Genomic DNA, 1,009,514 nt, shown 5'->3' with positions numbered 1-1,009,514 from the left:
AGTTGTTTAAGTCCGATGCTGGCGAGGTTGTCATGAAGGATAGTGGAGTTGGAGTTGCTGGGGTTGTCGAGGTGGAAGTTCAGGTCTCCAATGAGTGTGTAGTTTGTTGAGGCGGTGGTGTGCGATGAAGTCGGTGATGGTGAGGGGAAGGGTGTTCGGGGGCCAGGGGGTCTGTAGATGAGGGTTCCTCGGAGTGTGGCTTTGGGGTGGTCTGGATCTGGAAGTGCAGGTGTACGGCGGAGTGGAAGGGTTCGCTGGAGGTGGTGAGGCAGAGGGTGCTCTTGTGGGCAATGGCGAGGCCCCCTCCTGGGTGGTTGGGGCGGTCTTTCTTCTGGATCTTGTATCCATTTGGGATGGCGGTACTGATGTCGGGGGAGGAGGATGTGTTGGTCTAGGTCTCTGTGAAGAAGGCGATGTTGGGCGAGAGAGGGACGAGTAGGTTCCAGAATTCCATGGCGTGTTGTGCACGGAGCGTACGTTGAGGAGGATGCATTTTAGGGTGTCGCCGGTGCTGGTGTTGGCGGTGTTGGAGGCCGGGGTGGCAGTGAGGGTCTGGCGGCAGTGGAAAATTGGCCGTGGGTCATGTTCGGCGAGGCCTGTTGGCATTCTCTAAGTCCTCCAGGGTTGAATGCGAGGAGGGTGGTGGTGTCATAGCGATGGGTAGTGGGAGGACCAGGGTTCCTGACGCTGGCCGTGGTCGTGTCACGGACGGGCTCAGACAAGCTTGCCTTTGGCGTGCCAGCAGCGTGCCCGCTGCACGTGTCCACTGCGCGACAGCACTGCGGCCGCCATTAAGTAGGGGAGGTGGGAGGGAGGAGAGGCTGGGAGGCGGGAGCGGTGAATTCCAGGGGGGGAATTGGGGGTGGGGTAATTCTGGGTGGAGGGGCCGCAGGGGCAGCAGCGGCGAAAGGAACAGGCAGGAACGAGAAAATAAAAGCAGTGGTGGAATTAGAGCACGACACAGATGGGCACAATAACAGTGGCACAACAGGGAAAAATTAAGTAAAAGAAAACGGCTGAGAAAGGTTATGGTGGTTGCAGGCAGTCTGGTCCCAGTTAGAGCGGGCACAGGAGCGGGTAGCAACCTCGAACCTCCCAAAGAGGAGGTCAGGGTCTGGAGGCAAGAGACGGCCCAGCTGAGCTGCAGGGAGAGAGTGGACCTAGACCGAGGGTCGGAGGTCTTAAAGCTAGGGACTGCGGTCAGTTAACACTGCATGTCTGTTGGGCTGTTACACCCACTCTGTGTGGGATACGGTGGTGCAGGTGCTGCCCCAGTGCCCAGAGGAGGCCTGGGCCGTGCTCTCCCGTGCAGTCACCAAGGGGAGAGATGCAGCTAAGTTTACTATATGCTGTGGACTGGATACTGCCAATACGCTGGGCAGGACGATTTCAATGTCAGTAGCCCTTCGACGCTATGCCTGGCTGAGGTCAATTGGTTTTTCCAGGGATGTCCAAGCTACCCTGATGGACATGCCCTTTGATGGCCGTTGCCTCTTCGGATAAAAGTAGACAATGCACTTAAGCGCTTCAAGGACTCTCGGGCTACAGCCAAGTCCTTGGGGCTTTCCGCCACCCATCCTGTGCAGTCTGCTTTTCGCCCCTTTTGTGGCTGCAGAAGGGGTGTCCCACTAAGTCCAGCCCAGAGCCACAAGCCGGTGCAAACTGCCCAGCCTCTGCGCAGCCGGGGACGTGGAACCCACCTTCGTGGGTCTGGGAGCCAGCGAGCGGGCCAGTCCACCACCGCCCCCTCTGCAGCAGCCTCCAAACCCTCCTAGTCTGACCTTTCATGGCCACCAATTGCCAGTGGGAGGCAGGATTCGCCATCACCTCCCCCCCTGGCACACCATCACGTCTGACAGGTGGGTTTTGCAGATAGTCTGAAGGGGCTACTCCCTCCCCTTTGAGACTACCCCTCGCCAAGCCACCTCAGTAGCATCACATGTCAGAGGATCATCTGGCCCTTCTCCAACAGTAGGTTTCGGCTCCCTTGGCCAAGGGAGCCATCAAGCGAGTTCCTGCCCCAGTAGTAGGTCGTGGTTGCTATTCCCACTACTTTCTGGTGCCCAAGAAGGACAAAGGCCTGCATTCTAACTTGGATCTCAGGAATGTCAACCGCTTCTTCCCGAAGGAGAAGTTAAAAATGTTGACGCTAGATCAGGTCCTGTTTCTCCTCGACCCTGGAGACTGGATGGTAGCGTTGGACATGCAGGGCGCTTACTTTCACATCCCCATCCTGCCAGCCCACCAGCATTACCTGTCGTTCACGGTAGGCTATGAGCACTTTCAGTTTACCGTGCTCCCTTTTGGCCTTACCAGCGCCCCTCGGTGTTGACGAAAGTGATGGTGGTGGTCGTAGCTCATCTGCGCAGATCAGGGGTTCCAGTTTTCCCCTATCTCGACGACTGGCTGTTGAAGGCAGGTTCGCCCCAGGCAGTCGTCTCCCACCTCCAGACTAAGGCGGACATTCTGCACTCGCTGGGGCTCACTATAAATGTGCCGAAGTCACACCTGATTCCCTCTCGGAAGCTCCTTTTCATCGGTGCGGTTCCGGACACAATGCAGTTTCGGGCTTATCCTCCAGAGCAGCAAGTCTGGGATATTCGGGCTATGATTCTGATCTTTCAGCCTTTATCCCGGGATTCGGTCAGGATGACCCTGAGGCTGCTGGGCCTCATGGCCTCCTGCATCCTGCTGATGGATCATGCCAGGTGGCATATGCAGGCTCTGCAGTGGGACCTGAAGTTCCAGGGCGGCACAGCATCGGGGGAATCTGTCTGATTGCATTCAAATCTCAGAGGGCACTGCACGTCAATTGCAGTGGTGGCTAACGAACCAGGATTGGGTCAACGGCAGATCCCTCTCCCTTCCCCAACCGGAGTACGCTGTGGTGACAGATGCAGCACTTCTAGAGTGGGGCGGCCACATGGGACAGATGGAGATTAGAGGCCTCTGGTCTCCGGCGGAGTCTGGGCTCCACATCAACCTTCTGGAGCTTCAGGTGATCCGTCTGGCACTGAAAGCATTCCTTCCCTCTGTCCGGGGAAGAGTGTTGCAGGTGTTCACAGACAACACGGTGGTACTGCAACAAACAAGGCGGGGTGGAGTCTTGGACCCTATGGACCCTATCTCAAGAGGCTCTCCGTCTCTGGACATGGCTGGAACATCAGGGCATATCCTTGGTGGTTCAACACCTGGCAAGTTCACTGAACGCCAGGGTGGATGAAATCAGCCGCAGGTGCATGATGGATCGCGAATTGTGTCTTCACTAGGAGGTGGTGCAAGGTCTCTTTCAGCAGTGGGGAGAGCCTTGGTTAGATCTATTCGCCACCTAAGAGAATTGTAAATTACTTCCTTAAGGACATTACTCATCTTTTTCCTCCTGTCCCCTTCGTAATGCCTCAGTGGGACTTGAACTTGGTTCTTACTTACCTTATGTGCGCTCCCTTTGAGCCGCTTCATGACTGTCCTCTCAGACTTCTTACTTTAAAGACTGCCTTTCTGGTTGCCATCACCTCTGCTCGCAGGGTGAGTGAGCTTCAAGCTCTTTCTTCAAAGCCGCCTTTTCTGGCTGTTCGTCCAGATAAGGTCATTCTCAGAACCAGACCTTCTTTTCTTCCCAAGGTGGTTACTTCTTTCCACATTGGTCAAACCATCACTTTGGCCACCTTCTTTCCGCCTCTGCATCCTTCTAAGAAGGAAGCGAGGCTCTGCCGTCTTGATCCAAAACATGCGCTTTCATTTTATTTAGATCGCACCAGGCAATTCCGGGTGGATGACCAGCTCTTTGTTGGCTACGTGGGTGCCAAAAAAGATTGGGCCGTGCACAAATGGACCATCTCTGGGTGGGTCGTTTTGTGCATTAAAGCTTGCTACTCTATGGCAAAGAATTAACCTCCTGTGGGACTGCGTGCCTATTCCACCAGGGCGATGGCAGCTACCACTGCTTTGGGACAGGGAGTCTCCCTCAATGACATCTGTCAGGCAGCTACTTGGGCATCTCTGCACATGTTCACAAAACACAACTGCCTGGACAGCCAAGTCCGGAGAGACGGCTTCTTTGGCCATTCTGTTTTCCAGGACTGTCTGGTGTGAACTTGGTTCGCATTCCCATCTCTGGTATTGGTATTGCTGGGGTATTTATTCTAAGGTAAGGAATCTATAACTAATTGTCTCTTTCAGATGAACAAGTTACTTACCTTCGGTAATACTACATCTGTAAGAGACATAGATTAGTTATAGATTCCTTACCGCCCCACCCATCCTTCCCGGTCTGCAAACTGACTTCTAGGGTCAGGGAGTTCCTTCCAGGCCCCTGGTGTTGTGCACCAGTGGTCAATGTCTTTCATGGCTCTGCGCTTCTGGCGTGGAATGTCGTGTAAAAGCACTGACTTCAGCGCGAGAGGGCGGCGTCTAAGTAGGCGCCGCAACGTCATCCCGGCAACCACGACGCCAACGACGAATGCGGAGCCGACCGACACCATCTTTCGACTCTCGGGGGTACTGCTGATGAAACATTCTCTGGATCCAGTCTGACGCCTGGGGGTAATTCTAAGGTAAGGAATCTATGTCTCTTACAGATATATTTTTACCGAAGGTAAGTAACTTGTTCGTTAAGAGCCCTTGAGAATCTGATGGACCTGAGGAACCTAGTCATGTCTATGTACCCTAGTACTGCCACAACATGGTTGTTCACCCTGTGCCAGAGGCATCAATACCAGCTTAACAGAAGAGCACCTCCAACCTATTGCCATGCCAATGAAGTTGAGTATGCCTGCCCCTTTCCCTAAACAAGTTGTGAAAAACCTTGGAATAAAAATTGACCAAAAGCTATCAATGAAAGTTCATGACAACACAACATGTGCCACTGCTTTGCCACAATGTGGCTTTTGAAAAAAGCTTTTCCTTGGCTTCCTTCCACTTCCAGGAAAACCCTAGTCCCGGCACGTATTACTAGTCGCTTAGACTATGGGAACGCTTTGTTAGTAGCAGCTAATGACAATCTGCTAGCTAAATTGACAGTTGTGCAGAAAACAGAGGCACAGCTAATTTGTAAGATTCCCACATGGCCCTATTCTAAAAGCGCTGCATTGGTTTCCTATTAGGGAACGGGCAATTTTTAAGCGGTGCTGCCTGACTCATAAGGGATTAAACAAGGCCATCCTGCCTATTTTTTTCTAGACTCCGCCAGTATCAGCCCACCAGACTGCTAAGGTCCACTAATAAACCCCTCCTGCCGGTTCCACGTATACGCACCTCTAAATTTAGTGGCAGATCCTTTTCGCATTCGGTTCATTTCCATTGGGAAATGTGTGCTCATTTACATACAAATCTCCATTTTTAATCGTGTTACAGTTGATGTACAGACTAAAGTTATCAAACTTGCTTTTCGAGCTTTATAATTGTAGTCGGGATAGCCTGTGACATTTGCTAAAAAGATTTGTAGATGGATTGGTATAAATGAAAAACGTGGACTGCAAATATGGAAATAGCCTCTTTAGTTTGTGTATAAAAGAAAAAGCCTAGGGCCAATCACTAAAATGGGGTACTGTTCACTGTGCCAGGTATAACTTATCCCACCACCACCATTTCAAAAGAGCTACACCACTGTTTTATGCAGAGGGTACATATACCAATTGTTGGCTAGTGATAAGAAGATGGTGCAATATTTGGCACATGCAATATTGCTTTGGGCACAAACGCTCTGCAAAAAATGAATTGCAACTCATCTAGTGCTGGTGTGGGGGAACCCCACTATTTTTAACACCTGAAAATTCACCTTAATCTGAATGCCCACAATTCTCTAGATCAAAGACAGTCTTAAACCTCTATTTTATAAGGCAACATGTTCCTGCGTTAAGGCATCTCCCAATGCATCAAAATATCTGAAATACATTCAATAAATTAAAGAGCCAACTCAATAACTGAATTCTAAATAAATTGAATAGTTAATCTTTTATTCTAAAATTAAAAAATAAGGTGATGCAGAATCAATGCCAAAATGGCTCTCAGTGAACAGGATAATACAGAGAACTGCAAAATCAGAAATTATTATAAGTCCCCAGAGGACAGCAAAATCGGAGAGAAACTGACAGCATTCCTAGCAGAATAGTAGAATAGAAAAGTCTTCTGGCTGCCCCCCAAAGTCGAGTGTTTTTATACATTATTTTAGCATATGAAATTAACAGAACTGCAGAATCACTGTAGTGTGAGCAAATGTATAATTTTAACACCAAATTAAAGCATAGCAAAATTTGTCTGAACACCTAAGCACTATATCACTACATGAAAAACTATTCTGCCCCTTCTATGCTAATGGAATTAGAATGCTGGACTAACTAGATATATAAACAACAGTCTGTAATATGAATAAAGAGGCACAGTGATCTAGAAGAAAGCCCTTAATGTAATAGTTGCAGTTTCATGGCTAAGCCGGGGAAAATTCATCGAAGGCAGCATGAACAACAGCAATGGAAATAAACAAATAATGATCTACTTTGTGCTGCAGAACTAACAGGCAGTGAGATGTACTTGGCAGAAGAAAGACATGAGTGACAAGGGTGACTCCCATTTTGGACAAAATGGTGTTCAGGTCCCAAATGAGACCTAGTTACCATGTGTTAGAAAATGCACTTCTGCACATCATAGAGATACCAGTATTATATGATTGTATACATGTTGCAGGAAAGTAGGATCTGCTTTCTTGGTTACCTCCACTTTTTTCTGGTGTCATTTTGTTGTTTTAACTAGTCTGACTGGGATCCTGCTAACCAGGACCCCAGTCTCTGTGCTTCTTCCCTAAAGTGGACATGATGAGTACTTAGGTACACCCCAGATTGGCTACTGGTGCACCCTTGTAAGTATCTAGTATATGGTAGTAAGGTACTCCTGGCATAGATACACCAGCACCCGGGGTACCCCATGGGCTGAGGCATGTATTATGCTACCCATGGGAGACCACTCAAAGTGTGACTACAGGCCTGCCATTGCAGCCTATGTAAGCTGGTGCTAGCACCACTTACAACAGATATGTTTACTTCTATCTGAGGGCACTGCACTTAAAACCTATATGTCACCCCTAAGGGAGGCCTTTCAGTCCTGAAGGCAGGGTGCTCAGTTATAAGTGTGAGGGTGCCCCTGTATGAGCAGGAAACCCCTACAATACTCAGAGTCCATTCTCCCGGGTTGTAAGTGCATCAGCCATTACGATATACAGAGTGGCCAAGCATCATTACGCGATGGCTGTCTTTAAACTGGCAGTAACAAACCCTGTCATGTTTGGTATCAAACATGTTGGAATCATACCGCAACACCATTGGAGGTATGATTCCATGCACTGTAAAGCTCCTCCAGGAGGCCCTCAGTGCTCCTGGTACCAGTCTTCTAGACCCAGACAGCAAACTATGGCTGCTGCCGACCAGAGACACGATTTTGCCCTCCTGCTGCTGAGCCGAGCTTGAGCATGGGAAGGCAGGACAATACGTTTTCTGTCAGAGGGAGGTGTGACCACCTCTCAGACAGGAATTAGTGTATTGGAACAGGGTGGGGCCACTTGCCAATGCCACAAGACTACTTGAAGGGCACATTTGGTGCCCTCCTTGCATACTCCAGTTGGAACCAGTTCAGGGAGCCGTTGGCTCCTGCTCTGGTATGAAACTGGACAAAGGACATGGGAGTGTTCTTCCCACTGTCCAGCCCCTCCTGTGGGGGTGACCTCTGAATCATTCCACGCACCCCTTTCCTTAGGGTACTTAAGGGCTTACTGTGGGTGATTCCTTAGATTGGTCATGGGACAAGATTCAGATCAAAAACCACCTTTCTTAATCTTCAACCGTCTGGTCATTTCGCTTGGGAACCCAGAAAGCAACCAGGAAGACTCCTGGTTTCATCATCCTGCCAGTATTCTGCATCATCTGTGCTCCATACAGGTTCTTCACAAGGCCTGTGGACATCCAAGACACTCGAAGGAATCTCCCTTGGAGTGAAGGAGTCACTCTGCTTCTTCTATTGGCACCGCAACAAAGCTGATTGGTCTGCTGTTCCTGAGCTCCCACGGATTCTGAAAGGTTCAGCAACACTGGTGGTGGTTCTGCAATTTCCTCAAGGCCTGTACTGTCTTCACAGCAAGTTTGAAGCCGGTATTCCTCGTAGAAACTGCTGGAGCAGAACCAGTGTGCACTGCGCTGACTTGCTGTTGCCAAGGATTGTTGACTTTCCCCTCAAGAGATCTTTGGACTTCAAGAAGCCCCAGCCTCAAGCATGTCCTGTTAACCAAGATCTTCGTCCTCACTGCATCCTCTGCACCGTGGGCCTGCATCATTCGTGAGCTGCTTGAGGTTCTCTTGCAACTCCTGTGCCTCTGGCCTGTGGGTCCTCCTGAGGGTCTTCTTTGGCTCAAGTGGACACCCCTCATTGTTCGGGGCTTCGTCTGACTTACCTATTCATGGTGAGTCCCTTGGACCTTGCTGGTCCCGACACTGCACCTTTTCCGTCTGCTATGTTTGTTGCTACTGCCAAGACTTGTTGGTGCCCCTGTCGGACACCAACCCCCTGGCTCTCGACATCTGATGGGCGACAGCTCAGGAACAGCTCCTGGTCTTGCACATCGTCGCCTGGTCTGCCAAAGTCACCGGCAACTCTCCTGCAATTCCTTACATCGGTGGGCATTCATCTTCCGTGCCTCCTGGTCACTCCCAAGTGGCATAGACTCTGTCCCCTCTGCTTGCAGGTTCCTCTCATCTTGAATCCACCTTTGGGTTCCACCGGACTTTCACCATCTTCGCCAGGGGCATCTTTACTGAAGTCTTCCATGTGGTCTACGACGGTTTCCGGCATCACTCTGCACCGATGCACCCGGCTTTCCAGTAGTAGGTATCCTGCTCCTGGGGTATCCACGTGTGGGGTGACTCTCCAACCTTCCATCTTCCACGGGGTTTCTTTAGCGTGCACTGGGAAGGGGCCCTTCTTCTTTAATAGTGCAACCTCTACTTATCCATTGACTTCTATTGAGCACGCGTTCGTGTTCCCACTCTGCACACAGCCTTGTGGGGTTCCGAGGTACTTACCTTGGGTGATTCCTTGGGTCCCTTGCTCTTCTACGTCTTCTGGGTCCAGTATCGACTTAGGTTGTGGTTCGTATTCCACTATTTAAGTGTATGGTTTGGTCTCCCCCTGGGGACCACTTGTGCTACGTACGTGTTCTATTACTAAAGTATTGTGTGTATTGTGGTTATATCTCCGGGAAGGAGATATTGCAATGTGTTAATGAGTATTTATATTAAATACATATTTTTATAACTACACTTTTTCACTTACCCCACACTATATGATTAGTACTGGTAAAACAAGCTGCTTTGCACTCCTGGAGTAAGCCTAAAGGCTGCTCTCCACAGCTACCACTTAGAGAGCTTTCTATGGTTGTCTAAGACCACTAAAATCACCATAAGGGTTGTCCGGATTAGTGCAGGGTGCTTCACTTACATAACTGGCTTAGTATATAGTGTGCATTATGCACTAAGCCAGCCTCCTACATTGGTGTGCAGCAGTTGGGATTCGAACCAGCTAATCAGTCGAGTAACAATGTCTTAGTTTAAGCGAGGAGTAGGTAAAAATGTAGGCATGATGACTAGCCCCGGACAAGCGCAGATGGGCTTAACTTTGGTGCGCCCGCTGCGCGCATCTGCTGCGCTCCTGCGCTGCACCCGGCATTAAATGGCCATGAGCTGCTCTAGGCTTCTGCCCTACCAGCCGTGAGAGGTTTCCTCTTCCCGGGCTTGGCCACTGTGATGCAGCTAACATCTATCACAGACGCGAGGATGTTCAAGAGTACAAGTAAGGTTGATAGAAATTCCCAGATTAAAATAACAGCATTTCAAATAAAGGCAATAAAAATATTTTTTAAACCACATAGAACAGTTCAATAGTGGCAGCAATTCCTATACTAGTGTGCATTCAGTAATACCAGGTCCATTTTTATTGCATGATTCAGTATACCAGTTTGGCCACAGACTCATGTTTCTACCTAACTCTGTATTATAGCCACTGTGAAGTGGACCATAGTCCTTAGGCATTATTGACTAAGCAAGAACTTCATATGTGCCACAGTTGGTAAAGCCCCTTGATGAACATGCCATAGTCCAAAGGCTACTACAGTACTCATACAGGAACACATTTGGACCACAGCTGACCAAGTAGCAGCCATTCACTGTGTGGGGAGCAGGTACTTTCGAGTTGTCTTCAAAACCAGGCAGCTGCACTGAAACTTCTCTAATCTGTGCTTGAATTACCCAAGCTCTACCTCCGAGAAGACACTAAGCATCCTTTTCTGTACAGTCCATGAAGTTCTAGAATGCCCCATCATCTTGAAAATAATTATTTCCAACTGCCGGGAATTCCAAAAGCCTTAACATTTGAAAAGCAGTCAGGCGGAGACTCTGGCTGCGGAGCCCCCAGACAGGGTGAATAACAGGCAGACACCCAGCTGGCAGCCAGGTGCAGCCACAGGCAGACAAGACAGACACAGAACGACATCCGGCGAACATACCCCAATGCGCAGAAAATGACACGACACAGACCGCACATGCCTGCCCTCACCCCGGAAGCAGAGCCATTCGAGGTAAATTCGGGGAGACAGCCAGAATCCTGTTACACCGTAGGCTTTTTGGGACGCACAAAACGAATTCCACCTTCAGATTTGCAGCTGGCCAGCTTTATAACGAAAGTAAAAAACAGACTGTGTTTGCACAAAGACAGCATGTAAATAAAATATACCTCCCTCCCCACTACGTTCAGGTAGACACGTCTGTGTGCGTGGAGAACAGAGGCGCAATGAAACACACACCCATGCACATAGAGAGCCAAACCCTGGGGGTCGACCAGCATTGCCTCAGTGTTTACTTGTGTTTCCGGTACCAGTTCACTCGCCTCATCGCACGTCGGTAGAGATGAGCTCCATACCAGGCGACCCGAGCTCTATGTCCCTGTGTCTGCCGCCACGGCTCACCCTAGAGGTGCCGGCGGTCTCGGGCTGCCAACTACTAGGTGATCTTCCACTGTGGCAGTCGGAGGACCTGGGAGATCCGACAAGGTGCACAGAGCAGAGTGCCTCGCCGGCAGAAATTGTGTGCGCGGCAAGGCAGGCATGGAAGTCGGCAGGGGAGGGTCGGGCCCGTGGTCTCTCTGCCGGTACGGAATCAGCCGGTGCTAGACCGGTGCAGCGTGCGCCGACAGGGGTCTGAAGCCACTGCGTGCAGAGCCGGCAGATCCACACCAGTAGAGCCCAAAGCTACGTCGGCCTAGACATGGGCTTTGCTCTGCACGGAGATCAGCAGGAGCTCGGAGTGGCAAACTGAGGCCAACTGAACTGAAAGAAGGAGAAGAGAGGAGGAGGCCTGGATAAGAGCAGACATTGAGCAGACATCAAGAAGCAAGGTTCCAGATCAGGTAAGGAGCCTGGGACTCGGAGAAACAGTACACAGTAAGGCGCAGTGGCATCACTAGGGTGGTGCAGGGGGTGCGGACCGCACGTCACCATGAGTTACCGCACTGGGTGACACCAACCCTAGTGACGCCGCTGCCCTAAATAAACCTGTGCTCACCCTCTGGTAGCTTGGCACAGAGCAGACAGGCTTAATTTAGAGGCAATGTGTAAAGTATGTGTGCTACACTTCAAACAGTAAATCAATGAAGACACCACACAACATGGCCACGGTTTGCTCTAGCACTCGTTCTGAAAGGACTTAGACATATTTCAAATAATTCTCTTTCTTTGTCACTTACAGTAGCCACAGATAAGTGCTTCTTTGGTCATGCTTCATGATTAATTCTTATGTTTATTAAGCAGAGTTATTGGATATACTGTGGATTTGATATTGCATAGAAAAGGTCTATTGTATTAACGTGATTTTCCTGTAACAGAGGACCATGCACATGCCACCTGATGACCAGCATTCGCATACATGCCGACTCTCCTGATCAAGGCGGGAGACTACAGATCTAAAGGATAGTCTCCCGCCTCCTTCATGCAAAAATACGATTCCTCAGCAACAGGGACTGGTCTTGTGTAATTCAGAGTATGAACCGCCAGTACCCTGCTCCTGCAGGCCAGCGCACATTTTTGCAATGCGGTCAATGCTTCCCATAGCGCTTTCTTTGTGCTCCTGACAGGTTTGGGAAAAAAAGTATACATGCATTTCTGATATCTGATCCTGCAGCAGAGTAGTTGCTAGTCCCAAACATGACAATAGACCCAATTCAGACCGCAGTAGTAGTCAATGGGAGAAATACATTCTCCCAATCTATTTTCAAAAATCTCCCACTTTTCTCTTCTGAAATGTTGGCATGTATGCGTTAGTGTCCTTTCTTAACCAAGATGCCGCTCTCTCCCTGGTCTGTGACGCAACTCAACAAACAGGTGTGATCGCCCTGTGGAGTCAAAGTGAGGTTTGCTAAGCTGCATGCAAAGCAGTAGGTGTGAGTTGGTAAACTGAACTGCCCCTCCCATCAGAGAATGATCACTCCGCTTGCTAAGCGATTACACTTGCACGCACAATTTATGTTATTGGAGTTTATACCGCGCACAGATACTCTCAGGAGTGTCCCGGCGCGAGCCTATGAGGTGCAGAAAGTGGAAGCGACTAGAACAGAAATGTTTTAAGCTGTTTCTTGAAAAGTCCCAGATCCTGGATGGTACGCAAAGAATAGGGCAAAGAGTTCCAGGCGGTGGCTGCCCTAACGGCCAGGGACTTGCCCCCCCATTCTTTGTAGGCGTGCCCGCGGGATCTGTGCAAGAAGCTGAGATGCCGACCTCAGATGTCGGGCCAGCGTGTAGAAGGGAAAGCGCTTCCTAAGATATTCAGGCCCCCCGCGTGCAGAGCACGGTGCCCGATAACCAGGGCCTTGAATTTTACACGTTTCATGACAGGCAGCCAGTGCAACATACGCAGATGTAGCTTGGCACGGTTTCTAATAGGAATGTTGAACACAAGCTTAGCTGCCGCATTCTGGACCACCTGCAGCTTTTTGAGAGAGTAGTCTGGGAGGCCAATATATAGTGCATTGGCGTAATCGACCCGGGAAAGAATCAGAGCCCGAGTCACTGTTTCCTTCGCTGTCCTAGGGAGCAGCGGAAGGAATTTCTTAAGGGACTTTAATATCCCAAAGCAGCTCCCAGCCAGTTTTTTTATTTGAGTCGAGAAGGAAACCAGACACTCAGGTTTTTTACTGGTAGGCCAGAGGAGGATGGCAGAAGATAGTCAGATGGCCAGAGTGATTCTCTGAACCGGGTGGAAACTTCCCATAAAGAAGGATTTCCGACTTATCCTCGTTGCATTTAAGCTGAGCAGCACAGAGCCATTGAAAAACAGCTATCAGACACTCTTTTTCCCTCACGGTAGAGAACTCCGATTTACCCCAAGTAAACAAAAGTTGGGTATCTTTGGCGTAAGCAACGGTCTTGGCACCCCAATCATCCGCCAACTGGACCAGAGGGGTGACGTAGATATTGAAAAGCAGGGGACTCAAAGAGCACCCCGGGGCACTCCTTTAGTCACAGATTGAGGTGGTGACGAGAATGGCGGTAGCCAGACCTGTTGTGAGCGCCCCTCCAGGAAGGATTTGAGCCACCTCCAGGCCAACCCTGAGATACCTATGTCCGCCAGCCGGGCCACAAGCAGCGAATGGGGAAGAGTATCAAATGCTGCCGACAGGTCCAGCATTAGGAGGGCCGCACTTCCGGCAGAGTCCAAGGAGTCCCCTATAGGTTCAGAGACTTCTACTAAAGCGGACTCAGTGCTGTAGGCAGCTCTAAAACCAGATTGCACCAGGTGGAGTAGGCTAGAGTCTTCCACGAAATCAGTGAGCTGCTTGTTAACTGCCTTCTCACAAATTTTTGCCACACAGGGGAGCAGAGAGATAGGACGATAATTCCCTGGGTTCTCAGGATCCAGCAATGTTTTTTTTTTTTAGCAACGGGAGGATCTTCGGCTGTTTCCACTCCACCATGACAACCGCCTCTTAAAGAGAGAGATTAACGAGTGCATTAACCTCAAGGTTGACAGACTCTGCGACGGAGGCCAAGAGCCTGGCTGCGCAAGGGTCCGATGGAGACCCGAATTTCATGGACTTCAAGATTTTAAAGGACTCTGACAAGTCAATGGAAGAAAAGGCCTTCAGCGTAGCAGAAGGAGCTACCACCTCACCAGGGGGCACTGCATCCGATCTAGGCAGGCTCTCACTTGTGAACGTTGCCTGATGCGGATCTTGTTAATAAAGAAATTAGAAAGCTTTTCGCACCAGGCGTCTGATGTGGGGAGTTTAGTGGTCTCCGCCTTAGGGGTCATAAAGCTCTGAATGATAGAAAAGATTTCCTTCGAGTTATTTGCACCACCAATTTGGGATTCGTCGTTAAAATAAGAGCATTATGAGGCTGATATGACTGATGAGTTGCTTTCTACACGCTTTGCCATCATCTTTAAAGGCATTCATTTTGTAGTTTTGAGCACCTAGTTAGATATTGAAATGGTGTTCCCCTTATGCGATTGAAGAGTAGTTAGCTAACTTGGAATTAGCTGGTAGTATAGCTTGGCTGAGGTTCAGTCATGGCTTATGACCATGGGTATGTCAGGTAGGAGAAGGTATCCAAGAGCTTATGAAATGGACCTTCAATTGGTATCCATGATAGATTTGTCAGTTTCCACATTCAATGTGCATGGCATTATGATGGTGGTGGAACACCGCCATCAGGTCTCTAAAGAGCTCTGCAGGTGCTCTTTTGCAGATGCATCATACTGATGCAGGTGGGACCCCCAGTGGTGAACCGGGCTATAAAATGCCCAACGAGTTGGCGGACTTATCTGGAAAACTGCGCCAAATATTGTGAACATCCCGGGTGCACCTCTCTGAGGAGGGGGTAACCCCTAGCAGGTTGCACTATCTAGACTAAAGCCCAATTAGTGACCATTGGTCTGACCACGAACAATGGGACAGGGTTTCCTCCACATCAGATTACTCAGATAAGTAATCCAAAAGTTGAAGGGACTGGCATGTCTTGGAGGGTGGCAAAAAGAAACTCTAGACTGAGTCGGCGAACCACCCCAACTACACCTACTAGTACTGGATGCTCAAGTATTCCCACAGACAGGGATCACTGCAAGGTCTAATTTGATCCCATGGATACCAGACATCCCCCGCTCTTCGAACAGGCAGCCATCCACCAGAGTGGCTTACTACCTAAAACAAAGGGTGGCGCAACCCTTAAGCAAAGGTCTACAACAGATTACAGGCCGAATGTCCCGGAGGTGATCATAGAGACAGATGCCAGCCGATGAGGATAGGGAGCCAGACCTTGGCATGGGAGGATGATCCCAGGGGGAACTGGATCCCCACATAAACTGTCAGTAACTACTCACAGGGTTAATGGAGTGTAGTTTTCTGTATCTCAGTCTTCAACTGTAATCATTAAATAACTCCTGCCACTGGTCATATGGACCTTTGTTAGCTGACAAGGAGAAATAAAAAGGAGCAAACATCTACATCAATCCAATGACATATTAAATCATTCATGGTTTCTAGTACAATCAATAAAAATAATTTGTGTGAGTTAAAGGGTGTTATTCTCATTGCTTAATCTTTAATCATTTGATCAGTAAGAATTAGTCTCTTAGGCATTAGCATTGAAATGAACATAATATAATTGATATTTCAATACAAGGTAAAATAGAATATTAGTCCAGATTATAGTAAAAATTTAAATAATACAGCAAGCGTGTTTCATATAGGAAATTCCCTAATCTAGATATTTTGGAATCAGGTAAAAAGAAAAGGTGTCAGTTCAGATACTCAATAAAGAGTTCTGATGAGAGAATAAATGCATAAGCATAAAGCCCTTGTATGTCAAACTATAAAATAATCTCAGCTGTAAATCAGCGGACATCAAAGAAACAGACTAAGCAATCTCCCATAGAGAGATATAAGAAACTCAGAGATGAGCCCCCAGCCAGAACCTCAAAGGAAAAAGCCCTCCTGAGTAAAAAGCTCAAAGGAAAGTCCTGTCTTACTGTAGGAACACACACTGATATAAACACACAATATTCTAGCTAGCACCATATTTTCTTTTCTCTCCTGCATCCTCCAATAGGGTTTCAGTAAACTCTTGGGAATACGCAAACTCCCTGTTTTCTCGTAGTCCTATAATGGGCCATAGACATTAGACCTTGAAAAGACAAATCATTCACATTCTACGGCCCAGACTGTTCTTCTCGTGAATCATCCTTCCTGCTGCCTCCTCTCCTCCTGGTGCGGACCTAACTATCAGTTGTCCAATGCAAAGAAAATGCCTATTCACTAACTAACAGAAGGCTTCTGTAAAGTTACAACATCTACAGCAAAAGAGAAGAAAACATGTATTGAAAAAAAAGGTTCAATGTGAAAACAGGCCATTAAATGTTAGCATGGTATTGACAGTTAAGCTAACTTAAATCAACGCTTATTTACTTTACTTGCAGGCCTATAACATGTAACTGTGACTACCAACTACAAAATGTTGCGTTTCGTATATGTGCTATTTAAACATAGGCTTTTGCACATTTTTAATAAAAAGCTTTTATGCTTGCAAATAAAATTTGCTTTTGCAGGGTTCGCAGCCTGGGAAAGAACAAATAGAGATGTTGCATTCGGCTGATGATTGGACAGCGTGTCCAAGGTACAGTATGTCAACAAATTGGGAGGTTTTAGATCCAAGGCTCAGGCAGATATGGCCAAGGACTTTGGGCATTTTTGCCTGGAGAAAGGAATCTCGATAAAAGCAGTGCATTTACCGGGGCGTTTTAACACCATAGCAGACTGGAGATTATGGTTTCTGAGAGATTCCAGAGACTGGAGATTGAAACCCCAGGTGTTTCAACTCCTTTTGCAAAAGATGGGACAGTGTGATCGGAGATTTATATGTGCCCAGACTGAAGTATCACAGTTCTTCAGTTGGAAACTGGACCAGGAGTTCCCCCAGGCAGACGCGTTCCTACAAGACTGGAGCAAGGGGCTGAATTACGCCTTTGCTCTTATCATGATAATCAAAGCAGTGACACAAGTCAGGCACTAAACAGGCAGTGATGATAGTAGTGATTCTTATCTGGAGAGCTCCAGTTGCTTCTGGAGATGCCAAGCAACTGTTTGGTGTTTCTTCCCAGGATATCGTTTAGGGTCTGGGAGATGAGTTATAACAACTGATTCTGACAACCTTTTTGCTGTCATGGCCTGGCGGATCTCAGGCAAAAATGAAATATGTCAGAACTGTTGTCGCAAACATGTTTTGTTCTACATGGAACTGGCATAGGCTTCTGGAACCCATAAGAGATAAAGGCCTGCATGGAAAGCTAGTTGGAGTTGGTGTATGGAAAAACATGTTTCTCTCTTGGGGGCTGATATTGTATTCATTCTAAACGTCCCTTTATAACTGATGAAGGTTGGCAGGGCATATTCCACCATTAATTCATCTAGGTCGGCCATCTCGGCAGGATACCTTCTAGTAATCCAGTGGGCTCTCAACTGTTTGTCTGTAAGCTTATGAAGTGTATCGGGTTATCCATACCCGCATGACCCAAGTACACAAAAACCTGGGCTGTAAACAGAGTATTGCACTTCCTGACCAGTTGAACCTTATCATTCTGCCCTTTCTAGGAAACAACATTTGCCAAATTGACCATTCTTCTTTGCCTCGTTTCCTGTATAAGAGTTTTGGATGTGCGGGGCTTAGACTTGTCAATATGATCTTTTAACCTGGACAGGGTAATATTTTCCATCAACAGACACACCAAGTGTAACTCACAGATGGTTCATTACCCGGTCTTACCTCACAATCCAAAATTGTGTTGTCAGAGGTTTGCACGAGGAAGAGAGTGTTTCACATGAGCTCAGACCCCGAGATGTCAAACCAGGGCTGGCTTTCAGCATGTGTGAGCTGGGCCCACACCCACAGCGCCGACCTCTAGAGGTGGGCAGGAGCTAGCTTGTAGTAGTCTACTGACGATTTAGATCAAAAGAAAAGGATGTTTAAACACTTTTTCTGAAGGATGTTGACGATTGTCTGCATTTTGTTTGCATTTCTTTTCATGGTGCTCCTTAATGTTGCCCCCCCCCTCAATCTCCTACTCCTCCCACATTTTCTGTACATAGACATTAAAGAGGGCAAATTGGAAGAGTGAACACATTTTGTTTTGCCCAAAGCGCTCTTTGAACAAAGGTCAGCTTTGGTCAATCAATCTTTGATCTCTTTCACAAAACCCAGTAAGGCAGTTTCTTCACCCTCTATGGCTAGGTGGGTTTGATGGGTGATGCAGGAAGAGGGAATTTACCATTTTTTGTCTGGCTCTGATTCAGCCAGAATTGCCATGTCTTTTAACATTTTATTTTAGAGGCCAAATTGGAAGATAATTTAAGATCACCTGACTGATCATCCTATTCCACTTTCAAGAAGTTCTGCTTTAAACCAGTGACACAGTTGGATATGCTGGTGGGGATCACTGACACTATATCAAAACCAGAAATATAGTTATACAGAAATAGTGTAAAAAATATTGATCACAAAAATATTGTTTTTCTATACATATAATGGTAAGTACCAAAATATCCCCAAAAATATCGCTTTACACTACTATAGAAAAGAATATATAAAATATCTTTTTTAATGTATATATATATATATACTTATAGTAAAGACAGTAAATATTAAATATTTTAACATATAACAATACTATAATGTAAATTAAATGTTTAAGCAATATTTAAACATATATATATAAATACAAACTTATTTAAACAAACACACACATATAAATGAATGTGTATATTTAAATACACATAAATAGTATAAAACTATCTTTCAAAAATAATTATAATCTATATTTTAATTTTCCAATCTTTTTTAAATAAAGCAATATAGCAGCTATAGATATATAGGTGTGTCTATATTTATTTATATACACATTTACATACTCATAAAAATAATAAATGTAACAAACAAACTACAAAAAAAGTTAAATATTTCCAATGTAATTATACATAAAACAGTAAACAATATATAAAAATATGTTTTACTAAAATATGTTAAAAACTATTTTAATTCATATGTATAAAAACATCAAATTAAATACATAAACACATAATAATAAATATGTAAACAATCCTAAAAAAACTATTAAACTCCAAGAATAATAAATACACTATTCCCAATCCAGTATGTGCAACAGTAGGGAAAGCGTTGGACGCTGAAGGGGTAAAATTTACTATTCCCATTCCACTGTGTGCAACAGTAGAGAATGCGTTGGACTCAGGAGGCGGTATCAGTTACTATTCCCACACCAGTGTGTGTAACAGTAGGAAAAGCAGTGGACTCAGGAGGGGTTACATTTACTATTCCCACTCCTGTAGTTGCAACAGTAGAAAAACCGTTGGACTCAGGAAAGGTTAAATTAATTATTCCCACACCAGTCGTTGCAAAAGTAAAAAAGCACTGGACTCGGTAGGGGTTACATTTACGATCCCACTCCAGTCTGTGCAACAGTAGGGAAAGTGTTGGAATCAGGAAGGGTAAAATTTACTCTTCCCATTCGAGTCAGTACAACAGTAGGGAAAGCACTGGACACCAAAGGGGTGACATTTCCTATTCCCACTCAAGTGCGTGCAACAGTAGGGTAAGCGTGGGATTCAGGAGGGGTCAAATTGACTATTCCCACTCCACTGTGTGCAACAATAGCAAAAGTGTTGGACTCAGGAGGAGTTAGATGTCCCAATCTCACGCCTGAAGGTGTAACAGTAGAGAAAGCGTTGGACTCTTAAAAGGTTAAATTAACTTTTCCCACACCAGTCGGTGCAACAGTAGGGAAAGCATTGGACTCAGGAGGGGTTCAATTTACTATTCCCACTGCAGTTTGAGCAAAAGTAGGGAAAGTGTTGAAATCAGGAAAGGTACAATTTACCCTTTCTATTCCAAGCAGAATAACAGTAGGGAAAGCGCTGGACAGCAAAGGGGTAAAATTTACTATTCCCACTCCAGTGTGTGAAACAGTAGTGAAAGCATAGGACTCAGGAGGGGGTCCATCCATTCCAGCTCCCCCTTGCTGAAAGACGCCTCCTGACTTCTTCCAGCGACCAGGCAACACCTTCCCTTCCTGACGGGCAGCTCTGCAGTAGTGCAGCACTCCGGGACTCATTAGCCCCTGGAGGCAACCCTTACGCATAGGATCACTTACGCTGGCCGTTTTCATGCTTCCAGCTCCCTGCCGCCCACCTTCTTAGCACTCCATCCAGGACCTAATTAATGAAGGCTGTAGCTCAGCCCCATTGACCAGGTCCATTCCAGCTCCCCCTGCTGAAAGTGTCCTCCTGACGTCTACCAGCGATGAGGCAACACCTACCCTTTCCTGACAGGCAGCTCTGCAGTAGTGCAGCCCGTCCAGGTTCCATTAGCCCCTAGAGGTATCCTGTGCCCATGGGATCCCTCACCCTTGCTGCTTTCTCCGCGGTTATTCTGCTTTCCATTTTTCCACTGCCAGTTTCCTGCCATCCGACTCCCCAGAGCCCTTCCCAGGACCTACTTAATGGAGGCCGCAGCACTGCCCCAGTGCGCAGGTCTATTCCTGCTCCCCCTTGCTGAAAGTCACCTCCTGACTTCTGTCTGCGACCAGGCAACACTTGCCCTTTCCTGACAGGCAGCTCTGCAGTAGTGCAGCCTCTCCAGGTCCCATTAGTCCCTCGAGGTATCCTGTGCCCATAGGATACCTCACGCTTGATACTTTTCCTGCCGTTAACCCGCTCATTGTTTTCTCGCTTCCAGCTCCCTGTCACCTCCCTCCCAAGCGCCCCTCCCAAGACCTACTTAATGAAGGCCGCAGTGCAGCCACGCCACCAGTGCACCAAAGGCGTGCCAAAGGCAAGCCCGTCTGCAACTTTCCGCGCCTGGACCGACCCCAGTGCCAGGAACACTGGCCCCCTGGACGACCTGCAGGTACTCCGCTGCAAATCTCCGGACACAAACTGCTGCCTCGCATCGCATCGCCTCGCTCCACAGTGGGACCCCTCACATGCCTCCACAGCTGGTTCACCTCCACCCTAGGATCAACCTCCATTGCAACAACCAACGCCCTGCCATCCCAGTCAGCCGAGACCTCCCGGGAGCAATTCAGCTGTCTCCTGATCAATGCGCAATTGCTCTGCAAACACACCAATGGAATCTGGGACACCATCTCCACCCTTGCCTCTGACGTGACCTTCATTATATAAACCTGGCTCACCCCCGCATCCGCCCTGGACATCACCACCGCAATACCCATTGGGTACAAGATGAAACACTGAAATCGCGTCAACGGACACAGAGGTGGCATCTCCACTATACACAAAGAATAAATAGTCTGCACAACCACTGATGACTAGACCAAACCTATCATTGAAAACACATGAACTTCCAGCTCCACCTGATGACAAAATCACTATCAAAGGCACCCTCTCCGATCTCCAGGATCTCGAACCAGCCTCAGTGATGCCATCTCCAAATTCCTCTACCTGTTCGCCATCAAACAGAACATTACATATTCCTTGGAGACCTCAACTTCCAACGGGATGACCCCACTGGCACCAACTTCACAGACCTCCTAGAATCAATGGACAACACCGGCATCAAGCAGCTTGTCACAGACCCCATGCACAAAGCAGGAAACATGCTGGACACCACTGTCACGTCCAAAACAGAATCACGTACTGCCACACTGTGGAACTCACCTGGATGGACCACTCCATACACTTCACCATCACTGGACCTCCTCAAAACACCCCAACCACCACAGCGCCCCCTTCCGTAGCTGTACCTAGGCCACTCAGCACCAATGGACTGACGCCCTCAGCTCTACCCAACCCAACCCAACATCACCATAGGCCTGAACCAGGCAGTAGAGAACTTCAACACCTGGATCACCAGTGCCGCCAACCGAGTTGCACCTACCAAATCCGCCAGAATGCACAGAACCAACAACCAACTTAGCTGGTACACCCCAGAATTTAGCACGGTGAAAGCAGATGCAAACAACTGTAAAGAAGGTGGTAAACCAGCAAGAACAACACCGACCAAGCCACCTTCAAATCGGCCCTTAAAAACTACCAGCGCCAGCTAAAAGCTACAGACAAGGAGGTCCTCACACACTGGATCAAGACCTGCGCCAACCAAACCAAGGAACTCTTCACCATCATCAAAGAGTTCACCTTCTCACAAATTTTTGCCACACAGGGGAGCAGAGAGATAGGACGATAATTCCCTGGGTCCTCAGGATCCAGCGATGTTTTTTTTTAGCAACGGGAGGATCTTCGCCTGTTTCCACTCCACCATGACAACCGCCTCTTAAAGAGAGAGATTAACGGGTGCATTAACCTCAAGGTTGATAGACTCTGCGACGGAGGCCAAGAGCCTGGCTGCGCAAGGGTCCGATGGAGACCCGAATTTCATGGACTTCAAGATTTTAAAGGACTCTGACAAGTCAATGGAAGAAAAGGCCTCCGTCGTAGCAGAAGGAGCTACCACCTCACCAGAGGGCACTGCATCTGATCTAGGCAGGCTCTCACTTGTGAACGTTGCCTGAATGATGCGGATCTTGTTAATAAAGAAATTAGAAAGCTTTTTGCACCAGGCATCTGATATGGAGAGTTTAGTGGTCTCCGCCTTAGGGGTCATAAAGCTCTGAATGATAGAAAAGATTTCCTTCGAGTTATTTGCACCACCAATTTGGGATTCGCCGTTAAAATAAGAGCATTATGAGGCTGATATGACTGAGTTGCTTTGTACACGCTTTGCCATCATCTTTAAAGGCATTAATTTTGTAGTTTTGAGCACCTAGTTAGATATTGAAATGGTGTTCCCTTTATGCGATTGAAGAGTAGTTAGCTAACTTGGAATTAGCTGGTAGTATAGTTTGGCTGAGGTTCAGTTATGGCTTATGACCATGGGTATGTCAGGTAGGAGAAGGTATCCAAGAGATTATGAAATGGACCTTCAATTGGTATCCATGATTGATTTGTCAGTTTCCACATTCATAAAGACAGCAATGTGCATTGCATTAGGATGGTGGTGGGACACCGCCACCAGGTCTCTAAAGAGCTCTGCATGTGCTCTTTTGCAGATGCATCATACTGATGCAGGTGGGACCCCTAATGGTGAACCGGGCTATAAAATGCCCAACGAGTTGGCGGACTCATCTGGAAAACTGCGCCAAATATTGTGAACATCCCGGGTGCACCTCTCTGAGGAGGGGGTAACCCCTAGCAGGTTGCACTATCTAGACTAAAGCCCAATTAGTGACCATTGGTCTGACCACGAACAATGGGACAGGGTTTCCTCCACATCAGATTACTCAGATAAGTAATCCAAAAGTTGAAGGGACTGGCAAGTCTTGGAGGGTGGCAAAAAGAAACTCTAGACTGAGTCGGCGAACCACCCCAACTACACCTACTAGTACTGGATGCTCAAGTATTCCCAAAGAAAGGGATCACCGCAAGGTCTAATTTGATCCCATGGATACCAGGCATCCCCCGCTCTTCGAACAGGCAGCCTTCCACCAGAGTGGCTTACTACCTAAAACAAAGGGTGGCGCAACCCTTAAATAAAGGTCTACAACAGATTACAGGCCGAATGTCCCGGAGGTGATCATAGAGACAGATGCCAGCCGATGAGGATAGGGAGCCAGACCTTGGCATGGGAGGATGTTCCCAGGGGGAACTGGATCCCCACATAAACTGTCAGTAACTACTCACAGCGTTAATGGAGTGTGGTTTTCTGTATCTCAGTCTTCAACTGTAATCATTAAATAACTCCTGCCACTGGTCATATGGACCTTTGTTAGCTGACAAGGAGAAATAAAAAGGAGCAAACATCTACATCAATCCAATGACATATTAAATCATTCATGGTTTCTAGTACAATCAATAAAAATAATTTGTGTGAGTTAAAGGGTGTTATTCTCATTGCTTAATCTTTAATCATTTGATCAGTAAGAATTAGTCTCTTAGGCATTAGCATTGAAATGAACATAATATAATTCATATTTCAATACAAGGTAAAATAGAATATTAGTCCAGATTATAGTAAAAATTTAATTAATACAGCAAGCGTGTTTCATAAAGGAAATTCCCTAATCTAGATATTTTGGAATCAGGTAAAAAGAAAGGGTGTACTCAATAAAGAGTTCTGATGAGAGAATCAATGCATAAGCATAAAGCCCTTGTATGTCAAACTATAAAATAATCTCAGCTGTAAATCAGCGGACATCAAAGAAACAGACTAAGCAATCTCCCATAGAGACATATGAGAAACTCGGAGATGAGCCTCCAGCCAGAACCTCAAAGGAAAAAGCCCTCCTGAGTAAAAAGCTCAAAAGAAAGTCCTGTCTTACTGTAGGAACACACACTGATATAAACACACAATATTCTAGCTAGCACCATATTGCCTTTTCTCTCCTGCATCCTCCAATAGGGTTTCAGTAAACTCTTGGGAATAAGCAAGCTCCCTGTTTTCTCGTAGTCCTATAATGGGCCATAGACATTAGACCTTGGAAAGACAAATCATTCACATTCTACGGCCCAGACAGTTCTTCTTGTGAATCATCCTTCCTGCTGCCTCCTCTCCTCCCGGTGCGGACCTAACTATCAGTTGTCGAATACAAAAAAAATGCATATTCACTAACTAACAGAAGGCTGGTTCGCAGCCTGGGAAAGAACAAAGAGAGATGTTGCATACTGCTGATGATTGGACAGCGTGTCCAAGGTACAGTATGTCAACAAATTGGGAGGTTTTAGATCCAAGGCTCAGGCAGATATAGCCAAGGACTTTTTTACCTGGAGAAAGGAATCTCGATAAAAGCAGTGCATTTACCGGGGCGTTATAACACCATAGCAGACTGGAGATTATGGTTTCTGAGAGATTCCAGAGACTGGAGATTGAAACCCCAGGTGTTTCAACTCCTTTTGCAAAAGATGGCACAGTGTGATCGGAGATTTATATGTGCCCAGACTGAAGTATCACAGTTCTTCAGTTGGAAACTGGACCCGGAGTCCACCCAGGCGGACGCGTTCCTACAAGACTGGAGCAAGGGGCTGAATTACGCCTTTGCTCTTATCATGATAATCAAAGCAGTGACACAAGTCAGGCACTAAACAGGCAGTGATGATAGTAGTGATTCTTTTCTGAAGAGCTCCAGTTGCTTCTGGAGATGCCAAGCAACAGTTTGGTGTTTCTTCCCAGGATATCCTTTAGGGTCTGGGAGATGAGTTATAACCACTGATTCTGACAACCTTTTTGCTGTCATGGCCTGGCGGATCTCTGGCAAAAATGGAATATGTCAGAACTGTTGTCGCAAACATGTTTTGTTCTACATGGGACTGGCATAGGCTTCTGGAACCCATAAGAGATAAAGGCCTGCATGGAAAGCTAGGTGGAGTTGGTGTATGGAAAAACATGTTGCTCTCTTGGGGGCTGATATTGTATTCATTCTAAACGTCCCTTCACAACTGGTGAAGGTTGGCAGGGCATATTCCACCATTAATTCATCTAGGTCGGCCATCTCAGCAGGATACCTTCTAGTAATCCAGTGGGCTCTCAACTGTTTGTCTGTCAGTTTATGAAGTGTATCAGTTTATCCATACCCCCAGGACCCAAGTACACAAAAACCTGGGCTGTAAACAGAGTATTGCACTTCCTGACCAGTTGAACCTTATCATTCTGCCCTTTCTAGGAAACATTTGCCAAATTGACCATTCTTCTTTGCCTTGTTTCCTGTATAAGAGTTTTGGATGTGCGGGCCTTAGACTTGTCAAGATGATCTGTTAACCTGGGCAGGGTAATATTTTCCATCAACACACACCAAGTGTAACCCACAGATGGTTCATTACCCGGTCTTACCTCACAATCCAAAATTGTGTTGTCAGAGGTTTGCCCGAGGAAGAGAGTGTTTCACATGAGCACAGACCCTGAGATGTCAAACCAGGGCTGGCTTTCAGCATGTGTGAGCTGGGCCCACACCGCCGACCTCTAGAGGTGGGCAGGAGCTAACTTGTAGCAGTCTACTGACGATTTAGATCAAAAGAAAAGGATGTTTAAACACTTTTTCTGAAGGCTGTTGACGATTGTCTGCATTTTGTTTGCTTTTCTTTTCATAGTGCTCCTTAATGTTGTCCCCCCTACACTCTCCTACTCCTCCCACATTTCCAGTACATAGACAATTAAAGAAGGCAAATTGGAGGAGTGAACACATTTTGTTCTGCCCAAAACGCTCTTTGAACAAAGGTCAGCTTTGGTCAATCAATCTTTGATCTCTTTCACAAAACCCAGTAAGGCAGTTTCTTCACCCTCTATGGCTAGGTGGGTTTGATGGGTGATGCAGGAAGAGGGAATTTACATTTTTTTTGTTTGGCTCTGATTCAGCCAGAATTGCCATGTCTTTTAAGCTTTTATTTTAGAGGCCAAATTGGAAGATAATTTAAGATCACCTGACTGATCATCCTATTACACTTTCAAGATGTTCTGCTTTGAACCAGTGACACAGTTGGATATGCTGGTGGGGATCACTGACACAATATCAAAAACAGAAATATAGCCGCTATGGTACACATTTGGGGTGTGACTGCTGGGGATGGGCGCCTGTGTGGGGGGATTGCTGGGAGGTGGGGGGCTGAGCCGCTTCAGATTTTGTTATATGCTGGACAACGACTAAATGATCGACAATTGCTGTACTGTACTGTGTTAAAAGAAAATAATATAAATTGTTTAAAAAAAAAAAAAAAAGAAATATAGTTATACAGAAATAGTGTAAAAAATATTGATCACAGGGGGTGTGGCTAGTTGCCAGGCAAGATGGCCGCATCTTGAAGGAGCTCCAAGGGTGAGGCCGACTCCCCTCTAATCCGTTCACTGTTCCGCGGCAGAAACTGTGCCCAAGGTCCGTAGGCTGAGAGTCTGGGGGAAGCGACTCCGCCTGATCCAAGTTTGAGATCTCCCAGCGGCCCGGAACACGATTGGCGCCGCCCCGACAGTCGCGGCCTGAGTCGGCGGCCGAGACCGGGGCCTAGATTTAGTAAAGTGGCCCAGGTGACGTGCGGGAGGCCCGGACCCGCCCGAGTAGCGCACCGGAGGATATGGCGCTCTGCAGGGGGCCTGGCGGTCGCGCGAGACATCCGCGCCCTGGTCCTCTCGCTACTGCACGGCCACAGTGAAAACAAGGCAGGGGAGACACGGCGCTGAGGCGGCACACCGGGGGACGGCCCCGCAACAGTGACTGACTCAGGTCCGACGGTGGACACCCCCGCCTGGCAACGCGGGCTACAGGAGACGTCCCTGACACGCTCCGGGGGAGGCCTGACTGCCCACATTGCCTCAAAGATCTCGTGAGGAGGACAAGAGACGACTGGTGGTGCCGCCGGACGGTGGTAGTGTGGGCCTCCTGCGCTGCCTCCCTTGGGCGAGTCCAGTAAGGTGTACTGCGGGCTGCAGCGAGTTCAGCGGTGGGGCCATTAACTATTTGGAGGTGTGCCTGCAGATCTGTTTTGTGCCGGGGAACGGAGCCAACTGCTGTGGGCTGAGACGGCGGTCAATTTTGTACTGACTGGGGAACGAATGCGTCTAACCAGGGCTCCCTGCTCCATCAACTGGCCCACAGTAAACAAAGGTCACACTCAACTACACCTAACTGCGCAAATATGAGTGGGAAAGGAAACCGTGCGAACCAGCAGGGCAAATTGGACAAATTTGCATACAGTAAAGACCCTTCCCCAATGCCGGAGCGAAACGGGCGCACGGAAAAGGTGGCGGTGGAAGCTGGGGCACCTAAAGTGACGCTGGAGGACATTATGGCTGCCCTGACTAAAGTGCAAACTACTGTGGGGTCGATTTCTACAGATGTGTCCCTCCTCAGAGCGGACTTTCAGAAAATGTCGGCCAGGGTCACAGACGTGGAGTAAGTGACATCTACCCTGACGAAAGACACTAGCTATCTACACCAAAAAGTGTCGCAACTGGAGGCGGGGAACAAGCGCATGGCGACAAAGACGATCAGGAGGGGCGCTCCCGTCGCAATAATGTGCGTATTACGGGAATTCCCGAAAGTGAGGGTCACCCCGCCATGGACTTATATGTCGAAGAACTGATAAAAACCAGATTGCAACCTAGGGGACTCTCAACCTTCTTCTCGGTTGAACGCGCCCACAGAATACCTGGTGGCCGGCCTAAAGTTGGGGAGCCCCCCCAGGCCGGTCCTGGCTCGCATATTCAACTTCCGCGACAGGGATGCCATTCTCCAGACGGCTCGAGTGGCGCCGCCCCTCCGTATCCAGAATTCAACGGTGTCCTTTTTCCCGGACTACACGGCGGTGGTGTCGGCACAGCGGAGGAGCTTCCTGGAAATCAAGAAGAAACTGAGAGCCCGTGAACTACCCTATTCTATGCTCTTCCCGGTGTTGTTGCGTGTGGTAGTGGATGGGAAGACGTGGTTCTTTGAGACGCCAGAGGATGCTCACGACTGGCTTGAGGGATGGCAACAGGTGAAAAGCGTGGGGCGCTCGGACAGGCGAAGGCGACAGCCTGGGGGGTCAGAGGACCTCGCTGATCAAGACCGAAGGGCGGAGGAGGCGGAGCGGCCGGAGGGAGAGGCCGGATAGAGCTCTGATGGGCGCCTCTCCTGGACTAGAGGTATGTAGAGAACTTGGAGGACTATCGGGACTGGAGTGGCCTACTCAATTTTCTTATATCGCACAGACAATTGGACCTTGGGACAGGGGATGTTCTTGGTCTTCCTCGGACCTCCCGCTACTTTGCACGCAAGTAATGTTCGGGGATTTGGGTTCTGAGCACTCTGCTGAGTTGGGGTGGCGGGCAGTGCAAGGTCCGTATGGCAGGGAGGGGGTTGGGGGGAAAGGGGTTGTTTCAATGTTTTTTTCAAAAGTTTCCGTTCATGGTGACTATGACACTTAGACCATGCAGTACAAGCACTAAATATAGCATATACGACCTTCACCGGTATATCCGCAACGTTAGTTACCTTCTGCCCCAGCCACTGTAATGACTGATATAACGCATGGGACGCCAGCTAGGAACACTCAAGCTCCAGTGCAGCCTCTCTCTCTGCTCACGTGGAACGTGCGTGGCTTGGGAGACAAAATTAAGCGAGGTCTGGTCCTGCATGGTATTAAGAGGTGCGCCCCGGCAGTGGTCTTGCTGCAGGAGACCCACCTTACCGGCACTACTAGTAGAGCGATGGATAGATGAGGGTACAAGATGCTAGCACACTCCGAATTCTCCTCAGGGTCTCGGGGGGTGGGCATAATGGTGCAACGACAGTCCCCTCTAATAGTACACAAAGTTAAAACTGATGGATCGGGCGGTTTGCAGCGATAGTCACCCAATGGGAGAGGCGGCCCCTAAATATAGTCTCTGTTTATATTCCCCCAGCACTGCATGCCACGGCGCTCCCGGCGCTCAGCGGATTTCTGCTGGATCTGCCGGAGGGGGAGCTAATACTGGGCGGTGACTTTAACGCTGTTATAGACGACCTAGCTGATCGATACCCTGCACGGGCAGGTGGCGCAGGAGTATACCGCCTCGGGAGCTTTATCGAAGCACTCGGGCTAACGGATTTATGGCGGCTATATCACCCAACAACGCAACAGTTCACATACCACTCGGGGGTACACAATAGTTTAACTCGGATAGACTACTTTCTGAGATCGGCTGGCAGTCTCAAGAATATAGACAGTATAGAGATCAGACCCAGGGGCATATCTGACCACTCCCCGATACTCTTACAATACACACGCTGCCACCTAACGAGACGCCGCATCTACCCAATACACCCAGGCTATCTCCAGCTCCCTGCTGTCCACAAATCAATCACGAAGGCGACGAGCCTTTATTTTCAGGAAAATGCTACCTCTGTTGACTCCCCAACTGTCCTTTGGGAGGCATATAAAACAGTCCTTAGGGGGCAGGCTATAGCCTCCATTGCGGCATACAAGCGCGAAAAACACTTAGAACTACAGTCGTTAGAGCTGGAGCTACACGCAGCGGAGGTTCACCAGGCCCAAGACCCAACTCCTGAAGCTTCTCACAGCCTGCGAGTAGCGCAGGCACGGTACAAGCAGCACCTCACGGAGCATACCAGACAGCGATTGGAAGCCACGAGGCACAAAATTGACGACGTCGGTGACAAAACTGGAAATCTGCTAGCGTGGCTAGATAGAAGGGATAGAGGCGCTGGGTGGATTGCACAGATTAGCACTGAGGGGGGACAGATGACGACTGACCCGCGTGATATAGTACGCGTCCTGGCAAGAATCTTTCAGGCGGTCTTCTCTTCTGCTTCATCCATGACAGTGGAGGAGGCGCTGACAAGAGACCTTGACATGCCCAAACTCTCCCCTGAGGCTAAAAACGCCCTGGAAGCCGAGCCCACAGTAGAATAGATACAGGCTGCAATCGGCGAGCTGCAATCCGGTAAAGCGTTAGGGCCAAACGGCATACCGGTTGACCTCTACAAGAGGGCGGCTGGGACGCTGGCCCCACATTTACTGACAGTTTGCAGAAGGGCAAACTCCCGCCTGATCAGCGCACAGCCACTATAGTGGTGATACCGAAATCGGGTAAGCCAGCTGATAAATGTACCTCCTATCGTCCCATATCGCTGCTTAATGCTGAGGCTAAGATCCTCGCAAAATTACTGGCAACCAGGCTGACACCGCACCTGTCAGAAATCATACACCCAGATCAGTCTGGCTTTATGCCCGGCAGAAGTACATCCCATAATTTGAGGCGATTACACGGTATGATAGCTCAGATGAACCGTTTGCGGGGACTAGCGGTGCTCCTCTCACTGGATGCGCGAATGGCGTTCGACATGGTCGAATGGCCCATTTTATTTGCAGTACTGTTACACCTGGGCTTTGGGCCAAAATTCTGTGCCTGGATCCGACTCCTTTACACTAAACCACTGGCCCACGTTACTGCCAATGGACATATGTCGGAAGATTTTCCCTTGACGCGTGGCACGCGTCAGGGTTGTCCCTTATCGCCATTACTCTTGGCCCTGGCGCTGGAGCCGCTAGCGGCATGGATACGCTGGGAGCCCATGATACCGGCCCTTAAATGGTCGGACGGCTGGGAGGACCGAGTCTCCCTATACGCGGATGACGTGTTGCTGTACCTGTCCTCCCCTAGACGCTCTATACTAGCACTACTCAACATCTGCGAGGTCTTTGGCAGAGCGTCGGGATATTAGATAAACTGGTCCAAATCGGTTTTGTACGTTCTACATGGGCATCCACCACGGCTACCCGCGGACTGCCCGCTCCGGATGACAGAAGGGTCGTTTAAATATTTAGGCATATACATCACGGCGGATCAGGCGGACTTTTTCCGGCGGAATTTACGGCCTCCTATGGACCGCCTCAAACGAGATGTACGTCACTGGGGAGCGCTACCGCTAACCCTGTTGGGGAGGGCGGCGCTCTTCAAAATGATGGCCCTGCCTCGGTTTTTATACGTGCTGGAAAATACGCCATATCAAGTGCCACCAGCCTACTTTCGTGCAATTGCGGCACAGGTCACTAGCCTCCTATGGAGTAACGGGCCGGCACGAATTGCGCAGACTAAACTAGTCCGCGGTTGGTATGACGGGGGGATAGCACTCCCCAATGTCCAACTTTATTACTGGTCGGCACAGTTAAAGGTAGTCAATCAATGGCTCCATGCGCCACTGTCCGACCCAGCATTTAAGGCGGACAGGGACATATTGGGCATGAGGGGTATGCTGTCGCCCTTATACGACGGAAGACTGGCCCCGGAGTTAATTGGCCCTCTGAGACAGACTATAGTCATCTGGCACGCGGCACAGGCCAAACTGGGGTGGCGTGGTGTTCTGACCCAGCTCACGCCTCTATGGGACACAAAGCGGTTGGGGCGGCTCAGGAACAGCAGGGGTTTTGATAGCTGGGACAGCATCGGGATCTCTGTGGTAGGCGACATGTGGCAGAAAGGTGCAGTGGTCCCATTCACACGCCTGCAACAACAATACGAACTAGCGCCCTCGGAATGGTTTCGGTATACGCAGATTAAACATGCCTTGGTATCAAAGTTGGCACCCGGCGTGGAGGTTCCGGAGGCATCTCCCCTGGAGGACAGGTTGCTGACGGATTATATGCCTAAGAAGGCCACGTCACTCACATACCGCAAGCTAGTAAACAACCTGCCAGACCCAATGGGACCCCTGCGGGAGAAATGGGCCAGTGATGTAGGTGAGTTTGATGATCCGGAATGGCGGGAGGCGCTAGCTTCGCCACGTGAGGCAGGTATACCCTCGAGGCTACGGCTGGTACAGCTCCGGATTCCGCACCGCTCATATTACACCAGACACACGCTACATAAAATGGGTAGAGCGCCGCACCCATTCTGTCTGTGCGGCTGCGGGGAGGAGGGTACCTTCTTCCACACCATCTGGGATTGCCCTATAATTCAAGACTATTGGAGGCGGGTGATGCGGACGATGTCACAGTCGGGGGGAGTGTCGTTGGTGCCGGAGCCCAGGCGCTGTTTGTTAAAGGTGTGGGAACCTAATGACCTCAACCGCCAGGCTCAGAGCTGGGCCACGTTGGGGATTGTGACAGCTAAACGGAACATAGCCCAAAAATGGGGGGCGGTGGAGGCGCCGTTGTTGTCCGCATGGGGAAGGGACATGGATGCAGCCATGCTGGCTGAGCGGTCAACATTCATTAGGCGGGGATGCCCCCGTAAATGGGATAAGGTATGGGGGGCATGGAATAAATTTAGAGGGGGCATATGCGATCCACCGCCGGTGCAGGATGATGTCTCTGACACAGACTGATGGGAGAGGCTTGGGGGCAGGAGCGTGGGGCGTCAATATCAGAAATGTAAAACTGTGTAGAAATGGTTTCAACTGGCTAGATGTAAAATCATGTGCTGTACTGCTAAGTGATACGGGAAAATTGTACAATCAAATGTCAATATGTTTTGTTCAAAGTAAAACAATAAAAAAAAATCAAAAAATTAAATAAAAATTATCAGAATGTTATAAAATGAAGTAACCTTTGACGCAATACAATGGCTGAAAGATTATGCTGGCAATTATTTTCCTCTGAAAAAATACTGAAAACTGTGCGTGGATGGCTAATTTAAATATAATATTGCCAGTATGGGCTATACTTAGAGCTGAAGAAAATCCTTGCCCTGCACTGAGTTGGTGTTGCTTTCACCACAGCTGCCACACCAAGTGTGTGATCAATTAATTGTGTAATCAGTGGTTACACATTTTTGCACCATTAAAAGCAATAGAAACAATGTTAAAAAAATATATATATTGATCACAAAAATATTGTTTTTCTATACATAAAATGGTAAGTACCAAAATATCCCAAAAAATATCGCTTTACACTACTATAGAAAAGAATACATAATATAATATCTTTTTTAATGTGTATATATATATATATATATATATACATATAGTAAAGACAGTAAATATTAAATATTTTAACATATAACAATACTATAATGTAAACGAAATGTTTATGCAATATTTAAACATATATATATATATAAATACAAACTTATTTAAACAAACACACACATATAAATGAATGTGTATATTTAAATACACATATATAGTATCAAACTATCTTTCAAAAATAATTATAATCTATATTTTAATTTTCCAATCTATTTTCAATAAAGCAATATAGCAGCTATAGATATATAGGTGTGTCTATTTATTTATATACACATTTACATACTCATATAAAAATAATAAATGTAACAAACAAACTGCAAAAAAAGTAAAATATTTCTAATGTAATTATACATAAACAGTAAACAATATATAAAAATATGTTTTACTAAAATATCTTAATTCATATGTATAAAAACATCAAATTAAATACATAAACACATAATAATAAATATGTAAACAATCATAAAAAAAACTATTAAACTCCAAGAATAATAAATACACTATTCCCAATCCAGTATGTGCAACAGTAGGGAAAGCGTTGGACCCTGAAGGGGTAAAATTTACTATTCCCATTCCACTGTGTGCAACAGTAGAGAATGCGTTCGACTCAGGAGGCGGTATCAGTTACTATTCCCACACGAGTGTGTGTAACAGTAGGAAAAGCAGTGGACGCAGGAGGGGTTACATTTACTATTCCCACTCCTGTAGTTGCAACAGTAGAAAAACCGTTGGACTCAGGAAAGGTTAAATTAATTATTCCCACAACAGTCGTTGCAAAAGTAAAAAAGCACTGGACTCGGGAGGGGTTACATTTACAATCCCACTCCAGTCTGTGCAACAGTAGGGAAAGTGTTGGAATCAGGAAGGGTAAAATTTACTCTTCCCATTCCAGTCAGTACAACAGTAGGGATAGCACTGGACACCAAAGGGGTGACATTTCATATTCCCACTCAAGTGCTTGCAAAAGTAGGGAAAGCGTGGGATTCAGGAGGGGTCAAATTGACTATTCCCACTCCACTGTGTGCAACAATAGCGAAAGTGTTGGACTCAGGAGGAGTTAGATGTCCCAATCTCACTCCTGTAGGTGTAACAGTAGAGAAAGCGTTGGACTCGGAAAAGGTTAAATTAACTTTTCCCACACCAGTCGGTGCAACAGTAGGGAAAGCATTGGACTCAGGAGGGGTTCAATTTACTATTCCCACTGCAGTTTGAGCAAAAGTAGGAAAAGTGTTGAAATCAGGAAAGGTACAATTTACCCTTTCTATTCCAATCAGAATAACAGTAGGGAAAGCGCTGGACACCAAAGGGGTAAAATTTACTATTCCCACTCCAGTGTGTGAAACAGTAGGGAAAGCATAGGACTCAGGAGGGGGTCCATCCATTCCAGCTCCCCCTTGCTGAAAGACGCCTCCTGACTTCTTCCAGCGACCAGGCAACACCCTCCCTTCCTGACGGGCAGCTCTGCAGTAGTGCAGCACTCCAGGACTCATTAGCCCCTCGAGGCAGCCCTTACCCATAGGATCACTCACGCTGGCCGTTTTCATGCTTCCAGCTCCCTGCCGCCCACCTCCTTAGCACTCCATCCAGGACCTACTTAATGAAGGCTGTAGCTCAGCCCCATTGACCAGGTCCATTCCAGCTCCCCCTGCTGAAAGTTGCCTCCTGACGTCTACCAGCGATGAGGCAACACCTACCCTTTCCTGACAGGCAGCTCTGCAGTAGTGCAGCCCGTCCAGGTTCCATTAGCCCCTAGAGGTATCCTGTGCCCATGGGATCCCTCACCCTTGCTTTTGTTTCCGCGGTTATTCTGCTTTCCATTTTTCCACTGCCAGTTTCCTGCCATCCGACTCCCCAGAGCCCTTCCCTGGACCTACTTAATGGAGGCCGCAGCACTGCCCCAGTGAGCAGGTCTATTCCTGCTCCCCTTTGCTGAAAGTCACCTCCTGACTTCTGTCTGCGACCAGGCAACACGTGCCCTTTCCTGACAGGCAGCTCTGCAGTAGTGCAGCCTCTCCAGGTCACATTAGTCCCTCGAGGTATCCTGTGCCCATAGGACACCTCACGCTTGATACTTTTCCTGCCGTTAACCCGCTCATTGTTTTCTCGCTTCCAGCTCCCTGTTGCTTGCCTCCCAAGCGCCCCTCCCAAGACCTACTTAATGAAAGCCGCAGTGCAGCCACGCCACCAGTGCACCAAAGGCGTGCCAAAGGCAAGCCCGTCTGCGCCTTTCCGCACCTGGACCGACCCCAGTGCCAGGGACACTGGCCCCCTGGACTACCTGCAGGTACTCCACTGCAGATCTCCGGACACAAACAACTTCTGCCTCGCCTCGCTCCACAGTGGGACCCCCTCACCTCCCTCCACAGCTGGTTCACCTCCACCCTAGGATCAACCTCCATTGCAACAACCAACGCCCTGCCATCCCAGTCAGCCGAGACCTCCCGGGAGCAATTGACCTGTCTCCTGATCAATGCGAAATCGCTCTGCAAACACACCAATGGAATCTGGGACACCATCTCCACCCTTGTCTCTGACGTGACCTTCATTATATAAACCTGGCTCACCCCCGCATCTGCCCTGGACATCACCACCGCAATACCCATTGGGTACAAGATGAAACACTGAAATCGCGCCAACGGACACAGAGGTGGCATCTGCACCATACACAAAGAATAAATAGTCTGCACAACCACTGATGACTAGACAAAACCGATCATTGAAAACACATGAACTTCCAGCTCCACCTGATGACAAAATCACTATCAAAGGCACCCTCTCCAACCTCCAGGATATCGAACCAGCCTCAGCGATGTCATCTCCAAATTCCTCTACCTGTTCACCATCAAACAGAACATTACATATTCCTTGGAGACCTCAACTTCCACCTGGATGACCCCCCTGGCACCAACTTCACAGACCTCCTAGAATCAATGGACAACACCGGCATCAAGCAGCTTGTCACAGAACCCATGCACAAAGCAGGAAACATGCTGGACACCACCTTCACGTCCAAAACAGAATCACGTACAGCCACACTGTGGAATTCACCTGGATGGACCACTCCATACACTTCACCATCACAGGACCTCCTCAAAACACCCAACCACCACAGCGCCCCCTTCTGTAGCCGTACCTAGGTCACTCAGCACCAATGGACTGACGCCCTCAGCTCCACCCAACCCAACATCACCATAGGCCTGAACCAGGCAGTAGAGAACTTCAACACCTGGATCACCAGTGCCGCCAACCGAGTTGCACCTACCAAATCAGCCAGAATGCACAGACCCAACAACCAACTTAGCTGGTACACCCCAGAATTTAGCACGGTGAAAGCAGATGCAAACAACTGTAAAGAAGGTGGTAAACCAGCAAGAGCAACACCGACCAAGCCACCTTCAAATCGGCCCTTAACAACTACCAGCGCCAGCTAAAAGCTACAGACAAGGAGGTCCTCACACACTGGATCAAGACCTGCGCCAACCAAACCAAGGAACTCTTCACCATCATCAAAGAGTTCACCAGCCTGTCAGCCACTGAAAACACGATCCCCTCCTCACAGGAACTCTATTACGCCCTTGCCTACCACTTCCATAAAAAGATAGCAACCATCTACAGAAACTTTGATCTCCAACACACCGACCTCCTTAGCATCCCATCGACCACTGCCACGGAGGATCTGCTCACCACATGGGAACAGCTTAGTATACCGAACACAAATACTCTAATGAACTCCATCCACCCACCTACCCATGCCCCCACTAACTGTTCAACCTATGAAGAAACAAAATCAGCATCTAGCTCACCTTCATCCTCAACATCTCCATTGCCATAGCCACTTTTCCCAATGCCTGGAAACACGCAGAGATCAGACCCATCCTCAAAAAACCATCGGCAGACCCCAGCGAACTCCAGAACTACTGTACTCTCTCTCCGCTCCCATTTCCCGGCCAAAGTCATGGGGAAGGCAATCAACCTCCAACTCACTGAACACCTGGAGAGAAACAACCTGCTGGACCCTTCCCAATCAGGATTCAATGCCAACCACAGCACCAAGACAGCCCTAATCGCGACAACAGACGACATCAGCACCCTACCCGACAGAAGAGAATCAGCCGCCCTGATCTTGCTTGACCTCTCTGCAGCCTTCAACACCATCTCCCACTACACACTCATCGATCGACTGCAACAGATCGGAATCACAGACAACGCACTCAAATGGATGGCATCCATTCTCAGCGGGGTGCACCCAAAGAATCTGTCTCCCTCCTTTCACCTCTCAATCCAAGAGCATCATCTGCGGTGTCCCTCAAGGTTCTTTTCTCAGTCCAACCTTCTTCAACATCTACATGACACCACTTGAGGACATAATCAGAATCCACAACATCAACATATTCTCCTACACCGACAACACCCAGCTCATTCGGTAGCTCTCAGTGGACCCCACTACTACAAAGACCAACTTCCACAACTGTATGAAGAATGTTTCCGAATGGATGAAGAACTGCCTAAAGTTCAACACTGACAAAACTGAAGTACTGATCTTCAGCAGACACACCTCCCTCAGGAACGACTCCTGGTAGCCATCCGAACTCGGACCCACCCCTACTCTGAAAGACCACACTTGTAACCCTGCCATCATCCTGGATAGTGAACTCTCAATGAAACGCTAGGTCTACGTTGTCTCCTCAGCCTGCTTCCACACTCTCTGCATGCTCTGCAAAGTCTTTAAGTGGCTACCCAGTGACACCAGGAAAACTGTGACGCAGGCACTCATTACCAGCAGACAGGACTACAGGAACGCACTCTGTGCAGGCACCAATACTGCACTCATGAGAAGACTTCCAACAATCCAAAACACTACAGCCAGGCTTATCCTCGACCTGCCAAAGAGGACCCACATTACCCAGCACCTGAAAGACCTCCACTGGCTCCCCATACAGAAGAGATGCCAATTCAAGCACCTGACTCACGCCTACAAAGCCCTCCATGACCAAGGACACGCCTACATGAACCATCGCCTGGACTTCCACCTACCTCCTAGAAACTCCGCTCCACTCGTCTCGCCCTCTCACAGATACCACACATCCGATGTTGCTGCACTGGAGGATGCTCCTTCTCCCACTTCGCCACCAAGTCCTGGAACACCCTTCCCCTTCACCTCCATACTTCACCGTCGCTGACCCACTTCAGGAAGGGACTCCAGACCTGGTTCTTCGACTGACATTGCAGCATAGCACCTGTATACCCACTTGGGTGAGAAGCAGTACTAAATAAGTACCGCTTGATTTTTTGATAAAGTTTACTATTCTCGCTCCAGTGTGTGCAATAGTAGAGAAAACATTGGACTCAGCAAGGTAAAATGTACTATTCCCACTCCAGTGTGTGCAACAATGGGGAAAGTGTTGGATTCTGGAGGGGTGAAATTTACTAATCCCACTCCAGTAGGTGCAACAGTAGGGAAAGTGTTGGACTCAGGAACGGTTACATTTATTATTCCCACACAAGTCGGTGCAATAGTTGGGAAAGTGTTGGACTAAGGAGGGGTACATTTACTATTCCTACCCAAGTCGGTGCAACAGTAGGGAAAGTATTGGACTCAGAAAGGGTCAAATGTACTATTCCAACTCCACTCAGCACAACAGTAGGGAAAGTGTTGCATGCAGGAGGGGATACATTTACTTTTCCCACACCAATCGATGCAACAGTAGGATAAGCGTTGGACTCAGAAGGGGTCAAATTTACTATTCCCACTCCACTGTGTTCAACAGTAGAGAAAGCATTGGACTCAGGAGGGGTAAAAGTTACTATTCCCACTCCAGTGTATGCAACAGTAGGGAAAGCGTTGGACTCAGGAGAGCTTAAATTTACTATTCCCACACCAGTCGGTCCAGAAGTAGGGAAAGCGTTGGAGGGGTAAAAGGTACTATTCCCACTCCAGTTGGTGCAACAGTGAGGGAAGTGTTAGACTCAGAAGGATTAACATTTACTATTCCCGCTACAGTCACTGGTACAGTACAGAGAGAGTACTTCACTTGAAACAAATAACATATTTTAGCTATATTAAATACCTCAAAATATAACATTCTAAATATAAAAATGAAATGTCTCAATAAAACAAATAGCATAAATATTAAAAAAAAATGTTTTTATCAATTAATAAAAATATTATAAATTGTATTTAAATAGAACACACTATATTACCACAAACATAACAGCCAACAGTTGGAATGTAATAGAAATAAACAAATTATAACACAATTAACATATTAAATAATAATTTTAAAAAGAATATATTTTTTTATTTGTTTACTTAAATAACTTCCCCCATTCCTCTAGAAACTAAACACACACCTAAAATATAACTTAATAAATATGATAAGTTCACAATTAACATAATTATCAATTAAATAATTAAGTTAAGTAATAATTATCAATAAATTATTTCTTAGTTTCCTTTCCACCCTGTAACCCTAAAAACACAACAACCAATATCCTGACATGATTTAAAAAAAATCTTAATTACACAATTTACTTAAATATCAATAAATAATTATTAATAATTAGAATTAATTATTAAATCATTATCATTAATTTACTTCCCATGCTGAACCCCTATAAATCCCATAACCCGCACCTAAAACATAACAAATGAATTACATAATTATGTAATCAATTAAGTTGTAATTGTATTTATATAGCGCTTACTATCCCCAACGAGGTGTGGAAGCACTTTTCGGCGAGTAGCACACTACTCCGGAACCCAAAAGGGTTTAGTGATGAATTAATATAGGGAAATATAATCTAATTTGAGTGGTGGACATGTGAGTCTGTTAGTTGGATGGAGAAGGATAATGGAGGGATAGAAGAGGGAAAAGTAGTTATTCTGTGATCATAGTAGTAGTAGTAGTGGGAGGAGGTTTGGGATGAGTAAAAGAGAGATGGAGGAGTCTCTGGAAATGGATTAGGGAGGTCCCAGTAGTAAAATGATGTCTCACATGAGTCTAAGGAGGTATACCGGAGGGCAAAATTTAGAAATGATTGTTTTGGAGTTCTTAGTAGTAAAATGAGGCTTAAGGTGATGCAAGGAGGGATAAAGAAGGGAAAAGTCTAGAAAGGGTTATTTTGGAGATCATAGTGATAGAGATCAGGGTGTGTATAATATTCCCACTACCACGGATAAAGTAATCTCACAGTTACACGCACATGCATACATCATACGCTAGGGCCCATTTCACTAACATACGCTCAAATACTCTACCAGCAATAAACCTGTGGGAGGAAAAACTCCTAAACACCCTGCATCTATACCGAGGTCGATAAGACCTGGTTTTTGTGACTGTCCTTAAGCATAATCTATACAACATATACAGCAATAATCAAAAATGTAAACCCAATAATTGACAAGAAAGAATATCCAACACCATGTTTTAAAATTATATTGCTTTATCTAAAATTAGTCAAAGGAAATCAATCAGAGTAAATCATTTCTCATAGTTACCTATTCTAGCTAAATGTCAGAACGGGTCAGGACAAGTCTCTCGGTAAATGTCTCTCAAGACGAAGTCCCTTCAGCATCAATCCTCAGCAACGCAGATTCGGTACACGGCAAAGGCAAAATGGCAAGTGGCAAAAACCCTCTCTAGGCTAACATTTCTTATAGTTTCTGAAACAATGGAAAGATACATTGGAAACATAGAAAAAACTGTAATGTCCGCCGGACTTGCTGAGCAGAGCGAGAAGGAAAGGATGTAACATCGCTACATTTGAGAACCTCCGCTCAGGAAAAGTACACATAATGAAAACTACGGAACAGGAACCAAGAAAATAAAACATGTATCATATTAGTTCTACTTTTCCTCGGCAATCGAGCTACAGTTCAGAGCTTTTCTCTAAGGCTCCTTTGTTTCCCAAGGCTGCCAAGGACACTTTCATTTCACTTGGAGATCTCCCAAAAACTGCTGCTGTCCTCATGGAAAGTTTTCCAAACAAGCAAGCAAGGACCATGGTCAGTTAACTTCAGGACCATTTCCAGCAGGGGTCTCCCTCGTCACAGTTTTCATATTATAAATCAGAGCCAGGCTCACAAGTCAGCCATCTTTTCTAGGCCAACATAGGCCTCAATAGACCATCTTAATTAAAAGAGACAAAAACAACGTTACCACAGCATAGTGATTAAACAGTGTTAACCCCACTAATACCCTTATGTGTATGCATTTATCTAGCACTTGCAACATAGAAAAGCATTAATTCGGAAAGCGTTTTGTGCTCAAAAATAAACAGCACATAGCAACGTTTAAACATGAAAACACGCACGTTATTTTTTAAACAGCACATTTATGCACACCCGCGTGTAACTCTCTCTTGTTAGGACAAACGGATTGATTAATATAAACACACTTGCACAAGACAAATAATTAATTATTAATTATTAATAAATTAGTACAACGAATAGACATGCCAGAGCTTCAAAAGCCACTGAATTTTCAAACTGAAAACTCTGCTCCAGCAATAGTAGTAGAATGGGTAATTTTGAAGATCAAAGTAATAGAATGAGTTTGGGATGATTCAGAGAGTGGAGGTAGAGAATATACAGAGAGAGGTATTAAATAATGGTATGAAAGATAAGAGGTATTGAATAATTAAACATTTCTTATTAATTCATTAAAATTAATTTACTTCCCACCCTGTACCCCTATAAACCCAACAACCTGCACCCAAAACATAACTTACAAATTAAATCAATTACGCAATTTACATAATTACCAATGAAATCATTAATAATTGAAAATTAATCAAAATTATTTTGCTTACCACCGTGTACCTCTAAAATTCCTACATCCCGCACCTAAAACATAACTTAAAAATATAATTACACAATTTTCATAATTAATTTTCAATTTAATAATAATGATAAAAAACATAATTATTAATTATAATTAATTTACTTCCTATCCTATACCCCTCCAAACACACAACCCGCTACAACACTACAAATTACAATAAACAATTAAATTAAATTCAAAACCAACTTAAAATTTACAAACCTTTAACAATAATTATACAAACCATTTATAACATATAAAATTAAAACATACTTTTTTTTTTTTTCTTTTTTTTTTTATCGGGCCTATGATTAAATTGCTTTTAATCTTTTGGTGGATTTTTGCTTTGGAAGGCTTGGATTAAGATGTTGCATCTTTTTTCCTGTCTGTCTTCTAGCTAGCAAGTTCCTTCATATATGAGATGATCAACACCCTAGGGCGCCACAAAGAAAGAAAGGGTGGAAAGCGGCACATGAGGACAAAAAAAAAAAGAAAAAAAAAAAAATTAAAACATACTAAAAGACATAATAATAATTAGAAAAACGATTACTAACAATTATATTTTTGTAGATTACATTTAAAACATAGATATTTTTAACATCGATATTACCATAGAAAATAGATCTTCTTGTCAACGATATTCCTGCATCACAATATTTGTGAATCACGATATAAAAAACTCAATATTTCTTCATATCAATAGTTTTTACTCGATATTTTGCCCGAACACCGCTGGTGGTAAGTAAGCTTTTAAAGAGCATAATCTGAGCCTCCGGTCCTAACATCATAGCTGCCAAATTTCCCAGCTCCATGCCGGATGTACTCCAAGTCAAAAAGGAAGATCTTCTTGAAGTCTTTCTGAAGTCACCTGATGACTTCAGCTGGGCTAGTCCTGTAATTATCTGGTGAAGTCATCCCAAATCATCCTGAAGCATATGACTAGGGTGAAATATTTAAATGAGATGACTCTAGTGTCATCACAAAAACTACTCTAGGATGGTATTGGGACTACTCCAAGATGATCACCGGATGACTTCAGGGTGAGGTTGAATTACTCGAGATTATAACATGATGTCTACAGGAAAGGGTTTTATTACCCCAAGTATGGTCTCAGGATAACTTCAGGGTGAGGCAGTATTTATTACACTAGGACGATCCTAGGATGGCTTAAGGATGATGTTCTAATACTCCAAGATGATAAGAATGGTTTTAGGATGAAGTGTTTATTACTTCAAGATCATGTTCCAATAATTTCTGGATGTAGCTGTTTTACACCAACATTATCTCATAAGTAGTACTGGGGGAACACTTTTGCAAATATATGAAAATTACAATCTTTGCCTTTTTCAAAGATTTGTCTAACGGTTGTATCATGGCTGTGGAAAATAGCACGAACCAGCAACAGCAGCATGTCCGAAGAGCACGCGGATTTCAACAGAGGCAACCCCAAACTCAACGATTTGCCTAGCCACACCGCAGTAGTGAAGAAGGCAATCCTTTTCCTACGGCAGAAAGCTGAGACCGAGGGCTCGCGCTGGCCCCTGGGTTTGTCGGATGAGTTCTTGCTTCGATTTCTTCGAGCCAGAGATTTCCACATTGATCCGGCATTCAAGCTTTTAAAAAACTATCACAAGTGGAGAGCTGAATGTCCTGAAATAGCTGCAGACCTGCGCCCATCCTCTGTGCTCGGCCTCCTGCACAGTGGCTACCACGGCGTGCTGAGAGAAAGGGACTCCCTGGGGAGCCGAGTTCTCGTTTACAGGATTGGAGCGAGTGAGCAGTGAGAGGCGGAGGAGAAAGCACTTACCGGGGACCTGCTGCAGCGTTCTCTTTCCACCCACGCTGTCAGCCTTGCTGCTGCCGGCCGAAACCTACGGCTTTGCGGGACCCTGGAACTACACTTCCCAGCCTCCCAAGCGCTAACGGGGCACTTCCGCCCGCCGTCGCGCCAGGAGGCGCTGAAAAGCGCGACCCTCCCTCGGTGGAGCGGGGGTCTCAGGAGCGAGTGAGCAGTGAGAGGCGGAGGAGAAAGCACTTACCGGGGACCTGCTGCAGCGTTCTCTTTCCACCCACGCTGTCAGCCTTGCTGCTGCCGGCCGAAACCTACGGCTTTGCGGGACCCTGGAACTACACTTCCCAGCCTCCCAAGCGCTAACGGGGCACTTCCGCCCGCCGTCGCGCCAGGAGGCGCTGAAAAGCGCGACCCTCCCTCGGTGGAGCGGGGGTCTCAGGAGCGAGTGAGCAGTGAGAGGCGGAGGAGAAAGCACTTACCGGGGACCTGCTGCAGCATTCTCTTTCCACCCACGCTGTCAGCCTTGCTGCTGCCGGCCGAAACCTACGGCTTTGCGGGACCCTGGAACTACACTTCCCAGCCTCCCAAGCGCTAACGGGGCACTTCCGCCCGCCGTCGCGCCAGGAGGCGCTGAAAAGCGCGACCCTTCCTCCGCGTCGCGGGACGCGCGCGGGCGGCGCCGGGCGGAGCCCGGGCAGAGGGCGGGCCGTCTGTGGCCGTCCGGGGCAGACCGCGGCAGGGCTGGGCCTCCCCCCTTCGGTTCATACTATTGAATCTTGTTTCGACCCAAGGTGAGTGCACACTCTCATCATGGGGAAACGTTCCGCCACAGCTCCCGGACAGGGTCCCAGATACCCCCCTGTAATTACGTCTACCCTGGAAAACATGCTTGAGAATGCTTTTATGTTGGTCACTTCCGAAATTGAGAACACGGAACGGAGACTATCTTCGGGTCAACTTACATTGGCATCCCCAATATCTCATGGTACCGCTGCTATCGACCCCATAATTTCTGTGCCCTTAACACCTAATATAACAGTTGTTAACCCGATCCATTGTGGAAATTCCCCCAGGGTAACAGAGGCCACAGAGGTTATTACCCCCACCGTTGAAATAGCTGACTCCCAGCCGGTAATTGAAGATGTTCATCTTACCGCTAAACCGGCCTTAAATAACAAGCCTTCCGGGGGAAAAAGAAAAAATGGCAATACTAAAGCACCTATTGCTAAAAGAAAACAACCTCTTCGTATTACCAAAAGCCAACCAACACCCCAAAGTATGTGGTCTCGAGGGAAAACACCTGCAAATGCGGAACCTATCAGTGTAAACACTCATTCTCATGGCCTAACTAAAAGCACTGCTGATGTCATCATAATCGCAGCTGAAACGAACTCCATATGCACACAAACTGAGCTAATAACTGCTAATAGCATGTTGGGAAGGCCTACTGAGAACCTAATTGACACTATTGTGGACTCAACTTTTAAACAACTGAAAAGTCTAATGGACAAACAGTTTAATCTTATTTTTAAACGCCTAGACAGGCTGGAGAGCCTAGTAAAGAAAGAAGATACCAAGAGGAAAGGGACCACGATTATTGATCAAATTAGGGGCGAACGCTTACTAAAGGACATGGAGGCTATTAATAGGGGCACACAAGGCGGCTGTGGAAAATGTACTACAACTAGTGTAGATACTGCACGCGCTAAGTGTAATGGCAGTAAGGAGAGTTTGCCCCACAGCCCCCCTTTGAATAATCTGGCCAGCTTTTCACCCCTCCCAAGAGCCCCTGTGACCAACGAATCCTCCCGTCACAACCCATCTTCAGGGGCTGTCCCTCCCACCCCCTTGGAGATAGCACCTTTAAATCCAACGTCATATACAAATCATGAGCCCATACCCCTTACCCGGCCAAAAATACATGCTAGTGCGGTACTTAATTTGCCTCCGGAAGCATGTCCTTATGTTTTAATTTTGGCCGGAGTACCACCTTTGCAGGAAAATCAAAATGAGTCTTGGGATCAACTCAAGAATAAATGTATAGATTGGTTATGCAAGTTTAAGGGGATGAATATGGGGATTGCTAATGAAATCTTGATGGTGAGACGGGTGGGCTGGGTTGGACCTTCGATAAAAAACATCACAGGTGACTGTATAGTCATGAATTTTAGGTATCCCTCCCTGGTAAAAAGCATATTAAAATACAATTTTATTCACCCTAGCATTGTAACTGCTATAACTTCCTTACCACTAGGCTTCTTTTATAGACCACCTCAAATCAATCGCCATCCCGTTACTCCAATATATCCTGTACAAAACCGATTCAACGTCCTGACGGACTTAGAGGGTCAGGACTGACTCCCGGGCAAATCTTTAAATACTGTAGGGGAGCCATTAATAGCTAAGCTACCTATGGATAAAACCATCCTATCGAAGAACACTCAAACAGTCCGTCCGGCAGAGCCCCCTTTCATGAAACCGGCCATCTGTAAATCCATCTACCCTGACCAACAATTAAAAATCTTAAGCTGGAACATCGCAGGACTAAAATCAAAGTTGAATATAGTAGAGTGGACACAAATGGTCAGTAGCTTTGATGTTTTAATGTTCCAGGAGACATGGAGTACTACTAGCCTGTTACTTGAGGGTTTCGTATGCTTTAATAGCACTGCTTCTATTCCTGATGTTGGTAGACCCAGTGGGGGCCTATCCACCTGGATAAAAATTACTTCAGGAAGTAGTATAAAACCTCTGGTAACAAATGACAGTCATTTTCAAGCTACAATATATTCAAACGGGATAACGATATGTTTTATAAATTTTTATAATAATGATTTTAAATCACTGCCAAATAGGAATTTTATCTCCTTATTTGATTTTATTGATGACATGATAGAGGGTAATGGGTCTGGGAAACTGGATGGAATTTGTTTGGGGGGCGATTTTAATGCTCATTTGTACAAAAAACCGTATAATATTACAGCCTCATCTTCTACGACAATTTCCTGTAAAAGAGGAGAAGAATTGTTTAACCATCTATCCTCCAGGGATTTAACCAATGTGATGGAAAAAGCTGGTGGTACACTCGATATTGAGCATCCGCCTACCTTTATAGGTCGTGGTTGCTCTTCAATCATTGATTATGTTTTTATATCATCAGCCCTTGAGAATTGCCTAGTTAAGGCTGAGGTCCTGCCAACTAGTTATAGCGACCACAACCCTATATTGACAATCATTAAATTTGTAAATAAAATTAGTAAACGACAAGAAATAGGGGCTAGGGACTTGGCCGCATCCACCGACAAACTTAGAGTAGTTTGGAAAGGAATAGATAATAAAGCATTACTTGCGCGAATCATAAAACTCTATCCCTTAATGGTGGAAACGTGCTTGTCCAGCGACTGTCAAGATATAGAGATTATCGAGGCCTTTACTGGGTTGTGCTCTGTGATTAAAAAGGAAATCTCAAAACCTATTAGACAACAGAGCAAAAACAAAAGATGGTTTGATAGGTCCTGTTCACGGGCAAATCGGGACCTACGCAAAGCATTGGCCGAAAAACCTCGGAACACCACGCTGGTTTCGGCCCTGAGAAATCGATATAAAAAAGCAATCAAATTACGCACAGATGAGATCCTGAAGGAGAGGTGGGACTCACTGGCATGCACTGCCGCGCTCAAAGATGTTACAGGGTTCTGGGGCGAGGTAAAAGCTCTGAGGTCCATGGGATCCAATCTAACCCCCATTAACTGTAACATATCAAGTAAATTATGGGAGGAGCACTTTGCGAAAATATATGCAGCCCCTGTAACAACTATCGCTCTCTCTTGCCCTGTACCAAAGGTTAACATATCTATTTTTGAGGTAGAAGATGCAATTACACAAAGTGCAGGTAACAAAGCCCCAGGCCCAGATGGCCTATCCATCGATCTTATAAAATCTGAAATAGATTTCTGGTCCCCACTGCTTTGTAACGTTTTTAACAAACTGTCTAACACCAAAATCCCTGAAACCTGGTCGACCAGCATTATCGTACCTATCTTCAAGAAGGACGATAGATCAAACCCCAGCTGTTATCGCCCTATATCCTTAATAGATAACACACTGAAAATTTTGGGTAGGGTGATTTTTAATAAAATCAGATTTTGGGCAGAGGAAAACCAAATTTTACATTCCTGCCAGCTGGGATTTAGAAGTAAAGTGGGAACCGTGGAACAATGTCTGAATTTAAACCTCATATTAGACAAGTACACCATCGCTAAAAAAGTCCCCCTGTACTTGGGCTTCATGGATTTATCTTCAGCGTTCGACCTGGTCAATCGCTCAAAACTATGGGAGATTCTCCTGAATTATGGATTAGACGAGTCACTTGTCTATTTCCTGGCACATCTGCATAGAGACCTCAAAGCTCGTGTTAGGATAAACAATGACGGAGAGGTCTCCGGTGATATTTTAATCGGCAGGGGGGTCAGACAAGGCTGTGTCCTGGCCCCCCTGCTTTTCATTCTATACATAAATGAATTAAATAAATCCCTCTCTAAATCCACATGCGACGTGCCGAAAATTAATGGCAACTTACTCCCAGTACTGTTATACGCAGACGATGCGGTCCTGATAGGCCGCACACCAAAAGCACTACGTACTTTAATCACGGGCTTTGTCTCCTTTATGGCTGGTTTGGACTTATGCACTAACTTCAAAAAATCATATATCATGTCGTGCGGTCCAACTAAACATCGCATTAATCACATAGTCTCAGGAGAAAACATTTTAAAAAGCACTAGCACTTTTCCATACTTGGGCCTGATTTTTTCAGACACTGGTTCATGGGTTGCTCATGCAGCACATGGCAGAAACAAACTCGCAAAGGCAGTTAATTCTATTATTAGCTTACAACAGCCAAAGAGAGCTGAGGTTATGGTGCCCCTAATACAGATCTACAAATCCCAATGCCTACCTACCGCAACATACGGCGCTGAGGTGTGGGGGTACACAAATAGCAGTGGCATTCAAAGAGAAGAAAATAGATTCTGTAGAAAGATTCTGGGGGCTCAAATTTCTTCTCCTACCTATATATGCCATAACGAACTAAACCTGTATTATGTTGAAGATTTTATCAAGTCTCGGCCAGCTCTGTTTTGGCTGAAGATATGGCAAAATCCGGCTGCAATTTTAACACAGGAAATAATCATTGACTGCCTCAAATGCGATAGGGGCAGTTCCATTCCGTGGCTTAACGCTGTGAAGGAAAGTTTAGCTAGTGTGGGGTTGGAACATATCTTTTCTGACCGTTCGAACACAGAGGGCATGAGTATTAAGGCACTGAGAGAGGCATTATTTGACTTATACCGAAGGGAAAGAGAACGTTCAGAGCTTCCTAAACCTTCAATAATCAGATACACTTCTTTCTTGCCTACTTTAGGTTACAAGAAAGACACACTACAAGAATATCTTAAAAAGAATATCGGAAGATGGAATAGGAGCCTGCTCTTCCGCCTTAGGGATGGAAGCATAAAATATTCCCTTTGTTTCCCTCTTGGCTTTACTAAAAACTTAGAGCATTCACTCTGCCCTTGTGGGAACGGCCAAAAACAAACAACTCTACACTTCCTTCTCTTCTGTAACTTTTACAATAGTTATACTAAACAGTATTTTATCCCTTATTTTAAGTCACTTGCTATCACTGACCATAAAACGGCATATAATGAAATATTACGGTTAGGAAGTGACTTGATGATTTTTAGAGTAAGTTCTTTTTTATATTCTGCGGTTCGCTCACGGAAAACAATGGAAACCTCATAGTTGTATTATTCCTGTTTTTCCTGTCATTTTTTGCTTACAGCTTGCTCATTTGAACATGGCTACAGTTTGGCTGCCGTATGCATAGTGTGCATACTGAAATTGTGAGCACTTTATTGCTAGTTTGCACAACTTTTATGACATTGATGAGATGCTTGTTTATATAAGTGAATTTACTTGCATTCTATTGTCACCCTGCACTTTCTGCCTATGTTTCAACACCATCACCATGTAATTAATCATGTTTTTACCTTTTTATGCTGTATTTTTATCCTATTGGCGGTGATGACTTGTACTTTTATGGATATTTTTATCCGAATAAAGACCATTTGACTTGACTTAATAGCACGAACCGCTTTGCATTAAAACTGGAAAAAAGGGCTGATCTTCCCCAATCATAGGAAAAACACTTGTCGGGATGCCTTCGCTACCATGCACCACAAAATGACTATGGAAGGGTACGGGCTACCCATTATTATTCTGAAAGGGTTCCCAGTAGCCAATAAGAAGGATGTAACATCTGATTTGCTATTGGGAACCCATTCATAATATCCCTGTACCTTCTTGCTCATTCCGTCAGATTGTACATGACTAGATGAACATGTAGGCAATCTCAAGGCAGTTAATGGATCACCACAGGATTTCATTGGCTGTTTCCACTTGTTCTGTGCATTGAAAGTGGAAGAGGATCCAGGAAACAGCAGGTTCCCACTTCCAATACAAAATTTACCCAGACCTTCCGAAGAGCACTACAGGATAGGTTTTTGGTACTTCAGTATAATTACATGATTACTGCTTCATGGGAATCTATGACAACCAGTCTTCAAAAAATTACTTAAAAGCACTGAAGTGTTACTAAGCTAAGCAGTGAGGAGAACCACCGACACTGCAATGCCATTCCAATTTGTAATCCTGCCAACCCTGTACTCTGAAATTTCGGTCTCTGACTCGAAGTACCCGATTATGATTTTCAGCGGTGCAGGGGCGGGCGCTACTCCACCTCCGCACACCAGCACCACCGAGACTTACCAGCGCCTGCCAGATTACAAGTTATTTGTAGTTTGGTGGGCGGCCAGTGTGGTGTTCCCAGGGCGATGCCTCTTTCAAAGGCAGCAGTGCCGTCGAAAAAGGCACCACAATGAGAACACCTCACAAAGTTCCTGCATGTCATAGACTGAAAAGTCCATTCCGTGCTGGGACTTTTGTGCATGCAAACAGGGGGGCACCTGTTGCGCCCCCCTGTGTGCATGCACAAGCATAGGACCCCTTTGTTTCCTCGACTCCAGGGTTTACATGTAGGAAGAACCTCTTGTAAACCCTGGAGGATAGGAAACTCATAATATGCTTGGCGGACTGCTGGCAGCGGTCGTGGGTGATGGTGAGTGGTTACCAGTAGTTAATGGAGAGTCACCTGATCAAATACTGTTTTAAGTGGCTTGGGATCTTCCAAGTAGAGAAACAAGTGTTTTGTGTTACTCACTGGTATTTTGAGGCTTGGGGATGTGGTGTCAAGGAGTTATCATATATCTCTGAGTGATATGATTGGCGAGGGCTGCAGTAAGAAGTGAGTGAGCATTCAAGTCATTTCTGATGAGTGTGGTCAGTGGATGGATGAGCAGGCTGTGCTGCATGAAATGGTGAAAAACTACCACACAACAGCCAGCTGGTCCCATGAAAAAGGCCCACATATGTGGCATTGACTAAAGTCAGCAACCTGCCAGCGATTTGGACTCCAAACTTCCCCTCATCCCACTATGAAAAAATCACAAGAACTGCATTCTCCACCATAAAGACTCACTGATGCTTTTCATGCATCTAGAGTCCCAACAGAAGATTCACATCATCATCAGGCCGGGGATGTCCCCTTTTAATTGTGCAAATGAACTGTTTGTTGAAGGCTCTGCTCTTTTACCAGTGCCTCGCTGCAGTTCACTGGTTACCCATAGTGAGATAAGTCAGTACTGCCCACAGCAACCTTGCTAGGACTTTCATACAAGTAAAACTCAAACTAAACTCCCAGAAAGAAACCTTAGCTCTAGATTGGCACCTCAGCTGACTGCCCCATCCTCAGTGGTAAAGCCTGTTCTGCACTGGTAGCAAAACTATGGAATTCTCTCTTAGCAGAGACAAAAAGCATCCAAGGTCTCCCGGAATTCAGGAAGACAGTAAACATGTGTCTCATACCTCGCAGATCAAGTGGCCCACCAACCAACAGAAACAACCATGCTTGGGCACTACAGAAGGAGAAAATGATGCCCAGAATATCACAAGGCCAAAGATGCACTTATCTCTCACTCTCCCTCTCTCCACTCTACACAAACATAGCTATTTATTTGTATCAAAACAAGCTTGCCTTCAGCTAAAGACTGATGTTGTTAAATGGATGTGGATTATTGTATGTAGCTGATGATGAGGAGTAGTTTCTGAGATGTTGTGAAAAAATGTAGTGATGTGAATGAGAAGTGTTCTGCTATTGAATCTGAACTAGTGAATAAGTGGTACAAATGGCTGGGGCAAGTTGTGTCGCAAAGGACAGTTTTGGAAGTGACTGATGATGCGAAAGCAGCCAAGACATTTTGTGGAAGGCCAAGTGCATGATTATGAATGGAATTTTTATTGATTACGTAGGTGAGTGGTGTTTTGAATATCTGATGGAAAGTGAAAGCTATAGGCATGCAGGCTTCAGTGGGAGTAGCTGCAGTTGAGTGCTTGTGTGAGTGGAAGATTCAAGCAACTTGACAAGTCCCACTGGTGGGTATTTTGGATGACTGGTACTGCCAAATAACTGTAGGTAACGGTTTAAGTGGCCAAAGGTGAGTAGCTCAGGTGATGTTATTGACTACGCTAAGGGGTGCAGTAAATAGTGGTCAATGATGTAGTAAGAATTAGAACAGTAAATGGGTCGTCAGTGTGAGTGGTTGCAGGTGAGGGGATTATGAGTTATGTCTTGAGTGTGTCTGACTGTCACAGTGATTAAAGTGGCAAATAATAAAGTGACTGACTAATTAATGGACGCCGAGGCGGAGGTACTTTGAGATGCACTTCGATTAAGTGCTGCATAGTAGGCTATTGGCGGCTGAAGAGGGTGAGTGACTGGTGTCGTAAGTAATATCACAAATGTCAATCAACTCGGATTTGTAGAGCGTGGCTAATCGCCAGGCGCTGGGATCTTGCTGGGACTTGGGGATGTTCAGTGACTGATGTTGCACATGGTTCAATGTGTGGTGTATTAATTGGCTCTGTGTGATTTTTAGCACGTGTGTTATTGCACATAGGTTTGCTTTGCGTTGTAACTCTTTCATGGTGATTGAACAATGTACATAATTAGAATATGCGACGTTACATCGTGGTGTTTACACCGCGATACCTTTACAACGCAGGCATTACAACGCAAGTCGTTTCAATGACTTGCGCTGTAGGGTGCTGGACTGAGGAATAATATGATTTACTATTCCAACTCCAGTCTACGTACAGTAGGGAAGGTGTTGGAATAATAAATCATACTATTCCTTAGGTTAGAGCACCATCCAGCGCAAGTCATTGTTATGAATTGCGTTGTAATACCCGCGTTGTAAAGGTATTGTGGTGAAAACACCGCGATGTAACCAATGTTTCCCACATAATTAGTGTTATGCCTGCGGTTAAAAAGTGAGGTGAATTATGTAGCAAAGAACAACGCCACTAGGCTGGATACCTCTACCACAAGGTCCTACTGAACCCACTTTCAGCCCAGCAAAAAAGCAAAAAGCTCAGAGCAGGACCAATCTGGTTTTCCAATGGATACATTAACTGCAGATTCCTCAACTTTGGAATTCCCCCTCCCCCCCTTTCCCCCGCAGTACACTAGATCCGGAAACGTTTTGGCAACAACTTCCTTGTACTAGTTGATGCTTCTCTAGGATTCGGTAGCAGCATCTCCCCAGCTCCAGAAATGACAACACAGAGCAGTGTGCAGGCACTGCCCCTGCAAGCTGACAGGAGTTACTTTTTATTTACACTCTGATGGGGATCCAGAGCTTCACTCCCAAACCTTTCTTTGGTGGTAGGGCACAGAAAAGTTTACAGGAGTTATCAATGAAGTGACTGTATACCACCTGTATACCACTCCAAAGTACCAACTGACAAGTTGGTACTTTGGAGTCAAACTTCAAGGTCTAGAAGGTGAGCTGTAGGAAGAAGGCTATAGGAGCTTGGAGGGGAGAGGCAGGCTACTGGAGGTGAGGGACGTAAGTAGCAGGAACTTGATGAGTAACATGCTGCCGGTGCAGCTGCAAGAAGAACACTCTGTGTGCTCAAGGAGAAAAGTATGAGGAGCAGTGTGAGTCACCCTGTGGGAGCTGCAGGAGTAAGCTGCCTGGTGTATGTGGGGATATGCAGGAGCAGGGACCTGAGCAGCTGGAGGCCACTTTCAGGAGCAGGCTGATGGAGATCACAAGACAGGATGTTGGAGCTATGGATGGGATGGGTGAACATTATGGGGAAGGAGCTGGGAGTTCAACCTTTGGAGCCCGGGTCGCAAAAACTGGAGGAAGCAAACAGGTAGAGAACTGTTTTGTACCGAGGAAGGAGCTAGAGTTTGATCAGGTTTATGGCTGTTGTTTGGTTTTGGCTATGACACAGTGATTTGTTAGGGGCAGGTATTCGGCTGGGACTAAGGTGAAGGTTTAAGTGGCGGTTAAGCTTTGTGTTCCGGGTTGCGTTAGTTTCTGTTTTCCTTTTGTTAGGAATGTTAGGAACATCCCCCACTTGTCTTTTCAGTTCAGTGGTGAGGTCCATGTCCTCTAGCGATCAACAGAAGCCCACAAACGTGTAACTCACAGAAGAATAAGAAGCTCAGTGTAATTCTGTCGAATACACCCTGAATTTTTTGAAAGTGTTCACCTGCTGACCTCACCTCAAGAATATGCACCAGTGCCTTTGAAAACACACAGACTGTCGAACTGATGAAAATTCTCTGTGCATCAGTAGAGGTGCAGGTAACACACTTTAATAGCTTATAAGCTCTCATTAAGAAATGTTACGCGCTCTACTGATTCAGCTATGATTAACAATTATTAAAAAACAACACTGTCAATTCATAGCTGCGGTCATTGGTGCACTCCCTTTGTGTGCACGTCCATTAATCTGATTTCAGGGGTAGCGTTTCTGACACACATCATTCCCCTACTCATGATCTGCTGACCCAAATGAGTGAACATACCCATCTCTGCAAGCACTGTCTATCCCAAGAAGGTATGTTTCTGGAACACATGGTCTCAGCTGCCTGGCCTCTCTAAGTGCTGGACACATGCACAGCACTCTGTTGTGATTAGAGCAATGCCTCTTGCTGTAAAAGGCAACCTGCACACGCTGCTAGGGGCACATGTGGAGTGGTGTGGCTCACTGGTTAGAGGCGGCAGACCTGGAAGCAGAAGTCGGCCCGGGACCAGGGTTCAATTCCCGACGCGGCAGGGTCTTGGACCAAGGTCAGCGGACACGATAATTCTCGCCTCGGTGCCCACTCTAACCATGGATCCCACTCAGCAACTCTGGGCAATAGCTTGCTTAATCTCCACTTACGGCCCCATCAGCGCCGGGGATGCTTGTCTTCACCTTGGAGATACCCAGTAGGGACCATTTCACAGGGAAAGCCAGGATGGGTTCCCCAGCAGCACACAGCGCTGGGACACTCTTGGGAGTAGCCGCGCGCTCAAATACCCAGTAACATAACATAACATGTACTGCAGAGGCAATGTTTCACTTGTGTATATGTACTGGTGTAAACTGTGTTGCTTTGCAATAGGATGACTGATACTGCAATCAGTCAGCCTCAAAGCAGCTCAGCTCATAACGAGCAGAAGCCCACCCCATTTGTATTTTCTCCAGCGCTTTCAGGATTACAGAAGAGGGGGGGGGGGGGCACAAGCATCTGCGGCCCCTTCTGTAATACCAAAGTGCACGGGGGACGTAAATACCCGCTGCACCCCTGGGGCACTTCTATAATATGGCCCCAGGTGTGCAACTGCATTGACGCTGATTCACCATTGTCCACGACAATGATCCCGGATGCTTGACGCGGCCATCGCTAAACTGGCCTTCCTTCCACCTTCTGCTCTGGGGGTGTGCACAGGACAAATCCCTGGTGGTGTGATGTTGGCAGCACCTCCAGGCATGAATGAAGCCCCGGTGACCTTGCCAGCAAAAACTTGCTCTACTCTTTAAGAGTAATAGTGACAAACCTAAAAGCACAGGGAACTTCTCAGACCCAGAGAGGGAACAGGTGACATTTGGGTCGTTGTTTTCATTAACAGTGCTTGGCGTCTCTGAAGAAATAGGCACCTCAATGTTGTCATTAATATGAGAAACTCGATCCCTGTACAGCAAAAATTCATGACTCAAAGGGAGAATAATTTCCCCACCCATAATAAACAAATGAATATGGATAATATGCTAGTGGCTGGGCAGATATTAGCTGGGTAAAGCGGCCGAGATGTCTTGTGGGGATTCAGAACAGACTGGGAATCTCTGCTTTCCTGCCTGACCAGTTGTGTCATCCTGGATAATTCACTTCATCTCTCTTATTCTCTCGTTTCCCTGTATGTAAACACTGGGAATTCATAAAGACCACTCAAACAACATTAACGCATTTTGGCCCAGATGAACAACCGTTTTTTGTGGTCGCAAAAGCGAAATCAACGTGTTTGAGAACACAAAAAAGGTGGTAGTATGTACAAACGCTATTTTGGGTGTCACTGACTCGCAAAATAGCATTTGACACTCGCTATTAGGAAGGGGTGTGCCAAGGGAGTCCCTTCCTAATAGCGACTCTAACAACAATATACCGATGTTTTGCAGCCACATTTGCGGTCACAAAACACTTGCAGTTTACCACCTACTTCAATTAGGTGGTAAACCTCTCGCAAACGGGAAGGGGTCCCAAAGGGACACCTTCCCCTTTATGAATGGGTGTGAAAATATTTTTTAAGAACAGGCAGTGGTCCCAGGAACCACTGCCTGCCCTTAAAAAATGAAACTGAAAAGTTTCATTTTTCTTTTTTGAATGCATCCCAGCCACCATCTTTGTGAGCGCTAGCCATTCCCAATGGGGCCGCAAATTGCGCTTGCCTCATCAATATTGATGAAGCATGCAATTTGCGACCTCATTGGGAATCGCAAACAGTGTCTGAGACACTGTTGTATATTCAGTTAAGCGAGTTGCTAATTGCGAGTCGCAATTTGCGGATCACTAAACTGAATGGTCGTACATCTGGCCCTTTGTATAAAAGCATTAGCAAAAGTAATACGTATCATCTATGCGAAAACTATTGCCTTGCTCAAGGTCTTCTAGACATGTTTGTACAGCAGTGTGACTACTGTGCAACTTGGCTGAAAGTTAGGAAAAAAAGCGCTATGATGCAGCTAATGCTGGCTGTGTCATAACGCTTTATTTTTAGGTGTGGGGACTGAGTCGAGCAAGGCAACGCAGCTCCAACAGGGTTATTAGTCGCCAACAAACCCAGAATTTTCCTGGACCCCATTTTCAAAAAAGAATTGTCGTCATAGCATGGAGATGCTCAAGGGACTGGCTTATTCTGATCATTAACACAACAAAGCGGTTATCACAGGCTTTGCTGATTAAGATAAAGGCCAGCGAAAGCGCACTCAACACCCAAATTAGGATCACAGTCTTCAAGAAAAAACTGTGTGAAATAAACAAAGAGATCGGTGAACACAAGGACTACCTCATGCAGAGTAAGATCAGCAAACTACAGAAAGATCTGAAGAAATGTTCCCATGAAAAGCCTACTAAAGGAGACAATATGACTCAGAAGCAGAGTCATCGAACAGGAGTAAAATTCCAAAACATGCCGTACTTTGAGCCAAATCAAAACCAACAATATTTTTTAGGGGGAAGCGGCAGATGAAGAAGACGGGGCAGATGAGCTGCATGGAGAATTCTGTGTGACAATGGGGGAAGGGAAGGAGTGAACACAAGGAGTCAAACAAGGGACCATCAAGCTGGCCCGAGCGGCCTGTAGACCTTGTAGTGAACCTTACAGATGAAGAACTCACACCCAGTGAACTAGCAGTCCTGAATAAGGGCCTTGAATTCGTCCCCACCACCAACATGGACAAATTAAAGATCAGATGCGAACTGAATGATTTTTTCAGCAAAATCCGAGTGAAAACCTTTTTTCAAGGAAACACCATGACAGAGACGGATAATGGATACACGAATATCAGGAGAAAATCCAGATTTAATTTACCAGCCTCCATGATGCGCCCAGATGTAATTGCTTTTGAAGAGGCGGTAATCAAGAAGATGGAAAAACTAAACAAGAGGAGAGACACCTTCCATAACCTCAGCAAAAATAAAGAGGAGGCATTGAAGTCTATCAGGGAGAAAACCAATCTAGTGATAAAATCAGCAGACAAAGATGGAGCCATCGTCATCCAAGACCAGAAAAAATACAGGGAAGCTTGCTTGAACCTCTTGTCCAACCAGACCCTATACCCCATTACAAAGAGACCCAACCAAATGTCTACAACCAATCATCAAGACCATTACGGGTGAAGCCTAAGAAAGAGGATGGATATCGAAAGAAGAACATGAATCTCTAAACACCCCTGAACCAAGAACCCCTCAGTTCTATACAATACTCAAAATCCATAAAGGAAGATTACCCCCACCAGGTAGACCTATCGTGTCGGGCATAGGCTCGCTCCTAGAACCACTTTCTCAATACACTGACTGGTTCCTACGTCCTCTAGTAACTAAAATCAAATCCTACTTTAAGGATACTAAACATCTTCTTAAAATCTTAACTGAAATGGAGTACGACCCTACACAAGAAACCAAGTTATGCCTGGACGTGGAGGCCCTGCACACGAGTATTCCACAGGATGAAAGCCTCCGTGTAGTAACCAACCTATTACAGGCCCAAGATTGAGATTGGCAAGCACCTATCGATTGGATTACACATTGGCACATCTAGCACTGACAGAAAATTTCTTTAAATTTGAAAATCAGATCTACCTACAATGACACGAAACGTCCGTGGGCAGCACATTCGCCCCAAGCTTTGCCTGCTTCTATATGAGCTGGATGGAGGAAAAGAACATCTGGCTGAACAACCCTTACCAAAATGAGATACATCTGTGGCACCACTACATAGACGACATCCTTGTAATATGGCAGTGGGATGAAAAAGCACTGAAGGTTTTAAGGGATGGTTAAACCAACTTAATCCATACCTATACTTTACTATGACCACCAACATTGTTTCGTTTCTGGATGTAAACAACATAGTTAGAAATGGCAAACTTGAAAGCACATTATACACAAAACCAACTGATTGCAACAGCTTGCTCCACTTTAACAGTGCCCACACATGAGCTCTATGAGAAAATCTCCCAGTGGGACAATACCTCAGGAGAAACTGCTCGGACTTACACAGTTTCAAAGAAGAATCTGAGAAACTGACAAAAAAACTAAAAGAGAAGGCATAACTGAAGAGGATCATCGAACAACCGCAGAAAAGGACCCGCAATACTCCATGATCGGCACTGCTGGAAACCAATGAAAAGGAAGAAACCAATTCACTAATATGTGTCACTACTTATAACTCCTCCTCAAATACCATTAAAAGAATAATAAACAAAAAATGGCACATTTTCACTTCGAACCAATTGTCCTTTAAACCTTTTCTCATTTAAATGGAATAGGAGCATAAGGGATGTACTGGTTCACAGTAACAGCTGCAAAAGCCCACAAGAGAAACAACTCACCCTATGGGACCAACCGCGAGTCAAAGGACATTTTTCATGTGGTTCCTGTATTATATGTCCATTCACCACACAATCCAATTCAGTCGACCTAGGCCTTCCTACGTTGTGGGAACAGAGATATCACACTAATTGCAATAGCAACAACGTAATTTATATGATCACATGCCATTGTGGTCATCGCTATATAGGGATGACAACCAGAAAGGTAAAAATACATATGTGAACATCAAAGTACTATACGATGTAAAAGGACATCCACGACACTAATGGCACATTACATCGAGAAAGGACACACTGAACAAGATATGAAATGGACGGTGATTAAAAAATTAATCTACAGCACTGGAATAACACATATAGTACTGGAAAAGGAACAACGATGGGTCTACAGACTTAATACGCTTAGATCAGGACTCAACGATGAGATCCCTTGGAGTCAGTTGTCTCTAAACTGAAGAACGTATTCCAACCTTTCCTTCTATGCATGTCACATATTGATAAAAGAGTTAATATCACTTCCAGAATTAGTGACAACATAAGACATGCCCCAATACTACAGATACTCAGACATTATACTTACATACACCGACAAGTATAACACTATTAAACATACCTGTCACAACCTCATATGGGATGTGTAGGCACACTAGAACAATGCATCCATATGGTTCTCCAACCAAGTAGGATGAAGTCCCCAAAAGTAGCACCTCAGACACACCAATTTTGTACAAAATCAATGGGCGAGTTGGAGGATCATGATCTTTCTCGCACTTGCCATGCACTGATGCCCCCATAAGGCAATACCACTGGTGCCGGTGTTCACATAATATAAACAGAACTACGATTCCCATGAATACATGGGCCTTCTGTAGTCCCACTTGGACCAGGCGGCTGTGCTGGATGTCCTTGTGCCGGACGCCCTTTCAGGACCTCCAGTGTGGGCGTTCACATAAAATAAACATAACTACAATTCCCATGAATCCATGGGCTTTCTGTAGTCCTGCTAAGATCAGGCGGCTTTGCGGGACACCTTTCCAGAATGCCTCTGGCCATTCCATTAAGCGTTAAGTTGACGTTACATCACCCGACATGAGCGGGGCAGCAGATCTGATCAGCAGCAGCTGCGGCATGACTACACATAAAAATAAGCGCTCATCGGCACTTGCTAAGCACAAACTGGGAGCAGCGGAACCAAATAGGAATGGCAGCAGGGAAGGATCCTTGGCAAAGTAAGTCCCTGCATGAATGTGCATTGGATCAGGGATATGGTGTGTGTCACAACTAGTGAATGCTGTAACTCGGCCTCACTTTTGGTTCTTCTTTTTTCCCTACCCTAATACCATTCTAAATACAAAAAGTGTGAGTACAAGGCGACCCTCTATGCCTCGCTGTCCCGAGAGACGATAAGTTCAACACCAACAGGTGAGTGAGATTATGCAGCATGTATATGTGTTTATATGTGTGTCTCTACCGCATGATTGATTTATGTGAATCGTAAACGATAATACAACATACCTCGCACGCGACACATGTTTTGACAAACGAGGGTGTCTTCAGCCCTATACTGCGATTCGATGGATGTATGTATCACCAATATGTATCCACTGCTAAGGGTATTATGATTGAAATGATATGATATATGAGTGATACACCAACAGTTCTCGCTGAATTAGTGGGCACTCAACATGTGTATGACTACGGGAGACCTGATGAGAACCGCTCATATTCAGGCACCCTATTAATGATAACTGAGTGGCTAACGTTACCACAATGCAAGCATGCACTGGGTGATGCATGCCACCATATACAATCTCACATTGGGATTCAATATAATGCACTGGCCATTCATAATATGAGAAAATTGTATGAATACCAGTATGTATATGGCCTTTTAACTACAGGTTGGACTTGAAAAGAAAACAGAAAAAAGTAACAAGAAGGGCAAGTATACACTTTGCCCTTAGATGCAGTTAGTTACATTCATCTTATTTGTATGAACAAGATACCGCGCAGAGCGAACACAGCAGGGAGGTGGTTCTAATCACCCTGATGAAAGCCTAGGACCTTTCTGGGCCATAGAGTAGGGCTGAAACATGTCGGCATAGGGTCATAAGACCATTATATCCTAATACCCCTCCTTATATTCTTTTTAACATCCCCAACTACTCCACCAATAAAGGGATACCTTGGAGTAAGCCGGAGGATTTTTAATCTTTATGCCCCCTGGTGTTTTTTCTTCAAGTGCTCCTTGAAACATGGTCAAGCCCACCCTAACCTTCAGAAGTCGCGGTGAACCCGCTGATGAAGCATGACACTATTAGAGTGTGTGAGGGTTATTCAAAGTAAAGGAACCCTTTCCTTCCCCACCTCTAGGTAGACAGAGTTCTACCTGACAACACTAGTACGCAGCACCTCGTTAAATATTTGGGGGGATACTTTGTGTGTGTATGAACCAATTTGGGAGGACGCATCCCTCCTGTCTCTCTTCCATAAGGTGGAAGCACCTCTCTACCCTTCAGACCTGGGAGAAGGACCCACTATCCCTCTCCCTGGCCTTCTATATACTGGTGACTGAGTCAAGTGACCCATGCAGGAAGGGGAAGGGGATGGGGAAAGCAGCACAATGAGGGAGGAGGAAGGGGTAAACAGCGCAATGAGGGAGAAGGCGGCCAAGCAACACTACGCAGCAGAGGGGCAGGGGATGGGAAAAGCAGCAACAACAACAACAAGACAATAGCAACAATGTAGGAGGACACATGTGGTAGAGGGAGCACTCACAACACATGGCCTCTTCTGGTGGACTGCAATTAAAATACCAAAAAATAGCTCTGGAAGCGCAAGCAGTAGAAGGACATTGGGGAAGGAAGATTTGATGGGCCATGCTCCAGGGCAGTGACAAATACATGAAGAGAAAGAGAAGCTGGCACGTGCTGACCAAAGAGAAACAAGGAAATGAGAGAGATGATAAACCCAACTAATAGTAAGCAATGGGCGGGCTCTAAGCCCCCTGTAGGTAAACAAAATGTCTTGCAAGCAACAGCACATGCGCTGTCTCGTGTGAAACCTAAAAATAAGTTCCTGTAACAATGGGACTGTGCGACTTAGTTTGTCAGAAATATTTGCAGTGCTCTGTAGTTTCACTTGCATAGAGTAACAACTATTGTAATATATTCATTTCTATTCAGTGATCACCCAAATATGAAATGATGATGCAGGTTCAACTTTATAAAGATATTCTAAATGAATAAACAAATCAAAATTTTTGACATGTTCCTGAGATAATTAACACATCATTCTCAAACAACCATAGTATTGCCTTCTTGCAGAACAGAAAAATTATGCTAGTAAAGTAATTAGATAGTCATTTTCAAATCATCCTCAAATCTTCAGGAACAAGCGTGTTTTGTAAAGTAACAACAGTTATTTTCAAGTCATCAACAAATCATCAGTAACATATCTAGTGAAGTTATCCGATATAATTTTTAAGTCATCCTCAAATCATCAAGCACAAGTTTCTAAACTCTGCTGATGACCTCAAGAGCTTGATGATATTTGATGATGTAAAAACAAATTCTAAGGTAATTGGATGATCCTCCAATGACTCTGAGATAGCTTTTAAAGTAATCAAAAATATTATAACATTCTGAACACAAATTTTCAATTATATTAAGGACACTGAGCCAAAGATTATGCTTTCTCTTTTCAGCTTTATTAATACAGCAGCCATATAACACACCATAAACTGAGTTGTTGTAGACAAAAACTACAACACCCATAACAGATAAGCTTAGAACTACAAATCCCTATTTCAGTTCATGTGTTAACTAATCAGGACTTAGTCTGCTCTATAAACCGGCTGACCTCCATAAACTCCGTCTCTTCTTGTTGTGAGGAATAATCGATGAGTATTGAAACCTTGAATCTCGATCTTGTTTTTGATCCGAAATTGAAAGGATAGTGAAATAAACAACTGTACTATACTAGTGGGTGGGAAGATTTCCAAATCCACAGTAACAAGCATGGAGAAATGTTAATATGCAAAGAATATGACAAGTCACATCACAATGATTCTATAATCGTCATTAACAAATTGTTTGATAATCTTCCTCTCTGTATCCTGAATAAAATTTACATTTCTTGTTCACAATTGCTATAAAAAAAACTTATTCAGATTATGCAAGTTTAAAGCCTATTAACCACCATAGAAAAAAGATTACTTACTGGCTTATGGTAAAACTCCTTAAACATGGAATCCGAGGACCAATAGACCATTTGGATAACTTTTTCCAAGCATGCTCCTGCAACAAAAGATTAGCTTTCCAGACCTAATGAGGTTAAAAAATGAAAGTGTAAACCTATGCTTCTGAAAGAAGCCATTTCACACAACACATTAGTGTAGGGCAAGATACGGGAGCATGAGGCTGTAACAAAGAAATTGATAGTGGACCAGATGGGGAACTTCGTAGAGGAGCAGTAACCTTTTCATATTCTTTTAGACAACTAACTACACAGAGCTTCTGGTCTCCTGGAAGTGCTGGAAATACCACTTGTCTGTTTGCTAACTTAATTCTTTTGGTAATCATGAAGGTCATGCCTTCCGAGGTGAAGGATCTGCCAGCCAGATCTAGAGCTTGAACATCAGAAACCCATTTGCAAGAGACTCGACACAATAAAAGTGTCACTTTTGCAGAGAATTTTTTTTTCTGCTTTGAATGGGATTGTCTGGCCAGGTCTGAGAAAATTTAAGGACTAAGGAAATATCCCAAAGGGAAGAAGTTCTGGTTGAGGAAGAGCAGAGAAGCACATACACAGAAGTTTAGAGACAAAGAGGGGGTCTCCCACAGGCATGTTATCTATGGAAAGATGACCGACAGTAATTGCTGATCTGTAAGAATTGATGGTTCTGTAGGAAAGACCATCCAAAACTAAGGAGGCCAAAAAATTGGTGGCATGATTCACATCTGCTGCCATGGGATCCAAATCCCTGCCTTTGCACCAGCAATGTCATCTTTACCATGCTGGTTGGTATCATTTATGTGTGAAATCTGCCCAGGATTTGTCAATGAGGTCGACAACCTGTCCAAATGTCCCGGTACTTGCCAGCGTCTCTGCAAAATTTCCATTCAATTATTTGCCCTGACTAAGGGATGTTGACACCTTACAGCATGAGTACTCACAAACTTTCTCTCTGGGGCCAAAATTACAGTCTGGTTTGTGGCTGAGGGCCACACCAGTGGAGGTGGAGTCCGTGGGAGCTGGGCTACAATAAAAAAAAATTGCCACCTTTTCAAAACATTACTAGACAATGCTGTATTTTGAAAGCAGATGTAACTACAAAGCTACACGGAGGACATTTTGATAATAAAAATGTATTATCAGGCAATAGCAATCTTTAGAGGCATGGCAATTCTCATTAACTGGAAATTCAGCACAGGTCAAAAACAGCACTGGTTTAACTGAGTCCGAAAATAGGTAAGTTAAAGACAGATATACTAGGAGCTTATTTTACATTTTATGTCTCCTATTAGTGTCCTGTAATCTGAAACTATGTCTGAAAGCCTTAAGAGCTGATCCAGATGTAAGTCTGTAAGCTTATTTACGAGTTCACTCTTCAACAGTCCTATTGTAGAAAACAAACTTTCACAAAGATATGTTGACCCAAAAATACAAATTACTTTCTGGGCCACTGTAAAAAGAAGAGGAAATTTGTCAGAAGGCAATATTTTCCAGAATTCTTCCGGTACCCCAAAAAAGATGCTTCGAGGGCTGAATTGTGTTGCATGTCAATTCGCTCTATTTCTACTTGCACCCTTTTCATGCCAATAAGTTCAACAATGTCAAGATTTTGTGCACTCACCAACCATGGGTTTTCAACTAGCCTGCACAGACGGGTGAGGGCTCTGAACTGAGAAAATCGCCTTTTGATCTCACCAAAAATGTCCTCAAAACATGCATCAAGGTATAGCATCGACAGAATTTCTTGTGCATCTGTAAACCTCTGCATCACAGCCAACAGTTTTGGGAAGTGACTGAAGTCAGCATCATCCAGTTGTTCTTTGAATAGCACAAGCTTACTTTCAAATGAGTAAATACTATTCATCATGGAGCACACAAGCTGTTGTTTGTATTGCAGCATCAAATTGAGAGAATTGAAGTGTGTGAATAGATCTCAAAGAAAATGGAGCATAATAAGCCATTTCATATCCTTTAGTTCTGGGAATGATTGACCTCTTCTGTTTACAAAGTGTTCAATTTCAGGAACTAATGCAATGAACCGCTCCATAACCTTCGCTATGCTTAGCCATTGCACGTCAGTGTGCATTAAGAGGTCTGTATATTCAGCTTCGTAATCCTGCAGCATTGCTTTAAAAAGTCTATGCTTAAGGGCTTTGGTACGAATACAATTTTAAATTTTCCCTTAGCCGCGGCTGGTACTGAATGAGGTTGGTGGGGTTAAAAAACGTTTTATCACTTACCTTGTAAGGCCACTGACTCTCATCCATCAGCGTCTCTCATTCGCTTCGGTCTGGCTGGAACAGGAAGCACACAGGCTCACATAAGTCAATCACAACGCTGCTGTTAGCAGCAATGTGATTGGTCTGAGCGCCATAGTTTGGCGCTCAGACAGGCAGTGGGAGCCTGTGCATGTTTCCCACCAGAACATGCTAAGTGCGCAAACCATCATGTAATCTTAAGTGCACAGATTTCCTCCTCCCACCGCTGGCTGTGACACAGCCAAGCCCTACCCCACCCCAAAACCTGCCTCAGCATGGAAAAACAAAATGATAAAATTGTGTTGTTATCATTTAATTTTTCCTTCTTTGCACTGCTGAAAAGCAGTGGGGCGACAATCCTCTGACTTAGAGGAGGAGCCGCCACTGTTTTCACAGAAACTTTTAGGACATTATTCAGTTCTCCATGCTTTAATTATGCACCCAAAACCTCTTGTTGAATAATGCAGAGATAGTCTATCACAGTCTGTCCGGTGAGCTTCTATTTAAGCAGAGATTCAAAGCCCGCTGTCATGGCCTACGGTGGCAGGAGCCCCTTCTGTTTTGATGCTAACAAGAGTGTTCAATGGTATGTGATGTGTTTCAAAGTAGTTGCACATCCATTCCAATATTTCTTACCCTTTTGTGTGCACTTGCATTGGTAGGAGGCACAGGAGCTCTTCTTTAGGATAAAGAGATTGGTCCAAATACCTCACCCAGACTAATAACTGGGCCACATTGCCTATATCCATGGCAGTTCTGAAGAACACTGACTCTGACTGGTTTGATCACCTGCTCCTGAACTTTTTCAACCATTGCCTCTATTCTGCATGCACACGTGGAATCCGATAGCTGTAATGCGCCGATTTCCTTTAAAATGCTGGTTTTATTAATGTAGTTTTAAAATAAATGTTTGGCTGCTGCAAGGAATCATTTCTTCACCAGCTCTACCTCTGTGAATGTTTTCTTATGTTTGCCAAGCAAGTGGCATATTTTGAATGATGCTTCTGTAACAGCTTCAGATTCCTTCATCTGGCAAAGGAAGATCTTTTGCTGGGAAAGAAGTGATTTTGATGCTACTTTTGCAGAACACAGTTTTGAGTTGACTGGGAGGTTTTTGTAGCACCATTTCAGGTTATACCTCTTATGAACATTTACTTTCCCTTAGCAAAGCAAACAGGTGGCTTTCTCTTTTGGGCATTCAACAAACAATTACTCTACTTCCCATGCTGCCCAGAAGGCCCTGTGCACACTCTGTATCGATCTGGGTTGTTTGCAAAGCTTGGTAACTGGACTGTAGGCCATTGCGGAGCTCTCCAGCTTGCTTGTGCAATAAGTAAAAAGGGCCTGGAATCAGATTTTCAACCTCACGACCGATGGACCGACTCCACCTCATGACAAAAGGACCAACAACGCATCTCGCTACAGACCTCTGTGAGCAACACCAAAGTAATGTTTTGTTTAAACATACAAAGTAATGTGTAAAAAGTGAGGCATACACATTGCGATTAAACATTTAATTGATAACACGCATAGTAACATTGGTCCTTTCCTGGAGGAGCATGTTATAGAAATTATTTTTTGCCATTGTGCTTGCAACCTCCCAGCTATCATAGGGCTGTTACTCTGATAGGTGATATGAGCAAATAAGCTAATACCGATAAAATGCCAGCAGCACGGCAGTTCACCTTGCAATTCTGGTTCCTCCTCGGCCTACCCACCTCCTCGCTTTCTTAGCTTGCTCTTAAATTGAAGAGCCTAAAATGATAAACACCTTCAGTGTAGGGCATATTTTTAGCCAACAGCCCACATGAAAAGGAAACTGCAAATACCAGAAAGCATTTTACACATGGGGAGGAACGAGAAAGCAATAAAAAAGGGGGACAGCCATGGTTCTCACTATTCTCAGGCGTATGTTAGTTTTTCAGGCACCACTTCTAAAAGGACTGCATCTATTCATCACACATCGCCATCTGACAAGTGGTATTTGGAAAGCATTGCAATTCTATGTTTGGGCTTTATGGGCAGTAACTAATTTCTTTATTTTTTAAAGTGCATGTGCCGAAATGATTTTTACAGAACAACTGCTGGCACTACTGAAAGCCACGACTGCTGAATACCAAGGCTGCCTTTTTGTGGTTCAACCCCACACTTTCTGTCTCTTTATCTCACTCTTGCAAGTTCTCTCTCATCCCTGCTTTCTTCCTTTGTCACTTTGTAGCTATTTTCATCTCCTTTCCTCTTCTGCCTTTCTCACTCTTGCTCAGAGTCAAAGTCAGATGATGATAAAAAATAGATTCCGGTCTCTAAATAAAAATGTGTGCTCCTTCCCATCACCTTGCACCAGAGCCACAAATGAGGATCTGGGCAAACAGGAGGGTGTCACATCCTACAGAAGCATCAAACATTACCCCTTTGGAAGGGTTGGTACTGTAAAGGCACTATGAATCATTGTGCTAGATTTCATCTCTGAGTTGTGATGATACTACATGAAAATGAGAGTTCACACATTTTTTCACACCTGTAAGCCTTTGCAAAATCTTATATTTGCAAGAATTTATAAAGATGTTGCAAATGTAATGTTTACATGGTGTACAAACATTTTATTGGATGTACACTATGGTGCCGATTACGATCCTGTAAAAACCGGGTACGAACCGTCGGACGGAGCATATTCTCCGTCCGACGCGTACCCGGTCGTAACAATATACAAACATGGAAGTACGTTTCGCACGGAAATACTATTTCCGTACGAATCGTACAAAACCCCGACCAACGAAAATAAACATACAAATGTGATCCGGGAAAGCGCCGACGTGACGTCGGGACGCACGCAGCCTGCCTTTCACAAACCAGGAAGTACGATTCGCACCGATGTCATCCCGCACGGAGAATATTTTCCGGCACCCAAAAACTGCCGGGAAATCAGGACGACGCGAACAAGGAGTACCTGCACGCGACGGACAGGCATGGACCCGAACCTACGTGTCATCCCCGCCCTCATAGCAGTCGACCTCCTCTACAGGTTACGACGCAGACGCCGCAGAAGGTCAGAACAACAAAGGGAGGGGGGGAAGGGAGGGGCAGGAGCAGGGGCAGCCCACAAAACCCCCACCCAAGTCACACAGCACACATGCCCTGGACATACCTGACCCCCAGGCCCTGGTCACTACGAGGGGGTGGGGGCGTGTCCAGCAAAGCCAGCGCCCGCCACAACGGCAGTGGTTGACGACACGAACCGGCAACACAACAATACAGGTACGTCCCGTACCCACGCCTTAAGAGCGTGGGTACGAGTCGTACCATGCCCACACCTACGTCAGCCCAACAATGGCGGGACGGCTCGTACCCACGTGGCAAAGGCCTGGGTACGGCCCGCACAAGCATTCCACAGCGTGGGTATGGATATGTACGGACCGTACCCCCACCCGCAAATGCATGGAGCGTACCCCCCACCCCAACAGTGTACGTACGGACCGTAACACCACCCCCGTATGCATGGAGCGTACCCCCCACCCCAACAGTGTACGTAGGGACCGTACCCCCACCCGCGTATGCATGGAGCGTACCCCCCACCCCAACAGTGTACGTACGGACCGTAACACCACCCCCGTATGCATGGAGCGTACCCCCCACCCCAACAGTGTACGTAGGGACCGTACCCCCACCCGCGTATGCATGGAGCGTACCCCCCACCCCAACAGTGTACATACGGACCGTAACACCACCCCCGTATGCATGGAGCGTACCCCCCACCCCAACAGTGTACGTACGGACTGTACCCCCACCCGCGTATGCATGGAGCGTACCCCCCACCCCAACAGTGTACGTACGGACCATAACACCACCCCCGTATGCATGGAGCGTACCCCCCACCCCAACAGTGTACGTAGGGACCGTACCCCCACCCGCGTATGCATGGAGCGTACCCCCCACCCCAACAGTGTACGTACGGACTGTAACACCACCCCCGTATGCATGGAGCGTACCCCCCACCACAACAGTGTACGTAGGGACCGTACCCCCACCCGCGTATGCATGGAGCATACCCCCCACCCCAACAGTGTACGTACGGACCATAACACCACCCCCGTATGCATGGAGCGTACCCCCCACCCCAACCGTTTACGTACGGACCGTACCCCCACCCGCGTATACATGGAGCGTACCCCCCACCCCAACAGTGTACGTACGGACCGTAACACCACCCCATATGCATGGAGCGTACCCCCACCCCAACAGTGTACGTAGGGACCGTACCCCCACCCGCGTATGCATGGAGCGTACCCCCCACCCCAACAGTGTACGTACGGACCGTAACACCACCCCCGTATGCATGGAGCGTACCCCCCACCCCAACAGTGTACGTACGGACCGTACCCCCACCCGTGTATGCATGGAGCATACCCCCCACCCCAACAGTGCACGTACGGACCGTAACACCACCCCCGTATGCATGGAGTGTACCCCCCACCCCAACAGTGTACGTAGGGACCGTACCCCCACCCGCATATGCATGGAGCGTACCCCCCACCCCAACAGTGTACGTAGGGACCGTACCCCCACCCGCGTATGCATGGAGCGTACCCCCCACCCCAACAGTGTACATACGGACCATAACAACACCCCCGTATGCATGGAGCGTACCCCCCACCCCAACAGTGTACGTAGGGACCGTACCCCCACCCGCGTATGCATGGAGCGTACCCCCACCACAACAGCGTATGTACGGACCGTAACACCACCCCCGTATGCATGGAGCGTACCCCCCACCCGTGTATGTTCTAAGCGTACATATCCTGAAATAGGAGGGTTGTGTGCAGAGTCCTCCCAGCAATGCCCAGACACAGGAGGGGTGTGTGCAGAGTCCTCCCAGCAGTGCCCAGACACAGGAGGGGTGTGTGCAGAGTCCTCCCAGCAGTGCCCAGACACAGGAGGGGTGGGTGCCTAACACTCACAGCAGTGCCCAGACACAGGAGGGTTGGGTGCCTAACACTCACAGCAGTGCCCCTGGCAAGAAAAGGGTGGAGTACCCACAGATCCAATGGCCACAAATGTCAGCCAGGTGCACATGGATCCTCCAGTACATGTACCACATGTGTGCGAGGCTGGGAGTATACACATGCATAGCGCCAAAAAGAAAACATGTCCACATGAAGTCATGTCAACAGTCTACATACACAAGTACAGTGACCACCAAGAACGCCACAAATGATGCAGGTGGAGACATCGCTCAGCATGCATGGCCAAAGTCTAACGAGTCTGTCACACACCCAGCCAATGTAGACACAGCTCCGCACCACATATTGGAATGACCCTGCAGGGAAGATGTCAGGTCACACAGAGGAAGGAGCACACCTTGGGACGATGTCACCATGCAGTAACTGCTTACATGAACAAAGTTATGTAGCCAACAGCTTGTGATGGCACACAGATACCAGGGTCCACCCTATGACCAGCACAAGACTACAATTCCCACACACCCAACACATTATCCCCACCAAAAATAATGGGGCAGGTCCACCAACAGCAATACCAGATAAACAGTAGTGTACTAAGCAAAAAGAAATTGCTTTATTCAGCATCCAAAAATCTGTTTGTCCCTTGAAAGTCCAAAATGTACAATGCCCATAGGGCATTCCCAAGTTCAAATCCAGGTGGGGGACACAGTGGGACGCGTGTCCCCAAGCTTGCCTGCACAGTCAGATTCCTCAGTCTTCCAGAGGGGGGGGGGCATCATGTGGGGGGGAAGGACCAGGCACCGCAGGGACATGAGGGCGAAGGGTAGGCGTCGTGGGTGCAGGGACGGAGGACTCCACCACAGGGGGTGGGGCAGCGCCAAAGGCAGAGGTCAGGATGGCGCTGCACACCTTATCAAGGTCCTCCAGCGACTCCCCTGCACCCGAAGGAACCACAGGCCCCAAGGAGGGGGGGGGTCAGAGGGACGGGTCGCAGCGCCACTGGGGGAGGGTGTGGACGGGGGAGACTCAACTCCCCTGCCGGTGTCCTGCCTCCACCGCTTGCGGGGTGGTGCCACACTGGGGCTGATGGACAGACTGTGCAGGACTGACCCTGTATCCGACTTTTGGCCAGGAGAGCTGAGGGGAGGGGATTTGGAGGGAGTGGATTTTGTGGAATGCGGACTCCCACTATGGCTGCGTGTCTTACGTTTGCCCCCTGACCCAGTGGGTGTGCCTACTTCACCCTGTGTGTGCGTGCCAGGAGGTATGCGTTTGACCTTCCCTGCTGGTGTGGTGCCTGTGTCTGTTGTGGTGGGTGCATGCTGACGTCTGGGTGTATGTGGGACAGGCATGGGAGTGGGAAGTGTGGATGGGTCAGGGGTAGGGGGTTGGACAAAGCGCTGCAGGAGACCCACTGCTGCAGTCAGTGTCGAGTCAATGGACCTCAGCAAGTTGCGTTGGTCAGCCTGCGATGAGAAAATGCCCTCCAAGTATGCCTCCATGTTGTTCAGCACTTGGCTGTGGCCATGGAGGACATTAAGCATCGCAGCCTGACCAACCTGCAACTGCCGCTGGATGTCCACAGACTCGGCATTGGCGGCAGCAGTGGAGACAGGGGCAGGGGGTGCGGTGCCTGGCAGGAAGGAGACATGTGGTGACCGGGCACGCTGGGAAGGGACACGAGCAAGTGGGAGGCGGCTGATGGCAATGGAGGGGGCGGGGAGAGATGTTGTGCCGCTGTCAGCTGGTGGTGCAGCCTCCGCCCACTCGGAGAGCTCAGCCTCGGACCCGTCAGCTTCATATTCTGTGGTGGCAGTGGACAGGTCCTCCGCCTCACTCCCCTCCGCCTCTGTTCCACTCGATGTGCCAGCCAAGATGTCACCGCTGGCACTGGTGCTCGGTCCCTCTGCTCGGTCTGTGCTGATGTCTCCCTCCGTGTCCCCCGACGATGCTGTGGGCAAGGTGAAGAGACAGGAATTAATCATACACCTGTATACATATGTCACATGAGTCCAATCTACATAGGTTACAGTTCATAGCCTGAAAAGAAAGATGAGTAACATCTACAAAACAAGGTACATATGTAGGCCCTGCAACACACAGTTGGTTCACCCACCATGCCACTGAAAAACTATGGAGAGCATGACACAATAGCAAATGACATGAAATGGATTTTGACAGAGGAGCCAGGCTCTGGGGACAATCCAGCACTGCATCTGCACCACACAGCGTTGCCTAAAATAGGGATGAGCAGGGACCATATCCATGAACTTTAGGCACATGCTGCATAGGTAAAACTGAAAACATGCCCACCATGACTGGCTCACTGCACCTTGAGTGAATGTCCAGACAAACATCACACACTGGCCAGACCTAGCAAGGAGATATCAGGTTTTGACATGTAGGCTTTGCCCGCACCAACCACCCCCTACATGAGACAATTTGTTGAGACACAGGAAGCACTTACATCTCTTAGTCTGAGTGAAATACACATGGGCTGGATTAATGCAAGATTGGACACAAAATACCCAAGGTGCGCCTGTCCAAATAATCATGTACAAATGGGCATCATCAGATGATTGTAACAAGACACACAGGCACTGGCCACCGTGAGTATGAACAAGGAAAATCAGGTCAGGCTGTACAGTGGACACTTGTACTACATTTTACGTCAATATACATGGTGCCAGGGGACAATGGCACAGAGCACAACCTATGCTGTAGACACTGAGAGTGTCCACATTTTGTGATGACACACATGACACCTAGGAAAATATGCCCCAGGGGACAGTAGTGGCCACACAACTCCATGGTCCTGAATGGGAATGACTGCAACACACGCCACCATCCCTGCACTATGCGTATCGCACACTCATGCACATCATGTAACAGGCCACAACATAGAACATGCGTGCTGTAAGGCATGACACTTGAGAGACTAACTCCCATGTCTGGACTCAGCATCAGTGCCAACTGACATGGAACCCACAAGTACTGAACTGGACAGGGCACAGGCAAGGTCCCTAAACCAGTTACACACCACCCCCACACATGATGCTACAGGCATTGTTCACGTGGATAAACTGCCAGCCTAGATAACCTTGTGAAGGAGTGACTACACACAGACCAGGGAACACATTGCAAGGAGGGGAAGGGAGGCAGGAGAGCACCGCTATACTGTGGGTAACAGGATCTGCACAGCACCTTTAAACCCTGGCAGTGTATCCATGCAACTGCGCACTTACAAATGCTGGTGACACACAACAAACACACATGTACCTACCCCCTTCCTGCTGCTGCTTCTCCTGTAAGCGCCTGTCCAAGTCTGGAAAGACCACCGCCAGCACACGCTTGTGGATGTGGGTCAGACGGCGGCGCCCGCGGTTCTTATGGGTCTCAGGTGAGTCCCCCAGCAGGACCCGTGCGATCCTCCGCGTCCAGCACCGGATATCCTGCCAGCGATTTCTCACCTGGGCCAGGCGCCGCTTGCGACCGTCCGTCCTCCTCACGGCACTGACGGCGTTCATCCAGATCTGCTTCTTGGCAGAGGCGCCTACCTGTGAGGATGAACAAGTGACACTACATCAATACACCTGGCACATGTCACAGAGACACATATTAGAACAAATTAGCTGTTTACAACAAGGCATAGTATGCATCCAACGCATTGCACCTTTGTCATAGGGACATTATCCTCTGGGGAAGGGCAAAAGCAGTACGTGCCATTGAAAGTACACAGGTGGAATGAGGGCAACGACACAATCAATGATCCAGGCTCACACTGTGCATCACAAGCTACACCAGGATTATGTGCAGCACCTCAAAGCAGTCACATGCCACAGGCCACTGACGCTACCTCAGCAGAGTACACAGACACACACAGGCACAGGACATTCACCTGCCATTGACAAATGCAGCTACAAACCTCACTCTGCACATGTGCCATTTGATGGGGGGGGGGCTCACAGGTGTGGGGCTGGCTCTGCACGTCAGACACACAGCACTGCTCCCTGCTCACATCAGATGGCCAGGGTATATCCATCCCTCATGCAGCTTGGGTGCTACACTCCACATATGCACCCACCCACATGACAGGGGACTTACACACACACCCATGTCCAGGGTATGAACACATCATGTGGACACTCTCAGCACAGGTACACAGAACTGACACACATCTGTGGGGACAGTCACCTGTCACACTGGGCTGACCACATAATCACGAGGACTGTAGAGGCTACATTCCCAGGAGGATAAGACAGGCAGAATGTGGCATGCACCATGCAGTGATTGTCACAGTAAACACAATGCAAGTGAGGACGGCAGACATGCACCACAGCATGCTCTGGCTGGGAGACATCAGGCATTCCCCCCCCTGGGACCCCCCCTACAGTACATTGCATGTGTGTCACACCTGGACACAATGCCAGAAGTCACAGTCACAAAAAAGGGACACAGTCTGTGCTAGTGGACTCTGCACTCACCTGATACCCTGGTCGCCCATACAGCAGGGGGTACTGTGGGAGCATCACATCCAGCAATGCCAGGTTCTCCTCCAGGGTGAAAGGCTGGGCCCTCTCCACAGACCTTGACATGGTTCCAGGGAATCAGGAGCAGCAGCTGGGTCGTAGAATCCAAAGATGTGCAGGCAAGTGCTCTCTCATGGGACCTGGCTGCCTTATATCTGCCTTGCTGGCCTGTTTCATGCACAGGAGTACAGAGTGATTGGACACTCACATTTGCATCCTATGTTTCCTCCAATCCCTTCAAACCTAGCACAGTCAGTGGGTTTTAATTGTTTTTTTCTTGAGCATGATGTCAACTCCACAACCACATTGCAACAAAGTAGATTCATTCAAACTGACTTTTGCTGTGCACCTGCAGAAAACAATTAATACTTTAAACTTGGTCTCCATGACAACCAGCATGCATGTAGGCCTTTATACTTGTCCCTCATGTGTCCCCTATGTAATTTGGAGATTCACACACAGGTACGGTGCGTTCCGGGGCCCTAGGGCACCCCAAATGCATAGCAACGGCCCGTACAGGCGTGTGTACGGTCCGTATCACTATGGGTACGCATACGCGAGCACACCCATAGTGATAGTGAGCGTACGCGCGCGTGTACGGTCCGTATCACTATGGGTGTGCTTGCGTATGCGTACCCATAGTAATACGGACCGTACACGCGCGCGTACGCTCACTATCACTATGAGTGTGCTCGCGTATGCGTACCCATAGTGATACGGACCGTACACGCGCGCGTACGCTCACTATCACTATGGGTGTGCTCGCGTATACGTACCCATAGTGATACGGACCGTACATGCGCGCGTACGCTCACTATCACTATGGGTGTGCTCGCGTATGCGTACCCGTAGTGATACGGACCGTACACGCGCGCGTACGCTCACTATCACTATGGGTGTGCTCGCGTATGCGTACCCGTAGTGATACGGACCGTACACATGCGCGTACGCTCACTATCACTATGGGTAGGCCTACGGCAGCACTCCCATAGTGATAGGGAACGTACACAGGCCCTCGGAGCGAATGTACGGTGCCTTTCGCACATCACAGTGGTGACAGGCAGCACACAGGAAGGAATAGAGCTGACATACTTGTCCATGGATGGACATCAAGGCATTGTCTGGGCAGTACTACATGTGTGGGGCACAGGTGTGAAAGGCTATGATGTGGCACATTACTCCTGAGTTGAGAAGGCAATAGATGTATGATGAGATGTGTACAGATGTTATGTGTGACGGTGCAATATGTGCCAGGCATGCCCTTAACTCCTTTGACATGTGTGCATGTCGTACTGCACACTTGAGATGAGCGTCACTGGCATGGCACAGTCAACAACACACGCAAGTGTCCCCTGATGCCCGCTACAGGGGTTACCACACCAGACATGTGACTACCCACGGTGCACGATGTGTCTATGTCATGTATGTGTGGTGTGTTCCCATGAGCTTGATGTTGGTGTTCCCTCAAAAGCATCTGCTGTTGCAGCAACCAACATGTGTCTGTGTGTAGATGGCCATGGCACACTGTTACGCACACCAGGCCACATGTGGTATCGGATGTGAGGTGTGTATGTATGCATGGGACACGGAGTAGTGTAACAATTACCTGTCTGCATCCTCTCAATGTATGTGTGGTGAGTCATGACATGTACACCTTAATGGCAAGGTGTGTGGGCTGTCCTAGTGTGATGTAATGTGACCTGTGGCTCTAGTGTTCCGCTACCTGTCTCTGCAATCGACATCCTACTTCTGCTGATGGGTTGATGTATGTCACTCCTGTGTTGCGTCTGGCTGTTCACTTACACTGGGACACAGCCAGTCCCATGCCATGGGATGTGGAGGTTCACAGTCTCCGTGTGTAGCTGGGTCTTGGTAGGAGTGTCACCTGGCAGCCATACGTGTCCAGGGCATGTAGCACATACCTGACTCCCTATGTAGCATATGTGTATTGACAGATTGACATGTGCTCAGTACATATAAATTGTTGTTGTAGTGCACTCACTCTTCCTTGTCACATCCAAATTACTGCAGAGCGCCGCCTCTTCCCCGACCAATTCCGGACTTGGCTGACATGGTCGAGAATGACTGTATACGCTGCTACCGCTTCCCACAACCGTTGATTGAGGAGTTGACGGCAAGGCTGGCACCACACCTGCAACCGCTGCACAGGTATCCTACGGCACTGACACCCAAGCTGAAGGTAATGGCAGCCCTACATTTTCTTGCCACGGGTACCTTTCAATATACCATAGCTCATGTTGGTGGCATGTCCCAGAGCATGTTCAGCCGTGTGCTGCATGATTTCTGAGAGGCCATGTTGCTTCACCTGGATGAGTTCATCCATTTCCCAAGTCCTGAACAGTTGACTGGGGTCAAGCGTGGATTCTATGCCCTGGGAGGGATGCCCCATGTCATTGGGTCCATAGATGGGACACATGTGGCTTTGGTACCACCACAGGCACAGGAGGTAGCGTACAGGAATCGCAAACACTACCACTCCATCAATGCCCTTGTGGTGTGTCTGTCCAACATGGTGATTTCACATGTCTGTGCTCGTTTTCCAGGATCAGCACACGATGCCTACATCATGAGGCGTAGCAGGGTGCCTGAAATGATGACGCAGCTGCGCAACGAACGAGCATGTGTTGTTGGTGGTTACACTCTGTCTGTCCTGTATTTTTAGTAGACTTCCAGCACGACCGCTTCTCCTGTCCTACTTATGTCCATGTGGTTTCCATGTAGGGGACGCTGGCTATCCCAACATGCCATGGCTGATCACACCTCTCCGCAACCCCAGCACGCCGGCCCAGCTCCGCTACAACACCGCCCATGGCTGGACAAGGCGAGTGATAGAGAGGACATTTGGCCTCCTGAAGAGCCGATTCAGGTGCCTCCACAAGACCGGCGGCGCCCTCCCTATTCCCCGGCGAAGGTCTGCAAAATCTTCATGGTCTGCTGCATGCTGCACAACATGGCAGTTGAGAAAGCTGTGCCACTCATCCTGGATCAAGATGATCAGGACCATCCACCCGTGGAGGACGAAGGGCTTGGCAATGGGGCTAGTGATGTGGAGGATGTGGTTCCACAAGAGGACATTCGGAGTCGGCTCATACGCGACTTCTTTGCTTAGTGGTGAGTACCAGTGTCTGAGTGTGCACGCATTGGTCCCCGTGTGGCATGTGTTGCGATGTGTGTGTCCATCTGCATGTATGCCACGTGAGTCAGAGGTGTGTGTGGATGTGTCACTCGAGTGATGGTGCCAGTGATTAGTGTATTTCCCCAGTCATAATTGTGACCTAGCATGTTGTCATCCTTACATGTGTTGAGTACATGCACATGCAAGTGGCTGTGCTTTTTGTGGCTGACTTCTTGTGTGTCTCTCATCCCCAGGTACTTGCGCATGCCGTCTGCTGGTTGCATTGTTGTGGCACTACTATTCCTCATGGACACGTCATCGTGTGCTGACTCAGCGTTACACGCACGGACAAGTTTGGAAGTCTCCTTAGGGTAAGGGATGCATCAGGGGTGTATTGGGTGTGGCAGTTGTTTACGATGTGTGCACACTGCCCCTGTCGATGTTTGGTTCCTCTGCAGACATGTCGCGTCACCATGGGACACATTACATGTAGCTGGATACACCTCAATAGATGGTCAGACTTGTTGACAGTCATCTGTGATGGGATAGTGGATTGTGATGATGGCATCAATGTGTGTAACACTGCCCTCGGACACATACGGTTTGCATTGGCTAGACATGGTGTGGGACTTCCACATCAGAGGATCAATGGTGTATGGCAGCCTCTCCGTGAGCAGCTGGGGGTGTTTAGCTGTTACCCGACACTTGTGTGCCAGTTCCATGGCTATCACGCATTTGTGGTGCAGAAGGGGGGTTCCAGTGTTGGACCCACATGTTACTCCACATGACCTGTGTATGTGTACTCCGAGTTGCCTCTGCATTCCCGAATACATGACTAATAAAGGTGTCCCTATGCCTCCAAGGTGCCTCTTCTCAGTCAATGCTGGTGTGTTCCCACGGTGCATACGGCATGTCTGGCATGGTTTTCCAGGATAGTCGCTATGTGTCTATGTGTAGAGTAGCAAGATGCAAGCTGTTTGTGTGGGATTAGACTCTGTATTGTGCATGATGTCCATGACTGTGTGGGTATTGTGACATGTGCCATCCCCATGCATCCAACGTTGGCCAGGCCACCATTCTCTGCATCCACCTGACTCAAGCTTGCAGGACATGGTTCTGCCACCTGTCTACACATCCCTGGGTGCCCCCCAGGACACTCCACATGATCCCTGACCTCTGCGCATGACTGTCGCTGTACTCAATATGTCTGTCGGCACGGTTGTGCGGCCACCCCCTCAGCTGGTTGGGCCCATCACGGGTATGTATGGTGCTCCATGTCTGTCTTGCCTAATACATTGTGACCCATGTGTGTCCTGTGCCAGACTCAGGCCCCAGGGTATGGATGGTTGAAGTCATATGAGAACTCAGGCATGGTTAGACTTTACAAGACACATGTAAGGTAATAATGCTAAATGTAGGCATCATCTCTTTATCGTGTAACTTTTTATTTGTGTTGGGGTACGTGTTGGGGGGGGGGGTATGACAAGAGGGGCTTTCCGGGTGTGTGGAATCCAAAGTTCACTGGGGGAGTTGGTGTCCTTGCCATTGGAAATCATCAGAGTCCATGCCACAGTCTTTGTCAACATTGGTCAGACAGTGACCAGCAAGTCCATGTGGCAGAGAATGTCTTTTGGTGAGGTGCTGCTGTTGGTCCAGTGGGCCAGGTGCCAGGCCAGGTGTCCTGGGAGATGGTGCTGTTGCGCCGACCCTCACGGTCTTTTCCGTGGACGACCCGCCCTCCTGCGGGGACCCTCAGAAGCAGGCCGTGACGATGTTTGGGATGCTCCGTCGGATGTCTCCTCCTCCTCCTGATCCCTCCCTGTGGGTGGTGATGTTCTTGGCCTGGTGGCACAGGGAGGGTTGCCCATGTTGTCGGCTATCCGACGGAGTGTACGGTGAATTCCCGTGAACACCGTCACGAGCTCAGCCTGTCTGTCCTCCATCCGCCCTTGGTGTCGCAGTAGACAGGCATGTTGCTCCGCATGTTGCTGGGCCTGCTGGGTCTTGATCTCCTCGAGGGTCCCCTTCATCTCGTTGAGGGTGGACACAACCTGGCCCATGCCCGTGGTGTCCTGCCGGTATGTGTCCAGGATGTTTCTGACATGGGAATATACCGGTTCCGCAGCCAACTGGTCAGGCTCGCGCCTCCGCCGTCCTCCACTCCCACCACCCCTGCCCACTTGCAGCTGGGCTGCCCTTGTGGGCACATCGGGTCTCCGGGACCCCTGAGGGGTGGCATTAGCGTTGTCGCCTGCCTCCTCCTGGGTGCCCGGTACACCGTGTCCCTCCTGGTCAGCCTGGCTGCATTGTGGTGGTGGGGCAGGGATCCTGGGTGTCTCCTGGGATGTGGCAGGAGTGGGGGTGGTGGTTGGCCCAGTTGTACCTGACGCAGGTGCTGCAGGTGGTTGGACACCAGAGGGGCCAGGTTGGTCGGGGTCGTCCACAGAGTGGTGAGAGTCGTCGCTGCCGGTGGGATCGTCCTCCCGCAGAGCCGGGTCCTGTGAGTCTTCCCCCCCAGTGTTGGGGGGTGATCCACGACGTTGACCTGTGTGTGAGAGAGACAATGTTATTTTTGTTCCATGCAACATCCATGTTTCATTCGTTTCAAAGTTGGCACATTTCCTCTGGGTATTTGGATGTGTCTTGCATTCCACTCACAGTGCACTTGTGCATGGGTATGTCCCTTGGCCACAGCTTTTGAGACTTTACCTATGTGTGACACAGTCTTACTTGCTGCGTCAATTGTGACTGCAGTCAGCAGTGGAGTGAGCAGGTGTGGCGAGCCATGCATTGGCGCCTTCCGTGTTGCACTGTACGTGGGCACATGGAGTTGTTCCACACACTTATATAATGCAGGTAGCTGGCGTTGTGCTCATGCACAGGTTGAGACATGGCCCAGTGTTTTGCCATGGAGAAGAGAGGGGGATTCAGGCACTGGCCACCCTTCTCTACATGCACGCAGTCCACCTGCTGACAAGCAGACATTCCCACACCACCCAAGGCTGGATTGGTCTCCCTGTGTCTCCCTTTCTCACTCCCTCTCTGTCCCCCTCTCCCTCCCTCCCTGTGTCAGCCTCCTCCCTCTGTCCGTCTCCCTGTGTCTCCCTCCCTCTCTTTCCCCCTCTCCCTCCCTCTGTGTGTCACCCTCTGTCACCTCAGCCCAGCTTCCTAGGCACACACTTTTTGCAGATCTTTGAATGGCCCTTGGCTTGTTCATGTGAGTTTGTTTCTGAGCTCCAGGCACCCATTGGGTGTAGTGTCTGTGTCTGCGCTGCTGCTGTGGTGGTGTGTGCTGCCACTCTTTCACAGTGTTGGCTGTTCATTAGCTGCTGTCATGTGCAAAAAGTGCCTTCACCTCCATGTCTTAATGCAATGCGTCCGCCATTTGCTGGCAAGTCTTTCCTGTGTGGGGACACACTGTTTGTCTGGCTGTGACTTAGGCCATATGGGCAGAGGGCATTGTTGTCTGCTTCTGAGTTGCACTATGTGATTTTTGGGGCCCACACTCCCGCCATCCGGGTTACCGTGTCTTGTGTTGGTGTTTTCTGTGGCCTGTGACTTGGCATTATCCAGCTGGGTGCATGGGGCATGGTGGCGCTAGTGGCATGTGCGTGTTTATGGAGTGTGGTTGAGTCATGCGATAGCTTGGGGTGGTTGCGTGCATGATTGTGAGTTTGGTTGTGGATGACGTTCCCCCCATGTGAGGTGAGTTGTTTGTGTACTCACCCGGGTCTCGGAGTCCTTCTACTCCGTCCACTGCCACCACCGGCAGTATGGCCATCACCCTCTCCTCCCAGGGATGGTATTGTACGCGTCTGCGGGGCGGCCCTCCTCCAGTGATGTTGGCCTGGTTGTGGTCGGCGGTCATTTTGGCTCGGACCCTCCTCCGCAGATCGTACCACCTGGCTTGGCATTCATGCCTGGTCCTTCTGGTGGACGCAACAACATTCACAGCATCGACAATCCTCTGCCACATGGCTGTTTTTTCAGAAATGCTGGTCTGTCTGACCAATGTTCCAAAGAGGTGTGGCTCGACTCTGAAGATTTCGTCGACAAGGACCTCCAACTCTTGGCTAGTGAACTTTGGATTCTTGTTAGTGGGCATGGTGAGGGGTGTGGGTGTGGATGGTTGTGGGGGGTGTGGATGTGGATGCTTGTGGGTGTGTGGGTGTGGTTGTGCAGGTGTGTGTGTGAATGTGATGAGGGGGTGTTTGTGAAGGTGGTTGTGTGAAGGTGAGCAAGTGTAAGGTGTAGTAAAGGTTCAAGTATGGTGCTGTGGGGTCTGGCAGCAGTGAGTCTGTTGCAAAGGCTCATGGTTTGTGTCTGTGGGCCCTTTTTATTGGTCCATTGGTGGGTGTGGCTGTGTTTGAACTTTGGGTGGGTGTGTTATAAGGAGTGGTTGTGTTTTGGGCCTCTGTTTGGGAGTTTGGCAGTTGCAGGTCAGTGAATGTGTTGTATTTGTGCTTGTTGGACATGTTTTGTGGCTTTGTGCGATTCGAATAGAGTATTCTTGTGTTGTTTTGCTTTGTCCTGATTGTGTACGTGTGTTTTTTGCGTGTGTACGGTGTGTACATCGGCCATTTTGTTGTACAGTGCTGTCCTTGTCTCTGGCTTGGTACGACTCGTACATGCGCGATGTTGGGTGAAGGTGATGGTGTTGGGGCCTGGGGTGCGCTACGTACTTAGACTGTTGGGGTCGGGGTACGCTCAATACATACGCGGGTGGGGGTTTGGGCCGTACATACACGGTTGGGGTGGGGGTACGCTCCATACATACGCGGGTGAGGGTACGGGTCGTACATACAGGGTTGGGGTGGGGGTACGCTCCATGCATACGGGGGTGGTATTACGGTCTGTACGTACACTGTTGGGGTGGGGGTACGCTCCATGCATACGCAGGTGGGGGTACGGTCCGTACGTACACTGTTGGGGTGGGGGTACGCTCCATACATACGCGGGTGAGGGTACGGGCCGTACATGCACGTTTGGGGTGGGGGTACGCTCCATACATACGCGGGTGAGGGTACGGGCCGTATATACACGGTTGGGGTGGGGTACGCTCCATACATACGCGGGTGGTGTTACGGTCCGTACGTACACTGTTGGGGTGGGGGTACGCTCCATGCATACGCGGGTGGGGGTACGGTCCGTACGTACACTGTTGGGGTGGGGGTACGCTCCATACATACGCGGGTGAGGGTACGGGCCGTACATACACGGTTGGGGTGGGGGTACGCTCCATACATACGCGGGTGGGGGTACGGGCCGTACGTACGGGGGTGAACATACACGGGTGGGGGTACGTCTCGTACATACACAGGTGTACATACACGGGTGGGGGTACGTCTCGTACATAGACGGGTGTACATACACGGGTGTACATACACGGGTGGGGGTACGTCTCGTACATAGGAGGGCTGGGGGGGTGGTTGGGCGCGTACATACGGGGGCTGGGGGGAGTGTTGGGCGCGTATGCGGGCACATGTCTCCATGGTTGCTATGGGAGTTCGGTGCGGACGGTGCTTTTCCCAACCGGTTGTAACATCGGACGCACGGGATGGATCGTACTTCCGCGGTCGGACTTCACTTTTCACATTTGTACGGTAAATCGTCCGAGGATGTGTTGGACACATTTTCCGACCCGAGGACGTGTGGGGAAATATTCCCAATGCGATTCGTATGGACTTTTTCCCATGCGAATCGTACTTGGCAGTTTGTACGGCACTTGTACGATTCGTACGGTAAAAAGACCGGATACGAGTCGTACGGGGAATTTTTTTACAGGATCGTAATCGGCACCCAAGTCTGTAAAATGTTTACAAAGATTGAGGCTATATCCAAAGCTGGTGTTCATGAAGTTTTGCACCTTTGTAATTCACGGCAAGACAAATGCATAGTTTGAAAGGTTTGCCAATGTTTTGTAAAGAACAATAACAACAACCTGTACTACAGTATACAATAGTGTTGCAAACGATTTACAAACATGAGGTAAGTGTTCTGGGTATAATAATTTGTTGTAAATGTACCTGCATAACTAGGTAAGCAGCATACTACTTATTGAAAATACACACGCTGCGCTTATACAATTGCAGAGTAAAACCAAATATAATGTGAATTGGAGAGAGGTAACACATGTAATGAGAAAACAGTGGTGATCAGCATGTTAAATAACATAACTGCAGCAACTGGAACACAAAGCAGGGAAAAGGAAAGGAAAGCAAAGAGAAAGCACTTTGAAAATGGTAGGGGGAGGTGAAAGCAGTGAAAAGGGAGGGAATTCAGCAAAAATATCAAAAGGTACCTCGAAAGTTAAATGAGTCAATGGGGAGAGCAGCAAAGAGGACAGTAGTGGGGAAGTAGTATAAATGGGTAGAGCAGGGGAAGGACACCAGTTAATTACATTTGAAATGGCTATAGTCTATATAAAATCCCTACCTAATTCATTGTTTTTTCTCTACCCATCCGTTGCACCCATCACGCGCTCCACGTGGCCTTCGGTACTTTGGAGATGCCAGATTATGCAGAGAGACATTTCTGGCTATCAACAAAACGAACAGAACTTCCTACACATATGTACTTCAATCATAGGCAATATGTCCATAAAGTAAATCAGCCGAACGACCAACAGTGTACAAAAAATATAAATCAATTCATTTATTAAGTCATTTTTCTTTTTTTAGGACATATAGAGATCCATATTTCATTCTGTTTAAACTAAATAACAATACTAAAATAAAACATATCATACCCAGCACACAACATAATGGCAATAATGAATAACAGTAAAATGCAATACAATACCCAAAACAATAATGACAATGTTGTTAGACAAAGGACATAATATTGCAAAGAACAACAATCACTGTAAATAAGACACAAGACAAGCGCCCAGAGAGACATTTCTGGCAAAGATAGACACACAGGAATAGATGTTTTAAATGCAGTGTAATGGAAAGGAGAAAGGTTGCCAAATGACAAGCAGCAACAATTTGTAAGACAACAGACAGAACCACAGAAGCGAAGCTGTACAGTCAAGTCAAGGTCCTAGGGAGAAACTCAAAGAGTAGGCCATAGTATCACTATCACAAGAGCAGGCACAGAGGACACAGGATCTACAGTCAGTGTCGTTGAGTGTTTCAAAGAGCAGGCCCTGGTTTTAGTGTTACTGGTCAGGCGCAGAGAGGACACCAGAACTACAGTCAACGTCACAGAAAGAGATCAAAGAGCAAGTCTTGGTTCGAGTGTCACAGAGGAGAGAGACAGAGTACACAAAATCTGCAATGTCCCAGGGAGAGGCTCAGAGAGCAGGTCCTGGTGTCAGTGTCACAAAGGAGGCACACGTAAAGAGGCCACTGGATGTACAGTCAATGTCACAGTATGAGACTCAAAAGGGTAGGATCTAGTGCCATAGTGGCAAAGCTGTGCAGCCAGTGTAACGCGGGAGGCACAGAAAAAAACATGCAGGTGAAGTGTTACAAGGAGTGACCCAAGCTGAGAGGCAAAGACTTGCCGGCGGAATGACATGGGGGAGATGCGGTCTGAAATTAAATGCCCTACAAGCAGAAATATATGGGAGAGACCTGAACCAAGAGGCATGGCCCTGTAGTTGGAGAGACAAAGCAAACACCTGGTCCAAGAGACAAGGCCATGCCGGGGAGCACTCAGAAAATGGGAAGGAAGGAAAAAGCAGTGAAAGGGAGGGAAAAGCAAAGAAAGCATTCAAAAAAAGGAAGGAAGGAGAAAGCAGTGAAAAGAGAGTGAAAAGCAAAGAGAAAGCACTCAGAAAACAGAAAGGGAGGAAAGGGAAAGCACTGAAAAGGGAGGGAAAAGCAAAGAGAAAGCATGCAGAAATGGGAAGGAAGCTATGAGAGAGGAGGGAAAAGGGAGGGAGGTAAAAGCAAAGAAAGCACAAAGAAAATGGGAAGGAAGGGAGGAGAAAGCAATGAAAAGGGAGAGGAAAGCAAAGAAAGCACTCCAAAAATGGGACGGAAGGAAGGAGAAAGCAGTGAAAAGGGAGGGAAAAGCAAAGAAAGTGCTCAGAAAATGGGGGAACGGAAAGGATAAAGAAGTGAAAAAGGAAGGAATTACAAGCAGAAAGCACTCTGCGAACCTACCTTGAATGGACCACCTAGCAGTTCTGCAGGCGGCGAGAAGGGAAGCAGGCTGGCCCGATCCAGCTAGGACCCCTCCTGCAGACCTACTCCTAATAGCGTCAGAGAGTACAGGCGAGAGCAGGCTGCAGACAGCGTCAGAGCTGCGGGCGGAGACATTGTCGGCAACAAAGGAAGCAGGAAGCTTTCCGAAAGGCCCTCTAAAAGCCAGCTCTGAAAGCACAAGAGCTGACCTTTAAAGGTCCTTTGCTTCCCGCCAGTGCCATGCATGACGTCACAGAGGCGGCCAGTAGACACAGAAGAGGGCTGCTGGAGCACACGTAGTGAAGCTGCTATCGTGCATGCTCCAGCAGCCGTTGTTAGTGTTTACTGACCCTCTTTTTAAAAACATCTGTACATTGCCTGAAAGGTATGTGGGCCTCCAAGGAAGGTCTGCCGGGCCGCTGGCGGCCCACGGGCCGTACTATGAGTACCCCAGCCCTAGAGGGTCCAGGAGGAAAGTCGGGAATCAAGGGGGGAGGAGAAGGCAATCGCAAGAAAGCTCCAGCAAAGTTGTAAACCAACTCTGTGTTCTCCGTTGGGTGACAGATCAGGATCAAGTCTGCTGACTGACGTCTGACCTGAAGGACTATTCTCAGAAGCTTAGAGAATGGGGAAAAGGTGTAGTTCAGTCCAGGGCACTTCTGCAAGAATGCATCCATCACTAGAGCTAGAGAATCCGGTTTCCAACTGAAGAAGCATGGTAGTTGGTACATTATATATATGATATGCAAACAGGTCCATCTGGCAGGGACTGCATTTCTGCATAATCTTGGAGAACAGGCATGGATCCAGTTTCCACTAGAGAGCATCTCTGAGATGCTGAGAATTCCAATTAGCCTCTGAGTGCCTGGGATGTGAAGAGCTATCACGGAAATCTGATGTTGCAGGCATTGGTGCCAGACATCCTTCACTATTTCTGCTAGAAGGTGTGCTTGTGTGCCTTCCAAGCAATTGACATATTGTACAGCTGACACACTGTCCATTTCCAGCAAGATACAACAGTGTGCTTGTTGAGGAGAAAAGGAACAAAGAAAAAAAAACCCTAACAGCTCTAGACAATTAATATGCAAAGAGAATTCTGATATGCACCATCGTCCCCCTGTTGCTACCTACCTCTCCGCAGCGAACGCCACATCCCCAATGGCTAAAAGAACAATTAATGTACAGAACGTTGAACAATGTCAAACATTCACCCCTATACAGAGATTTGGGCCTACATCCATTGTTTTTTTGCTCCCCATGCCATTCCAGTTTAAACCCAGCCATATGCAAATCAGCCTTGACCCTGGCTCCTTATGGGAACAGTCCAGGCCGAACTGCCAGGCCAGGTCCTCCCTGGACTAAAAACAAGCATCCTGGGACTGGTTTTGGGGTGTCACCCCTCATTAGCTCTTGACTGGGGGTGAATGCATGATTTATTCAGCATTCTGTCCCTGATTTCTTTGCATAGCACTTTTCGCCCAAAGTGGGATGGGTATGCCCAGACGTGGGTCCCTTGCTCACTGTGCCACTAGATTCAAGCTAGCCTGGCTGATGAGGGAAAATACCCCAAAACCGGACCTAGGATGCTTGTTTCCACTACAGGGAGGACCTGGCTTGGCAGTTCAGGCTGGAATGTTCCCATGAGGAACAGGGTCAACACTGAGTTGCATATGGCTGGGTCTAAACTGGGGTGGCATGGTAAGCAAAAGAACAATGGATTAAGAGGAAGTCATCCAAGTATTGATCATTCGGATACCGCTGGCTCTCAAGAATTATAACCCAGGTTTGAGAAGTTTGTAAAGCATCAAGTGGCTAGCCATAGGGGATTGCCAAGAATTTGTAGGTCAGATGTTACCTTTGAAATTGTACGAAACAACAATGTAGAGGAAGGACTGGCAATGTCAAGTAGACGTCCATTAGATCCAAGTGGACCATGTGATCGTCCTCTCTTAGTAGGTCTTGTAAGAACTGGAACCCTTTAATTTTGGTACTGTGGTAAAGACCCAAGTGTTGAGCTCTTTGAGATTGATTACCAGATGGAAGCTTCCTCCATTTTTGTCCACCAGGAAGATGTTTCTTATGAATCCTAAGGGAAGACAATTGAATGGATCTATGGCCTGCTTCAGTAGGAGAGATGAAAACTCCTGGTCTATGAAGTGTATTTTGTGAGATCCGAAGTGAAACTAATGAGAAACAAAATCTGAGCTAGAGTCGCATAGAATTCCAGGAGGAATCCTTGAACTGTCTGGAGAACCCACACATACTGGGGCATTCAGCCCCAATGATGAGGGAAGTAATTAAAACTGCATTGGAAAGAGTTATTATTAGATACTCCTTGGAAACCTACATGATGCAGCCAGGCTATGGAGCCTCTTGCTCAAAAAGGAAAGTGTGTCACAGGCATCTGTATCCTAATCCATGTTCTCAAAGTTTTGAAGAGACGATGTACATTTTGGGGTATCATCTTCATAATCTGTTTCCAGAAAGAAAGACATTGAATCAAGATAGTCCTTCTTTCATTTTTTACGGTGTCTAATTTGGAAGCGGCCTTAGCATGAGACTTTCTTTGAATATGAGGGGCACCTTGAGGTGCAGAACGAGGCAACCCTTCAAAAAAGGCTTGAAGCTGTTCAGCCAGTGAGCCTAACGATGTGGTTGTAGTCTTGTGGACATTGGTTGCCATTGTTTGAACCAATGTCTCTTTATCAGAACCTAAAACAAAATCTCTTATGCTCTCCTGCATCAGGCCAACAGGTAGACCATAAGGACGAGAATGAGACATCATCTTTGCTCAATATAAGCAATTTTATTCCCTTCTGCTATAGCCAAGCCTGGTGATAACAGGGGAGTAGACCCTGGCAAGACACAACATAAATATTGGGCTATACATACATATATCTGTGTGGGTGTACACCAATTATCTAATATATATATATATATATATATATATATATATATATATATATATATATATTTGTTTTGAAGGTTGCAGGGACGTCATAGTTAGGCTCAGATTTCACTCGTACAAATCCATTGCAATTCAGCAGTTATAGTTACCTGAGCTAACTATAACATACACTCCCACAATGCACTGCTTATGACCTCACAAATTACATCACCCATGACATGGTCAGGGACATCACGGATGACATCAGCAATTCACCAACACCACATGGAATGAGTTGTGCTAATGGGGTTTGTCATGAAAGAATGCTTGGAAGATTGACCAATTCCAGAGGATTGCGAGTTACAAATAATTCTTCCGCAAAATACGTCTCAAAGTATTCTTTCATGACAAACCAGCATTAGCACAAATGGAGTCAGGTCTGTGCAATCCATCCACTTTCACACCAAACCTAGCCATGATGCCACATGAACTACTGACCTTTGAACAAGTTCTCCTAAAAGAGATAGGGAATGTCTATAACACAGAGAATTTCCACAATATGTCCAAAAGGGAACACGAAGCAGTTAGAGAATTGGCCAATGACAAACAGATCACAATAAAACAAATGGGGTGCGACTGTAATTATGTCCACCACTGATTAAGAGAATTAAGGTGTATGTAAACTTGCTGACCGCAAGTATTAATCACCCACCGCACAGGACCCAACAACAAGGTTAAAAACACAGATAATCTCCTTGATATCTGCTGCGGAAACACAGGGATGGATCACTAGAAACGAAGCAGACTTCCTAGTGAACAACGACATGAGGGTCCCATATTTTTACACCCTTCCAAAGATTCATAAGGAGATTTCCCCACCTCCAGGCAGACGCATAGTCTCAGAAATAAATTCCCTCTCCAAGTTCTGTGACTTTTTTTGCATTCATGTGTAAACAAACTCCATCATATATACAAGACACGTGAGATATATTTAATAATATAGATAACTGAATCCACTACTGACACACACCAGTTAGACCTATCAGTCACCTTAGAGGTGGAAGCTATGCTGGAGGTAATAGACACCATACTCCGTATGGAGGAGTGGACTTTCCCTACATCCATTAACTTTATCATGGAATGCGCCTGCATGACCCTCACAGAAAATGTCTTTCAATATGGGACACAACTAAGCCTGGGCGAAGCACTACGCTCCGCTCGCATAGTTTGCGCTACTTCGCACTACGCGAATTGCACGTAGCACAGTGCAAACACGCGTAGCGTCGCAGTCATTTTTTGCTTGCTCGCGGTCCTCAACGTCAAGTTTGCGACCGCGATCAAGCAAAATGACATCCCGGCGAGACTTTATCCTCATTCGCGATCGGCAACATCAAGTTGCCGATCGTGAGCGTGGAAAATAAACCTCCCGGCGAGATTCTCAACGCGGGGAGGTCAGGTTTCTCATTGCGAGTGGTTGCGTATGCTCGCGACCGCTCGCGATGAGAAACTACCAGTCCGCGTTGAGAAAGCTGCAGCTCGAGTAAATATCTCTCGAGCGGCAGAAAACGACAGCTTGCACTGTGCAAGATGCCGTTTTCAATGATTGCACAGTGCGAACAGCGCACTACGTGTAGCTCGCGAAGTGCATTTCACGTTGTGCTACGCGTAGCGCTACTTTGCGAACTACGCCCAGGGTTTGAGACAACTATACCAACAGACACAAGGTACTTCCATGGGAAGTACCTTTGCCCCAAGTCTAGCATTTCTCTATACGTCACACTTTGAAGAACAATTCAATCTCTGTCCAGAGAACCCATACAAACCTCACATCCTTCTATAGCGGCGTTATGGAGATGACATACACATCTTTTGGAAAGCGGACCTGGCTACATGCAAGACATTGTGCTCCTGGGTCAACACCTTAAACCTGTACCTGAAATTTTCTAAAACCATCACTGAGAAGGTTCCTGGATCTTTTGATCAAGAAGAAAGACAACGAGCGAGTATTTAAGCTTATAAAAAAAATACCAACAGCAATAGCCTTCTACTTTACAATAGCCACCACCCAAAATCCCTGCGTGACAACCTACCATACGGATAGTTTCTTCGCCTGCAACACAATTGCAACAGACTAATGGATTTTGATACACAGGCACAAAAGCTGGCCATAGATTTGGAATCAGGACAGTACCCTAGTCAATGTGGGAAAACTGCACATAAACGAGCTATGAATTGTAACAGAGAGGCACTACTAGAGTCATGCACTAGACAACAAGACAAGACTCTAACATGTGTCACTACTTACACACCCCAGTTAAATAAGATAAGCAAAATAATTAAGAAACACTGGAAAATCTTATAAACTGGGCAACTATCCTTCCCACCGCCTAGGTTTGCATTTAACCAAACTGCTAATCTGAAGGACATGCTAATACACACACGCCCACAAGACCATAAAGGGTTAGACCAGAGATTACTATAGGATCTACCCCCAGTAAAAGAACATTTCCCATGGATCCCTGTACTTTCACAGAAAGCTCGAGGGAGATACCTTTAAAGACTAATTGGATGTGGACACAAACATCACACACCAATTGCAACACAAATAAATGTGTCTACTTGATCACTTGTCCCTTTGTAAACAATAAATAGGAATGACCACACACCATTTATAATTGAGAATAAACAAACATTGCAGCGCTATACACTGCAAGAAATCCAATAAAAAAATAAGCACACATTTCCTTGCTGCGGGACACACTGCAGAGGATATTCAATGGACAGTGCTGGAAGCACACCCGAACATGAACCAGTGTAGGAAGGTGGAATCTGACTAATGGTTGCCCCCAACTTTTTGCCTGGTATTTGAGTGGTTTTTGACTAGTCTGGCTGGGATCCTGCTATCCAGGACCCCAGCCTATCTGCTTTCTCCCTAAAACTAATGTGAAGTACCCTAGGTACAACCCAATTGGATGCTGAGGATGCCCTGACAGTCCCTTGTAGATAGTACCCTAGGTACCCAGGGCATGGGTCCCTCAGTAGGCCTACCAGGGCTGCAGCACTTATTGTGCCACCCTGGGACAGCCATACAAACTGAAACCACCAGACCACTACTGTAGTCTGGGTAAGGTGGTGCTAGCACCCCTTACAGGGATATAGGTATCCTATATCCCACCCAATTACAACACATATACTCTCATAGGTCACCCCTATAGCAGGCCTTGGTAATCCTACAAGGCAGGGTGCTGAGGTATGTGTGAGGGGTGACCCCTACATGAGTAGGGCCTCTCTGCAACCTTCGTAAAATCATTGCTGGGTTGTTTGTAGTGTAACCATACCATATACTCTTAACCGCATTATAAGTCTATTGCGATATCGCGATAACTTGAGAATGGCTACACAGAACCATATCGTGTTTGGTGTCAAACATGTAGGAATCATACCCCCAGTCCAGCCATGGGCATGAGGGTACGATTCCCCCCTGCTAGAGGGGCGATATGGGAAAAGCGGCAGAATTTAGACACCAATTTAAAAGTGCACAAGTTTCACAAAATGGCTACTACCCGCCACCTACACGACCCTGGCTGGCTGTTGCTGGGGAAAACCCCAGCCTCGCCAGCTGGACAATAGGGCTCCTGTGGCAGGGAGGTGCTAGCATCTCCCCAGACAGGATAATGTGGATTGGAACAGGGTGGGTGCACCAAAAGTCCTTTCAGAGTTGCACGTAGGCAACTGCAGAAGCCTCATTCTGCATACACCGCTTGGAACCGGTTCAGGGGCATCCTGCCTCTCGCCCAGACGGGAAACACACAAAGGGGAGAGGGTGTAGCCACCCTTTCCCGCCTCACCTACCATTGGTGGAAACTACTCTGGACACTCCCCTAATCTTGGGGATAAAGGTGAATAACGTGGCCCCAGAGCCTCAGATTAATCTTGAACTTTACAGTCTTGACCTTCGACTTGCTGCTGCCCAGCTGACGGAAGAAATCTCCCTGGGGATAAAGGAGTTATCCCCCTGCTTGGCAGGCACCTGAAACACTGCAAGTGACCTGGTTGGAACTTCGCTGCTCTCACGAACTTTGACGACTTCCAGAAACCCTGAGATGGGTTTCCAGCGCATCCCAGAGGCCAGTGAGTGTGCTCAACAAGTTTGGGCACCGTGGACCGCGTGGGTGCCGAGATCCCCAATACCCCGAGACACCGGCCACCTCTTGCGTAGCACACGACCCTGACCAGTGGGGAAGTTGTGCTTTGGCCCGTTTATGAGCCAACCACTCTACAGCAATTGTGCCAAAGACCAGCCCCCTCCGGTGGCCCGTGGGTGCCCTTTTTACGCACACCAAATTGCCGCCTCCCGCGGTCCCTTGTCTCTCGACTTGTGGGCCCTAGCGGAGGTCTAGCTTTGAAAACAAGCGTTCCCCTGGTTGTTCTAGGCCTGCTCTACAGTCTCCTTGAAGGAGACCTCTCCCAAACCTCGTGGGTCTGCACTGTAGCAGATTTGTTCATTCTTCGTGGGTTGCGGTTGCCAAGGCTTAGTGGATCCAATCCGGACACTAAAACCGCAGCGACCCTCATCCAACATGGGACAGTCGCCCTCCTGAAGCTGGCCTTCCTTGAAGCCTCCCGGAGCTCGTGGCTGCAGATCCAAGCTACACCACTTTCCACCTGAAGCACCCGACATCGAAGGGCTCTTTGCTTTGAGCCTCCTGGTCACTTTGCCATGACCCAGACTCTGTCCCCTCTGCTTTCAGGTTCTTCTCTACAATCTTCACATCTTTGATCTTCACGGCATCATCAACGCTTTTGGCTAGCAGAACTTTTGACTATTTTCCCATTGAAAATCAGCCCGCGACCCGACAGCAGAAACGACCTATGCACCCGGCTTCCCTGGGGCAGGTAACAGTGGTACCTCGGTACTCTCGTGGTAGTGGGCATCTCAAAAGCTTAAGTCTAAAGTTTTAACTTTGTACTCCTGCTAGAAGTATTTTTAAGCTGTTTATTTCCAACCGCGACATTCTCCATAGGCTGTAATAGAGATCCCGATGGCAGCTACTTGCACTGCACGCGCGTCCTGTGGGTCCCCTTCCTCATAACCTGGGGTGGATTCTTAAGGGGCCAGCGATCCTGAATGCCCTAGGCATTGCCTGTAGAATTGTCGTGGTTCTTATACCACTTTTTTAGTATATGGTTTGGTCCCCCCCTGGGGCCCAATGTTAATAGTGCTATTTATTGTGTCTATCAATGCTTGTTTGATATTGTAACTTTGCCACAGCTTCATAAAGAGACTGTGGGATTCTGTCTAGAATAAATACATATATTTGATATATATATATACCTGTGTGGGCTACTCTTTCATTTGGTTATTCAAGAGGTTATTATGGTAAAACAATAAGCTTAACACTCCTTCAAGACTTAGCCTGAAGGCTGCTCTCCACAGCTACCACTAGGATAGCTTTCTTTAAAGGTTGTCTTAAACCTATCATCAATAAGAGTCGAATTGGACTGGTGCAAGGTGTCCCTATAACTAGGAGACAGCATATGCCAGGCCAACTTCTCACATCCAGCATGCCCTTTTTAGAAGGGAACAACAATGGATATGCCGCCTTTCATTCAACGAAGGAGAAAAGAGCAACCTGGCTGTCCGTTTTTCAGCGCTGTTTTATTTAGGGAGGCAAAAGCTAAGACTTATAGGTTCATACGCTTTAAGTGTCATAATCACATTCTTTTTTTAAAATGTTCGACACATTTATAGAATAATGTGCACATGTCTGAGATAAATACAATTCCAATACACAACAACTACAATACATATAAAGTGCATTCATAAATTAGACTAATGTAATATGAAAATTGTGCAAACATAAATAATATACAAGCATTGTACAAAAATTACACCAGCAGAATATTAGTGCAAATAACACGCCTTTCCATAGAGCCCTATAATTTGGCAAAGTTTATGGGACTGCCGCCACATGGGATGGTTACTATTCTGTGGGGTACATTAACTTTAAACAACCCTCTTCAGAGATCCAGAGCTTCTCTGAATGCCCTTTGTGGCCGAAAAAGGATGGAAATTGCCGACGCGTTTCCAATCCCGAAGTACAATCACGGGATTTTCATCAGGGCTAAAGGACGGTGTAACCTGAAGTTGTAATACTGCATTTGTTGTGCTTTTCACATGGCTCAGATATCACGTGACCAATACAATTCTGTCAGCGGGAGGAGACTGAAAAAATGTCAAGTCTTTCGGTGATACTTTCACCAACACGGGACAAATACCGCGTTGATTTAGAGCGCGTGCACTCGTAACAGCCGGTAATCAGGTGTCGCCTAATTCAAACACACGAGCCATTTCTTTGAAAAGCCTTTTTAGTGCTGATGGATACACAAGTCCTTCTTCCGCTCGAGTCAATCGCTATAAATCAGTGCGGTATTTGTCCCGTGTTGGTGAAAGTATCACTGAAAGACTTGAATTTGTTCAACTTTTTGAATAAACAAAGAATTTGAAGAAACATCTTTGCACCCGTTGCTTTTGTTAAACAAAGAAGTGCAGGAACTCGCACTTAGTTTTTAACATTTTTCATGAATAGCAACTGCTCCAGCGTGCCTCCCACTAAAATGTTTTTTTTTTTTAAAGTTATTATGCCCTGCTGGGGCCCTCAGGGGCCCCCCAAGAGGCCTAGGGGGTCAAGTTATTCCTACCTTTCCCCCTTCTCTTTTTTTAAACTTTTATCTTAGCGCTCAGCTCAAACCGAGTCCTAAGATGGCTGCCAACACTTACTGATTTAAAGTGCTGACAGCCAATCAGAGTTCAGCACGAGATCGGGAGGGGTAGCAGATCCTTTGCCTCCCTATATATACAATTAGGTATTTCTCTCAAAAACTACTGAACAGATTTACACCAAATCACAAAAAGGCACTCCCCTGGACCAACATCTTTTTTTCTGCCTAATTTGGTGTAATTCCTTTCAGCAGTTTGAGCTGTAGCCGTGCCCAAAGTTGCCATTAGAATTAACATGGGAAACGCATGTTTTTTTTAACCCCTTCTTTTTCTCAGACCCCACTTGATGGATTGCCCCGAAATTTTCCATGCACAACAAGAATCACCGGGGCACTTTGTTTTTGAAAATTTTGAGGAGATTCGCCAAATGACGCCAAAGATATAAGCAAGTCAAACAAACGATTTTCCTATGGCAACTAGGTCCTATCTCTAAGTACATACTGGCGAATATATAAATATATATTTTTAGTAATATAACAAAAGGTTTATAGTTAGTTGTGATAAAAACATATTTGAGTTTGTTTAATAAAAACCTTAGAAATTCACCATAAAAGTCACAGGTTAAGGTGACGTTATAATTAGGTGAAAATTTCAGTGCCAACATAACGTTGAACTCATAAAACCACAGAAATTCAACTTGGACTGCTTATGACCTCGCATATTACATTACTCATGAAATGCACCATGACATTATTTATTTAATCACTGATGACATCATCCAATGAGTGCGTTGTATTATAGTTTACATAAAGGCTGGTAAGTACAATATTACCATACATAAAGCCAACACGGCTTGGCCTGCTGTCAGACCCTGCAGCCAACCCCTCGCAGTCAAGCAACCCTGTGCAGCGCATTGCATTCAGGGTAGGGTGGCTGCAATCAAGTAATGCCCCACCAGAGAAGAGGGTCCAGAAACCCCTTCCCTAAGCCACTATTGGCTCATGGCCCTTAGTTTTGAGAAAGTAATGGGAGTTTGTGCAGCCCCCCGTCAAGGTCAAACAAGCACTCTTACCTGTAGGGTGCTTGATTGTAGTTTTCGCAGAGACGCTATGAGCCAACTTCCCTGTACCCTACCTTATAACCTGTGTATGCATTAAAACCACGAAGGTTTTGGGATGGGGTTTAGGGAGGAGGGCCGGATTCTGGACGCTGGCATCTTCTTGTTGTCGACCTGTGAGGCAACAAGTAAGGATTAACACTTTTCCTAACATGCCCTAGAGAAGTACAACACCTTCTTTCCTTAACTGGAGATATACTAAATGATATGTGTCCTACCTGCGATCTCAAGAAGTGTAGCATAGCGTCCTTGAAGTCTCGTGATGTTGTCTAGTCTTACTTGAGGAGTGTTGTTAACAGTTGTCGTCGTTGAGAAGTGCTGTCTGTTGTCTTGTTCTGTAATGTCTTCTAAGGGTTAACGAGAATAACAGGAATAAGTTAATTGATTCCTTTACATGCCTCATATTCATTAGTTACAATATTGTCAATGATCATTTACTTGCACTTTTCCCAATGTACTTGTTCCATCACGCACTTCTGTGGAAAAATACCACACTACTATAATATTCACAACACCTTAAACCTTAAGTACTTTTGTTAAAGTTGTTTAAAGTTTCTAATAAACTGTTAAGTCTTTCAAATACTTTATAAGTCTCTCAAAATGCTTTTTCTTGCATAAAAAGCGTTTCCAAAAATTGTCTTTATCTTTCAAATGCCGCTGTCTTGCGATGGGCGCCGTAAGTAAAAGGAATGGTTCACTTAGCTTTCTTGTAGTCTTTATTTTAGCGTCAGTGAGGAGATTCCAGAAAAGCCCACGTGATGAATCCTGCGGAACACCGAAGCCGGAAAGAAGCCTGGCGGGAGCCGCGATGGAAATCAGGTAAGCCGGTTGTTTTTTTCCAAGCAGTGATGGAAGGCTAAGCGCCTTCTAGAAGTCGGGTGTTGCTATTTATAGCCTGGCCACACCCACGCGGGAAACAGCCTTTACCACGAAGCCTTTTCTACGTGTTACGTTTACAACGGTACACTTACCTCGTAAACGTCTTCACAACGCGTATTGCTTCCACGACCGTCTTTACCATGCAAGCAACGTCATCACGAAACAACGTCTTCCTCATCTGAAAAGATGCGTCAGTCCTTTTTTAGTGTCGGCGAAGACCTGAGAAAAAGGCAAAAAAAAGAAGAAAGGGAGCTTGGGGGGGGGGGGGTCTCCCCCCCCAAAAAGAAAAAGCGGGGTAAAGGAAAAATCGAGGTAAAGGCAATGCGTAGAAAAAACATTCCGTAGTAACGACATATATTCCACCCACGCAAGCTGTTGCACGTAGCGCGTTCCCTATGCACATTGCCTCAGCATTCAAACCGTCAACCTGCCATTAAACCCGGACCAAAGCGAGCGCCACTACATTTCTAAATACAGTTGAATGCTACATTTGTAATAACAGTTGAAATATAAGCACTAACTTGTACACAGTGTACCATGATTACAATAACGATCCAATGATCGGAACCAAGTGTTTTATTAACAATCTGTTCTGTGCATCATTGTTAACAGAGCTCCTGTTCTGTGCATCATTGTTAACACCACTCCTGTTCTGTGCATCATTGTTAACAGCGCTCCTGTTCTGTGCATCATTGTTAACAGCCTCCTGTTCTGTGCATCATTATTAACAACCAAACCATAATCAGAAGATAACAATACCAACCAAGCTAGGCCAGAAATACAAGTACACTATAGTCATAAGTTATACTTCACATAGAAGCATGACACATTTCCATATGTACACTTTTGGCATGCTGGATGCACGGGACAGGGGTGGGTTTTACCAGGGGTATTACAGCATGGTACTAATTACCCTGCCTGTACGTGATGTACCATGGTAGCTGGCAGGTGCGGGTGTTGACTGCATAGGGAATCATGACACCCCCTCTCCAAGCCACTGTTGGCTCCCGAGGACCCCATCGTTGGGGGTCAAAAATATATATTATTAGGCGTGGAGGACAAGTTGTTCCCCTCCCTAAGCCTTTAGAGCCCCAGGGAAACCATCCTCTAGGGGCCAAATACTTGTACATTAGAGGAGTGATGTGTGTGAACCCCCATCTCAAGCCCAAAGTGCCCAGAGGACCCAGCCCCCGGGGCCATATTTTAATTATAGGCGAGGAGGGCTTGTAGCCCTGCTCCCCGAGACATAAGAGGCCCTGTGGAATCCATCCCTTGGGGTCCAATACCTTATTGTTTGGGGAGTGGGACCTGTGGCCCCCCTCGCCAAGTCCAAATGGGCCCCTGGGACCCCATCACCCAGGGCCATGCTTTAATTAACGGTATTGGGGTGCGTGGCCCCCCTTCCCGGGCCTTAATAGGGCCGGGGCCCTCCTCCGCAGGACTTATTATCATAATTAAGTGGAGGGAGTCCGCGTGGCCCACTCCCCTAGCCTTAAGAGGCCCTGAGAATCCAACCATAGGGCCAAATACAATTAAAAAGGCGAGGGGGCTGTGTAGCTGCCCTCCCTGTGCCTCATTAGGCCCCAGGGACTCCATCCTCCAGGGCCCAATTGCATTATTAGAGAGAGGGGGCATGCGTCTCCAAGTGCCTTCTTTCGCCCGGGGACCCCATTCCCCGGTATAAGAGGTGGGTGTCTGGGTACCCACCCAGAGCACCAACCAATCAGCATGTTGGGGGCCACGGAGAGAGCCCCAGGGGCCCTGCCGGTTCCCTGCATGATGCGGGAGCCGTCTTTGCTCCCACCAGGAGGGAGAAGCTATTTATGCTTGCTTCCCTAAGGCGGGAAAAATATCTGTTTCCCTGCCCGCAGAAGCACAAGTGTGCTCCCACCGGGCAGAAGCATTTTTAAATCTCCAGCTGAGTGGGGGCAGACATGCTTTTTCTGCCCAAGCTGCTGCAGGCAGGGAATTATCCACAAAGGATTACCCCCTCAGCATGCTTTGAGGTCCAGGAGCCAGGGTAAGAAAGAACCTAAAAAATCACATGAAGTAGTGCTCCTGTCAGACCTATATTAATTTAACAAATGGCCAGCTAAGGGCTCAAATTCGCCAGTCCCCACAAATCAATCTCACCATTTTCAAATGTCCAAAAATATATTAATTTTTCTTTTTTATTAATCTATTTCGCGTTTTTTTAATTAATGTTCAATATAGAAAATTTGCTGGTACAAATAACAGCACAAACATGTTGAGCAAATCATTCATTATCATATATAGAGAGCATCTACAGATAATGAAATTCACAGATAAAATGCATCAATAGACACATGAATCTGCTCCTCATTATACAATCAACAGAGGAACAAACAACTGTCCTGACATCCAAAACAGACTTACCTCACATACCATGTCATGACCAGACCAGGGGCACTAGGACCCTGGGGCAAAAGGCAGAGGCCAGAGGACACTGGACACCAGGTCCGGTGAGGGGAGGGGACAAGGGGAACGACACAGTCGAGGACACGAGGGGACTGAGGTGGACTTGGGCACAAGAGCGCTGTACAGGAAACCAATAAAGAAGCATCACACACCATACCTGACTCCTGTGCTTATGTAGAACACGACAACTGGCGATCGAAGGTCGGATGCATGAAGGACAGGAAGACGCCGAAGACTGAAAGCAGCTGCGACGAACCAGGATCCCACCCGGGTCCGCTAGATGACTGGAGAGGAACAGCGACGATCGGCGATCATCGCGCCGATTCCCCCGAACTGAAAAGCCAGGAGCCCACCCTGGTCTGAGGGAGTAAAGCTGAAGAGACGCGGGAGCCCACCCCGGCCGCGGAAGAAGTACAGAGCGGTAAAAGCGCAAGCAGCAAGATAGAAGAAATAAATTAAGCGCAACGCCTGTAAAGCGAAGAGCGCGAAGCACCGAAGCGTGTAGGAATAAAACTGAAACTGAATGGGAAAGCGCGAGGGATTCAAATAAACTCTCGCGAGACCACGGCGGCCATCTTAAAGTCAGGCAAAACGGGCCAATAGGAAGGAAAGAACAGCGGGCGGCCATTTTTAAGTCAGGCAGCGCCCCGATTGGAGAAAAAGTACCACGAGACCACCGGCGGCCATTTTGAGGTCAGGCAAAACAGACCAATAAGAAGACAGAACAGCGCGACGGCCATTTTGAGGTCAGGCAAAGGATAAAGTGCCAAATAGAGCACTGAAAGGAGAAAACAAGCATTGGCAAAGGCAAATAAAAATGCCAGAAGTGAAAAAGAAGCATTGGCAAAGACAAAAAACAAAACAAAAAAAAAACAATAAAATAAAGTAAAGAGAGCCAGAAGTGACAAAACAAGCGTTGGCAAAGGCAAATAAAAAGGCCAGAAGTGAAAAAAAAAGCATTGGCAAAGAAAAAAAAAATAATAATAAAGAGGACCAGAAGCGAAAAAAAACAAGCGTTGGCAAAGGCAAATAAAGAGGCAGCAATAAAAGAAAAGGATGGCAGAAAGACAAAGTGCGCAATATCGCAGACCATTACCATTTAACCTATCAGAGCCACAAGCAGGAATACGGTGGGAGAAATGGATCAGGCGCTTTGAAAGGTACACGGAAGCGACCGATGTGACAGCAGAGAAGCAACTAGGCCTATTCCTAAATCTAGTAGGGGATGAGGTTGAAGACCTACTAGTGACACTGCCAAAAGAAGAGACTACCACCTACGACAAACTAAAGGCGTGCCTGACAAACAAATTTGACCCGCAAAGAAATGTCGATTTTGAGCGATACACCTTCACGATTGCTTTCCAACAACAAGATGAAACGCTGGATGATTTCGCAACGAGACTGCGAAAGCTCGTAACACACTGTGAGTTTGACAAATTCGATAACGAACAAGCCATCAGACTGTGCATCATTGAAGGCTGCCGTGACACGGAATTTCGCGCAAGAATTCTAAAGGAACCAACGTCGGTAGAAAACATCCTATCACTAGCAAGAGCAGAAGCAAGAGCGACAGCACAAGCAAAGGAAATGGAACGAGGAAAGGAACGATCAGTGGACCAAGTGCACCGAATGACAAACAATAACCGCACAAGTGAATGGAAAAAAGACAGAAACGACCAGACAGTGGAGAGACGACCAGAAGGAACATGCTACAGGTGCGGACTTGAATTTCCACATCGATGTCCGTGCCCGGCGTTTGGTCAGACATATCGGAAATGCAATGGGAGAAATCACTATGCCAGTGTGTGTCAGGGAATGCAATTCAGGAACGATAGAGGAAGAACAGGAAGACCACGAGCATCAGCAAGCAGACATGTCCGACACGTTGAAACAGGAATAAGGAGCTCCTCAATAGAATCTGAAGAAGAAGAAGAAAGAGAAGAGGCACCGACGGGACGACTATACCTCATGTCGGATGTCACTACCGAACATGCTGACGAGAGTGAAAGCAGAGAAAGCATATGTCTGGTAGACAAAAGCAAGATGAAAAGGACAGAATCGGTGACAATAGGTGTAGGGTCACACAAAGCAAAGTTTGTCCTAGACAGTGGCGCAACATGTAACATCATGTGTGTGTCGGAATACGAGAAAATGGAAATAAAGCCAAGCTTGAAGCCATCCCGAGTTGAAGTATTCACCTGGGGGTCCCGGACGCCAGTAACAAACATGGGGAAGTTTACAGAAGAACTGACATACAAAGACAAAAAGACGATGGAAGAAATTCATGTGTTAAAGGGCGACATCCCAGCGCCATGCCTATTGAGCAACATCACGGCTCAGATGATGGGTCTTTTTGAAATGACCTACAATGTATCGGATAAGGGAAGCATCCTGAATTAATACCCCAAACTACTGCAAGGACAAGGGAAGCTAAAGGGGCGGCAAATAACACTACACATTGATGAAACAGTAAGACCAGTAGCGCAACATCATCGGAGGGTACCAATACACCTGCAGCCGCAGGTAGAAGAGGAATTGGATGCATTACTGAAGCAAGACATCATAGAACGAGCAGAAGGACCAACGCCGTGGGTGTCACCGATCGTGGCCGTACCAAAGAAAGATACGTCAAAAATAAGAATCTGTGTTGCCATGAGGATACCAAACAAAGCAATTGAACGCGAGAGGCATCCCGGACCGCACCTTGATGATATGATCAGCTGTCTAACAGGCATGAGGAGATTCTCTAAACTAGACCTGCGCAAGGGATACCACCAGCTAGAACTAGATCCTCAGTCTCGATACATCACGACGTTTTCCACACACTTAGGCCTGTTCAGATACAAACGTTTGAGCTTTGGTGTATCGTCGGCTGCGGAAATATTTCAAGAGACAATACGACAAGTAATAAGGCCGGTAAAAAACAGCCTGAATTACAGCGATGACATCCTGGTGTTTGGAAAGTCAAACGAGGAGCACGACAAAGCGCTAAGAGAGGTATGCTCTCACTTAGAGCAGGCGGGTCTGACACTAAATAAAGAGAAATGTGAGCTGGAGTGAGACGAACTAGTATTCTTTGGCCACATCTTCTCCAAGAAAGGAATGTGGCCGGATCGCAACAAGGTAAAAACGCTGGAAAGAGCACAACAACCAAGCGATGTGGCAGAAGTGAGGTCATTTCTTGGCCTGGCCAGCTACTGTGCAAGGTACATTCAAGACTTCGCTACTGTAAGTGCACTGCTGAGGGAATTAACAAAACAAGGACAAAGTTTCGCATGGACTGAAAAATGCAGCAAAGCATTTGAGGAGATAAGAAACGCCGTAACGGCAGTAGATCACCTAGCATACTTTGATCCGAGGCTGTGCACTGAGCTGACAGTAGATGCTAGCCCAGTGGGGCTAGGGGCAATACTGGCGCAACATCAACCAGGAAACGACTCCCCAAGACATGTAGTAGCCTATGGAAGCAAAAGCCTATCAGATGTCGAAAAAGGATACTCCCAGCCAGAAAAAGAGAGTTTGGCGGTAGTATGGGCATGTGATCACTACCACATGTTCATCTACGGAAAACCTTTCACAATAATAACAGATCACCAAGCACTGATAACAATATACGGAAATCCGAATGCAAAAATACCACCCAGGATAGAGAGGTGGGGGATACGGCTAATGGACTACAACTTCAAAATAATACACAAACCAGGGAAGGAACACAATCCGGCTGAATATGTGTCAAGGCACCCCCTGCCACAAGCATCTCAAGTAACAACTATGGCGGAGGAATACATAAACTTCACACTCAAACACAACACACCGGCAACAATATCAATGGAAGAACTGGAACAGGAGACAAGGAAAGACCTCACCATGCAAACAATAATGAAAGTGACGAAACAGCAAAGGTGGAGGCACGTCAACAACAACAACAGCTGGGCAGAAGGAGTGAGAAAAGAAGAACTGCTTGCATTCAAAAAGATCAGCGAAGAACTCTCAGAAAGCGAAAACGGAGTATTGATGAGAGGCACCCGAATCGTAATACCGGGAACCCTGAGGAGAAAGACAGTAGAAATAGCACGCGTCACATCGAGGGATTGTGGCAACGAAAAAATGCTACGAGAAAAAGTGTGGTTCCCGGGACTGGACAACATGGTGGAAGACACCGTGATGCACTGTCACATCTGCCAAGTAACAGGGCCCCCATCAAAGCCGGAGCCACTGCAAATGTCCAAACTACCAAAGGCAGTGTGGACAGAACTGGCGGCTGACTTCTATGGACCTCTGGAGACAGGGAACTACTTGCTGGTAATAATAGAAGAATTCTCCAGATTCCCAATAGTGAGGCAGGTAGCGTCAACGTCAGCAAACGCAACACTGCCAGTCCTGGATGACGTATTCGCAGCATGGGGCTCACCACAGACACTGAAGACGGACAATGGGCCCCCATTTTCAGGCGAGGAATTCAAAAGGTTCATGTAATACCTCGGGATAAATCATCGACGAATAACTCCCCTATGGCCACAAGCAAATGGGATGGCAGAACGGTTCATGGGGACAATAAAAAAGGCAATACAAAGAGCAAAGTTGATGCAGATCTCAATAGGACAAGCCCTGTGCCAGGTCCTAAGGGACTATCGAAACACCCCTCACAGCTCCACAGGAAGGTGCCCCGCAGAATTGGTGTTGGGGCAATCGAGCAGGACGAGGTTGCCACAAGTGAAAGAAGAGGAAAGCATAGAGCGACAAGACATAGCAACGAGAGACACCGAGGCGAAAGAAAAGATGAAGGCATATGCTGATCGGAGAAGACACGCGGCAAGCTCAAAGATAGAGGAAGGGGAAACCGTGGTAGTACGGCAGAAACAAGTGCGAAAATCAGACAGTGTTTTCTCAAGGGACCCATTGACAGTGACAGGAGTGAAAGGGCAGATGATAACGGCTTCAGCCGGGCCATACCACATTACTCGCACCAGCTCGCACTTCAGAGAATTGAAATCAAAAAAAGAGGAGCTGCCAATACATGGGCTGGAGGAAGAGACACACGAGGAGACAGCTCCAGCAGATATCAGAACGCAACGACCAAGAAGAGAATGCAAGAAAACAAAAAGACTAATTAAAGAACTGTGAGGAGACAGAAGTCTGCAGAAACTCTCTCTCTCTCTCTAACTAAAAAAAAAAAAAAAAACAAAAAAAAAAAATGTTGTCTGCAACAAGTGGGGAGATGTCATGAGCAGACCAAGGGCACTAGGAACCTGGGGCAAAGGGCAGAGGCCAGAGGACACTGGACACCAGGTCCGGTGAGGGGAGGGGACAAGGGGAACGACACAGTCGAGGACACGAAGGGACTGAGGTGGACGTGGGCACAAGAGCGATGTACAGGAAACCAATAAAGAAGCATCACACACCATACCTGACTCCTGTGCTTATGTAGAACACGACATACCACACTCTCTCAAACAAAAAACAATCTCATTCATCTCAAGATTCACCCAAATCAAAATAACACAGGGGAACCCAAATATTTTTCTAACATCCACCAATAACACAGAGGTAGCAGGCTGAATATATCACAGTTTGCAACCGCTTTGGTGTTGTCTTGTTGAGATTCCCGGCAGGTTGGTCACCGCACGTTTTGGTGGAATTAATTAGCTGCCACCTTCATCAGGACCAATCTTTTAAACTGATTTATAGGTGAGTGGAATAGGGGGAATCTTGTCATGACCCCATAATGTTCGAGGCAAGAATCTTTGTTCTGCCGCCGAGGCAAAAAATGTTAAAGTCCTCTTGTGCGGTAACGCAAGTTCCTTCACACCAACTGGTCTTGTAATGGTCCCTATATTGGTACATCCTGGGTGATAACTAAAGGATGTCTACGGACCACCTCTACGAAGTTCGGGCCTGCGCTTGTTCTTTACAGGGAATCTACGATCATGGCCGCGGGAGCAGACATGCTTTTCCTGCCCATGTTGCTGCAGGCAGGGAAGGCTCATCTGCTCCAGCCCAGCAGTATATTTAAAAAAACATATGTTTTACGGTCTGCACTAGTGCGGGCAGGAAACTACTCTGTCCCGGGGGTGAGCTCCCTGGGACAGAGTAATTGAGCCTGCCCGGGAGGATGGGGTCCACTAGGCCTTTGAAGGCTCTGGGGGGGGTTGGGGACTACGTGGCCACTCTCCCATTGAAGTTTATTACGGCTCCAAAGAATGGGCCCCCAGGGTCTACAAAGGCTCAGAGAGAGGGCTGGGCTATCCCCTCCCTTTTTTTACACTAATTGGTCCTGGGGGGTGGGATCCCTGAGGTCTTTTAAGGCTTAGGAGGGGGGCTGTGCAGCCCCCTCCACTTATTTCCTTAAGTCTGACCCAGGGATGGGTTCCCCGGTTGCCGCATTGGGCTCGGGAGGGGGCCACTCCGCTTTTTTAAGATACCCAGCCCTGGACCATAGGGTCCCCAGGGCCAAAAATGAGCTCAGAGAGGTCACACCACCCTCAGATATATTTTAGATAAAATGGCTGGGCATCATTTCTTTTTTTGCTTCAATTCCACAGATGTCTCACGGGATCATGGCAAAAAAGGCCGTTTAAGTCACAGAGTCCTGTCACGGCTGCCAGCAAAAGTTTTCTCAGGTTGCTGGCAGCCAATCAGAGTGCTCGGTCTCGCAAGTCTGACTCCCACAAGAGCAAATTGCCCCAAGGTAAATATGCCCCCTTGGCCAATCACAAAGCTCTATTTTTTAAAATTGGGTTAGAGGGACTCTTGCAAGAGTCCCTTGTACCCAACCATCCAGATACACATTTTTTTTTTATTTCAAAATATTTTATTGAATTTCAGAGATTAAAAAAAACACAAGTACAGTGGTAAAAGAAATAAAGGCAAGGAGGTGCAGTACCATGCACCAAAATGTAGGGTGACAGCGAGGTGGAAAGGGAGTTAGGCTGTGCAGAAATAAAACAGAGTCACAATTCAACATTACTATTCTTAGCAAATACAATCATAGTTAGATTAGGATGCAAGCTTAGGCATACATAGTACATTTTGGTTGTGCGCGTATCGAACAGTTTCACTGTAAGCATTGCATCTAGATTAGTCTGTTAACCAATATACCGGAACAGTAGCCACACGTAGAGAGTATGAATAAATGAATGAATGAAATTAGATTTCTATAGCGCGTAGCTACCCTGAGGCCTCCTAGCGCTTATGTACGTTTTACTTGCACGGTTGCATAGCATGCAATTGTAGTGAAGTTATTTATGGTTAGGTTGGATGTAGCGTTGTTCATCTATCGAGCAAAATCTTAGGTAGGAGATCTAAGTGTAAGTGGAGGTAGATAGGAATAGGGTATCGTCAGAACAGTGTCATTGCCTATTCATCTTATCTAATCATGGTGGTTCAAACATGAAATAAGAGGCATCCAGTGTATCCAACATCGGTCTAGAAAGGGGAGCTCCATGGGGAGGACTGAAGTGCTATATTATCAGCATCTCTCAGAAAGGTAAGCCATTCTTGCCGCATATTTTGTAAATTCTGGATAACATGTATCCTGCTTTCGATAGGAGGTCTAACAAGGGTGGTAGAGAAGTTCAGGCATCGGGAATTAGTCTTTTGTGATTTGTACTCTCAGTTTTAATAATTTGTAATGGTCTTGGTTGTATAAATTGAACTTTGTCTGTAATGTGGAGAAAGGTTGAGGTAAGTCACCTACATAGATGTCTTTGATAAGGTTGATGCACTTATCTGAGCAGTTTTGCCAGAAAATTGAGAAACCGTCAATCTTGAATCTGCGGTTGTTCCATAGAGCTACCAGATTAGAGTTCCGTAAATTAGTTGGAGATTTCAGATCTAAACGTAGGAGTGCATTTATTGTGTTTTGTATGATGTATTTGGAGTGTGGGAGGTAAGAGGAGTGCATTGTCAGAAGGGCTGCAACGGGGATATTCTTTATGAGTGATTTTTCCCCCGCTACCCATGGTGGTGTATATTGTGGGTTATCGAGAAACCATTTCACACATTGTTTACAGAGCTAAGCTGTTTGATAGTTTATAAAGATGGGCAGACCAAGGCCCTCTTTATCTTTTGCCAGTCTTAGCTTTTTTATTTATTTATTTTTTTTTTATTTTTTTTTTTTAAAAACCTTTATTCATATAGTTCAGATACACTGCTATTCAGCCGACAACCCGGAGGTTCGGCAGCTCCTAAATCGACACGTGCAGTCATCTACAGCTCTCATACAGGATAAAAAACAAAGGTTCCAATTTTTAAAAATGAACACAACAAGCAAGGCAATATACATCATAAGTTCGCGTCAGCTCCCAGCGAGGGGGCGGCCCCATTTCCAACATCAGTTCGAGCCACCGATTGAGAGGAGGAGGGAGAAGCAGAGGCTCTAACATTCTAGCAGCGGTGCATCAGAACTACCCAAGTCGGACGCGAGGCTAGGGGGAAAGTTGCTCCTCTAGTGGTTCAGTGGCAGGAGGCAAACATATGTATCCCCTATACTGGTTCCAACCTCCCCATACCTTATGCCATTTCTTAGGCCTCCCCCGCGCACTATACACCGTTTTCTCCCGGAACATGCACCAGTCCATGTTGTCCTTCCAGGCATCCAGGGTGGGAGGGCCCGGGGATCCCCACAATCTTGCAATATCTCGCTTAGCCACCATATTACCTAGGGTCACCCATTGAGTCTGCGCCGCGTCGTAGTCTGTAGGACCCCACACATTCAAGAGACAGCGCCGCGCCTCTGGGTGCAATACAATTCCCGTGACCTCCTGCATAACCGCGTGAATCCGCTTCCATAGTTCCGCAATCACACCACACTCCCATATAATGTGCAGAAAGGTGCCCACCATCCCGCAACCCCTCTTACACAGCCCGTCCTCGGAAAAACCCATATGGACCAATCGGGGCCCAGTGACATAGACTCTGTGGAGTATCTTCAGCTGGACGTGCCGCAACCTGGCGGAGATTGCGACCTCCTTAGGAGAGGAGACGGCATACTGCCAATCCTCATCGTCCAGCTCAAGGCCATCTCTAGTCCACTGGTCCCGCACCCCCAGGAGGAGATCGGTCCGAACGTTCACAAGCTTTTTGTAGATTAGGGAGATTGTGCTCTCCGGCATATGGCCGTCCAGGATCCGGTCCTCCAATGGAGAGGACTCAGGCACCTTTTCCCCCTGAACGAGGACCGACTGCAGCGCATGGCGCACCTGCGCATACCGAAAGTATTCCGTGCCCTCAAGCGCGTATTCCGACCGCAGCTCCTCGAATGACTTAATCCGCCCCTTGGTCAGCATGTCCCCCACCCTGGAGATGCCAATCAGATCCCATTTGTCGAATCCCTTAGAGTGCCAGAGATTCCCCAACATGTCCGAGTCGTACAACGGAGTGGCGAGGGTGAGCCTATCCTTCCATCCCAGGGAGTTTGTGACTGTCTTCCACACGTGCACCGCCACCCCGGTCGGCCCTGTGAGGGACCCAGCCGGTGGCTTCGAATAAAGTGCTCTATAATAGCCACCACCCCGCAGCAACCACCGGTCCATAGCAAAGCCGGGGCCAAGCGCCGGACCGTAGACTCCATGATTGATCGCGCTCAGTTGGGAGGCCCAATAGTATCTACGGATGTCGGGAAGCGCGATACCCCCGTCGTACCAAGGGAGAGTTAATTTTGCTATCGCTATACGCGGGCGGCCGTCCCACAGCAGCGAACGCTGCAGACTCTCAACCTCCCGAAAGTAGCTGGCCGGAACCAGCTCCTGGGTGTTCTGCAGGACATAGAGAAAACGGGGAAGAGACATCATTTTGAATAGAACCGCACAGCCAAGGAGGGAAAGCGGCAGCCGCCGCCAGCCCGCCACGTCCCGCCGCAGGCGCGCCAACGGAGGGAGCAGGTTCCTCTCATACCGCACCGTTGGGTCGGCAGAGATATAAATCCCAAGATACAGGAAACCCTCCCGGGCAATCTGGATCGGGCAATTCCGCGGGGGAACCGGGACGTCCCCACACAGGGCATACAGATATGACTTACCCCAATTAATGGTTAGCCCCGAGTTCCTCCCGAAGGAAGTCAATATGTCGCAAACAACTATAAGGGACTTCCGGGGTGAAGTAAGATAGAGCAGAATATCGTCGGCATAGAGGGAAATGCGGTCTTCGTGATCAGGGGACCATCGAATCCCCCTCACGTCTGGGTGCCATCGTATCCAGGCCGCCAGCGGCTCAAGGGCGAGAGCGAACAACAGTGGCGATAGAGGACAACCCTGCCTGGTACCCCTCCCCAAATCGAAGGGACGGGACGCCCTACCGTTAACTGCGATTTTGGCGAGAGGTCCTTCGTATAATAGCCTTACCCAGCCCACAAATCCGGGCCCGAAACCGAATTTCGCAAGCGCAGCCCACAGGTATGCCCACTCCACCGTGTCAAATGCCATCGTTGCGTCGAGCGCAGCCACCATGGCCGGCTCCCGCATCGTCCCCACCCTTGCGATCACCCCATGGATACGCCTAAGATTCAACGCGGTATTACGATGCGGGATGAAGCCAGATTGGTCAGGGTGGATCAGATCCCCGACCACCCTGACCAGCCGGTTTGCGAGGATTTTGGCAAGAATCTTCGGCTCAGCATTAAGGAGCGAGATCGGCCTGTATGAGCTGCACCGGTTCCTGGGCTTGCCATCTTTATGGATGACCACGATCGTTGCCAGACGCTGGTCAAGTGGGAGGCAGCCCATCTCCCGCGCCTCCACAAACATAGCCCGCAAGTGCGGAGCGATCTTGTCCGGACGGAGTTTGTAGAGCTCAATTGGCAGGCCATTCGGACCCGAGGCCTTGCCCGGGCGCAAGGAGCGGATAGCCCCCGCAATCTCGTCGACTGTGATGTCGCCATCAAGATCGTCTCTGTCTATGTCGGAGAGGCAAGGCAGGGCAAGGTCGCGCAGGAGCTCACATGAATCCTCCACTGGCCTGTCAGACACGGAGGTATAGACCGTGTGGAAGTAATCCGCAAAGCACTGGACTATGCCGTCCGGCTCCGTGACCATGACGCCATCCTCCATCACAAGGTCCGGCACAACCCGATTGGCCCGCTCCTTTTTATCTAGCCACGCGATCAATTTCCCGGCCTTGTCCCCGACGTCGTACAGACGGCCCCGCTGTTCCCTACTCAGGGCTTTGGCCGCATCCGTCACGAGGGCCCTGTACTCCGATTGTTTAAGGCTCAACTTGTGCAGCGCCTCCGGTGTGACCTCCCCTTCCAGAGCCAACTCTAGATCCGCGATCTCCGCCTCAAGCTGGGCGACCTCCGCGTCTCTACGACGCTTGGCCGCTGTTATCAAGGAGAGGGCCTCACCCCTAATCACTGTTTTGAACGCTTCCCACAAGGACACCGCCGAGGTGACCGAACCAAGGTTTTCTTGAAAGTAACGGTCGACCGCCTTCAGGACCGCACTACGAGTCGCAGGGTCCCTGAAGTACCACGGGTTAATTGGGGCCACCCTACCACCCACTCCTCTGCCAACATCCATACAGATCCACACCGGGGAATGGTCAGAAATACCTCGTGCCATGTGCCTGGCCTCAGAGACGAGGGAGGCGTGTGCAGCTGGGGTAAGGACATAATCAATTCTAGAGAGACTGCCATGCGCCCCTGAGTGGAAAGTATATTGTCGTTGTGTGGGATGCAACAGTCGCCAACAATCAACCAGCCCAAGGTTATCTATAAAATCAGGAAGCCACTTCTGAGCCCCCCCCGTACTCCTCTGCGGGTGTCTGTCGAGCAGGCCAGAGCCAACCGCATTGAAGTCGCCACCCACCACCAACATTCCTTCTGGGAGATCCAACAATGTCCTCTCTAAGTCCGCTAGTGTAGAGGGCTGCAATGCAGGGGGGACATAAACCGACACCAGGACCAGGGTTCTGCCCTCCCACCGCCCCGCTACTGCCGCAAAGCGCCCCCTATCGTCAACGGTAGTGGAGTCAACCTCGAATGGCAGGGAGGACCTGACTAGTATTCCCGCCCCTCTAGAACCCGAGGAAAACCCGGAGTGTGCAACAAATTTATAGCCTTTACGATTGAGTGCATAGCACGTGTTACCAATCAAGTGCGTCTCTTGCAATAAGACAATATCAGGGGTACATCGCTTCAGAAATTGCAGGACAATCCCACGCTTTATACGATCCAGTCTTAGCTTTTTAAGTGAGATTCTTGGCTTCTTACCCTGCTAGAAAAAGTTATTGAAAATGTTATCAATCTTTTTTGGAAGTCTTCAGAGAGAGACATGGGTAACATGCTAATAATATAGTTAATCAATGGTGTGATCATCATGTTCAGAATTTCCACCCTACCCCACAAGGATACGAATTTGGGGGACCACCCAAACGTATTGGTTTAACAGGTAAGGATTTTTCGTTGGTTTGTAGGGTGGTAATTAAATCACTGGTAAATTCTAGCCCTAAATATTTAAAACAGCCTTGTTGCCACGCCAGACCAGAGGACCCTAGAATCTCTTTGTTACCTAGGTTAGTAAGAAGTTTGACTTCAGATTTATCCTTGTTACGAGTATAACCAGAGATTTGGGAGAACTCTTGGACTGATGGCATTAAGGCCTGTATGGCGGAGGGGGCGTTTTCAGAGATGATCAGTATGTCATCCGCATAAGCGGCGGTTTTGATTGTGGTAGTGCTGAATGTGAGGCCTGGGGTGTCCTGGTCTTCCCTCAGGCATTGAAAGAAGGGCTCCAGCGCTAGTAGGAATAGTGGAGGTGAGAGGGGGCAACCTTGCCTGGTGCCTTGTTTTAGATCTAGAGAGGACGAGTTAATGCCTTCAGCTCTGACCTTCACGCTTGGTTTGTGGTAAAGAGCCATGATCATACGTATAAGGTTATCGCCTAGGTTAAATCTCTCTAAGACCAAGCGTAGATACCTCCACTCATCTTTGTCAAATGCTTTTTCCACGTCTAAAATTATCACTACTATGGGGGACTTTGCAAGTTTGGCTTGTTCTATGGCATGACAAAGTAATCTAGTGTTGTCACTAGAAAGTCTATGTTTCAGAAAGCCTATTGTGAGGGATGAATGAATTTGGATATATATTGTTGCATGCATGCTGATATTATTGTGCCATAGATCTTGCAGTCCAGGTTAATCAGTGAAATTGGTCTGTAATTCTTTGGGGAGAGGGGGTCTTTGCCTTCTTTAGGTATTACTGTTATCATAGCTTCAGCTGGGGTGCCTGTAATCTGATCTGTTGTAGCAAAATGTGAGTAAAGATTTAGAAGAGGTGGGATCAAGGTGGGGGCAAACATCTCATAACATTTTGCATTGTAGCCATCCGGGCCTGGAGCTTTACCGTACTTGAGTTTGGTAATAGCTCTGTAATTTTTTTGTCTGGTTCAAGGGCTATTAATGGAGAGATTTTCTTCATGTATTAAAGAGGGGAGATTGGTTCCGTACAAGTAATCCCTGCAGGTTGTTTGATCTAATGCTTTTTATTATTGTCATACAATTCTTGATAAAAGTCCTTGAATATATCTGCTGTTTTCCCGGGTTTAGTAACGATCTTCCCTTCCTTATCTTTGATAGCATCACTGGTATTTTTTTTATAGTTTAAATTTCAAATAAGAGGCTAGAGTTTTACCAGCTTTGCTTGATTCGCATAGTGTGATGCTCTTTTGCTTGTTGACCAAGATGCCTGCTCTAGAAGTAACAATTTTGTTGTATTCGTATTTTTTATTTACTTTTTTGTTTAGCATACTATTGTCATTACTAGAAATGTGTTTTTTTTCTAGGTCCGTGATTTCTTTCTCCAGATGTCTGAGCTTAGTGTTGGCATCTCTATTCATCTTAGCTCTTATTTTGAGTATCACTCCCCTTACCGTTGTCTTAAGAGCTTCCCATTGTATGAGATCAGAAGATTAATTCTCTTTAGGAAATGTTTGTTAGTCTCTTCAATTAGGTGTACGTTCAATTGTTCAGACAGTATTTCATCGTTAAGTCTCCAGAGAGGCTGGGTGTTGGTTGGGGAGGGGTCAATGATGGAGAGTGTGATACAAGAGTGGTCTAAGATCACTCTTGGATCGATTGTAGTTGGATTGACTTTATATACAGCGTTGCCGGAGATTAGCATGTAATCAATACATGAGTAGGAGTTATGTGGAAAAGAGTAGAATGAGAAGTCCCTTTCCGTGGGGGTTCTGGGTTCTCCAGACATCAATCAGGTTGAATTTTGTACATACATTTTTAAGGGCTTTGTGGAATTTAGTAGGGTGAAATGGGAATTTTGAGTTCCTGTCTAAGAGGGGGTCTAATGGCAAGTTAAGGTCCCCGGCTAGTTTGAGTGTAGCGGAATCTGGCATCTTCCCAAGTTGTGTGGATAGATCGTTCCAAAATGTGGGCTTGTCTTTAGTTGGGGCACATATATTGACCACATAGAGTTTGTTGTTGTTTTACGAAAGTTTAGAGATAGACTATCTCCCCTGTGTGTCAGTGAGACTTGATATTAAATCAATCCTAGCCTTTTTAGAAATTAGGGATAGTACCCCGTTTTTCTTACTCAATGCGGCTAAGCATACACTGTCTGAGAACTGGAAGTTCTTAAATTTGGAGGATTGTGTGGAGTCAAGTTTGTTCTCTTGCAGAAGTATAATGTCCCCTTTTGTTTGCAAAGATAATCAAGGATTTTCTTTTTTTTAACAGAGAGATCGATCCAACTTCCAAAACAAATACCTACCGTTAAACCGATAACTTCATTTCTTCCCATCGGATTGCATTGACTGCTTTTCTTTGAAAATACTTCCAAGTGTGGAGTTGGTGTGTATGAGCCCTTGAAAAACTGCAAATATACAAAAAGTGAATTACTTACATCTCGTCTAGCGAATATCGCAGTGTGATATCTAGGCATATCACACTGATTAGCAAAAGTAACAAAAAGTAATCCAAGAAGTAATGTGTACTGTAATCTTCAAAGTAACTGAATAGTAATTGTGATTATTGCCTTCCTGTAAATCAACCAACTGCATTTGAACCTGCATTCAACTGTAATGTATTGCATAAGTATCGCAAAGTATTATTTCACTTACCTACATCAGGCCTGGCTTGGTTCAAGAAATAAAATAACGAAATAATATTTGTATACAAACAAATTGGTCTGAGTTCAGTCTTTGAGTGTGTGACATCATTTCTTGCCTGAGTTTGTATAATAAATGCTTAACACTACCCTCTGATAAAGCCTTACTGCTCGCCCACACTACCACAAATAGTGTAAATACTTTTGTTGGTGGGCGTGTAGTAAACCTACAGGAGCCTCTAAGCCTGCATAAAATCACTGAGGTCAGACCCATGGACTGGCTAAACACAAACAAGCCCGCGAGTGGTGGGCTCGAGGCACCTGCATATATTACCCCTGTATGAATGGAAGAAGCATGTCTACCGTGCGTGAGCAAAGGTGGCTGAGTGCAGAGAGGCAACCTGGAACTTCCATTCAGACGCACAGCAGAAGCGCGCAAGCTTCACTGTCATCCGTCAACAATGCGAGCGTCACTGACAACCGCCTACAGCGCAAGCTTCCCCCGCCAACAGCGCATGCCTCGCTGCCACCCGCCTCCATCGCTAACTTCACTGCCCCCATCGACAACGTGAGCTACGCTGCCATCCGTAAGCAGTGAGAGCTTCACTGCCACCCCACCTACAGCACAAGATTCACCTGGAAACAGCGCAAGCTGTGCTGCCACCCGCCTCCAGCGTGAACTTCACTGCCACCCACCTACAACGCGAGCTATGCTGCCATCAGTCGGCAGTGAGAGCTTCACTGCCACCTGCCTACAGCTCAAGATTTACCAGAAACAGCGCAAGCTTCGCTGCCACCCGCCTCCAGTGCAAGCTTCACTGCCACGCGCCTACAGTTCAAGCTTCACTGCCACCCGCCTACAGCTAAAGCTTAACTTCCACCCGCCAAAAGCGCACGCTTCACTATCACCCGCCAAGAGTGCATGCTTCCTTCAAGGGCAGGACACATACAGCACAGGATAGGCAGCAGCAACTGTGCAGGCTTCTCTGCTGCACGCCGCCACTGTCGTGCAAGGACAACAGTGCAAACACACAGACACACAATCAAGATGGCCACATATTTGTATGTACCGTGGTGAGTCATATTCCACAACTACAGACGGCTGGTCTGCACAAAGAAAGCTTATGTTCAAGGTCACGCTGAAGGGCAAAGCGTCAAAATATTTAAGATCATATTCTGGGGCTCAATATTGACCATTTTCTTGGGCACAGAGGTGGGCATATTATGTGGCACGGAGACGGTGACTTTCTAAGCTCAATTACGACATATTTTCCGGCACAGTGATTGTTACAGTCAGGGGCACCTTGGCTAGATTATGCAGGGCATTAACTTGGCAACCCAGGGGGCAATTTATTTACTCAGTTTTATAGACCTAACATGTACAAGTCAAGACTTGCTAAAGTAAACGGAAATACTCATGCGTTTACATTACTGCTGTGATGCGATGGCCATACGTGTAAAGATGTAATTGTCATTTTTGAAAGCAGGTCATCGACAAGGTGCATCATGGGAAAACAGCTAATCCCTCAGATGTATTTAGCATATGTGAAGTGACAAAGCAAGAAAACACCATATTCTCTGGTATTGATGTTTGTTTTATAAAATCTAAATCCTGCTGTTGGAAAAAAAAGATGAAAATGTCAGCATCAACGAAGTATGGTAGGAAGCTCTCCTTAAATTTGAGAATATGTCTTCTTAGACAACATGAGGGTGCGCCTGGCATGAACTAGTGGGCAGACACCACCCGTTGCTAAGCCTTGTAAGGGAATTACACACAGACCACAGAGGCTCGTGTCTATGCCTAGGAAAGTGGTTTTCAGTGGCTGAACATAACCTCTGAAGCCAGGCATGTGGGGTAAAGACACGTAAGAGGCAGAGTTCATATGGTCAGCAGAGGCCATTTAAATGGCTCAATTGAGGCACCTGCATGGCTCTCGTTGGACAATTAAAAGGCTCCGAGGGGAAACAGATGTGTTACACATGGATACAAGTGAGCAGCTGATCTCGAGATGGGGACAGGAGTGCGCAGGCTCTACCAAAGGCAGAGAGGTACCCTTCTAAGCAGGGCACAAGTTCTAAGAAAAGAAGTCGGGGGACTAACCCAATTAATCAGTATGCTAGAAGCATTACGGCACATGACACCGCGGCACGTGACATCACAGCGCATGACATCACAGGAAGTGGCATCACAAGAATTGACATCAGATCTTAAGCCCTCACATATATGTTTAGCAGGTCTATCATGAGTACATTTGAGCACATTTCCAGTATACTTGCAAACCCTCCTGATTTAGGCAGAAGATTCACACTTTTGTAAGCTTCACATAAACCAATGTTGCCTTTTGTCAGCGTAAAGCTTCCTCTACCCATAGTGCTTTAAAAGAAAAAATAGCGATATTTAAATTATTACAATGCCTCCTCAGGGGTAGTATGCTCTATATAAATGCTATTTATTTTGTGTAAATACTGGGAAAGACCAACACATCTGACAATCTTACAGTGAATGCATATCTCCAAAACAGGGACTGATGAAAGTGAAAAGCTACCTCTCTTAGGTATGTGTGAAGTGCTACCGATACGATAAATACAATGTTTATTTAGACCTTGGTCTTTAAACAGTAATAACCAGTTAAAATTGACAGTTAAAAGTGACAGTTCAACAATACAGATGTACCTTCTCAGCGTTAAGACTTAATACATTTTCGGAGTGGAGTGCAATAGTAACTTATCTATACAAATCAGCTGGAGCATTTATAAAAATTATACATAATTTAAAACTCAATTTAAAATATTGTGCAATTCATCCATTTTTGAAAAGATTAATATTAGCCTTATTTAGATTTTAAAACAGTTTAAAATTTCTGGAATTTACAGCTACATCTCTTTTAGATAACTTTTAATTACATTCATATAGTTCCCTAATGCAATCGCGATCTCGAGGTTAGGCATTTCTGTGATTAGCTCCACCGCCTGTGTCCGTAACTTTATGCCATATTTTAGAAACAATGGGCGGAGACATAATTTACGCTGCTCTAGTAATGTTGCACAATCTAACAAAATATGTAATATATCACCTTTTGTTCCCAAAGTACATTTACAATAACCTTCATGGCCTAACATTTTTATTTTTAATTCTTCATTTATCAACCAGGGATTTATACCAATTCTCAGTCTTAGGATTTCCTGTCTGTACCAATGGTTTGGTAGAATATCCAGGTAAGGGAACCAATTTTAATTTAACCATGAATCTCTCATAAATTGCACAGATTTTTTCTTTGCCAAATATTCCATATCTGCACATCGAGAGACTTCCTGTCCATACTTACTAAGATCACTTTTAATGAATTCTACATACAGGGATTCTTGACAGATTTTCACTTTTAAGTTCTTACAGGCCAATCGTATTTTCTTCCTGTTCTCTTTAGCCCATTTTAGATTACTATTTTGAATTTCTTTTCTACACCATTGGGATACTTTCTGGCCTATCTCTATATCCAGGCGTTTCCAGAATCTAATTAAAGCCATTTGTGCCTGTACCCTCCAAGCAGTTGTACCTAACTCGGTTCTTATTGCTTGGATCATTGCCGAATGTGGTAATGACATTAATGTTTTTAGGCATTTCCCTTCCTCTAAATCCCAATCACATTTACCACTCAGATGGAGAACTTCCGCTCCATAGAGTACTTGTGGGGGTATCATTGCGCTGAAGGCCTTTAGCAGCGGTCTGTGCGACATGTTTCCATAATCTCGGTTACATTTTTTCAAGCCACAGATCGATGTAAAGGCCTTCGCCTTCTGGGCCTCTATATGAGTGTGCCACTTTAGAGACCTGTCAAACCACATCCCGAGGTAGCGGTATTCGTTCACCGTTTCTAGTTTCAGGTCTCCTAAAAACCAATTAAATCGAATATCCTTTTTCCCAAAACTTAAAATTTTTGTCTTTTCCATATTTACCGTTAAAAATTTCCTTTCACAATATTCACTAAAGGCATTTAGCTTTCTTTGGAGACCTATTTCAGTCTGGTCCAAAATTACCAGATCATCTGCGTATAGTAAACAAGACACTTTATTTCCATCCATTCTCGGGCTAGCACTTCTTTCAACCTCTAGGGTTGCTGGTAGATCTGCTAGGAATATGGCAAATAGCATGGGGGCCAACACACAGCCCTGTCTAAGGCCATTCTCAATTGCTATTTTTGGCGTCAATGCCCCTTCTGTGTCTCTAATTACTTGTGCCCAATTTCCGCTATGTAGCTCTTTTATTATCGCAAGTAAGCTTTTAGGGATATTTTTATTTACAAGGGTTTCCCAGAGGCATTCTCGATCAACTGAGTCAAATGCTGCTCGAAAATCAACAAAACAGCAGCACAGCTTACCATTTTGTTCCATTGACTTGCGTGCTACTGCCCACAAGGCAAAGCAGTGATCAACCGTAGAGTGGCCTTCTTTAAAGCCACCCTGTTCAACTGGTACAATTGAAAACTCCTCTACCCAGTCCTTTAGTCTATTCAGAATTATTTTTGAAAATACTTTTTCTCCTATATCTAGTAGATTGATCAGCCTATAGTTTTGTGGTGCATTCATATTGCCTTTTTTATGGACTGGCCTTATTATTGCTCCCTTCCAATTCTTTGGTATTTTCCCTACCGCTAAAATTTCCAGGAACATATGAGAAAAAAATCTCGCCCACCACTTCATCTGAGACTTTATTATTATCGCTGGAAGGTTGTCTGGACCTGCTGCTCTTGTTAATTTTAATTTCATTATTGTGTTTTCTACATTCTGTTCTGTGAAGTCTGGTTTTAATTCTTCCATTAAGTTATGCCATGGCTGGGGCACTTCCACTTCTAGATCTCTGCGAGGGCTATACAATTCCTTCAAGTACTTCTCCCATACAGCCTCGACTATCACACAGTTCATTCTCCCCGCTGGGTGATCGGCAGCTGCTTTCACCAGCTTCCAAAACTGTCTTATATTTTTTGATTCGATAGATTCCAGTACATTTTCCCAGCATTTATCTTTATACACCCTTTTTGCATTTGTAATTAGCTTTTTATACTCACTTTTTAATTTGTTAAGATGATTTTGTCTCTTCAGATCATACTTTTTCCTAATGCTTCTTTTTACTTTCCTTATCTCTCTTTTTTTCTTTTGGCAATCTGCAGTGAACCATTTTGGTTGTCTAACAGAGATTAACTGCTGATTTGTTTTAACTTTTGCTAATTCAGTTCGAAGGCATTGCACCACTTGCTCTATTTTTCCCTCATACCAATCCAAATTTTGACCCCCTATATCTCCCAAGGCTACCTTTTGTTGGAATGATCTTAGTTTTTCTATGTACTCTTCCGTTAATCTAGTTGTTACTCTCTTGGGGTATTCAACTTGTTGTGAGATTACTTTATCTCAGGCTTTCGGGGCACCTCCTTGAATCTTCATCTGCAAGGGATAGTGATCGCTGCCTTCTTTCTGAACTATCTTAAATTCCCTTATAAGAGAGAAGTTCCAGGCAGACATAAAGGCATAATCTATTGGGCAATTTTGTGAGCCTATTTTGAATGTTTTCTCTGCTGGGCAATCTGTTTCAAATCTGCCATTCAAGCAGAAAAGGCCCTTCGCCCCTAGATAATTTCCCAAATCTTTATCCTGTTTTAAGAGTTCACATGCTGGAAAAATTGCTTGTTTTACTTCATATGCATCCAGTATATCCCTATGCCAAAGGTCTACCTCCTTTGGGTACAATTTATGATTAAAATCCCCCAAAATAAAGAATATGTCAGAGTCATACTTTTCACATAAAGAATCTATATCATCTTTAAAATATACCAGCTCAGTTCCATACTCAGTAGCATTCTTCCATTGCATATACACATTTATAATGATTATATTTTCATATTTTATGTCTACAATCAACAGAGATAGTCTACATGCCAGGAGCCATTTACATTTTACTTTTAGCGGGATCACGTTATTTGTTACTTTTGTAGACAATAAAGTCATGATCCCCCCTGCCGGGCGGCCGAATCTTTTTTTCTTGGCCGGTCGATGGAGTTGGAGGAAACCATCGAAAGTTGGGGTTTCGTCGCATAGCCAAGTTTCTTGCAGGCAAACAATTTCCACTTCATTTGCTAGCTTAGTTATACATTCCTGTTTTATTATATCTCCAAGGCCATTTATATTCCATGATAAGAATTTAAGGCTATGCGACCCCCCTTCATCCTATTCCACCTCACTTAAACCTCCATCTTCATCCATTACATCCTTATATCTCTGAGAGGGTCCTGCAGGGCTGCTTCTTTGGCTCCAATTATCCCAGGAGTTATCCATTACTGAGTTATTGACTACTACATTCAGAGTACATCCTCCAGTCTCATTTTCCTCTAGTAACCTCACCTGTCTCTTTCCCAGTCCTGCATGACATTTTAGAAAACTACTTCCTAATTGTCTATTTCCCTTTAGTTCTTTCTCTGGGATTAGCCGTATACCTTCCTGGAGTATCTCACTAGCCGCTTTCCAAATTGCCATTTTTACTAGGTCGGAGTAGACTAGTACTCTTGTAATCTCCTTTCCACTTATATTTTTTATGAAACCCACTTGTCTCAAATCTTTTGTTCCTATTCCCCTCAAGTGCTACCAAGGTGTGAGCCTTTGTTTCCCCTCTGCTGCATTTGCTTCTAGGTGTGAGGCCCCTGGCTGCTGCCAGTTAGGAGACTCAAACACAAGGAGGCCTGATAACCCCTCGAATTCGGCCTTTGTTATGGGCCAAGCAGGAGTCAGAAACAAGCATTGGCATAGCCAATAGGTCACGCCTTTGGGACCTTATAAGTGTTTAGCCTTGCAACAGTTATTGTTGCTCCAAGGATATTGTGCTGCATTACTAAATACTTATAATGTCCCAAAAGCGAGACCTATTGGCTATGCCAATGCTTGTTTTTAGGTCTCGCTGGCGTTGCAGCGCGAAGCGCTGCCGCCAACGAGAACTATTGTTGCCCTGATGCCTCTCAAGGGAGACAGACCGGGGCACGCGCAGCGATCGGGGTCTGTGGACGCGCTTCTGAGAAGCGCAGACGCACACGCCCCCAAGCGCGCGCGCCACGCTCCGACGACCGCCGGGCTTGTTTTTTTAACTTTCAGCGCGAGGCGCGCGCTTGGTAAATGCCGAGTTGCACTTAAAAGTTGTATTTGACTATACGTTCCGCATTCTGGGACTTGCAATTCAGATTTTGTAATGAAATTGAATAAAGAGGGCTACAATTGCGAGAATGTAAAAAAAAACACCTTAGCTGAATGAGGTAATCTCTCACGCACTACGAAACTCTGTATGTACCCTCCTGTTCAGGACTTGAATTCACCCTTAGTGTCTTCACGTTAACAGTGCAGATTCTTATCACAATGACAACACATTTTAACCAAAAATAAAATGTTACAAAGGGATATATCATAATTCTGCAATTAAATGTACGGGAAATAACACACTGACACAACTAAAATATTACCGAAATACTGGGCAACTTTGAATTTCAGTACTGGACAGCATGTACCTGTGCACAGTGCCTGCAGCATCCTGGGTGAGTAGCAGAGCTGACAGGAGGAAGTGTGTTTGACGTGCCACAGATCTCACACTTCGGGTCAGCTGGGTCAGAGTAGAGAGATATGGTCCGTAAAGTAAGAAAGAGCATGGAGTCTGCCCGGACAGGACGCTTGAGAGCACTAGCAGTAAGAGAAAAGCAGCAGGGGCCAGACTGAACGGTAAGGATACCACCATAATCTCGACAGAATCAACATAGCATTAGTACCAAATTAACACCAGCAGTTTCAGTGGTACAAGAGACCGGAAGCTGTTGGGTCAGGGCTACCGGTTAATGTCACGAGCTAGAACACATGGCGGGAAAAGTAAGCAGGATGATTGATATATGTCGGATGGGGGCAGTGTGTCAGGAGAGAAGAGTCTGCCTGAAGCAGGTATCAGATCTCCGTGGTGGCGGGCCAAGGTTGGGCGGAACTGGGCTGGTTAATGGTTATGGCTGGAGGCGGAGCAGGGTCATGAAATGGCCATGGCGCATTGACAGGACTCAGGAGCTTGGTCAGAACAGTAATGGAGTAGTGACAAGGCTGATACAGGGTCAAGGTTCTCGTAAAAATGTTTAAGCAGGGGCAGGCTGAAGCGGAGCAGCAGGGTAAATGTTGGGACGGTGGCTGTACGCGGCAGGGGTTGCAGTAAGGTGCGGAGTTAAAGCTCAGTGTGCTACTGGTCTCCTAGCCGTGGTGCACCGCACATTCGCCGCATTCCCTGGACACAGTATTAACAATGTCAGCACACAGAGAGCCGCCCTCCCATTCTACACTCACTTTTCGCGGGCCTGGCTGTCGGACGGCACGCCGCTGCTGGGACTCTTGTCTTTGCCGTACATGCTGCCAGAGCTCTGCCTGTCATGCCTTGCCTTCCAAGTGCGTTCATTAGGGAGACAGGGAGGGTGCACGCGCACAGACTGGGTGACTGTTGCGCGCACGCCGTGGCGAGTCTTTCGCTCATGGCATCTCTTGCACGCGCTGTTTTCTACAGGGCCGCGGAGTAGGGGGCCGGCTGCATGTCCTGTAACTGGCGCTTCAGCTTCATCCGGAGAACGAGAGGACCATCCCCCGCACGCCCAGCTAGATTATCACCGAGGCAGGTTATTTGTGCCGTTCTGCCCTCTGCTCCTCTCGTCTTTTGTGCCCTTCTGCGCCACTTCTTTTTGTGCCTTTCTGCCCTCTGTTCCACTCGTTTCCCTCTTGTTGTGTGCCTTTCTGCCCTCTGCTCCTCTAGTTTTTTTGTCCCCTCTGTTCCACTCGTTTTTTTGTGCCCTTCTGCCCTCTGTGCCACTCGTTCTTCCCTCGTGTTTTGTGCCTTTCTGCCCTCTGTTCCTCTCGTTTTTTTTCTGCCCCTCGTTTTTTTTCCCTTTTGTGCCCCTTTTGCCCTCTGTCCCACTCGTTTCCCCGCCGCTGTGAACCCCTTCCAACACTACATATTCACCAAAGGATTGTGTGTGTGTGGCTCAGTGTGTGGCTCTTTTGTGCCCTTCTGCCCTCTGCCACTCGTTTTTCCCTCTTTTTTCTGCCTTTCTGTCCTCTGTTCCACTCGTTTCCCCTCTTTTTTTGTTCCTTTCTGCCCTCTGCGCCACTCGTTCTTCCCTCGTGTTTTGTGCCTTTCTACCCTCTGCTCCTCTCGTTTTTGTGCCCTTCTGCTCCACTCGTTTTCCCTCTTTGTTTGTGCCTTTCTGTCCTCTGTTCCACTCGTTTTCCCTCTTTTTTTGTTCCTCTCGTTTTTCTGTGCCCTTCTGCGCCACTCGTTTTTTCCACTTTTGTGCCCCTTTTGCCCTCTGTCCCACTCGTTTCCCCACCGCTGTGCCCCCTGTGGACCCCTTCCAACACTACATATTCACCAAAGGATTGTGTGTGTGGGGCTCGGTGTGTGTGTGGCTCTGTCTGTGTGTGTGTGTGCATAAATGCGGTTTCGCCTTTGCGAGAGATAAAGCTATTGGCATTGTAAATGACTATGACATTTATTTATCTGTTTTCAAAACCAACCCATAAATAAAAGTTTGTCATTTACAATACCAATAGCTCCAACTTATGCAAAAGGCGAGACCATTGCATTGTAAATGCTTGTTTTTTTTGCAGTTTAAATTGCGATGTCAATCTTTCGGCTAGCAGAGTTGTCTGCCCTTGCTCGAGTCTGTAATAGCTGCAGAGAGCTGCAATAACCAATGAGAGCTAGCTGTAAGCGTAGTCGTACCAATCAGAAAGGCGCCTCCACATTGGCACAAATGAAGGCAAAAAAAACGAGAGTTCCGTTCAAAACTGGATTTTCCTGTATCGCGTTGGGAGACAGTCATTTAAGGTCAGGCAGCGTAGACAACATATTTTACGGTCTACACCCGAGCCTCCATTTCCATCTCCCTTTGGGTTTATATTGCAATTGCTTTGCCTGGCATTAACATGGCTGCTTCGATAATTCTTGATTTCCTGCCTTTAGTTTTCACATGCAGTATCAAAGCAAAAACGTAATCGGCTGTTTCATAGGAAATCTGTTAGGCGTGTATGCGTGCCATTTCAAGAATATATACACGATAATGATATATTCATTTCTTTTATCACTCCTATTATTTCTCGTCACTGCTTAATTCCCCCACGGGGGTGACGCCATCACGCTGCGCCTATTAGTAGAGGTTGGGCTATGGTTGGTGATTGGCTTGCTGAAACGCGGCGTGTCTCGCTCGCATCCTTTTCGTATTTACTCATCCCCGACTCGCAGACATGGAGGCGCTGGCTCTGCGACTCTTTGAGATCGAAGCTGTTAAGTTTGGGAGCTTCAAGCTTAAGAGTGGCCTCCTCACCCCAGCCTACTTTGACCTGCGCGGTATCGTATCTCACCCCGACCTTATGAACCAGGTGTGCAAAAATATGTCTGGATACTTAAAGCAGGGTAGTGCACTGTATTTCTTAGAGCGTTTAGGCAGAGACCAGAATGAGTGCTTGGGGACTGAGTACCCTTGTGCCGTCATTTTGGGGTTGGATGATAAGTGACTAAATGCATACCCGTTAAATGGCATAACTCTTAATTTGTGACAATTTCAACTAGCCCTGCTTTTTTTTTTAACCAAAGCCACGTGAGGCTTTTTAGGCATTCAATTTTAAAACCTAATCTACAAGTTTCAGCATAGCTGCCAAGGTTTCAGATTTCTTATGTTTGACATTATTATAATTTCACTGTAATTATGAGTGACATTCTCAGCTGCCTGCTAATAAATTATGTTACTCAGTCACGATAGCCGACTCACAGAGCTGCCAAGTTTCAGACTGCATATATGTTTCAGTGGATTTATGAGTGACAAAAACAACAAGCATTGGCATAGCCAATAGGTCTCGCCTTTGGGACCTTATAAGTGTTTAGCTATGCAACAGTTGCATAACTAAATACTTATAAGGTCCCAAAAGCGAGACCTATTGGCTATGCCAAGCGGCCATGCGGCCGCGAAAGTGATCGCGATCAAACATCAAAGCGGCCGTGAAAGTAATCTCGGTGCGCGAGGGCCCCAGCGCACATGCACTGTAGCTCTAGGCTGGCCTGGTAGCACTTTTTGGAGCCCTCTCAATAAGTCTCGCCAGACCAGCGCATGCGCTGGGTCAGGCGAGACCTAAAAAGGAGGAGAAAAGAAACAACAAAAAAAAACAAATATGTGAAGTGGCACTTTTTCTCATGTAAACCCAAGCAATGAAGTCCATGGCACTAGATAAATAACAGAGAAATGATATCCCTTTGAGCAATGAGAAGCTCTAAAAACATTTTGAAACTGCTGCAAAAACCCCTAAATGTAAAGTCACTAATGTACTGCCCCTTTCATGAATGACAGACCTGTAAAACAATTGGGGCCCCATGATATTAAACAATAATCCTTTGAAGGCAAAGACACAAGTCAGATTACCCTGTTTCTCTTTGTGACGCACACTCTGACATCTGCAGTGATAGCATTAACCTATGAGGCTTCATAATGTTATAGCGCATTTCCCATTGATTACTATACTTGCGTTTATCGTTCATTATGCAAGCGGCGTTGGTTTACATGCAGTTAGCTGAATGTGAAAGACCAACTTTTTCAGACATGTGCCTCAACCCTCCCCACGCTCTCATATTGGCTTTATTGTACTAAGGTGTGCTCGATCGGACAGGACTGTGGGACCCTCTCATCAGGCACGTGGCTACACAGCTGTTAGACCAGGTCAAGCTATACTGAGGGGTCTGGCATGGACGAAGTTGGTGCCCCTTGTCTGCTCTGTCAGTGGCAGACACAGAAAAGATAAACAAGGCTGTCGCCCTGCGGTTCTGTGACTGCTTGCGGCCCCCAATAAACCAATCAAACCACACTGCTGTGTGTTGAACTCTTTTATCACCCATATAAATCCCTCTATTTCCAGCTGCTGTGTTGCACAGACATGTTAAGTTTTATGTATCCACCTCAATCACATCTACTTTATTGACCTCTGAAAGATTACATGCTGAGTCAACCCCGCACATATGCAGACTGTATCTGCATGTTCCACCAAAAGAGCTGCAAAACTGACAATTTGCACAAAACATAAAACTGAATTGCCTCTAGGTGCCTAAATATTACTTGGAACTGTGCCAATTTGTCCCTAGTTTGTTAGGTCTTGGCTGGCGATAGCAGCGTGCATGCTCTGCTCTCTGCATTCGAGGGCTTCTTGAAATCAATATGGTTGTGGAAGGGGACTTGAAGCCCCGCCCTTCTTTTAAATTGGGTAGTGTCATCTTCCATGCAAAACGCTGCCTTCTGATTGTAAAGGAGGCTTCTTAGTCCCTCCTTGTTGCTGCCTTGTCTCCTTTTGGCCCCGCCAACCGGGATTGGATCGTTTACTGGCGGCGTGTTACTATCTACTTTAATTACAGGATGAGGACTTTTTTTGTCATTCCGGCAGGAGCAAGGCGCACACTGTGTACTTATTGTCATTCCAGCTTGTTTTTTTTATGTTTCCGTTGCGCCGGTCCGGAGGTGCACTCGCTGTTCCCGTTGCACATAGTGCAAAGAGGCTCGCTTACTTTTCTTGTTGTGTTAAAACGCGTAACTAGCCAGAGAGCGCTAGCGTCTGGAGTTGCACTGTTCCCGTTTCCCTTCAGTGATTCGATATCGCCGTCCGGTGAAATCTGTGATTATTTTAATCTGAAAGTGTGAACATACCGCTGCAGATCGAAGGCGTATTCTTTAATAACACCTCCGAACAGGGAGCTGGATTTAAAGTCGCGTGGATTGAAACTGACGGATATTAAAAATAAGGAACAAGTTGGAAAATAATTAAGTCAGAGGAGCGAGATGTAAGAATAGCATGTTCTACGGCGGATTTTGTAAAAGCGGACTTGTGCTGTGTGTGTTTATGGCCAAAACATTTTGCAAATACCTCCTATGTTTACTTCATAACCCTCTTCCTCTCTTCTCTCTTCTCTCTTCTTTTTTCTGCTCTGGAAATGATCAGAGTGGGTCAATATGCAGAAGGACGTGACAGGGGGGGGGCTTGAAGTATGTGAAGGACAGCCTCTGGTGGACCTTCACTATGGTGACCAGACGTCCCGGTTTTCCCCGGACGGTCCCTGTTTTTGGAGAAGTGTCCCCGTGTCCCGACACTTCTCTCAAAGTGAGTCAAATGTCCCCGTTTTAGAACAGTGTCCGGGTTAAACACAGAAATGTCCCGGTTTTTTACTGTTCCGGTTGCGCGCATGCTCTGTTTTCACTGCGTGTGACTTCACTGTGGTGAGTGCCAGAGGCGCAACTAGAGCCAAATTTCGGGGGGGGGGAGGGGACTAAGCAAAAATTTCAGGGGGGGGCTGATTCTTCAAACAGTAAGCAGAGTGGCGCTGATTTCGGGGGTGGGGGGGCTGAATCTAGGCAGAGTGGAGCTGCAGGGGCTCTTAGAAGGGGTGAAACAACAGCGAGGCCTCATTAACATGCAAACGGTTTTTTTAAAGACCTGTGAAGTGCTCTGGCACGTCTTTGTGTCTGCCCGGGAATCGGTCTCATCCCGGGCTGCCACACACAACGCGGGGGGGGGGAGGGGGCTGAAGCCCTTTGAGTTCAATGGGTGTTGCGCGCCTGGTGAGCGCTGTAGCAGGAAGGGAAATCCTTTGAAGAGAGACATTTTCTCTCGGGATTTCCCTTCTTTGTTCATGCAGCGCAACCTACGTCATCATGACGTGGCAGCCATCGGTCATTGCCTCCATCAGTCTGGCCTGCACCTTATCAAGAGAACACCTTCAGCCCTGCAGTGATCTTTGTTGCTCAAAAAGTTTGGTGCATGCCCGCCATGTTTCTGATGATTGTGCTCCAAACATATTTGTTTATTCGAAACAAACTTCTAAAGTGGAAGATTATTCTAAACAATACAAAAATGCCCCCACACCCTGAGTGTTTTATATCTTGGTGTTGGGTATGATTATTTGTTTTTCTGTTTGTGACCACCAGATTCTATTGGGCAGTGATGGACGGAAAGAAGGGCACATCATATTGTTCACTCGAAATAATTGAGACCGTCTGATGCCTTTACTCTAACTGCCCATACTCTACTGGGCGGTCGAAGTGAAATTTCCGTGAGCAGAGCCTGAAGGGGCAATGCCGTTGGAGCGCAGGCAGCCTGCCCTAATCAAAATAGAGTGGGCAAGCAGAGGGTTTTGCAGACAAGGTAGTCAGTCAAGTTTCTGATGAAGTACCCTAACCGCAGGACTCTGAATTGGGCCCCTCCTGATTTTCCAAGATGTATAATTGCAAGTCTGATGACAATCTGTCATTATGTAGCCCACATGAGGTATGACAAAAACTAATATGAATCTTGAAACAATATAAATTCAACAAAGAATGGTTTTGAAATAATATTGAACTCTGCTAAAGTTACTAAAATAGACTCGCAAAGAGAATTCCTCTTGCTAAAGGTGTAAAGCTCCCGTAGATAATCTTTTCCACATCAATTTTGAATGTCAAGTGTCTGATGTACCTTAAAAATTGTCTCTTCACCATCTCTTAACCTAAAGAATCCTTGCAACTTTTCATACACATGTGCTTTATTATTACAGTTTAATATTATTCATTCTACCATTTTAGACGTCTGAAACTGTTTTATTAGTGTAAAGTATTATTTGTCAATTAGAGTTTATAAGTCATTAAAGGCAATATATCCCCTCTCTCACACTTATTGTATGCCTCATATTTATGTAATGGTGTTGGACAAGAGTTAGGCTGGTGCCAGAGGGACGACTGGCCAGGGGTGCATTGCTCTTCGGTTAGACTGTCTCTAGACAAGTATTACTGCTGTAGAACTTTACATGTTTATTGTGGACCCGAAAACATCCTGCACGCACCTTTGAGAAAGTGATCGTAATAAAGTCTGACTAGCTCTGCTAGAGGAGACCTGGGTGAAAGATATATTGTAATACAGGGTGGTCACCAACTATAGCAAATGTTGAGGCAAAGTCTGTTTCAATGGAATTAATGGTTACTGCCGGTAAAAGACCTCTGATTTGTCGTCTGTAATGCTTCATCTCGGTCTTATGGAGGGAGCTGTCCTTGTAGTCCCTTTTCTATGTCTATGACAGCTGTCAAATAGTCCTACTTTTATGTCGATGGTTACTGCAAACCTTAGTCCTACTTCTATGTCTATGACCTGTCCCCGTTTTTTGTTTTGAGAATCTGGTCACCCTAACCTTCACTGACAGTAACCCCATAACACCCCCACAACACCCCGCACTGAGCAATGCCTTTACACAACATAGTGGAGCACCCTGCGGAATGTAATGAGGGGTCCTAGGTGTCGATTGCCTCACAGACGTCCATTGGCCTAGAGGTTTAAGGTGCAGAGGGGGGGCGTTGGGCTGCTCCCAAGGGCTGCAGAGGTCGGCTTACGCCCCTAACTATACGCCGCTTCGTAGAATGTCTCCTGTGTGACTTTTGCATATACTAGAGACTCGCATCTCTTTGTGGCAGTGTTTTGTGTGTGTGTGTGTGTGTGTGTGTGTGTTTTTTTTTTTTTTTTTTTTTTTTTTTTTATTTTAACTTGCAGTTTTATAGTGCAAACTCGACCTGAAGGTATCAGAGCGCTTTACAGGAGCACAAGTTGCATTACAGACGGTCACATTCATTTTTGGGGCGATTAAGTGATTTGCCCAGAATCGCAGGATGTTTTGAGCCTTCCGCTAGACTCGAACCTGGTTCTACCAAAGTCGGCCACCCTAGCCATTAAACCACTGTTAATCTGTTTAAATGGGGTTTGAGGATGGGGCAATGGGCCTGAATAAAGTCACATGTGCCAAAACTGAAGGGAAAATTGTATACATCTTGGAAATCAAGTTCTATTCCTTGCCCCTATCTGGTAAGATGTGCAATGCAGATTTGTGTAGCATGAAAATATGTGCGAGTTAAAAAAACAAAAAACCCCAAAACTAAGCCCTTGGGTACTTCCCTGTTTTAAACGTGAAAAGTGCTGCCAGGGCACAAAACAGACCTTAAACATGACGGACAACACAGCCCACTGAAATAGCAGTCTGTGCCCGGACTCGGAAGCGTGAGCCCGTCCAACCGTGAGGAGTTCACTTGACCGACAGCCCTTGCATGAGTCATCGCGCCAGTCAGCCAAGCAAGATGCACACATTAAACTGGACAACTATAATGAAACACCTGCACAAGCTTCGCTAAACTTGCTGCCCTAATGAGCTGCGAGTGCTGAGACACTTGCCCTCTGATCCCTCCCTGTTAAAATTAAAGGCAGCTCTGATGGTCGCCGCCACCCTACTTCACCCCTTACAGCGCGCAAATGCGTGACTAATGCATTTTAATGCGGTGATGTGGATCACCACATTTAAATGCGTTAGTGTCATGTCTGATGCGTGATACTTGGCAGGGCTGTTTCAGCGTGCAATGGCATTCTATTAAAAGCCACGATGGACTGGAGAACTTCTTTTATTTTTCACCCACTGTTCTACATGAACACATTGTCCTATCTTCACAGCAGTTTGTGCATGTGCTCCCTCCTGGGGTACCAGAGTTTCAAAACCAGAGCCAGCGACTTTAGAAGTCTAGGAAGTAGGACTACATGAATGGTGTTACTGATGCGAGATGCTGAAGGGTTTACAATATAGTACTCCCAACCAAAGAAGGGCCAGGCTGCAAAAGAACAGTATTTCATAGGTGTTCACTTTGTTTTGTCCCCCCTCCCCCCCTCCCCCTCCCCCTCCCTTTTTTAAACCAAAAAGCATTGACTAGCATAGATGCTGTGTTAAGGACCAGTCTGTCCTTGACCGAGAATTAGATCGGCAGCGTGGCTCAACGCAAAGCTTATTCCCACACAGGAGGTAGCTCTCAAACTACACAGAGTAGAGTCCCTGTGAAACAAATACAGCTGTGTCATCAATTCATTTACTTTTTAATAGAATTTATCTAGTGTCAACAAACCCGACCGCCTTCCATTTGGTCCAAAAGTACCAAGCCAAAACGTGTTAACCCCTTTATTTCCTGAGAAGTTCATTCTTTATAAGACCATTGGATTTTATTTGAGCCTTGAATAGCACTTGCTCGATCCAAGGGTATCGGAGCGCTTTACAGGTTATGCGAATACATAAATGTTAAAAACATTTTTTTTAGTGTTTTATATAGCACAAACTAGACATGAGACATTGCGTATCAGAACGCTTTACATGAGCACCAGTTTCGTTACAAATGGACACATTAATTTTTGTTAGGCATGGGGAGTTTAAGTGATTTGCCCAGAATCACAGGATGTGGAGTGTCGTTGCCGAGACTCTAACCCGGTTCCCCAGCTTCGAGGTTGACCGCTCTAGCCGCAAGGCTACATCTTCTCCCCAAAACGTTTATTAGAGGTACAAAAGGAATTCTTAATGTAAATGTCACAAACCGTATTGTACTCAATGGTTAGAGTCAAAAGAAAAACGCAGGGTATATGGAGGAGAAAGGCATCAGGGAAAGGCGAATGAGCTAGTCACATTGAGGCAATTGAGCAGGTAATGAGACTGTCTAGAAGATGTTAATCAACAAGGGTAACTAAGACCAGTTTGTGTGCCTGTTGAGGTAGCTGTTGAGGAGTAGAGATTTGTGTTCACGTTTGAAGGGTGTCTTACAGCGGAGATCTTTAGGTAGCGAGTTCCAGCTCTTCGGAGCATTGCCTTCGAAGGAACGAGATTGAGATCTTTTCTTGAAGTTTAGAGAAAGGAGACGAGCATCAGGCTACTCAGTGTTCGGACTCTTCCAGCTCTTCGAATTCTGGTTTCTAGGTAGGGGGAGTTTGTGTGAAGCACTTTGTGGGTGATGCCGGCTGTCTTGAAAAAGCATCTGCCTTCGATGGGAAGCCATTTGAGACTCCTGAGGGCAGGAGACATGTGGTTAAATTGTTTAGTACCTGTGAGGAGTCTGGCAGCTGCGCTAAGAGCAGCTTTATTGGGTTCCAGGTGAAATTTAGGTGTTACAGTAAGGAGAGAATTGCCGTAGTCAGGTGTTGTGATGACAAGTAATTGCACGACCGTCTTAATATCATTAGGGTGGATAAACTGCTTTACTATCTTGAGGTGTCGGAGTGTGCAAGCACAGAGATGTTGATGTGCTTCACAGTGGACATGCTCTTGTCCAGGGTGATGCTCAATTACTTAACGAAGTTAGAGATAGATGAGGCGCAATTAAGAGTGTCCTGATTATTGATTCAAGTCAAAGTAACTTTTTATGGTTCCAAAGACCATAAAAGTTTCAGACATACGCTACACCTTAAAGAATTTCATCTTATATGTGCAGTGGCCTAAATAAAATTCGAAATTAACAATAGATAGCATTCAATGAGTAAGATGAGGGATATGATGCCAAACACCAAATAACCAATGCGACAGTCTGTATTATCAATCTTAAAATTCATAAATAAGAGTGATTGTTATTTAGGTTACAAAAAATCGGTTTATCTATTGTGACTCATAGTGTTTTCTTATAGACATTGCAACTTTAATGTAATTAGAAACTGCAGTGCAAATAGGTAAAGTAGACAAGGAGTGCAAGAAATGAAAACCTTCAATATAAGCTAACATTTTGCCCCTCGGCTCTTAATATAGAGCGGACAGAACAACAAAGTGCAAAGTGCTCTGAGCTGCCAAGTTGTCACATGGGCAAGGCGTTCATTTTTCAACCCATCCTGATTGCTTGGGGAATGCCACAAGAACGTGCAAGGTGTGTAGACAGGTTATAGTCCAAAAGTCTCGTACCTGTACATTGGTGGTAAAAGTTAGATAAAATTGTTGTTATGCAGGGAACAGGCATGAGAGACCTGTTGCTACCAGTTGTAAGCAGCGCATAGTTGTCCCAGAATAATGCACTTCTTTTATAATAACTTTCACATTTGTGTGAATACTAGCAGGGTTGTCATAGTAGTGCCCCAGGCTTATTTTATGGAGTTTCTGTCACAAATCTGATCCAGGGGATCGCCCATGCGCTATCTAAATTGATACAATCCCTAAAACGTCCCTTGAGAACATCAAGTCCTCATAGTCCTCAGCCAGATTTTTGCCCAAAGGAGCAACAGGGCAATATCTGTTCAATCCTCAAGATAGTCCAGCCCTGGCTCATAATGGCAAAATAGTTTGGGGGCACTATTTGGGGTCATCAATAGCCTTTTTATAAATTTGTTTTCCAAGACCTGAAGATGTCGACTTTTGTGGTAAACCCAAACTCCTGCCCCATTGGATGCAACAGATAAGCGGTTGGCTTTGTAGAGGGTAACCAACTCTGTTACCGGCTTATGGCCTACCTTGCAGGCAAAGCGGAATAACCCCTCCACAACCCGAATAGTATGTTGAGCCCTTGAAGTGACGAGGTAATCCCAGGTCATAGTCTTATTAAAAATGTTCCCTAAATATGTCAAATTGGACAACTGATTGATGGTCTTGCCCCTTACAGCAAATTGTCTTGTTTTAGTTGATTTGGGGCCACACACCATAATGTATGATTTAATAAAATTTACTTTTAGGTCCAGTGCTGACATAAAATCTTTAAAAGCATTGAGTGATTTTTGGAGACTATTAGCTGTCAGACATTCGCACGGTATAGTCAGCATAAGATAACCATGGGACCGGGTTGCCTCCAATTCTGGGAAAATCAAATTCCTTCCTATTAAAAATAAATGCATCTAAACCATTAGTGTACAAAAAAAAGAGAAATGGATCTAAAATGCACCCCTGCTGAACACTGTGTATGGTGAAAATGGGCCTAGTCTCCACCCACCCCTCCGTGGGCCATATCATATGTCAACCTTAGTAGAAGTTTGAAACCTATGCAGGAAACGAAATGCGAGCTTCTTCAAAACCCACTTTCCCCATTAGTCCCCACAATTTCTCTCGATTAACGTTATCCAAAGCACTGGACAAGTACATGAAAGCCAAGTGGATGGAACCCCTCCTGGCCTTCATGTACTTTCCCATAATCCGAGACAAATTGAGGCACTGTTCTGTGGTACACATCCCCCTTCTAAAACCAGATTGCATTTTTGACCTGATCCCTGTACTGCTCGCCCAGGTCTCAAGGCTTGCGAGGACGACCCTCTCCAATACCTTTGGAGTGGTGTCGATAAGTGAAATTGGCTTGTAACAGGCTGGGTCACTCGTGTTGCCCTTTTTTAGGTCTTGCCTGGCGTTAGCAGCGTGCATGTGTTACTATCGCCATGCGAGGGCCTCTTGGAATCTATCCGGTTTCCGAAGGGGACTTGAAACCCCGCCCCTTCTTTCCATTGGCTTGCATCATAGCTTATGCTAAACGCAGCCTTTCTATTGTGAAGGAGACTTTTTAATCCCTCCTTGTTGCTGCTCTGTCCGCTTTTAGCCCCGCCCACCTGGACTGGATGCTTTACTAGCGGCGTTAGACTCTCTCTGTTAATTAGTCTGGACACACTTTTTTCTCATTCGGCTTTGGCAAAGGCAGCCGCGTGTTTATTTTTACATCGCGCTTTTACTTAAAGTGAAAGCGCGATGCAAATATAAACACGCGGCTGCCTTTGTGCGATGTTTGTGTATGTCATTCCCAAACTCCACCTAATATTTGCACCTCTTCCGATGGTGAATTATAGAACCAGTATGATTTTGTTCACGAAGAGTACGTGCTTTTTTTATGTCACACACTAATGGCAACTCTAGGCGCCTGGGTGACCTTTAGTACTTCTGAAAGGAGCCGGACCACCCCCCCGCCCTCTTCCACGGCCCCTTAAGCTTCTAAAAGTGCAGCTAGAGGGTGCGACTAGCTCATCCTTCATGCTTGTTCAGTCCTTGCAGTCTCTGCTGAGACTGCTTTTAGGAGTTGCAAAACTACCCAAGGGTCACAAGGGCGACAACCAGTCCTCCTGTACTTCATGCAGCATCACTGTCCAGATCGGGGCAGTGAGATGTATGTACCGGGAGTGAGTCCTGCCATGCTTAGTGCTGCTGACTGGAAAGATAGGGCTAGCCTGGAGCCTCTCTTCTGATATGGAGCCAGGTGGCAGCTATGCTGTTTGTTTGAAGTGTAAATCAGCGTATTGTGCACACTAGTGCAGTAAAGAAAGTGGTTGGATGGCTGACAAACTTGACACACAAGGGGAGGAGACGATACTGACACATTCAGGGGCTGTCACGCATATATTCGATAGAAAAGCCACATCCGTTGTGTAGAGTGCCGCGCTGCCCCGTCCCTGCGGCTTTTAGGTGCTTTAATGAACAGAAAATTAAACTAGCGGTTGCACAAAAAATGCCCGGAATTTTGAGGGGGTACTTCATTTCGCCGTTCATTAAAATAAGTGAGCGTGGAAATCACTAAGCGAGAACCGCGGTTACCTGTTGAAAGTTAACGAGCAACTTGCGCTTTCCCTTCGCTTGTGTTGTGGTCCCTCCTTACTCAGGCGCATCAGCCCCACCCACCCACCCACCTACCTACGCATCCAGTCCGTACATTCAGATAGTGTCCAGAGCAGCCTACGACGGTGCGCTCCTTCCCTCGCTATGCGCGTGACTTAACATGTTTCTTCTGGGTGCAGCATGTCTAAACAAGCACCATTTGCCTCTCTACAAGCCCGACTTGGTTAAAACAATAACTTTCATCCAATTATGTGACGAATTTAGATCACACCCGCGAAGAAACTGCTGTAAACCTCGCCTCCGCACCCAGCATGTAGTGTGTTTATAGCAACACTGCGTCCAGCGCTCCACCACCGTCTGAACTGCTTCAAGGTGCAAGGTGGAGCGGTATTAAAAAAACAAAAAAAAAACTCGACATGAACGTTCGGCTCAAACGTGCCTACAGCCCAAAATACACCTGCCTTTTGGGCCAGCAGAAAAATAATCAGTGGAGGGATTTTTTTTTTATGTGCAGGGTGAGAAGACTTTGAAAACCAAAAACCAGGACATTTGGCAAATATAGAACTACAATTTTACAACCCAGGGGCACAGAATGACATGACCGTGCTCATCAGCATAGAAACACAGACTGCAAGGTACTAAGGGAATACTTTAAATCCAACTTTTAAGCCCAGTATCGTGCATGTTAATTACCTAGCTTTTCTATAAGAGCTGCTGTCTAGTCCTGCCTTGAAATCCACAAAAACACACCTCCTTGTGTTTTTAGTCGACCCCTGCTGAAAAACTGCTAGCTAAATATGCCAGGACAGCTGATAACTGGGACTGAACCGGCAAATCCAGGACATCTGGCCGGCCATCCTGCTATGCAAGGGTTTTGTTCAATGCAACATGCTGCACCTCTCCCACCTCAGTTATCTTTTACCATAGCTACCAAGTGACCCATCATGTGTGACATCTTCATCTGGCCCTGAAAATCATACACTCCCAGCTGACTGAAATATGCAGCATTGTCCTTTGGCAAACACATCCTTAAGTTATTTTTGGCGCCACTATCCAATGTATTTTATCGCTCACCCATACTTTGGTGCATTCCAAACTTGCCATCCACTAACCAATATGACTCTTATCAAAACAATACAAAACAAACAAAATATCAACAGATCAATTTGACTTCTGTTAATAAGAATTCCAAAACTACAAGTGGTTCCTAGAGCTATACAAGTGGTTGGATTGTGCTATACAAAAGCACTCACTATATCATAACACTTTGTATTTACGCCTCTTTGCAGCTAAGATTTAATGGGGAAGAAATACAAAAAGGCATTTTGGAGGCACCATGAACACTGAAATATTTCACTCATTCTCTGGATCGAGGGTCTCCAATCTTTTCTGTAATAAGAGCTGCTTAAGTACAATGAAAATCATCTTGGGCTACTAACATGGTTAGTGTTGTAATAGTGAGCACATCCCCCAAAATTACATAGTAGCTACCCGTGCAAGATTACCAGAAGAGGTCACCTTGCCAGTAGTAATACAACAAGCATTGAAAATGCAATATGTCTCACCTTTGATTAAGTTAAAGCCATTTGCTTTGCTAATGGTATTGTATTCTAGCTTTGCATTATTTAGTATACATTTGTGATATGTGCATATATTTGCTCTCCCCTCGCCCCTTTCATCTGCCGCTTGCTATACGAAATTAACACACATACTATTCTTCTATGTATTCACCTCCGAAATCTGAAACAGTGCTCTTTTCCTACTAATGATCTGCTTTAAACTACTACACATCTAACAAAACAATTCTAACTACAGACAACCACATATCACAAATATACATTAAATAATGCAAAGCTAGAATACAATGCCATTAGCAAAGCAAATGGCTTTAACTTAATCAAAGGCGAGACCTATTGCATTTTCAATACTTGCTATGCACTCGGACCACAATGGCCCCCATCCAAGTTGGTGGAATGGGACCGATCAACACAGCCTTGGAAACATTGGTGAGCAGGGGTGCCCACAGGTTGGGGTTTCTTTTAAACCGATCTAGTGGAACCCCATCACGGCCTGGGGTTTTCATACGGATTCCCCTCACTAAAGCCTCCTCAACCTCCGCCACTGTGAGGGATGCACTTAGTTGGGAGGCCAAGGTTAAGTCCAGTGTCAGTTCCCAACTTTCCTGGTCTAACGGGACACTGTTTGGGTTAAATAATGGCGAAAGAAATGTGATACCCAGGCTTCCCCAAAACCAATGAATCCACACGTCTAACCTCGTCCGTAAATAGAGGGAAGTTAATAATGTCCCAGAAGCTTTAATTGTCTTTCAATGAACTGGCTCTCTCCAGATCTTCCCAAGATAATCTCCTCCGTTCTTCTTTCCTTTGTTTAATAGTGTTTATAAGCCGGTCTTGAGTTTTTAATTAGCGTTCTATCATGAGGGTTAGGATGAAGGGCCGTTGTAAGGTTCTTTTGAGCTCTGGAACATTCGGTGTTAAACCATCGTATCTCCTGGGGTTCCCTTCACTGAGCTGATTTGTGTAGATGTTGCTAAAAATCTAACCAGATCAGCTCAGTCATGTAGCACCTTGTTGGAGGAGGGGGGGCAAGGGGCGGAGAGTCATCTTGGAGGCATCTCATAATAAGGTTTAAATTTGCCGTGACATTTCTCCTCAAATTGGGTAGGGTATATTTTGCCCCTTTATTGCGATTTATAGTGAATGGGACAACCATCACCTTGCCCTACCTGGGCTATTCTGCTAAGAGAAACGGTGAGGAGATTATGGTCAATTCCATTATTTGGTTCCACCTCAAAGACGCCGACATGCGGCGAAAACTTTCTTGTGATGAACATAAAATCAATGAGGCCTTCTCTGCCTCCTCCAGTATAGGTAAGGCACTGTGGTAAGGGGCTGCTGTCCGAATTATTAATATTAATAAGGCCCAAGTCATTTTCGATAATAATGGCGTTTAGAGCCTCACCCTGTGATGTGTGGATACAATGCGGCAGAGGCTGGCCCTCCATGTCCAGCAACCCACAGACTCGTTTGGTGCTATACGAACAGGTGGTACATTTGAAATCCACCATCCAGAGGATACATAAAGGTTGCCACTTTCCCGCAATATTATTGATCTCCGCCTGTACGGCTTCGATAACATGACAGCTATTTTGGTTCGAAGAAGTTACAATACCAATTTACCAGTAGCAGCTTAACCCAAATCGAATTGGAAATCTGCATTAGTTGGTACCCGGGTGAGGCATTTACAACAAGGGCTTGTATGGACCCATATTTAACTGAAATTAGAGTCACCAGCCCTCCTTTTGTCCTCACAGCCTGTGAAGGTGTTGCATGGACAGTGAAGGAACGGTAACCGTCCAATATGATATCAACCTTATGCCATGTTTTCTGGAGGCAGACCATATCAAAACCCTTAACATAGTCCAACCATACCTCATTAGACCGTTTTGCACGAATACCTGCGATGTTCCAGGAAATAATTTTAAATGGAGAAGTAGTGTGTCCCTGGCTCACCGAGCCCACCTCAGTCCAGTTAATGATAGGCATGGTGGGCGGGGTTACTATACCCGACCCCTTCCCTCCAAGGTTATTATTGGGGATTGAAACAGGAAGCTGAGAACGAGTTTCAGGTTTGTCCCCAGTGTTACTAAAGCTGATGGTGTTTTGCAAAGTAGTACCAGGTGGATTTGCAAGCTGCCTATTTTCAATGCCATCTGCGTGTGAGTCTCTCCCTAGGCTGACACATTGTGAACTTGTTCTTCTTGATTCGGCTGGACTACAAGAACGCACAGGTAGTCAGTCGAACTCAGTCAAACCAGAGAGAGCGTCAAAGCGGTTGGAATGAATAAATGAAGAGGAGTGGGTGAGGTGTCTATTCTGACCTAGCCAAGTGGAGTGTTTCCTCTTGCTGGTCCCCTGATAGGGGGACAGAAAAAACCCAGTTGGCAAGCCTTTATCATTTTGCTCGGTGAGGCTCTAAGGTGGTTCAAAGTAAAATATGTGCACCTAGCATTGTTAAAATTGAGCACTACACAATCTCCTTCCACACATCCCGCTCACCCGCCTTGCCATGATGATGTGTTCAGGCCAATTAATCTGCAATGGCATTTTCCTAGAGCACCAATGTGCTGATTTATTTAGAAGGCTCTGACCACTTTCTTGTTGGCCGGGGGGGGAGGTGAGGAACCCCTGTCAAGATCAATGTATATGGGGTACAACCGGGGGGGTAAGTTGAAGATGTTGTTTTCCCCCCCGCCCAGTTAAGAGACTATGCCCTGGACCTATTGTATTTGTGTTTACTTGTGACTGTCTCCCTCCACTAAGAGGGCCAGGTCTTGACTGCTCTGCCCCACAGTGCCCCTCCTTTGGTTTTCCCCGTTAAAGACCGTCCCTGTAACAATATACTCTGCGTCTGTGTCCTGTATTCCTCATCATGTGGGCCTAAGGCCCATGATGCAACACCCAGGTTCACATGCTGTCGTGACCGTTTTCTTGTTCTTTACACTTGTAAGGGGGGACTCTTGCAAGGTAGCCCGATTATTTGTGGTGGTTGACCCCCATATGTGGATCTATCTACCCAAAGAGGCACTGGGGGGGGGGGGTCATCCTCTACCCTTTTATCTTTGTGGCTACATAGTGGCCATGTCATTTGGTTCTTTAGTTGCCATTAATTTCCCTGGGACCTGCAATAGTCTGGCAAGAGGCTCTTCCATGCAAACTAAACGAGATAGATTAGGTACCAATGCCTCTTTTACTACTTCACTGACTTTTTCAGTCAATGTGTCCATTTCAGCCTGTGCATTAACTTTTCCTTCATCATTGCGAGTTGTACAGGCAGTCTCTAGAGTGGGTTTGTTTAGTTCTCTTAACTCTTGGTGACTGACCCTTCAATCTATGGTCCATCCCTGCCAATTCAATGTGCTTCCTCTTCCCTCCTGCTGCGCTCTGGGACCCAGTTTTTTCTGTAGTTGGTCGAGAGGCAAGCTCATCTCTCTCATGGATGGCACATAAGTCACCCTGACTCAGAATAATAATAGTGGGGGAAAGTGGAGCTTGTGGCCTCTGTTCAGAATCTATTTCAGCCGTAACTGTATGGGAGTCCTGGTGGCAGGGGCAGGTGGATCAAGGAGTGGGGCTAGTGAAAGTCTTCTCTCAGCCAGTTCTATTTCCTTATTAATTGCCCCTGCTGCCTTTCGGAGAAAGCCATCCAAGGTAGCCTCTCTGGTTTTTGTGGAAGGGGTGAGTTTCCATTTCCCCATAGTGAAGAGGGCCTTGTATATAAACAGTTAGGGGAGTTTTAAGCTTTTACCCTCACAGCACTTCACCAGGTTGGAACTTGATGCCTCTATCCCAGTGTGGAGGTGAGAAAAACCAAGAGGGTGGGCTTTTATGCACCTCCTGTCACAGGGAACAAAAGCGTTGGCGCCTCCTGACTCTGTGCCTTGTGGGGATGAATTCTCCAGGAAGAAAGTGCAGGTAGGCGAGAGCTCCCGCGCTGCCTTTATGTGCCTCCTGGCGCAGGGAACGGACGTGTTGGTGCCTCCTGGCGATCTGCCTTGTGGGGAATGAAGTACCCAAGAAAAAAGTGCAGGGTGCAGGTAGGCGAGGAATCCATTTGAATCAATTTTAGAGCTATGGCTGTCTACCCTTTAAGATCTGATGTGTTGCCTCCTTGCATCCACAGTTGAAAATTAAATTTTCACAGCGCCCTCCCTTTTGGGCCACTATGCGTATGCTCTCCACATTCCACTTTAGTCTGCCTCCACCTTAGTCTGCTTTGATAGCCCCACAAAGGTAGTGAGAACAGCCCGACTGACTCCTCACGATACAGCGCTGTCACCTAACACTCCTGGGGAGCTGGTGTGATGCCTGTATTGCCGCCTCCTTGCTCTTTGGTTGTACCTCTCTCTCCACTAGTATTGGTGCTGATCCTGGGTCTCCTTTCACGTACTCTGCTTGTCCATTTCAGACGCATCAGACTCCATTGCTACCTCACTTCTCTGATCGACGTTTCCTTCATGCAGTTCACTAGGGCTGAAGTCCGCTCCACCTCCAATTTGAAAATAACAGCCTCTTCAAGCCCAGATTTGTCTCCTTGTTAATAACCGTCTGGGGCACGAATGGTAGTGAAATGCAGCGTCTCGGCGTTTGGGCTAAGGGCAGAAAGAGCAGTCGAATGCACGGTCGTATTGAAGCCTCCAAAACCACACTTGCACAGAACACACTTTGATCCATTCTAGGATAGGCAAAGGATTAGTTCTAGGGGGAAGAGAAGTAGTTCTGTCTTTTTGGGGTTCAGTTTAAGATTTTTTTTTTTGAAACCAACTTTATTGGGTTTTTTCATTTTACAGAAACCCTTCATCATTTTTCAGTAGTTATACAGGAAGCATCTGCTTATAATTCCTTCACACAAAATACAATGTCGTTCCATTTGTCTAGTCGAACATAACCTCCGATGTAGTACATATTATTGCTTGAAATTATATCAATAACATAAATGGCATTGTGTTAATTGCTACCCATCAACACCCCCCCCCCCCCCCCCCCCCCACCCTTTCTCCTTCCCTCTATACCCAACCGCTCTCTCCCTGGGCTCGGATTATAATAGCTCCTGATTTTATATTTATGTCTCTTCAAGCATCCTTAGTGGGGCCAGCCTCACTCCACATATTGAGATCTCCCCCAGTTAATACTCTATATTCCTGATTGTTTGTGGTTTGTGTCCACTCACTACGTTTGTGGAACATCCAGTATATCATCTGGGTTACTTCCTTTGAAAGCCTCCAGTGCTACATCGCATTCTAATGCTTGGGTTTTTCCGGAGCCCCCTGGCTTCCTCCCTACGCAGGGTTGCACTTTCCGCACCCGCCCACCTAACCACTTCATTATGCCATGTATGCAATGAAGGCGCTGTATCCGATTTCCAACGCGTGGTGATGGATATTTTAGCTATCGAAAGCGCCAGATCTAGAAAACTCAACTGAGCTTTTTGCACTGGTCGGTGTCTACGGAGTAAGCACTCTAATGCCGACTCTCCCACAAAAAGATGGGTAGCTGTCTCTAGCATTTGCACCACTCTTCCCCCAAAAAACTCCCAGTCCCGGGCATGCCCATAACATATGGAGTAGGTCGGCCTTGAACAGATAACATCTGGGGCAGAGATGGGCAGTGGTCGGATACATCCTCTGTAATCTGTGTGGTGTCAGATAAACTCTGTGTATAATAATGCATTGTATGAATTTAAACTTTGCATTTCGTGGAATTTTCCTAGGGTAGTCTAAAATATCTGTCCGTGAACTCCCGTCCCATATCCGTTACCCAGTGCGCTCGGAGAGCTTCAAGGGGAAACCTCCCATGTGCACGAATACTCAAGTACAACCATTTAATTAGGTGGCTAAACCGACCCATGAGATAAAGCGTTTTAACTAGTTCATGTGTCTGGGGCTAGACCCAGGTCGGAGGACCACTGCTTTTTGACATAGTGCAATAGTGCAGTATGTGTAACGTACTAGGTATTGGGAGCCCCAGTAGCTTGTATAAAATGGTCATGATCCATGAGCACCTCACCTCCGAAAAAGTAACCCAATCGTGTCCACCCCTACGTCCAACTACGCCCCGAGCGCCTGTGTCGTCCATCTGCCACTTGCTAGTGGTATCCCCACCAGCAGGATGTTACCTGCGTAAGGACTGTGGTTGGCTGTATACTTCAAAGTCTTCTTCCAGCAGTCCAGTGCAGTTTTCAGCAGTGGCCGTAAAGTCTGGGGAGTTTTGCTGTGCGGCAGTAATAACGTATGTAAGCTGCCCTGTTCGGGTTGTTTCGTGGTGTAACCAATCTCCTGTAAGTTACGCCCTGCTGTCCAGTAGGATAACCATTGCAATTGACAGGAATAATAGGCTTTAAAATCGGTGCACCCATACCACCCCCTTGTGCATCTATCTGTAATTTCTTAAGGCTTATTCTGCGACATCCCGTTCTACAAATAAGGTCCATCAGAATAGCATCCAGCGCGCTAAAAATAGACGGGGGGCACCGCCAACAGCAGATTTGCAAAGTAACATAATAGACGTGGGAGCACCACCATCTTAGATCTTGCTACTCTACCCATAACTGAAAGAGGCAGAGTTGTCCAAAAAGCCACCAAAGACCGAATCCCTCTAATAGCTTTGTTGAGATTACCCTCCAAAAAGAACAGTGTCCGGGTGAGGCTAATCATGAAAGAAGAAAGCGTTTAATTTAGATTCATTAATTGCTAATCCAGATATCCTCTCATAGTCAGCAAAGATCCTTGGAATTGGGTCTATGCCTCCCAGAAGGTTTGTCACGTAAATAATTAAATCGTCTGCGTATGCCGATACCAAGTGTGTGCAAGTAGCAATCGGGATACCGCACTGAAGCCTCTGCTCACAACCGCATTGCTAGTGGCACCAGCGCTCATACAAATAATATTGGGGACAAGGGGCGGCCCTGTCGCGTGCCTCTATGAATACGATACTCTTGCAAGATTTGTTTTCCAGACCTGACCCTGGCCGTCGGGGCTTCATATAAGAGACTCATCCATTTAATGTAATCGGGGGGGGGGGGAGGAGGAGGGGGTTGGGGAGTAGCCAAAGCGTGCGATGGCCTGAAACATGTACTCCCAGGACAGTGTATCAAATGCCTGCCGCAATATCTAAAGCGATACATCCAGCTTGCTGATAAGGAGTTAGATCTGAGGACATTATATGGTGTAATCTCTGTTTATTTAGTGATGTGCTTCGTGTCAGTATAAATCCACACTGATCCATGTGGATTAGTCTGTTTAAATATGGTTGGATCCTATTTGCTAGGATTTTACTTAGTATCTTCTATTCTGTGGATAACAAAGACAGGGGGCGGTAGCCCGACATGTCATCTAGGTCCCTACCTGGCTTTGGCAACGACACCACCAGCGCATGAACCCTAGTGCGAGGCAGGTGTCCTATTCCAAATTCTAGAGATTGATATATATACTTCCTCCAATTGGGGTATTATTAGCTCCGAATAAGCCCCAAAAAATTCCACTGGTAAGCCATCCATGCCTGGCGTTTTATTACGCAAAAGCCCTTTAATAGCTGCCTTAATTTCTCCTCTAGTAATGGAACCTTATAACGCGTCCTGCATGTCCTCCGGGACCTGTGGGTATGTTAAGCCTGTGAGAAAGTCATCAATATGTGTTCTGTCCAGTGGTAGTGGTGCCTCATATAGCGCCTCATAGTATGTACATAAGGCCTAGTTTATGTCATATTGTGGGGGTTCAGTTTAAGATGGTTGGCTTTGAGCGAAGATTGTATATTAAGTGTGGTGTTCAGTTGTCGGATGTCTCGTGTGATTTGGTTTTGCAGGAGAGTTGTCATCGGCATTTAGGTGGTATTTGACCCCTGTTTGATTCAAAATGATTGAGGGGTTCTATGAAGAGATTGAGTAAGGCTGGGGAAAAATAGAGCCTTGGGGTGTGCCTTGCATCCCAGGAGTTGGGTTGGAGAGACCGCTGTGGATTTTTATTTGCTGGCAGCTATGTTGCAGATAGGACGCGAACCCAACAGGACACTGCCATTGATACCCGCACGATATCCGAGAGTTTCAGGTAGAGCTGGGTGATTTTACAGTATTGAAAACTGCAGATAAGTAGAGTAGGATTAGGAGATGGGCATCACCTTCATCCAGGCTTCTGTGAAATGTCATCTAAAGTATTGAACATGGTTGTTTTGGTGCTATAACCTTTCCTGAATCTTGATTGGAAAGTGTTGTGGAGTGTTGGTTTCAATATGTCTGTTTAGTTGCAGGAGGACACATTTTTCCAGCATTTTGATTAGGAAGGGAAGGTTTGTGATGGGTCTGAGGTTCCTAGAGTCATTGGGATCCGTTTCTGTTTTTTTAAGGGAATGTGAGTGCCTTGACCTATTTTATGGGACTCTGGAACACAGCCTGAGGTGTGAGAGGCATTAATGAATTTGGTCCAGAGCGGGAAGATGATATGGTAGAGGTTCTATACTTTGGTGGAGGGTAGTGGGTCAGAAGTGTGGGTAGAGGTTCTATACTTTGGTGGAGGGTAGTGGGTCAGAAGTGTGGGTAGAGGTTCTATACTTTGCTGGAGGGTAGTGGGTCAGAAGTGTGGGTAGTAGACTTCAAGTATGCTTTTATTTTGAAGACTTAATTTTCATTTATAGTTTAGAAGTCTGTCCAATGAACATTGTTTTTGGGCTGATGGCGATCCTGATTGATTTCAGGTTTTGTTGGGACGTGGTTGTCGTTTGGTTTAGCCCTACAAGCTTGATCGATAGATTGATTTGCTTTGTGTAAATGTTGGGCCTGTAAATCATTGAGCCCTCATGAACTTTACTTCTGATTTTCTTTAACAATCTCTAGGTGTATTTATGGATGTTTTAAATGACATGCGTACACCTTCTTTGAAGGTTTACAACGGACTACAGCACCAATAATTTTGTTGCAATTATTGCTCCTCCCAAACCAGTATTATACATAGATGATATTTTGGAAAGTCACTCTTTAGCAAAATGTAAATTCGATACAAAAAGAAGCTAGTCTTCCCCCATTTGACTGACATTGTGCCTAATGTCATTATGAGAAACAGTTTATAGCACCATCTTAATGCATTTGAGAACACACAATAAAAAAGATAGTAAATTGTATATTTAAATAAAGAATCATAAAGTGTAGCCAATAATGATGATAAAAGCTTTATTGTGCTCGAGTGACCGGATAATGAATCAATCACATAGAGAACCCTTTGTACATTCATTGAAAAGCCCTAGGGTCAGAATGGAGATCCCAGGCACTTGATGATGGTCTAGTCTGGCTAGGAGTCACTCCTCATTAAAATCTGCTTTTGGGTATGATGAAGGTAACATGCAGAGGACACTTTAAAGAAACAGCTGTCCATGGAGTACTGGGAGGGCTAGAGGAAATGTCGGCCTGCACATTTCAGTTTATGTGCAAATTCACCTTATCCTCTCTCAAAAACTAGGGCATGTTTTTATATTGGTAAAGAGTGCAGGTCCTCTGCGACAGTCCAGGTAAGACTGGGACTTCTGGTCACCCTTCTCTCAAATTTGTTTCAGTTGTTGCCTTCCCCTGTCTCCCCCACTAATCACGCTTATTGCAGAAGGAGGAAAGGCTGAGTTTGCACTCTCTGGAATATCAACCTGTCACTTTAAGTTTGCGCATAGTTCTCTACGAAAGGTGGGCTAACCAAAGCAACTATTCTACTGGTGTACTGTGCGCTGTGTGTAGGGTCAAGTTTAGTTACTGAAAATATAGCTATTTTTAGGGTTGGGTTTTGACAGCAGAAGTTTCAAACAGACCTATTGCCAATAAGTCCAAAATACTTACAGTGGGCTTTTGTCTGCCTCTTTCAATCAATAACTTTCTCCGACCAGCGTCTTTCAGCTTTCAACTTGACTGTCATTCACATCTTGCCTCAACGCACTTGAGTATTCATTGCTCACCTAGTGCAGTTTGCTGGATACTTCCGCGTCCACTTGAGTCATTGCGTTGAACTGCGTGAGGGTCTACTTTACACCTGTAGCTGTCTGACTGCTCCCACCAGTCCCTTGTTTTAACCCCCGAAATTCTGACTTTGCCAATGCTTGTTCTGCTAATTATTACTTTTAGTTTTCTGTAGCACGAGGTGCCACAAAAAGCCTTGGGGAGCTGTGAAAACAAACCACTGGTGACGAGCATGCTTTCTCATTGCTTGATGAAGATGGTACCCATCCTTAAATTGCCTTAAAAGGAAGCTCACAGTTGGTGTTTTAATAAAGAGTACTTCTGCGTGCCCCACGATGTCAGCATGCATAGAAGTATGCTTTTCATGTCTGCATGGAGTAACGTTTGTAATGCCTGTGTAGGGATTAATGAGCGCGCTGGGGAGACAGGAATGTATAATCGTAACTAAACCACTAGGCTGTAGCTCAGAGGCAGTCCTTTTGATATTCCTGATAACTAGGTGTTTGTTTGCTCTTTCAAGACTATGTTTGACGATTTAAAAAAAAGGAACCCCTTAGCCGCACTAAGTGGCAAGCTTCATTCATCCTCTGGATTGCTCATTCATCAGCACCATCCTGGTGCTAGGAGGCCTCACCCACAGCTCTTGTAGTCTTTAGTGTATATGGCATGAGAATCACAAGGGTTTGACCTGTATAGTTAAAATTGCATTAGGGTAGGGATGTTACATTTATTTATTAATGCCACTCTGAGCCCTGCCCTATGCAGGATTAAAAGCAACTCTGTAGTTGGAGAGTGGTTTTACTTGCCTCACATACCTAAACGAGGTCAACATGGATCAGCCGTTCTGTGGTGCAGCTTGGAGCCTTGGACGTTCCTTTGGATTATAGGACCCTAATTGTTTTCTGTTGATGGAAGCCCTGCTATCCTGGAGATGCAAAAATAAAAAATTAACATTCTAGTTAAAAGCTTTGATTCACCTCATCGCTGATTCACTAAGTTGTATTTTTTCACCCGAAGTAACATCCCCCTCGTGAAATGCTGCAAATTTAAAAGGGGCCACTCGGTGACTATACTGACCCTCGATTAAACCTCATAACCCTTACTAGTCAGACTGGGAAACGAAGCCCAGCAAATACCCCATGTGTTACGTTGTATGTACTGAGTAAAGAGAACCATGTTAGTCCTTTCCATAATGTATTCACCTGTATCCCTTTGAATCTCTGTGCTCAATGCAATGGCAGTTGACTGGCAGTTATTCTTTTTATTGTGGTGTTCGGCAAATTTCTAAACTGTGTTGGGCCTGTGTGTGAGAAGAGATTTGTCTAGTATGTTTAGTGTTTGTGATGCGGTCATCTTATTAATTAGTACAGTTGCGAGTGATGTTTGCTGGCTGTCGTGCATATCTGTGTTGTATTTGCGCACACGTTTAATAGTCTATGATTTGCACTGATGACTATATTATGTGAGCCAATGTAAAATGAGGGCTGCTGCTTTGTGCTTATAGAAATATATCGTGCCTCACGTTTTGTGTTTATAAATATTCACTTTTAGTGCTTTGAAGAGTAAACATGTGGTTCGGATGCATGTCTGAGCTGGGATTGTTGTCTGTGGCGAGTCTTTTGAGCCTTATGAAGACTGCTTTAGAAAATATAAAGGGTGGTAGTTTGATGTCTGGACTGTATGATTGTTGAGGTCTTGTTAATTCATGGTTAATTGGTAGTATGTTAGGATCATAGCAGAATTGATTTTTGTTTCGGATATGAGGTAAAACGGGATTAAGTTGAAGAGTGAAAGGTCCTAGATTTAATATTCAAAGAGATACGTTCGAAGACTAACTGCCTTCCTGATCTGTCTGGGATGAGGATGCACTTGAGCTAACTGGTTTTTTTTTTTCCTGGTACAATTGACCTTGGAATAGTTGTGCCTATTGTCAGCTTGTTTGCCAGTATAGGCAAGGCAAGGTAGTTTCGTTTAATTTAAAGTTAGTCCATGTGTGGAACTTCCTAGCTCAAGAGCAGTGTGTCTTGGGATCATGCCTTGCTGATGTTCTATTGTTTTTCCAAGTGAAGATTGGTTACTTAGGTGACTGTTGGGTCATACATGTTTATTTGTTATAAATAAAACTGTTTATCACGTTAAGTCTACTTTTTTCTCTAGGAAGGTTTTTGCTCGGAACTGTAGGATTGCTGTTTTAGGAAGCCCTTTGTTGTAATTATTTATATATAGTTGTTTAAATGTTTTCTGGAAGCTAGATGATCAAGTGGTTAAACTGTTCTGTTCCTGCCAGGCGTTCCAGAGTTGGGCTTCCAGATTAACAGCTTTTTCTTAGTTTTTTTGTGGCAGTGCAACTATAACCCAAGTGTACGATTATTGAAGGTGTCTTTGTTTTTTATATGGATTAGACGTTGTTGAGATTTGCACTTCAAGTAAGCTGGCAGGCACAGGTAGAGGTCTTTAGTGTAGATATTACTGTTGGTAATATTATGGGGGCGGCAAGGAAGGGGGTTATTCCTTCAACAACTGTGAAGTGGCAGGAGAGTTTGACTCCTTTCTTGATTCATCATTTTGATTAGGTGCATCAGGACTATCTTGTTCTCTAGGGTACTGTGAAAATGATAGGCTATTATGGCAAAAATGCTTAGTAGCATTATTCCACTCCTGAAAAGGTTTTGAGACCTACACCATAGGAATGCGTTTATGCAATTATTACTGTCAATTTGTGTTGATACTTGTGTCTACTGCTAGTTATCAGAATACTATTTGTAATCCTTCTACAGAGGAGAATATTGGGGCTGCTAGAGAGGTGAACACCACAGAAGTGTACTTGAAGCTCTGTTGAACAGGTTTGGTGAAACAACTTGAGGTCTGTAGGAATGATCAGTAGGGGAAGAAATCAAAGAGAAAGCTGCAGACCCTCTCTCCTTTCGAAACTTTTCCCAATTTCCGTGTGCTGAACTATTACATCTGTTTTTCATGATGTTGGTGTTTTAAAGGAACAGGCAAACCCTACTTTTATGTTGCCTTACATGAGGTATATGCCCTCTCAGTTCTAAGATTTGCAAAATCGATGAGGAGGATATTATAAGTACACCAGTTATCCTCTTCATGTTAGTGTGATACGACGAGCCGTTTAGTGTTTGCAGCGGTTGCTAGCATGCTGTGTCACTAATCTGTGCAGTGTTGGATGTATGCGAGGTTGTTAGTTTAAGGCATTCTGTTGGATTGTGTATGGATTGCCATCCTTCGTTTATAAGCGTGTGTACTGTGCTAATGCTAACTGACTGTATTGTAGCAAGTTTTGTCAACACTGTGTATCATATATTTTTTTTAATAGTATGCATGGCATGCAGTAACAATGACTTGTTGTGCCGTCTGGGTATTACAGGCGTTTATTGTAATTGCATTGGTATAGCGCTTACTACCCTTGACGAGGCGTCAAAGTGCTTTTTTCGGCGAGTAGCACGCTACTCCGGGACCCATAGAGGATTAGTGTTGAATTAGTATAGTGAAACATGCAAGTACATTTTAAGTGGTGGATAAGTTAGTTCACGTTGTTCTGCTGTTTTCATTGCAGGTATTGTTCTGGATCCTTATTTTATTGTTCCTCATAGAGCTCTAACAGGATTTAAGTGTCTGGTTAGGGTGTTAGAGGACTTTAGCAATTGCTTATTAGTTACTTTTATTACTTTCCCTTTGCCAGGTTACTGGAGTGAATCTGAGCGGCGTTTAGCTGCCTATGTTGGATATTTGGTTGTGTTGGATGTGAGTGACAAATTTTCTGTCTGTGTTTTTCTTTGCTTTGGGGTCTGGGCTCCTACCTGCTACTGCCGTTGGTAGCAGCCACGTCACTAGCTTTATGGAAAAAACTGTTCTGTTTTACGATCTGTCTTGTGTGTGTTTGCGAGGGTGAAGGGGTTGACTTCAGGTCTGCTTTAGAGAACAGCGTGTGATTTGCTTGTGTGTTCTTTCATTTCTGTATGCTTTTAAGAGCAACATGATCATTCTCTTTAGGAACCAGGTTAAGTGGGTGTATTTTACATCCTATTTTTGGGGTTGATTTGTTAATGAGGAAAAATGAACACTAATCTTATTCCAGAACAGAGTGTTTAAGTGAGTGCAAATGTTTGTTTTATTTTTGAAACCAGTTATTTTTCCTAGTAAGTCACATGAATGAAAATATTTAAGCAGCACCAATTGTAGAGGGCCTTAATGTATCATATCTTTGTGGGTATATTGAGCTGGTGTTAAAGCCTAAATACTCTAATTTGACGGTTTACCAACGATCAGCGAGTACAATAGGGCACTGCTGCTTTATTGTGGACTGGCCAGCCATCCATGACTTCTCTGTGTGTGTGTGTATAGATGTAGGTCAGTGTATCCTATGACCAGCAAAACCTATGTTTTTATAAGGGGTAAAGTACCCCCTGCTGTACATAAGGATATTGCAAGTCACCAAAGAGCTCTACAACCATATAGAGAAACGAGGCTAAAGGCAGAGTTACTTATAAGGTTCTGGTACTCTGAGGTGACTTGCAGTATCCCGATCATGTATGCCAGCGGGTACTTTAACCCATATAATTCATGGTCACACCACCACCTTTCTCACAAACAACGTACAACCTTGGTGTGTAGCTCTTTCATGTGAAAGAGCGCGCATGATTACAAACATGAAGAATCGAAATAAATCCTCTAGTGCAGAATTAAACTCATCAAAAACCGGTTAGATATTTGTTGCAAATCAATATTCGAAAAAGTCCAATACAAGTCAATAAAAAAAAAAGCTGCAGTAGCTCAAAAGGTGTAGAAACATGCCGAAAGATTCTAGCTTTTCTCAAAGAAATGCTTGTCATTGTAAGCTATTAAAATAGAGCAGAAGAAAGAAAAGCAAGGTTCTGTTAGCTTTAAACTGCTGCTTTAACGATGGTCCTTCAGTGGACCTGGCTTTTACCTTGGCTGCTGGCAGCAAGCATTGTGGCGTCAGAACTCCTCTACAATAGCCTTGTAATATTAGAGTTCTGACGTCTTTTCTTGATTCGTCACAAGTCGCCGATTAGTAAGAAATTGGTGGCCACCGTTTTTACAGGAATCGCAGAATCCCATGCATTAGTGCATAAGTGGTTAGCTTTAATGTTGTGAAGGGCACTATAAAACCAGTGAAAACATAATCGGATCGTTCACAGTAGTAGAACAGAGAGGGCGGGCAGTTTCGGACACAACTCGGGTGATTGCATTCTAGCATTTGTATAAAACTTCCTGGTTTAAGCTCGCCTTTACCATCCGCAAAACAGGTGATTCACGCTAAGCGCTATCTTAGACAAGAAGTCGAGTTAACAAATGCTAGCAGGCATCTGCAAACGTTGCTTGAGCTGGGATTTGCAGACCTATAAACCATGAGCGTTTCCAATTTAATCTGAAGGGAGCGCGTTTCTAAGTTGTTGTTGATGTAGTTCCTAGGATAACTTGTTCTTTCGGGCTGAACTCCCTTTCTTCTTATTCATAAAGTTGACATTTTGAGAAAACAATGCTGCATTTCGCTTCTGTTGTATGTTTTAACCTTCTGTGTTCACCACCTGCCACCAATTAATCGGTGTCTCCTACTTTGGCTGTATCATCTCTTGTACTTTAACAATAAGATTATGTTCCTGAGCACTGCCGGCTATAGATACCCATTTAATGATTAAAATGTCACTTCAGGAAGGTTCTTTTCATGTGCCTTTCATATGTTTTGGTTTACATTGCGCAACACGTGGGTCACCATTTAGGTTCCTCATGAAATAGCTAGTGCTTTTCTTCTTGTATACTTTGCTTCAGTTCAGCCATGTGTTTTTATTGTGGTTTTAAAAAATATAAAATGTTTATTTGCCTAGGTTTCCGGTCTTATTTTTCAAACTGCTAAAGATGCGGGGATAAAGTATGATACTGTGTGTGGTGTTCCATACACTGCTTTACCTCTGGCTACAGTCATCTGTTCATCCAATCAAATACCGATGCTTATAAGAAGAAAGGAAGCAAAGGATTATGGTAAGTACACACAGGTTCTAAGAATATACCTGAAAGTGCTACAAGGTGGTCTGTGTCTAAAGCCAGCGCCTTACAAATTGGTCATATAAATACAAGAATTCTGGACTTTTTTTAATAATTAAAATAGAAACTGCAATTGTCTTAGCATGTCCTTTGTTTTAATGAATTCTGCAAGGTGCTGTGTAATTCTTCACTCCATGGAACAACATACCTATGTTCCATGGACCCAGGAATTTGTCATGTGCAGCCCTGGGCATAGGAAAATTGCTTTCCCAAGTTTGGCATGAAGAAGTGAAATGAAGTCTCTGTGGGAGGACGTCTCGGCTGGGGGGTGGTACTGGGTAGCAGCTTTCCTAAATCCTTGTAGTAGCACCCAGTGCCTCAACTGTTCATAATGTAATCTTTCACGTTCCTCAACATAAAAATTGTGTTAGCAATCTTCATATTATTTGAGCTCACCACCATAGTACAGATCCAAGAGGTTGAGTTATTCTCCTTGAAACCAGGCAATAAAGGGTCCTGGCAAAGGAGCTGATGTAAACTTGGGATTTAAATGCAGCAGTGTGAGGTGAGGGGTAGATTGTCAAATGAAACTATTTGCGTTGCTCTATAAAATGCCTTGAAAACTGATAGTACCAGACCACCTCTCCATTGACTGGCAGTGTTGTGTGTGCAACTCTCGGTTGTCCCCACCACAGCCCCCGAGATAAATCCCAATTGTGTTTTCTTGAAATCAGCAAAGGAGGAGTCTAGTAGGATAATGGTTGGTGCTTGAAATGGGTACAACATTCTGGCGAGTATTGTTTTAATAGCATTGATTCTAACCACCCTTGAAACAGGAGTGTGTGTCCATATGCCAAAGCCTCTCTGTGAAGCAGGTATAGCGGGCTGATAGTTTCCCCTATACATATCTGCAAGATCCCAGGTTATGGTGACCGCCCGCTATTGAATGGAGAGATGGGTCCATCGAAAGCTGGTAGTCTCTTTAAGAGGCCCCACTTCCTCCTGTCATAGCATAAGGTACAATATTTCAGATTTAGCGTAATCACATGATTAGAGACTGATATTTGAATTAAGACTAGCGTTTCCACTTTTGATTGGGTGAGGTTTGCACGATGTGTGGGCATACTGCCGGTTTCCGCATTTAAATGAGCAAATTGAAATAGCTTAGTTTGAGTGGCGATACTTCTGAATTTGTATTCGTTACAAGATCGAAGGGGGAAAGTACCAATAGTAAGGTGCATGTGGGGCAGGAACTGTTGAGAAGGCTTAGACAGGTTATCTTTTATGTATTGATTATCTGGATCTAGTCATTTTATTCACTTTAATTTTTATTTTACAATTCGTGATGTTTTACAGTAGAGTAATAGAAATGAGGCATACTGAATTTGAGGCACTCCGGCAATGTGATAATCTTTAATGTCAATCCAGGTAAAGAGTGAAATTCCAATTTCCGTGAGCGTGGATAACAAGTGAGGTTTGATTGCATGTTGTCACTGGGATAGCCAAAGGTAAAATTGGTGAATACAAATATTTGAAAACAGAGGACCATATTAAGAGACTTAATATTTCTATTGATTTATACAACTGGAGAGTTAATGCTATAAATTCCTCCTGAAGGATAAACTTTATCCGAAAATGCATTAGTGTTTATAAATACAAGATTGCATAAGACGTTTTACAAAATGTAAAATGATGGAGCTGATTTATGAAAAAGATAAAAGGGGAATTTCATAAGAATTGAGTCTAGTGTGCTAGGCGCACACTGGGATTAAAATTGAAAAACCTTGCAGCTTTGGCTACTAAAAGCAGTGCCCCAAGGCAGTCCTCTTGATCAATAAACAAACAGTCACATTTGAGATGGACAAGATGGGCAAGGGACCATGCAAATGTGTTTAACAGTATAAAAACTGTTGAATTAAGGAGTGCCTTCAGGAAACTTAATAGTTCTTTGTAACTGTTTCTGTTAGCACATATTGGCGCTGGAACCTAAATGTTCAGTTGCCGAGGTCTCCTGAGAAGTATCTCTGCTACACTCTCAAATCAGATTATTTTAAATTTATTTTTTAGTTTGTTTATTCTTAGGTGGCATTTATAAAACATGTAGGACGAGGATTCTGTCCAGGAGTCAATGATTTCCTGCACAAGTAAGTTATGTTGAAAAGTAAATATAGCTCTCATTTCCAGCACTTGATTTAATTTTTTCTAGTCTTGTTTGTTTCAGGTAGGCCCAAGTGAAATTCATGCCAGTTAGATTTCTATAGGTTCTCATTTACTCCTCTCCCTATAACCTTTTAATGGGAGAGTTCTCTGAGGTCTAAGGGTTTCAAGGGACTGCTCCACTTTCACTAGTTAGTTCTTGTTTGGGTGACACATTATGCCTAGCAAGCAATGGTAAGACCCATTCCATCAGGTCACCGCAGCTCTCAGAGAAACGTGATCACATTGTTACGCTTAAAGAGTCTTCCAGTGTTTGCATGCAGTCTAGATTTCAGTTTCTCCTGGCATCAAAATGGTTCTTTCTCTAACTTACCTGGTGGTATGCCCCAAAGAACGCTCGACCGACATTTGTGCTTTCATGATCTGCTATGGGCTTTGTGCGAGGTCCCCTGCCCCCTGTTCACCCTGCAATGCAGGTCTCCTGGTTCTCATGAGTGCCGCTCGGCCTGTCCTCTTCTCTGAAAACACTCACAGTTGTAGACTGTCATCACTGAGGTGGACCAGTATTTTCTCTTTCCAGTGGGGCTCAGTATATTCAAGGCCATCCACATTTCTGCCCTCTCTGCTGAGATGCAAAACTCAAAGCTGTGGTGCAACACCTCCCGGTAGTCCACGCTCTCTGGAGACTTCAGCCCCGCTTAGCTCCCAAGCCGTTTTGCCAAAGCGCTGCTCTCACTTTTTAAGCCTTTCCTCATCTTCCATCTACAGCACCGTCCCTGTAGGCACCCATCTCTACTGAAGAGGGATCTGGTGATGCAAGTCCCTGTAAGGGGTCTAGCCAACTATGGCCATCTTGGTCTGCCACTTAGCTCTTTGCCCCCAGATTGAACGTTTTGAAAGATTGTTAAATTTTTTTTTTTCTTTTTTTACAGAGTTTTATATAGCACGAACATGATCCGAATCGGATATCAGTGCTTTCATAGCACCAGTTGCATTACATGAGGACACATTCTTTTTTTCAGGCACGGGGAGATTAAGTGATTTGCCCAGAATCACAGGATGTTCAGCGTCACTGCCGAGACTCTAACCTGGTACCCCAGATTCGAGGTCGACCGTCGTAGCCGTTAGGCCAACTCCTCTCCACTATTTTAAACTATTGCACACATTTCCGTTGATGAACAACACAGAGGTAAATAGAGTTCAACTCTGTTTTTTCTGTGGTAGAGTTAAAGCCTAAAAAGACTAACGCAAAATTAGAAAAAGCAGAGGAGTTCGGTTTTTGAAGACTAAAGTGCATTTGGTTGGACATTTGTTGCTCATATTTGTTGTGTAATGGCATTTTTTTGACTAACATTTTTCTTTTCTAAAAGGTACAAAGCGTCTTGTAGAAGGCAGTATCAAAGTGGGAGAAACCTGCTTGATCATTGAAGATGTTGTCACAAGTGGAGCCAGCATATTGGAAACTGCAGTAGTTCTCCAGCAAGTGGGACTGAAGGTAACGGATGCCATTGTTCTTATTGACCGAGAACAAGGTGGAAAGGCCAACCTGGAGGCCCATGGCATCCGTCTGCATCCTGTGTGTACTCTAACAAAAGTGCTGGAGATCCTCAACCAAGAGGGTAAAGTTGATGCCGACATGGTGGCTAAAGTGAGGAAGTTTCTTGATGACAATAACGTTGTCATCTCTAAAATGACCAATGGTGTTGCCCCAGTCAAGATTTCCAAAGAATTGAGATTCAGTGACCGGGCTCTTCTACCCAACGTACACCCGCTAGCAGCACGGCTCCTCCAGTTGATGGAAAAAAAACAGAGCAACTTGTGCTTGTCAGCAGACGTTACCAACTCCAAGGAGCTTCTGCTACTGGCTTCCACATTAGGACCTAGCATCTGTATGTTGAAGACACACATTGATATTCTTAGTGATTTCACGCATGAGACTGTGATGGAGTTAAGAGCTCTTGCAGATCAACACCAGTTTCTGTTGTTTGAAGACCGCAAATTTGCAGACATTGGACACACTGTGAAACATCAATATGAGGGTAAGTTCTGTGTATGTCTGATTCAGTGTACTCATTCTATACAATTTGGTGCGTCCCTGTATACATTTCCTATGTTTCAAAGGCCTATTGTATGCGTTTATGGATGTGGAGAGCAGGTACGATTCCTCACCCCCTCTCCCTCCAATAGAGCATGGTCATGGAATTTAAAAGACAATCCACCACTTTTGAATCTAATTCAGGTTCCTATATAGATAATTGGCCTCATTTTGTCTCTTTAAATTCGACTTTATTTGTAACTATAGCTGACTTTGCAAAAAAGCCCGCTTTGCTGGCCGTCTCCTTTATCTGTTGTGTAAGATTTGGTATGGGAGGTACAAGATTGTTGGATATGTGACTTTTACTAAACTAATTGATCTGTCTAAAGGCGGTAGATTTTCTGTCTGGCTAAGGAGCTTGCACAGACCTCGGATGTAATAACTATTTATAACTACTTAGGCTATGGAGTCTTGGTGGCTGCATTGAATTGTATGTTCTTCTTACAGTATATAATGTGGAATTTGCCAGTAGAAGTGAAAACTGGAAAACATAACCTCTTGTGCAACACTTTTTATATTGACCTGAAATTATTTGTTTTTCTTCAGGCTCAAACTGTCGAAATGAAGGTCTTCTGTGCACTATTCATAATATTCTATACCCTGTAACTCTTTCTTACGGTTGTATCTTTATTAGAACAGACAATTGTGGAAAGGGTATCATAAACCTTTGTGAGCAACCACAAAGCTGGGACTCAGCAAGTTTTCATCTCATTAATTTGTATTTTTCTGTCCAGTCCTTAACTTCTCCGGGGTTGCCCGCTGATCTTTTCAAAGTATCGCTTAAGAATATGGAAACAATTTGAATATTTTCCAATGACTGACCCTTTCTGCACTGTCATTTAATTTCTGTGATCATTCATATAAGATGGTAGTCGAAACTTTGCTATGCGTAACTCTTCTGAAGTCCTAAGGTGCATTGTGTGGGATGCTTGTCTTATGTTTTCTTTTTTAGACTGTAGCCTATAAATATTAGAAAGGTAAGTTGTTATAAGGACATATTTTGTAAACGAAGTGACTTTCTGATAGTGGCATTGTTAAGCTTCATATTCGTCCACTGCGTACTCATTCTTTGAACCAACTTACTCTGCATTCCCAAACCTTTCCTCATGCTATGCAGAATCTGCTCATAGCAACTTTGGAATCCTGGCCCTAAAATATGCCTTAAATATGCATGTAGCTTATATTTATTGGTTGAAAGAGGTTGTAACATTCTATACTATTCTGTTTCAAATGGAGTTTCTTTAGAGTTTGTCCAGGCACATTTTCAGGTAGGTGTCCTATTCTTTCATTGTGTTACAATCGGTTAATTTCGCTCACCAAGTTTAATGGTGTAGGACCAGGGTCTCCATCCTTTTATGTAATAAGAGCTAATTATGTTCAGTGAAAATCCTCCAGAGCTACTAATATTATAGATGTAGTAGTAACCACATCAGACAAGATTACAATAGTGGCCAACATAGGCAATATTACTAGCAGTGATTACCTCACCGCATCAGTCAGGGTTGTCAGCAGTGATGTAAAAATGCTCTGTCAAAGTGTAATAAATACCCGCATAACTGCAGTGCCTATAGAACAAAGTTAATGGTATTAGTAATAGTCTACCCAACACTGTTTGGAAGTTATCACTCAAATATCCGCTTGAGATATATTTTGAAAATTCAACCATTTTTCTCCAAACATCAGCTTAATGAATTCTGAAAATACACACATCCTCTGTTCAAATACACACTCTTCAATTTTAGTATACATATATTAATTCAATCAAGCAAAAGCTTCTAATTTAGTTCACAGGGCTGCAAACAGGAAATCTACTTACAGGAAGCTGGAGAGCTACCAATAGCTACGAGCTACTCGTTGGAGAAGCCTGGTGTATAATCTACGGGAAAGTGCCCTTGCCATAATTTAGTATTAAGATGTTTTGCGTCATGTGGCAGATTCTCAATATCTTATGTCCATAACAGCTAAAACAAGGCCTTGCTTTAATTAAGCAAGCTTTCTTCATATATCTTGGGGTGCATGTCCTATCTGTGGATTGGGTGGTTTTGTCACTGATGTGAAATCGGAGCAGTAGTGGTCTTTGTTTTTAACATGTCCCCAGTTGAGATGAGAGTAATGGGAATTGACTGTGGTTCAACCATCAGACCATGAAACTAACAGTTTGTCCAATGTCTGACTTTTTTAAAATTCAAATCATGTTTTGTGTATTAGGGTGGAGTAGATTAGAACAAGGAATCCCTGTTTGCCAAATACTGGTCCCTTACAGTGACCAATCTTTCTTGCCAGTTTCTTTTAGCTTTTGCATTTCACTCAGTATAGTACCTCTACGAACAGAAGAAATGGTTGAGGATAAGGATTTGTCTGTCCCATCAAGGCCCTGTTCGCAAATTCAATAGCTGTCCATTGCAAGCCTCTGGCAGAAAAGGATATGTTGTGCAGTTTTGCATTGTAATAGCAACATTTATGACACTACTGCCTAAGACGGATACTGTGACGGTTATGTGATCCGTGTGTTTGGTCTTTGGTATGCCTAGTTGTTTTTAATCTGCTACTTCTGAAACAGAAATTTACCTGTCCGGTCTTCACAAAAATGTGTAACTCAATTGGCTTATCCTTATTTTCTATTTCAGGTGGCTTATATAAAATTGCATCCTGGTCTGACATAGTGAATGCACATGTGGTTCCTGGACCTGGGGTTGTGAAGGGGTTAAAAGAAATTGGACTTCCTTTACACAGAGGGTGCCTTTTGATTGCCGAAATGAGCTCTCAAGGTACTCTGGCAACTGGCAACTACACAACTGCTGCGGTATGTAAAGTATTCCCCCCCTCCCCCCCCCCCCCCCTCTATCAGGTCGTTCACTTTGTCTACCTCAAAAAGAGGACGAATTATCCTATTCTTCATGCAGTTTGATATTTGGTCAAAATAATCTGTCGTTTTCAGTTTGCTGGCACTTCACTACTATTTTTGCATTTACTATGCAGAGATTAGTTGTGAAACTGAATTCCATGTGATGTGAATGGTTAAAAAGCCAATCCGTTATTGTCCCAAATCTGCTGTTGAAGAAACCACTTGCGTAATTGCACATTGTATTGCTGTACCAAATATGATTCCTAATTGGAGTTCATGGTGATGTATTGAGGGGTTAGGTTTGTAGACTCCCTATAATATTAGAACTGCCCCATATTAATATTTTCTGCTGCTTTCAGTTACATACTTGCTCTAATGTTTCACTGGATGTCTCTCGGCGTACAGTTTGCCCGGTTAATTTTTATGACTGAGTTTATCACTTTAGAATAATTCACCCCGAATCTCCTCTTAGCACTCCTTCTGGTGCATCCTTAAAACTTTGCATATCCTGAATTATTCCACGCTGCCTCTGTGATAAGAATCGCCTCTGGTGGGAAGTTGGCTACACTGCTATGTTGATGACTTGAATCTCTGCTTTTGTCCCCTTCGGACGCTACCATTGATACAGTATTATCTGTTTTATTTGAGGGGAAACGTGTTTTTCATCTTAGTATTTCAAACTATTAAAATTGGATATTTGCAAGAACGAAATTTTCCTGACTTTTAAAAATGTCCCATTCTGCTCAGAGTGACTCTTTACAGAAGCAGTCCATCAGTTTCCTTAGACATTTTGAAATGGGAATAACCAACAAGGCAATTAAAAGTTGTATTGTCCTACTCTTTGAGCAATACATTTATGCCATTTCTATCCTGGATGCCTTCATTATCAATGGCAAAACGCTTTTTGATACAATCTTTTCTTTTTAGAGACCCTTAAAGTCTTGCTCTAAAATGTGGTTTGTTATTCAGTTCTTCAAAAGTTTAGCAAATGGGTTTCCACCCAAGTCTTACATTCTGGCATTGTGGGACCTCGTAGTTCTAAATGTTTTATGGATTAAATCTTTATTTTGATTTAAAGAACCCAAGAGGTGTCACAAGTACACAGCCAAGCGCCTACAACCCCAACTGGGCCGGCTACAAAAAGCAAGGATATGACAGACCACCCCTCGAGTAGGATCCATCAAAACCCTGGATGGCGGGGGGATTACACAGCAGGTCTCCTACAACCAGTAAAGGGCCGGCCACCTAAAGGCTGGCCCTAAATGCACCCTAGGTGCAGGACAGTTCACGATACAAGAGACTCCAGTGTGTGTGCACATAATTATGCCCTCATTGTGCTGAGTGCGATAAATATATAGTATTGCAATGAAAGAAAAAAACATTTAAACGTATAGTTAACAAATGAGGAACCCAAATGAAAATCCTCCCTCCCCCTCTCCTTCGGACAATGCCCGGTGTAACCGTGTGTTGAAGCCGACAAGTGTCAGGGGTGTCGCCTGATGTGGTTTAGCTCTGTCTTAATCTAGTGGAATCAGTCTAAGGATATGTAAATATGCAGGGCAGCTCACCTCTCTGAATTCCGTAGACAGTATTTTAAAGAAAGGGGACCATATTTTCGCATGTGTAGGATGGCCCGTGTTAGCCGGCAAAGACAGTCGCTCCAGGCCTAAAAGTGTCCAGAGTTGATGAAGCCATTGCCGATCTGGTAGAGTGCCAGCAGGATCCTATGTGCAGTGTTAAGGGCCATCGCCATCTGTCAGCCCCTAATGGACCGGAGTGGGGAGGTAAGAGCATTGGGAAGTCCTAGTAGAATATATGCCGGGAAACTGGGTATTTCTGTTTGGAATGCTTCGTCTAAATCATCCATAAATTGTTCCTAGAATCTCGTGAGTTGGGGCAGTTCCAAAGCAGGTGAAGCAGTGACCCGGGATTTCCGCATCCCCTCCAATACTGGCCATCACAGAGTGGGTTCCACTTTTGCATACGTGTGGGAGTGTAGTACCTATAGAGGTAATGTTATACGCAGTTTCCATATGACCAGTGTTGAATTTGGTATGGTGAGTCCTATAAAATATATCCCCCCCCCCCCCCCCCCCCCCCTCTTTATCCGAGAGGTCGCGTCCCAGTTCTGCCTCCCATCGTCTTTGTCCTGGCGTTTTGTGTGTGCAGGTGTTTGTCGTTAGAAAGCGGTAGATTTCGGAGATTAACTTCCTGTCATCCGATTTCAAAAGAACCCATTTCTTAAAGTGGTCATGGGCCTACCGACGGTGGGGAGTACTTTAGGATGCAATAGCCAATGAGCAAGTTGGATGTGCGTGTATCTGTCTTGGTCCAACAATGAGTATTGGGCTTTAAGCTCGTCAAAGGAGATGAGACCAGCGGAGTCAAAGAGGCACCCCACTCTCTTGCATCCACCAGCTAACCAACGTTTAGCCACATGCGTCGAGGTGCCCGGCGGGAAGGCAGGGTTGGCGAAGAGCGGGGTTAATGGAGATGGGACTTACTAAAGACCAGCTGTGCGTTTAAGTTTGTCCCAGACCTTAAGATTAGTGCTCGTGGCCGGGGACGAATAAAGGCCCCAGGCCCTGCGAGCCCGCAGGAGCCATACCTCCCTCCAAATGTGAGATCCTGTCACAGTTTGGTCCATGAAGACCCTATGCTTTTCAGTCATGGGACGGTTCCATTCCACCAGAAATCTTAGTGGGGTGGCTTGGAAGTACCTCAGGACATCCGAGGCTGCCAGCACCCCCTCTCATTTTGAACGGCGTAGGAGCTGCTTCTGCAGTCTTGGTTTCGACTTCCCCCAGATAAAGCGGTCTATGGTCTGCTGGAGCTGTCAGTGTTCCGGGTGGAGGAGTAACTGCAATGCCTGCAAAACAAATAAGATCCTACGGAGCATGTTCACTTTTACTGTGGCGATTCTACCCATCCACGACAGGGGTAGCCGTTGCCAACGGTGTAGATCACCATGGATTGCTGTTCTAAGTGTAGAGTAGTTTTTCTCGGCTGTCTTAATGAAATTCCGGTCGAGGACTATAGCCAAATATGGAAGCTCCCCCTCCACCTATTGAAACGCATTTCGTGCTCTGAGGGAGGGCGTGTTCAGCGTCTGGAAGTGAAGTAAGATTCAGGATCTGCGATTTGGACAGATTCATCTTGAAGCCAGACACCGCTCCAAAAGCTTCAATCTCAGCGATGATCGCCTCTAGCAAAGAAAGGGGTTGAGCGATAGAGAAAATGATGTCATCAGCATATAGGCTATTGAGATGTTGGTCTGCCCCAAATTTTATACCAACCACGCCAGGATTGTCCCTTAGCCTCTGAGCAAAGGGTTCCCTATAGATGGCGAACAAGAGCAGGGAGAGTGGGCAACCTTGTCTGGTGCCCCTCTCCACCCACGATCCCTCCGAGCTCACCCCGTTCACTCGCACCGTAACATTGGGTGCACTGTAGATGCTGCAGATCCAATTCAAGAAACTGCTCCCCAAGCCAAAGTGCTGAAGGGTCGCGAACAGATAAGGCCAGAGCACCCTTTTTGACTCCTTCTCTGCGTCCACAGCCAGCAGTAAAGTCTCTTCTTATGATTGTTTAACTTAGTCAATGAGGTGACAGACTCTTGGTGTTGTCCCCACATTGACAAGAGGGGATAAATCCTGCTTGATCAGGATCGATCAAACCTGGCATCAAGGGATTGTTACAGTGTGCTAGGATCCCCGTGAAAAGCTTTGCGTCGACATTCAGCAATGAAATCTGGCGATATGAACTGCAGATCTCAGGATCATTCCCTAGTCTTGGGATCACGGAGATGGAGGCCTGAAGCATAGTGTCGGTGAGCGAGCTGGTCTCCGCGAAGGAATTAAATAATCTGGTTAAGACAGGAGCCAATTCTTTACAAAAGGTCTTATAGCAGCCGGCACTGAAACTCTGGTCCCTTAGCCTTCATGGGCTTTAGTCTGGCGATTGCCGCGATCACTTCCTCTATCTTAATGGGCTGATCGAGCGCGTCAGATTCCTGAGATGCTAGCGGGGTGATCGCAGCAGACTGGAGATAAGAGTGGATTGGGGGCCATCAGGTGGTCCTTTGAGTATCAATGAGTAGAATGCTCGGAATTCCGCCCTTGTACTAGTGGCCTCTAGTACTACCGTGCCTTCATGTGATCTGATAGCTTTAACTGTGCAGTCGTGCTGGGCGCTTCGCAGGCAGTGTGCTAACATTTGTCCCCCCTTATTAGTGCTTACATGGAATTAGTGTTTTAAGCGGAGCATAGTATATTCTGCCCTGTCCAGATCAAGGCGCTTAAGCAGAGTCAGAGCTTGTTCTAATTCCCGCCAAACTCGATGAGCACCTGTGTTTTTGAATAGACTCCAGTTCCAGTACTGTTTTCCCCAACCAATTTAAGGGCCTCCCAGACAGACGAGAGTGAGACCTCTCCGGTGTCATTTACTGCTGGGCAGTTATCACCTGTCTAACAGAGACTGTATCTGGTGAAAGCAACAAGGATTCATGTAGGCGCCATGTGGGTCGGTGGGAGCTGCCTGTTTAGATAGAGAAGGTAAGAGAGAACGGCGTGGTCTGTAAGGGAGCGGGGCTCAATAGAAGAGTCGGAGATGAGCTCCCAGGCCACAGGGGAAGCGAGGAAGTGATCTAACCATGCGTAGGTTTTGTGGGCTGCAGAATAGTATGTGTTTTCCCGGACTCCCAGGTGCTGCAGGCGCCATGTCATGTAGCCCGCATTCAGTCAGCCAAGCCAGCTCCTTAGTAGTGAAGGCCCCCATCTGTCCTGTCTGTTGTGCAGAGTAGTCAGTCCTCCCGTCCATAACTAGGTTGAAGTCACCTCCTATGAAAAGAGCTTGGTCGGGGGATTGGAGTATACCAGCGATGGCTCGGTTAGAAAGGCTTCCTGATGTTTGTTAGGGGCGTAGAGTGAGGCAATCATAAAGTGAAAAGACCCAAGCTGGCTAAATCTGTACTGCCAATGCACTACTCTTCATTTCAAAGCAAGAGTCCAGGGCAATCCTTTAGAAGCGTTGGGACAAAAGAACAACTACCCCATCTGTTTCCCCCTTCATATACAACCATACCTGTCTGGGGAATTTCCTAGAGTGCATTCTGTGGGTGTCTTGCGCCAGAAGGTATGTTTCCTGGGGCAAACCGATATCCCCATGCGAGTGTTACAGAAGGGAAAGAATCGCTGCTTGTTTAGTGGGGTTAATAAGGCCCTTGACGTTTACGCGAAGCATTCTAATCTCCATGTGATAGACTAAAAGGAAAGTGTAGCTGTGACAGTGAGGTCATCCTATTGACGAATCGGACAGTCTCATTCAGCACCCAGGCTACGGCGCAGCGATACACGGGCGTACAAGCATACTTGTTCAATAAAAGTAACGGTCGGATGGAGAGTTCTAGAACCTTGTTCCATCCCCCAAACCCTAATAAGAGAAAAAAATTGCCGACCAACGAGTCCTAATGTCTTTCAAGTAGAGAAAGTCTTGAGCCATGTGGGACAGCCGTGGCGATGACTGTCATCTCCAACCAGGTAGGTGCCAGGCCTCAATCCCTACCCATGAATCCTACCCCCATGCATAAACTGACAGTACCTCAGTTGGGGGCAGGGTGGTCTGAGGCTTGTAGGTCTCCACCTGAGAGAGAGCGAGCGTAACACCTCCGATCTCTCCTTTGCCATGGTCGCAGTGTCAGGACGAAAGGGCGTAGATCTTGGGCCACACCTGGAACCTCGGTTGTCACCCTCAATGGCTTTCTCTTACCGACACTACCGCTGGGGGTCGCAGGTGCGTGGCCCCAGGGCTCGGCTTCTAAAAGGGCTGTGGGGGGCCAAACCCTCTCTGCAGGCCCAGTGGTCTCCAATGTGCTGGTGTTGCCCCCAGGGGGCCAACCAGAGGGTATCTCAGGCCAGGTCCAGGACCTTCTGTCTGTAGGGTGGGAGCGCGTCACCGGAGTGGGGCCTGCTGTGAACGCCGCCCACCCACGTTAAGGAATGCAATGAGGCCCATCCGCCTCTTGATTTTAGCGGCCCTGTTATGGAGTGGTGAGCGGCCTTGCGATTGCGAGGGTAACTTGAGGGCTGTAACGCAGCCGCCACAGGATTGCGCTGGGGGGGTGGAACACACTCAGTTCTCCGCTGGTGCCTCCAAAGCTACACGGCCCACTGGATTGCTCCTGCCGGGGCTCTGGCGATGCAGTGTCCCAGTCGGGCCTTCGTCCCCAGGGCTTCGGTGCGGCACTTCCTCCGAGGCCACTTCAAGGTAGGCGCAATCCAGAACCTCAAGCGGGAAACAGGGGCACGGGGCCCTCCGGATCTGTGTGTTGGAACCTCGTCCTGGTGGCAGAAGCGCAAGTCACCTGGTCTGCCTCTATGTAGCTCTGGACCCGCGAGGCAGGCCTCAACCTCCGGGCTGCACCTCCGTCATAGCTGTTAGCATGTGTGTGCCGATCAGTTTGCTGTAATGCACCTCCGGCCTGCTGGTGCCGATCTGCCTCAACCGTGAGCGAGATGTTGGGCTGGGGTGTATTTTGAGTGCGAAAGTACCGGGCAGGGACGGAGCTCGTGTCTGGCTTGTCTTCTCACGCTGACATCTTCGACACGCCCCCCTCCCCCCCCCCAAATGTTCCTTTAAAGAGTTTCTGGGAGGTATGCCGGTAGAACAACTCACGGTAGTTTTATACAAAAAGTTTAGATCTGAGCTATACAGCAATGATATCTACAGTCTGCAAGAAGGTGACATATAAATTCAAGTTACAGGCAGCTTTCCGGATGGAAATACACAGAGGAATATCAACTCCTACTATTAATTTGGGTACGCAATAATGCCTTGAAGAGGATTTGGGAGAAAATTGTAACCTACAACTCTTAATTATTGCAGTTAACTTTTGCATACAATATATTAACCATAATTTAAGGGAACACATTGAAATAAGAGGAGTAAGCAATCTCCAGGTGTGCCTGGTGGGCAAGTAACCCATGTGTCAAGAGCTTACCCATTAATGTAGGCTAGGGGTTGTCTGAATAGTCTCCTGTAGCAACAAATAATAAAATTAAGGGCATCATGTTAAGTTCACCACTGTTCTATCTCGAATGTGATCTAGAATCGCCTGCCAGAAAACAATGGCTGTACTACAAGACCCCACATATGCCTTCCACAAATTTAATTGTGCCTAGTTCACCACATCCCCTTCAATATCAATTTTAGGACCTAAACTTAGACTTCAAGCGTCCAGTACAATCTCATAAGAATTTTTTAATCTAATTTCTTCATGTTGAGAACATGGCAATTAAGTGGCACCTGTAGGCCAAATGTTCATTTAGGAGTCTTTGGAAACTTCGGTCTCTTTTTTGGTTTTCCAGGTGGTCATTTGAGTGGGTCTCGGGCTATGCAACTTTCTAAAGTGTCTTTATACGTTTTTTTTTAGCAGTGTTCCTTTATCTGATTTTCAGAGGGGTTAAGTCTCTAGAAGCTCACTGCATCTGTTCTCCGAGGTCTCTCTGAGCCTCCTCTGATCCAGATAAATGTTTTAAAAACAGGTTATCAGGAAATCCTGAGGAGAAATCTGGATTATAGAGGATGGTTGTCATGGAGGAAGGTAAAAGTAATCGACCCCCTCCCTTGACCACAATATTTCAGTGTACAATGAGTCATGGAAGTACATTGATATCGAGAAGTGTTCTTCATCAATTTGTGCCCACAAATTGCTTCTTTGAAACTTGGTTTAATGCAAAAGGTGTCTCAGACTGTGCGAAGGTAACTTTCACTGTATCGATAGGGTAAATCTCTGTTATAGATTAAATAGTGTTGAAATGTAAGGGTAATGCCAGAGTGATACAAGTGAGGAATTACATTTATCTTTAAACATGCAGTCTGTTCAATCTTGTACTGTTCTTATGTACCCATCCATAGAAACCTTTGTATCGATTGTCTAGGAGGAAATATGATCATATAGCTGATCTAGTTTTGCCGAATGTTTCTCCCCCAAATTGTCTGAAGCCAGAAGTAAAAATAAATAAAACAAAAGCAAGGGGGTGCACAACCTACTCATAACTTGGGGAAATGATGGGGCCCCTCATCTTGTTGGTTTGGACTTTGGATATTTTTTGTAGCCCTATAACCTGACAAGGTCTCTTTTGTCTTTCATGAGAGCCAGTGACAAACATTCAAAACTTGTTAAAAGCATAAAAAGTAGTCAACAGAGCCGCTGTTTAGGAGTTTGAGCCACTGTGACCCGATGAATTTCATGATTGGAATTTATCTTTTGCACAAAAGGCATGATCAGCAGCAGTGCAAGATTATTAACCTTGTTTTTAGTTGAAGGGATTTTGAAATGTGCCAAGATATATGTTCGAATAGATCACTATCCTGTCTTCTGTAGACCTGTGCACAAGAATGTCCAGTTAGCGCTTTATCAAATGCCTTCTTTGACGAAGAAATATTGGATTATTATTACATGAGACCTTTTTCTTTGGTATTCGGAAATTATCTTGTGGGTTTGGTCCAGCATCTCTACATCTTCTGGAAAATTGTGCAAAACTATTTCTGGACATGAGATTCAAAACCAGTATCTGATATTTTAGCTATAATCTTTTTTTACACGTTATTGTGGTGAATTCAGTGTGGGAGTCTGAACCCCAATATTTCAGTAACTCCAAAATTTACCTCTGGCAATTCGGCTCCTGCTCTTTGATCTAAATTTAAGAGACTCCACCCTCCACGACATCTTGTCCAACAAAAGAGTAAAGTAAATCACAATAGTGACTGGGACCACTCAATAACTGAGTTCTAGATCAAATAAGTTAGTTTTATTACGAAAAGTTTAGAACCAACAATACTGAATAAATCGGTACATGCCACGAAGGCTAAGATACAGAGTACATAATCAGAAGTTAGTTGTCAGGTCCATCAAGAATAACAACAGCATTTCTAATGGAGAAAGAAGTCTCAATTCAATTGGAAAGAGTTGCTTGAGGAAAATTAAGTCTCACCCCAAACGGACAGAGTTCCATGTGGAAAAAATGTTAGTTGTCCCCAACAACATAAAGCCAGGATTTTTAATCCCATTTTATACATAAACCATGAGCAGAAACTGCAGATTGAGCATAGCATGACTATCTACAGTACATTTTGGGCAAATCAGAAAATGGATCGCCATATTAAGGTACATAACACTAACCCATTTCTAAGAGTAATCCAGAATCTTCCATTGCCTTGCACAACAACAGTAATCCGGAGATGCAAAACACAATCTGAAACATTCTCTTACAAAGACTGTTACAGGCTTGCTAGCACAGGAGTGTATTAGAGTCTCCAGCGGATATCTTTCAAATAGTTACAGCACAAACATTTAGCTTTTATTTAGCTAATCACACCCACTTTAAAGAACTTCGAATGTTGTAAAACAAAAAATTCCAACCCAATAAAAGGTCAGAACATACATAACTCTTCCACCTTTTTTTTTTTTTTTCCAAAAACATTCTTTAAGTAAAATAAACATAAACCTGAAACTTGGCTTAAATCCACTTCTGCATCAATATCCAACAGTAGGAAATCCAACTTAGAATAACTTCTTTTATTGTTGAGCACGACCTACAAATAAGCAAAGCGAAAATCAACAGAGGGTTAGGGTGGGAATAATATTAGCCTCTGTGTCTTTAATAATTCCAGATTTTCTGATCAAGGTTGGGGAAAATCTACATAACACATGATTGAATCTGCCACACACTGCATAAACTGGGCTCCTTATTGCCTACAGATGAATTATCCCTCGCATGTCTGTGAAACCGCATTTCTCTGAAATGAAAAGCCTTATGTGGAGATATTCAGAATGTAGAACTGACGATGCAGGGGATGATGCTGTGGAATTGGATGGTGAGGAGAGTTCGATATGTTAGTCATTCCATGGAATCTGCTGACAGTTACTGTTCATGACTTGAACTGAGAATAACCTCTCCCAAGACGTACCATGATTGTGTGTATTTACTAACATTTTTGGCAATGAGTTAGCTTTGCGTAGAGGACAGACGGGGCAACCTCACCTCCACCTCTGGAACGCCACTATTAATAGAGCTACAAGAATTCATCAGTCTATCATCTGAGACTGAACATCCAGCTGCATGCTTTTATTTAATCGTTCTATGGGAGCTCCATTGGGTTTTGTTTCGTATTAGGCACTTTGAGTTAAATTTATGCTTATTTACTCAGCAACGGAGTCTACGTGCCATACGTGCCACATTAATCATGCCGCAATCAAAAGTAAACACCGTTTTCATTTAACCTATTCAACCACGCACTGCCCTTCTCATGCAGCAGCCCGCGCATAAAGCAGAGGGGCCGTGCTTTGAGCTTCGCGTGCAGTAGCTCTATGCCTCTAATTCTCAAGTGCGCTCCAACCTTCTCGTGCAGCAGCCGTGCAACGCTTTACTGTTTATAACCTTCAGTCTGTGCCGAAGCTTCGCATACAGCATCTGCTCACATTTTCCAGTGCTGTCGGCTGATCAACAATATCAGTTTAACACGAGTAAAGGGTGTAGGGAAGTAGTATCTGCTTCTTATGGTTATCCCCACTTTTTGCTGATTCTGTACTTGCCAGATTTAGCCCACAACCGGTGATGCAAGCCCAATAAAAATTGCTCCCTAGAAGAAAAAAAAGAAAAACTAAATAGAAAAGAGACTTTCCTTGAATAAAAGCAACAAAGATGGAAGACTTTCCTTAGGCAGAAGACACACCATAAAATCTAGCTTTAAAAGGATAATTGAAAAACTATTTTATTATTTTAGCTAGTTGTTTCAGCTTATTATATTGGATTGCTTTATTTGTTTTGGTTTGTTAATTTAATATTCTTACAGGTATGTCTGACCAAAGCATGATCAAGTAAGAATCTTAACACACAACCATAAAGTGGGACACAGTCCTGCGTCCTACATAGTCACAAAACATACATTTAAACAAAACATTCAGGCAAGACAAAAAAAGCTTTTATATAATGCAAATGGTTAGGACAAGCATAAAGACAAACACTTAATTATCAAATAGTTTTATGTGCAAGGTGTTTCAGCAAGTCGACGTTTCGATCCTTTAACACAATACTAGGATTATCATCGGGACAATTTAATACAAGCCTGAAGTATATGGTGCCTGTAAGACATTTAAGAGAAGGGGTGAGGAAAACCGGCAGGAAAAAGAAAAGTAGAGGTATGGATAATAAAAAGGCAATCCGTTTGCATCTTGTACACATAACGTCGTGTGACTAGCATTTAAACAAGTCTGTGCACAGTGGAAGAGCTATGTGAGGCTAAGGAAGAAAATCTATCCCAAGAAAGAGATGCGTGGTCTAGAAAGGTAGTTAGGAGGGTAACGCGTTGGCAGTAATGGTATGCACGAGAACGCAGCAAGAGTGCACTTACGCGTGAGTATGATGCGAAAAAAGTGACGATAAAACGTATATGTGCCGGTGTCATGGAAGAAGCCAAGGAGGAATGGTCAATGTTAAAGGGTTAAAGGCTTGTTACCAGTTTTTTAACATTCTCCACGAGTGAAGTGCACGGTCTTTACAACTTCTTGCACTAAAGTTACAGCCTGAATTTGTTGAGTGGCTACATGTTTTAAACTATTGCCTCTATCCACCACTTCTCGGTTTGCACAACACTCGCCTCAATAGCCTTTCTACACTTTATTATGCAGCTGTCCAAAATCCCTTCTTAATACCTCCGCTCTCCTTTCCCCTCGCCCAACATGGCCGCCATCACACCACGTTTCTAGTGCCGACGTAACTTCTGCAATGCTATTTAGCCATTTCATGCAGTTCCGCTCAGCGTCCTCTATTGAAGCCACCGAGCTCCGGACGGAATCCACAACGCTCCAGTAAGTCCCGTACACCCCCCAACCCCTCTTGTTTTCGGCCCGAATTTCCGACCCTAATTTCCCTTTGAACCCTTCACAGGTCAAATCGGCATCGCCTCCGCGAACTATAAATCTAATCGCCATCCTTCTTGGAGGTAAGCACATGACTGGCCCACGCGTTCCTCTTGCGCTTTCCGCAATCCATCCTTCCTTATGTTAAAAAAATAAATAAAAGTTAGTTCCCCAGCATTTCCAATAACCCGGGCACCCGTGTCGTGCATTGCCACCGCGGTCCTCACAATTCCTCCCAGCCTCTCATTTCAGGTAAGTGCTACAAATGTCCCTTGAGTCACAAGTTCCTTTCCCGTACATCAGCCACAAATTTCTTTTTTTTTTTAAATGTCCCTCTCCCGCAGACCTCCAATCGAGCTAGGACCAGCTCACCCACTCTTTCTCCTGTTGGGTACTGCCATCCCATTCCTTCCCGCCTTTCTAATTCAGTAAGCACCACCTTCACATCCCGCGCTACTTTTATAATCTCTGCCTGCTTTCTTCTCTCGCAGCAGATGCTTCTCGCACTGCCTTCCCATCCCTGCCTAATATTCTACCCCCTTTCTTGAGTTGTCCGGGCACCATTGCTTGGATGCCCATGCGTAAGCATATGTTCACCATCATTGCACACCTGTGCACATCTTGATCTGGCACTCCTTTCCCAACGTGCCTATATTAATCATGTACTCTTGGTCTGCATTATCTACTTATACCCATTCCTGTTCTCCTAATCAGGTTAGCGCCAGCAGTCCCTCACGTGCTACCTGCTCCTTCCTACCCTTTAACATTGACCATTCCTCCTTTGCTTCCTCCACGACACTGGCGAATGTACATTTTATCGTCCCTCTTTCTGCATCATACTCACGCGCAAGTGCTCTCTTGCTGCGTTCTCGTGCATACCATTACTGCAAACGCGTTAACCTCCTAATTACCTTTCTAGCTCGTATCGCTTTCTTGGGATATATTTTCTTCCTTAGCCTCACATAGCTCTTCCACTGTGCAGACTTGTTTAAATGCTAGTCACACATCGTTATGTGTACAAGATTGCAAAAGGATTGTCTTTTTCTTTTTTTATTATCCGTATCTAAACTCTACTTTTCTTCTTCCGGTCTGTTTTCCTCTCCCTCCCCCCCCCCCCCCCCCACCCCCCTACCCCCCCCTCCTCCCCATTCTCTTAAATGTCTTACAGGTACCATATACTTCAGGCTTGTATTAAAGTGTCCTGATGATGATCCTAGTATTGTGTTAAAGGATCGAAACGTCGTCAACTTGCTGAAACACCATGCACATAAATCTATTTGATAATTAAGTGCAGCGGTTGTCGTCTTTATGCTTGTCCTAACCATTTGCATTGTATACAAGCTTTTCTTGTCTTGCCTGAATGTTTTGTTTAAATGTATGTTTTGTGACTATGTAGGAAGCAGGAATGTGTCCCACTTTATTGTTGTGTGTTAAGATTCTTACTTGATCATTCATTAAAATGTACTGTCTGGCTGGACAGTAGTAAAATAGTACTGATTCTAGTCTACATTGATTGCATACCCACTCTAGCTCCTTAACAAGGACCACTGTTCACTCAAAATACTGACGCCCAAGGTCCTTGCTTACCTTTTGGGTTCCCTTGTCTTTGTTGAAATATGACCAAAGCATGGCAGCACCTCCAAGTTTTTCTACTAGTGCCTGGTGAATCTGCAATTCCTTGGAAGCGATGGAAAAATGTTTTTCACCTTTTTGTTAGCTTTTGGTGGGGATAAATATGTTCTTGTACTTAGACAAGGTATCCTTACACCAGTTAGGCATGGCATGGAGTCGGGTCTGGTGGCTCAGTGGACTAAAGCAGCCACTGCAGGGGCCTGTGTTCAACTTCATGGTCACAGGTTCAAATCCCGGCGGGTTCGCTCAGCCTGTCATCCATCTGAGGTCGATAAAATGAGTAGCATTGAGTTGGGTAACAATACACATCTGTTATTCAGCGCCAGGATACCTACGGGTAATCGCGTGCTTTACAAATACACCTGTTATGTTACAAATACACCTGTTATGTTATGGAGAAGAATTTATTATGACTTACCTGAGGTTTCATTAGGAGACAAGGCAACTAATACTACGCTTAGCGCTCGGCACTGTGCGCTTTAATCTCTTTGAAATTGTGCGCTACACTTGTACACTTGAATATTTTAAACTCCCTGTTTTGCTAAATTTGTGTTTGTATTTGTTAGCTTTCCCCGGCTTTTATCCCACTTCCGCATACCTGCACTGTAAAACTTTGATTCACCGCGGTTTCAGCGGATCTCCCTCAGCGCGGTGTACCGGCTATCTCGCGCCATCTTGGGGGTAGGAAGGGACGTTTGGCGGGCGCCATTTTGCCTAGCGCTCTAGTTGTCAGGCTGACATGCTAGACCTCTATATTAACCTACTATGCACATGCGCAGCGTTGGTGCGCAGCACTCGCGCCAGAGTCACGCCAGAGTCCAGCCCGTCCGCGCTAAGGACAGGCTAGGAGTTGGGCAAGGTGAGAAGCTATTAGGATATAGTGGTCACAGAGATGGTAGTTTTCTGTACTCGTATAATGAGTTAATTGCCTATAGACCCCTCGGTTACCGTGTCATTTCTCTTGCCCTCCGGAGGCTTTTCCTGGCGCCCCTTATTGTCGCTGTTTCTCCAGAAACTGTATGCCGCCGATAGAGTATGTTTCTAATGTTTGTCCCTCCCCCCACAGAATGTCTCCTCCCCCATCCTTGCGAATGAAACCGGCTCTCTTATTAATGCTAGATCACTGGTGAAGAACAACATCGCCTTTAGTGAGTTTGTGGCTGTAAGAAAGCCTTCTTGGGTTTTCATTACAGAAACTTGGGCTTCTGATTCCTCTGGGCCTGATCTGGTGGATGCTATTCCTGAGGGTTATGCGTTAGTCAGGTTGGACCGAGTGGGACGTAGAGGAGGAGGTCTGGGGATCCTTTATAAGAATTCCCATACCTGTCGTATCTCTACTCTATCGGCCCCTTCAGACACCCTTCAGGTCTTACACTTTTTAATAATTTCTCCTTTTGCTGCTCCTTTTGCGGGCATATTGATTTATAGACCGCCAGGACCGAGAGTGGATTTCAGCCAGACCCTGTTTAATTTCCTAGAGCCCTATTTTGGCTGTGCCCAACTTACGGTTCTGGGAGATTTAAATTTCCACCTTGAAAACCTAGATTCTAGGGAAACTCTTTCCCTTTTGGAGTCACTCTCCGCCTGTGGTTTTCAGCAATTGGTTACCAGCTCTACCCACCGGGCAGGTCACATCCTGGATGGGGTGTTTTCTAATGACTCGAGGCTGACGACAGACGTGCCTATACCGTTGGTCTGATCATCTAGCGGTTCCTTTTGAAGCTTCAGGCTTCTCCTGCATATACTAAGTTGAGCGGTCCTAGCAAGAAAGAACCCAAGCGCAACTATGGGAGTATTTCCAATGACACCCTTGCTCCTTTAATCTCTAATATTGCAATTGCCACAGCAAAGGATGTCAGTACGGCGGCGCTTGAACTGACTACCTCTATCACCTTGGCTGTGGATTTGCTGGCCCCTGTCTCTTTCCGTTATTCTGCTAGGAAGAGACCTTCGGCCCCCTGGTTCTCAGAGTCTCAGACTTCTAAGGCAGGGCTGTAGAAAGCAGGAAAGGTTGTGGAGGGCGAGTTGGGACTATCAAGAGAGGGAAAAACACAAACTTCTTCTTAAGGGATATAAAGTGGAGGTTATTAAAGAAAAGCAGGAGTACTTTTCTAAGCTGACTACTGCTCTTACCTCCCCCAGAGAACTCTTTAAAATTGCAGATTCTCTGTGTACCCTGCAAGTGCCCGACCCTATTCCTAGTTCCCAGGATCTCTGTGATAAGATCGCCCAATTTTTCCATTCTAAAATAGCCGATATCTACTCGGCCCTTGAATCGCAAAGGGCTGCTCTGCCTCCCCTCCCTTCGGTTATATCTGCCGTGGGAGGTGGAACCTTGGCCTCTTCTGCGAACCTGTCCAACTTTCCACTGCTCTCCCTACAACACCTGGACTTGCTTCTAAGCAAGACTAGGTCAGGGTCCCCTTTGGACCCCTGCCCTCTTAAAGTTTTTAAGGAATGTCGGGAAATTCTTTTGCCCCCGCTCCTGAGTATTATGAACCGGGCAATACAGGAGGGCACTTTTCCTGCTCTGTGGAAGAGTGCTGTGGTTAAGCCCCTTTTAAAGAAGCCAACTTTAGACCCTGAAATCCTTAAGAATTTTCGCCCTATTTCATTGCTTCCTGCCCCAGCAAAGATGCTTGAAACTCATCTTAATGAGCATCTGACAGCTTTCTTGGATATTTCGGGTTGTCTCGATCAGTCCCAGCATGGCTTCCGGATGCACCATAGTACGGAGTCGGCCCTTACGGTAGTGCTAAATGACATCCGCACGGAGGTTGACCAGGGCCATACCACTCTTCTGGTCCTGTTGGACCCGACAGCCGCCTTCGATACCCTATCTCCCTTGGTTCTAGTATCTCGTCTTAGGGAGATAGGGTTGGAAGGTTTGGCTTTGAGCCTTCTGGCTTCCTTCCTTGACCAGAGGGAACAGAGGGTCAAATTGGGTGAATATCTATCTCCATCCCTACCTGTGCAATGTGGGGTCCCTCAGGGGTCGGCCTTAAGTCCTACCCTTTTTAACATCTGTGACCCCACTTGCCAGGCTAATAAGATCTTATGGGATGGAGGTGGTATCATACGCTGATACCCAGATTATGGTGTCCCTCTCCCACTCGGGCAGTACCTCCGCTCTCAGCTTTAGGAACTGCATGGAGGCAGTTTCTCAGTGGATGATCTATAATTCACTAAAGCTGAACGGGGGAAAAAACCGAGGTCCTTATTTTTGGTGGAAACGGGGACATTTGGTCCTCTGAGTGGTGGCCCCCTTCTCTGGGAGTGTGCCCTGTACCTACGGACTTGGCTCGTAATCTGGGAGTTATGATCGATCCCGTTCTCTCCATGTCTCAGCAGGTTAATAGGGCGGTTGCCACCTGCTGGGACATTATCAAGATCCTTAGGAAAATTAGACATTATTTGGCTCCGCATGCTCGCAAACAGATTGTTGCATTGGTCGCCTCACGGCTTGATTATGGCAATGCTCTCTATGCCGGCATAAATAAGGGCCTTGTGCAACGTTTGCAAACAGCCCAGAATGCGGCAGCCAAATTTGTGCTTAATGCTCCTAGGCTTTTTTCCACTACTGCTGCTAGGAAGAGTTTGCATTGGCTTCCGATTCCAGACAGGATTGTTTTTAAGATTCTTTGCATGACCTACGGGGCTTTATCTGGCGATGGGGCTGAGGGGGTGAAGGACTTGTTGGTACCTTATGTCCCTGGCAGAGACCTTCGATCTCTGAGAAAGAACCTGTTGTCAGTTCCCCGCTTTCGAAGAGTTAAATGGGGAGGGAGGGCATTTTCGTCTCTAGCCCCAAAACTGTGAATACCCTCCCCACTGAAATCAAAACTCAATATACTGTCCTTACGTTTAGGAAGGCATTAAAGACATGGCTCTTTGTCAAGGCTTATCCGTAATTTGGTTCCTGGTCTGTTTTGATCTTTTTGGGTTAGGCGCCTTGATGCCTTTGGGCTAAGTCGCGCATTATAAGTCTTCTTTCTTTCTTTCTTTCTTTCATTCATTCATTCATTCATTAGGCATGAGAAATTGGCAACCAATGAGTCTGATGTGTCACTACAAATGTTGAAGAAACACTTCACGCCTAAGGTGAATGTTTTTGAGAGGCACAGATTCTTTTGTAGGGTACATGGAGAAAATGAAGACATCATGACCTATGTTGCCTCTTTGCGTGGTTTAGCAATGACTTGTGATTTCCAAAATGTAGTTCATTCTTTAATTAGGGATCAAATTGTGAGGTGCACAAATAAAGTGTAAAAAAATTATCAAAAGACACCAGCTTAGAAAAACCTATATAAATTCCAAGGAGTATTGAGCACACGCCTGTCTGGTTGAAGAAGATTTATATGGGGAAAAATGGTACAAGAGTTATAAAAAAGGAACTGGCGATTGAAGTAAGTCAAGAAAGATCTTGAGAGAACCTGTCGAGTAGAGATTCTACAATTTCAAGATTTGATGATCCGTAGAATTGTTTCCAGGTTACATTAGTTAAAGTTTTGATTGTGGAGCAAGCAATGCGACGTAGATCTTGTGAAAAAGGGCATTTGGCAAAAGTTTGTATGTCAAAAGGGAGGGCACAAAATGGTAGTGTCAAAATGATGGAGGATCATAGTGTGAACCAAGAGGAAATAATATTCACTATAAATGAAATGGAGCGCTACTCTTCAAGATAATGACTGTACAAGTGAGGGAAATATAAAAATTATATTAGAAAAGCCACTTTGAGCTCCTTTTGGAAACCAAGTTAAAGTATTAATGATTAACTGATTCTGGAAGCTTGTTTACCCTGATCTCTAAGGAAACCTATCAAAAAAAATTTGGGTGCCGAGATTAAAGATTAGCAGCAATCTGATGTGAGAGCTGCTAGAAATGGTGGCAAGAGGATTTTAGGAATGCAGTGGATGAAGATATTTTTCAAGCAGAGCGGGGTGCGTGGGAGGGTTTATATAACCGATAAGTGTTCAAACCAGACTGATTTGAACATAGTGCTTGAGCCTAATGCCAAAGAACCGGTCATTGTGGTAGAACCAGTGAATGAGAGTGAAATAGTGAAACACGATGTAGGCAGTGAATGGGGGAAGGAGCTTATAGAAACATTTCCTGAGATTTTCTGAGAAATTGGGTGTGTTGAAAAAATGTACGCACCGAATTATTCTCAAGAAGCATGCTAACCCTGTAGTGCATAAAGTGAGAACCATGCCGTATTTTAGAGAACCGCTCCAACAAGAATTAAACAAATTACTTGAAGAAAACCTCATTGAGCCAATTGAATAATCCGAATGGTTGTTCCCTATTGTAATCGCTCCAAAGGAAGGATCAACATCGGTCTATGTATTGCCTTGAGCGATCTCAATAAAAACAGATGGTTGGACCGACAACCGTTGCCTAACGTTAGTGAAATGCTGTGCGTGATGGTAGTGTGTTTAGTGTTTTGGACATGTCAGCAGCATACCATCAGGTGAACTTGCATCTAGAGTCTCGCCCATTGACTTCTTTTGTTACACCACTAGAAGCATTCCGATATCTCAGAATGACGTTCAGATTGGCGTCTGTTGTTTTTCGAAGGATAATGCAAAACATTTTTGAAGGTATGCAGGGGTTGCTGTGCTTCAAGGATGACATGATGGTGGTGGGAAAATCGTTTGAAGATCATGTGGTGTTGGAAGAGGTCTTGAAGGCTAACGAGCCATGGGCTGACCATAAAGAAGAAAAAATTCCAGTTGAGGTTGCAACAGGTAAATTATTTGGGACATGAAGTATCCGCTAATGGAAAATGACCAAAAAAAACATCATGAAGGCAATAGAGGATGCTCCTCGGGCTATCAAAGAACAGTTGCAATCTTTTTTGGGACTTGCTGAATATTCTACATTTGTGTCCTATTTTGCAGATGTGGTAGAACCAATGAGGGTATTGCTAAAGAAAGGAAGTGTTTGAGTAAGCTCCAGTGTGTGAAGATGCATTCATCAGGTAAAACAATCTCTTGCTTATGCACCGACATTAGGTCACTTTGAGACTAGCAGGAAAACTATTGTTAACAACTGATGCTAGCAGTGTTGGTTTTGGGGCACTTCTGATACAAGTGACAGAGGGAGAAATTATTGGTTTTGCGTCCAGATGGCTATATGGTGCAGAACAGCTGTGTTCTGCTATTGAGAAAGTGGCTTTAAAGCCTATTGGGGAATGAACCATTTCAGGTATCTGTGGGGTTTGCTGTTTGTGCTCAAAACCGATCACAAGCCTCTTGTGCATATTAAGTGCGGGCGGGATTTAGAAGGAAGTGTGACACCTCGTATTTCGAGATGGATGTTGTCTGTGAGCGACTATTTTGTTGTAGAATATGTGCATGGGAAAAGAAATGTAATTGCTGATTGTCAAGAATGCCCGTGGACGAAATTTTCCTGTACGCAAGAAGTGGAAGATCAAATAGTTTGTGGTGATGGTACATTTGCATTTGGACAGGATGAGTGGAGAGAAGCTATTGAGAATGACCAAGAATATAAGGCATTGACGAAACTTATAGTAAGTGACTAGCAGGATATTGATCAAGTAAATGAAGATGTGAAACCTTATATGATGGCGAAGGATGAGCTTAGAATTCAAGGTGATAAGATATTTAGGATAGATCGCATTGTTCCGCCCCATGTGCTGAGAGCAAGGTTGATTAGGATTGTCCATGAGGGGCATTTAGGAAGGAATTTGACAGAAAGGAGGTTAAGGCTGATTTTTGGATGTCCAGGAATGGATAGAGCCGTAGAAGATGCGGTTCGGGATTGCCATGCCTGCAGTAATAGCGATCAAGTCAAAGTAGTTATGCAACCTCCTTTGGCATGTGTAGAACTCCCAGCTCGGCCATGGGAGAAATTGGCTGTAAATTTCTTGGGACCTATAGAGAAACTTGGAAGGGGATGATCGTTTTGTGGTTGTATTGGTAGATTACCATAGCAAATGGTTTGTTTGTAGATCCATGGAACAAATTACTACTAGCAATGTTGCGAAGTTTTTGAGAGAGGTGTTCTTAGAAGAAGGGATACCTTAGGTATGCGTCAAAGATAATGAGGTTCAGTTAGTTTCCATGGAAATGGCACAATTTCTTGCAAAGCAGAGTATCCGGCACGATGGGGTGGCAATCGTGTCATCATGGATAACATCCAATTGTCATTGGCGAATGGGTTGGCATGGAAGGATGAATTGCAGAAGATGGTGTGGGCCCATATGGTGATGCCTCATTCGGTGAGTGGGTGTCACCATTTATAACCTTGAAGGGTAGGTAACCCGTAACTTAGGAATCTTCCATGTGGTTAAAAGGAAAAGATCAGGTGTGGGTGGACCGGAAGGAAATGAGATTGAGGGTTTCTGATTCACAGAGCTATAACAAGGCTAATTATTACTATATGAAAGGTGTGAAGAATTTGGATGTGAGAAGTGGAGATTGGGTGGTAGTAACGAAGACCGGCTTTGTGAGGAAGGGTGAGCAAGTTTTTTCAATCGCAGAAGGTGATACAAGTGAAAGGATCAATTGCGAACCTTGATGGGAGAGAATGGAGTGTTGGAAACCTATGTAAGGCCTATAGTTCAGGAGGAGTACAGTGAGGTCATTTTATTTTATCGTTATTTATGTTATGTTCTTCATGTTCTATGATGCTGTTCACAATTTTTGCACCCTGCACTATTAGATATTCTTGTATGGTAAGTTGTTTGTTTTCTTTGCTCAAATATTAACCCCTTCCCCACTCATGACGGAACCGCTCCGTCATGAGCCACGGTCGCCGTGTGCTCATGACGGAGTGGTTCTGTCATGCTGCGGCCGTTGGCGGCCGCGCCGCCCACGCGGCGCTAATTCCCCGCCTGTGCGGGCGATTAGCGCAGTGGGCGGAGTCATGACGGAACCACTCCGTCATGAGCACAGCTCAACCGCGGCTCATGACGGAGCGGTTCCGTCATGAGCACCGCGCCACCGCGCTGCCCCAAACCCCCCCCAGGGCTGCGGCGGAATTCCCGCCGCAGCGAAAGGGTTAAAGTGGGGGGGGAGATGTGTGGAGATATTCAGAATGTTGAGCTGACAATGATGCAGGGAATAATGCTGTGGAATGGGATTGTATGGGGAGTTCTATATGTTAAGCATTCAATGGAATCTGCTGGGCGTTACTCTTCATGACTCAAACTGAGAATAACATTTACCAAGAAGTACCAGGATTGTTTATTTTTACTACACTTTACTTGCAGGTTGTGTGCCAGAGCTCTGCAAGGACACATCCTGCCATGGCCAAGCCTCTCGTTCTAAATTTTTTTTGGGATTATCTATTTTAAAACACTTGCTGCCATTTTTCAAGAAATTATTTTGCTTTAAAATAGCAGTTAACGTTGCTAGGATTGCAATCAAATAAGCATTGTTCCTTCATACTAATTGCATTTTAGCACCTTCACTTTAGACAAGGCTTCTCTGCTAGTTGAGCCCTGGCTGTTGCTGAAAATAGATTCAGAATTCCATTTGCTATGTGAACATTTGTATATCCCAAGTGGCTGCACATCCTTGCAGGCGGCTATGGCCGTGCCAACTGTCGAAAGCCTGTCGGTACGTGGTTGTGTGAAGTTGAGTTTGTTCAGTGTTTACTCTAGAAATACTTTATGCAGGTTAGTGTTGAAGTAAAATGAGTTCGGGCTTGGCAGAAATTTGTGTCCTAATGCATATGGATAGGTGTGCCAAAGACCTTCTTTGTGTTGATTGGTCTTTGTCAATTGCTTGCCCTGAGTAAAGAGCTTAGTATTTATAGATCTCAATTTCAGTAATTAATTATGATGCATAGCTTTAGTTTGGTATACTTACGGCTGTTTTATTTGAGTGGGTTTAACTGTTTGGCAGCACTTTTTCACATCTATGGCGTTGGTGCATTGTTATCCAGAAGATGGTATAAAGGGCTGAGGATAACCATGCGTAGCTGTCTGGAAGCATGGCATACCTATGTTCTCAATTGGTGGGTGCTGTTGGATATCCTATTTGAAATCTGAATCTATACAGCCATTATCAGCATGTGAACGCAGAAAAGCCCACATTAGCTTCTGGTGAATTTCTCAGCATAGGACATTCCTGCCTACCGCTCCCTCCCCCTCACTGACTCTTTCTGGGAAAAATCTGTGGAGTATTGAGGGAAGAGTGTCTACCCGCAAGAGAAACCTACAAAAAGGTCTACTATATAATACTGTAACCCAACAGGTAGCTGTGTATTGCTTCCTCCTATGGTGTCCAGTCAAAGGAAATTACTACATATCTTTGTGATTCCGCAAGAACATTGCTAGCAAGGAAATCTTCTGATACACCTCTTCCTAATCCGTAGACTACAGACTACTTTCCTCATGCACCCAACAGACTTCAGATACACCATTATCTATTTTTTTGGAGGCATATTCGGATAGGCATTGTTGCAGCATTTCTGAACGTGAAGGTGTTTTTCTGCTACTCCATGCCTCTCCCCTTCATTTTGTTTTTCTTTTAGTAAAATGAAAGTCTCCGATCGATGAGGAATCTGTGTCAAAAAGTGCCCACTACAGGAATGATTTTTAGAAGCATTTGATCAAATTTCTAGTTTTCCGTATAAGTCACTCTTGTTACCACTTCCTGAAGCCTTTGTCTGATTAATTCTTTTACATATGAAGGATAAGGAACTCTCCTTTCCTCTCTTTGATGCCACGTAGTCTGGTCTGGTGACAGGATTACTTAACCACCAAAAGGTTTCCTCTGGTAGCATGCTCACAACCTGGCTGTGTACCATAGGAATTAGTTCAAACCTATGGGGGAGCAGCTTTTGTCCCAAAGTATAATTTTTGAAACTTTTTTCATCTGTCCAGGTGTCAAGGCGCGACCTTCGAAAAATCTTGACCCTCTAGGGTGAAGAGTTTACTTCTCTGGTAATCACTATAAACATGATGACATGGTTTAAAATCACCCATTTCAACAGTCCTTGTACCTGTTGCTGCTATTTTGTCTTGGGTCTTATGTCGAAAGTAGAGATACTCCTCTAAGAACTTGCATAGGTATATTCCCTGTGACCTCCACTGCATTGCTGAAAAACTGGGGATTCCACCTTTGACTTCAAGTTTGTTTGTTTGGATGAATGCTCATTCTTCAAACCTGTGATCTACAGGCTTCCTTCTTACATTATATCCATTATCTTGAATGTTCTGTATTCACTTTGTCAAAATCTCCCACATCTTTTCTGATTTAGGCAGCTGACCCTTGATTGCGTCCAGCAGTCATCCTTCCGTAGTTAACTTACTGTCCATTCTTTGGGTGGTGTAAGTCTTTTAGCATAGGCATAGTTGCTTGGGTGGGAGCGGTCACTGTCACTATCTTGTCCATTCCATTTTGGGGCTATCTGGAGGTGTTAACCCACAGGTTGAAAAGTCCTGTTTCTTCTTGGTGTGTTGCTTATACTTCATTGTCAGCATCATCGTACGTGGAGTAGGAACACAACACCAACTGTGGAAAAGAATGGAAGAAAACGCTCAATTTAGTCTCCCAAGCCTCAAAAGCTCAACTTCAAACCTAATCGGGGCCAGATTTCTTGCTGCAGGTAACTGGTGGTTGCTAGGCTTTGCAGTGTCTGCTACACCACTCCAGTCATATTAGTTCCGCCTCTTGGTGCGCAGCCATATGATGAAATTGGAGCTTCTATCCAGTCGGGTTCCACAGGAGGGCTTCTTAAAGGGCTCAGAGGAAATACAGAGGTGCTCCATGTCACAGCAGCCTGCATGCAGTACAGATGCTTTCACACAAACGGGAGCACACCACCAGCTTGGCCAGACTTTCAGCCTCAGGTTGTGTACAGACCACTGCACAGAGGCTAGTCTCCGGAGTGCTACTGCATTCAATAAGCCCCATGGTGGGAAAATTACTTCCACTGACCCGAGCCTATTATTTGAGCTAGGCTTGTCCTCGTGGGCCACACAAATAGCTGGGAGAAGAAAAAAACCTGAACTTTGACAAAAGGCTGCCTTCTCAGAGCCTGACTGGCTCTTCTGCAAAAGTTAGTACGAACTTATTTATTTTATAGCCTAATGGGATTTGTTTTTCTTAATTTTTTTTTATTTGTACAATTATTTCCAAATTTCTGTTAATCTGAAATTGTCTCTTAAAAATTTGGAGTGGCACCTACAAGATTTGACTTATTAGTTTCTGCACATATTGTAGTGGGGGGGGTAGGGTATTTGACTTATCTGTATCTAATAAATTGATGATGTAAATGACAACCGCTATCAAAGCCAGCAATGTTACATTTTCTATCTATGTATTATATTCCTGCCAAACCTAGTCAAAGATATGCAAACTGTGCTATTGGTAAACTGAGCTGTAAAGTTCCAGGGCAAGGCATGTTTACGGGATCTCAGTTCTTTATTGTATGTCAGTTTAGACTTTATCTAAAATTTACAAAAATTGTATTTTTGCAATGGTGGGAAAATTAAGGAATATATGGCTCCACATCTCTGTTGAAAGTTTTTTTTTTTCTTTTTTTTTTTTTTTATTTCTTTTAAGACCGCAACATATCATGGGGGTGAGGGGAGCTGTTTCCTCTTCAAAGCTGCATATGCCTTCAGGAGGATTCTCAAATTCTGCATCGAAGGATGTAGCAGAAGCAAAGAGGTTCACTGTCGTAACCAATGTTCCCTTTAATGGTTTTCTTCTGTGGGTGGCAGTGTAAGGTTTTTGTGCGCTGCAGCCACCGCTGTGTGCGCACCAGGAACCAGACCGCGCGTGTGGGCGCAGGGCCAAATATCACTCCAAACCTTTGCTTAAGTGAAAAAACTGCATTTCCACACATACAGCGCCACGTTAAGGGTCTGAAGGCAGGTTTGCAATTTGAATACACAAGCCATGACATGAATTGGTTACACAGGCAAGTACACTTCGGGTTAAGAAAAGCACAAGACTCCAACGGTGTTACCATCAGAAGATTTTACTGCTGTAGGTGTAATGTTTCTTGTTGTATTCTGTATCTGGATGAAGAGACTGAAGCAGTAAAACACCAGCCGGGCGGCACACTAGCTAGGCAAAGATTTGAAACTTGAGTTGCCTGAAAGAAATGCAGCAAGTCTAAAAGCATGACCTGTCCACGTGGCCTGCTCTGTCAGGGGCCACAGGAGCTAAATTATTGGCCACGTCTGATAATTATTTCCAAGCAGCCCGTGCCGGCCGACAAGTCCACTGGGAAAGGGAGAGTGCACTGCTGCATCATGCAGTCAGGAGACAGGCGGGTATTGAAGCATGCATTTATCATGGCACAGTTAATCTGGAAACTAACTCGGTGGATCACCTTTTATGGCAGACTATAGGATACTTTCTAATTTTCGATATCATATAGGAGCATTTTCATCACAATTCATGCATCTAGCAAACCCACATCTCCGTTTATGGTAATCAACTTATTCCTGTTTTATGCATTTATCTAAACACAATGTATCAATCACCAAATTTGAGCTCCATCATCGGAAACATAACATTCAAGGGTGAACCTTACTTAACATTCTGTAACAAAAGGAGATTGGAGTGATTCCTATTGAATATGAAAAGTATGTACAAGCATGCTCAGCTGCATGCTTCAGCAGGCTCAAACTGACTTTGCAAAAACAACTTATCACAGCCATCTACACCCGGGATATTCGTCCTCATTTACCTCCCTTCTGGTCCACGTGCCACCTTTGGTAGGACCATTGCAGATTTCTTTGACCTCGCTGATCCTACGTTCCAGCACCTTCATCCTCTTTGGTGATCTCAACTTCCACCTGGAGGAGAACACTGATCCCAGCATGACTAGCCTCCTCTAGGACCTCCAACTTCAGAGTCGCCCAGCAAGTGGAAGGTCACACACATGTTGTCCAACACCTACTCCACGCCATCTTCACCAGCTTCAGCAAAATCACAGTAGACCAGTCCCCACTGATCACCTCGTCCGACCACACCTACCTCAAATTCAGCATGCCCATCCTACAACACCTCAGAAAACCCATCACCAAATCTTCATGAAGGGACTGGAACAATATCTCAGAAACCTCCTAATCTTCTAAACTCCTACACCACTGGCCTCAACACAGCAACAATCTCCCCAAATCCATCTCCAATTTCAAAGCCTAGATCAATGATTGTGTAGATACACTGGCTCCTCTCCAAGCCTAAAAAGCCATGAGAACCAGACTGCAAGCAAACTGGTACACATAAGAGCTCAGGATCACCAAACGCAACTGAAAGGAACTTTAAGGCAGATGGAGACAAAGTCAGATCAATACTGACGAGCACCTAAAAATCCACACTCTGACAAATTTAGAGCCACAAAATGGTCTGTCTTTACTGACTGCTTCGAAAACAGCACCAACAGCACCAAGGAAGTCTTATCCATAGTGAAAATCTTCACATATCCCTTAGCAAGTTCCACTAACGTGGCCCCATCTCAGGACCTCCATACACAGCTGTCCCTATTCTTCAGGAACAAGATCACCAGCATTTGCAAGAACTTTGAGCCCCAACTGGATCCTTCTACTCTTGCAGCCCTCCTGTCCATCTCTACTACCACCCAAAGGACCACACTGACCACCTGACCTACAATCGACACTCAAGAAAACACAACACACTGATTTCACCACGTCTTTATCAAAGAACTGGATCCCATCAGTGCAGCCCTCACCCCAATCCTGAACAACTCAATCACAGCCAACTAGAAACAGAACACAGTACTACCCCCTCCTCAAGGAACCCTCAGCAGACTTGAAGATGCTAGCTAACAACCAGCCAGATTTCTGCTACCCTACGCTGCAAAAATCATATCATGGAAAAATTGATAAACCAATGCCTAGCCACCCACCTAATTGACCACCACCTCCTCGACACCGCTAAATCTGGATCTGAGATTCCAACTTCTGTCTTGCTAACCTCGAATAAACACCCTTCCAAGCAGTCCACACCAAGAACCCCAGAATACCACTCGACAATCCACTCGCCATAACTGACCAAGTGAATACAATATCTGCCTCCTGCTTCCACATACTCAAGATGCTCAACATTATCTTCAAATAGCTCCCCACCAGCATAACCATCACCCAAGTTCTCATCACCAACAAGCTCAACTACAGCAATGTACTCTATACTGGAATCAATGTCAACTGACCAGAAGACTCCAAACCGTACAAAACTCAGTGGCCAGCCTCGCACTCCACCTTCCACCCCGCACACACTTCACACACCTCAACGAGCTCCACTGGCACCCAATTTCCAAACAAGCACACTTCAACATCCTCACGCACACATACAAAGTCTTACAGAACCTTGGCCCCAGGTACCTCCACAACTGCATAAACCTACCAGACACCTCAGCTGGACATCTACCTGTAAACACCACTCACATATGCAGAACCAGATTTTGTGGTTGTGCCTTCTCCTACATCCCTCGTAAAGCCTGAATTACCTGCCTCTGCGTATCGGTGCCGCCTCCTCAGTTCTAGAACTCTGCAAGAAACTAAAGATCTGGCTCTTCACCTAGCCCCAACCATGGCTCAGCCCATTCAGCTCCTCAAGAATTGATCAAATGGTAATTGAGTGCATTGATGGATGTAGTAGTTATAGACATTTTAAGGTTGAGGCCTATTACAGTAGTAATGACAATCACATAAAATGCTGATAAATACCACATGTTTCTAGTGCAAACATTATACATTGGGGCAGCAGTTTGAACCTGTTTCAATAATACTCGCCGTATGCCAAGAATTGCCACTAATTTTCAAAGGATTAGCCCATTTCAGCTGCAAATATGCATCAAAAGAACATCAAAAGGCCGGAGTATGCACTGAATACGAACATTGATTCAAGTACATGATCATTTCTTATGGGGGTTCATTTTGATTATAAAGGCGCCCCACAGTGGATTTAGGTGCATCAGAAGAGGTTTCCTGTTCCTCTTTCAATATCTCGAAAAATAGTCACGACCCAAATATGCATAACTCAGATCCACACACACTCGTTCGGCAATGCTATTTTAATTTTCAGTGTTTTATTTAGCGCAAACTTGACACGAAGATATCCGAGATGAGCACCAGTTGCGTACGGACGGACATATTCATTTTTTGTTAGGCACACATTTGTAAAAGTATTCCTGTTAATCACAGCGCCAGCTATACGCTGCACTTAACGTCAATATTTTCACAAATGTTCACAATCAGCCCGCAGCATCTCTCTAGTGAGAAAAGACATGCATCAAGTCCACAAGTACGACGTGTGCTTTACACGTCATGCTTTCGGACTTGCTGCATTTCTTTTCCAAATAGAGCGTGGCTGCGGGCTGATTGTGGCCCATTGTGATAATATTTAAGTTAAGTGCAGCGCATGACTGTGTGAAAGGATTCCTGTTAATTGAAGCAAAGGCCCGCAACCGTGCTCAATTAAAAATGCAGCAAGTGCAGGAGCACCTTGCTAGTGAATGCATGCCCAGACGTCCGGCAACCAGGAAATTGCTGTTTTTCGCCGCTCGTGTTTTAAAAGCGGTGGCGCAAACGTGTGCGCGCACTCCAAACAGGCCACTGCGCGCTAGGGCCACAGGCGCACACCTTACAGGGAACACTGGTCGTAACCCTTTTGAGCTGCACACTTACTCCCTAAAGTAAACAAGCATTGGCATAGCCAATAGGTCCCGCCTTTGGGACCTTATAAGTGTTTAGCCATGCAACAGTTGCATAACTAAATACTTATAAGGTCCCAAAAGCGAGACCTATTGGCTAAGCCAAGCGGCAGTGCGGCCGCGAAAGTGAACGTAATCGCGGTCAAGCGCGGCGCTCGTGCCCGCGCACATGCACTAGCTCTAGGCTGGCCTGGTAGCCCTCTCAAAAAGTCTTGTCAGACCAGCGCAGGCACTGGGTCAGGCGAGACCTAAAAAGGTGTTTTTTTGGGCTGTATTTTGTTGTGACGTACTTCTACCAATTGAGGCTGCACGCAGGTAAGAGCATGATGTGCCAGTGCATCCATCACATATCAACTTATAAAAAACAGACGCTTAAGCAGTCTTTGGGGAGTGCACTAATTGTATAACCCAGAAGTTGGTGCACAGTTAGTGGAACCTATCCCCGCCACCTCTTGGGAGGAGGGAGCAGGAGGAGAGAGAGGGGTGACACAGAAGATGCTAGATGACTCCTGCAAACCCACCCTTTTGAGTAAAAGTCACACACTGCCCACCCACAGTTGGAGCTTCCTAGAAGTGCCAATATATTGAAGACGCTCAATTCAATGTGCCAGGTGCAAAAGTGTTCATTCACCCGCGTCGATATACTGGAGATGGTGTGATTAGGAAATGTAGTGCTACAATAGAACATACAATTGTCAGCACAGGAAAGGGGTTTAAGATGTAAAATTAGTTTGTTACTTGAGACAAAATTTAAGATTTGTAGCTAACTCGTAATAAGCATGTCTTAGTAGATTCCTTTAAGATGGGGTGCTGGCACTAAGACGATATATGGGGGGTAAAATGAGGCAAACCTTTTTTCTGGGTATTAAGTAGTGTAAAACAATGGGGTTCCTCAGATTAATTCAAAATATTTCATCATGGAGTGTGACTATCATTGCTGATCCTCAAAACAAACAATTCTGAGCTCCAATTTCAACACCGGTACAACATCCATATTTCATCAAAGAATTTCAGTACCACAATCCATGATGTGCATAACTCAACGTGAATTGATGCAATTCCTATTATAACATAAATCATGTGTTTCAAGTGACTTGCCACGGAATGGGAGGGTTAGGGAGGGAAGGGATGAAGTTGTATTTGTTACATATGTTAATTGTAAATGGCAATACCATTACACTATGCATCTAATTACCATCCTAGCAATGGACAGCTCAACGTGAGGCCAGCAGACCTTATTTTGTACCCCCTTTTGGGTTTTTTTCAGACTTACGGAGAGGGAACGTTGATAACCTTGTGAAGTATTTAAGCTGTATGTACAACAAGTTGAAAATGCCTGCCCCACGGCAATGTACACTGGAAACATTTTGATATGATGGTATCGAAATAAAGTGGGTTTAAAAAAAAAAAGAGATTGGTAATGAAAGGAATCCATGAATCAAAACAAACAAAAAAAAAAGTGACTTCCCACAGTGCAAGTGAGGTGAAATATGCACTACAAAAACTCTCTTTAAAAAAAAAAAAAAAAAAAAAAATGGACTGTTTTGGATGAAGATGACAACATTTGTGTTTGGCTTCATAACATTTGATCCAAGGTATAGATGCAATTATAATCGGCACAAAACAGTTGAATGTCTTCGACATTACTACACCTAAAGAAAATTGTGCTGGTGTCTTTCTTGGGACATAAATAGGCAGCACACTATATGTGGATGTCACATTTCTTGCTCATTGTGAACCTTTACTTCAGCAACTTGCACTCTCGAGAGCTGCTATTAATTGGCCTTTCAACGAGCGTTGCATCACTTGGGCTCACTCTGGCCTGCATCTGGTTCCACAAGATAAGAGGGCCAGCTTTTTGATGCAGACCAGAGCGCGAACAAAGTTAATTATTTTAATTTGTTTTTTATTAGTTTTATGGATCAATAACGATAGTTTTGCTCCATAATGAAATATTTTGAATGACTCCAAAAGAACTATTGTTTGCAGCACTTGGATGCTAGCAAGTGAGAGGAAGCTGATTTTACACTGCCTTGTACTTTCACGTGTCTGATATGGACTAACATTTTGTTTTGCGTTTTTTCAGGTAAAACTTGCTGAGGAACAGCCCGATTTTGTCTTTGGATTTATTTCTAGTTCAAGAGTGAGCAGCAAATCAGAATTTCTTCACTTTACACCCGGTGTACAAATGGATGTTGGTGGTAGGTTCTGCAGAACTCTAAACTAATTCGTATGTATATTACATCCGTTTACTGTGCTGAGACATTGTTTCAAAATTAGCAGTCCTATATCTGAGCCACATACCAATGTACATGTTCCACTATTAGGAGAAATTGGTTACCTGGAAATTGATGTTGTCATGCCACTTCTACAGGGGTCCAAGTAACTGTGGGGCGACCAAGGGCCTTATGACAACTACTTAGTTATTCATGGAACCTCATGACCATGACACTACTGCGATATCATTGAAATATATAGAACCTCCTCTTTAGACTTTGTCTCTCGGGTTGCGTAGGTGATGGTGTACTGTCCTGTCTACTCCTGGAGGGGTGACGCAGGTTTACAGACGGGGATGTAAATAGTGTATGGATGGTGTAGGCAAGTGCCCCATTTTTACATGGTCAACCCCACCTTTTGCCTGGTATTTGATGCAATTTTGACAGTTCACTAGGTTCCTGCTATCCAGGTCCCCAGTGCCAGATCTCTTACACTAGAATTGTTTCCCCAGTTGGCAAAACCTTTAGCACCCCTGTAAGTCCCTAGTAAATGGTACCTCCAGTACCCAGGGCATGGATACTAAAGAGGGTCCCGAAGGGTAGCAGCATGTATGGTGCTGCCGTAAGTAACCCTTATGCAAGCTGCCATTGCATACTGCGTGACCTGGTGCAGAGAAAAGTGAAGACCCGACCTGGCACACCTATGTGCCATGCTTGAAGACAATGCATGCAGTATAGGAAAGTGACCCTGACAGGCTTTATAGCCCTAATGCAGGGTGCACTATATTACATGTGTGGACCTATATGCATGAGCAGATAGGCCCCTGTGATTTCTAAGGCGATTCTTAGATATTACAAGTGATCAGGGAAGCCAATTTAAGGACAAGTTCTGGTAATCACAAGTTCCCCCGCTACATGATGGCTTCACTGGAATCAAAGATGTTTGGAATCAAACATCTTGTTTTAATAAACACACACTGATTTCAGTGATGGATTTATTAATACATGCACCCAGAGGCCACCTTAGAGGTGCCCCCTGAAAACCTTCTGACTACTAGTATACTGGCTGACTGGTCCTGACGAGCCTTCCACCACAGACTAGTTTCTGAGCCCCTGGAGGTGAGAACCTGTGCTTTGAGGTCAGAAACGGTACCTGCTCTGAGTGGAGGTGTTGTCACCTCTAAACAGGATGGCTAAGTAATCGGCATATCAAACTGGGAAACTTTTATTTATTTATTTTTGTCAACCCCCACGCCACCCCATTCTTCTTGGCCCCTGCTGGACGGATCACCCTGAAACTTTCATACACAACTGGAATGACTAGTCTTTGCTAAATTTTGTGAAGATTCATCAACCTGTGCCAAAGATGTAAGCAAGTCAAAAAAAGCATTTCCTATGGAAACATGATCCTAACTAGAACTACCTACTGGCCACCGCCAACTATATATCTAGAAGTTTAGAGGCTATAGCCATTTTGTAAGTGGAGTAAAATTTAGGAGGCAGCCCGTCAAACCCAGGTGTCTTCCTACTAGACAGTTGGTCAGTTAAGCTGGTAATCTCCTGTAGACCCACAGCCAAATTCAATGTTTGTCTGTTCCCAGCTTGAGAACTACAGTCTACAAAAGTGACCTGCCTGGGAATGAGGGTGCTGTGGGGGCGTTGTCTAGTTTCTAATAGCAGGTAGCAAATGCTTTTGTGTTTATATTGGCTTGTGTGTTTATGAAAAGGTGGACATGTGTATGTATTGAACAGATTGACAAACTTGGAGTTTCTGATCTGTTTAGCCATGCCACTAGGCCACCTGCTCTGTTGCCTTGTGGTCCGATCATATATTCCTTGTAGTTTAGGCATCGGAGATGTTCTAATAACATCTGATTGTTTTTAACAGCCTCCAAGAGGGCTACTCTTTCTGCTGTATCAGTCCCAACAGCACTCTCTAAAATGCCTGTCTGATGTAGTAAGGTCTCTGGCCAATGTCCTTTTCATTTCATATGAAGTTTTGATGCATACCCTCCTTAATGCACCCCACTCTGTATTTGGATGGGATGCTGCATCAGTATTCTCCTGAAAATAAGTATTGTTTCCTCAGTTGAGGCTCCGAAAGGAGGGGCCTACCGAGCATTAAGCTATAACGTTCAAGTAGGTACCGCTTTCCAAAATCCATCATGAGCATCAGTGATTTAAGAGTAGAATCTGTGTAACAGATTTTGGTAAAATCACCCTATGCGTTAAGTCTGCTGTCCTCCAAATACAAATCTAGCCTAGTATGGATCCCGTGGAACACCGATTAGAGTGAATATTCTCAGTCTTGAGTGCAGATTCTCTTCAGATTCTCTTCAGACATCCAGCAAACACCATTGTCTAGACCACTATTGAAATCTACATAAGTTTACAAGGTGCAGCCTGTAGTGGCTGAAGCAAGTGATCTTCAGTGCAATCTAACACAAATTTGTAATCCCCCCCTCCCCATAAACTAAGGCACCCCATCTCCATTTTTAAATGTGACTACAAGATCTAAACAATGGGACATAGACACTAGCGATAGTTGGAGCGTTACCGTTCAGGGGCCCCTTACTGATGGTATATCTCTCTTCATCGTCCAAAGTTGTGGAAGCAGTTGTGTAAGGTAAGCAATGGGCTAGCCATATTAGCGTCCTTAGTGAAAAGGCACACTAAGTAGTACCCCCGCAGCTGATCATATTATTATTTTTTTTTAATAGCTTTTATAATTTAGAAAGTGTTAGATGGGTTTCCTGCAAGCAGGCAGTATGTACACTCCTGCATCTAACAGTCATGGACTCTTTAGGGCTTAAAGTGTAAACTCATCTGTCTAACGTTCCTAGTAAGAAAAATTAAAATGATGAAACCTGTGTATACATGAGTATCCTCCCGCCTATATAGTGTTGGACTATGTCATGCTGAAGTGTGTTAAAGTAAACCACACCTTCAATGTCGCAGTAGCATTTAAAGGTTTCAACATAATGCTATTCCTCAGTCATGGCTAAATAAGCTGTAACCACCTCACAACTATGTAGCAGTTACAATGGCACATTTGGGGAAAAAACTAAAAAAGGTGAGTTTGGGGCATCCTGCTGCCCCACCCCCAATACAATCATGAAAGGGGGAGGGTAGGATGTCAACATGTGTTGGAGGCATATTAATCATGTTCTTGAAACTTAAACATTCTTTTTTCCATCTTCAACCTTTCGATTAGTGTGTCTGTCAGTAATCAGCAGTCATCAGGGTAACCAATGGACAGTTCGGGGTTAGTCCCACCATTTGAAGAAAAGGACTCCGGTTTCTGGCAATATGTCAGTTTTGTGGTTTGCTCGTGGTGTGGGCAAGGTTATCCAGGTACAAATAGCTTTTGCCCATTTGGCCGGTTCAGTAGCAGCTTGTTCTCTTTAGCTTTGGCGAAATGGCGGGAACCTCTCTGATTAGCCAGTTTCTTTTTGGTTCTTACTGCACGGACCTTCTTTTGAGTCCGGCCATGGCCTTTAGATTCCAGTCTGGTCCAAGTTGAAACTTGAGATTCAAAAGAGTGTTTATGCTGTACCAACGTAGTATAATCTGGGAAAAGGTGATTCCTTTTATTGTCCTATCGGACGTGGCCGTGTTTACGAATAAGTTGCAGAATGTTATTTCTATTGTGCTTATCGAGAAGCCTCTAAACAATCTGCCTTTGGGGCATCCCAGGGGGTGGAGGGAACGCTGGGACATTGTGCCTTTTCTGTAGTTTGTAGCGCATACCTGGTAGCTTATTCTAATAGCCATTCCTCAATTCCAAGTTTAACAGAGGGACCCTCAGCCCTTTCAGGAAGTCCCACAATGCAGAGATTATTCCTGTTAGACTGCCCATCTTTGTCCTATGCTCGTTTATGAAGGGTCATCTCATTGCGCAGTGTTTGTGACTGCCTTTTGTAGGTCCAAGACACAGTCTCATGGTCTGAATTGCTGATTAATTTTCTGATAATCTTTCTGAAAGTTACATATGGTCTGCCTGAAGCAGCTCCATATTCAGTGCTACTGCAGCAACCTATTTGAGGGCAATGCGGGCATCTAAAATGGCATGATTGATCACATCCTACTTGTCGAGCACATTAGGTCCAGGAAGAGCATCACTTACTGTTGCAGATTTATTTGTGGATTTGTCTCCTGTCTTCCGAATCCCTATGGTTCTCCTTTGTCTCCCTCCTTCTCATGTTATTGTTGATGGTCTTGTCCATTTCCACAGTTTGCATCTACTGCTGATCACACACCTGTGAAAAGTTCCTGATACCTGTGTCTGTTGCACACTCCGATACAACACAGTGCACCCCCGGCCGCCATCAACACGTACCACTCATTGTTTGCAGTGAAGGTCCTGTATGTCACCTCAGGTTAGAGTCCAATGATCGGCATCTTGGTTGGCAGTATTGTTCAAATGGCCCAATATATGCAACACTCAGCCATGACCCTCTAGGAAGCGGGTACAGCAGAACTGAGTAGTCCAATTGAAGGGCCAAAAAGATGATGATCGACCAAGTGCCACTGTCCAGCCTTTTAGTGACTCTTTGCTTCTCTGGTCAGGGGAACAGCCCGCGGAACCCTCCAGAGTCACTGACACTCGGCCAGGCGTCGGGGCCGTCCTGGGGCAGCTACTACTAAATCGTTGAATATTAGACCCCTGGTCCCAAGTCAGGCTCAAATCAGGTCCTTATATCTGGGGAGACCCACATCAGTGTAAAGCAGGATGAATGCAGTTTTTGGTCCGCTTGGGGGAGCCCTCGAATTGGCGGTCTGACATCTTCCTTTGGCCATGCCCCCAGAGTGTGAATTCAGTTAACCACTTAGACTGAGACTTATTAGCAGGGAACATGCACAAATCAGCCATCCAGTACTGTACATTTTTAGTTGTCTCTCACGGTCGTTGAATGGCATGATAGCATTGTCCGAGATGATCATATTTCCTTGAATGCACTTTCTTTAAATTCTAGACGAAAGTACCACTGACTCCTTTTTCAGAGAACAAGACCCGCTACTAATGGTGTTAATTTGGAATGGTAGTAGGAATAGAATTGCACAGGATGAACAAATACTTGCAGTGTACAAGGGTTGTTTTGTAGCGCCCAAGTTATAAATACTGTTATGGGGCTGCGCAGTTGCAATATGTAGCTAAACCGGGACTGCCTCACCAATCCCAGAGGCCAAGTCTTTGTCCAGTGAATCCCACCCAGACACGTTGCGAGATAGTATTTGGCAAGCAACCCCGTAAGCCAGTCGTTTTTATATAAAACGCCACAAATATGTTCTGTTGGAATAGGTACCTGCAGGTACTGGGCATGACAACTGCTTAGGATCCTAGATCCTAGATATTAGAACTACTGCGCCAGTACCTGTTCTGACCAATCGGCATGAGCTCCAACTAAAAACTAGCAGACCAATGGAAATGGTATTGTTCTAGAAGGTGGCTGAAATTTTTTCATACTGCACTCTTCACACTTTTACAGAGTTCTGGAAGGAATATGGGATCCAATCCGGACAGTTACTGGCATGTGGAAGACTGGAGAGCAACGGCGGCATTGGCCCAACAGTGGATAAAAATCATGCAGATCCCTACATGGAGGCCAGGATGCAAAATGGTGTTAAACACTGATAACTAAATGCTGGACTTGCTAGATTGATCATTTACAGGAATTTGGGCACACTGGGAAGAATCTCTTGGCAGGGAATTTTCGGTCAAAGAATAGTGGCATACATGGGTGTCTCCAGAAATATCCGGGTTAAACTAATATCATTTAACTTCCTGCATGAGGTCTACTTCACGGCCTGTTGGAACAGGTACTGGCTCCGGCATTTGTCCCAGATGCCATTCCTCGTACATTGCTCATTCCCATATGATATTTTTTTAGGTTGCTTAGTAATGGGTGATCATTGGGCTTAGACTGTAATGCTAACTGATGAGGCCACAGCCAACTAACTGGCTGACTGTTTACCCTGTAAAGTGCTTACTGTGATTATTCCCACACACAGGAGCTGGGAAACATGAGCAGGTTCTTGTTCTTGACCTTGATACTTGCCAAAAGTGGGCTATCAACGGGGTGGATGTCTCCGAACTTCCATGGTTCATGTTATGAAGATTTAATGAGTATTGGCAGAGATGACCGCCTTGCGAACTATACCCCCTAAAAGGGCTAAGCGTGGGAAGCAGCTTTAAATGAATCACCAAGAAATCTGACCAGGCCCCCCTGAGCAAAGAAGACCCCGAACTGAGCTTAAGAATACAACTGTCCTTATTTGGTGGTTGAACTTGGTCTGTTATGACTGGTGGTGGGGAGCTGGAGTTGTGCCTTGGCTTTATAGATAAAACTAGTGCGACATACCTGGGATTGATACATTTTGCAACTGTTAACAGCATAGAAGGTTTAGGAAGAAGTATGTCAAAATCGGTCTCCCGCGTGGCATCTCTTCATCAAGTGTATGAAAAACAGAATAAAATATATTGGGGGTAAAACTTTGGCCATCTGTTAGCAGCTTCTACTGTTTGCATGTTGCCGCCCAAGGCTATGGTCCATACAGGAAGATGATAACCCATATTGTTAATATACATTTCATAGAAATACAGATGTCCCTCTGGGGGGAGAACGAATCCGTAGTGAAGTGCTTTCCTATGAGGGGGAGGGGGCTGTTGTTGCCTGCTTCCTGGGCTACCAGTCACTGCTTGATTGTTGGCCCGTGTGTTTGTCAGAAGGTGGGGTGCTTGTGCGAGTAATGTTTTGCCGCAGAGGAAGACCGCCTACACTGCACAAGCACGCACTGTTTTAACCTCCCTGTTACAGTTTACGCCACTCCCTGATGTTAGGCTGCTGATGTCAGCCATGCCTGAGGGAATGTGCTTTCCGGGACTGCCGGCCCTATAGACTACTTTCCGGGACTGCCAACCCAAGCTTTCCCTGACGGACAGGATCTGTTCTGCTAATGCAGCAACTGTTGATTAATGCCTTAAACGCTCTGTTTTCATCTTTACCACACACATTGTCGGGGTATCGGAGAGAGAGATGACCAGGAAGTTGTTACAACTTGACTGTACAGTACATCCTGACAGTGTGCGGCTTCTGGAGCACTGTAAAAGGTTGTTCCCAAGGCTCACCTCGTATTACACATTTAATGATGTTTGCGATAAAGGCGCATACGGTTTACTGTGCTAAGACGTGCTTAGCTGCCATTCAGTAAGAGCTGGGATGTGAGTACCCTTTCCGCTTGGTACTGTGTGCTCGGAATGGGGAGTCAGGCGTCTTGTGATCTCTTCTGGTGAGATGCGGTAGTGGTGACGCGGCTGCTGCTGAGGGGCTCGCGATGGCTGCTGAGAACAGTTTTCATAATTTGAACAATAGCACCTGTAGAAGGTTTGAAGAGCGTGGTGAGGTTGTTTTCATAATGTACTGTGACTCCAGGGTTGCCTCTTAAAAAGTCTTGTATACAAACTTTGAAGGTCACATCACCAAACCGATGTACGGTCTTTACTCTGCATGTAACTGGTTACAAAAATAGTGAATTATTTGAACAAATAAGAGAAGCACGAGAACAAAGGTGTAAACATTATTTCAATATTAATACTTCGAATAATCATTGAACCTATCCCAATAAATATATACTAAAGACCACTCCTTACCTACCTACATCCGTGACTAAAGTAAGTGCTAGGCCTGTCAATACTATTTTAAATGAGGAACGTTGCATGCCAACTGAGGTGTTTTTTTTGTTTTTTTTTGTTGTTTTTTTAGATCACTATTCTGAACCCTTTAGGATGTGCGGCCCAGACGTTGCATTGAGGGCACTTTTACAAAAACTGGACAGTAAGGGCATTTGCCTTGGACATAAAGATGGAAGTGTACGAGTGATCGCATCACATAGCTCCCAGTATGGTTTACATCAGATATCAGTCAGGGGTCAGCTTAGAGCAGCATTCATTCATTTTTTTTTTTTTTTTTTTTTTGGCTTGGAGAAAAGTAATGCAACGTTTTCCAAGGTGATAGTATTCGTACGGGATTATATTCTATTTATTCACGTAGACCTGCTTTAAACAAGTCTTCCACACATAGATTTTTTTTCTCTCTCTAGTACTTCTGGTGCACATTGAAACTGTAGCCCGATTAATTTGTGGTGCTTATAACCTGTTCAGTGAAGGAAATGAAAATTGCCAAGAAGTCATCACTGATTTGTATTGTACTTTCTCTGAAGCAGCCTTGAACGTTTTTAAAAGTACACTAATTAGGTTTGTTAAAAGTTTCCTCTTCTTCCCCAGGTGATGGCCTTGGTCAGCAGTACTCGACGCCCCACGAGGTGATCTACACAAAGGGCTCAGACGTCATCATTGTAGGACGTGGGATTTTATCAGCACCCAACCGCACGGAAGCAGCAGAGATGTACAGAAAGGCTGGCTGGGACGCCTACTTGCAAAGAGTTGGTGGTCTGTAAGTGCTTCGCCTGTACTGCCGAAGACCACACTCAGAGATGTACTTAATATTTTCGTTGGGACCACCGCAATTCTATCCTTAAGAGATGAGAACAAAAGCACTACCAGTATAACCATTAACAATTATTTTTGTAGTCTCAAATAAATTTTGCAACTCCAAAATAAGCTGGCAATGTTTTCTTATTGTCTGAAGTGGTTGCACTGAAGCACTGTTGCTAAGTGAGATCAGTGTGTGGCATTCGATGAAAGGGGTGTAGTGTGGTGGCACTGAGAGAATGACATAACTTGGCAGTGATTGCCTATGTCAAGCGCTCTAGCGCTTTCTTGTCTCCATTAGAGGACCCAAGAAGACTTGACAGCCTATTAGGAGAGCCCTTAAGATTGTAATCTTTGACTGATTTCGCAATAAATTCTTGCAGTTGAGCCACTAGTAGGCTTGGTTGCTATGTGACTTTAGTTTTGCTCCTGGAGATCTTCAATAGTCACGAGCACTGAATAGTCTCGGCAATGTATGGGCTCCAAAGTGTGTGTGTGTGTGTGTGTGTATGTGTATGTGTGTAGATATATTACATCAATGACTCACCACTGCGTATTTAGTTAGGTCAGAGTTTCAATAGAAATGTCACTTTTAGTTTTCTTAACTATGTTGCTGTTTGACTAATCTATAGGAAACTCCCCCCACCCCCCCCAAAAAAAGTGAATCCATCTTGCTTCCTTCGTGCTGATCTTTATAAAAGTGTGATCTTCATTACCATAAGGAAGTTTGTTCGCAGATATAGAAATAAAACTGCTGAAATGATTACACCAAATTTGGCAAAATTTGTACGTTTCTCAAAGTGTGCTTTTTGCGATTTGGCTTTTTGCACTCATTAGTATTTAGAGAGGGGTTGAAGTTGTGCATGAAGGTGTAACCCTCAAACTGATTGATGTATCTGGATTTGAGCCCAGCAGTAACCAAGTTAAAAAAAATAAAACAAAAAAAAAACTGATTGGTCGAGCGAGCTTTTTCTCCTGTTGGCCATTATGGTCCCACGGGGGAAAAACAATCTGATTGGCTGGCTGCTACATTGAACATAATGTTACAGCCTCCATTACAGGACTCTGGAACTCAGTCCATAGTCCTGAATTTATAGAAAAAGGACTACACAAAGAAGCAACTTGAGCAGACACTGTACACTAGGCCCATGTTGTGGGGAGGTCCAAAAGGAATATTGCATAATTAAAACAGATGAAATTGCTGATTTTTTTTGTTGACGGTACTGTGGGACTGAGCACAACCCCTGTGTAGTACCACAGTCTTCTTGAATGAATGAATGTGGGTTTTATGGAGCGCATAGTAACCCAGAAGCATCCCAGCGCTAGAAACCAAGACAGCAGAATCGATGGGGTGACCAGGGAGAGAAGAGAAGGAGTGAATCAAGGGAAGAGGTGCGTTTTCAATAGTTTTCTGAAGCGGAGATGACTGGGTTCACTCCTGAGTTTGAGAGGTAGGGCGTTCCACATTTTAGCTGTATTCACCGAGAATCGCCGACCTCCTGTGCGTGCCTTTTTTACTCTGTGGACTATGATAAGGTGTTTGTGATCAGAGCGGAGAGGCCTTGTGGCTTTGTAGGGCGTGATTAGGTTTTTGAGAATGAGGGGGCCCTTGTCCTGTAGAAGTTTATGCGCCAGACAGAGGGCCTTGAATTTTATTCTTTCTCTTATTGAGAGCCAGTGCAGGAGTTTAAGAGCTGGTTTAGCCGAACTACTGGCCGGGGTGTTCGTGAGAAGCCGGGCAGCGGCGTTCTGAATTCGTTGTAATTTGTTGAGGGTGGCTTCGGGAGCTCCCAGGTAGATGGCGTTGCTATAATCCAGTCTGGAAAGGATCAGGCCTTGGATGAGCAGTTTCCGGGAGGTTTGTGGTAGCAGGGGCAGAATTTTTCTGACTGATCTGAGAAGGCCGAAGCAGATCCCAGCAGTTTTTTTTGCTTGGGTTTTGAAGGACAGGTCCTTCTCTATCCAGATCCCTAGGCTCTTAATCTCCTCTTTGGGAGTGGGGGGTTCTCCCAGGCAGTTGGGCCAGAGGTTTGGGGGAAGGGTGGGCCCTTTATGTCCGAGAAGCATGATCTCAGTTTTGGACCCGTTGAGTTTAAGGGCTGATTCGTTCATCCACATAAAGATTTCAGCGAGGCAGGTATGAAGGTTGGACGGTTCTAGGTTGGGATGGGATAGTGAGACTACCAGTTGGGTGTCATCGGCGTAGCTAATGATTTTTACTCCAAATGGGATGACCACTCCCTCCAGTGGGGACATGTAAACATTAAATAAAGTAGGGCTAAGGAATGAGCCTTGCGGTACTCCGCACTGGAGGGGAATCGCTGTGGAGCGGGCGTTATTCTCCCAGACCTGGAAGGAGCGGTTGTTTAGGAATGACGTGAGCCATGCTAGAGCGGTTCCTTCCACCCTGATGTCTTTAAGGCGTTGGATGAGGACCTGGTGGTTGACAGTATCGAAGGCCGCACTGAGGTCCAGGAGGATCACTTCCACTGATCCTCCTGCGTCCAAAATGCATCTGGTGTCCTCCACCACAGCCAGGAGGGCGGTGTCCGCGCCCTGACCAGGGCGGAATCCAGTCTGAGAGTTCCTAAGGAGGTTGTTAGACTCCAGGAAATGAGCGTTTTTTTGTTCACTATTTTTTCCGTAATTTTGCTGATTCCGGGGAGGAGGAAGATAGGCCTGTAGTTAGCCAGGTCTGACGGGTCCAGGAGTGGTTTTTTGAGAAGGGCTTTGACGACGGCGGCCTTCCGGCTGAGAGGGACCGTTCCCTGACACAGGGAAGAGTTGATGAGGTCAGCTAGGGGGAGGGCGATTGTGGATGCCACTTTTTTGAGGATGCGAATGGGCACCGGGTCGCTGGGAGAACCACTTTTAATTGTGGCAAGCGTTGTAAGGACCTCTTCTTCCGTTACCGGGCCGAGTGTATCTAGGCGAGTGTCTAGTTCTCCCGGCTGCGGAATGGAGTCTGATACAGGCTTGGGTAGACCGTTTGCGTCTACTCTGGGGTTTACTTGGGGCAGTGTAGCGAGGATCTTGTGGATTTTTTCATCGAAGTATTTTGCCAGCTTGTGGCATTTGTCCTCGGAGGTGTTAGGAACTGGGGGAGGGTCAGGGACTTTGAGCAGTTCTTTCATGATGATCAAGGTTTCTCTAGCAGAGCTAGAGGCCTTTTTTATTCTCTCGTCAAAGAATTTACTTTTGGTGTTGCGTAGGGCGGTTTTATAAGTTCTCATGGAGGATCGGAAAGCGTCCTTTCTGGATATGGATCCGTCTTTCCTCCAGGCGCGCTCTATCTTTTTGCATTCTTTTCGTAGCAGTTTGAGTTCAGGGGTGTACCATGGGGCCGGGTTGACTCTTTTGGATCGTTTCAGGGTGCTTATTTTAGGGAGGAAAGAATCGAGTGGGAGGGTGAGCCAGGAATTGAATTGCGCATCTGCGGTTGCTGGATCTAGAGCTGGGTATGGGGGAAGAGACTGCGTGAGTCTGGTGGCCCATTCTTCAGGCGAGAGTTTGGACCAGCGTCTATCCGTGACCCGGATTTTGGGGTGGCGGGACGTTGGGATGCCAAGTGATGGGGACCAAGAAGTGGTCTGTCCACGGCAGTGGGAGGGGGAGAGCGGTTTTAAGGTCGTTAATATTGGTAAAAATGGGGTCGAGGAGGTGACCTTTGTCATGAGTAGCCTCTAAGTTCACCAGTCTTAGGTCGTAAGAGGTGAGGTAGAGAAGGAGGTCGGAGGCTGTCAGGTCCTTGGGGTCTAGGAAGTGGAGGTTGAGGTCTCCCAAGATTATGAAGTTAGGGGATGACGTAGCCATAGAGGTGACAGTTTCAACGAGGGCGCTAGAGAACTTGGTAGGGGCTCCCGGTGGGCGATATATGAGTAGCCCGGAGAGGGAGACTGTGGGTGAGATTTGAAAGGCGAAATGGCAGCTCTTGCAGTCTTCGATAGTGCCGTTGTTCGCTCTGCAAACTAAGTGCTCCCTATATATTATTGCCAGACCACCTCCTCTGCCGAGGGGTCTGTTCTGAGAGTGGATTAGAAAGCCTTGAGGGAGGGCATTGACGATATCGGATTCTGCGTTGGGGGTGAGCCAAGTTTCCGTAAGGAACAGAATGTCAATTGTGAGATCCTGTATAAGGAGGTTTAACTCTAGGGAGTGTTTCGGAAGGGACCTACAGTTCAGGAGGCCAAGTTGCAAGCCGTGGCGTCCTACTGTGGTGTGGGCTGGGTTGCAGAGATCACAGTTGGTAAAGGGTTTCCCTCCTTTGTGGGTATAGTTGCAGTTTACGTTTTTCATGGGGTTGAGTGAGAGGAGGTTTTCTTGGGTATAGCTGAGATGATCCTTGATGGATTTGGGCGTAGAGTCTGGGCCTAGGGCCGGCTGGGCCCGGACGGGCACAGACGGGCTTACCTTTGGCGTGCCTACGGCGCGCTGACGGCGCGCCCGCTGAGCGCGTCCGCTGCGCGTCTGGGTGAGGCACATTATGAAGGGTGGAGGGCGTGGCCTCTGGAGGTGGGCGTGGCCTCGCTACCCTGTAATGGCGGCTATCTAATTCCCCAAAGCGCCGCGGCAGCGTTCAAATCGGCTGCGCGGTGAGGCTTTGGTGATAAAGGAGGGGGGACAAGTGCTCCAGAAAAGGTGAGAAATAACACAAGTTAAAAGCAGTTTTAATCAGTGGAATCAGTGGTTTGGCAATTTTTCTGACTTCCAGCTGTCCCAAAAAATAGTGATCAGCCGGTTACATGCACTTTGCATGACCAGGGGCTGTATTGCGTATTGGCATTGTTTGCGCCCGGCACACCGTGTAAAGTGTGCGCCGGGCGCAAACCATGCCATTGCGCCCCATTATGGTGAAGCGCTGCCAGAGGGAAGCAGTGAACTTGTGCTGCCCTGGGGCAGCGTATTCATGTGACAACACGGAGCAGCGACTCCGTGTTTTCACAGTGCAGGCGGCACCCGCCTGCACTCTCAAAGGGGTTTAGAGGTCCCCTTGCAGGCGGGTGCAGTCAGTGACTTCACCCGCCTGCAAGGGGATTTTTTTTGGGGGGGGGGGGGTCATGGGAACCCCTGTACTCCCTGCAGAGGGCTGCTTTCAGGGGACGCACTAACTCCTTTTATATGGCGCACTGTCAGTGCGCCTCCTGAGGGCTTCTTTGACTCTGTGCCCGCATCTGTAATATAGCGCGGGCGCTGAATCAAAGGAATTCTCTCATTTAGGGCATGCCCCTATGCAAATGAGGGAACACCCTCTGATGGTAACGCTGGTGCATTAAGTGCACCAGCACTGTCTGTATTATAGAAGGGGACGCACAAGCATCTGCGTCCCCTTCTATGATACCAAAGTGCTCCATAGCGTGCAAAGCGGGCGCAAACGTCTGTTGCTCCCCTGGGGCACCTTATGTAATATGGCCCCAGGTGTTCTGTAGCGGTAAAACTGGACATTATTCCATGGGACAGATTGATATCTAGAAGCACTCAAGGGCTTTGCTTCCCAGCTGCATAGTTCCTGCAGGGGTGTAGAGTTTGGGTGGCAGAAGGAGCTGGTGTAACAAAGGCTCCTGCAGTGCGGAGTGGCCTCCAGCTTCTGGGGGGCCCCTCAGCACAATACCCTGGCTGGAGAGCTCCTGGGTGAGTATGGAGGGGGGGGGGCCCTTAAGTTTTATTACACCAGTGAGGAGGAGAGCAGCCTCTGCCAGAGGAAGTTCTGTGTAATGTCTTGGAGTAAAGTTCTGTGTACTTGTCGACTTTGGATCGCAGAACAAAGAACACAAGGGTTACAATTTGTCACTTTTTTTTTAATCCTGTGCCAAGGACGTAATGTAGGGGTTGTTGGGGGTTGCGGTTGCGACCTCTAGCTTACCCCTAGCTGATCAAAACAGTGTGGGGGGTCACATACATCGATTCAGTGAGTCTTAGTGGTACCCTGCTCCAGCAGCCCGGGGGTGGGGGGGTGGGAAGGTGGGGAGGGTGTTGACACCCCTGGCATTGGTCCTCGGAGCTGTTTCCCCAGCTCTCTGGGTTAGTGAATTATGTGCTCTTTGCTGCCATGAACCATATTTTGTGATCCAAAAGAATGTGGTTATGAGGCCCTATCAAAGTTTTCTATTCAAACATGGGGTCAGATTTTCATGTCAACCAGATCATTTAATCACCAACTGATTTTGAGAATCCATCATATTCAGCAAAAATGTATTTCATGCTCTGGATGTAACGTATGTTTTGGAGTTCTGACTTAACAAGTCCCCATAGACAGTGACACCATTTCTCAATTATGTGCCCATCTGAATAGCTTTTACAATTTTCTGGGACTGTCTCTTGTGCATTTCTCTTTTACGAGAAAGCAAACCAAACTCCTCCTTTTCGTTCTAAAGCCTACTCTTTTAGGACAAAGGAGCTACAATATCTTTTCTAGGAAACCGTTCCCGTTCATTGATATGTAAAGCTGTCACTTGGAGATTAGTTCAGTTTCTCAAGCTATCTTGAATTGATTCCATGGCTGGTTCACAGTTGGGTCGGGATTCCTTAACGAACGTCTTTTGTTGAACACCTACTTCCTCACCTTCTTATGAGAGATGGGCTCGCTATTCTATAAATTGCTTATGACTATGAATGCAGACTTGCACCCCTTTACCCCCAAGAGGAGAAAGAAAAATACTTGCTTATAATTTTACTTCTCAGAATAATTCTAGTTCTCCTCAGGGAAGGGAGGGAGGGCCCACCTAGGCATGGGCAAGTACTACCCCCCCCCCCCACTTAACCTCCAATTGCCCTCCTCCAGTGGGGCCAAAAGCCCCCTGTTCACCACGGATGGTCATTAAAAGCCAAATAAAATGGGGTGGTTGCAGCTTGCCCAGTCCTAGAAGGGTGGCTCCAGTCTGTCCACTCCCCCTGTGGACGACTGATGTGTATTCCCCAAAATGTCTTCCCTTAAGGGGCACAAGGGCCACTCCGCATAAGGGATTTTGTTTTGGGATGAACAACTGAGGCATGGGCTTCACCTCCTTTAAAAATTAGTCTTCTACCCTCTGGGGCAGCGAGTGGGAATTTATTCCTCAATCTGTACCCCCAGGGGGACTGAAAGCCCAGAGGGCACCAGGGAAAACAATAGGGGTCAATAGTTTTTCTGCTGATTGGAGTTTACCCTTACCTGCCCCTATCCACAAGGGGTGGGTGCACAAAGCCCAAAAAAGACTAAGGGACTTAAAGTAAAAATAAGGTGGGAACCGGTCCAGAACAGGCAGTACCCCTAAAGCTCCAACAGTCGGACTGCCTCTTGTGTGAAAATTGGAGGATTTGCCACCTATCTGTCCGTAGGTAAAGCAGAAAAGCCAACTGGATACTAAGGACATCTAAAATCAAAGAGGCATGGGGTTAGGTGAGGGCCAGCACATCTGGATGTTGGGTCTCGGCACCCCCCACCACAAAGCCCCAATAGCCTTTTTGCCCCATGCCCCCAGGCCTAGAGCATCAGCATTCTTATGGCAAACAAGACCAGATTTGGGTTCTTTTGGAGCTGTTTAGATGTAGAACCTGTTATGGAGTGGGTAAGTCTCAATTTTCTCTCCCTTGCCATGGTGCATGGCTGTACTATTTGGGCTGGGGTCAGCCTGCAACCAGGGAATTCAACCAACCCTTGGCATTTCTGAACCCTAGCAACTCCACAGTAGAGTGACCTGTGTGGGTCTCGATACATTTTTTTTATTTTTATTTTTTTACCCAGAATGCATTGCAAATGTCAGGCTTTGGCTATAATCATGCATTTTCTTAACAGTTCTGAGGGAAAGTCCCAAAATCTGCATGTAGCCACAATATTCTTACATTCCACTTACAAGATAGAGGCTACATTGCTTTTCCAGATGATGCAAGTGTATTCATAAAGTTCCTGACTCTGGCGGGAGAACTAGACCCTGAAGTGAGTGAAGAGGAGTCAAGGCTCCATTCGAAATCTAGTTAGGCCTTCTGTTAAGCAAGGAGCTGGTGATGTCTTCCTGAAGCACTGTCATTTCGTAGATGGTAGTGGGGAAAGGGTGTGACTGCGAACACTTAACGTTAAAGGGTAGCGTGGACCATTTGAGTGAGGCCCAGCTTTTTGGTGTTTCCCTCATCAGTTTGGCTGATGACCACCTAATCAGAAACCTTATACTTTGTGCTCTAGCTGGAGACCACCTGGCTGTGCTAAGAATCCATTTTCAGAAAGACTGTGTCTGGAGAGCAGCCAGTAAAGGACAGTTGATTGGAGAACTACTTCAAAACAGTTCTGAAGGTGCAGACAGTGGTCCCCTTTTAATCTGTTTTTACTGTATTAAAGTGGGACCACTGTCTCACTTTGTTATAGTTGGAATTTCTCTATGAACAAGGAAGGGCGTGCTCTGAACAGAAACTTGGAAGACAGCTGCAGTTGGAGTCATCCCTTTGCTGTAAAAGCTGCTCCTCTATCCTTGGGTACCTGAAAGCTAGCCCTCCTGCTGAGGGAAGGAGTATGCCAACCTTGCTGGAGCAGCCACCAGGATAAATGAGGTGCAGTGTGATCATCTTCTAGTAAACCTCACTACACCAGCAAGACTGCAGGGAGTGAGCTGCGTGCCCCAGTGTCTGCTTGTAGTATTCTCCTCTTACATGGTCCCTGGCAGACACTGTGCAATGTGACATAAGATTCGTGGCGGCTTGACCTGTGCTACTGTGCCCAAGATAGCTTATGACATCACAGGTTCACAATGTAAGGAATGGCGATTGTGGGAAATATCCCAATTATTTTACTGGGAAGGGCTTGTGTTATTCTTCGGATTGACACTACTGGCTTGATTTTTGTTCTGGACGACCACCATAGGGCAGCTGGTACAGTACAGTCAGCTTTGTATAAGGACCAAATACAGTATTGGGGCACTTAACTAATTTTCAGACACACAACACAGTACCAACTAGTTACCAATTGTGCAAATTAGATTCTCTTCTCACGTGCAGTTGCAAGCCCTAACATGCCTGCCTGATTAAAAGTTCAGCGGTCCAGTGCTATCAGGCAGAGATTATACAAATATTTACAGCACAGTGTCTTCCTGCCATCCTGGAAACAAATTAATTTGTCGATGCATTGTAGCGATGTGAACTCTGTGGCAAAGTAGCTAGCTACGCCACTGTCTGAACTCTACTGTAGATGATATGCATGTCTTCCAGAGTACCTTGTAAGTAATACTTGACCTGAGCGGGAATATATGGTGACCTTGAGCACAGTTTCCCACAGCCTGATTTATTTTCCTTAGATTTGTTTGGTAGAATTTGCTTCCCTTATTTCCTGCCTACCTACCCGGATGCTGTGAACTCCTGCCACAATAGATAACCAGAACAGCTTTATTAAAGACTGAGGCAGAAGTGAGTATCAATTTAGAATATCCAAAATATATTAGAAAAAGGTAGAGGACTAATGTATAGAGATTAAGCTGTTTTCTTACTTTATTTTAGGGGCAGGTATAAGTAACATTGAGATATCTAGGGATATAGATGGATGTTCCTCTGGGCACGGTTGATTGTTTTGAGATGTAATATCCGTTTTATCTGACAGCAAGGAAGTGAGGATACGGTTACCTCGTCCATACATATAAATGATATCGCAGTACATGTCATGGTCTCAATCATTACAACGCATGCAGCTCCATTTAATTACAGCTACTTCCTTTAGAGTTGTCTGGAGCATACAACCTGAACGGAATGAACTTCCAAACATTTGTGTATATACCACACAGAGATTCCACTCCATGCTAGTTACTTATACATAGTGCTATGTGACTTGATACAATAATGGTACTATGGAGTATGTTACCACACTGAACAATAACTATAGTTAGACAGTGATTTAACCATCAAATAATAAAAGGACCCTGTTTTCCCTTCATGTATTGTAGAATACAAAGGCAGTAGACTTTTCAGACCGTTGGATCGAAACGTCGATGTAGATCTTCGGGTGTAATAAGACCAAGGCTCCCTGTTTTTCGTTTTTACGAATTTTTACAGATCAATACAGAAAACATTGTGTTTTTTCTGTCTGCATTTATTTTTAAAAGTGGATAAATGCAGAAAACTGTGCTTCTTTTAAGTGACTCTCCTTGCTCTCTTACATGAATTATAGGCCAGCAGCTGAGCAGATGGACAGTATGGGAAATTGAAAAACAGGATGAAATTTATTTAAATAATGCCATATATCAACATACATTTATGGTATAATGCAAGTATTTGCCAGTGGATGTATTGTGTAATATTTGGCAGCTTAAATAGCTAAAACACGACAGACTGCAAAGAATTGAGTGCGCGTCTATCAGTTAAATAGATATGGAAATGTACAGTTTTACAACTTCATTTTTACACAAAATAAATATGGATAAATACAGATAAAATTGCCCAAAAATAAATATGGGTAAATACAGACGGAAATAGCCCAAAAATAAATAACATAAAACAGGGAGCCCTGAATTATAAGACACTACACAGGGAACTTTTTTAGCAATGTACATTTCCCTAGTTTCTTACCAAATTTACACCAGATGACTGTGCTGTGTTCGTATGGCAATGTGTAAATATTTCACCACTGTGAGCACAACGCCGTATGCACTATGTTGATTATTATATATGTGAATACACTGGATATATATTGAATAAAGTGGTCTGTTATAATTATTCTTTACATTGGTTGTGCTTTGTAATTTATATTCATTTATACAAGTATAATTTGGGGATGTTCATCTGTGTTGGAAACCCACTAGACACTTGTGTTTTATATGAATTGGGCAAAGATGAAACCGTAGTGTGATCTGAGCTGTATTTGTTATGCAGCGGAAGGGGGCTTTGGCAATTTTTACCACGTGGACCCAATTTAATACCTACCAGTCCGTTTCACGCTGCATGAGTTTGAAACGTTACCAATTTCTATCGTCTATATTGTCCTCTTTCCTCTCCAATGAATTCTTTATAGTTTATAGGGATTGGCAAAGGATTGACAGAATTCTAACAACGAGGACCTAAATAAAGAAATAATCATTCAATATAACTAAATTGCATTAATGAAGACATACCCTGATCACTTTCAATATGCTTTTATCTAAATTAATATGAATGCTTATCAAGTACAATACAGTTCAAATCATAGATCACCATACAAGTGAAGACATTTGCAAAATAAGATTAATGCAAATTCAGAATATCATACGAACCCATTAGCACAAAATGCTAGAAGTCTGGAAAAACTACTCTCCGGCTGAGAGAATAGCTAAGGCACCCTCAAAAGTTATGAGGAGCAAAGTTAAGAGTCAGCATCAGCAGAACAGCCAGCCAGTTTAAATTAGGAAACGGCAACACGGCTCTCACCTCTCGCAAAGTAAATCTCGCAAAAACCTCCCTTCTTGCAAGCATCTCACTAAAGATTTCAGTACTAATAGTTCTACCCTAATTCACTAAAGATCCAGCCCCCCCCCCCCCCATGTATCATCAGTCTCAAAATCCTCAAACTCCGTTGGATTAGACCAGGGGTTGTCTGGTCACTCCACTTCCAATGAGCCTAACTTTTCAACAGTGCCTACGTTTTTAGAATATTTCCGTCATCGACCTTCAGCAAAGGAAAGTCCAATAATCACTTCTGTGGCTTGTACATTTCTCCAGCTCGCTAATGTATCAAACTCATAGCACAAGTGTCCACAAACTCCGCTCGGCAAGGAAATTTCATTTATAATGTTCATTACTTCCTCCACACAGCCTTGGCCGTCATCAGGAACTCACGAAGGACAAACTACATATTTTTGCAGCCTATTTTTTAATAAGCAAATTAAAACTAAAAAAAACTCTTGAGGCCTTCTCTGCAGAACAGTTCTAGGAAAAACAAATACACGTGATCATCGTTGTCACTTTACAAAACTCCATTAAAGCTTCTTTGCATCAAATTATATACTTTTTCAAACAGTTGTTGAAAAGGAAAATGTCTCTTAAGCTTATGACTTGTATTATTTTCTTTGGCTGTTATTTCTGCGTTATTCATTTACATTTGCAGCCTACTACAAAAGCACTTGAAAACACTCATTTCTTTCCAGCACACACTTGCACAGTTTTCATCATCCTTTTTAGTTTTGCACTGTTAATTTTCACACCATTTTGTTAATAATCCACTCAATGAGGAGTTTAATCGAAGTAGGTTTTATTTTTCAAAACCCTGCTCCATCAATCCTCCCCTTTGATGGCGACTTGAGCCATCATAAAAAAAAAATCTGATTATCATCCAGTTATACTACATAGAAAGCAGTAGTTTTCTTCTGTTTCAACATAACGCCGTCTGTCTTTTACTATTTTAAGTAATTTCTTCTTCGTCTTCCAACTCTGTTTCTTCTTTCTCACTCTCCTCTTAGTCTCTAGTGTTTGTTTCTTACATTTGCAACATTTATATATTCATACCAGCGTTAATATCCCTGTAGCAACAGCAACTATTGGCGTTAGTATTTTCCCTAGCAAGCTATCACTAAAGGCAGAAAAAGTTACCCACTGAAGAGAAACCCTTACCAAGTTTCTCCCAAGCACCGTCAACCTTCAGTTCAGTTAAAAGTTCTCGTAAATGTGTAACATTTGCAATGTATCCCTCTAGGTTCTAACTTTTGTCAAGTATGTATGTGCAACACTGTTGAATTTTCAACATACTACAGACTTTGCCCTCCTTTGCCAATAATAGAGGAAGTCTATTTTGCAAAACTATAGCCACCATCTCTGTATCAATCATTAAGAACCCTCCAGCAGTATCTGTTGATAAACGATAAACCACTGTGGATAATTTTCTAATTTTATGTGAATTCAAGATTACTCCGACTGAAGGTATCAATGCTCTAAAAAATATCACCCACAATTTCTGCAGCACTAATTCCCATTTTTTCTTTAGTCCACTCTTCTTTTCATTGGTTCAATTACTTTTATCCAAATGATACACCTTCGGAAAGATAATTCCCAAATAACACCCATACCAATGTGCAGGCAACCTATAATAGGCATTCTTACCACACACAATATATTCCAGGGAAAACAGGATCAGTACCACCTCTTATTCCACAACCCCCTGTAATTAGGCAAGTATGGTCACATTCACTAGAATTGATGAAAAAATTATTATGTTCGGTTTTCTGTCTAAGTAAGCAAAGCTTTCCCTTATGATGCCAATCTAAAGTCATTGCAGCATATGTCTCACCCTTTTTGTAATCTCCTTCCCTAAAAGTCTATGGAGGTATTTAGGACTTCTGCTCAGCAGCTTTTTTTTCTTTAAACTCTGTCTCCTATCTTCCACCATATTTATAAATTCAATCTCCTCCTGACGCAAACTACAGGTCAAGTTATTACGATGTGCATACACAGTATCTATCGTTTTAGTAGTATCGAAGAACTCTCCAAAATACTCTGCATTTTTCGCAGTACTCACCATATTCATATTCTTTCTAATAGGCACTTCAGAAAATACTAAATCCTAATTTGAGTAAAAATACTGAAAGCTTCCTTTTTCATAGAACAAACTTGTTAGTACACTACACGAGCCTCAATATATTAAAGGTAGGTGATGATAGGTCACCCCCTCAGACACAGACGAGGGTAATTGCATGCACACGTAACTATCTCTTACCCATAGTATCTACATACTCTTACAATAATTTAGTAAAAACCTTTAACAAAAAATCATTAATAGTTATCCTGGTGAAATATATTATCACTTGTTAATTTCTCAATGTTTGGCTGTGGATCTAATTCAAGATTTTCTACATCTACTTTTTCACTCACCAAATTATTCGTAATATTATTCTTAGTAGAATACATTAAAAAGGGCACAACTAATATTGACCCAACATTATTATTAAGACAATTATAAAGCAAGCATTAATACATTTACATTTAAAACTTCAATTTTGATATCCAGTCTCTTGAAATCTTGCCCTTGCCATTTTCCAAAAAAAAAAAAAAAATAAGAAATATGTAAAAATGTGTAGTGTATCCAAGCACTTCTTTAAGCCATCTTGCCTCCACCCTATTTATTTTCTTTCAACAGCCTTTAACTGAGTTCCAGCTTTATTTTCTGCACTTTACAGAACAGCCTTTTCAATCTTCTGCTACCTTATTTTCAACACAGTTCATTTAGGGTGACACGTAATTGTTTTTTGTTACTTGATTCTGTATCTGTCATTTCCTCGTAATGATCTGTATCTTGAACTGCAGTCACCACATATGTCCATTCAGGTGCTGTGTACTTCTTGTTAGGAACTCTTGCTCTTTTTGTTCTCTAAACTGTATCTTCCTCTGAATCGCATTGTTCTCTTTGACTCGATATTACTATTATTGTATTTGGAACTTCATTCGCAGTGTATTCCAGTCTTTTCACTCCCTTTGGCCATTTGTCTCCTTTTCTTGCCTTTTTCACTTGCACAGTCACCAGATTCAAGACTTGATTCACAACTTCTTTTATTAGCATCCTTTCTTGTTTGCACTTGCTCTTGAACCAAAATCTCTCTCCTGTATCCGCATTGACAAGAGTCTCACGAGACCCAGTAGCTGGTGCCCACTTTATTCGACTCTGTTCAGACTCTCCTTGATTTTCGGCCTGATCTTGATCTTTTTCATTTGTTTCTGTAGGTTCAAGTGGACTTGGGACTTTTCTTGTGTGTTACCAATTTGGTAAGCTACCACACTTCACTGCTGTTGTCGTCACCTATATCACTTGGTATGGTTAATGCCAATGTGGTTCTAAACACAACTTCCTTGTGTATTTCTTTACCGGGATCCACTCTCTTGGACATAGGTCATGCGCTTGTTATTGCTGTGTTGTGGTTGCAACTTCTCCAACCTGATGAAACGCAGAAAGCATCACATCAGCCAATCCTTTGCAATAATGGAGCACTAGATCATCAGTTATATTCATTAGTTGATTTGCTGGAACTATTGGCTGTCTCATTGCTCTGCCCATAATTACTTTGTGGGGCGATAATCTAGTGTTTTTATCAGGAATACTTCTCAGACTCATCAGAGCCAAAGCTAAAGCATCTGGCCTGTTCAGTGCTGTGGATGCACACACTTTTGAAAGTCTTGACTTAATTGCACCATTGATCTGCTCGACCACAACTGAAGCTTCTGGTCTATAGGCACAATGTAATTTTTGCTCAATTTGCACATGCTGCACAAATCATCCGTATTATTTCATTATTAAAGTGTGTACCTCTATCAGTTTCTGAAGAGAATGGAAATCCAAACCGTGGTATTATCTCTCAGTAGCAGTTTAGCAACTGTTAGACTATCATTTCGTCTTGTTGGATAAGCTTCCACCCAACGAGAGAACAGACGGACCACCACCAATACATATTTCAATCCATTACATGGGGGCAGTTCTATAAAGTCTGCTTGCAGTCTAGTAAATGAACCTGCAGCTTTTCAAATTCGTCCCCAACTGACAACTGTTTTCCTCCCTGCATTTTGCTGCTGGGAAGTTATGCACTTATGGCAAAGACTATCTGCAGTGACCCTGAATTTAGGATTATACCATGTTTGCTTAAATAGCCTAATCATCGCGTCTCTTCCTACATGTGTTATACCATGGTACATTCTTGCCATTTGTGACAAAGGCTGTCTGGTATTATTGGTCTCATCAGTGTAAACCCACACTTCATCTTCAGGCCCACGCGAACAACCTGCCTTGGTCCAAATTTTTCTTCCTCACTAGCTTCTTCCTGCAAGTGTCTGATTTCTTCCCATGTCTCCACAGAAGAAAACCTCAGATGACAATTTGTATCAGATTTCTGTGTATCTTTTAGTTTAAATTGAATTTTGAGCACCAAAACGTGCAACTTGGTCTGCATATCGATATGTTTGTGACATAATCATTTCCAGATTTGTGTGCTGAACATTTCACGACTCAAATTTCTTAGGGCAATTGTAGTGTAACTAGTAACTCTTTAACATAGTTACCGTTTCGAATGGGTGAACCAGGTGTCAAAAATCCACGTTGCAACCACCATTGTCCAAAATCATGCACAACCCCAAAACCATATCGACTATCAGTGAATATGGTTATTCTCAGATTTTTGCCAATTATGCATGCTCTGGTCAATGCAACCAGCTCGGAAATGTGTGTGGAACTTACTCCTTTCAAGCCTGAAGCTTGAAGAACCATTGCCACTGTACAAACTGCATATGAAGCGCGTAATGTACCTGTATCATCTCTAAAGCAAGTTCCAGCCACAAACCTACCACAATCCGATTCAGTCAATGGTGTGTATTTTATATCAGTTCTTGGCTTTGTACACAGATCAGTCACATCCAGACAATCATGATCAGCTTCATCCATCACTTCCTCACAACTTGGACTTGGTAACAAAGAAGTTGGATTCAAATTTGTACAGCTTGTCAGTCACATTCTCTGCTTCCAAAATCACTCTCTTATATCTTGTTAACCGACTTCTTGTAAGATGCTGTGTTCTAGTATGTGTCAACAAGATCTCGACAGAATGTGGCACATACACTCTCAATGAATGTCTCATTACAATGGATTCACTCTGTTCCAAACTCGCACAAGTAACAGCAACTGCTTTCAAACATCCCCGTAATGCTGCAGCCACTGAATCTAGTGATGCTGAAAAATATGCCACTGGACGACATGCTGTTCCATGTGTTTGCATTAGAACTGAAAGTGCACAACTGTCTCTCACAGCAAAACAATGCACAATCCTTACTGTAATCTGGCATTCCTAATGCAGGTGCTCGACAAAGGCTGTCTCGCAACTCTTCAAATGGCCTCATACATTCTTCAGCCAGCTCAATTGGATCGGTCACATCTTTGTGTCAATCTCTGTAATGGCTTGGCTGTCAGTAAAAAGCCACTGATCCATTGTCTCCAGTATCCAACCATACCCAAGAACATTCAAACCTCTTTCTGCGTGGATTCATTTGCAAGGTCAGTTATTCGATCTTGTGATACTTTCCTGACTTTTTCAATTTTTTTTTTTATGGCCCAAATAAATAAAATTTCCTTTTGACAGAATTGCAATTTTTCAGGTGACGCTTTATGCCCACCTACTGTTAAATGTTTCAGTAGAGCAATTGTATCTGTCACACATGCTTCCCTGGTCTTTGATGTAACAAGCTAATCGTCAATGTATTGCACCAAAACCGAGTCTTCTGGCATTTCCAATGACTAAACACTTTTTCAAAATTTGATTGAAAATTGAGGGACTCTCTGTATACCCTTGAGGAACTCGGCACCATGCTAAAACACGGTCTCCGCACCAGAATGAAAACCAATATTGGCTATCCAGATGTAAGGGTATCGAGAAATATGCTTGGCACAAATCAATCACGGTAAACCATGCCGCATCACAAGGAATTTGGTAAAGAATCACTGCTGGGATGGCACTATTGGGCAACAAGGTATCCCTATCTTACTAATTTTCCTTAGGTCTTGAACTATTCCGTACTTCCCAATCGGTTTCTTAATCCCCATAATAGGTGAATTACAAGGGCTCGCTAGTATCTCTCTCAAAATACCTTGTTCAATCATTAATTCAATTACAGGTGTTACTCCTGCAGTGGTCTCAAGGCTCATTTTGTACTGAGGCGGTTTGGGAAATTCTGAACCTTGTTTGGCTGAAATTTGAACAGGATCAACTCCTTTCATCAATCCAATGTCTTTCCCTGAAAAATCCCATACATCAGTCATCACGGTCTGTCAGTTCAAAAGGCAAATCCTTTGCTGTAAATAAAGGATATAAATCATTCACTTCTGCCCCTTGCTTTGCCAGCATCATTTTAAATACCACATCTTCATCCTGTGTATGAAATGCTATACCATCTGGTGTACAATAGATGGTGCAATTCCTTTTACAAAGCAAATCTCTACATAACCGGTTAACTGGACTTGTATCACACACCACAAAACAATGCAAGTCTTGAAAATCTCCAATGTGTACTTTCATTGGTTTAGTCACTGGAGTTCAGATTAGTTTATTTGAAACACGACTTGGATAGTATCTCCCGAGAGGGGTAGGTTAGGGATTCCCACAGTTCTCACAGTGGAACGGGTAGCACAGGTGTCTACAAGGAATGTAATTACATTACCTTCGACTTCTCCATCCACAAAGGGACCACTATGATCTACCTCTAGAGATGCGCCAAGCATACACTCTTCCTTCCCCCCTCAGGCACAGTCTTTGAGATGTATCTGAATCACTCTCCTGGCACTGCAACCAGTATTGTGAAGCCATTTGCACATTTTGATTATTAGTTCGTTCACCACCATGAAATCCCACATGCGCACTGTATATCTATACTTGAGCATTCGTATTCTCATTTGGCATCTGGGCTTGTGGGATTTAAACCTGTGCAACCACCTGTTGCGGTCATAGATGATTTTTATTCACCTCAACTTGCATTTGCTGATTGAAATCCTGATTCATTTAATTGTTCCCTAAGAGAACCTTAGTCGTGCTTCCAATGTCCCAACTTGCTGCACGCATAACTTGGAAATTTATTTTTCATCTCTTTATTACCCCTACCTTTTCCTTGAGTAAAAACACCACCATTCACCATGGGACATCCCATGTTAGAAATTTGACCATTCTGAGTATTCTGATACCTTGGAAACCTGTTTGAAAAACATCTACAAAATTACCACATTTCTGTGCTGCTTTCATCTGTGCCCACATTAATTTCTCTTTCAACTTCTTATGTCTTGATTCAATATCATCACTATAGTATTTTGCATACCGCAATATCTCATCTACACTTTTATTCTGCCAACAAATCAAATGCTGCTGAATCATGTCACTAATTTCCGGTTTCAATCCAAACAAACTTATACACAAAATTTCCCATATTTTTTATCAGTTATGCTTTCAAAACCATTATACTGTTTAAATACCTGTAGGAGCCTCTGCTAATAAGCATGTACTGTTTTTATATTTTTACCCAATCAGTTTCTTTTGATGACATCTTTCCCTTCAAATGGGTAATGACTTGATTATATTTTTTCATCACTTCATCTGATGGTGCTCCAGTCTTTGCATCTCTAGGATATTCTTCTTTTGGCCAATCTATTGCAATCTTACACTCAACCCATAAATCAGCTGGAACCACAATGTCAAACAAACCATCTAAATCTTTCAACAAAACTTTTGAAACCTTTACAAATCTTTCTACTTGTTTGTACCACTCAACTGTTTTTTCTCTCAATCTGGGAAACTCATTTGTAAAAGACTATCCTGCCTTGACCATGGAACGTGAACATATCCACCTCCTGGTACCTCTCTCATCGGGTAAATCATTTCAGTCACTGTTGTCTCTGTCTTTGTTTGCCTCACTGGAAACATAGATGAAGCTCATTGATTTGCAACCATTTCTTCTTTCTTTTGAGCCCATCTGCATTTCCAACGTTCCAATTCACCCCATAGTCTAAATGTATTACTCCGCTCTTTAATTTGTAATCGCTTACCAGAAGTATTCAAACTCTCCAAATTTTTATCACTAAAATCCAATCTGTCTTTTGTAAAGCCTTTGATTTCTCTGTCAACTCCATAAGTTTGTGCAACTTCAGCAAATCTTTCATGAAGACTCCTTGATCTTGTAATATTTTTACACAAAAACTATAACTCTTCTTCCTGATATTTGCTCTGTCTTTCAGGACCAATCTTACCTAAAATAATTTCTTCCAAATCCGCTTTTAATCTACTCCCATCCATGCTTGTATCAACTTTATTAGACACCATCCCTCTAATCCATTCATCCAACACTTCTGGCGATGGCCCTATTAAACCTCCTGATGTAGGTGTCACTTCTCTCACATTCTGCACTAATCTTCTTCGTTCCATTTGCTGGATCTGAGTCCTGCGTCTGTGATCAAACTAATACCCGAGATCATTGGAACAGCCCTTACCCCATTATTCAACACCATTTTCAAATCACGCCAGTTTCCCAAAAAATGGAAAACTGTGTCCATTCTTCCTCTGATTAAAAAAACATAACCTGGATCCTAAAGACCCGAACAGTTAGACCCGTCCCGCGTCTCCCCCTACCGGCAAAAATTATTGAGAAGGCCATAAATGCTCAATTAAGCCGATTCCTCCAGACAAATAACATACTTGGTCCAACACAATACGGTTTCGGAGCTGAACACAGCACTGAGTTGGCCCTGATAAGATCTACTGAGGAAGTAAGAGAGGCCGTGGACCAGGGAGGAGCTGCCATATTGATCATGTTAGATATCTTGGCGGCCTTCGATACAATCCATCATAACGTTCTGATGGACCGCTCATCTGAAGGTGGGGTTCAAGGGAACGCCAGGAACCTTTTGAAATCTTTCCTTACTGGCTGAACTCAAACGGAGGACTTAGATAAAGAGAGGTCCAAACCGCTTTCCCTTCCATGTGGGGTGCCACAGGGTTCGTCCCTTAGCCCTACCCTTTTTAATGTGTATGTTTCTCCTCTGACGGCCCTGATAAGATCCTTTGGGTTCCACCTGACATGGTACGAAGATGAAACTCAGATTGTGCTGTCTTTTCGTAGGCAAGAGGCTGAAACTGTAATGAAATGTCATGACTGTATGAAAGCCATTTCGGGGTGGATGTCTGCAAACTGCCTTAAACTTAATTCAGGAAAAACAGAGGTCATCGTATTTGGCAACAATCTGAACCTCTGGACACCCGACTGGTGGCCGGAAGAAATGGGACCCCTCCCTGAACCAGCCAAGAAAGTGAAGAATCTGGGGGTTACAGTGGATAATACTCACTTTTGGGGGCCAGACAAGTGGTGTTGTCTCTGCATGTTTCTTCCTCCTTAGAATCCTAAGGAAAATTACGTTTTTTCATTCGGAAGACAGCCTTAGGACAGCGGTCACAGCACTTATTTTATCACGATTAGACTATTTCAACGGTCTCTATTTGAATATTTAAAAAAAAAAAAAAAAAACACATAAATAGGCTACAAATAGTGCAAAACGCAGCAGCCAGATTGCTGACGGGGACATCAAGGTTTGTCTCTGTTAGAAAAGACCCTTCATTCCATGGGAGCAAAACAAGGGATAGTCCCTCCCCCCCCTCCCCCCCCCCCCCCCCCCGCCCCAGTTAGAAATGCTAGCTGCGGCAGCGGGAGCTTTACCACATGTGCCTGGAACGAACTACCCTTTCACCTCCGAAATGCAACTGTGCTCATCTCATTTAGGAAAGGATTGAAAACTTGGCTATTTAATCTATAGTTATTCAAACTAAAGCAACCAATTGGGCAGTGCTCCAGGGCCGGACTGGGAACCAAAACCGCCCCTGACAAAGTGCTCGCCCGGCCCCCCAGGGGGTTGGGGGTGCGGCCGAGCTCTTTGGCAGGGCCGGTTTTCAGCAGATTTTGTTACAGGGACGATTTTGCAGCTATGTTGCAAAAACGGCCCTGTAAAAGAAAACGGCCCCCACCCGTGCGGCGCACCAGGAGATTGCCCGGTGCCCACTACGGCCAGTCCGGCCCTGCAGTGCTCAGTGCCAGGATACCCTAGGGTAACCGTTGCTCTTTAAAAGTTAAACTAACATAACATAACATAACATTACACTTTGGGGTTTCTACTGGTCTTTCCAAAATATCCATCCATGTTCCTGTTTCACTTACTCCAGTACCACTGCTAGTCCTATTATCATTAACAGGCACTGTCAATGCATGCACTTGTGAAATATTCAGACCCTCACTATACAATGGAACCAATATTCACGGGAACTGATAAAGCTTCTGCATTCAAATGTAATTGGGTAATCTTGTGTGTCAGATCATCTTAGACCTGACTCACTACATTTGTATTTCTCATTTGAGAAGGCTGAGGAACTTCTACTTGAATCAATGGAGCATTTGGAGTAACTCTTTCCTGTTCTTCCTGATATGGCGGAGGTCTATGTAGTAATAATTCATACAACAAATCATCAACCTCATTTGGATCTGGATCTGAACAACCAATATTTTTCTTTTTCTCTTTACACTTCCCTCCTTCATAATACTCTACTATAACAACCAGATATAAACCTTCACCAGCTGCAATCCCATCCCGTCTCCTCTTCATTTGGGCATCCCATTTTGCCTCTGTATATCTACTCAGTATTTCTGTATTTATTCTCAGATCTGTCTCTTATATGCCTCATGTTCCTATTCCTCAAGCGCCTTGTACTGCATAAGTCTAGAATTTGGCCTCCATTGATTCATTTGATATCTCAAATTTTCTAAAATCCGTACATTAAAAGTACCATACTCTGGAAACGCCAAATTTTCATCTCCTTCTGTATATTTCACCCAATTTTCCAGCCATGTACATGTGTGATATCCTCGTTCTAAGGACATAAAAGAAGCAGGCGTATCATCAGGCCGTATGGGAATTCCCTCTCTAAAAGGTATACACATGTTTTCTAAACAGTGTCCATCATTTTTAATAACTTAATTTAATTTTATTTGTTACGCCAGAAACCAAGCAAACAAAGCAAAAACTCTTCCGTATTTCTACAAACACTATTTGTTCACACTGACCAATACCACCAACCAACCAATAACAGCACAGCACTTTTTCGTGACGATTCACACTAACTATCAATGCCAGCGTGGCTCTGTGACAACAGTTTAACCCTTACAACTGGCCCTCCCTTAACAAAAAAATAATCTGCAGTAAATTACAAACTTTTCTCAAAGGGAAACAAGATTAGAAACCACGTATAAACAAACCAGCTTGTCTGCTCCACTAAAAGAAAGATAGATTCAATCACTCAAAGAATTATTTCGCTACTAGCAGAATATCGACCAGCATTACTCCACTCTCAATCAAGTGAAAATTCTCGGGACTTCTTCAGCTGCTCTTTCTAAAGTTACCCAAATAAATCTCCACTATACTAACTTCAAAGTTCCCTATGCAATATTAACAACCCAGCTGTTGCTGAATCCTGCATTAGCAGACAACACAATACTCCTTAGTGTATGCCACACTAAGACCTGTCCATTAAGCTAATATTCATCATCCCTGGATCTTAGGCCACTTCGCACCGTCTTTCTTAAGGTCAACGATGGACCGCAACATATAACAAAATACGAAATATTAATAACCAAAATGATTAATTCTGTCCTCAATTGTCAATGTTATCAATAAAACCAAGTATGCTACCAAAAACTCATGCAGCGGAAGGGGGCTTTGCCAATTTTTACCATCTGGACCCTGTCACGCTGCATGAGTTTAAAACATGTTACTAATTTCTATGGTCTATATTGGTCCTCTTTCCTCTCCGATTAATCTTTTATAGTTGGTAGGGATTGGCTAAGGATTGACATAATTCTAACAATGAGGACCAAAATAAAGAAATAATCATTCAATATAACCAAATTACATTAATAAAGACACTCTGATCACTTATCAATATGCTTTTATCTAAATTAATATGAATGCTCATCAAGTACAATACAGCTCGAATCATAGATCACCATACAAGAGAAACTACAAATAGTAATCCATAAAACACATCACAAATATACGTGTCATGAGAGTGGATAGGCCAACAGACTAGAGTAAAGACGTTCGCAAAATAAGATTAATGCAAATTCAGACTATCATACAAACCTATTAGCACAAAATGCTAGAAGTCTGAAAAACGACTTTCCGGCCCAGAGAAGGGCTGAGGCACCCTCAAAAGTTAAGAGTTAGGGTCAGCAGAACAACAGCCAGCCAGTTTGTTAGGAAACAGCAACACAGCTCTCTCCTCTTGCAAAGTAAATCTTACAAAATCCTCCCTTCTCGCAAACATCTCTCACTACAAGATTTCAGTACTAATAGTTCTGCCCTAATTCACTAATGATCCAACCTACCATGTATCATCACACAAAAAATCCTCGAACCCCATTGGATTAGACGAGGAGGTGTCTGGTCACTCTACTTCCGATGAGCCTAACTTTTCAACAGTTCCTTTGTTTTTAGAAAACCTCCGTCATCGACCTTGAGCAAAGGAAAGTCCGATAATCTCTTCCGCTGCTTGTACATTGCCCCAGCTCTCTAATGTATCAAACTAATAGCACAAGTGTCCACAAACTCCGCTCGGCAAGGAAATTACATTCATAATGTTCATTACTTCCTCCATCCGTGTATCCTGACTCGAAAGACATTCGTTTTCGTGCAAGGAGGCCGCCTGCATTTTAACAGGTTTTAACATATTATACCATGAAGTATTTGCAGGTTGACAAAGAATAGAAGTTAGGTTACCCCCAGATTACATTCACGGGGTACACACTGCTACTGAGAATAGATTTAATCATGTCTCAGTACCCTAGACTATAAATAATCTACGAATTTCAATTTAGAGTAATGAAACTTTAGTCTCCATATCAGTACGGTGGCACGAGCGAACAAAACCAACACATGTTGGCTTTTATATTAAGGATTTTAAAAGTGGGACATCCTCAAATCCCGTATAGCAAAAAAAGAAAATTGCTTCGAATGAAAGTCGAGTGATGTAAAAAACTAGCTACATCCCAAAAAGTTTATTAGAGAATTGTCCTGAAGGTGAAAGATCACTCAACCACCGCAACGCCGCGTCGACCTTTCTGACTCTGTATAAAAAAAAAAAATTCATTTGTTTTTTAATTTTGCAATATGTATAAATGCTTAATAAAATTGTGTAAATGTTTTAATATCTTGTGTAATTCGTTTTTTCTATGTGATACTGACTTATTGACTTTGTATGACTGTCTAGAAATATTCTCTTGTGTAATTCCCCCTTAATATCAGTACTATATATGCGTTTTAAATTGTATTCGTGTTCTTGGGATGTTTTAAGTTTCCATTACTTCCTCCACACAGCCTTGGCCATCACCAGGAACTCACGAAGGACAAAATACATATTTTTGCAGCCTATGTTTTAATAAGCAAATTAAAACTAATAAGACTCTTGAGGCCTTCTCTGCAGAACAGTTCTAGCAAAAACAAATGCACGTGATTATCGTTGTCACTTTATAAAACTCCATTATTAATGCTTATTTTGCATCACATTATATACTTTTTCAAACAGTTAGTGAAAAAGAAAATATCATGTCTCTTTTAAGCTTATGATTCTATTATGAATTTTTTCATTGGCTGTTTTTTCTGCATTATTCATCTACCTTTGCGGCCTACTACAAAAGCACTGGAAAACACAAATTTCTTTCCAGCACGGACTTGCGCAGTTTTCATCCACCTTTTTTAGTTTTGCATTGTTCATTTTCACATCATTTTGTTAATTATCCACACAATGAGGAGGTTTTATTTCGCAAAACCCTGCTCCATCATTTGTAAGAGTGAGACCTGTGCTGGACCTTCACATCCAATCGTGTCCAGAGTGGGCGCAACTGCACCATCCTCACTTCGCTTTCCTAGACTTGATCGGCCCAAGCATAGTGACGCTGATCTTCAAGCACCTGCTTTCTGCTTTCCCAGCCCCTGTATAATCCAAAGTCTCATGAAACCACTCTCCCTGCCTGTGATAAGGGCTCTAGTCCTGAGAAAGCACAGGCAGCTGCCTTGTCAGAGACTCAGCCGCTCACAGAAGCCTTGACCAAAGCTGCTAACATGCACTTTTTCAGAAGTGGGAGAACAGGTGAGCAGAAAAGGAGATGGCCAGTTGCCTGAGTGCACCGACCTAGATACAGACTGATAATCCTTGCTTGGTGAGATAAAGTTAACTGTGAGAGAGACTGTGAGCATTGAGAGACTGTGTGGGTAATCCGTACGTGAAACTTTTCATGTTCGACATTGAGCTTAGGAGGGGACCATCTGACCTAAAAGGGAAGAATGGGGGCCAAGAGCTGGAAATTGCAGAGACCACCCCAAGCACTCAGGACACTAAGATGTGTCTTCTTTATGTCTTGTGTGTAGTCTTTAGAGTACCGGTGTATTAAAGTATTTTTCTTCCTGAAAGTAAAGCTTTAGGGTAGGCCTCCATTTATTAACCTAATGTTGAGTGCTGAGCTCAACACACAAAGGCATTGGGAAACTGTCTTTGGGGGCCCCAGCAGGACCCCCATGGGTGCAAGGCTGCCGAATGGCAGCCTGGGGGGCACCTATGGTGCCCCCCTGTTTACCCTGTACCCGGTGCCAAGCACCTTGAAGTGTCTGCCACTGATTGCAGGGATGAACTGCACCCCTTCATTCTGTTCGGAATGCATGCCCTCATAGCAAAGTATAGGATTGTGACTAAACAGGGTTCGGTTGCATCCTTTTTTTTTTTTTTTTTTTTTTTTTTTTTTTAAAAACCTTTATTTGTGCATAGTAAAAGAACAAATACGGGCCTACAACCATCAGGCCGGCCACAATACGGTTGAGCACAGAGACAAACAATACATCCCCTGTGCGTCAAGGTCAAGATTAGCAACGATTCAGGATTCATACACTGGAGGGAGCCTTGACACCGGGGGAAGGAGAAGTGAAGGTTAATTTTAAGGTTTTCAAAAAAAAAAAAATTTTTTCGGGAAAAAAGTCAGTAAAGGATAGAAACAAGGAGATTCGAGTCCGCAAGTCGGCTTCATACACTGGAGAGCAGCAGCATCATTAAAACAGCCATAGAAAATCTCATACAGTAAGGCGATGCAATTAGATAACAGGATCATCACAGTAGTAAATACGCACCCCCTAAAAGCCGCCCCCACTCAATCCACCCCACACCCGGACCCCGAATCGAAACAAGTATAGCGCAGAGACATGAAAGAAAGAGGCCCATAGAACTAAAAAAGAAACAGTAAATTACCCCCCCACCCTACACCAATGCGGAGGCTATGGCCTACCCCCCCCCCAGCATAGTGCCTGTCGCCCAATGAACCCGAAATATAGCCGAGAGAGAAAGTAGGAATAGAGTAAAGAAACTAAGAGAAGAAAGAAGAAAGGAGGCGGGGAGGAGCCCACGTATCCTCAGGAGCGCCCGACACCACCGGCCAACCAAGCCTCCACACACTGAAACCCCACTACACCCAAAGGCGGTCGTGGGAAGATAGCATGTAACACCACGGAAATGAAGGCAGACAGATCGCGACGAGTGCGCACAACATAAGTAGACAATTCCAGTCCCAGTCCAGCCCGGCCGTGAAGCCATGATGATAGAAAGTAATCTAGCCCTGGCCCGATCGCGGGCGTACGATTAGACCCGCCCCCTCGTGAATGCCCCGCATCCCGAACAGACAAAGACAATATGGCCACTTGGGAGAAGATGGAGAAGTAGAGTCACAAAATGGCCGCCGATCATCTATTGAGGTCCCCTTGCACACCATATAAAATCCAGACCTGGCTTGTAAAGTACATGAGTTCCACATAAAAGGAGTCGTAGGCCACCGTGAACAGTTCCTCGAGGTCGCCAGGTGTAGTTCAGCTGGAAACTCCTGCGGGCACGGTGAGGCAGGCAACAACAAAGCAGGCGGCAATGACCGGGGAAACAAAGTATCTGCCATTGAGCAGGAGAGCGATTGATCCTGAGCGCCGGGAAAGCCAAATGCAGACACCAGTGTAGCACCGTTATACCCAGTCGTTGCTTCCCCGCAGGAGGACCACAGCACTGGCAGACTCACGTCTTGTTGATCACAAACGGGGCGCTCACGGCCCGCAGCAGACAGTGTAGAGTCGAACCGCTCACTCAGCGTTTGCAAGCCGACACACAATTGCAGACGAAAGTCCCGCAGGGCAGCCAGAACGGAGCCGTATGTCAGCGGAAGCTGCGTCCCCCCAACGGCAACAATCCGGGACGGCACTGGGGAGCTGGAGTCTGGTAGAGGGAGGGCGAAGCGGGCAGCGGGCGAGACCGGAGCATCACCCCCCCGCAGCGAGCAGGCAATCAGCGCCATGTTTTACCGTTGAACGGTACCGTGGCCAGGGGGGGGATCGTGACAAGGAGGCAATTCCCAACAGGTCTGCGCCGCAACAGGTGAAAGCCAGCAGTCTCTTCCCCTCCCTCAGGCTCTCTTTGCAGCCGACTAGACCATAGAAGAAGGGGGTCTGCAGCCTTCTACAGCGTGGTCCACAGAGCGGGGTAGGAGACCCGCCACTCCGGGGCTTACCCTCTGGCTCCAGCCCATCAGATGCAGGGTACAGGAGGTGTCCGGGCGTCTCTCTCCCGGCTCTTCTGGCGACCGTGCGTGGCGTGAGGCGGGATCGGGACCTCGGGCTCAGATTTGCACCAGCGGGTCCGGTGACTGCAACGATTCCAGGGGGTCGGCCGAGGCCACAGTAGAGCAAGGGTCCAGGGCGGGGAACAAAGGCACCAAAAACTCCGGCATCCGGGCGGGCTAAGACTTCGGGAAAGCGGCGGCGCAGTCAGCGCGTCGTCGCACGCGTTGCACCTCGAAAATCGGCAAGGATAGGAATCAGGATGATAGTCCGAGGCCAAGGGCCGACGGAGCCGGGCGCTCAAGCGACTGCTCCGGTCGCCATCTTGGCTCCTCCGCCCGGTTGCATCCTTATAGCTGTGCTGGAACCGGCGACAGGAGGTAGTTCAGTTCCATTTCCAGAGCGATGTCGAATAAACTCCGGTCCGTCCGACATTGCAATTGGGCCCTTAATTGTTAGGCCCACAGAAGGTTGAAACCTGGCAGCTTAACTTTGTGTGGTTGAGGGCACACCCACATATAGGCTAACAGAAACCAGTGGGTTGAAACTGAAATTTGAATCCACATAAAGCAACTATCAAGTGTGGAACATTGTGCTCCAACCCCATAGCCTCACTTTGGGATATATATGACAAAAATAAGGGGGACAAGCTTGTATCTCTTATGTTAAGGAAATTCATGTTAGACTTTTATTTCTGTTAAATGGATATATGTTCATATATAAATGTTAGTGTTGTGATTTTTATGTTAAATGTGTGTTCTATTTCGTGGAATATGCTAAGTTTCAATGTGTATGCACCACAAAACTTTAGTTGTCTATGTGCTATATGTCGAAAGAAAAACCTTCAAGTAATGTCTTGTATTTATTATAATTGTGCATAATGTTTGTGTCGCCACTGTGTTCATTAGGTTGGAGTTTTTCAAATAAATATTTTCAGTTCACTTTTAGGTTTGTATACAGGTGTGTGAAAATTGTGCAATAATCTCTTGAATATAAATTCTATTGCTGAGAAACATAGACTTTGATTAATTACGTAGCTCATACAAATATCAAAGAATATATGGTGTAGGGAGTTTTCTTCATGTGTAAGGTGTATGGATCCCTCCCCCATTCCCTTAACAGGATCACTCTCCATTTTGTGATCGAACGTTCTATAAGTGGCATTTTAAGAATGGTGACTTAAAATCTGACTTTACCATTCAATAGGGCTTGAAATTCATTTTTGTTAGAAACGAAAACTCAATATTCCTACCTGCTCCCAATTGAAAGCTATACAACAACAAGGTGATGGATGGAATGCTTGAATTAATCTCAGCCACAGGTAATCACTTGGGCCACATCCCAATCCATCTTTTTTACCCACAATGACACCTCAGTTTGGACCCAGCCATACTCAATCAGTCTTGCTACAATGGGAGTAGTACAGCCTGAACTGCCAAGCCGGGTCCTCCCTGAATTCAAATGCAAGCAATGTAGGACAGATTTCATGGGTCTCGTTTACACTGTGTCACTGGAACCCAGCAATACCCAGCTGATTAGCACAAGGGCGAAAGCAATATAACCATGCATTGGGATGCAGGCCTGAGTAATTAACCTGTAGCAGAGATCATTTCAAGCATTCCATCCTTCACTTTTTGCATACTTTAATATGTTGCCGTAACTGGGACTGGTATGCCCAGAAGTGGGTCTTGTGAACACTGTCTCACTGGAAATAAGCTATACCTAGCTGAGGGGCCTATAACAAGGGTGAAACTGATCCTGGGTTGCTTGTGTTCCGGTCAGGGAGGACTTATTTGGCAATTCAGGCTGGACTATTTCCATTGGAGCAGGGTCAAGACTGATTTGCATATAGCTGGGTCCAAACTGAGGTGGCATGGTGTGCAAAATAATCGATTGGGATGCGGCCTGAGTTATTACCAGTGACTGAGATTAATTCAAGCATTCCATCTGTCACTTTTTTAATGCTTTAGACTGTTACGCCATAAGGCAACCCAATGTTATCCTATGGGAGAGACAGGCCTTGCAGTAGTGAAAATCGAATTTAAGAGTTATTTACTACCTGGGCATGTAAAACTTAAAGTGCATGTCTAACATATTAAATACACTGCAGGCTGCCATATGGGCTGTTTAGCGCTTACCATAGGGATGACTTGTATGTATTAAGAAAGAAGGTTTAGGCTAGCAAAACGTTTATTTTTTTCAGGTTGGAATGGCAGATTAAACTGGATACACAGGCTGCAGTGACATGCCTGAGACCTGTTTAAAAGGCTACTTCAGTAGGTGGCACAATAAGTGCTGCAGGCCTGCTGGTAGCATTTAATATACAGGCCCTGGGTGCATGTAGTAGCACTGTACTAGGAACTTACAAGCAAATTGAATGTGCCATTTGGGTGCAATCCAATAATACCTTGTTTTAGTGAGTGAGCACATGCACTTTGGCACTGGTTAGCAGTGGTGAAGTGCACAGAGTCCTAAGGCCAATACAACCAAGATCATCAAAATATGGAAGAGTAAGGCAAAATGTTTTGGGGAAGACCACCCTAAAGCTAACGGGTCTAACAGCAAGGAATTACAGAAACAATGGATCTGTGCCATGCATGCTTAGTATTTAAGCTAAGAAGGGCTGACATATGGTTTGCCCTAGCGTAATCTAGTTATGTACTTGCATATATAACCATAATGTCAGCAGTAAATTGTAACTTTTACCTGAAATAACTTAAGAGTCTGTTACACATAGCTCCACGGAGAAAAGACAGAATGATATAATCTTATATTTTTCCTAAATGTCAATGTATTGTGAGCGAACATTCTAGTGTTTCTATTGTTGCAAAGTGCTGTTGGGCTGGCACTCTTTAACTGGTGTATAGCCGATTGTTTAGAAATGTTGTATTATTAGTTGAGATTCAGATGACAATCTGCTGAAGTTGCGTGAGTTTTCCTTAAAAATGGGCTAGTGTTAAAAACGTAATAGTGACACTGAATACTCTGATGCTAATTTGTCCATTATGTCTTTTCTTTGAACATCTCATGCCATGCAGCAACTGCAGTTTTCTCTAAATTTATACACAGGAATTGTGTACAAGAACCCCTTGCTTTTGGGGGTGAACCAAAAGACTTTCCAGTTCCTCTAGGGATGCTTTCATATTGATTTTGTTGTTAATTTGGGACTTAATAATTCTAATTTCTGACTATGTACTTTGCATTTGAACCTTCATGGCATATTTCGCATTACTCTTTACCGCTTGATTTTTGAAATCCTGTAATAAACCTTTTAACTTTTTCTGATCTAGAACCCAGTTATTGAGTGGTCCCATTCACTTTTTTCTAGTCTGCTAGATTTATGTTGGGTCTGATGTTGGGGAGCATGCTTTTTAATGGAACACCAAACCTGGAGATACATTTATGGTGTGCTGAATTTTGGGGGGTCCTGAAATATCAAGACAGATGTAAGAGAGGGACAGCTAGTAAAAAGAAAACAAAAGGAACCAAAGTTGGGGTAAGGTGTGTAGTAAGTGATTCAGAAACAATGACCGGGACAGCTGCGTTATAGTTTCCATTAGGAGCATGGTGAATGGTGCATGTGCAATGGACTCACGCTGATATGTATGCCTTTACTAATACATTTCCTAAATTGCGTGACAAACCAGAAAGGTGGTCCTAAGAGTCCCACAGCTTGGCAAACATTTCTCAGGTGTTGTGGGCTGATTTAAATCTATTCCTCAATATCGTGGTTCAGAGTGATTTGTGGGCAGTGTGTTAGGCTGTAGTTGGATGGCAAACACAGGAACCTGCTAGAGAAGCTCCAAATAATTGCTCCTGCTGTGGAAGTAGCTGGACAATACCAGAAGGTCACTGGTTATTTGAAAAAACAAGTTCCTGAGAAGGACATAAATTGGGTAAAGATTTTGATAACTTCTCAAGAGCTGAAAGAGTCAATACATGCTTTTTATGAAAGGTTTATGCAGATTTTTAAGAAACAAAGCAGTCAATTATCCTGAAAAAGATAGTGTCGGTGCATTCGTATCTGCTTTTGTGATAGGCTTGAGGTCCGAGTTTAATAGTCGCATTCAACACATTCAGAGAGCCCGATTTACCAGATTGTCACACCTCTCAGTGCAGCAGCCCCGAATTCTGCACTGTGCTGCATGAGAAGGAGAGAGTAGGAGAGTGCCTTATTTACAAAAATATGGCACTCTTCTCCCCTCGCTCTAGCCTGGTACAGAAATATGCTGCCGTGCGCCACAGACACACCTTTGCACCATAGTGTAAGGGTGTCTCTGTGAGTCTAGCATATGTTTTGTACTGGAAGGGTTACCTTCCAGTACAAAATACTATGCTGAGACTCGCTTTAAACCTTTTCCCAAATGTATCACACATGCATTTTCTGATGCTAAACCTTGTCTACTTTTTTAAGTAAATAGGGCTTAGCATCAGAAAACTTTAGTGGGTGCATGGGAACACTCATGCACCACCCATGGTACACCCACCCCCCCCCCCCCCTTGCACTAGGTAATTTAAAGCAGCACTATGCACTGCTTTGCTTGACTTTCAATTTATTTTACAGCGTAAAACAGGTTTTGCGCTGGAAAGGAAATAGATTAAAAAAGATTGTGTAATTTTGAGTCACTTTTGTGACACAAACACAGCGTTAAATCTTAGTAAACAGACCCCAGAGTGTTTTGTGCTAGCAGACAAAGATTATAGATAAAATCTTGAGGCTGGCAAAATATAGTGGTGAATATTTTGATGTAATGTGTAAAAAGCTTAAAGAGAAGCTAATGATTGCCCAAATGAAGCAGTTTGAGAGATGGTCCTGAAACCAAATGGGTTCAAATATGAACTTTGTTCAGCCTGGAATGAATGGAATTGTTGTGAGGCCTTCTTGGGCCCACTTTGGTTCATTATACATTTTATTTGTTTTTAGGCTGACCGCTTGAGCAATGTTATTTTATTAATTTGGCTTGCACAAAATTATTTTGGGAAGACGCTGTACATGCTGCTTGTTTTTAGAAAGCCTTTGTAGGCTAGAACACAGAACAAAATATCCTTGTGCTTGTGTTGCCAATTCGGAGACCGCTTCTAACAGCTAGACATTTCATTGCATCAGAGCTTTTCCTCTAAGAGTGATGTTATTTAATTATAGAGTGCACATTCCTTTAACAGGTCAGAAGGGCACTCCATTCACAACTGTCCTGGAATGAATGCGGTGTTCGACATACAGCACTGCTGATCTTCCATTCTGAAGAGAGGGTTTGCTAATTCAACTCCAGGCCGAATCCTTGATCCAGTTACACAGGTATGGTGCTCAGGGTAACCTGAGAGATCGGGCAGAGGGTACACCCGCTATGCTCTCAGAGTAGGGGTAGTGATAGGTAGGAACATATAAAATTCAGACTCTCATGGTTGGAATGTTTATTCTTTTCACCATGTTCATAATACATATTACTTTGCTTTTTTTTAATCTGCCTAATAATCACAGCTCATTCTTTCTATGAAAAACTATGGTTGTTTCAATAATTTTATTGAAAACTTTTTCCAAGTGCATGCATATGTAAACAACAAAAGGGGTAAGATCTGTTTCCACAATTCCCTTGGGATCAGAGTGCCATGTTCAAGGTTGTCAATCACCTACCACCTGAGGGCGTTTAGGGGTTCGAGTGAGGCACTGTGAGCTGGCTAGCAATTGTGCCGACAGTCTCTGATGATGTAGATGGACACAGTCCCTACATTCTGAAGTTATGCCGTCCTAATACGCAGTCCTACCTTTTCTAGTGGGAACTGTATAACAAAATGACTCAAATGAAAGTGTGTAAATGGGGAATAGTGCAGTGCACATGCAAGGTTATGTAAGTGGGATGATGAACAATGATGTAACGAATGTTGAAATGATGGCGACTACTGTCTGCCATTTCTGTGGGGAAGATCGGGCCCTGGAAATGTTGTGGTCCCTAATATGCAAAATTCTGAACATGTGTCTATGCAATGTGTTCTATTTACTGATTTATAGGCTGTTTGCTACTATTTATTTTTGTGCCATCAGTGTAGGTGTTACTTTGCTGCCTGTTTTATTTTTTAGGTCGTCACAGTAAATAGACGGTAAGGACTTCATGTACCAGTGTTCCCTGGTGGCGGCCATCTTAGGTGTGGCAGATTCTTTAAAGCCAGCCACACCCAGAGTTCCGCACTCACTATTCTTCTTTATATCCCTTGGGGCGGTTCTGGGTCCCAGTCTGCTCCTTCAGCTTTGGTGGATTTCTTCTCAGTGTTCCTGGGCTGTTTGGATGCTTTCTTCAGTTCCCCCAGAAGTCTTCCTGGATGCTTTCTTCGGTTGCCGAAGCTGTCTTGGAGTGGTTCGGCCGGATGTTGCTGCAGACTTTTTGGTGTTCCGCAGCAGGCTTCCGTTGCGTTCCTGCAGAGAAGTGTATTCCCTGTGCTGTTGAGTAGGTCGTACTCGGTGCGGTAAACAAAAAGTGCTCCTTTATTATTTATCTATGTACGGCTGTACGTTAATGGCAACACAGGCATTTTTAATGTAGTAGTTCTAACGTTTAACTGGTGGTTCAAGTGTCCTTTACAAGTTCATGCTTTCGATTTAATATTTAACACATGGCTATGTAATGGTTAACAAAACATATTTTCATCTGTTACAGTCAAAAAGCATACTATGTTTAAAGGTGTGAGTGTGAACCATTGTTTATACCATTCTAAGAAGATATGATTTCAAGGTGCAACAAAACATGTTTACTCATGTTTCAAGGTGCAACATATGCTTACTCATGGGCTAACTACTGAAGGTGTAAGGCATTAACATCTTCCTTTGTTACAGAATCTGCTTCAGTCTATAGTGGTTTTCTTATCACCAGAGGCTCATGGTGAGATTTAACTAAAGCTTCCTTGCATTCCAGCTTTGTACAGAGATTGTATTTAATTTTTTTGTTGTGATTTATTTTTATTTTACAGTTCTTCTTCCCCTGATGTTCCCTTGCCAGACCCTACCCGCCCCCGCGTGGCCACTCTAATACCTGTACTATTATAGTATCCCTTGGTTGGAGGTGGCAGGAGGTGGGCCCTTGTAACGTTGTGGGTAGACTCTGAGGAAACACTGTCAATCTGAACAAGCACCAATTCATTTTGTGTGATGCAAGTCCTGTGTATGCACTGGGAAAGTTATTTAATTTGCAAAATGATTTGTGTGATTTGCAGCATATAGGATGCTGTTGCAATTGAGACACAAGGGGGCCCATTAGGATGGTGGGCGGTTCGCCCCCGCCGGGCCGGCGGTAACCACCGGCGGTGGCGGACCGCCCACCATCCACACCAGAAAGGCCCCGTGCCATATTAGGATGGCTGGGGTCCGCGGCGGACGGAAAGACCGTCTGCCGCTTTTCCGCCAGTCGACTCGTTGACCGGGCGGAAAACATGTTTAATATGGTGGCCATCCATGTTATGATGCGGGCGGAGATCAGCCTTTCCATGGTAGCGTTGCCGCCATGGAAAGGCTTGCGGTCTTTGCTGTTGGGGGCCTGTAGCGGGCCCCCAGGGTGTTGTGGGGGTGCACATGGGGGGGGTACCTATGGTATCCCCCTGCATTTGCATGCATAAGGTGGCAGGCACCACGCGGTGCCTGTCACGTTGTGCATGCAAATGCACAACATGCATTTTTAATATTGCGGCGGCTGCTGCTAACAGCACCGCCCGCCGCAATGTTAAAATGCGGGATGCGTCCACCAGTGTGGTGGGCGCATCCTAATTGGAATGGCGGGAATGCCGCGACATGGGCGGTCGGTCCCGTGCCCCGATGCTGTGTCCGCCCGCCATTGTAATAGGCCCCAAGATGTCTAAAATTAACTTACCAGATGGTAGAGTTCAGTTATTCCCAGTTTTAACAAAAGAAGGCCTACCTCTGGATGTAAGACATACTGGCAATGATGAGGTATGGGATTTTTCCGGAAAAGAAATTAGACTGATTTAAAGAGCAGAACCAGTTAAACAATGAAACCAGATTCAATATTCCCTAGATATAGACCTGGTTCGCTGACAAAATATCGACCCCCAAAATATCCACTTACAAAAAAATCTCATGATCTAAATTTCGTTGCAAAAATATTGTCATGCTATACTTATCATGTAAATTACAAAAATATAGAAAAAAAATATGGACACTAATATCGTTGTATAAAATATAATTTTTTGAAATATATCCATTTAAATAGTAAATATTAAATATATTAAATAACACAAATGTAATTAAAATAAAATGTCAGACTTTTAAAAAAAAAGTTAATTATGATTATTTTCAAAAAGTAAAATACACATATATTAATATATTTATTTACATATACCTAATTAAAAATATTATTAAACTAATAATTATAATTTATATTATAATGTAATCAATTTTGTATGTAAAAATATAAAAAAATATACGTGTGCATATATTCGATAATATAAAATATTTAAACAAACCATTTCAATTACAAATAAAAAAATTAACAAAATATAAAATTACAATATACAAAAAATATATCACATATTGAAAACAATAATGATAAATAATATAATGTTAAACAAAAGCATAATATAAATCTAAACAATATAAACTAGACTGTAAAATTTCATAATTAATACATTTACTATTTCCACTTCGAATTATTCCAAAGTAGGCAAAGTATCATACTCAGGAGTGGTAAAAGTTGCTATTGCCACTCCAGTCAGTGCAACAGTAGTGAAAGTATTGGATTGCGGAGGAGTTCAAATGTGCTATTCCCACTCCAGCCAGTGCAACATTAACTTGAATAAAATGATTTCAAAAACATACTAAATAACAACAAAATATGAATATGTAAATACAAAATTAAAGAAATAAATTATTACAATGTTTAATACATATAATTAACTACAATAATTTGTATAATTAAAATACAAAACTATACCCTCAAATTAATTTTAACCAATAAATACAAAGATTTACATTTAAAAAGCACAACACAAATAACACAAGAATAAATCATATTTATAAAACTAACTATTTTTAAATTCATTATTACTTAAATAACTTTCTACCCTATATTTCTACAAAGTACACAACATATATATAAAATTAAATCTTTAAATGGTATTATTTACATAGGTAACAATTATTTATTAAATTAATAATTAATTACCAAAATTTTTATATGTAATTACCTCCCCACCCTTCATCCAAACAAAACAGCCCACACCTACTATATAAAATAAAAATATATTATTTGCATCATTTTCAAAATTAATTGTCAAACAATTATTAATAATTAACTATGAAAAAAGGCAGATGGAGAGCTAGTGGAAGAGGGCGTTTGCACAAATCCGTGAGGTAGCCAGTAATGTAAGGTTTAAGCTCACTCAGTGTTTCTACCTACACCCCCCACACATTTAATGCCTCAGAGATTAGCACTCTTCTATCCGGGTCGCTCCTCAGCTTGCCCCCGAAGTGGTGCAGACCCGGCGACATTCATACATATGACCTGGACCTGTGTCCGCCTGCAATCGTATTGGCAACAAGTGCTCCGGGTGCCCCGAATGGTTACAGCTGTGCGAATAGAGGCATCAGTTAAGCAGTGTTTACTAGGAGTACTGCCGGCACCTAAAAAGGGAACACCTATGAGATACAAATTCGCTGTTCTAGACCCTGTCCTGGATAAATGTTGCATTGCAATACATTGGACTCATGCTATCCACCCTCTGCAAGGCAGATGGAGGGTGCATGTGCGAGTGGGGTATGGCTGAGGAGTGCTGCCTGCACATTGTGCATACAGACGAGAATGCAGAGCGTGATCCTGAAGAGTGGTGATGCATGTTGGAGGGGGCTGCAGTCAACAGAGGGCCACACCTCTGTGGAACCCAGAGAATGGAGAAAACCCCAGCTGTCACATATAGAAATAGCCTTCCTCTGTGGGCAGAAGAGATTGCCTGACGTTTGATAGTTCTGCTCTAGATGTCCTGTTTTCTATTCCCTATGGGATGGGTTCCCGCCACCGATCGCTGCCAAGATTCTTTTTGCTGTTATTTTTATTTCCATATTGCAAGTTATAATAAATATTGCTGCACATATTTCTCTTTGGCGGGAAAGGCTTTATATACCGTATACTTATTATGCGCCCAGCAATGAAACTACTGAGTGGAGCATATGGGCACCCAAATAGACTGCTGTGATATAACACGTTAATAATTCGCCTACATCTGATGCATTGTAAGGTCAACATGTAATGTGATATCTTTGTAATTTTACAATAAAAGTGTATAAAAATACTATAAAAAATGAATTATATTTAATTAACTTCACTTCCTTGATTCCTACAAATGCCACAGCTCACACCTAATATATAACATAAAGAATATCTTAATTACATATTTTACATAATTTATCATTTTGATCATTATTATAAATTAACGTTATTCATTTATTATTATAATTCATTTCCTACACACCCTTTACCATACAAAAACACAATCATACACACCCCAAAAATTATTGTGTAACACAATTTACATAATTGTCAATTGAATTATTCATATTAATTATGAAGTAATTATTAATTATAATTAATTTACTACCCACCCTATACCCCTACGAAACACATAACATGCACCTGAAAGTTAATTTAAAAAAAATATTATACAATTAACATAATTATCAATTAAATATTCTTTTTAATTAAAACCTATTTATTAATTATAATTAATTTACTTTCCACCCTGTACCCCTACAAAACACACAACCCGCACCTCAGTTAATTAAAATAATTAAATTAATTATGCAATTGACAAATATCAATTACATAAAACCTATTAATACAAAATTAACTAAGTAATTATAATTAATTTACTTCCGACTCTATACCCCTATAAGCCTCATAACCTGCTACTGTACTCCAAATGAAAAAAGAAAATATTAAATTAAATTTCAAAACTGCTATTTAAAAACTATACCAAACATTAACAACTATTAAACCTACATTTAATAACATATACAATTTAAAATACATACTAAAATACATATAATTAAAGAACAATAGTCTTAACATTATTTATGTAAACTATATTGAAATATTTTTGACAGCAATATTTTTGCACATGATTTTTCTGTGTGACAATTTCAGACTCAATATTTGTCTGACGATATTTCATTTTCGATATTTTGTCTGAACACCAACTAGAAAGTTCAGACTTTGAAAAGAAAGTGAAGAGGGAATTAAACCAGTGGTTGAAAAAATGATTGAGCAGGGAACCCTCCGGGAGGTACTTGGTAGTCCTTGTAACTTTCTTGTGGTGCGAATTAAAAACCTGAATGGCAAATGGAAAATTGTACAAGTTGCCCGAAAGATTAATGAGATAGTAATTCCATGTTGCCCAGTGGTACTGATCCAGCAGTAATATTGTTCAGATTTCATCAGATGCAGAATTGTACACAGTCATTGACTTGTACCAAGCTTTCTTCACGATTCGTCTTCATGAGGAAATGTAATTTTTATTAAGGTTCCGGTTTTGAAAAAAGTTCTTGTGTGGTGTAGAATCGCACAAAGGTATACAGAAAGTCCTTTGATTTTTTAGTTAAATCTTGAACACGGATCTAAAGTTTGAGGCTGCCTTGCAATTCTGTATCAGTTCAGAATATGGATGACCTACTACTGCATCATAGATACAGGAGGACTATAAACTTGATACAATAGCAGTGTTGAATTATCTAGCTGAGAATGGGCATAAAGTTTCACCAACTAAAATGCAGTATGGTAAAAAGGAAGTGATTTATCTTGGACACCATACTGAAAAATGTGTGGGGGAAAGTCTCAAAAGAACGTGTTTCTGCAATTCTGAAAAGGAGCCAGCCAACCACACAGAGGGAGCTTTGGATGTTTCTTTGAATTGTTGGCTACTGTTATCAGTAGGTTCCAAACATTTCCATGATTTCAAAACCTTTGAGGATTGACGAAGATTGACGTGCTGACATTCAAGATCTGGTACCGTTTGACAAGGAATGTTCTGATGCATTTTAAGAGTTGAAGGAGAGTCTGTGCTATATGCCTGTACTCTGGATACCTGATTACAGTTTAACATTTTATCTATGCTGTGATGAGAGAAGGGGATGAGGACTTTCAATTCTGACACAGAGGCATGGTGGTCTCATGCACCCTGTGGCCTACTTATTAGCCGTATTGGATCAAGTATTGCTGTAACTCCATCAGGCTGTTTAAAATCAGTTGCAGCTTCTTGCAATGATATGGAACCGAGTGAAGGAGTTGTGATGGTTCATGCTTTAATTGTTTATGGCCCACACTCAGTAGAGATCTTGTTGACTGCAACGAGAGCTCAGCATCTTACCAATAGCAGGCTGACAAGTTATGAGTAAGTGATACTGGTCCTGGGTTGCTTGTGTTCTGGTTTGGGAGGACCTAGCCTGGTGGTTTTAGCTGGACTTTTCTCATGAGGAACAGGGTCAAGACTGATTTGAATATGGCTGGGTCCAAACTGAGGTGGCATTGTGGGGAAAAACGATGGATTAGGATGCGGCCTGAGTGGTTACCAGTGGCTGAGATTAATCACCTTGTTTTTGCATTTGATGCCCTAAGTATGTCGGGTATGCCCAGACATTGGTCTCGAGCTCCCTGTGCCACTGGAACTAAGCTATACCTAGCTGAAGAGTCCATAACAAGGGCAAAACCAGTCCTGGGTTGCTTGTGTTCCAGCTTGCAGAGGACCTGGCCTGGCAATTCGGGCTGGACTGTTCCCATTAGGAACATGATCAAGACTGATTTGCATTTGGCTGGGTCCAAACTGTGGGCAAAAAACGATGGACTGGGATGCAGCACAAGCTATTGCCAGTCGTTGAGATTAATTCAAGCATTCCATCCATCACCTTGTTGTTTTTGCATCTGATGTCCTATTTCAGACCGGCATTGTGAAGACAGGGAACTTGATGATGTTCAGAGCCCGGAACATGATTGTATGAAGGTGACTGAATTATGCACAAAACCAAGACCAGATATCAATGAAACTTCTCTGGAAGGGACTGATCGGACATCATTTGTGATGGTTCTAGTTTGAAAGATCTATATGAAGCACTGAGGGCTGCCTATGCGTTATGTTTCATTTCTCAGATGTTGTAAGCCGAATGTAACTTCAGAACGAGTGACGTAGTTAGTCGCATTGACAAGAGTATGTATCCTGTCAGGGAATCTGAATGTGACAATGTACACAGACAGCCAGTATAGATTTGGAGTTGTGCCTGATTTTGCCCAACGGACCCAAAAGGGGTTTTAAGACACAATCTGGATCTCCAATTAAAAATAGTGCTTATATACTGGATTTCTTGAAAGCAGTACAACAGCTGAAGGAAATTGCTGTGGCCAAGTGTGTTGTCTGCAAGACTGGAAAGGATTTAGTCCCATATATTACAGGATGAGACAGCCATACTGGAAAGTGAAGATGATGAATCAAGGATAAGGACCATACAAAAAAGCTGAAAATGAAAATTGGTTGTTTATGAATTCAATTCAAACATAACTTATTTGAGTGAACTGAGACGTCTTCAAGAAGACACACTTGACAGTGAGGGAAAAAGATGGGAAAATTTGTTTTACAAAAAGAATTATCAGGATTCGTATGCAAATGCTGGGAGTAAATATGTTCTCCCGGGTTCAATGTTATATCCAATGTGCAAATACTTGCATAGAAGGTCACATGCAGGTAGAGATAGTTTGATTAGAATATTTAAAAAATATTGAGAGAATACCAAATTTTGAAATATTGAAGAGGATGTTTGTGGAAGGTGCATGGTCTGTCAGTTAAACAATCAAGGAAAGAAGACTGTTACAGCCATGAACTATATCGGCAAATGAGATGACCCATTTACAAGACTTTTTTGAGATTCCAAATTACAATGATTTAAAATACATCTTAGTGATTGTCTGCATGTTTTCTAAATGGGTTGAGGGCCAACCCACCCAGAGATTAGATAACTTTACAATTGTTGTTGAGGGAGTTGATGCCAAGGTTTGGGCAATGAAAGGGCAATCAAAGAAGGGAACAGAAGTGTGATTCCATTAGCCAGAGTGCAAAATAAAACTGTACTCAGGACAACACAAGCAAACTGGAATGATGACTTATGGGCCGACCTTTAAAGTGCGGCAACTAGTAAGGATGTTAGTAAATTTTGCCACATCATTAAACATGGCTCTTCCTGTGCCGCAATGGGTCCAGAAACTCATATTCAGGGTGAAGTATGGGAGAATAGTTTTACATTTCTGTACGCAAATAGTACCCTTTTGATCTGCGAGCCATATGTAGATGTAGCTACTCCCTCAGCCCCATGGTACAGTGTGGTTATAGCCACTCTGCACTACTCCTAACTTTTTCTTTTAATAGCTCCTGAGAGGGCTGTGACCGCGTAAAGGAAGGGAAAGGCTGCCGGCCTAGATAAGACCCCTGTGGATATTTTTCGATTAAATTTGTCTGGATCCCATAGATTAATAAAATCTCAAACGCCAACCTTGCAGGAGCTACTGTAACTCAAACCTGAAAATGCACGAAAATTGTTCCCATATATAAAAAGGGTTCTGGGAAATTGCAGCAGAACGATCAACTCAGTCTGATAGACTCCACTCAAAATAATTTTACAGACAAATCTTTGATAAACTCAATGGGTGGATAGCCGGCAGGAAAGTGATAACCCACTTTCAAGCTGGCTTCCAAGATAATGTGGGCACTGTTGAACAAACCTTCAGATTTCTGGCAACCAAGTGGAAGACGGTGTACATCAGTGGCTGTAACCTGTTTGTTGCCTTTGTGACCTTGTTCTGCTTTCGACCTGGTTCCAAGAGAGAAATTGTGGGGCTTGCCGAGGGAGCAGGGGATGCCCCATGAACTTTTAAATATTCTTATTAGACTGCATGAGGGATCTTGCGTCCAGGTTAGATGGGGTCCTAACGAGGAATTGATGAGGCGTTTTCTTATAGAAAGAGGGACTGCCAGGGCTGTGTCCTGGTCCCAGCCTTTTTTATTATTTATTAATGGGTGCATTGGTTTTCTAACTGATTGCCAGAATGACTTTCCTACAAGAGCAGGAATTAAGGTCCCTGCCTTGTGGTTCGCTGACATCAGCCTCTTGTTGTCTGTCAGAGTCCCCTCCCAAGGCTTACCGTCTCCTTGGTGGGGTGATCCTGCAGAGGCGACAAGAACCAGCACTCCGTTTGCCGCCGTGCCCTAGTCGGGGTTGAGCACCGCCTAGGACAAGGGGGTACCCGGGGTAGAAGCCAGAGAGGCGTGAGTCTAGATGGCGCTGGACACCAAGCTGTGAAGGAAAGAAGGGAACACGATTACTGTCCTGTCCGTTCCTTCTCTTCTCTCCTCTGTGTCGTGCCCGCCTACTAACCACTGGGTTACCTGGTGCGATGTCGTGTGACCCTCCTCAAGTGACTGGCCTCCGGTTCCCAGGTCCAGGACTACAGGGCCGCAGGAATAACGTGCAGCTCCACAGATGGTGCAAACCCAAAAACAAGAATATAAAACCAGCGCTCCTGCGCAAATGATAAAGGGTCCCCTGTGTACCAGTCCGGTACTCTCCTGCGTGTTTAGGAAGGGAATGGAACCAAAATCATAGGAAGCAAAAAACCAGCGCTCCTGCGCAAATAATAAAGGTTCCCCGGTGTACCAGTCCGGTACTCTCCTGATTTTAGGAAGGGAATGTGGCAAAAATCATAGGAACAAAACCAGCGCTCCTGCGCAAATAATAAAGATAGGGTGAGTACCCTACTCCACTGTACACGCTCCGATGTGCCGTGGTATGACTAGCATGCAATGTCGCGATGGCAGAGACAGACGTCCACCTAACCTCGGTGCGTCCTCTGCTAAGACAGTACCTGTACCTCTCGAAGTCCGCAGCAGCGTCCCTTCTTCGGTGGTTTGTTCGGATGCTCCGGAGTGGCGTCGCTCCTTCCGCGGCTAAGGCGAGAATTCAAAGCGATAATCAGCCGGAGTTCCCGGCTGTTATGCGCGACCAACCGGAAGTGAGTATTTCTGCCTTCCGTTGCGGTCCCGTAAGCACTAGACCGCTAACCCCTCCTCCTCGGTGGCGGGCGGCTCGCAGAACCATGACAGCACCCACCACTAAACAGGACCCCCACCCGGCAGCCGGCGGATCACACCGGGGTGGCAGGCCGAGGACAGCCAGGATGACCCAAATGGGAGTCACGAACCAGCCGGGAGGCGTGGCGGACATGCGACAACGGCTCCCATGAACTCTCCTCAGGACCATAACCCCTCCAGTCCACCAGGTAGAAGAGCCCGCCCCGGGTTCTTCGGGAATCAAGAATGGCCCGGACCTCGTACTCGATGTGGTCGCCACGAAGAACAGGAGGAGGAGGAGGAGCGCAGGTAACACAATCAGGGTGAGTAACTCGCAGGAGGGAAACGTGGAAAACAGGATGGCATTTCATGTGAGGGGGTAGTGCCAACTTCATGGAAACACAGTTGATCACCTTAGCTATGACGTAGGGACCCACGAACCGGGGCAACAGTTTCTTGGAACCGTGAGTATTGATGTGCTGTATTGACACCCACACCCTGTCACCTACCGTGAACTGTGGCTCTACTCGTCTGTGTCTGTCTGCGCACAGCTTGTACGACTCCTTAGCCTTGGCTAGCTCATACCTGGTCTGCTGCCAGAGATCGCGAAGGAACCCATGGTATGCCTGTACAGTGGGCAGAGGGCTGGTGACAGGTTCCTCCCAAGGGGCCGTTCGCGGATGCCGCCCATGGAGACAAAAGAACGGGGACATGCCGATTGCGGAATGCCTGCTGTTATTATAGGCGAACTCCACCAGCCAAAGGACTTCAGACCAATCGTTTTCTACGGACAGGAGTAAACAGCGGAGGTACTGTTCCATGGTCTGGTTGGTCCTCTCTGCCTGTCTATCGGTTTGGGGGTGGTACGCCGATGATAAGCGCACCTCCATGCGCAGGATGCGACAAACCTCATTCCAAAACTTGGACACGAACTGGGAGCCCCTGTCCGTGATCACCACAGACGGAATGCCATGTAAACTTATCACGTTGCGCAGAACGATCCCTGCCAAGGCAGCCGCCAAGGGCAGTTTCTCCAACGGGACGAAATGGGCCATCTTGGAGAGATGGTCCACAATGGTGAGGATGGTGGTACAACCTGTCTTCGTTCTGGGTAGGTCCACCACGAAGTCCATGGATATGGTATGCCAGGGGTACGGAGGCACAGGGATAGGATGCAACAGCCCCACCGTGGGTTGAGATGATCCTTTTCCCTGAGCGCAGACGGCGCACCGCCCGATGTGGGCGTGAACATCTGTGTCTAGGGTAGGCCACCAGAAATGTCTTGACAGCAAGTCCTTCGTCTTCTGACGGCCAGGGTGACTGGATAGAGGGTGGTCATGGCACATGTACAGGGCTCGTTGTTGGAGGTTCGGTAAAGGCAAGAAGTACCGGTCTCCCTGGTATATGTACCCATCCTTGGCGGTGAGCCCTGTATGCTCCCCTATCCACGACGAGGCGTCCTTCTGTTGTAGTTCGTCACGCAGCTGGGACAAGAAGCCAGAAGACAGAACGAGCCCCAGAAAACAACGGTTCGGGATGATCGGTGCAGGAACATCAGCAGGGGTGGTTTCTTCGTTTTCCGTGAGTCGTGACAGGGCGTCCGCCTTGGCGTTGTTCTTGCCAGGTCGGTACGTGATGTGAAATTCATATTCGTTAAAGAATAAGGTCCACCGCAGCTGCCGAGCGGTCAGGGCCCTTGCTGAACGAAGGAACTGGAGATTCCTATGGTCCGTGTATATGGTTATGGGATATCTCGCGTCCTTGAGGTGGTGGCGCCATTCCTCAAAGGCGGCCTTTATGGCTAGCAATTCACGGTCGGAAACCGTGTAGTTCCGCTCTGCCGGCTGTAGTTTTCTCGAGTAGAACGCCACCGGGTGCAGCAGGCCCGTGTTGGTATCCCTTTGGGACAGCACCCCACCCAGGGCGTCTTGGGAGGTGTCGGCCTCTACTATAAAAGGCTGTTCCGGGTTCGGATGTAGCAAGATGGGGGCCGTAGTGAACCGAGTCTTCAGGGCTCGGAAGGCACGTTCGGCGTCGTGGTCCCAATCAAAGCGGACCCCTTTTCGCAGAAGACGAGTGATGGGAGTGACGATCTTAGAGAACCCATCGATGAAGCGACGATAATAATTCGCAAACCCCAGGAATCGTTGTACCTGCTTCACAGACGTGGGGGACGGCCATTGTAGTATAGCTGCCGTCTTCTTGGTATCCATGGTAACCCCCTCAGGGGTGATGACGTGTCCCAGGAATTCAACGGCGGTGGTGTGGAAGACGCTCTTTTCCAACTTGACGTACAACTCATGGTGTAGCAGTTGCTGTAAAACGGAGCGCACGTGTTGGATGTGTTCCTCTCGTATTTTGGAGAAAATCAATGTCGTCGATATAGACGACGCAGAACCGGTCGATGAAGTCCCTCAATACTTCGTCAATAAAATACTGGAAGGCCGCTGGGGCGTTGCAGAGTCCGAAAGGCATGACCTGGTATTCGTACAGGCCGTATCTGGTCCGAAACGCAGTCTTCCACTCGTCTCCTTTTCGGACTCTGACGAGATGGTAGGCCCCCCGGAGGTCCAGATTGGTGTAGATGCTGGCAGTTTTGACTTGATCCAGTAAGTTCGTGATCAGAGGCAACGGGTATCTATTTTTTACAGTGATGGCATTCATCGCTCTAAAGTCGATGCACGTTCTCAAATCTCCTTCCTTCTTTGCCACGAAAAAGAGAGGAGATGACACCGGCGATCGGGAGTGGCGGATGAACCCATTGCGTAAGAACTCGTCCAGATACATACGAAGGTGTTCGTTTTCCTTTTCTGTGAGCGAGTAGATGCGACTACAGGGCAGCCTCGAGCCAGGAATCAGATCCATTCTGCAGTCGAAGCTGCGATGCGGAGGTAAGGTATTCGCCCCTTTTTTGTCAAACACCGCGGCTAGGTCCAGGTACGCCTCAGGTACTGACCCGTGTATAGTTAAGACGGTGTTGGTAAGGGGCAACACGTGAGCCTGTATGCCTGATGAGCCGGGGGTACCCGGTCGGGGGTAACAGAGAGACGTACAACCCTCTGAATCCAAGTGCACCACCCTGGTCACCCAGTCGATTCGTGGATTGTGGGCCGCCAACCATGGAAGTCCCAGTATCAGGCGGAACTGCGGTGCGTCAATGGCATCAAAGGTGATGGATTCCGTGTGGCCATTCTGGAACGACATCTCGAGGAGTTCGGTTTGAAAACGGATGAGCCCTGACGTAAGATCCGTCCCATCCACAGCCTTCACGGCCTCCGGTGTCTTCTTTGGTACCACTGCCATTCCTAGGCTAGCCATATACTGGTTGTCGATGAAATTGCCTGTGGCTCCCGAGTCGATAAGGGCTGTCACCTGCCATACCCGTCCCGACTGTGTCTGCAGGGTAACTTCTACTCCGAAATGATGGCAACTGACGCCGTTTCCCGGGGTTGGTATCCTGATGGACGACGAACCCAGTAGCCGGACCCCACCGTTTACTGGGTTTCTTCGTTTCCCGACCAGTCTCCCCTGGAAATAGGAAGCACAAAGGGTCTCTTCGGCCTCGGTTTTGTGGGTTTAACAGGGCACTCCTTCACGAAGTGGCCGCTTTTGCCACAATACAGACACTGGTTCAGTCGCCTTCTCTTCTCACGTTCCTCCTTGGTCAGTGCTCCCCGAATCCCTCCGATCTGCATTGGTTCTGGGGGGTCAGGGTTGGATACCGCAATGTCGGTGTTCTTCTCCCTCTGTGGCATCACTCGGGGATCCCCGCCTCTGTGTCGATCATTCTTTCGTTCCTGTAACCTGAAGTTCAGCTTCACTACCAAATCGATAAACGGGCCGATGTCGTCTGGTGGGTCCGGGATCTGGGACAGGAGATCCTTCATGTCGTCCCGCAAACCCCTATAGAATACCGACACCTTCTTGGACTCATGCCAATGGGCTTCGATTATCAGTCTGTTGAAGGTGGTGATGTAATGTAACAAGTCTGTGGTTCCCTGTTTTAGTCCAAGTAGTTCGTTATCCGCAGCCTGTACAAAGGTGTGACGGGCGAACATCCGTCGCATGGTGTCCCTGAAGGCAGGTAAGTTGTACAGAACCGGGTCGTCGTTCTCTATCAAAGGTATGGACCACAGGGAGGCATCGCCTCCCATATAGGAGAGGATAAAGGTGATTTTTAGAGGCATCGTCTGGGAAGGCGGTAGCACGGGCCATGAAATGCAGCTGGCACTGGTGCATGAAAACGCTGTACTTCGTGCTATCACCAGAAAAACGCTCTGGGGGAGCCAGTTGTACAGTATGCGGGGCTATCACCTGGATGGAGGTGTCCTGCATGGGAGTAGAGGGAGAACCACCGGGTTGAAACGTGGCGGGTCTCAACAGGCCTTCTCGCAGCACTCTAGATGTGGGGAACTGTCCCCAAGGCCCTCTTCCGGTATCAGCCACTTGCGTCTGCAACGCGGTTATGTCCTGGCGTAGGCTGCGGTTTTCCGCTTGCATAGTGGCCAAGATGGCTGCGATATCTTGAAGCGTGATCTCAGGGTCACCCATGTCGCCCGGGCAGGAGGAAGTACTTGGGCTTTGAATTCTGTCAGAGTCCCCTCCCAAGGCTTACCGTCTCCTTGGTGGGGTGATCCTGCAGAGGCGACAAGAACCACCACCCCGTTTCCCGCCGTGCCCTAGTCGGGGTTGAGCACCGCCTAGGACAAGGGGGTACCCGGGGTAGAAGCCAGAGAGGCGCGAGTCTAGATGGCACTGGACACCAAGCTGTGAAGGAAAGAAGGGAACACGATTACTGTCCTGTCCGTTCCTTCTCTTCTCTCCTCTGTGTCGTGCCCGCCTACTAACCACTGGGTTACCTGGTGCGATTTCGTGTGACCCTCCTCAAGTGACTGGCCTCCGGTTCCCAGGTCCAGGACTACAGGGCCGCAGGAATAACTTGCAGCTCCACAGATGGTGCAAACCCAAAAACAAGAATATAAAACCAGCGCTCCTGCGCAGATGATAAAGGGTCCCCTGTGTACCAGTCCGGTACTCTCCTGCATGTTTAGGAAGGGAATGGAACCAAAATCATAGGAAGCAAAAAACCAGCGCTCCTGCGCAAATAATAAAGGTTCCCCGGTGTACCAGTCCGGTACTCTCCTGATTTTAGGAAGGGAATGTGGCAAAAATCATAGGAACAAAACCAGCGCTCCTGCGCAATTAATAAAGATAGGGTGAGTACCCTACTCCACTGTACACGCTCCGGTGTGCTGTGGTATGACTAGCATGCAATGTCGCGATGGCAGAGACGGACGTCCACCTAACCTCGGTGCGTCCTCTGCTAAGACAGTACCTGTACCTCTCGAAGTCCGCAGCAGCGTCCCTTCTTCGGTGGTTTGTTCGGATGCTCCGGAGTGGCGTCGCTCCTTCCGCGGCTAAGGCGAGAATTCAAAGCGATAATCAGCCGGAGTTCCCGGCTGTTATGCGCGACCAACCGGAAGTGAGTATTTCTGCCTTCCGTTGCGGTCCCGTAAGCACTAGACCGCTAACCCCTCCTCCTCGGTGGCGGGCGGCTCGCAGAACCATGACATTGTCAAAGACCGCTATGGAGTTTGTCAACGTTGCTGCAGCATTTTTCTCTGTTTTGGGACCAGCATGGCATTGAGCTGATTACAGCCAATATCAAGTACATGGTCTTTAACTCATGTAAAAACTACAGAGGGAGATTATTGCTGCAAACTTTCTCCCTTTATATAGTGAGGGATTTTGATTTTCTTGGGTGACACTCTCAGGTTGTCAAAATAACCAATGTGCTTTGTTTAAGTAGGTTGGGATATCTTCAGGTGTATTGCACTCTACCCCTCACCAAGCACCCACCCCAAAAACAAAGGGTTGTTGAATCTGTTGCTGATGTTCTGGGGTGTTTTCTCTCCTCTTAAATGACATCCGCTGCTTACTATCTCTGAAAATGAGCTGGGAATCCAGGGGCTTATTTTTACCAATTTGATGAAGCGCTGCATATCATTTTGCTGTGCTGCCCTGCGTTAAAAGAAAAGGTCTGGAATGCTGCGTATCTATGAGATACAGCTCATTCCTGTCCACTTACATTGCGCTAACGCACAAATACCTGCCTATCGCCAACGCAGGCACCATTGCACCCTTGCATGATGCAAGGGTTACTGCATTGAAACCAGGTTTTTTTTTACACAGGAAGGGGCACCTTCCTTCACAAAACAGCCATTACGCCACTCCTGGGGAGGCAGAGGCTTTTGACGCATTTCCAGGTTTATAGCATGTTGTAAATCTGGGAATGTGTCAAATGCCATGGGTGAGAATACCCACCTTAATGCCCATGGCATGCCTCCCTATTGCAGTGTGAGGCAACGCAGGGACGTGGCTATGAAAGGCAATGCAGGTTGGCTTTACATGGCCTCGTAGATATGGCTCTGCAGTGCATGCTGCCGGAGCCTGATTAAAAGTGATTTTATGGCTGCGCATGGGGCTTGTAAATGAGCCCACTCGCTGTTTGCAGTGGTTTTCAGCTCATTTACAGTGGTTTTCAGCTCGTTTTCCCTACCATAGTGTGATTTTGGCTCCTCAGCGGGAGACTGTATGAAGGAAACCAAATCGTGTGACGCACAATGGCACTGTGTGAGTTGCCTCATGTGGCAGGGGATTTTGCAACCCTCTCCGAATGTTCATTTTGCAATCTGACTAATCCGTATATAAGCTGCTTAGCGAAATGATGGGCAATTCACAGACCACTCATGTTCAATTTCCATATCCTTGTTTGCAAACTGCCCTTTGTAGATTGTGCCTATAGCTTATCAATGTACCTGCCGCGATTGAAGATTTGGGCTCAAATTCTTTTTGATTACCACTCATATCAGCTGTGACACAACATGCTATGTAGACAAAAACTGATGGTAAAAGCAGTGCCTTTAGCAAAGGGTGCCATTGAGGCTTGTGCAAGAAATGGAAATGAGCCCACTGACTGCTGTTTGGGTAGTACAGTACAGCAATATTCATGATTCGGTGGACTCATGAGGCCTCTGGGCTAGCTGCCACTTCACATGCTGCACCATGTATAACTACATCCCTGACTTAAAGTCCAGGAGCATGAAAATGAATATCCTGCACACGAAGCTCTGTAACAGATGTCTTTATTCCTAATTACACGATCACACACTGCATACTCATTAAGCCATAACCGCTAATAACCACATCTTAACACCTTCCCAGTAAGTTACGTAATTTCTCTCTTGAGTCCGCCCAGAACATCAAGGGTCCTAGTGCACAGTCTCATGACACTACAGCTCCCACTGTGTTAAACAAAAAGTACAAACAGTCACATTTCATTTCCTCAATGATTAGCATGAGTCAACCAGATCGAGTGGTATGAGATGGTTGAGATACACTCGTATTGTGCACCGATGCCACAGATGCTGCTGCTCGATCTGTACTGTTAGGCGGAATCGCCTCATTCATGATTGCAGGAGCTGACGAACGTCATGGTATGTGCTTAAAGTGTGGTGAGTCACGTGTGATTAACTTTCCAGGACGATGTGCCATCACCATATTTCCTTTGCACATCACAACCCTCAGAGGGTTGATAGCAAACAAAGTGTGTTTTCTGCTATCATTTGTGCCTTACCAGGACCCAGTCACCTTTATCAAAGATTGTTTCCTGAGCTCGTCAACACCGATCTGTATATGTTTTCAGCTTGCACCTTTGACAAGTGTCTGTGACACGAACCTTATCAGCACTCAAGGATTGGTTCTACCTTCTACTGTGGCAATTTGGTTCCAATGGCTATTCCAAATAGCACGGTGACAGGTCTCTCTCCAGTTATTGAGTGAGGAATTGAATGATACGCATGGAGGGCTTGACACGTGGCCTGCTTTAACTCAATTTCCTCCAGCAATGCTCATTGAATTACCCTTTTGAGTGAACCAATGAATCGTTCAACAACACCATTGGCTTGGAGCCACAGAGGTGTACTCTTTTGATGCTTGACATTTAGTCTGACTATAAACTCCTTGAATTATTTGCTATTGAGCAACAGACCATTGTCGGATTTGAGAATGGCAGGGATACCTCATGCTACAAAAATGTCATCTATCATCTCGATTACTTTGTCATGGGTTTTTGATGATAACTCCTCTATTAAAGGACAATGTGAATACTCATCAATGACTACTTTATGATAATTTCTGTTTCACAAGGGCCCAAATAAATAAACTTCAACTCTTTCCCAAGCATGTACAGGAAGGTCAGACATTGTCAAGTGATGCTGCATCACACTAGGGGGAAAGGTAGCAGCAAAGATGGCAAAATTTTGGTTCCCGCTCCATTCACTCACGTAGGCGCAGGAACCACACTCTGTCTCTTAGGGCTCTTTTGGTGGCTACAATGTCATGATGTCCTTCATGGGTTAGTTCAATGATTGCTGTCTAAGGGCCTTCTTAGGAGTATGACAGTCCACTGGCAGCCAGACTCACGATGGCGGTCTCCTGACCGCCCTATTATGACTAGGGCAGTCAGGCTGCCCTGGAACCACAGCAATCGCCACAACCATCAGGAAACCACTGTTTCCTGGTAGTTGCGCGGCAGCTCTGATGCCACAGTATGCTTGGCGTGGCTACTGTGGCCCCACCAAGCATATTGAGAGTTTCCACACTTTTCATGGCGGTGCGACAGCCATGAAAAGTGTGGCGTGAGGAAACCAAGAGGGCTCTACATGGTCCCCGGTGCCTCACGCCATGTGGATGCACACAAGAAGCAAACCATGTGTTGCCCGTGTGCATGCACACCAGTACCTGTACGGCATGGACTGTATGGCGTGCAGGTACTGCCTTTTAAGTTCTCATTGTGGTGCCTACTTTCATAGGCACCTTCCTGGGAACACCAAAGAACTGCCTGCCAGACCAGGAGAAAACTTGCTTCTTACACAGGTTTAGCAGTGGGGGAGTGGTGTGGTCCCACTCCCTCACCGCCAAACTCATAATAAGGCCCTTGGGTTCTTATGTATGACAGTTCTTTAGCCTCTCAAAGCAACACCTTTCCTGGTAACAGACTGTTCATCCTGTACATTTTTGTATTTTGGAAATTCAACATCGTCAGCAAAAGGTTGAGCATTCTTATTCCACAATGAATTGAAATTATGTCTTTGAGGATAAGCAAGTACTTGTCAGCATTAGTAGCAGCAATAATCTGTTCAATGGATACGGAAGCTAGTGCCTGGACCTCACAATGAGGTTAATGTACTCCTCAGCTGTTTTGGATATCCAACTATGACAATGTAGCAGTACTCGTGAAAAGTAAGTAGCAGGGTTCTGATCTTTACCCAGCTTGTGTACAATTGCATAGTCGTGGTCTTGCAGGCGCAACCCCCACCTCTCAATGCGAGGGGGCATTGAGAGTTTCCAAAAACAATGAGCAGTGCTTGGTGGTCTGTAATGATAGTGAAACACTTTCTACATAGAAACACATGAAAATTTTCCCAGGTCCACACTACAGCCAGACTCTCCTTCACCGGCTGCGAACAGGCATGCTATGTGTCAGCCAGGCTCCAACTAGCATAGGAGACAATGTGCCTCTGAGCATTCGGATGACCATTATGTTGAGCAAGGATCGCCCCCAGCCTGACCAGACTCGCATTTACTGTGATCTCAGTATGTAACTTGGGATCAAAATAGGCCATCTTGTTTACATTTTCAATCGCATGTCTTATTCTTTTGAAGTGTTGATCACATTCAGCAGATCACTGGAAAGGGACATTTTGTTTTGTCAAGTCTCCTAATGGGGCAGTCACAGTAGCAAATTTGTGAATGTACCTTGAGCAATAACTGGGAATGCCTAAGAAAGATCGCAGCGTGGTGCCATCTTGTGGAGTACAAGTAGCTGACAGTGCTTGCTCTTTATCTGGGTCAGGAGTCATTCCCATTAGAGAATATGTGCAGAAAGAATTTGAGTTTGGCTTTGTGAAACTCACACTTTGCTGCATTCAAAGCACGACCTGAATCAGCAAGTAACTAGCACCCTTGTGCAAGAGCCTTGTCATGCTCCTTTTGCATTGCCCCAAATATCAGTAGGTCATAACTACAATTAAAAACATGCATGCCAGGTTGAATTATTCCATGTGTAACATCCTAGAATATTTCTGCATGTGATGAAACTCCAAAACTCAACCTTTGTATCTGAACAAACCAACATGAGTCGAAAAAGTAGTGATGTACCTACAGTTCTCTTCCAACTCAAGTTGATGGTATCCCTTGTTCAAGTCAAGACGGAAGAAGACTTTGGTACAGTTCGGTTGCATGATCATGTCTGCTATGTGAGGACTGGGATGTCATTTCTCTTGATTGCTTTGTTGGCTTGGTGCATATCAACACAGATGCACACTGCACCTACACTGCCCTTTTTTGGCACCACCACTATGGGCGAGGCTGATGGTGTAGGACCGGTGTAGCGCTCAATGATGTCATGCTTCAAAAGCGTTTCTAGTTCTTTCTTAATGGCTTCTTGCAAGTGAAAAGCGACTTTGTGATAACCCTGGGCAACAGGGCGAATGTCTTCAATAATATAAAGTTACACTTTCATTGTCATGAGCCTTCCTTGGCCATGCAATAACAATGAGAAATTACTCACAATTTCAGATTGAGTGTGGAGTTGTAATTCAGAGATATCAGTCCCATGTCCGCAGCCGTAGCAAAACTTAATAAACATGCAATGGACAAAGTTCCTTGAAGAACGTGAATAGGCACTTGCACTGATACTGCTTTATGTTGCATTGTGCCTGTGAATGGCCCTTGATTCTGCAACAGTTTGTAAGCAGCCCATGTGTATGCCTTTGTGTTTAATGGGTTGAGGCGTGACACTGAAGACAGGCTATTGAACTTCTCAAATGGCATGATGTTAATCGACGCACCACTGTGTATGATAAAGGTTATGGGGTGACCATTGACTTTTATTGTAATCTTGGGGCAGTGTCCAAACGAATTCAGTTGTTTTGTTTGGTTGTTTGTCATTTGTTCTTCTTAACAAGCAACCTACATGTGCCTGTCATTCCTTGGTCTATATCATCATTGCACATCCATCTTCTTCACTGGTGCTTGATAATGATGTTGAAGAACCTTTGTAGGATGAGCTTGATGACAATCAACTTTGTCTGTTTGCTACTTGTCCTAACTGATGTTGCTTTCTGGCCTTGTGGGTGTGGTGATTATGCTTCTGGAACCTTTTGGCGCCCATTTTATCTTCTAGCTGTGAAGCATTTGGTTTCTTTTTCGCTTTGCAGACCATTACAAAGTGGTTTTCATTTCCTACAGCCTTTGCATGTCAGTCCCATGGCTAGACATTTACCTTCATACAAATTGAAAACCCACATTGGAATTTTTTATTTTTTTTACTTCTTTATGGACATAGACTTGCATGCATCAACCTTGTGCCTGCTTTTCATGATCACCGCTGATTCACCTTGCGCTATTCCAGCTTCCATTTCAGTGGCCTGGTGATCTGCCTGTTCCTCTGCCCTCATGGCCATTAGCACGTTCTCTAAACTGAGTGTCTCTCTCAACATGTGTCTTCTGAAAGAGTCTGAAAGACAGTCATCAATTACTCTGAGGTGTATGGCTTCTTTATCATTAAATTCACTAAACTTGCAGTGTTTGATAAGCTCATAAAGTCTCTCAACAAACTCATCCATCGTTTCACCAGCTTGCGGTCTCACTTGATTGAAAATATACCTTTCATAATCGACATTCGGCAGAGGATTGAACTTGGCTACCAACACTTCCTTGATTTGATGGTACGATTTTGATTCAGATTGTGATATTTTCTTTTTCATTTCTTGCACTCCATCACTGGCAAGGTTCTTTAAAAACGTAATGATTTTCTTATCATCTACTTCTTCTAGGGCATCTATGAAGTCATCAAATGTCTTGATCCATGCAGTCCACCTGGCCCAATATTCTGCTTCTTGGCAGTGTTGGATGGTGGTGGTGGTTTTAGGAATGCAGCTGCAATGTGCTTTGCTCTCCCTTTTGGAGCCATTGAAAAATGTCACTATTCTGATGGCTTTCATTGCCCTGGATGCCACTTGCTGCTGTGCACGGGTCGGGCTGTCACACAGGCCTGGGTTGTCACACCTTATTCAAGGTTGTGTGGCACTTCCCTTATTTGTGCTGGTAAGTAGGTTTGTACTTTCATACACTGCCTTTAGCATTTGCTTTGTATGGATGATGACTTACCAAGGATTCTTGTGGGCTTTCCAAATGCGCACCTCTGTAGGACCTTCAACTTCTTCAACAGCCGTTTCTGGGTTGGTGCCAAGCTTCGACTCCACATACGCCAACTTTAGACTACTTTGCTTCGACTTAGGGGGCATGTGGCACTCATGCCATTGCAAACTCTCAATGAGAGCAGTCTTATTTCTTCGGGGCATGTATTTCTATTTATTGCCGGATATAGCGTCCTACCCAGGCTGGGAGCATGCAAATGAATACATCGCACACGGAGCTCTGTAACACATCTTTATTCCTTAGTATACGATCACACACTTTACACTCATTACATTATAACCATTAATAACCGCACCTTAACACCTCCCAGCAAGTTACGTATTCCTTTGTTGAGTCTGCCCAGAACTGCGAGTGTCCTAGCACGCAGTCTCACAACACTATGGGCATATTTACAATAAAATGTCGAAGCACGGAGCTGCGCCAAATTTACGGCGCACCCCTGTATTTCCCCTAGCGCTGGCACAAAAAAAGCTGCCTAGCACCAGCGCAGGCACCCTGTCTCCATGTGGCATGGGTCGATTGTTTATGTGCAGGAAGGGACACCTTATTGCATATAAACAATCAATAATGGTGATTTGCACCTTCTATGTGTGCTTCATTCAGCAAACATGGAAAGAGCAAAAAATTAGGAGAAATTAATAATTTCTCGTCGTATTGCCATTCTAACGCAACGCCTGGTATTCCATGGCATTTGCTTCAGACTTGTAACTCAGGAGCAGCATCAAAAAGCAATGGTTGTTGCGGTGGAACGCCCACAGCAGCACCCATTGCACGCCCCTTTGCCTCCGAGGACTGTGGAGAAAAGGGGCATATTTACCAGGTGGCCTTAAGCGACCCAAAGGGGCTTAGCCCCACATTGTAAATATGGACAATGGTGCTGCGTCACCAGAGCATAAAAAAAGTGATGCTCCGGTGGCAGTGAGGGCTTGTAAATATACCCCTACATCATCCACCGACCAAGATAGGGGAGGGGTCTGTGCGTGCTTGTGTATCTCCTCATCCACAGTGACCAAAAGCATTCTGCTAGTGCATTTCAGTATACCACAGGGCCACCAGAGGGCGCTACTGCAACATTATCGCCATTACCTTTCACCACTTGATGAACTAACGTGAACTCAGATGTTCTTCATTGTATCCGATGGTGCAGTTAATGGACTTCTGAGTTAAAGAATCAATTTAAAGCGCAAAACAAAGTTCAATAAAAAAAATACGTCTTGTGCAAGTAGGGAGAGAATGTGGCATTGCGGCCAGATCTGTCCAGTTTGGAAATGGGTACACCAGATTGGAGTCTCGGCGTCGACTCAACATCCTGTGATTCTCGGCAAGTCACTTATTCACCCCTTGGCTAAAAATGAATGTGACTTTGTGTAATGTAACTGGTGCTCATGTAAATCACCCCAATAACTACTGCTCCTGTTCGCGCTATATAAAAAACAGCACCAACAAAAAAATATGGTCAGCTATCCCTTAATCCAATCCCATGCCTTGCACATGGGCATACAGTCTAAGGCGCTTTAGTGAAGACGCCGTCTGCAAGGGGAACGCGAGACTGCATTCCTGGAACCTTTGTGCGATGTAATTGTTGCCAGAACATGACCCAGGGGCCAACATTCACGAGATCAATCCAAGTAAAGCTGTACCTAAACATACTGTCGAATTTTCATAGAATGACATATTCCTCTGGCGCTGGTGCTGCTGTACACACAGCTGTTTTTTTGACAATGCGAAGGTGCACCTAATTCCTGAAGAATTTGGTGTTGAAGTCGAGTGTTTTCTGGAACACTACCACCATGGGAATAGCGAGTTCACTTTTAAGTAAGATAGCGCTTCCCGTTTGTACACATGGAACATATTAGCGCTAGTCTGAATATTTGAAATAGCAGAGAACATTAGCACGAGATAAGATTGAGAGCAAGGCTTCGCGCTTGGCCAATAGTTTGGCAGTCTTTGTTTAGGATTCATGGCAAGCGCGGAATAAATGTGTATTTTGCGTTCAGTACACTGTGACGATAAACATTTTTTTAATGGGTTGGAATGAATTTAATGACCGTTTCGTTGATTCGCACAAAGAGAAACGGTTGAGGAATGTTCGTGAATTCCGTTTGGAGCAGCTGCACCATAACGTTTTCTTTAAACTGATAACTTGTCCATGAATACTATATAATGGTACAAAATCATTGTACACAAAACATGAATATTTAACGGCCTCTCTGCTATGGAATATGCACGAGTATGTCTGTAAACTGAATAAATGATCTCATAAAATGCATATGGTGATCAGATAAATCCATGTCATCAGGACGCCACATTTACATTCCTCGACATTGTTTTTACATCTCAATGCATTCTGTGAGTTGTAGTCTTTGTTCACTTTATTTGCTCATTTGGAATAGCACACCTGATAATGATATCTAAAAGCAAAGACCAGTCCAGGATTGGAAAAGTGGTGTCCCATGACCTGGAGCCAGACGGTGACCCAGTGGCGCAGCTAGCCGGACCTTTTGCCGCAGCTAGCCGGACCTTTTGCCGCCAGTGCCGCGTTTCCTGCTCCACCACGGCCGCAGGTAAGACCGAAGGGGGGTGTCGTGGAGACAGACGACGACGTGGGTAAAAGTTCCGCCGCCCCCAAAACTGGTGCCGCCCTGACTGGAGTGCCCCCCCCCTCCCCCCTCGCTACGCCCAGTCATGCACTTAGTTGTCAGCTTTGGCTAGGTCGCTTAAGTGCACACCATCTGAACCATGAAAGTCAGTCCATAGACTTAGCAGCGTGACCCAGGATCTTTCTGAAATACATAAAAACCCAATGAATTCACATATTTATCACTGAATGTGGACAACAGTATCAGCTTTGTGCACACAGCTGTCACTCTCTCGAATTCTTATTAATTTAGGAGTGGAGTTCCCATAACAACTTAATAAACAGGTAATTCACCAGAGACACACCTGTTAAGTTCAAGTAGCCGCAGACATTTTTAAGTCCAGAAAACAGATTCTCAAACGATTTAGAAAAAATAATAATCAAACTGCACAAAAACAATCAAACTTGGACAAGGGGAAGCAGAGATATGATGTTTTAAAGCAAAGCACATTTAAACATTCAAAGTGCTGTGCCAGTGTAAAGCATCAGTTGTTGGTTGACTGGAATCTAGGTATGAATCCAGGCTGATCCGAATGAAACGGAGGTCAGGTAATCAAAGATCGTCACACTTGTTAGTTTTTGTCTGGGACTAAGTGTACGGTGTGCAGTGCTTTATTTGTAAGATAATGAGTGCCGGTGCCCAAAGCACTGCCCAGAAGTTTATGAGCTGCGCTATTAAATGCCAGCGTGCCTAATAACAAGGCTGGGTTGTCCACTTGTCCTGAGTCCACCTCGGGCCTCTTTAATCCGCTACCAGACATGCCCTGCCCTTTTATCTCACTCTTGCAGGTTAATGCTTTCTCCCCGCATGACAGTTTTTCTGTCTTTCTCGTCCTTGTTTTTCCCCTTTGTGTGATTTACCCTGTCTGGCTCTCGGGAAATGTCTGAAGAAAAATAGGTGCCCATCCCCAAAAAGGATAGTGGGTGCCCCCCACTGGCTGCCAGTGACTCAGATTCACCACTGACTGTGAGAAGTTCAAAGCCCTCCAGTGAGTCAAAGCAGTCCAAAGCAGGAACTATCAACGGTCCATCAAAGTCCCCACTGAGCTCCTGCTGAAGCCGTTGGTTTGGCGCCAAAGCTCAGAGCAGAGCAAAGCTGGAGTTCGTACATTCACTGGTGGCTTTGCTGCTGTGAAAGATTTGCCCCAGATCAAGGTTTTACCAAAGCTGGAATGGAAGTGGCTGTTGGAGGGGTTGTAGTAAAGCCTGTGGTTGTCACGGTTGTTTCATCATCAGTCAGACACAGTTTGTGCAGTAGGATAAACATCTGATAAATGATTAACACTTGTTGATGATAATGACATCACAGATGCTGTTGACATAGTGGAATTACTAGCACAGACCACTGTTGTCGTAATGTGTTGTCCTTCAATGTTACTTCCATAGTTGAAAGCCCTGGTGCTATTGGTTACAGCGGGCTTGGTTAAGTTAGAGGGCATAGTTGTGGTTTTCTTGGTCAAAGCTTTTTTCAGATACAATTGTTTGAGACCTGATGATGACTCTCTTTGCATGGCCATTGAGCAGGAAGGTCCTTCGCCTTCAGGCTCCTTCTGATGTGATTCACCTGCACGGAAAATAAGATAGGTTGGGATAACATCGTGGAATGCTCAGGGACCATGGTCAAATAATGGTTCTTATTAAAAGGCATGTTGTGGATTGGTTTTTATTGACTGCAACATTATAATGCAACCTATTAACCCTTGACCCTGTTCCCGGCAGGTCGCTCCCCACGCCGCACAGCACCACCTGTTGTGCCAGTGTCCCTGAGCTCATTGCTGCCGCTACTGCCGTGAGTTCGAGGTCCTCCTCCACCTGCATACTACCACCTGCGCCTCATCCCTGGTGGCCTGTAGGTATCTGGGTACTCGCTCTGCCCCTTTTTTGCTGTCTGCTTCTGTTGTGATTCGGCATTCTGTTTTACTGGATTCTGTTTTTATTCCTTTTTTCCCTTTTGCACTGTTATTGTGCCCTTCAGCCTTGTTTCTCCGCCTGTTCTGCTCTCTTGCTCCCACCGCTGCGTCCCCTGCGTCCCCACCCCCCCACTCGTCCATTCGTCCCGCTCCCGCCTCCCAGCTGCTCCTCCCTCCCACCTCCCCTTCTTATGGTGCGCCTAAGGCAAGCCTGTCTGCGCTCGGCCCGCGCCCAGCGCCTCCCCTGCCCCCCGCGAACGCCACGACACCCAACACCGCTACGACGGCAGCACCCTCCACGCACTCAATGCCGGCCGATCATACACCTGCTTCGGGGCCACCCCGAAGCGCACCCATGGACCCTTCTCCTGCCGGAACTGCAGCTACACCAGCCCCCAAGCCACAACCACGCTCAATGGGGTAGGATGCAACAACCTCCGATGCATGCCACTCAACACCCGCTCCGCCCGCAACCACGCCATCGAACTCTGGGACCTACTCAACTCCTCCTCCCTGGATGTCGCCTTCCTGACAGAGACCTGGATGAACCCCTCCTCAGCACCCGACATCGCCATAGCCATTCCTGATGGCTACAAGATCACCCGCAGGGACCACACCAATGGAGCAGGAGGAGGAATCACCATTGTCCACAGAAACACCCTCAGAATCTCGACCAGCACCGACGACACCCTCAGTGCCGCGGAACACCTGCACTTCCAGATCCACTTCGACCCCAACACCACCCTCAGAGGAACCCTCATCTACAGACCCCCCGGCCACAGTTCAGCGACTCCATCGCCGACTTCGTCAGCTCGCATGCCCTTGCATCCACGGACTACATTCTCCTCGGAGACCTGAATTTCCACCTCGAGAACACCAATGACAGCAACTCCACCACCCTGCTCGACAATCTCGCCAACCTCTGTCTCAAACAGCTCGTCACGACTCCCACCCACTCCGCCAGACACATGCTCGACCCCATCTTCTCCGCCAGCAACCACGTCACCTTCAGCCACACCACCGAACTCCACTCGACCGACCACCGCTGCATCCACTTCACCTTCGAGAAGCCCACCATGCACCGACAACTCCCAGCTGATCCTCCCCCTCACCAAGACCCCCACCACCGCCAAAACCAACCTCCACGAAGGAATGAAGGCCATCTCCTAATGGATGAAGAACAGTCGCCTGAAACTGAACTCGGACAAGCCGGAGGTCCTCATCATCGGATCCACCCCCTCCGCCTAGGACGACTCATGGTGGCCGGCTGCGCTGGGAACTGCACAGACGCCCGCTGACCACACACGCAACCTGGGGGTCATACTGGACTCATCGCTGTCAATGTCATGATCAAGCAGGACGGCGAGAGCGGATCCGAGCAGCCTCCTAAGGTGGACAACGCGCCTGAACTACATCTCCCAAGAGGCGCTGCGTCCACGCTCTTTCCGCGATCATGTGCGTGGCCACACATAAAAGAAGACGCGACGCAAGGGGCGGTGCCAATGATTCCAGATTGACCTGTTTCCTGTCAACGGCCCGTTACCCTGCATCGTACGCTCCAGCCGAGTTAGAAGAACTCCACCGGCCCGAGTTTCCACCCAGAAACTCCCCGCATCCCGAATCGTTCTCTCCTCTACCACAACGGACTACAGAGAGAGGTGAGTGACCCCGTCTGCCAACATTCCGAAGCGCCCACGGATTGTCCGGGCCAACGCCTTCTGGGTGTGCGCTCCTCCTCCTCGGCGAGCTAGGAGTAGCAGCGCCGCCACCCGCGTCTGACCGAACGCTCCTCCGCTCCTCCTCCTTGAGCGTCGAGTTGTAGCGTGAACACCGGGCTCAGACCCCTCCGTACTTGGGTGCTGAGAAACCCCCTAGTCCTCAAACTTTCCGAGGCTCCGCGGGAAGGCTCCCTCACGTTATTTAGTTTTTCCTTGTGTGCTCCCCTGATCACCTCCACGGAACCCGCTATCACGGCGCTCCTCGGCCCCACGGATACCTGGGCTTAGAGTGGTAGCGCCGCGAGCGGTTTCTGGGAAGCGCAAGATACCCTTCCCTTCCTCACGGAACCCGCTTCCACGGCGCTCCTCGGCCCCACGGATACCTGGGCTGGAAGTAGTAGCGCCACAGGCGGCTTCGGCGAAGCTCAAGAACATCGGGCTAACCTTGCTCAGAGCCTTGAATCCTCGCTCCAGTGCAGTTAACTGGGCCAGGACCACGGCGAGAAAACCGACCTTGGACCAACCCATCAAGGGAAGAAAGAGAGACAGGTATAGCGGGGAACACTGCGGAGAGAGCTCTGTCCACGGGGAGGGAAAGAATCGCTTCTAAAACCTCTCCTTGTCTCGTTTCAGGTATCTCCCCCGGCTGACTCCTCCCTTCCTTCCCTCACCCACCTGTCTCCTGAACCCGAGGGTCTTTACACGAATCTGGGCAGGGGACGGATGGGAGGGGAACCCCTCTATAGCATCAGCTTCATCCCGAGGGTCCACCGCGACAGTCAATGACCCAGCAAGTCAACGCCGTCTCCTCCTCCTGCTTCAACACCCTCCGCATGCTCCGCAAGACCTACAGATGGATCCCCACCGGAACCAGAAGGACGGTCACCCAGGCCCTCGTTAGCAGCAGCCTGTACAACGGCAACGCCCTCTTCCTCGGGAACCTCAGCCAAACTCCAGAAACGACTACAACGCATACAGAACGCCTCTGCACACCTTAGCCTCGACATCCACAGCCACATCACAGCCCACCTGAAAGACCTACACTGGCTCCCCGTCAACAAGAGGATCACCTTCAAGCTCCTCACCCATGCTCACAAAACACTCCACAACACCGGACCAGCGTACCTCAACAAACGACTCACCTTCTACACCCCGAACCGCCAGCTTCGCTCCGCTGACCTCGCCACCGTCCCCCGCATCTGATGAGCGACCGCCGGCAGCAGATCATTCTCCCACCTCGCCGCCAACACTTGGAACACCCTTCCCATCCGCCTACGACAGACCCAGGCCCTGCTGACCTTCAGAAGACTTCTCAAGACCTGGCTGTTCGAGCAGTAGCAGCACCCCCACCCCCCCCCCAGCGCCTTGAGACCCTCACGGGTGAGTAGTGCGCTCTACAAATGTACTGATTGATTGAATAAAATTGGGCCTTGTTAGGTAATAATAATTTTTAGTAAACTGCTCAATTAAGATATGTGCATTATGTGTGATAAGGATACATGATGCACCCTCACAGATATTTTTGAATATCATAAACTCAAATACCGCACATGAAAACATTTTTTAATGCTAAAACGCAGTTCTCTTTTTTTGTTCATAAAATCTGAAGTCAGAGCAATCAATATAGCATTATAAAACATTTCCCATATGTCACAATTTAAATAAGGAAATTAAAAAAATAAATGTCTCATAAATGGCTTAATGTTGGTCTAAATATTTTTTTTAAAAAAATGAATTGTTTACTTTGCTAACATTCAACACAAACATTGCAGGGAACTCTTAATCAGGCCCTTACTAAGCAGACCTTTCTTCAAACATTTACACAATATATTAAGGCAGTGTGAAGAGTTTAGTGCATTATGTGATTTGGCTGTGGGGCTTAATCTTGGAATACACTCGCAAAAACTGTCTTGGGTCCAGTCAGGCTTGTTCGTATTCTTTGTTCAACCCTGGGTAGCTGTGTAGTGTAAAGCATTTAACAGCACCAAGCAACGAAATAAGAAAGCCACACAGCAAGAAATCGACACAACAACTATTTATAAAAATAGAGCATATTTTTATGAGTTTTTAGAATCCTTGATCTGAAAATCCACCAGAGGGGTCAGAAAATACAGATTTTTAAAGCATTCAATAACTTTGAATCCAATTGCAAACAAGCATTCAACAACAAAAAGTTTGTAAACTTTTGTAAAATTTGAAAGAGTTTGTTGGCAACTCTGACCTGGGTTGGGCGACCAAACCCAAAAGGGCAAAGGTCTAGGAGGCCAGTAAGGTTTATTTGGACAGTTACCTGGTCATCGGAGGCGTTTCCAGTCCAGTTCCAGCCTTTAGGAAATGACTGCTATAGACAATGGAGTGGTACTGATGCTGGGGATGCAGGAGGAAAAGATGCACAAAGATGCTCCTGCTGCTGTGTGGTTGACGGAGGTAAGTTGCAGTAGAGTCTTTGGCCCATGGGTGGCAGTGGAACTTGGGGTGCCATGACGTCCTCTTTGTGATACTAAAAGTCCAGCTGCGGCTGAGGCTCCAGATCTCGCAACACAGTGGTCACAACAAAAATCCTTGGTGGGGTCTAGTGTCCCTCTTGGGTTACAAATCCAGTCTCTGCGGGCCCTCCTGTGCGCAGCAGACTTGGGTGCAACTATTGGCTGTCGTGTATTGGTTACTTTGGGTGCCCGGTGGCAGGTAGCAGCAAAACATCTGCAGTGGCTACCAACTTGCCGATTTAGGCTTCTTCAGCTCGTTTGTCCCTAGAACTGCTGCCAGGGGATAAGCCATGATCCTCGGAGACACTGCTTCGGTCTGGGGCCAGAAATCAACTTTTTTCCATGCCAGGAGCCACAGACAATGTCCAAACTTTACTCGCCCAAAGCACAGCTCGTGTAGCCCTTCCGATGGTGCAGGTTCTCTTAGTGCAGCTTTAAAGGCAGCAGGGAAGTCCTTCTACAGCTCTCTCTCCAAATCCAACATGTACTGATGAGTAGGGTGCCAGAGGTGCCATATTTATCTCAGGAAAGTGCCACGAAAGGGCCACACAGTCACGAGCCAATGGGCTACTGGGTCTCTTCCTTCTGGTGATATTTTTCCTGCAATGTGTGGCATCTGGATAGCCCAGAGAGCACTATTCCATCCACTCTCAAAATATTGGGACCCTTTCTCAGTTGTCAGGAGCTTGGTCGCCTACCCTAGAGGTGTGACTACCTAAGGGCTGCATGCCCAAAGGAAAAGTGGTTTAGGGACGGGTTTTCCCTTTCTGTCCTTGTCTCCAACTTGTCTGCAGGAACAAAAGTCATCCTGTTTGGGAGTGTTGTCAAAGTTGACCCTTCAAAGGGGACTTCCCTTTTGAAGCTCGCCTTTTGGGCTCACAACCTGAGTGGTTGTCCTGGGCGAGGAGATAACACCTCACTGTGCGGCAGCTGCCTTTGTTCCTTAGCCTGGGATTCTTTCACAAAGTTGTCTGTGTGCTGGGGAATGTGTGAGGCCACTGGACTAGCTGGGGCACAGAGTGCCAACTTTAAAAAAGTTGCTTAACTTTAATAGTGACAGTAATCTCAACTTGGACATCGAGTGGAATTTAATGTCACGATTAATACCTTACAGTACCCAGTTAGGTAGTCCAATTCAGAAGTTAGCCAGGCTGAGATGCCAGCCAGTAACCCTGTATTAGCCAATGGGGCTTCTAACTTTCCTCAGCAAAACTACAACTTTAAGGGTTTCGCTGCTAAAATACATATAAATCTATATGTCTTGCTTAACAATATACAGCTCTCTGCTATAGTACTCTATAGGAGTTCCTTGGGGAGACTTACATATATTATCAAGGGAGAGGTGGCTTTGCCATTAGTTTAAAAGGCAAAGTTGAACTATCAGTGTGAACACTGCCCCTCCAGTCAGCAGGGGCAGACTAGGAGCCATTTTGTCCTTTGTCACACTCAAGATGGCATAAACAGTGCTGCAGCCTTTGGCACCCTGGGCACCATATACCAGGTATTTTTAAGTAAGTCAACACATGCCAATTGGGGACATCCAATTCGACATACCTTTTGTGATGGGTCAGAGCACTTTTTTTTTTACAATGTTGATAAGTGTATTGTGTAAGTGTATTTTTTTAAACAATTTTAATAAGTGTATTGTGATTGACAGATCCCGGTCGAGCTGTGTCCGGACCTTGCCTGCACGGGGAGCTGCACTAGCAGTGCTTCACCTGACCATACGCCTTAGTGCCAATATCGGCAACCGTTATCATAGCACACATCAGTACATAATCATAATAAAACACATGACACTGAATGTAAGTGGAGAAATATTGCTGCAGGTTTATTAGCATAATAAATATGCAAACACGGTGGGTTATCTTACGGGCGATCCCAGGGCAGGCCAGCCCCATGCCGCCTGCCCGTCTGATAAGCCTAGAGTCACCATGGCAACGCCAATTGGTGACTACCAAATGTTGGGAGGGTCCCCCCCTCCCATCCGTGGACCTCCAGTCCACATGCTTCACCACGCCCCCCCGTGATGGGTGGGCGGAGCATACATGGCAGCCCCCGGTTGCTCAGACCCACAACCGCCTGTCGGTTAGCGGGGCGCCGTAGGTCTTCCAGTGGACACGCTAAAAGATCCCTGGGTATCCTGGCTTAGCACCACACGGTGCTGCTGCATGCTATACCCCTTGGTATGTGCAGACCCTGGATCGCCCTGTAACTCCTCCTGCAACACAAAGTGAAAATTGTTAGAAAAAACCCTCCCCCCCCTTCTTGTCCCTCCAGATGCCGGGTAAGCGGATGGGCGGGCAAGGCAAACGAGCGGACAAGAGGGCGAGGAGGGGGCGGGGACCGAATATGTACCCCCCCCCTTGGCTCCTCCCCGCCGGAAGCAGCTACCTGACTGGGGTCTCCCTAGGTCAAGCCCAGGGACACGACCTCCCACCCCTGTGCCTTCCTGTGGCACTAAGGCGGCCGCCCTCAAAGGGGCGGGCCGCTGCGCAACCCCCCCCCCCCGGGCAGCCTTACAGATGTGCTTGGCTCCCTGGGAGGAGTGAGCCCGGGGGCTGCTCCGCTCACCAACTGATAGCGTGGGAGCTCGCCCTGCACCAAGATCTGGCATCGGATTGCGGCCTGAATAGACTGCGCTGCGGGGCTAATCCTTGGGTCACGACCAGCTGTGATATGCATACAAAGTGTTTGCTCATTGCATCATTTTGAAACCAGAGGGATTATGCACACAAAGTAACCAGATTCATTGGACAAGGTTACATTTGTGACTGGCTCTGCTATCCTACAAAAATCTTACTTCACAATCTCGATGTTTTGGCACCTTTTTTCCCGCCCGTGACATCCTAGAAACCCAGGAACGGCAAGCTGCCTGAAAATGCCACTGGGGTCTGTTGTGGAGAGCTGCGTGTGGCCAGGACCCCCACTGCGGCATACCTGTGTGAGATGCGGTGGGGCGCAGCTGGTCTCCCTCAGGACGCTACGGACTTGCCTTGCTCGTGACCGGCTCGTGTCCTGTGCTGCTGTTGGCGAGCGCTTTACAGGGGCAACGAAAGTGAAGACGGCGCAGTGGGCAGCGACGAGGCAGAGGATATAGGCAGCTGCAGCGTTTCTCCATCTGGCAGAGCCGCGCTCGATCTGTGTGCTGCTCCGCATGACTCAGATCTCCGTGGCGCATATTGTTTCCCCATTGTTGTGGGGGGTCCTGGAGACACAGGTGAGGGGCAGCTCCCAGGGCAGTGTGACAGCCATGATATTCAGTGAGCCCTGATCCTCAGGGCGTTGGTAGGCAGAGAGTCCCAGTTGCCTGGTGAGCCTTGGGACGGGTGAGCCTTGGGACGGTCACAACGCAGGACGGGATAATACTCCCCCGGGTGCCCATAGATGGGGGTTCTCGAAGGACATTGAACTCCAGTCACGGATTGAGACTCTTGTTGTGAACTGAGACCCATGTTGTGAACTGATATGGAACTGAACTGATAAGGCTATGCAGCTTGTACAATAGTGGGCCTGTCTGAATCCGATTTGTTCCAGTGGTGCACATATCACGGTAAGAGACAACTGAGGTGCCGTGAATTCGAGCCAGCACGCTTTCCAGACGGAACCTGTGACACACTGCAGGGGCAGGGTGTTTGCCCCTTGAGTCTGGGGGCCCGCCTTCACTTCTTGCCAGGAATCCTTGGTCCAGGAGGACCACAACGCCCAGCCTGCTTCGCTCCCTTGCGGCTGCCAGCATCATCAGACACCACCAGGAGGCGCTTTAAATCTGGTCGTGGGCCAGGTCGGGCTAGTCTGCACCCATCTGGGGCTGGGCTGGGCCTACTCTCTTGGCTCTGCAACACAGGCTACGTGCAAGTGGACTTGTGGTGTTATCCCCCGTGAAGATTACAAAGGTCCATATGAGGTAACATTATTGCACTAGCTCATGATTGCCAGTTACTTGGAGGTATTGGTTTTACACAACATGGGGAAGCCAAAGCCCACTCTAGCCAAAAAATCCACCGATACCACTCTTGATGGCTTTCTGCAAAAGGCGGTGGAAGCTATTAACAAAGAGACAGGCCGCGCAGAACGCAGACTTTCCCTGGCCCCACCACCTGAACTACCTCCTGTTGACCAGCCTTTATCTCCAAACAAGGACCTCCATATTGGTACAGTTGAAAGTACTTCGGAGGATAGGCCTCAAGTCCCTATTGTTCCCACTGTAATTGTTCTATCAGCGGACAAGACACGAGGGCTACGGGATGATGAAGAAAACCCTTGTATAACATCGATGGAGCCTGCTAAATTGCCCGTGACAGGAGGAAAGAGGAAGCGAACAGAGAGGGCGGGGACTGCCTGTAAGGTGAACAATCAATCGCCCAAAAACTAAAAGATCCAAACAAATTCATACTGCAGAAAAGTTGTTGAGTCATCTATTGGAGGGATAGATAGTGGCGGGCAGGATGGACTTGATATCTTAACCGGAAAACTGAGTAACCTAATCCTGGAGGCTCTGGCTCCAATTTTGGCGAGACTAACTAACATTGAGGAGCAACTAACTGTTGTTTGTAAAGCCCTAGTACCAGTAGGATTAACTTTGTAACATATCTTAACTGAGAGGGGCCTATTGGCAAGGGGTATAGCCGAAGGGAATGGAGTCAAATGGTCGGAGGCTACATCTAACGGGACGGCCCCTAGGAAGCCACCACTTATTTGTAGTGTTCTCCCCCCAAGCAGTGGCCGCATACAAGAAACCACAAACACTAGTACACTGGTGTAGATAACAGAGAATCCTGTTCCCCATGAAAACCCCCTCTCGCAGTGCCAACATTTGGGTCGGGGCATTCCATCCCCCAATACCTCTAATTTAAGGGATGGTGGAAGAGCACCCACTAGAGACACACAGTCCCATAGTCACTTACTTGATATCCCAGGTGGGAGTCGAATTGTAGACCGATTACACCTGCCCCCAGAAACCACTCCCTATACTTTGATTCTAACGGGGGTCCCGAGGTTATCTACCAATCAAAAAGAAAGCTGCCAGAGTCTTGGGTTTTCCCAGACGTGGGACCCGTGCTCACTACGCCACTGGAGTCAAGCTATCCTGGCTGATGACGGCTGATAGCCAGAAACCGGTCCTCGGATGCTTGATTCCGGTCCAGGGAAGACATGGCTTGGCAGTTCGGGCTGGACTGTTCCCATGAGGCACAGGGTCAAGGCTGATTTGCATATGGCCATGTCTGAACTGGGGTGGTGTAGTGGGCAAAAGAACGATGGATTTAACCCAGATCTCTTGACTGGGGGAGAATGTCTGCATTGTCAGCATTCCGTCCATCATTTGTTTGTTGTAACGCTTTTCGCCCTAAGTGGGATGGGTATTCCCAGACGTGGGACCCGTGCTCACTACGCCACTGGAGTCAAGCTATCCTGGCTGATGACGGCTGATAGCCAGAAACCGGTCCTCGGATGCTTGATTCCGGTCCAGGGAAGACATGGCTTGGCAGTTCGGGCTGGACTGTTCCCATGAGGCACAGGGTCAAGGCTGATTTGCATATGGCCATGTCTGAACTGGGGTGGTGTAGTGGGCAAAAGAACGATGGATTTAACCCAGATCTCTTGACTGGGGGAGAATGTCTGCATTGTCAGCATTCCGTCCATCATTTGTTTGTTGTAACGCTTTTCGCCCTAAGTGGGATGGGTATTCCCAGACGTGGGACCCGTGCTCACTACGCCACTGGAGTCAAGCTATCCTGGCTGATGACGGCTGATAGCCAGAAACCGGTCCTCGGATGCTTGATTCCGGTCCAGGGAAGACATGGCTTGGCAGTTCGGGCTGGACTGTTCCCATGAGGCACAGGGTCAAGGCTGATTTGCATATGGCCATGTCTGAACTGGGGTGGTGTAGTGGGCAAAAGAACAATGGATTTAACCCAGATCTCTTGACTGGGGGAGAATGTCTGCATTGTCAGCATTCCGTCCATCATTTGTTTGTTGTAACGCTTTTCGCCCTAAGTGGGATGGGTATTCCCAGACGTGGGACCCGTGCTCACTACGCCACTGGAGTCAAGCTATCCTGGCTGATGACGGCTGATAGCCAGAAACCGGTCCTCGGATGCTTGATTCCGGTCCAGGGAAGACATGGCTTGGCAGTTCGGGCTGGACTGTTCCCATGAGGCACAGGGTCAAGGCTGATTTGCATATGGCCATGTCTGAACTGGGGTGGTGTAGTGGGCAAAAGAACGATGGATTTAACCCAGATCTCTTGACTGGGGGAGAATGTCTGCATTGTCAGCATTCCGTCCATCATTTGTTTGTTGTAACGCTTTTCGCCCTAAGTGGGATGGGTATTCCCAGACGTGGGACCCGTGCTCACTGCGCCACTGGAGTCAAGCTATCCTGGCTGATGACGGCTGATAGCCAGAAACCGGTCCTCGGATGCTTGATTCCGGTCCAGGGAAGACATGGCTTGGCAGTTCGGGCTGGACTGTTCCCATGAGGCACAGGGTCAAGGCTGATTTGCATATGGCCATGTCTGAACTGGGGTGGTGTAGTGGGCAAAAGAACGATGGATTTAACCCAGATCTCTTGACTGAGGGGAGAATGTCTGCATTGTCAGCATTCCGTCCATCATTTGTTTGTTGTAACGCAAGAGTCTTATAAAGCGGCTCATTGGTGCTAAAAAAAAAACCCTACCTCATTCTAATTGGTTTGAGTATATTGTAATGGCTAGGCGGGTGTGCTGGATTGGTGGCACTAAGAAAAGCATTGGCGGGGACTGTGTCGTGCTTAAATTTAGCCACGCAAAGTGTGTCTATGATGCACTAAACCAGTTGAAAGACTCACCCACCGAACAGATAAAGGCACGACCCTTGGGCTTCTTTTACCCCCCTGCCAGATTTTACCCCGCAGCATATGGCCAAATCGGTCTAGACACATCATTGATGCCCCTTCGTGCCCCCCTTCCTTTCACCCTGACAGGTTTGAGGCACTCTCAGACCTAACTGAGATTGATTGAATAAATATACAATCTGGTGAGTATATAGATAATGACATAAAAGGCCACCTGCACGGGGATGTAGGGGGAGGTGAGACCAATGAGGTATATGGCTACATAAAACCTCCCAAAGACCATATTATAACTTCTGCTGTTCCCTCGGAAAAGGAGAGCACGAATAACCCAACACCCTTTAAGGTGGATGCAAATACAAACCTTGTAAATAGGTGTCTAGGGGATAAGTTACCTCAAACACCCATGCCCAGTCCGCTGGTCTCACTAGTTATACCACCAGACACTGATTTGGCCTACCCTATACACCTGGTTAAGGTAATCTCCTGGAATATAGCTGGTATTCGCTCTAAACTAACTGATGAGGTTTGGCTGGAATACATCAAGGGTTTTGATGTAATCTGTTTACAGGGGACGTGGGCCAAAGAAAGTATAGATATGGATGAATATCAGGCCTTTGATGTGCCTGGCATAGCATCACCGTCAGGGAGGGCAAAGGGAGGGTTGGTAACCTTATTCTCAGTCAGATTTGGTTCCATATAAGTTTTTTTTGTAGGATCCTCCCAATGGTTTCAATTGATTATGATTGTTAATATGCTCCAGGTGAGAGTCCTTTTTGTAAACTGGTACTATAATATTTTCGATCCAAAGAACTGGCATGTTATAGAAGCCTTGCAAATGAAAATCACTAACATCTCTGGGAAGTGGCAACCTTTATGTGTTTCATGGGTGGGGGATTTTAACTGTACACCCTGTGAATACAGTAATGATAGTGTGTGGTCTCTTGGACACAGATGATCAGCCTTTGGCGCATTTTATTCATACCCCGCAGGGAGAGGCACTGAATACTATAATTATTGAGAATAACTTGGACAGCCTAACAGTTTCTCAGTCAAGTTTCCTACCTTTGTTGGTGGGGGTAGGGAAAGTTCTATTGACTTTGTTTTTTCCCAGGAAGTGCTCATCACTGATGTGTGATTTTCATGTGGACCCGGAAACAGCGAGTGATCACAACCTACTAATTGCTTCACTTAAAGTAATAGCAAGAACTACAGGGGGGGATGGGCGCTCGACTGATTATAAGTGCAATAAAGGTGTTTGACTAAACTGGGGAAAAATAAATCCAATTCTTTTTGAGGACAAAATAGTTAGGTCTAATTTCGACCTGATCATGGATTGTTTGGAGCAGGATTCTTCCTCATCTACGATCGTGCAGAACTTTGAACAGCTCTGCACTAACGTAGCAAACAGATTAACATCCCCAGCTAGGCCCCAGCAGCATCGTGAGAGATGCTGGTTTAATACAGAATGTTCCAGAGCACATAAGATCTTAAAAACCGCCCTCCAGACTCACCCCCGTAACAGAGAACAAATAAAATACACGAGACGCCAATATAAAACCACCATCAGTGAAAGAAAAGAGGAACTGAGGCGAAAAGCTTGGGATGACCTGCAGAGAGCTAGCGCTCTGGGCCATCATCATCCAACCCCAATTCACTGAGGAAGTGGGAAAAATGGAGTCACTAATCCTGGGAGATACTTGGGAACTACATTTTGCGCCTATCTTTAACCCAAATGGTAGGGAGCTGCCGATGTCTACTGAGGAGCCTCCGGCTGATATGGCACAGGCAGTTGAGCTTAGTGCTTCACTTACGGTGTCAGAGGTAAAGGAGACAATTGCAAAGGGAATTTGCAGTAAAGCTCCAGGCCCAGATCGAGTTCCACTAGATCTTTTTAAGTTAAATATAAATCTTTGGGCACCTCTGCTAACACACATTTTTAAATTGATGGTGATTGGTACAGTTCCAGCATCCTGGAAAAGGGCTATAGTTGTACCCGTGTTTAAGAAAGGGAATAGAAATGACCCTGCCTGCAATAGGCCCATTTCCCTTATTGACTCTACCGCCAAAATATTGGGTAGGGTAATCCTTGCCCGACTAGAGTCATGGGCATCTAGTAGGGGGGTCATTTTGAAGACACAGTATGGCTTCCGGAGGGGATTGGGAACAACAGAGCAGAGCTTAAATCTGTCCTTGATCATGAGCAAGTACATGGGGGCAAAGAGTGGTTCTATCCACCTTGCCTTCATGGACTTGTCCTGTGTATTTGATACTATGAACAGGGGGAAACTGTGGGCAGTAATGACAGAAATGGAGCTTGAGAGTGCACTAATCCTGCTCCTAAAAAGGCTACACACTAATACATCTGCTTCCATAAGATTTGGATCACACGGGTAAAGGACAATGCCCATTGCCTCAACTGAAGGAGTTCGGCAGGGGTGCATTTTAGCTCCTTTTCTGTTTTTAATTTACCCGAATGGTCTGGAAGCCTTTTTACGAGGCAAGAAAATCGATTTCCCCCGCATTAATGGTCAGCCAGTTCCGCTGCTCTCGTATGCGGACGATATGGTACTCATGGCCTTGACGGCCAATAGCCTCCAAACCTCCCTGAACGCCTTTACTAATTTTATGGCGGCTCTAGACTTGAGGGTTAATTTCTCAAAGTCTTACATAATGGTATGCGGCCCCAAAAAGGTTAAAAACAGAAGTTTTAATGTCAGGAGTAAGTCCATTGAAAGGGTGGATCAGTTTGCATACTTGGGGAACATGTTTAGCAAGGATTTGAAATGGGATTCCCTGATTATGGCTAGGGCACAGCAGACAAGTAGAGTAGTTGAGGGGCTCTTTAGGTTCGCCTGTAAGCTAGGCCACAAGCCAGTGCCCGAGCTGGTTACCCTATGCAATGCAAAATACTTGTCAGTTGCATCGTATGGGGCAGGCGTATGGGGCTATCAAAGAAGTCGCCCGCTACAAGTAGTGGAGAATAAGTTTATAAAATGCTTATTGATGATTCCAAGCAGCCCTGCCACCTCATTTTCTCATCGAGAAGTGGGGATGGAATACATAGAAGATCGTATCGCTGCTGCCCCTTTGCTCTTGTGGGCCAAAATCTGGGTCTCAGAAGAGTTACAGTTTTCCAGGGAGATCATCAAAGACTGTATTAATTTGGACAAGTCTGTGAAGATCCCCTGGCTTCGGTTTGTGAGGGATAGGTTATCCGAGATTGGGTTGGGTGAGTACTTTGACACTCCGTCGAGTAGCCCCTTAAACGCAAAGGGTATAATTAAAGAGGAGTATATGGTCTGGGCAAATTCGCGTCATTTACAATTGGAGGCACCTGTCCCTAGTAGCCATTTCATGCCCAAACAGCAATATTACCTATCCTTTACAACGAATAGGCAGATGCGTTTTCTTTTTAACAATATTTCGCCTTAGCACTCTGTGGTAGCGTTCCCCAAACAATCTGGGTGGACGGAAAACCTTATTGCCTGCCCATGCGACAATAGAACTTCTCAGAGCACCTTGCACTTTACGCTTTTTTGTGCACTTTATAATGAGCCACGGAGTAGATTTTTGTTACCCCTACTATTGAGTATTCGCCTATGTACACATATTGAGGGGTACAGATATCTGCAATAACTTACCAATCCTGTTATTTGCACTGCTGTTTTAAATTTTATTAGAACAGCAATGGGCATTAGGAAACGCTATGGAGTACAATAAATGGGTGGGGAGTTGAAATTATCTGTATTCCTTGTTTTTATCTCAAATTGGTGCAAATTATACGGCTATTGTTAAATCTATGCAGAAGTATGATTTTAGCTTATAATGGAACTTTTAACTTAATAATATTTTTTAAGAAAACTGTGTATTTTAAATTTGTATTGCTTGATTGTCGAAACTTTTATGGCTGTGTGCCGAATAAAGTTAATTTGACTTGACTGGGTCAGAGCACTGGCACTTAGTACTGGTTAGCTGGTCTCAGTGCACTCTCAGAGTTGAACAACCAGCATCTAGTTGTCCGAATGTCTGCTTTGTACGTGTGATGATTTGCCAGTTTGTCCGTGAACTCTTGAGTAAAAGGACAAGCTACTTTTAGGCAATTTGGTTTGCGAAATTCATTGATAATTTTATAGAATTCTTTATTTGCACATTTAGCATTTAGAATTCTGTCTGAGTAGTATTTTTTCTTTGCTTTTTTGATAGTTGACTTGTACAATCTGATATATACAATTTCTGTTCTGTTGTGTGGTTTTTAGTGGTATCAGGATATCAAAAGCTTCCTGTAGCCCCATTTAGTTTTCGAACAGAATTTATTGTTTCTAAATCTGTGCTGGATGTTAGTTGTGTTTCTAAGTGTTCGAAATTGAGTTTGTTCCACAGCCGATAGGTGGATGCATGTAAGGTGGTTTTAGGTGTGTTGCTTAATGTTTTATGTTAGAAGGCAAGCAAATGGTGGTCTGACCATGTGACTGGAGTCATTATTTGAAAGGTAACTAGTTCTATATTAGCAAAAATCTAGGATGTGTCCAGTGATGTGTGCAGGTTCGTGGACAATCTGATGCATGTTCAGTGCTTCTAGGCCAGCGATGATTGTTTTCGGATGGGGCATATTTGGTTTGTCAAACCAAATATTGAAGTCACCAAGAATGCAAAGGTTGGATTGTAGTGTTATCAGGTTTGAAACTGTGTCTAGAAGTGGGTCTGGGAATGTTGCCTTGCTAGGTGGAGGTCTGTAAAGGAGCAGAATGTTATAGGAGGAAGACGGTGTGAGATTGCATCTGGTGAAAAGAGCCTCACAGTTTTTTTATGGAGATGTCATCAACTTTAGTGATATGCAATGTTTGCCTCAACACAACAGCTAGGCCTCCTCCTTTTTTGCATATCTGATTTGGGGTGATCGGTCGATAGCTTTGAGGAATGGCTTCATGCAGGACTGGAGCCATATCATCTTCCAACCATGATTCGGTTATGAATAGTATGTCTGGTTTTGCGTCAGTGAGAAGGTCCATGAATGTGATGTTTGTTTTAAGAGAGTGATCAAGCTTTTATTATTAGACAGTTTAGAGAATGTGCTTTGGAGATAGTGTGACTTTGTTTTGTAGATGAGTGAGCGGTATTTTGTGGGCTTGCAGTTGGTGTGTCCTTAGTGTTGGTATTATGTATCTGAGGATAGAAATTGCCACTCTACTGTACACCCCTTCTCTCTAGGGCACTCTACCCCATGCCACTCTATGACATGCCACTCCGCTCTATTCTCTAACATGCCACTCCACTTTATGCCACTCTACTCTAGTCTATGATACGCTACAGCACTCTACGCCATGACACTCTATGACACAACCCTTTTACGACCCTCCACTCTATTCCACTCCACTCCACTCCACTCTACAACATGGTACTCCACTCTATGGCACTCTACGCCCCTCTACTCCACTGTATGCTGCTCCACTCTATGCCACTCTACGCCCCTCTATTTCACTCTATGCCACTCTACGACAATCTATTCCACAGTACCACACTCTATGCAACTCCCTCTACACCACTCCGTGCCACTTTACTCAACTCTACTATATGACACCCTAAACAACTCTACTATTTCACTCTATATCACTCCATTCTATGACATTCTGACACTCAATGCCACTCCACTCTACCACACACTGCAGCACTCTATTCCACTCTACTCTACAACACTCTACTCAACTCTACGCCATAGCACTCTTCATAATGAACTTTGAAGTTTTGCACAAGTACTGAGGTAGCAAAAAAACTCAAATAATGAATATGAGATTAAAAAGCATTATATGATTTGAAACACATTTTTATTAAATAAATAAAACATTCACTGAAAAAATAAAGGTTAAAGCTTAGTTATAGTTAAGAAATCTTAATTCATTATTTCTATAAGAAGCCAACTTAAACTAAACAAACGTTAGAAATTTTAAATGTACAGATATCATTTTATAGTTATAACTTAAAGTCATAATTTATGCTCCGGCCTAAAATTACTATAACTCAAGTACCTCTGTACACAGTATTTATCCTGCGTGAGGACATTTATATTTTATGCAATAACCAGAGGCCACATGCAGCTATGATTTCTAAGTCAAGACGCAAATCATGACAGCATTTCACCTCTGTATCAACGCCACTCTCTATGACATTGTCATCAAAATAGCCTTCTGAGATCGGAGTCTGTACGTTGTAATCTTTAGATATATCTGCTGTCTGAACCTGTACCGTACCTGTAACCTGAGCGGTAGCTCTGGTGTCTGGGCCTATGTTGTCTGTCCAATATGGGTGTAGGTCAGCTTCTACTGACTGAACTGGTCATTTTGACTTGCAAGTGATCATGCAAAACACCGTCATATTTTCTGCTTTACACAGTTGTCTATTAAATTTACACAGCCACATTTCTCAGAGTTCCATGTAAATGATAGTCTGCGAGTTGTAATCCTGAACTTACAGACACCAGAGACTGGGTGGTCTTGAAGGCCATGGTTCCTCCTGTTTGAAGTAAACCTTCACCACCCCACCTTGCACGTGTACCTTAAAGGTTTGCTTTGCAGTTACTTTGTTATGCTTTTGTGACTTGGAACTGAGCACATACATCCTTCCCCCACAGAGTGCCGAAGCTCACTGAATGGTTGTTCCCAGTAAGTCTGTGGAGTGACAAAGTCAATTGATTACCCAATCTCAAAGTATTTCTTCATCTAATTTCTGTGTGCTGACATTCAGATTGAGATTTCATGTGACCACTCCCCCTATTTCCTTTTACATACCTTAAGAAAAAGCTCATTAATAACACACTGACTTGTTGCTGCCATATCAGCAACACTTCTAAAGCTCTGCCTGGGGGAGTCACTCCATGCTCAGCTTCATAGCTCTTATAAATCAATCTATTTCAAGTGATGGAAAGTTTTCAAAAGAGAGTACAGTTTTAGATGAAATCTGTACTGCTCTTCCAAAGAATCCTACTGTGATGTGCTTGTTAAAAATAATGCTTCCATACATGATGGGTTGATGTACTTGTCCTGGAGTGATGTGGTGAGCAAAAAAAACTATGGATTTAGGCCCAGATCTCTGACTGCGGATGAAAGTTTGACATTGTTCAGAATTCTGTCCATCAACTGTTCTTTTTGCATTTGTCACCCTAAATGGGATGGGTATGCCCAGTCGTGGGTCCAGTGCTCGCTATGCCACCAGAGTCGAGCTATCCTGGCTGGTGAGGGGTGAAACTCCGAAACTGCTCCCAGTATGCTTGTTTCCAAACCAGGAAGGACCTGGCCTGGCAGTTCATGCTGGACTGTTCCCATGAGGAGCAGGGTCAAGACTGATTTGCATATGGCTGAGTCCAAATTGGAGTGGCATGGTGAGCAAACAAATGATGGATTTAGGCCCGGATCTCAGACTGGGGGCAAACGTTTAACATTGTTCAGCATTCCGTCATTCAACTATTCTTTTTGTACTTGTCCTGGAGGCATTTGGTTTCTATGCAAAATTACGCTTCCAAAGGAAATCATTTGCTGAACCTCTGCATGCAGGCAGCCTTACAATCAGAGTATTGTTTCATATTACCTCACACGGAGATGCAAAGAGCCTGGAGTTATCTAAAGCAATTCCATAAAGGAAGACATCACTTCATATTATCGATCCAATATACAGACGCAATCATGCAGTGTCAAAGCTGGCTCTCTTCTAAACCTCTACCAAGACCGGCAATGCGCAGTTCTACTTGGATCCATACCATCTCCACCTCATCAAGTAGCTGAACAACATGCCTACTTAGGCAGCCATTTTGTTCACAGGCCAGCCACCATGTTAGCCCACTACCCTAATAAAGTACTCATTCCCAGCCGTTCCTACCTCGCTCCCAACCCCACACCTCTGCCACTCAGCTCATTGTTTGAGCCTCCCTGTAAGCGTCATCTCAGCCTCCGTCTCGCTTTAAAGTAACTCATTGGCTACCATGAGGTAAACCAGCACAACCATACCCTCCATCCTGCTTCTGCAGTACTCTCAGTAAAACTCTCTATCACTTCTTCACTTGTGGGATGTGAGTCAAATTTATACGTGCTTCAAATGAAGGCTTTGATTATGAAAGTAAGTCAATAAAAGAAAAGTTTGACGGTTCATCAAGGAGCTGCAACATTTTGGTTGTCCCTTGGATGACTAGAATTCGTATGTTGAAATGGGCAAATACCACTAGGATCCAAAATAGGTGTTCTTGGGCACGTGATTAGCAAAATGTGGCATCCAACATAGAGTGCCAATTCTGGAATGAAGCCTCGAAGGTTTATGACTTTGCAAGTGAGGCGCATCGCTACATATGTCTTTCTTGCAGAATATAAATTTGCAGTTAATCCCTACTGTTTGAAGTTCATAACTTGTGATAAGGCATGATGGGGGGGACAACACCAAACATTGGGAGTATTCACCAGTTCCTACCACTTCCACTTTTCATTGAACATTGTGAAAATAATTATGATGTGAAGCAATAGATTGATGTGTGTGAATTAATGGAAAACAAATGCTGAGAAACCACATTGGAGTAATTTTAATGAAAGACAATTTTAAGGAAATACAAAAAAATCTAAAATTAATGGAAACATTCGAAAAGAAAGGTCATTTTAAGGAAAAATTCAAAATTACATTAAACTTGGGTGGCGTTTAGGACTACTGTGGGGATTTTGTGATCAGGGATGGATACTACGTAGGGTGATGAGAGGTTTTAGAGGTCATAAATAACTTTAATTCGGGCATAGAAAGTGTTTTTTAGGGTTCAGAGATGGGTATAGTGTAGGGGTGATGATGGGTTTTTATGGTTCACGAATGAGTGGTGTTTAGGTGTGTGAGGTGTTTTTAGTTTTCAGGGATGGGTGGAGTGTAAGGGTGTTGATGGGTCTTAGTGTTCATGGATGGGCGGAGTTTATGACCGGTAAGGGTTTTTAAGGTTTAATTATGGTTGGCCCCTGAGGTACTGAAGAGTTTTTAGGGTTCAAGATGGGGTGGAGTTTAGGGTGGTAGAGGTTTCAAGGATTCAGAGATGGGTAGTTTAGGGTCATGGATGGATGGTTGCTGTTTAAGGGCGGTGAGGTTTTTTTTAGGGTGAGGTACTGAAGAGTTTTTAGGGTTCAAGATGGGGTGGAGTTTAGGGTGGTAGAGGTTTCAAGGATTCAGAGATGGGTAGTTTAGGGTCATGGATGGATGGTTGCTATTTAAGGGCAGTGAGGGTTTTTTTAGGGTGAGGGATGGGTGGAGTTTGGGTGTGCTGAGATGTTTTATGGGGTATTGGATGGGTGGGGTTTAGGCATAGAAAGGAGTTTTTAGAGTTCAGGAATGGGTGAAGTTAAGGATAGTGAGTGATTTTATGGTTCAGGGATGGTGTATATTTGGGGTAGAAAGGGATTTTAGGCTTCAGGAGTGATTGTAGTTTAGGTGTGGTGAGGAGATTTAGGAGTCAGGGACTAATGGTGTTTAGAGATTGTGAGGGGTCAGCGATGGATGGTGTTTACAGGTGGTGAGGGCTGAGCGAATTAAAAGCATCCAAAGTAATTGTTTGACAATGTAAAACATATAAATATGAAATAACTTCCCCTGAAGTAAAGCACTGAAATAAATCTCTCCAACAAAACTGTTTCTGACAGTAAGACCTGCAACCATTACATTGACACTTACAAATAAGCATTCAAAAGCCACTTTCGATCAAGAAGACGTTCTATGACTTGGTTTCTATGAAAAGGTAAATGCCATTCATTCTGAAAATTTCCATTAAACAGTTTACATGAAATGGTCGCTCGGATTGGTATTCCATGAAATCGTTTCTCCATGAAATCACATACAACCGCAATAGGAACATGTATTTCTGAAGTTCAGTCCTGTAATAAAGAATAATTAGAGGAAAGCTGGGCTGTATCACTCTTCTGTGCAAGATAAGTCATTTGATTTAGCTCCAAATCACAATAGCAGTTGAAAAACAAGGTGTGATTTAGAGTTTGGAAGACAGGAGACTCCATCATAAACGTGGCCGAGTACCCAGCCTGCCAAAGGGACGGTCCATCCACCCTGTTTAGAGGTTGAGCCGGCTGTCATGTTTCCGACATCGGTGTCCCACTGGAAGCTATACACCAACAGCCTGACAAAGTTGGGGACGTTGGTTTAGGTGCATCTGACTGCTTGTCTTATTGTGTGTGGAGAGTCTAATGTATTTGTTTTCTAGTAACGACAACAATGAAAAACCTGGTGGTCCCAAACAGAAAAAGTGGACAAATGACTGCCACACCCTAAAAGAAGAGAGTGCCGTCATTCATTTGTCCATGAGCGGCTGTCTGAAACATAGTGCCCTCCCACCAAGCTTTCAGTGCCTTCAGAGAATCCACCGTGACAGCAGCTCCTCTGATGGCACAGAGATATCTGCAGGGCCTGTGGAGATATTAACACTAAATAATTAATATGGCGGGCACCTGCCCACATAAGAACAAGTCAGGCCCCTAAAGTTTTAGTTGTTTGTATGTATAGGGAAGGATTGTTAGATTAATTGTGATAACCTAACATAATAAATGTGTAGGGATCATAATGGCTTCCAAATGATGCAATTATAAATATGGGAAACGCACCCATTGCCAGGCAGTTTTGCTGCATGTTCTGTAATTTGAATGTGCCATTATGCTGGGATTAATAAAGGGTAAAGGTTTGGACGTATCCTTGAATCATCAAGCCCAGTTTCTTTGGTCTCCAGGGCTACCCTATGCTCGATTGCATTTTGTTTAAATTATGTATTTTCTCTTAAAACCCAATTAAAACGAAATGATGGATTGGAAACGAAATCAAGAAAACCCTGACATTGGCCTGTTATGGTTAACTGAGCAAATCATAACGCCCCCCCAATGGCATGTTAAGTTACAGGGTTTTATTTAGCATGTGTACTCACAGGTATCCTGGTGCTTGAGAGTGACACATCTTGATTTATTACACTCCAACATAATACAGCACATTTACTGATTAAAAAGTCTTCAACAATTTCTTAAATGGGAAAAGGCAATATAAATATATTTATATATGTTTGTAGCATGTGTGGTTGAGATTCACATTCGTAACCTACTTCTGCCATCTACAGTTGGGCTCAGACATTCATAAGTTGTTTTTGTTTGAAGACGTCTCATGAGTCACAGGTTGTGCTGTGAGTCCTCCTTTCAGTGTACATTGCGCATGTGCACCGACTTCATTTTAGAGTGTTTTTCTCCATCATTGGGTACAGAGGTGCACCAAGTGGGTTCTGAGAACATTGGGTTTCTTATGTGTTTACTGGGCCACGTGTGGTTACCATTTATGTTTCCAATGCATATTACACCCCAAGGTCTGTCATCATCCCTGAAAGCTTCGAGGGCCTAGCCCCTTTCGTGGGCTCAGCACATTTTCTGACCCACTGGCGCCCTATAATGTGGCATGGGTGATGAATTGCAAATAATTCCAATATTGCCCTTGATGCAAAGATTAATATGCATAGACAAATCTATACAAGTTGTATAAACTCAGTGAATACCCCGATCACACCAATGTTACCTGTTCCTTGTGTCACAACCTCAGCTCCAAGAAGGTGCCTTGGCACCAGAAGGAATGCTGCTGAGATCACAGCACCATGCAGCACCAAGACCTTTCTGGCACTTTGGACATCTTTGGAAAGATCTTGGCACCGAGGACAGGAGGAAGCTGCCCAATTGGTGCTAGCACTGGCGCAACGGCCTTTCAGTCCAGGGCCTCTGCCATCAAGTAAATCTGATGGCAATCAGTGAGAAGATGTGATGTGAGCACCGAAGACTAGGTCCCGGATGAATACCATGGCTGTCATGAGTATGCCAGTGATTCGCGAGAAACCAAAGACCCACAAGGCACATGCTGAGGCAGAGCACCATTCCTGAGAGAGTGTCGATCTCCAGCACTCCAGTCACAACAAAGCCAGACATGGGCCCCTGCCTCGTTCGGACTCCTGTTGGCATTGATAAAAGGCTACACCACTTGCCATTTCTGTAGCCAAGGACCTCAACCTACAAACGCCAGATCCAACACATCCATAGGTGCCCGCCCACAATGGAACATCGTAGCCTCCTTCGGCTCCTACACCTTTGTTAGCACCGAAGTGTCCTTCTGTACCAAATACTTCATCTGCACGGAAGCCACTGTTGGCTTGAAAATCACCCGAGGCTCCCAAGGCAAAAGAGGGAAAGAGGCCAGTGTCAATGCTTGTTGAGGGGGACACTTTTAGAATGGCTACATCAAGAGATGGAAACTCATTGTCCCGGTAACCAGTAAGATCTTTGACAAACTGCATCCACTGGCTCCACCACCACCTTTAGAACCCATGCCTTGCAAGATGAAGTGTGCTTTTGAAAAAGTGCTTGCTTCCATGCCTTCTTCTCCACAGACTGCACCAGAAGGACTCGGGAACACAGCCACCAGTCCTACCCTCTCCAACATACTCCCTCCCCTTCACTCCCACTTCCAGCTTCACCACAACCATGCACCACTTCACTGCTGCCCCTCTCATAGTCACCAGAGGAGTATCTCTTCTCAGGTTCACCACAATTTTGTCCTTTTGGCACATTTTAGTCCTGTAATCAGCCATTAAGTGACTGTCCCACCAGAGACTCCTGGGACAATTATAATGTGGATCTCAGAGGCAACCATGATCTAGACTACTATCCAGTCAGGTACGCTCTCCCTGATTATACCACAGAATATCATGAGGTTGTACAGCAGGCAGCGCTATACCATTGGGTGAGTAATTTAGGCCTGGGCGGTGAACTTCGCTCCGTTTGCGGAGTTTTCTGCACTCCGAACTCCGTGGAGCTTGCGGAGTGCAGAAAACTCCGCTTCGCGATGTGCAGCGGAGTTTGTTCCCCGCTCCTGAGTGGTAAGTTCACGATCGCAAACGGTAAGTACGCAAGCGTGAGCTGCCGCTCGGGTAGAATTTCTACCCGAGCGGCAGGAATACCAGCACAAACTGCAGTTCGCACTGCACTCCGCCACTCGCGGAACTTCGCAGAGTTTTTTGGTAACATCGCCGAGTCCCGTGTAGCGAAACTCTGCGAACTACGCCCAGGCCTGGTGAGTATGCACGTCATTCAGGAGGCGTATGGTTTTTGATGGAGACGCTCTCTAAATCAGAGCAGTAAGTCAATTTCCTCCCTATGCTTAGGGTTATCTGAAAATCTGCCCCTGAGAGCTTCAAAGAAACCATCAAGACTGGGGTGGTCGCCTCTAGGTTAGAAAAAAATGTAAAGCCTTTCTCCAGTGACCATCTCTATGTTAGAGGCAAGGTCCCACCTGACTCGCTGTCAGTCCACCCCACCCGCAAGCGCGCCTCCGTCCAAGCCACCAGTGATGCTCCTCCTCCATATAACTAAAAGAAAGTAAAAAGATAACTAAGGAGGGTGGTGGATGGCTTCTCCTATCCAAATACAACCGGGCTGAATGGAAGGAAAGGTAGTAGCTCCTTAAGCACCTCCTGGAGAAGTTCAGGAAAAAGGGTGAGGAGGGTCGGAGGACAAGATCATTTCCAACACCAACATGCATTACATGTTGGATGCCACCGACACAGCCTCCAGTGGTGTCAACACTAACATCATCCTTAGGGTCCATACCTGTCTCTGTATCTCTGAGTTCAGTGCCGAGGTTCCAGAAACATCTCGTCAACCTCCTGTTTGATGCATAGCACCTGTTCGAGCCACAGGATGATGAGATGCTCAGGAAGATAATGAGTGATATTGAGATGACCAAGTCCATGGGGACTCTCCAAAGTACAACTTACAGGGACTCCTTTCAGAAGCAACAGTCCAAGGGCAGGAAGAGAGTCTCAAGACCACCTCGCGTGAGCAGCTGCACTCATACCAAAGGCAGCAGCAGCCTTACCATCGCCAAGCCAGCAGGGGATACAATGGCGGCTCTTACAGAGGGATCAATAAGGGAGGGGCAAAGGAGGCTCCAGCAAAGGAGCTTTCTCCTCAAGGAAGTGACCTGTCCAAACTCCCCGCGATCACTCATCCCCTGTTGGGAGAGACTACGCAATAACCTCCACCGCTGGGTAGAATTCATTTCAGACAATAGGTTATAGCCATTACCGAACACAGCTACTGCCTTAAACTAGGTTCCACCTGCCCACAACAACCCACCATGGGCACAAATGATCTGCAACAGACAACTCTCCCTCTTCAAGGAAGTGGCACTTGCTCTTGGTACCACAGAAAGTGTATTCTCACTACACCAGAGGATTGCGGTATACTAACTTTACTTCTTAATTCTCAAGAAGGACCGATCTCTCATGCCCCTCCTTGATCTCAGGCCCATCGACCATTACATCATATCAGAATATTTCTGGATGACCGCTCTGCAGGAGGTCATCCCTGTCCTTCAACAGAGAGATTTCATGACTGATCTCAAGGACCCCTATTTCCACATTCCCATTCACCCTGCCCACCGGAAGTACCTTCGCTTTGTGGTAAGTGAACAACAATCAGAGTTCAAAGTACTTCCCTTCATTGTCACCACAACTCCAAGGGTGTTCACTGAGTGTCTGGCAGAGGTGACAGCTCATTTGCACAGGGAAGGCATTCATGTCTTCCCTTACCTGTATTGATTGGCTGATCAAGAGCAGCAGCCGGCTACAGTGGCATATTTACAACTAAAGTGGCGGAGAGCGGCGTTAAGCCAAGAAAGCTAACGCCGTGCACAGTCACTTTAGAAATACAGGGCTGAACCGTATTTACAACAATACAGTGCAGCCCTGCATTTTTCAAAGTGCTGGTGCTAAATTTAGCTGCCTAGGGCCAACACAGGCACCCTTGCCCTGTAGTGCAAGGGTGCCTGCATTGTGGGAATTGATGGTTTATGTGCAGGAAGGTGTCCTTTCCTGCACATAAACAATCATTAATGGCGATTTGGAACTTGTATGCGTGCTGCTTGGGCAGCACACACAGAAGTTATAACTCATCATTTTTAAAATTATTGTTTATGTGCAGGAAGGAACACCTTCTTGCACATAAACAGTCATACATGTTTTTTTTGCTGTTTCTATGTGTGCTGCACTATGTGGCACACATAGAAACAGCAAAAAAGAGGAGAAATAAAGCATTTCTCCTTGTTTCGCCTGTTTAAGACCAGGTTTTCCCTGGTCCTAATTGTGGCGCTGCACCATATTTACGCCACCCTTGTAAATATGGGGCAGCGTCAAAATCAATTGGTGTTGCAGTGAAACGCCCACCACCTCACCCATTGCCCACCCCTTTCCTGCTAAGCATAGCGTTAAACTCTGCCTTATTGACAAGGGTGCGTTAAGCCACCTTGTGAATAAGGCAAATCCTCTTATCGCCACAGGAATATCGATAAAAGTGATGTTCCTGTGCCGATAGGGGCTTGTAATCATGCCCCACAGTGTCTTACACACACTCAAGTAGCAGTGCCCTTGCTTCCTAACTTGAGCTTTACTATAACAACATGAAATCCCATCTGCAGCTTCTTCAAATACAGCGCTTCCTAGGCTCTATCCTAAATAATGTTACAGACAAAGCACACCCCAATGAGCAAAGGGTCTCAACTTTCCAGCACCTCATTTTCAGCTTAGTTGTCAGATCACAGTTCTCACAACCATGAGCCTTCCTGGAATGATGGCTTCCTGTGTCATGACTTTACATGGTTATGCAAAGCCAATAGGTCAATAGGACAACCCTGATTTGGTTTTGCATATTACGCGTACTCTTTTCTGTTATACTTCTCATGTAATTTTCGCACACCGCATACTGGTTTAAATAGAATCTGTCACTCGGACGATTTCCCAATATATTGAGCGGTGTCTTGAGTGTGTGTTTTTTTAAGTACAGTTTTTAGGCAGACAACTAGCCAATACGCTGAATAGGTATTTTGTGAGACTGTACACAGTGGCAGATTTTGAGTATCATTTTTACGCAGGTGTCCACCCACTACATTGAGCAGGTATATTGCATGTCTTATGAACCGTAGAATATTATATACCTTAAGTGTAATTTTCATCAACCAACCAAGTGCAAGTTGCGTAACGTGTCATTTTTGTGAAAATTACACATGGAAAATGATGTAATATCACCCAACTCTGGATCTTACACAATTGATGCTTGGGCAGACCTATTTCACTGAGTTTGAACCATCAGTATTTTCATCTTACAAAAAACTCGTTTATAAGGAACGAAGAACAAGATGGCGAGTGTTGGTCTCTCCAGATTACCGTGTCTGGATCACCTGTGCCTAAGTCTATCTTGGTCTTTATAGACCTACCTAAAAGCCAAGTTTGAACATAACCATATTCTTAAAATAGCATCTCTCTACCCTGTTATAATTTCACGTGATGTTAATGAACAATATATCACATTTGGGACATTAGTTACTCATGCTATAATCTTGATATACATAATATCAGGCGGTAAACCTACTGCTCGAAAGCATGGAGTTGCTGGCATAACCTACAAATCGCTTATTAGCATCACACCAATACTTGGTGAGGTAAACAACTCCATTGAGGTCTCCCATGGCATCGTGGATTAATAAGCTTCAAGATACCACATTCTGTTTGGCATACTTCAGCCGACGATAAAAGTGACTGGCCTGGAACTTGCACGTGGCAGAAGTGACATCCAGGGCAGGACTGGCCTACAGGGCAATAAGTCAGTGTGTCTTTACAAGTTCAAAACTGCCCCAATTTGCAACTATGGCTACTTAAAAAAAAACGTATTTAATAAACTAACCGGCCCCACGTATATTTTGGTGCCCTAGCGTCTTTTCTTCCCCAGTCCGACCCCGGTGACAGCATCAGTTGCAGAACTTATGGCCTACCCAATGACGTTATGGGTGGTGAGTTGACGCATTTTTTCGAATTGTTTAGTGCCAGAGTAAATGCCAACTTTCTTGTATGTAAAATCTCTTTGTGTGTTTGCTTTTTTTCAACACGCATGCATAGTTGGTCTAAATGTGACAGAGTGGGTAAATAATAGCAATAGGAGGACATTTTCTTGTGTCTGCTTTCGCTAAGGAACACTCTGGGTCTGAAATGTTCTACACATCTCCTTAAATTATTTCTCTCATTGGGGCATATGAACAATGAACTGGCAGAGCTCAGGTTAGCTCCAAAATTGCTAACGCCGCGCTCCGTCAGTTCACAAATGCAGGGATGCGCCGTATTTACAATGATATGGCGCACCCCTGTGTTTCCCCTAGTGCTGGCGCTAAATGAAGCTGCCAAGCGCAAACGCAGGCACCGGGTGCCTGGACTGATGGAATGATTGCCTATGTGTAGGAAGGTGTCCCTTCCTGCAAATAAAGAATTACTAATGGTGATTTGTAATTCCTATGTGTGCTGCAGCACACATAGAAGTTGAAAATTGTCATTTTTTAATGATTGTTTATGTGCAGCACACATAGAAACAGCAAAAAAGAGGACACATTTATAATTTCTCCTTGTTTCCCCATGTTAAGACCATGTTATTTTGGTCTTAAATTTTGCTCTCACCCATATTTACACCACTCTTGTAAATAGGGGGCAGCTTCAAAATCAGTAGGTGTTGCGGCGGAACTCCCACCGCAACACCCAGTGCCCACCCCTTTCACTTTAAGTGTAGCATGAAAGGGGGCCTTATTTACAAGGTCCGGCATTAAGCCACATTAGGTGGCTTAATGTCTTCATGCAACCAGAACGTCTTAAAAAGTGATGGTCTGGTGGTGTTAAGTTCTTGTACATATGCCCTGTAGTTTGTTGTATTTGATGCCTGGAGAGGGAAGTGCTATTTTATGTGAAGAGTCATAGTAAATCAGTATGTCGCGCTGTAATAGTAATGATGATGTGAGGAACTTTACCGAGTCCACCTGATGTAGGTCACGATCTGACCCCCCCTGAGACAAAGCTAACATCACACGGTTGTGCCAGGCAGTCCAAAGCTGAGGGCTCTAGCCGGATTCACAGCAGGACCTGTGGTTCGCTTCCCTTGCGCTTGATCCCAACATGTGGCGTCAGATTCAGGATTCCACCTTCTCCAGGGAAGGTGAGAATTGGGAGGGACCAATTGCTTTGTGCTGTAGGAATTAAAAGGTTGCAAAATGATTCATTGAAACATTGGTTAACTGTGGGCCAGCTCTAGGTTGTTCTCTAGTCAAACGCCTTAAGGGAAACAAGCCTGCAGAGATAAACAATACAATGTGTTTTTTCAGATGTAAGTTCTCTGTTCTGGCCGTATAATCAGTAATATGTCATAGAATGTTCCACGCCAACAAATTAATGTCTAGTTGCTGAAGGTGAGCTAAAAGCCAACAAGAGCTTCAGCACATATTTCAAAATCATTTCTTGTTTTTGATTGGAGAGTGAAGCATACTGTTTTGTTTAGTCTGTGCCTTCATTTGACAACCCAGTGCTATCTAGCTTTGAAGACACCCAAGGTCCAGCTTTGGATATTTTTGTTCCAATGCATAAACACTACAATGCCCGCCCTGCGTTAGCCTCCAAGGCCGCGATATTGTCCTCTCACAGGGACATATGAAGACTACTTCTGGCCTTGGCCCCCTCCTCTCTTACTGACACGGGAGGTGCATTGAAAGAGCTGACGTGCCCTGCCACTGTGCCACCACAGTTTGGTTGAAGAGATCCTACAGGAGCCATAGTTTCTACCCATGACTACTCTTCCATCAGCTCAGAGCTTCATGTAAATTGATAAAGAGCCGCAGCGGAAAAATATCTGCAAATGCTCTTGCTACTGGGTTTCTTAAGAATCTTCGACATCGGTTGACATGTTGGTTGTTAAAGTTGTACTCCCATAGTCGGCCATTTGCATGTAGAAAATAAATTTCCCTTATCAACAGTCAAAAAACTGCCAACAAGATGCCTTTAGAGTGCTTAATGTATCAGCCCAGCTTTTAATTTGTGCGGTGGTTGCTTGTGATGGGCATTGGATCTCACTTTTAGGACCCAGCGCTCCTTTTCATCCTCAAACTTTAACCCAGTGCAAGCGAGAGAAAGACAGAAAAGAGGGAAAAAAGAAGGAAGTGTAGAGTGGTGGCAGAAAGAGGTGTGAGGTGAAATCAAGAACTTGTTTTTAAAATGTGTTTGATAAAATGCCTATCAGACAAAACAAGTACAAAAGTAGCGAATTCACGCCTTCCCTTGGTTCGTAAGTTCGTTTTTGCTTTGACTACCGTGTAAGAGCGTGCACACAGCGCTGTGATTCGTCACAGCACATCATATCAAAGATACTTTAGAAGGGTGCAACTTTCAGGCACCCAGCTGTAGCACTGCTGAAATGAGTGATTCTATAGATCGCAAAGATATGGATTACACAAGAGTGGCACATTGTTTGGTATACTTTGGATTAATTTTGTTAACTTGGATGAAAAATCTTACTTCATAGGATCGTTTTCCCCATTTCAGCAGTGCTACAGCTGGGTGCATGAAAGTTGCACCCTTCTAAAGTATATCAGACAAAACAAATATACAATACTTTAAAAATGTCCTCTACAAACGTTTTCACCCCCTCCAATTACTCAATCCCCATAATTCATTACTACACCCCTACCCATTAAAATCAGTTTCTTAACACCTGTCACAACAGTATCCCCTTCTAAGGATCAAGCCCCCATTTTTTAAAAATTATTTTAAAAAATGTAATCAATATAAAACCAACAGCACACACAGAAGTTTTAAAAACTGCATTTTGTCAATGCTTTTTTATGAGACACCTTCCTGCACATAAACAAGCACAAGAGGTGATTTCCTCGTTCTATGTGTATTGCAGAATGCAGCATGCATAGAAAGAGGTAAAAACGAGGAGTGTTGCGCCTCCCATGGGGAGGCGTCGCATTCTGACGCATTTCCAAGTTTACGATTTCATGTAAATCTAGAAATGTGGCAGAAGCCATGGGTGTTGCATGGGAACAACCACAGCAACACCCATGGCACGCCCCTTTAACACACATTGTTGTATATAAAGGGGCACTACTTACAAGGGCACGCAAAGTCACGTAGGGTGGCTTTACATTTCCTTGTAAATATGGAGCAGCAGGTTGCGCCACCGGTGCATCACAAAAAGGGATGCACCGGCGGCGCAAGGGGCTTGTAAATAAGCCCGGCATTTCCAGCATTAATAAATATTATTCATAAATACTTAAATGTCAACCGAAAATACCTCCTAATATTTTTTTTAAACTGTCTATGACAAAGGGGACTTGCAGTTTATTTTCAAGGCGATATTTCTTCTTTATGACACATAGCAGAAATTTTGATTGTTCTTAAGTTATCTCTCCAGTACTACTTGTACAAGTAATTTTAACACACCAGTTGATGCACTCACCCAAGAAAATGTGCTCTTGTTCATGCACAAAATCAATATCAAAGTTACCAACTAGTAGACACTTTTTCCAGGGCCACCCACCTGCTATTTCATTATAGGTGCCAGGCACAGCCTCTGCCATCTCAAAGTACATGGCTAATCTAGGGTGACACATGGTTGAGAACCTTATGACTACTAATACCAACAAAATCTGCCATGTGTTTCCTCTGATCAGCATTTAGCAGTTATATCACACAACGAATATTCTGTCCCTGCAGTCTAAACGGGTGATATGCATTGAAGATAGTGGTTAAGATAAGGGGGACCTGCCTAGGCAGCAAAAATGGCGGACACCTGATTCAGGTTCTCTGGACCGGGGGCCGTAAATACTACCCCATCCCTCCGCTCCAGAGAAGCATCAAGTCTTGCAATAGCCAAAGTCATCAGCCTGCAGCGGGGATCTTCCCTGCATCTAGCCTCGCCTGGCGGCTTGGAGAGTGGTGCGACCACCTGAGAGGGCCTTCATGCAGCTGTCCCCAGAGAGAGGTTCTGCATTCCGTCCATCAATTGTGTGTCTTTTGCTTTCTCGCCACCAGAGAGAGGTTCTGCATTCCGTCCATCAATTGTGTGTGTTTTGCTTTCTCACCCCCAGTGAGAGGTTCTACATTCCGTCCATCAATTGTGTGTCTTTTGCTTTCTCGCCCCCAGTGAGAGGTTCTGCATTCCGTCCATCAATTGTGTGTCTTTTTGCTTTCTCGCCCCCAGTGAGAAGTTCTGCATTCCGTCCATCAATTGTGTCTCTTTTGCTTTCTCGCCCCCAGTGAGAGGTTCTGCATTCTATCCATCAATTGTGTCTCTTTTGCTTTCTCGCCCCCAGTGAGAGGTTCTGCATTCCGTGCATCAATTCTGTCTCTTTTGCTTTCTCGCCCCCAGTGAGAGGTTCTGCATTCCGTCCATCAATTGTGTGTCTTTTGCTTTCTCGCCACCAGAGAGAGGTTCTGCATTCCGTCCATCAATTGTGTGTGTTTTGCTTTCTCACCCCCAGTGAGAGGTTCTGCATTCCGTCCATCAATTGTGTGTCTTTTTGCTTTCTCGCCCCCAGTGAGAGGGTCTGCATTCTGTCCATCAATTGTGTGTCTTTTTGCTTTCTCGCCCCCAGTGAGAGGTTCTGCATTCCGTCCATCAATTGTGTGTCTTTTGCTTTCTCGTCCCCAGTGAGAGGTTCTGCATTCCGTCCATCAATTGTGTCTTTTGCTTTCTCGCCACCAGAGAGAGGTTCTGCATTCCGTCCATCAATTGTGTGTGTTTTGCTTTCTCACCCCCAGTGAGAGGTTCTGCATTCCATCCATCAATTGTGTGTCTTTTTGCTTTCTCGCCCCCAGTGAGTGGTTCTGCATTCTGTCCATCAATTGTGTGTTTTTTTGCTTTCTCGCCCCCAGTGAGAGGTTCTGCATTCTGTCCATCAATTGTGTGTCTTTTGCTTTCTCGTCCCCAGTGAGAGGTTCTGCATTCCGTCCATCAATTGTGTGTCTTTTGTTTTCTCGCTCCCAGTGAGAGGTTCTGCATTCCGTCCATCAATTGTGTGTCTTTTGTTTTCTCGCTCCCAGTGAGAGGTTCTGCATTCCGTCCATCAATTGTGTGTCTTTTGCTTTCTCGCCCCCAGTGAGAGGTTCTGCATTCCGTCCATCAATTGTGTGTCTTTTGCTTTCTCGCCACCAGAGAGAGGTTCTGCATTCCGTCCATCAATTGTGTGTGTTTTGCTTTCTCACCCCCAGTGAGAGGTTCTACATTCCGTCCATCAATTGTGTGTCTTTTGCTTTCTCGCCCCCAGTGAGAGGTTCTGCATTCCGTCCATCAATTGTGTGTCTTTTTGCTTTCTCGCCCCCAGTGAGAAGTTCTGCATTCCGTCCATCAATTGTGTCTCTTTTGCTTTCTCGCCCCCAGTGAGAGGTTCTGCATTCTATCCATCAATTGTGTCTCTTTTGCTTTCTCGCCCCCAGTGAGAGGTTCTGCATTCCGTGCATCAATTCTGTCTCTTTTGCTTTCTCGCCCCCAGTGAGAGGTTCTGCATTCCGTCCATCAATTGTGTGTCTTTTGCTTTCTCGCCACCAGAGAGAGGTTCTGCATTCCGTCCATCAATTGTGTGTGTTTTGCTTTCTCACCCCCAGTGAGAGGTTCTGCATTCCGTCCATCAATTGTGTGTCTTTTTGCTTTCTCGCCCCCAGTGAGAGGGTCTGCATTCTGTCCATCAATTGTGTGTCTTTTTGCTTTCTCGCCCCCAGTGAGAGGTTCTGCATTCCGTCCATCAATTGTGTGTCTTTTGCTTTCTCGTCCCCAGTGAGAGGTTCTGCATTCCGTCCATCAATTGTGTCTTTTGCTTTCTCGCCACCAGAGAGAGGTTCTGCATTCCGTCCATCAATTGTGTGTGTTTTGCTTTCTCACCCCCAGTGAGAGGTTCTGCATTCCATCCATCAATTGTGTGTCTTTTTGCTTTCTCGCCCCCAGTGAGTGGTTCTGCATTCTGTCCATCAATTGTGTGTTTTTTTGCTTTCTCGCCCCCAGTGAGAGGTTCTGCATTCTGTCCATCAATTGTGTGTCTTTTGCTTTCTCGTCCCCAGTGAGAGGTTCTGCATTCCGTCCATCAATTGTGTGTCTTTTGTTTTCTCGCTCCCAGTGAGAGGTTCTGCATTCCGTCCATCAATTGTGTGTCTTTTGTTTTCTCGCTCCCAGTGAGAGGTTCTGCATTCCGTCCATCAATTGTGTGTCTTTTGCTTTCTCGCCCCCAGTGAGAGGTTCTGCATTCCGTCCATCAATTGTGTGTCTTTTGCTTTCTCGCCCCCAGTGAGAGGTTCTGCATTCCATTCATCAATTGTGTGTCTTTTGCTTTCTCGCCCCCAGTGAGAGGTTCTGCATTCCGTCCATCAATTGTGTGTCTTTTGCTTTCTCACCCCCAGTGAGAGGCAGCCCTGTTGGGGAGAGGGGTGTAGCAAGACATTAGGACTAGAGGGGCGGAGGTGACTGAAGGCCTCCAGTCACTGCTGCTAACGGGACGCCATTTTAAAGGAACAACTGTTCCTACAAAAACTACAATTAACCTAAAACTAAATTAGCGAATTTACTACTGTCCTAAATGTACAAAATCTCAGTTTCTCTTTCATAAAAAATATTGTATTTTTAATAATCAAAAGATAGTGAGTACTGAGAAAGGAAATATTTTTACTTGTTTATTACTGAGGCAGTTGGTTTCAAATGAGATTAATAAGTAACATTTCATATGCGTCACAATACACAACATCACAGCGGTACTCAGTGTGCGTAGACTCTCGTTTGGGATGCTTCGATCACATAATTCCAGCTGTAAACAGTCAAACGTCAGTGCCCTCTTCTCAATGACGTTACCATGACTGTAAACAGGTCATTCCCAGAATGCCTTCCCAGCTTTTTGAATCATTATCAGGCTACATGAAATGAATGCCTCCTCATTCTCCCTGAAAACGCTGTCTCATAAGGGGTTTGTTCTTTGCACCAATAACTGCTGTTAACTCGCTTTGTCTGTTAAGCGTTCTGAAGCATAGCAGAGGCAACAAGAGAATCATTTATTTAAAAAAAAAAAAAAAAGGCTACTTCGTGTGTTTGCAAAATTTTCTTAGCTAGTGGTGATGACACATTTTGTAGAATTGGACTATGCATATATAATGTAGCCAAATGATCATGCTTTGGGGATTGCTGCCGAGGGCCTGCTGATCAGCTCCGGGGCCTCGGATGCTGCTGTTGACCTGACCCCCTGCGGACGAACCTGGGGTGAGAGCGGGAGGCCTGCGGTGGGCCTCGTGGGAGCCACGCTGGTGTGACGCTGGAGCAGACGACCGGGGACTGCCGGGGCCCTCTTGCGGTGAGTGCCAGCGCTTTGGGGCCACGACTCCCGCATGCCTGCGGCCTTGGCGTGCCTCGGCCCTGTGAACTGTCCTGTGTGGCTTAGTGCGGGAGCTCCTGCCTGTTGCAGCGGAGGTATGTGACGCAGCAGCCGCACGCGATCATCGGAGGACCCCGGCTGAGGGCGCGACAGACTGCGGAGCCCCGGACTGAGGCCCAGTGATTTACGGAGGGAACGAAAGTACGGCATTGCCCCATACCCAGGGGGTGGAAACCCAGCAAGCGTGCAAGTACCGGGTGGCTCACTCATGACTCGGCCCCCGATGTGTTGCCCCAACACTGGTCCCTGTGAACACTCGTACTACATCCACGGGGACTGAGCCTGCTGGAGAGCCATTCACAGTTGGTGCCAGGGAATGCAGGCGTGAAGGCACAGGAGCAACCACTGGGCATACACGCATTGGAGGCGGTCCCTGGGACACGGTGTAAGAGCCTAACTGCACGACTTTAACTTGGCTGGATGCTAGTTTGAGGTATGCCAGGCCCGTCCCATAGACTCTCTTGAATCGATGTCGCGAGGCAGACGGATTAAAACAAACGTGTCCGACACATCGGCCCCACCCCGACAAACAAGAGCCAAAGCGGGAAGAATGGCAGATGCAGGCTCTCATGTCTGGCAAGTTGGATGCAGTCCCGGCAGCAGTGGAAAAACTGGGGGAAACTCTGAACCACACCCGTACTGCTTTGGAAAGTAAAATTGACAAAGCGGTCACTGATCTAACACCTCTCCATGCAGACCATCGCAAATTGGCGGACCGTACGGACGCGCTTGAAACCACTGCGGCGGAGATGACGCCTCGGGTGCTAGCAGCGGACAAGCATATACAACAACTCCTCAACAGAGTGGACTTTCTTGAAGGCAGGGCAGACGATGCAGAAGGCCAGGCCCGACGCAACAATGTACGAATGGTAGGGCTGCCGGTGGGGAGAAATCCTGTTGCCTATGCAGAATCATGGCTGCACGACCTCTTGCCAGAAGAGGCCCTATCCTCGCATTTTGTAGTGGAAAGAGCACATCGGGTACCAGCCAAACCCCTGCCATCAGGATCTAACCCCAGACCGCTCCTGATCAGGCTACTGAATTATAGAGACAGAGACACGATCTTGCAGGAAACCAGGAAACTGCACGAAATCCAAGTGGACAATCAAAAAGTAATGTTTTTTCCTGATTACACGATCCAAGTCCAAAAACAGAGACACTCTTACATGGCGGTGAAGAGACGCCTCAGAGAGAACGATTTAAAATATTCCCAATTATTCCCGGCACGTCTGAGAGTAGTGGCAAATGGTAAAACACACTTTTCCACCACATCTGAGGAGGCTGAGGACTGGCTTGATACATACTCTCCTTCAAAGGCTGCACATCTGCCTGACCACACAAAAAGCAAACCAGCTAGCGAGGCTTCCCGTCGTCGCCCTCCCAGGGGGAAAAACCTGAAGCGATTACAACTCTCACAAGCGACAGGCCCAGATCCCAATCAAGTACTGCAAGGCCAACAAGGCGCTCTTCAAGCTGTGACCTGTATCAGTGGGTCGCAGATGGAGGAATGGGCGTCCGTCACCGGTCAGCAGGATCGGGCCAGCGATGCCGATGACCTTTCGGATGACCCTCGCAAGACTCTCATGAACTGCCGGTTGTCACTCCTCAGACCGCCAATGACATTGCTTGATGACTGTTGCTGTCTCACTCTGTCCAAACTATTCTATGCCAGGTGACTGTACATGTAAGTATATGCTTGAATTTTGTGTATTACTGTAAAGTGCCCGACACGCAGTCAATCGTAAAAAAACAAAAACAAAATGTTATGCTCCGCTATAACGCTGCCAATCACGACCACTCTTTCCCCATGATTCAGCGACACGGCACCTATAACATAACACATAATGCCCCATGTTTTCCATTTGAAAGGATCATGAGGTACTTCTGGTGGACGCAACACTGAAGGGTTCATGATTAGCTATCGTGGAGCCCCGACGGGACTCTCTTTTCCCCTAGACATTTATAGATTGTAATGTGCAGTTTACCCCCGCAGACATAGATTGAACGATATTTACATACGTAGTTTGGACGATTGCCTGTTGCATATTCGCCCTTTTGGTATTCCTTTTTTGTTTGGGCAGTTGCATATTGCACAATAGCACGTGAGATATTATATTTTTCATTATTATCGCTGCTGATCATTTTATTGTTCAATATGCCATATTTTGCATACTGAGGTGGGACACTTGTGACATTGCTCTGCACAGGGATATGCACTCCGGACTTGCATACACGCGCGCAACACTGACTTACCCCACCCTTTGGCCTGACTGGACCACATGCGTTGCTAGCCTTCAAAAGTTATAGCACCTCTTAGGATTGGGACATGGAATGTGAGAGGCATACATAGCCCATCACGCCGATATCTCATTTATTCCTATCTGAAATGACATCACGTCCAAATAGCACTCTTACAGGAGACACACTTGCAAAAGTCAGAAATAGCGCGGCTGCATAGGCGCTGGAGAGGTCAATTGTATGCGACAGGCTACTCGGCATATGCATGTGGGGATTTGGTGTGGGTTAGACCAGGGACTCCCTTCCGGGTGGTAGATTCTTACATTAACGCAGAGGGTACATATGTCATAGTCAAGGGTGTCTTGGATGGGAGGCAGATCATACTTGCATCACTATACTCGCCCAGCATGGAACAGACCTCCTTTTTGGAACTGATCTCCCTTAAACTAGCTGAGTGGCACGATGTTCCCATGAATCTGGGTGATGACTATAATAGTGTAATGGATGTATCACTGGACCGTTCCTTTCCTCCCTTGCCTGGCACAACTACACACACTGCTGCGAAAGCGCTATACCAGTGGGCAACACATTGGCGCTTATCTGACGCCTGGCGCCATCACAACCCAAAAGAGAGGGTATATTCTTACTACTCGGGAGCGCACGGACTCCATGTATGTCTGGACCGCATTATGGTCTCAAATGATCTTCTTTCGAGCATATCCGGGTCCTACTATATGGGACAGACACACTCGGATCACAACCCACACATGGTGGAATTGCAGTGGGAAGACACAGTGCCGCCAATTCCTATGTGGCGTCTTCAACCAGACGTTCTACTTGATGCACCCTTCAGAGACTTACTGGCTACAAATGTGGCTCAATATTTTGATAAGAACGCGGGCACAGCTACATCGCCCGTGCTAGAATGGGATGCCCTTCAAGTAGTAGTGAGGGGGCATTGTTTGGGCGCACAGGCGGGCATTAGAGCCCAGCTGGAAAAAGAACTCACCACTTTGAAGAGGAAGCTGGCAGCTGGGGAGCGCGAGGCAACAAAGGGATCCCAGAGTCAGCATGACAGCCACAGAGAGGAGCATGCACGGCTGTTGGAACGGCTACGATGTCTTAATTATGCCACACACTCGGAGCGAACACACCATATGGGGGACAAGACTGGGAAATTGCTTACGTGGCTCATACACCACGATGAGTCATTGTCCCCTGCCACATCTGTATGTACGGCAGCCGGGGGTGTAGCGTACACACAGCGGGACATACATGAAGCGTTTTTGGCTCATTACCGAGGTCGGGTACATATCTTGTGCACAGGTTGCATCCCTGGAGCTACAGCTTTACTTAGAAGGGATAGATCTACTGAAACCCACACGCACACAGAAGGAGGAAATAAATGATCCTCTTCTTGTGGAGGAAATACGGGACAGCATATTCTCATTAGCCAACGGGAAGTCGCCAGGACCGGATGGACTGCCGACCGAATTCTATAAGGCTTATGCGCATATATTAGTACCACAGCAGCTGAAGGTGTAAGAGACTGTATTGGATGAATCCGCACTTACTGGTATGCAAAATGAAGCTTTGCTAGTATCCCTCCTCAAGCCTGACAAAAACCCTGACTCGCTGGGCTCCTACCGCCCACTAGCACTTCTTAACACTGATTACAAAATTGTTTGCATCATTACTTGCTTGGCGTATTTCACCTTCAGTGAAAACACTGGTGCACCCAGACCAGAACGGTTTTGTACCAACTAGGAGCACCTCGCTCAAACTTCGTAGGTTTTTTAAGGATACAGCAGTATGCGGTACATAGATGACCCCGCTCTGGCTGCTTGGTGTTGAACCTGGAGAAGGCCTTCGATTCTCTGGAATGGCCTTATCTGGCGACTGTGCTGAACAGATACGAGCTAGGTGACCATTATTTAAGTATGGTCCAACTGCTGTATCAGCGCCCTACTGTCCAGGTCCGCACTGGTAGGCTTGTGTCTGATCCCATTAGAGTGCGGCGAGGGACACGCCAGGGATGCCCGCTGTCCCCGCTGCTTTTTTCTCTAGCAATGGAGCCATTGGCGATGATACTCCGCAGAAGTGGTGAGGAGTGGGGCATACAGCTGGGGGATGGGATGCATGCTGTGTCTCTGTATGCCGCCGACTTATTGTTATATGTCCGTGACATCACTGACATTCCCGTGTCCATAGCAGATGTGCTGAGGGCCTTTGAAGTAATGTCGGGCCTCTGGGTTAATTGGACCAAGTCCGGAGTTTGCCCCTTTAGCGCGGACACAGCAGAAACAGACGTGCTCATTAATGGCTCGCTTCTCCCATGGTATCCCACCACCTTTCGCTATCTTGGGGTCTTCATATATCGGACACCTGATGATTCATTGGAGGGCAATTTAATGAGAGCGATTTCTGCGGTGAGAGCCCAAGTACAATTTTGGAAGTCGCTCCCATTGAATGTTCTGAGTTGCGTTACCCTGTTGAAGATGATTATCCTTCTCAAGTTATTGTATTATTTCTCGAACCTCCCGGTTTATGTCCCAATCAAAATTTTCTGTGAGTTGGAGCGTTTATCGCGAGACCTCATATGGAACAAGGGCAGACCCAGAGTCGCGCTGTGGAAATTACATGCTCCTACCAAGCAGGGAGGATTGGTTGTTCCCAATATGGAACTGTATTATATTTAGGCTGTCCGGAATTCGGTTAAAACCGATTGTGATCGATAGTACCCTACCGGCTGAAAATGAGGTGACCCTGTTTAAACCGGCTTTCACTGATTTTGCAGGCATGCAGTCTTACACTCCGGAGCAGTGAGGACCCGTGTGCCCCCCCGCCCTCCCTCGAACTCAATGGCTCTGGGAGAGACTGGATTGGATCAGCCCGAATTCCCCGTGTGCACCCTCCCATCTCCTTGCCAACAAAAATAAACACAGGCCAGCCTGAGGTGTAAGCACGCTACCTTTTGCGTCATCATGCTCCGTAAATCAGCAGCAGTTCTTCTCCAGTCCAGTAAAATGATACGTGTGAAGTATCTGGATTTGGCGCCACCTCTTGGTCCCTGCCCACTACGTAATGATATCTCCCTCCTCTGACTTTGACGGAAGGACGGGCGCTGGGACTCCTCGGAGGGGCCGGGCCCGGTCAGCCAATCAGAAGTTACAGCAGCCCTACTCTGGCCCTCCCTTCCAAGCAGTTTAAAGGCCAGTGTCTCGTTTTTTCCCCACCTCCTGAGCATCGCTGCGTCATCCATTCCGAGACGTAAGATAGCTCAGCGGGTTTGTCAATCAAGTGCTGAAATCTGCCTGAAGTCTGGTGGGGCTTACACGTCCATCCATCGTTTGAAGGTTGGTTAAAGCAGTACCATTGCCTTCGTTATGAGTGATGCATATTAGTTAGTATGATGTAAACACACAACACTGTAGGAGTAAATACTGGATGTACCAAAATATTTTGTAGGTTCTGCAGTCTCACCACCAGGCAATCAGCAGGCAGCGCGGGTTTGTAAAGCAGCTCAGTGAGCTAGTGCACCTGCCGCGTTGATGTAAGTTCGAGCCGCCCCAGTGACTTAAATCTCTACTGGGATCAAGTAGATGAGTCAGACGCATTGAAGTTTTGTTAGCCCAATACTAGCCTTTGATGGGTTTAAAAATTCTACAGTACAATTCTTTATTTCCAGATGTAGTTTTGTTGAAATCTTTCTTACTTTTGAGTAGTCGGGTCTTACATTTGGCCCCTTGAGCTGTATACAGGTGCGCAACGCAACGCCCATTGTGCTGAAAGGGCTTCAGCAACCCCCCCGTCGTGTGTGTCAGCCCGGGGTGAGACAGCTTCCCCGGACACACACACAGCTGCACCCGAGCACTTCACAGATCTTTAAAAGACCATCTACTTGTTAAGGAGGCTTTTTTGTGTTTTCACGCCTTCTTAGAGCCCCTGCATCTCAACTCTGCCGATTGCTTTAAGAATTAGCCCCCCCCGAATATTTTTCTTAGCCCCCCACAAAATTTGGCTCTAGTTGCGCCTGGCTGTATATAATAATTGCTTGTCGTGTGTTTCTGTACGGTATTTCTTTTTTTGGGCAGTTTTATACGTGCGAACTCGGCCCAGAGGCTTTAGAGTACTTTCCATGAGTACCAGTTACATTACAGACAGGACAGATTAATTTTGTGTAGGCACAGTGAGATTAAGTGATTTGCCCAGAATCACAGGATGTTGAGCCGCTGCTGAGATTCAAACCCGGTTCCCCAGTCCAGTTTCAATGAAGGCAGCTCTGGCCGTTACAGTTTCTTCACGCTCACAATGAAAACGATGTGGATGTAAACACACGAGGACTTCCTTACAGAGAGAAACGGGGAGACTTCTTGACATGTCTGTGCAACTGGAGTCCCGGTGAGTGTTCTCCATACACAGACTGGCTCGTGAATATCTTTGCCTTAGTCCCACAGGGTTTTCAAGTCACCCTCCTGACACACTTAACATGCTGCCTACTCTTTCTTACCTTTATGTCTCTAAGATTAAGGGTATTGCTCAGAAATCTGTCATAAAGGAAGGTCTTGCAAAGGTATGTTAGCAGGGATAACTTGGCCTTTCATGCTTCTGATAAACTGTGTGTTCTTGAGTTCACTGTCTCCAAGGACCACATCCTCTACAAACAGCTTAATTTGAAGAGGTGTTGGCCTTTTATATAATTCACAAAAACAACTGTTACCAGGAAATCTTGAAAATCCTCATGAATAAATGGCACAGGTGTTCCTATGCACGAGTGATATTTTTTCTGTTCTGGGAGGATGTTTTTCTCTTCATTAATTGCTATTTTCTGCGTCCAGTTCTCTTTTACTTCCCAGGTAGTTTCCTTTTCTTGTGATTGTTTTCTTATACTTCTCAAGCAGGCCCCTTTATTCGTGTATACAGCTGATTTTTTTAACATCCGGGGTATGTCTCCTTATTTCTACGCCGTCACTCTTTTACTGCCATAGGCAGGTCAGTTTATCCTGCATAAAGCTGTTCTATTACTTCAGTTATGTCCCCTAGGCAGACCCCATTACTGCTGTGTAAATCTCTTTTTTACTTCACAAGTAGGGCCCCTCATGCCTTTCTGCATGCTTTTTTTCTAGGTCCACTTATTTCTGTGCGCATGTCTCATTTCCCAGTAGGTCAGCACAATACCACTACATACATTCAGTTGGGTGACTGCATCATTATGTGCAGTGCTGAGATACAGTAAAAATCTACAAAGTGCTTTATAAAAACATATGTTCTTATGCTGAAGATTTGTAAGCCCACACTTGTATTGTTACAAGCAAAGATATAAGTTTCAGAAAGTGATTTGCTTTTGGAAAAAAGTTCAGGACATGCGGAAGATGTCGCTTGAAACTTTGTGTCCTGCTGCAGTACTGAAAACTATACAGACTTCACAATATGGTACTATAGCATACGGTGTTTGTGACTTCTAAACCATTAGCACTCCGCATACTTGGTTTTTTCAGCCTCTATTTATTTTGAAAGTAAAACAACACGTCCCATAATGGTGTTGCCTATGAAGCCAATTCTGACAACAAGTGTCCTTCATGACAAAAGACCACAGAGTGGCAAACCGAGTCACAAAGTAGTTGTGACCTACATCAGTCGGTTTTACACACATTAGCAGCACATATGTAAAGCCCAGCTATAAACATACAACCATCGACTAAAGAACACTTAACTTCTCTAGCATCAAAAATCAGAATTGGCTGAGCTGCCTACACCTTACTTGTAGTGATTTGAGATCTTTGGCAGCAAATCTAAAATGTACCAATGTTGACTGTATACTGTCGGCCAAGATCCCTAATGCCGGATTTAGAACTTTTCAAAAAATTGTGTAATCCTGGGCACATCACTTTTGTTCCACACGTTCTAGATTGTAAATTTAGGAAATTAAAATAAGTGACAACCAATTGTACAATGATGTTTATTATTTTCGTAATTATATCTTGCCACCCACCTCCCCATTACATCCTGGCTTACGTACTCTGGTAAAAACCAGGGCCCAGACTCACTGTAGATCTTTGTTCAAGGTATGTCTTGTGTGTCTAATGAAAAAGAAGAAAGATGCAGTAAATGAGCTAAGTCAAGTGGGTGAGGTCTTTCACACTGGCAAGAGAAAATGCTTCTACAAAGGGCAGTGAAGAAGGAAGGCCTGAGTCCTCCAGCTTCTCATAAGAGCTTTTTTTCTTTTGATATTTGTAGTTTTGGGTCTCGCTCAGCATGTCCGGAGTTGGGAAACGGCGAAGCATTTGCACAAAAAGTTATCTTTGTACTGAGAGGATGAGGGCCAATCAGCCGCTGCGGCAGGAACAATCTAGAATGTACCTGTGTTTATGTTTTTAATCACCTCAACACACATACAAAGATAAACACACATCTATTAATGGATAAAGACACAGAGAAGTTCCCAAGCGTGCCGTTTTACTATGCACAAAATAAGGGCATTTCTTAAATCCGCAGAATGTGTATGCGTATTTGTGTTTTATAATGTTTGAAAGAGTGTGAGTGCATACAGGGCCGTTGTTACGGGGATGTTTGAAATATGTTTTGAGTTTCTCTGTGCCCCTTCTGTTGGTCCAATACCCCTCCCCTCAAGCACCCACTTAAACACTGGACCACCCTAGCACCCAGGACCTCTGTGCTTCCTCTGGGCGATGGACACCTAGAGCTTGACAGATCCAGGCTGCTGGAAATGGTGGCCTCCAGGCCTTTCAATCAGACCCTTGCCTGCATTGTATTGTAGAACTGCTGTAGCGCTCTCCTACATCTTGTAGAGGCCCCAAGGTGCTTTCTGGTGGGTCAAGGAAGTAGCTACTCTGTTGTGTATGACCGCAAGGTTTGATAGAGGTGGTTGCTGTAGGCAGACCCTATTGAGGGTCCTAATCTACAGTTGGGCTTTAACTTTGGGGATAGGGCCCCCATGCAGTAATAATATTACTGCAATTGAGAAGTGAATTGAGAATACAGGAGCTAATGAATTTGGTAAAACATGCAGAACAGCCGTCAATAGAGTAGGGCAGCCTTATTGTGAACACAAAGGGCCTCTCCATGCCTCTGCTGGAGGTGAACCCCTGCCCTTCCCATGTGCCCTGGTCTGAACTCAGCCACAGTTTGCTGAGACCCTTGTTTGATGGTCAATGTTGAGAGGGCCTTTTCACAGATAAAAGTTTACATGGGAAGGAAAGAGCGAGCGAGCAAGACCAAATTCTCACTGAAGAAGTATTGTATGCTGTACTACAATAAGTTTAATTTGTAAAAATTTTATTTGGCCCACATATACACTGTACGTTCAATGTCTATATACCATGCTCTATCAGTGCAGAAACGGCCCATAAACACCGGAAAAACACTGTTTCTGTTGTTTTTTATGGTGCGAAAATTTGTAACCACTGATAATCACTGTTTTTTTAAGGTATTGAAATCACTGGAAAACACTGAAAAAACCCCACCAGAATTTGCCAAAAATAGAAACTGAAAACAGGAAAGCCTAATTATATAGCAGCTCAGCTGCAGTGGGCAACAAAGTGGCTAAATGGCAACAACCTGGAAGACACGGCGACCTTGCAGCAGCCGTGGTCTCACGCTCAAATATATCACTTATTCCACCCAGCTGCCAGGCCCCGGAGTCCCTGCCAATTGCATCTGGGATTAGCGTATAGATGCTACAAGAGGAGCTTATATCTTACCCACACGGCACTCCCGTATGCCCCGATATTGCCGCTCTTGGGGACACCTAGGGGGAAAACGGGCACTTCCGAAGCCATTCTCACACATTGACATACAGCAGGTGTAGACACCCTGGGTGACCTCTACAGAGATGGCACACTCTTAACATTTGAGGCACTGGCGGAAGACACTGACTTGCCTGCAGGGCAATTCCTTCTACACACCTCTCTCATAAGAGCTCTATCGGTCCATTTGGGAGATCTAACGTCCGAGCCACCGACGCACCTGTTGCTGCAGTATCTCTATGTAATGCGGGCAGGTTCACACATAGTACACTGGCTGGTGACAGCCTTACTTACACATACGCTGAAACCAATGCTGACTCTCCGCACCCACTGGGAAACGGACAGAGGACAACCCTGGAGAGACAAGGAATGGAACACCATCTTAGCTGGTGCTACATATATACCAAGAAGTTCTAAATTCAGGTTAATGCAAACACACATCATACAAAGGGCGTATCTCTCCCCCGACAAAATAAACAGATATTTTAATATTGCCACTTCTGAATGCCCACGCTGTCAACAGCTCGACACGGATCTGCTCCACATGCTATGGTCTTGCACCTCTCTCCAAATCTACTGGCGAGAAGTTGCTACAGCTCTAGCGCTTTGTACTGACACGTCTATGCCGCCCACATGGGAAATGTTTATTCTAGGGGTCTATATCAGGTCCAAGAAGAACAAAGTCACATCGCGATTTAGAGACCTGGGATTAATAGTTGCCAAATGCTTAATTACAAAACGGTGGAAACCGGTAGATCCCACAGAGACGATCAGCTGGAAAAGATCACTTAAGATATGGGCACAGGCTGAGAGTACAGCACTACACAGGGAGGAAACGGCGGGGCTTCGCAAACATCCCACAGCGCAGCACTGGGACACCATACTCACAGCCTTCAGCAATGAAGAAAGCGGGGACGGCGATGACCCCCAACCGGCTGCTACACAATATACACACCAAGGGTCCCAGGCAACGGAGGGCGGGGCATTAGAATATGGCACTCACAATCTACTAGACACTACTTCATAGAGGAGGATCGGTGTGGAGAGCCCCCTCCCCCCTTACTGCCCAGTTGCCTACCACCATGGAACTGACCTCCAACACTCACATGGGTCCGAGTCCCACCCTGGCAAGTCACCATGTTGTAATATACAAGCTACACGATCCCACACTCAGTCATGTAATGGTTATCTTCTTTGCTTCTAGATGGCAGCCCCCTTTATGTTGTTAAATGTTGTTATTTAGATAATGTATTTATTATTAGTGCATTTTCTTTTATCCTTATTTCTTTGTCTTTGGAAAACTCCCCTCATTGGAATATCGATCTGATCAAATATTATTGTATCCTACGTCTGCTATTGTTATGAACGTTAGACACAAATGGGTTGACTGCAACGAGCAATGCTAGCATATGGCGTTGAAGATTTCCTTTGCAGATTGGAAACTATGGGGTGTACGGTGGGCAGTTAATCACAACAATACATGAAAAACTACCTCCTAGTAATAAGTTTGTGAGTTATCACACCTTAGAAACACTCAGTTGTAACATGAACAGGCGATTTTTATAGTATTATTGTTGTATTTCTTTGTGCAGCTTTGAATTCTGCTTTGGATCATTCTGTTTTGACATGTAATGTAAGAAAATGGAAAATAAGAAAAGACCAATAAAGATATTTTTTTAAAAAAAATATTAAGCCAAATTATCATGCAGTAATTAAAGCTCCCAAAAGCATTGGATGGCACAGCAACAACTGGCTATTTGCCCTGCTTATCTGTGAATTAATAAACAAACATCTGGCCAGCAGATTACATCCTGCATGAGAGTGGACAGAGCTACCACAGTGTCCAAGCATTCTACAGACCCCCTCTCCAAGCACTTTTACGAAGACTTTAATTCACAGCACTGACACCTCCCCAGATGTCCTTTGTTGAGAGCGTTTCCAGTTGTGCGACAGGTACAGAAGCACCATGCTGGTGGATTTTTACCGGCTAAATTCCTCTGGATTTATGTCAGTAATAATTCCCAGCACGGTCTAGGTTAGACATGTGCTAAGTATGCATGTTTTGTATTTTTTTTTTTTGGAGTCTGGCCAAACACTTGAGTCAGCATAAGCAAAAGCTGAAAACAGAAACCTTCCTTCCACAGCCATAAATCAACCGTGGCTGTAATGACTGGTAATCTTGTCTGTGCTGAACAGACAGCCTTAGCCAGTCTGTAGTTTAACTCAGTTCTTCCCAAAACTTTTTAGAACCAAGACCCACTTTTTAGTACTACAAACTTTTGCGACCCACCTAGCTTTAATTGACATGAGTCAGGCAATTTTGTAATGTGACTGAAGCATAGTGTGGCAGTGCAGTAAATGACAGACAGCACATTTTCTATTGAAAAGGCCACTAAATTTGCACAGAAATACAGTTTTACTGATAAAACTTTATTGCTCACAAATCATAATGTGTGAAAATCGGGTTTCAGTGAATATCATTTTTGCACCACCAAATAAAGTATCTTGATTTGTTTTGATTCTATTAAAATCTTTGCTTCTACCACACATCATTTTCGCTTTTCTAACTGTTGAATGTGTACGATTCAGTTACAGGTATTAACATTTGTTGTGTGTGACTGTTAGAAATGGGGAATCTCTAGTTGGCAGTGGCTTGCACCCTGTCCAAGTAGGGACCCCTATTCTAGTCAGGATAAGGGGGTTACACAGCTAAGATCACCTCTGCTCCCCCTCTTGGTAGCTTGTCACGAGAAGTCAGGCTTATCTCAGAGGCAAAGCATTTGTGCAAAAACTACAAGTGGACATCACACCAGTTTTTAGAAAAATAACCAATCTTTGTTTGAATAAAACAAGACCAAAACAACAAAAATCCAACGTACAAAAGTAAAGACATCACTTTTAAAAGGTTTAAAACAGTTCAGTGCATTGGAAACTATGGATTCGTCACTTTCAGCACAAAGTACCTGGGATGCGTCAAAATCAAAGAAGCAAACAGGCACGGGGGTGATGAGGTGCCGGAAAAGCGAAGCGATGTGTTGGTTCCTCATCCCCAGGGGCGGTGATGCTTCGATTCCTTACTACCAGGGAAGGTAATGTGTCGATTCCTTACTGCAGCACAGGGGATGTGATGCGTTGATTCCTTTCTGCGAGAGGAGGTGATGCGTCAATCTCCGGCCACTCGACTCAGCTCCATACTGCTGGGCTATGTCAATGAAGAACTTGGTGCACAGGTGCGATGCGTCGAAAATCCGGGTATGCTAGGTCGATAATGGAATGGCGAAACAGGAGCTGTGCCGATTTTCCAGCCACGATGCAGGTGATGCGTCTATTTCTTCAGCTGCACAGCAGGGCCTGTGTCAGAGTCAGAGTGAGTGTCTCGGATGTTGGAGACAATGCTCAGGACTCTGGCTGCAGCAATCTTTTCAATCGCATGGCAGGCGCTACGTCGATCCTTTGGCCGCACCGCGGCGATGCCTTGGTTTTTCAACCGAACGGCAAGAATGCAGCGGGAAAAAAAGGTGCTGAAGGTCGATGCATGGATTTTCGGACTTCTTTGCATCAAAACTACCTCCAAGGGCCCAGAACTGGAATTGGCACCAATTGGCAGGACAGAACTCCAAGCAGGGGAGTTGAGGGGCTGCAGATGCCCCTGAAACTTCTTAACAGGAAGCAAGCAAATGGAAGCCCCAGGAGATCCTTGGCAAGCATGATACAGAAAGCAGAGTCCTGCCCAAGACAGAACCAGTAAGCAGTAGGCCAGCACAACACAGCAACAAGCAGCATGGCAGTTCCCCTCCTACAGCTTCACCAGCTCTACTTCTTAGCACAATCTCCTCTTTGTCCAGAAGTGTTCTGAAGTTATGGGTTCACAACTCCAGTACTTATACCAGTTTCTGCCTTTGAAGTAGACAAACTTCAAAGAAAAGTCTTTGTAGTGCACAAGACCCTGCCTTTCTCTGACCTGGCTCCAATCACACTACAGGGGGTAGAGACAGCTTGGTGTGAGGACAGGCTGAGCCCCAAATTAGGTGTCTTTGACAGCTCCTCCCACCTCTCTAGCTCAGGTAGACCCATCAGCCTGATGATGGACCATCGGGATATGCAGGGAACACCTCCGCTCCTTTTGTGTGTCTGTCTGGAGTGAATGCACAAACATCCCAACTGTCAGTCTAAACCAGACGTTGATTCCACAGGCAGGCAGAGGCACAGAAAGCTAAAGCAAGAAAATGCCCACTTTCTAAAAGAGACATTTTCAAACACACAATTTAAAAACCCACTCAACTAAAAGATGTATTTTTAATTTGTGAGTTCAGGGACCTCAAACTCCAAATCTCTATCTCTTCCCAATTGGAAGTTACACTTGTAAGAGGTTACAAGGCACTTCCAATGATAACATATGGGAGAGATTGTCCTTGCAATAGTGAAAAACAAAATTAGCAGTATTTCACAACCAGGGCATTTAAGACACACCAGTACAATTTAAATACACTGCACCCTGCCCATGGGGCTGTCTTGGGCCTACATACGGGTGACTTACATGTAGTAAAAGGGAAGGTTTGAGCCTGGCAAGTGGGTGCATTTGCCAGGTTGACATGGCAGTTCAAAACTGCACTCACAGACACTGCAGTGGCAGGCATGAGACATGGTTGCAGGGCTACTCATGTGAGTGGCACAATCAGTGCTGCAGGCCTACTAGTAACATTTGATTTACAGGCCCTGGGAACACACAATGCACTTTACTATGAGCTTACCAGTAAATCAAATATGCCAATCATGGATAACCAATCATCATAACAATTTACACGGAGCACTTGCCCTTTAGCACTGACCAGCAGGGGTAAAGTGCCCAGAGTTCTAAAACCAGCAAAACCGAAATGCAGCACACAGTCAAAAACAGGCGGTTAGAATAAAAAAAAAGACAGGGGAAAAACACACCAAATATGCCAGGTCTAACGGTGAAAAACATATAACCTTTCTGTTCACAGTGTCTGTACCCTAGTAAGATTGTCACATAATTCACTTTACTTTCTCTGACTACAGGGTAAGAGGAATTTGTAAACACCAACCCTTTGTTAAAAAAATATAAGCAGCAATTTGCCAGAAGACAGAGCCTTACACTTGACCTCTGTCTCTGAAGCACATATACTTATAAATGTAATGACATAAATACAGGCACAAATCTATGCCTCTGCTTAGCTCCTGTATGTAGGGATCCCGCCAAAGAGTGTGTGTAACTATGCACAGTTATTTCTACATGTTAGGTGTAATAATGAGTCCGGCAAGGGTGAGTGGCAGGAAAATCTACTACAAAGTGGGAGGAGGAAAGAGTAAACTAAGGTGTTGTGCAGGGAGGGAGTTTCAAGTACAAAATGTCAGTTGCAATTCGTAAAAAATTAGACTCCCACTGCAGCAGTAAAACTGTCCAAACAGGCTCAAATCTACTCCAGCCATGCATTAGAGTAAGTAACATGCCACAAATGGCCACTCAAAGGTACTTCAAAGGACTCACACATAAACTAATGGAGCCGGGATATAACATGACCACCATAAAATTCACCCCCTAAACAGTCAAATAAAATTAAAGAAAAGGTCAAATAACTTTGCACATTACACTCATAAAAGTAAATTGCAAAAATGTTAACAAAATGTTAAAAAGTAAACAAAATAAAATTATTTGTTTAAAACAATTGTCATTAAGCTTTATACATTGTATACACTCATCTAAATTACATTGTGAAGTTATGAAAGAAAATAAATGAAATTAGTTTAAAAAAAACTGTCACATACCTTTCATTCATTCCGGACATCCATATAAATCACATTGTAAACATTTTTTAAATATTGTTAAGAAATATAATACATTTTATTAAATGGTCATAAAACGTTAGACATTGCAGACAACCATACAAATCACATTGTAAAATGTTAAAAGTGTTAAACAGAAAAAGAAATAATACCAATAAATGGTCAAATAACTTTACACATTGCTGACACCGATATGCATTACAGTGTAGAAATTTAACCATAACAGAAAATTTTAAATATGTACATTACACACACACACACACTCTCTCTATCTCTCTCTCTCTCTCTCTCATACACAACACAGCTGTAGCTGGATGGATTGAGAATGAATATGTGTATTGAGACAGCCATATCAAGGGCACTAACTATATGAAAAGATCTTCATCCATGCTGAGGAAGAGACAGTTGCTTCAAAAGACATTTTGGCTGTACATCTATAAGTCATGGAACTTTCTTTTGCAATCATGTAAAATAATAAATAAGCCGCACATTTTTCTCCACTATGTATTCGTGGTGCCTCAATTTAAGACTTTATATAATTTGGATTTTAAAACTGGTACTGAATATCAATGGGAGCTAATCATTAGCGCTGAGCAGCAATCAATACTGGGGCATATTTACAATAAAAGTGATGGAATGTGGCGTTAGTCTTCTTGGCTTTACGTCACATTCCACCACTTTTGAAATGCAGGGCTGTGCCGTATGTACAATAATACAGCTCAGTCCTGTGTTTCACCCTACGGTGGCACTAAATGTAGCTGCCTAGCATCAACACTGGCACTCTTGTACCATGGTGTAAGGGTGCTGCATTGAAGGTTAAGATTGTTTATGTGCAGGAAGGTGAAGGAAGGGTCCCGATTAGGACCACTCGGGTCACTCAAGACCACCTCTCAGCCTTCCATACAAATGAAAAGTCGGTCAGACAGTAGAGAATACAAGCCAAGTATATATTTATTCAGATACACTCGAGTGGAGCCCCACAGCCTGCTTCGCGAGGAGACAATAAGCAGCTAATGGCATGATTCAAAATGGCGGCTAAACAGAAAATGGTGCCGCGAATGCTAACTTTCAGAAAACAATTGCGCTAACAGAATAGCAAAACACATGTTCATTTAATCAAAGGTGTTCCTTCCTGCACATAAACAATCAGTAATGGTGTTTTGTAATTTGTATTTGTGCTGCAGAATGCAGCACACATAGAAGTTGCAACTTATAATTTTTTTAATGATTGTTTATGTACAGAAAGGTGTCCCTTCCTGCCCATAAATAATCAATGGCGTTTTGCTGTTTCTATGCATGCTGCATAACACAACACACCTAGAAGACAAGGTTTCCCTGGTCTTAATTTTGGCGTTGCCCCATATTTACACCACCATTGTAAATAGGGGGCAGCTTCAAAAGCAATGGGTGTTGCTGTGGAATGCCCACTGCAACACCAACTGCCCACCCCTATCACGCTAAGTGTACCATGAAACGGTGCTTTATTTACAAGGCGCGGCATTAAGCCACGTTAAGTGGCTTAACGCCGCCTTGTGAATAAGGCAAAGCCCCCATCGCCACAGGGACGTCACAAAAAGTGTGTCTTGTAAATATACCCCACAATTTCCTAAAAACCATTTGAATCAACTTTAGCTGATGTCAGGCTACTAGACTTCTTGCAGCACAAGGGGAGAGGGTAAATACCAGATTGTGGGGTGTATTCATGTGTTTTCATTTATCACGATTTTCAGGTGGGTATTATTTTCCTTAAGTAATGCTCTGGTTTGGTAGTAATTCTTTGTCTGTGGCAATCTCTTCCTATAGATTTGTCCTTGTGTATTGGACCCTCGGTGTTTATCATTTATGTATTCATTTTTTCAGATTGGCATACTGCAATCTCAGTTGCATATGGGTGCTTTGGAATTTGAGATTGAGGATCACAGGATATACACACAAAGCAGACGAGTACAGGACCATAATTAGAAAATCGCCAACAAGTTTTCTTGATTGATGTGGACAGGTTAAGTAGTAGAACGTTTTCGAGCAAAGCAGTAAAAAAGACATGGATGTATTAGAAACATGATGGGCTGCAAGCTTTCCTTGGTAAATTGAACCATATCAGATATGGGACCTCATATTATCAACTATAGGAATGGGAGCGTTATCACTGGATGAATAACCAACAGCCAATATAAAACTAACCTCTGTGATGGGTACATTCACAGTGACGTAGCATGGGGACTGTCGGCCCTGGGCGGCACGTGTTTTGGGGGCAGAGGCCTCCCCCCGATCTTACCTGCGGCCGTGCGAGCCGGCAAACACAGGAATTGATCCCCCCCGCTCTTACGCCCATTGCGGCAAAGGCTGGGACCACCACTGTATATTCACATGCATCTTAGTTTATTAAGATCTGAAAAGTGATGCACATTTAGCTTCATGGAATGGGAGCATTATTGTATCTTTATCACAAATGCTAGAAGGCAGATTGGACTCTGCATTCTGCTGACTGATTTCACTTATAGACAGCTTTTAGTTAAACTGGTCTCCAAACATTGTCTTAGCGCGTTGGGAACTTAAGCAGAAGAAAGAGCTTTAATACTTTTGCATCAGGTTGGAGCAGGGCAGTCCTCTGAGAAACAAGGCTGGCCTAAAGCTGTGGGGCAGTCTCCTGGAGAATATTTATACCTGGTGCCAGGTTTGAAGTGGGATACACTTCTGGAGTTTCCCAGAAGGTTCTGGAATTTGCTTGCTCCCTGCCCTGGTCCCAGGATGTCTGGGGTGACAAAAGACTAGTGTGAAGTCCTTTCTGTGTGTGCTAAGGCAGCTTCCAAAAATGGCTAGTATGATATGATAGTAAATTTAGAGACTTCTTTCTAGTTTATCATCAGAGACTGAAAGCAATGCATAATATTTTCTTTATGTGTTGCCCTCTGGTGGCGGGAAGTGATCAATTTTAAATTTCAATGTCCTACGGCCTAGTCCTGTGACATTATAAGCCCCCAAAAAGTCTGGGAGGAATAACAGGCCGTCTGATTGGAAGGGCCATTGAAAACACTTCAGATGCGTTTTTATGAAACGGGTGGCTACCCTATCTGTGAAGACAAAAGAACCTTGGATTTCATAGAAGTAAAAATTAAATATAGAAGCTAAGGGACCAAAAACATGGTTATCTTTCTGGCCCAGTGCTAATTGTAGAATACATTTGTACTTAGGGTATGCCCAGACGTGGGTCCCGTGCTCACTACGCCAGCCGAACTGCCAAGCCATGTCTTCTCTGGACCAGAATCAAGCATCCTAGGACCGGTTTTGGGGTTTCACCCCTCTTCAGCCAGAATAGCTTGACTCCAGTGACGTAGTGAGCACGGGACCCACGTCTGGGCATACCGTTCCCACATAGGGTGAACAGCAAAACACACAAGATGATGGACGTAATGTTGCACATTGGCAAAACATTCACTCCCAGTCACAGATCTGGGTTTAATCCATCATTATTTTGCTCACTACGCCACCCCAGTTCAGACATGGCCATATGCAAATCAGTCTTGACCCTGTGCCTCATGGAAACAGTCCAGCCCGAACTGCCAAGCCATGTCTTCCCTGGACGGGAATCAAGCATCCTAGGACCGGTTTTGGGGTTTCACCCCTCTTCAGCCAGAATAGCTTGACTCCAGTGGCGTAGTGAAATCTAATGTTACCATTAAGGAGGGTTTTAAATTACAATTTTATTTAGACTAAACTTGACATTCCCACCAGTACCCAAGTGAAAGTTATCACTTATTAAATGTAATAAGATAACCTAAATCCTAGGGGACAGGCAGGCCTTGCAGCAGTAAAAAAAAACACAAATTTAAGAGTTTTTCACTACTAGGACACATAAAAGTTAAAAGTACATGTCCAAGTTTTTTTTAAAACACCGCACCCTCCCCTATGGGCTGTTTAAGGTGACGTATATGTATTAAAAAGGAAGGTTTAGGCTTGTCAAAAGGTTTATTTAGCCAAGTTGAAACGGCACGCACAGGCTGCAATGGCAGGCCTGAGACATGTTTAAAGGGTGACTTAAGTGAGTGGCAATCAGTGCTGCAAACTCACTGGTAGCATTTAATTTACAGGCCCTGGGTGCAAATAGTACCACTTTACTAGGGGCCTAGAGGCCAATTAAATGTGCCAATTGGGTGTAAGCTGAGTTTGCCATGTTTAAATGAGAGAGCACAAGCACTTTAGTACTGGTTAGCAGTTGTAAAGTGCGCAGAATCCTAAGGCGAGCCAGGCAAAACGTTTGGGGGAAGACCACCGTAAGGCTGCCATGTCCAGAAGTCAGTTTATTTTATAGGACAATGCAAAATGCAATATTGGTGATGTTGAGAAGATAAGGTCAAGGATTTGGCCTTTGGAATGTGTTAGTTGTGTGACATGCTGTACCAAGTTGAGTGTGTCAATGAGTTTGAAGAGTCTCTTTTTGCTTGTGTGTTTATGATGCTTATATGATGTCTCCTATATTGTATTTATGATTACAAAAGACCTTTCATTGGAGAGTTTCTCTGTTATTTGTGTTGTAGAAATTATTGGTTAAAAACAAGAATGCAGCTCAAAAATCTTTTTATTATTAATCTTGGCCAGCTTGTTATACTATCTTATCGTCTATAAAGTAAGGTCAGCCCCTTCTGTTATACAGGACTGGCCTCTTTTAATGTGTCTACGGGGACAAAGGTGCTCTTAAATTTTCTCTCTCTGCATAGATTCCATTCTTCCTGTTAAAGTATTTAAAAAAATGTAAAGTCCGTTCTACAGCACTGTTTGTGGAATCAAACCGCAATCGTAGGGTTTTCTGAAAGCAGCTCTTCCCTGCTGATCGCCCCTTTGCGCCACAGCAGAGGTGTCCAACGGATGTCCAGAAGAGCCAAAGTCATTGGTGAACTTTCCAGACAATGCTGATTTACGTACAATAAAATGCAATATAACAAATTTGCATTCTGAAATATTTTATATATCTGGCCTTCCTCTGCCTGCATTGGACACTCCTGGTCTATAGGGTTAAAAGTAGTAGTGTTGTAGCAGCAAAACCCTGGCTGTGAATGTTTCATCTATCAGTGCAGACAGATACGGACTGACTAGCGGGATTTTTTGTCAGTTTTCTGAATGACACATGGGTTCGGCCATTATTATTTATAACTGAGAATCAGTCCTTGTGGAGGCACAGGAATCGAGAATGCACTGAATTGCATGAAACACAAAGCATGCCCTGCAGGCCTCCATTAACAGTTGGGACTGTATATAGGTCATATGCAACATTTTTCTCGCATCATTGCTTACTAGAATCTAATCTGCTCCTCTGGCCTACTTGGAAAGCCGGGCTGCCTCTGGCATTCAATGGAACAGCTTGGAGGCCTCAGTGCGGCAAAAGAGCGGACCCCAAGCAGAGCTGCACCCCAGAAGGGCACTGACCGGAGGAATGGTGGAATGTGCAAATGACCATTAAAGGCCAATTAGCTTGGGGGAACTAGCAGGCATATTTTGAAAATCGCAACTTTTAGAAGTTGTGTATGAGATGAAAGGACCGTTGTACGCAGATTTCAGCACTGGGTTAAAGGAGAAATGAGATTTGTCAGGTCGTAAAACCCATTCGCAATTTAGGATTCCAGAGGTGTGGGCCGCGACCAGGGCGACTGACTCCGGAATCTGGGAATCACGGTTCGATCCCCGGCACCGGCGGCAGATTAGCCCAGCACCATGTGACTCTGGGCAATAACTTGCTTAATCTTCCCGATGGCCCACAGCGCCTAGAGACCCTTACGGGTGATTGTTCGCGCTTTACAAATGTGGATTATTATTAATATTATCTCGAGTTTCCTGTTTAGGTGTCAGGAGAGACCAGGCCAGAGTGACCGATTCGGCGTCGATTTTCGGGGACTTCGAATTTATAGTACCCATGGAGGAATAACGAATTCGGATACCCGGGTCCTTTTTGGTCTGTTATCCCCACTTTCGGGAAATGTAACGTAGATATTTACAATCTGCTCTGAGCCAGAGGTTGAGTGAAGGGCAGGGTGGATATCAGGCCACTAAACCAGAGGAGCGTCGCTCCACAGGAAAAATAAAGTGATACTAACACAATTTTGTTATTTTATTTTCCCCATAGTTACAAATTTTTGTTTTAGGTGTGGTGTGGGGTTGTCAGCCAGCAGGGGAAGGAGTGGTAGGCACTTTCTAAGTGCTCATGATGGTTTGGCCGGCTGTCTTGGTCCGGCCAAACAGTCATGCGCAATTAGCATGTTCTCCACCTGGCCATGGCCGGACTGGCCGTATTGGGCATGGGACGTTTGCCTGAGAGGCTGGAAAGGTGGGGGCTGGTTTTGGAGCAGTGGGGGGCTGTTTTGGAGTGGTGGGGGTCAATTTTGAAGTAATGCTGCAACATTGGCCCCCCGTAACAAAAGCAGCAGTGCTTGGGGCCGGTTTAGTAAAGCTGCAGTGCTTGGGGCCGGTTTAGTAAAGCAGCAGTGCTTGGGGCCGGTTTAGTAAAGCAGCAGTGCTTGGGCCCGGTTTAGTAAAGCAGCAGTGCTTGGGGCCGGTTTAGTAAAGCAGCAGTGCTTGGGGCCGGTTTAGTAAAGCAGCAGTGCTTGGGGCCGGTTTAGTAAAGCAGCAGTGCTTGGGCCCGGTTTAGTAAAGCAGCAGTGCTTGGGGCCGGTTTAGTAAAGCAGCAGTGCTTGGGGCCGGTTTAGTAAAGCAGCAGTGCTTGGGGCCGGTTTAGTAAAGCAGCAGTGCTTGGGGCCGGTTTAGTAAAGCAGCAGTGCTTGGGGCCGGTTTAGTAAAGCAGCAGTGCTTCACGATTGCCCTCCGCCCCACAGAGGGTGGGGGCCGGTCCAACAAAATTGCCAGGGCTGCTTTGGATTCCCAGTCTGGGCTGGCACCCGATGTATTGCAAGGACAGGTGGAGAACATGCACAGCCTCCCACTCCCTGTCTGAGCGCCAAACCACGACACTCAGACCAATCATGACGCTACTGTCATGCCGCTGACAGCAGCATCGTGATTGGCTAGGGGGAGTCTTAGAGCCTGTGTGCTTCCTGCTTCTGTGGGAACGTGCACCATCGACAGAAGGACGGAGGTGGTACCGGCAGGTAAGTGCAATTTTCTTTTTTTTAAAGCCCTACCACTACTGCCGCCGTAGCAGCTGCCACTGTGTCATGGGAGTGGGGAAGTTGCACATTCTTTGTGGCGAGCATTGTCTGTCTTCCCTGGTGGGGACAGGGTTGCGTCTCTGTCTGGAGACCCTGCCCCGCTTCAGGTACCCTTCTCAGCCATGGTTTGTCTAGCCCAGTGTTTCCAAACCAGGACATTTCAGATCTGGAAACACCGAACGGCTCAGAGTTGCCCAGAACCACTACTCCCTACACCTAGGTAGACCGCTCCCTTTAACTAATCATGGAGGCCTTAGTGGTTAGCAGTTTACCACAATATCAAATGAAACATTTTCAAGCTGACGCATCAAGAATTTTTACTTCTATTATGGACACGAAGGCAAGGATTATGCATGTACGTCAATTAGGGGTTGCCATTCGCAGCAATTGCGACCCCTAAACCACTCTACACCTCAGCAGTGTCAGCATCATGAAGGTCGGTCTGCCCCCCACTACCCGCCCACTTTCTGGAAGCCTTTGCAGCCAGCAGTCGAGTCCCTGTGGACTTCGTGCCTATTGTTTTAAGTAAATCATATTTAAAATATAAAGCGCATTTTCCAGTATTTCCACAGTGAGTTTCCATCCACATTTGTTTAGGTGGGGTATTCTAGAGAATTATAGAGCAGTTATTTGGTATCTCGTTACCATAATTTCTTTAGCATAATGAGCGGTGCACGCTGCCCTCCCTTCGCTATATTGGGGTGTGATAGGCACCTACAGGTCCGGACTGACCGTAGCGGGCACCGGGCTTTTCCCCGGAGGGCCACCATGGTAGGGGCCGGTTTTGGGCCCCTGGGAGCCGTTTTTGTTACCAGGGACCGGCAATATCGGCCCCCTGTAACAAAATCAGCTGAAACCGGCCCTACAATACAACTTGGCCCCACTCCCCCTCTCCCCCTCAGGGGGGCAGGCCGAGCAGTTTGCCAGGGCCGGTTTCGGTTCCCAGTCCAGCCCTGCCTAACACACCCTGCATAAATAATAGAGTGATTTTTACTGTAGATTTATACCACGGATCGTATGTTATTTATGGAAATCCATGCCATGCCTGATAGATTTCTTCATGGTCCCTTCTGAGAAGCTTGCACAATGTTGTTAACATTTATTTTTTCAAGCGTTTCAGTTGTTTCAGTTGCACACTAACACACACCGCCCACTGTGGAAAATGTGCGGTCTGAGCATGGGTTGCAGTGCCTCAGTATGTACTGTTTGTCTTACTGTTTTTTGAATTAAGTGAAGTTTGAAGAGGGTGTGGCGTAACTGCCAGAGCTGCCGCCATTGGAGCTGGAGAACCTTGTTCGAGTCTTGGCGTCGGCTCAACATCCTGTGAATCTGGGCAAATAATATAATCTCCCCTTACCTACCAAAAATGAATGTGTCTTTGTGTAATGTAACTGGCGCGCATGTAAAGCACTCCAATACCTTCCGGTCGAGTTCGCACCCCACGCCACTAAGAATGTGGTCCGCCTCTGGTGGCACTGGGCACCATGCAGTAATAAGAGCCTGGGCAAAAACTCAGGTGTGTGGAGCGACACGTACTGCTCTGCAGAATACCACCCGATGATTCTAATTTCTGCTTGGGACGCAGCAAAGGGCTGGGATTATTGTGAAAGACGTGTGGGTTTTCAAACATGTCCTGTTTATTAGTCTCATGCGTTCCGTTAACCATAGAAATACACTCTACTCATGCTAATGTCCACAACAGTTGATTATCTCCTATAGCACTTTACTGCGCTTCTTGGTTCACCGCTTTTATTCAGGGTGATGCTGGCCTGATGGGCAAATAGGCAATGCCCGAAGGGCTAGCCTTCAGGTCAGTCCTGTCTGTTTGGCTACTTGTGGGCCTGTTTTATGGGCTTGTGGGCTGGTTTTTACTGTTTATTTCCCTGATATTACCACAAACATTGCCTGCAGCAAACTCAAATTCATGCAGTCTTCTATACCTTGCAATATACCGAAGTCCAGGAGCCGCACCATGCCCTGTTGGGATCTACATTCTGCATACAGCCCGTGAAGCCAGAGTGCTTGTTGCTGTCAGCTGTGATTCACACAACATCACAGGGTAGGTGCCCAAAGATGTATCCAAGGCCACACCATCAATCAAGTAATCTCCTGCATTGTCCCCACCTGGGACCTACACCCGCTGATCCACTTCCCCTCCAAGTCTCGAAACTGTTTGGATACTGTGCTCAGCTGTGTCTGGAAAGAGTTAATGTCATCTGCAGTGTAGCTCATATTTGAGCTTTCCCTGATCTCCTTCCTTAAGGAGGCAGAGGAGAGAATTTAGTTTGGTGATGGAGCTGTAGCCTGTGAGAGGAATGTGCCACCGGAGCTCTCAGAAGGGGAAGACCTAGTGTCTGCATCTGTCGGGGAGCTGGAGAGGGGCTATATATCGAGTCAGATCAGCCTGGTGGTAACGTGCCCAGCTGGAGTAAAATACACGAGGTCGAGAAGAAGTTATCTCCTATTTGATAAGAGAAACCTTCTCTTTTGGAAGTTGAAGCAGTGAATTGTCTGATCTTTTATGAAACATAGAAACTCCATCTGTCAAGTCGGTTGTAATGCTGATTTGTCCCTGTTGATGAGGAAACCTAAGAGAAGACATATGAAGTTTTTTTAGAAGTGTTCTCAGTATATCTTTGTCTTGATGTAAGAGAAGGAAATTGTCTAGGTAGGCAAGTAATCACACCTTGAGCTCTCATATGTGTTATGACTAGTTGCAAGATCTTGGTGAAACACCAAGGGACTGAAATAAATCTGAAAGTAAGGCTTTTGAACTGATAACATATATTTTTCCATTGGAATTGGAGACATTTCCTGAAAGAATGGTGAATTGGAATTGTAAGATATGCGTCCTGAGATACAGGCACACTGATAGAGTGGATATCAAATTCATTTAATCAGTTCAACCTGTGTCTTACAAAGTGAGCTCCAGCACCGTGCTATGTTCTTCTTCAGGCGAATGGATCTTTGCCACCGTTTTAGAATGGAGCATTAATTGAAAACATCTTACTGACAATCATCATTACAGTTGTTTAGTTCAGTCAATAATGAGAGTTTAGGATCGGTTCCAAACCTTTATTTCTCATTACGAGATTAGTAGATTGTTTTTCTTAAATTTAATTATTTAGTAAGTCAGATAAATCCTTTTATAGAAATATCAAGTAAACAATGGTTAAATTCAAAATGAATATAGTGAAAACAAGCGTGTTCCATAAAGGAATTTTAGTCCCTATTCTGTATAAATCAGCTCAGAATTCAGGCAGAACCCATGAAGAGTTCTTGGAAAGAGTGAAATCAATGGAGCAATAAAGAAATGGAATCTCCAATAAATAGTAGTTCTGGAAGACTCAGCTGTGCCTCCATATGCTAGCAACGGGTGTTGCGGTAGCGACACCTGAAAAGGCATGAGCAGAAAAATAGGTTAATAAGGGAAAGTCACTGCCAAAGTGGCAAATGAAAAAGATCCATCAGCAAGTAGCTTACAGAAAGTCTCTCGGTAGATTAGAAAGACCAAGTTTAAAAAGAAAGGTTCCGTAAAAGCTCACAAGAGACTGCGCTGCTCTAACTAGGAAACACGCACTAATATAAACCAAAAAACACATGCATCAATCCATTTCCATGTTAGATCATCTCGAGCCAGAAAAGCAGCTTGTTTCTTTTTTCCCACGATAAACACACGATGACCCCAGGACAAAATAACATCCCAACTACAAACTCCCACTTCCAAAGCCCAATCCATCAATGGCTGGCCATCCAAACCTGTACAAAACAAGGGAAAGACTCCTAGTAGGGGCAATCCGGGTGGAGGCAGGCAAAATACTACAAAGGTACGCACCGGCCTATCACCTAGGGTAAGAAATAAGAGATGCCCAGCAGAGGCCACCGGCAGTAAGCCAACCCCAGGGCACCAATGTAGCACCAATCCCATACATAATCCCCAGCCCTGTCCCGTCCCGTCCAGAGATTAACAAATCATACAATAACACTATATGCCCAGGCTCAATCCAGTACCCACAACCATATACTAGGAGCAAGAAAATCAATTGGTAAAGGCATCAAATTATGTAATCTACAGACTGTGGAGTTTTAACCGGGAGGCTTTTTCCACCCAGGGCCGAGCTATCCGAGTCAGAGGCCGCTGTGCGGTGGTCCGAGAAGGTGTCTATGCCAGCCTCAGTCTTTTGTTATGATACTATTTTGGCTACGGCTAGCAGTACCACTCTGCGCTTGTGTTCCATTTGTGAGGAGGAAGGCCTCCGCAGGGAGGACCTCTTGGTGGGCCGTTTAAGCCAACTCTTGGTTATCTTTCTAGGGGTCCTGCACTTCATCCGGGAGCCCAACAGTGGTGTACCCGCATTGTATGACTCCAACCATGACCATACCATATCTGGAGTTTCACAAAAGTTTGTATTGCCATCTAGTATGATGCATACTTTGGCAGGGAACATTTATGAATACTTTATGCTCGTTTTACCGGAGAGCTTTCTTGGCTTCCCTAAAGGATGCACACTGTGTCTGCACCTTGGCGGTAGAGTCCGGGAACACCAGCACCTTACTATTTTCAATTGCAAATGGACCATTGGTGTAAGCCCTCTGGAAAATAATGTCTTGGTGCCAGTAATGAAGTAATCTTGCCACCACCGGCCTAACACGTCTCCCAGGTGCCATGGGGCGAGCCAGCACCCTATGAGCCTTTTCCAGGGCAAAGAATTTAGTGCGGTGATCAGGTACTAAGCTAATTTTCTAGCAAAGACACCATGTCTGTTCTCTCAACCCCCTCAGGTAGTCCTGTCACTTTAATGTTGTTGCAGCGATCCCGGCCCTCTGTATTTTCAGTTCTACGTTTCAGAGTGAGCATTCTAGCAGTGAGATCTACTACTTTGCAGTCCTCTGATTGTTTGGGGAGAAGTTTCTCTACTGACTGTTGTACATTTTTGATTCGATTCACTAGTTTGCGGTGTTCTGCCTGCAATAGGCCCAGCCCTACAGAGACTGCACCAATGTCCTGTTGGAGTGTGGTCTTATTGTTCGTAACAGCGGGCAAGACCCTGTCCAGGTGAGAGTGTATCGAAGCATCATTAATCTCCCCATCTTCCTTTGACCCCGATGGTGGGAGTGAGGAGTCTCCTGTCTCCAGATGTGGGGCTCTCTGTTGAAGTTTAGATATGTCCATAATCGCAATAAGCGTTATACCCAACCGAAATGAGGTGAGGATTCGGCTAAATCAGAATGTTACTCTCACCTAATTAGTATGTGATCAGATGTAATTGGAAGGTTTTTCCACACAATGTTCTCTGTAGTTTTTTCTCTGGCCACGACCTAGGCCCCAACCCTCCTCCCCTCCCCCCACCCTCCACTCCTCCTCAATCACTTCCCAGGAAACATGCAGCAATCTTCTCAGTCACTAGGCCCAAATCAGGTCCGGGCCACCCCTGCCATCCTCAGCCGCAGGGCTACTATAATTAATACAGCCGGAAGCCACCTGCAGCTCCAGGAATACACTGTATCCAGGGTCAATCTTGACGGAGCTAACACGTGCCATTAGCCCCTCTTACCAGTCCCAGGTGGCAGGCCCAGGCCTCAGGGGCTATGTCCAGGCCCCACAGCCGAGCTCGATATCTGCAACAGGTGGTGCGTCGCAAAGATGACTAGCGGGCTGCGCACGCACCACCACCACAAGAGAGCACAAATCTTCCGCTTCACCTCTGGGCTGCTAGGCCCTGCCACTTCAGGCCAGGAACACCACCAGGGCCCAGCACGGCTCACTGGCACAGCACCATCCCCGCAAGAGGGCGGGGGGCTGTGTCCAGTAGTCACAGGTTCTGCTTTGCTCACACCACGGGGAGCAGGCCCCAGGCTGGGGCCTGAAGCGTCTCGTCAATCCAGAATACGCATTCTCCCAAGAGAGGTGAATCACAAGGCACTCCCCCCACCTCTGCCATCGCCGATTGTCAGTCCCCAGTCCAGATCACAAACCCTCTCACCCTCTTGGTAGGTCGCAGACAGCCCGGGCTCCATAGTCACGATATATGTCAGAGGGTCCGGCTTAGCGGGGCAACGACGTCCCGGTGGGGGGTTATCTGTGCCGTGTTCCCCTAGCAGCTCCTTCACTTCAATTTCGGGATCGGAGCCCTCAACCACGCTCCAACCAGCCCCAACCAGTGCCTCTTTTGGCCCGTGTCAAGCGTTGCAGGAGGCCGCTGCAGCCACAGCCGGTCTAGGCGGCCCAGTCAGGTTTCACGGGGGCCCTCTGCCACTCAGTTGTGTATGACGTGGGATGAGCCAGTGCCCCGGAGGTAGCACAAAGGCTGGCCACCGCCCCCGGCAGTCCAGATGGTCAAGGATTCAAATTGGGCTGGCTTGGAGCGATGGGTTCACACGTCCGCCATCTTCCGAGACCAAGCCACACCCCCATATAATGTTCACCTTAATATTTATTTTCATCAGATACGATTCACTGACAGTCAGGTTTGACCAAATTATGTGCCAAGGAAAGGCAGATAATATTTTGTCACCATTTACACGTTCACACTAGGCAAAAGGTTTCACTTAATTAGTACCAGTTTAACACCCAAATGCATCAATATGGAACTAAAAGGTCACTAGTTACCTTTGCAAATGGTCTTCCATTGCTTAACAACACTGTGTTTTTGGTCATTTTTGATGCATTGCAGCTCAAAAAAACGTCGTCAATCCCTGCAAATTGTGCAGTGGATGTTGGATTATGTGGCAAATGCGGCAAATCCATAATTATGCAGAAAATCCTGTTACATGCAGAATCACAATATTCCATTGGCCTTTTTTCAACTTCATTCAAAATGGGTGGAAGACATTATGGAGCCATTTACCCAGTAACATTTCTGAGTCGGTTCTGTTTGGGGCACGAGCAGCACGTCATCAGGGTACATTCCAGCAAATCTTTCACTGAGCCCATAAGCCAGTAAAATACACTGCAGACTTTGAGCTCATTTATGTACCACCACAGGCTCAAATGTAGAGCATCCATCCTCCACTGCTCCAGAATGTAAAGCAAGCAAGCAAGCATTTTGTTTCCTCTATTCAGAAGCAAATTTGCTGAGACCTTTATTGCCCCAGAGCTACTGTCCATTGATTGGCAGAGTCTCTAAGAGGCCCGGCTCTGAGAATGCAACAACTAAAGAGACACAAGACAGTGGTTAACAAAAAAAAAAAACATCTTGGAGAGGGACAAGGCCAAAGGAGGGAGGTAATCCGTCGCCAAATGGGGAGACGGGACGTCGTCGTGGGAAGGAGAATTGCAAACTGCTTCATTGCATACAAATTCGTGGCATGTAGCATCCCACGCGTGCTGTGAATAAATGCTAATAAAAAATCCTTATCCCACTGCAGGCTGTCTATGTCGAGTTGATGTTGTGAGGGATCCCGTCCCTCTAGCGCCAATTCACAAAACGACTCTTCCATTGAGTCTTAATCATGTTTTATTCTTTTTCACCAATAAGCAAGCCCCAATAAATGATTGGGTGACAATAGGCCTAGTTCAGATAAAGAGCGAGAACAGTTTATATAAGTGGCTGAAGGACTGTCTTATCACTTGTCTACATGTGCTTGCCATTTTTACATTTCCCTTTTATCTGCCATTTTTAGATTTCCCTTGTATCTGCCTTTTTTAGATTTCCCTTTTATCTGCCATTTTTGGACTTCCCTTTATCATTGCCAATCATCTTTTACCCTTACAGGACCCGTAACGTTTATTTATTGTAATTTTTAATGAGGAAGATTCAAATGGATTTTTCATTTTCAACCGTTAACTATTGGTTTAGTCTTTAAAAAGAAAAAAAAACACCTTACAAATAATGTGTGCTAATGAGAATTACTGCATAACCGTGTATATAATGTGTGTAAAGTGTAACACGTAACTATTCGGTAACTACTAACAAATATACAACAAGCCAGCAAGGATGGTACAGTATAGTATTTCTTTTACTCCCTCCTATGTTCTTATTACACGTTCATGAAACGAATACTGGTTGAAGAAAGATATCATCTGGAAGGTAATGCAAAGAGTCCAAACAAAAAAAAGTCAAATACATAAACACCTTCCGGGTGCTAAGTCATGAGTAAAGTGCTAGTATCAATAGCTGTATGTTCAAGGTGCACCAAGAGAACTTGTTATTGCAAGGCTAGTACAAGTCTTTGAAAAACAGGACTGGAGACAGTAGGACTCAGCGGCAGCTCCTCCGCTAAGGCGGAGGAGCGCCGCCCCACTGTTCTCCGAGCAGTTCAAAAAGGAAAAATAAAATGATAATAACGCAATGTTCTTATCATTTTATTTTCCCCGTACTGGCTCAGTTGGTTGGGGGACGGGGCGGGGCTGGGCTGTCCAAAGCAGGGGGAGGAGTGGTAGACACTCTAAGTCAGTGGCTCCCAAACTTTTGACTCCTGAGGACCCCCATTGAGTCACCACTGAAATCCGGGGACCCCCAAGGAATCTGTAGGATTTAAATTTTAACATTAAAACAGTAATTTGAAAAAAATAAACACACTTGTGGAGAAGTGTGGCTCACTGGTTAGAGTAGGCAGACCTGGAAGCAGAGGTCAGCCCGGGACCAGGGTTCAATTCCCGGCTTGTCTGGGTCTTGAGTCCATAAATTGTCCATGGACTCGATAATTCTCGCTCCAGTGCATACTTGATTCATGGGTTCACACTCTGCGACTCTGGGCAATAGCTTGCTTAATCTCCACAATGGCCCCTCGTGGCGGGATGCCTGGCTTTCACCTTGTGGATGCCCTGCTGGGTTATCTCACAGGGGAATACCAGGACGGGTTCCCTAAGCAAGCGCTTAGAGACCGGTTGGTGTTTTGCGCTATATAAATATCTGCACATTTACATTTACATTTACCTGTGCACACCAAAAAGTACTCGAATTACTAAGGGTTTTAGGGGCATAATTACAAGCCCCTATCGCCAGGAATGTCACTTTTTGCGATGTTCCCGCGGCGATAGGTGCTTCGCCTCATTTACAAGGCAGCATTAAGCCACTCAATGTGGCTCAACGCTGCCTTGTAAATAAGGCTCCCTTTCACGCAATTCTTAGCGTGAAAGGGGTGGGCAGTGGGTGTTGCAGTCGGCGTTCCACCGCAACTCCCATTGATTTTGACGACACCCCCTATTTACAAGGGCAGTGTAAATAGGAGGCAGCGCCAAAATTATGACCAGGGAAAACCTGGTCTTAACTTTGCAAAATGAGGAGAAATGCTTTATTTCTCCTCGTTTTTTGCTTTTTCCATGTGTGCTGCCTTGTGCAGCACACTAGAGAAAAGCAAAAAGCCTTGGATTGTTTATGTTCAGGAAGGTGACCCTTCCTGCACATGAACAATCTTTAAAAAAAAAACATTTTATAACTTTCACGTGTGCTGCATTAACCAGCACACATAGAAGTGACAACACAGTATTTCAAGATTGTTTATGTGCAGGAAGGGGGGCCTTCTTGTATATAAACAATCTTCCCCTGCATGCAGACACCCTTGCACTATGGTGCAAGGGTGCCTGTGTTGGCGCTACACTGCTAAGTGTAGCGCCAGCGCAGGGGGAAATACAGGGTTGCACCATATTCTTGTAAATATGGCGCAGCCCTGCGTTTTTTAATGGTGGAGCGTGTTGTTAAGTCAAGGAGGCTAACGACACTCTCCTCCACTTCTGTTGTAAATATCCCCCTGAGTATTTTATATTGAAAGAATTTGCAAAAAGCGAAAGATTTTAATGGAAAGGTTGGTGCTGCATCTCGGTGACTAACTATTAAATGGTTGGTTTTATTTCCCAGTACTAGGCTCCTGCCAGGGCCAGACCAGAAACCCAAAGCAGCCCTGGCAAATGTTTTCAGACCAGGCCCCATACTGGGCACACCAAGTGCAGTGAGTGAGCCGGACCACTACAAAGGGGGCTTTGGGAGGCTCTCCCCCCAAAATAATTTTAGGAAACAATGATGCAGTCTACAACACATTTATCATTATATATTAATTGTATTAGCTTTCAAAGAATAGTAAATGAAGACCTTACTATGCACCAGGATACGACAATCTTTGTTAGGGCTCTTCAATGATTCCCTTATTATCACCCTTCAACAGTGCCTCTCATCTCTCCATAGCTCCCCTGTCACATGTGTTTCATTTGTTTTATAGCACCTCTCATACCATTGTAGGATGTCAGAGCACTTTACATCAGGCACATATAGAGGCAATGAATCATACTTGTAAATCAGTGTATAGAAAGTGTTACAAAAGGCAAAGGGGACTAAAAGGTATAGGATTCAGATGTCATTCATACTGGTAGGCATTTTTAAAGAGTGCTTGGCCTGGGGAAGCACAAACTCGGGATTCAGAAGATAGCACAGTGGTTAGCATTGACTTTAACAATAAAAATGTATTTCCACCCAAATAAACATTTTTAGCAGCATCAGGATAATAAAAGACTGGAAAAAAACATAAGTTACTAACTTGTAACATGCAGTTTGCAAGCAGCTCTTTGATAGTTTATAGGTCACTGTGCTAGATTATGACTGTCATTTATGAACTGTACAGTAACAAAATAATCTGTGACAAAAGCAGTAACCCACTGACCTATGCACATAAAATACTGTTTACTAAAATGCATGGTACACATTCTTTGCAGTAGGCATATTAACCAACCCTCTGTGCTACATTAGATAAGTCAAAGCTGCCACAGGACAAAACTCTCATCTCTCTCCAGCAGGTACATTAATCACTGATGTTATTTTGACACTTTATTGTTGCTTGAAAACTACTACTTATACAAGGAACTTTGCAGTGCTTTGAAAACTGCAGCCTGTGGACCCCCTGAGAATGTGTCACGGACCCCTGGGGGTCCGCGGACCACAGTTTGGGAAACACTGGTTTTAGGCATGAAGAAAAATGGTGATCACTGGGAAGATCTTCTAGTTGGGTCAAATCCTGTCTGATTTAATGTAGGGTCTGCACTCGCTGCACATGGGGGTATTCTCATGTAGCGGAACCATAAGAGTCTGAGGAACTGGTCTCATTGTGAGGTCCACCGAGTTGCTACCAATAGCATTCTTTCCAGTAGAAACAGCCAACATATTTGTAGTATTTCCAGCTAATCCAAGTTTGTAGAAAGGAACTATAGGATCAATTGTGACAGGAACGATCAATGCATCTGGAACAAGTCACTTTGAAGGACCGTCATTCCTGAATTCTCTCCCATCGAGTTAGAATTAAACTTTACTGGTGCCGTAGGCACAACATAGGTTCCACCAATAGGCACTTTGCTCGCTCCTTCAGTTTGGGTGATATTGTATGGAGGTAGATGGTTCAACAATAATTTGGCTATGAAGTCCTTGTTAGAATCACTATCACTATCCTCAGAAATATTCTCTGTGTTTTCTGTCTCTTTCTTCTTTTTCTTATCATTGTGTTTACCTTTCCCCCTTTCCTCACTCATTAATGCAGGATATAATCCAGCTCCCTCAATCATATCAATTCTCCAAGATTTCTGTATTGCATCCCATCTAAAATCCACACAAATGTGTGTGGCTTTCTTGACCCTTCCTTTAAATCTCTCTCTCTGCCTAAGATGAGCTGTATGTTCCCTGGCATTAAGTTCTTTTTATTGTGTAGGTCTACAAGGCGGTTTCATGTCATACAGCATGCTCCTCAAATGTTAAATAATTCTCAAATTAAATAGGCCATAATGAGGAAAAATAGGACACCATCTTTCTCTGTGAATGTATGCCATTGTGTGAGCCAAACACATGTGTGAAGACTCATATGGCCAGGTACTACCTACACCCCCTCCTCCCCATTCAAGACCCGTGACAGGAGAGAAGTTTTTGGATGCGGGGGTGTGACACCCCCCAGGCCGTATTTATTATATACAATTAATACACATTAATCATAATTACAATATTTACAAAATGTAGCAGAAAATATACTTTACACTGATTACAATTGATAAGTACTGATATCCGATGGCTAACCTTAACATAACTCTAATACAAAGGTTTCCTATCCATATCTGGACATATCTTTATTAATCTTTACAAACTGTATTTTCTGCGTACCTAATAGAGCCTACGGCAAGGTCACTAACTGGTGTCAGATCCTAATCAATTTCTAACCACACCCTCCAGTCGGAGTGCGCATGCGCAGAGGGCCCGTTCATCGTGTGGGTACTCACCCCCCCCCGGTTACCCCCGTACGCTCTATACCTGATCTCCATAATGCTATCCTGTCCACTCATCTCCACTCTGCTAATATTTTAGATCCTTCACAGAACGGCTTTCGTTCTGGCCATAGTACTGAGACTGCGCTGCTTTCAATGGTCGATCATCTACGCACTCTGGTCGACTCCGGTCAAACGGCGGCTCTGGTGCTTTTGGATCTCAGCGCCGCGTTCGACCCCGTCTCCCACGCCATTTTATTAAATCGTCTGGTTGAGGCTGGTGTCGACAACATGGCTCTTGAATGGTTTCCATCGTTTCTATCTGGTCGTACTTTTAGGGTTGTTACTCCTCCTTTTCAATCTAAACCCTATCCTATTGCACAGGGCGTTCCAAAGGGGTCGGCTCTCAGCCCCACACTTTTCAATCTCTATGTGCAGCCGCTGTCTGCTGTCACCAAGCGTTGGAACCTGACTATGGTGTCCTACGCTGACGACACCCAGCTGGCGGTTGCAATAAGTGGGGCATCCGACCTTGAGGCTGCTAAGTTTCGTGAGGGAATTAGCTCAGTGGCCCGTTGGATGACTGATAACTGCCTACAATTGAATGCCAAAAAAACTGAGGTTCTCATTGTTGGCAGGCAGAGTCATCTCTGGGGCGATCATTGGTGGCCGTCTGAGCTTGGTCCAACTCCTCTTCCTGTCACCGAGGTAAAAAATCTAGGGGTTTGGCTGGATTCAAAACTTAGTTTTGTCTCCCACACGAAGCAAACAGCTGCCAAGTGTTTTGGGACTCTTCGTAGACTTAGACCCATTTTCAAATTTTTTGATGCTCCAACCAGACAGCTTATTGTACAAGCCACAATTTTGTCTAGGTTGGATTATGCGAGTTCTCTTTTGCTGGGAGCCAATGTGGCCGAACTTTCCAGACTCCAACGTGTTCAAAACGCTGCCGCCAGGGCTCTGGTTGGTTTGCCGAGATTTTGTTCGGCCAAAAAAACTATCTATAAACTTCACTGGCTCCCCGTTGTTCAGAGGATTCAGTTCAAATCTCTTTGTCTTTCGTTTAAAATCTTGAAGCATTCTTCTCCCCAGATATTGGATCATTTTATTTTACCGTATGTACCTCCACGGCCTCTAAGATCTTCAGGGCTTCACTTGGTCACAGTTCCGCGTTTTAAGAGGGCCAGGGCCGGTGGCTGCTCTTTTAGAGTACTTGCTGCTAGGCTATGGAACTCTCTTCCTGTTCATATCCATGCCATTGATGAACTGATAGTCTTCAGGAAGGCCATCAAAACCTTCCTCTTTCCTTTGGACTTGTAAGAGCTGTTATGGCCGTGTTCCCTGATACTGCTTGTTGTCCAGTTTCTTTTGTCCATTATAGCGCCGGGACGCCCCTTTGCTGGGGCAGCTGTGCGCTCTACAAATCCGGATAACATAACATAACATAAAGGGGCCCTTGCAGCCGTTGTGCATGTGCGGGATGGCCAATCAGCCTAGAGAGATCGTGACTCCCTCCTCCCCCGCACCCAACTGCCCCTGGAGTTCTAGGAGAGACCAGTTGTCCCTCCCACTTGGGCGACACCATTCGGGAATGGCGCCGCCCTCTAAGGACCTTTCATTTACTGCTCACCAATCATGACCTTACCGCCACAGGCTAGCATAGTTGACCGACTATCTAGCCCCCCCATGTGCTCACTAGAAAGGTCATCCCTTACGATCAAGGCCACTCAACCATGCCAACATATTCTCCAGGAACAACTCGTTACCTACTTGGGATAAGTGAACGCCGTCTATTAAGAAGCACGGATCACCCCTAATGCATCCATGGGCGATGGTCTGTAAGTGAGGAGCCCTGAAAAGTCTCTCAATCTTGTTATTTATTCTCCTTGCTGAGTGATTCAAAGCCTTTACAGATTCCTCCCCCCTCCATTGGAATCGGGGTATCATCTGAGACCACCCGATGGTGTAGCCCTGACAAGTCTTAGCTAACCAGCCTTTTTCAGTGACTATAGTTTCCACCAACCCTCTTCTTCCCAGTCTTGCCAAGTCATTCCCCCCCAAGTGTAGTATGATTATGTTAGGGGGCAGACCCCTCTTCTTTAACAGGTCCAGTACGATACCCCTGAACCGATCAAAACATAGCCCCCCTTTTCCATGGCATGCTATTTCAAAACCTGCCTGCCATACTCTTTCCCTATAATCACCTGTAGAAAAAAGGTTAGACAGACGCCTTACATATGAATGGCCTATGATCCACACAGTCTGTAACCTTTCCTTCCGCGGTGTTGACATCCGAGTTGTTGAATGATGCTGGTGCAGTGTCTTGAGTTTCTCCCCTGCGTGACAGGCTTGAGAAACTGTAATGGAAGCAGAAAACAATGCATCAGCGCTGTGTGGCTCTCACACTCACAGCATGTGTAGGCGCACATAACGTTTGAAACAATTGGACACCCATCTCCCTATCTTCTGTACGTCGCTGTTTGATAGACCCCTGGCGGTTGCTTCAGTGGCAGCCCCTATCCTAAAGGAGTGGGTACCAAACCTTTCTGGATTCTGACCTGATTTCAGAATTGTCATGTCCAGCACCCTTTTGAATTGAAAGCGTGTCAGTGGGACCCCATCCGCATGGATCAGAAAAGGCCCCCCTACGTTAAGTGGCCTAACCTGTAAGTAGCTCTCAACGTGTGATACAGGCCAGCATGGGTTACCCTGTCCCCGGCGGAGAACTACTCCATCACCCCGGGCCTCCTGATCGGTCTTGGACTTCTTGATAGATATTAGTAGGGTGTCGGCCCTGATGTTAATGCATTCAAACTGCAGGCCGCCGTGTATGTCTAGCTTGTTTTATGCCACTAGCTCCCCAATTCGAAATGTGCCGTAAAATTTCCTCTCCCTCCCATGGTGCTCACTGACATAGGATAAAAGATTGAAATGGAGCTACAGGTGCATCGTCTGCTCAGTCACACTTGCGTTTGTGCAAATGATTAGTGGAGACCCTCAACGATCAAGCGTAGCTCTAGCTCTTTTGAGCATTTACATAGCTGTTCTAAATCTGAAGGACGCTGGTGTAAATCGACATCTGTACGCAGAATATACACAGCTGCATCTGAAAACTTCAAATATTCAATACATAAATTTGTCCCTCCCATCATCAAGCATGAATGAAATTCTGCATTTTAACTGCAAGGAAACCAAATTCTTACTATTTTAGACATCAGCTGAAAGTGTGAACTTATCACTTTTCAGCTTACTCAGTCTTGAAGGCTTTGCTCCTAACCTGCATTATCTGCCAATTCCCTGGACTTTATGATCAATCCAGCCCCAACGTGTCTACCTACCACATAGATAAGGTTGCCAAAGCTCCAAACTATCATCTTCATCTCATAAAGAACATATGCCACCTTACCCTGTCTGAACATCTCAGAACAAAAGTGCATGCTCTCATTATTTCAAGACATGACTCGGGAAAATGCAATCTATAACAGGTCCTCTCTCTCCCCTGACCCCTCTCAGAACCATCTTTCATTTTACTACCAGGCTAGTCCACAAGGTGACAAAACACAACCACATCACATTTTTTTTCATGATCTTCACTGGATAGCCATCCGGTTAGGAACATGTTTAAACTGTCTGTCATTACTCACAACCCTCCGTCCTATCTGGACAAAGGTCTACCATATAGGAGGCTTTTTAAGGTCTGGGAACCAAGGACTGGGTACTACTGGAATCTTCAACTCTAGTCACCCATCACCAGCAAGTAGTTCTCCTTAGGGGCTGCAGTATCATGCAGGAAGGCTTTTTGTGGCCGCAAACGACCCAATTTGCAGAATCAGGCTGTTTGCAATTGCAAAAATGCCTTTTGGTATGTACAAACCACAAATTGCATAACGTTACCGAATCACAATTTGGGGTTGAAAGGGGCATGTTTTGGGCATCCCTACCAAATACTAAATGGTATGCATTAATGTTTTGCAACCAAAACCCTGTTGCAAAACAAATATTTAGCAGACTTGTATACGTAAGCCATTCACAAGCGGGAAGGGGGTCAGAAAGGACCCCTATCCCTTGGGAAATGATGGAAATAATATTTTTTAAGAGTAGGCAGTGGTACCATGGACCACTGCAGTCTCTTGAAAAATATTAGTATCATTCTTTTTTTTTAAACGCATCCCATTTTCCTTTAAGAAAAAAAGGACTGCATTTAGAAAAACAATTGCTTTATTTAAAAGCAATCACAGACATGGTGCTCTGCTGACCCCAGCAGGCCACCATCCCAGTGGTGGTTGTGAGTCCTAATGGGTCGTTAATTGTGACCAGCCTCATTAATATTCATGAGGTAAGGTGATTTGCAACCCACTAGGTATCGGTATTTTGTGAACCAACCTGTTAGTGCATAGGTCAGTTTGCAAAATATCACACTGGTTGCACAAATACTGGTCGCAAACTGCAACCAATATTTTGCAAACAGTGCTCCCTACACATGCCCCAGGTCTGTATAACCTTGCACTATGTGATTTTCAAATTGGACTGATTTTGCAGCTCACGAAATAACGAATGGAGAAAAATAATGCAAAAGTCTGATATATATATTTTTTTAAATCAGTTAGCTCAAGTACTTATTCACAGAAGCAGATGAGAATAACATTAATTTGATTTTAGGAAAGGCGTAAAGTCTTAAATGAACTTGAGAAATCAGCTACCAGTTTTGCTTTTTTCCTTTCTACAATCTCTACAAACTTTGTACACAAACATTGCATATCTGAATGATGTTATTGTAGCGTGTATATTTAGGGTTTTTCATGTTCCTAATGTATCCATTCGGTTATGTGTTGCCAATTCTAGCACAGTTCCTTCCTGACGCACAGTGTTACCCTGAACAAACTAGAACACAGCCCCGTCATTGAAGTGCTGTGTTTCGACAATCCTCTTTCCCATTCATCAAGATAACTGCTTAAGTTGCTTTTCCTGCTAAACCGGAAGTAGGATAAGCAACGTAGCAGTAATCTTGATGAATTACAGTTTACACAAGGCCGTGCTTGCATTCCTGGCTTCCTAACATGACAGTGAATTTCTATCCATCATGTACTCGCTCAGTTACAGCCTGAAGGCTGAAGGGGACATGTGTGGGAATTAAGGCATACCACGCCACATGTGTGACTAGGGTCTGGACTTCATTGATGTCAGTACAGAAGCCACAAATTAAGTGCAAAGTGTACAAGCCTGGAGGTGGGGCGAAGGACAGAGTTGGCTCATAACACAGTTGTACATGCATGGTGTATTTCAAGGCTTAAAACATTTGGTTCTGAAAGAAAAATGTAAAATCCTGCGTCTTTTGTTTAGTCCCTATTGATCAATGATCATAGCATTATCCCAGTTAGCTGCTGTTAATTGGCCACCTACTCAGTTGGCACGAACCACTGGCATGGGTGCAAGTGAAAGGGCAGTTAACAGGTATTAATGCCGAACAGAATCTGGGAAATAATGCTTTAGTATCTGTCTTCTTCATCTCACCCAATACATGCAGTGAAACTTTTTTGTGTCTGCTTTGTGTTCCTGGTTTACACTCTTGCTGGAGGTAGAATGTAGGGAAACAACAGTAGTCAGAGATGTTTTCTGTAGGTTGTTAATTAAAATTATGAGCCTGATTATGATGTCGGGCAGAATGCCATCAGACAGCTTGTCGTAGACTTTCTGCCCGACATCAGAGCTTTCCGCCCAACCGCAATATTATGATATTGGCAGTCAGAGGGAAACCCGCGGGGGAATTCCGCTCCGCTTCAAGCCCGTGCGGACGTCTGTCGAACAGATGATCCCCAAATGGAGGCGGTGCCTCCTCAGGCACCACCGTCGGGGTTATGATGTCCGTTACTGACAGCTTTTGCATGTTGGCCTTTCTGACATGGAAAGGCTGTCAGAAAGAGACTTTGGGGTCCCCAAGAGGGCCTCCATCACTCCGCGGCTTCCGCCATGAGGTTTAGGGGCACAGGTGCCCTCCCAAGCATTCATGCATTGTGTGGCAGGCACCAGATGGTGCCTGCCACACGGTGCATGGATGTTTTAAAAGTGCATTTTTTTATTGTGGCTTGTGCTGCAGCCCATAGCAAACGCCCCGATAGAAAAAATAAAATTTTCGACCGCTGTGAAGGCAGTCGCATCTTAATGATGGCAGTGGGACTGCGATTCCTTGTTGGATAGTCCCATTTCCGCTACATAGGTAAAATTACTTTTAGATATTTATCATTTGCGTATATATTTTAGCTCAATTGTATGACCTATCATTTACGCTAACCTCAAAGTGGCTGTAGGCACAAATATTTCCCTGTTGTCTAAAGTGGCACTATTGACAATAGCCTGAATGTGATATAGAAGTGATGTGTTATTTTCCAGCCTGCCTCGTCACACCGGTTTGATGCCATCAAACCGGTGTGCCACCAATAACGGGTCATAAGAACTTTGGGCCTTGTTTAGAGTTTGGCAGACAGTGTAATCCATCACAAATGTGACGGATGTCCTGTTTGCTGTATTATAGCAAGGCATTATAATCTATAGCACTGTAATACGTCACGTTTTGACAGAGCATACAGTCTACCAAACCCTAAATAAGGTCCTTTATCATGAAAAGATTATAATTTAATGATCTGACTCAATTTGAGAAGCTATTAGCCAACTTTAACTCTGTGGCAATGTCTTGTGTTGTCAAGAACTCTTTCCTCTCTTCACTCGACTGAACTCTGTACTAGTCTACTAGTCACCTGGCTTTGCCCTTGATGCCAGTTTATCTTAGAAACAATACGTTAATACTTAGAAACTTTTTTTTTTACCATAAATAGCCTTTGATGGGTCACTATAATAAACCTTTAATTCAAGACTCCAATGAGATTGTAGTAATATGGCAGTTCAATTTTTGTCATTATAGCTCATTTTCACAATTTTGGTGAATAGTTATCAAGTAAATAAACGAGTACTTTGTATGGAAATCAACAGCTTAGCTTTTGGAAGCTTAAGCAAAGGCATTATCAACTCTCCAACATCACCTCTATTTGCCCTTATCTCGACAAAATTCGATAAAGACCTTTATCATGACAATATTACTCTTTCAACCCCAGTACATCTTTTGCCATAATGTAAGCAAGTAATGATCACTGACATGATATCTATTCACCAAAATATTGAAAATTAAATATCAATAACAAAAATATTGACTTCATATACTTGACTAGTAAAACTACAAATATTAAGAAAACAAATTTTGTTTCTGAAAATATCTATTTTTATTTAAATCAAAAACAGAAATATCGAAAACAAAAATATTGTTACTGTTAAATGAACATAAAATCAAATAACCATTAATAAATTAATGAAAAATCACTTTATTCACATTTTTAAATTAAATATAAAAACACATCAACAAAATCTTTACCATTTACCTCAATACATTATGGTGCCGATTCCGATCCGTCAAAAAAATTTACCGTCTGACTCGTATCCGTATTTTTTTACGTATGAATCGTACAAGTACCGTACAAACGGCCAAGTACGATTCGGACGTGAAAAATACCTACGAATAGCGTCGGGAAATGTTTGCGAGAGGGAGTCGGAATTTTTTACGTCCGAATGGCCTCGTGAAAAGTGTACGAGAGGGAGCCGGACATTTTTACGTGCAAATCGTAAAACAAAAGTCCGAACGCGCAAGTACGATTCGTACCGCCCGTCCGAATACACAACCGCATGTAAAAGGCCCCGTACGGAGCCAACGCAGTAGCACACATATACACGGGTAAACTTGTGCCCGTGTACGAGCCGTACAGCCCCCCCACCCCCAATATGTCACCACCGTACACCCCCTGTCCGCACTGTACCCCAGGCACGCACACGCCGTACCCCCCCAGTACGCGCCGGACCCCCGCATGTATGTGCCGTACCCCCACCCTATGTACACGGGTACTCCAGGCCCGCACCTGTACGCGCCGTACACCCGCATGTATGCGCCGTACCCTCCCCATGTACGCGGGTACCCCTGGCCCACACCTGTACGTGCCGTACCCCCACATGTACGCGCCGTACCCCCCCATGTACACGGGTACCCCTGGCCCGCACCTGTACGCGCCGTACCCCCGCATGTACGCGCCGTACCCCCGCATGTACGTGCCGTACCCCCCCATGTACATGGGTACCCCTGGCCCACACCTGTACGTGCCATACCCCCGCATGTACGTGCCGTACCCCCCCATGTACGCGGGTACCCCTGGCCCGCACCTGTCGAGCCGTACCCCAGCATGTACGCGCCGTACCCCCGCATGTACGCGCCCTACCCCCCCATGTACGCGGGTACTCCAGGCCCGCACCTGTACGCGCCGTACCCCCACAGGTACGTGCCGTACCCCCCATGTATGCGGGTACCCCAGGCCGCACCTGTACGCGCCGTACCCCCACCGCCCCAGGCCTGCACCTGTACGCGCCGTACCCCCACCACCCCAGGCCCGCACCTGTACGTGCCGTACCCCCACTGCCCCAGGCCCGCACCTGTACGCGCCATACCCCCACCGCATGTACGCGCAGCACCCCAACCCCATACATCAACACCCTCACCCAGCATCGCGTATGTACAGACCGTACCTACGCGAAAAATACTCGTACAGAACCAGGACACTGTAAAACAGGAAAAGGAGGGTCAATTCGACTCGCACAACACCACAAAACACGTCTACATGACAAAATACATCTCAAAGACTGACCTGGCACATCCAAACAGGCAAACAGAGGCCCAAACTCACAACCACCTCTTATAACACACCCACCAAAATTCAAACACAGCCACACCCAAAAAGGGACCAATAAAAAGGGCCCACACACACAACCCATGAGCCTTTGCAACAGACCCACTGCTGCCAGACCCCACACACAAACAACTGCACCTTACTGACCCCTTAACTACACCTTAACTCACACACCTTCACACAACCTCCTTCACAAATGCCCCCACTCACATTCACACACACACCGTCACATTCACACCCACACACCCACAACCATCCACACCCACACCCCCCACCATGCCCACAGACAAGAATCCAAAGTTCACAAGGGCGGAGCTGGAGCTCCTTGTCAACGAAGTCATCAGAGTCGAGCCACAGCTGTTTGGAACATTGGTCAGACAGACCAGCATAGCCCAAAAAACCAGCCTGTGGCAGAGGATCGTCGATAAGGTGAATGCTGTTGCGCCCATCCGAAGGACCAGGCATGAATGCCAAGCCAGGTGGTACGATCTGCACAGGGCAGTCAAGAGGAAGATGAATGAGGAATATGCCCAGAGTAACATCACTGGGGACGGGCTGCCCCGCAGACCCGTACACTACCATCCCTGGGAGGAGAAGGTGATGGCCCTGCTTCCGCCGGTAGGAGTACACGGAGTTGAAGGAGTCGCAGAGCCTGGTGAGTACAAAAACAACTTACATAACATGTGGGCAATGGGGTCCACACCACAAATACACCAAATGCACGCAACTGCCTCCAAGCACTCACCGCACACAATCACACTCAAAAACCACGCTCATGCCACCAACGTCTCCATGCACCATTCACAAATCAAGCCAATGCCATGTCCCAGGCTACACCAACCACAAACCCAAGACTGGATGTCCGGGAGGCTGGGAGGGTGGGCCTCACACAACACATTGTGAAAATGAAAAGCAGACACCAATGCCCTCCGCCCATATGGCATAGGTACATACCCATGCACAATGCACAGGGACTGGCAAAGTACTGACAAGGTCGCTGACACTTGGCCCTGCTGTATGCAGAACAAGGCCTTCCTGGGACCACTGTACACTCAAACACCAACTCCACAAGCACAGGTAACTAGCACAGGAACTCACACTCACTGTCATGCCAGCATTCACCATGAGGGGACACACACATCACCTGGGAGACGCAATGCTAACTCACACTACACCCAACAGCAGTCCCGGTCACACACACCCCCCTTACACAAGCACACCCCCGGGGCAGGCAACGGATTTACACACTCTCACAATGGACATGTGACACAAGACCAATCCATAGCCAAATAAGCATCCTAGCCAAAATTCTACAGGTTAAACACTCAGGAGAACATATCAATCTGTCCCCCGCAACATACCCATCCCCAAGTGGACATTGAGAGGAATGCTAGGCACATCCAACTACCTGGAGGAACTGTGACAACTTGAATATGTATGAAACATGGATGTCGCATGAAACAGCATTAACATTGTCTCTCTCTCATACACAGGGCAACGTCGTGGATCTCCTCCCAACACTGGGGGGGAACAATCACAGTCCCAGGCTCCGCGTGAAGACGATCCCACTGGCAGTGACGGCTCTCACCACTCCGTGGATGACCCCGACCACCCTGGACCCTCTGGTGCCCAAGCCCCTGCAGCACCTGCGTCAGATACATCTGTGCCAACCACCACCCCCATTGCTGCCACATCCCAGGAGACACCCAGGAACCCTGCTCGCACTGAACAACAGAGCCAGTCTGACCAGAAGGGACAAGGTTCTCCGGGCACCCAGGAGGAGGCAGGCAACCCTGCAAATGCTATCCCTCAGGGGTCCTGTAGACCCGATGTGCCCACAACGGCAGGCCAGGCTCAAGTGGGCAGGGGTGGTGGGAGTGGAGGCAGGCGGAGGCAGGCGGAGGCGCGAACCTGACCAGCCAGCTGAGGGGACCAGTATGTCCCACATAGCCACATCCTGGACACATACCGGCGTGACACCAGGGGCATCAGCCAGGTAGTGTCAAGACTCACAGAGATGCAGGGGACCCTCAACGAGATCAAGAACATGCAGGCTGAGCAACATGCCAGTCAACAACAACACCAAGGATGGATGGAGGCAAGACAGGCTGAGCTCCTGGCGGTGCAAAGGGACATGAGCCATTCACTCCGTCGGATTGCCGACAACATGGGCAACCCTCCCTGTGACAGCAGGTGCAGAGCAGCACCAGCCACAGGGAGGGAGGAGGAGGAGGATTCATCCGACGGAGCGTCCCAAACATCGTCAAGGCCTGCATCTGAGGGACCCCGGAGGAAGGTGGGTCATCCACGGAAAAGACCGTGAGAGTCAGCGGACCATCAACATCTCCCAGGTGACCTGGCCTGGCACCTGGCCCTCTGGCGCAACAGCAGCACCTCATCCAATGACATTCTCTGCCACATGGACTTGCTGGTCACAGTCTGACCAATGATGACCAACACTGTGCTCTGGACTCTGATGACTTCCAATGCCAAGGATACCATCTCCCCCTGTGAACTTTGGATTCTATTCCCCCGGTAGAGCACCTAATTTCACCTACCAAAACACGTACCCCACCGCAAATAAAAATATGATTTGGTTCATGAGACGTTGCTGTCATGTTGCTTAATTCCACAACATAAATGTAAAAGTAAATGTCAAGGTACTTATAGAGCGCACTGTCACCAGACGGCCACCTTGCGGTGTCGCCTTTGCGGTTTCCTGTCGCTGATACTCATACCGCTGTGGAACCCCTCCTGGCTTTCCCCATGAAGTGTCCACTCCTGGGCACCCCCAGGGTGAAGCCAGGCATCCTTAGCGCTGTTGGGGCCGGTGTGGAGGCTAAGCAAGCTATTGCCCAGAGTTGCAGCGTGGGGCCCATGATCAGAATAGGCACCGAGGCGAGAATAGACAGGTCCGAGGAAATTGAGCCCCAGCCCCACCGAGGCGGGAATCGAACCCTGGTCCCTGGCCAGAACTCTGCTTCAGGGTCTGCCACTCTAACTATTGAGCCACACTCCTCCACATATGTGTGTGTAAATGTCAAACTATGCCTGAGTGTTAAACTAACTCCAGCCATCCATACCTTGGGATCTGAGTCTGGTACATGACACACATGGGTCACAAGGTGTCATTCAAAGCAGGCATGGAGCAGAACACTCACCTGTGATGGCCACAAGCTGCTAAGGGGAGGCTTGCAATACTGAGCGGACAAACCTATTTGGAAGATTATCATTAAGGCGTAGAGGTCATGGCTCATGTGGAGGTTCCCGGGGAGGGAGTCCCAGGTATGTGTTGGCAGGTGGGAGAACTATGTCCTGCATGCTGGAGTACGGTGGATGTGAAGAATGGTGGCCAGGGCAAGGTCGGATGCACGGAGATGGCCCAACGGGGTCTCGTATGACCAGACGTACAAGGTTGGTTTTGTGTCGGGTTGTGGACTGCCTCCTGAGTGTGGGTGGGGAGTGTTGAGGTCATCCTGCAGCAGACAGTGATCCATTGCAGCTACCTATGGTGGAAGGTGATGTGGCTGGGGTGCAGGATGTTGAAGCTGAGGTGTGCAGATGCACCCTGGATGTGGACAAGTTTCCCGGGAGTTTGGATGTACGTGCTCCGTAGAGGGCAGGCCAGTATTTGACACGGATGTTGTCGTGGACATGGGGGATGGTCTGTCTTTCCTTGGAGTGGATCTATCTGTGGATCATGTGCATAATGCAGAGGGCGGTGCAGCATGAGGTACAGATGCTGTGGACTGACATGGCAAATATGTGCGAGCAATACATGATGCACACCATCTTGTGTGTGTGGCCACTGGGTGCCGGGGCAGGGCTCTTGCGGGTGGGACACAAGCACTTGACCCAGCTGTAAGGGGACAATCATCAGATGATCACCTCAGTCCTGTACAAGTCCAGCCTCAGGTGGCTCATGTACAGCCATTCATCAATGGATCTCATGCATTCAGGAATAATGGAACTGGCAATGTCTGCGTCTTTGGTGAGGGTGAGGAGCACCTGGCTGTCAATGGCATACCAGCTGATGAGGTGCTGTGCGCATGTGATGGTGGAGAGGGGGGTCCTGGACACATTGTAGATTGACACGCTGAGAGATGATACCTGTGCCATGTGCCAGACGACGACACCATACTACATGCAGAAGCCTTGAGTCCCACTCCCATGGCCTTGCTGGGGTACAGAGCCGGTGGGGAGTAGGAGGGACATGACCTGGTTGGTGTGACAGGGCCTGGAAGGCGTGGCAGTGCTGTGTAGGCAGTTGGAGTAGCACACTCAGCATGCAAAGGTGTCGTGTGTGCGCTTAGGGCATGTCTGACAGCATGCGGTAGATTTGCGGATGGACATTGCTTGGAGTGTGGCTGCTACATCAGACTGTAGTGTGATGTGTGTCATGCAAGGACATGAGGGTCGTGCAATGTGCACGTTGCATGTGCTGATGGTCCAGCCTTTGCCACCGCGTGGCGCCAACTGTGGCATAGACAAGCTAAGGACAGCCAAATGAATGGGTGGAGGGAGGAAGGGAGGAGCATCTTTGAGGCGTGTGTGTTGCCAAATCAGGATACTCTGTGGGCCCTTGCTGAAGGGTCCGCAGCAGCAGGCGGCATGTCCTTGAAAATATGCCACAATTTGCACACAAAGACTAGGATGTCTGAAGGACAACTGCAACAGGCGTGTGTAAAGGAAGGAGTGTCCGGTTGTACATGGCACACCCAGAGATAATGCATGCACAAACACCAAAGATGAATGACACCGGATCAGGGAACTGAAGGCCGAGCTGCGCACAGGAGGCACTCCCTCAGCAGGTGTTGATGGCCCATTGTGTGGACCAACATGCCAAAATACATACACAACCATGGACTTCATGCACAATAGGGATCATAATCCATGAGGAACTGCATGCATGTTGCTAAACTACACATGGACTCCTCTGCACAATCTTTCACAACTATGCCAGAGATGCCGCATGCAGAGTGGTAAGAGACCAGCATTGACAGTGATGAGGCACCTTGGAGTGTGAGGAACACCTTTATTACTCAGGCTCACACTAAGGGAAATGCATCCTTTTGAACAGACTCACAGGTCATTCCTCTGACCATGTGGGACCTACACTGGACACCCCCTGCAACACACAGATGTGTAAAATCCTACTGAGCTGGCACACAAGTGAAGTGTGTGAGCCAAACACCCCTTGCTCCACACGGAGAGTCTGCAATTCGCCATTGAGCCTCTTATGGGGATGTCCCACACTATGTCCACCATCAGCATCCCGTATGTTCCTGAGGGACGTTTGACACACATTGATGCCTTCATCACATTCCACAAAACATTACAGATGACTGTCAGGAAGGGTGAATATCAAGTCATGGGAGCCATGCCACATGTCATGTGCCCCATGGTGAGTCGACAGGTATGCATGGTAACACAACATGCACAGGAGCAGTCCCAATATAAACCAAACACGTACCACACACAAAATGCCTTGCTGCACTCCTTACCCAAAATGACTTTTCACCATGTCCGGAGGAAGGTGGGTCATCCACGGAAAAGACCGTGAGAGTCAGCGGACCATCAACATCTCCCAGGTGACCTGGCCTGGCACCTGGCCCTCTGGCGCAACAGCAGCACCTCATCCAATGACATTCTCTGCCACATGGACTTGCTGGTCACAGTCTGACCAATGATGACCAACACTGTGCTCTGGACTCTGAGGACTTCCAATGCCAAGGATACCATCTCCCCCTGTGAACTTTGGATTCTATTCCCCCGGTAGAGCACCTAATTTCACCTACCAAAACACGTACCCCACCGCAAATAAAAATATGATTTGGTTCATGAGACGTTGCTGTCATGTTGCTTAATTCCACAACATATGTGTGTGTAAATGTCAAACTATGCCTGAGTGTTAAACTAACTCCAGCCATCCATACCCTGGGATCTGAGTCTGGTACATGACACACATGGGTCACAAGGTGTCATTCAAAGCAGGCATGGAGCAGAACATTCACCTGTGATGGCCACAAGCTGCTAAGGGGGGGCTTGCAATACTGAGCGGACAAACCTATTTGGAAGATTATCATTAAGGCGTAGAGGTCATGGCTCATGTGGAGGTTCCCGGGGAGGGAGTCCCAGGTATGTGTTGGCAGGTGGGAGAACTATGTCCTGCATGCTGGAGTACGGTGGATGTGAAGAATGGTGGCCAGGGCAAGGTCGGATGCACGGAGATGGCCCAACGGGGTCTCGTATGACAAGACGTACAAGGTTGGTTTTGTGTCGGGTTGTGGACTGCCTCCTGAGTGTGGGTGGGGAGTGTTGGGGTCATCCTGCAGCAGACAGTGATCCATTGCAGCTACCTATGGTGGACGGTGATGTGGCTGGGGTGCAGGATGTTGAAGCTGAGGTGTGCAGATGCACCCTGGATGTGGACAAGTTTCCCGGGAGTTTGGATGTACGTGCTCTGTAGAGGGCAGGCCAGTATTTGACACGGATGTTGTCGTGGACATGGGGGATGGTCTGTCTTTCCTTGGAGTGGATCTATCTGTGGATCATGTGCATAATGCAGAGGGCGTTGCAGCATGAGGTACAGATGCTGTGGACTGACATGGCAAATGTGTGCGAGCAATACATGATGCACACCATCTTGTGTGTGTGGCCACTGGGTGCCGGGGCAGGGCTCTTGCGGGTGGGACACAAGCACTTGACCCAGCTGTAAGGGGACAATCATCAGATGATCACCTCAGTCCTGTACAAGTCCAGCCTCAGGTGGCTCATGTACAGCCATTCATCAATGGATCTCATGCATTCAGGAATAATGGAACTGGCAATGTCTGCGTCTTTGGTGAGGGTGAGGAGCACCTGGCTGTCAATGGCATACCAGCTGATGAGGTGCTGTGCGCATGTGATGGTGGAGAGGGGGGTCCTGGACACATTGTAGATTGACACGCTGAGAGATGATACCTTTGCCATGTGCCAGACGACGACACCATACTACATGCAGAAGCCTTGAGTCCCACTCCCATGGCCTTGCTGGGGTACAGAGCCGGTGGGGAGTAGGGGGGACATGACCTGGTTGGTGTGACAGGGCCTGGAAGGCGTGGCAGCACTGTGTAGGCAGTTGGAGTAGCACACTCAGCATGCAAAGGTGTCGTGTGTGCGCTTAGGGCATGTCTGACAGCATGCGGTAGATTTGCGGATGGACATTGCTTGGAGTGTGGCTGCTACATCAGACTGTAGTGTGATGTGTGTCATGCAAGGACATGAGGGTCGTGCAATGTGCACGTTGCATGTGCTGATGGTCCAGCCTTTGCCACCGCGTGGCGCCAACTGTGGCATAGACAAGCTGAGGACAGCCAAATGAATGGGTGGAGGGAGGAAAGGAGGAGCATCTTTGAGGCGTGTGTGTTGCCAAATCAGGATACTCTGTGGGCCCTTGCTGAAGGGTCTGCAGCAGCAGGCGGCATGTCCTTGAAAATATGCCACAATTTGCACACAAAGACTAGGATGTCTGAAGGACAACTGCAACAGGCGTGTGTAAAGGAAGGAGTGTCCGGTTGTACATGGCACACCCAGAGACAATGCATGCACAAACACCAAAGATGAATGACACCGGATCAGGGAACTGAAGGCCGAGCTGCGCACAGGAGGCACTCTCTCAGCAGGTGTTGATGGCCCATTGTGTGGACCAACATGCCAAAATACATACACAACCATGGACTTCATGCACAATAGGGATCATAATCCATGAGGAACTGCATGCATGTTGCTAAACTACACATGGACTCCTCTGCACAATCTTTCACAACTATGCCAGAGATGCCGCATGCAGAGTGGTAAGAGACCAGCATTGACAGAGATGAGGCACCTTGGAGTGTGAGGAACACCTTTATTACTCAGGCTCACACTAAGGGAAATGCATCCTTTTGAACAGACTCACAGGTCATTCCTCTGACCATGTGGGACCTACACTGGACACCCCCTGCAACACACAGATGTGTAAAATCCTACTGAGCTGGCACACAAGTGAAGTGTGTGAGCCAAACACCCCTTGCTCCACACGGAGAGTCTGCAATTCGCCATTGAGCCTCTTATGGGGATGTCCCACACTATGTCCACCATCAGCATCCCGTATGTTCCTGAGGGACGTTTGACACACATTGATGCCTTCATCACATTCCACAAAACATTACAGATGACTGTCAGGAAGGGTGAATATCAAGTCATGGGAGCCATGCCACATGTCATGTGCCCCATGGTGAGTCGACAGGTATGCATGGTAACACAACATGCACAGGAGCAGTCCCAACATAAACCAAACACGTACCACACACAAAATGCCTTGCTGCACTCCTTACCCAAAATGACTTTTCACCATGTCCGTGCATGGAACGCTGATTCAGCACACGTTGCAATACTCATGAGGAATAGCTGGAGGCCAACGAAGACACGAGCAGACGACATGCGCAAGACACTGTGGATGACAGACACACCACAAGTCAGCAAAGAGCTAGTTATCGGCAGACATGGACATGTACTCGACAGGAATGATGTTGTCACCATGCTAATTTAACAAATTAGTGTCCATGCTAAAATGTGTGGAATGACATCATCACTTGAATGACACATCAGAACACACCTCCAAGTCACTTAGCACACAGTCAGCTGGACACACACATTGAAACACATGCCACACAAGGCTCAAAGCGTGCACACTCAGATACAGGGACTCACCATTATGAGAAGAAGTTGCGGATGAGCTGACTCCGGATGTCCTCCTCCCCCTCCTCACTTTCCTTGTGCCCAAGCCCTTCATCCTCCACGGGTGGATGTTCCTGCTCATCGGGATCCAGGATGAGTGGCACTGCCTTCTCCACTGCCATGTTGTGCAGCATGCAGCACACAAGGAAGATTTTGCAGACCTTCACCGGGGCATATGGGAGGGACCCGCCGGTTTTGTGGAGGCACCGGAATCGGCTCTTCAGGAGGCCAAACGTCCTAGCAATCACGCGCCTGGTCTGCCCATGGGCATCGTTGTAACGGTGTTCTGCGGCTGTTCTGGGATTGCGGAGAGGTGTCATCAGCCATGGCATGTTGGGTATAGCCAGAGTCCCCTACATGGAAACATCATGTGAAGAAGTGGGTCAGGAGATGCCATAAGATACAAAGATACCGCTAAACAGAGGACAAACAGAGTATACCCACCAACAAGACATGCTCGTTCATCGTGCAGCCGCAGCATCATTTCTGGCACCCTGCTACGCCTCATGATGCTGACCCTGGAAAACGGGCACAGACATGGGAAATCTACATGTTAGGTAGACACACCACAAGGGCATTAATAGAGTGATAATGTTTGCGGTTCCGAAAGGCTACCTCCTGTGCCTGTGGTGGTACCAAAGCCACATGTGTCCCATCAATGGCCCCAATTACATGAGGCATCCCTCCCAGGGCATAGAACTCACCCTTGACACCTGTCAACTGCTCACGAGTGGGAAAATGGGTGAATTCATCCAGGTGCTCCAACATGGCTTCTAAAACATCATGCAGGACACAGCTGAACATTGTCTGGGACATGCCATCGACATCAGCTATGGTGAATTGAAAGGTACCGGTGGCAAAAAAATGTAGGGCTGCCATCACCTTCATCTTGGGGGTCAGAGCAGTAGGATACCTGTGTCGCGGTTGGAGGTGTGGTTCCAGCCGGGTGGTCAAGCGCTCAATCAACTCTTGCGAGAAGCGGTATCTTCGGATGCAGTCATGTTCACGCATGGCACCCAGGTCTGGCATTGGTCGGGGGAGAGGCGTTGCCCTGCAGAGATTTGGAAGGAATAACGATGAGAGAGTACATCACAACAACAATGTCAATGAAATGAGCACATGTTCAACAGCTAATACACATCTGCTAAATACAGAGTCTGGTCTGTGCAATACATCCAGCACACGTATGCCAGCAAGGTGATACTCCTACGAAGAGCCAGCTACAATAGTTTATTTGCAAGGTCGACGTAACATGCCATGAAACGAGCTGTGTGCCAGTGTAAGTGAACAGCCAGACACATTACAGGAGTGACAGACATCCACATATCTGCATTTGAAGGATGTAATCTCATACAGCCAGCAGGCGGGAAGCTAGACGCGCGTGTACGGCCCGTACTCACACGTGTACGGGCCATACACGCATGAGTACGGCCCCTATCACTATAGTTGTGTTACCGTAGGCCATTGTGATAGGGGCCGTACTCACGTGTGTACGGCCCGTACACGCGTGAGTACGGGCCGTACACGCGCTTGTACGGCCCGTACACGCGTGAATACGGCCCCTATCACTATGGCCTACGGTAACACAACTATAGTGATAGGGGCCGTACTCACGCGTGTACGGCCCGTACACGCATGAGTACGGGCCGTATCACTGTAGTGATGGTGCCCTAGGGGTACGTGTGAAACGCACCGTACCTGTGTGGGGATTTAAAAATTACAATGGGGACACATGAGGGACAAGTATTAGGGCATAAATGCATGCTGGTTGTCATGGATACCGAGTTTCAAGTTCAAAACTTTACATCATGTGGTCTGGAAAAAGCAGTTGGCCACATTATACATTGTTGCAAAGTGGTTGTTGACTTGACATGATGCTGCAAATTCGAAAGATGCTAAGGCTGTCACTGGTGTATGTTTAAAGGGATTGGAGGAAACGTAGGATGCAAATGAGTCTGACCAATCACTCTGTACTCCTGTAAATGAAATAGGCCAGCAATGCAGATATAAGGCAGGCAGAACCCATGAGAGGGCACTTGCCTGCACAACATGTCAGTCGATACCACTGCTGCTGTATTGTCTCCCTCTGGCACCATGTCAAGGACTGTGGAGAGGGCCCAGCCTTTCACCCAGGAGGAGAATGAGGCCCTGCTGGATATGATCCTCCCACGGTACCCCATGCTGTATGGTCGACCAGGGGAGCAGGTGAGTGCTGATTCCACTACCTTTGCCTGTGCACCTTTTTTGTGTCTGTCACTTCTGGCATTGTGTCCAGGTGTGACAGACATGCAATGTTGTTTAGAGTGGGTACCAGGGGGGGGTGGATGGCTTATGTCTCTCATGCAGGGCTTGATGTAGTTCATGTGTGCACTCCTCACTTGCATTGTGCTTATTGTGACATTCACTGCATAGTGCATGACACATTCAGCCTGGCTAATCCTCTTGGGCATTCTTGTTCTATTGTCCTGCGGTGATTCAGTGGTCACCCCGGTGTGACAGGTGACTGCACCCACAGATGTGTGTGAGTTGAGTGGAGCTGTGGTGAGAGTGGTGAGAGTGTCCAAATGATGTGTACGCCCCCTGGACATTGATGTGTGTGAATGTTCCTTGTCATGTGGGTGAGTGTCTATGTGGAGTGTTGCACCACAGCTGCATGGAGGAGGCAACTGCTCGACCCATCTGATGTGAGAAGGAAGCCGTGCTGTGTGTCTGACTTGCTGAGCTAGCCCCACACCTGTGACACCCCCCTGGCAAGTGGCACATGTGCAGAGTGAGCTTTGTATCCGCTGTTGACAATGGCAGGTTATTGATCTGTGCCTGTGTGTGTCTATGTACTCTGCTGCGGTTTCATCAGTGGCCTGGGGCATGTGACAGCTTTGCGGTGCTGGCCATCAGCCTTGTGTTGCTTGGGATGCACAGTGTGTGCCATGATCAGGGATTGGCTCGCACCCCTCATGCCACCTGTGTACTTACTATGCCATGTAGTGCATTGGTGCGTCCACAGTGGCAAATGTCCCTATGACTAAGGTGCTATTACTTGCCAGCATACTATGCCCTGTTCAACAAATCAAAGATGTTAAAATGTGTGTCTCTGTGAAATGGTGCAGGTGTAGTGATGTTGTCCCACTTTGTCATCCTCACAGGTAACCGCCTACCATAAGGGGAAGATCTGGAAGGAGGCCGTCAAGGCCGTTCAATCGGTGGAGGGTCGCAGTCGGCGCCTGCCACAAGTGAGGAAGAGATGGCAGGACATCCGGTGCTGGACCCGGAGGATCGCCCGGGTCATGCTGAAGGAGGAGGCTCCCTGCAAGCATGGCGGGCGCCGGCGCCTGACCCACCAAATGAAGCGTGTCCTGGCGGTGATCTTCCCTGACCTGGATAGGCGGATACAGGAGTTACAGCAGCAGGAAGGGGATAGGTACAGTTTGTTGTGTGTCGCCAGCTTTTGTTGCTGCTCAGTCGCCTGGAGACACTGCCAGGGTATATATGTGCAGTGCATATCCTGTTCCCCCAAGTCAACCTGTGCTGTTCTTCCTCCCTTCCCCTCCTTGACATGTGTTACCTGGTCTGTGTGTTATCACTATTGCACATGGTCATCTAGGCTGCCAGTTAATCAAGGTGCACACTGCTTTCAGCATCATGTGTGGGGGTGGTCTGCCTGTGCCCTGTCCTGTTCAGTCATTTGGGGGTCCATAATTGTTGGCACTGATGCTGAGTCTCAACATAGGAGTGTGAGGTTTCAAAAGAACAGACTTGCAGCATGCATTACCAATGTTGTGGCCTCAGACATGATGTGCATGAGTGGGAGATATGCATAGTGCCGGGACGGTTGCTCCTGTTACAGTCAGCTCATTCCAGGACCATGGAGCAGTGTGCCCACTACAGTCCCCTGACACAGCCTGCCCTCCTAATCATGTGTGTCATCCAACACTGTGCACATTCACTGTGGGTTCAGCATGGCCCTGCCTCTGTGGCATTCTTCCCTGGCCTAGGTTGTATTTTTCACATGTGTGCTACATGTGTCCACTGGACAGGGATACACCAGTTTGCTTGTGCATACTCACACTGGGCAGTGCCTGTGTGGCTATTCACAACAATCTGTTGATGGTTGTTTGTGACAAATATGTTTTGCCAGCCCTACAAGGTGATGTTGTGTTAATGAAGCGAGTTTTCAAGCACAGTTATTGTAACCATGAATAAGAGGTGTCACTTCTTGATCGGTATCAGTCACATTGACTCAGGTATGGGTGGGTGTGTGCGGGAGGGGCGTACATGTTCAACCCTGATTTTTAATTGCCAGTTCTGACTTGTGTGTGATAATTCGCAGTACAGAAAGTCACCGTGCAGTGCCCCCGTGATGTTGGCCAGGGCTTAATGTTTGTGCTGGGGAGTGCAGGGCTTACATATGTGGGGAGTATTCTAGATGTTACTCATGATGCCTTTCCTGTTATGCACTGTTGCCTATTCTGTTTGGACTCATGAGTCAGATGTATACAGGTGGCTGATTTTTTCCTGTCTCTTCACCTTGCCCACAGCATCATCGGAGGACAACGAGGGAGACACCGGCACGGACGTGGAGGAGGGATCGAGCACTGGTGCCACTACTGCTGAGGAGACGGCGGAATCTAGTGGCACGGAGGGCGAGGGGAGTGAGGCGGAGGACCTGCCCAGTACCAACACTGACTACGAGGCTGACGGGTCCGAGGCTGAGCACCCAGAAGGGGCGGAGGCTGCTCCCACAGCTGAAAGCAGCAGTACATCTCTCGCCGCCCCCTCCATTCCCATCACCGCCCTCCCACTTGCTCGGGTCCCTTCTGTCCGTGCTAGGCGACCACATGTCTCCTTCGTGCCAGGCACCGCACCCCCTGCCCCTGTCCCCCCTGCTGCCCTCACTGCCAAGTCTGTGGACATTCAGCGGCAGTTGCAGGTTGGGCAGACATCGATCCTGACTGTCCTCGATGGCCACACCAGACTGCTGACCCAAATGGTGTCGGTCATGGCTGGCATGTCATCAGCGATGTCTGACCAACGCATGTTGCTGAGGTCCCTGGACTCGTCACTGACGGCAGTAGTGAGTCACCTGCAGCGCTGCGTCCCCCCCTACCCCTGCACCATCCACAAGTCCCACACCCATGCCTGACCCAAGCACACCAAGACATCCACACACACGCACCCCACCAGACACAAGCAGCACACCACCACGTAAGGGCAAGCGCACACCTCCTGACACGCACACTCAGGGGGAAGCAGGCACACCCACTGGGTCTGGGGCACACAGGCAGGCACGCAGCCACAGTCCTCGTCCACATGACTCACTCCCCAGTCCCTCCGATGTCACTCCCCTTGGCTCCCCTGCCCCAGAATCGGAGAAGGAGGCCTACTTCGCTGGGCTGGGCCTCAGCCCCACTAGTTCACCTGGCCGCAAACGGTCAAGGCACTCCACGGGCAGGGGAGTTAAGTCCCCCAGCCTGTCCACCACCTCCCTCAGTAGCGCTGCAGGCCATCCCTCCGACCCCCCCCTCCTTGGGGACTGTTGTTTCTCCGGGTGCAGGGGAGACGCTTGAAGATCTGGCAGAAGTGTGCAGCGCCGAGCTCGCCTCCACCTTTGGCGCTGCCCCACCCCCTGTGGTGGAGTCGTCCGTCCCTGCACCCACCACACCTACCCTTCCCCCTACTGTCCCTGCGGTGCCTGGTCCTTCCCCACATGATGCCCCCCCAGTCGCTGAACCAGAGGTTTAGTATGTGCAGGCAAGCTAGGGGAGACGCGTGGCCATGTGTCCCCCCCCAAGGACTACTTATCTGGACTGGCCATTGGCCTTTGTACATAGTGTTCTTTACTACATCTTATTTTTTTCATGCTGAATAAAGCATTTTCTTTTCCGTTTTGAAAAGTCTTGCATTTCATGTATTGATGTTGATGCTGAGGCTCCAGGAGTTGGGGTTGTGGGAATGTGTTATGCTTCATGGAAATGTTGTAGTCTGCATCTCATGGGGTGGAACCTGGTATCTGCGTGCCCTCACAAGGTCTCTGCAAAGAATCTTTGGTCGTGTCTGCTCTTTGTGTTTGGAGACATTGTCCCTAGGAGTGTTCCTTCCTCTGTGGCACCTGACATCTCCCCTGCAGAGGATTGCACAATTGTTGTGTTGCCCTGTGTCTACATTGCCTTTGTTGGTGATGGATCCCTCCAACTCTGGCCATGCCTGCTCAGCAATGTCTCCGGCTGCATCGTCTGTGCCATCCTTGGTACTCACTGTACTTGTGTATAGAGTATTTGCCAAGCCTTCATGGAGAAATTGTCCCTTTTCCGCACAATGCATGTGTGTAATCCCAGCCTAGCACACATATGGTACTTGTTCTGCTGGGTATTTGAGCACCTGACTCACAATTGTGGGCATTGTATCTGTGGGAACTCCACCCTATTCCTTCCATGACAGACAACATCTTGGTGGCTGTCCCAGCACCTGCACATTCCTATCAGTCCTGGGATGTGCGTAACAGTGTGTGTTCCCTTTGTCTCTCTTAGTTTAGTAGGCATTGACATGACCATCCAGTCTTGTGGCATGATCTCTGTGTGTGTATTGTGCTGCATCCACCAGGGGTGGGTATGCATGTGTGATTTGTCCTCACACCCACATGTGGTGTGTCATGCAGTGGGGGAAAGACATCCATCCTCATGGGAGTGGGACACTGCTGTCAGTGATGTGTTGTTATGGTACTATCAACATAGTCCAAATATCGGGATGCGTACATACACCCATGGAATTGGGATCATCTGAAAAGGATGTACACACCCCCATGCCTGTGTCCACTGCTGGTATTCCTCTGCACCCACCCCTCACATGTCTCTGTCCACTTCTGGGAGTGATAGGCACCCACCCCCATATCTGTGTCCACTGCTGGGAGTGATAGGCACCCACCCCTCACATGTCTCTGTCCACTACTGGTATTCCTCTGCACCCACCCCTCACATGTCTCTGTCCACTGCTGGGAGTGATAGGCACCCACCCCCATGTCTCTGTCCACTGCTGGGAGTGATAGGCACCCACCCCCATGTCTGTGTCCACTGCTGGGAGTGATAGGCACCCACCCCCGTGTCTCTGTCCACTGCTGGGAGTGATAGGCACCCACCCCATGTCTGTGTCCACTGCTGGGAGTGATAGGCACCCACCCCTCACATGTCTCTGTCCACTGCTGGGAGTGATAGGCACCCACCCCCATGTCTCTGTCCACTGCTGGGAGTGATAGGCACCCACCCCCATGTCTGTGTCCACTGCTGGGAGTGATAGGCACCCACCCCCATGTCTCTGTCCACTACTGGGAGTGATAGGCACCCACCCCTCACATGTCTCTGTCCACTGCTGGGAGTGATAGGCACCCACCCCCATGTCTGTGTCCACTGCTGGTATTCCTCTGCACCCACCCCTCACATGTCTGTGTCCACTGCTGGTATTCCTCTGCACCCACCCACCCACCCACCTACTTGCCCCCTTGCTGTGGTACACTGCTGTCCTGGGCATACACCACCCCCAATTTACAGCTGATGTGCTGCACCAAGCGGTAGACCAACATTTGTGGTGTGTGTACGCCTTGTATCCATCATGTAATGGGGCCATAGGGGTACGGGTGGTACGGCCCGTACCCCTGCATTCATAGGGTGTGTATGGGCCGTACCACGCGTACCCCTACGTCACCTCTACAATGGTGGTACGGCCCGTACCCACGCTCTGAGGTGCGTGGGTACGTCCCATACCACCATTGTAGTGGTGATGTAGGGGTACGCGTGTACGGACCATACCCACGCTCTGGGGGGGCGTGTGTAGGGTCCGTACACGCGTACCCCTACATCACCACTGCAATGGTGGTACGGACTGTACCCACGCTCTGGGGGGCATGGGTATGGTCCGTACCACCATTGTAGTGGTGATGTAGGGGTACGCGTGTACGGACCGTACCCACGCTCTGGGGGGCGTGGGTACGGTCCGTACAACCATTGTAGTGATGATGTAGGGTTACGCGTGTACAGACCGTACCCACGCTCTGGGGGGCGTGGGTACGGTCCATACCACCATTGCAGTGGTGATGTAGGGGTACGCGTGTACGGACCGTACCCACGCTCTGGGGGGCGTAGGTACGGTCCGTACACGCGTACCCCTACATCACCACTGCAATGGTGGTACGGACCGTACCGACGCCTCCCAGAGCGTGGGTACGGTCCGTACCACCATTGTAGTGGTGATGTAGGGGTACGCGTGTACGGACCGTACCCACGCTCTGGGAGGCGTGGGTACGGTCCGTACCACCATTGTAGTGGTGATGTAGGAGTACGCGTGTACGGACCGTACCCACGCTCTGGGGGGCGTGGGTACGGTCCGTACCACCATTGCAGTGGTGATGTAGGGGTACGCGTGTACGGACCGTACCCACGGTCTGGGGGGCGTGGGTACGGTCCGTACACGCGTACCCCTACATCACCACTGCAATGGTGATACGGACCGTACCCACGCTCTGAGGGGCGTGGGTACGTCCCGTACCACCATTGTGGTGGTGACGGGTACGCATCCACGTCCACTTCCGTTGTGGCGGGACGTGGAATTGGTGGACACGCCCCCCGAAGTGACCAGACCATGGAAGTAATTAATGTGCAGGATATATTTGTTTTTTGTGGGGTGTGGGTTATGTTTCCTGCCCCTTGCCCCCCCCCTTTGCCCCTGGGGGTTGTTCTGACCTTCTGCGGCGTCTGCGTCGGTTTCTTTACACAAGGTTGTAGGCTATGAGGGCCGGGATGACACGTAGGATGGGGTCCATGGCTGTCCGTCGCGTACCGGTGCTCCTTGCTCGCGTCGTCCTCAATTTCCCAGGAGTTTTTGGCTGCCGTAAAATTTTATCCGTGCGGAGTGACGTAGGCACGGATCGTACTTGCTGGTTCGTAAAACGCTGCCTGACTCCGTCCGGACGTCACGTACGCGGTGTCCCGGATCGGAATTGTGGGTATTTTTTTGTCGGTCGGTCTTTTGTACGACTCGTACGGAAATTGTATTTCTTTACGAATCGTACTTGCGGGTTTGTAAGATGTTTTACCCGGGGACGAGCCGGACGGAGAATACGCTCCGTACGACCATTCGTACCCGGCTTTTACAGGATCGGAATTGGCACCTATGTAGCTAAAATCAGAACAATGCACCCCAAAACATTACCATTAACTACAAACATTTAAACAGCAACCTAAATAATAAAGAATTATACATATAAAATACATTTATATTAGAAAATATCAAACTATATACTGTACATTTAAATAAAACCTAAATTAGTGTCTACCCTAGAAGGACATAAGTGATGAAATAAAATTGTAACTAATACTAAACCAACCAATAGAATAAAAGTATAATCAACGTTAAGCAACAAAATCAGACAAACAATTAAATCAACAATATAAATGACAAACTAATCAAAAACAACTAACACTGAAAGATGAGGACATTCTGCCAGATTATCTGACTAAACAATTAAAGAAGACGTATATACATCTCAATAACTACCTAAACAAGTAAGTAAAACCTATATTTAAACTAAAAAGTACTAGTTAATAAACTTAAAAATGTACAACACACACAAACATCTATCTCTTAACATAGACTTCTGAAAAGAGAAAACTATGACTTGAAAAAGAAAAAAATGCCAAAAAGATGACTACCATAAACCAGCAAAAGTTATAAGAAAGTAAGTATACAGACACTATTTAAAAAGCTATAAATTTATACAAATAGCAAGTAAAAATAAACCTAACACACACAACCTCTTCAAACTACCACCAAATTAACATTTAAAATTAAACAAAGGTTTTATTTTCATCCAACAGCAATTAAGAATCAAGGATTTATAAAGCGCAGCAAATAACCCGTGAGGGTCTCCAGGCGCTGGATTTGCTAGTTGCTTTGTGGTGATCTGTTCATTCAGATAGTCAGGTCTTGAGTCCTCTCCTGAATTGCTGGAGCAATGAGGTGGTCCTAATGTTCCTCGGAATGTCGACCCATGCTTTAGCCACTGGAGTGAGAAGGAGCGGCCTCAGTTTTTGCCACAGCGGATCCGGAGATGTCTTCGAGGAAGAGGGAGGCAGATCGTAGGTGTCTGGTCGGTTCGTGGAAGTTCATGCATTTGTTGATGTTGATGTCCTTTGTTGCGCAGGACAATGTATGCATGGGTCAACATCTTTTACTGGCATCTCTTCTGGATCGGGAGCCAGTGTAGCTTCCTGAGGTAGGGTGTGATGTGGGTCCGTCTGGGGAGGTGAAGGGTGAGTCTTGCAGCTGAGTTTTGTATTGTCTGTAGTCTCTTTAGGAGATTCCTATGTAGAGTGTTTTACTGTAGTCCAGGCTGCTGGGGACGAGGGCCTGTGTAACTGTCTTTCTGGTGCTGACTGGGAGCCACCTGAAGATCTTGTGGAACATGCGTAGGGTGTGAAAGCAGGCGGATGAGACTGTGTTTTCCTGCTTCTTCATACATAGCTTACTGTCCAAGATGATACTGAGGTTGCGGGCATGGTCTGTCGGGGGGGGGGGATGGGCTGATTTGAGCAGGCCATCATGCGTATTTCCATGCAAGGTGTTGTTCCCAAAGATGAGGACTTCCATCTCATCCGTGCTGACCTTGAGACATCATCCAGTCGGTGACATTCATCATACATGTGTGTAAGTTGGCTGTGCTGTGGAGGGGTCTTCTGACAGCGAGAAGATGAGCTGGGTGTCAATGGCGCAAGAGATGATGTTGGGTCCATGCGATCTGACGGTGTTGGCCAGGAGGGTCACGTATGTGTTGAAGAGGGTAGAGCTGAGGGACGGTCATTGGGGAATGCCACAGATTATCTTCTTGGGTTCCAAGGTGAATGATGAGAGACAGATTCTCTGTGTTTTTCTGGTGAGGTATGAGGCGATCCATTTGAGGACATCTCCTTGGATTCCAATGTGGTGGAGTTTCTTGCTCAAGATGTGATGGGAGACGGTGTCGAAGGTGGCTGACAGGAAAATAAAATAAAGCAGCTGCTCCACATTAGAACACCCCAACAAAAAGGCTGCAAACCTGTGTAGAAAATATAAACAAAACATATATGTAGGTATACAAAATGAAAGTAGTTGCGTGATTTTATATGTAAATAGCAAACATACAAACTTTAAACTATTGTATATATTTATACTATTATACTACTTTCAGATATGATGTCTGAGGCAGCAAAGTACATAACTTCACACAAAGGACTGCATTTACTAAATGACATGGCTACACCTACAAACATGAAAGTGCATTAAGAAAATATATAAAATGGAAATGTACCAAGCAATATTCTAATGCATGCTATGGGAGAGCAACTACAAAAGATAATGTTGTAGTTCATGTAAGAGAGCACAACCACCCCGAAAAATGTAACAGAAATAAAAGTAAGGGAGATATTGTAGGATTTAAGAGAGGCCATTATTAGTTCCCAGGAATCCACAACAAAACTCCTTTAAGATGTACTTCCTAAAGTCCCCAAAAACATCTCAGGCCAACTACCACCTATACCGACTTTACAACCTTTAATTGCACAAAGTAAAAAAGCCACCAGCAATACTCTTTCTGTCCCTCGAAGATACCAAGATATGCAGATAGCTGTACATTTAACAATGACACATAATGAAGAACCTTTACTTTTACATGACAACCTAAACAATTAGAAACAAGTCCTAATATTCTCTACAGCAAATACCTTAATAAAAAGTAGAAAATGTCAAAAGTGGATCATTGATGGGACCTTCAAATGTGTCCCAAACCATTCACTCAGGCATACACCATACATGGTGAATATCAAAATACAAATATTCCTTCTATATAAGCCCTACTACCAAATAAACAAAGTTGCTCTTACTACAACCTCCTAAACCACACTAAACATAAAACAAATAACTATTAACGCCAAATATGATCATAGACTTTGAGCAAGCATTGATTCAAACCATTTTTTAAATTTACCCCCACACAGCCATACAAGGCTGTTACTGTCAATTCAATCAAAGCTTATGGAGACACCTTCAACAATAAGCACTAAAGCCCTAATTATGAATATGGTGGTCCTAAGACCACCATACCAGTGGACCGCCACCGCCAGAATCCTGGATCTTGCGGCGGTTGGGTAAAATTATACCAGATGGTAATTAGCGAAAACTTTGGAAAATGCACTAAAGTGCATTTTTCAAAGTTCCAGGTTATACACACACACATGCCCTTGGGGCATGTGTGTGCGCAACATGCGTTCACATATTAATTTCAGGGGTGCAACAGGGTGTCCTTTTGGCACCCTTGCACCCTTGAAATTGCATGCACAATTTGTGAGTACCTATTGGGTACTCGCAAATTGTGCATGCATTTTCTATTGATTCCTATGGGCTTCTAGGCCCATAGGAATGAATAAGCAGCAATTCCTTAATTGCGACTCACAATTTGCGAGTCGCAATTAAGAAATGTTTAGGAATCGCTATTTTTTTAGGGATTCCTTCATGCATTGGCATTTGCGATTCCTTATTAGCGAATCCTTATTTTTCGCTGATTAGGAATCGCAAATGACATTTTTGATGCATGTGCCAGTTCATCTCCCTGTGCCTACCAAAAAAAAAGAAATTAATGTGTCTTTGTGTACCGTAACTGGTGCTCATGTAAAGCGCTCCAAAACCTTTGGGTCTAGTTTGCGCTATATAAATCTGCCAAAAAATTAAACAGAAAGGGGGGCCCTGCAGGGCCCCCTTTCTTTCCTCACTGCCACAGTTTTCCTGGAAGAAAGACCTCCATGAAAACAGTGGCGGTGAGCAAAATCGTAATATGCTTGGCGGGACAGTGGCGGTCCCGCCAAGCATATAGGTGCCTCTAGAACATCGGTTTCCAAACTTTGACTCCTGAGGACTCCATTGAGTCACTTCTGGAAGTTGGGGACCCCCAAGCAATTTGTACGATTTAAATTTCAAACATTAAAACAGTAATTTACAAAACATACACAAACAATTGCACACCCCAAAAAATCTTAAATTACTAACGATTTATTTATTTTATATTGAAAAAATGAGCAGAAATCGAATAATTTTAATGGGACGGTTGGTGCTGTATCTCGACAACTCACTTTTTAATGCTTGGTTTTGTTTCGCAGTACGAGGCTCCTGCTCCTGCAAGGGTCGGACCGAAAACCTAAAGCAGCCCTGACAAATGTTGTCAGATCAGTCCCCGTATAATGTACACCAAGTGCAACGAGTGAGCCCGACCACTATAACAGGGGACTTTGCGGACCTCTCCACCCTAGAAAATCTTGGAAAAAATGGTGCATTTTACAACACATTTTTCATTATATATTGAATTGTATTAGCTTTTAAAGCATAGTAAATGATGATCTTACTGTGCACCAGCATACAACAATCATTGTTGGGGCTATCAATGATTCGCTCACTATCACCCTCCAACAGTGCCTCTCATCTCTCCATAGCCTCTCTGTTACATGTATTTCATTTGTTTTATAGCACCTCTCATACCAGTGTAGGCTTCAGAGCACTTTACATCACACACATACAGAGACAATGAATCATAACATCAGTGTATAGATAATGTTACATAAGGCAAAGGATACTACAATGTGTAGGATTCACATGTCATCAATACCAGTAGGCATTTTATGCGTGCTTGGTCTGGAGAAGCACAAACTCGGGATTCAGAACATAAGACAGTCTTTAGCAGTGACTTTAATAATAGGAATGTATTTCTATCCAAACAAACCTTTTTTAGCACCATCAGGATAATGCTGCAAAAAACATAACTTATTAACTTGTACCATGCAGTTTGCATGCAGCTCTTTGATGGCAGTTCATAGCACACTGTGCTAGATAACGAGTGTAACTTATGAACTTCACATTAACAAAATGATCTGTGACAAAAGCAGTGACCTACTGAGCTATGCAAATAAAATATTGTTTTCTTAAATGCATGGTACACGTTCTTTGCAGAAGGCACATTAACCATCTGTGCTACCTAAGATGAGTTGGCGCTGCCACTGGACAAAACTCCCATTTCACTCCATTTAGGTACATTCATCACCAGAGTTATCTTGACACTTTCATTCTTGCCCGACAACTGCTGATTATACAAAGAACTTTCAGTGCTTTTTAAAATGCTGCCGTGGGACCCCCTGTGTATGTGTCATGGACCCCTGGGGGTCCGCGGGCCACAGTTTGGGAATCACTACTCTTGACTGGTGCACCACCGCCAGGGAACAGCAGTTCTATGGCGAAGTCGACAGTCTCGGGCGTCACCACCACCAGATTCATAATGGGGCTGTCACAAGACTGCCACCGCCAAGTCAACACGAGTCTGGCGGTCATCGGACTGCCATACTCGTAACAGGTCCCCTAAAGGGTGACATTTACTGTTACCGCTCCACTCTACCTATATTGGGGGCGGGTGTTGAACACTAAAGAGGTGAAATTTACAATTCCCACTACAGTCAAAACATATTGGGGGAAGATGTTGGACACTAAAGGGGTGACAATTACTAACCCCACTCCAATCTAGACATATTGGGGGAAAGGGTTGGACACTAAAGGGGTGACCTTTACAATTCCTACTCCAATCTAACCATATTTGGGGGAGGCGTTGGACACTAAGGGGTCTATTAGGACGGCGGATGGATGGCTGTCGCCAGGCCGGCGGTGGCAACCGCCGGACCGGTGTCGGACATCCGCCCGCGATCGCAACCCTGAAAAACGCTGGTCCCATTAGCATGGCGGTGACGACCACGGTGGTGAGAATCTCCGCCCGCCACTTTTCCGCCGGTACCAGTCCACACGCATGCCTAGCGGGGAGAACTGGACTGATACAATGATGCCGGTGCAGGCCCAGGCTCCGCCGGCATGATTATGGTGCCGGCGGTACCCAGCCTTTTTGCGGCGGTGGAACTGCCATGGAAAGGCATGCAGAGAATGTCTCCGGGGGCCCATTGCGGGCCCCCAATATGGTAGGGGGGTGTGGGTGCACCTACATGTCCCTGTACCAGTTGGCAGGCACTCTGCAGTGCCTGCCATGCAGTGCAGTGACATGCATGACATGCTCCTTTTCACACCGCGGCGGTGCTGCTGGCAGCAACAACCGCCGCAAAGTTAATCGCCAGAATCCGACCGCCGCTGTCGTATTTCGACTGCGGAGCATCCTAATTGGACCGGCGGTTATGCCGCGGTCCTTGCAGGCAGTCTTTTCCCGCTACTATGGCGATCGGGGAGAATTTCCGACCGCCATCCTAATAGGCCCCTAAAGGTGTGAAATTTACTATTCACACTCTATTCCCACTACAATCTACGGCTATTTGAAGAAGGTGTTAAACGTTAAAGAGGGGAAAAGTACCATATACACTTCAATCTAAAACAATTTAAAGAAGGTAATACAAATTAAACAATTTATATACACAGTCAATACTCCATACCAACACTCACATTTGTAACTATAAATACAATTAAATTAAATCCAAAAAGACACTATCCAAAACTACAAACCCATATAGATATATATTTAAACATAAAAAATAGCAAAGTATTGCAATCCATAATTATTTTAATTATAAAAATATTTACTGCCATTCCTTAACTTTGTACCATAAAAAATTAAAATAGTAATTCAAACTTATCAATCATAAAATCAAATTAATTAAAACCATTTTTTATTTTAAAAAGTAAAAAGATATAATTTTAAAAAGAAATTATAATTTTAAAATGAAATAATTTACAAACTGGTGTATTATTTAATTATATTTTTCAGAAAAATTATAACATTTAAAAAGTTTATATAAAAATTATTTCTAATTATTTTGCTCTAGTAAAATCATTTGTAAAGTAATTTTAATTTTTACATTCTTTACTTAATAATTTACCTTTTTATATTTAAAACATTTTCATTTTAAATCGAATACCATTAATATGTACATTATTTAATGTTAAATTAAAATGTATTATAAATATTAAAATAAAATGCACTTCAAATATGTGTATAATTAAAAATCATTTCCCAGAAGATGTATACAATTTTAAATTGTATATAAATAATTGTCATTTGTTTTGTTTGTTAAAAATAATTTGTGATTATTTTTAATTAATTACTATTTTAATAATGTAATATTTTATATTTAGAACATATAGATTTAAAATATAATTAACTAGTTAACTATCTAACAGAAAACACAAACAACAAAATTAATAAACATAGGAAATCAAAACCACTACATAAATTACATACTAATTTAACAGTTACAGACTATATTACAGACAACGATATTTTCTACATCAATATATTTCACACTGATATTAAAACTAGGACTAAAAACAATATTTTTACATGTTGATGATATTTCTGAAATCCGGATATTCTGGACATGATATTTTTGTATCACAATATTTTCTGATATCCCTGGAAAACCACATTCGGTGCTGGCTTCCAGAAGTACTATTGAACCTGGCATTTGAATTTTTAAAGGCTATCTGTTCATAAAGTACAATTTATTGATAGAGCGATGAGCGGAAGAATGTCCAAAAGCACATTTTGTTTTATCCATGGTCAAACTTCCCCCTGTAGAAATGTGCCCTTAAGAAATGTTAGGGTGATCAGTTCTCCTTCCCATCCTCAAACTTAAGTAACATCAGACCTTCAAAGGGCTAATTTTGCAACCATTTCCAGAGTAGGAAAGGGTCAGATTTGAGTTTGTGAATACTCACATAGATGTTTGTGGTGTTTACAAACTTACAAAGCAAACTATGCCCCTGTGTTGCCCACTTCCCACTCTATGTGTGGGATTTACCACTGCAGATTTCTCAATACTTGTGGCAGATACATTTGCAGAAGTAAATCCACTTACACATACCAGGAATCCTTTTGTGAATTCCTGGCAGGTATAAATGATATATTTTTGGCCATTAACTTATAATTGCAGCCAGAAATACCATTACGAATTGGGCACAGAAAGTGAAAATTGTTAGTCAAGGCAACTTTCAGTAACCAACCTTAATCAAGATGAAAATCAAAATGTTATGAGGTCACTGTAACGTCTAAGTAGTTATTGCCTCTGTTTTTGAGTACCATACATTTTTTTGTGCACCCATAATGATAGTTAAAATTATTCCTAAAATATTGTTCTATATTTGTGTTGGCATTCTTTTTTTTTTTTTTTATATTTTTTATTAGAAACCGTTGGTACACAATAAAATACAGACAAGGGCCTACAACCACCAGGGCCGGCCGCTATAGAGCCCGAGGGCCCGCAGTGCAGCGCCACACAGTCAAATGAACCAGAGGCAAAGCTCCCGGCAGTTCGTGAGCACATGTAACAGGCCGTGGCCATAGGCCAGTAGCAAGCGGAATAAACAGTTTCATTTTTAATTAAATATAAAACACACTCAAGGCAATGAGAGTCCGAAATAACAGCGTGCTCTTCCCAGGACGGGGGACAACGTACAGTATCCAAAGCAGTTCTTGTCTGGAAGCGGTACAGGTGGGCAACGGGAGAACAAAGCATGGAACACACTTCACACCATCCCGCAGAATGCGTGGCTAGGGGGACAGAGCAATATCGATCTCTAAGGGTAGAGGCGGGGTGCAGATATGTCCTCGATATAAATTCCATGGACCCCATACCTTAGTCCACTTCCCTTATTTGCCTCTCGCCACATACACCGTCTTTTCCCTAAACATACACCAGTCCATATTCTCCTTCCATACCTCGATCGTGGGCGGCCTCGGGGAGCCCCACAGCTGTGCAATGTTACGCTTAGCCACCATGTACCCCAAGGTCACCCACTGCGTCTGTGCCGCATTACAATCATTCGGTTCCCAGACATTCAACAAACACCTCCTAGCCTCTGGCAACAGAGCAACGTGCGTGACCTCCTCCATTACGGTGTGGATACCGTTCCAAAATCGCACCACCTCCGAACATTCCCATAAGATATGGAGAAAGGTACCCGACAAGCCACATCCACGCTTACACAATCTATCCATCGAGTAACCCATGCGCAGCAAACCGGGCCCCGTGACATACACTCTATGAAGGATTTTCAGCTGTACGAATCGTAAGCGGGCCGGGATCGCCACCTCTTTCGGGGAGGCCACCGCCGATACCCAGTCCTCATCGCCCAGTTCCAAGCCATCGCCCGTCCATGCCTCCCGCAGACGGAGCAGCAAGTCCGCGCGATCATTAATGAGTTTCTTATAAATCAGAGAAATCGTGCTGTCGGGCACGTAGCCATCCAACACTCTATCCTCCAGTGGGGAGTACTCGGGGATAGCAGCAGCGTCCGGAAAAGCCGAGCTCAGCGCATGGTAGACTTGAGCATACCGGAAGTACTCTCTATCATTCAATTTATATTCAGTTTTAAGCATTTCAAACGTTTTGAAAGACCCCTTCGCCCAAAGATCACCCACCTTACATATACCAATCATATCCCATTTCTCAAAGCCTTTCGATCTCCACAAACAGCCCAACCGCCCAGAGGCATACAACGGCGTCGCCCGAGTTAAGCGATCCCTCCACCCCATCGCAGCATTCGCCGCGTGCCACACACGCACCGCAACCTGCGTGGGTCCTGTCAACCGTGTGTCCGGGGTCACCGAGTACAGCCCTCTATTATAGTCCCCACCCGGGAGCAGAAATGTATCCATCTCGAAGGCCGGATTCAAAGCAGGACCGTATATCCCGTGATTTACCAACGCCAACTGGGACACCCAATAGTATCGTTTAATATCGGGGAGGGCGACCCCCCCATCGTACCAAGGGAGCGTCAACTTGGCGAGAGCAATCCGCGGCCGCCCGTCTCAAAACAGTTGGCGCTGAAGACCCTCCACCTCCCGGAAATAACGGGCTGGCACGACATCTAGAGTATTTTGCAAAGCGTACAAGAAGCGAGGTAGCGACATCATTTTAAACAATGCCGCACGTCCGAGTGGCGAGAGCGGAAGTCGTCGCCACCTCGCAACGTCGGCCTTCAATCGCTGGAGGGGAGGGAGAAGGTTTCGCTCATAGCGGACCGCGGGATCCAGTGAAATAAAGATTCCCAAATATTTAAACCCCAGGGTAGCAATCTGGATAGGGCAATCCCGTGGCAGGAGGGGGGCCTCGCCCGATAGGACGTAAACACATGACTTGGCCCAGTTGATGACCAGGCCAGAGTTGCGACCAAAAGAATTCAGTACGTCCACCAATATAATTAGCGACTGTCGAGGAGAGGTGAGATACAGGAGGATGTCGTCCGCATAGAGGGAGACACGGTCTTCAAACTTCGGCGTCCATCTAATGCCTCGCAACGACGGCTCCCAACGCAACCAGGCGGCGAGAGGCTCCAAAGACAGTGCAAAGAGAAGAGGTGATAATGGACATCCCTGCCGCGTACCTCTCCCCAGTGCGAAGGGAGCCGATACCCTCCCATTCACCACCACCTGAGCCAGAGGGTCAGCATATAGTAATTTTACCCAACCAATAAACTCAGGGCCGAACCCAAATTTCGCCAATATGGCCCAAATATATGGCCACTCCAAAGTGTCGAACGCCATAGTAGCATCTAAAGATGCCAAGATGGCCGGCTCACGTATAAATTCCGCTCTAGCAAGCACGCCGTGCAACCGCCTCAGATTTAGAGCAGTATTCCGATGAGGTATGAAACCGGACTGATCCTGATGAATCAAGTCGCCCACGACCCGAACCAGTCGATTAGCCAATACCTTGGCAAGAATTTTGGGTTCTGCGTTCAACAGCGAAATGGGCCTATAGGAGGCGCAGCGATCTCGCGGCTTCCCCTCTTTGTGTATCACAACTATGTTAGCGAGGCGCTGGTCGGGGGGGAGGAAGCCCGCCGCACGTGCCGCGAGAAACATGTCCCGAAGATGCGGCGCTATCTTATCGGGACGCAACTTATATAGTTCGATGGGAAGACCATTAGGACCCACAGCTTTACCCGATGCGATCGAGCGAGTGGCCAGAGCGATCTCATCTGACGACAACTTCGCCTCCATCAATACTGCATCAGCCTCCGACAGGGTTGGCAATGCTATGTCTCTAAGCAACAGATGAGAATCCTCCTCCGTACGCACAGAAACCGGAGAGTATACCCCGCGGAAATGAGCTGCGAAGCAGTCAACGATCTCCACCGGGTCTGTCACACGCACTCCATCCAGTCTCTCCACAACGGGCACCACCCTGCTCGCTCTCTCCTTTTTATCCAACCAAGCAATCAACTTTCCGGCCTTATCCCCCACATCATACAGTCGTCCTTGCTGCTCTCTACTCATCCCTTTAGCGGCTTCCATGACCAGCGCTCTATAATCTGATTGTTTGAGGCAGAGAACATGCACTTTCTCATCAGTAACTCCCCGCTCCAAGTCCTCCTCAATTTCAGCTATTTCAGTTTCCATGCGAACCACCTCTGCTCTCTCGCACCTCTTAGCATGGGAGATAAGGGAAAGGGCCTGCCCCCTGACCACCACCTTATAAGCCTCCCATAGGGAGACAGCCGACGGCACCGACCCCACATTATCATTAAAGTAGTGATCAGTTGACTTGACCAGTTCCGCGCGGATCTTAGGGTTACGTAGATACCAGGGGCTAATGGGTGCCACTCTCCCCTCCGCCCCAGGGACAAACTTCAGTTGCAACCATATAGGGGAATGATCAGAAATACCTTGGGCTAAAAGACGCACCTCCCCAATCATCCCGGCTTGGATCGCCGGCATAAGCATGTAGTCAAGTCTCGAGAGACTCCCATGGGCCCCCGAGTGAAAGGTATATTGCGCCTGACCCGGGTGCATCAATCTCCAGCAATCTACAAGTCCCAAAGTGTCCAGGAAGCCACCCAACCAGGCCTGAGCCCTAGGGAGATCCCTGGGGGGGTGACGGTCCTCCAACCCAGAGACAACTGCATTAAAGTCACCCCCCAACACCAGAACCCCCCCAGGGAGTCCCAGGACCAAACGCCCCAAATCAGCAAATGTAGCCGTCTGTAACCCCGGTGGCACATACACAGCGACGAGCGAGATAGTCCTACCCTCCCATCTCCCCACCAGCGCCACATAGCGCCCCCTATCATCGTGAAGCACTTCATCAACTTCCAATGGGAGAGAGGCCCTAACCAAAAGGCCCACTCCCCTAGAGCCAGAAGTGAAACCAGAGTGAGCGGCAAGGCGATAGCCCCTCCTATTTAGGGCATGGAAGGAGTTCCCAATCACGTGTGTCTCCTGCAGAAAAACAATGTCGGGCGAAATCCGCTTCAAGAACTGCAGCACCACCCCGCGCTTGATTCTGTCCCCAAGTCCATTCACATTCCACGAAAGGATTCTCAATCCCCTACCCCCCATCCCACTCCCATGCATGATACCCACATCCCGGAAAGCGCAACCCGGATAAGTCAGCAAAGAACTTCACATTGCCTTGCGAAACAAACAAACAATCCCCAACAACCCCCCTCCCCCACAATCCCAAAACCACAACTCCCCCCTCCCTGCACCCCTGCATGAGTCCGCACAGCCCCCCCAACTCGCAGTGTGCCTGTCGCCCTAACAACATATACCACAAAAAGAACCCCAGAAGGAGGAAAGGACCCCAATAAGCTCCCCACAACCCCCGGGCATTTGAAGGGCATATTGTGCAAATCTAGGGTCCAGTTGAGCCAAGGTACACAACGTCACCAGTTCAGTCCATCACCAGGAACCGAGTTCTAGTCCTGCTTCACCAAATCCCGTCCGCTCTCCGCCATCCGACTGTCTCGATCTTGTCCCCGAGGCAGGGCATTCAACCAGTTTCCAGCCGCCTCCGGCCGGTCGAAGAAGTGGGAACGACCCTGGAACTCAACCGGGAATAACATCGCATATTTCAGCTCCATGTCCCTCAAGCGCCGTTTGACACCCAAAAATCCCAGCCGTTGTTTCTGGACCGCTTGCGTGAAGTCCGGGTAAAAGCTGACATTGGAGTTCTCAAACTTCAGCGGCCCGGCAACCCTCGACGCCTGAAGGATAGCGTCTCTATCCCGAAAGTTAAAGAGGCGGGCGATTATAGGCCGCGGGGGAGCACCCCCTTGGGCGCACCACCCGGAATCCTGTGGGCCCGCTCCACAGCAAAGAACTTGCTCAGTCCCTTGGGCGCTAGATAATTGGTCACCAGATCCTCAACAAAAAGATCCGCGGCAGATTCCGCCGATCTTTCCGGCACTCCAATGATACGGACATTGTTCCGTCTAGCCCTGCTTTCAGAGTCCTCAAGCCGACGGTCCGTCAGATCACTGGCTAGCCGCAACCTACGGACCTCCGTCTGCAGGGTGGCCACGTCCACAGTTAGACTCGACGCCGCTTGACTCAAGGAGTCGACCCGCTCGTTAGTTTTGGACAGGTCTGCTCTGACCAAATTCACATCGATCAGGACCGCATCCAGTTTTTGAGCAAGGGTATCAAACTGCTGACCCACAGCGGTCTTCATCTCCTCAATGGCGCCCATGACGTCCAGCAGGGTCAATTCCGACGATGGGCCGGAGACCTCCTTAGACCTCTCAGGCGATTTATGCGAGCCACCAGGGGATCCCCTTGCCTGCGCATATCGATCCATGTTATTGACCTGGGTATAGGCACCCCTCCGGGTTGACTTGGGTTTCGACTTGTCTTCGTCTAGTCTCGCCGTCATCGTCCGGAGGCCACTAAGGCCGGCACCCGCCCGCACCAGGAAAAAAAGGGGGGGGACAAGTAGCTAATCCAATTGAGCACAGCCGTCGCCGACAGTCGGCCCACGTATAATCCGAGAGTCAGGCCAGACACTTCGCTGTCCGCGCCCCTCTGAAACACCAGAATCTCTCGGCCGATATCAGAGAGCGAGCTTGAAAATGAAAGTGAAAGTGCGGGGTCCGTGGCAGGTCAAGCCCAGCCAGCCGCTGTTGTTCACTTCGTACCCGGGCACTTCACCAGCTCGAGATCGGGACCGGGACCAAGGCAAGAGCAGGCCGCAAACTTCGGAGTGCAACCATTCCGGGTCCCGGCATCCGATCTGAATTTGGAAAACGGGTGGCACCTCAGCGCAAGTTCATCTGCAAAAGCCCGTCAAGTAAACCAGGATTAAGTCAGGATAGACGTGGGAGGTTGCGGAGGCCCTCGAGAGCTGTAAGCCTACGCGGCCATCTTGGTTGCGCGCTAGGCTCCTCCTCTGTGTTGGCATTCTTAACGAAATAAAAATTAAAAAGTAATTGTTAGTCAAAGCAGTACAAAATAGTGCTATGTGAATTATTTTGTGATATCAAAATGAGTTCAGTATTGGTATGGAAAAGTCATCTGCATGGTAAAAGGCTTGTACCCCTGCACCGAGTGCCCAACTGTATGGTTGCCTGGTGCTTATTATTTTTGTCATAGACAACCATGTATCATGCATGCGGGCCATGACATAGGCCTGTTTTATGGATTGAGGTCTTTTTGGGTCAGAAGATGCACCGAAAGCGATACCCTCATTGTGGTGGAAGGCTACCGCCTTTACCCAGCGTTAAGCAGCAAGAGCGTATGGTGGCAGCATTCAGTGTAGTGATCAGTGGGACTGAACAGGTCCTTTTTACCCTGTGCCACTGGAGTGAGGCCTACAGACTGACGTTCAGCTGCTGTGTGCTTAACTCAACTTTGACCTACATCATGTAGATTTAGAGTAGTGTGCAGCGTAGGAGTAGTGACTGCGCTGGATGTATGTGTGCCTGTGAAGGGTTCAGTTCATAAGTGGAACAGTGCTGTGTAGTACATGAATGGCTAGTGCTTGCACTACGGGTATGTATGCCTGCGAATAATTAATTACATGAGAGATGTAGTGCGTGCAGTGAGTGCGCAACGAAAAGCATTAATAGGTCTATGTGTGCTTGCACAAAGTACAATACATGAAGAGTGAAATGTTGTGCAGGGTGCATGGTGAGTGTGTGTGCTGGTAGTATGTGTGTTTGCAAATAGAGCACCCTGGTACAATACGAAAGGCTACAATACTGAACAGTGTGCGCAGATTGAATGTGTTTACTAAATGTATGTGTGTTTGTAGTGGCACAATGCATGGAGGTAACAGTGCTAGGCAGTATGTGCGCAGGAAGCATACAGTAAGTGCAAGTGTGTCTTCAATGGTACCCTGGGTTACATTTTGGGAAGCCCAGGCATACCTGGTGAACACATGAGGAGTAGAGGAATGTCCCCAGACAGATTTGTGTACTGCCGTATTCATGTCATCTGGGTGGGACACACATTGGAGATAGAGACTTCCCCTCCACACTTCAAAAGTTGCTCTTTGACTTGATAACAGATCACAAGGAAGGGACCTGGACACATCTCAGGAAGGAGCTGATAAGGAAATCATAAAGATTAGGGATGGAAGCACTGGATTGACCTTTGATGCACATATCACTGGGGCTGACATCCGGGTGCGAACACGAGTCTCTCCAATGGCCTGTGTTGTGGGACAATCATCTTCGGAGTCTTTCCTGTTGTGACAAACATCCTTTCAATAGGAAAGAAGAGTAAAAAAGTGAACATTTCAAAAGAAGCAGAACCCCAACATAACATTTTAAAGACACAGACTCTAAATCACATTTGGTGTCTGGAAATTAACTATAAGTTGGGAAGGTTGAGACCCCAAGATTTGTCATCTACCAAGCAATCAGACAGGCTGTGTGAGAAGGGGAAGCTCTGCAAGACTTCTACCTGCGACCAGGACTGTGGACCAAGGCATACTATTCTCCCTGCTGGGTGAGGGGACATCGCCTAGGGAAACCTGCCTTGGAGCACCAGCGCCTACCTGCCTGCCAAGACCAGTGTGCCCTGAGAGGAAGCGGAGAGCCTTGGAGGGATCGAGATCCTATGGGGAGCCCTACCGATAAGACTCCCTGAGCGAATTGTGAGGAAATGGCTGTGCACCGATAGGGTTGTTGCCCATTTGCAGGATTGATCATTCGGCAAACCCCATATGCGAGGAGAGGGGTACCGTGGGCTGAGCAGTGCACTGAGCGCCGTGTGGGAAGTGCCAAGCCTGTAACGCCTCATTGCGATGACCCCGTATTGCAGAGGGGGGCCACCATTGAAGGTATTGATACAAGTGCGCTGAGACTCGTGACTGTCTTGATGGCGATCTCGTATGCCAGGAGGGCCCGCCGTGGTGTGGGTGATTACGATGGAGGAGTCTGCTCTTGAACGTTAAAGTTCTTTGGCAACCCTGTAAGCCAGAAGTGGCTGCCAGTACCAGCATTGCCAGGAAGTTTGGGCCTTGCCTGAGAAAAGACTGAGGCTACAATCAGCGATTCAAACCTTCACAGCGAGAACTGCCCCTGACTGACCCCCGAGGACCGTGGAGGATGCTACAGAAGATGTTGCACCCTCACTAGCCTTTGGTCAGGAGCTGAAATTACCCCCAAAAAAATAGCTCCCCCCCTGTGTGGGGAACATTGACTTACCATGCCCTTGCAGCATCTTCATCCCTTTAAAAAGTTGGCAACGCCACTTGGGCAAGAGCCTGCGCCTGCCTAGTGTTGCTGTGTATACCTTGAGCAGCCGCAGTCAGGACAATTTTCCAAATAGGATCAGAACTCATGAGTGGCCGCAGTCAGGGCACTTGATATAACGCTGAAAGCCTCTGTGCTGCAGGAGCACGTAAGACTTGAATGGGGCCTGGGAGGATTCGCTGCTGACAGTGCTGAGGCACCATAGACACTTTTGACTAATTCCTAAAGAGTCAAATGGTAACTCTTGAGTTACCTAGTAGTGAGCATCCTTGGATGCGGAAACCAGTGAATCAGGAACATTCTATTGTATGCGTGTTTATATAAAGCACGGCTACTCGTAGGCATCCCAGCACCAGGAATGACCCCAACCATCTTGGACAAGGGTGAAACAGGGATTTGCCTGATAAACACTAGAGCCCTGACCTCATGGGTATTGTGTTGTTGCTTACGAGTGTCGTTATTCCTTTGAATGTGTAGACATGTGTAGACATTGATTTATTGACTGTACTGTGTGCACTTTGAGCTATGAGTTGTGTTCACTTACCTGTATCTATACTCCACCCCTCCCTTTAGGGAGCCTTTGACTGCTCACACATAGCTACCACTGAGATTTAAGTGCAGAAGGGGTACTTGGTCCAGTTGCTCAGGATTCATAGTAGGTACAGCCACGGGACCTCAGGAGTAAAAGTCCTCAACCACTATGGTTGGGCCCAGTAACCCCATGGCCCTCTAGAAGGGCTTTTGATATAACCTTGTTCTAATGACTAGCAATAAGAAATATCTTTTAGTAGTCAAATAGATTTTATGACTGTATACAGCATCTAAATTATTTCTGCCAACAGCAACAGTAATTCGATGTTGGGAATCATCATGTATTTTCTGCATTCAAATATATTCATAGCTAGACTTACAAATTTAACAATTTCAGTGCAACCTTTGTTTTTGCTAACCATACTGTAGATATGGACTGCTTCATGTATAATTTTAAGTTTACAGTCACTATATAGTACTCCCAAATATCAGTGTTAAATTGAGTGAGACCAAGACCTAAAGCATGTGTAAGAGAGATTTGCTTTCTTCAGGTTACATGAAATACACTTACGCTTATGGGTCTTATACGATATTGGGTTATTAGTTGGGGGGGGGGGGTAGGTACCCACCTCAGGTAATAACCTCAGTCCTTGTTAGAGGGAATCACTAAAGTCACTAAATTAACCTGATCTTAACCCCCTGGTAGATAGGGCACAGAGCAGGCAGCCTTGATTTAGGGGCAATTTGTAAAGAATTTACGCAGCACTAAAAACAGTAATAAAGTTGAAATGCAAAACAATAAAAATCCTAAAATGAATTTAAAAACTAGAGTACGTTCTAATAAAGAAATTAACACAAAAATAACAAAATTGAAAAAAGGGAACCAGAGATAGTAATTTTCTGAATAATTTCAAGAAGCATAAAGTGCCAATAATAGCCAATGGTCTTGATGGACCAGGATGCAATTTGATGCTGACTGCAATGTAATGCTGGTTAGACACATTGTCCAGGTTCATCCTGGTCAAAGCTTTTACCTTCTGACTTTAACACTTTAAGTCCCAATCCAGCACAGGAGTATACTTCTAAAGACTCTCAGGGTTGGCATGTAAAGACTCACAGGGTGTAAAACAGAGTCCAAAGAGCAGGGACCAGTCCAGGACCAATCTCCACTGGTTAGCTGGGTAGTTGCAGGAAAAGTCTCTTGTGGCCTGTTGTTTCCCCGTAGCTTTAACTGGAGATCAGTCCTATGATCTTTGGAGTCCACTTCTTTGTCCAGGGTACAAGTGAGAAAGAGAGAGAGAGAGAGCAAGTTGAGTCCTTTGGGGCTCTCCTCAGGTTTCAGACAGTAAGTTCACCCCTCTTCTGATCTTCCACAGGTCCATCAGTGTTCTGATGTGGGTACCTAGAGATGCCACATTTATGCTTGTGGGAGCTTATGTCATTGGAAATGGCCCCTGGTCACGCCCTAGCCAGTAGAGTAAAGGTTCCCAGAGCTAACCCTACTCAGTTTGGCTATTTTCAAGATGGCTAAAGACTTTGGCCATACTAAACTGGGACTGGGAGGGCTTGGGTGATGTAGGGTGATTGTACTATGGCAATCCTAGTGTCAGCCCACATCTAACACAAAAATAATCCAGTTTGAAGCAGCCACTGTAACCTCAATAAACTCAGAGACAGAAGACTGGTTGAACAAAAAGTAGACGTTTCAGCCACCAGACAGTGGATGCACAAGAATTGTTTTGGCGCTTTGTTTCCATCGTTTGGAATGCACCCTTTGAAGTAAATCCAGCAGACCTTTCAAACAGGCTTTGTTTTGACACTGTAATGTCTAAAAGAGGTCCACTGTGATTGGGGCCTTTCTGGGCTGGGAAGACAAAAGAAGTGCCCTTTCCCAGTATCAAGCTATCATTTTTATGTAACTGGGACGACATCTCATTTAAAAAAATATATATATCTTTATTGGTCTTTCCTTAATTTTTTTCTTTTCCTTTGTACACTTTGCATGACAGTACAGAATTATCAAGAGCAACATGTAAATCCGCATAAAACAATCTCATTCGATCACTATGTAGATCAACACTGTACGTTACAGAAGCATAATCAGGATGTGCCACTGCGCTCACATGTAGCACCAGTAAGCAGTAAACTGTGTAACGCTATGATTGCCTGCCCACACTGCTGCACCATTGTTGCTAGTTCACAATTAAAATCACTAGCTCTGTACTCTAGCCTGATTTATCCTAGACAATGCGTTAATACACAGTATATTCACCATTAGTAGACGTAGTGGAAGTCGATGTACAGTTGCTTCAATACCCTAATAGAGGGGTTTTGCAAAAGAAAAGGAAGAGAAGAAATGGGAATGCACCAATAAGACATATACTATCTAGTGAACGTCTACTAACAACATACTAAGAACAAAAAAACAAAAAAAAGGAGGGCTGCCATTGATAAATAAATGTGATATTCTTTGCTGGACTGTGTGTGGGACGGTGTATCCTAATCTTCGCAATGGAGTGGTTTGCCAGGGTGGGGCTTGGGCTCACAGTAATGCTGAGGGGCAGTGTTGTGTCGGTGGATAGTCTGATGGGACGACATCTCATAAGGGCGCCCCAAGTTTCATATGAAAAACTCCAATTATCAAGCAGGATATGACATTCAAGCAAGATTTAAGACTTTAATGTCAAAAAGGATTCTCAAAGCCCTACCCTGCAAATTGTGTCAGGCTTATATGGGTCATTTTCTCCCATTCAGGTCAGCCTATTGTTTGCTCCTGGGAGTAAATTCACACTTCATTTACACCTATTCAAATTCCAATTACTGGCTAGCACAAATGGCAGAGCAACATGCAGATTTAGCTTGCGGAGACGTCAGGCTGGTCAAAGTTAACTTTATGAAAGTACCTTTGCCTTAATAATTTTACAAAATTCGATTTTACCATTAAATTGGATTTTGAAGATCTATTAAAAAGAGTTCTTGAATTATTTTTCTACCTGTTTCCAAACCTAAGTTGGTATTATTAGATGTAACAACATAACCCAGTGTTTTCCTACAGAGAAGCAATCCTTGCTACAGTAAAGATCACCTTTGGGTCTATTTCACAGTAAGGACATGGTTAACATTACATTTTTACATGCCTTACTTTTAAATACCATGCATCCTGCCTTATGGGCAACAAGGCCTAATTATGGGTGACAATGGAGTGGTTCGCCAGGATGGGGCTTGGGCTCACAGTAATGCTGAGGGGCAGTGTTGTGTCGGTGGATAGTCTGATGGGACGACATCTCATAAGGGCGCCCCAAGTTTCATATGAAAAAACTCCAACTGTCAAGCAGGATATGACATTCAAGCAGGATTTAACACTTTAATGTCAAAAAGGATTCTCAAAGCCCTACCCTGCAAATTATGTCAGGCTTATATGGGTCATTTTCGCCCATTCAGGTCAGCCTATTGTTTGCTCCTGGGAGTAAATTCACACTTCATTCACACCTATTCAAATTCCAATTACTGGCTAGCAGAACTGGGAGAGCAAAATGCAGATTTAGCTTGCGGAGATGTCAGGGTGGTCAAAGTTAACTTTATGAAAGTACCTTTTCCTTAATGATTTTACATAATTTGATTTTACCATTAAATTGGATTTTGAAGAACTATTAAAAAGAGTTCTTGAATTATTTTTCTACCTGTTTCCAAACCTAAGTTGGTATTATTAGATGTAACAACATAAACCCAGTGTTTTCCTGCAGAGCAACAATCCTTGCTACAGTGAAGATCACCTTTGGGTCTATTTCACAGTAAGGACATGGTTAACATTACATTTTTACATGCCTTACTTTTAAATACCATGCATCCTGCCTTATGGGCAACAAGGCCTACTTATGGGTGACTTATTAATACTTAAAAGGAAGTTTTATGCCTGTCAAAAAAGGGTTATTTTGAAAGGTCGCATTTGCAGTTTAACACCACACAGCTAGGCTACAATGGTAGGCCTGAAGATATGCTTTGTAGGGCCACTAGAATGTATGGCACAATGAAAGATGCAGTCCACTGGTAGTATATAACGTACAGGCAATGAGTTTAATTGGTACCATATACTAAAGACTTTTGGGCAAATTAAATAAACCAATCCGGTATATACCAATTGTACCATATTGCAAGGAGGAGCGCAAGCACTTTACCTCTGGTTAGAAGGGGTAAACTGCTTAGAGTTCTATAGCCAGCAAAAATAGGGTCCAGCAAAAAGGTAAAAAAAAGATAGACCGTAACCCTGCAGAAAGGGCAAGTTTCCAACATGTCTTAATGTCAAATATGAAATGAACCCAGATGTAATTGTTAAGACAAAACAACAAGGCAGCCCAATATCTCTCCATATGGACATTCAATGAATCTTTTGGGGTCATTTGTGTAAAACTTTAATAATTTCAGCTTAAATTAATTGTGAACTATAGTAGACTCAAAAGTGGTCAAGGAGTATGTAAAGACCAGCAAGTTCTGAGTTCTAATCAGTCAATCATTCAGGATTTATAAATTGCGACTAATCACCCAGTAGGGTATCCAGACATTTGTGGACCCCGGAGGCTTATTCAAACTGCCAGGTCTTGAGGGCCATTCAGAATTCCAGAAGTGAGGAGTTGGTTCGCGCGTGTGTGGGGAGGCTGTTCCAGGTCTTTGCTACGATGTGGGAGAAAGACGGTCCTCCACTTCTGCTTCAGTAGATGCAGGGAGTATGGGCAAGTGAAAGGGAGGTGGAGCATAGTCTTCTCGATGGTTGGTAGAAATTCAGGTGGTCGTTAATGTAGGCGAGTTCTTGGTTGTATAGAGCCTTGTGTGCATGGGTAAGCAGCTTGAACTGGCATCACTTCTGTACGGGTAACCAGTGGAGTTTCCTGAGGTGGGCTGTGATGGGGGATCGTCTGGGAAGGCCAAGGATGAGTCTGGCTGCGGCGTTCTGTATGGTCTGAAGTCACTGTAGAAGGTGTGCGGCGATTCCTACGTAGAGGGCATTGCCATAGTCCAGTCGGCTGGTGATGAGAGCTGTGTCACGGTATGTCTGTGTTGTGTTTAGGGGTAGCCACTTGAAGATCTTACATAGCATGCGCAGACTGAGTAAGCAGGCGGAGAAGAAGGCGTTGATCTCTGATTTCATGGTGAGCTTGTTGTCAATGAGGATTCTGAGGCTTCTGGTGTGGGTGGACGGGTGGGTGCAGGTCCGAGGTCTGATAACCACAGGGAGTCATTCCATGTGTTGCTGCTGTTGCCAAAGATCCATACTTCCATCTCGTCTGTGTTCAGCTGCAGGCAGTTGTTTTACATCCACTCGGCAATGTTTGTCATGCATCTGTGGAAGTTGTTTCTGGTGGTGGGGGGATCATCGATGAGTGAGAGGATGAGTTGGGTGTCGTCTGCTTAGGACATTATGTTGAGACCATGAGATCTGACTATGTTGGCCAGTGGGGACATATATGTGTTGAAAAGCATGGGGCTGAGGGATGAGCCCTGGGGCACACCGCCTCACCTGGGTTCAGAGGTGAAAGGTGGAGGTGGATCCTCTGCCTTCTTCTAGTGAGGAAGGAAGTAATCCATATGAGGGCGTTCCCTTGGATGCCGATCGGTGTCAGTCGGATATGGTGTTAAAGGCTGCAGAGAGGTCGAGCAGGTTTCAAAGCTGCTGTTTCTCCTCGGTCGAGGAGGGTTCACTTTGTCGTTGGTGTCTGCAATCAGGGCGGTTACGGTGCTGTGATTTCTGCAGAAGCTGGATTGGTAGGCGTTGAGTAGCTGGTACTGCTCCAGGTGTGTCATGAGTTGATTGCTGATTATCTTTTCCAGTACCTTCACTGGGAAAGGGAGCAGGGAGATTGGGCAGTAGTTTTTGAGTTAACTGGGGTTGAGGGAGGGTTTTTTGAGTAGTGGTCTGACCTCGGAGTGCTTACAGGCGTCAGGAATGTTGTTGTGGTGATGGAAGTGTTGAGTAGGGAGGTGAGTTCCTGGCCAATCCTTTGGTTTTCGAGGTTGAAGAAGTGTGCAAGGTTGACACACAGCTCCTGTGAGGGTGTGATGTTGTTTTCGCTGGCAGCGGAGTTGGAGGATTCCTCAACAATGTTGAAAAGTTACTTGGTGTTGTTGGCACTGGTTTTGATGCGAGCGGAACTGGCTGTCTTCCTTGTTGCCCTCTGCAGGTGGTGGTAGAGGTTGAGGTTAGTCTTGAAGGCTGTGTTGTTGGAGGTGTCCTTGCTGGTGAGCGATCTCGTCTCCAACTGTTTGCCGTATCGTTTTACTGTTCTGAGTTCTTGGGTGCACCAGCTGCCCTTCTTAGACAATTTTCTCGGAATGGTGCTCTTGATGGGACAATGCTGTTTGCGCAATTGGTGATCCAGGTGTCGCAGTTTTTTGCTCCCTGTTCAAGGTTGGTGGCGGTAGCAGGGTTGGAGGTGTTGAGGGCATTCACCCAGCTGGTCTCTGAGATTTTATTCCTCCTCCGGTGGGGGGTGTTGGTCATCTTGGGAGTGGCAATGCGGGGGATGGAGATGCTGAAGTGGACGATGGATTGATCAGTCCAAGTGAGTTCTGTGACATGGCTGCATTTGACACGGTTGCTAGAGGCGAAAATTGGCTCCAGCATGTGTCCTGCAGGGTGTGTAGGATCAAGGACGATCTGGGTCAATCCGAGGCTACTCATCCTATCGAAGAGGTGTGTGGTGTTTTTGTCATTGAGGGCATCAATGTGGAAATTTAGGTCGCCGAGGAAGATGCAGTCCTTGGAGTCTAAGGCTAGGGGGCGCAAGGCCTAGAGGTCGGTATGTGAGGGTGTCTCTGATGGTTGTATTGCTGTCTGTGTGCAGCTTAAAGTTGAGATGTTCCATGGCGGTGGTGGTACACTGTATGGTCCCTTTGTGGATAATGGATGTTTCTCCTCCAGGCTTGTTGGTGTGGTCCGGGTGAGTGATTTGATATCCATTGGGGATCGCTGTGGCAAAGTCTGGTGTGGATGTGGTGTTGAGCCAGGTCTCAGTGAAGAAGACTATGGGGCTTATTATGATGTCTGGCGGACTCAACATCGTCATGGAAACGGGACCAACCAACCTCAGTTCGGCGTCCTGACACCTAATTACGATGCAACCACACATGGTACGGTCGCATACTCACATTTCCCAAAGGGAGCATGTGTAACAGCTGTAATCCGGCTTTAGCACAAGCTCCCATAGGGAAATGGGAGGCTGTGTTCATCCCTGCACTGCGTGGCAGGCACCTCATTGTGCCTGCCAGCCGGTGCAGGGATCAACAAGGGGGCACCATAGGTTTCCCCTTGACCCCCAACCGGAGGCCGCAAACAGAAGGGGCCCTGCTAGGGGCCCCCAAACACGCTTTCCAACAGGTTTTCCATGTCGGAAAGCCCAGCAAGGAAAGCCGGCCGGAAACCATACATCGTAATCCAGACGGCGTAAAACGCCATCCAAATGGATTACGGGCTGGCATCCGACTTGAGCCTGTCTGAAGCCAGCCGGAATGAATGACTGGTTTCACTTCTGACCGTCTAAATTGTAATTAGGCGGTCGGAAGTGAAACCGATGATCTTGGTCAGAAAACCTCCGACCTAAGGTCGGAGGCTTTCTGACCGAGAACGTAATCGGCCCCTAAATTGGGTGCAAGAATGGCGATGCGGTCCCATAATTCAGTGGAATGCTTGCATAGTGAACGTGTGTTGAGAAGGATGTATGTGAGTTGGTGATTTTGTACTGGTGGTTTCTGTGGTGTGTTTGGGGTGGGGCTGGTCGGTTGGCTGGTGTGTGTGCAGTGACAGGTGAAGTGGCAGTGGGTGCAGGTGAAAGGTCCTACTGTGGAGTGTGGGTCGGCATGGTGACAGTGTTTATTGCAGCTTTCGGGGTCCAAGGTGTGGAGCTCATTGATGGTGTATCTTTGGGGATTGTGGGAGGGCCACGAGTCATGGAGCTGGTTTCGGTCCAGGCACGGATGGGCACAGATGGGCTTGTCTTTGGTGTTTCCTTGGCGAGCGAGCAGCGTGCCCAGTGGGCATGTCTGCGGCACGGTCGCGCTGTGACCTGCATTAAGTAGGTCCCTGGATGGACAGGGCTTCTGTTGGCGGGAAGAACGGTGAGTGTAAAACCCGGTCAGGAAAACCCCAGCTGGAAAACCTAGGCAGCTGTAGTGTCACTGGATTAGTCTAGAACAAGCAGGAACTGGAGGTCACAGACAAGTGGCAACCTAGGTGTCCAATTGCCTACTGTGAATACAACACAAAACAAGTACTCACGGCTGACCCCCGGTCGCTCAAGATGCTCCCAGCCTTCTGGATAAGGGAATGTCTCGGTTGCTGAAAGAAGCAGGTGTCTGTTTTGTGTGAAAACCCTCACCCACCCTTAGATGATATGTTTCATCATAGGGTTCCTCCTCAAGTCCCACCAATGGTGTGGTGTAGGCGACAACTCTCTCAAGACGGAGGAGCTCTTTAGATGGGCACTTCCTGTGTGAAATACAGGTATGGGTGGTGGTGTAGAGTGCAAAAAGACAGAAAGGGATATGAGCTAAACCTAATTCTCGGTGGAGCTCTGCTACTTTATTGTGTCTCCAAGAATAGGATTAAAAGGAGAAGGGAGGGATAAACTCCAACCCTTTGTGTAAGAGTGTGGTTATGTTTCTGCCCTTCTATTAGGTGTAGGGACAGTCTTCAGGATCTTTAATTAGTCACTCTGCTAAAGATATTGTATGCCTAGAAAAGTATGATGAAATATAGATGCAAACAATGGATAGTTAATTTGGAGTAAGAATCCACTGTTGGATTAACCTTCAAGCATAAAAATGCAAAAAAAGAGACAATCAATGAAAGTCATTATGTAGACTCATTCCACACTGACCACATGCGAGGGTAAGACGTAAGTGAGGAATAATACACACTATGTGGAGTGCGACGAAATAGCATGCCTTCTGTGATCACTACACACAGCACTTGTGATACTGTGTAGGGGTGTCAATGCGATATAAAGAGATCACTTACACACAGTAGCGGGGTTCATGCCTCAACTCCAGGCTCGGCAGCAGAAAAAGAAACTGGACTGTAACTATGCGGGACATATAGAAAGTATAAACAATCACTCCGAGAGCATGCTGCTCCATGAAAATAATTGTAGTCTCAAAAGGGGTCATGGTTAATGAGAGTGCCCCACATAATATCATGGGACAATGCAGAAAGCTGGGGAAAAAATCTTACAAATATCTCGCCACCCATCCACAACACCATGGAGGCTGCATGTATTCTGAAAAATTAGGCTGGGATTTGCCATATTAATACAAATCACTGTGTGCAAATAGACAAGCGCATAAAGCGGGTTGAGGCAAACGTGCAAAGAGCAGCACCAACAAACAGACGGGAAACAGTTCTGATGACAGCCTAGCGACCTTATCAGGCAGTATGTTTAGGCAGAAACATGTTGCCTATCTGGCAAGGTAGATACAGCCATAATTTCCCTATTATGTTTTATTCTTGTTCAAGGAATAGCAATAAAAAAACTTACCTCGTCACTACACAATTTTATAATTCACTGTACTTCAAAACTAGCATCAAAACGACAGAACAACTTTTAGAATAGCTCATCCTAGTTCGGAAACTAAGAATCTTAATAAGGCACGTCTTGTACTTGTACCTAAGATGAGGAGCAACCCCATGATGAAGCAAGTCACCTTGTATGTGAGGGTTTGCATCTTTTTTATGCTAACATTAAAAAAAGAAGAGGACCTAGCTCATTTGTATAGCACTGGAATCCTTCCCAAAATCCCCTCTTAAATAGAGTGTATAGGTTTATTGTTGTGATTACTAAAATGAATTCCAGCATTGATTTCTCACATTTTTGTTGCAGCTATAAAAGGAGCAGAAAATGAAATCATTTCAGGTTTGTATCTGTATATTTAAATGTAAAAAAGAATGTGTCAGTTCTGTGTCAGGGGATAGCAGAAATGAATTTGACAAAAACAGTGGCATTCACAATGACTTTGAGCTATCAATTAGAAAAATATTATTTTACCTTATGCATCTGTCCAATTGAATATTGGCTAGTTACTGTATTGCTTGCCCTAATCTATTTTCATATATTTTCTAAACTTTGAGTGAAATCATTGTCCAGATTTAATGTTTCCTTCATAACCTGTCCCAGTCCCCGAAGACCTTCCGCTGCAACATAGATAAATATAAGAAACGAAACCAAGTTTGAGCCCAATGAAGTGAAGGTCACATTGCAATGCAGCTGGAGGTTTTGCACAACTATTGGTTTGCGGCACAGCCTTCATTTCGCACTGCAACAGATATCTACTCAATCGCAGTGCAAAGTGGCCTTTACGTAAGATTTACTGAATCCTGCCCCATTATTATTAATGAGGCACAATTCTGCGTGTTAATCCCACAAAATGAGCAGACACTGCTGAGATGTAATGTAACAGACCCTCATCCCTGCATTCACATTTGTATTCACAGTATATCTACTTGTTTTTAGGTCTCACCTAGCAACGCAGCGTATGTGCTGCGCGCCTCGGTGAGATCTATTGTCATCGACTTGGTTGCTGAAGGGGGACAGGAGGTGTGCACTTGCCCAGACAGCCGATGTACACGCTCGCGGCGTCTCTTCCAACTTGCGCCCAGACAGCCGATGTGCACGGTCACGGCGTCTCTTTCAGCTTGCGCCTGGACAGCCGAGGTGCACGCTCACGGCGTCTCTTTCAGCTTCAGGAATCATTCCTCTATACCCCTGCACCGCGGCCCCTGCGGCAGCGCCTGGCCGCCTCCCCTCCTCCATGGCGGGCTGGAAGAATGACTCGGTGCAGGAGAAGTACCGGCCGTTGGTGGTAGGAGGCGGCGGCGTAGGCAAGTCTGCGCTCACCATTCCGTTTATCCAGGTGGGTGCAGTATGTCTGGCATGCACAGCTCATCTCTGCCCCACCCTCCTTACTCACGTCGGCTACAGACTGTCCTTCATTCACCCAGACGCTGAGCCCCTGCTCCCCGGCCTCTGCTCGGCCCCTCTTACCAGGGCTTGTCCATCCCCAGGCAATGTACCTTGCACTCTAGACGCGGCCCCTTACTCTGCGTGCCTCCAGGACCCTGATTAATTCCATCTCATCCATGCACTGCTCCCGTCCTGGGCTCCAGTCACTAGGGCGGGAATTATTACACCTTAATATGAGCTCTGTCTTTCCCTTCACCATGCACCGTCGCACTTCGACCTGACCTGTTGTACCTCCATAGAACACGAACCCCTTGGCGCCTGTGCCTCACCACACTTGGCCATCCCTCCTGCACACACTGCTAGCAACCCAGGCACTGGGAGTCTCTCAGTAGACATTGTCCCCCACTTACAATCACCCCGCCTACCCCTCAGACAATTCAATCTGCTACTGCGCCGAAAGAAACTATGCCCCACCACCCAGCCTCCCTGTCCGTTCCTGTCCTGTGTATTTTACTTTGCATTACTGTTCTCCTGGCTTTCCCAGATATACCAACTCACCCTCTGCCCCTCCGTCCCATGTCACTTTGTACACACAGCTGTTAAGTTCTGCAGACTCGCCCTCTTTCGCCATACTGTTTGTGCCTTCCACATCCTGTTAAGGCAGATGGCGCTCCTCTTAACCAAGACCCGCTCAATCCTCTTGTCCCACCCCTACCTAGGTACCTGTCCCGCTCCTGCCTTCTTTCCAGCCACACCTGCTTATAATATCAATGTGTATTGTATTCATGGTTTCACTGGCCCTTACACAGATGTATTTTTCCTTTGCTGCTGCCAGTTTGTCACATTGAACACTCCCTTTTTGTACCTATCCTTTCCTTTGTCGCCTGCTTGTGTTTGATTTTTCTTAGTCATTCAATGCAGTGTTTTTTTCTTATGTATTTCCAGTACATTGCCCCAAGTGTAGTGGCATGTACACACCTTCTGCCATTGCTGTCTTTCTTTCTAACCATCACCTGTCGCCTGGGTATTGCAGTTTCACGTTTTCCGTTAGCTCGTGGCACTGGGTACCCCACCCTGTAAAGTATCCTTGCCTTGGCATGATTTGCCTTCTGGCCTGCACCTGCTGAAGGTGGCACACACGACATGCCACCATTTGGTTCTCATCCCGTCAGCACCGTGTCCTCTGCTGACTCCGTGTTTCCAGTTTTAGCTAACCCGTCAGGGAGCCCCCATACCTTTCAAAGCCTATAAATATTTGAGATATGGGATGCTGTGGGGACCCACATATTAGGCAGGGAAAACCCATGGTTTTGTGTTGTGCCACTAGTCTCATTATTCTGAAAACGAGAGAGCAATGTTCTCGTCTTTTATAGATATTTGTTTGTATGAACACACATTCACATCTGCTTATGTATTAAATGTATTCTGAATTTTTCTGCAGTCTGTTCTGCCTTTGGCGTATTGACATTCCGATTCTCTTTAATATTTAAGGACACTCTGACCCTCAGTTATGTTGTATTTTTTTTTTAATGTGTTGTCTCTATGGCCTAGTTCGTAATCACATATCTTTTGTTTACCAAATACGTGCTCCCATTGTTCTGTCATCTGTGTGTGCATTTTGTGCCATAGTGGCATAATTGGGTCTCGCTTTACTGAAAATTAGAGCTATTGGTGTTGCATTATTATTTGCAACGCCAAAAGCTTTAACTCTAACTGATGCGAGACCTGTTGCATTGCAAATGCTTGTTTTTAATTCCAGCCCCTCTCACTTGTAGACAAAGGGACTGCAATCAAAAACCAAGCATTAGCAAAGCGGATAGGTTTGCATTAAATCTGCTAACATATGCAGACACTTTGTTGGCACATGAAGGGCCAGATGTACGACCATTTGATTTTGCGCCTCATAATTTGCGACAAATTGCGAGTTGCAAATTGCAAGGCGTAAAATCAAATGTACAACAGTGTGTTTAACACTGTTTGCGATTCCCAATGGGGTTGCAAATTGCGAGGCTCATTAATATTAATGAGCCTCTCGCAATTTATGAGCCCATTGGAAATGACAGGCCCTCCAAGGGATGGTGGCCTGCTGGGCTCAGCAGACCACCATGTCTGGGACTGCTTTTAAATAAAGCAGTTTTTTTTAAATGTAGCCGTTTTCCTTAAAGGAAAACGGGATGCATTTAAAAAAACCGAAAATGAAACGTTTAAGGGCAGGCAGTGGTCCCTGTCCCCATTTGATCTCCTAAACATCTCACGATAATTCCCTAAAATATGTGCCAACCTCGAAAAACATCAAAAAGAACTACAAACTGTTTTAACTGGTCTAATGTCAATCAATTGTCACACGTAATTATGCCATGAGAAGTGAAAGATGGTAAGACCAATTGTTAGAAAAAGATAATTGATAAAACAATTGTCCATTGATGAAGCCTCTCTTATTGCTGCAAGCTGTGTACTGTTGAGTAGTACTGTGGAAGTATATTCTGATAAAAGGAATTGGCCCTAGATTAAAAATTGAAAGTCAAACAAAAGAGAGCCCCCTGCAGACTGTCTTGAATGTGTGAAAGATGTTTTTGATCTTTATTCTGGTATTGTCCAAAGTGCAGAAATAATTAAGAACTAGATGTATTGTTTGCCAACTTAAGATCTGTCAGTATTGGTTGCAGTTGTAATTGTGTTGGTGTGCAAGAGCAAAATAAAGAATTCACTGAATGGGGGGTGCTGGAGGGCAATGCACAAGAAGGTTGCCTGATTGGTACTCTCTCCCAGCCCACACAGTAAAGCTGCGAATATCGGTCCATGTATTCCTGCTATTCTCACTAAAAGGGGTGGTAGAACAAAGCTGTGAGAACCCAGCTTAGACACGTTTGCCCTCAGAGACCAGCTTCTGGAGCTCAGATCGACCGCGGCCTGGTGGCAGCCTGCAGAGTAGGTGTGCGGTGGCAGAGGTGTTCATAGGAGTCTGGGATTGGCTATATTGGAGGTCGGGTGTGGCACACAAGGGCAAGGGAGAGAGCTGGAGACCGTGGTGCGGTGTCTCTGGCCTGAAGATACTAAGGCTTAGATGTGGTCACGGATGGGAGCCTGGAGGACTGTCGTGGCGGTCTTTGAATGGTGCTTCCAGGATCGGAGAGGAGGCACCCAGGAGTCATAGTGATGCCAGGTGGGAGGCCATTGCCCCAACCTGATATCTGCTGGATTTCTGCACACTCACAGTTGTAATGAAAGGTGGCAGCTGTGCACTGGAATGAGCTGATACCATATGCATGATTAAAGGTAGGGGACTCACTACATGTGCCCTGGGGACAGCGGATACCCGCGTGAAGCTTCATTGTTGGGGTCTATGTGGCAGATGCCTCAGTGATCTGGTGCTTTGAAGAACATACACTGTGTTTAGTGGAGGCAGCAAGGGCATTTGCACCTGCACTAGCGTGAATAACCTACTCTGCCTGGGTTCCTGCTTGCTGCTTGCCTGCGTAACTGCACACCTTGCCATTCTCAACGGTAGCGGGCTGGGCGGCCCAACATGGCCAGTAAACCAGCAGACCGCTCAGCTTATAGTGGCAATTGGCCTTGGCTGGGGCAGCTTTAGGAAAATCACACCAGAAAAAATCAAACTGCAGTTTGATAAGTGGCAGGGGCCACACAAACCGACAAGTAATAGCAAGTGAATTGACAACAGGGGACTCAGAGGTCATCAGACTCCTCAAGCAGCTGAAAGAAAGTCTGAAAAGCATCAACTCTAAGATTGACCATCTCACGATTCGTATGGACCACTTCAAGATCCGCCTGGAGTAGCAGGATACAAGATTAACTTAGGCTGAAGCAATGGTATCGGAAGATGAGAATACCACTTGAGAACACGTTCGTAAACTGGCCAAAATATCCAAAGAACTCGCTATGGTGAAACTGAAAAATGACGACTTGGAACGCTGCTCCGGAAGGAATAATGTCAGGATTATGGGGGTGGTAGGCAAGCATTCTCTCCAGTAGTCATTGTGAAACGCGCTCACAGATCTTTAGCACCCAAACACAAACTGGGTCAGCCTCCATGACCGATCATTGCTCATTTATTGAACTATGGAAACAGAGACACAATATTGAGACTTAACAGAACTCAACAGGATCTGCAGGGTTGTAATTCTGAGCAGCGTTCTATATGCAGTTTAGATCTATGGTTCAGGATGCCAGACAATTCTTTCTTGAGGTTAAGAAACAATTACACAAAAAATCGATTTAGTACTCAATGTTGTACATGGCTAAGTTCATATTAGAATTGGCTTGCAAGGTGCATTATTTCTGCACATGACCGGAGGCAGCATTGGACGTTTTGTAACATAATCTTGTGCCTACCTCATCCCTGGAGATAACTGAGGCAGCATCCACGACTATCCGAAATGGCTGGGGGCAGTCCTCGTCCTCGCAGTGCTGGCCATTGATAAAAGAAAGAACAATAGATGACACCCTGTGAACACATCAATGGGGGCTGACATAGTATGTATTTGTCGTTACTGACTCAGCCATGAGGTAGGGGTGGTCTGTGCTAATGTATGGTTGATTCATGATTCTGTAGGCCCCTGCTCGCTTGAGGAGCAAAATCCCAGCATATAAATGAGCTGCACATGTATGAAGGTGGATGGGACGGGGGCTTCACCCAGGACCCTCCCTCCACCCTGATGATTGACTTTATATGGGACCAATGAAACACTTGCTGGTACAGCTGTGAACACCTCAAATGTGCCCGGGCAAGCTGCAAGCTCCCTGGGACCCCCCCCTCAAGCATTTAGCACACACCTGCAGTTATGAATACTGTTGCAAGGGAGTTCTAAAGTTTCTATTTGGGGGTACTAACGCTGACAGTTCGAGTTGGCATGGGAGTGGGAGGCAATGTAACTGTTAGAGTCGGGGATCCCTGGTTGGCGCAAGGTTGCCCTTGGGTCAAGCAGGAACCCTCTCCTCCACGTCAGGGCACAGGATAACCCCTTGCGAATGACCCTTGCTCACCCTCTAGGTGCGTGGCGTGAGCAGCCAAGGCGATTCCTCAGGCGTTGTTGGTTAAGCACTTACAATCATACACACAGTAAATACATCAATCCCCCCCAGAAACGGACACCAGACTTGGATATATATAAAAATACGCTTCTTTATGTAAAAATAGGTATATATATCTCAGCAGACTTATCACAAGACCAATAACGTTTTCGCTATGCCACCAGGTTGTAAAGCAGGCAAATGTTCTTTGTTCGTAGTTTCAAATGGATACTTTGTAGTCTCTTGCAAATGTTACTTGTGGTTCCAGTACTCACAGAGATCGGCTCCTGCGAACGGGGAAATAAGGCGTTGCGGGCCCCGAGCCCGATACTGGAACTTCCTTAGGGATGTGGAGAGTCGGCACAGGTCGGTGCGACTCTCAGCTTAAGAAGTGTTCTTGGGTCCTCAATCAGCAGGTGTGGGCAAGTAGGCAGGCGCGGCCCGCGACCCTTTAGCACGGCGGTGCAGGAGGGTCTCCACAGCGGGGGCGGCGCGGCCTGAGATGTCCGGGGATAGCGAAGCGGGGTCACAGGGCACAGTCAGTGCAGCTGGATGACCCGGCGTAGATCACAGTCGTCGGACGGCTTCCGGCGGGAGGGGTGATAGCGCGGTCAGCGCGCTCCAGTAGCAGGCGGTGACAGGGATGCAGGCGGCCTGGCCCGGGGACAGAGAGCGGCTCGGGACGGAGCGGGGCTCTCACGGGTTTGAGGCAGGCAAGCTTCTGAGTGTCACGGCCCTAGGAGGGGCGATGAGGGGCGCAGTCTCTTTCCAGCGGGATGCACACACGGCTCGAATTGGAGGACGAGCAAAAGCACAGAGAACCCACTGGTCCTGGGGTTCAGTTCAGGGGGCAAGCTCAGATCAAGCCCTTGGAGAATGTTCAAGCACAAAGTAGCAAAGTCTTTTCAGTAAGCCTCTTCCTCTCCTTTCTCAGCAAGGCAAGCAGCAGGCCAGCTCCTCCAGCGTCTTCTTCTCCTTCTAGTCGGGCAGAGGTTCTTTGTGGTAAACAGGATTCTGATTTCTTAGGAGCCAGGCTCCTACTTTTATACCATGATTCTTTTGTTCTTTAGCGCCAGGGGGCCTAGGCCTGGCTCAGTCCAGTTCTGGAGCACTTTGTTATGGTGGCTCTGCTCTTTCCTTTCAGCAGCAGGGCAGAGACATCAGCCGCCCCACAGGGGGTGGCGCCGGCTTTGTGGTGGCAGAGCACAGGGCTATTCAAGAGTCAAGGTGTACTCCTCCCACCCATCCAGGTGTCACCTCTCTACCCACCACCTGGCAGCCAACCTGTCTCTGGGGATCCCCCCACCCTGCTCCTCCCTGTTGCCAGGCAGAACACACACACACAGCAGAGGCGGACTGAGATGGTCAGGTCAGTAAATACTAACTTTCTAAAAGTAGTATTTACAAACCCAGGATATTAAAATAAACTTGACTACAAGAAGTATTTTATTATTCTGAGTTCAGGCATACTAAACTTGACATTCTACCATGCTCTCTGAGTCCACTGGGGTCACAGCGTTGGCGTGATCCCAGCAGCCCATTCTGGCCTATGGAGAGCAGGTAGCCTTCAATAGTGAAAAACAACAAGGGCTGTAATTCACTACTAAGACATGCCACACACATCAGGGCATGTCCTACCTTGGGCCTACAATGCACCCTGCCCTTGGGCCTACCAGAGGGGTGGCTAATATGTAGGTAAGGGAAGGTTTAGGGACTGGCAAGTGGGGGCACTTGCGCAGTCAGCGCGACGGTCCCGGACCGCGCACAGGGTTTGCGGTGGCAGACCCTAGACACACTTTACAAGGCCGCTTCCGTGGGTGGCGCAACCAGCGCTGCAAGCCCACCAGCAGCATTGGCATTCACAAGCCCTGGCACCCCTGGTGCACTTTACTGGGGACTGACAGTGAATCCAATAAACCAATCATGGACATCAATTACAGGTACACTTTACCTCGGGAGCACTTGCACTGCGGCACGGATTAGCCGTGGCGCAGTGCCCTGAGCGGACAACACCAGCAAAACAATCGAGGCACACCATCAAAAAGTGGAAGGGAAACTCACGCCAAGGTGCCAGGTCTTACACGTGTCCCCTCCAGCTGAAATGTGGGGAGAACTACCCTTGCCCAGGGGGTTCCTCGTCACTAAGGCGGAAGTACCTGGACAGACCGTCAGCGTTGGCGTGATCTGTACCAGGACGGTGTTCCACCGTAAAGTCCATACCCTGTAGGGAGATGGACCACCTCAACAGCTTCGGGTTCTCACCCCTCATTTGCATCAACCATCTGAGGGGCCTGTGGTCCGTCTGAACCCGGAAGTGAGACCCGAACAAGTAGGGTCTTAGCTTCTTCAGCGCCCAGACCACAGCAAATGCTTCTCGCTCAATTGCACTCCACCTACTTTCCCGTGGAAGTAACCTCCTACTGATGAAGGCTACGGGTTGGTCCCAGCCCTCCTCAGTCATCTGTGAGAGAACAGCCCCTACACCATGCTCTGAAGCGTCTGTCTGTACTAGGAATTCCTTGGAGAAGTCAGGGGCCAAGAGCACGGGCGCCGTGCACATGGCAGTCTTCAGGGTGTCGAAAGCTTTCTGACAGGTGTCAGTCCAAATCACGTTCCTGGGCTGCTTCTTGGAAGTCAGCTCTGTCAAGGGGGCAACAATCGTTCCATAGCCCTTGACAAACCTCCTGTAGTACCCAGTGAGCCCCAGGAAGGCCCTCACTGCGGTCTGCGTCTTGGGGGGTTCCCAAGCCAGGATGGTCTCAATTTTGGGTTGCAAGGGTGCCACCTTGCCACTCCCCACTTGGTGTCCCAAGTACACCACGGAACCCTGCCCGATCTGGCACTTGCTTGCCTTGATCGTGAGGCCTGCTCGGCGCAGAGCCATCAACACTTCCCAGAGGTGGCGCAGGTGTTCGGGCCAGGTGGCACTGAACACGGCAATGTCATCCAGGTAGGCGGCACTGAACGCATCCAGCCCAACCAGTACCTGGTTGACCAACCTCTGAAAGGTGGCAGGGGCATTCTTCATCCCAAATGGCATGACTCGGAACTGGAAGTGCCCATCTAGTGTAGAGAATGCTGACCTCTCTTTGGCCCCATCGGTCAAGGCGATCTGCCAGTACCCAGACGTTAAATCAAACGTGCTGAGGAACCGGGCAGCCCCCAGCCGATCAATGAGCTCATCAGCTCTGGGGATGGGGTGCGCGTCAGTCTTCGTTACTGAATTGAGTCCTCTGTAGTCCACACAGAACCGGAGTTCAGGTGTGGCTCCCGGCGCAGCAGCCTTTGGGACCAAGACCACGGGGCTGGACCAAGGACTGCTGGAGGACTCAACCACCCCTAGCGCCAGCATCTTGGAGACCTCCTCCTTGATGCAAGCTCTGACCCTGTCAGTTACCCTGTAAGCCTTGTGCTTCACAGGTAAGCTGTCTCCTGTGTCCACATCATGGACGCACCAATCTGTGACACCAGGAACCAGGGAGAATCTGTCGGAAAACTGCCCCAGCAAGTGGCGGCAATCTTCCTGTTGTTCGGGCGTCAGGGTGGGTGAGAGGTTAACTCCATCCACTGACCCATCTTTCTCAGAGGCCACTAAGAGGTCAGGAAGAGGCTCGGTCTCCTCTTCCATTCCATCATCAGTGGCCAGCAGCATGCCCACTTCGGTCCTCTCTAAGTGGGGCTTGAGGCTGTTAACATGTAGGACCCTCAAAGGGTTCCTGGGAGACCGCATGTCCACCAAGTAGGTGATAGGACTTTTGCGCTCCACAACCTCAAATGGACCTGTCCACTTATCCTGAAGTGCACAAGGCTCCACTGGGGCCAAGACCCACACCTTTTGTCCAGGTTGAAGCTCTACCAGAGTGGCATTCCGGTCGTACCACCGCTTCATCTCCTCCTGGCTGGCTTCCAGATTTGCCTCAGCAAGTTGCCTGAAACGCCGAGTCTGGTTTCGGAAGGCCAGCATGTAACTATATACATTCTGGGGAGGTTTCCTGGGAGATTGCTCCCAGCCTTCCTTTACCAAACTCAGAGGTCCTCTTACCGGGTGACCATACAGAAGCTCAAAGGGGCTGAATCCTAGAGACTTCTGTGGCACCTCTCGGTAAGCGAAGAGCAGGCATGGCAAGAGGACGTCCCACTTACGCCTCATCGGACCGTCCAGGCCCATGATCATGCCTTTGAGGGTTCGGTTGAATCTCTCAACCAACCCATTTCCTTGGGGGTGGTAAGGAGTGGTGAACTTGTAAGTTACCCCACACTCCTTCCACAGGGATTTCATATATGTGGATATGAAATTGGTCCCCCTGTCGCTCACAACCTCTAGAGGGAATCCCACTCGGGAGAAAATTCCCATCAGTGCCCGTCCCACCACGGGGGCCGTCACTGTCCTCAGAGGGATGGCTTCAGGGTACCGGGTGGCATGGTCCACCAAGACCAGGATGAACCTGTTGCCCAGGGCTGTCTTGGGGTCCAGAGGCCCCACAATATCAATACCCACTCGTTGGAATGGCGTACCGACCACAGGGAAAGGTTGCAGAGGAGCCTTGTGCTTCCCTCCGCTCTTACCACTTGCCTGGCAAGTCTGACAGGTTCGGCAGTAGGAATCTGAATTCTTGTGCATTTGGGGCCAGTAAAAGTGGGTGACAAGCCTGTCATAGGTCTTGTCCATCCCCAAATGTCCTGCTAACGGCACATCGTGAGCCAGCCCCAGTAGGAAGGTTCTGAACTTCTGGGGTACCACCAGCACACGGGCTGACCCAGGTTCAGCAGCCTTAGGCTCGGAATACAGGAGGTCACTCTCCCAGTACACGTAGTGTGTTTTGGCCTGAACACCATTGGCCTGGTCTGCAGCCTGCTGCCGCATACCCACGAGAGAAGGGCATTCTTTCTGCTCCCTGCAGAATTCCTCCCTGGAGGGACCTCCTTCTTGCTGCCAATGGGTCAGCTCAGGCAGGTCTCCCAGTTCGGCAATCTGTTCCCCGGTAGGCTCCAGGGCATCCCCCTCAGGGTCTGCTTCCTCCTGGGCCGTGGGAACTTCGGGGGCCGGTTTCCCGCGCCTCCTGCGCCTTCTCCCTAAGGCCGGTTCCTGGACCTCTCCCTCAGGCTCCAGGACCCTCTCAACACCCCTACTGGCTGCCATGGACCGGGTGGTCACGCACGCCCAGTCGGGTAGACCCACCATCCTCAGATGCGTGGTCTTCTCCACCTTTTCCCAAGGGGAGCTCTCCAGGTCGTTCCCTAGCAGACAGTCTACAGGCATGTCAGTTCTCACAGCGACTTGTAGAGTACCAGAGACCTCCCCCCACTCAAAGGGAACTTGAGCCATTGGACAACGGCTCTCTATGTTGTCAGCATTGACAACCCTACAGTAGGCATTGGGTACAATCTGCTCTTGAGACACCAGGTGTTGCCTCACCGAGGTCACGCTGGCTCCTGTATCTCTAAGAGCCTCAACCTTCTTTCCATTGATGGTCACTACTTGCCCATATTTCTTAGTGTTAGAGGGCAAGTAGGTTTCAGGGACCATCTCACTGTCTCCTAGCGAGACTAGGGTCATCTGCCCGGGACCCCCACCCTCCTGGACTGCTACCTCCTCCCCAAAATTAATATTAGCTACTTGCCGGGGTGGAGCACCAGTGGGCGCGGTCTTACCAAACAGGCGACACTTAGGATCAGAGGCAATGTGACCCGGGTCACCACACCTATAACAATTGAAGGGCCCCTTTGGAACAGGTCTACCTGTCGGGGCCCCGTTCTGCTGTGGGGGTGGGGGAGGCTGAGAACCCTTCTGCTGGTTCCCTTGGGAATTACTTTGGGGGCCTTTTTGGAACCCCTTCTGTTTACCCCTGTCCCCCCCACTCTTCTGCTGGGGACCCTGCCCACCTTTGGCGGAGTCTCCCACTTGACCCTTGTGGACCCTGGTGCTGAGCCAGCGGTCCGCCTCCTCAGCAAGCTTCCTCGGGTTGGACAGCTTGCTATCAATTAGGTGCTGGCGTAGCTCAGGAAAACATTGACTGGACAAGTGCTCCCATGCAATTAAATCAAGCAGCCCTTGATAATCATTCACTTTGCTACCCTTCACCCAACCATCCAGCGCTCTGCAGAAAAAGGTCACATACTCCACATACGTACTCTCAGGGATCTTCTTCGTCTCCCTGAACCTCTGTCTATATAGCTCAGGAGTTAACCCATACCTTGTCATTAAAGCTTCCTTCATATGGGGGTATGAGGCTTGGAGATCTAAGGGCAAATCTAACAGTGTGTCACGCCCTTCAGCAAGGAACCTTCCCCACAACCCTGCTCCCCAGTCTTTCTCAGGGACCCGGTGTGAAGACATGGCCACCTCGTAGGCTCTAAACCACTGCCCTATGTCATCCTTTCTAAAATACTCCTTTACTACATCTTTGGGGATGTACACCTTGGACTCTACCTGCACCGGTGGAGTGCTGCCACCAGAAGGAGCGGTCTCCAAACTTTTCGCCTTCAGCTCCAACTCCTTCAATCTGATATCATGATCCATTTGGCGTTGTTGTGCCTCCAGGGCCAACTTCTGCTTTTCCATTTCCATTTGTCCTGCCAACTTTGCCATCTCCATTGCATGCGCCCTGTCTGCTGCCCTGTCTGCCAGCTCCTCTGGCGACCGGACTCTGCTGGGCTCCTCCAGGTTGTCGGGTGGAACGATGTCCCCCGCATTCCGTGGGTCTCGTGACTCCTTCCAGGCTCTCAACGCCTTGGTGTACTGGGTCTTCCTCTTGAATCCAGCATGGGGGACTCGGAATTTTACACTGTAGCCTTTCAATTGCTCCATCGTGTAGCCTTCCAGTCTCTCCCAATCCACCTCATCTATTCCAGAAATCACCGAGAGTGCTCTCCCAGCGGAGAGTGAGCTAGGCATGGTTGCAGTAACGGCAGATGTCTCAACAAAGTTCAACAAATAAAAACCTGTGGCTGCGTTATTTGGTCTGCTCTCACTATCTGGTGATTAATAATTCACTGTATGTAAATTACAAGTGCAAATCCGAAATCCCACCCGCTGCCAACAATGTTAGAGTCGGGGATCCCTGGTTGGCGCAAGGTTGCCCTTGGGTCAAGCAGGAACCCTCTCCTCCACGTCAGGGCGCAGGATAACCCCTTGCGAATGACCCTTGCTCACCCTCTAGGTGCGTGGCGTGAGCAGCCAAGGCGATTCCTCAGGCGTTGTTGGTTAAGCACTTACAATCATACACACAGTAAATACATCAATCCCCCCCAGAAACGGACACCAGACTTGGATATATATAAAAATACGCTTCTTTATGTAAAAATAGGTATATATATCTCAGCAGACTTATCACAAGACCAATAACGTTTTCGCTATGCCACCAGGTTGTAAAGCAGGCAAATGTTCTTTGTTCGTAGTTTCAAATGGATACTTTGTAGTCTCTTGCAAATGTTACTTGTGGTTCCAGTACTCACAGAGATCGGCTCCTGCGAACGGGGAAATAAGGCGTTGCGGGCCCCGAGCCCGATACTGGAACTTCCTTAGGGATGTGGAGAGTCGGCACAGGTCGGTGCGACTCTCAGCTTAAGAAGTGTTCTTGGGTCCTCAATCAGCAGGTGTGGGCAAGTAGGCAGGCGCGGCCCGCGACCCTTTAGCACGGCGGTGCAGGAGGGTCTCCACAGCGGGGGCGGCGCGGCCTGAGATGTCCGGGGATAGCGAAGCGGGGTCACAGGGCACAGTCAGTGCAGCTGGATGACCCGGCGTAGATCACAGTCGTCGGACGGCTTCCGGCGGGAGGGGTGATAGCGCGGTCAGCGCGCTCCAGTAGCAGGCGGTGACAGGGATGCAGGCGGCCTGGCCCGGGGACAGAGAGCGGCTCGGGACGGAGCGGGGCTCTCACGGGTTTGAGGCAGGCAAGCTTCTGAGTGTCACGGCCCTAGGAGGGGCGATGAGGGGCGCAGTCTCTTTCCAGCGGGATGCACACACGGCTCGAATTGGAGGACGAGCAAAAGCACAGAGAACCCACTGGTCCTGGGGTTCAGTTCAGGGGCAAGCTCAGATCAAGCCCTTGGAGAATGTTCAAGCACAAAGTAGCAAAGTCTTTTCAGTAAGCCTCTTCCTCTCCTTTCTCAGCAAGGCAAGCAGCAGGCCAGCTCCTCCAGCGTCTTCTTCTCCTTCTAGTCGGGCAGAGGTTCTTTGTGGTAAACAGGATTCTGATTTCTTAGGAGCCAGGCTCCTACTTTTATACCATGATTCTTTTGTTCTTTAGCGCCAGGGGGCCTAGGCCTGGCTCAGTCCAGTTCTGGAGCACTTTGTTATGGTGGCTCTGCTCTTTCCTTTCAGCAGCAGGGCAGAGACATCAGCCGCCCCACAGGGGGCGGCTCCGGCTTTGTGGTGGCAGAGCACAGGGCTATTCAAGAGTCAAGGTGTACTCCTCCCACCCATCCAGGTGTCACCTCTCTACCCACCACCTGGCAGCCAACCTGTCTCTGGGGATCCCCCCACCCTGCTCCTCCCTGTTGCCAGGCAGAACACACACACACAGCAGAGGCGGACTGAGATGGTCAGGTCAGTAAATACTAACTTTCTAAAAGTAGTATTTACAAACCCAGGATATTAAAATAAACTTGACTACAAGAAGTATTTTATTATTCTGAGTTCAGGCATACTAAACTTGACATTCTACCATGCTCTCTGAGTCCACTGGGGTCACAGCGTTGGCGTGATCCCAGCAGCCCATTCTGGCCTATGGAGAGCAGGTAGCCTTCAATAGTGAAAAACGACAAGGGCTGTAATTCACTACTAAGACATGCCACACACATCAGGGCATGTCCTACCTTGGGCCTACAATGCACCCTGCCCTTGGGCCTACCAGAGGGGTGGCTAATATGTAGGTAAGGGAAGGTTTAGGGACTGGCAAGTGGAGGCACTTGCGCAGTCAGCGCGACGGTCCCGGACCGCGCACAGGGTCTGCGGTGGCAGACCCTAGACACACTTTACAAGGCCGCTTCCGTGGGTGGCGCAACCAGCGCTGCAAGCCCACCAGCAGCATTGGCATTCACAAGCCCTGGCACCCCTGGTGCACTTTACTGGGGACTGACAGTGAATCCAATAAACCAATCATGGACATCAATTACAGGTACACTTTACCTCGGGAGCACTTGCACTGCGGCACGGATTAGCCGTGGCGCAGTGCCCTGAGCGGACAACACCAGCAAAACAATCGAGGCACACCATCAAAAAGTGGAAGGGAAACTCACGCCAAGGTGCCAGGTCTAACAGTGGCTTCCTAAGGAATTTTATAAACAGTACATGGACCTGCTGGCTTCAAGGCTATTGGAGGTATATAACGAAGCTGTAGAGAAGGGCACACTGCTGCGATATTGGAGGCTGTTATAACATTGCTCCCGAAGCCAGGTCGGGACCTGGGACTATGCTCCTCTTACCAGCCTCTGTGACTACTGATTGTAGATAATAAGATTCTTGCAAAGATATTGTCTCAAAGGCTACAGCCAGTGATGCAATGACTAGTTCAAACAGACAAGGCTGGGTTTATACTGCAGAGGTCGACAGCATTTAATCTCCTTTCGCTGACAACTGTTTTACATAGAGTCCGGATCTACCAGCGGCCATGACCCTACTAGATGTTGAAAAACCATTTGATTCTTTAGAGTGGACTTTCATGTGGGAGGTTCTGCGATGGTTTGGACTTGGGGCATATTTCCTGAAGCTGATTGGACTGTATGGCCCGACTGCATGGGTTCGAGTCAACTGTGTATTGACGATTCAACTGTGTATTGACAGAGCAATTTCAGATCACTAAATGTACACAATAAGGGTGTCCGCTGTGGAGTCTTTGGCGTGCTGGTTGAGGGAATTCCACTCATCAAAGGGATATGGGTGGCGACTGGGTCAGTGATATTGTCACCGTATGCGGATGATGTGATCCCCTCCCTCCAATACCTGAAAGAGAATATAAACCCTGTCTTTAGAGATAACATATGTTTTAGGTGTTACTCAGGATTACACATTAACTGAGATGAATCAGAAACATTTCCATTGACAGAGAGGGTGATACCCTGGCGGGGAAAAATCCTTTGCGCTGGATAGTGGATGCTGTTAAATATTTAGGAATTCATGTACCAAGAGATGTTGAAGATTTAGCGAGACGAGCTTTGCGGTAACACTTAAATAGTTTAAAACGTGAGTGGACCAGTAGATAGTCTCCCTATATTGATGGTGAGGTGGATCTCCCTAGTTAAAATGGTGACTTTACTGAAATTCGTTTATCTCTTCATTAATGTTTCAATTGACCTGCCTAGGAGTTTTTTTCACCGGCTTCAGCAGGTACTCGCCAGACTCATTTGGGGAGGACGACAACCACAAATTTAATGGTCTGTGCTTTTACAGCCATTCGAAAGGGGTGGAGTGGCGGTTCCCGACTTGCATATTTATAACTTAGTAGCACAGGCCCACCACATGAAATGCTGATATCATGACATCATTAGGTTCCAGCATTTGACGATGGAGAGAACTCATGCACGAACGGATTATTTACTTACCTTAATAGCCTACCAGCCCCATCGACCTCCTAAGGAGACATAATAATGATGTGGGTTGTGACTTAACTGCTCAACCTGTCAAAATTAGAGTGAATACCATGAAAATGCTTCCCTGTATATCACAATCAGCGTTGCATCCTGAGGTAGAAGCACAGATCCGCCCAGTAATTGATGCTCTGCTGTAACAAGGGGTTTTGATTTGAGCCTACTGTAAGCGTTTGTAATACCTCTATTTTATTAATCAAAAGTTTGGCCAAACAACGACACCTTTATGTACAACATTTATGTGCCATAAATGCTGTGCTACTGCGAAATCCCCTTTGTACAAACCGCTGCACTTTTCAAAGCGTTAGAATTGTGGTCTGATTTTTTTCCTCCATTCCCATAAATCCTGATAGCCAGTATAATTTGGTGGTCTTATTTTCCTCAGGCCAACTCATGTAGTCTTGATTACCCCAGGGTACACAGAGTCCCCTTCTGTATTTTCATAGTCTCCCAAGAATTATATGGACATCCTCAACGTCCCAGAAGGATTCGGCTTAGTTAACTGTGTCTATGATTTTGTTTGGTACTTCTAGATCATTGGATTAATACAGTTGGTTACTTCTAGATTGCTGGATATATTGAGTCTCTATCTCTGCTAACTTAATTAGCTAAAAAGAGGTATAAAGCATCTAAAGAAAAAACTACAATTGTATTTGACAGATGCTTGATATTTAGGTCAGAGCATCCTATTGGACAACAGCACTCATCTGCTGAAGGCCTTGATGCCTTATGTAAGATACTGACTCACCATATCCTAGATATGAACTCTTTTGGAGATGAGGGGCTACTCTAGGCAGGGATATGGAGTATGCTAACATCATCAAACCATTACAGGATTGTTTTCACGAAGACACTTCTGATCCCTAGCCATGGTCCAAAGAGACAGAATAAGCATTTGAATCGTTAAAGCAAGCATTGTGCTCTGCATCTGCTTTAGGATTTCATGACTATTTTGAACCTCTCACATCTTATTGTCATGAGAGAAAGGGCTTTGCGCTGGTGTCTTGACACAAAATAAAAAGAAACAAATTAGTATACCTCTAATCATTATGCCATTGCAGCGGTTCTGCCTTCTTGCCTTTGTGCGGTGGCCGCAGCTACCCATTTAGTTAAAGCATCTGAAAACATTGTGATGGGGTGACCATTCACTGTTGCTACACCTCATGCTATGGAAGCACTATCACTGACCACTAAAATTCAGCACCTTTCCATGTCAACATCCAAGATGCAGTTGTTAACTGCTTCTCATATTACATTGGCATGGTGTTAACCCTATATTGATCTCACTTATGCACCTTTATAAACTCGACCTGTCAAGTGAGCCTTTTTCACAGGTCAAAACTTCCCTAGTAATAAGTAACGCTAATGTAGACCCTGTAGTCCACAAGGCAGAGTGCATGGCCTAGCTGTTCTAATAGAAACCCAGAATACACATTAAAATCCTATTACTGTTTCTTGGGAAGGGCTAGGTGGAAAAATAATTAAACAACAATTTTAATAGTTTGTAAAAATCCAATTCAATGGTGGAGTCAGATTTTTTATCAATATTGAGGGAAAGTTACATTTAGAAAGTGTCCTTTTCCCTGCCTGAAGATCCTGGAGGCTAATTTGCTTTTACTCTCAACTTCTCCCCACCAAGGAATAGAATTTGAATAGGTGTGAAAAAGTTGTGAAATGCCTCCGAGATACAACAATCGGCTGACCTGAATAGGCAGAGATGATACCATCAAAAATGCAGGGTGGGTGCTGTGAACATCCTTTTTGACATTACAATGTCAAATCCTGCTTGAGTGACAAAGTCTTCTTGATTGTACTGTCTATTGGGTTTACATATAGCACTTTAGGGCCCACTTGAAAGGCAGAGAATAGGGTGGGATGATATTTCTTGTATATACGCTGACTGGAAATAAAATTTACTTTAATGGACATAGATACATTATTTGATTAACTTTTCTAAGATTTGGATAGCACCTGAGGTATATTAATAGGAGCTTTGTATGCATGTACACACACTTGGATGGTGTTTACTGCACCAGTAGAAGTGTTATTAGGGTAATTGTTTTATATGAATTACAAGTTTGTAATTTACTTTTTGTAGCCCTGATGAAGTCAAAGGTTGATGAACCTTGTGACAAAACACATGTTGGCTATGAGTTCTTTTGTTGAAGATAATGGAATACATGTGTAGACCAATAAATAAAAAGACAAGAAGAAAACAAATACCTTGAACTGACTTTTGAGCTGGCCAAGAGAGCCATAACTACCAAATGGAAAGCTACTAGAGCCCCGTCCCTGCTGGACTGGCAAACGGAAATGCTGAGGTGGGGTAGGGTGGAGGGGGATGAACTGAAACGTGAGAAATATAGAGGCCTAAGGAAGACACCGATTTCGATGGGATGGTACGCAATGATAGAACATGCTATGATAGACGTAGTGTCCTGTTGAGGCGGACTCGGATTATTGTATGGGGGCTTACTCCACAAAAATGGAGCCTGTGAGCTCCTCTTGACCCATGTGGGATATAGTGTGTGGATTGGCAGGATTATGTGGACTACCTGAGTCAGTCCTCGGAGCCGAGTCACATACAACTGTGGATGTGTGAAATGTGCAGATACTACTGGTGGGTGTTTAAGGCCGAGCATGCGGGGGGAGGGGGAGGGTGGGTGAGAGTTTTTGTTAGAATGTTTAATTGTATAAGAAATTGATAGAATTCTTTGATCATGACACGTTTGGCCGGATTCCTAGCGTAGAGGTACCTGTTGATAATTCTTCGTAATTTTCTTGCCGTTTGGGACGCATTAGCAACATTAGACCACTAAATGATTCCACGCAGGGAATATCATGGATATACGATACTGGTGTGACGTGATATCCTACATTGCTTGTCAATCTATGAACTATGTAATGCATTTATATGTCCACATATCACTGTATGATGTCCGGCTCACTGATGTGTGTAATTCAATAAAAACAAATTAAAAAAAAGAACTGACTTTTGAGAAATATTTTTGGGATAGCAAGGTTTGCTCAGAAGATTTTCCTATTGTTTACTTTGGGGGCAATTTGTCTCCAATTTTAGGAGTTATAGTGGGCGCTTCTCTTCCTTGGAGCACCCAGAAATAGGTTAGGACTTTCAAGGGGGCACACAAAGTTTGCCCATTAAATAACCTTTACAGGTGAAAATTCTTTTTATGTTTAAATGTGTTTATTGGCATTTTCAATAAGGCAACAAATACACCGACATAGGCATTGGCTTACTGCTTGGTTTACATTTCCCACATGCACTTGTGCCAACTTGAACATAGTACCAAAGTCGTATATCAAGCAATGCAATTGGTTCTATAGCAGCACCTGAATTGCTCTGTTGAAGAGTCAGCCTTGAAAATTCTTTTTGTATTGAGATTGTGTTTTGCTGCATCTGTGCCCCTGAATAAGTTTCACCACTGAGAGAGAACATAAGTGCTAGAAAAGATCATGATGAAATTGAGGAAGATCTGTTTAAGACCTGAGTGCCATGTAACGGTGAATAAAGCAGTGACCCAGGAAAACCCAAACCAAAGGAGGGATTGAAAATGAAGTTCATTAGATTGGAAAGGCTCAAGAGATCAGAAATTTCAAACTCGTGGAACGGTGCCACCCTTAAACAATATCAGAGGTTGAATAGGATTCCACAAGGTTTACGTTTCCAAATCTTCCTTCAACAAAACAAAGCAATTGGTGCACCACCTAATAAACAATGTCACAAAATTACAAAATCTACGTCCAGGCTGGTCTACTCATCACAATTTTTTGATATTTTGAAATTAAATTATGATTAAATAAAAAGGATGACCTTATCAGGCAGTATGTTTAGGCAGAAACATGTTGCCTATCTGGCAAGGTAGATACAGCCATAATTTCCCTATTATGTTTTATTCTTGTTCAAGGAATAGCAATAAAAAAACTTACCTCGTCACTACACAATTTTATAATTCACTGTACTTCAAAACTAGCATCAAAACGACAGAACAACTTTTAGAATAGCTCATCCTAGTTCGGAAACTAAGAATCTTAATAAGGCACGTCTTGTACTTGTACCTAAGATGAGGAGCAACCCCATGATGAAGCAAGTCACCTTGTATGTGAGGGTTTGCATCTTTTTTATGCTAACATTAAAAAACAGAAGAGGACCTAACTCATTTGTATAGCACTGGAATCCTTCCCAAAATCCCCTCCTAAAATAGAGGGTATAGGTTTATTGTTGTGCTTACTAAGATGAATTCCAGCATTGATTTCTCACATTTTTGTTGCAGCTAAAAAAGGAGCAGAAAATGAAATCATTTCAGGTTTGTATCTGTATATTTAAATGTAAAAAAGAATGTGTCAGTCCTGTGTCAGGGGATAGCAGAAATGAATTTGACAAAAACAGTGGCATTCACAATGACTTTGAGCTATCAATTAGAAAAATATTATTTTACCTTATGCATCTGTCCAATTGAATATTGGCTAGTTACTGTATTGCTTGCCCTAATCTATTTTCATATATTTTCTAAACTTTGAGTGAAATCATTGTCCAGATTTAATGTTTCCTTCTTAACCTGTCCCAGTCCCCGAAGACCTTCCGCTGCAACATAGATAAATATAAGAAACGAAACCAAGTTTGAGCCCAATGAAGTGAAGGTCACATTGCAATGCAGCTGGAGGTTTTGCACAACTATTGGTTTGCGGCACAGCCTTCATTTCGCACTGCAACAGATATCTACTCAATCGCAGTGCAAAGTGGCCTTTACGTAAGATTTACTGAATCCTGCCCCATTATTATTAATGAGGCACAATTCTGCTTGTTAATCCCACAAAATGAGCAGACACTGCTGAGATGTAATGTAACAGACTCTCATCTCTGCATTCACATTTGTATTCACAGTATATCTACTTGTTTTTAGGTCTCACCTAGCGACGCAGCGTATGTGCTGCGCGCCTCCGTGAGATCTATTGTCATCGACTTGGTTGCTGAAGGGGGACAGGAGGTGTGCACTTGCCCAGACAGCCGATGTGCAAGCTCGCGGCGTCTCTTCCAACTTGCGCCCAGACAGCCGATCTGCACGCCCTTGGCGTCTCTTTCAGCTTGCGCCCGGACAGCCAATGTGCACGGTCACGGCGTCTCAGCTTGCGCCTGGACAGCCGAGGTGCACGCTCACGGCGTCTCTTTCAGCTTCAGGAATCATTCCTCTATACCCCTGCACCACGGCCCCTGCGGCAGCGCCTGGCCGCCTCCCCTCCTCCATGGCGGGCTGGAAGAATGACTCGGTGCAGGAGAAGTACCGGCCGTTGGTGGTAGGAGGCGGCGGCGTAGGCAAGTCTGCGCTCACCATTCCGTTTATCCAGGTGGGTGCAGTATGTCTGGCATGCACAGCTCATCTCTGCCCCACCCTCCTTACTCACGTCGGCTACAGACTGTCCTTCATTCACCCAGACGCTGAGCCCCTGCTCCCCGGCCTCTGCTCGGCCCCTCTTACCAGGGCTTGTCCATCCCCAGGCAATGTACCTTGCACTCTAGATGCGGCCCCTTACTCTGCGTGCCTCCAGGACCCTGATTAATTCCATCTCATCCATGCACTGCTCCCGTCCTGGGCTCCAGTCACTAGGGCGGGAATTATTACACCTTAATATGAGCTCTGTCTTTCCCTTCACCATGCACCGTCGCACTTCGACCTGACCTGTTGTACCTCCATAGAACACGAACCCCTTGGCGCCTGTGCCTCACCACACTTGGCCATCCCTCCTGCACACACTGCTAGCAACCCAGGCACTGGGAGTCTCTCAGTAGACATTGTCCCCCACTTAAAATCACCCTGCCTACCCCTCAGACAATTCAATCTGCTACTGCGCCGAAAGAAACTATGCCCCACCACCCAGCCTCCCTGTCCGTTCCTGTCCTGTGTATTTTACTTTGCATTACTGTTCTCCTGGCTTTCCCAGATATACCAACTCACCCTCTGCTCCTCCGTCCCATGTCACTTTGTACACACAGCTGTTAAGTTCTACAGACTCGCCCTCTTTCGCCATACTGTTTGTGCCTTCCACATCCTGTTAAGGCAGATGGCGCTCCTCTTAACCAAGACCCGCTCAACCCTCTTGTCCCACCCCTACCTAGGTACCTGTCCCGCTCCTGCCTTCTTTCCAGCCACACCTGCTTATAATATCAATGTGTATTGTATTCATGGTTTCACTGGCCCTTACACAGATGTATTTTTCCTTTGCTGCTGCCAGTTTGTCACATTGAACACTCCCTTTTTGTACCTATCCTTTCCTTTGTCATTTGAAGAGTCTAACAGCCCCTCCCTGCCCCCAAAATCGCCTGCTTGTGTTTGATTTTTCTTAGTCATTCACTGCAGTGTTTTTTTCTTTTGTATTTCCAGTACATTGCCCCAAGTGCAGTGGCATGTACACACCTTCTGTCATTGCTGTCTTTCTTTCTAACCATCACCTGTCGCCTGGGTATTGCAGTTTCACGTTTTCCGTTAGCTCGTGGCACTGGGTACCCCACCCTGTAAAGTATCCTTGCCTTGGTATGATTTGCCTTCTGGCCTGCACCTGCTGAAGGTGGCACACACGACATGCCACCATTTGGTTCTCATCCCGTCAGCACCGTGTCCTCTGCTGACTCCGTGTTTCCAGTTTTAGCTAACCCGTCAGGGAGCCCCCATTCCTTTCAAAGCCTATAAATATTTGAGATATGGGATGCTGTGGGGACCCACATATTAGGCAAGAAAGACCCATGGTTTTGAGTTGTGCCACTAGTCTCATTATTCTGAAAACGAGAGAGCAATGTTCTCGTCTTTTATAGATATTTGTTTGTATGAACACACATTCACATCTGCTTATGTATTAAATGTATTCTGAATTTTTCTGCAGTCTGTTCTGCCTTTGGCGTATTGAAATTCCGATTCTCTTTAATATTTAAGGACACTCTGACCCTCAGTTATGTTGTATTTTTTTTTTAATGTGTTGTCTCTATGGCCTAGTTCGTAATCACATATCTTTTGTTTACCAAATACGTGCTCCCATTGTTCTGTCATCTGTGTGTGCATTTTGTGCCATAGTGGCATAATTGGGTCTCGCTTTACTGAAAATTAGAGCTATTGGTGTTGCATTATTATTTGCAACGCCAGAAGCTTTAACTCTAACTGATGCGAGACCTGTTGCATTGCAAATGCTTGTTTTTAATTCCAGCCCCTCTCACTTGTAGACAAAGGGACTGCAATCAAAAACAAGCATTTGCAATGCAATAGGTCTCGCATTTATACGAGTTTGAGCTATTGGCATTGTAAATGACAGTGCCTTTTATTTATGTTTTTAAAAAACCAAACTTAAATAAAAAGCATTGTCATTTACAATGCCAATAGCTCAAACTCGTATAAATGCGAGACCTATTGCATTGCAAATGCTTGTTTTACGGAGACACGTGCATTGAAAAGAAGAATGTAGAACATGTGCACTTCACCGGCCATGCACCTAGTGTATCGATTTAGAAAAGTAATTAGGCGTCCATAGTAAAACAAAAGCGAACGATCTTTCCCCATGTGTTTCAGGGGCTTTGATGTTCCGGTTTGCTCCAGTAAATCACACGCAGTGTGTTGTCCCCGAGTCTCAGGGCAGCCTTAAGATCACTGAATGAAAGGGAAGATTAGAATGCCCGGTCTTGAAGCTGACGAGGAGGGAGTGGGAGGGGGGAGTGGGGGCGGGCATGCTTTACGACGCGTGGATTCTGCTTTAACAGTGCATTAAAGTAGGAAGGGAAGCGGCCGTACGGCCGCGAATGTGAAAGTGATCGCGATCACGATAAAACATCAAAGCGGCGAAAGTGAAAGACAACGAGTGCTTTCAGGCTGCCAAATGGTGCGCGCGCCCGGCACACATGCACAGTAGTTGGCGGCCTGAAAGCACTCGTTTGCACTTCCAAAAGTGCTTACTATAAGTCTCGCCAGAGCAGCGCTAAAGCGCTGTCTCAGGCGAGACCTAACCAAGCATTAGCAAAGCGGATAGGTTTGCATTAAATCTGCTAACGTATGCAGACACTTTGTACGACCATTTGATTTTGCGCCTCACTATTTGCTACAAATTGCGATTCGCAAATTGTGAGGCGTAAAATCAAATGTACAACAGTGTGTTTAACACTGTTTGCAATTCTCAATGGGTTCGCAAATTGCGAGGCTCATTAATATTAATGAGCCTCTCGCAATTTGTGAGCCCATTGGAAATGACAGGCCCTCCAAGGGATGGTGGCCTGCTGGGCTCAGCAGACCACCATGTCTGGGACTGCTTTTAAATAAAAAAGGTTTTTTTAAATGCAGCCGTTTTCCTTAAAGGAAAACGGGATGCATTTAAAAAAAACGAAAATGAAACGTTTTCGTTTCATTGTTTAAGGGCAGGCAGTGGTCCCTGGGACCACTGCCTGCCCTTAAAAAATAATTTTGCATGCATTTGCAAAGGGGAAGGGGGCCCTTTCCCATTTGCGAATGCATTACCACCTACTTGAAGTATGTGGTAATTGCAAGTGTTTGCGTTTGCAAAACATAAGAACATGGGTTTGAGACTCGCTAGCGATCTAAACACTTTTTTGCGACTCGCAATTCATTTGCGACTCACAAAAATGTGTTGGTGCATGGGCGTGACAATTTTAGCATGCGCAAACGGGTCGCTAACCCGTTTGCACATCCTAAAATTGTTCGTACATCTGGCCCTATATACAGACAAATGTAACAAGTAATTGTCATCTCCATTGAAAGCTCCCTTGTAAAATAGTCCCTCGTGAAACAGCCAATAATTAATAACATGAGGTGTGAGATAACTACTGGGCTGAGCCAAAATATGATTCACAAAGTATGAAACCAGTGACTGGAAAAGGCTGCTCCCCAAAAAAACAGGGGTAGAAGGGAGAAAACTCAAAGTCCACACCATATGCATGATAATCAAACTTGGCTCCAGAGATGAGAAAGCGTTAATTAACTGGCTCAGCCCAATGGTGTTTACTAGTTGGAATCTGAAAGTCTTCTTTTAGACACTTGTAGGCCCCCTTTGTTTGAGTCTAACACGTGTTCCCACATTGCAAACCTTTGTATACAAACCTATAAATGTGTGTTTTGCTTTTTCTTGTCAAGCTTGCTCCAATACAACTTGTTTGAAGACCCTTTGACCAACTGACTGAATCTATGATCTACAGACTATTACTTTTTCTTTTTTTTTTTTTTTTTAATATTTTTATTCGAAACCGTTGGTACACAGTAAAATACAGACAAGGGCCTACAACAACCAGGGCCGGCCGCTATAGAGCCCGAGGGCCCGCAGTGCAACGCCACATCTTCAAATGGACCAGAAGCTAAGCTCCCGGCAGTTCGTGAGCCCATGCAACAGGCCGTGGCCATAGGCCAATAGCAAGCAGAATAAACAGTTTCATTTTTTATCTAATATAAAACACACTCAAGGCAATGAGAGTCCGAAATAACAGCGTGCTCTTCCCAGGACGGGGGACCACGTACAGTGTCAAAAACAGTTTGTGTCTGGAAGCGGTACAGGGGGGCAACGGGAGAACAAAGCATGGAACACACTTCACACCATCCCGCAAAATGCGCGGTCAGGGGGACAAAACAATATCGATCTCTAAGGGCAGAGGTGGGGTGCAGATACGTCCTCGATATAAATTCCATGGACCCCATACCGTAGTCCACTTCCCTGGTTTGCCTCTCGCCACATACACCGTCTTTTCCCTGAACATACACCAGTCCATATTCTCCTTCCATACCTCGATTGTGGGCGGCCTCGGGGAGCCCCACAGCTGTGCAATGTTACGCTTAGCCACCATGTACCCCAAGGTCACCCACTGCGTCTGTGCCGCATTGCAATCATTCGGTTCCCAGACATTCAACAAACACCTCCTAGCCTCTGGCAACAGAGCAACGTGCGTGACCTCCTCCATTACGGTGTGGATACCGTTCCAAAATCGCACAACCTCCGAACACTCCCATAAGATATGGAGAAAGGTACCCGACAGGCCACATCCACGCTTACACAATCCATCCATCCAGTAACCCATGCGCAGCAAACCGGGCCCCGTGACATACACTCTATGAAGGATTTTCAGCTGTACGAATCGTAAGCGGGCCGGGATCGCCACCTCTTTCGGGGAGGCCACCGCCGATACCCAGTCCTCATCGTCCAGTTCCAAGCCATCGCCCGTCCATGCCTCCCGCAGACGGAGCAGCAAGTCCGCGCGATCATTAATGAGTTTCTTATAAATCAGAGAAATAGTGCTGTCGGGCACGTAGCCATCCAACACTCTATCCTCCAGTGGGGAGTATTCGGGGATAGCAGCAACGTCCGGAAAAGCCGAACTCAGTGCATGGTAGACTTGAGCATACCGGAAGTATTCTCTATCTTTTAATTTATATTCCGTTTTAAGCATTTCAAACGTTTTGAAAGACCCCTTCGCCCAAAGATCACCCACCTTACATATACCAATCATATCCCATTTCTCAAAGCCTTTCGATCTCCACAAACAGCCCAACCGCGCAGAGGCATACAACGGCGTCGCCCGAGTCAAGCGATCCCTCCACCCCATCGCAGCGTTCGCCGCATGCCACACACGCACCGCAACCTGCGTGGGTCCTGTCAACTGTGAGTCCGGGGTCACCGAGTACAGCGCTCTATTATAGTCCCCACCCGGGAGCAAAAATGTATCCATCTCGAAGGCCGGATTCAACGCAGGACCATATATTCCGTGGTTTACCGACGCCAACTGGGACGCCCAATAGTATCGTTTAATATTGGGCAGGGCGACCCCCCCATCGTACCAAGGGAGCGTCAACTTGGCGAGAGCAATCCGCGGCCGCCCGTCCCAAAACAATTGGCGCTGAAGACCCTCCACCTCCCGGAAATAACGGGCTGGCACGACATCTAGCGTGTTTTGCAAAGCGTACAAGAAGCGAGGTAGCGACATCATTTTAAACAATGCCGCACGTCCGAGTGGCGAGAGCGGGAGTCGTCGCCACCTCGCGACGTCGGCCTTCAATCGCTGGAGGGGAGGGAGGAGGTTTCGTTCATAGCGGACCGCGGGATTCAGTGAAATAAAGATTCCCAAATATTTAAACCCCAGGGTAGCAATCTGGATAGGGCAATCCCGTGGCAGGAGGGGGGCCTCGCCCGAGAGGACATAAACACATGACTTGGCCCAGTTGACGACCAGGCCAGAGTTGCGACCAAAAGAATTCAGCACGTCCACCAATACAATTAGCGACTGTCGAGGAGAGGTGAGATACAGGAGGATGTCGTCCGCGTAGAGAGAGACACGATCTTCAAACTCCGGCGTCCATCTAATGCCTCGCAACGACGGCTCCCAATGCAACCAGGCGGCGAGAGGCTCCAAAGAAAGTGCAAATAGAAGGGGTGATAATGGACATCCCTGCCGCGTACCTCTCCCCAGTGCGAAGGGAGCCGATACCCTCCCATTCACCACCACCTGAGCCAGACGGTCCGCATATAATAATTTTACCCAACCAATAAACTTAGGGCCGAACCCAAATTTCGCCAACACGGCCCAAATATACGGCCACTCCAAAGTGTCGAACGCCATAGTAGCGTCTAAAGATGCCAAGATGGCCGGCTCACGTATAAATTCCGCTCTAGCAAGCACGCCGTGCAACCGCCTCAGATTTAGAGCAGTATTCCGATGAGGTATGAAACCGGACTGATCCTGATGAATCAAGTCGCCCACGACCCGAACCAGTCGATTAGCCAATACCTTGGCCAGAATTTTGGGTTCTGCGTTCAACAGCGAAATGGGCCTATAGGAGGCGCAGCGATCTCGCGGTTTCCCCTCTTTGTGTATCACAACTATGGTGGCGAGGCGCTGGTCGGGGGGGAGGAAGCCCGCCGCACGTGCCGCGAAAAACATGTCCCGAAGATGCAGCGCTATCTTATCGGGACGCAACTTATAGAGCTCTATGGGAAGACCATTAGGACCCACAGCTTTACCCGATGCGATCGAGCGAATGGCCAGAGCAATCTCATCCGACGACAACTTCGCTTCCATCGATACTGCATCCGCCTCCGACAGGGTTGGCAATGCTATGTCTCTAAGCAACAGATGAGAATCCTCCTCCGAACGCACAGAAACCGGAGAGTATATCCCACGGAAATGAGCCGCGAAGCAGTCAACGATTTCGACCGGGTCAGTCACACACACTCCATCCAGTCTCTCCACAACGGGCACCACCCTGCTCGCTCTCTCCTTCTTATCCAACCAAGCAATCAGCTTTCCGGCCTTATCCCCCACATCATACAGTCGTCCTTGCTGCTCTCTACTCATCCCTCTAGCGGCTTCCGTGACCAGCGCTCTATAATCTGATTGTTTGAGGCTGAGAACATGCACTTTCTCATCAGTAACTCCCCGCTCCAAGTCCTCCTCAATTTCAGCTATTTCAGTTTCCAGGCGAACCACCTCTGCTCTCTCGCACCTCTTAGCATGGGAGATAAGGGAAAAGGCCTGCCCCCTGACCACCACCTTATAAGCCTCCCATAGGGAGACGGCCGACGGCACCGACCCCACATTGTTATTGAAGTAGTGATCAGTTGACTTGACCAGTTCCGCACGGATCTTAGGGTTACGTAGATACCAGGGGCTAATGGGTGCCACTCTCCCCTCCGCCTCAGGGACAACCTTCAGTTGCAACCATATAGGGGAATGATCAGAAATACCTCGGGCTAAATGACGCACCTCCCCAATCATCCCGGCTTGGATCGCCGGCATAAGCATGTAATCAAGTCTCGAGAGACTCCCATGGGCCCCTGAGTGAAAGGTATATTGCGCCTGACCCGGGTGCATCAATCTCCAGCAATCTACAAGTCCCAAAGTGTCCAAGAAGCCACCCAACCAGGCCTGAGCCCTAGGGAGATCCCTGGGGGGGTGACGGTCCTCCAACCCGGAGACAACGGCATTAAAGTCACCCCCCAACACCAGAACCCCCCCAGGGAGTCCCAGGACCAAACGCCCCAAATCAGCAAATGTAGCCGTCTGTAACCCCGGTGGCACATACACAGCGACGAGCGAGATAGTCCTACCCTCCCATCTCCCCACCAGTGCCACATAGCGCCCCCTATCATCGTGAAGCACCTCATCAACTTCCAATGGGAGAGAGGCCCTAACCAAAATGCCCACTCCCCTAGAGCCAGAAGTGAAACCAGAGTGAGCGGCAAGGCGATAGCCCCTCCTATTTAGGGCATGGAAGGAGTTCCCAATCACGTGTGTCTCCTGCAGAAAAACAATGTCAGGCGAAATCCGCTTCAAAAACTGCAGCACCACCCCGCGCTTGATCCTGTCCCCAAGTCCATTCACATTCCACTAAAGGATTCTCAATCCCCTACCCCCCATCCCACTCCCCTGCATGATACCCACATCCCGGAAAGCACAACCCGGATAAGTCAGCAAAGAACTTCACATTGCCTTGCGAAACAAACAAACAATCCCCAACAACCCCCCTCCCCCACAATCCCAAAACAACAACTCCCCCCGCCCTGCACCCCTGCTTGAGCCCGAACAGCCCCCCCAACTCGCAGTGTGCCTGTCGCCCTAACGTATACCACAAAAAGAACCCCAGAAGGAGGAAAGGACCCCAATAAGCTCCCCACAACCCCCGGGCATTTGAAGGGCATATTGTGCAAATCTAGGGTTCAATTGCGCCAAGGTACAAAACGTCACCAGTTCAGTCCATCACCAGGAACCAAGTTCTAGTCCTGCTTCACCAAATCCCGTCCGCTCTTCTCCATCCGACTGTCTCGAACTTTTTCTTTTTTTTGATCAACGATTTTGGATTTCGATTGGTGTGTAAGAGGATTTTCTTTTCAAAACCTAGTGTATTGGCTGGGAAGCGCCTGTGCTTGGCCGGGTGCAGTGACCGAGGCTGGATTGAATGCCACATGACAGCCCCAAGCATCAAAGGTAAGATGAAGAATTATCTATGGGGCCCTTGAGTGGAGAATGGTCAGGTGTTCAACTTGCTGATCAGGTCAGACTTTGTCAGCGTACTTTCAAATTTATGAAATGTAAAGTCTGATTGTATTTTTTGACTAAGTATAGGTATTTTGGGTCTGAAACTGAAATGCTCTCTTCTAGGCAGGTGACAACAGGATAAACGGGTGCAAGTAGATATGGGGGAGCCCCAGGATATTAGGAGTGAAACACATGAATTCCACAGTATAAGAGTATGTGGGTCAAGAGATGTATTTGGACAAGAACTGTCTATAATGTCTGGTAAAGACCAGAAAGCACATACATGCGAATCAAAGAGGTAAGCTGATCTTGCCTCCACACAACCCTGCTGCACAGGCCGTCAGATACCTAAACGTTGAATTGGTTGTGAGTAAGGGTGCATATGAAAAATGGGGGCAGGTAACTCAACATGGAGAAGGCCCCAGCTAAATGGACTCCTACTCATGTGCTATACCACCAGTAAATAAAATGTATGTGAATTTATACAGAAGATTTGGTATAGTACACCAGTGGTGAGGACACTAAGGATTTTTTGGGAAGAAGCTACCTTTCATACTGAGCCCTTGAATAACCTTAAGAAATGACTGAAAGATCCCAAATACAGATCAGACCCATAACAATGGGCAGAAGTCCTAAAGTTGTATGAAGTAGCCATGAAGTGAAAATAGGGATCTCAGGTGCAGGACTGGTGAAAGTGATGGAGCGGGTAAAATGTTTTCCTTTTATGTACCCAATCCAGTTATGTATGTTTGTATTAAAACGATTAATAATTAATCATACTAATTAACAGTTTGTTGTATGAAAAACTAATCAACCTTATTAACCGAGAGAATACATGTGGGATTGCTTTACATGGCTAAATTTACATGTAAACTAAGTTCGTATGCAAATTAATAGGATAAACGTTGCTTATGTGATGTTATCGTGAATTATGCTTAAATAAACGAGTATTAATGGCTTTGAACGTTGCATATGGCTAGATAAATGCACACACATATGGGTATTAGCAAGGGAAATAACACTGTTTAACCATTTCAATGTATTAATGACGTTTTTGTGTTTCTTTGCTTAAGTTGACCATTTGGGCCTGCTATAAAATGGCCGCCGACTGAATCAGACATTTACGAAGTAATATCAATGAAGGGAAAGGAGAAATGCGCCTGCGCAAACTTCAGCAGCTGCGACCTGCTGGTGAACTGTCATCGCTGTGCCCATCAAGGCTGCTCTGGGCGAAAGGCCAACCCTTCAACAGAAATTGTTGCAACCTGCACTATGGATTGCTAATATTCCCATACATTTGTTTTGGAACTTTTAATATGTGGGAACGACATCGAATGTTTCCTAATGCATTAGAATGTATTTCAATTGTCCAATGAGAATCTCTGAAAATGACTATTGCAACATTTGGAATGTAATTTTTAGTATAAATAATAGTAGACTAGAGAGGTATGAGCGCGACTTCTTGAACGTCATTGCCAGTATCCTGATGTTATGCTGACGGAGAGGACGGTGACTCTGCATGATAGAACAGAACTTTGACGATTTGACTGAGGACCAGATTCTGACTTAGAAAACGACCATTAGCCAGAATAGGTAAATATGACAAAAGATGAAATTTATTAACCAGGATTTAACTTGCATTTGATTTAGATAAAGAAATATTAATTGAATTCATGTGTCGGGTTGTTCTTTCATTGAAATGTATTATTGGTTAATTTCAGAGAATTAAGGAGTCATTAAGCTAATCCCAACTAAATGATTCATTGACCTATATTTCTTGATGGGAAGAGAAAGCGAGGGTTTGATAGACTAGGGAAAGTGATGCAGTTCCCATCAAGGAAGCAGTGTGGTTCGGAACCGATGTTTTTCCCCCTTCTGGGTAGGTGCGGATAGATTGATAGAATTAATGTTGGTGTTATGGGCCCCACCAGCGTGTGTGAGTGTGTGTGTGTGTGTGACTGCGAAATCACTCTGTCCGTGGTAATAGGGGGTAATTGAGGAACCCGAACTGCACCAGTTTTTCTGGTAGCTAGAGATGGTTGTTTATTGTTTTGGTTTAATGATTTGTGGCATGTATATAGCTTATCGATTATTGATTGGTATTGATATATGTACTAACACAATATGTTGAAGTCGTATTGAGTTTTATGTTGTCTGCACGACTTCTGGGATGTAGGAAGTCGGGAATTGGTAACAGTTCCGTAGCAGAGCAGAGGTAAGCGCTGCTCTCGGGAAAGACGGGATTGTGGTTGCCCGTAGGTACACGGGAAAAACGTGTGACAACTGAAGTTGCACGGCGCATTGTCTGGGTTCGATTCGGTAGCATCGCTGTGTGTTGCCATTAGTGATATTCTCTGTGTGAGAGAAGTGTGAATGATAGCGAAGGGTACCTGTGAAATTTTGGTCTTTAAGTACCAGGAAACCAATTGGCATACCGATAACGCTTATCACTGAAAAGGTAGCAGGTGTTCTCTGAGATTGTTAGAATGAGGAAATATGAATTTTATGATCAGTTATGTCCCCTATCTTAGACCCCAACGGCTCCATGTACATGCTACAAGTACATGTATGTTCCCTCCAGTTCCAGTTATGAAGACGCAAATACATGTGCGTCCACCGTCAACATGTCCTCTTTCAGATCTGCCATGAATGAGTCGAATATTCCATTCCTAAGTATGAAAGGCCACCGACTTTATGCGGTTCACTTTCCACGTTTTACAGTTCAGGCGAGTAGGCCCTGAATTCTGCCATCAAGCCTTTTCCTGCCTTCTGCCTCTGAAAGCTCCAGTCCGAGCCCGCATCTGTATCCATGAACTTTGTCCTACTCCCTGCGCTGCTAACGGTGCCTGGTCCGGCCTGTTGCCTGCCAAAAACTGTATTTCACCTTCAAGATTATCTGCTCCGCTCCTCATCCGATGCATTCCTGTCTAGTAGTTTAGGTAAACATTCTTCCAGCTACCGAGCAAAGGGCCAGGCCTCACTGTCCTCATGCAAGTAATTCATAGCCCCTGTTACCATGGAAGATTCCTGCCCCCTCGCATCTCATGTAGACACTTAGACGCTTGTACACGCACTAACAGTCAGTATAGAATAGATTCCGTCCGAGAGACCTTTCCTTTTGGATAATACAGTTCTTTAAACATAAGATATTAGATATGATTTGGGATTAGGTTGACATGACCCCTCAGACTTCTGTCTCCACATGTAGAGCTAAATGTCAAGTCCCCTTCACCCTCTAGTTGCACGTCAATCACACGTCATGCGGCTGCGCACGCATCTCTGCCAAGTATTTCTGCTGACATTGCAGGATTCTCTAATGGATCCACCCACTTGTGACATCATGTTTAATGACGTTTTTAGTTTACGCCTATGTTTACGCCTTCTTTCATTACGTATGTGTATTATTATCTGTATTATCAGCTGTTACGCCTCCTGCATCTGTCTTAAAGTAATGCTTTTCATATAAATATCTTTACTTGTCAATTATGTATTGCCTTTTCCTTCCTGAACCCTCGTGGTGATGGAATTTGATGCCTATGGTTCGAACCATAATTCCTTTGTAGAGGAATAAAGCCTTTCAGAACCTCTAATACCACGGATTCTGCCTCTTATTTTTACTGAGTTATTCTTACTAGACTTTACCGCATAAAAAATAGTACAGGTAATTAAATATCTACCACATAAATTGGCGCCCGAACAGGGACACTTTCTCATCTCACGCGCCGGAGGTGCGTTGCAGGCCCGGTCTCCTGCCACAGCTGGACGGACAACTATGCGTACCCGCAGGATTTCCTGTATCTCCCTCCGGCCAAGCGGGGGCGACTGAGGCTGCGATCAACACCCAGACGAGGCGGTGAGAAGTGCGAAGTATCCCGACCAGAGCCTAGCTGAGAGAGCAAGATCCGAGGTATACAGAGGCCCACCAGGTTCCGAAGTTCCGAGTCCAGTCGAGTCCAGTCCGGTCCAGTTCAGTTCAGTTCCGAGGCCTTCCGTTCCGTGCTACCCGGTGAGTACCGTTGCCGGGGAGGCATTTAGACGTGCACATTAGGTTGTGCCGGTCAAGACGGGTTTGGGTACACAAATCCGGTCTGCACTGTTTCAGCAGTGTATCTGTACTGTTTAGCAGTATATCTAGTATGTCTTGCATATAATTCAGTATTATCTAGTATTAGTATTATGTCAGTAACTAGTTTTCTATTAGTTATTATCGTTCGTTAAATGTTAAATGTTAAATGTTTTAAATACGTTCTACATATTGTGGTGTGAATGATTGTTCATTATTGTGTTTATTGTATTAAGTGTGTTCAAGATTAAGTAATAAGGTCCAAAAATGCCGCTCTTTTCAAAATTAAGACAGATCAAAACCAGAAAAGGGGTACTCGAAGAAGCTGTTCCCATTCCACCTAGGGACACTCCAGGGTACTTTATTTATCATAAGCATGGCCTAGATGCCGTATTATTTCTTGATTTATGGGTGGAATACACCAAAGATTTACCAGAAAGTCAGAGATGGCCCGCAGCTGGGACCTGGGATGCAGATTGCATCATGAGAGTAGAAGAAGAATTGTGGAAAAATAAAGCCAGACAGTCACAGAAAGATGCCATTGAATTATGGCGTAAAGAATCATATAGACGTACAGAAAAAGCGCTCAGACAGGAAGAGAAAAGTAGGGAGAATTCGAATAAAGCCCGAGAAAATATATTAATTGAGGAAGGTACCCGAGTAAAAGCAGAACAAGTAGACAGACAACGAAACACTCTTATGAATGGTATGTATCCTCTTTTGGCCGAAGGGTTACCTCAGGCCACCCCGGAAATACCGAAAGACTTGACACCTCCATTACTCCCGATAAAAGCACATCCCAAAACAGCAAAAGATGTTTTCCTTTCTTCCTATTTAGATGATGTAGCTCCTGAATATGCTAATGTTCCGCCACACACACCGCCCACCGATGGTGCTCAACGCCAAGATCATCCGTCTGTATCCCCGCAACAACAAACTCCTACGCACATTCCCTCAGGTCCATCTGTTTCTACCGCTTTTCCTACATCTACAGTTCCTATCTTACATCCAACAAATCCTTTCGTGCCTAGCACCTCAGACGGTGCGACAGGAGGTACGACAGAAATTTTTGCCACGCCACCCCGAGGAAATAAATTATCCCTTAGAGATTTAGCATACGAACGTACACCCCAACTAGCAACTTCCGACATGTTTAAAGAGCATCTAGTGGATTGTAGATATGATCCTGTGCCCGGTAGACGGGACGGTATGCTGCTGTCGTCACTACGTATACGACGAGCTTCAAGGTATTTAGCGACGCTACCAGGAATGGTGGCACATTTAGACAATATATATCACTTTGTCCAATCAGGACGAGGCCCTGAAAGTATTGACGAAGCCATGGAATACCAGAAAGTGGATGTACAGAGACAACTGTTACGTTTCTTCATAAACTGTGTGATCAGAAACCAAGACAGGCCTGAGGTAGAGCAGAAGGAAATACAAGTACTTACCAGATGGGGTCAGAATATATCAGAAGGGAAACATGATAAACAGACATGTATAGTAGTTATGTGCCGAAAGATCCGCAAAGAAGTAGAACGAATACATAAAGACAGATTAGAGACAGACCAACATGAATCAGAGGGAGAGGAGGACGAAGAATCAGAAATGCCCACAGGACACTTAGAGACAATGGCTTATGTAGGTAAAGGAAGATCTTTTAATAATACCAGATGCTTTAATGATCCAATACGTCCGATACGTCCAGAATGTAACAGAAATTTTCAAGCCCCTATGTTAAATACAAGGTCTCCTGAACACCTATTCCAAGCTGCTGATAAATTACACCGAGACCGAAGGGGGTACCATATGCTCGATTCCATGGATGAACAAGAATTAGCCAGGTCAGCAGTACAATGGGCTGACAGTCCCGGCAAATACAGTGATGATGCATTAGCACACACGTTTCTGAACCTTGCCCCAGACGAACAACGATTAGCTGGTATATACATGATTCAACACCTCCTTATATTATATAAAAGCCAACACTCCGATCCTGGACCCCTACCTGACATATTGACAGAATTACTCACGAATAAATGGAGAGGGTCAGGTACTGATCTAATTAAAGAAATTCTAGAATTTCGAAACCAGTATATAGTTTTCGTATGCCCAGAACATGTTCCAGTTCCCACTATGGGAAGAAAAATGTATCACATAGATAGGCAGAATCCCTTACGCGAAGTACACCCAATCAGAGGTGAAGATAATACCTTTAAACGCGTGTTTGTGTACACGCCTATAACTAAGATTGAACTATTAGAAATGAAGAAAGTAGTACCCAGCCATGACAAGGATCCAGCAGGTTTCCACCGTGAGATAAAAGACATGTTACTCATGGGAGAGTATACCTACCCCGACATTATGAAAATATTAAAAGTATTAATGCCTGCCGGTATTTACGAGAAACTCAAAGAAAAGGAATGGGAGGTGGGAGACCAAAAGATAGATTGGACAGCATTAGAAAACGAAGAAAAGGCCCGAGCTGCAGGATCAGGGCTTGGGGAAAAGACTACAGCACTACCAGGATTACTAGTGCAGGTACTGCCACGTTTATTAACTACGAAAAAGGAGGACTGGGGTGCAATCTCAGCCTGTAAACAAAAGCAAGATGAAGACACTAGTGATTTCTATTCACGATTTGAAAAATGTTTTGGTATAAATAGTGGCATAAAAGCAAGTAGCGAGTCATATCCACATCTGTTTGTGACAAAATTAGTTGAAAATTCCCTACCGCAAGTTAAGAATAGAGTATTGAAATTCGAGAGTACCTGGCAAGGTAACACCCCGTCACAGATGTTACAGATGTTACAATATCATCACAATAGAATTAGAGAAGAACAAGAACATGAACAAAGACGTATGAAAGATACGAAAATGAAAATGCTTGTGGCTCAGTCAGTTCCAGCTGATGGTCATAAAAAGGGTGATTCCGCAGGTCCGGTGAAAGGGACATGCAACTATTGTAAACAACAAGGTCATTATATACACGATTGTGCAGTTCTGAAACATAATATCGCCACGGGTAAAACCCAGGAAAGACCACGTCCACCTAGACAGGATCAGAACCAACCACAAATCCCTCAGCATGCACAATCTAGGCCAGCTCCGCAACAGGCAGCTCCACAACAGACCGTAGCCACATCACAGCAGCAGCCTATTGCTGCCACACAAGCAACAACGCAACAGATGTACCAGTATGCACAAACTGACTATCCCGATTATCAGCGATACACATGAAATAGCCTAGAGAGGGAAGTTGGCTTACCCCTTATCGAGGTTCCTGTAGATCAAGAGGGACCTTATGTACATAGTGAACTATTAGGGGAAGACAGAAAGTTTTTACTTGATACAGGGGCAAGCAGAACAACTATACGACACAGTGAAGTTCCAGGGGCACCCCTCTCAGGCTCACAGAATATTTCCCTTGGATTCTCAGGAAAGCCTATCATTAATGAAGTAACGCAACCCCTTCCACTTACGGTTGGTCCATTGACACGAACTACAGATTTATTGCTTACTAAATCATGTCCAGAAAACTTGTTAGGTATAAAAACATTGAAAGCTCTAGGAGCTATAATATGTTGTTCTCCGGAAGGAGTACGATTATTTTTACGTGACTTCAAAGGTCACTACGTGTCCAGAGACATGGATCACCGGCTGCAGAATTTACCTACACATTTATGGGCACAAGGCCCTACTGATGTTGGTTGCATGAACATTACACCATATCGAGTCACACTAAAAACAGGAGTGGTACTACCACGAATGCGACAATACAAGTTACCACCAGATGCTGTTGTGGCTTTACTGCAAATCATTGACGAGCTCATTGCACAAGGAGTGGTTGTGGAAACCGACTCCAATGTATGCAATTCCCCGATAATTCCGATTCTTAAAAGAACGGATCCAAAAGCACCACCAGTATATCGATTAGTTATTGATCTGCGCGAATTAAATAAATGTATTGTACCACAATACCCTGTGGTCCCAGATATCTCTTCATTACTAACAGCTATTGATTCTGGAGCAACGTTCTTTACTGTAATTGATCTCAAGAATGCCTTCTTTAGCGTCCCAATAGATCCGGAAAGTCAATATTTGTTCGGATTCAGTTTAAATGGACGAAGTTTTAAATTTACACGCGCTCCTCAAGGATTCACAGAAAGCCCCAGCATCTATAGCCAAGCACTGAAACGAGAACTTGACAGTATCCACATGCCAGTTAACACTGCCCTGCTTCAATATGTCGATGATCTGCTGATCACCGCCCGAAGCGAACCTGAATGTGAAAAAGCATCACTGATGGTTTTACAGTTTCTAGCCAAAAAGGGGCACAAGGTGTCCCCTTCTAAGCTGCAATTCTGTGTCCAGCAAGTTGTTTACCTTGGGCACTTGCTGTCCAAGGAGGGAAGACAGCTTACACCCGACCGCATCCAGTTAATTGCTAACATGTCACCACCCAAGACACAAAAGGAGGTGCGGGCTTTTATAGGTCTCACTTCATACTGTAGGCAGTGGATCCCTCAATATGCATTTCTAGCAAAACCACTCATTCAGTTGACAACACAGGAGGCAGCCACATCGACTGTCCTCCCTTGGACTCAAGAACATATGCAAACCTTTGAAAGCTTAAAGAAAGCTTTATGTCAAGCACCTGTTTTAGCAACGCCATGTTACAGTAAGCCTTTTACACTATTTGTTACAGAACGCGAAGGTACTGCCTTGTCAGTACTCACTCAGGAACAAGCAGGATCACACAAACCATGTGCTTATTTTTCCAGTACATTAGATCCCGTAGCTCAGGCTCTTCCTGCGTGCCTGAAATCAGTGGCAGCAACAGCTTTAGCAATCAGACAAAGCGATGCCATAGTGTTAGGACATCAATTGACAGTACAAGTACCACACGCAGTAGAGGTTCTCTTGAACCGCACACAAACACAACACTTGACTATAGCAAGACTCACCGGTTATGAATTAACATTGTTTCAGCCACACATAGAAATCAGGCGTTGTAATACATTAAATCCTGCCACACTTTTGCCAGTAAACGGAACAGATCCATTAGCACATGATTGTATTGAAGTCATTACTATCACGACGAAACCCAGACAAGATTTGACAGATATCCCTTTATCAGATCCGGACCTGACATTGTATGTAGATGGTTCATGTATGAGAACAAGTACAGGAGAGTTAGTGGCCGCTTACGCAGTCACAACAGACACTGAAGTCATTGAAACAAATTGTATTAACACTTTGTCAGCTCAAGCAGCAGAGCTCATTGCTCTGACACAAGCCTGTATTCAAGCCAAAAATAAGAAAGTCAACATATACACAGATTCACGTTATGCATTCGGAGTCGTCCATGACTTCGGCGTACTGTGGCGAGAGAGAGGTTATTTAACTTCTCACGGTGCCCACATCCAGCACGGTCCCCTTATTCAAGCTCTGTTAGATGCAATACATCTGCCGACTGCAATATCGATTATGAAATGCAAAGCCCATACAAAAGTTACCGATATCATTTCTCAGGGTAACAACCTAGCTGACAGAACAGCTAAACAGACTGCTCAGAATCAGACTCATACAACTGACATGACAAAGACAATAGTTCCGACACCAACACATTGCATGACAGTTAAGGATCCCGCCCTTGATGTAATTGACATACAGACACATGCTACACCAGAAGAAATAAAGAAATGGACTGAATTAGGAGGGATCCAAACGGATCAAGGATGGATGACGAAGGAAAAATCTATATGGTTTCTTCCCGACTCCATGGTTCAAGTCATCATTAACACAATACATAGTCCAGCGCACCTAGGAGAAAAAGCTATGCTAGACAGCATTCAACACATTTGGTTCAACAAACACTTGCGAGTAGCAGCCAAACAGAAAGTACGTACCTGTATGATATGTTGTCAGTTCAACCCAGGTAAAAGCATTCCCGTAGAGCAGGGTGGATTTCAACCTCCCGATCACCCTTTTGAAGTCCTCCAGATGGATTATATCCAGATGGAACGATGTCGAGGATTCAAATATGTTCTCGTAGTTGTCTGTGCTCTTTCCCGTTGGACAGAAGCCTACCCGGTTTCAGATTACACTGCCCCGACTACTGCCAAACAGCTAGTTCGAGAATTCTTCCCACGGTACGGTTTGCCTCGTATCGTGTACTCAGATAACGGCCAGCCATTCTCATCCGAACTAATGAAACACGTTTCACTTCTGTTAGGTTACCAATGGAAATTCCACTGTGTCCGACATCCCGAGGCAGCAGGTCTCGTGGAACGTCATAATCAAACTCTGAAAATTAGATTGTCCAAAATATGTAGAGAAAAAGGTGTCGATTGGATAGTAGCCTTACCAGTTGCGCTCTTTTACATGAGAATGGTAGCACATTCTCGAACAGGGCTATCCCCGTATGAGGTGATCTTCGGTAGACCACCAAATATGTGGGGGACGCCTATACCTCGTAAAATCACTGATGTTGACTGTAATATGCTGACAGATTACCTGGCTTCCTTGATGTCTGCACTACAATCTTGTCGTTCACAGGTAGCTGCAGCTTTTCCCGATAACACTGAGGTGAAGCCCCATGACGTGGTTCCAGGTGACCTGGTTCTTGTGAGGAATTTCGACCGGAAGACCCAGCTGGAGCCTAGGTGGCAGTCGCCCAAGCTCGTCTTGCTGACAACAAGGACAGCCGTGAAGATTGAGGGACGTAAAGGGTGGTTGCACTCGAGCCATATCAAGAAATTTTATGGACTACCGTCCGATGTGAACACTCAGCCCTGCATTCCCTCACAGACAGACTCAAAGCTCCCCTTGGTTGAAAGGACGGAGAAGGAACTCTATAAACTGAAACTAAGGTCTAGCAAGTCAGACAATTTGATTGTTTAAGTCCTCTCCAAGGTGAATCGGTTGAATTTGTCTCTGACATGTATCCTCTAGACCGAAATAGAGAGAGAAATAGACAGATACAGCTTAAAAAACATGCGTACTGTAAATCGCTTCGTAGTCACTGCATAATGACATTATTAATTTTGTTTTTTCTAAGTCTTCTGATCATCATTTCTAGTATATTGCTACATATGTATTACCCTATTTCTAAGCGTGCTTACAATGCTACTGCTGAACATTCTTTTAGCGAATTACCTCCGCATGAGTTGTCTTATAGATTTGCGCTGCGCAACAACACTTTCATTAGTATGTTACATCATTCCCATCAGACCAACAATGCTACCAATTGTTGGATATGTGGCCGACTCCCTCCCTATCAGAACTATAAGGGAGTTTTGCCTCTCTTTCCGTATACGTTCACACACAATGGCTCCTGTGGAGCATGGTTTAGTTTGATTAATTCCCTAGATTCAAATTCCGTAGTTTATCAAGACAACAGGGTATGGGGAAACCTGAACCTAGTTTTGCTTAAAGTCTGCTACCCTAACAAGGAGGGACTTCCCAAAAGAACAGGAACTGATCTAGAAAATGAAGTATATGGATTAGGTAACTTTACACTTAACCTCATGATTCTGAATGTTGAATCCGAAGCTACACCAATCTTGCCCGCTATGTCAGTATTTCCAGTTAAAGGTGAATTATGTGTAAGAAAGAATGGTTCCATACACATGGGCCATAGTAAATGTACCACTGTGATAAAATTCAGTGATCAAGGCAAGTCTACATTTAGAGCTTCTCGTCATTCCTACTTCATATGTGGCCAGACTGCATATATACGTTTACCTCTAGATTGGGATGGTACCTGTTACATAGCATTCCTTCTGCCACCTGTTTTCCTAGCCCCTCCTGATTATCACAGAAATACCCATTTAGTACACAATAGACAGCAGAGAGATCTCCCGATTGTCGATTACACTGAAACGGCATGGGAGCAATACACAGATTTCAATAAAGGTTTCTTCCCCTATATAGGTACAGTCACTAATAGTAAGCTGATACGTAGATTAACTAGAACCCTTGAAGCAGTAGTGAATGAAACTACTTCCGCCCTAGGCAACTTAACAGAGGAGCAGTCTGCGATGCGGATTGTTGTGCTTCAAAATCGTCTTGTCCTTGACGTCATTCTGGCCGATAGGGGCGGAGCTTGTAGGGTCATCGGATCAAGTTGCTGTGTTTTCATACCAGAAAACTCGCCGTCAGTATATAAAGCCATAACTCGCCTTCATAAGATTATAAGCCAGATACACCAGAGTCCAGGCACCTGGACTTGGTCCGGTTGGTTCTGGAGCGTGTTGTCAGCCTGGGGATGGAGGATTCTATCCTTCCTAGGTATTGGCTTTCTCATACTATTCAGTTGCTGCTTATGTCTACAATGTGGGCCAGCGATTTGTGGTCTGTGTGCCACATCGTGTATCCCGCATCCAAGTTTTCGTTCAAAATCCCGGAAGAAGAAAGAAGAACAAATGATGCTATATGAACAGATTGATGGATTGATGAAGATCGATATCTCCTGAGGGTCCGTAGGGGACAAGGAGGGAATGAGGAAATATGAATTTTATGATCAGTTATGTCCCCTATCTTAGACCCCAACGGCTCCATGTACATGCTACAAGTACATGTATGTTCCCTCCAGTTCCAGTTATGAAGACGCAAATACATGTGCATCCACCGTCAACATGTCCTCTTTCAGATCTGCCATGAATGAGTCGGATATTCCATTCCTAAGTATGAAAGGCCACCGACTTTATGCGGTTCACTTTCCACGTTTTACAGTTCAGGCGAGTAGGCCCTGAATTCTGCCATCAAGCCTTTTCCTGCCTTCTGCCTCTGAAAGCTCCAGTCCGAGCCCGCATCTGTATCCATGAACTTTGTCCTACTCCCTGCGCGGCTAACGGTGCCTGATCCGGCCTGTTGCCTGCCAAAAACTGTATTTCACCTTCAAGATTATCTGCTCCGCTCCTCATCCGATGCATTCCTGTCTAGTAGTTTAGGTAAACATTCTTCCAGCTACCGAGCAAAGGGCCAGGCCTCACTGTCCTCATGCAAGTAATTCATAGCCCCTGTTACCATGGAAGATTCCTGCCCCCTCGCATCTCATGTAGACACTTAGACGCTTGTACACGCACTAACAGTCAGTATAGAATAGATTCCGTCTGAGAGACCTTTCCTTTTGGATAATACAGTTCTTTAAACATAAGATATTAGATATGATTTGGGATTAGGTTGACATGACCCCTCAGACTTCTGTCTCCACATGTAGAGCTAAATGTCAAGTCCCCTTCACCCTCTAGTTGCACGTCAATCACACGTCATGCGGCTGCGCACGCATCTCTGCCAAGTATTTCTGCTGACATTGCAGGATTCTCTAATGGATCCACCCACTTGTGACATCATGTTTAATGACGTTTTTAGTTTACGCCTATGTTTACGCCTTCTTTCATTACGTATGTGTATTATTATCTGTATTATCAGCTGTTACGCCTCCTGCATCTGTCTTAAAGTAATGCTTTTCATATAAATATCTTTACTTGTCAATAATGTATTGCCTTTTCCTTCCTGAACCCTCGTGGTGATGGAATTTGATGCCTATGGTTCGAACCATAATTCCTTTGTAGAGGAATAAAGCCTTTCAGAACCTCTAATACCACGGATTCTGCCTCTTATTTTTACTGAGTTATTCTTACTAGACTTTACCGCATAAAAAATAGTACAGGTAATTAAATATTTACCACAAGAAGGACAAAGTAGAGGTAAGCGCTGCTTTGTTAACGTATGTCATAATTCTGTAGTAGGACAGACTGTTTGCTGTTCTCGGAAAAGACAGGATTCTGTGTGAATGTACTACATTTTCTTGTGTGAAAGTGCGTGAATGAAATAGCATTCGGGTTAATTGTGAAACTCTGGTCTTATTTCTCAGGAGCATTGCGTTTCCAACTATGTGCCACATGCATCAACGAGAAAACTGGTCGCAAACGGGCAGATTAGCAGAATCTGCCCCTTTGCGACCGGTATTTTTGCATTTGGGATGCATCATCCCAAATGCAAAAATCGCAATTTAAGGAATCTCTAAATAGCGATTCCTTAAATTGCGATTAAATTTAAGGAATCCCAAATTGAGATTCCTTAAATGCAATGCATTAAAGTTAAAAAATTAGCGATTTCGCTAATAGGGGGAGCAAATTACCATGAAGTTGAACTTCATGGTAATTTGCAAAAACTTTGAAAAATTCACTTTTGTGCATTTTTCAAAGTTTCATGTTGCACACACACATGCCCTTAGAGCATGTGTGTGTGCAACATATGTGCACAGATCAATTTCAGGGGTGCAATAGGGTGTCATTTTGACACCCTTGCACCCTTGAAATTGCATGAGCAATTTGCGAGTACCTACTGGTACTCGCAAATTGCTCATGCAATCTCCAATTCATTTCTATGGGCCTGGAGGCCCATAGGAATGATTGGGACGGCATTCCTTAATTGCGACTCGCAATTTGCGAGTCGCAATTAAGGAATTTGTAGGAATCGCTATTTTTATAGCGATTCCTACATGCATAGGCTTTTGCAATTCCTTAATTGCGATTCCTTAAAAATCGCAATTTAGGAATCGCAAAAGTCTTTGTTGATGCATGTGCCAGTATGTGTCTTAATTCTGGAGAAACAGTTAATTGATGCTTGATAGAAGGGTGAAGTAGAGGGATGTGCTACTTTATCAACGGAAGTAACGATTCTGTGGTAGGGCAGAGGTAAGCGCTGCTCTCGGGAAAAACAGGATTCTCGTGAGAAAGGTCTATTGCTATTCTGTGGTTAGCGAAGCAGACAATGGAGATGTTTATATGTTGTAACTAACGGTGTTGTAAAATTGAAACAAAGTCTACTGAGTAGTCCTGTAAAGGAGGGGTAGACTGGAGACAGGAGTCAGGAGCAGGAGCTGCCGCAGCGACTGCTGACGTCAGAAAGAACGCGCTGGGATTGGACAGCTGGCCAGAAGTGTAAAACGCTCTGGATTGGTACGTTAGTGTAAAGCCGCGCTAGGATTGGAGAAGTACAGGGTGACGTAGACGCTCAAGGATTGGTGCGTTAGTGTGAGTCGCGCTGGGATTTGAGGATTGTGACAGTGACGTAGACGCGCCAGGATTGGTGCGTTAGTGAGAGTCGCGTTGCTATTGGACTAAAGATCGTACAGTTGAAGAAAAGACTAAGGGTTCACGGGAGAAAGGAAAATGTATTATCATTCAGCCGAGAAGAAGAAAAAATCCTTGTTTAGTAAAATAAAAGGATGGTTTGTGAAAGACAAAGAGATTGTGACTAGGGAAGGACAGTTACTTCCTCCGACGAAAACACCCGTATCCTTCATGGTTGCGAAATATGGATACCATACTTGCATTTGGTTAGAAAATTGGGCAAAGTACACAAAGGAAGACGGAGTTTTAGCGTTCCCAGAAAATGGTTCGTTTAATTTGGCAATTTTAAGGAACTTGCGGGAAAGAATGATGAGCTTAGATCCACGGCCTAGACCGACACAGTTTGAGGCTTTGACTGAGTGGGAAGATGAGATGCATGAGCGAGAAAAACAGAGAAATGGCAGTAGATATAGATATATGTTTGGACGGCCAAATGATCGTGAAACTCATTGTGATCGAATGAGAAGGTGGCGAGACGCAAGTATGACTGAAGGACTGTTTCCCGTAAGAGCTGCAGGAGAAAATGAAGGAAGGAAATGTATAGAGAAAAGACATAATGTAGAACCTCGAAGGTATGGAGCAAATGAATCAGAGGATGATGTCCTAGATGATATGTTTTACAAAAACCCACCTCCGTACAGACAGGAATCAGAGATGTTAACTTCAGGTACTCCAGTAAAAGAAACCCTGCGAATCATCAAAACAGAGGTTATGACTCCAGAGGTGAAGAGAAGGAATTCTCTTATGGAAAGAGAGATGGAAAATAAGGCTGAGAGTGAAAATTCCAGGGAATTGGCAAAAACCACGTTAGAACTAACAGAGAAAATAAGAGAATTGACCAAAAATCTAGAAGCAGTTACAGTCCCTGTAACCATAGGTCCGGTTATGCCCATTTTTGAAAAGCAGAAAGAAAGCGAGTATGGTCTTACAGTTCCGTATGTAAGCAATAGACAAGTGGAACAACCCCTAATGAGAGCAAGGGAGAATCCATGGAGACACACAATGAGTGAAGGTGAACTAAATGTGTCAAATAACCCGTTTTATAGTCATGATTCTGTAGAAAGAAACAGAATAGTAGGAGGACAATATTAGAACCACAGAGAATGACAGAACCAGGGAATGTAGAAAAATCAGTATGTATAACTACAGATGAATTGAGCGAATGGCTGAAGGGCTTGCAAGGAAAAGAGAAAGAATCCCAAACAATTGATTTGGCGAAATTACGCATGGTGTTAGAAGAATTAATAGTAGGGACAATCCCCACAGAAAAGCTGAAAAATTACCAGGATGAGGAGCTGTTGTTTTTATGCAAGAGTGTCACTTGGAGAGCAAAGAATTTACATGACAGGTTAGAAGAAATAGCAAGTGAAATGTGAATTGACATGGATAAGGTGAAAGCTTTACAAAACCCTTACCGAGTGGATTTCACGGAAAAAGATATTGAAAATCTGAACACTGCAGGACGAATAGGGCAGATTAAGGACATAATCACAGTGTTAAGGAAATGGGGAGATGTGGACAAATGGAAAAGTAGGTGGTATAGAAAGCGAGATGATACCTCAGACAGAACTTTCCCAGTATTTCCTGTGAGAGAAAAAGAGAAGGTAGTGACAGAGTTTCCCATGAGAGAGATTCCTGGAGGGGGATATGTGCATGTCCCATGGACAAGACAGGATATTTTGTCATTTACAAATGACTTCCCTCGATTGGGAGAAAAGCCTGTCGAGTGGTACAGACAGGTGGACAGATTTGTTAAGCTATCAAAGGTACTGTGGATTGATCTAAATAGCTTATTTGATATAATAGTGCCAGCAGACTTATGGGCAGAATGCAAAATAGTCATAGATTGGCCAGCTAAAGAATACCCGAGAGATCCCAAAACAGGAGCACCAGACCCCGAGGTAATGAAGAAATATGAACAAGTTATGGTATTTTTGAAAAACAAAGTGCCTCCCAAAGAAACAGATTGGGTAAAAATAGATCGAACACATCAGGAAGTGAAAGAATCAGTTCATGCTTACTATGAAAGACTAATACTAGCCTTCAAGCAGTTTAGTGGAGATGAGAATCTTGGTGAAAAGGATCTGAGTCATTTGTGTACAGATTTGTGTATGGTTTACGTCCCGAAATTAGTGAAATGATAAAGCAGCACACAGTTGATTGGCAAAGCAAGAAAATTGATGAAATCCTGAGACATGCCAAATACTTTAGTGATGAGATTGAGGCAAAGCAGCGAAAACTAAAGGAAAAGGCAATGTGGGCACAAGTGAAAGTTGCAGAAAGACAAGAAGCTCAGTTAGTCGAACAAGCCAATAACCCAGGAACCAAACCGAGATTTGGCCCAGGAAAGGGGAAAGGTAATATAGAAGAAGCTAAAAAGAAGTTTCCATGCCACAATTGCGGAAGGTTAGGGCATTGGAAATCCGAGTGTAAATATCCACCAAGTACTAATAATGAAAATCCATCATTGAATCCACAGGTGCAGTGTGAGGTGAGTGGCCAACCGCAGCAACAGCAGAAGGCTGTTAATCCACAGAATCAGGTGCCAAAACCGCCATTACCGCAAAGCAGAAATACCCAGAAATATAGCAAAGAAGTGGGATTCTACAATGAAGAACAGGTAAACAAACCGCAACGCGCAAGCGCTGTTTCACAATATTGGCTGCGAAATGACGAGAGCAATTCAGAGGAGAATTATTGACGGTGCCTAAGGGAGGAAGAAGGGTGTGTGCTTGGCGCAACTCTAGAAATAGATCAGACAGGACCATTTGTGGATGGGAAAGTTAATGATGAAAACATTACTTTTCTAGTAGACACTGGAGCTACGCGATCAACTGTCAGGTCAGCAGATGTAAAGAATCTTCCTCTTTCGGATGAAACAATCCAAGTAGTTGGTGTGTCAAACACCCAGATTAGGACATACCTTACAGAACCAGTAACGGTTAAAATAGGGAAATTCCCAGACATGCACCGATTTGTGGTGTGCGACACCAGTCATGTGAATTTGCTAGGAAGGGATCTTCTGTGCAAGATGAATTGCACTATATTCTGTACCCCAGATGGAATAGCATTTGAGACACCAGACGAGGATGTACTGTATAAAATGACAATAGCTAATCAAGAGAATGGAATTACAGGAATTTATGCAGTATTCAACCCTGATGAATTACCCAAAGAATTGAAACAGTCTGTGAAGGCAGGAGTCTGGGATTTTACTGGAGAAGATGTAGGCCTTATGAGAAATATAGATCCAGTAAAAATTACATTAAAAGAAGGAGTAGTTTATCCAAACATTCCACAATACCGACTGACACCTGAAATAATTGAAGGAGTGACACCTTTAATTGAGAAAATGATACAACAAGGAGTTTTGAGGGAAATAATGAGCAGTCCATGTAACTCACCTATAATGGGACTGAAGAAGCCTAATGGGAAGTTCAGAATTGTGCAGGATTTGAGAAAGATTAACAAAATTGTTGTGTCATGTTGTCCTATTGTTCCAAATCCATCAGTGATTTTGTATCAGATTCCCCATGATGCAAAATGGTACACAGTAATTGATTTGTGTCATGCTTTCTTTTTTATTCCGTTGCATCATGACAGCCAGCCGATTTTTGCATTTCGGTTTGGAGAGCGTATTTTGGCCTGGTGCCGAATCCCACATGGGTACACAGAGAGCCCCTCAATATTCAATCAGTTGCTGAAGAAATCTCTGGAAAGTCTAACAATGCCTGAAAATTCAGTTTTGGTCCAGTATATCGATGACCTACTGGTGGCATCGAAAACACGTGAAGCTTGTGAGATAGACACGATAGCTTTGCTGAATCATTTGGCAGATGGAGGACTAAAAGTATCTCCGACAAAATTGCAATTCTGTAAAAAGGAAGTACAATACCTAGGACATAACATTGAAAAAGGGAACCGATATGCAAATGACATGGCTCAGTATTGTGCCCGAAATCAGTATTCGATCAATAGGGCCAAGGAAAAGGAAATGTTTTCTTGCTCCATAATGTTTACTAACGTTGTGGGAACATGGGAAGAAGTGAGGCAGTTGCAGGATGAAGCAGGAGATGAAGAAATGAAACAGTGGGTAAAAGCAGGTTGTGCACCAAGGGAGAAAGATCATGTGTGGGTCTATCGGGATGGAAGACCAGTAATGCCTGATAGCATGATGTCAACCATGGCACGGATGTATCATGGCCAAGGACATCTAGGGAGAGATGCTATGATAAGGGCCTTTAAGCAGACCTGGTACAATGCAAAATTCAGGTTGATAGCAGAGAGTCTCTGTCAAAGATGCCTGATATGTCAGCAGTACAATCCTGGAAGGAAAACAGTGGTGAGCCTAGGCACAATAGGCCGAGAGGGAGGACCTTGCACCAGAATGCAAATAGATTTCATTGAAATGCCCCCTTATAACAGGTTAAGGTATGTTCTGGTGATAGTTTGTCTGTTCTCCAGGTGGGTGGAGGCATTCCCAACAAGAAGAAATGATGGAATAACAGTGGCCAAGCTATTGTTAAGAGAATTCATCCCAAGGCTCGGGTTCCCAGTGACCATTGAATCAGACAGAGGTGTACACTTTTACAATGAAATCATGAGATTGATTTGTGAAGCATTGGGTGTACAACAGAAACTACATTGTGCCTATCGACCAGAGGCTTCTGGTGTGGTTGAACAAATGAATGGTACGATCAAAAACAGAATAGGAAAAATGTGTTTAGCCACAGGAATGAAATGGCCTGATGTCTTGCCTCTAGTCTTGATGACAATCAGGTCTACTCCAGACAGAACTACAGGTTTGAGTCCCCACGAAATTATCATGGGACGGGCCATGAGACACGTATTTGTTCCAGTCAACAAATTGATGACAATAACTGATGACATGATTTTGGATTACTGTAAAGGCCTGGCTGACGCAGTCCATTCTGTGCTTCACCAGGTTGGAGCGGATGCCACTACCCTTGAAAGAAAACCAGCCCATGACCTGAGCCCAGGAGACTGGGTGAGAATAAAAGTCCACAGAAGAAGGAATTGCTTGGTTCCAAGGTGGGGAAGGCCAAGGCAAGTTATCCTGACCACAACAACTGCTGTGAAGTGTGCTGGACTGAAAAATTGGATACATGCAAGTCACACTTTGAGAGTTCCAAATCCAGCAGACAGCATTGGAAAAGAATATTTTGATGATTCGGAATCGAGTGCTGACAATGAGAATTCAAAGACAAAAGAAAATCCCGAAAGGGGGGAGAAGGAACCAAGACTAGCTCCAACTCCAAGAGAAGAAATCCTGAGGAAAAGATTGCAGATTTCAGATACAAGTTCAGATTCTGGAGACGAGCAAAACGCCAGTGGCGAGCACAAAAAGAAGAAGAGAAAAGAAAAGAACATTTCAACAGAAGTGACATTCACACCAGATGAAAGAGTAAGAGAAGTTCCACCTGAGAAAATTCTTGAAGGGGAAGAAGGGACAGAAATAGAGAGAGAGGGACAGATTTCTGCGGAAAACCCCCGAGGAGGTGTAGGGACATCCAACAATGAGTTAGGTGAAGGGACAAGCAGTAAGCAGAAAGATTGCGTGTCGGAGACCCGAGGAGGGACAGAAGTAGGTACAAGAGGTAGAAAAAGACACTGGTGGAAAAGAAAAGCCAAACGAGACAGAATCTGAAGACAGTGAACCAGAGGGTCGAGTTCTGAGAAAGAGAACTTGGATCGAGGAAAGAAACAGTAAAGAAGGCAAACCAAGAAGAAATGCTAAAGGAGACCTTTGGCCAAACAAAATAAAGAGACTGAGATATCGATTGACACAAGTTAAACCCTCAAAAGCTGAACAAGTGAACGAAGTGACAAGTCAGCACAAAGAAAAAGAGGGAGAGACAGAAGTGTCTGAAGAAAACAAACGATCAAGAAAACCAAACCAGAAGTATAAGTCACCTGAATGGACGTATGTGGCACTGCCTGAACAAGAAGAAGAGGTAGATAGTCAAGGAAATCCAGAGGAGACTTTACTGAAAGTGGTGGAAGAAGAAGAAACAGCGGAAATCCTGAGAGTTATCCTATCCGATATTGGAGAAGAAGCGGAAATTCAGGAATTTCTGTATGTGGATGATGAGAAGGAAGTGAAAAACGATGAGATGCCAAACTGAGTAATTTCAAGAAGGTCTTTGTAGAAAATATAAAGGATTGAATAAGAAATTGAAGGACTGGGATAACCTGATAAGTGCTTAGCTCTTTCAGGTAAAAGTACAAGGAGTGGAGTAGAAGAGGCTAAGTCAAAAGACACGGTCAATTTAACAAGATGGCTAACATAGATGATAACAAGAGTAGATGTACCTTTATGAGAAGATGGTGTAAAATGTGTTGTTGTTGTACAGGATTATTAATGCTTCTTTGGAGCGTACTCGCTCTATTGATCTCTTTCAAGGTAACCTTAGATACACTAGAAGGGCATACAGAGAATATGACTAACGTAGTGAAGAGTTCACAAAAGGTAGTTCCTTTTAAAACAAGCACTGAACAAGGATAGGTCTATAACTGATTTTTCTAGCAATGTGTTTTCAAAATTATTGTATGAATATGTAAAAACAATGGACGTAAGGGATTGCTACGTATGTATGCAGTTGCCTGCCTCTGTTTCAGAAGGAGTGACTTATCATCACCTCCCACCAATTTATGGAATAACATGTAGTGTTTTAACAAGTATATTTTATCAAGTAGGGAAATTAGAATATAATCTGTCAAATATAGATAACATTCTTGGACAATTGCCCATGAATAATGAATTGAATCCTGCTAAAACTGCTAATGTATTAGGTGAGATTTTTATAGAAACTAAAGAACTAACCTTAGAATATATTTTTAGAAACAATTTAACTTGCAGTTTGAAGAGAGAGGAGAAAACATTTCTAGACATGGTTGAAGAAAGGAGATCAGGAATGCATAAAAAGGCAGAGGACATGAATTTAAGGAGAATGTTTGGGACATAAACGGGAAAAAGGAGCTGAAAGGTGAAGCTAGACCAACAATAGCTATTGATAGACACCACAGAAAGGCAAATTATTTATTATGAGGGAAAGATCCCAATATGATTATTATTATATAGGGACTAGTGAGTGCCATGATACATATTTTATTGCATCTGGATGAGGATTTAGAGGCGGAGAGAATCCAGTTTTTCCTGGATTGTACTACATTTGTGGGAACAAGGCTTATTACAGGTTGCCCGACCATTGGTATGGTACATGTTATGTTGGCCTGGTCTTTCCAAAGATCTTTCACATGGATAGAGTAGAAAATAATAGACAAAATAACCTATTAATGCGTAGTAGAAGAGAAACTTGGTTAGAAATTGTAGGTGACATTTTTGGAGCCTTGATACCAGCAGTGGGAATATCTTTGAATGCAAATAATATTCGGAAATTGTCAACAATAGTGGATCGCTTGTCAACAAGCACCGCTGGAGGATTTCTTTTGGTAAACACCGAAAGGGTTGCTATGCGTGCTATGATAATGCAAAATCGACTTGCCCTTGATATCTTATTGGCGAAAAAGGGTGGAGTCTGTGGAATGCTGAAAGTTCAACATTGTTGTACTTACATTCCTGATGAAAGCAAAGATCTAAAGGTTTATATAAAAAATATTACAGAATTGCATGATGAAATAGTACCACTGGAGGTTAAAAGTATCTGGACTAAAATTAGTAATAAGATGGCTGCTATTAAGACTTTCTTAGGTAAATTAGGTAGTACTATATCAGGGAAAATATTATTTCCATTAACGTGTGTAATTTTCATATTATTAATACTTAGATTAGGATGTATGTGTTGCAGACATAAAAGAAATAAAAAGAAGATTAGACGAGAAATTATCAAAAAGAAGGAAAAGAAACAAGAAAGAGATTTTGAAGAAATAGAATTGGAAGAATGGAAGGAGAGTATGTATGACAAAACAAAAAGAGAAGATGAAGGGGAAACAGAATTATAATTGAGCAAGAAAACATTTGAATTTCCGTAAAAGGGGAAAATAAATTAAATTTTGTGGGTTTTGTTTTATGGTGATAAAATCACCAAAGGGGGGCTTGATGGAGCAGGTAAAATGTTTCCCTTTTATGTACCCAATCCAGTTATGTATGTTTGTATTAAAACGATTAATAATTAATCATAATAATTAACAGTTTGTTGTATGATAAACTAATCAACCTTATTGACCGAGAGAATACACGTGGGATTGCTTTGCATGGCTAAATTTACATGTAAACTAAGTTTGTATGCAAATTAATAGGATAAACGTTGCTTATGTGATGTTATTGTGAATTATGCTTAATTAAACGAGTATTAATGGCTTTGAACGTTGCATATGGCTAGATAAATGCACACACATATGGGTATTAGCAAGGGAAATAACACTGTTTAACCATTTCAATGTATTAATGACGTTTTTGTGTTTCTTTGCTTAAGTTGACCATTTGGGCCTGCTATAAAATGACCGCCGACTGAATCAGACATTTACGAAGTAATATCAATGAAGGGAAAGGAGAAATGCGCCTGCGCAAACTTCAGCAGCTGCGACCTGCCGGTGAACTGTCATCGCTGTGCCCATCAAGGCTGCTCTGGGCGAAAGGCCAACCCTTCAACAGAAATTGTTGCAACCTGCACTATGGATTGCTAATATTCCCATACATTCGTTTTGGAACTTTTAATATGTGGGAACGACATTGAATGTTTCCTAATGCATTAGAATGTATTTCAATTGTCCAATGAGAATCTCTGAAAATGACTATTGCAACATTTGGAATGTAATTTTTAGTATAAATAATAGTAGACTAGAGAGGTATGAGCGCGACTTCTTGAACGTCATTGCCAGTATCCTGATGTTATGCTGACAGAGAGGACGGTGACTCTGCATGATAGAATAGAACTTTGACGATTTGACTGAGGACCAGATTCTGACTTAGAAAACGACCATTAGCCAGAATAGGTAAACATGGCAAAAGATTAAATTTATTAACCAGGATTTAACTTGCATTTGATTTAGATAAAGAAATATTAATTGAATTCATGTGTCGGGTTGTTCTTTCATTGAAATGTATTATTGGTTAATTTCAGAGAATTAAGGAGTCATTAAGCTAATCCCAACTAAATGATTCATTGACCTATATTTCTTGATGGGAAGAGAAAGCGAGGGTTTGATAGAATAGGGAAAGTGATAAAGTTCCCATCAAGGAAGCAGTGTGGTTCGGAACCGATGTTTTTCCCCCTTCTGGGTAGGTGCGGATAGATTGATAGAATGAATGTTGGTGTTATGGGCCCCACCAGCGTGTGTGACTGTGTGTGTGTGTGACTGCAAAATCACTCTGTCCGTGGTAATAGGGGGTAAATGAGGAACCCGAACTGCACCAAAAGACATACACGGGCAACTGCCACTTAGGGTACATAGTTAGGGCTTGTGCCCCACTGCACCACCTCTTTGGTTCCATAAATCACTTTTGCGACTGAGAAACAGTAGTAGAAAAGGAGCAGGATGTACTAGAAATGTATGTTTCCCCATACCAGCAGTAGATTTTGGGTGCACCACAATGAGCACCTGGAAACAGAGCAACACCAGTCAATTGGTCGGTGAAAAAGGCACAGGCAAACACCATGCATTCAAGCGCAGTTACCACTGTGGGCACTCCAAGCAACAGTATAATAGACATGAGAATGAGACGAGAGACTGGCATGATGACACCCCATTTACCACCTCAATCGCAATCTTACTCGGCATCCCACTGTTCTTAATTTCTGCTTTGCAGCAGCAAGAACTGCTGATCACCCCAGACAGGGTAAGGATGACTGCAGAATTAGGAATGCAAGATCTTGAGAAAGCACCCAAACTCAAGCGACACATTGTTTCATGTAGCAATGAGGATAGTGAAGGCCCAAATTACTTTTCACATTCCCAGGAAGATGTCCTCCTTCACTTATTAGAGTATCCAACCCCTGGATAAGGTGGCTGAGTCTCCATTCATTTTCCCCTGTCCCCATTTGATCTCCTAAACATCTCACGATAATTCCCTAAAATATGTGCCAACCTCCAAAAACATCAAAAAGAACTGCAAACTGTTTTAACTGGTCTAATGTCAATCAATTGTCACACGTAATTATGCCATGAGAAGTGAAAGATGGTAAGACCAATTGTTAGAAAAAGATAATTGATAAAACAATTGTCCATTGACGAAGCCTCTCTTATTGCTGCAAGTTTTGTACTGTTGAGTACTACTGTGGAAGTATATTCTGATAAAAGGAATTGTCCCTAGATTAAAAATTGAAAGTCAAACAAAAGAGAGCCCCCTGCAGACTGTCTTGAATGTGTGAAAGATGTTTTTGATCTTTATTCTGGTATTGTCCAAAGTGCAGAAATAATTAAGAACTAGATGTATTGTTTGCCAACTTAAGATCTGTCAGTATTGGTTGCAGTTGTAATTGTGTTGGTGTGCAAGAGCAAAATAAAGAATTCACTGAATGGGGGGTGCTGGAGGGCAATGCACAAGAAGGTTGCCTGATTGGTACTCTCTCCCAGCCCACACAGTAAAGCTGCGAATATCGGTCCATGTATTCCTGCTATTCTCACTAAAAGGGGTGGTAGAACAAAGCTGTGAGAACCCAGCTTAGACACGTTTGCCCTCAGAGACCAGCTTCTGGAGCTCAGATCGACCGCGGCCTGGTGGCAGCCTACAGAGTAGGTGTGCGGTGGCAGAGGTGTTCATAGGAGTCTGGGATTGGCTATATTGGAGGTCGGGTGTGGCACACAAGGGCAAGGGAGAGAGCTGGAGACCGTGGTGCGGTGTCTCTGGCCTGAAGATACTAAGGCTTAGATGTGGTCACGGATGGGAGCCTGGAGGACTGTCGCGGCGGTCTTTGAATGGTGCTTCCAGGATCGGAGAGGAGGCACTCAGGAGTCATAGTGATGCCAGGTGGGAGGCCATTGCCCCAACCTGATATCTGCTGGATTTCTGCACACTCACAGCTGTAATGAAAGGTGGCAGCTGTGCACTGGAATGAGCTGATACCATATGCATGATTAAAGGTAGGGGACTCACTACTTGTGCCCTGGGGACAGCGGATACCCGCGTGAAGCTTCATTGTTGGGGTCTATGTGGCAGATGCCTCAGTGATCTGGTGCTTTGAAGAACATACACTGTGTTTAGTGGAGGCAGCAAGGGCATTTGCACCTGCACTAGCGTGAATAACCTACTCTGCCTGGGTTCCTGCTTGCTGCTTGCCTGCGTAACTGCACACCTGGCCATTCTCAACGGTAGCGGGCTGGGCGGCCCAACATGGCCAGTAAACCAGCAGACCGCTCAGCTTATAGTGGCAATTGGCCTTGGCTGGGGCAGCTTTAGGAAAATCACACCAGAAACAATCAAACTGCAGTTTGATAAGTGGCAGGGGCCACACAAACCGACAAGTAATAGCAAGTGAATTGACAACAGGGGACTCAGAGGTCATCAGACTCCTCAAGCAGCTGAAAGAAAGTCTGAAAAGCATCAACTCTAAGATTGACCATCTCACGATTCGTATGGACCACTTCAAGATCCGGCTGGAGTAGCAGGATACAAGCTTAACTTAGGCTGAAGCGATGGTATCGAAAGATGAGAATACCACTTGAGAGCACGTTCGTAAACTGGCCAAAATATCCAAAGAACTCGCTATGGTGAAACTGAAAAATGACGACTTGGAACGCTGCTCCGGAAGGAATAATGTCAGGATTATGGGGGTGGTGGAAGCAGCACACATGTCGAACAAAGAAATCTTTGTGGAGCAAATGCTTATATTCTTCTTTGGTAGGAAAGCATTCTCTCCAGTAGTCATTGTGAAACGCGCTCACATATCTTTAGCACCCAAACATAAACTGGGTCAGCCTCCATGACCGATCATTGCTCATTTATTGAACTATGGAAACAGAGACACAATATTGAGACTTAACAGAACTCAACAGGATCTGCAGGGTTGTAATTCTGAGCAGCGTTCTATATGCAGTTTAGATCTATGGTTCAGGATGCCAGACAATTCTTTCTTGAGGTTAAGAAACAATTAAGTTCATATTAGAATTGGCTTGCAAGGTGCATTATTTCTGCACATGACCGGAGGCAGCATTGGACTTTTTGGAACATAATCATGTACCTACCTCATCCCTGGAGATAACTGAGGCAGCATCCACGACTATCCGAAAGGGCTGGGGGCAGTCCTCGTCCTCGCAGTGCTGGCCATTGATAAAAGAAAGAACAATAGATGGCGCCCTGTGAACACATCAATGGGGGTTGACATAGTATGTATTTGTCTTTGATGACTCAGCCATGAGGTAGGGGTGGTCTGTGCTAATGTATGGTTGATTCATGATTCTGTTGGCCCCTGCTCGCTTGAGGAGCAAAATCCCAGCATATAAGTGAGCAGCACATGTATGAAGGTGGATAGGACGGGGGGCTTCACCCAGGACCCTCCCTCCACCCTGATGATTGACTTTATATGGGACCAATGAAACACTTGCTGGTACAGCTGTGAACACCTCAAATGTGCCCGGGCCAGCTGCAAGCTCCCTGGGACCCCCCCTCAAGCATTTAGCACACACCTGCAGTTATGAATACTGTTGCAAGGGATTTCTAAAGTTTCTGTTTGGGGGTACTAACGCTGACAGTTCGAGTTGGCATGGGAATGGGAGGCAATGTAACTGTGGAGTTATTGTTGTTGTTTTTATTGTTGAACATCTCACATACATTTAAGGGGTACATGCCTGGCACTCCGACTCTACCATGATGCAATACAGTTTGAACTGATTAGATCCAGTCTATGCATGATCATGCACCAAGGACACTCAAAGCATTAAGCTGCAATGTATGTGGGCTAAATACCCCCCTGGAAAGCTAGGCATGTGTTAACCTATGTGGCAAGGCATGGAACGAGAATTGTTTTCCTGCGAGAAACCCACCTGTCATCAGGAACACGGGCCAAATTTGCTGCTAACTGGGAGACAAATAGGTTATTCATGTCCTACTCTTCTAATTCTCAGGGAGTAGCGATACTCAGGGCCGGCTTTCACACTGGTGGCACCCTGTGCGACAATGCTTGTTGGCGCCCCCCCAAATGACCACCTCTGCCACGGATTCCCTCACTAGCACCCTTTAACAGTGCCCCTCAAGTCTCCATAACCACTGTCTCTCAGATTCATTTAGTTTTATAGCACCACTCATACCAGTGTAAGGTGTCAGAGCACTTTACATCACACACATTGCACAGAGACAATCATATGTATGTAAGTCAATGTATAGGAAATGTTACATCAGAGGGGACTACAAGGTGTAGTGTAGGAGTGACATGTCATCGATACTGGTTAGGCAATATAGTTAGAGTCCTTATTCTGGAAAAGCACAAATTCAGAATGTAAAACGTAACATCATTGTTAGGGGTTCTCTTTCATAATAAGAATTGTTTTCTACCGAAATGAACCCTGTTCACAAGATTAGGATGATGAAAGACTAGGTAAAAAAACATATAGCTCTAACATAAACATTGCAGTTTGCATGCAGCTCTAGGATGACAGTTAATAGCTTAATGTTCTATATTAGGATTTTGACTTGTAACCAACAAGTAACAAAAGGAGCTCTCTTTACAGAAGCAGTAACCCACTGACCTATTTACATTACATGGACTTTGTTATCTGCATGGTACACGTTCTTAGCAGCAGGCATTTTAACCCACTGTGCTACCTTTTCATGAGTCAAAACTTCCACTAGACAAACCTCCGGTCTCTTTCCAGGAAGACGATTAATCACCAGAGTTATCTTGACATTTTAATTGATGTCTGAAAATTACTGGAGGCCAGGAATGTGGCAGCAGGTGGTGTTAAAATAATTATAAACATTTGCAAAAATGACGCCCCCACCCCAAGTCATCGCCGGGTGCGGTCGCACTGATCACACCGCACTAGAGCCGGCCTTGGCGATACTCATACATAAACCAGTACCCTTCATGCTGCAAGATTTGCAGGCAGACAGTCCCTGGTGCAGGATATTGGTGAAGGGGTACATACATGACACACCCCAGGTCTTCTTAGTATTTATAGCCCAAACATGGATATCCCTGACTTCTTTGGTGCACGTATGACTAAGTGCTACAGATTTGCAAAGTTATAGATGATCTGGGGGGGACTTCAATGCAGCTATATTTAAAAGAGAAATGAGAGCAGCCAGGGAATTCAAAGCTGCACTGCCTGATACAGTCACCACAATAAATTAGAAGAGAAGAGCTGCCCACCTCAATGGTCAGCTGCCCATTGACCATAAATTAAATTACAATCATTCAAAAGATTTTTGAGAGGCAACACAAATATTATTTATGCAACACGTTCATTGGTAAGTCTTTCGCATTAAGTTAATACTCGTGGTTGTTCATTGGTCCAACCCAATCTTGAGCTTTATTTTGTAGTTTTCAAAGGTGCGCAGCGAGCGCTTTTCATCTGACAAGGCTTCATCAGAGCAAGAGAAATATGTCCAACGAACGCAGTAAGAAGTGTATTTCTTCAAGATAAATAGTTGGCAGTGTAGCCATCAATCATGTTTAAAACCAGTACATCCAAACTATGTCCTCCGTAAGTCCAACCACAGGGGTCCTCAATTACTTGTCAGCATATCTGGCGACGTTTCCAATAGATAAGATACACCACACTTCTGTTGTGTCCAGTAATTCCCATCTCTGTTGTTGCAAACATCTATAGTGGTTTTTTTCCACGACTATAGATGTTTTCAACAAATAGAGATGACTGACGACGTAACCGGACAGACCTTCCAGGACGGTAGGGTGTCCAGTATTTAGGATACCTATAGCATACGTCCTATGTGAGAGACTAGAATGTGCTCATAATGTATCTTATCTATTGAAAACGTCGCCAGATATGCTGACAACGAGTACACTTGTGGTTGGACTTACGGAGGACATAGTTTGGATGTACTGGTTTTAAAGATTAATAATGGCTACACTGCCGACTATTTATCTTGAGGAAATGCACTTATTACTCTGTTCGTTCGACATATATCCAAGACTATTTTCAAATGTAACGCGACAGCACTATCAAAGAAGGGCATGCTATGTGATGCCTTCAAGGCATACATAAAGGAAGTGTACATATCTAAGGGTTCAGGGATCCTCAGGTTGCCACCATCGTGACTGGACAAATTTTAGCAGGAGATCAAATGGTTACAAGTTGACTATGACAAAATTCATGACCCCCATACAAGAGAACAGGAAAGAATTCTGTGACACTGCTAAGTGAAAAATTCAGTATTTAGCATTTGGAGAAGGGGACAGGCCAGGCTTGACTCTAGTGTGGGCACTACGTACACAGGGGCCACACACACAAATAGTGAGTATACGAGGCCAAGAAGGAAAAAGAAAAACATCCATTGGGATATCTCGGTGACCTTTTGCAACTTCCATAGGGATTTGTACTCTTACAGAATGTGCAATACACAACATGAAATCACCTTGACAATGTGGCTATGACGTGGGAGGAGGGGAACATGTAAAACTCGCTATCGCAGCATTGGCTGATGGTAAGGTCCCATGGGGTGGTGGCTTCCAAAGAAATTTTATAAACAGTACATGGACCTGCTGGCTTCAAGGCTATTGGAGGTATATAACGAAGCTGTAGAAAAGGGCACACTGCTGCGATATTGGAGGCTGTTATAACATTGCTCCCGAAGCCAGGTCGGGACCTGGGACTATGCTCCTCTTACCAGCCTCTGTGACTACTGATTGTAGATAATAAGATTCTTGCAAAGATAATGTCTCAAAGGCTACAGCCAGTGATGCAACGACTAGTTCAAACAGACAAGGCGGGGTTTATACTGCAGAGGTCGACAGCATTTAATCTCCTTTCGCTGACAACTGTTTTACATAGAGTCCGGGTCTACCAGCAGCCATGACCCTACTAGATGCTGAAAAATCATTTGATTCTTTAGAGTGGACTTTCATGTGGGAGGTTCTGTGATGGTTTGGACTTGGGGCATATTTCCTGAAGCTGATTGGACTGAATGGCCCGACTGCATGGGTTCGAGTCAACTGTGTATTGATGATTCAACTGTGTATTGACAGAGCAATTTCAGATCACTAAATGTACACAACAAGGGTGTCTGCTGTGGAGTCTTTGGCGTGCTGGTTGAGGGAATTCCACTCATCAAAGGGATATGGGTGGCGACTGGGTCAGTGATATTGTCACCGTATGCGGATGGTGTGATCCCCTCCCTCCAATACCTGAAAGAGAATATAAACCCTGTCTTTAGAGATAACATATGTTTTAGGTGTTACTCAGGATTACACATTAACTGAGATGAATCAGAAACATTTCCATTGACAGAGAGGGGGATACCCTGGCGGGGAAAAATCCTTTGCGCTGGATAGTGGATGCTGTTAAATATTTAGGAATTCATGTACCAAGAGATGTTGAAGATTTAGCGAGACGAGCTTTGCGGTAACACTTAAATAGTTTAAGACGCGAGTGGACCAGTAGATAGTCTCCCTATATTGATGGTGAGGTGGATCTCCCTAGTTAAAATGGTGACTTTACTGAAATTCGTTTATTTCTTCATTAATGTTCCAATTGACCTGCTAGGAGTTTTTTTCACCGGCTTCAGCAGGTACTCACCAGACTCATTTGGGGAGGATAACAACCACGAATTTGATGGTGTGTGCTGTCACAGCCGTTCGAAAGGGGTGGAGTTGGCGGTTCCCGACTTGCATCTTTATCACTTAGTAGCACAGGCCCACCACATGAAATGCTGATATCATGACATCATTAGGTTCCACAATTTGACGATGGAGAGAACTCATGCTCAAACGGATTATTTACTTACCTTAATAGCCTACCAGCCCCATTGACCTCCTAAGGAGACATAATAATGATGTGGTTTGTGTCTTAACTGCTCAACCTGTCAAAATTAGAGTGAATACCATGAAAATGCTTCCCTGTATATCACAATAAACGTTGCATCCTGAGGTAGAAGCACAGATCAGCCCAGTAATTGATGCTCTGCTGTAACAAGGGGTTTTGATTTGTGCCTACTGTAAGCGTTTGTAATACCTCTATTTTATTAATCAAAAGCTTGGCCAATCAACGACACCTTTATGTACAACATTTATGTGCCATAAATGCTGTGCTACTGCGAAATTCCCTTTGTACAAACTGCTGCACTTTTCATAGTGTTAGAATTGTGGTCTGATTTTTTTCCTCCATTCCCATAAATCCTGATAGCCAGTATAATTTGGTGGTCTTATTTTCCTCAGGCCAACTCATGTAGTCTTGATTACCCCAGGGTATACAGAGTCCCCTTCTATATTTTCATAGTCTCCTAGGAATTATATGGACATCCTCAACGTCCCAGAAGGATTCATATTAGTTAAATGTGTCTATGATTTTGTTTGGTACTTCTAGATCATTGGATTAATACAGTTGGTTACTTCTAGATTGCTAGATATATTGAGTCTCTATCTCTGCTAACTGAATTAGCTAAAAAGAGGTATAAAGCATCCAAAGAAAAAATTACAATTATATTTGACAGATGCTTGATATTTAGGTCAGAGCATCCTATTGGGACAACAGCACTCATCTGCTGAAGGCCTTGATGCCTTCTGTAAGATACTGACTCACCATATCCTAGATATGTACTCTTTTGCAGATGGTGGGCTACTGTAGGCAGGGATATGGAGTATGCTAACATCATCAAACCATTACAGGATTGTTTTAACGAAGACACTTCTGATCCCTAGCCATGGTCCAAATAGACCGAATAAGCATTTGAATCTTTAAAGCAAGCATTGTGCTCTGCATCTGCTTTAGGATTTCATGACTATTTTGAACCTCTCACATCTTATTGTCATGAGAGAAAGGGCTTTGCGCTAGTGTCTTGACACAAAATCAAAAGAAACGGATTAGTATACCTCTAATCGTAATGCCATTGCAGCGGTTCTGCCTTCTTGCCTTTGTGCGGTGGCCGCAGCTACCCATTTAGTTGAAGCATCTGAAAACATTGTGATTCACTGTTGCTACACCTCATGCTATGGAAGCACTATTACTGACCACTAAAATTCAGCACCTTTCCATGTCAACATCCAAGATGCAGTTGTTAACTGCTTCTCATATTACATTAACCCTATATTGACCTCACTTATGCACCTTTATAAACTCGACCTGTCAAAGTGAGCCTTTTTCACAGGTCAAAACTTCCCTTTTAAATAGTAATAAGTAACGCTAATGTAGACCCTGTAGTCCACAAGGCAGAGTGCATGGCCTAGTTGTTCTAAAAGAAACCCAGAATACCCATTAAAATCCTATTACTGTTTCTTGGGAAGGGCTAGGTGGAAAAATAATTAAACAACAATTTTAATAGTTTGTAAAAATCCAATTCAATGGTGGAGTCAGATTTTTTATCAATATTGAGGGAAAGTTACATTTAGAAAGTGTCCTTTTCCCTGCCTGAAGATCCTGGAGGCTAATTTGCTTTTACTCTCAACTTCTCCCCACCAAGGATTAGAATTTGAATAGGTGTGAAAAAGTTGTGAAATGCCTCTGAGATACAACAATCGGCTGACCTGAATAGGCAGAGATGATACCATCAAAAATGCAGGGTGGGTGCTGTGAACATCCTTTTTGACATTACAATGTCAAATCCTGCTTGAGTGACAAAGTCTTCTTGATTGTACTGTCTATTGGGTTTACATATAGCACTTTAGGGCCCACTTGAAAGGCAGAGAATAGGGTGGGATGATATTTCTTACATATACGCTGACTGGAAATGAAATTTACTTTAATGGACATAGATACATTATTTGATTAACTTTTCTAAGATTTGGATAGCACCTGAGGTATATAAATAGGAGCTTTGTATGCATGTACACACACTTGGATGGTGTTTACTGCACCAGTAGAAGAGTTATTAGGGTAATTGTTTTATATGAATTACAAGTTTGTAATTTACTTTTTGTAGCCCTGATGAAGTCAAAGGTTGATGAACCTTGTGACAAAACACATGTTGGCTATGAGTTCTTTTGTTGAAGATAATGGAATACATGTGTAGACCTATAAATAAAAAGACAAGAAGAAAACAAATACCGTGAACTGACTTTTGAGCTTGCCAAGAGAGCCATAACTGCCAAATGGAAAGCTACTAGAGCCCCGTCCCTGCTGGACTGGCAAACGGAAATGCTGAAGTGGGGTAGGGCGGAGGGGAATGAACTGAAACGTGAGGAATATAGAGGCCTAAGGAAGACACCGATTTCGATGGGATGGTACGCAGTGATAGAATATGCTGTGATAGACGTAGTGTCCTGTTGAGGCGGACTCGGATTATTGTATGGGGGCTTACTCCACAAAAATGGAGCCTGTGAGCTCCTCTCGACCCATGTGGGATATAGTGTGTGGATTGGCAGGGTTATGTGGACTACCTGAGTCAGTCCTCGGAGCCGAGTCACATACAACTGTGGATGTGTGAAATGTGCAGATACTACTGGTGGGTGTTTAAGGCCGAGCATGCGGGGGGAGGGGGAGGGTGGGTGAGAGTTTTTGTTAGAATGTTTAATTGTATTAGAAATTGATAGAATTCTTTGATCATGACACGTTTGGCCGGATTCCTAGCGTAGAGGTACCTGTTGATAATTCTTCGTAATTTTCTTGCCGTTTGGGACGCATTAGCAACATTAGACCACTAAATGATTCCACGCAGGGAATATCATGGCTATACGATACTGGTGTGACGTGATATCCTACATTGCTTGTCAATCTATGAACTATGTAATGCATTTCTATGTCCACATATCACTGTATGATGTCCGGCTCACTGATGTGTGTAATTCAATAAAAAAAAAAAAAAAAAAAAAGAACTGACTTTTGAGAAATATTTTTGGGATAGCAGGGTTTGCTCAGAAGATTTTCCTATTGTTTACTTTGGGGGCAATTTGTCTCCAATTTTAGGAGTTATAGTGGGCGCTTCTCTTCCTTGGAGCACCCAGAAATAGGTTAGGACTTTCAAGGGGGCACACAAAGTTTGCCCATTAAATAACCTTTACAGGTGAAAATTCTTTTTATGTTTAAATGTGTTTATTGGCATTTTCAATAAGGCAACAAATACACCGACATAGGCATTGGCTTACTGCTTGGTTTACATTTCCCACATGCACTTGTGCCAACTTGAACATAGTACCAAAGTCGTATATCAAGCAATGCAATTGGTTCTATAGCAGCACCTGAATTGCTATGTTGAAGAGTCAGCCTTGAAAATTCTTTTTGCAATGAGATTGTGTTTTGCTGCATCTGTGCCCCTGAATAAGTTTCATAACTGAGAGAGAACATAAGTGCTAGAAAAGATCATGATGAAATTGAGGAAGATCTGTTTAAGACCTGAGTGCCATGTAACGGTGAATAAAGCAGTGACCCAGGAAAACCCAAACCAAAGGAGGGATTGAAAATGAAGTTCATTAGATTGGAAAGGCTCAAGAGATCAGAAATTTCAAACTCGTGGAACGGTGCCACCCTTAAACAATATCAGAGGTTGAATAGGATTCCACAAGGTTTACGTTTCCAAATCTTCCTTCAACAAAACAAAGCAATTGGTGCACCACCTAATAAACAATGTCACAAAATTACAAAATCTACGTCCAGGCTGGTCTACTCATCACAATTTTTTGATATTTTGAAATTAAATTATGATTAAATAAAAAGCATGATTTGAAGAACAATCTTGGACGCAGATCTTCTAATTTTGTGACATTGTTTATTAGGTGATGTACCAATTGCTTTGTTTTGTTAAACTTTGATTAGTCCATGTGTGGACTGCATTGTGACAGTGGGTGTTATCATTGTGTGCACACAAACTTGGGGTACTTTCCACTGTTTATATAAAAATTGGGGATAGCAGGCTAGGTGCTGGATCTTGTAGGGTTCCACTGTCAACTATTGCATGGTTTCCAATCCTTCCCTACATGTGATGTTCTGGAAGAAGATTTGTTACTACAGTGGGAAAAGAGCTTACCAATAATTCTATTAATTTGATGAATATATTAATAGAAAATACAGAAAGGAAGGCTGTAAAATTAAAACAAGAGATTATGAGGTGGAGAAAGAAATTTCTGATCTAATTTACCAGAGGCTACACAGAAGACTTTTTTCAATTTTGGAAGAGATCCTCCATAGGCATGAAGAGGATGTAAAACAAAGAAAGGCTATGAAGCCTAAGAGGGATGAGGCAGACTATCTCAATTGCAGGGTAGTTACATTGGCCAAACAATTTGATTACCTAGTAAAACAAGACACAGTGGTAGGGAGGACTAAGTCACCCTCCTTAAGTGAAAAGAGTGGTGCATCATTTAGTAATATCCCTAGTGGTGGAATGGGCAATGTTGGGGAGGGTATATCAAAACAACTCACAGGAAATACTTTTTAAAGAGAAGTATTGAGGATCAGGCTGGGAAACAAGGATATGGGTCCCAGGCAAAGGGGGACCAACACAGAAAAAACAGGAGGGGAACCAGTGGGAGGGACAACACCAAAAGAAAAGAGAAGAAGGCAGATGAGGTCATGAAGCAAGAACAAATAATTGAAGGTCAGGCCATGAATGTTAAAGGTTATGAACATCTCAGGCAAGATATTGTCAGAGGATATGGTGTCTATATTATAAAAAGATATGAGCTTCTGCCCGACGCAACAATGTAATATCTCTGATTTGAAGATTGATATATACAAATTTGTCAGACAACTGAAAATCAAAAAATATTAAAATGATAAACCAAGTGCACAAGATATGGTAATTGGAGATTGATCAATTTAAGATGTCAGGGACTTGACTATGTTACTGTCTATAGCTGAGAGTGAACATGAGCAGATCACAATTCATAATGTATTGAGTGACTTGGAACTGAGAACAGTCCTAAGTGAAGACAATGATCTGACACAAAGATCTAAATGGACCCCTCAACTATCCAGTGGGAATAATGTGGATTTTTTTTACAAGATGGTGAATGGTGAGACTGACAGATGGGGAGAGAAATTGCATTGAAATCGGAGTGGATACTTTAAAAGTAACCTTACACTACGAGAATGGAAGGCTATGAAAGTGTTATCCTCAGAACAGGACTTGCTCATAAGGGAGGTGGATAAAGAAGGGAGCACGGTAGTCATGGACAGATCTGAATATGATAATGAGATTACTCAGTTGAGTGATGTTATGTGCTATCAGAAATTCAGTCATAATTCAATTCTAGAGATTACTTAATTGAAAAACAACAGCCTGAAGGGCGGCAGGGCCAAGGGTTGTTGAATGATGATGAATATTTTATCTGAAGAATGATCGACCTAGATTTCCATGAATATATACGCTGCCAAAAGTGAGTAAAAAGTTACCTGTTCCTCCAGGGAGGTCGATTATTACAGGAATAGGTGGTCTAACTTAGAGAATCTCTGAATTTGTTTTATAGCTATTTGCTCCCCTTTGAATATAACCTGCCTTCACATATACAGGATACCAAACATTTTATGTGTATTGAATGATGTAATTTTGGAGCCAGGGATGACTCTTGCGACTATTGATGCAGTATCCCTATATACTAACATTTCGCATAGTGATGGTATTACGGCTTTGAGATACTTTTTGTATAAGAGACCCATTGAGCATATGGATCACTCAGAGATGTGACTATGTCACAAATGATATTGAACAATAGATTGTTTCTATTTAAAAGCGTATGGTCCAGACAGTTATGTGGGACTGCGATGGGCTTCAGGTTTGCGCCTTCCTTTGCCAATCTATTCATGGGTTAATTCAAGGCGGTGCAAATCAGCGGCCCAGGTGGTTTGAAATGAAATGGACAGATTTATTACTGGGAACGATACATCAACGACTGTCTAATGATATGTACAGGGAGCCATTCTAAAGTTATTGATTTTTTGGATTTTTTTAACAATAATCTGTATAACATGTCCTTTACATTGGAATATAGTACAGAGAATCTAGTGTTTCTTGATGTTGAGTTTTACATGCTTGAAAGTAAGATACAGTGCAGGATGTACAGAAAGACTACTTCTTGCACTTCCCTGTTACATGCCAGCAACTCACATCCTAGGAGTCAGATAAAATCAATACCATATGGTGAGATGCTGAGAGCACGTAGAAACTGTAGTGAGGATCATGAAATTATGGCCAATTTGACAGATATAGAGCAGTGTTAGACCTGGCATCTTTTGGCCTGTTTCCCCTGTCTTTTTGCTTTCTGACCTCTTGTTTTTGATGGTATGCTGGACTTCGTTTTTTCTGGTTTAGCGTCTCCTCACACTTTTTCACTGCTATTCAGCACTAAAGTCCAAGTGCTCCTACTGTAAATTGTGTTCTGATTTGTTTTCCATGGTTGGAATATTTGATCTACTAGTATGTCCCTAGTACAGTGCACTGTGTGTGCCCAGGGCCTATAAATCAAATGCTACTAGTGGACCTGCAGCACTGGTTGTGCCACCCATGCAAGTAGCCTTTCAAAGGTGTCTCAGACCCGACCCTGCAGTGTCTGCATTCATTTTTAACTGCCATGTTGACCTGGCAAGTGCACCCACTTGCCAGGCCCTAACCTTCCCTCTTACTACATGTAAGTCACCCCTAAAGTAGGCCCATGGGCAGGGTGGTGTATCTGAAAGGTAGGACATGTAGTAGAGTGTTTTACATATCCTGATAGTGAAATACTGTGCATTTTGTTTTTCATTCACTATTGAAAGGCTGTCTTTCCCACAGGTGATCATTGGCGCTGCCTTGTAACATTTTTCAAGTGTAACTTTCAATTGGGAAAAGATAGAGAAATGGAGTTTAGGTTCCCTGAGTTTAGAATTGAATAACACATCTTTTAGTAAAGGTGTTTTTTAAATTGTATGTATGAAAATGCCACTTTTAGAAAGTGGGAATTTTCTTGTTTAACCATCCTGTGCGCCTCTGCCTATTTGTGTATTCATCATCTGGTTTTGGAGTGACAGGAGCTGGGGATGTGCAGCCACCCTAGACAGTCACAAGGGGGGTTAAGGTGTGTCCTGCCTTTCCCGAGTGACTCATGGCCAGGCTGAATAGACCTTTCTGCGTTTAGAGTGGTGGGAGGAGTTTTCACTAGCACCTGAATAGGCTGTGTCTGCTCTGCACAACACTGTCTCCTCCTCCTGTGGTGAAGTTGGACTAGAGAGGACAGAACTGGTTTCTACTGAGCGAGAGGGACTTGTTGCCTAAAACTTCAAAGGTAAAAGTAGTATAAATATTGGAGCCCTGACCCCAGAACTTTAGAACACCTGTGGACTAAGGACCCAGCCAAGAAGAAGAGCTAGAAGAGCTGCCAGAAGGGGTACTGCCCTGCTGTTTGTTGCTTTGTTGGGTTGGCCTGCAGTTGCTGCTTCTATCTTCTTTTTTTTACAGTTTTATATAGCGCGAACTTGACCCGAATCGGGTATCAGAGCGCTTTACATAGCACCAGTTGCATTACATGAGGACGCATTCAGTTTTTTTTTTTTTGTTAGGCACGGGGAGATTAAGTGATTTGCCCAGAATCACAGGATATTCAGCGTCATTGCCGAGATCTTGGGCAGTGAAAGAACTGAACTTTCTTGAATCCTGCTGTTATAGTTTCTCCAAGGGCTTGAAGTAGAGCTTGCCTCCTGTTGGAAGTCTCAGGCACACCAAAGAGTCTGCTTCTGTCACGAGCTTTCCACAAAAAAAACCCCCACATCTCCCTAAGTCACGATCAAAGGTTTTTTCATACAAATATCTTTATTGACACAACATTACACATACGAGCAACCGTTTCGTTAATGCGGGGGTATCCTCATCATGACATATTGATAACCGATCCCCTAGAAATGAAGCTTCGCCTCCGACATGAAGGGCATACCTTTACAACATGAACCGCATTCTGTATAAACGATCCATTTTACATCGGATTAACGTCTACTTATTGCCAGAAGTACCATGACAATCACTCACAGAACAACTAGACTGACGATCTGTCTCCAGACACTACCACGTCTGTGAACAAAGTCCTACTTGTTGCCATAGCTACCGAGTCACGCAACGCAGTGACGTCATTTATCCGCGCCCACTAACACGTCCCCAATTAGAACAGTGCAGCAGTAGTAATCGGATATAAGCGGAAGTTTTTCGCTCAGTTACTATCCGTTCCAGCAATAGACGGAGAAGGGGTAGGTTACTACGTCCCGGGCGAAGGAGCACGAGTGAGTACTTCCCTACGAGATAGGTGAGCCGAGCCGCGCAACTTTTGGGTCTGACACAATTACCGATTGTCATGAAAACCTTTCTCTGTCTCCCCATCTGTTAGTTTCTCCTTAGTGCCAACTCCACTATGCTGATGGAGCCCTAATCCCTACAACTCGAGGGTAGGCCTCAATTGTTAATCTAGTTTTTTATCCTTTATTTTCACCTGAGTCTCACGGATACAGTTAGTTGTGTTATTTATACACATACGTACACACCACTGTACAGATATTGCTCGTCTCCCGGTAACAGCCACGATATAGCCAGCTTTAGTTCTCACGGGGTAAGTTCGACTGCCTCACACGAACAGCTGGCCAAGAGAAAACACATGGTTGTAATGATATTCTCAAGGCACAATAACGGATTCAAGATATTTTGGGATCATAGTCCTCACTATCGAGTCCGTCACACACGCATGTTATGTTTACTTTTGAAGCATGGCGTGCACTGTAATTATCCTATGTCACCTGTATGACATTCGTGATATAAATGTACCAGTACTTACCTTGATGTTACTTGTCTCTGCATATTTTTTCTCCCCTGTCCTTGTGTTTGTTTCTCTCTCCCCCCTTTTTTTCCCTACCAATCCAGGTTGGGTTGAGGTTTCCAGAAAAGACAGGTAAACCTCTCAGCGCAAAGACGCTGGACTAACCTTAATATTGAGGTACAACAGGTCTACAGTATCACACCTCACTGAAACCTGTTATTCTATTTCACTCACAAACACTTTCACTCACTATTTAAATTATTTTTTAGGTCCTGACGAAGCGCATTTGGGATCCCTTAAGGACCCATTCGTGAGCGCGAAACATGTTGACCATTCACCAGTAGGCTCCCCACTCACATTCCTGAGAGCAGCGGTTACTTTCCAGGATCTGCCCTCTTTTATTTCTTTCATTAAGAGTAGCTCCAGGATTACTATTTTTAACCATTTGCCAGGTAGAGCAGTGAATAAAGGTCTGTAACTCTACCCAGCAATTTTTAACCGCACCACCCACTTGTTTTCCATTAGGCCCACACACACCCATGCACAACTGCGGCGTCTCCAATCAAAAGATCTCCGTCAAAGAGCCCTCTTGCGGGGCCCGTGGGGGACTGCAGCGCCACCCCCACGAGGAGCAACGCCCTATGATGAAGCAAGACACCCGAAAGGGTGTGTGAGGGCACTATATATAAAAGGAGAAATCCCCCACACCACATTGAGAGAACAAACACAACCATAATTCCTCAGGAACAGTTACCCTCTCGTAATATACTAGTTATTCTGAGGGAGCTCGGGTACTGGACCTACTTTCTAACTACGCTCCCGGTCCCCCCCTCTTTTTGTGATATAATTAACGTACGGCAGCCAGCCGCGGGACCTATCTATTTTCATTTCCTCTTTTCCTAACTCTATACAGACCACTGTTCTGTCCTGAATACTTACACTCACCATGGATACCGTTGGCCTCAGCTTTGATGATGACACAATAGCTGAGATACTTCGGGCACCCTCACTACTAGGAGATGATGGCAGCGCTGCTACAGGCAGCAAAGCAGACGACTGGAAATCTCTACAGTCACTTAGGAAACTACAAATCAAGACAGCCCTACATGGATTAATGATGACGGAATATCTGAGAGCGAACGTTGCACCTAACGGCCTCCTAGTCACCTTACCCCCTAGAATTTTTTTAGAAGACCTGACATTCCGGACGGAATGGTCACAAATAGCATGGAAGTGTACACGGGATTGGCTCGTGCTAATAATCAACACGGCTAAACGTCTCTCAGATGAGCTCCTCATCCAGATCACTATAGCTGAAAATGGCTTAAAAGCAGGCATCTCTATTTCTTCATTCAAGTCGAGACTCGCGGAAATCAACGAGGAAATGAACGAACACAAAGATTTCCTAACTCAACAAAAAATCACAAAACTTCAAAAAGATTTAAAACGGTTCAATAAAGAAAAGGTATACCCTTACACGAAGGAAGACTATGTTTTCCAGAATCATGACACATCCTCAGACGAAGGAAGTAGCATCAGATCCAGTAGGACAGGGTCATTCGGCAGTGATTCTAGCTATGAGGGACAGCGGTACACACAGTACGCCAGAGGGGCTCATCAACAAGTACGCCCTCCCTTATTTCAGAACCCTCCACCACCACCCCATTTCACACACCCGTCGTTCCAACAACCGAACTATCCGGGACAATGGATGGGCCCTCCACCCATGTGGCACGTACCTCCAACTCATCATCTTCTGCCTACACAATTCCAGCAATTCCCGAACCCACCTTTTCACAACAGAGGGCGGGGCAAAGGAAGAGGCAGAAGAAGAGGAAACTACAAGAAGGTACAGTGGCAGGATCAGGAACCGATGACACTACGGAGCCAAGCGAGAGGCCAGAGACCCTAGTGGTGAACCTCTCTTCCAGACCACTTACAGAAGAAGAGACCATGCTACTTGAAAAGGGATTAGGATTTGTTCCCACACCAAAAGAGGACTCTTTCAAGTTACATCAAGAACTTCACCAGTTCTTCCGCAAAGTTAGACTCAAAGCCTTCTTTCAAGGGAAACCAGATAATCCTCCTACGGAGACGGGTCTGAAAAAACCGTCAAAATTCACCCCCACCATGGCCATGACACCCCACGAGGTCCTTACTTATGAACAAGCGGTCTTGAAAGACATAGGGACACTCAACAGGAGGCAACCATACGACAATCTGTCAAAGGAGGAAAGACACGTCCTGCGTACCATCACAGATGATCGGGAGATAATACTGAAACCAGCAGACAAGGGAGGTGCCATCGTCATCCAGGATCAAGATTCTTATGACAGAGAATGCACTCGCCAACTGAACAACACTACCTACTATGAAGTAATTACAGAAGACCCCACCCAACGTCTATCTACAAGGATTAAGAGCATGGTCAACGAGGCATCCACTGAAGGCTGGATTTCACAACAAGAAGCCAACTTTCTAACGACAGATGAACCACGGACCCCATACTTTTATACTCTGCCCAAGATCCACAAAGGGGTAACCCCCCCTCCCGGCAGACCGATTGTCTCTGGCATTAACTCTGTGTTAGAACCACTGAGCAAATTTTGCGACTTTTACCTACGCCCCTTGGTGAGCCGGACGCCTACCTACCTGAGAGATACCACTGAAGTCCTTAATCTCATCGATCAATTCCCTGACGCCAACCGTATAGATTTTCTGGTGACCATGGACGTTGAAGCCCTGTATACGAATATCCCGCAGGATGCCACATTGGAAGTCCTAGAAGACACTCTCCGGAAAATCACACCATGGCCCTACATGACACCGATCTCCTTCATTTGCGATTGTGCTTCCCTGGCTCTCAAGGAGAATTTTTTTGCCTTTAAAAATCAACTCTACCATCAGATACAAGGCACGAGCATGGGAAGCACATTCGCGCCGAGTCTGGCTTGCCTTTACATGGCTCATTTTGAAGAGGGACACATTTTGGGAGACAACAACCCATTCAAAGAACACATTCTGCTATGGCGTCGTTATATAGACGATGTAATCGTGTTTTGGCAAGGGAATGAAGACCAATGTACAGAATTCTGCAACTGGGTTAACACCCTGAATCCGTACTTGAAGTTTACCAGCACCAGGTCACGTCAATCCATTCCATTTCTGGACCTTCTCATCTCCTTGGACAGTGGGTGTCTACATACCACCAATTACAGAAAACCCACGGATAGGAATAATCTCCTTATCTATGATAGTCACCACCCCAGGGCACTTAGGAACAACCTACCGGTTGGCCAATTCCTACGCCTCCGAAGGAACTGTGACACCATAAAAGAATTTGAAACACAATCAGATCTCCTCAGAGACAATCTGGAAAAACGGCACTATCCGAAGAACATCATTCGTCAGGCACACAAGAGGGCCAAAAACAGCACGAGGGCTGCACTGCTCGAGACCAGAGAAAAACCTGTACTAGACACAATGACCTGTGTCACTACATTCACTCCGAACTCGAACAATGTGCAAAAAGCAATCAGAAGACATTGGTCTATATTAAATTCCGGTTCATTTGAACCAGGACCACCACCCCTTTTTGCATTTAAACGCACAATGAATCTGAAAGACCACCTAGTGCATACTAGGCCAAAACCCGCAACCACACACCAAACGACACTTTGGTCTCTACCACCTGTAGTAGGCCATTACCCTTGCGGCTCCTGCTCGAGCTGTGCAGAGACCATGGTTTCAAAAGAAATCGACTTGGGCCTCAACACACCGTGGCGCCAGCTGAGACACACTAACTGTAACACTACCAATTGTGTCTACACCATTGTATGCCCATGCAACAAGAGGTATGTAGGAATGACTACTAGAGCAGTCAAGGTCCGCATGGGGGAACATAAGAGCACCATCAGACGAGGCAAAACCAACACTAAACTGTTGACACACTTTGCAGAGGAAGGGCACACCGCTAATAGTCTGAGATGGACCATCATCGATTCCAATCCTCATTGGACAAAACAGACCTTGTTCAAACAGGAACAAAGATGGGTCCATAGACTGAGAAGCGATACAATAGGTCTGAACGACGAAATTCCGTGGGTAGAGCTGACATAACATCCACATGTCGACTCTCAGTAAAGGGATCAGATTACTGTTATTGCCGTCCTTCGCTCTGCCCCTGTCATACTATCTGGAATAGCTCCAATATGACTAGTAGCGAAAATAATAACCATTATGTAACATTCTGAATACAGGCATAGAAACATACCCCCCATTCACTCGACAATACATGTGGGATATTTACAACTATCTTTGATGGACGGGACACCAGGTTGGTTTTAATGGCTTCAACCTACTCAGTCTGCTTCTGTCACGAGCTTTCCACAAAAAAACCCCCCACATCTCCCTAAGTCACGATCAAAGGTTTTTTCATACAAATATCTTTATTGACACAACATTACACATACGAGCAACCGTTTCGTTAATGCGGGGGTATCCTCATCATGACATATTGATAACCGATCCCCTAGAAATGAAGCTTCGCCTCCGACATGAAGGGCATACCTTTACAACATGAACCGCATTCTGTATAAACGATCCATTTTACATCGGATTAACGTCTACTTATTGCCAGAAGTACCATGACAATCACTCACAGAACAACTAGACTGACGATCTGTCTCCAGACACTACCACGTCTGTGAACAAAGTCCTACTTGTTGCCATAGCTACCGAGTCACGCAACGCAGTGACGTCATTTATCCGCGCCCACTAACACGTCCCCAATTAGAACAGTGCAGCAGTAGTAATCGGATATAAGCGGAAGTTTTTCGCTCAGTTACTATCCGTTCCAGCAATAGACGGAGAAGGGGTAGGTTACTACGTCCCGGGCGAAGGAGCACGAGTGAGTACTTCCCTACGAGATAGGTGAGCCGAGCCGCGCAACTTTTGGGTCTGACACAATTACCGATTGTCATGAAAACCTTTCTCTGTCTCCCCATCTGTTAGTTTCTCCTTAGTGCCAACTCCACTATGCTGATGGAGCCCTAATCCCTACAACTCGAGGGTAGGCCTCAATTGTTAATCTAGTTTTTTATCCTTTATTTTCACCTGAGTCTCACGGATACAGTTAGTTGTGTTATTTATATACATACGTACACACCACTGTACAGATATTGCTCGTCTCCCGGTAACAGCCACGATATAGCCAGCTTTAGTTCTCACGGGGTAAGTTCGACTGCCTCACACGAACAGCTGGCCAAGAGAAAACACATGGTTGTAATGATATTCTCAAGGCACAATAACGGATTCAAGATATTTTGGGATCATAGTCCTCACTATCGAGTCCGTCACACACGCATGTTATGTTTACTTTTGAAGCATGGCGTGCACTGTAATTATCCTATGTCACCTGTATGACATTCGTGATATAAATGTACCAGTACTTACCTTGATGTTACTTGTCTCTGCATATTTTTTCTCCCCTGTCCTTGTGTTTGTTTCTCTCTCCCCCCTTTTTTTCCCTACCAATCCAGGTTGGGTTGAGGTTTCCAGAAAAGACAGGTAAACCTCTCAGCGCAAAGACGCTGGACTAACCTTAATATTGAGGTACAACAGGTCTACAGTATCACACCTCACTGAAACCTGTTATTCTATTTCACTCACAAACACTTTCACTCACTATTTAAATTATTTTTTAGGTCCTGACGAAGCGCATTTGGGATCCCTTAAGGACCCATTCGTGAGCGCGAAACATGTTGACCATTCACCAGTAGGCTCCCCACTCACATTCCTGAGAGCAGCGGTTACTTTCCAGGATCTGCCCTCTTTTATTTCTTTCATTAAGAGTAGCTCCAGGATTACTATTTTTAACCATTTGCCAGGTAGAGCAGTGAATAAAGGTCTGTAACTCTACCCAGCAATTTTTAACCGCACCACCCACTTGTTTTCCATTAGGCCCACACACACCCATGCACAACTGCGGCGTCTCCAATCAAAAGATCTCCGTCAAAGAGCCCTCTTGCGGGGCCCGTGGGGGACTGCAGCGCCACCCCCACGAGGAGCAACGCCCTATGATGAAGCAAGACACCCGAAAGGGTGTGTGAGGGCACTATATATAAAAGGAGAAATCCCCCACACCACATTGAGAGAACAAACACAACCATAATTCCTCAGGAACAGTTACCCTCTCGTAATATACACCAAAGAGTTCACCATCCTCTGGATACCCGAATCTGGAACTGTGTGTTTCAGCTGCCACAGAGGAAAAAGCAACCCAACGCCATTAACAACGCCGCTGCCAGCTCTGTGACTTGTTGACACTGCAGATACTACCGCCCAGCTTCGCACTGCAACCCTGGTCTCACCAACGACGATGCCCGACTCCGCCACTGAGCCCCTGCTTGCACCGTGACCTGAGGGCTCCGCACTTTGTACAGACTTTGCTTCACATTGCCACCCTGGTCTCCTCGATAACACCGCTCCACACCAACATCGACATCGCTGCCTGCACCGTTTCCTGGTTGCACCGCTCGCAAGTTACTCAACACACTGCCCCGTCCCATTCCAAAGCCTTGGCCCGCTGGCGCCATCAACTCCAAATTGTCTACCGACGACAGCGCTTCAGCAACGTTGTGGCCGCTGCTTGCACCGTGACCTGCCAGCACCGCAACAAGCACTGCCCTGCTTCGTACCTCAGCCTTGGTCTCACACTGCACCGCTCCTCTTTGCACCGCAGCCCCGACGCCTGTGGATGCAGGCGCTACTGACTTCAACCTCACAGAGTTCGACCTCCAACACATGTGACTTCAAGGGCCCGATGACTCCTGTACCGACACCCAGGACCGACGACGCCGCTTCAGAGCTCATTGCAAGGTCCACGATGCCCTGCATTTCCACGGTACTGTTTGCGGGTCTTACCGAAAACCTTAGCTGGCCTGCTACGCCACGGTCATCCTGAACTGTTGGATTTGTTTGTTCATGATGCCGTGGGAGCCCTGGACTGAGCTATCATCTTCAAGGAAGTGTATTTATGGTTATACTTGCAATATTCGTATTTGGATTGCTGTATGTTGGATTTTTATTGTTTTGGTCTTGTTTTACACAGATAAATATTGGCTATTTTTCTTAAACTGGTGTGGTGTGCCTTTGTAGTGTTTTCACTGTATTATTGTGTGTTACGTGCAAATGCTGTACATAAGTATAATCCCTTTACCCTGACTAGAAGGAATGGTCCCTACTTGGACAGGATTGAAAATAAAGTTCATTAGATTGGAAAGGCTTGAGAGATCAGACATTTCAAAAAGGTGGGACGGTTGTCACCCTTAAACAATATCAGAGGTTGTATAGGATTCCACGAGGAATACGTTCCCAGATCTTCCCTTCATATGAGGATCTAAAGGAAGACATTTTACAAAAGTGGGGAAGGGAGGTTACCAATAATTCTAATAATTTGATTCATACATTCATAGGAAATCCAGAAAGGAAGGCTGTAAAATTAAAACAAGAGATTGATGAGGAGGAGAAAGAAATTACTGACTTTAATTTACCAGAGGCTACACAGAATAATTTTTCAGTTTTGGACGAAATTCTTAATTGGCATGAAGAGGATGTAAAACAAAGAAAGGCTAGGAAGCTTAAGAGGGATGAGGCAGACTATCTCAATGGCAGGGTATTCATGTTTGCCTAACGATTCGATTACCTATTAAAACAATGCACAGTGGTAGGGAGGACTAAGTCACCCTCCTTAAGTGAAAGAATTTGTGCGTCATCTAGTAACATCTCTAGTAGTGGAAAGAAGGATGCTGGGGAGGTTACATCAAATCAACTCACAGGAAATACTTTTTAAAGAGAAGTATTGAGGATTTGGATGGGAAACAAGGATATGGGTCCCAGGCTAAGGAGGAACGACACAGAAAAAACAGGAGGGGAACCAGGGGGAGGGACAGCATAAAAAAAAGAGTGATACCAATGAGGTAAGGGAGCAAGAACAAATATTTGGAGGTCAGGCCATGAAGGTTAAGGTTGCAAACCTCTCAAGCAAGATATTATCAAAGGATATGATGTCTTTATTACAAAAAGGTATGAGCTTCTGCCCAATGCAACAATGTAATATCTCTGATTTGAAGATTGATATATACAAATTGGTCAGATATCTGAAAATGAAAAAAATATTTTGCTACTAATATTAAAATGAATAAACCAAGTGGGCAAGATAAGTAATTGGAGATTTATCAATTCAAGATGTCAGAGACATGACTATGTTACTCTCTATAGCTGAGAGTGAACATGATCTGATCACAATTCATAATGTATTAAGTGGCTCGAAATCGAGTACAGGCCTAAGTGATGACAATGGTCTTAAGCAAAAAACGAAATGGGCCTCTCAACTATCAAGTGGGAATAATGTGAATTTATTTTACATGATGGCGTTGAGTGAGATTGACACATGGGGAGAGAAATTGCAACAAAATTGGAGTGAATACTTTAAAAGTAACCTTACTCTATGACAATGGAAGGCTATGAAAGTGTTATCCGCAGCTCAGGACTTGATCATCAGGGAGGCGGATAAAGAAGGGAGCATGGTAGTCATGGACAGATCTGAATATGTTAATGAGATTAATACTCAGTTGAGTGATGTTATGTGCTATCAGACACTGAGTCATAATCCAATTCTAGAGATCACGAAAATTGATAAACACCAGCCTGAAGGGATGGCAGGGTCAAGGGTTGTTGAATGATGATGGATATTTTTATCTGAAGATTGGTCGACTTAGAAATCCATGCAGATTTACTCAGCAAAAAGACAAGGTACCTGCACAGCTGAGCTGCACTCGTGTTGCTACTAGCGCTTTATTATTTTAAAATACTCCTGTTTTGTATTTGCTTTCAACTTTGTTTGTTTGCCCCTGGTTTTATCTGGGACTACGCTAGGCATTTCCCTCCCTCATACCGCATTTAATTGTTGACATACACCGCCGTTTTGGTGGGTCCGGGTCACGGGGGTAGTCCGGGTTGGGCGCCATCTTGGATTGGGCAGTGCATCTTCCGGTGGGCGCCATTTTGAGCGTTATTACGCTCGGTCAGCCTCGCGGGACGCCTACTTAAGGCGGTCCTCTCTTCGCCGGTTGCCAGACAAGGTACCTGCACAGCTGAGCTGCACTCGTGTTGCTACTAGCGCTTTATTATTTTAAAATACTCCTGTTTTGTATTTGCTTTCAACTTTGTTTGTTTGCCCCTGGTTTTATCTGGGACTACGCTAGGCACTTCCCTCCCTCATACCGCATTTAATTGCTGACATACACCGCCATTTTGGTGGGTCCGGGTCACGGGGGTAGTCCGGGTTGGGCGCCATCTTGGATTGGGCAGTGCATCTTCCGGCGGGCGCCATTTTGAGCGTTATTACGCTCGGTCAGCCTCGCGGGACGCCTACTTAAAGTCGCTCTTTCCCGCGCAGCGGGATCGCGCAGTGGGACGCCGTCGCTTAGCCGGGGTCGTGCCAGAGTCCTGCCCGTCTGTGCCCGTCCGCGTTAGGGACGCGCTGGGCGCAGCGGGTCATCTGCCGTGATGATCGCCTATTCCAATGAGACGTTACGGTCCATTGGACTGACCATCCCTAAGTGCGATCAGGTAAATATCCACCCTCTAAGCGGCCCGTATTGGTGTGCCTGCAAAAGATGGGCTCTTGCCTCTCCCGTACATACCCGCCAGAAGCCTTTGGCTTTCGCTTCTCGGAGTAAGGGTACGGCGCGCGCTCTTCGAATATTTAGCCTGAATGTTAGGTCCTTGGTGCAACACTATCAAGTCATCTTGGACCTTATGCAGGATGAGACCCCAGATGTTTTCGCTATTACGGAAACTTGGTTGCAGGAGGACGATGCAGCTATTATCAATCTGGCCTTTCCCCCTGAATATTCCATCTTCACTCTAAATCGTCCAACTAGAGGAGGGGGCATTGCCCTTGCTGTTAAATCTTGTTTCCCTTGTAGCTGGAATGTCTTAAATATCGCTGGGTGCGAAAGCGCCTCCTTTAAGATCTGGATCAGCCCCCAGTTTTCGATCTCAGGGATGGTGGTATATCGGCCTCCAGGCAACAATGTTGCGTTTAGAGATGCCTTCCCTGATGCCGTTAGTTCCCTGGCAGTTGGTTGTGCCAATTTTTCTATTCTGGGAGACCTTAATCTCCATCTTGACAATCAGAGCACCCCGGCTGTCTTGAATTTTCTAGCGGATCTCGAGGCCCTTCAGTTGTTTCAAAAAGTTTTACAACCCACCCATATAGGGGGGCATACATTGGATCCCTTTTTTACTAATTTAACGGAAGCCATAGTCTTTTCCATCTCACCCCTAGGATGGACTGACCATTATCTAGTGGATATTCGGGCCTCTCTGCCTATGACCCCCTCTACTCCTTCGGCTAGATCGGTCCCTAGAAGACACTGGAGTAAACTTAGGTTAGAGGACCTGCATCATGTTTTGACTATTGATCCGCTAGGACCCTTGGATGACGTTGAAACTGGTTATGACCAGTTCTGTCAATGGATCACCAGGGCGCTTGACTCTTTGATCCCGATTATTACAAGTAAATTGAGCTTCAGAAAGTCGAACCCCTGGTATGACAGCGCTCTACGTGCTTTGAAAGGGAACTGTAGGCGGGCCGAGAGAGAATGGCGGAGGTCTTATGATGCGGCTAAGAAAATGTTGTATCTGGCTTCCATTAAGACTTATCATCGTGCCATATGCAGAGCCCGTGCGGCGTTCTACTCTCTGGAATTCCGCAACAGCACGAACCCGTCTAAAACCATATTCAAGGCCCTTAAAGATCTTCTGTCTAAACGAATTTCCTCCCCGGCTATGGCTTCTACCTCTCATTGTGAGGCTTTAGCTTCTTTCTTTCTGGGCCTTTCCCTGTCCAAGGCCACCCTCAGAGGTCGTGGACATTTTTCCTGCCCCTCCTACTTTGGATTCTCTTCCCCTGCTCCTACCTGAGGTTTTTGATAGACTGTCCCTGAAGATTAAATCTGGATCTCCTTTGGATCCGGTAAGACCTGCCCTCTTCAGGGATCAGTCTTTTTTGGGACGCTCCACTGTCTGTTCCCTGATCAACATCTCGCTGGCTACGGGCATGGTTCCAGCTAAATGGAAGCGTGCAGTGGTTTCTCCTATCCTGAAGAAACCATCTTTGGATCCGTTGAAGCCGGAGAGTTACCGGCCCATTTCTTTGCTTCCTTGGCCGGCAAAATTGGTGGAGGCTCACGTCAACCAGGTTCTTTCCGACCATCTCACCCGAGCTAACATCCTGGATGCTACCCAGAACGGGTTCCGTGCTGGGCACAGCACAGAGACAGCCCTTCTCGCCATGGTTGAACATCTGCGTTCGGTGCTGGATGGGGGACAGACGGCGGCGCTAGTATTATTAGATCTGAGCGCCGCCTTCGATACTGTTTCACACCGCATCCTTCTACATCGCCTGGAGGAGATAGGCATTGGTGGGTTAGCCCTACAGTGGTTCTGTTCCTTTCTCGACGACCGGTCCTTCTGCGTTGCTATACCACCGTATCAGTCCAAATTCCATCCTCAGGGCCTGGGGGTGCCACAGGGATCCTCGCTGAGTCCCACGTTATTCAATCTTTACGTGAGACCGCTGGCTGATGTCGTCAAGCAGTGGGGCATGAATATGGTCTCATACGCCGACGACACACAGCTGGCCGTTACCATCAGCGGGGATGCTGACTTGGATGCCCCTAGGTTCCAGAATGGACTGAGGGCTGTGGCGAGCTGGATGAATGCCAACTGTCTCCAGATCAACGCTAAGAAGACTGAGGTCATGGTTGTCGGGAGCGGCAAGGAACTTTGGGGGGACAGATGGTGGCCTCCGGAACTTGGGCCGTCTCCAACTCCGGTTACGGCGTTGAGAAATTTGGGAGTGTGGTTGGACTCCACTTTGAGCTTTGTTGGGCACACCAAGAAAACCGCAGCTTGCTGCTTTGGGGTCCTTCGGGGCTTAAGACCTGTCCTGAAGTTTTTTGACCCCCCTACCAGGCAGCTGGTGGTTCAGGCAACAGTAATATCCCGTCTGGACTATGCCAGCTCGCTCCTGATAGGGACAAACCAGGCAGAAATCATCCGCCTTCAACGTGTCCAAAACGCCGCAGCTAGAGCCATAGTTGGCTTGCCTAGGTCCTGCTCTATCTCAAGTACTCTTCGATCTTTACACTGGCTACCGATTAAGTCAAGAATTCATTTTAAAGTCTTATGTCTGGCTTTTAAGATTATGAAAGGATTAGCTCCCCAGATCCTTTTGAATCTCTTGTCTAGCTATGTTCCGACCCGCTCTTTAAGATCAATGGGCCAGGCACTCGCTGTGGTTCCGAGGTTTAAGCTCAGCCGAGTTGGTGGTCAGTCTTTTCGGGTAAAAGCAGCAGCGCTCTGGAACTCGCTTCCGTTTGAGATTCGCGCGATGGAAGATCTTCTCCTTTTTCGCAAAGCCATAAAAACCCTCCTGTTTTAATTTTTCCCTCCTAACTAGATGTGCCCCTTTTGTGTCTTCAATTTCAGTGTTAGTTGTGTTTTTACCGGTCATGCGCCAGGACGCCCCTTAGCTGGGGCAGCTGTGCGCAATATAAATGCTCCTAACATAACATAACATAACATAACAACATAATAATGTACCTTTTTCCCCTGGGAGGCTGATTATTTCAGGAATAGGTGGTCCAACAGGGAGACTCTCCGAATTTGTTGAGCTCTTTTTTATGCTCCTAAGTAGCTAACCTGCCTTCACATACCGGGGATACCAAACATATTTTAAACATATTGAATGATGTAATTTGGGAACCCAGGATGATTTGTGACTATGGATGTGGTATTCCTATATAATAACATTTCGCATAGTGATGGTATTAGAGCTTTGAGATACTTTTTTTATAAAAGAGACCCATTGAGTATATGAAACACTCAGAGATGTTAGTGGCAATGTCACAAATTATATTGAACAATAATGTCTTCCTATTTAATGGGGAATGGTCCGGACAGTTATGTAGGACTGCAATAGCCTCCAGACTTGCGATGTCCTTTGTCAATCTATTCATGGGTTGGTTCAAGGCGGTGCACATCTGGGTCCTGGGTGGGTCAACATGGAATATACAGATTTATTACTGAGAGCGATCCATCGACGACTGTCTTATTATATGGATAGGGAGCCATTCTGGACTTATGTCATATTTTTTATGTTTGAACAATAATCTGTATAACATATCCTTTACATTGGAATACAGTACAGAACATCTAGTGTTCCTTGATGCTGAATTTTACATTCATGGAGGTAAGATACAGAGCAGGATGTACATAAAGACTACTTCTTGCGATTCCCTGTTACATGTCAGCAGCTCACATCCTAAAGATACAGATAAAATCAATACCATATGGTGAGATGCTGAGAGCATGTAGAAACTAGAGTGAGGATGATGAATTCATTCGCCATTTGACAGATATGGAACAGGGATTTCTGACCCGTAGATATGACAGAGATGTATTTTTGAAGGCTGGTGCCAAAGCTTGGAGACTGAGACGTACGGACACACTCAAAGATACAACCAAGGCTGACAAGGGCAAGAACATGCCTGTGAGATTAATAATATCAAACTATCATCCAATTTCCTATACAATATCTTGAAGAAGCACTGATCATTGTTTACAACGGATAAGTTGCTACAACCGTTTGTAACCAACCGACCCAATGTCGCCTACCGGTAAGGTAAGACATTGCGTAATATGATTAGTCCAACTCATGAGACATGGGTACACAAGAGGGCAAGGGGCTCACATAAGTATAGGCACTGTAGTGTGTGTAGATTGGAAATTAATGTTATTTCTACATTTAAATACAATAGCTTACAGGAATACACACATTGATTTCAATACCAAATATGTTGTTTATGTACTCATTTGTAAATGTGAACTGATATATGTGGGAAATACTATTAAAACACCGAGGGAACGCATATTGAAACATTTCAGAGCGCTCTAGCAGCAAGATGTTAGGTAAGCCGTTGTGACACATGCTAAAGATTGTGTGGCTTAGGGAACACACTTGGGCTTTAGGTTTTATGGTATTCAAACTGTAATGAATGGCATCAGAAGGGGTAATTGTGAACTAAAGTCACATCAATGTGACGCACACTGAATTATGGAATTATGTGCTGTGGAGAGGGGTCTAAACATAAATCATGAAATACAATATTTTTGGGCACATAGTTGCATGTAAAACCCATGTGATGGATCACGGGTCTTCCGCGTATTTTCCACTAGTATGCATATCTAAGACTGGATAGTGTGAACATACATGGTTTCTGATTTCCTCCCCTACTGTCTACACCATTTCCTCTCTTCCCTCTTCAGAATTTAATGTAATAATCACAGGCTATGGGCGTGAGGCAAAAAAGGTAGTAAAGAACATCCAAGTATTGTGTCCTAATATACACTAGATATTCGAGAAATGGAATTTGTGTATTGAATATCTGCTGATAGGAGAAGAGACTAAGGCTCAGTTGTTAATAAGTCCCACAATAGATTACGATATTTCTTGACATGATTACTATGAATTTGGAGGGACTGAATATTGTAGATATTATCTTTACATTTAGAGAGGAAACAGTGGGATCATAACAGCTTGGGAGACACGGTCCTGTTTACTCTGGTATAATTATAATGTGTTTTTTGGTGCTTGCAGATACATTTAGGATGGCCGCCATATGAGTAAGGAAAGTTTTACAGTCTGAATATATGACTATTGAGTTAATATGGTATGTATCAATGACAGTGATGCAATATGAGATGTGATATCATTATTAGGTGTGATCACACATGTATTAAGTTTTGTTTGGGTGCTGTGACTGGATTCATGGTAGCAAAGACTGATAGTAATCCATGAGGTAATGGTCGCCATGTTGGTGAAATACCGTACGGGACTTCAAACAGGTTTTAATTGAAATGTAATGGTTTCGGTTCAGGCAGGAAGAATGTTAGGTTGATCCCAATTTGATTGATAGATTTTGAGGCGCCAACATAATATAATTTGGTCTTGTAAAATACTCAACATAAGATGGCACGGGAGCAGCATGCCAGGACGCACACACGGAGGAGCACTCTCCCTTCAAAGAAAGTTGGGTTAAGGGTAAGCATGTATGAGAATGGCTATGAGATATACAGAGTTACTAAGGGATACTTGTTTGTATATTAGTAATGAGTTATGATAGCAGAGGACATGCCTGGAGAGCGCACATATGTGTCTTCAGTATGTAACGGAGGCTCATGGCTGTTAAGTAATTACTCGCTCCTGAGCCTGAGGCTTTATTATCGCTTACTGTAGTGTCGGAGAGGTTGTTCTAAATACTTTTGTGTGAACTTGCCTTTGTGAGTGATGTTGCAGCATGAACATATATTAAGAGTATTCAGATATGTTATAAGCCATTTTATATACAACTGTGTTTGACTTACTTTTTGCCATGAGACTAATTAGTCAGCATATGGGGATATGGCATTTGAGATAGGGCTATAACATGCCGGCTATCTACAAAAGTCGAAGGATGCGGTCATCACCTGAAAAATGAATGCACCTTTAGATCGAATGGCATTTTATTTATGTAACTGTTCAGAAAGAGAACGGGCCAGATACGGTTTCTCTAGTTATGTAACAAAAAGTAGAACTTATAAACTATATGGTTGTTGGTTCGCTTAGGAAGGTGGGTATGGACGACTGGGACATGATATTAAGTTTCATGTAATGTCCACTTGTGGTGGATGAAAAAATAATTGTGTTAACTTGAATTACAGACAGGTGACTTGGAACTTGGACAGAAAAATACATGTGAGGTGGAACACTGACAACTATATAAAGATACTGGTGAGATACTAGGACTTATTATTTTGATTGTTTTAACTCATAGATGCAAAATGTGTCCGGGTTGACCATGATGAATATAGTTTGCATGTTTTATATAGGTTCTTTGAAGGTAGTTATGAATTGTACTTGTTCAGGACTACAGGACAAGAAATGACGATACATGTGAAGAGGTGAGACTAATGAGGATTACATGGTATTAACAGAGACGCAATGGGCTTATGGTTGCCCTGTGGTGTTTAACCGTCTAAAAGCATGACATGAACCCAATTGCATGAGGAAAAAATAATAATTTTAAAGCAATATCAATGGAAATACACTTTACTTTAATGAACGTAGATGCGTTTGATTAACTTTTCCTGGGTTTGGGTAGCACCTGAGGTATATAAATAGGAGAGCTTTTTAGTCAGGTACACACACTTGGATGGTGTTTACAGCACCATTACATATGCTATTAGGGTAATTGTTTTACATGAATGACAAGTTTGTTATTTACTTTTAGTAGCCCTGATGAAGTCAAAGGTTGATTAACCTTGTGACAAAATACATGTTGGTTATGAGTTCTTTTGTTGAAGATAATGGGAGGCATGTGAATATCAAGAAATAAAATGACAAGGAGATAAGATGTACCTTGAACTGACTTTTGAGAAATATTTTTTGAATAACGGGGTTTGCTCAGGGGATTTTCTTATTGTTTACTTTGGGGGCAATTTGTCTCCAATTTTAGGAGCGATAGTGGTTGCTTCTCTTCCTTAGAGTAGCCAGAGATAGGTTAGGATTTACAAGGGTGTACACACAGTTTGCGCAGTCAATAACCGTGCCACGTGAAAATTATTTTTGAATTCAATCCAAAACAATCTGCCCCACTCCTATCCAAAACAATCTGCTTCACTCCATTCTACCACGCTCTGATCCAAAACAATCGGCCCCACTCAAATCTGCAGCATCCAATCCAAAACAATCCACCCCACTCCAATCCACATCACCCCAATCCAAACCACCTCCTCCCAATCTAATTTTATCCAATCCACCCCACTCCAGTCTTCCCCTCCCCAGTCCTCTACATCCCAATCCAGCCAAATCCAATCTACCCCACTTCAATCCACCCCACCCCACCCCAACCCACCACACCCCAATCCAATCCACCTTCCAATCCAGTTCACCCCAACCCAATCCACCCCAATCCAATCTGCCGCACTCAATCCAATCCGCCTCACTCCAATCCACCTCATTGCAATCCAATCTACTCCACTCCGATCCCCCATGCCAACACCCCACTCCATTCCACCCCATTCCACCCCACTCCAGTCCAATGCACCACACTCCAGTCCATCTCACTCCAGTCCACCCCACCCCACTCCAATCCAATCCAATCCACCCCACCCCATCTCAACCCACCCCACTCCAATCTGATCCAGTACACCCCTCTCAAATCCACTCCAGTTCACTGCAGTCCAATCCATCCCACTCTACTCCAGGCAACCCCCACCCCTAACCCAATCGACCCCATCCCAGTTTGGTCCAGCCCACTTCACTCCAATCTACTCCACTCCAATCCACTCCACCCCACACCATTCGAATTCACCCCACTCCAAACCACCCTACTGTAACCCAATCCAATCCACCCCAATCTAATCCACTCCACCCCTCACCAATCTAATCCACCCCACTTCAATCCACCCCAATCCACCCCACTCCAATTCAATCCACCCCATCCAGTCATCTCATTCCAATCCACTCCACTCAATCCAACCTACACTATCCAAATCCAATCTACCCTAATCTACTCCAATCCACCCCAACACCTCAATCTACTCCAACCAATTCCACTCTGTTCCACTCCACTTCACTCTACAACACTCTCTGCCACTGAACTCTACTTCCCTCTACTCAACTCTATGACACTCTATTCCCCTACTCCACTCTACAACACTCTACTCCAACAAATCCAGTCTACAACACTCTACTCCCCCAATCTACTCTAGGACACTCCATGCCACTAACTTTTAGCCATGCTTAACAGCAGCCATACTGGTGTACAACATGGCAAAAACACATTGCCAAAGCCAATAGCTCTTGCATATGCGAGACTTATTGGCCTTGCCAGTGCTTGTTTTTCTTTTGTGTATAACCTACTTCAGACGTTGATGGGTGTGTGACCACATTTAATTTAACAGCTTGAAACCTCATGGTGCAGTAACAGTCCACTTACGCTCTTAAAACCCACTTACCTCTAAAATGTTGATAGACTTTTTCTGCTGCTGTCTTTCTGCTGGGTTTAGACAACAATGTCACTTGTCACATACATACACACCTGCACAAGGACATTAGACTTTCTGTCTTCTAACCTCTGGGAGTGGAGAGAACCCATCTGCTGAAGTTGATTGCCTTCTGCACCTTTATTTCTGTACTCAGCTCCGTAATGGAGACGTACATTGTAGCCAGATCATCAAATATTTTAGTAAATTGTATATACATGTTAGCCTGTTGTGTTTTTTAACTGAGCATGGGTTTTTCTTGATAATCAAGTTTATTAGATTTTGAAGAGAACAAAAATACATTGGTAGCAAATCAGACACATTATTTAAGCACAGTGCAATCAATAGGGGACGACAGAGACTCATAAGGCATTCATGGGATGAGTATAACACCTGCTTATAGATATTCATATACAAGATGATCACGAACCCCTCAGACGCGCAGTTAGTTGAACCATTTGCCCCATATTGTGCCAAAAAGTTCGGGGCATCCCCGGGCCTCGAAGAGGGGCTCCTCCTGGGTGCCACACCAGTCCACTCCCCTCCTCCACCTCCGTATTGTAGGGGGTTTGGCTTGGGACCAAAGCGCCGCTATGTCGCGTTTCGCTACCGCCACTGCCGTTCCCAGTAAGCGCTTATCAGCCCGGGATCCATCAAGGCCATCAAACACCCCCAGGAGCAGGCGCAGCGGGTTGTGGGGTACCTCCCACGCAAGAGTTTGCGTGAGCTGGAGTTCCACCCCTGCCCAGAACGGCTCGAGAGCGGGACATTGCCACACCATGTGGTAAAAATCTACCGGGCGCTGTACATGTGCGCTGGGGTGAGGTATGCTGCGTGGAGATAATAGAGTTGGACTAGACGCAGCTTGGAGGAGGTTGTCAATGTTTTGGGGGCCATAAGGGCATCTCTCCAATCCGCGTCCACCAAGGGACTCAGCCACCCCTCCCAGCGGACACGAAGCAGGTCTAGGGATGCGGGCCGTTGTTCACGAGGGAGCGATAGATCCGCGACACCCCCCCCTCTGCCCAGGTTCTCCATCATCACTGGGCCTCCAGGGGGCTGAATTCTGGGAAGGATGTGGGGGATGGGATGTGAACCTGGAGGGCATGCCTCAGCTGTAAATATTTGTAGAATTGGGAGGAATGGAGGGAGTAACGGTGTTGTAGGTCTGCAAATGATCTGAAATGGTCCCCCACCCAGACATCTCCCAATAGTGAGACCCCTATGTGGTCCCATCTGCGAAAATCCTGGAGAGACGAGACCTCCGACAGCCAGGTCCCACTCCACAGAGGTGTTTGCCTGGTGAGTTTCCGGTCCCATTTTACGTGTCTTAATGCGGCTCGCCAGGCCACAAGCACTGTTCTGGTGACGGGGGGAAGAGCTTGCGGCACAGGGCACCTGTACAGGTAGGCTTGGAGCTGCGCAAAGTCCAATGACCTGAGTTCCACCCGATACGCCGGGTCAGACCAGCCGCCCGCGAACCAATCGTGAATCACGATAAGCCGTGTGGCCAAGTAGTAGAGGTGAAGGTTGGTCACCCCAATGCTCCCGTCATAGGGGTATGCGACAGTGTGCCAGGGGCATTCGCGGCCTCTTTCCTCCCCACAGAAAGCGGGTTAGGACCCCGTCCAGTTCCCGAAACCAACTACCTGGAAGATAAATGGTAATGTTTTGTAACATGTACAGGAAGCGGGGGAGGACCATCATTTTAAAAAGGGCACTCCTGCCAAGGGGCTTGAGAGGGAGAGATTGACATTTCCTGAGGTCTGCTTTGGCCCTGTGTTGTAGAGTGGAGTAGGGGAATAGAGTGTCATAGAGTTGACCAGAGGGGTGATGTTCAGGGCCCATTCGAGCTCAGGGAGGAGGGCGATCAACACCCCCAGGTACCTGAATGATTGCCTACGCAGGGGGATGGACGTTTGCCAGTCGAAGCACGCCCGAGAGAAGTGCAGGGGGACCAGCGTGGATTTTGCCGAGTTGAGCCTGAGCCCGGAAATCTGTTCGAAGGCAGAGAGGGCGTCCAGGCATCTCGGGCCGGAGCTCTCGGGATCTGCCAGGAAGAGGAGGACGTCATCAGCGTATAAGGCAATCTTGTCGATCTGGTTCGGATCCCAAGCCCAACCCCGGATGAGGGGGTTTTGGCGGATGAGGGAAGCCAGGGGTTCCATTGCTAATGCAAATAGAAGCGGTGAGAGCTGGAAGCCCTGGCGAGTGCCCCTCTGGATAGGAAATGTCTCTGAGAACACACCGTTGATAAGGACCCTTGCCTTGGGAGTAGAATAGAGGACCCGGATGAGGCGCTGGAACACGGGACCGAGACCCATCCTCTCCAACACATCCTCGAGGTAGCCCTAATCTACTGTATCAAAGGCTTTCTCAAAATCTATGAAGAGCAAAGCCAGATATGGGGTGAGGTGATGGCGATGTGCAAGAGCGAGGTGGAGGCAGCGTATGCAATGTCGGGTACCCCGGGATGGCATGAAGCCGCATTGATCAAGGTGGACCAGCGCTTGTAAGTGGTGGCGGAGTCGTTGTGCCACCAAAGTGGCGAAGAGTTTGACCTCCGTATTAATAAGGGAGATGGGGTGGTAGTCTGCACAGGCAAGGGGGGGCGGTTGTAGGAGGACTACAATAGTGGCCACATCCGTCTCAGGCGGGAAGGACCCTTTGTTTATTACATAGTTAAACAACTGCACCAAGTGCGGGACCAATGTGTCCCGGTAGGTCGCGTAATATTCTTGGGGATAACCGTCAGGCCCGGGCATTTTGCCGGAGCGCAACAGTGAAATAGCCCCGTGTGTCTCTTCCGGTGTGAAAGGAAGGTCTAGAGTCTCCGAGTCCGTCTGGGAAAGGCAGGGCAGCTGAGTCACAGTTTCGGCCAAAAAGGTCACCAGGGAAGACCGGGTGTTCGGGCTGCGTAGAGGGCCGCATAATAGCCGACAAATGTTCGAACGATGGCTTGGGAAGTGACGTGGTGGGCTCCGTTCTCGCCCCGAACCTTGGGAATGATGCGATTGGCCTTGGGATAGGACACTAAGTTATGTAACAGTTTGCCATTTTTATCGCCCCAGCCATACACGCGCGCCACAGAGGAGCGCCAGAGCATTTTAGCAGACTCTAGCGAGATCTGGCAAATCTCTTCTCGGATCAGTGTGAGTTGTCGAGCAGAGTCGTCGTCATCATTGGTATCCTGGGCACCTTCCAGCTGTGCCGCCTGGGCCTCCAGCTGTGTGAGCCGGATGGATTGTTCCATACGTTTTGCATGGACCAGACCTCTACCCACCCCTCGTATCACAGCCTTGCCAGCTTCCCACAGGGTTCCCGGTGAGGAGACTGAGCCCACGTTGGTGGAGAAGTAATATTTCAGGTCCTGCCCGAGGGATTCGACAAAGTTTGCATCCTGCAGGAACCAGGCGTTCATCCGCCATGCCGTACGGGTGCTGTTAGGAGGTTTACCGAGATGGAGGGAGACGGAGGAGTGATCTGAGATGCCCCTGGGTAAGACCGTGGCCCCGGACATCAAATGACAGTCCGTGGCGGATAACAGGAATAGGTCAATACGAGAGTGAGTGTGGTGAGCTGCTGAGGTGTGTGTGTACTGTTCCTTGCGAGGGTTCCACACTCTCCAGACGTCGCAGTGACACAGGGCGGAGGACCAGTCAGACAGTCGCTTTGCAGATGTTAGGCAGGAAGCCGATGGAATGCCGGTCGTGTCGCGCGAGGGTTGCAGGACAGCGTTAAAGTTGCCCCCAACAACCGTCAGAACCTGTGGAAAGGAGGCGAGAACCAGCGTAAGATGGTGGAGGGCAGAGGCCATGGTAGCGGGGGGAATGTATGTACACAGAAGATTGAGGGGGTGTCCTTCGATCGTGCCCGTCAGGGCCACATAGCGGCCCTGTATGTCTGTTTCGGCCTATGTCAGGGTGAAGGGAAGCCCCTTCCGGAGTAGTATGGCCACCCCCGGGAGCTCCGCATAAAACCGGAGTGCCAAACCCTGTCAAACCCATACCGGGCGAGAAAGTTACATTGTGAGCCCAGGAGGTGGGTTTCTTGCAAGAACAGAATGTCTGGCGTGTGTCGCTGGGCGCTACGAAGAACAGCTGTATGTTTGATCCGGTCCAATAGACCGTTAACGTTCCAGGAGAGGATAAGGGCCTTATGTAAAGTAGACACCATCCTGCTGGGTAGTGTGTGGGAGAGGGGACACAAGCGCAGGTAAGCCCGGGTCCCAAGGGAAATAATGTTCCGTATACGGGGCCTCCGGGCAGAGGGCGCGCGATCTGGTGAGTCTCATGTCGTCATCAAAGGCATGTGTGCATGTGTGGCTACCAATAAAAACAGGGAACAGCGGCCCGTGGGTGGCTAAAAACAACAAACATTCGGGAGACAACGGTCCCCCCCCCCCTCACCCCCCAACTCCCCCCACCCTACACTTTTTAAAATGAAGCATCTGTCGCCCTGACAAGGAAAACAATTCAAAACAACAACCCTACAATCGGACTAGGTGCTAAGCTAAAACGGTTAGCGGAACATAGACATGGCAGAGATGGCCCCCTCCATGTGTTCGGATAAAGATTTGTCAACAGCTGCAGATACACATAGGGCAGTCAGACAACAGGAATTGCAAGGAAGTCCAGGGAGTGAAGTAGTAAGTAAGTCACAGAGCATGGGAAGCCATGACGTCGGATCACCCCCCCCCCCATTGGACCAATACAGTTGGGACTAATATGCAGCAAGGACTGCCAGTGGGTCCAGAGACTGAATTAGGAAACAGATCACAAAAACCGGTAGATGTTCTAAGGCCGGATTGCCTCCAGTTTAGGGATTAAGAGAGCGGTCTTGCTGTGTGAGCTTTGAGAGGTGAAATGGAAAGTGTCCGATGCCGACCTCTTTCAAGTATATTCCTCTTCACCTGATCCGTGGAGCGCAGGGCTCCTAGAGAGGTCGGACTCGGACACGGCCTGACGTAGGGACTCCGAGGGGCCTGGAATACCGCTCAAGTCAATCAATGAGGTGGTCGGGCCAGGGGTGCCGGATCCCCGAGTTGAAGCCTAGGAGAGAGGGTGCCGGGACGGTGCACCTGGTGATCGGGATGCCTTCCCCAGATGATCGTTTTTCTTGTGGGACTTAGTCCGGCATCTCTGAGGCTTAGGCAGAGTCGGGAGTGGCTGCGAGGGGGCTCGGTGCACAGGGGAAGAAACTGGACGGTTCATGAGGGGCCGTTCCTCCGTGAGCCAGGTCCATGCTGCCTGAGGGCTATCAAAGAAGACTGTTTTGTTTTGGAAAATAACTTTGAGCCGGGCCGGAAAGAGAAGGCCGTAGCGGAGACCCATGTTACAGAGCTTCTGTTTAACCTCATCGTATGTTTGATGCTGGGCCTGCACCTCCCTGGTGTAATCCGGGAAGTTCATGATCCTGGCATTCTGAAACGGCAACGGGCCCTGTGCCCTGGCCTCCCCGAGGATGGCGTCTCTGTCCCGGAAATTAAGGACCCTCAGGATTATGGGTCAGGAGGGGCTCCGGGCGGAAGCTTGGGAGCCAAGGAGCGGTGAGCCCGTTCAACGGCGAACCAGGGTGAGAGGGAATCTTTGGGCAACCAGGAGCACACCCAGGTTTCCACGGACATGTCGGTGTGACCCTGCTCCAGTCCCTCGGGAAAACCCACAAGGCGTAGGTTGTTTCTTCGTGACCTGTTTTCGGCGTCCTCAGCCCTTCGGTGGAGCTCCGAGGTCTGGGTCTGGAGACACGCTACCTGAGTCTTGAGTTGGTCAATGGAGATATGGGCCTCCACCTCCGTGACTCGAGCCGTCGCGTTGCGCAGGTCCTGGCGAATGAGAGCCATATCGACCCTCACTTCTCCAATCTTGTTTTCGACCGATGCTTGTGACGCGCCTATCGCTTGAAGGATGGTGTTGAGATCACCCCCTCGTGGCGCCAGGCCCGTTGGCCGTCCCCCCGCCAGGATCCCGGTCTGACGTGGTGAATTGGTCCATTTTTGTTTGAGTTTGGGGGGCCAGAGTCTGCAAGGTGCGGTTTCTGCCCATTGCCACCAGGGCAGGATCCAACCAACACGGGCAGGGGCGATCAATGGTCCCGCAGAGGAGGAGGGGGAACCGTCGACACCCAGACCGTCGATACTCAGGTCCGGGTGCCCGAGACCCCCCCCACAGGCCAAAGGAAGGCAAGATCAGCTTGGTGACTCGTTCCCAACGGCAGGACCGGGCGAAATGCTCCAGCGGAGGGCGGCCGTCTCAACCCAGGCGACAGCCACGTCCACAATCTCCATGTCCAATCCCCAAGTCCGGCCGAAGCGGCCTCCCCCCCAGGAGAGCAGTCTAGAGGGTTGGATTGGACAGCGGCCCAGGAGGAGCCGAGGCCCGTGTTCCAGAACAGAAAGGGCCCCTTTCAATTCCTACCGTCTGATCCAAAGAAAGGACCCCCTGACAGGGAGCGCGGTGTGGAAGGGAGCAGGGTCAGTGTATCCAATAAGGAGGGGGGTGGAGGCGCCGTCTCGCAGCCACCCGACGCGGTGGCCAAACCTCACCCCCAGATCCCGTCCACCGGAGGTTTCCACCAGCTGGGTGACAAGAGAATCACTCGCAACCCGGGACCCCAGAGGTCCCGGTAGCTTCGGATGCGCCGGTGCTCCCACTGGAACTCACCGTAGCGCGGGGAGTCAGACTCTGGGCGGCCCAGTCAATCGCGACCGGGGAGGCCACACACCGGTCAGGAGATAAGCCTGTGGTTGGCCATGATGGTAGACTGAAGGAGCAGGCCCAGGACTGCAGGGAGGGTGGGAGCGCAGGGTGACAATGGAGGGAGGGGGGGGGCGGGGGCACCAGTTCACCCCTCCGCCCCGCCACCAGACATAGTGGCCGATACCCGACTCCAAACCCAAGCCCCACTCACCGGTGACACCCACGGCGCAGTCTGCAGGATTCCGGCCTCTCCTCCACACCAGCCAGCGCCCCCGGGAGCCCGACACGGGCTCCCAGCTGGGCCCAGGGCACACTCGCCGCCACTTGCTCTGGTAGCCGAGGCCGATGCGCCACCAGGTCGCCAGGCCTCACCGGCGGCAGGCGGGCGTGGGGGCGCCGAGAGAACAAAGCGGAGAACCAGCAGCGAAGGCCGAGCCACGGCCCGCCGCCCCCCGCCGGCCAAAAGTCATCCACGGGCCAAGACCAGGCCCCGGCGCCACGGGAGCAGCGCTGCAGCAGTCAGGGGGTTGAGCCCCTCAGGGCAGTTGCGGCAGGCACGTGCGGGTCCTGGCAGGCGTCAGCGGGCCACACTCCCGGCAATACAGACACTATCGGAAGGGGGGGAAGCAGGGCGCCGAGAGGAGCAAAGCGGGGAACCAGCAGTGAAGGCCAGACCAAGGCCCACTGCTCCCCGCAGGCCAGGGATCCTCAATGGGCCAAGACAAGGCCCCGGCGTCCTGGGAGTAGTGCAGCAACTGGCAGGTGGGGGTTGAACCCCTCAGGGCAGCGGCGGCAGAGCTTGTGCAAGTCTCATCGGGAGTCAGCAGGCCGCACTGCCCGCTGGCCCAGGTACAGTCAAGAGGGAGGGAAATCAGGCAGATATCCCACAGCAGTGCTCGAAGGGCCCGCAGGGCAGGGCAGGCTCCAGGCGCGATGGGGCACCGGCAACGATCATCCCCCGCGCCGCTGCCCGACAATGGTAGCCGAGCCCCCTCTCGCCCCTGGGCACCACGACTCACCACACGCCGTCAGTGATGGACTGGTCCGGTCGGAGAGCAGTGCCCGCTCCCCAGCACAGATGAGGCGACTCCTCCGCTCAGCCTCAGGTCGCAACAAGTCCGGTCCCCCATCGAGCTCCAGGTAGGTGAAACCGCTACCCCAGCCACTGGGAGGGCCCCGAAGGAGGAGGAATCAGCGGCGCCCAGTTCCCACAGCGCTGGAACGGGCCGCCGGCAGAACCGCCATTTTGTGCACTCGGCAGCGGGCAGGGCTAGAACCGGCCGATGGGGGCTCTGTTCTATGAAAAACAGCCCGGGACTCAGCAAAGGGTGCAGAGGGTCTCTGGCAGCAGTGAACAGGGGCAGATGGCAGCAGTCAGTGGCAGATGCATGGCGGATGACGAAGGGGGTCCGGAGCACTCTCAGAGTGCGACCGCCATCTTGACGACTCAGGCCACGCCCTAACTGTGCATGGTTATCATGAGGCCTACCTGCCACATTAATAAAGCCTCGCCATTTTGTAAAAACTTTCAGGCACATGCATCAAGCTAGGATTTTGCGAGTCCTTAATTGCGAATATTAAGGATTCGCAATTAAGGACTTGCAAAATCCTATGCATGTAGGAATCGCTATAATAATAGCGATTCCTACACATTCCTTATTTGCAACTCGCAAATAGCGAGTCGCAAATAAGGAATAGCTTCCCATTCATTCCTATGGGCCTACAGGCCCATAGGAATGAATGGGAAATTGCAAGCGCAATTTGCGAGTACCAATTGGTACTCGCAAATTACTCATGCAATTTCAAGGGTGCAAGGATGTCAAAAGGACACCCTGTTGCACCCCTGAAATTGATCTGTGCACAAATGTTGCGCACACACATGTCCCAAGGACATGTGTGTGTGTAACCTACAACTTTGAAAAATGCACTTTAGTGCATTTTTTTTTAAGTTTTTGCAAATTACCATGAAGTTCAACTTCATGGTAATTTGCGTGTCCTAGTAGCGAAATCGCTACTACAAAGTGGTTCTTGCATTGCATTTAAGGAATCGCAAAATGCGATTCCTTAAATGCATTTGCAATTTGAGAACTCGCAATTAATTGTGAATTCTCAAATTGCGAGGGCCTTGACCCTTGATGCATCGCAAAAGCTAATTTTGCAATCGCAAACAGCCGAGTTTTGCGAATCTCACCGTTTGCGATCGCAAAAAGCTTTGATGCATGTGCCAGTTTATATTTTCCATTTGGCTGTGGTAACATCTCAGCTGTGCCAATTAAAGGGCAACATTAAATGATTAAAATAACTACACGTTCCGTTTTGGTAATTTTGCAATTCGTAAGGGCACGTTTTGTGAATGATGGGCGGTTCTGCTCTCACAGACTTCTAACCAAATGTTGTGAGAAATAGCTGTCTAGAAACACGTTGTGTGCACCTTGTGTAGAACAGCACAGGAACACTGCTGCAACAATTGCTAAAATACAGTCACATTGTAGCCTTCGGTTGAGCTGAGCAGACACTCTTTTCACTTTGTAGTCACAAAGGCTGGATACAAATGTGGCTATTGTTGATGTTTGAATAAGTATTCATTGGGGGAACAATCCCTGTGTGGTCTCTATAAACATTTTCCCTCAGACCCTCTGGTTGTCAAACCATTTTTGTACTTTGATGTTTGAATAAGACCAGCCAGGTCCGGCTGAGGTGCCACTCTGGAGGGATGCTGTAGAAATGTGGGCTTTCAGGGGCGGGGTCTTGATGATATTCAGGATTAACTGAGTTGAATGCTGTCTAATTTCCGGGGTGCCTTAAAAGTGGGGCAACGTCAGAGAAGATGGGGTGATCAGTGAGTAGGACGTGGGAGGGGAGTCATTCCCCTCCGCATGAGGAAGTAATTCCCCACCACTGCCCCGATAAGGGTTGGTGCTCACTGTGCCAGTAGGCTGCAGCGGGGTTCGGGCATGTATTATCACGAAATCGGGTTATACATTTAAAATGGGTTCCACTCAGGGGCCCCGGGCCCAGATTATGTCTTGGAGGCAAGACCTTAATTTGAAACTGATGCAGCATCTTTGTCGCAAGAAGTGCCTGTTACAGGAATGCAGGCAGAGGTTTCCTTTCAGTGGTTCTATCCAGACACCATCACACCCTAAGTTTCGTCTAAAAGAGCTTCGTTTCCCCCTCTTCTACTTGTCCTTTAGCAGACACCCCCATGCTGAGACTTGGAACCGGACGTTGTGGGATATTCTTCTGGTGTTCCTCTGAAAGCGCTACCGCCTCACGCACCCCAGTGTGGGTTTCGGACAGGTCCTCTTGTGAGCAGAAATGTGGCTTTCAAACCAATGCGATGCGATGCTCTCTTGGGGACTTTTCTTGGACCCCCTGCATCTCTAGCTGCTCCGCCGCGGGAGGGGAAGAGTTAACAGCCCGGCAGCCCTGATTGGCGGCTGGGGGCGGGGACTTCAGATTCAGACTCTGCTCCTTTCCCAGGAGGAGCTGAAAGTTTCTTGGAGGAGCCCGCGGGACAGGGTAAAAGGAGGAGAGGAAGCCGGAGGGCGCTGGGAGAGCACAGACCCATGGAGGGGACTCTGGAGCTGTGACAGGATCACCCAGGGGAGCTCTGAGCCTAGCCCACCCTCCGTGGACCCATGGGCAGGGCGAATCTGCGGGCCGGGCAGTAATCCTCTTAACCTGTCAGCCAGGAATGCTGTGAAACAGAGGAGTTCATCAGGGCAACTTACTCGGCCTCGGGAAGACCGTGCACCCCAATCCCTGACCACTGACACAGGGTGGCCCCACCGCACCGGGCACCGCAAGCTCTGCCCGCGCAGCACGGGAAACCCGAGTCCTCTCCTCTGCCCTGCACCAGGAGCTGGCACCCACACCCTGCCCTCGGTTCCACGCTGCACAGTACCGGGAGCTGCGAGCACGGCTGCCTGGCCTTGAGAACTGCACATCAACAGCGGATACATTGTGGAGGCACAGTTCACTCCAACTCTGTAGAGGATCACACGGTTCAGGACTGGGCATCACGGTGACGCCGGACCTGCATCTTATCACCCTGCCCAGGCGTTGGCAGGACTGCAGAGGTGGGATTGTACAGCTTCCCCTGCGGGATCCTACTACACCGGATCGGACAGTTCTGTCATTGTTGCCCCCTCTGTCGGCCTTGTAGTAGGCATTGTAGGTATTGTATAAGGATTGACAGGGTATGACTACTCTCATGGGGATCTGGAGAGCTGACTTTCTTGGAGTCGCGTGACTTTTGGCTGCTCTGTGGCCCTCTGCACCCCGTGTGGCCCTCTGCACCTTGTGTGATCCTCCGCAAACAGGTACTGCGGCGGCGCATTACTCTGTAGCTGGAAGCCCGATGCTGCCTCCAACCTCCTTCCATCTGGGACCTCTCTGAAGCGGCCACCCGGCAACCGATAGCGCCTGGCCCCCACCTCGGTCACCATGCAGCGGGGCAGCAGGCTGCCCCTGCACCTTATGACCGCCCTCCTGCTGCTGGACTTCCTGCTGCGTCCAGTCAAAGGTAAGTGCACCCAGGAGGGTTTAGAAAGGACTTGACGCTTAAGTAGTATATTTGCATCGGGCCATCAATACCCGAGCGCTGGTCGATTTATTAAATATGACTGTCAGAACTGGGGGCTTGTAAGAGGGTCAGTGTTAATGTATCGATCTGCATGCGCTGGTGTTCTCTATAAAAATAACTGAATACCTCCCATAGAAAGAGCTCACTGTAATTGGTAATAAAGTGCAGTAAGTAAGGCGTTGGTGGTATTTACTTTTTTGACCGATATGCCTGTAGTTATCCGAAGTTATTTTTGCTCCTTTTTTTAGCAGTTTGTCCTTACTTATGATTTGTATGTTGAAAAATGAAGCTACTACTCTGATTTTTCCGTATTTATTTACCAATAAATGTACAGTCTTGCTTCGATGACTATTGGGTTTCAGCCAGACATGATGAATCCATTCACATAGATGAAAGTAAAATCTGCTTTCTGTTTCCATCTTTATTTAAAAGTAATTACAGAAGGGTAATTGGATGGTTTTTCGGGCTGTTACAGAAAAAGAAAAACCAGTGAGCCATAATGATTGCGCACAGGTATCCAAGTCTGCTGCTGAACGCGTTCCAAAGTTACACGGGGCTTTGGCCAAACTGAGCCCGGAACGCAGAGCTTCACTCGCAGGAGCAGCTCTGGCCAGCGGGCGTTTATGAACCGCGGAAACAATGCACTGTGGGCAAGTCTGGGACGGCTCGTACCGTAACCCGGCCGACTCCAGGAAGCGGGTGCGTTGCGCACATACCACGGTGCCCACAGCTTTGAGCGACGCTGGTGTGCCCTGCCTGACCCGGCGTGGCTCACCGGGGCTCTTTTTACTTGTTAAAATGTGGGTATTTGCGCTTTTTTCAGAGCAAGCAGCCCCCACCGAGGGGGCGTGGCTATATTTTACAGCTGTAGAGAGGTGTTGTGGAAACACATTTCTTTAAAGGGAGTGCAGAGATCAGACAGCGAGTCATAGGCGGGTCAGACCGCTGCGAGGCTCGGTTTGTTTATCAGAGGAGGCAAGGGGGTTTATGCGCAGACTGCAGAGCATTTCTGTAATGAAGCCGATATATCCCGGACCTTGAGGGAATAGGGGCAAATGAAACGGGTGACAAGGGATGGGGCAATGTGGGAGTTGGCACTAAAACCACAACTGTTCCATTTTGGCTGCATAAGCAAGATGACCAGGGATTTGAGTGGGATGCAAAAGTGTGGGGTCTTTAAAAGGGGTGTGGCCTAATTACACAAGGGCGTGGCTTAAACACATAAACTCAATTTTTGTGATTCCCATAGTGTACCGTCCAACCGGTATTGTGGCTTCTCTCGGAGTCTTGTTATTGCTCCCAGATATATAATACAGCAACTGATACACACACAGAACCGCCCAGGACTAATGGCTTTGTCAGTGGCTGTTAACTGCTTAATGTGAATGAGTGACTACAATGATTTTGTTGTAATATAATATTGAAAATGTGTCAGTTCTGAAATCGTGAGACTATGCATTAAACATGACTGAGTCTGTGGAAGGGTTGTGATCTTCAGAGCGCCTCAGTCGCTTTAGGTGTGTTCACTTTATGTTAGACATGTGTACTTTTTCTCTCCAGTTCTCGCCCGTCTGAATACTCTACACCTCCTCTCTTTCTGAATGCACTTCCTCGCATTGTTTTCGCTTTACAACCTACAAACACCTAACTAACAAATCCCCTTTGAGCACTGTATTTTTTTAAAACTTTTGCTTGCCACTATTTTGACAACTGTGATACCTCCTTCAGACAGATCTGCAGAGAATCACAATTGCATATTTAATACGTGACCATTGTTCTGTGCGCTCTGCACAGAGGCTAAGGGTTGGATGACAATCTTTTCTGAACACGTTACAGGGGTGTGGAATTTAATAAATTGTCTACTTGTCCATGGGACAGGTTGCTTCATAAATCTACTTGTCCTGTAACAAAATCCACTTGTCCCTTTGGTGCCATGTAGTGCAGCAACAACTTATGGCAGCAATCTCATTATATAAGAGCTCTGATATAGCCACTCTGATTATGCCAGGGCTCATACCATAGTAGTGTTTGAATACTTGCAATCCCCTTATGTTGCCACGTTTCCGCAGATCTACATACTGGGACTGAAGGTAGTGGTAAGCAATAGTTCCAGGGTTAGAATGCCCCTTTTAGTCTGTGCAAACCTACTAACTTGCATGTTTTAAGGGGTTTCAACAACTCTTCTCTAATCTTTTCCCATACTGAGAAATGTTGGAAATATACTCCTGACAATGGCAGATGTAAACCTTCTTCCAGAGATGAGAAAAAAGTGGTTTGAGGGAAAGTGAGCTGGCAAACACTCAGATGTTCGCATGAGCAAATCTACACATGCATATTTGCTCATGCTGGAATGCAGTTCACAAATATTTATAGGAGTACTATTTCTTGTCCTACTTCTGTAAATTCTTGGGAATTCACAAAAGCTGTATAACTGCGCTTAATGCATGGACATATACAATGGGTGCACTTTTGAGTCTTTCTTTAATAATTGGGCACCTAATTTGGTCTGACGTTGACCTTTTGTGTTTATTAAAATTCAGTCTTTCTCTCTGTATCGACTGGCTTCACTGTGAGTGACAGCATTATGCTCTTTCTCAAAGAGCATACCAGCACACGCAGTAGTTTTGTTCAGTGCCAGTAACTACTGTGGCAGTGTGTGTTTTTTTTGAGACCAAAAAACAATTTTTGCTTTTGCCAATGTTTGTTATAATGGTGATGACCCGGCAGCTCCCACACCAATAAGGTTTTTACACAAACTATGCCAAAATAAGTCACATATTGACAAAACCAAAAAGTTGACCACCAATTTCAGACCCACTGGCTTTGCCAATGCTTGTTTATTTTTGTGTCCCATAATTTTATTAAAACTGGTTACACTGATTTTCCATTATGAATATTTTTGGGAAATACTAGCATGCATCAACACGTTACTAAATGATGCTGCAAAGTAATAGTACCTGAAATTTTAGAGTAGTTTAGCAAAATGGTTTTTTTCCTTATTTGATTTTTTTATGAACATTTTATTTTGAAAGCAAAGAATCATCAATCTTGCTTTCAAGCTTCTATATGAAGAAGCTTGAAAGCAAGATTGATGATTCTTTGCTTTCAAAATAAAATGTTCATAAAAAAATCAAAACAGAGAGCATTCTGAGAGTATTATACATAGCCTCATATTGCTAAACTTTGAAAACGTGTGTACATATTTTTATACCGGAACCAGTCCGTAGTGCAGTCGGAGTTTACAACATTTACTTAGAGCGCTCTCCCTAATAATAAAGGCTTTCAATTATTGAACCGTAAACATAAGTTTAAACAGCAATAACATATAGGCAGACATATTACCTTAACTGCAGACACTGTCCATCCCTGATCCATAATGTGGTACTGCAAACTGGCAGCCAAAGGATTTGTGCTGCAGGGGGTTGGGCCTACTTGTCCCAAGGACAAAATACACATGAAAACTTGTTGCCCTTGACCCCAAACAATATGTCCTGGGCGTTGGGCTATAGGAATTCCACATCCCTGCCACCTTTCTGGCATATGGCACTGTAAGAAACTCGAACTGTCTTCAGTTTCAACTCTAGAGCTCTTAATCGTGGGCATTTATAAACATAAGGGGTTTTATTACACACAGTGCCACTTGGGCATAACACCCATCTGCGTTCGTTTTCTGCGCCCGTGGCTTTGTAGTTTTAGAGAAGTGGCCACAGATGCCTGCGAATCCCTTTCTGTAACACAGATCATGCTGACGCACATTTAGGACCAGCGTTATCTTGAAGACGGTCCCTCATTTGCTTAGGGGCATAGCCCCATGAAGACGAGGAAATCACTTTGCAGTTTGCACCGCAGCCCTATTATGGATTTATGCCCAGAGGCAAACAGGCACAACATAGTGCACCACAAAACAATGGCTCATCCTTAGTCCGCCGCTGCAGAGTAGCCATCTGAAGGGGGCAAATGACATTCCCCTGCAGGTGGTGCAGTCACTTAACTCCACCCGCCTGCGGGGGTATCTCTGTCACCACTTTAAGTGCAGGTCGGGTGCCACCTGCAGTGTGGAACATGGAGTGGCTAATCAAAGCAGCCGCTCCGTATTTCACTAAGGCACTTACCCCAGGGTAGCCGCAAATTTGCATCTGCTCTAAGGACAACACATTAATTGTAATATGTCAAGTTGTCCCTGTTTGAGCCCGGTATACCTACTTAAAGGTGCACCTTGGCACAAACATGGACCGTGCAACAGTTATGTAATTTGGGTCTTCGAGACTTCTCAATTCAAAGTATGCACTATATAAGAGAAATATGCTGCATGAAAAAAATACAGAAACCCGACATCCTGCAAAAAGCTAACATGCTTAGGAAATGCAAGATTAAGTAAAGCATCTGAAACATTAACATGAACTAAATAGCTAACATTGATTACCTTAATGTTTTTTACATGAATTGTTCAGAAATTGAGCAGTGTTATTTTCCTGTAAAATTAGGGACATGAACATAGCTACTCACAATGAACCCATTTCTAATTCTGTTTTTAATTACTACTGGGTATGAAGCCTGGAGGGACCCGTCCCACTTAAAGCCCTGTGCCTGACACCCGCCTCTTACACTATATTATATAAAGTCTGTGACTAGTTGTTCTCTGTTGTGGTACTTTTAGTGTTGCTTTTCCCGATTATGAATACAGTACTACAAGTCCCAGAATGCAAAGAAGGACAGGACTGAAAAAGATTCTTATGTATAACTTGGATCAAATTACTTGTCTGACAGAAGTTCAATACTCTTCTGGTACTTCTAAACCCCAGCATGGATCTAAACGTATAGCAATGTGCACCAGGAGTAATGTAGCATGTGTATAATATAAGCCAGTGGAAGAGCCCTCTGTTCTTGCAAAACGTTCTTCAAAATATTTGTTAGTAGTTCAAAACTCAAATCCTTCACAGGTCGTTCGCGATGAACTCGGCCTGCTGTTTTGATGAAAAGTAATTCAACAACAGGTTTATTGTTTTACGTAAAGGGGAACATGATGTGTGTAAGTAAGAGAACACAAAGAGATTTCGTTTGACGTCATATCGCTCTAAGAATGTCCTCCAGGTCATTCCACAGTGCCATATGAACTCCTATAATTTTTCTTACACTGATGATGGAATGAAGTCAGTAAATCAAAGCACTCGTGGATAGATTACACCTAAAAACTGATGAGACACAAATAACGAAGGAAGGAGGTCTGCTGTAACGTGTAGGTGGAGATTAGTTAAGGTGTCTTCAAAATGTAAAAGTTCAGTTTTTTATCATGCCAAAGCATTTTACCTAAGCACATCAGATCATATCTCTGCATTAAGAAGTATTTATTGAGGTTTTTAACCCCTTCCCTGCTCATGACGGAACCACTCCGTCATGAGCCACGGGCGCCGTGTGCTCATGACGGAGTGGTTCCGTCATGCTGCGGCCGTTGGCGGCCGCTCCGCCCACGCGGCACTGATTCCCCGCCTGTGCGGGCGAACAATGCAAGTGGGCGGAGTCGTGACGGAACCACTCCGTCATGAGCACAACGCGCCCGTGGCTCATGACGGAGTGGTTCCGTCACGAGCATGGCGGCGCCGCAAACACCCCAAACCCCCCCAGCGCCGCGGCAAAATTCGTGCCGCGGCGAAGGGGTTAAACATGAACTGAGAAACATTTCTACCCCTGGCCTGATGGCAATGCCATTACTGAGCTAAGAAGCAAATCAGTTGTCATGTGTATTCTGTATGTGGGCTAGATTCATATTATAGATGGATCATCGTTAGAGGCTATTGAATCTAACAGGAGAGGTTCTTCTACAGCACACATCACAAAATCGCTTATTTGAAGGTGCTCTCATGTCTAATGATCCCCAATGAGGCTCGGTGAAACAAAGTATCTGCCTAGAAGCACGCAATGTGGTCAAGCAGGGAAGCCCGGATTGATTCCATATTTTCCAGTTTCACGCTGTGCAGGTCAGCAATAAATCAAATAGAGTTTTTTTTTTTGGTAATGTTATAACCATAAAAACACATAGACAACAGTATAAATATTTAATAGGATCAGAAGCATAAAAAGACAAATTACATATTAAAAGAATTTTAAAAAGCTGACCTCAGATGAAAGTACGCCAAAGAACGACTGGTATAATTTAACAGCAGGATCTGGCAGTAGGATTAATCAGGCATGGACTCTTACTCTCATTGCAGCATTTAAAAACCAATGCACCTTAAACATAATGAGTATTTACTAAATAGGCAACGCAGCACACCACAAAGGTACAATAATACCACAATTTATCCACTTGGTTAGATCATATCCATGAGTTGTATAGTTCACATGAGACTGTAAATCATTATCCGATCTTCATTGGAATGTTGGATTTGTACCTTTGTGGTGTGCTGCGATGCCTATTTAGTGGATTCAAATCTTTGGACTATCCGTAGTCGCACAGAAATGTTTAATACTTCAAGTGGATGAGTATTCGGCTTCGTTTTTAGCACCCAATATTATTGTTAGAATTTATACTGTTGGAAACACTTTATGCATGTACAAACAATGATGTGCAGATCACTTCAGCATATCCACTGATTTTCTATTGTGTACATAATATGAGTATTTGATCAAATTTGAAGAAACAACCGGGTTGGGCGCACCCGGCTAAAGTTCAGTGATGTCAATATTGGTTTGATGAACATTTTCCTAGGGCCTAAAATACCTGCAAAACAATGTAAAGTGGAGGGTATTCTGTGGAGACCGTTGGTCACAGCCACAGGGACTCGAAGTGCCCAGGAGGCTCTAGCCCCTCGGTGAGGCCAGGAGCTAGTGGATCGTGTTAAACCTAAATCTGTCCCTGTCGTTCGTCACACTGCCCAGGTAGGGTTCCGTGTGGAATGTAGTTTTCAACAGGATGTGACCTCTAACTATAGGTTTCAGAAGCTCAGATTGCTCTCTTTGAAGTGCCTAGTATCCCTAAAAAGTATGTCTTACCCACTTTGCCTTGTGATACTTGCGGTCTCTTGGTTACAGAATAGATCCTCTCTCCCCAGACTACTAAAGACACACATCATGTAGGCGATCCATGCAATCTTGGTGGCATGAGCACTGGATAGACAGTCCTTCAAAATAAGCCTATTCAACTGAGGTTCCCTCCTTGCCCGTATCTTGATCCATTCTGTTAGGCCTACAAGTGATCATATCAGCTATATACTGAACTCATGTACAGAGAATGCTGGTGTGCATTGAGGAACCTGTAAAACCTTTCTTAAAATTACATTTTCGGCGTGAGGAATGCTATCCTCTCTCGAATACCCCCTCTCCTCACTGCCATATAATGCCTTAGATACACGTTTTGCCTTGTACACCTTAATTAGGGTACTATGGTCAGCAACACCCTAGCCGCTGTGCAAATCTGTGTATAGCAGCTGATGCCTTAACGAGCTCCATTTTCTTAGATTTAACCAGGTGTTTCCAGTTAGTGTGGCAATCAAACAAATACCCCTAAGTATGAGAAAGCTAGAACTTTAGTAAGTTAGTGTGTGCGAATAGAGGATTATAGAGTGTCATGTTGTGGAGGAGAGTGTTGTGGAGGAGAGTGTTGTGGAGGAGAGTGTTGTGGGGATGAGTGTTGTGGAGGAGAGTGTTGTCTTGGAGTGGTGGGACATGGAGTTAAGTGTCGCAGAGTGTTGTGACATGGAGGGGTGTAGAGTGGCATAGCACAGAATGGAGTAAAGTGTTGTAGGGTGGAGAAAAGTGTCATAAAGTGGAGTAGAATGGTGATCCCTAGAGTGGAGTGGAGTTGAGTGGCATAGAGTGAAGTAAAGTGTCGTAGAGTGGAGGAGCGAAGAGTGCAGTAAAGTGGCATAGGATGCCATAAATTAGAGTAACATAGAGTGTTGTAGAGTGTCCTACAGTTTCGTGGTGTGCCTTAGAGTAGAATGTAATAGAGTGGAGTTGAGTGTTGTGGAGCAGTGTGTTGTGTTGTAGAATGGAGTGGCATAGGGTAGAGTGGAGTACAGCGCCATAGAGTGAAGCAGCCTAGCGTGGAGCATCTTAGCGTGGAACGTTGTAGAGTGGAGAGTCGTATAGTGTCAGAGTGGAGTAGCGTAGAGTGGAGTGGAGTACCGTGTCATAGAGTGGGGTGTCATAGAGTGGCGTGGTGTAGAGTGGAGTGTTGTAAAGTGGCCTAGAGTGAAGTGGTGTAGAGTGTTATAGAATGTCATAGAGTGGAGGGTTGTAGAGTTGAGTTGCTTGGAGTGGAGTAATGTTGAGGGGCGTAGCGGAGGGGGTAGTAGAGTGTCATAGTGTGTTGTGTTGCAGAGTGTCATAAGTGGAGTATGCATGGTGTGATAGCGAACTGCCCATACAGACAACACGTTTTCAATTGAAATGGCCATTACATTTACACATTTTTTTTTATTTTTTTTATGCAAATAATAAGGACCCCCTGAAAATTCCTAGGACAGGGTAATATATGTTTGAAAAATAACAACCTAGGCAATTCTTGTGAGTAGCAGTAGTGAATCTTTTCTATCTAATAGTCAGAACAGTTTAAGCAGTGAAACGAAAAAATGAAAATTGTAATTCTTTTTTAATTATAAGTTTTGAGTACATTCACAATTAAAAACAAATTTATTATACACATAGTAAAAAATCATGACAAATAATAAAATAGATTGTGGGTTACATAGGAATGAAGAATAAACAAATGTGGTGGCAGAACTGTATGTTATTCGACGCGCGTTTCGGCGTAGTTAACGCCTTCGTTAGGAAAAATAAGGCCACAATTCCTGTGCTTCAAGGTTCAAAGGAAGGGTTTCCAGGAATTTAGGTAGGTTATTTTTCTTGTGGGTGAATACCTTAATTGATGTTTTATTCATTCAAATATAGTTGGTGTTGGGAGGGGATGGCTATTTCTTTATTTTCTGCATTCCGACAAATCAATTTACATTTACACAGACATACAGTTTTCCTGATAAAACTATACAGTGCACAAATAATAATGTGTGGGAACAACATCACCAATTTACTGATTTGTTTTGATTGTATTAACCTCTTCAGTGCCCATGACGAGATAGTCTCGTCATGGAGCACGATAGCGCTGTGCCCATGACGAGACTATCTCGTCATGAACCCCACCCACTAATGTAACGCCCGGCACAGGAGGGGGAAAGGGCGTGGCACAAAAGGGGTTAAAATATTTGTTTCCAGCACACTTCAGAATTGCAAAAAAAGTGCTTCATTTGTGCTTTCCTAATCCTGATATATTTGTGCAGTTCATTTACAGACATTTAAATTTTGTTGTGTGCTAGAAAAAAAAATAACGTCCTTCAGTCTTACCTCGCACATAGATCCCCCGCACGGTCGTCACATAAATCCTCTTACTTCGAAGTCAGAGAAAGAAAAGTTAACGCAAAGCTCCCTCAGAAGACAAAGCCTGATAATTGACCTCGGTCTTTAAATGCACAGCTTTTGTGACAAGATAAGAACAACATGTAAAGGCCTGTTTACAGAAAGCAAGCACTTGTGGAAGAATACAAGGATCCCTAGTAAGCAGTCTATGCTCTATGGGACGCACTTTTGTAAGCTGGACAGTCTAAAATAAATAACGGCAGTAAATAGAAAGCAAGCAAATTTGACTTAAAAACCACAAAGCCAAAATGATGAGCAATGGGTGGAATACATTCCCGGGTAAGCTTCACAAATGTCCTCTAGATGTCTTTTGCAAATCAGACAGCTGTGCTTTGAGCTAAAAAGGACCTTTATACTGCTACTAATCACCACACGGTATGCTGCCATCAAAATACTTGTGCTGCATAACTCTTGGCAGGGTAGCACCTGGACGCCCCTCTTGGTCCAACAAAACGGCAATCTGTGTGAGAGACCTAAGTCACAGCGCACAAGCAGGAAACGTTTGCCTATGGCACACAAAAAAACAAGCATTGGCATAGCCAATAGGTCTTGCCTTTGGGACCTTATAAGTGTTTAGCCATGCAACAGTTGCATAACTAAATACTTATAAGGTCCCAAAAGCGAGACCTATTGGCTATGCAATGCGGCCGAAAAAGTGAAAGTGATTGCAATCGCGATCACGATCAAACATCAAAGCGGCTGTGTGGCCGCAAAAGTGAAAGTAATCGTGGTAAAGCGCAGCGCGCGCGCCCGCGCACATGCACTGTGGCTCTAGGCTGGCCTGGTAGCACTTTTTGGAGCCCTCTCAATAAGTCGCTGGGTCAGGCGAGACCTAAAAAGTCAGCATTAGGGATCCAGACAACAGTACAGTTGGGTACTCAGGGCAGGGTTACACGTCTTTTACCATGCAGCGGGCTTTTCCATCTCAACACACCCAAACCCATCAATAATTAATTGAAAGGTTATTAGTCAACATTTGAGAAGGGACTTCCTCCATGCAGCAACATGTATTGCTGCATTTTTAGTAACTTTTGATCCATTTGAGCTCGAACCATTATTTTGATCATCTGCAGATTATGTAGCAGATGATGGTTTATGTGGCAAATGCAGCGAATCTATAATGATGCAGAAAATGCAGCAGTTACAGATTTGCATTCTTTAAATGGCCATGATCTCTAACAATCCACAGTAAGCATTCTAGAATGTTTCTTTGCTGCCCTCAGCTTGGGCTTTGAGACACACTGTGACACTTACTGGATGGCCCCTTTTAATGAACTAGATGGTTCAGCGAGTTAAGCTCACTGCTGACGCCTCCTATAACCCTTTAATAAAGGTGGGAACCTCTGCAAGGCCAACCTTGCAAGTCATCATTCTGAAATCGATATAGTGAGTAGCATTCAATTCATGAACAATGACGTATTCATTTCTGAAAGAGCAACGTATTTGTAATTAACGTATTATTTGACCTTTTTGTTTTTTAAGAATACGCTCCTCCTCAACATTTAAAAAAAAAAAAATATTTAATTGGCATTTATGAATTATATCACAATTTATTAACACAGTATCTTAAATGTCATAGAGATTGATTCCCCTCCTTTCATTTCACTTCTCTTATAATCACATTTCTGTTTATCTCACATTACACCTCGATCATCCGCTTTATTCGGAATGCATTATGCTCCTCTTCAACATCTTGTATCTTTATGACTTTTGAGGGTTCCTACCCCCAGTCTCCCACTCGCTGATCTGTTAGCCATTGTTTTGCATTTTCAGTTTTTTGTACCCGACAAAGACTATTTTAAAGTAGCATTCATTCATGATTAAATGTTAGCCTCTTCTTAAGAGCAACATAGTTTTTTAAACACAACATTTTAACCCTATCTGTTTCATCTTTATATGAACCCCCAGCACCTACATCCCTTTGGCCTGGACGTGTACTTATATGTTGTTGACACCCAGTCACTGTTCAGGCTCGCTCATTCCGTCAGTAATGGCTCCCCTCTCAGACTGCCTTTTGGCTGTGCGTGTACGGAAATGACGACATTGGTTTAAACCTAATACCAACAAGCCCGACGTGCTTATTAACAGAGGCAGCTCTGTCTTTAGGTGGTGCTAGCCTAGCCTGCATCGTTTCAGGAGGCGTCCTTTTTTGCCCCCCCCCCCCATTTCCCAAGATGCTTCTCTGCATATACTAACTGTACTCTACTCCCATTCTGGTGAATGTGTTTCGAATAAGCTAGGCAGCACCTCTCTATTCTGATTTCTAATAATTAACACTTTGTGAGCTTGCAGGATGAAGGATGCTCTGGCCCTGGATCAAGGAAGGAGACTCCCCCCCCCCTTCCCCCCCCCCTAGCCCCCAGTTCACTGGTTAAGCAGTAAAATGCAACCATAATCTGGGTGCAGTGGGCCCTTAGCACTAGAGTCACTGCACCTTCTGCACGATTGATAGCGACGCCATTACTTTCTACGCTGTTGAATGTTAAGACCCATATAAAGACCAGAGATCGGTGCAGAGTGTGTCTTTGTTCTCTGTGACGCCAGATCGAGGCTTGCAAAGACTGCCAGAGTCGCTCACCCGTCCCCACTGGCGCCTGTCATCCTAATGGTGAACCATCAAGCGCATCTTCCCTTTGCCGTAGACAGCAGGCGGGAATACATGGATCTGGGATGGTCGATGGATGACAACGGGTGCATGTGGTCTTATGTCCTCAATTATAATGGAGTTCTCCAAGGTGCCACCAAGAGCCCATCCCCTGCTCTCTATTAAGATGCTCAGTGCACTGAACAAGTGTGTATGGAACACTGACCCATAATTGTACAGTGATAATTGGCCAGATAAAATGATGTTTAAAGACTGCTGATAATGTCTGTTTTAATTCTTCCGATTATGTTTTGGGACCTGTTATAAGTCTTTGTATTATATGTATAAACAATATTTATAAATGCATTTATATATTTGTTACATGTGCTATGAAGATATTCTATTGCATGACATTATGCTGTCATTTTGATTTTCTGGGTGAAATTACTTGTTTTGGTTGACTTAAATTACCAGTGCGAGTGCTTTGGTTTCTGGTTCTTTCACCGTATCCCTTTGGCTGTAAGGGGCTACTGTCTTTTGAGTCTAGCCTCTACTAAAATGCAATTTTTTTCTGCTATAATGATTTGTAATCCTTAAAAGATGCAAGTCCTCCTTGGCTGCACCTGGACCAAGTGCTTAATTAAAAGAAATAAATGAGTGCAGTAGCCCAAACCTTTTCTGAGGAGCCCGCAGCAGGTGCTTCTGGATGCTAGGTTGCTGAATACCAAGGTTGCCTTGTCTTGTTTAAACCTCATGTCTCTTTCTTTCACCACCCTACACTTGCTATCTCTCACTTTTATAGGTACTTTTTCAATATTGCTGTTCCCCCTTTGCCACTGTTTCTCATTGCTCATTTCCTTCTTCTGTCTCCCTTTTCTACCTCACTTAATTTGAATGGCAGTGCCCACCACCTGCATCCACCGGCATAAGTTGAGCACTGGCTCCTATCAGTCAATCATTCCATTTGTAAAGCGTACTACTTACCCGTGAGGGTCTCAAGGCGCTGGGGAGGGGGAGGGGTGCTGCTACTGCTCGAAATGCCAGGTCTTGAGGAGTCTTCTGAAGGTCAGCAGGTCTTGGGTCTGCCGTAGGTGGATGGGGAGGGTGTACCAGGTCTTTGCGGCGAGGTGGGAGAACGATCTGCCGTTGGAGGGTGCTCTTCGGATGCAGGGGACTGTGGCGGGGGCTACTTCCATTGACAATTGCTGTTACTATATACATTCAACATCTGATCGTCCACCCCTGTACAGTCTCCTGTTCAATTCTGATTTCCTAGGAGGAGGACAAGAAGTACAACCTGCAGAAAGTATTAATATGAACCTGCGAAGCTAATAGGTCAGGCCTGCATTTGATGTCCTGACTAAAACAGTGGGGAAAAAACGAAACAAAAAATTATTGCTTTCCCTAAGCCATGCACATATGAGCAAAAAAATGATGTGTGATGATTCAGTGTACTTTTGGAATGTAAAATAGTCTCTCAAGCATTGTTGCAGGCACTCTGCAGAAGGTGGAATGATGCATCAAATCACTTATAGGACACTTCAGATCACTGAACATCAACTTAAAGATGCCAAAAGTTCTGAGCAATGAGTGTGCAGTCTTGTCGGATGCGCAGGACGAGCCTAGAGCTGGAATTCTTTGGTTACTCCGGTGAGGATGTTGGGCTTCTTTGGAAGCTTGTTAGAAAAGTTCAGTTTTCCAGATCTTTCAGCTGGTAGGACGAGCATTCCATTGTTACATACACTGAAACTCCAAGGATCGTCTGCGTATTGGGGCTATTAAAGGAGCTTTCATTCATCTGGTGAGCATGTAATGTACTGCAGATGGGTGGTATCGAAAGTCAGGAAGGCGGTAGGTCCCCTAGTAGATGTGTGTGAGTGCTTTTTGGCTGAAGAGCTCCTTATGGTCCGAGAGCAAAGTGATGCAAGGAAGGAGGAGGACTCGGCTGATAGGTAACCTTGTTTGCTACCCAGATGGTAGACCTACGTCTCGATCACCTGATTGAACTGTTTTACGCAATTTATGGAATGTACGTGGTCTCTATTTGGTGTGCACCACCTAACCTCCCACTATGCTCTGCTAAACCTGGACTGGTCAAACACACAAAAGGTGAAGAGACAAATGCTTGCAATGAGTCTAAACCATTGGTAAATGCTCTCTGGAGCATTCCACCCCACTGTTTGTCGCCCACTGTGACACTCTAGACAAAAACCTACCTTATACAAATCAGTACTGACTCTGCTCCTCATGGGAACACCCCCTCCTGCCAGGCAACGCCCCCTCCAGAAGGGAACACAACTGGAGACCGATTTCAGCCCTATTGAGCCTCGTCAGTGAGGTATAGCTTGGATCCTGTGGCACAGTGAGCAAGGGACCTTTGACCTTATCTATGACCACTTAGGGCATTAAAGCAAGCACACAAAAGTTGATCGGAGGAATGCTTGAAAATAGTCTAAACCACTGTCACTCATTCTGAGTCGCATTCCAACCCATGATTCCTTTGAATATTATGTATTGACATCAATATTATTATTTAGGACCAGTCCTATATGTTACTTTTTTTGCTGCCCTCATTCTTTTTTTAGAAGACAATTAAATGCAGATACACACCAACGCGTTTCTCTGTCTGCATTTGTGTTTTAAACCTAAAAAAAGGAAAGTACATTTGCTTTTGAGAGACTCGAAAGCTGTCAATATTGGCTGCATATTGAACAACGATGAGAATTAAAAAAAACAGAAGGCCATTTCATATAGAAGGTTGTATATCAACAGATATTATATGCTATAAGTGATTTTACTAAACTGCTACTGCTTTCAGCTGAGAGTGTTTGTAATACAAAACTCTGCAGGCCTTCAATTTCAGAGAGCTTTTATTGGTTTAGTAAAGGTGTACATATACTAGTGCCACATTCATTTCTTAATAGGTCACAAAATACATTTGGATAAATACTAATAAGATATATGAAAAATGAATTACTACAGATGGAAACATCAAAAAATAAATACCATTAAACTAGGAACCACAAACTGGCTGACCCAGCAACAGACAGGAAACAACTCTGCCCTCAGCTAGTCTTCTGAGACTTCAGGTCCCGCATTGTGGCTTTTCCAGATGTAGCTAAACACTCAACAAACGAAACATACATATTTAAACCTACATCCTCAATTAATTCCTAATTCCATATTTGTGTGTTTGTTTACTTCCATTTTAGCATATTTCAGGTTTGAGTCTCCTCCATTTTTCCTACCCTTGCCTGGCATTCCTGTCTTTTTCCATGCACCTAGTATTTTTTTTTAATGTTTTTGGAATATTTGTGTAGAGCAAATACAGAAAAATTGATTTGATAGCTGTGGTCTGTTGTGCCATCCAGGCTGATCTTGTGACGTCATTTGTTGGAGAAAGCGAGAATATATGATTGTTAGGTCTCGCCTAGGGAGTGTATTCACTGCCTCTTTTAAAACATGCTGTCTCTACTCTATGGGCTTTGAGAACGCCCATCGTTTTTCATCTGTTCTTTTGTGTGCGGTTCGGAAATCCTTAGTTTTGAGTGCTGCGTTTGTTTATTTGTGCCGCCTTTTGGTGTTTTGTTCCCTCCCATGGGGACTGGCCCTATTACATGTAGTCGTTCCCTTCTGTCTGTTTCTGTTACCTTAGGCTAACAATTTTTAATTTTTTTTGGTCTCGGCTTGTCTTTTCTGAATGTTGTGTTTCTAAACCCGCTCAGCTGATGGCCTTTTCTGTTTCCAATCGCATCCCAACGCGTCCACACAATGGGAGCAAACACATGTCCCCACATAACCCCAGCAAGACTTTCTCGTGTTCACGTAATGTATTTTTTTAATTTTTATTTATTTATAATAATTTACATCTTGGAGTACGACACGTATGGCCTGTTAAGAGCACCCACAACAAGGAGGTGGCAGAATTATGTGTGCCTTTAACACATGTGGCTAATTGAAAGACTTCACTTGGTAGTAGAAAGTAGAGCTGTCTCTCCGTGCGTTCGCCTTATGATTGTTGCATAGCACAATCCAGGTCCTCCTTCATAGACCGCAGAGAGGCGAAGAGACAAACAGCATATCGTGTGCCTCTGTGCTCTGGAGCCAGGGCCTGTGTCCTGGACCTCCATTACTGCCCCGGAGTGGTGGTGAGGTCACATGGCATTATTGTGTTCTGCTCTCGCATTTCTGCCCCCTTCAATTTCACCTGCTGTCGAGTACTTGACAGTCATAAAACAGGAGATTTGGGAGAGATTTCTTGACCTCCCATTGGATGGCAGTGGTGGAATGTGCTTCTAAGTGGAAGGAAAGAACAATTATAACATTTGGGAAGGACTGGGGGGGATCCACCCAGTCAGCTAAATTCCTGGTTCGTTTTCAGAGATTTTATTTTGAAGTCCTGCTTTCTAGATTACACAGTGTGTGATCTTTAGCAGATTGGTGCCTCTTCTAGTGTGAATCTCCCGGGAGCAGCACCTCTGAGTACCACAGGTCACTTAAGGGAGACTGAGTAAACTTGATAGACCGTTGAACCTCTCCTATTGCTTTCTAGCAATGTCTTTGGGTCCTTATGTCTTACTGCTACCTAGGCCATGCTTCTTACTCAAGCTACTATGTTCCACTTCCTGTGCTCAGCCTTTTAACACTCAATGTTAAAATACTGAGGTTTTCAGCATGTGCAAGATATAGTCCAGAGGCTACGTTGGCCAATCTGGGGGCATAAGACCGAAGTTCTGATCCTAGCTTCTCATCTTCACCACATTGTGTGATCTTTGGAAGGCTGCTTTTGACTTCAAGCTCTGGCGTTCCACGGGGGCTTCGAACCAGGAATTCCCAGCTTTGTTTAAAAAACACAAAAGACATTTAAACAATTTGCATTTCGCAAGGGGACAAAGCACACATTCTTGCCTCAGCTAGAGCCAGCTCAGTGGAGATTCGGCCTTCTGCCGACGACAGAAAAAAACCTGCTTTCTTACACAGCACAGGGCGCAAACATACACACACTTCTCTGACTTCTAGACGATAGCTTAAATATTCTCTAGGTAGCTATGATGTAGATGAAATAATCACCAAGTTGTAGTGTCTTTAAGTGTAAAATAATGGTGCTTCACATACAAGCCCAGCTGTACAGAACTTCTCTAGTGACTCGACATACTTTCACTCTACAGAGAGGTGACAAGGAGCTATTTTGTATACAGCGCTTCGCAGCACACATCTATAAAATCACGAAGCACTTTCTGTTGTACAGTTTAAGAGCCATCAGTTCACTTACCTCAGAAGGATGAAAGACTGAGCCAGCCAAAGGTTTCAGCAGTAACTTTCAACTCACTGAAGTGCTAAGCATAGTAGCCTTTTATGCTAGATGGACCGATCGTGATATCTTTTTATTTTTCGTTATTGTGTACCAATCAGCCACCATGGAAATGTAAATAAAAGTGTTAAAATATTATGCCAAAGTGGCAGCCACTGCATAACAATGTAGGTGCACACACGGACACACATCATCAGCCATATATACATTCGATTTCTTAGAAAAGATCTGGAGCTGAAATTGTTGATTGTGGAACGAGTAGACTTGGGTTTTAATCTGACTCTCTCACTTCACTGCATTGTGTGATCTTGGGCAAATCTGGTAATCGTCATTAATCTGAATCCTATCTGAATAGTCTGAAGAAGAAGTGGAATTAAGCGAATCACTCCACTCGCCTGGTTACCCTGTGGCATATCTGGATGTTAAGTGTGACATACACCATCACACTATTCCACACCAAATAATTCACTGCCACACAGTTCCACACCGCCCAACCTAATTGGACTCCACATAATACCATTCAACAAACCCTATAATTCAACTCCGCAACACAATTACATAGCACACCACAGAATTCCACATCATGCCACAAAATTCAACAGCACATTACATAACTAAATTTCACTATATAGCACTTCACAACACAAAATACAAATCCTCGTAATTACAGCCCATAACACAATCCCAATCCCCATAATTCTAGCACACTCCATACCACATAATTACTATCCACATAATTCTACAGAACACCATGCGACATAATTCCACTACACAAATCCATATCACGCCACACAATTCCACAACTAACAGTTCCAATCCAACCCACATAATTCCACACCACATACATCCATTCCACAACACATGAGTAAAAGACATTGGGGTTTACTACGATGGCGGTCAGTTGGTCCGCTGACCGCTATTGCAGCGTTCAGGAGCCTAACAAGCATGTGGTGGTCTGACCACTACATTATAATTTGACCGCCATGTTGGCAGTCGGAAAGTGCTCCATTTCACGGCGGTTTGTGCTGTGGCAAAGGAAAAGGGCCACAGCACAAGCCGCCGAGGTATGGAGTACCTTCTGCACATCCATGCACTATTTTGTGCATAACACATGGAGGTGAGTGGGGGCACTACATGTGCCCCCAGGGCCACTTTAGAATGGCCCACGATGGACCGGCCCTGTTTGAGGCCCCCAAATTCTGTTTCCGACATGAAAAGGCTGTTGGAAAGGGATATTGTAATCCCGAAGGTGGTGCCTGATCCCGGCAGAGGTGGCGGTCTTCCGCCCGACCACTGTGGTTCTGACCGGCTGCATTGTAATCTAGTGGTCGGACCTAAGGGCTGCCAGCAGTCGCACCCCCACTGATGGCCTGCTGCTGTGTGGTCCGACCGCCATCACAATAAGGGCCAGTGTCATTTACAATGCCATTCGCTCTAATTCTCGTAAGAGCGAGACCCATTGGCTTTGCGAACGCTTGTTTCCACTGATGCAAGGATGTAGCCCAGATGCAGCTGGCTTCTCACAGACCTGCTTTTTTTGCCCTCTGGATGGTAGTTGGTGTGGTTTTGATTGCCCCCACTCTTTTCCTTCCCGCCTGTCTGGCATCCTACTTGACTCCAAACCTCAATCCATAGGCATCCATACGTAAAAAGGAGATCAGCAGACAAACGTTGCATTAAAGCAACATCACTTTTATTACACATTTCCAGTAACAACCCGGCCGAGAAAATCATGCCAGACCAGTCTTTGTATTTTATGGAGAATAAACGATGTGAGGTTTTTAAAGTGGCACCCATTTTGCTTTCTGGGATGTGCCTTTCTATGCGGGCCTTCTGCTTCTGCTCTGCGGGTCCTGCTCCTCTAGCTGAACGCTGTAATTTAAAAATATTTGGATATATTTCCCGAGTATAGCCTTTCATATTATGTTGGCACTGGTCATTGGTATGCCTCCACTTCCGCCGATTTCGCATGGTTTAGCGATGATGCCAGAGCAAATGTTGCCCATTGGTGCCAAGTGCTGAGTTGTCGGCCTTTTTTTGTGTGACATGAACATCTGGAATTAATAAATATGAAATAGGAAAACGGACATTTTTTGTGGCATGTAGAAATGGTGAAGGTTAAGGGAACAGTCTGCAGAAGCAAAAAATAATTTAGTGATTTATTGATTGACAACACATTTGAATGGCTATTACTCTTTCCTCCTGAGTGACCATCCAGTCAGGGTTTGGGCCTCCTCATGCTGCAATCTTGATTCTGGCGCAAACTGTAATTTGTGCCCAAATCGGGATTACAATTTGTGCACAAAATTCTCACTTTTTTTCCTTGCACAAAATCCATAATGGTAAACCTTCTAGAAGCTGTGTGAATAAATAATGCAATTTTTTGGGTTTAGCAACTCAAAACAGGGGAAACCTGTAACTTTCCTGTATCTTTCCTATATTATCCAGCATCCCGAGAGAGGGTACACCAAATGGAAAGGTAAAACTGCACCTGGTAAATATTGCACCCTGGTATTTACTGGGTGCGGTCATTGCTTAATTTGAGCATGTGTTTGATAGAGGACAGCTCGAGAACTCATTTTAGAACACCTGAACGTAAGTCCTTGTATTAATGATTGCAGTGACTGAGCAGGTGAGATAATTGTACATTGTGCATGAAAAGATGGCTGTGGTTCAGCAGTATTACTAACACACACACTCACTCACTCACTCACTCATTCTTTGTTTCTTTGTTTCTTTGTCTCCTTTGTTTCTTTCTTTCTTTCTTTCTTTCTTTCTTTCTTTCTTTCTTTCTTTCTTTCCTCCCCCCCCCCCCCCCTCCCTCCCAGGCACTGGTGCCACTGCCACTCAAGGCTTCTCACTGGTCCACGAATTCTCTTTTTTGGAAGAGTAACAGGCTGTTTTTAGCTAGGTTCTTTCATTGTACCATTAAATAATATGGTATGGAGGGACTGGAATGGCCGGATTCAGATTTGAAACACCAAACAAAACAAATGTGACTATTGACAATGATCCATGGCAGAGAAGTAACCCATCAAGACATGCTGTTTCATTTCATTCTGGCACTTGTAGTTTTTCTATCATAAACGGAACTTCAGTTTTTTATTCCTTAACCTTCTCCTTCTGTGTTAATCTATATTTATATTTTGTTCATGTCATTAGTATTAATTTAGATTTGTTTTGGGTTCTGTTAAAAAAGAAGTAGCAAGTGGTGTATTTCCACATATATGTAACCAATAATAGGTTACTCACTCTTGACAACCTTGCACAACAATACACTGATATGAAAATATTAGCATTGTAGTGCAGACCCACCTATGCATTTTGCAGTTCCTGCAAGAAATCTCATCTGTTGTTTGACTCCTCGTACCTGATCCAGCGCTCTGGGCCAACCCTCATACCATTCGTCCTCTGTGGATCTTTTTTTTCTCCTCCTTGAGAGGTGATGGGAGTTAACATTACATCAATCAGTTTCAATTAACAATGCAAGTCATTTGGCTACACAATAAGGACTAGGAATCGGGGACAATAGTTAAGAAGGTTTAGTACAAGTTAGCAGTCAAGTTAAGGTACACAAATCTTTGCACCATGCTATAAAGATACAGAATAACAGCTGGGAAACCCAACCTCCTTAAGAAGTTTAGGCGTGCCAGTATGAGACAAACAAGAAGTTCAGTCACAGCAACACAAAAGATCAGTAACAAGATTTGGTGCTCAGAGAAGTCTGATTTTCCCTTCGATACATGAGTTAGTTCTAAAATCATCTGGGTTAATGTCCAAACTAAGAGGGTGGTTCAATAGATTAAAAAAATCTCAAAATTCAGAGAAATGTAGGAAAATATAGGAAGGTTCGGGAAGTAAAGGAAGGTGTCAGCATCTCAGAAGCTCGTTCACGAGTCTTCTTGGGTCATGAGAATAAGTGTTAGCCTAAGCCACACTCTGCAAAGAATCAAAGGGTATAAGCATCAAGGTCTAAACCTCTCTAAGTGCGGGAAAAAGTGGCAGCATCTCAGACAGTGTAGACTCCAGTCATTTGCACCAAAATCACTCGTTTAACACCCCTCTGTTCGCATCATCAGGGGTTCCATTGTCTTTTTCTAATCTCATGTTGTAAGCTGCAACATTTACAAAATGCTGCAGTCCCATTCTGTGGGACACTTTAGATCTTGGAAAGGGGTTTCTCAGCCCCTGCAGACGGCCCTGAATCAAGGGGACTACATCTCCCATTGCTCTTCATGCTAGGAGGCGCTTGTTCTAACAGCTGTGTAGAAGGGGGCAGGACCAGAATGCTACAAACCCCTCACTGCAGTCCTATTGCGCAGGACGTGTGCGGGCTGTGCCCGGGCCAAGGGCGGGCCCATCCTGCACCCGGAGGAGTCTGGACTGGGCCACCAGTTTTGGATTTTCTTTTTTTTAATCATCCCGAAGGTACTGTGTTTTCCAATATTCTTTGACTGTCACTTATGTTCACAAGTTCACTGGACCCTGTTTTTCCTGGACCTTTTACTCTTAGAAGTGAAATTTACTGAACTCTTGGTGGTACCCCTCAGCCACTGTGAACTGTTGCACCCAACACTGAGATAGTGTTCCTTTTCTCTGTTTGTGTGTTCTAATAAACCCTTACGTTTTTGCTATGTTGATGAACTGTATCAGGATTTCTTGTATATCAAGTTTCATTGTTTTCCTTTTTTTTTTAGAGGCCTAGTATTTCCCCCCGTTGTTCTATCCCCCTCCCCCTTTGTTATAGATAACTTCACTAGACTACTGTCCAAAACCTTCGAGGTCATTTTCCCCCACTTCATCGGTTTTTGTTTGATCTTTTATAAAGCCTGTGAGCCTATGATACCCTCCTACTCATTTAGATCTGTTACAAAGGGGGATACACAGAGGCATCCGACCTCGTGCAGGGCACTGCGAAGCATAGTAAGGGATCTAAACATCCAAACAATTGTACCTTAAATGAAATAGACCTCTTAATAGAAGAGGCCGAATCCATCATAGGTGCGGATCCCACACCCCAAAATGATTAAGAGGGCAAGCCCAAAAAACAACCACAAACCCTTCCTGGTTATTGTAAAGGGAAAATGACCAGGAATACCACTGCCCAGACCCACCTCTACCTGCTGATGTAGACTCAACTCTCACAAAACACCACGAAACTCCACAGCTTCAAAGCTTACCTTCCACTGTAGATGCCTTACTTCGCTGTAATTGCTTCTTGCCCTTTGTAGGGGAGCAAGCACTCCGCAAAATTCTCTGTGGGCCTATAGGTGCAATAACTTAGCCACATCCACCCCCTAGAGTCACAGATTTCTTTACATCTCAAATTAAGAAATTGAGGGCAGAGGTGGGGGAACTAAAACTTCTGATTAATTGTCTATCTAGTATGACGAACCAATTAGTAATGGCTAAGCACACCAATAATACCACAACCTTCGATGCCATCCAGGAAGCCAGGTCTTTCACCATGACCTGTGCCTATTCTGGGCCATCGCACCTTAGGTTCACCTAAATCTATTTTTCCCAGGCGAGATAAAGACCTTGCTTGGGGTTCCATGAGGCCTAAGCCTCCAAGAGATGACAGGCCTATGAGACACTTTGGCATCTTCCAACACCTGAAGCAATATAGACCCAGTTCAGTGTTGAACCTTTAGGCATCATTTATCCCAGTGGGCTTTTGTGCAATGTAAGACATCCACCCACAACTTGTGCTTGCAGTAGACTCTTCCCTCATGCCAGTCCAATTTTCATGGTCAATGTCCTGAAACTCCTGTTTCATTTAAGGCAAGAAGGGGAGTATTCCTTAATAAACAAAGCCATTCACTGAATTCAGTACACAAGAGGATGCCGTTCAGTCATTCGTGATGACATCCTCTGCGCTAAAAGACACCTCTCAAGAAGTCAGAGCCTTGATAGCATTGACCTACTTCTCAGAGATGGGGAAATGCTTGCTAGTTTTGTGGCTTTTGATATTCGGTCCTCCCCTTCCCATAATTAATATTCGGTTCAAATACCAGAGGGCAAATGTTAGCCCCCTGAGTGCTTTGTGCATCCCCTTACACCCAGCCTCCGAATGGTCTCCTGCACACAAAGTAGATTGGCTGCTTTCTTCTAGCACCCATTTAGTAACTTCCTAGTCCAATTCCACCAACACTAGATAAAAGCTTGCTGAAGGATGCTTCTAAGCCACCAGCCTTCCTTAGCCTGCCATCCCATAGCATGAATTGCAGTCCAGCAAATGTTCAACAATACATTCATTCTTCATGTTCACTAGTTATTAGTGCACCTTTATCCAGCCAAGAGCTCCCAGGCTCACTTTAGTCCTCCCAATATGACTACAACAACAAATAAACACTCATTGGTAACCCTTGTTTCTTGGAATGTGGCTGGTCTCACGTTAAAAGTAGCCCTACACAACTGAAATGAATTAATCAATCTATATGACATTTGTCTGTTCCGAGAAACATTGGTGCACTGACCAAATTTTTAAACCAGGTTATCTAAAGTATTATGTTGCAACAAAACCTAGTTTGTTTGGGTAACCCTCAGGAGGGCTAATTATCTGGTCCAGAGCCTCTTTAACTTGCAAAATCTACCAACTCTATACTGACTGCCGGACATCCTAGCCATTCATGTAACAAATGACAAATTACCTAGTTTAGAATTTTTTAAATATCTATGCGATAGGCGTCAAGGGTGGTCTGGTGTCGCAAACCATACAATTCCTTGAGGATTACGTGGAACGGTGCCAGCGCCAGTCCCATCTGTTTCTGTCAGGGGACATTAATACGACCTTTGAGCCCCTGGACAGAGACTATCTTAGATTATCGTGTGAGGAGGAGGACATATGGAGTATTCCCCAGTTGTACTTAATTCCCTTAAAAAGTTGGACACAGGCCACTCTACAGTTGAAAGCTCTATCTCTAGAACTATGAGTCAGACCTACTAGCGGCACGACAAAATCAGACATAAAGTGTGCCTATACATTTAACAAACCCCATCATCTGATCTGTATCGACTACATTGTAGTCGACCCGGGGCTCTGGGCACTGAAAGAACGTAGAGTGACGACCGCTCTTTACTGTAGGTACCCATTTGACCCCCAACCACCTACTCTTACTCGGGACTTAGTACCCTCTGACATCCACCATCTTAAATGGCACCAAATAGCTGCCCACCCAGACATCTTACCTGCCATTTGTTTAGATCTTCAAGCAATATTATCCAACTTCAACTCTTGCTCTAACACGGTAGCTGACTTAACATCACTAAACAACCTACACATTAACTTTTTTTAGCACATCTTGTCACACTTTTCTGCTCCTTTGTCTCGCACTCAAAAAAGGAGCTAATAATCCTGGTACTCGGTTTAATAAGGACTGTAGACTCACTAGAAGCCTCCTGGCCTTGGCTATGAAATCAAAGTATAATGCCTCTATCTATTCCTCTAGAAAGGCATACAACTTAACTTGACCAAGGCTAAATGGGATTGGAATGACCAGAGGTGGCAGGACTCATAAGAAACATGCTTGGTTGACTCCACCGAATTTTTTCCCTTGGTTGCTTAAGGTGGCCATTTTTCTGCATCCCCACCTACAAATTATATATGCCCACTAGATTGGTCTGATCTTTTCACAAATCTGTATTCAGAGGAAATCCTAGCCTCTACCGAGGGACTGCCTCTTCCAGTGGAACCCCCTAGGCACCCCGCCCCAATGTTTGAGCCATGTGATATTATCACCTCTCTTATTGCTATCACTAGTGGATGGGCTCCTGGTCCTGATGGCAAACCAGCAGTCCTATTTATTTATGACAAAGATAACTAGACAAAATATATTCTTGTTCTCGCTAATGCTGTTGCAAAGGGTGACTCGATTCATGGAAGGGTGCAGAAGTTATACCAATCTTCAAAAGTGCTGATAGAAGTTCCTCAGCCAACTGCAGACCAACTAGTTTGATAGATTGCTTTCAAAAGATATTCTGCTGCCTAGTATTGATTAAAATCCAGGACTCGATTGACGAAAAAGATATCTTGACACATTTCCACGCTGGATTTTGAAAGAAAACCAACACTATTGATGAAGTCTTTTGCTTTCTGCTCCTATATTGGAAGACGGTTCTCATCGACAGAAGCAACTTGTATGTTACCTTTGTTGACCTTAAATCAGCTTCACCGAAACTATGGCAGGTACTTTGTGATATGGGCATGCCTATTGATATTTTATCATTAGTTATGTGTTTGCATGAAGGTAATTATGCAGAATTCGATGAGAGAAGCAGGGCCTTCTTACTGATCACATCCCAGTTAGCAAAGTCGTCAGTCAGGGTTGTGCTTTAGCTCTTAGATTGTTTTCTTTATTTTTAAACAATATCGTCCACTTCCTCTCTCAGTACCCTACCGATGCCCCAGCCCTACCCAAAGTAAAGACACCTATCCTCTTTTTTGCTGACGACACACTACTAATCTCCAAAACCCCTAATGGGCTTCATCAATCGTTGAACCACTTCGTGGAGTTTTGCAGCTCTTGCGGCTTGGAGATTAATGCAGCAAAAACTAAATTTATGTCATTTACAATACTTAGAAAGGGAGGCTGACATTAGGGGGCACAACTCTGTAGAAGGTGGACTCATTTGATTACCTGGGGATCAAATGGTCTTCTACAATGTCTTGGAAGTTCTGTGTCGATACATTTTTTAAAAACACAAGCAAATCACAGGCGTTATTCTAAAAGAGCACTGCGTGTTCTTTGGCAAACCCATAGTTTGTCTCCTTCAGCCAAAGCTTTGGGATGTACCATATATGGAGCAGAACTCTGGGGTTTCCCCAATGTCAATGGATTGTCCAGATCCGTGAATAGGTTTCTAAGGCATTTAGCCCACCTGCACTTAGTACCCTGTTGCATGCATTGCTGCTTGACATGGGCAGGAAAGCAATAGAAAACAAAGCCAGACATAGCCCACTACTATTCTGGAGGAGGATATGGTCTACCCCGAGCTCGCTCACTGTACTGCTGCCCTCCAGGATGTCATGAAAGTAGACCCTTTTCACAAGATCACCTGGCTTTCAAACATTACAAAGCTGCTGACCTCTTTGGGAATGATTGAGCTATGGGAAACTCAGTTCTGTTTCCTCATTTCTTCCAAAGATCTGCTAAAAAACATTAATGGTCTCGGACAATCCAGAATGATGTCCATAAGGCTGCTAGAGCTACTCTGTCGGGGACTTCCTTGATTTTAAATGCACTTGTTCCCTCGTGCAATGTTGGGTCTTTATAGCAGTTCCGGTGGACAGGAAGCTTGATTTTAAATTGAGGCTTGACACCTTGCCTTTGAAAACATTCCCCAGTAAATGGACGGCCACTGACTCTATTTTGTGCCCAACTTGTAATATCACTGATGAATCTGTAGCCTATGTTGTATTTGCCTGTCAAGCTTTAGTTGGACCGCGACAGACATGGCTAAGACCCCTTTGTAAGCAGTTGGGCTCAGGGCATGAAGCCATAGCACCGCTCTTAGAATTCTAAGATGTGATTCGCGCCTCCTGTATGCTTGCTTGGTCACTAAATTCCTGGGTCCCTTGTGGCTTACAAGAAGAAAGGCTTTACCCCCCACCCCGTAAGAATCAAGGGGGAACTCTCTCTGAAGAAGCCTATCTATCGATATGCACTTTACGTTGCTTTTGTTGCTAATTTGTGTGTTTTATCGTAAGTTGCTCCCTCGATGCCCATCCTGGTTCATGAATCGTCTGGCTCCTTTCTATCAAGATATGGCTGTACAGCAAAAAAAGAAATGCATTAACTATAAATAAGTTTATACGTTTGTGTGATAGTTTTAATGTTTTTTTTAGCTATTTATATATTCATTTTATTCTTTGTAATTGCACTGGATACTTTTATGGCATTATGCCAAAATAAAGTTATTCTTGACTTGACTTGACGAATGAAATATACAAAACATTAGTGCATACATTACACAAAAGCCATTGTCATTTCTAAAGTAAACCCATTCTAAATAAGAGAGGATGGTTTATTCATCAAGTGTCCAAAGAATATCCCATTTAATACTGTTAAAAGCACACAGTGGTATGGCTGAATAATCTAATTTTACAGAGAATGCACTTCAATAATGATGTAAAATGCAACTCGTTTACTGAGTGATCTAACAACATTAACATGTGCTAAGTGCACGTTTATGTTATGTATTTGTGACGTGTAAAAATGGAGTTAAAATTACGCTGCTTAATACCAACAATCTGAACACATTTGACCATGATCGTTTCGGTCATGATTAACAGCATAGGAAGTCACTGAAAAGAAGACCTATTTACCGTAGTTTTTCATTTTAATAATAAAAACAGGCAGGGGAACGCCTTGTTTCATGTCGGCAATTATGGGCAAAAGTCAGGGCCAGACTGGGAACACAAAAACAAGCCCTGGCAATTCAGTTGGACCGGCCCTGGGGGAGGGAGGTGTTTGGGGAATGGGCGTGCGGAGGGATGCTAGTGAGAAGCACAATTGCTGCTTTTGTTGCAGGGGAGTTGATACTGCAGCACTGCTGCACAACCGACCCTGGTAACAGAAATGGCCCCCACCCTTCCGGCCCTCCAGGAAAACGCCCGGTGCGCTCTATTGCCAGTCCGGCCCTGGCAGCAGTCAGCAAAAACAGAACACTTGAAACCTGAATTGTAAGTGGTGGAGTACAGAAATCGGAATTTATACTAAAAATAGACCTGGACAAGCTACTGTTATTAGACATAGAACAGCTCAGGATAAATCCTTCTCTATACAAATGTGGAATGCTGCTTGTTTAAAACATATGGCAAACATAATGTATCTATTGGTAGTTCTATAATCAGCTGAGCACTGTACAAAGCTATAGGGTTTTCTTAGGGTGTATGCCAGAAAGAGACAGATGACTAGAGGCAGCACTGTAATTGGCATGGGGTAGTGCCAGAGGTTGGTGGTACTGATAATGACCATGTAAGAAAATCTTTGGGTCTTGACACTTACGTTTTTATTACTTTTGCAAATTAGATGCCAAGTGTGATATTTCCATTGCAGATAATGTGGCTCTCTGAAGGAGGGTTATTCTGTTTATAAGGCATGGCTCTAAAGTAGAAACTCCCATCATATAAAACATCACACCCAGCACCCTCGCCTATTTGACTGGCAAGTTCACCATCTCTGTTGGATCTTGTCACACCCACAGCCAGGACACCATCAGACTGGAGACAACATCTTAAAAATAAAATCGGTAACAGGCTATTTCAGCCTGTGCCCCGAGATCTGGAACAACACCCCTGTATTCATTAGGACCTCCAAACTGTATTCCGATTTAGGAAAGAGTTCAAAAGTAGGCCTGGGCTAAAAATCCATCCCGCTCGCGGAAATTGCGATAATTTGACATTTTCGCGTTCCGCGGAGAGCGCGAAAATGTCAACATTTCCGCAATCCGCATTTTACCGGAAATTGTTTGCTTGCTCGCGCTGTAAAATAATACATTCTTGCGTGCGCGCGATCGCCTTACCTGAATCCCCGCGTTCGCCGACAAGTTTTTCCGATCCGGTCGCGTTCTCCACGAGATGTTGGATTGTTGGTAGCCATTTGCGCTGTCTCGCGACAGTTCGCGCCCGCAGTAACAACATTCGTCGCGCGATCACGTCTTTCTTCTCGCGATCATGCACCGCGAGACAAGTGAAAACAAGATGGCCGCGCCCGCGAGCAACCGCATGGGTAAGTTGGTGAGCCGCGACCACGCAGAACATACCGCGAACGGGCGGGAAAAAAACTTCCGCATCTTCGCGATATTTCCGCGTGTTTGCAGGGATTTTTTACATTTTCGCGATAATTTGCGAAAGTGAATTTTGCAAATTCGGCCCACCCCTATTCAAGAGACACATCGGATAACCCTACAACACAATGTAGAAGCTGTGCACTTCTGCCAATGAGACATTTCAGTCTTGAAACAAATATATTATATGTTCTTCATGCTCTTTTTATGCATATAGCATCATGTAGCTGTAGCCATGGCCGGACTGGCCAGCCGGGCAATCCCCCGGGAGGCTGGAGCCCCAGGAGGCTGGTTTTAAAACTTGAAGGCCGGTTTCGGCCTCCATGAGTGGTGGTGCACATTACGCGATTCCAGAGGCAACTTTAAAACGTTGCTCTGATTCTAGCATACATTAGCACTTCTAGACAAGGGGGTTGAAGTTAGAATTTTTGTCAGGACTGTTTTAAGTTTCCAGTCCGGCCCTGGCTGTAGCAATGTCTATGGAAGGAGCATGTTTAACCCTTCCTTACTTACCGAAGGTTTTCTGTTGTCTGCACCTGTTTTTGTTTATTTTGTTTTTTGGCATTTATATAATGCACATTCTGGCATTACTATGCACAGCACTGCTTTCAGTTGTCCATGGAAGCTTCTTTGAGTGTTTTAGGTTTCCACTGCAGACCGAAGTCTGAGTAGATTAGTGGAGGTGTGCTGCAAGAAATGAAATGAAATGAAAAGGACATTTGTAAAGCGCATGGCTACCAGAAGGCCTCCAAGCGCTAGGCGGAAACTCATAATCCGATGGAGCATCAGAATTCAGGGAACAGGAGGGTTTTGAGTTGTTTCCGGAAGGCAAGATGAACAGTCTCTTTCCAGAGGCGGAGGGGCAGAGCGCTCCAAAGCCTGCCGGCATTAAGAGAGAAGAGTCTACCGCCACTTCTTGCTCGTTTGATTCTAGGGATGTTGACTAGGTGGAGATCATTCGAGCGAAGTTCTCTCCTAGCTTTATAAGGCTGAATTACTGCCGAGAGAACAGGTGGACCAGTCCCCTGCAAGGATCTGTGGACTATACAGAGAGCTTTAAACATAACTCGTTCTTTCACTGGGAGCCAGTGAAGTAGGCGGAGGGCTGGTTTTGCGGACAGGAATTTGGGAGTTCCCGTCAGCAATCTGGCTGCACAGTTCTGGGCCATCTGCAGTTTATTGATCACAGAGCTAGGGGCTCCCAGATAAAGCCCATTGCCGTAGTCTAACCTTAACAATAGGAGGGATTGCACCATGGTTTTCTTAGCTATGGGGGTGGGGAGCAGGGGGAAGTACTTCCCTGGCCATTCTGATCAGGCGGAAACAGGTTGCTATTGTCTTTCTAGCTTGCGTTTCGAAAGTCAAGTCATGGTCAAGCCAAATGCCCAAGCTCTTTATTTCTGTCTTGGGCGTGGGAGCCGGGCCCATACATGCTGGCCAAAGTGTTGTGTTATCAAAGTTGCCCAGGGTCATGATCTCGGTTTTTTCCCCATTCAATTTCAGATGGGATAGACCCATCCATTTTACAACTTCCGTGAGGAATGCTTTTAGAGTCGTAGAGTAATGTGTGGGTTGATTTAATGCTACGACCAATTGGGTGTCGTCGGCATAGGTGACCATATGGATCCCAAAAGGTGCTACAATCGAGGCTAGGGGGGCCATGTATGCGTTGAATTGCGTAGGGCTCAAGGATGAGCCCTGAGATACACCACACCGGAGAGGCAGAGGTTTGGAACACGCGCCTTCCCCAAAAACCTGAAATGATCGTCCTTTTAGGAAAGAACGCAGCCAACTTAGAGCAGTACCAGCTACTCCCAGGTTGATGAGACGGTGAATCAGGACTTGGTGATTCACCGTGTCGAATGCTGCGCTCCGGTCTAAAAGTATAATGGCTGCTTAGCCTCCAGCGTCCAACATTTTTCTGCTTTCCTCCACCACCGCTAGCAATGCCGTCTCCGTGCTCTGGCGAGGGCGGAAGCCAGTTTGGGACGGGTGTAGTAGATTAAAGGTTTCGAGAAAATTTGAAAGAATGTGATTAACGTATTTTTCCGTGATTTTTGCAATCCCAGGCAGAAGGGAGATAGGGCGATAGTTGCCAAGGTCTGCAGGGTCCAGCTGGGGCTTCTTGAGTAGGGTTTTGACCATCGCTCCTTTCCAGCTAGGAGGGACTGTTCCTGTGCTAAGTGAAGTGTTGATAACCTGGGTGATCGGAGGGCCAATGGTGGATGCTGCCTTTAATAGAATGCTCATAGGGGCTGCGTCTCTAGGTGATCCACTTTTAACAGTCGACATTAGAGTCAAGAGAGTTTCCATGGGGAGCGGAAGAAAGAGCTCCAGGCAATGAGTAGTGGAGGGGGGATTGAGAGGAAAGTTGGTACATAAAGGGTCGATATATGGGAGGGTTTTGATGATTTTCTGAATTTTTGTATCAAAGAATTCAGCCTGCTTTTCGCAGAGGGTACTGTGAGGATCTGTGGGAGCCGGAGGGATTGGGCTTTTGAGGAGCCTTTTATGATAGAAAAGGTCTCTCTTGGAGAATTGGAGGCTAGCTGGATTGTTTCCTCATAAAAGGATGCCTGAGCTTTCCTCATCTCTGCTCTATATTTACATATGGCCTTTCTGTAGGTGGTCTTACTGTCGGGTGCAAAGTCTTTCCTCCACCATCTTTCTAATATTTTACAACTTTGTTTCAAAGTGCGTTGTTCGGCGGAGTACCAGGGCGATCTTTGTGAACCGTTCTTTTTTATGATCCAGGCTTTAGGAAGGACCTGGTCCAGTGAATCCTCTATCCAGCTGCAAAAATTATTATACATTTCAACTGGGCAGGGGACCAACTGGAGGATCAGTCTCTCTAAGGTACTGTGTCAGACCTAGTAATTTGCGGCAAGCAGCATCAGGCAATAGGGCTGTACCAAGTTACTTTACATACCTTCTAATTCAGTATGTGCACACATTGCCTAGTAGATCTAAATGTGCCATAGATTCCCAGATTAGGTATGTGTGTTGGCTTTGCTGCTTGCCAGTGTTGCATATATGGGCAGTGTTGGGTCTGTGAACAAATTTCAATCTACGCATTCTGTGCTGAGCATTGCAACAACATGTTTTTGGTGTGTGCATTTCATCTATTTTCATACAAAAAACGGGGAAAGAAGCCGTAATACAATTGAAAAGACCCAGTGAAGTGAATGCTCACCTTAGATGCAAGGCATGTGGTGTGGCAGGAATTTGTGGTCAGAGTGGCACCTTTCCTCCTACTATCTGTTCACTCTGTGCGGTGCAACTGTCACTGCATCCGAAGGCTCTCAGTAAAAATGTGTGGCTTGTGGGTGCATGTGTTTCTACAGGATTTTGTCTTTATATGCCCTACAACTGGGCCATCCCTCCTTGTGTACATTGACAACTGTTTCCTTTTGGTTAACCTTGCACCAAAGCTTGCTTCCTGGAAATAGACTGGAATTTGACCAATAAAGCCTGGGAGGGGGTGGACTGACCATTAGTTCAATGGAGTTAATCCCTGATTTGCCAAGGGCGTTAATGGTTTTGGAGCCGCCCACTTTTGGATCATCACCTTTTCACTTTAGGTGTTCATCCACTTCCTTATTAGCATATTTGGAAGTAACCCTTTTGTACAGTTAGACTTTGCAGAACACCTTTTGTAGGCTTTGGTCAGCCCTTTGTTTATAAATGCATGGCTTTGTTGCCTAGCTTGGCTGGCACCCCTTGGTTTGATATGGGTTTCCTCCCTATTCCTGTGTCTGTCCTCCTTCTCTCCGCCAACTACTAAGAAGGGGGACCCTTGGGAAATGATACAGGCAGGTACATCAGGGGAAATGAGTAACAACCAACAAATAAGATACCTGCCAATTTTAATTCAAAAAAGGCCCTAGCAAGAGTCCTAGTAATAATAACAAACCATCGTGGCAGATAGACACAAGAATTGAGAAAAGAACAAAATTCCAGTCAAAGTGAGATTTAATCAAACAAGTGGATTGAATTTATTTTTCTATATTTTTAAACAACGTTATGTTGTGTATATACAACTATGTCTTCTAATACATCATTCCATAAAAAAGATATCAAGTTTCTGTCCCACACATCTCATTCGAAAACAACAATCATACTGTCATACACTCCACAACAACATCATCTAATATATCAAAACACACAATTATATTCATAAGGTAAAAAAGGCATCAATATGATGAATCTGCCACATATTCATTAAGATAACACAAAGGCAGTTGGCATCCAAGATATGTGGGTAGTGAAGTTTCAGCTACCCAGTAGCCTAAAACAATGCCAACTCGCGTTTCGGTGTGAGGCCCCAGCCGGGGCTACACCTTCATCAGGGCGAGGATGGGCCAATAGTGCGGAACAGACAAACCTATAATCATAAACAAAATATGAGCCATTTCAAGATGTACAAAGTTATTACGTACAGGCTTCAGCAGTTCAATATCCAACAAATTGGTTTCTCAATTCAGATCTACCACGAGGCTAATGGGAATGATAAACAAAATGTACAAACACTTGGAATAGAGTGCGCTATACATGTGCAATATGAAAAACAAAAACAAAAGAAGATATGAAGGTAATTACACATTCGAGATAATAGATTAAGGGTTGATAAACCAATGCCATACAGATGAACAGAATAATGTAGAACATCTGAGGCAAAAGAAATTACTTAAAAACAAATAGTGCAAGAAAGATCATAGAAAATAGAGAAGATGACACCTACCCCCGTGATGAGAAAATAGAAAAAATGACATGACACGCATAGTAATCCATCACCAAAACGTAGGCATTCTCAATTATGATGCCAAAGGGTACCTGGCAATAAGATTCTTACAGGTGGCCAAAAGATGATAGTAACCCTCTCAGGGCTGTAACAGGAACTTCTCTCCGCCACCTTCCCTGATTTCCCCTCACTTCTCCCTCGGACAAGGTCACAATTGCTTTGTTCTGATTGGTTTACTTGTATCTTTTCACTCCCTATATTGCTTGCATTCATGGAACTACTTTTTAGGTCTCACCTGCCAACAGTGCAGGTGCTGTTGCTGTGAGGAGTATTGTTTACAATAAACGGCATGGAGTGTACTCGCTGTTTACCATTTGTTGGCTTCATAGTCACTTCTCTTTGTAGCTTCCTAATTGGCCAGTACGTGCCTGATGTCATTTCCTTAGCTTTCTCTGGAGCATGGACAGAGCACAGATTGATTCATCTTAATCAGTGTCCGTCTGCTACTCACGCTGGGATTGAGGTGCTATTTCTTCTTTCCCATGGTGATTTTCAACCCCCATCCACCCCACCTCCATGTTGATGCCCTCCCGCCCCACCCCTCCCCTTTGTTGTTGCTTGCCCATACCTACATCCCCTGCCCACTGTCCTTGCTTGCCCATCCTGCATGAAAAAACACAATAAGTAATTAGTGATTTGCACATTTTTCACACAACACATTTTTTGCTTGTTTTTTCTCAGGTTACATATATTCAAGCTTTAGTGAACACCGCTACAAAAATCTGCAGCATATGCTAAGTGTTAACTGCATTTCTGACACTAGGCACAACAGCGGCAATGGAGAAACCACGGTAATCTACATCTTTCATTCCCTGGCAGTGATGTAAGCAGAGACAGCGCCACTTACAAGGCGTAACTGCACTGCATAAAATGTACCATGCTGTGTGTTGGAGACAGCTACGAGGTGTTAAGAAGAGTATGTGTGAAACTCAGCAACAGCCATATATGTTTCTCAGAAGTTCGCTTACCTTCGACCTCAGTAGGGCCATTGCTCCACCCGCGGAGCTCAGTCCTCCCTGACCCTCGGAGCTGCGCTGATCAACTGTAGATCACTGAGCAAACATGCCATTGACATCTGGCAGTCCCTTCGGGACAACAACTGGGATCTGTTCTTCCTAACTGAAACGTGGCTGAACGACACCACGAACCCCGCTATCACCCTTGCCTTACCGGAGGGTTACAGTATTATCTGTGCCAACAGACCCAATGGTAAACCGGGAGGTGGTGTCGCCTTAATTCACAATTCCAAATGGACGGTTACCCTCCCTCCATTTGACCAAACTGAATGTATAGAAGGCCTGCCTTTCAGTGTTCAAATCTCCCCGTCCTCCTCTTGCTCGGGAATTCTTATCTACCGCCCCCCTCATTCCAATACTTCTCACTTACCGGCTCTGGCGGATTATGTTATTCAGCTTAGCACACGTTACGCCAACTTCACCGCTTTAGGAGACTTCAACCTCCATGTTAACAACGATTCCTGTTCGCACAGCAACTACTTCATCTCTACGCTAGCGGCCTGCAACCTAGTCCAAATAATAACCCTACCCACGCATAAAGCGGGTCACACACTGGATCTGATCTGTTCCAACTTACCATCTATTCGGGCGACTCCCCCTACCCCGGTTATTTGGTCGGACCATTTCCTCATCCCTTTTGAGATTGGCATTCCCTGCCACATTAGACCCGTTATCATCCCCAAATCATCAGGCAGAAACTGGAGTTGCATCACCCCTGAAACGTTCCTGGAATACCTAAAAAATACCCAACCTTGCCTGTCGTCTGATCTTGACCTACAGATTGACCACTTGGACCCATGGATCGGTCAGGCCTTAGATGCTTTGGCCCCTTTTAAATCCATCAAAACTCACAGGGCTGTACCTTCAGCACCTTGGCACTCTGACGAGCTCCGGCAGAAAAAGGCCTCCTGTAAATCTCTTGAACGCCTCTGGAGACAGAATTATTCCCCGGATAGCAAAATCACCTACAAAACAGCCCTCGAAGAATACCGGAGAATGATCGAGGAGCACAAACGGGATTTTCTGACCTCTAGAATCAAACTCGCCAGCAATGGCGTCAGGGAGATTTTCAATATAGTTAGATCCTTCACAGACCCCAACGCGTTGACTCGAACTCAGCCCGCCTCACAGTCGCTATGCGATAAACTCTCACAACTTTTCGAGGACAAAATCGAGACTATCTATTCCTCCTTCCCCACCCCCAACACAGAAGGACGGGAAGAGGAACCTACTATTCTCTCGCCACCGCTGTCCACCCTATTCGAATTTGCAGCCGTCTCAGAAGCCGACTCCATGGCCGAACTACTTAAATGCAAATCAGGCTCTCCAAATGACCCTTGGCCAGCCAAGCAATATAAAAAATTAGCACCCCTACTTAATCCCTACCTGAACCACATTTGGAATGACTCCCTCAGAACGGGCAGTTTCCCTGCTAAATGGAAACCTGCTTCTCTGGTCCCCATCCTTAAGAAGCCCAATCTGGATCCGGACCACCCCAGCAACTATAGGCCTATTTCTCTCCTGCCTGCCCCAGCTAAGATCCTGGAAAAGCTGGTACACTCTCAGTTGGCGAATTACATCGAATCCAATGGGCTTCTCCATGACTCCCAGCACGGCTTCAGGTCGGGCCACAGCACGGAGTCAGCCCTTATTGAAATGGCTGACTCGGTGAGGTGGACGCTTGACCGGGGGTCGAGGGCGGTGTTAGTGCTGCTGGATCTTTCAGCAGCATTCGACACCGTCTCTCATAAGATCTTGCTGAGAAGGCTGGAGGACTTAGGTTTGGGCGGCGCTGTGTTGAAATGGTTCTCATCTTATCTCTCGGACCGCACACAGCAGGTTTTCACCCCTCCCTACACTTCCCTCGCCAGACCACTCAAATGGGGAGTCCCACAGGGTTCTTCCCTGAGCCCGCTCCTATTTAATGTTTATTTCACCCCCTTGGCCAAGCTGATCGCCCAGACTGGGATTAAATCCACCTCCTATGCTGACGACATTCAGCTACTTTTCACCTTCGATACCCCCTCCGTTTCAGCCTTTGATCCGCTGAAATCCTGCCTTAGGGACATTTCTAGTTGGATGGATGCTAACTCCCTCCGACTTAATGCTGGAAAAACGGAGATCTTGTTTTTCAACTCACCATCCCCTCTGGATTCTAGTCTTTGGTGGCCAGAAGATCTGAGCCAAGTCCCCACCCCCAAAGACTCGGTGAGAAACCTAGGAGTACGTTGGGATAACCACCTCAGTTTCAACACTCAGGTACAAACAGTAGCAGCCTCCTGCTTCGCAAAGATCAGGACTATTAAACGGCTTATTAATTACTTGCCGGCGGACTGCCGTAAGACTGTGATCCAGGCATTGATAACATCCCATCTTGACTATGCCAATGCCCTTTACCTTGGTATCACAGCAGGCCTTTGTCATAAACTTCAGACGGTCCAAAACGCCGCCGCCCGGCTGGTGGAGAGAATCCCTGCTAGACATCATATTTCTCCACACCTTCGTAAACTGCACTGGCTACCCATTGCTAAAAGATGCGTTTTCAAAGCCATGACGCTGGCCTTCCGAGCGTCAAAAGGCAATGGGTCGGCCCATTTGAAAAACACCTTGCGACCGTATGTTAACTCCAGGACATTACGCTCCAATTCCCTATTTTTCCTGGAAACTCCACGATTTAAACGATCTCGTGCAGGTGGAAAAACCTTTGAGGTCTGCGCCACTCAGCGTTGGAACAAGCTCCCGCTAGCCTTACGCACCTGCCAAACAGAATCAGCATTCCGTAAATCCCTGAAGACCCATCTCTTCTCTTCTTAAACAGGTTTTTTTGATCCTATGCTCTCTGTTTCCAGAGTTCTCAGCGCCGGGACGCCCCGTTGGGGCAGCTGTGCGCTTTACAAAATACACAAATAAATAAATAAATAAATAAATTGCTACCATAGGTACAGTAGCCTGCCCCTTAAATAATGACTATTGATGTAGTTCACTACCCCTACAGCAGTCAAAGGGGACATTTCCTTGTTTTATTACACATAACCAAGTGTTTTTTGTCCTCTCACTTTTTCCAAAAATTTGAACATGTGTTTTTAAAAACATATTTTAGAGCATAACCAGCATTGGCAAAGCCAATAGGTCGCACCTAGTCACGAGCTTTCGGCTTTGCCAATTTCTTTTATCCATGTTGTACGGGAGTGTGACTGTGCAGATTGGCTGAAAGTAAAGTTAGAAAAAAAATTCTATAACGTCAGCGTTTTTATTCTAACTTTACCTTTAGCCATACTGGACAGCCACGATGATCTACAAAATGGCTAAAAGACATTGGCAAAGCAAGTAGCTCTCATGTGGGCAAAACCTATTGACTTTGCCAGTGCTTTTTTCTTTTTCTTTTGGCAGTTCAATGGAGTGTACTGCTTTCTTGCTCTCTCTCCCAAGTGCTCCTTTCCCCTTCACTTCCACCGGCCCCTTGCTCTTCACTCTCCATGTTGCTTCCTCAATGCCTTTCAAGATGGCCACCGAAATGGCAGCCATCTTAAAGAATGAAAAAAATGTTATCTATATTTTATGCCTCTGGTAACAATCCTTGTTAAACCCAGCAGCTTGGATATTTAAAAATTCAATTTATTGGTTTTGCCAATGCTTTTTTAGGTCTCGCTGAGCCCAGCGCAGGCTCGGAGAGACATTTTGGAGGTAAGTTTTCAAAGTGCTGCTGGCTGACCTAGCGCTTGCGTTCACGTGTGAACCGCTAGCCTTCAGCAGCACTTTGAAAACTCGTGCTTTAGCGCGTCATCGCGATCACTTTCGCTCTCAGAGCGATCGCGATGACTTTCGCTTTTACGGCTGCGCGGCGTTACTTTTACTGCCGCGCGGCCAATGCTTGTTTAAAAAATGCTCTCCGATTCAAGCTACTATTCCTTCCATCAGCTGTGCGCCCACTTCTCTTTTCTCCCTCAAACGATCTATTGTGTTTTTTAGTTATTCACGTTCGTGAGCATTTGTACTACTCGCGTGTTATTACATTAATTCAATAATGTAGCTGTGGGAATAACAGAACCAATTATTGAATCCTATTATTTTTCCTTCGTACTGTAAAGTAAAACCTATTTACTTCCGTTGGTGAAACGCAAAAGGTGACTATTGTGATGTGAAAAGGTGCCAGAGCACAGGATTGAAAATAAAATAGCTTTAAAGAGTGGTACATTCCGGTTTTACATTTCCCTACAATGATGACACTGAAATGATAGCATCAGGAAATGCAGGTCACTGGTAGTGGAAAAGTAACGACCAGGGATTGCTGCGGTGCAACAGGGATTGTTCTCTCCAGTGCTGGCCCGACATGCTCCAGGGCAGTCAGTGACCCCGTTCAAGAGGTCATGTGTCATGTGTCAGTGAATTGTTTTCAAGATGTCCTTGAAAGAACTGTGTCATGCGGCTTAAGTGGCTGGGGCACCTCGCTCGCTAAGTATGAGCCTGTCATTACCAACTCTTTTCACAAAAATGCTTCTGAAAATAAGCACATCAGTCCTCCCAAGACAAGCTAGATTTGAATCTTTGACCAGAAGGCGAAAGGCTTTATTTTCACTGCGTGTTCATTTGTGATTTAATTCTGCTTTCCCAGTAAGATCATGGCTGAAATCGGAGTTTTATCAGTTTGGTTTATCACCGCACCGCGCGCACTGTCTCCTGTTCCTAAAGCTCGTGTATGAAAACAAACGTGGAAGGGCAGACAAATGAAGAGGAGGTGGCACACAACATGCCAAGCAGAGGTAGGAAGGACATTCTTTTGTATGGAAAAGTCAAATGTGCTACTCAGTTAAAACATTCACAAACTTTCAAAACAAGCATTGGCAAAGGCAACTAAGTCGTGTTTGGTTGCACTATTGGCAATGTCAAACAGTCTACTTTATTAGCACCTCATTCCATATAAAAAAAACTGCAGCTTATCAAGCAACCCTCCATTTACAACAGTTTGAAAGAATGAAACCCAGCGCTCAAACAGAGCTACTTCAACTGGTCCCCTCCCTATTTCACCCGCCCCACCTCCCCCAAATATCTTTATGTTTTTTAATATTGTCTCAAAGCTGAAACTCCGAGTCAGGCGTACGCTGTCGTATTTGCTCAACCATTAATATGTATTTTCTTTGTTTTCGAGCACCGCTTAATCATAATTCTGGGTGTGCCTGTGTATTTTATTTGCAGTTGAAATCATTAAATCAAATACATATCCCATCAGTTTTCGTGAAGCTTACAACTTTTATTTTTCTGACTTCAATGTATAAATGTCTCAAAGCTCACAACCATGTGACAGTAGTGAATCTTCGAGCTTGTGTATTGAAAGCATTGTGGGCCTGTATTACATTGAGTGCCTCAGGGGTGCTACAGCATGTGAGCCCGTTTTTTGCACCCCCAGGGAACTTTGGTCTTACTGAAGGGGCTGCAGATGCTTGTTTAAACCAGGATTTCGTGGACTACATTTCGTGCCACAGGAGTATGAAAACATTGTAATGTATTTTTGAAGAATAACACTGTAAGAACAAACCCTATCCAGCCGGCTGAGGAATGGGCAGACAGGAGGACCTCCATTTGCTGTTCACATGTGCGTCTCCATTTGTGTGTCTAACTTAACTTCCGGTTACCTATGAAACCCCCATGTCTCACCACATTGTATTCGCAGCACCAGTGATGCGTCCTCTTTCACTACGCCGAGCATTACTGACGGGTTCTGCCCCTGGACCACACGAGACCGACCCGGGGAGCAAGACCGATGGCCCACTCCACTCCCGTTTAAGCATTCATGTATAGTTCAGTGGTATTTCTGAGAGGCTATTCTATCATCTACTTCGCACCCACCTTATGGATTTCATGCATCGAGAAGGGATCCTCTGAAAGTGCAAGCAGAGACCAAAAGATACACTTGAAATTGGGCCTAATAAACCAAGGTTGCAATTATGCAGACGCCCATAAATTACAGGAATGGTAAACCGTGCAGGCTGGACGTGCACGCTATGAAGTGAGTCACAGCCGACACTATTGACGATAATAAAAGTGCATTCACTTGGATACCACGTACCTTTACAGTGCCTGGCGAGCGCCCGCAAGTAAGCCTTGCTGCTGTTTTTTTTTTTTTTGTTTTTTTATAAATCTTTTAATTGTAAATGTCAAGGTACTTATAAAGCGCACTGTCACCAGACGGCCACCTTGCGGCGTCGCCTTTGCGGTTTCCTGGCGCTGATACTCATACCGCTGTGGAACCCCTCCTGGCTTTCCCTGTGAAGTGTCCACTTCTGGGCACCCCCAGGGTGAAGCCGGGCATCCTTAGCGCTGTTGGGGCCGGTGTGGAGGCTAAGCAAGCTATTGCCCAGAGTTGCAGCGTGGGGCCCGTGATTAGAATAGGCACAGAGGTGAGAATAGACAGGTCCGAGGAAATTGAGCCCGAGCCCCGCCGAGGCGGGAATCAAACCCTGGTCCCTGTCCAGAACTCTGCTTCAGGGTCTGCCGCTCTAACCATAAAAGAGCAGAATTGTGTCTTTACATGCTGCTGGTTTTGAACCTTTCGCGGGAGAGCGAAGCGCCGAGGCAGTCATGAGTTTATTCTAATCCGTAATCTACAAGTCACATGACTGGTTTATTGTGTTCAGAAAATCCTATTGTTTGGATTCTGGACCCGCAGAAGCCATCACCATCACCATGGAAAGCCATAGAAAACACAGTTCAGGTACAGGGCACTGTCAAGGTTTCCGGTCTTCCCACCCATGTGACGAACACTTTAGGAAATAAAAACAAGCATTGGCATAGCCAATAGGTCTCGCCTTTGGGACCTTATAAGTGTTTAGCCTTGCAACAGTTAATGTTGTTGCAGTAAGGATATTGTGCTGCATAACTAAATACTTATAAAGTCCCAAAGGCGAGACCTATTGGCTGTGCCAATGCTTGTTAATGACTGTGGCTTATTTTGTATCATTATACAGAACAAGAGTGATAAAAGCAGGAAGAGGAGGAAGTGAAAGATAGGAACCAGTAACAAGGGGAGGAAGGGGGATGAAAACGAACCGGCAATAGTAATAGGAAGCGAGAGGAATGGTGGTAGTCATGAGGTGGAAGTAGAGACAAGGCAGCATTCAGCAGCGTAGAGGCGGGCTTCTAACAAATATTATGGCCCCAGCACCTATGTGTTAAAAATTAATTGTTGGACCCATGTGCGGCTAAGGACGAACATACGTCTTGTTTCCTTGCAAGGATAATGTTAGTCTGTTTTTTCTAAACTCCTTCGGATGTATGTTCACAAAAACCCTAAACCAGCGCCCTTTGACAGCGTCATTTTGCATCCCTTACTGTCCCAGTTTTGTGTGGGAAACACGCAGACGCGGTTGACAGCACTGCACTACGGCCCGATGCTGTTTCCGGGTCGCTGCCTTTTTATTCACAGCTCTTTCTCCAGGCCGTCACTGTGGGTGTGAATGATTGTCGGTTGTGGTTTTGTTGAAGGGGCCATGAAACCGACCGCAAACCAAGTCCGGCTTTGTGACACCAGCGTACTGCATGTGTTTACTTGCATAGTTCATTCAGGCAGTTAGTGCTTCGTGATTTCCGAATCGGAGCCGCGAACAGCTGATCACGAAAGACATTGAATTGCCGCATTGCATTAGGGGTGTTCATTGTAGAGTGAGTGTTCGGTGTGTGCTGATGGTCGCAGACGGTGGGGACTGGCACTCACTTTTGGGAACGGGTTTATTTTTCATCTTTTTTGGAACCCCCTCACTTTGTGTCCAGCCACCGCTGTAAAGGTACAAACGCAGCAGTAATCTCAGCTCAGTCAGCGCGGTTCACTCACGCTGATAAAATATCCCTCCTTTTCTTGACCTATCAGTAGTACGATGTTTAGCTCCATGCTTGTGGTGCTGAAGTTATTACTTTTACAGAGTCACTTACAGGCCTCCACACGCGCGTGCCAACAGTGGAACTTTCCAAACCCGCTCCAGCGTAGGAATAGGGAGGGCAGATTGGCGCAGGTGCTTCTGGGAAGGGGAGCAAAGTGAGTACTTGGCAGAGGTTCTGAAAGCTAGAAAGACACATTCCACATTGACACCTGTAAATAGTAACACGAAGTGAGCGGATATAGTGTGACTGGACTGAGGTAGTGGGTGGGAATGTCACCCTTGGGTTAGTATCCTGGGTCAATATAAACGGTGTGGTCTGTAAATGAGTGGAAAGTATCAATGTCTCCAGTTCATCCGGCTGCCCACCATTTTGAGTGAGTGCAAATGTAACTGGACAGGCTTGAGATGAATCAACGATTACCTACATTCTGAAGACCAGCAGGCAGATTTGTTTGAATGAAAGCAATCCGCGCTACCTGCGACCCACCCAACTGCGGAAACAAGGCTCTTGGCCTTGAGAAGGGCGTCGGTGAGATTGGACAGAAATGGGAAATGACTAGACCGAAGAAAGAGAGAACTTGAGAAGAGGTGCCTTTGAGATGGGACTTTATTTGTTAACACAAGAGAGAGACGATCCTAGTGAATGAAAAGTGGAGGTCTGAGGAACAGAGAGAAGTGAGTGACTACAAAGGGCGGCTGTCAATAAGAAAGGCGTCATTGAAAGCTATAGGTATATGGTAAAGGTACAATAGTGCGGCAAATAAAGGGGTGCATGAGGTGAAGTGAGGGCTGAGCACCTGAAATAAAATGGCTGCATTTTCTGGGGGTGGCTAACAAAGCAAAAGGAGCAGCAACAGAGGGTTATTTATGAAACTTTAGCACCTCAGATTGCATAAACAATATTTGCTACACTGGTTCATAAAGAGCAACTCCTAGTGGACGTGGTTTATTTTTAGTTCCACTTTTTTGCCCCCCCTCTCTTAGCCTTCCCACTTTCTGCAGAGCCGAATGCAGACATTGTCTGCTTTTAACACTGGCAGTCCACTAAACTCAAGTAGGGCCCTTCACGGAATCCGCAACGAGTTGAAAGATAGCCTAAGGATTGTCTTGACTTAGCTTGGGTGTCCTACTGCTCAAGTCAAGTATCCTTTACATAAGTTCCATTCTGCTTGAAGCTTTCGAGTGGTGGTCTATCATCACCATCTGTTCAAATAGTCAGTTGCGCAGTCAGTCTCAAGTGGGCCACTTAATGGCTGTGGGTTTTGCTCAGTTCAGTGCGCTGCATTTTCCTTAAAACATGTCTGTAAATTGCACAAGATTCAACTGTAATGTAAGGGGGCATTCGTAAATAGTTTCAGTAAAACAATTTTCTTTAAGACCCCGCTTCTTTGTCTCTTCTCAAGACTATACGGCGACCAAGGGTGTCTCCACTAGGGGTTTTTCACATTACACAGAGAGAAAGATAGGTTCCCCCGGACCCCGTTGAGAGTATCAATTTTATTTTGCCTAGGGTGGTGTACAGGTTTCCAGCAGGATTGTTCTTCATTCAAATGGCATATTATTGCTGATAGGGGCTTTAAAAGAGCATTTTTTTGGGTCTCAACGTGAGTTATGCAAAACCCAGCTGAACAAAGCCCTGCCTGATGATGATGATAATTAGGTTCAATAGTTTTTTTGGGTGTATGAGGGAACAAAGCAGAGAAATACTCTCTATGCCTTTACCACGCATTTTTTACCCCACATTTTTGTAGATTGCATATGCTTTTACAACGTATGCCTTTACCATGTAGTGTGTGTGTGTGTGTGTGTGTGTGTGTGTGTGTGTGTGTATATATATATATTCACTGAAAAAACCATAGGTTTCACACACGTTATAGTTAGGAATTAGCATTTAAAAAACCTTGCAAATTCACTGAAAAAACCATAGGTTTCACACACGTTCTAGTTAGCTGGACATTTCTCTCATAAAAAACCAATGAAATTCCCCCGTTATAGTTAGTTCAGCTAACTATAACCTTTGTGCAATTGATGTCACTTTTTCCACAAACTGCCTTTGTATATTCTAATATATGCCAAATGCAAAAGTGGAACTGGTCCAACCAATTTTGTCCACAGATTGACAAAGCAAGAAAGCACGTCAACAAATCTATTTCTGCTTTCCTCAGAGACTATGGTATGGGTTCTATATACCACAACAACTTGCGTTACAACATGCAAGGCATTTATAGAGGAGACGGTATACATTTCACAGATGAAGGCAACCGAGTCTTCCTCTTGAACTTTAGACTCTGCATCGGTACTTACTTGTAGGTACCACAAAAAAAACACTTCATAAACACAACGGCTCTTTTTAGAGCCCCCTAATATCTAAACACTTAAATTTGATTTTTATTTCTATTTTTTTAATGATTTTTTTCTGCCGTGCGCGTACGGTAAGCTTACCGTACGCGCACCCCGCGATTTAAAAAAAAATATATAAAATGTATTTTTCATACTTTTGGGTCCTTCTTGGACCCCATGACAAATGGTAGGGGGTCTACAACTCTCTTCGTTGCCCCCTTTTCACGTTCTCCACCTTTGTTTATCAGTGTGAGACACACAAAATGGCGGACGACACTTCCTGATTTCGACCGATTCGAATGTTTACAGTCATGTAACCACCAATCAGAATTAAGGTCGCGCACGGCAGCGTGCGCGTACGGTAAGCTTACCGTACGCGCTCGGAGCACGCCTATAGATATATATATTGATTTAAATGCTATTTTCTCAGGAAATACTGAACAGATTTACACCAGACCTGCAAAAGGCACATCCCTGACCTGAGGACTACCTCTTTGCCAAATTTCAAGTAATTCTGTTCAGCCGTTCGGGCTGTAGCTTGGACTAAAGGTCCTATGGAAAAATGCATGGGGAAAACGCCTTTTGGGACCCCCCCTTTTTCTCAGCCCCCGCTTGACGAATCCCCCCGAGACTTTCAGGGAAGGAGCGGAGCGCCCCACCTATTTTGAAAATTTCGCGAGGATTCGTCAATCGGCGCCAAAGTTATTCAAAATAGAATGTTGCGGCTTTCCTATGGAAACACGATCCTAACTATAATAATAAATATATATATATAAATATATATATTTTCTACTGGCGGTCGCCAGTAGATAGTTATAGTTAGGACCGTGTTTCCATAGGAAATCTCAAAATTCTATTTTGAATAACTTTGGCGCCGGTTGACGAATCCTCGCGAAATTTTCAAAACTAATGGGGCGCTCCGTTCAGCTCCTACCCTGAAAGTCTCGGGGTGATTCGTCAAGCGGGGGGCGAGAAAAAAGGGGGGTCCCAAAACGTGTTTTCCCCATGCATTTTTCCATGGGACCTTTAGACACAGCTACAGCCCGAACGGCTGAACACAATTACTTGAAATTTGGCAGAGAGGTAGCCATAAGGTCAAGGAAGTGCCTTTCGCAGGTCTGGTGTAAATCTGTTCAGTATTTCCTGAGAAATTAGCATTTAAAAGCATATCAATATCTATACGCGCGCACCGTGCGCGCTGGGTGCGCGCACCCTGCCGTGCGCGAGCGCAATTCTGATTGGTTGTTAGTTGTCGGTAAACATTCGAATCGGTCGAAACCAGGAAGTGTCAGCCGCCATTTTGTCTCTCGCAGTCTGAGGGGGTGAAAATCAAAGGTGGAGAACGTGAAAATGGGGCAGAGTGGACAGTTCCTGACCCCCTAGCCTTGGTCAGGGGGTCACAGAAGGACCCTCAAGGGAAAAAAACCAATTTTTTAAAAAAAAAATCACGAGGTGCGCGCACCAGCGCGCACTGCGAACCGTGGGTACTCGGTGCGCTTTGCGCACCGAGTGCCCACCGAGCGTGCACGGTTCGCAGTGCGCGCTGGGTGCGCGCACCTCGATTTTTTTTTTTTTTTAAATTTGCTTTTTTTTCCCTTGGGGGACGGTGTAAAACCTGAAAAAAAAAAAAAAAAAAAACATAACTTAGCATTTAAAAAAACGTTCAAATTCACTTAAAAAACCATAGGTTTCACACACGTTATAGTTGGGAATTAGCATTTAAAAAACCTTGCAAATTCACTTAAAAAACCATAGGTTTCACACAGGTTATAGTTAGGTGGACATTTCACTCGTAAAAAACCAATGAAATTCCCCCGTTATAGTTGGTGCAGGCAACTATAACTCACGCGACCGCAATCCTCTGCTGATGACGTCAGATATTACATCACTGATGACATATGTGTCTTTCTGAAAAATAAATATTTGTAATATATGTATAGCTAAAAATTAATGGAAGAAGACATGGGTAAATAAGTGTCTAAATACAGTGATGTAATATCTGACGTCATCTGAAGTGAATATATATATATATATATATATATACATATACATATATATATATTCCGCTCTCCCCGCCAATACACGGACCATGGGGTAAGTGTTCATTTGCTTATTTTATTTCGATGCTGCCATAACGCGTTTCGGCTCCACTAGAGCCTTGATCACATGACATAACGCTGCAGTACCATTTTTTTATTTTTAAAGTGACAAAGCACTATGTAGAAAGTGCAAAGTTCACATTGTTAATGGACACAAAAGACATTTTTTGTTAAAGTAATTCACAAGCATTGCGAATACATAATTACATGGCATTGTATCAAATCATACGCGTGGATATATATATATATATATATATATATATATATATATATATATATATATATATATATATATATATATATTTCCATTCCTCCGTCACCAACATCCTTTCCACAAGACGAAGATAGACCCAGAGTTTTGTGCACATCCGAAGTTTATTTCTCAAATGCCCTGCACCATCGCCATTACGCGTTTCAGCCTCACGGAGGCCTTGATCACATGATACGCTAACGGAGAGTTTTTTCATATATATATATTTCCCAAATCCTCTCCCGGAGGGAAAGAGTGAGCCGCACACATCGTGGTAAAATTAGAATTTTATTTCAGCGGTAATCAAGCTCCTTATGCATTTCAGCCACCTTGGCCTTCTTCAGAGGAGGAGCTGCAGACATCTGGGGGCCGCACATATATATATAATAATCCTGAAGCTCTGCACCTCCAGAGACACCTGGCGAACAGAGACACGAACCCAGCGATATGAGGCCAGATGATATTTATTGGAAAAACCTCGAACCTGACGCGTTTCAGTTATCTGATACCCTTGCTTACATACATATATATATATATATATATATATATATATATATATATATATATATATATATATATATATATATAAAAATTTCGCGAGGATTCGTCAGCCGGCGCCAAAGTTATTCCAAATAGAATGTTGCGGATTTCCTATGGAAACACGGTCCTAACTATAACTATCTACTGGCGACCGCCAGTAGATAATAAATATATATATATATTTTTTTTCACCACGTTCTCCCGTCAACTCCCTGCTCTCAACACAGCGGGTGCCCCAGCCGCGAGGATGAAAACTCGCGAATTCACGCCAGCCACAGTTCAAAGATTGCTGCGCAGCAATCTTTGAACTGTGGCTGGCATATATATATATATATATATATATATATATATATATATATATATATAATGTATTTGTGGAGGGAGACCCCCCCCCCCACCACTTAACTTACCTTATATGTGTGGTAAAGGCATATGTTGTCGAAGCATATGCATTCTGAAAACAAGCGTGGTAAGAAATGTGTGGTAACGGTACAACGTGGTAAAAGCCTTGTTGTAAAGGCTGTTTCCTGTGAAGAAGAACACAGAGTCTTTGGGTGAGGAATACCACACGATTTGAGATTGTAGGAATACAAAGCAAATTTTATGTGTGGCTCATCTAGTACCCTGAAGCAAATTGACAAGGGCCCATGGAATCAATGGTGGACAAAGCTCTAGGCTGTAGCATCGTGTACTTCATCGTCCTTTTCTTACTGGAGTTGGTTGTTGATGCAAGGCCGCCTCTTGGCCTAAATCCGTCTCTTGTGAAGTTTTAAATATTGACTTCCACATACACAATGTTAAACTGTAGTTTTAAGTTTTTGCAAATCAAGAATAATCATAAAAAGATCTGCATTCTAATATACATAATTATAGATGTGGAAACAGTAAATAACAGCAATTGTTTTCACTGAGGGGTGCTGAGTGACATCAAATACACAACAAGAGCTGAAACGTTATGTATGTCCCCCCAAAATGGAAGACCTTCTATTAACGGCTACAAAAGGCAGAAGAGTAATGCGGGAGTCATACATAACAGTGACCTCACATCCATGTCACAAACGTAAGAAAAAAAATCCCTTCTGCCACATCCCCCACAACCTTCTGTGCCTTTCCACCCTCTCAGCTCCATTACAGAAGCCATGCTCTTTGCTCTCTTTTGAAGCGGGGAGCCAGTGCTGCACGTTCATTCTCTCAGAGAGCAAAGAGGAATTTCCATGTTTACAGGGGAGACTTTTGTGAATCAGGCCCTCTGTTTTCAATCCTGTCCAAAGGAAGCTCAGAATATCATCTGGTCACAATAATTATTCAGTTGTTTTCAATTTTCCTCTAAATTTTGCTTGGTTGATTGTGTTTTTGCTTGGCCAAATATTTGATTTATTCTTTTATTTTTGTTTGTTTTACTTAAAATTGGAACACACAATTTTATATTAGCTTACTGACTGTTCATAGACCTTTTTTATATTTGTGTTCCGAGCTGTGTCCTGTTCTTTCTTGCAAAACATTAAGAAATATGACCCGCAAACCAAAATGTGTCCCAATTCGGATGCTTTGCATCCTGTAGCCCATTCATGGTTTGTTGATTGACCACTGCTTGGTGACATGCAAATCTTCAAAGCTCTTTTGATTATGGATTTCTAACAATTTCATTGGACCCCCCACTTTCATAACAATTCAGATATGTTTATGAATATATTTGAAGACTATGTTGCATGAGTTTCATCTCCCTTTGAGACCTGCAACTGCCATGTTATCACCAATTCAGTAAGGTCCAAATAGATATTGGTGCCTAGCAAGTAGGGTACAGGCCTTAATGCATGAAATAAATGACACCCCGCCCCTATGGTTAAGTAGTGAAAGACAGCCATAATTTATATATAATGCTCCCCCCTCCCATCCTGGGACCTCGTGCCTCTGCATGCACTGCACTAATGAAAGTTACGCCCCTGAATGAATTGCAACAAACTGTATACATGCCCTACAAAAGCCTCACATCTGCATCCTGGTTATACCTCTACTTATCTGCTGCATGAGATATATAACCTTAATTTTCTCTGACTTTTCTAGATTAGGTGGCAGGCGAACCTGGGATTGACTTTGAATCCTTTAATACATTAAAGTCATGTCTGGACATTTGTTACTGACTCCTGGAGAGCCAAGAAATGTGGCAAGTGACTTCTTTTTTAGTAGTTCACATACAGTTCCTCCATTTTAAATCAATCGTCTACCATTTCCTTTGCAGGGGAGTGAGAAAGGATTTGTAGCATTCACTGTACTTTGATAGACCAAGAGATCTTATGGAGCAGTCCCCTTCGTTCCTCCAGGGAGCCACCTATCTCCTGCATTTCACTTCCTCAGAAGTCAGCAAAAAGGCTATTTCCTGTGGGATTCATCTCTCCACACATTTTCAACTAACAAGAACTTCACTGGGGTCCATTGCTTCATCTCTGTGATCCATGATTACCAGCTGTATGTTTGGCGTTAAATGCTTGCAGTATATTTGGCCATCCTGGCCTTTTCTTTCATGCCTTTGCTTTCATTGCAAGGTGAACCGATATTGTGTGATGTATGTGCTGATATTTCTAGGTGAACTCCTACTTAAGGGGTTGGTGTATTCAATGTAAGAGTAGTTTTCTAAAGGCACTAGCCAATTGCGTCCTAATTGGACTTGAGATATTGCAGGATTTGTCCAAACATAAAATTATTCAATAGGGTTGAAATATATGCCTGACTTATCTGACATGCCTTCTTGCCAGCACTTGCTATCACACTTTTTAGTGTGCCATTGATGATTTATTTCCATCAACCCTGCTGGACTTGCAGTCTTTAGCTGGGTGCTAAGGCTTCCCGGCTCCCTGCCTCTCATTTTCCGAGCTTCGTGCTCGATGCTGGTCACTTGTGGTTGTTTGTGTGGACCATGGCTGTGGCCAGTATCTTCCGATACAGGATGTGTGCAGTGGGCGGGAAGCCTCTGAATCAGCAAAGCCAATCTGAGACGGCACCACAGCTCCAAGACGGTCCCATACTTGTGGGCAGGTGCTTCCTGTTGTCTCTCTATTTAAGGTCCTGCCCAAACCTAAGCCATGTGCAGCAAACACTTTAAGTCCCTCGCCAGCAGGATCATCGCTCTCTTAGGCTCATGATTGATTCTGATTTTATTCCTTGAGTTCCCTGCCATTTCACCTGCCTTTTGCTTTCAAGGAGCTTCTGGATTGAGGAGACCCCTGGCATTTGGTCCAGTTAATTTTCGTACTCATTTCTTCGTTTTGCTGTCTTTCTATGTTTCCAGTATCTTCATCACTCTCATTTATTATTTTCATCAGTTCTTTCGCTGTGCTTTGGTGTATATGGACTCAAGCCTTGTCCACTATTCTCAGTCTCTCCCTTGCACCACTGACAGCGGGGTAAGTATCGCACTTGTTTCTTAGGACGTTTGTCTTCGAACAATAATCCTATTCCACCTAACATGTATAGAGTAAGCATGTTGATTTGTATTTTCAACTCGCCATGATCAAATGCTTTTCAGGGCTAACTTACTTCATCGCCAGGGGTATATAGTTCTCATAAGTGATTCTGCAGGGGCGTGGGGGGAGATGGGGGGGGGGGGTTGGGGGGATGTGTGTGTGATGGTGTGTGTGTGTGTTGGTGTGTGTGTGTTGGTGTGCGTGGAGTATGTAAATAGAATAAAGCAGTTAGAGCACAGAACTGTTCAACCCTCCTCTATTGCAATGCTGGTGGAATTATATACAGTCAAGTCATATTCCATTTTCACCGCTACAAAAATGGTATAGAAGGGGCTGGCACTTGTAAGGTTTGTCTCTGAAAGGCCTAAAGATGTGGACTGAACTCTCTCACGTGTCTTGTCGAACGGGAATCATGTAGGACTGATCAATTAAGTTACTTCATTTGTGGGTCTTGTTGAGGCAACTTTGTTGTGGCACTTTGTTTTTTTAGGCCCTCTACAACACACCCACAGAAACCTTCCACCTGCTAAAATATTCCTGGTTTCCATCCTTGCCAATGGGTTTCTGAGGTACAGACGCCATAGTTTCGCCATCTGCTCACTAACACACTATAGCCTGTTTCCTCTCTTCATATACCCTCTCCTCTCCTTGAGTCGCTCGGACTGGCATTAAACTCCCCCCACAAACCTGCCCCCGCCGAGTTCCAATAACCTGCAGCTCTGACTGAGCAGTTTCACACTACCATCTATTTCTGGATATTGCTGCAGGGCAATCGAGTTGACAGTGTACTCTGTATAAATCACATTAGTAACTGTGTATTTAAAAAGTGTAAGCTTTGCCTGCTGTAGGTGATTTGCACAGAACACTCTACACCATTAGCTTTCCAATTCTCCTTCACTGGTTTTGGATTGTTTTTGTTTGGAAGCATTGATGAGTCAAAAACCAGTCCGCATCCAAATTACATTATAAAATCTAGACTCAATTTCATTAAGAATTTTGAACCCCCCCTGTTTAAAATATTGTTCACTACCAATTAGGTAACACCTCATGCCCTAATGTTATCAAACCACAGTATCATTAACATTTACCTGGGACTAAATTATTAATTTAATGCAAAATCTGGATTTTGATCCTCAACTTTGAAGAGAAATAAGTAAAAATGCAAAAACTGTTCCACATTTTTTTGTTTTTAAACTCTCAAAATAATTGTGTGTAGCACAATGGTGATAGTTGATAGTCTACGAGGCCTGCATAGGTCTGAGAAAGCATTTTTTTCCGTAGAGAATTACAGATGACTCCATGTCACCAAGGCAACATTTTCCAGACATTTGTTTTTACAAATATCCGTCTACTGGTGTGAGACTCTAATGGATTCAATGAACTTGACCAAGCCTTCACCACTTAAGCATGGAAATTAGATTGCAGCTTCACATTATGTTAGTCCACACTAGGATAGCTCACTATGTTTTCATGGGGTTTTCTCTTAGAAATCATTGTTAAAATGTCTTTTAGGTTTCTTTAATATAAGGAAACAAAGACTGCAGCTACCAGAATGCTCTGTGTTGTCTCATGGAATCCCAGCATTGGGTGCAAGGTATGCAGACATGGAGAGAGGTGCCAGCCCAAAATGGATCCAAAATGCATTAGTAAAGTGCTGTGATACCGAGCTAGGATGCGCCTCCTCGGTCCTCCCATTGCCTCATCCGAACAAGCCCCTCCCCCGACTCCTGCTAAATTATTTTGCTTGTAATAAAAAAGTAACAGAAGGGCAGCATGCACATTAGGTTGCTCAGTATTTTTTGTGAATCTGATGTGGTCTACCTGTTCAGGTCAGAATATTCTTTGTGTGAGGTTTACTATAAGGTTGGTCCACTTATGCAGTGGCACAGACACGCTCATTAATTGATGATCATGCTGGCTTGAGGTATCCACAGTGCTATAGAGGCGTTACCGCCAACATTTTATTTCTCTTATGAGACCGTTGAGGCCATCATAGTTTACCACACCTGCAGGGCGGGAGCAAGCCAGAGGCTGGTGCCGGGGCCTTCCTAAATGTCTGTGGCTTTCACTGTGACTCCATGGTTCGCAAATGTAAATAACCAATGTCGGCCAGGTTTTTAAGTTTCAGTAACCTCTTCAAAATGAAGGGAAAGAAACAATTTGCCCTGCTGCCTCCTTGGATATGGCAAGTAAATGGACTGGACGTCAGTCAGATATCCTTCCAAACCTACTAAATGTCAGTCAGAAATTGCAAACTTAGTTTCATTGTTCAGTGAGATCACATCAATAGCACTACCCCCAAAACTCTTTAAAAAAAAAAAACTCAACAACTTTTCACAAGAACGCCCTGCATTATTCTGATCAAATCACAGTGTAATTAATATGTACGAGGTTTGGCATATTTTGCTTAAAGGAGAATCTACATTTTGACTCTTGTCCACTCCCCATTTGAGAGACTCCTTTCTTTCGCTCACAAACATTATTATATGGACTTACGCCCATTAATACTTTCTTTATATACCACACTGAATAATAGATTTTCTCACCACTAGACTGCAGGCGATTGTAACAGACTGGGAAGAATGCGTTCCATTGAAGACATGTTAGTTTACAGAGGCGCGTCTCCATTTCCAGCCACACTCCTCTCTGCTAAAACAACACGAAGGAGTGAGCACACTTTTAGAAGCTCATCCTACTATTAGAGACACGGACACTTCCCCTTCATAACTAGCTCCGATTCCAAAACATCCAGCCAGTCCCCTTAAATCACATTTAAATGAGTAGACTAAATATGGATATTTACCGATTCAGTCTTATCCAGTGGTTAAGTTGTGAAAAAATAAGTAAAATAAGTGCCTGGGCGCTTGTCACGAGGCAACTTGACCCAGCCCATCGCTCCTATTAGCGCTGCCTATAACAGAACTAACTACTAACTATTAAACCCTACAAGTGGGGAGAGGATGTGGCGTATTGTCCAGAGCTGCCAACTTTGAAGGTGGGGAACCAGGTTTGAGTCTCGGCGTAGGCTCAACATCCTGGGATTCTGGAGAAATCACTTAATCTCCCCGTTTCTACAAAAAATTGATGCATCCTTGACTGATGCTCATGAAAAACGCTCCAATACCTGAGGAATAAATGTGTGCTATAAGCTCCGCTGTTGACAATTAAGTGCCGGTGCCGAGCCCTTGAGACCTCTGACTCAAATTAAGCACTGTTCTTACCTTGCGTGCGGCAGGCCTTACGCCACCACAAGTCCTTCGCCTACATCATTTATCAGCCATCACCCAAGCTGCCCAGAGGTCATGGGATATCACCACAGCCTGGGCCCATTATTCATCTGAGCCTGTGGTGACAAAAAAGAACTGGCAGATTCATATATGCTCTTATAGGGAGGTAGGAGTATGTTGAAACTTTAAATTTTAGGGAAGTTTGGGGTTGTGAGACCTGTCTATGGAGGCATAGATGCCTCATTTTGTAATGAGAGGAGCAAGAAAGGGGCCAAGGAGGTGATGTAGGTTATTGTTAGTATGTATGAATGTTTAATTTCTATAGTACAAAACCTAGCCAAAAGGCTGCATAGCACTGCACTGTAGGCTCAAAAGGAAGCATCAGGTCAATGGGTGGTAGGAGAGGTTGTTGGTTTGTAGATTGTTAATGCATTGTGATGTCGTTTTCTTTAAAGAGGTGCATCTTCAACCCTTTCCTAAAGTGGAGCAGCAGTGGGGCAGTCATGATAGATACAAGGATGTTGTTCTAGATCTTGGGTGCATACATCAAAAATGCTTGTTGAATTTTGTTTTCTTTTTTGCACTTCTTAGTCTGCAGTCTGATAGTGTTCGGGCTGTGGATGAGATGAAACCCACCAGAGAAGTTGGGCTCGCCTGGAAGATAAGCTTGGGTGCTGGTCATGATGGCTTTGTGAATAATGCAGCTTGTTTTGAAGAAGATGTCGACCAGCAAGCGAAGCCAGTGGCATTCAATCAGGATACAGTGACGTTATCATGTTCTTTCAGGCCCTGGATGAGACATGCTGTGGGGTGTAGGATTCTCTGAAGGGGTATCAGTGTGGAATCTTTTAGGTCCTGGAGCAGAGGGTTACCACCATCCAGATGCAAGAGTACGAGGGATTGAACAGGAGCTCAGAAGTCATTTTCTGGAAGAAACTGTTTTACCTTTTCAGAAGAGAGAGCTGGCACCAGGCCATCTTTGTGTTTTTGTCAATGTCATCCTGAGGGTAAGATTAGAGTCCAGGGTGAATCCAGGTGCCTTGGTATTTAGTAGAAGGTGGGATTTAAAGTATTGAGCCAGGTTTGTACTGTTTATTGTTTATTCATCTTGGCAAATAACCGGAATTTTGTCTAGGTTGGGTTGAGCTTCAAGTAGGTGAACATCCACATCTGGATGACTTGCAGGAAGCGTTTGAGCCATTGGATGTCTCAAACAGTGCACAGTCTCAAGCAGTGTTGTGTATCATCATCATTATAGTGAATCCTGATGCTGCAATTGGTAAGTGGAGCACCAAGTGACTTAATGTAGAGGCTGAAGATGAAAGAGGACAGATGGAACCTTAGGGAACTACGCAGGTGATGGGGTTTTTTGGGACCTGGAGGTGCCCTTGTGAACAAACTGGTTTGGGGTAGAATTGTAGGAGGAGAATCGGTGAAGAACATTGCCAGTAAATCTCATTCGAGATTCCAGAGTGTGTGTGTGAGAGAAGGGTGATCCACAGTGTCCACTGTAGCTGAGAGGTCCAGCAGTATCAGAATCCAGGGGTCTACTTAATCTGTGATCAGGAGGGCATCATCTACGATGGGCACGGTAGCGATCTCTGTTTTGCTGCCAGATTGGTAGTAGGGCAGAAGATGATTACCATTGTTATGATCTTGAAGTTGACCACAGACTAATTTTCAATGAGCTTATCAATGAATGATAGGTTGATGGGCTGGTAGTTGGTGAGGTGACCTGGGTCTAGTGTAGGTTTCTTTAGGAGAGGGAGTATCTGGCCTATCTTGACAGTTTTGAAGATGCCTTGAGTGAGGGAGGCATTGACAATGGTGAGTAGAGATGCAAGAGCATTTGATTATCCCTAGAAGGAGCGTCAATGATTCACAGAAAGAGCTTTGATGAAGGATGAGGCTTTGACATCCTCTTCATGGGAAGTGGCTTTGAGGGAGTTGAGCATGTCAGGGAGATCTTCAAAAGGGCTTTGAATGATAAACATTGTACGATTCTACAGGAAGGGGTGAGCGTAAGAGATGAAGCAGGCTTGGTGTTGTCAATGTGCTGTTGGATCTTCAGTATGTTTCATTCACTACAGAAGAGGTTGAAGGCATTGCACTTTTCTGTGGAGTGAGGAATAGGTGTGCTCAGCAAGGGATTGATGCAGTGCTTGATTGTCTTGAAATCATTCTGCTTCTGTTGGTGGATTCATTGATAGCGTTGGTAGAGTACTTTGGTCTGGCTGATGTGATTAGCTGCCTGCGTTTTGTGCATAGAGACTTCAATATTGTGAAGTCATCAGGAGTTCTGTTTTTCTTCCATTTCCTTTCTGTGGTTTGAGAGTTCATTGCCACTAAGGTTGTTAGAGTACCAGGATGTTTAAGGCTTTGGCTTGCACGTTTTAAGTAGGACATGGATTTTGGCTTAGTTTTCAAAACAGTTTTGAAGTTGTTTAGACATGTTGGCATCAGACACAGTGGGGTTGATTGTGTGAGAGATGAGTTTAATCATTAAGTTGTCTATGGAAATGGTTTTGAAGTATCTGTTTTGGGTTGACCATGCTCTATTGTTAGGACGCTGAGCAGGAGATAGAGATAGAGATACAGAAGTGGTTAGTCCAGCCCCGCGATATGGGTTATTTGCATTGGATTGTCGGAAGAAGTGGTTCATTTTCATATCTTTGTCTTGTCAGTCATAGCCTCCTTGTGAAGTGGGTAGAGGAATACTTTGATTTGCCTCACTTTGGTTCTCCTGATCCCGCACTGGGATTGGAGGTGCCAAAGAGTGTGGGTTTGCTGCAGGGCCTAGCTCTTCTACCTCTGACCTCCATTGCTGTGCCCAGCAAGAGCATGTTAAACAAATGGCATAGGCCATTTTTAATTGTTGTAAGGATAAATGTACCCTACATTTAACTTAATCCCTGAAGATCCCCCTGTGTGTTATGTGACAATATTTTATGTGGCTTCTAATCCATAATAACTGGAGATTCTTCTTCTTCAGCATTACCTTTTGGTGGACCCCGAGAGGGGAGATCCATACTTGGTCGCCTTCCTGGAGTTGGACAAGACTACTTGTACTACTCATCTCAAGCTTTTTGGCATCCTGGCTGATAATTTTTTAAGAGAACCAATGCATGGTCTACCCCCACTATGACGGGAGGCCGTCAAGAAAAGTTAATGTTCGCAATCATTTGCTGAGTCAGTCACTTCACTCACTAGAGGCAGAGTAGGTCTGCTTCATGTGGAGGGGAGATGATGGCAGCTCTGTTGGGGGATTTTTCCCTTGTTTAACCCATTTCGATGCTTCCCTTTTTTATGACATCTGTTGCGGTGCAGCACCCCTTAGGCTAGCAAGCTATCCAGAGCCAGCGGACTTTGCCTTCTATTGTGGGGCCCTTGTGCTATGCCCCTGCACCCCTGTTGTCCAGCCCAACATCCAAAAGTCAGTGTATCGAACCGGTGCTTACCATAACAAATATAAACTACAGTACACTGCTCCCTTCTTTGGCCGGCGATAAAGTACTGTATTTTCAATTGCTATTTTGGGTTCTTTGTTCCATACTGATTGAGTAGAAAAGCCAAACTGTTACTGATTGCTACAAAGTAGCCATGATTTATTCAAAGATTAAGATCCTCCCTTTAGATACAATATCTGTTTATTGTTCGCAATTGTTACCCCTTTTTGAACATTCTGTCGTCTGACTACGAAAACCCATACTGTGTTGTATTTGTTCTGTGTTCTTACGGTCTACGTTTTTTTTTTAGTGTCTCGTGTTTGAGAACATTATATAGAGAGTTTATCCATGCTTCTTGATTACAGTTCTATATGAGGAGTACCTTATTGTATCAATCCTATAATTTATTCAAGAGGACGGTTTTCATTTCAAAATAGCAGTTTGTTTAGAAGTTTTTGTGGTTATCAAATTTGATTAGGTTTATCATGAAAACATTCCTCCGACACATTGCCCGATTGATTGACTTCGAATACCATAAAAAAATGTTTTATTAAAAAAAACAAAAAACACCTTGATTCTTTATAAACCAAATATTCTCACGACTTCCCCCACACCTTGTTATGGGCTTTATTTTGCATTTTTATGTAGTACATATTAGAACCAGGAGTTTTAGAGCACTTTATATGAGCAAGTTAACGTTAAACGTAACATTACAAACCAGGAGCATATTCACTGACTGCCCCTAGCACCAAATAAAAGGTGACATTGATACAGATTCTTTGTGCAGAGGATATACAGAAGTATTGATAGTTATTCAAGAAAATTGCCTTTCTAGGATTATGGATACGGCATACTGTCAAACTCTGCGGTGTAATCTTATGTCTGTGTGATGGGTGCGGACTGGTACGGTGCCCTGTATCGCAACAAATGAGCTGGTCCCAGTGCAGGCAGAAATGTGTGCCAGCTTTGGAAGCCGCCCATTAGTGAAAGACCGACCAGCTGTTTGAAGTTGGTGGTCTGCTGTTCACTGTGCACGTGGCAATCGACCGACTTTCAAAGGGGACAGAGATTCCCTTGCAGGCGAGTGCAGTGAATGACGACACCCGACTGTAGATGGATGCTTGGTGGTTCCAGGAACCTCTTTTCCCCCTCCAGTAGACACCACTGTACACCACCTTGTGACACACAGTCAGAGCACTGACCTCCTGATGGCCTTTTTGCTTCTGCATCAAGCATGTATTATGTCACAGGTGCAATGGCGATGATGCACTTACTTGCGGAGAGCCGCACACCCCATTGGGATCATCTGGTGCACATTCACAACTAACACTGATGCAACCCATATTACAGACTGGGCTGCGCAAGCACCTGCGTCACCTTCTGTAATAACAACACAACCCGTGCACAAAAAAGGAGGTACAGAAGTCAGTTGTACCCTAGAAGCATTTTCTATAATATGACCCCTGGTGTTTCGGTTAGTGTTTTACTTTTTTTTTTTCTACTTCTATGACTACTGTTTATTCTGTCAATATTAATTATTATTAGTTTATCATTCAGCTCTAGCTGGGCATTCACACTTTACTGCAATTATGATTAAAATGTGTTGCACTGTACAGATATTTGCTCCACACACATTTTTTCAGTTCAACTTCAGTAACTCTCCTGCAAGTACCAAGAGAAACAAAGCAGCTTAGGCAAGACCCACTTTCTTTTGCGGCCCTTATGTCTTGTGCTCTATCAGTGGTGGCTCCTCCGCTAAGGCGGAGGAGTGTTACCCCGCTGCTGCTGTGCAGCAGTAAAAGAAAGGAAAAATAAAATGATAATCACTCACTGTTATCAACCTTTTATTCTTCCCTGCTGCGAAGGCATGAGGGCGGGGCTGCTTTGTTGACAGAGCAGGAAGGAGTGGTGAGCACTCTAAAGTTTTAACATGTTCTCCATGCAGGCTGCATTACAGCCTGCATTGAGAACATGCCCAGGCCCCCAGTTCCTGTCTGAGCATGGAACCACAGCGCTCAGACCAATCTCAGCGCTGTATTGCAGCATTGTAATTGGTTAAGGGGAGCCAATAGGAGAGCCTGGCTGCTTTCTGTTTGGTGGAGGAGAGATGACGTGGGACAGAGCGGTGAGGGGGTAGTGATTTTTTTAAAAAACTTTTATTCCTCCTTACCATCTTGACCCCACCGCATCACCCCAGATCCGTGCTGGCCGCCACTGTGCTCTATTTGCTGGTGTAATGACAGACAGGGACATTTGTCCTTTGTTTATGTCCTTGTACTTAACTGCATTCTTATAGTCCTTTGCCTCGCTCTGTGTTTATGATTGTAAGTGTTTACTTTTGATAGCTCTTATGCTCCACATTCCTTCTCCATGGCATCCAACTACAGCTAGCAGTTGCAGCTTGGACTCTGTGGAGACAGGACGTGTGGGGCGTGGACTTCTTTGCCTGGATATTAAACTCCTCTTCTAAACCACATCCAAGCCTCCTTCGTTACCTTTTCTTCATCCACACAACAGCGGGGCTCTTTGGGCTTCCTTTCTTTAAGAGAGCCCAGTGGCCCCTGTTACCACATGCTGTGGAGACCCTCAGATGGACAACAGTTTTTCAAGTACAGTGATTAAAGTATGGGGTTGGGTCACCGCTTTCTTTTTGTAGGCTAGTCTTTTTGTTTAGGAAAGAAGGCATTTCATTTCTCTCCCACCCTAAAGAAAGTACCTCATTAGTTACAAACCAAAGTGCAGGGGTCCAATGTTTTTTCCTGAATGCCAGGGTTGCCTACTCCTAATGCCACCAGCTCACCAGATTCTTCATGACCCCTGCTCTCTACATTCGTCACTGTTTTCCTAGCCTTCTCTTCTTTCTCCCTTTTGAGCCTTTTTCTTGTTCTTTTTCAAAGTCTGATGATAAAATAAGACCCAGTCCACAAAGATGAGTACCAGTGCCCACCACCTAGCCTAACCGCTAGCACAAATTAAGCACTGCCTAAGGACATGTAAAAAGGCAAATGTAAAAGTGCAAAACTGGGGCGACCTGAAGGGCAGCATAAGGACGGTCACACAAGACCTGGTCTCTGTCTGTACTGTTTGCAGTGTAGCCTCTCATCAGCTGTATTTTACTATGATTAGTGAGTGTGGTCCTGTCGCCACCAATGCTCCAAAGTTATTTAAAATGAATGCCCATAGATAGAATGACACTCTGGTGATGTGAGAAACGGCAAGTGTTGTAATAAATCAGTTGAAACAATATATATTGTCTAAGGAGAAAAGATGTGGATTAATGGCTAGAACGGTCGACCTTGAAGCTGGGGAACTAGGTTCGAATCTGGCGGGAGACTCAAACATCCTGTGATTGTGGGCAAATCACTTAATCTTAAAAGTAATAATTGAGTCAGTCTTTAATGCAACTGGTGCTCAGGTAAAGCACTCTGTAGGCTTCGGGTCGAGTTTGCGCAATATAAAACTGCAAATAAAAAAAATGTAAAAAAACTAGGCAAGAAGACAGGAACATAGATGTTCTTAAAGCTACTTTCCTAGCCCTGTGCACAGATGTTTCATTACAATGTAATCTAAGCGACGTGGTTCCAGGAGTAAATGGTGGGAACCAAGGGAACAGTGACCGGCGTTATCTGCACTATGTCCACATATTTAGCTTGTTACTTTCCCGCCTGCTTCTCCGTGGTCGAAAGAAATAAAATAAACCTTTTTTTAACGCATAATATGTCCTGTGTTTGTGTACAATGTTTCTATGCAGTTGCTTAACCTTCAACTCGGTTGAATGGCACCATGTGCAAAAGGCATAACTTCCTGTGCAGTGGTTACGCCACACAATAATTCAATTTTTTCAAAATTGGCTGTCCAGCATTTTGTGAAGATGGTTACATAGCAGCTTGTAAAACTGTTGTGGAGCACCAGACCACAAAGGGGTACAGTGGTACCATTTTCAACCAAAGTGTCATGGAACATTTATAAGATTTCAGATATGTTTGTCTTTTTAGTTATGTGTCTAAAACCCACAGACAAATTCATCATTCAGTCCACACTTTCGACTGTTTTAGAATATGGCACGAAAGTGAAACTTAAATATTTATGAGAAGCACAAGCGTGGAAGCCATGCACCCTTTGGTAGGTTCCTAACTAGTACTATATAATTGTCCTGTGGCTGTTTAGCTGTGGTAACACGCGTTATTGCACTGTACTCTTGTTGTCAGATTTGTACCTCGAGTTGCCTCCAAGGTGCACAGCATGTGTGATGGTAAGAATATTGTGTTGCAAACGTTTAACACACAAACAAGAAACTCTGTTGTTGGTCCCATTACACTTGGGGTGGTGGTAGGTGGCTTGTGCATGCCTGTCAAAGGTGTGAATATTACTTTCACCACACTTGTGCTACATCAAGGTACAGTCCAGTGGCTAAAACACTGTGTACTCAATTATTTCTAAGACTCTCTTCTGTATCATTGTTTGCATCCTTATAGGGAACCCAGTTAGAAATTTCCTATTCCTTGGGAGGATTTAATAAAAATGTGTCTTCAAAAATTAGGGAAGGCTCTGAAAATGTAAATATAGAAACGTAGAACACCTTAAGAAGTTCTGTGTTCAGTATCTTGCAGCCAAGTTTTTCGGGTACAGTAGTTAGTGAAAAGTTGTGAGTTTCAGTCGAGTGCCAACGAGCAAGGAGAATCTTAGTGGTACTGCACATTTGGTGATCTGATGCTGGATTGGACGCTTTTTAAATACATTTTATGAATTCTTATATGGTCTTTAATAAGCTGAACTCTTGCAGCTGAATACATATGTGGATTTGTTTATTTGGTGGTACTTTTGTCTTTCATGTGTTTCACTGCTAGACAATAATTTATCGTAAATTATTGTTGAGAAAACCCATGCAACCTCAGTGATGCAATGATCATTAAGAAAAGGAAGAAAACATTGATGGAAGGAGGTACGTTTCACTTAAACACCAACCCTCTGCTTATCACCTCCTGAGGATTGTATGAAATGCTATCAGTATTGTATCAAATCTTAAGGCGAAGCTGTATCGTTGACTTGGTTTGTCAAGGAATTCTTACTTTGCGCAGGTGGTTGACCGTGGCACTCATTTTTGGGGAGTGGGACTTATTTTTAGCACCTGACTGTGATTTAGAGGAAGATAGAGAAAGGCAGGAAAGGGAAACGAAATGGTGAAAAGAACCTGCAGGATAAAGACGGGAAGTATTTAGGTTGGTGGAAGAAAAAGGCATGAGGTGGTATCAAGAATGGACAACCTTGGTATTCAGCAACCCAGGCTCCTAAGTAAAACGCTGGGAACCACCAATTACCTTTTTCCACAAATTACGTTTTGTATGTCATGTAGAAATCTTTTTCTTTGCTGAGGGAGCAAAGGGACCCTTTGAGGGAAAAATGGTTCACATCATTGCTGGTTTTCCCAAAATGTACATTTTGCTAACCTACATCCCTCCTGCCTTCTTTACCGCTTGATGATGCCAGTGCTTAATTTAAAATCGGTGAATGGAGGTGGGGCCTACCTCCACTCATTCGTAGGGCCTTGTGCTCCTAAGTCTTTGAACCAGTTTAAGAGTGGGGAAAACGTTCCGTGGGGACAGAATGCATCCAACAGAGCTGCCCATGGGCGTCTGAGCAAAACATCGGGCCATTGGAGGTATTCTTTCACAAATTAATCTCCGTGGATAGGAGCCATTGATCACAAGAACGTGCCTCCGATGCCACGTGTTCCGCTTTTAGAGCTCCTCCCATATTTGGCGTGGTTGAGATGCCAGTGTGGGTCTGGTGTGATTTTTTTATTTGCCCATCAGGGAAATATCGTCAACCTAACCAGTCTATACTGGCATTTACTTTGAGCAGGTTCAAGGAGTATATTTTTCAGTGGAAACTGCCATTCTTCAGGGTTTCTGCATATGAGTCTCCTCCTGCAAGCTTTAAAGCTCAGGACTACCTGCTAAAGACCCACCTCTTCTGACTATATTTCCCCGCTGGCCTTGTCATCCTGAAAAGTATGAAGAGCTGGGGCAATTCCTGCCATCTGGTATCTTGCTGTGGGCCAAAGTCTGACGTTGAAAGATAAGTCGTGGTGCCCACCGCTTTCAGCCACCATCACAAATTAAGGGCTGGTGCGACTGACTTTGTCAAAATCCTGGGTTTCTTCATAGAAAATGGAAAGTACTGACGCCTATTCTAGAAAGAGAGATCATTGCAACTTCAGTATTTCTTTGTGCAGTTTGCACTATAAAGCCAAATACAGCCTTTCATGATTTCAGGTTCATGCTTGTGTCTTTTTAGCTAGGTTAATCCCAGAGTAAAGTTAATTTTCGTTTTCACCTATTCTATGTTTTCTGGTTTCACATTTTGTACTGATTGAGTTCATGGCCATTTTATAATTTCTCTTGGACGGGCCACACTTTCTTTTAAATTCACCGATCGAATCATTCCCGACCCTTAATAGTCACTATTGCTAGAAGTAATTTGTTTTTCATTGTCCGTATTTACCATTGATATTTAAATGACTCACTGCAGAGATGCCATGTGGCCTGTAATGCTCATGTCCCGAGTAACCGCTTGCAAATAAGTTACTATCGTAAGGGGAACAACCTTTACAACGCAACTTTTACAACGCACTACCATTACAACGAAACTGTTACAACGCGAGTGCATTGACAACGCAGAACATTACAACGCAAGTCTTTACATCGACTTGCACTAGATGGCGTGCTAACATTAAAAATAGTGTAGTTTACTATCCCAACACCTTCCCTACTGTTACGTGGACTGGAGTTGGAATAGTAAATTACACTTTTTTAATGTTAGCACGCCATCTAGTGCAAGTCGATGTAAAGACTTGCGTTGTAATGTCCTGCGTTGTCAATGCACTCGCGTTGTAAAACTTTTGTTGTAACAGCATGCGTTGTAACAGCATGCGTTGTAACGTCATACATCCCTATCGTAACAAGGATTGTAGGTTGCATGTCAAGTCTGTGTTATAAAAAGATAAAATACTTTTGACCTCAGTTGCTCATCACATGGGTTACATAGTTTTCTGTTCCTATCCGCATACTGTCCGGGTGCAGTGTTTTCACTACCCAGGCAGAATGGAAAGGTGCTGTTTAGGCGCTGCCCCATCCTTTCAACAATAAGTCAATTTTTCAAGCCATATGCTTCAATCTAGAGTCATCCGGACCCTTCCCTGGGGAATCTTCGGGCAGCTTCCTACAATGGCCTAAATACAACGCCGCCCTGTCCCGAGGATACAATCGTTCTGAAACCTTTTCATTTGAATCTCACTCAAAAGACATCCTGACGGTGTCCCTTTGTTATTTTTCTTGTTATCATATATGTTTTGTAATGTACAATCATATCCCCTTCCAGCTGGTTGAGAGCTCTTGATACATCTGGTGAGTTTTCTACATTTTATGCAAAATACCATCAGAAACCAGTTTGTACGCTTCCTGGCATGGGTCCTTTGCTTGCACCATACATTGGGAAATGGTGACATCTGTTAATCACTGCCAATAACAGATCAACAGATGTCACTGTTTCCCAACCTATGGTGCTCTTTTAGTGGACATGAGAAGGATGAAAGGCCGAGTTAGCCTAGCTGAGATTTGAACCTATGAACCCCAGAAAAATGCATGCGTTTACAGTGATTAGAAATGGCATAAGTGTGGTAGGAAGCACTAAATAAAAACAAGATTCCTCCTGCTCCCCTCTTCTTCCTGCAACTCTTCCTCATGTATTGCTCTTCCCTTCTCCCTCTCTGTCCTTCACCCTCTTCCCTCCTCCTCAATTTCTTCCCCCTAGTCTCTTCCTCTCCTCCCTCTATCCTTTCCTTTGCACCCACCCTTCCTCTTACTTCTCTCCACCTCCTCCCTCTCACTCTGCCCTCCTCTCCCCTTTTTTCTCCTCCTGTTTTCTTTAGAGACCTGAAAACGAGGCTAGTTAAAAACAATTTAAAATAATTCCCTAATGCTGTACAAAGTGACAAGCTGCCACGTGCACAGGGTTGTATCATCTGTGGCCGTAGCGCTCTTTACATAGGATAGGATCCACAGGATAGGATGTCACAGAGCAGATCGCCCCTGCCACCATTGGCTTTGACATTCCGGGCAGGTAAGCTTCTACTTAGAGTACACCACTCCTAGGGATCCGCTGAATGCTCCCGTTAAAGAAATGAGGCGTATCCATCTAATTTATATTTTATGAAAGAACTTGGGCGTTTCCATCCTATTTTATGAAAGAACTGAGGCGTATCCATCTTATTTTATGAAAGAAGTGAGGCTATCCATCTTATTTTATGAAAGAACTGAGACGTATCCATCTTATTTTATGAAAGAACTGAGACGTATCCATCTTATTTTATGAAAGGACTGGTGCGCGTATTCATTTTATTTTATGATTTTCTTAAGTGTGGTGCTGAGACGCCGTTGAGGTCCAACCCAGAAGAGTGGGCCAGATTCCCAAATAATTTGGCACATTTGAGTTCTGCGTGGAATTTCCCACCACTCGTTTACAAAGTGAGCATCAGCAAAATGCCGTATGCAAAGTAGGAAACATGACCATTCTTGTGGTGTTTCTGCATTCACATTTCCTTCTAGGGTTGAGTTTTGTGGGCGGACCTGAGTGAGTCTACCTGTACGAGTTTGTGAACACTGTTATTCACCAAAAATTGAACTGGGTTCCCCTTCCCGGAAAGACTTTCAACTTTAGTAGTGTCGCGCTCATGGTTAAATAATTTCCTAGTCTGGGAGTAGGCAGGGTACACCCCTTTTTTCATGGGGGTGTTCTGGAAGCGTCAGTTTCACAAAGAGCCGATGTTCCCTGTTGAGAAACAAAAAGAAAGTTATAATTACGGAAGCACTTTGGCTTTACATTTCTGCACACATACATTTTCACCTGTAGGATCCACCCCATATGCAAATGTTACACATACAGGTACTCCAAGCAACCAATGATCCATATATTTTCCCTGGAGTACTTCCAGTATTGTTTGTGGAAGTGTAAAACATTTTCAGTATCCTCAAACTTATGAGAAATGCAGCAATAGCAACTTTCTGCTTTCCACTTAACTTTTCGTGGTTAGGACCAGGTGGATCTGAAATCAAACCATTTCAATTGAAATCTATATTTGATGTGGGAATTTTGCAGACAGCCATCCATACATGGGCAAAACAATCTTTTTTTTTTTTTTTTCCGCCCCCCTTTTTATTTTATATATTTTTTTATTTGATAGTCAACAAATGTCATAGCAAATAACATATATAGAGATACGTTTGGTAAATAGACAAAAATACAAAAAAATAGCCAAGAAATATAACATAGGCTTTGAGATTTGTCATAGAGTCTAAAAGAAAAACAAAGATGAAGAGCACAATAGGACAGATACCTATATACCTATGCAGCTGAAATCGGCCGATCCCATCTGTATCAGTTATCATTGAGACCATTCCTTGATAGGGGCCCACATTATAGTACCCATCTCCCGCCTCCTTTTCCCCCTCAAGAGGTACATAGATGACTCCATATTATATAGTGCCAACAACCTAGATCTCTAATTTAAAAAAGTAGGAGCTTCTGGGCCTATCCATTGTGACGTGATATACAACCGAGCCATCGCCATTGCTATAAACAAAAAGGCGGCAGTATATCTAGGTCTTTCGACCATCCCAGTATCCTCATATGCCATTATGACCAACTCTGGGGAGATTACAACCGGGATTTTTAAAACTGTATTTATAAAATACTCAATTTCATGAAAAAATTCCCCCAGACTTGGAAACAAATAAAACATATGGATCACATCAGCCGCTTGAAACCCGCATCTGCCACATCTATCACCCTTCCGCCCCCCCCCCCCCCACTTGGCAATCTTCGCAGGTGTGTAGTACAAATCAAACACCGCCATATAACATTGAGTCCGAAGGCTGCCAGAAATTAAGATCTGGCTTGCTAGTTCTAAGGCGCAACCAATATCAACCCCCTTCTTACCAAGTTTACTCTCCCACTTGATAATCTTATCATCAATTTCATCTGTAAAACAAGATAGAAAATATTGATAAATTGTGCCTATTCTCACTTTCCTTTGACCAGATTCAACTATAGAGAACTTTTCAAACACAGAAGTGGCCCCACTTCGATGTCTGTCAAAAAAACTCCTGATCTGAAGATATTTAAAAAAGTCGTAGTTATTTAGCTGAAACTTCTCCCTTAAAAAAGAAAAGGATGCCTTTTGCCCTTCCTGACACAAATCACTAATAACCTTCAGACCCGCCCGTTGCCATCTAATGATAACCTGATCCTGAAAAATCTATGGCAATATACCAGCAGCCGAAAACAGTGTGTAAGCATTGATATTCGGTATTTTCCATTTACGCCGAATTTTCCGCCAGATCGAATACGCACCACTGATTACTTTAAACCTCGTTTTCTTAAAATAACTCTGTTCCAATATCCGAACTAGAATGCCCTTTGCCGCCTCCCCCAGACCTGTTTCATAAATAGTCTGACTGTTAGCCAACGGGACCTCAGCCCTATCCCCTACTAAGAGTACTCCAAAATGTTGAAACATGGATGACCAGTAGTACAGCAATATATTGGGAACCGCCCAGTCTCCCCAGTCCCTAGGGAGGCACATCCATTTGGCAGCCCCGCGCGATAGCCCCAAAGAAATCTAAAACAGATCCTCTCAGCCCTAATCAGAAATTCTTGAGAAAACTCTATGGGGATAGTTCTAAATAAATACATAAACTTTGGAAGAACCAGCATTTTAAGTATATTACAACAGCCGTATAATGAAAGATGCAGATGGTCTAGTCTTTCTTGTTTAGTATTTATAGATTCAACCACTGGTAAGATGTTCAAATCGGGGATGCTATCAACTGATGCAGTAATTTTAACCCCCAGATACGTTGCTTCAGTAGGTACAGGAACATCGGCAGGACACAAAAAAGCTGAATGTAGGATCTGGGTCTTCTCGATATTCAATGTATACCCTGATGTTGAGCCAAATTGCACTGCAAGAGTTTTTAAAGTAGCCCAGTCAACATCCCTGGTTAAGACCACTATATCGTCCGTGTAGGCTAGCGTTTTATAGTCTGTATCATTGACCCTAATCTGCAGAATATTTTGATTCTGTTAGAACCGGGGTCAACGATTCCGACACGGTAGTTTGGCGTGAGGTAGGAAGGCACCCGAAGGCAATGTGTAAAGCAGTTGTGCAACACTCACTCACACGGATTCAGTAATGCGCACACAATGAAGGACACCACACCAAGTTGATTGGTAAACCAAGATCCTTTATCTAATTCAAGTCATGGCGAATAAATTCATTCCAATACCAGAACAGAAGGTCTCAAGACAGCAGTAACTTCATTCGAGTAATAATGCAGATAATCTCAGGGCATCAATTAATTCATTCTAGTAAGCAGAGCAAGTAATCTCAGAGCATCAATTAATTCATTCCAGTGAACAGAACAGTCTTCTGCCCTATCCGGCCCCAATCAGTTAGGCTTAAATGGGGCCTTCAGGGCCCGGTTGCAGTTCCCTGAGGGGAGGGGCGATCACGGGGCTTCCACTCTGACTCTGCGAGGCTCCTCAGCAGCCCCGCTATCCCCGGCGATCTTCGCCCTCCCCCAGGGGGGGTTACCTTGATGCCTCTGGCCTCAGTAGGTCTGTGCTGCTCTCCGGGCCTGCGGGGGTAGATCCGGGGGCACCCGCTCTCCTTGGGGCCCCCGCGTCGGTGTTTGCAGGTGGCTCCGGGCCATCCGGGTCTCTCCTCGGCCCGGGAGCCAATGGGGATGTGGCGTTCTGGGGGCAGGGCGCGGGAGCCAATAGAATGGCGGCTTCCAGAGGGCACGGCCACCTGAACCAATGGGGCCGTGCCTGCCACTAGACGCGACCAATGACGTCATGCTCCGGGGCCTAGCGCGGCCTTCCCACTACCGCGGCGGCCCTCCCCAGGCTTCGGGGGCCGCAGCGGAGATTCTCGGGTGCACGGCGCACTCTGTGGTAGCGCCCAACCAAGGCACACACATTTGCAACGCAGTCGGGCGCCTCTGATTTCACAGTGCCCATGCCGCAGCGGTGATCCTTGGCAGATGAGCGCTTCCAGAGCACAGCGCTAGGACGCAGGTACCGGGCTGCGGCGGTGATTTGGGGCGTGCAGCGCTTAGCGTTCACAACACTTGAAAGTCACAACATGCAAGGGGGCACAGCAGTGGTTCCGCTAAATCCTGGGCTGCGGCGGTGATGGCTTGCAGCACTTAGAGTTCCCAGCGCTTGGGAGTCATAGCAGGATAGCAGGCAGGGGGAGGTGCAGCAGCAGTTCGGTGATGTTATGGCAAAGTAGCGCTGAGAGGCTACCCAGCGCTTGGGGGATGGTGTCAGGAGCCCGGTAACTTATTATTCAGCAGGCACAGTGCTCATTACCTCGTGCTCCTGATCGGCAGCGCCCACAGCAGGCAGTCCCCTTCTTCTTTACAGCGCCTGGGTGGCACAGCGCTTATCTTGGGGGTGAGTGGATGGCTGGTCTCAGTTGCAGGTTCTTGGGGGGAGAGTAGGGGTTGAGTTGGCAGGCATAGAAGGGCAGGATGGTTCCCTGCAGCACACTGGAGTTGGTCCCCTGGGCTCCCCCTCACTGGGCAAGATCAGTAGGCTGGCAGAGTCCCTCATCTAGCTTGGGTGCAGCAGGGCCTAAGCTCAGTTAGTCCCAGTAGTGTAGGTTTCTCCCCTAGGCCCAACCGCCTACGCTCCGGCAGAGGTTCCCCCAGGTCCAGTGGTGCCCCAACTAACTAGTTCAGTTTCCCTGCGTTCCTCTTATACCCTTAGGTCAGGTGACCCTCCTGTGAAGGCGGCAAAGCCTAACCCCTCCCAGGGCTGGAAGGTTCCAGGGCTTCCACATGTTGGTCTATGGGACAAAAAGGCAGGACGGCAAGGATACAGTATCAAGATGTCCCAGACTGCTCTCAACTACTAGTGCGTGTACCCAATGGCCACTCCGCAGTTGCAGGGGCTTGTGGCAGCCATGTTATTAGGAGAGAGCACCTGCACCTCAGCACTGTTTGGCAGTGGTAAGGCACCCAGATACCTAGGGACAACAAAAAATGGTGGCAAAAATGAGGCGAAAAGGGCCAAAAAAACGGGGCAAGACCACCCTAGGGCTGACAGGTCTAACAGATCCACTTCAATTTTACTAAGAAAAGGGTGAATGTACAGAGCAAAAAGCAAGGGGGAACACGGACACCCTTGTCTAGTGCCCCATCTAATGTTACATGTCCCTGTTTCCTGACCTGAGACACGGATTGTTGCGTCTGGGGAGGTATACAATGCCTGTAATGCCTGAATAAATTCAGTGCTGATCCCTTTCCAGCAAAGCACTGCCCACAAAAATCGCCAGGAGACCCTGTCGAACGCCTTCTCGGCGTCCAACAGGCTCACCCCCAAGGGCGACCTTGTGGCCTGCGCCCAATCCAGCAAAGCGATGACCTGTCTGACATGGTCAGCCATATCCCTTCAGGGAATAAATCCATGTTGACGTATGGACACTAGCGGGGTGATGACTTTCGCGAGGTCTAGTGGCTAGGATTTTTGAGTAAACCTTGCTATCCGTAAAGTGAGATAGGGCGATAGGAGGAGGGATTAAGCTCAGGTTTTCCTTTTTTCTTAAAAAGAACGATGATTGTTCGCCTCCAGGTTTCGGGTATAACACCCCTTTGTGCCTCCCGAAATACAGATAAAACATCCGGTCGAATTTCTTGAGAGAAAGCCCTATAGAATTCTAACGGGATAGCGTCAGAACCAGCGGCCTTTCCATTGGCCAAAGATTTTATGTCCGTTTTCACCTCCTCCTATGAAATTGGTACTGAGAGAGCCTCATTCTGTTCTACTGTAGTTTTTTATAGTATCAATGTCTTGCAGAAACCCCTCCGTCCAGGACTCACTAAGTATCATAGTCCTTTCCTCCGTATATAGCTGGGTGTAAAAATTTTCAAACACCTCAATGACCCCCTCCTGTGTATCCTGAATCTGAACATACTGATCTTGGATTCTAAGAATTCTATTTGCAACATTTCTCTGCTGTAACCGTTTAGCAAGAACTTTACCAGAGTTTCCCCTGAATTCATACATCATAGTACGATATTGCATATACTTTGCGGCCAAATCTTCCCCAAAGTGTTTTAATAATTTTGATTTGGGGGGAGGAGCCTAGCGCGCATCCAAGATGGTCGCGTGAGCACAGGGCTCCCCGGACCCTTTCTGCTCCTCGGAATAAATCCTGAGAATATCCTGATTTGGTGTATGGAATCTGAGAGATGAAGACCAGCTGACTATATATCTCTTTTCAAAACTCTAATCGGACCTGGGAATCCTGAGTTATCGTCGCCGGAACTTTTGGGACCCACCCGACGGAGGTGGCCGGGGTGAAGGTGACCCGTGGGGCCGGGCTGCAATTGAACAACAGCGGCCTCAGCGCGGTGCCAGTTACCGATTCAGCACTTTCGGTTTCGGTTTTGGCCTTCAGGAGATCAGCTGGCGTGCGTGCTCGAGGTGGCGAGGTGCCTCCTGGGCCTCTGCCCGAGGTTTGCTTCCATCTGCTACTGGCGGGTCTGACGCCTCCGACCCCTACACCGACAGTTTGTGGTCCTTTCGCTGGTACCCGCGCACCCCTTGATCGGAGGTCCCATTGAGTGACTGCGCTCACATGGCGGGCAAAGGGGGTCCGGAGGGGCGCAAGACCAAGGCTTCACTGCGCGGGGGAGCGGTCCAGAGCAACAACATGGACCGCTATACCCAGGGCAGGGGGTCCCCTGGCGCTGCTGGCCTTTCCCCGGATGCTGCGGGGGGAGGCACGACCGTCGCTGCGGAACCTTCCCTACAGGACATTATGGGTGCCATCGAGGGCATCAGGGAAACTATCGCGACGCAATATGAGGCCCTGGCCCGTAAGATCGACATTGTCGCGATCGACGTCACCCTGATTCGGGCCGACCTCTCTAAAACCAACGAGAAGGTCCAGGCCCTTGATACACGGACCTCCACCCTGGGTGCGGAGGTGTCGGATCTGCGGGCCGCGCTTGGGGACATTAGAGTGGTCAACGACCATATGGCCCGGCGGCTTGAGGACTTCGAGGGACGGGCCCGACGCAACAATATCCGCATCATTGGGGTACCGGAGTCCTCCGACAGCCGCCCGGTGGACCTCGTGGTCGAGGAACTTATCCTGCAACAGTTGTCCCCGGTTGGCCTAAGCAAATTCTTCGCTGTGGAGCGGGCCCATCGAGTTCCGGGCGGCCGGCCGCGGCCGGGGGCCCTCCCGAGGCCCATCGTGGCTAAACTGTTCCACTACAGGGACCGCGATGCTATTCTGCAGGCTTCACGGACCCGTGGCCCGGTCCGCTACGAGAACTCGACCATCAACTTTTACCCGGACTTCACGCAACTGGTCCAGAAACAGCGGATGGGATTCCAGGGGGTGAAGCGCCGTCTCCGCGAGCTAGGCCTGAAGTATTCGATGCTCTACCCGGCGAAACTTCGAGTGGAGCATGGAGAGCGGACAGCCTTTTTTGACACTCCTGTGGCCGCAAGTGACTGGCTGGACTCGCTGCCGGACGGGGGTGGCCGGCCCGGGCCCTCTGGGGGCACCGCAGGTGACGGGTCCCCTTAGACTGACCTTTGGTCCTTGCTTTTGCGGTTTTGCACTGTACAGTTGGGTCTTACTTCTTTTGCATACTGTGTTTTACCAGGACCCGTGAGGGGTGCGGGCGGGTTCGGGTCCCTTTCCTCCTCCGGGGTCTTTTTGTAGAATGGGGTTAGTGGGGCGACAGGCACACTGCAAGTTGGGGGGGGTCTTTGGCCCGCAGGGGTGCAGGGTGGGGGGCGTTGGACTTGGGGTGGGGTTGGGGGGGAAGAGGGGTTGTTTATTTGTGTGTTTTTTGTTTACAGGGCGAGGTATTGATTTTTATCCATATTTGGGAGCGGTGCTGCGGGCTGGGGGCCTCTTGACCCATTGGAGGGGATGGGGGGAGACGGGTTGAGGCTTATGTCGTGGAACGTCAATGGGTTGGGGGACCGCATTAAGCGGGGTGTTGTACTGCAATATTTGCGTCGTTTGACTCCTGATGTGGTGTTTCTCCAGGAGACGCATTTGGTCGGCAATGTCTGCCATGCGATGAACAGGGGGGGATACCGCCTCGTAGCCCATTCTGGTTTCACAACTGGCTCCAGGGGGGTGGGCATTCTCCTGCGAGCCTCCCTTCCGGTGGAGATCACGAGGATAGTCTCAGATGACAGAGGGCGCTATGTGTGTCTGATTGGGAGGTGGGAGGGGCAGCCCCTTACCCTGGTTTCAGTCTACGTCCCCCCGGGCCTCCAGAACTCCACCTTTACTGATTTGGGTCGAATGCTGCTTGGACGGCCTCCTGCTCATGGGCGGGGACTTTAATTCTGTGGTTTCCGGTGAACTGGATCGTCACCCACCGAGGACCCTCCCCGCTGCCCAGTCATGGCTGGGTGGGATGTTGGAGACCTTCGGCTTGGTGGATAGTTGGAGACTAATGCATCCGACCCAGTGCCAGTTCACCTTTCATTCGGGGGCGCATGGGAGTCTCTCCAGGTTAGACTACTTCCTTATGCCCGCGGCGCAGACTGGTCGGATTCGAGAGGTCAGACACCTGGCGCGTGGTATCTCCGACCATTCTCCGCTGTGGCTTGTCTTTGACACCGGGTCGCGGTCCGCAGGGCGGATAGCTCCCATTAACCCCTGGTACCTGCGGGACCCTGTGATTCGTGACAGCCTGGTTAAGGCCATGGACCAATACTTCAGTGAAAACGAGGGGTCGGTGTCGTCTGCGTTGTCCCTTTGGGAAGCCTTTAAAACTGTTATACGTGGACACGCCCTCGCCCAGATAGTGGTGGCCAAGAAGGTTAGGAGCGAGGCGGTGGTGAAGCTGGAGACTGACATCTCGGGGCTGGAGTCGGCCTTGGAGGCGAATGTTACTCCGGACGGGCTACATGCCCTTAGCCTGAAACAGTTCGAATATAGGTCCCTGGTCACTGACGCGGCCAAAACTATGTATAGGGAGCAGCAGGGCCGATTGTATGACGCGGGGGACAAGGCGGGAAAGTTGATTGCATGGCTGGACAAAAAGGAGAGAGTGAATCGTGTGGTCCCCGAGTTGCGTGCTGCGGATGGTGTGTGTGTGACTATGCCGGATGAGATTGTGGAATGCTTCGCTGACCACCTCCGGGCGGTGTACTCCCCGGTGACTGACAGGGACGAGGATGACTCTCGCCTCCTACTGAGAGATATTGCTCTGCCCGGCCTGTCCGTTGAGGACCGGGAGCGGCTGGACGCCCCCTTATCGTCGGATGAAATAGCGACCGCGATTCGTTCCCTTCGCTCGGGCAAGGCTATGGGTCCTAATGGTCTGCCCATTGAACTATACAAATTGCGTCCTGATAAGCTTGCGCCCTTCCTCAGCCGCATGTTCCGCGACTCTCTTGCGGCGGGTTCCCTCCCGGCCGACCAGCGCTTGGCCACTATAGTCGTTCTCCCCAAGGAGGGCAAGCCGCGTGACCGCTGTACCTCTTACCGGCCTATTTCACTGCTCAATGCGGAGCCTAAAATCCTGGCGAAAGTCCTGGCCAATCGATTGTTGAGTGTCGTGTGCGACCTTATTCATCCGGACCAATGCGGCTTTATCCCGCACCGCAACACCGCTCTTAACTTGCGGCGTCTGCACGGGGTCCTCGCCAGGGCGGAGCTCCTCACCGAACCGGCCGTGCTGGTTTCTTTGGATGCCACGATGGCATTTGACACTATTGAGTGGCCATTCCTCTGGGCCGTCTTGGATAAATTTGGCTTTGGAGAGGGATTTATTGGCTGGGTGAGGCTCCTTTACACGGGACCCATGGCTCAAGTGGTGGTGAATGGGCGGGTCTCTCGGCCCTTTGCCCTCGGCAGGGGCACGAGGCAGGGGTGCCCGTTGTCCCCGTTGCTTTTTGCTCTCGCCCTGGAGCCACTCGCTGCCTGGCTCCGTTGGGAGCCCTCGCTCAGAGGGATCCGGTGGGGCCCGGGCTTTGAAGATCGGGTCTCGCTGTATGCGGACGACATTCTCCTGTATCTCACCTCACCGCGGCAGTCACTCAACGTCCTCTTTGACGTTCTGACCTCCTTTGGGAACAATTCGGGTCTCACGATCAATTGGTCTAAATCCTGCGTTTATCCCATCGCGGGTGGTCCTCCTCTCCTGCCGCCTCGGCTCCCGATTCAAATATCTCTGAGCGGCTTTAAGTACCTGGGGATATACGTTTCGCTGGACCCGGTGGCTCGCTACGAACAGAATCTTCTGCGTCCACTTCGGCGACTGCGTGAGGACACGGCCCGGTGGTGCAGGCTGCCCCTGTCCCCGCTGGGTCGGGCCGCGCTGTTTAAAATGATGTCCCTTCCCAGGTTCCTCTATGCACTCCAGAACTCCTTCGACGTTATCCCAGTGGCCTACTTTCGGGAGGTGGAGAGCCTGCAGAGGAGACTGGTGTGGAACGGCCGGGCGCGTATTGCTCTTGCCAAGCTCACTCTCCCCTGGTATGACGGGGGCATCGCGCTTCCTGACATTCGCAGGTACTATTGGGCCTCGCAGCTATCTGCCATTAACCACGCCACGTATGCGCCCGGCTCGAATCCGGCGTATGAGATGGACAAGTTCCTGCTTCCCGGCGGGAACTACAACAGGGCACTTTATTCCCGCCTGGCTGACCGGACCCTTACGGGTCCTACTAAGATTGCTGTGCGGACCTGGAGGGCTGCCACTGCGGCCATGGGCTGGAGTGAGCAAATGACATGTGCTACTCCCTTGTTTGCCTCCGACCGCCTGGGCAGCTTGTGGACCACCAAGGGGTTTGACCAGTGGGACACGATTGGTATTAGCAAAGTGGGAGACCTGTGGCACAAGGGCGCGGTCAAGACTTTCGCGATGCTCCAGGCCGAATACGAGCTGACCGACAGGGAGTTCTTCCGCTACGCCCAGGTTCGACACGCCCTGCTCTCGGTCTTCGGGGAGGGGACCAAGATCCCTGTTTCCTCGCCCCTCGAGGACCGCGTACTTGACGGACATGTCCCTGATAGTACTATTTCTTTAATTTATAAAAAATTGATTAATCACCGGGCGGATCTCCTGGTGCGCCTTCGGGAGGCTTGGACTGGGGATGGGGTCGAATTGGACGACGAGGACTGGCAGTCTGCACTGTCGTCCCCCAAGGAGGTTGCCATTCCGGCTCGTCTCCGGTTGGTACAGCTCAAGATTCTCCACCGGGTGTATGTTACGGGTCCGCGCTTGGTCGCGATGGGATTTTCCGACGACGGGCTCTGTAAACGAGGCTGCGGGCTCAGCGCCACCTTTCTTCATATCCTTTGGGAGTGCCGCGAGGTGGCGGACTACTGGCGCCGGGTCCACACGGTTATGGGACAGGTCACCGGGGTTGTGCTGCTGCCGGAGGTGCGTCGCTGTGTCCTGAATGTGTGGGAGCCCAATGACTACAACGCGGCTCAGACTCGGTGGGCGGCCCTAGGGAACATGATTGCCAAGAGGGATATAGCGCAACTTTGGGGCGCTCACCGGCCGCCCACCGTGTCAGTATGGAAGGAGAATATGGACTGGTGTATGTTTCGGGAGAAGACAGTGTATGTGGCCCGTGGCAAGCCGGGGGCATGGGGCAGAATTTGGGGTCAATGGAATGCGTATCGCGGAGGCATCTGTACCCCCCCCCTGGTAGACACTGATATCGCCATGTCCCCCTGACCCTTGACGGCTCCTGGCGCTTTTTGTAACAACTACATATGGACGTTCATCTCCCTTGACCCCCTTCCCCCCCCCCTCCGTCCCCGGCCCCCCGGTACTCCTCTCTTTAGCGGATTGCTCAAATGTTCTGACTGGAGTTTCCCGGGGGGAGCCTGAACCGCACTGGTATCCCTCGTAACTCGCCTTTTGTTTTTATTGTTTTTCCTTTTGTTTCTGTTCTTGCTGGACTGACACTTGCTGTTCTTTGAGAACTATCTTGAACCACTGCGGGGCAGTGCCCTGGGAACGGACTGCAGCCTTGATATGTGTATATTTCCTTATGTACCTAGCGGCCGGCCCGGGTGGTTGTAGGCCCATACTTGTAACCAAAGTATTGTTCAATAAAAACTTTTTCAAAAAAAAAAAAAAAAAAAAAAAAATAATTTTGATTTGATAATGGCCACTGCTTGTTGACTTAGATCAGTATCATGACCATCCTTAATATCCTGCATTAGCTTCAACTCTGCTACCCGTAGTTGCTCAATACGCCCCTTAGTCTGCTCCTGAGCAGTCTTCCAGCGATAGGCAGCAAAGCTCTTAGTCTCACCCCGTACTGCAGATTTGAATGTATCCCAGACTATACAATCTGAAGCGGACTTTCTGTTAATACTTGAAAATTCCATTATCCATTTAGACTTATGGTCCTGATAGGCTTGATCCAGCATTAATTTCCTTTCGAATGTCCATGGCCTGGGAACTCTATCCATATACCCCCAAGGACATTCTACTATCAACGAGTTATGGTCGGATAATATTCTTGGGGTAATTTCAATCGAGATTCCCTCTACCAGTTGGTCAGACATAAAAAAATAGTCCAGACGGACCATTTAATTATGGGGGGCTGAATAATAAGTGAAGCCATAATCATCTTTTTTAAGCCTAACCCAGGCGTCTACTAATCTGTGTTCACATACTAAAGTTCGAAGAGCCTTAAAAACTCTCCGTTTCCTCCCCCGATATTCTTGGTTACTTAGAAGATTAAAGTTGCCTGCCAAACGGATATTTAAATCCCCACAGACAATCAGTGGATGCGGCCACAATGCTAGCTTGACATTTAAAAATGTCATAACCTCTGGGTCGTCTAGATTTGAGACCAGGTGGATCTGAAATCAAACAATTTCAATTGAAATCTATATTTGATGTGGGAATTTTGCAGACAGCCATCCATACATGGGCAAAACAATCATTAACAGGATTTTGGGCTGAGATACAGTTACTTATAGACACAAATTAGAGTTCCAGCCAGTAGGTTAATTATATTTCATTTCAGAAAAAGAGAAACACAAGAAAAAGCATAAGTTGATGAGTGCACATAATGAAATCTATAGTGGGCAGGTTCTACGTTCTGACAGTCATGGTTCTTTAATATTTGAAATATTCTAGAGGAAGGCAAAACGTAAGAACTTCAGATGAAAATACATTATTTCTCTGCCATGGAGGGTGCAGATGTAACCGAGATTAGTTTTCAGCCTAGCATTTGAAATTAAGGTACAATGCAATGCCACAGCGCCTTCATCTGCAGTGTTATTTTGTAGTAGGGGGCTCTGTCATGAAGCAATTGTGTAGCATCAAAATGAGTTTTATAATTAAGGCTCCCTGTTTTTCGTTTTTACAGATAAATACTTTTTCCTGTCTGTATTTATTTTTAAATATGGATAATAACGAAAATTGGTTTGTTTTTGAGTTATTTTAAATGCTGTCAATCATGACTTCCAGGCCATTTTGATGTGCGGATTGACAGGCAAGGGAATTGAAAAAATATAGAGATTTTAGTAAAGACCCTTAAACAGCAGTAGATTTTCACAACCTTGATACTAAAATGTACATATTTTCTTATAAGTGCGTATTGTACCATCTGAATGTGTATATATCATTGAAACCTGTCAGGCGTTCAGGCACAAGTGTACATTAACTGGTTAAATAAATGCAGACATATGCACATTTCAGCTTCATTTTTTCACATAACCTAAAATAAATATGAATAAATACAGACCGAAATAACAAAAATAAAAATACCATAAAACCGTGTGCCCTATTTATAATGGACCAGGAAGGCCATTTGATTGGTGAGCCAGATGCATCTTTTTCACACCATTAGCACTTGCTCCTAAAAATAAATTAAAAAAATAAGGCAACAGAGAAAGTCTTGTTTATTGAAGGATGGGTGCTTGTCAGTTGAGCAAGCATCTTGCCCCTTGTTCAGTGAAGCCAGAGCACAACAACATAATATTTAGTGTGATACCACTAAGTGTGATATTTAAAGTTATGATGTTGTTCTGAGATTGAATGTAACACAAGGAGAAAAACATATGTCCATGTTTTTGTTTGTTCCTGCTTTGTTTCAGTAAAGTGTTTCAAAGGTGATTGATGATGGGTGGAATGGTGGATTCATGCAACTATTTTGTTTTTTTATCATTTGTATCTTGAAATATTAATGCTGGTGGAAGTTCCACTTGATCACTTACAAATAATTTCTACCTGATCCAGTGGATACATACAGGTTGATATGTACATGCAAACAGAAGGAAAAAACACTGGAAATTCTTCATGATAAATACAAAATTAGTCTTGAAGATAGAAGTCATCTGGGAGAATTAACTGAAATGTTCTGTCATTGCACTGAATGTTTAATATTCCATATAGGGGATCCTTTAAAAACAGGGTTTCAATAACACTAAAATACATTTTGTGGTGGAAAATAATTCTACTACTCTCCACGCTTTATTGTTCAGTCACTTAAGGAGTAACTGAACTACTGAGATTATTATTTAGAGCATTATTTGTATTTTGTTATTATGAAAAATGGGAGCTCTTTTTAGGATTTGCAAGTAATGACACACAATCATTTTATACTAGTGATCACACTTACTATATTGCTTTGTCGTGTTTCTTTTCCTGTTCACTTTTTACCTGCAAATCTTTTTATTGCAACAAATTACTGCATTTTTACGTTTTCATTCTATTTTATCTATAATGAATAGATTGTGTGCCAGTACATGCAAATTGTATAATGTGCTGTGATAAGCCTTAATTTCCAAATTCAATTCTACATCTTGGAATAGATCTACATGAAACAATCTATGTATCACCTGAAGTGAATTGTGCAATAGTTTTCGTATAAGCTATGATGTCTTTGCATGTAGGGCAGCAGCCAGCCTCAAATCTGTAATGTTCTGTGGCACATTTCTAAGCATTATTTGTCAGTGGCAGTCTCATAATTCTAATACACAAGCCTTCATGTTTAGTTGTTTCATCATTGAATTAACCCTTCCATGTGGTTTCTGTTGCAGGTGTCAATATGTGTACTAGTGGCAGTGCCACTTCCTGTGAAGACTGCCTCTTCATTCACCCCCAATGTGCCTGGTGTGCAAAGGAGGTAAGCATTATAGTTCCAAATGCAACTGAGTACCCTGTCTAACAAAGCCTGGGTCTGCCCGCCTCATTTAGAGACAGGCGGATCTTATGTTTTCTGTCAATGGAGCCCCCGCTGGATCCTCCGAAAGCTGGACTAGGACCCGGTTGGGGTGCATGGTGTAATTTTCTTTCTTGTCCGTCACTGCCAGGAAAATCCTGGTGTTGAGGGATAGAAAAAAATGCCCACACCCCCTGCGAGAAAACCTTTTGCACTTTGAAAAGAACTGCCATGATAGCAGTTCCTCTTAGTGTAGAGAAATGACAGACAGGCTGGTGGTGGTCATATCTAAATTTGGCAGATGGTAATCTGTAGGATGGTAGATGAAATGTCCTCCGCTACCTTGATGTATGGAGTACTGTCTGTTTAACTATAAATCTGGCCCTAGGTCATTAGAAACAGAACTCAAGCAAAATAGTTTCTGTTAAGCTTCAGTCTGTAACTTAATCTTAGGTTTGAGCTATTTTTGGGAAATAAATAGTTCTTGAGAATTGTGATGCTTTTTATATAATTTACACGGTATCCTTCAGGATCTTTGCATCTTGTAAACAAACAGCAGACTTAATTGCAGTCAAAGCATTAGTGTTGAGGTTATAGAGTTGTCTTCCTTTTGGAAATGTGCCATTATTATTTCTTTCCGTGAATTTGAACATTAGTTTCAGTAGGTTTTCATTGAACCTCTTGGAATCATTTCTATAGCACAAGTGCGGGCCTACCCAAATAACAATCCCCAAAACCCAACCCTCACCCTTCTACACCACCTTAAAGAAAACCCACTTCATTGGCTTCCTGCCGGACCCCGCAATTCAAACTCAGTATTTCCCTTGTTCTCTGGATTCACCTAAAACTGTCTTCTCAATGATCTATCTGTCCCTACCCAACACCCAAATCTCTTTATGCATGTTAGGCCTCTGTAGTCTTGATTGAGGTAGGCAAGCACCTGACCCCACAATGTATTGGACATTTGTTCCCTGACAGATAAACTGTAGATTAGGTTTTCATGGTCCAACAATTTTCATACCCTATGTAGCCACTGGTTTAGCCTTTCCCCCACAGGTATAGTATTACTTGTTTCCCTTTTAGCAAAATATATGATGTTGCCTCATTGATTAGAGCTGTTAAACATCTTGAGATGGCCACCCAAAGTTATCATTTCAGGTGACCTTTCAACTTTCTCTGCTTAGAATTTTTCCAACTTCGTCCAGCTCAATATGATATGTAACAGAGTGGCCGTTCCTCCATAGTTTCTCCAGTACTTATCTGATTTTGTTGGGTTCATTGTGAATAGCATTACTGGTGTGTAGTACCACCTTCATATCGTTTGTTTATTGACTCTTCCCTTCAGCTTGTCTTGCATAATTATTAGCTTGCTGAAAAATGTGCTCAAACTGCTTGGAATCTAAGGTGATGCTCAGCTCTTTTTTCCACTGTTTATGGTAGGGTAAATTCACATTCAACTAGTGTGAGTTAAGGATCTTGTATATTGTGGCTCAAATGCTTATAGTTGAGAAGATGGACAGCAAGGATCGCTCACATGGTATGAGATCCCCTGCAGCCTCCTGATTTATCTTTGGTTGTAGAGCTCAGTGTCTTATTTGCAAAATATGTTAGCATTATGGTTTCAGGTTTCCATACTCAATCAATCAATCAATCAGGAGTTTCTTGAGCACGACTACTCAACCGTGAGGGTCTCAAGCCACTGGGGGGGGGGGGGGGGGGAGGGGGTGCAGGATCCATTCCATCAAGGAGGGGGGGTATGTTGAAGAGCCAGGTTTTGAGGTTTCTTGCGAAGATGGGGAGCGATGTTGTCTGTCTGAGGTGGAGAGGAAGGGCGTTCCAGGCTTTGGCTACGAGGAAAGAGAAGAAGTGGCCTCCCGATCTGGTCTTTCTGGTGCAGGGGACCACGGCGTAGGAGAGCTGGGCTGATCGTAGGGTCCTTTGGGGTGCGTGGAATTTGAGTCGGCTGTTCAGGTATGCTGGTCCGGTGCTGTGCAGGGCCTTGTGTGCGTGGGTGAGTATCTTGAAGGCGATTCTCGCCTCGACAGGGAGCCTGTGGAGTGTGCGCAGGCGCTGGGAGATGTGGCAGTGTTTTGGCAGGTTGAGGATCAGTCTAGCGGCGGCGTTCTGGATGTTCTTTAGCTTGTGGTGAGGTTTTTGTTTTTCCGGCGTAGCGTGCATTGCCGTAGTCGAGTCTGCTGGTGACCAGGGCGTGAGTGACGGTCTTTCTGTGTTCGAGGGGGATTCATTTGAAGGTCTTACGAAAGAGGCGGAGCGTGTGGAAGCAGGAAGATGAGATGGAGTTGATCTGGCAGTCCATTTTGAGCTCAAAGTCCAGGATGATTCCCAGGTTGCGTGCGTGGTCTGTGGGGGTTGGTGGGTTTCCGACGGCAGGGGGCCACCAGGTGTCGCTCCAGGTGTCAGGGTTTGGGTCCATGATGAGCACTTCTGTTTTGTTGGTGTTTAGTTGTAGGCAGCTGTTTTTCATTCATTTGACGATGGCTTCCATGCCTTCTCGAAAGTTGTATCTGGCAGTGTTGGGTTTGTTGGACAGGGAGAGGATGAGTTGGGTGTTGTCTGCGTATGATACAATGTTGAGTCCGTAGGTTCTGACGATGGGGGTGAGCGGAGCCATGTAGACGTTGAAGAGCGTCGGCTGAGGGAGGAGCCCTGGGGGACTCTGCAGGTGGTAGGTGTAGGGTCTGAGAGGAAAGGGGCTGCGTTCGGAAGGAGCGGGTCCAGTCGAGGGCCTTGTCCAGAATCGAGGGCCTTGTCCACGTTCGAGGGCCTTGTCCATACTCGTTTTTGCCTTCATTGAAGGGTGTGATTGTTCTTTTATTAAAGAGATTTAAATGTCTAAAAAAAATCTCTTGTCACTCTCGGAATGCCAGGCAGGCTCATTTAACCGTAGTGTGAAGTCAGTGTTGCCAAACAGTTGAGTAAAGTGGCACGGATGGGAAACCGGATAGGTATCATAAGTCAAGCATCCCACGCCTCCAGCATGGGACTGGTGAATAGCAAGAGGTATACTTTCCAACCTTTTTGTACTTTTGGTACCCAAGGGACCTCCACACTTAGCACCATTTATGTTTATGAAGCACCATAGGCCATCTATCTCCCCATTAACCATCCAGTCATGTAACAAAGCTGAGAGGCATGTTTGTAACAGAGAAGGTAAGGGACCCTCAGTCCTACTTGTTTATGTTGGTTCATTTCTCCCACCTTAATCTAGGTTTTTACCGACCTAAACAAAATATTGCAAATGTCCTCGAGGCAGGTTACATCATGTCCCTTGAGGGGTTAGGGGGAGAGCTTGAAACAACGTTTTGGGCTAGAACATCCTCTCAAAGGCTGCTAGTCATCTAATTCATGAGAGTGTGTGAATCTGCCATGGAATGATGTACACCTTAACTCTATCTCAACAAGGCCATGAGCCTTTCAGCTGCACAGATACATAAAGTAGGTGTCAGCCTGATATGCCAATATTGTATACACGCTGTTGGCCACTTAAAGGCCTATTGGCTTGATACACGTTCATAAACCAGGTCCCCGTGGCTAGTGCCAGTCCATCAAATTTAGTAAGATTTATATAGAGACCCTCTATATAAACCTAGTACACCTTCAACTCGGGCAACAACTCTTTCAGCGATTGTTGTTGTTTCTTCAGAGACACCAATATACCCTTTGTGAAGCCTGTAAACTTGAAGGTATCTATCCTTAGTCTAATGCTTCGGATTAAGGGATTGTCGTTAATCTTTTGCAAGAGCAATAAGTAAAGGGGACATGGAGCAGCAAGTCCCTCGTCTGATGTTAATTTGCCTTGAGAGTAGGCTATTCATATTGATTCTAGCCCAGGGAGGCTTATAGTTAGCCAGCACCCAGCAGAATATCAGCCTTTATCTTCCAGTTCACGCAGACAAGTTATTTCTCTGCATCCAAGGAGAGAAGGACCGTTTCTCTATCTACCTTCCTGGCTATGTCTATAAGATGCATGGCTTTATTGTTATTATCACTGGTATTGCATCCAAGGATGAAGCTGCGCTGATCCGCATGTCATAAAATGAGCATTACCATATCTAGCTTGGCAGCTAAAAATTTCATAAAGATTTCTGCAATGATATTGGTCGATATGAAGTGCATGGTGTTGAATCTATGTTGTACTTAGCTACTAAGAATTGATGCTTCTGATATAGCATCTTTAAGCTTCCTACAAGCACCTTTGCCTTGGCTATTAGCTTATCTTGCCTAAGGCACTCCAAGTTGGGCTGTGACACTGTACCCAAATATGTGCATGTTGTAAATAAGACGAAGCAGCACATGTAGATAAGTAGAAGATTTATTCTCTTCTAGTCACAGTAACTACCATAACTGTCAAACGGAACGAACTATGACAGTGGAATGTTCTAAGTCCACTGGTGGACATGGGAATAAGAGAAAGGACCAAGTTGTATTACCAAACATATATACCATAACGCAGCTCACAATATAGTCAATTAATGATGCAATCACACATACAAGAGCCCAACTATGTGACATCACATACATTGGAAAGGATAATCACAACACATCTCCTATAAATGATTACTGAAAAACATAATCTTTGTGCCACTCAGGAGCGTGATGTTGACGAGACCTGTGGGCTGACTCAGGCTGCTCCTGAGAATTTGACGAGGGTATCTCAGTACTAGAATTTCTCTCTGTAGGAGACCTATTACACTTGGAAATTCTGTCCGTACTCCGCACTCTTCCATCCTCTGGCGGCACCACATTATTACTGACTTTAGTTACCCCCAGTGGTTTGGGAAGACTTGCTGACCCTACTTTTCTTTGAGTCTGGGGCTCTGACCACAACCCAATCCTCCACCTTCCATTTTCCACCTTCTGTTCCATGTTTGCTGTCATATCTCCTTTTGTAGTCATTTTGATGACTCTTGATACACTCACTTACTGTCTTGATGAACCCATGTAGATTCCCCTCCTCCCATCCAATTGGGAAACAATTTAGCACCCGGAAGTCTACCTTTAAGCATTAAAAAGGCACATTTTCCGTAACAGAATTAGGGGCAGTATGCTACGCCACAGCACCTTCTTTACAGCAATATCTGCAGGTACCCAAGAGATGTGTGCTGATTAAATGCATTCTTTTAATGTGTGGTTTACCCTTTCCACCAACTCCTTAGATTTAGGACAATACAAGGCAGTTTTAAGATGTACAATGGATAGATTCTTTAAAAAATCATTCATTTTAACCAAAGTGAACTGGGCAACATTATCTGTTTTGAAAGAACTAGGTATCCCTTTTGTCATAAAAGTATCGGGCAAAAAATCAATCATGTCTTGAGTAGCAATGCGATTGACCACTCTAACCACAATCAAATGCAAGTAGTAATCTACTTAAACTGTAATAAACTTGCCTGACCACATTGAACTGTTCAGAGGACCCATTATGTCTAGCTCCAGATTGTGCACAGCTTAGATGGCACACTTACCGAGGACAAGGGTGCTTTCCTTAGATGTTTACTGTTATCACTCATTGAGCATGTGAGACACTCCTTGACCTTCTCCTCCACCAGACTGTCCATACCAGGGAACCAGTTCGTAGCTCAGACTATGAATTTGGTGATGCTGTGCTCCAAATGACCTTTGTGTGCCAAGTCCGCAATTCTCTCTCAGAGGTCTTTAGGAGGCACAGATTTCCCACCTCACATAACCATGTCCTTGTTTATGTACAATTCAAGTTTTACTTCCCTATAGCAACGAATATCCTCATGTAGACCACTGGGTTTAGGGGGCCACCCCTGAACAATCTTGTCCTTAAAAACTGTCAGAATGACATCCTTATTTGAACGCTCATCCCATTCCTTCTGTGAAATACCAGGGTGAGTTACCATAAAAGGGGGATCATCAGCACTCATGTCATCCACAACCACATTCCCTTTTCTTGGTAACCGAGAGAGACAGTATATGCTACTGAGTTCTTGTTCCCTTGAACAAGGTCAATCTTAAAGTTATAGCCCTCCACTCCCAAAAACCAATTAGCTAAGCAGGGTCGAGAGTTCTCTCCCTTTGGTTGTGAAAATGTATGTAAGGGGTTTATGATCTATATTTAATGTAAAAGGTACACCCCACAGAAATAATTTTAAATGACTAATAACCCAGTACCAGGCTAACACTTCCCTTTCGATCATGGAATAATTAGCTTCAGCAACCTTTAGCTGTCTTGAAACGAATGCCACAATTTTCTCCTTCCCATCCACTATTTGTACCAATGACGCACCAAACCCCTTTGCACCAGCATCCGTGTATAGTAAAGTTCTACGTGAGGTGTCAAAATTTCCTGATGACCGTGCCTCGACTGTGGCTTGTTTGATACCTAAGAAGGCTACATCACATGCGTCATCCCTCTCAAAGTGAACTCCCCTTTTAGGTCTCGCCTAGCATTGCTGTGCACATGCGCAACTCGCTCGGCGAGATCTAATGCAGATGAATACTTCCTGAAAAGGGCTTGAAGCCCCGCCCCTTATTCCCATTGGCTCGCGTCACCATTTATGTTAAACGGTACGCCGCCTTTGGAAATAAGGTTTCCAGGGTGCCTCCTTTTCGCTTTTTCACCCGGCCCACCCGGACTGGCTCACCTGCTTTCCGTGTGTCGCAAATGTTTTTCTTATTTTTACAAGACGTCACGTGTACTGCACGCTCCAGGCATCCCCCTGCCTTGCTGCCTTCACGCCTGGAGCACGCGCCAGTCAGCTCTGTCATTGGTTAGCGACTTTTTTTTTTATTGTCCGCACGCTGTCTCCTCCTCTCTGCCCTTTAGCCTTGCCTCCTCGGGTTTCTTGGGACAAGGAGGAGGTCCAACTCGCATGCTGAGGGCACAGTTGTTATTGCTCATGTTCAGCCTGGCTGGTGCGGGCACCACGTGCCGGGAGTTACATTTTGTAATTAAATTGGAGGTGGAGGCCGACTACTCAATGGTTAGCGTCACAGGTGGGGCCGGAATCATGAGGCTCGGCTGTGATCTCTCCATAGCGCTCTCTCTGTGTCCATGTACTGGTTCACATTACATACTAAGTAATGAACGACCCTCCCACCTCCCAAACAGCATCGAGCGTCGAACCCCGTGACCATTTATTTATTTAATACAGCCTTCGTAATGCTTGCTTATATAGCAAGTCTGTTGCGAAACAGGAAGCCTCTCTCTCCGAGGGCAGGCTGAAATCTCATCTCTCACCCTTTTCAGCAGGAAGCGCGCTGATCTCCGATTCATGGAAACGCAAGGATGTGACTCGTGCCAGTGGAAGCCTGAGGGGCTGCGTGGTGCACGATGAAGTAACACTGGGGGAATTTGTGTGACCTGTTCCGGGGAGCAGCACGTTTGTGCAGGTAGGACACAGCGGCTGCTTGCGAACAGAGCTTTCCCTCATCAGCCGTGACGAGAGTGAAAGAAGAACCGGTTTCTGCATTAATATTGCGTGTTGCTGAGCCTTTAATACTTGGCACAGCTTGTCCTATTCATCTCACTGGCACATTCTGTCCTTAAGAACAACCATTAACAAGGATTGCAACCTCCACGTGTACGTAATGCATGCAATTCGAACAATGTTTTTTGGTGTAGGCTCGTAACCCCATTTGGTTAATCTCTGAATATTTACCGAACTCATCCTTACCAGCGGTAACTAGTCACAGCTGATAAGGTAAAGACTGACAAATGGTCCTATGCAGTTTACAACTTCAGCAAGACAGTCCTGGTTTCAAGTCCACAGCACACCGAATGCTGGGATGTGTATCCCCATGTGCAGCGCTTAATTTGTGAAATCAGTACCAGGACCAACATTTTCCCTCAGAAGCCTGTGTCCGGCTTTCCCGAGTGTGCAGGTTTGTCGAATACCAAGATCGTGTAGTCTTCTTTTAACCTCATGCCCGTGAACTCACCTACTCCAGCTTTGGTTTAATCCCTACTTCCTGCCGTCATAACTGTTTCTAGTCTTTGGCTTCCTCCTCCTTGTTTCCCCTTTCTGTCTTTCTCTTTTGCTAAAGTCTGATAATAAAAATTAAGTCGGGTCCCCAAAATTGAGTGCCGATGAGCCCCGCATGCAGCCACCTGAGGCAGCGCTTACTTTACTTGTGTTGTTACACGGTCTGCTTTATCTAAACTTTGAGCACTACTTTCTTCTGACCCCTATTCCACCCATGACATCAAAGCACACTGCACGCTTTTATATTATCATAATGTTTTTTTTTTTTTTTTGCGCTGCATGCCACAGTGGCGGCCACACCTTTGGTTTATGTGCTGCGCTGAATGCGGCCCCATGTGTGTTTTTTTTTGTTGCTATTAATGCCTTGGCTCGTCTAAAGAAAGGGGCGAGGCCTCTATTAAGTGAAATTGCGGCATGGGGCGTTCCAGTCTTTTGAAGTTTAAGGGTCCTAGCAATGTAACCGTAGCTACTTCATCTATGCTCCGGTGCCCTGGGCTATTCCTCATTCCCTGAAATCTAGCAGTCTGCCATGTTTATGTGCTTGGTGTGCTGCACTAGGGATGTACACCACAACTGCAGTTCTCCTTTCAAAAATGTGGCCTCTGATTTCTTAGTCCTCTCTGGCATTGCCTTGTGGGGACCACCTGGTGTCACATGGTTGCGACCCAATAGAGATCAGGCAGGACACCTGGATCTGCACGTCTGCCATCTTGCCACCACAGGATTTGACCTTCAATGACCACATCAATAATTACAGTCTTTACAATTAGCTGGTTATCAAATCTTCAGATTCATCTGATGGTCTGGGGATTATAACATTCATTATTTTGCTTCTTAATCACTAGCAGTAAATGCAGCTCTTGAAAAAACCATTTATTTCTTACATTGCTGATCATTAATCTTTTCCTGGTAATGAACTCCAATGTAGCAAGAACTGTGCCATCTAAGTTGTATGTATTCTTTCTATTTGTGTTATGGCCACAGTTATACAAGATGGGTGTTGTGGTAGGTGAGAGATACACACAAGGAGGGATCGAGAATGTACGGCAAAATTTAATTATGTATATATCGGTAGACTTCAAAGAATACTCCTGCTCGTCACCAATATGTTGTGTTAAGTAATATACAATGAGAGGTCAAGAATTGTAGTCAAAGTCCTATTGTTTATCTTTTAATACATTTTAGTAAAAGAAGCCAACGACTTGGAGAGACTCCGTCCAGGTCTTGAGTGTTGCATCAGCTGCCAAAAGCAGAATGCTAACAGCACTCAAGAACCGACGAGGAGATTCCAAATTAAACTATCATGGTGAAAAGTTATGCAACTACATAAAAGCGGAAGAAACCAACAAAGGCAAAAGTTATTCAACGCATTACCTACTAGAATAAAAGATCCAGTTAATAAATGTAGTAAAATATCAAGATTGACATTTCAAGGAGATGGAGCCTAGAGATGCATGTTGTATGTTGAAAGATTTTTTTTAATAACATGGGTTTCAATTGGTTTTCCTACGTTCCAGAGTTGTAGGCCCTGCACCATGGAGAACCTGTCCAAAATCAATTAAAATATTGAGACTGAAAAACACATTATGTGTTGAATTCCTTCATTATTGCTCTTTCTCTAGCAGTCACTTCTAGATCAACGTTTTCAAGACCCCTTTTGCTCTCACATCTGCTGTTTGAAATCTAACATCAGACAGCAGAGCATTTTTTCTCTCAATTTGCTTTAGCACTGACAGCTTGTGTCTGGTGTGATTGTAAACAAGTCGAAAGGGAAATAAAATTACATAACTAGTCGGAAATCAAACTGTATCACAAATGTGTGTATTGAACAAACTGGAGTACAGAGAGTCTGAAACTAAATAAGGTACTTTTTTTTTTAGAGGATATCAGTTCATGACCTCCTCTTCAATGTGCTGTAACTTTAGATTATGGGACACAGACAGTTCAGACTACCAGAAATCAACACAATAGATTGAGAATTTCATGAAAAAGGTGAACGATTCATGCACAAATAAATATATACGGCTACGTCTGAGGAGAATATCGAAAGCAAATATTTATTCATATTCTACTTATGTTTTATTTATTTAAATCAGTCAAACCAACATAGAGATATTTTAAAACTGCAGTAACTAATAGTCTGAATAACTTGATTCTGAAATTACAACTTTAGTATGGGACACGTACCTATCATCTAACCCATATCATCTTATATATGAGTGCATTAGACTGATCCAACTCAAAGTCCGCTACAGACATTATTGGTTTCCCTTAGGCTGGACTTGGGAACCAAACGACCCCTGGCCAAAATGCTCAATCAGACCATCTCCCCTCATTTCCTCGCACAGGCTCCCTTTCCATCCACCCATTCACTCTCTATCTCCTTCTTTCTTCTCCCTCTTTGATTGCTTTAATTCTTCTCCCTCTCCCTCTCCCTCTCCCTCTCTCCCCCTCTCTCTCTCTCTCTCTCTCTCTCTCTCTCTCTCTCTCGCTCTCTCTCGCTCTCTCTCTCTCTCTCTCTCTCTCTCCCTCTGTCTCCTTCAGTTAAACTTAAGGGAGCGGAGGAAATTGACCGAGTTACCAGGTGTGACTTTTAAAACCAGCCTCTGAGGGCTCCAACCCACCCGAGACATGCCTAGTAAAATAATAGGCTTGTCCGGGCCTGGTTCCAATAAAAAATGAGTAGAAAAAGCACTAGAACAGACGTATGTTTGAAGTGTTGTACAGAAATCGACAATCTTAAACGCCTGCTTCTCAAATGTCCCAGTTTGTTTACTAACACACGTTCATTGCTACCCTGAACCATTAACAATAGACAAAAAGTGTATTGTATTGTATGAACATCTACGTTCCATGTGCAGAGGTATCCAACTAAATTGTGACTTAAAGTTGCCACACTAGGAAAGAAAATAATCTTGTTAAATTGAAAGGAGACAGCTATTTAAACATCAATAGCTGAACAAAGGAATTGGGACAACTGGCCACATTGGAAAGGTAACTTTTTAGCAAGAAACAAGATTTACTTAAAAAAAAATGTTGTGGGATAAGTTTTATCCTTGTTTGACCAATAACCACTGAAGACCATAAGTAGTGACTACAAATGGGAAACTAGAACTAGATGAGTGAAATTACCTGAACTTTGTTATCTGCGGTCTGAAAAGTGTATTTATACTCAGTCACTCTGTGTTTATGTATATTCATATGCCGTTTAACCTGGTAATTTATGTTACTCAAAAACTATAATAAAAGGTAACTTTAAAAAAGTTAAACCTTAGTGATGCAGGAGAGACAGCGGAGAAAAAGGGGAGAGTGAGAGATGAAGACCCTACAAGAAGTTAGAGAAATTGACATGAGCTGTAAGGTTGTAGAAGAGTAAAATGCAGACGTGGTGTTTAACACTAGCATTCCTCATCGCCAGAAATCTTCTTCAGCAGAAAAACTTAATCCCCACCCTCTTATTATTTATTTATTTATTTATTTATTACTAATAAAGCACTTGGGGTATCGGAGTATGTTTTCAAAAGTCCCTAAGCACATTTACTGTTTTGGAAGGCCACTAGTTCGAATTATGAAACAGTGGCAGTAACACCTCGTTGGGGCATCCCGTTTGTGATGCAGAAGCCCTCAAAAGACCAGGTAGATAAGTTCCCAGGAACCTATTCAGTAGCTGTGTTATTTACCATGGGGAAAAAAGAATGTTAGCTCACCATCAACTTAACTAGTTTGTATTTTTATCAGCAGAGTTTGTTCTAGTAAGATCTCCTTAAGCTTAATTTTCTTTAAGATGAAGATAACCCAACCCACCTACTTTCTTCTTGAATATCCCAATATCTAGTCCTACAAATAAATCTAAGATCAACCAATAATATCTCTCAGTGAGTGTCAACAGCATAAGGATCAGGAAGTTGCAGAATTTAATCCTTAGCTTGTCTTTTAGCCATCGGAGGATGATAAAATGACCATTGTTCAGTTGGTGTGTTATGATGTATTTTATTGCACTGTTTTCTTGTCCAAATAATGTGTCTTGGTGGCCCACTTCTGAGGAGGCAGTCCACGTACAGAATGTAAGGTTGGTGTGTGCCTTCAGAGGTTTTAACTTTTTGACATGGTTGTGTTGATTCGCCACAAAACAAAATTCCACTGATGATGTTGTATCAGTTTCAATTGAAGATTTCAATGAATAATTTTAGTACTTAAACAAGTGCTGCTTTACCATTAACTAGGAGCATGATTTTTGTAACATTGTGAACATTTAAATGGTGTGTTTTCTAAATACTGATATTTTAGTACGTAAAAATTAGACGATCATTGAGTAGTCAATATAGAATGCTTTTGCTTTTTAAACCTCTTGCCCTCTGTCACCTATTTTGTGGTGACAATTACATAATTTGACAATTTCCTTGCATTGCCTTTAGATGTTGGTAATTTATAGTCTTAGGGGCCCTTGTGTAAAATCGTTGGTGTAGTCCGTGCTAAGTGTGTGCCAGTGGTGGGGATTGACATTCATTTTAGAGAACCAGAACTTATTTTTCATGATCAGACTTCGACCAAGAGCCAAGAGAAAAGTGAATAAGAGAGGTAAGAAGGAGGAAGATAAAGACAGAAAAACAGAGACAAAAGATGAAAGCAGAGATGAAAAAAAGTCTTCATGTTAGTCAGATACAGGAACAGGAAGTTAGTTAGGGGTGGTGGTGGAAAGACGCGTGATGCAGAATCGGGTCCAAGTATCTTTATTATTCCCTTGGCATTCGGCAACACTGGCGATAGTACGAACTCATAAGAAAAACATTGGACCCCTGCACTTATTTTTATATGATGAGCATGATTATTATGATTATTCTACAAAGGAAGTAGCAGACACAGTGTGATTGGAGTAGTCAGTCCAGCCAATACCTACATTTTGAAGTGATGCCTATGTAGATGGTTAACCCCTTCTGTGCCACGCCCTTTCCCCCTCCTGTGCCGGGCGTTACATTAGTGGGTGGGGTTCATGACGAGATAGTCTCGTCATGGGCACAGCGCGACCGTGCTCCATGACGAGACTATCTCGTCATGGGCACTGAAGAGGTTAAATCATGGTGCGAGTCTGTTTTGTTTACTCTCTATTAGTACTTCTAAGTTGCCATGTCCTTGTTATGAGTAAAGCCATATGATTCTGGAGCAAATTATACAGTATATTTTAAGTAACAAAGTACCACTTGTGTAATGTGACTGTACACATTTTATAGACCTTCCAACTTTTTGAGTTCATACAGTATTAGCATTGTCTCTAACATAAGCAGTCACACAAGTGGTTTAAAAGCATGAGACTTCAGAAAATAGCACCCTTGAATCAAAGAATGTTTTGCTGGCGAGCTGTCTTTGATTATGAATCGGACCGCAAACATTTGGCTGAGATTCACTTTTCACAGCTGCATACAAGATGTTGTGTGGTGCTAGAAAACAGAAGCAGTATTTAATTGTCAGTAGTTAATTGTGGTAGACTTCTGTGACATGTATAATTATATTTTTAGAGTGCATATATTCTGAAAATGTAAAGTGTTTACCACATCATGATAGATTTAAAATGAATGTTCAGAGGGTCTGTAAGAATCTGTTTTCATCCCATCAAGTTTTTAATACGTTATGATAAATAGTTTTGAGCATAGGTTAAAAAAACGCAAGTAATATCGGAAACCATATGGACAGAACCTCCAGTGGATTGGTGACAAATACTGATTGATCCAGAAATATGTTTGTCGGACTGGACCAGACAGGAGTAGCTAGACTACGAGCATTTTCTTTAATGAACGCTTTTTTCCTTGATTAATTCAATGAAAAGTAGTTGATAGCTGTGTACAACACAATCCTGAGTAGACCTTAGCTGAATAAAATGGTCATCCATTCAAGATCATTGGCTGTGATTCCTTTTTTTTTTTTAAGAATACAAGTTCTACCTATTGAGTGGGTTTATAAAATAACAAATGCACTTACGAGGGTTAAACCTGTAGCAGAGTTGTGGCCTATGGCGAAGGGAAGGGGGCTTCATTTTGTCCCTGTACCCCACGGTTGCCAGCAGTAGTTACATGAATTGCGTATGAGTCCATCTTCACCAGACTTCGAAGTGCACACCAGCCTCGTACTGGCAACATGTTAATAAGCCGACCACACATGCCCAGTGCAAGGATGTTTAGCTTCCTGTTAGTCTAAGCCCATGGGGAAGCTTAATGACTTGTATGGGCTAGCTAGTCCCCTTGTGCTGAAGGCCCTACAAGAGACTACTAGCGTGCCATGACCTAGAACCAACACTGATTTTCACTTGTCCAGGGGAAGCAATATTTATTACAGAAAAAAACACATTATGGCCTTCCAACAGGAAGATGACAATTGATGTTTAGTTCACATGACATCCAATTATGAAGACAGTGTCGTGGTTCAGTGGTAAACTTGGAGTTGTGGTGTTTCAGTTGCTCTATGATGCGATTAATTGTGTTCAGTGGGAAGCTTCCAGGTTTTTTTGTTCACAGGCGCTATCTATTGATTGCCTACTGTGAAGATCCGTCAATCTTCAGTTTAGCATTTGGGAGCACATTCTACTGCTAACTGACCTGAGCTCTTGGAAGAAGCCACAGAATATCTGCAGAGATGGTCATTTCAGGTGAAACCATGTTGGACTGCTGTCTCTTCCATTAGATTTTCATACAACTAGCCCATGGCACATGATTGTGTGGAGACCTCTCACTGATGTCATCTTATGAATATTGAAAGCGCTGCCTTGAGTGCTGCCTTGAACTTTCTCCAGTACTTATCCACATTAGTCATGAGTGTCAACCTCAGATCATGTGTCCTTGATACTAGTCTCTAGGGGTGTAGCTTTGATCTCATCTCTATCTAATATCTTACACTAGCGTAAACTTGTTCGGGACTATTTATCCTGCATAGATCTTGGTCCCTCCTCAACTTGCCATTTTAAACAAGATTTCAACAAATCCTACTTTAGGTGGGTCTCTTAAACAGATTATTATTTATACAATATATACTTTACTTAAGATTCAGTTTTCGTGTGGTGACACGTCCCCCAAATGTAGGCTCAAAGCATTCCCTAGATGCAATGACGTCACTCTCTAAAACACTTAAGTAAATGGTTGGTTGGAGTTGATTTATGTTTTCAGCTGCCTTTCCCAATTAATAATAATAAAAATAATAATAATAATACAGCATTTTCTAAAGTGCGAACAGCTACCTCACAAGGAGGTGTCCCGGCGCTAGGAGAGCAGGCAAGGCCACAGGGACTAGTTTTGAGCACTTAGCGCGGTTGGGTGAAGAGCCAAGTCTTCAACATCTGCTTAAAGCAGGATTCAGAGGGGGCCTGCTGAAGCGCTGGGGGCAGGGTATTCCATAGCACCGCCACATTGGCCGAGAAGGTTCTTCCTCCCAGCCGAGCCCTTTTTGTTCGTGGAACTGCTAGCTGAACGCGGCAGTTGGAGCGGAGGGAGCGGGCCTGGGTATATCTCGGCAACCGAGCTCTCAGATAGTTTGGGCAGGTGCCATACAGAGATCTAAAGGCCAGCGTGAGTGCCTTAAATTTGATCCTGCTGGCTACTGGTAACCAGTGAAGTGAAAGAAGGTGCGGAGAGACTGAATGCTTGAATGGAATACGCATTAACAGTCTCGCAGCTGCATTCTGGACCATTTGCAACCGCTGAGTTAGGAACTTTGGCAGGCCCAGATAGAGGCCGTTAGCGTAATCCAGCCTTGATGTCACTGTGGCATGGATTACTGTTTTTCGGCAACCCTCAGGTAGCAGTCGCAGAATCTTCCGTAGATTCCTCAACTTGCACAGACAGCACCCAACTACCTGCTGGATATGCGAGGCAAAGGACAGGCTGTCGTCCCATCGCACCCCCAGATTTTTTGCCGTTTGACTAGGCAAAGGGGCCGGTCCCATCGCCGCCGGCCACCAAAGCTCCGAGGGTGGAGGGGAGCCTTTTCCAAAGAAAATCACTTCCGTCTTGTCTGCATTAAGTTTTAATTTGTTGGTGTTCATACAGCACGCAACGTCTTGGAGACAGCCCTTGAAGCTCGAAAAGGCCGCCTCCGACACCTCCGAATACGGAAACACCAGTTGGGTGTCATCGGCATATGAGATTGCCTTGACCCCCCAATTGGCAATCAGCGTAAAAAGCGGAGCCAGGTAGATATTAAATAATAATGGGCTAAGTGCCGATCCCTGAGGGACGCCACAGCTGAGAACCTTAGGTGTTGAAGAGACGGTCCCCAGTGCCACCTTCTGGGTTCTCTGAGTCAGATACAACTGTATCCATCCCAGCGCCTGGTCCTGGAGGCCTACCTCTGCCAGTCGCTTTAACAGCCTCGCGTGGTCAACCGTATCAAAAGCAGCCGATAGATCCAGGAGCATCAGCATGGCTGAGTCTCCCGAATCCATCGACCACCTCACTGACTCTACCACCTCAATTAGTGCTGTCTCGGTACTAAAACCGGGTCTAAAGCCTGACTGTGTCTCGTGCAGTATCCTATTTTCCTCCGTAAATTTACTTAACTGCCGCTGGATTACTCTCTCAAGCATTTTGCCCGGCGCTGCCAGCAGAGAAATCGGACGAAGGTTACTAAGGTCCGTGGGATCCCCATTTGTTTTTTTCTTTAATGGGAGGAGGGTGGCGTGTTTCCATATCTCCGGGAACACCCCGGAGGGGATGGACATATTCCAGATGTGCTGTAAAGTGGGAGCCACAAAGTCAGCTATTGTGCTCCAGAGCTTAGGTGGACAGGGGTCGTCAGGTGACCCTGACTTACAACGTCTTAGTTCCTGCATGACCGAGGTCAGAACTATAGGCTGAAATTGAGCCAGAGTTTCACCAGCCACCTCTTTGACAACCGGGTCCATCTTCACAGTCCTCCTCTCAGGGCCGAAGGACTCATAAACTCTCTTAATTTTGCAGTCAAAGAATTCTGAAATGCTATCGCACAATGTGGCCGACGGGGATACCTCCCTCTCAATACACCTGTGGTTGAAAAAGGACTGTACCACCTTAAAGATTTCCTTGCTCGAGTGTTCTGCCTGCTGAATCGACGCCGCAAATAACTGTTTTTTGGCCTTTCTAACAGCCTTCTGTAGTTTTTTGGAGGCTTCCTTATATCGGGCTTTTTCCAGGGTCCCGTATTTTACCCTCCAGAGCCTCTCTAGCCTCTTACACGCTGCCTTCTCTACTCTAAGGTCCTGTGAAAACCAGGGAGCGGAAGGGGATTCCCTCTTGGACATTGCGCGTTTTGCCGGTGCAATGGACGACACCATGTTCCCAATCCAGTCATTAAACAGCTCTGCATCTGTATTGGCATTCGAGGCTAGAGTTGGTTTATTCTGAGCCAGAACTGGGCCCATAATGGCAGGGACTAGCTTCTTCCATTGTCTCCTCATAAAGGAGCACTTGCTTGTCGCAGGTCTATCGGCTGCTAATTTTATTTTAAATGGAATAAGCGAATGGTCTGACCAAACTAACGGCAGTGCCGCCTCCACCGCCACATTTTTAATGTTGGAGAAAATTAAATCAAGCGTATGACCCGCTCTATGTGTGGGGCCATCGTTGATTAGTCTCAAATTGGCTGCATTCAATGTGGCCCTTAGTATCTCTGCAGGGACGCAGCCCTCCTTATCCATATGGATGTTAAAATCCCCTGCTGTGAGGAAATGAAGATGAAGGAGGGAGCTCTGAACGATCACCTCCATCAGAGCTGTCAGGTTGGGGTCATCCCCACCAGGAGGGCGATATATAACTAGTCCCGCTAGGGATAGCTGAGGTCCTAACTGAAGGCAGAAGTGTAGTCAATCCAGTCCCGGAATCAGGGTTGGAGCGGAGGATGTTAGTGTAAACTGCTCCTTAAATATAACAGCCACACCCCTTCCTCTTCTAGCGCCTGCCCGGTTAGAAAAACACATTTTGTAGCCTGGGGGTACCGCCAGCGCGATGGCGGTCACATTATCTTCATTGAGCCAGGTCTCTGTTAAAAACAGGGCATCCCACTCATGACCTTCCAATAGCAGCCACATATCGTCTGCATGCTTGGCTAGGGATCTACAATTCAAAAGGCCAGCTCTGAAACCTCTGCTAATGAGCGGCTTGGGCTTGGTATACCCCTCCGCCCCCACACCGCCCATCGCTCCTAGAGGTCTCCCACAAGCCCCACATGCCTGAGGGAGGGCGACAGACCTTAGGTCTGTCCTATGAGCGCAACATTCAGCAGCTGTGTTAAGCGCCCACAGATCTTCCCGCGCCCACACGATCCTCACCTCTGAAGCCCCCTCACTGGCAGCATGCCTGGCCCCGGCCGCAGTCTGGCCGCGGACGGGCGCAGACGGGCTTGCCTTAGGTGCGCCTTCGGCGCGCAGTCTGCGCGCCCGCTGCGCGACCGGAAGCCCATTCCCACTTAATGGTGGTCCCAGGAAGTGAGGTAGCGAGGGGGAGGAGTCGCGTCCCTTCGTTCAAGCGGCACAGAATCTCCATGACGGACCGGGGACCGACCAGGGTAGGTAGAAAGTGCAGAATGTGCAAAGTTCTTACATTAATTCACCCCCCATTAAAAATAAAACGCACAGTTGTATCAGCAAACACAGGAGCTTTTAAAAGATTAAAAGTGAGCAATATGTCGGTATTTAAATCACCGCCACAGTCGCCTGAGTAAATTGCTAATCACACAGTTTAAAAAACAACACACCAGCGCCTGACTCGCGCTGCTCTCACCAGCGAGTCGCTGTTTACTGATGCTTATGTAGGTAGCGAGGGGGAGGAGTCGCGTCCCTCCGTTCAAGCGGCACAGAATAGCCGTGACGGACCGGGGACCGACCAGGGTAGGTAGAAAGTGCAGAATGTGCAAAGTTCTTACATCAATTCACCCCCCATTAAAAATAAAAATAAAACGCACAGTTGTATCAGCAAACACAGGGGCTTTTAAAAGATTAAAAGTGAGCAATATGTCGGTATTTAAATCACCGCCACAGTCGCCTGAGTAAATTGCTAATCACACAGTTAAAAAAAACAACACACCAGCGCCTCACTCACGCTGCTCTCGAATTAACATGCAAATGAAACAAATAGGGTCACATAGGTTCCTGTAATTGTTAACACCAACCACTAATGAATGCAAATGGAAATGGGGTCACAGACAAGAGCTAGGGGATGGTCTTGGGGTGGGAGGTAGTCCAAGGAATTGGTAAGCAAGATTGGGAGACAAGTCCATGAACTCTGGGATACATCCATAGGGGTTCAGGTCTCTGAGGGAATCCACATAACATAGTTATGCAGTAAAATTCAAAGGCAAGTTGATACAAATCGTGTAATCCAACACTGTTATATTTGAAAACTAAATACCTATAACATTTATTATATACATTTATGATATTAAATCCAAACATTACTTACAGTACAAAATCTGTTTCTCCCAGTATCTCCCATTCAGGCATATGGGTACCTTCTGCATTTTAAAAATGTTTTATTTGTGGAGCATACAGTAGGCGTAACTACTTGTAATCACCAACATATTAAGCCATTATTAAATGATTTTTTTTAATTGTGCTTTTTTAAATCAATTACATAGGTTCTAAGGGATCTAGAGGACAACTTTATTAACACAGCCCTAATGCCATGCGCCTCACTCAGCCTTCGCTGTCTGAAATTTAAAAATTCCTGTTTCGCAGAATGCTCTGCTATGAATATACCCAAAACAAAGTCATTTAGCTGAAGGTGGCGTTAAGCACATGTTCACCCTAAGAAATATTAATACAAAATCCTTAGCACACAGAAGTTATATCATTTCAGTATTAACAAAGTGATCCAACATAACAGAATTATTTATATATATAATGATAAGAAGCTTGAGTCTTTAGTTTTTCTTTCGTCCAAGCATTTATTCTCACGAACTGTGATTCGGTTGAAAGCCAGTTGCCAACACGTGTTTCGTCGCCTTAAAGTATTAAACTTGCGACTTTTGCAAGGCTACATAAAAAGTAAATCACAGTCACTAAAATCAAGATAAACTAAAAGTAGCAATTTGTGGGCATATCACCACAATACCTCCACCGTGTTAAAGAATAATACTTGCATCAGTGAAGAGTGAACAGAAAGAACATAAGAAAATTATTGTTAAGACTACGCATTGCAATACGTTTTGATTTAAGTAGAGCTCTAAAGGGCTAACAGTTTATGTGTGTGTATTATATCTATTGGGACTATTCACCGCTAATCCAAAATCCAGTGGCTAACATAGCTGCCAGAGTAACAATCAATGAATAATCCGAAATGTCAATCAAGTGTTTAACCAAAACGAAGGTCAAACTAAAAGAGGCAGTAAGGGGAGAGGACAGGCCAGGGATGAGAACTCGTTCATGGAATCAGCAGAAGTAGAGGATTTGAATGTGATGAATTTGTCTGATAGGGATCTAACAAAGGACGACCTATCATTGTTGAAAAAGGGACTTGGGTTTTGTCCGATGAATGACGGTAACATTTGTGAACTAAAGATTGATTTGTTTAAGTTTATTAGAAGAGTGAAGATTAAAAAGCATTTTGCATGCTTTGAGTGAAATTACAATACAAGAGGTGATGGACACACGGCTGTTGATGTCACTCACCGAGTTTGAGGATGAAATACTAACAACTGACATAATTCTAAGGGATTTAAATGTGATAAGCGACATACCTATACCTAGTGGCTTAAAAGATAAATCGAAATGGATCCCCACTTTGCTTATGGGGAATAACATTGATATTTTTCACAAGTTGATACTAACAGACTTAGACAGATATTATGAGAAGAATACACACCCTAGGAAAGGGTTTGACAATCTATCTAGTGGAGAAAGGAAATCTCTACAAAACCTAAAAACAGATGACAACATAATAATCAGGGAGGCTGACAAAGGGGGGAATATCGTGGTTATGAAAAGTGTTGATTATGACGCGGAGATTCTCTCTCAACTTAATGATGACACCTGTTATGAGATTCTCGTAGGGAATCCCATTTGGAAACTTACTAAACATATAAATCAACATCTTAGACAATGGCATGGCATGGGCTTACTAGATGAGGAAGAGATGAATTACCTTAAAGTGTATAGACCCAGATTTCCATGCATTTACACACTCCCTAAAGTGCACGAGAATCTCCCTTTCCCCCCAGGGAGACCTATCATTTCGGGTGATGATGGCCCAACTGAAAGACTGTCAGAATATGTGAACATTTATCTGAAGCCACTAGTGAACAACTTACCTTCCTTTATTCGAGACACCAAACATATTTTGGGTATACTATCTAATGTGGTATGGGAAAAAAACATGTTAATAGTTACGCTGTATGTTACAGCCCTATACACCAGCATCATAAGAGATTGTGGATTACGGGCGATACGGAAGATGCTTAGTGTTAGATCAGCAAGTACTTGGGAACACACGGAAATGATTATAAGTATGATTGAACTTATACTGGATAACAACATATTTGTGTTCAAAGACCAATGGTACAGACAAAAACAGGGCGTAGCCATGGGCTCCAGATTTTCACCTTCCTATGCCAACCTTTTCATGGGATGGCTAGAGGAGGTTTGGATCTGGGGCACCATTGGAAGCACATGGAACGACTACATTTTATACTGGGGTCATTACATCAACGACTGCCTTATGATATGGACAGGGGACAACACTAAGTTGAATGAATTTGTTAACCAACTTAATAATAATGATTTCAACATTAAATTTACGTTTGAGGTCAGCAAAGACAAAATTACATTTCTTGACACTGAACTCTATATTAGGGATGGTAAAATTCACAGTAGACTACATCGCAAAAAGACGGCATGCAACTCCATTTTGCATGCTTCCAGTGCACACCCTTCTCATCAAATAAAAGCAATCCCGTATGGGGAGCTAATTAGAGCCAGGAGAAATTGCAGTTTTGACCCCGAATTTGAAGAATGTGCAAATGACATGGTTTCGCGTTTCAAGAGAAGAGGTTACAATAAACTAACATTAACATATATTTACAATTTATTGTAACCTACTCACAAATTTGGTTCTAATGAATGTGTATAATACATGTAGATTTCATATCTATAATATTCGGAATAAGGATAGATCATGATCACATACAACACTCACCCTTTTCACTATTTGGTGGAAACATTGGCTCTAATACTTGGTTTGGATGGAGTTGAGAATCAAAGATTGATTTGTAATGACGCTCAGCTTGTGTGGATTGAGGGCATTGGACGCCTGTCTTAGATATAGTGTCACTCGTGTTTGAATTGTGGTATTATGTAGTGGTGAACTTATCCACTAGCATTGACACTGCTCGTTTTATTTAGTGACTTAATCGGTATAGTAATAATGGGAATTGAGAGTTTTTTAACTACATGCTTAGAAGTTTATTATCTAATTAATAAGCGAACTTATACTCTTCCAAGATAGCGCCCATGGTAGCAGACCACTAATACAGGATTGTATTAGCAACACGATTGGTTAGGTTTATACCATGTGACACTGACGTGTGCTTATTGCTGCTCAGTTACGGGAGACGCGCTCTCGTACTCGAGATTCCGGCGGGAGAAAGACACCACGTCTGTTGATACACGGACCTGGTAAGTGGCTATGGATTTATAATAGCTTAGGTTCTCTATGCGGGGGTTGTGGAGCTTAGTGGCAGCGTTTTACCCTTCGATTAATGTTGAATTATGAGATATATACAATATTTCTCCTTACTCGTAGCTTAATGGACAAGCATTGGATATATGTAGTTACGATGGTATGAATTACATATTAGAGCCGTCATCCGTCTGGCGGGTTTGATTTACTGTTGGATAATACATTACTGTCGGACATTGATGGAAGCGCATACTGAGTCTTGGTACCTGTTACATTACGCATCCGACTCTTGGTCGGTCAATACTATTGTTCTAATGATGTCTTTGGATGCCTTATGTGAGACACCGATTACTCCAATTGATTTGCTAAAACAGGGTGCGATAACTTTTGATTAAAGTTTACTTAATGGGTACCATGCTTGTTCAGCATAATAATAGTTAATGAGACCATGGATATGATACATTTACGGCCAGTTACAGGTTAGAATAGCCGTAAAAAAAAACCTTTTGTTGAATATTTCATTGGCTGCACATGCTTTTGAGTAACTATTTTGGCATGTTGGAGTGCTTATGGTTGATGGAATACATGTTTTTACAGTTCACCACTAATATCGTGCTGAATGACTGACTTCTGAAATTACCTACTCTCAAAGAATTTTCACCCGCGCCGGAGGACAGTGTGGGTCGGAATTAACACCACACGATAAGTATGTATTTGAGACTGTGATATGCATTTACTGAGATGCTTTGAACCACCTGTCAGGGATGGTAACCCTCATACCCTATTGTACTTTGTTTTACTTACAGTATACACAGATTTAAGCCTTTCCAGGTTAGTTTGACCTTCGTTTTGGTGAAACACTTGATTGACATTTAGGATTATTCATTGATTGTTACTCTGGCAGCTATGTTAGCCACTGGATTTTGGATTAGCGGTGAATAGTCCCAATAGATATAATATACACACATAAACTGATAGCCCTTTAGAGCTCTACTTAAATAAAAACGTATTGCAATGCGAAGTCTTAACAATAATGTTCTTTCTGTTCACTCTTCACTGATGCAAGTATTATTCTTTAACACGGTGGAGGTATTGTGGTGATATGCCCACAAATTGCTACTTTTAGTTTATCTTGATTTTAGTGACTGTGATTTACTTTTTATGTAGCCTTGAAAAAGTCACAAGTTTAATACTTGAAGGCGATGAAACACGTGTTGGCATCTGGCTTTCAACCGAATCACAGTTTGTGAGAACAAATGCTTGGACGAAAGAAAAACTAAAGACTCGAGATTCTTATCATTATATATATATATATATATATCTGTTATGTTGGATCACTTTGTTAATACTGAAATGATATAACTTCTGTGTGCTAAGGCTTTTGTATTAATGTTTGCACTGTAGTTTCACTACAGTAACTTCAGGGGAGTTTTAGTGGTTCTCCTCTTCCGTATAGCACCAGACTAATAGCTCAACTATATATTAACCTAGTGAAATTTTCCAAAAGCGCCATCCCTATCACAACATACCACTATTCTGTTGTATTGTTCACCCTAAGAAATATACTGACAATTATTTTGATTCCATGGTCATTGGTCTCTGACAAGCATCTGGCATTCCCAAGGCCACATGAGTAAAGGGACACTGATCCAAAAAGCATTGAATCTTCTAAAATATATGTGTTTTCTACAAGCAAATGACTCTTCAGGTGCAGAATACGTTTACCTACCACACACCGTCTAATAGAAAACTACTCTATTGCCACTATATTTAAGTTCCCATTTTGCCATGGAATATTTGCTCTTAAGATGATCTAAGTTGCCCTGGGATTGAACACAGACCCAGACATGATAAACTATTGTTTCAAACAAGCATTTTGAGTAGGTTTCATGGTACACCGTAGAGGGACACATTAAAAGACCCGCAGTTCACCAACTGTGGGTCACTTGTTGCTTGGCTGGTGTATGTATAAACGTCCCATGCAAACATGAACCCATCATTGTTTAGTAACCAACGTGTAACTATCACTTTCAATTGGAGGGAAAAAAAATCGAAAGTGGCTTCCTGGACTTCGGTTAGAGCTATCATTCAGGGACTGTAAATCAATATTTTCAATTGTATTTTGCAGGATATTTTGGCACTTAGGAAGCTAGGGTGGGCTTGTACACCTCACCCTCTCAATCCTCAACAGAAATCATTTGAGTCCATCTGTTAGGACCTTGTCCATTCCTTAGTTCCTGGTACTTCATTTGCCCTGTCCAAAAATATTCAACCTGAAAATGTAATTGGAAACAATCTCTACTAATTGGGGTTGGTAAAAAAAAAACATTTCTCATGCTTTGCAGCATTTCTGTTTTCCTGACATACTGTACTGTATCCACGAGGAGCGTAAAGTTTCCCCATTAAGGAGCGATACCTTAAATTAAGCTTTAATAACCAGCATTTTTTTTTTTTTTTTTTTTAGAGGAAAGGACCCAGGGTGTAGCTCGTCATATAAGTGATAGGCAATTCTATCACTGTTGTAGGCTTACTGAGACTGGTCATATGGTTTGAAGGTGGTCAGAGGTCACACGGCCAATGATGATCTAGCCTTTTTACCGATCCTAAAAGCAGCTTTGTCCTCTACTATTTGACCTCACGGGACGATTTTAACCACCTTCTGTTCAATTTGTATTTATTTAATGACTGTCCACTTGCTTTGTGCATGACATCAGTGTGCAGTGACAAAGTGTTACATGGGACCTGCCTCTCTTTGTTGAACTACTTTCCTTCATGCTACTCCCATTTGGAAGACTTCAAGCCTCTTAATCTCATTTTTTGAAGTACATGAGACAAAACTGTTAAAAATACCTGGTACATTTTTCTAAAGATTAGTTTATATACAGAGCATGTTTTATATTATGTTTACATCTTTAAAAAATATTTAGCATTTCGAAATAAATAATGGCATTGCTCCTGGTGCACTTTTGCTAGACCTTAGACAAATGAATGGGTCGCACACCCCAAACTGGATTTCCATTGGCAGTCTGGATTTTGCACAATACTCTCCACAGTCAATTCATGAATCCACTTACCTGCACTAGCGTCCTACACATTGACCAAAAAATGTGCCATTAGATCTGTTAATGTGCCAGGGAAAAGTCACAATTTATGTCCAGTGGCAGAGCTGGAACCTTAGACTCTCAAAGAGTGATTCCAAACTCTTCCAAAACTCTTAGAGCAAGGCAGCCGACTAGATGCTGATGTGCGTAGTGGAGAAGGTGTGAAGACCTAGTATGCAGGGGCTCTGTTTAATGCGAAGGTTGTGCCGAACCCTTTCCAAGAGCAGGAGATCTCTTATTGGATAGTTGTGTTACAATTGTTGAAATGTATACGGTTCACATACCTGGTTGGAGAATGGGGGGCTGTTGTAAGGCCAGCACATGACTGGACCCTTGCTGATGAGTTATCTATACACTAAAAAATGATATGTATTGGAGCATATGTCTATAAAAGGGTATGGAAGAATTTGACAGACAAGGCAACTAACCTAAATTTGAAAAGCAAAAGTCATGCAGTTGGTCATTTCTTATGCACTTTAGTTGTAGGATATAATGAGAGATAGGAGCAATTCTGCAACAATTCTTTTTATAATTCTATTGTTCTGAGATGGTATATGATTTTTTTTTTAGTATTTAATTACTTTTTCAGCTGTTAGAACATTTCAATCTCGTTTAAAAAAAAATAAAAATACATGCATATGTCACCGTTTATTTTGGCATTGAGTTATATAGTTATTTCAAACAATTGTTCAAAGGCTACTGATTTTAATAAAACATGCACTTGCTAGCTATTTTTTGATTTTTCATGACCATATTTTATTCTGGTGTGAATTGTGTGGTACTAATTTGTAGCAGCTCCTACAGGTAACTTTGCTAAGTACAGTTCTGCCGAAGTTCATTTAAGAATATATCCTCCCATGGGTGATATACCTACAAATAGTTGCATTACACTGAAATGGGAGGTTCTACAGTGGATGTTGCTCAGCTGGTTTATTGGGTTTGTAGAGAGGGAGTACCCTTTAGATGCACCTCTGAATGCTGTAAGGCAGCCTATTGGCATGTGCAGGTTTGTCTGAGTTAGGAAGTACAGACAGTAAGCTTCTGCACCACCACACCCCTTTTCGCTCCCACGCCCTGTCGCTCTTCTGAAGCCTTTGAGTGTGTTGTGCTGGAACAAATAAACTACGATGACTAAGCAAGTGTGGACCTTTAAACACACATTGATAGCTAGGTTGGTTTAGCTACAGACAAATGTATTTTCTTATTAATTTATGCAACTAAGTGTCTTCCTTTCTTTGCTGTTGATTACTAATTACCACTTCCTCCCATCGACGGCATTAGACTTCATTGGCGCCAAAGGGGAATCGCCTTCAAACCATTTTGTTTCAAATTTAGGGAGCAAGTGAATGTCTGTAAACAACCACCTTTCACTTATTCATATTAGACTAGAGAATATACAGTGTTCCTCATGCGATAGTGCAGAGTTCGGTCTGGTGTTGAGATGTGTTGGATGTTGTTGGCTTTGAACATGGATGCATGTGAAGTAGAAGATTGAACAATGGCTGAGGGATTTTGGATGTTGCTTGTGGCTGTTAATGTGAAGGTTCCGGATGGAAGGGACTCTGAAAGGCTAAAGGCCCATGGGTTGCATTTAGGCCTACTACATCAGTGTTTGCTGCTCCCACTCTAGCACTCTCAGCACTGCTAACTCCAGCTTCTTCATATGTGTCTCCTTCAAGTAAGGTGTGTAAAGCATGCCGCTGTGCTGGCATATGACACAGCCTCAAGAACAAACAAATAGGTTAGACACAATCCTCATTCTAGTTCACAATTTATTTTAGCCACAGTCCTGCTGGGAACAGAGAAAGAAGGCTGAAAAAAGATGTCAACCCACTGCTCTGATGTAGTGAACTACTTTGATGCTGAGGGGGGGTGAAGTAGAGCGATTTTAGATGATTACCCCTATGTCTTTTTGGAAGTGGCAGAAATATTGTCTCTTACTGACCCATAAACCCTCCCATATTTTGCCAGCCTCAGTGCCTTCTGCTTAAGACTCTCTTCACTGAGCTGAGATGTACGAAGGATTGTGACATTGATGCTCAGCGGTCATTTGGTGCTGCCACACGCGGGCATCCATGGTGATGCAGTGGAATCATCCCTACTAGCCTTTTCTCAGTTGCATGATAGGAAGGACTACACTAAAAGGGGCTGATAATTGAAAGAGGGGCTCCTGCTCCACACAGGGCCCCCCTCCAACATCATACAGTGAATTACCGATCCACTGGTCATTATGTGCAACTTGGTCCCTGACCCTAAGACGTTATTCCATTACGCTACTAGCAAATTGAACTATTGGGGAAACCGCACTAACTACTGCTATATCCACCATTGTGGAGAACATATCGGCCTTGGCTTCACAAACCTGAAGAAACCATACAATACAGCAAGCCACATACCAAGAGGCCGGTCCCACAACTGACACAGGACAGTAATGCTCCAAAGGGATTGGATTGTTGCGGAAGTCCCCGCGCCTCTACAGCTCATTACCTTACCAGATGGAGGTTTGATACCCTGGGCGGTGCTGCCACTCCTCACGCCATGCCATGGCAAAAGATTTGGACCACAAGCAGCCTAAACAGGGTAAGATGGACCATTGCACCAAGGTGATGCCCACCCAAGCTGAGACTGGGTTTACCCCCTACAGTCTGCCGGACAATGCATTGCTTCTCCAACCCAGCCAATCCTCAAAAGACTCACTGGAGGGTAGAAATGGTGAAGTTCGAGCTGAAGGCACACTGCTCAGACAAGACTCGCGTAAGGTCTAAAACAGTGTAACCGAGGCGGAAACGGGGATATAAGAGGTGGAAGACACTACACATGCCCTCTGTGGTGAGGACACTGACCTCCAGGCCACGGTGAAGGAACTGCTCTGGAAGGTGGAAGGCGTAGAAAACTGGCCAAGGCTGAACAATCTCTTCTTTGTGGGCCTCCCAGAGGGGGTCGAGGGACAAACCATGGGAGCCTTCCTAGAGACCTGGGTGAAAGCTTCCATCCCCCTAGAGAACTTCTACACTTGTTTATTATAGAGCTCGTGCATCATGTACTGAATGCGAAATCTCCTGTTGGGATCCCCCGAGACCAATAATTGCCTGCTCTCTGAATTTTAAGGACAGAGACATGATATTGCATGATTTGTGACATAAGGGGGAAATTCACCATGAAAATACTAAGCTAATGGTGTTTCCAGACTATTCCAGAGAGGTACAGAAGCAGGAGCACACATTTGAATCACTCAAATGAAAACTTAGGAATCTCCGCCTTCAGTATATGCTACTATTTCCAGCAAAACGAAAAGTGCTGTATTATGGGAGGGCTCCCTTCTTCCAGACACTGGAAGAGGCATGGAGGTGGTTGGAGGAGCACACACCCCTCAAAATTGTGACAAATGCAGCTGAATGGGAAGGGGCAAGATCAAAGAGCCAATGCCCCCAGAGACATTGACAGGGAGGCCACGGGGGTAGAAACGCACAGGGACCCCATGGCCTGCTAGGACAAATGGCTCCAGATCTGGCAAGTCATTGTACACAGACCTTTCAGAGAGGGCCCGGGCATCGGGTTCAGAATCCGACCACCCACTACTGCAGGAGATCATGAAGATGGAGAAAGATAAATGGGACCGTTACCCATTGGTGGCCAGAGGTGGACCTCAGGACTAAGGCAGTTGAAGAAGCGACGTTCACAAGCTGACTTGCCATGAGAGACAGTAAGGGAGAAGACAGTTGTTTCGTGTGGTTAGCCTTCCACAGGGCCACCAAGGCTCCCTTGTGTGACTAGAGGGTGCTCTCCCACACCCTCCTAACTATTGTTCTTTCTTCCTGGTTTGTTTCCATACGCTTTTTTCTTTCTTTCCTTTTCTCTAACCTCAAGGTGGCTCGTTAAGTTGACAACAGTTATTTAGGGGCAGTAAGTTCCACCAGTTTTGGGGCTACAGGCCTCTCAGATTCTCCCTTTGCTCGGATTTGGTACTGCAAATGAGGTGTAGCGTGAGTGACGGGGGTGGGGAGGGGGATATATTGAGAGGACGGGCTTTTTTTCTTGTTTTGTTATTTGATTTTTAACATTTCATTATGCATCACTGACCGTGATATACAGCTAACACGACCTACACTATGCAGCCATTGTAGCTCTCACGGTGGTATCATTAATATGTGCCATACCAGATGCCTAGTACAGGACAGTTATTGAAGCACCCCATCGCTGTGCTCTAATGGCATGCAAATGTGCTTGGCAGCAAAGTCAAAAGGGGTTTGGTTGCTCAGTATATTAGACGGCTACAGCCGGACATGGTTCTACCACAGGAGACACATTTAAAAGGGACTCATTGTAAGTTTGAGTAGAGGTGTATACACTACATTGCCCCATGCCGGCTTCTCAAGCGGAGCTAGAGTAGTGGCAATACTGATGATGAGGAACCCCCCCTTCACTGTGTCTTAAAAAAATGGGTAGACCCTCTGGGATGTTATGTTGGAGTACAAGGTACTAGAGGGAGGACCACCATGATGTAAGTGTGTATGCCCCTCCCCAGTTGCAAGCTCCTACTCTCACCAAGGTTACAGACATACTGTTGGAATCTACTTCAACATTGCATATTGTAGGGGGAGACTTTAATGATGTGATGACCCCAACTCTCGATCGCTCTAGTTCATAACAACAGGTGCCCCACCTGTCTGGCCTAGCACAATTCACCACTGGAGTGGGCCTACAGGATTTGTGGTGTCAGTAACACATTACTACAAGGGCATACTCTTACTTTTCAGGTGCACATATAGTGTACTCCAGATTGGACTACGTCTTTGTAACCAAGGGTGAGGTAGGGGAAATTCCCCAGGCTGAATACCTGGAGAGGGACCTCTCGAAACACTCACCCTTACTTGTCCGTATGGGACGGCTGCGGGAAGGGACAGCCACAGGTTGGAAACTTGCTGCATGGGATTTAAAAGATACTGAGGTAGCAAAGGACCTCCGGGTTGACACAAATGTTGAATTTCAATGAGAACAAACACACAGTAGACTCCTGAATAATGTTGTTGAAGGCCTTCAAACAGTACCTAGAGATGGAGCCCAAATTGGGTCACCTAAAGAAGGAGGGAAAGGGCCGAACTAGAAGCATTCGAGGATAAGATCTTATAACTTGAAAAACCCAGATATCGATCATGGATACCTGAAAGATGAGACCAATATCGGCATACCAGACAGAATACAGAGAGCTAATGCGGGGTAAAGCAAAATAACTAATTATGGCTTCCGTGCACCATCTATATGAAACAGGTAATATGTCTGGCAAGCTTGCCCGCAGGTAAAGAGATGCCAGATGAGTCCATTCCATTAGCAGCCAGTCAGGGGAACTTCTTGAAGCCGATACCTCGATAATGGCTTAGTTTGCACTGTACTATCAACAGTTCTATGCCGCTAGATTGCTTCATGATCCTCAGGCTATTGTCACATATCTGGCTTTGATCACTCTGCCATTTCTGAGAGATGAGGATTATGAGCACCTCAAGGCAGACATGACGCTAATTGAGGTACAGGAGGCAATAGCCAGATTGCGGACAGGGAAAATGCTGGGTCCAAATAGCATCCCGGTAAAGTTCTAGAACCAGAACTCGAACCCAACCGGGTCTCACCTCCTGAGCCTGTTTAAGGAGGGGAAGGAAAAAGTGGACCTACCGTTAAACAGCCGGAAAGCAAGAATAGTGGTACTGCCTAAAGAGGGCAAATCCAAAAATAGGTGTGACCCATATTGCCGCATCTCATCACTGAACGTAGAGACGAAAATACTGGATACTTTCCTAGCCACAAGGCTCCTTCAGGTCATTGCTCCCCTGGTGCATCGTGGCCAATCGGGATATATGCCCGGCAAATCGACTCGCCACGACTTGCGTCGAAAACATATATGGATGATCACAGTACAGACCCGCCAGTCCCCCCACGTCTTTTTATCATTAGACACTGAGAAAAGCATTTGATGCAGTTCATTGGCCATTCCTGGGCAGACGCTTTTCAAATTTGGATTTGGTCCACAATTTAGGGATTGGGCAGCTCTGCTATACAAGAATCTGATAGCCAAGGTCAGCGTGAATGGGATGGCGTTAAATGAATTCCCCATAGGAAGAGGAACTAGGCAGGGTGCCCTCTCTCCCCCTGTTATTTGCCCTCACAATTGAATCACTGGCCTGCATGATTACACAACATTCACATATACATGGGTTCCGTATATCACAAGGGGACACAACGGAGGAAACGCTGTCTCTACACAGACTATATGCTCGTATGTGTCAGAACCTGAAGTCACCATCCCAGTCTTCTGAGGTGTTAGAGGAATATGGGACCCTCTCTGGACACATCAATTGGGCCACGTCAATGTCATATGTCCCACAGAACGCTATTCCGGTGCTGCCACTGCCACAAGGACTCTGGCTATTGACGGAGGGTTTTCGGTATTTCTGAATTTTCATGACCACCCACAAGGAGCTTTGTGGTAAGCGCAATATTGGTTCTCACTAATTTCTTGATAGACATAGAAAGATGGAGGGTTCTCCCCCTCACACTGATGAGTCGTGCTGCCTTATTCAAAATGATTACCCTTCCTAAATTGCTGTACGCACTACAAAATACATACTACCCTATAGATCCATCGGTGTGTACTACAGTCAACAGAGGGCTGCGGATGCTACTGTAGGATGGCAGTCACCGCTGTAAGTCGCTCTGCACCTTACAAGGGTCCCAAACAATAGAGGCATATTGCTGCCCGATATTGAGGGCTACTATTGGGCGTCTCATTTAATTGCCATCAATGATTGGATCTACTCCCCACAGGATCACATGGCATTTCATCTTGAAAGGACGGGTTTGGAGAAGCGTACACACCTACATTATCTGTCTGGAGGTGCAGATGCCCATGCTTTGGCTCCTGCAACACTGGTTGTTCTTACAGGCGTGGCACAAGGCCACTAAACCATTGGGGTGGACACGTAAGGTAACCCGTGAGGCAACCCTCCGGAAGGGTGAATGGCTGGTTGAAGTTTCAGGACTAAGTGGTTTTAGGACATGGGTTGCAATTGGCATCTCCATAATAGGAGACATACTAGAAAATGGCACATTAATGTCGTTCCCTTCGTTGCAGTTGGAATATCAACTGCAGCACACCCAATTTTTAAAATATGCACAACTACAAAATGCTTGTCAGTCAGAGGGAATAGATAAGGAGGATATCCGGTAATATGCCCCTCTTGAAGGATGTATCCTAATGGAGGCACTAGACAGGGGAGCCATATCATAAACATACAGGACTATAAATAATAGTATACCCAACACACTGATACATCTGCGGGAGAAGTAGTGTCCAAGGGATCGCACCTCAGAAAAGTAGGTAATTAGACTGCTCAGGGTTTTCTACGACCACCAGAAATTACAGGCAATGGGTTAGGCCCCTACACCTGCATGCCTACATTGTACGGGGAAAACAGGCTCCTTCATACACTGTATGGGGATGCCCTCTCATAAAGGCATATTGGACAGAGATCACTAGCGAGCGATATCTTTCCGAAGGCCTGTAACATTACCTGTCCTCTCCAATAACTCTTGTAAGTTAGATATTCTAGGAGGGGACCATTGTTTTCTCTCTGTATTCTTATTAAACTGAGACTTGGAGCCATCAAATCTCCAAGATCCTACTAAAGTGATCCTACTGGTATCTTGAAAATGACGTTTTTTGGGTCCTTTTTGAAATCTTTCGTTTATTTTTATTATACCTTTAGGTTTACCTGTCGGTTGTGTTGGCTATGGGGCTTCATCCACAAAGGTTTTGCCAGCACTTTAAACCTAAAAATTGGGAAAGCGTCGGACATCACTGGAGCAGATTTATCCACAGAGCGTGTTGCTACAAGATGTGGGGAGCCTGGATAAAAACTATTTTTACATAGAGTATTGGATTCTCCTCACTATTCTGTGACCTGGGGCTCCCCAAAGTGTTCATCGTTTGAGGTTTACTCGCTTGGGGACCGCAGCTTTTATACTAATCTTTCACCTCTAAGAGCTGTAAGAGAGTCTCACCTCCTGCAGATGCCGATATATCTTCTTGTACCTCACAATTTATTATTCCAAGCTTTGCCTGCGGTGTATGATCAAGTGGCTGGTGACTTCCCTTCTCATTACTCATTAATTGCAAAGCACGATGTAAAGGGGTATCATCGCTCATAATCCTACAGAGCTTTCAAAATCATAGCTAAAGTGTCTTGAATGTGATCAGTGTTATTAACTGTTGTTACAAGCCAGGGCTAGGATGGAGTAAAAAATGAGTTCCAGGCATTTGAGAGATTCAGAGACTTGCACATATTGGCCCCAGAGATTTCAAGATTAATTCACGAGTGCCTCCAAGTCGGAAGGGTCCGAAGTTCCAAAGTCTGCTTAAAAAGTCAGATGGGGTACTACTAAACAGCTTCTGCCCTGGAGGTGAGGCTGGCTGGGGGGAGTTCATGGGGATCTTTTCTCATTCAGAGAGTGATTTCTCACAAATACATCTATGTCTGGAAGGGTGAAATCCTCATCGTGATATTTATTATCTTTATCCAGCTGGATAGCGGCCTCCCCAACCACTGCTTTGATGAGATTTGTATCAATTAAGGGCGTAGGAGGGGTCATAAGGAAAGGATGTGTAATGGATATTAGTTCTGATTTGCCAGAAGAATTCCCTGGCCTTATATTAACAACCCCGCAGCCAGCCACCTCCCTTTGGAAAAAAGAAAAGATAGATATGGAGCTCTTCATTAGATTGACATGTGCAGCCTTATCCCCAAGGGGTTTTAAATGTGTTCTTTTTACAGGCCCTTAGATTGATCAGCCTGTCTGATTGAAGTTTCTGAGCTGTCATATTCAATTTCTGAAATACTGAGGGCTAAGCCAATGGTGTTCTAGATCTTCCAGGGTAGTCTTTTCCAGGCTTTATAATCCCCCACAACTCGCTTAAGAAGGTACCCCCTTGAGGTCTGGGAAGCAGGTGGACTCCCCTAGGCTCCTCTGTGAGAACACGCCACACCAGCTTAACGCCAGCCGCCTCTGCCCACAGCAGAGTACCACGTGTCTAATGCAGTTACTATTCACCACCAGGCGTGGGTTCAGGAGTATCTCAGGTTAAAGTGTTTAAATTATAAATATCCCAGCAATACCATGCACGAGTCCGGGGTCAATGAGGATCAAAATCAAGACAAATGTCCAATAGTTTCCCCAATGGACAAGAGGCCATGAAGCAGACGCTGCTGGATGAAAATGAAGGGAAAGAGAGACCGTGCTTACAAACTTACCTCCTGCTCCATGCTGCCATCGCCTCCACCACCACTGTGACGAGTCCTTCAGACATTTCTATTAAACTGAAGAGTGCTCATGTTAGTTGGCCATAGTGTAAGATAGGATCAAGACAAACACGCTCCCAAAAGGACGTCTGTGTGACTTTTCTAGCCATTGCTACTGGTAAGTCTGCCCCGTCATATGTCCGACTCCCCTAGCTCCCCAGGGGAGCCAGACATGATAGCAGTAACCAGCACATGACCAACCAGGATGGATGGCGTTGCTCAAACCTCAGAGCCTCTCTTTCAAGTCCGACGAGCAGCAGAATCCGTAGAAGAAAAGGACACCTGAAGCAGAACCTCTAATGTCTTCCTGGGAATGATTGTAGTGCAAAGTGATTGTAGTGGACAATGTTCTTATTGCCGCTGAATGATTGAGATCGAGGAACACTCCCCATTCTGAACCGTCTAAACGAGACTACCGCATGCTCCTGACTATGGTGAGAAATCACTGTTCCTCACTAAGGAGCTTACTTACCAGCAGGAGGGTTATGCCCTTAAAGGATTAGATTATTTTCTTCGTCTAACATGATTCCAGGGCTTATTAAACGAAAGGTGATCAGTTGTACGCGGGAATATCAATAACAAAAATATGGTCTGACATAAATACCATGGCCTGAATGTCATTTACACACGTGTTTCTGCTCTGTTGGGTGTAGATTTTCCATTAACTCCAATTGGGAAATATTTTGTTATAGGTTTTTAGGACACAAATTTTCTGTTAGATGGCATGATGTTCTGGTAAAATATTGAAGTGGTCTGAGTGACTTTTAATCTTAAATATTTTCTTCTCTTTCTTCATGGCATAAGTTAAGGTTCTGTACTGGTTCGGCTTTGGTTCTTCCAGCACATTTCAGTCTTCAGATTGACTCGGGTGCAAAGGAGCCACTGGTCCTGTATTCTTCTCAGCTGAATTGCTGACAGTCTCTTCAAATAACTCCTCTTTCAGCCCCTCCTTTGCCTCTTCTGTGATATGCTCTTTAATCAAAAGCTAAATCTCTGACTGTGCATTGGCCAATATATTTTTTACGAAACATTAATGGTATGCTGTTCCTACAAGACAGTACAGGTTTGTGTGCGTGTGAAGAACTGCACTACTCGCTAGAAGCAGGAGAAAATTTCCTCCTTTCGGAAAAAGACCCTCACACATCCAGTCTCCGTCAAAAGGCCCCACCATGGGTGCCGATCGGGTATTGCAGCGCCTACCCGACGAGGAGCAGACCCAATGATGAATCAAGACACCTAGCTGACTGGGTGTGTGAGGGTCTTTTTCCGAAAGGAGGAAATTTTCTCCTGCTTCTAGCGAGTAGTGCAGTTCTTCACACGCACACAAACCTGTACTGTCTTGTAGGAACAGCATACCGTTCTGTTTTGTACTGTCATTGGGCCTGTATGCTGGACCTTGTTAAAAAGCCCTTGCTTACTCCCTTCTTGTAGACAATCTATTTTTAGACATCTTTTTATTCAATGAGCACAGAAAAAATAACCACATTTTGGGGTTTCAATGTGCATGCATCCTTCTAGCAAGAATGGGAGATTTGTACTTTATAACAGCCTTTTCTCGTCAACATAGCCTGCAGATCTCATGATATACATCTATAAAAATTCCAGTGCATCCTTTTTTCTTCACTTTTATTTAGACGCTCTCTCCCTTCATAAATAAACTTTTCGGCAGTTATATGCCAGTTCATTTTTTACCATGCCTCTAGTCTGAGAGCGACCGCTGCCCCAAACATGCCCTAGCTATATTTTATCTTCCAACCATAAGGCTTAACCTGTAGAATATCCTCCGGTATCTCTGAGAGACTGTTTCTTTCCATATATCCAGTGGGAATAGTTTTGCAATAAACTCTAGAAAACCCAGTTATTTGGGCCAAGCAATCCGCCACACCCTTCCAAAATGGCTCCATTCGGACCATGGCCAATGTTGGGCATTACTCCGAATCATCTGGTGTGTGACTTCCAACTCTGCTTTACTTCCTAAAGTAAGTTGTGTTGTCACTTAAACCCTTTAAGAGTAAAGTCCCCAAGAGCCATACTTTGCATCCAACGAGCAATGCAATGGTGCCCAAGGCCTTTGACACAATTTGTAAATTACATTGACATTGAGGTAGCTCTGACTTACTTATCCAATATCTTGTAGCCACTGTGTTGGGTTCCCCAGTTATACATCTGATGAATCTCTGGCTGTGTTCCAGCTGTCCCATGCCATATACCTGCCCTTATATTTACTATGTAGGATTACCCGATTACACCGCTAATAAATGTTTTGACTGTGTTGGGCCTCAAGAAATTCCTTCTCGATACATCTTTGATGGCGTCAAGCCCCCGTGGTTCAGCATAGTTTACTGGGTAAAAACATTACAACATCTAAGTCTTACCCCTGTGAGGCTGCTGTCGCTGCCCTCGGAAACAGCCCGGGCTATGGTGGCAGGCAGACTTTCTTTCTCCTCTCATAGCTCTTCTGTTAGGCATTATATTATATACCTTCTTCAAGGTACTAACATTTTCACCTACTGCAAACCCAGTGGAGATTCACGCTAACCAATGTATGGAAGAAAAAAGACTGGCTAACCCTGTGGCGCAGAAGGAGCTCAAACCAGGTTTTCATGCGCCTTGCCTTGGGAGAATGGCTGCTTCCCTGTTTCTACGTGGCTTCCTCTCCTCCTCGGACACAGAAGCGCTGCAGCCCCGAGCCAGAAATCTTAAATAAAAAAAACAAAATGCTAAGGTAGGAGTTATGAACTATTGGTTATGTCCCATAATAATAGTAATCTGTGCCAAATTACTTGCGGACTCATTCAACTAGAAGCTTCTCTCAGCTGCAGCATCTGACGTCAATTGATTGGGGAGAATGGAAAGTAGACCTGAAGGATACCAGCTCATTCCAGGAAGATGAAATGCTATATTTTGTCCAGAGGTCTTGTTTATTGGGCCCTGTGATTTGCCGCAGTTGAAGCCTCGGTGGTCAGGAGACAGAGCTCCCTTGTGCATCCTCCAGTGGTTTTATAGACAGGGCAGTGCTGTTAGTCTGGCCCGCGGGTGGGAGGGCTGGGCTGCAGTGCTGTGCTTCAGCTTGAACTAACGTGGGTTTTTTGCTTTCACACAGCACTAGTTGTGCCGGAAATGTCGAGAGTCAAAGTTAGAGGAAGCTAAAGAAATTAAGTGCATTATGTAAATATATTTATGATCCCAGATTCCAATTTAGTTTGTTATGAAAAGCACACAGATATGTGCCGCTGCTTCAGACGCTGGGTTTGCTGTGGGGCGTTTTACAGAAACTTTGTATGGAAACAAAATACAGGGCATGTATATATGCACCATTTTTCCACTTGTGCAGTCTCCAGTGGGACACACCAGGGCAAACGTGGAGCGTGCAGATTTCACGCCATGGCACAGAAACGTTGGACTGGTTCTAAAATAAGCTGGCATAATCCATTCGCATCATATTTGCTGCTTATGAAAAAAGAGAATGGGGCAAATGGCATTTTCTAAATTTAGACCATACAGACTTCATTCTCATTTTTTCCAAACTGCAGGCCAAAAAGACTTGACTAAGCTCGAGGCAAACTAACATAGTATTATTTTTATTACGAAGTTACGAAAAAAGTGCAAGATCAGTTTTCTTTTCATTTCCCCCCCCACCTAAATCTCTTTTGATCACAAATATGTGATAAACAAAAAGGCATAACACACAAACAGGAAGAAAGGGGTAAAAGGAATATATGTCCCACTTCGACCTCCTATGATGCCATAAACACACAGCAAAAAAGTTGGACTCTTGAAGCTGGATCACTATAATCTATATGTCAGAAATAGTGATGTAAAACTGGATCAAAGAATGTCCTCAATCCAACTTTAATTATGGACTCCCTTGCCCAGAGTAAAAAGGAAAAGGTCAAGAATTTGACCAGTGGATGAAGGTATGGTAAACTATAATGAATTGCCTACCCCTCCACTTTGCAAGCAAATGTCGACATGTTTCAGCCGAATAAAATATTCAATTAATCATTACCCTGGCTTTCTTCAGGACTTCACAAGGAAGAAAAGATCCCATGGGTACTACCCCTGCCTCCTTGGTCCAGCAGCAGGGAGTTGGCACCCCTTGTCAAGGAATACTCTCTACTAATGTGTTGGGATGGTTTCCGTGGGGAACCGAGTTTATTGAGGTTCAACACTTGAACTGGTGGGGGAGTGAGAACAACTCCCTATAGTCAAACTTTCGTCAAGGTGAGTTGTTTGCTCCCAAATGGTCCCTCCTGCCGCCGTGTAGGTCGACGTTTGCTTGCAGAGTGGAGGGGTAGGTGAATCATTATCTTTGTCTTCCCCCTCCCTATTGCTCCACCTCCAGCGTTGGCGAGCGCGGAGGTGTGTTGGCAGCCCTATGATGAAGCATGACACAGCTTGCTGTGTGTGAGGGCAGTTTTAGACACCTGGTTATTCTCCCCGGGACCTCAATAGATTATAGCGATCCAGCTTCAAGAGTCCTACTTCTTTGTTGTGGGTTTAAAGCAAAAAGGCATATCAGATATTTAATAATGGTTTTTCAATCCATTTTCTTCCTTTCTGCAGGTACAAAAAAGTTTCTATAATATGGACAAGTACAAAATGTCTTTCCTCCTTTGCATTTCATGTAAGTAAAGCAAGCATTGGCAAAGGCAATAGGTCTCGTCTTGTTGAACTGTTGGCTTTACCAAAACTTTTTGCAGAAGCCGTACAGCATCAAAAAGAAAGTTCGCAAGGATTGTGGAAGAGCAACAGATGAGCTTTAGGTTGACGGAATAAAAAAGAAATCAGTGGCGGCCCTCAATATTTTGAACAGGTGCAGCACCTAGGTTGAGACCTCAGAGAGACTGGTGCTAGCGCATTGAAAAGCTTTTCAAAGAAGTTGGCACCTATGCAATTTAGTACATAGCAGTGGTGGCTCCTCCACAAAGGCGGAGGAGCATTGCCCCACTGCTCAAAAGGAAAAATAAAAAGATAGTAACGTAACATTATTATCATTTTGTTTTTCTCATTGCACTCAGTGGCGGGACGGGTCTGGCCAGAGCAGGGAAAGAAGTGGTTTGCACTCCCTAAGTGCTCATGACTGTTTGGCCGCCGGCCCAACAGTCATGCACACTTTGCATGCTCCCCACCAGGCTGCATTACACAGCCTGGTGAGGAACAAGCACAGGATCCATATCCCCGTCTGATCGCCAAGCCACGGTGCTCAGACCAATCGCAACACTGCATTGCAGAGTTGTGATAGGCTCAGGGGAGCTTGGGTTCCCAGCTGCTTCCTGCTGCCGGCCAGGACAGAAAGATGAAGATGAAGAGGACGAGTACAGAGGAGAGGCGGCAGCCGGCCGTTGCAGGTAAGTCCGTTTTTTTTTCATTCACTGCCCACTGCTTCCCACCCCACTTTCCCTGTCCGGTAGCAGCAGCTACTGGTGAAGAGCATAGTTATTTACGCTAGTTTGGTGGCTGTGCTACTCGAAATAACAATGCCATACTAGGTAACGGGTATACATGAAAAACCAAAGAATCAATACATTCAGCAGGTCTCTTAGTGACGGCAGTACAACTTACAGGATACTGACATGAACAATCGCCTAAGTGAGAATGGTGTCAGAAGTTGCATATTCACACACTCATCCACCTATACATTCCCCTCAATGAGTTAAGCACCTGTTACAGAAACCTTTAACCTACACAGCACTCATAACTTAAGTGTACATGTTCTGTGAGCAAAGATCCTGCTAGTCTTCTCTGCTGGATCTGTTTTGTCTGTAATGGAAGATTACTATTGCTGCCTTCATTGAGAAAGGGATGCTTGCTTTCCTACTACCATGCTGTACCTGTTCCATAAGGAAGCAAAGCTCCCACTAATTGTCTGATCTGAATGTGTTGTGTCTTGTGCTCGGGAAAGCTTGCGCTGCTGCTTTCCTAGCCATACCTGCCCTCTGAAGGAGGGAAGCTTGAACTCTTTCTGTCCAAGGTGTACGTACTCCATGAAGAAGGGTGTTTCCAATGCCGCTGCCCCATCTTATGAAAAAACCAAAGGATTTAGTGAATGCACTTATATAACATGCCCTATGAACCAGGAACTTTCCCAATACTTGATGTGAGGTACCGATAGTCCTGAGGAAGGCACTGACTCCGCAGGTGTAACATTTGAGTGCTGAAACATGTTTCAGAAATTTAGTTGCTCGATCCTCCCATTTCTAATCTTGTGGTAGAGACGCTCAAGTACAACCATTTGTAGCTCACCCACATCATTTTATTATAATCCTAACCATTTAAAAAAGGGGGAATATATATGTCAACATAAGGGGAGACATAACCTCATCCAAACTAGGGAGCCCATAATTAACAGACTGTACAACCGGTGAACAGTAGTAATGTTCAGGGGCGTAAACGTAAGTTCCACAGGGCCCCCTCAGCAGAGCACTCTGGCTGCAGGGCTCCTGATTGAGCCCGGTGGGGGGCCCCCCCGGTGCCTTGCAGGGAGGCCCCCTCAAGGTTCGTTACACCAGTGGTACTGTTATGTTATGTGCTAGATGTGGAGCCCAATGATGAAGCATTCCTAGGTAGAGGAAGGTTCATCATCCTAAATGAGAAAATGAATGTATGGTAATTTGATAAGAGGTTTGACTATTTCTTCCAGGAGTTCTGTATTTCGCGTGTTAGCTATTTGTGTTATATCTGTTCTATATGTGTGAGAATCCTTCGAGGTTCGTCTGCTACTACCACCTGTCTTTTACTCGTTCCTTTTTTTACGAAAGGTTGTCTGCTGACTATCTTGCACCTTTGGAATAAAAATTTTCACCACACAGAAGACAAAATGATGGGCAGTGCCAATGCCGGTTTTATGCATTATGTGCTAGTGATTCCTCACAAAATATGTGGTCATGGTTTACTTTTTTTTTTTACATTTGAAACAAGCAAGTTTTGAAAAGGAGTGCAAGTCTTTGTAAAATTTTAAACCATGTGTAACACCTTTTGCCAGATCTGGCATTTTAGCTAACATCACTCTGCATTACTGGTTTTGAACCCATAATGAACGTTTTAAGAGCAAAACTACAAGTCCCACAATGCAGCATGCTGATGGTATCATATGTCAATGAGCCTCTTGGCAGACTTGTAAAATGCAAAAAAATAAGTCCTTTTTTTTAGGTCTCGCCTATCCTTTGTGTAAATGGTGGCTTTTCATTGGTCTATAGGCTTAGTAGTCCCTCCTTAGTACCGCCTTATCTATTCTTGTAACCTCCCATGAGGGCACCCCCTGTTACATGTGTTGTTACTCCCTAGGTTTTAATTACAGCCTCAAGGCACTATTTTCTTAAATAGCTTCAGGCAAGACACACAGTTTGTCCTTAGCTAGGCTGGCAGTGGTTACTTCGCTCACTAGACAAATTTATATGAGACCATATATAAATTTCTCTTCATCAGCTCCACACAGAGTACAACCTAATTCGAAATTAATGTAATAATTCTTTTGTCATATTTCAAAGCTACTAATTGTATATATGGACATAGCTATTTGAATGTACTCTTAGTACTGTTTTGCATGCAATGCATTATGACTAGGGTGGATTTACCATACCTTCTGCAGAATGCAGTATCATATGTGACCAAAAGAGGTCTGAGGTGCTGGTGCCGTGCTCACTAGGGACCTCTAGGAACAGTTTGCAGTAATGCACCGAGACATGCAGTGCTGGTGCCTTGCTCACTAAGAACCTCTAGGAACAGCTTGCGGTACTGCACCGAGACATGCAGTGGTGGTCCTTGCTCACTAGTGACCTCTAGGAGCAGCTTGTGGTACTGCACCGAGACATGCAGTGGTGGTCCTTGCTCACTAGGGACTTCTAGGAGCAGCTTGCGGTACTGCACTGAGACATACAATACTAGTTCCTGGCTCACTATGGAAGCATTTTCAATGCACTAAGTCTCACATTACTGAAAGTATGAGCTATTGGCATTGCGTTATTATTTGCAACGCTGATATCTCAAACTATCAGTAATGCGAGACCTATTGCATTGAAAATGCTTGTTTTAACTTGTAGGCAATCACTTGTCAAAAAGCTCTGTGGGTGAGAGGGTAGAGACAGTCGCAGCCGGCATTAATCATGGGTGAGGGGGCGGGTGTCGCGCAGGGAGGACTGGGGGGGGCGTAATATAATTATAAAGAAAAACTTACCTGTCCCCTGGTCGGGTCCTGTGTTTTCTCTGCGCCAGTCCTGCTCGACGCCAGTCATGCTTGGCGCCTGATCCTGCTCTCATGCTCCGGCAGGAACAGGAAGCAGGCAGCCTCCCTCCCCTCCGCTAAGCCAATCACTATGCTGCAATGGCAGCATTGTGATTAGTGGGGATGCGCCCAGCCAGGGACTTACGGGGAGGCAATTTTCTCCATGTAGGCTGCATTGCAGTCTGCGTAGAGAAAGGGCAGAGTGCGCATGACTGGTTTGGGCAGCCCCAGAGGGCCGTCCAAACAGTCATTGCGCCCTAAGGAGTGGCCACACCACTCCTTCCCAGCTTGTAGAGCAGCCCCGCCCACTTGCAACCAAACCCTTCTGCTCTGTTTTCTCGCAGTGCGAGAAGCAGAAACATAAAATGGTAGTTATTACCATTTTATGTTTCTGCTTCTCGCATTGCGAGAAATCAGTGGGGCGACACTCCTCTGCCCTAGTGGAGGAGCTGGCCCTGTAGAGACCGCTTTCAAATGCAAATGCAAGCATCTCACTGCTAGTATGCTAACATTGTCCATCCTTGGAAAAATAAACTGCATGTTAAAAGGTGTTATTTACCAGAATAATGTGAGCAACAACAGCTGGACTTCACATAAAAGATACTGAGAAAGGAAAAACAATGTGCTGCTGGCCCTCCTCCTGGTCCCATTCAGGCGAGAGGTTGGTGTGATTAAGGTAAAGTGCCTGAAACATCATTAACGACACATGTAACATCTGCGTGAACAAGTGCTGCACATGCTGAGGGTGCTGCCCCATGACTGCTACCAGTGGTAACAAAAATGAAAAATCTGAGGCAGGGGAAAGAATGGGCATGGTGGGAGGAGGAGGGGCAACACAGAGCGCATATGCTAAGGGGAGGCATTGAAAGGGAGAAGCAGTACACGAGGAAAAGGGCAAGTGGTAAAATGAAGGAGCAATGTGGAGCGAGTGGGGAGAGCAGGTTTTTGAGGGGGGAGCACCATTCAAGAGCGAACAAGAAAACATATCCCTCTAAAAAAAAATTTAAAAAGTAGTTTCCTAAATGTGAGAAGTGGATGGAAACAAGTCAGCTGATCATAATCAATATAAAACGGGTATGCTTCAGGGGAGGGATACACACAAGAAGAGGAAGGCAAACCATCAAATAAGAAGCAAGCAAATGAGTGACAATAGAGACAGCCAATGGGCATCAATGGGCAGACTGTAAGTCCATTACAGGTTTGTGGTATGGTCCATGAGAGGTCTTTTGCAAAGAGGTAGATACAAAATTTCAGCAGCCAATACCTAAATATAGCGCAAAATGATTTTTTTCTGGTTTTTGCACCAATTGCAAAAGTTTCCTTAAAGCACAACTATGAGTTTTTGTTAGTCGCTTCGCCCACTGGTTCATCTTATTATGAAAGTACGGTAATTATGAAGTCTCTTCATTACCATACGGTTTGTATATTCCTTGTTCTTCAAACTGAATCTAGAAGGAAAAGTTCAGAGACCACAATTTGTAAATCAAAATCAGCAGGAAGCTACTTGAAAGGTGCTTTATTCCTAGGGCTCACATTCAGTATCCTTCCTAGAGTGCACACAATGTAGTACACGGTTCTACACCACAATAATATTTTTGCAAGGCTTGTGGCAGCGGTTGACACGCAAGGGCTGATCGACAAATTTGAATAATTCACAAAGGTCATCAAAAAACGTTTCTAGCTCAGCTTGACCAACGCTTAGTAAAGGGAACAGTTTACGCATTGTGCAACTCAATGGCAGACACTTGGCAACGTGTATCTGGTCACATTTCAGTTGTTAACTGATGTATTCAGGTATTAAACTATTATTTATAAAGTGAACTTTTACCCATGGAGTATGAAGGCCCCCAGTTAGTGAGTTTGGGAGGGGCTTTGTCTGCAGCATTAAAAGAATCCTGAGGCATTCACATGCAACTTAAGCAGGGTAACTTGACCTTGGGCCTTGGAAGGGGGGGGGTGTTACTCAAATGGTGTCCATACCAGACACAATGATTATTTGTTGGTCTGTAGTATTTCCATTGCGCCCCATGAAACTGACAGTGGTTGCACCACAGGGAAATGGAGGGTCAGAAAAACGCAGGCATCGGGTCATCTGCTGGAGGCTGGAGAGAGGTACTGGTTTGGGCACAAGCTTTGGGGTCCTGACTGAGGCCAGGCTATATGGGTAGACGGCTATGCTACCTTCCATGATCATGCAGCAGCCTCTCTGGGTGTGTTTTGTGGACACTGCACTTTAAAAAAAAAAACTAATTAAGCACTGTGAACACGTGTTGTATAGTACACGTATATGAATATGTATCTACCAAAGTGACTCAGATTAGACTGAAAAATAGATCAATTCCATTCCAGTGGATAATGGCTAGAGTCGTGTCATCTCTTCCTGCGAGCACATATTATAAGTGCACATTGTCTATGATAATTAGTCCTCCGCTTATTGTATAGTGTGTGCCCTGCTGTATGGGTTCGAGGTATGGCAGATTGTGTGCCTGGCTCTGATGTAAGGAAAGAATTTAGTGGTTTATTTATTGAACCTAGAACTGGGGAGTGTGTTTGATCCCGTCTGTTTTCCAAATGGTAATCTGACGCGTGGGTCAGAGCAATGGTGTAGCTGGACCTACTGCCACCCGGGCTGGCCCCTGAGTTTGCCACCCAGTGCAGGTAAGAGGGGGGTGGCCGACAGGCATCTTGTTCCGAGGGGGGGAGGGGCGTGGCAGCTGACGGACGACTTGTTCCTGGGAGTGTGACCCTCGACTCATGACTTGTTCTCGGGGGAGCGTGGTACTCGACAGATACGACTTGCTCACCTCCGCCGCCCCCAAAAAGAGTGCCCCCCCCCCCCCCCGCTACGCCATTGGAACAAAGCAGCACGTGGCTGCACAAAATACTTGGCTTCAGTGTACATCTGGTTCAGGCTCACCAGTCAGTTGGTGAACCTGGCTCCCATGCCCTTGGAGAAGCCTCATGCATGGTATCAAACACGCTAATGTAACCACGCACTCTTCTAATCATGCGCACGTCCACCGGCCTGCAACCTACCAGACGAAGTATAAGAAACGCTACAGGAGCACTGTGTCGATGTCGGTAGCATTCTCATGCGGTTGCGTCGGCTTTGGTGCTATTTTAGGCATGCAGAGAAGAGCGAACCATTGCTAAATATCCTCAGTGGTGCTTCTGAAGTTGTGAGCTCTACTATTTGCTACTCAGCAGAGGCACATGAGTGCACTCCTGTTTAATGGACTTTGTGCCTACACTGAGACCGATTCCTACCACTACTGAGCTGCCCTCCTGCCCCTGGTCCCTCCCCATCATCAGTGTTACAATTACAAGTTTAATTTCATGGCAGACACATGAGGGCGGAGGTTATGAAAGTTGGTCATTATATAAAATTGCTACTGCAAGCCAAAATAAGCTATGCAGCCCTCGCGCATCTGTGGGACCAGCAGTTTAAATTCCTTCTGATGTGGGACGTGGTTGCAAAGAGATTGGAGGGACAGTCATTATCCGCAAAGTAAATTTTGTTTTGTTCATTCCTGGTTCCCACATTTTTTAAATCTTGCGGTCACCATGCTATTTATTTATTTTATTTTGTTTTATTTTTATTGCTTTACTGGAAGGGTTGCTTTATTTCTTGCCATTATGTCTTAATGTGGCCATTGGGGTTTTTGCCATTTGTGATTGAGTCTATAAGCAAGTAAACATAACAGTTTAGAAGCGGGCACATCCCTGATGGCGTTTACATGACATTTTCATGTTTTGCTTGGCCTATATGACTCACCCCGTTTTTCCCCCTGCAATTTTAAACATGCAAAACATTTGCTATTTGCTCATTTATGCATAGCATTCATTGCAACTTATGCAGCACAAATTCCTAGCAAGGTCTGCACTCTTTAAGTCAATTCGCAAAGCAGTTTCGATTCTAAAGTCCTTTCTTTTTTTTTTTTTTTTTTTTTTGAAACCGTTTATTGCAGTTTATAGAAGTTACAGGTATGGGCCTACAACCACACGGCCGGCCGCTAGAGCATCAAAAGCATATTACATACATACAGCAAAAAGCTTTCTCAGCGGTGCACAGTAGGAAGACAGGAGTGATCAATGGTGCAGGCCTCACAGCTCCATGCCCACAGTACGGTTCCATTTTCTTAACGCAAAACAACGTAAACAAACCACAACCGCAAGGCAACCCTCGATCCAAAGTGACAACACGTGCTCCATAAGTGGGGGATCCAAACCAGCAGCAAAATTCTGAAGAGGGGGACGGGAGTAGATCAGGGACTGGGGGACCGCGCGCCCGCGGCCAAGGGAGGGGCGCCATCTAGGGAGACGGAGCCGGCGAGGCCGCCGGTAGCAGCGGCGGCTCACAAATACCCCCGCGGTAGGCGTTCCAGGGGCCCCAGAGTTTCATCCACGCCCCAGGCTTACCCCTCGCCACATACACCACCTTTTCACGAAACATACACCAATCCATATGCTCTTTCCAGGCCGACACCGCAGGGGGCCTCTGGGATCCCCACAATTGGGCAATATCACGCTTGGCTATCATGTATCCCAGAGTCACCCACCGCGCCTGCGGGACCGAGTAGTCATTTGGTTCCCAGACATTCAGCAAGCATCTCCTCGCTTCAGGCAGCAGCGCGACACGCGTAACCATTCGTAGAACCTCATGCACACCACGCCAGAATCGCTCCACCTTCGGGCACTCCCACAGTATATGCATGAAAGTCGCCAACGCACCACAGCCACGCTTACACATTCCATCACCGGCAAAACCCATACGTAAAAGCCTTGGCCCCGTCACGTAGACCCGGTGAAGGATCTTGAGCTGGACGAAACGAAGGCGAGCCGGGATGGCCACCTCTTTCGGAGAGGCCACCGCGGAGATCCAATCCTCGTCGTCCAGCTCCAGCCCGTCGGCAACCCAAGCCTCGCGGAGACTAGTCAGCAGACACGATCTATCGTTAATCAATTTTTTGTATATGAGGGAGATCGTGCTGTCCGGGACATGGCCATCTAGCACTCTGTCCTCCAGGGGGGAAGACTCCGGAATGGATGCAACATCCGGGAAGACGGAGCCCAGCGCATGGCGGACCTGTAGGTACCGAAAGTACTCACTGCCCTGCAGCTGAAACTCCGCCTGCAGCGTCTCAAAAGTTTTGAATCCCCCCCTCGTCCAGAGATCTCCCACCGTGCTGATTCCGATCGTGTCCCACTTCTCGAAGCCCTTCGACGTCCACAGGGAGCCCAACCTCTCAGATGCATACAGCGGAGACGCTCGGGTCAAACGGTCCTTCCACCCCATAGCTGCATTAGCCGCGTGCCAGACACGCACCATGACACGCGTCGGTCCCGTCAAACGGGAGTCGGGCGCGCCAGAGTAGAGCGCTCGATTATAATCGCCACCGGGCAGAAGCGTCCTGTCCATCTCAAATGCCGGGTTCAAGGCGGGCCCGTAAAGGCCATGATTAATTGCAGCTAGTTGGGAGGCCCAGTAATACCGTTTGATGTCCGGGAGGGCGACCCCTCCATCGTACCACGGGAGCGTCAATTTAGCCAGAGCAATACGCGGCCTCCCGTCCCAGAACAGGCGCCGCTTGAGGCCCTCCACCTCGCGAAAGTAGCGTGCCGGGACCAGGTCCATGGTATTCTGGAGGGCGTAGAGGAAGCGCGGCAGGGACATCATTTTAAATAAGGCCGCTCGGCCGAGCGGCGAGAGCGGCAGACGCCGCCAGCGCACCACGTCCTCCCTCAGACGCTGGAGGGGGGGCAGCAAGTTCCGCTCATAGCGGGCCTCCGGGTCAAGAGTGATATATATACCCAGGTACCGGAAACCCTGGGAGGCAATCTGGATCGGACAGTCCCGTGGCAAGACCGGGGCCTCCCCGGAGAGCACATAGACACAGGATTTCGCCCAGTTGATGACCAGGCCTGAGTTGCGACCGAAGGAGCGCAAAACATCAACCAGGACGATCAGTGACTTGCGCGGGGAGGCGAGATACAAAAGGATATCGTCAGCATAGAGGGACACGCGGTCCTCATGCTCGGGGGTCCAGCGGAGACCACGGATAGAAGGGTGCCACCGCAACCACTCCGCCAGGGGCTCCATGGCCAGGGCGAACAGGAGAGGCGACAGGGGACAACCCTGTCGCGTGCCCCGCCCCAGCGCAAATGGGGCAGATACTCGCCCATTCACCACCACCTGCGCCAACGGGCCCGAATATAGCAATTTGACCCAGCTGACGAAACCCGGGCCGAACCCAAACCTCGCCAGCATCGCCCAAATATATGGCCATTCGAGCGTATCAAACGCCATGGTGGCGTCCAAGGACGCCAAGATGGCCGGCTCCCGCACAAATGGGACACGCGCGAGCACCCCGTGTAAGCGCCGCAGATTAAGCGCCGTGTTGCGGTGTGGTATAAAGCCCGATTGGTCTTGGTGGACCAAATCGCCCACCACGCCAACCAACCGGTTGGCCAACACCTTGGCGAGGATTTTGGGCTCCGCGTTCAGAAGCGAAATCGGCCTATAGGATGTGACCCGCTCACGGGGCTTCCCCTCCTTATGGATCACCACAATTGTAGCCAGACGCTGGTCCGGCGGGAGGGAGCCCTGCGAGTGGGCCGCAAGGAACATCGCGCGCAGGTGGGGCGCCAACACATCCGGGCGTAGCTTGTATAGCTCAATGGGAATACCATTGGGGCCCATGGCCTTGCCGGATGCAACCGAGCGAATAGCCGAGGCAATTTCGTCCGAGGTGGGCGGGGCATCCAGCGAATCCCTGTCCTCCACCGTAAGGGAGGGCAGTGCGATGTCCCGAAGCAAGGCATGGGAATCTTCCTCCGAGCAGGGAGAAACCGGGGAGTAGACTTCGCGGAAATAATCCGCGAAGCAGGAGACAATGGCTTCCGGCTCAGTGACGCACACACCATCCACGCTCTCAATCAGAGGCACCACGCGGCTCGCTCTTTCCCTCTTGTCCAACCACGCAATCAATTTGCCAGCCTTGTCACCCACATCATACAATCGCCCCTGCTGCTCTCTACTGAGGCCCCTGGCCGCCTCCGTGACGAGGGCCCGATAGGCCGCCTGCTTTAAGTGCAAAGCATGCAACTTGGCGTCTGTTACCCCGCTCCCCAGGTCACCCTCCAGTTCTGCAATCTCGGCCTCAACCCGGGTCACCTCCTCCCGCTCGCGCCGCCGGGCATTGGAAATAAAGGAGAGGGCCTCCCCTCTAAGAACCACCTTGAAAGCCTCCCACAGGGAGATGGCAGACGGGACCGACCCCACATTCTCATCGAAATAGCGCTGTAAGGATTTGATCAAGTCGGCACGAATGGTGGGGTCGCGCAAATACCATGCATTGATCGGGGCCACCCTGCCATCCCCCCTCGGGAAGACATCGAAATGCAACAACAATGGGGAGTGGTCTGAGATACCCCATGCCAAATGGCGCACCTCCCCCACCCTCCCTGCCTGGGCCGCCGGGACAAGGATGTAATCAAGCCGCGAGAGGCTACCATGGGCCCCCGAGTGGAAGGTGTACTGTTGCAATACGGGATGCTTTAAGCGCCAGCAATCCACCAGGCCCAGCGTGTCTAAAAGGCCGGGCAGCCACGCCTGTGCCCGGGGGAGGTCCCTAGGGGGATGGCGATCCATAGACCCAGAGGCAACCGCGTTAAAGTCCCCTCCAACCACCAACAGGCCACCCGGAAGGTCCAGAAGGAGGCGCCCCAGGTCCGCAAATGTAGTGGCTTGTAACCCAGGCGGGACGTACACTGATATAAAGATAAACACTCTACCCTCCATTCGCCCCACCAGAACAGTGTAGCGTCCCCTCTCATCATGGCGCACCTCGTCAATCTCCAACGGGAGCGAGTTCTTGACCATAATACCCACCCCCCGCGAGCCCGAAGTGAAGCCGGAGTGGGCCGCCAAACGATATCCCCGCCGATTCATTGCATGAAAGGTGTTACCTATAAGGTGTGTCTCCTGCAGGAAGACAACATCTGGAGAAATACGTTTTAAATACTGCAGGACCACACCACGCTTAATCCTATCCCCCAGGCCGTTAACATTCCATGACAACACAATCAAATCCCTACCCCCCATCATACGTCAAAACAATCGGTCGCCCCCCACCGAGCATCTTAAAAACAACAAAACAGTTGCGGGTTTGCCTTGCGGTGCTAACAAACAACACACCCCCCCCACCCCCCGGTCCCAACAGAACTCCCCCCTCCCTGCACCCCTGCATGAGCCCAGACAGCCCCCCCAAAGTGCAGTGTGCCTGTCGCCCCATAGCTAAGTACTAACTAGTCCCCCCGAGGAGGAGGGAAGCCCCCAGCAGACCCCACCCGACCTCCATGGGAGGGGAACATACGAAAGCAATATATGGTAAAGGAACAATATCCAGAGCAAGGCCTATACAGTCACCCCTCAATTCTGATCCGGCGGGCCCTCCCCGCCAGCCGCGCCCCCCCCACCCCGATCTCCAGGCAAAGTATCTAACCAGTCCCCAGCCGCCTCGGGCCGGTCGAAGAAGTGCGTACGGCCATCCACCTCCACCCTCAGCTTAGCCGGAAAGAGCATTGAGTACTTGAGGTTTAGGTCCCTTAGGCGACGTTTAATACCAAGAAAGCTCTGTCGCTGCTTCTGGACCGCCGGAGTAAAGTCTGGGTAGAAGTGTACATCCATGTTATCCAGCCTGACCGGTCCCTGTTGCCTGGAGGTCTGGAGGATGGCGTCTCTGTCTCGGAAATTAAAAATCCGGGCAATAATAGGCCGCGGCGGTGCACCGGTCTTAGGGCGGCCCCCAGGGACCCGGTGGGCACGCTCCACCGCAAAAAGCTTACTCAGCCCCCGGGGCTGGAGATGGGTCAGGATCAGTTCTTCCACGAAGAGATCTGCCGCCTCCGCCTCTCGGCCCTCCGGCACACCAATAATGCGAACATTGTTCCTCCGGGCCCGACCCTCGGAATCCTCCAGTCGCCGGTCCATCAGGGCGCTCGCCTGGCCAAGCCGGCGCACCTCCTTCTGGAGGGCCACCACGTCCGTAGTGAGGCTCGTTGTGGTGTGGGCCAGGGAGTCAACTCGGTCGTTCGTTTTTGACAAGTCTGCCCTCACAAGGCCCACATCCACCAGGACCGAGTCAATTTTTCGCGCCAAGGTATCGAAACGCTGGTCCACTGAGGCCTTCATCTCTGCGATGGCGCCCATGACGTCCCGGAGGGTCAGATCCACCGGTTGGGCAGGCGCCTCCGTCGGGCCCACCAGGGATGACCGCGATGTCTCCGGAGAACCCTTCTGGAGCGTGTAGCGATCCATACTATTGGCCTGGTGCGCCGTGCCACGGCGGGTTGTCTTCATCTTCGCCCGGTCGCCATCTTGTTTGGTGGACATGCTGGCCCTTCCACCGTCGTGCCAAGATCTCCAAACGGGCCGCCACACCAAATCACGGGTGTCAGGGGGGGGGGCGGGGGCGACCACCGGGCCGCGGGTCAACCCACCGCCGGCGGGTCAGCCGGGCACCTGGACAAGGCAACACCACCGCACCCCGCTCCGCAGCCCGACCCCGCCTGAGGCAAGGAGGGCGCAAAAGCGAAAGTGAAAGTGCGGGGTACGCGAGTCGCCCAGCCCCGCTAGCCGCTGTTATTCACTTCGTCCCCGGATCGCCCCACTACTCCAATCCGGGGGGCCGGCGAGGAGAAGGCCGCAACCTTCAATCGATGCTCCCACCGGTGTTCGGGGTCCGATTCGAGCCCAAAAAACGGGTGGCGCCTCAGCTCGGGTTCACCGACACAGTCCCCTCAACAAGGACAGGATATCGCCAGGATTAATTCAGGAGGTCGCGGAGGTCCTCGGGAGCCTCGCACCTACGCGGCCATCTTGGTTGCGCGCTAGGCTCCTCCTCTAAAGTCCTTTCTGATGCCATACAATGGGATTATTACCATGTCTTTAAAAAGTGGGTCAAAAAGACCAAAAGACTAGCAGTGGTGGTAGGCGATCAGGGCACAAATGCACACAACTCACTCACACTCATGCATATAAATACACCTCACACACACATCTCACTCACACACACACACCCCTCACTCACACACACACCTCCCTCACACACACACACACACTCAATCACCTCACACAATCACCACACGCACACACCTCACACATTCATGCACAAAACTATAAAAATAAAATCATTCTTGCTTGCACAGCTTTTCCTCGGAGATCCCAGGAGGGTTGGGACTGCTGCCTTCCCTCATTGCCTGACCTAGGGACTGCAGGACTAAGGGAAGGTACCAACCAATGAGGGAAGGTAGCAGTCCTTCACTCGTCAGAGTGATATAGGGTCAGTAAGACTGCTGATCCCACCCCACTCTGTGATGAGGTGTCAGTGATTGACACTTGGCACTGGACACTCCAGGGCTTAGAACTGAAGCAGCCAGGCCAGAGGCAATCAGCGCTGCTCCCCCTTGTCACAAGTGGGAGGGCCTCGAGGTGCTTTGCCAGGCTGAAGAGGTGTAATAGTGAGGCCGTCAAGTAAAGAATTCATGCAACTCCTGTGAGTTAGATCCTACAGTTTATTAAATATAAGAATGAATGGTGGAGCTCATCCGCCAGCATCCTTCTAGTTCTGCGATCCCGCAGTAACTACCGAATCGGCCAGTCCAGGAACACTAGGCAGGAGCAATGAACATGGAACCACGCTCCGAAGATGCACTCAGCAGAATATGTACTCGCGACAATAGCCAATTACATCTCAAATGAAAGTAGCAATGAAACACAAGATAAATGAAATGCATGTTAAATACAACTGGTAAATATCACAAGAGGTCACGCCCACAGGAGCTGTGACTTCTTCAGCTCAGCAAAGTTCAGCTCAGGCAGCCAGGAGCCCGCTCATTTAGTGCATGTCTAGCTCCTGGTTGCCCGACCTAAAATTAAAAAGTGTCTGTCAGCCTGACCTTTACTCAGCCTGATAGACACTCTTTATGGTGTCCAAAAGGTGAGGGGCATTGCCTCTCAGCCCATTAGGAGGGGCCCCGGCTGAAAACAAGCTTGTTTCCAAGTCAAAATTCTGAAAGCTTCATTTCTGAGAGCTACCTGTCAAAGGGTGACATCTAAGAGTTTCCTATCAAAGAGTGACTTCTAAGAGCTTTGTATCGGAGGTTGACAATCAAAGTGCTCATGCCCGAGGATGACTGTCAGAATGTTCATGTCGATGCTGAAGTCTAAAAGAGTGCCCTTACGAGGATGACTGTAAATGCCTTCCATTCAGATTCTGAGTTTTAATACTTCCCTGTAAGTGACTGACATCCAAGCATGTGTTATTTGATGCTTATTTCGAAGTACCTTGATTTATTTTTTAGGCCTCATCCAAGACGTTTTGATTTTATTAAAAGAATATTATTAGAAATGTTCTTAAAGGGAATTTCAGGCAGCCCTCTTCATCAAATAGTCATTCACATTTTTCTTTCACCCACTACAACATACAGCATGGGGCTGTGAGTCACACTGCTTCAGCCATTGGCTAAACGCATTGTGAGTGGCAGAATTCACTCTTTTACAAGGAGCACATCCATACACAAAGTAGCTCATTTAAGTGCCTGGGACTACTTTTTTTAGATTGATGAGTTCCCAGCAGCTCCCCTAACAATAACACTTTGCCAAAAACAGAACAAAATAAGCATTGACAAAGGCAAAAGTCTGAGAGCTAAATCCAGACTTAATGACTTTGCCAACGCAATGGTACAACCAGTCCGGCTATCAGGTGCTGGCAGTGGACTGAAAGTGGGCAGCCCCTGTGTGGTGGAGGTAGTGATCATGTAACAAGAATTTAGGTGTGTTATACCTGACAGTCTTGGAGTGGTATTCCCCCAAATGTTTTGCCTTCAACCTCTGATTTTTGCTAAACTTGTTTTTGTTAACATCAGAACTCTGTGAACTTTACCCATGTCAACCAGTGCTAAAATGCTTACGATCTCGGCTTCAAACATGATAAAATTAGAATAAACCTAATTAGCACATTAAATTTACTAGTAAGTCCCTAGTAAATGTTACTTCTTGTACTCGGGGCCTGTAAGTTAAATGCTACTGCATCACTCATTGTCCATCCCACTAAAGCAGCACTGTAAAGCATGTCTCAGGTCTGCCACTGCAGCCTGTGTATGCAATTTTAAACTAAGCAAACACAAGGAGATGATGAACGGAGTGCTGAAACTTTTCAGACACTCACCGCCAGTCACATATTTGGGTTGAATCCATCATCGTTCTTTAGCTCACTTCGCCACCCCAGTTTGGACCCAGCCATATGCAAATCAGTCTTGACCCTGTGCCTCATGGGATCAGTCCAGCCCGAACTGCCAGGCCAGGTCCTCTGGCTTGGCATTTCGACCTGGCGAAGTGAGCTAAAGAACGATGATGGTTTCAACCCAGATCTGTGACTGGTGGTGAGTGATTGAAGGCGAAGTAAGCTAAAGAATGAGGATGGATTCAACTCAGATCTGTGACTGGGGGTGAGTGTCTGAAAAGTTTCAGCACTCTGTCCATCATCTTCATGTGTTTGCTTTGTTCGCACTAAGTTGGCAGGGAATGCCCAGACGTGGGTCCCTTGCTCACTTTGCCACTGGATTCGAGCTAGCCTGGCTGATGAGGGGTGTTACCCCAAAACCAGTCCCAGGAAGCTTGTTTCCAAGGGTCAAGACTGATTTGCACATAGCTGGGTCTGAACTGGGGTGGCGAAGTGAGCTAATGAATAATGATGTCCTTGTGTTTGTTTTACAATTTTAAACTACCATCTCAACCTCTCAAAATAATTATTTTACCACACCTAATTCTTCCTATTTAATGCTTGCAAGTCACCCCATAGGGCAGAGTGCATTGTATTTCAAAAGTAGGACATGTGTACTTATGTTTTACATGTCCTGGCAATGAAAAACTCCTATATTGTTTTTCACTGTTGCAAGGCCGATCTCTTCCATTGACTATCACTGAGTTATCTGAATACATTTAATAAGTGTTATCGTCAGATCGGTAGCAGACAGAGATATGCTGTTTACATGCAAATTAATTTTAATCTAAAATCTTCTTTCATAGTGAAGTTGGATTTTATACAGGCCTGGGTGTAGTTCGTGGAGTTTTGCTATGCGGAACTCCGTGAAGTGACAAAAAAACTTGCGCAAGTGGCGAAGTGCAGTGCGAACTGCCGTTCGCATTGGTCTTCCTGCCACTTGGGTAGAAATTCTACCCGAGCGGCAGTCCGTGTTCGTGAACTTACCATTCACGAGCGTGAACGGAGGAAAAACTCTGCTGCACTACACGAAGTGGAGTTTTCTACACTCCGCAAACTCTGCGGAGTATGGAGCGCAGAAAACTCAGCGAACTGAGTGGAGTTCACTGCCTAGGCCTAATTTTATGTTACAATTCTGAAACTTTTAGAAAGTTGTCATTTTCTTGTCCCAACCAACTGTGACTTTCTGCCAGGGTCCTGGGTGACATGACTCTGAATGGCTCTGCTCTTGGGGTTTATTGCCTCTAGACCGTGAGACAAAGATGGTTTATGTGTTGACAGGATGGGGGCATTACTGACAGGATGGCTGAGTACCCTGCCTCACACACAGTTAGAAGATGTTTGCCTACAGCACACACACAAAGAGACACAGGAACTTGACACCAGGGTTTCTCTATCTATTGTCACCCTAAAAAGTTTGGAGACAGGACGATTGGAAGGGAAAAAACTAACCAGAACCGTTTTGGGGATTGGTCAAGGAATTCCCCACACAAAGACTGGCACCAGGTATAGAAAGACAACCTTCGGAACCATTCATCAGAACACTCCTGTGGGTGATTCAGAAGAAGAAACACCCTTGTGCCAGAAGGACTAGCCTGCTGTTGAAAGACTGTATTGCTGTCTGAAGAAGGAATATTGGGCCTGCAAGCCTTTATCCCAGGCTGCCCAGAGTGATTCCAATGGTTAGTTAGTTGGCCTCCTGTTTGAGCTAGAGCTTCCAGAGGCCTGTCCTGCAGCTGCTGAGTTGACCAGCACCAACTGGACCTGCCTGAGTCCTGCTTCTGGCATCTACTGGAGTGAGGCCTGAACCCTAAGAGGTGCCCCTCAGGTCCTGCACCCTTGTCTGGCATCAGAGAACTTCTCTGTCTAACTGAAGGTGCCATCCGATCCAGTGTGATGCAGCATAGGGCCCAGCAAAGCCATGCAGCTCCATACAGAAGCCTTTACCGGAATCAATGCTAAGCGGATGCATAGTTTCATAGGGACTCATTATGGAGAGCCCATCTGAAAGCTACACCGGCTCCAACGCAGACTGGCGAGCATTCCTGCAAAGCCTCGCTGCACAGCGAACCCATTCATCATAACCAACGCCGAGCTATGCAAATCCCCACAAAGCCTTGACACACTGCTGAACACTTCAACAGAACTGACGCCGAGCAACGTCAAGCCCTGTAAAGCCTCACCTGAAAGCTTATTTGGAAGCAACACTGAGCAACGGGAAGCCTTGCAAAGCAACCAATCGCACACCTTGTATCAAGGAAATAAGGTACAACTCCTAGCAGGCCGAACCCAGTCCTGAGCCTGGCCTTTGCTCTATTGAGGTCAGCTTATAATTCGGACTGTGTCCCAGGTCCAATGCTACCAGATACTTATGGTTGGCACTTTTTGATTCTTGGCATTCTCCTGATTGGATTTTTGTCAATCTGGTACCTTTTTATTTTTTATAGTTTTCTCTGTTTTTATAAATTGGTTTCAGACTTTTCGTATGCTGTGTTTTCACTTTATTACTGTTTGTGCAATATATAAATACTTTACACATTGTCTCTAAGTTAAGCCTGTTGCTTTTGTTTTGGCCAATCTATGAAAGGGTTCAGCACAGGTTAATTTAGTGACGTTTGTGGTTCATCCTGGCAGGGATTGGGAGATGTTCCTTGAGTCTGGCTTCCAGTCCTCTCAACCTATTTCCTACAAAGTTTGTGACCTTAAAAGCACGATGGAACTCTAAGCGCATCTGTGTAGTTAGTAAAAAAGAGTTAGTAAAAATATTTGGTTGATATTTCCTTTTAGACACAAGAGCATGGGGACTGAGTAAATAATCCTGCCCCAGCGGCTCTGTGGTTGGCGATCTCACCCCCATCCCTTTATGTCCCGTCAACTGGAGGTTGTGCAATGAGTTGGTCTGAGTTGCATTGTGGGAACTGTGCATTGTTTAGAAGGTCACAATGCGTGTTCTGCATGCGAGCAGTTGGGAAATTATCCGTGATGAATCAACCCACCCATTCAAAGCAGACAGTGGTTTATTATATAGAGGCAGTGGGCTGCACTTTCGTTAAAACACATCTATTGACTCTCAGAGTTCTCCTTATTTCTCTAATGTTCTTTGTAAGCGTTGTTCACCCCTCCCTATGACTGACTGATTTATAGCTGTATTTTTGTGAGCAGTAAATAATTTCTCTGGTGGGGTCATACCAGGTTGCATTAAAGATTTGTTTGTGGTGAGTGGTGCTGAAGTCAGACAGGAGACTTTTTAAATATGTATAGTGCTATATTTTAGTGTCTCATGTTTTAACTGGTGTTGGTATATACCATAAAATACCAGTCCAGTGGCGGCTGGTGACTTTTCAAAGTGGGGGGGCGTAAAAGTTGGGGGGTGAGTTTGCCTTAGCAAGTGAGCCCAACTGAAAAATGCAACAAAAATGTAGACAACATATAGCGTGCACATGACAACTGACTTGCCTCTTAATCAGTCAATCGCAAAAACAGCAAGAGAAAACACCAGGAGGTACAATATTTCAACTTGATGAAAAAACTGGGGTACAACAAAGAGATCGTTGTGAATAAAGCGGATAAGGGAGGAAATATCGTTAGATGGCCCAGGGATCAATACTTGGAGTAAGCACAGAGACACTTAGGGGATGTAGCCTGGTACAGGAAGACTAGCTTTCAGGACCTTTGTAAAGTAAAGCAAACAGTAGGCAACGAATTATCACAGTGGAAACAAAAAGGGTTGCTGGCGGAAGATTATATCAATTTCCTCAAAAACGAATTCCTTATAACACCTGTGATATATTTCATTCCAAAAGTACATAAGGATATTATGCCGGTCCCTGGCCGACCGATTATTTCTGCCAGGAGAAGTGTGTTTGAACCAATCTCCAAAATGTTGACTATTTCCTGCAAGATTTCGTGGTTGATTTACCATCCTTTATTAAGGACACAGGGGACTTTTTAAAGAAAATTCATAACATGAAGTGGGAAAATAACTTTCCCTTTTTTGTGATGGACATTACATCGTTATACACCAGTATTAACCATAGTGATGGCATAAAAGCTGCGAAAAATGTCCTTGATGAGAGACTGATAAGCCTGTATGAACATAACAAAATGTTAATTGAAATGATCAATTTATGTTTGACAAATAACTATTTTATGTTTAACAAAGAGGTTTACCCACAGATGAGAAGTGTGGCTATGGGGGCCTGCTTCTCCCCCAGCTACGCGTGTGTAACACTTCAATAGGCCGTGGGAATAACATGTAATCAAATGGTGGCGTTTTATAGACGACGTTTTTGTAATTTGGAAGGGCACTGTAGAAAGTGCTAAGGCTTTTGTGGACAAGATCAATGCTAATGATTTAAATGTGAAATTTACAGCCCAGATTAGTGATAAGTCTATCGAGTTTTTAGATGTGCAAGTATACATGGACCATGTCATGGTACAAACTAAGCTACATAGAAAAATCACAGCTGTAAATTCCATTCTGCATGCTAAGAGTGCACACCCCAGACATTTGATTCGGAGCATTCCCTATGGGGAATATTTAAGAATACGAAGAATTTGAAGCTCTGATATTGATTTTCAACAGTGCCAGAAGGAAGCAACAGAGAGATTCATTGCACGAGCGTATAACATGAATGAGTTACACAAAGCCATACTTAAAGCCAATGCTCAACCGAGAGATCAAACTCTTCAATGAAAACAGTAATAGGGATCCTGTTACTACACCTTCACTGATTTCAGGGTAGACACTACAAGAGATCAGAATGATAACAATTTACAGCAAACAAGAAGGGCAGATCAGAAAAATTATCAATGCTTAATGGCCGATAGTACTGACAGAGACCACCTTAAATCAGATTATTCCCGATAAGCCCTCCCTTACATTCAGACGAGCACCATCAATGAGGGATTCACTAGTAAGGAGCAGCCCGGAAGTTAGCCGGGTACAAAATTCGATGTCACCTAAGACTGGATTTTTTTAAATGCAGTTCTTGCAGAGCCGGCAAGTTTGGGGTGAATATGTTCAGCTACACAACTGCATTTTGTGACAAGCCAATTAAGATCAAGGGGCCTTACACCTGCAGGACAGAGTATGCAGTGTATGTATTAGAGTGCCCCGTGGATTAAAATCTGTGGGTAGCACCAAACTTCAAGTGTGCAATAGAATTCTGCAACACTCAAGGGCTATAGTTAACTCCGATCCCAGCTACACGGTGGCCTGGCATTTTAAATTAGTACATCAAAACAACATAAGGGAGCTTAAATATTTTTTCATCAGAGCAATTCCTACATTGAGCAGAGGAGGCTATAGGGAAAGACTATTAAGGCACCTGGAATCCAGATGTTTAATAGAACTAGATAGTAAAATGCCAAATGGATTAAATATGTGAAGATCTACATACTTTTTTTATAAAGGCATTTTATAAACATGTTTCTAATGGTATCAGTAATTCTCAGTAGTAAGTCGTAATTTGTGATGTTGTTTGGTTAAACTCTTTTCCACTTCAATTTTAAGATTTCCTCAAGAGATGAGTTAATAATGTCCCCCACTTGAAGCAAAGTTTTCAATATCCTGCACTAGCACTTTAATATATTCAATGTAACATCACTTTGACCGTCGTGCACCAATGAGCATTTACCAATATGAGGCTTCATGTGGTATCAAATGAGGTTAACTAGTATTGTAGGCATTTTTTTGCACAGAGCACTTTTTGAACAATGTTGCACTGTATTGGGATAGTGCAATCAGACACACGTAGCACTTTATGGGATTCACACAGCACTTTATGAGGTCACATAGCAATGAGATATGAAAAAAGCATCCGTATGTTATTAGTAATTTAAATAATTATTTATATACTGATAGTACTTTTGATACATGTTTGTTTAAATTGTTATTAGTGAATTGGACCTGTTAAATATATCAAATGTCATTCATGGTTTTATCTAGCTCAGTCGGAATTCATTGTGATTAGCAATATTTTAATTGCGTAATATAGAGGAAAGAGATTGGTCTAATAAATTACAGGTTTTTATTCACATGTTAAATTCTATCTATTTATCGATTTTACGCTGTATCAAATTGACAATATCTTGCATGAATTAGTATTTATGAATCCATGCGTATACAAGTTATGTGGTTGATAGTCTGTTTTCCATCATCATTGAATTTATGTACACTAATTGTTCACTGTGATATTTAAAGGGTAGAAAGACGCAGGGCTGTCATGTGATCAAGACCACACGTGAGCGGGAATTGCAATTTTTTGGCCCTGAACTGTAGCACCAGTGGTAGTGAGGTCAGGTCTGAGAGAAGGGACCTGATCCAGGGGAGCAGAGAAAGAAGAGCATAGCAGAGCCAAGGGCGTGGATACCATTGGTGGGCAGGTGCAGTAGCAGCAGGGTTCTGGGGGTCCCCTTAACCCTGATAAATGCAGTATTTTACTACCTCAACAGCAGTCGAGGGGACATGTTCCTTGCTTGCACAAGAGTATATCACATCCTTGCTACTGTGCAGAGCAGTAACACAGCAAGTGATAGACAGGATGAACTTATGCAGCGAGAAGCCATCACAACAGAGTATTGTGCAAAATTCTGTACGCAGATGTAAGAAAACACATAATGCAACAAAGGCTATATGTACTTAAAATGCCCCTCGAGATGTTATAATTTGTCATGATGATACATTCTGGAAAAAAAAGAAAGTTGAATGTAAACTAAGGCTGATTAAGATGTTAATAAAAGCTACCTTGAGATTTTGACACTCATGACACCCAAATTAGTTTCTCTTTTAATGTTAGTATTTTCTGTACATTTTATTGTTTTTTGGGTTTTCTCTGAACTGAGGCAAACATAATTTTGAAACTACATACATTTTTTGGGCCCACCCAAAAATGTGTGAAAATCACATCATATGTGGCTCTCTGATTGTTATTTGAATTTTGAACAACAGAGTTAGGAGTATATATTTTGAAAGCCTGCTGTTTCGTGATCGAAGTTTGCAAAATACAGGTTATGCTTGGTTTGATTTGCCTTGTTTGCAAATATTGGAGAACGCTTGATTTTTAAGGCTAACACAAATTTTGTGTTATGTGCATAAGTGGTATGTGTGGCAGTTAAGACTGCAGGACAAGGGCTACACCTGCGCCAACATGGTTAATTTGTTTTGTGTGATGTTCAGGAACATTGAAGTATGTGGTGTTGAGTGTCTGTAGCCGGTAGATACGGTGTGTGTATGTGTTGTCAAATTAAGTGATGTGTTTTGTTTGATGTTCACGAGCAAGGACGCATGTTTGATTTTTGCATGTTGGAGGTGTGGCAGTAGGGCCCGCCGGGTGAGGACTCAAGCACTGCAAACTTTATTTATATTTTAGTTTTGTAGCGCACTGTGTGTAACCTTTCACTTACTTCAAGTACAAGATCCGGAATGCTAAAAGTTTTCATCATAGGAAGAAGGAATGGAGAGGGAGAATGCCTCCAGACTAGAGAAGTGGGTGCTCATTGCTGATGTTCTTGATTGCAGCCGCAGACAGGTTGCGAAAAGTCTGAAAATCCAGTGTTCAGGACTTTCTTGAAACTTGTGTGGTTGTGTGCAGATCTCAAGGAAGGGTGAAGGCATTTCACATGCCTTGCACGCGCAGGGTTCTGTGATTCATCTGTTTGAATGAGCATCCATGAACAGCCAGTGACTGGAGGCTTCTAAATAGGGTTAGAAAGGTGGTACTTTCTTCAGGGTTTTTTTCTCTGAAGGCTTTGTTACCAGTACTGATAATCCAGAATTTGATCCTGACTTTTAGTAGTAGACGAGCAAGAGTTTTCAGAACAGGGTTGATATAGTCCTGTTTGTAGACTAAGGCCCATTCTCGCTACTTGGTTTTGTAGCCTGTCTCACCAGGCAACGTGTGTTCTGGTGAAGACCGTGTAGACATGGCAGCAGTCCCATTGAGATATGATGTAGACTCTTGGACGTTCAATCCGTTGGTCAGTTTTCAGTACTGGGAGGATTTTACTGATTGAAATAGATTACTTTCATCACTGCATTGACATGTGGAACGAGTAACACTTTGGAATCATACAGTGTCCCTAGGATCCTCGCTCTTCGGTTGGTTGATGGAATGGGACTTGGGCCTTAGGTGAGTCAAAGGGGTGCAAAACAGGTCTACTTTTTCCTTTTGCCATTATCTAATTCTTTGTTCTGTTCATGCATTGGATGTTCTCCTTTTCCTAGTGGAGGATATGGACAATGCATCAGACCGTGTTGGTGGTAATTTTTGGGTTGCCATATATAACAGGAAATTAAGTTGTGAATTTTCACCGGATGTTTGGAAGTTTTCTTTTTGCTGCTTGAGAAGTTGTGTCAGGAGGCTTAGACAGATGTTAAATAAAAGCCAAAACAGGGATTACCTTTTAAGAACATTTCAGGATACCAAATGTGCGGCAGATTAAACTTGTTGATCCTGATATTTTTTGACCGTCACTGGAGAGGAAGTATTGAACAATGGCAGAATAGGGCAATTTCAAAGGTATTTCGTAGCCTGTTCAGCAGAATTGTGTGGTCAACAGTATCCTACATTGCAAAACTTTAAGGAATATTTAGTGTATTTTCTCATCTTTATCCATTGAAAAGACTCTCCACAACAGGCTTATCCATGGTGTCTATCTTTTAAACAGGCCTGGGCTTAGTTCACAGAGTTTCGCTACGTGGAACTCTGCGAAGCGACAAAAGAACTCTGCGGAGTTCCGCAAGTGGCAGAGTGCAGTGTGAACTGCCATTCGCGCTGGTCTTCCTGCTGCTTGGGTAGAAATTCATCCCCGAGCAGCAACTCACGATGTCAAACTTACCATTCGTAAGCGGGGAAGAAACTCCGCTGCACTATGCCTAGCGAAGTTTTCTGCACTCCCCGAGCTCCGCGGAGAGTGAAAACTCTGCAAACTCTGCGAAAGGAGCGGAGTTCACCGCCTAGGCCTACTTTTAAACTGCATAGTTTGACATGTTCTCTTCTGCTTACTATAGACAGCCATGCAGTGTTGGACAGCATTTTACATACTGTTCTCGATGAACATTTCCATTCTTAACAAAACTAAATTTTCATGCAAACTTCTGCAAAAAAGAGCAGTAATAAAAAAATGCAACTGTTGCCTAGGGGGCTAATTTGAGAGCACTGGGATACCAGTCTGGTCAGAGTGCGCTTTACAAATAAATTCATCATGCCCCCTTGCTTACGCCAAAGGGTGCAATAATGTACTTCCTGTTTAATTAAATATATAACACGGGACAGTGGTTCCTGTGGACATTGTGTACGATATACAATAATAGTTACGCTCAATGGCAATATTCATCGGTAAAAGTACAGCGAAGAGAGAATCAAAATTACACACAACTAGAAGTTGAAAACATTTGCTGTTTATGTAAATTTAATAAAGTTCATCAAAAAAAGGTGCTTGGTGTCCCAAGTGAACTACGAACCTACCTTTTAAAAGAGTGACAATTTGTGACATAAATTAGGTTTCAATCTATACAGAAAACGACCATAACATGAGTATACAGTAGTTATTCTGTTTAATTAAAGCACTAGGCATTGAACAGCCAAATCTTAAATTTTTCTTTTACCTAGAAGGCAAGAAAGTATTATTTTTCCCCACGTGCAAAAACTACCAAAGCATAGAGCCTTCAACTTCAGATCTTCTTCCTACCCACCTAATCCATCAATGCTTAAATGCAGACAAAAGCAGCATGTTGGGAGAACATAGCCTGAAAGGTGGTGAAATTGTTAAAATGTTTATGCCTTAAACAAAGGATAGAAAGAATGACCAGTCCATTGTATAAAAACAGCTGCTTTGAAAGAGACATTCTGGTGTGCAGGTAGCCATTGCAGCTCCCTCAACCTGGCCAACATGTGAACTAACCTTATTCAGACCAGGTAACTGCAGCCTGCCAACCGTATTGCAATCTTGGGTTTGCTGGTCACCCCAAATAGAAAACGTACTGGAGGTTAACCTGGAGACAGCAAACTACCATTAGTTCTTTGAGAAATTCAGGAAAGGGCTACGTGTCTCCAAGCTCTCCAGTGCAGGAAACACACTGTTGGCACCCCAAAATCTGAGAATGTGATGATAGGTGTGAACCAAATAATGCCAGTAGGTTGCTTAACACTCCAGAGAGAGGAATATCGTCCAATTTGCCTAATAGGGCCACTCTTGGGGAAAGATCCAGGGGTCGATCCTGCACCCACAAAAGTTTTTGTTGTATCCTCTTCCAATAGTGAACCATCACAGGGCAGGCCAAAACCACATGATTAAAAAACAGCTTTGGGTGCAGAACAGCTGAAGCAATCAGGGATGTTACCGGCGCGATGAAGTTGTATTGGGGTCATGTAAGTCAAGTGGAGATAATTTAGTTGGATCAGTCTAAAACGTGTGGAGATAGCTAGCATCCACTGGACCATTCTAGTGTCTCTCGAGTCTGTCATCCATTTCCCTGACCCACCTCTCCCAACGTTGTTTAAGTGCGTTAAAGTGGTTTGGGGCATTAATAATTAGGGAGCGATAAACTTGTGAGATTGCAATCCAGGCAATACGCCCGTCTAATAATCTGACTTTGAGAGGGCTGAACCCAGGGACCTCCGTATTCAGAGGGATGTTGGCAGTAAGGGCATGACGTAATTGTAAATTTTTCTATAATTGTGTTCGGGTAAGTTGGTATCGGTCTTGCAACTCCTGGAATGCCAGAATGTGTTTTCCTGCCCAAACGTCTACCATAACTATGATCCCTATACTATGCCACTTGTGAAAACCCTCCAGGCCTGCTTCTTGATGCAACCACCTGTCTTTTTATAGGGGAGTCAGCCACGCCATTCTATGGTCTCAGCTAAGGAGTCAGAGAGAAGATCTCCAACTCAAGAAGATCACCTGGGTAATATCTTGGAGGGTCTGACGTATTGGTGCGCCGTACAGTATAAAAACAACAGTTGATGGACAGAATGCAGAACAATGTCATACATTCACCCTAGTACAGAGATCTGGGCCTAAATCCATCGTTTTTTTGGTCACCGTGCCATTCCAGTTTGAACCTAGCCATATGCAAATCAGTCTTGACCCTGTGCCTCATGGGAACAGTCCAGCCCGCACTGCAAAGCCAGGTCCTCACTGGACTGTAAAGAAGCATCCTAGGACCGGTTTCGGGGTTCCACCCCTCTTCAGCCAGGATAGCTTGATTCCAGTGGCGTGGAGAGCATGGGACCCACGTCTGGGCATACCCGTCCCACTCGGGGTGACAAATGCAAAAACAACAGTCGATGGACAGAATGCAGAACAATGTCATACATTCACCCCAGTACAGAGATCTGGGCCTAAATCCATTGTTTTTTTTGCTCACCATGCCATTCCAGTTTGAACCTAGCTATATGCAAATCAGTCTTGACCCTGTGCCTCATGAGAACAGTCCAGCCCGAACAGCCAAGCCAGGTCCTCACTGGACTGGAAACAAGCATCCTAGGACCGGTTTCTGGCTTTCAGCCCTCATCAGCCAGGAGAGCTTGATTCCAGTGGCAGTTCGGGCTGGACTGTTCTCTTGAGGCACAGGGTCAAGACTGATTTGCATATGGCCCTCGTTCCCGCCCTCCAACACTGTCTGTTTTCTAACAAAATCTGTCACAACAGGGCTCTAGCTGCCGCCAGATGCCGAGTGTGCTTGGGGGAAGGTTGTTCTTGGGCCTGATGCTCTAGGGCGCAAATCTGGGTTGCCAGGGCAGTAACTTGTGCCAGTTTCTCCTTCTCCTTACCACACATAAATCCTTTGACAAGTCCTAGCATTACAAGTTTACTAGCCACCCAGAGCCTTCCAGCTGAGTCCACAGTTCCTTGGTTGATCTCAAAATATGAGTGAAGTGTGAGCTCTAGGTAAGTTGCACAGTTTGAGTCAGCAAGGTACCAGGCATTGAGAAGCCACATGGACCTCTGGGCAGGGTCTGTGGCTCCTATATTCAGGGTAAGTGGGGCATGATCAGAAGTCCCCCGCAGGAGGATGCTAGTACTTGTCACTTGACGGACATCTGTGGCAGGTAGAAGGAGAAGATCTACCCGGGACTCTGGTTTGTGGCCCGCTGAGGTGTGTGTGTATGTGCGGTCATGGGGTTATCAAATCCTCCACACATCGTAGAGCCCCAGTGCATCCTCCCAGGCTGCAAGCTGTTGTGCGTGGGAGGCATGCTTACGGGTAGGGGGACCAGTCGCGTCGATCTCTGTATTAAAAACTGCATTGAATTCTCTGCCGCTGATGGCAGTACCGAAGGGCAAGCTTGAAAGCCTAGTGGTCAGAGCAGTCAGTGTAGAGGAGGGTGTACAGTCGTATATGTATACTGATACAAAATTGTGCTGTCTACCTTCACGGGTGCCTTCCAACCCAATGTATCTGCCTTTGGTGTCTGCGTGGGTGCCGCTGACCATCAAAGGGAAACCCCTTTGCTTTAAAATGGCCAATCCCCGGGCTCCTTGGAGTGATATATTCTATCATAGCCATACCGTCTAAGGAAGGGATAGTTAGTGCCCAACAGGTGGGTTTCCTGCAGAATGAGACCAGCGGGCTGGAAATGCTTGGCATAACGCAAAACAGTGGAGTGTTCAATGTGCTCCTGTAAGTTGTTCACGTTCCAGGACAGCAGCTTAAAGGGAGGCATGAGGGCAGTTAGTGTAGTAGCAAGAGATCCATAATCCCAACCAGCCGGGGGCGATGAGAGTCTGGTAAAGACTGTGTGTGTGGTGCAGCAAGGGAACTAAAGAGGACACCTTTGGGCGCAGTGTACAAAGAAACAGATTTCAACAAACTCCCCATGACCCCCCAACTGCATCCTACCCCATACTTCCACCCCAAAGCATCTGTCCCCATAACCTGAACATCAACACAAACCATGAAAAGAAGAAATAGAGTGTAGGCAATCTATGTGGAGCTCCTCCATTGAGGATAACATGCCAGATATGAAGTATATTGTTTAAGTACAGTGCTCAGTGTACCTTGCACCATCACAGGACCACAGCCTCTCCCCCTAGGAGGCACCAGCCAGTCATTCAACCCAGGTGGCCCCAGGAACCTCGACCCCTGGACCAGGGGCAACATATTGCTGGAACTTTGATCATCATATGTGGTGCCACCAATGATGCTAGGGTCTGAGTTCGAGCATGAGGAACGAGGCTGGCCACAGGCGCAAGGTTTATAAGAGCGTGTGCATCTCTTCCTGTATGGCTTCAGGTTGTTGCCAATGTGGCCAAGCTGCAGAAGACTATCTCCAGGGCCCACCCTATCAGGCACTGCTCCTAGGTCCTTCCTCTCCTCTGCCCACTCCCAGGCCTGTTAAAAAAATTGATTTGTGAGTTAAAGAGCACTTTCAGTTTCGTCGGAAAAAGGAGCATGTACTGGAGATTAAGCGCATGAAGGTTTTGATTGACCTCAGCAAAGGATCGACGGCGCTGCTGGATCGTTCTATGGTAGTCAGGAAAGACCATTATTCAAGAGTTCTTATAGTGGAGGTCAGTATGCTAACGGCCCTCTCTGAAGATGGCGTCTCCAAAATGTAGTATTCTGGCAATCAGCAGATGCTCCGGGGGCAGGTCGCGCGTCCAATGATCTATGTGCCCGTTCCACCACAAACCATGGGGAGAGTGCAGTCTCCGGGACCTAAGAACATAGCCAGTCATCCAGGAATTTTTCTGTGTCTGAGGCTTCGAAACCCTCCAGTAACCCAACAATTGGAAGGTTGTTGCAACGGGATAATTTTTCAGCGTTCTCTGCCTGCTCCTTCAGGGCGGCTGTGGAGGAAAGCAGACCAGAGTCCTGCCATTTCAGGATGACGACCACCTCTTCCATAGAGGGCATCCGATGCTCAGCTTTCATAACTTGGGCAGCAATATTTCTAAGACCTTGGTGGGTGAGCGAAACATCTACTTGCACCTTGCCCACTTTAGTTTCCAGCGCATTGTTCGAGTCTTGGATAGCTCGAAGCATGGTAGCATGGTCTTGTTGGGCAAGCGTCCGGGGCGTCATCGCATAGGAGCAGGCCAGACTGCCCCCACTCAATGACGCTGTGGTGAAGTAGGACATTTGATTTCAGCGTGCACGGGTGGTGGGGCCTTGTCTTTACCCAGATTGGTCACAGTGTGCCTGGCCAGCGGGCTGAAGCAAGAGGTGGTCCAACACACTTGCCTGCTTACCCTAAGGCAGCACGAGCAGCCAGGTCCCCTATGGTGGAATAGGTGCCACAATGCAGCCCCGGCACTGGCCTTAGGTCCAAGTCTCCTCAACACTGAGATGGGCAAAGTTAAGCTCCCGGGGGTGGGGGGGGTGGGGGTGGAGGAGTACCCCTCCAATCCCACTGCGAAAGCAGTACAGAGTACCTACCACGGTCATCCTAGCACAGCACAGTAGCCTGTGCACCAATGATGATCTTCCACAGGCTCTGCCATGGGATCTCAGAGCTAGGGGACAGAGCCAGACTCCAGCACCAGTGCAGTCTCCTCTCCAAGGGCGCAAACACCACAGCAACTCACCATTGGGGACGGGGGCAAAAGGATGTCTCAGGATCGCTGGACCTGGATGGGGGGGCTTCTTTGTTGCAGCCCATACCGCATTTCCATCTCCCGGTCCTGCTGCAGCGTATGCCACTTTTATTTGTTACTGTGCACTATTTGCTTCTCGCGTTTACTTTGCACTTTTCACTTTGCACTGGGGGGCCAGCCACAGGGTCACAGCCGAAGGGGGTGGGGCCTTTACCCCGCTGCCAAAGTAGGCCCAAGTGGGGGCAGTGTCAGCCCAGTGTGGTCACAGCAGGCCTACCACCGCCAGCATGGTCTGGCCAGCGCTCAGGCCCTGCACCCAGTCATCTGGAGGGACTCGGCCGAGATGCTGGCCGTCGTACCTCAGCTGTCAAGCCTGCTGAGTTCTCCTGCCTCCATTGCCGCCAGACTCTCACCGTCACCCCGGCCTCCAACACCGCCGACCTGGAACCTACTTGACTCTTGCTCGACATCGCCTTCTTCACAGAGACCTGGACCAACGCATCCTCCGTCCTCGACATCACCACCGCCATCCCAGACGGATACAAGATCCAATGGAAAGACCGCTCCAACCACCCAAGAGGGGGCCTCGCCATCGCCCACAAGAGCACCCTCTGCCTCACCACCTCCAGCGAATCCTTCCCCTCCGCCGAACACCTGCACTTCCAGATCCAGACCACCCCCAAAGCCACACTCCGAGGAACCCTCATCTACAGACCCCCGGCCCCCGAACACCCTTCGCCACCACCATCACCGACTTCATTGCACCCCACGCCATCGCCTCAACAAACTACATACTCATTGGAGACCTGAACTTCCACCTCGACAACCCCAGCGACCCAACTCCACTATCCTTCATGACAACCTAACCAGCATCAGACTTAAACAACATGCAACACACCAACCCACAGAGCAGGACACACCCTCAACTCCATCTTTGCGGCAGCAAACAGCATCCAATTCAGCCACACAATGCAGCCGCCATGGACAGTCCAGCACTGTGTACATTTCGCCATCAACAAACCCAAGGCACCCAAACTAGCCCCACGCCCACCATGAAGGAACTGGAGCAAGGTTACCAACGAGCAACTTTACTCCACCCTCACCCGAGACAACCACACCTGGGCACCCGATGCAAACGACGCAGCCAGAGAACTCCACACCTGGATCTCCAACTGTTCAGACAAGCTTGCACCGCTATGCAACCCTGACAGCCAATGCCCCAGGAAAGCCGCCTGGTTCACCACCGCTCTCCAAAAAGCCAGACGCACCTGCAGATGCCTGGAGAGGAACTGGAGACAACCGAAAACCACACCACCTACAAGGATGCCATGACGGACTACCACAACCAGATCAGAGCCACCAAGAGGAACTTCATCCACAACAAAATCCTGGCCAACTCCACCAACTCCAAGGGACTTTTCAGTGTCATTCAAGAATTCACCAACCCACGCAGCGAAGCCACAGACATCACCCCATCACAAGACCTCTGAGACAAGCTTGGAACCTATTTCCACCTCAAGATCAAAAACCTCTACGACAACTTCATCGACCATCCACCAGGCCCCACAGAATGACCCCCGCCCCCCAAAAACTCCAGCCAGCCCACCATCTCCAACTGGACACCGATCTCGGCCGAAGACACCACCTAGACCATGAAAAGCATCCACCTGGGGGGGCCCCCACTGACCCTTGCCCCCCTCACATCTACCACAGAGCCGTGTCCGCCATTGCACCCAAACTACAATGCACCATCAACACCACTTTCAAAACAGACACCTTCCCAGATGACTGGAAGCGCGCAGAAGTCAGACCCCTGCTCAAAGAGCCCACAGCTGACCCCACCAACCTCAATAACTATTGGCCCATCTCACTCCTCCCCTTCGCAGCCAAAGTTGCAGAGAAAACAGTCAACAGAAAACTGACACGATTCATTGAAGAGAACGCTGTCCTCGACCCGTCACAATCCGGATTCCGAAGCAACCACAGCACAGAGACCGCCCTACTCGCTGCCACAGACGACATTCGCACCCTCCTGGACCAAGGCTACTCCGCAACCCTCATCCTACTAGACCTATCAGCGGCCTTTGACACCGTCTCCCACCGCACACTAGTCGCCAGACTACATGACGCAGGTTTTCAAGGAACAGCCCTGGACTGGATCCGATCATTCCTCACCGGAAGAAGCCAAAGGATCAGACTCCCACCCTTCCTCTACGACCCCACGGAAATCACCTGCGGAGTCCCACAGGGTTCATCCCTGAGCCCCACCCTCGTCAACATCTACATGACCCCCCTCGCAGCCATCATCCAACAACACGGCCTCAACATCGTATCCTATGCCGATGACACCCAGCTCATCCTCTCCCTCACCAAAACCCCACGACTGCCAAACTCAACTTCCAGAAAGGAATGCAAGACGTTGCAGTCTGGATGACCAACAGCTGCCTGAAGCTCAACGTGGAGAAGACAGAAGTCCTCGTCTTTGCTACCACCCCTTCTGCATGGGACAGCACCTGGTGGCCGACTGCTCTCGGAGGCCCACCTACCCCCTCAGACCATGCCAAGGACCTCGGCATCATACTCGACTCATCACTCACCATGAACCGACAGGTCAACGCCGTCACCTCCAGCTGCTTCAACACCCTCTGCATACTCCGCAAGACCTTCAAGTGGATTCCCCCTGAGTCAAGGAAGACAGTCACCCACATACTCATCACCAGCAGACTGGACTATGGAAACGCACTGTACACCGGCATCAACAAGTCCCTACTCAGACAAAAAAGAACACCGTCGACAGACTCGTCCTCGGCATCGCCCGACACAAACACATCAGCCAACACCTACGAAGTCTCCACAGGCTCTCCGTGGAGAAAAGAGTTACTTTCAAAATCCTCACTCACGCCTTCAAATGCCTACACAACAACGGACCCAAATACCTCATCGACAGAATCAACTTCCACGTACCCAAAAGAAACCTCCGATCTTCCAACCTCGCACTGGCCAAAACCCCACGCATCCACAGAGCCATAGCAGGTGGAAGATCCTTCTCTCACATTGCAGCCAAGACCTGGAATGACCTACCGGCAGACATCAGACGCGCCCCCTCCCTGAACACCTTCAGGAAGACCCTCAAGACCTGGCTCTTCGGCTAAACAGATCCTTGGAACCCCACTCCCCCCCACCCTCAGCGCCTTGAGATCCTCACGGGTGAGTAGCGCGCTTACAATTCCCTGGTTGATTGATTGATTGAGTTAAGGCGGAGGTAGGGGTGTGTATCACCTCAGGAGGCAGAAAAGTTGGCCAAATCCTTCTGTTGGGGCCTCAAGGCAGGCCGAACTTGCGGGCCAGGCCCATCTTCCAGAGGCCAGGCCGTTCCAAGGTCTTACAGGCGAGGGAGGGACGAGAGAGAAAGGGAGTTCCAGTGACCCAGCAGTGGTCTGTACCACCTCCTTACTGTTGGCAAAAAAAGCCACCTCATGCTGCAACTCATCAAGAAGCACGTCTGCAGGGTCTGCAGTCCTCAGCAGGTCTCTGCCAGCTGCTGCAAGGCCCAAGCAGCCATTTTGCACCTCGAGGGTCTGCGGCGCCCATCAGCTATGGCATCTCCTGGGGGGTTCCTGTGGCCAGGATCAGCAGCAATCATGTTTGGGTAGTGAGGGACCAGAGTGGGTCCATGCGATGGCAATTCAGCTAGCCAGGATTGGGGCGAGGAGGGTGAAGGGGGTCATGAGCGGTTTCACACTGTGACCGCCATGTTGCCCGCCTTGGCCACGCCCCCAATTATGGGAGATTTTACTCAGCAGGATGTCAGACTGGAAGGGATTCAGCATTCAAACAATTTACATTCATCCATCAACGTTCTGCCTCCCTCACCGCAGAGATCAACAGACTACTGTATCCACTTTCTTATTTTGAGGCGATGGGACATTTTCAAAACACTTGGCCTTCCTCATGGTTTATAATGCCAGGAGAAGCCCTTAATTGCAATATGGGACCTTAATACACAATTGACGGGCATGTATCCTCTCTCTTTCTCAAAAACACTTTGTTAAAGGGAATTATTGTATTTTACTCACCAGAGATACCATGTTTGATGTGGAAAAAACCTCAAAAACTTTAGAAGGAGGAATGTAATGGTTATGGTGCAAAATCAGAACAGCAGCTCTACGTGCCAACAGCATGGAGGAAAAATAGTGAGATTGCTTCTTTCCAGCCCAGAGACAATCAGGGCTCATAGTAAGACCTCACTCTGGAAAGAATTGAAGCATGCAGCTAGAACTCTCATACACTGAGGAAAATTGGAGGGCCATGCCAATAAGTTATAGTACCTTCAGCCACTCTAACAGAACTAAAAGAAAAGATCCTAGTGAAGAATCGTCCAGGTGTACAAAAAGAATGATTGACCTAGCAACTTGTTACATCTTACTCATTTGGAATGGAGTCTATGCCCACATTACTGATGGCCTTCATAAATCCTTTTGAAGAATTTGAATCTTGGTCTAGCCATGAAATAGAATGTTCTTCTTTTGCCTAGCAAACATTACAAATTAAATGTTACAGTGGAACAATTGGATAAACCACTAGAAGCATGGAATTGCATTCCAGTGCTTGCAGTCCTACAAGCTAAAAAGGACTTTTTGGCAAGCCCAGAGGACCATATATTAATAGAGCTAGAAGTCAGACTAGCATAGCCAGTACATAAGGCTAACAACATACGCATGAAAGAATGAGGCACTTTCCGCAACTTAAATAGAAGTGTAGAGCATGAAAAGGAAGAGGTGCCTTCAGATAAAGAAACAATAAGACAAGCAGTGTTGAGTGTACGATGGTCAAGCCTCCACAAATGGACCCGGATTTGAAGTCTTTCTTTTCATATCCCTGTTGACTAAGTACCATTGCTTTCAATTGGTGCAATATGTTTTAGTTAACTTTCATGCAACCAAAGTATTTAAGCCTCAAACATTATGCGTGCTGGGAAAACTGGCAGGACCATACGTTTATTAAGGGTGATGTGGAACTAAAAGACCCAAAATGCTTTGTTCTGTTAGCTATAGAAACTAGGCCTGCTAACCTCCAACTTTTGTATTGTCTTGACTTATTTTGGGTGCAAAGATATACCTCTCTGATGAGCTCTGACTAGAGAGAGACAAATGCATCACTGGTTGTTTTTTTTATTCATTCCAGGTTGTCTTGGGTTGGATTTTACTGTTGCAAGCTATAAAACTGTGCCTGGAATGCTAAAAGGCTTTTATCATTTTTCAGTTCGGCATTGATGGCACTTGCTTATCCTGTGCTTTAAGACTTTACTGTAAATATGGAAAAAGGCTTTGTCACTTTCTAGCTCGGGGTGGATGGCACTGTGCTAATCCCAGGCTTCAGTACTCTGCTACCGAAAACAGACATTCGAGGTGAGCAGATTCAGAGTGTCGGTGGTGTTGTAGGGTGCTCCATATAAAGGAGCTATTTGCCACTTAAACTTGCAAACTACCTAGAGGTCCCTGAATATTGATATATGTTACTATTTTTCAATGTCCTCCTCTTTTCCAGGAAAAATACGCCATGTTTTTTTAAAAGATCCTATCAGAAGAAAAGCAATTTGTGTAAATATAGTGTCTTCCATTTAAGGCTTATTTTCAAGTTAAGTATTATTTGTGCCAAAAAACAAAGTGCAGGAAGTTAAAAGGTTCTTCTTTTTACAATGTTAAGAGCCTTACATTTAAAATGCAGCTTTGGAGACTGAGACCCTGGAGATCTATATGTAAAAAATAAATTATAGTATTTAGCAAACCCATTATGAGCAGCTATTTCTCTTCCCGAAAATGTGTTTACTGTGGCTGGTCGTTCGATGTAGTCGAAAATGACTGTGCCAAGTTTATTTCACCCTACCACTGTTCCCACAATGCAGGAGAAGAGTTTTTCACAGTAACTTAAAAAACACAGCTTGTTCTTGCTCACCAGTAATAATTTCTTTGGCGTAATAACTGACCTCCTTTTGACTTTTGTTAACTCCCAATTGATTGTCTTTACTCATCCCTTCTACTTGTCTCTTTTTTGCATCTGCCCTAACAAACCTATGTTATGTTTATTGTCGCTAACCATGATCAACTAAACTTTATGTAGGTGGCCAGCGACAAATGCAATCTGTGGCTTACTTTATCTGTTGAGAAAACAAAGTACAGTGGTGTCTCGGTGCCATGCTGGTAGCAATTAATGAACTGGTGTGGAATGGCCAGCTAATGAAGACTGGGCATGCAAAGATGTTGGTGTCTGTAGGACTCTGTTTGCACCAATACATGTCTGAAGTGGTAGTATATCTGGGATGAATACAGTGGTGCGCGCCCAATCTCAAAGATTAAAACAGAGTAAAACAAAATGCGAGGTCCATCTGTGTGGTAATTTAGACTTAAAAGGAAGGGAAAGAGTCACAGTAATGAACAAGCATTGGCATAGCCAAAAGGTCTCACTTTTGGGGACCTTGTAAGTGTTTAGCCAGAGCTATTGGCTTTGCCAGTGTCTCCAAACTATGTAGTAGAGCAGGCTGACTGCTCTGCAGCAAGTTGAAAAGTTATAATAAAAAGTGTTATAAGCTTTTTTGTTACCTTATGTATAACCAAGAAAACATTGTCTAGGTGAAGCATAAACCGCGAGGTGCTGCATTTTATTCATTGCTGACATATGGGTTTCCTGGAAAGACTACTCAGGCCCAAAGGAGTCGGTGATGATCATGAGGCCAGAACTGCCAAGGCTGGCAGCTGGTCTTGCCATACATATATGTGCAGGGGGTGACGTCATATGCATATGGGGTGACGTCATATGCACGCTGCAAGGACCAAGTGAACGAGGCCTTTGTATGAGACTGACGGGCCAAAGCAACGTCGCGACTTGAGATTTTGATACTGAACAAACATCTGAAACTACATAGGAACGCATTAAAATGGGGCAGAGAATGAAAGCATAACAGCTGCTACCTGGAAAAAGGCATGGGTATAAGGTGACAATGCAGACAAAATATAGACGGCAAAGAGCAAGACCGAGCGTAGTGACGAGAAAAAGAAAGTGGAGAAAGGAGATAGAGAGAGGGAAGCTAGGAAAATGAGAGCATGGAAAAGTCAAATAAGAGTAGATGACAAGAGCAGTGCAAAAACATAGAAGTGAGGGTGAAGGGAGAGAAAATGCAAGTGGAATGAAGGAGTGTAGAGCTCAATGGAGGGAGCTGGAAGGGCAGAGAGAAGACAGATGGGCAGAGAATAGAGGCGGAGGTCCGTGGTTACAAGCAGGACGGGAAATAAAGAACGGCAGGGTATTGAGAAAGGCTAGTAGGTGTGAGGAGACAAAAGGACAGGTGGGATTATGCGATTCTGCATAGTGTTTTTGCAGAATTATGGATTTGCCGTCACTTGCCACATAATCAGCTGCTGCATAATTTGCAGATTTAATCGAAAAATGCTTCTTGTGCAAACAGATCAACATTGACTAAAACGTGCAGCAACATGGGCTGATGCATAGTGGAAGGCCCTTCCCAAATGTTGACTGGACACCTTTCAGTAGTTTATTGCTGTATTTGAATGTTAAATCATATTCTATTACACCTCATCATCCACCACACCGCTAAGTGGGGAGTGGGAGGGGAGCGGCAGCTGCAGGGAGTGTCAACGCCTTCCAGACAAGCAGCGCGGCGTAGCCGACACTGCGCGTATACTTCGTTCCTCGGCTGGACCGGGGTCCCGCAGACAGAAAAAGCCTGTTGCCCCGCGTTGGAAGTTCCGCTGCCTGCCAAGTTAAGTGACACAGCAACGTATGGGGAAAGATGGTAAAAGAACAATGATCATATTAGGTCTGTAACCCTGACGCTAACCTCTGGCCGAGGCTAGGGGTGGCTCTGCCCCTGTGGACTCTGGCTTTCACTGCAGGAAAGGCTGTAGGAAGCGCCCAAACCTGCCTGACCCTAAAATGATGCCTGATGCAGTTCGAACCCAAGCCCAGCAAATCGATGAGGCCGTACCCCGAGGGGGAGTACTCAGTTTCAGGTTAGCAGGAGAGCTGAGTAGCGGTGGGCGACGTCCATGCCGTTCAGAGGGTATGAATACGACAGCACCTACAGTGGACATTGACCAGACCTCACTCCTTTACCCCACCTTCCACGCCCCCCCCTCCGGCTCACCCATCATGACATTGAACCCGTGAATCTTGCCACCGACTGTGGAGACTTAACATTTTGGCCAATGTCCGGTGGAGCTACCTTGATAGCTATAGCAGAGCTGGGCTGTGGACTTCCCCCTCGGCGGTCACCTACCCAGCCGGACATTGGACAGACTTTCCCTTCGTCTCTCGGCCTTATCTCACGCCACTTTACCCTTTTACACTACTCCCCTTACCCTTCCACACGCCACCAACCAACAGATATAACTCGTAATTGATGTATCATTTGTAACATTGTGTAACTTGTAACTAATGCAACTTCCTCATGTAAAGCGCTCGGATACCTCTGGGTCTATCCAGCGCTATATAAAACTCAAAAACATAAAAAAATAAGCGCTGCATCCCATAACACAGTAACTGCATCTGGGATCAGTGAAATGGAAAGTCTTCCCACATACGATAAGGCCAACACCTTTCTAATTATGCACAGGATGCTACCCATGCAAGAGGGTGGCCTATGAACGTGACACAGTACATCACGTAAAAGAGCAAAAATGCAGAAACGCTTCAAAACGAAGGCATTGCTGGTCTCAATGAGCTGCACTCCCTCTACCGAGAAGGGAATCAGAATAAAAACAAGCATTGAAAATGCAATAGGTCTCGCCTTTGATTAAGTTAAAGACATTTGCTTTGCTAATGGTATTGGGTAGCAAAAAATTGCTTTAACTTAATGAAAGGCAAGACCTTTTGCATTTTTAAGGCTTGTTTTATATAGTGGCTTAAACTGCCCTATCTTCAAACAGGGAGTGTGCTCTAGCGATAAAGGAACATTTATGATTTGGAATTAACACTGGCCTAAGTTTTGGAAATTCTACATCAGGTATGGATTAAGAAGTCGCCTATGCATCTAGATGGTTCAAGAGTGGCATTTGATTATTTGAGTGCTTCCAATAACTGGTAGGGTAGGGGGTCGGTGAAGAATTCCAGTAAGCATGTTATAGATTTACATTCGGACCACTTTAGGAGTAAGGGAGTCACAGAAGTCTAGTTTGATTTCACGGGTTTTGTCATTCCAATGCTTTGCAAGTTGAAAACATTTCTTTGAGTGCTGAATATTTTTTTGGTGCTCTTCTTTTTGGCTTTTTTCAGTTATGTCAGGTTGCTTTGGAAGAGGTGTTGCCAACAAATGTCTGCTGAAGTGATCACAGGCTCCTCAGAGTTCACAGCCCCAGACCACCATGCTGTGGATGTCTGTTGTGTGGTGGGACTCTCTTATTCTGTGTGATAAGAGGCAGTAGTACATTTGTGCGCTCTGCATCCTCTATTAGGGCAAGTTACGATTGTGCAATGCAACAAGACTTGTCAGGCCCATCTTTCTTAATGTATCCAACTCAGATTGTCGCCCCTCTCGGTTAGCAAGGTTATTTCAATTTCTCGCTGAAGGTGATCAAGAGAGATATCAGATTTTTGGCTTGAAGTCCATGTCAGCTTCTTGAAATATTTAATTAAGTCATTTTCGCTCAAAGTACGTGAATGTAGTTAAGTAAGCATTACTATCCCATCATAGGATAGCTCCAAGTCTCTCTTAATTAGGGTGGTTAAAGGGCAAATACATTGTTATAAAACAGATTATTCTCTCCAGCCCTCTGCTTCCTCACCCACCTCTCCACCATCTGAGGGCGGTATATGGGAGTTGCCCTAGGACGGTTTGAGGGAGAGGTTTTTACTACAACCACAAGGCATTCTCCGGGATTAATTGAGTATTCATTAGTTTGCAATATACCTTGTTTATATGCATCATGTGTAACTGCCCCGTGTATTGCCCTTTCCTGTTATGGAGGATGATGACAAGACCCAGAGATAAGGCGGGAGACCAGGATGGCCCTCAGGACAGTGTTGAACCAGGCATCTGTGAGGCAGAGAACAGATTCAATTAAAAGTGTCTGCCAACCCTGCTGATGCTGCTGCAGAATTGACTAACGGTCCTGCTCTCTAGGGTGGGAGTACTGTGGGGAGCCAAAAGAACAGATGATCAATGGAACGCTGAACAATGCAAACATTCACCCCCAGTCAACAGATCTGGATTTAATCTATCGTTTTATGGCCCATCACACCACCCCCAGTTTGGACCCAGCCATATGCTAATCAGTCTTGACCCTGCTCCTCATGGGAACAGTCCAGCCCGAACTGCCAAGTTAGATCATCCCTGGACCAGAAACAATCATCCTGGGATCAGTTTTGGAGTATCACCCGTCATCAGCCAGGCTATCTTGAATCCAGTGGTGCAGCGAGCATGTACTGTAGGGAGTTCCAGATGATGAAACTGATTACTCTTCTGGATTTCTCTGGGTGCTGCTTCTGTTTTAGGGGGTGGTTGGTTTCGTTTTTACCATAAATTCACAATCACGATAATTATGGGCATCATGCAGGATGGGGGGGTCGCCTGAGGTAGCAGCTGCAAACCCTGACTTAACGTTGTGACCCCTGGCATTGCCTTAGTGACCTGAAGCCTCAGACTACCAGAAACGGAATGTAAACAGTGTCAGCACCAGAATACCCTCGTGGGTGATAGTGCACTTTACAAATACACATACCATAGCTCCGTTCAATGTAAAATGTATACATTTAGTTATCCAATACACTCCCTTCTGAGTAAATGAAAACAATGAAATAAGTAAAAATACAAATTTGCTGTATTTCAGTATACATGAAAAGGATAAGTTTGAACTAAAGCTTCCTCTTTCCAAGCGATGGTGCCATTCACGTTGTTAAAATGTATTAGCATGAATAAATTACTTAATCCAAAAACAGTTCATATTCAATGTATGGTTCATATGAATTAATACACGACTTCTATTGCTTTTAAAATCTCTCTTTTGTGGCATCTCACTGTAATTTATTAATGCATTTCTCTTTCAGGTAGACACTGGTGAATCATCAAATCATGATAGTTCGTGGTATAAATAAATTCGTTCCCAATTTTATTTTATTTTTTAGTATTTTTAATTGATTTTCCAAATAACAAAGAAGGAAAAAGAAAAAAAAAAGGCATAAGCAATATCACAATATCAATTTACATGTCTGATAAGACAATTTCCAAGTTGCTTGCCGCTCAACCCCCCACCCTCATCCCTAGCCTGCCACCGGTGTGCCTTGAGTACGTAAGTCATATCTAAGAGAGGTACATCTGAGTTATGCCTGTAAAAAAGTGAAGCAGTGTAAACGCAGTGCTGATAGTAAACTGCCATAGGAGCCCAATTGCAGTGCCTCAGAGCGTATCTAGGCTTACTCCCCGTGTGTAAGAGTGTCAGTTGAATCGTCTGGGCCCTCCAAGGACGAGCCCTCCTCCGAACCCTCCTCCGGAGCTTGTAGTAGGGCAACCAAGGCGTCCCATGTCCTAGCCGCTTCCTGCGCCTTCTCATTATTTGTACGGAGTGCCTGTTGTAATCTAAGGGTACCTTCGCTTAATGCCCATTTGAGGAACTCCGCCCGCCATCTCCTCACAGTTGGTCCCGTCACTGATTTCCAATGCATTGTGATTTCTCTCTTAGCTAATACGAGACCCAGATCTATAAATTTGCTTGTCACTTTCGTTTTAGCAGTATGTGGGAACCAATGCAATAAGAAAGTACCCTGTTCCGGTGCTATAGTACGATCAGTTATTCTACATAATAAAGCCTGCACTTCCTCCCAGTATGTCCCCAACCTCACACAACCCCACATCATATGTTGGAAATTGGCTCCCTCCAAGTCACACCTTGGGCAGTGGGCTGTAGTCGCCCTGAAATACTGATTAATCTTAGCTGGTGTTAAGTATGCTCTATACAGGACATAAAAGTGCACCAATTGAAATCTAGCGTTCCTCGTACTCTTCCAGGCTCTCCTGACTAACAGTGCCCACGTCTTTTCGGGAAATTCCCTGCCTAGGTCTGCTTCCCACTTCTCCCGCAACACACACAGTGGTTTTAGCGCTTCTGTCAGCATACTCCTATAAAGGCACGTGATAGCCTTAAAGGTCCCTGCGGCCATTACCACATATTGGCACACCATAGAGGTCTGTGACTCTGGCAATCCTGTCCCCCAATGGCGTTGCATTGCCGAGATTAGCACTGAATGTAACAAATAACCCCCTCGCAGGAGATCCTATCTCTCTTGCAGGGCCTGGAATGACAACAGAGTTCAGTTTTTATAGAGGTCCCCCAACATTTGTACTCCCAGTGACTCCCAATTAGCTAATGCTGTCCAATCCCCCCTATGCGGAAGGGCCGTGCACATCCCCAGTGGTATCTCCGTGGCATACGATTCCAGCCCGGCGCTGGCTCTGATTCCAGCACAGCCTCAGCGTCCTCTCTTCGGCAGTGAGCGGCTTGAGTTGCATCTTCTGCTGAAGTACTATAAAGGACAAAATATAGCACGGAACCCATCGTCCCTCAGGACCATCCGGGTCCCGGAACTCCCGAGCCACAGCTTGAGTGAGCCACTGCAGCTGTGCCGCCAAATAATACCACTCAAAGTCCGGCACCGCCATCCCCCATCAGCTCTTGGTCGTATCATTGTAGCCATCGCAACCCGCCATCTACCCGACCCCTAGAGAAAGCCCTCAGCCATAGCGCGGAGCTGTCGGAAGACTGAACCCGGCACCCAGATCGGTAATGTCTGAAAATAATTCAAAAGGCGAGGGAGCGCCACCATCTTCAGGAGCGCTACTCACCCTGCCACCGATAATGGTAATGTACTCCAGAATACAAAGCTGCCCCTAAGTCCTCGAATGGCCCGCCCTAGATTACCCTCCAGCAAATCCGCAACAGTGTGATAAATGTTAGTGCCAAAATAAGGCAGACAGTGAGGCTCCCAGCGAATGCCCACCACCTGAGGGGGATTCACCACGGCCAGAGCCACTGTCTTTGCTCAGTTTACCCCCAGCCCCAAATACTGCCCAAATGCCTTAAGCAACTGCTGCTTGCCCTCCAATGCCGTATCCGTGTTAGCAAGAAACAATAACAAGTCGTCCGCATACAGAGAGATAAACTGCGTGTCTCCACGGAGGTCCAAGCCAGGATAATGCCTCCCCGACCGTGCATGGGAGACCAAAGGCTCAATGGCTAAGGCAAACAACAACGGAGAGAGCGGACACCCCTGCCACATTCCGCGCCCCACTGGGCAAGTTAAAGAGATTGTCACACCCGTCCGCACTCAAGCCACTGCCGAGCGGTAAAGAAGCTCCTTCCACCCCACAAAGGAGTCCCCAAGCCCGAACGCGTGAAGGACCCGGTACAAGTACGGCCACTCTAGGCTGTCGAACGCCTTTTCGATATCTACAGAGAGGACCGCCGCAGTGGGGGTCGCTCTATGATCCTCTCCCAGTATCCGGAGGAGGCGTCATATATTAGTCACCGTAGTGCACTTTGGGATAAACCCTGCTTGGTCACTATGGATCAGTTGCGTTATATAGGGAAGGAGCCGGGTCGCTAGAATCCTACTCAGTATTTTGTAATCAGTTGTTAACATTGATAATGGGCGGTAGGCGTATCTAGACAAGGAGTCTCTACCCGGTTTCAACAGCGGGATAATGATAGCTTTGCGAGTGGAAACTGGCAGTCTGCCCAGCTCCCGGGCCTCTCTATAAACCGCCAGCAATTTAGGGGCCAAAATATCAACATAAATCAAGTAAAATTCAATCGGTAGGCCATCTGCCCCTGGAGTTTTCTTGCGTGCCATGTGTTTTATCGCACTACGTATTTCCCCCACTGTAATCTCCTGCCTCAGCAAATCTGCCTGAGCCTCCTCAAGACACGGTAGTGGTACCTCAGCCAAGAAATCTACCAACCCATTGCCTGTATCCCGCATCTTACTCTTATAGATATCCTCATAGAATGCCAAAAACAGCTCATTAATCCCTTGCTGGGTGTACTCCGGTGGCCCCGCTGGGCAGGTCAAAGCCAGGATAGGCGTACCTCTCGTGGCCGGATTAGCCAGCCAGGCCAGGCCAGGAGGGAGCCCACCTTATCCCTCTCCGCATGGGCCCGCACCAGGTACGCTTTATAATCAAAACATCGCAACCTCTCCACCTGCGTCGCCACTCCCTCCCTCACAGCAAAACCTCAGCCTGCACCTCCAGGTTCTCATGGCGGGCCCTCTCCGCCCCTCGGAGACGCAGTTCCTCTTTCTCTATATCCTGCAGAAGCGTCTTCCACACTCCTGCCGTTGTTGCAATACAAAAGCCCTGCACCACCACATTAAAGGCATCTCACTCAACAGCTAGGGTCGAAGCAGTCCCCTCATTCTCGTGGAAATAATGCTCTATCCCCTCCTGCACCTTTGCATGAAATACTGGGTTCTCTAACGCCTCCGGATGTAGTCGCCAAGTAAGGATTGTAGGTCTACCCCAAGACCAGCACAATGTCAACAACGGATTATGATCCGATATCGTCCTTGCCAGATACTCACTATGGCGCAGTAGCGCATGGACGTCAGGGGAGCACAACATTGCATCTAACCGCACATGCAAGTCGTGAAGGGCGGAGAAATAAGAATAGTCTCGCTCTCCCATATGTATCTATCAACCCCCACTCTGCTTGCCAATCCCTCCGAATTTTAGAGAGCCTATGTACAGGTGCCTGGGGAAACGGTGGATGTGACCTATCCAACTCCATATCCGCAACAGAATTGAAATCACCCCCTAGGAGCACTGAACCAGTCAAGAATGGAGCCAACTTCCCCAACAGTCAAGCAAAGTAGGACGCCTGATCCACATTAGGAGCATACACACTGCAGAACGTCACGTCCCTGCCTTCCAACCACCCCGCAAAGGCCACATACCTCCCTTCAGGGTCCACTATCTGCTGTGTGGGCTGAAATGGAACCCCCGCCCTCACCCATATCAGTACCCTCCTAGCAAAAACAGAATATGTTGTATAAAAAAGCTGCCCCCTCCACCTGCGTTGCAATGCCTGGCCTTCAGCGCGGTTCATGTGGGTTTCTTGGAGAAAAGCGATCTGCACCCCTCTGCGAACTAGATAAGCATGAACCCTATGGCGTCGCAGCATCGTATATAACCCCCGCACATTCCATGTAATGCATTTGAACTCAAGTGATGTCCCCATTGTGCTGACTATTCCGTTTCCACAACCACACTCCCTGCATGGGCACACCTGTGGCACTAACTACCCCAAAAACAACCCCCAAAAGCTCCCTTTCCCTCCACCCCAGAACAGGTTCTAAACGGCTACCACCCATCCAAACTATCCACTAACAGTCCCACTGGTAGCAACCAGGGATTCACTCAGAGCGAAACTAAGGAGGGGGGCCTAGCGCCAAGAAGACTGGTCCGTGGCCTCACAGTGTCCAAATGCCAAACCCCGCTATAACAGCGTCCTCAGGTCCCCGCGGAACCCCTAGGTTGGGGGCAACTGCCCAATGTACACACCCTCCCATCATGATCCTTCGATCCACAGCGACCCCTCCCAGCTCCCCTTCCACGAGCAGCAACATCAGGACAAACCAACCCCCTTACTAGTCACAGGAATCAGTGCATGAGTTCAGGCATCTGCAATCTCGTCCGCTGTCCTCGGTGTAATGTGTGGTAGAAAGACACTTCCCGCATCCGTCCATTCAGACTCCGTTCCTGCCGACCCTTTTTCCGATTCGGTCACCCCCAGCAGCGCTGGAGCGTGCACCTGAGAAATCTCTGTCACTGCCTGCAATTCGTCCAACCTCTCTCTCTCTGTCTGAGTCGTGGAGGGCTTCTGCGTCCCAGTACGACGTCGTCTGGTCCGGGGCGGTGGTGGTGCCTCCATTGACTGTCCTGGACCACCTCCTGCTTCACCCGTCCCAGCTCGGTAGGCTTCCAACCAGTTCCATGCCTCATCAGGGTCAGTATGGAAGAATGTCTTGCCATCCAGGGTCACTCTCAGACGTGCCGGGAACATGAGGGAGTATTGAATGCCTTTGTCACGGAGGGCCTTCTTAACCGCCAGAAACGAGGCGCGATGACGTTGTACTTCAAATGTATAGTCTGGGAACAGAGACACGTGGCTATTCTCCACTCTGTAGGGGCCCGCCGAGCGTGCTTTGTTTAGCAGGAGGTCTCTATCGTTATAGTGTAGTAGGCGGGCCACAACAGGCCTGGTCGGGCCGGCACCCTGTGAGCTCTCTCCAAGGTATAGAATGGTGTCAGGCCCTCCGGGGCAACCTCTGTTCGGAGCCACCGCTCCAAATAATCTATCATTCTGCTCCCTTCAACTCCCTCCGGAAGGCCCACCACCCGGATGTTGTTCCGTCTGTTGCGCCCTTCAGCGTCTTCAGCTCTCCTCTCTAGGGCCTTTAGCCGGCGAGTGACATCACTCATCTGGGCGTTTAGTGCTTTATGAGAAGGTTCCAGGGCCTCCAAGGTAGTCTCTGTCTGTTTCACACGATTGGCTAGCTTCGCATAATCCGCCCGTAGGCGACCCAACCCTAGTGACACCTGGGCAATGTCTTGCTGTAGTGCTTTCTTGGTGTCTGTGATAGCACGGAGAATCTGGTCCACCTGTATCAGTCCCTCGGGCTGCGAGTCGGCCCCGTCTTGCTTCCTTTGCACTACAGGATCATCGTCCCGTTCCGGGTGGGACCCACCCTGCCGGCCTCGCGATTTCCCCATGGGTGCAGGCCGCTGGGCCCACAGACGTGAACTCACTGTACGGCACCTCACGTATAACACCAATGTCGAGTTCTCCCTCAGATGGCACCTGGGGCCACCCCGAGCCCCTACCTCCTCCGTCCACCACTCCATCGGGGACTCTGCATCTGACACTGCTTCCTTCGGGCGCCCCAGGCAATATTGCACCAGTAGGTCGGTCGCCCAGCAACCATGAGCGAGAGTGCCAGGGTCCAGAGCACCGCTGGGATCTCGCCAATGTCCTCCGTGCCCAACAGGGCACAGCGGAAACTCCCTGGCCAAGTCCCCCAAAAGACAGCTTCTGCAGGCAGAGGGCCCAACAGGCAACCACCAAGCAAGAACCACAGTCCCAGCTCGAGACCGCTTCAAGTCGGAATGAGAGTCCGCTCTAACCCGCCAGATCCACCGTGCACTAGGGCACCATGAGCCATCCAGCTCCTCACACCGCAGGTTCCAGGGCCCCCCAGAGTGCCCTAGTCCAATTCCGCGCCGCACTCCCGGCAGCAGCGCTACACCCCGTCGTTGTCACCTTGTTCGGGGAGCGACCCCAGGCTCCAGTTCAGTTCCACTGCAGCTGGCCAGTAGTGACAGAGCACCCAGTATCTCATCCTCCCTGCTCCCTTGCCAAAGCAACAATCAGCCCCCAGTGTTTCCCTACTTCCGATCTCCAGATGCTCCGCAATCCAGCGTTCTCCCCATGTCACAGGGGGGTCGGTACCGTCGTCTCAGGGGTCGGAGAGGGGCGAGCCACACAGCAGGCCAGTCCAGGACTCAGCCCTATAATCAGGCAATGCCCCTCCAAGGCTTCCTCACTCGGTCCCAGGGGCCAATCCCAGTCCCCAATGGACTGGTACAGTAAATACAACTAATAGCAAGCAGTGACGGGCGGAAGGTGGCGGTCGGACGTCACAGCACAGGGAGATTAATTGAACTGGGAGCACGTCGTGTGCTAAATGTAAACCCGAAGCTGAAAATTCACGAGCAGCTGGGAATAACGATGGACCGCAAAAGGCTGTGGGTGTGACCAGTAAAACAAAGTGCCTACACCGAGTAACAAGAGTGGTGCGTGCACGCTTGTGTGAAATCTGACACAACAGATGGCACACTGCGCGCGCCGCTGCTCGTAACCGCAAACCGTAGGCCTTTTCACACGCACGAGCGTGTGAAAAGTCCAGAGCGATTCCACAAGGTTGTTTTCCTAGAGCAGCCCATGTGCTGCTCTAGGCTCGACCTAAAAACATATGGCCAATAGTGAAAGGATCACAGTCTCCAGGGTGGGAACCAAACAGCCAAAAGACGGCACAAATGTTAACTATTCACCAACGAAGTCAATGGAATTTAGAAAGGCAGGCAAAAAAACCAATGAAAAGCGCTGGGCGTGTTCACAGCCCACAGACTGAATAAAGCGTGTCTACAAGACAACGCATGCGCGCTGCGTAGTCCCAAACTACAAAGGCACATCTCACCCGTGGGTCAGGAGTGGGCCATCTTGTGTTGAAAGAACATGTCTTGTTACAACACGTCAGATGAATGGAAATAAAGAAAGGACAACTTGTGTCTGCTCTACAAAAATGACTGGAATGTAATTAGGCGATTGGCATTTTGGAAATATCACATGGGGGTTATAGGAACATCCCTAAGTGTTAGGTATGAATGGAAATAGAAAATGTTTGCAAAAATCGGTGAAATCTGGAATTGGAAAATTAGATAAAGGGGCAGGCAGGAAACAAAAAAACAGTAAATGAATAGCACAGGAGGAAAGCGAAGAAAAGAAAGTCCAACTGGAGTAAAGTTAAGAGAATGACGTGAGTGATCTCAGTTCTAAAAGAATGAACTAGTTTATTGGATAGAGCCTGTAACAAATGTTGTTTGTATAGCAAAGTGCACATTTAGTTGAGGAAAGCAGCAAAGTCATGTATTAGAACAGTACACTCATTTATGTCCCACGCACATAGATCATATTTGGAAGCTTTCTTAATCTCATCAAACTCCTAGTGGGACTAAAATTCAACCATTGTGGCAAGGAAAAGACCATAGTAGTGCAGGTATACAATAAGTGGACACATTAAATAAGTAACGCATATGAAAGTGTCTACTGTGCATCTCATCAGAAAGAGCGCTTCGAGAGTACAGCACATATCCATATGGTTCATACCGTTTAGGGACACTTGCACATAAATAGGAGTCATTAGAGAAGTAGGCCCAAGAAGATATAGGCATGCAGAAAAAAAAAGCTGGTCATAATTACAAATACAGAAAAACAGTTATCTAGTTAAAGGTGATGTACATGTTGCAAAACAAATATCTTCAGTACAAAGCAGAAATAGACAGTCACCCATTTTTTTCATCTGCCAAGCTGACCTCCATAGAAAACCTCACATATAGCTAGGGCCGGACTGGGAAACTAAATCAGCCCTGGCAAACTTTTCGGTTGCTCCCCCCCTCCGGAGGGGATGAGGGGGCTGCGGCCGAGCTGTTTGCTAGGGCCGGTTTAGGACGATTTTGTTACAGGGGAGCCGATTTTGCTGGCCCTGGTAACAAAAACGGTCCCCCAGGGGGCCAAAACCATCCCCCACCCTGGCGGCCCACCGGGGAAATGCCCAGTACCCGCTACGGCCAGTCCGGCCCTGCATATAGCTCCTGTTATTCTGACCCCTGTTTCTGAAATCTGCCAGGTCCCTCCCCATATTGTTTTTATTTATTATAACAACTTTTTGGAAAAATGAATGCAATCTCTACTGATCACAGACAACCCAAACAGTAGTATGTACAACTTGTAAACTGATATTAGATTTTTCCATAACGGCACACAGTCATAGCAAAAATATTGTCAAACACTTTTACTTTTTTGTTGAACTACTAAACACACAACAAGAAAGTGAAAATACGTTTTTTTTCAAATTCAAACTAACAATTTACAGAAATAAGCATTATCTGAATTTGAGAACTCATGCAGGTCTTTTTAAAGATAAGGATAGTCTCAAAGACATTTTAGAACGTATTGCAAATCATAAATGATATAATCATTTATGTGTAAAACTGCCAACCTATTGTTAGCGAGAGACAAAAATAGATGCACTCAAAACTACATCTGAACCACAACACTGTTAAAAAACATTTTGAAAAACAAAACTTTAAAAAAAATTTAAATGAGAAAATGTCATGTTATTCACTTTGAGAATCTTCCTACTCACAACAGGTACCTAATGGAAAATTCTTAACTGATTTACAACACAATGTGTTTGAATTGTCAAAAAAATAATGAGCATGTGCTTTTTAAAGACAAGAACCCTCACTCACCACAAGGGTGACATGCTTCATCATTGGGTTCCCTCTTGCACATAGTGCCCGCAAGGTGCAACTCTCCCAATGGAGAGGAGCATGAGGTGTTTTGTAATTCCAATGGAAACAGTGACTGAGGGGCAGAGTGCAAATCAAAAGTGACTTAAAAACATCTCATAAGGAAACCAAACTTTAATAATTTTCCTAATGGATGTCAATAAAAAGTAGTGTGACGATAGGTGTAAAAATATTTCCTATCTGACTAGGTCAACATGTTTCTGCTAGGTGACATAAGGTTCATAGCATTCATCAGGACCACTGTCTTGTCACTCTGCTATAAAGTGGAAGAAATAAACCATACTTATATGTTGTATGTATGTAACGAGACCAACTGCAGTCTGGTCTTCTATCTGTAATGTATGAAAAAAATCCATTAAATACATACAACACATCGTAATGACCAACAAACGCATACCCAAGTGATGTAAAATTGTGACAACAACCATCACCACTGTAAAAAATAGCATGAGTCTATGCTCTCACCAATTCTGGAGGAGAATATCCTCCTCTGCCTAATTCAGGTCCATTTCAGTGTATCGGTACCTAAGGTAGGGTCAAATCACACAGATAAGTCATGAAGGAAACAGCTTCTCAAACGTTAAACAGATCTAATCTCCAGATGGATTTCTTAACTCTCATGATATCTCCCCGTTTATATCTCTCTTTTATTCAAAACAGGGGCATAAAAATAAAATTAAAACCATTATCTCAGTCTGGCCACAAGCATTTCACAAAAAATGTATGTGTCTCGCGACGGGAGTTATGTCTTGGCCTACATCACATATATTACTTTACACGCTAACTTTTTATGACGATCCACATTTCTTGTTAGTCGCCCCTTTGCTCCACAACTATGCGTGACGAACATCCACACATTGTAGAACTACTCGCGTATGATACATACACACGCATTCAATCAGCTTCTTGTACACTCACCGAATATCACCACATGAAACTCTACGTTTACGGGCCAGAAGCGGGAGGAAAGTTGTCTGCTTCTTCAAGCCATTTAAACGGTTTCGTTAATTCAACCCGGAAGTGCAAACTGCATCTTCCGTTTCACACGCCGTGTGATGCATTCATCAAACTGTACCATAGAGTTCTGCGTATATTAAATCGTGATTACACTTGTGTTGTATGTAGAACTCCATGAAACCTGCCTCAACACGAAATAGTCCCGACCATCGGGAGAACCATGTGAATGTTAATTTTATGTTCAAACATACTGTATTGTGGGTAATGTAGTCATACTAAATACCCAATGCAAATGTAATGTAAAACCTCGTAAAAATGCAAGGAATAAAAAGGAGACACCTTTACTAAAATACAGAGGAATGTAACTCAAAGAGCATGTAGTGAAGCAGCATACCGAACTTCAATATGATCCCAACAAATCATATCAGTTACAATGTATTCCAAGGTATATCATCGTTTAAACCCAAAATATGGCTTTTTAACCAGAACACCCATCTTTGTTCCCTATGAAGGAGTACTCTGTCCAGAGGCCCCATATTAGTGTCATACTTAGGTTTGTCAATGATGGTCCAAGTAAAATCATCTGTAGTATGTGCCTTGTCCAGAAAATGTTTAGTCATTCTGGTATTCGTTTTCTTGCACCAAAATGCACTACGGTGCTCTACCATCCTGAGTTTTACTTTTCTTGTAGTCATGCCAATGTAAATCAATGAACAAGGGCATTTAATCATGTATATGACCCCACTCGTGTTGCAATTTGTGTGTATATTTAATTGCCATGGTGTCTGAAGACCTAAATCCAATTGGGTCACTTTTTTAGTAAAAGGACGCACGGAACAAGACCCACACGGAAAATGTCCCCTCACAGGTGTGGACCCCCAAAGTGTAGTTTGTCTGTTGTCCTCTATCTCTGCTCTTGGTCTTGTATGTACTAATAAATCGCGAAGGTTACTACTTCGCTTAAAGGCAAACAAGGGTCTTTCTAAAGATAGTGTTCCAATATTCAAAATGTGCCAAGCTTTATTAATGGCTTTTTTCACATTGCCCGACAGATTGCTAAAAGTAGTCACACAGACCATTCTTTTATTATCAAGTTTTTCATGTGACTCAAGGAGAGCCTCTCGATGGTTGTTACGAGCTCTCTTTTGCGCCCCATATATCAACTTGCTAGGATAATTCCTAGCCAGCAGTTCTTCACTCAGATTTTTGGCATGTATCTTGTATTGTGACAACTCACTACAGTTCCTACGTAGCCTTAAAAATTGACCTATTGGCAGATTATTAAGTAAGGCCCGTGGTGAAAGCTATAGTAGCTCAACAAGGAATTCCTAGCCATAGGCTTCTGATACAGTTCAGTTTGTATTTTTCCTTTCTTAGGATACAATCGTAGGTCTAAGTAGGATACAGAACTGTTGCTTGATTCACCAGTGGTATTAGGAGTGGTACATTGAATGGAAATAATTCCTCCACTAGAGACCCTGTTGTGAGATTTTATATTTACTTTGAGAATCACAGCTAATGCACTCCCACTTACACTCATTCATTAATCCAAAATGTAAGAAAACAACTAGTACCTATGTGCTAAAACGTAGCCAAACTGTTGGTTATTTCTTCATTTTTGGTTTATCTGAAATATTCTTCAGTTTTTATTTTTGACGAAGAAACATCTATTCTCCAGATTCTTGCAAGGAAGGATAAGGCTCATAAAGATCGTCATCCTAACCAGATTAATTGATCTATTTGACAATGTGACCCCAAACTCCATAAATCCTTCTTTGGTATGATTAGGACACAGCTGATTAGCCTGGCATGGACGTGGGGAAATAGATGTTACCATTCCTTCTGGGAGGCTTTGAGGCCCCTGATCTTGAACTATACTATCAGTACGCCCAGGCGCACTTAGCTCACTATTGAGTCCACTCCACACCCTTCAGGTCGCATATCGCAGTGGAGCTGGACGAGGTGACACTTCTACCCCGCCCAGCTCTGCTTAGTGAGCTGTCCCAGAGCAGGAAGCCCCCTCTAGTACCACAGGATGCATGCACCACAAACGCCTTCAATAGACAGAGCCCGGTGAGACATTATGTACTCCCCTTACCAACCTATACACATCCATCCACGAATACCAGTGAAGCAATAGCCCAAAGCAATCTCCCAGCTCAGGAAAACTAAGAATATTTAAATGGGTGGACATTTATGAAAATGGTAGCTTCATTTCTCTGACTTACTTTACGGGAGCCTCAGATGACACCCCCCTTGAAGTCTTCCTCTACTACTGTCTCCCAGGACTGTGACACCACTACCCAACTTTTCCTGTGAACCCGACACCCTCCCACTGCAAGAAAGACTGCTAGAAGCCAAGTCCACCACACATTTGATTACCGCCCCATATCGATGCAATATTTAGTTCCTCTATCTGGGGCTTCAAAGAACAGGCTGGTATCCAAATAGCTGAAAACAAATTTTTACACAGCCTTTTATCAGTTCCACAATCTACTCCAACTTTTTCGATATATCAGGAACGGGGGATCGGCTGTTTTTCTGATAATTTGAGCTCCGCTCCGTTGCTCTGCTGGCTCAAAACTTGGTTAAATCCTGAATTGACCTTGAATCACCAGATCCTACGAGATTGTGCTTATCTAGATAAGTCCAATAAGATTAAGTGGTTGTCTTATGTTAAACGTATGCTAACTAAACTGGGGCGGCCAGAGCTATTTGAAGCCCCCGAAAAGATCCGGAAGGAGGATGTGTTGTAGGTGAAAACAAACTTCAAGAACCTATTGTCTGTGGAGAGGGAAGAACATGAGTTGCATAAACCCCTAGTTAGGGCCCATTTTTTAATAAAAACGAACATCTGTATTGAACCCTATTTGGTAACTGTAAATAAGCCCTTCCATCGTTGGCTTTTAATTAGGTTCCGTTTTAATTTGGTTCCTTTTTTATTAGGTGACTTCCAGGAATGGTGTAATCCTGAGAACGCGGTCCTTTGTCAATATGATAATTTTTCTCCCCAGGATACCCTCCATTTCATGATGTTTTGCTCTTTTTATACCGGTATTCGTAAGAAGTATATAATTTCTATTCTGAGAGGAAGGGGTTTCCTGCAGGTTAGACCAGCGTTACTTTATCTCCAGACATTGAATACCCCATGGGATACTTTTAATATTGCGTGTTTCTTGGTTGCTACTATGAGACTTAAGAAAAATAGACATTTGTCATTGACAATTGCTTAGAGACCCGAATGCTATTATGTAAACTTAAATGTCTGTGATTTTAGAAATAATGAATTTTTTAGGAAGGATTGTTTACACATTTTGTCTCACTGTTCGTATTTATTATGTATGTTTGTGTATTGTACTTTTATGATTTTAAAATAATCGAATAAAGTGATTTGACTGACTGACTGACAATATTTAGTTTCAATGTGAACTGTTAATGGTAGCGTGTTCCGATAAAACAAATAGGAGGAGGAACTGAGAGGGGATATTTCCAAAGATACGTGGAAATGTATGTGTTCTCAGACTGTCCTGGTAACCTCTAGTATTCGCCTGCTGATTTTGTACACATTTGTACAGAGAGCCTATAGCACTCCCTTGTCACTATGGAGGTTTAGACTCCACGAAGACTCACATTGTATGAGATGTTGGGCATTTGAGCGGGTTTCTTGCACTTGGCTTGGACATGCATTTGGGTCCTTTTATGCGGCCACAAGGTGATTGCTGCTGTGTCCCCCATGATGGACTGTGTAATAGAGATAGACCCTGAAATTGTGCATTAGGATTGGTGGGGGACTTACAGACATCACAATAAAAGTTCATTGCACTTGCATTATTGATGGCCAAAACAGAGGTGGCTTACAGTTGAGGAGGAGGGAGAGACCCAATTTCAAGCAATGGCTGAACCCTCTACTATATTTTGATGAGCAGCTGGAAGTATATGTGGAATTGCTACCACTGCCCTTGAGACCCAAAGATATCTGAGGACTTTTGAGACCCTACCTCATGCCAATTGCGGTCCAGCCTGCTCTGTTGCACCCTCCCAGATGGCATAGCTGGTTAGCTACACCCCATTGGTTGCAGGTATTCTGGAAGATGATGCAAACCTCTTGTCGCTTGGTCATGTCCCAAAAATCACCTTCAAGTCATATAACAATAGCCTCTTTCATATTCTCTGCGTGGACACTGGTGTAGTTTGGATTAGATGTTGAACTGGAACAAGTCGGAGGGATGGATACCACGGCTGGATGCTAGGCTTATCAGGACTGTATGCTTCTAATAGTGCTCACCAAATGAATACATGCAGGTGAAATGCTTGTATAATCAAATGTTTTGTTCTATGTCGTATTGCTATGTCAAGATGAGGACTCGCTTATTGCAGAGCCTCTACTGTATATCTTGTTCTTTGAAAATGATAAATAAAAAAAATAAGAAACATCTAGAAGCTTTAACTATGATAGCTGTCAGACCTTATGTGCTCCTCTGTTCATAGATCATCCCACGACAAGCCAAAATGAAAGTGTATACATAATAATCTTGTCCGTATTCTTAGTATTAGTTTGCAGAGACCATTGTCCACATTGTGGGGTGCTCTGCTGTCTATAAACTGAAGGTTATATTGGAACCCATAACTTTATCACCTAATCAAAGGCACGCTTTACTTTATATCCTCGCACTTTTTTGGTTTGGAGAACTAGGCCTCCATTTGTATCCCTATTTTCGGGTTCAAGCGTACAGTGGCCATTGTCCATTTTTTGTGGCCCACTCCTAGCCATCTTTTGTACTCGACTCTTGCCGAGCAAGACAAGGACACAGGGCGAACGGGAAAAAATCTCATCGCCTCTTAGCAAGCCCGTTTACGGAGTTTTACCTTTCCGAGTTATTTTTTTGTGCTGGTAGATATCGGTGGAATACAACACAATGGGCCATGGGTGACCCAACAGTAGAGCTTTGCAAAACAAATATAAACCTTTCACTTTATTGGTGGGACTGTACTTTAAATACTTTGTTTAGCGTTGTTGCCCCAATAATAAAGCTTAAATTGTAATGATCCACTTGAGAAAAAACAAAGGATGCTGCAAACCTAATCCAATGAGCATGGGGTGCAGCTGCTAATGAAAGAAAAAAAGCTTTGCAAGCTCAAAAATTGTTAATTGAGAATATTTTATCTTGACATGTAAGAATGCATAAATGGCGGGAACGCATATATTTATCGGAATGGATATTGACACGAGCTATTATGGTTTGGAACTCGAAAGAATGTATTTTTTGTTTCTGGGAAATACATTCAAGGCTTGAGATTAGTAAACTACTGGGACAGCCGCGTTGCAAGATGGTTAGGGGCTCGTCATCACATGGCTTTGGGCTTGTGAGTTACTGGTAGCTCTCCAGCTGCCTGCAAGTAGCTCTCCTATGCGTAGCCCTTTGATTTAATTTAGACCCTTTTGCTTGGTTGAATTAATACATGTATACCAAAACTGAAAAAGCATATTCAGGATGAAAATGCATTTATTTTCAGAACTCATCCCTTGGTGTTTGGGTAAAAATGGTCCCATTTCCACATTTAAAGCTGATATTTGAGTGATCACAATCTGTGTTGGATAGATGTATTTCTAATATTAACTTGGGCGTAGGGGCATTGCAGCTACGGCTGTTATGTGTTACCGATGTAGAGGCATTTTATATTGACAAAGTATTTTTTACTTTACTGCTGGCAGCCATGCCTGATACACTGAGGTGATCACTGCTGGTAATCTTGCATATAAAGGCCACTAATGTTATCCTGCTTTGTGTGGTTACTATTAGATCTCTGATAACATTAGCAGCTCTAGAGGATTTTCACTGAGCATAAGTAGCTCTTATTACAGAAAAGGTTGGAGACCCTTTCTTTAGACCAAACCCTTATTCACTAATGAGTTCTAATAGTCATGGTTCATGCAACACGGCTTGGCGAGCGACATAAATGGGGTCCCGTCCACTCTACAGGTCAGTGAGTCTCCGCCTACAAGCCTCCCGCTGGTTGGCACTGGGTCACAGCATTTGATGTCAAGGTCGCTGAGTGGAAGAGACGCGCGACACTCGTCAAAAGCTATAACCATCTGGCTACGTGTCTGAAAATGGCGGGCTTTAGCCTGTTTGCAGTGACATGCTGTGCAAGAAGCTTGTTTCCGGCACAACTTGCTGTGTTCTGTGAAGTGAGCCCTGGATTTTGTGTATCCTGGAGCACTGGGTGTGCAGTTCAGTGCATAGGGCTGAGGGCTTTCTGGGGACACATGGGGGACACACAATAGAAGAATGAAGTTGATGTACCCCGTGTGTGACTCGATTAGCTCGGCTACGTTTTTTTGGCTAGGAGGATTTTGAATGGTTGGGTTTTAAGCACGTTCTATTAATGACAAAACTGAAACTACAAAACCCAAAATGCATGAATGCTTAATTAAGTTGGCTGAAAAAAGTCAGAAGTGTGGGAAGTGTGTTGCACGTGACATAGAACACATGGCCGCTATGCACATGGATGGGCACAAATAAGAAGACATACATTTGTTTCGTCATGTTAACTATTTGCCAGTTTATTTCTGCTTTTTAGATGTTCCTTTTAACGTATCTATTCACCTCGAGTATTTAGATATGACTTGGTCATGATCTCAAATACTTCCTCCTTCCCTTGTTTCTTTGTCAAACTCAAAGGCGGGGATGTCTTTCCTTAACCCCATTAGGCTTAAAGAGGGCCATGATGTGTCCAGGCAAATGAAATCACTATGGCCTGGCGGCTGCCCTCAAGATTAGATTTGTGAGTAGGCTGGAGCACAATGTTTATTTACACACGCTCTCACACAACCCTCTATTTGTGACATTTTCTCTATTCTTTTTTAAGGTTCCACTTTTTCACAATATTTTCTCCTGTGGGAGACTGGTTTAAGAAGTGAATGTCTAGGTGGAACTGTGAATCTCGTCTGTCGCAGCTACTAGACATTTCTCTATACAGTGTCCTGCAGCTACTTTTCATCGTTTTTGTTTGTTTGGAATCGCTGAATATAACAAAAAATAAAAAATATTCTGCATGACAAAATCCTGACACGCCTAATGAGTTTCCTAAAATGTATATCATATTTTGGATTACAATCTGTTGAGGAGGAGTCTCGGTTTGTTTCAATTGGCGACTAGTATTGATGTTATAAATCATCTTTGTCCTCGTCTGGTCAGAACATACACAAATCTTGGTCTGATGGGTACAGAAACTATACATGTAAAATAATTCGCTAGAGCTCCATAATGTTCATGCGTGACCCAACATATTTTTAAACTGTAACTTAACTACATTATTACAACTTTTAATTTTTTTAAATTTAAACTCCATATAACATTTTTACAAAAATAGTGCTCTTCTCTGATATCACTTTGATTTAAAACGAGCACAAATATTCTATTTTATACTCTAATCAATGGTTAAAAATTATCATACTTTCTCCAAATCTTAAAATTTGTAAGAGCTGCACCATTTCTTAATACATACAAATATTCTTATTTATGTATACCATTCATTTCTGTCACCATAAATTATTGCTTCTGTTGGAATGTATTACAAATATTGTTATAAAAATTGGGACATTGCTATTAAAGTCTAAATGAGATTCCCCAAAAAGTGCAATATTCTGATTGATTGCGTGTTATCTTTTTTTTTTTTTTTTTTAGGAGCTGGGCAGCGCCAGAACCATTGTTTCAAGATGTGACTATGTCGAAAACCTGATAAAGAAAGGTTGCACTAAGGAGTACATTGAAAATCCTGCTAGCAGGGTAAACATAGTGAAAAATGTTTCCCTGAGTAGCAAGGGATCCGGCGCCACTCACTCTGCTGTGACCCAGATCATACCTCAGAAGATCTCCCTGAGCCTGCGGCCTGGTGAGTTTTGTCCTTACAACCAGTGATAGACCTGACACTCGAGCATCGAGGAAGGAAGTTACAGGGACACAATTGTCCACAAGCTTGTGGGCTCTCTCTGCGTATTTAATTAAGTAGAGAAGCGACACTTCCTAGCCTGGTCTGGTGGCTAATGCGTCCACTGCAGGGGCCTGTGTTCGACCTCATGATCACAGGTTCAAATCCCGGCGGGTCCACTCAGCCTTTCATCCATCTGAGGTCGATACAAGGAGTACCAATGAGTTGGCTAACAATAAACATCTGTTATTCAGCGCCAAGATACCTCTGGGTGAATATGCGCTTTAACAAATACACGAAATAGAGCGTCTTCAGCGAAAACTAAATAGGCGAAGGAACTGTGTCACTGCACCGTTCACTCACACAAGCACGTTCAGTGCACATTTGGTTGTTATGGTTACTCCAATCCAATTGTAATATAATGCTGTTATAACTACCTGCAAATAACAACCCTTATTCTCTATTCCTTGGTCTCCCTACTCTTTTTTTCCCCTCCTTAAGTGATGCACACTCTATGTGTAACGGTCTTTATTAATGATTACTGGTTGAGACATTGTTGTTTTTGGTACACAACATACCCGGTCTCAACTGGGTGAACGGGTTTACTCATGTATTCTGTTCCTTCCTTTTAACAAATACATGTTATGTAATGTATTGTCAGGGCCATATGTGACAGGCGATAAACAAATTAGCTGGAGATTTGACTAAATTATGTGGGACAATGTTGCACAGTTTGTGCTAGTATTACTTAATTATTTTAACATTTTTACACATTAACACAATCCGTGTAACGATTTCATTTCATTAGTACCATTTTAACACCCAAAATACAACAATAAGCAACTGAAAGGTGACCAGTCAACCTTTGTAAAGGGCCTAACCCCGCATGGAAACACGTGACGTCAAGTTTTAAGTAACTTTTTTAATACTTTTTAGCTAGCCACAATATTTTATTTAAGATCTGCACATTATGCTGCTGATATTGGATTATGCGGCACATAGCTCATTAAGCTGAAAACTCGGCAGCTGCAGAACCACATAATTTCCGTGGGCCTGCCTATCGTAAACTCTTTTAAAGATAGATGAGGCTGAATAGGTATTAAACTGTGTGTGGTGCACTGCTTAGTTTGTAAAAATAATGGGGCCTATTCACTGAAGTACATTTGTCTTTGACGGTAACTTATGACCAAATTAACCTTGATTACCCTTGCAAGAAGGTTACAAAGGGATTCTTGGCAGGAGCAAACCCTTAAGGGTGTAGAGATGGCTGCCATGAGCACAGAGCTCTCCACACTCCAAATTCCAGTACTAGGATGGAATTTAAGGCATTCCTTGGTGTTCCAAGTCCTCAGTAGTCTTGGGAGCTTGTGAACGCTCACACACAAGTATGTCTGTGGACCTTCATAAACTGCTTCACGTCTGCTGTTCTAGCCTGGGAAGGGTTGTATATTTACTTCTGCTAAAAGCTGTCGTAAATACCCCTTCCAAGGTGGGAAGGGAGATGGTCACCCCCAAATTTAGTGGCGATGTAGGGAAAGGTGTTTTTCTAGGGAGACCATATTTTTCCCTGCCAAGGAAATAAAATTAAAAAAAATGTACATTTGCACTTTGGAACCTTTTCATCCCATGCAGATTTCTCCACCTTGGAGATCTCCGAAATCACGTTTTCCCAAGGAATCTATCTGGACACCCGCTCCAGGTGCAACTTTCCATGTGAATTCCTTGAAGAGTTAATGACATCCAAAAAGTTGGTAATCGACACTCTGATTAAATGTGAATACATTCATGTAATTTACCTACTTTTCAATTTATTAGTTCCAAAAAAGGAAGGGGCCAGAGGTTCTTAGGAACCACTGTCGAATATTGGAGTTGTGGAAGGCTGCCTAGGTTTTTATCCCACCTGGTGCCTCTTTCTTTCACTACCTACACTTCCTGTCTTTTTATTTCTTGCAGCTTATCTTTCATCCCTGCTTGCTATCTTTGTCACTGTCCCTATCTTTCCATTCTTCCTTTCTGCCCCCTTTTCTGCCTTTCTCTCTCTTGTTCTGGGTCAAAATCCAATATTGAAAAATATGCCCTGGTTACCAAAAATTGTGTTAGTCCCTTTCATATAATATCAACTATGTAGTGATATTAAATAAATATATAACATTTTCAGGAGTCATTCCCATGAAAATGCTGTCACTCTAACCTTTTTTTCTAGTTGTTTTCTCCCCAAAACAGTCAGGGCTATATAGGCATGACCACAATTGACACATTGTTACCTCAAAACCCCGTTTCTTATGTTTATGTGTCTTATGACTGCATCAGAACGCCCATTTCATTGAATGTACATAAAGACCTGTGAAAGTACCATAGGGCCCAGAGAAGTCGTAACACCGGATGGGCGTGATAATGTGACAGAATGATGTCCAATAAGACTTACCCACTCTGTCCTTTTCAAAGTGAAGAAAATTAGGCCAGTGTTGAGTTTGCGGAGCTCCGCTATGCCAAAATCCGGGAAGTGACCCAAAAATACAGCCGAATTATGCAGAGTTTTGCAAGTTGCAGAGTGCATTACGTCATGCAGTTTGCACTGATTTTTAGCGGTGGGTGTTTGTCCCGCACTGTAAAACCAGTGCGAACGGCACCACACGCAGTGCTAGAGGGCACTACTTCTTTCTGCCACTCGAGCGGCAGCTTCTTCAGCGCAAAAGGAAGGGTTCTTAACGCGAACGGTAGTGACGATTCATGACTGCCCACGTTGAGAAATCTCGCCGGGAGGTGGTCTGGAGTAAGAATTTCCTTGCACGTACTCACCGACTTAACATTGACGAGTGAGGAAAAAACTCCGCTCCGCTATGCAAGCGGAGTTTTTTGGAACTCTGCATGCTAGGCGGACTGGGAGAAACTCTGCAAATTCTGCGAGCGGAGCAGAATTTCAAACCCAGGCCTAAAATAAAACGGGGGTGGTTATTTAAAGAATTCCACCAAACTCAACATTTGAACAGCCAATGTTGAAACATATCATGGATTATTTTTTTGCACGCATTGTAACTGTATATTATGTTGACTGGCTAAAGGAGTGTGTGGGTGTCAAAAAATGCTGAAATCCCTATCATTAGGCAAGTTAAATCCATCCACAACCTGAGTTTTTTGTGTCTTCGCACACAACTTTCAATGCAGTCTTGGCTCTCAATGTTACCCTCTTTTCCTTTCCCTTTTACTGTTGCTTCTTCTTCTGTTCCTTAGTTTTTACCTGTGAGTATTTGCTATTCACTCCAGCACACGTTAGCCTAGTGGCATACTTCTGTTTGTGTCAAACAAACTTCTTGTGTTTTTTATCCTTTTGATTTTTATCTAGTGCCCAGGCTCTGGTCATTTCCAGATTTGAGGGGTATAATGCTGTTTGTGAAGAGCATCATTTCTATACCTTTTCCTCCTTTAAAGCCTATTCTCTACTACTAATTTGATGGTGGATGCATGAAAATCATAGAACATCACTTTGGTACTCTGCTCAACAAACCAGTTTTATTAATAGTCCTGGGATATTGTTATTAAAACATTAATCCGCAATTTATCATTCGTTATCTACCCTTGGTCAGGCCCAATGCATTTCGGAATGAATTCTTCTTCATGGCGGACTGAACTTTTTACACTGACACCTGGGAATCAAAGACACAAGCCAATAAATATCATTTAAAATTAGAACAGTAGAAGAAGAGAAATAAACTTAATACTAATCCATGAAAAAGGTTCCTGGGAGGAAATCACCGTAGAACCTAGTGCACTGTTCATGTACACTACTAGGCCTGATCATAATATACTCACCATGCAAAAGTCGTAGAATATTTGTGGAAAACAAAATCCAGATCTATGGGAGTCAGTTCAACGTCACCAAGTTCTTAGTGGTAGTAGGACTCGAAAGTCAAAGGTGACACGGTACCTCGAAATGTCCCACCGAGCTTAGCTATCATCCGTAAGTTAATTAAGGAATGCACCTAAACTTTAGGGTATCTTTACACATGGTTATTGTTATAATGGACGGAAGCCCAGTAGACATAGTGTGAAAGAAGATGGTTTATTAAGATTACAGGTAAGCTGTTAAGCAAGTCCAAGTATAGAAGATAGTATTAAGTAAGCCCCACCAGGAGCAGCATCCTTGCTGCTCAGCCCACACACTCCAACTGATACTGTCTAGCTCACCAGACACTCAAGCATTCCACACATAAATCACTTAACTTCAGCATTCAATTACATCACATCCACACTGGCTGAGCAAAAGGAACAGGCAACTAAGGAAAATGATTCATTGTGACAATTAAAGTCACAACAGTTATGTGTCATTGGGTCTATGTGTTTGTTATGTGGCAAACGCATTTACTCAAATCGTTAGTACCAGGAAATGTCCCACCCAATTCAATCACAGATAATATATATTGTGACAAGGTTCCCGAATGTGAGCCATAGTTAAAGTTTGTCTTGATATGGGTGCCTAACCCATCCTGCATGCATGCGTGACATGTTTACAGCTGAATTTCCCATTCTTTTGAATCAGATGTTTGTAAAGGTGCTAGAAAGCGGTGATGAAGTAGTTTGGCCATTACCATCCGATGATAGACTGGAAAGCTTTGAACTGATATTGTTGATTGCCAAGATGGGAAACAAAATAACTTCCAGTAGATTTTAGACAATGATGGCATATTCGTTTCTATTGCAAGAACATTTTAAGAGATAGGTGCATGCTTAATACTTAGGGCCTTGTTAAGAGTTCGGCGAGTAGGATACTCTACCACAAATGTGCCATATTCCACTTCACTGTAAACCAAGCGCATTGGAGCCATAAAGGCAAGACAGTAGACAAGGTATTTGTAACTTTTTGACAAAGTTTCCTGTCTGCCAAACTCTAAATAAGGCCCATAGTTTAGTATGTGTGAGAAGCATTCGAGCTTGACCCATTTCAGTGAAGAGTACTCACAGTTTGATGGAGTTTTGCAATAAAAACTTCCTCTATTTTTGTTTTTCCTATTTTTCAGTGGCCTGGAATTTAGGCAGACAAGTACTGTGACTGCCATCAGTCAAGTGTCTGGCAACTCAGGATTTTTCTTTTTATTTCTAATATTACTTTGGTGTCCATAGAGTCTTATTTTGCTTTTGTGTTCTGTTTTCTAAATGTACAATTTGCCTCAAGGACAATTCAGTGCAGAAAGGCCACTAATGGAATTGAATGTTGATTTTCATTTTTCTGTTGATGATTTTTTTTGTCTGACTTCGACAGATTATTTTATTGCTCAGTATTATGGCATTGCAATGACCGCAATTGTGGCAGGGTACTGTCCTTTCTGTAATTGGATTTCATATTTTGGTCCTGGCTTGCTGTATACAATTTCTTTGAGTCTGATTCTTCGTTGATAAACGAATATAGGTGTCACTGTAAATATACGCTTTATTTTCCTTTCTTGCTAGAGTAGGAGCCTATGTTTTTAAATGATTTGGGGATTTTCGTGCTGTTGGTTGAAAATTTAGCGATGGAGATGTTTTTACCTTCGCTTTTAGGTCAAAGCCTACCAGACAGCGCAGCTGTCTGGTTTGCTAACGACGTCTTGGGGACATTATGAAAGCTGAATCAGGAATGCATTCCACCCATTGCTTACCATTAACTTTGTGGTTTGTAACTCACATTTGCTTGCTTTCCAGTTGCTGGCTTTATTTGTTTTAGGTTGTCTAGCTTGAGTTTGTCCCTCCCGTGGAGCATAGCCTACGCTCTGCTCACTTTCTGTGAACAGGCCTTTAAATCTTGTTCTGATCTATTTACATTTGTTGTGCATTCAAAGACAGAGGTGGGATGTCACACTCATTATTCAAAGGGAGCTTGGTGTTTACTTTTCATTCTCTGCGTGCAAAGTGAGATGTTGCAATCGTGCTGTGAACAGAAAGGCTTTTTTCTAGCACACATCAAAAATTTAAATGTCTGTAAATAAATTGTGCAGATATTTAAAAATATATCAGAATTAGGAAAGCACAAATGAAGCAATTATTTTTGTAATTCTGAAGTGTGGTGGAAACAAATAGTTTAATATGATCAAACAAAATCAACACACTGGATGAGGACATTTCCACACATTAATGTTTGTGTGCTGTATACTTTAATCAGCAAAACTGTAGGACTGTGCAAATATAATAGTAATTTCAATTGAAAAGGTGTTGTCTTTAACAGCAGTGTGCTACCACACCACACATACTCCACTCTACACCACTCCATTCTTCAACACTTTGCTCCTCCACTCTACACTACTCTATTCCACACTGCGACACACCACTCTTTGACACCCCACTGCACACCTCTCCACTCTACAAGACGCCCCACCACTCTACACCCCTCCACTGTTTGCCACTCTACGACACGCCCCCACTCCACTCTACACCCCTCCACTCTACCCCACTCTACCCCTCCACTCTACCCCAGTCTATGATACTTCACTCTATACCACTCCACTCTATGCCACTCTGACACGCCCCCACTCTACATCCCTCTGCTCTACTCCACTCTAGCCCACTCTATGCTACTTCACTCAATACCACTCCACTCTATACCACTCCACGACACGCCCCTCCACCCTACTATAGCTTTCTAGCCTGCTGCCTAGGGCTATACTGGTTGTTAAAGGCCCTGTACCCAAGTTATAGGCTTTAGCCGCAGGCGAGGGCCTATAACCAGGGAGTGGGCCTTTAACAAATGGTATGGCCAGAAGCAAAGTGAGGTTGCCTAACCTTTTTAGCAGGACCTCAGTTTAATGGCCCGAGACAATTATGCAAGAACCATCAGGAAAGGGACTTTGGCTCTGCCCACATGTTGGGAGCCAGGAGTATATGTTTTATTGTGCAGAAGTTGTGTGCTTCCACAAAAGAAGTGCTTGGCCTCCAGACATCTCTGATCATTTTGTTTATTTATCCAGCTGCCTGAGCTTGAACTTTCAGGGCCGCCCACATGACACTGTAATGCTATTAAAGTGTTTTAGCTATCTAGATAATTTATGATGTTTTTCTCTGGCAGCAGTATATATGAGGGCAGTCATTAACCTACATATATTTTTAGGTCTGGCTTGACAATGCAACTTTCAGCTGACCTTTTAACCTACAGCAATGTTACTCTACAGTTCTTTGCTTCGCGTACCCATTTCAATGCTATATCTTTGTATTTGTGCTCATTACAGCATTCCTTTAAAGCCAGACCTCACATGTAAAGGAGCAGCAGACATATGTCGGCCTTAATTTGGTGAGAAATATTGGTCAAGAATTGATTGCCAAACATTGTTGATGACTAATTTAAATGTATTGTTGGGTATCATAAAATGCTGCTGAAACGTCAAGAAGGATCTATGCTCGTACCTGGCCCTATGCTGCAAGCAATTCCTCCGAAATTGTTCATCCTTAAAGTCACTCTCTTCAGCCACCGGCTGGACCCACACTGTGATACAGTGAGGGCGGTGATTGGTCGTACATGCATGCCTGCCACCGGCAACAGATATGTAGCTTGCAAAGTAACTGGGGCGGTATTGTACTACTTAAGCAAAGAGTGATTGCAGGACGCTTGAGCTTAGAGGTATGTTTTTTGTGTGTCGATCATTAACCGCTTACGTGTTGTGGATGAACCATTCACAGTGCGGTTCCCGTGAACGGTTTGCCTAGCAAACTGTGGGGAAAATTACTCTGATGCATCCACAAAGATGCAGAACATGGCGGAAGAGCTTCCCTCGCACCACAAGATTATTTTGTTTTTTGATCAGTGTGATAGTGCGCTTACGTCATACTGGTTGAAAGTGAAACCAGTTTTTGGTCCCCCCCCCCCCCCCGTACTCCTCCCCCCCCCAAGTGGTTCTTTATTGATATTTTTCATGTATATGCATCACGGATAGAACAGGCAAACAATAGAGAGCAATACGGTTGTAGAGGAGAAATGAGCAGTGCACAAGTAAGTGCAACATCATTGAAAACCCTGGCAGTGCAACAATGTATTGTGTCTTCAACAACAATGCTGAATGCCTTGCATGTCCAGTGTATCTCCACGGATAGTAGAGGGGATCAGTATGTGCCCTTTGTCACAAGCCCATTGCTGATAGTCTATGAAGCAATAGGATGCCCAAATGGGGCATAAACTGTATATCTGTGGAGTGAATCTAGCATCTCTGATGGTGTAGACGACAGGCTGCAGTTGTTTCCACCGTTTATCAGAAAGTTTGTGTGGATCTTGGTGGTGGGTAGGAGAATAATGGTATCACCACCTTAGTAACATGCATGAGGGAAATGGCAGGGTGGGGGTGGAAAGGGAAGAAGCGTAAGCTGCTAAGTCAGTAGTACATGCCTCAAATACGTGTGGTGTGATGGGGATTGTGGGTCTTAGTGTACAAGGGAGGAGAGGATGTTCCATCTCTAAGGGAGGTCTATCGTCCATCTTAGCTGCCAGCTTTTCTAAGTATGCATCCCAGGCATCTCTTTGTAGTGCATCTTCCTGACGCTATGTCTATATCATGTGGTAAAAGTCTGCCTCTGGGATCGGCATTTGGGAGTGACCATCGAAACATGCTGTGGATCAACACTGGCAGCCAGTCGGTGCTGGTAATGCTGACAGGTCTCGCTTTGTTTAGTATTTGAGGGTGCATATCTAAAACCCTCAGGCACGATCCAAGTGGGGGAGGTATCATTGAATGGGGAGCAATGGTCTCTATCCTGCAGTACATTTCTCTAGTGGATCCCAGCTTCGAATCACCACAGGACCACGATTCCGAAGTAGGAATCCACTCACTAAACACCAGTGATGGATTGCAGACTCCCAGGCTACTGCCCCCACCACTTAAATAATGAAAGCCTTTCTGCCCCTGGGGGTGTGGGTGTGCACTTTGGGTGTTCGATCACCCACCCCCCCACCCCCCGTTGGCCCTCAGTTTTGTCATAAAGCCCACTACATACTGGGGTATAGGTTTGAAAACAAAAGAAGGACTTGGGGCCAGCCCACCCTGGCATCAGGCTCTGCCCCCAAACAAAGTCTCAATAGTTTATCTGCCACCCTGGGTGCAGATTGGGGGATTTTACTGGAGCATAAAACTCACTAGGATCCAAGGAAAATAACTTTAAAGAAAAAGAGGGGATAGGGTGTCTTGCCCAGGCATCATCGGGCTGTTCTCCCATCCCATTATGGCTCCAGCAGTCTTTCTAAGCCCCCAGAAGACAGAGTGGAGTGGTTTACCCTTAATGTGCCCCTCCTAGGGGAGGAGACAGAAAGTCAATTGGACACCAGGAAAAATAACTTCCAAAATAAGTGGTGGCTGTGGCCTGCCCAGACATCAGATTGTGCCCCACCCCAGAAAGTCCTAAGCAGTTTTTCTGCCTTCCTCTAGTGCAGAAAACCAAACCCACAGGACACCAGGGAAAATGGTAATAGGAAAAAAGGGGTAGAAGCAGAGAACCCAGTCTTTGGACTGTGTCCCCACTCCACAATGGCTCCTGGTAGTGAGGTACAATTTGTACCATGAGATGTGTGGGAAGTTTGGTGTAGGATTTTGTTTGATCTCTGCTGAATAGGATACCATTGTGGAATTCCGGCAAAATTGGTCAATAATAAGAGTGAAAACTGGATGTCTCTATTTTCATTTTGGAGTCTCTTGTGTAGTGGATGATGGTCCAGTCGCACAATGTGAGGACAACAAGTTATTTTAGCTGGAGTTTATCAGTTCTTTCTGTGTAAGAAAACTGAAGTGGGATTCATGCAAGTCACACCATCCTGGACAACCCTCTGTGTATAGTTTTCATAAATGTCTGGGTTTAGTAGATTTCCCTTTAGTGGCTGCTGTGCCCAGTCCCAAATATTACAGCTACTCACATCACTAAAATTGGTCACTTTTCATGATGAAAACTTGATGTCTCCATGTTGCATTTTAGGTTCTGTTGTGAGTGATGGACCAGCTACAAAATTAGGGTACAGTTTTCATAAGGAGGAGCACGGGAATTCAGAATAGTAGAACATTTGCTTTTATCAATTTAATTTCTCTCCCTTCACTTCTAAATGTAAGCCAGGGTGCTAAAACACATTTTGCTAAATGTCACCAGAAACATATGAAAGCATGGCTAACCCCAAATTAAGAGTTGTACAGATATGATCTAAACTCTGTATCCTCGGCACATTCCAAAAATGCATCGCATTCCTTCACCCCCATTTTTTATTCATTCGATTTTATCATTTGAATTGCTGCCTGGTGATACATAATAAAATATAATTCTAAGATGCAGCTCTGTTGTTTGCTCTCAGTATCTGGGTGTTTTTGGACAACAAACACTATATATCCCTCCGACCAGAAGGGCCGATAGAGATAACTCTATATTTCTTTTGTAAATTCTCCATTGTGACAAAAAAATTACTGTTTTCTATTTTGGCCTAGTTTCATAATTTCTTTATACAATAATGAATTATTTTGGAAAACTTTGACCGATCTACACGAATGACCACTTGCTATTCAGAAATTAATAATTTTCTCCTCTCAAACATGGGTTTCACACTTTTTCCGCCACAAACTGTGGAAACCACAAAAATGAAAAAACTTCCCTTAAAAAAATGCAACAACTGTGGTAGCATGTATTATTATTATTTTTTTACATCTCTGCCAGTTCCAGAAGACTATGAAGATGGTAATCTTAGCAAAGCGAAAATTTTGTTTTTAGAAAACAAAATTTCTTTCTCGTGCAGCACTGTTTTCCATTTTTCCAGATAAAGCCCAAATATTGATATATTTTGGCTGTTTTCTCAGTTCCCTCTAGCAGAATCAACAAATCCTGGTTACCCTGAGAATCCACACCATGTGGGTAAACGCGAAGTATATTTTGCCTGAGTGCCTTTTTAAAAAAATGGGAATGCTGTAGGTCAGAGTTCCCCAACCATCAAAAGGGCTCAGAATTAGAAGGCGGGGAGCTAGGGAAAGCCTTAGCAGTTCAGGGGTTAATGCAGGGGCATAGTGTAGGTTTTCAAGAATATGAAGATATTCTCATTGTCGATAGATCCCTATTTGATACGATAAATGAGGTCAATCATCTACCGGGGCATATCTCTGACCATTCTGCTGTTACTGGGCTTCTTCAATGACCACGAAGCAGGCTGACCTCAAGGTGGACGGTAAATCGTGCCCTTCTCCTGAATGTTGGAGTTGCATCTGCCTTGCTGATTTTTTTCTGGATCTAGTTGGCTCAGCTTCCCTTGCTAAAATTTGCGATACTTTTAAAGCTTTTATTTGGGGGGTTTTGCAGAGCCAAGCGCACTTTAAAAATAAGTCAGAGAGGGCGGAAGTGACTAAATTGGTGCAGGAAGTCACGGAATTAGAGGCTGTTTTGCAGGCACATAACACCTCACTGGGCAGGGAACAAGCATTGAAGCTGGAAGAGGCACAGTTGAACTTCAAAATCATGCTAGATATCAAATGTAGGGAAAGGTGGTAGGCCAGGTGTATGAATCAATTTGAGTATGGGGAACAATCGTGTACACTTCTGGCATGGAAGGTGCGAGCCGAGAAGTCCAGGCATATCATCAAGGAGCTGGTTGTCAACCCCCAGGGAGGCATTTCCAATAAGTCAGAGGAAATGCAGGGGCACCTCGTTTCCCTCTGTTCGGCATTGTATACAGAAGAGGCATTTCCAAACCTGGAAAAGCTCAGGGAATGTTTGGGGCACAGAGACTTCCATGGGCTTACACAGTTAGGCAAGGAGTGCCTGGAGGCGCAGATTACAGAGGAGGAAATCTTAGAGCACTTATCACATATCAAGAAGGGGGCAGGTCCTGATGCCATTCCCTCTGAGGTTTACCAGCCCCTAAAGGAAAAGGTTTTATCAGCGTGGGTGAAACTCTTAATTCAGTCTATCTGGCGAATGCTCTTATTCCCGAATCGTGGAAGGAAGCTACCTTTAGTATCGATTTTAAAGCCTGCCAAAGACCCCAGAAAGGCTGACTCTTTTCGACCAATCTTGCCGACTATAAGGATTTTTTTTAAGTACCTTGGCTGGAAGGCTAGCAAATTTAGCCCCTCGGTTAATTCACTTCGATCAGAAGGTATTTTTTGTACCAACGTGATAAATTCACGAGCTCGCTCAGCAACTGATTTGATCTATTGATCTGGCCACCACTTGTTCGATACTCTTTGTCTGGGTCACCATAGGCACTGCCAAGGCTTTTGATCGAGTATGTGGCCCTATTTATGGGAGGTTTTGGCAGCAATTGGTTTCAGCGCTTGCTTCATCTCGACCCTTTAGAGGCTGTGCGAGAACTCGTTAGGCCGAATTTTGTTCAATGGACCACTGACCAAGAGTTTTTAAAAAATGTAAGGGTATGAGACAGGGTTGTCCCTGTCCCCTCTCTTCTTTGGTATGTACATTGAACCGTTTGCTCAGCTTCATAGAAGGGACGTGTAAGTAGTTCCCTTCTAGCCCCTATATTACAACAATAAGATAGTGCTTTATGCCGATGATCTCACAGTTTATACATCGGACCCCGTTCAGACTATCCGCAGGGTAGAAAGGTTGTCGGAGGAATTCTGGACTCTATTGGTGTATCTCGTGAATAACTCCAAGTCAGAGGTCATGTGTTGGAATGTTGCTAACTGGGTCAGGCAGGCTAAGATTGAGAATAGATACTTGAGTATTGTAATTGTCTATCCCTTGGATGCAGTCCTGTTGCACAACATAGAGAGGGTGGCAAAGGAGGTTCGTTTGTTACTTGCCAGATGGAAGAGCGTTGCCACTGACAGTCTATGGGCGAGTGAATCTGATTAAAATGTCAATACTCTCCAAGCTGATGGACCTTTTAATTGCATACCACTTACATTCCCAAGAATGGCCATGGCTAAGATTCATGGGAAAAGGATAAGCTTTATGTGGGTCTCGAGTGGGTAGACTTGCTTGGAAAGGTTGTTGAAAGAGGGCCTTGCTCTTCCGGACCTGAATTTCTATTTTATAGACTTCCAATTTAAAAATTGCAGGATCTTATTGGGAACCCTAGATATCTCAACTTGGGTGTGATCTTAGCAGGGGGACTAGGGAGCTGGGATTTTTTTTTGTAAGTTTGATTAAAAGCCTTAAAGGCTGCATTGTGTCTATGGTGTAGAGTCAGGAAGACCTTGGGCATTGGGTATTTCTCAGACTTTTCACCAATCTAGGACTCCACGGGTACCCCTGAGTGCCTGCTGGAAGGGCTAAGTCTCCCCTTGAGGAAGGCCAGGATAGGTACTTGGGCAGAGCTGTCTTCAATAGAGGGGTTATTACCGTGGGAAGCCCTAGAGGCTTGGACGGGGGGCTACCTATCGAGATTTAAATACTTGCAACTTTCTCCCTGGTTCACAAGTGCCAATACAGAGACGGGGGGGGTCCTTGGAGGACGAGCCACTACTGCAGGTGTGAAGCCCCTGAGCAAAGAGATTGCCACCTGGTACTGGAAGCTCCTGGATGCCGAGGATCGAAATCTGGCTGCACCGCAGATGGTATGGGAGGAGATGATCCCGGGGCCTGAGTTACAACCTTTGTGGTTTTCATCATTGCAGTTGTTGTATTCTACGGTTAAACCAGCTAATCTGAAGCAAACCACTTTATCACCTTCAGTAGAATATATTGGAGCCCCCAAAAGATTGCATGATTTGTGCAAAATCCGACCCTCAAATGTAGATGATGTGGTCATCTTGAAGCTAACTATGAACATATTTTTTCCTTCCCCACGATCAGCAGGTATTGGGAGATCGTGGATAATATCATCGCAGAGATCTTGGGAGTCAGAATTAATTTGAGTTCTTCGCTGGTTCTGATTGGGGTGGATATGGCATATCACAGCATGGCTGAGGAGACCACAGCGGGGCTTGTTGTTTTAACTTATAGCTCTTACTAGTGTGGAGATCTCCAAACAGTGGATAGATCCCATCGCCTCCCTCTCCAACGGAATAGTTAAAAGCTGTGCACTGGACTTGGCGGCTAGATGTGGAATGCAATCCCGGTGGACCGAATGGGATATGGGCTGATTTTTCCAGGTGGAGTGATAGGACGGTACCGGTAATTTGAGTGGTTCCATGATTATACCTATGCACTGTTATGGAAGTGGACGTTTCAGCCCAGGTCAGTGCGGTGGGTCCAATACAGATGCAGTAGGCTGGGGTCGTATACCTGTCGTAAGACAGCCTGTATTTGCAGAAGCCATGGTGATAGGAAGACAAAAAAGTAGTGTGGGAATGAGCTGCCTGTGACACCAAGCTAGTAACTGAAGAGCTGGCAGGAACAGAACGTTATGCAGGACCATGGTAGGCGCAGAGTCACAAATTAGCAGTAGTCAGCAGACTGAATGACAGCATTCGGTGAGCTGAGTATGATGCCTAGAATTATTGTCACCCAAAATAATTCACACACAGTAAGATGACTAAAAAATAAAGAAAATTATACGAAATGACAAAAAGGCTTCACTTCCTCCAACCATGATGCCTGTAGAGACCGAGTGGCACCCTCCACCAGAGTGATCCTCAAATGCCACTCTAGTGCCGAGCAACATAGAGGTGCCAGGCTTCACTTATGCTAACGGTAACTCTAGGATGATGGAACAAAGCAGAATCATGAGACACACAGTGCGGAAAAGAAGAGTAAAGCAGTCGAAAAAGGGGATGGGAAAAGGACAGGCAATTCCATCTGCCCTGCAACTGAAATGCCCTACTGTTTAGGTAGATGTGCACCTACGAAATGCCACTCAGTGAAAAGAACCAGTGGCTGAAGGGGGCTGACACACTGATGCATGTGGTATACAGTAGTTCTTGGAAGAAAGATATAAATGGCACTTGAACATATAGGGTGGATGAAGATGGCTGGTCAAAAGCCCGTGTGTGTATGTATAATATATTTGTTTGTATTTTTAATATGATCTTTTTGGGAAACATGTGGCTGGCAAAACAAGTAATGCTGTCTCTAGGTAAGACCTAGATTATGGAACCTAGTGTGAAAGAACGGAGTTTTGCCATGATACTCAGATCTAAAGTCAGCTTTGTGAAGTCAGATTCAATACTTGTCCTCTCTGCATCAATGTCAAAGCTAAGGGGGTGTTCACTTCTTGGCATGAGGCTCGTGGAAAGTTTGGATGCATGACCTGCGAACACGACCAACGCGATTCAATGGTGTAAGATCTCAGGAATTTGTTATGGCCTTATCCTGGTAGCATGCCTAATACTGGCAGCTAAGTCTGTCTGCAACCACTCCCAGCTTGTGCACTTCAATTCAACTGATAGGAAATTAGCTCCTCTTCCCCACCCGCCTTTCCCCACTGACAATCCTCACGCCCCGGTTTGGATCCACAGGTTGGAGTAAACTCTGCTGGTCTACAGGAACTCAGAAGACTACTGACATTAACCAAATGTGCTGACTCTGTGAAGCAGCTGCGAAACAACTGAGAGTTGCTCTACACATTAAATAGGATTTAATTTAATTTAATTTAAAAGAAGTACTTTCTGCACTGCCATAGTAACCCTTGAGCTAAACATTGAAGACATGCTCTACATTAAGGATAGCCAACATATGGCCAAGAGGAGTGGATCCATACCAATTTTTAGGATAGCTACATAAAAATGTACATTCAGTCCAAACGAATCTCAGCTCAATAAAACGTGATTATCCTGAAAGTATGGCATGCATATGACTCTTGAAGACCTCCACTGGACATCCCTGCTCCACAGTTTCAAAACCAGAAGTTGGTTTCATATTGTAACTTAAATCCACGCAGATTGACTCTCTGGTTGTTTAGAACTGCTACATAGTGTTTTTCCAGAAACGGTCCAGGTCTTCTAAACCCCTAAAAGTTTGCCTCCTGCAGCTATTTTGGCTCTTTGCTTTAAGTTAGATCCATCTCTTGGTGTGGCTTTGGGGATATTACCTTACATTGCCTTATGGGGGCAATGGCCTGGTTTTTGTGCATTTCCTCAAACTGCAAACCTGCTTCTGAGCAGACTGGCCTGCAGGAACCTGTGTGATTCAAATCCTAGAATATCTGAATATGTTTAAACTGTTGAGTTTGGCTATTTGGCACCGACCCTATTTCCAACCTCAGATGTTTTCCAAACATGGTGCTACTGTCCACACCATGTGCGTGGATGATGCCTCGTCATAGACCACGACAGAAGCAGTGGCACAGAGGTCAGCATGGTGCTTCCTAGGACGTTTTTGTAAATAATAGTTGGCTATCTGGCCAAATCATTTCAAGCACATGTGGGTTTATCACATTTCTCTCCGCGCGTCCAGAAAGCTAACCAGAGCAATGATGCGCGCGGCATGCGGCACGTGTGGAAGAACAGCTGTACGTAACGGGAAAGGATTGGCATTTTGGCGCCAAATGAGAGTGAAAGAATTCACTCGGGCCTTCGCTGGAGCAGCTCCACTCGAATGCCTTCACTGAACCTGTGCACAATGGTTCAGTGACACAAACGCGCTTTTCTCCCAAATATTCAGATGGGCCGGGCAGGAATTCTTTAGCCGTTTTCGAGAGGAATACTTATTTTAAAGTGGTAAATGGGGATTTTATTTTGCAGAAGGACTGACCCAATCGCAGTGAGCAGTTTGTGCAACAAAGCAGTGACCACAGCATGCCGGGAGGGCGCGAGATTAAACTAACAGACGTGGGAAAAGGGCACCCTCGTGTTCTGCCGGTTCCAAGCAGCAGGCGCTCAGTCCAGTTGGTCAAAATGGATGCTCAGCACGACCCTGCCTGCTTGCGTTGAGCACATGCTTGCGTTAAGCCACTCTCCTAGGCAAGATGTGCCTATCATTCTAAGCCAGTGTGCATTCTTAACCTGGAGCAATGAAATAAATATCACCCACAGCCGCGGAGTAGATTTGCAGCACATTACTTCCCTGCCCTTTTTTTTTCCCATAGTGCTTAATTTTAGCCGATGGTTGTCCACCACACTCACTTTTGGAGATCATCGTTTATATTCATCATCAAACTTTGATCCAAAACAAGAGAGAAAGGCAGAAAAGAGGGACATATGTTGGAAGAGGAAGATGGAAAAACAGTGGCAAAAAGAACAAGGATGAGAAAGGAGCTGCAAGTGTGTTAGTACGGGGCAGGGTGTGTAGGGTTGTGGATGAAAGAGCGAAGAGTTTGAATATAGACTAAGCCATGTGGTGTTCCACAACTATAACATTTGGCAGCTGTGGTGGCGGGCTTCTATGAGAAACATTGGGAATTGCCACTTCTTCTTTTACAAACTAAGCACTGCTCTTGCTTCAAGTGTGGCCTTCACTCTAGAGACTGACAAACTCCCTAGCTTCTCCAAACTGAGTTGCCCCATAGAAATTCTAAAGAATCCACATTTTTAAGGGCTCAGCCCCATATGGCTGCTAAAGGGTTCCTTGCCCCATTCCTGGTGAACTTGTATGCTGTATGTAAGTCATGGAGATATATAACAATGTTCTTTAGAATAGGATTGGTATATCAAGGGGAGAGAAAAAGGTATTGAGTGAGAGCATCCTTTCATAGCCAAAGGAGAAGAGCAACAAAATGTAATTCCCTAAAGGGTTCTAAGAAAAAAACTTCTGTTGGGTAAACAAGGCACATGCCTATCATCAAGGAGATAATTCCCCCTCATATAGTAATACAAGGACAAGGAACACTAGAGCGTGGAGTAATGAAGATTAACAGTAAGTGTGGGAACTGGTTCCTAGGTCGGGTTACTGGGCAATCAAGGGCGACTGGGCTCCATTTATGACAGTTGGGGCTTTTTTATCTTCAAAATCCTGAGGCCACTTTACCTTTGGAGCCAAAACTGTGCATCAGGTATTCTCCACACCCACCCATGTCCCACAAAGAGAAAGCAAAGGGCATAGCAGAGGAGACTAGACCAACCTTGTATCAGGAAAAGCCAGTAGGCATCTCTCTCTTGAAGGTGACGAGCTAAAATGTGCCTTCTACCATAGTTAAACACTTCCAACAATGCCAATTCCTCTGAGCTATGTGAGAGGATACTAGTTGCTGGCAAAAGGAAGTGCCTCTTCTGACCTTGGAGCTGTGCATTTTTTCAGTTGTTACTTTACAAAATGTTAAGGGCGCTTGGGGTAGTCTGAGACTGGAAATAACAGTTTTCCTAATTGAAAACCTGTTATATTGACCGGTTGAACTCTGGTTGTTCAATGGGTCAGTGCTTTAATTTATTCTACTATACACCTTAAGGGGCACATATACATGTCCCATAGTTCCAGATGGGGCTGTTAACTAGAGTTCCTGGCCCCTTAGGGAGTTACAAGATCCATAGGAGTACTTTTCAACCACACACTTTGCCTGATCAAAGCAGATAAATGCCCAGGTGAAACAGTCAGTGAAAAGTGGGGCAAACAGGGGTGTTGGTGTGGAAAAACAGATTCCTTCATGTAACTGGGAATATTCCAATGGTGAGTATTCAGAAGGAACGCCAAAGGCACGCTGGTCGGTGCCCGTCTGGGACCAGGCTGCGTCCAGCACCAGCCATGCTGCCCCTTCATCTCCTGACTTGATAAGACTGATTTCCTACAGCAAAGAAGCCCTTCTAGGCAGGCAGCTGTCAATGTGCCTACACTCCCCCACCTGGACTCCTGCATCAGGAAGCTTTTCTCCTGCCCCTCCTGTGGCATTTCCTTCGCTAGTTACTCCTCCACTACCTCTAAATGCAGCAGAGATTTTAATCCTGACCATTCTCCAAATCCTTATCCAAAGAAACTCAAACATAAATCTTTAGCAGCATGCTTAATCAACATAAGATATCTTCCTAAACATTAAATTGAGATCTGGAGCATCCTACAGGACTATTATTGGGAGGTTGTTTTTTTTCTGCAACTTGGCTCCACCCCTGCTCAGGCCCTGATCTCGCCCTTGCTATTCCCGATAAATAATCTATCTTCCATTTAGATAGAGTAGACAAAGTGAGAGGTGGGATAGCTATAATCTGTGGGTCCAAATTCCTCTGTGCCAGTCAACCCCTGCACTTAGCACAACGTGCTGAGGCTCTGTCATTTACTATTAAAATATCAGACACCGTCTCCTTTTTGAGTGTTCTCATTGACCATCCCCCAAACTGTGACACTAAGTTTGGTGATTTAATTTCTACGGCAATCATGCCCCTTTGTCTTCAACATAATAACGTTGTGATTTTAGGTGACTGTGACCTGCATGTTGATGGTTAAAGATGTAAAGCTGCAGAACACCTCATTGAAACTCCGCCTAGCCGTAACCTGGTGCAGAGAGTTAAGAGCTCTACTCATAAGGGGACATACACACTTAGCGTTATTTTTTCAAACATCCCCACCCTTGAAGTTGGTTCTATAGTCACTTTAATTTGGCCTGACAAGTTTCTAGTCCCTTTTAGTTTAGAGTTACCTAGTGGTAGGGCTCCTAAATAACTGAGGCCATCTCTCTACCACCCACTGGCACTCCATTACTGATTACATCCTAAATACAGTATGCTCTCAAACTGTGGTTAACCAATGCGCAGACATTGAGTCGGCTGGTTACTCCTTCCACTCTAATCTTAAGACTGCTCTTGATGATTTATTACCTCTGAGAGTGAGTAAAAACAAAAGGACTGCTACTGCTGTGCCCTGGTTCTCAGCTTCACTCAAAGCTGAAAAACAGAAGGGCAAATCCCTAGAGAGGAAATGGCAAGCCAAAGCCTTACTGACTAAGCAAATCAATGATGCAGAAAGCGCACCTCGCACAATCTTTAAAATTGTTATCTCCTTGATAAAGCCATTGGCACAAAATCAATCAAAACCTGATTCACAGGAATTTGCTGATAATTTATCGGGCTTTTTTCATGATAAGGTGCTTAACATCTATTCAAACGTTTCTAGTACCAAACATACTGTTTTGGTCACCCCGGACAAACATTGCAGATGCTGAACAGGCTAATGTCCTCTTTCGGAAAGATCTCTCTAGAGGCTTCTAAGAGCATGATGTTAAAAGCTCGCTATGGCTTGCCACTGGATCTCTGTCCACCTTCCATTCTCAAAAAGGCTCTTCAGTCCCTGATTCCAAAGATAAACGCTCCTTTTGAATAGGGTTATTGCCCACATGTAGGAAAGCGGCATTGGTCCTTCCACTCTTAAAGGAACACAATTTGGATCTCTTACGCCCTGCCAGTTACAGACCAATCTCACTTCTTCATACCTGCGGAAAGATGTTGGAATCTGCAGTCAACCTCCAGATTGCTAACTTTATCGAGGCAAATATTGTGTTTCATCCCTCACAATGTGGATTTAGTTTTGGCAGAGACGACACTCTTAGAAGTAACTGAGTGTGTCAAAATCTGACTAGACTTGGGCTCAAATACCATTGCAATCTTGTGAGCCTTATCAGCGGCTTTCGACATGGTGTCACTGCAAAGATTGGAAAAAGCGGGAATTGCCGGCACTGTGTAGATTTGGATTAAATCCTTTCTCTTCAATTCCATGCAAGCAGTTGAACTTCCCCCATTTACATTGGTATTTCCCAAGATCATCTGTGGTGTACCATAGGGATCTGCCTTAAACCCATGTCTATTTAATATCTATATGGCTGCCCTTGCTGCGATTGCTCAAGAGTGTGGCTTTAATGTAGTGTCTTAAGCCGATGACACCCTGCTGCTGTTTGCCTTTAAACCCCTTCATGCCTCAGTCACAGCTAACTTCTAAGGCTGTCTCTCTGCAGTGGCAGACTGGGTGCATAAAAGCTGTCTTTGCTCAAACTCAGGAAAATCAGAAATCCCGATTTTTGGATCCTCCTCCATATCGGACCTGACTTATCTGTGGCCCTCTGAAATGGATCTCACTCCGGCGCTATCTACCTCTGCGATAAATCTGGGGGTCAAGCTAGACAATGCCCTCTCAGTTAAGCCTATCATCAATGCTACCCCAGGTGTATGTTTCTCCCTATTTAAAACTCTAAGAAAGACTCTCAAATTCCTGCCGGAACATAGCAGAAAAATCATTGTTCTCACATTAATCACGTCTAGGCTGGATTATGCCAACGTACTGCTATTGGGATCTCTACCAGCTTGGTTAAATAGAGTGCAACGGGTTCAGAACAAGGCAGCCAAATTAGTGCTGAACACTCCTAATAGACAGTATATTCTAAAAGGCTTGAAAAGCCTATCCTGGCTTCCTATGAAGGAAAGAATAACATTACAGGCCTGGACAAAAACGTTCAGGGCTACTCAATCGAAAGGCCCTATATATATATAGCGGCGATAAAATCAAAAGATACTCTCCTCGCAGAGCCTTGCACTCAGCCAACCATTATCTGCTTTGTATCCCCAAGATTAAAAAGACTCGAGCTGGGGGACGCTCCTTCTCTTTTTTGGCCCCGAAACTCTGGAACCAGTTACCTGATCATATTAGATGCGCTACTTCAGAGAATGCATTTAAGAGCCTTCTGAAGACCCATCTTTTCAGAGAGAGCTAATCTCAGCTAGTCCCCCTTTATCTACGCCTCTTGTATGCACCCTACTGTCGGAGCAGCTGTTTTTGCGCTTTACAAATGTATTTAATTCATTCATTCATTCCACTCCTTCGAAGTATGGATGCTTGCTGTATCTTTAGTTCTCTGGTGATAGTATCTAGGCATTTTTCCTGCACACTCTTAATGGGGTTCGTAGTGGTATATTTTTCCATCTGTAATACAAATAAGCACTGGTTAACCCAGTGTGTAAATTGCTTGCATTTTATTATAATGTATTACTTCTTTAACTAGTATGATTCACATTCTGAACTCGCAATCTGCTTCAGAACTGGCGTCATCAAAGAGCGTGTGCTTTATGCAGAAAAACAGGTCCTCCTGGCAGGACTTTAAGTGGGCCGGGTCTCAAAGGTTCTGAGCATCAGCAGTATAAAGGGGGCCTCGAAACTGGTCTCTATCGGGCTCGGTTTGGTGCCCTGGCACAGGCGGGCTATTTTTTTCTGGACTGCTGTGACAGCAGGCACATGATGTGCACGGGCTTACACTGCTAACTTCTGGGGAAGTTACAGAATGACATCATTGCAGGTGAGCATTGTAGGGGAAGGGAAATCCTTTAAAGAGAGTCATTTTCTCTCTGGTTTTATTTTATTTATTTTTATTTTGAGAGTTTTATACAGCGCGAACCAGACCCTTGCGGGTATCCGAGCGCTTTACAGGGTAAGAGTCTTAGTTACATTGAAACAAGGTAAATAGCATAAAGTTCACAGATAGACAATGATAGTATAATCATCCTATCGTTGATACAAGGTATATGATACATAACAAAAACGTTCAATGAATTTCAAGCCTAATATAGATACAATATCTAGGATATCTGGCTGGGCAGTGGACTTTGTAAAGTTCCGAGTAGAGGATACGTTGGGTCGCAGAATAACAGTAGTCCCTGCTCAAGTGAGTTTAGCCATGAGAAGCGCCTTCACTCCGTTTTTGAAAGATGCAGTAGAGGGATCAAGACTGGTTTCTGGGGGTAGAGCAATCCAAATTCTGGGTGCTATCCCTGAAAAGGTTTGGTTATATGTTTTCTTCTTGTTGAATCTTTGCGGTTTCAGTAGAAGGTTGATAGAACTTCTTGAGGATCTGACCCCACACGAGGGCACCAGTTTCTGGGCCAGATAGCTGGGTGTTTTGTGATGAATGGCTTTATGAGTCATACAAGCTATTTTCCAATGAATTCTGGCATCAAAGGGTAGCCAATTAAGGGTTTTTAGGTCAGGGGATATATGGGAGCTTCTTTTGGAGCCAGTGATAAGTCTCGCTGCGGTGTTGATTGAGGCTCTTAGAGGGGCCGTTGCAGCTCTGGGCAGGCCACTGAGAGAAACACTTCCGTAATCCACTCTTGGAATGACTAGAGCTTGTACTGCCAGCTTGAAGTCCTTTTCCGGCTGGAAAGGTTTCAATTTTCTCAAAGTATTTATCTGAAAGTTTGCTCCCTTTGTTGCGTTGCTGAATTGTTTTTGCATATTGAGGTTTCTGTCCAGTGATATTCCCAACGATTTTGCTGAATCAATGATGAGAGGTTGACAGTTGAGTGCGGTAAGGTGTTTGATCCAGTCTTGCATTATGGGTACTTGGGCGGGGGGAGCGATGAGGAGGAATTTGGTTTTGAGGGCATTCAGTTTTAGATGATTTTCTGCCAGGCATGTCTGAGTTTTCCCAAGAGTAGTGTTGAGCGATTTGATATCTTCTAGGGTATGGATCATGAGGTATAGTTGTGTGTCATCAGCGTACATGTGATATTGCACGTTAGACGAGTAGAGAGTTTCAGTGAGGGGTTCCATGAAAAGATTGAACAGTGTCGGAGATAATGCAGATCTTTGTGGGACTCCTAAAGTGACTGGGACGGGTTTGGACAGGGAGTGATTGACATTGAATTGTTGTGATCTGTTTTGGAGGAACAAAGTAAACCAACTTAGAACTGATCCGGCTAATCCCATTCTGTGTTTCAGAAGGTCAATCAGGTTATCGTGTTTGACAGTATCAAAGGCCGAGGACAGGTCTAGCAAGATTAGTAGGCAGGCTCCGTTTTGATCTAGGATTTGTAGGGCATCGTCAATTATATGGGTCATGGCCGATTCAGTGCTGTGACCTGCACGGAAACCTGATTGGTATTTGTTGAGTAGGTTAAACTGTTCAATATGTCATAGCAGCTGGAGGTGAACACATTTTTCTAGGAGTATGGCCAAGGCAGGGATGTTGGAATTAGGACGGTAATTGTTTAAGTCCGCAGTGTCAGCCATAGGTTTCTTTAGAATGGGAGATACCTACCCGGCCTTGAGGGTGTCAGGGATGCAACCTTGGCGTAAAGAGTAATTTATGATCTTGGTCCAGAGAGGCAGTAACAGCGGGGTAAAGTCTTTTACAAAGTTTGCTGGAAGAGGGTCAGCGAAGTGATTGGCAGGATTTAAGGTAGTAAGCATTTTGAGAATAGATTCTTCATTGTAGGTATTGAAGGATGACTAAGATGCGTTATTTTTTAGGTCGAACTTTGAAGAGATTCGATGTGGGGAATTTAGAAGGGATGATGTGGGGTTCGTATGTGTGACAGTGGGTGTGATTAGATCGTTGAGAAGGTCCCTTCTCTGTTTGAAACTCAGGAGCAACAACATTGGTGTGGTGTCACCAGAGCTTTAAGTGGAAGCTTTTTCATATTATATGCAAGCCATAGTTGCCGCTTATTTATCTTATGCAGCTAACAACCATTGACAAAGCCAATAGTCCTGACTTGTTGTAGGTATGATGTTACTTGTTGTATCACATATCTGGATGCAATGACAGAAACAGTAAAATACAAGTCTTGTGGCACACTAAGCACAGATTTTTAGCTTGTGTGTTTTTTAGCCATGCCCTTAAATACCTTTGCCACGCCCCTTTGAGAGACACCCTACTTTTGTCATCCCACTTAAAGCCCTGCCTCCAGGATATTGCAATTTCGTGATTAGCAAAAAAATGCAAAATCCTTCGATTTTAACAAAAATCCTGTGGTTTTTAACAAACGTTCCTACAAAAAATGGCCTCTATTAAGGTTTTTATTTGCTCTGCATTATGCTGAGCCAATAAAAGGAGGGGTGAGTAATAGGTTAACAGGCGGCAGAGGTGTTAAGTTCCATTGTCTCCTACCTTTAAAATGCACAGGGCGCTCCTCCTGTGCTTATAGGCCCCTGCCCTCCCTCCTGCGCTATATAAAGCTGCAAAAATGGAGTCACAAATTCTTTATATATTTTGTGCAGCTTTATATAGCACAAATTCGACAGGTTTAGAGTGCTTTACATGAGCTCCAGTTACATTAAGCAAGTTTACCTCTTTTTGGGCACTGGTGTGATTAAGGGTTTTGCACAGAATCACAGGATGTTGAGCTGACGCTGGGACTCAAATGTGGTTTCTCAGCTGCAAAGTCTGCAGCTTTGGTCGTAACGACACCTCTTTTTCCTCACACTGTCACTCCCCTCTTGTGCCTCCTCTCTCCCTTGAAAAACACCCTTTACCTAACAACATCCTCTTGTGCCTGCTACACTGTGCACTTTAGGAATAGTGACTGTCCGATGCCAGAGAGAGCGGAGTTTTCAAGTTTAGATATGCACTCTCTGGTATCAGACTCCCTCCTGTTCCATGGCTGGTATGGAAATGCCAGGTCACGGAAAGTAACTTGTCAGTGTCTCTATTAGTGACAAAGCTATATTTTTGTGACAGGCACATGTTCTGCCTGCTGCAAAAAGACTGCACATATCGGAGTTTGGGATCGCAAATTTAGCTTTTTTTTAACTGCAAAATTTGCCATCCCTAGCCGCAAAGTCCTTAGGGTGGATCTGAGGAAAGAAAGCATAGTGATTCTTAGGGACACCGGTAGGTAGCATTAATTCTGGCAGATTTGTTTGCATGACCTATTATGTTCTTGGTCCTGATTTTTGACATAGAAAATTTCATCAGTATAATAATAATGATACTAATAAGATTTATGAAGCGCAAGGCTACTCCTGATGGAGTGTCCCAGCGCTAGGGTGCTGGCATAGTGGATACTAGGTAAACCAGTCTGAAGGAGACTCTGAACAAAAAAGACAGCTCTTTATTTTTTTGGGGAGCAGAAGTTCGGAAGGCGCTTGTCGAATTTCCACAGGAAGTGCATTCCTTACTTGAGGAGTCAAGTGGCCAAAATTACTGCCTCCTCATCTTGCCCTTTGGAATTTTGGAACAACGGCCAGTGTGGCTTCTCCTGATCTCAAGATTCTGGTGGGTGCATAGGAATTCATCATCGACTGAAGGTGGTGAGGACCTTGGGAGGAGAGAGCCTTAAAGCAATAATGCACCACTGGATTCAAGCTAGCCTGGCTGATGAGAGGTGATGCCCCAAAACCAGTCCCAGGATGCTTGTTTGCGGTCCAGGGCGGAGCTAGCTTGGCAGTTCGGGCTGGACTGTTCCCATGAGGCACAGGGTCAAGACTGATTTGCATATGACTGGGTGCAAACTGGGGTGGCATAGAGAGCAAAAGAGTGATGGATTAAACTCAGATCCTTGTGACTGGGGGTGAATGTTTGCATTGTTCATCATTCCGTCCATCAATTATTTATTTTGCAATTTTCCTTTATAAGCAAATCTTTTCAAACATGTTACGAAAAAATCCATAGTCATTATTATTTGATATATTAATTGAATTCGCCATTCCTTATGCCTCAAAGTTTCATCCTTACTTAATATGTATGCATGAATTTTCCTATCAATTTAAATAACCACTTTGTGCAACTACAAGAAAGCACAAGTTAGATAACACTTAGCTTCAAAAGAAAATTTTGCACAAACCGTGGGCAAAAATTTCGTTCCGTTCGCGGAAATTGCGATAATTTGACATTCTCGCGTTCCGCGGAGAGCGCGAAAATGTCAAAATTTCCGCTTTCCACAGCTTGGCGATAATTTGTTTCTTGCTCGCGCTGTAAAATAATACATTCTAGCGCGCGCGCGATCGCCTTACCCAAATCCCTGCGTTCGCCGGCAAGTTTTCTTGATCCGGTCGCGTTCTCCATGAGATGTTGGATTGTTTTTAGCCATGTGCGCTGTCTCGCGACAGTTCGCGCCCGCAGTGACGTCATGCGTCGCGCGATCACGTCTTTCTTCTCACGATCATGCACCGCGAGACAACTCAAAACAAGATGGCCGCGCCCGCGAGCAACCACGTGGGTAAGTTGGCGACCCGCAACCATGCAGAAAATCTCACCAACATGCGGGAAAAAAAATTCCGCATCTTCGCGATATTTCCGCTTGTTTGCGATCATTTTAGACATTTTCGCGATAATTTGCGAAAGTGGATTTCGCAAATTCCGCCCACCCCTAGTTGTAATCCTGCATCGTTTTCCCAAACCTGAATCATGCCTTTGGTTTTGCTGGGGATCTGTGCCTTTCCACCCTTCAACCTGCACACCTTTCCATAATTTCTTTCTCCCCAAACACATTATCAACCGTTCTCCTACAATATTTGAGTTCCCCTCCTTAGTCTTAACCTTGTTTCAGTCTTTCGTTTATGTCCAAATTATTACATATCAAGAGCATTTCTGAATCAGGTGCATATTGATAGATACAGATATTTGATTGATTCAGTTTTAAATGAACCCAAAGACTTCCGGATCCATCCTCATGAAAAGACGTTTTGGCGGATCTTGTCTGTCATGTCGTGATGGCGATAGCAGACCTGGTTAGTCCTTCATTCATAGGAACTGGCCGCACCCAAACAAATATGCATGGATTATAACACCCCCAGCATGTGTGCAGGGCCGGCTTTAGGGCACTGCGAATGGTGCGGCCGCACTGGGCACTTACCTGTGAAGGGAGGTGCTGTGAGCTAAGGGGGGGCTCTGTGTTTAGCAGTATCTTATAAAATGAGAGATGAGGGGCACTTTTGCAGGTGGTAGTGAAAGAATCCGAGGAGGCGGTCAAGGGATGTGGGGGCGCCAAAAGTGATTGTCGCACCGGGCGCCACCAGCGCTAAAGCCGGCCCTGCATGTGCGTGGGAATGTGTAGACTCACTTTACCGACAATCTGTGTTCACAAATAATATTTCACAGACGAGTGGGTCCTTCCATGTTTCCATTAGAAGGAGGCGCGAGCAGTGGCGTAACACAGGCCCCCGCATTCCCCACAGTGCGAGGGGCTGGGGCCCCATGCTGCAGGGGCCCCCCTCAGCACTGCACTTCGGCCGGGGAGCTCCTGATAGAGTCCGGAGGGGGCCCCTCCAAGTACCTTGCAGGGGGGCCCCCCTCAATTATCGTTACGCCACTGGGCGCGAGAGGATAAAGATGCTCCACAAACTGTTAAAAGTAACAGATCCTCACTGTGTCTTCTGAGCCACAAATGCCTGCACATTGCCAACATTGATTTGATAAATGCAGATAAATGTGAAGGGAAGTAACCAGTACAAATACTTCAACTAAAGCCCCAACTAGAGAGATTGGAGAAGTTATACAATTAATGTGAAAAGTTGTGCATGTGAACACCGCTAAGGCTATCCACCATAGAAACTAACTCCTACACACCATGAATAAGTCAGAAACGAGCAGTGGATGCTTCAGGTAAAAACAAGAAAACACCGGATCACAAACGCCTCGGTGTCCTTCCTTAAATTATAATTTACCACTCAAATTAGAAAAGCCTTGCAAGTCACATTTGCAGCAAGTGTTTTGGGACCAAACGGTGTACACCAAAATATGGACCTCCTAATATTTACCTCAATCAGATTTGCCAAATTTCACTTGATGGGAGACAGTGTTAAACTACAATTTCATGAGGTCATGTGTCCCCCCATGTTAAGCCACACCCCAAAGCATCAAAATGAGTAAATACAGTTTCATGTAAAAATAGTTCATGAAGACTTGAATGGACTGAATTCTAGATCAACGTAAAAGTCAAACAGGTTTTATCACAAAAATTTTAAAAATCAGTACAGAATCAATGATAAGAAGACTCTCAAAGGCATAGTTATACAGAGAATGCAAAAATCAAAATGATTCCAAGTCCCAAAAGGGCAGACAGCATCCCTAGCAGCATCTAGGTCATCAGAAAGATCTTCTGGCTCTCCCCCAAAACCAAGTTGTTTTTACACATTATTTTCACATATGAAATTATAGAACCCAACAGGCTCACTGTAGTGTGAGCAAATGAAGCATTTCATCAGCAAATCTGAGCATATGAAAATTAAAATCACATTGCCTTAACAGCTAAACACTGACCCACTACATGAATAATTATTCAGCACCCTCTATGCTAATGCCGTCCGGAGATACTAGGACAGGACTGGATACATGAACAATAATGAATGAATGGAGCACAGTTAAGCAACAAAAGGACCTTGTAAATGTTTCAGGTGATAACAGAATAGGGACAGATAATCGAGAGCAGAAGAACTAGAACTGTGAAAATAAGCCATTACATCTCAGTTGGACTGTGTGCTGCGGTTGTTGCGAGGAGAGAAAGTGGACGGGGGAAAAGTAGGATGGGTGACAGATTTTTTCCATTTTTCAAAATGTGGCCTATTTAACATACATTAGGAAAAAACACTTCTGTACATCAGAGAAAATGTGTTCCAAAAGCAATAACACTATATCAGAATACACATTTAAAATTGAGTAAGAAAATGCATTCTGCTAATTGTTGATATTGCACAAAAATATAAACCTATAAAAATCTGTTGCAAGATGGAAGCATGGAACAAGTTGTCTGCCTTGAGGCTACCACAGAAAATGAAGGGCTTAAGGCAGTATTGCTGTGAGCAGAGTGCACACCATACACACTTATGTCCACCCAGCTGAGGTGAAGGAGCATACAGATCCAGCTGGCCAAACATAACACTAACCAAAAAGGAGGGTCAAAGGAAGTCAGAATCTCAGGGAAGAGTTGGGGTCTCTCTTTTTTAAGCAGGCCCAGATGCATGAGCTAGGGTTGTATGGAAAGGTGATGTAAAAGGTCGAAGAGCATAAGGTCTTAGTTTGCCTTTTCAGGAAACCAAACACTCTCTAGGGTGAAGGATGGGGCAGTAAGCTCTAGAGTATAGATAAGGCAATGAAGAGCATTCAATTTAAGAGCAGTTCTCCTAGAGTCCAAGTTCAGATTGTCAAAATTGTGCCTTACTTTCCTGCATGGAAAAGTACCTGTAATTCACTGTACACTCCCAAGGACGTGTAGTCATTGCTCCTATGCATAGTGAATTTGGTGACCCTTTCTCAGCCTGACCATTGTATCTCACATGACTGGCCCTGAGGAAAACTCACATAATGCCATTGTTGAAGAAATGAGGTGTGCATTTTTACAAGCAAGCAAACTGCAGTCCAATCTCCAAACATCTGTTTGCAGGGGCGAGAATTGTAAAAGGTTTCCCTAACTCGGACAGAGATGCTAGTGAATCCATTGGAATGTTATGATTACCCATGCTGGGTGTTACGGCAATCATGACCATGAGATTACCAGGAGCAGTTTGGAAGATGATCTTCAGACAGCTGTTGCTTTGCTTGGTTTGCTAGGTCTCCCCTTGAACGTTTTGTTTCTTTCAGTAAAAAGGATCACAGAATGCACTTCTAGATCCATGGTGTTCAAATGGACTTTGAGAGATTTCTGCCATCTTTAGAGCAAAGCACCTTCTTGTTGGAGCGCATTCTTGGATTAAAAAGGACAATGTGCTCCATGTATGCATAAAGTAATGAAACTGCTCACTCACTGTTGGTCAATGAAGTGGACATGTGATAGTCGTTCAGGCATAGGCATTTTCTTGTGCATCGCATAGTTCTGTTGCGTTTTGGTTCTGCATACATAGAAGGTTTCTGTGGTATGATCCTGACACATGAAAGTGGCAGTATCATCAGTAATTATTGATGAATTATTGATGAATACATATACATCTTTGTTTTCTATCACATTTGTTGTACTTATTATTTCGTCTGAATGTTTGTCTGAGTTGGCCAGATGAATGGCTAAAAACTCTGTAAAACTATTTCTACATTGGAGGGAAGCCATGATGACTCGATTGTAAAGGTTTTGGAAGGTGTTCTAGTCGACAGCTGGTATCTAATAAGGGCTGACTTTATTCTGAGGTGTCCTGGTGATATTCTCGCTTCAGCTATCAGGTATCTAGAATCATTGGCCCAGGCCTAATTGTCAACATGATTTGACTAAGAGAATGCTCTGCATACTGCCGTTCTGCTGTTATTAGTAGATATACTTGAAATAGTGCAGAAAAAAAAATTCTCTAATGTTGAGATTGTCTTCTTCAAGCACAGTACACACATAGTCCTTGATAGGCGCTTGCTATATATGACCTTCCAAAGTCAATATCAGAGAGTCATAATAGCTACTGAAATACTGTGTTTTCGTCCATAATTCCCATTCTATTGTCTCAAGATTGTTTAAGCCAGATGGCATTGTCATAACTGACTTTTTATGGCACTCTAAAAAGGCCAGGTTACCTTGTGTAAAATTACATTTACAAAAGAAATTTAGGCCTCATCGTCACTTATTTTCATAAATTATAAATGCCAGATTTCATTTTCGGTTTACCAAGTTGCCTGTTTGTTACCCTCAATGAGTAGTCTTTTCCCTATGGTGACCCACAGGAAAGAGCTTCTGTTCCCTCGCTGCCTCTCTGCAACCCTAACTATCAAATAGATCAAAGTAGAGTACCCCCTAAGCATTATTACTACCTCCAAACACACATTATTACAATCAGACAAAAGCTGAAGTCCAAAATATTTAAATCCACACACCTCACTATAGACATACTCAAAATAAAGGGAAAACACTTTTTTGGTGGAGATTGGGCATCTAAAGTCATATTGAAAATCAAGGACTTCGGTATACCAACTTGCCCAATGAGCTCTATCAAAATTCAGCATAAATGAAATCGCAAAACATAGATGTTTAAAGGTTTCTGATATTGAAAGTTCTAATCTCTAATTGGGTCGACTTGTCACACAAGACCTGCCTTCTGTGATTACTGAACTATGTAGCCTGGCCACATTTCATCCAAGGTTAATAAAAAAAACCTTGCCCCTGAAAACTCAAAACTAATTGTCAAGATGCTTGAAAAAAGGAAGTCTGCCCATGCTGATTTAATTAGGACCCCATTATCGTAGGATGACTGGGATCACTTTTGGGACTCTTGAAAGACTGCCTGCTCTAGCACAGTGCAGACTCTGGTCAATTGACAGAGCATAATGGACACTCAACAGACTTTCTAGATCAGTGTTTATTATTTAAGCTCTTAGTCAAATGCTATATCTGTGCAAATAAGTTCTCCTGCCGTGGGAAAGTATTCAGTTAGCTATAAGTAGGGTATTGCACATTCATCAGAACTTGGATTTCATGACAGCCATATTAAGGATTTTTGCAGCAGATCTTATACCTACACTCGAGATGCCAGATTTACTTCTAGCTGAACTTATACCGACAATGGATATTAAGAGAATTTAATCACAATGGAAGTCAGCAGTCACTCCACACCTGGTGGACTTGGTTCTGCTTTACAAGTCTAGATTATACCACGCCAAATGCCGCATTATTGCATAGAAACTCAACACCTCTATAAGACAAGTTAGAACTCTTCTTGCAAAAAAAAAATAATAAGCCATCTTGATTATCATATATCCCACCTATGTTACTGAATGGATATCTACATATTCTAATGCCGGTGATGGGACTACCTCAAAGTTTATGACTGGCAAACTAGCAGTACAGCCCAGGACTATGGGCACCAGCTTCCCTAGTGGTGGTGGAGGCTGCAGTGACACGCTCACACTTCCAGCATGCCAACTCGGCACATTTTAGGAGCGCACAAGACCCGCGGTGCAGGAAAGGCAGATGTACAGCTCAGGACTACAGGCTCCAGCTTCCCTAGCGGCAGGTAAGGTCACAGGTCGGAGTGGGTTTTGCTGCTAAACAATCTTTATAATAACTGTTTTGATGCTAAGAGATCCCAGGTGGTGGCTGACGTGGATGAGTCTATCCAGGCAAAGTCTAATGAACACCCGAAGCCCTTGCGTGTGTTCTGTGTAGGAGATTTTTAATTTCCATTATTACAAACTGCATGCAAAGTTAGTCTGTGGTATTGTGGACACCAATGAGGAGCACCTAACTAATTTCACTCATAATTCATATAGGAACACACTGACTAACCTTTTAGTGAAGTACAATCTAATTATGGCCAAGGATGTGGGAGCAGTACCTGCTAACCTAGGTCCCACAGTTATGAGCAATTCATGTGTCTCAACCATCGACTTTATCCTGGTTTCTGAAACAATGAGTAACTGTGCTAGCGATTTTGAATCCAAATTTACATCGTTCAGTGACCATGCAGCCCTAACTCTGGGGGTGGAGATCGAGGGTTTGATTAAATCCTGCTCCAAAGTTCACTTTAAACATGTCCTGGCCAAGAAAAATGGCTTTTCTATAAAATGGGAAAAGGTGGATGACATAATTTTTTTTTATCTGTGATTCAGCATAAGCATTCAGGAGTTGCTACCTGCCTGGATACTCAAACTGATCCCATAGAAATTAGGTCCGCTTGTATAGATATCACGGTCAACATTCGTCAGTCTCTAACGTTACAGCCTGCCTCACCCCTGAAAGCCGTGTGACTGGTTTGATAGAGCCTGTACTGAAGCCCTATCTGCCCTCCGTAACAGGCTTCACGGCAATCCCCCTGCGGAGGCGCTAATTAGGAATGAAGAAGCATTTTATAAGTCCGCTCTGGCAGCCAGGAAAAAGCAGATTAAGGAAGAGGCCTGGCATGCTCTTCATACGACCAGTCTCCAAAAACCTAGCTCAGCCTTATGGAGAGAGATTAATGCTTCATATTTTAGTGACTCATCGGCCCTCTATTGAAGTCCACATCCAGGAACAGAAGTAGGTGGATCACCTCGCCAATATATATTCCAACCAGAACCCCTCGCTGGTCCAAAATGATGAAGGGCTTAGGGAGTCACCAGAGATTACTACTCCTTTGTTTTTTTTGATTATGCAGAGGTTCTTCGGGCTTTGGATGAAAGTAAGAATGGTAAGGCCCCAGATATGGACAGGGTTCCCTTAGTTGTATTTTCAGACTACCAGGACCTGTGGGCCCCTTTTCTCACCAGTGTGTTCAATGCCGTTGCCATGGTAGGTCCCCTCAACATGGAAGAGCTCAGTAATAATATCCATTTACAAAAAGGAGACAAAACCCAGCCTAAGAATTACAGGCCTAGATTTCTTTAAGATGCTACAGCTAAGGGAATGGGGCAAATCCTGTTGCAAAATGCTGGAAGACTCTGCGGCACAGAATGATATTTTAACTGATACTCAATATGATTTTAAGAAAGGCTTGGGTGCCGTAGATCAATGCCATAATTTGAGTTTAGTTATAGGCAAATATACTGTTGCTAAAATGGGCTCTATCTATCTATCTATCTATCTATCTATCTATCTATCTATCTATCTATCTATCTATCTATCTATCTATCTATCTATCTATCTATCTATCTATCTATCTATCTATCTATCTATCTATCTATCTATCTATCTATCTATCTATCTATCTATCTATCTATCTATCTATCTATCTATCTATCTATCTATCTATCTATCTATCTATCTATCTATCTATCTATCTATCTATCTATCTATCTATCTATCTATCTATCTATCTATCTAGCTTTTGTGGACCTCAGGGCAGCTTTCGACCGCATGAAATACTCTAAACTCTGGTCCATTATGAATGAGCTAGGAGTGGAGCAGGTCATTAGCACCTTTATCAGGCAACTTTATAAGGATGCCAATGCATGTGTTTCCTTTGGCAAAGAAGTTGAATACCCTGACCATTTCAACATTAAAAGAGGAGTAAGACAAGGATGCGTCTTCGCACCTTTTTTTTTTTCCTTATATATTAACCGAGTTGAAAAAATGGTTTAAAGCTGAGAGCAAAGGACATACCGTGTATTGGGACCCGTCCTCTCACCATTCTACTATATGCAGACAATGCGGTGCTAGTGGCCAGAATGGGGAGAGGGCCCCAAAGTTTAATTATTGATTTTATAGATTTTGTGCATGATTTAGACTCAAGGGTGAATGAGAGCAAAACGTTTACTGTGATATGTGGGGCTAGATCGGCTAAAAGTCCCTCTCATTTTATGAACAATACCAAGGTTTCTGAGGTCGCCTCTTTTCCTTATTTAGGTATCCTATTTGATGACAGGTACAAGTGGAAATCCATGTTATCAAATAGGATAACTCTATTCGAAAATTCAGTCATTGGTTTTTGGAGTTTGAAAAAAGTTTGTCTCTTAACCAGTGAAAAAGTTACTAGCAGTTTATTTATTTCAGTAAACGTGTGGCTGTTGCTACTTATGGGGCATGAATCTAGGGCAGGATAGATTCTCACAAGATTCGACAAGTGCAAAACATATTTTTGAAAAATCTGTTGGCGTTCCTTCGAATCTGCACCAATGCTATTTATCGTGCGGACTTGGGCACCTCATATATCAAGGACAGAATTAAATTATCTCCCTTCTTAATATGGCATTGTATTTGGGTAAGGGAAGAGAGCGTCCTTAATAAAGTTGTAATTAAAGACTGTCTCCGTCTTCATTCTTGCCTGGATATAACATGGCTTGCTTACGTGAGTCAGTTTGTGAGGTGATAGGGCACTCAGATCTGTATGGTACCCCAGAGTCCTGCCTCTCTTTTGAAAAGTCTAGATTAAAGCAATTCTACCTTGATAAGGCATCAATGAAGAGAATGTCAGTGGAAAATCACAAGTCATCGGTGAACACATGTAACCTGGTACATATCCTCAAGGGCCTTCAACATTATTTATCTTGTACCCACAATAGACAACAGTGTTTTGTTCTTACCAGATTTCCTTTTAATCTTTTGCCCCTTCTGGTGGGATTCCCAGCTAATAGCTGTACTGTATCAGATCTGAGCCCCTGTCCATGGGATGGCAAGTCTGTTAAGTCAACCTTACACACTGTTTTTTTTTTTTTTTTTTTTTTTTTGAAACCGTTTATTGCAATCTCAAATATATACAGGTATGGGCCTACAACCTTCCGGCCGGCCGCTAAAGTGACGAGAACAAATGAGAAACATACAATGAGGCACTTAGCTTTGCATAGACACTAAGGCAGGAGGTATCAACAACGCAGGCCATATGGCTCAGAGCCCGTAATACGGTTTCATTTTCTACAACACAACAACATAAATAAACACACACCCGCAAGGCAACCCACGATCAAGAATGACAGCACGTGCTCCTCAAATGGGGGACCCCAAACCATCCACTGAAAACCCCCAAGAGGGGAAGGGAAACAAGTCCAGGACTGGGGGAACACTATGCTTGGAGCTAGGGAAGGGAGACAACTAAGGGGATGGAGCTGGTGAGGCGGGAGGCAACAACGGCGGCTCGCAGATATCCCCGCGGAAGGCGTTCCAGGGGCCCCATATCTTCACCCATGCACCAGGCTTACCCCGCGCCACATACACCACCTTTTCTCGGAACATGCACCAATCCATGTGTTCTTTCCAGGCCGACACCGCCGGGGACCTCTGGGATCCCCACAGCTGTGCAACGTCCCGCTTAGCCACCATATAGCCCAGAGTCACCCATCGCGTCTGCGGAACTGAGTAATCGGTCGGTTCCCACACATTCAGCAGACATCTCCTCGCCTCAGGCAACAGCGCGACATGCGTAACCGCTCGCAGGACCTCATGCACACCACGCCAGAATCGCTCCACCCTCGGGCATTCCCACAAAATGTGTAGAAAGGTCGCTGAGGCACCACATCCACGCTTACACAGTCCGTCCTCGGCATAGCCCATACGCAGAAGCCTTGGCCCCGTCATGTACACCCGGTGGAGTATCTTAAGCTGGACGAAACGAAGGCGAGCCGGGATGGCCACCTCCTTCGGAGAGGCCACCGCGGAAATCCAGTCCTCGTCGTCCAACTCCAGCCCATCGGCAACCCAGGCCTCGCGGAGGCCAGTCAGTAAGCCCGAGCGATCATTTATCAATTTCTTGTAAATGAGGGAGATCGTGCTGTCCGGAACATGGCCATCTAGCACTCGATCCTCCAGGGGGGAGGACTCCGGGATGGAGGCCACGTCTGGGAAAACGGAGCCCAGTGCGTGACGGACCTGCAGGTACCGAAAGTATTCACTGCCCCGCAGCTGAAACTCCGCCTGCAACGTCTCAAAAGTTTTAAATCCTCCCCTCGTCCAGAGATCCCCCACTGTACTGATGCCTATAGTGTCCCACTGCGCAAAGCCCTTTGAGGTCCACAGAGAGCCCAACCTCTCGGACGCATACAGCGGTGACGCCCGGGTCAAACGGTCCTTCCAGCCCATAGCTGCACTAGCCGCGTGCCATACTCGCACCATCACACGCGTGGGTCCCGTCAAGCGGGAATCGGGCACACTAGCGTAGAGCGCTCGATTGTAGTCGCCACCGGGCAGGAGCATCTTGTCCATTTCAAATGCCGGGTTTAGGGCGGGCCCATAGAGGCCGTGATTAATTGCAGCTAACTGGGAGGCCCAGTAATACCGTTTAATATCCGGGAGGGCAATCCCTCCGTCGTACCACGGGAGCGTCAACTTTGCCAGGGCTATACGCGGCCTCCCGTCCCAGAACAGGCGGCGCTGTAGACCCTCCACCTCACGGAAGTAGCGCGCTGGGACCAGGTCCATGGTGTTCTGGAGAGCGTACAGGAAGCGCGGCAGCGACATCATCTTGAACAAAGCCGCCCGGCCGAGCGGCGAAAGTGGCAAGCGCCTCCAGCGCGCGACATCCTCCTTCAAACGCTGGAGGGGGGGAAGCAAATTTCGCTCGTAGCGGGCCACTGGGTCAAGCGTAATGTAGACACCCAAGTATCGAAATCCCTCCGAGGCAATCTGGATCGGACAGCCCCGCGGGAGGACAGGAGCCTCCCCGGAAAGCACATAGACACAGGATTTGGCCCAGTTGATGACAAGGCCTGAGTTACGGCCAAATGAGTGCAGAACATCAACCAGGACAATCAGTGATTTACGCGGGGAGGCTAAATACAAAAGGATGTCGTCTGCATAGAGAGACACGCGGTCCTCATACTCGGGGGTCCAACGGAGACCTCGGATAGAAGGGTGCCACCGCAGCCACTCCGCCAGAGGTTCCAAGGCCAGTGCGAACAGGAGCGGCGACAGGGGGCAACCCTGTCGCGTGCCCCGTCCCAGCACGAATGGGGCCGAGACTCGACCATTCACCACAACCTGCGCAAGTGGGTCCGAGTACAACAATTTGACCCAGCTGACGAAACCCGGCCCGAAGCCGAACTTCGCCAGCATCGCCCAGATGTACGGCCACTCGAGTGTGTCGAACGCCATGGTGGCGTCCAAAGACGCCAAGATGGCCGGCTCCCGCACGAACGGAACACGCGCTAGCACGCCGTGCAGGCGTCGTAGATTAAGAGCCGTATTGCGATGGGGAATAAAGCCGGACTGGTCTTGGTGGACCAGGTCGCCCACCACACCGACCAGCCGGTTGGCGAGCACCTTGGCGAGGATTTTAGGCTCCGCATTCAAGAGCGAGATAGGCCGATAGGATGTGACTCGGTCTCGAGGCCTCCCCTCCTTGTGGATAACCACGAGGGTAGCCAGACGCTGGTCCGGCGGGAGGGAGCCCCGCGAGTGGGCCGCAAGAAACATCGCGCGGAGGTGGGGTGCCAGTACATCCGGTCGCAGCTTGTATAACTCAATAGGAATGCCGTTCGGGCCCATGGCCTTGCCAGAAGCGACCGAGCGGATGGCGAGGGCGATTTCGTCCGAGGTGGGGGCGGCATCCAGCAACTCCCTGTCCTCCACAGAAAGGGAGGGGAGCGCGATGTCACGCAGCAGGGCATGGGAATCCTCCTCCGAGCAGGTAGAAACCGGGGAATATACCTCGCGGAAATAATCAGCGAAGCAAGAAACAATGCCTTCCGGCTCAGTGACACGCACGCCATCCGCCCTCTCAATCAACGGGACCACACGACTCGCTCTCTCCTTCTTATCCAACCACGCAATCAACTTGCCCGCCTTATCACCCACATCATACAATCGCCCCTGTTGCTCTCTGCTGAGGCCCCTGGCCGCCTCCGTGACGAGGGCCCTATAGGCCGCCTGCTTGAGGTGCAGAACGTGCAGCGCAGCGTCAGTCACCCCACTCCCCAAATCACCCTCCAATTCAGTAATTTCAGCCTCCACCCGGGTCACCTCCTCCTGTGCGCGCCTCCGGGCATGGGAAATAAGGGAGAGGGCCTCCCCTCTCAGCACTGTATTGAAAGCCTCCCAAAGGGAGATAGCCGACAGGACTGACCCCACATTCTCCTCGAAATACCGTTGCAAGGATTTAATCAAGTCAGCGCGAATAGTGGGGTCGCGCAGGTACCAAGCGTTGATCGGGGCTACCCTGCCCTCCCCCCTCGGGAAGACATCAAAGTGCAACAGGAGCGGGGAGTGATCTGAAATGCCCCTCGCCAAATGGCGCACCTCCCCCACCCTCCCGGCATAGGCCGCAGGGACAAGGATATGATCAAGCCGCGAAAGGCTACCATGGGCACCCGAATGGAAGGTGTACTGCAGCTGAGTGGGATGCTTTAAACGCCAGCAGTCCACCAATCCCAGTGTATCCAAAAGGCCCGACAGCCACGCCTGTGCCCGGGGGAGGTCCCTAGGGGGATAACGATCCATAGTCCCAGAAACCACTGCGTTGAAGTCCCCCCCGACCACCAGAAGCCCCCCCGGAAGGTCGAGAAGGAGGCGCCCCAGGTCCGCAAAGGTGGAGGACTGCAACCCCGGTGGGACGTACACTGAAACAAAGACGACCACTTTGCCCTCCATCCTCCCCACCAAAACAGTGTAGCGTCCCCTCTCATCATGGCGCACCTCGTCTATTTCTAGCGGGAGCGAGGTCTTGACCATAATGCCCACCCCCCGTGAGCCTGACGTAAAGCCCGAGTGGGCCACCAAACGATAACCACGTCGATTCATGGCACAAAAGGAGTTACCAATAAGGTGTGTCTCCTGCAGAAAGACCACATCAGGCGAGATCCGTTTCAGATACTGCAGGACCACACCCCGCTTAATCCTATCCCCCAGCCCGTTGACGTTCCAGGACAACAAAGTCAGGTCCCTACCCCCCATCACATACAGAAGCCATCATTTGTCCCCCCGAGAGCAACTCAAGAACACTAGTACAATAAAGGGTTTGCCTTGCGGTAGAAACGAACCACACCCCACTCCAACCCACCCATCCCAACAAAACTCCCCCCACCCTGCACCCCTGCATGAGCCCAGATAGCCCCCCCAAAGTGCAGTGTGCCTGTCGCCCCATAGAAGAAAACTAACTAGTCCCCCAGAGGAGGAGGGAGATCCCCCAAGAGACCCCGCACGACCCCCTCAGGAGGGGAACTTACCCTAACAGTCAATGGTGACAATAACACAGTCCGGAGCAAGGCCTACCATTAGTCTCTTAGTCCTGATCCGGCGGGCCCTCCCCACCAACCGCTCCCCCCCCGCCCCCCCGGCCCCGATCTCCGGGCAAAGTGTCCAGCCAGTCCCCGGCCGCTTCGGGACGATCAAAAAAGTGTGTGTGGCCATCCACCTCCACCCTCAGCTTAGCTGGAAAAAGCATAGAATATTTGAGATTCAGGTCTCGTAGGCGACGTTTGACACCCAGAAAGCTCAATCGCTGCTTTTGGACCGCCGGGGTAAAGTCAGGATAGAAATTAATATCCATGTTGTCCAGTCTGACCGGCCCTTGGAGCCTAGAAGTCTGCAGGATAGCGTCTCTGTCCCTGAAATTGAAGATCCGGGCGATGAGAGGCCTCGGAGGGGCGCCGATCTTAGGTCTACCCCCAGGGACCCTATGGGCCCGCTCCACAGCAAAGAATTTGCTCAGCCCCCGGGGCTGTAGGTGGGTGAGGACCAGGTCCTCCACGAACAGATCCGCTGCCTCCGCCTCTCGTCCCTCCGGCACCCCGATAATGCGGACGTTGTTTCTCCGGGCCCGACCCTCGGAATCCTCCAGTCGACGATTCATCAGGGCGCTCGCCTGGCCAAGCCTGCGCACCTCCTGTTGGAGGGCCGCCACGTCAGTGGTGAGGCCCGAAGTAGAGTGGGCCAAAGAATCGACCCGGTCATTTGTTTTCGACAGATCGGCTCTCACGAGGCCCACGTCCACGAGGACCGAGTCGATCTTCTGCGCCAGAGTGTCAAAGCGCTGGTCCACCGAGGCCTTCATCTCGGCGATGGCGCCCATGACGTCCCGGAGGGTCAGGTCCGTGGGCAGAGCGGGAGCATCCGTCGGGCCCGTGGGGGACTTACGCAGCACCTCTGGAGATCCCTTCTGGAGGGTGTAGCGGTCCATGTTATTGGATTGTTGGGCCGTGCCACGACGGGTCGACTTCACCTTGGCCCGGTCGCCATCTTGTTTTGTGGCCATGGTCGCAATCCCCAAATCGAGCCAATCTCCTCAGAAAGGGGGCAGACAGTCCCGTTCAAGGGCTCCGGGGGGGGGCCACCGCCGATCCTCAGGACAGATCGCTGCCGGCGGGTCGGCAGGGCAGCCCAACGAGGCCACAGCACCGCACACCGCCCCGCAACCCAACCTCGCCTGGCAGCAAGGAGGGCGCAAAAGCGAAAGTGAAAGTGCGGGGCACGCGAGCCACCCAGCCTCACCCGCCGCTGTTGTTCACTTCTTGTCCGGATCGCCCCACCACTCCAGGACGGGGGGCCGGTGTGGAGAAGGCCGCAAACCTCTATCGATGCTCCCGCCGGTGTCCGAGGTCCGATTTAAAAACGGAAAACGGGCGTCACCTCTGCTCGGGCTCACAAATACAGTCCCCTCATCTGGGACAGGATTCTGTCAGGATTAATGTAGGAGGTCGCGGAGGTCCTCGGGAGCCTCGCACCTACGCGGCCATCTTGGTTGCGCGCTAGGCTCCTCCTCCCAACCTTACACACTGTTATTTTGCTCTTCTGTATCAGACGCCTAGAATGAAGCTTTTACTGCCACTTTTTATAGATGTTAAGTTTGGCCGGTGTAGACTTGCTCTGTTGTAATAGTTGCATACCCTCAGATATGCTATTCCATGACCTCTTTCATCTGGCAGATAGTAACATTAAGGAACTGTGCAATAACATGAGGCCATTATGTTGTATGTATTATGTATACCTATAGCATTATTTTTCTTAGGAGGAACTGTTATTTTTTGTGCTTATCTGTAATGTGTTTGTGTCTATTTTTTCATGCTTTTATGCTACAGAAACATAGCGAATAAAGACATTTGACTGACAGTCAGGCCTGTGTATTTGGGTTCTGCATCATGAGCAACCTGTTAAAAATGAAACACTGTATGTGCACCTGTTGACAAAAACATTAAAGAGACCCTTTTAAGAAAAGCTGCTTCTGCAGAGGTCAGGCCATGCATCTGTTCTAACTCAACCTAATGGGTGTGTAAATGTCCTCCTTGGTAGTACTTATACATCATTCTTTTATTCGTTATTTGATGTGTGTGGTTTGACTTTTGGCCCATTTTCAGGTGTCTTGAGTGCATATATCTGTCCTTCCTCTGGGTAGGCGTATACTAACCTCACTTCGCCTGGTTGCTCCTCAGAGAGGGCAGAATGCTACCTTTCCTCACCACAGAGCACTGTTGATGGCAGAGGAGGACTGGAGACTCTATAGGTTTTACGGCTGAATAGGGCTGAGGAGGGTATCGTGGTCACGGATGTTCCTTACTTTAATTCCTGTGGCGGCAGCAGCAATTCCTGGTGGTTCTGGTTGGCTGCGCCAGGAATCCGAAATTAAAACATCCTGTAGCCGCAGCCCACACCAACCAGAGTCTTTCTGTGACAGTCAGTGTCTGTCATTGCGTCTGTCATACATTTGAGGACTGAGGAGGCTGCCGAACTTGTGTAAGACCTGGAGGACAGGAGTGTCCAAGACAAGAGTGCTGCCTCGGCCTGCGCCAGCCACTACAGAGGCCTGAAGGGCTGGGGAAATCATGATGCCCAGGGCCTGCTGCAGCAGCAGGTAGGCCAGAAAGCAGCGCATGGTTTGAGGTGGCTGCAGTGCACACTCTAACCAACCTGGGTCATGAAGAGCACCACTTTCCGGTAATCCACGTGAGCTGTGACCGGCCCGTGCAGAGAAGATTCTGTCTCCGCCTTCAGGTGGGAATGCACCGGATCTACTTGTCCCAGAGGCTGAGGTCTGTCCTCAACAAGGCAGATTTTGGTTTTTTTTATATCCGGTCTGGCCATTTCGCAAACAATGTGTCAAAGACACAGTTCAATAAAAAGCTCACCATAGCAACAATTTAGTCAATCCCCTGAAACCCATCAATTGTGAGCTCCGAGTCAGTTAAATATATTGCCTGGGGAATGCAGCAGCATCACCTTTTTTATTCATGTGCATGCTGTAGCGCTTCACTGCACATTTAATTCAAGTAGATGTAAATGTGTGACTAATGCATTTTAGTACGGTGATGCGGACACCAGCACTAAAATGCATTAGTCTAATCTCTCATGCGCAGTACTTGGCAGGGCTGATTTCTGGCCAGGGAGGGAAAATGCAATAGTCCCGGCCCTGTCAAATAACTGCCGGTGCTGAGCACCGGAAAGCACCAGCACAAATTAAGCACTGGAATTAACCAATTTTGTGGTGTTAATGTGCAAGTCATTTTTATCTGACTTCTTATGTAGTCCATGTGACAACTGCCACCTATGCTCTTTTTCACACATTCTCCTTTGAGCAGGGTCACGATTCAATCTAGGGCTTCCGCTCAGAGCCCTCTTCTGCTTCATGCTTGCACTCATCAAACTCCAACTTTTCACTCACTTCAGGTAAGCTCTGAGTTTATGGTGGCAGCTTCCATGCGTTTAGCTTACTGTCTTCACTATCTGTATTCACTTTCCATTGATTCTTCTTAGGACTATCTCATTGCAGTCTTATCACGTGAAGCATTTCTTCTGCCCTCTTTTCTTGCTATGTGCATTTATTGTTTCTCTATTGGAGGCCATGCCACTGGGTTCTAGTTTTCACGTTGCATGTCGAGTGTGTCAGGTGGAGGTAGTTCTTCCTAAGTCTCTTTTCCAGTCTTTTTTCAGTTGCTCCCATGTTAGGCATCCCCTCACAGCTGTAGGTGCCAGGCTTCACATCTACATTGACTTCCTACAGTACTCTGTCCTGGGCTGTACCTCGGCTACAACTGTGCTTGGCGTGTGCAGTGGGCACTCTCCAAAAGGATTTCAATACATTTTTAATCTCTACTCTTATGCATCTTAATGCTTTGCATATGGGTGCAAAGGTTGCATGCCCTGACACTTGGCACTCTAAGTACCATCTGTTGCAGCCTTACCCTCGCTGACACCTTCCACACTCTTTTGATACTGCCTGATTTAATTTAAATTATTATTTCTGTATGCTTCACGAATTTCAAAAGTTAGCTGATTCAATTAATTAAAAAACATCGTAAAGTTAAATGATTCTCATTATGTTCAATCAGGGTTCTTTATTTGTTTATTGCATAATTCAAATATGGTGTGTTTAGGGATCCACTGCAGTCCTTTTATTGACTCCGCAGCGGCGGCTGGTGACATTTGAAAGTGGTGAGCGTAAATGTTGGGCATAAATGTTGGGCATGAGGTTTATACAGCGAGCGAGCGACGTGAACAGGTTTAATGGACAAACCTGGGATCCAGGGTGGGTCCCTCTCTCGAGAAAGAAATGAAAAAACATTGCCAAATGGTATATTTCAAAGCAAATGAATATAGCGGTAAAGCAAGGCTTATAAAGCAGTGGGGAAGTATAGTCTTGAAATATTAAAACATAAAAACTGCCCCATATCTTACTGCATTAATATGTTGCAGTTAATGTAATGTGTAAATTGTACCGCGTGACAACTTTTGCACGTGAAGATGTATTCTTACCCACTGTCTTGCAAGCATGCAGCATTAAGTTTGGAAACGAATGGTATAACCACCAGGCTTCGGGAAGCACCCACAGCTGCTGGCTGCAACCAGTCATATAGAAATATGTGCAGACAGGTCTTTAAGTGTGATTGTGAGAAGTTGGCCTGGTATATGCTGGTCACTAGTTAAAGTGGCCACCTTGCACCAGTACAATTTGACTCTTATGGTAGATAGGTTTAAGACAACCTTTTAAAGAAAGCTATCCTAGTGGTAGCTGTGGAGAGCAGCCTTCAGGCTAAGTCTTTAGAGGAATGTAAAGCAGCTTGAATTGAATTACCAAATGAAAAGACACAACACAGGTATATATATCAAATATATATGGATTTATTACTGGACACACTCTACTAATCTCTTTATGAGATTAGAAGTCAGGAACATATGCACAAATCAACGTTTCATAATAAATTAATAAATTAAGCACAAATATGGCTGGGGCCCTAGGGTCGTACCAGACCATATACTAAGAAAGAGACTTAGGAACAACGACTTGAGAGGGGACAATGCCTAGGGCCTTGAGAAGCGCTGGGGCCTCACTAATCCACCCTAGGCAGGTAAGTAAAGGACCCACGGGAGACGCATGCAGTGTGAGAACACAGCCACGGATCCCAATAGACTTCAATAGAGCAAGTCGCGGTTGGAATTTTAAAGTTTTAGGATACTTTGGGAGAGTCGACAAGCAAGTCACTTACAGGGTAAGCAGTTCTAGAGCCAACACACACAGGAGCACCGTAGTGCTGGAGTTACCTCACCCAGGGAAGCCGGGTGCATAGGTTTCTTTTGGTGTCGGGTCACGGCGTCATTTTCAATGGGAGCCAAAGAAGACTTGCTGCTTGTGAAGACAGGAGAAGTGTCCGGTGGAATCCAAGGCTGGATTCAGAATAAAGAAGACCTGAAAGCAGAAGGGACAGTGTTCAAAGTCACTTGGCAGTGACCCGGGGCAAGGAAGCTGGATGCCCACAGTCGTCGGATGATTTCAGGTGATCATGGGTGTCTTGACTCTTCAGCCACGAGGTCCAGGAGGCGTCGACGATGACCAGGAGCTGGATTCGACATGTCCCACAAAGTCTGCAGCTTACTGCGGTGTCGGTGACCAGATTGGAGCCAACAAGCCTTACTAACAGCAAGTCTTGTGGAAAATGTAAAAAGTCAGCGGTGCAGACCAGCAAGGTCTGAGGAACTCACTCAGCGAAGGTAAGTCAGGGCAGGCCTGGAGCAACCAGGGGAGCCCTTTGGATTTGTAGAAAAGTCTTCAGGGGACCCACAAGCCAACCGGCAAGGGATTGCAAAGACGCCTCAGGAGGATTCACTCACCAGAAGCCCACGGTCACTCGAGATGAGGTAGGCCTCTGATCTTCGGAGGAAATCCTGCTGGAGGCTTGGACCACACGTGGTCCAATGCACAAGTTCATAGAACGTCGTGAAGGGGTTGCACTCGAAAATAGTGCCTGGTACCCAGGTATTGCGATTCCTCATCACTCGTGGGGTCCACTTGCCTCAGCTTCGCTGGGGACTCACGATGGCCTTGGAGAAGTCAGGAAATCCACTTCCGGGGCTGCAGGGACTTCGGACTCCAGCGGGAGCGGGAAAGATTACAACTGTTGATGCAAAGTTTTAGTGCCTGCCAAGCAGGGGAGTCACTCCTTGACTCCAAGGGAGATTCTTCAGTCATCCAGAGGTAGTGGAACATCGAAGGTCCAGGATTCTTCTTCAGAGCGTCATCCATGGATATCTAGTTTGCAATGGCAAGGGTTCCCTAACTTATACTAGAAGGAAGGGAGGGACTAGCTCTATGACCCCACCTATGGGAGGGTCAGGAGAGTGGTTGGCTACACCCACTTCCCTTTGTCCAGTTTCGCGCCAGAGCAGGGGCAGGTAGCCCCTGAACCGGTTTGAGCTGGCATATGTACAGAGTAGCCTACTGCTTCCCCAGTGCAGGACTTCAAAGCACTCTAGGAGTGCACCCACCCAGCCCCAATACACTAAACCCTGTCTGGGAGGTGGTCACACCTACCTGTGACAGGATGCCTATTGTTGGGCCTCCTCCACGGCGAGTTTCGGTCAGCAGCAGGAGGGCAGCCCAGTGTCTGTGAATGGTGGCATCCATTTTGTGATGCCAGGGCTCTTCAGGATTCTACCGTGTTTCCACAGTAGGTACATGTCTCTCCCTTTAGAAGGGTGGAATCATATTCCCACATGAGTTACTGGTGTGGGGGTATGATTCCAAAGCGTTTGACACCAAACACGATATGTTGTGATGCAGCCATTCCAGAGTTAGCATTAACTGCGAGGTTATAATGCACTTAAGAGTATATGGTTTGACCGCATTCACAAACAGCCCCAGAAAATAGACTCTGAGAGCTGCAGAGGAGCCCTGCTCAGGCAGAGGCACCCCCTCACAGGGAAACCAAGCACCCTGCCCTCAGGATTGATAGGGCCTGCCTTAGGGGTGACTGATAGGTCTATATGTGTGTGCAGGTAGAGATATAGTGAACCTATATCTCAGTGAGGAGTGCAAGCACCACCTCACCCTGGCTACAGTAACAGGCCTGTGGTGTCAGATTTAGTCTACTTCCCAGGGGTGGCATAATACATGCTTCAGCCCCTGGTAGGCCTGTGAAGTACCTATGCCCTTGGTACCCAAGGTACCAGATACTAGGGACTCATAAGGCACCACGGTATCCAGTCACTAGTGCACCTAATGTGCACACCATGTTGTTTAAGGGAGCAAGCAGATAGGCTGGGATCCTGGATAGCAGGATCCCAGCCAGACTAGTCAAAAACCACCAAAACACCAGAAAAAAAGCGAGGGCAACCATGTAGTCATATTCCACCTTCCTACAGTGATGTAAAAAGTAGGGGCTCTCTATAAAGGAACGTCAAATCCATTTCTGTGATTCCCATAGTGTGCCAAATGACCACTATTTTGGTTAACTGGTTCCTCTCTCAGATGTAATTGTATCCAGATAAATGACATAACAACTGATCTACACCTAAAACCTTTCACTGCGATTGGCTTTTGTCAACGGGTGTTAGCAGTTTGAAATAAATGCGTAACAACAATGATTCGTTATAAATATAAAAAAAATGGAAATGTTTCAATTCTGAAATAGTGAGCCTGTGAATTAAAAAGCGTTGAGGCCTGTGGAAGGAGTTATGGCCATCAGTTATGTGTGCTTTATGTTAGATATGTATCGTTTTTTTCTCTGCATATCTTGTCCATCTGCACCTCTTCAACCAACTCTCTTTCCTCTTCAACATCCTCTTTTCACTCTTCCCTAAATGCACTTCCTTGCATCTCTGTCACTTCACTGCTTCCTGCACTCACTCAAATTTAAGCACTTTATTTTCTCTTACTTGCAAATATTTTGACATCTGTGTACCCCCTTCACAGACACATCCACAGAATTTCAGTGGCAAAGGGAATACATAAACATTGTTCCTTGTGCTCCACAGATAGGCAAACCCACTGACAGGCACTTTGTTTGGCTTCATTCTTATCGCCTGCACACTCAGTCATAGCCCCTCATAAACACCTGCCATGGCTCAAGCCTCAGAGTATACACAGAAAAAAAATACAGATAAACAACAACATTATAAAATAGTTAACTCTTGGGGAATGCACGATTAAGTAAAGTATGAGAAATAAGAAAGGAAATAAATCACTGAAATGTATTGCCTCATCCTTTTTACCATTCATTGTTTGCAAGTCAATCCATGTTTTTGGCATGTGTTAACTTAGGGGCATGAAGCCATGGGCAGTTTTAATGTCACACATCGGAGAACTGTCCACTGTAAGCCCATATGTCTCACCTTGCTTGACTCGAATATTTGGATCAACTTCATAAGGGAACAAGAACAAACCCTGCTCTTTATTAGGATCCATTTCACGGTGGTACAAATGCTGCAGCTCCCCTTCTAGCAGGGCCAGCGACATGCAAGCAGGGCCTGGAGTGTCACAGTGGGGGGAGGTTACCGTGATGAGGGGTCTCAGCACAATATACATAACAGAATTTTAGCTTGCAAACACTTACCATTACCGAGAACAAGGCACCGGATCAGACGTGCTTGCATCCACTCTCACATATGACGAAAGGGTGGGATCTACACCTTTGAATGACGGAGGGCTGAAGTCACGCAGGGATGAAGTCCACAACACCCGAAACAATGATGCTACTTGCATCACTGGCCCACAGAGTGCATGCTACCATAGACCCAATGACAATGAAGGACTTTACAACAGAATGCCCTGCGTCCTGCATCCAAGTTCTGAAAGTTGATTTGCTGTCTGGCTTCCGACTCCTGCTTCAGAGCGAGGCGGGGCAGGCAGCCTGAAACAGACAGCACCGCCCAGACTTAAATACATCGATTTACTTAGAGATACGATCGAATCTCTAAATAAATGATCTATTTAATATGTTGTTATGTAAATGTGTAGGAATTTCAGCGGGGCGCAGCCCCACAGCCCTCATGGAGAAACCGCCCCTGTGGCTCAGTGCATTTTGAACACATCATGTGCTTCTTCAGGAATGTGCCAAACGCAGAACATCTAGAAAAACTAAACGATGATGATCAAGGGCATATTTACAATGTCAACAGTGACTTTAAAATATGTCAAGATTCCTGGTTGTTGCTTGATTTCTCTAATTATAGATGATTGCCCATGACTATTTTAAGGAAGCAAATGGGTAAACAATCAAGCAATTCAAGGGTATACACCAGTTTTAGCCTTACTCATTCAACCATGTATGTGTGACTTTTTGTATCTGGATTTAAGACCAGGATTCTATTGGAATTCTGGTCAAGTGTACCTCAAATAATATCATGGGCCATTACCAACATCAAACTTATGACGATTTGACCAAATGCCAATGATATAAATGTGCTTTAATGCCTCATCAGGGATATTAAGCGCTATATAAATGCCAATTCAATATCATGTGTTTGTCATAGCCTCCAATATCACAGGTGTGTAATTTAAGCATCTGTTTCTCGCCTAAATTTGTCTTCTCAATACAAAAACAAGTCTCAGCAACATACTGATAATATAGTAAACGTTGTCGACAACACTGAATGTACGAAAGAATCGTGGATAATGGTTAAGAAAGAACAGTGTAGCCACCTCTCCTAGAGGCCCCTGGCACCCCAGCCCCAGGGCCAAGACTTACATTTTGGAGAGCCGGCTTGGGATGCAGCAGCCCTAGGGCCCCCCCTGCGTCCCCTAAACTGGTGGTAGTAGTGGCTGCCCAGGGTAGGCTCCGGGACACCTACTTTAAAAATAAAATTGCTGGCTCCTTCCGTCATCACCATGGGTACTAATGGGGCAGACGCTGGGGGCCTTGGGGCTGCCCCTCTGGTCTCCAACTTATAAAAAATGTTTTAACGTGTGGGCGTCCTGGGTGGGCATCGGGGAACCCAAAAAATGTTTTAAAAGAATATGGCAGGAGAAACCCATTTATTATTCACTGCGTCATCAGGGTACACCAAATGATGTCCTGCGGGGCTTTTGAATCATAATTTTTTATCTTGGTGGTGACCCTAGAAGCGAGGAAAAAAATGTTTTATTGCAAACATGTTGTGACAATCACTATTAAACATTGCAATGTGTGAATTTATAAAATACACATTTGATTATAGTTAGTAGTGACTTTTTGACAAAGCCAGTAGGTCTGCTCTATATATGTTGATGTGCTGAGACCCCGAATTAGAGCTTCAATATAGTCAGGGCTACTAGGAATATGTGTCATGGTTGACCAAATTAAGCAGCACGGTTATATAAATTATTAGACAAAAAATTTAAATTATGCTACACATTCTCTGTCAGTATTATTTTGATTCATTTGAGGTGGAACCAACATTTTTCGTGAACTTTGCAACGTTTTCAATTGATGTTATAAATTATGTGCCAAATGCAGTAAATTCATAATTAAATTGTTATCGCTCTAGCCTCAAAATCGCAAATTCCACTAATCTTCACCATTGCCTATTGTTTTATTAAAGATTTATTCATGAAAGTTAAAGAAAGCCTAAACATTCTGGTTACAATCGGCACCCACTGTTAGCTGCACTTTGAAAGAAAAAAAAAGGTATTCAAGCTTACTGCCCTACAATAAACATTTAATAAATATATAAATACATACCATGTGTAATATGGTCAAAGATAGCCTTAGGGTTTGGGTGACTATTACAAACCGCTCAGCCTTGTGGGTTCATGGTTTATGATGCCACCAGAAACCCCTTGATGGCAATACTGGATCACCTTCTTCCTTCCTTCCCATTTCAGGGTACACCATGACTGCCTGGCCTAGATATAGCAGAGGCCGCCCCCAAAGGGGGCCTCCTGGGCCAGCACCATAACGGCTGCCTAGGACCCAGTAAAAACGGTTTGTGCTGCTTCACTGCGCTCAACAACAGAGGGGGATTCTACCCCACCCAGGAAAGAGCGCGCTCCAAATGTGGTGCAAAAAGACCTGGCCAGTAGGTGGCCGGGTGATGTTTTGAACCCCCCAATGGGGGACTCTGCTGCATGCCAGGAGGGGACAATGTGGGGCTATAAGCGCACCACCATCCCAGCACAGGCTACTTTTGGAAGCTGGGGGCGATGCGCTGAACAACTTTTGACATACACTACAAGACACACACGTGTTGCCAAAACTTATTGGAAAATATCTGTGAAGAATGACATGCATGGAAGTTTAGGAGTGGGCTCAGTGCAGAGGTTCTGGATAATTCTACCACAGTCCTGTCTGCTGAAATCTCCTGTCCTTGGGCCAAAAGGCCACTTCGGTGGGGATCGAACATTTTACTAGACCTAACCATAACTAAATGAATGGATAAAAGAGCTTTTGCGACTAGAGAAAAACTTGAGTATAATTTTTTATTTATTTATCCATTTAGTGTACGTCATTCACCTATGTTATCCTTGTTACATCCTTCCCACGTGCCGAGTTCACTGTTTAAATCTTATCTTGCTTCGACATGGGTGGACAGATTTGAACCTGCCCTGCCGCATGAGGGCTGCTTTGGAAATTTCTGGACGTTTCTACTCCTGCTTGACTGCACGCTTAGCATGAACAACAAATCCGGCATGTGGGACTCCTTTGTGTTCGCTTTTCGCTGTCAGACCTCCCAGTTCTTTCCTCGTCTCGCGCAGTATTCACCGCCATGTGCCCCACTGCGAGCCTATTAGTTTACTCTGTTGGTCGCAGTAAAAGCCTGTCCTGCTCGTGACCCGCACCGACCCCAAAGCCAGGAAAAAATATTGCCACGTCGTTGCCTGACCTGAAAGTGTGGAGGGAGAGAAATAACGGAAAAACCGCATAGTCGAAGCATAGCAGCGCGGGAAACATTAGAAATCTTCCGCCCACTCTACTACACACAGCTGTGCTCCGTTTGTTTAAGAGACGTTGTATTTGTGCGCTGCTTTTATTTGTATGGTTTGAATGTACCTCCTAGATTCAGTGAGCTCTGCATCTGGTTCTACCAAGAGAAGATGTGGTCCGTCGGCTACGCTGCCGCCTCTGGTGCTGGAAACCAGGGTTCGAGCCTCGAAGTCGCGTCCACATCCTGTGATTCTGGGTAAATCACTTAATCTCCCCGCGCCTGAATGTGTAATGTAAATACGGTCCTATGTAAAGCGCTCCAATACCTTCGGGTCGAGTTCGCGCTATATAAATATGCAAAAAAAAAGATATATATTTTTAAATACATTGCCATTGCCAGTATAAAACAAAAACATTGAACTACGCCTTGTTTTCATTAAGTTGCAATTAAGGAAATAAATGTGCGTTTGTTTCTTTTAAAAACGTATTCCGTTAATTTTCCATTCCTGTCACATATTCATGTAGTTTCTCAATGGCTACAAACACTCTCAAGTGTTAAATTCACTTTCATTTTGGACATCGACGTTGAACTCAGTTGTGCAGCACAACCGTGAGTCGCCTGTACTTTCACAATCCAGCTTCAAGGAATCAGGATTGTTAGAGGTTCAATATGAACAAAGCGCATTTGTGAAAGTGGAAATTCTGCATACAATTCCCTAGTAGTGCACCACCATTCACAAGGGCCTGGCACTGTAAGTTTGACATTTCCTCCACGTGGATTTCTCTTATATTTTAAACAAATATGTAGATTCATGGCACTCAAAAATGATCCCAGGATACTGAATTAGATCTATGATAGTTACAGGTTTCCTTTAGTACTCCCTAGATAAAATTTCCATTCATGACAGTTACACAAGTTGGACGATTCTGCATGTAAACATATGCACAAAACACCATAATCCCCTCATTAAAGATGTGATTGGCGAGGTCTTAAACCAGTAGCCGAAAGGGGCTGTAAGAAAGCCTGTGGGGCGAGGACACTGATCAAAGCCCGCTCTGTGTTCGCTGAACACAACAAGCATGCCGATATCTTTGCTAGACCTGAAAAAAAATGTTTAAGACCACACATTTCCAGCTATTCATGCTTACAAAAAACTCCTTTAATTTTGTGAAGTTTTCTTTTAGTGGTTTATTGGTGCTGGCGCACATAACTATTGCAGTACAGTTTATATCACAGTCTCCTTAAGAGTTCATAAAAGATCCTATCGGGTGCAGAATCAGACAACCAGACTGAGATTTAGCCTTTCAGAGTAGGTCCATTGTAAGTCTGTTCTGAAAGCCATTATTTGCCCTCCAGTATTATTTTGATTTGGGAAAATAAAATTAAATAAAAAAGTAATATTTTAAATGAATAATATATATATATTTTTTTAGGTGCCCCGGCTTCCTTTCAAGTACAGGTACGGCAGGTGGAGGACTACCCAGTAGATCTCTATTACCTGATGGATCTTTCCCTTTCCATGAAGGATGACTTGCACAACATTCGAAATCTTGGTACCAAACTCACTGAGGAAATGAAGAAACTCACCAGCAACTTCCGTTTGGGATTTGGCTCTTTTGTCGATAAGAACATCTCCCCTTTCTCATATGCGGCACCAAGATATCAAAACAATCCCTGCATTGGGTAAGTAGTTACGCCTATTTCTATTAAATGCATTATTCTAGTTTGCAATTGTCAAAGGCTGAGATCCACCTCAAGATGGATGCATTGGCCAATATCGAATGGAAATTCAAACAAGTCATTTGAAGAAAAGACTAACTGGTGGATTGTTTATGATCTAAAGGTGCTCTTGTTTGAATTATGTTAAAGTAAAGACTAGGACATGAAAAAAGTAAGTGATGACAAAAACCATTTGTTTCTTTGTAAAAAAAAAAAAAAGATAGATTATGACAAAAAAACGGTTTATTCCCAACCAAAACAAAGGTCCTGGCTAAGGTGCTAGCTAACCGCCTGGTGGGGGCGATCCGCACTTTGGGACATTAGGACCATATTGGATTTATGCTCAACAGAGGGTTGTATTTTATGGTTGCAGGTGGTGTAAACTTTTGTTTTGCACAATGATCCGCTGAGTCGACGGAGTAACTCTTGATTAACTTTGAGAAGGCGTTTAACTTTGTGGAATGGCCCTCCTTGTTCACAGTTCTTTAGGAAATGAATATTGATCCACTATTCCGGGAATTCGTAAGGCTTCTGTATGATGCACTGAAACATGTAGTTCGGATAAATGGTGTGATGTTGCCTCCCTTCCCGATACAGCAGGGTAGAAGGCAGAGCTGCCCCTTTCCCCTCACTTGTTTGCCATAGTGATGAAGCTTTTGGCAGAATGGGTGCGATCTGATGCTCAGGTGTGGGGCCGATGTAGGCACCCAGAACATGAGGACTCCACAGTTGTGTGCCCAGACCATGCCCTGCTATATGTGTGCTGTCCGACCTCTATCCACCACCTTATGTATATATTCAGGATTTATGGGGGGGACTCTAGCTTCAAGATCAATTGAGGTAAAACCAGTGGTCCTCTCAATTAGCAGCTCCCCAGCTTCTTTGGTTATTGATGCTAGAGGCCCTCCGAAGAATGCTCCTAACTTTAAATACTTGGGGCTGCATGATTTGCTGGATCTGATGAGGAGCCGGGAGCTTAATGCTGTCCCTCTAATATGCCAGTTGAAATTGCACCTTAAGACATAGAGCAAATTGCCAACTTTTTATACTTTCTCCAAATATACCCATATTTCCTTTCAGGAGATTATTTAATTTTCTTGCTGTCCATTATTACAAACTATATAGGGGCAGGGAAGACACCGAGGGTAGCTTTTTATAAATTCACACAGCCACCATACATACGGTGGGGAGGTTGAGGTTACATCAGGCATTACTATCAAGCAGCCTGACTGTTGCCAATAATGACTTGTCATTTGCAGACAGGACAGACTCCGCAATACAACTGTGGTGGCGAAAGTGGGTTGCGGGAGTGCTACTTCTGCTGATGCAACTATATAACTACAGTGTAAGCGGAGAGCTGCCCATGGTTACCAGGATTATTCTTGAATGCTGGCACCGAATGCTCAGATATCTAGTGGCATGGGCAGATCAGAAAAGAAACCCACCTTTGGCAAGTGGCTGCTGGAGTTTTCCAGATTGCATGGATTTTCAATATGTGACAACAGAGGGACAACCCAGTGGGGAACATTTGGGAGGCCTCAAGTATCAACACATTTAGCCAAATACAAGTAAAGTTTGACCTCTGTAGACAACAATTTATCTGATATCTTCAGATCAAGCATGCATTTAAGGGTTCAAAAGAGCATCTACAGGAGGTCCTGGACTTCATCCCTTTGGAGTCTAAATTGATGCAGGAACAAAGGAGGACAAAAACCAAATCCAGATTATTCTAAGCATTGTTAAAATACCGGACACAACGCAGACTCTCAGGGATAGATTGGAGTGGGATCTGGGTCTCTTAGATGCTGCAGATTGGGATGAGGTGAAAATTACAGACTGAGAATTGGTGATACTGGCAACCTACCGCCTTATTGAATTCAAATATTTCCACAGTTTGTTTTACCCCTGCATGCCCGCACAGGATAGTGAGATGCCCTAACCAAGCCTACACATGATATGGGGATGATGTGGGTACCTTTATTCACATGGTATGGGAATGCCCAGTGTCTCATAGATACTGGTGTAGAATTCATGCAGTGTTGGCCGGGATGGTTGGGGCGAACCTCAGTGTTGCACCTATGGTGGCCCTTCTAGGAATCATGTCGGGATGGGTTGAACATTTGTCGGGGAAGAGACTAGTTGCACTAGGCATAATTATTGGGAATAGCCCGTTTATGGATGGGTCCGGCTTCCCCCATTGTGACCGAATAGACCAGAGCAATCGACTTCTGTACTGCCGCAGAGGAAAGGGATGCTCACAAAAATATACAAAAATATGGACCCAATGGTGGAACATGTCTAAATAGCTGCCCTTAAAGGTTTAATACGACGAAAGTGGGCATTAAGAGACTAAATACATTCTGTAGATACCTCAAAGGATTTATTCTGCTTAATGACCAATTATCCCTGGGAGTGAGCTGTACATTTTCTAGTTTACTTTATTTACTACAGTTTCGAGGGCCTCCGTATTTTTGAGAAAAAAGAGTGAAGGGACAAATTCCCTAAAAACTCTGCCATCCTTTGAAAATGTCAGACCATGCAATTTGAGATAACTTGCAATTGTAAAATACACAGAGCCAGCGAGAGGCAATATTTGTCTCTCGGATTACATATTATGGGGACCTGTAGGCTGGCCTGCCTGGAAACTCAGGGACAGACGGGTCAGCGTTTTCAATAGCATTTAGAATTTACCAGCCAATAGCACAGAGCATAGAGGGTCTTCCTTTTATCCATTGCAAGGCATGAAGGTGGTCTACCATCAAACCTACAGTACATTTACATAAAACGATTATGACGATGACTGTACGAGGGCAAACCTTTGCAAACTGACACGTGACGTAGACCGATATAATCGACATTCCGGGTGATGTAATTCTACCACATGGATATAGTTCATAGTAACATTGAAGCGCATTGCTCTGCAGTGTGTGTAGGATGGGTATGGGTATTTGCCATGGTGCACCCTATATTGAAGCACCATTCAAGAGAAATAATCTACGCCCGCTATGGGTACCATTGTCCAAAGGTGGACGTGTGTGGGTTGGTGTTGATTTAGCAGAAAGTCAAAACAAGCAATAACCCTGTGTCCTCCTGCACCAACAAAGGTAAAATGGTTTTCACCAGCTCTTCCCAGTTTCAACAGTCATCCAAGTTGGGACACACGTTAATTCTTTTATTATATTTATTGTATGTTAAACTTTCTAATTCAGCATGAGATCCCCTATATATTAGCTTGAAAGAGAAAGTTCGGAGATGAGTTGTCTGATTGTTATAGATACATATGTACAGTGAAAGAAACGATTGAAAACCATACATTTCACTGACGAGTGAAAACATGGCATACATCGCAAAATGCCCTACTGGCAGTCTTGTGTAATAATGGAAACACGCCATTAATACATATACAATGAAATCCAGACAACAGAAACGTGCACATCTATGAATAGTTGCCATCGTGCCCTATTTCTGTAACAAAACTCCAAAATAAGTTCTACACTAGTATATAAAAGCATCACTGGCACCAACAGTTCCTGTTATTGAGCCCACAACCCTCACCAACCTCTACGCCCACAACCCTCACCAACCTCTGCGCAATCCATGTGAAAAGAGTGACCATTATGCCCAAGGACATCCAGCTGGCAAGAAGAATTCGAGGAGAAGGTGCTTGAAGACTGTTCTATAATCCAGCTATTGAGGGACCAAACATATATCCTGACTTCACACCCACATCCTAAAAGGTTCAAGGAGACAGAGAGGCTAAAATTAAAAAGATTCATGAGCCTAAGGAAAGCGCTACAATTAATCCACACACAGCCAAGTGAGAAAAGAAAGGATGACAAAAGCTGAGAAAAGAAGAAAAAAAGGAACAGCAATGGATAACTAAGAGAAAAAAAAATACTCCAATGTCCATCAAAATGCATAGAATAGTGAGGCAAAAGCACCTATTTTACTATGTGGAACCTTGTTGTCAAAGGGTTGGATCTCTTAAGGCGCTTCTTGAGATTCATTAACTGGACGGTTCCAACAATTTCAAAAGCCTGATAACCTGGTATGTACATTAAGTTAGATGTTGAGAAAATTCAGGAAGTGGTTTCATAAGCTTTAATGGGATATTAAGATATTGGTCTATGTCTCAGGACGTAAGACTAGCAATAACATTAATGTTGATATGCATTGTTTTCTCCAAATTGTTTACACAGCACATATTGTATGTTCAATTACTACCACACAAACGACTTAGCAGAATCACATTCACTACAATTACTTCCTTCATACAACACTTTCATATCCTGTTTTCAAAGATTTCATGCTGTGCGCGCTGCACCAGGAAGGAAATATCTAGCCCTGGGAGGAATTTTCTTAGATTTGAAAAGTCAGTTGTTCTGCATCACAGAATGATACTAGAACACAGTCCAAAAAGTAATCTGTCAACTACACACGGAGACAGCTAACTGAATGGAGTATGCTTGCTTGAACAGTGGAACTCTAGTTTCCTCGGTTGCTTTTCGGTAATACTCACTTGAGCCCTTGATATGTTTGTCACTGTTTTATTAAGTTCAGCTGCTTAGTTTGAAGGTCGGAAAGTTTAAAAATTCGAGTCTAGAGCCGTTGCGTAAGTCAATAATGAAGGCCATGATTGAAAACGTATAGAAGCAGCAACAAATAGATCTGGCTCTTAACTGAAACTGCCTGGCTACTTTCATCTATGCAGTCATTCATACATCCTTTTATGCACTCATCCACACAACATCAATGCGATCAGTCACTCACTCATGTTTGTACTCCGGCATCTGTCAATCCACCCAGTGACTCGTTTATGTCTTCACTCACTCACCCTTCCGCAGTATCACACACACACACACATACATTGACAAATTAATGAAAAGGTACTTTCAGTTTCCAGCCAGACGTTGAGAGTTTGTTGTGGGGGTGATCGTGCTTCCTGTAGTGTCTGATGGCTAGTGTATGAGGGGTGTGAGGTAGAGGTCAGTTGTGTTAGACTGGCACTCTGTAAAGGGTTGGCGTGCTACTGGTAGTGAGTGACACTATCAGTCTTTCGGAATCCATGGGACTGTAGGGCTCAGAATGGCGATTCAGCAGATGTAGCATGGAGGCGAAGTAGTGTGCAGTGCTGTGAAGACCCCAGAAGTTCTGATACAACTCTACATTCCACACCGGCCTCCATGGCTGTACTAAGAACCCAAAGCCGCCCCTGGCAATTTTGTCGGACGGGAGGAGGTGAGGAAATCGCCAGGTCTTAAGAGACAAATCCATCCATAGGTGTTGATGTTGAGTATATTAGATTTCAACACGCGCCCATTAAAGCCTTTCATGGGTACAGCATATATGCCATTAATGATACTTACACCAAAAAAAGGGATTTTTGTATTATGAAAGCGGAATAGCTTCAGGAATTCTCGCAGACATTAAGTGATAGTCAACCTAAACCAAATGCAAACAAATATGGGTAAAAAGATAGGCTAATATGGTAAATTTAAGACAAATAAAAATCACTTAGAGTTGGCTCCAATACAACCGTTATTATAGCGTTATTATAGCATGTGATCAGAAAATCCCACTGAGCAACAGTACTATTGATCTTCAATGGTGTACTGATCCTGACGTGCGATCTCCAGATATGTTTTCTACTCGTAGCAAGGCAAGCCTTCTCAAAGCCACATCATAGTCAGAACAGTTTGCATAAAGACTGATTTGGTGGGAAAGGTACCCTCAACTGGATATTCTGATCTTTCAATAGTCCAATACCAGAGCAAAGATGTGATGTGCATTTTCTAATTTTCTATTCGAGACAGACTTTGAGAATTGGTATCTAATTTCAAGGCATGAGAATCCATGTATTTGGCTGATATTAAAGGCATTGTTTAAATATGCCCTTGACAAGAGAAATCACAAAGGATTATTCTGTATTGTTCATGTAGACTAGAAGGTGTAGAGATGATACCAGCACTTCAAGTACAGGGTATTAATATTCCTTTAAAATAATATATATATTTGAAATATTTTGATAAAAGAAAAACATCAGCCATAATAAATTGCCAAACAATCTGTGGCGCCATCTTTTCCCTACAGTTTTGCAAACATAATTTCACACATTCAAATATTCTTATCCAAAGTGCGGAATCCCTGGTCCTCCTACTTTTTCCAGTTTCTTTGGTCATCCTCTTCAAATATACACTACTGTTTTGTTGCCATGCCCTAAACCATATTTATATACAATGACTCCAGAGTTGGAGAACGTGGTGGTGGGGATTCACAATTTCAGCACCAAACCCCGCTATGTGACTCTCAACCTCAGCTTATCAAAAATGTTTGAAATATGGGTAGTTCCTGGCCACCTCAGATCCTCAGCAGAGCTGTTAATTGGCTCAGCCACAGTCCTGCCCAATGCCCTAAACAACATTACAGTGTTTCTTTTCCAGAAGTTTCAATCCAGGAAGACTGCCCTTAAGGGTGAGGAAACCTAACTTCTTAGATAAACTTTTTAAGACATTCAAGCATGGGGCTCCTACCATAGGAGTGCTGTTGTACCATCGTAAAACATGTTTTAACAAATACCACACTGGGAGCATCTGTGCCTCCTCCCAGTCAGGATCACCTAGCGATCCCATAATTGGTTCCCATCCTGCTTTCAATCAAATCAAACTGACTAGGGAATTATTCGTCATCACCTTTAAACCATTGAGGTCACCAGTTTTATCATAATCTCTGTGCCTCAGATTTCAGAAGAGAGTATATCAAGCAACCTGAGAAATATTTTTTTTTTTTTTTTTTTTTTTTTTTTAAAAAACCTTTATTCGTGCATCTTAAAAGAACAAATACGGGCCTACAACCGTCAGGCCGGCCACGATACAGTAGAGCACTGATACACACATTACAGCCCCCGTGCATCAACGGTCAGGATTAACAACAGGTTATGAGTTACATACTGGAGATATCTTTGAAACCCGGGGAAGGAGAGGTGAAGGTTAATTTTAAGTTTTTGATAATTTTATCGGAGAAAAAAGTCAATGAAGGATAAGAGCAAAGTAGATTCGAGTCCGCAAGATAGCTTCACCACACGGGCGAGCAGCAACATCAGTAAGAACCACACTGGGAGTAAAATCTCAATCAGTGAGGCGGTGCAAGGATATATCAGGATAGTCACATGAGCAAGTATGCGCCCCTCCAAAGCCGCCCCCACTAGATCCACCCCACACCCGGACCCCGAATCGAAGAAAGTAGAGCACAGAGACATAAAAGAAAAAAGGCCCATAGAACTAATTGAAAACAGAGTATTACCCCCCCACCCTACACCAATGCGGAGGCTACGGCCTACCCCCCCCCCCAGCATAGTGCCTGTCGCCCAATGAACCCGAAATATAGAGAAGAGAGAAAGTAGGAACAGAGTAAAGAAGGGAAGAAAACAGAAAAGAAGGTGGGGAGGAGCCCACTAAACACCAGAGCGCCCCGAACCATCAGCCCGTTATGGCCCCCACACACTGAGAGCCCTCTACGCCAAAAAACGGCATGCAAAGATACCATGGCACCACAGTTTAAGCAAGGGATACAAGTCGCGATGAGTGCGCGCAAAACATACATACAGTCCCAGACCCAGGCCAGCCCGTCCATAAACCATAACGATAAAAGTCAGTCTAGCCCTGGCCCGATCGCGGGCTTGGGATTAAACCAGCTCCTGCGTGAAGGCCCCGTGTCCCGAGCAGACAAAGACAAGATGGCCGCTTGTGAAAGGATGGTGAAGTGGGATCACGAAATGGCCGCCGACCACCGATTGAAGTCCCTCGTTGCACCACATAAAATCCAAACCTGGCAAGTAAGGTACAGGAGTTCCACAAACAGGCAGCAGTGGGCCACCGCGGACGGTCCCTCGAAGCTGTTAGGTAGCGCTCAGCAGGATAGCCTCGCGGACGCGGTGATGCAGGGGACAATGAAGCAGGAAGCCATGACCAGGGGGACAAAGTATCCGCAGTTGAGGTGGAGAGCGGTGGACCCTGGGTGCCGGGAGCACTAGGTGAAGGCACCAGTGTAGCACAATCATACCCCGCCGCTGCGTCCCCGCAAGAGGACAAGAGCACCGGGAGACCCACGCCCTGTGGATGACAAACAGTGAGCTCACGGCCCGCAGCCGACAGTATGGGGTCAAACCTCTCACTCAGCGCCTGCAGGCCAGCGCACATCTGTAGTTGAAAGTCCCGCAGGACAGCCAGAACGGAGCCGCATGTCAGCGGAAGCTGGGCCCCAACATCGGCAGCAATCCGGGACGGCACTGTAGAGCTGGTGTCCGGAAGAGGGAGGGCGAAGTGGGCAGCGGGCGAGACCGAAGTATCACCCCCCAGCCGCGAGCAGGCACTCAACGCCATGTTTTGCCGCTATACGGTGCAATGGCCAGGGGGGGGGGGTCGTGGCAAGGGGTCAATTCCCCTCAAGGCTACGCCGCAACAGGAAAGGTCGACAGTCGCTTATCTTCTCGCCGGTCCCCCTCGCCGCTGGCTAGGCAATGGGCAAAGGGGGCAGCAGCCCCCCGCAGCCCGGTCCTCAGAGCGAGGCAGGAGACTCACCGCACCGGGGCCCACCCCACAGCTCCAGCCCGTCAGGCACAGGGTGCAGAAGGTGTCCGGCCGTCTCTCCCCGGGCTCATCCGGAAACGATCCATGGTGCGAGGCGAGATCGGGGCCGCGGGGCTCAGGTTAGCGCTAGCTGGTCCGGTAACTGCGGAGCTTCCAGGAGGCCGGCAAGGGCCGTAAGGGCGCAGGGTTTCAGTGCCGAGGACAAAAGCACCCAGAACTCGGGCATCCGGGCGGGTTGAGACTCCGGGAAAACAGCAGCGCGGTCAGCGCGTCTTCGCACACGGTGCACCTCGAGAATCGGCGAGGATGGGCATCAGGATAGTAGTCCGAGGCCACGGACCGACGGAGCCGGGCGCTCAAGCGTCTGCTCCTAACCTGAGAAATATTGATATGTTTTCAAAAGGCATGCCGAGGTGCAAACAACCCAGTGACACTGAAATAGGACCCATAATTCTTCTCAGGGGTAATTTTTTTTCTGAAATTGCCACCAACCTTTGGAACTTGTTCATCATTCTTATGAGAACTGAGCCCTCTTATCTCTATTAGAATGCTATTGAAAACGCATCTGTTCCACATGCATCTCAGTCAAACCCTCTACTTCTTAAAGTTTTTTGTGTAAAATAGCGCCTAAAAGATCAAAGTGGTAACCACAGATATCTTGTTGGTGCAAAGTCAAAGTTTAAGGTGGACCGCAATGGAGCGCAAGTAGGATACACAAGATGGTTTGAGCCTAGTCTTGGCTTACCTTCAGACATAGAAGAAGTTTCAAAGAAAAGTTCCTGCAAAGGTAATGTTCAGTGAGGCAAGGCTGCCAGCGGTGTTCAAGGAGGAGGTGTCGACGTCCGTGAGCCCTGGATGGGGTCATGGTAAAGACTTCTGCCTTCTGAATCTGTCACTTAATTGGAAGTTGAAAATCTCCAGCGGGACGAAGCTGCAGGACAGGAGCCCATGAGGCCAGATGTCTTCACTGAGGGGCGTGCTGAACAGGAATTGCTGCTGCAGAGAAGGACGTAGAGAGAGCTACTGAGGGGTCACGCCAACAGCTATGCACCTTAGGCTGATCGTCAGGCAGGTAGATTGGTCTTGATCTTCCATCGGTTCTCTGGCCACTTTTTGGAGAAAAGTTTTCTATGTTCCAACTTTTAGGGGTAGTCAGGAGAAACACCTTCAATACCACTTCCAAGGGGCTAGGACTCACTTGTGGGGGTGGGTCAGGACTCACTCCAGCAGAGGCCAGGTGCAGGGTTCAAGGTCTATTTAGCTTGCTATGTCCCTGTATCTCGCACAGGAGGCCAACCAACTAGCCCTTGGAGTCACTCTGGTAGTCCTGGGTTCAAGCAGCAAGGCAAGCCTCAAGCAGCAGAGCAGTCTGCTGGGGTACAAAACAATCCTGAGCAACAGGTCAGTCCTCTGGTAGAAGCAGGGCAGCCCTCTGAGGTAGAATGGAGGCCTCAAGCAGCAAGGCAGTCTTCTGGGGATGTGTTTCAAAAAACAAGGGGACCCCACACAAATGTGACCTGGGGTAATAGTATAGTTTAACAAAAACAGTGGTCTTGGTGAGGTCTGTAAGATCCTCCGGTTGCAAGGCTACAAGTTATTTAGTTGAAGGTTAATTCAATTGGAGTCATTGAGATACTGAAGCCAAGGTGGATTCAGTTCAGAAATATATGTATGGACACAGAATATTAAAGGAAGGCATCACATTTTATTTAAACATCATAAAATGGAGTAACTTCCGTTTCTTTCATTTTTGCAGAGAGAGAATATACAGTGCTCACACATAAATAAGTGACAGTGCGTGAAGTGAGGTGTTTAGTGACAGTAAAAACTTTACATCGCATTGAGAAACAGATCAAAGGAACCCAAGTAATTTTTACAGTTTTAGGGAACTTTGATATTGTGGTCGACTGCGTTTCGATCTTAGTTAATCAAGATCATCATCAGGACATTACGAAGTGAGAGCACGTAGAATCTAAAATGAGGGAAAGGTATGAGTTAATTAAATTCTGTGTCCGTTGGATTACTGAAAAATAAATACTCATGGCGTTGCGCTTAAGTGACAGTCTGGCGCAATATCAGTGAAGGATGAGGTAACGCTAGTGCCCAAGAAGATGAAGCATAATGAAGAAGTATCACGTGCCTAGGCCCGAAGCAATTAATGTGAAGCTAGGACGCAAAGGGAGTTCATAGACTTACTCGAGTATGGGCGTACGTTCCATGGGAGGGTAGCGCTGGTGAACGTGAAGGCAGTCAGTTGGGGTGCCTAGAAAGGTGATTGGAGGTGCTCCTGGTAACTGCTGTATTAAGGAGGTGAGTAATAGAGTATGGTACCGGTGTAGGTATGGGGAAAGGGGAAAGGCACAAGGGATGATGATTAGCGTGCCTAAGAGGATATTATTTGGGGTGGTGTTGGGAAGGAAGGTCTAATTCGCAACTTGGCATGCGTGTTAAAAATCATCGCGCTGAGCGTCGATGATTAATATGGTGACAACCCGTAGTAAAGGCACCGGAGGGGCAAGGGGGTGAGCCTATATGATTGACCGCAGAGAGAGGTATGGGAGCAGTGGAGGACTTACTGCGAGAGCACTGAATAGATCAGAATGCAGGGTCCGAAGAACAAGGCTTGCTTGGGCCGGGAGGTGGTAGCCGGAATCTTGATCGGGTAACGAAGGCCCGAGCGGAGGTTAGTAGTCGAGTTTCCCAGTTTGTTCTAAGGGGAAAGGTACAAGGTAATTAAGGCGGTGTAGCACCGCAGCATGAGCGGCGTTTCCGCAGGATAAAGACTTACTTGGAAAGAGTTACTTCATGGGGGAGTCAATCCCGGGGTGAGCGCGCTGGCAATAGTCCGGAGCATGTGGCGTGCATGACCGAGGAACGTACTGATAAAGCCTATGAGGTGCAACTGCGCATGTGTCGCCCGCGAGCATAGGGAGTGTCAACCTTGTAGAACCCAGAGGGGGCCAAGGTCAGCCATATTGGGTGAGGCAGTGGTTACGGACGATTCCCAGGGATATAGTTAGCGGTAATAGTATTGCTCTACAATTCTATAGGGTTAACATAGGAAAGAAGCCACAACCTATAAGTGACTCCAGTATGCAGTAGTGTCATCACGAATAGTCATGACAATATGTATTAAAGGGATAATAGCTTTGTTGTACAACATACAATGACAACATTTCATTCAAAATTAAATGTAAATAAAATTAATGAAAAAATGTTGGTGGTAAGGTGTGCACGAGAGATAGCCACTCTATTGCAATCGCGCATAGAGTACAGGTTGAGGAATTCCTATAGTAGGTTTGGTAGAAGAAGGCACATTGTCATCACTGTTGAAATTGGCTTACAGAATCATATTCCACTCATCAATCGTGTTCAAGCCATATTCGATCGAGCGACAGTTGAACATCCATTTGCATTCCAGTCTGTTTAGGATGAGGTTGGGGTCGCCACCTCTATTGTTGGGATGAAGCATGTCGATCACATGCCAGTGGATCTCCTGTTCTGTGTGTCCTTTTTCAATGTAGTGTTCCACAAGAGGGGCTGTTGTGACTTGACATCGAATTCTGCCTCTGTGTTGTCCAATTCTTGCTTTGATTTTTTTTTTTGTGTTGTCTGGCCTATGTATTTTAGGTTACATTGACATAGAATGCAGTAGATTACATTTGTGGAGTTACAATTGGAGAAAAATGTCAAATTATGCATGCCAGTGTCATATTGGAATACTTTGGTGTTACTTGTGGAAGGCCATGCAGCACAGTTACCACATTTAAAATGGCCTATAACAGGAGGCAGTCCAAGAAACTACTGTATTCTATTGTTTTTGGGTGTTGGTCTTTGGGCTCTCACCAAATGGTCTTTGATGTTGCGTCCTCACCTAAATGAGAAGAGGGGGGCTTCATTAGTGATGTTTATGGATGTCAGTAATGGCCAGTGTTTTTTAACCACTTTGGTTATGTTGTTAGTAGCAGGGCAAAAGGTGGTGACGCAGGTGATCCGTGAGAGGACTTTTTTGGGTTTAGGCTCCAGGAGTATTTCTCTGTGAGAGTACCATGCTCTTTTCATAGATCGTTTGACTAGGCGTCTAGGGTAGCCTCTGTTGAGCAGTTTATCACAGAGTGTTTTGGCTTCTTTAAAATAGTCCTCTTTGAGTTTGCAATTCCTTCTGATATGTAGGAATTGCCCGAAGGGAAGTCCATCTCTAAGTGCTCTGGGATGTGCACTTTTATAGTGTAGTAGGGTATTACGTTCGGTGGTTTTTCTGTAGAGGGTGGTGTATAAGATACCCTCAGATTGAATGACGGTCACATCTAGGTAGTTTATGGAATGATTGCTGGAGCTATGTGTGAATTTAAGGTCTGGCTGACAGTTGTTAAGCCAGAGGCAGAATTCTTCAAGTTCCTGATTGGAGCCCAGCCAGATCATAAAGACGTCATCGATGTTTCGATGTCAGCTTTTGATTTTATTACGTTGTGGGTTGAGGTAATTGAGGATAAATTCCTTCTCTATTTCATCGGTGTACAGTATTGCAAAATGTGGTGCAAAAACTGCCCCCATGGGAGTGCCCTTCCTTTGTTTATAATATTTCTCATTGAACAAGAAGTAGTTTTCAGAGAGGGCTATTTGGAGAAGGGAAATTATAAATTCCGTGGGCACCTTGTGTGGACGGGGTCTATTGTTGAGATGCTTTTCAATGACTTTCATGCCTTTGTCTTGTGGAATGTTTGTGTAAAGGGACTCTATGTCCAAAGTGAGTAAGAGTTAGCATGATGGGTCAAAAGTTTCTTTTTCTACTATGTTAATAAAGTGTGTTGTGTCCTTAACATAGGCAATTGTGTCCGTAACATTGTCTTGAATGAAGAAATTAACATATCTCCCTAGGGGTTACAGGATGGAGTCACAGCCTGAAAGGATGGGTCTGCCTGGAGGATTATTGGGATCTTTGTGCACCTTCAGGAGTGTGTAAAGTACAGGAGTTCTGGGGTTTTTGTTGTTCAAAAATAGAAACTCATTGTGGCTAATGTAACCTGCCTCTTCTGCGGCCTTTGTAGATGTTTGTATCAGATTTTTTATGCCATTTAGAGGGTTGTTATTTAATGGAGGCCAGGCCACAGTCTGCCCCTTCCTCTGTTTTGGCTTCTGAATTCTCTTGTTGATCGTCGCTGTAAACCCCACAGTGCAGGTTAAATTAATAACAATTTGACATTTGTTTGCAAGAACTATCATATGATATCTCGATAACGAGTAAGGGTCAAAGGGATAAAGTTTAAAGACTCTATTAGTTGTGAAATCCCCAAGTCAACAAAATAATACACATAAACAACTTTTGAGTCTAATACGGTTGAGAACCTTGACACAATGTTAAAGGTGATGCTAAAGGTAGTGAAACTGCGAAATCATGTATGCCTATGTGTGTATATACAAATATGTATGATTCCCATCATCCACCCGACGTGGTTAGCTTCATCATCTGGGAACCTAGGGACTTTCTCAGAGAACCATCTTCTACTTGAGAATTGTAGATCCTGGTCTCATGAATCTCCCAAACCATTCAATGGTGTGATGTTGTTGTTTGATGAAGATAGGGTGAGATGGCTGCAGTGCTTGTGGAGAGTGCTAGTGTGTGAGTGCTATTTAAAAATTATCTAACAAGGCACTAAGAGAATTTTATTGAATCGCTACCTTGTTGACAATATCTAAAAACAGTGCTGTAACAGTTTCAAAAATATAATAACTGTGTTGGGGATGGTCTACATGTTTCTGCTATCGGACGGAATTCATCCAAGCTTTCATCAGGACCAATAAAGCTACTGCAATAATCAATAGTGCCAAAGTGACTAAAAAGTGATATATACAACCTGGACCCAAGTGGGGGCCAAGAAACTCCGTTGGAAGTAGTTTTACTTCACTGACCTGCACGGATAGGAAAAGAAGAGAAAAGAAAACACAACATGGCAAAAACCAGTGACATCGTGTTATTTTCAAGGTAAACATGTAGCATCCAGAAAAATATCAAGTATGCAAATACTCATAAATGTATTAAGACTCTCTTAAGTCTGTCTAATTTAGTTAGGTAACAAACTTTTAGGCACTTACCCAATTAGTGGTGGGTGTGCACCTCACCTCACCTGGCAACTGCTCAGGTTTTAGGAGGCCCCGCTCTGTAAGAAAATCAGAGGGTTCAACAAAATTAAAACCCATAAATTGGGTTGTTTACTTGGCACTTTGGCACTATTGATTATTGCAGTAGCTTTATTGGTCCTGATGAAAGCTTGGATGAATTTCGTCCGATAGCAGAAACATGTAGACCTTCCCCAACACAGTTATTATATTTTTGAAACTGTTACAGCACTGTTTTTAGATATTGTCAACAAGGTAGCGATTCAATAAAATTCTCTTAGTGCCTTGTTAGATAATTTTTAAATAGCACTCACACACTAGCACTCTTCACAAGCACTGCAGCCATCTCACCCTATCTTCATCAAACAACAACATCACACCATTGAATGGTTTGGGAGATTCATGAGACCAGGATCTACAATTCTCAAGTAGAAGATGGTTCTCTGAGAAAGTCCCTAGGTTCCCAGATGATGAAGCCAACCACGTCGGGTTGATGATGGGAATCATACATATTTGTATATACACACATAGGCATACATGATTTCGCAGTTTCACTACCTTTAGCATCACCTTTAACATTGTGTCAAGGTTCTCAACCGTATTAGACTCAAAAGTTGTTTATTTGTTTGCAAGACCCTTAACAAGCGCCATCCAAAAAAGGAATGTGCGTGTTAATCTAGTAATTATGGCGCTTAAAGTGTGTGTGTGTGTTATAAACAAATCTTCAGAAATATGCACAACATATCAGTCCTGTGTTCTAGCTAGTCACTGTTTGATGTTGGTAATTGTATCAGAACATGTCTTTTAAATTGAGGATGCGCGTTGGTGTTTTGATGCTCCTCGCGCGGTCTCCTTTTTCCTGCTCCGACGTTCCCTCTGTTGCTTTACAGACACTAGGGGCGGGGCAATCTTGCACCCTTAAGTATAGTTTGCTGTATATTATTATAAACACAGCCGGTCCTTTTAAGGTATTATGATGGATCAAGCCGTCTGTGATGTAATTCCAGCTTTGAACAGGTGGAGAATTTCACCGTAGTCCACGAGGTGACGCGGTGACGCAGTGACGCAGTCCCTGCGGTTCCACGGCCGACTGCTCGCAGAAAGGTATAATTTAAGCATCACACTGAGCTCTGCCTGACTGAACACATAAGAAGTTCACATGGTTTATTGAAGGCTGGAGCTTGCACATATAGGGGGCCCAATAATTTGCAGACGCTTGGAGCTCTTTAATTACTTTGTCTTCAATAAAAACCCAGCACTCTTTGCTAGACACAGATGTATTACTGCTTGTAAACGCGCAGGCTGTTTGCTAACTTTACCTTAGAAATGAGCTGCGAGTTACAGACGTTTTAAAACATGTTTAACAGTATGCAGAAGATCGCCTGCGCATGTGTGACGCAAAGTAGGACTGAAAAAACGAAAAGAGTTAGTATTCTGCTCACTACGATTGTTGTTGTTAAAAACAAACCTACACTCTCTTTATAATTACAAAAACCAGTAATTCACTTTCTCCTTTATACTACGTGTGCCGAGACCTTGATTTCCACAGCAGCCCCAAACGCCAGAACTCATAAGTACATTGATCTGCTGAAGGCCTCGTGTGCTGTAAGTTGACAAGGGATAATGCGGATATAAAAGTGTTTTAAAACCTTCCTAGGCTTTTTTTAAGCTTTGTAGTTTGCAGAAGATGTTCTTATATAGTTGTGCCTTTTTTCCATCCTCCAAGCTGGCCTATTTTCTCTGTCGCGTGTGATCCACTCACTCAATCCCTTTGATCTCTCCCTAGGTCTGTGTGATTCTGCCCCCCCCCCCATGAAACGCCCCCATCACCTCAAGTTTTGCACAATTATTTTACCTATGTTTCTATTATCTCACTTGCTCTAGTGCACTATAGCTTTGGCAAGTGCTTATGCATCATCTGTTGTGAGACCCTGCCTATCCCGTGGAATGAGCACAAATTCCCGTTGGGGCACTGCGAATGATTGACGTCTCAATGCTCCCAACATTCCCTGCCGCTGCCAGTAGTGTAGTGGTCTTGGTTCTAGGCCTGGCAGCAGGGAAAGAAAGGGGTGATGACAGGAATTTCCTACATTGGGGATCAAACACTTGACTTCCCGAGCGGGTTGGTGGGGACTGCTTCTCTTTTAAGTCTGAGCACTAGCACTCCTGGTAGTAGGGTGGGAAAGCTAGAGACCAAGGGCATCATTAGGATGGCGGGCGGACTTTGTCCTCCTGCCAACCTTTCGTAGAATGGGAGCGCCCACCATAGGTGCGGGGATCCCGTGTGTGACATTAGGATGCGCCCGCTATACTGGCGGGCGCATCCTGCATTCTTGATATTGCGGCGGGTGGTGCTCTCAGCACCGCCCGCTGCAATGCCAAAAAGGCATGTCGTGCAGTTCCATGCACAACGTGGCAGGCATCGCGCGGTGCCTGCCACGTTGTGCCTGCAGTTCCATGTTGTGCATGGAACTGCAGGGGGGTACCATAGGTACCGCCCATGTGCACCCCCCACCCCCCAGAATCGCTGGGGGCCGCAATGGTGAGAACCGCCTGCCGCAACACCCCACATGCATCATAATATGGATGGCGGTGTCTACCAGACATCGCCACCATATTAACAGCTTTTCCGCCCGGTAGGCAATCGGGCGGATTGCCTACCGGCGGAAAACCGGCAGACGGTCTTTCTGTCCGCCAGGGTCCCCACCGCCATAGTGATATGGTGGGGGGGAATTGGCATGCGGGCGGGCACAAATGTCGGGCGGATCCGCCACCGCCATGCGGGCGGTGGCGGCGATCAACCCGACATGCTAATGGGCCCCCAAGTGGCTACTTGGCCTATATCCATGTGTAGGAATTTCAGTGCGGTGAAGATATGATTGGCGAGGGAGAGATGAACATAGCCTGTTGGCTTAGTGAGCAGATATCAGAGGCAGAGGTGTCCACGACTTAGTCCATCCCATGTGGTGGATGAATTCGGATAAGAGGCTCTTATATCAGTTGATGGTCTAACCAGGATTAAACCTTTCTCCTGGCTTCTTGGCATCACCCCATTGATTGGTGTTTATTTTTCTAATCAATTAGCCTTAGTCTGCCTTATATAAACCGGCCGGTACTGGAACTGGGTACGCTTCCTGGTGTTCAGTGTATTTTGCTTACGGGTCCCAGGATAAGCATCTTTACGCCAGTCGGCTGTTATGCTGCTCATACCCTTGTAGAAATCACCTTTGTAGAACAAAAGCTGAGCAGGCTGCAGCGTTAGCACAATAAAGTTAGCCTCTCCCATATGCCAGTCGATGACCAGTGCCCTTAGTGGTAACATTGGCCCTTTGAGCCTCATGGATGCCTCTCTTGGTGTCGGGTAGTTTTTTGTTTTTTTTGGTGTGGGTGGTGCCAGATGCCCACTACCCTTCTGCAACATCACAAAAGCCCATTTAGCCCTAAGACACTCCTTGACACCAAAATGGCTCCATATGAGCTGCCACCCACAATTTGATGCCAAAACAGCTTCTCTCACTTTTCAACCCCAATGTGACCTTAAAAAAGCTTTGTGCCCTCATTGTGATCTCAAAAGGGTTTACTTCACCCAAGAGAAGCTTCACATGGCTCATTATCCTAACCGAGATCAATAAATCTACTTTCATGACACCCAACCTCCACCACAACTGCATAAAGCATCTCTGGCCCTGTGGCATTAACAGTTTCTCTTTAGCCACATACCAAGCCATGCACCACGGCCATACAAATGGCTGTCTTTGGCATGTGCCTTATTAAGTGGCCTGCGAACTCTGCACACTCTCAGTTTTCTCCTTGTTCACTTAGGGGAAAGGATTTGCAGTCAAGTGCATTCCTCTGTAAATGAAGAATGCATAATCCACTCCTGGCCACATCCAAGATCAGAAATGTTATACTATAACTACATGCATGTTTGCAATTGAGTTTTTCACACGCAGCACATTTTGTACATTTATGCTTCTTTTGTGAATTGAATTTGTACCTGCACAACACATTTAATACCAATCTGGGCAAAATGCAGATTGGAAAAAAATCCTCAGTCTCACTACATATTTCTGCAGAATACTATCTGATATCTCACAAACACTGTTTCCTGTCCCAAAATCAAGCTACAAGACTAACTAAAGCAGGGGTGTCCTGCTAAGGTACAAAAGTCTAAGCTAAATGCCAGATTTTACCAATATCTGGATTAGATATATGTATTTAAAATCGATGTAAAGGGAAATGATCTACATAGTGGGTTTCTTGAAAATATCTTACACTGTCCCATTCTGGTTGAAGTAAGGCAGGATCTGGTCATCATTCTGGATTGTATGCTTTTTAATCACTGAAGCGGTCCCTGACCAGTTTGGGTCCATCTGGGCTCCGTCAGTAGGGTACACTTGAGTCTTATGTCACAGTAACCACAGGACCTAGCTCTAGGATTTCCCAGTAGGCCAAATTCATTCTAGGGTTGCTTGTGCTCCTGTTGAGAGGGGACCTGTCCTGGCAGTTTGGGATGGACTGCTCCTATGTTACCAGATCCAAGACTGATTTGTATGTGGCTGGTTCCTGTATGAGATGTCACGGTGTTAAAAAAAAAAAATGATGGACTGGGATTCAACCTTGAATAATTACCAGTGGCTGAGAATAATCCAAACATTCCACCATCACTTTTGTGTTTCCTTCCTAAAATGGTTGACCAATTTTTTCAGCATGTGGAAGTATCTAATAAAACCATTGTGTTCCAATACCTGCATTTTTTTTCTTTCTGGTGTACATTACCTCTTATTGCTCTACGTTGGCTAGGTCTTGAAATATATAATGTATGTATTGTTGCAATTAGTGTTTCCTCTTTGAGTTTGGTGAGTTTTAATTCCAAAATGCAATGGGATCTATAACTGAACCAATGTTCATACACCTCCCCACCACGGAGTCCTGAGTGAGCTTTTTTCTTATATTATAGGAGATATATTTTGCATAGCTATGGTTTGTCTTTCTTCAAATGTGTATTAAAGTTTGAGAGGCAATCGTAATCTAAGTTTCTCAAAATCTGTGTTTAGGTATAAGCTCTCGCCAAGCTGTGTTCCTTCCTTTGGTTTTCGTCACTCGCTGTCCCTTACAGATAAGGTCGACCGATTCAACGAAGAGGTACAGAAGCAGAAGGTGTCCCGGAACAGAGATGCACCAGAAGGTGGCTTTGATGCCATCCTACAGGCTGCTGTCTGCCAAGTAAGTAGTTTTTCATTTACGTGCCTCCAAATCATATTTACACCACAAACATCTCAGACCTTGAACTATATTGCCTGCTGATGTTTTTTCAACAGAAGTTAAAGTTAACAGTAAACATCATATTGTCGCTCTGCACGTGAGAAAAAGCGTCAGGCAAAATCTTAAATTAACGTCATAGGAAGTAGCAAATGTAAAAGTGTTATTATTTTATTGATTCCGAACACTTTTTGACAATAATTTTTGACATACGTTTACTTCAATTAGCCCAGCAAGGCCTCATTGAAAAGAATTTCGAAGGGCGAACACCATTAAAAAATTTTTTTTTTAACAAGGCTGCCTTTTTGCCAGGTGTGTACACCTTTACTTAAAACACAACAAAGAAAAGCAGAACTTGAGGTAACTGACCTAGAAACTTCATTACTCCTATTTGCCCCTTCTCATCGATGGATACTATGCAACTGTTAGTAACATGGCCTGAAAATCCACCAGTGTGCCCAAATCTTTTGAGGATTAGGGGGAGGACCACATTTCCTATATGCTGAATCTTCAGTCTTTGCATAGTAGTCTGTTCTTCTGAGTCAACCGGAGGGTTCCCTCTTGATGCCAAGTGACTCCCTATATCGCATTTCATGATATTCAGACCAAAGGCAAGAAATGTTGTCTGGTTTTAAATCTTACAGTGATTTTTGTTTGTCTTGGGAGCTATCGTGTGGGTTTGGGTGTGCTTTGAGTTGTATTGCAATACTGCGATTTTCTTTATGACTGCTTTTTCATATACTGTGATTTCAGAAGGTAACTGATGTTAAGGAGACCGGAAAAATGATTTTTACAGTCCTGTCTGATCCGTGCATCGTGAAAGACCTTAAGTCTAATTTTAGAAAATAATTTTATTAATTCCAACCTCAAGATCTGTCCATCTAATGCACAGGTCGTCAGACTTGCCATGCCCAGCTTAAACAAAGTATTTCAAAGTCAGGCAGGCCCACCTTCAAAGTATTATGGCCGGAAAGGTGGTGGGGAACAATGACTTGGGGCTTATTAAATTATGTCACGGATGGTACAAAAATTAGGGAAAAAGTTTAATAGCCAGTGTGTCTTTTACATTTGAAATATAAACATATAACAAGAAATACTTCTGAAGTGATTTGTTCTTCGATGGCAGTGCCGTTTAAGCTATCCGTAAATATCTCATAAGGAAAACAACGGCAGTACTCGCACAAAAAAAGAACATATTTTCAAAGTTCTTGATGGTGATCCTTTTGAAATCGAAATTAACTTTTTGGGGAAACGTCAGGAAGGTGTTCTGGGCAGGTGAACCCAATAAAGTCAATGGGAGGGGTATCCTTTATTTCCAGGGTGATAAGTCCAAAGTTGGGGGCTTCTCTCAAAAACAAAAGGTGAAGTGAAATATATGCATAAAGCAGAAACCTCCATTTGGCATCGCTCCAACCAGGACTGGTACTCGCCAATAGCCTTCAGCTGTGGGTTCCATGTGAAACATGACTCAGTAGCCTTCCTAGTGCATTCTGGTCAATGTGGTCCTTCTTTTGAAAAGTTGCAGTTCACGCAGTGAAACATAGCTTTACAGCTAATAATTTCTTCCAATCTTTCATTTTCTTAGTCCCTGCCACATGCTTCTCTCTTCATGAGCTCTTTTGTGAACACTGCCGGTACTCAACACTACACCTGTTTGCAACATAACATTTAAAGAGCACTGCCTTCTTACCTGTAACATATGCATGTTTATGCACAGCCCAATAGCAACAGTTGCAGCGTCCATGAATGGACAGATAAAGTATACCTCAGAGGTGCTTCTCTTTAGTTGTCTAATTTGTAGCACATTCACTATGTTTGCAACACATCATTCAACAAAGAACTGTAAACACAGGACTTGGTAAAGAAACAAACCCCTGAGACCTATGTCTCTAATCCATTAATGCAGCAGCAGCTGAAAGAGGCAGGTCTTTCATCTTTATGCCCTCTCATCTTTGTTAAACCAGCAGATCTGAGATCTGTTGCTTCAGTCTTTCATTAAATAGTTTGACCTCAGTAGACATGTCGCTCTCTGCTTAGACAAGGAGATCTGATATGCTGCAGCAGACACACACACACTGCCCCTCTCCCAGAGGTCGAAGTGGGCAGGATCGGAGGGGCACGACGTGCACATACTTTTTTGATTTATGAGAAACCGTTCCCATACTTTGTGTAAAAAGAGGGACCGTCCCGGGACGCTTTAATTGTGTTAGTTTAAATGCTTCAGGTGATGTGTCCTTCAGTGAAACCGAAGTCGGGCAGACAGCTAAACAAGCCTTCCAGCCAGGGTGCCTACTTGCCTGAAAGAAATGTAAAATCTCAGCATTTCAAATCGATATTAATCCCCACATAAGGGTAGCCTTAGTACTTAACCCTGGTTTATTAATATCAACTTTTTGCAACTGACCACAATTCAAAAACACTGTCTTTCAAGATATGTCTGCGGAAGAAGAAGAACGTGGAGATACCACAGAAAGCCAGTCATTTTTAGGATTAACACAAATGGCCACCAATGTTCCCTTACCTCATCCCCTCCAGAGGTGTTTATCTGAGATAGTTGTTCCGAGCCCTTACCCGCTCTGCAACTCCCCCCAACATTACTTCCAAAATAAGGAGCATTCGCCAACTGGGACCCGTGGGAGGACCAAGGCTCTAACATTTCTCTCCCGGGTGAAAACATGGGGGCATATTATCAAGAAGCTGCGTTAAAATTATCGCCGCTTTAGCGGCAGAAAAGTGCCGCTAAAGAGGCGATAATGTGCTTGATAATATGCCCTTGAGAATTCCCATAGAAGCCCATGTTCTGGTGTCAACATGGGCTTCTATTGGAATTCTCTGCGGCATATTATCAAGCCCATTATCGCCGCTTTAATTTTAACGATGTGCTTGATAATATGCCCCCCAGTTCTTTCTTTTGTCCTCTTTACGTTTTACAGAGAAGTGAACCAAGTGTGTAAGACCCCATGCAATCATCTCTCCTTTCACATCTGGTAACTCACCTTTCCCGCACAATGTCTCAGGATTCAAATTGGGGGAAAAAACACAACACGACTTTCTCACATGAGCACCTTCATTTTTCCAAATTATCATAGAGAGTTTTACATATTTTGTTTTTCCAGTTCTAAGATCTTTCCTTTTAATATGAAAAGTGTGACAGCATGAACAAAATACACATGATAAATTATTATTTCGATGTTTTCTCTCAGCTCTGAAGAGTTGAATGGATTTTCTGCTATCAAACTAAACTGTCTGATGTTTTAGTTTCTGCTTTAGCGTTTACTTCCTGATGCTGATTTCTTAGTGTAGGTGACAAGGTGGACTATTGTAAATCAGGGGTGTAATGTACAGGAGCGGCCGGCGTGGCTCACGGGTGGGCGTGTGGGCATGGGGTGGTGACGCGGGCGGGGGTTCAAGCGGGGGGTCGCACAGGGAGGGGGTCATAATGTAAAAAAAAACAATTAAACCTAGCTTTTCGCTGGGTCCTGCGTCTTCACTGCTCCTCCTCTCTTCCTCTGACAGGAACAGGAAGCAGGCAGCCAGGCTTCCTCCCCTAAGCTAATCACAACTCTGCATGCAGCGTAGCGATTGGTCTGGAGTGCTGTGATATGGCGCTCTGCCAGGGGCTAGAGGGGTGTGCATGTTCTGGAGAAGGTCAAAGTGAGCATGACTGGTTTGGGCAGCCCGCGAGGCCCGACCAAGCAGTCTGTGCGCACTTAGGAGTGGGCAAATCACTCCTCCCCCACCCTGCTGTGAGAGCAGAGCAGCCCCGCCCACCCGCCCGCAAAGCAGACATAAAATGGTAATAACTGAAAGTTATCACCATTTTCTGTTTTGGCTTCTCGCACAGCGAGAAAGCAGTAGGGCGTCGCTCCTCCACCATAGCGGAGAAGCCGCCCCTGGTAACGTAGACCCCTGTGGAGCAGTGTGGCCCACTAAAAGACAAGGGGTCCTCAACCCTTTAGGGGTCCCCATTCCAGCCAAGGCTAATGTATATCTATGGGATATTGGCGACTCAGGGGCCTCTCATCACATTCTGCAGAGTGGACCCAACATTTTGCCTTCCGCCCCTTGATGAAGCTATACATTTAGATTTAGCAATGCAAAAGAGAAATAGTTCAGAAAGCAAACACTGTCATTTTTTCTTCAGAATACTTGACGGATGTATTACTTGGTGGTTTTGCTCAGAACTTGGCATGGATTGATAACGTTGAGATTGAAAGGATTCAAGAATATGCCTAGTTTAGTACTCATTGCTCTTTAACTCAGTACAAAAAGATTACTTAAGTTTCCATTTTATACTATCCTATATGATTGATGAGCGCATGGTTTTCAGAGCAACATCTTTGTTGCACTAACCCTTTCTCGTGGATTTCTCCAAAATATCTTACGGGATATAATGTAATGACAGCTCAGTTCAAGAACGGGTTCCAATTTCCTAAAAGGCATCTGAACATTTCAGTCTCAACCAACCACAAAGCCGCTTGCCCTTTTCCGGTTAGTATCCAGTTTTTGCCCTTCATTTCAGGAAGAATTCATTGGGAAGTTGTTTTACACAGGCCCCTTAAATCATTTGTTCATACCAGAGTTCCGTTGTTGGAGGTCTTTACATTGCTGCTATGTTACATATATTGTTATAGTGAATAAAACAGATCCTTTTACCTATAGATGTTTTTTATTTTTATCTATTTTTCTAAAATCTCAGGGATTTAGCATTCCTGAAAGGCGTATTGCTCGCCTTTTTAGATGGTGATAATTTAAATACAAAATCTTGTTCTAAATGTTCAAGGTTAGCCCAGGGGCTCATCTATTTGTGGTTCAACGGATGAAGTGGGACTGGTGCACACCAAACCCGCGTTATTGTCATGTGGAACTGTTTTCATTCCTTTCACTAAAGGCCCTTTGCACCCACTGGGCTTGCTAAGCGTTTGGAGGATACATAAAAAGCTTGGTTTGAATAACCTTAATTCTTCTTCAGATAAGAACACGTTTTGATCATTAATTATAATGACCTGTTTTCCTTGATATTTTATTACTTAAGTGAATGCAGATTTTGTGGGTGTATACAGCAGTCACTGACAGCATCCAGTAGAATTACCGCATGTTCTTTTTTCACACGTTCAAAATTTATGGTTGGAGTCATTCACCAATTCTTCACATTTTGCACCAATTGCAATTTTTTTTAGCAACTTCCGCAGCCCTTTGCTTCGTCCAGTCTCGACCAATAAACAGATCAGGTTTTTTCAGATCTTATTTTCTTAGATGGTGCTTTAGCGGCCCTTTGGGTGTCTTGTTTTGAAAAACATAATCTAATTTTGTTTTTCACATATAGCAAAGAATTCAAAATAAATCGTATCACTTAGAAATACGTTGGCACTCCTCTTCGGGACCTTGTATACATTACAGTTAAACCGCAAAGTATAACCATACTGTCCATACAAAGTGCATACTTTGTCTTGTTTAATTCATATTTGTAAATTAAAATCACTGCGGATAACGTGGTTGTGCAAAAATAATAAATAACAAACTTGTGCCTAAGTATACAACCTACGTTCAGAGCTCCCAAGATAGCCCTCATAGAATACCATGGCCTCTTTGTTTAAATGTATCACTAACCTCTTCCAGATGTGCAGGAAAAATGATGTCAAGCTGGGAGTACCAGCTAAGCCAGCACATGAATTGAAATTCCATCCATTCTACCACCCATACACTCACCCTGATCGCCTACCTCCCATCCTGTTGTTTTGTTTTCTTCACACCAGGCATGTATAGTAGGGTGACCAGATTTTGAAAATGAAAAACAAAGACTGCCATAGACATAGAAATAGGACTGTGTTTTGGCTGGATATATAGATATATATATAGATAGATAGATTGATAGATAGATAGACAGACATTATAATCAATGAAAAAACAAAGGTTGGAGATAAGTTAAAGTTAGAAAAACTTTATTATTTCTATAAAAACCCAAGTTAAACTAGACAAACATTAGGAACTCTAAACTTATAGTTATAATTGGAGTGGGGTGAGGTAGAGTGGAATATAAAACAGTGTAGAGGCGTGGTCTGTTGTCCAAAGAAATAGCGTAGAATGGAGTGGTGTACAGTGGAGTGGCATACACTGGAGTGGTGTAGAATGGAGTACCATCTAGTGTAGTGGCATACAGTGGAACAGCGAACAGTGGAGTGTCGTAGAGTGAAGTGGCATACAGTGAAATAGCAAAAAGTGACGTTCAGTGCATTGGGATAATGGCAGTGCCATAGAGTGGAATACCATGTAGCAGCCTAGAAGCTAGTGGCGTGCAGTGGCATATACTGCAGTAGCGTAATTGGAGTGGGGTAGAATGGAAAACATACAGTGGCATAGGTTGGAGTTATGTACAGTGTAATAGCGTAGACTGCAGTGGTGTACAGTGGAGTGAGGTAGAGTGGAATAATGTACAGAGGAGTGGAGTAGAGTGAAGTTGCATACAGTGTAACAGTGTAGAGTGTAGTGGAATAGAGTAGGGTACAGTAGAATAGTATAGAGTGTAGTTTAGTGGAATGGGGTACAGTGGAATAGCACAGAGTAGCATTCAGTGGAGTGGGGTGCAGTGGACTGGCATAGAGTGATATGGTGTGCAATGCAGTATGGTAAAGTGGAATAGCATGCAGTGGAGTGGTGTATAGTGGAATGGCGTATAGTGGAGTAGCATAGAGTGGAGTGGCATACAGTGGAGTAGCATAGAGTGGAGTGGCATAGACTGCAGTGGCTTACAATGGAGTGGGGTAGAGTGGAGTTGTGTAGAATGTAATAGCATAAACTAGGGTGGCGTATACTGCAGTGGCATGTAGTGCCGCTGGGTAGAGTGAAATAGCATACTATGGAGTGGCTTAGAATGAAGTTGCGTACAGTGTAATGGAGTGGCATAGAGTAGTGTGTGGTACAGTGGAATAGTGTAGTACAGTGGAATAGAGTACAGTGGAGTGCCATACAGTGGAACGGCTTCCAATGCAGTAGCGTACAATGAGTGGCGTAGAGTGAAGTATCGTACACTGCAGTGGCGTACATTGCAGGGGCTTACAGTGGAGTAGCATCCAGTGGAGTGACATACAGTGGAATAAGGTACAGTGGTCTGTGATACAGTGGAGTGGCATACAGTGGAACAGTGTAGATTGAAGTGGGCATACAGTGGAGTGGAATAGTGTATACTGGAGTACCATACAGCCAAGTGGCTTAGAGGGGAGTGGCATAGACAGGAGTGGTGTACTGTGGAGGGGGTGGAGTGGAATACCAAACAGTGGCGTGGGATACACTGTAGTGGCATACAGTTGAATACTGTAGAGTGGAGTGGCGTACACTGGAGTGGGATAGAGTCGAAGTGGAGTGGCATATAGTGGACAGCGTAGAGTGAATTTGGCGTAGGGTCGTAGAGTGCAATAGCGCATAGTGTAGAGGTGAAGAGTGGAGCAGAGTAAAGTGCAATGGTGTGCCGTACATTAGAGTAGCACACAGGGAAACTGCATAGGGTGGAACAGCATAGAGTGGAGTGCCATACAGTGAAGTTGCATACAGTGTAATAGTGTATAGTGGATTGATGTACAGTGCAGTGGCGTACACTGCAATGTTGTACAGTGGAGCGGCATACATTGGAATAGTGTACAGTGGAGTAGTGTAGTAGTGTACAGTGTACTGATTTAGGTTGTGTTGTGGAGTGGAGTGGACTGGCATGTAGTGGGTTAGCATAGAGTGAGGTGGGGTATAGTGGTGTGGTGTAGAGTGGACTGGCATAGAGTGGAGTGAGGTACATTTTAGTGGCGTAAAGTTGAATAGTAAAGAGTGGAGTGGCATAGAGTGCAATGGCGTACTGTGGAGTGGCATACAGCTGAATCGCATACACTGGTGGGGTCGAGTGGAGTGGCGTAGAGTAAAATAGCACACAGTGCAGTGGCGTACATTGGAGTACCATCGATTGGAGTGACATAAAGTGGAATACTGTAAAGTGGAGTGTTGTACAGTGGAGCAGGGTAGAGTGTAGTGTGGTAGACTATAGTGATGCACAGTGTAATAGCATAGATGTATTGGCATAAAGAGGAGTGGCATATAGTGGAGTAGTACACAGTGAAGTGGTGTACACTTCAGTGTTTAACATTGGAATAGCTTAGAGTGTAGTGTCGTAAAGTGGAGTGGCATATAGTGGGTTAGCATAGAGTAGAATAGCATAGAGTGCAGTGTCTAACAGTGGATTATCATAAAATGTAGTGACAAATAGTGGAGTGGTGTAGACAGTAGTGTTGTACAGTGTAATACAGTACACTGGATTGACAAAGAGTGGAGTGTTGTATAGTGCAGTGCTGTACAGTGGAGTGGCATACAGTACAATAACATACAGTGTAGTGTCATAGTGTGGAGTTGCAAACAGTGGACAGCGTACAGTGGAGTGGCATGGAATGGAGTGGCTTACAGTATAACGGCGTACAGTGGTGCACAGTGGAGTGGTGTACAGTGAACAAGCGTAGAGTCTAGTGGTGTGTAGTGGAGTGGCGTAGAGTGTAATAGTGTAGAGTGAAGTGTGTTAGTTGGAACAAAATTAACTTGAAAGTGTGCGAACAGATGTCATGTGGCAGGAATATACAATATTAGGTATAAATGGTAATTGTAGGTAGTATGTGTGAATAGTGTAAGTAGTGTTAAAGCTATACTTTTAAAAAACATTTATATATTGTGTAGTGGTATACCGTGGTAAATCTGCATTATACGGCGGTACATGGGGATGAAAAATCTGTGTGTGATTGGCTAATGGCTGTGTTTACCAAAGGTAAAAGACAGCCATGTAGTTTTCATTACAGTTTTGCTTCGTTCTGCAGTCTGCATTGCGCTGCATTCTAAATTAGGGTCTAAGTTAAAGGTAAGTATTAGGTTTCATTGTTGTTCACTACTTTATTAAAGTGGTAATAGCTAAATAAATGTATGTATAATTTTCAGTATATTTTTATTGCAGTCGAGGGGGAATATCGCATTTTTTTAAGTAGCGCAGTAACTACACATTAGTACAATTTATTTGTAAAAATAGTGTATTATAGTGTATTTCTAATTTGTTTACCTTTTTTTTTGTTTTTACATTTATTTATCGTACCATGGTACTACTAAGGCAGTACCGCAGTACTCATACATTCTTTTTAATTATATGGAAACTTATAAATAGTTTTCCCTACCTATTACCACTTCAAATAAGTGGCAAGTAGGTAGAGGAAAATTATCTAGATCTGAAGGCGCAACACAGAACACAGCCAACCTGTACCTAAAAACAAAATGACTTTTGTAAAGGCAATAATTTTTCAATCACTTAATGACTTGCATCGCTATGTACCACAGTACTTATGTGAAATACTGTGAAAATTCCACAACAACAGAAATCACTAAGTTTGGATACCTTATAACCTGAAAAATACTTAACCTACTTACCTGTAGTACCCAAAAGAATAATCTGTTCAACATAATGTCGGATCCTGCCAAATTTCCAGTAAATCTGTTTAGCGTTAACACGCAACGTCCAATTCAAACATCTATGGGAAAATGGATTGGTGGCAAAACGTGTTTTAGGATCCACTTATTATCTTTGCACCACTTGATCAATCACCACAACACTTTGCACCATCCACCAATGGAAAAGGAAGAATAGGTCTGCAAAGTTTTATGGAGATTTGTCAAATGGACACAAAGTAATTCCTGGTGAAAAATCCGAGGAATTCTTATCCTTGGTAACTCCAACTATAACTGCAGAGTGGCTCTGCAATTAAAAAATATGTACATTCCCATCTTTCAGAAGCTGCCTGCTAGTGGTGGCTGCCTTGGGTGACTGGACATTGGTTCACCCCTCATTAAATCCTACTGTGCTGTGGGAGGGAGGCAAGGCAGCACAGGAGGTGACTCTTAACAATCAAATTATGTCCCTGGTGTGAAGAGAGGGCAGGAGGAAATGTGAGAGTGCACCACATTGTGATTAATATGCTCGCTCACCCGACCCTCTCTCAAAAACCATGACGTCTTTTTTGCAGCAAAAGCTGTTGAGATACTGAACAGTTCTTGAAAAACTGGGACTGTCCCGGCAAATGTGAGACATCTGGTCACCCTAATATATGAACCTTAGAGTTTGCTAGTTCCTAGGCTGCCGCTACCAGAGTTTATGTAAAGACACTTAACAAGCTACTTCTGTTTTGCAGTCCTTTTTTTTTCTTCTTCTGGTACAACAATCTGATCACTTCCTTTTGAAAGCTGTGAAAACACACCTTCCGAATCTAAAAGCACCATTTCTCCATTCAGCCCTGTACTGGGCCATAGAATTTGGATGGTCGTATTGTTGATATATCAGTGGTGTGCCAGTAACCCAGCTCTTGCCTTTGTGGCTGTCACATACTTTTAATGTGAAAGATCAGATAGATGGCTGTTGGTGCCATCCCTGAAGATCCTCCAACATCCTTTAGAATGCAAAATTTCTCCAAGGTGACCTGTACTTTGCTGATCTCAAGTAGATTGTCAGGAGCTAAAGTTTAGTTTTCCGCCCTTTTTAGTACCTAGATTATTATTTATTTTTTTACATTCCAGGAAGACGGGTGATGTGGGACAGTCTCTCAGCAAAAATAAAATGGACTATGAGACTGCCTCTGTATGGGTTATGAGCTAATATGCAGACCCTTAACATGTTTTAATATATGCTTAGAGCCTGACTTAGCGGGCTGTACCGGCCATTAATGGTACACTTCAGCGTTAAAGGCACGAGCTGAAGGCAAGGGCCTTTAACAAGGGAGGGAGCCTCTAATGGCCGGTAGAGCCCGCTAGGAGGGCTCTAAGGCTTTTGGAGCATTCCGCCCCTAGAGGGGAGAATGTTCTAAATACTAAAAACAAAGGCCTCTCGGAGCCCAAGGGGATTTAAATTCCCTTGGGCTGCGAGAGGCCTTTGTTCACAGCAGGAGCGGTGAACAAAAACAGCATTGGAATGTTGCTCTGCTGGCTTCTACCAGCCCGTAGATGCCAGGAGCACTCCATTTTATTCAATGGAGTGCTCCACATTCCAATGTTCTAACACCGTCATAGAGCTGTCTCCGAGGCTATAGAAATATTGGCCATGAGAAAGATATGCTTTTTGCCAAAACACCAACTCATATACTATTATGGATGAAAGAGGGATGTGAGGTTAAAATCTCAGGTACAATGCAGCCCTCGTCCAATATTGTTTTCAGAAATCTCCTGTAAAATGCTAATACATTATGTTGCTGCTTCCTCCCTTTGCCATTGAGATTGAATTCATAAATCCACTAATGCTTATTTCCTCTTCTTTAAAATGGAATCCCTTGTGTCCATGGTTCTTTACCAGCACTCCCTGACCTACAGCCATCGTCCATTATCATCCATGATTGTAGTACCATTTTGTCTACCGCTCCCTGTAATGTGGCTGTTCTACCACAGATAACCTCGGGGTTCTCGTTCTCTTCTACCACAGTAACTCTTCTACTGTTTATAACTCAGGTTGCCTTGTGCTCTGGACTGATGTCTGGACTGATGTCTGGATGTCTGTCTGTCTGTCTGTCTGTCTGTCTGTCTGTCTCCCTATCTATCTATCTATCTATCTATCTATCTATCTATCTATCTATCTATCTATCTATCTATCTATCTATCACTGCCTCCATCATTTCACCACACATGTGTTTGAACTATTTTAAGATTGCCCCCCCATTTCATTTTTTTCTAACATTATTTGCCCTTACCCATGTCCGCTGTGCACAGGACAAATTCTCATAGGGCAAATATCCCATAGCCAGGCTCCCACACCCAGTACACTGAATAAATGCATGCAAAAGTGCACAGCGAAATGTCTGAGACCACACCAGTTTTGTTTAGAGATTATAATGTTGCAGGTTTATTTGTTCCTCTAATGGGTTAACTTATGTCCAATCCAAGGGCGGCCAGCGACGGTATGACCTAAGCTAACTACCTGCCTGATTAGCTAACAAGCAGCAGCAGTATACAGTATTTCAAGCTGAACCTTTGGGATTCACCCACATCTGGACCCCATTGTACAGGAAAATGAACTCACGCGCAGAGGCGGAGTGTTACCAGGCAAGCCCTCAGTCGCTCAGGCTTACACCTACCCATGGGAATAACAGAACGCCATTGCTTTCATCCCGCGGTCCTAGCATAGGGACTCCGATGGTGGTGACATGAAGCTCTCTTTGGGTTGTTTGTTGTGGTTGATTCTGCACCAGTGTTCTTTGGTTCGCACTGTAACTCTGCTTACAAATCAGAACAATAGAAACAAAAAAATATCCCAACATTTTAATTGCATCTGGTACTGCGTAAATTTGACCCCACCTTTATACGTTACAAATACATGATATAAACGTGCACTTAGCACATGTTTTCTGTGTGACCTAATAACAACAATATATAAAGAAGGTGTTGCAACTGACATCATTATTGAAGCACATTCACTAGAATTAGAGAATTCATACAGAACACTGGGTGCCTTAACCGTATTAAATGAGAACATCTTTGGAGACTTGCTCAATAAACCATCCTCACATATTTAGAATGTGATTACTCTAGAAACAATAATGGATTTATGTAATATGGCACTAATGTTACACGTATATGGGGTTTTATTGATCAGCGCTTACACATGTAGGTGGGTCGGGGAAAACGGTTCGGATCTGTGCACCTTGTGTTTATTAGGGGCTAGGGAAGATGATGTTCATCTACTCTTCTTCTGTCCGGCTTACAAGAAACCGAGGCTCTGTTGGATCAAACCCCTTTGTAAACACGTGGGGGTTGGGTCATACAGAGCAGCGGAGCGCATATTAAAATCTGACACCTCACAATTAGTGGTATTTGGTATAAGTAGATTTTTATTTAATGTGTATATTATTAGGGAACGGTCTGGTCATAAACTGTAATTGCAGGGGGGGGGGGGGAATTTATTGATCTCCCCGCTTTATGGTATTATGACATCTAGTCTACCTCCGTTTTTAGATAGTGGTCTGGTTTTTAACTAATTTAATATTCTTATTTATATCTTATATTTGGTATTGCCTAATTCATGGAGATAAAATCACCTTATGTCTATTGTATATAATTGTATATCATGGCTCTGTATATACATGTTCATTTATTGTTGCTTTTGGCTTTTATGGCTGTAAAGCCGAAATAAAGTATTGACTGACTGACTACATGTATATTTCATATAAAATGTAGTTGTTAGCCATACATACACGTGTATTAAAGATTTACTGCATGCCACGTGCAATATGAATTTAATGTGCTGACAAGTTATACTCACTTGTGCTTGAAAATGCACAAGCATAATAAATGTGCCACAAGGGCTCCAGTGATCTGCATATGCCCCCATGCTACCCCTGGATTATTCTTTGGGACCCCTTCATCTGCTCTTGCTCACCTTCGTCTCTGGGGTGGGGGTACGGACGGAGGATCATGGCATGACCGTGGCAGGAATAGAAAGAGAGCCTGTTTACTTGGGAGTCAAGGTTGTTTATGTTTTGGAATCTTCCGGACTTTACCTTTAGAAATGCCCCAGTTTCTTAAGTATGTTAACATTTGAAATGCAGTCCTTACTGGTACGCCACCAAGTGAATCACTAATAGAATTCTGAAAAAACCTTTGGTTGACTCTACGTCTCCTTTTTTCTTGATGACCCTTTCTCTAAATTGTAGATAATGCATCTTTCTCACTAGCATACCTGCAAAGCATGACAGGTGAACGTTTGCATGACGCCATTTAAGTTGACAACGCTGAATTTGTTGAAAAGGAATGCTGTTCTGTAATTGTCAATCAAAGTATGCAGTTGGTGCCCACGTGTGGATGCCTAATCCGAGTAGTTCTGACTGTCACGGATTAGGTTGCATGCCCCTTACCTTAAATCTTGTTTATTAGGAAATCGACATTTCTTTAATGAAAATAGCGTTGTTGGTGGCATCATTAGGCTGAAGAGCCAGAAAAGAAAGATGCGCACACACTGAAGCTCAGTTGTTTTTTTTTTTTTTGTTGTTTTTTTTTGTCCTCATATATACTGCCAGTCTATACTCTAGATGGAAACTCCATATGCCTTCCACATTGTCTACTGATACCGATACCACCCTGGACTCAATGCACGGCAATAGGGGTCGCCCAGAGGTAGGCTGTTTCCTTGTCCCACTCCCCTGTCCTATGATGGGATACCTCAGGACAGGGGAGGACCGGATCAAAACAAACCTCTGGCATAATCATCGGACCGTTATGTCGACAACCAGGCCACCAGATCCGACCACACACTATCCGTATTCTCTGCTTGGCTCGCCATATCCATCTTGCTGACTTCTATAATATTTCGTAGACAGTTAGTAAACCTGGGAGGGGCCGATGACTTCCATTCTTTACAAATCTCTCTCCTGGCTATAACCATCACGTAAAAAATGAATTGTGTGGAATAATTATTGACATTATAGCCAGGTGTGATCAAATTGAGCAACACACTCACTTGTATTTTCTTATACCCTAGGAACCTGGAAAGACCTTTTGGTCGCGAACAAAAAATTTCAATTAGTCCGTCAGGGTGGCAGACGTAATGTCCTCTGCCACCATGACGGATGTTGGCCCACCCACCAAAATCAAAATTGGGCCCAAAGTCTACAAGCACATCAAAGTCAAATAGACTCATAATCCACTATGTCGGCTCACCATCGCATAATTCTGCCCCAATCAATTCCTTCTGTGCCGTTAAGAAGGGTTTCAACGTAAATCCACCAAATTTAATGCAGTGCTTAAGAAGAAATGAAGCGCAAAATACTCCAGAAGATATTTCCTTAATACTGCAAGGAAAAAGACTATCTTCAATAAAACTGTAGTTAATCAGAGGTCCTTTTGTTAACGGTTCCAAATGTTGTCATCATTTCTTTCTTTGTGGGTTTGAGGGCTGTTTTCATTGACTCTTAAGTGTATATAAGTACATTGGTGGTAACTGCTGAGCTGTTGACCACTCCGGTGCACTGGTAACAGACCCCCAAACACTACCGGAGCCGGTAGAGTTTGAAAGCTGAATGAGAGATGGCGGAGCCGACCACAGGGATAGTCGGTTAAATTTCAGTTTGTTCCATGTACAAGTAAACCTCTAAAAACTATTAGTAGGATAGATCCTTGAGAAGTTGTCTGCACTTACCCAGTGTAGATCGAAGTCCACCGGTGCCGTGCAGCTGATAGGCTCACCTTTATCCATTCCGTGAAACTGATACAGGGGGAAAGAAAGCAATGAGTGAATAACTCAGAGGCGAGGTCCCCATAAGGCATGGGTTTGTCTCTTTTAAGCACTCCTTGTCCTCACAGCCCACCTCACTTGCTTGTGTTTTACTAATATCCTCCGATACCTGGAGCTCAGCTCGTGATCTGATGTCCCACATACCAGATGATGTACCTTCAGGGGCCAAGGCACCAACGTGCACCGAACCAGGCTAATGACACTCCAGGCACATTACAACTCTGTTGTGTTAGCACATTGCAAGTGGACTTTATTCATAAACCACACTATGCAGCTTTGTTTTCCTTCAGTTCATGTACCATATACAATTGTAAATCGCCATAAATATTTGAAAAATCCAAATCTGCAATTATTTATGCCCTCAAACTGAGTTTACGACTGTGTAAAATCTTCAAGTAGTCCTGATTTTCTGTAATTAGAAATATAGGGTTAGGGGTGACAATTGGGATGTTCACGATGAGAGGTAGTTGACCAGTTCGGAAGTGGTAAACATCTACAAAGTTGTAACTTTTTTGGCATTCACCAACATTCCCAATGTTCTTTCATTTTGTAAAGCACCCGGAGGATGCATGGCTCCCCTTTAGCACAAAGGCACCATCTTGGTAATGGCGTGTAGCCTTTTTATCTATGTTTTTTTTTTACTTTCGCATTTTTACTTTAACTTGTTTTCCTTTCCCAGTACTTCTCTACCACGGGGAAGCCTACAGAGAGAGAGAGGAGCGGCTAAGCTCCACTTCCCTTTTAATTTGCCCCACCTTTGTCCTTTTTGGCCTCACATCAGTGTAGCTACTTCTGGGCTCCTGTCCCGCCTTGAACAGCACTGTTGGCACTGGACCTGGCAGACCCTCCTGAAGCTTCACAGCTGAATACTGAGACCTGCGCTCTTTCTATTTTAATTTCCTTGTGAACCGCTGGGAGGTGCCTGACTCCTCTTTATTACTGAAGGGCACCATTTCTGCAACAGCTTGTAGGCTGTTTTTTTTTTTTTTCTTCATGTTTGTGTTTTTACTGTAACATTTTTAATTTAACATGTTTTCTTTTCCTAGTACTGCTCTTCCCACAAGGAAGCCTGCGGAGAGACAGAGGAGTGGCTAGGCTCTCATTTACTACTAATTTGCCTCCCCTTTGCTCTTCCCTGCCTCACAGCAGTCTAGTTGGTTGAGAACTTCTGCCTAGCCCAGAATGGTGCCATATTTAAATGGGAATAATAGCGTGCATGTGCAGTGGGTGCGCCAAAGGCAAGCTTGTCTGTGTCAGTACCTGCTCGGACATTGACAGATACCAGGACCACAGCTGGCCTCCCATTAAATAATGCTTCAAAAGTATTTACTCGTTTGAGACCCTCTCCATCCAGCTTCAGGCCCTCCGGTAAGCCTTTCCTTCCTACCCACTCCATTGAGGTTGATGGCTTTTTTTGTGTCAGTTGTGCAAGTTTAATACCTTGCCTCACAACTACACTATTCAGGCCCCCACACATCACTCAATTCCAGAGCAACCACACCGACTCAGAATATCTTGCCTACTGCTCAATGTTAGATTTCTACCCAGACAATCTACGAAGAACTGGGATATTTGAATTGTTTTAAGCCTGAAGTCTTTTTCCTTACAGGAAGTGGCTAAGACCCGACTCTAATCCTGATCTTGCAATAGCCAACCCGAACAGCTACATCATCTGTCATTTTGATAGAATCATCAAATGTTTTGGCAGTGTCATGATTATTTGTAAATCTCACCTTGAATATGAGGTTAGTAACTCTTTGACTGACTCCTTCCATCTGCAGATGTCATGGTTTCTAAAACCAGATTCTCCCATGAACTCTCGCTTTCTGGCATCCTTGTTTATAGGTTTCCTCCCTCTTCGTTTGGCTGTCTGCTGGCTGACCTGATACCTCCATCATGCCTACAGCCTCACACTTTATGCTGTTTGGAGCTCCAAACTATCGTCTCGAAGATAAAATACACTTTTCATCTCAGGAGCTGAGAAATGACATGGTGTTTCTTGGCTTGACAATACTCACAGAAGTCGAGATTCACCAAGCAGGCTACTTACTAGACCCCGTTTTCTCTTCCCTTCCTGCAGCTGGCTAATACGTCTTACCTGGTTGGATCACTAAGTCATCCCATTTTCCTTTGCCTTCATAAAATTATTAGAGCTGAGCGTGGTGCTTTCTACTCCCAGCAAATTAAGGCTGCTGCCCTTTCTCAAAAGGAAATGTTCAAAATAGTTAAACCCGTATCCAGCCCTAAATCCCTGGTGCAGCCGCTCTCTGATGCGCAATCTTACTGCAATGTGCGAGCTGACAATTTTTCTAATAAGTTCGAAACAACCTGAACTTCCTTTGGTAACAAACTGACTTCCCCCTCCTCCTTGAATAATGGAATTCAACTACCTGCAAAGCTCTTTCCAACACTTTCAAGGGTTCAAGATGTGTCACAAATGGAAGTAAAAGCAGCATTGATTTCTATCAGATCAGACTCACCTCTTCACCCTTGCCCCCTAAACTGATGTCAGGCATCCAATTTAGTGGCAACTTACCCCTCCTCTCTTTGTAACACCTCCATGCCTTCAGCTTTACTGGAAGCGGCCAGGTGATACCTCTATTAAAAAAGCCATCAGCTGATCCTTCGATTCAGGCCAATTACATTCCTATTTCTCTTCTCCCCTTCATGGCCAAAATTATTGCTAGGCTTATCAGCAATCAATTGGTTAACTTCATGGATTAAAATATACTTTTGGACCCAACCCAATCCGGGTTTCGTTCTAGCCACAGCATGAAGACGGCCCTGTATCCATTTCTTTTAACTTAATATTAGAGACCATACCACTTTACTGGAAAGGCTTGAGAGTATTGGGTTAAATGGCTTAACTTTAGCCTGGATCAAATCACTTTTGGCAGAACGCACCAAACTACTTCATTTGAAGCCACCATAATCACCATTAAATATGGCGTGCTCAAGGGCTCTAGATTGAGCCTGACTCTTTTTACTGGGTATATTCTCCCCCTGGCTGCTTTGGTCAGGTCTTTCGGCTTTGACAACCTCCTATATGCAGACATTACTCCGATTGTGCTACCTTTCCCAATGATGCAACCATTTTTAAATCTAAATTGCAACTATGTGTGCAAGCTATAGCGGCCTGATGCATTGGGTTTTCTGAATCTCAAAAGTTAGCAGTTTTACTCTTATGCCCCCTGTACAATACTCTTTCCTCTGGAGGCATCAGACATTTTGGCCTGAACCTACCTTGGTGAGTTCGGTCAGAAACCTTGGGCTATTTTGGATTGGGAGCATTCCTTTAGCCCTCAAGTGAATTTGGTTACAGCCTTTTCCTTTACCACTATTAAAATGGTAAAGAATATTGTCAAATTTCATCACGCCAATCCATAGTTCAAGCTTTAATTGCATATAAATTAGACCGTTGAAACACACTTTATCTAGGCATTTCAGATCACCTCCCAACTGTAGAAGTTCAAAATGCTGCTGTCAAAGCCATTTTCAAGATGCCATCCCACGTCCACATTTCACTACAGCATGAACATTTGTCTTGGCCTCCAATCGAGAAGAGAGCCATCTTTACCTTTAGACTTATAAACCAGTACAGTGTGTAGGCCAAAGTATTTCTTTCATTAAGTTTGCAGGCAAGTGACCTTGTGCTGTCTGCGCTCAGCCAGGGTTGTAACGCAGATCCCTGCAGCCCTTTTCAAAGGACCCCCCATTGAAACCTAAGCCAATGAATATCTGTGAAGTATGGGAGACTCTGGATCTCAGATTCACATTCTATGGGGGCTGATTTTACGTTGCTCCACTGCGCTCAGCTTCTGTCAATCTCTTGGTAGTCCTACATACTCAACGTGGTTGTTGCAGAGGTTGTGCCTTCAACGTTCATGCCCCTGTAAATGCAGTGCACTTCCAGATCATCTAAGACATGTAACCAACTTCATGACCTTTGAGGAAGACTCTCAAAAACTACCTGTTTAGAACTGTGATTTACACTTCAATTGTCCACCTTTTTCCTGTCTCTCAAGTTCCCTTTAGCACCAGGACCACTTTTTGTGGGTAACAGCGCGCTTTACAAGCTTGATTACCATAACACGCAATTTGCTAATAATGAGTGGCCCTGCAAATGGTGTGATATTTATTGGCTTTGTGAGTACTTTGTGAGTGGTCTAAATACCTCGTAATTATGACTTTTTGCAGAGTAACATGCAGATTTTGGTGGTTACTGCACCAAAAATGCATGTTCCGTAAATACCAGACATTTTTAGACTGATTAACATAAGCAGGTTTGACCTGCCGATATTTATAATAAAACCCAAAATTGAGATATGTGAAGGAGTTAATGCACATATTGCATTTAACAGCTGCTCGAAATAAAGGCACTAGAATTTGGTTGCAAAAAACCCTAAAAGTACTTTCCATAGAAACAAAATTATAGCAAGATTTTGGGTGAATTAATATTACCTTGAGTCCAACTGTAAAGTCTAGTATTATCTGCAAATGGGAAATTAGTCAGCTTAGGGTTTACATAATCACAGAAATATGAGACGTGATAGATTCTGGAGCATCGTTTTAGAGTTTTTTGTAAAACCAATAGAAAAGTTGTATTTTAAATATAAGCCTACAGTTTGTAAAGTTTGTACTTTTTTGTAAATTGAGGGCAGTGATCTTATCTTCAGTGTGAATGCAAATTTGTGTAGCCTTGCTTCCCGTGGAGTTGTATATCCTCACAAGTTTCTGTAGAGTTGAGTTTCTGATTTTAATACAAGGCATTTGCATATGTTTATTTAGATGTTTCATAGAGCGCAAATGGTCACTGTGCAATAACTTTGGATGGCTAGTAGATATAGAAAACGGGAGCACGAATTCTATAATGTGAATACTAATCTTTACTTTACTGTTTTTTTGGGAAACCGTGTTTACAACGCTGGTAATACCACGCGGGTAGGTTACAATGCAGACGTTACATCGTCCGCGTTGTTACCACGCATGGCATTACATCGCAAGTCGTTTCAACGACTTGCGCTAGATGGTGCGCAACATCAGGGAATGTGTGGGGATCCAACACATTCCCTGCTGTTTCTCTAACTGGAGTAGGAATAGTAATTTATACTATTCCTAAATCCAGCGCGCCATCTAGCGCAAGTCATAGAAATGACTTGCGATGTAAAGCCATGCGTGGTAACAACGCGGACGATGTAACGTCCGCGCTGTAACCTTCTGCGGGGTTATGGATGGCGTAGTAACGTCATACATTCCTTTTTTAACTTTACTTTATTTCGCATTATTTCAATACATAAAGATGCAGACAATCATGAATTAAAATATATTATTCCATTAAAATCCCTCTTAAACATGCATCGTTTTAAGAAAAGTTAATTTCACATTCATATGTTTAAAATGACAACCAGAATAACATTTACTAATCATCATGCCCTTAGAGTCCAGTAGCGTGAAAATGTTCCCAGCCTTTGACATTCTTCAATCTTGCCATCTGTAAAAGGTTTAGACTTTCTTAGTAAGCTCAGTTTTAGCAGTTTTCTGACTCCCATCCAGCTGGGCTTCGGCCAAATACTGGGTCCAGAGCGCGCCACCGTCATGGTCACAGCACTCTCAGGGATGTACCTATGTCTGTTACGACCAATGAAGGGGGCAAAGTGGGATGAAGTGTGATAATTCTGAGTAAAGGTTTCTAACAGGGATGTAATGTGGTACCACGTTTTGCAGCTATGATGGTCATTTATACCAACAAGGCTTGAAGGTGATGAAGAGTGCCATGAATTTAGTCCAAGTTGCCACTGGCAGCCCACAGAGCGTTTTCAGGTCCAGCAGTTTTGCATATTCAGACTTACGCAAGTTCAGACAGATCTTTCTAGCTTGATTGTGGTTCCTGTTTCATAGAAAATGTTTCTGTGCCTTGCATATGTGTTTTTTTTGTGCCGTGTCAGGCCATGACCACTTTTCATCCAGTATGCTTCCTCTCTTCCTTCCCTCACCCTACTTTTTGTTAGCTCTCCCCTTTTACTCCACATACTCTGTATTCATGCAGATCCTTGACATGCTGTAATGTGATCGGCTTACCGATGAGCTATCTTACCCTCTGGAACATTCCAATATATTTTTGCCCAGATGTAGATTTTTTTTTGGCTTTGTTTATTCAGACCTATGAATAATAATCTAAAAACTAACCATTTTAAATTACGTAAAGTGATTCTAACTTCTCGTCTGACATTTATTTTGTACTTCTTGCTCTCAGTAGGCAATGGGCTCTGGGGGCGCAGTCGACCGCAGGGTGTACCTCCTGGGGAGTTGGGGACATGGTGCAGCCTGGGCTGAATTGGGTTCCTTTTGAGCTCTTTTTGAGCTGGGCTGTGTTGAGCTTTATCGCCCAGCATATAAACTGCCATTTTATAATCCCTGTCACTATTTTGGGGTGGCACGGTGGCCGTCAGTAGCAGTTAGGACAATTTTTCCACCCACCCTTTTGTAGATGGAAGAGTTTTCGAGCTTGGTTAAATTGAAAGAGGGGTATCTTTGGCATCAGGAAGATTGATCGTGGTTTTCATAGAGCACAGGTACACAAAAGGTTGTTTTTTGTAATTGGTTGTCGCTTGAAGCAGGTGGTATGCATCTCAGTTGACATGTTTAAACATTAAGATGATGGTTGTTAACATAGGGAAAACAGATCAATGGGAGGTGGGTAATAAAGTTAAACCTGTAGGAAGGAAAAGTTAAGAGTAAGGATAATTAGATAATGATAATAGATGTAGGTCAAAGTGTTTATCGTTGTAAAGGTTGACAGTTCAATGCCAGGGTAGGAGTTACAGGTACAAGATAAGGATCTTAAAGGGGGCAGTAAATATAGGATTGGGGGTAGGGGGGATTATGTGAAGTAAAGTATAGCGAGGTCTAGTTTTGTGTAGGGAAGGCCTAGGGTAAAATGTATGTGATGTCCACCTGTCTCCAATAAACGGACTTTTTCACACAAGAAGCAAGTATGTGGTCTGTGCTGCTCCCTATGGCCCAATGAGTAATGTCTACATATGTGCACATAATGTAATAGTGCAAGCTACATTTATTGGACAGAGCAATGGGTTCCAGTTGCTTATATTGTATTTTACACTACAAATTTTCACTATGTCTGCACACCATTGGAGCCGTACAAAGGTGTGTCATTGCAAAATATGGAAAATTATTGCAGTGTTTTCTGACTGCCTCGTTGGAGAAGAAAGGGGTGGGGCAGGATGTTTCTTCAACTTTGTGCCAAATGGCTATTTACTTTATTTTACCTAACATTCTTCTCGCATTATAAGATCAAGGGGTAGTGATTTAACCAATGCACCTTCAGTGAGTTGCTACTTCATTGCATTGCCTTGTTGGCCGCGAGACAAGTCGGACGTCTGATGAAATGAGATGTTGTGCTTCTCAAAATAGAAACGCATTGAATGGCAGAGCACTGTCAGTGTATGTAAGAGGTGCAAGCCACCAACCAGTCACTGGTATAATAGGATTTTAGCGACTCCGTCAGCGACTCCCTCTCCTTTTAAATTTGCTCCTTTTAGTAATTGATGTCAGTAATCCCAGTTTTTTCACTGTGGTGTCCCCCATTAAAAGTATGGCGGGCCAAGGGTTGATTGCGTAAAGGTTTTTGCTCTGGAGCAATAGAATTATGTCAGGGAAAAATTAGAAGCTGCACTATTTAAAATAAGCATAACTAATTAAATTATGTCAGAGATAAACATGCATATTTCTACGGAGTGTAGGCATAAGTCCACAGCGTCTGAGCCTTGTATACCGCACACACTCAATTATGTGTCTATAAGCTTTACGGTGTTGTGATGTTCATGGAAGTAAATGAAGAATAAAGCGAGGTGTCAGAGGAATGACCAGTGCCTTGTTATGCAACTGTAGCCTGGAACCGTTCAAGTATTTGTTTCTTGTTTTTATATTTTTTAGGGAATGTTGACTGGACTCCTAGCTTGCACCTTTATTTCTAGATTAATTGTACCAATCAATATAATTTTTACAGGAGGCAGTGGAAGGTTCTTCCTTATAAATAAAACGTAATAAATTAAGACGATGCCTCCTAATCTTGTACCGGTGTTGGCATCTTTTACATTGGGAAAGGAATTAAAGGTCCATATTCTACATAAGTGCCATATGTGTACTTGCACTCATTATTCTATACATAGCTTGCATCTTATACTCAAGTAAATGTATGTGATTCGCCAAAATGTACAACTTGTGCAAATGCTTGCTTGTGAATTATGCATTGTGGAACTCACTACTTCAACCGCTCCCCTTGTGTTTTTGTGCATTGACCCTATAAAGTAGAATGGAGCCCATTATTCTCAGATGCTCAACAAGCTAGTCACCAGTGCAGAGTTACTATGCCAGGCACAGTACCATGAGAAGAATCCTTATCTATGTTAAAATGTTCCTGCTTACATGGTCATATCACCTATGCCTCCCATAAAAGAATAGGGTCATGTGTGGAAAACGGAAATAACCCTAGTATAGCTCAAAACCAGAGAAGAACACTGAAAGAGAGAGAACACAAGAACAAATGTCCCTTTAACAACAATGAAAGGATTAAAATATCTTATTCATGCAACAGTGGCTCTCGCTTGAGGGTCACTATTTGGAATGTACTCCTTCTTAAGTCGAAGCCGAAAGATATCTTGGTAGCATTCAGAAAGCTTCCCTGGGAATGTATTCCACCATTTTCTTACCATTGGTTTTGTGGTTTGTAACTCACATTTTCTTGCTCTCTATTTGCTGGCTTTATTTGTTTTAGGCTGCCCAGGGGGTGAGCGTCCCTCCCAATGAGCAAAGCCTTTTCACAATAACTCCTCTTCTATTCTTCCACCTGTGCTCCTTTCTGTAAACAGGCTTGTAAACCTTGTTCTTATCTCATCACATCTGCTATGCATTCCAAGACAGAGGTCGAATGCCAGGCTCTGTCTTCAGAGGGAGCTTGGTGTTTACTTTCATTTATCTGTTTTCAAAGTGAGATGATTTATGTGACAATCTTACTGGATACTGGGGGAAGAAAAGGTTTCTTTTCTAGCACCCAACAACATCATTCAAATGAACTTGTCAGATTTTTCAGAATGCCTCAGAATTATGAATGCACAAATGAAGCACATTTTCTGTTAATTCTGAAGTGTGTTAAAAAACATACTTCGATATGATCAAAACAATCTAATACACTAATTGATGACATTTCCACACATTTTCGTTTGTGCTTTGTATAGTTTTATTATTAAAACTGTATGTCTGTGCAAATGTAACAATCATTTCAATTGAAAATGTATTGTGTATAATGGCAGTGCTTCCACACCATGCATACTCCCCTCTGTGCCACTCTACTCTACTTTGCACTACTCCACTCTGCACCACTCCATTCTCAACTGCCCTCCACGACACTTCACTCTACAGCTCTCTACTCTACTCGGCACCACTCTAATCTATGCCACTACACACTACACCACTACAGTCTAGGCCACTTGAATCTATTCTGTACAGCGCCACTCTATGCCACTCTGTAACACTGCACTCTATGTCACTGCACTTTTGTCTGTAACACTCCACTATATGCCCCGGAACTCTATGCCAATCCACTGTACTCCACTATAATCTATTATGTACCACTACACTCTATCACTGCACTGTACACCACTTTACGCAAGTATACTATATGCCACTCTACTCTACACAACTGTAGTCTACCCTACCCTACAACACTCCACACCACTTTACTGTACTCTGAAACAATCTACTCTACGCCTCTTAACTCTACTCCACTTCACTCGACAACACTGCACTCTACGTCACTCTACGCCACTCCACTCTATGCCACTGCACTCTACACCACTCTACTCTAAACCAGTGCACTCTCACTGCACTCTACCTCACTGCACTCTATACCACTGCACTCAATGAAGCACCACTGTACTCTACACCACTGCTTTATATGCCATTACACTCTACACCACTCTACACCACTGCACTGCAAAAAATAAATTAACATGCATTAGCGAAGGGGAAGAGGTCTCTTGTGGACCCCTTCTCATTTGCAAATGCATTACCACCTACTTGAAGTAATTTCGAGTGTCTTGCGACCGCAACTGCGGTCGCAAAACATTTGTACATGATTTTGAGACTCTCTATTTGGAAGGGAACGCCCCTTCCAAACTGAGAGTCGCAAAACCTATTTAGCGAGTCGCAAAAAAATTGTGACTCGCTAAATAGGCTATGCACATGACCCAATAGGTTTTTGCATGCGCAAACGGGTTCGCCAACCTGTTTGCGCATGCAAAAACGGGTCGTACATCGGGCCCTAAGTTGTTAAACAATGTCAGTACTGAAACGAGCCCTGTGTGTTCTGTGGCAGCTGCCGAAGACACCCAAGAGACGCATCATCTAATAGTCTACATCCAGTTTATCCCATGCAGTTGAACGTAATATCTTTACCTGAATCAGTTCTAGCAAGGACGCCCTTTTTAGGTCTCGCCTGACCAGCGCTTTAGCGCTGCTCTGGCGAGACTTATAGTAAGCGCGTTTTGGAAGTGCAAACAGTGGCTTTGCAGGCCTCCAACTACAGTGCATGTGACCCGTCCGGGCGCGCGCACCATTTGGAGTCCTGCAACCACTTGTTTGCTTTCACTTTAGCCGTGATTCAACGCACCATTTGGCAGCCTGCGTGCCCGCCCCCACTCCCACTCCCCCTCCCACTCCGTCAGCTTCAGTGCGCGCTTGTTGCTGGGAGGCGCCACCATCTTGCGTTGCGCCACTGCTGCTACCCTCGTCCTTCCCCGAACACTTTGAACTGCGAGGGCTGTGCTCTCCAGGCCTGTGCCTCGCATTCCATGGGACTTAGCCTGGCGCTTGTCCAGGAGCCCAAGTTTTATTTAGAAACATGACCTGCTTGTGTGGCTGCGTCGAGGCTCGCGAAACAAGATACGTATGATATGCGCGGGGCAGCGTGTCACAAGCCCACTTGTGCTGTTGTCACACTGCTGTGAGCACGAGGGAAAACCTGCATGCGACTTTAATATTCGAAAGTTTTGCTTCCAAGAATCTTATTTTTGATGTTCAAGCCCTTGATGGCCATGGTGGTCGCAGCTGCAGCGTCAGATTTCGGTGCGGACAGCGTGTCCGACGACGGCAGCGTGGATTCCGACGACCTCCCGGACTGCAACTGCGATGTTTCGAGGCAAGCACTTTTTTCTTTACTTTCTTTCGCTTTTGGTATTGTTGCAGCATTTCTTGCGTGCTATGGTATTGGGCTTAATTATGCAACATTCGAATGTGTGTGCTGCTGAGTTCGCCTGTGGTATTTTCCTGGAGTGTGGTAAGCCGATACCCCGCCCTTCCATTCACTGAGTGGCTGCATGTAAACATCGGTGTTTTTTCGAAATACTTGTGTGTTGAAATTTTGTGTAAACCTGCTTTTGCTTTTATAAAAACACTACAAATGCGAGGAACTCCGCTGAAAATGAATGTTCGTTCAATAAACAGGCACGTTGTCCGCTAAAATACCCACTGTCTGACAAGCTGTAATTGTTTTTAAAATCAAGTTAAGCAGAGGGGATGAGATGAGTCTGCAGCAAAGCGCTGCGAAAAGACTGAAATAAAAAATGTGAATGAAATGTCCAATGTCGTTTTATTTAGCTCTTACAACAAGAACAAGAGCGTTGTTACATAAGTTACGCGAGGAAAGAGGGTTTGCTTTGCCAAAGTATGCTGGACGTTTGTGAAGGCAGGAGAAACCAAGGCCATTTAAAGTAAAAAAAAAAAAAAAAAAAGATAGCTGGTAACGAAGCGGGTGTGGGGTGCATATAAGTACACACAAAACAGTGAGCACGGTAGACATTGGTTGCAAAAGCAACCTTATAAGTAACAGAAAAAAGTAATAGGCACACTCTAGCACCCGTAGAAAATGGGACATGGTTAAATCCAGTGCCTTGAATGGGCCGGTACTGTTCGGTACGGAGTACCGGCACTTCTTTATCTTGAGGAGAGTACCGGCACTTCTCAAGAGAAATGCAAGAGGGTACCGGAACTTCTCAGAAACAAGCTGGTACCAGGCGCGCAACACCCGTTGGACTCACAGGGCTTCAGCCCCCCTCGCGTGTGGCAGCCCGGGACGGGATGAGACAGCTTCCCGGCGCACACACAGCCGCACCAGAGCACTTCACAGGTCTTTAAAAGACCATTTGCATGTTAATGAGGCTTCGCTGTTGTTTCACCCCTTCTAAGAGCCCCTGCAGCTCCACTCTGCCTATGGCTTAAAAGATTCAGCGCCCCCCGCCCCCCCCCCACACCCCAATTTGGCTCTAGTTGCGCCTCTGCAGAGTACCTGCACTTCTATTTTTCCATTTCAAGCACTGATTAAATCAGCGTTTTCGGCGGCAGGGGGGGGGGGCGGCTTGTATGTTTTAACAATGTTTGCATAGCATCGATTAAGAAGCTTGCACTCGAGAAAGGAAAGTGATGCTTGTTTGTTTTTCCTGTCGTCGTTACACGTGGGTGTCACACAACGTGGTGTTTGAGCTCACAGTGTTCAGGGGCCGAAGGAAATCTTACCCATTCAATGGAAAGCACCCCCCCCCCCCAGCGCTGTTGTAACACGAGTGGTTGTGAACAGTTGTTTAGTAACAAGCTTCGCAGATGATGTTTCAAAGTCGGCAGTAAAACTTTATTGTTTCGGACTAACAGTTACCTTAACCCCTTTCCATGACGTCCCACTGTCCCCAAGACAGTCTATGGATTCAGTGGTGTAACAAAGCTATAATAAATCACAGTGAGGAATGCTGACAATATCTATTCTTTATATTTACTGCAGGATTTATTATTTGAGTGATAGTCACCCCAAAGCTTTTCCCGAAGTGGGCAGCAGAAATGGAAGACCGAGCCGGGGCATTTTTCCTGCTATAGAAATATGCTGCGAACGATTCAGACTTTGTAAAGTTATTGTTGAAAATACCTCTGCAGCGTTTGATCAGAAGAGAACTACAGAATGGGAAGAGGCATTGTCAAGGGAAGGAGGCAGCGTTTCAGGTTCCTCATATGATTTTATTAAATTGGTACATTGCTTGGCCTTTGTTTCGGTGTGGCAGAGAAAAAAGGCTGCACCAGAAAGTACGCAGTTTATTTGTTTCACAAAATTATGTGAACGGTGTATTTAGGGGCATCTCAGAATTGAGCAGTGTATGTAGAATTTTACTGTACACTTTTTCCTGATATACTGTTGAGACCCCCACCCCCTAGTTCATTAGAGCGATGTTCTTCTGCCTGATGTGCGTCACGTTTCTGTGGTGCATGCTCACAAGAGTGGCAAGGCAGATATCTTAGGAAGGTTTCTCCATTCCCTTGTTTCACTCGCTATCTCCTTTCTGGGCCAGCCATTGAAAACTTGTCCACAAGGTATGTATTTATTTGGGTTTTAATATAAACAAGCATTTGCAATGCAATAGGTCTCGCATTTGCAAAAGTTTAAGCTATTGGCATTGTTCATGACAATGCCTTTTTTATCTATTTTATAAAACAAACACATAAATAAATGCCATTGTCATTTACAATGCCAATAGCTAGTGTTGCATTATTATTAGCAATGCCAACTGCTCACACTTTTATAATGCGAGACCTATTGCATTGCAAATGCTTGTTTCTTTTTATGGTATATGCAGACAGTGCTACGGAGAGGAATCTTGAAGGGTAAATTGCCTCACTTCCTGCCCCAGAAGGAGAACTGAATCTTGGGATTTGAGCCATTAAGGGATTTTATGACATTGCAAAGTTTTGAGACCCCTTTGAAGTTCTCAGTAATGACATTGTGAGGCCTAGTTTCTCTGTTAATGAGCCATGGTTTAAACCTTCTAATCTCTTCTGAGCTGCTGCTTTTTAATCCTCTGGCAGTCTTGGCTTCTGCTTGTCCCAAAAGACCAAAAATGCAGCCAATGCAGCAGGTCCGGGGATCAAACGACAGGACCACAGGCAGATTTCCTTTTCCGTTTTTTTTTTGTTTAATTAACAATGGACACGATATCTTCATTGCAAATGGCCTTTTGGAGAAGTCTTTGAAGTGCAGCTTGCATGTTAGTGCGGGCAAAATCGGTGATCTTTATCCATCGAGACAATAATTAGTACATTTTAAATTACGCGACGATATGCTTAATATTTCCGTCGCGCACTGAGTCGCAATCAGGTTGCCTTAATGCACTGATGGGAGAACAAGAAGGCGAACTAGGAGAAACAGGGGGCAGTTTGTTGCTAAATAATATAAACACTTTTTGTATATTTGTGCTTTCCAAAGCCCATGGTGACTAACAGTGACAGAAGTGATGAATCAGTGGTTTTATTATTTATTGAGAAGCTTTCTACATTAAACAGCCCGTTCCATTTGATCTGCAGACTACCCTGATTCCAACAAGGAATTTATAGAAGAAACCTCCGATTTTATCATCTCTACCCTACATCTCTTGGAAACCGCGACACCAGCACAAAGACAATTAAAGAATTTCTATACACATTCCTTGACACTCTGGACATCAAGCAGCATTTCAGTGATCAGCCCATTTCAGAGGCAACACACTTGGCCTCATCTTCTCCTCCTTACTCATTATCCATTGATCCTGACACCCCAGGTCTGAACAGGACACTTCACCGTTCCCTTTTCTATCCATCACACCACAGCCATGCACCTTGGTTGGCCAAAAAGAGAAAACTAATATTCCATTCACACAGAGATCGCTCCATAAAGTCCCAACAAAAAGTATTCACTCTTGTGACTAACTTCCTTCAGCCCTACAGCCGACATCTGTACATTCCTCGATAACTACGATAATACCCTGAAGAACTATGTAAATCCCTACACTAGACTTAAAGGACAGTTCTCCAAACTTCAACCCTCAGCACCATGGTACACATAAGAATTCTCCCAGTAGAAGCGTACAGTAAGCAGACAAGGAAAGAATTGGAGAAAGTCAAACCACCTGGAATATTTTGCCCAATCCAATGCACTCCACACTTCATACAGATCCCTCATTCAGCACAACTAAAGGCATCCTTCACAAGACTACCAATAACAAAGAAGCTAAAAGGGACAAAGCATTCCTCAAAAGCTATCAAGCATTGCATCAATCAACTCCCAGATCCTACCATCAGTTGACAAATGCAGCAGGTTCAATCATTTAGTCACCAAAAAGCTCGGCAAAGTAAGATCTCACATCAACAACTTGAAACTGATATACACACTACCTCCCATCCTACAGATCTCCACCCCGAAGTAGATTACCTCTCAACTTATCTTGCATTCTGCTCTCACCCTGAATTAATTCACTGCATTATCATATGAATATATAATTCTGCTCTCCACAGTTGTTAAAACTTGAGGCGATGCACCCAACCCCCCTACCCAAAGTATTGTCATCTAGTCTCTCAATCAAAGAACCTGCCCTAATTCCATAAAAATAGGCCTGCTCCCCTCCTGCTAAAAAACTGTACCCTGCTTCCAGGTGACCTTGCTAACATCTCCTCCCTCATCCACCTATTCTTAGTAGTAAAGCTACTTATAGAGGCATGACCAATATACAAAAGGACCTTGGCATATATCTAAAATTGTACACTGATCAGTAATATGTAGGTGAATTTCTTCTTCAGATTCCCATAACTCAAACTTAGATGTTGACAACTAATGATGTAAACATGCTCGTCTCGTGAAAACACGACCCATCACAGAAATTGCACTAAGGTTTATTGACTATATGAAGTGCGGTGATCTAGGTAGAAATGGTTTAGGTAGAATTGGTTCTTAATTCAGTATTTATTCTGATGTTTGTGATGAATATGATCCTATACTATTATTTGTGTCTGTAAACAACCTATAAATAAAGTTCATAAAAATAAACCAGCGCACAACTGCTAGAAAAGATCAACAAGTTGCAATCTTTGAATGGCCTACGAGTCTGGCATCAGACCACACAGCAGCTCGCAAACAGTAACTCTTCATGTAGTTAACAACGCTGTCCTCATCAATGACAGAAGCAAGCTCTGATTTCTGGTCCTGCGACCTCTCTGCAGCCTTTGACATAGACGATCACCAAGCACTATGGTATAGTGGACCGCCATGCTCTGACCCCCACTCTGGAAACACCCATGGACTTCTCCAGTACAGGCCTCCAATGGTTCACCTTCTACATACCCATCTGCCATCAATTTGTCCATCTAGGGACGTCAAGATTCCTGAAGCTTCCCATCTTCTGCAGCATAATCCAGAGTTCAGTTCTGTCTCCAATCTTCGTGAACTTTGACCAGAAAACCTTCGGGTCCATACTTACTGTCAGCAGCAGATTTCTGACTTGCTGAGTGGAAGAAGGAGTCAGGCTCAGATTTACAGGACATTGAAAAGCAAGTGACCCATAGATACTATCCACTCCAGTGACTGAGGCCCTACACAAACAGAGGAAGCTCTCCTTCATCAACTAGGGGGGATGTGATTGAGGTACAGGGAGATGATTACTATTTTCTCTGAGCTGATCTACGACTAGATATGAATCTAGGTGACAACAGCATATATCTGAAAGTGTGTGTGTTGCTGACCTAGTCTTTGTACCAGAGTACGTTTAAGTCTTGAACAGCATAGTTGACAAATGGTATCACTGTGGTACTCCTTTTTGCAATGTGCAGAAGCATAATGTAGTCAAACCAATTTGTATTTGTTCTCTTAAATTATGGATGATTGAGTCTCAAACCCAAGGCCTGGTTTTGAAACCCTTTACGCAGAATGCTGTGATTATCAGTGTCTTAGGCTGCTGAGAGGGTGAGGAGTATTAATCCAGCATGATGGCCTTTGTCAAGGGTGATTTGCATGTTCTCTGATGTATACCTGATAGAAAACAGTACCTTGTAGATGAAACCTGATTGACGGACATGACGTATGTAGCTATGCTCACATATTCATGCAGCTCAACACTGGTGGAGGAGGTTTGGTGATTGGTAGCTTGACAGAACCTGAGGTTCAATGAATGGTTTCTGAAAGGTCCGGTGGAAGAGGAGAGGTGCTGGCCCTGTGAGTCACTGGATCAGAGACGCTTATGCTAAGGATAGAAGCTTCAATTATACTTATATCCGCTGGGTGTGGTCGGAAAAATTGTTTTCCTTCATGCTGCTGGTAATGATTATACTGGCAAGTTGTATGCTTTGATTTTCATGGTTGTCTTGCTGCTTTCCCATCCATCAAAAGTCTCCATTACATCATTGGAATTGCTCAGATGTTCAGGATTTACGAAGATCTTGGAACATGTTGAAGGTTTGTGTGCATTTTGTGAGCCAAGCCTTGTTTTCCACTTTTCTATTTACGTTTTCACTCATGTAACCCCTGCGGCTAGCCTCTAGCCTTCTCCATATCTGACAATGAGGCATACCATTTTCCTTTCGCCCCAGTATTTTCTTTTTAATTCAGGTAGATCAAGTTTATAGCTTTTGTTGGTAAAGCTGATCCTGTGTTAAGTTTACCACAGCTAACTGGGTAACAGCTTGTTTAATATCATGATCCTTATTTGAGTCCTCATTCGGTTCCTGAAAGAACGAGGCACTGGGGCTGATGAGAGAGATCCATGGTTCCCACTCACTTCGACCAGTTAGATTCCAAGCAGCAGGGTACCATTTACTCACCTTAGTCGGTTTGGTCCACAGCGACAGCGTGAAGTAACTTGCACTGACATAGAAGACTGCAGCCTCCCACACAAATACCAGCTGCCGAACCCCAGTCGCCTAGATGCAATCAATCTGTGATTGCAAAATATGTAAAAAACACATTCCCGCTCTCTGCGTTGTATTTTCTTTTATATGGCACATGTGGTGATGTCACAAGTTAGTAACTGTAATGTAATATACCATTTTTCAAATTCCATGCATTTTTAAGCTTACTGGAATGATGAAGCATGTTATTTCATTTATTTAATGATGTATTAAGCACAATGATCCCGCCTTCTAGTGCCTAGAAGTTCAAAGAGCAAGAAACAAAGGGTGACAGATCAGATAGGTAAATAGAAGTTTGTATAAAGACTAGTAACTTTCACAGCTTCAAAGTTCGAATGAACTATGAGGACCTTTGGGCTCGAGTCTGGAGGCGAAAGATAATGTATTCAAGAAAATTGTTTTATTGCTTATAAAAACTCAAAGCTTCATAAAAAGCATTGTAGGCGATCTGCTCTTTCCAAAAGATGTTGTACCCAAATCTAAGAGATTATTGGAGCTGCTGCAGCCGAGGAAAGAGAGCTCTATGGAATGTGATTGACTGAGACACTAAGCTGCATTATGTTGTTCACAGCACTGTTCAACCTTAATATTGTGAGAAAGGACAAGCAACCTCTAAGTGCACCAAAGAGTAGTTTGGCTGACCAGCAGAACACAGTGTGTCTTGAGGTCTCGTTCCTGCCAGGACTCTGCTCTGTAAGAGGAGCTGGTATGGTGGCCAGTCACCCCCATCCATAATAGTGGCCTCTCCGTCCCAGCGCTGCTCAATCCTTCCACTTAAGGATGACGTTTTTCAGCCTGTCCCCTTCAAGGATTGCAAGCTGAAGAAGCCAGATTCCGCAGCTTTTCTTCTTCATGAAGCAAGCATGTCCAAGGTAGCTCCATGGTGGTGACGCTGGGTGCATAAACTCATTTAAGTTCACTTAAAATGTATCTTACACGGAGGTCCTGAAAAAATTGAACACCCCTGCCTTACAGGTATCACCCTGCAATTTGTGCGGACTACAGGACCCGGATGGTACTATAGTTGATCACGTTAGGGGAGTGGGTTTTGCTGCTAGTCTGAAACAATCTACCACCCCGTATGAACGCTTCCCCTTACACTTTGAGAAAACTTGTATATATTGATAGTGTTTCGGTAGTGCCACAGCAGGTTGCTTCAGGCCTTCTTCAGAGCACTTCTTTATACATGTGCAGAATATATGCACCAATGTGGTGATATCCGTGAGGCGGCATACAGTACGATGTATGTCGATACAGCATAAGACTAGTCAGCTTATCCTGGTGTATGGCTTGATCTGCCAATATGGGCAATTGTGCAAGAGAGGAGATTGGACATTCATGGCGTGGCGATGATCATGCTGCGTGCCATGCAAAATAAAACCAGTCTCTCCTCTGCTTGCTTAAAAGGCTCATTTTACCAGCATTTCCTGAATATTTGTTTTAGTCTGTGCTCTAAGGATGGAGTTGAGGGAACACTGTAGCCCGGTGTCCCGTATCCCCGAGGGCATGCTCTGCCCTGTGTCTATTTTTGAATCCTTCCCGTAGAGGCATGGTGTGTGTGCTGGCAAACCCGGGGTGCCCGAGTGCCCCAAAGGCATTTAGTTGGGATTGGAAAGGAATGTTTACATACTTAACAATTATTATCAGTGGAATTTTGACTCCGAGAAGTCTCTGCACATACATGTAAATCCCCCACGACCGTGTAAATTCCCATACATACCTTTACGGCACGACGGATCTTCTTAGGGACACGGTCTTTGAACAGTTGCATCAAATATCTTGTGAGGCCTCATTCTCAAGCAGAAGTGCTGCCCCTGAACGTAAACATTCAGACCAGAGACATCAGCGGGCTCGAGGTCTGGGAAGGAATCGCGGCTTCACAGCCAGAGCTGCCGACCTTGGATCTGGTGAACCAGGTTCGAGTTCTGGTTTGAGATCAACATCTTGTCATTGTGGGCGAATCAATTAACTTCCCTGAGCCTGAACTAACGTGGAATGTTCTCTGGATCTCATGTAAAGTAATCTTATGGCCTTGACGATATAGAAAATTACAACACAAAAAAGCTTCTTCCTATGGCCCTTACCCCTTTGCGAGGTAGCATTATGCACGATGCAGAAGAGCTTGAATGCAATTCTGACCTCCAGTGTAGTGCTTTGAAGGGTGCCATCAGGTTTCTACCAGCTGAATGTCAGCCCTCGTTGCCCAGTTTTGCGCTTGATGTCTGTCAATGAGTTTTCTGGAAGGGCCTGGGGGACTAGATAGCAGTAATGCAGTCGAGCTGTGGGCATCGCTCTGGTCAGTTACATACTGAGTTTGTTCTGTTGTAATTGTAGGCCTTTGTGGAGCAGTGTTAATTGGACGTTTATATCCGTAATCATTGCATGCAGTTGTGGGGTCAATTAACATAGGGCCCACCCCCCTAGATTCCTGCTTTCCTCTGCCTGAATACCTGCCCACGATGGTAACTGTTGCTGCTTATTTTAATGTGGTGGTGGTCGCCGGAGGATTAAAAGTGCAGCAAGTCAAACAGCCACACACACTACAGAATGTCAGCTAACCGACTCAAACAAGCTTTTCTCATGTAGTCAAGATGAGACAGGCGAGTTTAGCCTGCACCCGCAGTAACATTTAATTTACTGAATCGGATTTACCAAGTGCGAGGCATTGCACGGCCTCTGAAAGTGCTATTCTTGGACGCCCTACACTGTAGTAAGTGCCAGACATAACATAACATAACATAACAGATGGGTCCCTTGTGCATGAATGAATTGTTCTCTGCAAATGCGGTTGGTGCAAATTTGAAGCTTCCTGTGCTGCTATATTATTAAAGTAAGTCTGTGCATTTCTGAGCTGCACTTCTGTAGGCTTACTTTTCCTGACTTGATTATTTTGAAGTTTTTATAGCTCAACCCGAAGGTATCACGGCGCTTTACATGAGCACCACTTGCATTACAGACGGACACAATCATTTTTAGGCCCCGGGAGATTAGTAATTTCTAGAATCACAGGATGTTTGAGCCTCCCACCAGACTCGAACCCGGTTCCCAGCTTCAGTGTCGGCGGCTCTAGCCCTTAACCCTTTGAGGGCGGAAAGGCCGTAGGCTTTTCTTTACAAATGAGCTCTGCACTTTTGCAGAATGAGCAGAAAATATTTTCCGATTACATCTTCCTCAATGGTTGATCGACCATTCATAGCTAACTTATGTAGGGTGGCAGTTGTTTCTTACAGTTTGTGATCATTTGTCTATGACAGTTTCTCTGTATATTTTGAATTAGTATTTGTATAGTACTTTCCATCCACCTTTGAAAGGCATGTAGTGCTTTTCTGGATGGTCCAGGTACATTATTTACATAGCGCTTAATGCCTCTGGCACAGTCATAAAGCACCCCAATGTGAATCTGGTGTCAGGCCCTCGGTTGTACTGTTCCTTTACATCCCCTTGTGTGACCTTTCAAAGTCTACACATCGAACATGCCATTCCTGTCTGCATGTAATAAAGGGAGGGAAGTATCCTTGCCTTCTGTTAATGATGATACATGGGTGAATTACCCTCAGGTCCCTCCTGTCCCCCTCCCATTCATGACAAGTGAGATAATCCTATGAATGGGACGTGGACAACGGGACCAGGAGTAATGAAGATTACCGGTAAGTAATAAGGCATTAGTGGATGGCTAAATGTGAGTGCAATAAAAATACAAGCCATTTACATGTTCTCCCCGAAGCAGACCCAAAAAATAATACGTGTTTAAAGCCGTAATGGACCAGATGAAATAGAACCATTGACTGTCTTCAGCTCTTCTGGGATCTGTGTCTTTAGTACAGGAATTTACAAAGACTGAGTTAACCGGATGCCCATATAGTTTATTCAGGCTCCTGGATCTAAAAATTACTGAAGCCTCCTTCTTCTGACAAAATCCTTTTCATTGGAAGTATCAGATGCCTCGCAGCTGACTGCTCACTACCGATTGGGGAACTGACTTCATTTCTAAATTCGCCATGGCAGCGCCTTTCCTTGACGTAGATTCTAGCTTCCTACCGGCTGATGCTTATCCGCAGCTAGCCTTGGTGACTCTTGATTGCTGCACGTCTGCTAATTCCCAAATTATCTGACATTGCTGGTTGTAGTAAAGGCAATGTGAGCGCTGTCTGTGTGAGGTAAGCAATGTGAGTCCTGGCTGTGTGAGGTAAGCAATGTGAGTCCTGGCTGTGTGAGGTAAGCAATGTGAGTCCTGTCTGTGTAAGACAACAGGAGTACTGAGGGTGTAAGGCAATGTGACTGCTGTCTGTGTAAGGCAATGTGAGTACTGAGGGTGTAAGGCAATGTGACTGCTGTCTGTGTAAGGCAATGTGAGTACTGAGGGTGTAAGGCAATGTGAGTGCTGTGTGTAAGGCAATGTGAGTACTGAGGGTGTAAGGCAATGTGACTGCTGTCTGTGTAAGGCAATGTGAGTACTGAGGTGTAAGGCAATGTGACTGCTGTCTGTGTAAGGCAATGTGAGTACTGAGGGTGTAAGGCTATGTGAGTGCTGTGTGTGTAAGGCAATGTGGGCGCTGCCTCTGTTAGGCTATGTGGGCACTGCCTGTATGAGGCAATGAGTGTGCTTCCTCTGTGAGGCAATGTGAGTGCTGCCTGTGTGAGGCAATTTGAGCGCTGACTGTGTGAGGCAATGTGAGTCCTGTCTGTGTAAGGCAATGTGATTACTGAGGGTAAAGGCAATGTGAGCACAGCCTGTGTGAGGCAATGTGAGTGCTACCTGCGTAAAGACGAGAGTGGTTCTATTTTTAATCACTTCAGAGGATTCAATTGTGCAAAATCACATGCGAGCTCTGCCCTCTTTTCCTGCCTTCTCTCAAAAGCAGGTGATTTTAGAAAATCCATCCACATTTGACTGCCCTGGACACACATTCGTGGTAGCTGTCTTTGCAAAGGGCCTATTCAAATACTAGAAAATGCCCTTAAATATGGCCACCTTGGATAGGGGTGCATTGGTGCTGCCTGACATTGAATGCATTTTCTAATTTATGGAGAAAAATATTTTTAAAAGCATTGGCTAAGCCAAAGGGTTTCACAACCAATACCAGTGGTCTTCGCAAGTGTTGGTGTCTGTACCACATGCATTTGCTGTGCTTTAGTAAAATAGGTTTGGCGTTTGTACGACGTGCACACCCTTGATCCACGAGGGTTCATCTTTCCGTGTGCACAACAGTTTGTACTGAGGCGAGAGTGAGAGATCATCCTTCTGGGGTGGAAATGTTGGTTCAAACTTTGTTGTTTTGAAACAGCATTTTCTTTGTACCTCTCCAGCACATATTGGCTCGCTAATGCTTAAATGTAGATTGAAGAACGTATTGGCCTGCGTGATTAGAGCCTTTAATTTGAGATCGAGCCAATGAGTGAGATGTGGAAATGGACCAACATATATTTAAATAGATGCTACGTGACTGTTCCCTGAAATTTAGCCCTGGCCTTATTCCTTACAGTCTATAACAGTGCCAATATGCTATAATCAGGGCCACTGGAAATATTCAATTTTGGAGCTGTGGCATTTTCTACATAATTTTGGATTTGGCGCAGTTGCCACATAATCGTCATCCGCCGCATAACATTACCTGCCGATTTTAACAAAAATAATTGTTTCTAGCTCAAACTGATCATAAGGTAATAAAAGCGTAGTGGAAGGCGCTTGGCACAGGTTGACTGGTCACATTTCTGTTGCTTTTTGGTTTCTTTGGCTGTTAACCTGGTACTAATAAGGTGCAAACTATTCCCAGACAGTGCTAACAAGACTAAAAATAATGAAATAATACTATCAGAAAATGTGATGTATTACGCTGCATAATTAGTCTTTTCTTGATGCATAATTATGTCAACTCTTATACATAACTTCGCCCTGGGCTGCCACATAATTCCAGTGGCCCTAGCTATATCTCTGGAGGTGAAATCCTGTGAAACGGTTGAAGGGAAGAAAGGCCAATACTGCTCTAAGGAGATTTGCTCGCGAGACAAATTTTATGGCATGACACGGAGGCCAACATTATGCAAATCTCCTTTATTGCGCATCTCACAGCAGCAACAAGGAAGAGATCTAGAACTTCGTAAAACATTCCATCATAGTATAAAGTCCATGTGCACGTAGTCATCTCCCTTCTTTGTTGCTGCTGCTCACAAGATAAGTACCTATACTTTATCTATGCTCATCTATGCTTATTCTGTGTCTGCTTGAACATGTGGCTGTCTGATGTGCCCTATTACTGACTGCACGAGTGTGCCCCTCCTTCTCCCCCTTTACAACACTGTGTGTATATTCGTTTCATCATCTGTTATGTTAAAAGATCCGATAGTAGCTTGGTTGTATTCGTACCTCGACTTGTTATGCTGTGGGATTCCTCCCCTCCCCCCAACTTCCTCCATCCGGGTCTCGGTCACCTCTTCCCCGATTTGGTTTTGTAAATATTTCGAGCCCTCCTCCCTGTACTTGAACAGTCTACTTATGGGACACTTCCGCTCCTCCCTGTACTCGAACCGTCTACCTATGGGATACTTCCCTATTGCGGTTCCCTTTTGACCTCCCCCCGTTCGGAAACGTACTTCCCTCCGCCCGCTCCCCTTTCCTTCACTTTCCTCGGCTTATTAAAGCGGGGAAGGACCCTCTCACACGGGACCGGCGTCTTTCAAACGCCGATCCCGTGTCAACGCGCCATTGTTTTTTTCATCTCCTTGGCAACCCTGTGGCCCCACCCGAAGCTCGGGGAGGCCGAGCAGGGTTGCCACAGAGACAGAGATTATCAAACTCTCCGTCTGAGATCACGGAGACTCCGAAGCTCGGGCAGACCGAGCAGGGTTGCCACGGAGACAGAGGTCAACGAAACCCTCCGTCTGAGCTCACGGAGACTCACTCCAATCGCGCATTCAGACAAAGAAACAAGTTTTACTCACCAACCTTTCTCTACTCTAGCAACACTGCAATAAATAAAGAAATAGACTATAAAAAAAAAAGGTGTTTCTTAACCTATTGAAACTAAAGAGGGACTATTGAAACTAAAGAGGGACTATTACCCAGAAGCCTCCTTTGAACATTAAAGGAAAGACCCTTAATAAAACACTTACATTTACTTAGAAATGCACAACTCTTTAAAAGAAAGACCCTTAGTAGGTACAAACTTCCATTTTGAGAGCTCAAACAGCCATTTTATACTCCTCATATTTTCAAACCGTCTTCACAGTTAACTAACTCCACTCACCTTTTAGACCTGTGCTCCCTACCATGTCGTCAGATCCCTCAACAAGCTCAATGGAGGAGAAGATAGAGGGACTAATCAACAAGGCCCTTGACAAGGTTATAGGGTCACTGGACGACACCATTAACAAAAAAAATTGAGAACCTATCTAATATGACGTCCCAAACAAAAAGGGCATTTACCGACATCCCTCTTAAGGGTAACAAAAAAGCAAAACGCTTAAATATTCAGAGTTCACGCGCTGGCGTTGATAATGACAGTGCCTTGGGCACAACTGATGGGCAGAATAAAGGCCCAAATTACCCCATCCTCATTGATAGTGACGAAGAGGTGGATGAGATCGACCTTTCCTACTCCTCAGACTTTGACTCTGAGGAGGAAGGCGAGATTGTGGATACACCAGGTGAGGCATCTAAGGCCTCAGTGTCTACTATGGGAATCCTCGACCCCTTTGGGGAGTGCATGTTTGACCCACTTCTTATTAAGCACCCCCTCTCCCCCGAATGGGTCCCTCGCAACCCATAGGGGAATATCTCTCATTTTGGCTCCGTAAGTAGATCCCCAAAGAAGTAAGATCACGACTTAGATCTGAATGCCCTCGGCCCTCCCTCCCCGACAAGGTAGCTATGACCCCCAACCTTGATACCAAGGTGGTGGCATTCATTGCCAAAACAGGAAGAGACCCCAGAAAAGGTCTTGACAAGGGACTTAGATCTTGTCAAGATAGACTATTAGACATCACCGGTCCCCTGACTAAGATATTCGAGTTGGCCGAATCAGCCTATGTTAATAACAATCCCATAGACCCTAAAGAACTGCGCCAATGGGCACAAAGGGCAATCTGCCTGTTAGGCAATGCAAACACCGCAATCTCTAATGAGAGACGCAAGAGTGTACTCCTTAAGATCGACCCAAAGCTCGTTGAGCTTGCTAATAAAGAAGGAGGAGCGTCCTCCCAAGGGCTTCTCTTTGGAGAAGAATTTATAAAAGAAATGGCCAAAAATGTAGGAGTATTTAACTCCATCCAAAAGTCCCAGAAGGACATCAAAAAAGTCTTTAATAGTAGAGTTCTTAACAGGGCCGGGAGAATGCGGGGTCGACTCCCCCGGCCGAGGAAATTTTTCTTCAAGATCCTTCATGGGACGGGGAGGGAGATTTCCCCATTCCGGCTTCGCGACTCAGCACTCATTCTATCCACAGAGACAGAGGTTCCGCTCAAGAGGCTTCAGGGGTGAAAGAAGACAAAGAGGTTTCTCAGCAGGTAAGCCTAACCAAAGACCTTTTAGATACCCCTATAAAGGTGGGAGGGAGACTAGCCCTATTTTATGGGAACTGGAATATGGTGACTCAAGACCCTTGGGTATTAGATACTGTCAAGGGCTACAAAATAGAATTCATAGATTCACCCATTCAGAAAAGATTCCAGAGGGAAATTTGTTTTTCAAAAAAAGACTCTGCTCTAGTCTCTCAAGAGGTGAAGGACCTTTTTACAAAAGGGGCAATACGAGAAGGGAAAGAGATTGGCTTCATCAGCAATGTCTTCCTAGTAGAAAAGAAAGACAAAAAAATGAGACCTGTAATAAATCTAAAAGAACTAAACCAATGGGTGGTCTATCGCCACTTCAAAATGGAGGGGATATACCTCCTCAGGGACATCCTAAGGAAGGGAGATTGGCTCACTCGTCTAGACCTAAAGGACGCTTACCTCACCATCCCCATATGGCCCGCACACCAAAAAGTCCTCCAATTCCTATGGGAAGGGAAGCTATGGCAGTTTTCAAGCCTCCCCTTCGGTCTATCATCAGCCCCTTGGTGCTTTACCAAGATTCTCCGCCCAGTAGCGGCTTGGCTAAGAAATCAAGGAATAAGACTAATTCTATATCTGGACAACATTTATTAATGGCACAGTCCAAAGAAGTAGCCTCTCAACACACAATTCTGACGATAAAACTTTTAGAACACTTGGGTTTCGTGATAAACACACAGAAATCTTCAACAACTCCAACCCAAGTCACTCAATTCCTTGGTTTTACGGTAGATACAGTTCAGGCAGAATTAAAACTCCCCGGGGAAAAACTAAGAAAACTCAGGAAAGAGTTAAGGAAAATTCTAAAGAATCAATCCTTTCCCTTAAAATCCCTAGCCAGAATACTGGGCCTCCTCTCCTCGACTATCCAAGCCATATATCCAGGCCCATTATATTACCGGGCGCTTCAGAGACTCAAAGCAAAAGCCCTGAGAAGGAATCCTTCCTACTCTCAGATCGTGTACCTGGACCCAGAATCCAGGAAAGAGATACTTTGGTGGTTGTGGAATGCAGAAGCGTGGAATGGCAGAGCCATCTTTGGGGAGGAACCGGACCTGATAATAGATTCCGATGCAAGCCTAGTGGGTTGGGGTGCCACATGCGGCAACTCGTCAACAGGGGGCCTTTGGACTCCTCAAGAGAAACAGCTACATATCAACTGCCTAGAACTACTGGCAGGATCCTTTGCAATCCGGAGCTTCACGAAGGACATGATGAAGTGTTCAGTCATGCTCCGCATGGACAATGTTTCTGCCGTGAGATACGTGAACAAAATGGGGGGCCCTCACTCCAAAGGTCTTTCGGACCTGGCCAAGAATTTTTGGGCCTATTGCCTCAACAAAGGCATCTCAGTGGTTGCAGAACACATTCCAGGCCTGAACAATGGGGTCGCAGACTGGTTTTCCAGGAATTTCAAAGATTCCAGCAATTCGAAACTGAACAGACAAGTTTTCCTGTCCATTCAATCCTTTGTGGTAAATAATTTAATTACCGGTACTTAATTTGATGCGGAAAATCTATAACAATAGCTCAGTAAAATAAGAGGCAGAATCCGTGGTATTAGAGGTTCGGAACGGGCTTTATTCCTATACAAAGGAACATAATTCGAATTATGGGCCTTCTATTCCATCACCACGAGAGTTCAGGAAGGAAGGAGCAATACATTATTGACAGGTAATCATTTTTATAGAAAAGGCATCACAGTGAAACAGATGCAGGAGGCGTAACAGTTGATATCAGAGATAAAAGCATACATACGTAACTAAAATGGGTGTAACTAGGCGTAACTAAAGAACGTCATTAGATATGATGTCATAAATGGGTGGTTCCATGAAAGAATTTCGCAATGTCAGCAAAAATACTTGGCAGAGATGCGCGCGCAGCAGCATGACGTGTGATTGACTTGTAACTAGAGGGTGAAAGGGACTTGACATTTAGCTCTACATGTGGAGACAAAAGTCTGGGGTTATGTCAACCTAATCCCAAATCATATCTAATATCCTATGTTTAAAGAACTGTGTTATCCAAAAAGAGAGGTCTCTTAGGATAGAATCTTATTCTATACTGACTATACTGACTGTTAGTGCGTGTACAAGCGTCTAAGTGTCTACACTAGATGCGAGGGGGTAGGAATATTCCATGGTAACAGGGCTATGAATTACTTGCATGAGGGCAGCGAGGCCTGGTCCTTTGCACGGTAGCTGGAGGAATGTTTACCTAAACTACTAGACAGGAATGCATCGGATGAGGAGCGGAGCAGAGCAGATAATCTTGAAGGTGAAATACAGTTTTTGGCAGGCAGACAGGCCGAGTCAGGCACCGTTAGCCGCGCAGGGAGTAAGACAAAGTTCATGGTCACAGATGCAGGCTCAGACTCGAGCTTTCAGAGGCAGAAAGGCAGAAAAAGGCTTAATGGCAGAATCAGGGCCTACTCGCCTGGACTGTAAAATGGGATAAATGAACCATATAAAGCCGGTGGCCTTTCATACTTAGGAATAGAATATCCGGCCCATTCATGGCGGATCTGAAAGAGGACATGTTGACGGTGGACGCACATGTGTTTGCGTCTTCATAACTGGAACTGGAGGGAACATACATGTACTTGTGATTTATACACGAAACCGTTGGGGTCCAAGATAGGGGACATGACCGACCATAAAAATCCATATTTCCACATTCCCTCCTTGTCCCCTACTTGCCCTTAGGAGATATCAATCTTCATCAATCCATCGATCTGTTCATATAACATCATTTGTTCTTCTTTCTTCTTCCGGGATTTTGAACGAAAACTTGGATGTGGGATACACGAGGTGGCACATAGACCACAAATCGCTGGCCCACATTGTAGACATAAGCAGCAACTGAATAGTATGAGAAAGCCAATACCTAGGAAGGAGAGCATTCTCCATCCCCAGGCTGACAACACGCCCCAGAACCAACTGGACCAAGTCCAGGTGCCTGGACTCTGGTGTATCTGGCTTACAATCTTATGAAGGCGGGTTATGGCTTTATATACTGACGGTGAATTTTCTGGTATGAAAATGCAACAACTTGATCCGATGACCCTACAAGCTCCGCCCCTATCGGCCAAGATGACGTCAAGGACAAGACGATTTTGAAGCACAACAATCCGCATAGCAGACTGCTCTTCTGTTAAATTGCCTAAGGCGGAAATAGTTTCGTTCACTACTGCTTCAAGGGTTCTGGTTAATCTACGTATCAACTTACTATTAGTGACTGTACCTATATAGGGAAAGAGACCTTTATTGAAATCTGTGTATTTTTCCCATGCTGTTTCAGTGTAATCGACTATTGGGAGATCTCTCTGCTGTCTATTGTGTACTAAATGAGTATTTCTATGATAATCAGGAGGAGCTAGGAAAACAGGTGGTAGAAGGAATGCTATGTAACAGGTACCATCCCAATCTAAAGGTAGGCGTATATATGCGGTCTGTCCACATATAAAGTAGGAATGACGAGAAGCTCTAAATGTAGACTTGCCTTGATCACTGAATTTTATCACAGTGGTGCATTTACTATGGCCCATGTGTATGGAGCCATTCTTTCTTATGCATAGTTCCCCTTTAACTGGGAATACGGACATGGCGGACAAGATTGGTGTAGCTTCAGATTCAACGTTCAGGATCATGAGGTTAAGTGTAAAATTACCTAATCCATATACCTCATTTTCTAGATCAGTTCCTGTTCTTTTGGGAAGTCCCTCCTTGTTAGGGTAGCAGACTTTAAGCAAAACTAAGTTCAGGTTTCCCCATACCCAGTTGTCTTGATAAACTGCTGAGTTTGTATCTAAGGAATTAATTAAACTAAACCATGCTCCACAGGAGCCATTGTGTGTGAATGGATATGGAAAGAGAGGCAGAATTCCCTTATAGTTCTGATAGGGAGGGAGTCGGCCACATATCCAACAATTTGTAGCATTGCTAGTCTGATGGGAATGATGTAACATACTAATAAAAGTGTTGTTGCGCAGCGCAAATCTATATGACAACTCATGCGGGGGTAATTCACTAAAAGAATGTTCAGCAGTAACATTGTAAACATGTTTAAAAATAGGATAATACGTGTGCAACAATATACTTGCAGCGATTATTAAAAGACATAAGAAAAACAAAATTAATAACGTCACTGTGCAATGACTACGCAGTGATTTACAGTACGCATGTTTTTTCAACTGCATTTGATTATTTCTTTCTCTATTCCGGTCCAGAGGATACATGTCAGAGACAAATTCAACCGATTCACCTTGGAGAGGACTTAAACAATCAAATTGTCTGACTTATTGGACCTCAATTTTAGTCTATATAGTTCTGAGTTCGTTTGCTCAACCAAAGGGAGCTTTGAATCTGTCTTTGAGGAAATACAGGGTTTAGTCTCTATATCGGACGGTAGTCCATGAAATTTCTTGATATGACTTGAATGTATCCAACCTTTGCGACCTTCGATCTTCACGGCTGTCCTCGTGGTGAGCAGTACAAGTTGAGGCGATTTCCACCTCGGATCCAGCTGAGTCTTCCGGTCAAAATTCCGCACTAACACCAAGTCCCCGGGAACTACGTCGTGGGGTTTCACCTCGGTGTTGTCGGGAAAGGCTGCAGCTACCTGTGAACGACAAGATTGTAGTGCAGACATCAAGGAAGCCAGGTAATCTGTCAGCATATTACAGTCAACGTCAGTGATTTTACGAGGTATAGGCGTCCCCCACATATTTGGTGGTCTACCGAAGATCACCTCATAAGGGGATAGCCCTGTTCGAGAATGTGCTACCATTCTCATGTAAAAGAGTGCAACTGGTAAGGCTACTACCCAGTCGACACCTTTCTCTCTACATATTTTGGACAATCTAATTTTCAGAGTTTGATTATGTCGTTCCACGAGACCTGCTGCCTCGGGGTGTCGGACACAGTGAAATCTCCATTGATAACCTAACAAAAGTGAAACGTGTTTCATTAGTTCGGATGAGAACGGCTGGCCGTTATCTGAGTAGACAGCACGTGGTAAACCGTACCGTGGGAAGAATTCTCGAACCAACTGTTTGGCAGTAGTCGGGGCAGTGTAATCTGAAACCGGGTATGCCTCTGTCCAACGGGAAAGAGCACAAACAACTACAAGAACATATTTGAATCCTCGACATCGTTCCATCTGGATATAATCCATCTGGAGGACTTCAAAAGGGTGATCAGGAGGCTGAAATCCACCCTGTTCTACAGGAATGCTTTTACCTGGGTTAAACTGACAACAGATCATACAGGTACGAACTTTTTGTTTAGCTGCTGCTCGTAAATGTTTGTTGAACCAAATGTGTTGAATGCTGTCTAGCATAGCTTTTTCTCCTAGGTGGGCTGGACTATGTATTGTATTAATGATAACTTGGACCATTGAGTCGGGAAGAAACCATATAGATTTTTCCTTCGTCATCCACCCCTGATCGGTTTGGATCCCTCCTAATTCAGTCCATTTCTTTATTTCTTCTGTTGTAGCATGTGTCTGTATGTCAATTACGTCAAGAGCGGGATCCTTAACCATCATGCAGTGTGTTGGTGTAGGAACTATTGTCTTTGTCATGTCAGATGTGTGAGTTTGAGCAGTCTGTTTAGCTGTTCTGTCAGCTAGATCATTGCTTTTGGAAATGATATCAGTAACTTTCGTATGAGCTTTACATTTCATAATTGATATTGCAGTGGGTAGATGTATTGCATCTAATAAGGCATGAATGAGGGGTCCGTGCTGAATGTGGGCACCGTGAGAAGTTAAATAACCTCTCTCTCGCCACAGCACGCCGAAGTCATGTACAACTCCGAATGCATAACGTGAATCAGTGTATATGTTGACTTTCTTATTTGTGGCTTGAATACAGGCTTGTGTCAGAGCGATGAGCTCTGCTGCTTGAGCTGACAAGGTATCGATACAATTTGTTTCAATAATTTCAGTGTCTGTTGTGACTGCATACGCGGCCACTAGCTCTCCTGTACTTGTTCTCATACATGAACCATCTACATACAACGTCAGGTCTGGGTTTGACAATGGGACGTCTGTCAAGTCTTGTCTGGGTTTCGTCGTGATAGTAATAACTTCAATACAATCATGTGCTAGTGGGTCTGTTCCGTTTACTGGCAAAAGTGTGGCAGGATTCAATGTACTACAACGTCTGATTTCTATGTGTGGCTGAAACAATGTCAGTTCGTAACCGGTGAGTCTCGCTATAGTCAAGTGTTGTGTTTGCGTGCGGTTCAAGAGAACCTCTACTGCGTGTGGTACTTGTACTGTCAATTGATGTCCTAACACTATGGCATCGCTTTGTCTGATTGCTAAAGCTGTCGCTGCCACTGATTTCAGGCACGCAGGCAGAGCCTGAGCTACGGGATCTAATGTACTAGAAAAATAAGCACATGGTTTGTGTGATCCTGCTTGTTCCTGTGTGAGTACTGACAAGGCAGTACCTTCGCGTTCTGTAACAAAGAGTGTAAACTGTTTACTGTAACATGGTGTTGCTAGGACAGGTGCTTGACATAAAGCTTTCTTTAAACTTTCAAAGGCGTGTGTATGTTCTTGAGTCCAAGGGAGGACAGTCGATGTGGCTGCCTCCTGTGTTGTCAACTGAATGAGTGGTTTTGCTAGAAATGCATACTGAGGGATCCACTGCCTACAATATGAAGTGAGGCCTATAAAAGCCCGCACCTCCTTTTGTGTCTTGGGTACTGACATGTTATCAATTAACTGTATGCGGTCGGGTGTAAGCTGCCTTCCCTCCTTGGACAGCGAGTGCCCAAGGTAAACAACTCGCTGGACACAGAATTGCAGCTTAGTAGGGGACACCTTGTGCCCCTTTTCGGCCAAAAATTGTAAAACCGTCAGTGAAGCTTTTTCACATTCAGGTTCGCTTCTAGCGGTGATCAGCAGATCATCGACATATTGAAGCAGGGCAGTGTTGACTGGCATGTGGATACTGTCAAGTTCTCGTTTCAGTGCTTGGCTATAGATGCTGGGGCTTTCTGTGAATCCTTGAGGTGCGCGTGTGAATTTAAAGCTTCGTCCATTTAAACTAAATCCGAACAAGTATTGGCTTTCCGGATCTATTGGGACGCTGAAAAAGGCATTCTTGAGATCAATTACAGTAAAGAATGTTGCTTCGGAATCAATGGCTGTCAGTAATGAAGAAATGTCTGGAACTACGGGGTATTGTGGTACAATACATTTATTTAATTCGCGCAGATCAATAACCAATCGATATACTGGCGGGGCTTTTGGATCAGTTCGTTTAAGAATCGGAATTATCGGGGAATTACATACATTGGAGCCGGTTTCCACAACCACTCCTTGGGTAATAAGCTCGTCAATGATTTGCAGTAAAGCAACTACAGCATCTGGTGGTAACTTGTATTGTCGCATTCGTGGTAGTACCACTCCTGTCTTTAGTGTGACTCGATATGGTGTAATGTTCATGCAACCAACATCTGTAGGGCCTTGCGCCCATAAATGTGTGGGTAAAGTCTGCAGTCGGTGATCCATATCTCGGGACACGTAGTGCCCTTTGAAATCACGTAAAAACAATCTTACTCCTTCCGGAGAACAACATATTATAGCTCCTAGAGCTTTCAATGTTTTTATACCTAACAGGTTTTCTGGACATGATTTAGTAAGCAATAAATCTGTAGTTCGTGTCAAGGGACCAATCGTAAGTGGAAGAGGCTGTGACACTTCGTTAATGATAGGTTTTCCTGAAAAACCAAGGGAAATATTCTGTGAGCCTGAGAGGGGTGCCCCTGGAACTTCACTACGTTTTATGGTTGTTCGGCTTGCCCCTGTATCAAGTAAAAATTTTCTATCTTGGCCTAATAGTTCACTGTGTACATAAGGTCCTTCTTGATCTATAGGGACCTCGATAAGGGGTAAGCCAACTTCCCTCTCTAGGCTGTTTCATGAGTATCGTTGATAATCAGGATAGTCATACTGTGCGGTCTGGTACATCTGTCGTGTCGTTGTTGGTATGGCAGCAATAGGCTGCGGTGGTGGAGCTGGCATAGACTGTTGCGGAGCTGGCATGGCCTGTGCATGCTGCGGAGCTCCTTGTTGGGTCTGATCCTGTCTAAGTGGTCGTGGTCTTTCTTTTGTATTACCTATGGCGATATTATGTTTTAAAACTGGACAATCGTGTACATAATGACCTGGCTGTTTACAATAGTTGCATGTCCCCTTTACAGAACCTGCTGAAACACTGGACTGTGTCATACCCTTTTTATGACCGTCAGCTGGAACTGTCTGGGAAACTAGCATTTTCATTTTCGTGTCTTTCATGCGTCTTTGTTCATGTTCTTGTTACTCTCTAATTCTATTGTGATGGTACTGTAGCATTTGTAACATTTGTGACGGAGTGTTACCTTGCCAGGTACTCTCGAATTTCAATACTCTATTCTTAACTTGGGGCAGGGCATTTTCAACTAATTTTGTCACAAACAGATGTGGATACGATTCGCTACTTGCTTTTATTCCACTATTTATACCAAAACATTTTTCGAATCGGGCATAAAAATCACTAGTGTCTTCATCTTGCTTTTGTTTACAGGCTGAGATTGCACCCCAGTCTTCCTTTTTCGTAGTTAATAAACGTGGCAGTACCTGTACTAGTAAACCTGGTAGTATTTTGGTCTTGTCCCCAAGCCCTAAACCTGGACCTCGAGCTGTTTCTTCGTTTTCTAATGCTGTCCAATCTATCTTTTGGTCTCCCACCTCCCAATCCTTTTCTTTCAGTTTTTCATAAATGCCCGCAGGCATTAATACCTTTAATATTTTCATAATGTCGGGATAGGTATACTCTCCCATGAGCAACATGTCTTTAATTTCACGGTGGAAACCCGCTGGGTCTTTGTCATGACTGGGTACCACTTTCTTCATTTCTAATAGTTCCATTTTAGATATGGGTGTGTATACAAACACACGTTTAAACTGATTGTCATCACCTTTTATCGGGTGGACTTCGCGTAAGGGATTCTGTCTATCCATATAATACGTCGTTCTTTCCTTGATGGGCAGTGAGACATGTTCGGGGCATACAAAAAGAATATACTGCTTTCTGGATTCTAGTATTTCTCTAATTAACTCAGTACCTGAACCTCTCCATTTATTCGTGAGTAATTCAGTCAATATATCAGGTAAGGGACCAGGATCGGAGTGTTGGCTTTTATATAATGTAAGGAGTTGTTGAATCATGTAGATACCAGCTAAACGCTGTTCATCTGGGTTGAGGTTCAAAAACGTGTGTGCTAGTGTATCATCACTATATTTTCCGGGACTGTCAACCCAGTGAACGGCTGACCTGGCTAATTCTTGTTCGTCCATAGAATCGAGTATATGATAACCCCTTCGTTCTCGGAGTAATTTATCAGCGGCTTGGAACGAATGTTCGGGGGACCTTATATTTATTATAGGTGTTTGGAAATTTCTGTTATTATCTGGACGTATCGGACGTATCGGATCAGTAAAGCATCTAGTATTATTGCAAGATCTTCCTCTACCTACATAGGCCATTGTTTCTAACTGTCCTGTGGGCAGTTCTAATTCTTCCTCCTCTTCGGTTTGTTCAGGCTGGTCTACTGCTAATCTTTCTTCGTGTATTCGTTCTACTTCTTTGCGGATTTTTCGGCACATAGCTATTATACTTAATCGTTTATCATGTCTCCCTTCTGATATATTCCGACTCCATGTGGTAAGAATTTGCATTTCTTCCGGATTTACCCCTGGTCGGTCTTGATTTCTGACCACACAATTTATGAGGAAACGTAACAGTTCTCCCTGTATCTCCACTTTCTGGTACTCCATGGCTCTATTAATACTTTCAGAATCTCGCCCTGACTGGACAAAGTGATATATATTTTCTAAATGTGTAGTCATTCCTGGTAGCCTCCCTAAATATATTGCAGCTCGTCGGATACGTAATGAGGCCAGCAGCATTTCATCCTTTTTGCCGGGCACAGGGTCATATCTACAATCTATTAGAAGTTCCTTAAGCGTGTCTGGAGTTACTAGTTTGGGCGTACGTTGGTGAGCTAATTCTTGAAAGGAAAGTTTATTTACTCTGGGTGGCGTGGAAAAAATGTTTGTTGTACCTCCTGTAGCACCGCCTGGGGTGCTGGGTGTGAAAGGATTCGTTGAACGTGATATAGCAACCATAGGTGTGGGTACAGCTGTAGAAACAGATGTGCTTGCCGGAACTTGTGTCGGAATTTGTTGTTGCGGAGGTACAGACGGAGGGTCTTGGCGTTGAACCCCCTCGGCAGGCGGTCTATGTGGTGCAGTATTAGCATACTCGGGAGCTGCATCGTCTAAATAAGAGGAAAGGAAAACATCTTCTGCGGTTCTGGGATGCCCTTTGGGATGTGCTTTTATCGGAAACAATGGGGGTGGCAAGTCTTTGGGTATCTCCAGAGTAGCCTTAGGTAACCCTTCGGCCAGAAGAGGATACATACCATTCATAAGGGCATTTCTTTGTCTGTCTACTTGTTCTGCTTTTGCTCGGGTACCTTCTTCAATTAATAGATTCTCTCGGACTTTATCGGAATTCTCCTTACTCTTCTCTTCCTGTCTACGTGCTTTTTCTGTACGTCTATACGATTCTTTACGCCATAATTCAATGGCATCTTTCTGTGATTGTCTAGCTTTCTTTTTCCATAATTCTTCCTCTACTTTCATGATGCAATCTGCATCCCAGGTCCCAGCTGCGGGCCACCTCTGACTTTCTGGGAATTCCTTGGTGTAGTCTACCCATAAATCAAGAAATAATATGGCGTCTAGGCCATGTTTATGATACATGAAGTACCCTGGAGTGTCCCTAGGAGGAATGGGAACAGCTTCTTCGAGTACCCCTTTTCTAGTTTTGATCTGTCTTAATTTCGAAAAGAGCGGCATATTGAAAACTGATCTGATACCTAATTCTGAACACGTTTAATACAACAAAACACAATAATGAACAGTCATTCACACCACAATATGCAGAACGTATTTAAAACATTTAACATTTAATGAACAACAATGATGGCCATTTAGGGAACTAGTCACTAAGCATGATACTCGACACTAACTAGGTAATTCTGAATTATATACTAGACATACTAGATATACTGCTAAACAGTACAGATACACTGCTGAAACAGTGCAGACCGGATTTGTGTACCCAAACCCGTCTTGACCGGCACAACCTATGTGCACGTCAGAACGCCTCCCCGACAATGGTACTCACCGGGTAGCTCGGAACGGAAGGCCTAGGAACTGAACTGAACTGGACTCGGACCAGACTGGACTCGACTCGAAACTGCGGAACTTCGGAACCTGGTGGGCCTCTGTATACCTCGGATCTTGCTCTCTCAGCTAGGCTCTGGTCGGGATACTTCGCACTTCTCACCGCCTCGTCTGGGTGTTGATCGCAGCCTCAGTTACCCCCGCTCGGCAGGAGGGAGATACAGGAAATCCTGTGGGTACGCGTTGTTGTCCGTCCAGCTGTGGCAGGAGGCCGGGCCTGCAACGCACCTCCGGCGCGTGAGATGAGAAAGTGTCCCTGTTCGGGCGCCATACATGTGGTAAATAATTTAATTACCGGTACTTAATTTGATGCGGAAAATCTATAACAATAGCTCAGTAAAATAAGAGGCAGAATCCGTGGTATTAGAGGTTCGGAACGGGCTTTATTCCTATACAAAGGAACATAATTCGAATTATGGGCCTTCTATTCCATCACCACGAGAGTTCAGGAAGGAAGGAGCAATACATTATTGACAGGTAATCATTTTTATAGAAAAGGCATCACAGTGAAACAGATGCAGGAGGCGTAACAGTTGATATCAGAGATAAAAGCATACATACGTAACTAAAATGGGTGTAACTAGACGTAACTAAAGAACGTCATTAGATATGATGTCATAAATGGGTGGTTCCATGAAAGAATTTCGCAATGTCAGCAAAAATACTTGGCAGAGATGCGCGCGCAGCAGCATGACGTGTGATTGACGTGTAACTAGAGGGTGAAAGGGACTTGACATTTAGCTCTACATGTGGAGACAAAAGTCTGGGGTTATGTCAACCTAATCCCAAATCATATCTAATATCCTATGTTTAAAGAACTGTGTTATCCAAAAAGAGAGGTCTCTTAGGATAGAATCTTATTCTATACTGACTATACTGACTGTTAGTGCGTGTACAAGCGTCTAAGTGTCTACACTAGATGCGAGGGGGTAGGAATATTCCATGGTAACAGGGCTATGAATTACTTGCATGAGGGCAGCGAGGCCTGGTCCTTTGCACGGTAGCTGGAGGAATGTTTACCTAAACTACTAGACAGGAATGCATCGGATGAGGAGCGGAGCAGAGCAGATAATCTTGAAGGTGAAATACAGTTTTTGGCAGGCAGACAGGCCGAGTCAGGCACCGTTAGCCGCGCAGGGAGTAAGACAAAGTTCATGGTCACAGATGCAGGCTCAGACTGGAGCTTTCAGAGGCAGAAAGGCAGAAAAAGGCTTAATGGCAGAATCAGGGCCTACTCGCCTGGACTGTAAAATGGGATAAATGAACCATATAAAGCCGGTGGCCTTTCATACTTAGGAATAGAATATCCGGCCCATTCATGGCGGATCTGAAAGAGGACATGTTGACGGTGGACGCACATGTGTTTGCGTCTTCATAACTGGAACTGGAGGGAACATACATGTACTTGTGATTTATACACGAAACCGTTGGGGTCCAAGATAGGGGACATGACCGACCATAAAAATCCATATTTCCACACCTTATGGGGTCCCTTTGGAATAGATCTGTTTGCAGACAGACTCAACGCTCAACTACCGAATTTCTTCAGCTGGAGACCGGACCCTCAGGCGTTGGCGGTAGATGCCTTCCTTCAGAACTGGCTTGGTCTGAACCCTTATGCTTTCCCTCCTTTTGCCATGCTCCCTCGCTTTCTTATTCAAGTCCGGAGAAACAAGGATCCAGTGGTAGTAGTAACCCCACTTTGGAGATCCCAAGCTTGGTTCCCAATTCTAATGGAAATGTCCATAGACTTTCCAATACTCATTCCTACGTTCGAGACGATAATCTCAGGTCCTCGCGGAGAACGCCACCCCCTTGTGATTCAAGGCCTCCTGTCTTTGATGGCCTGGAGGATTTTAGGAGACAATGGCGCCTCCCAGGAATTTCGGAGAACGCTTTCAGACTCATATCAGAGTCCTGGGCACCTGGGACAAGGAAAGCTTATAGACTGGCTTGGCGTAAATGGGTTTGTTGGTGCGTTCGACGGAATTACGATCCCATTTCAGTCGATCTAATTCAAGTTATTAATTTCTTGTCTGAAATCTTCGTTTCAGGCCTAGCTTATCGTACCGTTAACGTCTATAGATCAGCAATTGCAGCAGGGCACTGCCTAGTAGATGGTATCTCGGTAGGTCAGAAAATACTAACCAAAAAAATCATGCGCAGTATGCGTGTCATAAATCCACCCTTACCCAAGTATTCTGCATTATGGGACGTCAGGGACGTTCTCAGATTAATTGTAAGTTGGGGTGAGAATTCTTCCCTCTCTCTAAAGAGACTCTCCTATAAACTCACTGTTTTATTGTGTCTTGTCTCCTTCAGAAGAACATCGGATGTCAAAGCCCTAGACATCTCTAGTAGGGCTTTTCAACCTGAGGGAGTTTGTTTCTTCCTTAAGAAAAGAACTAAAACTATGTCAACTTCGGTCTTCTATCCCTTTTTTCCTCAGAACGAAAGCTTGTGTGTTGTCAAATGTTTGAATACGAAGAAAGAACTTTAGGGGTAAGAAATTCTGTTGACCAATTATTAATATCTCATAGACCGCCTCATAAAGCGGTTTCTTCCCCCACCTTAGCTAGATGGGTTAAGGATGTTATGAAAGAAGCTGGGATTGATACTTCCGTTTTTGGTGCTCATTCTCTTAGAGGTGCTTCAGCTTCAAAAGCCTTTGTTTTGGGTTGCGGCCTTCAAGATATCCTTAGGGCCGCAGACTGGTCAAATGAATGGATTTTCAAAAGTTGTTATTTTAAACCTGTAACAAATGCTCTTGATAATGCGTTGAATACACTTTGAACTTGCATAATGTTGGCCTCCGTGTCATGCCATAAAATTTAGATTTTTCACAGCCTGGTGGGCAGAAAATCTGGATTTTATTAAGGACACGGAGGCCAGGATTATCCCTCCACATTTAAACCCACCCTTGTAATGTGATTCAGTTCTTTTTCTTTCAGATTAAATGATTTCGGAGATCTTTCTGATGTCTTCTCTAAGAAAGTTATTTGAAAGGATGTTATTTGAAAAGAATGTTATTTGAGAAGAATTTTAAAAGTTATCTTGTTCGCTGCACAAAGAAGGGAGATGACTACGTGCACATGGACTTTATACTATGATGGAATGTTTTACGAAGTTCTAGATCTCTTCATTGTTGCTGCTGTGAGCTGCGCAATAAAGGACATTTGCATAATCCTGGCCTCCGTGTCCTTAATAAAATCCAGATTTTCTGCCCACCAGGCTGTGAAAAATCTAAATTCTTCTTTTTTTCTTGAAATCTGCAAATTATGCAGTAGAATGTGAATTATGCGGCTAGTTGGGGAAATCATTTTTTATGCTGAAAAATTAGCAGTCCCTGAATTGTATAATTCGAGTGGTCTTGGATATATCCTGTGACACAGCCACAAGAAAGGCAATCTGCGTAACTGTTGAGTGTTACCACAGACCTAAAATCAAACCTGACTTTGTACTGTGAGCAAGTCAAAGCCTAACTTACCAATATCTTCAACCAGACAAATACATGGCCTCCTCTTTATGTGTGTTCCGGTATTGATGGCCAGGCGCTGGGTGCCACAAGATCTCGTCCAATATATTTCATAATTAATTCATTGACTACAGAGCCAATTTCTGATGTACCAACATTTATTAGAAAGGGCATCACCACTCTAAATTACACAATTTCAGGACAGAAACAGAGTTTCAGGGCGAAATGGCCTCATGGAAATGCTCACTACAGCATCCTTTGCAACTGCAGAGCATCAGGGTTATATTCATGAATGCCATGGAAATTCTGTTTCACTACTTAGGGCAAAATTAGGTCTTTGAGCATACTATACCCTGCAAGACAGAGTCTAGTCTCAAAAAGTGTGTCATTTTTGCCATGATAGGCAAACCTTTAATTCAATCTATTGCTGACTTTACAGGAAGGAGATTGGCCCTAAATAGTAAGTGCATTTGTTTCCGTCCTCAGTTGGGCTTACTTTTCAAATTCGAACCTGTTTCACGTGTTCTCCAATTGCAAAATGTATAATTGCTTGAAGAAGCCTCCTGATGTGACAGAATCAATCTTGGCCAGCAGAGGCCTGATGTCCCCAGAGTATTCAGAGACCTGCATGTGCCATTGGCTGTCAGATCCTTTACATCTGAATAACACATTTCTCTTCTCTTTCCCAGGACAGGATTGGCTGGCGGAAGGAGGCCTTGCACTTGCTGGTGTTTACGACAGATGATGTGCAACACCTTGCTCTAGACGGAAAGCTTGGTGGACTGGTTCGGCCACATGATGGCCACTGCCACCTGAACGAAGCAAATGAATACAGCGCCTCCAGTGAGATGGTAAGCGGGGATAACTGTGTTTCAGTATCTGTTTAATACAATGTGCAGTGGAGAAACCTTACTTCACTATTATGAACATTGTAAAGTTGATTGTATGTTGACATCTCATTTATCTAGATTTGCATATTGACCAATAGACTCGCAGAGGCCCTGAGTGCATTAATAGGCCTTTGTGCTTCGTTATTACATGTCAGTCAAGCAAAAGAGGACTTGACTTGTTTCCTTCAGTACGGTGTCTGGCTGTGTATTTTCTGTACTCAAACACTGTGAGACATTCTTCTCGGTTCCGGTATATGGCTACTGCATGCAATAGTGTCTCTGCTGCTTGGGTGCCTCTTGCATTTTCCATCTCCTTCCTCCTTAAATCTCCTCAAACCTGGTAATCAGTTAGTTAAGGGTAGATCTAACTCCATGTACAGTCATTTTACACAGGCCACATACAACCGTCTTAGAAGCATACTATTCCAGTAAGGAGTTGCCACTCAAGCCTGCATTATCAGTGATGTCATTGTTGTTGTATATGCTCCTAAATAATCTTAACATAGGCAGTGCTGATCAACAAGGTGGTCGACAATCTCCACATGGGAATACGGGTCATCAGCCTGCCGCATATCTGGTGTGCTAGTAAAGTACACTGATCAGACCGTTTCTGGACTAGATATTCATCGAAACGGTGTTGTCCCTTATATGTGAACACGCTGCAGCACCATATCTAGTCTGGAGTGTAGAGCATGTGTGGAGGAATGAAAGGGTATTCCGCCTCATCTGGGCGCAGTGCATGCCTCATATCAATTAGCTTCCAGTGTTGGAGCCACTTTGTGGATGCTGCTGATACTGCAACAATGTGGGCATTTGATAGTGGGGAAAGATCTTTCCATCTACAGTGGTGTTGGGTGCATATACACAGACCAGCACTAATGGTCTAACTATCCATTGATTATCACAAATGTGCCCTCTGGGTCAGATTGGGTTAGGTGGCCACAAACAGCACTCAGGGTCTCACCCATATTAAGATGCCCCTCCCGTATGAAGAGTTGTCCCCTCCATTTCTCATGCATCTGGCCTCTTGTTCAGAATAATGAATTTCCTGTGTGCAGATTATGTCTATTTCGCAGATAGGCACGCGTTTTACATCTTTTAATGGGGTGTCCGGTTCTCTTAATATTCAATGTCACTATTTTATATGTACAAGTAAGCAGTTGTAACAAGGTTCTGGAACCATAGGCACAATGCGAGGTTTTTATCAGAGCACTGGGATGTGGCCATCTGCTATATTGAATCAAGTGTCCACCACAAGGCCTTCACCTCTTTTATAAAAATGAAATTATTCAGTGCATTCACTAGCTCCGAAATCAGTGTCCAACTTATAATAAATGTCTTCCCGCTCCTAACCTCTTCCCCCCCCCGAACACCACCAAATCTCTAAACAACACTTTTGAGCAAGCTAAAGTATTGGAAACTCTGCGAGTTGCACCCCCATAATAACCCCTCCTCTGCCGCAACTAGGTGATACATTTTCCCCAAAAATCCTCTTTAACCTCCTCAGACTCACTCACTGCCCTAAGCTCACCCAGCCCTAAGCAAACACCATAAAATCTCAATTAAAACACTACCTGGAACTTTCCACTACCTTTCTCAGCTTATCACGTGACACACCCCACCTGGAACTCAAGGCGGTATCAGCCTCAATCTTCTCAGTCCCTAAACCCAAAAATGTAAGACCACAATATGACTATTTGCATCATGTCGGAAGTGCAGCAACCTGGAAAAAATAACAAGGGAGGCAACTTAAGGGTCTTTAAAAAGAATCAAAAACATAAGACTTCCCAGAGGGAAGAAGCATATGTTCCAATTCTGACTGACTGATTTGTAAACAAACAACATTGATCCAGATTTCAATTACTGGAAGTCATCTCTTTAGGTGTTCGACGTCAGTCTCTGGCTGAGTGTCCCTTCCATAACGTCTTTTACTTTCTTCTGTCATTTGATTGGCAGGGGCAAGTGAAAGAAATGGTACTAGTAAGAGTGTCTGTTACTTTAGGAAGAAAACAATAAGGCACAAATATTTTGGAAGAGATTGCATATTTGTATTTGTTCTAAAACAATTAGTGATGCAGGCCTATTTGTGAACTGCTGTACATTATGGCTAATTCAGACTAAGCTTTAGTTGTTTTTCTGATGTTTGACAATTATGTCCCAAGTCCCAAACTAACCACTTGAAGACCAAGCAGGTACCATTAACATACAGAGACCTACCTGGAAGAGAGTCACTGTGCAGAAACGACCGGAACAGCCGTTAATTAGGAAAACATGCACCAATTTGGGTGACTTTGATTATCTGGGGGGGTGAGATCTGTGTTTCTGACAACAAAACACAAAGAGGGCCAGATGAGATTTAAAGACCAGCAGGTGTTGTCTCCCCAATCAAGAACCAAAAACATAAAAGAAACCATGGTCAAGAAAGTTGGAAGAATGCTAATGGGGTGCCCCTTTTAAAGGACGGTTTCCCTCATCCACCCAAAGGTAGCATAGGGTAACCTCCTCGCACTATGAACCTAGTCATAGTGCGACCAACAGCCCACTCTCTGAGAAGGAGAAGCTCAGGGATGTGGTTTGTTTGTCTGAAAGAGGTATACTAAATACCTTATGTGAAATGGGTGTGTGGTTAGGGACGCAAAACAAAAATAGGTGCGAGTTAAAACTAACCCAGGGGTCCACTATAAGTTTTATTCAGGCATTCCCAGACAAGGATTAGAACAAGACTATAAGAGGAAGGAATTAGACCTGTCATAGACTGAAATAAAGGTCCTAGGTCGATATGTTTCAGCCTAGTACCATCATAAGAGATGTGACTGCCTTCTTCAGTACCTCGTGAGTGTCACTACAAGATGTGTGTACCAAAATGTGATGCGAAACAAAAGAAAATTGTTAAATACAATACCAGTTGTTGGAGTTGTACGCAACTAGATCAGGGATCCACTTGTCAGAATTGCCAAAACAACATGTTTCAAATGTCAAACATACATTATGTATGGTAAAACATAGCATTCATTCCAAATGGTCCTAAATAACAGGAAAGTCCTGGAACCCATTATAATGAGCATTGCTTCCTGGGGATCAATACATCAAAAAAAGAAAAGTGTAATCAATTGGAATGTGTTAGCTTGCTTGCAAAAGTCAGGCAACCTACCCCAACTTAACCTTGGCACAAAACTCAAGGTGGCATTGAGTCATACAAATTTAAGAGGACAAGTGCAAATCAAATACTTGAGAAACAAAAGACTAATTTGCAAACCATATACCACACAGTTTGTTTAATGTTTAGAAGCACAGGGTGTAAAGAGACACAGATACTCTGGAACTGTAGTAGAGACTGAAATAATGCATGTTAAAATAGCAAGCGATATCCTAAGTATCTAGGGGATAACGGAATAGGTGCCAGTGGTGAGGTACCAAATATCATACAAAAGACCTATGCGTCATATGTTGTAAGAGTGGAATAGTGCTTGGTTGACTGTTGTGGTCTTTGACATATGGGCAGATGTTTTCACTACAACATCATAACATTAGTACATTTTCGAGGGATTTTGGGAAAGGCTGTATGCAGGTGCTATTCTACAAGACTGATATCTTGAACGGAACTCTTAAAATACATCTCCAGAAATCTTTAGTACTTGAGATAGCATAGTTCAGCCTCAGTGAGTGTTAGTGAAATGGTTTTCAAACATCATGAATCACAAAAGCTTCTACTTCCTTTGCCTACTGATCACATTTGGAACCATGGATGTAGACTAAATCTTAACCAATTTGATGGCAGGTCTGTCCTTTTGATGCAGGGCCTAGAACTATGGAATGCCCTTGATTACTCCATGAGAGAACAACCCCAAAAAACCCTGCTTTACAGAAAGTACGGAAGATTGTCATTTTTAGGTCTCGCCTGGTGAAAGCAGCGCATGCGCTGCACTCGCGTCGGGAAGGACAAAGATGCTGCTCTCGCCATTTGTCCAAACCTAACAGCATGCGTGTTCACGTACGGACAGTGGACAATCTGACGCCCTCTTTATTCCAAGCTTTCCATTGTCATGGCAACTAAGCTGCTTATCAGAAGCTTCCTCACGCTGCCTTGTTTTTATAGTTCGAACACCCAAAGGTATCGGGTATCAGAGCGCTTTACATGAACACCAGTTGCGCTACACAAGGCTGTAACTTTTCTTGGCCACGCTGCCTTGTTTTAATTCTTTCTTTTCTTCTTCGTGTGCCTGTTTGTCCAGGCGTTGTCCCTTATTTGATGGTCACCTATTGTGCTTTTTCTAATGCGTCACAATCAACTTTTACCCGTGTGCCTGCTATGAAAATGGATCATGTTTATTATTAATAACCTATTTTTTCATTGTAAACATTCTAACGCCCTTCTTGGTCCACGTTCGCACTATAGAACACTCGCAAAATAAATAAACAAATAACATTCCCGTAATGTATGTAGCGATTTCAGCAGTGTTAAAGCCCTTCTTAACTTCTAATACATGTGTTATGCTGCAGATGGCCGCAAGATGACGCTGCTGCACTGGCATCTGATTGCATGACATTTACTGGCTTCCTGAGACAAAGTCAAGCAACCTGCCACTATTTTGAAGATGCAGCTGACACATGGAAATGTATGGCGTCGAATCTCTAACGTGATCTTTACAGGCTGCCACGCACCACAATGAGAACCATGTTGAAGCATGTGAGAGCGTGCATCTTCAGAGGACCTCAGCCATGTTAAGCCTATTGTGCGGGCCGTGGTTGACCAAAGAGGCTGCCCAGATCTGACATGCTGACATCTTGATTGAGAACGTTTCCGGATTGGCTGGTACAGTTGGGATACTGTTCTTCAGCTACAAGACGAGGCTAAATCTTTTGGCTTCCATGTTCAACAGCCTATCCTGCAGTGTCCCACCTTCCTATAGGCCGCTCATGTTTTCTACAGACCTTTGAGATACGGGTCTCCTCTAGTGGTGTGGGTGGACGGATGCTAAAAAATAAAATGCCTTCTGACACGTGGTCCGAAAAGCTCCTCACAAAGTCCTGGCAATCACGACACACAAACACGCTACGTGCTATCTACGGAGTAAAATACAGTGCTGAGCAGATGTAATTTATTGTTCACAGAAATGGAACCATTATTGAAAGCACTTCAACGCCTCGTCAGGGGTAGTAAGTGCTAAATAAATGAAATTACAGTTGCAATAGAGCAAGCCGTCGAGGTGCGTAAAAGGGGTAGTTATGTGCATGTATTTGTTGTGTGCGAGTGTGTGTGTGCGCACATTTGTTGTGTGCCTATATGTTCATACGTGGGTGAGGTCTCTCCAGACTCTGCTCAATCTTTTCAGAGTGAGCGGTCTGTCCAGAGCGTGAGTCTCTTCCAAGTGTGCATCTCTTCTGCTACTGGCAGCCCCTCGCCTCTCTTCTTACCCGGGGGCACGATTCAGGAGAGCGCAGAGAAGTGATTTCAGATGAATTATTCTCTGCATGTCTCTGCCTGGGGCGTCTCTCCTGTGCAGAATCGCCGGCTGTTTATGGGTGCATTGCACGTTTGCGTGTGCAGGTATTTATACTTGTGTCTGAAGCAGGGCTGCGTACATGCTTCAGATCTTTACATGTACAATGGTTACATGTCTTTACGTGCGTATGATTGCACGTGTGTTTTATGTGCATGTCTATTTCTGCTTACTTGATTGTGTAATCAATTAAAAATGCAATAGGTTTTGCCTTTCATTAAGTTGAAGCCATTTGCTTTGCTATACAATACCATTAGCAAAGCAAATGGCTTTAACTTAATCAAAGGCGAGACCTATTGCATTTTCAATGCTTGTTAATCAAGTCTTCTTTACTTGTCAAATATGCATCATTGTCAACCCCTTGGAAACCCTTAGATGCTGTGTTTTTCCATAGTGGCCTAGCAGCACCAAATCGTCACAACGGCTCGTCTGCGGGTTTTTTCCTGTTTAGTTGTTAACATCGGTATAAATCTGTGCACCCGTTTTTTTTTTTTTTATCAGAATCCCTTCTGAAGTGACTAGAAGGGTAAGTTTGAGGCAATACAGGTCTAAATAAATACTTTATCTTTAAATACATCTTAATTTCTTTTCTTCCTCCTTATTCTGTCTTCTCTTGATCTTTATCTTCCCGACATCCTAAGTAATTTCCCTCAGAGCTGGAACCTTCTTACAGGACACTTTTAGACCAAGGGTAGATGAAGGAATGAGAATACCATCCTTATGTTACATATTTGGATGGACTTTATGATTTCCCCACAGATTCCTGTCACATAAGTGTCAGTAGGGCCACAGTAGCTTCTATAACCCAAATGGTAATCAGCTACCCCCTTGGGAGTTCTGGTTGGTTGGTTTTGATTGTCTTACTGGTGGCATTGTTCCGTGGTTTCATTAGCAGAAATGCTCGAGACGAAACCCTAATAGAGGTGCTGGATCAATCCTAGATTGCCCCTGGACACCATGAAAGGTAAGGCGGGCTGTGTTTTGTATAGAAAATTGATATTGTTTTTTCATATAAAGGTGTATGTAATGATTGTGATCTTGCAACAGAAGTGTCATGCTTCTTTTGGTATGAACCATATTTTGCCTTGCGGATGTGCTAATTGTGTGTGAATCACAAATATGCACATAATGCACATACTTGCACAACATATACGGAGGAGGTGTGGTGCAGTCAAGCGATGGCATTTGCATATGCAATATTGAAGTAATCAAAGGTCAGACAGAAAAAAAAAACTATAGACAACCTCCTTAGGAAACTAACCCCCCCCGCCAAAAAAATAATTTTACTGATCCAAAACATAACCAAAGATTTCTTAAATTTCCCCCAATCTTTTGCAACCCCTATTACTTGAAGCAATGTTGAGCACGTTCACTAGACAAACGGCTCCAGCAGGTCGGACCAAAGGACCTCAAATTCATGCTGATCACTGACGAAAATAAAGTTGAACAGTTTTGCTGATAACAGTGATGGGTTCAGGTGCCCTTTATCATTTTGCTGGTGATCAAAAAACCCTCCGGAATCTTGCCCATGAGCCGTTTGACCAAGTGCAAAATGTGCATCTTTACAAATTCACTTACCGTTTAATGAGATTGTGCGATGTGCATTTTGCGTATGTGAATGATTGTGAATTCAGTGGTCGAAGTGGGCAGGAACGGCAGGGCACGGTGTGCCCCTACTTCTTTAATTCTATAGATTCCGTTCCCCTACTTTTTTTTTTGAACATGCGTCCCTGGACCTAAGAAACATCCAAGGTCTGCAGAGAAGGCTCGGCATTTGTGGTTGTTCGGGGACGGTCGGGGAGCAGAGAAGGAAAAGGTCTCCGTCTCTTGCTTCCTGCCCAGACAAGACAAGGAAGGTGTCTGCTTCTGCTCAGCCGCTGGCAGCTGCCCCCCCTCTCTTTCTTACTCTTATTCCCACTCTGTCTGTCTAACTCCTCCTCACTTACCGAAAACCGTGACTCAAGAAATGGTTCTCACCCTCTTTCTTCCTGTCGTTCATGTGTTCCCCTGTGAAATGGATGCAAAAAAGAAAACCACTTTTGTTGGAAATGCCGTTTTGCCATTTTCCTATTCCAAAGTGCAGCCACGGAAATAAAAGGTTCAAAATATGAAAAATCAATAACTAAATAAAGCAAGACGGAGTGTTCTTAAAGTGGCCAGATCGGTTTTATTCAAACCCCAAAAACATCAGTGTCACTTTACTGAGTTTGCCAGTGAATCGCTGTTTTTCCCCGGTGGGGAAATGCGCCAAACCTGGAGGTACTGCAATACCTGGTTGATGGGTGGATTGGAAAACAAAATGTGTAGGGCGGCTTTGTGTTCACAAATGTGGTCTTTTTAAACCATACTGCTTACGTTTTGTAAGCATATAAGCAGTGGACATTGAAATGGGTCCTTTCTGGGCCCTGTAGTTTTCAGGCAGAAGCACTCACTGATTTCTGAATAGTAAGTGTAAAAGCGTTAAGTTCACCATGTTGTTCCTGCTTACATTTCACAAGCTTTATTTAATCTTTCATTCCCTATGAGTGTTTGCTTTTTCCAGGATGTTGTTACTTTTTCCTTTAGGCAGCATATTGCTCTTGCCTAGTGCGTAATTTTTATCGAGTCGCATCCAGGTATGTATAGCAGGTCAAATTGGATTGTAGTTGAAGGCAGTGTGAATTTCTCTCAGTGGGGTGGTATGGTGTTCAGTGAGGGAGCGGATGTAGCACTGGGGGCAGAGCTGCCAAATTTAAAACTGGGGAACCAGGTTCAGCCTTCATAAGCAGTCCCCCAGACCACTCTCCTGAGGGAGCACATTCCCAAGCTAGACCTTAGAAGACCCCGCAAAACTGGAAAAGCCCTGGTGTCTTAACACCAGCCGGCGGACCCTAGCAGTGGTAAGTGTGGGTTCACCTTGAAGGCTTGCCCACCACAATCTATGCAGAAGTTCACCTCCAGTCTTGCAGGAAGGCCTACGAAGTAGCAGACCCTAGAGCAACAGTGACTGTCACTGAGGTCACAGGACCCCTGAGAAGAGCTGGCTCTAGGGCGGTGCGACCAGTGTGACCGCAACGGGTGCTGACTTTGAGTGGGGGCATTGTATATTATGGTTTTAAAAGAACTTGCTGCCTCCTTCCTGGCCTATAGCAATTTTTGGCATTAATAAAAATGTTATGATAACTCCAGAACGTCTTCCTAGAGCGAGATCGGAGTTTTGTCTAGTGGAAGGTTTGACTCATGGAAAGATAGGGTTAATGTGCCTGCTGCTAAGAACATGTACCATGCCCATCACACAGTGCACATATTGTAAATAGGTCAGAGGGTTATTGCTTTTGTCAGTAAGCTCCTTTTGCTACTTGCAGTTTATAAGTTAAAATCCTAACAAAGAACAGTGAGCTATTAACTTTCATTTTAGAGCTGCATACACACTGCAAGGTATAAACTAGAGCTTTATGTGTTTTTTTCCCTATGCCTTTGATTATCCTAATGTTGCAAAAACTGTTCATTTGGATAGAAATCAATAATGTTTATTAAAGTGAACCCCCAAACATGGTATTAAGTTTTAAATTATGAGTTTGTGTTTCTCCAGATCAATTACTATTAAACTATACTGCCTACTAATATGGTTGTCATGTGACTCCTACACCTTGTAGTCTTTTGTCTTATGTAACATTTCCCATACAGTGATTTACACACGTAAAATTGATTGTCTCTGTGTTTATTGCTGACAACAGAAAATCCATGGCTCAGAAACAAATGGCGTGTGCTGCCACTTTTAAGCATATTTGGGACATTCTGTGATTAGAAACATATCCCACTTTGTGAATTTATTTTAATGACAATAACTCATATTAATCGTTAAATAATCATGTGTATCCATTGGTTGAATTACAAAACATAATAAGCTGTAACTGGTCAGTGAAATGCCAAACAAATACTAAAGATTGGGATGTTTTGCCAATCCTGGCCACGCCTCTAATTCCACCCACTGATCCAATCCTCAGGTTAATCCCGCCCTCTGATTCTCCGCCCACAGTTCCCCTACTTTTTTTCCTCACTTCGACCACTGTGTGAATTCAATGTAGGTCCATTTTGCATGCAATAGCAGCTGCAAATTTAATGTATAACATTTTATTTGTGAACCAGTCACACGGTCTGTGCCTCATACATGTTTTTTCGTTTCAGCTGTAGGCAGCGCCTTGAGACACTGGGGATCAAAAGCGGCTACGTTTCTTGAAAATGAAGTTATGACATGCCTCTTACCTTTGATTGTCTAAATCTTGCTTTCTTTTTAGGATTATCCATCACTCGCACTCCTCGGAGAGAAACTGTCTGAAAGCAACATTCATCTCATTTTTGCCGTCACAAAGAACCATTACATGCTCTACAAGGTAATTACTGCTGGGTCATGGATCATTTTTAGGGCGCTGGAGGGACTCCTGTTGATGACTGTTCATTCCTAGAACTTACTGGGTCACATGCAAAGTTAAACCACCTGCCTCCTATTCTACACTGGCTCTAGATAGTGTGTAACACTGACCTCCTACCCCTTTAATAAATGCGAAATAACATTAAAAACACTCCTTGGATGAAGCTAAAGGGGGCGCTCGAGTTTCTTAAATTAGGCAAGGTTTTTGTTACTAAAAAGAAATAAATATAGCAGGGCCTCGTGGAAAGGCACCAATGCTTCATGGTGCAATTTGGCTCAACATTTAAGAAATTCACATCAACTTTCAAGAACCTCGAGAGGCACTGAAGTTATTGAATTGGCAAATCACTAAAGATGGCAGCATGTTGGGGTCGAAAGTGGCTCCTGTCTGTTAGGCAGGAGGCATCATATGAAAGTGCTTGAGTGCCTCGCCACGAGGCTAACATCAGGATGACTTTGAGCTTTGTTAGTTGGTAGAATTGAGTGGGAAATTTTTTGTTTACATTTTTTTTCATTTAAGCCTTTCCCATAAATCAGTAATATATTTGACGATAATAATAATACATGTGGTCATGTGTTCGTTGCAATTAAAAAAGCGCATACAGCTTTGGATTAACTTGATTTTCTCCTGAGGGAGAATCAAACCTATCTAACACATAGGATGGAAGAACAATACGGAACTGAGAAAACAAGAGAGAAGAAAGGCTAAAGGAATAAAAGGATCAAATAGGAAAGACGCTTGAACATGTATATCGGAAATAATGCATATGAAAAGCAATCGAATTTTAGTTCACATATAATTCCAGTGCATTCCCATGTAGCGTCAGATAAGCGGTGCCTCTCATTCTATACAGATGTTTTAACAACTATGCTTGTATGCACGTATCCAGGATCCAGCTGTCAATTGCCGGTATTTTATTTGGCCTTGTTCAAGCAGAAAATGCCTTTTGGGAACCCTGAAACTAGATGCATGCTGCGGCTGCTTGTGCTGCACTCACAATTTTCCCCACGTGACTTTAGAAACTGTGCGGACAATACATTGAGCTTTACCTCATGTTCCTATTCTGTGCACCAGTTTTTTACTCAGAAAACTGTCCGTACGTAGTTCACATAAAACCCATAATCCCTTTGAGACTTGGGTGTGAAAAAAAGATTATCCAGTTATTCCCAGCCCTGGCAAAGAACAACCGTTAAAATTAAACACACAAGATGATGGACGGATGGCTGAAGACGGCTGAAATGCCAGAAACCGGTCCTAGGAAGCTTGTTTCCGGTCCAGGGAAGGCATGGCTTGGCAGTTCAGGTTGGACTGTTCCCTTGAGGCACAGGGTCAGGCTGATTTGCATGTGGCCATGTCTGAACTGGGGTGGCAGAGTGGGCTAAAGAACGGGTGATGGATCAAACCCAGATCTGTTGACTGGGTGTGAGTGTTTGATTGGTTCTGATGCTCCGTCCATCACCACCCCCTATTGTACCGCTTTGTTCGCCATAAGTTGGCAGGGTATGCTCAGACGTGAGTCCCTTGCTCACTTTGCCACTGGTTTCAAGCAAGCCTGGCTGAAGACGGCTGAAATGCCAGAGACCGGTCCTAGGAAGCTTGTTTCCGGTCCAGGGAAGGCAAGGCTTGGCAGTTCGGGCTGGACTGTTCCCATGAGGCACAGGGTCAGGCTGATTTGCATATGGCCATGTCTGAACTGGGGTGGCAGAGTGGGCTAAAGAACGGTGATGGATTAAACCCAGATCAGTTGACTGGGGGTGAGTGCTTGCAATGTTCAACACTCCGTCCATCATTTCCTTTGGTTTTTGCTTTGTTCGCCATAAGTTGCAGGGTATGCTCAGACGTGTGTACCTTGCTCACTTTGCCACTGGATTCAAGCAAGCCTGGCTGAAGACGGCTGAAATGCCAGAAACCGGTCCTAGGAAGCTTGTTTCCGCTCCAGGGAAGACATGGCTTGGCAGTTCAGGTTGGACTGTTCCCTTGAGGCACAAGGTCAGACTGATTTGCATATGGCCATGTCTGAACTGGGGTGGCAGAGTGGGCTAAAGAACGGTGATGGATCAAACCCAGATCTGTTGACTGGGTGTGAGTGTTTGATTGGTTCTGATCCTCCGTCCATCACCACCCCCTTTTGTACCGCTTTGTTCGCCATAAGTTGGCAGGGTATGCTCAGACGTGAGTCCCTTGCTCACTTTGCCACTGGTTTCAAGCAAGCCTGGCTGAAGACGGCCGAAATGCCAGAAACCGGTCCTAGGAAGCTTGTTTCCGGTCCAGGGAAGGCATGACTTGGCAGTTCGGGCTGGACTGTTCCCTTGAGGCACAGGGTCAGACTGATTTGCATATGGCCATGTCTGAACTGGGGTGGCAGAGTGGGCTAAAGAACGGTGATGGATCAACCCCAGATCTGTTGACTGGGTGTGAGTGTTTGATTGGTTCTGATGCTCCGTCCATCACCACCCCCTTTTGAACCGTTAAAATAAACATGAGCTGGTAGGTGCTTGTGCTCCTGAACCAAGACTTTCACTTGGACCGTAAACTGGAATGCATCATCTCACTTGAGATGTTCACACTGGACTATTGGAAAATCAAAACACAGGCCCAAGGAACAACTGTAGTAACTGCAGATATTACAAAATCAGGCAGCACGATTCTTTGCCCCATAAAGAAAGACTACTGGTGAATGGCGGCATAACGGGCCACCAAGTGAATGAAGTCATAATACGTTTTAAGCAGACACCATTAAACAAAGGACTACTCTGGACTGCCCGTGGCTGCTAATTGTCAGAAATACAGGATTGTGCGAAGAAAACTTTAAATTTCTCAACAATAAATGGCCCATTTAAAATCCATGTATCATCTTGGGAGCCAAAACATAATTTAAACCACTGATGGCGTAGCGGTCTCTAAACTTCACTCTTTTGGTATAGTCCTCCTTTACGGCGTTCCACCGCATTGTTTTCCCACCCTTAGCCAAGATTTCGCAACCGGAAAGCAAGCGGCTCACCTAGAGACCTAATTCGCTTTCCTCCGATTGCGTCCTCCGATTGAGCATCGCCGAAGTATCTGCCGCCTGGACTGCAGCTGGGACCAGATGGCGCTGCGGTCGTTTATCCAGCGGTATTCCAATAATCAGCATTGACCCGTGGAGACTGCATTGTATGCGGCGACAAAGGAAGCAGTTCCCCTATCTCCACAGTGGTTGTTAGAGAGCCGGGGATAGTCTCCCATGCTCAGGATGAATACCCCGATGATGTCTGGGACGAAGACGTGCGGTGATTGAAGCCGCAGTGTGTGATCTCACCGATGCAGTCAGCGCTACCGGGAGGTGAGCGAAGCTCTGGGGCACACTATACTGGCCAGCTGGGATGATCTTGGGGTTCCCCACAAGCGGTGTCTCGCCCTGGGAGGAAAATTGGGCAGAGTTACTTGAAGGTGGGCCAGGCAAGGGCTGTGCATGACCCTAAAATTGTGCCCGGAGCGAGGTTTTGGGCCTTACATCAGGGTCTCCACAGCGCAATAGTCTAACAATGGGACTGTTTTCCCACTTAATCCAGCTACAGCCTCACCCACTCCGAAAGAACTGCATGGGACAACAGTGGAGTGTCCTACAACCCCGGCCCACACATTCTGTCGGCATGACCTTAAGATGGCTGTCCTGGCCGGATCCCTGGAAGCTTTGCTGCCAAGTGCTTAGCAACCCAACAGCAAGTCTTCCCCTGTGTTTTTTCTTCTTCTGGCATGCGGGGCCTCCGAGGTCGGAAGAACAATTGTGCTATTAACTGGACCAATCCCCACCGCAGCCCCTATTCCACCTATAAGGGCGAGCCGAAGAGGGAAACAGACGGCGCTTCCCAGCAACACTAGGGTGGGTGCTACCAATCGATCTATGACAATACCCCCGGGCTGAAACCTTGAACGCTGTACTTACAGTGAAGTCTGAACAACATGGCCTTTGCCCGGTGGAGCTGTTTTGGCAACTATAGAGGGCTTTGGCTCTGGGTCACCCCCTCGGCCGTCACCTACCCAGCCGGACATTAGACATAGCTTTTTCTCGTCTCCCCGTTATGTTTCCTTCCCTCAGCAGCCAACATTGTTTTTTGCCTGTGTTTTGCTATGCTATTGTAACTGATGTATTTGTAACTGGTAACTTAATGTTCCTCATGTAAAGCGCTCTGATACCTCCGGGTCTAGCCAGCGCTATATAAAACTTTTCAAATAAATAAATAAATAGTCATCATACAGAATCCCCCACAGGTTGTATGGACCTTTGATAGTCGACTTCAAGTGTGGAGAGAGAACTAGCATTCAGAAGACGTGAATTTCAAAAAATCTGTACTATTCTATAATAATGAGAGAGATGATGGTATTCAGCCGTAAGGGTTTAAGTTCAGATTATTAGTTTATTACAATCATTAAACTTGTCAAGGATTATTCCAAGATATCATAAAAGGCAAGACGTTCATATGTTCATGCACTCTAAATCGAGATATTATAAAATACAGAATGCAAATAATCAGTATGTAAAGAATGCAAATTATCAAATTTTTCGTATGTTCCATAAAGGAACTAATTCTAGCAAAATCAACACATGAAAATGGAAAGCGGATTTCTAAAGTGAAATAAGGAAGGTGTTGGCATCATGTGAACCTCCGTAGAAGTACAGAAATCGGACAGAGTGTTTAGCATGCAGCCTTGCACTCTGGGAAATCAGGGAAGATAGAAAGGTCTTCTCTCTACCAAGTAGGTAAAGGGTCTGTCCCAGCCGTGGCCCGTGCAGGTGTAACAGCTGAGGGGCCGGGGGGGGGGGGGGCGGGGGGGGGGAGGGATTCCGACAGACGATGACAAGGGAAAATTATTTATTTATTTAATTTTCCCACTGCATTGTTCATCAAAATCCCCACCCACCTCGCCCCACCGCTGTTACCTGCATGGACCGCTGCTGGTCGCTCCTCTGACTGCTGAGGAACACCAACTAAAAGCACCATCAAAGGTCCCAGAGTATCCATCTGCTTTTCCCACAGTTCAGAACCAATCCTGTGGCGGCACTTGCTGGGAACCAATTAGGGACACATCTGCTCGTCCTTGAGTGTTGTATATCCCTAGTACACTGGACACAGGATGCTCCATTCAGCATCGTCTCTTCCTGCTTGCTTTCAGGTTTCTCCTCCCAGTCCTCACTATCAATCCAATACAAAATAATAGGCCTTTCACTAGCTAACAAGGGACTTGATAACGCACCCGCAAAGAAAGAAATACGCGGCACACTAGCAATCTTAAAATGTGTAGCACTCTGCTAAGGCCGAATGTCAAGCTAAGTTAGCTCAAAAATCAAAATGGAAGTACATTAGAACATTGTTAACCATATGAAAACAAGCTGTCCTATTTATAACGTGAACATTCACATAAATGTGAATACATGTGTTAAATATTCACTCCACTACATTACGATTTCCAAATAAATACAACAACATTATTTATGAAAAGGCATAAACAAAAAATACTCAAGTAAATGAGTTAAGGCACACATTGGATTAAAACACGTGAATAGAGTACATGCGGAGGGTGGATTCTAAATGATGCTGCTCCTGCACATATATTCATTTTACAGACTCTGGTAGCGTTACACCATTGTGGTGTCACATGCCTGTGGGGACTGTCAGTTGTTCCCTGACTGGAGCTGGAAAGGGAGAAGTGTGATGGCGGTATCGAAAAGAGGGTGCGTGTTCTGCACCAGATATTCGTTATTATCATTGGCTTTACAAAAGGCACGTCCCGCCATCATTTGCACTGGAAAAGGAACCAGTGGATATGCATAGGTCACAATTTTGTCTGATAGTGTGATGCACATTGTAATCTCTGTTGAAAGGAATGGAGTAGGGCTCTGCAACTGCCCCCACTTCCACATCCCTTTATCAATCCTATTCTTTACCCCTCCCTCTTAGTGGGAAGGGGAAGTCACCAGGTAAGAGAGTGTCTAATTTTACCTCAAACACTTCTCGGCCCACCGATCCTCTGCCTCCTTCCTCCACTAGCCCTGGGGAGAAGGTGTAATCCGCATTATAAATAGGCTGGAAGAGACACGGGCAGGATTATTTTGATCTGTCTTTATCTCCCAGTCCTTTTCTATTATTGGCACCCCCAAAGCCAATTTTTTTATTTCATTCTGGTAAATCCCACATATATCTCAGGAAAATCAACCTACATGTGCCAAAATAAATACAAAACTATCACTTGAAAAACTACAACTCATGATTTTGGGCACAATGAGAATTCTGCGTCTTGTGCTTCGTATCCCATCTTTCTACCTTAAGGAAAAGGCCGCTAGTCTTATGTGAAGCTGCCACCTTTATTATGTACATAAGGATTTGCTACACTGCAAAAATCCACTATCTGCAGCAAAATCTGCATATTTCAACCCAAGATATCTACCTCTCATAAAAGTTATTAATAAGTATGAAGCAAAACCAATATGTATGGGCTTAATGTGATAACTCGTGCAGTATAATTACATGAAAGCCAGACAGAAATTTGAAAAGGAAGACTATATTGAAGGCCCCCTGGCCTTCCATACAGTTCAGTTTTGTTGCTATCTAAACAGAATTTCAGGTGACAAGGCCACCTTAATTCACTAGTTCTTCCTATGTTGCTATAACACAGAAAAGGGAAGAACTATAATGAAGACTCACATGTCACCGACCTTTGTTTCCCCATGGAAAAAGGGAGAACTATAATGAAGACTCGCATGTCGCCGACCTTTGTTTCCCCATGGAAAACGGGAGAACTATTATGAAGACTCACATGGCACCGACCTTTGTTTCCCCATGGAAAAAGGGAGAACTATAATGAAGACTCACATGTCGCCGACCTTTGTTTCCCCATGGAAAAAGGGAGAACTATTATGAAGACTCACATGGCACCGACCTTTGTTTCCCCATGGAAAAAGGGAGAACTATTATGAAGACTCACATGGCACCGACCTTTGTTTCCCCATGGAAAAAGGGACAACTATAATGAAGACTCACAGGTCTCTGACCTTTGTTTTCCATGGAAAACTTGAGAACTATATTGAAGACTCCCATGTCACCGACCTTTGTTTTCCATAGAAACAATAGCAGAACTATCTTTTTTTTTGATTTCAAAGAATTTTATTATTTTAAAAGCGCAAATATGAAGCATAAGATACAAGCCAAAGTGATACAATTGATATCGGACAATAAGGTAATAGATACATTAATGTAGAATTAATAAATAGGAGAACAAATCATTGTCATACATTAATTTACAGACATCAGATAAATAAATTACTTAAGAAGGGAAGACCCAAAATGATAACTGGCAAAAATATATATCAAAAGTATCACCCACAGATGGCAAATTAGGGAAAAGGGGAAAGAGAAGAAAGGAAAAAAGAAAAGACGGAAAGAGTAGGAAAGAGAGGAGGAAAGAAAAAGAGAGACAGAGAGAAGAAAAGGAAGAGGAGAGGATTTCCAGAGGAATCACCCAACACACAAGACAACACTAACCAGACAAATCAAAGGGATGTTGCTCCACCAACCCTTCAGATGCCAACTCCATGTACGAGTCTAAGGCTTTCCAAACACCAGAGGAAATAGAAGGAGAAAGATGAGCATGGTCCACTGACGTATGAGCACTTCGTAGAAAGGAAACCCAAGCCCACCAAGTATGGTAAGAGACGGACGAAAAAGATTTCCACTCCATGAGAATTACTTTGACTGCAATAGTTAACAAGAGGTCCAACAACTGTAACTCCATGGGATCTAAGGGCAAAGGGACTGGGGCCGCCAACGGACCCAAAAGAATTAATGGAAAAGACAGATGGAATTTGATGTTAAAGATGAGCATGAGGTGTTTGTGAACTAAATCCCAGAAGGGTTGGAGAAGGGAACAATCAAGGAACATATGTTGAAAATCGCCTGGTAGAAGCCCACAGCTCCAGCACAAATTGTCTTCTTTGAGATTGAGTGAATATAGGCGAATGGGAGTCCAATGAAGAAGATTAATAGAGAAAAATTTAGACTGTGTTAGAGAGGGGGCAATTTTGTTACGAAGAGAAAATTTACCAATATCTTGCCAGGTATCAGAAGAGAAATGAGCAGTAACACTATGATCAAAATGATGTACCCATTTTTGCTGTGTGACAGTTTGAGAAGGGAGTGTAGAGGACGATAAAAATTTGTAAATCCGAGACGCAACATGACCAGTCCTGATCCAAAGCTGAAAAAGCGTAATCAAAGGGGAAGAAGGGTGAAGGTGGACTTTAGCAAGTGCAACCTTAATCTTAAGAAAAGTATAAAAATCCAAATTAGATAGAGAGAATTGTTGAGCAAGGGATGAGAAAGGGGAAGGATCATTGTTGGAATCATAAAGATGTTTAACAAGTGAGACACCTTTCCCAGCCCAATAAGACATCAACTCAGGGTCAATATTAATTTTGATTTTAGAATTGCGCCAAATAGACGACCATCTAGTTTTATGTAATGGAATCGCTACTCTCTTATCCACCTTACGAACCGCAGCAATAGTGTCTAAAATAATAGAGCGAGAGAATGGAATAGAAAGGGTGTTTGTGGTTAAAAAAGATGCAGTCGGCAGTGGGGAGGCCAATTCCTGTTCTATTGTCAACCATGCTGGAACATGAATAGCTGGAGAAGAAAACCAAAGGGCACCCTGGGACGCCAGAAAAGCAGTTTGATACTTCCCCCAATCAGGAAAATTACAGCCTCCCATATCATAAGATTTCCGTAAAAATTTATAAGCAATCCTAGCCCTTCTATCATTCCATAAAAATTTAGAAGTAAGCAAATCAAGTTCATGAAAGAAGGAATCAGAAAGCCTTACTGGAAGCATAGAGGAAACAAAATTAATAATAGGAGTAATCATCATTTTAAGAGTCTGGATACGGCCCCACCAAGAAATATGTTTCGGAGACCAATTTTCTAAAAGACGTCTCACCTTAAGAATAGTTTGGGCTTCGTTATAAGTAGCCGTAGCATATAGGGTGGAACAAAAATAGATACCCAGATATTTTAGCTGTTTAGATTGCCATTTAAAGCCAGCCGAGCCCATATGAGAGGAGAAGCAGTAAGCATTTAAAGGAAACATCTCTGTCTTATCTTTGTTCAGAGTGTAACCTGAAACTTTTGAAAAAAGAGCAATCGTATCCGAAATAGCAGGGATGGCCAGTTCAATATCATCAGAAAAAATGAGAACATCATCTGCATATGCAGCTGTTTTTATCTGATGAGACCCAAAAGAGAATCCCTTAATATCTGGATGCGAGTCAATCATTCTAAGGAGAGGATCAATGGACAACAAAAATAAGAGAGGGGACAAAGGACACCCTTGTCTAGTGCCCTGACAAAGGTTAAAAAAAGAAGACGTAGCACCATTCACCCGTATATTAGCCCTAGGTCGGGAATAAAGAGACATAACCATACGAATAAAGGAATCACCAAGATTATGTGCACATAGAACAGCTCTTAAAAAAGGCCAAGATACCTTATCAAAGGCCTTTTCAGCGTCAAGGGCCAAGGCAGCCGCCGGAAGATTAGATCGCTTAGCGGCACCAAGAATATGACAAAAAGTACGAATATTATCCCGTGCAAGTCGTCCTTTTACGAAACCTGTTTGGGAGGGATGAACCAATTGAGGAATAAAGGATTCTAAGCGTTTAGCTAAAATTTTAGCAAAGATCTTGGCTTCCATGTTAAGAAGGGAAATGGGTCGGAAATTTTTGGGATCTGCGTGATCCTTCCCTTCTTTGGGGATAACTACAATAGTAGCATCAGCCGCGGAACCAGACACAGAACCATCCTTAATAAAAGCATCAAAAACGGATTGGAGTTTCGGGACAAGCACGGGAATAAAGGTTTTATAAAACGCAATAGGATAACCATCAGGACCAGGAGCTTTACCAGACCGAGTAGCTTTAATCGCGGAAATGATTTCATCAGAAGTAATCGGGCAATTTAATGATTGATTATCTTCCTCCGAAACGACTTTCAAAGGAACCGACTTCAAGAACTCCTGACATTGTTCAAAAGAAGCTTGGGCCGATGGGGTATATAAATTATTATAGAAATCACGGAAAACCTCAAGGATTTCTGCAGTTTGAAATTTTTTCATACCAGACTGGTCAGTAATAGAAGAAATTTGGAAGGTATTACAAGAAGATTCCTGGAACTTTAAAGTGGCTGCAAGAATCTTGCCCGCACGATTTTTTAACAGCAGTCTCTTAGATTTCTGAGCCTGCAGGCCAATATGAGCTCTCTTAGTGACTATAGTATTGTATGAATACTTTAAGTTCTTAATAGACTGGAGGCAGGTCTTGTCCTGAGAGTGTCGAAAAAGGGATTCCTGACGTTTGATCTCATCTGCTAAGTCCGTGAGTTCCTTCTTAATGGCTGCATTTCTCCCTGACATACACTTGATGACCTGACCACGGAAAGTACACTTAAAAGAGTCCCAGAGAACAACAGGGGAACTGACTGACCCAACATTCTCAGTAAAAAAAGTCTCAATGTCATTGGAAAACTCTCGCACCAAGGACTCATCATGTAAAATTTCTGTGTTGAGTCTCCACGAACGAGCTCGTGCCCTAGGGACAAAGGACGTAAGAGTAAATGTCACTGCGGCGTGATCAGAAACTAAAATAGGGTGAATAAGCGGGGAGGAAGAAAATTGAACCAGAGAAGAGTGAACCAAAAGATAATCAATGCGTGAAAACGACGAATGAGGGGAAGAAAAAAAGGAAAAGTCACTACCAGTGGGATTATGAAGACGCCAAACATCCTGAAGATGGGTAAGAGAGCACATATTAGTCATTTGTTTGTGAGCTTTAGGGGGACGAAAGTTAAAGGCAGAATTCCTATCCAAGATAAGGTCCATTGGCAAGTTAAAATCACCACCTACAATAAGATTGCCAGAGTGAGGGGTATCTTCGAGCTTTTTGGTGATCGCATTCCAAAAGGACGGGTCATCCTTGTTGGGGGCATAAATATTCATGACAAATAAGACAGCATTACCATTGGACACCTTAGATAGTAACCAACGTCCCTCTGTATCCTGTTCAGAGGAAACGATAGATAACCCAGAATGTTTAGAAACTAAGGTAATTACCCCATTCCTTTTACCACAAGCATCCGAACAAGCAACATCAAAGACCCACTCTTTCTTCAAGAATAACGCCTCCTTGGCAGAGAGCTTTGTCTCCTGAAAAAGGACGAGATCCGAAGAAAGAGATTTACAGTAGTCCAAAATCTTTGACCTTTTGACTGGATGATTTAACCCTTTAACATTAAGGGAGAGTATATTTAGTCCAGACATAGAACCATTATCAGGAAAAAGAGATATTCCCTATGTGACAAATGGAGCGCGACAACCAGGAGAGCTAACCAGCAGACATCAACAGCCAACACAAAACAGGGTGAGACCAAAGAGGAAATCCGAAAAGAAAAAAGGAAAGAGGAGGAAAAAGAAAGCAAAAGAAAACAGAAAAAGAAAGAGAGAAGGGCCAATCCGGCAGGTCTGAAAAAGACCAAATTCATACAAGGGGGGACATGGGAAAAAGAGCGAGGGGCCAACAGGAGAAATACCAACAACAGCATAAAAAGCCCCAGAACAGTGCATAGCTGATTATACATTTTAAAAGAAAAACTATCTAAAAACTAAGAGCTGGAATCAATTATAACTTTAGAAAATAAAGCGAAATGAGAGACTATAAAGGCAACATGTTTGACCAAATTAATATATATATAACAATTAAAATGAATCATAGAGAGCGGTAAGAGCAGGAGAGAGAGAAAAAGGAAGCACGTACAGGCAATAAGAGCTGATGGAAAGTGAACTAAAAGATAACATTACTATTAGGTAGAACCATCCCAAAACGGAGTCCATCAAGAGAAAGAGGACCATAATGCAAAGAAAAGAAGAAATACAATCTAAAGCATACTATATGATACAATATGGAACAATAAGTGAAACATACTAAAAAACGGTATATAACATCCTATCAATATAGCAGTCCGTGAATCCCTATGGCAGCTAAATAAGAGATCTAATACTACATATAAATATGTAAAATCTATATACAAACTTATAGACAACTGGCCATGAGTAAATAAAGCCATATACACCCAAACTGGCAAAAAAATATACTTGCCTAAGTAAGTGGGCATGTAGGTAAGAGAGGCATAGATCTATCAATTACAAAGCATCTATAAAAAACTAACCTACGCGAAAAAGACAATTAATAACACAATGTACTGAAATCACTCAATGAAAAAATCAATAAAGAAGGTATAACTAACAACTATATGAATGACCCATATTAACTCTAAATATAGTCATAAATAAATACCTAGTAAACAGATATAATTAAAACACCAAGACAAACCATACAGCAACACGCTGATAACGCAAATAAAAAGAAAATGACCAACTCCATAAAATACGAGATAACAAAAAACAACCATGAAGCAAAAAGACCGACCACAAAAGGATAGGTTAACCAAATTTCACCACAAAAGTCGACGCACATACCAAAGACAAACAACGGGAAAGGAAAAGGACCATGACCTAATACGTCGAGAAACAAACTGGGGAGGCAAGGATTAACAGGACGACACGCGATCAGGAGTGTAGGCAAGCCAACATGAGATGCTACGACAAAAAATTAAAGGGTTTATACAATAAAACTAACAACACTAAAGACCAAGACACCATAACGATAATAGGGGAGCACCAAGAGACGACAGAAATACGTCAAAACCAATGGACAAAAAGACCACCGCGCAGATCTAAAAGCAGCTAGACTAATAGATCTGACAAAGACAAAAAACAATGGATTATGTATAGCCGCATCAGGTGCCAGAAGAACCAGGAACATGTGAAGCCCCCGTTTGAAGATCCATCTGCAACTCCATTTGATTATCCAAAAACGAGGCCAAATCCGCAGGTTCGTCGAAAATTCTGACACGACCTTTGAAAGTAATGCGGAATTTTGAGGGACCAGCAAAGGAGAAGGGGATATTCATCTCAGACAAACGCTTCCGAAGATTAAGGAAGCCCTTTCGCCTTATCAACGTGTCCCTGGCAAAGTCTTGAGAAATTGAGATACGATGGCCATTCCAAGAGACAGCTCTAACCTTCCGCATATGAGCCAAGATCTGCTCTGTATGTTGATGACGCAGCGGTTTAAAAATTATCGCTCTTGGTTGCGTAGCAGACTTGGGGCGAAAGGAGGGGACACGGTGTGCCCGTTCCAGTTCAAAATCTTTATGGAAAGAAATTTGTAGTGTAGATGGAATCCATTGATAAAGAAACTCAATCATGGAAGATGCCTCTTTTTCAACATCCTCTGGAAGACCAAAAATTCGCAGATTAGATCTACGATTACGATCCTCTTGTTCAGTGAGGTCTTTCCTCAATGCTGCCATGGAACGCTCTATCTGCGTGAGAGATCTAGAGTGCTTTTGCATGGTATCCTCTGCGCCACTAATCCGTGCTTCTGTACCTGAAACACGAAGGGAAAGGGCCTTGAAATCATTCCTGATGGCTAACACCTCCACCTGCAATAAATCTGTATTAGTCTTAGTAGACTGCGCAATTTCATAGACCTCATTAAGGCGCGTCAGGATGGACTCAAGAGTCGAATTAGTGTCTTTAGGAGCAGGCTCAGGTGTTGGGGAAACCTGTTTGGACCTCTTAAGAGATGCTTTAGATTCCTTAACGTCCTTAGCATTCGGTGAAGGGGCCATATTCTCAGCCATAGGGCAAACCACCTCAATAGGAACAAAATACACCTCCTCAGATATAGTGATAGCAAGAAATGCCAGGGGCTGTAAAACACTCAATGTGCAAGATGAAAAATGGACAGGAAGAAATAATGTACTTGCATCAAAAAACGCCGAACAGAGAATATGGCAGGCGATCCCAGTCAAAAAAAAAAAACACCTCACAAAAAATATCGTGTGCTGCAGGCGCAAGTAGGCACTCACCGACTACGAAAATAACCAAAATCAAGCCCAGAGCAAAGAAGCCTCACATAAGGAAGTGGCAGTGCGTCTGACGAATAATATGGTAGCAAAAACCTCAACAAGTTCACACAAGGGGCAGCACTGCAATAGGCGGCAGGAAAAAACAAAATAAACTCAAGAAAGGTGAAAAAAACGTCACCAGCTCCTGTATGCCTCCACTCCTGACAGGATAATCCAGTAGCGTCGTCGTGTAGAAGCGAGAGTAAAACTCCCTCACAGAAGAAACAAAATGGCGGCCGCTCGTGAAAACATGAAGCGCCACCTTAGAATGCCAATAAGTGAACTTTGGCCACTTTCCACCTCTAGAAAACTCCCTCATAGCATACACGGCAGTTTCCCATGCAATATTCCATCTTCGGCGCTGAGCGGGACATTCCTCAGCGTCAGCAATGTCTCCGTCAGCCCTCGCTCTTCACGGAGCTCAAGCGCGAACCGCCATCTCGCCGCGGCGCGCAAGCCACGCCCCATAGCAGAACTATCTTTGAATGCAATAGAGCGTTAAACGTGGCCCACTTTTGGTTGTAGGATGCTGAAACACAAGGAAACATCTACTGTTGTGTTGTTCTAGTCTTTCAAGTTCCTGTTTACATCATGGACAGGGTTGTGTTAGCAAGAGCTTCTTCAGGAGGCTCTCAGATGTTAGAATCCAGAACAATGTGCATCTCTTTCTAAGGTCTGATGAATTCATTGATTCATATAGTGATTCCTAGAGAGACGTGTGCATCATAAATATGTAGCGTATAATACTGCTGTACGTTGCTCTTTCTTGAAAAGCAGTGCTCACAGAGGCCCTAGAGTCCGAGCACAGCGTAAACCCATAAGTGAATTAAACAAAAACATATCTAGGTTTTGCAGAAGTAGATAAGCCGATTGTATTACAAGAAATATGTAGATGCAAGCATGTCTTTGAATAGTGCTCCAATATATATACATTTTATTATTTTAAACATTTTAATATGCGAGTTAGAAAGAGCATCACTAACAAAAGTGCTCCTGGGCCTCTATATAGAGTTAAATGATTAATTGCTAGTAAATGGCGTTTTGAATATGACCTGCTGGATTTGTATAGCTTTCTGTGTGAAGAGCGGTGTTAATTTTCTTTAGCAGTCTCATGTTTTGTGCATTAATGTCTGTCAAAGTAGCAAGATATAATTCCTAATTTGGCTTCTTTACCACGTATTTGGCTTATACTTCTGTAAAACCCAGCCCCATAAGATGACCGTCCATTGCCGCATCATTCCTGTGACCTTTTGTATAGAATAGTGACCTTTTGTATAGAATAACGCTGCTATTTCACAATTCTTGCTCCATTTTCTGTCTATTGCATTCACTTTGTGAGACAACAGCTGGCTGTATGCGAATATATTATTTTATAAAAACTTATTTTTTTTAATTTTATTTTTTTAGAATTTTACGTCCCTGATACCAGGAACAACAGTGGAAATCCTGGATAAAGACTCCAAAAATATTCTACAGCTGATAATTAACGCCTACAACGTAAGGTTTCGGTCCATTTACTTGGCTTAAAGCGCGTGCTTTGTTTATTTACATGTTTTGGTTTCCTTTGTTGGCTCAATCTGGCCTTCCCTGCAGCTGTGTGTGGTGCTGAAAATTACAAGATGCCTTTGTAATGTTTCTTCACCTGCAGGCATAGGTCGCTGGCTCCTGTTCTTGCCTGTAATTGGACGCTGTGGGGTATCACGGCTAGCCATGACATGCACTCTGCTGTATAGTTTCAATTAGAAAAATTACAAAAGTCACCAAGTATTTCTACTGAGATGAGCCCAGTTTTGTATTCTTATTGCTAAGAGTGAGTCGTGGGGGGACTGAACCTAATTACACAGATTGCATCAGCATTTTCTGGTTACATAGGTGGCAGTGGTGCAGATTTGCACCTGTATAAATAGCCCAGACTAGTGAAAAATGTTGATTTTAATCAGTCAGTTTACGTAAAAGCCACTTCACGTTTGTCATTTGGTGCAAGTAACAGTGGAAAAATTCAACCGTAGTGCAATCTGAAATGATTGATGCTAGCATGAACACACCTACCACAACACAACTTAGCCAAGAGCGCATTATGCGAAGGCTCGCTCTGCTGATGTTCGCGCACCGCACACACTAAACCAACACTGCTGTTTTATGCAAATCAATTCAATACCAAACTAAAAACAGATGTTGATCTTCCTATAAACATCTCACCTCCCTAACTTGAAACCAACTCACTCGGCAGACACACAGTTACATGAAGCTTATGAATCTAATATTAATGTTTGGACTATACCTGGTGAACAGGTCCTCCATATGAACACACTTTAGCTTGCCAATGATACCAGTGGTCAAACAATTATACAACAAATACAGATGTAGCAGCCGTCACATGCACCAACCTGCTCCACGTAGAATTGGGCCTACAAGTGGTACCTGTAATTTCTACTTAAAACACACTTCCATCACAGCCACTCACAATATCATGATTCCCTGCCAACACAGTCGAGTTCGGTCGCCCACACACAACTTATGAAACAGTGGCGGCTCCTCCGCTAAGGCGGAGGAACGTCGCCCCACTGCTATTGCAGCAGTGAAAAAAAGAAAATGATAACAAGACGTTATTATCATTTTCTTTTTCTTTCCGGAGTCGGGGCGGGCTGGCTCCCTAATGCCAGACCAGGGGAACGGTGGTTTGCACTTCCCTGAGTGCACATTTCAGTTTGGCCGGCCCTCTAGTGCCGGCCAAACCGTCATGCGCACTTGGCATGTTCTTCATTGGGCTGTGTTGGACAGCCGTGTGAAGAACATGCCCAGCCTCCCCAGGAACTGCCTGAGCATCCAAACAGGATCCTCAGGCCAGTCACAACGATGCTCCTGCTGTGTAGGGATTGGCTGGGTGAGCCCGGAATCCTGAGCGCCTCCTGTGCTTCCAGCAGAGGAAGAGAGTCGTGCGGCGGCAGGAGAGGCATGCAGCGGGGAAGGTAGGTTTTTAAATCTTTTTAGTTTTGTTTAATCCCCCTGCCTCACCACCCCCATTCCAAGCGAGCTGCCATTGCTTATCAACCACCAAAATGAACATGGCACGCAAACTACGCACCCACACCACGACTTCAGGCTTCCCTGACTGAACTACTCAAACAGCCACAGCTCCAAGAGGCTACCAAAGGCAGACATGGGATAAACAAATATCAGAATTATAATAAAAGGAATGTTCATGTATTCTTGATTGATTTCTAGATCACAGCTAAAGGCCTATTACCAAAGCAATGTGTGGAATTCAGCTAATTCGCCCCTACTCACTCCTGGTCCATTGTCTATGGAGGAGCAGGAGAGGGTGTTTGAGACAGTTAGGCAAGTTCAGTTCACCCCCACCCCAGGCGTTTGTGGGACTGTAATGTCCAGAGGGGTGGGACCAAGAGGTACAGAGGTATGACTGTGAGGCCTTGTGGCTGAGATGGATGTTATGCAATTGAGGAATGATTTTTATGAGAATGGATTTTTTTGTGTGCAGTTTTATATAGCGCAAACTCGACCCAAAGGTATTGGGGCGCTTTAAATGAGCACCAGTTACATTACACAAGGACGCATTCATATTTTGTAGGCTCTGATATATTAAGTGTTTTTCCCGGAATCATGGGATGTTGAGCTGATGCCAAGACTCGAACCTGGTCCCCCAAAACCACAGTCTCCAGCTGTGGCCATTACACCACATCCTATTTATATTCCTTTTCTTATTATCCTAGTTAACCCCTTCCCCGCTCATGACGGAACCACTCCGTCATGAGCCACGGTTGCCGTGTGCTCATGACGGAGCGGTTCCGTCATGCCGCGACCGTTGGCGGCCGCTCCTCCCACGCGGCGCTGTTTCCCCGCCTGTGCGGGGGGACAATGCAACTGGGCGGAGTCATGACGGAACCACTCCGTCATGAGCACAGCTCAACCGTGGCTCATGACGGAGTGGCTCCGTCATGAGCACAGCGCCACCGCGCTGCCCCCCAACCACCCCCAGCGCTGCGGCGGAATTCCCGCCGCGCTGAAGGGGTTAATTGCCATCAGGCTTCAGGGCAGGGATATTTTGTTTGTTGTAATCTGTATAAGAAAGATCGACGATTTTCATGACTTCAAAGCTGTGTATTGCAGGGTCCATCTAGAGGGTTGGATTGGGATCCTTCCTGCAAAACACTGCTTCAGCAAAGTTTTATGTAAAGAAAGGGGGTGGGGGGCATGTTTTATTAACTTCACTTAGATCACTTCTGCTCAGGCCCCCTGCCCCCTCTCAATCAACATACATTAATGAGCCGGCCCAGCGAGAGACAGGGAGTGATACCTCTGCCTATCTCCCTCTAGAAAGACCACTCAGGCACCCACTGGGACGCTGGCGGCATCCTAACAGCACAGACAGCCCCAGGCTGCCCAAAAAAGCAGCACACACCTAGAACTCGGCTACCGGCCCTTCGGCCATTTCCCAAGTGCCCGCGTTACCAATGACCCTGCCATCTAGGGTATCGCGGGTTTATTACTGAGATGACCCGTATTTTAATGTCCAAGCGGGTACAAAACGAGAAGAATCACTTACAACTGTTATTTTTCCCATTATCAGGAGATACTTCAAGACAGCAAATATAAGAAAAAAGATTTTAAACATTTTTGCTGTAGAGCTGCCTTAAGAATCCATGACTGATAATTAGAGTTAACAAAAATATAAACACAATGTTAAAAAGAAAAACGAAAATTATATACAAATTTGTATTTAAGTATCCTGTCTGGGCCTATGCAGACTATTAAATCTGAACAAATGGCCGGTATTTTTCTCTGTGAAATGTGACCACTCTACATGCATCCCAATTTTGAACTCCAGCTTCTGTTTTCGAGAGTGTTCGAGAATGTACTGTTCTTGGAATGTGTTGAACTGCGGTGCAACGCTCCTTTGCTGCAGAGCGTGTACAACAAATGACCCCATGGCAGCCGGCAGCCGCAGCCCATTGGTTACCCAGCAAGGGCAGACCCCCGTATGGAAGGGGTCCCTTCGTTTCTTTTCATTTTGGCGCGTTCTTTCTTTGTCGCTTTCTGGGTGGATTGTTTGGATCCGTTCGTCACAGGGCGCTGCCTGCTGTCGTGAATTCCTAATTAATTTGGCAGAACATTGCGTCACACAAAAGCTGTTTTTCTCAGAGCATTTATGGTCTGAGCAGACTACTAATATGTTTATAATGCGCGGTGCGTGTCCAGAATTTGTAGTTTTTTATCGAGGTGATGACCGTGATGTTAAATTGGAGGGTCTGGTCAACACAATGCGTCTAAGTATAAGCCTTGGTCAGCAACTGAGAAAATGTCAAGGTTGAGTCAAAACTAAAAGAACAATTTGGGTCTGCCTTCCCTGTTTTTTATGGCGAACGACTGAGAAAGACGTCCATAGAGCATATGTTTTGCTTCCATTATTGACTACATGACCGGTAGACATGAAAGTGCTTCAGCCTCGTTCCACAATCACATTTTATTTAATTTGAAAAGGCCTGCTTCATTGTGACACTTGAACTTTGAGTGCCAGTTTTCATCACTTAGTCCCAGATCTAGGAACTACAAGATTCTTAAAAAGCTCCAGGTTATTGTAAGAAGAGTCGTTGGCTCTGAAGTTGACCCACGTGGACAGAAACCCTAGTCTGCTTGGCGCTTTTAATTTGCTGCGGTCACCCTGCAGGTATCATCCTTTGAAACTGAGAATCAGCTCATTATTGGGCAGTGCTAAATGCTGCAAAATGCAATGTGTATGTGCCTTATTTTCTTGACGTACTAGGTCGGATCTGCTGAGGTTCTCATGATGGTTGTGGCCACACTGTGTGAAGTACCAAGTAACTCTGGAAGATGAGAAGGTCAAGAGTTGTAATCCGGATCTAGACCACGTTTCATTTATTGCCCCTAGTTTTTAGGTCTCGCCTGACCCAGCGCATGCGCTGGTCTGGCGAGACTTATTGAGAGGGCTCCAAAAAGTGCCACCAGGCCAGCCTAGAGCTACAGTGCATGTGCTTTACCGCAATTACTTTCACTTTCGCGGCCGCACAGCCGCTTTGATGTTTGATCGTGATTGCGATCACTTTCACTTTCGCGGCCGTGCGCTTTGCATAGCCAATAGGTCTCGCTTTTGGGACCTTATAAGTATTTAGTTATGCAACTGTTGCATGGCTAAACACTTATAAGGTCCCAAAGGCGAGACCTATTGGCTATGCCAATGCTTGTTAGTAAGGTCAGCTGTAAAAGGTACTTGAAACTTTGCTTGTATGTAGAGTGGTATTTGTAGATCATGCAAAGCCCAACAGAGCATTTTAATCTAACATTCATCAGTAATTTATTAGGCACTGTTTTGAAGACCTAGAGACAGCATTGTATGTAAAAAAAAAATAATAATCTCAGACCCCGTTTCAGGTCTCCTGTTATTTAATTTTTTTTAACAGCAGCCTCTAGTACCAAGTTTGAAAATATCCTTGCTTTATTTTTTACGGACTGATCACGAGTTTGGCAGTCTTGCAATGGGCTGCCATGCCAGTGCCCCGCTGCAAGACCACCAAACCCGTAGTCAGTCCGCCCGCCAGATTACGAGTCAATCCTGTGCAGGCGGTCCTGCGGCGGTGCCTTTCTAAAGCTCATAGTAGAGCCATAGAAAGGTAATGCTGTGGGAGTGCTGAGGCAGGTTCCTGCATGGGAAGAAATGCACCATGTTGTGCATTTCTTCCCATGAATGAACTGGGAGTGCTAACATACAGGGTGCACACCATATGCCCCTCTGTATGCCCCCCTGTACAGAGGCGAAAGGGCCTCCTTGTAAGGGGCCACTGGGTTGTCTCACCGCCACCCCTTCCAATGGGGGCTCACAGCTGTGGATAGGGTCGCAGTTGGGCAACTCGTATTATTCTCTGCGGTGCCGCTTCAGCATCGCCAACATATTGCTTTCTCAGACCGCTGTGCCACCGCAGCGGGATCAGGGATCCCCAGCGGTTGCAGCAGTCCAGTGGTGGTCCAACCGCCGTACTCATAATATGGCGGGTTGACAACCAGATAGACGGCCGTAGTCGTAATTAGGCCCTTAGTGTTTATCACTTGGCAAAAGTCATAGCAACCAATTTGAATTTTTTGGCTCATGGACACCTGGACATGATTAACTTCAGCAGAAGAGATGAAGGAGGCACATACTGATCCATTCATGCCATGTTGGCATAGAGTGTGTGAAAATACCCTTTGTTAGACTAGAGGATAACCCACAAATCAGAGCTGATAAAATGAAGACTAGGTAGTTAGTAAATTGTGTAAGATCAATAAACCCACCAAACAGACCTGCCCCTCTTGTAGATTGCTTTGCCAGGACCTAATAGTGCACAAATGCTCTCTTCATGCCATTGAAAAAAGTTAGTGAAGAGATTACAATTCAGTATCAAAGTGAAATAGCAAAAAATTACTTTTACTATAAACGCGGGATTAGGAAGGTTTGATTTATGTTTTATTTACACAGGATCTTTAACACTCCTAATCTGACAGCATCAATCTTTTAAATTACCAATTGAGGGACTGAGGTTTCCATCTAAGTAGGTGGGCCCTGAGAATTCAGTATGGGTGTAACCTTATTATAGCTTCATGGTAAATAATTGCACTTCTATCCAGGCCTCTCTGCTAAATCAACATTCTCAATTCTTTCTTTCTACTGGTATTTTCCCAGGCACAACTGATTCTCTGTCTGCACTCAAGTTATGAATGTGGGATAGTTTTGCTCCTTCCTGATCTTACTAGATCTTTCGAGGGTATTTGACTCTGTGATCCTTCGAATTCTTCTGGCCAGACCTTCTTACTTGGGGCTAAAAGGTGTAGCTTTGACATGATTTTCAGACCTCTTGTCAAAGTGACCTTTCCAGATCTTATTCCCCCGTTGGCTTTGTCACTCAAACATTCTTCATGTTGAGTTCCAATATTACTTGCAGATCAGAGATTTTGTTCAAAAGCTGATAGTGATTAATTCAATATGACACATTGTAAGCTGGTATCTGGTATAGCTGAGGGTAAAAATCAAATAATTGGGTTTTATTATATATTTTCTTTCTGAAATGATCGTGGATGAGTCTTCGACAGAGAGCTGGGACAATAAACTGAACACTGATATATAAATGGCTGAATTTCAGGATAAACTAGGAAGCTGCTTTCCACAAACTTCATAATACAACATTATAAGACCCTAATCTTTATGACGCCCCTGCTAAATTATATAAATGGGGATACCATTTCCATGATTGCTGCCCTGGATTCTGTCTGCCTTGTGCTGGCATCGTACATATGTTTGCTTGCTGTTCAAAGTTTCATATGCAATGAAACTAGATTTTTGTTATTTATGGGCAAATTGTTTCAGCAGGTTGTTCCTACCTCCAGGATTAATCATAGTAATCATACTAGGAATAGACAATACTTCTATATTTCGAAATCCAGTATTTGTAGCTATCATAATTGTGCCTACCTGTATCGCTTCATCATGGTTAGAAGCTGGCCTCCCTACATTTCTGCAATGACAAGCTCTCTATATAGCTTGTTTGCATATAGAGTATACGCTTTACCAATGTAAGGGTAGGTCAGCATGCAAAATGGGTCAAAACATTTGGGGCTGCTTCAAGCAGTGGATTATTAATCTTTAGCTCAGCTATCACGTAATATCAAAATATGTATTTATACATATTTATTGTATTTTCCTAATCGTGTACTCTCTCTCTTTAAATGTGTATGAATCTGCATCTTCCATTTCTTAAATCACAAAAAAAGAAAGAAAAATACTGAAAGTTCTACTAGGAATATTCCAACTCACACTCCCCAGTGGTTAAGATTCCTTGTTAAGAAAAACTGGCTGCGGGAAAGAGAAATCTTTATATCTGGGAACCTTATTAGGGGTTTATCTCTGTTCAGGTAATTCCTTTAGTAGCAGCCTGAAACCTTCCTCTTTTATTTTTGAGTTTCAGGGATGGAATTTAGCATGTAAAATGTTGTTAAGAGAAACCCATTAAGTGGTCCTCTTCTGCTTCCCTTGCCCAAAAAGGTCAGCTCTCTGTCCTATCATTAATAACATGAAAGCCAGCCTGGGAAAGCCAAGTATTTTTGCTGCAAACTCATTTACGCACTCTTTGAGCAGTGGGTCTGTATTTTCTGCTCGTAGGGATAAACTGGAACTCCAGCATTGGTGGCTATCTTATGGCCTGCTTTAGATATTGGCGGGACTACCGCCGTCCTGCCATAGCAGCAGTCCCAAGTATTCTGTCAAGCTGACAGCGGTCTGCCCCATTGTATTTAGATGTTGCGCAATAGACAGGAGACCGCCGACAAAGCGGTCTTCTCTGCTGGCTAATAGTACTCTGTTGCCGTCATGCCCCCGGGTTTCTGCCGAGCAGATTTAGATGTTTCCGTTGTGCTGGCTGTTTCCTGGTGGCAATGTCTTGGAGTTATGCAAGTACTACTCATCATTATCTTAATACACATATATATTGTGCATGTGTTATAATGTATATGTAGGTAATGTGTTATGCCCCTTTTTCATACATATAGAATGCTGCACAACCAATATACACACACTATTGAATGCACACCCACAGGCACCACAAGCACAACTTCTACGTGCACCACAACAACAATATTTTTTGTTAAGTGTCAATAGAGGTGTGTTCATTTTACCTTGATGTGTAAGAAAATGAACACTACTACTGTCTTTTTCCCAAGTTAGGAGACCTGAATTGGATACTTAGCTCAGTTTTCCTAACTATCTCAATGTAATGCATTGTTGGGACAGGATATGCATAGCAATTGTGCATGTTCTTTACCTTGGGTTTAATTCACAACTGCTCTCCTGCCTCATCTTTATAATATATTGCTAATATATCATATTGCATTTTAATACGTATGGCAGACTGTGAAAGATATGTAGTGCCTAAACAACCAAATCTACTTCAATAAAAAGTGCGCTAATAAGTATTTGGCTTTGTGAGTATTCCAAGAAATGCCAGATCTCTGCTTTCCACAGTCACATAAAAAATTGCATGAATGCCAGAGCCAATTGTGGCATGTGTGAATGGGTCAATGAAAAAAGAAATTATATATTTACAGCATGTGTTACTAATAATTTAGAAATGTCAGCAAAATTATGAACTAGAGTATGAAGAAAATCTTTTGGAACATTGATAAAGTGGTCTTCTAAGGATTGCATCAAATTGTAAATATTTGTGAGTAATTATGTTAAAACTCTACACTACGCTGTCTAGTGCAACCTTAATTTCATGTTCTCCCATCCGCATCCCATCACATTCCAATTACAGTAATTGGGCCTCAGCAAATTCTTCTTAGCATACTGTTCTGTGCATAGCACCTTATGTTCGTGCTTCTCCAGCTGCATAAAAAAGGTTCCTTGTAAAGCACTCCGCTGATTCTTGGCACATAGTCTGCCTTTCTAAGAACAGTTCTTCTCTGTTAATCTCGAAATTGACAAACATCTTCATCCAGGAAACGTATGGATTTTCATTAAAACAGGTAGGTGCATTACTCTGATAAATTAAAACAAGAACTGATCTCCCCAGATGTTGGACTGTGGAATAGGAATACTATTGAAGTTCCTTCTGTTCTTCATATTTCTTAGTCCCCTCTGATTTTTTTGCAGAATATTCGGTCGAAGGTGGAACTAACTGTGGGAGACAGCCCGGATGATATCAGCTTGGCATTCACAGCCACGTGTCAAGATGGACTCCCACATCCTGGACTCAGAAAATGCGGGGATCTCACAATTGGAGACACTGTAAGTTTGATAATGAGGCTCTATACATGAGGGATTATTGAAATAGATGTTTGTAAAAATACATTAAATGAGCAATTCAGCTAGCATGATTTGCACCATCCATGTTAGTAGCTGAACGCCACTATATTTTGTTGCAGGTTAGAAAAACTGTTGACCTGTTTGTCGTTGGCTCCAATTTGAAGTACAGAAAAAAGAAAAAGAGGAGAACATAGGAATTGTCTTCTCAACTACCATTTGCCCGAATCGGGATGGGCATCTATGATATACAAAAGGTCTAGGGGAGAAATAAATGGAAAATCCTTAGGGTTATTAAAATTGCCCTCAACCACTAAATAGTGGCATGCTTCATCAAAGGGCCCCTTCTTTAACAAGGCGCAAACCAACGCTCGAGGTGGAGCGCATAGATGTATTAAAGAGTTAACATGAAATGGGATACTGAATGCAGAAAGAAAGAATATTAAAACCGATGTATTGGAGAGACTAAATTTCCATTACCCTATCGGTTACTAGCGGATAGGGTGATGGAGATTTAGTCTCTCCGATACACCCGCTGTATAAAACGTTTTAATCCTGCCAAGGGGAGTAAATAGTTGGTGGGGGACCCACTTAGACAGTTTTAATATTCTGATTCGGGCGACTGGTAGTTGAGAATATAATTCCTATTGTCTCCTTTTTTGTTTTTGTGAGTTTAATAGTCTGGTTGGAGAACGAGGGAAGGCTCACTCTCTTGTCCCTCCCTAGTTGGTGTTCGGTCAAATTTGAAGTAGCCTCATCGTGACCAGGGGCCTAGCTCCAGGGGGGTGTTTGGGTTGTGACCCCTAATAAATGGATTTTGGTGTGTTTAGTTGGATGCAGGGGCTTCCAATTGGCTGGCAGTGTCTGGGGTCGGGATTTCTAATTGAATTAGCACCCCTCATACAACAGACACACATCTCTATGAAACTTTGCAGAGATTGTATACATCCACCCCTTCTCTTCCCTCTTACACAAAACAGGCCAAGAATAAACAAAAGGCCGGCTAGCTCTTATGTGGTGCAGAGAAGCTTTTTTAATTTAAGACTATTTACATCCATTCTGATGTTGTATGGTGATTCCTATGGTGACTTGTGTGAAATCATCCTGTGATCCAAGCTGAGGGACTGGTGCTCTGTCTGACAGACTTAACATTTCTTGTCCTTGGGTGGATACTTGGCGGTCGGTTTCAAAGGCCAGGGCAAATAGTGAATGAGCTTGAACTGCATCCTCACCATGCTGGTAGTACGTGAAAACATGGACTGAAAAAACAAAGACTGCCAAATGTTGAAAACAAATCAGCTGTCAAAATCTCGACCTTACATAAATCTCTCTCTAAAAACTGTCCACATGCATATAAACATAAACCCGCTTTCAAGCACTTGCACCCAAATATCTTCATACAGATCTTAAAATACTAAATCCACTTCTGCTATGTGTGGGAGGAAAGTATGATTGTATTTTTGTTGGGAGCTATGTATGTAACATGCCATTAATGCATTCATCTTTCTGCTGGAGTACCATCATGCACAGCAAAAATGCCCATTTCCAGACTTTTTTGGGGGGTTGGATTATGATTTAAAACAGGTTGGCAGGTCCATCCAAACCGAAGCATGGAAGGAAGGAAAAAAGGTTTAATTTTCAACAATTGCATCAGTTCAAGCATTTGTTGTACGTTTTTTAACTGCACCGAAATAAATGGTAAAAATAGTAATGGAACCGCAAGGGAAGTGAGAGCAATAACATGGTTAAAATAGGTGGCTGGCTCATGAAAGAACATGAAGAGGCCATTGTGAGTGATTGAGCAAACGTGATATAATGAGGCGGTAGGAATGAGGGGGTGAGTAAGTAGATAATGTGACTGACATAACTCCTAAACAAGATTCGATGATAGTTTGAAATGCATTGAGGGGACAATTTTATTTATACACAATCTCAAGTCTAAACTGGAAGAAAAGTATTTGACAATAAGCATTGGCAACGCTTATAGGTCTTGCCTAAGAGAGCTAGTGGCTTTGGCAATGATTTGTAGCCATGCTGTACCGCAGACGGTTGTTGCGCATCAAGACTAAAAATAATTAAATAGCAAAAAAGGGTATGACTTTCCCAGCACTATTGCATGTTTAAACAAACAAATGGGGGAGTGCGTTGTGGGTTGGGGGACGAGACAACAAGGAGGGGGTTGGGGAAAGCAACTGACAATGGAGGGTGAGAGGGAGAGGCTGGGGAAGCAAGTTGACAACAAGGGTATGCGGGAGGGACTGGGGATATAAGTTGACAACGGAGGGCGGGCAGGAGGGGATTGGACAGCAAGTCGGCAATGAAGGATGAGTGGGAGACACTGAGGGTGGGTGGGCAGGGCTGGGTAGCACACCATATATGAAGGGAGGATGGGAGCTTTAGGGTTAGCAAACAGGCAAAGAGAGTGATGAGGAAGTAAGAATGACAACTGAGGGAGAGAGGGAAAGAAGAACATTGACAAGAGAGAAGTGCACGAGGGGGACAGCTGGAAAACACACAGTCTCTCAAATAAAATAAAAAAAGTATTCCCTGAAAAAATGAGCAGTAGAAGGGCACAAGTAATGAATGTATGTTCCAGGGCACGGAAAACACAAGAAGAGAAAGGAGAGCCTACGGAGGTTGACAAATAAGAAGCAAGCAAATGAGTGACAACAGAGCCAATTGATGATGAGCAGTGGGTAAGCTGTATGCCCACTGTAAGATATTAATATGTCTCGCAACAGACAGTGCATGTGCTGTCTTAGACAAGACCTAAAAAGCAAGGCTTATCAATTTATCAAAATAAGTGAAAGTGTTGTATTGGATGAGCAGATGAAATGGGGCCCCCTTAAACAAAGAAAGGGGGGAGACCAGGTGCGGGTGAATACAGCCCTTTTTAACTTTGCCTCCAAACTGGGTAAGAGAACAATCTCGGCCCTTCTAAAAATATACGAGGCCAAGTGTGTCACGACGGTCTCCTATGGCAGTGAAATATGGGGCTAGTTACCCCAGATATCTTAGAAGTACCTGAGAACGCATTTCTGAAGCATTTATTAGGCGTGCCCCGTGGTACATCTAATATGGTGGCACATGAAGAACTGGAGGTGCCCTATCCGAGTGATATGCTGGCCCTCCGCCCTTTAACATTCTGGTTGAAAATCTGGTTGAAAATCATTGAACCAGCTATTACTGAAAGAGTGTATGACTCTTGATTATGCTCACCACATACCTTGGCTCAGATCTATTAAGAGTAGTTTTGAATGTCTGGGAAGAGAAGAATTGTACACCAATCCTGAATCAGTAACTAAAAAGGATTTGGAGTGGATAAGAGCGTCTTTTTTCACTCTAAGGAAACTAGAGAGAGAAGAGCTGGAACTGAGGAAACCTAGTGTGCATACAAACTTATAATGCTGAAAACAACACCACTGACCGAGCCATATTTATTGGGGTTTTTTTAGTACATATCAATGCTTTTTGTTGACCAGATTTCGTCTGGGCCTCTCATTTTTTATTGGCTTTGCCACAGGGGAGTTGTAGAGGACAGTTGTTAGCACCCTGTGGCTGCGACTATGAGTCTCCACAGGATGTGCTACATTTTTGATATTTTGTGAATTTTATGAGATCCCCCGGAAAACCTTTATTACCCCTATTTTAAAGAGGTTGAATTTTAAGCAGGCTCGCCCAGCGCTTATTAATTTACAATTGCTGCATGAAGATTGTATTTTTTTTGTCCTCAGTTTCCTGAAATTTGCTGTGAATGCTAGGACTTGTTTCGATTAAATGGCTGTGCATTTATCTCTGTATTTTATACACTTCCATTTGAATCAGGATTATTATGTGATGAATTGTGTAAAATGTTTATGGATTTTTAATGTATTGGTAACTTTTATGGTTTTAAACGCTAAAACCGAATAAAGTTGTTTGAAATTGAATTGAAAGTGTTTACAAACAATGAAAGAATTTCAACTGTACAAATCATCAATATGTGGAGTTGTTTGAAAAAAGAAAATATACATTTTTGCTATGCATTATGGCAATCAAGCAGTTTACTATATTGGGAGTAGTTGCCACAACCAGAGCGGTACACTACAAAAATTGATGTGTTTTCCCCAAAAAGTTGTGCATTTAATATAAGCAACTGTATTTTATAATGCTCGAGATATTTATGCGAGGTCAACCTTTTGATAGCCTTTATTTGTGAGCAGATGTTTTTGCTATTTGTTTTTTCAGAGACAACTATTATAACACAGTTTCCTTACAAATGCAGCCTTGAGACACGCAGCAGATCAGCTGCAGGAAATACTGCTGCTCAATTCCTGACCAACCTCTGCAAACCCTGTGCATTTTCATTTGATTCTCACATATCAGAACTTGCAGTGAGCTCTTAATTTTGCAAAATATATGTCCCCATTTTTGCTGACCAATAACAAGATGTTGGTGTGCTTCTCAATGTTTACCATTGACAAGGTAGGCAGTAAACAATAAAAATGCAAGAACAAGGTTGAAATATTCCTAATGGTTAATCGATTGGAGGGAGCTTTAGGTGAACCCTTAAACTTGGGCTGGTGTAAAACTCAATGAGTGTTCAATTCATTCCTCGCATTGCATATCTTTTGATGCCCCATTTGTTTCCTACCCTCAGGGGGCAGGGTAGCACAGTGTGTAATTGATCCTGTTGACCTTTGTTTGCCTACTTTATGATATGGCAGATAAAGTAGCTGAAGGCAACATTTAGAAGCGGCCCCCACAGTAAGAAGTAAATCTTACATGTCAACATTCGAGGAGTTCCTCACCCACCAGAGCTTAATGATGCATGCGTTCACAGCAGTTCCACTCTCCTAAAGCTTTATTAGATCAAGGTTTTGTGAGCAGTCAATGCCCCACCCCCTTTGACTTTGCACTAGAAAGCATGAACATTGTGCTGTGAAGTGTTCAACCAATGCCTAGAGCTGAGTGGACCTGCTGCTTTTTATATTGAAGTGGAATATTGTTACAGTGAGTCGTTTTTCTTTACCAGGCGTGACATGTATCTTCGTCACCTGCAGCGTTGTTCAGGATTTCTTTTTCTTTGTTCACTTGTCAAGCGTATTGTTATGTGGTCCTGTTATCCTGTGGGTCAAGCGGCAGATAGTCTTCTGGCTATTGCAAAAACTAGTGGGATGTCATCTGTGTCCTTGGGAAGAGAGTTCTTCCACAGAGGCAGGGTTTTCCATGTCTGCCTTCCTGCAGCTACTCAATGGAAAATAGTGAATGAGAAGAATGGGTTTATCTTACTCAGCACCCTCAGTTACCAGTCCTTGTTTGATTAGATCTTGTACGAAGAGGCAATTTGCCTCCTGTCTGTGGGTGCTCACAGATCATCCTCTCTTGGAATGTCCACATTGCTCTGAACTTAGCCACCTTACTTATTTTTCCTTAGGATTGCTGGTTACTCAGAGGTGATTCCTGGTCTTATTCTATCCCCCCTGTCTTGGAGAAGAAACACGTTTCTTCTCTTTAGGATCCACTCTGCCCTAGAGACGTTTGATCTTATTATAAGAAGAATTCAAGATATTGCTCTACGATGGTTCCTCTTTATGATGTCTGCCACACAGTTGGCTGTGACGGCTTAGCACACAATTGGTAGTGAAATGGGATTAGTAGCCTCGGTAATACATTCCTCCGCAAATGATTTTATCAGTGGTTTTATTATTTATGTATTTGTTGAACAGCCAACATGTCTCACACAACCAATAATGGGCCAAAGAGCTTTCTCAAGGCATTTAATGGTCTTCATACTTAAAGTGTATTAGGGCGCCCCTCCCATAACAATTGTCATACACTATGTGCTTCGCTAATGATGCATATTCTGATTCAGTCACTGGTCATGGATGTCCAACATCTGTATATTTGTAAATTGCTGAGTGGAGAGGTAATTCCTAGTTGAGAACTCAAAACACTTGCCACCATATTATTGCTGCATCAAAGTAAAGTTTTTGGGATTGTTCAAGACCAGGGGTTGCCCATAGACCTCCATCTTTGCTCTGCAGTTTTCTGTGCAGGATTGGCATCTGTTATTTCTTTCTTTTTTCCTCTCCCAGTGCATTCTCTCTGCCACCTATTTATTGTGGTTATTCCTCCTACCTGTCATCTACACATGTTCATTGTCTGAGTCTGACTCATTATTCCTTCTCCTTTATTTCATATATATGTCCATCACCAGGTACATTGCACCAGTTTAACCTGGAAATAACCTGAAACATCTGTCGGGTGGAATGTTCCTCTGTCAAGCTCTGGACAACCATTCGGATGTCCCGGTGTCTTAATTCTGATGGTCTGTGACCTTGACAATTATGAGAGCCCATGTAGGGTTTTATTATTAACTGAGTAGATGACCCAACAACTAAGCTCTGAGGTTGACGGGGCAAACAAATCACACCCGTCTTTTAGAGAATGACGATTTGCTTTCTTCCAAGGCTGTGGGATACTTATGGTGATGACAGGAATATAGCAGTGAAGAGGCAAATTGTTTATTTGTACCTTTACCATTCACAGGAGATACTGACTGACCTTCACATCCTACATCCTGTCAAGCATAAGTGTGGATGGTATATGTACATATCTTTGTATGTTTTCTGCAGAGTGGGAGATATGTTTACATGCCCTCCACACGTGAGTGTCTCTTCAAAATGAATTTGTGCAAAGGATGCCCAGGTTTCTGAAACTCTAGGGCGCAAACACCCGAAAAAAACTTAACATAGAGCATAGTCCTGAGAGAAAAGGATGAAGAAGTTGAAGAAGGCATATTCTTCTTAGGCGTCTGACCAATCAAAACTTCAAGGACCAGCTGAGGAGTTGTATCATGAAGAGTGATTCTATTATCCAAATGCCAGGGAGAATTAGCAAGTCTTTAGGGATATTATGGTTTTGAGAAAGTCATTTTCAGTCTTAGTTTCGCTAATAATGAGTTTGCAAACACAATCTCTTTATTCATAGAGAATCAAGTGACATCTATTGGCAGACACCAATTCATCCCCCCCCATTTACACGTCATTAAAATAAATCATAAACCCATGCTATACCTTAATGGGAATAATTTATTGTCTTTACAAGTTTAATGGCTATTACACGTTTGTGTAAAAAGTAATAAGAATAATAATGATAACTAAATACATGAAATATGCAAGTTTGCTAGGGCCAGCTCTTCAATTCTTAGTGAGACAGCACCCAGGATAATATGCTGCATTACTAAACACTTATAAGGTCCAAAAGGCGAGACCTATTGTCTATGCCAATGCTTGTTCTTCGTTGCATTTCCTGTAGCGGGCAGCCATGTCTGACCTAAAAGGGGGATCAAGGTCAGTGCTTGATTTGAAAAGAAAAGGAGCTCTTAGGAGTTCTTCACCAGTACTGGTGAATGCCAGTGGTGATGGCCATGAATGTAAGAATGCCGGCTAGCCTCGTTTCAACCCATGCTTCATTCCTCCACCACTGTATGTACCCTGTTTTGTTAGCTCACTTTTACATGTTGTTGCATTGGTGGTTCAGTGGTAGAATTCTCGCCTGCCACTTTTACATGTTGTTTTTCATCACTTTCTTTTGTCACCGTTTCCCTTTGTTTCTTTTACTCCTTTTTTCTCCTTCTTTCTCACTTTCTGTGTTTCCCGCCTAACTTTGGGTCAAAGACTAAAATGAAAAATGAGCCCTGCTTGCCAAGAATGAGTGCTTTGGCCTGCCACCTACAGCGAGTGGTACAAATAATGCGCAGTGCAATGGTTTTAAAATCATGTAGGGTAATTGGGGTCCAGGCAGGATAATGGTTAGAGTTAATAATGAGTAAAAACACGTTTTGCCATGATGGAGCTTGATGTAACAGGTTCATTACCCACAACATGCTATCTTTAGAAAAATAGCCGTTACTCGGGTATCCTTACAAAGGATTCTCCAGAATGCTTATTTCTTCACCACAAAAGTCATGGAAAAGACATACAGTTTAACAAACTTTCTTCTTATTTGGCCGACATCATTTTGTTGTGTTTTGTGACATCATCTCCTCGAGTTATCTGCCTCAGTATACAAGACAGGGCATCCTTGTGACCTGTATTCATCTGTAAAGGGTTCATCTGAAATCCTTTATTTTACTACTCGGCTAACACGGGTTCTCTGCTGTCTGTTTTATTCTTACTCTTTTCCATCTAAGGGTAGAGCTTTTTTTTCTTGTCAAGTGGTGCCAATTTGTGTCATGTTGCAGGCTAGATCATGATTCGCCCTGGAGACCACAAAACCGACTAGCCCGAGCATGACCATCACTGAGATACTGTGGATAGGTTTGCCCTCTCTGTATAAAAAGAGTCTGAGGAAACATCCTGAAAGAGCAACCTTTCCGACCAAAGGACATGATGTTTATTTTCCTGGCTGAACAGCTGAATCCAGTGCGTGGACGTTTTCTTTTTTCCAACTTAAGTACCTGTCAGTAGTTTTTTTTCTTTAACTTCCCAGACACCAGCTTAGAAAATTCCAAATGCTACATGGAGCGAGCTGTGGTCAGAAATCCCAGACTCGGAAACTTCCCTAACTTATAGGTCGGAAAAAGGCGTGGGTCTGTTTAAATCACAGAGTCTGACGTGGCTGAAAGGAAGCTGCATTTCCTGCAGCTACACCAACACTGCTGGACACACAGAAGAGTATCCTGATGAGTAATTACTTCCACATCTGCTCTTAAACCCTAGAGCTATTCCCCACGTGATGATAACTTTTGAGATGTTCAGGTTGCTTAATTTTAATATATACATAACTCGTAACAAGACATAAAGTCAAATCTGAAACTAATTGTCCCACTTGCAAAATCAGCAGCTTCTCAGCAGTGCCTGATGCTGTGGATATTTCACGGTGCAAAAACTTCCACCCGCACTAAGAACACACCTTAATATTTAATGCCACATTAGCAGTATGATGTTTTTTAGGTCTCGCCTGAGACAGCGCTTTAGCGTTGCTCTGGCGAGACTTATAGTAAGCGCTTTTGGAAGTGGAAACGAGTGCATTTCAGGCCGCCAACTACAGTGCATGTGCTCCGGGCGCGCGCACCATTTGGCAGCCTGAAAGCATTCGTTTTCTTTCACCTTCGCGGCCGCACGGCCGCCCGCGAAAAGTGCTCACCATTTGCCAGCCTGCATTGCCTCTCTCCCCTACCCCCTCCCTTATCCCACTTCCTGCGAGAGATTTTTATCTTGTTATTTGCACTTTAATGAACTGGTCTGGTGAACCCGAACAAACATGTTTACTTTGTCATGAGACATGTCTGTAATGGTCTGACCGAGGATTTTTCCAAGAGAAGCTATGTTACAACGCGCTTTAATTCACATACAGGGGCGTCTGTTTATTTGTAAAACAAACAAAAACACGCATTTTGTTTGAAATTCCAGTAAGCCTCTGAATTTAAACATTGTCTTAAGGTCGCGTGCCCAAGATCTTGTTAAAGCTGATTAACTGCAAGGCTTTTTAATTGGATCTGATCTTTGTATGGCAGTGAGACGTGAAGAATAAACTTCGGAAACCTGAACTCTGCTGAAAGTGATAGACTTGGGCTGTAGCGCTTACAAGCAGCAATCGTGCCTGTCAGTCAGGGAGCTAGCGTCCATGTAGGACGTGTAATGTGGGATGTAAAGTAGGGTGCGTCTCCAAACATAAGCTAACACATGTATTTGTAAAGCGCACATTCACCCAGATGGGCTTCTTGGCACTGAAAAACAGATGATTATTGTTTCCCCAACTCATTGGTACTCACTCATTTTATAGACCTTAGAAGGATGAAAGGCTGAGTCCGCCTACCAGGATTTGGACCTGAACCATGAGGTCAAACATAGGCCCCTGCAGTAGACACATTAGTCCACTAAGCTACCAGACCCAGGTGACGTGTTTTTGTAATTAATGACAAGGCTTGAACATGTAAACTACATTTCTGTAATTCCCACAGTATGTCACCCAAACTTTGATTCCTCTCTAAGCTTTCTGTTATTGGATCCATATATATAACGCTACAACTGACATACACCTTAAACTAGCCAGGACTATTGGCTTTGCTTACGGTTGTTAGCTATTTCAGATAAATGAGGAACAATGATTTTGTTGCAAATAACATTTAAAAAGTTTTAATCTTGAAATTCTGAGATGGTGAATTAAACATTACTGACGCCTAGGGTTGCCACCTTTCCAAGACAAAAATACCGGGCATTTGTTGATGTTTTAAGAGTTTTTAAAGGTCAGAACATGATACAAAATAGGGCATTAAACAAAATGGTATGTATTAATTTTGAATATGACGTTTTCTGCCTTTTTTTTCTTTATTAGTCAGGGATTGTTAATGCAGTTCCAGAACTAATTTAAAAGTGCTTGCTGTTTATATTTGTTGTTTGACGTATGTACACATAAGGGCTAAAAATACCTTCTTTAGGGGATTTTGCTTATTTTTGTACCGGCCGGGTAATTGAAATACGGTGAGGCCGGTAGAAAAACGGGCAGGTGGCAAACTTTCTGATGCATGTGAAAGGAGAAGTAGTCTCCAGGGTGTCGCAATCACTCCCTTTATTTTTAGTCTATGTTAGACATGCATGCCCTTTTATCTCCACATCTCGTTTATCTGCCTATGTTATATTTGATTTCTTTCCTTTCCTCTTCAACACCCTCTTTTCACTCTCTGCTCAATCAACTTCCTAGGAACACTTGGCGTGATTGATTTTTACGTATATGCTATACCATAGTAATATGCTACACGAAAACACAGCATTCTTGAAACAGCCAATTCTTTTAGGAAATGCAAGATTAAGTAAAACGTGAAATATAACCAGGAACTAAATTGCTGACAAGGAGTGACTTAACGCCTGTTCAGAAATCAATCAGAGTTTTAGCAACAAGCATTTGCAATGCAATAGGTCTCGCATTATTAAAGTTTGAGCTATTGGTGTTGCATTATTTAGCAATACCAATAGCTCAAACTTTAATAATGCGAGACCTATTGCATTGCAAATGCTTGTTCTACTTGCCATGGATTTAGAAGAGCCATGCACCAGGCTCTTCAGTTAGATTAGGTCCTAGGTCTTCATATATTACTCTTTTAGACATCCTAGTTTCGTTTTTGTACATAATTGCATTTCATTTAGTACTACTGACCACACAGGTGGTGTTCTGTTCGTCACAATGGAATAGTCTACCCTAAGGGTGGGGTGATTTCATGTACATTTGGAGTCTTAGATGGATTGAAGTCAAACAAGAGGATTCTAGGGAGGTGTGCTGGTGGCTTCAAGAAAGAATATGGTGCATGATGGTGTGATGAGCTGTAATTTGAGTAGATGTTCTGTAGCATCCTAAACACGAAGCGAACCACATCCTGGACCTCTCCCAATCCGGCTTTTGAAGCAACCACAGCTCACCATCAATCCCCTGGTCAACGCCGTCTCATCATCCTGCTGCCACATGCTACGCCTCCTCCAAAAGATAGATCTTCAAGTGGATCCCCACTGAGTCCAGAAAGGCGGTCGCCCACGCACTTAGCAGTAGAATCGACTATTGCAATGCACTCTACGCTGGCATCACTCAGAAACTCCTCAAGAAACTGCAGACAATTCAGAACACCTCTGCCAGACTTGTCCTCAACATCCCCCGCCGCAGCTACATCACCAGCCACCTGAGAGACCTCCACTGGCTCCCAGTCAAAGAATCACCTTCAAGCTCCTCACACATGCCTACAGAGCCATGCACGACGCTGGACCTGCCTACCTTAACCACCGCCTCGCATTCCACACACCCTCCAGAGACCTCCGCTCCACCCAACTGGCCACCGTCCCACGTACCTGCAAGACCACAGCCGGAAGGAGAACCTTCTCCTACCTCACAGCAAAGACCTGGAACACTCTGCCTCTCCACCTCAGGCAATCACCGTCACTGCCTCAATTCAGGAAGGACCTCAATAACTGGCTCTTAGACTGAACCACAGCACTTTTGACAGATCAGCAGCCCCCCCCCACTCTCCCCAGTGCCTTGAGACCCTTATGTGTGAGTAGTCACGCTTTACAAGACACTTGATTGATTGATTTATTGAAACACGAGGAGGTTGATTGTGCTAATGAGTTTGCAGTCCACAATGATTCGAAAATAGAGCAGTGTCCAATTATTCCAGAATATAACCTAGCAACAGAATTGGACCGGGACAAAGAATAGGCCAGAGCACCAAAATAAAAGTGGCCCCCATTAGCAAACCAGATAGCTAAAAAAGTGTCCCACATTAGCCAATCAGGGCAGTTTCAAACTTGTAGAGACGCGCTCTATGGGTATTTCTTAAGGTATGGGGAACTGAATACATTTGTGTTTTCTGCAGACAATACTTGTGGTAATATCAGGGAAATCAGCAGTAAAAACCGGCCCACAAACTGCTAAAAATCCTGCCCACACACTGATCTGACAGAGCAGCCCAACTGGCGCTGCCTGATTGCCCTATTCACCAGTCTGACCCTGTCTACCAACAACCAAGCTCCCTGTTTTAACATCTGCCCCAATACACCCTTACCAGAGCCAGACACCTTTAGACTAAATTTCACATAGCCGAATTGATTCCTCCAATTGTCCTTAACTCCACAAAACGGTCACAAAGTGGCTTCTCTGCTAGACATTTGAGTTGTTGCAACAGCTAATAGCCAATAGCTATCATAATGTTTAGAAATTGCTTCCATCCCCAGAGAAGAACTGGGCTTGACTGGCTAGCCCTACGGCTTTTTTTATGCTTGCCCTGGGTGTTTTTGGGGCAACGCTCCCATGTAAGACCTATAAGTGAAGGGCTAACACAAGAGTCAATTGTAAGGTAAAACCGCTCTACACAGGTGCCCAGTTCATCACCAACAGGTCGGACCCAGCCTCCCCTTCCAAACACAAAGCAAATATGACCCCATTACTTTGGGACGGACGGACAAAATGTTACTAACCACCTATGTGTGGCAACATCCTTTTTCTGTCTGGGCCCGAAACAGCTTAATCTGGCTATCTAAATAAACTTCCCATAGACTAGAGGCACAACATTGACACTTATGTAGGAACCAGCTTGGTTTTCCTGAGGGCTCGATACTTTGTTATAGGTGGGCGAAGTGAAACAAAGTTCTTGGAAATTGTTATTAATGGAATAGTTTATCTACAAAGGCCTTCTGCTGAGAAACTTCTACCCATAAAAGACAGGTTTTGTGGAGCTCTTTGCTGAAAAAAAACGATTTTTTAAGGATTTTTCTCACAATGTAAACTTTGTCTCTATTGCTATGTTTTGAAAAAACGTTTGGTGACTTCCAAAAGATAGTGTTGGCCAATCTGAAGAATAGATGTATTTGCTGTGACATTGGAGAGGGGGGATGTGCCCCTCTATTCTGGTTCAAGGAAAGAGATGCATGTGTATCCTATGCTAGCCATAGGCAAGCTTTTAATTCTCCAGCTATTTCAGAGGGACCTGGGAGCCCAGATTCTGAGCACTACAGAAATACAGACTCTGAAAGAGATCAGAGACTTTCAGAAAAATATCTAGGCCTGAAATGTAGCTTGGTGGTGCACTGTAGGGGTGACCTGTTTTCATCGGGGGGGGAAAGCACAAATAGAGAAAGGTTGTCTCACATGCTCAGAGAAGACACTTGCCCAATGTTTCTTCTTCAGCCTCGCCCATCTGTGTGGGCTAGACACAGTATTATTCCTTCCATTCATCACTTGGAGCTACTAGTACAGTCACAGGCACCAGCCACTGCCCAGAAAGAGGCAGGCTGGGTATCACACTGTCCTAGGAAGAACATAACAGTGAAGGGAAGGAGAAACGTTAGACAAGGGACTCATTTTGCCAAAAAATGGGATCTCACATTTCACAAAGAGTGGCAGTGGCTGCAGAGTTAAATCTGTCACATTGTGTGGCCATTGAATTTATAAAGCAAATCAACCAGGTGATTATAAAATTAGATTTAACCTTTTTGTACTCCTCACGGGGTCGATTGAGGACTTCCAAGCTTGCTTTTATTTCCAGTTATTCTCCTTTTGGCTCCGGTTTGTAATCTCGGTGCCTTGCTAAAGAATCGGACCGGCAATATAAGCCTGTTTCATATATTTCATTTCATATCAGGCATGTTTGCAACCGCTGGAAGTCATGTCTTAATGTAAAAAATTTTTGTCTGGCCTAGAATCAGCTTTGTCTGTTTGCACCAGCTTCATGTGATCGAAAGAAATTCATAAATCAAAAATACATACATAAATTCATTCATAGTGGGTGTTGGGTCTGCCCTCTGCCCATTGCTGTGTTCAACAGTCATTCACATTTTGCTTCCACCCACTGTAGTATCCAACATAGGGCAATGTGTCAGCCCCTCCAGCTGTTCTCTCTCTGGCACTCATAGTGATGGCATTCTGCCTGGTGTCGTATACACTCACCTAAATTGAGGCGCACTTCAGTGATAGGGCCAGCGCGGCCCCTGCAGGTAAGAGCGGTGGGGCTGGGTGGAGGGGGGGGGGGGTGTTTCGACAGACGACGATGAGGGAAAAATTATTGTTGATTTAATTTTCCCTTGTGGTCGTCTGTTGAATTTCCCCCCCCCCCCTCCCAAACTGTCCCTACCACCCCATCGCTCTTACCTGCATGGGTCGTTCCTGGATACAGCTGCTGGGGTTTTTGCCAATGTTGTTTTCTTTACATTCTTTACACTTTTTTTTTAGTCATCTGTGTGTGTTTAAATCATGTCTTCAAAGCAAATTGTACATTTTCTTGGTGCCAATAAGACATTTTTAACTGTGATATGCAAAAAACTGCAAAGGTTCTTTACATGGTCCTAATACAAGTGCCAGCTACGAAGCGCCATTATATGTTAAAATTATATGCAGTGATTATTTTTTGACTTAAAATTTGTATTGCAAGCATATAGCTGCCACGTAAAAGAGAACGTATGTTGCCTTTTGTTCCTTTTCGTAGCATTTGATTGCAATAAAAATGTAAATTAAAAACTGCACCAACATTTGATGGCTAGACCTATTGGCTTTGCCAACGCTTTGTTATAGTAGCACCAGAAGTATAATGTATACAAAATCAATGTATATGAAAAATCATCCTGCCTTCCCCTCACGGTTTATAACGGAAACATTAGCCACTCCTCTTCCACGCAGCTGCCTGCAAGGGGAAGTTTGGTGCAGAGCAGTGTTCTAGTTAAATATGTCTGCCATAAAATCCTTAACAGAGCGGGAAGGGATTGGAATTTAATTGGCAGTTCAGCACTTGCATTGTCAGTGATTCTTTTTTTCTCCTCAGGGCAGGCGGGCTTGTTTACCCCTCCCGAAGCCGCGTGTGAGAACCCAGCCTGCCTCTGGAAATCCATAGCATGCGTCAGAGTAGGGAAGTGGTTTTCTTTCTTTTCATAGATCTAGTATTTTTTGCCAAATGGGCCAAGGTCACGTGGGCGTGCATGTGCCAGTCAAGCCACCATCTTTGTTTCATGAAGCTGGCATCAGCAGCTGCCACTCAGACTGCCACCGCTGGCACGTCTGCGTTCAATGGCCACAGAGACTGGCCTCATAATGGCGGCTTTAAACGTTCTCCTCAGTATCTGAGACTTTCTGTGTAATCAATGGCGACATGTGGGGAAAGACCATGGTGGTCTTTCATAGTCTTTGTCCCTTTATAGTTAAAGATTCTGTGAGAAAGAGAAACACATTATTTTGTATTCGAACAGGTTTTGCTCGATACAGATGACATGACAACAGCCTAGTCTGCAGTTTGTTTAAAAAAAAAAAAAACCTCACACTTCTTATTACTACGGAAATATATGAGAAACATACGGGACATAAACAGAAATGGCCGACTTTGATCCTAAGTGTTACTCGTGTCTGATGGTGAGGATTACAGGATCTCCTAGCCTGAGCCTTCTGGTGGAGCCTCCCTGCTCCATACATTCACCTACAGGCACATGTTGATGGTTGCCCTGAGGAGATTTTTTTTTAACCTTGATTTTTTTCAGTTTTAATCAACATGATAGAGCAATTGGTTGCGTACGGTGTATAATGCATAACAAACTATATAGGAGTAAGCATTCTGGCGACCAAACAACACAGACCTCATGTTTGGGTCACCCTAGGGGGTGACTCCTCCCTCCAGGCTTGTGAACCGATCCCCTTGCCACGTTTAAGACTGGGTCCCAACCCTCCCAATATTTGAGTCATTGCCTCCGCTCCCACCAGAGGTGTCACTGTCAGTTGTGCCGGTGTCTGCATTTGGGTCTAGAAATGTATCACGTAAGTCCCGCCATACCTGGTGATCCACCTCCACTTTTTTGATTTGTCTGCCCATTTTCATGGGCATCTCCCCTGCTAGTGACCACTCCTGTACGTCCCTAGAACAAAGTTCGAGCTCAGGTGAACGCTGGCCCATCCAGGCGATGGCAACTCTACGTCTGGCCAATACCAGCATGACTGCAGGAACCTGTAGGCTATCCTACGGCCCCTTAGGCTGCTTAACATGACTCAGTAGACAATTCAAAGGTGTGGGTTCTATTGTAAGTCGGATAGTCCTCTTTAAGTGAGTCACCACCAGGGTCTAGTAGGACTGCACCATTTGGCATTGCCATGCCAGGTGCATAAAGTCTGCCCCACAGGTACGACAGCATGGGCAACTATCTGTGGGGGATATGAGGCGCAGAGCCTTGGGGACTCTGAAGAGTTTGAATGGTTCACTCATTTTTCCCTTCCATTCACTCCTGTTTCTTTGAGTTGTCAATGTAGTTCCTTATCCTACTAGTCCTCCTATATATGCTAACAATTTCGGAAAATTTGAATATAAAGGTATCCTCAGTTTGAATTTTAACTTGATTTCAACTGGGTTTTAAGTGGAAGTAAACTGAACAAAGGCAATGATTGGAAATGCTTCAAACCGTTGGAAAAACTGGTAACTACTCTTGGCAAATTAATTGTTTTGTAGCATTTTGGGACCTCCATAGACTGTACCAATCACATGCACATCCGTTTTGGCCCCGCATCCATTGAAAAAGACTTGGCTACATTCGCTTTTCACAATATAATTGACCCATACAGGTTTTGGCCCCACTGGGACTTCTTGGCCAGTGCAGCTTCAATTCCTCTGACACAGTCAGCTTGCGAGTGGCAGAATTCCCATCATATGCCTGTGCTTTGTCCAACATCACACCCTATTGAATTATGGTCAATTGTTTCTTTATGAAGGTGGATTTGGGACCATACCCCTACTATACTTGAATGAAAACGTGGAGCTTCAACATTATTGCATGCAAGATAGAAAGTAAACAGAACAAATTTTGGGGTGGAGGGGGCTTTTCCGATTACAGAAGGCACTCAATGGAAAGGGAGCTCCCTCATCTCTGCAGCCTAATGTTGAAAACCGAGACTGCGAAAAAAATGTCTGGAAGAGGACGTTTCCAAAAGAGACTGAGTTGCCTATGCATATTTCTAAAATCCACATTGCTACGCATGGTGGTTTAGAACTAGTTTGAGACAGACATTGTTAAGTTTAAGACTTTTTGAGTGCACATGAACATTTTCTTAAGAAATGTCCATGATCGGTCTGTTTTTGTTCACATAAACTGTGCTGCTAAACCCAATGAAAAGTGTGTATGGGCAGTGAAGAGTTCGCATAATGCAGCTGTTTGGATCAATAGAAGTATAAGCTTTTTGTAGAATACTCAAAATCAAATTACCACAGACCCATAGAATATTTTTCCAGACAAAGCAAGGGCAAAGCCTGGCTATATCTTTATTTATTTCTTGGAGAAGTTGACAGACAAAGTAGTCAGTGGTTGTAATTTCAGGGGGATCTGGGCTTCTAGCTTGGAGCCATACCCTATTGAGAAAACATTTTATAATAGTATTGTAAGGGGAGAAAATGGAGAAACAAGGTAGTAAGTGTGTGGGCTGTGCATTCCAGACTGGCACACTACAAAAATTGGTTTAGGAGTGAGTAGTAAGTAGCGCCTAAATGTTGGTTGGGCAATTTGATGATCAGTGCAGACCCAAAGCGCTTACAACTAAAGCCTCATATCTTTGGCACTTGTCCGTCTTCAGACCAACGGATCTTGGCCGCTGTTGCAGAATGGAGTTGTAATGAACATCATTTCAAATATAATCATCAGCTTTCAATAACTTAATGTTCAGTCAATGATGAGAAGTTTGGAATAGTTGTAAAGCTTTATTTCTCATTAAGAGATAAGTATTGTTTTTGTCGTTTCTATTCAGATTAGTAAATTTACAGAAATATCGAGAACAAGTTTCATTAGAATCATCATAATATATAGATAGCGTGTTCCGTAAAGGAAATAGTCCCTATCTTAGCCTAAGAGTCCTAAATAGGAATCCATAAAGAGTTCTATCGGAAAAGAACAAGATTCTGGAACATTTATTTAGCTAAAGAACAAACTCCCCATAGAGAGTAGTTCAGGAAACTCAGTCGAGTTCCCAAACATGTTGCAGTAGCAGTTGTTAATATAATCAATCAATTATTCAATCAATCAATCAGGGTTCTTATAAAGGATGTTTTATATGTATGCTTCTGCAATAACCAATGTCATTTTAGCCTCCGTGATGCCAAGAGCACACTCTGCCAATAAAAAGATCCTTTCTGTGCACAAAACAAAATTCACATGTTAAGTTGCATTGCTACTGTTCTCTAAGAAATTTGTTGTGGGATTAAAGCATACAAAATGATGCCCCCCCCCCCTTCAAAATGTGAAGAGGGACCCACGAGTCTCCCATATCTCATGAATATTCATCAGTCTTAGGTGGGACGGGATCCCCCTGAAGAGTTTGGTGGCCTCTGAAAGGTTAGGGTCCACCATGCGCCGCAGTGGATTAAGGGGTTTGTGTTACACCCCTGGTTGTCATGACTCCCTTGCACTTTCAGCTGTGGCACAATGGATAAAGTATTGGCTTTCCACTAATGATGTTTACTGTTCCAAGCCCCAAACAATTCACTTGTTTTTTGCATATACATGGTGCAGTGGTGTCCATTAGGTCAGAGTTTGCCGATAAATTCTCCTCTTTAGTTGATAAAAAAGGGATTCATGGAAAGTGCTGTTTAGTTAATGTAGATAAACAGTATGACAAATTTTCCCACAGATACTCTAAACTGCACCCCTTCGCTAATCTATGTATCAATTATGGCAGTAAGAAGGTTAACATCCTTGTAAACATTTGCGATATTGAATCATTGTGTACCTAATCTGATATGTATAAAGCAATTGTGAGCTCCCCGTAGCTGTGACCTACCTACCCTCCGTTAATGAAAGTCAACCTTGCTTCGGGCATAAGGGACTTCTTTCATAGATCTGCTGAAACTCAACAGGTCAACATAATCTAGAGGGAGCAATCAATTCATGTCGAGGCACTTTACGAGATGGTCAGTAGAAAGGTAAGCCTTGAGATAAACATTGGCACGAGGAGTATTGGCATGCTGGAGCAGTGTGCCACAATGGAGATGGCACACCCTACCAAAGGTGACTGGGCGAGGCTTGTTTGTTCACAGGAGTGGAGGGTGTGCTCTGTGGACTGGATGAGAGGTCACCTCTGCACACATCCTGTTCTCAAAACATCTATCTCTCCTTTAGAACAAGGGAGCGCTCACAAAGCAATAAGGGATCCAAGCTGATGGTGGAAATGCGTTCAACTGATTGTTGTGAATTATGTCCTGTTCTTTAGAAGATGAGACTTTTTGTTGTTGTCCGATTTTGATGGCAAAGCAGAAGAAATTAATAATCAAAAAACTAGAATGTGGATTATTTTAAATGATGATACCTGAAGTCCAGACACAATAGATGGTGTTTAAAAAGAGGTTACACTTTTTTAGTAGCCTTTTCAAGCTCGTCAAGGTAGTTTCTTCATGCTTGAACGTCTTATCACTTGAAGAAGCATATGGTGGAAAGCAGTAGTCTTCCAAACCACTAGACGCATCATTAATGATTTAAGTGCAGGCATGCTTGAAAGACTGGTAAATGAATGACAGGTGAAACAGAAACCTGCCATTAAAATAGATTAGAACGGCACTGTGCTTTATACTGCGTGAATTTACTATTTTGATGTTTAGGATTACTATTTTCTGGCACATTTTATTTATATTCAGTTCTTCAAAAAGTAGTAACAGTGCTTTAGTGGAGCAGTGCCAGAATAACCAATACAATAACTTTAATCCAGTTGGTTAATTTCCAAGGCTGCCTCACCATAGACCACATCTGATTTCCAAGCAGCCCCTCCACTCTGATCTCCCTGTGACTGTATTATACCTTATTAATTTAGTTTGTTGGATGTGGCGACTAGTATCAAGGCCGAGTGGTGGGGGAAGGGTGGGTTGATTTATTTTTTATACCAAAACCACCTAGCTGCCACTTGCCGCATCACAGACTCAATACTCTTTTGCTGTTGCACTGCACAGGCTCCCGGGCTCCCTTACAGCCAATCCTGACACTCCTCTCATGTTCGAAAGCAGTGTCAGGATTGGACTGCGAGCTGTGAATTTGTGCTACAAGAGAGATAGGGAGCCTGTGCTTTGCTGTCTCCAACCCAGCAACCCAGCTGGGTTGGAGACTGCTTCAGTGCGCATGTCGGGTTTGGCCATTCTGAGACGGACGGCCAAACTGACATGTGCACTGACAGCAGTGCTGCCCACTATTCTCCCTTCAGCCTGTCACTGTCTGACCTACCCGTGACTCGTTTGTGCTAAAATTAAAACAATAATAAACCTGTGTTATTGTCGTTTTATTTTTAGAGTTTTGTTGCTGCTGGCAGGGGGGGGGGGGGGCGATGCTGCGCCGCCATAGGTGAGGAGCTGCCGCTGTATGCACTTGTGTGTCTCTTAACTTTTCTATGAGGTGGGACCACATTTCTCAAGGGCAATTCTCCTTCTTTTCTCTTTTTATCTTCACATGTCATGGTAGGCAAGTTTAAGTTAGTAAATGTTGCTATTTTTTGTGTGTTGTGTTTCCTCATTTGATCCTTTAGTGTAGATTTGCTGCCATTTCTGACAAGGAATACTACGAATTTCCTGACAAAGGTGTAGCCCTTTTTTCTTAACCCAGTACTTTAGTAAATTCTTTTCACTAGAACTGATGTCCAACAAACACTCTTGGCCTGATTTAGATCTTGGCAGGCCTACTGTCGTCCTGCCGTGGTGGCAGTTTGAAGTACTTTGTCAAGCTGACGTATTTAAATATTGCAACAATAAACAGTAGACCTCCACATCACGGTCTTCTCTGCTGGCTAATAGTACTCTCTCACCATCAGGCCAGTGAGTTTGCGCCAAGCCGATTTAGTTGTTCCCGTTGTGCTGGCAGTGTCTTAGCGGTGGTTTGCTAACACAGTGAGTTCTTGATGGAGTGGAGACTGGTAAGCACAACTTGTCAATGTTTCAGTGGAGAAGTGTGGCTCAATGATTAGAGCGGCAGACCCTGATGCAGAGGTATAGCCCGGGACCAGGGTTCAATTCCCCGCCTCGGCGGGTCTTGGGCTCAAAAATTCCACGGACCTGATAATTCTCGCCTCGGTGCCTATTCCAATCATGGAGTCCCACTCTGCAACTCTGGGCAATAGCTTCCTTAATCTCCACAATGGCCCCCACAACGCTAAGGATGCCTGGCCTCCACCTTGGGGGTGCCCAGGAGTGGACTCCTCACAGGGAAAGCCAGGATGGGTTCCACAGCGGTATTCGTACAAGCGCCTTGAGACCCTTGCGGGTGAGTAGTGCGCTATACAAGTATCAATTTACATTTAATGCACATATGTCATGTTTGCATGAAAAACATATGTAGGAAATGTAATGTTTCTTTGTGTTACATTTGCATGTCACTCACACAACATGCACATAACTGTTGAATGCCCACCCACAGGGTCCACTAGCACAACACCCCTAAGCACCACAATAACAATATATTTTTTAAGTGGCAATACAGGTGTGTTCATTTTACCTTGATAAATAGGAAAATTAACACTACTGCATTACATCTAAGAAAAAATATTGCATGTAAGAGCAATGCAGAAATACACAATGCTACAGCAATTTTCAATACACGATACATAGTAGGACAATTGTACAAGTAGCTTACCTTAGATCTCAGCGACAACAGAGACTTTTGGACTCGTGGTGGAGTTAGAGCAGCAAAGGAAGGCCCTAAACAATGTGGTACAAGACAGAAACTGAAGTGGGAAGCAGGTCAAAATGTAAATTTTAACCTCATTTCCTTCAATTCCACCAACTCAAAGTAGGAGGGATTCCAGACAGTTGCCTTGATGGAAAGTTACACCGTAATCAGCTCGGCAGGACTTTTGGCTGGAGTCCCATTTCCAGTTGCTTCTGCTTATGGCGCCATCGACGTGGACCAAGATTCCTAGCGAAGGTGGCTGGACTGTGGCAGTCTTTCGCCCATGGACCCTCCAACATCTAAATAGAGCGGGTGAACCGCCAAGTCGATGGATGGGAAGACCATTGAAAAAGTGATGGCGGGCCTGATCCACCAGCATCTAAATGAGGCCTTTTTTCTTCCTGCTTTATTGATATATGTCTCACAATACACCCTCAGCTCTGAACATGTGTTCTTTCTACTCGTTCTGCAAATACAGCGCAAGTTCCCTTGTCCTCTTGTATTTCAGCAGTCAGCTACTTGCTTCCGCACCATATACTAGTGTACCTATGCACCTGAGCTTTAGCACTTTGGATAGTTTTCCAGGGGCGGCTCCTCCACTAGGGCGGAGGAGCGTCGCCCACTGCTTTCTCGGAGTGCGAGAAGCAGAAACACAAAATGGTAATAACTTTTGTTTATTACCATTTTATGTTTCTTTCTGCATTGTGGGCGGGTGGGTAGGCATAGCAGCCTGGGCAGGGAAGGAGTGGTTTGCACACTCCTGAATGATCATGACTGGTTAAGTCGGCCCTCTCAGGCAGCCCAAACCAGTCATGTGCACTCTGCACTTCTCAATGCAGCAGCCTACATGGAGAACATGCCATCCCGTACAGCCCCTGGATGGACGGCGTACCGAGCAATCACAACGCTCCACTGGAGCGTTGTTATTGACTAAGGGGAGGGGATGGAAGCTGCCTGCTTCCTGTTCCTCTACTGTAGTTTGCCCTTCATACTCCACATTGTCTTTGGCATAGTTAGAAGCTGGAATAAAAAGACATAGCGCTGGAATGGGTGGGTATTCCAATGGAGGAAGAGAGCAGTAATAACACCAATGTGTAATGTGGAGTTTGAAGGACTACACTAGGTTCCCCATGACGTACCTGCACTGTCAATCGGGATGGATGGAGTAGTCCTCATGAAATCCAACAGGATCACCATAAGAGTTGAATTGATATAACTTTTTTTTTTTTAGATAGTGTCTTTTTACACAAAACAGTCACCTCACAAAAATATATATTGTTATTAGTTACAAAGCTGACTCACACGGTTACCTCCTTCCTAACTCTAAAGGTGAAAGGCATGCACATCTTTTTGTGTTTTTACGATTCAAATCACGGGGCACTCCAACAAAGCCAGTAATGGTACGTTGAAATTAAAATGTATGCAGACTCATCATTTGCTGTTTACAGGTCTTTGCTTAATGTGTACTTTGAGGTCTCCAATCACATGTAAACTGTATTTCTATATACATCCTATAATTGCCGTCATCTAGAATTTTTGCTTATGTTAAACTACCAATCAAGCTGCTCATATCATAGCCAGGGAATACCACCAATGAGCCCATCATAATAATAATAATAATAATTCACATTTGTAAAGTGCGAACAATCACCCGTAAGGGTCTCTAGGCGCTGGGGGCCATCAGGAAGATTAAGCAAGCTATTGCCCAGAGTCACATGGTGCTGGGCTAATCTGCCGCCGGTGCCGGGGATCGAACCGTGATCCCCAGATTCCAGAGTCAGTCGCTCTGGCCGCGCCACACCACACCTCTTCCCTGACAATTATAGCACAGAAACCATTTATATTGAGCACTCCAGTGATGGAATATTCCTACAGAGTGTAGAAGAACACCTTAGCTAATGGCCTCAACACCTGAATCTTAGGTGGGCCTGTGAGGCTGCTGCTCAGATGCTATGTAATTGAGATTCATGTGGTTTGTTTTACAATCTTGTTTAATTTTAAACCACATAGATGATTGGAATTGAAGGATTTTTTTAAAAGTCTGTCTTCTTTGTTTTTCACGTGTTCCTTATTTTTCTACTCTTTCTTTAATGCTACCTAAACCATATATTTATGTTTTGTGAAGTGTCCTTTCTACCATTTTGTGCTTGTGAAGCTTTACCTCCTATTTGATTTGCCTTTTCATTGTTGGTTTTTTTATGTACAAAAAATAAACTTTTATGTAGCAACACAAGTGGTGCATGGAAAAATTATGACACAGAGGCACCTCTTCAAATGACTATTAGAGGAGGGAGGACAGAATGTTGCATCTTTACCACCGTATGGCGAGTGGACTGTAATTACTCAAGCCCCTTTAACGCCAGAAAGGTTATTTCAAAGGTTTTTTGATCTCTTGTACACATGGGTTGCTCAAATGCCTGATGTTCAGCAGTTCCTGCGATGAGGATCAATTGACTTGGAGCCACCACATGGCAGCTTAGTTGTGACTAAAAGGTTTTGGTTAGTAGATGGTAACTTCTGAACTGATGTAGAGCGTGAAAGGGAATCGGAGAGGTAGTTGGATGCCATGACATCAGTGCTTTAGTTTGACTCTCAGAAATTTTTATATGTCCCCATTTCTAAGATATATCATGCCAGCTTGGCGGTGAAATAAGGTGGAGGGTCTGTGACTAGAAAGATTGTGCTAAGTTGCAGGGATCATATTTACAACCTTGTCAAGTAGGAAAAATTAGTATAAGAGAGGTCCATTAGTAGACCTTTACAGCAGTCTTGTCCAGTACCAGTGAGTTGAGGGTTTTAGCTGAGCTGCAAGGAATGTGTTGGTGGATCTAATCAGTATTTGATATTGTGCTGTGCATTCTGTAATGGTGATGAATTACATTTTCAAAGATGGGCTGAAGAGCACTCTGAGGTTTTTAGCAGAGGAAGCAGACATCAGGGTATCGGGAGGGAGGAAGTATAGGGCACAAGTGTTTGTAAGGCCATTCGGTGAATGATGGCAGTGAGATAGTTAGATGGGTGTGTCTGACAAATGTATGACGTTTCCACGCATACATTCACAACACATGGCTTTACAACGCGGTCGTTACAACGACGTGTTGTTACCAAGCGTGCCATTACATCGCAAGTCGTATCAACGACTTGCTGTAGGGGGCGCGCTGGATTTAGGAATATTATTAATTACTATTCCTACTCCAGTTTGTGCAACAGCACAACATATTCCCTGGTGTTGCATGCCCCCTACAGCAAGTCCTTGATACGACTTGCGATATAATGGCACGAGTGGTAACAACGCAGTGGTTGTAACGACCGTGTTGTAAAGCCATGCGTTGTGGAAACAGCGATGTAAACCCGGTTTCCTGTATCTGACGGTTACTTGAGAAGACAGGAAATGGGAAGATGTGTGTCATCAACATAAAGAAAGAAGGGTAAGTCAAACTTGTAGATGATGTCCAGAAGGAGGTAATGTAGATTGATAAAAAGAGAGGGCTAAGTTCCAAGCATTGAGGGATGCACACTAAATGGTGTTTGGATGTTGTCTCAGACTTAACAGACAGCTGGGAAAGAGCAGCGGGAACGTTATGAGGTGAACCCTTTGTAAGCTAGGCCTGTGCTGTGATGGATTGACAGATTATAGTCATTTAAGGTAGTCTGCAGTGTAGAAGGCAGCAGAATTTGACTGAAGATTAGGCGTTCCAGTGTTTTTGAAAGAACAGAGAGTTGAGACATTTCTCCAGAGAAAGAGAGCGAAGAGGAGCCAGTTTTGTTTTTTAGAAAGGGAAGAAATACAGCAGATTTCGACTGTGTTGAGTAGATATCAGATGTAAGTAATTATGTGAACAGAGGTTCAACACAGGTCAGGTAAGGAAGACCTCTATATGGTAGGGCAGCAGGTTTAACAGAGGGCTGAAAGGATCAGAATATATATAGGCAGCTTTGATTAAGGAATGAGCTTAGTGGGTGATTTTGTGATAAAGTTTGGGAATGGGGTGTAATGGGAGTGTTAAAGGGTAAAGGTGGAGCAGTAAGTTGTATAGCAAGAGTGATCCTTATAGTGGTGTCAAACTAAAATCCCCAAGAAGGAAGGTGGTAGCAGTGGAAGCAGGAGCATCAAGAATACCGTCCAGTTCCTCAAAGAACTATTGATTTGTACTTGGAGCAGAGTAGATTGTCGAAATATTAACTTTTAAGGATGACAACAGCTGATGTTTGGTGATATTGAAAAGAGGATGGGAGCCTGTTGGGATTAGGTGTGGTTGTCAGGATCTTGAGGAGGGTGATACCTACCGCTGCAGTTTTACTGGGGCGTGTGTGAAAAAGAAGCAATGTCAGGGTAGAGGGGTTAAGTGTGCCTGAACCCTCAATGTCAAAACAGGTCTTAGTGAAGTGTAATGCAGGGCTGCAAGAGTCAAAGTTGCCTTTGTTGAATGATGTTTTATTGCAGACCTAACATATTCAGACATGGTGAGACTGTGAGTTTAGGAGAGGTGTCATATGAGAGTTTAGAAGTTTAGGCATTTAGACTCAAATCCGGACTCAGAAAATCAGGCGGCTTGTCACTATTCTGAGGAGACATCATGGTTTGGAAAGGTCTGGCATTGTTGGGAGTAGGTAATGCTTTGAAGAGTCATATGGTAGTAGGTAATGATGCTGGCCATAGTGATTTGAAGTTTTTTTGGAGTGTCTGGTTGAAAAGGATGAGGTATAAGGTCATAGACAGAAGCATGCATTGCTGCTGCCTGCTCATGTGCTTCACCCATGCCCTTATGTGCTTATTCCCGCCTCTGCAATTCATTTTCTCGTGGTTCTCCCCTGGTTCCAAATTGCACGCGCTTATCCATTTGCACACTGTCCCACCGTGCACACAGTTTTCTTCCCCCACACCCTCACCCTTGGTGTTGATTCCCCCCACCTGTATCACCTGTTTTGCTTGCCCCATGTCCTCCATGTTGCTTGGTCCCTAATCCTCCGTGTTCCATGCCCCCACAGCCTCCACATACCTGCCAACTGACATGATGCCACCTTGTGTCACACAATTTTGGCTCCCTTCACACACTCACCTGGTGAGGTGCCAAAATCACACAGTGGCAGTAAAAACTAGCTGAAAACCACTGCAAACAGTGGATTTTCAGTGCGGTTTCTGAGCTGTAAGCAGCCGATGTTCATTAAGAGGTGTGAAAGCACCCCAGGACATCGGCGTGAGCCTAGGTGACCTTTTGTTTTTAATATTCTGGGAGCGGTGCGGCGGTGAGGGGGGGGGCTTGGTGAGGGGCCAGCTGTCTCTTAGGTAGCTCTCAGGCATGAGTTCCCGTCCCCTTCAAGGCCCTTCCCCCTCCTCACACAGTGGCATTAATTTGTAAGTTGGCAGGTATTCCTCCATATTGCTGCGCCCCGCATCCACCCTCCGTAGTGCTTCCCCCTCCTCTCAGTGTTACTTCCCCCCACCTAGCCTACATTGTTTAAAATTTGTTTACTGATCTAACTTGGCAAACAAAATTAAGAAAACTGCATGCGTCACGTCATGCGTGTGCCTACAAAATGATGAACAGTCACGTTGTGGCCATTTTTCTTTTGTCATAGCCATGCTGCACAGGATGGCTATAACCATTGATAAAGCCAATAGGTCCCAAAGGCACGACCTGTTGGCTTTACCAAAGCCTGTTTTGGCTGTATGACGGCATGTTTTATGTTCTGGTGGTCTTATTATACTGGTGGTTTCTCGAATATTACTGCAAACATTGCCTGAAGGAGGCGCAAATGCATTCAGTCTTCCATACAATGGAAAATACCTATGCAGTTCAAAACTGTCCCTTTTTTCAGAATTTAGGCTATTGTTTTGGTGCCTGGGCCTATATTCTATCCTAGCCCGCCCATGGCTGTTTGTGCAGTAAGAAATTACTTTCCCGCGTTACTAAAGCCATAATGTGAAGTCAATTGTAAAGTGGATTGAGCACATTAGTATTCGTAATAGATAGCTAAGGCTGTCTCTAGCAAACGTCTTTCTGGCCTATTTACACTGCTCCTTACCATTACAGAGGTTCCTACTGAATCCACTAAGTTGCACTTCCTCAAACAAGAGGCACACTTGCCATTCAGATAACATACAGGTAGGCTGGGCGTGAAATTCCGCTCCATCCGCTCTTAGCAATGTTTTTTCCTTACTTGCGTTCGCCAATCTTAAGTTGGCAGGCGAGAAAAATCTTACTCCAGACCACCTCCTGCCTAGATTTCTCCACGTGGGCGGTTGTGGATGGCTGCTACTGCTCGCGTTGAGGAAGATGCCGCTCAAGTAGAACATCTACTCGAGAGGCAGAAAGAATCAGCGCCCTGTTGCGCTGCTCATGGTGCCGTTTGCGCTAATTTCCAGAGCAGGACAAACACCCAGCACCAAAAGTCAGCGCGAACAGCACAACCTAACGCACTCTGCCGCTTGTGGAATTCCGCGTAGCGCACCAGAGATTATTGGTCACTTTGTGGAGTTCTTTTTTGTAAATAACAAATGATATTCCTCAACTTTGTTTTTTTGATTTTCACCCTCCTTAAATATCATTCATCCCAATGCAATCCAATAGGTAAATAAATGTGCCTTTCTTTCAGCTGAAAATCTCTCTTGGGTGTTCACAAATAATGGTATGTTTTACCAGCTGGAACTCCCACAGGGTAAGGGCCCTTTGGACATTGGATGTGGAGGGCCACAAATTGATGCCTCCCTCACCGTCCGAAAGCCTGGGAACAGAGCAAGGGCTATTTTTTCACGCCCACAGGCAGGTTTCTGCAAAGAGCATGTGAGCAATTCCTCTCGGGTTTTAAATGTAATTTTAAGAGCACGATACTATTGCAATTAACTTAGTGGTTGTTTTACATTTAACTTATTTAGAAGAACGCTGAAACCAAAACTCTCTAAATACAGCCTTGCCTTCCACAGAAACCAGAAGGAAAGGAAAAGAAATAAACAAATTGACTCCAAACCTCATAGTAAGTGTGGGTTGAGTCTTATTTCCGAGCTGTACCTGATCTAACTTCGACACGCTGAACTGCAATAATTAACATCCCATTTAGTGGTTACTCAGCCATAGCAGGTGACTCATAGAAGGCCAACCACAATTATAGCTGCCGGTGTCCACTCGCTCTCGGCCTGATTCACAAAACGTATTGAGGTCGATAAATGAGGTCAGAGTTGCCAAATGCTAAATGGCAAATTTTGGATTGGTATATATAAACAAAGAGAACGAGCTGAGAGCTGTGCTCTAGGAAACCCAATCAGCAGGGTTATCGAATTTAAGCCTCCTTGACAGGGACGCAGTTGTTTTATTAGAAGACCCCCTTCACCCACCAACCTAGTTGGTGTCATGCTTCATCATCGGGTTCCCACCCAGGAAGCCGAGCCTCCTAGGTGAGCTTCGACGCCTGATTACAGCGGAGCTGCTTTTTTTGTCGTTTTTCATGAATAGTGGATACCGTGAGAGTGGAAGGTTAAAACTACCTCCAGGGTACCCAATCTTCTGGACCCGTGGCTCAGAGTGAACACTGAGCTCACGTAAACCATGCACACACGCTAAGGTGTGCATAGGATTGTAAGGTGCATCCACCCATTTAAAGGATATGAAGGAACATTTAGAACTATTAGGAGAGGTGGATTTCAGGCCTGGAGTCGACCTATTCATTACCCTGGACATCGAGAGCCTCTACACGAGCCTACCACAGGACGAGGCCATCCAGGTGTTTAGGAATACCCTGGATGAATTAACTTGGGATTTCATTACCCCAAAAGAGTTTTTAATTGAATGTGCCAAGTTGGCCCTCAAAGAAAATTTCTTTGAGTTTGAAGGGACGCTATTCCTTCAGATATACGGAACATCGATGGGTAGCACCTTCGCCCCAAGTGTGGCAGGGCTCTACGTCCATGATTTTGAAAAGAGATACATCTTGAACACCAGCATTCCCTTCAAGCTGAAGATAACATTCTGGAAGCGGTATAGCGATGATATTCTGTTGATGTGAGAAGGTTAAAAAACCACTTTCCTGGAGTTCCATGGTTGGCTGAATAACTGTGATACCAACTTGAAATTTACCTATACAGTTGAAACAAACATAACCTTTTTGGATATAACCATTTTCCATGAGGACGCCAGCTTACAGACGAAAACCCATTACAAACCCACTGCGAAGAACACCTTGTTGAAGTTTGACAGTTTTCATCCCAGGGCTCTGAGGTAAAACTTACCCTACGGTCAGTTCTTAAGAATAAGGAACTGGAGCAGAATAGAGGTCTTCAAAACCCAAGCGAAGGATCTCACAAAACAACTGAGGATCAGAGATTACCCAGAAATAATCATTACCAATACCTTAAAAAGAGCCAGAAATCAGAATACGGACGCATTATTAGAGGACACTGATAAGAGCATCACAGAACCACCTCTGACATGCGTAACTACTTACAACACGATCTCCAATCAGATTAAAAAAAATTATTAACAGACATTGGAGGATCCGACAAACAGGGAACCTTAATTGGGAAGAGCCCCTTTTCTCCTCTAGAAGAGCAAGAAGCTTTAAAGACCATTTGGCCTCCACACGCCCCTGAACACCACTACATGAGAACACTGTACGAAGTGCTTGGGGTTTACCAGACGTGACAGGCCACTACCCTTGTGGCAATAGCAGCGCATGCAACTCCACTTACAGGACTAAAACTCTGGACCTGTAACCTAGCAAAACATGGCTGCTAAAAAAACATACCAATTGCAATTCCATCAACGTTATCTATATGATAACCTGCCCTTGTGGGCTGTGTTACATAGGAATGACAACTAGGAAGGTTAAAACAAGAATCAGTCAACATCAGAGTAATGTCAGATGTAAAGGGAACACAACAAAAATGACTGACCATTTCCTAAAAACTAATCATATGGTTGATGACTTAAAATAGGTGATCATAGAACAACTGGACATACACCTAGATGACCCTCAGAGGACACTCCTAGAACAGGAACGGAGATGGATCTACCGTCTTTCTACACATCGACAGCGCCTGAACAACGACATACCCTGGTATACACTACTGTCCAGGAGATACGGGGAATTGGCTAGAATGTTTAATAGTTAAAAAGGAGTGACTCAGATGCCATGGAAAAACAGTCAAAAGGTGCAAAGACTATACTTCCTATAAAAATAAAATATCCATAGACCTTCCAGTTCATAATGCAAGTTTATGCCATGAAAAATGAAAGATTCTTCTCTTAGAACTTTTCCTACACTGACCTCTCATAAATTTCAAAATAATGAATGTCTTTAGGAACTACTCATGCTCAGTACTCATATTACACACCTAATATCTTTATCTGCAGCAGAGCGCATTTTCTTCCCCATGTTCCACCGTTCATATCCCATTACCTTTACGCAGGGCTTAATCACGCCACTATAAGCTCAGAAGACTTTCAGAATGGCATGGGTTAAAATCTGCCGAAGGGCTTGCCTGTCTGAACCAATCACAGGCTCCATTGCCCATGCCCATGTTCCATCGCTTATACCCCATGACCACTATGTAGGGCTTAATCATGCCACTATAAACTCGAAATTCTTTCAGTAAGGCATGAGTTAAAATCTGCCGAAGGGCTCGCCTGCCTCAACCAAACACAGGCTCCGTTGCCCATGCCAGCGTGCGTAGCGCTTCGACGCAGCCTGTTACTTGGTTTCCTTTCAAATCACGCTGAGAGGCCGGGAAACAGCTTCGCCGAGATCCTGGAAGAGAGGAACTAACCGGTTTGAATGTAGGCAGCTGACCTCGATGCAGTGAGGAAGACCTCCAGCTCACGGCATGCTCGAGCCGCCACGTGGTAAATATTTCTTTATGCTGAACCCTTATTTTTCTCGTTCTCTTTATTTACATTTGCCACATACATAGTGTGACATTAGGCACTGCCTCCCACCGGGATCTATGTCACGAGATGTGCTTGTGATTGAAGTAGGTGACATGCGAATTTGGCAATGCGCACCTGGCGACCTGTCCCATATGTGTTTGGAGTATACATGTTTCTTTTTTTTTGCCTTGATTCACATTACGCTTGCATAATACATCTCTTTAATCTAACATCATACGGTTAACGATCGATTTTTGGATTATACTCATATAGCCACTGCATGGGCTCACTACGGGTGTTTTCACACTCCTAGATTTGCATGTTTGACAAAACACCCACTACACGCACAGACTGATTTGTCAGTAGCCGGTATTATGCCACCTGCACACACATGCATGGATGAAGAGTCCCAATCAAGGAAGACCTACTGATAATTCCTAATTACGCTGTGTCTTCTTGTCTTTCCTTTTTACAGGTACAGAAATTCTGACGGTGAAAACCGTAAGTCACGCACCTTACAATCCTATGCACACCTTAGCGTGTGTGCATTGTTTACGTGAGCTCAGGGGTCACTCTGGGTCATGGGTCCTGAAAAAAGCCATTCAATCCGACACTTTTGGATGAAACATGTGGACCACCTCACATATATTTCTCACTCTTCACAAATTTTGAGGAGACGTGCGAGACCATTGTCTCACTCAAGTCCAATTAACTACCTCTTAACCCTACCCCAGGGAGCATATAATAGAGGATTGGGTACCCTGGAGGTAGTTTTACCCTTCCACTCTCACAGTATCCACTAGTCACAAAAAAAACAGCTGTAATCCGGCGTCGAAGCACGCTTAGGAGGTACGTGGCTTCCTGGGTGGGAACCCTATGATGAAGCATGCCACCAACTAGGTTGGTGGCTGAGGGTTCTTATAAAAAACCAACTGGGTTCCCTGTCAAGGAGAATTAAGCTCGTTTTCTTTGTGTATATATATCTATGAACAGGGGAGACAAACGAGCACCTGTGCTTCCTCCTCTTTCTCTCTTTGTTATTTGAAATTTAGGATTGGTTCATTTTCCAACCCAAAAACCCACTTCCAGTTGCAGAAGTCTACCAACATAAGGATTTTTCCTGTCTGTATGGAATTAGCGCACACAAAGAGCGGACAAGCGTTAGTTTTGAACTCTCAGTATTTTATTTCATGAACAGTTTAGGGCTCAATTAAGTTACTTTTGGTGTCTTCTTTTCGAGACGCAATGGACCTCCTGGTCCATCTTCACTTCCTCGATGCCTCAGAGGAAAGAGAGAATTGAGTCAGTGGAATATCCTATCCTTCAGTATATATTTAAAGGAGGGGATTGTGAGAGGGGTGAAAACTGGTGACACCTTATTAATTTCCCTTCACCAGGTGCCCTCACTAGAGAGAACTACTTTACTCCCTCTTTTGCCTCAATTCTCCCCCCACCTGGTTACAGTGTCTCCGTGGTCGGAGGCACCCGCCTCCTTCCTAGCGTTCAAAGCGTTGCCGTACCTGGTATAGCCACACTCCCCCTGGAACGTGGCTGAGGTCAGCGTGGGTCGTTGGGTTCTCGGGACAGGTTCCTTGGGACGAGCCGGGCTTCTCCTTTAGTTCGGTTTTGCCTTTGGACTCTCGCGGCTCTGTGAGTTCCTTGTTGGCAGAGCTTGGTGGGCATCTCTCCAGTATCCAATGACGTTCAGGAATCAAGAGCAAGCTCCTCCTCCCTGGGACGTCCTTGTACCGGTTTGCTTCACTCCTTCCAGGCGCGTTCCAGATGTATTTCCTATGCAGGCATTGGTTTGGTGACCCTCCGTCAGTGGTTTCATGGGTGGGATTAACCTCTGCTTCGTCCCACCGGCTGCAGTCCTCGAAATAACTGTTATGAAGAGGCAGGTATGTCGGCGTTGGACGATGTGGCTGGAAATAGAAAGAAGGTAAAGCATAAGGGGGAAACGGTTCCTCCTGCATATCATGTTCATTGTCCATGCCAACAGGTTCCGATAATTCATGACACTGTCATAAGCAGTGGTGGTGGCCACAAACAAAGGCTGTTTGGGCGGGTGGAGGCAGCGCAGGGGAGGAGCGCACGGAGGGGGGTAGTAATAATATATATATAAAAAAGAATAACTTACTCGATGCGAGCTGCCTCCCACGTCTGGTCCGCCTCTTGCACTCTTCCTGGACCCGGCAGCCCCTGGGACAGACTCCCATCCAATCACCCTGCTGCTCTCATGCTTTGAGAGCAGCTGGGGAATTGGCCTCAGTGGGCTGAAAAGACTCTCCACACAGGCCAGCGAGTCTGTGGGGTTTCTCCAGTCCAACTGTTCAATGCAGCTGGGCTGGAGAAACCTAAGCGCGCATGTGTGTTTTGGTAGGCCTGTGACGGCTCGCCAAACACATATGCGCACTTAGGGAGTGCACATAGCACTTCTCCTCCCCCTCTTGTCTCATGCCTCGGGCCTGCCCTCCCTACACGCGCTGGCTCAGAGCCAGAAAATGAAAAATAAAACAATGCTTTACGCTGGTCGTATGAATTGAGTAAAAGGTAGAAATAAGGGTGTTTCTAAGGAAGGTGAAAAGATGTGCGAAATTACAACTTTCTGTCTGTTCACAAACATTGCCAGTGGATTTTCATTCTTAATTTTCAAGCCTAACGTCGGTGTCAAAAATGCTAGAGCAAGTGAGCAAATTGGGCCGCAAAGCACGGGGCAAAGGGAAGGCTTTTCTCCATACCTGCACCTGTGGATTTTTCCCACTGCAGATAATGCATATGAATAAATGTACAGCAGTAGGAGCATGCTTGGAAATCCCTGGTTTGTATACATTTACGAACTTCCTGGAAACTGGTGAATCCCAGTGTCTTGTGGAGGATACGCATGTCATAAGCAGAAACCTGGAGGCCTTGATCACAAAGATTGTGCAGCGAGTAGCTGTGCCTTATTCTGCTAGTAATCTTTGCTTACTACCGAATCCCAGAAGTAAGTCAGGAGTATCGCAGTAGTAAGTCGCAGTAGAATCCTTGCGAAACAGCTCCACAATGAGTAGACTACTGCATTTGTTTCTAAACAGGCCCTCTGTTTATGTTAATCAGAAGTCTTCTACTGAAGTCCTGAATAGGTCAAGGGTTGCCTAGATATTGCATGCTTTATTTTGTCTCACCATGCTCAAGACAGAACATGTTAACCCACCATGCATTTTATTGTAGTTACCCTTGCGTAGTCCCTCAAGCTCCTGGCGAGCCCTCAGAGTAGCAGACTTGGGGTTGCCTAGATATTGCATGCTTTGTTTTGGCTCACCATGCTCAAGACAGAACATGTTAACCCACCATGCATTTTATTGTAGTTACCCTTGCGTAGTCCCTCAAGCTCCTGGCGAGCCCTCAGAGTAGCACACTTGGGGTTGCCTAGATATTGCATGCTTTGTTTTGGCTCACCATGCTCCAGACAGAACATGTTAACCCACCATGCATTTTATTGTAGTTACCCTTGGTAGTCCCTCAAGCTCCTGGCGAGCCCTCAGAGTAGCACACTTGGGGTTGCCTAGATATTGCATGCTTTGTTTTGGCTCACCATGCTCCAGACAGAACATGTTAACCCACCATGCATTTTATTGTAGTTACCCTTGGTAGTCCCTCAAGCTCCTGGCGAGCCCTCAGAGTAGCACACTTTTCCATTGGATGTGATTGATTAAAAGTGAGTGGATTTATCTCGTGGTCGATGTGGGACTTGTTTTGGTGTCTTTAATGATGATCATAGGGGTGCTCTTATCTCTTCCCAGTCTCTATGCTGCACTGAGGCACGGGGTAGATCATAGCGCAGTGCATTGTGTCGTGCTCGTGTAAAAGTGTGATGCAATATATATTTTTAGAGAGGAGACAATTGTGCATGTTAATTTTCCTGTTAGCAAATCACGTTTTTTGGGGAATTGGAATTTCACTAGAAAAATTATTGGTAGTGTTTTACAATTACTTAATTTCTATCAGTACGTGATTTGTTATTTCAGGAGGTCCAACGTCTAGCTGTAATGGTTCTCCTTCCACTAGCTACATGCAATGTTATGTGCTTTGAGTTGTTATCAAGGCTTTTTCTTGTTGCAACAAGCCCTGCTTGGGGCAGGTGCCACTAAGTGAGACATACAGAGCAGCCAATAGGTCATCCCTTAACAGTTTTTGTGAACGTCTCCCTAGCTACAGGCCAGGGCTGAAAATAAGTTGGGAAACTCTTTGCCCCGAGAGTATCTGGCATTTAATATCGCTGACTATTTGTGTAAAATTTTCCCATCTCATCAGGAGAATTGAATTATGAAGAGCGCTGCACTTTCTTTACTCTTGCACAGTGATGTTCTTGAATGACCGCTGCTCAAGACCATTTCATTCAGAGACTGCCATACCTGTTTGTTTATCTTCAGAAGGGATGCACTATAACCTGGGTCTGGCATTTCCATGTTGCAGGGTGGGTAGGTGTGTTAGGGATGGCATGAGACTTTCTGGTACCATCATTTTTTAGGTGTAAATTTCAACTGCCTAGATGTAGTATTGATGTACTTGGTAGGGGTTTACAGGTAAATACCTTGCTCCTTGGTAGGATGTATTCTCTTTGTCATTGCTGGGGTCTTGTTTGGATGTACTCTCTTTGTCATTGCTGGGGTCTTGTTTGGATGTACGCTCTTTGTCATTGCTGGGGTCTTGATTTGCACTGACATGTTGCTATACCCATACAGGTATCATTTGACATTTCTGTTGAAGCTCGTAACTGCCCTCCTGAGGACACCACACATACTTTCACCATCAAGCCTGTTGGATTCCAGGACACATTGGAGGTGATGGTGTCCTATAACTGTAGCTGCGGATGCACCAAAGAGGTTGAGTTGGACAGTCTGAAATGCAGTGGCAATGGGACATACCAATGTGGTCTCTGTGGATGCAACGCTGGTCACTTGGGAGCCAAGTGTGAGTGTCGCGAGGGAGACAATGGTAACATGTACCAGAACTTGTGCCGGGAAGCTGAAGGAAAAACCATCTGCAGCGGCCGTGGCGAGTGCAGCTGCAACCAGTGCCTCTGCTTCGAGAGTGAGTTTGGAAAAATCTACGGATTATTTTGCGAGTGTGATGACTTTTCCTGTGCAAGGTACAAAGGCGTCCTGTGTTCAGGTGAGTCGAATGATCGCTTAATTTTCCATTAAAACAGCTCTGTTATTCGTTAAAAGTTGGACTGGCCAGATCATTGTAATTATAACGTGTTTAGAAATGGAGCTCTTTATTGTGTTGTCCTCAATGTAAATCAATATGGCATCCCTAAAGAATTTTTTTCCTCGAACGCACCCTTCAGTATGGACTGTGGTATCACTTTCTGCTACCTCGTGTGAATATGAATGAAGTTCTGAATGAAGAATGACACCACCTTCCTGACATTGTAAATGCTTGTTTTTAGGTCCCATGAGCTCAAAACTGGCAACCCATTGATATGGCTGGGGTTGGAGTTAGCATGGGGACTAAACGTAGTGGTGTAAATATAAAGATAATGTGACCGATTGGAGGAGCGGAAGAGACGTAGCTGGTGGAAGAGAGCTTAAGTAATATTTTCAGTTTATTTCTTGTTGTCTACATAGGGTTATAGTGTAGATGGAAAAGCTATTTCTCTCACAAATTCTTAAAAGAAGGTGAAGGGACATGCTCATTGGCATCTCTGTATTGCCGTTTAACGCTACTCATGATATTACAACTGCATCACATGCGTTTTTAGGAGATCCAATGTTGACAACACTGGTGCACTGTGACCAAAATTGTATATGGAGGGCAGGCAGAAATGGGAAAAGGGATCCCAGTTAATTTCTAAAGGATATGTAGATTTGAGCAAAACACTATGTGTTTGTATTGGCGGTCACGTTTCCACAGTTTTTAGGACTAGGAGGTGCATATTGACTTACATATTTGAATTTCCACGTATTCAGCATTCTTCACAGCCTAATGAAGGGGCATGTCAATTCTCTCTTTGCAAGCATATTGAGGTGATTGGATTTAAAAGGGCAAGTAAGTAAATCCATTCAGATCACCAATTTCGGGTCTCAAAATTATGACAGGCTCTCCGAGGGTGGAGCATTATTAAGGGTGGTACGGCATACAGTAATAGCCTTGGCATCAGTAATCTCAAATGTAAAATCATATTACAATATTTGCACAGCAAGTTACTGATACAAAAAATATTCAAAATCAGTGTGAAAAGGATGTGTCCACATGATGAAAATAAAGTTCAAATGTTACTTTACTAGGCCTTGTGTAAAGCCTGGTACTAGTTTAGAACATCTGACAAGGGAAGTTGCTCCTGAACACTTAATGATATCAGGTTACATAAAATGAACATTGCCTCCCCCTCACACATCTTTATTTAAATACATGCACCAGCTCCCCTTTAAGCTCAATGGCATTGGGATTTTTAGTTTTGCACTTTTTATGTCTCCTTGTTTTACCTCTCCTAAAATGTCTTCTTGTCAATGCATTTCAGTAGATCTATGAAACCTGAGATGCAATGACTTGACATTAATAAATGTAATGAACTTTTAAGATGAGAATACTCCTCACCTTTGACATGGATTGTAGGATCTCTGTTTGTCTGCTGGAAAATAAAGAGAGCAGTGATGAGGATTTTACCTTTGAGTAAGGTAAGTTCTCACCTGTAGTACCCTCCACCAATTCACATTGTTTAGACAGGAAAACGTAGGGTCTCCCTAGAAGTGCCCTAGAATTCCTGCTGTGGGCAGTTAGAGTTACAGCTGCACCAGTATTTCCAATATCTTACAATATACCATGGTGCAACCCTGTATTACTAGGTGCCTGGGAGTACATATGCAGTAAAGATAACAATTTGTTTTGTTTAGAGTCATTCAAAATGTCAACATTTTAAAGGGATTCATGAATGTATTCCCAAAGTAAACCACAATTCTTTAAAAGATGAGGACAACTTACAGTCAATAATTTCTATGATATTCTTAAGTATTTGTAGAAAATAGATCATAAAATATACAATAGGCACTCCACACAGGTGAAACGGCACAGTGAACGTGAGCTGTGGAAAAAGGGACTAGGAGATAAATAAAACAACTCTTAATTTCATATTATTTGGCTGTAATAGTAAGTGTTAGGCCAAGTTTATCATTAATGATAATTGCCAAAAAATCCAGTTCAAAACTTTAATTTCTCAATGCTTCAAACCTAATGGTACATTAATTTAGGGTCTTCATCAGGTCAACGTGGATGTAACCCTAAAAAACAGGGCAAATGGTAATGGTCGCTGAAGTATCGCTATAGAATTAAGCTGTGATATATTGCCCCAGATAAATTGTCACTTCTGTGGAATATATGCTACCAGGACAAAGGAAAAATGACAAACAAATGATTCTTAATAGTAGAAAATTACTGCAGTTATATTTAAACACAACAATATCCGTACACTGTATTCTGTGCACCTGTTACAATGTTTACCAGAAGGAGCACGACTGAGAAGCTAACAGCTTTGTACCTCTGTAAATTAAATTATTATAGAAGCATCAATTTCGACAATACACATATGAATGATGAGCGTGACCAAACGTTCAGGTGGTCTCCAGCACTTGCCGCAAAAAAAATAAACGTGGATCCGCAAAAATCTAATTCGAAAAATATTAAGACTGAAATTGCAGAGTTAATAAATGGGAACACTTGTAAAATAACAAACATAGGAAGCACTTTTCTGCAACCTTTTTGTTTCTAAGGAGTGGGCAACACGTGCTCATACTCGAAACAAATGAATAGTCTTTGCATTCTTCTTCTGAGTTCACTTCAGTACAAGGTCTACTATGGCAATGTGTGCTTATTGCCCCCCAGAAAATATTTTTGCTTTCCATCAATGATTGTTTTTATTTTGTCAAGGGGCAATCCATTCTGCCAGGTATAATATTTCACAAAAAACATGACAAAAGAAAACAGGCATTGAAAACCCTAAACAGCTAGCAGACAACTTCCCGCTTATTGGCAGTGCTAATGCTTGTTCTATTTTTGGGGCAGATTGATTCATAAAGGCAAAGGCCTTTAAAAAAAAGGAAGCCAATGAGATATTGGTTGAAACCTTAGCTGTTAACGCTTTGTGCCCCCTTGATTTGTAGGTCCAAGGAAACTGAAGTTGACGTATCTAAAAGGCATGTGACTTATAATTCAAGCAAAATCGCAGGACAAATTTGAGAAAGTTTTGTTCAGCTGTTTTTCTTTAGCTCTTTCACCTGTTTATTGGTCCGAACCCAACTTTGGAATAATGTACAAGTTCGTGTTTATAATGTACAAGGTAGTGCATTGTGCAAGGAATGTTTGATAGAAAGCTTGATCCAGATATGTCAAGAGGGTCTATGGTTCTAGTCCATCAAACAATCTTTTTTTTTTTTTGTGTTGAAATTTTTTATTGGGTTTATAATAAGAATACATCGAAGCATGAACATCAATAAATAAGAAGATGATAAATCCATAGTGAAATATACAGTGCAAAGAAGTATTGATGAATAAATATGAAATAAATATGCATTTACATAAATAAATAATAGCTGGAGCAACAATTAGATTAAAACATATATCGATAATACATCAGAGCATGAACATTAATAAATAAGATGATGATAAATCCATAGTGAAATATACAGTGCAAAGAAGTACTGATGAATAAATATGATATACATATGCATTTACATAAATAAATAATAGGTGAAGCAACAATTAAATTAAAACATAGATTGATAAGACATCAGAGCATGAACATCAATAAATAAAGAAAAATGATAAATCCATAGTGAAATTTTCAATGCAAAGAAGTACTGATGAATAAATATGAAATAAATATGCATTTACATAAATAAATAATAGGTGAAACAATAATTAAATTAAAACATAGGTTAATGCATAATAAAGAGTAACCTATAGAAAAGAGAAAAAGGAAAAAACCTAGAAGATAAGTACACAAAATATGAATGAATGATGCAAGGAAAGAGTAATTAGATAGAAACAGAAGGACGCTCTAAAGGATGGAAGAGGCCAAGAGAAAGAGAGAAATAAAAAGCAAAAGAGGGTAAAAGCTGATTAATGTGCTTGGGCAAGAGTGGAAGCAGGAGGGTCTGCAGCGTTTGATTTAAGAAATGGAGACCAAGTTTGAAGAAAAAGATCAGCTTGGTCCTGAAGATTATAAATTGTGCGTTCATGTGAGGCTGTCTGCATCATCGCTACCAACCAATCTTCCTGAGAGGGAGGTAAAGATGATTTCCAATGACGCAGTATACATATTTTAGCTGTAGCAAGTGAGGTATGAAAAAGGCGGAGTTGTGGTTTCGAGAGCTTTGGGGAGTGACCTAGATCATGCAAGAGAATGTTAACTGGTGTAAGTGGTAATTTTAGAGGCATAGTGGAACTCAAGGAGGCACCAATGTAAGTCCAATAGGCTTGTATACTAGGACATTCACAAATGATATGGGTGATATCACAACCAGGATTGGAACATCTCCAGCAATTAGTATGAGAGAGAAGGCCGGCTTTGTGTAATTTGACTGGAGACCAGTGCCAATTATGCAGTATTTTAAAGAGACAGAATTTGAGCCTTGATTCTCGGGTTCCTTTATGTAAATTTTCTAGGATAAGATCCCATTTGGTGTCTGAAAAGGAAACTGAGAGACGAGATTGCCATTTACATTGAAGATCATGCGAAAGAGATTTGGAGAAAAGATGAGACAAATATTTTTTGTATAAACCAGAAGTAACACCTTTAAATTTCCCCCAAGTATTTAAATAGGATAATATAGGGGAATCTTGCAATAACCAAGGTGATGACCCCAGATGAGTCTTCAAACATTGCTGAAGCTGAAGGTATTTAGAAGAATGATGTTGGGGAAGGTCAAATTCCGCACTGAGCTGAGAGAACGATTTAAAGTCACCATCCTGAAGAAGTTGATCCGGACAAAGGATACCTGCAGCCTGCCATTCAGGCCAGGATAACATACGACCATTGATACGGATACCCGAATTATTCCATAGGGGAGCCTTGATATGGATTCTTGGATTTGAACCTAATAACCTATGACTTTTCTGCCAGGATTTATGCATGGCAGACAGCATTGGATTTTTCGGATCAAAGCGACTAGTACCATTACCATACAAAAGAGTAAGATTCGTTTCTGAGGATAGAAGATGACGTTCTATTTGAACCCATTGTGGTAAATCTTTGATACCGGGTAGAAAATATGAAAGTTGGGAAATGTGCAAAGCTAGAGAATAGTGTTCAATAGATGGAAGGCCAAGTCCCCCGCATAACTGATAAGCCTGTAGCTTTGTTATAGCAAGACGAGGTTTAGCGGTGCCCCAAATAAAAGATTTAATCTGGGCATCTATTGATCGAAGCAAAGATAAGGGAATCTGTAGGGGAAGCATACCTAAAATGTAAATAAATCTCGGAAGGGTGACCATTTTAATAGCCTGGGTTCTACCCCAGAGAGAAAGACCCAAAGCCTTCCATTTATCAAAATCCCGTTGCATTTGGGAGATTAGAGGAGTTAAATTATCTGCAACCATGTCTTGTAACCCTTTATAAACTAGGACACCCAAGTATTTAAGGCGTGAAGACTGCCAGTGAAAAGGAAATCCATAAATAGCTGCTTTTGTAGTTCCATTAGAAATGGGTAATGCCTCACTCTTGTCCCAATTAATCTTATAACCTGAAAAAGAAGAGAAATCATTTATAATTTGGAGAAGAGAAGGAAGCCACCGAGGAAGACGAGTAAGAGTGAGTAAAATGTCATCAGCATATAGGTATATTTTGGAATGTCCGATTGGGAGAGGGACACCTGAGACCTCCTCAGATTGGCGAATAGTAGCAGCCAAAGGCTCCATAGCCAGAAGAAAGAGAAGGGGGGATAATGGACAACCTTGGTGTGTCCCGCTCTTAATCGTAAAAGTGTCAGATAAAAACCCACCACAATTCACCTGGGCAGAGGGGTTATTGTACAATAAGCGTACCTTATCTATAAAGTTCTTACCTAAACCAAATCTGTCCATGACCGTAAAAAGATAATCCCATTCAATGCGATCGAACGCCTTTTCTGGGTCAAGTGAAAGGGCTAATGCATCTTCTGTAAGATGCTGAGCTGACCATAGTGCATGGGACAGAGAGCGCAGATGATTCCGGGAAGAACGTCCCGGTACAAAGCCTACTTGAGTATGGTGTATCAAAGAAGGTAAGACTTTACGTAAACGGGATGCAAGGATGCTAGCTAGAATTTTAATATCAGAGTTCAGCAGAGAAATAGGACGATAGCTGCTGCAAAGTTGGGGATCTTTACCTGGCTTCGGAAGCACAACAATAATAGCTTTGTTAGAAAGGGAACCTAATGAAGATACACTATCCGCATCCTGAAGTGCGGCATGTAGAGTGTCAATAACAGTGTGACCTGCCCATCGATAAAATTCAGCAGGAAATCCATCCTCACCAGGAGCCTTATGATAAGGCAGGGCAGCTATCGCACGAGAAACCTCATCTTTGGTTATGTCACCCTCAAGAATGGCTCTGCCATCCGCTGAGAGAGAAGGGAGGTGCACCTTTGCAAGAAATGCTGACATCTTATCGGGATCCATGCGATTATCTGAGGTGTAGAGGGATTTATAAAAGGAGGCGAACTCATTAACAATGTCTTGAGGCTTTGTGCACAAGTCTCCGTGCTCTGATCTGATGGCCGGAATGGCCATAGCCGCCTCCCTCTGGCGTAACTGCGCAGCTAATAATCTTCCCGCTTTTTCCCCTTGCTCGTAGTGTCGACCTTTCATTTTTTGTAAGGCATATTCTGCTTTAGACGTAAAAAGACTGTTTAAAGCCATTCGGGCTTGCTCAAGTAATTTACGATTTTGTAAGGTCGGGGAAGCTATATACAAGCGAGAGTAGGTTTGTATGTCATGTTCTAGTTCAGCTTGTTTCCTTGCATTTTGCTTATTAGCAATTGCTGCATCGCGCATTAGTTGGCCCCTTATAGTAGCCTTAGCTGCAGCCCAAAGAGTCCTGCTGGAGGCCACAGACCCCTGGTTAGTGGAAAGATAGGTTTGAAGGTGTGATTGTAATTGGGATTTACCAGTAGGAGTCCTGTGGCGTTGTCTACTCATACGCCAGGGCTTTCGTCCAGGCCTAGAAAGTCCCAAATCAAGGGAAAGGAAAACAGGAGAATGGTCAGACAAGGTTGCCTCCAGAATACAGGAGTCTGTGACCAATTGAACTACATTATGCGAGATGAGGAAATAGTCAAGACGAGAAAACGTACCATGGACCGGTGAAAAAAAGGTATATTCCTTATCCGTTGGATGACTGAAACGCCAATGATCAACCAATCCAATATCTGATATGATATCTCCTAGCAAAGCTCTGTCTGATGCATTGCCCCTATCTAATGGGCCAGTTTTGTCTAGAATGGAGTCTTGAGTCACATTCCAGTCCCCGCCAATCAAATATTGTGATGCATTAATTTCTAGTAGCAGGCGGGATAATTGAAGAAAGAATGTTTTTTTAGTACCTGTAGGGGCATAAACAGATCCTACACAAATGTGAGAATCTCCAATTTTGAGTTTAGCAAATACATAACGGCCATTTACATCTGACCATGTTTTAGAAACAGTGACCGGAAGCGACTTACGAAGGAGAATTGCAACTCCACATTTGCGAGAGGGACCTGCGTCATTGGATTCATCCTTTTGGATGCTACTATGTATAACCTTGCCCACCCAATCTCTGCAAAGTTTATCTGATTCTAGAGCATCCAAGTGAGTCTCTTGTAGCAAAGCTACATCTACATGTTTAGTCTGAAGGTAAGAGAGTACTTTCTTCCGTTTTATGTAATGGGTGAGACCATGTACATTCCAAGTAATTGTATTTAGAGAAAGTGCTTTTGCCATATTAGAATATTGCCAATATCAGTACCAGAAGAAGAATAAAACACAAAACAACGTTCAAAGCTAATCAAAAGGAACAAAGGATAAAGACTGGTTCAAGTGAAAAGCATAAAGAAAGAATTAAAAGAGCAAGAAAGAAGAGAAAATGAGATTTGGACAGATGGTACAATAGTAAACAAAACTATAAAATAGCAGGTGGTAGCAAGTAAAGATCAAGAGACCGAAAACTGTTACCCGCGGGTCTGGGCGCACTGGAGCGCCGCCGCGGGAAAAAACCCCACAGAAAAAGGATTAGGAAAAATAATAATAGTATAGAAGGAGAGCCCATAAAAACATTTTGATATAGAACACAGGTACGATGGAGGAGAATAGAAGAGTGAGAGAAAGCAAAATAGGGGTTGAGAAACTGTGAAGCATTGCTCAGGAAGAAGAGATCGAGTAGTAATTAGATAACATAGAATCACCTAAAAGCATAGAATATACGTTGCGCATATAAATAGACTGAAACCAATATGCAGGCAGGCACAAAATGAATTAGTAAAACGCGAATCAAACAATTAGGCGCCAAGGCACCCAAACAAATGCAGGACTAATAATGATATACTGTAAATTGTAATATGAAGAGCAAATAATATATTAAAATAAAAGTAGTGCTATAATGCAAAGAAATGGTATAACACAGGGTTAAAAGGGAGAAAATAGGGCATATAGCAAGTGAGGAAGGAAAGAAGGAGGGGAGTCAGACATTGTGAGAACAGCAAAATATACCAAAATACGTTAATTAACCTTGATGTAACTAACAATAAGAACGAGACTCACAAACAAGTATGGAGTCTACAAGTAACTACCAAAAGGTCTGAAAATAACAACTTTCAGGGGAGAAAAGAATCATTCAATCCGCATCTGAAGGAGTTTTAGACTTGTCTCTTTGCAGATCTTGTGGGAATTGAGGCGACGAAACCGATTGTGATGCAGATTTCCTATCTTCTTGTGAGCGATGAAGTCTTTCAAGGTCCCTACCACGAGGCCGAGGACTACTAGGAGGGCGTCTGCTGCGGTCTGGCAATGGAGTAGAAGACTTATAGGGAGAATGGGACTGATCCTGCTGCGAAGATGGAGTGAGGACCTCCATATCTTGAGGTTGAAGACAGTCCAAAAATTGCTGAAGATGCTCTGGGTCATAAAAGTCCTTAGAATCTCCATCTTTGGTGATGCGAAAACGTGCAGGTTCAAATAGGCCATACTTAATGCCTAATTGACGTAATTGAGGTCGCATGGAGAGAAAGGCTTTCCGCCGCTCATTTGTTTCCTTAGAGAAATCAGCTGCCATATGAATCCGATGGCCATCAAAGGAAAAGAAACCTTGTAACCGAGCAGCAGCCAGTAATTGTCTTGTTTGTTCGTGACGAAGGAAACAGGCAATGATCGGTCGTGGCCGCGCAGCAGGATCATTACGTGGAGGGCCAAGTCTATGAGCCCGCTGTATCTCCAGAGGTGGAGCGAAAGAAATGCCAGTCAGCTTTGGAAGTATACGACACAAAAATGCACTGGAGTTTTGTCCTTCAATGCGCTCTGGAAAACCAAAAAAACAGATGTTGTCCCTCCTACTACGGTCTTCCAAATCAATGAGTTTGCTATGTAAGAATAAAAGGTCTTGTTCCTTGTTTGGAAGGGAATCAAATCGTTTCTCCATTGCCAGAACTCTGGAGTCCAGGGATTCAACCTTCACATGGAAGCTGGTGATTTCTGCTCTAATTGATTTAGTCTCCTCAGCCAAGGACGTGATTGTAAGGTTCATGTCATCTAGTCGGCGACTAACCTCAGATATTTCATGCAGAATACGCTGCATAGTTGCCGCCGACGCTTGCCCACCATTAGAGGGCAAGGTGTGAGGTGAAGGGGCCGAGGAGGATGCATTGCCTTTCTTTGGCATAGTAGTAGACTGTTTAAGAGCTTCTGCGAAAAGAAGTGGTTTAGGAGTCTTATTTCCTTGCTTGGCAGCAGACATTTGGAGAATAGGCTTGATGGAAACTTTGAAAATACGTGAAGACGTCTTTCCGTGTGATGAAATACTTATATGTGAGCACAAAAAATATGGCAAAGCATCGGAATATGCAAAGCAGCACAATTAATAACTGTACATATATATGATAATAAGACACTGGCCCCCCCAAAAGAAGCCTATGTCTCACTTTCAAACACTGGAATGCGAAAGCATATTTTCAAAAAGTGGTATCTGTGCAATGACAAGGTATCAATTATCGCTATAGTCAAAAGGGCTCAGAAATATAACAGTAATAGAATGAGAAACAGCGTATGTGCGCTTATGGCGGTGGCAGACAAATTTGCGATTATGACGAAACTAAAATAATCAATATTCCAGAATGCAGATTAGTCATGGCCCATGCAGGAGCAGAGAACACAATTCCTGACTGAAAAAGTTGACAAGAGCGCTATGACGACATTATGAGGAGACACACTCTAATGTATGTCAGTCAGTCTGCGGTCCATGAAGCACCAGCTTAAACAATAGTCAAAAAGCGCAAAATTGTTGCTGCAGTGAAGATGTGGAGAACCAACTCTCAAAAGAACGAAAGGTTCAGTTTTTTTTTTTTTTTTTTTTAAATTCAGCTGAGCTTGAGGAACCAGAAATTCCAATTACAAGAGAGCCGTTGACCGTGTAAAGAATGGAATGCACAATTCCTGTGCGAAATGTGCATCAAAGGTGCTACAACAGTAGTATAGGAGAAATTAGCCCTACCAGTAGCTGACGAACAGCGCGGCAAAAATCATGGTTCCTGTCAGATGAAACTCCTGAACTCTGAAGGAGGTGTTGCTGCAGGCACATTGAAGGAGGCGCGGCCAAAGTGAAACCAGGCAGGCGCCCGTCGTCAACATCGGGGGCGCGGCTTCATGAGGAGAGTGAGGCGGCCTGAAGGAGCACGTCAGGCAGAGTGCGCCGGATAGCAGCACCACAGAACATCGTCGAGACGGTCAGCAACAGAGAGCCGTTGTCGCCATGCCTCCGAAACCCGCCCAAATCCTGCCCCCCACCTTCCGGCTGCAGCAGGGCACGAAAAGAAGACTCCAAAGCCGATGGAAGGTGAGAGAATTCCGTTAAGGGCTCATCCCGCGGCGGAGCTCACCCGTCAGGCGGCCATCTTCCTGCGTGGCCAGACCACGCCCCCCATCAAACAATCTTACAAAAATACAAATTGTGATTCTTAACTTTATTAGCCCTGCCTCTTTCAATGCAATTGAATACTTTCTTATTTGCAGATGTGCTCACTTCTGTTTATTAGTCCTCTTCATAAAAGGCTAGATTGTCATGTTTCAATGTATTATTGGGAATTCAGATAGTAATATCTTTTCTCACATTGCATCCCTTTACAATCACTGTATTTCTTCATGCGTAAAGGCATTTTTCCTGATTTTTGTTTCATTGAAGGTCCTTAACAAAAAAAAAAGTGATTGTTTAAAATTAAACAAAAAGAAAGTACAATAGATAGGAGGAAAAAATGTATAAAGGACTTAACTATACGAGACTTGGATTGAAGGTAATTGGGCCTTTTCCTGAAAAGCCTTAATCGTCAACTTGTTAAAGCAATTATATTACTAATACTGTTGCATCATATTCACGGGTTTAAGCATGATGATCCATGGTGTCCATTTCAAGTGCTCATATTTGAATTTTCTCTGAGAAAATTATTGCTGATGCCTTGCCCGTCATCGTAAGATCACCGACACGTTTGAAGCACAGATCTTTCTGCTAACGTATAACAGAGTACTCCAGGATTCTTGCCAATGGGATACAGCATTAAAAATAAACATCTTTAATTGATACCAATTCAGCAGTGCTTATCCAAATTTTAGTCTAAAAAAATCAGTATTGAAGCTCTTCTCATATTGGGCCAATGATGAGCATCGTAGGCCTCTTGTATGCTCAATGCAAGACACATTTGGGTCTCCAACTTGAAGCTAGGGCTTTCCATAAAAGTGGAGTCCATTGTTTAAGTATTTCTGCATTAGTCACTTTTTTGTATCGGGGGTACATATCAACATGACATGGAACAAGCTACATATCATTTTAAGAGGGACCCACTCTAGAGCTTTTGAGATTATTGAAGGATATGAACATTCTTAGAGTTATTTTCACAAACACTTCTTGATTACTGCTAGAAATAAATAATGCCAGTGCCTCCATTATGCTGCTGTACTGAAGGAAGGAAGCAGGATCAGTCGCTATTAACATACAGAAGTCTTATATAGTACTCCAGTATACAATTTATTTATTAATAAGAAAATAAACAATTTTAAAAAGTTGGATCGTTTGACAGACTGCGGAGGCACTTCAGCCTCATTCGGATTAGAGGTTTAGAATCTGGATGTATTGTTTTGTGGAGTGAAATGTTTGTCAGTCTTGACGAATATAAGCGGGTCAATATACTTCATATGTAATGTAAAACTGTTTGGTAACACACTGTAATAATGGCTTAGAAAGGGTGCCAAGCAAGCATGCAGGGAGGGCCTGCCCCTCTGTGGCTAGGAAGTAGAAGACCGCTATAATTGGGGAGGGGCCTCTCACACAGGGCCGGATGGCCGTAGCGGGCACCGGGCATTGCTCCGGTGGGCTGCCAGGGTGGTGGCCATTTTTGTTACCGAGGGCATAGCTGCAATATCGGCCCCCTGTAACAAAAGCAGCTGCAGTGATTTCCACTCGCCAATTTCCCCCCCTCCAACTCCCCCTCCCGCAGCCGGTCTGACTCAATTGCCAGGGCTGGTTTGCGTTCCCAGTCTGGCCCTGCTCTCACACCCATACGTGTCAGTGCCTCAGTACCTGCTTCACTAGTGATAACTACACCCCTGTATTTTCTGTCCTTTGCAATACTTTCATGCACTGTGCATATTCTCTGTGAATCCTTTTCAAACAATGGCAAGGCACACTCATGCAAGTGTTTCGAGGGGATCATAAGGAATAGGGCCAATCTGGGTACAAAAGTGAAATGAATAAAAATACCCTCTATATGATGAATCATTCATGCAGTGCTGCTGTGGTGAGAGACTTTGCCATGCTCCAATGCTTTTTCTATGTTTCGACAAACATTATGTATTGTTCTTTTAAAGCATTTTATTTAGACTAGACTATTCCTGTGATATGATGGAACAACTATGGCTGCAAGACTAGGGACTTTACTGTGCCTTGCACAGAGTCACCATCATGTATGGTTGCTTTTCTTTTGTAATTGAGATAGTTACCTTTCCTTCCTATCTCTTTAACACGGTCTTAGTCATACTTGGAAACTTCTCACACCCGTCCAGTGTCCTGGCCCTGCTTTCTAACTGCTTTTCTCTAAACCAGTTGTCATTCGCCTTGATAGACTGGTGCTTTGTTAAAAGGTAAGACACCATTCGTGGGTTCTAGCATTAAGCTTTAAGCTATCAAAGTCTTATAGGATTTCCTCTGCTCTCTGAGCTCATGGATGACTCTGAGATTATAATAGAGCACAACTCTTAAAGCTTCTTACATGGGTTTGTAGGAGAGAGCTAATTTATCATTCCTTTTGGGTGCAGTAAATTCATTTTTCCAGGCATTGACTGATGCTGAAAGCTGCACGATAAAGTCAATGAAGGTTATGAATCCGCAGCTGTCACATCTGTGGAGTGAAGGATGCCCAGAATACAGATTTTGATTTCGGTGGTAAAGTTAAATCGTTGCTTAAGATCTTGTAACCGGGACCCATATAGGACCAGTTTCCCCCAAAATGAACCACCAAACAAGTTAGTAGATGTTTCGCCCTACATTTGCCCTTTCAACAGGTTCAACAGGAAGGTGGAGTTCTATGAAGTTGTGTAGGATAAAAAATTCTAGCTGCCATGATAGTGATATAGGACTGTAAATACCATTGAGCAGTAGTTAGGTGGCCAGTCATAGACCGCCCCACATTCAGACATCTGCATCTCACGTTTTGCACCACTTCTAATAACCTACAATTTTGTTGTATACTGAACAAGCATTGGCATAGCCAATAGGTCTCGCCTTTGGGACCTTATAAGTGTTTAGCCATGCAACAGTTGCATAACTAAATACTTATAAGGTCCCAAAAGCGAGATCTATTTGCTATGCCAAGCGGCCATACGGCCGCGAAATTGAAAGTGATCGCGATGAAAGTCAAAGCGGCCGTGTGGCCGCGAAAACGAAAGTAATCGCGGTAAAGCACGGCACGCGCTCCCGCGCACATGCACTGTAGCTCTAGGCTGGCCTGGTAGCACTTTTTGGAGCCATCTCAATAAGTCTCACCAGACCAGCGCATGCGCTGGGTCAGGCGAGACCTAAAAAGGAGGGCTGCTGCGGATTCCTTTGCCAATCTGCACCTCATTCTGATTGCTCGTCAGGTCCATCCCCCACAGGGTTTTCAGTCGACATTGTTTCATTATTAAAACACATCAGTCATTCATTCAGTCGGCTGACAAGTGTTTTCTTTCTGCAGGGACATGCAAAGTAAAAACGTAACTTTTTTAATGAGCTTAGGCATGCTCCCAAAGAACTCTGTGTTCATGGACTGAAGAGAGGGGCAAAAATACTTCTGCACTTTGAAGCCACATTCCCACGGAAGAGTGCATGGTGTTTGTGAAAGAAAAAGAATTAGCAAAGCCAACAGGAAGGCATATTTCATATTTCAACAAGATCTATGAGAATGTTTCCTCCTTAAGATTTAAACTTAATGCATAAACTTATGGGTAGACATCCCAGAGTATGCAGTGTTTAGAATTGTATTTGTATAGATAGAAGTCTGAGGCCAGAGACCAAACGGTCTCAAACTCCATTGTTATAGTGGAGTCTTTTGTTCCTTTTCGTCTATCCACTTAATGGTCCTACTGGGACAGTCAGGGAAAGAATTGAATTCATAAAGGTGTGCAAAGCACCCACTCAGCTAGCCGTGATCAATGACTCTCTTGTGCATATCTTCACTTTAGCAGCCCTTCCTGCTCTCCTATTCATTGTGGACCTTATGATTGCATATTTTATAGTCCACGTGTTTCATTCCTATTATAGGTATAAGTAGCCAAAATTTGAATGTCTTAGTCCACTACGGTCAATGTAGTTATTAATGTTGAATAAACATCTCCTCAGATTTTGCTTTAGTGCAAGTCGTGGTACATATTGTTCTCTATTTGCAGCTCAAAATAACGCAGTTCATTATTCATACAGGGTAATGCTTCAGTATGTGTTCAATTAACGGCCTTTGCTTGAAGGGTACACCTCCATATGTGTTGTATATACGTATTGGGAATTATATAGTATAAACCAAGCTGTGAAGGAAGGGAGTGCTGTACCTTACATGAGGGGTCTAGAGACCACCAACACGATCAATACATTAAATGGGGTTAGTAGGAAATTGGGTTACTGGTTTAGGGTGGTGAAACTCTGCTCAAGTAGCAACCACAATTCTTGTCAGGGTGAAACACAAGCAAGCCCTAAATTAACCTGTGCTTAACCCTGTGGTAGCTTGGCACAAAAGCAGTCACGCTAACTTAAGGGCAATGTGTAAAGTATTGAGGGCAGCACTTCAAACCGTATTAAAGTGAAAACACAATACAAGAAAAATCCTACACCAGTTTAGAAAAAATAGAGCAAAATGTAATAAATTATTTGACACCAAAATGACAAAAATCCAATTGATAGAACAGGAACAATGCAATTTTAGGAACTATACAATTTTAGGTAGAAGAGTGCTTAAAAGCACAAAGCGCAAACTGTGAATATCTCGCCATGCCGGACCAGGACAAAGTCACTAGTTGAGGCTGACCTCGATGGAGGGCGTGCCAGTTACAGGGGCCAAGTTAGGCCTGGCCAAACAAAGTATCTTAAATCCTTGTTGTGTAGCATTGCAAGATCCCACCTGGAGGATGCGTTGTGCAGCCGTGGTTCGGGGAACTGCGGGGTGCAATGTGTAGTCCTGTGTAGAGGATGCATCATGCAGCAGAGGTTTCAAGGAGTTCCGATGCGAAGCCCTATGCCAAGGATGCATTGCGCAGCGGTGGTCCCGCAGAGCTGCAGGGCTGCGATGTGAGGTCCTACATCGAGGATGCATCACGCAGAGGCGGTTCAGTGGAGCTGTGGGGCCCTGCGTTGGGAGCGAGTCATGCAGTGGTGGTTGCGCTGCGATACTGCAAGCTGATGCATCATGCTGTGTCAGTTCTGCTCAATACCACAGCTGAGATTACACCTTCCGGCCCACTTCCAAGGATCCAGGACTGTGGTAGCACCTCTTGGGTTCAAGATACAGGTCCAGTCCTTCTCACTTAGGTCGAAGGTCAGCAGAGTGGCAGCCCTGTCTGCAGCAGAGCAGCACAGCAGTCCTCCTTTCAAGTCTTCCACAGGTCCAGATGTGTATTGAAGAGTTGGTCTGAGGTTCTATTATTTGTGCCAGCTTTGAAGCAGGAGAAGGTTCAGGATGTTCCCACCCCCAGAGGTGTTTGGAATTTCCTACCTTCATGCCCTAGCCCCAGCTTGTCTGGTAGGCACAAGCAAAACATTAACGTGAAACCCTTTGTGACTGTGCTGAGGCAGAGTCTTTGTGATGTGCAAGTGTGGTAGGAGATAGCTCTGCTCCCCTATCAAGTTAGAGATGGCCCATCCTGCCAATACCTATTCCTCTTTAATCTCACTGAATGGGAACAATACACAAAGACAAACTGACAGGTCCACCCAGTCTTGTGACCCAGGATACAGGCTGCAGACACCAAATGGTTGGGGCAAGAAAATGCCAATTTTCTAAAAGTGATAATCCTAAGGGTGCGGTACTTTGCGCACCGAGCTACTGCACTGCTAAAGTAGGAAATAATTCCCAGAACATGAACCATATCTTCCAAAGTAAACCAAAATAATCCATAATGAACCTAATAGTAAGTCATTATTAAGTGATCCTTATATACAATGCTTGTGGAATCATTCCGGAGACAGCTGGGTTGAACCAGAAAACTTTATTCCTGCATTTTTAAATGTCTTCTGTTGCCAGTCCAGGCTTTTACATAGACACGTGCTGTCAACCATCTTCCTTAGCAGACACTTTTAAAACCCAATGCATTTCGAACCTTCAATGGTTCTTCGTCAGGGGTCACTGTAATAAATCAAAGAAAACTGCTTAACCAACCCTTCGAAAATAAAAGCTTGCTCAGTGCCTTGTGACTGACGGTAACAACCAAAATCGCTTCCCCAATTAGTCCTCCCACCAAACCTCCTTTACACCGTCTTGAACATTCCCAAGCAAGGGGTGTTAAGGAGGCACTGAGCAAGCTTTTGTTTGGTTAAGCAGTTTTCTTTGATTCACTCTACGACACTCTACTCTACTTTTCGCCTCTCCACGCCACCCTATGCCACTCCACTCTACACTACTCCACTCTCTTCGATGCCAATAACTTTTAGCCATGCGGAACAGCAGCCATGCTGGTGTAAAACATGTCTAAAACACATTGGCAAAGCCAATAGCTCTTGCATAGGCTGGACCTATTGGCTTGCCAGTGTTTTTATAGCAGGAAATACCATGGTCTACAATGTCAATGAACACACGCTTTTGCTGTAGTTTTATACGGCAAAAGCCTAGCTGACATCAAAATGGAGGGATACATGATGAAAGAATTCTGACTGTATAGTGGACGTGCCCCGTGATCAACTGTCACTCAACCTTCAAAATAGAAAGAGGTAAGGCACTATTCTGGAGGAAAAATCTTCCTCAACTAATATCACCAAAAATATTAGGGGTAACTAATAAAGTAGTACTTAAGGAGACACAAAGTGAATTACATTATTAGGAATACATCACCTTCCCATTTCCATTAGTTTATCATCAGTTTTGTCTGTATCATTTTCTAATAACCGTTAATATTGTGTTCCATTTTCTAAGATATTGAAGCATTTAAGTATAAATTGGCTCACACGTTTGGAAAACAAAAGCTTGTCCTTGTGGATTGCTTTTGTAATCTTGGAGGTTTTTTTTTTTTTTTTGCAGTGATGGAATATTTAATCTTTTTCAGGGTCTTTTCTTTGGCTTTCGTGGCCTTAGAAGTATGAAAAATGTTACCATTCTCCCCAAATTATCACCGATCCGCAGGGCTTTTCAAGCACACATTCATCCCTATGTTATACAATCTCACTTCATGTCTTTTTACTACTGTAAAATGTATGTTGCTTTTATTTTTGGAAGATAGTAATTCAAATTACATATACATTTTGAATGTCAATATTTGTTGCAGGGTAGTATTTCTTCACAAAGAATTACAAAGTGATTATTGATGATCAGGAAATGACCTCATGCGCCCGCATAAGGGTATGAAAGTGGCATGATTCTGCTCTAGAAGGTCTTGTTTATTGGGGAGTCTTCTCAATCCTGCCCTCTAACTTTTCTTTGCCTTCTCATTCCAGTGACTGGTGGAAATAATTTAATAAACTATATTTCATAAAAATTTATCCACAGGTTTTGTAAATATAACATAGCTGTGCTATTTTTAGGACTCTGTGCTGCTTCATAAGTAAGAGCAGGCACTGTGACCTTTTCTCCCCAGTCTGGGAATCTGTCCAGCATTCTGTTGGTCAGAGGTCTGCCAAGTCTGGCTCACTCTACTGCTTCATTGGGAGAGACTCAGACCTTCGGGAGTCAGTTTTCACAGTAGTGGTTTTATAGGTCAAAGTGTTTGTTTTATATGAAAAGCAGGAATATTGTTTTGCTGTTTGCTGCATTATGGACCAGGCTCCATTAATTATAGACGGGCTGTAACTTTTCACTGCTTCTTAGACCTAACCGTAATGCAGACCAGCGGTGGCTGCTCCGCAAAAGCAGAGGAGCTTCGCCCCACAGAAAAAATAAAATGATAATAACATGTTATTATCATTATATTATTCACTACTGGTTCTGTAGGTGAGGGGCAGGGCGGTGCTGGGCTGCCCACAGAGCAGGGGGAGGAGTGGTCGGCATTTCTGAGTGCTCATGACAGTTTTACCGGCCGTCATGGGCTGGACAAACAGTCTTGGGCACTTAGCATGTTCTCCACCCAGCCGTATTGCACAGCCTGGGTGGAGATGATGCACACCCTCCCACTCCCTGTCTGAGCGCTGAACCACGGTGCTCAGACCAATCACGATGCTGCTGTTATGCTGGTGACAGCAGCATCGTGAATGGCTAGGGGAGTCTAGGAGCCTGTGTGCTTCCTGTTTCCTGCGTCGACCGAGAAAAACAGAGGCCGGCAGGTAAATGAATTTTTCTTTTCTTTTAATTTTAACTTTTTTTAACCACCCCATCCCTCCCACCACTACTCCCCATAGCGACCGCTACTGATGCGGACAGATAAAATGTTTTGTGATATATACGCACTCTTGCATTATTTACAACATATATATCTTCCCCCACTATGGAAAGAGTATTCTACCCTCTTATATAATTTGCTGACTACTCGAGCTAAATGTAACAGTATTCGTCCCATGCTTCTACTTAGTGCCCTGATCCTAACCAGTGGCGTAGCTTGATCAGTAAGATTGAGGTGGCGGATGTGAGCTTCAGATTTTCAATATAATGTTAAAATACATTATACCACAAGCTAGCGCATGAGAGAGGCTTAAGGGGTAGTGGGAAGGCAGAGGAATGTGGATTGGTAGGGTATTAAGTGAGAGAAATCACATTTTGTAAAATAATCAACATTTTTGAAGACTTTCAAAACCGAAAGTAGGGAGAGAGAGTGTGTGTGTTTTTGTCAGTGGGTCCCTGATGGCTCTGGGCCCGGTGCCACTGCACCTGCTGCACCAATGATAGGTACGCTGCATCAGATCCAAAATCTCATCCCAGAAATAGTCTTGTAAACAATGTGTAAATATGGTCTGTTTACCTAGCAATGTGCTCTGCAGAGAGCTGAATCTGATATGATTAAAAAACCAGATGTACACATTTAACCCACTGACCTATTTGCCCCGTCTGCTCTGTTCCTCTCCTAGCTGCACGTTGCCTCCGTGTGCCCTACCTGCCCTCTCGATCTGCCCTACACCTGCACTATGCCCAGTGCTTAATTTGTTAAATTAGCGTTCGTTTGGTTCCACGGGCACAGTGATTTTGTGGTTTTTGTTATAGCCACATAATCAGGACCACTGGCCATATTTTGCGCAAACACGGGACCAGAAGCCTTATATTTACTATGGGTAGCGCTGGTACTCGTGACCACTGCACACTTTTGCGCTGCTTTTGCGTGCTTTTTAATGATAAGTATAACGACACGTTTTGCATTGCTTTTCGCACCGTGACTGCCTGTGCAAAACCTTAGCAAATACGAGCCCATCCTCAAAGAGCGATGACTTTGCATACCCTAGAAACACCAGTATGAGTACTTTAAATTAGAGGGCAAAATTTGGGGAGATTTTTGATCACCTTTTGGGCAAACTCTGGACGTTGGATTTGTCTTTCCCTGTTAATGGACTGATTATTTCACTGTTCTGATTGAATGTATCTGTTTTTCAAATCACTACCGGAGGAAAAAACAATCCACAACAATAGATTTTGCACGCTGCCTCTGTGTGCCCTGCCTGCCCTCTGGATCTGCCCTACACCTGCACTATGCCTGCTCACAGTTTGCCCCACTTACGCTACAACTGTCCGGCCTGCTCTCTGCGGGTGGTAATGCTGCTGCTGTGCCTGCTTTGGCCATGCTACCAGTCGTGCCTGTCCTGGCCCACTCTGCTTGTAATATGCATGCCATGTCTGTGCTGTGTCTCCCCTGCCTGATCCTTGCTCTGGATGCTCCCCCACAGCTTTTTCAAAGTTCCTACAGAAAGGAATTATTTTATTCATTAAAAAAATAAATAATGATAATAAAAATGCAGTCGGGCTGGACTTCTAACCAAGCACTCTAAAGGTGACCCCTGGACGTCTAACCAAGCACTCTACAACTACCGGGCAGGGCCTCTCAATAACCCTTGGGCTCTTAACCAAGCACCTCGTCGCTGATCTAGAGGAGCCGCTCTGCTCAGGAAGTCTCAGGCTGCCAAGCACGCACTCTATGATGCAATGCATGAGACACTCCCATTTTAACCAATAACTCTACCCCTGAGTTGCAGGAGCAGCACCCGAGAGAACAGCTTACCTTTTCCAGGCTGGTGCTTGATGTTGGGCGAGTGCTCTTGAGTCTGCTCTGAAGCGCGGTTCTCATCGCTATAGGTCCTGTCTTCTTGGTGTGCATCGGTGTTGGAGTGGCAGCAAAAAATTGCCTTGAGTGGCTCGTTCAGTTAATCTTGTTTTTCTCTAATCAGCTGTGTGCCAGTGTTCAGTGTTATATTTGTCTACAAAGCATTCAAGTGGCTGATTATTCTATATAACATTTTATAGTATGTGGTGCTCACGGCCGCAGCTCTTCCTCCACTGCTGCTGGCTTTTAACTTTTGCAGCGAAAGACATATTTTTTTCAAGTTAAAAGCCGGTAACAGTGGCGGAATAATTGCAGCTGTGAGCCCCACACACTATAAAATATAATTTAGCATACTAAGCCATTTGAATGCTTTGTAGACAGATATAACACTGAACACTGGCACGTTCAGGTAGACTTGGTCTTCTTGTTTTTTTGCCATCAGCTGTGTACTAGTGTTATATTTATCTGCATTATGTTAAATTACTTTTTATAGCGTGGGCCCACGGATCAAGTTATTCCTCCACTGCTGCTGGCTTTTAAGTAAAAAAAAAAAGATTTCTTTTGCCTTGAGTGGCACATTCAAGTAGTCCTGTTTTCTGTCATTAGCACACATTCTTGCAATGTTATAAAGTAAAACTAAAAGTCCTACAACGCATTGTGTTATGCTAGTTCTTCAAAGCCTTGTACTAGCTAAAGGTAGCATACATTATGGGTCCCTTGGACGCTATTCAGAACAGCCCACCAACCTAGCTGTACCATAATGCTGCTACATATACTACACGGGAAGTCGTCACTGCAGTTTCACCTTCCTGCAGAGCAGGCTCGCATCCACTGGTGTGCTTAACTGAGTGTCGGGGAGTGGTTTTGGAAGTGGTGAGCTGCCAACTGGGAGTGTCTTGTGCAACTGGTTCCTCTGCCAGTCTTTAATTGTTAGCCAATACCACGTTGGATTCAGGGAAATAGGATCGTGGAGCCAGTGGAGGAAATGGGTGGAGCCAGTAGAGGAAGTGGGTGGAGCCGGGGACGTGGGTGTGGCCTCCTACAAATATTTGAGCACCTGGACTTAATATTTTACAAATTAAGCACTGATTTCGGCTGTTAGAATCTTTGTAGCAAAATCTGGCCAATTTGCAATTAGCCAGAAGTGCCCGGCACTTCTCTGTATCCTGCCCCTCAGTGAAGAGTCAAGCACTCTGGACTCCTTTCTGCGCCTTCCACGCTCCAAAGTCCTGCCTCTCGACAAGCAGTAAGTTGTTAAGTTAATTTGAGCCTGGCATCACGATGGGGGAGCACAGGACGGTAAGAGGCCGTGTCTGGACATGCTTGGCACCTGAAGGCAGTGAGTCATGTATGCTTTTGAATACTCTCCCCACAGAGTCAGCACAAGGCTGGAGCCTTTAAGCTCAAACTTAGTCACAGTATCAACAAGGGAATCGCACACTCCCAGCAGAGCCCTTTCTTTTGCTTTGATTTCTCCCTGTGCCAGGGAACCAATAGCACGGGTAATGGAGAAAGCGCTGTTGTTTTCGATGCTCATTCAATATAACTTTTATGGAAGAGAGCGTGATTATTTTTTTTTAGATCCTGTCTTCAGTTTTTTACCTTTATGGATAGCTTCGAATGACATTACACTCCATAAATTAATTCAACATAGTGACGTGCAGTGTTTGTAGGAAGGCAGTTTGAATCTTGGCTCGTGAACAATAGAAGAATATGTCGAGAAAATGCAGTCTTCGCTTCAAAGGGAAACCTCACCCCAAATAAAAAAACTAGTGAATATTTACCGGAAATTTGACAGCATTTTTCATTTCTTTAGAGTGGTTCGGTGCTCAGACGGGGACAGGGAGCCTGTGATTGTTTCCCACCAGGCTGTGTAATGCAGCCTGGTGGGGAGCATGGAAAGTGCGCATTACTGTTTGGTCGGCCCAAGAGGGCTGGCCAAACAGTCTGGCACACTTGGGGAGTGCACACCACTCCTCCCCTGCTCTGGCCAGCCCCGCCCCGCCACTGACTGCAATAGGAAAAATAAAAGGATAATAATTACAAGTTATTTTTCTCTTGCTCAAGTCTCTCCGTAAGATCTTTCCTTTTATTCCTGCGGCTCTTCAGAAGACTGTGATGGCTGCTCTCTTTATGTCAAGACTTGACTATTGCAACGCTATGTTTTTGGGCATGGACAAGTTTCAGATCAGCAAACTTCAATCCCTTCAGAATGCTGCTGTCCGTGTCCTGTTGCAAATTCCCAAAGGCCATTCCATCTCCTCTGCTAGGAGATCGTTGCATTGGCTCCCGGTCCAACAGAGAGTTGAGTTTAAGGCATTATGCCTTGTCCATAAGGCACATTATGGGGGTGGTTCCATCTTCTGCCATAACCTTTTTAAGCCTTATGTTCCTAGTCGTGATCTATGTTCGGCCAAACTTGGCCTTATGTGCATCGCCAGACACAGACGTGCTAGATGGAGTGGTCGCACATTTTCCATCTGTGCCTCTCAAATATGGAACAGGCTCCAGTCTCTCTTCGACTGGAGCCAGACCTTCTTTCTTTTAGGAAAGCGTTGAAGTCCAGGCTGTTTAATGTCTTCTAGGTTCTCGGTCCTTCGTGTCCTCACCGCCTTCTCACACCTCAGCGCCAAGACGCCGTTTGGCATTAGAGCGCTATATAAGCCTTTTTATACTATACTACTATACTTTTGAGCGGTGGGGCGACGCTCCTCCGCCTTAGCAGAGGAGCCCCCACTGTGTGCATGCCTTATTTCTAAATGTATTTATCACTTGGAATTTGAAAACGGGTGTCAACTCTGTTCACTAGATCTCCAACATTCTATTTTCAGAGTTACGAATACAAGATTACTGTCATGCTCATGGCACTGCTTAAATACCTTTGAAACACTGAGCTAGTAGAAACTCTCCGGCAAATTGCGGTGGCCATGAAAGCTGTGCCAAAAAAAGCAAGTGTACGGGCCAAAACGGTTTGTTTGGATCCGGTTGCTGGTGATACCTAATACTGCTGTTGTGAACACCAAGGCTGCCTAATCCAGATTCCACGTGCCACCTCTTTCCACCTTACACTTCTCGTCTCTTTATCTCACTCCTGCAGTTTCTTTTATATACTTTCTGCCTCCATTTGTCTCTGTTTTCCTATCTTTCACTTCATACTTCTTTCTCCCTTTTCTGCCTTTCTTTCTCTCTCTCTCTCTCTTGCTTTGAGTCAAAGCCTCATGATTAAAAAGTTCTGGTCCCCAATAATGGCTACCATTGCGCAGTCCATGCACCCACAGGCACAAATTAAACACCTCCTAAAAGGCGATAGGAGTGACCTGTGGCTTGGCAGTTTCAAGGGACGTATGTCGTGGCCTTATACTCTTCCATGACTACGACTACTGCTTCTCCTTCTCATAAAACTCTGATTACACAACTCATAAAGCTACACATCTCACATAGGATAAAACCAAAACCACCATTCAAACCACACGCTCTATCATGCATGCAAGTGCTCCAGCTTCTCACATAGGGGTGATAGGTACTATATAAATGATGTAGTGAAATACATTACAATACACTACTGCATGTGGATATTTGTTTATAATATATAGTTCTAGATTTAATCCTTGCTACGATGGAGGCAAGAACTAAAGGCACAAACTTCTTGGCAGTGGTATTCTTTCTGAAGAGAACCCATGTCTTAAATTTTGGATATAGCCTGCTGATATATTCTCTGATTGGCAATCACTATGAAACTGACCAAGTGGTGTGGGTATAAAAGGAGTCAGCTGTGTGGGCAAAAGTACTGGCTCAGATAATGTCATATGTTACTTTCTGTCAGTGCCCACTGACAGACTGGCATACTATTTTCTGTCAGCAACCACTGCTCTCTGGAACCTGCCATTATAATAGCTGGTAGTGTGTGAAATTCACATAATTTCCCCTTTTGCTCAATTAGGTGAAGCTTTAGGATTTAAAAAAATGTGTATTGATCATTTTTGAATATGTATAAATTATACAATAAACATTCCACTCTGTAGGCGGAGTATGTTCGGCAGAGAAGAGCAGTAGTATTCGAAGGACCATTCAACGATAATCAGTACACACATTACAGTATGATACATAGCATCCAACTCGATGAAGATAACAACAGGTTAGCAAGATTATTTTGGCATTGCAAGAGATACTGTATACTGGACAGTAAAATGATGACCAGATGATGGCACCTGACATACCGTTCTTGACTTTTCAACCCAATCTGACTCTTGATGTTCATGCTGCAACAAATAGTCTCAAAATGGTTGCCAAATGTTCTTCGACCTGGCAATAGGAGGTTGCAGTGGAGCATATTTCTCACTATTGGTATCTCAAAAAGTCAGACTTTTAAGCCAGTCGTGAACAGTTGGGCTTCGTCTGCTTCTCCAATGCAAAGCAATTTCCAAGGGGTTTGCATCGACGACGCATACATCGTCGGCATGTGAGAGAATGTGGCCATCTTGGAAGAGGTCCTCAAACGTGAGCAGTGCATGTCATGACAGTGTGCGTTGACTAGGGCTTCTTGCACAGGAGATAGCCATGCAATATCCACAAGAAAGGAGAGTATGAGAATTCCCCACCAAGCAGCCTGAGAATTTTGCGCAATGTCTAAGTAGTTGTGGAAAGTGTTTGAATATCTGCGGGCTCCAGTGGAATTTCTCGTGGTAAGATGGAATGTAATGGCACCACCCCCACCTGATCTCACTCAGTCGTCATACGGAAGACACACATCCCGGTGGCACCGATGGTAGGTGAATTGACATTGCGTCCCCAGGTAGTAGAAATGAAGATGCGGCATTCTGAACTCCCACGCTCATAAGGGAGCACCAAGGTGTCCCTGCCCACTCGAGGCCTGCGGCCAAAACAGATCAGTCACAGGAGGAGGCTCCTCAGTGTAGCAAAAGAAAAATTGGTAAGAGAGATTGGCATATTTTTTTCAAAAATACAAAAAATAGGGGAGAACTACCATCTTAATAATGACGATGCGACCCACCATGGAGACTGGGAGCCGAATCTACCCCTCACTGTGAGCCGCCAACTTGTCTATGGCAGGGCCATAATTCATTCAGATGACCTGCTCCTTGTCTCAGTGAATATGGATGCCCAAGTATATAAGTGAATCAGTGCACCACTTCAGGGAAAACTCACATGCCAGCAGAGGGGTGGCATCCGTAAGCGGGAATAGTTAAGATTTGTTCCAAATAAAGTTGAGGCCAGAAAACAATCAAATCGTATAATCTCACAGACGACGGGAGACAGGTTGTCCGCAGGGTGACGAACAAATAGCAAAATGTCATCTGGGAATAGTGACATGAGCAGAGTGCTGGGTTTGAATTGCAAGCCTCGAGGAGGTGCTTCTACTGGAAGTGCCAGACCGGAGGGTCCATTGCCATTATGAAAAGTAACGAGGGAAGATAAACCTTTCCTTGTCCCTCTAGTGAAATCAAAAGGGCAGTGAGAGTGCCATTGGCTCATACACAGACCACCGGTTGAGAGTGGACAATCATGAATAAGAGAGAAGAAGCCACCTGGCAACTCCAGTTTTTGTAACGTGGCACGAAATAAGGTGACTCCTCGACACAAAGACCTTCTCTGCATCAAGAAAGGCCACCACTGCCAGTACGGCTGGGGATATTCTATTCGGCACTGAGAACACTGTGTGCAGATTGAGGGAGGTGGAGCGATGTGGGACGAGCTCTGATTTTAAGGGTGAAATTATCTTATCCAGCAGCAGAAAAAGCCGAGTTGCAAGAATTTTAGCAAGTATTTTATTATCAAAATTGAATAGCGAAAAGGGCCTTTATGACGTACAGCACATTGGGTCCTTGCTGGGTTTCACCAGAAATGTGATCAGTGCTTTGCCACGTGGGGTAGAGGGCAGAACTCCAGCATTCAAGGATTAATTGTACATTACAAGCAAATATGGCTCAAGGAGGTGTTTATATGTCTTGTAGAAAACACCCATGAGGCCGTCTAAACCAGTGGCATTGGACCCATTGAGGGAGTCAATCGCTTGAATCACCATCATGCTGTAGATCGGCTCGCTGAGCAACTGCCCGTGGGCGTCCATGAGCCAGAAAATGGCAAACTGAGAGGTAATCCTCCATGACCTCCCCTTTGTCAGAGAAGCAGGAGGTATACAGCTGCGTGTAGTAGTGGTAGGACTCCGCCAGGATGGTGGTGTTATCAGTCGTGCGTGTCCCGTCATTGAGATGCAGTTCAGGGATGTAAAAGCTGTCTCTGGGTGGACGGCATAGTCAGGTCAGAGTGCGGAATGGATGTTCACCCTCTCCATAGCATCTGGCCCTGGCTTGTTTCCCTAAGTATGCCACATCTTGTTCGGCCAGCTTCTGAAATTCGTCCAGCAAGGACATGCTGCGTAGCAGTTGAGGACCGCAGCATTGTTGTGGGTGTGCACTGTCTACATCACACAGTTCAGTTTCAACCCGTGTAAGTGCATCGCATATATCCCGCTTCACCCCTGTGTTCTTAGAGATACATATCCCTCGAGTGTAATAAAGGCCTCCCACGGGGTAGTCTGCGTAGAAACCAATCCCATGTTTAGTTCATAGTAGTCGACAATGGACGCGCCAAGCTCCTCCCGGAAAACCTGATCAAGCAGGATGTTGCACAGGAAGCGCCAACAGCACTCCACACCTCCCCTAAAAGGCACAGTACTGCCTCAATTGGGGAATTATCTAAAACAGTGCACAGGAAATGGGAAACACTATCCAGCCAGGGGAGGGCTGTTGCAGAAAGTAACCAATAGTCTATGCGGCTCCATGTGTTATGTGGTGCAGAGTAGAAGTATAGCCTGGTGTGGCAGCGTGGATAAAGCTCCAGGCGTCTCTAAGAGAGTGAGTGTCACAAATGTGGTAGAGGACACGCAGGGAGCGACACTTGAGGAAAATGATGTGAAGTTACTCAAACCATAAACCCAGTATTGAGCGCCATATTTAGTGGGGAAAGCGTTTGTGTGTCCATTTTGGACAAAAGGACACATTTGGCTCTAAAGACTAGCTCTAAATTATACATGACGCAAACAGCAGCCACTTGTGTGCTGTATGTTTGTTGTTGCCGTGCTCCCTCAGTAGGATTTTTCTTTGAATGGAAGGAAAAATTACGTAACTAGGTGTAATGGTGTAATTTTTGCCATTTTGTGTAGCAAACAAAATGTGATATCCCATCAATTATGTGAGATAAAACCGGCATAGCAAAAATTTCGCCTGGGCATAATAATAGCATATCTATTTAATCGGTGGTCAGGCAGTGCGCATCAAGTTTAAATAGCAAGTTTGACTCTACAAGACCCTGCTGTTTCCTGTTTACTGTGTGATCATTGCTTTGATATTCAAGCAGCGCGTTAAACCAAATGCTTCCTGTGTTTGGACGACTGTGTTTGGAAATTGTTCATTTGTAAAAAAAAGAATAATTATAAAGTAGATGGTGGGGCCCAAACTTTTCTTAGGAACCTGCTGAATGCTGAGATTCCCAAATTCTAAGTAATTTTAAGTCCACCTTGTGTCTCTTTTTTCTACCATCCTACACGTTCTGCCTCTTCATCTCTCTCTCTCTCTAGAGGTTCGTTTTCACCCCCTCTTTCTCTCTTTATCACTGTTTACCTATGTTCTCCTTCATTCCTAGATTCTTGTCTACCTTTCTCACTCTTGACCTGGATCAAAGTCTGATGATGGAAAGGAAGTCTTGGTCTCAAAAGTCAGTCGGTACCCCCCACCTGCACAAATTAAGCACTACCTTTGGCTAAGGTGGCTGGACCAATTTTCTAGGTCAGAGGTGTCACCCACTAGGAACCTATTTTTCCCTTTTATGAGATTGTGTCCCTTGTTCTGTAGTTTAGGTTAGAGGTCAGTCTTTCTTTTAGCGCCTAGGATTCAAGGATTTTTTTTTTCATTCTAGGCCCTATGAACAATAGTGCAGTAACGCTCAATACTGTTTTTACCACATGTATACTGCCTATATGTGCGTCTTTAACAGGTTCGGGGCGCAGCAGCAAGTTTGCAGCTTCTCACACACTCAGTGCTCGAGGGTCTTGCCTGGGCTTGCTTCAGGCAAGAGTATACAATTTGAATCACTTCAAAAAGGCTAAATTAATGGATTAGCGCAGACAAAAAAGGTATAGATATCAACAGGTAAAACACGCACTACAGAATGTCATGCCCCGTGACACACAGCTGCCAGAAGCCTCGCCACTTGAGGATAGGCTTCTCACAGATTATGTACACAAGAAAGCCATTTCCCTAGTGTACCAGAAAATATTAAATAACCAACAAGATCCCATAATCACTCTTTAAAGAACGATGGGAGGAGGATCTGTGGCCCCTGGAGGAGGCAGACTGGCAAGAAGCATTGGCGTCTCCAAGGGAGGTAGCAATCCCCTCAAGGCTGCGGTTACTACAATTAAAAATCCTACATAGAACATATTATACACGTACACTCCTACATAAATTGGGAAGCGCCATCACATCACTCTGCCTGCGATAATGCGGCCTCCCAGGGACGTTTATACACACCATATCATTCAGTCATACTGGGAAACAATAATGTGCACGATCTCGCAGGTCACCGGGATAGAGGTCCTCCCGGAACCAAAATGTTGCCTTATTTATATTTGGAAACCTACAGACCTCAATCACTCGGACCAGAACTGGGTAACTCTCGGCCTGACATTGGCGAAATGCAATATAACTCTCAACTGGGGGTCCCCAACCCTACGGAAATGGTGCCAAGATATGGATACCACAATGGTGATTGAGAAAGCAGTATAAGTCCACAGGGGGTGCCCCAAAAAGTGGACCCGCATCTGGGGGAAATAGAACGCACATCGTGGAAATATATGTGAGCCCCCCCCCCAAGAGGACGCTGGATCTGATATTAGCGACTAACTAGTGTTTAAAAAGAACAGAGGGTAGGCTGTGTAACGAATCAACTGGGGATTGTGCCTTATTAATACTCTGATAACAAACATAAGAAAGTTATAGAAGAATTGTGTATGTATGCAAGTGTGTAATCAGTATTAATTATGTGATTTGCTTACCAACATGAACATGTACCGTTTCTTTTATGTTGCAAAATAAAATTAAAATAATTAAAAAAAAGGCTAAATTAAATATCAGGACACTTCGATCCACCAGCTTCTGGTTGATGTCAATCCTTGCTGTTAAGAATGAGAAAGAGAACCCTGACTCGTCTGCTGGTCTCCCTTTAGACCACACATAGGACTTCTTCCCTCTAATTTCAGTTGTCATTGGCTCGCGATCCTACTGAGAACATCATGAGCTGCATGTGCTTGCGGCTGGAAGCCAGACAAATTGTCTGCCTCATTTCCCCTTTTTCGTATTTTTCATCGCACTGAATAACAAATTTCCCACGACAGATTAGCCGCTTTTTCCAGGAATATATGTTTGTGTTCTTTGGTTTTCTTGTGCACAGCACTTTTGGTTCTCATTGCAAACTTTCCCCATGATCCTCAGCTGGCTCCCTGAGCCCTCTCTTCTGGTGAATCACCAGGCTGGCTGAAACAGATACAAAGTAATACTTTTAGTGCAATGAAAAAGGGGGGACTTTTAATGCGGTAAGTCCCTCTACCCTTATCGCAACACCCCTCCCCACAACCCTGTTTAAAGTGTGAGCGGTGTGAAGAGTTAGCAGGAGCTGTGGTAGGAGGAAGGGGGAAGCCACTGTAGTCCCCATTTCTCATGTTTTCAAAATGAGAGGGAGAGCCAGGTGCTTCAAATCCTTCTGCCTTCTTTCACCATTTCTGCTGTTCTTTTTTGTCAGTTTTTACTGGGCCACATCAGTAGCGGCTGGTAGGGGACCGTGGCAGGGAGCGGGGGAAGGATATAAATAAAAAATAAAACGTACCTGCTGTTCGCCCTCACTGTTGCCATCGCCGGCCGCTGCCTCTCCTGAAGCAGAAACAGGAAGCACCCAGGCTTCTAGACTCCCCTGACCAATCACAACGCTGCTAATTGCAGCTTTGTAATTGGTCTGAGCGCCGTGGTTCAGCACTCAGAGAGGGAGGGGAAGCCTGGGCATGTTCTCCATGTAGGGTGTAATGCAGCCTGGGTGGAGAACATGCAAAGTGCACATGTCTGTTTGGTCTCCTGAGACAGCCAGCCGGCCAGTCATGCAACTTGAGGTGCAGCATCAGAAACTCCTTCTCCCTGTGACGCAGGGAGCCCAGCCCTGCCCGCCCTAACCTGGTGGCAACTTCAATACAAAAAATAAAGTGATGATAACGCTCCTTTATTATCATTTAATTTTTTCCTTTGCATTGCTTTAAAGCAGTGGGGTGACGCGCCTCCACCTTAGCGGAATCGCTGCGGCTGGGCCACATACACAACTGTAACATTCCGACTTGGACAGCAGGCGCAGTGAAAGGAGGGGAAGCAGCTGCGAGCCACCGAGGCTGTAAAGCCTGCATGTTGTGCTGCATTTTTTTCAATGACCACAATATCCAAAGAGTGGCCTTTTATGCTCTAATGTCACTGTGATGTGCAAGGAACCTTGTAATGAAATGAACCCTGAGACATCTGACACCCTCTCATGTGACTCAGTGGTAATGTTTGACAAAAATACACCCAGTCCAAAGGATTATGTTAAATATCAAGACAACAAAGAGATGTCCTTGCTGAACCCGGCAGAGAATGCAGAGCTGAACTTTGAAACTCAATGACCCTAAAGTAGCTCAAGGCTCAATTCACAAAACACAAAATAAACAAATCTGGGTGATAAAATCAGACAGCCAGGAGACTGGTCTTCAGTGTGAGATTGCTCTCATATAAAGGTCTTGAAGGGTACATTGAATCAAGCCAATCATTCATTATCAGTACGGTAGTTGGCTATCAAGAGGATTCATGTTCTCGCCATTGTGGTCAGTGCGGTCTCTCAATGCCCAACAGGCTTCTAGTCGATAAATCATTCACTGTAGCATTCAAACGGATGTCTTTTGGTTTGCTGCAAGACATGCATTAAAATAAGATTTGTTTTTACACGGAAGTCATATGGGTAGTTACTTATTTTCCAAGCTATTGCTTGTATACACTAGCTGGACTGTAATCATTATCTGTACTCCCCCATTGCCAAGTAAGCCTCCAGGCTGCAGACTGTATATCAGTCTCAGGATCCCGCTTGGGACTTTGCCACTGCACTGACATACTGGCTGCATCAAAAATCAATCAGCTCTTCTAAAAGGTCAGAGGAACATATTGATGTGTAGGGAGCAGTGGGGCTGAAAAATGTGGCTCTGGCCTACTTAAAATATCAGCCTCTAACACACTCCTTGTGCCTTTGGTTGGATTTTGCTAGACTTATCTTTTATGAGTTTTTTTACCGTTTGTTCATGAAAATGGCTTCCTGGTCGAAGGGCCTCTCGGCAGGAGTTTGGAATTTAATAAGATGACCTCTTAACTGTAGAACATTTCTTAGGTTAATAAGACAAATAGGGAAAAACAACAGTAGCATCATATGAGTGAAACCCTAGTACACATATGTACAGAAAATATTCTCAAATTACATTAGAGCAAAATAAAAATTGTATTTAATGTTTTTTGAAGTACAGTCTCAAAAACTGTTTTAAGAGGGTCACAAAATATGGATTTTGAAGCACGTTTGGAACAGCACATTGTTTTTACCATGCATATGCCTTTACCATGCATATACTTTTACAACGAAATGGTAAGCATATATCAGGTATGTGAAACCTACAGTACCCTTTCAGGCGTAGAGTGCTACATAAATTATGCAATAAAGAAGCAGAGAACTCTGGGTAGTTCTTACGATTAGGTGTAGAGCAGCTCCTGTATAGAGCACCCTCTACACTCTGAATTCACTCATCTCAAATATCTGTTTTTCTAGCAAAGTTTTTAAGCATAGGATTAGCACAGTGCCATCCATGCCAAGCTGTAAAATGGCAAAATCCGTATTCCTACTTCAGGCACAGTATTACAACTTTGGACCAGTAAAATACCTTTCAACTCAACCTTAAATGAACAAAAGCAGCCCCTGGCACGTGTTTTGCTATCATTATAGCTCTTCAGAGAGGTTTAGTTTTGCCAGACACAGGGAACACCCAGTATATGTCAAAACTAATATATGTATATATATATATATATATCTCAAAGACCGCTTGGAGGTTGAAACGCATTACCTGGCTGTGAAGTGGTCACAATAAAGAAATTCAAAACAGCTAACCCGAGCGTGCTGGAGTCTGTTCGAATGCAGTAACAGGCAGTTGGAGTGTGATATGTTTATGTACATACATTTATTTTCCCCTTCTCAACCTCTAAACTCACCCACCCCTAAACCCTAAAAACACCCTTGCAACCCAATACCCTCACCCATCCCTAACCCCTAAGAACACCCTTACCACCCAAAACCCATACCCATCCCTAAACCCTAAAATTACCCATCCTACCCTGAGGTTAATAGGTTGTCATGTGTTATACATACGTGGGTCTCTTTGATCTATTGTGTGCTTGACAGTAGAATTAACCTTCCTGAAGCATATGTACTGTCTGAATATGTACCACCTGCAGGGATGTGGAATTCCTATAGCCCAATGCCCAGGGAATATTGTTTGGGGTCGAGGGCAGCAAGTTTTCATGTGTATTTTGTCCTTAGGACAAGTAGGCTCAATCCCCTCCAGCACAAACCCTTTGGCTGCCAGTTTGCAGAAACACATTATGGATCAGGGAAGGGCACTGTCTGTAGTTAAGATAATATTTCTGTCCGTATTTTAATGCTGTTCAAACTTGTATGTATGGTTTATTAATTGAAAGCCTTTATTATTAGGGTGAGCGCTCTAAGTAAATGTTGTAAGCTCTGACTGCACTATTGACAGTGGTTCCAGTATAAAAATGTGTATACACGTTTTCACAGTTTAGCAATATGAGGCTATGTATAATGCTCCCAGAATGGTCTCTGATTAGATGCAAATATTTACAGAAGCTTAAAGGCAAGATTGATGATTTTTTGCTTTCAAAATAAAATGTTCATAACAAAATGAAAGTAGGAAAAAAACATTTAGCTAAACTACTGTATAATTTCAGTGACCATTTATTTGCATCATCATTGAGTAAAATGTGTTGATGCATGCTAGAATTTCCCAAAAATATTCATAATGGAAAATCAGTGTAACCAGTTTCAATAAGATTATGGGAAACATAAAATAAACAAGCAATGGCAAAACCAGTAGGTCTGAAATGTTGGTCACCTTTTTAGTTTTGTCAATGTGTGACTTGTTTTGGCATGGTTTTTGTAAAACCTTACTGGTGTGGGAGCTGTTGGGCCCTCATCATTATAACAAACATTGGCAAAAGCAAAAATAGTTATGGTCTCAAAAAGCACACTCTCCCATAGTAGTTACTGGCACGCAACAATACTACTTTGTGTGCTGCTATGTTCCCTGTGAAAGAACAGAATGCTGTCACTCACAGTGAAGCAAGCCAATACAGAGAGAGAGAGAGAGAATTTTAGTAAACTCAAAAAGTCACAGTTGACACCAGACCAAATTAAAGGCCCAATTATTAAAGAAAGTCTCAAAAGTGCACCCATGGTATATGTCCTTGCATTAAGTGCAGCTATACGGCTTTCGTGAATTCACAAGAATTTACAAAATTAGGGCAAGAAATAGTACCCCTAGAAAATATTTGTGAACTGCATGTTAGCATGAGCAAATATGCATGTGTAGAGTTGCTCATGCGAAAATCTGAGTGTTTGCAAGTTTACTTTTCATCCAACCACTTTTTTCCCCAACCCTGGATGAAGGTTTACGTCTGCCATTGTCAGGAGTAAATTTCCAACATTTCTCAGTATGGAAAAAGATTATAGAAGAGTTGTTGAAAAGCCTTAAAACATGCAAATTTGCAGGCTTGCACGCTCAAAAGGGCATTCCAACCCTGGAACTATTACTTCCCACTACCTTCAGCCCCAGTATGTAGATCTGCGGAACTGTGGCAATATAATGGGATTGCTAGTATTCATACACTACTATGGTATGAGCCCTGGCATAATCATTGAGGCTATATCAGAGCTCTTATATAATGAGATTGCTGCCATAAGTGATTGCCGCACTACATGGCACCAAAGGGACAAGTGAATTTTGTTACAGGAAAAGTAGATTTATGAAGCAACCTGCCCCATCGACAAGTAGAGATTTTATTAAATTCCACACCCCTGCGCCTATTATGTGACCAGCTTCCTGCAGGACAGAGTTGCCACAAACCTTTTCTGAGTCTTAGGACCTGCTCATCACCTTTGAATACATTCACCATGGACATGTCCTATGCGCCCACCATGATTATGTGGCAGTGGTGATGTTTGCTGAGAAGAAATGAGGGGTGTGGTCCAGAAGTGGGACATTATTTTTTTTTCTTCCTCTGATCCCTGCCTCTTCTTCACCTGAAGGCAGGGCTGGCTCTACGGCGGTGCGACTGGTATCACGGCACCGGGTGCTGACTTTGCATGGGGCCGCCTGTTTGCTAGTTTATATTGTGCTTAAAAGCACCTGCTGCCGCATTCCTGGCCTCCAGCAATTTTCAGGCAACAATTAAAATGTCAAGAAAACTCCAGTGATTAATGTTCTTCCTGGCGAGATCGGAGTTTTGTGTAGTAGAAATTTTGACTCGTGGAAGTTTTGATTCATGGTAAGGTAGCGCAGAGGGTTAATATGCCTACTGCAAAGACTATGTACCATGCAGATCACAAAGTGAATGTAATGTAAACAGATGAGTGGGATACTGCATTTGTCAGAGACTTCCTTTTGTTATTTGTAGTTTACAGTGAGCTATTAACTGTCATCAAAGAACTGCGTGCAGACTTCAAGGTATAGATTAGAGGTATAGATTTTTTTCCCAGACTTATTATTCTAATGTTGCAAAAAGGATTCATTTGGGTACAAATCAGTTCTTGTTATTAAAGAGAGCCCTAATCCATTGTGTTACATTTTAAAATCAGAGTTTGTGCTACTCCAGACCAAGTACTCTTCAACAATACTGCCTACCTGTATGGATGACATGTGAATCCACCCCTTGTTGTCCTCTGTCTTATGTAACATTTCCTATATACTGATTTACACAGCTATGATTGATTGACTCTGTGTAATGTGTGTGTTATGTAAAGTGCTGTGACGCCCTTCACTTTTATGAGTGACGCTACAAAATTAATTAAATACATCTGAGAGAGAGTGGTTATGGAGACTGTTAAAGGGTGGTAGGGAGGGAATCCGTGGCAGAGGTGGTCATTGGGGGGTGCCAAAAAACATTGTCTCACTGGGCGCCACCATTGCTAAAGCCGGCCCTGCCTGGAGGACTCGCGCTAGAGGTTGATGTTTCAAGTCCTTTTCCAGCAGCCAATGAAAATATCTTATGTTCCTGGATTTTCCATTCCACCTGCCGTGAACATTATACTTTCACTGTTGGTGTGTTTTGTCTGGGCTATTCCACTGTTGCAGAAAACTGTGTGGACCCATCCTGTGACTGATGAAGGCTGTGACCCTCACGGATGGAATGCATCTTCATTTGAAGGTTTTGGGGCTCTTCGGTTCTCTAAGCTCCCGTGTACTCCCTACCACTGCAACTGTGTGGAAGACTTAAACACCTTCACTTCTATCTCTCCTTTTGGGATCAGGGGGCTGCATTGTCCATTGTCACTCCTGTTGGCTATGTTGCAGGGATTCTGCTTATGCACAGAACTATGCACAGGAAACCAGGACCTCAGTGAATTGTGGTGTCCCAAAAGCTCACCTCAGAACCCAGAACCCCTTATCCGACCAGCATCAGTGTCCCATTCGTTATCCGAGTTTTATCACGGCGGTCCCAATGTATGGACAACCCAGAACAAGCGACTTAGGGTATTCTCAGGAATGGTGGGAATCAGAAATACCTGTTCGTAATTATTCTCATATCAGTCCACAACAGAATAAACAGAGACACGGTAAAGTTTAAAGAGTTTATTTTATAAACCTTGTGTCCTAAGATGCAGTACTTTGGCTAACATAAGCAGACAAATGCTTAAGATCAAAACCATCAGCATAGTTACAATACCATAGATAATGAAAGGAGTAATCATGCTAAAAGGACAGTGGATATCAGCCACCTTCCTTTCACTAACAAACTAATATTATTATTATTAGACTAATAGAAGGTCTCTAGGCTTGACTGGGGAACCCCATACCGTAAAGATCAGCTCAGTGAGATCACATCACAGGATCAGCTAGACTCTGCTCCTGGGAAAGCTCTTCTTCCGAATGTAATGAAAAACATGCAGCCTGCAATATTAAAAGCACCCGACTTTTAGGTATTCGCAGCTGCACGCGTGTTATGGCTAAATAGTGGGCCGATCAACCTGAACCCAACAACATGCACCGTCTAGCGACCCAGACTGTTTCTTTACACAATGTACAGACCAAGGTCACTGCTCACTGTTAGTGATGTGAACAACAGACAGATCTCATGTGAAGCAAAGTCGAGTAAGCATTTCTCACTTAATAACATGTGACTAAAGTGTCGTGTGCAAAAGCAACAAAAGCGGCAAGATGGCTTTCTAACATCTAACGAGGTTGTGCTAACTTAGCATTGTACGTATATAGAAAGCAATCTTCACTACAGCTAGTAACAGAAACGTGCAGGAAATACAAATTCGCTTGAAGCACAGAAAATCGTTACATCGTCCCTTTTCAGCAATAGTCAAAGTGATGGGTATAGCTTCCACCGTTAGAGAATGTTTTTTACAGTTCTACATCATATTAGTTTCCCTGGGTGCAACGTTGAACATTGGATAGCTGGATAGGCATTAGTTTATTGGGAGTGAATTAGGCCTCTGGGAGCACATAGGGACCATGGCCACTTCAGTGCTTGCATTGCTAGGCCCCTGATGTTATTGTATTTTTTAAATCAAAGAGAACATAGAAAATAAAAAAGGAAAAGTTTGTCTTGCACATTATGCTTCTGTCCATCCCGCAGTAGTCTTGTGCTTGTTTGTTGTTTTTGGCACCCTAATCATATGGTTATGGTCACAGTTGGATTGAGAGAGATTTTTTTTTTAACGCTTTTCAAAGTGAAATGAGAAAATGGTCCCCACAATGAAGCATTGAGCCTGGGAGGAATTTCAATTACGCCGGAGTGAGCGGAATAATTTCAGGAATTACGCATTACTCTTTGATGCGAAATTACCAATATTTACGGGATTACTCATGCTAAAATCATTTTGGGGGAAAAATCCTACCACAAGGGCACATTTAGACCAAGTGGTCGCTGGCTAAAAGTGTTCTGCTGTATTTAGCGCCGTTTTTTAGCATACAAATGCATCAACGTGTACATTTTGCATGTGACGGGGTATTTTTGTGCTAAGAAATAGCACTAAACGCAGAATTACTCTTCTCGCATGATGCTGCATCATCTTGCTGAATTCTTACGCAATTCCGTGTCATTACTCTACTCAGAATTATGCAACTTACACCCACCCTTAGTAAGCATTAAGAAAAGGAAAAGATAAAGTCAGAAACCAGTATAGCATCAATTTACTTTAAAGTTCTTGTTCATAATTTTCTTCCCAACTGCTTAACTCATTTTGGCTTGCTGTCCAATTCTCATTCCACAATACGTTTTTTCTCGGCATCCTGATTTCCAGTTGACCCACTCATGGTTATGTCAGAATGGAGAAGCTGATTCCATTGTAGACTGGAAGAGGGTGCTTAAAAGGAACACACATGCATAACAAGATATCCCACTTCTTGTCCCCAATGGCATCCCTAGTAAATTGAGGGTTTGTCGGAAGAAAGGAACAGAGCTTACAATAAATGTCTCCAGGGGAATCTGTTAGCGTTTACCCACCCAGTTGTTTAATGCGTACGAGGTGACGATGCTTTACTTTAAGGTTCCAGACAGTGGTGGCTAGCAGGGGCCATGGAAATCCTTGGCTTAGGTAGCACGTGTGGCAAATTGCTGGTGATGGGACATTGGAGGAAATTCTTGACATATGGGACGATAACTGTGGCAATGCCATGGGACCATCCATGACAAAATGTGGTCCACAACATATTAGACATAACCTTTAACATAAGGGACATCTGTAGTGCAAGAGAAGCAGTATTAGGAACATTCTTGCACTGGCATATTGTATGTAATGTTTGGGCAAAAGGGTCTATCATAGCAAAATGCGGGTCCTAGCAATGGAGGTAATTTTTGACATAAAGGGGCACCCATAGAACATTTTAAAATCATTAATGGGTGAACTGATGGGGACTGTCCGGTTTCATTAGCTAGGCACGCCATGACAGGACTTGAATGTTTAGTGAGTTTTTTTCTGAGCCTATGGCTGTTCTCCCCTTGAAGAATATAGAATATTAATTGTGTAATTATTATGTAACTTCAGCAATGTTAATTATTGTGATGTCATCAGGATTAGGATTGTGTGACAGCACTTCTTGGGATGATTCAGGGTCAAAGGTCACATGATGTCACCTCCTGTGACATCATTAAAATCATAGGGTATATGATGCATCTTCTGCTACCCCTGGGATTTGGGTGAATCGACAGCCATGATAGTGGGATTGACATTAGAGCTAAATTCGACTTTTGCACCTTTAACCTCTCCCTGTAGTGATGAGTTGAGACACACGTGACTGTTGTGACACAATCTTGCGCTGGTGCTGCTCGGGTCAGTTGTTTGAATCAATATTGCACTCCTGCCTGTCCTGTTCGGTGTGTGAGAAAAACCTGAAATATTGCTCCCCGAACTGTACCTGTTTTTGAGTGGAGGAGATGAAAAGGCAAAAGGAAAGTAGCTAAAAATTAAAGAAAAGTACCCAGGCACTGTTTTATATTGTAGAATATATACAGTGGCTCAGACCCTCGAAGCTCTCAGACTTGCTTCGTGTCTCAAGGTGCTTTTCAGAGTGTTTGGTTGAAAGGATGTTGGGTGTAGCTTGTCCTATGTGGGAAATGTTAGGTGAAATGCATGAGGTTCAGATACAAATATTGTGGCAAACATCACTACACACAAGCAGGAGGTGTGGCACAGTGTGAGAATAGATGTAATCTCATGTTCCTACTTTCCCTTATTTATTTTTTATTGTATATTCTGCCAACTGCATCACGTGTTTATATGGATGGGAACAGCTAAGTGTTTAGCGCTCTCATCATGTTGCTGTCTTCTGTGTAATCTGCTGCAATCCTTGTGACGTCGTTTTAGGGGTTAATACACTGACTTCAGGAGCCTAGGGGTCACGTGCAAGTCACAGATTCTAGTCCTAGTCAGAAAGTGTAAGTGGCCAAAAGCACCCCTAGCTGAGATCTATGTGCATATCTTGCAGTCTAGATATTCTGGTCCCAGTGAAACAGCTCAGTGGGTAAATGCTTATGTAGTGATTTGTGTGTATCGTATTGGTCATAGGTTCCAATCATAGTGAGATACACCAGTGGGTTAACGCACATGCTAGACAGAACTTTGTGTAACCTATGCTCATTCCTAGTAAGATATCTTCCACTCAGCAATGCACAGTCTGTGGAATAATCTGTGTTTTACAGATTAAATTTCCAAGTGTCTCACATTTTGCAGTTGCAGGGAAGTGTCAGGTCAGGGACTCGCATCGCTCCTGGGTTGTCGCAGTACGTCAGTTCCAGGTGGAATGCTAGGGCTTCCAGAGATGGGTTGTCACAGTATGTCAGTTCCAGGTGGAATACTAGGGCTTCCAGAGGTTCTAGAGTTGACACCATACATTAAATACATTAAATGCTGGTGACTTGCAGCCCCTCCAGGGCTAGGTCTCTGACGCTTCTTGTCACTTAACATGCCTCCAGGGGTGGGTTCTCTTTCACTTCTAGGTTCACCCTCTTTGTTTGAGACTTGTCAACCTCTTTAAGCCTAACTGATGGGAGCGTTTACCTATGGTACTAGACAAATGGTAAGAATCCACGTGCATGACTGTACTGTTATCACGTTCTCTGCAAAACTTCACGCCTGAAAAGATCTTCCTCTTTTTGTTAACACGGTGTTGTCAAAAATGCACCATCATACTCTAAAACTTGCATTGTTTTGCCAGCAAAATGATCTAGCACCTGATTTGAAGGGACCATCCAGTACAAAGAAAATAAAGTTTGATTTACCCAATGCTATATAGCCAACAAACCCCACCAGTAGGTATTCTAGAATGTTCCTATGTCTGACGGGGCCTGTTTGGGTTTTGAGACCTATCGTGACGTCATTCACCGCACGGCTAAATCTAGCAACGATTGCACGCTCCGCGCAGGCGCGCCGTCCATTCGGAACATCCACGATTCATCAGTTGATTTATGAGAAGGAAACATTTCTTTGCTTGACTCTTTAGTGCTGTTCTTCTGCTGACTCAGGTGTTTGGCAGGCGTCCAAGAAGAGACGATTCAAAATAAAGCCTAGTTAGCACACGCTCTTTACTGGATTGTGGTTTCATGTTAAAATGCGTTGCTAAAAAGAATTTCCGTTCAGACTTGTTATTCTCATGTTTGTCACGCTGGCTCTTAGTCTGGAAAGCAGATAATGTTAACAGTGCAGAACGCATGCACCTCCGAGAAAATACTTTGGAGAGGTGAAACTTAAAAACATGGTTGTGTGAAGGGGAAATGTTCATCACTCCTTGCTTTAGGCACAATTATTAACTTGCATCAAAGTGACTTGGGTGAGGAGACCAGTTCCCTCACTGTGTGTTTTTCACCGCCATTGGCTTCTCACAGCTACAATACAGATCATTCAAAAGAAGTTGTAATTCAATTGATTTATGAATCTTCTGATCAAAGTTCAGCTAGATTTCATACTGTTTGGTATGAGGATGGCTCTGAGGTGTGAACACGGACATCCATTATAACCGGCTCCTTAAAACTGCGTTTTTTCAGTATTGGCATCTAGCAGTGTCTTTCACAGAATGGAGGCTCTTTCACAAAATGGATGATCATTAGGTGGCATGCGGTTGTCATTGGACTACAGGTGCATACGTCACCAGATCCATCAGGAGAGCCGAGCCAGAGGCACAACATGTGTGTGGCTTGGCCGTTGGAACTAAAGCAGGAAAGACCCACATCATGTCCTCTTGAGATATTTTCACTTTCTTGTTCTGCGCTTAATTAACACTGAAAGTTCGATGGAAGTAGAAAAACAGCTCAATAGGTTGAAGCCTACCAGACTATGCAGCTGTCTGATTTGCTAAAGAGATCTCTTGTGGACATTCATAAAGCTTCCTTGGAAATGCATTCAGCCCGTTGCATAGCATTGGCTTTGTGGTTTGTAACTCACATCTTCTGGCATTCTATTTTCTGGCTTTTTTTGTTTTACTCTATCCAGCATGAGTTCCTCCCTCCCAAGGAGCAAAGCCTTTTCACATTATTTCTCCATGTGCTCTTTCATGAGTGCTCCTTTCTGTAAACAGGCCTGTAAAGCTTGTACTTATCTCCTCGCATTTGCTGTGCATTCAAAGACAGAGGTCAGATGTCAGGCTCTGTCTTCTGAGAGAGCTTGGTGTTTTCCTTTCATTCTCTGACTCCAAAGTGAGAGGATTTATCTGACAGTCTTGCTGGATATGTTGGAGAGGGTTTTTCTATCACACAAGAACATTTAAATTAACTGTGAAAGTATTCCAAAATATATCAGAGTTTGGAACGCACAAATCAACCACGTTTTGTTAATTCTGACTAGTGTTGGAACAAATACCTTAATGATTGAAACAAATCAATACACTAGGTGATGCCACATTATTGTTTGTGCGCCATATAGTTTTATTGGTAAAACTGTATGTCTGAGCAAATGTAATGGTCATTTCATTTGAAAATGTGTTGTCTGTTATGGCATTGTGCTACCACAACATGCATACTCCACTCTACGCCACTCCACTCTGCACCCCTCCACACCACCGCACTCTACTTTGCACCACTCCAATTCACACCATTTCCCGCTACTGCACTCAACTCCACTCTGCACCACTTACTCAAATTCACTGTATGCCTCTCTACTCAACTCTCCACTGCTCTACTCTCTGACAGTGCACTCTCTGCAACTACACTCTACACCACTCCTGCCTAGGCCACTCCACTCTGCACAGCTCCACTCTACGCCACTCTGCAACACTGCACTCTATGCCACTGCCCTCTATGCCAATGTACTTTACTCTGTACCACTCAACCCTATCAATCAATCAGGGGGTTTATAAAGCGCGCTACTCACCAGTGAGGGTCTCAAGGCGCTTCCCTCTATGCCAATTCACTGTACAGCACTCTAATCTGCTCTGAACCACTACACTCTATGCCACAGCACTCAACACCACTTAACTCTATGCCATGACAACCTGCGCCCCTGAGAAATGAGGTCTAAAGAGGGAATTGGAAATCTCACATTTCAGCCCCCTGGTAACTCTTATTTCTCAACCTCAGCTTCACCAAGACATTTAGGCTGCGCTTATCCCGGATTCTTCAGATTTGGTAATTTTGGAGAGGTCTGTCATTCTATTACTTTCAGCCTGCTGTTTTCTGCATTTAATTATGAAGCCTCCTATCCGCATTAACTATGTTATTTCATTGGGTTCACCATCTTTACAAGCCTTTACTAGATTTTATGAGTAGATATATTCACTCATGTAGTCTGGACGGTCAAATAATGTTGGTGTTGCAATCAAAATCCGAATTCCTATCTGCACTCAAGTAGAAGTGTGCGAGCCAATACATTTAACTGTGATAATTCATCCAGAGCTGAGCCAAGGGTCTGGCTTCGCTCTAAGAGCCCGTGCAGACGTCGAACCATGAAATATGTGGCATGAAACATCTCATAAAAAAGAATTATAAAGTCTCTTTAAAAAAGTGCATTTCTTTACCATGTGGACGCGTTTCTCCTGAGTACACAAGATTATATTGCTGCATTGAGAGGCATTTACTAAAAGTGAACTTGGAAACATAAATTAGGCCCTTTCTCTGATGACCGTGCTATTGGTGGGCAAAAAGGCAAGTCAGTTCTCCCCTGCACCCCATGTGGGCCTAGTTTCTTATGCAAAGTGGAACATTATAGATTATTGAATCAAAAACGAGGGAGGTTTTTTTGTACAACAAATATACTGAACTCCAGAATTTCAAGGTGCTCCTCTTATGTGAAAAAGGAGGCATGGTGAAATGAAATATTTGCATAGAGTCACACAGTTTGGTCAAGGGGAAGGTGGGATTGATCCCAGGTTTTCTGGTTTCAGTTTGTGAGTGAGGGTAGAGGCACTCCGTTTTATGTCATAGGTTGATGCTTCGTTTTGTAGTTTTTGCAGCATGATACTGTGATTGGCGCTACACAAAGAGGACACATGACAGCTCGGTTCGTTTCGGCCTTGGGTGTCCAAGAGGCCCTTGCGATGAGACAGAGCCCAGGCATCTGGTTTAGGCCTGGCTTGAGCTTTCAGTGCCTCGCTCACCTCTAAACTCATGTTTATAAAGGATGCATACATTTGGTCGAGTGTTATGTGGAAAGGAAGCCGAACGTCACGAAAAGAATGCTGTAGGAGAGAGACCGTCCCGCCCCATTTTAGGAGTTTGCGCCAGATTTCTTTGTTTCAGCAGTAACTGCCACAGAACAGAGGAAAGTTAATTACCGTGTGACTTGTATCATTTTGCTCTGTACATGCCTAGCCCAAGCCAGAGATCTCACTTGGAAAGAAGACAGACTGCTGCAGGGGCTTACGCGGGGGCAGTTTTAAATTTAGCCTGCGCCGCTGGTTAAATCTTTCACGATGTGCTGTACACGGGTCACTGGTTCAGGAGCTGGAAAACCGCTTGGCCGTGAACTTTGAACTTGGCCGACATTTTAACGAATAGGCGGGCGGTTAGGTTCTCAGCATGCGCCTAGCACGTGCAATAAAAAGTACATGACGTGTTTGAAGAGCTGAGCTGTGTGTGAGCTTGTTCTGCGTTGGGTGTGCGTAGGGTTGGACATATAACAATACCAGCCATTTGTTCATGTATGTGTCCTCAAAGGCTGGGACATGATATTTAATTAGGACTTTATATAAGATCTGTCACGTTTTGTTTCATGAAGTTTTAAAGTGAATACATTGTTAATATTGCATTAAAATTTGATGCAGGGCCTTCCGTTGATTCCTAGATTGCCTTGCCACTGACTGATGAAAAGAAAAGGGAATTATACATTTTCTGGTGCTGCATCAAACTTTCATTGGGCAGGTATTTTGTATCAGCAAACCTGATAGAGCCTTGTAGCCGTAGATTCCTTACCTTAGAATTATCCCCAGTCGTCCGACTATATCCAGAAATGTTTGGTGAGCAGTGCCCCTGTGTGCAGGTAGGTGGTATCGTTCAGCTCCTTGTGGCATCGTTGGTGTTGTCCGCACCCCAAAATGACGTTCGTGGTTCCTATATACACACACACCACCCAGGCGCACTGGCGTCCTTTCTTTTCTCCCCACTTCGGTCAGCGCAGATCTGGGACGTGCTACCCCTCGGTCATTTTTGTGCCATGTTTTTTCGAACTTTTGAATCTATTTTTGAGGATATCCTCCTGGTGTGGCAGAAATATATCATCTAGGAAGACCAGCTTCAAGCCATGCAGCTCTTCTCACCAGCAGAAGTCGGTGACAGACCTGCATCTTGTTTGCCTTTGGTGCCTCGAGCAGGGCCATGACCTGATGACCTGTCCCAACTGCCATGCCATTCACCCAAAGGCCTTGAGGGAGCGTCCTCTCAATGTCTGTTGGCTCGACGTACAATGCTGCAATGATCGGGGTCCCGGTCCAGAGGAAGGTCTCCGGATCGGTCACGGAGCCCAAGATCATTGTCACATTCTAAGTCGTCGAGCCACTCAGGTAAGTCCACATATATGGAGAAGAAGTCGAAGTGTGCTTCGACTTCTTATCCATCGACTGACGAGACGAGGGTGCGTAGCCACCAAGGCCTGGTTCCGCAGTTGAGCTAATGCGTGGGTCTGATCTGCATCTCCACAAGTTTCTGGGAGCCAGAGTGACCTCTGCCCAGCTTCGAGAATTTTAGAGGGCCTGTACCTTGTATTTAGCCGGCTCGTTCCCACCGGCGCACCTTCATGCCCTGCAAGTGCAGAGGGGGTTCCTTCTGGATCCACATCAGTGGTTCTTGCGCCTTTTGAGCTCCAAGGATCCACTGATGGATCTGGACCGGCATCGGTCACATGGCCGACGTTCCCAGCGTCACCGGTGCCTCCCTATTCTGCCGGCACAGAGCCAAAAGGGCATTGTCCGACGCTGACTGGTGCCATACCGCCCAGGCCAGAGCCTGAGCCCTATTCTTATGGGCAGGGACTCGGTAGAAATGGGAGGGGTTCACTGGACCCTAAAAAATGCCAGCTCTATGAAGACCCTCTGGACTGGTGAGAGGATCTGGGAGAAGCCAGTGGACTGAGCACCTCTCCAGATGCTGGTATGCTTTCTCCCCCTACCATGACTACAGAGTGTGCTTCATTTGTAATGATGGTCTGGAGGGCCGCTGAGGTCTTCAACCTTAGTTTGCCCTCGGTGGCAGTCAAGACTTACTTCTTGATGGAAGTGCTTCAGCCGGGAGTGTCCCCGTCAGAACCACTTGTCCCCTTTAATGAAGAACTTACAGACCTCCTGTTTGGGAGTTGGTTCAAGCCCAGCACAGGGACTCCTGTAAACAGGACTATTGGCCACCACCACCACCCCCTTCCAGGGGACCCAAACTTCCTCACCCAGAATCCCAAGTGGAGAACTTGATTGTCCAAGCCTCCACCTCACTAGTAAATCCTGGCACATTCTCTACGACTTGCTGGACCAGGAATCCAAAAGCGGGATAATTTCTGCACAAGCATGTTTTCTTCTGACAGTTTGTCATTGTACTCGGTGAATGCTGCATGTCTTTTGGGCCGCTACTCCCATGCTCTGTAGAACACAGTTGTGCAGGTGCTTCTAACAGTTCCAGAGGAAACCCTGGCCGTGCTCTCCCAGGCTGTTGCCGACAGGAGAGACGCAGTTAAGTTCACCATTCAATGTGGACTAGACATCAACGACTCACTAGGCAGAGTGTTTTTGTCAACGGTAGCCCTGAGACGCCATAGCTGGTTGAGGACTAACTACTGGTTTGTCTGGGGATTTCCAGTCATCACTCATGGACATGCCCTTTGATGGCTCTCATCTCTTAGGAGACAAGGCAGATTCGGCACTGGAGCGCATTAAGGACAGCAGGGCTACGGCCAGGTCCTTGGGCCTTTCCATGGGCCCTTGTTACCCTCAATCTGCCTTTTGCTCCTTTCGTGGCCACAGAAGAGGCATAAAGCCAGATTCTTATCCGTCCAGGCACCGTGGAGCGCAAGCTTACCAGCCTCTTTGTAGCCATTGACTCCTACCGGCCTCCATCCCCCTTCAGCCGCAGCCTCCAAACCCTCCTAGGCTGCCTGCTTACCATCATGGGCACCCAGTGGGTGGCACAATTTGCCATCGCCTCCACCACTGGGAGTCCATAACATTGGGCTGGTGGGTTTTGTAGATTGTCCGAAGGGGCTACTCTCTCCACTTCAAGACTTCCCTTTCTTCCATGCCCACCTGCTCATGACAGTCTGACGGAGGACCATCTATCTCTTCTCTGCCAAGAAGTGATGGCTGCTTTTGCCAAAGGAGCCAAGAGAGAGGGTGCCGACACCAGAAGTGGGTTGTGGTTGTTATTCCCGCTACTATCTGGTGCCCAAGAAAATGGAGTCCATCGTCCTATCTTAGACCCGCGCTTTCTCAACTTCTTTCTCAAAAAGGAGAAGTACAAAACGCTCACCCTGGCTCAGGGCCTGTCGGCCCTGGACCCAGGAGACTGGATGGTAGCATTGGCATTGCAGGACATGCATTTCCACATTCCCATCCTGCCTGCCCACAGGTGTTACTTGCGATTCATTGTGGGCTACAAGCACGTTCAGTTCTCTGTGCTCACTTTGTCCTCACCAGTGCCCCTCGCGTGTTCACCAAAGTGATGGTGGTGGTTGCAGCTCATCTGTGGAGATCAGGAGTGCCAGTTTTCCCCTATCTCGATGACTGGCTGTTAAAGACGAGCTCTCCCCAGGATGTTGTCTCCCACCTCCAGACAATGACGCACCTCCTGCATTGGCTGGGGTTCACTATCAGTGTATCAAAGTCACACCTGACCCCCTCTCGGAGTTTTGGGTTAATGCCCTCTTTACTTACCTGGAATCCTGCAGCTAGCCCCTGGACCTTGCAGTGCTATTGAATCCCTCAGAGTTGTTGTGTTACCCAGCCTCCTATCCCTAATGTAAGTGTTTACTCAAGCTGTGCAGTTTACTGGTGTTTTTTTATTGTTGTATTTTGGGGGGTAGACCCATGATTGGCCTCTAGGCAGGTTGACATCTTGTTACACATCCGAAAGGTCAGGCAAATTCTGAATTTGTCTTCATTTGCTTACTGTACGTAAGGACAATGGCACAGCAGTGGTCATGCAGGCTGGAGGTGGTTGCCATAGTGACTATCCTTAGCTCTTTCATGGGTATTTTATAGCACTGCCCTAAGAAGGTAGGGGAGATGATACCAGGGGGATCCCTCCTTAGCGTTGGCTTTGGCATGGTTGTCTTTAAGGCAAAGTACACTACTTGGTCCAGGTTCCCTGGTACTGGGGAGCAAGTGAATTGGTCCTGTGCAAAGCGTCTGCTGGATCCCTGAATTGTGAGGGAGCCCCAAGTCAAATTAGTTGATGCTGGAAGGGTCTGCTGAGTGGCCAACCATTACACTTGTATTTTATTGCAATAATGGTGGTTAGATTGTTTGATTTCCAGTTGGCTAATGTTTACTGTACATAACGTCGTCTGTAATGATCAGCTAAACTTGTTTTTGTGAATAAATACTGCCTGTAAATTTGTATCCTCATAATCAATGCTGGTGCCTCTCAAGGCGGAGTTTCTTGCGGGGTGTGAATAATGTTTGTGCCATGAACTAGCAGCTGGATTTCCCCACCGTGCTCCAGATGTTCCCTCAACTATCAGGTGGTTACTCTAGATATCAATGCATGTTGACACTGAAATAATCCTGGATCAGAGTTCTTTGAAGTAATGTTTCTCTCTTCTACTTTCTATGTGTCATCTCTGTGCAGGTTTTAAAGGCTATAAATAGCCCATGAAATGTATTTCCTAGTGAAGTGCTAGTAGATGTGGACTCATTGTAGTGAGTACACGTTTGTAAATATGAACAGAAGACTGAAGTGGTCTGATTAGTAGGTAACCAAACACACATCAGTCATTGTGTATTTTTTTCTTCTATGTGGCATGGAAAATGTTGTCTGTAAGCTTCTTGGTTTTCATTTTGAAATGATGGGAATTGTCATTATTTTAAAACATACTGATATTTGCGTTGTGTTTGTACACGTTTGTGCGTGCAACATGGAGAGCAGACTTGTGGAACACGTTTTTTAATGTTTATTGTTTTTTTTTTAGTTTTTGCTTGTTCCCAAGAGTGGATAATAAACTTTACTGCTTTTTCAGTACATGACTAGACAGTCGTTTAGCAAAAAGAACAATTGATGGACAGAGTGCTGAACGATGTCCTACATTCGCCCCAGTACAAATACTGGGCCTAAATCCACCGGTTTTTTTTTTGTGCTCCCCATGCCATTCCAGTTTAGACCCAGCCGTATGCAAATCAGTCTTGACCCTGTTCCCTTTGGGAACAGTACAGCCTGAACTGCCAAGCCAGGTCCTCTCTGGACTGGAAACAAGCATCCTAGGAACCGGTTTCAGGGTTTCACCCGTCATCAGCCAGGATAGCTTGACTCCAGTGGCATGGAGAGCTCGGGACTCACGTCTGGGCATACCCGCCCCACTCGGGGTGACATAAGCAAAGAGAACAACTGGAATGGTGTGGCATGCAAAAAAACGATGGGTTTAACCCAGATCTGTGACTTGGAGTGAATGTTTGATTAATTCAGCATCCTGTCTATCATCTGTTCTTTTTGCATTTGTCGCCCTAAGTGGGAAGGGTATGCCCAGACGTAGGTCCCATGCTCCCTACACCATCAGATTCAAGCTAGCCTGGCTGATGAGCTGTGTTACCCTGACACCGGTCATAGGATGCTTGTTTTTGGTCCAGGGAAGACCTGGCCTGGCAGTTCGGGATGGACTGTTCAAAGTGAGAAGGGGTAATCGGTCCCAAACCCTTACTGGCCGTATTTAGTTGAGCAAAATATGGAGAGGGTGCTTGTCCTTGACAGGGAGAGACCCCTCCCCCCTTAACCAAAAGAGAGTTCCCAGTAAGAGTCAGGACAAGCCAAAAAGTTATCGTTTCGCACGGAGAAAATTCCAATACAAGGTATGCAGGATAGTGATTTTTATTAGGTCTCGCGAGCCAAAGGCTCGAAGAGACATTTTATATGTGGGCTTCTCAAAGTGCTGCCGTGGCCTAAAGCTACAGTGCACGTGAACGTGCACGCGCGCAGCGCCATGTGTCTTTCCTCCGTAGCGATCGTAATCACGATCACTTTCACTTTCGCGGGCTCCTCTGTTGCTGGCATTCCCCCCTCCCTTCTCGTTTTTTCTTTGTCGGGCTGATTCGAGCTCCCTTGCGTGTGGCAAGTTGTTCCTGCCGCAGCGCAGCACCTTCACTCATCTCCGCAACCCCCTCCCTCTGCTTGCCCGCCCCCACTACCTCCGCTAGATCGCCACTTTCATCCCAAATCCCCGTCACTGCTTGTCGTTCTGTTTTGTGCTTTAGTTTCGCCCACTTTCTGCTCCCCACTGCCTTGTTTTGTCTCTGTTCCCATTCTCCTAACGCTTAGTTGTTTGTCTTCCAGCTTTCCCTCCTCCCATTGCTCCTCCAGCTGAAAGAGCCTTCCCCGTTGTATGTCTCAGCTGTAGTTGTTACATGAGTCGGTCTGGGGCGCTGATGCCAGACAACGGAATTAACAACATCATGGTGTCTTTTCTTCGCGTTCAAATGTACCATTGTTTAAGACTTGTTTTGTTTCTACTTTATGAAACTAGGTTCTAAAGCGGAAACACCAATTGTGTGCCCATTTTTCCGTGACTAAATTTCAGTTAAGGCAGGAATAATTATATATGGGTGTCTGCCATGGTACTGAAAGCATTGCATTATTCCAGGTGTGCGTCTGCCACACTATGGGTAGCACCTCATTATTCCTGCAGTGTGTTTATCATGATACTGGAAAGCCCTGCATTATTCTGGGCATGGCTCTTCCCCTTCACCTTATAGCACCGCATTATTCCAAGAGTGTCTCTACCACAGTACCAGAAAGCGTTATTCGAGGGGCGCACCTGCCACGGTACCGGAAAGCATTGCATTATTCCAGGGGTGCGTTTGCCATGCAAACGAAAAACACCACATTATTCCAGCGGTGCACCTGCCAAGGTGAGGTATGCCCCTTGGGGGAGCACAGTGGGGGAGGTTCTCGGTTATTGGTGCCCCAACGGGGCCCTGATTCTGAAAGCTTGGGTGTGGGTGCAGGGGCTCGCCAATCCATTCCGCGGTGCTCTCAGTCGGGAAGCGGCCCGGTCTTAGAGTTCTTCACTCTATTTTCTTTCTTTCTGACTTGCTATAGATGCTGCATTTTTTTTACTGCACCATGTCGATACTCTTTTGCAGAAGGCTCTTCTCCACTGGCTTGGGGCATCATGGGGCTGGTAGTGGTGCCCACTGTAGTCCTGTCAGAGCAGCCCCTGAGACTGGAAGCAGAGGGGTCAAGTGCAGCCTCCCAGGCCGTGAGGCACTTGCTAACAGGTCAAAGGCCTCCAGCCTAGGCTCATGGGCTGCCGTCCTTTTACCTGATTCCATCTGTTTACGAACATGACGGCTCCAACACTCAGAATAACCAAATGGATATATGTGGTGATGGCCAAGGGTGAAGGTGGCTGGACCCAGTAGCGCCTGCGTCTCAGAGTGCAGACCTGTCTCTTATTACAAGCATTGGTAGAGGCACAGGTTTAATCTGAAGCTGTTAAATGCCCACAATGACAGCATGGTGTCAGTTCACCGAGCTCAGCCGCTGCATGCATCAAAGGCTTCCGTGCTCCAGGCAGATAAGCTTGTTGCATAGCAGATAAAAGCAGTGCCAACTCTAAAGGAAATGAGGGGGTCACTTATGTTTGTGACTTGCTGCATAAGTGGTGCTGATGCCAACAACCGACTCACAGGGAGAGCCTGTGCCGGGACTCGAACCCCGTTCCCCAGGTCAAAAGGTGGCAGCTGGTTATGTTAATTAAATAAATGGATCCCTTTTTACGTTTCTTCGGTAGTTCCTTTCAGTATTTTTATGCAATTGGGCCTGGGAGGCGCAAACACGTGCTAAACATAACAGTAAATGCATCTGTTGTGGGGGAAGAAAGCCACTTGCAGGGTAAGTGTAGTCGAGCGCTGTGCAAAACCCCTTAATAATGAATGAATTAATAAAACACTCCGCTGTTTTGTCAGGTTTTATAGCATCCTTTCACACCTGTATATCGTGAAAGGTGTTGATATGTAAAAACATCACTGTTGTCTTCTGTCAGCCGCTCTTAGAATGCACCACACACGGGTTTAACCCACAGACTGTACTGTTTACTGATAATGATAACAAGCAGGCCTGACCATCTCAAGGCTCGGGGCAGCAGGGGGTCCTTTGCAAAAGATTTAAAACTGGTAACTTTAAATGATACTTTCTATTCCGTGTATCAAGCAAGCATGCATTCCTAAATCACTCTGCGCGACCCAGTGTGGAGTTATTGTATAGCTAGTCTATCCCTGGTTTTATTTCTTTCCTCTTTTATTTTTTCCAAGTTGTGCCCCTTAATTTCAAGTGATTCTTGCAAATTAAAACGAGCATTGGCATAGCCAATAGGTCTCGCCTTTGGGACCTTATAAGTGTTTAGCCATGCAACGGTTGATGTTGCACCAAGGATATTGTGCTGCATAACTAAATACTTATAAGGTCCCAAAAGCGAGACCTATTGGCTATGCCAATGCTTGTTATTTTAGTGTTTGTGACTCGATTCAAAGATTCTGAGTCAAGTTGTAAGAAAGGGGTAACAGCCAACACGTTTTTTGCCCCCTTTACAAGGCCATCCGGCCTGGAGCTTCCTCAGGGTGTAAAATATTCTGAACAGGACTGGTGTAGTCCTGTGGAATCGGCTTGATTTATGTTTTTCTCAAAATGTCACGGGCATATTGCTCCCGCTTCGGAAATCACAGTTGGCCAGTCGGCATCAGCTATTTCTTGGAACTCTCGGAATGGACTGTTCCCATGGGGAACAGGGTCAAGGGTGATTTGCATATGCCTGGGTCTAAACTGGAATGGCGTGGTGTGCAAAAAAACAATGATTTTAACCCAGATCTGTGACGGGGGTTAATGTTTGATTAGTTCAGCATTTCGTCCATCATCTGTTCTTTTTGCAATAGACAGTCATTTAAACAGGCTGTTGTGAATCGGGCAGGGAAAAGTCCTGAGAGTGAATTCTTTGTTCTAGGCAAAGAGAGCCTAAACACACACTTAATTGCATGCGCAGACCTAGTTTCTGACTGCCTCCAATACTAACATTTTCCTAAGAATTCAGAAAAACCCTGTCCCTTCTTCTAGCAAACATTTATGCTTAGCAAGAATCCCTTTATTCAAAAGCTTATTTATTGGCACGCCACCAAGAAGTTGGTCTTATGGTTTGCGCATGTTTTACGTTCTTTATTGCCAACTGTAAAAAATAAGCTGATTGAGCTAAGAGGCCTTTTCCTGTTTCTGAAGTTTCAAACGTAGGAATTGCTCCATAGTTTTAAAAGGGCTGACTTCGCAGCGCACATGTTAGCACGCCTATTTCACGGTCTGTCTGAGCCCCAAAGCTTTGAAGAGATAAAGTTCATATTTTCATGAAACACTCTTGGAGAGCGTCTTGTTTTTTTCTTTTCTTCAGTTTTATATAGCGCTAATTCGACCCGAAGATATTGATTGGAGTGCTTTACATGAGCACTAGTTGAATTACACAATTCAATTTTGCTAGGCACGGGGAGATTAAGTGATTTTGCCACGAATCACAGGGTGTTGAGCTGACGCCGAGACTTAAACCTGGTTCCCCAGCAATAAAGTTGGCGGCTCTGGCCATTATGTCACATTCTCTCACCAAAGACCCTGTGTCATGGCTTGTAGGGGGCTTCTGTGATTACAAGGACAGTTTAAACAACCTCTCGCTTGACATTTGCATATGGAGAACCCAGGGGAAGCTGACGACCCCAAGAGAGCAATCCAGGAAAGGATGACTCGGGCTGTGAAGCGTCCACTGCGGTCTTTCTGTGCAGTTCTTTAAGAACTGAAAGTAAGACTGTATCCAGAGAATAACATCGACATCGCAGTCAACTGACTGGTGCTGTTACTAGCGATGATGAGAAGGATTTTGATTCTCCACAGCAGGAAGCCCCTAATAATCCTGGCCCCCTGATAAACCTCCATAAAATGTTGTCCACACATTTTCATTTTCGATTTGTGTTTTTGTATCATTAGAGAAGTAATTTAGCTTGGGTAGACATTGCTGATCTGGGCCAAATTTTCCTGGATGACATTTTTGAAAATGGCAAATGTGCTGCAGTGATTTAATATTCCAGCAACCATTAGACCTATATACTTCATTTTGGAATCAAAACATAGGTTTTGGGGGACAAGTAGTCTTATAGAGACAGAAAATACCTCCTCAGAGCAACCCTTCTGCCATTTTCCAAAATGGCGGTTCTAGAATGATGTGTTTTAGCCATCATATTGGTAATTTATTTTAATGTTTTTTTTTGTTACTGATTTTCCATTGATTCAAATTCGTATATAGATCTCATGGTTACTGAAATATTACATCATCACTGCAATATATCTGCCATTTTTACACATTACTTCCAGAAAAATTTAGCCTTGATTTGCAATGTCTACCCGAGCTAAATTACTTCCCTAATGAGACAGAAACACAAATAAACAATAAAAATCTCTGGACAGCATTTTTTTACAGAGGTATATCAAGGGACCAGATTATAAATGATGCAGAGGTTGCAACTGCTCCACAACGCCACAAGAAGACGACAGCTGACCCCGAAGTGCAGCCACTACTTACTTAAGTGCTGCTGCGTAAAGTCACCTCCCCGAGCCAGCCCAGGGAGATTGTCCTGCATGCAGCACCCACTGCGGGATCCTGCAGAGGAGTCCACCCCGTGAGGGCGGGTGTACCCACTGAGACAGCATCCTGGGTGAAAAGAAAAGAAATTTGATGTTTGTTGTGAGTGCGGGGGTCATTGGGGTGTGATGGAATGAGTTGTGAGGAAGATTCTCTCCTGCCGTCACACCGCAAGGATTGGAGGAGGTGGAAGGCGTGCTAACAATTACGCTGAGGTACATTAAGGGCTGATTACAAAGTCTTTAACGGGGGCTGATTGAGACCAAGTGGGATGGACAAACTGCTGTTGAATAACATTAAGTCAGGCAACTCGCTGCTGCGCCCCTCGGAATATTGTCACCCCGGGCCTGGGCCCAGCTCACCCATGTACACCACCCACGCCTGCTGCACAGACACCAATCAACAGGTAAACACTAGGCCTAACAGCGTATAGAGAAGAGAGGGACTGAGGTGCGTGGGTAAGATTTACCTCACCCGCTTGAGGCATTTGGTTCAAAAGCCACCAATGAATCTAAGCTGAGTATTTGCATTAACTTGTGAGTCTTTTTGAGCAATCTACACCTCAGTATAATCCTAGGCTCTGTTAACACACAATTTATGCCAAATCTGTGTGATATGCTAATTAGAATGTGTAGTATGTAGTTCGGCTGTGAGATTAAAAGTACTTTCTTTTTCATAAAGAGTAGGACTAGGCTGGACATGCCATTATTATACCTGTTGTTTGGCTTTTGAGTTCAGAGCACCTGCCCCCCACATTACCTCCTGGGGAAGCCTGTGACTGCTCACCCTCGTTACCCTAAGTGTCCTTTATGGAAAGAATTGTACTTAGCCCAGTTTGCAGAGTCATAGTAAGATGGAGCCCAGGACATCAGTGGCAAACTACTTTAGATAGCACAATTGGGGCCCAGTAGCCCCCATCTGCCTGTGGCCCCTGAACAACGTTTGACACTCTATCATTCATAATCTCTGAAAAAGGTATTGATTTTCCTCGAGGAGGGGGATTAAAGTATGTTGCCAAGAATGAGCTAAGGAAATATGGTGTAAAAATATAAAGATTTACAGAGTACACTTGAACTTGAAACACTGCCCTAACAACAGAACATGTGGTGACCAGTGCTCTGCTAATGTCACAGAGCAATTCCTTAATTTCTCTATTCAATAAGTGCTTCTGCTCACTAACTTTGTAGGTCTGGCTTGACAACACAACTGTCTGCAAGACCTTTTGTTACCAATTCTTTAAAAGATCTACAACTTGGATTTTGGATCTGCCCGGACTATTATGTCTTGTTCATCTCATGCTGTTGTAATATCATTCTGCGTACTTTGAAACACTTGCATTGCAATGCATTGGGGATTGTTTTACATCTCAAAAGTAATAGTAATCCTGACACTTTAATTATTTATTGCATAGATGCATTGTATGCAGAAAGCGGCAGGCTTTTTTAAATGTTTTACTCAGTGCTCTACATACAAGTCAGACCTAGTGGCTTTGCCAGTGCTTGTTATACAATGTTACTCTCTACCTGTGTGAAAGAGCATTAGGTGATATGCATGTTTATAGATTTGAATTGTTGGAATGCAACCCTCTTGCCTCAGGCTCAGTTGGATATAAAGGTGCAGAGCGTACACTGATGAAATGAATCACCTAAGGCCCTTCAAAGGCCACAGTCAGTGCAGGTTACAGAATGGGGCAATCTTTGAGGCTATTGGGATGCCATCTGGGGGTACTTTGTACGAATGGACAAATGATGCAAGTAGAGGCTCAGCCCATCCAAAAAATAACAGCATGCCAGACAGAGGTCCTGATCCCACCTGCTGAGACCTTCGCCACGGAAACAAGCTCTAGCAAATCCAGTAGGTCAAGTGTTGGCTGCCAGTCTTTCAGCTTAGGCAATGGTTCTTTTTTCAATATTTTTGCAAAACTTAATTGTTGGTGAGCACATGCAATGTTAAAAAAAAAACAACCAAAAATCAAAATATTTTTTGTTCTAAAAAGCACACATTGAGATAGTAGTCCCTGGATGAAACTACTTTGTGTGTGAATGTGCTCCTTGTCAAAGAGCTGAACGCCGTCAGTGTCTGAAGGATGCTGACCCACTGCCCCATACTGTATGCTCACTGGGCAGGAGAAATATGTACTTGACACAACAACAGGACAACTGATGAAGAGTCTAGCTGAAGGCCACTAAAAGTAAGTGTATTATTTATATATATATATAATTTTAGTAAAATCAAAAGGTCTTAGCAAATCAAAGACATAAAAAGAATGGGCAAAGCCAATAACTCTCAATTTAATAATGTGAGTGCTGAGGTGCTAGCGTTAGTCAGTGTTAGCCTGTAAAGTATTATTTAAATAATGTAATAGCAAAAAGATCAAAATACTGGAGAAAAAGCAGACACATATGTTATAGTATCTTAAATCTTTAAATTAAATGCAGTGTTTTCAACATTTAAAAATGGCTTGGTTTATTTTTAGGTCGAGCCATGAGCCAGCGCGCAAGCGCTACTCTGGGTTTGATCTGGGGTAGTTGAGTACGGGAGAGAAGCCACACCAACTCCCCTGCCCATCTTTTTCATTGGCTTGTGTTTTTGTCCTTTACTAAATGCTGCCTTCCATTGGTTTATAGGCCTGTTAGTCGCTCCCTATGACGGCCATGTCGTCATTTGTATCCTTACATGGCTACTGGCCTCTTTACTTCGAGTACTATTTTCTGCCGTGCCTTCTCGCCCCCCTCCTCCCCCAGCACTCCCGTTGTTCGTGGCCCCCGCCCGCCCGCAATGCAATAGGTCTTGTGTAAATGCGAGTCCTATTGCATTGCATGTGCTTGTTTAAATCTGTTTCACTCAGAAAATGGTGAACAGAATGAAAAAAAGAATAAGGAAGTGTCAGAATGTAAAGGGAAATGTTTTCAAAGGCTCAATTTACTTTCCACTGGATTTAGCTATTTGCTTCTCTGCAGTAGCCCAGGAAGATGATTTATGGGCCTCCAGCAGAAGTGTCATGCTAAGTTCACCTTCTGCCTCAGACACCAGTTGAGTGAGTGTAGCAGTTACATCTTCCCCAGTGCCATAAAAATCTTTGTTTGCCAAATTGTGTTCTGTCATACAAGATATGACCTGCAGGAGATAAAACAAAAACAGCCCTTAAAACCTGCTCTTCGGCCATACCCCAGCAAAAATATCACTGTTGCTGTGCATTTACAGAAAATCTGTGGGGAGTGGGGCGAGGCGGTGGGGGGCCAATAAGGTGCCTGCTATTTTTAAGGGGTGAAAAAGAACACAAGAAAGAGGGCTAGAATACACATGCATACTGATAGAGTGCTGAGTGAAAAACAAAAAGGATGAGTCCTAAATATGAGCAGTGGAAGGATACAAATATGCCAATCAAAAGTATCCTTAAGAGGTTGTGCTCCACAGCAAGGAGAAAGGAAGGCAAGGTATAAAATAATAAGCAAGTGATTGCAAGAGACAATAAAGCCAACCAGTAGTAAACAGCAGTTACGTTGCAAGCCCACTGTAAGTTCATAAAGACCGCTTGCAGTATTTAGTAGGCTCAGCCCACTAAACCTGCAAGACCTCTGACCTCGTGGTCAGGGATACTGCTCTCCCCTCGTGCAGCTCTGTTGTTGCGCAGCTGCCCCCCAGCACCTCTCTGCTTGCAGGTAGGTGTTCTAGGCCCTCTTCCACCCGCAGGCTCCTGCCTGCGCCTCATCCCTGGTGGTCCAGTGGGAGAGCCTTGCTCTTCTGCCGGTCCGCTCTGCCAGCCTTTTTGTAATTTCTGCCTGTGTCTGTCTGTGCCTCGTTTGTGCCTTTTTTCTGCCCATTTGTCTCCTTGTGCTTTTTTCTGCCTGTTTGTTTGTCTCCTGGTGCCTTTTCTGTGCCTATTTATCGCTCTGTGCATCTTTCCACAGTTTTTTCACTGTTTGCTGTTTTCGCTCCCTTACTGCCGCTGCTGCTCCTGTGGCCCCTCCCAACCCCCTGCTGGTTCCCGCTTCCACCTCCCAGCATCGCTCCCTCCCTCTCCCCTTACTTAATGGTGGCCACTGGCACACAAAAGGCGCGCCAAAGGCAAGCCTGTCTGTGCCCGTCCGTGATCCGACCACGGCCAGCATCAAGAACCCTGGTCCTCCGACTGCGAAGAAGCAACAACTGCCAGCTGTCAACGCCAAATACCACCCATGGTCAGTTCTCCTGCCGACACTGCCACCGCACCTTCACCCACCTTAGGACCCCCACAGCAACCGCCCACCCACTGGAAACCATTGCACACAAACCCTGAATTGCTTACTCCTCAACGTACGCTCCCTGCACAGACACGCAATAGAAATCTGGGACCTCCTCGACACCCTGTTTCCCGACATCACCTCCGTCACAGAGACCTGGACCAATGTCAGCTCTGCACCCGACATCGCAACCGCCATCCCTGGCGGATACAAGATCCAGAGTAAGAACTGCTTCAACCACCCTGGAGGAGGACTCATTGTACACAAAAGCTCCCTCCGACTCGCCACAGCCAGCCCAAATGACTCCTCGTCCCCCATGGAACTCCTCCACTTCCAGATCCAGACCAACCCCAAAATGACGCTGCGCAGCACCCTCATCTACAGACCGCCCGGACCGTACATTAAGTTAACTTCAACCATCCCAGAACTCATTGCCCCCCATGCCATTGCCTCCATGGACTACGTACGACTCGGAGACCTGAATTTTCACCTCAACAACCCCAGCAATCCCAACTCCACTGTTCTTCCGGACAACCTCGCCAACATCGGACTGAAACAGCTCATCACCACCCCCACCCACAAGGCAGGACACACCCTCGGCACCATTTTCGCAGGAGGAAACAACATCCGCTTCAGCCACACCACGCAACCCCTCTGGACTGACCACCACTGCATACATTTCTCCTTCTCACCGCACACAAGCCTACACCACAACCCCACACAAGAAGTGGAGTAAGGGCACCGAAGAGCACCTCAATGCCACCCTCAACCGCGCTCCCCCACCCGTCACGACCAACACCAACTCTGCAGCCAACAAACTCCACAGATGGATCACCGAATGCGCAAACACACTCGCCCCCCTCCGGAACTCCGACAGACAACGCCCCACAAAAGCTACGTGGTTCACCACTGACCTCCGAGAATCCAGACGCACATGGAGACGTCTCGAGAAAGCATGGAGAAACAGTAAAACCCCGGAAGCAAGCACCACCTCCAAAACCGCCATGACAGAATACCACCAACGCATAAGATCCACAAAGAGGAACTTCATCCAGGACAGACTCCTCTTCAACTCCCGCAACTCGAAGGAACTCTTCAGCATCATACAAGAATCCACCGAACCCCACCAGCGAAATCTCAGACACCTCCCCTCCCAAGACCTCTGCAACAAGCTTGGCTCCTACTTTCATCACAAGATCAAGTCACTCTACGACAACTTCAACGAACAGAAACAAGGCACCGAATCTACACCTATCTCCTGCAATGCCAGCCAGCCTCCCATCAACACCTGGACCCCTGTCACCACAGAAGACACTGCCAAGATCATGAAGAGCATACACTCAGGAGCCCCCACTGACCCCTGCCCACCACACATCTTCCCCCAGAGCCTCCGTCGCCTTAGCACCCGAACTACGACCACCATCAACTCCACCCTTGAAACCGGCACATTCCCCCAATGACTGGAAACGTGCAGAATTCAAGTCCCTCCCAAAGAAGTCCACCGCAGACCAGACGGACCTCATGAACTACAGACCTATCTCTCTTCTTCCGTTCGTAGCCAAACTCACTGAGAAGATCATCAACATCCTGCTCACAAACTTCATAGAAGCTAACTCAATGCTCGACTCATCCCCATCTGGATTCTGCAGCAACCAAAGCACAGAGACCGCCCTCCTAGCTGCCACAGACAACATCCGCACACTCTTCGACCAGGGCCACACGGCGACCCTCATCCTACTAGACCTCTCAGCAGCCTTCAACACCGTCTCCCACCATGCACTCACTTCCAGACTCCATGATGACGGCATACAGGGAACTGCCCTAGACTGCATCCTCTCATTCCTCACAGGCCAAACCCAAAGAATCAGACTCCCGCACTTCCTCTCCGATCCCACAGAGACCAGCTGCGGAGTACCCCAAGGATCATCGCTCAGCCCCACCCTCTTCAACATCTACATGGCCCTCCGCACCGCCATCGCCAGAAATCATGGACTCAGCATAGTATTCTACACTGATGACACCCAACTCATCCTCTCCCTCAGCAAAGGACCTCACATCACCAGACACAACTTCCAGGAAGGAATGAAAGATGTTGCATCCTCGATGAGCAGCAGCTGCCTGAAGCTCAACTCGGAGAAAACAGAAGTCCTCGTCCTTGGATCTACCCCCTCTGCAGGGGACAAAACTTGGTGGCCCACTGCCCTCGGCAACCCCTCCTCACCCATGGACCATGCGCGCAACCTCAGCATAATACTCCACTCCTCCCGCACCATGACCCTACAAATAAATGTTGTCTCCTCCATGTGCTTCAACGCCCTCCGCAAGTCCTTCAAATAGACCCCCCCCCCCCCCCCCCCCCCCCCGAACACAGAAAGTCCATGACCCAGGCGCTCATAACCAGCAGACTGGACTATGGAAACACCCTCTACTCCATGATCAACAAAGCTCTAGTCTGCAAACTTCAGACCATCCAGAACACCACTGCCAGACTTGTCCTCGCCATCCCACGACAAGACCACATCACCCAGCACCTAAGAGACTTCCATTAGCTCCCAATCAAAAAGACAGTGACCTTCAAGCTGCTCACTCATGCCTACAAATCCCTCCACAACACTGGACTCCAATACCTCAACGAAAGAGTCTCCTTCTACGCACCCAAGAGAAGCCTCTGCTCCGCTGACCTCGCCCTGGCCTAAACCCCACGCATCTGCAGAGCCAGAACGGGAGGAAGAGCCTACTCCTGCATCGCGGCCGAGACCTGGAAGGAACAAACTCCCCCTCAGCATCAGACGATCCCCAACTCTGCAAACATTCAGGAATAGCCTCAAACCCTGGCTCTTTGGATGAGACAGAGCTGCACGAACCCCCCTACTCCCCTCCCCCAGCACCTTGAGACCCTTACGGGTGAGTAGCGCGCTTCACAAATCCCTGATTGATTGATTGATGGAGCCTAAAAATAGAATGAATCTTAATTGCATTCAAAGGAAAGGTTCCTAACGTCAGCACATCTCTATTTTCTCACTCCTCTTACTGAGGAGAACATGTAGACTTTGCTTATCTGTAGTAGTTCTTTTCCTAGTGATGTTTATGTGGCTTGTTTTGTTGTTTTTCTCTCACCACATAATTGGGAATGTTGGTTTATTCATGCCTTTGCACTCTATAATTGTCTTTATAATCAAACTCTTGCTTTTGAAGGAGTAGCAGTAGCAGTTTCTGTTGCTTGATTGCACATTCAGAGAGAGTTAGAAGTTTCCGCACGTTTATAAAAGTAACTCTGTTCCATTCTTTTCTTGAACATATGTATAATATAGGAACAATATATTGTTTACTGTTTGTCCCTTGTGTTGTTAATTAGTTGGCAATAACATTTCAACAAGGGACACCCATGTATCACTGGGGACCTTGGGTAATAACTATAACAAAAACACACTGGTCCCTTGTAACAATACTTTAGATGCAAAATACCAAATGGCGAATAAAATGTATTCAAAGAGGTTTATGAAAAACAATTCCAAGACACATAGTGGCACAGTGAATATTGGTTCAAAATAAACCTGCTCCGTACTCTCTTTAGAGGTGATACACTCTTGTGATAAATTATGATCAACAAGTGTATGAACAAAAACAAAAGGAGCACGGCCATTTACAGCAAATTCTCAACAATCATATAGGGTCTGTGTTTTTAAAGTCAATGGCATTTCAATCTCAATAAAAATGGCAGCATCATCATCAGGAATCGGGGGGATTCAACGAGTTTGAAAGATAGCTGAAACAAGAATAGAGAAAGGGTGATCAAAGTGAGGCTATGAAAAAGAAAAGTGAGCCAGTACCCGGCAAAGGCAATAATCATGAAACCATTCTTACATTATGAGAGGTAATGCAGTTGCTAAAGGAGGGGGTTCCTGGTGACAAGCCTCAGGAACAGGGTGGCCAGTAATGGCCTACATTAAAAGAAATGGAAAGAGGAGTTGCTTAAAACCTTTGGAATGGGTAATATTGGTGACCGAGAATATATGCAGTAGTTTGAGAGGCATTGGCCTGAGCTAGAAATATGCTGAAAACTCGTAAGGGGCTCCAATCATCCCATAGTGGGAAGAATGTGTGTGGTCTGGGCCTCAAGGTTGAGTGCCAGATTCCTTCACTGGGCTTTAATCAACCCAATAATGGAGATTTGCTGACAGAGCTAACTGGCAGCATGGAGTCCTTTTGGGTCAATGATTCGCAAAGGGGAGTGTGAGAGGGCAGCATGCTGGTTAATGTAGGAGACAGATAGAGAAGATAGAGAACTGAAATTGAGGAAACCAAAGACAGACTGTCCCAGGGACAGAAAAGGGAGGGGTAGTGGGCACCATTTTTTAAAGATTTAAAAGACATTGACAAACCTCAAAATAAAACAGCATAAATACTTTTACACCAAAAAACTCGGAACTGTACAATCATATGTACATTGTGAAAAGAACCAAAAAGGCAAGGGCAATGATATTTGAGAGTCCATATAGTTTCTGTATGAAGAGAGTTCATTTTAAATCAAGGATGTCCAATCTTCCTCAAAAGTTAGACCTGTGCGTATAGTGTCCAAACGAAGATCCAATGCAATTCCTCCTTGTTTAATAGGGATTTGATGTTGCCTCTTCTGTCAAGGCTGGAAATGGTGCTGATCACTTGCCACTGTAAGTTATCCTAGCAATGATCAAACTCTAATAAATGTGACACTAGAGGTCCAGTGAGGAACTTGCATCTGATGCGACACCCGTGCTAGCATATGCAACCCCTTATTTTTTGTGTGGTTTGGCTAGTGTACAGTAGGTTACAGGGACATAAAACTGCATATATTACATTGGCAGTGTTGCAATTGGAGAAAAATCTCAAAGATGTAGTGAAATGCTGATGTGTAAATTCCTTCATCTCAGCGCAAAAAGGGCACGCACTATATTCTCCGTATTTGTAGTGCCCTTTCATGGGGGGAAGGCCCCAGTCATTATTCAAGCTAGTCTGGGTGATGTTATGACTTCATGGGTGAGATTGTCTTTTAAGTTCCTTTCTCGTTTGTAACCAAACATAAGTCACTCAAACGCAAGGTTCCCAGCTGCTAAAATATGGCAGTGTTTTTAAGGCTTATGAAGATGAGGTTTAAACTCGGAGAGAAAGGTGTGACACAGACAGGTCTGTTGGAGAGATTTGTAGAGTCTGACGCGGGCAGTACCATGCTCTTTTAGCAGAGCATCTAATCAAGCATTTGGGATAGCCAAGTTCAAGTAACTTGTGGGTTAAGATCTCTACTTCCCTGATGAAATCACTTTTGTGTTTGCAATTACGTCCTAATGTTAAGAATGTACTTTGTTAGTGAGTCCCTTAGTAAGCGTCAATGGTGAATCTTGTATGCCAAGAGTGTGTTCCCCTACGTGGGATTCCTATAAAGGGTGGTGTAGAGATGCTCATTTTCAACACAAACAGAAAGGTCCAGGAAAGGGATTTCTGATTGATGGGAATGATAGGGAATCCAAGGGCATCAGATTTGGTTTAACCATGTCTGACATAATATCACTGTCTGAGAGTCAACCTCCCAAATCTTAAAGGTGTCATCTATATATCTCTTCCAGAGATCAATATGTGTTCTGAAAGGATTTGCGTTGGAGAGACTGACTCTCTGTTCCAGGGCATCCATGTACAATACTGAAACATGGATGTAAAAACTGCCCCCACGATAGTCCTCTTTAACTGTAAATAGATATTGTTGTCAAATTGAAAGAAATTGTGTGTGAGGAGCAGTTCCAGCAATGACATAATGAATGATGTTGCAACCTGGTGTGGTCTGGCTCTGTGGCTACCAATGCTATGTATGAGATTGATGTCCTCTAATTGGTTTATGTCCTTGTAGAGGGATTCTCTGTCCAGAGTAACCAATAAAGATATTGGTGTGGGTAGATCAAAGTCTTCAATGTGATTTATAAAATCCATGCTATCACATATATAGCATTCTGTGAGGGGAACAAACGGTTTGATAAAGAGGTCTCGTATTGACCAATCTGCTCCCGGAAACAATGGGTCTGCGGGGCGATGGGGGCGGTTTAAGGGCTGCTTTCAACAATTTTGTGTACTTTGGGCAGAATATAATTAGCTGGAGTGTGTTGGTTGCGCACATTGCGGTATGTGAACTTACTTTTGCTGAGAAAGCCCATCTCTTTAGATTCATTTGCAAGTCTGACTATTTCACTTTGTATCTCACTTGTTGGATCTTTAGTAAGTTTTGCATAATGGTCAGGGTTATTCAGTGGCTGTAGGATCTCCAGTTTATATGAGTCTATGTCCTGTAGGACAATGCCCCCACCTCTGCCTGCAGGTTTGACAATAATGGTAAAATCCATTTTGAAAGTGTGTAGGGCTTCACGTTCTTGTAATGAGATGTTATATGTTATGAAATTCTTTTTTGTTTGTAATACCTTGAGGTCCCCGAGTGCTAGTTTTTCAAAAGTGAGAATCTTCACAGGTAGGCTGCTGTGGGTTGAAAACATTTGAAGGAAGGTTGTAAGCCATTTACATCATAACTAGAATAGGAGTTGCCAACTCCTAAGAACAGCTGGTAAAAGCCACCTTTTAGCTCTACAGTTTATGCTGTAACAGTTTGCAAGACTGTAGTTGCTAAGGAACCTCCATTGTAGTCCTGTATAATTAATCAATTTGAACATACTAGGGAGAGGGTTAATATCCTTTTAGATCAGACACTTCTACCACACACATGATTGCATTTCTCTAAGCATTAACTGGGTGCTTGTTAAAATCTCAGAGTTGGAGATGGTTATCGTCTGCGTAACTGTGCATCATTTCAACTTGAAGCTGCCTTTGGTGGTTTAGGAGTCATAATGAAAACATGTTTAGCGTGATGAAACATAGCAATGGGGCTCACATGAGTGAAGAATAGGTGGAAAAGCTGTAAACAACAAGTATTGGTAGTTGGCCTGGCATTGGCTGCCAGCATTTGGGCTTTGTAAATGCTTGTTTTGTAATAATTTTCATAAAATGGTATTGTTGAAGGAGCTGCCTGCCCTCTTCAATAAAAACAAAAGCTAAAAGTAAACATATTTTTGTCTCAAAAAGCACACATTCCCACATTAGTCCCTGGCACTGAAGCAAACTAGTTTGTGTTTAGGTGTTCACCCCTTGAAAGTACAGAAGCCATCACTTACAGTGAAGTTAGCTAATGGTGGAAGTGCGCTGACCATTTGCCCCATACAACATGCTGTAGTGTGATGGAACAAGAAATGTGAATGACAGAACACTAGCCAATACACGAAGAGGGCTGGTAGTAAAGCCTCTATTATAATCAATACATAATTTAGTAAAATTGAAAAGTCTTCGCAAACACAGATCTAAAAAGCATTGGCAAAGCCAGTAGGTATGTCTAAATCATGCCCACACAGACCTGCACTTGTGCATGCCTGTGTTTGCTTGTATTAGCCTGTTAAAACTAGATCTACTGGCTTGCAATTGCTTGTTTCAGGAATGGAAAATACTCTCGTTTTTTAAAGTGAGGGCAACCTTTGGAAACAAATAGAGAATCCTTGCACTTCAATCTGGTGCTGGTGGAGTGAGGATAAACCGTGCCTTGGACCCTACATGCTCGGTGCTGCAGGGACTGGGGAGGCCAGAGGCCTGAAAGAAAAGTAAGAGATGTGATTGACATCCCAGCAAGAAACTCATAGATAAAATCATCCATTCAAGGGGAGTAGAAACAGTAAAGTAGTGCCCCTACTAAATACCAAGATGGCCCTGTGAAGGACAGGACAGCAAATAATGTAGAACAATTGGCACAATCTCTGCTTAAGTAATCTCAGTGGCTCCAGGCAATGTGTAGGTCCTTTTACAAGTCCTGATCCTGAATGTGATGCTCTACTTTATACATGAGTGGGGTATCTGGGCCAATAACCAGGAACTGGAGGAGTGCGTCAAGGGTTGTCTGTATCAGCATGGGCAGCCAGCAACTGGAGAAGAGTAGGCAGTTCCCGAGCAATCTGAAGAGTGAGTGAATTGTGAGTGACAGCATTATAAAGTGCCCAACACCCTAATGGTGGTTGCTCCCACGAATGGGTAGTAGTTTTCCTGGTTTCTCTGCTAGCAGGAAGCACCCAGGCTCCCTAAGCCAATCATAACGCTGCTATGCAGCGTTGTGATTGGTATGAGCGCCGCAAAGATCATGCCAAGTGCGCATGAATGTTTGGCTGGCCAAAAAGAGCTGGTCAAACATTCATGCGCACTTACAAAGTGTGATCACCTCTCCCCTTGCTCCTGTCTTCAGAGAAGCCCTGCCCGCCCACAAAACTGCCTCAGCACGGAAAAATAAAATGATAGTGCTAAAAGGCAGTGGGGCAAAGCTCCTCTGCCTTAGTGGAGGAGCCGGTCTTGCACCACCTTCACAGGGTCTCTTGGCACAGGTTTAAGCACTACCTAACCAAATAAGTGATTCCTCCTCTTTTCTTCCTGAAGATCATAGCTTGGTGAAAACCTTGATCTCTGGTGGGAGTGCATTCCAGAGTAAGGGTGACTGTACAGAAGAAGACCAGTCTGCATGTGTAATCAAGTTATACTTGAACTTTAAAAGCATGATCTGATCTTTGCTATGTAAATCTCAGCTGGAAGGTGTCATGGGGAATTTGAGCTCTCTTGTACCTGGGAGCCAGAGGATGGAGAAGAAAAAGAAAGCACAAGACGAGAACACTGGGTTCCTTATGAGAAGAGCAGCCATGATTGCTTCTTGGAAGTCCAGCACACACCTAAGTAACCCGAAGAGAGATATTAGAGAATGGGAGAGGAAATATCACAGCTGCTGGATGGTGGCAAGGAGGATGATCTAGCATTGCTCCCTGTGGAGACTTCCTGGGAGCAGAAAGACGACTGCCGGCATTGGCAGGAGAGACTGACGGAGAAACTGCTTAGAGTGCAGTTTATTTGTTTCAAAGAAACACGTGCAAAACTTCTGTTAAACAAGGTAAAAAGTTTCAAGTGGTAACCGTTAGTAGCACTTTGAATGCCTGCACTTGAAACGTTTCTCCCTCTCCATGTGCAATTATTAATTATTTTGGTGTGCGGTTGCAATGCCCAGTGGCTTCTGGGTAGCATTTTCACCACAGTTAGAGAAGAGTATTGAGTTGTAAGGACAATTCTTCATCTGAGATCATGTTATTTTGATTTACGTGGCAGCCATTTTGTTGGCAAGATTTCACTTTTTATTCAATGAGTTTTGTTTGCCAGCCTCCTTCAATGATGTGCAGTACAGTTTTTTGCCTGAATAGTCAAACGCTAAAAAGTAAATGTGGAAAAAGTACACATCTGCAAAATGTGAAGGGCTGACCCAAAATGTGAATGACTCTTCAAATAGGCAATGGCTGAAGGAGCCAAACAAAAAAAAACAAATGCCAATGGGGGCCGGCCCAAAGCCCCTCACTGTGCATTTATTCATACCATGAGGCCTGTAGCTGTACCAGACCTAAAAGAGAAAACCCAACACCTTTAGAGCATCACAGCAAACTGATTGCATCCTTCACAATCTTCTATGAGAAAGATCCTGCTGTTGGTCCATAGAAAACATCCTTCGCCCATTCATCACCCTCGGTGCTAAAAGGAGCTTGGACATTACGAGATTCCCTCCACCTCCTTTTGCTAAACTTGAACACTTCGGTCACAGCCCTCCTATGACTTAGCCAAGCCGAAACCCCAGCTCATTGAACTGCCAGAGTAAACTTGATAAGTGTCAATAATGATTTATCTAGACATCATCAAATCACACCAACACCCACACATATTTTGAATCACTGAGAATAGGTTTAGAGACTACTCTGCACCATAGATTTTGTTTATTTTGTGGAACTAGGGTTCATTGATGCTGTTGCCCCGATAAAACTTTAAAGTGTGAACTAACAACGCAGGAATAGAGGATCCTCATTCAGCCACAACTGTTCAAAGAAATGTGAGGGACCTGTGCAGAGATGTGCCACTGAGTGGACTTTAAAGATTGACCAAGCCACACATAAAAATGCCGCGGAAATGCCGGGTTAGTCTTTGGAAACACGAGGCACTCTAAGGATGCGAGCACATGTACTAAAACCTGATCACCAACAAGAAAACCACATCCTTTTGATGTTGCTGAAGCGAGGGATGCAGTAGGCATGACAAATCAGGGCGCCAAAGCAAAGCCAGATGCTGCTTAGCGTCCTCTTCTTTAATACAACCTTTGGTTGTGATCTGTGCTGCACCAACATTCTTCTGAGAGGCAGAATATATTTCCTATGAAATGTGAATCTTATCTGTAGCACCCTGATCATAGTTTATTGGTAAAAAATAAAGACTGCAAAATAGTTCTCACAATTGATATTACCAAGTAAAGCATTACACGTTGGCACTTGGTCAAGACATTGCAGCCAGTGAAATAGTTCAGTAATTCATCCCTCGTGCTCTATCAGTACTTAAAATAAAATAAAACCGTCCAGTGCAACTGATCCCACCGCCCAAACTGCTGAAATCACTCGAGCAAAAGATTCAACGCAACCACCAAGGTTGCATTACGAAGCCAGTCTCCACCTGTGTTTGCTTCAACATGCATCGCTGCATTGCACCTTCCACACGATGTTTCTTTTTTTTACCACATTGTGCATTAAGTGTGCATATACAGGACTCTTCCACTGAAAATGCCTAAAGTATGACCTAAATAAATATATTCATCCAAGGACCTCCAACCTTTTGTATAACAAGAGCTACTAATGTTAATCGAAAATCATTGTGATCTACCAATATTATTAGTGATGTAATAGTGACCACATCTGACAAGATTTCATTAGTAACCACCATGTCCAAGATTACCATCAGTGATCACCTGAGTGCATCAGAAGGATTGTGAGCAGTAATGTATAAAAGGTGTTTTCAATTTGGAACGTGTATAAGTAGGTAATACCTGCCTGCTACAGCTGCAGTGTCCCTTGCACTAAAGAAATCATATTAGTTATGTCTCTGCACATGATTATTCCCTCAAACATCATCTCAATATATATTTTGGACATTCAGCCATTTTTCTCCAAACATCAGCTTATAAATTCTGACAATACATATTCATCTTGGAATACACAAATGTGTGATACATATGGTATTTTAGCCAAGCAAAAAGTTCCAGTTTCAGAGACCGGCATGAACACAGGAGAGCTACTGACAGGTAGTTGGAGAGTTAATAGTAGCTCACGAGCTATGCGTTGGAGAAGCCTGATCCAGAGTATCTAATCAAAATCCGGTCAGCTACTTGACAGAGACTGCAACACCAGCTGCAAAATGACAGGGTGATCACATGATTAACCTGCCACCCTATGGAGGTCAGACCACTAGCCTGCTTTCCCGCAGAGCCCACAGGCTCCGGTCACCCTGCAGTGGCAACAGAACTGCTGTAACTCTCAGCAACAGGCAAGGGTTCGGCAAACAACCCTCCAGAGGCCAGAATTGTACAGGACAACCTGTAAATTGTTATGTTATACAAGTGAGAGAGATGTTGAGGGGTATATTTTCCAAAATTAAGGACTTGAGTCAGTGCTATGTTATGGTATGTTATTTTATGTTATGTTATGCTATATGTAATTTGTAGTACAAAAGGGGGTGGTGATGGACGGAGCATCAGAACCAATCAAACACTCCCACCCAGTCAACAGATATGGGTTTGATCCATCACCGTTCTTTAGCCCACTCTGCCACCCCAGTTCAGACATGGCCATATGCAAATCAGTCTGACCCTGTGCCTCATGGGAACAGTCCAGCCCGAACTGCCAAGCCATGCCTTCCTTGGACCGGAAACAAGCTTCCTAGGACGGGTTTCTGGCATTTCAGCCGTCTTCAGCCAGGCTTGCTTGAATCCAGTGGCAAAGTGAGCAAGGGACTCACGTCTGAGCATACCCTGCCAACTTATGGCGAACAAAGTGGTACAAAAGGGGGTGGTGATGGATGGAGCATCAGAACCAATCAAACACTCACACCCAGTCAACAGATCTGGGTTTGATCCATCACCGTTCTTTAGCCCACTCTGCCACCCCAGTTCAGACATGGCCATATGCAAATCAGTCTGACCCTGTGCCTCATGGGAACAGGCCAGCCCGCACTGCCAAGCCATGTTTTCCCTGGACCGGAAACAAGCTTCCTAGGACCGGTTTCTGGAATTTCAGCCGTCTTCAGCCAGGCTTGCTTGAATCCAGTGGCAAAGTGAGCAAGGGACTCACGTCTGAGCATACCCTGCCAACATATGGCGAACAAAGCGGTACAAAAGGGGGTGGTGATGGACGGAGCATCAGAACCAATCAAACACTCACACCCAGTCAACAGATCTGGGTTTGATCCATCACCGTTCTTTAGCCCACTCTGCCACCCCAGCTCAGACATGGCCATGTGCAAATCAGTCTGACCCTGTGCCTCATGGGAACAGTCCAGCCCGAAATGCCAAGCCATGCCATCCCTGGACCGGAAACAAGCTTCCTAGGACCGGTTTCTGGCATTTCAACTGTCTTCAGCCAGGCTTGCTTGAATCCAGTGGCAAAGTGAGCATATGTAATTTGTAGAGCACACTGTCACCTGAAGAGGTCTCTTGGAGCTGTGCTTGAACTCTGCACAAACATTTTCTGTCATTCTACAGAGTAACCTAAACATGATCAACCCTGACATTCAGAAGTCCACCTTGAACATTGTGGGTTTATCCTGCTGTGACATTTCAGAAGTCCAGGTGCAGTACTAGTGGGTGCATGGTCCAGTAGCTGTGCTCCCACATTGACATACATCTTGTAACTTCTTTATTCAAGCACCTGGCTATTAGACAGCACAGACACAGTAAAGCTTTGCCTCTAGTATGATCATGTTTCTAGGGTGGACCAGAGAAATGGAAAAGCACAGATCCCTTTTGGGCCATAATCAGCTCTTTATTGGAAAGTTTTGCAGTAGTCGTGTCAAGTAGGGGGTGAGAAAAAAGGAGGGATAACAAAATGCATTTTCCCCATGCAAATTCCATAGGTATTATAAGGTATTTTTGCAGAAGAAACGGCTGCATAGAATTACACCAAATTTGGGAGAAAGCTAGATTATGTGTGAAAAGTGTGCTCTTTGTGATTTGGTATAAATCTGTTCAGCCGTTTTTGAGAAATTAAAGTTCAAATGTTAATGGTATCTGGATCGGTATACTCCCCCCAAATCCAAAAAACAGCATTCTGATTGACTGAGAGGGGTTTTTTACTCTCAGTTGGCTGCTGCGATACCACAAAACTGACTGGTCGCGCGTTACATGGGAATCTGAACTGCTGGCTGCAACATCAACAAAATAGTTGTGGCTGCCATTATAGGACACAGGGATTCTGTCCCCATGCCCTAATGTGAAAAAAAGCCACAATTGTCCAGGTCCTGCTGCCAACTCCAAGCTGTGCACGGTTAAAGGCTGTGCATGATGGAGGATTGGCCGCCCACAGGGAGGTTGGCACAGCGGCCAACCCCATTCCACACACTGCCAAAAGTTGTGCGGACATGGGGTTAGGAGTCTGTGATGGTTAGGCTGCTTCCAAACCTTTTTTGCGCCTCGCTGCTCCCGCCCTGCCATGGCAAACTCTGCTTTGGTTTTTGGAAGAGAGAGCAGGAAACCTGCTCTCTCTTCCAAAAACCAAAGCCGATTGCTTTTCCACACGGGGAGCTGCATCTTAGCAGCTCCCCATGTGGAAAAGCAATGCCGGCTCCCACAGGAGGCAGGGAGCCAGCGGGACCGTGGGGGGATTGGGGTCCCCTCCACGGTCCCCAATGGTGAGGGCCAGCCCTGGGGGATGGGGGATGGGGTCCCCGGGACTAGAAGTGGCCCGGTACGTGGGCCACGCAGCCCCCTTCCTCAAAAATGAGAAAAAAAATATATATATAAATAAATTTTAAAAAGGCCGGCACCGGGGGATGGGGTCCCCGGGGCCATAAATGGCCTAAGAAGGGGGGCAATGCAGCCCCCCTCTTATTAATTTGAAAAAAAAAATGGCCATGCCCCGGGAAATGGGGTCCCTGGGGCAGATTATGGCCTAGGGAGGGGGGCCACGCGGCCCCCTTCCAATTTAAAAAATATATATATATATATTAAAATTGTAGTCAGGCCCTGGTGGATGGGGTCCCCAGGGCCAATAAAATAGGAAAAGAAAGGGGGCTACACAGCCCCCGTTCTTAAAAATAAAAAAAATAAAAAAAAGACAGGCATTGCGCCGGCGGCCCCGCCCCCTCCCTGCAGCACTCTGCAGATGCGCCCCCTGGCGCGTTTGCAGATGGGGAATTAATTCCCCTTCAATACTGAGGATCCCAGAGGGCCAACTTGCCCACCAGGAACCTCCAGTATGCACCAGGGAGCTGCGTTGCAGAGAGGTGTTCAGAGGCCACACCCCTTTTTACACCTCTCTGCAACGCAGCTCTGTGGTGCTTACTGGAGATACCTAGTGGGCTAGTTGGACCCTAGGAACCCTCAGGATTCAAGGGGACTTAATCTCCCAACTTAAAATGGCCACAGGGCGTGTTTACACGGTGGTGAAGGGAGGGGACGGGGCCTGAGGTGACGTGTGCAAGCACACCGTGTGTCGCGTTTTAAGTTGGGGAAATAATTCCCCTTCAATCCTGAGGGCCCCTGGGGGCTAACTAGCCCACCAGGTTCTTCCAGTAAGCGCCACTGCACTGCGTTGCAGAGAAGTGGTCCAAGCCGTACCGCTTTTTACACCTCTCTACAATGCAGCTCTGTGGCGCTTACTGGAGATACCTGGTGGGCTAGTTTGACCCAAGGGACACTTAGTATTCAAGGGGACTTTATCCCCCAAATTAAAACGGCCACAGGGCGTGTTTGCACACATGTCACCTCAGGCGCCCCCCTCCCTCTACCAGTGTGCAAACGTGCCCATGGCACATTTTAAGAGGTAGTTTTAATCCCCCTGCCCTATTATGTACTAGGGTCTTACAGAGGAGGTCATGCTAATCACAGGGGTACCCCAACGCATAGTGTTCCCTAGTGTATGTAGGTGTTTTCACTGTATTCTAAGCGTCGTTTAGCATAGCTCTGGCTCTAGGCCTGGTTAGTCAGAGTCACTTACCACCAGTACCCATCTGAAAAAGTTGTGGGCGCAGGATGATTTTGCAACAAGGCCTCTTTCTGCTCCTCTGTTGGTTCTTTCTACACATGTCTTGCTTCTTCCTGCAATTTTCTTTGTCTTTGTGGACTTCTGTTGCCTCTTTCTGCATTTCTTTTGCTTCTTTCTATGTGTTTTTTCTTCTTCCTTCACATGTCCTACCTCTGTAGGCATAGTTAGAAACTAGCATTTGAAAAACCTTTAAAATTCACTTAAAAAACCAAAGGTTTCAGGCACGGTATAGTTAGGAATTAGCATTTAAAAAACCTTTGAAATTCACTGAAAAAACCATAGGTTTTAGGGAAAGTTATAGTTAGTTGGACATTGCACTCGTACAAAACCCGTGAAATTCTCCCGTTATAGTTAGTTCAGCTAACTATAACTCGCACCCCCGCAATGCACTGCTGATGACGTCACATATTACATCACTCATGACATGGTCACTGACATCACTGATGACATCTCAAATGACATCACTGATGACATCACTGATGACTTCATGCAGTGACTGTGTGCTTCTGTAAAGTTTAAATATGTTTAATATATAGGGAAAGGCATATTGAAGAATGAGTGGGTGTATAAGTGTCTGAATGGATGTTTTACTAGGTGCGTGACTGACTCTATAAGTGAGTGCTTAAACATATCTTACTGAATGCATAGGTGAGTGAATATATATCTCATTGGTTAGCAATCTTGCTGTGTGGGGCTTACTGGTGGTAATAAAAGGGGTAGATGGCCCCCTAGATTGACGTCGGAGGCTAACTACTCCTCCTGTTACCTCCAGTAAATCCCACACAGTGGGATTGCTAAAAGGTGTTTGGAGGCCACGCTCACCTTTCTCCACCACTCTGAAAACAAGACAGCTATGTTATAGTTAGAAATTAGCATTTAAAAAACCTTTGAAATTCACTGAAAAAAACATAGGTTTCAGGCGCGTTATAGTTAGAAATTAGCATTTAAAAAACCATTGAAATTCACTGAAAAAAACATAGGTTTCAGGCACGTTATAGTTAGAAATTAGCATTTAAAAAACCTTAGAAATTCACTGAAAAAACCATAGGTTTTAGGGACGTTATAGTTAGTTGGACATTTAACTCGTACATAGCTAACTATAACTCGCGCCCCCGCAATGCACTGCTGATGACTTCACATATTACATCATTCATGACATGGCCAGTGACATCACTGATGACATCTCAAAAGACATCACTGATGACATCATCTACGTGAAAATCTGATGCACCTCCTCACACCCTAATATAACCTTTGATACACCCACTGTTAAACCATAGACAGACCAATACCAGATACTACATGCGCACTTACTGATTCCTAGGTCTACACACACATCCACTCATTCACCCATACAATCACTCATCCATGCAGTCACTCATCAATACAGCCACTATCACATGCAGTCATACACCCATACAGACACTCACACAAATTACCACTCATCCATAGAGTTACTCACACACCTAGTCAATCATGCTAAGAATCAATCACACTTCCATTTACTCAGCTATACAGTTACACACACACCACATCACTTATTCATACAGAAACATACGCATACTTACTCTCTTATACAATCACTGATACAAGTACACACCCATCCATACAGCCACTCTCACAATCACTGCCTTTTATATATGTAGTTACTTGGACATGTACCACTGAGAGTTCCATTCACTCACCAACTCACCAACACACCCATACACACACTCACCCACCCATCCAGCTTTTTCCACATGCACTCTTAAACCCATACACCCAGTGAATCAATCACTTAAACATCTATGCACAGAGCCACACACACACACTCAGGCAACCATTCAAATACTCAGGCAACCAATCGATAACCCATATAGACACTCATGTAGCTACTGACCAACCCATGCAGCAGCTTATGCAACAACAGACAGACTGATACAGACATTCACACAGTTTAGTCACTAACCCATGCATTCAGTAAGACACAATTGATCACTCACTTAAACAGTCAGTCACGCACCTACTAAATCCTCCATCCACCCACTCATTCTTCAATACACCTTGGCATATATATATAAAACATATTTAAACTTCAAAGAAACACACAGTCACTGGATGATGTCATCAGTGATGTCACTGACCATGTCATGAATGATATAATATGTGACGTCATCAGCAGTGCATTGTATGGGTGGAAGTTATAGTTAGCTGAACTAACTATAACGGCGGAATTTCTCTGGTTTTGTACGGGTGAAATGTCCAACTAACTATAATTTCCCCGAAACCTATGGTTTTTTCAGTTAATATATATATTACCTACCACTGTACAATAATTAAATATGTTTATATTTAGATGTAGATATATAAAAGGGCCTAAAGGGTTTCTTCGAAGCCTGCTACATTGTCTGCTGCATATAGACATTGCTAAATGCCATGGCGGCCTAGTTTTGATTCCATCTCATGCCTCCCTCTCTTCCAGCACCTTACACTTCCTTTCTCTTTATTTCTTGACTCCCTGCTTTCTCCCTTTGTCACCCTTTTCTTAACTTTATGTTCCTCTGTCTGTATCTTTTCTTCCTTCCTCCTGCTTTTGCTGTGTGATGATGAAAATGTTTCAGCCCCCAACAATGAGTGCCATTGCCCACCAGCTGTAACCACTTGAGCACGTTAAGCACTTACATTTCTCCTCTATTAGAATGCCTTACTTTTTACATATTCCATTTTCCTCTCCGCTGCACTACCTAAGGGGTGGAATGACTCAGCAGTTTACACAATAGAGGGGTTTTAGAATCTGGCAGCAGAAGTTTACTGAAAAACAGGTCTTATTTATTCACCATTTTAGCAGCCCAGGTCACAGAAGGACTCTGTTTTCTGAAAGAACACTGCAGCTTTCAAGTTGTTTTTGCCTCTGGAAGCTCGCCAGCATTTGAAGTAGACATGATTCAGACAAGGCCAGTGGAAGTTATGATACTGAGCAGGGAGTGTCTGCCTCAGGCCAAGGTTCAGCAAGAAAGCCTGTGTGTTACTGGTGCACCTTGCTTGTTAAAGGAAATAGCAGTATTAGCTTTGGGAACTTATACCACTTGGTGTCAAGGGTGTGGGCAGGGATTTCTGATCTTTACACAACAAATATGCATTCCATCAACACATCTACGCATGCACCCAACAGAGTAGCCAGAAAACTAAAATATCACCACTTTGAAATATAGGGTTGCCACTTGAAATATAGGACTGCCACCGAGTGAATGAAGTGTGTGATTGAGAGCTAAGTTTCTCAGGAATTGTTCCTCCAAGGAAAGTTTCCTCACTTTCCTTCTTTGTTCTTCTCTCCTTTCAATATTTACTTCTTTCTATTTTTTAACTTCTTTCCATTGTATTCCATTCTTTACAACTTACTTTCCACGCTGCTTGCTTTTTCCTTCAGTTTTTCTTTCCTACTTTGCATTTTTTCTCCCTTCTTTCGCGCTCTTGCCCATCACTGACGTTTTCTTTGCACTACCCATCATTCTTTTTTCTCTTTGTAACCAGATTTGATTTATTTACCCCTCTTAGGCCCCACGCAACAACTGTCATGTTACCATCTGTCTGTTATTTATTCTTCTGTCTTTGACCTCAATTAGTGTTACCCTGAAATATTCCATTATGTTTGTCGTTGTAATTAATAAAATGTATGGGCCTTCTTTATACAACATAAGTCATTTATATATGCATTTCAACATAAAGGGGCCGATTCCGATCCGGGTCGGAAAGCACTCCGACCGAGTTGGATCCGGAGTGTTTTCCGACCGAGCCGGACCCCTACAGTCCGACCGAGCGAGTACGATGTGCACGTATGCTGTCGGACTCGGTTCGGTCGGACTCCCGTAGAAGTCAATGGGAGCCGGTCGTACGATGCGTACATGGGCTCCCATTGACTGAATGGGTACGTCTCGAACAAGTGCGCCCCCTACAGTGGGTACGCGTCGGTGCCACCCACACCGTACATGCCTGTGTTGGGGAGATCCATAGGTCTCCCCCTGTGTCCGAGTCGTAGGGCTGTGGGTGTCAGGGGGTCCGACGCGGACCCCCAAAGTCCGACTCCAGGAGCTTTTGCGAGCCTGACACTCCGGCTCACACAGGCTGTCCGACGCGTGCATCGTACTGGCTCGGTTGTAAATCACATCCATTGCACACCACGGTTAGCTTCCGTCCAGGACGTACGGAGCGGTTCGGACCCGGAAACAACTCGGTCGGTGAATTTCATGTAGCTCGCATCGTACTTGCTCGCTCATACAGCTGTACGAGTCGGCCGGAAAACACGCGTACGGCTCGTAGTTTTTCCGGCCAAACCCGATTCGGTGCCCTTCCGACCGAGATCGGAATCGGCCCCAAAGTAGGTACAGAACATGCAATTGGTGCATGATGGTATAAAGGGCAGACAGAGCAGTGCAAAGGAAGTGCATAGCGTGATTATGTACACATTAAAAAGCAGCTTTTTGTGATAGTCCCTGGCTTCACTGTACAATCAAGTAAGATCCCATTCTAATTCACAGTTTCATCTTCCAACAATGTAAAAGCTCTGGGCCAGGGGATACTAAAGGCACCATTTTAAGCCTTGGGCTAATTGCAGGATAAGTGGTCTGAAAAATATTGCCGTGTCAAAGTATTTGTTGTGACTCAGTGCATTGTTCCAGAGTCCAATCATGTGAAAATCCCCAGTCTCAAGGTTTTGTCAAGTGTATGGAACTAAAGTTTCTTGTAAATGTATTATTCACTGCTCAGGCAAGGAGTGCCCTATAATGCCCTAGGACATTTTTAAATTATCTATTTTCTTGCTGGTGGGATCGCTAGAAGGGCCAGGGGCACCGCCAAACATTTGTTTAAGGTGTGGGTGACTGTAGGGAGTCCAGAAGCCCCCCATCAACATTAAAGTAAATAAATATTGTAAGTCTCTTGCATTATTTAATCCATGATCCTGGAGACCTTACCATATGTTTTTTAAGCAGAGCTGTATGCTTTTCAGCTGGAGTGCAGAGACCTCTAGCGGTTGGTTTTTTGGTTGCACTTTTTCGGCTGTAAAACATTATTTTTTTTAACTCAAACATATATTAAGGATTGTTTTAAACAGCTTTATTGAAAACATTGTTACAATAACTATTATTAAGCATTCCAATGTGTGCATTAATGAAATATACATTTGATTATGGTTATTAGTGACCTTTTGACAAAGCCAACATTTCTACTTTATATATGTTAATCTGATGATCCCTTGATAAAGCCAGTAGGCCCTGTCACTATAATTTTGTTTATTCAGCCTTTGACAAAGCCACCAGATCTGCCTTACTTGAAATGACATCTTTTATATTGTTGCATGATATAGCCAAAGGTTGTGCATGGCATGGGGTCGGGTGATTGTGGGAGGGCTGGGCACAGACTCTGCAACCAACCCCACACCACACATGGCAATGTACATCTTACTTTACGTTAAAAAACCTTGGAAATTCACTGGAAAAAAAACAAGGTTTACGTGACAGTTATAGTTAGGTATTAAAATAAAACTTTGGAAATTCACTAAAAAAACAAAGGTTAAAGGAAAGTTATAGTTATGTGAAAATGCCAATTAAAAATGTAGGGTTTTTAAGAACTAAACCACTGAAATTTACCAGCTATAGTTATCTCAAGTAACTATAACTCATACCCAAAAGTAACTGTAACTCTCACCCTTTACATGCATTGCTAATTACCTCCCATATTATATCATTCATGACATGTTCTATAACATCATTGATAACTTCACTGCAACATCTGAAATGATATGTTGATGACAACACTGTGAATGGTTCAGACGTGTATGTTAAGTATGGTAATAAAGGCTTAGTTTAGGTTAAAAAACACCTATGGAAATTCTCTGAAAAAATCAAAGGTTAAAGTGGCGTTATAGTTGGGTATCTAAACTAACATTTAGAAACAAAACCTGAAATACACCAGTTATAATTTACTGAGCTAACTATAATGTACACCCCCACCATGCACTGCTTATGGCCTCACATATACATCACACATGACCTGTTAAATAACTAGCCAGGCCCTACGCCCAACCCCTTGTGGCAGCCAACCCCAACTGTACTTGGCCTTTGGCCAACAAGATTGCATTCTCACTTCTCATTTAGTCATAGGAATGTACACCTTTTCTTGCCCCTGCTTAGGCACTGTAATACTTGTAAAGGGAAATGAGCTCCATGACACAAATGGGTAGGTGCCAGGAAGGAGTGATGCAGACATAGCAGACCCGCTCAGCTAACGAGAGCTACCCACTTGTTGTCTTTTTATGGATGGCCAGCCTTCAAAAGGCTAAGCATCACTTGTACAGATGATCTGACGTTCTCGCCGCACATTTCTTGTTGAGAAGTGGGTTTTGTGTGTGATATAAGCATGCACACCTTTGTTAAGGGGTGTAGAGAACCCCCCCCCACCACTTTAGCGGTTACAGCTGGGCTGGGGGTTTTATGGCTCTCTTATCTGCATCTTAACAGATAAGAAATCATGATTAACTAAAAGAAAGATGGGTGGGTTGCTAGATAAGGGAAATAAGGATGGCCAAGTGGATGCATAAGAGTGTGAATGAGTGGGTGAAAGTACAGGTGGGTGAAAGGGTAGACAGATGAGTGGGTGAAAGGATGTGTAGGTGGGTGGCAGAGTAAATAGAAATCTGAGTAGATGGATGTATGGATGAGTAAATTGAAATTTGAGAGGATGAGTGGGTGAAAGGATGTCAGAGTAAATGGAAATCTGGGGAGATGGATGGATAAGTGGGTGAAAGGATGGCAGAGTTAATGGAAAAGGATGGATGGATAGATAGGTGGGTGAAAGGATGGCAGACTAAATAGAAATCTGAGAAGTGGATGGCACAGTAAATGCAAATCTGAGGAGATGGATCATAGGCAAAGTAAAAGAAAACCTGAGAGGATGGATGGATGATGAATGGATGAATGTATTGACAAAAGGAACAATCGATGTCTGAAAGGCTTTTTTGATGGATGGGTAAGTCAAATTCCAGATGTATAGGTTGATGGATATATGGATGCATGCATGCACAAATGATGGATGTGTGAACTGATGGAATGGCCAATATATGGATGGAATGGTGAAAGACTACATGATGGATAAAAAAAGAATGAATGACAGAACGTAAAGGTGAAATGGTGGATATCAGCAGTCAGATGAAGTAATAATGGATGGATGCTAGAATGGAAGAACCCTCTCTAGGCGGTTCAGGCACACTTGCATCACATGCTCGGGCTGTAGGGGGTATTTTGCATTTATGGTGGCTTTTGGATCACTGACATAATATCGACGACCAAAATATCGTCTGGGCAGAATATCACCGCCAAAATATCGATGGACAAAATATTGTCTCCCTATCTACAAACAGGTAAGTACAAAAATATCGAAGACAAAATATCGTGGTTTTAAATATAGTTTGTAAAAAGATCGAATTTTTTAAATATGTCAAAAGTAATATTAACTTAATTAAATAATCAATATAATTAAGTAAAACATACTTAAAATTAATTTAAAAATGTTAAAATTAATATATAATAAATATAATTTCTCTTTTTTTTTTTTTACATCAGTGTTGGATAGCGGGAAGGTAAAATGTACTAATCTCACTCCAGCGAATGGAACAGTAGGGAAAGCGTTGGATAGCGGGAGGGTAAAATTTACTATTCCCACTCCAGTGAGTGGAACAGTAGGGAAAGAGTTGGATAGCGGGAGGGTAACATTTACTATTCCCACTCCAGCGAGTGGAACAGTAGGGAAAGCGTTGGATAGCAGGAGGGTAAAATGTACTATTTCCACTCCAGCGAGTGGAACAGTAGGGAAAGAGTTGGATAGTGGGAGGGTAACATTTACTATTCCCACTCCAGCGAGTGTAGCAGTAGGGAAAGCGTTGGATAGCGGGAGGGTAAAATGTACTATTCCCACTCCAGCGAGTGGAACGGTAGGGAAAGCGTTGGATAGCGGTAGCGTAAAATTTACTATTCCCACTCCAGCGAGTGGAACAGTAGGGAAAGCGTTGGATAGCGGGAGGGTAAAATGTACTAATCCCACTCCAGCGAGTGGAGCAGTAGAGAAATTGTTGGATAGCGGGAGGGTAAAAACTTACTATTCCCACTCCAGTGAGTGCAACAGTAGGGAAAGTGTTGGATAGCGGATAGGAATAATGTAATATTCCCACGCCAGCAATTTAATCAACATTAATTAACAATTAATTAATTTTTGTGAATTAATTTACCTCCCACCATTTTCCCCTATAAACGTCATCTCCAATTGACTAAATTATTAATTATTTAACATAATTAACTAACAATTAATTAACTAATAGCAATTAACAATCAACTTAATAATTATCAAATCTAAATTAATGAACACAATTAACATTATAAAATAACTTTTATTTTTAAATTATTATAAAATGTAATTAAAATTAAATTACTTCCCACCCTAGTCCCCTATCAACCCTCAATCCACTCCTAAAAAACGTACACAATTACCATATTTACAAAATAATTTGTAATAATTAATATCTTTTTAATTACTAATTCATTTTTTAACATAATTACCAATTAATTATTTCTTGTTATTAGTCAAATTATAAATAATTAATAAATTAATTAGCCTAATTAACAATGTAAATTAATAAAATATGTATTTAATTAATTGAAATTAAATTACTTCCTACCCTATTCCCCTATAAACCCACAACCCGCTACAGATTTAAATTACACAAAAATTAATTAACATATAATTAATTTTAATTAATTTATAAAAATATATATTCTAACTAAATTACTTCCCACCCTATTCAACTCTAAACCCACAACCTGCTACGGAAGTAAATTACGCAAAAATTATTATTTTTTTTAAATTAAACATACATTACAAAAATAATATACATTTTTAACTCGTATACTAACATACAAAACTATTTTTAAAAAATCGATATTATTAAAAATTCGATATTTTTTAATGCCTAGATTATGTACTTCTATATTTTGACAATCGTTATGACTCACCTGCATGTCGATATTATTAACCACTATATTATGTCCATTCGATATTCTGTCCATTCTATATTTTAAACTCGATATTCTGTCCATTCTATATTTTTTTCTCGATATTTTGTCTGTTTACCATGGCTTTTAAACCACAGCTAACAAAAGTGTGAACTCAGTATCATGAATCAATTCTAATTTTATTTCCTACATCCCTGTTATCATTTTAGGGAGGTTTATTGGAATGTGGTGCAAGGAAAGGTCTCTTGACCTACACAGGGCTAATCCTCTCCTTTCACTCCCCCAACCATTCATCCAATCACATTGCATCAGAATGAGCTCGCAGTTAATGAGGTTTCTTCCTGAAACATTCCAGATCTTCATCAATATGCCTTATCAGTCGGCTGTCTGACATCTGCACTGAATTTATCTTGTAATTTCCCTTATCCTGACATGACTTCTCTGAAAATAACTCCTTTGCGTTCCACTGTGAGAGCCGTTGTTTTCTACCATTGTGCAATCACTGTTTTCAGATGCTGTCTTTCTCCTGCCCCAGCTGTTAGAGGAATGGAATACTCGTTTTTCTTTCTTTTCCCAAGAAGAAAGAATGTAATTATTTCACAATATTGTAGTCAATCTAAACTGTGTGAAAAACATTAAACACTGCCCCTTGAGACAGTAATGACATTTTAAGTTCTTGCGTGTGCTCAGCAATTCAAGATGGCGCACCAGTGGTTACCGCATAACACGTATTTTTAGGTTAGAATGCGCGTATAAGGGAACATCATTTAGAGCCTGGAAGGAAATACCAACAACGCCTGCCTCGCCATCCACCCTTTCCCAGTAAAATTGCCTGTACATCCTGTGGCGTTTGACCAGTTTTGCTTTCAGTGTACTGACAAGTGCTCTCTTGACACAAGATTTAAGAAAAATAAATCTTGAGCGGAACCCTTTAACTCTCTTGGAAAGTTACATCTAAATCCTTTCCGGCTCTTACCAGTTATATTGGCCAATGTGCTTTTATAACTCATGTGCTTCCCATTCTTCTATGATAATTAATTTAAAAAGCTGTATTCAGAGTCACTTCCAACTGTGAAACGAAGAGCCCACTCTTTCTGGGGTATGACGAGGGGTATGGGGTAACGCGGGAGAAAAAGGGCATTTACCTTGCTTGAATGAAGGCCTAGTGGTGCCTTGCTCTGCCAATGCTACTCAATGTCAATATTGCAATCATGTCTGCTCTAATGGATATGCCGAGATATCTGGACATTTGCTGTACTTTTCCACACTGATCCAGCATTTCTTACCATTGGTCGTCCAATGAACCTTTCTATCCGACTGAGAGGTGATGGGAGTTAATATTGACATCAATCAAATTCAAGTAACAGTGCAACCCATATTGACTACACAATGAGGACCAGGTATCGGTAGCCAAAGTTAAGAAGGGTTATTGCATATTCAATATAAAATTAAGACACACGACTCTTAAAAGCACCCTATAGAAGTACTATATATCCACGCGCAGTCCTAGCTTGCGGAAGGAATGAAGGCAAACTAATAGAAGGCAAACAAGCAATTCAGTCACAGTAATACAAAAGATTAGAAGTAGTATTTGATGCTCAGAAAAGAGTTGCAATTTTGTTGTCTATGTATTGATAAATGTAAATTACAGATGGTAGATTTCCAGCTAAAGGGATGGCTCTTAAGAGTCTTAAATCAGGAATTTCCTTAAAGGAAATTAAAACAAAGCAAGGAAAAAATACGTAGGGAAGGTGTCAGCATCTCAAAAGCTCGATCTAGAGTATTCTCAGGTTGTGAGAGTAGATGTTAGCCTAAGCCACACTCAGCAAAGTATCAGAGATAAGCATAAAGGTTTAACCCTCTATAAGTCTAAAGGCAGTGGAGAATCAGGTGAGAGGTCTGCAAGAAAATCTGCAAGAGAGATCTGCATAGGTTCTGCAGCCAGGGTTCAGCAGGAGAGAATCTGATAACGTCTCTGGTCAAGGGGGTCCTGAAGGGATCTGTAAAGAGAGGTCTGGAAGGCTCCAAGAGAGAATCTCAATCTCAAATGGGGTGAACACTAAGGTATAACACACAAAGTTCTCTAGGTACCACCCTCTTTGTACACTTCATCAGGTGTCCATTGTTCTCTTCCATTTCTTATGTTGCAGACTGCAACATCCGGGGAAAGTCACACACTGGACATGGGAATGACATCTTCTCACACATTTCAGTTCACGCTCGTGTTCCTCATGTTCCTTCATCAAGGTCTTCTTCTCAGGCTCTTTCCCCGGTCTCTAGTGCAGTAATGTATCTGTTCTACAACTAACAAAGCATGTGAATACTTGCAAAAAATGTTATGCAGCATGGTGAAATGCAGGCCTACTGAGGACAACTTAAAGCATTCAATCTGCAGTGCACATTTAATATGCGTGTGCACATTTAAATACAAATGAATTTAAGTTCTAGTTCATTAGATTCACCTTACATGTAACGTTCAGGACTTCTTTCAAAATAACCATGTGCCAGTATGGCTAGGGACTACATTTAAATCAAAGATATAAAATATTAATGCACGCATTACATAAACGTATTATCGTTTTAAGTGAAATCACATCCCACATATATGAGGATGGTTTCTATTAGTATTCTAATCAAAAAATGTCATTCAGAGTATTAAAGCGGTCATTATGAAAGTCGACTTTAATCTTTATAGTAAGTAAATTAGCTACTAAATGAAGATGGTTTAATCCTTTTAGACTTCAATTAATAGCTCTATCATTTATGGGAAAACACATATTATTAATAAATTCTCTAATCCTACAGTGAATGCACTCTTTTATAATGATTTCAAGTACAATTTACATTAATTCATTAAACCACTCAAGAAATGTGTGCTAAATTCACATTCATGTAATGTATCTGTTTAGTATTTGTGACATATTTGTGACGTATAAAGGGTGGACAGTCTTGCACTGCACCAAAACCACATACAATTCGACCATTCCGGTCTGAATTAGTTGTTGAGGTAAGTGCAGAACTGCATTGGGAAATATTAAAAACACACCCAAGGCTACTACTTTGTACACCTCAACTGCACTGTCCCAACTACTCCTATTGAAACACCTACCATTTTAATATAAGATCAAAACTATGTATGATCAGTTAATTCATTGTGTGCACTCTGCACACATAGACAAGTCCTCTGCATGTTTAAAATATGTTTGTAAAGCATACATACTTTTTGAATGTACAATTTACAGCTCTTCGGAGGTATTAATCAGACAAGACCCTAGAAGTTTTCTGAATCTCCCCCACTGTGTTTAATTCCTTTGAATGTGTCTGAGTTGCCATGAAAGTCAAATATTTTAAGGCAGACATTACATGGACATGTCTATCAGTATGTAATATACAGCTATTGATAGAGCACATGTTAACTGCACATTTATTTGTTTTTTGAGCATGCACCATTTTGAACTGCTTGTAATCCCACAGTTTGGTGCATATTTTTAAAGGTTTCATGCAGCACAGCACGTGAAGTTGCTGCACTGCATTGTGTGAATGGGAGAGAGCAGAACTGCTAATCAACAGATGCTTAATGTTACCCAACTAAGTAGTACTACTCATTTTATTTTCTGGTTTTGCCGCACTTTAAACCCGTAACCCCGAGGTTGAACACAAAATGCCGGCGTGGATGCATTAGACCACTTTTGCCCACCATGAGATCCAAAATGAAGTGTGCATTTACAGTGCAGGTTACGCTTATCATTCCCAGTTAAAAGTAACTTGACTTAACATCTTCCTCCAGTGGAAAAAGGTACAAGGACTGCTGGGATAGTTTAGGTTCATTGCCACATTCTCCCTTTCGCTTCTACTAAGGATTGTAGTAGCTCACATTGTTTTCAGTCTTGTGACTGTAGTAATAGCTGTCCATGGAAAGTGAAAAAAATCCCTCAAACGGCCATGCACAGTTTTTGTTTTGTGAAATATATACAGTTTTTGTAAAATGACACGTATTAGGCAAAAGTCTTACAAGAATCCGCAGGAGACTGGTTCGAGGAGAAAAAGTCTTATTTGAGGTGAAAAATGACTCTCAGTGAAACATATTTTACTCAAACTTATGTCCAATGGGAAGAAATCCAAGTAAAATGTCACTATGTGAAATGATGAAAATTGTGCACATTTTACTAAATGCAAAATATGGGAACTTTAACCCCTTCGGTGCCACGCCCTTTCCCCCTCCTGTGCCGGGCGTTTCCTTAGTAGGCGGGTTTCATGACGAGATAGTCTCGTCATGGGCACAGCGCGACCGTGCTCCATGACGAGACTATCTCGTCATGGGCACAGAAGAGGTTAAGAGATAGCGTTGGTGTGACAAAAATTTCACACAGGTGTTGATTTAAATTTCAAGAGTTTAAAATCGCATGCAGTGATTTCCTGGCAGCTATTAAATGTCCTTGGGATGTCACATTGGTTATTGTTTGTAAATGTTTTGTGAGTGTTAATTAAAAAAAAAATATATATATATATATATATATATATATATATATATATATATATATATATATATATATATATATATATATATATATATATATATATATATATATATATATATATATATATATATATATATATATGTTGTTTTTTTAAACTGAAAGCCAGGACATATTCAGTTTATGACAGCATTGTCCAAACTTGACCTAATTATTGAAAACCCGCCAAACCACAACCGCTACAAAGTTTTGTGATCTGTCTCATTTAATCACTCCAGAACCCATTCCCATTCTTCCTTTAGGAATGGGTCCTGGAGTGAATACATTAATACTTTTTTGACAAACATTGCCCGAGAAGAGCAATGAAAATTTATATTTTACGTTAAAAGAATATCGGGAGAAGAACAACCTTGAAAGCTTCTTAGGATGAGTTTGGCTTATTATATTTTTCCACTTATTCCAATATTGTAACGACCAAAATCGTCTCCTGAAATGCTCCAACTCGCAAGACATTTGCAGCACCCCTTCTAGGATTGCCAACTTTTGCAGAAAAAAAACTGTAAATGAGCTTTGGTTTTGGGGTTCTGGAAAGGCCTAGAGCTGTTACTGGAACAATAATTTATGTAAAATCCCCTGTATGATTTTAGATTGAAACATAGATCATTTCTATGCTATTGGGCTGAGGCAGGTTCCACAATATGTGTATTTATGACAGCCATTTGAGGTGAATGACAGACCACAAATTCCTAGTGTCGGATTCTAGGGTTCAGATCCCCGATGCTGTGATCGAGAAATAGATGTCAGATGATCAGGGGAATTTGGCATTGGAAGAAGAGTATTTGGAGTAATGTGGTGGATAAATCACATGAAATGTCTCTGTAATATGGGTTCTAAGTGGGCAATGTAATTGTTCGAATGACGTAATGGAATAATGGCAAAATATGCTCTGTCCATATGATAAAAAGATAGGATGCCAAATTATTAATATACATGATTTATGAATACCTTAAGATGAAGAACCAAATGTATACACTGATTACGCTGTTTTGATGTAATTTTATCACACACAAATCTAATAAAATCTTATATAAAAAAAGGAATAGATGTCACAAATACAAGCTGTGGGCTTTGAAGTTGCATATATGCACAGTGCATATGCCACCAACTAATGGCAACAAATTCAGAAGCTTAGATGACCATAAAAGCTCAGCTGCATGCTCAATCCCTTGAGGAGGGATGCAAACATTTGCCATAGACTATGAAGCAGGTGTATGGATTGAAAAGTGTTTTGAATGGTGATTGATGTGCACCCCTGCCCTGAGTATCCCAACTATATTGATGTCTGTATCCCTAATGCTGATTTTTGTTGTCATGGACGCACACAGATCGTTCACTGCCTCACGGATTGTAGGTTATTTGGACAAGGAGGAGCACCCAAAGCCTTTGCCAAGCTACTACCTTTGCCAAGAGTAGCAGCATGAGAGCAGTGGTGGCAGCATACTGTGTAGGGAGCAGTAGGAGTGACCAGGTCCTTTTTACCTGAGTCACTCCAGTGAGGCCTACACACTCACTCGTTTAAAGTTCTGCTACTGTGTGCTCAAATCACCCTTAGCCTAATTTGGTTGTGTGTGTAATGCTGCGCAATGCATGTGTGGTATACATATTCTGGGTCTATGTGTGCCTGTGAACGGTACAATACAGGGATAATGCAGTTCTGTGCAGTGTGTACATTTCAAATACATGTGGTGGGTGTATGTTTGCCTGTGACTGGTACAATACAGGAAGGATGTAGGTCTGTGCAGCGTGTGTATGCATGTGCTGAGTGTATGTGTGCTTGGTAGTCGTATTATACATGGAAAACTCGGGGTTTTCTTTAGGAAGATCTAGGGCTAAATGGAGAAACATGAGAGAGAAGGTAGAGAATGCCCCAGACAGCTCTGTGTATGGGTACATCCCTGTAAGCAGGGTGGGACTCACTGGAGGAAGGGAGAAGCAGACACTCCGTTACACTTTAAAAGGTGCTCTTTGATTCATAGTGAAGTCACAAGGAAAAGGTTTGGGTACATTGCAGGAGGAAAAGGGGCTCATAAGAGAATGAAAGTAGGGCTGAGGCCCATGGGTTACCTTATGATACACATGTGGCTGACATCCAGGTGTAAACCTCTCGTCACTTCCATGGCCTGTGTTGTGGGGCTATCACATTTGGCATCACTCCTGGTGTGACAAACTGTTTTCTGGAGAAAGAAAGAGCAGATGAAAGGGCACTTCAAAAGGAAACAGCCCCCCAACGTAAACCTCAAAGACTCAGACTCTAAATCACAGTTGCTGTCTGAAAATAGATTATAAGAAAGGGAGCTTGTGACCCCAAAAATTGCCAACTGTCAAGCAACCAGCTGGACTGTGCGAGGATGAGAAGCTCTGCAAGACATCTGCCTGTGTCCAGAACTTGGGGCCAAGGACTGCTATTCTCCCAGCTGGGTGAGAGGCCATTATCCAGGGAATCTGAAACCACCTGCCTTGGATCCTGGAGCACATGCTCCTGCTTGCCTGCTAAGACCAGTGTGCCCTGTGAGGAAGATGAGAGTGTTGGTGGAAGTGGGGGAATCCTGGTGCGTGGATCCCGGTAGCAAGGTGTGAGGATATGGCTGCTGCATTGATTGGGTCATTGCCCTTGGGCAGGAGAAAGTCGGCGACCTCCTTATGCCAGAGGAGGAGCGCCTTGAAGTGAGGCGTGACTATTGCTGCACCAAACTGTTTATCCCCCGTGTGTAGTGTTAAGTCTGCAACCCTGTATGCGAGGTGAGTCCTGCACGAAGATTGCTGGCGTGCTGATAGGGCTGTAGCCTCTATGCCAGGTGGGGCTGCCTTGTAGACTGCTGCAATGCGGATCAGGACGGAGCCCTATGCTGAGGAGGAACGGTGACCCTGTATGCCAGAGGGGGCCACTTGGACCAAGCAAGAAGCGCTGTCTAGACGAGACTATCTATCAAGGAATGAGACCGCCCTGGTGACCCAAGTGGTCCCAAGCCATGACAGAGGACCAGTATCGGAATAGTCACACCAAAGAACATATCCAGCATCGGATGAGCATCCAGAAACCACATTCTGCTGCCTTCCAGGACTGCGTATGATGAACTCAGGAACAGTCGGCTGCAGCTTGCCTGGGCTGCATGTGAAAGACTTACCGGAGACAGCCCCTGCAAATTCAGTGCCAGCGAAGGGGGCATGCTCAGAGACTCCAGCCGCATTGATCCTGCTGGTGAGGGTAAGACTGAATCCGGGCTGTGAAGCCCCTGGGGAACTTGCTTGTAAGATAGCTATTCAGCACTGGAACACTTTTCACTTTACTTAAGAGTTGGGGTTGGACTTGTGAGACTCAACTACTAGTGGACTGAATGTCACCTACAGTAAATATGGAAAAAACACTACCGCCAGCTTGAGGGGAATAGGACTCAGGGACTAGCATATGAATCACTAGAGCCCTGGCCTTGGGGGACTGTGTGAATTGTTTGGGAATGTCGTATTTTTCTTTGTAGTCATATATAAATACTCTTCTTTTTTTTTTTCATAAAAGAAGTATTTGATTGGACAATCATTTATTGCTGCTGCACATATTTGAGTATGATAATAAGGGTCCCTTTGGGGCCGTCAACTGAAACTAGTAGTTCAGGGAATGTTCTTCTTGCCCTCTTATGGCTCCTTCATTTTTATTTTTTATGACTCATGACTCATGTTCCGAGTCCTTGATGCCAGTAATGGCACATGCAATTTTTTTCCTCCAAGTTGAGGTTGTGGTCAGCCAGCCAGAGGGCTTCCAGTCCACAGACCCAGCTCTGGGTCCTTGGACCTCGAATGGACAACGGGAGAAATAATTCCCTCATCCAATTAGATTTATTTTATTTTCAAATTTGCACTAGTAGAAGTTCTGTTAATCAGAGTTGATGAAACTCCTTCAACTAATGTTTCAGATATCTAATTAACTTTTTAACCGTCTCAAGCCTACCCAGAAAATGTTTTTTTGAATGGTAATTTCTTAAAAACTGCTCAATGAATTTACACCAAACCAATCAAATGCATTTTGTATAAAGTTCTACTCTCATGCCAAATTTAGTGAAATTCTGTTCAGTGTTTTTGCTGTATCCTACAACAAAACATGCCATAGGAGGTAACATGGGAAAACAGTTTTATTTTTTTTACATAACCCCCTTTTTGCCTCCCCCTGACCCACTCCTTGACCGATCTGTACAAAGCTTACCATGATCCCAAATTGGATGAACTGTTTTTTTTGTTTTTGTTTTTTAAATGAATGCAGAATTGTTGAACAGCACCAAACTTAATACAGACCAGACCATAACTAAAGAGGGGACATTGGCACATTTGTGAACTCTATATATATTCTCTCTATATAAATATATGTATGTGGGGGAGTATATATGTCTATGTATGTGTATAAGTGGAATAAGTGAATATATATATTCATACACACTCCTAATGATATTAAGCCCACAGTTCTATCTCTCACCTTGGATATGTGTATATATATAGATATATATATATATAGATATATATATATATAGATATATAGATATATCCAAACAAAAAACACTCCTTCCAGACTCTGATGGACCCATGGAGAGTGGCGTGCACGCTGGCGGGGCACCCTGGCTGTAACAGTTTAAATAAGCAAATCCACAATTAGCACGCTCTCAGGAAAGACAGAATCTATATCAATGCAGGTTCACCTCCGTGTTTATTCACAACGCGTTTCACTGTGGAGAAGTGTGGCTCAATGATTAGAGCGGCAGACCCTGATGCAGAAGTCTAGCCCGGGACCAGGGTTCAATTCCCTTCCTCGGCGGGTCTTGGGCTCAAAAAATTCCACGGACCTGATAATTCTCGCCTCGGTGCCATTCCGATCATGGAGTCCCACTCTGCAACTCTGGGCAATAGCTTGCTTAATCTCCACAATGGCCCCCACAACGCTAAGGATGCCTGGCCTCCACCTTGGGGGTGCCCAGGAGTGGACGCCTCACAGGGAAAGCCAGGATGGGTTCCACAGCGGTATTCGTACAAGCGCCTTGAGACCCTTGCGGGTGAGTAGTGCGCTATACAAGTATCAAATTTACGAATTTACTTCCTTAGAAGCTTGATCACATGAATTCTGCAACCAATGTGTGCAACATATAATGGCATGAAGTCATGGATATGAACATAGAACTGATAATCACTCTTTTGTATTGTAACTGCAAACTATTGTCGGCAAAGGAAAACAAGGTTTATGCTACAATTTCAACAGACAAATGATGCGGTACTAAGAACAGTTAATAAATGCTCTATTTGACGGAAGGCTCTGTTGCTCAGTGATGTGTTGTTAAATGCGTTCTCGCCCCACTAAATGCCTAAAACCAAAGTGGATGTTGTGGATCAAAATGTAAAATAAGACCCACACAATGTGTAATGACAAAGTATCGTTCCATGCTCAATGTAGAGTCAAAATAAGGACCCCATATGAAACTCACTCATAGGCAAGTATCTAACACTGATTCACTGAGTCAACATGTCCATATGTCCAAAACCATGACGGATAGTCCAAAACAAGTTACCGACATGGAGTGATGTGATGATGTGCTCTTGTGATCTTGAAGGGGAAAAAAGGGTAGGTAGCCCGTGCTGGTGAATACTGGTGAATGGGCCCCTTCCTTTCCTCCTGTGATAACAAGATAAAACAAAAAAGGTAATTAAAACCAGAATCCACTGATCCAGTATCTATACACAAAGTATTCCAAAAATACAACTGGTTTGTAAAAATCGTCCCAGGGAATACGATGTAAGTCACTTCATGGATAAAAAGAAAAGGAAAAACAGGTGGAAGGGGAAGGAAGTTGTGTAGGCGCAGATCATGAGAAAAAATATGAAGAAAAGAAAAAGAAAAAGATGGAAGAGATCATGTCATGACAACAAATTGCCAAGTCAATGGAGTGGAAGGCTAAGTAGAGAGAGACGAAAAGTCCTAAATGCTGTTCGTTACTCTTTGAGATGTATGGACAATTCTTCTTCCAGGTTGAGTTTACCTGGATTCTTTGTTTGAAAGTCAATAATGTATCTAGACTCTTTTTGTCATAGTATAAGGGCCCTATTGCCACCCCTAGGATGTTTGTCAATGTGCTCCAGAATGAAAAAACTCATCTCCTTGGTGTTGGAGAAATGTATGTCCCTGAAATGTCTCGCCACAGGATACTTGGGGTCAAAGTTGGTAATGGCCCTGCTGTGTTCTAAGATGCGCTTTTTTGCCATACATGTAGTGCTGCAGATATACCAAAGATTGCAAGTGCACTCTATGGCATATATGACATAGGTGGTACTGCATGTAAGGAATTGGGTTAGATCCTTACTAACACCATTTTAAGTAACCTGTTTCTTGGATATGCTGTTGTTTTACAATGGCTGCAAGGATAAAAACCCTTGAGGCCATGTTGGTTTCTCTGTGGGTAGATGGTAATATCACTGTGTACCAGCATATCCCTGACGTTTCTGCCTCTTCTGTATGTGATGCTGGGTCTCTCAGGGACACTATTGCCTATGACATTATAATTTCTCAGAATCTCCCAATGCTTAGTCACAATTTATTTATATTGTCAGCATCAGAGCTGAAAGTCATAATCATCCTTGAATTGCTGTCACTGATGTCAGTGTCCGGATCGGGTTTGTCTGCAATAGTCATTGCTCTGTCAACCAGACTTGCTCTGTCATGGGCCTTCTTCAATACCCATTTGGGATACCCGCATTCCCTAAAGCGTTCTATGATGATAGTACTTTCACTTTGGTAGGCTGTTTCAGTGTTAGAGTTCCTCTTAGCCCTCAGCAGTTCCCCATAGGGGATACTCCAATTGAGGGTATTGGGATGACTGCGGAGGGCATGTAGGACGCTGTTGCCTGCGGTGTTTTTTCTAAACAGTGATGTGCGTACGCTTTTGTTGACAACTTCAAGTTTGACATCCAGATACTCTGTCTCAGTGTTACTGATGTTACCGCTTAGCACAATATTGTAGTCATTCGTGTTGAGTTTTTGAATAAAATTCATTGCTTCCACTGCTGACCCCCTCCAGACGATAAACAAATCGTCGATGTACCGGAGCCACATCAGCACATGCTCGAAATCAGGTTGGAGATCAAGTTGGGATCTTATGCCTTCCTCCCAGCGACCCATAAATAAATTGCCGAAGCTGGGAGCGAAGCACGATCCCATCGCTGTGCCGGTCACCTGACGAAAGAGGCTGCCATTAAACATGAAGATGTTATTGGCCAGACAGTACTCTGTCATGTCCAATAACATGCGAGTATGTTCACAAAATTGTACCTGTCTGGCATTCAAATAATGACTGCATGCCTCCAGCCCCTGTTGGCGATTGATGATAGTGTAAAGGCTATGGACGTCTAAGGTGATGAATAGTAAATCATCATCCCAAGAGAGATCCTTGATCTTCTTGAGGAAATCCTTGGTGTCCCTGATGTAGCTGGGAAGATTCACCACATATTCCCTCAAAAAATGATCAATGTATTTGGAAATGTGTTCCGCTGCACTGCCTCTAGATGACACTATTGGGCATCCTGAGGGTCTGCTGGAATCCTTGTGAACCTTGGGAAGTAGGTAAAGCACTGGGAGAACAGGATCATTCCTTTTTAAATAGCAAAATTCTTCCCATGTGTGAATGCCTTTGTTTTTCCACATGGTCAATAGATCCCAGATAATTGTGATACTGGTGTTGTACCGGTCCGTAGAGACAGGTTCATAAAACCTGTCATCATCTAGTTGTCTGGTTGCTTCCTCTATGTACCGTACTCGATCAAGGATGACAACATTGCCACCCTTGTCCACGGGATGAATGACAATGCTGTCATCCTCCATGAGAGATTTCAAAGCCTGTCTCTGTATGTATGTGAGGTTGGCCTTGATCTTAGTGTGATGTCCTTTGTTACTGTGTCTATAGTCATTAAGGGCTTTACTGACACATTCGTGGAATGTGTCTATGTTATCGTGAGGTAACATGGGAATAAAACCAGACTTAGGTCTGAAACTAGTGATGGATGATGCATCAGTGGTAATATCACGTTTTGCAAGCAGTTGCGTGGTGGTAAACTCTTGATCTGACGTGGTGTCGCTCTGACCTAATTCAAGCATGGTATTTAAAACATCAGCATCACGGATGTCAAAATTGCTGTAGATGTTATTGCTCTCTCATTGATCCCTCTCTCCCTGCCAGTGCCCTTGATCTTGTGCCATTTGTTTAGTTTAAGTTTTCTCACATACTTAAAAAAGGTCTATCCTGGTATTGGCATAATTGGAAGAATAGGAGGGACAGAAGGAGAGGCCGAGACAAAGTGTCCTTTTCTCAACAATGCTCAAATGTCTTTCAGAAAGGTTAATAATCGTTTTATTAACCATTGTGTCGTCCATTAATAGGCTCTTCTGGTGCGTGTCCGGTTGTTTCCCATGGCGTCACGTCCCCTGCCTCTTCTGCCATCGTTGCCGGATTCTTGTCCGCCGGTTTCTGCGTTTCCTCTTCCCCTGCCCCGCCCCCTTCCTCTCTGGCCTCTTGTCTTTGGTACTCGCATTTCCCTCGTTGTCTGCTGACCCCGTCTCAGAGTCCGATACTCATCTAAAAAAGTAATTTGACGAGTAGAGCGTTGCTCAGGTATGGTGCTGTGAGTGGATACATCAGACTCGCTTTCAGTTGTGGTTGTCAGCTCATTAGTTGTGATTTCACTGGTGGTGTTGGTGATTGTCACTTCACTCGTTCCCTGTTTATACAGGTGATCATATTTGTGGCTAAAGGTCAATAACCTACCACTATCATAGTCATTGTAGTCTTGATTCAACTTTCTCTGTTTGTGTGCCATTATATCCTCCTCATGCATCTTGAGACGGTCTTTAATAGTTGTTAACGATTTATTCAACAGTTCTGATTCCATGTTCTTACTGAGGTAGTCCATGACTTCTTTTATTTCTTCCAATAAATCCTCACGATCCAACCATGCGTATTTGATTAGGATCTCCAGCATCCTCCTTGAACTCTGTGCAGAATTCGTCGACCATTCCTCCAACATTTTGGGATTTGGTTTCTCGTAAGTGGGGGTGGTAAAAATTCTAAGGCCCCTGGGCACCATGTCTTGGTCAATGTAATTTTGTAGTGAGGTCGCTTCCCACCACTTTGAGATCCCATTCCTTTTCAATTTCTAATATTTCTTTAGTTTTTCTTCAATGGGTTCGCCCTGAGTGGGAATGTCTTTTGTAATTATACTGGGCCCTGTTTTTCTTGTGAAAAGGGCTCTTGCCGCTGATCTGCGCTCATGTATATTCCGGAACACTCACTAGGTTGGCATCCCATTGAATTCTTTTGCCAAAGAAATTATGTATATATAGAGAATTCCTATTGTATGCTTCAAAACTCATTTTCACAGTAAAGAGCTCTAACTGTGAATTATTTCTTGTAATTCACGTGCTTAATTTATTTGCAGGATATTTAGGTTCGGTAAACATATAGAAATATTAAACATTACATTTCGTCGTTCTTTCATTACTGGTTAAAAAGTGCTTTCACAATGACAGTGCTGCTCCTAGAACGTTAATCTGAACACCGTTTCAGGCCCTTGCAAACATCTACCATTGAATCCTCCCCAGTAAGGGAACATAAACATTGCATGCAAACACAGAAGCCTGTCAGAAAAATTTTACACAGTCCCACATTGCACTATACATTCTTTCTTTATATGTCTTGTTAAACATACTCTATAATGTCAATATAGTACAAAAAAAGCACATTTTAGAATACATATTTTAATTACCTTACAATGTGCTTTGTATTTAAAATCTGATTTATAATAATACATGATGCTGCATGAAGCACATTTTAAGTATTGGCACGTTATCCCCCAACAAAAATACCCATTTTTCAAAACATTGACAGACATTTCTGCAGTCTCCGGCAAAAAAGAATATTTAATGGATGACTCTTAAATGCTCTAAATCTTTCTAAAGAGTTCTGAAATTAATTAATAAAACATGTAATATAAAAATACATAACAAATATATTCACTGAATAACACAAAGGTTAAGTTATAGTTGGGTAAGGTTATTTCTGCTTTTTAAATGCTAGTTTTTATATTATTACAACACCTAACTATAACATCACTTTAACCTTTTTTTCAGTGAATTTCTAGGATTTTAAAACTTATACTTTGCCTAATTATAACATCCCATTAACATATGTTTTTTTCTGTGAATTTCTCAGGTTTATCAACGTAAAGTAAGCTCTTGTTACCATACCTAGCAATAACATCACTTTATCCTTTGTATTTTTCAGCGAATTTCAGTTTTTTTTTATTACGTACAGTAATATCTTATTACCATACCTAACTATAGCATCACTTTAACCTTTGTTGTTTTTCAATAAGTTTCTGAGGTTATTCACCATGACCTCCACCCCACATTGTCCTGGTTTATATATTTTAGATTTTTTTTTCTCCACAGTACCCTGCGGTGCCACAGCTAAACCGCAATCCGCAGTACTGCAAGACAATGCAAGCTTCACTTGTTGAAGCTTGTATGGCCTGGTGTTGCCATGCCTCCTGTAGGAGTCCAACATAATATATGCACAATTTTTTATTTTTTTATTTTGGCCTCTTGGGGACACAGAAGTGCCGGGTTAATGGTAGCCATACAGTGCCCACTTGTGTTTTCTTTTCACTTTGGCTTCAAGACACATGGGACCGAGCCCCGTAATCCTGTAATGGTGGCAGCAACATTTGTCTTCATGTTTCGGCCAGCCAATCAGATCACTTGAACCTGCGGTAATGGTTTGACCGACTTTTTTTTTTTTTTAAAGCCCTCTCAGCCAATCAGAGTAATGTACTTCTTAAAAATGCAGTTCCACAAGACTGCTGGAGCACCAACCATCTGGACATCACTATAATTTTAACCCCTTCATAACCACCACAAGTGCCGCTTTAAGTGCAAATTCGTCAAAAACACTGAATATATTTACACCTAATAATGAAGAGCACATTTTCTGAGTAAAGTTCTAATTTTCTGCCAAATATGAGGTAGTTCTGTTAAGCTGTTCTTTTCTGTATCACTTCTCAAAACTTCCTATGGGAATTAACATGGGAAAACAATGTTTTGGGACCCCCAACTTTTTATCGGCCCCTGCTTGAAGGATCACCACAAAACGTTCCAGGACAGAGCTGATGTGAGTAAACTTTTTAAAAAACAATTGTGAGAATGCGTAACATGGTGCCAAAGTTATTAGCGAAACAATTAAAGCTCTTGCTATGGAAACACTGAATAAATTATAACTACACAGTGGCGACCACTACTAGGTCATTTACATCTATATATACATATATATTTACATATGTCTATCTGTAGATTAATAGATAGATATGCATATATATTAGGTCATATTTCGCAATGAAATATGGGTTTAATCTTTATAACTGCAACAAACCACTCTTCATAGCTTTACAGTTGCTCATTGTTTAATTAGAATTATATTTATACAAGCTAAAAAAACCCAGAACTTTCTGGTTCAAGTTGTTAGAGGCACATTGCAGTGAACTGCTTCATAAATCTTACACTTGACAAGATTAATGTGTTTTTAACAAAGCAAGAATGTTTTTTCTAAAAATTCCTAACTTAATAATTCTTTTCACGTTTCTTTTACTGTCTACTAAATAATGTTGTCCAGTATTTAACTTACTGTTTTCAATAAATGTTTCCCCGTTTAAAAAAAATCTCTTTAAGGCTCACTTTCCCAAACGCGAGCTAAAATATAAAAAATACATTGAGAGTAACTTGTCTAATATGGTCCTATATCGCTATCTTGGGGTTCTAGTACCATTTACAAGCCACTAATTTTTAGACCTTGAGTTCTATGATATCACCACAGCACCTGTAAATGTGGCCCAGTAACACTTGTTATTTGGGGCAAACTTTTATTAGAACTTAGGAGTGCTGAAAGCTCCACTGAAGATAATGAAGCTGAAGCAACCTATAAAAGCTGCTCTCAAGCTTACAATGTCCTAATCCGCAGCCTGTGCATCCCTCTTTCCTCTGCCTCTCCAGGATATGTTTATTGGGCCATACCTCACAGTGTCACTAGAGCCTCAGAAGGTGGGCGGCAAGAATTCCTGTCAGTTTCTTGGTCTCTCAGGCTCAGCTGAACAAGTAAAAGCAGTTTAGCCAAAGCCCAGGGAGAAATCGGGGCTAACATCAGGCTCCTTTCAGAGCTGTTGCTGTGTGTGTTCAATAGTGAACTGCTGTGGCCCTAAGCATGTGGCTGTAATTGTAGAACCCAAAGAACAAGTGCTGTGGAACAAAGGCTTCGGAGGCGCAGTGCGTTTCAGCCACTTCTGCCTCCAAGTAGACATTTGTTTTTAAATGAAGACATTCTGCCCTCATGGGTTGGAATATTCTAATAGCTGTATAGCCTGCCGTAGCAGAATAAACCAGCAATTAAAGGCCCGCTCTCTTGTTATAGGCCTGAACACTGGAGTGGGTCGGTATAGCATGCTACAGTGAGATATGAGACTATATCACTACAGTGCAAAGATGAAGTTGCAAGTTATTACCAAAATACAGTGAAATGAACATAAGAAAATGCTTTAATGATACTTTGCTTGAACTAGCATTTTCTTTCTTCCTGACTCAAGGTCACGGAGAGTGCCACTGTGGGGAGTGCAAATGCCACGCGGGCTACATTGGTGACAACTGCAACTGCTCAACAGAAACCGACAGCTGTATGTCAGTCGATGGACAGATGTGCAGTGACAGGGGCAACTGTGTTTGTGGAAGATGCCAGTGTGTGGAGCCAGGAGCTTTTGGAGAGACGTGCGAGAAGTGCCCCACTTGTCCTGATGCTTGTGGCACCAAAAGGTTTGTTAGATTTGTGCCCACTTGGAACATTGTGTTGACCTAGTCTTTTCTAAATGTAAGTCTCTTAATATGTTGTGGGAGCACACTATAAAATTAAAATTGCTAAAGTTTCAATAGAAACAGGTCATCCTGTTTTGGTAATACATTTTTACATTGCCTTAATTCTTTTTATCAAAATAAAATGTTGTTTGGAAGGTAAACTCTCATATATATAATAATTAGTGACAACATTGAACAGGTGTATAATCTTTAGAGGTTTAAAATGGGATTTGGTCAGCTAATGTTTGAGTTCAAAGGTATCATTTAGTTTCAAAAGATGTGCATTGGTTGCTTCAGTATGTGCCTGAGAGAAATCACAGACTTATTATTATTATTATTATTATTATTTTTTTTAATTTCAAAGAATTTATTGGACGGATCATTTTTAGGTCTGTCTTGACATCGCAGGTGTTGCCAGACCTAATGTAATCAAATTAAAAACCACTATTAGGAGTACTAAAGAGAGTGATTTGGCTTCATCCACATGTTAATAGCCAAGAATACATATTTTTGATTGGGCAGAAATTGTGTCCTTCCTTCAAAAAAGTGCTTCCCCTCCACACAATGATTTGATTATTTTGCTTATTTATCCAAATGCCTCAGCCAGCAGCAGTAGTCTGCCTGAGCTTGAATTTTCAGAAGGACACACACATACAATACACTGCCATGCTGTTAAAGTGTCTTAGATAAGTAAATAATTTACACTGTAATGAGGAATGTATTGCAGTCCCAGCACCCACCCCTTTGCATCATTAACTTTAGACTTCAGTTTGCAGCTTTGCATTTGAGAGTAGTATGGATGCTCGGGGTAACCCAAATTTACATTGATTTTTAGGTCTACAATGAATTGCAACTGTCGCTTGGCCTTATGTTATCATCAAAATAGAGCTTTCAGAGTACTACTGAGAGAGGGGCATCCATATTGTTTCTGATTGGGCCAAATGTGTGTGCTTCCACTAGAGAGACTGCGTTCACTGCACTTTTTACCTTGTGGTAAAGTTTATACTCCATGCAGCCGGACTGACTTGATTATGTGGCACAAAATGGTCATGATATAGACCTGATCTGTTTTTTATTAAATGCTAGGATAAAGACACTACCCGTGCCGTAGTTAGTGTGTAAAAGTAAATATATTTTAAGTTTGCATTATGACACTATAGTAAAGCCTAAAGACAGGCATATTGTTACATGGAATGTCTCAGCTTACCGTAGTGTGACAATAAAGTAAATAAAATAGCGATGGGTAGAATGCTTGAATTAATCTCGTCCACTGGTTATTACTTGAGGAGCATCCCAGGCCATCATTATTTTGCTCAACATGCCACCTCAGATTAAACCCAGCTATCAGTAAATCAACCTTGGTCCTGCTCCAGTAGGAACAGTCTAGCCCAAACTGCTGAGCCAGGCCCTCCCTGAACCAGAAAACAAAAAACCCAATTGGGGCTCTTCTTTTGGGTTATGGTAATAAGCTTTAGGCCTGATTTGCGCACTGGAAACCGTTATAACTGATGACATAGGTCCAGTCGACTTAGTCATAAAGGTTATGACTTATGCAGACAGTCTTCCTTTTTAACTGTGGAAAGCATTTGTTAAAGCCAATAAGCCTCTAACAGTTGGTGGTTTATCACACTGTGTTACAGGTTATAGACATGTATTTTGTTACATGTAATCAATTTCACAGATTACTATTGTATGCAATGCTTTTGGCATTGGACAACAACTTTGACTAGCCCTGGAGGTTCACTTTGTGATGATTCTTGTTAGGTGCTGTTAAGAGGGCTTGTATATTGTTTTGGAAGCTGTATTTTTTCTACGTGCTTGTCAACTACCATGCATACAGTTATGATATTACAGTTTATTTGCTCTTAAATAAAGACTGCGCTTGGTAGGATGTAAAGCAAATTGTAAATGCGTCATCAATTTATTAGGCAGCGCCATTCCAGTTAGATTTGATCTATTTATTATGAAACGTTATGACAAAGCCAGTAGTCCTGACCTAATTATTCTGAAAAGCATGTGTTAACGACAATATGCTTTTAAGGATGGATTGTCATTACACTGTGCTAAAGCGAGCAAGTATTTTGTTGCATGTAGTTTTGCCTGTCGTAGGCAAGGATTTCGGTGTTGGTGGTCCAACGGAACAAATAAAGGGGGGAGAAATAAGATATGGAATGCAATAATCCTTGTTAGGCTCTTAGGAGTGATAGCCGTTTGCTTTGCTGACTGTAATTTTGCTTATTTTTGTGCTCTTATGACTGTATGCCGGATGGCTGCCTTGTGGAGAGCCTGTTCTCAGTGCAGTAGGCTTGAGTTGGGTATGGTGGCAAGCCAGTGGTAAAGGCCTGATCATTTATTATGAAATGTTACAATAAAGGCAGTGGACCTTGGATTGTGAAAAGTCAATAGAAATCTAAGGGTGGATTGTTATTACTCTGAATTAAAGCCAAAATGCAGGTATTATTGTTAAACGGAATCTCACAGATTACCATAGCAGGCAATGGTTTTGGTGTTGGCCACCCCTTGTGACAAACCATGGATATAGAAGGTTTGCTCTGTGAGACTCCTTGTTAATCCATGTTCGAAGCGACAGTGTTTTGCTTTGCCAACTGTAATTATGTGTACATTTGCAATTTTATGACTGTATTCCTGATGGTTGCCTTGTGAGCAACCTATTGTAGGCCTGAGTTGGTCATGCGTACAAGCCATAGATAATAACTATAGGCTTGATATGTGTAAAGGGAAATTACATGCTAAATGCCATAGGTGTGTACTGTTTATTATGAAGAGTTATTACAAAGGCCGTAAGCCTGGCTTATTTTTTGTGAAAAGTATATTGCAAAGCCTAATGGCTTTGCCGTTAAACTTTTCACAATAAATCTAACAGTGAATTATTATCACAGTATGTTACAATCTGTAGAAAGATATTTGTTTACATTTAATCTCACAGATCACCATGGTAGGCAAGGGTTTTGGTTTCGGTCACTCCCTTTGACTAAACATGGGAGTAGATGCTTACTGTGATGATTCTTGTCAGGCTCTATTGAGAGGTGTTTGAAATTGTTTTGCCAACTGTCATTTTCTATATATTCCTATGCCTAATGGTTGCCAGTTAATGCAAACTTCAGCAGGTCTATGCTGTATGTAGTGTCAAGCCATTGGTAAGCGTTAGAGGCATTATTGGTTCACTGGAAAAGTTATGTCAGGTTCCTTAGGTGTGATCTGTTTACAATGGAAAGTTATGACAAAGCAAGTAGGCCTTACTTATTCTGAAAAGCATGTGTAAAAAACAATAATAGACTTTAAGGATCGATTGTTTTACAGTGTGCTAAAGGCTATAGGCAGGTATTTTGCAACTTGGAATTTCAGATTACTGTAGTAGACAATGGTTTAGGTGTTGGTGTTTGGCATGCAACCAAGTAGGTAGATGATTTGTACTATATAAATCCTTATTAGGCTCTATTAGTACAGATTTTATATTGTTTTGGAAACTCCATTTGGTATATATTTGTAATTTTATGACAGTATACCTGATAGTTGCCTTGTGGGAAGTCCTCTATGACCAACACAGTGAGAGTTGTTTTTTTTTACATGACACTGATAAAGGTTACAGTCCTGACTGTTTATAATGACAGGTTTTTATAAAGGCTGTAGACCTGATATACTGATTGCTAAAAGCATATGTTAGTCAATAACCATGTAAGGGTAGATTATTATTAATCTCTAATAAAGTCTACAGATAGTTTTTTTTTTACATGAAATCTCAAAGAGTACTGTTGTAGGCAAGGGTTTTGGTGTTTGTTACCCCCCTCTGACAAGCTGTGGGTAAAGAAGATTTGCACTCTCAAAATCCTGGTTAGGCCCACTTGGGAGAGATAAAATTTGGTTTTGCTAACTCTAATTTTGAGTACTATGTATTTAATAACTGTATATCTGATTGATGTCTTGTGGGAAAGCTTAAACTCTGTACAGGAAGCCTCAGTTGGTTATTGTGACAAGTCAATGATAACAGGTGGAGGCTTGATTGGTTCATTAGGAAACATATTTCTGATGCCATAGGTCTCATCTGTCTATTATGAAAAGTTATGATATGCACTATAATTCTGGCATATTAATTGTGAAAGCATACTTTACAGTCAATAGGCATTTAAGGCTAGGTTGCTATCTCTATGTATTGAAGCCAACACATGGGTTATTTTGTTAAATGAAGTGTCACAGATTACCTTTGTAGGAAAGAATGTTGGTGGTGTTTACTGCCTCTGAGAAATTCTAGGGAAAGAGGAGATGCACCATAATAATTCTTGTTAGAATCTCTTCGTATTTGTCAGTCAGAATAATGTAATAAAAATATCATTAAATAATACATAGATCCATGTATATAAATATATATCCATATAGCTAAAGAGGGAGCCTTTGGGTCAGATTTGGTCTGTCTGTCATTTACACTCTGTTTCCAACCATGACGTCATACCGCATGGGGTAGTGGCTCAGTAACTGCCTTTCTTACCTTTTGAAGGACTGCATTTTCTGATCACGTGTGTACATCCACCTGAAAATGAGTGTGCTTCAGTGTCACAGCTGGTTGGACAGTCCTTTAGTGTTCAATGTTCTCCTTTTATTGTTTCCCTTTCATTTCTTTGCTTCTTTTCTTTTCGTTTTAATGTTTCCCAAGAGGATATTACAGCTCTCCAGGCAGTGCTGACGGTGTACTTGCTCGCCGCTCATTTAATCTGAAGTGTGCTGCATTTCAAGTGGCTACTTCTTCTAAACAAAGACCATTATGGAGTGCTGTTGCCATAGTGCATCCATTTTTTACCATTCTATGATGTCCCCACACGTTAGTTCTAAATGTGGCGGCCACGCTGCAACTTTAATGCAATGATAAACTTTTTAGAATACCTTCAGCAAGATGGACATCTGCCGCTATGTTTAATTTCATTATTGCAAGCATATGCCTACTACATGTTTTCTTTTTCTACTTGCATTTGTTGAGTTTGTGTGTTTTTGTTGCGATTGTGTCCAAGGGTGATTGCAAGAATGAGTCAGTGGATGGATGAATGGGTAGATGCGTGGGTGCATAAGTGCAAATTATGAGAAACAGAGGGCATGCTTAAGTGCCTAAACCCTTAAATGGCATGAAAGGCAGTTTCACTGATAATCCAGACATATTTGTATTGCCAATGCTTATTGACAGTGGTACTATTTAAATGTTTCATATTTGGCAGAAAAGAGTTTTAAAATCTGCCTCTAGGCTAATGGAGAGAAAACCACTGGTTTTGTGATATTTCTCTGCTCCAGGACATTTTGTTTCTTAGATTGAACAAAATAAACTAAAATAAATATAGAACAAAATAAACTGTAAAATAAATATAGAACAAAATAAACTGTAAAATAAATACAGAAAAATACTCATATTTGCGAAAATGATATCTGCTACATCTGTATCAAAGCTCTGTAGCTCTAAACTGGTCCCATGGCCAATGTTTAGTTTTCAGCACTGTAGAATTGGGATCCGATCTATGCGCATACCTTTATGTGCAAAAATTAGAACAATAATATTTCTTCAATTTTGTGTGTTCTGCATTTTTTCCACATTCCATGAATGTCTTTCAATTACTGGAATGCGGATAGAAGAGATGCAAAGCAGGGCTAATTTTGTGGCTGAAGTGCACAGTCCATTCCAGATTGCCAAGCTTAAGTAGCAGTCTTCACTGATATGATAACACAGGCACCGCTCCAAGCCCCTTGGAGCTCTCCCAGACATAACCATTGAATCAGAGGCTTGCAGTGATAAACCTCCTGTGTGGCTCTCAGATAGAGATCCTTGTGGCCCAAACCATGACTAACAGTTTGTTCTGCCTTTTCTCTGCTTGTAGGGATTGCATTGAATGCCGCCTGTTCAGCTCGGGCAGGCTGGCTGCCAACCATACCTGCCAAAAACTCTGCAAGGATGAGATTGTGACGGTGGAGGTTCTCGGTGAGTACCACACAATGGGACATATTTTGCTAAATGAGCTATTCCAGAACACCACTTAGATGTGTCTGTTTTTGTGGATAAGGGGAGGGATTAAGTGCCTTTTATATGGAAATACATTTGCTTATATCTACTCCAGATGTACGTCTCCTTGTAGTCACTGCATTACATTGTCTGGACTACCTGCTCATTTAACGTGGGCTGTTCAAAGGAAAAATAAACATTAATTCTGTGCTTGAACAGGGGATGTTGAGGTAAGAGGCTGTAAGCTCAAAACCATTATTGGTTCATTGATTCATTAGTTATTGTTCCATCCAGTTCCTAAGCTAATGCATAATTTAAGAAATGCATAAAAAGAGCTGGTATATAACAGCAAGCTATTGATTGCCATCTAATAGACTTGTTCAGAATTACGAGTGGCTCTGGATCCGCTACAACTAAATTAGAAACTATTCCATAACTTGAACGCAGTTTACAAAAGTATGGCATAATATCTCGGTTTACTCAAGCCCCAGAGTATTTGCTTGGTTTCAGATTCTTATGGATTTGACCAGCTAATTGAGTACCTTTCCATTCATGAAAATCTGGCGGACCTTGACTGTCAAAAAGGTACAAGGGAATGAGAGGATTTAACGGCAGCCACTTGATTGCGTCCTCCCTAAACTGCTATGACAAAAAGCAAACAAGTGACAAGTCTTAGAAGAAGACTGTTCAAATCCTGGAATTTCCCCTGTTATTGTAGGGTCTGTAGAGCTAGATCTCCAGACATGTGAAGGACACACAAAGTTCCAACAAAGTCAAACATTTGTCAGGTGTGGCCTCACACTCCCCCTAGGTGTCATCCTTCATCAGCCACACCTCATTCATCAAAGAAACTTGCAATGGTGATTGTTGGTTCTTTGGTGAATGAGGTGTGGCTGGTGATGAGCAGTCTTGTTCTACGACTTGTCACTTGTTTGCTTTTTGTTGTAGTACCTTTCCATACAGACATAAACCTCAAGTAAAAAGTCTCAACCTCTGTTTTTTTGCAGCCAACTCTACTTCCCCTGCATCCTCCCTCTCTTCATTCCTTGAGCCAACCACCAGTTTCATTCATCCATATTCTTGTATGACACAGATAGACCAGTATAAAAGTTATCCCACTGCTCACTTGTCAATGCTCATGTACCCTTGTGACCCAATTTAATTGTCAACTGTTAAAATAGCCTCTGTCAGCTAGGATGAGAAGTTTTTGCTTTAACTTTTTTCTCAGCAACTTCATGATTCGTAAGTATAGAGAAAGAATTCCACAGCCAAGCATGGAAACTTGCAAGATTGTCCTATCTCATTCAACTGAAGGTTCACTGGGATATCTTATCTGCAGAATGTTGGAAGTGAGGCCTCTGGTTAATAACACTTGCGTTTTTCTTGCAATAATCTCAATTATACGCCACAAAGCTTCTTGCGTCTTTTTCTTCAACTCAGTGTTTTTTTTATGTATATTTTTCATCTCTGGTGCTGTAGATCTCATACTGTTATATAATCCTCATTTGTATCAGAGAGAACATGACAACACTGTATAAGGAGGCACGTTTGGGAGATGGGATATTAGAAACCTTGCCAGCCCATACTATAGATTCTGCTGGAGAGGAGCGCAAGTCATTCACCTTAAAAGAAACCTTAGATGCAATCCTGGCTCAAAAATCCAGCAAAGCCCCTGGCTTGGGACAGAATCCCAGCAGATTTATTCCAGAATGAACCTTATCTCTGGGGACCCTATATTAATTGCCTGTCGAACGCACTGATGGCTGGAGCACCGATCCCAAGGTCCTGGAAAGGAGCGTAAATAATCCCTATTTATAAAAAGGGTGATAAATCCACACCAGGAAATTACAGACCAATGAGTCTGATTGACAATATCCAGAAAGTCTATAGCATGCAAATCTTATCTAGGCTATGGGATTGGATTTCCCAGATTCAGATCCAACATCAGTACTATTGATCAGATTGTGTGATTCCTGTACATTAAGCGGAAGATAGTAGACATTGATAGGGGGTTGCTGTATGTTGCCTTTGTGGATCTGTGAGCTGCATTCGATCTTGTCCCAAAGGCAAAACTCTGGGTGGCTGTTCACAAGATCAGGATCCCGCGGGGATCCTGCAGGGACTATTGTCCCTGATACCAGCTTTATATACTGAAAAGTTTGCATGGGTTAGGTGGGTCCCTGCAGGAGAACTGACCGAAGATATTCCAATCAGGAGAGGTGTTAGACAAGGGTGTTTTTGACCCCTACAATATTTCTTTTATACTTAAATGTCTGCATCCCCTATCTTTTAAATTGTGAAAATGACTCCCTAAAGGCGAAGGATTACAAAATACTGTGTCTCCTTTTCGCAAATGAAACTTTGGTATTATCGAACACTCCTCATGGCCTACCTATTCTCTTGCATAAATGTAACACTTTTTGTTTAGAGCATGGCCTGGAAATTAACAGTAACAAAACTAAGTACATGGTCTTTGGTGCCAGGAAGAAAACATTTAAGAGTAAGGTATTCTTAGGGGGAAGCCATAGGATAGTATATATGAATCTGACAATGTGGGTGCAAGACTGGAAGACTCCCATAGATGGGTAGCCCAGGTACTGAAAAGTGTTATGACTCTAAAACAAAGAACAGGGTCTAACATAAGATTTGCCAGTAGATCACCCATTTTTGCTATCTCCCCCCCTTGGAGATATATGATTCAAGCTTGTGAGGGAGCTAGGTGTGGGGCATATTTATGGGGACATTGTAAACTTAACACCCTTGATAAAGCTGAAATGCCTATATGAAGAACCTCTTGAGACTCCCCACCAGTGTGCAGACTCTCCCGATTAACCTAAAATTGATATCTGACATTGCTATGTTGACACCAATCTAATATTGGATAAGGCTCTGGCCCAATAACAATGTAGGTCCCTATAGGGATTGCATTAGAGTCATACTAGATGACCACTATGTTGAGAAGATCCCCTGGCTTGTCCATATTAAAAATTGGCTATTCAAGTTGGGCCTGGAAGGTTTTTGGCTGCAGCCTTCTGCATTAACCCAAGGTGCTCTGGACAAGCTGAAAACGACCCATCAGTTTTTGTATTAGACACAAAACTTTCTGCTGCATCTGATAGATTCCTTCCTGATGTTCAAATGTGTACCTAAGTCTGAACAATACCTGAATATGGTTATCAACCCTTCTGCATGTGCACTTTATGTAAAATTTAGATTGGGCATATTACCGTTGGCTACGTTTACCCATTCTTGGATGAAAAAGGGAGACATATCGAATCTGTGCCCGTTGGGTTGTCAAGTACAAGAGAACAATGAACACTTGGTATTTTTCTGTAAGGCCTATGCTAAACAACGTTCATGCTAGATTATTCCCCTTTGTAAACTTCTCTGGGTTAGGGACCGCCACACAACTCTTAGAGTATGTAAGATACTTGCCGGCAATATGGTATATTTGGTCGAATGCTTTTTTAAATAGCAAGCATATTTATTGTACACTTAGGGGCTGATTACGATGTCGGTCTGGAACTCAGGATTAGGATGTGACCGCCCATAGGGCGGCTACAAACATTCATTTTCCAATGGAAGCTTGTGCAGTGGGCAGAAAATGCCCCCAGCACTAGCGTCCATTGAAAAATGGACGGTTGTGAACATCCCAGCACCGTGTGTCTGACAAAATGCGATGCCTGCCACACGGTGCAGAGATGTTTAGGGGGCACCATAGTTGCACCCCGTCAACATGCGGAGGCCCAGGGGGAAAGGGCTAGGGGCCCCCAAAGTCATTTCCCGACAGCTTTTTCATGTTGGAAAGGCCGACATGGAAAGGCTGTCAAAAAATGATATCATGATCCCGACAGCAGAGCCACCGTCATTAAGGGATCATAAGCATTTCCGATGCTCCAACGGGCTTCTTGAACTGCAGCAGACAGTCCCTCCGCCCGGTGCCTCTGCCCACTGCATTGTAATGAGGCTGGCGGACTGCAAGGCAGATATCGGTAGGACCGACACCGACGTGCCATCGGGGTTGGTCCCACCGACATCGTAATTTGCCCTATATGTCTTTTCTTAATTGTATTTATGATTGGTTTGTGCCCCTTTTATTGAGGATTTTAATTTACCTCTTTGTAAATCGTGCTAGTTTTGGGATGCTTCTACTGAACACTTTTAATCCATTTTATTATATGGTTATGGATTTGTAAAAATATGATGAGGCACGTATTGTTGGACTGTAATTACCCTCACGATTTAGTATTACCTCGAAATAATTTCTCAAAATGAACTTGGACCTTTTTTATTATATCTCTATTTTAAATGTTTTAGAATGTTCCTTTTATGATTTTATTCAACCGGATAAAGGACATATGATGATAACATTTTTAGATGCTCATTCAGCACTAGTGGAACTTCCAGTGGACAATACTTACTCATGCTTTACTGAATCCAGCTGCAGCCTGGTGAATTTTTGGATCGCTAATGAAATCTGTGGAAAAAATTCCAGTTGTATCTTGGAACTTGTAATTGGTATCTGTTGCATTAATTCTTGTGTTTAACCATTAGACCATCCCTTGTTGTTTGTCGGTTGTACATATACAGTTCATTTTCCCAAAACACATGGAACGGGTCCTAGTGTTATACATTTGTAACTAGCAATCCGAAATTTTTATGCAGGGAGACAATTTAACCTAGATGTTTTTTCAAAAGGACCATGTCCAAAAATACTTTCGAAGAAAGTAGAGTGCCTTTTTCCACAATTCAGGCAACATATAATTACATTTGTCCCTCCTAGGTTGGTTTTACAAGGGTTGACCAACTGTCAGGTATATGGGGACTGCTGGGGAGGGGTTGAGGTGAGTCCAGGTGTATTGGAGAATCCACTGCACCATCTCCAATGCCCTCAATCTAATGTAATGCAGAAATTATGTTAAATTATGTAAAGGAATCATATGGTATGTTTAATATCATTTAGTTAGCACTCGGTTTCATAGTGCTGAGTGAGGTGGCCCTAGGAGCAACAAAAACAGAAATGTGGTGAAGTACAAATAGAGAGGGATAACTTTGTGTAAGGAGGGAAAAGAGAAGAAAACGTGTGGCCTCAGATGCTTGACCTTTTGAGTCTCTGGATCGAAAAAAAGAGCCAAGGAAGAACTTAAAGTTTGAGCGGTAAAATACAAAAGCCCGTAGCAGGACCAAAAATGGCCCAAAGTACTGCAAAAATTATTTTGAGTGAGACTTGCTTCCTAATCGAAGTGAGTGAAGATGTGAAAAAAGGGGGTTTGAGTGGCAGAAGCATGTGCAACCTATAAGCATGTAGGCTGCCTTGTTTTCAGTAACCGGAAAGTGTTGAAGACAAAGTTTAGGAATTGCCAAGTACAGGAAGTTAGAATAGTCCAAATGAGAGACAACTTGAGCCAAAATAGCCAATCTCTTGCAAACATGCTTAAGTTTGGGTAGAAACTTATGTAAATTGCACAGATGACTCACAGTAAGGCACAAATTGAATTTACAGCACCTATAGGCAGGGCCACTGGAATTTTGCGGCAGGGGAGGACCAAAATGTGCGTCAGGGTTGAGTAAATTATGCAGCAAGGAAAGGCAAATTATGCAGCGTAATGTGGCACATTTTATTGTAGTATTGCTTCATTATTTTGCCATTTTTACACTTGTTAACACTGTCTGGTCTTGGGTTGGACCTCATTAGTACCAAATTAACACCCAAATATAGCCATAAGCAACGGAAAAGTGGCCAGTCCAACTTTGCGAAGAGCCTTGCACTGCACGGCAACACGTGTTGCTGCGTTTTCAGTAACTTTTGGACCGCTTGCCCTAGAAACATTTTTTTTGTCAATCTTCTGACCATGCAGCAGATGATAGATTATGCGGCAAGTGTGGCAAATCTACAATTATGTGAAAAAGGCTGCAGCCGCCAATCGCATAATTCCACTGGCCCTGCCTATAGATGAGATACCGACTGGCCAGGGTCCCAGGTCAGTGAGTCAGTACCTGTCCAGTTAGGGCTCAAGTCCTTTGCCAACCACCACCACTGTTTTTTACCAGCATTGCGTTTGAGCCAGTGGCCACTCACCCTTCCTTGGTAAGAAAACTAGAATGATGCTGATGAAGAACTTTTTAACCCAGTGATAAACTGAGTATCATCAGCATTCCTGTAGAAGTGGGGAAGAGTCGTCAATGAATGATCTTAAGGGGTCGTACATAAATGTTAAGTAGGGTGCACTTGAATTGTGCCAGTGGCATGTGTCAAAGTTATATAGATTTATTTTGCTGTGCTTAGTGAATGGGAAATCTGGCACAAAACGTAACCAAATCCGCAAAGAATTTGCAGAGGACATGTACTGTGCTGGCCAGAGGAGAAACAGCCATTCCGCTCTTCGCATCAGGGAACCTAAACAAACACGCATTTCCTCTCCTCCCGCCTGCTTGTGGAGCGTGGGTAGAGAGGGGTTTACAGTGTTGCGTTTTTTTTCCTTCCGAGAGTTAACATTTTCGGCTATTTCAGGCATTCGAACGCGGTGCCTAATGCGCTCCATATGGACCAACAGGAAAACCTCTCGCACATAAAGGAATTCGAGCTCCCTCGAGCAGCCCTGTTCCAGGAAAGACCCTGCTGAAATCCCCGCAGTCAAAAACAGCTGAGCAGCAATAACATTAGCCAGAGCGTTATGTCACTGCATGAACATTTGGTAATTCGACTTTCGGCTGATGCCAGCTTTTCGCATTCATGTATTACGAATCACGTTCTGCCAACAATTACACTACAGATGCCTAAGGAATGTCCTTGTTTTCTTTTTTCCAGACACCGTTGACGAAGAGGCGGTTCAGTGCGTTTACAAAACAGAAAATGACTGCGTAATGAGATTCACCTACTCCGAGGACGCCAGTGGGAAGTCTATCCTGACAGTTCTGAAGGAACCAGGTGGGTGTCAGTGGCGCATGCGCGGCTGCGCAGCATGCATGTATACAGGGGTCGACAAACCTATGGTAGGGGAAAAACCGAAGATAAAGCAGCAAGCAGCCCAGCTCTCTTTTGGTTAAGAAAAAGATAATAAAATGTGTTGGTTGTCTTTACCCGCAGAGCGTGTGCAATATCTTTTCCACCCTAAGAAAGGATAGCTTGTTTCGTGATTCAGCGGTAAAAGACAGCAGCGTGATACAGTCCAGAGACAAATTCGTTTCAGCAGCCTTCGAAACATCACAGAGCTTTTGTTAGTGACTATATAATATAACCAACCAAGTGGAAGAAGCCTCAAGTTTGTGCAGCACCGACATCTGCTGGCCACAGAATGCGTTGCATTTTGCCTATTGCTCAACACGCCTCTTTACTGCAAAAAACGAACTGGCATGGCCAATGTCAGTCAATCTGTATCGTCTGTCAGAGTGTCAGCATGCATATGCTCACACTCTGGCACTTATCGAATAATTATTCTGGCCCCTCACATGTTATGCGAGGCGTTAAAATAATTGGCACACTTACTAGCTGTAGAGGCCAACAAGCGTAGAGGCCAACAAGCGTAGAGGCAGAGATGTTATCAGAGCAGTCGCAGCACACGTGCAAATGGGTATAATTGTGGCTGGCCCCTTGCACACCCTTCACCGAGCAAAAAAATTCAAATAGATGAGGATGTAAAATACTTCATAGTCTATGGGAACCTGATTAGCAAGGAGCTAACAATAGTGAATGTATATGACCCTAATGTGGACGACACAGACTTCTATGTCCACTTGAGCAGACAACCAGTTCCCTATTTGGGGTCCACGATTATATGGATGGGACATTTTATTGCATAGAAGGCTATTATGTATAGGCCACACTACATACAAAAAAAGAATGCCAGCAGTATTAAACCAAATTATGTCTCAACAGGACATTGTAGAGATAAGGGGAAGACATCACCCTCAAGAGAGGGAATACTCACACCATATAGTTTTATGCTACCTACAATAGAATAGCTTTTGTACAGATACAGGCATTATGTACAATATGTCACATAAAGTTCTTGAGAAGAGTCCTATCTTATCTTTTGCCGGTGCGATTCGTGTACTGTCTGGGCCATTACAGAGCCTGAGCACCAATATGGAAACTGGCAGCATCAGTACTGAAGGATGCAGTTTTCTGAAAGACAGTGGGAACTGAAATTGAAAATTAATTTAATGTACTGCCAGCACCAGGCAGAAAGAGTGGGATGCTTTTTAAGTGGTAATAAGAATTACAGTGCTTTGTCATGTCATTGTCAGTAGCGTCTGCTACCGAACGGGGGGGGTGGGGAGCAGAGGGGGGTGGAAATATATTTTTTTAAATGCACTTACGTGGGGCTGGCCGCTGCCTCTCCTTTGCCCTCTTCTCTTCTCCGGCGGCAGGAAGCACACAGCCTATCAGAATCCCCTAACCAATCACGACGCTGTGTGTCAGCACCGTTGTGATTGGTCTGAACGCTGTAGTTCGCGCTCAGATAGGGGGTGGGAGGCTGTGCATGTTCTCCACCCAGGCTGTGCAATATAGCCTGGTGGAGAACATGCAAAGTACGCATGGCTGTTTGGCCAGCCCAAGACGCCGGCCAAACTGTCATGCGTAATTGTAAAGTGCCTACCGCTCCTCCCCCAGTGGTGCCTAGCCCCACCCCCCAACTAACTGAGCCAGTACAGTAAAATAAATTAATAACGTTGCGTTATTATAATTTTATTTTTCCGTTTTGAACTGCTCAGTGAGCAGTGGGGCGACGCTCCTCCACCTTAGCGGAAAAGCCGCCACTGGTCATTGTTAAAACAATTGGACAGAATATTATATACTAAAGAAAAGAATTGCTGAGATTACACAGATCACAAGGAGTGAGTGGGGAACAGAAAGAGGTGGTGGAAACACTAAGGTCTTAAATATTATAGCAGATAGTCGAGAAGGAGCTACTGCAGAATAAATCTTTCCAGCAGTTATTCCATGGGGGAGATAAGACAGAGAGGCTGCTGGCCTGGCTTTTGAAAAAGGAGATGATCCCCACTAATATTACCTCCATAAGAGACAGTCTAGGAAATGTACACAGTGGACAAGTAGAAATAAGCACAGTCATTCATACATTCTATAAGTGGTTATTCATGAATCATATATGATTAGAGGAACCAAGAGAATAACCGATCATAACCACACAAGGCCTAAAACAACTAATCCCAGAAAACTGAGCCCAATTGGAAGAAGCCAAAAAACCTGAAGAAGTGTCTGTGGCCATAACAGAATTTAACACCTGTAAGGCCCACAGAACGAATGGGCTCCCAGCAGAATGGCATCAAACTTGCAGTGATCTTCTGGAGAATAGGGTACTACAGGTCTATCAGGAGAAGCTGGAGGTGTGTGTCCTTCCAAGGTCTATGAGGGAGGCCTTAATAACAGTACAGCTAGAGTCAGCCAAAGACCCACTTTATTTCAAGGCCTAAAGGCTGCTGGCCATGCTTAATGACAATAATATGATTTTAGGCAAGTTGCTGGCACTCAGACGATAGACCATAATCGGACAGCTGGTAGATATGTACCGAGGTGTTTTCCTACCTGGCAGACGAACAGCACTTAATAACATTTGCTTTTAATATGTAATAATTGAAACTGCCGACATAGACAAAGACTTGACATTAGTGTTGTTGGACACAGAAAAAGCCTTTGACACAGTATTCTGGCATTACCTGTTTGCATTAGTGAATTTCAGACCCACCCTTCCAAAAATGGTTAAATTACTCTACTCAAAAGCCATTTGCGAGTGTGAAAACCAACAGGGTAATCTCAAAAGGATGAAAATTGGAGAGGGCCACACGGCGGAGTTGCCCGTTGTCTCCATTATTATTTGCTTTGCAATGGAACCACTGGCATGCAAGCTTAGATCCTCACTGAGTAAATGGGCAATAGAAATGCAGAATTGTAAAAGCGTGGTGTCGCTATATGCAGATGACCTGTTGATTTACTTTACTATGCCTCTTATATCCATGGCATTATTGACGAGGACATTGAAACCGTTTTTAGAGCAGTCGGGCATAAACAAAGATTATCATTGCTATTCCCATTAACAGCACTAGTTTAATGTCCCTGAAGATAATCTCCCACAAACGGGCATGCCCTAGGAAATGGTAACATTCCACTATCCGATTAAAAAAGCCCTAACTAGTCTAAATTTGGGGGTAAAAGAGAGTAGAGTTAAAATTGAGACTTTAATATGACACACAAAGGGGGGAGGCGTTGTGTTCCAGACCTGGAAGCTTAATATGGTGGCTCAGTTTCAGTTTGCAGCAGGTTGGTTTAGCAAACAAATTGGAATAGATAAAGACTTACTGAGTGGATCAGTGGAAAATGATGCACTTGCAAATATTTATCTAAAGTGGTTCTAAAGCCTCCTGGTAGTAGATAACATGTTGCAAGTGTAATGATTGTACCATTCAAGATGTAGGAGTAGGCTACCCTACACACAGAATGTACTCCTTTGGCTTCTATCTGAATTTGAGTAGCTGACTAAGCGATTATATGTAAGCAGCTGGGAGAAAGGCGGCTGCATGACAGCTGGAGGCCTACATGGAAGTGGATCACTAGAATCACTAGAGAGAGCTGTGGTGGTTACCAGCTAGATACAGGGCAGTTCCTTGTCTGTGAAAAGAACAGCAAAAAAGATCTAGCGATGCACCCAGGAGATCTTACGAATGGCCGCAGTGCTAGAACTGTCAGTTAAAGGAGATTACTGAATGGGAGTTACCTCTAGGCTGCACACTGCCACAAGAATGAACACAACAAAACAGCAACGGACAACACATACAAAGTTGGAAACCTGCTGCAAAATGCAGTTTACACATGGGTATGAGACTCTCATGCTTATACGCACTGTGTCCCGTAACATCAGATTTCGACTCCTACGTTTTAATTGGGTACAGAGAACATACATTACCACCGCAAGAATTGTCCCTAACCTACCCACCATTCAAAGCTAAACTGCCACAGCCCCATATAGCTACCGGGCCGCAGGACTCACTTTTTGATGGGCACCTTTGAGAAGACTGTTAGACAGTCCCAAATGGGGCATTTCTCGAGCTCCATGAACCTGTAATCACTCCACTCATCCCTATGGGCAATATGATAGTCCCCAGTCCATGGGAGTGCAGAGGAAACCACACCATTTGGGTTCCCTTTGCTAGTGAAACACACCATAGCTGAGTGGACCTCAAAAATTTGTGTGGTGAGTAGTGGGTAAAGAAAACATTTGATAGAGATACTGGGATATTCTCAGATGACACAAGGGGATAAAAACAGCAATGCAAGGTTTGAAATGACAGCAGGAGGCATCACCAATGCATCAAACGGAAAGCTGTACAGAAAGCCCTCCAAGTGGGATGATGACTGCACATGGAAATGGACTTTCAAACCTCTCTCCATGAGTTCTACACAAAACGGACGTCGGAGTTGAAATGAAAGAAGGAGAAGAAAAGCTTTTGTGAGGTTTGTTGACCCTGAGATATGGTTGCGATAAAGGGCAGAGTGATGGAGGTGGAGGAGAAGTTGAAGAAAGTGATCGCTGAGGCAGCTGTGGAAGATAACAAGTTCAAGGATATGGAAACTACAATTGAAACTCTGCATCTGAAATATTACTGTTTCGAGAACTGAGCACAAAGGACAATGTATTCAGTCAGTCAGTCAAAGTTACTTTATTCGGTTCATAGCAAAAACCATAAAAGTACGACGAACATAAAACAATACAACCATTGTAAAAACATTTGACATAAAATTACAGACGTATTAAAAAACACATTTTTAGTCAAAATTCAGAAATGATATACACTATAAACATGTGATCTTTTTCCTCAATCTCATTGATATTACTAAAAAAGTGGCTATGTTAAATATCTCCCATGGAGAACCCAACATCTGAAGATACATGAGTGCTGGTTTTACCTGTCTGAAACCTTTATTTTTTAATAGAGGAATAATGTATTTTTTACGGATTAAAGACAGGTGGCCACAAAAGAAGATAAAGTGCGCGGTATCTTTTATGGAAAATCTGTCGCACGAACAGATCCCCAAATCCTTCTCCTTAGTCCAACCAGGAGAATCAGTAAGTAAAAGATGGAATTTGTTCATTCTGAACCTAATTAATAAAAAACGGTGGTTCATCATGTTAACAATACCCAAGTAAGGCTCTAAACTGTTAGATGTAGTAATCAACTGATGTGCCTTTACAGTGGGTTTGAGTAATTCCCTTTCTTCCCTTATTAACATAGCCCTCTGTTTATGGGTGACTTTAGCCCATTTTAAATCCCCCTTTACTATAATGCTTGGATTTTCAAATAACTCAGGTCGACCCAGGTACCTGGCTAGATATTTAATATAATTCAACCACGGGATAGCTTTGCCATACTCTAAAGATAGGCAATCTTTTAAAATTGCGTGATTCAGTTCTAGTTCAGGATTTAGCCAAATTGAAATCCATTTCAGGAGTGGGGCAATAGCTATGCAATCAGTTAAGTAGTCAATCCCACACTCTTGGTGGACAATATAGCCCGATGTTGAACAGGGGAGGGATAATAAAGATTTTAAAAATCTATTTTCTACAACCTGCAGATCGGAGATATTTTTAAATCCCCACAAATCAGCACCATATAATGCAATGGAGGTGCATTTGGCTACGTAAATATTCAACATGGCTTGCATGGGCTTCACCCCCAATTTGCGTCCAAACTCCAAAACAGCAAGTGTGGCCCTAGCAAAAGCATTGCGTTTGGCAGCTAATTGTGGGGCCCAGGTGGACTTGTCATCAAAAATGACACCTAAATAAGGGAATCTCGTAACCCGTGATAAAACATGACCTTCACAAAACATAGTCTTTACTCTCTTTGATTTGGTACCCACAATCATCACATGGGATTTGGATAAATTCACTCCAAGGTCAAGTGCAATCATGAATTTTGCAAAAGAATCTAAAAGATTTTGGAGCCCTACAGCCGTGCGTGCTAAGAGCGCGGCATCGTCAGCCTACAATAATGCTGGAATGGCGAATTTGCCTGCCCTGGGAATGTCCCTGCATGACTTAATTAATGTAGAACCCAAATCATTAATATAGAGTGTAAAAAGCAGGGGGGCTAAAATGCATCCTTGCCTAACGCCGTTAGTGATTCCTATCTTATCCGTGGAATTGCCAAGACGGTCATATCTGACCGTGGCGGTGAGGTCTCTATGCAAATCCGCTAGGAAATAAACAATATTAGCATCTATTCCACATTTAAGTAGTAACCCCCACAATTTTGAACGATTCACTCGGTCAAACACCGAGGACAAGTCCATAAAGGCCAGATACAAGGCCCCTTTTTTTGCAATGGTATACTTGCCTATTAAAAGTTGAAGGTTCAGGCTCTGGTCTATGGTCCCGCGGCCCTTACGAAACCCATATTGTAGACACGAGAGAGTAGCTGTGTCTTCTAACCAATCAGTTAGTCTGCCCAGGACCACACGCCCCAGAACCTTCACAGCTGAATCAATAAGGGAGATAGGCCGATAGCAACTGGGGTCCCCCCTGTTGCCTTTCTTAAAAATGGGTATGATCACTGATTCGGACCAGGTGTCCGGAATCCCAGCGACACATACCCGGTTAAAAACATTGGTTAGAACTATGGACCAAGTCTCAGGATCAGATTTGAAGAGGTCCGCTGGTACGCCATCGGGGCCGGGGGCCTTATGACTTGTCATTTTGCCGATGGCCTCAACCACCTCTGTCTTAGAGACTAATAAAGTATATGGGTTCACAATAGTGGAAGAGATACTCCATTCACCACAAGTGCCCATTTCATAGACTGATTTAAAATGAGAGTGCCACGATTGTTTCCCGATGCCGCAGTCTAGTTGATCATTACCTGTATCACAAAAGAAGGGTTTATTAACCACTGACCAAAACTTTGCACTATTTCTTATAACATCCACACAGGAAAGTTCTTCCCATGCTTCCTCCCTGATCGTCTTTTTCCTGGCATCCAAAGTTTTCTTGTATTCTTTTCTCAACCCCGAGACCAAGATCCTGTTTACTGGCTTAGATTTCAAGGCGGCCTTTAGCTTTCTGTTAGCGGTTGAACAGCTTTTATCAAACCAGCCTAGCTCAGCCTTATCCTTATGTTTTCCAGGACAGCTCAAATCTGCTAAGATCTGACTACAGATAGCTGAATATGCCGCTAGAACCTCATCATCCCCTGCTTCGAGATCCAAGCACGTATTTAACTCAGATCCTACCTTGCTTTTTAAGTTGTTGTAAAAGTCGCCTGGAATTACTTTGCTCCATCTAATTCTACGATCCTGATCTGATGGGCGAATATCGGATTTATCCACTGTTGTTGGAGGTTTAACAGGTTTTTTAAGAAGGTGCCAAAGACTAAGGGTCACGGGGTTAATTGTCACTAAAATGGGTCCAGGTCGTCATGTAACTTTTAATATTAACCCCAAAAGCAGAACTAACAAAAATGTAATCAATGACTGAGTCTTTCCCAGTTCCTTTAAAAGTGGGGATAATTTCGCCCTCCATAGACGGGAGAAACAAACCATGGTCTGCCAAAATAGATTCGAGAATATCTCCCGCCACTGTATGTTCGAAATGTGCAGCCCTTGATTCGATCGGTCCCAAAGGATCCGAGGAGAAGCATTGAAGTGGACAGCCATGGATGTTAAAATCACCCATCACTATAGTAAGGCAATTCTTACTGTTAAGTTTATTAGTCTCCTTGTGATCAGCTAGAAAACTGTTTAATGCGGCCAGGTGATCGGTCGTGGCAACTCTATCATATGAGTTATAGAAATTAACTACCAAAAAATCAGATCCCTCATTCATCAAAATAAAAAGCAATTTGACGAGCCCGTTTCTAGTTGAGAGAATGAGCCGGGTATAGATGCTGAGATTAAAGTAACCAGCCCACCCTTCGCCCTCCCAGAACTAGTCGGGGTGGCGGATACGAAGAAACTCTCATACCCGTCAATATACAACGTATCCTCTGTGTCCCATGTCTCTTGCAAACCAATAATATCACCCGAGTTAATTAGATCTCTCCAAGCAGGATCATCTAATTTACTTTTTAGACCTGCTATATTCCAGGAGATCAATTCAGATGAAAGACCCGGTGATTCCTGATTTGGTCCTACTGAAATGGAAACATGATTTGGAAGTTTCACAGCTAGAGGGACAGGAACTTGTGTGTCAGGGGTAATAATTTGATCACAAGTCCTTAGTCACTCGATTTCTTCCAGATTGGAAAAGACATCAAATCTATTAGAGACTGGGACAGCAAAGTTATTGATAGGACCGAGTCTATTAGGTTGGATAGAAAACGTTGATCTGATGTGGGATGGAGGATAAAAGAAACCCAAGGGGAGAATATTCACGTAGTCTTTATGGATTCTCACAGACCCTGCCTGTCTTAAAATGTCATTTACCAGCCCTGGGGATCTAAAGCTTATAACAATACAGTCTCCCTCTAGATGTTTAGCAGTCTTTCCTACCCATGGTACCCTTCTGATCATCATGAAATGCTTATTGAGATGATGACCCAGAACCGTTTTATTAGACAAGTGGTGAAGAGCCTTGTTTTTCAGAGAGGTCCAATGTTCCTTTTTATCACGCTCCAGTTTGGGCACATTGGCTAGGATTATAGTGTAGGGGCATGCCTCAGCCGGTAAATGTAAGGAAAAATCCCCTCCTTGCTGAGGTGCAGGAAAATATGGGCCCCCCTCCTTAGTCTGCATTTGCCCTTCCTTTCCTAAGGTCTTGCCTAAGTTGTCTTTAGCTGGTTGGAAAGTATTAGATCCTGAGCAGTTGGGCACTACAGGAGGGACTGGTTGTTGTGAAGGAGTAATCATGGAACTCAACAAGTTATCTACAGAAGCCGTAATTGTGCTTAATGTATCCCCTACTACAATGTTTGAGCCTGTTTTAAGCACTTTACTACTAAGGTGAGATTCCATAATACTAATACGGTCCTCAATACGCTTCAGAGTAACTATTAGGGGCTGAATAAGTGACGTGAGATGTGCTTCCATAGTTGTAACAATACTAGACATAAGTGTCTCCCTGCTCTGGTCCACACCTAAGTTGGGACTAACACGCCTACTCTCACTAGAATCTGCCCTATCTAAGTGAAGAGAGCTAGAATTAACTCGCTCCGACCCAGAAACAGTGGTAATAGTCCTTGGTTGCTTTGCCTGCTTTCGATTTCCCACAGGGTTTTTATTAGCTTTTCTTTTGCCCGTGACAATTTTCCCCCCATTGAACATAATATCATTTTTGATCCTGGACTGTCTAGTATGAATAGCCACAGGTGAAGAGGCTATACTGTCTGTACTTAAAAGTGTAATGGCGGTAGGAATACAGTCTTCCACAATCGACTCACTAGGAATCACACGGGGATACAATACAGCCGGTGTGGCATTAGGGGAGGAAATGCCATCTGAGGGTAGCGGGATACTTAAATGTCCAGTGGGCTCAAGAGATGGTCGGCGTTCAACCAGTGCGATTTCATTCACTACGGCAGTTTCAGCCTGTTTTAAATAATTGTCCAATGTCCCCATGCCTGCAGCCCTCGTGCTTGATTTAGAGTGCCCTCTTGTCATGACTCACACAGGTGATGGATAATTACGTAAAGAGTGCTTTGTAAAACTCACCCCAGAACGGATGACAATGAAGGTTCTGACAAGATGTAAGGGGATAGTCCCAACCCAACCTCTTTCGTCCGGCCTAAGACGGCCCGCCCTTTGCCCGGGCTTAGCCCGGCGCCCGCCCGCGCGCGTCCTGCGACGCGGGGGAAGCAGCGATCTTTTATGCGCCTCCGGGCGCTTCGATGTCGTCAGGGAGCGCCGGGGCACCTGGGAGTTGTAGTTTTCCCCGCTCCGGGCAGCGCGATGAAGTGGCAGCCTACAGCCAGCGAGGGAGCACCAACAGAGTCAGCGGCGCGATAGGGAGGGCAAGGACGGCACCCCCGTCAAGGAGCAGGAGCAGGACAGTCTGGTAGGTTTTTCGAATTTCGCGCTTTCCCTTCAGAATGCTATGGAGGAAGTGGACGGGTCAGACATGGTTAAGTATGCAAGCCTACTGCTTGAACAAATTCGCTATATGAAGGAGGGTACCATAATCAGTGTAGAGAGAACAAAGTTGGTCCTACTTGTCCAAGGAGTTAAATGTCTAAGAAATATTGTTGTCATACTTTCTCTCCATCCACAGAAAAAATTGCTTATGAGAGAAGCGAGAAAATTGGACCATATCCAGTTCAGAGATGATCAACGAATCCCCCCTGCAAGACTACGACTCTAGTACCTTGCTGAAGCGAAAAAGCCTTCAACTGGTCATTTATGTGTAGTCCTAGTAGAAAATGAGAGATTGCTGTACATTTCCATGTGCATTACAATTTCACGTCAGGCAGAAAAAAGTTCACTTCAGGCCAGTGAAGGAGTGGCCATACCTTGGGAGCCCATAGAGAAGACATTGTATCCACTGCTTCTATTCCCAGAAGCATAGCCAACTGGAAGGCACCATGCCTAGGAAGCAAAGACAGAGATCATGGAACGGATAAAATCCAAGAATAGGAGAACAGACTGAGCCATACTATGTAATTAAATTGATATTGAAATAGAGAGGAGAGAGGGCCCACATTGCTAAGTGGTTGGGGTTGGAACATTATACTTCGATAACCCCAGAGATGTTTTAAGGCATGTGAGCATTTACAAGGGGCCCCTAAAAACGTAAACCTTCTCTCTGTCTCACCTCTGTTTATATCAGTATGTCCAGTTTTTCTCCTCAGCCTACGTCTACCTCTGTCTTTCCTTGTACAATGTAATTTTAAATATTTTTGGGTCCCTGTGGAAGGCATAGCTCAGATATTGTTCATTGAACCCATTTCTGAAAGTTTGGTTAGCATTATGCAGGCCAGAATTTGCATAAATAGGGTAATACAAATCAAAGTTGTTCCTAACAGGGAAGCCCAAAATATGTCTTGCCTACAGCCCCAATATTGTTGAGATGACACTGGGTAACCATGTGGTTGAACAGACATCATATCAAAGGCTAAAAGTAAAGACACATGCCGACACCTTAACTTCCTTTGCTTCAACCAGATTTTGCTCCATTTGCCTGTTCACATAAATCCATGCATGCATGGATATGCTTTCCATGAAAAAAGTAGGCTCCATAAGTATGGGTCCAAGAGGTGTTGTAGCCATCCCAAAATAACCTTGTTGGAGTTGAGAAGGTGAATGAGCAGTAAACATGCCTTGAAAATTAGTTTTTAGCTTGTCGCATTTGGGGTGCGCTCAAAGCCAGAGGTAAAATGTAAGGCTGTGTTTTCTGACAAATTGCTACTTATTATCTGACTACAAACTGCGAGGATTTTGTGACATGAACTATGTGACAATCTTGCTGGAATACAGGGAATGTGTGAGATAGGCTGTAATGTGTTTCTAACTCACAACAAGATCTAAATGCCTGTAAATGTAGTGTTCAAATATTCCCAAAATATATCTGCAGTTAGGAAAGCACAAACAAAGCATTTTTTTTGTAATTCTGAAGTGTAATGGAAACAAAGATGTTATTAGGATGAAAACATTTCAAGAAACTTTACTTGGTGATGCACAAATTATAAATATTTCCTGGAATCCAATTTCCACACATTATCGTTTGTGTGCTATACAGTTTTATCAGTAAAACTGCACGTCTGTGTAAATTTAATGGCCATTTCAATGGTAAATGCGCTTTCCATTATGACAGTGCGCATCCTCACCATGTTTTAATAATACATTTACAATAGTGTCCTCCAAAGTGTACCATTGGCTACATACTACACCCATACCACTGTCCTGCAGAATCAAAGTGGCTCATTTGCTACACTTATTCTGTTTGTGACGCTTGGATTTTTTGCAATCCCTATGACTTCTGTGATGTTACTTTGATGTCAGCATCCCTACTCTGAAAATTGTCCCAGCACCTTTGATGTAAGTCCTCTTCAGATACTACACCTAGTTGGGTCCAATACCCGGCCTGCTTGAATCCACCCACATTTATTATCATTGGTTTGCTTTTACTGCCTAAGTGTCTGAATCAGGGCAATCTCCCTTTGTCTTGTGAGTAACCACTGTAAAGTAGGTTCCATCCTGGACTAGGGTTGGGCTGGGACAGAAAAAGGCCCAGGCACCAAAATAGAAGGGGCATTAGTGAATTAGGAAGCTAAAAAAGTGGCCCATGTTAGCAAATTGGGGCATTTTCGAGCTTGTAAAGACACGCTGTATAGGTATTTTGCAAGGTATGGAAGATCGCATGATTTGTGCTTGCTGCAGGCAACGTTTGTTCTAACATCAAGGAAATTAACAATAAACATCATCCCAGTAGACCATAAACAGGCCCTCAAACAGCCACAGAAATGACCCACACACTGGCTTGTAAGACCAGCCATGTGGGCAGTGTCTGATTGCCCTAAAGCCCAGCCCAACCCAGTAGTATAACATAAAATGATGAGGACCCACTGCAGAATGTAATGAGGGGGGCCCCTGTGTATCTTATACTACACATACCTACATTGACCTTGGTCAGAATAGGGACTCTCTGAAGTGCTCGGGCCTCTTGAAGGGCATTGCTAAAAAAGGAAAGAGAAACATAGAAGATATGTTGTTTCCTATTATTCTAGGAACAATCAGGAAACCAGAGTTCGGACATCATAGGACTTCTGCCGCGCTTCCGAGGAAAGTCATCCGTATGGAAGAGGAAACCTCACACACATAATAGTGTCATGCTTCATTATCGGTATCCTCTCCCCTCCCTGGTAGGTCAATGCCAACAGGGTGGACTCAACCTCCTTGAAAACTTTAAAGGAAGGAGGGAGTTCTAAGATAAAAACTACTGGACAAGGTGCGATCTAGACTATCTAAAAATACCTCTGTGTTCCTCAGTTCTCACTGTTAATTATGAGGACTGGGTATATCTAAAAACAATCACAAGCGGGTATATTGAGGGCAATGACTTAAACCCGTCTCTCATCTGCCAACATATTTCAGCCAAATGATGGTAGCCTAACAGGTCTGGGGCATTCTTCAGGGATTGTGGATTCCTTCAGCTAGCTTCTGTGTCTCTAATAGTCACTTAGTAATATACTATTAAAAGATGTAAACTACCCAGGGGAATCCTACCTTGAACTTGATCTAGTGTTACACACACACACCTCTTTGGGTAGAGATTGACACAAAATACAACTTATTTAGAAAATATTAAAAATAAGAAGTGGCGAGAGACTTTTCTGCATTAGCAGATACATATATTACAATTGAAAAGTGGACTTGCAAGTGCATTTTCATGGTACACCACTGCAAACAGAAAGACGTGAAGGGTGAAATAGCATGTCAACCCTCCCAAATGCACATGCAACCTTGACAAATGACTTTATTAGTGTCAAATGCCCAAGATATCTTAGTAGTAACATGACTATTCCTTACCCTAGACTTTAGGGGATACCGGCTGTCTAGTAATGGAGGGGGTGATGTCCTTTGTAGTCACACTCATTATAAGGTGACAATTATTAGTTCTACCTAGAGGAGAGTAGCTCCTGCCCATAGTGCATCCCATGGGGCCTAACATGCCTCAACACCAGTACTTCTTTTAGGGGGCACATAACAAGAATAAAAGTATTTAGTAGTTCATTCCCACCTAGCATCCTATTACTGGGGGCCGTGGTTGTGCTTTAAAACTAAGGTGTTCATAATCAATCTGTACCTAGTTGGCCACAATGGGTAATGCATGGCAGTCACCGTCCCATTATGAGAACAAGAGGGTTTTATATGAACAATATGTGTGTTGTACTCTGTTCATTCACTCCATACTGTCTTAGCAATAATGCTGGGATGTTTTTTGCGTATCTTATTATTGTGAATAACAACGGATCGTCGAAAATCACGTCCAAACTCTGGATTCCAAATTTTTTTAGAATATTAGGAAACAACATATCTTCTATGTTTCTCTTTCCTTTTTTGGCGCTGCCATACTTATTTTTGTGGGTTCATTGATTCTCTGGAGGGACTTATGGTGGCCTACCCTCCTCCTCTCTCTTTATGTGTTATTGGCCCCGTGTTACACCACCAATCTGACCCTGTCTCGCCTCTCAGCATGCTTCTCCTTTAACACTGATGACCATGTATATTCACTGGAAAATCCAAAGGTTAAAGTAAGTTAGGTGATTGTCGGTGACAACAATAATGTTTTGAACTTAAAAATAGAGAAAATCACCAGTTATAGTTAGCAGAGCCAACTATAACATATGCCCCGCCATGCTCTGCTCATGACCTCACATATTACATCACTCATGACATGTTCTATTACATTTTTATGACATCGCTGATGACATCTCAAATGACATCAATGATGACATCACTGATGACATCATGCATGCTTCTTTTGTACACATTACACTATAAAATTGTATGGTATTAGAGGCTTGAAAGTAAGTGCAAAATAGCTCAGAATAATACGAAGCATCATTAATGCCATCGTAGATACAACTCCCTTAGGTGTAGCAAGCATGTGTTATGTGTAACATTGACCCTCTACCATACACTTCATGGGAAGCCTACTTCACATTAACAATTAACCACAGATATATGTGAACCCTCATTGCACATGGTGTTCAATATGTATACAATTGTTCAGAGAAAGTCAAGCTCATCAAGATACTCATAATATAACTTCAAACCGTGGCAGGGTTACAGTCTTGCGCACATCCAAGGTCCTGTCAACTGTATCAATCAATATCTGAAAAATGCTCTAGGGAAAATCAAGGGGAACAGCCACCTATGCCCCAATGTTCCTCCGTCACATAAGTCACAAAGGAAAAAAATTGAAAAACAAAAAAGTTCCCGAGCAAGAACAAGGCAGTTAAGCCTATGAGCAACAATTTTCAATAGCAATTATAGAGAAACTGATTTAGAGTCCAATAAGTCAAACAAACAATTTTCTTCTTTTATTTCTTTAATCTTCTTTGTTCTTTCTCACTGCTTCCATAGTGACATATTGGCATCATAAAAATGCCAAAATGAGATTAGTAGCCATCAAGATACTCAACATCTGTTTCAAAATTATTTTCCTACTCCGGACAACTTTTATCTGTATCATACCGCTCACAGTCACCAGCATACAAAGAGAAAGGAAGTTGATATGAGCAGTGGTGGCTGGTGACATTTGAAAGTGGTGAACCGTAAATCAATTGTCGTACTTCACTATGGCGAGCGAGCCTGAACCACCTACAGGGGGCGGGTTCAGGGAACATTTTGAATAAAAGAGTGGGCAAATGGTGCATTTTCAAGCAACTCCAATATGCACCAACCTTAAATGGGACCTGAGCCCTAGACTCCGGGAACCCTACCAAATCTCAAGCCTAAACCCTACAAAACCAGCCTCAGTCTTTTATATTTTCTGGCTGTGCTACCGTTCCAGAACTCCAAATATGACGACTCCCCATTGCAACAGATTTAGACACATGGGTGGTAACACAAAATAAAGAGGTGCACAAATCAACTCCCACATATAGTTACCACCTAGATGGAACAGGCGCTGCCTTCAACATGGGAGTAAAATTAAATTTTAATTTGGTAAAGCAAACAGCTTTTTATCATTTGGCGGACGATATGGTTTAATAAAAATAATTTTGTAAAACTAACACCTCTTTTTTACAGCGCTTAGGAGCAACAAAATAGTAACATGAAACACTCTACTTGTTATTATAAATCTATCAAGCAAATTAATGATATACGATGCCTCTAAGAGATACACAAACGTCACTTTAAAGTCTGCATAGAACGTCGAATCTTCCCTTGACTCCCACCACCCACCTGTTGCCAATATCCAATTCTGTAAACTTGCATAGCCATGCTCCGAACACCAAAAGAGATGACCACGTGGGAAGCTGATTCAAGGCTTATGGGACCAGAAAGAGCGGCCATTTCAAACGCTTTCATAAACCGCTGACAGCTCGAAAGCGGCATACCTCCGGATTAAGTTGTGCAAAAAACAATAAATGTACAGAAACACTCATCACCAGTGCTCCTCGTCATGCGCAGCATTCTGTAAGATCGTTCTTGAATGCCAGAGCCAGTATTTGATATAAGTGATAGGCTAGTGAGCGCCTGCCAGTCAGGTCTCGCGTCTCTTTAACCCCTTCTGTGCCCATGACGAGCTGGACTCGTCATGGGCCGCGGTTGCGCTGTGCCCATGACGAGTCCAGCTCGTCATGAACCCCGCCCGCTAATGAAACGCCCGGCACAGGGCGTGGAAAGGGCGGGGCACTGAAGGGGTTAAACTGGAAGTCTGGCTCACAGGCAGTCTCCCTTCAGACACTGTCCAAACCGGCCAGTTAGCCTCAAGTGCGCACATTGCGTGCTGCATCCTGCCAAGTCGTGTGTTTCCAAGTTATTAAATGTAGGTGCACCTCAAATGAGTTCCTTAAACGGACGCAGTGCACTGTCTGCTTATTTACAGTCTGTTGGGCACATCTGTGTTTAGTATTCCCTGGCTTGGCAAGCCTGTATTCCACATGCACGACCATTCTGAAAAAATATCTGATTTGGGAAACGCATGTTTCTAAAGCACAAATGTTTTCAGCTTCTCTCCCTTTAATACATCACTCGTCCCCCCTTAACCCCCTCTCGTGACACTGGTTAATGTATGTGCGGCTCCTATGCAAGAGGGGAGGGGAAGTGAGGCGGAAAGGGGATGATGTTGCCTGACGGACGCGTGCAGGAGGGCTTGCTGTTGCCGGATGGTGCGCAACAACCAGACACCTGTTTTGTTGCCATTCATCGTGAGCCAGCTGGATCTCCCCCAGCCACTCAGCGTTCAACGTCTCTGACTTAATTGTGGACAATCGTTTCATCTTTTCTTGGCCCTTGTATATTTGATAGTTGATAATGGTGTTCTTTAAATAATGTTCTTCCTTACGCTGACATTTGGCATCTAGGTTAATTCAGTGCTTTAAGTACGAGTATTGAAGCTGGCCATCTTATGGCATTGTGCACAGGACCTATATAGTATTGATACACAGTCCCTGTGTGCCAATCTTTATTGCCTTGTTTTTATATTTTTTCAATGACTGGCTCTTAGCTTTTCAATTGTGTTATTGTTCAGAATGATATTAAAACGTAATTATGTTTGAGAATTTCACCCTTATGTCACCACGAAATGAAAAGTTGTTAACGCCAAATTGGTTGTTTCTGATGTAACAAAGGATATGTAACGTTACTGTACCAAGTTTGAGTTATAAACTGCCTTCTTTTCAATTCCACTCTTTAATGGAAATTCCGCATCTTTCTTAAATGGTTCGTTGAAATAATTAGATATGATACGGTTTCACAAACATTGCCACAGCCTTTAGAGTGAATAATAAAGCAGTTGAATGAAGTATTCTGATCAGAGTACACGGCCCTTGTGTATCTTCCTAGTCGTTGATTACAAACGCGGCTTAGATGTAGGTGATGGGGTGTGATAGGTTTACGCAATTTGCAAGGGACGTGGGTCAGTGGCTAATAACTACTGAACTTTAGCGGTGCTGACTTAAAACCTGTCAGTGCCTTCATCATTCCTCGAGATGTGTGCCGGGGGCGGGTTTGTCAAACTGGGCATATATATAAAGAAAACGTATAGACTTGGTAAATGGCACGTAACTGTAGCTGTCATTATAATGAGGGGAAGGAAGTATTCTTAAAGTTACCACTTTGAGCAAAACACAGTTCCGAGTAGTATTTTAAAATCAGCATGATCCCACTCCCGAGCGCTGTCTGGCGCTTGTGCAGTAAGGCTCACGCTCCTATACTCGCGTGCGGGGGGGGTTGTCGCGCGGGGGAGGTTAAAATAAACCACCATTCTTATTATTAAGCTTACTAAACTTACCTGATCCGCGCTGCCTCTGTGAGTCGTCCTGGGCCGGGGTCCGACTTCCGAGTTGGCGCCTTGGCAAGTACCGCCTGCTCTCAGCCAATCCAGACGCTGCTCCAGCAGCAGCATCAGGATTAGTGTGAGCAGTAATGCGCATGTTCTGTTTAGGGCTTAACATGTTTTTGCGACCAGCCCGAACATGCGCACTAGGCTGCTCATTAGAAGAGCGGCATGGAACAACCCTCGCTCGTCTAATGAGCAGCCTAGTGTGCGCATGTTCAGGGCTGGTCACAAAATGTTTAAGCCCTAAAGAGAACATGCGCACTCTTGCTGTGCGCTCCGCCGACGACCCCCTGCGTGATGGGTTATGGTGAATGTCAATCATTGACACTATTTTGCAGCTGAACGGAACTCCTCTCCTGTAGTTCTGCCCCGCCCCCTTATAAGCCGACTAACCCGGCTCTTGTGGCCACCGCCGGCTGGGATACAGGGATTGCTGCCAGAGTGACGGCAACGCTCAGTGGGGCAATGCCCAAGCGCCCTAATGGACGCACCGCCCCTGGATATGAGTAGAAAAGTGGGTACTGTAAACAGTGATTACTCTATGGAGAGAGTTTACTCTGTACCACACTGTTTGCCAGACAGTGAAACTCTCATGGCAAATACACCAATGAGTATTAAAAAGTATCTAGTAACAACAGTGTACACTATATAAAACACTTGTCAAAAAAGACACTATTCGCTTAAAATAGCCAAGGTCTGAAAGTGCTAAAGATCATGCTACCTGCAGCGTTCATACTGTGGTGAAAACTTTACTGATAGCCCATCCTCTGGAGCAAAAGAAGCACATGCACATAAGTTAATACCTGGTGTGCACACAGTCTTCTACGTTATGTAAAAATTGTCATGCTGAGACAATTCGGTCTAATAACTCAAGGCTGCTTACAATACCTAATATCTACTATGTAGAATATTTGCCCTGTTGGAAACCTTTTCTGCAGAACCAAAACACTTGTGTGGAACATATTCACAAGTAATCAACTGTCATCTGCACACAGTTACTCTTCAATTCACAGATTTATAACATGTTCAATACTGCTACACACCTATAATGCATTATAAGCACATGCGTTTTGTAAACCCTTTGCCCCAATAGCTGGACTCGGATAGTACAAAATATGGTAGAAAATTAATGTATGTTTACCCACCACTATATAAACTATAAAAACAAAACACACATTGAATGATGTCATCAGTGATGTCATTTTGGATGTCATCAGTGCTGTCATAAATGATGTCCTAGAACATGTCATGAGTGATGCAGTATTATGGGGGAGGATTTCTCTACCATTCCCCCTTATGCTGTTTTCTTTTTTAACTTCAGGATAGGGGACTAAGTCCCAGAGTCCTGTAATAACTGCCAGCAACATTTTTCTCATGTCACTGGCAGCCAATCAGAGCGCTCGTTCCTGCAGGAGCCTGACTCCTGCAGGAGTGAGATGGCCCAAAGGAAAAAAAGATCCCTGGGACAAACGCTCTATTTTAATTTTGCACTCCCTCAAGACTCTTGCTAGCCTCTCGTGGACCCAACTGTCCAGATATACAATTATCTTTTAACCTTAATTTCTCAAACACTACTGAACAGATTTACACCAAATCAAAGAAAGCACAATCTGTGGCCCAAGATCCAGTTTCCTGCCAACTTTGGTGTAATTTCATTCAGCGTTTTTGCCTGTAGCCCTGCCTAAAGACGTCTATGGAAAAACCATGGGGATTTTACGTTTTGGGAACCCCCCTCTATTCTCAGTCTCCACTTGACGGATCACCTCAAAACTTCCAATGCACAAACTTGTCAAAAAGTAGCACCTTTTTGGAAAGTTTTGTGGAGATTCGTCGAACAGGGACAACGTTATTAGCAACACATTTCCTATGGAAACTCTAATCTAACTATAACTACCCAATGGCAACTTCCACAGAGTAATATGTCAAAAAAATGTAATCTATATATGTCCCGGGCCCAGCGGGGAAAAAACAAACCCTCACCCACTCACACACCATAGTCCCTCCGAGCACAGCCAAAGGCTGTGTGCAGCGTGGAGTTAGGTGCATGCGGGGTGGAAGTGCAAAGGGGTGGGGGGTTGTCTACAGGGCCTGGCCACAGTACAGCAGTTGTTGTATTCACATATGGTAGTTATATATTACTTTACATTAAAAAAACTGTGAAAATCACAGGAAAAAATAAATGCTACAGGGAAATTATAGTTAGTTTGATGTTTTACCCACACAAAACCATAGAAATTCAGCAGTCCTAGTTCTACTCATCTGAAGAAACTTTATCTTGTGCCCTTACTTAACTTTTGGCCACAAGTTTTAGTTACTTTTATATGACTATAACTGCTGAATATATATATATTAATCATTCCTTATTAGGTTTTTCCAGTAACAAAACAAGTGTAAATAATGCAGACAATAAGAATATGTTCTCAGTCAAGCAGTGTAATTAAAGCATATCAAATGCAGATACTACCAGAAAACAATGCATGGTGGGGGAGTGGATTTAAATTCTAATGGATATCGATTGAAGGGGTGGGGTATGGTAAGCTATCCTAACTATATCCTTTAGTGATTCAGCAGGGGTTTTAATCATTTCAGCTCCAGTGCATAGAGCTTCTAACATTGGAACTCATGAATGATCATGAACACAGCTGAAGTTTAAGCTATAAGTCAGGCCATGCAATCCTGAAAAATGTGTGCATTTTGTATATTTCTCACTAGGGTACCTATGACCTATTAATGCACAGGCAGCATTGTGGTCAGTAAAACAGAGCAGCACTGTGGTATAGCATATGGCAAAGAAGCATATTGAGAAAGTACTGTTTCATCCAACTGATTTTCTTGGTTTCTCCAAGTCACATAGTAGAGTCAAGGAGGTTGACATGGGGAACTGCCAGGAGGTAACTAATTGTGTCTTAAATGAGATTAGTGACATGAGCCACTTCTCTTCACACAGAATGTGCCACCGCTCCAAATGCTCTAATTGTCCTACTGGCCGTGGTTGGCAGCATTATCTTGATTGGATTGGCTCTTCTTGCTGTCTGGAAGCTTCTGGTCACCATTCATGACAGGCGTGAATTCGCAAGATTCCAGAATGAGCGCTCTCGGGCAAGATATGAAATGGTGAGTATTTCCACTGAAAGTAATAGCAAGGCAACCCACTCACTGCCCATGTCATAGACTGTTAATTAATTCCACATGGCATCGGTGATATTAGCAGGGAACGTAATCCACAGACCCCGCATACGCCCATGCCTTGCATGAAGAGAGTGATACACAACACTGTGCAGGGTCCATCTCTTTTGTAGGAGGATGTCACGCAAGGAAATGCATCATCCTGCTTGGCCATCTGTAGGTAATTGGACACACATAACTTTAGTATACCTGCCAGGCAGGACAGAGGGAATGTTATCCACATCACAAAGAATACTTGAGAGGTCATACACAAGGAATGTTATTCACTGGCATGCACATGACTTCCCAGGTCGACACACTTTGCAATCCCCAGACATATACTCTGCCACCTGGAATAATTCTGCAATTATACTTCAGGGTAGACTAAGCCTACAATTGTTCATTTTGTTTTGCATTATAAGAAGAATGTGATTTTGAATAGGGGTGCCTAGATGTTGTCTCCTCCTCTTTGGGTACATTAGTACATGTAAAACATGACCTTCTTGAAACCCATAGTCCATAAGGCCCACATGAATGCACCTCATGATATAAAGTGTGTATCCCTCTCATTCTGTTTACAACAGTTACATGTTAAACCCTGCTCCCTTGAGGTAAATGTATTGTTCGTTCTGTGTTCACTTTCCTCCTCTACCCCTTTTATTATTTCTCAGTTGACATTTAGAGCAGCTTGTCAGCTGTTGATGACCCCGGGACGAGTACTGAGGGAGCTGAGTCTCTACCTTCTTCCAGATGGCATGTGAAGGGTGCTGAAATTAAAGGACGCTTAGAGATTAAATGAAGTAGCTTTTGCAGAGGCAGGAGATTCAAATTCTCACCTTAATTTCCATTTTGAATGTGCTTGTGTTGGCGCCTCACAATTTAAACCAATGCCCAAGGACAGCAGCATCCCATACTAGTGACTGGCCCTCAAGCTTAGATTCCGGATGATAATAATGACATACTTCCGGTGAAATGCAGATTTCATCCAATGAGAGGCATGATCTGAGCCTAATTTACTTCCCTACAGTCCAAACCATTCTGGAGAGCCCATTATGTACCTTCTCTCTCTTTGTACAATGATACACGGATCCTGTTTCTGCAATGGATATGCACACATTGCCATATTATTACACATACATACATCATTGTATGGTACTATTATGAAAAAGGAAATAAAATGGCTAAATAAATGTACCTTCTCTTTCTCTCTCGTTCTGGTGACATTTGCCATCTGCTTGGCATTCAATTTCTTGTAGAGGTCTGTTTTGAAGCATGCCTTTCCATCTTCATGTTCTCCATGGTCCCGGTTACTCAATATTTAATTTGTATGCATATCGCCACCAAACTCTCACCTCCTAATTCCAAATGTTCATAGGATTCAGAGGGGGTTTTCCAGATATCACTCTCCTCAATAGACAAGTGTCGCCAACTGCAGATTCAGGGAGCTGTACTCCATATGCTCTGTACAGGGTGGTCTTCTGCTCTGCTACAAGCCACACCTCAAAATGGTGGACACTCATTCCAGCCACTGCCATCACTTCTCCATCACTTGGTGCCCCTCACCTCCTCCACACACCTTCTGGGAACTATTTGCAATCCATTACCATAGCATTCCTGGGCCCACGAGCAGTCTATCGTTCAACAGGCCGGGTATGGCTTCAGTGTTCAACCACAGTCCCTGGTATCCATGCAGTCACCTAGCCCTTCTCCCTGCTGTGGTGTCCTGAGGGGCCTTCAGCATACCATATCCACCACCCAAAATCTGCTCCTCTGACTCCAAATGGATTCCGCCAATAGATATTGCTATTTCAGGATTGATTAGGTACGGATATTGAGATGGAGGAGCTGAGCCGTTAGTTCAAGAGGCCATTTTGGTTGGCGCTGGCTATGCATCCACATATCAATGTTTCTGACATTGTATATCGCATAAATATCAGAAGGAGCAAATAATTTATATAAATAAAAAATAAATTGGTAGCGTACATGCACTTGTGTCAGTGTATATTTGCCATCATAAGGAAAATTTGATTTCTTTTTAAGTGGATTTCAGTTTATGCACAAGTCAATACCTTTAAAACCTAACAGTGCACAGTTTCATATCAGGATGTTGTACCACCGGATGAGTAGTACAGTACAATAGGCTGCTATTTAGGTGAACTTCAAAATAATGTAATATTATTTACTTAATCCAAATTTTAGTTTTAAATAATGTTTTATTGTAACTGTAATTGCCTTTTTGGTAATATATTTGTTTTTCATTTTTCAGGCAACCAACCCACTCTACAGGCAACCAATCTCGACGCACAATGTGGACATGGTCTACAACATGCTCAACAAGACATATAATGGAGCAATTGACTGATCCTGTCCAGGAGGAGTGGAATCTTTTGAGAGAATTACTTGATTGTTGGAGTGCTTGTGAAATATGGAAGACAGGACGCTTGAATCAATAATAACGTGAAGCAAGAGCCGCAGTCTCCGATTTGCACATTAAAGAGAACTTGCTGGCCTGCGCATTGTCTACGGCTCTTGGATTGCAGCCTTGCTAACTTGCCTTCCTGCATGTGTGCTTTTTGAAGAGCGGGATAGTGGGATTCGTGGTCGAGAAGGAGGCAGGGACACCTTTACTTCCAGCCATCGTTTTTTTGCATTTTAAGACTTGAAACTCAGTTATGAAGTGCTGTGCCGCAGCGTTAAACCTATCGTGTGGAGACGTAAACAGGCAGAACTCCGGACGAACTTGCTCTTTCATGTCTCTAAGAACGTTAGTTGCTTCAAGAAAGGTGGTCAGGGCATATTTAGTGTACATTTAGGGTACAAGATATTTTGCATTTTTTTAATAAAAACAAAGTGAATAACTTTTCTGAATTTTACAATAGTTGCTTACATTTCTGATGGTCATACGCCAACCTGTCTCTCGTAATATATGTATTTATGCAGTATTCATCAGCACAAACCGAGTCAAAACATTGTCAAAAGGTAGCAGAGCTCTGTACAGAGTAAAAGGCAAAGATAGAGTCAACAATTGGTTCATGTGGAAACTGGGTTCTGGGAGCAAACGTGAAATGTTACGCCATCATGTTGTGGTGTTCTTTT

General features: G+C 44.9%; 2 protein-coding genes and 1 pseudogene across 3 annotated transcripts; all 3 read left to right on the top strand.

The window, feature by feature from the left end:
* Positions 1-43,764: 43,764 nt before the first annotated feature.
* LOC146856850 (alpha-tocopherol transfer protein pseudogene) lies at positions 43,765-44,139 on the top strand (annotated as a pseudogene).
* An 82,126-nt stretch (positions 44,140-126,265) lies between these two features.
* UMPS (uridine monophosphate synthetase) lies at positions 126,266-202,138 on the top strand. Its single transcript, XM_085647298.1, has 6 exons — positions 126,266-126,489; positions 154,834-154,987; positions 158,518-159,186; positions 161,870-162,045; positions 193,392-193,506; positions 201,806-202,138. Exons 1-6 carry the CDS (start codon positions 126,355-126,357, stop codon positions 201,976-201,978), a joined length of 1,422 nt encoding a protein of 473 aa, XP_085503424.1. The 5' UTR covers positions 126,266-126,354; the 3' UTR covers positions 201,979-202,138.
* A 284,894-nt stretch (positions 202,139-487,032) lies between these two features.
* Positions 487,033-1,009,291, top strand: ITGB5 (integrin subunit beta 5). Of its 2 annotated transcripts, XM_085647299.1 has the most exons (15): positions 487,033-488,103; positions 569,442-569,527; positions 668,467-668,674; positions 721,935-722,184; positions 741,980-742,148; positions 799,243-799,404; positions 809,222-809,317; positions 824,818-824,907; positions 834,065-834,199; positions 870,923-871,352; positions 972,041-972,263; positions 978,176-978,276; positions 985,106-985,225; positions 1,006,201-1,006,367; positions 1,008,685-1,009,291. In XM_085647299.1, exons 1-15 carry the CDS (start codon positions 488,025-488,027, stop codon positions 1,008,778-1,008,780), a joined length of 2,412 nt encoding a protein of 803 aa, XP_085503425.1. In that variant the 5' UTR covers positions 487,033-488,024; the 3' UTR covers positions 1,008,781-1,009,291. The 2 variants fall into 2 exon arrangements, with proteins under 2 accessions (XP_085503425.1, XP_085503426.1); XM_085647300.1 differs by lacking the exon at positions 668,467-668,674 and having other exon boundaries at positions 487,070-488,103.
* The last annotated feature ends 223 nt before the right edge of the window (positions 1,009,292-1,009,514 follow it).

This window comes from Triturus cristatus, chromosome 3_2 (genome assembly GCF_964204655.1).
Source record: "Triturus cristatus chromosome 3_2, aTriCri1.1, whole genome shotgun sequence".
In the NCBI taxonomy this organism is placed as follows: Eukaryota; Metazoa; Chordata; class Amphibia; order Caudata; family Salamandridae; genus Triturus; species Triturus cristatus.
This window is presented reverse-complemented; position numbering and strand designations above follow the sequence as displayed.

Coding starts and splice junctions, on each gene's coding strand:
- ITGB5 (XM_085647299.1), top strand. CDS start 488,025: ATGCAGCGGGGCAGCAGGCTGCCCCTGCACCTTATGACCGCCCTCCTG. Junction 742,149..799,242: donor TACAGGCTGCTGTCTGCCAA/GTAAGTAGTTTT, acceptor TCTCTTTCCCAG/GACAGGATTGGCTGGCGGAA. Junction 799,405..809,221: donor ACAGCGCCTCCAGTGAGATG/GTAAGCGGGGAT, acceptor CTTTCTTTTTAG/GATTATCCATCACTCGCACT.
- UMPS (XM_085647298.1), top strand. CDS start 126,355: ATGGAGGCGCTGGCTCTGCGACTCTTTGAGATCGAAGCTGTTAAGTTT. Junction 159,187..161,869: donor TGTGAAACATCAATATGAGG/GTAAGTTCTGTG, acceptor TTTCTATTTCAG/GTGGCTTATATAAAATTGCA. Junction 162,046..193,391: donor GCAACTACACAACTGCTGCG/GTATGTAAAGTA, acceptor GCGTTTTTTCAG/GTAAAACTTGCTGAGGAACA.